The 1,141,645-nt window shown below is 47.2% G+C and overlaps 15 protein-coding genes and 3 pseudogenes across 86 annotated transcripts; 8 read left to right on the top strand and 10 right to left on the bottom strand.

Moving 5' to 3' along the window:
- Nucleotides 1-26,444: 26,444 nt before the first annotated feature.
- On the top strand, nt 26,445-29,048 carry FAM43B (family with sequence similarity 43 member B). The gene has a single exon (XM_045782550.2). It carries the CDS (start codon nt 27,006-27,008, stop codon nt 27,978-27,980), a length of 975 nt encoding a protein of 324 aa, XP_045638506.1. The 5' UTR covers nt 26,445-27,005; the 3' UTR covers nt 27,981-29,048.
- A 37,867-nt stretch (nt 29,049-66,915) lies between these two features.
- Nucleotides 66,916-87,591, top strand: CDA (cytidine deaminase). 4 transcript variants are annotated; one of them, XM_045782289.2, is made up of 5 exons: nt 66,916-67,163; nt 78,878-78,989; nt 84,271-84,328; nt 84,902-85,059; nt 87,085-87,591. In XM_045782289.2, exons 1-4 carry the CDS (start codon nt 67,010-67,012, stop codon nt 85,043-85,045), a joined length of 468 nt encoding a protein of 155 aa, XP_045638245.1. In that variant the 5' UTR covers nt 66,916-67,009; the 3' UTR covers nt 85,046-85,059; nt 87,085-87,591. The 4 variants fall into 4 exon arrangements, with proteins under 4 accessions (XP_045638245.1, XP_045638244.1, XP_045638247.1 ...); XM_045782288.2 differs by lacking the exon at nt 87,085-87,591 and adding an exon at nt 86,037-87,078; XM_045782291.2 differs by lacking the exons at nt 84,902-85,059; nt 87,085-87,591 and adding an exon at nt 86,037-87,078 and having other exon boundaries at nt 66,917-67,163.
- Nucleotides 87,592-100,765: 13,174 nt separating this feature from the next.
- Nucleotides 100,766-120,576, top strand: PINK1 (PTEN induced kinase 1). The gene is made up of 8 exons (XM_045782054.2): nt 100,766-101,232; nt 111,136-111,417; nt 113,326-113,426; nt 116,604-116,786; nt 117,219-117,382; nt 118,330-118,457; nt 118,820-119,056; nt 119,888-120,576. The coding sequence occupies exons 1-8, from the start codon at nt 100,837-100,839 to the stop codon at nt 120,143-120,145; spliced, it is 1,749 nt and encodes a 582-aa protein (XP_045638010.1). The 5' UTR covers nt 100,766-100,836; the 3' UTR covers nt 120,146-120,576.
- Nucleotides 101,243-108,061, top strand: LOC148107228 (distal membrane-arm assembly complex protein 2 pseudogene; annotated as a pseudogene).
- A 532-nt stretch (nt 120,577-121,108) lies between the features above and the next one.
- Nucleotides 121,109-129,911, bottom strand: DDOST (dolichyl-diphosphooligosaccharide--protein glycosyltransferase non-catalytic subunit). The gene is made up of 11 exons (XM_045782055.2): nt 129,709-129,911; nt 129,387-129,497; nt 125,719-125,805; nt 124,642-124,745; nt 124,412-124,506; nt 124,005-124,098; nt 123,421-123,569; nt 122,903-123,050; nt 122,263-122,383; nt 122,051-122,157; nt 121,109-121,960 (listed from the first exon to the last, which is right to left on the bottom strand). The coding sequence occupies exons 1-11, from the start codon at nt 129,857-129,859 to the stop codon at nt 121,811-121,813; spliced, it is 1,317 nt and encodes a 438-aa protein (XP_045638011.1). The 5' UTR covers nt 129,860-129,911; the 3' UTR covers nt 121,109-121,810.
- A 2,055-nt stretch (nt 129,912-131,966) lies between these two features.
- On the bottom strand, nt 131,967-174,139 carry KIF17 (kinesin family member 17). Of its 8 annotated transcripts, XM_087858466.1 has the most exons (16): nt 173,852-174,139; nt 168,006-168,152; nt 166,867-166,968; nt 162,286-162,475; nt 158,978-159,430; nt 156,287-156,396; nt 152,205-152,352; nt 150,206-150,759; nt 149,246-149,326; nt 148,761-148,859; nt 147,938-148,143; nt 146,225-146,456; nt 136,263-136,521; nt 135,202-135,272; nt 133,910-134,027; nt 131,967-132,801 (listed from the first exon to the last, which is right to left on the bottom strand). In XM_087858466.1, the coding sequence occupies exons 1-16, from the start codon at nt 174,080-174,082 to the stop codon at nt 132,623-132,625; spliced, it is 3,180 nt and encodes a 1,059-aa protein (XP_087714592.1). In that variant the 5' UTR covers nt 174,083-174,139; the 3' UTR covers nt 131,967-132,622. The 8 variants fall into 8 exon arrangements, with proteins under 8 accessions (XP_087714592.1, XP_087714593.1, XP_087714589.1 ...); XM_087858467.1 differs by lacking the exon at nt 148,761-148,859 and having other exon boundaries at nt 135,202-135,269; XM_087858463.1 differs by lacking the exon at nt 149,246-149,326 and having other exon boundaries at nt 133,910-134,030.
- A 1,088-nt stretch (nt 174,140-175,227) lies between these two features.
- SH2D5 (SH2 domain containing 5) lies at nt 175,228-183,672 on the bottom strand. Its single transcript, XM_087858462.1, has 9 exons — nt 183,553-183,672; nt 183,129-183,212; nt 182,562-182,636; nt 181,347-181,493; nt 179,863-180,111; nt 179,509-179,701; nt 179,145-179,268; nt 178,508-178,667; nt 175,228-177,678 (listed from the first exon to the last, which is right to left on the bottom strand). Exons 1-9 carry the CDS (start codon nt 183,637-183,639, stop codon nt 177,475-177,477), a joined length of 1,323 nt encoding a protein of 440 aa, XP_087714588.1. The 5' UTR covers nt 183,640-183,672; the 3' UTR covers nt 175,228-177,474.
- A 12,441-nt stretch (nt 183,673-196,113) lies between these two features.
- HP1BP3 (heterochromatin protein 1 binding protein 3) lies at nt 196,114-230,590 on the bottom strand. Of its 6 annotated transcripts, none has more exons than XM_045782216.2 (13): nt 230,439-230,585; nt 224,927-225,122; nt 224,383-224,482; nt 221,630-221,783; nt 219,667-219,826; nt 217,205-217,348; nt 215,214-215,294; nt 213,996-214,150; nt 206,798-206,888; nt 201,836-201,995; nt 200,330-200,441; nt 198,393-198,506; nt 196,114-197,940 (listed from the first exon to the last, which is right to left on the bottom strand). In XM_045782216.2, exons 2-13 carry the CDS (start codon nt 225,020-225,022, stop codon nt 197,646-197,648), a joined length of 1,662 nt encoding a protein of 553 aa, XP_045638172.1. In that variant the 5' UTR covers nt 225,023-225,122; nt 230,439-230,585; the 3' UTR covers nt 196,114-197,645. The 6 variants fall into 6 exon arrangements, with proteins under 6 accessions (XP_045638172.1, XP_045638175.1, XP_045638173.1 ...); XM_045782219.2 differs by lacking the exon at nt 230,439-230,585 and adding an exon at nt 229,866-230,000; XM_045782217.2 differs by lacking the exon at nt 230,439-230,585 and adding an exon at nt 228,288-229,241.
- A 13,411-nt stretch (nt 230,591-244,001) lies between these two features.
- EIF4G3 (eukaryotic translation initiation factor 4 gamma 3) lies at nt 244,002-576,372 on the bottom strand. Of its 22 annotated transcripts, none has more exons than XM_045782022.2 (36): nt 576,065-576,372; nt 487,980-488,055; nt 457,375-457,503; nt 410,487-410,582; nt 408,972-409,085; nt 405,496-405,528; nt 394,537-394,716; nt 393,841-393,955; nt 385,565-385,662; nt 383,258-383,380; nt 367,071-367,179; nt 360,522-361,361; nt 334,901-335,001; nt 330,239-330,485; nt 320,156-320,289; nt 318,469-318,588; nt 317,974-318,084; nt 312,327-312,497; nt 305,472-305,669; nt 293,669-293,815; nt 292,992-293,228; nt 291,652-291,756; nt 289,741-289,873; nt 286,808-286,902; nt 284,475-284,568; nt 282,881-282,941; nt 280,571-280,791; nt 278,752-278,870; nt 273,630-273,802; nt 267,573-267,698; nt 265,959-266,040; nt 264,004-264,102; nt 253,798-253,944; nt 248,544-248,625; nt 246,893-247,039; nt 244,002-244,955 (listed from the first exon to the last, which is right to left on the bottom strand). In XM_045782022.2, the coding sequence occupies exons 1-36, from the start codon at nt 576,271-576,273 to the stop codon at nt 244,774-244,776; spliced, it is 5,454 nt and encodes a 1,817-aa protein (XP_045637978.2). In that variant the 5' UTR covers nt 576,274-576,372; the 3' UTR covers nt 244,002-244,773. The 22 variants fall into 22 exon arrangements, with proteins under 22 accessions (XP_045637978.2, XP_045637973.2, XP_045637975.2 ...); XM_045782017.2 differs by having other exon boundaries at nt 282,881-282,998; nt 576,065-576,371; XM_045782019.2 differs by having other exon boundaries at nt 282,881-282,998; nt 334,913-335,001; nt 576,065-576,371.
- Nucleotides 576,101-579,665, bottom strand: LOC123782130 (uncharacterized). Its single transcript, XM_045782047.2, has 2 exons — nt 576,582-579,665; nt 576,101-576,239 (listed from the first exon to the last, which is right to left on the bottom strand). Exon 1 carries the CDS (start codon nt 577,175-577,177, stop codon nt 576,692-576,694), a length of 486 nt encoding a protein of 161 aa, XP_045638003.1. The 5' UTR covers nt 577,178-579,665; the 3' UTR covers nt 576,101-576,239; nt 576,582-576,691.
- A 20,321-nt stretch (nt 579,666-599,986) lies between these two features.
- On the bottom strand, nt 599,987-713,721 carry ECE1 (endothelin converting enzyme 1). Of its 5 annotated transcripts, none has more exons than XM_045782599.2 (19): nt 713,443-713,721; nt 660,480-660,566; nt 651,730-651,871; nt 646,698-646,910; nt 632,078-632,199; nt 630,223-630,369; nt 629,045-629,110; nt 627,782-627,973; nt 621,868-622,010; nt 620,527-620,641; nt 615,796-615,906; nt 614,136-614,234; nt 613,575-613,652; nt 611,967-612,070; nt 607,355-607,465; nt 606,611-606,678; nt 605,624-605,814; nt 603,209-603,304; nt 599,987-602,525 (listed from the first exon to the last, which is right to left on the bottom strand). In XM_045782599.2, exons 1-19 carry the CDS (start codon nt 713,443-713,445, stop codon nt 602,349-602,351), a joined length of 2,265 nt encoding a protein of 754 aa, XP_045638555.2. In that variant the 5' UTR covers nt 713,446-713,721; the 3' UTR covers nt 599,987-602,348. The 5 variants fall into 5 exon arrangements, with proteins under 5 accessions (XP_045638555.2, XP_045638552.2, XP_045638556.2 ...); XM_045782596.2 differs by lacking the exon at nt 713,443-713,721 and adding an exon at nt 706,712-706,811; XM_045782600.2 differs by lacking the exon at nt 713,443-713,721 and adding an exon at nt 660,791-660,852.
- Nucleotides 713,722-781,962: 68,241 nt separating this feature from the next.
- On the top strand, nt 781,963-833,217 carry ALPL (alkaline phosphatase, biomineralization associated). Its single transcript, XM_045782066.2, has 12 exons — nt 781,963-782,119; nt 815,989-816,155; nt 818,606-818,725; nt 819,089-819,204; nt 820,350-820,524; nt 821,307-821,482; nt 824,541-824,684; nt 826,584-826,653; nt 828,710-828,844; nt 830,693-830,884; nt 831,400-831,519; nt 832,223-833,217. The coding sequence occupies exons 2-12, from the start codon at nt 816,095-816,097 to the stop codon at nt 832,486-832,488; spliced, it is 1,575 nt and encodes a 524-aa protein (XP_045638022.1). The 5' UTR covers nt 781,963-782,119; nt 815,989-816,094; the 3' UTR covers nt 832,489-833,217.
- Nucleotides 833,218-845,817: 12,600 nt separating this feature from the next.
- On the bottom strand, nt 845,818-894,893 carry RAP1GAP (RAP1 GTPase activating protein). Of its 14 annotated transcripts, none has more exons than XR_015722805.1 (26): nt 894,849-894,883; nt 892,817-892,852; nt 873,904-873,997; nt 867,691-867,726; nt 866,637-866,684; nt 865,648-865,686; nt 864,978-865,163; nt 862,557-862,660; nt 862,198-862,276; nt 861,791-861,844; nt 860,636-860,719; nt 860,305-860,405; nt 860,043-860,172; nt 858,829-858,984; nt 858,300-858,371; nt 857,556-857,642; nt 856,979-857,116; nt 854,747-854,878; nt 852,827-852,904; nt 851,745-851,854; nt 850,657-850,770; nt 849,126-849,249; nt 848,038-848,140; nt 847,586-847,720; nt 847,274-847,315; nt 845,818-846,848 (listed from the first exon to the last, which is right to left on the bottom strand). XR_015722805.1 is itself a non-coding variant. In XM_045782184.2 (26 exons), the coding sequence occupies exons 4-25, from the start codon at nt 867,706-867,708 to the stop codon at nt 847,307-847,309; spliced, it is 2,070 nt and encodes a 689-aa protein (XP_045638140.2). In that variant the 5' UTR covers nt 867,709-867,726; nt 873,904-873,997; nt 892,817-892,852; nt 894,849-894,881; the 3' UTR covers nt 845,818-846,848; nt 847,274-847,306. The 14 variants fall into 14 exon arrangements, 7 of the variants coding, with proteins under 7 accessions (XP_045638140.2, XP_087714727.1, XP_087714726.1 ...); XM_045782184.2 differs by having other exon boundaries at nt 847,586-847,689; nt 894,849-894,881; XR_015722809.1 differs by lacking the exon at nt 850,657-850,770 and having other exon boundaries at nt 894,849-894,887.
- Nucleotides 894,894-919,415: 24,522 nt separating this feature from the next.
- USP48 (ubiquitin specific peptidase 48) lies at nt 919,416-1,009,514 on the bottom strand. 6 transcript variants are annotated; one of them, XM_087858458.1, is made up of 27 exons: nt 1,009,171-1,009,514; nt 981,508-981,628; nt 980,399-980,555; nt 975,876-976,003; nt 975,167-975,291; nt 974,557-974,665; nt 972,356-972,489; nt 971,587-971,669; nt 966,324-966,503; nt 962,480-962,608; nt 961,121-961,270; nt 956,725-956,922; nt 955,462-955,576; nt 954,458-954,585; nt 951,563-951,634; nt 945,089-945,213; nt 944,808-944,930; nt 944,452-944,513; nt 944,105-944,215; nt 942,656-942,786; nt 942,197-942,303; nt 934,119-934,223; nt 929,859-930,014; nt 925,203-925,328; nt 923,701-923,749; nt 921,042-921,068; nt 919,416-919,962 (listed from the first exon to the last, which is right to left on the bottom strand). In XM_087858458.1, the coding sequence occupies exons 1-27, from the start codon at nt 1,009,302-1,009,304 to the stop codon at nt 919,940-919,942; spliced, it is 3,108 nt and encodes a 1,035-aa protein (XP_087714584.1). In that variant the 5' UTR covers nt 1,009,305-1,009,514; the 3' UTR covers nt 919,416-919,939. The 6 variants fall into 6 exon arrangements, with proteins under 6 accessions (XP_087714584.1, XP_087714583.1, XP_087714585.1 ...); XM_087858457.1 differs by having other exon boundaries at nt 954,458-954,588; nt 962,480-962,605; XM_087858459.1 differs by having other exon boundaries at nt 962,480-962,605.
- On the top strand, nt 977,609-978,096 carry LOC123782476 (large ribosomal subunit protein uL23 pseudogene; annotated as a pseudogene).
- On the top strand, nt 992,917-995,500 carry LOC123782259 (guanine nucleotide-binding protein G(I)/G(S)/G(O) subunit gamma-5 pseudogene; annotated as a pseudogene).
- Nucleotides 1,009,515-1,030,249: 20,735 nt separating the features above from the next.
- Nucleotides 1,030,250-1,038,094, top strand: LDLRAD2 (low density lipoprotein receptor class A domain containing 2). The gene is made up of 5 exons (XM_087858445.1): nt 1,030,250-1,030,331; nt 1,032,074-1,032,517; nt 1,036,434-1,036,565; nt 1,037,567-1,037,734; nt 1,037,865-1,038,094. Exons 1-5 carry the CDS (start codon nt 1,030,250-1,030,252, stop codon nt 1,038,092-1,038,094), a joined length of 1,056 nt encoding a protein of 351 aa, XP_087714571.1.
- Nucleotides 1,038,095-1,038,424: 330 nt separating this feature from the next.
- HSPG2 (heparan sulfate proteoglycan 2) lies at nt 1,038,425-1,135,400 on the bottom strand. Of its 14 annotated transcripts, none has more exons than XM_087858432.1 (103): nt 1,135,246-1,135,399; nt 1,102,606-1,102,741; nt 1,101,997-1,102,041; nt 1,096,066-1,096,175; nt 1,095,902-1,095,960; nt 1,095,463-1,095,623; nt 1,094,352-1,094,402; nt 1,093,794-1,093,922; nt 1,093,285-1,093,536; nt 1,093,080-1,093,199; nt 1,091,145-1,091,276; nt 1,090,859-1,091,003; nt 1,090,615-1,090,766; nt 1,090,376-1,090,522; nt 1,087,779-1,087,942; nt 1,087,114-1,087,293; nt 1,086,821-1,087,017; nt 1,086,565-1,086,712; nt 1,085,725-1,085,852; nt 1,085,160-1,085,246; nt 1,085,011-1,085,069; nt 1,084,765-1,084,832; nt 1,083,753-1,083,914; nt 1,083,449-1,083,625; nt 1,083,092-1,083,271; nt 1,082,852-1,082,970; nt 1,082,087-1,082,198; nt 1,081,795-1,081,908; nt 1,081,584-1,081,711; nt 1,081,165-1,081,251; nt 1,080,648-1,080,697; nt 1,080,228-1,080,322; nt 1,079,775-1,079,915; nt 1,079,207-1,079,398; nt 1,078,175-1,078,213; nt 1,077,521-1,077,622; nt 1,076,768-1,076,962; nt 1,075,999-1,076,082; nt 1,074,024-1,074,116; nt 1,073,667-1,073,747; nt 1,073,216-1,073,446; nt 1,071,447-1,071,560; nt 1,069,655-1,069,782; nt 1,069,461-1,069,547; nt 1,068,426-1,068,484; nt 1,068,071-1,068,238; nt 1,067,809-1,067,919; nt 1,066,108-1,066,208; nt 1,065,824-1,066,004; nt 1,064,559-1,064,684; nt 1,064,257-1,064,409; nt 1,064,034-1,064,176; nt 1,063,549-1,063,684; nt 1,063,312-1,063,466; nt 1,062,928-1,063,078; nt 1,062,075-1,062,244; nt 1,061,843-1,061,990; nt 1,061,296-1,061,447; nt 1,060,981-1,061,116; nt 1,060,733-1,060,884; nt 1,059,875-1,060,010; nt 1,059,582-1,059,733; nt 1,059,012-1,059,150; nt 1,058,770-1,058,921; nt 1,058,017-1,058,152; nt 1,057,747-1,057,898; nt 1,057,353-1,057,491; nt 1,056,631-1,056,782; nt 1,056,267-1,056,414; nt 1,055,065-1,055,216; nt 1,054,484-1,054,625; nt 1,054,073-1,054,224; nt 1,053,571-1,053,712; nt 1,053,314-1,053,454; nt 1,052,833-1,052,967; nt 1,052,408-1,052,589; nt 1,051,667-1,051,862; nt 1,051,230-1,051,409; nt 1,050,658-1,050,918; nt 1,050,269-1,050,473; nt 1,049,626-1,049,723; nt 1,048,959-1,049,225; nt 1,048,343-1,048,452; nt 1,047,994-1,048,141; nt 1,047,788-1,047,904; nt 1,047,423-1,047,440; nt 1,047,048-1,047,159; nt 1,046,224-1,046,368; nt 1,046,032-1,046,131; nt 1,045,759-1,045,868; nt 1,045,547-1,045,655; nt 1,044,889-1,044,987; nt 1,044,337-1,044,558; nt 1,043,617-1,043,861; nt 1,043,110-1,043,281; nt 1,042,885-1,043,007; nt 1,042,724-1,042,780; nt 1,040,899-1,040,974; nt 1,040,743-1,040,821; nt 1,040,528-1,040,598; nt 1,040,269-1,040,352; nt 1,039,784-1,039,887; nt 1,038,425-1,039,652 (listed from the first exon to the last, which is right to left on the bottom strand). In XM_087858432.1, the coding sequence occupies exons 1-103, from the start codon at nt 1,135,306-1,135,308 to the stop codon at nt 1,039,480-1,039,482; spliced, it is 13,719 nt and encodes a 4,572-aa protein (XP_087714558.1). In that variant the 5' UTR covers nt 1,135,309-1,135,399; the 3' UTR covers nt 1,038,425-1,039,479. The 14 variants fall into 14 exon arrangements, with proteins under 14 accessions (XP_087714558.1, XP_087714559.1, XP_087714561.1 ...); XM_087858433.1 differs by having other exon boundaries at nt 1,068,071-1,068,235; XM_087858435.1 differs by having other exon boundaries at nt 1,083,753-1,083,893.
- Nucleotides 1,135,401-1,141,645: the final 6,245 nt, after the last annotated feature.

The raw sequence follows: 1,141,645 nt of genomic DNA, 5'->3' as shown, positions 1-1,141,645 counted from the left end.
ATGTGGCCCTTGTTAGGAACGATGAGAGACAGGCAGCTTTGGCTGCAGCCATATGTCCCCAGGGAGCCATTCCCAGCTGCGAATGGCTGTCCTCACTGAGCTACAAGGTAAAGATGAGCCTCTGATTTCAAGAAAGTGAGGTAAGTTCCTAAGGCACCAGGCAGAGACTTGAGGGGTGCCACACCTGGGAGAGATGGGCTACCAAGGACAATGCCACCACTGGAAACACAGAGTAGCAGACTTATGCCATTAATTTCCTCTCAGAGGAAAACGGGTAAATGCCCTCTTCGGCTGTCCATCCAGGGAGACACTTAGCAGGGTCAGCCACCAAATCAATGCGAAAGCAGGCACCTTAGCACCTGCACTGACGTTAGCGGACAGGTGCCACAGGAGACAGAAAAGATCCACATCCGGTTGTCACTTAGTGTCCCTACAGAACTTTCCCTTGGGAGAGCCTCTAACATAATAAGTATTAGGAATTATATAATGTAGTCAACATATTTTTAATGAGCATTTCCCCCATGCAAGGTACTCTCCCACATAGGATAGGACACAAGGATAATGTACAGGACATCCCCCCCACCCCCGTCCTCTCACAGGGTACAAGTGAGACTTTTTTTTCTTTTTAGAACAGTTGACACCCCATCGATTTGTGAAAAGAACCTGAGATGGAACATACCATAAAACAGATATATTAAAAATAAATATAGAAATCACTCAATAACAAAAACCAGCGGAAAGGAGCAAGAAATTACCTGGTACTAGGCACCTAGAATGAGTTAACCATTACAGATGGACACCATCCTTGACTGTGAGCTTCCCAACAGCCATGGCAAAAAGGAAATGTGTTGGGGTACGATCTCATAGAATAGACGGGGCAAGCATCTTAAAAGATCAATTCAAGGCAGTTGGTGAAAAGTCTGATGAAGAGGGAGGGACCAAGTTGTCTAGAGGTCAGTGAGTTGATCCACAGCCCATCCCTGAGGATGCTGCTGTCAGTAGCTCGTGGAAGGATGTAGGCTTTGAGGATTTCCCGAAAGAGGGTGCACCGAGGGTGGGGGTGGAGGGGGGAATCTATGTCCAGTGGGTTCACTGTCTCTCTCAGTCTTCTTTGGGCCCATGGCACCTACCTACCATTGACTGACCAAAGGTTCCAGCGCACAGATGGGAAGTCTTGTGGAAGGCAAAACGGCCTGTGAGGATGGAGTGATGGGCCTTGACCTCACCAGCACTGCAAACCGTGGGAGAACTACCAGCCTCTAGATGGGGACAGACCAGTCACTACTTCGCTTTGAAACTCCACAACACAGGATGTTATCAACCAAACACTATAATTTTCCTTTTTTTTAAACGGCTTTATTGACATACAATAAACTGCACATATTTAAAGTGTACGATTTGATAAATTTTGGCATCTGTATAGATCCATGAAACCATTAGCACAATTAAGATCATGAACATACCCATCAAGCCAAAAAGTTTCCCAGTATCCCTTGGTGATCCCTCTCTTCTGCCCCCACCACCCTTCATCCCCAGGAAACCTCTGATCTGCTTTCTGTCACTCTAAATTAGTTTGCATTTTCTGAAATCTTCTATAAATAGAATCACACAGCTTGTACTCTCCCTTCTCTGGCTTCCTATGCTCAGAATCCGCATTTTCAGATTCACCCACCTCGTTGCGTGTATCAATGATAGTTTGTCCCTTCCTTATTGCCGAATTGTATCCCATCGTATAAATACACCACAATTTGTTTACCCATTGACCTGTTGATGGACAGTTGGGCTGTTTCTAGTTTCCAACTACTACAAATAAACCTGCTTCGAACATTCACGTTCAAGTGTTTTTATGGACATAAGCTTTCATTGATCTGGGGTAAATTCCAGCCCTGGAATGCTGGGTCATAGGGTAGATGCACATTCAACTTTTTAAGAAACTTCTAAACAGTTCCCAAAAATGGTTGTTCCATTTTACATTCCCACCAGCAGTGTATGCGAGTGCCAGATCTTCCTCACCAACATTCCTCACAACATTTGATTTTAAACATTCAAATAGATGCACAGTGGCGTTTCATCATGGTTAAAATTTGCATTTCTCTAATGACTAATGATGCTGAAGATTTTTATGTGCTTATTTGCCATCATCTACATTCATGGGCGAAGTGTCTGCTCAAATCTTTCTCCCATTTTTTTTTTGGTTGGGATTATATTGTTGTCTAATTATTGAGAGTCCTTTATATATTTTGGATACAAGTCCTTTATCAAATATGTGATTTGTAAATGTTTTCATCAGTATCGTGTCTTAACTTCTTCTCTTAAATTGTCTTTGGAGAGCAGAAGTAGTTGATTTTTATGAAGTCCAACTTATCCATTTTTTTCTTCTCTGGACCATGCTTTCCGGGTTGCATCTAAGAAATCTATAGCTAGCCTAATTTCACAAAGATTTTCTCCTGTTTTCTCCCCCCAGAGTTTTATAGTTTCGGGTTTTACATTTAGGTCTACAATCTGTTCTGCATACGTGTTGTGCCAGGCACTGGGATTTCTGTACACCATCTCATGCTATCCTCACATTTCCCTACAAAGCGGTTAGGGACTATTTTCCTCCCCATTTTCAGATGCGGGAACCGAGGCTCCGTGAGGTAAAGTTGTAGGGCTTACCCAACTTCATCTTCCTCCAGATCCATATGCCTCAGCACTAAACTATACCGACTTTTATTTCATTGATGTTGTTGGCCCTAAAAACAACTCCGTGATTGATTGGTCATTTCCTACCCTGAACCCCACAAGTTATTCCTGTTCAAAGATTGAGTCAGTGACAGCCCATTTGGGGAAATGGTCTAGAAATCAGGACTCCTAAGTTCTAATCCTGACTCAGGTTGGTTTCACCACTGTGGGGGGAAAAAATGGAAATTATTTGTAAAACGATCTCCAAAAGTCCTTCAATTTCCACATGCCATGATTTCGGGGATTTTCCCCCGAACAGGTGCAGTGGATACTTTTAGCCACAAGGAGGCGCAAGGCGCACAGGAAGCAGTGGGCGAAAAGCAGGAGGATAAAAGGGACTGGCCTAAGGAGGGGAGACGAAGGAAACGGGAGGGAGGGCTCAAGCTAACTGTGGCCCCAGCTGTATCTAGGGGCCCCACTGTGCCTCAGTCTCCTATTTGCCGGCAGGTACTGTGACCCTCACCTGTTGCTACTTATACCACCAGCTTCACCTGGAAAATACAGGAGCCCCCCTAGTTATGAACAGCCCTCCTTGGCCAGTTGGAAGGACCAGCACCATGGGTATTGGGAAAGGAGGAATTAGGCAAACCTGGGATGCAAACATCACGAGTCCTAGGCTCTGCCATTTACTAGCAATGTGGTCTTCGGCAAGTCCTGGATGTTTCTCATCTGTAAAATGGGCAAATAGAAGTAGATGATCCCCAGGTTATCCTCCAGTTGGGATTCTGCTACTTAAATTCAAGCTACTTAAAAATTGGAGAAAGATGGGACACGTGGGTGGCTCAGTTGGTTAAGCGTCAGTCTTCTGCTCAGGTCATGACCCCAGGGTCCTGGGATCAAGTCCTGCATTGGGCTCCTTGACTCGGCAGGGAGCTTGCTTCTCCCTCTGCCTGCCTCAATCTCTCTCTCATTTTTTCTGACAAATAAATAAAATCTTTTTTTAAAAGTTGGAGAAAGAAGTCTTCTCCTCCCCAGGTACTGAACAAACCATTTCCCCATTCTGAGCCTTTGTTTTCTTAGCTGGAAAGGCGGGTGATGTTCCCTGTCTTCCACACAGGACTTCTCTCAGCCCACAAAAGCTGATGTGTGGGAAACTGCTATGGACATGTTAGGAATGGTTCTCCTTTTAATTATCGTTTATGTTCTTGGCTTGCAAAACATAGGCAAGGAGGTTGATAAATTTGAACAATTCTAGTTTTTTAACTAGTTGAATCTCTTCGGCATCATTTGGCAGGTTAATATTGTAATTTCTGGGGGGGAAATGTACTGTAGTCACAAGATAAATTAAAAGTTTAATAATAAAATGAAAGTGTGGCCGAATGGCGAGTGAGTAACACAGAGACACAGATGACACAGAGGTTCGGAGGAGGAAAACATTGCCAGGGGCTTCCATGGTTGGTGATAACAATAGCAGTGACATTTACTGAACACCTACTATGTGCCAGGTGCTCAGCTAAGCAGAGTACAGAATCATCAATCTTGCATTCAAAAGGGACGCTGGAGCTCACCTATCATACCCACAATTGTATATTTACGTGTATAATGATTCATTTACGGTCCATCTCTCCTGCTAAATTCTGAGCTGAATGAGCTCGCAAGCTCGTATACAGTAGGTGCTCAATAAATACTTGCTGAAAAAATAAATGAATAAGCAAACCCAGTCCAAATTCACTCCCAGTAGGAGAAGCCCTTCTATGCTCAGAGTCATCCAGCCATTACCTGAATAATTTCCTTGGTGGGGAACTCACTACCTCACAGGACTCTATTGGCAGCCATCTGTATCTCAGCACGTCACCGTCTTGGCCCTGGTCTGCCATCCCGAGGCTTTGACCATCCTGAAGAAGAGGCTGAATATTGAGCCCCTGTGCACACCTCAGAAACTTCCTTTGAGTTCTGCCAACCCTGAGCCCACCTAAACTTTAATGGCAGGAAGTAGAGAAACATGATGGTGGCAAGAAAGAGTACAAGATGGTGGGGCGCCTGGGTGGCTCAGTCAGTTAAGCTACTGCCTTCAACTCAGGTCATGATCCCAGGGTTCTCCGATTTGAGCCCCAAGTCAGGCTCCCTACTCAGAGGGGAGTCGGCTTCTCTCTCTGCCCCTCTCTTCGCTTGTGCTCTCTCTCCCTCTCTCTCTCCCTCTCCCTCAGATAAATAAATAAATAAATAAATAAATAAATAAATAAATAAATAAAATAATCTTTACAGAAGAAAGAAGGAAAGAGTACAAGAGGGGAGGAGGTTGTGCGTGAAGCAGACGCGATGGACCCTGAAAAGGAAACAGACTGCAAACACTTGAAAGGAAGGGAGAGAAGCAGGATCCTCTGTGGGACCACGTGTTGCAGGAGGCGGACCTTGGCCTTGCCTCAGCCAATCATGGCGGCCCTGGTCCCCTGCCATGGATTGGCTTAGGAATGAGCACATGACCCAGTTCTAGCCAATAAGCTGGAGGGAAGGTCTGCTTAGGGGCTTCAGGAAAGCCTTCTCTTAAGAAGCACAGACTGAAAGAGATGTCCGTTTTCTGCCTCTGACCAACGGATCCGGTTGTGATGCAACGGTTGAAGCCCTCTTGCTGCCACCAAGACCAATACATGGAGAAGGGAAAATCCAAGAGGATCACAGAGAAGTGGAGTCGGAACTTTGATCAAACTGTGCCTGAAGGAGCTCCATCCCTGAACTTCTTGTCAATGGAATAATAAACCCTTTGGTATAATCCCAGTGATTTGACCGTTGGTAAGTACTACCACCAAAAGCATCCTAACAGATACACGATAAAAAGATAGCTGCATCAATGAGGGTTCCTGCAGGGACAAGTGTAGAAGTTCGACTTTCACATGCTTATGCAGAAAATTAAATGCCTTGGTTCAGAAACTGAAACATTCAGGGTTGGTTGGATCCAGGACTCAAGTCATGTTATCAGGACTCATTTTCTCTATCTCCTCAGTTCCATTCTTCGGCAGTCAGTCCACACAAGTCATAAAATGGCCACTGGGACCCATATCCTCGTACCTTTGCAGCCCCAGTGGAAGAGGACTTCTCTTTCTCAATAGTTTCAACAAAGTTCCTGGGATTGGAGTCCCATGGACTGACCTATCCATCCCTGAGCTAATCCCTGAGGTCAGGGAAGGAAAACAGTGCATAGCCAAGAAGGAATGGCATAGCCACTATCAGATGCATTATGGCATAAGGATTGGCCAGAGATCGGAGTGCTGTTCAGTCCAATCCCACAAATATGTATTGAGGGCCTTCTATGCAACAAACACTGTTCTAGGCACCATAACCCGAAAAAGGGGAGATGCGTCAGTGTCCACTCCACCAGCCACAAGACAAGCCAGAGCAATTAGAACTCAGAAATGTACAATGACAACTGACCACGTCATAGCCAACACAACTATGTCCTTGATGTAAGAGCTTGTGTTATAGCTCAGCCAGTCGTTGGAAGTTGTGAAATGGGCCACAGTTTATTTTCTTAGCCTAGATCCCCACTGGCTTTGATCCAGTTGTCTATGTTCCACAGGATGCACTCTTTAATATTTAGATGTATTTGGCCAATATGATCGACTAATACATTTTTAACTTGCAATTACAAAATCCAAATAGAATTTTTATTGACCAAAAATTCATTCAGTTACAAGTCGGTGAAACTCGATGGAGGGCCAAGACAAAGGTGAGCCAGTGAGCACTCCAGGGTGCAAATTTAAGGAGGCACTCGTTCTCAGGTTCGTACAAACAGGCTTGCCTTGCTCCTGTCCCACCCCTGGCCCAATTCAAGCTAGCTGAAGCCAAAAAGGAAAAATTATTTACAAAACAATATTCTAACTAGGAAAGGTACAGTGGTGAAGCCAGCCTATAGGGCACATGGATCCAGGACTCAAAGACACCCATAATTATTCATTCTCATCTCTTCCCCCGTTCCTTTCTACCTCCTGCTTTTCTCCTCTGCGTTTTTGCTTCCATCTCTCCTACCTCCATTCATCCTTCTCCTTATAATTGCATCATCATTGCAAGCACCACCAGGTTAAGCTCTTTGTCTTCCAAGCAAAATGAGAGGGGGGACTGGGAGAGTGTCCCAATAGTTGCCAGCAAAAGTCTCAGGGAAGACCTCACATTGGTTATCTTGGGTCACATGTCCATACCTGGACCAATCACTGTGACCAAGGGTGGGATAATATGGTTGTGTCATCTGGGACATGTATTTGTTCCTGTAGTCCAGGGGCTGCAGGTTGAGACCAGGAAAGGGTCTGATGAGCAAAGACAACCCTTTGTATTGTAGGTCTGAAATAGTCTAGCCCTTGTTTGTTTGTTTTTTCCATTGAAACAATTACTCTTAACTAACAGTTTAATAACTGACGTTCCTAAAAAATGCAACAATTGAGTTACAGAAGAAGAGATTCCACTCCGGCAGGGACGAGGTTGTAGGGAAAGAGGCTGAAAAACATAAATTAGAGCCAGATCAATGAGGTCCTTTAGCTGATTACTTTAATAAGCTTGTATCAAAGCCTACTGAATGGTGAAGTCCACACTCTACTCAGGAAGCAGCAAGAGTTTTTGAGCAGAGCAAAGGCATGTCAGAGTGAGAGCAACTGCTCTGAAAAGCCACCAAACTGTGTGGCCAACACCTCTCAGGCTGGGAGGAGAGGTAGCATGGCCCACGTGCTGGAGAGGACTGCAGTCTGCCCCAAGCCGGTGGCCCGCACATACTGAGCACATTCTCGGGGCCCCACCTACTACCGCATGTGTGGGGTGTGGTCCCCTCGAACTCAGAGGACTACTGCAGAGTCATCCCTGACACACCCTCACCCCCATATGACTCCCTGCTCTTTCCCAGGCAGACCCACTCAGTGCCCACCAGACAGGATCTGCCACCTTTCAGTTCTGCGGCCATGGGGCGGTCACTTAAGACTCTTGAGCCCCCATCTACTCGATGTTTACCATGCACAGATAGCTCCCAAGCACACATACATTGAGAAAACTGTGCATTGAAATATAGCTAATATTTACCGAGTGCTTATTCTATGCCAAATCCTTTGTACGCATTATCTAATCAAATCTGTGTGACAATGTATGGCAGAGACAGCTAATTGCATCCCAATATTTGTCTCACCCATTTTGCCTTGTCATATAAGCTCTCGGTTTCAGCTGGGCACATAAAAACCGCATTTCCCAGCCCTCCTTACAACAGTATAACCATCTAAGCAACGATATTCTGGACAAAGGAGAGGAAAGGGAAGTGTCACATTCTAGGGAATGTTCTTAACAACACATCAATTAAGAGTAGGGAAAGAAACACTTCAATAAATATATACATTGATCATAAGACACACCCTGATTTTATAAAGAGGCACATCCTCCTGCACTCCCTCCTTTCCTCCTGCTGGCTGGAATATAGTCAAGATAGCTGGAGCTCCAGCAGCCATACTGGATCATGAGGGAGAAGCCAGGTGTTGAGGATGGCAGAGCAATAAGATAAATAGGTCCTGGATCCCTAGTGGCTATAAGGTCACCCTGGACTTCCTATGTGCATCATAGAGAAGTGAACTTTTGTCTTTTTTTAAGCCACCATTGTTTTGGCTTTTTTGCTACTCCCAATTGAACCTAATCACAACTGCTAGCCCTAACTGCCCTGCACTAGGTGTCCCCCCCAATTCCCTGCTTCATTTTTCTCCAGAGCACTTACTACCATCTAATGTGCTCTATTTTAATAATTTGTGCGTTTATCATTGGTCTGTCCCAACAAATGTAAGCTTCCAAACGCGGAGCTTTTATGTTTTGTGCACGTCTGCATTCCTAGTTCTTCAGCAGTGCCTGACACATAGTAGACGCTCAATCAAAATTTGCTGAACGGACAAATGGAAGGATAAAGTTACCTAATATAATGATCTTACAGACGAGGGTCTGAGAGGGTCTCACAGCTAGGAGTCTGGACATGAAACAAACCCAGACCGTCTGGCTCTTAAACACTAAGTAAGCTGCCACCCGATGCAGGGAAGCTCCTCGAAATGCTTCTAACAGGAACCGTATCTTGTTTCTTTTCTTTTCTCTAACATTTTATTTACTTATTTACTTATTTATTTATTTGAGAGAGAGCGTGCACACAAGCTGGGGGAGAGCCAGAGGGAGAGGGAGAAACAGACTTCCCACTGAGCATGGAGCCCCAACTCAGGGATTGATTTAGGACTCAATCCCAGGACCCTGAGATCATGACCTGAGCTGAAGGGAGACACTTAACCAACTGAGCCACCCAGGCGCCCCTCATACCTTATTTCAAATGGAAAAAGGCTACACTTCTTCAGGGAGAAAATATGAGCAAGAGTCCGAGGCCGAGAAGATTCTCTGAGGTCTCAGGCTTAGTTACTAATGAATATTGGGAACAATGTTTTCTTGATTCTAAAACGCCACTGATTGTAAGACACACTCTCAATTTATTGGGAGTAGGGAAAGAAACGCTTCATTAAATAGCTACATTGATCATAAGATATTTTGATTTCAGGAACATTATAATGGGGAAAATGTGCATTTTCACTTGAGGCAGTGAGTGGAGAGGCCAAAAGGCCTTTGAGAAAGCTGTTAGAGGTATTTCTTAAGTCTTCCTCGAACGAATAGAGTCTGGCCGATTTTTTCCAGACAAGAAGCTAAAACAAGGCTGGGTTCTTTGATTTCCACCCCCCACCTACATCTGCGCCAGAGTTAAGCACCCCTTTGCTCCCCGTGCCTTATGCATGTCTCTTTCTTTCAAGCCACTAATTTGTGTGTTTACGTATCTCCTCTGTTAGATTCTGGGCTGGAGAATAAGGATCACGGAATCGTGTCCTACTCGCCCCTGCAGCCCTAGCACAGGGTCTGGCTTGTAGTAGGGTCTTGGTGAGTGTTTACTGAAGAAATGCATGGATAAATCCATGAGCAAATAAACAGAACAATGGGTGAAGGGTTACGCCTCCACCGGTCAGATCCTCAGCCCAGGGGGGGTGGGGGGCGGGGGTTCCCATATATGTGCCCAGTAGAAGCCAAGCAAGGCTCCGGGGGATTTGAACAGCATCAAAGAAGGGAGGGGCAGGAGCCAGATCGCCTTCCAAGGGCGGGGAGGGGGGGGGCACTGTTATGTGACCTTGTGGAAAAGAGCTGCTTTTACACTGGGGGAGGGGTCGGGCCTCTAACCCCAAACCCTCAGTGTCTCACCAATTCTGGAAGGAAACCTGGTGCTGCTAAGCTCACCTTCCCCCTCCTCAATTCACAGGCAGGAAGAAGGCAAGACACATTTTCTCCCCAAAATATGCAGAATGGTGGTTGCCATGAGCACTGGGATCCGCATGTTGCTTGACATCCGTTTTTTTAGAAGTTCGGTTGCCATGGTAACAAAATACCATTTGCGAGACTGAAGATGAATCTCTGGCTTGAAGCTGAGGGAGACGGAGGCTCTTTCTAGACATCTCCTGGTGTGGCGGGGCGGGACCGAGCCTTCCACCTCGCCACTCAGAAAACATCAAAGAATGAAATCGAATTGCACTGAAGCAGCCTAGGAAAAAATGGAAGCGGAGTGCGGCTCCCATCAGCCCAGCTGGGTTGGTGGGCTGTCCAGTCCCCTCCTCGATACCACCCTAGGCACATTGTGGCAGGTGCTTCCAAACAGCTGCTGGTGGCACATACCCCAGGAACAGGCAAACACAGCCACAGCCCAAACAACAGGTGTTTATGCCACAGAAGTATTTATTGAGCATCTAATATTAACCATGGATATTCCTAGGCATTGGGGATACAGACAAAAACCCTCCTCAAAGGGTCTAAATCCTGCCCTCAAGAAGACAGGTGATAAATAAATACAGAAGGAAAATGTGGTTTTTCAGAAGGTGGGGTAGGTTGACTCATGACCCCCTCCCAAAGATGTCCTAATCCCTGTGAATCTGTGAATATTTCACCCTCAGTGGCAAAAGCGATTTTGCAGCTGTGATTAAGTTAGGGATCTTGAGATGAGAGTATTATCCTGCATTACCCAGGTGAGCCCAAGATAAACAAGATGCTATGCTACTGGCTTTGAAGATGGAGGAAGGGGCCACAAGCCTAGGAGTTTTGGCAGCTTCTAGAAGGTTGAAAAGGGAAGGAAACAGATCGTCCCCCAAGCCTCCAAAAGGAATATAGCCCTAAGGAGTTCTGATCTCCAGAATTATAAGATAATAAATTTGTGTTGTTTTAGCCACAGTTAGTAGTCATTTGTCACAGGGACAATAGGAAACTGAGACAGACGGAAACACGTGTCAAGGGAGAAAAATACAACAGAGAACGAGGGCAGAGAGTAGGAGCAGCGGGCGTGCTGGGAAGAGGTCAGACCCCAGATGTTCTTGTAGGAAGAGCCAAGGTGAAGGGGAAGGACTGGGTGAGGGGGTGAAGGAAAGAGAGGAGTGGAGATTGATGTTAAATTCTTGCCTGAGTAACTGGCAGGCTGGTCCTCACTGTCTGGGTCATTTTCATTTTGAGAAGTATATTTGACCTGCAAGTCTAGGATAGGAAAGCATTCGGAGTTCAGAGGAGAGGTCCAGACTACAGATAGAATTTGGAGGTCGTTGGCTTACAAAATGGTATTTCGGGCTCAAAGCCCAGGTGAGATCACCGAGGGAGCGTGGGCACGCCAGCACCTGGAGGTCAAGGAGATGAGGACAGCTGGGCAGAGGAGCTCGAGAGAGTGGCCTGGAAGAGACAAGAGGACACCACGGAGGATGTAAAGACATGGGTTCCGGAGGAAGGGGGGCCAGATGTATCGAATGCTGCCGAGAGCTCAGTAAGGTGAGCACTGAAAATCCACACTGATTTAGCTGCTTGGCAGTTGGCGGTGACCTTGAGAAGCACAGTGGAAGCCAAGGCCGGATACGAACGGATCCAAGAGAGTGGGAGGCAAGGAACTGGACCCAAGAAGCGGAGAGCACTTTTTCAAGTTTCGCTGCAAAGAACAGTGGGGAAGTAGACACTGGCTGGAGACAGGATGTCAGATCAAGAGAGGGTTTTCTTTCAGTTTTGTTTTGTATGAGATGAAAGATGATAGCATGTTTGTGTGCTGATGGCAAAATTATCCAAAAGAGAGGAGGCGGGGGTTGGCATTGAGAACACAGAAGAAAGCACAGGGGCTCTCCGGAGTGAAGACCCTGAGGAAGTGAGGGGGGTGGGCTGGGGGCTCACTCCCCGGCTCTAGGCAGCTCTTTGACAGCAGCGAGAAGGAAGCAGCGTGTGAGCACAGATGCAGGTGGGCGGTGGATGAGCTGCGAGTCTGAGGAAGTTCTCTTCCTATTGCCCCAATTTTCTTTGTGAAGTAGGAAGCAAGAGCCGCAGCTGAGAGTGAGGACAAGGAAGGAGGCGTGGGGGTCTGCAGTGAGAGGAGGTGTGAAGTCATCATGGAGAGGGGGAGAGTGAATGGACTAGGGACATAGAGTAGAACTGGCTGGCTGGCTGAAATCGACTTGAGATGAGCAGTCATGAATGAGACCGAGCTGCAGTTTCTGTCTTGGTCCAGCCAGGCCGAGCCGCACGGGTGCAGACACGGAGTACGTGGACAGTTGGATGAAGCGAGATTTGGCATTCTGCTCGGGTTAGTAACATAACCTGGGGGAAGAGCGAAGCACTCGAGGGTCTTGTGGGAGGCAGAATAATGCCCCCCCCAAAGACAGCCACATCCTCATCCCTGAAATCTCTGCATATCTTAGATTACATGGCAAAAAGGAATCCGAATTAAAGTTGCAGATAGAATTAAGCCTGGCAATCAGTTGACCATGAAATGGAGAGATTATCCTACATTGTTCAGACAGGCCAAATGTGATCCCAAGGGGTCTTTGTAAGCGGAAAAGGAAGACAGAAAAGAGACAACCAGAAAAATGGTCGGATGAGACTCAGCCCAACGTGGCTGACTTGAAGATGGTGGAAGGGGCAATGAACCCAAGAATGTGGGTGGCCCCTAGCAGCTAGAAAAGGCAGGGACACAGAGTCCTCCCTAGAGTGTGCCCACCGGCTTGGTGTTAGCCCAGTGAGACCCATTTCAGATTTTTCAGCCATCAAGTCTGTATAATTTGTAAGAGCAGCAGTGGGAAACGAATACAGGGGTATGCCAGGAAGTCACGGCATCTCAGATGAGTGAGGAGCGAAATGAGCTATGAGCAGGGCAAAAAGGTAGTGAGATCAATGAATGAGAGGACCAGGGCGGGAGGGGGGGGTCCAAGAATTGCTGGAGATGACGCACTAGAAGTAAGGTCTTGCACTATGGGATGCTTTGAATCGACATTAGGATGCGATTGCAGCTTTTGATAATGGCAAGGTCAAGGGTATGATAATGGGAATGAGTGCTAAGATGGGGCAGGAGACAGGATCCTCAGAGGAGGAAGTGAGGGCTGGAATGGTGAGGGATCATGTCTGTGGATACAGCAGAGAACAGTGAGCCAGGACGTAACATCTTTAGGGAAGAAGGCCCCTGGGGCTGGTAAATGACCACAGCATGTGGGTGGCATGGTCCAGTGACATGGGAGATTTTTTGGGGGGGAAGGGATTTTGATTTGTGACCAGCAATGGGAAGCAGCAAGGACATGTACCCCACTGCAGGTCCAGGGGTTTGAGTGGTGTGGGGCAGGACCCACCCATCCACTGCAAGGATCCAGGAAAACATTGTGTGGGAGTGCCATTTTAACCCCTATTGACCTATCACTTGTAACTAGCCTCTAAAATGCTTCCCAAGGGTCCAGTCTCCCAGCACACATAACCTGACGTAGTCCCTCCCAGCCTGGAGCAGCACTGGTCCTGTGTGACCAATAGAATATGGCAGAGAAACACTCTGTGACTTTGGAGACTCATCATAAAGGGGGATGTTGGCCTCTTGGCTCATTGTCTCTGGGGAAAAATCAGCCACCATGCCATGAAAACCGTCAAGTAGTCCCATGAAGAGAAACGATCTCAGCCAACAGCAATGCCATCTTGCCAGGTACAAGGGTGAGCCATGTTAGAGCAGACCCTCCAGCCCCAGTTGACTCTTCAGATGATGGCAGTCCCAGCCAGCGTCGGACTGAGATATCAAGAGAGACCTTGAGAACTGGCCACTGGAGCTGGTCCCGAATTCCTGACCCACAGAAACCCTGAAGGGTAATCAAATTATTGTTGTAAGCCACTGAGTTTTGGGGTGATTCATTACATAGATAACTAATAAACCTGTGCTTTTCTAAAAAAATATTTAATTATTTGAGAGAGAGAAAAAGATAGAGTGAGTGGGGGGTGGGGGTGGAGGGAGAGGCAGAAGCAGACTTCCTGCTGAGCAGGGAGCCCAATGCGGGGCTCGATCCCAGGACCCTGGGATCATGACCTGAGCCAGAGGCAGACACTTAACTGACTGAGCCACCCAGGTGCCCCGAACCTGTGCTTTTTTAATAGTCTCTACCTGGCAACACCTCTAAGTTTCAAATGAAACGACTACCTCAGGCAGCTTGCCTCTGACCCCCTTTCAGAGCACTCCGTTCTTCTCACCACGTAATTAATGATTTGTGTAACAGTTCATCTAATGTACATTCCTATGACGTAGATCCCTCTCCCAAACAAGACCATAAGCTCCAGAGACAGACCACGCGTGCCTTGCGGGCCTCTGTACCCAGAGCCTGCCACATAACAAGTGTTCAGAAATCATTTGTTGAATGGCTGGTAGAGTGAATGAAGACTGGCCATATTTGATTAGGTTAAGGGGTCCATTGGAGGGAGTCCCGCTGGGATCAGTTTCGGGACAAAACGGAGCCACATCCCCTCCTCTGGCCTTGTCTTTGATGCCACCTGCTCTGGCTCAGGGCCTGGTGGGCCGCAGGTGTCTCTTCCTGTCTGCATTCCTGAGATCCAGCTGTGTCCAAATACTGGTCTTTGTTTAGACTCCTCTGCTTGTGATGCAAACATGATTTTGCTCTGAACTGGACTGTAATTTGCTGGATGCACCAGGAGCTTATCTCATGAACACAGGTGCACTGAAAATAACATTTCATCCATCACCCTTGTTCATCTCCTACACTCACACCGCCCAGTACTCGGGCATCTGACTGTAGACCGACGCTATTCCGAAGGCTGCTTGACATTTAAAATCCTCCGGAATGAATAGGAATTTTTATCACATTCCTCTTTTTCTTTGTTTCTTTTTTTAAATAAATAAATCTATTTATTTATTTATTTATTTATTTATTTATTTATTTATTTATAGCACAAACTGGGAGGAGGGAAGAGGGAGAGAGAGAATCTCCAGCAGACTCTACACTGAGCTCAGAGCCTGATTCAGGGCTCAATCTCTTGACCCTGAGATCATGACCTGAGACAAAACCAAGAGTCAGAGGCCTAACCGACTGAGCCATCCAGGTGCCTCTTTTTTTTTTTTTCCTTTATTTCTGAATCACAAATCCACATGTGCACTTTTCCAAAGGTTAAGAGCATGCCAAACAGATGTTGGTTATGGCTCTGCCAGCTCCATGGCCCAAGGGAAGTTCTCTGTCCTCTCCGAGCCTCAGTCCCCTCATCTGTAAAATGGGGATTACAACAGTTCCTGCCTTACAAACGTGATTGTGAGGATCGGGGTGGTGAAAGAAAAGGTTTTGCATAGTTAGCTTTCAGTAAATATGGGTTTATTATTATTATTACAAAAGAATAAAGCCAAATGACTTAGAAGTGAATAGAGCTTCAAACAGGGGCGCCTGGGTGGCACAGTCAGTTAAGCATCTGACTCTTGGTTTCAGCTCAGGTCTTGATCTCAGGGTTGTGAGATCAAGCCCTGCATCAGGCTCCGCACTCATTGTGGAGCCTGCTCGAGATTCTCTCTCTTCCCCCTGCCCCTCCCACTTGTGCTTGTTTGCTCTCTCAAATAAATCCTGTTTAAAAATACAGCTTCAGGGCGCCTGGGTAGCGCAGTCGTTAAGTGTCTGCCTTCGGCTCAGGGCGTGATCCCGGTGTCCCGGGATCGAGTCCCACATCGGGTTCCTCCCCTCCGCTGTGAGCCTGCTTCTTCCTCTCCCACACCCCTGTTGTGTTCCCTCTCTCGCTGGCTGTCTCTCTGTCACATAAATAAATAAAATCTTTAAAAAAAAAATACAGCTTCAAACACATCCTTAGAATTTTGGATGGTCATGAGCATTCTAGAACAGACAGAGACTCTTCTTTAAAACAAATGCACACACAAAGATGTACCAGTTTAGCACCAAAAGACCTAGACACACACACACACACACACACACACACACACACACACACACACACCTAGAACTGAGATTCCCTCCACAGAGTAGAGCATAGCTCATTTCTATTCACCATTTACGTAATCACTTACAACCACCTGGATATTAAGAAAACTGTACTTTAAGAGCTTTGAAAACCTGGGGCGCCTGGGTGGCACAGCGGTTAAGCGTCTGCCTTCGGCTCAGGGCGTGATCCCAGCATTATGGGATCGAGCCCCACATCAGGCTCCTCTGCTATGAGCCTGCCTCTTCTCTCCCACTCTCCCTGCTTGTGTTCCCTCTCTCGCTGGCTGTCTCTATCTCTGTCAAATAGATAAATAAAATCTTTTTTAAAAAAAAAAAAAGAGCTTTGAAAACCTTGCCAAAATCTCTCTAGACAAAATGGTTCCCAGCCTTCAAGAGAAACATTGCACCAATTACTAGTTACCTTTTTCAGAGAGGGAAGGCAAGCCACCCAAGGTCACAAAATGAGTCATTGTTGGAAGTGAGTTACGTTTTGTTTTGTTTCTTTTAAATCGAAGTGTATGTGCAGTCCTTTAAGAATAATGTCCCGACCTGCCGTCAGTTAGGGATTTGCTGTAAGCTGCTTCTCTCGCAGTGGAGAGGACCACCACGAGTCAGCTGGCACGAGCCCGTCTCATTCTCATCTCATGTCCAACAAATGTCTTTTCAGAACCTACTAGGTCCCAGATGCTGTCGGGGGCATTGTGGAGTTCAGCAGCATAAAAGATGAAAGTATTCCCTGCTCTCGGAGCGCTCAGAGTCTTAGGGGTAGAGGGAGCCAGGCATTATATCAATGATTACACAAACAATGACACGATGACAATTCTGATGAATGCTTTAAGGGGAGCTGCGAGGAGCAGAGCTGAGGGAAGGCAGGAGAGCTTAGAGGACTGTTTCCCTGGGAGCGGTGACACTTAAGCATTGGCTTGAAAGATGAATAGGCTAGAAGAGGACGAGATGAAGAGGAAGGATGGGGGTGAGCAGGGACAACCTGTAGAGAGGACATGACAGTGCTGGGGAGTTAGAGGGACTGGAAGCCTCGCACAGCATGGCTGAGGCCAAGAGAGGGCCTCCCAGGGAAGCTGGGGGTGGGGGTGGAGTGCAATCACACAGAGCTTTGGGCGGGCCCGTTGACAGATTACGCATTGTCCTAGTTACCTTCTGCTAAAAACAAATCTTCCCAAAGCTTAGCAACTTAAGACCGCAGTAAGCATTTATTAGGTCCCAGTTTGTGTGGGTTGGGAATTTGGGAGCGGACGAGCCGCGTGGTCTGGTGCACGGCCTCTCACGAGGTTGCAGTCCAGATGTAAGCTGGGGCCAGAGTCATCTGAAGGTCTGACTGGGGTGGCAGGGTCACTTCCAAAGTGGCTCCCTCACATGCATGGTGAATTGATGCCACCTATTGGCCCGAGGCCTCAGTTTCTCCCCATGTGGACTTCTCCAGAGGGCTGCTGGAGTGTCCTCGTGACCCAGCAGCTGTTTTCCACCAGAGATGGTGACCCACAATGTCCTTCATGTCCTTGCCTCAGAAACCACACCATGGGGCACCTGGGTGGCTCAGTCGGTTAAGCAGCTGCCTTCGGCTTGGGTCATGATTCCAGGGTCCTGGGATCAAGTCCCACATTGGCCTCCTTGCTCTGTGGCAAGTCTGCTTCTCCCTCTGCCTGCTGCTCCCCCTGCTTGTGCTCCCTCTCATTCTCTGACAAATAAATAAAAGCTTAAAAAAAAAAAAAGAAAAAGAAAAACCACACCATGACCTTTCTGCAATGACTGATCCATGACCTCAGTCAGCCCTCCTCAGTGTGGGAGGGGACTAGGCACAGGCTTGAATACCAGGAGGTAGGGATCAGCGGGAGCCTCTCAGGGGCTGGGGACAACGGGAACATCTCATGTATTTCTTCAGTGTACCCTGCAGTGCCTGGTTTTGAACTCAGCACCCACTCAATAAAACGATTCCTATGATGGTAGAATGTCCAAAGCAGAAGGGACTATGGCAATGAGTCCAACTTCCTCATTTGGCAGAAAAACATTGCTGAATGAACATATAAATAAATATGGATTAATGAATCGATTGATATACTTTGAGGTAGTTTTCTGACCCCAAGAACAAATGATCATGAGGATATGACATGTGACTCTTAAGCACAGTAGTGGTCCATCTATGGGGCGCCTGGGTGGCTCAAAGCATCTGACTCTCAGTTTCAGCCAGTGTCATGATCTCAGGGTAGTGAAGGTGAGCCCCGGGTCCAGCTGGCACTCAGCACAGAGTTACTTGAGATTCTCTCTCTCCCTCTCCTTCTGCCCCTCCCTGCCTTGCTGTCTCTCTAAAATAAATAAAGAAATCTTTAAAAAAAGGAAGGAAAGGAAAGGAAAGGAAAGGAAAGGAAAGGAAAGGAAAGGAAAGGAAAGGAAAGGAAAGGAAAGGAGAAAAGAAAAGAATGGTCCATCTGAAACTACTGAGGAGAGACTTCTGGTAGACATGGAAAATTGAGGTCAACTCCCCATCCCTTCCGCAAGCCTCACCAACATGACAATAAAAGAACAAAAGTGGCATCAACTGACAAGGAAAAAAGAGAGAAGCGGTGACAGCAACAGAGAGGTGTTAACAACATTCTGGAAGATGGACGGCAAACGGGCAAGGGGTAGCAAGCTCCGTAGGGTGGGAAAAACAGAAACCTCACAAGAGACATGCTGGGGAGCCTGGAACCGGGGTATTCCAGCGCCAGATATCGCTGGTGATGAGGGTGCCGGTGGTAAGTAAAAACCAAGGACTGAGTGCAAGTCTGCAGTGAGCGCCCCAGACACCACCCCCTTTCCTGAGAAGCGCACACACTCCCACCCCAAGCCCTTGGCAGGAGGGCGACTGGGGAGCTTTCTGGTGGGATGGCCCCCAGGGCCTCTGGACTGAGGACCCCGGAGGCACAGCCAGGGTGAGGGAGGCACCGCGCTGAACAGGGATTCAGTGGCAGCCTGCATGCTGATCGGGAGGCAGGAGGCAGGAGGCCCTGTCCCCACCCCTCCCCCAGAACACTGCCAGCCAGGTTTATACGGCCCCCTCCCCCATGTGCAGGCGCCTCTAGGAGTTCTCTCTGGGGCCAGCCGCCAGCCCAAAAGAAAAGACCTACAGACCTCATATTGTGAGGGTTGTTCAAGAAAAACCAGAGCTGGACTGTTAAAGTGGTAAAAACAGATTTTATTCAGAAATGATTGCAATAGGGGAAAAGAGACCTCAGTACAGAACTGGGCTCCGTTCCCAATACAGCAAGAACAAGTGGGGGTTTAGAGCCAAGGAGGAGGGTGGAATCAGCGGGTGGAAATTTATTAAAAGGATACATTGAGGGTGAGGGTTATTCTCAATAAACCGACTCCATAGGATTCTTGCTGAAGGTGATCAGATCTCACCTGGAGGGGCGCCTGGGTGGCACAGTGGTTAAGCGTCTGCCTTCGGCTCGGGGCGTGGTCCCGGCGTTATGGGATCGAGCCCCACATCAGGTTCTTCCACTATGAGCCTGCTTCTTCCTCTCCCACACCCCCTGCCTGTGTTCCCTCTCTCGCTGGCTGTCTCTATCTCTGTCGAGTAAATAAATAAAATCTTTAAAAAAAAAAAAAAAAAGATCTCACCTGGAGGATGGGGGGGGGAGTTGGATCAGATATTGAAGGGGACCAGATACAGAGGGCAGGGCCCCACTTTATCAGTGCACTGACTTGCCAAGATTCTTGCTAAAACCAAGCGATGCAGGACTGGGGCCATAGCGAAAAGGGTGCAGAAGAGTCTGACTCGAGTTCTGTCGAGGAGAGCCTTTGTCGGGCTAGCCTTATAAGATAGATGACTGAGCTTGTCATCAGACACTGAGGCCCATGCAAGACAAGTCCTGTTCATTCACCTCCACTCCCCAGACCTAAACAGTTTCCAATCTGCGCTTCGGCCTCTCAGACACAAGAAACAAGGTTTCCCAGACATTAGAGGAAAGCTGTCCACGTGAGAGTCAGAGATTAATATTTCTAAAAATTAATGATAAAAAAATGAAAAACAGTTAAAAAGAACCCAGGGAGCAGAGCAATGCCTGAAATTGAAGAAGGCTTTTTAAAACAACTATAACTAAAAATTCAAGGTTATTTTTTTCTCTATATACAATCAATGTAAAGCCATATCACAATGATGTGGTAATAATGCAATGTTTGTAAAACATAATTCTTATTGCTCTTATTTTAATCAGGATACCAAATCGAATAAAAATCACAACAGTCTCCAGAAATAATAATAACAATAATAATAATAGTAAGTAAAATTTTAAAATAAAAACTGGGGCGCCTGGGTGGCTCAGTCAGTTAAGCGTCTGCCTTTGGCTCAGGTCATGATCCTGGGGTCCTGGGATCGAGCCCCACATTGGGCTCCTTGCTCAGTGGGGAGCCTACTTCTCCCTCTGCCTGCCACTCCCCCTGCTTGAGCTCTCTCTCTCTCTCTTTCTGACAAATAAAGTCTTTTTAAAAATAAATAAAAATAAAAATAAAAACAACTATAATTAGAAAACCCTGAAGATTCCACAAAAAACTTTGAGAACAAGTTCAGCAACGTTACAAGATACAAAATCAACACACAAAAATCTGTTGCATTTCTACACACTAACAATGAATGATCTGAAAAGGAAATTAAGAAAACAATTTTATTTACAATAGCATCAAAAAGAATAAAATACTTAGTAATACACTTCACCAAGAAGGGGAAAGATATGTACACTAAAACCTATAAAATGTTGCTGAAAGAAATTAAAGAAGACACAAATAAATGGTAACGTTCAAGGACTGGAAGACTTCATACTGTTACAATGTGTCCATCCTACCCAAAGAAATTTACAGATTCAATGCAATCCCTATCAAAATCCCAATGGCACTTTCTGCAGAAATAAAAATATCTATCCTGAAATTTACATGGGATCTCAAGGGATCCTAGATAACTACAACCATCCTGAAAAAGAAGAACAGAGTTGGAGGTCTCACACTTTCTGTTTTCAAAACTCATCACAAAACTATAGTAATCAAAACAGTGCAGTACTAACACAAATACTGACATAAACCAATGGAATAGACTGGAAAGCCCAGAAGTAAATGCTTGCACATACGGTCAAATGATTTTTGACAAGGGTGCCAAGATCACTCACTGAGGAAAGGACAGTCTTTTCAACAAATGGTGCTGGAAAAACTGGATATCCATATACAAAAAAATTATATTGGATCTTTACCTCACACCATATGCCAAAATTAACTCAAAATGGATCAAAGACCTAAAACTAAGGCTAAAACTATAAAACTCTTAGAAGAAAACATAGGGAGAAAACTTCATGACACTGAATTTGGCAATGAGTTCTTGGATAGGACACCAAAATCACAGGCAACAAGGGTAAAAATAGATAAAATGAACCACAGCAAAATTTAAAACTTCTTTGCATTAAAGGACACAATCAACAGAATAAAAAGGCAACCTAAGAAACAGCCAACATATTTGCAAGTCATAAGGGGTTGATATCCAGAATATATAAAGAGCTCCTACAATTAAACAAGTTAAAAATGCGCAAAGTACTTGAATAGGTATTTCCCCAAAGAAGATACACAAATAGCCAACAAGCATATGAAAAAATATGCTCAACATCACTAATTAGGGAAATGCAAATCAAAACAACAATGTGATACCACCTCACAGTCATCAGGATGGTTACGATATATTTTTAAAGTAATAACAATAACAGAAAATAGCAAGTGGTGAGACAATGAAGAAACTGAAACCCTTGTGTGGTGTAAAATGGTGCAGCAGCTATGGAAGACAGTATGGTGGTTCTTCCAAGTATTAAAAAATAGAATTACCATATGATCTAGCAATTCCACTTCTGGTTATAGATCCAAATAAATTGAAAACAGGGCCTTGAAGAGATATCTGTATACCCATGTTCATAGCAGCATTATTCACAATAACCAAAAGGTGAAAGCAACCCAAATGCCCATTAACAGCTGAGCAGGTAAACAGAATGTGGTATATCCATACAATGGAATATTATTCAGCCTTTAAAAGGAAGGGAATTCTAGCACCTGCTACAAATGAACCTTGAGGACATTGTGCAAAGTAAATAAGCCAGTCACAAAAAGACAAATACTGCATGATTCGCTTATATGGAATCATAGAGACAGAAAGCACAAGGGTGGCTGCCAGGGGCTAGGACAGGGAGGAATGGGGAGTTGTTGTTTAATGGGTATAGCATTTCGGTTTGACAAGATGAAAAAGTCCTGGAGGTTGATTGCACAACAACGGGAATATGCTTCATTATGCTGAACTTACACTTCAGAATGGTTAAGATGGGGGGGGGTCTGGGTGGCTTAGTAAAGTGCTGGACTCTTGATTTCAGCTCAGGTCATGATCTCAGGGTCATGAAATCGAGCCCCACGTCTGGCTTCAGGCTCAGCAGGGAGTCTGCTTGGAGATTCTCTCCCTCTGCCCCTCCCCCACACTCTCTCTCAAATAGACAAAAATCTTAAAAAAAAAAAAAAAAGAATGGTTAAGATGGTACATTTTATGTTATGTGTATTTTACCACAATTCAAAATAAAAAAATTTTAAAGCAACTATAATTATCATTCTTGGAGACACGAAGAAGAATGGGATGCCCTAAAAAATTGCTCTTCTAGAAGTGAAAAGTTATGAGAAGAGATATGGAAAAAAAAAAAAAAAAAAGGAAAGGAAAGGTTGGAAGATAAAGTTGAGGTAATGTCCCAGAAAACAGAACAAACATTTTTAAAAATGGAAAATTTGAAAGAATATTTTGAGAAATGAGAAGACCAGCCCAAGAGGTCCAACATTCGACTAAAATAGGTCCGCAAAGACAAAACAAAACAGAAAACAGAATGGAGGGTATTAAGACAAAGACATGTCCCTCAAATTGATTTCCAGATTAAAAGAGATTGATTTCCAGACTGAAAGACCCACCAAGTGCCCAGAGTCAATGCACATCACTGTGAAACTTTAGACCTCTGGAAGATCCTTAAAACTCTCTGAGAGAAAAATCAGGTCACGTGCACAGGATCAGGGATCAAAATGTCATTTGACATTTCAATAGCAACAGTGGACCGTGTCCTCAAAATTCCTATTTATTTCCAATCTAAAATTCTATACCCAGCCAAACTATCGATCAAAGCCACTGGAAAAGAGTTATGCCAAAAAGGAAAGAGACCAAGGTGGGGGGAGAGGGGAAGCAAGGGATCCACTAAACAGAATCCAACCCAGGAAACAGGCAAAAGAAATTCCCCAGGATGGTAGTAGGGCTAAGTCCCAGGACAAGAGCTCCACGGGTCTACAGAGTCACCAGAACAGATTGGAGACCCCAGAGAGGATGCCTCCAGGAGGGGTGTCTCTGAGAAACACCTAGAACTGAAAGACCACCTGGTGTGTTCAACCAGGTTGGACAGTGGGGGGCTGAATTGCTAATAGGTACGGTACAGAAGGAAGTCTTTTTTTTTTTTAATAATGCAATTACCTATTTCCGGAAAAGTGAAACAGTTGTCCAATAAGGTAAATGGAATCACAACACACTTCAAGGCTCAGTTTTGAATGTTTGCAAGATCGTAATCATCAAGCACTGAACACCGAACAATGATAACAAAATATTTGGACTAGTACTGGGAGGAAGGGGGAGGACAAATGTGTGTGATGGGGTAAATCAAAAGGCATCAAATCTTCATCTCCCGCAGCAGCTGGGCAACAGATAGAGCTTTAAAAACTAGAAAGTGAATTAGATGTGTTATTTAAAAACATGGAGGCAGATGACAATAGTGCCAAATCAAATGTGTAAAAGTGATTGTGTTTAGAAGTAAGAATTGAGACTGGGGAAGGGTAAAGCAGGAGACTGATCTCTTTTTACCTATAAGCATACTATAAGGCAGGTATTGGACTTTTAAAAATAATACAAGTATCAAAAAAATTAAAATAAAAACAATACAACTATCAATATGATAGAAATAAAAATGATTGGAAAAAGGACAAAGAAAAAAAATCCAACTGCACACCAGTCCATAAAGCAATGATGGCTGATGCGAAGTTGGGAGCTCTTACCAAGGACCAGAGTGAGGAGAACTGGAATAGAAAGGACAGTGGGGCTCTGAGTGCAACTGAGCTCCCTAAAGGACTAAACTCGGAAGTGCAGAAGGTCTGAGACCACACCTGGGGGTGTAAGGAGGAGCCCGGGAAGGGAGGGGTGGTCCCAGGGGGGTTGTGGGGTGGGAATCCCTGCCAAGGAGGCTAAGTGAGTTGTGAACAAGGTAACAAAAGGGCTCACGATGTCAAATGCTGCTTTGAGGTCCAGGGGACTTAATATAAAAGCTGACTATTGCGCACTGTGAGCTCACACAGCCCCGGGTGATCCTCCGGAGAGGATTTCCCAAAGGCAGTGGGAACAGAAGCCACGCCAGCAGGACAGGTGAGCAAGCTTACGGAGGCCGTGGAGGCTCTTGCGTGCAGCCCACACCTACCTGCGGCTCCTTTGTCTCTTGTTCTCTGGGAGGCAGAAGCTTCAGTGACCAGATAGAAGGCATGCAATCCTGGGGACCTACTTCTACTAAAGAAATGGTTGTTTATCTGAAATTCACATTTAACTCTGTGAGTCCTGCATCCTTGAATGTGGACCCAGCAACCTCAAGAGGCTTGGAGGTATCTCAGTTTTGTGCATTGATACGTTGCCGCTGGCCACTCCCATCACCACCCTACCAACCAAGGCGGGACACAAGGCACCGTCACCCAAAGTGGTGAGGTCCAGGGGGCGGACGCAGGAGACCCCAACGCAGGAAACAGCAGGATTTCTCGATGAGGTAACTTCCAGTCAAAACCACCTCAAGTCTTTTCTATAAACGGGGTTGGTTGAGTTAATGTCTCCATTAGCCCAAGAGGCAAATCTAGCCCCACAAAAAGCACTCAAATGAAGCACTCACGGCGCTTCTCGGAGCCTGTTCTCTTGCAGGGAAACTGAGGCCGCACCTACAGGGCGGGAACAGTGCGAGTTTCCATGTCCTTCTTGGGTGATTGTTGATCACAAGCACGTATTACTTTTATAATCACTAAACAGCAACAGACATTTCCATATTGAAAATAAAATGAGGCCACAGTAGAGCAGATCATCGGTGAGGCCCCCTCCAAAGCTAAGACTGCAATTCTAAGTAATTGCGTGTTCTTTATTTGCATGTCATTTTAGGAGCGTTCAGTGATACTGCCTAGTCGTGGTGGGGGGGTTTTTGTTTTTTAGAGGGGGTGGTGTTTGGGAGATTTTTTATTTTATTTTATTTTTTATTTTTGCCTTTTCTTCCCCCAAGGACTCTGAACCCAGCCACTCACTACTGGTGCCTCCTGGCCCTGACTGTTGAACACACAATCTTCCCACTGCCCCCACTCCCAGAGGTCACTTGGCTTGCCTGGCTGGGCCCAAGCCTCTGAGCTCATTCCTGACCGGGAAGACTCCCCAGATGACCTGTACTGAAGCCAAGGAAAAAGCCTGGATGTTGGCTTGGTGAAAGCCCAAGGACGTAAGACTCCTGGGCCCCATCGGAGCAGACCTGGGATGCTACAAACCCCGTGGCTTCACAAATCCTGAAAGGGGGAGCAGCGTCCCCACACCCAGGGACAACTGCCAGAGACAACTGTCTCTTTCCTAGTACTCCAGTCTCCCTCCCCAGTTAGAGCGCCCCACTGATGGGTCGCAGGGGAGGATGGAAAGTGCCCACCTATATGCAGCATTCGTGGACTCCTAGAAGGGTGAGGGCCTGCTTCTGGGTCACCCAAACCGGAGCAGAGCACTAGTCCCACCTCCTACTAGCCCTTTGACCTTGGGCAAGTCACTTAACTGAGCCTGGGCTGTTCTGAGGATTAAATGAGATAATGAATGCAAAACCCCAGGGCTTTTGGGAGCAAGACTGGAGTTCACAAACAGGAGTTTTATCTATTTAATCCTCAGTGGGCCCAGAGGCAGCCCTTTGCCCAGCTGCAATTCCCACAGACCCAGGACTGCACCGATCGTTCCCCCCACCCTCAAAAAGTACCCTCCGTGCTTCGGGCCAGGCGAGGGGCTCTACCAGGCGCAGGAGCAGTCTCCCAGCTCAGGAGCAGCGGCCTGGCCCATGACCTTGGAAGAACCGAGGAGAAAGCTTCACCAAGCGACAGTACTTTTCCACTGCACGGCTCGGCCACCTCAGCTGGCTTTCTGCTGTGCAGACAGGAGGCAAAGTGCGCCAGGCCAGCCCCATCAGGAACCCACCCAAAAGCACTCTCAGAGATGGGGGTAGGGACACGCAGTGACTGACGGGCAGCAGGAAACCTGGAGAGAGGAGGGGGATCCCGAATGCGCCAAGGGGAACGTGGAGACCACCAGGGAGGTCAGAAGAATGCTCATTTAGCAAAGCCCTCCGGTACATTCCAAAAGATTCCTACTCCTTAACTGCCCCTCCAGCCCCACCCCTCCAATAAGAATGATTAAACCCGTTCCACCGCGCCTGTGCCGGGTCCCGGGCGAAGAGCAGCGCGAGCCGGCGCGGGGGAGGAGAGATAGGAGGGCGAGGGGAGGGGACAAGAGAGCTAGCGGTCCCGCCCGGTGATGTAGGCAGCCCGGGGAGGTGGAGCCGCGACGCCTGAAGGAGTCCCCACCGCAATCGCGCTCTCGGTCTACCCCTCCGAGCGGCCAGCCGCCAGCCCCAGCTCCGGCGACCTCCCTGCCGCCGCAATTTGGGCGGCGGGGACTGCGGGATCTCCCCTGTTCGGGCCTGGGGGGGCCTCCACCACGCGCAGCCCCCTCCCCTCCTCGCTTCCCGGACGGCGGGAACTACTCCCAGGGGAAGCTGTTCCCGGACGCTCGGCCGCCGCCCGGGCATCTCGGCTGCCAGCCCGGCCGGGCACCGGGCATCTCCGGGCACCGACTGGCTCCGGCGCCTCCCAGCTGCTCGCGACCCCGGGGCCGCGGGCTTCTGCTCGCCCTCCCCTCCCCCGGCCGCCGGGCAGGACGCCCGTGAGCTCCCGGTGCCCCCAGCCCCTTTAGCCGCCGCCGCGATGCTGCCCTGGAGACGCAACAAATTCGTGCTGGTGGAGGACGAGGCCAAGTGCAAGGCGAAGAGCCTGAGTCCGGGACTCGCCTACACGTCGCTACTCTCCAGCTTCCTGCGCTCCTGCCCGGACCTGCTGCCCGACTGGCCGCTGGAGCGCCTGGGCCGCGTGTTCCGCAGCCGGCGCCAGAAAGTGGAGCTCAACAAGGAGGACCCTACTTACACCGTGTGGTACCTGGGCAACGCCGTCACCCTGCACGCCAAGGGCGACGGCTGCACCGACGACGCCGTGGGCAAGATCTGGGCGCGCTGCGGGCCGGGCGGGGGCACCAAGATGAAGCTGACGCTGGGGCCGCACGGCATCCGCATGCAGCCGTGCGAGCGCGGCACCTCGGGGGGTTCGGGGGGCTCGGGGGGACGCCGGCCGGCGCACGCCTACCTACTGCCGCGCATCACCTACTGCACCGCGGACGGGCGCCACCCGCGCGTCTTCGCCTGGGTCTACCGCCACCAGGCGCGCCACAAGGCCGTGGTGCTGCGCTGCCACGCCGTGCTGCTGGCGCGGGCGCACAAGGCGCGCGCCCTGGCCCGCCTGCTCCGCCAGACCGCGCTGGCGGCCTTCAGCGACTTCAAGCGCCTGCAGCGCCAGAGCGACGCGCGCCACGTGCGCCAGCAGCACCTCCGCGCCGGGGGCGCCGCCGCCTCGGTGCCCCGCGCCCCGCTGCGCCGGCTGCTCAACGCCAAGTGCGCCTACCGGCCGCCGCCCGCCGAGCGCGGCCGCGGGGCGCCGCGCCTCAGCAGCATCCAGGAGGAGGACGAGGAGGAGGACGCAGACGCGGAGGAGCGCGAGCGGCCCGAGGTGCTCAGCCTGGCCCGGGAGCTGAGGACGTGCAGCCTGCGGGGCGCCCCGGCGCAGCCGCCTCCCCCGCAGCCCCGCCGCTGGAAGGCCGGCCCCAGGGAGCGGGCGGGCCAGGCGCGCTGAGAGCGCGCGGGGGGTGGGGCGGGGGGGGCAGGACTTGCGGCCCCAGCCCCGACCGGCCTGACTTCCAGCCTCCGACCCTGGCCCTGCCCGCTTCGGTTCCCCTCTGGTCCCCCGGCCCTTGCCTCCCTGTGGTCTCTGTTGTTGTCTGCCCCGTGTCTCATCCCGGCTCAGGTTGACGCCCGATATGCCCTTGATTAGTGGAGGACAAAGGGGAGGAGAGCAGCAGAAGTTTTCAAGGTTCACCTCTCCCCCTCATCCGGAGTTTCTGAGCGCCCTCCATCGTGGAATTGCCCGTAAGCTTTACAACAGGTCTTCGCCCATAGACCACCCTCTCCCTCCCAAAACAACCTCTCCAAAGAAGGGGGAAGAAGTTTCCAGAAATCCAGGAGGGTGGCCTTGGACCGTGGCCGGGTGGAAGCTGTGGTCCTGCCCTTAGCCAGTCCAGCCTTCCTCCCTGGGTTGGGACCAGTTCTGGGCAGGCATTCTTGTAGAGGAAGAACAGCGGCCCCGGAGACCTGAGGCCAGGTCCAACGTGGGAAGTGAGTCCACTGCCATACACACGAGGAAGAATTCCCAGGCCCTATGCCTGGCCTCTCCACCCCTTGGAGGATTTCTGGACTTCACTGCTCTGCCTCTGAAGAAGACTGGGCTGGTCCTACCAACCCAAACGACAGGTTAGACCAGGTAGCAGCCCTTTGCACCAGGCAGCTGCCCAAGACTGTGCCCTGACACCTGGCACCCCCACAAGACTCCACCCACCCCACATCTCTGCAGACAGTTGTGTGGGCTTCCCCACTAGGTGCCTCCAACTAGGACCAAGATGGGGTCTCCAGAGGAGGTAAGGAGAACCTTTGGCAGGTGCTTGGGGACACTGACTACCCAGAAAGCCCCCTGAGTCGAGGCTTGTCAGAGCAGTTGGGTTCTCATAGCCGGCTGAGGAAGGGGAGTGTGTTCACCCAGCAGAAGGAGTGGCCCCCTACCCAGGTGTGTCTCAGCAAGGCCACAAAAAGCCCAAAGATCTTTGTGTCACCAACTGATCGTTGTAAATAAAGTGGATGTGCTTTTTCATCCCTGTCTCCACTCCTGTGTTTTGTTTGATGCCAGGCCTGCTGGGGACAAAAACACCATCAGAACTGTAAGGGACAGGAGAAGACCCTAGGAAAGGGCCCCCTTTAGCAGCTATAGCCAACCAGCTGGATTGGCGGGGAGGGGCTGTGGCCAGGAAGCTCTTCCCTTAATGTCAGGGAAGGAGACAGTAGCAGGTGTGACATCACATGTGCCAAGCCTTGGAGGAGTGTCAGCTGTCTGTCTCGGCCTCCCAGAATGTCTGTCTGCCTGGGCACTTAGAGGCAAGTGTCTCTGGGGCATTTGGCAGGGAGGGGGCATGGGGCTGGGGACTGCCCATCAGCCTCACCTCTTTGAGAAGTCCCCTGTGTATGTCAAAGCCTGTGGTATGTATACGGTGGCTCCCCAGGGATGAGGAAGGAGGCAGGTTGTAAAGGAGATGGGGTGGGCAACCCATTTCTCTTTCAGAGGAGCTACAGAAATCTGCCCAGACCTTTGTGACAGGGTGAGTCTTCCGCTTGGATATCTTCTTTATTCCTGTGCTGAGCTGGGCACTGATCCCAGACTTCTCCGGAGCCCAGACGAGTGGCCTCTGCAGTGGCCGGCAGTCAGGACTGTTCTGGTTCCTGGAGCTGCTGGAACAGAGGGTACTGCTGCCACTTCACCTGGCAGAGCCCAGGCAGGTCAGGGAGCTTCGAAGCGGGAGGCTGGAGGTGACTCCACTTGTGGGAAGAGGGACGACAAGGACCCACCAGCCAGGACGCCCTGCACATTCATGGCTCCCCTCTGACGCATTGCCAGTGGTTTTGTTGGCGTTTCTCCTCCTTTACAAAAGGAGAAGAGGACGCGGGAAGACGTCAAACCTGGGAGACCACGATGCGCTGCGGGCGAGGCAGCCGCTGGTGTTTGAGGCAACCTCACCCAGAAGCAAGGTTGCAAGCGCACCGTCTGTAATCAGACTCATGGCGCAGATGCTTACCTGGCTGGCGCCTGTCTTGGAACAGGCACTGAGCTAGACACTGGAGGTCCGGGGGTCCCTCCCTTGTGGCTCTTACAGTCTTAGGTGAGATGCACTTGATTAAAGGAGCAGTTGCTGCATAATAATTCACTGGCACGTTCCCAGCCTCAGCTCCTACTCCACTTGTTTCTGGCAACCTCCCAAAACAGACACACACAGACACACAGCCACCTCCTCCTTCCTTCCCTCCTTCACACACTACTCTCTATACCTGGGGTTAGAAGACCGAGAATGAGGGGACTCTGCCTCCTAACCAGCTGTGTGACATTGGGCAACTCACTCAGCCTCTCTGAGCCTTACCTTTACTATATTGACCTCATAGGCTAATTGTAAGAATGAAATAGAATCCTACCCCAAAACGCTTTGGTAAATAATAAAACACCCAGCACATATGCAGAATGTTTACCCACAGGGCCCTTCTCTTTAGATTAGGACTTCAGAGAGCTTCATCACCACCCAACGCCGCCCCCCCCCCCCCACCCCGCAGCAGTGGTTACAAGTTGTCTTCCTGGCCCTACCTTCAATGTGTAGGGTGGAAGAAGGACCCAGGGCAACTTCCGTCCGTCAGTAGGTTGAGGATGACATAAGCCACAGCATAGCACCAACTGCCAGCAGGCTACAGAAGGGAATCGCTGGGGCTGCTCAGCCACAGGCCGCAGGCATCACTGCCACCAAGCGAGGAGGACCACTCCCACTTTCATCTCTGCACTGACCTTGGCTTTCTCCCTGATCTTAGGCACGAGATGGAGACAAGCCCTGAGCCATTGGTCACGCTGTCTGGTGCCCCTGTATTCTCTCTCCTGCCCGCTACAGGTTCCTCACCTGTAAAATGAAAATTGGGTGGGTTGGACCAGTGGTTTCCAAATTGCATTCCTCTGACTCCCCGGTGGTCCCATGATGCTGCTGTGGGAAGTGATAGAGATGGGATGGGAAGGCCCCCCCAACCTGCTTTAACTGAAGCAGCTTATCTGTTTTCTCTTTGGGGTTTCTGTGATTCCCTTTGAATAAGGGGATCCTCCCGATTTTCCTTTTTTTCAGTTGAAATCACTGGAGCTCCCCTTCCAGTCCCGATGCTGCATGCATCCAAGGTCCGTTGGGCTGACGAGGCCTGAGAAGTAACGCTGGACGGTGTGTCTTCCGGGGACCTCTTGGGACTTATTTCCCACTCTCCTGATGCCCCTCCACAGCGGCTAGGCTGTGACAAACGTGGTTTGTGCCACAGTCCACAACTCCCAGGGTCAGGTCGCTGGCCTGCCCATTAATACAATCCTGACTCCCACTGCTCCTCTTCCGTACGGAGTCCTGTTCCCAGTTCCCCAGACATGGCCATGTGCTCCCACCTCCAGGCTGGTGCCTGTTCTCACTACAGGGAATGTCCTTTTTTGGCTACACATTTTTAAATCCTACCCTCTCTTCGAGGCCCAGCTCAAATCCCACCTCCTCCAAGCTTTCCCTAATGCATACCCCTCCTCCACTCCCGCCAGATCTGGGGGTGATCTCTACTTTCAAGCTGGCGCAGGACATGGTCCTCGTCACATTACCCCTGGGATTGCTCTTTTTATGTGTGTCTCTCATAGAGATCCCTTTACTTCCCCGCCCCCTTCGGTACCTTGACCATGGCAAGGCAAGAGTCAGTGCTCAATACTGATTTGTTGAATGAGTGCATGAATGAGCCAGATGGAAGAGCCATCACGGTATAGGAAACCAAGTGGGTGGAGAAGCGTTCCTCCTGCCAAGCTTCTGCCTGGAGATGCTGAAGGAGAACTATATCCTCAGACGCCCCATTCAGATGGATGGCTATTCTTGGGGAGAAAATCAGCAGCCTGACATGAGGCCACGGGGGGAAACCAAAGCCACCGTTCCCAGGGTCTGCTCCACGCTCCAGAGCCTCAGGACTGCACCTTCTCGCTCTGTGGACTAGATTAGTGCCCAGCACAGGGCTGACATGCACAGTACAGGGCAGTTCCTCATGGTGACCAGCCACCCTCCAGGCATGCTGGCTGGCCAGCAGGGGGACCATACAGACAGCTGCAGTCTCTAATTTAACACACAAGCGGTCGAACCCGGGTTTGGGCATCAGACACACATGAACGCCCGCCCCAGAGCTGCTGTATAACTTTGGGCAGGTTTCCGAAGGTTTCCAAGGCCTTGGTTTTCCATCTGTAGAAACAGCAGTAGATGAGTCTAGGTCTTATATGGTTGTTAGGAGGAGGAGAGAAGGTGCTGCCTTTGGGTAATTTATTTATCATAGTGCCCAATGAACTCAGTAAGCAGTAGCTGCTGCTTTGTTTATTATTACCATTCTGGCTGACACTGCTAACTGACAGTGCTGCGATGAGATCAGGTGTCTGGTCTCTGAGACACTAAACATGTCACTTGCTCACACCCCAGGGTGGCTCTCCGCCTAAAGTCCCATCATGTCTAAATCATGGAAGGAGATTTAACTACAGCTAGTCTCATTTCTGTCTCATTTCTGTCTCTCGTTGTGCAACCAACATAAGCCTGATCACCTTCACTCCAGATTAGACCTAATATCTTCTGCTTTTTTTGAATATCCTTTTCTTTTTTGCCTTAGCACCCGGCACAATGGCAGGGACACAGCAAAGCATGCTGAGGTGAATGAATGAATGAATGAATGAATGAATGAATGGGTGGATAAGTGAATGATTAGCTGCTGCAGGCAGTGGTGCAGACTCGTAGCCTTTCCAGCCAAGGTCTTCGGAAAGCTGGGAGGTCATTCCTTTGTGAGTGCTGGCTCAGCTTACCCTCCCCCCATCCCTGTTTGTCCTTGGCCAAAAGCTACAAAGATGGAGATGAGGAGGATGCTGCTGACTTCAGGACCAGGCGGTCCCCAGGAGAACACAGCTGGAAAGGATGAGGGGACTGACATGCCGATGTCGTGAATCTCTGAGCCAGAACGGTCCTCTGTCTCCCTCCGCTCCACTGCCTGCCAGCCTGTCCAGGGGCACATATGGGTTTGTTGACTGACCCAGAATAACTGAGTTTCATCATCCTCGACTTAGCAGTGGACAGAAAGCTGGGCAGGCAAGAGATTGAAGGGGAAGCTGGCAGTCCAAGCACCATAAGGGAGACCTCAGCTGGGAAGGGCGGGCTAGTAAGTACTGCTGTGTCCTGGGACACCTTGGCAAAGGGTCAAAGGAGCTGGGTGGGACTGGAAAACAGGCAGATCTTGGTTTGGCCTGCCCAGCATTCTCCCTTTACGGTGGAGTAGGCTTACCTCATCTTCCTGGGAACACAACTGAACTCCCATTCTCCTTCTGCTCTGGGGTGTGGTCATGTGACTGAGTTCTAGCCCATACAATTCACGAATGTCACCTGGGGGGGGGGGACCACAAAACATAACCTTTGCTTTCTTCTGCCTGCCTGCTGGTTGTCATCACCCAGCATGTCCCTAGAAGCCCAGTGTTGAAGATGACAGACGCTCCACCAGCCTGGTTCCCTGAATGATCACGTGAAGTGGAGCTCCACCCCTACCACCAATGGGAGCAAAAAATAAAATTTTCTTATTAGCCACAAACATGTCAGGGCTGCTGCGGCATATAGCTGACCTTGACTAACACTCTCTTCTTGGGACCCACTGCCCTGGTGCTCCTGGTGAAACCACCATCCCCCACTCTCAGTGCCTGGCGCTCTTTCTAGCGGAGGGGACTTCACACATGGGGGGAGGGGCGCTCCAGGGGAGGACATGTGATCCGGGCCTGACCAATCAGAATAGCCTATCTCCTCAGCTCCAGAGACTGCTTTTGGGATGGTCCTTAGCAATCAGAGTCAGTGGAACTTAGTTCTGGGGCTATTGTGAAACTTGGGGAAAGAGAGACTCTCTTTCTGCCAGAGTTGCTGAGAGGTGGGGGGTATATCTGCGTTGCCGGCAGCCATCTTGACGCCATGAGGAAAGACAGCCGGAGAGCCCAGCGCCATGAAAAGCAGAGGGGACACAGAGAGAGCAAGACCAAGTCCCATGACATTGTGTGAGACCCTGGATCCCGCCAGACCTGCCCAGTTCTGCTTTTCGTGTTTTCAGTTACTCGAGCCAATAAGTTGTACTTTTTACTTAGGCCAGTGTGAGTTGGGCTCTGTGTCGCTTGAATCTGAGAGCACCCTGGCCCTGCCATCACTGTTCTCATCGGGTCCCCCACTCTGGAAAAGGGGTTCCTTGAAAGGCTTCAGGGTCTGTCACAGGTCAGGTCTGATTATGGGACATCCAGCTGGCTCAAAAGTCCCCAGGACCTTTTACTCTCTGGGGGCCACCCGGACGTCCATCATGGCTGCCCCTCACACATCTTCCCAGTCTCCTCTCTGTGGCACAGCTTCCTTCCCTGTTCATGGCACCCGTGCCTCCATGCCTTTGACTGGGACATGGCTCTGACCCCAACTGTGCACGTCTCTGCGGTATAACCAAAGTCTCCGGCCTCATTCAAGTGCTAGAGCATGAGGCAGATGGGAGCAGCTCAGCCTCCGGACGGTCCCCCCGGATCACAAATCCACCCTCGTCCACTCAACTGCAATTGGGGAGTGGGCACATCAGATGTGAATATGGCCTATTAAGCCAATCTCTTCGGGGACCTTTCATGGGGAGGTTCACCTCTGACAGTGGAGCCGAGGCCGAGCAGGCTGATCCGGAAGGTGGAAGCCTGGAGCTGCCTTTTATTCATTCTGGGATGTGGGCAAGTCACTTCACTGCTCCGGATGTCCATTTTCTCTGTCATATGGAGGTGATACTCCCAGCCGCTCCCGCCTCAGGGGGCTATTCTAAGGGGCCATCCAAATAGGATGGAAGGCCAGAGAGCTGTGAAAAGCATCAGGTTCTATAAAAGAGCCTGGCGCAGGGTGCTTCCTTATTGGCTCCAAGCCAAGAAAGCTGGAGCGAGGCAGCTCCATTAACACCCAGGCTGAAGAGCTCCCATTTGGAGGAAGGAGCAAAGGAAATGAGCACAGAGCACAGGGAGGGAGGTTTAAAATAGACATCTGCAGGGATTTCCTGAAGGGGAGAGCCACATGGCCAGGAAACAGCTTGTGGAGCTCCAAAGATAAGCTCTCTACCTCCGCGTGTGCACACACACCACTCCCCAGGGTGGACTTGGGGGCTGGGGGGTGCGCCCCTGTCTGCAGTCAGAGGGGACCCCCGAAGACCCTTGCAGCCGGAGCTACCTCTGAAGCTTCAAAGCAGGAATGGGGAGGAGTGTGACTCTATCTGTGATCTCCTACCCACAGGCCCCGGACAGCTCCAGTGCAACTCCGGCCACCAAAGCCAGCCTCAGATCTGATCCATTGGGGCGTGGATGCAGGCAGGGGAGAGGGACATTCCAATAAGATCAAAGTGGACACTTCCTGCTCACTCAGTCTCCAAGGGACAGGAGACTTGCATCATATCAACCCTTCTGCCAAATTCCACTGATACACAGGTGCAGATGGCAGGATGGGCTCCAGGAAGTCTCCCGCTATCCTTAGGGGAAGCGCACAGGGGATGACTTCCGAGGGCAAACATTGCCCATGGAGCAGCGCATGTCGTCAGTGGCAGTGGCAGTAGGCGTCTGCAAGGATGTGTCCCCTAGTGGTCTGACTCCTTAGAGATGAATTATTTTTCTAAGATTACAAAAGTACCACGTTTTTATTTGAAGCTAGTAAAATGACAAAGATGTAAGAAAAAATTAATACTCTCCCCCCAACCCCTTCCTAGTCCTTGATCCCCATGCCCTCAGCATACACACCCTGCTAGGTAACTAATGGTCCAGACCAGGGGTTCCTCTCTCCCACTGTTTTCCTTACTTGTGAACATAAATAAACCCATATACACACATATAGAGATTTTGCCATTTGGTTGCACAAAAATGGAGCCATTCTCAAACACATTCTGCAACGAGCTTTATTCTCACTGACATCATGCGCTCCCCTCCAGTTCCCTGGACCTGAGTCTAACTCCTCTTTCAATAGCAACATAGCGTAATCCACCATCTTCTGTTAATGTGTGTTCAGGTCGGCTCGTGTTTTTATTTTATTTTTTATTTTTTTATTTTTTATTATTATTTTTTAAAGATTTTATTTATTCGACAGAGATAGAGACAGCCAGCGAGAGAGGGAACACAGGCAGGGGAAGTGGGAGAGGAAGAAGCAGGCTCATAGCGGAGGAGCCTGATGTGGGGCTCGATCCCACAACACCGGGATCACACCCTGAGCCAAAGGCAGATGCTTAACCACTGTGCCACCCAGGTGCCCCGGCTCGTGTTTTTAAAAGCACCTAATAAAAGCCTGCTGTATGCAGATCTCCAGACCACACCTCCAGGAACTGGACCACAAGTTCTAAGAGCCCTTTCAGCTGAGACATCCCAGCACCACGGAGCTGGAGGAGCCCCTTCCCGGGGGTGAGGTCTAGGAAGAAGGAGCAGAGGTATGCTGAGCATATCCACATGTGGGCTGAAAATAAATAGGATCAAGAAGAGTTGACAAGATTTGCTGGTGCTAGGATATCTCAGCTGGAAGGGCCCCTAGAACTTGCAGTCCAATCCCCTGATTTACGGAGGAGAAGGGGCATTTGTCCAAGGTCACTACCTGACCCCCATTTGGAATCCTGACCTCCCTGTGGGTTTCCCAGCAGATAGAGGAGATACTGACCACCTATCTAGGGCTTCCTACACTCCAAGGACTGGGCTGCAGACCAGGGATCCATACCCTGCATCCATTCAACTTTTGATAAATGCAGAGTGCCTACTGCATGCCAGGCACTGTCCTAGGTGCTGAGGAGACAGCGAACAAAACATACAAAGATCTTCGTGCCCACATCCTAGTGAGGAGAGGCCAACAATCAACAAGAATAATAATAAATGAATAAGTTCTGTTAAAAGGTAATGCACATATGGGGGGAAGTAGAGTGGCTTAAGGAAAGTGGGTACCTCCTCCCTCCCCTGATGCCTTGGGACGGAAGATTCCAAGGTTATCAAATTTCTGGGCTAGCAACAGCCATGGTGGCAGAGACTGGTTAGGCGGTACCAAACCCACCACCTCTTGTTCCAGAACCATAGCTACACATTTCCCAGCCTGGCATGCTGCCAGGTGTGGCCATGTGACTGAGTTCTAGCCAATAGCTTGTGATCTCTTTCAGGCCCCTCCCACAAAAACCTACCCTGAACACAGCCTTGTTTTTCCTCTCCACATCTGCCAGCTGTGTGGAGAGGGCACGGTGGGGGGAGGGGGGCTAACAGGCAGCACAGCCCCAGGTGGAAGGGGTCAGACTCCCTGAAAACGGGGGGGGGGGAAGGGAGGGCAGAGTCCCTGAAGAGACTCAACACCCCCCGCCCCCGCCCCATCAGACTTCGCATGAGGGATAAGGAGGTTCACCACGGGGTCTGAAGACCAGGGAGGGGTTTTGCAAACCATTTGAGGCAGAGAAGAGAAGCCAGGGGCTTTTAGATCTTTTTGAAAGACTTCTCAAAGCCACAGCTCTCTTCCTTTACTGTCTCTTCCCCGTCCTACTCCACATCCTCCATTCATCCATCCATTTGCTTATTCATTCATCTAATATTTATTGAGAACCTACTTTATTCCAGGCACTGTTTAAGGCACTGGGAATGCAGCAGAGAACAAAGCAGATGAAAATACCAGGCCCCAAGGGGTTTCCATTCTCTCCAATCTACTAGTCATCAAATGATAAACCAAATAATAAAAAAAAGAGAACACTGTTACTAGACCCATTTTACAGACAGGCAGGCTGAGGAGCAGAGGTTAAGTGACTTAAGCGGCTATAATTTTGGCTGACTGTAATAAAAGGGCAACTGGGAGCCTGGAAAAGACAACCCTGCCATCTTGTCGTTTCACAAGGTGGGGACTTAGTTGCTTACAAGGCAGTGGGGCTCCTGAGGCTTCTGAGCCAAGAGCTTAGTTTCACTCTGCCCTCAGCAGCCGAGTGGCCCAGAGCGTGTTTCTTACCCTTTCTGATCCTCAGTTTCCCCACCTGTAAAGCACGGGTAATAACATACTAGCCTCTGTGGCAGATTGCTCCATAACAACCTCTCCAGAATTCCCTCTCCCCATACCCACTCCCTCATGTGGCCCCCTCTCACGTTCACTCTGAGCTTGGCCACGTGACTTCCTTTGGTAATGGGACTTAGCAGACGTGACTCAAGCAAAGGCGTGAAAACTGCACGATGGGGCTTTGCTGTCTTGGAACTCTGCCATCCTGTGGAAGAATCCAGGGCTGACCTGCGGGGGCGGGGCGGGGGGGCCGCACGTGGCCCCGTCCACAGTCGGTGCCCACCCCCAGACATGCGAGTAAGCCCATCTTCAGCCATTTAGCCCCAGGTGTGCCTCGACGTGATTGCACACAAGTGACCCCAGGCAAGACCATCCAAAGACCTGCCAGCTGAGACCAGTCCGCATTGGCTGGTCTACAGAACGGTGAGCAAATAAAATGGTTATTCTTCTAAACCGGTGAGGGTTGAGGGGGATTGTTTTGCAGATACAACAACCTCAAGGCGGGTTTCTGAGGAATCAAGGAGAAAATGCACAGGAAGCATTTAAAATCTTGTTTGGCACAAAATAATCACTCAATAGGATGTAATTATTATTAATACCATGTCATTTGGAGCCAAGTTTCTTAGTTTCAGGAACCCTCCATGTTGGCCTCTTTAGTTACCCAAGTGTAGAGCAAACTAATTCTGGAGAATTCTGTGAGATCACTCAAATCCGCCTGCGGTGGCCACAGACTGGAAGGTTAAGGGCTACTTGGGCGGACTTTAGCCTGACGACTCTTTTTTTTTTTTTTAAAGATTTTATTTATTTATTTGACAGAGATAGAGACAGCCAGCGAAAGAGGGAACACAAGCAGGGGGAGTGGGAGAGGAAGAAGCAGGCTCATAGCACAGGAGCCTGATGTGGGGCTCGATCCCAGAATGCCAGGATCACGCCCTGAGCCGAAGGCAGGCGCTTAACCGCTGTGCCACCCAGGCGCCCCTAGCCTGACGACTCTTGAACAAGGAAAGAAAAAGAAATTTCAGGCGAGACTGGGTGGCCCCAACAGAGAGTTATTTCAGGTTAAGTAACCAAGATTGGCAACTCTGTCATGGACTCTTGAGTGTTTTCTGGGGCCTCAGAGTTTGCCCTGAACTGTACTTTGGGGGATTTTTCCCTGCCTTCCATGTCTGTGTTTTGAACTTGCACTGTGTGCCAGACACTGGTCTAGGTGCCCAGGACACAGCCGGGACCAAGACAGACAACCCTCTGTCTATAGGCAGGCCAGCACACCCATAACCAATGCTGTCAGACAGCAGTCAGAGTCTGAAGGAACATGGGTGGGGTAACAGTAGAGAGTGATGGGGAAATGTGGTCGGGAAAAGGCTCGTGGAGCGGGGGCCATGTGAGGACCCCAGGGAAGGGACGTCCAGGAAGAGAGAAGAGCCCGTGCCAAGATCTTATGATGAGAACTTTGGTGTGCTCGATGAGGCTGGCAGCTGATGGAAGACTGGCGGGGCCTGAGACCAGAGGGATGGGCAGAGCCACATAGGCCATGATGAAGACTCTGGGTTCTCTTCTGAGCAGTGGAAGCTTCTGGAAGGCTTGCATCTTTGAAAGCTCACTCAGGCCACTTTTTATGGGATGGAATTGGGAGAGGGAGACACAGAAGATGCAGGAGAACCAGTTAGAGATGCAAGTGGGGACCAGTGGTACCTTGGACGAAGACTGGAGCAGTGAAGATGAGGAGAAGCAGCTGGACTCAAACCTAGTTTAAAGGAAGAGTCTGGGCGTGGTGCTGGAGTGAGTGTGGGGATGAGAGGGAGAGAGGCATCGGGAATCACTGCCAGGTTCATGGCTGGAGGAATTGGGTGGCCGGCCACGCCTTTAATGGAGGCACAGATGGGGCGGGAGTGGGCAAGTCAGAGGCTGGGAGAGGGGAGAAGCAGTTATGGTTCAGACCACCTTGGATTCAGATGCTAACAGACATCTCAGTCAAGAAGCTAAGAGGCCGAGGAGACAACTGGGTAGGCAAGACTGCCTCCAGGATGGAGGTCTGTGAAGTCTGGGGGCCATGATTCTAAATGACATTCCAAGCCATACTTCTGGATGGAGTCCCCCAGGAGAGGAGAGGAGTGGCCGTAGACAGAGGCAAAGAGGCACCCCCGACCCCCACCCTGTGCTTGGCAGCTGAGCAGAGAAGGAAGGACCCCAGGCTGCAGGCACAGAAGGGCAGGAGGAAACTGGGAGCAGGGCGTCCTGGAAGCCAAGTAAAGAAAGTGAACAAGAAAGAGGGTGTCAACGCATCGAACAACACTGGAAGGTCAAGGACGATGACCTCAGCAAACTGACTAATGGATTTGGCAAGATGGAGGTCGCTGGTGATCTCAGCCAGGGTGACTCCAGCATTAAAGAGAGAAGTGAGAAACAGATTGGGAGAGAGTTTTGTTGAGAGCACTAAACCTGGGGATGTCTGGCAGGGAGGGAGGTGGCAGAGCCTTCTGTCAGCCTCTCACTCCCCCAGCACAGGGCTTATGAAGCACCAGAAAGGGCAGGCACTGAGCCCTGGGGAATAGTGGGGAACAGGACAGTCCCTTCCTTCTGCCTCAGCTTACAAGCCACCTCGTGAGAGGTCTTCTCAATCCCTCTACCCAAAGTGGGGCCCCTGGGCTAATCTCTGTGGCAGACCCAGCTCATATTTACAAAATTCGAGGTGCCTCTGAGGAGACTAACCCTGATGCCTTGTTACCCCCCTCCTATTTAACTAGAGTAGTGATTTGGCCTTAACGGAGAAATACTCAGGTGCTTGGAGAAGCAGCTCACGAGGGGCCCTGACCTGGCCTCAGTGGTCAGAGGCCTCCTGAGGAGCTGACATTTGAGTCAAGCCCCAAAGGACAGTGCATCTCAGGGAGGAGCAGCTCAGCCTCCAGGAACAGCAGGTGCAAAGGCCCTGAGGCAGCAAGGAGTTTGGCACCTGAAATAGATAGAGAGTGGGTTCTGGAGAAGGATGACCAGGACGGTAATGGTTTGGGAGCAACAGCCTATGAGGGACATTAAAGAAGCTGGACATGGAGCCAGGAGGGAAGAAGACTGGAAGGGGGACAGGGATCAGGGGGTAGGATCCCTGTCCCTGCCGGTCTGCCCAACCCTCAAAGCTAACACCTGGGAAAAGGAGCAGCTCACTGCCTCCCTCCCTGCACAGTTCCAGGTCCAGGGGCAGCACACCCACTCTCTATAGATGGAATGTGTTTTAAAAAGACCAATAAGGAGAGAAGTGACAAGGGACAGCTGAGGTGGGTGGGAGTGGGTAGGAGAAAAGGGAAGAGGCCTTTCACTTTAAATGAGGTCAGGAGGGGGCAGGGCAGGCCCTACTGTGTATGGGTCTCGGTCCTTTAATTAGCAGTCACCAAACCCCCTTCTTCTCCCTCTTCAAACCCCACTCCAAGGGAGATTTTTATCTGTGGATGGGCCTCACTGTAGGTGAAACTTGGACCATATTAAACTCCCCCATTTGAATCTTCGCTGGCAGGATGGGACCATCCCAGCGCCCCATTCCTGTTCCACTATGGGCTCCCACTCAGGGATTCTCTCATCACCCCTCTCCCATTTACTGGCTTCCCCTGGGGTCCCCCTCAGCGTTGAGGCTGGAGGGAGGTGGGCACAAGGTGTCCTGAGCCCTGCAAAGGCCTGGCCCGCACGCCTGACCCCAGAGCTGGCTACTGAAAGGGTCTTCCTCTGCCCCCAACCCGCCCACCAGAGCCCCACCCCAGGGAAAGCAGGAGGCTCCTCTCTTTAAAGAACCAGAGCTTGCCACCGGAGTGGTAGAGCCGCAACTGAGCTGCTCACACGCGGGAGGAAAAGACAGCTGCCTTTTAGTTGTTGTTGTTGTTACGTGTTCTCCTCCTCAGTGGCATCTAGGGTCATAAAGATCATGGGTCCCTCTCTCGCTTGCTGAGGGATCCTGTGCAAGGGATTTCACCTCTCAGAGCCTCGATCTCCTTCGCTATGCAATGGGCAGCACATCTCCCTTGCAGGGTGGCTGTGAGAATGGCGGGTGTGTCACAGCACCCTGCTTAGGCATGTGGCGGCCCTCCTTCCACAGCTGCCCCATCCAGTCCGTCATTTGGCCTCTCTTTTCCCTGGGACTAGCCATGGCCTAGAATGCTCTCCCCAGCATCCTCCTTTGTGGGCTCCAGGACAAACCCACATACCCTTGGCACTTTGAAGATTTTACCATTAATCTCTATAGGGAAACGGAAGTAACAGAACAGTGGACAGCACCTCTGAGCCACTGTGCAAGCTGTTCCCTCTTCTTGGAATCCCCTTCCCTGCTTAACTTACTGGTGAGCATCTCATCCTTCAAGATCCAGCTGTAATATCATTTCCTCTGGTGGGGGAGTTTCTTGCTGCCCCCTTCCCAGACAGAGAGAATCCTCCTACCCCTCCTTGCAGCCCGGACCCATGAGAGGAGGGAGCACTGCCGAGACACATCCCAGCTCACCTTGGTCAGAGGTACATGGAGGGTAAGCACAGAGGGAGCGTCTTCACAAGTTCCCCTGCTGCCTCCCCCCAGGCCAGCCTCTACCCTACCCAGGGATCCCTGGAACCCTGGAAAGGGATTCATGGCCTCAGAGGTGGGAACTCAGGCCTTTGGACCCTGGGCCATGTCAAAAATTAATCTACCAGCACTTCATGCTACCCTGAGTAGGTCACTCTGCAGAGAGTTCCAGAAGTTGTCCCTCCCCCTACTCTGTCCCTGAGGCTCGGAGAAGGGAAAGAACTGGCCTGGGAGCTTCCCTGGGATGTTTGGAGCATGGGGGCTATTGTGCATGGGCCCTGGGCTAGGAAGGATAGTTACTCAGGGAAACAGTGGCCCAGCCAGTGAGTTAAGCAGGGAAGGCCATTCCAGGAAGAGGGAAAAGCTTGCTCAAGGGCTCTGAGGGGCTGTCCGCTGTCCTGCTAGACTTCCGTTTCCCTTCTCTAGGCTCAGCTGAGAAGGTCCCCAAAGTCCCAATGTTTATAATAACGATAGCATTAGCATCAATAACAACAATAGCTTCAGGTAGTGAACGCTCACTATGTGTCAGGCCTCATGCTAGGGGCCCCGCCTGCATTCTCTCATGTGATCCTCAGAACAAACCCGCCAGAGGTGCCATTGTTACCCCCACTTTAGAGATAAGGGAAATGAGGCTCAGAGAGACGCTAAGTCACGATCAAGTTCATACAGCCGGTCCACTGGTCTAGCAGTGGCCCCTTTTTTCAAATAAACTCGTAAGTTTATTTGAACAGAAAAGATCGGTACTTTATTAATTAGTGCGTGTGTCTTTTTTGGTTCAGACGTATACATTTACCTAATCTTAAGTCAATCACTGAGACCCAGGAGCCCTTGTAATATTTTTAAATTCTTGACTTGGAGGTCTTGGCTGATCTTTCAGTCTTACAGCAGCTTTAGTATTCATTAGACTCTGATGTTTCGTGTGAATGGGCAGTATCTAGGAAATCCTTACTCTCACAGGTAAGTAGGTACGAAGGTAACCATTTGTGAACAGTTTACCTGCAGTATCTGAAAATGCTCTACCTGTTCTGATTCCGAAATTTAAAAGAGGTATGTATGATAAGCACATTTTGTTTTGAAAACAAGTTCATTATCTAAAAGGTACTCACACTCCTAGAGAAGAGGGTCAGGAGTGTTCAAGATGTACCACGAGTCGCAAAATGCACAGCAGACAGAAGGTCACCAGCTGTTGTAAAACCGCCTCACTCGGGGGTTAGGGAATGGAAATCTATCTAGGAACTTCAAGCAGAAAGGAATTTAATACAGAGAACCGACGCTTACAATTTGTAATCACTGGGGGGCGGGGCGGAGTAGTGGGAGTCAGGGGGTCAAGGTCATACTACAATAGCTGCCAAGGTCACTGCTACCCTCCAGGCGGCTGCTGCTGCCCAGCTGTCCCACACCTGGGATGCTGGCCACTAGACTCTGGAATGTAGAGTCTGGTCAAAACTGGCCCACCAGCTGCTGGCATCTCAGGGAGAGCGCTCAGTTCCACGTGGGGCTTCCCTATCACAGGTGAGCAAGGCTCATTGGCAGAAACTACATCGCATCCAGACCCTGGCTGTAAGGGGGTCCTGAGAAAGTCCCCTAGAATAGAAGGCAGACCAGAAGAGGAGTCAGAATGGATATCAAGTGCTCATGGACGATATCCAGCCCACTGCGGTGCTGCGGACACGCTTTAACATGTAATAATGGCCAAGACTTGCCTGGTGTTTAATCGGGCACGGTGAGCAGGGGTGCTCTACTATACGATAGAATGGGGAGTGGTGGTATATAGTATCATTACACATAGGCAGAAATTTGAGAAATTCAAGGGGAAAAAAGGGTGCTTACCAATGACATATTTAAAAGCAGTGAAAATGCAGCAGACTCGCTCCAGGCTCTAGGGCCCCTGCAGCAGCTGTTCCCTCTGCTGGGGACTCCCTTCCCAGAAAATATCTGTGAGGTATGTGTTCACTCCTTCACCTGTTGCAAGCCTTTGCTTCTCCGTGAGGCCGACCGTAACCACCAGATGCCATGCCGCGACCTGCTTCTCCCTCCTCCTCCCCCTGACCCTGTTCTACATGTTCTTTTTTCCCATAAGACTTACTGCCTTCTCCCATACTTACAATATACACATTTATTATGCTCATTTTTATTACCTTCCTCCCCAGTTAGAAAGTACACTCCGGGGGCGCCTGGGTGGCACAGCAGTTAAGCGCCTGCCTTTGGCTCAGGGCGTGATCCTGGCGTTACGGGATCGAGCCCCACATCAGGCTCCTCCACTATGAGCCTGCTTCTTCCTCTCCCGCTCCCCCTGCTTGTGTTCCCTCTCTCGCTGGCTGTCTCTATCTCTGTCAAATAAATAAATAAAATCTTAAAAAAAAAAAAAAGTACACTCCGCAAGAGCAAGGGTCTTTGCTTTGTTCACTGATGCGTCCCAAGAACATGGGACAGTGCTTGGCACATAGTATTTACTCAATAAATATGTGTTGAATTATCGAATGTATACACAGAGAAGGCAGTAGAAATTTGATTCCTGGGTCTACAGAAAAACAAGTTAACTCTGTCATTAAAAAATCACTGGGATTGGGACACCTGGGTGGCTCAGTCGGTTAGTGTCTTCCTTCGGCTCAGGTCATGATCCCAGGGTCCTGGAGATCCGCATCTGGCTCTCTGCTCAGCGGAGAGTCTGCTTCTCCCTCTGCCTGCTTCTCCCTCTGCTTGTGCTTGCCCACTCTCTCTCTCTAGACAAATAAATAAATAAAATCATAAAAAAAAAATCACTGGGGCACCTGGGTGGCTCAGTCGGTTGAGCATCCAACTCTTGATTTCTGCTCAGGTCACGATCTCAGGGTCGTGAGATCGAGCCCCACGTCGGGCTCTGCGCTGGGCATGGAACCTGCTTCAGATTCTTTCTCTCTCTCTCTCTCTGCCCTTCCCCACCCCCCTGCCTGCATGCTCTCTCTCCGAAAAAAAAATATCATTGGCACTCTCCTATGTATTAACATTCTTATATGAAAATTTGGGGAATGTATTGTTCTTCAGTACAATTTTCTTAAAAAGTTAAAAACCCATGTTAGGAATGATAGACTTCTAGTTCCTGAGGCTTATCACAAACTAACAAAGTCCACTGTCTCCCTCCCTCAAACCCTGCCCTGGGAGTGCCCTAGAAAACCAACTTGGCCGTGGATTGGTGATGGACAGAAGGAAGTGAGAACGTGCTAAGGTGTTGTCTTGTTCAGACGGAAAATACAGGGGCGCCTGGGTGGCACAGCGGTTAAGCGTCTGGCTTCGGCTCAGGGCGTGATCCCGGCATTATGGGATCGAGCCCCACATCAGGCTCTTCTGCTATGAGCCTGCTTCTTCCTCTCCCACTCCCCCTGCTTGTGTTCCCTCTCTCGCTGGCTGTCTCTGTCTCTGTCAAATAAATAAATAAAAATCTTAAAAAAAAAAAAAAAGGAAAATACAAATACTGATAAGCCTTAGAAATTGACAGGGGAAATTAGCATAAGTATGCGTCATACTAATTATGGATAACCACTAAAAAGAAAAAGAAAATGAATAATCTTCAAACTGATAGAAAAAAAATATGGATTTAGTAAAAGTCAGAAAAGGTGGGGAGGGGAGAAAACAAAAACACAAAATCAAAAAGATATCCGCACCCCATGTTCACTGCAGCATTATTTATAGCAGTCAAATATGGAGCAAACTAAGTGTCCATCGATGGACGAAGGGATAAAGAAAATGAGATATGAACATGCCATAAAAAAGAAGACTCTTGCCATCTGTAACAGTGTAGAGGTATCTTGAGGGCATTATGCTAAGTGAAGTAAGTCAGACAAAGAAAAACAATACTGTGTGATCTCATTTATATGTGAAATCTAAAAATAAGGGGGGGAAATGAGCTCATAGATGGAGAACAGATTGGTGGTTGCTAGAGGCGAGGGCTGGGGGTGGGTAAAATGGGTGAGGGGGATCAAAGGCACAAACTTCCAGTTACAAAATAAATAAGTCCCGGGGGTGTAATATACAGCATGGTGACTATCGTTAATACTGTATTGCGTATTTGAAAGTTGCTAAGACAGTAGATTTAAAAGTTCTCACAAGAAAAAAAAAGTGTGTCACTATGAATGGTGATGGATGTTAAGATTTGCGATGATCGTTTCACAATATATACAAATGTCAAGTCGTTACGCTGTGCACCTGAAACTAGATCGGTGGTATGTCAATTCCATCTCAATTAAAAGAAAGAGGGGATGGACTAAGGGGATTAGGTTGGCTTCAGACTCGTTTGAAGGACTGAGAAACAGACTCTATTTCAGGAATAATCCCCCGCATCTCACTGCAAAACTAGAACCTCGTGGCCGGTTACGGTCAGGAAAACCTCTGCGCAGGAAGCGGCTGACACTCTCGCTCTGCACTGGGGAGGTAAGGACCATCCTGGCATAAGGCTTCCACCACAGCTGCCGCAAAGGAACCAAAACACCTCCAACAGTCCATCCAGAAAAGCCCTGTGGCCACCTCCTCCCAGGGCTCTACTTTCCATTTCTGGAGGGTGGGCGTCTCCCTGGCAGAAGCCAAGCCATCTATGGAAATCCTAGCTGCAAGAGAGCCTGGAAATGTCCTCGCTAGCATTCCAGGCTCCTAGCAGAAGCCGCGATGGAAGGAGCTTTGGAGGGATGCTGAGTAGGGTTGGCCACGGTGCACTCCTTAGTTCCTCAACATCCACATCCACCCTACCTTCCACTCTTAATCTTCCACAAAACAGCCACAACAGGTCGCCAGCCAACCTAATGCGAATGTGTCTCAATCAAATGAGAACATCTTTATTCTTTCCTCAGAAAAACAAATTGTAAGGCCAGCGGTAACCACATCCAGCTCCCACCCCAGGGAGCCTGGGTAAGGTTCTCCTCTTCTCTAGCCACGATCCCATCTTGATATCCTGTAATCTATGACTTCACGGTAAAGTTTACCACCAACAAACCACGCTATCCAAAATGGCAGAGGAAGGAGGGACAATTGGCACCATCAGTACATGTGTACATGACTTAGTAAGGAAAGAGCACAGAAGTGCTATAATTCCCGTTTCTGTCACAAGCCGTGAGGCATTTATAACTTCCTTCCTCTGCTGTCTGTCCCGTGTTCTCTCTGCCTTCAGCAAGTCCCTCATGTGGTCAGAGGTTTTGACCTGGTGGGATGATCCGAGCTTCATTCAGAAGGAAGCTAGGCCTACAGTTGCCCTGCTCGTTCTGGGTCGCTGTCCTCTTCCATGAACTTTTACCACCAACCATGGAATTAGAAAGCACCCCAGAGGATTTCATGGGATCCAGAGACGCACGTCTCCCTGTTCCCATTGTGCAGCAGCGATGGTATTTCCCCCTTAACAACCAGAATCAATCAGCCCAGCCAACACAGAACCATTCTCCACCCCAAACCTGCTTTTCCCCCCTGTTCAGCCAGGGTATGTGGACTCTGAAATGGCCAGATGTTCGTCTCAGTTTCCAAATAAGCGGGACCTCTGTGGTTTGCCCTGGTGGAACCATTCTTCCTAGCATACTAAGACCTCTAAACTAGCAGAGTCCAAGGTCTTGGGGAGCAAAAATTTTAGAAGTTATCCGAGCCAAGATTCCCTAATCCATGAATTCTGGATGAGAGAGAAACATCATCCGGCACTGGTTGTCCAGTCGGAACATATGCCAACTTTAGGCGAGCACTTCAGAGTGATACGAGGTTGTCTTGCTGGCTAATACTAATCAAGTCACCAACCCATAAGGCAAAATGATTCTGGTGATAAGAGCACGTGGCAAGACCAGTGAATCTCATGCTTACCTACCAAGTTCTTTACTGCTTTTGCTGAAAAATGAGGTCTCTGGTCAGAAGCAATGCTATTTGGACAAGACATTCAGTAAATCCACTGATGATGTTGCTGGTGGAAGGATGGCAGGCAGAGCCTGCAAACCCGTAGCCAGAATGAATAAATGCTGATTCCAGGGAGGGCTGATCAATCCAACCTCCATAATGAAAGGAATCGATGTGAACAACCTTCCACCAGATGGCAGACTGGTCCTCTCCAGATCAGGTACCATATTGAAGGCGCAGAGCCACAGCGGACCGTTGGCTCTCAGCTGTGGCGAAGAGACTTAGGCAGAGACCACTAACAGTCACCCAGTATCCACTGTCCTCTTCCTCCTTAGTAAAATAACCCTGATTTTGTTCAGGTTATCCACATACCCATTCCAAAACAAAGCATTTCCTGGTTTCCCTTGCTACCAGGTGAGACCATATAACTAAGCTCTGGCTAAAGAAATGGAAGTAGAGGCCTACCCTTATTACTCTTCTACCACTCTTCCCACGGCTCGGAACCAGTTTGTGAAGGCTGAACCTCCAGTAGCCATCTTGGGCCATAAGAGGAACTTGAAAATGGAAACTACAAGCGAAGCAGGTGGAAGCTGGGTCCCTGATGGCTGTGGGATCCTAGACTAAAAGAGAGATAAAATTGTATGTTATTTAAACCACTATTATTCGGTGTTTTCTCTAATATAAGTCAAACCTAATTCTAACTGATATATATAATGAATGAGATGCCAGAGGAAAATCTAAAACGTAGCAATAATTACAATAAGTGTAAATGTACTGAAGTATCTGATCAAAAGACAGAGACTTTCAGAAGATTTTTAAAAATACCAGTCATATTGATTCACTTACAACAAAGGACCGAAAGATTAAGAATAAGGCAGGGGATGGGGCAACTGGGTGTCTCAGTCGGTTGGGCATCTGACTCAATTTCAGCTCAGGTCATTCAGCTCAGGTTGTGAGATCTAGCCCAGCACTGGGCTCTGCACTGGGTGTCTAGCCTGTTTAAGATTCTCTCTCCCTCTCCCCGTACTCTCGAAAGAAAGAAGGAAGGAAAGAAAGAAAGAAAGAAAGAAAGAAAGAAAGAAAGAAAGAAAGAAAAAAAGAAAGAAAGAGAAAGAAAGAAAGAAAGAAAGAAAGAAAGAAAGAAAGAAAGAAAGAAAGAAAGAAAGAAAACAAACAGGGGTTCTTGTCTTAGGGCCTACGGACTCCCAGTGAGTCACTGGATAAAATTCAAGGAGTCTATAAACTTGGAAGGAAAAAATATGCCTTGATTTTCACTAACCTCTAACTAAAACTTGTCATTCCTGTTATTTATAAATGTAGACAACAAATCACAGAAATATTAACACATCTGTGACTTTGTCACCAATTAAATCATAAATATTTTCATATCAATTTATTGCAGTATCCTAAAATATCTTTTACTCCTCCTATCACTACTTCAAAATCACAGTAGTTGGGCCTACTGTTCGATCTTATTATTTGATACATCAGTAAAAAACTACATATAATATCACAAATATTTTGACTCTTCTGATAACTGTTTCAATATGATTGATTTGCTTTCTAATTGCAAGCATTTATTATTTTTTTAAAGATTCATTTATTTATTAAAGAGAGAGTGTGAGCAGAGAGAAGGGCAGAGGGAGAGGGAGACAAGCAGCCTCCCCACCGAGCAGGGAACCCCACGAGGGGCTCAATCCCAGGATCATGACTTGAGTCAAAATCAAGAGTTGGGTGCTCGGGGGCGTCTGGGTGGCTCAGTCGTTGGGCGTCTGCCTTCGGCTCAGGGCGTGATCCTGGCATTCTGGGATTGAGCCCCGCATCGGGCTCCTCTGCTGGGAACCTGCTTCTCCCTCTCCCACTCCCCCTGCTTGTGCTCCCTCTCTTGCCGGCTGTCTCTCTCTCTGTCAAATAAATAAATAAAATCTTTAAAAAAAAAAAAAATAAAATAAAATCTAAAAAAAAAAAAAAATGCATCAAAGACCTAAATGTGAGACCTGAAAACATAAAAATCCTAGAAGAGAGTGCAGGCAGTAATTTCTTTGACATCAGCCATAACAACATTTTTCCAGATATGTCTCCTGGGGCAAGAGAAACAAGAGCAAAAATAAACTATGGGGACTAGATCAACATAAAAAGCTTCTGCCCAGCAAAAGAAACAATCAACCAAACTAAAAGGCAACCTCCTGAATGGGAGAGGATATTTGCAAATGACATATCTGATAAAGGGTTATTATCCAAAATATATAACAAACGGATACAACTCAACACCAAAAAAACAAGTAACCCAAGTAAAAACCGGGCAGAAGACGCAAACAATGTTTTCCAAAAAAGACATCCAGATGGCCAACAGACACATGAAAAGATGCCCAACATCACTCATCATTAGGGAAACGCACATCAAAACTGCAATGAGACATCCCCTGCCCCCTATCAGAATGGTTAAATCAGAAACACAAGAAACAATAAGTGTTGGCGAAAATGTGGAGAAAAAGGAATTCTTGTGCACTGTTGCTGGAAATGCCAACGGGTGCAGCCGTTGTGATGTGACAGTATTCCGGTTCCTCAGAAAGTTAAAAATAGAACTACTTGGGGCACCTGATGGCTCGGGTGGTTAAGCGTCTGCCTTCAGCTAAGGTCATGATCTCAGGGTCTTGGGATCGAGCCCTGCTCAGCAGGGAGTCTGCTTCTCCCTCTCCCTCTGCCCCTCTCCGCTCAGGCTCGCATGCTCGCTCTCTCTCACTCTCTCCTTCAACTAAAAAAATAATTTTAAGAAAATCCTTTTATGGACCCATGTGAGAGTATCTCTGCTTACCTAGAGCTGGAAGGACTGCATCTCAAGGTAAACACATATCTGGTTTCACGAAGTCCTGCTACATTACACCCTGGAAGGCTGTTTGCAACCCCAGCAGCCTCACAGAAGGGTTCCAGTCTCCCCTCATCTTTACTAACGCTTACCACCATCCTGGTTTTTTTTTTTCCTTTTTGCCATTCTAATGGACGTAAAGTGATATCTCCTTGTCTTACTTTCATTTCTGTGACTATAAAGAGGTCAAGCAAATACTTCCTTGACCATTTGCGTTTCCCCTTCTGTAAATTGCCTATTCATATCCTTTGTCCAGCTCGCTATAGAGCCTCCGGGTTTTTTCTTGTTCATTTGCCAGCTCCCTACATCGTCACTATACTATTTGTTTGCAATTGTTCTAGCCTTTGAAAAGACTTTTCCCCCCAATTTTTCAACTTTCTGCCAGCTTTGTCTATCTAGTCTTTAACTGAACAAAACTTTTTAATTTGTATGTGGCTAACTTGGACGACTTGAACACTTGTACGGAAGTTCTTTCCATCCCCATTTCTTATGCAAAATACCTGTTCAAGTCTTTTGCCTGCTATCCCGTTGGGATATACATGGGTGTGTGAACCCAACTCCAGAACTGGGGATGGGCTGTTCCCCGTACATCCAACAACAAGCAATTCTCGAACTCCAGTTGGGCGCCCTACAATTCAGCTCAATTCTGGCGCTATCCACCTGGAGATAGCATCAGATTCCATGGGTTAAGGGTTCAGTCCTACAAGAGGGGACCCCCCCACCCCCCTCAAGTTCTGGTGCCAGTCACCAGCCCAGATTGTCACCTGGGCTTCTGAGTGACCAGCTACAGACTGAAGGTTCCAACAATCCCTCTTTATGTTCAGTTAATTGCTAGAGCAGCTCACAGAACTCAGAGAAACATCTGATTCGCTAGATCACCAGTTTGTTACAAAAGGCTGTAACTCGGGAATAACCAGATGGAACAGAAGAGACGCACGGGGCAAGGTGCAAGGAGAGAGATGCAGAGCTTCTATGCCCCTTCCAGGTGAGTCACTCTCCCTGCACCTCCGTGTGTCCACCCCCTCAGAAGCTCTCCAAAATTCTTCCTTTTGGGTGTTTATGGACAATTCATTATAGAGATGGATTAAATAATTGGACATTAGTGACTGACTCAGCCTCTAGCGTCTCCTCACCTCCATGGAAGTCAGGGGGTAGGACTGAAAGTTCCAATCCTCTTATCATGAGGTGGGTCCCCTGGCAAGCAGCCCTCCTCTTTAAGTAGGGTCCAAAAGTCACCTTATTAACATAACCTCATTAACATAACCAGACACCTCTCATCACTTAGAAAATTCCAAAGGGTTTTCAGAGCTCTGTGCCGAGAACAGAGTCAAAGACCAAGTACATATTTCTTATTATAAATGAAAATATTACAGGATACCTGCCATTTTCACACTGATTTTAGGAATTCCTGATGTATTCTGGATGCTAATCCCTCTAGGAGGTGTTAGCTCCCCGACATTTCTGGCCTACCCTAAGCACTCCTGTGCCCAGGGTATGCTTAAGGTAGGAAGCCATCAGTATGTCCAGGAACGGCCCACTAAAGCTGGAGGAGACACCTGAAGGGGCAAAGGGGGTGTAGGTGAGACACTGACGGCTCTCACTGTGCTCACTGGAGTCGTTTCCTAGGGCCGCCATAACGGAGTATCACAAACCGGGCTGCTTGAACAACAGAAATGTATTCTTTCACAGTTCTAGAGGCCAAGACTACCAAATCAAGGGGTCAGCAGGTTGGGTTCCTTTGCAGGGCTGGGAGGGAGAGTCTGTGCCACGCCCCTCCCCTGCCTCCTGGTGATGGTCAGCAGTCCTTGGCAGTCCTTGGGCACCATCAACCTCTGCCTCCATCTATACACGGTATTCACCCATGTCTCTGTGTCTTCTTAGAAGGAGGCCAGTCAAATCAGATTAGGGGCCCACCCTACCCCACTATGACCTTATCTTAACTAACTGCATCTCCAGTGACTCTATTTCCAAGTACAGTCCCATTCTGAGGCACTGGAAATTAGGACTTCAATGTATTCATGGGGGGCAGGTGAGGGGGGACACAATTCAACCCATCACACCTGCTTTGTCCACTGTGGACATCCACCCATCATTGAATACTCCTGTCATTTGGGAAGCTTTCTCCAACCCACCTACCCACCACTCCCTCCAGACAATTAGTCAGTATTGCCACGGGCCCCATGGGTTAGGGTGTTTGACACCATCGACTGGCATGTCTGTCTCCTTCACTAGAGTGTGAGGTCCTCTAGGGCAGTGTCCAGGTCCCATTCACCTCTGATTCCCTGGCGCCGCGCACAGAGTCTGGCACACGGTACTCCTTATAATAGGAATGAACACTAGCTGAGCGCTTACCCTGTGCCAGTCCCTGCAAAGAGCTTTATATATATTACCTTGCTTGATTTTTCACAACAATCCTAGGAAGTAGTATGTTAGTCTAGATGCCATGGGGTTGCCAGAAACAAAACTCAAACAAGTTCAAGCAAGAAGTGAGGATGCCTGGGTGGCTCAGTTGGTTAAGCGTCTGCAGCTCAGGTCATGATCCCAGGGTCCTAGGGTCAAGCCCTACATCAGGCTCCTTGCTCGGCGGGGAGCCTATATCTCCCTCTGCCTGCCACTCCCCCTGCTTGTGCTATCTCTCTCTCTCTCTGACAAATAAATAAGACCTTAAAAAATAAATAAAACTTTTTAAAAAGGTGAATTTATTAGCTCGTTTGAAAGAAAGTCTAGAAGTGTGTCTTCATGGCCGAACCTAGATGCTCAGAGAAAAATCAGGGGTTCCCCCCCCCCATTTCTCAGCTCTGCTTTTTCCACCTGGCTTCACTTTACAAGTAGGCTTTCTCTACCCAGAGGGCAAAGCTAGCTGTCAACAATCATCAGATCCTCCTAGCTTAGCAATCACGGCAGGAGAAACCCATGTTCCCACTGACTCAGCTGGAAAGTGAGGTCTCTGGCTGGCCATCCTGGGTCAACTGCCTCTACCTACCAGGGAGCGGAAGCACCGTGACTGGCAGCCCACCAGGAGGTCTCCCCAAAGGAACCACGATGAAAGAAATGGGGAATCTTCCCGTGCAGAATATGACTCAGCTCGCCGTGACCCATCACAGTGGGTACTAGGGCTGCCCCTTGAATAAATGAGGGAAGAGGGACACCAAGTGATGAGCTAAGCTTCCAACTGCCTGGCTGGTAATAAGAGGCAGAAGGAGGATTCAAACTGGTCTGATGCCAAGGCCTGCACCCCTAGTTGGTCCTTGATGCCATCTCTCCGCGAGTTCTGGGACAGACCATAGCCCATGATTCATTTAGATGGAGGCAGAAGAGTCGGGTTTGAGGTCCCCTTCTGATCTCCATGAGCTCAAGTGTCCTTGAAGCTGGAGAGCAAGGTTCTTGTCTCACGGAGTCAAAGAATGAATCTCAAGGACAAAGGAGAGTGAGCAAAGCCATAGAATTCTATGAAGCAAGGGTACAGAGAAAGCTCTCAGGAGTGAGAGGGGGTCCCAACTGGGTTGCCAGTCTGGGCCTCCATCAACAGTCTTTTATTTAGAACTGACCAGGGAGCTTGTGGCCTTAACAGTCCTGTGACATCTTGGTTTGAGTAAGGACTGGTGATAACATCTTTAATGGCTTACTTCTTCTTTGGGGTCTGGCCATTCTTTGTGGTCATGGTGTGACTGCCATAAAAAGACCCCACCTCTAATGCCCAGGGCAGGGTGGTCTGGTTTGTTTCCTTATCTCTGGTTTCTTTGGTCTCAGCATTTCTGGGGTTTTTGGTTCTTGTAGCCCCTTACCTATCCCTCCCTGCCTAACCCTGTCTGTCCCTTTCTCATTCCTCCCCCTGGAATAGTAACCCTAACTGCCATCAGGGAATGGGATGAAGACCGCCCTGGCTGCTTCCTGATGAAACAGGGTGGCGGGTTGTGTGGCAGTTAGAATTTATCCAGGGGTCAGTCGAGGAGCCCGCGGTATGGCTCCAGGGGGGTCATGATGGACAGCAAATGGTACACGCATCATGATAAAGGAGAAACATAAAACAAGTATTAGGCCCAAAATTCTGATCACATCCCTTAGATAAGATCCCCAATTACCAATTCCATCAAATAGACCAGTGGATACCTTGATCTTATTTAATTGATCATGAATGTCCCCTATTGATTGGGACACCGTGCGGGAGTTATCGGTGATGTTAAAACAACACAGGTGAGGAAACTCCTCACACCCCAAATGGCGTAGCAATAGCAGATAGTCAACAGTGGCCCAGTTTTCAACTCTGTGACTTCACTTAATTCTTGGTTGAGTGCACCTCATGCCTGTGACGTGCCCTTTAGAGTCCAGCTGAGCAAGCAGACTGTTCTGCTTATCTCATGTCGCAATCCTCGTGTAAGTCCCGGGAGTCCCAGAGTGAGCTTTGAGGCTCCCTTTACCAGGAGGACTGTTGTATGTTTGGTTAAGGCCTTTGTTTACAATTGTACATCAATGGAGGTGACGTCTAGGGTAAATATGACTGTGAGGGATGAAACCATCGAGAAGCCCTTTTTTTGTTTGAGGTCCAGCCTTCACAGTATCCTAATTACAAGGAATCATTGGCAAGCGGGAGGAGACTTGTCTCAAGGGATAAGGGCATCCCCACGTGCATCCTCCAATCCGATCATAAAGAAAGTGAAGTCATCCATTATCTCTGTAAGCTCATAGTTAGCCCTACAGAGTGGGGAACGCTCCGGCTGTTCAGGAGCCATTTTGTCATCCCAGCCACACGGAATCAGCCAAGGTGCTAGTTGAGTTATGCAATTGTTGGGGAATCAATCCCATGTTTCAGCTGTTCAAATAATCATATGCCCATGGGGTCCTGTTATTATCCTCACAGAATAACAAGCAAGAAGATTGTCTATACACGAGCTCTTGTGGCAATTTCTCTGATGTTTAGCTTACTTCAAGTTTACTTCAGGTTGTCTAGCTTAGGCAAACAAGAAACATTTAAAGACAACCTTAACTAGGATTTAACATCCGTGAAAACGTGTTACTGAAACATAGTATTTCTCTCTAAAATCACCCTTATTTCCAGAGATGGCCAAATCAAGACTAATTTGTTTGCGAATCAAGTCCAATTTTAACAAACTTGGCCTAATTATTTACATAAGCTCAGCAAGAATAGTGAGTGATCACACAGATCTTTCAGAATCTGATTTGCTGGAACTTTTATAAGGAATCTCTAGGTTGAACTCTTAGTCGCCTCTCCAGGCCAGAAGCCAAGCCAAGTACATGCCTGCAATACCTGTAGATTTGGGCAGATTCCTCTCCACGAGGTCCCCAAAGTATCCTGAGGTTCCTGCACCTGCCAGGAAGTGACATTCTCTACTCACCTGGCAAGGCTGCTGGGAGCTCTGAAGCAAGGTCTCAGGCCAACATTTCCAAGGGGCGTTATGGCTCCAGGTTTCATAAAGTCAACCTTAGTTCCTTAAAGCCGTTTGGTCATATCTGAGTCTACATGTCTCTCTCACATATGGCATTCCAGTCAAAGCCTTGGTAAAATGACCAGTGTTTCCAACGGTGTCCTGTTACAAGGAGAACAGATTCTTATTGAACTTATGCAAATGACTATGGTTGCCATGGGAGAAAGAATATTTACTGAGACCTTTCGAATTTTAGAGGGTTCAAGTAGAGAGAAAAGTTAAATGCTTCAATTTGTTTACAAATGAATACTTCATCACGTTTCCGTAAGTCACAGATATCTTAAGAGAAAGTTTCCTTGATCTGGAAGAGTAAACATTAGAGAACCAGCAATGTTTCAAACATAGATCATAAAACTGTCCTCATCTTTTTAGTTCATTTAGTCCCACGTTACTAATTCTTGTTCAGTCTGAATGCAGCTTTTTAGTTAGTTCTGGAAATTCTTACCCATTTCAGTTTCATGATCTTAAGATACTGAATACCTGTATTTGTCCTAAAAGTCCTCTTTTGAATCTCCTTGAAAATGAAACTCATTTCACAAGAGAATAAGAACTATTATAAGTGACAAAAACTCAGAAATGGACCTTGTTAATGACCTGAGAGTTCATTATGATGCAATTGACAAGGAAACTCAGTTATCTCTGTGACATGTAACACTTCAATAATCAGAATATCGAGTGATGATGACCTTATACCAGAAGGTAACGTACCAAATAAACAAGCCTAATTAGTCAACAAGACTTCGAGACTTCATTTACGATTCAAATCTTGGGGAAGTTTATTTGTTTTTAAGATTTTATTTATTTGAGGGACACCTGGGTGGCTCAGTCGGTCTGCCTTGGGCTCAGGTCATGATCCCAGGGCCCTAGGATTGAGTCCTGCAACAGGCTCCTTGCTCAGCGGGGAGCCTGCTTCTCCCTCTGCCTGACACTCTCCCTGCTTGTGCGCTCTCTCTCTCTCTTTCTCTTTCTCTGACAAATAAATAAATAAAATCTAAAAAAAAAAAAGATTTTATTTATCCGAGAGGGGGGGGGGGAGAGCACGAATGGGGGGAAGGGCAGAGGGAGAGGGAGATGCAGACTCCCCACTAAGCAGGGAGCCTGATGCAGGACTCTTGGGATCACTACCTGAGCCGAAGGCAGATACTTAACCACTGAGCCACCCAAGTGCGGTGGGGGATGTGGGGGTGTGTGTTAAACCATTAGAAAGTTCTAAAGCACATGCCTAAGTGAGATTAGGGATCATTAAAGACCTGATAAAGGCAAAACATAGAAACCGGTTTTTATGGGCAAAGAAAAGAAAAAATGACTTTGCTTGCATTTTCCATCAAGAGCAGACCAACAATTCAACTTTGTCTTTTTAACTGAGAGAAAGCAGACTGTCAATCTTACACCAATGTGCCTTAAAATCCATTTACTTCAATCTTAGTCCGTCCTGACACCTAAAATTCCTTTCCAGAGATTTCCCTTCACAAACTTTCTACAGCTTTCCTTTGCATTCAGATTTTGTCCCAAGCCATTTCTTTCCAAACAACCAGTCTTATTTAGGACAAAATTACCTTAATTTACCTTCAACAAAAATGTGTTTCCATTCCTTATGCCTTTCGTATGCGTACAGAGTTGCTTCCCTTAGTTCCATCAACCTTAATTCCATTTAGCAGAATTTTAACTCTTAGAAACCTTAGTCGAACTACTTAGTGAAGATAAGTAGTAACCAGTCGCGGACTGCCACACCAGAAGTCTTTGGATGGCAAACCTACAGATCTCTTAAGCTCAAAGCATGGCTTTTTCTAAGGACTTCAGTATCCTTAGTTTCTTTGCAATAAGAAGTCAAAAGCGCAAACCTACATTCGGCAATCGAGCGCTAAACTCCCTTCTATTTGGAAAAGACCTAGATGTCCAATGAATTCAATCCCACTTATCATCCGAGCACAACTTCAACGTTTCAGGTTACCAAAGATTTTGAAAGCTGTCTTGATAATTACCCACGAAAGCTTTGAGACGGGCAGGATTAACCATCACTTTAAGTCATCATTTTAAAGCATCGTATTGCAACAGAGATAATAACAGAAGCTTAGTTGACCTTCAGTAGATCTTGGTAGAATAAAATTTTCAATTGGTTTAAACGCTGAATTATGTTCCACCTGGGTCCACTTAAAAGTCATTCAATTTGTTCCCCATTGTAAATTTTTACCTGGGGCCCCGGTGGGGAAATCCGAAGGGGGTGGTGTATGAGGCGGCACCCAAGGTGGTGCAGAAACAGGACAAGCGGGTGGGGGAGGGGGAGACAGAAGAGGCGAAGTGCAACCAGAAGGCAGAGGGAAAGGGTTCCTGATTCTAAGGCTTAGCCACTTGGACAGAGGAGCAGACGCCATGTTTTTTTCTACCAACTGATGGAATTAGGCAGTCCCTGTCAGGCTGGAGAAGACGGGGAATTTCCCCGAAACAAAGGGAGTTTCGGCAGCTGCTTGGGACTATTCCTTAAAGTCCCCGTCCCGAGGTAGACTAACTAGAGTTGGCTCCAATTATAGCCATTAACCAGGGCAATGAATGAGGGAGAAGCCCCCACATCTATTAGGAGGATCAGAGAGAGAGAGACAGAGTCAGCATCCCCTTGTCTGGGATGGCCTGTTTCTTCTAGCAACATGGGTTCTACTGGGAGGAGGCCTATTTAGATAATTATCATCCAATAGATCAGGAGGGACCCTTTAAGCCAATGACAACAGGGGAGGTGGTCTTAGCATGTCCTCTTTTTCCTCCAGAGGCCCATACCTGGGGGTCAACTTCAACCTCTGTTAGAGGGAGACATAAAAACTCTCCCGGGGCCACCCTATACAGTAGTCGTCATCTGAGCCAAGATACCTCTTCCCAACGAGGGTGTCGGGCTTTCAGGCATGATTAGAAATGAAAGAGTGAATATTATCTCTTCCCAGACACAGCAGAGGGCCTCCAAAAGTCAAGACTTCTCCCAAGACACCCCTCGCTATAACCTTATGAGCAGCGAGGCCACCGGGTTTGGAAAGGAGGGCAGAATTAGGTGGCCCCTGTATCCAGAAGGAAACTGATTTTGCTTCTTTCCATCTCCAGTGGGACCCGAGGCTCCTATGTGGTGATAATCTTCTGTGCGACAGGGGCAGAGAGTTGGAGCCCCGAGCCCCCATCAATCTTGTTGGATCCCTTTGAGAAGGGGACAGGATCCCAGATATTTGTTCATGAGGACAGTCACTTCCAGTGGTCTCCTTTGCATGTAGGACAGGGCTGTGGCGGCTTTGGGGGGCATTCTCGTTTGAAGTGCCCGATTTGCCCGCATTTATAACAGGCACCTGGCGTTCCTCAGGTGGACTACAGGTCTCGTCCTTTAGGGCCGCCACTAGAAAAATGGTTTTCTTTTGGTCTCTCCTTTCCCTCTCCCAGGCCCCCTGTGGATCTCTATTAAAGGAAGATGGAATCAGCTATCTTCAGGAGGGTATCTGGGGAGTTGTCTGGACCTATGGCCATCTTTTGCAATTTTCTTTGAGTATCAGGAGTCGATTGAGTTACAAACTTATCCTTTAATATTATTTCTCCCCCTGGAGTACCTGGGACTAGAGGGGTATATCATATTAAAGCCTCTCTCAGTCTCTCTAAGGTAGAAGGGGTCTCCAGGGACCCCTGAGCTACATGGGCCAGCTTGGAATAGTTTTAAGATTTAGCCCCAGTTCTCTCTAATCCTTCTAAAACCCATGCCTGAAAGTGTTTTTGACTTCAGATTATCACAACTATCATAGTCCCAACTGGTGTCTTCTAGACAAATCTGTTTACCAGTTGGGCAAGTCTCTTCACCTACTTGTGTTACAGGGTTTTTTCCTCTGTCGGTGCCCCAGGGTTCTTGGTCACCCCACTTCGAAGAATGAAGAGGTAGACCAGACAAGAGTGGTGGGCAGCAAAGCAAGGTTTATCGAGCAAGAGCAAAGGGGTCGTACAAAGCTCCAGAGGAGGGAGGGGGCCTGAGAGGGCCGCCACCAGAATTTCTAAGTCTGGGGGTTTTATGGGCTTGTTGGCAGGCTGTTTTCATCTGATTAACCTTCCCTGCACCTGTCATCCAATCAGGTTTTTGTCACATGGGAAAGGGTGGAGGGCTCCTTCCAGGGTGGTGTAAAATCCTTTGAAGGGTGGTTTCCTCTTAGGGTGGGGACCCTTGTCCCTGCCTGCCTGCCTTCAGCTCCCCTTCGTCACTCCTATTCCCTCCCCATAGGCCATCGTGTGTTCATCCCCAAAGGTTCCAGCAGCCCATGGGACAGCTTGCTTTTCTGTAAGACTCTACATTACATTTTCCCAATGTAATTCAAACATTTGAGTTACATTCTGAAAGACTTCGATATATGGGTCAGGGTTATTGGCGAATTTGCCCAAATCCCTTTTAATCTGTTCAGAATCTTGGAAAGGGGGATGCCTAGGTGGCTCAGTTGGTTTAAGCATCTGCCTTTGGTTCCCAGGGTCCTGAGCTCCTTGCTCAGTGGGGAGTCTGCTTCTCCCTCTACCTGCCAGTCCCCCTGCTTGTGTGCTCTCTCTCTCTGTCTCTGACGAATAAATAAAATCTTTAAAAAATAAAAATCTTGGAGAAAGAATGGTATGAGTACCTTAACTGGGCCAAATTCGCTAGGCATCTCAGTTCATGGACATAACCAGCACACTGTTTTGTCATTGGGAAGACTTTTGGTCTCAGACATCCCCAGATAAGGATGACAAGAAGGCTTGGAGGGTGGTACCACCCGGAAAGGAACCTCAGGGAATGAGTTAGTAGGTATTTGCTTCTCTTAATCATTTATGGAGGCCAGGAGAGTGGGGCCCAATTTATAGGTCTTGCATAAATCTGCCTGCTTTCACAGAACAACAACAACAACAACAAATCCTGCACAGAAGGAACTTCCTCCCATTTACCCTCTCTTCTACAATATAGATCTAATTGTGAGATAGTATTATATTTAATACTTTCCCCTCTGGGGGAAACTTCGCCATCCTCCAGGCAACATTGAGGCCAGGCCTGAGAACAGAAAAACTTCGTACATTTCCTTTTAAGCATCTGTGGATCAAACTTTGCCCACTTTTTCAGGATGTATTCCAAAGGAGTCCCCGCGGAGGATGGTGGGCTTCCCATCTCGAGATCCCGGTAGGAGTCCGTTGCCCCGGTACCTGTTACAGAGAGCGACTATGAAGGCCTCCCTACATATCGGCTCTCTCTCATAAGCCCAGGCGTGCCTTAGCTTGCATACCCGATGTGAGAGGAGTGGCGTAATATCTTGGGTTGAGGAAGGACCAGGCTGGCAGGAGTACCTCTGGTCACCCGATCCCCCTGGTTTCCTCTGGATTTCTCGGAAAGTCTGGCCTAATCATGAGGGGCTCAACGAGGTCAACAGTTTAAACTTTGATATTCTTTTAGAAGGCTAAGAACGCAAGCGGAACAGTTAGGGTCTCTCAATGAGAGGCGTGTGCTGCTTACGGATGAGGCCTCCCCAGGGTGTGACCCCCCCTCCCAGGGCCGTCTGCATCCTTTTATATGTCTTGGAGACCCCAACGTCACCAATGGTGACCAAAGGGCAGGTTCAGAGCACTGGATTGCCAATCCTTATGTGTGTCCCCCCCCAGATGAACCTTGGACAGAGTAGGGGAAATGCTTTTTAATGACCTCATTCTTCAGAGCTTCCTTGATTGAACTCTCATTGTTTGGTCATATAAATTTGCTTACAGCCCTAACCCCATGGTGTCTAGTCCATCAGGCTAATTATGAGCCAATTTCAATTACATTTCCTCCACTTACTCCTTGGGTGCTTTTTCCGTCCATATATCTGATGTACCATTTGCAAGTATGGCCCTGTTGAGGGGCCCTGAGATTTAGCATCATTATAATTCCATATTCTTGTTGTTGGAACAAGAAAGTCTCAACTATATGACCCCTTAAAGCCCCAGCCACTAACGCAACCAATCGAGGAATTGGCGGGGGGGTTTGCAATTCCCTCCTTAATGCCCAAAGTATTCCAAGGGGAGTAAATGTCCAGGAAACATGGGGCTGCCTCCAGTTTGTCATGCAAGGAGTTAGCTCTAATCCTGCTTGCCAATAATTCGGGTTTTAATTCCTGACTGTGGTTAAACCTAAATTGTACCTAACAGAAAAATCTATGTCTTACCAGGCAGGAAAAGGTGAGGAAAAGGTTGTTCCTCCTAAACTAAGTTCTCATGAAAGACACTTTTATTTTTTTTAAGATTTTATTTATTTATTTGACAGAGAGAGAGAACACAAGCAGGCGGAGTGGGAGAGGGAGAAGCAGGCTTCCCGTAGAGCAGGGAGCCCGATGCGGGGCTCGATCCCAGGACCGTGGGATCAGGACCGAACCAAAGGCAGACACTTAATGACTGAGACACCCAGGTGCCCCATGAAACACACTTTTAAATGAAAAAGTCTTATATCTACATAGGCAATACCCTTCGCTCAGGTGACAAAGTCGGCGGGACCACTTTCAGAACCGTTGAACCCATGAAATTCCTAGGTGCTTAGAGAAGGAACTGCAGAGGATAAAAAGCGATTCTAAATCCTGAAATGAATCTCTAATTGGGAGGGTGTACTGAGTATCGGGCGTTGGAAGGGCCCTACTATGAGCAAAGTCCCTGAGGTGGGAGAAAGCCATTTAAGAAAAAGTCAATGAACAGAAAGCAGCACTGGGTAGGGTTAGGCCAACATTCCCTTCTTTTAAGGAGGGGGGATTGACCAAACCTTTGTCCAGAAGCCTGTCACCTGAGACTTAAGACCAAAGGCTACACTATTCACTTTTAACTGGCCGACAGGTGCCTGATTTTGTTGTTTATTAAAAGAAGAGGTTATCCAAGGGAAAGACGTCTCCCAGGAAAGGAAAGAGTCTGCTTTTATTCACCCTTCTGGTGGGAGTGTTCCCAGGTTTTGGCACCAAAATGAAGCAGGAAAGCGAGTTTCTAATACCATGGAGTCAAAGAATGAATCTTGTGGATGAAGGAGCGTGAGCAGAGCTGTTGAATTTTATTTTATTATTATTTTTAAAGATTTTATTTATTTATTTGACAGAGAGAGAGAGCCAGAGAGCACAAGCAGGGGGAATGGCAGAGGGAGAGGGAGAAGCAGGCTCCCCACTGAGCAGGGAGCCCAATGCAGGACTCGATCCCAGGACCCTGGGATCATGACCTGAGCTGAAGGCAGATGCTTAACCAACTGAGGCACCCAGGTGCCCGCCATAGAATTTTATGAAGCAAGGGTACAGAAAAAGCTCTCAGAAGTGAGAGGGGTCCCAACTGGGTCGCCAACCTGGGCCTCCACCAACAGTCTTTTATTTAGAACTGACCAGGGAGCCTGTGGCCTTAACAGTCCTGTGACATCTTGGTTTGAGTAAGGACTGGTGATAACGTCTTTAATGGCTTACTTCTTCTTTGGGGTCTGGTCATTCTTTGTGGTCACAGTGTGACTGCCATAAAAAGACCCCACCTCTAATGCCCAGGGCAGGGTGATCTGGTTTGTTCCCCTTATCTCTGGTTTCTTTGGCCTTAGCATTTCCGGGATTTTTGGTGAGCCTGGTCTTGTAGCCCCCTACCTACCCTTCCCTGCCTCACCCCGCCTGTCCCTACTCATCCGTAAAACATGGGCAGTAATCTCGGCTGCATCTACTTCATGGTAAGGATAACATGAACTCATTCAAATCATGTGTGTAGCACAGGGCCGGGCGCATGGAAAGAGCTTAATAGGAGCTAGCTGTGATTGATTATGAGTAATCGTTTATTGAATGAAGACGTGAGTTAATGTTATCTGAGCTCTAACACGGAGACTCTGGGTGGTCCTCCTCACAGAGGAAAGGCCTGGGGGTGGGGGGGAAGGGCTTTGCGCTCTGACAATCTCCATGCAACTCGAAATGCCTTTCTTAGATATTCCTTAGGTAGTCCTATTCTTTGAGCTGGGCAATTGACTTTTCTTAATTTTATGTAGAGTGGAGACTAAAGCATTTTAGAAAATGTTAATATTATTGTTCTAAAAGTTAGCTCTGTACATGTTTCCAGGACCACTCTCTCCTTCCAGATGGCCACTCCAAGCCCCCCCCTTTTTTTAAATTTTATTGTATTTATTTGGCAGAGAGAGAGACAGCCAGTGAGAGAGGGAACACAAGCAGGGGGAGTGGGAGAGGAAGAAGCAGGCTCCCAGCAGAGCAGGGAGCCCGATGCAGGGCTGGATCCCAGGACCCCGGGACCATGACCCAAGCCGAAGGCCGACACTTAACAACTGAGCCACCCAGGCGCCCTCCAAGCCCCTTCTGTCAGGACTTTTAGAACTACTGCTGGTCCCATGCCCCGTTCAGCTGTCCCCATTTGTGACCAAGGGCAGGCAAAGAGCTTTGAAGGGGCCAAGGCCATAATTTGCCCGGAGGTCATTGAAGTGCTCAGGAGTCCAGCCCAGTCCCAGGTAGGGCTGGGCTTAGCTAATGTGAGTCAAGACAGGGCAGGGGACAGAAACAGCACTGCCTGGGGAGGTCTCTGACAGGCCTGATAGGCCAGCAGGGCCTATATCACTTTTCCCTTTGCAATTATACTTGGCTCCCAAAAGCTTTAGAATTATTTCCGTGTGGAGTGGGTACACATGGTCCCCAGACATCCTTTGTTTTCTTTCCTGGAACCTTAGGAGAGGGGCCCTTCGGAGTAGCTGGGTAGGGCAGAGATCAAGGAGCTGGGGGAACATTAGGGCTGGTGTCTCTGCCAGTCCTGCTGCAGATCCAGGAAACTGCTCTCCATGCCAAGGGTGCAGAACCAGAAGAAAATGGCACCAGCAGGCAGGAAAGAGTCAGCTGCGTCTCTGAGGGCTGGATGTGTATAGAAAGGGAGTGGGGGGAACGTGTGAGGGGAGGAGTGGAGGGGAGGGGAGAGGAAAATGAGGCAGACTTTGCCCAGCTGGGCGTTTGCCTGTATCTCTACGTGGTGAGAACTCTAGGCTAAAGGACGCAAAGATGCTGGGCTGCATCTGTTTTGCCGGAGATGTCAGCACGCAGGATATGGACATGCTGCCTCATTTCCCCCCCCTTCTTCCACCTTCCCCCCCTTCCCTGCCCCACCCTCCATCCAAGCCCTCAGAGAAGCTGCTGATGCACTCCCACTTGCTGGGGGTCTGAGGACGTTTGGACGCCTCTGGACACTATCCGGTGTTCTGCCTTTCCTATGTGATCTTGGCCAAGTCACTCACAGACAGTGCTCCTGTCGTGATGTCACAGGATCATCTAACCATGCTCAGTGTACACACATGATCTCATCTGATCCTCCTGACAACTCTGCAAGATACTGTTAGTGCACCCAGTTTACAGATGAGAACGGAGGCTGCAGAGACAGGTGGTTATTAATTTCCTAAGGTCACACGGCTAATAAATGGAAGAACTGGGTCTCCTAAACTCCTAATTTCAAGTTCTTCTATAATCCAAGGAGGGGGAACAGAGATGATCACTATCTTCACCACAGCGAGGAGGAAACTGGCTCAGAGAGGTCAAAGAACCGACCAGTGCGTGTACATGTGGAAAGTGGTGGTGCCAGTATGCAAACCCATTTCTTTGGCTACCAACCCACTGTTTATTTTTCCAACAACAACAACAAAAAAATTTAGGAAGCCTGAGTAGACCACCTCAGAGGTTCCCTCCAGCTGAGATACATTTAAATTTTGGGTTAAGGCAGGAGTCTGAAGGAGAATGAGTGAAAATAAAGAAGCAACTTGGTCTTACTACTTTGTCTCACACTCCCTGCCTCAGGAAGCCAGAGTGGCTGCCCCAGCTCTGCTCTTTCAGCCTCATCACATCCCCCAGTGAAGGAGAGAGAGCCATTCAACAAACTGAGGGGCATTTCAGCCCTTGGAGCTTGGACGCCCCAGAGCTCACACTGGCCTCCGCCCCCAGCAGCCTCTTCCCAGGAGCCGGTGTCCACAGTCGCCCCTTACACAGGCGCATCCACGCCCTGACCACTCGCCCCTCTGTGTATCAGCAGCGAGAGTGGTCCCCAGGGGGGAGGGTGAGCGCAGGTGGGCACAGTCGCATCCTTCCACACTTGCCCCACAGCGCACCCTCCGACCCCAGCCTGGGGGGAGGGGCGGGGGACGGGGGTGGGGGCGGGAAGCCCGGCTCCCGGCCCCGCCCAGCGTCCCTCCCCCCACCCCTCAGGGACACGCCCCGGGGGAGGAGCGAACGTGGCGCGGGCCCAGCTGGGGTCGGGACCAGCGGCGAGCTGGCTTCTGCGCCTCCGCCGTCCCGGGGGACCGACATGGCCCACGAGCGTCCCGCCAGCGCCCTGGAGCCCGAGCTCGTCCAGCGGCTGCTGCTCTCCTGTCGGGAGGCCAAGAAGTCCGCCTACTGCCCCTACAGTCACTTCCCCGTGGGGGCCGCGATCCTCACTCGGGACGGGAGGATCTTCTCCGGTAAGGGCGCCCCGGTCCCCTCGGCCGCAGCCCCGGCGGGAGGCGACAGAGCGGAGGGCGGCTCTGGCCGCTCACGGTGGGCCACCCCTGTAACGCTGGCACCCCTCTCCCCTGCCCTGCCTGCTGTTCCGGACCGTGGGGATGCGGGTGCTGCCCGGATGCGGCGACTTTTCCAGTTCTTATAGGACCGGGAAGCCAGGGGTGGGACGGGGAGGGACGTTGGAAGGGGAGGCCATAACTCAAAGCTGGGAGGGACACGGTTGGTACTTTTCTGAGCCCCCTCCGCGTGGCCCCCGAAGAAGGCTTCCACTTTCGTTAGCAAGCCCTCACCTCTCACCCACTCACCTCCGTGTCAGGCCCGGTTTTCAATAAAGAAACTGAGGCCCAGAGAGGTGACAAGGCTCACTCAAGGTCACACGGGGCGCTGTCGGTGGAACCCAGGGCTAGGCTCCCCCAAACCCTGCTTTCTTCCCATCACCTACTGGGCAAGGAAAGAAATTGAGGAACCCACGGCCAACGGCCGGTGACTTGTTAGTGGAGTTCCGTCCTTGCAGAGGATCGTGGAGGAAGGAAGCCTGGAGAAGTTTGGGTGACCAGCAGTGAGTGCTGGCCTGGGGCGGGTGGGAAGAGGACGGTGGGAACTGGAGTCAGCACTAATCTCTTCCTAAGCTCCTTTTCTTTGGTTTGTTGGTTTTCTAGAAAAGCTCCCTTGAACAAAAGTTCAGACTTGTTTTTGCTCAGCTAAGAGGCATTCTCATTCAAAACAGCCGAGAACTTGGTGAGGAAGTGGCTGGGAAGCCATGCCCCTCCCCACCACTCAGAGGGCAGATGAGAATTGGCACGGGGGGACAGATGGGGACACCCAGCCCTGCCACCCAGAATCCACCTCTACTTGGCAATGGCAGCTATTTAAAGGGACAGAGGTTCACATGTGGACATCTAATCCATGACCTCCAATAGCCTGAGGCCAGTTGTGAGCCGCTCGCCCCCTCTGTGCTCAGCTGTGAGTCTGGCTGGGGGCCCCCACCTCCCCTTGTAAGGTGCCCCTCCTGAGTTCTCCTTGCTGTTCATGTTACCTCTTGTCTTGGAGGTTCTGTCCCATTTCATGAGTCACCTGGGTCTTAAACCTCTTTGAGCGGGAGAAGTAACCTTGAGTGAGTGCTAGGGTGTGAAAGGATAGTGAAGAATGTTATCCATTAAACCTTATAACCCCTCAAGGCAGTTTTATATCACAGGGAAGGAAACAGGCTCACAGCTAAATGCCCAAAATCCAGAGCTGGGATTCGAACCCAGATTTCCCCTGACTCAAGTTGTCTACTCTGTGGGGAATCAAGACTCTGTGTGTCTTGTGGGAATTCAGGCCTGGCCTGGTGGTTCAGATGACTATTAAACATTAACCACCACCACAAACAACGCCCCGGCTCCTGAGGCTTGAACGTTGAATCAGCCATTGGCTTTTTCCAACGCCTCCTTGCCTGAATTCATTCATTCAACAAATATTTGCTGAGCACCATGACATCCTAGGTAAAGTGCCAAGTACCAGGGATATCGCAATGAGCACAAATGACATAGTCTCTGCCCTCCATGGAGGTCCCTCCTCTTACACAGGTCATGGTTCGAAAGGGAAGCCTCAACCAATGACCGTAGGAGTGAATAAATGAGGTGAGCAGGAGTGTGGCCTATCTAAATTGCAGGGAAGAACCTGGTTGTGCAGTGGGGATTTAGGGAGGCCCTCTGGGATGGGGTGAAGGCTCTGAACTTAGAGGCTCCTGGGTGTGAATCGTGGTGTTGCTGTTTTATCAGCTGTGTGATCCTGGGCATTACACTTCACCCTGATATGTCTTATGCATTTGTAAACTGAGGATCCTGCACCCACCTTCCCGGATGGCCGTGGACAGAGCTAGTTTGCCTAGCCTGACATGGCACCAGGGTCCTCCCGGATGGTTGGTGCCTGTGCTGATCAGCTGTGGAATCCTCAGGTCGAGAGCTCATGCCTATAAAGTGATTAGCACAGTTTCTGCCCACAGGAAGGATGCCACAAATGGTGGCAGCTTCTTCTACTACTAATGGTATTTTTATATTATTACTATTTGGAGGCAGATTGTGGAGGACTTGTGAAGGCCAAGCATTGACGGAGATTTGATGAGTTGGGAAGATAGGGAACCAGGAACGTTATTAAGAAGAAGAGTAACAGGGGCGCCTGGGTAGCGCAGCGGTTAAGCGTCTGCCTTCGGCTCAGGGCGTGATCCCAGCGTTCTGGGTTCGAGCCCCACATCAGGCTCCTCCACTGGGAGCCTGCTTCTTCCTCTCCCACTCCCCCTGCTTGTGTTCCCTCTCGCGCTGGCTGTCTCTCTCTGTCAAAATAAATAAATAAAATCTTAAAAAAAAAAAAAAAAGAAGAAGAAGAGTAACATGGGGGTGCCTGGCTGGCTCAGTCAGTTAAGCGTCTGCCTTCAGCTCAGATCATGACCCCAGGGTCCTGCCCCAAGCCCTGCATGCCCCAAGCCCCGCATTGGGCATCAGGCTCCCTGCTCAGCGGGGACCCTGCTTCTCCCTCTTCTCCCCACTTGTGCTCTCTCTTGCTATCTCTGTCTCCCTCTCTGTCTCTTTCTCTCTCAAATAAATAAATAAAATCTTTAAAAAAAAAAAAAAGAAGAAAAAGAGTAACATGAAAATCGAATTCAAGGGCAATTGGTCTGACAGGTACTCAGGGAGAGCCAAGACAGAGGAAAGAGTGTTAGGGGGGTGATGTCTGTCTTGTTTGCTGACCTGCCCACAAGGCCAGCACATTGCCCAGCCTGGAATATGTCCTCAGTTAAAGTTTGTTGAATGCATGAATGAGTGACCCGGACTAGGACAGTGGCAGGTGGGACAAAGAGGAAGGAAAGGCATGAGAGAAACTGTATGGGACGAGTAGACCGGGCTTGGGGTGAGCAGTACTGGAATGAAGGAAAGGAATATGGTTCTAGATCTTCAGCCAGGTAGACCAGGGGAATGATGAGGTGCTGGCCAAGGTGGGGAGCTGAAGGTGGAGCTGGGTGGTGCTGAGGACATGGTGGGCAGGGACCAACAAACAGCTACAGGGGATTGACCATCTGCTTAGTGATTGATCATTTGCTAAGCACTTGATATAGAAGATCTCTTGTAAGCACATGGCCCCCACGTGTCACATGCAGTAGTCAGAGCACTTCAGTTGTAAATGACAGAAACCAATCAGACCCACAATGGGCAAGGATAGATCTTAACTCAGGGACAGTTGGATCCAGGAACTCAGATGTCACGATGCCCTTCTTCGTCCTTCTGTGTGCTTGTTTTCTTTCTCTTACCCTGTAGGTGGGCTTTCTCCAGGCATCAGGGAACATGAGTGCAGGCAGCCTCTGGTTCACATTCTTACAGCCTCAAAAGCAGAGAGGCAAGAACTCTTCTCCACTAGCTAAAGATGGAAAAATTCCAGGGAAGGGCTCTGATTGGTCCATCTCCAATCACATGCACATCCGTGAGCCAATCACTGTTGTCATGATAGAGTAGTGTGATTGGTCCAGCTGACTCACACATACATTGTTCCCAGGGTGGGGTGGGGGGTGGGGGTCTGCTAAGAAGGAGTATGGAGGTGCCAAAGCAAAAGCCAAACACACACTCTACAAATGAGGTAACTGAGGCCATCCTCCTGCTGCTGCCCCTTGCCGCAGGGTGCACGTGCCGAAGGGGGCAGAGAGAGTGCTGGGAGAGAGGGACGAAGGGAGGGCATTTCCCAGAACCCCTGGATCTCCTGCAGATGGGAAGGGAGGGCAGAGCGTAGTAAGGCAGGGCTTGGAGAGGAGGGGACCTAGAACAGTCAGTGCGAACCTGACAGGGCATCATGGGGTGAATTTGAGATGATGAGGAGGCACAGAAGGCACAGCTGAATTGAGACACTGCGAGTTTATAGTTTCATATGAGACAGGTCTGCCCTGTTCTGTGACTTTCTCCAGCTGCACCAAAGACCAGCCTCTGTGGAGTTCCCCTCCTCCGGGGCAGCTGGTGCCCCATTCAGTTCCAAAGCAAGTCTGACAGGCTTGTGGTCACGGACTTGTAATAATGATCACTTCCCCTTGACCCTGGCCAGGGTCCTGTGCCCCTCGAGGACGGGCCGCCAGGATGGTGACTCATCACCACAATTATCTTCTGTGATTGCTGCTGGAGAGCATGGGCAGAGGAGGGGCCCACCAGGGAAGGCAGAGCTACAGGTGGGGAGGGAGGTGGGGACTCAGAAGAGATGGGGCAGCAGGGGGGGTTGGCAGGGGCAGTGGGGTGGCCCAGGGCAGCCAGTGTTTGTGCAATGCCAGGTCGGAGGTGGTGGGGGAGAGTCATGGAGACCACTCTTCACTGGCAAGGGATGGGCAAGTTTGTCCTCGGGACGGTGGCCTGTCTCCCTCACCCCCTCTCCCTAGAGGGACTTCAGCACTCTCTATGCTCCTTCGCCATTTAGGGGGAAAGCCACTTTACTGGATCAGCTCTGATGAATTCTGGGAGGAACAAACCACATTTCTAAAAAGACTTAAAAGGCGGCCTGGTTAATTGCTGAATCCCACTTGCTTGGCTTTAACCTTGAAATCTGATCCTTCATCGTCTTCCCTCAGACCAGCCCCTGGCCTCCTGATTCCTTCCCGATTCCTTCCCAGGGCCTCCCTTCTCCTCCAGGACGGCTCTCCAACCCACACCCCCCCCTCCCCAGAGCACCTCCAGGTGAGTCAAAGCAGGCATCTCTAGCTGGCTTCCTGTCCTTACAGCCTTCCTTACACCCACCACACCCTGTCCTCCCACCCCAGGCTCATCCGCTGGTCCTCTCCACTGTCACTCAGAAGCAGCTCCTTACAAAGATGAGCTTCACTAACGCCCCTGGACTCTGTAGTAGAGTTAGAATATAATTCCTGCGTGTCACGGTGTGTTGTGTGGGCAGTGGGGGGGGGGACGGAAGAACGTGGAAAGAGCGTGGTATTTCTTCAAGCACATGCCCATGACATTTCTTTGGTTCAGTGATTCTCAAATATGGTCCCAGACCTGTGGCCTTGGCACCTCCTGGGAACTTGCAAGAAATGCGAGTTCTTGGGGTCTGACCCAGGCCTACGGAGGTAGAAACTCGAGGAGTAGGGCTCAGAAATCCCTTCTAAGAAGCTGTCCAGGAGATGTTGATGCCCAGGGGTGAGTGTGAGAAGGGCCACTCTAACTACTGAGATCCCTCGGGACAGAGTAGGCACGGTGCTTTCCAGCATCGCTCTTTTCTCTGGGCGGCAAGGCCCACATCACCTCCCTGTAAACTTCCTTCCTTGCCGATGGCTTGGTAACCTCCAGTGCTCGCCCTGCCCTATGCACCAACCCCCCTCTAAAACATGTGCTCATTGAAATGCCATAGAGAAAAAGGACAGTCCTTTGTACCTGACAGGTCAGGATGTGTATCCAGGCTCCCTGCCAGCAGCCTCAGCTGTTACCTTCTCAGAAATGGGGTCATGATAGGCTCTGCCTTACAGAGTTGTTAAAAGGGTCAATGACATAATACAAATGAAGTAGCAGGCAGATAAAAGAAAAACAATGAAAAACAAGAATAAAAGAAAGCTGTTAGTAATATCCTGCAATTCCGGATCCCTAACTTGGCACCATGCCAGCGTGTGTGTGTGTGTGTGTGTGTGTGTGTGTGTGTGCGCGCTTGTGTTTCAGAGCAAGCAAAGGCAACACGGGGAACAGCATTGGTTTGCCTGGATGGATGACGGCCTTGTTTTCTGAGCTGAGGGAAGCAAAACAAAATTGGCCTTTCAGGATCACAGTACATGGCTTAGGGCTCTCTTCTTCTTCTTTTTTCCCCCTCTTTTTAATAAGACTAGGAAATTCCACTTGAACTTGCTAGAGGCCCTCAACGAAGTTATTCCTTTGTATCTCAGAGATCTAGCACCAAAGCGGGAAATTCCACTCATTGGATAAAAAGTAACTGAGAGCCTGGCTGGCCTCAGTGTCCCGGCCCCGGGCATCCTGCAGCACCGAGGCTCTGTCCTCAGGAAGTTACCCTGTGATGGGGGAATGAGACAATAAAGACATATCTTCGGGAAAGTGTGAAGCAAGGTGATGTGAATCGAAGCAGGATAAATGGATTGAGAGGATTGGAGGCTGCGGGCATGGGCGGAGGCAACAATTTGAGCGAGGGTGACTGTGGCAGGCTTCTCTGAGGAGGGAACATCTGAGCGGAGGCAGGAGTAGGGTGAACCCTATGCACACGGGGGAAGAGAGCTGCAGGCAGTGGGAACAGCCAGTGCAAAGGGCATATGGCAGGAGAGTGCTTGGCGTCCTTGGAGGGCACTGGGAAGGCCAGTGGGTCTGAAGAGCCAAAGGAGATGGAGTCCAAAAGGTAGGCAGGTGGGGACCAGATTAGGTGAGGCCTTGTAGTCCTGGAAAGGATTTCAGAGTGTCTGAAGGGCAGAGTCAGAACCACTGTCATACCTTGTGTGGAAGGAGCAGGTGCTCGGGCACACAGGCCTGGCACCACCCAAACCTTGCTTTTATTATTTTTTTATTTTATTTAAATTTAATTAACATAGAGTGTATTATTAGGTTCAGAGGTAGAGTGTAGCGATTCATCAGTTCCGTAGAACACCCAGTGCTCATTCCATCAGGTGCCCTCCTTCATGCCCATCCCCCACTTACCCCCACCCCTCCAGCCACCCTCCGTTGGTTCCCTAGAGTTAAGAGTCTCTCTCTCTGATTTTGTTTTATTTTACTTCCACCACCCAAACCTTGACTTTCATGCAATTGGTAACAGCAGCTGGTCACTGCTGGGCCCTAGCTCTGTGCTGGGCTGTGTGCTCATTGCTCTACCTGCGTGATCTCGACTCATTCTCACCAGAGTCCTCTGAGAGAGGCGCTATGGCTTTCACTTTTAAATGACAAGACTGAGCCTCAGGGAGGTTTTAGTCTCTTTCCCAAATTCTCACAGCCTGTAGAGGAAAGGGTCCCCGGGCAGAACGGAACCTCGGGGCTCTTTTTGCAAAGCCCCGTTTGAGCAGTGGGCTGTCTTCTAAAACAGTCTCTCTCCCTTAACTGGCCCTTTGAAATTTTTAGACACAGTTAAGGAAGATTTCTGTCTATGAGGGCATTCCGAACTTCAAATGCAGATACAGGCAATCGTCCTGAGGGAGGAGCCTTCTGCAAAACCCAAGATTTATGTGACTCACGTTTAACAGGGGGAGTGCCCCTGAGTCAGGGATGAGGCAGGGCTGGGGTGGTTGCCAGACCAGGATCGAAGTGGGGGAATAAGGCGAGCAAGGATTTTACTTTGGGAGAGGCAGAAGTCAAATGCAGCCAGGCCAAAGTCAGCAAAGGTGGGCAGGGCAGGCAAGGACATGTTTAGAGGAAGTCATTTCAGGCGGGCACCAGGAACTTGGCTGGGGAGACTAGGTGGGGAGCAAGAGAACCGTATTCATTCATTCATTCATTCATTCATTCATTCATTCATTCATTTCACTTCCGTTGACCTCGGGAGAGGGTCAGTTATCCGGCTTTAGTGACTCACATGTGAATGCGAACAAACGCTTGGCCAAAGTCAAAAACATTTGGCGTTCAGGGGCGCCTGGGTGGCGCAGTCGTTAAGCGTCTGGCTTCGGCTCAGGACGTGATCCTGGTGTTCTGGGATCGAGCCCCACCTCAGGCTCCTCTGCTAGGAGCCTGCTTCTTCCTCTCCCACTCCCCCTGCTTGTGTTCCCTCTCTCCTGGCTGTCTCTCTCTGTCAAATAAATAAATAAAATCTTAAAAAAAAAACCAAAAAACATTTGGCATTCAGTAAATGTCAACCATTACTTTCAGGGCTGCAACTCCTTGGTCACTCCTTGTGCCATATCCCAACCGTACTAACTGACTTCTGTGTGGTCGTAGAGGGTGGATATGCATGCAAACTATTTTAGACAAAAGGAGGGTGTATTGGCTCCTAAAACTGTGGGAAGAGACGGCGTGTAGCTGGGCCTCAGGGGCAACTGCACCAGGGCCAACTCTTTTCTGGCCTTCTCCCATCTCATCTCCCATCCGTTCTTGGGAGTGTCCATTTCCCCTAACGGTCTCCTCCATAATGAGTGGAAACCCGGCCAGCAGTGGGAGCCAAGCCCACACTCTCAGTCTCCTAGAGGAGCTGAAGTTCCTGCATAGAGAACTCTGACTGGCTCACTGTGGGTAAGATGCCTGGCTCTGATTGGCCCAGGGGGTTAGGTGCTCAACTCTGATTGGCCCAGTGTGGGTTAGGCACTCATCCTTAGACCAGTAAAAAGGTCATGTGAGACAAGATGGCAGCTCCCATTTGAACTACGTTGGCGGGGGGGATTCCTCTCCATCTGCTGAACATGAATGCTTGTGATTTTGAGAACCATGATGATGATTAACGGATCAAATGATTAACCGAACCCCTCCTAATACGTCCATGTAAATAATGCAGTGACAGAAAATTCTATGGGGAAAATATATGAGGAAATAATGACCAATTTCCAAATTTGACTGCAGGAAGAACCAAATCCTGCATAATCACGTAGAAAAAGAGAGTGCCATAGGTAAGAAACAGTCTCAGGTGATGAGACAAATAGAAACATAGTGACTTGAACAAGATGGCTGCTTGCTTCTCTCATCTAACAGACCAGGGGTGGGGTGGACTTCTGGGCATATGAACTGTTGTGCGCTGCTGTGTTCCACAAAGCTGTTCAGGAGATCAGATTCCTTCCTTCTTGATGTCCTGCCGTCCCTAGAGTGGTGTCCACATCCACGTGTTCAAAACTGGCACGCGTCATCACATCCATGTTCCACCCCTGGGAAAGGGAAAGATGAAGTCAGGAGCAAGCAATGGCCCTGTAAAAATGTCATCTGGAAGTTGCACCCATCATTTCCGCTCGTATCTTACTGGTTAAAACTGCAAGCCTACAGGAAGCTTCCAGGGAGGTTGGGAAATGTGCTCTCTTGCCTGGGTAGTCATGTGCCCTGCTCAACTCCAGTGGCTTCGGTTGGGACAGTGAACCCTGGGAACAGTTAGTCTTTGCCACAGGACCACCTGTGGTCTTTAAATATCTGCGTACCTCCTTTCCACACGTAGGACCCACTTACCACCCTCCCAAGGGAGGCAACCCAAAGTCCCACCCAGTCACTGCATCCAGCTCTGGGAGTGGGATCTTGGGGCTGTTCCATCCCCTTCCTGAGGTGCAGATGTGGTCCTGCTGTTCTAGTGGCCCAGAATCTGAAAAGTAATCACCCACACCCCAGTTTCCACTCACTCCCACAATATTCAGTGTGGAGTAGGAGCAGGAAAGAGTAGGAAAGAATAACCACCATCAAATCTTCTGACAGGAAAAGGGAAGAACAGGGAACACACAGTAGCCACTAGTCCGTGCAGTTATCAATGCTGCTGGGCAAGAAGTGTGAAGACTCCCTGCCCTAATACACACTCAGTCTTCCCTTTCTCCTCTGGGGGTCACCGCCTGTCCACTCTCCATGGGGGCCCCAGGCTTTGTCCTCTGGAAGCTTCCTCCTTGACTATCCTAACCTCAGCCATACATCTGAAGTGGATTTTGGGGAGAATCCCCTTCCTTGGGGGCACACAGCTCTCTCAGCTCAGTCCTCATGGTGGGGTTTTGGGGACCCAGGGGTTTCTTTTGGGATTAAATGATCATAGGATTTTACAGACCAGATTTTTGGCTTTTCTGGCTAGCCAATTCTGTGAAAAACTTGGAAACCTTCTGGTGTATTTGCTTCCAGTCACTTCCATACAGGAGTAACCATACTCAAAGATCCTTTCTGGGCATAGTTCCTAAGCCTGCCAACTCCCCTTTTTTAGTAGCTGGCTTCCCTGCCTGGCCCATCCCTGCTGCATCATTTCGAGGCCCCCACACAATAGACTGAGTGAGAAGATGTCACCCTTCATCAGATCTTTGCCTCGAGGCTGATTCCCATTGCCAGGTAGAGAATCCTAATGGTAGGTAGCACCGTCTGCTTCCCAGGTTAAAGGATGGGCCTTTACCAAATCATCTGCCACAAAGTAACAAGGGCCATCAGCTTTCCACGGGGCCATGTCTGTATTTTCCCATTCACGTTGCCTAACTGTTAAGCCAAGGCTGTGTATTTTAGATGTTTTTTTTTTTTGTCAAAGCTGCATTTCACTCTCAGTACCAATTTCTCTATTCATTAGGTCTAGGTTAAGCTGCTATAACAAAAATCCCAAAAGACAGTGACTCCAATGTGACAGAATTCTCTTTTATTCTCACATAACAATTCAGAGGAGGGAGTTATGCCAGGGCAAATAGGTGACTTGACTCTGATGCATGAGTTGAACCAGGGTCCCAAGTGCCTTCTCTCTTGTTGCTTCTCCATCCCTATGACCATAAACGACATGGCCAGAGCTGTCCCACCTCAAACCAGCTTGTAGAGCATAAAAAAAAGGGAGCAAAGGGCAATTCATCTCTACCAAAATTGTGACCCAGAAGTTTCCCACCTCACTTTGAGCCACATCCCGCTGACCAAAACTTAGTCACATGGCTGTCCTATGCTGCAGGGCAATCTAGGAAATATGGTCTCTAGCCCAGCGGCCATGTGAGCAGCCATATTGGAATAGGGCTCACTTGTAGTACTTAAAGCAATAAGGAGGGGGTGCCTGGGTGCCTCAGTTGGTTAAGGGTCATGCCTTCGGGTCATGATCTCGGGGTCCTGCCATGCTCAGGTCATAATCTCGGGGTCCTGAGATCGAGCCCCACATCAGGGCCCCCTGCTCATCGGGGAGTCTGCTTCTCCTTCTGCCTCTGCCCCTCCCTCCACTTGTTCGTCCATGTGCGCACTCGCTCTCTCTCTATAAATAAAATCCTTTTTTAAAAAAAGAAGGAGAAAAGAAATCCTCAGGAACAATTGATATCTCTGCCTCACAGAGAAAGAAAGGCAAGCTACGAAGAGTGACGCAGACCACAGCCTGGCAGTCAGGGGGAAGCCCACCTTCTGGGACGATTACTTCCCTGAAAATGAGGAGTTTGTTAGTCAGCCAATCTGGCTATGCCAGTGTTTTGTGTCCTGGGAACAGGCTTTAGCACCCATTGTCCCCCAGGGACATGCTCCTGAGAGGGACACTGGGGAGGACTCCCTGGCTGTGGGCTGTGCCACCAGAGCAGCCTGCCTCCCAGGGGAGGGCTGCGGTTGCCTGAAAGCTTGCGCAATCACAGACACCTTTTGCAAAGCTTGGGAGTTACTTGTTCGTGCGTTTGTTGGTTTTGACAGTTTGTTTTGCAACACGACTCACATAGAGTTCGGTTGAACTCTGATAGCTGGTAAACACCACCAAAAATTTTGCCCAGGCCCAATCGTTGAGCCTTCTGTCTCTTAGATCCAGGGCTGGGGCGGGGCAGAGGGGGGAGGCTCTACTCATCCTCTTAAGCCTCAGCATGTCCCTCGGCCTTGACCTTTGCGGAGGAGATGGGCTGGGTCCAGCTGTTCTGCTCTGCTGCCCCTGCTCCCACTGTGCTTCAGGATGGAGGCATTGGGTGAACGATGAGGGTGGGGGAGTTCTGGGAAGGGGCGTGGCAGCAGGGGGTCACGGAGTCTCCCACTGCTTCTTATCAGATTGCCCTCTCTGAGTAACAGGGTCCTCCCTGCGCTGGAATGGGGCAAGCCTCTTCCTCAACACCTGCCACGGGAAGTGGTTCTGCTGGAAATGCCACTGGGTTCTCCTCTCTTCTCAGGGTGCAACATAGAAAACATCTGCTACCCACTGGGCGTCTGTGCGGAGCGGACGGCAATCCAGAAGGCCATCTCAGAAGGACACCGAGAGTTCAGGGCAATTGCCATCTCCAGGTGAGGGGTGGGAAAGGGAGGCCGCGGTTGTGTTCGTCCACCTGTTCAGCCAACACTCACCACGTGCGTCATCATCCGTCTGTTCATCTAACACATTTATTCTGTACTTCCTATGTGCCGGGCACTGGCGGGCTTGGCTGAGTGCTGAGGATAAAGAGACAAATCAGAAATGGACTCTGCCCTCCCTGAGCCCACAGAGCAGGTAAACAACCAAGGCACCTCTAACTCAAGGGCAGGTGTGGTTTTCGTTCTAATAGCACAAACTACAACAGGATGCCTACAAGACACAACAGAAAGGAGGTGTAGAAACCTAAAGCCGGGGGGACCTAAAAATCACCTGGTATAGACCCCCGGCCACTACCCCATTTTACAGATGAGGAAACTGAGGCCCAGAGAGGTTGAGCAACTTTCCTGGGAATTCGTGGCAAAGCTGGAACCAACCCAGATCTCTGGAGTCTCACTCTGGGCTTCTTCCATGACACCGTGCTGTGCCAGGAAATCAAACACCCTTCCCCACCCTTGTTGAGCTGCCTCTGGGATCCCTCACTGTGAGAGGTGACTACTACACTTGGCATCGCCCACCTCTGAGTGCCAAGAAGCAGGCTATAAAGACAAGCTGGTGGGGCGACAGCCAGGTAAACCCGGGTTACAGTTCACACTAATCAGGTTCCAGCCCGGGTCCTGGCTGAACAAAAGCATTCATCAACTCTCTCCCCACACCCCAACATAAATATCCAAGTTCCCACATGTGGACCCTCGCAGGACGCTCACTGAGTTCTTGTTGGCCCTGGACCCAAGCTCCGCGGCATCAGGATTTGAGCACGTGAGTGGGCTCTTTTACTAACTTGGACCCTGTTACGCTTCTGATTTGATGGTGAATTGCTCTTGTGTGTACCTTTGCATTGTCTGAGAGAGAGTTCTCTTTTGTTTTTTTTTCTTTGAAGATTTTATTTACTTATTTATATGAGACAGAGAGAGAGAGTGCAAGTTGGGGGAGGGACAGAAGAAGAGGGAGAGAGAGAATCTCAAGCAGACTTCCTGCTGAGTGTGAAGCCCCATGCAGGGCTTGATCTCACCACCCTGAGATCATGACTGAGCCGAAATCAAGAGTCCAGGATGCTTAACCAATGCAGACACCCAGGCGCCCCTGAGAGAGAGTTTTCTTAGCAGATTAATGGTGTGGGGAAAATGCCGCCGGAAATGTTTAATCTGCGCAGCGTGCGACTGCACGGTTGACCAAGCATTGCTCTTTCAGGACCTCCAGGTGCCCGGGTTACGGATGAGGAGCGCGCTCCCTCTCCCTGGGGGTGGTGCTGCAGGACCTTGCGGGCAGAAATGCAAGCAGCAGAAATGCAGGGACCTAGCACAAGGCCCTGCAGGGACTGGGTAACAGCAACAAATCCCCATTTCTTTATAAGATCCGAAACTGTGCTCAGTCTGGCCCCGAGGTGGACCAGGTTACTGAAGGCTATTTTCCTGAGCAACTGGAGCCAAGGGACACTGACAGCTTCCAGAGCCCTCCCTGTCACCAAGGTCTGTCCTGGCTCCCCTTCGGCTTCGGGAGGAATAAATGAGGCCAAGCTGGGAACATTTTGTGCGGAGGAGCAGAGCTCAGGATGTGGATTACACTTTATTTAAAAGCGGGGAGGGGGGAAATAACTCAAATACAAAGCGGATCCAAGAAAATAATGATATTCTGAGTGAAAAAGAGGCCAAAGTCAACAAAAGGATAATGGCACGGTACCTTTGCTCTGTTTACAATGTTCTAAATGAAGGTTTTTTTCTTCTGGTCATTATCTACTTTTAAAAAGGACTGGGTATTGCTAGCGATGATTAGCAAATGTCCTTATTTACATAAAACCTGCATTTTTCTAGCACCCAGCTGCTCTGCTCCAGGGATCCAGCCTGCACTCGTGTCCCTGAGCGAGCACTGCAGCCATTGTTGCAATAATGACTTGTTAAATTGGGAGCGTGGGTTTACAGGACTAGTGGAAAGTGCCAGCTCCCTTGTTAACACTGATGGGTGTGAACAGTCTCAGAGGGCCCCTTTGAGATCTCCAGGATGCAGAGTGTGGAGCCCAGGATGGGGTTGTGCTAACGGGGAGCTAAGCTTGTCCCAGGGGGGCCCCAGTGTAGGCATCAAAGGCGATCGGTTTCCAGCCTGTCGCGTCTGATGATGACGGTCCCCGCGTTGTGAGCAGAATCAGCACAAAGCACAGAAACTGTCGATCCCAGCACAAGGCGGGAGAGGTCCGTGTCCCGCGGCACCCAGCACGTTCTGGGAAGCATCTTCTCCCAAGCTGTTGATTCTTACTCTTGGCGGCAATGTTGGGTAATGGTTAAAAACCCTGGCTCCTGGGTTCATGAGACCTGGTTTTGAATCCGAGGATCTGAGCTTGGCTTTTTATCTGCAGCACGGGTAAGAGTAACACCTACCCCCTGGGCTGTTGTCAGGGTGCAGGAAGTGATTTCTGTACACGTCCTGGCATGGAGTATGCAACAAATTCAAACTATTGTTTGAACCTTATCCTTGTGACTTATGCAAGCTACCAAAGGCAGAGTCCACAGATCCTGGGTTCAGATCCTTGTCCTGCCACTTACTAGCTCTGTGACCTTGGGCAGGTCATGTCATCTTTCACAACCTATCATGTGAGATGATAAGAGTACCTGCATAGCCCCTACCTTATGGGGTTGTTGGGGGATTAAATGAGTTCATGCCCTGAGGTCCTCACCACGGTGCCCGGCACAGAGAAGTGCCATGTAAGGGTAAGCCAGTACTGTTATCAGGCTGTCTCTCAAACTAAGAGCTATGCTGCCTGGAAACGATTTCTTGGGACTTTTGAAGCCTAAGCCAAATCAACTTCCCCAGTAGAATGTATGTTCCCCCGATGTCTTTGAAGAACCTAATGCGGGTCACCTGGTCCAGGGAACTGTCCTTTGGACAGTTGGCCATGCGTATCACAAGATTGAGAAAGGAAGTGGTGAGCTTGGCTTGGGTCAGATTAGTACAGGGCCTTACAGGTCCTGGAAGGGAGGTTGAATTTCACTCAGAGCACCTCTACCATGGTCTTTTTTTGGGGGGTGGGGTAACAGCTTATTTATTTATTTGGGGGGGCTGTGAGGCAGGGGGAGAGGGAGAGGGAGAGAATCTGAAGCAGACTACCCACTGAGCGTCGAACGCAGTCCCACGACTCCAAGATCGTGACCTGAGCTGAAATCAAGAGTCAGACACTTAACCGACTGAGCCATCCAGGTGCCCCCATCCTCTCCCAGGTCTTAACCACAGCCTGCCTGTGTTGGAGTATTAACATGCAGACTTTATCTCCCCTTCCAAACAGTAAGATCCCTGAAGCCAGAGATTCTCTGATTGGTCTTTGTTGCTCCTTTCCCGTGCCTGCCTGGCATGGTCAACATGCGTGGAGAAAAGTAAAAAATAACACAGAATCCAGCCTCCAAAGAGCTTATGGAAGGCTCTGGCTGCAACACCTGTCACCTGGTAATCATAAGGGTTAATGTGGCTCAGTGCATCCTGGGGCACAGGTCCCCACCCTCTCATGTCCCCGTGGGCTTTTGTTCTAAGCTGGGAGCATGCTCAGAAAGGACCCATACTTCCGTGGAGCAGAACGCTTCTTTGGAACCACACATATAAAAGGAAATTATGAAGATTCAATAAAATAACACACCATCACTCTCTCTCGCCTCAGCTGTTTTACCCAATTCATACCATCTGTGTCTATCTCTACTTGACGCATCGTTGGTTGGTTCGTTCGTTGATTATCTGGCTCCTCTCACTAGGCAAAAATTCCTGAGTGCAATGAGTTTTGTCTGTTTTGCTCATTGCTATATCCCCAGCACCACCAGTGCCTGGCATGATGCGCCAATAAATATTTGTAAATGAGATAATGCATTTAAGTGCTTTGCAGAATGTGTGGAACCTTCCAGGCACATATTAATAATATAATCATTGTCAACATATATATGATAAGTTAATTTTCAGTTATTATATGTAAGTTATATATAATCTGTATATGAAGAGGTACTAAAATTAAAACAGAGCTGATATGTACAAAGGAATAAGTAAGTACTCAGTAGTATAGGCAATAGTGATACGTGTGTAGCACTCTAAAGTGTACAGAGCCCTTTGCACACTTTATCTCATTTTGTCTTCTAGCATTCCTGCAAAGTAGGTGACGTGATTCCCTACATTTTACAGGTAAAGAAATGTACATTGGATGGGTTCAAATGACTTGGTGAGAGTCACACATGGTTACCAAAAGGAGGAGCTGACCAAAAACCAAAGTTGAAGTCCCGTGTTCTTGCAGAGATCTCACAGAGCTATGGGTCTAGAAGAGCAAGGACGATGGTGGTAGTGGACGTAACTGCTGGTGCTCCCGCAGGCTTGGCGGTTCCTACTGTTAAATTCACCTTCTTCAAGCACCACCCCTCATCCTGCTCGAAGCTAGAGGATGGCCTGCTCCATTCTGTGAGAGGCAAACCCTTGGTTCTAAGCATCTCTTCTCTAGACTTCTCAGATGCAGATTTTTCTCTTTGACTCACATGTCTTATTTTTTCATGCCACAGGACCTTTGCACATACTATTTCCTTTGCCTGCGGCACAGAAAAACACAGGACTTCAGGCTAGCACCTCTGTTAGTTACTTCATTTCGCTGAACCTGTTTTCTTGTAGATAAAATGGTCATTCTGACACTCAGGTTGCCCTGAGAATTCAAAGAAATAATGGATATCAAGTGCCTGGTGCAGATCTTGGCACACAGTAGCTGCTCACTAATGGTGACTTAGGAACTCTACGTGTCCTCCAAGGACAGGACCAAATGCCACCTCCTCCACAAAATATTCTCTTTTGTTCCTCAGTGAGGGACTATCTCCTCTTACCTTATGTTCTAAGCGTATTTTGTTTAAAATGATAACTCATCTAGTTGTCTGCTTGGCCACTGGGTTGAGCAAACCGCCTGAAGGCCAGAGACATAGTCCTCTTAACCTTTGTGTCCCTGGAGTGTGGGTGGCAGTGAGTGCTGACTAAACATTTCCCGAACGCGCTGATGAAAACAACATGCCTGCCCGTGACTTGCCCCTTGGAAGTGTGGAAAGCCACCTTGTAGTTCTTCTGAGCGTCTCTGACACCATGTGCCTGTGAATTGGAAGCTGCCTGGTGGGGGTTTGACTTCCTCTGGAGCTGGGCAGGGACTCGGGCCCTGAATCTCAGCAGTTGTCCTCATGCCTCAGGAGAGACTGATCCACGTTCGGTTCTCTGTCTCCACAGTGACCTGCAGGATGACTTTATCTCACCCTGCGGAGCCTGCAGGCAAGTCATGAGAGAGGTAAGCACCTTGCCTTCTGGAAAAGGTAAACTAGGTGCATCCCTGCCTTCCCAGGCCGTGGGAGCAAAGCCAGGCTGCCAGCCAGGACACATAGCTACTGTCCTGTGTGCCCTGTTGGCTGACAGCTACGCCTGCCCAAATTTGCACGAATCACTGGAAATTATTCTTTCATACAACAGCTGCTGGAGTGAGTGTCTACTGTGTGCTGAGCCCTGAGCTACGCTGGGGCGACTGCAGTGAAAAGACAAGCCAGGCCTTGTCCTCATAGTTCACAGTCTAGTACAAGAGGCAGGCAACAAACAAGGGGCAAAATAAACAGGGTTTCTGGGAGTGATGAGGGCTATGGAGAAAAGAGTACAGAAAAAGGAGTCAGAGGTCAACAAACATTGGTCCAGGGCAAATGCAGCCCTGCCCCCGTACTTTTGTAAATAAAGTTTGATGGGCACACAGCCACACCTGTTCCTTCACATTTTGTCTATAGCCGCTTTGGCCTCCCGACAGCAGAGCTGAACAGTTACAGCAAAGCCCTGTGGATTTTAGAGCCTAAGATATTTCCTGTCTGGCCCTTTACAGAAAAATAGTTTGCCAGCCGCTGCTTTAGATGGCCAGGAGGGGCCTGTCTTCGAGGATGACATTGCAGCAGAGATAAAAATAATAAAAAACGAGGCCGACAAAGGTCTAGAGGAGACTTCTAGGCAAAGGAACCAGCATGTTTAATCCCCATACACTTGGTGAGTTTGATTAAGTCATAAGAGGGCCAAAGAGCCTAGAACACAGTGAGTAAGGGGGAGAAATGACAGGACAGGGCCTCATAGGCCATGGTACAGAGGGTACATGTATTCCAAGAAGAAAGGGAGCTGAATTGTACCCTTAAAATGGTTAAAAGAGGATTCGATGAGTTCTTAATCTGGACTCCGTGGAAGGTTTTTGTGCATCTGTCCATTTCAGGGAGGGGCGTGTCAGTAGCTTTCACAGACTCTCAAAGAGGTCTGTGTCCTCCAGAGTCCCCCAAAGGTTAAAGCCACCAGCCTGGAGAATCCCACAGGCCCTTGAACTTCCATGTGACATCATCAGCCCTCGTAAATACAGCGTCTCATTTCATCTCCACCCCAGCCTACCGGGGAGGTGGGGGGTCATTACCCCCACTTCCCAGAGAAGTACAATGAATTGCCGAAGGACATGCAGCCAGATGGTGGCGAGCTGGCATTCGTGGTCAGTTCAGGCTGGCTGCTCCTCACGTCCCCTCCCTGCCTTGATGGGTCTTTAAGCGAGACAGATTCTCTCCGGCCATAGAGGAGATATAATGGTGTTTTGCAGACTTGGAGCGGCTGGTTCCCTGGAGGCTTCTGCTTTTGGAGTTGTTTACACCCAGGGGGAGAAGGGGTCATTTCCTTTTCGTTTGCTTTTGTGCCCTGGGGTTTCAAAGCATCTGCCTACCATGCAGGCAGCTCTGTTGTTTTTCTGCTTCCTGCCAGGCCTGCAAACCAGAAACAGTTAGCAGATCGCTGGTCCCCAATTCAGATGCAAATGCCGCCATAAAGGCATTGAATTCGCACTATGGACTCATCTCACGTTAGAGGGGCAGAAATGGCTGTCTAGCACCTTGTCACGTCCAAGGCCATGTGAGGAAACCACATCAGGGTGCCAACTCCCTGGCTCCCGAGGCCCTGGCTCGGGCCAATTGCTCTTTGCTGTTTTCCCCAAACAGATTAGATGTTGGCAAACGAGAGAAGGTGAATGAAAAAGCTGAAGAAGGGAGAGGCAAAACTGAAACCGAAACACAAAGAACAAGAGATGAAGCGTGGGGGCCGGGGACCTGGCGCTCAGACTCACCACCACTCAGATTTCATCCATACCCTCAAGCAGAGCCTGCCAAGCAGAAAAATCTCCTTCCTTAAAGCATTAATTTAAAAAAAAAAAAAATCCAGAGACTGATCGTGCCTGGTAATAATGTAGTGATTCCGACAGAAGCCGGGAAGGCCGGCAGGCTGCAGACCTGAGCGGTCGCTAAGCACCAGAGTCAGTAAGAACGGCTTCCATTCACTGAGCACCTGCTATGGGCCAGGCTCCGTGTACAGGTGCCTGCCCTCCGTCCATCCTAATTGTCATAACACACGGCCGGGCAGAGCCCCAGTTTGCTGACTCCAGCTCTGGGCTCTGCCTCAATCACAGCTGTCTTCCTGCCTGGTACATTCTTCTGTTGAGTCATTTGCCCAAGATGAAACAGCAGGCACGTTTTAGCTCCTGAGAGTAGAAGAGAAAAATGAGAAGACAGATCTGGGCTAAAATTTCTTCTTTGCTGGCTTTGTCCTCTTAAACCTAAAATGGGGGTAATGATAGCACGTACCTCAAAGGGCAGAGAGTGAAATCATGAGTGGGCAATATCTGGTGTGCGGTGAGGCGGGCATGCACCTGCTTATTCTTGGGAGGAGCGGAGGAAGTGCTGGAAGGAAGCAGGGTTTTAGTTGTTTGTCCCAGCAGGAGGAGGTCAGGCCCTGGGGGTGAGGCTTATCACAGACCGTTAACAAAGTCCTGAGCACGGTGCTGATTGCTCGAAGGGCATGCTTGGCATGCTTGTATTGGCTCTGTCCTCAGACTCGCTGGCCCAGGTGTGATTATTGTCCTCCCCACTTTACAGATGAGAAAACTGAGGCACAGGAAGGACCGTTAGACAGCTAGAGCCAGACTCAAATCCAGGTCAGTCCCGACCCCTCCGTCACGCTGCCTCCCTCATGCTGGCTTTGCTTCTTTTCCAGTTTGGCACCAACTGGGCTGTCTACATGACCAAGCCGGATGGCACCTATGTTGTCAGGACAGTCCTGGAGCTGCTACCTGCCCCCTTCGGGTCCATAGGCTGGCGTAAGATCCAATGAAGGTCGGAAAATGCCCACTGCCTGGAAGAGCCTGGGTTTCCACACATGCTTAAGGGGACAGCTGCCTGGAGAACTTCTCGAAGATGTTCTCACAGACCTGAGAACATCTGGCAAATGGGCAGGGCTGGGCAGAGATGGCTTTTCCAAATTACACTCGAGCATGGCAATCTTCACTGAAGCGATAAAGGGTTTCATTCCATCCTGGGCCAGCATCCCTCCTGGCAGCTCACTTTGTCCTTCTCGGGACGGGAGCACCCATCCCTTCCTTTCTTTCCTGCAGGCCCTCTTTAAAATTCCAGCGAAGTCTGGACTGCTTTCCCATCAGCCTTCCCAAGGTTCTGTCCTGTTCTGAGCAATTTTTCTAATTATAGACATCACAGAACATCCTGATTTGGGAGTGTGAATTTTCCTCTGTCTCTATCATTGTTCACAACTCTAAGGACGACAGGGTGATTTGTCTTTATAGAAAGACCTGGATACTTTCTGCTAGGAGAAAGTGGAACCACGTACCCTTTGGTGTGAAGAGCTGAGTTTTTAGGTGTCTTGCTCCTCTGGATTGGAGGCCCCGCTGGGCTGGGCCGAACTGCCAATGGCCGTTTCTAGAATTTGTTTCGGGCTCAGGGTAGTAGACCTGAACACCGGATGCTGTCCACCTCTGCACAGTTGTATCTGAGAGATTGCAAAGTATAAAGGGAAAGGCAGCAGGTTGTCTAGACACGGTAACAGTGGACCTCTGAAAACCACTGTGTGCCCAGTTCTTTAGCGTGGATTCTTTTTATTTTAAGAGCTCAGCAACTCAGTGAAGTGGGTGTCTCCCCCTTCTGACAGAGGAGGGCACTGGACTTCAGAGAGGTCGAGTGACTTCCTCTAGGACTGTCGCAAAGCTCAGACCCAAACCCAGGTCTCAGAACTCCCACCGTGGTCTAGAAACAGTGCCTGATCTTTGCCATGAGCTGTGCTAAGCTGTGTAACACATATGAAGCCTTATGTGCATCCTCACTCATCAGGCTCACTGTACATTGTCCTCATTTTACCAGTGAGCAAATTGAAGCTCAGAGAGGTAGAGTCACTTGCCCAAAGTCACACAGCTGAGATGCAGCAGAGCTAGAATTAGAATCGGGTCAGTCTGATTCCAAGTGTTTTTTGTTTTTTTCCCCCCATTCTCCTACAGCCGGTGTTTGGCTGCCTTTATATCTTTCACGTGGCGAATACTACAGAGTGAAAGATGTATAAGAAATAGTCTCTGCCCTTGAGGAACTAACAGTCTGGCAGGAAGAGACGTGTAAGCAGGTCAAATGCACAGAAATATACACTGTGATCCAGGCGAGTACCAAGTGCGAGGTGGGCACAGTGGAGGTGCCATGCTGCCTTCTAGGGTGTGAGGAGGGTCAGGGAGGGGACTGTTTCATTGATGCATTGGTTATCACTGTCCATCTGTCTGTCTGCCTGCCTCTCTGTCTCTCATGCGCACACACAATTAGGAAGGTGAGGACTGAGTAAGGGAAGGAGCCAGGCTGGCCCTCTAAAGGGGGCTGGTGGCTCTGGGTGTCCTCCCTGGAAGTTGGCCTTGGGACCAACCTCTCTGGCTGGGTTAAGAAGAGAGCATAGATTTCTGCTTTCCTAGGCAGCCAAGTTGCTGGGGGCACAGGAAGTGGACAGGTAAGTCACCCCTTCCCTGTGAGTCCTTTCCACTCAGATCCGGGGCACGTGCCGCTGTTGCTGTCTGGCTTTTCCACAACACCCATAACACACCCAGACCTACCTGCCGCCATCTTGGGAGGCAGGAAGGTGGTCCCAGCGTTGCTGCATGGCACAAAAGTCGACTCGGCCTGTCTTTAGAAATGGTCGATAGGGTCTTCGGCACACTCTGGCAAATGTTCTCAACAAAGCGGGTTGGAGAAAGAAAGGAAAGTTGAAAGAAAATATACCAAGGTGTTAACATCTATTAAAATTCTGGTCAATGGGAATCTCCATTCGTGATTTGTTTTCTTTGTACATATCTGAATTTTTTAAATTTCCAAATGTTTTTTAAAACTTAAGAAAAAGAAAGCACAATGGGTTTCAACATTGGAGTCGGACAGCCTCCAAACTGTGTGGCTTTGGGCAAGTTGTTTCATGACTCAGACTCGATTTCCTCATCTATAAGACAAGGATGATAGTGTCCACCCCGTAGAATTGTTGTGCGGATTGAACGAAATCATGAGCCCAGTGGTGGACCCGCAGTAAGCTCTTTTGATAAAATCAGCCGTTACTCTTATTAAGGGTGACAAATGTTGGTCTTTTGAGGATGGATTTGATTTTTACTAACAAGCCCGGCTATCCATTCCTTTTTTTTTTTCCTTTTTTTTTTTTTTTTTTTTTTTTGACAGAGACAGCCAGCGAGAGAGGGAACACAAGCAGGGGGAGTGGGAGAGGAAGAAACAGGCTCCCAGTGGAGGAGCCTGATGCGGGGCTCGATGCCAGAACGCCAGGATCACGTCCTGAGCCGAAGGCAGACGCTTAACAACTGAGCCACCCAGGCGCCTCCCCCCACCCCGCCCCCGGGCTATCCATTCCTTTAACAATTATTGATCTGATGCCTACTTGGCTCTAGGGCTGGGGCCATACCCTGGGGACGCAGCAGGGAATAAGACAGACAAAATTCCTGCCCACATGGAGCTCTCAGTCTCCCCGTGAGATCTAAAGATTAGAGTACTTCATGACAAGTGTCACCAAGGGGAAGACAGCACTCGAGGAGGAAAGCAGCAGGAGTGAAGCTTGCCTGAGAATGGGAAGGCCACACGGAGAAGGGTCCCCATTAGGGAACAGAGCTTGGGGACAGGCAAAGAATGGGGACTGCCTGAGGCACTAAGTCCATGTCCTTATACTTAGTGGAAAAAGACTGGGGAAGGCAATCCTCAAAGATCCCAGAATTATTTGAACAATGTCTGCTTGGAAGAATAGTACTTATTTGGCTAGAGAGAGGATGGGGTGTTTGTTTAAAATAAAAGGACTTTAATTTTGTGTCCCCTGTTCTGAGGGCCTATAATTTCAGAGCACCACATGCTCTGTTACTCAGAGCTATCTGTGTTTTTTAGGACTCTAAAGCAGAGTCCCAGATTCCCATGGAAAAAAATAGAAGCATGTATATTTCTGCTGCTCTTGCCAGCTGCTGCTAATTGCTTATGTAAAATAGAAGATTCTTTAGGATTTCCTTTTAGCAGGGAGGAAAGCACAACTATAATTGACGGGTGCTAGGGGCACTCTGGGTGCCTATGTTAGAAATGAGGCTAGAAAGTGCTAGTCACAAATAGATAATGGAATGGCCTAGTCTCTCGCACGCACTTTGTATTTTGTGTATGAGTATGGGCACAGAAACAGGCATGGAAGGAACATCCAATCTGTTAACGTTGCTTTTGAGGGGGTAGGGTAAGGGAAAATTAAGGAGAGGAGGATTAAAACCTCAATGACTGAGCAGGAAAAATTAGGGCATAATGATTGCATTACCTACGTATTGCCGTGTAACAAATTATGCCAAAATTTTGCAGTGTAGGACAATAAAAATTTATTATTTCACAGTTTCTGTAGGTTAGGACTCTGAGTAGACCTGGGTCACCTGGCTCAAGGTCTCGTCCAAGGCTGCGATTAAGATGTCAGCTGGTGTGGTGATCTCACTTGTTGGGCTTGACTGGAAATGGTCCACTTCAAAGCACACTCACGTGGTGTTAGCAGGATCTGGTTCCTGGGGACCGTTGCTCTTACTACTCCTTGCTACATGGGCCTCTCTGCAGGACAGCTTACAACAACACATGAGCTGCCTTCCCACAGAAAAAATGAGCGAGACATCAGGAGAGAGTGAGCGAGACTGTTTTTGTAACCCAACCCCAAAGGCGACATCCCAGCACTTTTGCCAAATTCTATTCCTTAGGAGGAAGCCACTAAGGTCTGGCCCACAGTCAAGGGGAGGGGGCTGCACAGAGGCATGGGCACGCCAAAGATGTAAAAGTAGAAGAGGCACGAGGAGAAGGAAAAGAAAAGAAAAAAACAGAAGCAAGAATGGCGGGAGGGTCAGAGGCAGCAGGCCTGGCCCTGGTTAGGGGTTGACCTTATTGCGAAGGGTAGCTACCAGTTTTGGGCAGGGGGTGTGACATGGTCAGCTTTGTGCTTTAAATAGCTCAGCCTTCAAATCAGGGGAAACGAGAGAGCTCAAGAAAACTGGAGGAGAAATACTAAAAGAGTGAAGTATCATTGCCTCTGGGCTTACATGGAGTTGGAACAGAAGGCGGTGGTTTTTCATGATGAGCCTGCCTATCCTTACACCATTAGTGTTTTCCACACCAGATATTCATATTACTTAAAATAATTTTAATTTAAAAAAAAAGGAAAGAATATAAACAAAGAAGCTATAGAAAAAATCAGTTAGCAATCCTGTAGGGTAAATGCTATAGGGCAAATGCCGTAGTTCGTTGGGGGTGGGGGCAGGGGGCAGTTTGACTTTCTGAACTGCTTTCTTCTGGCTCCTCTCTACCCCCTCCCTCCTTCCCAGGAAGAGTGAGTCCTGCTATTGGGAATTTTTTTTTTTTTAAGATTTTATTTATTTATTCGACAGAGATAGACAGCCAGCGAGAGAGGGAACACAAGCAGGGGGAGTGGGAGAGGAAGAAGCAGGCTCATAGCGGAGGAGCCTGATGTGGGGCTCGATCCCAGAACGCCCTGAGCCGAAGGCAGACGCTTAACCGCTGTGCCACCCAGGCGCCCCCGCTATTGGGAATTTGAAAGGATAGCTCCCTTCCCCTCTCCTCCCCCTTGGGAGCGAGGCTGCCCACAGAGGGCTTGTGTTCCCAGGGGGCTCTCAGGCAAGGGCTAGAGATCCAGCAGGCCTCATGCGGGTTGCTGGGGACCTAAGGTTTCAAAATCACAATCCCTGTCCTAACAGAACTAACAGTTCAGAGGAGGAGACAGAGGGGAAGCATCCAGCCCAGTCCAGGAAACATCAAGGAAGTCTTCCTGGACTAGGTGATCTTACGTATGAATGGGGATTCTTTCAAAGAGGCGAATCAAGACAGAGGCACCAGCGTGATGCTTGGGACGCCTGCAAGTAACTCAGTATTGCTGGAGCCTAAAGGGCAGGGAAGGGAGGCAGCAAGAAAGATGCCAGGGCCCAACAGTGAAGGACTTGCTGTGCCAGGCTAAGGAGGTTGGGCTTTGGGGGGCAAAGGGCAAGGGCAAAGAGCCTGCAAAGGACTGTAGCAGCCGGTGACATGGCCATGTTTCTACTCTGAGTAATCACTGCAGGGCAGCGAATTTATGGGACGGCTTGAGCCACAGGTTGTCTGAACTTCTCAGCAACACAGCGTCTCCCTAATCCACCACCACCATGTTTTCCGCCATCTTGGCCGGGCAAAACAGACACCCTTGCTCCCAGTGAAATCTCTCTCTGCCCGCCACTGCCTAGCTCTAACCTCCAAAAACCGCAGCCCAGGAATTTCAAGTAGCCGGATTTTGATCTCGTAGCAGCTTTGCTCTGTCAACAGTTTTAGCAAAAATCCCTCCACCTCTGCTGGCAATTTAGAGAGAGGACTTCTGAAATGGTCTGTGGATAAAGGATGTTGCTGCTCTGGGAAAATTTGTCTCCTGCCAGGAGGAGACAAAGAGCATGAAATGCTGCCAAAGGACGCTGTCCACAAGGGAAGGTCAAACATCCCTCAACAGTTCTTTTTTTTTTTTTTTTTTTTGAGTCTTGTCTTTTTCCATTTTTACACCAGCATCAGCTTTTCTCGCCCGTGTCCTTTGGGGGAAGGTTAAATGATGCTTCTTAGGAATACTACCAAAACTACACAGTCTTGTCGCTTGGAGGGAGAAGGGTACGAGGAAGACGGAGGGATGCCCAGAGAGCACTATGTGCCGGAGAAGAGACCTGGGGCCTCTCCAAGGACTCCCTCTGTTCTCCTCGATTCCCGTGGCTGAGCATAGCAAAACCCACCTGGTACATAGCTGATACGTAATCCATGTTCTAGGGAGGAATGAGACTGTCTGCAGTATATAGACAGACATCTCGGCAGAAAACCACGGACTGTGCCCCCAGCTTCACCTTCTTGGGATCGCACTAAAGAGACAGAAGATGTTTCAGGAGGATGCCCTGAGACCTGAGACTTGGGGCCACTCTAGGAAGCCTTTTCCTTCTCAGGAGGACGGACAGGGACGAGGGGAATCAGGGCCATGATCCCAAAGAAAGGCAGGGGCTGTGCCTCACCACATGAGGCTATATCTCCATCCTGAGATCGGAGAACATGGAACCCCTGCGATTTCTGCTAGAAGCCTCTTGTTTGGAAGTCCACTCGCTTGCCCTTTCCATACAGAGGTCTGCTGAAGAATCGAGCTTTGTACTGTGCTGGATTCAGACCTGTCAGAAGAAACATTGATTTTTTTTTTTAAACAGGAGAGCTCTTTGTTGAACAAGAAACTGCCACAGCCTCCTTTGGAGGGCTAATTAACATCACTCTGGAGAGTTCGTTTCTGCAGGTCGGTGGGTTAAGCATCAAGGGTTGGCGAGGTTATTTGCAGCTTAGGGGAACAAAACCAAACGCTGATAACAGATGCCCTCTTTACTCAAAAACACCCCTACAACATCCCTTTAGTGAATACCTCTTACGAGCTGTGTAAATCATCACAAGCCTTATGGTAAAATGTTCCATTCCTAGGAGAGTAAAGAAAAGCCTTGTAGTTAAAACACTAAATCTCTCCGAGAACCTCTTGTTCCTTCTCAGTAAACACTAAAGAGAAACACTGTTAGGACAATGACAGATGAACAGATTTAAACTTTAAATGAGACCTTTGCCCCGACTAGGTTTTCATGCAGGAACCTGAGATTACAGCAGTGGGAAGTGTCTCCAACCTTCTCTTCCTTAGCGTTTTCCAAAGGACAATTTCAATGGAACATTTAAAATTGTAATTTAAAATTCTCTGAGGTCCGTTGAAAAAAAGACAATACCTGATTTCTACGTGCCCCTAGAAGTGGGAAAGAAACTCATCTATTTATCTATGTATGTCTCTCCTAAAATAACATGGTGGGGTGTCACCAGGGCCCTGCAGTTTCTCCTGATAAAAGAGATCAGAACACACACACACAATACAGCATCCTTTCCTGATTAAAACCCTTCAGAGTGTAGGAATAGAAGGTACATTTCTCAATCTCATAAAAGCCATCTATGAAAAGCCTACTGCAAATATTATTCTCAATGGGGAAAAGCTGGAAGCCTTTCCCTTAAGATCAGGAACACGACAAGGATGCCCACTCTCGCCACTATTATTCAACATAGTACTAGAAGTCCTTGCAACAGCAATCAGACAACAAAAAGGGATCAAAGGTATTCAAATCGGCAAAGAAGAAGTCAAAATGTCTCTCTTCGCAGACGACATGATACTCTATATGGAAAACCCAAAAGAAGCCACTCCCAAACTATTAGAAGTTATAGAGCAATTCAGTAACGTGGCAGGATACAAAATCAATGCTCAGAAATCAGTTGCATTTCTGTACACGAATAACGAGAACGAAGAAAGAGAAATCAGGGAATCCATCCCATTTACAATAGCACCAAAAACCATACGTTACCTTGGAATTAACTTAACCAGAGACGTAAAGGACCTTTATTCTAGAAACTATAAATCACTCTTAAAAGACATTGAGGAAGACATAAAAAGATGGAAAGATATTCCATGCTCATGGATCGGAAGAATTAACATAGTTAAAATGTCCATGCTACCCAGAGCAATCTACACTTTCAATGCTATCCCGATCAAAATACCGAGAACGTTTTTCAAAGAACTGGAACAAATAGTCCTTAAATTTGTATGGAACCAGAAAAGACCCCGAATCTCCAAGGAACTGTTGAAAAGGAAAAACAAAGCTGGGGGCATCACAATGCCGGATTTCGAGCTGTACTACAAAGCTGTGATCACAAAGACAGCATGGTACTGGCACAAAAACAGACACATAGACCAATGGAACAGAATAGAGAGCCCAGAAATGGACCCTCGGCTCTTTGGGCAACTAATATTTGATAAAGCAGGAAAAAACATCCGGTGGGAAAAAGACAGTCTCTTCAATAAATGGTGCTGGGAAAATTGGACAGCTACATGCAAAAGAATGAAACTTGACCACTATCTCACACCATACACAAAAATAAACTCCAAATGGATGAAAGACCTCGATGTGAGACAGGAATCCATCAAAATTCTAGAGGAGAATATAGGCAGCAACCTCTACGACATCGGCCAAAGCAAACTTTTTCATGACACATCCCCAAAGGCAAGAGAAACAAAAGATAAAATGAATTTATGGGACTTCATCAAGATTAAAAGTTTCTGCACATCCAAGGAAACAGTCAGAAAAACTAAGAGGCAGCCCACGGAATGGGAGAATATATTTGCAAATGACACTACAGATAAAGGACTGGTATCCAAGATCTACAAAGAACTTCTCAAACTCAATACACGAGAAACAAATAAATCAAAAAATGGGCAGAAGATATGAACAGACACTTTTCCAATGAAGACATACAAATGGCTAACAGACACATGAAAAAATGTTCAAAATCATTAGCCATCAAGGAAATTCAAATCAAAACCACACTGAGATACCACCTTACGCCAGTTAGAATGGCAAAAATAGACAAGGCAAGAAACAACAATTGTTGGAGAGGATGTGGAGAAAGGGGATCCCTCCTACATTGTTGGTGGGAATGCAAGTTGGTACAGCCACTCTGGAAAACCGTGTGGAGGTCCCTTACAAAGTTAAAAATTGAGCTACCCTATGATCCAGCCATTGCACTACTGGGTGTTTACCCCAAAGATACAGACGTAGTGAAGAGAAGGGCCATATGCACCCCAATGTTCATAGCAGCAATGTCCACAATAGCTAAATCATGGAAGGAGCCGAGATGCCCTGCAACAGATGACTGGATTAAGAAGTTGTGGTCCATATATACAATGGAATATTACTCAGCAATCAGAAAGAATGAGTTCTCAACATTTGCTACAACATGGACGGCACTGGAGGAGATAATGCTTAGTGAAATAAGTCAAGCAGAGAAAGACAACTATCATATGATTTCTCTCATCTATGGAACATAAGAACTAGAATGATCAGTAGGGGAAGAAAGGGATAAAGAAAGGGGGGGTAATCAGAAGGGGGAATGAAACATGAGAGACTATGGACTATGAGAAACAAACTGAGGGCAACAGAGGGGAGGGGGGTGGGGGAATGGGATAGACCGGTGATGGGTAGTAAGGAGGGCACATATTGCATGGTGCACTGGGTGTTATACACAACTAATGAATCATCGAGCCTTACATCGAAAACCGGGGATGTACTGTATGGTGACTAACATAATATAATAAAAAATCATTATAATAAAAACACACACACACACACACACGCACACGCACACACACGCACACAGCCGAAACAGTTGACTACTTGTGCCTAGCCAGGAGCCCACCCCATGGCCAAGCAAGCCTCGGGCCCAGAACTCTTTGAATGATTGACTCCCTGCAGTATTTTTTTAAAAGATTTTATTTATTTATTCGAGAGAGATAGAGACAGCCAGTGAGAGAGGGAACACAAGCAGGGGGAGTGGGAGAGGAAGAAGCAGGCTCATAGCAGAAGAGCCTGATGTGGGGCTCGATCCCATAACGCCGGGATCACACCCTGAGCCAGGCAGATGCTTAACTGCTGTGCCACCCAGGCGCCCCTCCCTGCAGTATTTACACGTCCCTTGACTTCATATTTAAGGTGGAAGAAAGGGATTGAAACCTTTTGCTCTCTCTTGGGGTCCTGCTTCTCCCTCCACACCATCATCAGGAGAATTGAAGTGAAGATGCTCCCTAATCCCTAAACAATGGTAAGTCCCATCCTCTGTTTCAGAAATAGGCCGACTCAGATGTGCGCTGCTGCAGAGAAGAGTTCAACTCCAAGTTTACGATAACAGCAAAGCTCATTATTAACACGTGTTTGTTGTCGGAAACCACTAAGTTCAAAGACAGTGGAGTAGACTTTGTGAACTTTCACACCTATTCAAACTAAAAGTTCATTTTTTAAAAAACTTGAGACCATGAATGAGTTAGACCAAATTTTTCAAAGAAGTGCTCATAATGTTAAAAAGGTGTTGATGGAAAATGTCTATTGAGATATTACACACAGAAACTTGCACAAGCCAGAGTATACATCTAGATGCATTTTCGTCAAATGGACATACCCCGATCAAGAAAGAGAATGTCACCAGCCCCTAAATGCCTCCTTGAGTCCGCTTCTAGTAACTACGTCCCAAGAGCAACTACTCTCCTGACCTCTAACACTGGAGATAGGTTTCACCTGCCTTTGAACTTTATGCAGGTGGAATCGTATTAATCGTTCTTTTTTATGTTTGCCTTCCCTACTGATCAGTATATTTGTAAAATATATCCATGCCGTTGCACGTAGCTGTAGGTACTTTTATGGCTGTTTAGTAGTCCGTTGGGTGAACATAAAATTTATCCAGTCTACTGTAGGTGGCCATTTGAGTTGTTTCCAGTTTTACACTATGTGAAATAGTGCTGCTACAAACATTCTTGGGGAAATATGTATGCATTCCTGTGGGTCTATACCTAGGAGTGAAAATACCAGGTGCCCATTTGATGTATAAGTTTCAACGTGTTTAAATTCACCAGTTCAGGGGCGCCTGGGTAGCTCAGTCGGTTAAGCCTCTGCCTTCAGCTCAGATTATGATCCTGGGTCCTGGGATGGAGCCCCGAGTTGGGCTCCCTGCTCAGCGGAGAGCCTGTTTCTCCCTCTCCCCCTGCCCCTCACCCCCACTCGTGTGTGTGTGTGTGTGTGTGTGTGCGCGCGCGCGCGCATGTGCTCTCTCTCTCAAAAAATCTTGAAAAAAAATAAATTCACCAATTCAAAGATGAAGCATTTTGGGGCGCCTGGGTGGCACAGCGGTTAAGCGTCTGCCTTCGGCTCAGGGCGTGATCCTGGCGATCCGGGATCGAGCCCCACATCAGGCTCCTCCGCTATGAGCCTGCTTCTTCCTCTCCCACTTCCCCTGCTTGTGTTCCCTCTCTCGCTGGCTGTCTCTCTCTCTGTCGAATAAATAAATAAAATCTTAAAAAAAAAAAAAAAAAAAAAGAGCCTGGTTTAAAAAAAAAAAAAAAAAACAAAGATGAAGCATTTTGCAGTTGCCTTACTTTTACAGGCTAGCCTGCTATCCCTGCTTACTGCACAGCGTGGAACCACGGCTGTCCTGAGGGACCAAGTGAGCTCTGAAATAAATGGGTTAGGCTGTGCTTATTTACTCAAGCAATGCCAAGGTGGGTCTCAGGCTAGACAAATGTCTCCTTGCCTTGGAGGCTCACTCCCACACACACACAGAGAGATCTGGCCATGCCTACCCAACCATTTCATACACCTTCCAGGGTCTCTTACTCACACCGAGCCTTGGCGGTAAGGAATAGAGCTACCCATGATTACAGGCACATTTAAAACCTGGCAACACCACAAAATTCACGTCCTGAAGGATAGCTTCGTTTCTTGTTAAAGAATAACTCACTGACCCAAATAAATTATGTAGACCTTGTTTGGATCCCAATCTGAATAACTGTAAAACAAAATAAAACGATGGGGAAATCTGAATATCAACTGCAGAGTAAGTGTTATTATGGAGTTCATGTTAATTTTTTTAAAGATGATAATAGTATGGTTAATGGTGTTTTTGTGTTTGTTTTTTTTTTTAAGAATTCTTCTCTCTTAAAGATAGATACTGAAGTATTTGTAAATGAAATGTAATGTCTGGGATTTGCTTTAGAGTAATGGGGGGAGGGTTAGGAAGGTATAAATGAATAAAATAATGGCTGTTTGTGGGTAATTGTTGATGCTGGATAACAGGTATATGGGTTTCACTAAATTCTATTTTTTGCGTATGTTTGAAGTTTCCCATTAAAAACGAAGTCAAGAAAAGGAAAGAAAAAAGAAGTCACTCAGTACAAATCCCTTTATCAGCCATTCCTAACAGTGCCTTTGGGTACCAGGGCACTGCTATTAACAGGCAGTTGATTTTGGGCAAGTTGCTCCATGTCTTGGGGCCTTAGCTTATTCATCGGAAAAATGTGGACTTCGGGTGAGATTTCTCTTTGAGGGTCCTAAGAAGGGAAAAGGACTATGGGCTTGTAGAGAGAGGCGCCCTAATGGCATGAGGGGTGGGGGTGGGTGTTTTGGAAAAGAATTCACAATAGCTGTATTTGCAGTCTTGAGAAAGGAAAACTTTATTAGTATTATAAAAACCGAGTAGAAACAGAAGTGGAAAGGGAAAAACAAAGGAATCCACACACAGACAAGGGTAGTAGTAAGTAGTAGAGGAGAATAAGGCAAAGTTACATCAGCTCGGGTACGTACAACACGCAACCTCATCAGCTGGGGAAGCCCCGTGGAGACAGCCAGGCTGGAGTCCCCATTGAGAGGCCTGGGCAGGAGCGTCCTCCCCTCAAGTGAGACTTCCAACTGACCCTCCCCATAAGGGCCATATTTATAGGGCAAATAATGGAGTCTGAAGTTAAGCGTTTGTTCTCCTGCATGCGGTTTGGAGCAAGCTGCATTCCTCTGTTACCATGTCTTTACGTCTTCCAGGAGCCTGAGGTGGATGTGTTTGCCTCCCCTCCGGATTCCACTCTGGGGGGCCAGCCCAGCCTGGAGCCGAAGGGGATATAAGGCAAGATTTATAGCTCTTTGGTGTCCAGACCAGAAGGGCTAGTTCTTTTAAGATTTTATTTATTTATTTATTTATTTATTTATTTATTTATTTATTTGAGAGAGAGAGGGAGCACAAGTGGAGGGGGGAGGAACAAGGGGCAGAGGGAGAAGGAGAAGCAGACTCTCCACTGAGCAGGGAGCCCAAGTTGGAACTTGATCCCAGGACCCTGAGAGTATGACCTGAGCAGAAGGCTGAGACACTCAACCGAGTGAGCCACCCAGTCACCCCCAGAAGGGCCAGTTCTGACCTGGAGGCCAGCTAATGTCAACTAACCAGGCTCCCAAGGTCACTCATGCAGGACAAGTCTCACAAACGACATTCTTTAGCCTGCCTGTGTGGGTGCAGATCTGGGTGGTCGGTTAGGCAGGACAAATCACAGAAACCCTCATCCATATAGTACAGTGGGCAAGGACTTAACAATCAGGGCCACGTGAACTTTAATCTCAGCTCTGACACCGCATGTGACCACAGATTGTCACCACCCTTTCCATGCCTCAGTTTCCTTATCTATAAAAATGACGTTCATGGGCGAAAATGAAATTAACAGATGTAAAGACTCTGGCGCGGGGGGTGATTGTCAATACATATGAGTTTCCTTTCTCAGTTTCTCGATTTTGCCCAGGACCAGCGCTGTTCACACTCATAACACTTAATCCCTCCACGCCGGGTTCAAAGTGCACACGGCCGGCCGAGAAGCTACCCGCCGCGCAGGTGCGCGCACGGCGCCCCCTCGCGCCCAACCCGGGAACCGCCGGAGCGGCGGCCCCGCCCCCGGCGCCCGCGCCTGCGCAGAGGCACCGCCCCGAAGTTTGTTGTGGTGCGGAGCGTCCCGGACGCCTGAGGCGGCTGGGAACCCGGTCGCGGTGCCGCCATGGCGGTGCGACAGGCGCTGGGCCGGGGCCTGCAGCTGGGCCGAGCGCTGCTACTGCGCTTCACTGCCAAGCCTAGCCCGGCCTACGGCTGGGGGCGGCCCGAGCGGCCGGGCCCCGCGGCGGGCTGGGGCCGCGGAGAACGCCCCGGCCAGGCCGCGGGACCCGGCGCGGAGCCGCGCAGACTCGGGCTCGGGCTCCCCGACCGCTACCGCTTTTTCCGCCAGTCGGTGGCCGGGCTGGCGGCGAGGCTCCAGCGGCAGTTTGCGGTGCGGGCCCGGGGCGGCGCGGGCCCTTGCGGCCGGGCCGTCTTTCTGGCCTTCGGGCTGGGCCTGGGGCTCATCGAGGAGAAGCAAGCGGAGGGCCGGCGGGCGGTGTCGGCCTGTCAGGAGATCCAGGTGAGCGCCGGCCCGGGGCGGGGCGGGGCTAGTGTGGGGGCGGGGCGGGGGCGGGGCTGGGAGTCACCTGCCTGGGGCCGTGGGGTCTAGCTCTACATCTGTCCCAACTGGAAATGCGTGGGACATCACCAGTTGAGGTTCATTTGCAGTGATACTGGTCTCCTGATTTGGGGCCAGCACCTCACATGTTCTCTTCCTCAAACGGCGTGTTCTGGGAGACATCTGCTAATTTTAGTGCCCGCTGTACCATGGCCGATGGCTTCGTGTAAATTTCCTAAAATGTAATGACAATTAAATCATAACACTTCTTTTCCTGAAGGTAGTTGTCATCCCCAGGTTGTGGACGAGGAGAAGTACTCAAAGAGGTGAAGTAATTTGCTGAAAGTCACACAGCTGTTAGCGGGCAGTGCTCATAGCCTGACTCTCCAAAGCCTGTGCCTTTAACCTAAGCCTCCGCGGTTTAGCCAGTTAGTGACATAGCTGAAGCCAAAGTAAAAACTATGAACAGCAGTAGAAAACATAAGACCTAACCGTTTTTAATTAACCTGTGTAAAGTTATCAGGAGTCACTGGATATGGGGGAGGGGAGGCTTTGTAAATGCTTAAAACAGCTCAGAGACTTGTGTTTCTACTCAACCAAGATCTGTATTAGGCTTGTTCAGACAAACAGAACCAATAGCATATGTTTATTTTAAAAGAGAGAGATTTATTTTAAGGAATTGGCTCTGCAGTTGTGGAGGCTGGCAGATCCAAAATCTGCAGGGTAGTCAGGCAGGCTGGAGACCCAGGAAGAGCCATTGTTGTGGTTCAGGTCTGAAGGTCATCTGCTGGCCCAATTCCCATTTCTTCCAGGGAGGTCAGTCTTCTGGAAGTTAGCACAGCGCCTGCGTTGTACAGGCTAGGGCTGAGGTCGGAGTGACTTGCCCAAGGACACAGCTGATTAAGGACTGGGCAGTGTCTCCCGTGTTTCCTGGTTTCCAGCCCTTGTTCCAGTTCTTCTTACTCATCACCAGAGTGTCTCATGTTTGAGCTCTGGCCAGTTTGGGTGACAGGTGACATCTGGTCTAGTCCCCAGCTGCTGTCCTTGTCAGCAGTAGATGTAGATGTGGGATACATGATGGCAGTTCCCCCAAAATTAAAAATAGAATTATCATTTGACCCAGGAGTTCCATTTCTGGGTATATGCCCCAAAGAACTGAAAGCAGGGACTTGAGCAGATGTTCGTACACCCATGTTCATAGCAGCAGCTTTCACAATAGCCAGAAGCAACCCAGATGTCCATGGATGGATGAATGGGTAAACAAAGTGTGGTGTCTATATACAATGGAGTATTATTGGACCTTGAAAAGAAGTTCTGACACCTGCTACAACATGGATGAAATTTGAAGACATCATGCTAAATGAAATAAGCCAGTCACAAGAGGAGAGATATTGTATGATTCCACTTAATGAGGTACTTAGAGTAGTCAGATTCACAGAACAGAATGTGGAATGGTGGCTACCAGGCACTGGAGGGAGGAGGGAGTGGGCAGTTAGTGTTTAATGTGTATGGAGTTTCAGTTTTGCCAGATGGAGAGAGTTCTGGAGGTGGATGGTGGCGATGGTTGCACAACAGTGTGAACGTGCTTAGTGCCATTGAACTATACATTTAAAAATGATTTAAGTAGTCCATTTTATGTTATGTATATATATATATATATTTTAAAGATTTTATTTATTTATTCGACAGAGATAGAGACAGCCAGTGAGAGAGGGAACACAAGCAGGGGGAGTGGGAGAGGAAAAAGCAGGCTCATAGCGGAGGAGCCTGATGTGGGGCTCGAACCCAGAACGCCGGGATCACGCCCTGAGCTGAAGGCAGACGCTTAACCGCTGTGCCACCCAGGTGCCCCTATGTTATGTATATTTTAACACAGTTTGTAAAAATAATTTTAAACCCTGTACATGAATGTTCATAGCATTATTCATAATAGCAAAATATTAAAAACAACCCTAACATCCTTCAGCAGATGAATTGTTAAACTCTGGTACATCTGTACATAAATATTGAGCAATAACCAGGAATCAACTACTGATACAGATAACAACCTAAATAAACCTCAGGGGTACTACACCTAGTGAAAAAAGTCAATCCCCAAAGGGTACATACTGTGTGATTCCATTTCTATAATATTCTTAAAATGATGAAACTGTAGAGACAGGGAACAGATAAGTGGTTGCCAGAGGACAGGGGCGGGGTGGGGTTAGTGCAGATACAGAGGTAGCGTGAAGGAGTTCTGCAGTGATGGCACAGTTCTGAATATTGGTTGTGGTGGTGATGACACCAATCTGTACGTGGGATCAATGTGGATAGAGCTGGCACCCCTAGCAAGATGGCGGCACCCAGGGCAGGATTGCAGCAGGCTAAGAGAAGACTGGAGGGAGGTTGAAGGAAGAATTTAGGGGCTTTAAGAGTCCCTGCCCCTGGGGGCTCTGGTCTGGAAGGGAGTACCGGTGGCATCCATGGCCTGGGCAGCGCGATGGCCCCAGAGGGCAATCAGAAGAAGGGGAGGTTGCTGCTCCAGTTCTTGGCTGACCGCTTCTATGACGTGGAGGTTCTGAGAGACCACCTGCTCTGAAAGCAGGTATTGACGGTGCACCAGAAAAATCGACCTTCCACCTACATCAAGGGGCGATATGGCCCATACTTCGGGGGTGCCTATAACGTCCTGCAGCAGGGAGGCACAGTCAAGTTTCAGGACAAGGAGTGGATATGGTCAAATGAGCATGGCCACTTCTCTCTTAAGTTCTTGAAGTTCCAGGCAGTGCTTCTAGAGGCCGTCAATGTCAGCAGCTGTGCTGCCAACTACCGAGGCCTGGACAGCTTCTGAACCTCCGCAGACTGGATGTCTCAGACCTCCCTGCCGTGTCCAACCTGGCCCTCACTCAGATCTTGTTGGAGGAGATGCTGTCCAACTGCGAGGTTGTGGGGGCTGACTGGGCTCAGGGCCTCAAGGTGGGGCCAGAAGAGCAGTCTAGGGACACAGCCAGCCCCACCCATCCCTGCCTAGCCCTCGGCCCCCTCCCCATCAAGCTGGATCTCAGCCAGGCTCTGTGGAGCATCCCACAGTTCTCCATACTTCTGGCTTCCATCTGGGTTCACTCAGCGTGGGGGTTGGTGTGGGATGAGGGGTGTGGCATGGCAGGTCAGAGGGGAGGGCATAAGGTTGGGGTATTTATTCCCCACCTCAGGGGCTGTGGCTGGCTGCACCCTGTGCTGAAAGGTCACAGCTCCTATCATCCTTTCGGGCAGCTCTTCCCACATGCTTTGCTTCTCTCCTGGGTTCCAGCAGCCTGTTTCTTGTACCTCTTCAGGCCCGGGGGACGTAAGCAGCCCCAGGGAGCTGCACTTCCCCTGTGGTTTCCCAACCCTGCCCACTACCATGTCCAGAAACTCTGCTCTTTGTCCAGAGACTCTTCTCAAAGTATCCGTACTTGAGTGTGCTGCTGTTTCCTGCTGGGACCCTGACTGGTACACAGGTGCTCCTGGCGTATTTCAGGGCTGCTTCTTCCCTGTGAGGCTGCTCAGCTCACCACACGCTACAGCATCCCCGGCCTACATTCACTAAATGCCCTACACTCACTAGTGCCCTAAGTCCCGCGGTGTTCCCACTTACCAGTTTATTGACCCAGCTCCAAATTCCGCTTTCTTGTTTGCTCTATGAAAATTGACCTGGGCCTTTGAAATAGTTTTCCTTTGCTAAGTGACAAGGTTTGTCAGCAGAGGGCTCAGGAGAGATTACAGGAGGAAAGGCTTTTGCTTCCTGATTCCCCGCCCATGTGCTTGCTCTGTGGGCTCTTGGGCACCTGCATTACATGTGGCCTCCCCAGCACATGGCTCCTGAAGTGCCAGGTGGTCAGCAGCTTCCCCTGGCACTCCTCCCCCCCTTGCCAACAGTTCCAGAGAGCGATGCCTCCTGTGAATGACTCTCCACCCACCCTAGAAGAAGGATTTCCAGTAGATGCCGAGGCACCTTACCAGTGACTCTCTTGTTATTCCAATTTGCTGTTAAAGTCAGTTCTTTGTTTTTAAAAAATATTTTATTTATTTGTGAGAGAGAGAGTGTGAGCACACAAGCAGGGGGAGCAGCAGGCAGAGGGAGAAGCAGGCTCCCCGCTGAGCAAGGAGCCCGATGCAAGACTCGATCCCGGGACCCTGGGATCATGACCGGAGCCGAAGGCAGATGCTTAGCCAACTGAGCCACTCAGGCATCCTTCAATTAATTCTTTATATTAAACTTCACCTATTAAAAAAAAATTGCATAGAGCTGCACACATACACGAATGAATGCAGGTTTAAAAAGATGTAAAAACTGAGTAAGGTGTGTAGTCTAGTTGACAGCAGTGTACCAATTCACTGTCCTGGTTTTGATACTGAATTGCTGCTTTATAAGATGTCACCGTGGGAGGAAACTGGGTAAAGGAACACAGGATACTTTGTACTTTTTTTTTTTTTTTTTTGCATCTTCCTGTGAGCCTAAATTATTTCAAAATTAAAACTTAAAAAAGTATGTCTCATTCTCAAAGCCATGGTTGATAAAGGATTACTCTACAGAACATTGCTTCTGCTGCATGGTGTTTAGAAACTAATTGGCAAGGCAAGATAGACTTTTTTTTTTTTGTTAAAAGTTCTCATACAAGGTGTATTAGCTTATAGATACCCAGTGCTGTAGGAATGCTTCAGAAGGACAGGTTGCTGTGGACTGGGTTGTCCAGTCTGGTTCTAGAGGAGGGAGGAGCTTCAGCTGGGACTTGATGGATGAGTAGGGATGAGCCTGGCAGAGTGACTCCACAGAAACAAGCACAGAGAGGGGCGTGTGAAAGATGAGTGTGGGAGTGCAGAGTAGAGCCCAGTGAAAGCTTTCACAAATAGGAAGCACCAGACCAAGGTGCTTGAGTTAGGTGTTTGAGCAGAAGAGTGACGTGTGAACGCGAAACTGGTAACCAAGGGGTTAATGGGACTAATAAGCAGCAGCTGCAGCTTTTTACCCAGACTTTCTCCACTTGCTTTGAAATATCCCTGACTCTTCTCCCCGGGGGAGGCAGATTTGAAGCTTCTTCCCCCATCTTCTTATTTGGTGGTCTCTCAAAAAACAAAACAAAACAAAACAAAACAAAAACAAAAAACCCTTACCTTGCTGCACTCACTGTCTCAGTGATTTTGCTGAGAGGGAGCTCTTGGCAAGTGGTTGGTCAGACCCCCAGCCAGTACGGGGGAATGCGGTGACTGGTCCAAGCGACTGCCTAGGCTTTTGTCCTAGGGACTGTCCCCAGACTCCCGCCCCCACTGGGCACTGCCAACTTTGGGCATCTAATTTAACTCTTGCAGCAAGGAAGCAGTTTTTGGCTTCGGTTTGGACACGTGTCTCTTGGTGAGTATTTCGTGTGCAAGGCCATGTGAGCTTATTTCCTCTTCCTGGTGGGTTGCCTCCGAATAGGGGGATCCGTGTGGCTCTCTGAGCCGTGGCCTCCTCATCTGAGAGTTCGCTAGGAAGCTGCTCCGTTCAGTGGGTGAAGCCCTGGCTTTGGGGGAGGAACCCGTGCTCACAGAGGTACTCAGGGCCCCATTTGGTTTGTCTGTTGCTGCAGCTTTTGGTATCTTTGGACAAAACCAGCCATGTTCTAATTGGAAAATAGAAAGTGAATTTGATTTCCCAATGCAGCCCATACTTGGGCAGTCTTTGTTTTGCTGCACTGCTTAATCATAATATTCATTAGACTGGAGAAAAATGCCCAATTAATAGAGCCGTACATTAGGATATATTTGGAAATTGGGCCTTTAAGATTTTGTTTGCCTCTCATTTGTATATTTGTGTGTCTGTGTATGTATTTTGTAAATGTGAGATTTTTTTTTTTCTCTACCTCTGGATGGTGTTGCTAATAGTAATTTGTAGAAGAGCTCAATTTAGTTGGTGTAAAGGCAAATGGTTGTAAGAGTTGGGCCTTCTAGGGGCCTCTGGATGGCTCAGTTGGTTAAGCATCTGCCTTCGGCTCAGGTCGTGATCTCGGGGTCCTGGATCAGGCCCCACAGGGAGTCTCCTTCTCCCTCTCCCTCTGTGCTCAATCTCCCTCTCAAATAAATAAATAAAATCTTAAAAAAAAAAAAAGAATTGGGCATTCCAATACCAAGAAAAATACTTTGAAGTTCATGTGATCTGTGAGAACATTCAATATTAAAGCTAATTTAAAGTTGTTGGTTTAATCACAATGGACATGTTTTTAAAGTTGCCAGTAGTAGAGTTAGAACTTTTGTTCTGCCTGTATTTACTGAAAGTCGGATAGGTTCATGTTATAAAGTATTATGGATAATCTAGACATAATTGTTGAGAACAAACATTTGCTTTTGGCTTCTATTAAGGGTAACAATTCTGTATGCAAGGAAATTGTGGCTGATTATTTAAGAAGGAAAACTTAGGACAAAACCTGAATATAAGAAGAAAAGTTGTAGAAGGTCTGTGAGAAAGGAATCTTTGGAAAGGAACTTTGTTCATGGTCAGGACCAAGATTTTGGAGATTAGTAAAGAAGTTTATTAGGGAGTGATCAACAGGTGGGGAACAGACAGGTGGTTAGAACAGGATCAGGGGGGCGCCTGGGTGGCACAGCAGTTAAGCGTCTGCCTTCGGCTCAGGGCGTGATCCTGGCGTTATGGGATCGAGCCCCACATCAGGCTCCTCCGCTGGGAGCCTGCTTCTTCCTCTCCCACTCCCCCTGCTTGTGGTCCCTCTCTCGCTGGCTGTCTCTATCTCTGTCAAATAAATAAAATCTTAAACCTTTAAAAAAAAAAAAAGAACAGGATCAGGCAGAGGTCAAACAGTGATACAACATTAACAGAAGCCTCAGCCCATTCTCCGAGGAGTTCCAAAAGCTGATGACCCTTCAGAACCATCCGAAATTGGGGCAAAGCACTGGATTTTATGTGCTCCTATTGAACAGTCACTGGATGGGACCACCTGGGAAGAGGGCATGACCTCAGCAAGGCCGCTGTCTTCAGTCAGGGCCCTCCCTGATGACCACTGAGAGCTGAGGACTGTTGGCAACATTCCCACAGCTGAAGGTCCTTCATTCCTGATGGAGTTTCTGGCCAGCACGTCCCAGCACCCGCCACAAAGGCTCAGATCCATGCAGCACCCCGGTTGGCCCTGTCTCAGTGAGCGTACGTCAGCATGGGCCATGACAGGGAGGGACAACAGAGGGACTGCATACATTTTTTAAAAATTTCATCTTGTTGGAATGAATGAGTTTTACTCTCAGAAGTACATCAGTACAATTGAAATATGTTTTTCCTATTAAAATGTCCATTTTCTTAGTTATTGGTCTACTCTTAAGAAATTATAAACAAAGACCTTTTTTTTTTTTTAAGATTTTATTTATTTATTTGACACAGTGAGAGACTGCCAGTGAGAGAGGGAACACAAGAAGGGAACACAAGCAGGGGGAGGAGAGGAAGAAGCGGGCTCCAAGCAGAGCAGGGAGCCGGACGTGGGGCTTGATCCCAGGACTGTGGGATCAAGCCCTGAGCCGAAGGCCGAGGCTTAACGACTGAGCCACCCAGGCGCCCCAACAAAGGCTTTTTTTTTAATCTTCCTAGAAGAAAAGTTTCCGTGTTTTGTCTTTATTAGGTCTTTACTTCAGACAGTTGAATCTTAATATTAAAAGAGCTAAGTTTTGCCCTTTAGAGAGCTCTGTTTGCCTTTAGAATCTTACTGCCACCTTGGTTAAATAGATAATTAAGTATAAGTTTTGTAATGATCTGTAATCCTATTTAGGCATGTGCTTTAAAACCTTATATTTTTGACCCAATTCCCAAGATCTAACTTCTAACTGAATTTTTTTTTATTAAATGAGGCTTGTTCATTTGGTATGTCATATTACATGGGAAGCATTGTCAAATAAGGGTGATAAACCTTAGATTATTGTTATATGGATGAATGCGATAACTGTTCCAGAAATATAAAATTCCTAAGGTTTTGATATGTCCTGGTATAATGTCATCACTTGTTCTAATTATTGAAATGTGTGTCACAGAAAAACTGGCCATTTTTGAGTCTTTTGTCATTTATAGTCATTGTTTTACTCTGATGCTATTACAGATACGTTTCAGCTTCAAGGAGATTCATGGAAAGGACTTTTGATAAGTACAGGTCTCTGATACCTTAAGATCGTAAAACCAAGCAGAACAAGAATTAGTAACATGGGACTGAATGAATTGAGGAAGATGATTACTCTTATTTGAAATGTTGCTGGTTCTCTAATGTTTGCTTTTCCAGATTTAAGGAAACTGTTTTTCTCTTAAGTTGTTATGACTTGCAGAAATTTGGTAAAATATACCTTTGTAAACAAATATGAAATATTTATCTTTTTCTCCCCACCTGATCCCTCCAGATTCAGAAACTCTCAGTGAGTATTCTCTATTTTCATGGCAGTATATTTATTTGCATAAGTTCAGTTAAGAATCTGTTCTTATGATAACACACAATTGGAAACATTAGTTGTATTATCAAGGCTTTGCCTGGAATATCCTCTTTGAAGGTGACATGTATAGGCTCAGATATGACCAGACAGCTTTAAGGAACTAAGGTTGACTTTATGCAGCCAATGAAGCCCCTTGGAAGAATCAGCCTAATACCTTGCTTATAGGGTTCCCAGCAGCCTTACCAGGTGAACAAAGAAGGTCATGTCCTGGCAGGTGCAGGAACCTCAGGTTATTTTGGGGACCTCAAGAAGAGAGGAATTTACCCGAATCTATAGGTATTGCTGGCAAAGTCTGATGGCAGGTATTTGGCTTGGTTTCTTAGCCTTGAGAGACTATTAAAAGTTTGGTCTGAAATTCCTTATGAGAAGTTCCAGCAAAGCAGATTTTCTGTTTAAAAATAAAGCAAACCCTATATGGCCAATCACTATTTATTCTTGCAGCACTTATGTAAATAAATAGGCCAAGATTGTTAAAACTGGAGTCTTAATTTGGCTATCTTTGGTGGAAATGAGGGTGATTTTAGAAAGAGAAATCACACATTTGGGGAAGTTAGAGTAACTGTCTTTGGGTGTTTGTTGTTTCCCTCTAAAATTGGGCTGGATCCTGAATTCTGGTTTCCTCCAGTATCTGGTTATGATTCTCCAAACTAAGGTTTCCAATTTTCTCTCATTCCCTGTAGCTTTCTCCTGAAGCCCTGCAAACTGAAGCTAGACAACTTGGGGTAGACTTTAGATATTTTAGAATTATTAGAGCTGTTTTGGAGCCCAAGAGGCAGCTGTTGTTGGCTGCCAAGGACACCAAAAATGGAACTGCTTGATTGCCCAAGGGAACGATCGGACAGATCAAGGTGCCAGGCTGGCAGCCCACACAAAAACTCCAAAACCCTTTATAGTAGACACTAAAAAGTAGATACCAAAGCCCCTTTAGTAGCAGACGTAGACTTAATCAAACATCAACCCTAGTATTCCTCTGAAGATATAAGGAGAGCTGCCCATCCACAGCTCCTGAGAACCATCCAGTAGCTTCCTGCCACGGCCCTTGCACAGAGAGCTGTCTCTGTAATCCAGAGCCTCCAAGGTTGTGCTGGGAGCTTGACTAGCAAGGTGTGCCAGCTGCAGAAGTTAGAAGTTTTGACCTCTTAACTAACGCAGTGCTCTGATTGCAGTGAAGGTACAGAGTTTGAGAAAAAATTATTCTGAACAATGGGAGAGAAAGGTAGCTTGGCCTAACCCCAGGATGAGCAGTAAAACCCAATTTGATTGTGTTTTTATTAGCTCTTCATCTTGTCAGTGGGGAGGCCTTGCCTGGCTCTACTTCCCTCCTCCCCCCCCACCCTTTACTTGAGTCTTACTAGGCATCCTGACTCATTGTGCATGTTTTGTTCCTCACAGGCAATTTTTACCCAGAAAAACAAGCTGCTGCCTGGCCCTTTGGACACCAGACGCTGGCAGGGCTTCCGGCTGGAGGAGTATCTGATAGGGCAATCCATTGGCAAGGGTTGCAGTGCTGCTGTGTATGAAGCCACCATGCCTGTGTTGCCCCAGAACCTGGAGGTGGTGAAGAGCATCAGGCCTCTTCCAGGCGGAGGCCCAGATGTCATTCCACGAGAAGAGGAGCCAGCTTCACAGGCCCCTGCCTTTCCCTTAGCCATCAAGATGATGTGGAATATCTCGGTGAGGAGGGGGCATTTCATCTTTGAATTGGGCATTTCTCAAAACACCAGGCACCTGGGTGGCTCAATCGGTTAAGCGTCTGCCTTCTGCTCAGGTTGTGATCTCAGGGTCCTGGGATCAAGCCCCACGTGGACTCCATGCTCCTCGGGGGAGTCTGCTTCTCCCTCTGCTCCTCCCCCTGCTTGTGATCTCTCTCTCTCAAATAATAAATAAAAAAACACACACACACAAGCGAGGCCCAATCTTGGTGGACGTGCTAGTGCTTTCTCCCAGGAGGCAGACAGGCGGGCTCTCCGCAGCATGGGCGCCCGTATTGCTAGGCTTCCTCGCCCTCTCATGCAAGAGTCTGAAGCAGTTTCGGATTGTAATGTCTGCCAATCACCTGAGGATCCGGTTAAAAGGCAGATTCTGGTCAGCTGGCCTGGGGTTGGGGCTGGGATTCTGCCTTTCTAACCACTCCCAGGCGATGCCCATGCTTGTGGTCTGGGCCACACACAGCAGTAGGTGCCTAAGCCCCTGGTGCCTCCTGATCCAGTTAGCTGATCCAGTTAGCTGAATTCAGGTCTGCCGTTCCCACCACCCTCCCTCTTTCCCTCCCCTGACCTGCCTCACTAGAGAGGAGAGGCCACACTCCTGTCCTCCAGACTCCCCCTTCAACTCCTCCTCCAGATCAGAGGCTTGCTAGTCACCTCCCTGCTCTCAACTCTGGGAGGACTCAAGGCTTAGAGAAATTGAGTGTTTTCCCTCCACAAAAACAAAGATTTCGTCTAGAGCAATTTCTTTCTCTTCTCGCTGTGGGTTTAGAAAATTAAGACCCGATGTTCCTTCTGCCCAGAGCATCCGCCCAAACCTAAGATGGGACACAGTCATGGCAGCTTGTGCTGGACACTGAAGAATGCAGTTTCTGGTTTTGATCTGGAGGATGAAGGTTATGCCTTTCCAAGCTAGGTGACTAGCTAACAAGCAGCCAAGGCCTTTGCCTGTGAAACAGCCAGGGTTAGCATCAGAACTTCCAGATGGGCATGCCACGTACTGCACTCACAAAAGCTAAATGACTTGACTCCGTCTCCTAGGGCGTTCCTAACGGGTTCCACAGGATCGGAAAGCACTTTGGAATGAAACAAGGAAAATGGGTGCTTTTGCCTGTCTTTGGTTCTTGCTATTGTTCCTTTTTACTGAGGGGCTGGGGAAGGCCGTCCTGTGATTCAGCACAGCCTTCCCCGGGGTGGGTTTGTCTGGCTCTGCCTGTCCGCTGAAGGCAGCCTGCAAGGGGGAGTCTTAGTGACCCAGTGGCCAGTTTGAGCCTGGTGGTGACTGGAGGCATTGATGGCGGGAAGAATAGTCCCTCACCCTATCTTGCCATCTCTTCCTGCCCTGGGCACCTGAGCTGCCAGGAGTTTGAGGTGTGGTGTTGAAGCCCCCTGGGAGTTGGCACAGGTGGCATCTCCACCCTCTCTCCCAGGAGAGACTAGGTTGGCTTGCTATTTCAGAGTTTATCTTTTTTTTTTTAAGATATTTATTTGAGAGAGAGCAGGAACAGGGGAAGGGGCAGAGGGAGAGGGACAAACAGACTCCCCGCTGAGCAGGGCCACCCCCCCCATGGGGCTCAATCCCAGGACCCTGAGAGCATGACCTGAGCCACCCAGGCACCCCCAGAGAGTTTATCTTATCTTGAACGTCAAAACCAATTCTAGGAGCACCTGGCTAGTTCAGTCAGTGGAGCACACAACTCTTGATCTTGGGGTTGTGAGTTTAAGCCCCACATTGGGTGTAGAGATGACTTAAAAATAAAATCTTAAAAAAAAACAAACCCCAAACAGTTCTAGCCAGTAGCTGTTTGGTCCAGATTACAAGAAGGCCTTGGACATGCTCAGGTCTGTGTAACCCTGAACTCGGATTGTGTTCCAGGCGGGCTCCTCCAGTGAAGCCATCTTCAGCACAATGAGCCAGGAGCTAGTCCCAGCTAGTCGAGCGGCCTTGGCTGGGGAGTACGGAGCGGTCACTTACAGGTAAGCACGCATCTGCCTGCTAGACTGGCTGGGAGTTCTTTGAGAACAAAATCCTCCCCTGTGTCCTCAGAGCGGTGTCGGACAGACGTGTCATAGTGAATGCTCACGAGTGATGTAGTTAATGGTGGCTGTGTCGTTGGAGAATTCAGCTTGGGGGAGATTGCAGATCATCTGACTCCAACTGAAGATGCAGGTGGCTGGAGCAGAGAGAGAAGCCCATCCCAAAATGCCCCAAAATTGATCTGACTTCTGATTCTTAAGTCATGTCCAGGTGGAACGCCACCCATTCATACAAACTGAACTCTGTTCCCAATGCAGGTAACATTCATTCCAGTCTTGGCAGTGCAAAGAGCTTAAAAAAAATGTGTCCTGTTCCCCAAGAGTTGTGTGTGTGGCAGAGGAACCAGACAAGTTGGGAGCAGAGGTCAGGGTGGTAAGTGCTAGAATCATGGATGCTCAGGGGCTGAGGGGAGCCCATTCGGAAAGGCCTCGGAAAGGGACCATCAGCACAGCCTTTTGAAGATGAATAGGCACCACTTGGGCAGAGAAGTAGGCAAAGAGGCCTTCTCCACAGAGGGACGAGGGGGTGGATGGCCACCCACACTCCTAGCTCTTTGTAGGCGCTGGCGTGTGGCGGTGAGATGAGTGCTGAGCAGTGACAGGTGTGCTCACTTTCGTGTTTGCAGACCACCGGGAAGAGCTGCATCTGGCAGCTTACTAGCGGAGTGGTGTATAGCCCTCGTGCTGTCAGAAGCGGGAGGGAGGCACGGGGCCTGGAGAGAGCACATGAAAAGCCCCTTCCATGGTTGGAAGGCCCTCGTGTGACTGAGGGGCCGCGCAGGCCAACAGAAGCAGCTGCTTGGTGGGTTTGGTGTCCACCTCTTAGTCCTTTGTGGGGAAAAGAAAGTCCGCTTTGTAGGGAATGGCTGCTGCTTTTGGGGGCGACTGTTACGTCAGGCGTCTGTGTTCAAGACTTGGGCCTGCTGCCGTGCCGGCGCGTGGGCGTGAGCGCTGCCGTCTCCGCTGCAGAGGCTGCGCAGACCTCCCGTCTGAAGTGCTCCCTGTCAGCCTCCAGCCCCTTACCCGGCTTTCCGTTTTTCACAGCATTTATCACCACCTGCCCTTAAATCAGAGATGTCTTTGTTTATTCTGTCTCTCCCGTTGTACGACGCGCACTCTGAGGGCAGGGCTTTTCGGTTTTGTTTTCTGCGTAGCCCTGCAGCTCAGTGTCCATCGAATGGCTCCATGAATGTGACAGAGGGTCTGTTACCTAAAGTACTGACGACACCAGCGACTCAGTCCCTGAGAGTGCTCTGGGCTTTTTTCTTTTCTTTTCTCTCTCTCTTTTTTTTTAAGATTTTATTTGACAGAGAGCCAGCCAACGAGAGAGGGAACACAAGCAGGGGAGTGGGAGAGGAAGAAGCAGGCTTCCAGCGGGGCAGGGAGCCTGATGAGGCCTCAATCCCAGGATTCTGGGATCACGCCTTGAGCATAACGAATGAGCCACCCAGGCACCCCCTCTGGGCTTACTTCTGTCTAAGCCTCTGCTCCTCTAGGGACCTCAGGCTCAGCCCTTGTGATCTGCTCCTACGTCTCCCGCCTGATCTCTGATCTCGTCCCATTTACACCCCGTGCTCCATACTGAATTCATACTGTCCCTAAATGCACCATGCTCCTCTGTGCCTGTCTTCTGTACACGCAGTTAGCTCTCTTTGGGCTGCCCTCCTCACAGCCTCCTGTCCCACTCCACATCTCAGTTCAGACACCCCCCCCCACACACACACCTTGCACAGCCACACTTCCCCTAGGCTCCTACAACCACCGGGCAGAGCTTTCCTGCTGTGATCCTGATTCTCCCACTAGCCCCAGTGGCCCAAGGCTAGGAACAAGTCTTAAATCCCTTGACTGCTTATGGGGTGCACTCAGGTGGACTCGAGAAAGAGCAGTAGGCCACACAGAGACTGGCTCCACAGAGCTCGGGAACTGAGGCCCGTCTTAAGACAGGGGTGGGCATCTTGCTCCCTCAGTATTGTCTTCATGTCTCTGGGCTTCTCCTTTCTCTGCTCTCTGCCATCACCTCCCCCCACCCCCACCCCGTGTCCTCAGTTCTTACCCCACAGCTCTTCCGTGTTTGTGTGCCTTTGGTTTCAACATCTCTTTGGCTTCCCATGGCCCCAAGCAAGTCTTATAGCACCCTTCACCTTCAGCTCCATTCCTGACTGCTAGGTTACTACCATGTCTTTTCACTAGTGCTCCTCAAAAAGATAATTTAACTGGCCCCCATCCCTTTTCCCACCAACCATTTGTATCTCAGATATGACTGCAGGCTTCTTGCCCTGAGGCCAGGTGCCCACCTAGTGCGTACTGGCTGAGAGGTGGGGCAAAGCAGGCTGACTCACCCACCCAGAACACAGCCACTGTACCTCAGCAGGGCTGTGGGTGTGGGGCTCCCCGAGGGGGAGGATGGCTTCTGTACCACAAACTGCATCTGTGTCCGTTCATTCTTTCAGCAAAGGTTTTGTCGGTTGTTTTTTTTTTAAAGATTTTATTTATTTGAGAGAGTGCACAAGCAGGGGGAGGGGCAGAGGGAGAGGGACAGGCAGACACCCCACTGAGCAGGGAGGCCGATGCAGGGATGTGGGGCTTGATCCTCGGACCATGACCTGAGCCAAAGGCAGATGCTTAACTGACTGAGCCACCCAGGCGCCCCTCAACAAAGGTTTGAGCTCATACTACATGTTAAGGGTTATGTTAGAACTTGCCATCAGATTCTAGGTCCTTTATATAAGTATTAACCTTATAACTTATGTTACTACCTTATTCCCTTTGGCAACTGAGACTGAGACCAGAGAAGTAACCTGGCCAAGGGCTTACCCTAGCAGACCTGGAATTCAAACCATATAGTCTGATTCCAGAGTCTCACCACTGTATTCTGCTGCATGGGATCAATGGATGGACAGACAGATGGACCAGCGGAGTCATTAAATATGACAAGTCATTCCGAAGGGGTTTGTTTTTTCACTCCAACACCAGGTTCTGCACCTGATATATAGCAGATCTATAGTACACATTTGATAAATTAAAAAATGGGTGAATGTATTTATCATGGCATAATTATCTTTCCAACTGTTGTATCTGATACTGGACTCCTACGTTTGTCCCATTTGGCTGAAACAGAAGATTCAAGGGAGGTCCCAAGCAACTGGCCCCTCATCCCAACATCATCCGGGTCTTCCGTGCCTTCACCTCCTCAGTACCACTGCTGCCAGGGGCCCTGGTCGACTACCCTGACGTGCTGCCCCCACGTCTTCACCCCGAAGGCCTGGGCCACGGGCGGACGCTCTTCCTTGTTATGAAGAAGTAAGTAGGAGTTGGTCGTGCCTCTGTGTACCTGGAGCCACAGGGTGGCAGGGAGGAGGACCCTCACCTGTGCCGAGGGCATACTGTCCCAGAAAGCGGGGTGTCTCTGGGGTGACTTTTCATGAAAACAGAATCTCCTCTTCATTCAGAACCTAGTTCTCACTAGTGATTTTAGTCCATTTGACTCTTGTCCCCTCTCTATGGTTTGCCTTACCAGTTGTGTAAAAACAGTTCTCCTCCCTAATCCTCTGTACCTCCTGGCATTGCGGTCACTGGCGGGAGGAAGGAGTATCTGTACCATTACTTCCATCATGTGGGGCCCCAGCTCTCCCTTCCTAACTTCAGGATAATGGGTGGTAACAAAGAATATTGGGCCCGGGCGGGGGGGATAAAAAAAACTCCATCAAGAGGCCCTGTCACCCTCTCCACCAGCTACCCCTATACGCTGCGCCAGTACCTTTGTGAGAACACCCCGAGCCCCCGCCTCGCCACGGTGATGGTCTTGCAGCTGCTGGAGGCGGTGGATCATCTGGTTCAACAGGGCGTCGCACACAGAGACTTAAAATCTGACAATATTCTCGTGGAGTTGGATGCAGGTGGGTCCCGGCTGCACCCTCCCAGCTCTCCAGGGGCACCAGACTTCAGGTCTGCAGACACTTAGGACTCTTCCTGTTCTTTGGATTTTATTTTCTATTAGAAGTTGTGTCTTAATTTAGCTCTGTACCCAAGAGATGAGCAATCCCTCCTTCAAAATGGAGGCTTTCGTTCTTTGTGGGGCTTGCGGAGTGATGGTTAATAGTCCCCGAGTTCCCGTTTGTTGCCCACTTACAGAAAAACCTCAGTGGTGGAAGTTTTCTCAAAGAAGAGAGAGACTTAGCTCAGTAGGAAAAAGAATTTTCAAAGAGTTGTCCACATGTAAGCCCAGCTGCCCCTGGAAATAATGAGTTCCCCAGGTCCCCACACAGGAAGCACTGACGTGAGGCTGGATGGCCACTTAACCTGCGATATTGTAAAGGGGAGTCGTAGATCCGGTAAATTTTGGGCTAGAAGATTTAAAGTCACGTGCTATTAAATTGCTAGAGGAACTAGCTCTTTAAAGGAAGTCTGTGTTAATCCTTTCACAGATAACTAAATCCTGACATACCTGTTTCTTAGGTTTGGATTTGGGGTTTCAAGTTCAGATCAAAGATCCTTGGGGCATAAGAGCTCTTAGAGCCAAATGCCATCTGCTGAGTAAACCAGGAGCAGCTCCTTCAGTCTTGGGATAGCTCTGATTACTTGATCTGTTACATTGAGCCAAACTTCTATCCAGTTCTTTGCTTGAGGGGTTTAGTTTCCCTGGAGGCACACTCGCGCTCCTGTTGAGTGCTCTGTTAAGGGCTCTGGTGAGTGGCCACCCACCCAGCCTTGGATGACTGCACTGCATTCCCGGGCCGATACTGTGTCCCTGTTAGCCCCTCACCTACGCCTTGATGTCTGTAGCAGCTCCTAGGAAGGACTCTCGGAGAAGATTAGTCCCTCACCTCTGCCTGTCCCTTCCCAGATGGCTGCCCCTGGCTGGTGATCACTGACTTCGGCTGCTGCCTGGCTGACGAGCGCACCGGCCTGCAGCTGCCTTTTACCAGCTGGTACGTGGATCGGGGCGGAAACGGCTGCCTGATGGCCCCAGAGGTGAGTCCCATGGGGCATGTCCCATGCCGTCAGCGGACTTCTCATCATGTTTCCACTGACGGAGAGGACGAGACTCGCTGCCTCGTTACCCACGCAGCACCTTGTTTTTTCTGACCCTTAATTTGGCACAAGTCCCTTGCCCCGTGTGTTAATTTGGCCCTCCCTGATGTTCACAGGAGATGCCTGTTTTGGCGGCACAAAGACAGCCTAAACAGATTCTTCTGGGGCTGAGCCACAACTCACTCAAATTCCAGGTTCCTTGGGACAGAGTTCAGATTAGCCCACGAGTCAGGTGCTGTGTAGGTACAGGAATGCGTTCAGTATGCCAGCAGCCTGAAGCTCACCTGTGCCTTTCCAAACAGGTGTCCACCGCCTGCCCTGGCCCCAAAGCGGTGATTGACTACAGCAAGGCGGATGCCTGGGCCGTGGGTACACTCGCCTATGAAATCTTTGGGCTCTCCAATCCCTTTTATGGCCAGGGCAGGGCCCACCTTGAAAGCCGCAGTTATCAGGAGGCTCAGCTGCCCGCACTGCCTGAGTCGGTGCCTCTGGAGGCAAGACAGCTGGTGAGGTCACTGCTCCAGCGAGAGGCCAGCAAGGTGAGGTCATCCCCAGGTTTTGCAGGGATTGTGGAGGTTTATGTTCCAGAGTAAAGATAGGTTTGGGCAAGACTAGAGTGACAGCTCCTCTTAGAAAGATAAAGGTGAAGTACAGAAGAACAAACTAGTATAAACACGAGTAGGGGAGCTAGCCACCAAATCAGAATTCCAGCAATGCAACTCTTCCTGGCTTTAGTTACTTAGAAGAGGATCTATTTTTAAGAAATGTTTAATGGAGTTGTAGCTTATAGGAACAGGTGACACCTAATGAGACATGTAAAGACCTCTTCCAAGAGCAGATCTGGACATTTCAAAACTAATAAGGGAAAATAAAGGCTAGCATATATGAAGCCGTGATTGGCCGTGGCAGGCCCACTTCATCTGGCATGCCTCGTGGAAGGGCACAAAGGCAGATAGATAGGGTTCAAACTGTTCTGCCACTTCCTCCTACTGGGCGGCATGCTGTCAGGGCCACAGCCCGTGCTCACTGCTACCAGTTACTGAATGATGAGAGGACCCCTCGCACCAGAACGTGCTAGGACCCAGGCGGTTTGTGGGCCTTTCTTGAGGGGGAGGTTGTTTCAACAATGCAGACTACCAGGGGCATATGTGTGTACCTGGAAAAGCCTGGAACAGCGGGTAGAGAGCAGCCAGAAGGTGTCAAATGAGTGAATAGTATTATAGGAGGGAGAGATGATAAAGGGGTGGACAAGAATTTGGTTGGGGCCAGAGAAGGGAAGACCCTAAAATGAGAATTCATTAACAAATCGGGTTGTGGGTCGAATGCTTTGTCAGTGATGTTCTAAACTTCCGCTTCCCTGCCTGTTGCAGAGACCATCTGCCCGAGTAGCTGCTAACGTACTTCATTTAAGCCTCTGGGGTGAACATACTCTAGCCCTGAAGAACCTAAAACTAGACAAAATGATCAGCTGGCTCCTCCAGCAGTCAGCTGCCACTCTGTTGGCTGACAGGCTCACAGAAAAGAGCTGCGTGGAAACCAAGATGAAGATGTTATTTCTAGCCAACCTGGAGTATGAAGCGCTGTGCCAGGCAGCCCTGCTCCTCTACTCCTGGAGAGCAGCCCCGTGAGGGCTCCGCTGTAGCTGGTGTCTCACTAAAAGAGCTTAGCAACGTCTGTGTGGTGCTGGTCTGTGAGTGCTGCGGGCGGGGTCCCAGGCGCGAGGGCGGGCGGCGCGAGGAGGAGGGCGCGGAGAGGCTGGTCAGCGCTAGAGAAGGCCTCTGGTTTGGCAAACGGAAGGAACCCCTGGTGGCAAAGTTCATGGTCTGTAGCTACTAACTAACTAACTCACCCTAGCTGTGCGATTTTAGGTGCATCGTGTAACCTGTGTGAGGTTCTCTCACCTGTGCTGTGGGAACCTGGACTAGAGCGGAGCTAGAGGAGCTGGCAGACTTTCTGCGGAGGGTCCGATGGTAAATACTCCAACTGTCGTGGCTACGCCACTGTTGTTACAGCACAAAAGCAGTCTGAAATATGTAAATATACTGAAATTTGAATTTCATGTGTCACTAAGTTTTTTTTCAACTATTTAGAAATGTGAAAACCACTTTTGGCTTGCAGGCCAGACTGGCCCACAGGCCATAGTTTGCCAACCCCTGGTCTAGGGCCTAACTCTAGAAAGAATCACTAGGCCCCCTGTAAGTGCTAACAACATGGTAAGATCGGAGTACAAATCTGCAGCTGAGAAGAGGGTCTGGGTGTTAACTGTGGGCCAAAAAGCCCTACCTTCCTCACAGACCTCTGCGAAGTCCAGGGCCGCGTGGATCTGTTCGAAGAGGGTCCAGGCAAGGCAGGGGCTATTAGGGCAGCACGAGACCCCAGGAATGGACTCTGGCTCATTTGAAAGTGGCAGCCAGGACCTCGGTGTGCATGTTTCCTGAGCTAAGGCAGACATTTGCCCAGGTCAGTATATTCAGGTATCAGAATAAAAAGACAGCCAGCAAGGCCTGGAAAGCTCGGCGGTGTCTCTGAGGAAGTACTTCACGGAGCTCCTCCAGCTACTGAATCAAGTCTAACAGAGCTAGAAGCAGTGATGAAATGGAAATTAACTGTGGTGGTTTACTTGCTGATTCGTCTTTTGACTAGCATTTCTTACAGGAATTATGAAGGATTAAATGCACATTTACACCCGAAGAACACCTACTTGCTCTGAACTGCAGATGTGGCTTTAAGCGTGATTCTTACACCTTAATAAAGACAAAATTCTGTGAGTAGAGATCAACAATGGGGACGGGATTTCACATAGAATTTTACACATGCTTTTTAGAAATCAACTACTGCCTAAAGCAAGGTACACATACATGTCAACTCTATAATCCTATTAGAAAGTCAAACACCTCGTGTATTATTAACCATGTCCTCTCCCCCAAAGTTCTAGGATTTCACACTTAGGGAAATGCAGGCCACGGCAGCAACGCTTTTGTGTCTCACCATTGCTCAACAGCATTCCCACCACAGCAAGGCACACGGGGCCAGACGACGTTGGAGGGCAATGTTTATCATAGAAATGAGAGTGACCACATATGAAAAATACCACTTAGCGTTAGGTGGAAAAACTCCATTAAAAATCAGTCTCTAACCCCCACCCCCTGGTACTCAATGCTGCATCTCCCCCTGAGGTAAGGCTGTGCCACTGTCACACAGCTTAACACACACACAGATCCCACCATAAAGGAAGCCCCAATCCTACATAAGCCCCATCTGCGTGTTTTAAGGAGTTCCAGGGCTCTGCCCCCTCAGTCAGACTTCTCCTTCTCCTTCATGTGTAAGAAGACCGTGCTGAAGATGAAGAGCCCCAGCATCATGGAGAAGGCGCTGGCGTAGTAGGGATAGGCCGAGGGGATGAAGCGCTCGTACTGCGTGTGCTGGAGTGGCCTCACGGACACCTACGACAGGACCAAGGTGACAGGCCCTGGCCACCCAGCAGCCCAGACGGGGCCACTCTGGCCAAAAAGGGGACTGTGACGTACGCTCACCTGAGTGGAAGAGTGTAAATGCGTGTAGCCTAGCCGGTTGTAATCCACTTTCAACTGGAACACTCCATACACATCAGGCAACTTGAACCGGACGCTGTATTTGCCACCTGGGGAAGATCCGAGACCGTAAGCAGGAGGGGTTTCTTGCCGCACAAGAGCAAGCCCCAGGGGACTGTCGTCCTGCAGCATTCCTGTGCACCACGACTACTTGCCTTTCTTCTTCAAGAACGTCCTCACAAAAGGATCGATGCGGACGAACTCCAGCTGAATGTCATCACCGTCAAAGGGGACCCATCTGCCATTCGAGAGCTGCTCGATCACAATGCTATATTCCTGAGACAAGAGGCTGGTCAGCCGGGCTGCCACCACCCTCAGAGCTGCCCCGAACCACTCGTGAGCCTGGCAGGAACTCCCAGCCACAGCTCGGCATGGGGCCATCCAAGTCTGCACCCAGACCACTCCACTCGCAAGTGGGCCAGGTGCGCTCGGGCCTCCCTGCTGCCACCTTCCCTGCTGTCTTGCCCCCCCGCCCCCACTTCTCTTGCCTACCCCTTTTCATCCTCTAGACCCGACTCCAACGTTTCTCTAGTGAATCCGGCTCCCAGCAGCGTGCACTGGCAAAGCCCTCCCACTCCTGCACTTCCTCGGCAAACCCACACCCCTTCAAAGGTCTCTTTAGACAGTGGCTTGTGTGCCAGGCACTCTGCACCTCCACTGACACTCTTAGGGGTAGAGATGAATTTCTTCTTCCTTAGGCCACTAAGCCCATCACAGAAATGTGCAAAAAAGGCTTTCAAGCTGAAGCAACTTGGCCAAAACCCCAGGGGCCCTTCTGCTCCAAGACCCTCTTACCACCAGGTCAGTGACAGTATAGGCGTTGGGTGGGGCCGTCTCACCCACCCGATGGTGGGACACAGGCCCCACACGGAGGACCCCTTCCTCCTTGAACACCCAGCGGGAAAGGGCCACAGCAAGCTCGTAGTTGCCTGTCTGGGAATACCTGCAGAAGGGGAAAACGAGAGGCCAGAGCACTAGAACCAACTTCTTCACGACAAGTCCCTATTCATCAAGATAAACTGCACAAAACTAGCTTCTGCCTGGGGCCATACATATCTAGGTATCCTGCTTAAAGGGAACACGGAAAAGCTGTCAGATGGTATTGCTTTGGAAGTCACCTGTGCAATAAATACACGTCGGAACATCTCCAGAGAAGCCATTACTACCGTGAAGTTTGGAGTGCCAACACCAGTAACACAGCAACAAAGTCAAGTCTTCAAATAATTTTCAAGTATCTGAAGATAGCTAGCCTCTGACCCTTCCAGCTAAAAGTCTCCTTCTTCCCAGGCCCCCCAGAGCCTTCCAGCACCCACCTCTGGGAGCCAGGCGCGGCCTTCTGCACTGCAGAGTTGAAGAAGGCATCACTGAAGAAGTCCAGGGAGCCACTGAAGATGACCCGGGCATTGTTCCTGGCCTGGAGCCCCGCAATGAGCAGGGTGTTCTTCCCCACTGCGTGGGGGTACTGGGAACGACAGGGGGCCGTCATCCAGGAGAGCCCAGGCAAAGGACAGGCAGCTGGGCCACAACCACCCAGGTTCTACCTGAGGGCGGCACCTAAGGCCCCACTGCCTCGGCCCCTTCCTGCCTCCACCAAGCTCTCATTCCCAGCCCCCGCAGAGTGGGCTGTCCTACGTGCTTTTTTTCCCCTTCTTTCTTTCTTTTATTCTTGAGAAAGAAAGGGACACAGGGAAAGGGAGAGAGAATCTCAAGCAAGCTTCACATGCAGCATGGAGCCCAACAAAGGGCTCGATCTCACGACCCTGGGATCATGACCTGAGCTGAAATTAAGAGTCAGACACTTAACCATCTGAGCCACCCAGGGGCCCCATTTCTCATTTTCAAATAAAGTGCTCTACCACCAGGCCCAGGACCTACAGGCCTCAAGGCTGCACCTCACCTGGGTGATAGGTTTATCCGGGAAGAAGGAGTATGAGGTGGAAGAGCCCGTCAGGATGTCCAATACCAAAGGATTGTCAGGATCAGCCACCATCCTGTGGAAGGAAAAGAGGACACCAAACACCAACTCTGAGAACTGAGCCCAAAGACCTGGGGTCCCTAAAGGCCATTTCTTCACAGAGATGAGCTCTGTGTTCTCAACAGCTGAGCCCCTGCTACAACAGCAGCCCTCCTCTCACCGCAATAATGAAGTCTGGCTCTGAGTGTCCTAAATTAATTTCACCCACATGCTCCAGGGATTCCCCTCCAGGGAATGCCCCCAAATCATCAAGTTTGGGTTCGTTTCCTCACAAAAGAAAGTGATCCCGTCCTTCCCAGGCTTCTAGCGCCCTGCGCCTGCTCGCTCACCCGACACCTCGAAAGAGAACAGGGTTCAGAGATGATCTCCCGACAATGGTTGGGGCCTTCAGCAGGTTCTCGGGGTCAGCCACAATGAGTGTATGCTGCAGCAGCAGAGGGAATGATGGGGGTCAGGAAAGGTGCCCCCACGCCAAGGACTCCCTCCCAACCTCCTCTCGGTTTCCAGGCTGAGCTCTGCTTTAAGGGCCTGAAACCTGGAAGGTAACAGGCCTGATTACCTGGCCAAGGTCTGAGATGTCATAGTTGTGATGGTCAATAACAGCCGTTTTCTCCTCATCGAACTCAATCCCACACTCACTGCCCAGCTCTCGAAGAGGGTCACCTGCACAGACCCAAGAAACGCCTGGCTCAGCCCTTACGGTGCACCCTGGGCCAAGCAGTGTCACTTGCCCTGGCATCCTGGTGACTCACTCTCTCCCAGTCACCCCAGAGCCCTGCAGTTTCACCCGGCTGAGGTATTCTGACTGCAGGGTCAGAACCTGAACGGGTACCACACACAACCACCAGGCCGCCTCCACCCACAATACGCAAAAGCCCACGTTGGGCAAATTACCCCAGACAGACCTGATCTGAATGAGCCTGGCTCACAGGACTTCTCTCCTCTCTCTCCTCCTCGTCACCCCCAAAAAGAAGCCCACCCAGGATGGTCTTAAACATCTGGCAATGCTGGGGTGCCTGCGTGGCTCAGTCAGTTAAGCATCTGTCTCTGGCTCAGGTCATGGTCTCAAGCCCCATGTCGGGCTCCCTGCTCAGCGGGGAGTCTGCTTCTCCCTCCCCCTCCCCCTACTCTCATGCCGTCTCTCTTAAATAAATAAAATCTTTAAAAAAAAATAAACAAAAACAAACATGTCAATGCTGAGAAAATGAAACAAGACGGGCCAGGTGTCGATGCCTGCTGAAGCCGGGTGATACGCGTGCAGGCTTCAGGATACTGCTCTCTCCCTACTTCCAGGCATCTTTGAGAATTTCCAAAATAGGAAACAAAAAAATAATCTATCAAAATGCTCTGGGGCCTGCCCAAGTAGCCCCTACCTGTCATCTTTTTATAAGGGACGCTCCACCAACATGAACAAAAACAAAAGGGAAAAAACCGGGAAACAACAGGGTCCCCAGCCCCAACAGGCCCCACATCTCCCTGGTTCTGGTCACAGGAAAGCACGGGAGGGACTGAACGGCTCTGCAGTTCCCGCACTCACTGTCCAGTGAGCACCAATCTAGCAGCTTCCATTTGTAGAACTCGCCAAGCTTCCCGGAGAAATGATGGAAAGCATTAGACCTTCCCAAGTCAGACTTACCAATGTCTGAGCTGGCAGCCACCAGGACACTGCCTCCACCGTCAATAAAGGTACTGATGGTCTCCACGTTGATGTTGCCTCCAAAATCTGAAAGAAGTGTCAGATCAGTAAGCCAGACTGCTCCTCTGACGTGGCTGCGGAGCGGGGACTGCAGACCAGCCACAACCCATCCCAGAAGAGCCCTCTGCAGCCCAAAAGGAGATGGTCGTTGGCCATATATGCCCATTTTCCCAAACTGAAGATCCTTAAGACTTGAATTCATAAACTTTTAACTTTCAGAAGTATAAATGACATAGTCAAACACGAATTATAGTTGTCAAGCTAGTTATACACATCTCAAGTCACACATAAAATACACGTTCAGAAATGCTGCATTTTCCCACTCAAGTTTCACGACACAACTTCACTCAAACTCACCACCTGTGCCTTTCCCATCAGTAGCTCTGTCATCACTGGAGCTACTTGGGGCTGGCAGTTTGCCAGAGCCCATCAATTTCACTTCCATCTAAATTGTCTGAGAACGAGCCCTTCTGAATCTAGGATGATGCGGTCACTTGACACTAGTACTCTTTTGCCAACATGTGTAATTTCTTTCCTTATTAATCCTATGATTTAGATCCACGAGAGCCATAACAGAGAGTCTACCACTTTGTAGACTGCTTTTATTAAAGTGATCCCCAAAAAGGCTCATTAACTTCCAACCTCTGTACTTATGAGATGGTATCTTTCTTTGGTCAGTCAATCCAGGCAGAGGACTGCCATGAGCACCCAGAACCAGATCAAGAGTCTTCCCCAAAGCGCATCCTGATGTTCAACAAAGTAATGGAGGGAGTGCTCAGGAATTCACTTAGGCATTACGTGAACATTGTTTCTTGTGTGCAGAAAAAAAAAGGGACAGTAGGAGGGAGGGGGAGCTTCCGGTCAGGGAAGACCCGGGGCAAGTAGCATCTGAGGTGTGAGAGTGGCCCAGGCAGCACAGGGGGCATCAAGAACGACGGGGGCGAGGTCCTCGAGGCAGGTGAGCCTGTCCCAGCAAGGAGCCCAGTGTGGCTCGGCTGGTGTACGAAGGGGAGAGCAAAAGCAAATGAGGCCGGCCGAAATGGGGAGGGCAGCTCACGAGGCTGTACAGACCCCCGTGAGGTTGGCCATAAGGAGCCACTGGAGGCTTCTGAACAGGACAACAACCCGACCTGCTTTATATTTTTAATGGACGATTCTGGCAGCTGGGTGGAAAATCGGGTACGGGGACTGGAGTGGGAGCAGAGCAGTGGGTTAGGAGGCCACTGTGATAACCCAGGCAGTGAAGAGTGGAGAGAAGGGGAGGGAGGGAAGAGAGAAGCAGGGAGACAGGAGGTGGGCCTGCACACCTACCCTGAAGATAAAATCAGCAGGGCCTGTGATAGACTGGATACGGGCTGTGAGAGAGAGAGAGAGGCGCAAAGGACAACCCCAAGACTTCCGGCCCAAGCAACATGAAGGGTGGGAGTACCGTGTACTGACACCGGATAGAGAAGTCTGTCCATTACGCATCCATAACATGACTACGTAAAGATTCGACTATGAGAACGGCCCTCTTTTCTGAGGGGTAATTTTCAGGAAAAAACAAAAAGCAGCTTACCTTACTTTCAGGCACAGACAGAACATCTTGTACCTGGGGACGTTATACCTCTTCTACTACATTCAGAAAGCCATCTATCCACCCTCCTACAGACAGGCCAGGCAGAGTCAGACAACTGAGCAGCAGCTCCTGGTACACTACGGTGGACAGTGGTTCCCAGCCAGGAGGAATTTTGCCCTAAGACCAATGTCTGGAGGTGAGTACTGCCATCTAGTGCACAGAGGCCCAGAATGCTGCTAAACATCTTAGAGGGCACAAGACCGCCGCCCCCAATGAAGAATTATCCAGTCTGAAATGTCCAGAAGCGCCACTGTTGAGAAATCCTTGTGCAGTAGCGAGAACCCAGGCTGTGAGACGGAGCTACCTGGGCTTGAATCCAGGAAACCCCTCCACCTTTCTGAGCCCATGTGCCCATCTATAAGAGAGGACCTAGTTTTTTCTGGGTACAAAGGATGTGCTAAGGATCATTCTTCTATGGCCATCACTGCATGGGACTTGGGAGCTTCCTAATCAGTGACGAAGCCACCGATGCATGGAGAAGGAAGCCAGGCCAGGGTTCTCAGGCCTGAGAGGGCTAACAGCAGTCACAGTGCCACGGAAGGGCCCTCGGAGCCAGGGCCAAACTCTTACCCTGAATCCCGCCACCCCCCCCCCCCCCGCCACAAGCCTTCTTCCCAGGAGCGCCCGAAGCTTTCCTGCAGCATGTGGGACTTACTGTGCGAGGCGCAGAAAAGGTCCAACAGTGACGTAGGGCAGAGCTTTAAACAACGCTGAATCTCAGAGAGACTTCTTCCCTTTCCAATTATTTTTCAAGCTTGCTCCACCAAAGAGAATGTCTTAGTTTGATACTAATCTTAACAACTTCTCTAACGTTTGCTAGTCTCCTTTAAGTGGAAGCCCCGGGGGCGCCTGGGTGGCACAGAGGTTGAGCGTCTGCCTTCAGCTCAGGGTGTGATCCCGGCGTTATGGGATCGAGCCCCACATCAGGCTCCTCCACTATGAGCCTGCTTCTTCCTCTCCCACTCCCCCTGCTTGTGTTCCCTCTCTCGCTGGCTGTCTCTCTGTCAAATAGATAAATAAAATCTTAAAAAAAAAAAGTGGAAGCCCCGGACTCAGTGCCTTCAGCAGGCAACAGAAGCTAGCTAGAACTTACAGCGTTTACAGTTACCTTCTACTGAAAGGAAGTGATGATACTGGCTTTCCATTTTTAGTGTTGATACTGGGTTCTTTACTGGTTTCCTTTAAAATGTTGTTATAGTTTTTTTTTTTTTTTTAAGGGGTCAATTTAAAGAGAACGTTAAGCAATTACTAACAGGTGATATGGGATACATTAAAAATAGGAAGGAGGTACGGAAATGACGACACTGTTTAGGTTCTCTGACATTCCCAAAGCAAGAGCCTAGCTCGGCCTTCCCCCAACCCTTCTCACCCACAGCTCGCTTCCTTCTCGGTGACACTCCCATCTGCCTGAGCACAACTTGTAAGCTCTCTGTCACAGGAATACTGAAGTATCAACTGGATAAGCCAGTGAAGACATTCATTCTGTTCAACAACCAGCTCTCTACTAAGGCCCTGGACACACCCGTCCAGTCTCCAACAGGGGCTGGGCTAGATTATGGCTAATGTTCTAGCCATTAGAAACTGTGACTCCATCTCAGTTCTTACCATCAACTATCACAATGCCTCTGCAGGCAAACTATTTAATAGCATGCCATTTTCTCTACCCACACAGGCCAACCCAAGCAGCGGCACTCTCCATCTTTCCTATCAGGCCCTTTATAGAGAAAATCCCCTTCTCAGGAGTAGCAGGACCTGCGCTTCCATGGTCTGTGCAACACTTGACCCCACAACCCTCAGCTGTGCCTTTTAGAAAGGAGACATTCCCTCCTGGGCCCAGGTTAGAAGTGAACATTTCCCTCTTCCCTGGCCGCAGCAGAGCCCAGGGCTGGTGACCCATGCCATGGCCAAAAAATGAACAAGATCCAGATGAAAGCGATCAATCAATCGTGGGCCCTGAATCCCAGTTCTGGGAGCGACGTGCAGCCCTTACCTTCTACCGAGGGGGAGAAAATGATAAGATTGTCGTAGAGGAACTCCCCGTACTTAATGAGGGACAGGCTGGGGTCATCTGCGGTCTTGAATGTGAGTTCAAAGGCCCTGTCTGGACGAGAAGAACAGGGAGCTGAGGCAGACTGGACGCCAAGGGAAAGCACCGCTGCAGAGACCACGACCGCCCCCCACCCGAGCGAGAAGCCTGAGCGGGCAGCCCCTTCGTGCAAAACCAGTGGGAAGGAGGAAGGGAGGTCGCTGCCCTCGGGCTCGGGGGCCTTTCCAACCCGACTTTCCCCCGCCGCCTCGGGCCCGGCTCTCACCCTTCAGGCTTCGGAAGAAAAGCGAGTGAGTCTCCCGCACGTTGAGGTTGTCCAGCAGCACTAAGGTGCGAGGACCGCTAGCGCAGACCGGGCAAAGCAAGGGCAGCAGCCACAGGAGAGACCAAGCGCGGGCCGCGGCGCCGGGCTCCATCTTCCTCCTCCAGCCAAAACCCGAGCACCTGGGCACCGGAAGTGCCCCGTCTAGGCCGCCCAATCGCAGCTCGTGGTCTTGGAGTAACACCCGGAAGCGATCCTGGTACGTCGCGGCCGGGCGGGCCTAAGCCGCCGCTGAGACGGAGAAGAGCCGGAGCACCACCGGAAATGCCCCGTTGGAGGCGGAGTCCCTGAACCCTATTGGCGGAAGGCCGAGAGATTCCGCCTCCTCAAAGGAAAAGGCTCAATCCTAGAAAGACAGCTCCGCAGCCGCAGCCAATCAACAAGGCCAAGCGCCCATAGGCTCCGCCCAGTCCGGTCTCCAGCCCGGAGCCCCGGTCCCGCCTCTTCATCGACCAGCAAGTCCCTCACGGGACCTGCGGTGGTGGTGGCCACCACAAACCACCTCCCCGGTGGTCCTCACAGGACCAGGATCGACTCGGGACGAGGAACCAGGCCCCACCTCCGCCATCTCCAGGGAGGAAGGGTTGGAAAATTAAGATGAGGGACAGGAGCCCTTTGAATCTCCTGCCGCTCACGGACCCAGGGGCCTTGGGACGGGCCTGTCCTGCCCGGCCTGGTGGCCCACGTTGGAGCCGGCGTGGATGGGCGGCGAACCGGCCTACCGACTGAAACTCTCAAGCTGGGTTCATTTCCCAGCACCGCCCCCCACCCCCCGCACTGACCTTGCTGCTGGGGCTTTTCACTTCTCTCCGGGCCTCTCTCCTAGGCTGCAAATAGAAATGATAGCGAGGCCCAGCTCTCCCGCTTACCTGCGTGCCTTTGCAAAAGCCTGGGCTGGCGGGAGCTCTCGGGCAGCTTCTGAAGCACTTGGTGCAGACAGTAGTGCTGCCTCCCACCCCTTCTAAATTGGCGGGGCTCTTCCCAGCCCCACCATGGGTCTGAGTGAACGCTACCACAAGCAGCGCCAAGATTTCAGCTGCTTTCTGGGTCCCAACCACTATTCTGCAGCAAATGGTGAAGGTAGTTGTGGAGAGAGAAGGTAGCTAATCTTTTTTGACCTTTCACACTTGTCCACGAAGCCAAGAATGTGGGGGCAAAAGTCAAAATCTCCCTCCATCCATCTCCTTAACTGATTCTACCTCCTCTCCATCTCCACTGGCTCCACTGCGAGTTCAGCCTCACCCCTACCTCAGGCGCCCCAGTTCAGCGCGCCTGCCCTTCTGCATATGATCCTACATCAGTCCACCCCAAACTCAGACCCAGTGGTGCCATTTGGTAGCTTAGGAGTCTGCCACAGCTCGGGGACACCCAAGACTCCTTACTCAGGTCTCCACCAAAACTGATCTCGGCAGCCACATCCTCCTCTCAACACTGCTCAGGGCTTCCCTGTGGCAAGTCTCCAACCTTTAACAAACTCCCCACCTCCTGCCTTTGCTCACGCCCCCCGCCATTCCCCTCTTAGCCTCCCAGGATCGTCTCCATCCTTTATGTCTGCGCCACCCTTCACAAGGGCACTCTGTTTCCCCATAAAGACCTGATCTTCCTTCCTCAACGTGGGTACTGCAACCGGCCTGCAGTTAGACTGGTCTCCGCAGTTGCCCGAGCACCTTCCACCCCAGCTGCTCCAGGGCGTGAGTTTGGCCCTGGCAAGTGGCTTGTGGATCCGCCACAGTCATTATTGCAAAATACGGAGGAGAACGAACAAGGGGGACTAAGGCAAGGCACCTGCTATGTGCCCGGAACATCACCGACTATCTCACTGAACCTTCACAATGCCCCTAGGAGGCAGCTGTTCCCCTTTCACAGATGGGGCCCGGAGTGAAATGAGTCTCCTCTTCAACCAAAGGCCAAGACTCTTCCCTCGATGGTTGGGCCCTCCTGCAGGCCAGGCCTGGGATACGAAGGCCAAGGGGAGGAGTGTGTCCTCAGTAGCCCCGACGGCCTGGGTTCTGGCCACATCAGGGCATCCAGTTCCAGCACAGCCCCTGAGGACTGTCAAAACCTGGCCTTTTTCTGGGTTTCAGCAAGACACAATCCCTACTTTCCAAAACGAGGACTCTGCTTTCCTGACTCACAAATCTTTTGAGAATCTAATGACAGTTCAGGTGCTCTCCTCAGAAAAATGCACTAGTACTCACAAGTGTGGGCAGTGGCAGAAAGCCTGTGGCCTGTTTTAAAGGCATTGGGTAGTTAAGAAACTGCTCCAAAAAGGGCTTCCCCGTGAAGGCCAGGCAGCAGTGGCAGGAGGGGCCCCTGTGACACCGTCAGAGGACTGGGGAAGGAGCTTATCGGTAAGAGGCAGTTTATTGGGGCAGCTTCATGCGAAGCCTCCTCTAGGCCACGACAGCTGGGCGTGTGCAGTGGAGCAGCTGCTCCAGGACTCCCGCGCCCACGCCATCCAGCTTCCCCCAGGAAGGGGAGCTGGTGGACCGAGGCACGATCGTCCATCCCCAAGATGCTGTCCTTGATTCACACGGAAGTTGCTGCCCACTCCGTCGGGGCTGCTGGTGAACGCCTTGAGGTTTCTGAGCCCATCGAGGCACGGAATAACACGGGTGGGCAGGAACAGCGAGCTGTGGCAGGTGAGCAGCTGGAACACTGGCGCGGCATGGGGAGTCGGAGCGCACCTCTGCGAGGACGGGTGACAGAGAAGGGAAAGCCTCTTCCCAGGGCAAGGACCCCCTCGGGCGTCTGCACACCCTGGGGGCAGGGGGGAGGAGGCCTGGCTGGGGCTGCCCTGGGGGGCCTGGCAGTCTCACAGAAGCCCCCAAGGCAGGGCAGCAGCAGGAGGCCCTGTTCACAGAGGCTCACTGGCAAAGCTGCTTTTGCTTTTCTTACGCCTGGCTTTGGTGAAGGGGATGTCAAGGGACTCGAGGCGGAAGGGCCGGGGCTGGGGCATTTCGGGGGCCTGGGTAGGCGAGACGGCAGCGGTGTTGCTGAGTGGGGAGCTGAGGCCGGGGGGCGAGCTGTGATGCGCTGTGGAGAAGGGGGCAGAGCAGCCAGTGAGCCAGGGGGACACGGGGATGGGGAGCCCGCCCCACCCCACCCAGCCGGAGGTCTGGTCCCACAGCTGGGCCCCCAGACGGTCTGGGCCCGGAGCTCGGAGTTCTGGAGACTCAGACTCCGGCAGCCCCGGATCTTGAGCCGGACAGGCCTGCACTCGGGGCCCAGCTGCGTGCAAGTGTGACGTCGGGGGGCCTCAGTTTCCTCATCGGCAGCATGGGCGCAGTGCCAGGTCCTCAACTGACGTTCATTTGTTTCCGGTGCTATTTTTCCCTCCTGGTCCTCAACTCTACTGAATTCCGCCTCCTCAACAGTCTCAACGTAGAACTGAGATTTGCTTTTCGTGGCTATTTTATTAAAAGCTCCGTGGCCTTTGATTTTGCTTTTAGAAATGGAAGAACGAGGGGCACCGGGGCGGCTCAGTCAGTTAAGCGTCCCACTCTTGGTTTAGGGCTCAGGCTCCGTGCTCAGTGGGGAGTCTGCCTAAGCCTCTCCCTCCCTCTGCCCCTCCCCCTGTGCTCTCAGGCTCTCGCTCAAAGACAGAAAATCTTAACAAAAAATGGAAGAACAAAGTGATTGTCACTCTTGCTTTTAAAAGTGTTCTGCTTCTGTGGCCCTGTGTGCCCCTTCTGTGGCCCTGTGTGCCCCTTCTGTGGCCCTGTCAGCCACCCTACTGGCATCTGCGGAAGCTGGTGAGCCCCCGAGCCAGACCCGGGCAGCCCATGCCAGGACACCCAGCTGTGTGCCGCAGGCCTGCCGTGCTCGGGGGAGGCAGAGGAACCGAACACGGCGGCTCTGCGCCAGGAGACGAAGGGGGACAGGAAGAGGGAGTCTGGGCACGGAGCACATGCCATGTGCCAGGCGCTGGACTGGGCCGCTCCCCCCCTCACCTCCCCCAACCCTGGGAGGTAGGCATATCTCAGCGGACGGCCGAGGGAACTGAGGCTCAGGGGTGGGAAGGGGTTCTCAACCCGGGCCTGACTCCAGTCCACCCATCATCATGCCTCTCCCGCTCGGCAGAGGGCCGGGAAGGACTCTCCCCGGGAGGGGCCGGAGGGCAGGAGGCGGGCAGGGCACTCACGGAGGCTCTTCTTGGGGTCCATGCTGAGGATCTGGCTGGCTCGCCTGGACCGGAAGTAGTTACTGGCAATGTTTTCACTGTCGCTGCGGCTGAGCAGCAGCTTGTAGCGGTCTTCTTCCTGCTGAGAGGCCGGATCCTCGGTGGGTCAAGACCCCTTGTTTGTACAGTTCTCACCTCTGCAAGCCTGGTGGGGTGGGGGCCGCCCTGAGCCTCCCGGCCCCTGCTGTGGACCCTACTCCTGGGGTGGGATCCAGGCAGCTCAGGGCCGGAGAGTCACAGCTCCGGCCAAGCCTATGCCCCCCCCTTTCCTTGGGATGGGAAGTGCCTTGCTCTCCGGTACCACATAGCCCAAACCCATCACGACATATTCATAGAATATGAATACAGGACTCAGCCCACGGGCACAATCAGAGTCATCAGAACTGGAATCCCCAACTCTCCTCACCAAAGACTGATTTTTCACCACTGTAATGGCCTTGTTTGCTTCAGCCTGAGTCTGCCTTCAGGGACCACCCTTCTCCCCCTCGACGTGGTCCTGGCGAGGCCATCGTTCACAGTGCCCTAACACCACCTCTCCTTCTCGCCCACCTGTGACCCAGACTGAACCAGCCACAGAAACAGATCTTCCGGACAGAGTCCCTGGTCCAATGGCAGCCCCTGACCCAGGCAGAGCTCATCAGAATCTCTCCACAAGTGTTGGTTTAGGGTGTGGTAAGAGACTGGGTCTCCTCCTCTGGGATCACCAGCGGCCGGCAGCCACCCTCCCTGCCGCGTAGAGAGCACCTGCCTGAGTCCGGAGCTAGCCTTGCAGGGGAAGCCTAACGGACAAGTAAAGCAGCACACAGAACGGTGTGCTTACAGGAAGTTTCCTGACCTCCGCCTGCGGGAGGTATATCTCTGTTGTCATAGAAACAACAGAGGTAGGAGAGCAAAGGAACTTCAGAAGCCCTATTACTGTTTCGTGGATCCTCGAGGGCCCTTTGGTCCGAGGATACCAGCAAGGGCGCAGGGAACCAGAATGTACGGGCCCGGCGCCTGGGCTTGAAGACCACCTCCTGTCCTTCGCCAGCAAGAAGGGCTACCTTGCACCACCTACTTGCCCTCTGGTCTCTAGGACCCTAAGTGCCTTGGCGTGAGGGCCAGAGCCGGGGGAGGGGCCGACAGAGTGACACCGGAAAGATCCAGGCTCAGCCTCCTGCTTTGATCCTCAGGTGGGGTGAAAGTATGATGCTGACCCGCAAGCCCTCCCCTGCCCCAGCTCCCCTCACCTCACCCCCTCCCAGAGGCCTTACCGTGCCTGGTTCCCCGTTGTCTGCTGCAGAGCTTTTGCGGACTGCCTTGTTCTGTGGCCCTGTTGGAACTGCTATGAGAAACACAAGCTGAAGTCACTGCTGCCTGGTCCCTCGTCTGTGGGCCAGAGGGCCAGGGCAGGCAGCAGCACTCTCCGGAGCCGAGGCCAAGGGACGACTTTGGGACACAGACAATAGGAGGGCTCCGATGCCAAAGCAGCCATTCCCCTGCTTCCTGCAGCACAGCCCGCCTGTGGGGGCAGGGGAACCCCTGCCGACCCCTGCATTTGGGAAATGGAGCTGGCTGGGCTCCCCGCCTTCCCGCAGGGGGACTGTCCATCCCTAAACTCAGAGAAGCAGGACCGGAAGGAACATTCTCTGACCAGGGGTGCTCCCAACTGTGAGGCCGGAGACCGTGGGACCTGAGACTCAGCGGGGGTGGAAGGGCCTTCAAGACCACCTCACCCAACCCCTTCTTTGTGAAGATCTGGGACCAAGGCCCAGAGAGAAACAGTGACCTTCATAAGGTCACACAGAAATCAGTGGCGAAAGCAGGTGAACCCGTTTCTATCCCTGGTCCTACGACTCACTGCTCTGACTGGCCTCTGCTTCAGTCACTTATTCCGAGGTTCCATCTTCTCGGATGTAAAAGGTGTGATCATGTTTGCCTGCCCCAAGGCTGTTGGGGGAGGTAATGAACGATGACCGTGACAGTGATCAGACGGAGCATGTGCCGGGCATGGCGCGAGGGGTTCACACGCAGGAACACGCTAAGCCACCCAGCGATCTTTACGGAAGGTGCAGTTACTAATCCCCATTTCACAGATGAGGACACTGAGGCCCAAAGAGGCCACACAGGGAGCGGTGGAGCCAGAATTCCAACCCACATCTGTCTGACTCCAGAACACCCTACTTCTGTTTCAGGCCCCCGCCATCTTGGAGCCCCAGGCCCTCCCCCCAGCTGCTGCACCCACAGCCAGCAAGGCCGGGGCCCCGGCTCCAGGTCACCGTGCAGGAGGGCAAGCTGCGTGGAGGAGGCCCGAGGGGACAGCCGAGCGCCTGACCTACTGGGAGGCTGGTTTTCAGGATGATGGGCTCGGGGATCTTCCAGAAGCCACTATCCTCGTCCCAGCAGGACTCGCGCCGTATCTTCTCCAGGTTGCTGTAGTTGCAGTCCCGCCGGATGAGGGGCTGCACCTGCTCCAGCAGCTGCTGGAAGAGCATGGAGTCCCGCTCCTGCCGGCGGATGGTGGCCAAGTAATCGATCTTCTCCAGCTGGAACTCTGACTGCAGGTCTTTGATCTCCACCTCTGCCGCCCGGAGCTGGAAGCAAGGGGTCACGAGCTGAGTCGCCGTCCGGCCGCCCTCCGCACCCACTGCCTGCGCCTCACCCGCCCGTCTACCCGCGCCGGCCTCCCACCTGCCCACCCCCCTCCCCGGCACTAAATGAGCACTGACTGTGTCCACAGCCCTGCAGAAAACAGGAAAAGAACCCGCTCATCAGCCCCCCACCTCCCACCATGCCGACCCCCGGGGACAATCCCCCCCCCCCCACATTTTATCCAGGAGCCCCTGGGAAGGCTCCACACATAACACTGGGGTCACCACGTCCTAAACGGTGTCAGAAAATTGTATAAATCCTTTTCCTGAGAGGAGCGGAGGCATTAACTCTCAGGCTCTGCAGCGCTCGCTCTCCCGTGGCCACGGTCAAGTTACCATGTGACAGACATCGGACTGAAGGGCAGAGCCAGCCTGATTTGACCGTGGACTCCGCGCTTTTGCGATCTCCTACCTGGGTCTGCAGGGTGACTCCCAGCTGCAGCGGTAAAGCGTGCTCTCCCCCAGCCCCAAGACCCCTGGGTGCACAGTCTGTTTCCTCAAAGGGCAGTTTGATGAGTAAAGAAGGATGTTTTAGGTTCATGGGAATGGTCATCACCTGTAACCAGGTGAGAACAGAGGCTACCTGGTAGGACACACGTGGGCAGTTAATGGATGGTAGACACGTGGTGTTAATGGCAAGAAGATTTGTCTATTTTCATACATCTGGAACCCTTCATGGTGACTTTTGTAGCAGATTCACTGAGCTCTAATTCCCACGTCATACAATTCACCCATTTAACAGGTACAATTCAGTGGTTTTTAGTACATTCCGAGTAGTGCGGCTATCAGCTCTGTCAGTTTGTAAACATCTCATGATCCAAAAATAAACCCCACCCCCACAGGTACTCATCCTCCACTTCTCCCCAACCCCCAGCGCCAAGCGACCGCCGATCCACTTTCTGTCTCTCCAGATTCGCTTATGCCGGAGATTCCATGTCACGATATAGAATCTTGTGTGTGGCTTCTTGCACTTAACACAGTGTTTTCAGGGTCCATCCATGCTGGAGCATGTGTCAGGACTTCCTTTTCTTTTTTCTAAAGATTTATTTATTTATTCAAGAGAGACAGAGGGGAGGGGCAGAGGGAGAGGGAGAGAATCTCAAGCAGACTCCAGGCTGAGCACAGAGCCTGACACGGGGCTCGATCTCGTGACCCTGAGATCACGACCTGAGCCGAAACCAAGACTCGGATGCTTAAATGACGTAGCCTGTGCCACCCAGGCGCCCCTCTAAATGGTAGTTCTGCATTGCACATCTGCATTTCCCTGGTGGCCAGTGTTGTTGGTCACTGTTTCTTGCACTTATTGGCCATCTGTTTATCTTCTTTGGAGAACTGTCTGTTCAGATCCTTTGCCCATTTTTAAATTGGATTAATTTGTCTTTTTATTCTTAAGTTGTAAGCGTTGTTTACATATTCTGGATATAAGCACTTCATTGTGATATGTGATCTGCAAATATTTTCTCTCATTCTATGGGCTGTATTCTCTCATTCCTGATCCTTTGCAGCATAAAAGTCTCCATTTTGATTAAGTCCAAGGTATCTATTTTTTTCCTTTGTTGTTTGTGCTTTTGGTATCATACCTAAGAAAGCAATGTCTAATTTATCTTTTTAAAGATTTTATTTATTTACTTGAGAAAAAGTGAGGGAGAAAGAGTGAGAGTGAGAGAGCACAGAGAAAGAGGGAGAGGCAGGCTCCCCGCTGAGCAGGGAGTCCGACCTGGGGCTCGATCCAGGGCCCTGGGATCATGACCTGAGCCAAAGGGAGCTGCTTAACTGACTGAGCCACCCAGGCGTCCCAGCAATGTCCAATTTAAGGTAACAAAGATTTACACCTTTGAGTTTTATAGTTTTAGCTCTTACATTTAGTGTTTTGGATCCATTTTGAATTAATCTGTGTATATGGTGTAAGGTTGGGGTTCAACATCATTCTTTGCCATACGGACATCTAGTTGTCCCAACACCATTTATTGAAGACAGTCCTTTCTCCACTGAATAACCTTGGCTCCCTTGTTGAAAATCAACTGACTATAAGCATGAAGGTTATTTATGGGCTCTCAATTCCATGCCATTGATCTCTATGACTGTCTTTATACCAGTACCACGCAGTCTGGATTACTGTAACTTTGTAGTAAGTTTTGCAATCAGGAAGTGTGGGGCGCCTGGGTAACGCATTTGTTAAGCGTCTGCCTTCGGCTCAGGGCGTGATCCCGGCGTTCCGGGATCGAGCCCCACATCGGGCTCCTCCGCTATGAGCCTGCTTCTTCCTCTCCCACTCCCCCTGCTTGTGTTCCCTCTCTCGCTGGCTGTCTCTCTGTCACATAAATAAATAAAATCTTTTAAAAAAAATTTCGAAATCAGGAAGTGTGAATCCTCCAACTTCGTTCTTTTCAAAGTTGTTTTGGCTCTTCTGTCCCTTCAATTTCCGTAGGAACTTTAGGGTCAGCTTGTCCGTTGCTGCAAAGAAGCCAGCTGGGACTTCGATAGTGATCGCCTTGGATCTGTAGATCAGTTCGGGAAGTATCGCCGCCTTATCAATACTAAGTCTTCCAATCCATGAACATGGGTGTGTTTCCATTTATTTAGGTGTTCTTAATCTCTTTCAACAACGTTTTATAGTTTTTGGAATATCAACCTTACACTTCCTTTGTTATTCCTAAGTATTTTATTCTTTTTTGATGTATTGCAAATAGAATTGTGTTTTTTTAGATGTTTATGGATATTATCCATTTTTATTTAAGTAGCGTCCATACTCAATGTAGAGCTTGAACTCATGACCCTGAGATCGAGTCACATGCTCTATGGACTGAGCCAGCCAGGTGCCCCACGCAATTGTTTTCTTAATTTTATTTGTGGGTTGTTCATTGTAAGTACGTAGAAATACAATTGCTTTTTGCTTATTGATCTTGAATCCTGCAACCTTGCTGAAGTTGTTAATTGATTTTAGCAGTTAGGGCTTTTTTTTTTTTTTAGTGGGTTCCTTAGGTTTTTCTACCCAAAAGATCATGTCATCTGTAAATAGAAATGGTTTTATCTATTCCTTTCCAATCTCAGTGGCCTTTATTTCACTTTCTTGCCTAACTGCCCTAGCTAGAACCTCCAGCCCAACATTGACTAGACGTGGTGAGAGCAGACATCCTTGTCTTGCTCCTAATCTTAGGGGGAAAGCGTTCAATCTTTCACCATTAAGTATGATATTATCTGTAGACATTTCATAGATGCCTTTTATCAGAATGAAGAGGCTCCCTTCTATTCCTAGTTTCCTGAGTGTTTTTATCATAACGGGTGTTAAATTTTTTCAAATATTTTTTTCTGCATCACTAAGATGATTATGTGGGTTTTGTCCTTTATTCTACTGATATGGTATACTGCATTAATTGATTTTGGGATACTAAACCAACCTTGCACTCCTAGGATAAATCCCACTTTGGCATGATGTATAATTTGGTTTCCTAGTATTTTGTGGAGCATTTTGTGTTTATATTCATAAGAAATATTAGTCTATAGGGCACCTGGGTGGCTCAGTCGGTTAAGCATCTGCCTTCGGCTCAGGTTATGATCCCAGGGTCCTGGGGTCGAGTCCCAGATCAGGCTCCCCACTCTGCCAGGAACCTGTTTCTCCCTCTCCCTCTGCCTGCTGCTCCCCCTGCTTGTGGTCTCTCTCACTTTCTTTCTCTCTCAAATAAATAAATAAAATCTTAAGATAAAAGAAATACTGGTTTATAGTTTTCCTGTTATGTCATTGTATGGTTTTGTTATCAGGTGATATGGGCCCCATAGAATAAGTTAAGAAGTGTTCCCTTTTACTTCACAATTATTTTTTAAAAATATTTTTTAAAGCCAATAGGCTTCATTTTACAAATAAAATCCAGTGAGAAGACATAATGGAACAGGATACCTCGCAGAGGAAAGCAAATATCATAAAATATCTCGGTGTGAAATTAACAAGATATGTTCAAAACCTATGAGAGGAAATTTATAAAATACTCTTGAGTGACACAAAAATTGGTCTTAATTAACAGAAGACATACCATGTTTGTGGACAGAAAAATCCAACCTCATGAGGGTATCATCAAGCTAATGTATAGATATAATGTGATTCCCCAAAAAATTCCACCAACTTTTTTTCTTTACTTCTCTCCCTTTTTTACTTTTGCACTAGCCCTGTTGTTTCTATAGTTCATTTTGTAAAAAGCAAACAAACAAGAAAGAATATCCAGGAAAAACCTGGAATAGAAAATCATTGACAGAGGGCACCTGGGTGGCTCAGTCGTTAAGCGTCTGCCTTCGGCTCAGGTCATGATCCCAGGGTCCTGGGATGGAGCCCCGCATCGGGGTCCCTGCTCGGCGGGAAGCCTGCTTCTCCCTCTCACACTCCCCCTGCTGGTGTTCCCTCTCTCACTGTCTCTCTGTCCAAAAAATAAATAAAATCTTAAAAAAAAAAAAAAAAGAAAAAAAGAAAAGAAAGAAAGAAAATCACTGATAGAGAATTAGCCCTATAAAATTATAAAACTTATTAAAAAGCCCCTAAATTTCAAATAAAATGGTTGGCACTGGTACATGAATAGACAGAGCAAGAGAAATGAATAGAAAAATCAGAACTACATCTCAGAGGTTACAGAACTTTAGCATACGATCAAGGCAGCAGCTGACGTTCGTGGAGAATAAATGGGCTTTCCGAGAACCGGTGCTAGGAAACAAGGAGAGCCGTGTGGAACGGATAGAATGGAATGAGCGCCTCACCCAGGCACCAGGATAAAAATCAAGTTAATCAGATTTAAATGCAAAAAAGAAAGAAAGATGGGGCGCCTGGGTGGCTCAGTCAGTTAAGCGTCAACTCTCGATTTCAGTCCAGGTCACGATCCCACAGTCATGAGACTGAGTCCCGCATCGGGCTCCTCGCTCAGCGGGGAGTTGGCTTGAGATTCTCTCTCTCCCTCTCCTCCCCCCAACTCACTCTCTCTCTATCTGCCTAAAAAAAAATTACAATAAATAATAAAAATAAAAGCAAGCAAGAAGCTATATGAGTTCTAGAAGGAGGCATAAACTCAGAATCTCCACGCAATAATAAAAAGTTGATCACTGGACAAAAAACTTCAAAAAATTCTTTTGTATGGCAAAGATACCATAAAGTGTGTAAAAAGACAAATGAAACGGGAACAAAAACATTTCCAACTTACTTCACAGATGAAGAAACTGGCCACAGACCAAGGAATATTAATATTCCTGATGTAAATTACAATACTTCTGCTCTAAAAAGCTTCTACGAGTGGAGAGGGGAAAGGAAGCAGCAGCCTACCAGAAAAATGGGCAAAAGATATGAACCCAGTTCAGAGGGAAAGAACTGCCATCATCCCTAAAACACATGAAAAGAAATCTCAGCCTTGCTCAATAGTAAGAAAGACGCAAACCGGCGAGGCTACCCGAAAGCACGCTCGCACGTGCTAGTGGAAAGGCAAAAGGATTCTCCCCGCGGAGCAGAAATTGGCAACAGCCCAAATCACACATGCGTTTCCTCTGTCCCAGCTGGAGGAATCAATTCCAAAGAAACCGACCCCAAATCCGAAAGTAGTGTGTGTACAGACTACTCACTACAGAGCTCTTTGTCACAGCAAAAGACTAGGGACAACCCAAATGTCCATCAAGAGAGAGCTGCCGGGATGGCCCCCCGGGTGGCCCAGTTGGTTAAGTGTCTGACTCTTGATCTCAGCTCAGGTCTTGATCTCAGGGCGGTGAGTCCAAGCCCCAATGTGGGCTTGGGAAAAGAAAAAAAGAGAGCGAGCGAGCTGCTGTTGGAATAAACAATGCACACCCGTGTGATGGAGTGCCGCGAGGAATGAGGAATATTTCTCGAGACTGTTACCGAGCGACCTCCAGGATGTATCGTTGGGTGAAAAAAGTCTAGGTGGAGGAAAGTGTGTTTGTAGCTACTTTGACCTAAGAAGGGAGACTATGTAGGTGTGTGGGTAGCAGATTTGTACACACACATATGTTTGCTTCTATTAAAACAAGAAAGTTGGGGCGCCTGGTGGCTCAGTCGGTTAAGCATGTGCCTTTGGCTCAGGTCATGATCCCAGGGTCCTGGGGTCGAGCACCACGTCAGGCTCCCTGCTCAGCGGGGGCCTGCTTCTCCCTCTGCCTGCTGCTCCTCCTCCCTGCTCGTGCTCTCTCCCAAACAAACAAAAGTTCTAGATACCTGGGGATAACGGCAGCTACCCAAATCTGAATCATTCCAGGGAGACCCTCTGAAACAGCACACAGAACCAGGAGAGAAAATGAAACCAGCCTCCGCCCAGCCTACACCAGCGGGTCTGCAATACCAGAAGCCCAGCAGCCAGCTGGTGGGCCGCCCCACGGCGGGGATGAGTGGAAAGCACCCAGCAAAGTGTGGAAGGGCCTCCGGAGGGGAAGGTGCTGGAAGGCAGATAACATCTCTCCCCAAAAGAGAAAGCCCCACTCTGAGTAGGAAAATACTGACGATAGATCGGATACTTAGAAATCAATGGAAGAGACTGGAATGTGGGTTGGTCTCTGCAAGACAGAGTCTCTGCAAGTCTCTGGAGAGACCGAGGGGTTAGTCTCTGCAAGGCATTGCTTCTGGAGGGTGTTTATCAGTGGGAGACCCCTTGAGGTGCAAATAAAAGGCCTGCAGAAACAAGAGAAAATCAAGAAAGACACACTGACCCCTCCCACCGAGAGAGAGAGAGAGAGAGAGAGAGAGAGAGAGAGAGGGAGGGAACCCAAAAGTGAGAGCAAAATCTGGAAGGCAAGGTCTCAACCCCTATGATTCCCACCCCTTGGTACGTGCCCATGACTATGTTCTCTTACAGCAAAAAGCACTTTGCAAATGGAATTAAGGTTATTAAACCGTTGACTTTAAAACAGGGGATTATCCTGGATCATCTGGTAAACCCAGTATAACCACACGGGGCCTTACGGGAGGGGCGCAGAGACCCCGGCAGAGGACAGGGGTTAAAAGAGATGCTTCAGGGGCGCCTGGGTGGCTCGGTCATTAAGCGTCTGCCTTCGGCTCAGGGCGTGATCCCGGCGTTATGGGATCGAGCCCCACATCAGGCTCCTCCGCTGGGAGCCTGCTTCTTCCTCTCCCACTCCCCCTGCTTGTGTTCCCTCTCTCGCTGGCTGTCTCTCTTTCTGTCAAATAAATAAATTCTTAAAAAAAAAAAAAAAAGAAGAAGAAGAGATGCTTCAGACGAAGGAGACAGGAGCAGAGTCAGAGAGCTGAAGCCTAGGAGGGGCTGGCCCTGGGCGTCTCTAAGGGGGGCCAGGAGGTAGGAAAGGCAGGCAGTCTCTAGAAACAGAATGACCCCCAGCGGACAGCCAGCAAGGCCATGCAAACCTCAGTCCTACAACCACATAGGACTAAATCCTGTCAACAACCTGAATGACCCTGGAAGAAATGGATTCTTCCCTAGAATCTCTGAAGGAAATGCAGCCCTGCCAACACCTTGGTCTCAGCCGTATGGAATTCTAAGCAGAGGAACCAGTCATGCTGGAGCTGGACCCTGACCCACAGAACTGTGAGATAATAAATTTGTGTTATTTTAGGCAACTCTATTTGCGGTGAGAGGCTAACTACCACAGCAGTAGGGGGCAATCTGTTTAACACTGCACTTCACTATAGGAACAGAAGAGCGTGCTGTTGACTGAGCAAAACCGGCCAGCCGCCCGAACCCTCACCTCTGCTTTCAGCTGGTCCCGAAAGTGTAGAAAAACCAGACACTGCAAACTACACAGACAAGAGCAGAAGTAGCTAGTCAAAGCTGCTCTAGAAGCAGAAAATGAAAATCAAAGCATTTCAGCGGAAGAAAAACCCCCCAAAGTACGAGCACACAGAACCAAAACGTAGCCCAACATCCTGATGTGAATAAAATTTCCACCAATTCACACGTATGAACATTTCAAATCAGCAGTCCAAAATCCTTAGAGTGCAACTGGACCGAAATGAAGAAAGTGTAAAATGGGACATTAACTGAACTCCAGAAAGAATTTTTCAAAACTTAGGTGCATAGACCAAATTATGAGATATCCCAGGAAGAACAAATTTAGCTGAAAACAAAAAGGGTATTAAGAACAAGCATGAAAATAGCCAAACACTACAGTGTTCGGAGTAGGAAAAGCATCAGCTTCTGCTCTGGCAAGATCCTTGCGTTGGCAGCGTCGGATGGGGACGAGGGGTGCCCTGCGGCCGGCCAAGGGGGATGTGTCAGGGCCCAGAGCCCCGAGCCCCCGAGGGTGCGCCGAGGGAAGCAGATGGCCGCTCCTCCTCTGTCTTGTCCTCCCTCCCTGCCCTCGGTCATATTCGCCTCCCTTCTGCTCCTGGAGCCGCTAACCTCATACATGGCACCGGCCCCTCCCTTGGCCTGGAAGACTCTTCGTTCGGTCACGACCTGGCCCTGCATTTCCTAAGGTTCAGGTCCCACCTCAGAAGTCACTGCCTCCAGAAAAACTTCTCTGCCCCCCACCCAAGGTGGCCCTGGGAACTTAGGGTTCCGCTAATATTCAGTCCCCCGACGTGGGTGCTGGTTTCACGGGTGCGTTCACTTCGTGGCAATGAGTGAAGCTGCACACTTGTGATTTGCACGTGTGTACTTCAATCCAAGAAAAAATAAAAAATAAAGCCACCTGACTTGCAAAACAAAGGCAGAAGAAAAATTATTAAATTTCCTTACTGCCTACAGCCCATTGACAAGTTTTTGAAACAGGCAGAGGGACATTCCTGTAGGATTTCAGCTGCCTGGATGTAGGACTCTGCTGAGGGCAAGAGGCAAGCTTAGCCTGACCACTCCCCCCGCAGGATCCTGTAAGTCTACTTTATTTTCAAGATTTTATTTATTTATGTGTCAGAGAGAGAGAAAGGGACAGAGAGAGAGAGAGAGCATAAGCAGGGCGAGCAGCAGGCAGAGGGCGAAGCAAGGTCCCTGCTAAGCAAAGAGCCGGATGTGGGACTCGATTTGAGGACCCTGGGATCATGACCTGAGCCGAAGGCAGATGCTTAACCGACTGAGCCACCCAGGCGTTCCCCTGTAAGTCTAACATTAAAATTCCTTTGGAAACTTCCTTTATTTCTAAACCCCCCGAGATACGTGTTGGCAGTCACACCCCAAGATATGACCCACCCATATCCATCTGAAGGGTCTCATGACTCAGGTTTTCTTAGATGGTAATAAATGACCTTTTCCCAACAATAGTTACCCCCTTAAGGTCCTGGAAACCTTGCTTCCAAAATTCCTCGGAGGCTTGCCCTATCCCTAACCCCCTCCCAACTTGATAATACATAACGGGCCACTCCTCATGACCCGGGTGCTGCTCCTTCTGCCCAGGGGTCCTGTCCCCCTGCTTTGATAAACTCACCTTTTGCACCGAAGACATCTCAGCCTTCCTGGCCGTGGGCTTCGAAGCCGGACGTCTGTCCTACCTCACCACCCTCCCCTAGAACTCCCTCACTATCGCTGTCTGGCGCTGTCCCCCTTGTTTCTCTGTTGTCCCATGGGTCACACACACTCTCCCAGCACAGCAGACGCGTCCGTCCGTCACCGGGGCTGCCTCCAGGGCGGCCGAGGCACACAGCAGGCGCTGGATAGATACCAGGGGCGGAGTCAGGGCCACCTGGGCGTGGGGGGGGCCTCACCTTCCTCTGCATCTTCTCCAGCAGCTTGCTCTTGGCCCGCACCTCCTCCTGGATGGAGTCATAGACGCGGAGCAGCACCCAGTCACCGCCGTCCTCGTCCGAGGTCTGCAGGGCCGCCACCAGCTGCTTCTTGCGCTCGTCCGCGTACCGTTTCCGCCGCTTGTGCTTCTCCTTCAGGTCCTTGTTCTTGGCCTGCTCGCCCCCCACCACCTGCTGCTCCAACAGCTGCAGACTGCCGGCGGGGAGAAGGAGGCGCGCGTGACGGTACCTAGCCATCAGCACGTGTGCTGTCCAGCCGGACGTCGTGGGGGCCTCGCAACAACCCCTCCCAGACGCGGGCACGGGGTCCAACCTGGGTTCCCGGCAGATCCACCCAGGCCTGTGCGCACAACAGGATGGGCGAGCACCTCGCCATGGACCAGAGCCAACTACCTACCACCCGCTGCAGGCCTCCCCGAGCCCATGGTCCCCACAGCGCAGCAGGCTGGTGGCCGTGCTCCCCAGCACCCTGTGAGAGCAGAGCAGCCCTGGTGCCTGGTGCTTCCTCATCTCTCCCTGCAGCCCCCCACCCAGTTCGCTCTAGCTTTCCTCGCTGCGCGCTCTCCCAATAGCCAGGCTGTTCCCCCACGCTGCACTTTTGTGCCACTGGGCTGTGCCCTGTATCTCGATGCCACCCTGAGGCATCTGTCCTGCAAACCTCATTCAGGTGGAGCTAAGCAAAGCTACTCTAAGAAACAGAAAATGACGGCTTCCCTGATCGAACTCCAGACCACACCCTGAACACCGCCACATGTGCTGAGAGTTTTCTTGGGGCCTGATGCTCAGCAGGCGTGGTCTCATTTGACCCTCAGCTTCTCAGGCTGGAGCTCTTATTATCACCCATTTTTGTAGATAAGAAGCTAAGGCACAGGGAGGTTTCAAGTTGGCTTGGGTGGTAGAGGTAGATAGTGATGGAGGCGGACGGGAGCCCAGGCAGTCGACTGCACAACACACTTGCTTCTCGCGCTACATAAGCTGCCCTCCCTGGGCCTGGGTAGCTGCCTCCCCCTGGACCGTGGGGTCCTTGAAGACAAGGTGACAGCTCATTCATCCTTGCGTCCTGGTTCCCAGCACGCAGCCCCTGCTCAGTTCATGTTTGAACTGTGGACTGTGGGACTGAGATTGCCACTGCTGGGAGGAGGCTGACCCGCTGGCCATGGGGCTGTCATGGAGGTGAGCCTGACACTAGTCTCATTTACAGAAGTGAGAACCAAGGCTCAGAAATGTTAAGTGGCACAGAGAGAAGAACGCCCAGCTCCCAGGGCAGGCAGCCTCTGAGGGTGATCGGGTGGCTTGTCACTTGGGTGAGCAGGTCTCTCATCAGGAGGGCACTGGAGGCTCACTGGGAGCCGAGGAAAGCCTGCATTGCCCCACCCTGGGATTCCTGTGAATGCCAGGCAGGCTACAGTCCCTTCCCTCTCTCCTAGAGCAGCTGTTCCCCAGCAGGTGCCTGAGGGAGTCTGGTGGCACCTGTACAGTTCCCCGAGCCGAGCACTGCCCCGCCCCGCTAACTAGTACCATCCCCAGAGCTCAGGGCCTCTTCGCCCTCGCCAGGAGGAGGAGCAGAGAGGAGGCTCAGTGAAGACTCTATGGGCACTCCCATCCCCATGCCCGGGGCATAGCCCCTTCCTGCCCTGCCACGGGGTCCCACCAGCCCCGAGCACCAGCACTTACCGGGCAAGCACCTGCTGCTGGTCCACGACAGGCGGCAGGTCGGCAGTCAGCACCGCCACCTCCACGCCCACACTGTCCCTTCTCACACTGGTCATGGCCAGCAAGGGCTGGGGCTGAGCCTCCAAGGCCACCTGGGCCTCAGCCCTTATGCCAGGCTCTGCTGTCAACACCGTCTCCTCGGCCACTTCTGGGCCCTGGTCAACCTCCTGAGCACAAAGAGAAACCAAGATGGAGGCAGAGAGGCCGGTCCCTGGACACAAACTCCCAGTGGCCTCAATCCCAGATGGCAGAGGCTGGGTCCCTCACGGCCCAGGGCGATCACTTCTGGCTCGGAGGCACCCAGTTATACAAACATGCACCCGACCAGGTTCCTACTTCCACCATTTCCTCCAACACCCCAGAACAGTTTCCGTCCTGCTCTCCTGCCCCTCAGGACCCAGGCTCCCCATGGCAGCTAGCACAATTTTCTCCAAATACAAATCCATCACAGCCCTTTCCCGATGAGAACCCTACACAGTTTCCCAGTACGTTTGCAGGAAAATCCAGCTTCTTCCATGGCCTTCGGGCCCTCCATGCCCCTCCTTGCCTCCCCCAACCCCCTGCTCTATCCACCCTGCTGCTTCTCTAGTCTTATTTTTCCATTGCTGAGAAAGCCAAGATCTTCCCAGCCACGGAACTTTGGCACATGCCATCCCCCGGCCTGATGCTCTGCCCTGGCCCCTTCTTCCTGCTTGGGTCCCATCTCAATGTCACCTTACAGCCAGGGCGCCCCTGGCCACCCCATCTCCCATCTACTGAGAACCTCAAGTGCGTCAGCCCCTACCCAGCAATCCAGTCCAGAGGGTGGCAGATAGTTTTCTCTCTCCACACATGTGGGTCGATTTAAAGCCTTCCTCTCGTTCCCCATGGCCTCTTGTGCTTTCTTAAGCAGAAGAGAAAAGGGAGGGGTCTGAGAGCAGCAGTGTTCAACATGGGACCCAGGTGTTTCCCGGCCAGCGCCTCAGGGACCCCGGCCCCCACCCTGCAGCCCTCGCCCTCAGCACACACCGGGCCTCCTTGCTTTAGACAGGCTCCCAAGGCCAAGCAAAGTTGGAAAATCACTGAGCAGTGGCCTCTTAATCCATCAATAATAAGAGGTAGGACTGATCTGCGACGGGCCAGCTCCCATAAGCTGGGGGAGGGCTGGGGTCATAGTCCCTGTCTCAGGGATGAGGACACTGAGGCCCAGAATGTCACAGGAAGACCCAGGCATCTGGGACTCCTCCCTCGACCTGAGGGCCTGGCCCAGGGTGTGGGGCGGGGACTCACAGGCCTGGGCAGGAGGCAGTCAGCTGACTCAGCTTCAGACCTAAGGACACTAGGCCCCAGCAGATCCGTCAGGGAGGGGTGCTTGTAGGAGGACGGGGTGGGGGAAGGAGAGGGACAGTGGGCCGGAATCATCCTCCACTCCCTGACCTCCCCTTCAGCCCCGCACGCCCCAGCCCAGTGCCTCACCAAGCCACCACCTCCTCCTGCCTGTCCCCACTGAGGGGAGCAGGAGCGAGGAGAGGAGGGAGCAGGGAAGAGAGAACCAGGGAGGGAGCCCGCTCCAGGAGCATCACCTGCATTGCCTCAGGTGAAGCACGTGTCGGCACCCCCATTTTAGAGGAGAGGAAACTGAGGCCCAGAAAGGTGACCGTCTGAGGTCACACAACTATGTGAGTGGTCGAGCTGGGATTTAACCCGGGTCTGTCCGACTCAAAGGCCTATGCTCTTTGTTACACACACAGGAAAGGAAAGGAAAGAAGGCAAAGGACGAAGAACAGAAGGGAGAGAAGGGAAAGAGAATTTAAACCATGAAAGAGAGTGGAAAGGGGAGAAGGCATCCAGCAAAGCGACAGGAGGGCAGAGCAGCCCCCGCCAGATGGGGGGGTCCCTGAAAGGTAGCAGCCTTCCCGCAGCCCCCAGCCTCCCCCGGCTCCCTCCTTCAGGCCTGGAAGCGCAGTGTAACCATGGCAACTCGGCTAACCCCTCAGGTGGGTGTCCCTCCACTAGCAGACCGGGTGCCCACCTGGCAAAGCCCCCTATCTCCATCCCCCCTTCCCTACCGCTGTCCGCAAGACAGGGCTTCTGGTTCCCGGACCCCCGAAGACCAGCGCCCGTGGGCCGGCCACCAAGCGGGAGCCCCCCGCACGGACATCGGTGCGCGCCCGGTGACACGTGTGCCCCCCCCACCCCCGCCGAGCTCTGCCTGACTTTCCACGTGGCGTCCCGTGTGACATCGGCTACCTGTGCGGGGGGCCTGGCTGTGTCTGCCTGGGGCACCTCGGGCGCGGCCACCGTGGAGGAGAGCCTGGCCAGCTTGGCTTCCACCTCGGCAAACGGGTCGTGCAGGCGGGGTAACAGCCCCAGCGCCGTGAGCGAGGGCTGCTCCTCCTCGGGGACCGGCCCCGCCTGCAGCGCGGGGTCCACGGCCTTCCCGCTGACCGACTGCTCTGGAAGGTGTCTGCTCTCGGCCTCCACCTCGGGCACGGAGAACCCCACGCGGGAAGGCTCCTGAGGCCCAGGGCAGGCCTCGGACACAGAGGTCTCCTCGAGCGTGGAAGACTCCTCAGACCCCAGAGACACGTCAGACTTGGAGGTCTCCGCCGTGCGCAGCTCCTCGAACCCGCGAGAAACCTGAGGCCTGGAGATGTCCTCGTTGGGCAGAGGGCACGGCATGGAGTAGACCTCGGGTTTCACGGCCATCTCGTAGTGGAACGCGGGGAAGGACTCAGACCTGTTGGCAAACTCGGCCCTGGCCGTGCCCTGCGCCTTGAGGACCTCCGCCTTGAGGACAGCCTCTGCAAACGGAGACTCCCTTTAGCTCCTCACGGAGGAGGGCCAGCGACCCCTTGGCGGCCGGCCCCAAGCACACCGTCTCTAAGGGACAGGCTTAAGAGCCAGAGCCTCCCAGGCCCCCAAATACTGGCCTCCCATCTCTGCCCTCTCCTCTGTCAGAACTCAGACCCCATCTCCTTCCTCCTCTTCTGGGAAGTCTTCCCTGACTGGCACCAGGAGCTCTCCATTCTCTGACCTCCCCAGCCATTCGTGGCCTTGGGGCTGCTCTTCACACAGAAGGTGACTGCCCTGTGGGTCTTATGGCCTCCAAGGCCGAGAGCTCCTGATCAGCAAGCAGATTTCACACCCGAGACCCTGAGAGGCCCCCATAGGGCATCCCGCTCAGGGCTCTCGTCCACAGGAAATGCTAGATCTGTAGGAGTTAAATGGACACTGCGGATGATTGTTAGACCAAATAAAACCACTTGGAGGCCTAATATTCAAACTGGACGGGAGGAACACTGTGAAGGACAGAATATGCTAGAACCTGCCCTTCCCTCTCCTCTGTGTCTGCCAGAGTGGACGAGCCTGCAATCCCACAGGCCTTCTCAGGGCTCCCAGCTCATGGGCATTACATCCACCCACTGCTTTGTCACTGTGTCCTGGGCTCCCCTGAGAGAGTCCGGACGTTCCCTTTGCTGAAAGAGGACATCCTCTCCCTAGCTCAGCGGCCGGAAGCTCTCCAAGCCTCAGTTTGCACACTGGCAATGTGAGGCTTCAGTGCCCCCTCACTCATTTAGGGAGAATCCGGCACCCAGCCCCTGCCACAGAGCAAAGCCCAATAAATGGCACCCACCAATATCGTTGTCATTACAAGGTGGATTTTATAGTATTTGGGTGAGTATTAGGAAGACTGAGCAGCCTGGCAGCACAGGTGTTTGGATGATAGTGGTAGGGTGGAATGTTCTAGAATGTCAAAAAGACAAGGAAAATCTTCAGCAAGGTGAAAGTTCTTGCTAATAATTGAATCCTTATTTTGGGGATGTGGTTGCTTTGGTAACAGAGGGGCTCAAAAATGAGAGAAGACTAGAAGATGCAGAAACGGGGGGAAGGAACTTACCCATGAAATATGGGTGATATGCTGTAATGCTAAATCAGCCTTGGGCCAGAGCCCAGCCTGGTGCTAAGGCTTCCCAGATACAAGGCTGGGTGGGTAAGAACACTGCCCGGGTTCCAATCCTGACCCCACTTCACCAGCTGTGTGACTGTGGACAAATTACTCATCCTCTCTGTGCTCAGTTTCCTTACCTATAAAATGAGGCTCATGGTGGTACCTACCTGCTGGGCTGTCCTGAGGAGTACCTAGAACTGAGCCTGGAGTGTAGGAAGTGCTCGATAAAGGTCAGTTAGCAAAATGGGGAGGGGAACCAGCTGGCCACCCTCCCGATGGGCCGGGCCGGGCGCGCACCTGTCTCCTTTCGCAGGTTCTCCTCCAGCGTGGACAGCTTCACATCGTAGGAGTTGCGCATGGCAGTGATGTCCTCCTCCAGCCGGGCCCGGGACTCCTGCTCCGCCTCGTAGTCGGCCCTCAGCCGGGCCAGGCGCTCCTCGTACTCCTGGGAGTCGGGGGGACCCGAGGAGGGGCAGCGTCAGGTCACCACTCCACGAGGCGGCTTTCAGTTTGCCTTCTTCATTCAAACAACCCAGGAAATACCAATAAGCCCAAAGAACAAAGTTAAGATTACCTATACAACACAGGGGCGACATGGGCTGGTGAAGGCCCTTCTGAACTTTATCTACATTTTTGTAAAGATTTTATTCATTCATTTTAGAGAGAGAGAGAGGAGGAGGAGAAGAGGGCAGAGGGAGAGAATCTCCAGCAGACCCCCCGCTGAGCGCAGAGCCCAGATGCGAGGCTCGATCCCACGACCCTGAGATCATGACCTGAGCTGAAATCAGGAGTTGGACGCCCAACCCAATGAGCCACCCAGGGGCCCCTAGACCGTGTGTCAATGGCTTCCTATGTTACAGGACAGATCTAAGCCTCTCGACTTGACCAAGTCCCCAGAGATCTGGATGGCCCACCCTGCGGTGATTGTTATCTCGTTCTTGCCACATTGGGCACAGAGGCCACTTTCCACTCCTTGACTGGCCCACGTCCCCCTGCCTCGGGGTCTTTGCCCTCGCCCCCCAGCAAGCTCTTCCTTCCGGCCTCAGCTCAGTAACACCCCCTCCGAGAAGCCCTCCCTGACCACTCTCTCAGACAGCACCATCCCCTCCTGCAGCCTTGTTGCCTAGCACAGAGGGGCTCAGGGAAGCAGACTGCTGGCGGGAAGGATAACCGGAGTGCTCAGGCTTCTGATGCACTTCTCCCACGGGCGCGGCCGGGGGTGCAAGCTGATGACAGTACGTGACCTTCTGTGTCGTGGAGCCGCCCCTGAGAGAGCCAGAGGGACGGGACAGGGGGAGGGGACGGAGAGCCCCCTTGCACACGCCCAATTCCTCAGGACCTTCCAGAAGCACAGAACAAGCCCAGAGTTCTACAGCGGCACAGACACTATGACCTGGGCTCTCGAGGAGGGACAGAAGGGGACAGAGGATCATTAATATGGGACTACGCATTCTGTGGCCCATTTGAGATGCATTTGAGCCTCAGCGCAATACGCGGGGTTACTGGGGCCCAGGGAGGTGACTTTGTCAGAACCATGCAGCTCTCCGGTGGCCAGAGGAGACCTCCTACACCCCATCTGCTTTCTCACTGCCCCCCACCCCCCTGCCCTGGCTTCCTCACTTCCCCAGAGGGGCTCGGTCCCTACCCCACACTCCTCCTTCAGCCAGCACCACTGACTCCCACAGAGCCCCCTCCACACTTCCCTCCCAGTGCGGCCCTGGCCCCAGTGACACCCAGGCCTCAGCCTCGTCACACCTGCACAGCGGCGAGACCTGGCTGGAGACGCAGGTGCACGCGTGCACACACACATGCATACGCACACACATGCACACGTGCACACATACGGCAGTACCAACTTCCAGTCCCAGCTGCACATGTGTGACCCCGAACCACAGTGGGCCTCTTCAGCGGCCCAGCGCCCTCCTGGGTCCTCCTGCTCTCCCTCCCTCTGCAACCCCCCACCTCTCCCTTCTCAGAGAACACTATCCCAGCACACACCTTCCCGTCCACCTGCAGGTCTGCCTGAAAGCTCCCCGTCCTCCTGCGACAGCGGACAAACCGTGGGGCCAACCCACCCGCTCACTGACTTTGCTCCCCATCCCCGTCTCCCTCCCGTAGCGCGGACTCTCTCCCGGCACTAGATCACCCCCGCAGTTCCAGAATGTGCTCCAACACTCGCAACAGAACGACTGTCCCACGGCCCCCTGCGCACCCCCAGCTACAGGGCCCAGCGCCAGCAGGGGCTCAGGAAACGCTTGCAAACCCAGCCCCGCCCTGTCCTGCTTGGTGCCAGGGCCGCAGCCCAGTGGTGAGAAGACACCCGCAGCTCCCACTCCCACGGCCGCAGGAAAGCCTCCTGGAGATGAGCAAATAGGATCCGAGAGCTTAAACAGCCTGCCCCAGGGCACGGAGCCCACCAAGAACTGGACTTGCAGAACGGAAAAGCGGGATAGACCCTAGGAATCTTCTGGTCCAAATCCGCTCCCCGCCTTGTCTGGTGCAGCCGGGAGACTGAAGCCCACAGAGTCACATTTCCCGCTTGTGGTGGAGCCCATCCCTGGCCTGGTGCCCTGGTCGCCCCACACAGAGGCCCCCGCCCCCCATCCCGAGTGTCCTGACTGGTTCTGGATGGGAAAGGAAAGCACAGCTCCAGGCACATAGTAGGTGCTCAATAAACATGAGTCAGTCATAAGTGAGATGCGAAGGAATGCGAGAGGGAAGACAGGCACCTTCGACTCTTCTGCCGAGTGTGGCTCACAGAAGAAACAGCTGAGAGGACGCTCGGTGGCCACAGGTGGTGGCGCTTGGAGGCAGCGGCCACGGGGCTCTCCCGTGAAGATGAGGCCAGCAACCGCCATCCCTGGGGCAGAAGGGCCTGCCAATCACTGGCTCCTTGGAGCCGCCAGCCTGGAGCAGAGTCTCTTCTCTGGGGACCCGGAGGGGATGGTGGCACCCTGTCCCTCGGCCAGGGTGCCTGCCCCACCCAACCAGGCTTCCTGGTGGGGGGAGGGGGGATGCGGGGAAGCTTCCATCCCAGCCCCTGGCCAACACTCCCAGCCCTACTGTGTTGTGACTGATGTCACCTGTTGCTACATGATTCCAAAACCCACTCAGAACCCCCAAAACGTGACTCCTCTCTTTCTGCGGGCTTGGGCTCAGCCATCCCCAACAGACGCCCCTCCCCATGCCTCCCCAGGAGCCGGGTCCAGGGCTCCAGAGAGGAACCTGACATTGGCCCCGCCCCAGGAGCCTCCAGGCCAGCAGAGGAATGGCAAGGAGCAGCTGAGCTCCCAGAACCTTCGTGGGGCCAGGACAAAGTCCATCCGGGGGCCACCGTGAGAGCCTCTGCCTATCATGGGCAGCCTTTGGGGACTCTGGCCGATTTCTCCCAGCCATCCAGCCCGCAGGACTCAGACTCCCAGGCCTTACCCAGTCTGCCCCCCAGAGGCTGGGCCCCAGGCCCCCACAGCCTCTCCAGGGCTCCCAGGGGCCCCAGGGCTTATAATGGAGTTTACAGTTGAGGGGCAGAGGCCCAGCTGCCGACACATCCATGCCCTAGTACCTGCAGAGCTGTCCCTGCCTGGCATTCCTTCTCCGGAAAAAGCCAGTGTCCCACCCCATGCTCAGGTGTCTGACTGGGGCCCTCAAATAGCAGAAATCTCCGGAAACCAGCAGGGCCTGGAGTTGGGACGGAGTCTAAGCCGGGAGTCAGGGGCTTGCTGAGTCTGGCTGCATAAGCCCCCACTAGGGATCAGCTCGGTGTCTGTAATCAGGGTATTATTAGCTGCCCTGCTGGTTCCCAGAGACACTGGAAGGCGTACCTGGGGGAGGAAGAGGTGCCCCCACATGACAGCTCTTCCTGGGAAGCCAACACCCCACTTATCCACAGGTCAAATGGGTGCCTGGGGGCTCCCCACTGCCCACCCAGGCCTCCTGGCTCTCAGCCTCTGGCCTGTTGGCACCTGCATTGGGAGCCAACTCCTTCGGCTCTGCCCCCCTGCTCAGCACAGGCCATTCCCACCACCAGGAAGGCCTCCATTTCCATCAAACCACAGCCACCCCCTCCTAGAGTACGGAAGAGAGACGGCACCCCTGCAGATGCCCCACCCCCCTCCCTGTGCTCCCCATGCAGGCCCTGACAGGAGATGGGCTGCATTCTGGAGTCAGGACCTGAGTTCAAATCCCAGCTCAGACGCTCCTTAGCTGCGTGACCTTGGGCAAGTCACAGCCCCTCCCTGAGCCTAGGCTCTCTGAGCTCCAAAGAGGAGACTGTGGTACCAACCCCACGGTGATGGTGGGGGTAAAATGATATCATTCAGCAGATTCTCTCCTGTGGGGCCCCACCTGCCTGCCTTTCTCCCACCTCCCCAGGGTCTTACCTCCCGGATCAGCTGCTTCTCGGCCTCTGTGTCAGACTGGATCACAGGTGGGGGCATCAGCTTCTCCTCAGTCTGGACTGGGTTTTGGGGGACCTGACTGGACAGCAGGGCTGGGGGAAAGACAGAAGGAGGGCCATGACCAAGGTGCACGGAGTTTGCAGGAACCAAGCAGAAATCGTAAAGAGAGAACCACGTGCTTAGGCAAAACACACTTCACAGTGTTGGATTTATTTCAAGCACGTCTCAACGTAAAATACACAGTCATTCAACAAATATTTCTTGAGCACCTGCACGTTCTAGGCACCGGGGAACCAGCACTGAACAAAACAGACAAAACTCCACACCCACGTTGAGTTTTCAATCAGAGGAAGAAGGAACACACAACAAATAAGCAAAATGCTAACATGTTACAAGCAGACATGTTCTAGCAAGAGAAAGAAAGCAGGAAAGGTGCTCAGGATAAGAACCAAGGGATGGGGGTACAATTTAAACAGTGTGTTCAGGGAGGACCTCTTAGGTAAGGTAAGGCAAAGGCAACAACCTGAAGGAAGTGGGAGAAACAGGCAGAGATCTTGGGGAAGACCTTTATAGACAGAAGAGAGCAGTGAGTGCAAAGGTCCCGTGGCAGGCGTGGGACCAGACTGTTCCAGGAATAGCCAGGAAGCCAATGTGGCTGGAGCAGAATGAGGGAGGGAGAGAATGGGTGAAGAGGAGCTCAGAGAGGGAGTGGGGTGGTGGTTAAGGGGATGCTGGAAGCCATGCTGACCACTTTGGCTTTGACTCAGTTAAAGAGGCTGTGGAGGGTGTGTGCAGGGCAGTAAAAGGACTTGAATTTGAACAGGACCTCCGTGGCTGCTGTGTGGAGAATGTACTGAGGGGGATAAGGGCAGACACCTGGATACCTGTTGGAGGGTGGGGGTGCTCTGCTACTGTAGGACATGCTAGTGACTTAGGACAGCAGAGGACAGATTCTGGAAAAGTCTTAAAGGCAGAGACAAGATCTACTGCTGGATTGGATATGGGTTTGAGCAAAAACAAGAAACCAAGGGCCACCCCAGGGTTTCGGGCTTGAACACTGGGAAGGAAAGGGTTGCCATCACCTGCCTGGGGACCAGCAGGCTGGGGGAGATCAAGAGCTTAGGGTCAGACATGCTAAGTTCGAAGGGATCACTGAACTGGATATTCAAGTCTGGAATTCAGAGGACACTGTGTAACAATCGTTTTTAAAACTGTCTATTATTTTGTGATGTTTGGTATCATGGGGGACTTGCTGGCCAGGAGGAGATAGCCCCCGGCAGGGCCAGCTAATTCCTAGAGAAAGTGGACAAGCTATTGGCCCACCTTTCGCCTACCAACCAATCAACGCCGAGTCCACGCCCCTCCCACCCGTCTGTCTAACTCACGCTCCCAGCCGGGATCTCCCCTGCCCTAAACCCCCGGGGGCCAGGACCCGACAAGCAGGGACTGCCCTGTGCCCCCACCCACAGGAACCCTTCAGACCAGCCAGTCCTAGGCTGTTGCTCCTGCCCGCACTTTCCCATAGAAACCCCAGTAATGGCTCCAAATCCGGCTCCGGCTCCCCGTCGCTCCTCCCTGCCTCCTGACCAACACTGGTGCTTCCCCCCGTGGCCCCGTGAGGTGTGCCATCCTCTTGTTTCTAGTGTGACACGGACCTCTCAGAGGGCCCACTCAGTCCCCTTTATGAATTAAGATCTGGACACAAATCACACGGCCAGGTTGGGGCCACATGGGAGCCAGGAACACAGAAACGGTGTTTAAAGCCACGAGGTGATGCCACCCCTGGAGTGGGTGAGGAGAGAGGAGAGGTCCCGGTGGGGAGTAGGGGCAGAGGTGGGGAAGTGGGGTGAGTGGATGGCTGGCTGGCTGGGCGGATGGTGCGTGGATGGGTGGATGGATCGGTAGACGGGTGGGGGGATGAGTGGATGGAGAAATGGGCAGATGAGTGGATGGGTGGGTGGGTGAGTGGATGGGTGGATAAATGGGTGGGTAGGTGGGTGGGTCGGTAGGTGGGTGGCTGGATGGGTGAGTGGATGCGTGGGTGGATGGGTGGTTGGGCAGGCAGGTAGATGGATAGATGTGTGGGTGGATGGATGGGTGGGTAGATGAATGGGTCTGTAAAATAGATAGAAAGGAAGGTGGGTAGGGAGGTGGATGAGTGAATAGACAGACTCAGGCTCTTTTGTGCTCCCTTCCGCAAGGGATTCTCAGGTAAAGAAAGCCTTGGAGTTTGCAAGGACCCCGCGAAGCCTGTAGATTTCTACATGCCAGATGACAGCCGAACACCCAGGTGTGAGAGCTGCGATCACAAGGTGCCTGAGTGGGGGTGGGACGCGGGGGAGTGAGTCACCTCGGCGCTCGCACAGCATCACGATGTGGCACAGAGACAGCAGGCAGCCGGGGGGTGGGGGGTGGAGTCGAGAGCCGGCCACAGCGCCGTGTCTGAGGAACAGCCCAAACAGCCCTCTTCCTGAGTCCACCGGGAGCGGTTACCATCTGGCCATCACCAAGCGGGCTCCCTCTGGCTGTTCAAAAGCCATGCTCACAGGAAGCGGTGAGGAGATGGGGCTGCTTCTGCATCTCTCGGACGGGCAGCCGGAGGCAGAAAACAAGGGAGGAGGCTTTGTCCCCAGTGCCCGGCCCTTCCTGCCACCTCCTCCCCCTGGGACCCACCTGAAAGGTTGCCGGGGCCCATCTGCTGGGCCAGGATGGCCTTCAACTTCTTGATCTCCTCCTGGTACTCGCGCAGGAGGGCATCCTTGGGGTCCTCGTTGATGTGCGGCTTGTTCTTGATGTTCTTGGCCCGGTTGGCATAGCGCAGTGTGCTGAGCGTCTCATCGTAGTTGTTGTCTGCAGGTGACAGGCAGGCCACCATCAGCGTCTTCGTGTTGCCACCCAGAGAGTCCTGCAGCAGCCGCGTCAGCTTCGAGTCCCGGTAGGGGATGTGTTTACAGCGCCCATCCACCAGGGCCGAGATGACGTTGCCCAGGGCCGACAGTGACAGGTTGATCTTGGTGGCCTCCTTGAGCCGCTCCCCTGTGGCACCCGTCTTGGACTGCCGCTCGCTGCCCGCCAGGTCCACCAGGTTCAGCTTGCCGGCCCGGAGGTGGTCCTTGCCCCACTCGTCTGCGGATGGACCGGGTGGAGGGTGAGGGGCTTTCGGTGAGCCCCGCGTGGGGCACTTATCCACCAGGCACCGAGCGCTCCCATCCACCGGGGGTCTCACATTAGCCACCAGAGCCCCTGAGAGAGGCGCTATCACTGAACCCATCTTACAGAAGAGGAGACCAAGGCTCAGAAAGGCATCTAACTGGCCCAAGGTCACACCGCTGCTAAGTGTGGACCCAAGGTCAGAACACAGGGCTGCTTGATTCGGGGAGCAGGGGCTGGAAGGTCCAGACTATTCTCTGAGCGCAATGGGATTTCTTTCAGTGATCACAATAGCTCCCCCAGAGTTCCTGTGAGGCCAAGGGTGGGGGTGTGTGACTAGGTCACCCAGGGCCTTGTATCCTTCCCTGCAAAAGACATTGGCTTTGGAGGCTCTTGGATCTGGTTCCCTGCCCAGCGCTGCCTCCTCCTTGCTGTGTGACCTTAGCAGAGCCATGCACCTCTCTGGTCCTCAATTCTCACAGCCACAAAATGAGACTAACAGCAGCTCTCCACTCAGGCTGGTTGTTGGGAGGAGTAAAGTAAACCGAGAGCACATTTTTACAGAGTTGACCCAGGGCCCAGCACACAGCAGGGGTCCATCCCCCTTGAGAGCAAGCCCAGTTCTGTGGTGACCAAGGCTGTGCGGACAAGGCAGACCCCAGCGTTGAGGGTGACAAGAGTCGGGCACTGGCTGGTAAGAGGGGCTCAGGTCTGGAAGACACCGAACTTGGGGGTCCAGTCTTGATTCTGTGTCTTAGTAGCTATGAAACTTGGGAAAAACCGATTGACTCCGTTCCCAATGAGATGGGGGTAGGGAGGCAGGCGGAGGGGCAGGGGGCTTCATCCTGGTCTCCTGCTGGTTGAAACCACGCACAGCAGCCTGGAGTAAGGAAACAGCAAGTCCGGCTGGCACCCAGGAGAGGCTTGGACACGTGAGGGGCTCGAGGTTTGAGGTGTTTTGTTTTGTTAAGCGGCAGAAGGACAGAGGGATGGAAACTGCGCTCTCGGCAGAATGTACCAGGAGCCTTTAACAGGTTTGTACCCTTCGCTCCAGGAGGTCCACTCCTGGAAATGGCATCCAAGGAAATGACTCTAAAAGCAGAAAAGGGCTGATGCACCAAGATGTCCATCCTGGCGTTATTTGCAACAGGCCAAAACAGGAGACAACCTCACGGCCCCCTAAGGATTGGTTAGAAAAGCGCGTTAGAGATGCGCCGTCCTCCGGCTGGCACCCATGGTCACAAAGACAGGGCCGGAGAGATGCTCAGGGGTGGCGTGGGGAATGGAGCGCAGGGGAGAAACTTAATACAATGTAGAGTTCGATTGTGCTTATAAACTTCGTAGGATAAAAAGGACCCAAAAAACCCAATACACTCAAATGCTACTAGTTGTGTTTAGGGGTAATTTTACCTACCTTTCTCTAATTCCTAAATAGCTTTACTGAACTTATCTTATAAGGAAAATGATAAACACCTTTCAAATTTGCTTATAGGGCACCTGGGTGGCTCAGGTGGTTAAGTGTCCGACTCCTGATTTTGGCTCAGGTCATGATCTTGGGGTCATGAGATGGAGCCCTCCGTCAGGTTCCAGGCCTAGTGTGGAGTCTGCTTGAGAGTCTCCCTCTCCCTCTGCCCCTCCCCCTACTCACGCACTCGCTCTCTAAAAAAAAAGGAAAATAAAAAAATAAGTCTGTTTAAAAGCCTGCTTCCAGGCAGCCTGCCCCATCCTTCACACCCTTCTGCAAAGACCAAGAGGCACCCCCAAAGGCACTCTGTCTTCCTCCATCCAGATCTGTCCTCCCCTGTCCTATCCCTGCCCCCCACCCGCAGCCTCACGGCACGATGCTGTGGCCTCACTGACCCTGCCCAACCCGTGTCAGCACTGTGGGGAGACTCAGACCCAGCAAGCCCCAGACGGTTGGCCTGGGGCCGGGTTACCACACATGCCGGGCAATGTCATAGGAGGTACCCCGCCACTGACCTTGGGTCGGGGATCTCTCCAGAGTTATGTTTCTGATTGGGCCGAGGCTGCTTCCTACTACAGTGCTCTCGAGAGTTCTATTCATGATGGACTTGGAGGTAGCTGCCATGTTACTGGGAAAAGCCCAGATATCAGAGAGACGGGGGTTCAAATCCCAGCTCCCCTGCTTATCAGTGAGACCCTGCACAAGCAAGCCACTGTACCTCTCAGAGCCTCAGTTTTCCCATCTGAAAAATGGCAATTAGAACGCCTGCCTCTAGGACTTCCGTGGGCCAAAGAGAAGGAAGCAACGGAAGAAGGAAGGAACACTGTGAAGTGCTTAGCACAGCGCTACTGGCGGCCAGAAATAAGTATGAGTTTCTTCCCTTCCTCAGGGACTCTTCCAGAAAGGGGGAAGCGGGAGGTGACTGAAGGGTGGGGAGCACTGCAGAGAAAGAGAAGACTCCCAACGGTGCAGGCGGTACACCCTGGGGACACAGCCCTGCGATCGAGGGCCAGCTCTGACGCTTTCTAGTTGCGGGACCTCGGTTTCCTCATCTGTAAAATGGGGATGACGCTGATAGCCACCTCCTGGGGCTGTGGTAAGGAGAGTGGGCTCTCGCACAGAAGCCGCGTGGCGCGTACTCGGTGCTCGGGATGAGCCGCTAGCGGTGGTGTTGTTGATGATGCCGCTTATCCTGGAAACACGGGCCCTAGCACAGGAGGGCCCTCACGGGTGTCCCCCAGGCAGTTCGAGCAGCTTCTCCCCCTTTCTGATGGGGCCCCCGAGGCCCCAGGAGGTGAAGAGTCTCGGCTGCCAGGAGTGGGAGCCCGGCTCTGGCTACCCCGCCCCCTCCCCAAGCTGCACGTACCCACGGCATAGATCTCGATGCTGACGGTGAAGATGGAGTGGGAGCGCGAGGAGTCCTTGTTCATCAGCGTGTAGCCCACTGAGCGGTTCTTCCAGCCCGTCTCCATGACACGCTCACACTGGGCTACGCTGTGCACCGTGTGCATGGAGAGCCCCTTCACGTACACCCCCTTCTCCGGGTGCTCCTTCAGCTGTGGGCAGGAGGGACAGGTCAGAGCCGGGTGGGACCAGGGATCCCCAAGGAACCGGGGGAAGGGCCCAATTCAGGCCACCTCCGTCCTCCTGCAGTGCGGGCTGACACCTCAAGGTCCCTGCAACAGGCAGGGGCTTTGTTCCAGGCGGAACCAGCCTCAAACCCACCCCACCTCTTCCTTGTTGTGGGACCTTGAGCCAATAACTCAGCCTCTCCGGGCCTCAGTTTCCACATCTGTAAAATGGGTATGAGATACCCGTCTCTTAGGGATGTGGTGGGGAGTCAGTCAAATAAGGCCCGTCCAAGGCTTGGCACAGGGCCTGGCACATGGCCAGTGCTCCGGACGTGGCAGCCACTGTCTGCACTGTTGGCGGTGCTATTATTATGAAGGTGCTTTCTAGACTGGGACCTTCAGCTTCCAGGGGCTGACCCCATAGTTACCCGAGGGCTCGGAAAGCTGCTCTTTTGCCCTGTCGACACGGCTCCTGATCCCCTCTCTGCTGTGGGTCCAGGGAAACAGGGACGTTCCCAGGCCCTTGGATCACGGCCGGCAAAGGGCCATTTGCTGCCCAGAACTCCCACTGGCCCGCAGCTCAAACAGGCCTCCAGTCCTCAGCATGACGGCTGTGAGTAATTAATTTATCTGACTGCTCCCCGCTTCCTCTCCAGGCAGCCAAGTTGTTTTGTGGCTGACACAGAGCTGTGAAGCACAGTATTTTTCGAGTGTGAGGAAATACAAGCACTCTGGCAAGAGCAGAACCAGGACAAGTCATGTCCCTGCTGGTCTGAGCCACAGAAGGCTCAGTGCTTTGCTCCAGGGGGCTTCGGGGTGCCAGGTGGGTCCAGGCCTCTGCTGCATCGAGGCGGGGGGAGGGGGGCACACAGGCTCGCCCTATCTGCTCAAGTGTGGAGAAACACCCAGATCCAGACGTTCTGGGCTTCCCAGAACGGAAAAGCAACTGAGGCACAGACTGCGAAGGGATTTGCTCAAGGTCACAGAGCTATTAGTACCAGGGCAGCAACGGGGTCCCAGGAGATAGAAGACTTCAGAGGTGGAGTATGGAGAGAGGCAGTGACCGAGGTTGGAAATGACAAAGGGCTGACCTTGACCTAGGACGTGGGGGTAGGGATAGAGCACCAAGGACAGAAGCAGGAGACCCTGCAAACAGAGGGTGGTTGAAGCGGCCTGAAATGCTCCGGCAGGGCAGCGCCTGGCTCCCAGCACCTGGGCCCCGGCCTGGGCTGCCGCCCACTTTCACCTCCGCAGCACTCCCAGGACCTGGAAGCCACCAGCACACGGTGGGCCCTGCGCCCTGGGGAGTGAGCCGGTGCTCCCGCCTCGGCCTCGGGAGCCGCAGGTCCCTAGTCGGGCAGCCCCAGGTTAGAGGCCTGGCTCTGCCACTTGCTGGTTGGAGAAGTCACTTTGCCTTTCTCGGCCCGGTTCCCTCTTCGGTCAGATGAATCCTATTTCTGCAAGCCCGTGACGAGGATGGAGAAGAGGATGGAGCTAAAAGCCAGTCTGGCGGGTACGCGGAGGGGCGCCACCGGCACAGGGCATCAGGGGCGCGGCTCAGCCCAGGAGCAGGGAATGGGAGCGGGGAGGCAAGCCCTTGCGTAGGGATGCCACTGCCCTATTTTTAGGCTCTGGAAGGCTTGCTCCCCAACCTCTGGATCCCCCCCCAATCCCGGCCCCCCTCGGTCTCAGCCCTGCTCTCCCAGGGAGGCTCTGAGTGCCCAACCAACTACTCCCTGCGACCCGGCTCAGAGCCCAGGCACCAGGGCAACGGCTGGGATGTGGCCAGCAAGGGGCAGGCAACCCTGGGGAGGAGGGACTCCTGACACTTCCCCCCAATACACTGAGAGGCCCCGAGGGTCTCACCTCCATCACCCAGTGTGGGCTGCTTCCCTCAGGGTGGTGGGTGGTGGAGGTTGGGGGAGGGAGGGAAACTCCACCTCTCCAAATGCCTCCCTCCAGCTGATCTACACACCTCTAATTACTGAAAGCACCAAGCCCTGTGTTAAGCACGGATTCAGAGCCCAAGCTGTGGGGCCCCGGCCACCTGGATTCAAATCCAGCCTCCCCCTTTCCTGACCGTGTGCCCGGCGGCTTGTCTTACCCAGGAGCCTGGAGCCTCAGTTTCCTCCTGAGGCTGCACCCTTCTGTACCTTCCTAGGACACAGCGGCTCACACCCCCCAGGGCACAGGCAGGGAGTGTCCCGGAGCGCATCTGTCCCTGGCAGCCCCAGCCCCCGGCCCCCGGGCAGCCTGACTCACCAAGCCTGAGGCCTCGGGCCCAGATGGGGCAGGGGCCCAGTGGCCAGCCCTCACGGCCTGGGTCCTCCATGCCATACTCGGGTCTGGGTGCAGACCTGTGCAGGCTGGCAGGGGGCCCAGATCCCCCAGGCTGGCCTTTCGGGACTGACACGTGGGAGCAATGTCCTTTGCCTTCCTCTTCCCCACCCCCCCATTTTCCTGTCTGGAGGCTGAGCTATGACTCAGCAGCTCCAGCTCCAGGATGGAGAAGACAGTAGAAAGACTCCAGGTGGGCGGCTGGAGGTTCCTGCACAGAAAGGGCAAAGCGCTGCTGTGTTTGTCAAGAGCTGAGGAGGAGGGGCCGGGCCCTTCAGGATGGGGCCTGGAAGGAAGAGAGGTCACACCTGTGTGGACCCGCTGTGGCACGTGGCCTGGCACCCGGCACCCGGAGGTCTTCCCGGTCTTTGCTGCATGAATGAATCAACTGATGGATGTGCCTCCCTTGGCCGGAAACCACTACTGGCCTCTTAGTGCCCTGGGGGTTCCCTATATTGCTGATCCCCAAGAATTCTGGCAGGAAAGCACCTGACCACTCAGATCCCGCAAGTTCTGGTACAAACACCGCTCCTAGTAATCAGCTGTGTGGCCTTGGCCCCATCCCTTCCCCTCCCTGGGACTCAAGTTTCCTCATCTGTACTAGGAAAGGGCAGACAAGCAGCTCTTTAAGGGTCTTTGCAGCCCAAATTCTTAGGGATTTTTCCCCAGTATGGCCAGAACACACACATTTTTCAAGACAGCTGCTGCCCGGTGTCTGATTTGTTCACTCGGATCGCAGAGCGGTCGTACGTCAGAGAGGAACTCACAGACTCCCCCCACCCCAGCGAACCCAGGGCCAGTGGGGGGCGGTCAGGGGACAAGTTGGAGGCTCAAGCTGAGTAGGGAAATAGCCCTGCCCCCTCCACATGGTAGGGAGTGGGGGGGACCAGGGGATTCAGACATTCTGTCCAATCTAGAAGTACCCGGGGGTCAGGAGGACCGGGAGGCATCGGCAGCAGCCCCTTCACCTGGTTCTGCCCCCCCTTCCTGTGGCTGTCAAGGCATGTGCCCTGGGGAGCATGGGAGTCAGGGGCAGCCACCCTCATTCTGGCCACAGGACTAGCTCAGCCTCCCCCCCACACACACACACCCCCGCTGGCCTCCCACCTCTTGGACTTGACCCTGCCCACCCAGCATTTAAAGAGTCCCAGAGAGGACACATAATCCAGGCTTCACACTCAGGCCCAGACCTGGGTCCAGCCTTGCCACCAACTGCCTGTCTGGTCCTGGCAGGTCACTTGACCTCACTGGGCTCCCCAAAGGGTCAGCCAAGTTCTGCCTGCCCTGTGGGACCCCTCACAGCAGCTAATGCCACTGCACTTGAACGCCTTCTGTGCGCCGGGCTCTGTGAGCAGCTCGTCCTCACTGCCCTCTTCAGTCCTCACTTTATAAGGGTCACGTCACCGGTCCTTGGGTGCCCCCACCCCAGACCGCTTGCAAAGGGAAACAAAGTCCGGGAATCTGAAGCCACGAACAGGTGTGAAATGGGATGTTTGAGATTCAGGCCCTTGAAGTCAGACAGACCTGGGTTCAAGCCCAGTTTTGGCCACACATCTAGACAAGTGAATTAACCCGTCTGAGCGTCCCATCCCACACTGGGGCACTGGGGATGGCAGGATCCCAACAGGATCACTGTGACTCATAATAAGGCGATATGTCTCAAGCGGTCCGCAAACAGTGTTCAATAACTGATAATCATTACCTTCTTTCTAGCTTTTGCGGCCCTTAGAGATTTTCAAAGTAATTTTTTTTAGAAGTAGAACCCATTTTTCAAATGAAATCTATCACAAAACTCCATCTCCTTCACCAGCTATGGTGGCATGACCCCAGGTAAGGTCCAGCCCCCCACTGTGTGGTTGGGGGTAAGCCTGTGAGCCCCTCTCCTGCAGCAGGGACTCTGAGAATGCTCCAGAATTCAAGTTCAGAAGTCCCCACTTTCATCTGAACAGGGGCCTGGGCCCCCAGGATATCTTCCCTGTGCTTCTGAGGAAGCCCCCCCTCCACCTGCCCGTCCCTGTCCAGGCCACGTCCGCACCCACCTCCAGCTTCTGCTTGGTGTCAGCCCCCAGCAGGTCACGGATGTCTTCATTGTAGATCTCCAGGTAGGAGGCCCGGACCAGGAACTTGGTGTTCTCTGCACACTGCAGGGTGTGGACAGGGACAGCAAAGACCCCTGAGCGCCTGCTGCCAGCACTGACCCTGCCACCTACGCCCTCCTCAACTAGGACATCACGAAAGGACATCGCAACAGGAGAGGCAACCACGTCATGAGGAGGGGAGTCCCCAACCCCTCCCGGCCCTGCCTGCCTGCCTAGCTGCCCGCCCCTCCTCTCCAGCTCGTGGGCCCCCGGGCTTCTCTGACTTACACAATTCTCATAGTGCTACTGTCTCATGCTCTCTCCACAGCTTCATGGGAAAGGAAAGGGGAGAGGCCTCCCCATTATCCAGGTAGAGTAACTGAGGCCACAGGTAAGGACCAAGTACTGGCTATGGTCTGATCTCTCCTTGTCGCGAATGTTCCTCAGCGGAGGTGGGGCCCCAAAATGAGTCCTGGGAGCAGGTACAGCCGGCTCTGCGCTGACCGGGGTCACAGTTCCCTCCCTGCCATTTCCTCGAGGCAAGAATCTCTGCTCATGGCCAGGAGTGACCACCAGAGCAATTCGCACCTGCAGCCTGGACACTGGGATAACTGATCTTGCCCAGCCAGAAGGGCGATAAGTCTGGGCTTCCCTGTCTCAAAAAGGGGGACAATGGTGACCTCCTGGGCCAGGTTGGGGGTTCGGTGAGATACTGATGCAAAGGGCTCTGCACCTGGCTTGGTCTGTAGCAACCGCTTAACAAAAAAGGGACGCTCTGACTGGCACAGCCCCTTCTCGGGCTGGTGTTCGGGATCATCGCGTCCGCGTGGGACAGCAAGTGAAATGTTAAAATCCAAAAACGGCAGGAGAAAAACATGGAACTGGGAGGCAGAATTTTCTCAGAGTGAAGTTCTTCTCCCCTCCCCTTTCCAGAAATCGGAGCCTGCCTCTGCTCGGCCGGGTCTGGGTCACGGCAGGCTCCGATGCGCTTACGGTCCATGCGGTGGGGCACCCGTGCTCCAGGACCAGTCCCCAGAACGTCTGGGGAGCCCCCAGGCCCTGAGTGCCAGCCCTGCCCCTTCCCACCGCGAGGCCCCTACCTGGACACTCTCGAACACGTGCTCAAAGGCCCTGGGGATGATGCCTCTCTGGGAAGGTGGGTCCGGCAGGCCTTGCATGGTGAAGGACTTCCCGCTGCCCGTCTGGCCGTAGGCGAAGATGGTGCCGTTGTAGCCCTCGGTGACACCCTGCACGGGAGGACCACGGCCGCGCCGCTCAGCTGGCCGGGCCCAGCGGGACTCGGGCCCCTCCCCGGGGCTCCGGCTGTGATGGCACCCGGCCGGCAGGCAGCGCGGAGATGAGTAAGTCCCAGCTCTGTCCCAAGGAGCTCACCTCCTGCTGGGGAGACTGACACACACAATGATCCTCACAGGAGGCAAGCGAGGCAAGCGGAGGTGTACGTGCAGGAGTCCGGGGAGCGGGGCAAGGAGAGGGAGCGCGAGGGGGGATCACAGAGCCTCCTGGGTGGGGTGGACGGGGGGAGGGTAGCTAAAAGGTGGCTTGGGGCTCTGGCAGGTGTCAGGAAGAGGAAGGCCTTCCAAGCTGACGGAGTGCAGAGCGGTCAGAGGCTGAGGGCAGGTGGAGAGGGACGAGGGGTGGGATGGAAGGAAGGAAACCGGGAGCAACCCTGAAGTCGGTCTTCATTCACAGACACATTTATTCATTCCACAGGCGCGGGCACCATGCTTGGCTGGGGACACAGCAATGAACAAGGCGCCACCCCTGTCCCTGCCCTCGCAGAGCTCATGAGCTCATTGATTCCAGAACTCAGCATGGGGGAGGGGGAAGACTGTGTCGGCACAGGAGAGCTGCTCCCAGGCCCCAGGGGCCCACCTGGCATCTGTGCCCAGTGACCCTGCAAAGACCCATCTTGCGGACCGCCGTGGGGTTTGGGATCCCCAGGGACCACTCCTGAAGGAGACCGGAAGTCTCGATTCACAGCTTCTCTGAGGACTAGGCCTCATTTTTACGGGCAGAACTGGACGAGCACCTCTCCTTTGTCCAAGGAAGCCCTGGCCACTGTGTGGGTCCTGCACCTCATCAGAGGGTGGGGGGCTGCACACAGAGACAGCCCCCTGCAGGGCAGGGGCAGAGGCAAAGGCAAACCAATCACCTGGCCCGGAGCCCCTGCCGGGCTCCTCGGAGCAGGGGACACCTGCAGCCCGGGGATCAACACGGTGCAGGGCCCAGAGCATCAATGTCACCCAAACCCGGAGAAGGTACTCGTAACAAAAATACAGACCGCCTCACTGGCGGGTAGGGTAGCCACCAGCCACGCTAGAAATGGGCCCAGCGAGACTGAGAACCTGAATTGATTTGATTTGATTTTAGTTCACTTACGTTTCAGTATAAAATATTTTTCATTAAACTTCACTATTTTTTGTTTCATTTCATTTTAACTGTTGACACTCTGGCATGGAGACATGCCACAGTGTAAGCACACAGCTGATTTCAAAGACTGTGCGTGAGGAATGGAAAATATCTGTTACGATATAATGACAACGTTTATTAGTATGTTTTCCTGAAATAATATTTTGGATATAGTGGGTTAAATAGACTCTATTATTAAAGCTAATTTTCTGGGCACCTGGGTGGCTCAGTTGATTGAGCGACTGCCCTCGGCTCAGGTCATGATCCTGGGGTCCTGGGATCGAGTCCCTCATCGGGCTCCTTGCTCAGCGGGGAGTCTGCTTCTCCCTCTGACCCGTCCCCTCTTGTGCTGGCTCTCTCTCCCAAAGAAAGAAAATCTTTAAAACAAATAAATAAAGCTAATTTCACTTTGTTTCCTTTCCCTTTTTAAAATGCGGCTACTAGAGGGGCGCCTGGGGGGTTCAGTCGGTTGAGCGTCCGACTCTGGGTTTCAGATCAGCTAATGATCTCAGAGTCGTGAGACTGGGCTCCGTGCTGGGCATGGAGCCTGCTTAAGGTTTTCTCTCTCCAGCTCCCATGGCCCTTCACCCCTGCTCACGCTTTCTCTAAAAAATAAAAATTTAAAAAAAATTAAATTAAAAATTTTATTTTATTTAAGATTTTGTTTGTTTGACAGAGAGAGAGAGAGAGACAGCCAGCGAGAGAGGGAACACAAGCAGGGAGAGTGGGAGAGGAAGAAGCAGTCTCCCAGGAAAGGAGCCCGATGTGGGGCTCGATCCCAGAACACCGGGATCACGCCCTGAGCCAAAGGTAGACGCTTAACGACTGAACCACCCAGGCGCACCTAAATTAAAAATTTAAAAAATTACACCTATCACAAATCAGATATATAAAACAAGTATCTTATTAAAATAAAAACTAAACTGTGGTTACTAGGACATTTAAGTATGTGCTCACGTTACTGGAAATCGTCGCTCTGCAGCTGTGCTGTTCAGTGTGGCGGCCACCAGCCACATGTAGTTACTCAGATTTAACTCGACTTTAAACAAAATCAAAATTCAGTCTTCAGTAGCGCTAGCCTCAGTTCCAGGGCTCACCTGCCACGTATGGCCAGGGGCAGCCCAGATACGGAACACTTCCTTCACTGCAGAAAGTTCTACAGAGAGCATTGTTCTGGAGCGAAGTAGAAAACAATTTTACATGCCTTTCTGAGGCAAAACATAAGATTTCAAAAAGGTTTCACCCATTAAGTGATCCCTCCAGACCCGCAAGGGACGAGCTGGCCCGTGGAATAGGTCCGAAATGTGGGCCCCTCCGCGCCCCCACGTCCGGGTCTGCACGTCTCCCTGCTCTACCACTGGCCAGCGGACTTTCAGGAAATCACGGCCAACTGACTCTCTTTTTAACTTGCTGTCATCCTCAGCAGTAATTGCCATGAAATGGCATTACAGGTTGGATGTGCGAAATATTTTTCCTACTTTACATTAAACACATAACTACTGCAACTGAATAAAAAGCATCGGTCCTGGGGCGCCTGGGTGGCACCGTCCGTCAAGTGTCCGACTCCTGATTTCAGCTCAGGTCCTGATCTCAGGGTCTTGGGATGGAGCCCCATATCGGGGCTCTGTGCTCGGTGGTGAGTCTGCTTCTCTCCCTCGCCTCCGTCCTCTCCCCCCACTCGTGCTTTCTCTCTCTCTGAAATAAATAAATACACTTAAAAAAATTTTTAAGAGTATCTGCCCTAAATTGCCTCATGTCCCCCTTCTACTCCTTCCCAAGCGAACCGCTGAATGGCCCATCCAGGGACCAAATCCCATGGCCTCTACGGCATCGATGTCTGGGCATGGTAGAAGCCGCGGTACCTGGCTGGGGGTGGGCTGGGGGCGGCTCATCAGGGGCAACTCGAAGGCCAACGGTGTGAAGCTGGGAGAAGGGGCCGATGGCAAAGTCACCGGCTGGGAAAGACTGCAGGGACCAGGCGGAGGGCCAGGTGCAGAGGTGAGGGGTTCTGGCGAGAATATACTGAGTGGGCAGCACCCAGGAAAGCCAAAGAGATCACCCAGGGACAGAGAAGATCAGGAATAGGGACTGGATTTGAGGGCTGGAGAGGCAGGAAAGAAAAGAGCAGGAAGGGATGGTCAGAAGTGCTGGGGGCTTTGTGCAATAGGGACCCAAAGGCAAGGGCCTGGATGGGAGGCCCCGTGGAAGTGGCAGAAGCCCTGGGAGAGGCTGGAAGTGGGCTGAGAGCCTCGCAGGGCAGACACATGGCCCCCTGGCCCTAACTGCTCCCAGCTCAGAGCCACCTGAGCCGTGCTTTGCGTGCTGCTCATTTAATGGGAGGAAGCAAGATGGAGCACAGGACCATGCACTGTGCTGGGTAGCAAAACCGCCCCTAACTCTCTGTGATACTCCTGGCCTCAGTTTCCCCAGCAGGGGTGAGGACTCCAGCTCCATACATGTCCACAGAGTCAAATGCAAGGCTCCACCTGGAAGGCCCTTTCCTCCACCTTCTTACCTGGCCTACTCCTCTCATTCTTCAGGTCTCAACTTAAACCTCACCACTTTCAGGAAGCCCTCCCAGCCTACCGCTCCCTTCCCACGCCCTCCAAGCCCAGGTTCTCTAGCCGCCAATGTGCCCTAGGCTTCTCCTCCCCTACATCACCTTGGATGATAGCTATTAGCTTAGCTGCTCCTCCCCCTGACCATGAGCTCCGGAGGGCAGAGTCCACGCCTCCTTCAGGGCTGTGCTCCCCAAGCCAAGGACGGGTCTGGCGTGGAGCTGCTACTTGCTAGCTGAATGGATGAATGAATGAAAATGAACTGTTGTGTGGAGTTCAAGGCTCTAGGGGATGTCCAGAAGCAGGTGTCTGGCAGAGAATCCCAAGTAGTGGTGGAACTCAGAACAGGAGGAAGGGCCAGAGGGGAGATGTGATAGGGCCACTGTGTCCTTAGTGTTTCCCACCCTGGGCTGGGGTTTCCTGAGGACCCTGATGAGGGAAGCGTGCTCAGGGGATAACTTCCAGGATGAGGCAGAGACCCATGACAAGACCAATGAGGACCCAATCTTGAAATCTTGGAATCTCTAAGGGGCCAATCCTGGACAAAGGAGCAGAGGAGGTCTGTAGGGCCTCAGGGACAGAGTCAGGGCAGGTGGCTGAAAGCTTCAGGGACAGACTCTGACTCACCATGCAGAATGGTCTTCTAGAAGCCAAGAAGCAAAGGGGAAAGGGGCTGTTTTGGGAAGAGTGAAGTCCTGACACTGGGGGGACATTCAAGAACCCAATGGGGAGGGGGAGGGGGACCAGACACAGCCCCTCAGGTCCCCTCCAGCCTGGGAGTGCCGGACAGCAGAGGGACAGCCTGGCCATCCCCAGCGTCTGGGACCACAACCTAGGGAGGGCTGCCCTCGTCCCCCAGGCATCATTTCCATTGGGTCCTGACCACTGGGGCATTCTGGGCTTCAGAACACTTCAGCAGTCTCAAGGGCTTTGACTGAGCCTTGCTAGAAGACCAGGCAGCCGAAGGCGGTGCTCTGAAGGATGTTAATTGGCCTGCAAGTGACAACAACAAAGGTTCTAAAGTGCATTTTCAAACACCGAGTTCAGGAAGCCAAATCAGTTTCTTCACCGCAGGGCTCCCCAGAGCCTCGGGTATCTTAATGTGCCTCGTGAAGCTTCAAGCGAGGGAGGGTGTACGCAGCATTTCCCAACCTTTTCCTTTTTTCCTGGGACAACCTGTGACATCTCACTTAACTAGTGACTCGCTGAACAGCTGGGGAGATGCTGGTACAAAGGAAGAGCCCTTGGCCAGAGGACATGAGGCGTAGTTGCAGCCACTCCTCTGCTAGAAACCTACCAGGGAGCTTGGGCAGGTTTCCCTCTTCTGGGCCTCAGTCTCCCCATCCGTGCCGTGTACAAGCAACCTAGTGTGAGTGCTCTGGAAAGCAAAAGCCGTATAAAGGGTGACGAAGTGGTGTTGCCTTTGTTCCTCGACCGCTGAGCGGAAGATGAAGATGGGTTAGACCAAAGGTAAAAGGTTTCCATTCCTCCCAGACAAAGGCAGAAGGAGGGAAGCAGAGATCTCTGTATGAGGGAGGACGAGAGAGGATCTGAATGCGAGGGGAGAAAGCAGAGGCCACGGGCTGGGAAGACAGGAGGAGGAGGAGGCTGGGGGAGGTGGCTAAAGCGTTTAGAGAAGTCCTCGAGTTCTCAGATGCTGGTGGAGGGCAAGTAGTTTGGAGGCTGGAGTTCTTGTGGGCAGGGAGCTGGGGGGGGGGGGGACGAGGGCCAGCTTTGGCCTTGCGGACCGTGTATACCCGGATGTGGACGTTGTAGGTGGGTTCCAGCTGTCTCCTGCCTAGACAAAGACTTCAGCCCAACCTGTGGGTGTCCACCTACTGCCTCCAGAAGGGCATTCCCGCCCAGTTCGGGGGTCAGTGCCATCCCTTCAGGCCCCCTGAGGTGGCCCCAAGCTCTGCCTGCCCAGTCCCGGGCGGCGGCCCCCCGGGCGCCCTCACCTCCACCAGCGGGTAGGCGATCTCGTTGTAGATCTGCTCAGTGAAGTGGTCCACGTAGTAGGCGCCGTCGAAGGTGAACTGCTTGGGCGGCTCGTCGGCGGCGCCCGGGTTCTGGATGAAGCACTGGCCGCGCGCCGAGTCCACCGTCACCACGGGCTGGCAGTTCAGCTCTCGCTCCCGCTGGTTCATGGGGCGGCAGCGCACCACCACCTTCACCGACTCCGAGGCCATGGCGCCGCGGCGGAGGTCCCCGGGTCGCGGCCCGACGTGGGCGGCGCGGCCGAGACTCGCGACCGCCGGGGCCGGGGGGCGGGGCCAGCGCCGGGGAGTGGGGCCTCGCGTCGGGGGCGGGGCCGCGGCCGCGGCCGGGGGCCGGGACTCCTCGGGGGGGCGTCCCGAGAGGAGGAGGGGCGCGGCGAGGGGGTCGCAGGACCGGAGCCGGGGCCGCCGCCTCCTCCCGCGCCCGGGCTCGCCCGTCCCTGAGGCCCGGCCCGGGGAGAAGGCAGTGGGGGATCCGCGCTGCAGGCGCCGCCGCAGGACCCGGGCCCCGGAGCCTCCCCAGCCGCCCGCGGGCACGCGCGCCGCCGCGGCGTTCGCGGTTGCCGGGCAACGCCCGTGGCGTCACAGCCGGCGGCTCCTGGGGGTTCGGCGCGTTCTCGGCACCCAGCCGCTGAGAGAGTCGCACAGGAGCGTCCCCTACCTGTTGGTGGGCCGGGGCGGCCCGTTTTGCGGGAGCGTCAACTCTCTCCTCTAATCCCCACTGCCCAGTTCAGAGAGGTTAAGCAATTTGCCCGAGGTTGCCCAGCTAGGCCGGGGAGAGATACAGGAGGCGGGGCCTCACGCTGTAGTTAGAGAGCTACTGAGAAAGGCGACAGGTACCGTGCTGCCTTTTATCCACATCCCTCTACTGACTCAGGGGAGGGCTGCCTCCGACAGAGCAAAGCTTCCTTCTAATGCCGACTGCATTTTTTCTAAGACGCAGGTTAAAAAACAACAACAACAACAACAACACAAACTGCTTGTGAGAGCCGAAGTCTTTTGGCTGGAGAGGTTGCCAGGCTGATATCCCCAGCTCAGCCCAAGTCCCTCCAGCCAGAATAGCGTCTGTCATTTTCCTGCAAGAAATACCCACTGAAGGTTTTAACAGGAGAGACATCATTTGAATAAATCTGCCTGCCCTATTCCTTCACGACATCCCGAGCTTCTGAGGACAGGATCCCTCTGGTTCACCATTTAGCACCGGCTGAAGGTATGGCTGGCAAACCCAGATGGGCTAACTGGACAAAGGCCGTGCCTTTCAAAGGAAAAGTCTGTACTAGACAATCTGAAGAGATGCATTTTATTTGTTTCAAGTCCACACAGTAAGGAGAGCTGGTAACTCAGGTGGTGCTGGTTAGAACAAAAAGAAAACTGATCTATGATTAAGACATTGAAGCGGGACACCTGGGTGGCTCAGTCGGTTAAGCGTCTGCCTTCGGCTCAGGTCATGATCCCAGGGTCCTGGGACTGAGTCCCGCATCAGGCTCCTTGCTCAGCGGGGAGCCTGCCTCTCCCTCTGTCTGCCGCTCCCCCTGCTTGTGCTCCCCCTCTTTCTGACAAATAAATAAAATCTTAAAAAAAAAAAAAGACATTGAAGCATCTGCACACGTGGGTCAGAAACCTTACCCTATGCATACCACGTGATGAATACTGCGTGAAGGAATGTTAAAGTGCTTTGAGAACATTCCTGAAACCTTGTCTGCATGGAGGAGGTGCTCAACACAACCCATCTCACAGAGGCAGGCTTTGGCCTCAGCCTGGGCCAGTCACCAGGTCCTAAGCGCATGTCTCGGTGCCGTAATTCTGGACACTGTATCGGCAAACCCCTCTCCTTGCCAGGGAAATGCGAGACCAGGCCTCCCATGAGAGACCAGGGACCATGGGTTCTGGTGGAAATGGTTGTAAACTGAGTCCCAGTTCCCACTCCCATTCAGTGTAAACTCAGTGCTGTAGTTCCAGTGAGAAGAAATCCCAAAAGACGACTGATTCCTGCCCCTGCTATCCCCTGTGAGGAGAGTGACATGGTCCCCAGCCCAGACCATCTCCTGGGCAGGAGGCTCTAAGGCCTGGAAGCCCAGGCCTGACCTCCTGCGGAGCCTCCCTTCTTTCTCTTCCATTAGGGCTCCCCTCTCCCTCCCAGGAGTCAGAAATCCGTCATTTTCAAGGCACAGAACAGTCGCACCCCACTCCCAGATGTGAGAGAGGGCAGCCCCCAGATTTGTAACTCGGCCTCTGCCTCGGGAATAGAAGTTCCTCCAAAGTGAACTTGCTCCCTAAATAATTCGGTATTCGTGTCCGTCTTTCGAGCTTACTTATTATGAAGGGGCAGTGTACCTGGATCTGTCAGTCACTGCAGGGCCACTGCCTTAGGCCAGAGTCATTTCCCTGTACCCCCACTGCCCGCTGAGGCCAAGGCCCCTCTGGCAGGGCCCCCTCACATCAGTTCCACCTTTGGATGGTTCTGCTCTGACCCTATCCCCAGTGGGGCAGGCCTGGTGAGGTGGCCCCTGACAACCATGGCCAGTGTCGCGTTATGGGAAGTGGGACAGAATCAGGTGGCTTCCCAGGGAGCCCCGAAACCCAGACTGGCCTGCAGGGTGAGTTGAATAAGACCCTGGTCACCCCGTACGCCTGTGGCTCATCACCGGCCCCTCCCAGTCAAATGGACAAAGGAAATGAGCCTGCGTGCGTGCGTGTGTGTGTGTGTGTGTGTGTGTGTGTAGGGTGTGTGTGTCTTGGTGGTCCTCGGGGGTGTGGGGGCAGGAATCACAACCCTGTGGATTTGACTGGAGACAAACCAGCCTTTCTAAGAAGCACAGAGATTCTTTGCCTTGTCGGCTCACGTCCTTTCTACACACAGGTATCCACCTGTGTGCGGGCTTGTGGGGGGGCACGGTTCTTTGTTCATCCTGCCCAACTCTGCCCCCCTAAGCCTCATTCCTATGAATGGAACTCATAGAATTGAATGCAAGACTCCCTTAACATCAGATGCTGTGAGACATAGGCTGTGCTCTGTTGGCCTGGGTGCAGCTTGGCCCAGCCACCATGCCTGTCAGCTCCTCCAAGTTCTCTTTGTTTCTCTCTTAGACAGGGTGGGTCGCCCCCAAGTCTTTGCCCACGGTGAGGACTCACTCCTGCCTCCCCAGACAACTCTCCCTCCTGTGCCTGGCTACCTCAGTCAGGTACTCTCAGGAGACTCCCGGTCAGGGCCCCAAGGCCTGGCCTCCTTAGGAGAGGGCCACATCCCTCATGAACAAACCTTCCTGCTCCCCTCAGAAAGCTTCCCTCCTAGGAGTGAAGTGAAGCCCAGAGACAAGGATCCAAAGTCACCCAGCAAGTGAATGGAACCCTGGAGCTCCGCCTGCCCCTCCTACAATCTTGGCAGGCCACATATCTCACGAGACGCCACCCACCGGTGATCCCCAATGTCAGGGCTCCCCCTACCACAGGCAGTGAAGTGATGGAAGACTGGTCCAAGGGGCAGAGTGACTGGATGGAACTGGTGACCAGCAGGGTGGCAGAAGGGCAGGGCAGCCTGTTGAGACCCAGGAGCCAGAGTGAGGTAGGGCCAGGGGGCGAGCCTCCTAGCCCAGGCCCTGCAGCTCGGCCTCGGACTTGGCATGGCCAAGGGGCCGCAGTGTCCAGGGGGGTCTGCCCTCGGGCCCGCAGTCCTGCTCTTCATAGCTGGGGTTCAGACGGCCCATGTCGAGGGAGCAGAAGAGGCTGCGCTCAGTCCCAGCGTGGTGCTCCACCAGGGCCTCCAGGCTGGCAAACTCGGCAGGCAGGTGCTAGGGCGGAAAGGGCTGAAGCTCCAGCTTCCTCTCCCCCATGGCTCCGCTCTGCGCTCCCACCACCCCCTCACAAGGGATCCTGCCCCACTTCAGAAGGGAGGAAATTTGAGCTCAGAGAGGTCACTGTCCTGCTCACGCATAGCCAGACACTGTCTCCTCTCTCTCTCTCTTGCCAGCCTGGACAGGACTGAGCCATTCAGCCTGTAGAAGGGCACACATCTAGTGCCTGGAAACGTATGGTCGGGCCAAGACTCCAGACCTGGAAGCCCGGAGGCTGGGTGAACTTAGGCCAGCGCCTGCCCCCTCTGAGTCAGTTTCCAGCTTGGCTAAAAGATGGGCTAGGGTGTGGGAAAACCACTTTTCAAAGCTGGGATTCCTGGGCCCAAGACTACTGGAGGTTCCCTCCAAAAGCCCGTCTGGGGGCACCTGGGTAGCTCCAACCATTAAACTCCTGTCTTAGGCTCAGGTCATGATCTCAGGGTCCTGGGATCAAGCCCAGCGCCCGGCTCCCTGCTTAGTGGGGGGGGTCTGTTTCTCCGTCTCCCTCTGCTGCTCCCCCGACTTGTGCTCACGCGCTATCAAATAATTAAATAAAACCTTAAAAAAAAAAAAAAAGCCCCCTCTACAGGCTCGAAGGCGGGACCAGCAGGCCCAACGACAAACTAGATGCAGGGTTAGTTAAATAAGGAGTGTGGCCAGAGAGAGCCAATGGGGTACCGTGATGAGGCCAGTCGGCTCCGGACCTCGGGCTAGAAAGGGCGGGGCTTGCGGGCCCGGGGCGGGGCTGGGGCGGGGCCCGGGCGGAGCAGGCTGCCGGCGCGCTCACCTCCACGCAGTAGCGGCCCAGGTGGTTCCGGAAGACCTGGTGGGGCACCACGCCGCACTGCGTCCGCACCGACAGGCACCACTGGCCGCTGGCGCCGGGCTCGGGCCACAGCAGGAAGGCCCCAAGCACGTCTCTCCGCAGCAGGGCGAGGGCGCTGGGCCTGGGGGGGCCGCGGGGAGAGGCTGAGGGCGGGACGCCGGCCTCACGTCGCTCCCCCGGGCGAGGGCAGAACCGGAAACGGGGCCTGACCCAGAGTAGGCCCTCCGCGAAGGGAAGGTTTTAGACTTCCTTCCTGAGGGGCGTCTCAGGGGTCCTTGACTGCTGACCGCTTCGAGACGCAGCCCGGGCGGTTTTGAAGAGCTGGCGGTTAGGAAGCCGCTGCCCTGTGACAGGCGAGGTGCTGCCAGCTCTCCCTGAATGACCCCATTTGATCCTCTCCACAGACCTGTGATCATCCCCATTTCACATTTGAGAAAACAGGCCCAGTGGGGGAAGCCCTTGGCCCGGGGCCACCAAGGTCAGGATGGCGCTGCCCTCGTCCAGGACGGTGCCCACGTCAGGGCCCTGGGGGAGCCCACAGTCCATTCCTCGGCCCACCCCGAGGGGCCGCACACCAGCCAGGCCAGGCCCCTCCTACCTGGAGATGCCAGCAAAGGCCCAGATGTTCTCCGTCAGGCTGCCCTCGCTCTCCACCAGGCACGAGGGGCCACTAGGCCCCCGGGACCACGCCTCCCACGCGGCAGGAACTGTGGAGACCAGGCAGGGGTCAGAGCGAGAGAGGCCGTGGCACCGCTCTCCGGACCCCACCCCCGCCCTGCGCGTCTCCTCACCAGGGCCCCCAGCCGAGATACATCCCCGCGCAGCCCCCGCACCGCCACGGGCCGGCTGGAGCACATCCGCGGCTGTACAGCCACCCCGGCCACCCCGGCGGGCAGAGCCGGAGGCCCACTCACGTGGACACGCAGGCCCAGCCCGCTGACCCACACGGGTGCACCCAGGCCTGCGCCCCTGCAACTCACAGGCCTCCCGAGCCGACAGCTGCAGCTGAGTCTCGTAGGTGCAGCCTCGGTAGGCCCCAGAGCGGATCACCTTGCTGCGGATGGCCTTCTTGCGCACCAGCGTGGGCGAGCAGTACGGATTCCCCAGGCGGGCATGGCGGGGGCCCCCACGGCCTTCTGACTCTGGCAGCTCCTTCTAAGGCACCAAGAGGGGCCCACAGGGGCAGGCGGACTCAGGCCCATGTCGGGTCCGGCAAAGCCCCTCCCACGAATGTGCCGTGTTCCCCTCCCATGACCCCCAAACCCTCACCCAGTTCCCTTCTCCACGGCCCATTCCCTGGCTGGGGTGCTGCGTACCCCACTGACCGCAGGCCCCTCTGCCGGCAGCCGCCGGAAGGAGACCAGGGCGTGCACATTCTGGGAGAGCTGATCACGGCCGAAGGGTTCCCGTATTAGGCCAGGGGGGCCCCCAGGGCTGGACAGTGGCTTCAGGGGCATGTCCCCTGCAGACCCCGGGCAGGGCTCGGGCTGTGCCCGCTGTTCTGGGTGCTGCAAGAGGTAAGCGAGCTGGAAGGAACGGCAGAGCAGCAGGTGCAGGATCTGGACCTAGGAAGGAGGACGGGGCTGGCTCAGGTGGGACAGGCTTCCTGGGGAACTCCTTAGACATCAACCCACTCCCCGTTAGTGCATGTAGCCCCTTGGCTGGGGATCCTCTTCCCCATTCTTCCTGGGAAAACTCCCACTCATCCCTCAAAACTTCACCACCACGCAGTCCCCCCACCAGCTTCCTTTGTTCATTTAACAAATCCCGAGCATCTGCTTTGTTACAGACATCATGCTTGGAGCTGGGTTGACTACCCCACCCTATGTCAGTACCCTTTTAGAGCACTGGCTACGAGCCCGGGCCCTCCAGTCCCGCAACCTGGGATCCAGTCCCAGCTCTGTTACTAAGTGACTCTGGGCAGAGCATGGCACCTCTATGCCTCAGTTTCCCCATCCCCACTTCCCTGTGCTCCTCTACTGGAGCACAGAGAGCTCCCGGCATAAACCCATCACTCTGGGCCAGTACATTCTACCCCCCCCACACACACACATTATCCAGCTCCAACATGTTGGAACCGTGAGCTCCGGAAGATCAAGGGCAGTGTCTCAGCCACCTGTCCTTCCAGTGGCCCACAGAGAGCTTGAGATACAGGGGTGACGGCAAATGTTGCTAGACGGCACCAAGCCCAGCCTCTGCCGGCCACACAGCTGGCTGCCGAGGCTCTGCTGTTCATGGTGGTCGTACTAGCTTTGACTTCTGGGATCTACCCACTCACTCACTGGCCCCACGGGGGGCCGTTCAAGACCTGGACCCCGTTTCTGCTCCCAAAGAAATCCACTGTCTGTAGTTAGGGACAGACCGATCATAGAGTGTGGTTCATGTCCCGGGACCTCAGAAGGAAGAGTGGTTCAGAGGACTCAAGGTAGGCTTCACAGACACATGCTCTGGCCCTGAAGGGCAAGCTGGAACTTGCCAGAAGAGGAAGGGAATTCCAGGCCGAGAGATAGCAGGAGCAAAGGCCTGGCAGTGTGACCACCCAATTTCTAAGCACGTGGCCTGATCCCCACTTCCAGACCCCGGGGAATGCCTAGGTCACTAACTTGCATTTGTGGAGTCCTCAGTGGGCAGGGCTACAGAAGGAGCTGGTGTGGCAAGAGTGCCCGCCTGGAGGGGACTCCGGCCAGCTTAGCGGAGCCCTCCAGGGCCTCGGTCCCTGAAGCCCACGCCGACGCACGTTCCCCCCCGCCCCGGCTCTCCCGGCCTTGGTGGAGGTTCCCGTGCCCTGGGCCCCAAGTACCTCTCCAGGCTGGCTGCCCACAAAGAGGTGGCAGAAGAGCTTGCTGGCCGGGCTCTGGGGGTTTCGGGCCATGAAGGCAAATTGGCAGTGGGCGGGGCACCAGGTAGAGTAGAGGATGCGCCTCAGAGCGTGAGCCATGAGCAGCACCTGGGGAGCAGCGGGCGGGACGGCCTCCATCAGACCCGCCGCGGGGCCTGCAGCTGCCGGCCGGGGGAGCCAGCCCTGTGGGCCACACACACCTGCTGGCAGGCCTCCAGGGCCTGGTCTCCAGCCTGGGTGCCCAGCTTAGGGCACCCCCACCCCCTGGCTCCTGGGGGAAGAACTCTTCCCTCCTTCCAGGCCTGCCCAAACCCTGCTTCACATGGGAACCCTCGTCCTTCCCATGGCCTCCCAGCTCAGTCCCTTACTCCCCACTGCCAGCCTGCTGGCTGGGTCGTCCCCCACCCCATGCCATAGAACTGAGTGGCAAAGTGCTCACAGCCTGCAGGGCCACGGAGAAAGGCAGTTGGCAGTGGGCCCTGGGGTGCGGGCCTGGTCTCCGGAGTCAGATGACCAGGGTTTGAATCCTGGCTCTGCCACACACACTGGGTGACTTGGGCAGGTAAGCACAGCCCTCTGAGCCCTTGTGACACTTATTAAGTGGGGACGGTGCCCCCTCTGATGGGGTTGTGGGTGGAAGGTCAGTGAGATCTCATGCCAGTGCCCAGGACCTGACCCCGAGGCCCCCGCGAATTACACTTCTGGGGCATGAGTCACACCAGTCTGAGGAGGCTGGCCCCGGGGCTGTGGGGCCCACAGCCTGGCACAGGTTAGGGTTCAACACACCCTGGCTGGCCCCACGACAAGAAGGACCAGCAATCAGGCAGGCGCTCCCGACTGGCCTCCGGCCTCAGTTTGCCCACAGCCCCCCGGCCAACCTGGGCAGGCCTACCCAGAGCCCAGGGGTCTGCAGAAACCCGGGGCTGATGACCCTGACTCTCAGGCCAGGAGGAAGTGCCCGGAGATTTTGGAGGGCCGGGGCTGGGGCTGAGATGGAGGAGAAACCATGGCTAGTCCTTGCTTTGAGGGCTGGGCCCTTGGAGAGAGGACGTCCGAAGGCCCAGAGCAGGCTGGGGAGGCAGGGACGTGCGAGGGCTGGCGCAGGGCTGGGTGTATTCTGAGGGAGAAGGACACTGGTCCCGTCCAGTCCTCACCTGCACCCACACAGGCTCCTACCTCGCCCTCCCCGCTGTAGATCTTGAGGCCCTGAAGGCTGAATTTCAGGATGACAGCCCGGCGTCGGGGACAATCCTAGGAGGGAGAGAGTTGGTCGGGGGCAGGCATTACCTTCCCGGCATGCCTTGCCCTGCCCTGCCTCAGGGCCGGTCACCACAGGCTGGCCAGCCAGCTCCACCCCGGCTGCCAAGGGACTGGGCCCTGGAAAGTGGACTCTCCACGAGCTGGGGAGGTGTGGAGGGGCCTGGCAGACCACCCCGCAGCCAGGGCCATAGCTGGCCCTGTTATGACCATCCCCCACATCTCCCATCTGTGGCTTCCACTGGGTCGCAGGTCATGACTGCCCAAGGGAAGGGGTCCCGGGGCATAAGGGACACGGCTCCAGGAGCCTGGGTGTGGCCCTCACTGGCCCACTTCTCGGAATGGCTTTGGTCCCATCCCTCCTTGGGCCTCACCTGCTCCATCTCTATGATTGGGGCGTTGGGTCAGATGGCCCCTGTGGCCATCTGACCTTCCCAGGCTGTGATCCCTGCCAGGGACAGGGACGTGCCCACCCCAGCTCCCTACCTTCAGTGCCCATAGCTGTTGTTGCACGAGCCACACGCTCTCCTGGGTGTCCAGGTCTTCCACGGGGAAGGAGCCCACGTACTGCTTGGGGGTGCGGTGAAAGTGGGACGGAGGCAGGGCAGTCAGGACCATGGTCCTGATCCCATCCTCCAGATTCCCCCCAGACACACTCCGCTCTGTCGGGTAAGCTGTGGACAGTGACAGTGCACTGGGCTCGGGGTCTAGTAGGCTCTGCTGCGTTCCCAGCAGGTGGCCTTGGTCAAGCCTCTTTGCCCCTCTGAGGCCCCGTCTTCTCATCTGTGCACACACACACATTCTAGAGTCTGGGGCTGGGAGGGAAGACAGGAATAGCTCCTCCCCACCCCCCAGGACCTGCACTCAGTCCCGGCCCACGAGCACACCCCATGAGGGCGGCCCCACCCACCTGGGCGAACTTGCTGATGCACCGGGGCCGGTGAGGGGCAGGGCCGCAGTCAGAGGCCCTCCGGCCCCCTGCCCCAGCCCTCTGCATGGCCCCCAGGGTGCCCAGCTTCAAGCTCCGCGGGAGAGGAGGCTGCAAAGGGCAGGGGGAGAAAGGATGGCTCCCGGGTACTCGAGCCACACTGTTCTCCCTCAGAGGCCAGTGAGCTCCTTCATCCTGCAAATCCTTCCTGAGCCCTTGCTATGTGCCAGGCAATGTCCAGGGCATGCGGACATAGGGGAAAAACACAGCCCAGAACAAAACGACAGACTTCCTCCTGCCCTCAGGGAGCCAACATGCTTGTGTGGAAGAAAGACACTGAATGAATCAATCAGTAAGATATGGAATATGCTAGATGGTGATACAGGAGAGAGGAGGCAGGGAAATGCAGGCTGGGGGTTGCTGCAGGGAGGAAGGCCTCACTGAGGAGCGTGCTTTGGGGAAAGAGCTGAAGGTAGGGGTGTGGCAGGCCACCTCTGTGTTCTGGCCTGGGCCTGCCCCGGGGTGGAAGTAGGAGCAAGGGACATGTAACCAGCTGTCCCAGGGGAAGGAGGGCAACCTGGGAAGGCACCACCTGAGAGGAGGGGTATGACAGCTGCCAGAACAATCCGCAGAGGCACACGGAGGAAAGCAGCCGAGCCCCTGGGCAGACCTTACCAGAAGAGTGGACCAGAGCCAGGGTGGGATCAGCCTTCAGTGTCACACCAAGAGGATTTAGGCTGGGCCCTGTGGGCAGTGGGGAGCCATAGCAGGTTCTAGGGCAGGAGCTCCGTGACCTATGGGAGCGGCCCATCAGCTGGATGGTCTGAGCTGCTGAGGCTAGGGACATGCTTCACAGGCCCTGGCTCATTCAGCCAGCCTAACTGAAGCCCCCAGGGGGCTGAGGAGCCCTGCCCCCCAACCCGGCCCAGGTTTTGGTCTTTCGTGGGGCCCCCTTCCCAGATCCACTAGTGGAAGAGAGGAGGAAACCTCCCTTACTAGACTGTCCTCAAGGACAGGGATAGTGCTCATTCCCCATCAGAGCGCATGACCACAGCTGGTGCACAGTGAACTCAGAATCAAGGCATCTTGAGAAAGAATGGCTGATTGCCTCTGCCTGGGTCCCCCATGACTCAGCAACCTCAGTCTTTCCTGGGGCCAATTTAGACCCCACCTCTCCATCCCCCATCCTGCCTGGCTACTCACCAGACTATTTACAATCACGGCACTTAGGATCAGAGAAATCTGGGTCCAAATGCTGTGTGACTTTGGGCAAATAGCCCCACCTCTCTGAGCCTCCATGTCCTCAACCCCAAGCCTGGGATCATGTGAGGCGTCCAGAACTGAATGGAGGAGGAGGCACCCAACATGATGCCAGCTGGGCTTGGAGGGACGCTTAACAGGTACACAGAGGATGGGGAGACCCCAAAGCCTGCTGTTCAGGAGGGAGCTTGGGTGGACAGCGAGATCTGACCACTTGCAGGGCCCTCCTTACACTGAAAGACAGGAAGACCTCCCGGTGGAGGAGAGCGAGGCAGAAGGAGAGGCCTGCCTGGGAGCCAGGATTCTTCCACAAGAAAGCAGGTATCAGGGCGCTGGGCAGGAAATGGGTGTGTCCTGGGTGTGCTTGACCCCACCTTCCTGCAGGTGCTCAGGAACTGACACTCCCAGCCCCAAGAGCCCAGGAATGGCCCCTACCTCTGCCCGCCCAGACCTTCCCCCCAGGCTCAGCCAGGGTGGGCAGCAGCAGCCACGCACTACCTTCTGGGAGCAACCCCCTACTTCACTTTCAGTGAGCGGCCAGCGCCAGAAGAGCCAGAGATAAAGGCTGCATGGTCCCCGGATGCCCTCCTGGCTCCTCCCTCCTGTACCCTCTCCCCTCCTGCTTTTCTGGCCTCACAGCCTCCACTTTTTGATCCTGATCATTTGTCACATCGTGTCCATTACCTATTGTCCATTTTATGGTTTTTTATTTACTTTTAGTTTCTTTTCAGTTTCCTTTTTATGTTTAAATCCAACAAAGTTAGATGTGGAACTGGCCCCAAAGCTATGTGGCCGCTGTTCCAGGCATGGAGATGGGGCTTCCCATGAACTCACCTTTTGACTTCATTTTCACATTATGGGCTGGGATACCCTGGCCGCACAGGCGGAGGCAAAGACCAAAACACAAATGGGGCAAAAGGGAGAGAGGGAAAGAGCAGAGGATGAAAGGCAGTCAGCGGATGTGGGAACAGAGAAGCCAAGACAAAATAATAGATAAAGGAGGGATGGGAGGAGGGAGCGATGAGGAGCACATTTCCCATCCTGCCTGTGCTAACACAGCCCCTCAGACACTAAGGGTGTAAGACGGCAAAGAGCCACACGAGTTCTCAGGCACACTCACATTCCCTCTCACACATGCTGAGACAGCTGTGTCTAGGGCTGCGAAGGCCTCCTCCCTCCAGATCCAAAGCGGCAGCTTTCTTGGGGACACTCCACTGTCCAGACAGTGGGGGGGAGCACCCCCCACCATCACCTGATCCTTACCCATCCCCCAGGAAACTGGAAGTTTCTCTCTTCCTCTCCCTCCCTTCTAGTGCATTTCAGCCCCAGGCCTGGATTTGAGGTGCCCAAGGGACAAGTGAGGGTACCAGAACCCCAGAAACAGACCTGCTTACTCATTCTGGGCACAAACACCCACTTATCTCTTTGGAGCACACTTGATTTTCCACGGTTTTACACAGGAACCTGGCTGGGGGACACCTTTGGAATAAGGCTGGGACTCTTCTTTTGCTCCTCTGAGAATTTCCAGGTGGTCCTGCTTAGAGACAGGGTACTGGGTGTGTTGACTTGCCTCGAGGGTCAAGGACAGAAGCCCTCTACTGCACCGCACCATAGCTGAGTTGAGTCTTGGGCGGGGGGGCACCTTTATAGCATCCTGGGAGACCACTAGGCCTGGACTCTGGGCTTAGCAAAGGGTAGCTAAGAGGAGTGAAGCCACTTGCCCAAGGTCACACAGCATAAGGGAGAGTAGGGAAGCAAACCTGGGTTTCTGGGGGCTCTATCCCCTAGGCCACGGCAGTGTCCTTCTGCTCTCCCAAGTAACAGGGTGTCCACCATGGGAGTCTGGTGAGTCCTACTCTACCCAGCTGCCCGGAACACCTCGGGTGCTGGGGACTGATCTTATCAGCACAACAGCTGCTTTTGCAGTCTGCCTCCCTGCCCAGATGGTCTGGGGCCGCCAGAGCCACTCTGGTCACCTGTCCCATCTCCACTACCTTTGGTTCAGCCACATAAAAGAGCCTCCCCCTGCTGTCCCAACACACTCCTGCTGCCACCCGCACCTGCCCTAGGCCACCAGGTGGGAAGGGACTGGACCAAGCTGCAAGAGGTCAAGATCAACATCATGGATTGTGAGGTCCACAAGACCTCTCAAGCCTCCATTTCCTCACCTGTAAAGTGGGGATGGTAGTAGCAGCTGCCTCCTGGGGTTGTTCATTTATCGGCTCCTTCTGAAAATATTCCAAGTGTCAACAATGTGTCAGGCGAACAAAACAAAGTCCCAGCCCTTGGGGACCGCCCAAGCAGGGCTGGGGGGACAGTACTGGAAATCAACATTTCAGGGGGTCTTAAGTGATTTGGAGAAAAATATAGTAGGGAGAGGAGGATATGTGATGTGTGTGTGTGTGGGGGGGTGCTATTTAATACAGGGTGGTCGAGGATGGCCTCTCCGAACAGACGACATGGAGCGGAAAGTGCTGTTTCCAGGATTAAGCGGGGCCGAAGGCTCCCCGTGTGGGTCATTAGTCCTGCGATTATTGTCACTCCTGCGGAGTGCGGCCAGGGCTTTGGGCTGACAGTCCCCGGACCGGGTCAGAGAAACTCCCTGGACAGACCAAGGGGCAGGGGCGAGCGAGGCAGGACGCTGGCGGACGGACGGAGGTGACGGCGGAGGTGATGGATAGTGGCGGTGGCGGTGATGGAAGGAAGAGGCCGAAATGCTCCTCCCCATCCCAGACCGCCTCCCACCTCTGCGCCCGGGGACCGAGCTCCGCTCCCGGCGGCTATCCGCCAGCCCCGGCCCCTGCCCGGCGCCCCCGCGCTCACTCACCGCGGCCGCCGCGTCTCCAGTCCCGTCGCCGCAGCTCGGCGCTGCACCCCCGGCGCGCCCTGCGCGTCTCCGCCGCCCGCCCCCCGGCGCCCCCCGCCCGCGCGCCCCCCACGTGGCCGCGGGAAGCAGCACCCTGTATCACCTGGCGGCGGCGCCCGGCCCTTGCCCACCAATCGGCGCCCGCGGAGCGGCTCCGATTAGACGCGCCGCCCAATCAGCGGCCGCGAGGGGCCCTGGCGCCGCCCCCGCCTGCTCGCGCCTCGGCGCTCCGCCTTAAAGGGCCTGAGGGGCAGTTCCTGCCCACCGCGGGCCTCTCTTCTCCCGCTGATGAACCTGAGTGCACAGGACCTCGCTGACGGTTCCCTCTTTGAGGAGACCTTCCTCGCCTGCCCCCTGGCTAGCTCCTCCTCCTCCAAGCCGCGGCTCCAGCAGCTCCTCCTCCCGGAAGCCTTCCCAGACCACCAGTGACTCCTCCACCCCCTGCAGAGCCCTCGCGACTCTCGCTGGTCACCCCACTCCTCTTACTAGAGTGCCAGCGGCACTGATCAGGAGGGTCCTCCATCCCCAGTGCGCAGGACCGAGCTTGGTTCGTTCAGTGATTGTCGTCTCGACGACTGAGTGAATGCACTCAGGACCAGGCCTCCGGGGCAGGGGCACCCGGACCTTTCCTTCCAGTCCCACCTTTCCTTCCCTCGGCGTCGGAGGGGAGTGGGTATCGCGCATCCTCTCCCTCATCCTCTTCCCGCCGGGCCGGTTTCCTATGAGGATCCGAGTCTGCCCAGCTCAGCGTGAATGTTGGTCCCTGCACAGGGGACATGACCCTATCCTTTGGGCGGCGCGGAAATCCACTTAGATGGGGGCAAACCGGTGTTCAGGTTCGCTACAGCTTTGACCTGGAAAGCACTTCGGTTCCCCTCAGGCCACCACCTTGTAGGTACCAAAATATACATACGAAACCCGATTCAGCCCCGCCTTTGGTGTATGGGAATCGTGAGTTCCGCAGAGAGAAAACACCTGAAATTGTGCGCGCCACTCCTCAGAAAGACAGGTGGGCTCAGGGCCAGTGGCGAACACCCTGACAGAGGTGGGCGAGGCAGAGAAACAAGGTCTGGGGCTCAGGGCCTCAGGTGACTTCCGGGAGGAGGCTGGTTTGAGCCACTGGGCATGCGCATTGTCTCCCAGAACATCTGCAGGCCATTCCAGAGGCGGCATTGGGGTGTAATGACGAGAGGCTTGGTCCCAAATTTGGGCACGTTGTCTTACTAGATGTGGGACCTTGGGCAAGCACCTTAATCACTTTAATCCTGAGCGCCTCGTCTGTAAATGTTACCAACACCTGACTCACAGCCACGTCAGGATTCCAGTGAATTGTGTGCGCAAAGTGCTGGGCACAGTACCTGACCCACAGTAAGTGAGACACTCCATGATTAATACTAGCTGGTGTTAGACTTCACTTTCATCCTTGAGTTTCCGGCAGGTGTTTAATGGAACACGTATCAAGTGCTCTAGGAAACCCTTCGCTGAAGCCATGCGATGGCTTTGAATCCAGTGATGAGAAAGATCTAGATGTTTTACAAGCTGCTCCTGCTTTTTGAAAATCCCAATTTATGAAACTCTGGGTACACAAAAGACAAAGGTTAATTCTTACTAGCTTTCTTTTTTTAAAAAAAGCATGTGAAGTTTTTTTTAAAGATTATTTATTTGAGGGGTACCTGGGTGGCTCAGAGGGTTAAATGTCTGCCTTTGGCTCAGGTCATGATCCCAGGGTCCTGGGATGGAGACCCGCATCGCACCGGGTTCCTTGCTCAGCGGGGAGTCTGCTTCTCCCTCTGCCTGCCGCTCCCCCTGCCTGCCGCTCCCCCTGCTTGTGTTCTCTCTGTCTCTCTGACAAATACATTTTAAAAATCTTTAAAAAAATAAAATAAAATAGGGACAGGAATTCGTTTCAGGTCAAAATGAACAAAGACCAAGGAATTAGAATCAGATGATGAAATAGGCAAATCAGAAAGAGAATTGTGCTTTCTAAACCTTTCTCAGGATAAGGGGACAGGTCAAGGTCTCAGTAGCAGGCACTGGGCTAGGTCCCAGAGATACTGAGATTTACAACAAAACACCACAGATCTGGAAAGATAATGTGCAAAATATATGTTACATTGGCTTCTGACCACTGAGGGTCCCCTTTGTATTGGTCTTCATCCTTACCCAGGGATAGAGCATTTCAAAACCAAATGCGTTTATACATCTGAAGTTCATTCCTTCATTTTTATTTATGGACCAAAGTGATGTAACTTCATCTGAGCAATCCCCCAGGTTACCAAATCAGTTCATCTAATTCCACTAAAAGCACAGAAACTCCAAGCTTCTACTGTGCATGCAGCCTTACTCAAGGTACGTGAGATGTAAAAGGAAACAGACATTGGCGGGTGTCAGCCATCCCCGGGGCAAGCCAGCCTAGATCCACGCAGGACAGCAGCATAAGCCGGTCACTGCTGCATCCTTATCCGCCCCATGTCTCTAATCCTGCCTTCATGACAACACAGCTCCTGGAGCCATCAGGGTGGAACTTCAACCATTGGATTCATGACTCACTTTTGCAGGAAGCCCAAAGGAATGATCTATATTCAGCACAGGAAGAAATGACAAAAAAGGCAAGCCAGAGCGCTTGGGTTCATGAGCCCTGAACACGTTGGGGCGCATGGCCGGGTCTTGGTTATTTCCTGATGAGTCAATGACGTTGACTGAACTACAGGTGTGAGCTTGCTCTCACAATCTCCCCCTTTTCTCTAAAATCCCAGAATCTTGTACTGGAGTCGCCAGCTGACGAATGTGAGTGGGAAGAAACATCACCTCATTTCAAATCTGATCACTGAGGTGGTGAGCCTGCAACAGGCCTGCGCCCAGCAGCTTCTCCACATTTGGTTTTCACAGCACAAGCTCCCATCCGTTTGCTCGGTCACACCACCTCACGTTGATAGTTACTTCCAACCTCCAGCACCATTAATTCCGTTCTCTAAGGTGGGTCCTAATGGCTGTCCCTGCAACTTACCCCCAATATTGCACCCTCCCAAAGTGACCGAGAACAAAGATTAAACAACGGAAAAAACAAACCAAAAACAAAAAAACAAACAAAAAAACCCACCCCCAAACCCAGAGATGTGTTATGGGTTGTATCCCCTCCCTTAACCCCCCATCATTCAAGTCCTAACCCTGAGTGCCTCAGAATGGGACTGGGACTCAAAGAAAGGGTCTATAAAGAGGTAAATTAAAATGGGGTCATTAGGGTGGGCACCCACCCAGTATCACGGGGGCGGGTCCCTATGAGAAGAGGACACAGACACATAAGAGAGGGAAGACGAGGTGAGGACACAGGGAAGACAGCCATCCATAAGCCGAGGAGAGGCGACTGGAACAGATCTTCCTTGGGTCTCAGAAAGAATTAGCGCTGTTGCCACCTTCATCCTGGACTTCCAGAGGACAAAACTGTGAGACAAGCTGCTGGGTCTGTGCTACTTTCTCACAGCAGCCTGAGCCTCCTTAATACTGTGATTAAAATAAGATTCCTTTTCACCCATTCAAAAAGTGGGGGACCACAACACTATGTGGCCAGATTCCTCTTGCCATGTATTCTGGTTTGGCAAAGTGTGGAACTTACGGGACCAGAGAAATGGGATCACTTTTCCAGTTGGGAACCAGGCGGTTAAGTGCCTTGCCTGAGGTTGCACTGTTAGTTCCAAATGGGACACAGACTGTAGGCACCTGTCAGGGGGTCACAGTTTGTGCGTTTCTGCTTCTGGAGGAGAGGGAACGGGCACTCCCCCTGAGGACCACCTGTGAAAGCCCAAAGTGCTGCTGCTGCATTATTTCTAGGAATCTTGTTTTATCTTATGAACTATTGTGGATTTTGCACTTTCTTCTCTGTTTCAATATTACCATTAATACAATGGCATCCCTCCCAATACTGTGGAATAAAACAGGTGCCCTAGAAATAGGCACTTTATCTTGCCACCTGTACCCTATTTGAGCAGGGGAACAAGGAATGGTTCCTAGTACTTTCCCAACTGAAAACTATAGGTCTGAAAAGGACCTTTCTCCAGAAACACTTGTTAGAGACTGTTGCCAAAGAGATAAAATAGAGGAGTCCAGGATACACTTTGGAAAGTAAAGAAAGGCAGGTAATACCAAATACTACCTAAAGTAATGACTATGTTGAAAAACACCAGCTGGTAATAGTATTCAATGGAGCTTAAAAAAATTGGGGTCCCCGGAAGGCTCAGATGGAAGGAGCATGTGACTTTAACTTCCGGTTGTGAGTTTGAGCCCCATGATGGGTGTATAGATTATGTAAATAAAACTTAAAAAAAAAAATTGCACATGGAGCAGGCACAGTTTTCTTTGAGCCTCTCTTCACCCACAGCCAGCTAAGGCCCTAGATTTGACCCAGATGACAGCTAATGGCTACCTAGGCCTCTGGTGACCCCAGCTTAGAGGGCACTCCTAGCTCTCGATCACCTGGCTGCTCTTTTCTCCTGCTCCCTGGCATTTGAAACTCAAAGTTATGACTGATTCCTCTTTTTTTACTCATCTTTTAACACGCTCCTAGCAGTTTAAAAACCTAATTTCAAAATCTGCTAAGCACTTCCCATTAATCTTATGGCATGATCCTGTTGTAACTTATGGCCGGAGGTTTTGCTCCCTGAACTATCAAGGGTCTAAAACCACAAAGGACGGTGGGGAGGAGAGCTAATTGGGCGTCAGGTCTACCGAGCCTGGGTTCATGTCTAACTCCATCACTTACTACACATTTAATCTGGGGAAAATTAGCTAAACTTATTTGCTTCTGCAAATTGGGGTTTCATATTACACATCTTTGAGAATTTATTTGTGAGGACTTGAGATAGTGTGCAGTGCCTAGCAATAGGAAACTACAGTGAATAGTAATTTAAACAAGACCCAACTCGTGAAATAAGATATTCTAGCTCATTTATTTAAAAAAAATGTCTTGCCTAAAATTCTAAAATGCCTTAGTAACCTTAGGGTAGTGAACATGGTTCAGTTCTTTGACACTTGATTATCTCACACTACCTTCAGGTGGTTATTCTAAACAACTGTGGATTCGAACACCTTTCTTTAGATTTTTTTTTTTTTTTAAGATTTATTTATTTGAGAGAGAGAGAGAGAGCACGTGCACAGAGGGAGAGTGATAGGGAGAAGCAGACTCCCCACTGAGCAGTCTGATACGGGTCTTGATCCCGGGACCCTGAGATCACGACCCGAGCTGAAGGCAGATGCTTCAACGACTGAGCCACCCAGGCGCCCCGAACACCTTTCTTTTACGCACAAGGAAATGAAAGCTCAGGGAGATGAGGCTTCTTGGCCAAGGCCCCACAGCTGGTAAGTGACACAGCCTCCAAGGGCCACAGCTACGGATGCTAGGATGGTGGCCTGAGCAATGCACTCTAGTCAGGAGTCTATTTCAGTGTGGAAATGACAAAAACCTCTTCTTTTATACACTGCACCAGCAAAGCTCAGTTACACAAACAAGCAGTGTAAGGGATTTAGGTCTGATGTGAGAAGAATGTCATCAGAGCAAAAGTTTTTTTTTTTTTTTTAAGATTTTATTTATTTGACAGAGAGAGACAGCCAGCGAGAGAGGGAACATAAGCAGGGGGAATGGGAGAGGAAGAAGCAGGCTCCCAGTGCAGGAGCCTGATGCGGGGCTCGATCCCATAATGCCAGGATCACGCCCTGAGCCGAAGGCAGACGCTTAATGACTGAGCCACCCAGACGCCCCCAGAGCAAAAGTTCTTAAACAGTAAAATGGATGAGCAAGGATGCTGTGTAACTTTCTGGGGTTTAGGGAAGAGATTTGTGGGTACTGGGGGCAAACAACGATAGCAGGGGAGACCAGGTGACTAATGTTTCTATCAGAATCATGAGTATTAAAAGCAAGGATTACTAATATGCCAGCTCATGATTACTAAGCAGATATCCTGTCCGCGAGATTCAGTTGTCAGACAATCCCCCTTCTGGCACTGCTCTTGGTAGGCCCTCCTGAAGTATAAATTTACGGTTCTTAAAGAGGGGGAAAGCAGCTTACTTGGCAATGTCAAACTTCTGAAAGAAGCTGTGGCTCCTAGAGAAAGAGCTTTCACAAGTGTCAGTGTCCTTTGAACTGCAAGAACTTGCCTGTAGCAAGTCAACTGTGAGGAAACCAGAATGTGTCCCAAAGCTAGGATTTGAGAATGACCAAGTACTTGTACAGTGTCCAAAATACAACTTAGGGGAGGCATAGACAACATTTCCCAGGAATCTGAGATCTAATTCTAATAGTTCTTATCAAACTTAAGCAAATTCTAGAAGCAAACTTAATACATTTCATTGCATTTCTAAATCCTCTCTACTCTTAGGTCCTTTGTTTGCCATGAACAGAGCACAGGGTCCACTGGGCTGCAGGTTAAGAGGAGAATTCAGAAGCCTGAAGAACTGCCGACGGGAGACAACAGAGCAGAGCAGCTAGAGATGGCTCTGCATTCAGGGAGCCTAGCTTTAATTCTGGCTTTGCCATTTACTATGACCTGGGGCAAGTTTCTGAACCACATTCTGTGCCTTAATTTTCCCTTCTGTAAAGTGGGGATAATACATAATTACCATCTCATAGGGTTGCCAGGATTAAATGAACAGTTCTGGTCCTTTGGCTTCAGCTCTGCAGAACTGAGTGGCCATCTGTTCTACCATGAAAATGCAAAACAAACTGCACACTGGGAAGTCCCATCCACCAGAGCCTCTGAGGGAACGGCTTAACAATGATCTTTTTTTCCAATTAAGAACAGAATTTCTTGCCATGGACAAAATTAGAATTTTTGCTTAACCCAAAGAGAAATAAATTAATATGATTTTGCAGGTTTCAAAGATGAGAAATCTCAACAATCCTAAATTTTTCAAGTTTTTCTTAGTTGGCTAAATACAGCAGTTCATGCATATGGCTGGCTTCACCTCTTTCTCCTGAGCCCTCGGGATGGCAAGAGTTATGACAGTCTGAGCAAGAAGAATTTCATACAAAAATCGGTTAGCAAACCTAGACTAGGGCTGACAAACTTTTGTAACGCAGGAATGATGGAAAAAATGTTTAAGGTATTGGCATATTACCTAGCTCTTGTTTTCATGTAATTTTCTGGTTAATCATACCCCATAGATGTGATTAAAACATACATCTGTTTTCTAAGATTTATATTGGACCAGGCTTCCTTTAATTAAGTCCGTGGGGATGGTTAGAATCTGTATTGAATGCTTTTATTTTACTAAGAAAAGGTCTCCACTTTTTTTTTGCAATGGTAGCTCTTCTTTCTCATTTTGTAGGTTAAGAAGCTGACAATCTCTCTCCCAGTACTTTCTGAGATTCATTTACCAAAGCTAGTTTGTAGGTGGTTTACGGATACATGAAACACTGTAACTGAGCTCAGTAAGTCACTAACAGAGAAAACGGAAGCCACTGATCCATGCCGGAAATTGCTGGGATTACCTTTTGAGTTTGCTGTCTTCCTTTCTGTAACTTGGAAGTAAAATTTATGTGTTCTGCTCCTTTAGGATGCTTGGAAGGAAGAAAAACCCAAACATTCCTTTATCTCAGCATAAGTAAGGTGCATGTCTTTGATGATGGGGATTTTCACTAAAGAGTGCAGTGACCCTCTGTCCTAACCTAAACTTCGTGAAGTTAACACAATGTCAGAGTTGGAAAGGATCTCGGATGATCTAGTCTAAACGTCTTACCCGATGCTGGAGCACCTGATGTACAACAGTCACCAGGTGATTCAGGGTATCTTTTTAAAAGCGGTACCGTAACACAAAGAAACCAACCAAAATCCTCCAACTTTTGACCCCGGTAGAGAATTCCTAGCAGAGGTACCCAACGCCCATACTAAGAAATTATTATCAGCCAAAAATCGTAACAGAAAACAGAATTAGGTCTGTAGGGTTTACCAGTCCTTCAGCAGTGCTGTATTTTTTTTCTAACTCAAGAATATATGTGAACATTAAACACAGAAAACTGGAATCTACGATCTTGAAGAATCTTAGTAAAACGCAAAATGATTTTTTTTAAACCCCTTACTCATTAAATAAGCAGGTTCAATATATCTAGAAACATCATTTACCATCCATATAAAGAATTCAAAGCAAATAAACTGGTGCTTGTATTTAGAAAGGAAGATGGGGGCATGCTGCTAGCTCAGTCAGCAGAGCAGGCGACTCGATCTCAGGGTTTGAGTTCAAGCCCCACACTGGGTATAGAGATTACTCAAAAATAAAATCTTTAAAAAAATTTTTTTAAGCTAAAAAAAATAAAATAAATAAAAAGAGGAAAATGGATGGCAGCTATTCCAAGGAGTAGAAAAGACTCAAGCGAATGCAACTTAGCTACTTCTAAGGATATACTAGAAATTTTAAAATATAAGCTACAGTTCAGCAGCTTTAAAATTTCATGTTTATTCATATTTTTCAAAATATATGTACATAAAAAAAGGAAGATTTACAACAGGAAAGATTGCCTTACATGCAACACAAATTCCAATGAGCTCATGATGGGATCACACATGATTATGCATCTACTTCAAGCCAATTTTCTCCAGTCCATTTCCCAGCCACACGCTAGGCTGCAGATGAGATCCCAGGAGACAATGCAAGTGGAATGAATGAAATAAGTATCTTGTGCCTCTGGCAGCACTCAAAGGGGCCAGAAGGTGTACACCAAAAAGTTTAAGACAATTAAAATGTCAAGTGCCACAGGGAGGGTAAATGATAACCGGAAATCAGTATTTCCCAAGTAGAAAGCTAAGTACTATTGAACACAACTGCACGATACTAAAACAAATACAAATGATGAAGGGTTAGGTAGTCGGGCTTCATTTGTTATTTTTTTCTTTTCTTTTTTTTTAATATCTCAAAAAGGAAGCTACTTGCTTGATATCAAAAGTGCTGTGGAAAGAAAGGAGGGGAAAAAAACCCACAGATGAATCTGGAATTTAGTTTATTTTAGCAAATTGTATGGTTTTCCACTTAACATTTCTACATTAGCAATGATGTAACTCTCCAACATTTCCTTATAAAAAAGGCAAACTGGAAATGACAACTCATGCTCCAAATATTAAAAAATATATTTAAACATTTGATCAAGAAGATTTTATATGTTTTGGTTTTTGGTAACACAGGTGACACCAGAAATCACAAATTCAATATATTCCTGTATTTCCCCTTCAGTCAAGAATCAAGTGGTGGAGGGAATTTGTGCTTGCGGTTGAGGGAATGCAATGCCCTGGGCCGGTGAAAAATACCTGTGAATTTACCAATGTGAAAGTGGCCCAAAGGAGTCACAGGTCTTCAGAACCTAATGAAATCATAATGATTTTTGGCTTATTCCCAAAGCTAAGATGTCTCTGTATTTATATAATTGGAGAGAGAGGGTTAGTGGAGTGGTTTTATAAATACGATTAATTATTACAGCTATAACTGGAGTCTCCAGGCAGAAGGCTTTACAATTTAGTCAGTGCTATATACTGCCTCTTTCTTACTTCCAGCACCCGACCAGCATCCTATTCTTGATGCTTTCTACAAATATAAAAATCTTTGCAACTGTTTAGATAAAGCTGGAAGGAGGAAAAAAAAAAAAAAAAAAAAAAAAGCCAAAGCTGACCATAAAAAAAGAAAGAGGGTTGGGTGGAGGGAGAAAAAAATGACAAGTGTAGATTATACAGTTCAGGAAAATCCAGAGTTATCGCAGAAATTAAAATGACTGAGGGAAGGGGCAGGCACCAAGAACAGCACCTAAAGCTAACAAATGCCTAAACTGGTTTATTTATATTCCCTCCCCACAATGTTCATAGGGGAGGAAAAAAAATGTAATTTTAAAAGCATCAAAACTAAAACAAACGCACACTGACCTTAGAAAATAAGATTCTGAATTTTATCATGATACCCTTTTTTTTCCCTATAAAATTTACTTTTTTGCTTTGAAAGATTTCTTCATGTTGGATTTGCCCTTGCTGGGCAATTTCACTTCCTTTCTCACACTGGCTGCAGGCTTCTTTGAAGAGCCACCACTAGGTTTCTTGATGACTGAGGATGAGGGTCTGGCTTTCTTGGCAGGAGTTTTGGCCTTGGGAGGGGCTTTCTTGGGTAGGGGCCTAGCTTTCCCCCGCTGGGCAGCTGGGACTTTAGGTGCAGGCTTGGATCCTCTCTGCTTCACGGATGCAGCCTTCACGGATGACTTCGCTGGGGTTTTCTTCTGCAACCTGTGAGAACCAAAGAGCAAAGGCCGACACTTAGTACTTGAGAGATTCACTTTGCCGGGGTGAGCAGCTACTGTGCCACAAAAGACAGAGCAAAGATAAAAGTCATCTATGTAAAGGATAGGAATGGGATTATTTTTAAACTACAGCCTTTACTAAAATTGTATAAAATTCAACCAATTCATGGAAGTCTATACATAATTCATGATGCTTTTACTAAGAAAATAGGGGTTTATTTTTCTTTGAATAACCAACACTATGGATATACATATTTGACCAAACGGTAAATTACATATTCACGGGGCTTCCTAAGTTCAAAGCCCCTGAATTTTTAAGAAGATAAGTTCAAATGTTACACAAAGAACTTTCTGAGAGGGCTCCTGCGTTGTGAAGTTGCTGTGACTATTCCTGCCATTCTTCGCGCTTAGGCAGAAGGGCCTCGCCCAAGTCCACACCTCCTCTTAGGTGGAGGCTCTTCATCGTCAGAGTCTTCTTCTGAGGAGTCATCCTCCTCTTCATCCTCATCTCTTGAATCATCAAGCTCTTTCTTTGGAAACAGAACTCCTGGGCTATGAAAAGAGAAAAGGAAAGAAAAATTAGGTAAAATCAGGTCAAAGAGAAGTCCTACACAAGACAAGGGAGAAATGTGAACCTAGGTGTTCTTTCCCGGACATTCCACTTCTTCCTGCCCTTCCAAATGCCATGTTACAAGTATCACTTACAGTTTAACCTATTCTGAACACACAAAGTTAAAACAAATCTGTAGAAGTCCCAGACCATACCTCATTCCCTTCCTCCTGCCATTTAATAAAACTGATTCTTAATCATTGACTTAGCAAACAATTATTTAAGCTCCTGACGTGTGTCCAGCACTACTGTATTAGCCACTGAATATACAGCAGTGAATTGTCCATAAGGCAGCAAACAGTTTGCACAGCAGTATACATTTTTGCCCTCAAGATAATATAAGACCTCAAAAACAAAGACCTCAAAATAATATAAAGGCTGAATCTTTTCAAAGTTTTGGAGAAATTCAGCAAGGATTTTCTAATTTTCTTTGCTCTTACTGATAGAAATATTGATCCCATTGATTAATTCCTTAAATTATAGATTTTATGTGCTCGACTTTAAGAATTAAATTTAATGTTTGAAAAATTCAAATAATATCCAACCAACCAAGTAACACCTACCTAGGCTTGTGAACAAGGTACAATATAAGGAACTACACTATATTCTTGCTAAAATAGGGTTTTAGTAGTACATGTCATGGCACTTTACTAGAAATGAAAGTATAAGAAGGCCATTGCATGGGTGCACAGGACAATGCTTGGCCCAAAGGAGGTGCTCAATATATTTTTTAGTGCAGTAATAAATATAGATAAAAGAGATTTTCAAGGAAATGGCCCTGTCTCTGTAGTATGGAGAAGGCAAATTAGGATTCTTGGAAGCAGCCAATGCTCTCCCTCCTTGAATGATGGACAATTTTTTAAAAGATTATTTATTTATTTGAGAGAGAGAAAGAGAGAGTGAGAGTAAGAGAAGGCATGAGCAGGGGGAGAGGCAGATAGAGAGGGAGAAACAGACTCTGCTGAGCGGGGAGCCAGAGGTGGGGCAGATCCCAGGACCCTGAGATCATGACCTGAGTGGAAGGCAGACGCTCAACGGACTGAGCCACCAGGTGCCCCAAATGATGGACAATTAAAACATTCTTAATCCTCTAATAATCTTGTCATTATCATTTACTTAATAAAAAACAAATGAGCATAAAAATGGCCAAGGACCTCAAAGAAACAATAGCTCTGGCAGGATACCAACATCCTGCCATTCTTACGTGAAAAGCTTTTACTCTAAAGATTTTATTTATTTATTCGACAGAGATAGAGACAGCCAGCGAGAGAGGGAACACAAGCAGGGGGAGTGGGAGAGGAAGAAGCAGGCTCATAGCAGAAGAGCCTGATGTGGGGCTCGATCCCAGATCGCCGGGATCACGCCCTGAGCCGAAGGCAGACGCTTAACCGCTGTGCCACCCAGGCGCCCCAAAGCTTTTACTCTAAAACAATACTGCCTTAGGTAGGGGCACCTGGGGTGGCTCAGTCAGTTAAGCATCCAACACTTGGCTCTGGCTCAGGTCATGATCTCAGGGATCATGAGATTGAGCCCTGAGTCGGGCTCCATGCTCAGTCTGGGGGTCTGCTTGAGATTCTCTCTCCCTCTCCCCCTCCTGCTCATGCTCCAAAATAAATAAATAAATAAACCTTAACACCCCCCCCCCAAATCAATATTGCCTTAAGTAGTCTTTATTTTCAAGTAGAACAGTAGTAAGTTAATAAATTAAGACCAAGCCTGTAACCTAGAATAAGATTTTACTTCACATTATGGGCTAGCTACTTACCTGGGATAATAGGGAAAACAGAGCTGGAAGGTGCCACTGAATCCTTTACCAGAGATCTGTTCCATCCACCCATTCTTTTCACATTTCTGCAGAGTTTTCTTCAGCAAATGCACTGAATAAAAAATTTAGAAATGAAGAAAGTTTATTCAATTTGATTAATTCCCTCAACTACAATCAGTTATACATCAATCTACTGTCACAGATATGTTGACATGTGCTAAGGGAATTCTTTGTGGTCAAAGGGTTTAATAATTCACTTAACAATTAATTAAGTGCCCATAAAGTTGAAAAGGTTAAATTGTCACAGCAAGAGACTTTAGAGACCTTAAGTCAAGTTCCTCATTTCAAAGGAAGGAGAACAGGAACCCAGAGTAGTGACATGCCCTACAGTGGCACAAAAATGATTAACAGCCAACTTAAAACTAAACCTCTCATCTCCATTCAAACATCCACTGAATACCGTTTATACTAGGAAAACCACCTAGGAGAACAGCGATACAGATCAACAAACAACAGAACAATACCATGGCTTCTAAAGGCCTTACCAATTCTCATCTTTCATACAAAGACCCATCAAAACTACATTTTACAGTGATTCAGTGTCCAAAAAATAGCTGCAATATCAGTGAAACAGAAATGGTTAAATAACCAACTTCATCTTCTCTTCTAATACTTGACCAAAAGGGAAAATCATGAAATGGTCTGTAAGGGTCAGTATACACAGTAAACACAGTACACATCTTAAGGAAGGAAGGAAAGATAAAAAAAAAAAAAAAAGTCACACAGCAGTTCTCAAAGGAATGTATGAAAAAAAATGACCAGAAAGCATTCTTCTATAACATTAAAAAATTCATACTGCATATATGCTAAAAGTCTATTAAGACTTCAAAATTACTTTTAATTAAAATAATAGTCTAGTTTGCATTTTGTTACTTATTTTCTACTTTCCTTACCCTATACCACTATGTCTATTCTAGTAGCTCACTGAAAAAATACCCAGACTCACTAATCTGTATGTGATAGTACTGCTAGGGTAAGGCTTTTAATCTCCAATCTCCACCTTACAGGGTAAATACACTTTACTGAAAAAAAGTATTTTCTGTTTTAGGGCCTAAGGCAATGAGAAGTAACATAAGCCATATTTTAAAACACTGGCTTGGTTTCAAGGTGAAATTAGATGTTTTAGTAAAACATTCAGAAAGGCAAAAAAGATACTATACTTGAGGGGTGTTCTGAACCAAGGATTTATCTAAATTACGATAAAAACAAATATGGGATTTTACAGCAAACTAAAATCAAATCCTAATCTTCAATTGACATCGTAAATTAAGGATAAGCCTTGATCATTTGCTTTTCTTTTTGTAAACAATAAATTTGTAAAGCTGTTGTTCCCTCTTGGTTTTCACAATCGGTACTTAATGTTTTGTCATTAACAGCACAAGCTGTAAAACTTTTAACAAGATAATTCCCCTGATCCCAGTAGATGCACACAACTCCTCATCTTACTTTGATAGTTAGAATTGGTCCCTGGGTGGTTCTCCAGGACATACTTCTTCAGAGCAGTGGTGGAGCAGGTCTTCGGCTCATTCATGGCAGCAATGGCAGACAAGATTGCATATTCCATCAGGCTTCCACCAAGCAGGGGTTTCTCCCCTGATTTCTTCAGCTGTTTTCCAAGGAGGAAGAGAAAAGCATCAAGACAACACTCTCCCAAAGCAGGTCAAGACAAGACTCCTCTGCACCAGGTGGGTCGGAGTTCCTGCATTAGCACAGATATGTTTTACAATAAATTGTCAGGTTAGGGACTTTCTCTTCCCACTCATCAGGTATTCAATCTAACTGAGGAGTCCCAACCCTCCTATGGATATTCCCTCTTTCCATTTACCCCTCCATCCAATCTAAAACAGCGACAGCTACCCTAACTCAAACAGAGTAACAGCTCTACCACAATAAGCAAGTTAACTTGTCATGCCCCAATAAATAAGATACTTTTGAGAATACGTCCTTTGTCTCAATCTGAAAAATGCAGTAGTTATAAAAATAATAACCTTTTTAATCCTGTAAGGAAAATAGCAAAGGAAAAGCTTAATAAATATTTAGGGTATCAAACAACAGAAAATTCCATAGCATATTCCAAGGACAAAAGGATGGGGAACAAAGATCAGCACCATTAAGCAAAAAGGGTAAAAGGACAAACTCAGGTTATGGTCTACAACAGAGATTCTCAAAGAGTGGTCTACAAACCCTCTGGGGTTCCTGAGACTCTTTCAGAGGATCTGCAAGTTCAAAGCTATTTTCATAGTAATACTAAGATGTGATGTGCCTTCATCACTGTGGTGACATTTGCACTGATGGTAGAAAAACAATGGTGGGTTAAACTGTTGCCACCCTACAGTAAATCAAGGAGGAGACAAAAAAATGTACCAACAGTAACTGTATTCTTTATTGCTATGCACTTGTGGGTAAAAAAAAAAAGTCAATTTTACTTAGGAATGACCTTGATGAAGTAGCAAAAATTATTTTATTAAATCTCAACCCAAGTGCATGTCTTGTTGATACTTTATGGGATGCGATGGGAAGAACACACAGAGCATATCAGCTGCATATGGAGGTATGATGGTGGTCTCAAGGAAAAGCACCCCCAGTGATTGAGTTCTGAGCTGAACTAACTGCATTATTCATGGAACATCCTTTTTTACTTGACAAAACAACTAATAGCTAAACTATAGTTATTTAGGATTTGGGCATCTGGTAGACATTCTCTTGAAAATGTATTAAATAAACCTCTCCCTTGATAACAGTATTTGTTATCAGGCATAAAAAGCAATTTTTAAAGAAAAAATTAAAATCACGGAACACTTGTATTTACACCATGGTGAGCCTGGTAATTTCCTAGTCCTTAAGTATTGTTCTGATGAGGCCAGCGGGTGATATAACGTTACTTTTGTTATTGTTTGATGAAATGTAACAATATTTTAATAACCTGCAAAATTCAGTGAACCACTGTTTTTCAAATGACCATGTTATAAAATTACACATGGTTAGAAGATCCACTCAAAAGTTCAAGATGAAAAGATTTTAAGGCAAGAATACAAAAAGGTCACTGATGTGGTCTCAGGTTCTACATGGCAAGTAACCTTTAAGGAATTACTACAAAATCAGTTACTGTAATACAAGACATTAACAAAATAAAGGACAAAAACCACACGATCATCTCAAGAGACACAGAAAAATCATCTGACAAACCCAACAGCTGGTTCATAATAAAAACTCCCAACAAACAATAGAGGAAAATATTTTCTTAACCTGATTAAGAAGCATCTATGAAAAACCTACAGCTAACTTAACGGTGGAAGACTTGATGTCTTCCTTTTAAGATGGGGAACAAGATGAGGATGTCTGCTCTCATCACTGTACTGGAGGTTCTAAACAGTGCAAATAGGCAAGAAAAAGGCAAAACAAAACATCTAGACTCGAAAGGTAGAAGTAAAATGGTCTTTATCTGCAAACGATATGACTCTATGTAAAAAATCCTAGGGAAGCCACAAAAAATCCTAAGGACCCTACAAAAAAGACTACTAGAACTAGTTCAGCAAAGTTGAATCAATATAAAATCAACAGACAAATCTATTGTATTTCTATAGGCTAGCAACATCTAAAAATGAAAATATGTCCATTCACAATAACATAGAAAAAGAATAAAATACTTAGGAATAAACTTAATGAAAGAAATGTTAAGACTAACTTTATACTGAAAACTACAAAATGCTGCTGAGAAAAGTTAAAGATCTTAATAAAAAGACAGTGTTCATGAACTGGAAAAGTCAACATTATAAAGATAATGATTCTTCCCAAACTGATATATAGGTTCAATGCAATCTCTACCAAAATCCTAGCTGGCTTTTCTGACAAATGGATTCTAAAATTCATATGGAAATGCACAAGAGCCAGAATAATCAAAACATTTTTTTTTAACCTACATTTTAACATTTCCCAGTTTCAAAACTTACTGCAAAGTTTTCAAAGCTACAGTCATCAAGACAGTGTGATCCTGGCATAAGAATTCACATACAGGGATGCCTGGGTGGCTCAGCCGGTTAAACGACTGCCTTCAGCTCAGGTCATGAGTCCCACATCGAGCTCCCCGCAGAGCAGGGGAATCCGGTTCTCCCCCTCCCCCTGCTCATGCTCTCTCTCTTGCTCACTCTCTCTCTTTCAAATAAATAAATAAAATCTTAAAAAAAAAAAGAATTCGCATATAGATCAATGGAACAAAATTCAGAGTCCGGAAATAAACCCTTAACATTTATAGTCAATTGTTTTTTTATAAAGATGCCAAGGCAATTCAGTGGGCAAAGGACAGTCTTTTCAATAAATAGCATTAGGACAATTGGATATCCACATGCAAGAACATAAATATTTATATCCTTACCTCATACTACAAACAAAACTCAAAATGGATAGACCTAAATGTAAGAGCTAAAACTATTAAAAAAACTCTTAAAAAAACCCCATAGAAGTCAATCTGGTGATAAGTTAGGTGATGATTTGTTAGCTACACCACCAACAGCAGAAGCAATTTTAAAAAATGATAAACTGGCTTTCATCAAAATTAAATACTTTTGCATTTCGAAAGATACCATTAAGCAAGCGAAAGCACTGACCACAGATTAAGAGAAAATATTTACAAATCATGTATCTAGCGAGGAACTTGTATCTAGTTGCATAACTTTTTTTTTTTTTAAAGATTTTATTCATTTATTCGACAGAGATAGAGACAGCCAGCGAGAGAGGGAACACAAGCAGGGGGAGTGGGAGAGGAAGAAGCAGGCTCACAGCGGAGGAGCCTGACGTGGGGCTCGATCCCATAACGCCGGGATCACGCCCTGAGCCGAAGGCAGACGCTTAACTACTGTGCCACCCAGGCGCCCCTAGTTGCATAACTTTTATATCTCAATAAGACACATAACCCAACTTTAAAAACAGAAAAAGGAATTAAATAGACATTTTACCAGAAAAGATAAACAAATGTCCATTAAGCACATGAAAAGATGGTCAACATCAGCAATCATTAGGGAAATGCCAACCCAAACCACAATGAAACAGCACTATATATCCACCAGTATGGCTAGAATTTTAAAAAGACAGTAACATGAGTTTGCAAAGATACGGAGAAACTAGAACCCTTACACTTTGCTGGTGAGAATGTAAAATGATGCAGTCACTCTGGTAGTTTCTCACAACATAAATTTACCATATAGTCCAGCAAGTCCACACTCCTAGTTATGTATGTGAAATAAAAACATGTCTGCACCAAGATTTGAATGTAAATGTTCATAGGCAAAGTTATTCAGAAGAGTAAAAAAAGTGGAAATAACCTCAATTTTTATCAACTTGTGAATAAACAGAAAGTGTTAGATTCACATAATGCGATACCATGTGGCAATACAAAGGAATGAAAGCACTGATTCACGTCGCAACATGGACAAGGCTCAAACAGCAGTGTGCTAAGTGAAAGAAGCCAGACACAAAAGACCACATACTATATGACTCTATCTCTACGGAAAGTGTAGAAAAGGGAAATCTATATAAAGAGAAAATCAGCTAGTAGGTTGGCTGAGGATGAGACTGGGGAGAGACTACGAATAGGCACAAGAGAACTTTTTGGGTGATGAAATGTTCTAAAACTGGACTGTGGTGATGGCTGTACAACTCTGCAAATTTACTAAAAATCATAGAATTATAAATGGTAACTTAAAATGAATGTATTTTATGATATATAAACCATACTTCAATAAAGCTATTTAAAACATTATCATTTGTTCTGACTCTTGGTTTCGGCTCAGGTCATGATCTCAGGGTGGTGAGACTGAGCCCTGGGTCGGGCTCCACACTCAGTGCGGGGTCTGCTTGTCCCTCTCTCCCCCTCTGTCCCTCCCACCCCCGACATGCTCAACAGCTCTCTCTAATAAGTGAATAAAATATTTTTTTCTAAAAAAAATTATCACCAGTTGCGTTTTGGTAGAGTATCATAGTATCCACAACTATTGGAAAATTATCTTAAACTACTCCACGCTTTTCTAACTGTATTTCTATGTGTGGTGAATTTTCTTCATGGATATAATCCAAAATGTGTTGAACAGATACCAGCTGTCTTCTCTTAAGCAAGATTTTAAAGACTTTTGCAAGTTTTTAATAAACAGTACCCCCTTCTTCTCAATTTTTTTGTTTTGGCAAATATAGTTATTTTTCACAAAAAAAATGTATTACGCATGCTAATGTGAAAAATTTTTTTAAATTAATATTTGAAATTCCCTCAGTTTTAATTTCTAATACAGTAAATACTGATAGGTATAACCCACATAAAAAAAACCTCTTGGGGTCCTCAAAAAATTTTTAGAGTATAAGGAGGTCCTGAAACCAAAACTTTTGAGAACCACTTCTCTATAATCCTTTTCGGCCTCTAACCTGGAATGTCCCAGAAGCACCTTTGCCAGTTATTTGTTCTAACTGGCCTCTCTCTACTGCCCTCTGCAGAGCATTCTTCAACAGCTGAGGTCTGCAGAGAAAACAAAAGAATAACGATCAATAGATCAATGAAGGAGAGATTTGGAGAAACAAATCCAGGGTTATTCCCTGAACTATGTTCTGATTCTTATTACATGTGGTACTTTGTTAAAATGGACAATAAAATAAAGTACTGACACCCTTAACAAAAGTGGCATTCTTTTTTTTCAAGCAAAGAAGTCAAGTCATTACCCAGATACACAGAACCATGTACCACACACAACCAATTTCCGAACTTCAGGGCACTCCAAACACCCTCCATTTATTTCCATCAACCACAATGGCAACCAAACTATGTAATCAAGCAAAGCATGTGTATGCTTAAAGTCCCACTCAACTCTGAAATTCTCTGAGGCAAAATTCCTAGATTTTTTAAAAAGTACGTAACACACTAACAAAAACAATGGAGTCATTTTTTATAAACCAGTATCTGAGGTTAGCCTAATAAAATATAATTCCCTGGGAAAGAAAATTGGTTGTTCTTAACAGTGTCTCTGTCTTAAGAGGGTTATAGTTTAAAATACACAAACACCACTAGGTCATCAAAACCAAATGGCAGGAAAGAAGAAACTGAGTATCATTAAAAACATAAAAGGGGCACTTAGCTGGCTCAGTCCAAAGAGCATGAAACTCTTAATCTTGGGGTTGTGAGTCCGAGCCCCAAGTTGAGTGGAGATTACTTAAAAAATAAAATCTTTCAAACAAACAAACAAACGAACAAGTACAGGACAGTCCTGTCAAGGAGCAGCAGTCTGAGAGACGGGTGGGGAATCTTAGGTGCAGGGACAAACCGATCAAGCGGACGTAGGGCTTAAAGGGGACTATGTGCACGTGTTCTCTCTCCCCTGCCCCCAACAAATAAATAAAATCTTAAAAAAAAATTTCTACATTTTTCTAGGCCTAATCAAGCCCCATCTCTTTAACTTACTGCCAATTTCCAGGCACAGATCTGTTTTGAAAAATTCTATAGTCTGCATCACACCATTCTGCACTTACTAAGGTGCCAAGTGCTGTTTGAAATGCTTTATATGCGTGGAATAAACCAGAAAATACAACAAATCCAAGAAATAGGTACTATTATTGCCCATACTTTACTGATGGGGAAAAGCTGAGTGACACAGAAAAGTCAAGTCTCCAAGGTCACACAGCTAGGCAGTGGAAGAACCAGTTACAAACTTAGGCAGGCTGATTCCAGATTCTACGTTCTTACTCACTGTGCTATGCTTGCACTTTCCAATATAAGATACCCAGAACAGTGGAAAAGGTAAGAAGTGTGAAATTGAAAAATAAAATAAAGTTCTGGCTTTCCCAGAGAACAGTCAGGTAACCCTGGATAAGCAAAACTGAGGTAGGAATATATATTTTTAAGTCTATTTTAAGAATTATGGAAAACAGTGTAAACAAAAGTGTTTTATAAAGCCCTATGCAAATTCAAGGGACTTTTATTATAACAAAGTTTGTTTCTAATTAGATAATTACACCAGTTTAATTAGAAGCAGGGAATAATGGGTGATTGCTGATTGCCATGTTTTTCAACCGTGGAGAAAATCAGTCTGCACTGAGAGATATTAAAATGAAAGCCATCCACAGAGAGAATCAAAGGTAAGGGATGGAAAACAAAAATGCAGCTGATAGTAGCAAGGATTCTGAGTTGCAAGCATCTAAATAAGAAAGTTACATCAGTCCGTTAGAAATGCATTAATGGGGCACCTGGTGGCTCAGTCCGTTAAGTGTCTTCCTTCGGCTTGGGTCATGATCCCAGGGTCCTGGGATCAAGTCCTACGTCGGATCCCTGCTCAGCGGGGAGCCTGCTTCTCCCTTTCCCTTTGCCCTTCCTCCCTGCTTGTGCTTGCTCTCTCTTGTGCTGTCTCTAATAAATAAAATCTTTAAAAAAAAGAAATGCATAAATGGAATTAAGAAGATCAAAAGACTCTTGATATTACTTAGTGTTGAAAGTGTTATAAGGGTCACCAAAGAGATTAAAAAGTTTAGAGAAATAGTAGAGGGCATACAGCCGAATCTTGGGCTATGTTCTTATTTTGGTGGAGGCAAAGAGAAAATCGAAAAGAGACTATGATGAAGTTATACCAGACACAATGATTCCTAATGCCATGTCAACAGAAAAACTTGAAAGTTTCTTTCTTTCTTTTTTTTAATCTTATTTGACAGAGAAGAGAGAGAGCGCGCACGTGCACAGACACAAGCAGGGGGAGCAGCAGAGGGAGAAGCAGTCTTTCTCTCTCTGCTGAGCAGGGAACCTGTTGTGGGGCTTGATCCCAGGACCCCGGGATCATGACCTGAGCTGAAGGGACCATAACGCTTAACCAACTGAGCCACCCAGGCGCCCCTACCCTTTAGAAAGTTTCTAAAGGTACCTTCTTAGAATGAACCCAAAGTGTCTATGTAAACCCAACATGCCCAGTTTTTAATTTAGGGTTGCAAAAAATCACTGTTACCAAATTAAGGAGGTGACTTGCATATTATATAAAAAAACACTGTCTTCTTAAAATTTAACTTTTTTGGGGGGGGGATAGAGGAGGCAAAGATAGGGAGAGAGAGAGAATCTTAAGCAGGTTTTATACCCAGCACGGAACCCCACATGGGGTTTGATCTCACAACCCTGAGATCATGACCTGAACCGAAATTAAGAGTGGGACTCTTAACTGACTGAGCCACCCAGGTGCCCCTAAAAAATACTCTTGAAACATTAGAATCATATTTAGCACAGTGTAATGTTCATACCATGAAAACGATGTTGCAACTGAGACATAATATTAACATGAGTTGAACACTTAGCTATGTGCCAGGCACTGTTCTAAGTGCTTAACATGTACTAAGAGATTTGAGCCTCCTAATAACCTTATTGATACACTGTTATCAATGAGGAAACTGAGACACGGAGGGATAATTTATTTAGTGATACAAAGCTAGAAAATGACAGAATCAGGATTTAAACTTAAGGGGTCTGGTTCCAAAGTCTGTGCTCTTAACCACAATGCTCTACAGCCTCTAGTATATGGGAAGCAGAAATTCGTGTCTCATTTCACATGCTCCGGGATATATACTCTTTGTGGAATGGCCAGGTGAAATGCCCATATTCATTCGTTCACTTATTCAACTAATATTTATTGAGCATCTACCATGTGTTAGGCTTGGAGGAAGTAGAAATGAACAATATAAATAAAAATCCTGGCCTTCAAGATCCTGACATTTTAATGGGGTAGACAGGTAACTTTAAAAAGACCAGGCAGATGTAGTATATATTAGAATGTGATGAGTGGTATGGAGAAAAATAAGGCAGAGAAGCAGCATTCTGAATGCTGGGAGAGGAGGGAAAGGTTGCAGATGTATTTTGGGTGGTTCCATCAATCAAAGGCAGTGTATGGGCCATGTCTGGACACTGACTGGAACAAACCAACTATAAAACGTCATTTTGAGGGGTGCCTGGGTGGCTCCGTTAAGCATATGCCTTCAGCTCAGGTCGTGATCCCACGGTCCTGGGATCGAGCCCCGCATCGGGCTCCCTGCTCTGCTGGGAGCCTGCTTCTCCCTCTCACACTCCCCTTGCTTGTGTTCCCTCTCTGTCTCTGTCAAATAAATAAATAAAAACTTAAAAAAAAAAAAAAAAAAAAAGGTCTGTTTAGGGGCACCTGGGTGGCTCAATCGGTTAAGCATCTGCCTTTGGCTCAGGTCATGATCCTGGAGTCCTGGGATCAAGCCCCGCATTGGGCTCCTTGCTCAACAGGGAGTCTGCTTCTCCCTCTGCCCTTCACCCTGCTTGTGCGCTCTAATAAATAAATAAAATCCTAAAAAAAAAAAAAAAAAAAAAGAAGAGGTCTGTTTATCATAGTATCTTAACACCAAAGCCAAAGTAAATGCTTACAGATTAGATGGAGGTGTGGGAGAGAACAGCACAAAACCAATATTTTTGGCTTCAGCAACTAGAAAGATGATGTCGCCATTAACCAAGGTGGATAAGATATGGAAGACACAAAGCTTTTGGGGGAAGGGGGTCAAGAGTTCAGTTTTGAATATGTCAAGGCAGAAACACAAGAAGTGACAGCAAATAAACATCTGTCTAAGTGAATGTACAGCCAGGAGGGAGGTATGGGCTAGATTTATATATCTGTAAATTACTAGTATCTTTTTTTTTTTTTAAGTATTTTATTTATTTATTTGAGACAGAGAGAGAGAGAGCAAGAGCGCACACGCACAAGCAGAGGGAACGGCAGGCAGAGGGAGAAGCAGACTCCCCGCTGAGCAGCCAGCCTGATGTGGGGCTCAATCCCAGGACCCTGGGATCATGATCTGAGCTGAAGGCAGATGCTTAACTGACTGAGCCACCCAGGCGCCCCAGCAGTGTATAGCTTTGACAATGAAAAGAATTACCAAGTGAATGTGGATAGAAAAGACAAGAAGGGAGCCTGGCTAGGTCAGTCAGAAGAGCATGAGACTCTTGATCTCAGCATCATGAGTTTGAGCTCCACACTGGGTGTAGGGATTACAAAAAAAAACAGAACAAAACAAAAACCAAAACAACTAAAAAAAAAAAAAAAAAGACAAGAGGCCTAAAGTCTAATCCTTAGGAGACTGAGAAAAAATGGGTAGTGAAGTTGGAAGAAAATCAGGAAGATGGGCTGTCCTACAAGGCAACTAAAGAAAGCGAAGAAAGGAAGTAGGAGTCCTTGACTGTGTCAAACGCCAGTGAAGACCGGTAAGTAAGTTAAGGACTATGAACAGACTACTAAACTTTACAACATGGAGGTCATCAGTGACACTGACAGGAAAAAGTAATTCAGGTAAGGTGGCTGAGGGTGAAGTATGACAAAAGTGGGTTTAAAAAAGTAGGAGGGGAGAGGAGTGCCCGGCAGGCTTAGTCAGTAGAGCATACAACTCTCAGGGGCATGATCTTAGGGTTGTTAGTTCAAGTCCCACACTAGGTGTAGAGCTTATTTAAGAAGAATAAAAAATAAGTAAAAAAAGGGGGGGGGCAGGCGGGGGAAGATTTTAGACAGCAAGTACAAATAACTCATACTTTAAAACTGGATTTTTCTTGTTCTTTTGTTTCACCAGTTTAAGTACGACTGAATTATCTGTATGTATGACAAGACTCCACTACAGTCAGAGGTAAAGAAAATCATTATGGTTTCACAGAAGTAAAAGGAAAAAGGGTTTCAAAAGAAAAAGTTACCAATAATAAAGTCATAGGAAAAGGTCTTCAGGTTTGTTACCATTTATGGGTTGGTAACCCATCTATTATCAAATTTTGTTTCAACATAAGATGAGGACAGGAAATGTTCCTACAGATTAGACATGGAGCAAAGTTACGCTGCTAGCAACAACCAGTCTGCTGTGAGTAGAGCAGTATGGTAAGAAAGAAAAAAGCTGGGAGAAGATAAGGTCTCCAGTCACCAGAGAGTAAAGAGTGATAAATATGAAATGTTTCCATCTTTAAATGCATCATACATGCATTTCTAGCTCACAGCTCTATCTGTGGGTCATACTCAGGGCAGAAAAAATATGAAAAAATCAGAATATTAATTTCAAACTTTGTGCTTCTATGATTCCCTTTTCTTTTGTACCACTTCATTGACTCTTTATTTTTTTTTTTAAAGATTTTTATTTATTTATTTGACAGAGATAGAGACAGCCAGCGAGAGAGGGAACACAAGCAGGGGGAGTGGGAGAGGAAGAAGCAGGCTCCCAGCAGAGGAGCCTGATGTGGGGCTCGATCCCATAACGCCGGGATCACACCCTGAGCCGAAGGCAGACGCTTAACCGCTGTGCCACCCAGGCGCCCCTCATTGACTCTTTAATTGGGCACTCTGAAGATCACTAAGTGCTTTTCTGAAAATATGGTGTCTGGGCTGAAATTTCAGCAACTCTAATTGCATGCCTCAGTAATGCAAGTAAATACTGGTACGAAACAATATCAGGACAATGTGTATGCAATGTAAAAATCATGGAAATGACTCTGGATTGAAGACAGTTCTCCAAAAGTCATCACAACAAAGATCTCACATAAACACACTCAAAACAAACTCTGTGAACTACAAATTTAAACAAATTAATATATCTCCATAAATCCACAAATTAGCACGTGACAGTCTAAATGATCAATCTAGGTATTTGTAAGTGGCAACGTTTTTAGAAATGAATTACTACCAAAATTCTCCCAGAATTTTACCTTAAATGTTTAAATGAAAATATTATACTATGTCTCTGTAGAGGTTTATAGAAACCTGAATTCTCTTATGTTTCAAACTAAAAATAATGCACACTAATCACCTCATACCAACTGAGAATAACTAATATCAAAAAAATCAGAAAAACAGGGGTTGGCAAGGATATGGAAAAACTAGAACCCCTGTGCACTGTTGGCTGGAATGTAAAATGATACAGCCGCTGTGGAAAACAGTATTGTAGTTCCTCAAAAAAATAAAAACTAGAATTTTCATATCATCTAGCAGTTCCACTTCTGGGTATATACCCCAAAGAACTGAAAGCAGGGTTTTAAAGAGACATGAGTACATCATTGTTCATAGCAGCATTATTCACAATAGCCAAAACGTGAAAGTCAACCCAAGTGTTCTTTTTTTTTTTTTTTTAAAGATTTTATTTATTTATTTGACAGAGAGAGACAGCCAGTGAGAGAGGGAACACAAGCAGGGGGAGTGGGAGAGGAAGAAGCAGGCTCCTAGCGGAGGAGCCTGATGTGGGGCTCGATCCCAGAACGCCGGGATCCCGCTCTGAGCCGAAGGCAGACGCCCAACAACTGCACCACCCAGGCGCCCCCAAGTGTTCATTTTTTTTAAAAAAAGATTTATTTATCACAGAGAGAGAAAGTGCACGTGCAGGGGGAAAGGCAGGCAGAGGGAGAGGCAGACTCCCTGCCAAGCAAGGAGCCTGACGTGGGGCTGAATCCCAGGACCCTGAGACCATGACCTGAGTTGAAGGCAGATGCTTAACTGACTGAGCCACCTAGGTGCCCCTAAATGTTCTCCTTCTTGAATATTTACTCTTTCTCCTTTCTCATGAGAAAAGGGCTAAGGGAATAACACAGACATCTGTACTTAAAGTCTAGGCCAACGGCTCATACCTGATATCCACTCTAAGTTTAGGATAATACTGGGACACGTATTTCCTGATGAGACTGTAGGAAGCTTCTTTAGGTTCACAAAGGCGAGTGAAGGCCAATGGGAGGATATCTTCCAACTTTACTTGTGGTTCTGGATCCACTGCAGAGCTTCTGTTCTGAAATATCAAAAATTATCATCATTACAGAATACAGAGTTCTCTGTTCAAATGCTTCTCAAGGGCTTTCCTAAATTGACTGCCAAATCAACTAACTTGTAGAAAACTTTTTTCCACATTCAAATAAATATACCACAGGGGTATAATAGCACTTGTGTGGCAACTTATTTGAGATAAGAACTTCAAATTGAGAGTTAAAGTATGTATAAAAATTGAAAAGAGGGGCACCTGGGTGCCTCAATTGGTTAAGCATCCAACTCCTGATTTTGGCTCAGGTCATGATCTCAGGGTTGTGAGATCAAGCCCCAGATCGGGCTCTGTACTGGGTGGGGAGCTTGCTTAAGATTGTCTCTCTCCCTCCCTCTCCCTGGGCCTCTGCCCCTCCCTCTCCTAAAAAAAAAAAAAGAAAAGAAAAAGAAATGGTAGATTTCAGTTAAAGGTCCTAGTTTACTCTTAGCCTTCAAATAACAAAGAACAAGAAGGATCATGCGGCACCAAAAAGCACTGTAAAAAAGTTCATTTCATTCAAAGTTTTAGGAAAAAAGTACAAAAATCTTTGGAGTTGCAAAAACATAGATGTAGAGGAATAGTCATGATTTCAGTTACGGACATAGAGGAAATACTACATATTTCACTTTATTATTGTACAAATACTTTCCATAAATTATGTATCTCAAGGAGGAGAAATGTTAGTATGTACAAAAAAGAAAAGAAAAAGGCTCTGGGTATAGTTTTGAGGTCTAATATTGGGTAAAGACGTACTCATATGCCCCTTTTAGTTTAACAGATATTTCATTAAAAGTGGTATAATTCATACAGTTGCCTATAATTGAACATATGGCAGTTAAGTGCATGGGCTCTGGGGTTGGAGTGCTTGGATTTACACACTGCCTATTTTCTACTCATTAGCTGGCTGACAGCAAATCACTTACGACCTCTCTAGGCCTTAGCAGAAAAGGCTGCACTCTGCACAGTGCCTGGCACACAGTGAACACTCCGTCAATGCTGCTATTTTTAGTAGAAGAAATAGTTTTACAGTGCTCAAACTGTGGTATAGACTTACCTTTCTGTTTCTGGATTTCTGAGGTGTTTTTCTTGATTTCTGGACCACAATAAAACTCCCAGAAGCACCTTTTCCTTTTACCTAAGGTAAATTAATTTTAGTTGGAATAATCAATATTTTTAAATTATTCTGGTATTAATATTTATACCTTTATACTAGTCCAAGAAAAGTACAGGGCATGGTGATACAAGAACTAATGTAAAGTCCTGTTCAACCCTTCAGAGAAAAAAGAACAATGGATAGACTGAAAGACTTGGGATTGAATCCTATTTATGGTAACCATCTAGCCATTCAATACTGGACAACCCCATAAAGCCTCTGAGGTTGTTTCCTCATCTACGAAATTTAGAAGAATGCTTTTGTGATACCAGGTTAGTCTACAAGCTTTCCACCCCCTAAAAAAGTACCATGAAAAAGGGACAACCTCTTGGGGAAAATGAGAAAACCTCTACCTTGAAAGGAAGATCATTCCTTGGCAAAAGTTTATAGATTTATAGCTCAAACTATAGCACTTCCCGGATCGCCCATTAGTGATTATTACTGTACGTGGGAAGAGTTATCTAATTAATTCTTAGCCACCCCATATGGTATGTCTAAGTCTTACCACATTTCCACAGTTTACAAAGCACTTTCATAGAACTTTAAAGCTGACTGGCACTAACCTGAGTCCTCCACACCTTAGCTTTATTTGTGCTACTATGAATGCAGCAATCGAGCTGAAATGCTTTCAGCCTATAAACTGTTGTTTAAGCATCAAACTGAGGTCAGCCTATGAGGCAAGAATAGGTCATAAACTATATTTCATCAAAAACAAAAACAAAAAAAGCCCCCACGAAGCCAGCTCATAAACTGTGCTGACATACACTATGATAGAGGACAAGTCTTTGGTTCTATTTACATTGGTTAGATAATACCTTTTAATCAGGGACTGTTTTAAAGGCCATACAAATATCAGTTATACAACATTTTGAGAAAGCTGTTAACAGGTTAACTTCACAGCAGGAATCTGCTTTACTCACTGATGGGTCCCCAAGCACCTGGCACACAGGAACAATATGTATTTGTAGAATGAAGTACTTGTTGAAAGTTCCTAATCAGAATTTAAATGCCTGAGTGGCACAGAATTCTGTATTAATCAAATAGTGCAGAAAGGTATGAAAGAAAGGCAACAGGACTCTTGGAATGCAGTTAAATAGGTCCTTTGAACCATTTTTGCCACTACCATGGGATCGTGGTAATTTTTATGAATCTAAGCAATATTTTTATGTACTAAGCAAAATAACATGGACTTATGCCTGAAATCAATATTGGTTTTAGTACTAGTCTCAATTTACTCAGGCTTCTCTGATGCTCCTAACAAGCTTTAACACTGTTAAGTTAAAGTGAACTTATTTACAAATACATAACAGTAGTAAGTCTAGTCACATAACTTAGGCTTTAAAACAAACACAAGACAAGAAAAATTTTTTGCTGCTGCAATAAAATGATTCCTTAACCCCACCTCTCATCTTCAGTACTACATGATCTCAAGCATTAAGTGGCCCCCAAAGAAAATCCAATGATGGGGTACCTGGGTGGCTCAGCTGATTAAGCATCTGACTCTTGATTTCAGCTCAGGTCATGATCTCAAGCCTTGTGTAGGTCTCTGCACTCAGCCTGGAGTCTGCTTAAGATTTTCTCCCTCTCTCTCTTTGCCCATCCTTCCCCCCACCCCCAGCTCATGCATCTGTGCGTGCATAAAATTTATAAAAGTACAAGGAACACTAGAAACAAATTACACTATCATAATGCTTCTGCTCTCCAGAAGAATTAGCTTATCAAAGATAACTGGCACCCGGATTCTGAAACCTAGTCTCAAATAATAAAACTAGGTTAAGCTTAAGCATTTTATCATCAATTTACACAAGATGACACAAAAAGCCTGAATGTTATTGTGGACTTACAGTTAATACATGTTGAAATGATCTTATCCCCCAATAATTGTTTAATACCTGTTTGATGACACCTCTATTTAATTCTCTTTTCAGTGCTTGTTTAAGGAGGTAGCCCCTTCTCTCCAGCTCCAGAGAAGGGTACTTATGGATAATGTATTTTCGAATAGCAACCACTGATGCACCACTCTTCTGGAAACATGCCTAGAAAACAGATTTACCAAACCATACACATTACTTTATACTAGCTGCTTTTCATTAGACAGAGAATCTGACACATGTTTCAAAATAAATTATTTTGGAGGTGAACTTGACAAAGGATGATAAAAATGGCAGGGAAGAATGAATAGCATTTCAGGTAACTTCAGCTCATCATGGCTGTTGAGAAATACAGAAATACAGTATTTTCACAACAATAATTTTAATTTAGCTCAAGACAGGCAAAAAGTAGATACAACATGGGAACAACATTCTGTGTGTCAAGGAAGAACCTTTTTCCATTTTAATTCTATTCTGTATTTAAAAGACAGTTCTCTAGCACTAAAATGAAGAAAACAGAACGTTTTATTAGTTGTAGGACTACAGCTCTGGTTCGTTTTATGGAATGAGCTTTAAGCACACCAGGACCAATGTTTCTCTGTAGGCTTTCTGTGAATGTCACCAGAGAACATAAGCAAAGACAATCTGAATAAATGGCATAAAACTGGTTTACGGATGACAAAATCGTAGGCAGGGTTTTGGGTAACAATCAGGGCATTCGATTGTGACTTAAAATGCCCTCTTCCGTTTCCATCCAATTTATCTATATTCCATTTGATTAATGCCCATGGAAGACTTAAGTAGGTAATTAAGTCATGAAGGTGGCAAATTTTTTTCAAATGCTTTCATTTTGAAGCACATGTAAGGAGCATCTGTTATCTACCTAATGGGTTAGTCCACCAATTTTTTGTTGCCAATGTCTATAAACTGAACGTGGCACTTATTCATTCTCACTGGATAAACACTTGGTTGAATGCTATTTTATATACTTTGACAATAAACAAAAATTGTACCACATACAACAAAGGTGTGTTAATATGGTTCACCTACTTCAAGCAAGTATCTCTGATCTATTACAACCTATTAAAGTTTACTCCTGATCTTTTAAGAAAATACAAAGAACACTGAGCAGAAAAGAACTCTCTAATGCTAAAACAATTCCATGCTCCACCATACTGACATTGAGATGGAAGTAGACGTCAGGACTCCTGTTTATTCACGAGATGGAATCAATGGTCTGAAATCATGATTTGTTACATTGCATGGAACACACACACACACATGCACTCATTTGTACAAATATGCACAATCAGAATTAAACTATTCTTTACGCTTAATTGTACTGTTTTAATTTTTTGTTTCACTATTTTAAAATTTTAGTCCTTCTCCAACCTCACTGTAACCCTATTCCTCAAAATATAGGCTGAGAGGTCATGAAGTGAAATCCTGGAAGAAAGGCTATACGAAGAAAAGAGATCTCACTACAGTCAAGCTATCTAGACCAAGAAAGTTTTAAGGACTTGGAAACACTCTTGAAAAAGTGCAGGGAGAGGTCTGAAGGCAAAATCTTTTCCAGTTTATGTGTCATTCTCGAATGACCACTAGGCTGCTCTTTTCTCTGTACACCACCCTTGATTACATTGGTCTTTATCCCTCTTTCCCCAATTCTGACTGAGGTCCCAGCAACAAGGTCCCTAAAATGAGGGTGTCTTGTTAATTTGCATGATGAGATGATAAGAAGAGCTGGTGAGATTATCATCTTATCATGCAAATAGCAAGGTAAAAGTAACCAGAAAAACTTAAACAAAAAAGGGAAGGTCAGATTAGAAGATAACCTTTTAAGAAAGCTACGTGAGGACCCATAAGCTAATGGGAGTCAGTGGATTACAGCAAAGTCATACAGCTGTGCAAGGAAAATTTCTGATGATGAAGAGGGTTTCTTAGAACTCAGGTGAGAAAGCTAGCTATTACCAGTATTAGACACTCAGCTTTGAAAATGGACCTAAAGATAATGTATCTTTTTAAAATAAAAATCCTCTATGCTATTCAGTTACTCTCAGTCACAATCAGACTTCATAAGGACAAAGATGACCCTGTTCCTTTCATTCTCTGCTATATCCTTAGCAGGGTTACAGATACAGAGAAATTAGTCCTTAAATGTTTGTTGAATGAATTAACAGGTTCATCGTTCAAATAAATACTATACTTAACCAATAAACTTAGCAAAAAAAACAAAATCTAAAGTTAAAAATACTTGCTATGATAAATTTGAATTAAAAAATTAACAGTGCTCACCATGTGATTTTCTTAAAAAAAACAAAAACAAAAACAAAACATGAACTTCACAATGGCTTTCTTCTATTTAAGTATCTTTTAGGAAGCAGAACAAGATTTCTTATGTCTGGACAGGAATATGCCATTTTCAAATAACCCAAAAATGAACAGAATAAATCTAAGATGAACTGCTTGTAATAAAAACTTGCCTTAATGGCCTCAGTTAGGATTGCATCCATCTTGGGACGTGGGGAGGAAGCCATCGGTGTTTGTTTCTGGGCCCTGGCTAGCTGGCTGGCAGAAAGGGTAGCCCAGGAAGGTATTGTTTTTTTCACCTTCTTCTCCTTTTCTTTAGACTGATCTTTCTCACTTTAAAACAAAGAACTGTTATTATGCAAAGTAAACTCTGCAGAAAGAGATATAAAGTCAGAAAGAAGAATAGACAAGGGAAGGATAAAAATTAATGTTTTATTTCCACACTAAAGTGATACAAGGAAATGAGCAAATTTTCACAAAATAAAATCTTTTTAAAAAATTGGATACTATAAATGAACCAAAAAGGTGTTTTCTCTTAGGTGTAGGAGAGAGGAGTCAGATAAATTAGCACTGGTACGAAGGGCCGGCACACTAAAGAAATGAGAATTTTAAAACATATTCTAACAACTACAACAGCTGTCATCTAGCACAGCTCAGAACTCGAGCTGTGACGTTGGAAGACCTGGGTTTGGGTTTTTGCTCTCACATTTACTAGCTATATGACCTTGGCAGGTGACCTGAGTCTCAGCCTCCTCAGCTGTAAAACAGTAATATAAGGCCAAATATTTTACAAGTTTATTGCAAGAATTATGAGATTATGTTTGTAAAAACAATTTTGTGAGCCATAAAGCATTACACAAATTGTATTCTAAACAATAACAACTCTATGCACCTAAAATACAGGGTAGCTGCTAAAAAGTCCAGAGAACTGGGGCGCCTGGGTGGCACAGCGGTTAAGCGTCTACCTTCTGCTCAGGGCGTGATCCTGGCGTTATGGGATCGAGCCCCGCATCAGGCTCCTCCGCTATGAGCCTGCTTCTTCCTCTCCCACTCCCCCTGCTTGTGTTCCCTCTCTCGCTGGCTGTCTCTATCTCTGTCGAATAAATAAATAAAATCTTAAAAATAAATAAATAAATAAATAAATAATAATGCTAAACTGTTAACAGGATTTCTTTTCCTTCCAAAAAAAAAAAAAGTCCAGAGAACTTAAACCTATAAAGGATCCCTGAGGACTACACCCAGAAAGTATTGTTATTACTAAGTTATTCTTTTATTTAAAAAGTAATTCCTAACAATTCTGACCAACTATGAAAAGAACAGAACGCGACCAGTTGTCCTGAAAACAAAAAAAACAAAACCAAAAACTTTAAATTAAAAAAGAATTGCTGGGGTGCCTGGGTGGCTCAGTTGGTAAGCATAGGCCTTCGGCTCAGGTCATGATCCCAGGGTCCTGGGATGGAGTCCCACACAGGGCTCCCTGCTCAGCGGGGAGCCTGCTTGTTCCTCTCCCTCTGCCCCTCCCCCTCGTGCGCGCGCGCTCTCTCTCAAATAATAAAATCTTCGAAAAATAAAAAATAAATAAAAAAGAATTGCCACCACATTGTACAGATGACCAGTAGCAAATTTCACTTTCAGATTCTCAAAGTCACCCTCCAACTGATGAATACGTCATCAAACATACACAGAGTTTTAGGTGACTTTGGCAATAGCTGTTACAGATTAATGTTTTCTAACAAAGCATATAAAAACAACTCACAGAGGCAGAGGCAGGAATAAAATGGTGAAGCGTTTCCCAGGTCAGATTTTTAGAGTCATGTTTCATTTCTTATTGAAATTATGTCAATGATTAAAATATCAGACACTCCCACAATGAATTCTAAGCACAAAAAAAAAATTCCAAAGGCAAGAGCAATGAATTTTGAGTTATTCAAACCACTATTATGATAACTACTACAAACTCTAATAGGCCATATAACTACATAACAAACCTATTTCAAACAATAATTCTAAAACGTAAATCCAAGTACACAGCAAATATCTAGCATAAACCAATGTTATAAAGCCTTAAAACAATCTGGTCTACAGTCTATTTACATAGTCTTCAATTATAAATAGCAAGAAGGCATAACTCCTTACTCCTTTTTGGTTTCCTCTGAAGACTTGTTCTCTTCCTTCTCTTCATTCTCAGGCTCTCCCTTTGGCTGCTCTGTCTCACTAGATGTAGCAGGTGGAGTTTCATTCTCTTGTTCTTCTACAGTAGAGACAGATTCCTCTGAACTTATGTCTGGTTCTAAAAAATCAGGTGAGCAGATTTGCACCAAGTAGATATATTAGAGCCCAAATCAATAAAAGGGTAAAAGTCTAATTTATTAAACAGAAAAGCCAAATGTTCCAATTGACAGATGTATTTTAAAACGAACAAATGACGATCAGTTGCAGTTTTCTTTCCCTCTTTAGGTCACTCAAATTGCCAATTCAGTGGGTTGTTTATCCAGACCATTATGTGAGAAAAGGAGATGGGCCAGGCAATTATACAGAAAGAGAAACTCATTTTACCTCAAATCAAATCTCTTGTCCACTCTCTGCAATATTAATGATGAGATTCATAATTAAGAAATCAGCTATTTCATAATTTAACAGACAAATCTTAGGTAGGGAATGAGTAACAGGAAATTAACACCTATTTTCCACGTTAAAGGACTGGGGCAAGTGCAGAAATCCAAGAGGGGGAACAGTGAGGTCTGCAGTTGCTAATCTGTTTTTTTCTCAGCATGTCTCTTTAAGCAGTTACTACAAAACACAGTACCCCAAATATGGTTAAGTAGGGACTTCAAAGAAAAGGACTCTCCAGCAGCAAAACTTAGGCAAAAAAATAAAAGTATAGGCTTGAAGAGTTTGGTCATTTAAATTATGTGAACAAATTACTATCACGATGAAAACTTCTAAGAGAAAAAACGCCACTTCCTTCTTATATCCAAAACACATATATATAGTTCTAAAGGAATTTCTAATTTTCAACAAATTAAAATTCTAAACTATGAATTTCAGGACAGTCAACTATCATTTGTTGATTTCATCCTAGATTATGCTCTTCAACCAGAGTTGCATGTAAGTTGAAAATCCTCCCATATAGGTTTAGCCAAAATTGAGGTTTTAGAGTAAGACACACCTGGATTCAAGTTCAGTCCTTGTAACTTTCTAGGCTGCTATCTTAGGGCAAGTTCTTTGATATTTCCAAGTTTTAGTAATCTTACCTCACAGATTTATCGTGGGTATTGTATAAAATGCTTTATACGTGCACTTGCACTATGAGCATGATTCCCATCCTCCTTTGGCCTCTCCTGCTGCTTCTAGAAGTATTTCGCAAAGTATCAAAGCTAGCACATCATTTTAACAATGGTATCTGGTGATTCAGATAACTGTAAGATGTATTTTTTTAATCACGTATGTATCTTTTACTGCCCCTCGCCCCATTGATTTAACTCCTGCGTGCGTAAGAACTTACTAGTAGTTAGTCATTATGTTTACTTATATACCGCCTTATTCTAAAAAGGATGAAAAAAACCGTTTACTGGGTTTTACTCTAACAGAGCTATAAATTCAATTTCATATTTTCTTCTCAAGAATAACTGAATAGTTGATGGATTAATAAGGGTGCAGTAACTCAAAAGACACTGAGTATGCAGTATGTATAAGACACTATTTCCAATTCATTAAACTATTGTGTCTGTCTCTGTGAAATGCAGGATTTATAAAATTTAAAGTATGAGTGAAGTCCAATATTTTTATATACAAAATGCTATAATGGGAGACTACACACAGAACTTGTGAAGTGACTTCTGACCCTTTCTAAATTCCTGGTTGACTTTTCCAATACTCGAACTCTCAGCATGTATTCTGAAAACTGGTATGAGTGATTTAGTGGCTTTAGCTGACTGTTAAGCAAATGTGGCTTAAGATGGGCCATCAAGTGGCTTATCTCCGTGCTGGACAAAATAACCAATTTCACCTCACCAACACCTCTCCTTTTTTCATATGCTGATTTCCTGTCTTCCAAGTGCCTTAGGCCCGTGTACCCAAGTTGGCTGTGCTATTCACCTGAGTATTTTGAAACAAAACCCAGGTTCAGCTGGAAAAAGAGTATATTCCTGCACGGAGGGATAAAGGTAACAGGGTGCACATATTTTTTATTCCTAATCTATGCTGGTCAGCAAATATTTAGTTCTAATAGCCACAACAGGGACGGCACTATGTGCTCATCCCTGGCAAACCAAAGATGAAACGCAAGGGAGAAAGGGGAAAAGGATAAGGAAAGAAAGAAAAAAGTCACAAGAAGAAAAACAAGAAAAGAAGAAGGGGTGATTAGAGATGCCATAGGGAGCACTATTACCCAGGCTGATGGTTCTGCGTTTCTGTTGATTCGTTATGTTCCCAACTCTGTCTGGACAATCTTTTCTCCACCAACACCGAACACAAACCAATACTCTGATCGCCCATTTGCTACCTTACAGCCTCATGATGACTTCTGGGTGACCCCGCACTGTCCATCCTGAAGGCTCAAGTTCCCCATTCTTCCACAGCCTTCATCCCCACGACAGTATGCCCAAAAGCTACTCTTTGACAGTTTCTGTTCTCGCCAACTATTTTCTTTTTTAATTCCAAGAACATGAGATTTTTGCCTTCTAAAACTCTTTAGAGACAAGATGCAATTCTTACTTTGCTCACTTTGGTCTGGAAGTGACATATACATAAGTACCACTTCTCTCTTTCAATGTCCCCCCCAAAATAGCCATTGAAAAAAGAACCATTAAGTTCAAAGGAATTTATGGGATACTCCAAACCGGAGTAAAAACTTTTGCCATTTTAAGTTGTCTACTGCTTTACTTTACCTGGCTTTTCTTCCTCCCCTTCAGCAAGCTTGCTTTTGGGAGGAGTTTCCCGCGTAGAATTCACAGTTCGACGAATCGGCATGGTGCTATCTTCTACCTTCTAAGAAAAGAGACAGCCATAATCACACATGCATACGGAAAATTCTCTTTTCTCTTTCTCAAGGGGCCTAACTGGGTGTCAGAAGATGTAGGAGAATTCTTCAAGTCGACTCCAGGATCTGATGCAAATTACTTTCAACAAGTTTTTTTGAAGTAATAAATAGAATTTTTAAGAAGTACTTCTCAAAATATTTTATTTTATCTAGAATTTCAAATGGAAACAGGTAATTATACTTGATTCGGAATAAACTTAGAAGGTTGGAGGTTTTCTCAGGAATTTGAGGGGAAAGGGAAGATGAAAAGAATTTTGTATGTTTGATTTTTTTAGATTCACAACCCAGAACTCCCTAAAGTAAGGAAAGGAACATGTACCAAGAAGGACCCAGCAGGGCCTGAAGTCAGGGACTGATCCAAGAGTGAGCTTCAAGAATGTGTCAGCCCCTACCTCACCTAACTTGTCCGCGTGGATCAGCTGAGCTCCTACTATAAGTGGGAGTGCCTTAGGATGGACGAGTTCACCTTGAGACGTATCAGTCGCCATTTAAAATAATTTCTAGGCCCGAGTACAGGTTACACTCTGAAGCCTCTGCTGTTAACCACAAGGATTTTTCCTAATGGTTTCAGTGTGGTGAAGAGTCAACCTAAAGCACAGAAAAGACCTGGTGTGAAGATTAACAGAAACAAAACTAAACTAAATGTCTAAATTTAATACACATCCAAAGGGGGAAAAATTAACTATAAAACTTATAGTTAAGTGACAGATGACTTGATCAGTTATCATTCAGAAAGATAAAATCAACCATCAAAATATAGACCACGTAAAGCAGCCACTAAGACAAACGCACGCACAAGCCACAGCAGCTGTTGCACCTTCCACATGAACAAAGGCAACGAGGACAAGATAGCTCCTAAGGAACCTAACCCCATTCCCCTCTGGCTACCATCAGGAATTTAGAAAGGACAGAATACGCAGACTGAGGAACAATTTAGTCAAATGTTTACTCAATTACTGAAGAGAGAAGGCTTTTGTTGTTAACTGTTCTCAAACGGATCAGGAAAATTATCTGCAACCTTGACTTCATCTCCATTAGATAAGAAATCCAAGGGCAAAAATCCTGCTGAAGAATGTGATACTCTAAGAGCCTCCAGACCTAGAGAAGCAAATTTAGACCGTCACCTAGGAGAACAGAAGTATGCTTCCAAGACCTTATTTGTTATTTTTAAAGTAGGAAAAACTAGCACAGAAGAAAGAACACAATTAAACATTCAAAGATAAAACCAACGTAGTCACTCAAATTTACCTGATCATTAATACTCTCTGCCCTCAAAAAACAAAAAAACAAAAACCCTCAAAAAACAAAAAAACAAAAACAACAACAACAACAACAACAAAAACCCTCTTCTGGGACTCAATGACATTTTATAATAAAAATCTCTCCAAAATATAAGAAAATGATCATTTGTTTAGACCTTTGTGCTAATGAACATTAACAAAGAGCTGGAGAACAGCAGACTAGTCATTCAACCTCTACTTTAAGCTCTGACCCTGCTTAGGAATTCAAGAACTTTCAATTTGTCAGGTAATAGACCCAAGCTACAACAACTAGGATAAATCCAAAAAACCCACAGAGAATGCTTTCACATTTACAGGGAAAATCTTTTTTTTTTTTTTTAAAGATTTTATTTATTTATTTGACAGACAGACAGCCAGCGAGAGAGGGAACACAAGTAGGGGGAGTGGGAGAAGAAGAAGCAGGCTCCCAGCGGAGGAGCCTGATGTGGGACTCGATCCCGGAACGCCGGGATCACGCCCTGAGCCGAAGGCAGACGCTTAACTGCTGTGCCACCCAGGCGCCCCTACAGGGAAAATCTTTTTATGGGAACCCCAAGAGCAATGCCAGACTTGGGAACTGTCAATCAGCTGCAAGCAAAGGCAACTGAAAGAATTCATGATGCTCTAAAACTTATCAAGAGAAATTAGTAATATTCATGAATATTTTTAAAATTATCAACTGTTATAAAAACTAGAGTGTTCATATAGCAATTCACTTCAAAGAATTATAAAATACAGAAATAAAAATAATTGTTTTTGATCTGTGAAAAGAGGGCCACATTGGGCTTAAGAACACTATTTAGGCCTCTGAAACCTACAAGTCTATCTTGGAATAATCTGAATACAAAAACCTTCTCATTAATGCAACTAGCACTTACACAGGAATATATTTTCTTGAACAATTAAAAAAAAACACTAAGCAAATCTGCTGTTTTCACATGTGAACCCTATAGAGAAGTACACCACCACGATCAGGTTATTCTTGGTAAAGTGATATGGCTAATGATTCATCTTTCTTAACCCATGATAACACTAGCTACGTTGAAAATGCTACTGTGAAGTCAACAAAACCTTCAGGAGTCTTTGTTCATAGGATATCTTGAAAAAAACATTTTCCCTGTAAACACAATACTGAAAAAAGTATCAAAACCTTTCCAGTCTAATATATTCACTAATTACTCAAAACTAAAACGAGTTAAAAGGGGAGGGGGCACACAAAGGAAGCTACTATTCACACCAATGTGATGAAACTAAAGTCAGGCCAATAAGGACATGGTCCATAAAGACAATAGACATCATTAACTCAAGGACAAGAATGACAGTTTAAATTAGGCCAGATAAGAAGTAGGCCCAGGATAGAATTAAAAAAAAAAAAAAAGTTGGTTGGCCAATCTTCCTGGCTGCATCCACCAAAAATACCAATCCTGACACTCTCCTGCTTAAAACCTCCCAATTACCATTCCCCTATTTTACTAATCTCCCCTCCTACTACTCTACCCATCAGTCAGTCTACTCTCTTGACTCCACACACAAAGACCTTCTTTTGGCGCTGGCACTGTGCTCTGCTCATCCCTGACCCAGGGTGTTTGCACTTGCTGTTCTCTTAAACTAGAACACTCTTTTCCTAGACACTTCCATCAGGTTTCTGCTCAATGTCACACCCCTCAGAAAGGCCTCCCATCCTTCTCATTCTTTGGGTTTCCTTAGCATTTAATACCAACTGAAACTCAAAATATGTGTTTATTATGTATCTCTCTCAAATGCACTATAAGCACTACAAGGGCTAGGACCTTTAATTCACCCTGTATCTGCATCACCTATAACCGTGTCCAACACATAATGTGTTGGACAAATCTGGGGGATTAAAGTTAAATGAACAATGCCATCTAATTAAGTACTTATTACTATATTTAGTGTATGTGAAGAACACTTAAAAAATGAAACTCAAAGTTATTTGGGATAAATATTAAGAAATGTTTGCCTCAGAGGCACCAGACTGGTTCAGCCCGTAGAGAGTGCAACTCTTGATCTCAGGGTCGTGGGCTCCCACCCCACATTGGGCATAGGGTTTACTTTAAAATAAAAATGTTTGCCTCAGCTCTGAATTTCCTTGGTAAGGGTCATGGAACTTAAAAGCTTCAGTCTGTAATACTTTCTTTTTAATAGGTTGGCTAATGAGTTAATTAATATGCTTGTCACAGAGCTAACAAACCTATATGGATGGTTAGCACACTGTCTTATCATCAACATGTACCTATTAATTTAACTTTTTGCTGCTGCACTTTTGAATCACACTTTTAGGCTACCATGCTTATTCCCCAGCAGAGCTCTTATCTAGCTGGTTCACTGATGCATACTTGGTGCCTAAGAACACACAAGGCATAGAATAGGTGCTCAACAAATATTTGTTAAATGAAAGGATGATGAACAGATGAAAAAGTTAGGTTCTTGGCCAAGACCAATCTGAGTTTACCTGTGGTTTACGTGGTCTTCCTGTGGTCTACGTGGTCTTCCTGTGGTCTCCAATCTGTTTTTTTTTTTAAATGTTAGATTAACTATAAAAAGAGTTGGCTTTGTAAAAGGAAATTCTAAATTGTTTTTAATTTAATGCAAGCAATAAAAAAAGTGATAAAGTCTAGAATTTCAGAGTTTTTATTTTTCTCTACATTATGAGAAAGCAAAAATCAGTAGGAGCTCGAAGATATGCATTTTAGGGAACGTAATATTATTTCATATTTTACCATAAAATGTGTGCAATAGGTTATAAATTACAAAATCATTAGCTATATGCACAGAATATATCAAACTGTTTGCAACCTCAAGTCTTCCACTGTATACAGACTTAATACTAATGTCACAAAAAGCATGCCAGTAATTTGCTGGCAACTTCCCCTCCCACTTTTACACTTGAACAAATCAGTATGTACCTAATTTAGAGTCTACCTTGGGCACAGATGGTATGTATGGACACTACATGGCCCCCCTTGAAAGACAATGACAACCTAACTGCCTAAACAGTCACGATTTTCATCTATCTATGAACAGTTCAGGATACTTGCTCCAACTTTTCGCTCCAAATCGTCCAAGTCAGTTTAAAAACTCAGCTAAACCAAACACAAAACAAAAAACAAAACAACAAAAAAACCCTTTAAAATGTTACTTCTACTTTGAAACATATTAAACTGACCTTTTCAGAAGAGCAATAAAAACTTTAAAAGAGCTCGGAGAAGTTTTATGCCCATGCCAGATAAAACAAAATCAAAGTATCTTAGAAATAAAACCAGTCACGTCTAATTTCACTCTAAGACACGAGAGCTGCCCATCAAGTCCCAGGCGAATTCCTAGACGTATCTCTAACTGGATTCTCACTTTTCAGTGTAAGGAAAAGTCAGGAAGCATAATAAACAACAAAGAGAATTTAGAATTTGTACACTGAAGGGGCAATCAAGTTCACCTTGTCCAGTCCTCCGTGCAGGAGAGAATACTCCCCCCAAAACGTTAAGTGACCCGTTCTCGGTCACAGACAGTGGCCAATTCGGTATCAAATCTCAGATCTGAGGCTCTCACTTCAGCACTCCTGCCTCCACCTCTTGACAAACGCTCATATTCACGAGTTCGACTTTTTAAATTAAAACCACACCTTCTCAGGTGCGGTGAGTAACAAGCTCTGGGCCTGCCAGACGGGAAAACGAAAGCTCAAGCCCGCATCGCAGGAGCAGCAGCAGCAGCTCGGACACGCCAGCCCAGACCGCTGAGAGACAGGGGGAACATAGCAGCCGAGACAAAGAGGCAGGGAGCGGTCGGTGCGGGGCGCGAGCAGAGGCGGGGGAGCGCGGGGCCAAGAGGAAGACAGCGCGGCAGATGACGAGAGGGCTCAGCGGCGGCGGACACCGAGGAGCTGCGGCGCGGGCTCCGCGCGGCCGGCGGCTCGGGGCGCGGGTCTCGCGTTCGGGGATGCACGAGGCCGAGGCCGACGCCACGACCCCGGCAGCGGTCGCCCGCGCGACACAAGAAGCGGCGGATCGCGAGCACTAGCGCTCCCCGCACTCACCACTGGGAGCTCCGTAATGGCGGCGGCGGGGGCGGAGAAGCCGGGGGGCGGGCCCGCCGCAGCCAGTCACCGCCGCCGGCATCTTTCGAACCCGCTCCGAAAACCTCTGAGGGAGTGGGGCGGAGGGGGAGGGGAAGGTGGAGGGGGAGGGGAGGGCGGGGGCGGCGGCGGGGTCCGCCGCAACCTCGGGAGCATGCGCAAGACCTCAGCCAATCGGAGCGCAGCGGGAGGACGCTGGAGCAGGCGCGCTGAGACGCAGGGCCCTGGACCAGGGAAAGGCCACCCCCACCTCCCCCAAAGTCCAAACAAAACAAGGGCGGGAGCGCGCGCGCCAGAGGGCCCCGGAGGAGGCGTCAACGAGAGGGGCAGGGGGCTAGGTCGCAGGGGAGAGGGGAGGGAGGGCGGAGCGGCAGGGAGAGGAAGACAAAAGGCACCACCTCCGGGGACCCAAGCGCCCCGCCCCCTCCACTCTGGGAGCGGCGTCGGCGCCCCGGGCCAGCGGCCTCGGCCACTGGCCTTCGGGGTCCAGCGAGCCCGCGCCCACTCCCCGCCCGCCTGTTCGTCCTGCGTTACCTCTGCGCTCCCCCCTTCCTGGCGCCCGCGTTCTGTACGGCCTCTCGGCGCCGCTCCCGCTGCCGCTTGTCGTCTCCGCCGCCGCTGTCCTCCAGGCCCAGCCGCCGAGCTCTGCCGCCCCGCCCCCCTGCCCGCGGCCCCGCGCGCGCGCGCGCGCGCGCACCCGCACTCCCGCACCGGCCCCGCCCCCGCGCGCGCCCGCGCCCCCAGCCCGCGGGAGCCGAGGGAACGCGCGCGACTTGCCTCCCCGGCCGGGTGTGCGAGGACGCGAGAGGGCGCTCCGGGACGGGAGGACGTCCGGGAGGGGGCCCTGCATCCGCCCACGCTTCCCCTGGGCACTGCCAGGTGATGCCCGTTAGCTTGGGTGCAGTTTCGTTTTCCTCGGAGGAGCGCTCGTTTCACTCCCTTCCCTTTCGCTACCCTCTAGTTCGGTCCCTGGTCTTAACCGGGTCTCTGCTTTGGAGAACCGTCTGCCTTTAGAGGGGCTGGCATCTCCTGCTTCTCAATTTAGCCACAGCACAAGAACAAACTGCCTTTCTTTGATGACCGTGGAAGAATTGAACAACCAGATAGCGGTAAATTCGGTACTTCACATTCGTTCCTAAGTATCCGACAGTACAGAGCAGAGAAGTGACTCAGGAAAAGAACCGGAAAAGTTGCTTTTCTAATCTATGAAAGGATCTTCTTCTTTGGCCTCCTAATCTGCATACGCAAGAAGGGTTCTCAAAAAGTAAACCCTGGCACCAGGAAAGAGGGAATTACTTTTGAATTGTCATATTACTTTGGTATCAGCGGACTTAGGCAATGTACATACTGTTGAAAAATATAACTTTTCAAAGCCAAGGTTTAGTAGGTGTTTCATGGTGGGATAGGTAGTGCCAGTAATGAATATAGGGAAATGATAAACACTAGAATTACCCCGAGGCTCGCAGCAATGTGGCCAATACTCAAATGCATGTGCTAATCATTCTAAAGATTTATTATGAAACCATTTAAGTACTTGCTAGCCCAGTCCTTAGGCTGTATAATTAGCATTTTAACTATCTCACCAGCTTTCCCAGTCATAACCATCCACTCACTCCATCAGTTGCAAAATGAGCTGTATAAAATTTAACAACCACCACCCAAAACTACTCACTGATGGCATTACCAATGCTCTGGCACTCTGTCGTCATATTCAACCTGTTCATAAGGGGTTTCAGTCATTTTGTGCCATTTCTTTGTCCTGCTCAATTCCTTTGTTCTTTATCAACCTTTCTGTCCTTTGTAACCCTGTTTACGGACTCTATTTCATTTTTATGTATTCATATACTTAAAACATCTTACCTTTGTTCATCTAAAATGTCTTTAGCCCCATCTTATGCAAGAAGCTGACCTAGTTAAGAGCAAACTAGATTTCTCCTCCACAGACTTTTGCTTAACACACACACACACACACACCCCTTTATTCTATTGTTTACAACATGTATACCCAAGAAGGGAAAACCTTTAAATTCTTCCTCAAGGGTGCACACGCAAACCATGCACTAAGGCTACACTTGCTGAAGTCCAAAGTTTTAAGTTTTCTACTTACAAAGGGATTTTAAATTTTTTACTGTACATATATATTGGTTGAGGCATTTTACGCCTGCTAAATGTAACCTCCTGGCTGGTTTTGATTTTTACACTTAGCTCCATCTGAGTTAAGACTCCATGGGGGTATGGTCTTATAGCTTATCTCACTTGGCTTTCTTTGAGCTATACTGTAAAAATATTATTCAGTTGTATTTGTCAAAGAGTTACACGATGAATTTTGTACTAATTAGTTAAGCTTTTACGGCTGTTTGGTTTGAGCTGGAAGGAGCACACACCTTGGCAAGTTTAGGAGCAGGTGAGCTCTTACGGAGTGTAGGGAGATTACCGTCAGAGCCTTGGAAGACCCCTGTGCTCACAGAGCTCTCTTAAACTGGTATTAGAGCACTTGAAGTTCCCACATTCAGAAATTCATTACTTTGGTTTAAGCTTCACTCTCTTCTATAGCACTTTTAAAGTGCTAATGCCAAGGAGAGCTAACATACAAGTCTCGCAGATCATTGAGAATTCATTGTTTTTCCACCTCTAAACTTGATACTCTAAAGCCTTCTCTTTCACAGTCAGGGATCAGAAGAGTAAGAATTCTGGGTGTCTGATTAGAAGAGGAACTTCTAGCAGACAGAAGTAGTAAACATGCTGTTGTCTGTGATGACTTAATTCTGCCCAGGAACACCTGGGATACAGGAATGACTTGAAATCCCAGAAACACGAGGAAATGTAGGGTATTGTGAACTAGAAAAGCAAGTGTTAAGAATTCCCCACAATGCAACTGCATCATCTCTAGTTTTCAACAAACACCCACTTTTTCAGAAGCCAATTCCCTGTTGAAACTTTTAGCATACAGCAAGACTTGCAGATGGCCTGTTGTCAGTGCAATAATAGTTTTTCACTGTCCCCCAAATTTAAAGCTAAGGGATACTTAAGTCTGTTAGGCTAAAACGTCTTCTTTTGCATAGAAAAGCAAAACATGTGGCTTTAGAGATTTGGGCATAAGGACAGGGGAAGTTGAAACAATTGCAGATTCCAGAAGTGTTCCAGAGCAGAGCTATGTATTGCAGTCATGGGGCTGAACATTGAGTTTCGTCTACCTATTTTACACATATTCCACCTCATGTTAATAAGGAGAGACTTGAGGAATAATTCTTTATTGCCTGGTGGCGAGAGGTTTCTGTTCCTAGCAAGGCTGATCTTTATTATCCCCACAAATCAAGGCTGAGGGACTCCAATTTCATGCAGAAGTAACCAACAGCTAGGACAAGGCTTGGATCCCTTAAGAATGTATGGTCCTGGCAGGGTTGGGAGTCACTTGACATTTCTGGCTTCCAGCCAGAAAGACTGGCAGTGACTCTCAATTTGGTTGCAGCTTGGAAAGAGATGGCAAGAGAATTAACGATTTGCACTATTGGGCAAAAAAAAAGGAGATGAAAAGACATCATTCCTCCAATTCCCCCGCCATGGTTTTCTTATTGTTTCTGGTTACCTGAGGCCACTACCCTGGTTTAGAGACAAACAATTACCCTGGGTCCTTCTCTACCAATGTTGCACTTTCCCCTACTTACTGGTGGCAATAATTTTATTCAGCCCAGCAGTCATCGAACTATGAAACTTTTTTCTAAACTATAAACTATTTTCTAAACTATAAACTATTTCTAAACTATTCTGGATCTGAAAGATATCTGGTCCCAATAGTTTTGGATAAAAGATCACGAACCAGTTATACAAAAACCAAATAGGTTTACAAAATAACACCCTCACATGTTCTATTCTAGCTATTTTTTTTTTTAACGCTGGTTGCCAATGATTAATTTAGTCATTCAGTTTGACAACCTCCGCCCTGTATGTCATTTGCCCTTTGGAGTCAACATTTCTAGGTACTTGAGGGGGTCTGAAGAATGTTAGTGTCAAGAGTTTACCATTATTTTGAGGATAAGGGTTTTAAATAACAGTTGTCCTTTAGTTTGAAGTATCTGACATATTGGATGGAGTTACAGTTCAGTCCTCAAGGCAACAAAAACATTTGGGTATGTTATTACAGGTATCCTTCAGTGGGGAATAGAATCTAGAACCAGGGTAAGTAAGGTACTTAGTCCTACCATCTCTAAGGAAAACAGGATTTACTTTCAAGCTTGTTTTCATGTCAGGTTGCGGAAACCGTATGTGTTGAACTGTCTTTTCCCCTTTCCAACACCAGAGGCAAGACAACTGCACTTGAACAGACTAAAGACTCTATTTGCCAGATTTACTAAAAAGCAAAACATACCCAGTTTTGTTTTGACTGTATAATCTGAAGACAACCATACTACTCTTCTCCCTCCACTCCTACTTTGTTGCTTTAACTTATTTGGAGTAAGAGGACTGCAAGGCAACCAGACCTGTGGTAGTGGCCAGAGATTGCTATGGGTCAGATCAGTGACACCCAGGGTAACCAACTATTCTGGTTCACCTAATAGGGGGAGGTTGACCGTTAGTGGGAGGCAGGACTTTGTTTTTAAACCAGAGAAGTCACAGCAAAATGGACTGTTATCGTAAGACATCCCTCCTTTGTGGTTATGAGGTAGTTTGAGAAACTTTCTTTAGATGGGAAGATTTTTTATTCAGTAAAAGCCAGGAATTTATGTTTTCTAAGATTTATTTTTTGGGGGGAGGGGCAGAGAAGAAAGAAACCCAAGCAGACTGTGCACTGAGTGTGAATCCAACACAAATTTTGATCTCACGACCCTGAGATCAAGACCTAAGCTGAAACCAAGATTCAGACACCCAACCGACTGCGCCACCCAGGCGCCCCTGAAACCCAGTAATTTAAAGGAAAACGTGAGTCAAAACAGTATTTTAAAAGCTTCAGAATTATGAAATTGGGTCCATTTGTTTAAAAAAAAGTTCTGAAAAGATGGTGATGGAAAGGATCCTTTCCTTTTATAAAAAAAGTGAAACTGCATGGTGATAAGGGAATGGAATCTTTTCAAAAAGGGAAAACCAGAGAATACTGGCTTTGAGTATTATTTATTTTTTAAGGATTTTATTTATTTGAGAGAGAGAGACAGAGAAAGGCAGAGGGGGAGAGAGACAAGCAGAGTCCATGCTGGGCATGGAGCCTGAAACGGGGCTTGATCCCACGACCCTAAGACCATGACCTGAGCCAAAACGAAGAGTCAGACACTTAACCGACTGAGGCACCCAGGCACCCCTGGCTTTGAGTATTCTTAAAACACTTGCAGCAGGGCTGTAGAAGTTTCAACCCAAAGTTCAGACAGAGTGGCATAATCTTGAGAACCATACATATCAAGACTCAAGATTATTAGTTCAAGTTTTAAAACTGATTTATCAGTAATGCCCCTGTCTCTTTCCAACAGATAATACATTTTGACCAAAAAGACCCTATATGATGATGTTTAAATTTAACATAACTTTTGTGGTTCTGCTTTATATTCTTAGTTGGGTCTATGATACTTAAACAAAAAACCTAGAATACATGTCTAATCAACTGGCAAACTTATTTGGTATAGTTGTCTCTGTATCCGAAGTAGACAGCATCTCCGACAGCAGGAACAAGGCCAGAGTGGGATGTTGCAAGATAAGCATTTTTAAGAGTTTATTGTGGTTTTGTAGCAAAAACTAGTCAAATTTTTCTTTCATTCTAGGTAGGGCAATGTGTAACTTGTAGAGGCCACTAACCATTAGTCCTTGTTGCAATGACTTATGAAATCCTAGGAAAGGAGGAAGCTAAAAACTTCTACCCCTCGGGTTTGTTAGCAAAGGATAAGCCTGAGACTTCATAGCATATGCTAAGGAAAACAAGACAATGAAAAAATCTGAGCTGTACGGGGAGTATTAAAGAAATGTGGATAGGCAAACCATGATCTCCTATGGTTCTGAACATAGTATAGTTTAATTGTATGTGACTGAATACAACGGAGGTTGTAGAATGTGGTAGAAAAGTAACACTGGACACAGGTAGGGTGTGCCCTAGGTATTCCACGCAGAATGCTGAGTGCCTGATCTGATCTCTTTTTGTTAATATACTCAACAACCCTATGAGGTAGATGGAGTTATCCTTATTTTACAGATGAATAAACCGAGGTTTAAACAACTCAAGCAAAGTTATAGTAAAGCCCCTGTTCTTCCAATTCCAATTCTTCAAAGTATATCCACACTTTTTCCCCAGTGTGGATTAAGACTTCTGGTGGAGAGCAAGCATATTTTTGGAAATAAGTGCCTCCTAGAAAACCAAGTGCAAATCTCAACTCTGACACTTGCCAGGTACCTGACTTCTGTGACACTTAGTTTCCTACCTATGGAAAAGCAGCAGTACCACCTCATAGAGGTCATAGGGCTGGTGAGATAGAGGAAACCCTGGAATGCATAACAAGCCACAGCTCACCAAGTGTTTTGACATATATTGGCTCATTGATACTGTGATGTAAGAAGGGCTTATTGTTTTTGTGTTCTGGATGAGCAAACAAAAGCCTGAATGAGTGCTTGTTTTTAGTTAGCTTTTGGTGAAGAGCTTTATAAACCGTGGCAGGGATGTGCAGTACTTCAAGGCTGTGGTTCTCAAACTTCAGGGTTCCTAAGAATCAGCTGCAGAGTTTAAGTTTCTTGGGCTCCTTCCACTCATTCAGTTTTGGTTTAGTAGGGTGGGATCCATGAATCTGCATTTCTTTTTTTATTTAAGCAATCTCAACACCCAATGTAGAGCTTTAACTCATAACCCTGAGATCAAGAATCACATGCTCCTCTGACTGAGCCAGCCAAGTGCCCCTAAATCTGCATTTCTAATGAGCTCACAAGTGATACTGATGCTGCTGGTCTATGGCCCACACTTTGCATGACTCTCATCTTAGATACAAAGGTAACTGCTCACTCCAAAGAGCCTTAAGTTATTCCAGTCCACTGTGTGGCTCAATTTGGGGACTGGAAAGTACTGCCATTCCTTTTGCTGAGAACTTATTAAAAAAAAAAAAAAAAAGCAAAAACGACCAAGGTTGGTCTCTATTGAATTCTACTAAATTAAGAGTGTAAGGCAAGTTTCAGAAAGTTCTTTTCACCCATTTGTCCAGAAGGGATTTGTCTGGATTAATTCGTGATGTGCATGTTTTAAATTCCATTTTTGCATCTGAAAGTGAACTCTCACCATACTGTGCCACTCTTTCTTCATTTCTCAAATATCCCATGCATCCCCCTACTACAGAGCCTTTGCACTCATGATCCCTTCTACTTGACCACCCCTTTAACTATTTTTCTGTTTAAAATTCTCTTCTTGCAGGAAGCATTTCTGAATCCTTGTTTACAGCGGGTACTCATTATATGCACTCTTAGCACTGTTTTCAAAATGTGCCATTTATATTTGTGTGTCCTAACACCCTGCAGTTAAAAATATCTTTAAAATATTTGAAAATATATATTGTCTAAGCTGCTAGGCAAACCAGGTAAACCATTCCGCAGTGGTCTCAATCCTGCCTCATATTAGGATCACCTAGGGAACTTAAAAAATGATGCCCAGGTCTTATCATTAGAGATTCTGAAATAACTGGTGTGGGGTGGTGTCCCAGGATTCGTATTTTTAAAAACTTAAAAAAAAAGATTTTATTTAAGAGAGAGAGAGCGCATGCACACACATGCAAGTGAGAGGAGAGGGAGAAGCAGGCTCCCCGAGAGCAGGGAGCCCAGTGCAGGGCTCAGTCCCAGGACCCTGGGATCATGACCTGAGTGAGCTGAAGGCAGATGCTTAATGGACTGAGCCACCCAGGTGCCCCTGTATTTTTAAAAACTTTTCAAGTGAATCTAACATGCAGCAATGATGAGCACCATTATTCTATGTTCTAGGAAGCAGTTAAGGCAGGACAGCTATTTGAGCTTGGGCAAAGATCGTTTCCTAGGACCTCAGGCCAGAAGATTATATTTATCAAGTCAGAAGAGTCAGAAAGGAAATCAGTGGTAGTACAATTCACCTGCTAGATGGTGATTTGTTTAGAGAACCTTGATATTCTTAACTTCTTTGAAAAGTTTAATATCCTGTTATCATCAAGACTTTGTTAAGCTTGGTCAGCAGTTATTTTGGATGTGCTCATACGATTGGTGTGAGTGAACCCGTTCTAGGGAGGACAGGGAAGCCCATGAGTGAATGGTGAAGTGACCAGGAAAGAGCATCAGCATTAGACCACAGATCTCCCAACCCCAGTCAGGATCTCTTTGCCACTACAGCATACTTCTTCCTGTAGAAACTCCTGATATCCACCTGGTAACATTTCTTTTCCCCAGGTGGTTCTTCTGATGGCCCAATTTAACACTTTTATGTCTCCTAATAAATGCATTTAAGATTTACACTTACTTCAAAATCCTATTTTAGGGGTGTCTGGGTCAATCAAGCATCCGACTCTTAATTTCGGCTCAGGTCAAGATCTCAGGGTCCTGAGATCCAGCTCCCCGCTGAGTGTGGAGTCTGCTTGAGATTCTCATTCTCCCCCCCCCCAACTCCACCCATGGTCTCTCTCTAATAAAATATTTTTTAGGGCTTTATTTTTTTAAGATTTTATTTATTTGAGAGAGAGAATAAGAGAGGGAGAGAGCATGTGAGGGTCAGAGGGAGAAGCAGAGCTTCTCCCTGCTGAGCAGGGAGCCAGATGAGGGACTCGATCCTGGGACTCCAGGATCATGACCTGAGCCGAAGGCAGTCACCTTACTAACTGAACCACCCAGGCGCCCCTCAAATAAATTCTTAAAACAACAACAACAACAAAAACCCCCACCAAGCTATTTTAGCTGCGGCATCATACAAGTTTTGATATGCAGTAGTTAAATTGTCAGTTAACTTCTGGTTATCTAACAATTTCCATTATTATTTAACTAGTCACCCAGGTGACATTTTAATACTGCATTGTTATGGTCCCTTGGTAAACTGAATATTGCTAGGTAGCTAATTGGGAAAGAAAATAAAGGGATAATTCCAATCTTTTTTCTTGTTACATAGAATGAGGAAAAGAATGATTGGAATATCTACACAGTTGAGTCTTTTGGAAACCAGAGTTATATAAAAAATTAAGCAATATTTTCTAAAAGTCATAGTGTTACTGTGAAAGTGGCTTACTCACCTGGCAAGATCTTATCTTCAGTAAAAAATGGAATTTAAAATGCTGGCAGACCTAGATGCAGACACACCCCAGTAGTAATGAGCTCACCCAGTGGCCAGATCTTGGTGTCTAAATAATATTTTTCTAAAGGAAAGCAAGGCTCCTTGAAGAAATGGCTGATCCTAAGGTTAGGGCAAGGAAAATACAAGATATGCCTGTAGTATCTTATAATGTCACAAGTGCTCTAAAATCAGAAGTCTGAGGGAATGTAAAAGGGATACGTGAACTAACTTGAAAGAGCTCCCAAGGCCAAAGCTGGTAATCTGGGCAACGAAATCATGTTCTATTGGGTTACAACGCAAAGTATAAAATAAACATACATGATCTGTAGTGATTTATTTATTTACACACACACACAACCGAATAAAGAAATGATAGAGGAGACAAATCTTCCTTGCATGAGGATTCCAAATAATTTGATACTCCTCACTCAAGGAAAGAAGTGGAGCTTAATTCTCTCCTCCCTCCTCCCATGTGGGTTGGACTCAGTGACTATCTTCCAAATAGACTAGAATAAGAAAGGGAAATAAGGAAAGTAACTTTACAGTGGAGACCCTAACCACCACCTCAACCATGCAGTCAAAGTTAGACATCACCAATGATATCATGGGTATTATGTACCCCCTGATATGGTAAGGGCACTTCACTTATATGGTATTTTGACCCCAAGCCCGTAACTCCAGTTTAGTCATGAGAAAAAACACTAGACAAAACCAAATTGAAGGACATTCTATAAAATACTTCACTAGTACTTCTCAAGAACTGTTAAGGTCATGACAAAAAAGCAGATTAAAAAACTGTCAAAGGCCAGAAGACACGAAGGGTACATGATGACTAAATGCAATGTGGTATCCTGAACTGCACCATGGACTAGGAAAAGGACATTAGGAAAACTCTAAGACTGGAGTTTGGGACACCTGGCTGGCTCAGTTGGTAGAACATGTGACTCTTGATCTCAGGGTCATGAATTCAAGCCCCATGTTGGGCATAAAGCTGACTTAAAAAAAAAAGTCTGGTGTTTAGTTAATAGCAATGTACGCATGCTGGTTTCTTAGTTTTGACAAATCTTGTAAGGTAATGATAATAATAGTGGTAACTGAATGAGGGGTATATGGAACTCTGTATACATTTGAAACTTTTCTGTGTCTAAAATTATTTCAAAATATTTCTTTAAAAAATTTGGCATATGATTCTCTGTAGCTTATTTCTTTGATATGTAAATCATTTTGTGATTTGTTAATATAAAACCATGTCTTTCTTCTTCTTTTTTTTGTAGTCCCAACACTAACAGGTTATCATTTTTTCCCCTCCTAGGAATACATTTCATATTTGAAGCTGGTGAGCACATGGTGTCTCTCTCTTTAAACTACTGGACGCTATGGAGACCTATAGCTCAAGCTTACAGTTGACTGAAGGCGATCTTCTGTTAAGACTAATGAACTGGGATAAACTAGTGGTAAAGGTTTTGTCTCAAGGCATTTTTATTCCTTACTGAGCAATTTTACTCTCATGACAAGCAGCTTTAAGCTGTTCGATAAAAAGTCACACAGTATTTGAGGCAAATGTGCCTAAATGAAGAGGACACATAAAACCTCAGACTCCAAGTGAAGCTACATCTTAACTTTTATAGAGTACACTGTAGTAGGCTTTAATTCACATAGGAATTTCAATCCTAAGGAAAACTACTCAAGTAGCAATAAATGAGAAGTTAAAAAGACCAGACCCCAGTTGCCAGTGCTAGGATGTCAGCCATCTGAGGTCATATACATCAAGTCCACAGGATGACAAAAGGAAAGTCTCAGGAATTTACTCAGAATTAGCTGATGGTTGTAAATATACTGCCAATTATATGAAAATAAGTGACAGAGAACAAAAAGAGGCAGGGAAAAATCTGGGTCTAACCCCTGCAGTCAGGTCCTTGACATTGCCAACACCTGTGAGGTTTGAACATTTGCTAAATGTTGGATTATAAGTCCAAACACAAAGCAATGGAATGCAGGATTTCAGTTACATGGAATGTCCAGAATAAGCAAATCCATCGAAACAAAAAGTAGATTAAGTGGTTCCCCGAGGCTGAGGAGAGTAGAGAATGAGGACAGACTGCTGAAGGGCATGGGGTTTTCTTTCTAGCAGGATGATAATGTTCTGAAATTAGACAGCGGTGATGGTTGCACAACTGTGAATATACTAAATCCACTGAACTGTACACTCTAAGAGGGTGAACTTTATAGTACATGAATTGTCTCAAGAAAAAGCAACACAAACAAGGAAGAAAGCAATACAAAGTGTTCCTCTCCACAAAATGGGCAACATAGGAGTTCATAAGTGCTAATGGCATGGTCAAAATGGAACATCTGAATCCCTACACATTTTTTTTGTAAAGAACAAAACTTGAGTAATGAAAACACAGAATTAGATCCGTTAGCCTAAGACTATTTTTTCTACCTTAGAATCCATTTGACTTGAATGGAGCCATTTGAAACAAAAATACGTCGACCCCCCCGAACCGTAACTTGTTTGGAGAGTGGTTCTACAACACAGAAAATGGTCTTCGGATATAATTCTTGTAACTCATCTAGAATGCATTTTGAAATATGAAAATAAGACAAAAACCAACCAAAGATCTGTCACGGTAATGAGGGGCAGACATTTCTTAGTGGGATAGGATGTTGATGAAGCATGTGTAAACCTCTAGCTTTTTTTTTTTCTTTTCATGAAGAATATGAGCTCCATGAGAGCAGAGACTATTTGTTATTCAGAGTTATATTCCCTGCACATAGTACACAGTAGATGCTCAGTAAATATTTGTTGAATGAATCAAGTTTATGATGCAGCTGTGAACTGGCTTGTTCATCTGTGCAAGAATCTAAAATGAGTTTATTTTGAAAACTGGCATCATGTTCTTTTGCTAGAAGAAGAAAAATTCTCATTTAACTTACCGAAGAGCTATGTTAACTCGTTTGAATACAGCCATGAAACACCTGAATTAATGAACTAAACTTAAATTAATGAACCTGTTACCAAAGTGAAAACCGGTGAAAGAGCTTTTGTGAAAGCCTGAAGGAGTAGGGGGCATGTCATTGCTGGCCATGTCACCTATTACTCTAAACCAAATTCCACCAAACCCTGCTTTCCAGTAAGAACACTGTAAAGAGGGTCAGAAGCATGATGGTGCTTTGCAGTACAGTTGATATTAGCAGGGATCAATTATCCCACTTTGCTCATATTTTGCCATTAGCTAACAACACTTCTCCCCATAAGTAAAATTCCTTGTGTAAAGCAGTAAAATACCCAAATATTAGTCTGTAGTCTCTTCAGTCTTCATCACACTTCATGTTTTAGGTGAGATTTCAAACATTAGTTGTTACTGTACAGAAGCATTTTCAACTCTTGAATTTTTTTTCAAAAATCATATTCTCTTTCCTCCATTTTTGACTGACACCTGTCCACGTCGAAAATACTGATGAACAGGCCCTCACTACTACCGGAAGGCCAGAGCCCTGCAAACAGTAGCCACTGACTTCCAAGAGGCAGCCACCACCCTGCTTTCCCCAAACTACCCCCTACACCCGGTGAGTGCCGCCAACACCTAAAAACCTCCATCACTCAGGAGATTCCTGGATCAGAATTCTCTTAGCTTCTGGCAGCTATTAAAACTCAGTGTATCATAGAATCATGTTACTTCTTCCAACTGAGAGATTCCAGGCACAGCCCACAGCCAGACTCCAAAACAGCTTTTCAGGCCCCATTTTTTATGACAGATGCTGTCACATGTCTGTCACAAGACTTCCAGGACTTGGTTCTTCGAGAACAGCTTTCCACCACTGTGGAATGGGCTCTGTGGGCTCACGTAACAGGATCCTATTTAGTGTTCAACTACACTCTGAAGAAAAACGTTTTATTGCTATGGAAAATTTTGTTCTTTGCTTCACAAGTCTTGCCAAGTCTCTTAATGTGGATATTTCTTCAGAGATGGAAGCCAGAAGAACTCTTTGGTTATCCAGATACAAAATACAAAGACTGTTTATTTGGGAGCAGCCCTGGCTTTCTTCATAAATACATTTTGTAGGGGGATGCCCTACGAACAACTGAAATGGAAAACCATCTGTAGAGACTGCAACCTCATAAAAGAAGAAAAAACAAAAAAAGCACAGTGTTCCAGTATCTGTAGGAGAAACAGGCTTAAAACACAGTTGGTTGTATACTCACCAGACTGGCTTGAGTGAAGTTGAAGCTGGGAACAATGTGATTTTCACACATGGTATCGGTTTGGTTTTAAATCCCATACCCACTTTTAAAAAGCAAAACTTAGCTTTGGTTTCTTTCATTCTTTAGAAGACATCTTTGGGTTTCTTAAGCATCAGAGGTAATTGATGATTTAAAATTAGTGGTAGTTTCAAAGTGAATGAGTTTCCCTAGTCCTACTACACACAGTGGAACACTAAGTTATTTAAAAACTTGCCCTTAGGTTTGCTCCCATCCTGAATGCATTTCTAGCTGAAGTTGGAAAGAAGCTTCCTCTGGACTTCCCGAGAGGCTCTCCCACCCAAATACAAGTTCCCTCCTTACCCACAAAGTAGCTTGCCTTTTCCGACTGTAAACACACACACACATGCACGTGCACACACACGCGCGCACACACACACACACACACACACACACCCTCAGGAGTGATTTGGATTAGACAACGAATAGCCAGACAGCACCTCCCAGAGATGGGCGCACATGCAGCAGCTGTCAAAAGGAGAAGTCATTTTACTTTTCTTTTAAACTTGCAATGTTTGTCTTTATTTTGTTCTTTATATTTTGAAAGTGAAAAGAAATAGTATTGAGTCAATTTCTTTTTGTTTTTTTTTTTTAAATATTTGTTCTATGTATTTACAAGCCTTAAAGTTGCTCTAAAGATTTCAAAAGTATTAAGAGTACTTTTCGCAGGGTAGCACTTTTTTTTTTTTTTAATTTTTTAAACAATTCTTGGAGTTCTCTGGTCCACAGCATTTCCTTCTGTTCCAAGGTTATGTATGTTTTGATTACTATTGTGATTTTTTTTTTTTAATTTTCTGAAGCAAGCTGAGAGGCAGGCAGAAAGATTTGATGCCAAAAAAAAAAAAAAAATCTTTCTTACCTTGTTCACCCCAAACCTTCTTAAATCTGGACTAACTACTATGCTTTAAAACAAACGTGAGGTGCATCTGAAGGGGAGGGAAATTTATTTCTCTGCTTTTCTATTATACAAGTTGTTTACAGAAACTGCAAATTAAAAAATTACACTGGCATTTGCAGTCCTTAAAATAAATTAAAAGTTCTCAACTTTTTTTTTTTTTTTTTTGCTAAACAGATGTGTTTTTTTAAAGTATGAGTCCTTGTTTAAAAAGAAAAGATTAAAACAGAAAATATTTTCTATAAATAATACATGTATTTTGGTTTTAGTGCTCCCGCCCTCAGGTTTGAAGTTTACTTTTTTCCAGTACCTTTTTCCTCCATGATCACCTTTTTTCTCTTTCCCCTCTCCCACTCGTGCACACGTGGGGATTTCTGCGAGAATTGGCCTTGCTGCACTGTGATTGGCGAAGACGTGAAACTTTTTAAAAAAATACTTAAATTGTTTCTTTTGTTTCGTTTGTGTATTTGAAGCTTTAGTTATCCTCAGACTCCTCTTCCGCTTCCCGCAGCCACGTGAAGAACGCCGTGACAGATTTCAGAGCCACACCCTTCCCATTCTGCTCTGCAGGGTCCTTGCTGCTTTCCCATTTGTAGAAGGCATCCTCAGAGATCACCTCCTCATCGTATAGGCAATCAAAAAACATCCGTAGCAAATCTGCAAGGAAGTAAAAATATACCATCAGTTCTGGAGGTGTTGTAGTTGTGACAGAGAGACTGTATCTCTAAGGAATGACTGAGTGAATGCACATGAATTCCCCTAGAGGAGAACATCCATAACAATTCATCATATTCCCTCTTTATAGTATAATAGCAAAACGACTTGTCTAAAGGACAGGAAAAAGATTTAAGCAATCTAAATTATTTTTATTGCTATTATTTTGTTCAATTTGAACTCTTTTCTGATAGTGCTGAGATGTTTGATATTATGTAGTTCTCAAACTACACACTATAAAAATTAAATACAAGAATAACTTTTTCACTTTCTTCTATATACATTCTCCATTGTTTGAAGTTTTACAATAAAAATATACAATTTTTACAAATTTTGGAAGAAAATGGCAAAAGGTACTTTCCCCCCTTCTAATGTTGCTTTCAAACTGGAAAGAGTAATACTTTATTTGGAAAATATGGATAAAAACTATCTCATCTGGATTTTATCCAGAGAAATAATAGACTGTTCTTTTCAATGCCCAGATGATCTGGGCAAATTCAATTTTCTGTTTTGCTCCCACAGTGGAAACTTGACTTATATTACTGTTCAAAAAAGAGAAAAAGTTGGTAAAGTTATATATTCTTTATTTTTAATCCCTTCATTATGGGCTCCTAAGTTCATTTAAAGTCAGCCTCCATTCATATGAATGGAGGGAGGAATAGAATAAACAAAAATTGATAATAAATATTAGGCTTAGAATGAGTCATATTAAAATTTTTCTTTGGGTTTATCTTTGTAATTTTATTAGTTAAGCTAATATTGAAATCACTTTTCATTCTCTAAACGTTGGTTGGTCTACAGGGATATGGAAACAAGTGGCCAAGATTCTACTGATGGTAAATCTAGAATTAAACATCTCTCCAGGGATTATTAAAGCTGATAATTATGGGAGATACTTTAATTTGACTGGCTGAGCATATAGCGTCAATTTCATCTCTTAAAAAGTGAATGAGTCCTTATCCTATAAGAACAGAAAAAGGAAGTCATAATGTTAAATGACCTTCCAAAGGTCCTGAGAAAGAGAAATCAAAGTCAGTTAATTCTCTGATTCAGACTTTGAGTCTCCTCAGTTACAGCCTGAGGATTATTTGTTTCGATCTTTTCCTTTATCCCCAGAGGGATTCATCAGCACTAGCAAAGGAAAGCCCAGCAACAGATACAACCTAAGCAAGTACCAAAGAGCTACTTCAATGTCATCTCTGAAATTGCCCTGTACAACTATCCACTTTCACAAGTTTCAACTGAATTTTCAAGATTTAATTCAGTTAATTTACCAGTATCACTAAGACTTGGGTGGTCCAGGTTACCTTATTCATCTCGTTAGCAAAGAATTAATCATAACCCTGAAGTGAAAATTAGTCTAAAACACCTTAATGTCTTTGTTGGGTGTCTGAGGATTCTGAAGAGTATCATCCTCTTTCATTACTAAGACCTGTGTCAAAGAAGGGGAAAGACTGTAATGCATGTATGCTATCACCAAGATGCTCTGGAGTATCTAAAAGGGTAGCCACTAACCACATGGGGCTATTTACATTTAAATTAAATAAAATTTAAAATTAAGCTCCTGAATCACAATAACCACATTCACAAGAGCTCAAGTGAATATATTGTACCATATTGCATGGTACAGATACATTTCCAACACTTAGGAAGACCTGCCCTACAGTGAGGATTAAATCTCTAATATAAACCAGTTTTATTACCACTTTCTCACAAAAGTACATAAAAAATTCAGGTTTATTAAAATTATTGGTTATTTGAGCTTTTGTTAGTAGTGATTTTTCTATTATGCACTGTTCAAAACCCATCAAAGCATCTCTGAAGTCCTGACTTGGATAAATCTCACCCACTGGTTGCATTAATTGTAAGAGGTAACTTACTGGCAGGTTGATCAAGTTTTACTATTGACGCTTGTAGTGCATAAAGTGCTTGCAGTTCCTTCTCTGTATCTGAGTCTAGGTACTTGAGTAAGATCGGCACCCTCTGCTTGATAACAGCAGTGTCCACTCGGAAGGTAGAACAGTCGGCTACAGGTGATACAAGAACTAAGCGTTACATTTAAGGAGTTAACACACAGTCTTTTTTAATTTTCTGAGTTGGTAAGATGTGACTACAAAGAAAGTGGAAGCAAGGGGGTCCAAGGAAAAGATTTTGAAATCTAAGATATTCTGAAATTATTAATGGGATATTCTTCCTGAAATAATAGAAATACATGGAGAGGGGATGTATTTTGAGTGCTGGGTTCCCTCAAAACCCCATTCTTTATCTTTAATCATAATGAAACAAGGACAGTGATTTTGTGACATTCCAAACTACAAAAGAAACATTAAAAAGGAAATTAAAGTGATAGTTCATGCTAATCTTTTCAGAAGGGTAAAACAGAACCATTTTATTATTACTAGGAGGGCGAGGACTAACTCTAACAGTGGCAAACAACACATACAATCTAGGCCTTTTGGGGTAAAGGCACAATAAAAAGAGGCTGAGCAAATCATCCTCAGTGCCAAGAAGCATGAAGTTTTATTTCCTCTGTAAGTTAGCATTGGAACACAATCTTGTTTTTTAAAGCAGCTTTTATACTTCCCAACTCTGATTTTATTTTTAAAAATATTTACTTTGAGAGAGAGAGCACGTGTGCGAGCACGGGGTGGGGGGGAGGGGCACAGGGAGAGGGACAGACAGAATCTCAGGCAGACTCCCTGCTGAGCGAGGAGCCCAACAAGGGGCTCAATCTCACAACCCTGAGATCATGACCTGAACTGAAATCAAGAGTCCAACACTAACTGACTGAGCCACCCCTACAATTGTGATTAAACACTTAGGGTTTCTACCAACCCTAATCCTATCCACCTATGTGATTAACATTCAGTGACATTGTCTTATCATCTAAGGTCAACATAAAGCAAAAGAAACAACTGGTGTTTTCTTTCCTCATATATATATATTTTAAAGATTTTATTTATTTATTTGACAGAGACAGCCAGCGAGAGAGGGAACACAAGCAGGGGGGAGTGGGAGAGGAAGAAGCAGGCTCCTAGCAGAGGAGCCTGATGTGGGGCTCGATCCCAGAACGCTGGGATCACGCCCTGAGCTGAAGGCAGACGCTTAACGACTGTGCCACCCAGGCACCCCTCCTCATATATGTTTTTATATAAAATGGCGTTTCTGCTGAGACGATGAGTCCTTCATTGATACTAGGTTAAGAGTATTCAACCCATTCATTATAAATCTTGAATGGTAGAGGGAGGATACTGGAGGTGAAAGGTAAAGGTGAAACCACATCCAACAGAGTAGGAAACCCCCGGAGGCATGCAGTAGCTGCTCAGATCTGGGCTTTCTATAGGCCAGGCAGCTGTTCATCCCCCTGCTTGAGATGGCCAGGCACTGCAGACAGAAATGGCACCCATTTGCACAGAAAATGAGTTTCACAGGGCAAATTTTGAAGACAATATAAACTCAGACCCATATCATCAGCAGTTAACATAACGGGGATTTCAGATGTTAAGAGCTGCCTTCAGAAATGTTACTTACCTATAATAGCTGCTTTACAAACGGCTGTCATTAAAGCTCTAAGGAATGTAGGTGAACTCATCTGGCTTTCATCTAGATTAGCCTGAAATAAAAAGTAAATGGAACAGTTAAAAGTATCCTTGGACATCAGAGAAATTATTTCAAAGCAGGCCTCATCTGGCACTAGGGACAGATGGGGTGACATTCTTGTAAACATTAATCTTGAGATTCACTGGAAAATACTTGGGCTACCACCAGTTCTGTCTGAAAATATTCTAAGTAGCAGCATTTAGTTTTCAGTTTGCTGCCTATATTTTGCTCAATTATACAGTGCTGTGCACTATGTGCATATGGAAGTACAATCATCTAAAAACATTTTTCTTCTTCAATAAATAACTCATATTAAGATGATCTCAAACAGTGTTTCAGAGACTACTTTTCTTTTTTTCTTTCTTTTTTTTCTTAAAGATTTTATTTATTTATTTGACAGAGACAGCCAGCGAGAGAGGGAACACAAGCAGGGGGAGTGGGAGAGGAAGAAGCAGGCTCCCAGCAGAGGAGCCCGATGTGGGGCTCGATCCCACAATGCCAGGATCACGCCCTGAACCGAAGGCAGACGCCCAACGACTGCGCCACCCAGGCGCCCCCAGTGACTACTTTTCTGAGTGGTGTGCAACCAACCATTTTTAGATGTGCTAACATTGCTTTTTTATCTTAATTTTAATGTGAACTAGAGATTAAACTCAAGCATTGTCTCAAATGTTTCAGATGGTGGTGAGAAAAATGTTACTCTTTTCTAAGGATAGCGGAAAGAATGTATTTAGAGATATGTTAAGTAGAGAAAATGGGCCTCAAATTTGTTTCTTAGTTTCTCTTAAGATCTTATCTCCTTAAAAAAGACAGATCTTGCTATAAAATGCTGCCAGATGAAAAGCAGAAGGAAAACACAAACAAAAGGACACATTTTGAAGGCAGGTATTTCAAACACTTTTCAAAGTTTATGTTCCTTATGCCTGTGAACAGAATTAATGCTTGTCTCGGCTTCTTTTAATAGCACAGCATAGTATTTTCCACTGGGTCAGCCTTAAAATGATTGGCCAGGAAAAAAACTTAGGATGTCATTGTAAACCTCTGTGTCAGAAAGCTTAGAATTTCAAAGATATTTGGAGATGAGTTAAATGCTTATGACTTTTAAAACTGACACAGATTAACTAGCAGCTCTCTGTTGAATACCTAACCTCAAACATCACTTGGGGAGAGCAGAGTTAAGAGGGGTTAACAAATCAGATGGCCAGCTCTGTAGGATACCAGCAGCACTGTACACAGAGGGCTGTGTTATACAGTAAGAGGTTTCATTACCAATCTTTTCCAAAAGAACAGAAACATGTGGTGCCACTGCTAACAGCTGAGGATGGGGATAGGATGGGGCAAGCGCCACATATAAAAGATCTGATGATTTATGTGTTATAGCCAGTTGCTGGTTTACACCTTGTAAAAAACAAAACTGTATTTAGACTGAAGCCAGGCTGGTCTAGGTCCAGAAATTACTTTCGCAAAGTCCGAACAATTATTTTTGAAGAATAAATGAGAGAATAAAAACACACTATTACTTTCTGGTTCAACGATACTTTAAAAATAGGTTGATAGAACTATTTCAATTACTGAATATCATTTGAAATTCCCAAATACTTCTGAAAAAAAAAAAAAAGAACAGATTAGCTAAAAAGAATTAGCTAATAAATACCACTTCCAAACCATTTGACTGTTTCTTAAAAAGATAAAAACTGCATTGCTTCTCCTAAATAAAGCTAAATATTGCAATTCTAGTATTTAAGAATACAACAGACCTGAAGAATAGTGTCGAAAACATTATAGATTAAGCGAAGATTTTTTTTTTAAAAGATTTTATTTATTTATTTGACAGAGAGAGAGATAGCCAGCGAGAGAGGGAACACAAGCAGGAGGAGTGGGAGAGGAAGAAGCAGGCTCCCAGCGGAGGAGCCTGATGTGGGGCTCGATCCCAGAACGCCGGGATCACACCCTGAGCCGAAGGCAGACGCTTAATGACTGAGCCACCCAGGCACCCCAAAGATTTTTTTTTTTAAAGATTTTATTTATTTATTTGACAGAGAGAGAGCAGAAGCAGGGGGAGCAGCAGAGGGAGAGGGAGAAGCAGGCTCTCCGGTGAGCAGGGAGCCTCATGCAGGGCTTGATCCCTGGACCCTAGGATCATGACCTGAGCTGAAGGCAGACGCTTAACCGAGCCACCCAGGCACCCCAGATTAAGCAAATATCTTAACAAAAATGGGCAAGAACAAGAAGGCAGATGGGTCTGCTAACTGGAAAAGCAAACTCAGATTTACATAATTCTGGTACCAGACACAGAGCAATAAATGTCTTCATATACTATGAACCAGCTACTATTACATTTTTTGTTTTTTCTTTTTTTAGAAATCATCTTTATTAGTATAATCTACATTCAGTGAAATTTACCCTTTGTCTTCTCTGTAAGGAGAATAATTATTGGTCCAGAATAGGCAGAATAAATAGTGATATAAAAAAGTGAAGCCCAACATCGATGAAGAGGTGAAAATAGCATCATTTTGCAATACATGAGAACATAAAAGACCAAATCGGTGAAATGATGGTGATCTATGAAAAATCACGACAAAAGAGAATAATGTTAAATATGTAAACATTGACTGGATTTCTATTTTTTTTTAAAGATTTTATTTATTTATTTGAGAGACAGTATGAGAGAGATAGCTAGCAGGGAGGAAGGGTGAGGGGAGAGGGAGAAGCAGGCCCCCCCACTAGCAGGGAGCCTGAAGTGGGGCTTGATCCCATTATCCTGGGATTATGACCTGAGCCATAGGCAGATATGTAACCGACTGAGCCACCCAGGTGCCCCGACTGGATTTTTAAAACAGAAAATAAGGCATGTCAATAATATACCAGAAAGGCTGATGCTGATTCCATGCTAAATCCTACAACAAACTACCATGTAAATGGCTTAAAAGTCTTAGAGAAGGAAAGATATGGTTATGCCAAGAGGTATAAGTAAGTACATGAAAAACAAGTGATACTAAACTAACCTCCTTTCCTTTTCTGATTTGATTAGTATACAGTAGCTCAGATGGATATAGGTATATATTCCCTGGACTTCAGTAAGGCTTCTAACAAATTATATAATGGCAGCTGTATCCTTGTGGGCATGATGGACAGTAAAATAATGTGAAATAATAAACAGGTTAACGGCTGGAAGTGTCCATGGGGGTGGGGATGGGATCTTGTCCCTGAAAGGAAGCTACTTTGCCCCATTCACACATTTTACCCATAACGTGGATAAGGATAAAGTTGACATATTAATGAAATGGAAGGAGGATATAAAGTGAAAGAGATGGCAAGAAAATTTTATGACCAAAGTCAGAATCTAAAATGTCCTGATAGACAAAAACTTGTATCTAATTTAAGAAGATGAACATAAGCAGAAATAATTTTTAAAAGTCCCATTCTGGTTCCAAAACCAAATGCACTGAAGTTCCAGATGGGAGAGATGACTAAACTGTAGAACATGAAAGAATGGGTGCTATATGACTGAAAGAGCAATTTGAGTTCAGTGTGGTGAGCCTGCCAGAAGCACAGAGTCCAAAACAAAAAGTGGAACAGCAGAGTCTAACTGCACACTGCTGCATCACATCTGGCGATCATGCTCAAACTGCACTTGTGAGAGGGATACTGAAAACCCAGGCTATGTCTGGGTAAGAGTAACCAGACAAGTGTCTGGATTTCAAGAAAGGAACGAGAGAACCTAGAGAGGGAGACAGGGATACAATGGTAAACTATTACAATTAATTAAAAGAATCACAACTAAGTGACAGGATAGACTTACTGTCCTGAATAGACATGAAGGAAAACAGATTTAAAAAAACCCCAAATTATCAGAAGTTTCATTATTTCTCAGTGCCTACGAGTAAATAAAGAATTAACAACCCATTTCAAGGACTACAAAAAAGGATTTATCCAAGAGGGAGAGGACCAGATTAGCCCTCCATGACTTTCTTTCAACTTGATTATATGATCCCATGGACAATGTGTACAAATAAAACATACTTACATAAACAAGAATCACTAAAGGAAAACAGTAGCAGATTAAAAAGAGACATGATCAATACATTCCACAAGAAAAATAAAGTTCAAAATTTTCAGAAGGGAGAATTACTATGAAGATGAAAGCCAACACAATTCATAATAATTACATATTATTTACTAATTTCATCCAGAATAGTATTTAAAATGCAGGAACATTTAGAAAAAATATGTATTTTTTTAAATTAAAGATTTTTATTTATTTGAGAGAGAGAGAGAAGGAGAACAGAGAGAGAGGGTAAGAGGGAGAAGCAGACTTTCCGCTGAGCAGAAAGCCTGATGTGGGACTCGACCCTAGGACCCTGGAATCATGACCCGAGCTGAAGGCAGATGCTTAATTAACTGAGCCACCCAGGCACCCAAAATAAGTTTTTTTTTTGAATAGTAAAATAAAGGGTATATCCTAAACTAATAAGAGACCCAGAAAAATGGCTTCAGTTTTAAATAGTTTTACTTGACTTTATAAAAGACTATAAATCTTTTAAAAATAAAAAACAGCCTTATAGCTTCAAATACACATACAGGAAAAAATAAAAACTAACTTCATCAAGGTTAAATACTCCTATGAAATAAAAGGGAAGATACAGGCAAACCTTGTTTTATTGTGCTTCGCTTTATCATACTTCAGTGATACTGTGGTTTTTTTTTTTTTTTTTTTTTACAAATTAAAGGTTTATAGCAACCCTGCATCAAGCAATTCTATCAGGACCATTTGTCCAACAGTATTTGCTCACTTCTGTGTGTCACATCTGGGTAATTCTCACAGTATTTTAAACCTTTTTATTATTATTGTATTTATTATAATGATCTGTGATCAGTGATTATGACTCACTGAAAATGATGGTTAGCATTTTTTAGCAATAAGTATTTTTCAAGATATTATGTACATTTTTAAAGATATAATGTTATTACAGACATAACAGACTACAGTATTGTGTGAACATAACTTTTATATGTACTGAGAAAACAAAAAATTAATTTGACTTGCTTTATTGCAGTATTCGCTTTATTGTGGTCTGGAACCAAGCCCGCACTATCTGAGGTGTGCCTGTATGTGAATGAAAGCGATCCCACAAGAATCATTCTTGTAGAGATATCAGGGAAGGTGACATTATAATCTCTATACCTCTACCCAGTCAAAGATCTGTTCATCATTCGCTTTGTCTTCAATAATGAGTTTCTCGAGTCGCTTATACAGCTCTTCAGCAGAGAGTTCTTTTTTTGAAAGTGCTTCAGAGGAACAGGAACTGTCAGACTCTATAAAGTCCAACTTCTGAAACATAAAATGTTGTATGTATTAATGTAAGTCAATATTAGTAACACCCTGAGAGGAAAACAAAGTCATGGGCTATATGTTCTATTTTATACAGAGTCCAAATGATCAGCTGAAGCTATTTTTTATTTATAGCTCTGTAAGAGTCTCACTCTACTACTTTTCTGAATATTTCTCCAACTTTTTATATTGTCTATCTCTGATTATCCTTAAGAACAAAAAACCAGCAAGACCCCTAAAATTATCTCTGTGGCTATGCTCCCTCCAAATCATTCCACTGTGCTCCTAGCAGTCACACAGCTCTATGGCAGGGCAGGAACACTGACGGTACAATTTAACTCCTTCTGTAGCCTTTGGTTTAATATCAGTACTGCACTGCCACAGAACAGCTGTCAAAATTCTAAATTTGGTGAGGTCCTTCAAACACTTCCTGACCATTCTGAATCCAAGGCAGAGAAATGATGCCATTTTATAAAATTCCTGAACAACCAGTGTGTTGTAGGGAGGACAACAAAAACAAAGGGTTTTATCAGTATTGCACAAAAGATCTTTTTCCCCACAAAAATCGTTCAGTTCCAAAGGACTGAATATTCTGATACGGAGGAAGACTGTAAATATGTAGTCACTGCAATGAACCACATCATCATGGCCTGTGTGGGTCCAACCCAATGCAGAAATGCCTTTGCGTCAGCCTTCAGAGCACCATCCACACACACTGTTCACGGCATGTGGTGGGCATACAGGGCCCCTGGGAAGCTCCCTGAACACACGTAAAGAGCTCTGCAGCCCTGTTAGGAGCACTGGTTTCGCCTCTCCTGTTCTGAGATGCTGGTAGTCCAAGGCTACTCTCACTTTGTCTTAAATACTTGACAAGAGTTATTTGACTGTTGTCTCACATCTATGACAATGACTCTGGAAAGCATAAAAACAGTGTACACACTTTCAAATTCTCCCAGAACACTGGCTCGCTCTACCACATACTTAAGTCCTAAGGCCCCACAAGGGGCAGCCTGATGGAGCACAGATACATGGACTCTAGAGTCAGAGATAGGGGTGCGGGTGGGGATTGGGAGTTCAGTTCTGACTCAGCTACTTCTTCTACTGGGAGGCCTTATTCTAAGACGGGAAGACCATCACCAACCTCAGCCAGTTCCAAGGGCTCAGAGCACCAAGAATGTGCACTGCGCTGGGCACCAAAAGGACTCTAGGAGCATACACCTGGTAGAGTCCACCCACTAACCTGGAAGGGAAATGCCCTAAATCAGCAGGACCACGCACTGTTTCCACTGCCTAACAGTGTGCTGCTCACACACTAATCTGAGCTTCTCTTATGATCCTGATACCAGTGATACAAAGTATAAGCATCACAGTTGCTCTCACAGTACTTACATGTGGGCAAAAAAAATTCACAGATTTGACATACCCTATTTTCCAGGAGGTAATTTAATCCTGAATCAAATACCATCTAACCACAGGGCACATCTAAAGATGGACAACCCAAAGGGTATTGGGAAGAGCTATCTCTTCATTTAGAAGAATTAAAAAAAATATCTGGAAAAAAAAAAGAATTAAAAAATCTCCAATTATGTAACTACTATTAAAAAAAAAAAACCAAACTTCTGATGACTAAAAACAAAACGCCAGGGCCTGATGGATTTCCCGGGGAATTCTACCAAACATTCAAAGAAGAAATAATACCTATTCTCCTAAAGCTATTTCAAAAAACAGAAACAGAAGGAAAGCTACCAAACTCATTCTATGAGGCCAATATTACCTTGATCCCCAAACCAGGCAAAGACCCCATCAAAAAGGAGAATTACAGACCGATTTCCCTAATGAATATGGATGCCAAAATTCTCAACAAGATCCTTGCTAATAGAATCCAACAGTACATTAAAAGGATTAATCATCATGACCAAGTGGGATTCATCCCTGGGATGCAAGGGTGGTTCAACATTTGCAAATCTATCAGTGTGACAGATTATATCAGCAAGAAAAAAGCCAAAAATCATATGATCCTCTCAACAGATGCAGAAAAAGCATTTGACAAAATACAGCATCCTTTCCTGATTAAAACCCTTCAGAGTGTAGGGATAGAGGGTACATTCCTCAATCTCATAGAAACCATCTATGAAAAGCCTACAGCAAATATCATTCTCAATGGGGAAAAGCTGGAAGCCTTTCCCTTAAGATCAGGATCTCGCCATTATTATTCAACATAGTACTAGAAGTCCCTGCAACAGCAATCAGACAACAAAAAGGGATAAAAGGTATCCAAATCGGCAAAGAAGAAGTCAAAATGTCTCTCTTCGCAGATGACATGATACTCTATATGGAAAACCCAAAAGAATCCACTCCCAAACTACTAGAAATTATACAGCAATTCAGTAATGTGGCGGGATACAAAATCAATGCTCAGAAATCAGTTGCATTTCTATACACGAACAATGAGACTGAAGAAAGAGAAATTAGGGAATCCATCCCATTTACAATAGCACCAAAAATCATACATTATCTTGGAATTAACTTAACCAGAGACATAAAGGATCTATATTCTAGAAACTACAAATCACTCTTGAAAGACATTGAAGAAGACACAAAAAGATGGAAAAATATTCCATGCTCATGGATCGGAAGAATTAACATAGTTAAAATGTCCATGCTACCCAGAGCAATCTACACTAATCTAAATTTTTAACAATTCTTTTGCAATAAGAATATTTTAGGTGGTGGTTGCACAACATTGTGAATATACTAAAAGCCACTGAACTGTACACTTTAAAATGGTTAACTGGATGTTATGTAAATTTCCCCATAACTGTTAAATAATACTTGAAAAAATTTGATGATTTTTATGCCTTCTGACACATGTACATAAAGTTATGATTATACACATACACTAAATATAAAAAAAGGAAGTCTGCCATAATTGTTCAATTCTTGGAGGTGTAGTTAAAAATAATCAAAATCAAAATCATTGGTAATTTTCAAGGGTATAAGGCAATGTGATATAGAAGTATGCTTTACTCAATGAAGTTTCACTATGCAAAGCCAATAGATTAAAATATTAAAGATTATTAGCACCAGCTTTTCTCTAATACCTTTGGAGACTTTGATATATTCCTATACCCACGCCCCCCCCCAAGATCCACAAAGGAAAAGCTACCTTAAATTCTGTGGGGGAAAAAAAATTCATCCTACTGTTTAAACTGGGTGTTATACGCAACTAATGAATCATCGAACTTTACATCAGAAACCAGGGATGTACTGTATGGTGACTAACATAATATAATAAAAAAAATTTTTTTAAATTGTCTTTACCATTTATGTAGCAATTTAAAGTAATACTTTCCTACGAAGTTTTAGAAACATGCTTCAATAATTGCAAGTTCTCTGATTTGATGTTGATAAATTAAATACCCTACTCCCACAATTCAATATACACACAAAAACAAAAGATGATGGCCATAAGTTCTTCTAAGAATAGGAAATCAATTTTTCAAAATCCTGAAACATTTTCCATATTTATTCTTAGGTTAGAGCAACTATATAGAATACCAGCTTAACCGACTCCAAACCTACAAAAATAACTGAAAATCTGAGAGCAATTAACAACAATAAAAATCAAACACGAGGTACCTTAATTGCTCATTAATAAAATATGACATAAAAATTTGAAGATGAAAGCCTTTACCACTGCCAAAGGGAGTTGGTGGTAAGCTGTAAAATTTGTAATCATCCCTGTAAAGTTTGCATCTCAGAACCCCTGTGTTTCTGCATAAGTTATCTCATCTTTCTGGAGCCTAGAAGGCTGGGCTTCAAATTTATGGATCAGTTCATCGCTACCTCTTGCAGAATGTACTAGGGTCCCCAGAAAAAAAGGCACTGAACCAAGTATTTTAGAAAAAAGCCAAAAGTCAGGATATCGGGAAGACCAGTTCTAAAACTTAATTTTTCTAATTGCCCTTTAAACATTTTTATTAGTAACAATATTCATAATTGATTACTTCTCTGTGCTCAGTGCTTCTTAAACATTATCTTATTTAATCCCCATAAAGATTCTACAAGGTAGGTACCATTAACATATCCTAGGTGACGAGTCTGAGGCTTAGAAAAATCAGGTAATTTGTTCAGAGTCACATGAAGTGGTGTAAGACTGGAACCTGAATCCAGGTTTATTTGAAACCTGAGTGTCATATGCTTTCCTATTTCTGGATATATACCTAGAAGTGGAATTGCTGGGTCATATGGCAATGCTGTGAGAAACCATCTTTATGTTACTTTTATATATTATAACTTTATACACTGTGTGCTTGTTCATACATATTTATAATTATTATTTTATGGATTTGCCTTTTAAAACATATAGGAAACAAAAAAGAGAAGCCACAAACCAAAACACAGTAATACCTCCTTTTATATTTACCTATGTAGCTACCTTTACCAGTAGTGAACTTTATTTCTTCATATTACTTGGGGTTTCTATCTAGTGTTCTCTTGTTCCAGCCTCAAAAACTCACTTTAGCATTTCCTGTAGGACAGGCCTATTGGTGACAAATGCACTTAGCTTTTAAATCTGGAAATGCTTTACTTCCTCTTCATTTTTAAAGGAATTTTGCCATTTGTAAAATTCTTTGTTTAAAGTTATTATAAATCGTTATTTATCCATTTGAGAGAGAGAGAGAGAGAGAAAGCACACACAGGGGGAGGGGCAGGAGAGGGAGAAGGAGGTCCAGACTTCCTGCTGAGCATGGAGCCCAACTGGGGGCTCGATCCCAGGACCCTGGAATCATGACCCGAGCTGCAGTCAGACACTTAACAGACTAAGCCATTCAGGTGTCCTGAAAATTATTAAATTTCTTGACTAGATCATCCCAGTATCTTTTGACTTTCATGGTTTCAGATGAAAAATTGGCTGTTGATCTTATTGAGGATTCTTCATACAAGACAATTCACTTCTTTTTAGTTGCTTTCAAGATTTTTATCTTTGTCACTCAAAAGTTTCAATGTAATATATCTCAGGGTAAATATCATTGAGTTTATCTTGCTTGGAGTTCACTGAAATTCCTAGATACGTAGATTCCTATCTTTATTTATTTATTAAAAAGATTTTATTTATGTGACAGAGAGACAGCCAGCGAAAGAGGGAACACAGTAGGGGAGTGGGAGAGGAAGAAGCGGGCTCCCAGCGGAGGAGCCCGATGTGGGACTTGATCCCAGAACGCTGGGATCACGCCCTGAGCTGAAGGCAGAAGCTTTACGACTGCGCTACCCAGGCGCCCCAGATTCCTATCTTTAATCAAGTCTGGGAACTTTTTGGCTATTTTGTCTTCATATATTTTTTCTGCCCTGTCCCCTCTCTCTCTCTTCTCCCTTCTGGGACTCTCTAAGGCCCATGATGGTATGCTTGATAGTGTCCTATAGGTCCCCAGGTGCTATTCATTTTTCTTTCTACTCCTCAAACTGAGCAATTCTTTTAAATGCTCCTTTATATGTTTAATGAATTAATTTTCCAATATGTATTACCATAAAGTTTACTTAAAAAAAAACAAAACTATGGGGATTTTTTTTATTTAAAAAATTCAGTGATACTCATAGTTTCATATAACGCCAGAAATTTCATTTCAAAAATTAAAGATGGATTTTTATGACAGCAAATTAGTGCCAAATCAGTGACCCTCTGACTGATAGAGCAATTTCAACTACTTTATATTCAAGTTTGTGGATTCTTTCTTCTGTCTGATCAAATCTGTTGTTGGACCCCTCTACTTAATTTTTCATTTTAGCTATTACAACTTTCAGTTCCAGAATTTCTATTTGGCTTTTAGAATTTCTACCTCTTTATTGATATTACCAGTTTGATCATACATCATTCTTCTGATTTCCTTTGGTTCTTTGTCCATGATTCCTTCAGCAATTTGAGCATATCTAAGGCAGTTAATTTAAATTTCTTGTCTGTTATGTCCAACATTTGGGCTTCCTCAGGGATGCTTTCTATCAATTTCTTTTTTCTTGTGAATGAGCCATATTTTCCTGTTTCTTTATATGCTTTGTAATTTTTTGTTGGCAACTAGGTATTCTGAATTTTGTAATGTGTAACTCTGGATATCAGACTGTTGTAGTCATCTGTTTACTGACCTTTATACAAAGACTACATTCCTTCCTCTGTGTGTGGTCATTACAGTCTCTGACCCATTATCTCCCTATACAGCCAATGACCTTGCAGAGATTTCACTGAAAGCATGGATCCAATGAGAAAAGGGTGGAGTGGGGTGGGGGGGGGGGGTAGGACCACAGACAAATGCATCTATTTTTTTAAATTCTTTGACAGACACCATTCAGGATACCACTTTGGCCTAAGCAGTTAAAACAATGGCTGGGCCCTACACCAGACCCTCAGTAAATTGCCAGGAAGATTAAAAGGCATAGTACCAATCTTTAGAGGACAAGGTCTTCATTTCTCAACCTGGCAAAAGAAAGCTGCACCACCATCTCCCCAACTGTCTACCACAGGGCCAGGGGTTAATAGCTTCTATGCAAAATGCCAAGATTATTGAAATTTACCAGATTCTTTTTTTATCAAGCTTTCCCCTGGTGTTGGTAGCACACATGTCTGACTAGACTCCACAATTCCAAAATAGCTCCTTCTAACACATCTTGCTAGTTCAATAGTTGTTTCAGTTGAAGGAGTAATTCTGGAGCTGCTTACTCCCTCATCTTCCATACATCCACACATTGATTTCTGAATGTTTTATAACATATGTTATCATAATATTCCCCCATAATAAATGCTACTTGGCTGTGATGTATTAATCTTTTAATATAATGTTGGACTTTGACCTGTGAAAATTTTCTTGAGAAATTGTCTCTGCATTTATTAAGAATATTGAAGTTTTTTTTTTTTTTAAGATTTTATTCATTTGACAGAGAGAGAGAGCACAAGCAGGGGGAGTGGGAGAAGCAGGGAGCCTGATGTGGGACTGGATCCCAGGACTCTGGGATCATGACCTGAGCTGAAGGCAGATGCTTAACCGTCTGAGCCACCCGGGCACTCCTAAAGTTTTTTTTCTTTAACTGTATTTGTCTGGTTTTATTACCAGAGTAAGCTAGTCTTATAGAATGAGCTGGCAAGTAATCTCTCCAATTTTCTGGAAGAATTGGTACAGAATTCTTTGCAGAACTGGCAATATTTCTTCTTTAGATGTTTGATAGAATTCAACAGTGAAAATACTAGGGCCTAGACTTTTCTTTGTGGGGATGTTTTTAACTACTTCAGTGTAATAGATGCTCAGGTTACCAATTCTTGAGTTAGCTCTAGTGGTTTGTACCTTTCAAGAAATTTGTTCACTTCAACTAAATTGATGTACTTACTGGCATAAAAATTATTCATAAATTTCTCTGATCCATTATTACATGTAGACACTGTATAACCTCATCTCTTTCATTCTTTCTATTGGTAATTTGTACCTTCTTTTCCAATTTTGTTTTCTCTGATTAGCCTGGCTGGAGATTTAACAATTTTCTCAGAGAATCAGCTTTTGACTTCACTGACTTCTACTATTGTTTTCACTGATTTCCACTTTGATCTCTATTATTTCCTTTGAACTTCATTTGCTCTTCTTTTTTCTAATTTCATAGGTTGAAAATGAGGTCACTGACCCGTGACCTCACTTCTATTCTAAATACAGGTGCTAACAGTTTCACTCTAAGTACTGCTTGAGTTGCATCCTACAAATCTTGAAATGTTGTATTTTTTCATTTTCAATCAAATATTTACTATCTTTTATGATTTCTTCTTCAAGTCATGGGTTATTTAGAAGTGTGTTGTTAAGTCTCTAAATATGTGTTACCACCACATTCTGAAAGGTTAGTTTAGTTGGAGAGACAATTCTAACTGATACTCTCTCAGCACTTTGAGATTATTCCACCATCTTCTGGTTTTCACTGTTGCTACTGTAAATTCTGTTTCTTTGTAGGTACCATACTTCTCTCTAGCTGCTTTAAAAATCTTTTCTTTGTCTTTGGTATTATGCAGTTTCACTGAAATGTAATTATCCCCTGTAGTATACATGTGCTTTCTATAGAGATTCTTGTTTTATCAGTTCAGGAAAAGTCTCAGTCACAGTCTCTTCAAATATTGCCTCTTTTCCATTCACTCTGTTTTTCCTCCTGGGACTCCAATTAGTCATATGTTAGACTTTCTCATTCTACCCTCTAAATCTCATAGCATCTCTTACAAATCTACCATAGTTTCTTCGGTTTTTTCAAATCTTCTCAGTCATTTTCACTAGTTTCTTCTTGTTTGCTCATTTTTGTGAATTCCTCTTTTGCATACAGCGTTATGTCATATTCTGAGTGAGAATTCCATTATTTCAAGTCTTTGGGGTCTAAATCTACCATTTATTATCTGTTTACTCTCACTCATTGCTACCTGTTTCATTACAGGTTAAATGGGCTCTAAGTATTAATCCATGTATTTAGGTTTTGTTAATTTGTAGAAAATAATCAAGAGACCCAAGTTGAGAATGTTTCTTCCAAAAAGAATTTTGGTTTGCTTCTTCTGGGGGACAGGGTAATACTGAATTAGGGCCACTTCAACCTCTTCCAAGATTTTTGGTAGCACTTATAATGGCATTGAGCAACATGCCCTTCACTTGTGCTTATTGCTAAAAGTTCGGGTTTCATCTCTGGCTTTTTCCCTCACTTATTAGGTTTGTTCCTTACAAATTACCTTCACTTTCTACGAACCCAGCAATGTAAGATAAATTATGCTTTATCTAGACTCTTATCTTTTGGCAGGAGGGCTCTCCAGAGTATCCAGGAAGTTAATGTCCACAGCAACCTAACGCAGTGTCTTTATCCAGCACAATATACTTACTTTAAAATAATTTTCAGATTGCTTTATTTTCATTTTTACCTAAGAGTGATTTTTTTTTCCTCCTTATTCATAATTTTGTTGGCTGTCTTAGCTTCAATTTTTCTATATTTTAGGACTTGATTTGCAGGATCTTTTTTTTTTTTTTAAAGATTTTATTTATTTATTTGTCAGAGAGAGAGAGAGAGCACAAGCAGGGGAAGTGGCAGAAGAGAGGGAAAAGCAGGCTCTCTGCTAAGCAAGAAGCCCAATGAGGAATTCAATCCCAGGACCCTGGGGATCATGACCGGAGCCGAAGGCAGACACTTGACTAAGCCACCCAGGCGTCCCTTGCAGGATCATTTTGAGAGGGAGTTGTTTCCTTTCTCTGTCACTCTTCCTCACCTAATATTTTTATGGTTGCCTCTATCTGATCCTCCACAATTCCTTATTGAGAACCAGATTATACTGACCGTGAAGTCGTCTGCCTTGTTGTGGATTTCTGGATCCAGTTACCAAGCGGACAGCCTTGCTAAGGTTTTGGCTCTACGACTGTGTCTATTTCCTTGCATTTATCTTTCTATGGAGTTCCTACATGGTTTCATGGATAAAGCCTATCCTCTAATTTTCTGCCCTGTAAGAGGCATACTAGTCTCCATTACCTCACAGAAATAATTTCTGCCTGTCTCTACTAGCTTTTAGACCTAGAGCTCAGAAGATTTATAGCTTTAGCCCTATTACCCCTGCTTTATTTATCAACTTCCTTTCTGGTTCATGGAGATATGTAGCTTGTTTTCTGTGTGTGGCTAAATCCTTTAAATTTTATTTTTTATCTATCATCTAATGAGTGAACAGCTGGAGTGGCCCTAAAGCATGGACGTAAAATGACATCTTTTTTTTTTTTTAAAGATTTTATTTATTTATTTGACAGAGAGAGAGACAGCCAGCGAGAGAGGGAACACAAGCAGGGGGAGTGGGAGAGGAAGAAGCAGGCTCCCAGCAGAGGATCCTGGGATCACGCCCTGAGCCGAAGGCAGACGCTTAACGACCGCGCAACCCAGGTGCCCCTAAAATGACATCTTGACCATGATTTTTATTTTGGTCTAATTTTAATGACTGAACTACTAATGCAATCACCTTCATTTATTCTATGAAACAAACCAGCTACTATTAAACAGGAATGCAGAAGCCTTGTTCTTACTTACCTGCTCCAAGAGAAAATTATGTACATCTTCCCCTTCTGGTAAAAAGTCCTTCCAGGTGAGGTCAGCCTCCCTCCATAAGGCTCCCACTTTCTTATGGCTCTAAAACAGAGATAAGTCCAATCCATTTACTTTTACTTTGTGATAGAAGGAGGAGGAGGAAGAGGGGGGATGTGGAGGAGGAGGAGAGGAGAAGGCTTGCTTGAAGTCAAGAGTATGGAATTGTAAAGACTGAAAACTCAAAACTTTCCCTAGTTAATATGCAGTTATTTTCTCAGGACTCCTGGCTTTCACACCAAGATGTCTGAATGTATGCAAATGTAACGGTGAATGGCTGCACTACAGCTGTTTAAGGTTCAATAACTTATTTTATCAGATGACTAATCTGGGGAACTGTAAACTCACGTTTGGGATTTATGAATATAAGCACCTAAAAAAAGTCCAATTTTCAGAGTTCATAAAGTCGTCAGTGTCTCTTTTCCTAGATAGTGTTATGTACATTTGCTATTAAAGACAATCATAAAGCCTCAATGTAATCCCTCCCTTTCATAGGAGATCACAATTATGCTAACATGAGAATGACTAAGAAGGTTGCTGCTCCTGAACCAGGAATGAGAAGTATTTCAAGGGCAAGAGGAACAAGGTTGAGCCCAAGAAACAACAGAGAAGAGCTGTTGTCAGTTGGAAACTGATGAGAAGGTACAAGTTCACTGCCTGAATGAAGTCACAGTGATAAAGGGAAATGTTAGCCTTTGAGCCTCGGCTACCGGCTATGAAACCTGTATTGATTATTTCATAGAATAACTTGCCCAAGGCATAACTGATAACTTACCAGAGTCAGGATTTAAACTCAGGCTGACTCCAGAATTTATGCTCTATGAGAACTTGGTTAGGAGAAATGAGAATTTGCTTTCTGTTTCTCCATATAAAAGTTAGAAAGAATTTGAGTTTTTAGTAAGGACTAAAGTGAAGTAGGTTAGGAAAGGAGGAAGGAATTCTGGACCTACCAATTAGGGTTTGATAAAAACTCTAGTGCCATCGAGCAAACAGTATTAACAACGAATAATCAACTACAACTAGTTGTAGTAGACCAGGCTATTTAGTGCACCCATCCATGAATAACTGGTACAGAGATGTAATACAAAGGGACTTCTGTACATTCGGAGGGAGAAACGAAACAAAACAGTGTTACTGATGCCTATAAAACAATAAAATCTATCATCCCAATACCTTTGGCTCTGGTTTGAAAGTCAGAAATCACTACAGAATTTTCACGTATGAGTTTTGTTTTGATATTTCTCACTCCAGGTGTTAACACCACTTTCCCAACCTCTTAGACCTCTAATAGAGCACTGGTACAATCTTTTGAAAGTCTTGGTTTAGACTTGGCTGTCTCCCTTTCTAGTTTATGAATTCTTTGAAGGCTTAGTTATCTTTGTAAACTGGGATCCTGGAATAGACCTTTGCAGAGAAATGTGCGGTATTTATTAAACTAAATTAAACTTTAAGACAGCAATTCACAATCCTGTAGAATCATTTTTAACTCCTATTACTAATCAGATTACCTAGCCTGATATCCAAAATTAATAAAATTAATCATTTTAGGCATCTTACCTTTCTCTGAAAGCAAGGAATTTTCACTGCAATCTATTAAAAAGCATAAATAATGTAGCCATTTTGTTTCAAGAAGATAAAATTACCAGCCACAAATACAACATTATTTTGAGATTCTTTTGACTTATACCAAATCCAGTTGAAATAATTCTTTCCAACAGAAGGAGAAATACACCTCTGTAAGAAACTAGGTTGAAACAGAGATCTCACTCTTCTTTTCAAAAAATAAAAGGCTATAGAAATACTTGCACAGTGATACTTAAGCTATTCACAGATAACTCAAGATCAAAAATCACTGCCCTTCCTAATACGCTGTTGAGTCTGACACTCGGTTTAACACTCACCATTTGTTTGCATAGAAGGTGCAATATTTCAGAAAGCAAGACCCCAGCTCTTCCAACAGGAAGTAAAGGTTTGCTAAATTCTCTGTAAAAGACAGGAGTAATGATTAAGTTCCTCTGAACAAATTCCCTATTCTAGAACAGTAGGCAAACAATGTGTGCCAAAAGAACAGATACTACGCAACCTAAATAATAATGGGCAAGAGAAAGCCCCAGGACATGCTCTAAGTAATGATCAGCAGAAGTAATTCAGACTTCAAGTGCACTTTATGCTTCATGGAGAAGCTGGAAAGGGACCTTAGAATTCCTGGGTTTTACCTTTTTCTTTAATTGCCCCAGTGATAGAAGCAATGCAATGATCAGTCTCACTTAATCATCTATTTACATAAATACCACTTCAAGCCTAAAGGAAAGAAGAACCTTAGGTAAAAAGGAGTTGCAAAGCTTAGTTATAAAGTATTTTTAAGAAAGGAAGCTGTTCTTTAGACTATGGATGAAACAGAAAGGGACCATTTTTTTTCATAGTCTAAATCAGTATTTCCCACACTGTGTTCCATAGGATATGAATAATTATTCCCCAAGAAAAGGATTCTACAATTAAGTGAGGCAATGCTAAATTAAACAAAGCTAATTTTTTTTTTAATTTATATTTTATTTTTCTAAGTAAGCTCTATGCCCAATGTGGGGCCTGAACTCATGACCATGAGATGAAGAGTCACATAAGCTACCGACTGAGCCAGCTAGGCGCCCAAATTTAAATAGTGTTTGTTGTTTTTACTACAGAATCCTCATATTCTTTAATGTGCTGTGAGTCTCAAACAAAAGGGACACATATTATGTGGAGTTTCACTGTATGAGCAGTTTTTGGGGAAATACTAATGTTGTAAAGAAGAGTTTAGCAAAAATTAGTCTATACAATGTAGCAACAATTTCCAACTCCTGTCCGAAATCTAGGAATGCCTAAGATGCAGTTCCATTTATTATAAGCAGAGCATGTACTATGCAGGTGTTAGTCTGACAAGCTGTTACGTAGAAATAACTTCTCATAGCATTTGAACAATGACAGACATAAAAGTCAGATTAACATTAAGTTTCTCGGAGCAATGACTTTCCTGTTAAGGGATTCTGGAGCCCTATCTACAAACACTGCTAACCTCAGTGGACCACAGGGTTATCATATCCCCATGATTTCTCCACTGTACTATGGTGTAATGTAACATTTTTATACTGAAATGTCTTTTTTTTTAATTGAAGTATAGTTGTATTAGTTTTAAGTGTACAACACAGTGATTTGACAATTATATATAATACAATGCCCACCATGACAAGTGTAGTTACCATCTGTCACCATACAAAGTTATTATAATATTATTGGCTATATTCCCTACGCTGTATTTTTCATCCCCATGACTTATCTACTTTGTAGCTGACAGTTTGTACTTCTTAATCCCCTGAAATGAGAAGTCGTAAAGAATCACAGGCTGCATCCAAGAGTCTCCAAAGGGACCAAGGGAACAGCGTCACGCTAGAGTTAGCTGTTAAGTTTGGCATCAGTTTAGCTTGCTATACACACATACACACAAAGAAAAACAAAAACAAAAAGCAAATACAACTTACATGATAAGTTCTCTCATGGAGATTCCTCCTTCTTTTAACATGGGGGTCACCAGCTCAGCAAGGTACAACCAAATATGGGGAATATCAATAGCCATGTCATCTGCCAACTCCAATGTTTCTGAAAAACTGAAAAAGAACAGAGAAAAATTCACAGAAATATAATTCAAAAGTTAAGATTAAATAAAGAGACCAAAAATCAGTCAGTCAACAAATACCTATTAAAACACCTACTATGTTAGATACTATGCTAGGCACAAAGTAATTGGTAAACAAATAAATTACTGTTTTCAAGAGCTTATATTAGTGGAGGAGAAAAAACAGCACAAACAAAAGCATGCTTGCAGAAAGGGCTAATAACTGAAGAATATGAATTATGGTACCAGAATGTCCCAATCTAGAGGGGGTCAGAGGGTAACTCCGTATGAAGGTGACACTTGGAAGATTTCAGGATGAAAACAAGGCAGCCATGTTAAGTTCTGGGGCAAGAGATATTCAATCTAATCCTGCACTATCTAATGAGTTCACTACAGTTGAGTATCATATTCCCTGGGTCAGTCAGATGCACTGACTGAAAATTTTGGTGTAATGCAGACTAGACCCAAAGAGAAGAAAGGACAAAAATCCTTGTCCTTGAGAAGCATACAATGCGGAAACAAACTGGTTGGATATAAAACAGTCTGCTAACATTACTAATAATATTATCATTATGACATATTAAAAACTGTTGTACCTTTAAATAAAAGCTAATGGTTTCAGGCTTTCATGCTATGAAAATTTTTTCAGTGTGAAATAAAATAAATGGTATTTAAATATAAAACTTGGGGAAGTCAAATACAAAATATAAGTACAGTTTTATTTAGTGTGAAAAATCACAGCTATTCATTTAGAAATATAAAAACATAATGCAAGACTTTGTTAATTAGTCCCATATACAGCATATTAAAAAGGACAACAACAAAAGTAAATTTAAGTAAAGGACATACATGTAATTGTAAGGAAAGGGATGAGGAAGTGTTGGGGCACGGGCAGGTGTATTTGCCTTCACAGCCTTCCGGATCTCTGCATACGGAAAATGAGTGCTTTTTCACTGTAGTTCAGTTTATAGCTAGAGTACGCCACTCTGTGTACCGACCATAGAGGTCTACACATCATTAAAAATTCTCACTTAAAAAGAGATATGAGTACCAGGCAGGGTTACCTTTCTGAAGGTGCCATTTCAAAACAGTTTGTAGCTCTGCGACATTACTTAACACTGGACCTCATGAATCCTTAATGCCAACTTTCTGGCCTCACAGCTCATAATGATTTGACATCTACTTGCTGTACAACAGATAACTTGACTATTCTCTCATTATGTGCACCCTTTAAGCTCAGTTAATGTGTCACTGATGGAACATAATCTGGCTGGACTCCACGATTTCTGGGCTAATCATCCTATAATGTCAATTCACGTTCTATGGCTTAGTGGCATAGATTAAGCTATTTAATGAGCTCATGAGACATCTGTAGCTGTCTGGGTCTCTCAGCAGTAGACCTGTGATTTTCATCTCATATCACAACTAGACAATACCCATATTCTTGCCTTCGTTTTCTATTTCTTGATTAATCAGTTCATCATGACACAGTCTGTAGAACATAATCATTGGTCAAATCCATACTGCTGATAAAAAACATATTTGGCTGAACATAGGGCTTCTGTAGAACAAGCTTGTAAGAGACTTATTTCTCTTCAGACCTACAGTTCCTAAATCTTTTTGTACACTGTTTTAAAGAAAAACACATGGTGTACAAAAGCTCCTAGGTAATTATCTTTATGTCTTTTGCATTATTACATAGCCTATAACAATGCCTTGTATAATACACATTTTCTGCTGGCTGAATGAAACAGAGCTACACCATACCCTTGCTTCTTGGTATACAGTGACCGTTACACCCGATGGACTAAACTTTGGTGAAGTCCACAGGTGGGACTTTAGGCATCCCTCCCTCCATCTCAACTACAGAGGCTCTACTTTTATTTACTTTATATACTGAGTTCCTATCTAAAATTTAATTAAGGGATACACAGTTGAAAGTAAAAAAATATTTTTTTTTTAGTTCACTGAAGTTCTGTTCAGAAATCTGCTGAAAAGGCAAAGCAATCTTTCATAATTGGAAATTGTATTATCAGCAGCATCTCCCACAATTTCCATTGTGAAAATTAAAAACTATATCTTGATATAGATAAGAGAAAGAGAGTGAGGACATCTAAAAATCAGACAGTTCAAGTGTTATTATGACCGGTCATAAGAAAATCTAATTACAGGTAAAAGGAAGAAATAAATGAAGACGAAAGCTTTTTACACTTTTGCATCGTATTTAAAGGCTCACAACAAAGAAGAGTTTTTAAGCTAGCCCTTATCTGTGTAAGCAACTGTGGTCTCCACTGTCAACCAGCCCCTCTACAATTTTTTTTTAAATTTGCACCTCAGCAATTTTTCATCTGAAACTTAGTCTGCATTGTGTAAGCTCTGAATAGCAGGGTAGAATTGCCGTAAGTGGCAGGAAAAGTTCCCCAAAGTAGCTGAGGAGGAGATAAGAATTTTCTCTCCAAAAATTGTCTCCCAAAGTGAAACACTAATATATCAAACTTCCTCCTGAAGGTACATACTGTGTGTCTATTGACAACTCCAATTTTTAGCATGCTGGTTTTCATTTATTTACTACACTTCCAAAGAGATTCCAATTCCATGGCTAATAGTGAACTGCACACAACTGTTTTTACTAGATAGTTTTAAGAAAGACGTTTTCCAAAGTCATGTTATAGAATGAATATATCAACACTGTTTGAAACATATCTGCCTATACAATATCTGCCGACCAACCTATCTAATTTGCATCATAAAGTATTTAGGTTTAAGTCCTGAAAATTTCGAGATGGCTTGATGTTGCCTTTGTGGGAATATGTTTTGTTTTTAAATATTTTATTTATTTATTTGACAGAGAGAGAGCACAGCAGGGGGAGCAGCAGGCAGAGGAAGAGGGAGAAGCAGGCCTTCTGCCAAGCAGGGAGCCGATGTGGGGCTTGATCCCAAGACCCTGGGATCATGACCTGAGCTGAAGGCAGGCCTTTAACTGACTGAGCCACCCAGGTGCCCCTATGTTTTTGTTTTTGTTTTGTTGTAAGATTTATTTATTTATTTGAGAGAGAGAGAGCGAGCACTTGCCCAAGCGAGCTAGAGCATGATCAGGGGAAGGGGCAGAGAGAGAGGGGGAGAGAAAGAATCTCAAGCAGACTCCACACTGAGCGTGGAGCCCGACGCAGGGCTCAATCCCATGACCCTGAGATCATGACCTGAGCGGAACCAAGAGCCAGATGCTTAACTGACTGAGCCACTCAAGTGCCCTTTGGGGATTATATTTTATACCTAAGTGGCAACAATTATGCTTGGAGTTGATAAACTATCTAGTAAACAATGTGACACAGAGAACCTATTTTGAAACTTCTGTCTAGTATTAGAATTTAGTAGTAGTGCATGCTTTGAAGGGTTCTGTAGAAGAAATGGCAGATTAATAGTTGGCTGATCAGGGCCCAGTAAACAGGGAGGCCTTCTACCTTCCGTCATCTGTGGCTTGGGGAGCTGGGCAGAAACAGCTTTAATAACTGCTCAGAAGGGGCGCCTGGGTGGCTCAGTCAGTTAAGTGTCTGCCTTCAGCTCAGGTCGTGATCCGTTTCGGGCTCCCTGCTCAGTGGAGAGTCTGCTTCTCCTTCTCTGTCTGCCCCTCACCCTGCTCGAGTCTGCTTCTTCCTCTGCTCTTACCCGCTTGTGCTCTCTCTCTAATAAATAAAGAAAATCTTAAAAAAAAAAAAAACTGCTTAGAAATTGGCATGTAAGGGATAGCAGCATCCTAGGAAGCTGACCTTAGATGTCTGCCCCCAATGCTACGTAAAGACAGAGGTCTTCGGATATTGGGACTAAAGAAACAGAAGACTCAGGGTATCTCTGTGGCTCAAATGAAATGGCCTCTCTGGACAGTATGAACTATTCATAACCTGGGCTTTAGAAGTAAATGAGAAACTCTGATCTATTCGCAAGAAAGCTCTTGGTGAATAATGGCAAGTGGCTATCCCTTTGTGCCCATCTTTGAAAAAACTGCTGGGCCTCTCCATTTAGGAAGGAACAGGGGTCTTCATAGAGGTCTTGGCCTAAGGATGGCATGGTTAGGTCTAACAAAGTATCAAAAGCGAGGTCTGGAGTCACTGCATTATCTCTAGCTGCAGAAGGAAGTAGGGATAGAGGAAGATGAAGTAGCTACTGAGACACAGAAGTGTTAATCTCATTTTCAGTATAAATAAAAGGTGGTGGTTGTATTGCCAGCAGCAGCAACAGCACCACCACCAATGAAAGTGTAGACATGATGTCTGACTATGACACTTTTTCTTCAAGGAATCCCCCAAAGGGAAATACCAATATCTGAGATAGCCTAGAAATCAAGCTAGTACCTCACAAGTTCAATGAAGCAATGAAGCTAGACCCCACTTCCTGAGGTCTTTCCAGATACAAATAAACTTAAGAGTATAATTTGAAGAAAGAGGGAAAGGGTAAATAGTAACCCCAGCATTCTCATTTACAAAATTATCTGGTGAATATATCATAATAGAAGAGAAAGAAGCAAATAATTATAAATTAACATAATCATGACCTAAGCTGTAGTTTGCAGGGCTTGAAACTATAATTTAGAGTTGGCTAGGCACAGAACTCAATTTATTTGTGAGGGTTCAGATACCCTCATTTGCTCTATTTACAATTGGAGTGAAATGATTTCTCTTTTTGAAATGGGGAAACCATCTAGGTCATAAAGGCCAGCAATCACAGCAACTTCAGCCATAGTTTCTCACTAAGGTAACTACTTACTAAGGTTGATGTTCATCGCAAACTACCTTATTGCTGAAAGATAGCTTATTAATCACCCTACGGGCAAATATATATTTTTTAGGACCTTGAAGACATTGTCATCGTTCCTCACAAAACCAAATGAGCAATTATTCCTAAATACATTCAACTTTGGCATTTAATGATTACCTTATTTTAAGGGGTTGACCATATCTGAAAGACATACAGTGGCATTTCATCACATGAGCATTTAATTTACAAGAATGTACTATGAATTTGGCCAAAATGATTTACAAAGAGAAAAATAAATAGTGCAGAATTCTTACTGCCATTCTACCCAATGAACATAAATGTTGAGGATGAAATGTGATATGCGAATCTGATGTTCAGCCTTCAGGTCTTAGTTCCTGATTGATTAGAAAGTGGGCACCTGGCAGTGTTGGCTGTGTTTTTATGTTTACAGTTGCACAACATGGCTCCTAAAACAAAATTTTTTACCATATGCAATTTTTGCCTTGAACATTGATTTCAGAACCTAAGCCTGGGTAAGATTCTGGGCTATACCAGGAAGAAACCAATCCATTCACATGTGATGATCACAAACATATTAGAACCTGATCTGATGCATATACAACACTAGTGACAGCCAGACTTCATCAAAGCAGCCATCAACAAGAATCATAATGAAACCAATCTGGAACAGACTAAATCATTAACAATTTGGAGTTAACTTCCTTCTATGGGGCTAGAGTACACAGAGAAGCATTCATTGGCCAAATAACCATGGTTTATTGAAAGGATAAGGCTTTTGGGTTTCAATTTTCCAGAATTTTCCTCACGCAAAAAAAGCTTTTTCCTCAAAGAACATGCAGGGTTTCCATGTAAATGGCCTGGTGAGGGCCTGAGTTTCCCCAAGGTTAAGTGGTCTCTGCTACTTTACTTATACTGTAACACAGGTCTAACAATAAAATTTAGGAAACCAGGAGAAAAACTTTATGCCCAGTACAATCTACCAAATGCCATCATCTCCACCAACATACTATCAACATATTATACATCAACACATTATAGTGGACATAATTTTAGTCTATGAAAATAAATACTTAAAAATATACGTACTTTTAAAATTAACCACTACTCAAGAGCCTAGAAACTCAATACCACTCTTGAAGAGGATACTGACCCTTTGAAAACGTCCTGTTTGCTGAGTTTTTCCGACTGCACCAGCTGATAGAGTAATTGGCCCATATGATCCCTGGTGATCTGGCTCCTTTCCAGGGTGGACTCCACTCCCATTCTCACAAACACATGTAGCAGGCCCTGGGCATTCAGTTCTTCCACACACTGCATGGCTTCCTGTTCAAACAGCAAATAAAAGCTTACTCTAAAACCTGGATCCCATTACTAGAGTGTTAGAATAACTTTAAAATCTTATACTTATGACAAAGTCAGTAGAAAGCTCCACAAACAAGATAGTCTTCAAATATTTTCTTAAACATTAATATAGCTTGGTAAATTGCAGGCTGATATGGGCAAAATTAGTCATATATAAAAACAAAAGAATAGAGGATCTTTATAAGGGTAATGTATTTAGGTTAACAATTTTACTAAAGATCAAAGAACCAGAGTCAAAAATGTATTTTTCTACAAAACATTTACCTGTGTTATGATCACTTAAAAATCTGAAAATGGCATATTATGAAACACATTCAATATCATGAGTCAAAGGACTCAATGTGGCAACTGAGATAATATCTGTTTGGGTTATGTTAATATCTGCAAAGTCTTCAGGGAAGGTCTTCCTTCATAGGAAAGTTAATATGGTTAGCATAAGTACTAAAACCTTTTAGGAAGTTCTTGGCGTCTGGGGCTTGTGAAATGGTCCTTACCACAGGGTGATCTGTAGGTCTGTATGTCTGAAGCCTGGCAGCCAGGGTTGCTGAATCACCAATACAACAGTATGCCTCCCTACCCTCAGCTACTCAACTTTGTCTGAATCCCAAATCCTTTGTTTGAACCTCTGAAGAGAGTGGCTCTTCTGAGGGGGAAGATGCATGTAAGAAGGGCAGCCTCCTGACTGAGGAAGGGAGGAAGGCACATCTAGGTTTCTCACCGCTGCTTATTCTCCCTCTGCTATTTTATTTCATACCTCCCTCACAACCACTCTTGATCTAAAAAACTTTCAGACTACAGAGAAATTGAATAGTACAATGTACACATATATAGCTTCACTTCAACTGAGATTCATCATTAGTTCTCTTTACATATATGTAAGAATTTTAATATCCATATAATGTCAATAAAACTACTATCTGATAGGGGGCCTGGGTGGCTCAGTCAGTTAAGTGTCTGAGTTGTGATTTCACCTCAGGTCAGGATCTTATTGGTCATGAGATGGAGCCCTGCATTTGGCTCCACGCTCAGCAGGGAGCCCGTTTGAGATTTTTCTCCCTCTGCCCCTCCCCCCCACTTAGGCTTGCTTGCTCTAAAATAAATAAATAAATCTTTAAAAAAATGCTATCTGATATATAGCATATATTCAGAATTTCCACAACTGTCCCCAAATGTCCAATATAGCCTTTTGTTGTTCTAGGATGCAACTGAAAACCCGACATCACGTGTCAGGATGCATGAAGTCTCTTTAGACTCCTTTAATCTAGATTCAGTCCTTTCTTTCCTTTTTATCTTTTTATGACATTGGCATTTTTGGAAACATTTGGCCCAGGCATCACGTAAAAATGTCTTATATCCACTTTAAACCAATCAATCCTTCTTTTTTCAGCCCCATCTGCACCTTACGCACATTCATAGCCTATTGAATAAAGGACCACCCATCCTTCTAATTTCTAACTTCCAGAATGTTGCTGCTGTCTATTCCCTGTGTTCTCTACCCTTGTGAGTTCCTCATTTCAAAGTCCATCATCATTATAACGCTTTTTTCAGGAGAGCATGGAAATGAATGCACGTATCTTTAGTATTTAACCTGAATTGATTAAATGTCTTCATTTTTTTTTTTTAAAGATTTCATTTTTAAGTAATCTCTACAGCCAACATGGGGCTCAAACTCACGGCCCGAGATCAAGAGTCTCATGCTCTTCTGACTGAGCCAGCCAGCTGCTCCATGAAGTGATTAAGTGTCTTCCAGTGGGAATTTATTCACTGAATCTGCATACAGGGTCAACTAAATGTATCATTGTACTTTTTAAAAAAAGATTTTATTTTTAAGTCATCTCTACACCCAACGTGGGGCTCAAACTTACAAACCCGAGATCAACGGTCACAGGCTCTACTGACTGAGCCAGCTAGGCGCCCCTGTATCATGGTACTTTTAAATGTCTCAGCAATTCGTAATCTTGCCCTTTCCCTGATTTTCTCATGGTTTGATTCTTATTTCCTTCAGTACTTAGATGAATTGACACCTCCTATGGTCTCTGTGACTGCCCAATCACTAGCTATCATATCACCTAGTTTTAAATTCTTTGCACTGAAACATTCTTTTTCTTTTTTTGTATTTGTCGTTTATTTGTTAGCTATGTGACTGCCCAATCACTGGCTATCATATCACCTAGTTTTAAATTCTTTGCACTGAAACGTTCTTTTTCTTTTTCTGTATTTGTCGTTCATTTGTTAGCTATGTGACTGCCCAATCACTGGCTATCATATCACCTAGTTTTACTTCTCTGCATTGAAACATTATTTTTCTTTTTTCTTTTGTATTTGTTGTTTATTTATTAGCTATCTCCCATAAGATGGTAAGCTCCACAAATGACCCACGGAAGTAGACTATGTTGTTCACTATATACACTACAGAATATCCAGGCAGTCTTCTCCAAAATGTGGCTGGCACATTTTAGGTACTCAATAACTATATATCACAGAAGCCTAAAACACAGGGTGTAGAGCCAGACAAATGTAGGTTTGAATCCTGGCTCTGCTGCTTACTACTCTGTGAGTTTAGGAGTGCAAAAATCTTTTAGTCTTAACTTCTTGTCATAGAGTTACTGTGAGGAATGCACATAAGATAAGGACTAGGCATACTGCGAAGGACAAAATACAAACAATAAATATTAAACTTGTATTATTTTTTAAAAATATTTATTTATTTATTTGAAAGACAGAAAACGAGCTGGGGGAGGGGCAGAGGGAAAGGGAGAGAGAATCCTCAAGCAGACTCCCCGCTGAGTTGGAATCCTGATTCAGGGATCAATCTCAGGACTCTGAGATCTGAGCCAAAATCAAGAGTTGGATGCTTAACCAAATGAGCCATCCAGGCACCCCAACTTTTTAATAATAATAACACCTACTAAGATGCTAGAAAAACCTTTCTTAGGATGTGCTCTGTAAGCCTCTAGCACAACATACTAATACGCTAAAGGTAATAAGATATAGTCTATGCTCTGAAACTAGAAGCCTAAATTTTATTATTTTTTATAAATATTTTATTTTTAAGTAATCTTTACACCCAACATGGGCCTCAAACCTGTAACGCTGAGATCAAGAGTTGCATGCTCTCCCGACTGAGCCAGTCGGGTGCCCCATTTTTACTTTTTTAAGTAATCTCTATTCCCAATGTGGGGCTTGGACTCATGACCCTGAGACCCTGAGTCACAAGCTCTACTGAATGAGCCAGCCAGGAGCCCTTAGAAAACTAATTTTATATCCTGAGTTGGCCACTTAGCAGCAGCATGACCCAGAGCGAGTTATTTTACATCTTTGCCTCTCAGTTTCCATACCTATAAAAATGGGCTATTATAATAATATTAACATCAGAAGGGTGATCCTCCTGAGGATTAAATGAACTAAGACATATAAAATATGTAGAACAGCACACCTAGCACATAGTAAGTCCTTACTACATCTGACAATATTACCTGGTTCTTATCATCACTGCACAGCAGAGCTGCCTTGTACATTGTACAGTGAAATTCCTGAGTCCTCGGGCACCTGGGTGGCTCAGCTGGTTAAGCCTTCGGCTTGGGTCATGATCCCAGGGTCCTGGGATTAAACCCCACATCAGGCTCTCTGCTCAGGGGGAAGCCTGTTTCTCCCTCTCCCTCTGCTTGTCGCTCCCCCTGCTTGTGCTCTTTTTCTCTCCCTCCCTGTGTCAAATAAATAAATAAAATCTGAAAGAAAGAAAGAAAGAAAGAAAGAAAGAAAGAAAGAAAGAAAGAAAAGAAATTCCTGAGTCCTAATTGAATCTGTTTCTTCCATTCTGCAGGCGTGGCCTAGGGCTAATGATTTTTCAGAGAGCCCTCCTGTTGCACATAGGTGTTACTAAGGTCTTTTTTCCCCGTGTCTCCAGTTCATCATAGCGTCATACTTTTCTCCTTTTAGAGTATTTGTTGCTCACTGACGGGGTATATCCTCTCCAATTACCTGGCTCATCATCAAAATTTCTTAGTACTTCTTCTCAATTTTGGACAATTTCAGAGGCTTGAGGGTTTTAGAAAACTGGGCTATAGTTAACCAAGGTGACTGTTAAGTAGAGAAAGCAGATAATGACTACACTGTCAAGAGAACAAGTAAGCTTTGAAAGAAATTTTAATATAATGCCAAAGCAATAGTAGTTAATATATCTGACAAATAATTTAACAGATAAGCCTTTGCTGACTCCACATCCTATTATATGATCTTTCTAAGACCCATAGGTCTACTGGCATTTATCATAACTACAATTTAAATACTTATTTGTGGAGTTAAGTCTTTATGATCTGTCTCTGCTACGAGACTATAGGGCTCATGAAGTCAGGTATTATGTCTGTCTTATTCACTATCTTAAAATGAAGATCAAAGAGAAGGCTAAAGCTGAAGAATGGCAGATTCAAAGCTGGGTCTTGAATGTTTCACTTAGGCTGTCTCACCCTGACACAGTGCTTACTCCTTGGTGCCTCAGTTTTCTACTTAAGAAATACATAAAAAGTAACATCAGCCATACTTCAAAGCAAGAATGATGATAAAGTGACTGTAAAGATCATGAGAGGCAATATATAGGGAGACAGGAATTCCTAATAACGGTAATGCGTTGTTTTCTGTTCATGAGTATCAAAGTCAATGCGGTTATCCCGCCATGGGGATGGACTGGTGGCCATTCTCCCTTCCTGCCATGTGATCCTGGGAACTCCGTTATCAATTTAAAAGAGAATAGTTCGCAAGAGTGCATCAGAGTTGTGCAAACTGAACTCTGTGGGACTTGGATTACTCACTTTAAGTCTTAGTGACAAGTGACTTAGACCAGAGCCAAGTTACTGTATCTGTTATGGGGATTTCTGTGTTGCTTTTTTTTTTTTTTTTTAAATTTCATTTACCTTAAAATCATTAATATGTAGAAATTCATCAATGATAGATTTGGATTTCTTCTCCATCTCCAATTCTGACAATGCAGGCTTGTCAGGAGCTGATGTTGCTGGAATTTCTGGTTTCACTACTAGTGAGGTTAAAAAAAGTGAAAGTAAAAATGACAAATATTATCATTAAAATGGTGGGATTATGGTTGAAAATATTTATGTGTTGTTACATTGATTTTTCCATAAAAGCATTAAAAGATACAAATTTGACAAGGCAAGACATCTAAAAGCAGAAAAGAGAAATGTTTATTGTAGCACAGATACACACTAAGTAACTTCATATTCTACAATTAAAAGAATATAGGGATATGGTAAACTTATAATTAAAGACTTTTTGTTCCTTTCTGCATTTTGGTTCTTCTCCACTGCTTCAATGGTGAAGAGCACATGAAGCTTGCACAATCACGCACGAAGCTCTAACCACATTGGCCTTTGGCAGTTGCTTGAACATGCCATGGTTCCACGTACTTACTACTACTTTGCTCATGATGCTCCTCCTGGATAGAATGCTCTTTCTCTCTGCTCCATACCCATCCCTCCCTATAAACCTATTTTAACTCCTAGTGGTCCATCAGACCTGAGGGAAGCCTTCTCTGACGTCCCTCTGTGTCAATTCTAGATAGTTCCTTTGTTAAGTACTCTCTTAGAACTCTGCTCCTCTCTTCCATAGCATTTTTCTCAGTTTGTACATGTATACGACTGAACGCTGAGAGTGGAGATCCAGTGCCCACAATTCACTAGGTGGTCAGTGTGCACGCAGTGAATAAATGAATGATCCAGACAATAAACATGCAGAGGACAGCTGTGCTATATTATTTACTACACAGAAGATATTTTCATGCCCTATCTTGTTATGTTCCCCAAATACCTACCATAGATAAGAAAGCTACATGTCCCTAAAGCTAAAAGATCTGGAGTTTAGAGTTGGGAGAAGACATTTCAATTTGTCTTTGAATCCATTTAGAGACTATAGTTAGGAAACATAGTTTAAATACTGAAACAAATTTGAAAGCTATAAAAATGTTATAAACAACCAGTATTACTTCAGAATTAAGATTTTAAGAGTGCTGAAAATTACCTTAAACTATTTTTCATTCTTGCTGTCATCATCATCATGATACCTAGTACCTTCTGAAAAATCTTTTTATCAGATAATGTTCTAAGTATTTACCTGTAATAACTTCTCATTTAATCTTCACCATAATTCTATAGGGGAGGTACATTTACTATCCCCATATAACAGATGAGGAAACAGAAACACAGGTTACATTCATGATAGTAATTTTTAAAGCATTATTGGAGCTGGTCCTCTAATCATACACATGCAAAACATGTACAAAAACCACAGAAATTACCAAGATTAAGGTAACAAAAGACGATCTGATATTTCCTCTTAGATTTGCCTTGCAGTGGCTCAATAATGTGAGAATTTTCATACATTTGAGGGCTCTACAAAGCACATGCACTCTAATGCACAGTGAGTTGTTATTTCGAGAACTTGTAAGAAATTCAGATTGCTTAAAATACAGCAAGCTGCCCTCATTACCATCACACTTACTAGAGAAAGAGGAAAATTTACAAACTGTTGAAGAAAGGGATAACCTGGGAAATGAGAACGATGTTACAAAACTATGAAGATGCCCTTTAACCTCTGAAGACACCAGAGTGTGTTATTATCACACATTGATTCTGAAATCTACACAGGCACAAGGTCTCCTCTGCATTTTTCATTCCACATTTAAAGCCCAAATCTCCTATCTACATGCATCAAGTCTCTCACCTGACTCCCGGGCCTTGTTTCGGTCAGCCTCAGCACTGTTCCTTTCCACGTCCATGCCTCCTGTAAGTTGTTTCACGGTCTCCAGCATCTCTCTGCGCTGCTCTTCTTGAGACTGATTGTCCAACAGGTCTTTGCTGCTGCTGCCCCTCATGAATGTATTGGGACGAGCTGCTGCAGATGGAAGGGGCTTGTCATTCTTCTCTCTGCCCATGCTTCCACGACTTAAAAGACAAAATACACTTTTCAGAAGAAAGAACACCCTTTCCCCTACATATTCAAATTATAAAATAACACTTAGACTTTCTAGAAGTATGCAGAGTAATTTTTCACACATAACTTCAAAGGTGTGTGGCACCAATTATACTTTAAACTGTATTTATATAAACAAATAAAATCAATGCTTTCAAGAGAATGATAAACATGCTTTTAATTTTTTCACAAATGTTAAAAGGGATACTACTTAAAATTTTAAAATGCTAATGGCAACTCTTTTAGTTTTTAAAATTTTTTAAGAATAAAGACCGTGATGAATGTATGAGCTTAAAAAAGTGAGAGAATTACCAAACATGGTATCGTTATCTTACAAATTTACAGAATTTATTCAGAAACTTCAAATATAAGCAAAATATTTTGAGAAACCAGCAGAAGTAGTTTTTTTAAAAAAGATTTATTTATTTTAGAGAGAGAGAGAGACCACGCATGTGAGACTGAGACTGCAGGAGGGAGGGGCAGAAGAAGAGGGAGAGAGTCCCAAGCTGACTCTGTGCTGAGCCTAATGTGGGGCTTAATCCCATGACCCTGATCACGACCTGAGCCGAAACCAAGAGCTGGACGCTTAACTGACTGCACCACCCAGGCGCCCCGGAAGTAGTTTTTGAATGGCCAAAGTCACACATTTTATTTAAGAGAGAATCTTCCTATCTCCCTATTTACTCCCTATACAGACAATTCTAATCAGCTGGGCAAATAGTTCCTTGGCCCATGGCAGATCAGGAGCAGCAAATTAAAAGGGAAAGAAGAGAAATGACTAGAGGCACAACAATGATCTAACCTCTGAAAGAACATACACAAGTACTCAAAACGCAGAGCCATCAGGGGCAATTTACGGCAGGGCGAAGAGTCACAAATACACAATTTGAGTCACTCAATAGCACAAATGATGCTTAATGGCAATCTGAGCCATCATTAAAAATTTAATTATGCTAAGTATATTTTGTTGCAGAAGACAAGGGAACAGTAACATAGTTTAGAAAGTCTACCTGGTCAAACTGATTACGATAATAAAAAGAAAGCTTAAGCGCTTAAAGCAACTTCAGCGCTAAAAGCACTTACATCAAAAATTTTGAGGGGTGGGGCACTTGGGGGGCTCAGTCGTTAAGCGTCTGCCTTTGGCTCAGGTCATAATCCCAGAGTCCTGGGATTGAGCCCCGCATCAGGCTCCCTGCTCAGCGGGAAGCCTGCTTCTCCCTCTCCCACTTCCCCTGCTTGTGTTCCCTCTCTGTCAAATAAATAAATAAAATCTTAAAAAAAAAAAAAAAAGAAATTAAAAAAAAAATTTTTTTTGGAGGGGTGCCTAGCTGGTTCAGCTGATAGACTGTGTGACTCTTGATCTTGGGGTCATGAGTTCGAGCCCCATGTTGGATGTAGAGATTACCTAAATAAAATTTTAAAAATTTAAAATCTTAAAAAATAAAAAATGTTGTTTTCTGTCATTATTCTATAGGTCTTTATTCATTCTCTGTAAACCAACAGAACACTTTCCTGTATCAATCGTACAAAAATGAAAGTAGAAAAAACAGTACAACACAGAGAAAAAAAAAAGAGAGCCTCAAATATAACTAGAAGAACAGCATGACAGAAAAACATACGGATAGGGTATCATGCCCTTAAATTCACGTGCTTCGGAGTGTTAGGTTAATCTAGAGAATACTGAGGCATTAGTTCAGCAAGCCCTCCACCAGCGTCCAGGGCTATTTGGGTGGGTCTGGTTTCTTAAGAAACAAACTATCAGAAACTTGCCAGGTACCCTGCTCCTCCTTTCCACCCCATCCCAAATCTACCACTCAATTATGTTCTTATCTTGGAAATTACAAAATGTGAAGATCAAAGAAGGAAAAGAGAAAGAAAATCAACCTTAGGGATAAAAGGTATCCATGCCATAAAGATGATTATCACGGTCTGTGTGGGCATTCGTGTGTGTGTGTGTGTGTGTGTGTGTGTGTGTGTGTAAACAGAGAGACAGAATGATACCAAGGGAACAGATAATGACAAGTAGGTCAGTCCTGAGTTAACACGGAGTGGGCTTCTTACCTGGTTAAGGTGCGTCGGGACTCGAACTCTAGAGGTGTAGATGCTGTGGAGCCTGAAGGCGCTGCAGGTTGCAAAGCAGAGAATCTGTTTAAACTGGAAGCACTTGACCGTAAGGCATCTATAGGTGTTGAGGATTGAGGGGAAAAAAAAATACAAATCACATGACTAAAATGCAGCTTCTTTTTTAAAAAAAAGATTTTATTTATTTATTTGAGAGACAGCATGAGCGGTGGGAAGGAGCAGAGAGGGAAAGGGAGTAGCAGACTCCCTGCTGAGCAGGATGCCGGGATCATGACCTGAGCCAAAGGCAGACGCTTAACCGACTGAGCCACCCAGGCGCCCCTCAAATGTAGCTTCTAATTCATCTGTCTCCCTTGGGAGGAAAGTGGATTGCTGGAGGTTAGGTATTTCTAACAAGCCTAACAAGGTGATGTCAATCTCCTGGTCCATAGACGATACTTAGAAGCATAATGTTAGAAGGAATTTGTCTGTCTGAGGGATGGGGTAATTGGGTGATGGGCATTAAGGAGGGCACTTGATGTAATGAGCACTGGGTAGTATATGCAACTGATGAGTCACTAAACTTTGCCTTTGAAACTAATAATACACTACATGTTAATTAAATAATAAAAAAGAAGGAATTTGTCTGTAAAAAAACGCCAAAACTTAGAAATTTTTGTTCATTACAACCATTTGCTGCTTAAAAAACATCAATTATAGGGTGGGAGTGGTAGACAGGGAAGGAGGGAGGCAAGCAAAAACAAAATATTGCCCTTACAAAAGCTAATATACATCCTATGTATTTATATTATGTGAAATTTGCATGTGGGCTTAAGTATTGAATAACACAATTTTTTTTTAAAGATTTTTTTTTTTTTTTAATTTATTTGTCAGATAGAAAGAGAGAGCACAAGCAGGGGGAGCAGCAGGCAGAGGGAGAAGCAGGCTCCGGGAGCCTGATGTGGAACTCTATCCAAGGACTCTGGGATCATGACCTGAGATGAAGGCAGATGCTTAACTGACAGCCACACAGGCATCCCAGTAACACAATCTTTTAAAATTTAAAGAATCAAAGGTCAAAATTACTTAATAAAAGGAAAAAATGGAAAGGAGGTTAACACTGAAGTTTTTTACTTTCCATTGGACCTCCTTAGCTTTAAAAAGATGTGCTTGTGATGATCTAAACATTTGAGTCGTAAGGTCAAATATCTCAAAATCTGACTTTTGATAAAAATTTTGAAAAATATTTCACTCTAATTCTTTTACAACTCCCTCTTATAATTCTTTTTCTTAGCAAAATGAATTTTCTTTTTCATTTGGGTTACTAGTAATTTCTCTAATTATGAATTTGTGAACATTCACTTTAACAAAGGAACCTAAGAGATTAAAGTCTTAAATAGCCTAACTGAACTAAAAAAATTGTAAATATTTAAAACACCTAAGGATCCATAGTGAGAGGGATACCAGTAAATTTGGGCACACTTTGTCTATAGATCTTTTCCTAAAACCATTATAAATGATTGTGGGAATGCGCTATAAGGAGAATATTGACAGACCACATCCGGGTTCCCGAGAAGGGACACTGCATACTTACCAGTCTCACTTGCCTTTGCTCCACCACTGCTGCCCTTTCCCCAACTGCCCAGCTGAGCTTTAGGTACCAGCTGAATTTTCTCATCAATCGTGGGCTGTAACGTAAGTGACCACAAACCAATTACAGGCAACATTCTAGAATGGTTTGTCCTCTTTTACCATAAAGATTTATTTATATTTTAGAGACGGCAGTGAGCATGCATGGGAGTGGTAGGGAGGGGCAGAGGGAGAGGGAAAAAGAGAATCTCAAGCAGACTCCCCGCTGAGCACAGAGCCCAGTGAGGGGCTCGATCTCATCGACCTGAGATCATGACCTGAGTCGAATTCAAGAGTCAGCTGCTCAACTGACTGAGCCACCCAAGTGCCCCTAGAATGGTTTATCTTCTTTTTCCCTTCAGTGCAGTGAAAACCAACTCCAGCAACAACAACAACAAAAAAGTAGTCCTTGGAATGCCAACTTAAGAAATACAAACTGGAGCTGTTCACATTCACGTGGGAATCTGGTGGACCCTAAACTACTTTCTTGGACTCTAGCTTCCAAAAAACAGTTTGGAATCACTAGTCTGGAGAATGCATTCAGGTCCTCTAAGATGGTACACCATTTGACTAAATGTAAGCCATGTTTAGTAATTCGTCCTGTCTAGTAATGCCCAGTGAATATATAAATTTTGTATATTGCAAAATTAACTCATTAATCGCTTCACACTACTGTCAGAAAATAGGTCAGATGGCACAAAGATTTCATATTTCAGCAAAGCCTAATAGGTGGGGGCTAAGGATGGAGAAGTGGAATGGCAGTAATCAATAAAAGGGAATAAGAAAAAAGTGAATATAGGATATTAGACAGGAAGTTAAGATGCCTCTCTAAGGTTTAATCCCCCAAACACAACTTTAGCACAGGTCAATAGAATTAAAATGTAATACTATTAGAAAACACATACCACAGTAAGCTGCAATGTAGCTCTTTGTAATAAAAGTGTTCATAAATTCTAATAGTGGGGCCTTGCTCTACCACATGGTTTCACACAAATCTCTCCCAGTTAACAATGCATTTGTTTAATGGTTTTGAACTTTCTCTAGGGTATTTAAGTAGAGTACCTATACTGTAACTATCTGAATATACACAAAATTTGTTAAAAAAAGAATTTACAAACTTGCAAAATATTAATAATGTTATAGTTTTAATACCAACACTATTCTTTTTTATAGCATCAAACAAGTATTATTATTAAGAACTGATATAATTTTCAAAGATGTTGGGGTTGATGTTGGGAGGGATTCTCTTAATGTAAAATTTTGGTTAAAATAGTCTCTTGCTAGAAACAGAAGTGGATGGGAATCAAAGCTGTATTCAGCAATGGAATCCCTGCACTGAGACATAAATAACTAGAAGAATGTACCAGAATCTTAGAGAACAGGATCCTTGTTAATTAAAATCAAGAGCGACCTAGAGACGGAATGTTCTATCCTGAAGCAATACTTTGACAGGAAGATGAAAATGACATAGCCCATCTTCTTCCAATTTTCTCAAAGTCTTTTTCTTTGTCAGTTCTCTTCTTTCATTTGATGTTTCCACATTAGCTTTAGATTGCTGTTAGTATCCTACTGGTAGGCTGCCAATTTTCAGAACTATGGAAAGTGTTATTACACAGGAAGGATCAAACTAGACTTGCAAATGATTTGTAAAACTCACTGGGCTGTAGAAGCTTCCACTTTAGCAAAAGATAATGCTGCTTTCTCTATGTTCTCCACGGTTTTCACCTGACTTACAGTGATCAACTTCTGCTGAAAACATCTGCTAAGAGAAACCTCTTTCCTCTTACTGCCCAAGGATTCTCAAGAGAGAGGAAGGTAGAATATAGTAAATCTTCATCACAGAATGATTTCTAGTAGTGGGTCTTCTGGGCTTTCTAATTTCAGGTCTTGGATATGGCAAACCATTAATTACTTTCAAGTTAGGCTTAAACAGGCAGTTGCTTCTTCCCCAGAGCTAAGGATACATTGTATAAAGCTTATAATTTATAGCTACTAAAGTATCTTTATGATCATCTCTCTTACAGTAAGCATCTCTTAACTTTAAGAATTAAAAACTCGTCACTTCCCCCTTAGTAAACCCTCCAAGAAATGAGAACTTACACTAGGACAAGTAGTAAGAATACATGGATCAATACTGACTTGTGGAAAAGCAAAGCATTAAAAAAAAAAAAAAACAAAAAAACAAAAAAAACACTCCCCTATAAAATCTGCAAAATGGCTATTTTATATGAGCAAGAAATAATTTTGAGAGTCATGTTCTCGGGCTGTTATAAGTTGTGTTTTAAATGTCATACTCACCTTAGTGATTTTAAGGAATTTTGAAGGGTCTAGTACTCGACTATTCTTGGCCCCTTGTACAGTGTTCCATCCACCTTCATCCACTCTCTGCACACCTGCAGGGAGAACAGAGTGAACCAGTCTCTCATCTGAATAATTACAATTATTCAGTTTGACAGTGAAGAGTGAGCAGTATTTTCAACTCAGCAGTTCTGATGAAAGTCAAGGAAAAGGACAAAAGAGATTGTTAAAGCACTGCTGACAGTCTAACATGCAGGACAACATGAAAATATCAGGTAGAAATACCATTGAGAGCTGACCTAGGAGGAACTAACTGATATAAGAGATTCAGTGCTAGGCACAGAAGGGCCAAATCTAGTGCTTATGGTGCATGATTAGAACACTTCAGGAGAAATCAGATGGAAATTATTTATTACAAAGTTTATTTCACTTAACAGTGTCAAATGACACAGTACACTTGGATTGTTTCCCCAAAACCTGCTTCTCCAATCCATCAGCTGCTCAGGCAGAAACCTTGATTCTTATTTCTCTCAGACCTGGCAGCAAATCTTGTCAGTTCAACCTTTACAATATATTTAGCGTCTAACTCCTTCTTATTACTACCAACACTACCATTTTGGTTTTCATCAGCAACGTTTGGTCGATTAGTATAAAAACATCTTCACTAGCTCCACTGTTTCCAACCTCAACTGCCTGTATCATGGTGGCCAGCATAACCCTAATTAAATGTAAGTCAAGTCCTGTCACTTCTCTACTCAAAACACTCCATCTCACTCAGACAAAAAAACCCGAATTACTTCTAAATGGCCTACAAGCTCTGAGTAATCCAGCTTCCTGCCTCTCAAACCCCATCTTCCACTATCCTCACTCCCTAGGCTCTTTGCTTCAGCCAAATTGGCCTCCTTGCTGTTCCCTGAAAATGCTACTTCAGGTGCTTTTACTTACTATTCCTTTTGCCTAAAAACTTTCCCCCAGATACCCACATGGCTTAATTCCCTCATACTTGCTTCAGGTCTTCACTCAAATTTCAACTTAACAGGCACCCCAACTACCCTATTTAAAATTGCACCTTTACCCACCAAGCCTGGCACCACCCACACTTCCTCCCTCCCTCTCTGCTTTATCTTCTTCTCTAGAATAAAGTGATCTGACAAAATTACATATTTTATTTGAGCATTTATTGTCTGTCTCCCTGGTACGGTGTAAGCTGCATGAAGGAAGGGGTTTTGTCTTTCCTGTTAAGTGATGGGCACTTAATATTTGTTGAATGTAAGACTACCAAACTGTCTATCCAAAAGCTTTTCTGATCCTCAAATACGTGATTTTCTTTGTGCTATCTGATATTACTGATCATGAACAAACTTGTTTCTAGTTTGTTTCTTATATCCTAGCATTCCTTCCTCTCCAGTTGTTCTTTATTTGTCACTTTTCCAAGAGTTCTTTTCTTCCTTTAGTCATCTGTGGACATCTTTCCATGGACTGGGCTTTCAATCTAGTTCAATAATAAATAAAAGTCATTACATGAAAGGCACTGTACTAGGTTGTAGGGTGAGGAAGGTGAGGAAGTGTGGTGTCCCATGAAACTTAAAAGTACCCTTTCTTCCATGGAGGATTCATCTCTTGTAACTTCACTATGAGCTCTACTGTCTGTGATAAATAACAGTTAATGGCTGTTGAGTATTTACTATGTGCCAGTTGCTATGCTGAACACTTTACATATTATGCCTCACTTCATCTCACACAAATCCTAGGAACCATTACCTATTTTACAGATTAAGTGACTTGTTGCAAGGTCATACAGCTAGGATGTAGGAGAGCCGAAATTGAAACCCAGACAGTTTGGCTCCAGAGTCTATGGTCTCAACCTTTACACTTACATGACCCAGTAACTACCGTGCTCATGCAACAGCACAGTGGACAAACGAGCATTCCTATTTGGATGACCTTCTGCCTTCTCAAACTAAACAGGCTTATGAGAAGAACGATCATTTTCCTTCTAAAAAAGGTTTCTTCTTCCAATGTTCTTAAACTTAGTCAATGAACTTTCTATTTTCTCTGGTGTAAAATGCCTCCTATTTCACCTTTCACATTTCCCCCATTTCTTCTTTTTATAATTATTGTTACCAGGATTTCAGCAATGCCACATTTCTGAATTCAGTGTACCCCTCCTTTGATTCATCGTGTGAAAAGCAACAGACTTGTTTTATTTACATACCACTAGCATGACATTATCCCTTTGTCTAAAAATTTACGATGGCTCCTTAATGTCTACCGTGTACAAAGTCATAAGTTCTTAATCTGGTTCCATTCCTCCAGACAAACATTTTCTCATTGATTCTGAACGCTTAAAATCTTGCTCCAATCAGGGCTGCCTATGCCTCTTTACAATATACGTTTATTTTAATTTCATGACAAATTATTCCTTTCCTTCCAAATATTTAGCATCCACCAGGACCCAGTTCAAGGGTGCCTTCCTCAAATAAAGATCTCTTCTAGTTTTCTATCTTTCTTCTTCTTCTCTGAGTTTTAACAATCTTAATTGAGAATACATTTCATAATTGGTATTATCTTCTACTTGACAAATGTTCCCTTTATTAGTTTTGCCTTCCCAGATAAACTGTAAGATTTCAGAGAAAAGAAACTAACTTACACTTCTTTTTATATCCCTCACCAATATTGACTATACAGAAGATGCTCAGTAAAGTCTTGTTGATTACTGACTTTAAAGTAGCTAAAGAAACCATGCTGAGTCTTGCATTCTTGGTTTTTACTCAAAACCCAGTCTCTAGGTGAAACTGCTTCACTTACCAATTACCACTCAATTCTTTGGTTTATTCTTTCTGATGTCATTTCACATCTAAATACAGAATTCTTAAATATCTGTCCTTCATCTCCCTAGTTTTCCTAACACCCCAGTGGACTCCACTCCTCACCTGTTCTTCTCTTCTCTTTGGTCATGAGCTGCTGGACCTTCCTTTGTTCTTCTTGTTCTTCTATTTTAGCCTCTTTGTGAATCTGTTCAATAGTTTTAGGCCCTTGATCTGCTCTTCGAGATACCCAATTGCACTATAAAAGGAGAAAACAACATTATCAGCTAGAAAATAAAAAATGAACATAACAAAATTCTGAAAATCTATTTTATACTTCTCACTGCTGGGAAAGTGTAAAAATATATTTAAAATCTGTACTACAGTACTTTTTTCATCTGCCTTACAGATGGCACCATGTGCAGGTTGAGATTAGAGACAAAGAATTAGTCTTGGGGTGCCTGGTGGCTCAGTCGGTTAAGCATCAGACTCTTGATTTTGGCTCAGGTCATGATCTCAGATTTGTAAGATCAAGCCCCACATCAGTCTCTGTGCTCAGCGGGAAGCCCGCTTGAGATTCTCTTTCCCTCTCCCTCTGCCCCTTATTCCCGCATACTCTATCTCAAATAAATAAATCTTTAAAACAAAATTAAATTTGTGTCTATCAACTCTAACTACTGTATACTGAATATTCCAATCGCCAATGAATAAAAAGACAGTGTGAAAGACTGATTCAAATGTATTTTTTTAAAGATTTATTTTTGTCAGAGAGAGAGAGCACAAGCGGGGGGGGGGGGTTCAGGCAGAAGGAGAAGCAGGCTCCCTGCCAAGCAAGGAGCCTGATGCGGGACGTGATCCCAGGATCTGGGATCATGACCTGAGCTGAAAGCAGATGCCTAACCGACTGAGCCACCCAGGCAGCCCTCAAATGTATTTTTTTAAAAACTGTCTTGTATATTTGTGAGGAGGAGCCAGAAAAGGAATCAAGAAAGCTCAGGATTCTTTGGCCTTGTCTTAATCTGGGTTATTGGTACCTAACTCATATCACATTCCATGGGGGCTCTAAATCAAGAATGACTAGCATTTTTCTTCCTCCCAAATCCTGGTTCTGATATCGTGCACAAAGTGCCACCTCTCTGCCCTTTGGTTATCCTATTAAGGACAAGACAAGTTGTCTCATTACAATTATTCTTCTCCCTTTCCTTCCCAGCCATAATCCCAACATCTGATAGAAGTACAAGTAATTGAGGGCCCAGGTGAAGAAGTTTTTTTACATTTATTTATGTTTGCTAGAGGCAATGATGACAAATAGGTTCAAATCAGCACACAAATTCTGATCACCTGGTAGTGGCTCGCGTAATAAGAAGAATCGTGAGGTCACATTTAACCATTAACAAGATAAAGAACCATCACCAGTGCTATGTGGTCTGGGTATAGGGCAGGGAAGAGCTAGGACCTGCATTCTCTTTCTCTAGGGGCAGCTGCAGTCAATAAGAAGAGAGAAAAGAGGTAGGAGTGGTAAACACTGCACCTATTATGAGAAATTGAGAAGCAGCTGCAGCAGAACAGGAGGATACACAGGAAAAACAACAGAGAAGAAACACCAACATCTCTTATGAGCTGGGCACTTCACAAAATCACCTCACTGAAGATTTATTACACATGTGCAAGGTAGGCAACATCCCCATTTTAGATAATAAATATGTAAGGCTCAGGGAAGTTAAATATAATCATTTTAAAGACGAGGACTCCTGACTATTTAGCACCCGAAAACTAAATTTAATTGACCACAGTTTGAATTCAGAATGACTAATTTAAAAAATGCAATGTGGCTAAATTAGTGTAGAGAGAAGAAATGTAAGAGGCACATATATATGCTTTGTATCCTTTCACACAACTCTGTCATGGAAGCGTGTCAATTCAGTTCTGGAAGTCCTTCCTGCAGCATTGTTTTTACACATGTACATACTAGGACATCCTCCCCAGTCCAATGCCTTAAAAAAGACTGGAGTAGTTGCCTTACATTTTTCTACTTACCAGCCTTAGGTCTATCACATCCTGAAGCATGAATCGAATCCTAGATGAGGTTTTTCTTTCTTTCACAATTTTCTCCATCTGATTAAAATACTGGTCCATTCGTGGCTGCAAGGGACAAAATCATTCAGTATACCTGGCTGAGGAATTCAAGTGTAATTTTACCATACAACATTTTTAAATGGCCTAGGAATACAACTTATAGCCAAAAGACAATGAGGTAGAATTTTTAATTGAGCAATATGATGCCCAAAATAAAGGTCATGTATTCCAAGGGCTGTAGTCATGTGACAGGCAAAGAGAATACAAATGGAAGTGTCATGCTGCAGCCCCTGGAACCTTCCTTAAGAGAGAGGTGGCCGTGTCCTTTGCCCCTTTCCAACCTTCTCTGCTGAGACTGTAAGGACAAGGGCTATACCTTGGGGATGACAGAATGTTAAGCTGGAGGAACTGGACTGTTTATCACCTCTGAGCCAGCAGACCAGCCTCAGACTTCTCACCTCTGAACTTTATTTACATGAGTGAGAAATAAACCTCAATCTTGCATAAACCACTGATATTTGGGATTTTTTGTCACAAACATAATCTCAGCTGATTCAGATGTTATGGAACATTTCCAATATTATTTCTTCAAAGCATTTCTAATTTTCCTACCCCTTATTTGAAGAGCACCATGTTATGTTTGAGTCACAATATTGTTAATGATTTCTTTTTTTTTTTTTAAAGATTTTATTTATTTATTTGACACAGATACAGACAGCCAGCGAGAGAGGGAACACAAGCAGGGGGAGTGGGAGAGGAAGAAGCAGGCTCATAGCGGAGGAGCCTGATGTGGGGCTTGATCCCATAACGCCGGGATCATGCCCTGAGCCAAAGGCAGACGCTTAACCGCTGTGCCACCCAGGCGTCCCTGTTAATGATTTCTTATATTATGGTTAGATAGCCCTGTGGTTAATTCGAGCATAAACTTAAGAAAACTATGAGGTCTTCACTTCCATAACACCCTCAGTCCTGAACCACAGTAGCTATTGTCCTCTTATTTCTGCTAACAATTTGCTATACATAAAAATGATCTGTGAAATGGTCATACAGAAAAAGGAAAAGGGACAAATAATCTGAACAATTCACAAGTTGGCCTTTATATAATTTGGGTTCACTTCACTTCTTACCATGATGGAAAGGTAGTAAGGAGCTCATTGGCCAAATATGGACAATGAGAAGGGCAAAAGAAGACAAAGCAGCAGCCTAGATTGCCGGGGTGAGATGGAACACTCCTGTTGATGGTTCTAGCTCTGGCGACTGACAGAGGCCACACTGGGTGCTTCTGAGACTAGGGTGCTCACCTTTGCCTTCTCGAAGTCCAGGTCTCTGCCGATGGTGGTGAGCAGACGGCACAGGCATTCCAGGGACTCCTCATCATGGTTCTTCAGCAGCTTCACCACACAGTCGTGCATGATGGCTTCCGTCAGCATCTTGAGTTTGAAGAGTTCCCCAATAAACTTGATGTTACCAATGGATCTCCGCCGGGCTTTGTCCTTAGCTTCTTCTAGTTCATCATGAAGCCTTGTCCTCTCCTCTGGCTGTTGTATAAGGAAGAGTAACAGGAGCTTGATGAAGACAACCGTACTGCACACAAGATGCTAAGACATATGCTCTGACTCATGGTCTTATCCCTTGTGGGAGTCAGGGACACTCTGAGAATCTGACAACAACTACAGACCTACTCTTCAGAAAACTGAACTACACCCAAAACTCTGCATCCATTTCAGGAGATTTCTGGAATACAGTGACCTCTCTGAAATCTGGGTTCTGAATTCCTGTCTTAGAAGGTTGAGTTGCTCTAACAGGTGGCACTAAAAGGAATAAAGCAGTCCTCTAAACTTCAACATAATGTCTCCGCACGAAAAAAGGGCCACAGTCATCTACTGAAGTAGCAGGGAGATGTAACCAGCTTCATGAAAATTCTATTCGGTAACACTCAGAGAGCACGAGCACACTGCCTTTCTGTGCAAATACTCACAGCACTGGCAGCCTCGAGTTCTTTCTGCTTCTTCTCAAAGACATCATCATCTGCTTTATCTTTTTCAAACTCCTTCTGGCAGCGGTTCAGTAGCAGCTTCCGGAAATTCACTGTGTTACCAGGTTTGTCTGCCATGGGCACTTTCAGCTGCATCCATACAGGAAAATGCAAAAGCATCAAGATTACTTACAACATTCATGATTCTCTCAAAATACTTATTTTCTTTACTGAACTGCAGGTAATGATGAATGAACTACAGGTAAGCTTCTACAAGAGGTACACAATTTAGCTTTTAGGCAGTTCATGTTTTAGTGTTAAGAGGTCTGCAATTTTATACAGAAAAGATATACATTCCTCTCATATAAATGTACTCTATCCTTATGGTTGGTTGTGCCTCTAGCTGACTTTGAAATCCATGTCTTATTAAATAACAACTACAACTCTGCCCTTATCTAGACCTTTGTAACTCTACAGGGTTTTACCTTTGTTTTTCTTACTACCATTGTAGGTACTTTGGTTTAAAGGAACAGATAGAAATGACCTAAAGCATGACCATAGGAAAACTGTTGTGGGTGGGATCCTTATTTTAGAAAAAAGCAAAAGGTGGGGAGGACAAATTTGAGGATTTTTGAGGTATCTTGTCTGCAGGGGAATGTCATTAACACTGTGATGCTGGTACTAACCTTGACTATCAATGCACTATGTTTACTAATTATTTCTTATGTGCCCAAAGAAAATACTAGTTTTCCAAAAGTTCACTCTAAAAAATGGCCACCTTAGAAACATTCTTTTAAAACACAGGAAGACCCAGACTGGAGGGGATAGACCATGTGGAGACAAGATGCTTACAAGGTTTCCGTTCGAGTCTCAGAACTGCTTTCTAATAACAGCAATAGCTCCTATCTTCAAGGTTATGGGTAACCAAACACAGAGATGTTCTTGTAAGAAAGTGGACTGGTGCACTGATTGACTAAAATTCACCATTTTACAGATGCAATCCCCCTAAGCACCATTTTGAACAGTTACTGAGTAACACAGCAGAATTGATTTTCTGGAATCACAAAGTGGCTCCCAAAGTTCTGAAATGCATGGTCTTTGCCCTAAGTTTAATGGCAGAACTTGGTAAAAAACCAGAATGCATTGTATTTACACTCACAAAAGAGTTAATGTTATCAACCAGAATGAACTTGGACAGCTGCTGATTAAGATTGAATGGCTAGAGAAACTTGTTGAGAACTGAGGACTATGACGCTATACTGGATTTGTGCTAGGACTGATGGACACACTCTCCAACAGATGGCCTACGATACATGAAAGACCATTTAACAGTCCAGGATTTTTTTTTTAAGATTTTATTTTTAGGTAATTTTACATCCAACATGGGGCTCAAACTCACAACCCTGAGACCAAGAGTTGTTCACTCCAGCGACTGAGCCAGCCAAGTGCCCCAACAAGTCCAGTTCTAATCAATCAAGAGAGCAAATGTTTCATTACATGTTGTTTTCAGCTGGAAATATTAACTCAGGAAGAGGGTAACATCATCAAATATTTTTTCAACAAGCATAAAAAAGCTAACATGTCCTTATCTCCAAATTCAAGCCAAACAAATTCAAGTGACTATAGATAATTTCATAGTCAGACCTACTCCACGATTGCACAGGAAGGCAGGCATTTAATCAGCCTTCAAGAAAAGAAATGCTACATGAAAGCAAAGGCTTTCCAAAAGAAAAGCCAAAAATGGACTCTATTTAGGACCCAGAACATACAACAACATACTACAAAAGAAAACCAGAAAGCATATCCATGAGCAAGGTGGTATATAACAGACCAACAACATGATATTAGGTTCCAGAACAAACTAAAACTTTTAAAAATCAGCAGGAAAAAACCCCCAGCAGTTGATTCCAATTTGCTGCTTTATAGAAACACAGTAAACCAGCCAAAAAGTTCTATCCAGCTTCTTGGCATATTTACCAGCATCATCTACATTAATACTATGGACATAACTGGTAAGACAAAAATTGGCTGCACCACAATCTATCAGCCCTAAAGAGATGTTTCTTGTATTACGGATTGTAATGTGCAGAAAATGGACAGAATGTGGACAACAGTATGAAAATCCACGCCATGCTCTCATGGTGAGAGGGACCAGAATAAAGATTAATCAAAAAGATTAAATAAATACAACTTACGACAGTTTGCTTTACAGGAAACAAGTAGAAACGACACAAGGCAAGGGAGAGCTTTTCCTACACAAAGGATGTAAAAAGCTATGCCTTTTAGACCTTTTATGTAGGGAAGGCTGTGTTCAAAGTGTTGGGTTAAGGAATGGAAGATAAGCTTACTTACTTTTAAACAAAGGCAATTCTTTCAACCCAAGTTTCAGTTTCATCCTCCAAAACAAGGGAGACACAATACCCAAGTCTAACCTAGAGTACAGCTTTGAGCATCCAATGAAATAGGGTTAGTGGAAGCACTTTGTAAGTCACAAAGGAGGACGGGATATTTGAAACACTGAACACTGAGCTTCAGTCCCTTCATCTGCAAAAGGAGACATTCCAATGACTGTAGACTGAGGGACATTATAAAACGGTTGTTGAAACATGAACTCCCTGCTCTGCCACCAAACCTCTATTTCTTTCTAAAAATGGGGATGATAACATCTATCTTTTAGGACTGTTGGAAGGATTATATGAGATTAGTTTAAGTAATGCAAATGATAGTGGCTAGCACATCAACAAGAGTCTAATAAACTAATATAGCTATATTTATATACTTAGAGCTGCATTTGACATGTTTATGATTAAAAATTAAGAGTAATCTAAATTGTAATAACATGGGTGTCAAAATCAGCTCACCAAGCAATTAGCACAAATGGCAAGAAATATGAGTATTTGCTATCCCAAAATGATGATCATAGGAGATTTCACATGTACAAGTCATAAAAAACATGATTGTAGAGAGGCTTTTTAGATATAATCAAATGGAAATATTAAAACTAAATAATCAGCCGAATGGCCGCAGATCTGCAAGTACATATATCTTCAAATGAATGAAAGCCTAGCTACACAACCTCTTAAGGACTTCTTTTGGAACATGGTTTTCATGTCCTCAGGGATGATTAACAGGGTGGTGGAAATATGGAAATAGGCCAGTGAGAACATATTCTCTGAGAATGGTGTTGCATGGTAACTTTTTTGTTCTTGAGATGATAAATTCAACACAGTTATGACATCATTAAGTCAGCCTGTGTTGTCTGCTGGACACTGACTAGTCAGGAGACCCAACTAAATTGTTTATAGTTAGAACAGATATGATGAGTGGATGTCTTGGTCTGCTAGGGCTGCTATAATAACTACCATAGAATGGTGGCTTAAACAACAGACATTTATTTCTCACAGTCTCTCAGTCCAAGACTAAGGTGTCAGCAGATTCAGTTCTTGGTGGGCACCCTTTTCCTGATTTATGGCTTTCTGCTGTATCCTCAAGTGGACAGAGGAAGCTCTACTGTCTCTTCCTCTTCTTATAAAGGCACTAATCTTACCATGGAGGCTCTACCCTTATGACCTCATCTAAACCTAATTACCTTCCAAAGGCCCCACTTACAGATACTGGCAGACTGAGGGTTAGGGCTTCAACATATGAACTGGGGCTGGGGGACACAAACATATAGTCTGTAACAATGAAAAGGTAGATGTTTGCAAGTGTGATCATGGATAATAGCAAAAAAAAAAAAAAAAAAAAAAGATGTGCAACAGTGAGAACTGTAATTTTCATTAAGCAGTAGTCCACAATCAAAACTAAGACATGTGTTTTAAATGGGTTGTCTGAGATGGTTTCTCAGGGTGTAAGGGAGTCAGGGGGACTATATCAGAAAGGCTGTTCAGTAAGTTAGATACACTGGAGAGAACCTGGCTTTTCATTTTTACACAGCTATAAACTAACAGTATAACATATCACACCGTAAACTAATGGTTCATCATCTCATATTGGGATGGGACCTGTCCACATACCAGTCACCCAGCAATCTTAGATATGAATGTTTGTCAGCATCAGGTGGTCATTTTCTTTAAGCAACGGGGCCCGTACTGCTGGTGTATTTGCTAGTGTTGAAGGTAAATCCTTCTTATCCCTAAAAGGACCAAACTCACAGAGAATCAGCAAGGGCTGCCAGCTGTGTGTTAATTATGGTAGTCAAGTAAGAGACTAGAATATAAAAGGACCAGCCCTGGCCTTGCTTAGTGTGCTCCAGATTTTCAAAGCTCTCAGAACATAAACAATGTTAGTGGGAACCCATGGCCCATGAGCCATTTTGCTCCTGAAGCATGTTCCAGTACGAGGTAAAATATTTGGAATAACTAGTGTAATGTAGTGGCACCTTCATGCTAACTCTAACATGTGAAGTGAACAGTAATAAATCAATTGTCCAACTGTCACTCACGAGTCCCTGGTGACATGCTATCTTCCAACAGTAGTTATGTCCTGACCTTAGCGAAATCACCTGTTAAAGCTGAACAAACATACTCTGAATGTACTACGAACACATCTATTAAACTGTATCTGTGGTTCAATACATCTGAAGGGGTATGTAGTTCTGAGAGATGCCCACAAGATTCAAAAGAGAGTTATGAAAGGGTAAGTCATTTCTCCTCAACGTTTCTTCAAAGTACTTTTCATTTTTCATCAGGTGAGTTGAACATCCCTCCTCCTCCAGTTGACTCCAGCCACTTGCTGTTGCCCAAAGCTGACTTTCCTGGTCTGTACTTCTGGGCTTTATTTCTGATAAGATGTAAGTGTGTCTCCTTCATTCTCTTAGTGTCTCTTCCTATACTCAATCCTCCCATTCTTTGCATGGTTTGTATTTAAAGCACTTGAAGAGTGCCAACACTGAAACTTCTGAAAATGGTATAACAGGACACAGAATGCTCAAAAATCTGCCTTTAGTGCCTACCTTTATAGATGAGGCATGCATGCCTACCACAGCGGAGATAAAAAATAAAAACAAAGCTTCCCTTTATGAACTGCAAAACATTTAACTAGAATTCAGTACTTCTCTTAGGAGAAGGACAACTGAATTGAATGGCTAATAGAGAAGAGTGGACAAGAGGGAATGTTGTCCTCTAAATCTGTAGCTAAATAAAATTTTTAGTTGGATCGTTGGTACTTTTAGATTGCTGTGCTTTTGTTTAATAATAACTCAAATCAAAATCCACATCTCAAGAACGCCATAAGCATGTAAACTCCTAAGGGCAGGTACTTTTTGTTTTTTTGTTTTTGATTTTTCACTGCTAAATTCCCAGTGCCTAGAATGGTTCCTGGCACATCACAGACTCTCAGACATATGTTTTAAGTGGATAAATGCATGAAAAGAAGAATAACAATTTGAATTTATTTTATGCCCAAAGTCTGTTATGGGGGGTTGGTTTTGTTTTTTACAATATTTTTATTTATTCATCTGTTATAAAAAATGTTACTAACATTTTTGCATACGTTGCCTAGTATATAAGAAATGTAGGTTTATCAGTTGGATACATACTTAAGAATGGAAATGAATGCCTGTTAGAGCAGAAAAATAATTTCAGCATTTTTTTTTTTTTTTTAAGTAGGCTCCATGCCCAGTGTGGAGCCCAGTGCAGGGCCCAAACTCATGACCCTAAGATGGAGACCTCAGCTGAGATCAAGACTCAGATGCTTATCTGACTGAGCCACCCAGGCACCCCCAACTTCAGCTTTTACAGCTGAGCTTGTGTCCAAAGTGGCCGTCACCACTTTATATTCCCATTAGCAGTGCTTGAGTTCTTGCTTCACGTATTTGCCAAACCCTGGTAAGTTTAGCAATCTGGAGTTAATGTGTAGTTTTATATCTAGTTGGTTAATTTCATCATGTTTGTTGGTCATTTGGGTGACCTTTTAGGTGAACTGTAAGGTGTAAGTTTATTGTCTATTTATTTGTTTATTTTATTTTATTTTTTTTAAATATTTTTTTTAATTTTTTTTTTTAATTTATTTATTCGACAGAGATAGAGACAGCCAGCGAGAGAGGGAACACAAGCAGGGGGAGTGGGAGAGGAAGAGGCAGGCTTCCAGCGGAGGAGCCCGATGTGGGGCTCGATCCCATAATGCCGGGATCACGCCCTGAGCCGAAGGCAGACGCCTAACCGCTGCGCCACCCAGGCGCCCCTGTTTATTTTATTTTTAAAAAAGATTTTATTTATTCATTTAACAGAGAGACAGAGACAGCCAGCGAGAGAGGGAACACAAGCAGGGGGAGTGGGAGAGGAATAAGCAGGCTCCCTGCGGAGCAGGGAGCCCAATGCGGGGATCGATCCCAGGACCCTGGGATCACGCCCTGAGCCGAAGGCAGATGCTTAACGAATGAGCCACCCAGGTGCCCCGTATTGTCTATTTAGAACACTGAGTTATTCTCATCGATTTCTTTTAGCTTAACAAAAAAATCTGATATAGACCCTTCACAGGATTTTTGTGTTGCAATTATCTTTTCCTACCTAATATATGTTCTGCATTTTTACTCCCTTAATGGCATCTTTTGAGGAAAAACATGCTAATTTTAATGTAGTCCAATTTACCAATCTTTTCTTTTGTACACAGTGACATTTGTGTCCTAAGAAAACTACCAACAAATTATTGTTCTTTTTAATATCTCCTCCCCACCCTGGTTACTTTCTATATTTTACTGTAAGTTGCTTTACTATCATCAGTCTAAACATTTTCCTTCATTTTCACTTTTTTTTAAAAAAAATTCATTTTGGGATTATAGGAAATCGTTTCAATCTGTGGCTTTAACATCTCGGTACTTACGAAAAATTTCTCAGCCACTCTCTTCAAGTATTGCTTTCTTCCCACTTTCTCCTCTCTCCTCTTGGGACTCCAATTAATGCAAAGTTGGATCTTATGGAATCTTCCTCATCATTTACCCTCCCTTTCGTATTTTTCATTTTTTGGTCTCTCTGTGCTTCATTATAGATTCTACACACCCATCTTCTACATCACAATTCTTTATTTCAGCTGTATCTAATCGCCTATTAAACCAATCCATTAAGTTCTAAATTTTATTATATATTCACAGTTCTGGGATTTCTATTTAGTTCTTTTGATACTTTCTGTGTTAAAAATTTCAACCTATCATTATTACCTTGGACATAATATAGTTATTTGATTTTGTGCCTGATAAAAGCCAATATCTGGAGTCCCTGTGGGGAATTTGTTTATTGCTGGTTCTCATTCATGGTGATCTTTTTCCCTTGTGTGACTTATTATTTCTAACTATGTGCTGGACATTTTATTTGAAAAATTGTTTTTATTTATGTATTTGACAGACAGAGAGACAGCCAGTGAGAGAGGGAACACAAGCAGGGGGAGTGGGAGAGGAAGAAACAGGCTCATAGCGGAGGAGCCTGATGTGGGGCTCGATCCCGTAACGCCAGGATCACGCCCTGAGCCGAAGGCAGACGCTTAACCACTGTGCCACCCAGGCGCCCCTATTTGAAAAACTGTTGACAGAATTAATTTGAAGACTAATATGACAGTTTTCATTTTTTTTAAACGATAGTTTTAAAAATGAATTTGTGCTTGCTTCTTCCAGGTACTTAGCAGGCACTAACACACTCAGAAATCACTACCATCCAAATTCAAGGATTGAGATTATTTGATGCTGAGCTATACACAGTCCCTGTGAGTGCAGGTCAATTTCTGATTCACCCCTGTTTCAAACATGCAGTCCTTTGGGATCCCAACCTAAAATATAGGATTCACTAGTATATATATTACTATTCAAATTCACTGGCCAAATTAATTGTGGTATACTTATTGTGTGGTTTAGGCTTCTTTCATTTGTTTCCTATTACGCACTATTAAAACCAATACAAAAAATAAACATTCTTAAAAACGATTCCTTATGTACATATGGTAACTTCTGTGGGGTATATGCCAAGAAGTAAAATTCCTGAGGAATAGTATACAAACATCTTCAACATTATTGTCTAATTACTCGCCAAAGTGACTGTATTCATCTGTGAACACTTTAAAATTAATGATTTCATTTTTTTTCTACTCTAACAAGTGTGACTTCTACAGAATTGTGGTTTATTTGTTATTTCCCTAGTCATGAATAACACTGAATATCTTTTGTTAAATTCATCAGCTAATGGATTTTCATTCTATAAATTGCCCATTTAATTGGGCTATTTTATTTCTCATTGATTTGATTTTTTCTCCTTAATTCTGCATTTTAATATTTTATCAATTATTATGTATTCCAAATAGATTCTGCCACACTGTGGCTTTATCTTTTTATTTTATTTATGGCATCATTTGCTGCACATCAAGGATTGCAAATTTTCATAGTTAAATCTGATATTATTTTTGTTACTCATTTTCAATCTTAATCTTGCTAAAGGAAATTTCCACCAAAGTTCATGAAGATAGTCTCCTCGACTTTCTCCTAAAAGATTAGCTTTTCTTATTTAGATTTTCATTATTCCCATTACTGTTTGATTTTCATATTGGTTTACTCCTACACAGTAGGAACCAATGATGACTCTATTCCCATTGCCTCCTTTCATTTCAGGCCTTCGGTACCTCAAAAGTATTAGAAGTCATGACAGTGGTTACCTTTAAGGAACAGGGAACGGTACAGTTCTATTTAATGACCAGGGTGGTAGGTATGCTCACTTCACTGATACACACTGAGCTGTACACTAATGATGTGTTCTATATGCATGTTGTAATGGTGTGCTACAGCTAGCTCATTCTGGTTCATGGGAGCCAACTGTTCAGTCAAAATTTTGTGAATTAACTGTCAAACTGTCACTGGCTTAAAATCAGCCATGAAGAAACTGTATCATTAAATCTGATAAAAGCAACAAATGAGGAATTTTTCTTTTCCCAAATAGCATGTATGTCTGTTATTTCAATAAAAAAAAGTTCAAAAACTTGTATCATTTGGTATATAACTCTGGGAGAATTTATACTAAAAAAGTAAGAGCTTAAACATGTAAGCGTAAATATACATTGATGTTTATTGGAGTGCTGCTTGTGGTTGCAAGAAAACCCCCCAAAACCAAAAAACTAGAAACAACATGGAAGAAAAAGAGGGAGAGAGAGAGAGAAAAGGCTGGGGAAATTATGGTATATATATGTATGTGTGTGTGTGTGTGTGTGTGTGTGTGTGTGTGTGTGTGTATAATGTTCAGATATTATGCAACTACTAAAAAAGTAGGAGTAAAATCTATCTGTAGTGATATAGGAGTATGCCCAAAACATATTAAATGAAAACAAAGTAAATAGCAAAAAAATACATATATGATATAATGTAACTTCTACAAAACCAAAAGTATTCTCTTTATATATATGTATATGTTTTTATATGATTTTATGAATATAATAAAATTGTGGAAATACACATACAGACCATTCACAAAGGCAAGTTTAACTGGATGCGGCTGTACGAACATTCTCTATGAATACCCCTATACTGCTGGACTCATTCCAAAAGGTTATTCTGGGAGTTAAAATAATCCAGTAAAGTTTAATCAATCTTATTTAAAAAGGGGTGAATCATAACAAAATTCACATAAGTGGTTGGTTTATCTATAATTTCTTTCTATTTTAATCTAACTTCTATTATTGCCAGGCCTTCCCAAAGGCCATTTTCATCAAGAATATACTTCTATTAAAAAACATTAACAGGGGCGCCTGCATGGTTCAGTCAATTAAGCGTTCAACTCCTGATTTTGGCTCAGGTTGTTTTCTCGGGGTTGTGGGATGGAGCCCCACATGTGGCTCCCCTCTTGGTGGGGAGTCTGCTTGAAATTCTCTCTCTCTCTCTCTCCCCCTCTGCCCCTCCCCCTACTCTCTCAAATAAACAAAATCTTTAAGAAAAAAAAAATAACAATCCTTCACTGCCTATAGGATTAAATCTAAAATTAGTAAAGAGCACTAAAGTATAAGCCAGGAGATCTGGGATCTAGTCCTAGTACTAATGAGTGACTACAAGATGTCATGGCTGCCACAAGGAAAATGAGAGGCATGAGATGGAGAATTAGTTTGCCTTCAGATACCTATGGTATGGTACGTTAGAAGACAATATGGCAAATGACTGAATAATCCTAGACTTGGATTCTAGCACTGCCACTTACTAGTTACGTGGCCTTAAGCAAGTTACTTATCCCTTTTTAAGCCTCAGTTTCTTGTTCAGTAAAGTGGGGCTAATAATATTGACCTTCGAGGGTTATAATAGCTATTAACAATAATATATGTAAAGCATCTAGCCAAAATGCAACCCAGTAGGTGCTAAATAGTTTTTGTTATTACAAACATCCTCATTCAGCCAGCATTTCAAGACCTTTGCAATCTTTTCCACCACCAATATAATTTTGAATTACTTAGGAATTATACAGGTCAAATACCGAGCTAGGAACTTTACATGCACACTCTCCCTAAATTATTTTATTGTTAAGTTCATGTTATTGTAATGGCCTCAAATTGTGTGACTTAATCTTATTTTATGGATTAAAAAATGAGGTTAAACAGGTAATGTAATTTTATAAAGTTATAAAGTTTATAACAGTTAATTACAGTTTATTATAAAGCTTATTATTTTAAGTCAGCAGCTTGCAGAGTAGGAACTTCAATTTAAATTTAAAGTTAAAATTTAAAGCCAGAACTGTTAGACACCAAGCCCGTGTCTGTGACTATTGTGCTGCATGCGCTACCTCAGACAAGAGCTCTTCCTGCTCTATACTTGTTCCCCCCACCCCGATCCTCTCAGGCCCAACCTGAACTCCACCTGCTTCACAGAAGCAGTTTGTCACTCTACCAATAACACAGACATTCCTTTTTTGTTCTACTTGGTTTTTATGTCTAGAACATACATTCTAGCATCAACATATTGCAATGTCACAGAATATGCTCTAAGCGATTATTTTCTTGTTAAATGCTAGTTGTTTTTTTTTTTCCAATATGAATTTTAAATTCCTTAAAGACAGAAGAAGTAACTTTTCCAGGTCACAACAGACTTACCTATCAGGAACTCAAAAATATTGGGAGAATGGCAGAATTCTGCATTTTCATAACAAGGCAAATGACAATGAATTGTGATAATTAAGAAAAAACCCAAATGTTAAAGGACACATGTTTCTGACACAAGTACCTGGGTAACAGTAACAGGCAGAGAAAACACAGATGGTACATGGTAGTATTCTGAGTGCAGAATAGAGGACAATGAACACTAACCAGAAGTTCTTTGGTCTCCCATTCTGTCTTGCCCTAGATTTGACAGGCTGTAGAGATTAAATGGCTGTGGACAATGTAAAGAGAAAGAAATCTAATAGTTTCTAAAAGATGAAATGATTACTTTTGAACTTTTTATGACCATAACTATCCTATCATTTTCACTGAGGCTCAAATTAGAACCAATATGTTTTCAGTTTTGAATTAAATGTGAATGTAAGCATTCACTTTATTTCCATAAGAGGAACAACAGGAGAGGTAGGTTGCTCATGCCAATAATTTCACATTACTAATTTAAAACTTATTCAGTATTGCTCACAATGGGTAGGACCGTATCAGGCCTATTTCAGTCTATTTCCATGTCCTCTCCAGAGGTGAGGATACATTTTAATAAAGCAAGATTCTTTTATACATTGAGAGCCTTATATTAAAAAGTGCTAAAAATATATTCTCCCCTTTATGTTGCCCCAATAACACTTCTGGGAAGAATGTGTAGTGAGGGGAGAATATACCTCTTGGAGATTTCTGGTTTTACTCCTTCCTCTCTTCTTACCGTTACTAGACATCGACACATGTTTGCATAAGCCACAGAGAAACTGGGCTCATCGATAGCCTTCTCAAAGACCAGGTCAATGACTCCCTTCAGCCGCTCCTCTGTGTCAACAGTAAGTCCTGATACTTGCTTCATCAGTTGGTTGAACATCTGTGGTGTCAGTTTATTTAAGATACTTCGAACTTTTCTAAAAAGTTCCTAGAAGGGCCACAAAAAAGAGTGTTATAGTAACTGTGACAGGATGATTCTTTCTGTAAGGATTAATATTTTGTTTATAATTTATAAGTTCAACTTACCAAATTAACAAGGACTGTAAACTCATCACGGAAATAATTAAATCCATCTATTTTAACAAACATCAAACAATTATACCACTTCTTTTCCATAAGTGATGAGAATTCTAGGAATTAGGTATATTTACTGGTAGGAGTATCATCTGATACATTTCTCAGGGCAATTTGGCAATGTGTATTAAAAGCTTTAAAACTATGATATATATTCTGAAACAACTATTATACTTTTAGACTTTATTCATATTTAAGGATAGGTACAAAAGAGTTCAGCCACAATGACTTTCATCAGTACCCCTTTATAGCAAATAACTTAAATGTCCTAAAATAGAAAATCTGTCTAAATTATAATACAATATAAATTATGGTACAGAATACTAGGCAGGAGTCTTTTAAACTCTCATCAAATTAAAAATAGAAGAGAACTTCCTCTACTAGAAAAAAAAGCATCTATAACTCTACTTATTGGTAAAAGAATGACTCCTTTCCCTCTAAGAATAGGAATAAGGCAAGAATGCCTATTCTCACCATCCTATTCAAAGTGATACTGGAGGTCCTAGTCAGTGCAAAAAAGCAAAGAAAAAGGACTATAACCTGTACAGATTGTAAAGGAAAAAATAAAACCTTCTATTCATAAATGATATGATTATGTAGAAAATTATAAGGAATCTACAAAAAGAGATACTAGAACTAATAAATGAGTCTAGCAACATTGCAGAATGTAAGTCAACATACAAATAGCAATTTTATTTCCATAAGTTAGCAACAAACAACTAGAAATTATATATTTTAAAAGTACTGTTTACAGTAGCACCAAGACCATGAAATACTTAGTTAAGAATCTAACAAAATATCCATAGGAGCTATATGATAAAAACCATAAATCACTGATGAAAGAAATCAAGGAGGACCTAAAAAAAGAGATCTAGGTCACGTCCATGTATTAGAAGATTCATTATTGTTGTCAATTTTCTCTAAACTGATCTGTAGATTTAAAATAATCATAATAAAAATCCTAGTAGGGTTTTGGAGTTTTTGATAGCAATCAAGAAGCTGATTTAACAATTTATGTGAAAAGACAAGGGGAAAAAAAGCCAGAATAGCCTAAATAATTTTGAAAAATAACAAAGTTGGAGGACTCATACAACCTGATTTCAATATTTAATATACAAAGACAGTGTGGTATTGGCCAGGGGACTGACACATAAATCAGACAGAATGTAAGTCTAGAACTAGATTCACACATATATGATGAACTAATTTTCAACAAAGGTGCAAAGAAAACTGAATGGAAAAAGGAAAATCTTTTTTTTTAAGATTTTATTTATTTGAGAGAGAGAACAGAGCGAAAAAGAGAGAGTACGAGCTGGAGGGAGGGGAGAGAGGGAGAAGCAGGGAGTCTGATGCAGGGCTCCATCCTAGGACCCTGAGATCATGACCTGAGCCGAAGGCAGATGCTTAACTGACTGAGCCACCCAGGCACTGAGAGAAAGGATAATCCTTCCAACAAATGGTGCTGGAACAACTGGATATACATAAGGAAAAGAAAAAAAAAAAAAAGTCTTGATCCATACCTTGCATGAAATACAAAAATTAATTAAAACTGGACCACAGACAGGTATGTAAAACCTAAAACTATAAACTTCTAAAAGATAAAAATTTTGTATTCTTGGGTTATGCAAAGATTTTTTAGATATGACAGCAGAAGTACAACCTATAAATGCAAGTGTTGATAAATTCAACATGATCAAAGTTAAAAACTTCATTTCTGCAAAAGACACTATTAAGAGAATGAAAAGACAAACCACAGACTAGAAGAAAATTTTTGCGAAACACACATTTGATGAAAGATTTGTATCCAGAATATACACAGAACTCTCAAAAATCAACAATAAGAAAACCACCAGCCAATGAAACAGGGCAAAAGAAGAGAAATGTTATCAAAGAAGATACAAGAATGGCAAATAAAAGAACAAGAAAAGATGTGTTTATTCAATATATTATTTCATTTGGAAACACAAATTAAAACAACGCGATGCTACCACACATCCATTAGAATGGTTCAAATTTATAAAGCAGAAAATAACAAGTGCGAGTGAAGAAGCAGAATAATCGGGAGTCTTGCGCCTTCCTTGCCAGTGGAAATGCAAAATGGTCCAATAACAACCTTTGAAAACAGTTTGGCATTTTCTGATAAAGCCAAACCTACGTTTACCAGACAATTCATGGATGTCATAGCTACAATTTTACCCAAAAGAGACAAAAGCTTATGTTCACACAAACCCTACACATAAATGATTGTGCCACTTCTATTTATAATGGCCAAAACCTGAAAATTGTTTCCCCTGTGAAGGGATAAACAATCTGTGGTATATCTATAACAATGGAATACTAATAGGTAATAAAAAAATAATCGTACATGTAATGACTACAGATGCATCTCATATGTAATATGCTAAGTGAAAGAAGCTATATTCAAAATGATTCCATTTATTTGATATTTTGGAAAAAGCAGTGCTATTGGGACAGATTAGTGACTGCTAGAGGTGGGCATGCAGGGAAAAGATGGGTATAAAGTAGCACAAGGAAATTTCTGGGGTCTGATAAAAACATATCGTATCTTGATTGCGGTGGTAGTTACATGACTGTGTGTGTTCATCAGTTGTAGAATTATACACCAAAAAGTAAAGCTTACTAAATGTAAATTATGCCTCAGTAAAATATGAAGTTGCAAAAATCCATGAAACCATGATTTAGCTGAAAAGGCCTATAAAATGTTATATTTTATATTTTTTTATTTATAAAAACTGATATCTGAATATAAGGATTTTTAAGATACGTGTCCTCTACGAAGGAGACAGTAAATAAATCTATTTAAATCTTTAAAAATTATATAGTTAGGTTTTTCAGCAATGAGTCAGCACTGCTTTTATAAAAAAAATTAAATTTCTTAGGGGTGGGAAAGTCACCAAACTTCTCTCAATTGCCTCTATCAACTGAGAATACTGGTGAGGTCTAAGACAACCTGTGCTTTAAGAAAAAACAAAAACAAAAACAACCTTGGGGCACCTCAGTCAATAACCGGCCAGCTCTTGGTTTTGGCTCAGGTCATGATCTCAGGGTCCTGGGATGGGGCTCCATGTTGGGCTGTACACTCAGCAGGGAGTCTGCTTGTTTCTCTCTCTCTCTCTCTCCATCCCTGACCTGCACATGTGCCTGTGCTCTCTTTCTCTAGGGTAAATAAATCTAAGAGAGAAAGAGAGAAAGACTTTTACTAAAGGCAAAGGGAGGGAGGGAGGGAGGGAAGGAGAGAGGAGGGAAGGGAAGGGAAAGGAAGGGCAGGGAAAGGATAGAAAGAAAAAGGGAGGGAGGGAGAAAAAAACCCACAACTTGCAAATATCTCAAATATTTCAGATGATAATCTAAGCTTAAAAACTAGGATAAAAAAAGTAATTTATTAAAGTAGTGAACAGCAAAGTGACTACAGTTAATACTGTATTGCATATTTGAAAGTTGGTAAGAAAGTAGCTCTTAAAACTTTTCATTACAAGAAAAAAGAATTTGTAACTATGCATGATGACAGATGTTAACTGGATTAATAGTGGTGGTCATTTTGTAATATACACAAATGTTAAATCATTACAGTGTATTAACTGAAAGTAACATATACCGCAATGAAAAAAGAAATCGGCCATCAAACAACAACTTTATTAAAAATCATTAATTCACGGTAACTGATATCTACTTGGGGCCCAACAAATTCTGTTAGGTACAAATAAAGCATCGGGCACAGTTACTGTGTTCCAGACCACTGAACTTCAGCTGCAGAGACAAGATAATTTTAAGTGAGGTAATGAGCAAACACCAGATGGATTAGGAGCCACAGAAGGGAGCAGTTTATGTACAAGAGAGGTCAGAGGCAATGCATTAGTCAGCAAATGAGAACTGGGTCAGGTTATGAAGGATAAAAAGAGCTGGCTAAGTGACCGTGTTAACTATACTCAAATAAAAACTAAAACTAAACAAACAACTAGGGGTGCCTGGGTGGCTCAGTCGGTTAAATGTCTGACTTAAGTGTCCAGGTCATGATGTCAGGGTCCTGGGATCGAGCCCTGCATGGGGGTTCTCCGCTCAGTGGGGAGTCTGCTTGTCCCTCTCCCTCCTCCTCCACTACCGCCCCCCCACATTCATGCTCTCTCTCTCAAACAAATAAGCAAAATCTTTAAAAACCACAAACAACAAAGAAAACAACTAGCGAAGTAAAAAGAAAGGGAAGAAGACATTTTAGAAACGGAAAACATTTTAGGAAGGAGTTATTAGTGAGGGTTTTCTATTTTGGGAATAGAGAACAAGGAAAGATCAGAGGACTAGTGTGTGAGTTGTGAGAGAAAATGAGGTATTTATTTTTTTATTTGAAAATGAGGTCATTAAAGACAGGTTAAAAGCTAGGGTAGAGATATAAAAATCAGTCCTTCAGGTAGAAGAGTCAGGCAGAAGCAGTAGGAATTGTTGCAGCAAGAGAAGAGAAGAGAGACATAAGCAGGGGACCTCAGCAGTGGAACCACCACAGTAATATATGCAGTTGAAGTCTAGACAAATCATAAGGCAATGATTTCCTAGAACTGCCTCAAGGAGAAGATGAAACCTTACGATACAGGAAAAACAAGATCATCGGTATTAGTCATAGTGTTGTTAAAATACAGTGGTAAGAATGAAGTTAGAGTGAAAGAGTTTTTTGGAAGTGGAGGCAACAATAAAACTACTCATTTGACAAAAAAGTAAACAAACAGGATTAGCAGGAGCACCAGGTCAACGTGATGTATACAAAAAAGAGAAGGAATGGAGAAAAGATCCACCATACTTGGAAGAAAAAGTATCAATAACAACACGATTGTATTCACCCTGAAAAAGAAGCCTATTAATTCTCCACTGGATTTGCTTTATCTTTTTACTAAAGAAAACTTATGCAATTAATGAATGATACCTCAACACAGTAAAATTATGTTTCTGAAATAAAACTTAACCAATAATAGGGAGAACTTTGTTACCAAGTAAACAGAGGCAGATTACAAGTTGCAACAAATAGATTATTCCACAACACCTGGGGTAACTTAATTTCTCGAAGCTTCAGTTTTCTCATATGTAAAAGAAGGAAAATATCTATTCCCACTTTCATAGCTACTGCAAGAATCTAATGAAACGAGGCACTAATATAAGTGCCTTAACTACTAAAACAAGACCTCTTCATCTTCATGATAAAGATGCAGCAGGAATTTTACCTATCTTTGCAAGCCATTTAGGCCCCTTATCAATCAGCACTTCTCAGAGGGACTGGAGGGAGAGATCCAGATGGTATTTCTAAAACGAGGTTGAGATACATTGAGAAGAAATTCGGGAAAGATTAGGTACTTGATTTCAGTGAATCCGGAGAAGGATGTTCTTAGGGACAAATATCTGGGGAAATCACTAAAAAGATGAACAAAGACAAGCAGCCAATTAAAGGTTGACAGCATGGCTTTGTGATGAATAAGTTCATCTTGGTCTTGATTTGTATCAACAACTTCTTTGGTTAGTTTATTTGTTTATCAAGTATACTGAGTATCTACTATGTTTGTGGTTCTGTGCTGGGGGCTCCAGGAACCATGCCAACTGCTTTACATTACTTAATTCAATCTTCACAGTAGCCCTATGAGGTAGATAATATTAGTATCTTCATTTTACAGACGAAATTAAGAACTTGCCTAAAAGAACCTGCCTGTCTCCAGAGCTGAAGCTTTTGGCTGCTGTATTAAACTATTCACAATGAGAGGAAAGATATTTAAGGAACGAGACACTGACAAGTCAGCATATGATCTGTAGTGCCTAACTCTGGTACAGGTGCAAAAATCAAGAAGAGACTCTAGTCTTGGTGCCTAGAAACAAAAAATCCAAAAAAGGTAGTAGAGGTAATCCAAGTATAGGAAATGGCATTGTGTGTACAGCAAATGATGAATGAAGACTTAATTTCACACAAAAAAATAATTGTTCGGATTAAAGGAATTCATTCAATTTACCCTACGAGTTCTGCAGGCAGGTATGCATAGAAAGATGCAAAGAATTCAATTTCATTCCAAAGACTCCAAAACAAGCTTGGTTTCTAAATTCTAACTTATTAGAAATGAAGGCCTGACAAGGAGACATAAAGCAGCATGCTAACTACACTAGCACAGGGTACTGATTGAGAATCTAAAACCACATTTTTAAGAAAAGCAAGCATTGATCTAAGCCTAAATGATCAAAGACTATGACACAGAAACCCCCTAGATATAGTATTTATTTTGAAAACCAAACAAGAAAAAAGTATGTTGTCTGGCACATTATGCTAAAGATTTTAGAATAACGCTTTTAAAAGCAAAAACAAAACAAAACAAAACAAAACAAAACAAAACAAAACAAAACAAAACACCAAAAATCTTGAACTAAAATCTCTAGGTATACTAATAGGACAAAATAACATAAGTTAAAGCAAATCAAAACAACAGCATTATATTTCCAAAACAATGTTAGAATGTGCTTCTCTTCCCACCTGAGTTTTAATGTTTTCAGGATCCTCAGCTTGGCTGTCTCGTTTTTGGCTGGGCTTCCAGGCATTCTCTGCCTTTTTCAGGTGCACATCTTCTTTCACAGAGACTGTGATGATCTTCCTGGGCTCTCTTCTCTGGCCAGGTTGAGATCTTCGTGGTCCAACGTTCAACAACTAGGACAAGAATATTCTTTATTATATCTACAGAGTGTACTTAAAATTTACTGCCTCTGCTGTGCTGCTCAAGTCAAACCTGATGATCACACTAAACACTTCTTAGATGCAATTTAGATGTGATCTTTTTGGGGGGAGAAGGTAAGAGGACAACCTTAGAATACCATCTATGTAATGTTCTCCACTACTCCAGTTTTTAATCCTGAAGTCCTAATTTAGACAAAGTGATGGAAAATTTTGTTTGATACTGCTATTGTTCCTAACAAAAAAGAGTACCCCCAAACTGAAGCTTTATTTTTTACTAGTTGTGTGACTTTGGACTGCTCACTTGAATAATTATACAAATTCACAGGCAGTAATCATCACAGTTACAAAACTGCTTCAAAAACTAGGTTTCTATACTGCCAATGTGAAATGCAAATATAATTTTATCACAAAAATTCTTTATAGCGTAGATATCCAGCCTTACTACAGATTTGAATGGATCCTTCTAAATTTCCTGGGCCAGAAATACTAAAATAAGTCTTTCTTAAATCATTAAATGAGATTTAACTAAATTGTATCCTGAAAAAAATGTCTTCTTCTCTTTGTCCGTTCTTAGTTCCTGCTAGAGTCCCACTATACTCACTCTGTTAAAAACACTTGCTGGCATGTCATAATGGCCATCCAATTAAGAACAATTACTGCAAGAGATAATGAAGTAAAAGTTGCACTCTGTGTATTAAAATGTCCCTAACAGTTGCTACCTTAGATGCCAGGAAATAGCTTGTCAAAATTAAACATTTGGTTTGACAGTAAGTTCTGTTCCTTCCAGATCTGTTGCATATTGACAGCCTTTCCGTTTTGTGATATGCCATTTTCTTTCTTTCTTCCTTTTTTAAAATAGGCTCCACACCATGGAGCCTAAGCGGGGCTTGAACTCATTACCCTCAGATCAAGACCTGAGCTGAGATCAAGAGTCAGACGCTTAACTGACCAAGCCACCCAGGAGCCCTGATATACCATTTTCTATACCATTTTCTAAATGCTGAGTAAATATTGTAATTAAACTTCAAGAGGGAAGGAAAAAAACTTCACACAAGACATATATATCAGAATCATATCTCACTTAGTGCCCCAATACTACCCTTTTGAATTTATATGAAACTTCAGAGAAGGAAGTAGAAACTTAAATTTCATGCTTTATATAAAAAAACAGGTTCTGAGGCCGAAACTGGTAAGATTGAAAGCCTTTAAATAACACTCATTCTCAGAATTATACTTCGCCATCTGCCCTAATCAGATACAGCAGTATCAAGCATGTATCAGGATCAAAAGATAGAACTCCTGGGCAATACACAACAATCTTGTCAAATATACCCAGCTAAGTACTCAGCATAAATGATACAATCTCAGAGTATTTGGTACACATTAAAAAACCGGAGGTACCACACACAGTTTAACTAAAAAAGAACTGAAGAGGATCACACTGGAAAACTACCAACAGGAAGCAGTTGCTAAACTGGACAGTACTACTATAAAAACACTTATTTATAACTGAAACTTTGATATAGTAGCCCACACAAAACAATTCTGATAAGAGAATGCAGTACACCAAATATTATCTGATTTTTGTAATTCAGGTTATATTCTAGTGTAAACTAGAATGGACAACTAGTGTGGGTTAAAATCTTTTTCAGTGCTTGGATAGGTTCAAATAAACAATTATATCACAGGATGATTTAAATTAATCCATGAATTTGCACATAAAAATTTGTCAAGAACAAAGATTAGTTGGTGTAATGCAAGGTAATTACGTCAAAATCAGATAAGAGCCATAGTAATCATAATTTGGGGATATAATTTTAATCATGTTTGAATGAAGTATGAAATTTCCATTTCCAAAAAGTATTTACTAGAAACATCAATGAATATGCAGTGAGATGTGAATCTAGAAAGTAAATAGGACTTATGCCAAATCTCTTTACCCACTCCATGACAAATATGTATGGATTTCAAGTGAACTGCATAGTGATGTGAGAAATATTACTAAACAGGTAACGATGTTTCAAAGGAAAGTGAGTTTTGAAAAGATAACATAAGCTGTTAGTCCCAGATAAAAAGTTGGTATTATAACCTATGTGCAAGTTTCCAAGACAACCTTGAAAATTATTTAGTTCACTAGATATAACTAAGAAAGATACTGTTCACAAATATGTAACCAAGAATATTGAGTCTTCAACAGAACTGTTATACTTAAAAATGCTTAACACACTTAATAAACGAATCTCTAATGTACTCATGCTTATACTCTGAAAATGAAATCACTGTGTGGAACATCAATGCTTGGAAGGACTATGGTACAGCGGAAAAAAGAGGCAGATTACAAGATTAAAGGACTGTGGACTTTGAGTTCAATTCTGCTACTTATGAGCAAAGTTACTGTGAGCAAGTCTCTGAACTTTGTTGAACTTAGGCTTTCTCGTACATTAAATGCCTCAAAGTTATTATGAGGATCAGGGATATAAGGCATATAAAAGGACCTTAAAAACTAGTAAGTTACCATCAATATCAAAGAAGAAAAAGAACTTTTTAAAAAGTGTTTTCTATATAGATAGAATTAACCTTAAACATTTCATGTCCTTTATGTGTGCATGCGCGTGTGGAAAATTTAATACAAATTGTCAAATTTATAGCATCCTTCAAAAGATGCATCATATATAATGAATGATTTATTTACTAAACACACATAAAATTAAAGAGTTATGGAGTGTGTGTGTGTATAAATGAGCCTAGTCTCCTTGCTTAAAGGACAGACAATCCAGATTGGAAAGGGAACTTCCTGGCTGGCAGAGGAATTTTAAGGTATAATGTGCTCAGGGTCCAAAAATGTGACAACTCAAATGAAACATCAAAATTTGGCACTGACTGGGGTGCCTGGGTGGCTCAGATGGTAAAGCATCTGCCTTTGGCTCAGGCCATGATCCCAGTCCTGGGATCAAGCCCTGCATCAGGCTCCCAGCTCAGCGGGGAGCCTGCTTCTCCCTTTCCCTCTACTGTTCCCTCTGCTTGTGCTCCCTTGCTCTGTCAAATGAATAAAATCTCAAAAAAAAAAAATAATAATCTGGCATTAACTAGTGAGCTGCATGTTTTTTCCCCAGGTGAATTGAGTTTTACTTTTTTTTACCCACTCTCATGTATTTTTCTTAAATGTATTAAATAAAAAATCATACCCATCTCTGTTTTAGAATTCAGTATACATTGCTCTTATCTCATTCATACACTATAACCTTAAATTCCTCTGCTTACCTGAATAACCAAAGAAAACAGGACCAATATTCATCCTACCAAGTTTTAAAGAGAAATAGCCAAGTGTTCCTTTAAGGAGAAAGGGAAGGATGATATAAGCTCAGGAAACCTCTTTGTCCTTAGAATTTTTGTAATAGCTCAGCTAACCTAAAAGCTAACTGAAATAAATATGAATGGTAAATTACTAGCCTAGGGCCACTGTCTCTTCCTCAATACATGTCTTTTGGGGTACTTTTTGTGATATCTGCCCAGATTACTATTAAAATTAACATCACACCTGCTGAGTAATTTGACTTTTTAAAAAAGTAGAGAGAGCATACTGCCTGAGTGCTTCCAACAGCTTTATATGTTACTAATCCATCAAAAGACCTTTATGTTTGAAAACGTTGTGTAACTGCATATGACATGTTAAAACAACTGCTACCCATTCAAGTCTTTTGCAGAGAAGTTTATAGTAGGAGTCATAGTTACTTAAGTCACACCATGAAGCGTACGTCTAGTAGATCTTAATATTTTTGGATGGTAATCATTTATAAGCCAATTGGGAGGCTGGGAAAAATGATTAGAGGTATAGAACCAAAAACGATGAAGAGCAGGACTGCTGCTTTTTTTCCCAAACAGCATTATTAACTGTTCCTTTATATGTTACATAGCTATATCCTACGAAATTCCCATCTGAATCCACAACAATATGCCAAGGTAAGCCGGACAAATTAAGTGAGGCATATTTGTTAGCTACGGGAGATGCTGGAAGAATAATTACTTGCATTAGGCTTAACATATCAGTATACTCTGACGGATCACAATTTTACTTAAAAATTAGTTTGTGGCACATGACAGAGCTATTTAAAGAAAGTGAAGTAACTAAAGCTGACCTTTTTCAAGACATTACAAATTCCTGATAATGGCTCATTTCCAATCACATTACTTTGTACCAAACACCTCATTTACATATGTAAGCAGACAGATTAGTGGGCAAACATACATTGTGGTAATTTTAAAATTAATTTTCTAATTTCAATATTTTGAAAGACACATAGCTTATTCTCAATCCACAGCACTTCCTTTTTGTTATATCTAATTATTAAACAATAGCAAGCTGGTGATGAAAAGTGGCAGTATACGCTGGAGGAGGAGACGTGGCAAATCATACCTCCTGTGAGTGACGTATGAACAAAACAAGAGCAATATGATAATGACAGATGCTGTTAACCAGAGACTATCAAAATGGCATCAACATTATTTCCAATGTTTGGCAAAACAAAGATATAAATCAAAATCAAAACAAAAACAAAAATCAACACTAACAGAAATACAACTTTACATCACCAAAAAGGGAAATAATGCTGAAAAATAAGGTATCAAATGGTTTCTAGAAAGCTGCTTTCTAAGACTTTCGGCTGAGGTAATTAAAACCTGAGAAAATTTTTAATTTAGTATTTACAGAAAATAAAGATTAAATTTCCAACCTGTGTGAGAACAGAGTATCACACAAAGAGATACTGTTAAGATGGTAATGCTCAATAAATAACATGCTTCAAATTAAGGAGATTTTCTATAGGTTTTACAAAGCTTTCAACATATTGTAGGCACTGAAATATTTTTAATCACTGGCTGCAGGCAAACAACAAATAATTCAAATATCTACAAAGTGACATTTGTTTCCTGATGGTACAGTCTTATTTCAAAGCAGGTTTCAAAAGTTGCCATTCCAGAAATAAAAAGGTGATGGGAAAATAAAAAGTGTCACCTTAAATAAAAATATTTTTACAATAAAACAGTCTTAAAAGGGTGATCTGCAAATGTATGTCAAACTCCAAGCTCCTCCAGAAGTTTAAATTAAGTGCTCTCTATACCATTCCAATTTGGGAAAAACAGGTAGTCACATAACTGGCAACTTTCCCCCACGCTTTCTGCAAGTCTACAAAGCATGGAGTAGGCACAGCCTGCCACATCTTGCACAGTGCAGTGCCCCAGCATAACTCCACTGGTGATGTCACTTCTACCGCTGAAGAGCCTGCCACTGGGGGTGTAAAGGCAACCTGCAGTTTACCAATACTGCACTCTTTTATACATGTCATTTGTTCATATATTGACTTCACAACCTATAGTAAGTGGGAAAAACAAAACAGAAAATATCATAACACCAGAGACTATTGTTAAAAAAAAAAAAAAGGATTCAGCGCACCCCTAGAGGCAGGCTCTTCAGGGGTGGGTGCGACATCGCCAGTGGAGTGCAAGCTGGGGCTTTGCTCTGTTCCAGAATTGGCAATCCATGCCTGCTCTGCACTTTGCAAATCTGTAGAAACAAAGACAAAGAGATGACCATTAGCTGAATATCATCAGAGATCTCAACTATATCAGGACACCTCAAAATAAAACAGGAATCCTATTTAAGGTTGGCTCTATTTTTAACCCATCTGCAGTTCATTTCAATTGAAAAAATATGAAAAAAAAATCAAGACCAAATTAATGCAGACCAGCTTCTCTCAAGTAAAAATGACTCAAGTGTATTCTTTATTTGCTTTAATATTAGTATGGAAAAAAAGACAGTCTTCACCTCTTCTACTTCTTCTTGGTTAGAGGAATCAACGAAAAAAAGCCGCTTTCTTGCCGTTAGACAAGATGTCATGAAGTCTACGACAGTTTCTAACTAATTGGGTTGTAGGGAACTTGCACTTACAGGTACACCTCTTCCACCAGGGGTTTGCCTTCCAAAATCTGCAAAGGCTGGAGTAAAGTCTGGTCCTCGAGGCAAAATCCGAGGATCCAGAGTTCGCATTGGCAATTTGGGTTGGTTGATCTGCATGAAGAAGCAAAGGAAAGCTTAACACAGGTTTCAAAATATTCAGTGCAAAAAAAGTAAAAACTCAGACTGAAAAGTTATGTCAGCTAAAATGATGAGGACTGGCTTTCTGAGGCAGCGAAGTCCAATCTGAACCATGGCAGCTTCTCTGGACTTAGGCCAGCAATTGTTTTCTGGTGCCCTGGGACTGATCAGGCCTAAAATTTCTGAGGAGAGGCTAGACACAATCAGTATATTGGCTCAATAGACACTCAAGGACCAGCAGAACGGCACAAGAAAAGCTATGAGATCCTATGAACTAGGGACAAATTTGGGGATTTTTTCCAAGATATTCACCAGGACATCAGAGGACTTGCTTTGAAATCCTGCTATCACATATGTCAATTTTGTTGCTGTCGTTTTATGGTTAGCAAAGCAAATATTCTGAGTGAAGAGTAAGTCTCTAAAGGAGGTATTTTTCATGTGTGATCACTCGATTAAAATCTCACTCAATCTGCCTTGTTAGTTGGAAGTATATGGCTTCGTATAGGCATGTATTGTGACTGTAGACGAAACAATGCTCAGGGAGAAATCAACTAATAATTGGGTGAAGTTAGAAACCAATGAGGTAGGCAGACAAGAAAGAATATTTTCTAGAGGATAATCTAATTTAGTGTATGTAAAACCTACCCTCTAAAGTAGTCTCAAAATAGCACTGTCACATAAGTACCTAAGAGAGAAGACTTATATACCAAGAGAAATACGAAAACCTGTTGCTGTAAAAGAGGAAAATAATACATATAAGGTCTTGGTAAGCAGCTGCTGGAAATCTCAAAAAGAGGTGGATCTCATTCTGATAGATAGTTACCCTCTACACTTCAATAAGGATTAATATTTTCTTTTCAAAACAAAAATATTTTAAGCTTGGTCATCATTATTGGTTCATCACTGATACACATAAAATTACTTGGGCAGATACACATCTGACTCTACTCTTTTTTAATTTAATAAAGACAAAATAAACACTGTACTAATTTCCTGTATACACCATTAAGATCAGATGTAAAGAAAAAAGGTACCTATTTATTTACCCAAACTGAAAAGTAATCACTATAAGTATGTATTAGGGAAATTTTGAGATATAACATTATTTGAATTATGTTGATTACCACTTAAGTTTGATTTGCCAAATACACTCAGGCATCTGACCTGTCCTCAATGCCATTCTAATTCCATACTGAAATTTTAGAACAGTGAAGAAACAGCTCCACATCACTTTAGCCATATTAACCCAGCAGACACACATTTTTCACATCACTAGGCAATAGCAATAATAAGCAGGCAATTAATGAATTTTAAAACGTTACCACTCAAATATGGGCCAAACCCCAAGTTTACAGTACTCTACAATAAACCCCAAATCCAACGATATGTAGGAAAACTCTAATACTTAAACATTATATATTTTAATTCAAACACATTTAGTCTAACAAGTCCTAAAAAACTGCTCGTACTTCACACAGCTGTACTGATAACTGAAACCAGTTCCCTACAGAAAGGCAGAACTTTCTCTGATACAGCTTACTTTGTCAAGAACCACATCACTGATGGGAGGTAGGCCCTCTGGTTTCTGTATACAGGCTGGCATGAACTGGAAGTCCAGCAAAAACTCCCTGTCATACTGCTTCTTGCCTTCAGTATCAGCAGGCTTCCAGGAATCTAGAAAAAGGGACATAGACGAGTCTCTGTAAGATCATTATATGGATAACCAGTAAGAGTACAAACTAGATTCCGATATTTACTTTACCCTGTCATAGACTAAAACACAAAGCAAACACTGAGCTACTGTCAGAAAATGTCATGTGAACATTTTAAACTGTCTTATGTTCCTTTATCCCTTCTGAATACCTTTGGATAGTCTGAAACTGCTATAGAAACCACTTAATATACACATTAAGCAGACTTTGGCCAGAAACATGTAATAAAACTCATTAAACAAACTACCAAGCCTTTAAATACCTCAGAAATAAGGAATCTATGATACTTTTTGGTTTCATGTAAAAGAAGGATACTTTGGTTGTTCACTTGGAAATGTTACTTTGGAGGGGAGAAAAGGCAAAAGGACACAAAACAAATACAAATAACTTCTGTGAGATTCTGAAAAGGCTAAAAGTAGCTACAAACAATTTTTCCCCCTAACTATGGTTTATTTTATGTTTGAAGTACAGTTGACTCAAAATATTGTATTAGCTTCAGGTATACAAGACAGTGACTTGACAATTACATACATTATGATAGGCTCACTCACTATGGAAAGTGTAGTTAACCATCTGTCACCATATAAAGTTATTACATTATTGACTGTATTCCCTATGCTGTACTTTTCATCCCTATAACTTTTTTGTAACTGGAAGTCTGACCCTCTTAATTGGTTTACCTTTTTTGCCCACCCCTCATCTACCTATCCTCTGGCAATCACAGGTTGTTCTCTGTATTTATATTTCTGTTTTTCTATTTGTTTGTTTTTTAGGTTCCACATATCAGTGAAATCATATGGCATGTCTTTTTCTGTCTGACTTATTTCACTAAGCATAATATCCTCTAGATCCATCCACACTGTTGCTAATGGCCAGCTTTCATTCTTTTTTTACGGTTGACTAATAATCCACTGTGTGTGTGTACACCACGCATGCATATACACGTATATATACACATGTCTTCATTATCCTTTCATCTATCAGCGCACACTTAGGTTACTTACATGTCTTGGCTACTGTAAACAATGCTGCAATAAACATAGGGGTGCATATATCTTTTCGAATTTCTGTTTTTATTTTTGTTGGGTAAACACGCAAAAGTAGAATTACTGGGTCATAAGTCTATCTATTTTTAATTGTTCGAGGAACTCCCATACTGTTTTCTATAGTAGTGGCACTATTTTTATTCCCACCAATATTTTTAATATTAATTTTAAATTAGTTTTTCGACATAGCACTCACTTTGCTCCTATGGCTATTGTTACTGCTATCATTTCTGACAATCCTAATCTCCTTATATAAAGTTGGAGAACTTCCTGAAATTTTTGTTGGATAAGAAAAGCATGTCACAGTATTTTTCTTTTATTTTTTTTTTTTTATTTTTTATTTTTTCCAGAAGTTGCTGCTTTTATTTTTATTTTTTTTTCTTTTCTTTTCTTTTTTTTTTTTTTAGTATTTTGGAATTTTTATTTTATTTATTTATTTTTATAATGATTTTTTATTATATTATGTTAGTCACCATACAGTACATCCCCGGTTTCCGATGTAAGGCTCGATGATTCATTAGTTGTGTATAACACCCAGTGCACCATGTAATACGTGCCCTCCTTACTACCCATCACCGGTCTATCCCATTCCCCCACCCCCCTCCCCTCTGAAGTCCTCAGTTTGTTTCTCATAGTCCATAGTCTCTCATGTTTCATTCCCCCTTCTGATTACCCCCCCCTTTCTTTATCCCTTTCTTCCCCTACTGATCATCCTAGTTCTTATGTTCCATAGATGAGAGAAATCATATGATAGTTGTCTTTCTCTGCTTGACTTATTTCACTTAGCATTATCTCCTCCAGTGCTGTCCATGTTGTAGCAAATGTTGAGAACTCGTTCTTTCTGATAGCTGAGTAATATTCCATTGTATATATGGACCACAACTTCTTAATCCAGTCATCTGTTGAAGGGCATCTCGGCTCCTTCCATGATTTAGCTATTGTGGACATTGCTGCTATGAACATTGGGGTGCATATGGCCCTTCTCTTCACTACGTCTGTATCTTTGGGGTAAATACCCAGTAGTGCAATGGATGGATCATAGGGTAGCTCAATTTTTAACTTTTTAAGGGACCTCCACACTGTTTTCCAGAGTGGCTGTACCAACTTGCATTCCCACCAACAATGTAGGAGGGATCCCCTTTCTCCACATCCTCTCCAACAATTGTTGTTTCTTGCCTTGTCTATTTTTGCCATTCTAACTGGCGTAAGGTGGTATCTCAGTGTGGTTTTGATTTGAATTTCCTTGATGGCTAATGATTTTGAACATTTTTTCATGTGTCTGTTAGCCATTTGTATGTCTTCATTGGAAAAGTGTCTGTTCATTTCTTCTGCCCATTTTTTGATTTGTTTATTTGTTTCTCGTGTATTGAGTTTGAGAAGTTCTTTGTAGATCTTGGATTCCAGTCCTTTATCTGTAGTGTCATTTGCAAATATATTCTCCCATTCCGTGGGCTGCCTCTTAGTTTTTCTGACTGTTTCCTTGGCTGTGCAGAAACTTTTAATCTTGATGAAGTCCCATAAATTCATTTTATCTTTTGTTTCTCTTGCCTTTGGGGATGTGTCATGAAAAAGGTTGCTTTGGCCGATGCCGTAGAGGTTGTTGCCTATGTTCTCCTCTAGAATTTTGATAGATTCCTGTCTCACATTGAGGTCTTTCATCCATTTGGAGTTTATTTTTGTGTATGGTGTGAGATAGTGGTCAAGTTTCATTCTTTTGCATGTAGCTGTCCAATTTTCCCAGCACCGTTTATTGAAGAGACTGTCTTTTTCCCACCGGATGTTTTTTCCTGCTTTATCAAATATTAGTTGCCCAAAGAGCCGAGGGTCCATTTCTGGGCTCTCTATTCTGTTCCATTGGTCTATGTGTCTGTTTTTGTGCCAGTACCATGCTGTCTTTGTGATCACAGCTTTGTAGTACAGCTCGAAATCCGGCATTGTGATGCCCCCAGCTTTGTTTTTCCTTTTCAACAGTTCCTTGGAGATTCGGGGCCTTTTCTGTTTCCATACAAATTTAAGGACTGTTTGTTCCAGTTCTTTGAAAAATGTCCTTGGTATTTTGATCGGGATAGCATTGAAAGTGTAGATTGCTCTGGGTAGCATGGACATTTTAACTATGTTAATTCTTCCGATCCATGAGCATGGAATATCTTTCCATCTTTTTATGTCTTCCTCAATGTCTTTCAAGAGTTATTTATAGTTTCTAGAATATAGGTCCTTTACGTCTCTGGTTAAGTTAATTCCAAGGTAACGTATGGTTTTTGGTGCTATTGTAAATGGGATGGATTCCCTAATTTCTCTTTCTTTGGTCTCGTTATTCGTGTATAGAAATGCAACTGATTTCTGAGCATTTATTTTGTATCCTGCCACGTTACTGAATTGCTCTATAACTTCTAATAATTTGGGAGTGGCTTCTTTTGGGTTTTCCATATAGAGTATCATGTCATCTGCAAAGAGAGACATTTTGACTTCTTCTTTGCCAATTTGAATACCTTTGATCCCTTTTTGTCGTCTGATTGCTGTTGCAAGGACTTCTAGTACTATGTTGAATAATAGTGGCGAGAGTGGGCATCCTTGTCGAGTTCCTGATCTTAAGGGAAAGGCTTCCAGCTTTTCTCCATTGAGAATAATATTTGCAGTAGGCTTTTCATAGATGGCTTTTATGAGATTGAGAAATGTACCTTCTATTCCTACACTCTGAAGGGTTTTAATCAGGAAAGGATGCTGTATTTTGTCAAATGCTTTTTCGGCATCGATTGAGAGGATCATATGGTTCCTGAGTCTTTTCTTGTTGATATGATGTATCACGCTGATTGATTTGCGAATATTGAACCACGCTTGCATCCCAGGTATGAATCCCACTTGATCGTGATGGATAATCCTTTTAATGTACTGTTGGATTCTATTAGCAAGTATCTTGTTGAGGATTTTGGCGTCCATATTCATTAGGGAAATCGGTCTGTAATTCTCCTTTTTGAGGGGGTCTTTGCCTGGTTTGGGGATCAAGGTAATATTGGCCTCATAGAATGAGTTTGGTAGCTTTCCTTCTGTTTCTATTTTTTGAAATAGCTTTAGAAGAATAGGTATTATTTCTTCTTTGAATGTTTGGTAGAATTCCCCAGGAAAACCGTCCGGGCCTGGAGTTTTGTTATTTGGAAGGTTGTTTATCACTGACTCAATTTCTTCATAATTAATTGGCCTGTTTAAGGAATCAATTTCTTCCGGTTTCAATCTTGGTAGTTTATAGGTTTCCAGGAAGGATTCCATCTCTTCCAGATTGCTTAGTTTATTGGCATATAGCTGTTGATAAAAATTTCTAATAATCCTTCCAATTTCAATGGTGCTCGTCGTGACCTCTCCTTTTTCATTCATAATTTTAATAATCTGGGTCCTTTCTCTTTTCTTTTGGATAAGTCTTGCCAGTGGTCTGTCAATTTTATTGATTCTCTCAAAGAACCAGCTTCTAGTCCTGTTGATCTGCTCTACTGTACTTCTGGTTTCTGCTTGATTGATTTCAGCTCTAATTTTGGTCAACTGCTTCCTCGTGCGTGGATTAGGCCTGTCCCTCTGTTGCTGTTCCAGCTTCTTGAGGTGAGAATATAAAAACTGCATTTTAGATTTTTCTATTCTTTTGAGTGAGGCTTGGATGGCTATGTATTTCCCCCTTAGGACTGCCTTTGCAGTATCCCATAGGTTTTGGACTGTTGTATTTTCATTCTCATTGGTCTCCATAAATTGTTTAATTTGATTTTTGATTTCCTGGTTTATCAAGTCATTCCTGAGCAGGATGGTTCTTAGTCTCCAAGTGTTTGAGTTTCTTCCAAATTTTTCCTTGTGGTTGAGTTCCAATTTCAGAGCGTTGTGGTCTGAGAATATGCAGGGGATAATTTCAATCTTTTGGTATCGGTTGAGACCTGTTTTGTGTCCCAGAACATGGTCTATTCTTGAGAATGTTCCATGGGCATTAGAATAGAATGAGTATTCTTTGGTTCTGGGGTGTAGTGTTCTATATATATCTATGAGGCCCAACTCGTCGAGTATGGCATTCAAAGCCTTTGATTCTTTGCTTAGTTTTTGCCAGGGTGTTCTGTCTATTTCTGATAGTGGAGTGTTGAGGTCCCTACTATTAATGTATTTTCATTTATATGTCTCTTTATTCTGGATAAGAGTTGGCTTGTGTATCTTGCTGCTCCCCTGTTGGGGGCATATATATTTATAATTGTCATATCCACTTGTTGAATACTTCCCTTAAGAATAATATAGTGCCCTTCTGCGTCTCTAACTATAGTCTGTAGTTTAAAATCCAATTTATCTGAAATGAGAATTGCTACCCCAGCTTTCTTTTGAGGACCATTTGCGTGAAAGATGGTACTCCATCCCCTTACTCTCAGTCTGGATGCATCTTTGGGTTTGAAATGAGTCTCTTGTAGACAGCAAATGGATGGGTCATTTCTTTTTATCCAATCTGCAACCCTGTGGCGTTTATGGGATGGTTCAAACCATTTACATTAAGACTGATTACTGATAGATATGATTTTAATGTTGCCATGTTGCCAGTAAAGTCTTTTTTGTATTGGCTGTGACTTTCTGTTCTGTATCACTCTTGGGGCCTTTTTACTTTTATAGAACCCCCCGTAATATCTCCTGTAGGGCTGGTTTCGTAGTTACAAAATTGGTTAGTGACTGGCGATTCTGAAATGTCTTTATTTCTCCATCAATTCTGAATGACAGCCTTGCTGGATAAAGGATCCTTGGCTGCATGTTTTTCTCTGAAAGAGCTTTAAATATGCTCCCCCAACCCTTTCTCTCATTCCAGGTCTGTGCAGACAGGTCTGACGTAATTCTGATGCTTTTGCCTTGGTACGTGAGAAATTTCTTTGCCCTGGCCGCTTTCAATACTGTATCCTTGCATCTAATATTTGCGAAATGCACTATGACGTGACGTGGCGTAGGTTTGTCGTGGTTGAGCTTGGGAGGGGTCCTCTCTGCCTCTTGGACACGAATGTTTGTTTCCCTTGCTAGATTAGGGAAGTTTTCAGCTATAATTTGTTCAAATATCTCTTCTAGACCTCTGTTTTTCTCCACCCCCTCGGGGATGCCGATGATTCTAATATTGGATCGTTTCATTGAGTCAGTAATCTCCCGTAACCTACATTCGTGGGCGTGGATTTTTTTAAGACCATCTTCTATTTTCATTTTTTCCTCTATTAACCCATCCTCCAATTCACTAACCCTTTCCTCTGCTTCTGCGACCCTGGCTGTCAAGAGCCTCTAGTTTTGCCTGCATTTGGCTCATAGAATTTTTAATTTCTGTCAGATTCGCTCTCATTTCTGTCCTTAGGGATTCTATATTCTCAGTAACCTTTTCGTTTATACTTTTTTCAATTCTACTCATCATTTTGACCATCGTTACTCTGAATTCCATTTCTGATAATTTGGTTACATCCATATCCATTATTTCTGTGGCAGAGGCCACAGTCTCACTGTCTTTTCTTTGCTGGGGGGGGGGGGCTTCTCCTTCTTGTCATTCTGATGAAGAGAGGTTGCGGGGTTTCCAGAGCCCAAATTATTGACTGGGTCCCAGGCCGTGCCCCTTGTTTTATAGGGATCTTAGGGATGTGGGCTTCTTCTTTAAAGATTTTATTTATTTATTTATGTGGCAGCCAACCAGCGAGAGAGGGAACAGAAGCAGGGGAGTGGGAGAGGAAGAAGCAGGCTCCCAGCGGAGGAGCCCGATGAGGGACTCCTTTCCGGAACGCCGGGATCACGCCCTAAGCCGAAGACAGGCGCTCAATGACTGCGCCACCCCGGCACCTCGGGTTGTGGGCTTCTTGATTTTTCAGCCTGCCTTCTGGGGGAGGGGCCTGCCGCGCCGATACTCAGGCAACCCTGTTTGGTTAGAGTCTCCATGTCCCCTGCGAGGGCGGATGGGGATGGGCACTCCTTGAGCCGGTATTTCCAGGCTTTTGTTCTCTGGCGGCTTTCCCTGGCGGTTTGCTGTGCCTCTTCTGAGAGTCAGAGCAGCAGCGGCCGAATTTCAGCCTCTGTCACGGAAGAGAAGGATTGCGGCCCGTTCTCTACTAATGTTCTGGCCACTTTAACTCTGTTTCTGTTGGTGCTGCTCAACCCTCACTTCCAGGGCCGGCGCGTCTCTGTCCTTTGTGTTCCTAATGCCGCCAGCTGCCAGCCGCCCCGCGCGCGCTCCCGGATCTCCCGGTCTCAGTCTAGATCCAGTGAGCGCACCGGGATTCCGGGGTTCCGCGAGATGCCTGGTGGCGCGCGCACCCGGCTCACGGTCTCAGTCTGCTGTTTTGCGGGTGCCGACCGCGAGCCCCGCCCGCTCTCCCGTGCAAGTGGCTGCCGCTTCCCGGCGCCCGAACACGGCGGCTCCCTCCCCTTCCGTTTATCTTCCGATATCTGTGCACAGTTTCATGGCTCCCCGCTTCGTACCTCAATACTCAGCGCTGGAGATGGTCATTTGTAGAGATCCAGATGCATCTTCCTGCGTCTCAGGCTGGTTCCGTGGTTGTTTAGGCTGGTCTGGTACCTATCCAGCTCGACTCGGGGGACCGGCTGAAAAAGGTGTCTCCTACTCCTCCGCCATCTTAACTCCTCCCCAGTATTTTTCTTTTAATTAACAAAACTCTTATCGAAATCACGCCCCAGATCACTTCATGATAGTACTCTGGGTCCTTTTTTATATTAGTGATTCTTATTATGTAGGTGATAGACTCATGATGGTTTGTGAGAACACCACAGATATTTTCAACCAAATCCTTAATATGTTATTATATTCATTAAAAGGCAGGCAGTTTATTGGGATCTAAATTTTAAATTGCTGGGGCACCTGGGTGGCTCAGTCGGTTAAGCGTCTGCCTTTGGCTCAGGTCATGATCCCACGGTCCTGGGATTGAGCCCCACATTGGGCTCCCCGTTTGGAGGAAAGCCTGCTTCTCTCTCTCCCTCTGCCACTCCCCCTGCTTGTGCTCTCTGTCAAATAAATAAATAAAATCTTAAAAAAAAATTTTTAAATTGCCTTTTTTCCAATTACTGTGAGGGTATATTACAGTTTAGTTATTCAAAATAGTTGGAGCCTATAGTTGGGTACTTTTTCCTTGCCAAACTGAAGGATAAAAATATAACTGATAGGGGTGCCTGGCTGGCTCAGTCAGTAGAGCACTGGGACTCAGAGTCATGTGTTTGACCCTCATGTTGGGCAAAAAGCTTACTCAAAAAACAAACAAAACACACACACACACACACACACACACACACACACACACACACACTCTGACACAGTTCTATAAATGACAATATAGTGTCTCGATCTCCTAAAGGACTGGTGGTAGCCACAAGTGCTTTGTGATCTGACACAAGCCTAGATCTTTAGAAGTAATTTTAGTATACTGAGTCCTAAAGTTAAATTTTTTTTTTTTTTACTATAGGGGGCGCCTGGGTGGCGCAGTCGTTAAGCGTCTGCCTTCGGCTCAGGGCGTGATCCCAGGGTCCTGGGATCGAGCCCCACATCAGGCTCCTCTGCTGGGAGCCTGCTTCTTCCTCTCCCACTCCCCCTGCTTGTGTTCCCTCTCTCGCTGGCTGTCTCTCTCTCTGTCAAATAAATAAATAAAATCTTTGAAAAAAATTTTTTTTTACTATAGCATAGCCCTACAATTTCATAAAGCCCATTGGCAGCAGTTTACAGGTAGTGAAAAGATCAGTATATTAAGGTGGTATCAATCAGTGACTTTCAAACATTTCTTACTACAACTCACAATAAGAAATATAATGACTCTATGACTCAGAACAAATTACAAATTTAAATAAAAGAAATAAATATTTCTTAAAACAATATTACCCTTGCTCCTGTAATGCAATGGCAATTTTTTATTCTCCATTTTCAAAAATGTTGGTTGTACGTCACTAATTTCTGTCTAAGATTAATTTGATGTCTTGTAGTTTACATTCAAACCCAATCTCACACAGAAGTCATTCAGATTTGTCAGACTAAGAAAAACGTTGCACCTATCCCAAACCTTCTATCAAATGAACCATCTTTCCCCACATGTCCATGCCAAATCACTCCGAAAATCTCAAAGTCAACCACAGTTTCCATAGGATTGGGAGAGACTTTAATGGACTATATGGTGCCTAAAGATGAAAGAGCCTCTGGGGCTTATCATGTATTTCACAGGGCACGTCTCATACTGCATGTGCTTAATAAGCTAGTCTCACACTGCTTCTAATGATTACAGTTCAGCTCTACAGAGTGATTTCTGTCAACACATTTCCATTTTGAAATTAGTGAGTCACAACCAACATTTTTAAATTCTTTTTTTTTCTTTTCTTCCCTTTAGGTAGGCTCCACGCCCAACGTGGGGCTTGTACTCATGACCCTGAGATCAAGAGTCCCGTGCCCTACTGACTGAGCCAGCCAGGCACCCCATACCCAACATTTTAAAAAGAAGAGACTAGAGTAGAAAATGTCAGTGTATTACATGTAGTAAGTGATTAAGGCTTGTGAAATGATGAGCACAAAAGAGAACTGAAACAGTCCTTTCAATTAACCTAAATAAAACTAAATTCCTCTTGTCGAATTCCACCAGCCTAACACTGATATCCTTTGCCAGCTGCTCTTCCAACGCCAGTAAAAGCAGAATACTGGCATCAGATATCACTTCCGCCAACAGAGAACTCCCAGGATTTGCTAGTCACTAACTTATGCCTGCTAATCTATTCTGTAAATATTACACTATGATGAGCCTCTTATCTTCCATCCAATACTTCTCTACAAGAAGCCAACACTGCTGTAGGTTATAACAGTGAAGGTGAGAAGGAAAGACATGCACAGGAGGGCAGGGATTCACTTACCTGGTTTGAATGGGAATGTCACCCCTTCACCAGAACTATCAGTGGAGCCTGAATTAGCATCGATTCCTTCACCCTCAGAAATACTCTCAGCACCATTACGTACAGGCTCAGCTTCTTCTCCATTTTCTTCCACAGTTTTTACTTTTTTTAGGTCAGAGGGGTCTCTTCCAGGATGAAACCCTTGGCTCATTTTATCCTGCTCAGATTCAAGTACTCTGTCACCTGAAAGCTCCTCTTCAGCTTTAGGCTAAAGCATAAATGAACACAGAGGTTACATGATTTTTACCATGTAAATATGCATGAAAATCTACACCTATCCCCTCAAAAGACACAAGAAAACATGTCACTACAAAAAAGGATGTCTGTGCTCAGCAAATGGTACTAGAATGCTAAGTTTATTTAAAACACTTTTCTCATTTCATCTCTTGGCATAGAGAAGACAAGTCACATGGCTACTGAAATGCTTTAACATGACTAATGAAATCTAAATGTACCAAAGGTTAGAATGGAAAGAACTGTTAATCCTTGCACTTGTTGGATATGAAAGAGTCCTAGTCAGAAATCTAAATCAAGCACTCCTACTCTTGCCACTAAGGCTCAGCAAATATAAAAAGAAACATTAGAAGGTATTTTTTGTGTTCCTGTTGCTGCTAAATGGAGAGTCTGATGAATAAAGTATCACGGTCCTACAAAGCTGATCATCTCTCGTTTTACAAGGAGGTCACTTGTTAGTTAAAATCTACTTTGTTTTATCAGTTCTTAGAATTCTCTGTGGTTGTACCCTTATTCAAATTACATATGGAAAAGTGCTTGGCATATATTCCTCTACAGAGGGAGAAACCTGGGTTCTGGTGCGTCCTATTTTTATTTTTTAAAGATTTATTTTTATTTCTTTTTGAGAGAGAGAGAGCACACAGGTGGCAGGGGCAGAGGTAGAAAATCTCAAGAAGACTCCATGCTGAACACGAAGCCCGATGTGGGGCTGGATCTTAAGACCCTAAGATCACAACTTGAGCCAAAACCAAGAGTGGGACGCTTAACCTCTGTGTCACCCACGTGCCACGGGTGCATCCTACTTTTATAAAAAGCAAAATAGAATTGAAGTTATTCACCAGATGATTTTTGACCACCAGTTTCAGATATTAAACAAAAATTAATTTCTTGGGGCACCTGGGTGGCTCAGTTGGTTGTGGGATGGAACCCCATGACAGGCTTCTTGGCCAGCGTGGAGTCGGCTTGGGATTCTCTTCTCTCTCTCCCTCTGCCCCTCTCCCTGCATGCACTCTCTCTCTCTAAAAATTAAAAAATTAAATAAATAAAATCTTAAAAAAAAAATTTCTTGAGGGCCATGTATGAACCATCAAATTTCCTTGATGCAAAGTTGTCCATGAACTTTATGTCTTTCTTTATCATGAAGGGTAAGCGCTCTAAAAAACAAGCCTTTGGAAGAAGCACTCAGAGGAAACAGACATTCTAACTGATAAATTCATGCTAGGAAAGCAAAAAATAGAGGCTCTGTTGAATTCATTCAACAGAGGATTTTATAAAAGAACGTCATATACACAAGCAAGTGGTTACCCCAATTGATTCATAAAATTATGTTTTTTTAAAAAAAATTAAAGAGTTACAAATCCTACTTTCTTACATAAGTGAAATATTATAACAGGTATACTACTAGTCAATTTTCTTCTAACATACAAACACAAATTCGCAAACACACACACACACACACACACACACACACACACACCCCGTATGTGCACGTGTGCTTTCTTTACTCCCGCAACAGGAAAACACAACATGGAAACCATCAAAAGACAGACACACATAAAAATTTCAAGAAAATAAAGGTTGAAATTATTTCTTTTTAAAACATGGCGCAGAGTGAGCATCTTTTAAAGTTTGAGAAAAAAACAGATCTCCCAAGTTTGAATCACAAATCAACAACCTTACTCTTTCTTATTCTACGCTCTATTGTAGTCTAACTTATAATGACCTTGCAATGTCACCTTCTAATTAAGTATAGATCATCAAGAAGATCTTTAATAATTTGGCATCAGAGTCTATCAATGGTACTTAAACTTATTAAAGAGCAGTATAACTACATTATACAATTATATGGAGTTTTTTTTTCAGAGCTTATAAAATGAGGAAAAATGTTAGAGAAAAAATATATAATGTCCTCTTCTCTGTACCTAAAATCAGGAAAAGAAAGTCTATTGGATGTAAGTAGAGAATGTATTACTTGGAAAGCTGATTTCTAACTGGAAGAAGAGGTGTAGAGAAACTTGGTTCCATGAATGACAAAGCATAATTCAGAGAACACAAAATCACTGAGGTGTCTGAGGAACACTGTTAGAAGGATATTTTTCAAGGGAATCACAAAATTAGCTGCATTAAATATTTATGATGATTATTTTTCTTTTAGCTGGATGAAGCTCTCTTAAATTTGTTTGTAACTATCTAACAGTTCCTAAAATGTTTACTAACAAAACCAGATTGAAGAAAGGAAACACCTTATTGGCTGGACTGTTAAAGGTTAAACTTTTATAGGGAGTTGTTAAAAGAAGACGTTAGTTGATAAAACTTCCTATTGAACTCATGAGTATTTAAAGTGCCAGAAAGACCAGACAACTATATATGTAATAATTGATGAAATATCTTAATATTTTAAAACAAACTTTAAGATACCTTGACCAGCAATTTTAAGATGAAGCACCCTTCACGTTACCCTTCTAGGGTATAATTTATAGAATTTGATAAAATATTCGCAATGATTTAACAGCCCAATATATAACCTAAAATACGCTAATATCTGAAACACATTCTTTTAAAGGCTGAGAAAAATTTATTAAGAAAAGGAGAGCTTGAGGATCAGTGAAAATAAAGATAATGACAGTATGCACTAAACTACTCTAATAAATGCTCAACTATAGGAAAGACAAGGAATTGGATTTCTGGGGGGGGGAAAAAAGGTCTGTGTGCAAATAATCAAACTCTTTTTTATTATACTTTTAAACTATCAGGTTAAGAAAAAGGTGATTAATTCAGAATGAGTCAAAACTGTTCTCATGTATGAAGAATAACAACCTGAAGCAGGTTTTAGCCAACTATGGTTCATGGGCCAAATCTGGCTCATCCTGTTTCTGTACAGTGTGCAAGGTAAGGATGGTTTCTGCATTTGTGGTCACTGAAAACATTCTAAAGAAGAATATTTTATGACACATGAATATTATTTGAAATTCAAATTTCAATTTCTGTCAATGAAGTTTTGCTGGAATATAGTCACATTCATTCATTTACACATTGTTTATGGCTGTGTTTGGGCTACAGTAACAGAGCTGAGAAATTGTGACAAGGATCATATAGTCTACAAAGTCTAAACTATTTACTATCTGGACCATTACAGGAAATGTTGGCCAAACCCTGACCTAAAGAAGAGGATGAGTATTTGCAATAGTGCTGGCCTACCTGTTTAATATTAAAAAATGCTTAGAAATCTAGCAAAGGAATATGAAGTATAACAGAAGAAACTGAATAAAAAACAGCGGAATCTAAAGAGAAACCAGTTTATGAAGCTCTTACAGCCATACCAGGAATGTATGAGATTCCCCTGCCTCTGGAAGGTATTTTATTCGCTGTAGGAGCAACATTTTCTTGGTCAGCTGCAAGACAAGTGCAGCAACTATTTGCACCTCTACAACTTCCTGCCAATTCTTAGCCCCTGATAACCACACTGAAATCACTTCTATGAAACATTTTAGTGGTTGCTATGGAACTAACTGTGACATCAGTAGAGCATCATGTAAGAGCAGTAACAGGACAGGAGGAAGTAACAAAGGGGTACTGTGAACTGCTTGGAAAGGGTAAGAATTATAACTAGATAGAAAAGCCTTTTGAAATAAATGCATTTAAAGTCACTTTAAAATAATCTGTATATTCTAATGCAATCACCTTATGCATTTAATAAAAATTATTTTAATAGAGTAGATGTTAAGAGTTCATAAAGAAAAAAGCAACATACAGATTTTTTAGATTACTCTTCATTTATAGGCTTCAGTACATAGCACTAAGGATACTGAGATTATAGGCTATGAAACTGATAGGACACTCCTTAGGACTAATTCTACCCTTGTTTCTTCCTTACATGGTCTCTTGTCATGCTGTAACCTACAGCAAAATCTGGTATGGGTTAGTTCAAACAGACAAGTCATATGTGAAAAGTTGTTACTGGGATGCAGTTAAAAGATGACAGATCCAAAATGAATTTCCCGAAAATGTACTTGATGATTTCTACCACCACTGCTGCTGAGTATTTGGGGAAAAAAAAAAGTTTCCATTTTTCTTTATCAGAGTAGCCTTTCCATCTAGCTAACAGAAGGAAAAATTCAATTGAGGGGGTTGGGGATTAATAAAAAATTAAGCAGTAACTTAGTTTTGCCATTTTAGAAGAGCCATTTTGAAAGAGAGACAAGAATGAGATGAAACTGAACATGGTATCAAAAATCGTTTTTTAAAATTCTGTAGGTGGACCAAAACCAATCAGACTCAGCTCGATATATCACGTTTTGTTTGAAAAGCAGTATCTCAAAAAATAGATATAAACTATACTTGTCTTAGGAATTGGCACCACTACTCTGAAGATAAGCTAAAGAGACTTACTTTGCCCCTTACCTCCACTTCTGCCTCTAACACCTCTTCAGTGGTTCGGGTCCGATCTTTTGGTTTCTTCCACATCTTTGGTGCAGTTATAGCTGTCTGAGCTGAAATACAAGATCAGGGCCATTACTTCCCACTGCAAAGTGATGTTTGGAAATACCGAGTCTAAAATGATACCTGTATTCAAATTTAGCAGAACACAAGAGGGCTTCACCCATGTGGAAGAAACAGCTGAATGATCAAGTGAACAACTGTGTGGCTGTGGCCCAGAGATCGCACCGGCACATTTCTTAGGCACAAACCGTTCACATCAGTACGTACAGCCTTCCAAACAGTGTCCTAGGTTCCTCCTATTTCATGGTTAGGACACATAATTCAGTATGTGGTATCTATACAAGAAATTGGCCCACCAGCCAATTCTAGACTTGGGTCTGCTTCTATTATTAATTAACTATGTGATCTAAAGCAAGTCACACTTCTCAGGTACCTGCATATTTAACTATAAAGAGGGGAGTGAGATTAGATGGTATCTAAGGTTCCTTTAAACTACAAAAAATATCAAATTCCAGCTTCTGTTTTTTAAAGCTTTCTAGACAACAAAAGAACACTAAGATCTCATTAGCTAGGCGCACTTCTACAGCACTCAGGTCTCACTTCAGATCAATACTGTCAGTCTAGTTGTTCATACTGCTGGGGAGAAAATCAAGAAAGATAACCTAATTTTTACTGATTATATTGTATCAGAAGTTCTAGATGGAAAATTAAGTCTACAAAGGATTTTTAAATATTCATTTGGCTTGCAAATTCCACAAAATCATTCAGCATTTGGATGTACAATTTAAAGACTAAACATCAGATAGCAAATAGAATATATTAAAAGGATCCTACAGAAGTCAACACATGAGTCAACAGACAGAAGTGAGGTATGACAGGTAGATGGGTAGGGAGAAGAGTCAAAGAAAGGCCACTTAACAAATAATTACCAAAAGTGAATAAACACAAAGCTGAAAGGTACCCTGTACTGTTGTTTGCCTACAGAAATATAAGATCACTCATCAAGCAAAACCAACCAATCTCTCTGGACAGCCTACTCTTTTTCAGAAGAACAGCAGAATATGAACACTTAACACTGTTCTGGGGAACAAGGCAAAGGAAACATTTATCATTCTTCTCAAAATTATTGCACCATCATAAAAAATACTCTTGTAAATCTCCTTTGTTACACACACCTCAATTTTTTTTTTTTTTAATACTTCCCCTCATGGACCGTAATGGACAAGAAAACATTAGATGACTGTTATTTTTCTCGGTGACCTACTCAAAGAAAACTATTTTCCCAAAGTATGGAATTAAGATTATGGTAACCATGCATGGGTTTAAATTTCCTACTGCCTCACAGTCTTATATTGTATATGCATATTCATGTATGTATGTATGTATATAGTGGTTCCTTTTCATTTTTTATGGATTTTCTGATTTTATATAACCAGTCTGTTTTATGTGCATCTCTTCAAAATGTGAATAATTCTGCTTCCACAGCAGAATCCTTTTTAAGAGTTAAAGTTTAGGCAACACGTACATTTTATTTTAAATTTTATTTCATATGTGCATAAATTTGGCTCTAAATTCCATTCAGAGAAAAGGGGAAGACCATTTTCTGGAGGATTCTTTGGTATCAAATATACACTCAGGAGTGGTTTCCTCCAAACAACAAAAACCAAAGACATAGACAGACTTTATTTTTTAAGAATATATCAACCGTACCCACAACCGAAAACCATCAAAAACAAAACAAAACAAAACAAAACAAAAAAAACAACCCCAAAATACCCATTTCTTTCAGGGACAACATAACATTTAACATGCTTTTTAAAAAAGAGCTACTTATGCAGCAGAAATTGTCACTCTGTTTAAGGGGCTATTTAAAGTTCTGATTTAAAGTAGTAATTCACGAAAAGAAGTGAGAGAAAACACACACTTCTTTAGGAGCTATGCAGTCTTTTGAAAACCTCAACACAGATACACACATACCCAGTGTCTGGAGAGATTATGATATACATCCCCTCTCCTACCATTACTGATGGAGAGGTGTGCTAAACTTTGGGTGTGCTGTAGTGTGGAGGAGAGAAGAGTGGGGAGGAAGACAGAGACATCAACTCTGATTTACCGGACAATTAATCTTGAATTAGCTAAAATAAGAGAATTACATTTAAGACATTGTCTCAGATTTGTTCTGTCCTATCTAGTCCATTCCCAATGACTACGCCTTAGATTAGGCCCATATTATTGCAGTGGTGTTACTATAAGATGGTCTCGTAACTGTCTCTGATTCTTACTTTAAGACATCATATACAATACTGATGGATGGCCTTTATAAATAATTGATCTGACTGGGTTATTCTTTTATTGAAAGTATTCTTTAAGGCATCACGCACCATGCCAAGCAGAGTTCCTTACACAGAGTGGGCACTTAAATTTGTTGACTAAAGAAATAGCAGCTCTATGTAAAAGACGTAATACTGACATTCCCAAGACAAAGACATGGATTCTTTCCTCCTTGTCTTGAATGAAAGCACCATAGGACAAGTGATAACCTCTGTATGAGATTCATAATGATCATAATTTAGAGATACCTAGAGCAGCTTCCCCTACCCCTCATAACAACCCAACTCTTAAAGGCACATTTAATTTCCACTACTTTAAAATACAAAATAAGGAAACGTAAACAAAAAAGCAATACTATGATTTCAAGACTTTTGCCAATTTTTACATTATTGGCAGAAAAATGATGTTTTCCTTGAGTACTCTTGTTAGGAAATGACTAATAGAGAAATTCAGAAAAATACTGGGGACACAGACAAGTTTAATGATTGGGTTTTAGAAAGCTTTTTTGTCTTTTCTCTTACAGAGGTTTTAGAATTTATGCCAAGACTGCATCAAGTTAGAAATGTTCCCATTTTCCACTCTCACCCCTGGAATGGAATACAGACTCCAGAAAGTTGTGTTATCAAAACTATTATAACTGGTAATGACTCCATTTTAAAAAAGAAAGCATAATGCAATACATTTTAATGACATCTGGTAAAGGCCTGACAAGTCATTCCTGTAAGTAGAAGAGTCCCTTGTTTTTCATTTACTTTTTATATGGCCTCTATTGGAGTCAAGGTGCTAATCTTGCAAATTAAAAGCTAACAGCTCTCCCTCTGAAACTCAGGAGGTAAGTGCTGGGCTTGGAGAAAGGGGGCTAACAGAGAAGATTCATAAATTGACTGAGTTTTATTAAACCCATGTAATTTTTTTTTAAAGATTTTATTTATTTATTTGACAGAGATAGAGACAGCCAGCGAGAGAGGGAACACAAGCAGGGGGAGTGGGAGAGGAAGAAGCAGGCTCATAGCGGAGGAGCCTGATGTGGGGCTCGATCCCAGAACGCCGGGATCACGCCCTGAGCCGAAGGCAGACGCTTAACCGCTGTGCCACCCAGGCGCCCCTAAACCCATGTAATTTTGCAGTCTTCCCTGAAGCCTGACATAATTAGAATACTGAGAAAAACTATTATGTAAAATGGTAGATCACATAAGAATAATCAATAGATCACAATCAATAATCAATAGTTAAGAGACAGAGACAGAATGCATCCTGAAGAGCTATGGTGTGTGTGTAAAACATGATCGAGAACATACACTGTCTCTTTGCAGGAGTATGGGTGCTAAAGAAAGTCCTGGTTACTAGTCTGAACTCCTGACTCTAAGAGATGTCAGCAATGGTGTGTAGTAAGTACAAGGATGACACACATGCCTCCTATCACTAGCATAATGCTATTTCTGTATCTAGACTATTCTTTCTTCTCTTAGTCCTGCCAGTCACGATTCCTACATATACACAGACTGTCACTCACCTTAAGACTTAGAAAAATTCCCCAAAATTGGGAGGAGGAGCTTGGAGGGTAGAAATTTAGTAAAAAAGGATGGAAATAGTCAGCTTCCTTACATATTTTCCAACATGCAGGGTTTTATAAAAAAATATTTATAATCTTTCTCCTTCTTAATTTTTAAGTAGGCTCCACACCCAATGTTGGGCTTGAACTCATGACCCAGAGATGAAGAGTCGTACATTCTACTAACGGAGCCAGCCAGGTGCCCCACATGTATTTTCTTCTAATCATAAAAGAAAGATAAATCCACTGAGGAACACTTATAAATATATTTAGACAGATAAAAAATTGGAAAAAAATATCTTTATTTCTGAGATATTGTGAAAATTTTGGCCGAATTTCTTGCCAGCATTTAAAAGACATAAGTATATGTACACTACGTAGTGTGTATAATCTTATAATCTTTGTTTTTTTAAAACGAACTGCAAACAAGAATGTAAACCTCTATAGTTTCAATCTTTCAGTAGGAACTGTCATAACAAATTAACTTAGTCAAAATTCTTGTATGTTCCATCTACTACATTTTTATTAAGGGAGTAAAAGAAAAGTTCACAGGTTGGTATTTGAAAGCAAGTAAATCATGAAAGATAAAATAATAGGCAATAAAGAACTATAAAAGGCCTAGACGTACGTGACTTTTATTAAGTCACTTTAGTCAAGAGTAAGTAGGAAGAAAGAAAAACTTCCTGACTAGTGTCTAGGAAGTGCACCTTAAGATAGAATTACACTGCTGAAGTGTCAACCAACTGACCAGGACCAACTCACAGCAAAGATTTTTATGAGCTGCTTCTAATAGCAAAGATTTGGCTTTGGGCTAGTTAGATTAGGCTAACGGCTTAAAAACAGATTAAGTTAAAAAAGATAAATGGCAAAATAAAAAATTATATCCATATTACATTTATTACCATGTAAAATACTTACGTAAAGTCTGGAAGGAAATGAGGAAGTTTAATGTTAAGACTCAGACTACGATATTTGAACAATGGGGGCCTTCCTCTGTTCTTCAATATTTGTAACAATAATTTAAAGTTTGAAGAAACCAAAGAGTGTGAAGATTTTTACTCATTGTTTCAATCTTGTTTTATCTTACATGACTGAAGTGGAAGTATTTTGTTCTCGATTTTAGGGCTGTTCTCTATAAAAATACTACTGAAATAAATTTTAAGAACTGTTGATCTTCTCCTTCCAGGATGCCTGGGTTGCTCAGTCAGCTGTGTCTGCCTTTGGCTCAGGTCATGATCCCAGGTTCCAGGGATCCAGCCCTGCACTGGGCTCCTTGCTCAGCAGGGAGTCTGCTTGTCCCTCTGCCTGCTGCTCCCTCTCTGATAAATAAATAAATAAATAAAATCTTTAAAAAATAAACCTGTTAATCTTACCAAAGATGTTAGAATTTTACATTTGTTTTTTGATCTACAGTGGACTTGGAGAACTCATGGAGCTCTTTGACAGCATTTGTTTTATACCAAAAAGTGGAAGCATCATCATTCCACAGAGATTAAAAGAATGCGAAAGGGGTGACCACACAGGAGAGGTAAACTTTTAGTCGCAAGTATTCCACTAGCTATGCATTATAAATCTGAAAACAACTTTTACTGACGATACCATGTTGGTAATGTACATGTACATGGTAGATGTATATGAACTTGCTTCTTTACTAGACCACTTCTTATTACTTATTTCTTCAGTAGTTAAGTAAGTGCCCAGTAAACTGTTAAGGGTTAATAAAATTTCAATTTTTTTCTGGTGCCAAAAAGGGAAAAGACCTTTTCTACTTTCCCTTTTCTCAGATCTTTGCCTAAAGAAAGCTTGTAATTGTAAATCCTTCCTCTATCCGTCTGATATATACATATATCTTTTTAAATGCTCCTTTTAAAAAATATCCTTTTAAAAGACTCCTGGCGGACTCAGGAATGTTTTTCTTAAGAGTCTGGTAGCCATCTCTCTCCCTGTAATCATGGGAGTTTCTTCTAGGCAACTACCTGCTTATCATAAACATATGCAGAGTTTAATTTCTCCTCTGGTTAAAGGCAAATGACTAACACAGATGGACATCCCAACTACAAAGAGAATTTCCGATGAACTAGATACAACAGAAATGGTGCTGGTACAGTCTTGCTACATGAGGACAAATTATCATTATCTTGAGAACAGGTATGTGATGAATTTCATTTGCCTGGCTTCAGGAAAGGGTGAGATTTCATTCTTCTGTAATCTCATTAGTGGGTTGCATGTGATGCTCACTTAATGCTTATTCAAAAATAAAACTATTTTCTTTTCTACATTTGTGAAGAGCATTTTCTGGTTTGGGAGGTTTTAATTTTTTTCCCCCATGATCCAGTAATAAGAATGAGATGGTCTAGGAGTGCCTAAAGGGCACAAATCAGCTAAAGATCTTGTAGCCACATAACATCCAGATAAGAGACCCTGAATTATAAAAAGTCTCTTTTCTAGCTCTTTATGCTTTTGGAATATAACATGAACTCCTTAGCTCTAAGATTTAAGATGAGTGTGTCCAGAGTCTGAGTCTCTGGACTGAAGAAACACAACACTATGAAGACTTATTAAGAATAGATACTTCACTACTGAAGGGCCTCCTACATTGTCACAGGGTTGTATATAAAGAGTAGAATGTTCCAATAATGAAACTTCCAATCAGAGTTCCCACACTTAACACCCAGTTCTAATCTCTTCTCTTTCCTATCATTTTTTCACATGTTATTTCCCTTTTTTTTAGATCCTGGTTTTTAATTCCTAGAAGTTGGCATTAAATCATTCTGATTATAATATATTCAAGAATTTTATCTAAAGTTTCTTGAGGCTGGGGATCCTAATGTGTCTTTTTATTCTTTCACAGATCCTTATGAAAACCTAGGAAAATTCGATCATTTTTCTAAGAAACTGGGGCAGAGCAAAGAAGAACCCAGTTGAGAGAAGGGTAAGTTTTTACAATAGAGATGTACTGAACTAGAAAACCTAATAATGGTGATAAAATACATAAGAATGATGGGTCACTGAGAGATGTTAACCAAAAAAAAACCACTACGGAATAAGTCTGTCATTGTTTTTCAGCATCTTCTCAGGGGTGACTATTTGAAATGTATGGATGGCGTGGTGATCGTGCTTCCTGTCATATGTTAAAATGCTCTATGAGTTCTTCACTAAGTTTAAATAGTACAAACTAGTCTGTCCAGGGTCTAGTGCTGGAACCAAAAAAGAAAACAAAGGGAGGATTCTAGACAGAATTCCACCAAAAACATACATCCATAACACAATTAAAAATTTTTTACTTCCATGTTGAATCACTACGTTGTACATCTGAAACTAATATATAACACTGTATGTTAACTGGAATTAAAATAAAAATGTAAAAATTAAAAACAAATTTTTTTACTTCCAGCTTTAACATTACACGTTGTCAAGGTAAGAGTCAAACTGTAGGTTTGTTCATTTTTTTATTTTGGTTTAATATTTTTAATGTTCTCACTTGATCTTAGCCAAAAGGCCGAGAAGCGATAATAATATTTTTAATGTTCTCAATAATTACTTTTTTCATTGTATTGGTCTTTTTTCCTAACTGTTTTGTTTTCTATTTTTTAAATTTCCCCTATTATCTTTATTATTTCAGTTGGATTTAATTTTTCTTTTTTAAAAAAAGCTCCGCTTTGTTGAGGTATAACTGATATATAAACTATTAAGACATTCAGAGTGTACACTGTGGTGATCTGACATATGCACACACTGTGGAAAGATTCCCTCCATTTAGTTCATTAACACATCTATCACGCCACATATCTATTTAGGGAGGGAGTGGTAAGAACATCCAAGTTCTTTTCTCTTTGCAAATATCCGTTACGTAACACGGTGCTAGCAACTATAGTCACCGTGTTTTACATTAGATCTCAGACCTTATTCATCTTACAGTATTTATTATTTGAATAGTTTCTTCACATGGAGCCTGAGGTCATTCATTTGAAGCCGTTTTTCTCTCCTAATATGTGCATTTAGTGGTTAAACTGCCACCTAAATACTACATGAGCAGTGTGGTAGGCAGAACAATGTACTGCCAAGGATGTCCATGTCCCAATCACTGCACCCTATGAATAGGTTACTTACATGACAAAAGTGACTTTGCAGATGTGATTAACTTAAGGGATCTCAAGATGGGGAGACTCCTAGTATCCTTAATTAACCTAGTACACCCAATGTGATCAAAAGGGTCCATACAACTGCGATGGAAGCAACAGAATCAGACACATTTGAAAGATGTTATGGTGCCGGCTTTGCACATGGAGAAAAGGCCACAGCCAAGGGGAATGTAGGTAGCCTCTAAAAGATGGAAAAAGCAAGGGAACAGATTCTCTCCCAGAGTCTCCAGAAAAAAATACATTTTTTGTTGCTATCTCAAGTTTAGTCCAATAAAACTAATTTTGGACTTCTGACCCTCCCACACTGTGACATAATAAATTTGTGTTGTTTTCAGTCACCAGGCTTGTGGTGATTTGTTACAGCAACAGGAAATGTATACAAGCACAAATTTTGATTTGGGTTTTATTTCCATGCAGTTGAAAATACTTTATAATTTCCCTTTGATTTCCTCTTTTACCCTTGGATTATGCACAAGTGTGTAATTTAATTTCTGAATATTTGGGGGATTTTCCAGGGATGTTTTTCTTACTGATTTCCAATTTAATTGCATTTAGTCAGAAAACATACCTGCTTTGACGTGAATCCTCTGAAATTAAAAGTTGTTTTTAAGTCATAATATGGTCAATCTTGGTAGCCATTTGCACTCATGTATCTGTTGTTTCAGTGTTTTGTGTCAATTAGGTCAAGTTGGTTGATTGTGCTACTGAAGTCTTCTAGAGCCTTCCTAATTTCTGTCTACTGCTTCTATCAATTATGTTTCTCTAAATATGCCATGGATGTCACTACTTTTTGACATGTGAAATGCAGTTATAATAACTGTACTTAATAACTACTTTGCTAATTCTAACAGCTATATCAGTTACAAATCAGTTTTGATTGACTCATTTTCTCCTCATTATGGGACCTATTTTTCCCATGGCTTCATCAGTCAACTCTACTAATCATTTGAGGAAGAAATAATATCTATTCTATATAAACTTTTCTAGAATACTGAAGAGGAGGGATTACTTACCAACTCATCCTACGAGGTCAACATTACCCAGAGACCCAAATATGAAAATTATCAGAAAACCACAGGCCAATATCCCTCATGAACTTAAGATGCCAAAAAACCTAAATAAAATTATAGCAAACCAAATTCAACAATACAAAAACAAACCAACCAACCAACCCTACGTCAGAGACAAATTTTATTTCAGGTAAGCAAAGTTGGTCTATTATTTAAATATCAAGTAATATAAACCAAATAGTTAACAAAAGAAACCATGACCATCTTAACATGTACAAGAAAAACATTCAATAAAATCCAATTTCTATCCCTGACTGAAATAATGAATCTCTCAGAAAATTAGGAATAAAAAAGAATTTCCTCGACCAGACAATTCAAAAACCTACAGCTAACATCATACTTAATGGTGAAAGATTAAATGCTTTCTTTCTGAGATTGGGACCAAGATAAGAATGTTTACTTTCACCACTTCTAGCTAGAGCAGTAAGTCAAGAAAAAGAAGTAAAAGGTGCCTCCGGTTAGAAATGAACTTTGTTCAGGAATGACAAAAGTACTTACATAGAATATCCAAAGAAATCTCTACAAAAAAATGCTAATAAAACTAGTAAATGAATTTTAGCAAGATTGCAATATGAGACTGAAAAAAAACCCCAACTCTATTGTATTTCCAAATACTATTAATGAAAAATTAAAAATTGAAACAAAAAATACCATTTATTACAGGATCTAAAGATATAATATATTTGACAAAATTACAAAAGACTTGTACATTAAAACCTTCAAAACATTGCTGAGAGAATTAAAGAAGACAAATTGTGAAAATATGCCATGTTCATGGATCAGAAGATTCAATATTGTAAGATATCAATTCTATCTATAGTATTCAACACAAACCCAATCAAATTCCCATAGGCTTTTTTTTTTTTTTTTTTTTTTTTAATGTACGCTGTATGCCTAACATGGGACTTGAGTGAGATCAAGAGTCGCATGCTCTACTGACTGAGTTAATCAGGCGCCCCAGCCAACAGGCTTTTTTGTAGAAAATATTTGTAGAGAAACTGATTCTAAAACTAATGTAGTTAACTGTGCTGAAATTAAGATAAAAAACTTAATAAAAAATGCGAAAATTTAAATTACCATAAAAAAGCAAAAGACCTAGAATGGCCAAAACAATTTTGAAAAAGAATAAAGCTGGAGGACTCAATACTATCTCATTACAAGAATTATTACAAGCCTCAGAAATCATGACAGTGTGGCACTAGCATCAAGAAAGAAAACTACATCAATTGAAAACCAGAAAATCCAAAAAGACTCACATATAATATACATAACATATTTGGGGAAAAGGTTTTAAGAAAATTCACCAGAGAAAGGAGAGCCTGAAATTCTCATACACTGCTGGTGGGGATGTAAAATGGCACAAATATCTGGAAAATGGTCTGCAGTTTCTTAAAAGGTTAAAACATACATTTACATGGAACCAAGCCATTTCACTCTTACGTATTTACTCAAGAGAAATGACAAAATATATCCATAAAAAGACTTTTACACAGATGTTCACAGAACTCTGCCCTAATAGCTCCATATTGGAAACAACTCAAATGTCCACCAATAGGTGAACAAATTATGGTACTCCATAGTATATTAATTTTTAAAAAATGAGCTATTAACATATGCAACAATATGGATATATCTATTGAGTGAAAAAGATCAAAGTTTCTGCTTTCTGATTTCATTTATATGACATTCTAATAAATATAAACTAATCTACAGAGACAGAAAGCATATCAGTGCTTCCCTTTGGAATGGAGTGAGCATAGTGCAGCTCAGAGGGATTTATAAGGAGGTATAAGGAAATTTTGGGGGGTGATAATTATGTTTATTACTTTGATGGCAGTAATAATTTCATGAGCATATATACATATGTCAAAACTAATACAATACTTTAAATATATACATGTTAACTTTATGAGAATTACACCTCAATAAAGATGTTAAAATGGCTCGGGTGGTCTCTAAAAAAAATTAAAACGTAAGCATATCCATGTATCTATTATAAACCTGCTAAAAAATGATAGTGTTTTTTAAAGATTTTGAAATAGCTTGTATAGTATTCTTCCATTTATGAAAAGAAATATATATCTGTACATCCGAGTAATGGGACTCCAAGGGCTTTTTTTCCTTCCTAGCTGTTGTTGCTTTTTATCTATTAATTTTCTTTTTTTAAATGACAAAAGTAACAATTGAAACAAATATAAAGGTAATACCTCCTTTCCCAACTAACTCTAGTGGCATGAGGTAAACATTAACCCTCTTTGGTATACAATTGGCCACACCTTAATGACTCATACGAATAATCATAATCAAATATATACGTTTATTTTAAATAGAAAAATGGAGTCATATAAAAGTTATTTTGCAAAATGCTTTATTTTCCCTTAATTTATTATGAAAGTCTCTCCAGGTTATCACACAGTTCTATTTCATTCATATATTAGCTGCACAATATTCCAGAGCAGATACGTACAATTCCTCTTAAAAGATATTTTGCTATTTTCTTGCCAGATTTAGCTCCAGAAAGGTAAAAGTAACTCTTACACAAATACATGAGTTGTATTTCCTCCCTTCTCACAGGTATTGATATTATAGCTAAAACATGGTATTTCCCATTCTGTAATCGATAGGCATCTTTTCTTCTCTTTCTTTTTTATGGGGGGGCTATTCTTTTTTTTCTATAAATTTTTATTTTTATTATTTACTCAATCTTCTATTAGCTTATTGGTTTTTTTCCTCTTTTTTTTTTTTTTTTAACTCACAGGTACTCTGCAGACAGGTTAACCTTTTATATACCCATTGTCCTGTTTCTTTTTGCCAAGACAAAATTCAAAATTTTATAATGAATTTTCTCTAACGGATATGTGTTGTTTTTAGAAACAACACCAACACAAAAACCATGAAAGAAAGCACGCATTTTAATTATTCTGAAATTAAGGCAAGGAAAAGTCTTCTTTTTTGATAATGACTCAAAAACTTAAGAATGTGGAACTTTAAGATCCAAAGATTTTTAAATGGATTCACTCGGGGGAGCCTGGCTGGCTTGGTCAAAAGAGTATGCAACTCTAGATCTAGGGGTTGTGAGTTTGAGCCCCATGCTGGGTGTAGAGATTACTTAAATAAATAAAACTTAAAAAAATAAAATAAAGTGGATTCACTTGGATGAGAATAAATCCACCACGAGCAATCACTTACTTCACAGTCTTTAAGACCACATGTTTCTCTAGTTTCTGAAGCATATCAAAGCTAGGAATTTACCTCCTACTCTGCGGGACCATTTCCTGCCCCACCAGCACTAAAAATTTTACCACCAACACACTTAATGTGTCTTTGCTATTCTACACAAAGACAGGAACACAAGTTAAGAATTCAATATTATAGGGGCGCCTGGGTGGCACAGCAGTTAAGCGTCTGCCTTCGGCTCAGGGCGTGATCCCGGCGTTCTGGGATCGGGCCCCACATCAGGCTCCTCCCCTGGGAGCCTGCTTCTTCCTCTCCCACTCCCCCTGCTTGTGTTCCCTCTCTCGCTGGCTGTCTCTATCTCTGTCGAATAAATAAATAAAATCTTAAAATAAAAAAAAGAATTCAATATTATAGTGTGAGCCCTTTGAAGATAAGGACTGCATCTTACTGGTCTCCTGTTAATGAATAAATGCCCTTCAAGCAAAATCCAATCCAAAGTTAATGTCTCTCTACAACAATAAACACTGGTTCAGTCTCCTTCTCTGCAATACAAAGTATATTATTTCCATTTCGGAGATGAGGAAACTGAAATACAGACAGGTTAACTCAATTGCCCCAACCCCAGGAACAGTAGAGAGGTTGGAGCTAGAATTAAAACACAGATGTAACTGAAAAGCCCTTCCCAACACAACACCCTGACTCTTAACTCTGGCTTGTTCCTGTACCTTCTCATCTGAATTCCAGCTTCATTTAAATTTTGGTTAAGAAGTCTTTTGTTTTGTAGCAGGAGAGGATGTGGAGTTAAACAAGGGAGGGCAGTGTGAAGAACAGTTTCTCTGTCACCACTAGGGCATAGTACGTCAAGTCATGAGGAAAATAAAATGGCAAAGTGACTTAAAGGAAAAGATCTGTTCCCAAAAGGCAGAGAACAGTGCATATGCAATTCTGTCAGCAGTAAGAGGAAAGATGACTCCAGTGAGACCATCAGCATATTTTCTAAGTGTCTGTATTGTATTTAACTGCTCTTTCTGCATTAATCTAGGCATTTCTGCATTTTAACAAATGCTTTTGTACCACTGCTACCATAATCAAAATAGACTGCAACTGAAGGTAAGTCCAGCAGATGAAGAAATGTCAATCACTACAGCACAGATAATTAGACAATAGACTACAACACAAGTACCTATCTTTCTGTTTACTCAATGCTTTTCACCTCTAATTCAACACTAAGGCTCATTGCCTTGAATATGCAAGAAAATGGGTGAAAAAAACACCTTCCCATTTGACCATCCCTGAGACCACATTGCCAGTGCTCTGCAAAGTGCCCAAGACTACTGAAACCTTAATCTGGGGGAGCCACTATGAGTAATAAAACACACCCTAACAGATGTACTTCCTCATTTCTTCACCTTACCCATCCTAGATTTACACATCTGTCTCTCTGTAAGATCACGGAGTTCCCAAATATTGTGAACTGATAGAATTATATTTAGGCGTTAGGAGTCGAGGAATTACAGAATGGAAAATTTTGTGGAGACAACCATACTGAAAAAATTGTCAACAGGTTCTTTAGCATGCTGTAGGCTGAGAAGAGAGCATCAAGGCAACAACGTGGGACTTCGCAACTATTAAACAGGCGTGAAGGACTGGTCAAAACAAAGTAAAATAGGGAGAGATGAGGATTAACACAGGGCCTTAGCTGAAGGCTAACCCGAGAGTCCTGATCTTAGACCTTTGAAATAACAACTGTCTATACAACTCTTGGATAAATACATAGAGAAACTATTTTCTCTGGAAGACTTTACTGGAGAGTTTCCAGGAGAAATCTCAAAGCAGAAAGAGCTGTGATAGCTGGGGTAATAATCTGCTAGTCTATGAAAAGGACTAGAAAGGCAGGGGATTGAACAGTTGGGTGGATAAATGGATGGGATGGACAGCTGGAAGGACAAGAAAGGTCAAGTTGTAGGATTTATCCAGAGTGGCTCAAGTGAAGCAAAAATATACAAGAACTAAGCTAACTAAGCACTAAGGAAATGCAGAATCATTACTTCTAAAACACAGATCCCCTATGTGTTTCATCCATAAATACCGACATTGCTCTCACAGCTCAGTCAGGTGTTCCATATTTGTGACATCAAACAATGAATGCCCCCAGAATAGCTACTACAGTGGTGCATTTACTACCTAGCTGAGAACACCCTCTCAAACTCAGGTAAGATGTAGCTACTAGTAAAACAATAAGAAAGAGTAAAAATAATACACAGTTCAGACATAAAATACATCAAAAAACAATGTGGTTTTTGGTTGTACCCCAACATTCCTCCATGTCTGGTACTGTTGATTATGATGATTTTGTTGAAATCTATTTCCTAAATTTCTAACCCGTAACTTCCCTAACTGGATTCATTTCTAGCTTCAGGGTTTTTAGCATTAAATTCTAAGGCTGATGTCTCTGACAGATCCTTATATATGCTGGTGACACAACCACTCGAAGTCCTACTCATTTTTCTAAAATAATAGCTTTATTGAGAAATAGTTAATGTACTACAAAGTTCACCTTTTTAAAGCATACAATTCAGTTGTTCATAGCTGTAATGGAAAAACTCCAGTCTTTCCACTTCCCTTTGTAGGGAAAAACTCAGTTATTTCCTATCGTGTGTTTCCTTTACTACTTGGAACACTTTGCGTCATCAATATATGGGGTTTTCCCCTCCAGAACAAGCAATTCTCCATGACACCAACTCGGTGTTCCACAACTTAACCCAATTCAAACACTATCAACCCGAGGATGTCAGATCCCACAGGTTAGGGCTCAGTTTCACAAGACTGTTCTCCTCACTCCTATTTTAGATGCCAGTCGAAAGCCCAGGTGGCCGAGTATAGATCACAAGTTCCAATGACTACCCTCTCCTCAGGTTCGATAAATTTCCTAGAGCAGCTCACAGAACTCAGGGAAACATGTACTTGCATTTACCAGTTTATTAAAAGATACAAATGATCAGATGAACAGTCAGATGAAGAGATATCAATAGATAGGGCGAGGTCTGGGAGGGTCTCAAGTACAGAAGTTTCCATCCCTGGAGTTGTTGTACATTACTCATTACTGGTGTGGACATGGTTGCCAGCCTGGAAGCTCTGTGAACCCCCTACCCCTGAGATTCTATGGAGGCTCCCTCACATAGGTATGATCAAATACTAATTCCATATGCAGTCCCTTTCTTCTCTCAGGAGGATGGGGGATGGGGTTGAAAATTCCAAACTTCCAATGACTTGGTCTTTCTGGTTACCAGCCCCCACCCAGGAGCCATCCAGCACTCCACCTAGAGTCCCCTCAGTAGAACAAGACGATCTTAGTGCTACCACTTAGAAATTTACAAGGCTTTTAGGAGCCCTGTGTCATTGATGGAGATAAAAGACCAAAATTAGAACAAGAGGATGTTCCTAGTGTTCTTATCACTTAGTAAATTACACGGGTTTTAGGAGCTCTGTGCCTGTAATGGGTGACAGAGAGCAATATATATTTTCTATTGGAGCACCTGGGTGGCTCCGTCAGTTAAACGTCTGCCTTCAGCTCAGGTCATGATCGGAGAGTCCTGGGATTGAGCTCCACATCAGGCTCCCTGCTCAGCAGGGGAGTCTGTTTCTCCCTCTCCCTGTGCCCCTGCTCCTGTGCACTCTCTTGCTCACTCTCTCTCTCAAATAAATAAATCAAATCCTTAATATATATATTTTTTCTGTTATCTCACAATAGCATAGTCACAGAGTTGTGCGACCATCACCACTATCTAACTTCAGACATTTTCATCATCCCCAAAAGAAAGCCTATAGCCATTAGTACTCCCTCCTCATCTCCTCAACCTCTGACAACTACAATTCTATTTTGTGTCTCAAAGAATTTGCCCATTCTGGACATGTCACATAAACAGAATCATACGATATGTGGTCTTCTGTGACTTTTTCACTTAGCATGATGTTTTCAAGGTCTATACATGTTTCAGCATGTATCCGTACATCATGCCTTTTCGTGGCAGAATAATAGTCTGTATTATATATGCACACACCCTCCAATTTGTTTATCCATTTGTCAGCTGATGGACTTTTAGGTTGTTTTCACTTGGGGGCTATTCATTTTTTTCCCATTCCTTTTTCTCTCTCTGCTTTTTTTCCTAATTTTCTATTCCTGACCTAAACATGAAGTTAATGTTATTAGTATCCTCTCCTTAAACGCATGTCTAAAGCTTTTCAGTGGCATAGATTTTCCTGGTAAAATTCACTGTTCTAAGCATACCTCCTCCCTTCCAAATGACAGCAGAGGTCACCATCAGAGGTGTCTGGCCATTGTGAAGGTTAAATGATACAATGGGCACAAAAGACTCTATAATCAAATTTATACACACATAAGGGACTATTGTGAAGGACTTTCTACCATTTCATGCTCAGGATTTAATTAAGAACTCTTGAGGTGGTATCATCTTGTTGAGCTTCTCTTCTTTGGAACATAAATTCCTAAGGACAGTGATAACGACACCCATTTATTCTGTGTAATATTAGTACAGTTCAAAGGGAACATTTGGTCCCTTAATACTAGCTGAAAATAGAAGTATTAATATTTAACATTTACAGAGTGCTTATCATGTGTTAGACACTGTGCTAAGTGCTTTACATATATCACATTTTATGTTTACTAGAACTTTATGAAGTAAATACAATTGTCATCTTCAAACTCTGGACGAGAAAACAAATTCAGAGGTTAAGAAACTGGCCCACGGTCACAGAGACAGACAGGGGGAAGGCTAAGGTGCAGGCATGTCTGACTGTTGTCTTGATCTTGACCGCTACACTTTATTGATAGTGTTGAGATTAATCAAATACACAAAAAGTAACATACAGATCCCATGCATATATATTCAGAAGATTATTACTATAACTAAATATAACAAGAAGATCTTTTAGTAAAAAGCAGAAGGGTAGAGTTTGTTTTGAAGGTGAATGCCCCCCAATGCCACCCAACATCCTAAAGGGTTTAAGCAGAAATATGAAAAAGGCGTGGTAAAATCAGATCTACATTTTAAAGAGACGACTGCCTGGTGGAGAATGAACCTGAAGGGGGGCAAAACTGGACATGCCAGGGGCATGAAAGGTCCTAAGGCAGTGAGAGCAGGAAACGGAGAGGAGAGGACAAATTCAACAACCGTATCAGGCAATAATCAGAGAACCCTATTAATGATTATACACGAAAGATGAGTAACTCAAGCAATAAGTCCATCAACAGCGGCTTCAGGATTTTAGCTTATGTAAAGCCAGTGCCATTAACTGAGATGAAGGAACAGGTTTAGGGAACTAGGTGATTAGTTCAACAGTAGACACGTTAAATCCATGATAGCTCTGGGATTCCCAAACAGAGATATTTGGCGGGCAACAGGAAACAGAAGACAGAAACTCAGAAGAGAAGTTGAGTATGGAGATAAAAATTTGGAAGTCATCTGCATATACCACTGGGAGCCATCTACCATCAGAGTAGATGAAACCAAACCTAAGAACGTGTTGAATGATAACAGAATTAGAACATGACCCAAATATAAGGGAATTCTCTTCGGTGAGCGAACTGTTCTTTATTTTGACTGTGGCAGTGATTACACGACTTTATGTGTCTGTCAAAATTCACAGAAATGAATGCTAAAGGGAGTGAACTTAACTGCAAAGAAATTATATGCAATAAATCTTACTAAAGAAAAAAAGGAGAGAGCAACAAGTAGTGTTACATTTTGTGAAAAAACCATAAGACAGCATGCTGGGGGCAGAAAGCAGATGATGTTAGTTAAGAGTGAACAGAGAAGTAGCAAAATTATAGACTATTCTTGGGAAACCTGGATGAGACAAGAACAGCGAGTTTCAGTGGCAGCTAAATGGATGTGTAGGATTGAGGGTGTGTGTTCAGCAGATTTACAAGGACAAAGAAGTTTAAGGCAGTGAATATATAGGAGACTGCAAGGGACAACTAAGAAACTCCGATGAGAGTTTGGATGGAGTCACGTTAGTAGCTCCAGCAGAAGGTTAAAAAAGGCATACTTAATGTATTCAGTATTCTAAACAAAGATACAAGGTCATCTGCTGAGGGTGAGGAGGGTTGGGCCGAGTGTAGGATTTTATAAAAGGCAAGTCATATAGGAATGGCTGGGCAGAGAGCATGAATTGGTAGATATATCTACATTCACAGTGGCAGGTATTGTCCAGTAGTACTCTGCCTACTGGAATTTAAGAATAGAGAAGATGGGGTATAGCTAACCAACATTTCTCAAAGGAAAAAGCTGCAGGAAAACCACAGATTTTCACAAGAGAATAGCTCAGATAATCATTCTCCTCCATCTCTACTTAAATCTCATACTCCTTGAAGACTACAACTATGATCATGTTATTTAAACATTAAAACCTGCTGCCTCTCCAACATTCCTTTCCCTGCTTGATTATTTTTATATCACTTAAAACAGTCTAACATACGGGGCACCAGGCCAGCTCAGTCACTGTAGCATGTGACTCTTGATCTCCGGATTGTGGGTTCTGGCCCCATGGTGGGTGTAGAATTACTTAAAAATAAAATCTTAAAAAACAAAATAAAACAAACTTTCTAACATACTATGAAGGCAGAGATCTTTTGGATTCTTCAATTCTTAGAAACCACAAATGCCCAGAATAACAACTGACTCATAGTAGGCCCTCATTAACTATCTGTATAGTTGAAACAGGTGGGCTTCCACATCTCCCTCTGAATGTGGGTCACAAGCCCCTAAATCCCAAAAATATTCAAAGAACTTTATAGTAATATGGAAAGCATGTTAGAAAAAATAACAGAAATGTGAGGTAAAGGAAGGCTTGAGTTATAATTCTTCCTATGACTCTGAGAAACCTAACTTACCACTGCATGGGTTATTTTTTATATCAGCAAAATAGGAACAACTCCATCCCAGGAGTAACTGCTTAAATCATAAGATTAATGCCTGACAAAAGACTCTGTAAAAATTAAAAAAGTAACACGACTTTATTATGATTCCAACAAAATTAGCAAGTACTACTAATACAGCAATAGCAAATAGAGAAAAGACATACATTGAAGAAAATGTATTTTGGATCCTCTTTTGCACTAGTAGGGCAAATTTTCTTGTCAAAAGTATTAGAAACAAGACTCAAGACTACTGTGTGCAAGCTGGAGATAAGCACTGGAAGAAGAAAAAACTTTTAGCAAGACTAAGTTTTCCTGGAGAGAGCTCTCTTTTGCCCAACAGAGACTAGCATTCCCCAAGCTGTCTGGATCACTCCGTCTGGAAGCAGGTAAGCACAATGGTTTCTTTTGGAAGTAAATTACTAAGTCTGGGGAAAAGTGGGCTGAATTCTGAACAAAGAATCCATGTCTATGCATGGAGATGTATGATTAAGTTTATTAATATCCAATGAATGAAACTTTTGAGACTCATGCTGCAAAGAAATCAACTACTATAAATAGTAGCAAAGTGTCTATCATATGAAGATGAAAGATTGTACAAGGGGCCTGCCAGAAGGCTTGGCACTTGAGTCTGTTAGTACGTTCCACCATTAGGTGTCTGGGCTCATTCTCCAGCATATAAAAGAACTTGAGGGACACCTGGGTGGCTCAGTCAGTTAAATGTCTGCCTTTAGCTCAGGTCATGATCCCGGAGTCCCAGGATGGAGCCCTGCGTTGGGAACTGGGCAGTCCGCTTCTCCCTCTGACACCTGCCCGCCCCCCCCAAATGCTCTCGCTTGCTCTGTCTCTCAAATACATACATACATACATACATACATACATAAAGAACTTGACCCAACCCCAGTATTTTCCAGATAATGCTTTAAGATTTCACTGTGAAGAGCAACAAGAAAGTAGAAATCACATGGCAGAAATGTACTTTTCAGGCAGCTTTGTTTCAAGTATTTTTATAAATAAGCTGAGGAAAGTCAATCATTTTAATTTATTTATCCCTAAGGATCACTCAAACTCAAGCCTCTGAAAAAGGGAGGCAAAAGCCCTTGTTTTAGACTGCTCTCCTGATTTTGATAGATAACATGGAACCAGGAACATGTAAGAAGTCCTGCCCATAAGGCTTCAGAACGTATTTCCTCTAGAGGAGTATGAGAAATCAAATTATAAGGATGTAGATTAGGGAGGGATTAGGCTTGTGGCACATCAAATCACAGGTGATCTGCTTTTAGCCGCAGGAACTAAATATTCCAGGATGTTTAAAATATTTCTTAGAAGGTGTATGTTGAGCAAAGGCAAAAATAAATTTCAGATTCTTAATTCCTGTTGCTGACCTTCAGATCATCGTTTTACACATGAGACTCAGGTTAGTCTACCCAAACTGAAAGGCTTTTATTTCTCTGCTTTTATGCTTACTTATGTTTTATTTCTTTTAAGGTACTGTGAATATTCTCACAGGTGAAAATGAATCAAGGATTATTATTAAAACATATCTTCCTGAGTTAAACTATGCTCATTTTATACTGAAGTGAATCAAAACCAAGAGAGAACAGCAATGTCACTGGCTGTATGGATCAGTATTTTATTAACACGCACCAAAACATACAAACGTACCTCCATTTGAGAAATAAATCTCTCATCTTGCAACCTACAGACTCTGGAAACCACCCCTCAACCTTAGTTGAGCTTCCAAGAATATAAGGGAAACTCCTGGAAGCCACATAAACAAGGTGAGTTGTTGCTACTACTATAGTCACTACACTACCAGGGATGTGGGATGCTATGCCAGACTTTAAAAGCAAGGAGTTTACATTTTAACATCAATGTGGGAGAGAAAAGATCTTGGATCCCAGAGAAGTGAGGATTGGAATTGAGGTTCTCACAAAAACCCCTGAGACTCCTAATAGAGTGACAGCTTCATTGAAAAGGTAGCTAAAACAATAAAAGAGAACAAAATAAAACAGTGAATCAATACAGAGTAAAGACAAAGAAGGATGCTTGGTTTCACCTAACTGGAAAGGGACTGTTGTCATCCTGAAAAATTGTATCCACAAGGAATGCCTTCACACGTTGTTTGGAATATGAAAGAAGATTTAGGGCATTAAACTCAGATTAAGGTCTAGCTAACGCTTTCTTCAAGACATGCGGTAAATAAAGCAAACACAAACCTGCTTTGGGATGACCTGCCCACAATATACATCCAGGAAAGTTTTGCTGAAGAAGAATTCATAAAACAAGTTTATAACATATATGAAGAAACAATGCACTATGAGCAAGAGCCAGAAGACACTATAAAAGATTAGAAACATCCCTCTGCCAAAGGAATTTCAAATAATATTTTTATATCAAATAGAGATAATAAAAAAACTAAACTCATTATTATTTTCAAAAGTGAAAAGTTCATATCACACGGTATGCACGTTACATAGTACACCCTCCAGGAAATTATATAACAATGAATTGCTGGATGATGAGTGGGGAATGTTTTTCCACAAGTTCTGAAACTCTCTTTTATTACCCAACAAGTACACAAAACCATAATAAAAACCCTAACACTTCAAGAAATATCCAATTAATACGGATTTTAATTACTGAAGTGATCGTATGAACTAAATAATCAAAAGTCTGGCCAATCTCTGATGCTTTTCAAAGTACACTGAACAGAAACACAATTCTCATTTCACAGGGCTTGCTCTTCAACACCTAAGCATCCAGAATTGCTGTAGTTTGTTCCAGTCAGAAATATGATCTAGAATAGTTGCAAGAAAATGTTTTCCAGCAGAAGAAAAGGTATTATATGACTAATGTCTGACAGTACAGCTTTAAACAAGTATCTCTATACCAACTACTAAGTATTTTTATGCATCACATCTGTCAAAAGCAAATGTGTTCTGAAGCAAGATTTAAAGTGCTTTATCCTCAGGCAGATGCAGTGAGACCTACTCTCAAAAGTCAACAACCGGGGTTTATGGATGGCTCGGTCTAGTTCAGTGTTGGACTCTTGGTTTTGGCTAGGATCATGGTCTTGGGGTCCTGATGGAGCCCGATGGGCCTCTGCATGCAGTGCAAAGTCCGCTTGTCCCTCTCTCTCCCTCTCTGCTCTTCTCCCTGCTCGTGCTTGCTCTTTCTCAAGTTAATAATTTTTTTAAAAAGTCAACAACAAAAGACTGATATCCAAACCAAATTGTTATGATTTAATAATCTCTCAAAGTTAACAAGGTGCTAAATGAGTAAGTGGAAATAAGATCGTAGTCACCGAGAACAGGACAACTTCAAATGGATATATCTACAAGAGTGATGATAATTTAAGTTTTTAATGTTAACTTTTGTGGCATCAACATTAAAAAATTTGTACAGAAATAAGAGGGCCAGGAATGTTTTGGCAGCTTTATAATTTAAAAAGTGCTATTTACATGGGTTCTTCAGATTCATTTACTTTGAATTCTGAAGAGTATAAGAAATCAAGGGATATCACACAACTTCTAGTTCTTTTATTATATATAATACATTTATAGGTTAAAAAAATCATAAAGCTAGGGGCGCCTGGGTGGCACAGTGGTTAAGCGGTTAAGCGTCTGCCTTCGGCTCAGGGCGTGATCCCGGCATTATGGGATCGAGCCCCACATCAGGCTCCTCCACTAGGAGCCTGCTTCTTCCTCTCCCACTCCCCCTGCTTGTGTTCCCTCTTTCGCTGGCTGTCTCTATCTCTGTCGAATAAATAAAAATAAAATATTAAAAAAAAAAATCATAAAGCTAGAGAAGTGCCCGAACACTTTACTTCCTGACATCACCAAACTCTACCCTCACCCCTAAATCATGCAAAAGACAGTTTGTTCTTTTCTAGCTATCCTCTGGTTACTGCTGAAGTATCTACATACTTTCACTAAGCTGCTAGTGACTTATATTACTAATTCCCAGAGTATTGGCATTTCAAAAAAAAAGGAACCATGGTATGAAAATTACTTGCCCTAAAATCTGTTTGTCTGTCCATCTATCCCCTGGGCACTGTCTTGCAAATATCAGGCCACCTAACTGACATACTGCTAAGAAACCAAACATTGTCAGGAATGAGTAGAAGTATGAGTTTGGTGTGGGCTCTTTCTTTACTTATTTCAGGACTCCGGTATGGTTTGTATCTCTGACTTGTATTCCCTATGATTATTTTATCTTTCTGTCCTTTGTTTTCTTTGTTTTTTTAAACACTTGTCTTCAATAGCTCCTCCTAATTTTGTAACTACCACATTACTAGCTGCTGGATGACAACTCACAGGTGGGTATGTGAAAGGAGACAATGAAGGGTCAAACAAACTATTGTTCTCCAACAAAGGAGTGTTCCTTGGGGGCATTCACTGGGGCCGTCCAAACTGTTTTTTCATAAAGCCTCAGGTCATCACCCGACCAAGAAAGAAGGTTCCTAAAATAGTGATGACACTTGGAATTCTGATGTGATGGAGGCCAGTCTCTTCAGGAAACAGGTGATTCACAAACTTTATGATAAATTACTCTCTGCCCTCACCACTTGCACTGCTGCACTATGTTGAAATAGATGTTCTACTGTTCCAAGGAACCAGACAACCCCCCCTAAGAAATTCAGGAGGAAACTGCCTCAAGAACTGAGCTGTGTGGGAAAGCTGTATCTTAAAACTAGGGATCAGGTTTTTGATTTGTTGAGTTTCCCTATCAATTAGATAGCTCAAAAAAAAAAAAAAAAAAAAAAACCAATAAACACGAAGGATATTGATGACTGAAACCTCCCCACCCAGTGCATCTCTAGATCAACTGCTAGGGGAGCACGCAATTTTCTAATTGTATAATTTAACCTAAGAGGTATACAGAGAGCAAAATATACTGTGAGGGGCACTACCCACCAGATGGGCTATGCTGACTTGTTCAAAGCCATATTCTTATGGGCTAATGACTCTACTTGGTAAGCCTCAGATAATTTTTTTTAAAAGATTTTATTTATTTATTTGACAGAGACAGCCAGCGAAAGAGGGAACACAAGCAGGGGGAGTGGGAGAGGAAGAAGCAGGCTCCTAGCAGAGGAGCCTGATGTGGGGGCTCGATCCCAGAATGCTGGGATCACGCCCTGAGCCGAAGGCAGATGCTTAACAACTGCGCCACCCAGGCACCCCAGCCTCAGATAATTTTTTATTAAAATCATAAAAATTCAGGGGCACCTGGGTGGCTCTGTCGGTTAAGCATCCGACTCTTGATTTCTGCTCAGGTCATGATCTCTGGGTCGGGAGATCAAGTCCCTGAGTCAGGCTCTGTGCTGGGCGTGGAGGCTGCTAAAATTCTCTACCTCTCCCTCCGTCCCTCCCCACACACCCCCAGCTCACTCGCACTCCCTCTCCCCCTCTCCCCACCTCTCTTTCCCTCTCTAAAAAAAAAAAGGGACAGCACCTGGGTGGCTCAGTTGGTTAAGTGTATGCTTAGGCTCAGGTCATGATCTCAGGGTCCTGGGACAGCCCCATGTTGGGCTCCGTGCTCAGTGGGGAGTCGCTTCTCCCTCTCCCTCTGCCCCTCCCCCCAGCTCATGCACACTCTCTCTCTTGCACACTCTCTCTCAAATAAATAAAATCTTTTAAAAAAATTATAAAAATCCAATATTCCTAAGTTCCTAAGATCCTAGGTGATGCTACATTAAATAACTAAATGATTCTGAACTGGGAAGAATATAATATTCTGACAATATTAATGATAATAATGATAAAATTAGTATTACAGGAAAAAAATGAAACCTCTAAAGGAAAATATGAAGAGCATTAAATTTCTCTGTGAGTTAATCACAGAGGGCACTTTCATTTTTCAGAACTAGTTATAAACTTTGACGTTGTGATGCCTATTTTTCTAAATCCCAGATTAAAGAAAAGATGAATTCCTTTACATTTAGGATTGACTGGGTTCTAAAATTTTGAGAAGATAGGTTAAGGACTATACAGTATGCTTGTTTTAATTGGTTTCCAGCCCCAAAGCTACTAAATTAACCACTGAAGAACTGATTCATATGAACGAGGCAAAAAAAAAAAAAGAAAGAAAAGAAAAACAAAAAACACATGTACAGTGACATATACCTTGGAGGCATTTTGTATATTTGAAATTTCATTTGCATTTTTAGACAATGGAGTAACTCTTTTGCAGGCTGCACTAAAACATAAACACACCATTGAAGAAATCAGACTACGAATGTCAGCATTCATTTGATGTTTCTGGAAGTCAAGGAAAGTAGCCAATTAAAAAATAACTCAAACACTGCTTCTTTTTCATGTTCAGCAAGCATAAAATAATTACTGGCACAAGAGCTTACCTGGGCCGGGGCTCTTTCTTGAATTTAGGTTCTGAGCATCCACATTCTCTTCTGTTTGCCCGTCTGCTTCTACCTCTATTTTGTTCTGAGTAGCTTTTGCATCTTCACTAAGGCAAGTTCTTATGCTCTCGTCCTCTTCTAAGACCCTCTGGACTGCGGTGGGAACACCAGCAGTACTAACATTAGTGGCAGCAGCAGGAACAATGGCTGGTGTGGGAGGAGGAGGAGCTGGAGGAGTTGGAGGAGCTGGAGAAAAGGAAGGAACTGTGGAAGGGGTAATGGGGGCTGGAACACACTCCACTTTCATTTCTTCTGGGGCACTTTCCAGAATCTCCAATTCAAGAGTCAATGGCAACACCTCCTGTTTTACTATTTCCACAATGCTCTCCGTGGCTGGTAATGTTTCACTAACTCCATTCATTTCATTAATTAGATTAGTACTAGAAATCAGTGGAATATCATTAGGTGCTACACTGCAAGATTTCTTGCATATATCATCATCAATTACATCTGTTGGCGATGGATCTGATGTCTCTGTGCAAGATACAGGGCTGGGTACAGGAATTGTGTCTTCTTTTGAGGAAGAGAGCTCACACCGGTCATCTACAGCAGTGGCAAATATTGGCTGGCTGCCAAGACCAGCAGAGGTGGGGGAAGCAATTGTACTTCGAGCAAGTGGAGAAACAGTGGTAGGTGATGGAGGCAGAGGAAGCTCTGGCATGGATTCTACTGCAGTTGTCTCCGATGTCTGGCCTGCTTGTTCTTTCTTCTCTCCACTAAAGACTAGCCTAAGGACTGGGGAAGGAGACTTTAACACTGGATCGGGTTTTGGCTTCTCTTCTGGGGAAGAAAAAACAAAAGAGTTTAAGAATAATTCTTCGATCAGAGATTATACTGTTTTATTTTGGGCCAGTTCTTTTAATCTCTTACCTGAAATCATAGGCAACAGAAGACAGACCAAATTATTAGACTTACTCTGCCACTCCATATTTTCTAGTTATACCTGGTGTTACTTGATCATCAGCAAATATAAAGTTTATTTTGGAGTAAAAGGAGGAATCAACAATTAACCAAATAATTATATCAAGAATACAATGAAAAAGTTAATCAAAACTGAAGCTAAGGGGGCGCCTGGGTGGCGCAGTCGTTAAGCGTCTGCCTTCGGCTCAGGGCGTGATCCCGGCGTTCTGGGATCGAGCCCCACATCAGGCTTCTCCACTAGGAGCCTGCTTCTTCCTCTCCCACTCCCCCTGCTTGTGTTCCCTCTCTCGCTGGCTGTCTCTATCTCTGTCAAATAAATAAATAAAATCTTAAAAAAAAAAAAAAAAAAACTGAAGCTAAGCCATCCGGAAATGGGAATAGGGTTTTGTTTTTTTTTTTTTTAAAGTAAAGACCTTCATTTCTATGTATCTTGCTCCCTATAGAAGACTTTTCTATCAAGGATACACTATAGTGGCAGATCAGCTGAAGAACAACTAAGTACAGATTAAATTATTATAGATTGGTATTTTTATTTTACATATGACTGCATTTAGGAGAATTTTTGTAAAGAATGTGTATTACTTGTATAAAAAAACCTATATTTTAAGAGAAGCTATCATGGTGTGATTTATTATCAGTGCAATTTATTATCTGTGAAATCAAGTCCCTGAATATAAAAATTCATTTGCAAATTAACTTTCATTTTTCAAAAGAGGCAGCATGTATGTAACCAGAAAAAATATGAAAATATAAAAATGAAAATTTATCTTGTAAAAAAATTCTTCAAGGAGAAACCAAAGTTAATATTCAGATAATCAAGTCCAATTAAAAAAAACATGATATATACATCTGAAATACTTGAGACTATATAAGTGCATATCTGTGTATAGATGAAAAAGAATGAGAGCAAGAAACTGATGATCACAATAAAGGTATACTAGAAACATGTAAGAAACTGTAATTCATGAAAATTTCCATATTCTAAAATTCTAGGTAAACTGATATGTGATTCATTCCAGAGTGGATGAAGCCAAAGGAGATTGAGACTGGTTTCCAGCCTGATGCTTCTGCAGCATGATAAACAGGCTCCACTGGAAAAACGGATACTCATGAGTATGTTCATCAAACAACAAAAATTTTAAGCACTACTAAAAGACAGTTTAAACTGAAAGGGACTTCACTTTCTCTGCCAAAAATCTTTATGCATCAGTGAAAATGAGTCTTTACAATAAATTATTGTACTTAAGTTTGTCATAGAAAATATGCTCTGTTAATCAGAGAAGAAGATGGTAAATACTACCATTTAGGTATTAAAAGGATAATTCATCCTTTAAATATCATTTATCGTTCATCGTTCATTAACTACTTTTGCTGGCCTTAAAATTCATTTTAATTTATGGGTGTAGAGACCAGCGCTTCTTAAATTGAACCCCACCTATTTGATGTACAGGAGAAACAGGATCATTAGGCTCTCACTGCCAAATCCCTCAGACTATGTTATCAGGGCAAAAGACAAAAATATTTTAAAGAAATCTGTCTATTACATATATATATGAGAAATATATAATAAATACACATTTATTAAAATATCGCTTACAAAAATAATTTCCAACTCACTGGGGTAACGCTACAAGGGCTACATGAAAGCACTGTGAAAGCACATTAAATACACCCTTTATAAACACTGAAACCTGGAAGCAGTAAATAGTAAAAAGTAATTCTCACATTAATAATCTAGTAAGTATGTCAATTCTATTATTAATTTTGAAAAGTAAAATATCTGATACCAAAAACAAACAAAAGCAGACATAGGACTGAAATTTCTATATACACTTGAGAAAAATCTAACTTGAAGAAAATTAGAAACAAAAAAAACCCTTATTTTGAGAGGTCCTCATTCTGAAATAAGCCTCTTTTAATTCATTCAAGTTTTAATACCAAAAGCTGAAAAGTATACTACAGTTAATCTAAATAAAGAACAGTGATTTTATCTAAGAACTTTTACTATTAAGAGTATGCTTTGCAAAGCCATGATAGTCTGAAATCTAATATACTGCATTACAAATATCTCTACCATTTGGCCATCTTTAGGAAATTGTGGGAATTCCATCTTTAATAATTTTTTAAAGAAATAATCATGCAAGAGGGAGCAAAGATAGAGATCTGGAAGATTTAAGGCTATTTATATTAACACTGTATAATAGCAACAAAATAAGAGAGAGAAATAGACTAAATGTCTAACATGAAGGATTTATTAAAGAAATAACAGTGTGGGCCATATAATGGTATAGTATGCAATCATTTAAAATAGGCTTTTAAAAGAGTATTGATATGGAAAGTTGTTTATAATAAAAGATACGTTTTTTAAAAAGCAGGGCACAAAGCTGTATGTAGAACATAAACTTAATCTGGTAACTTAAAAAAATATATGCGACTAACATATGCATATTGGGAAGTTTGGAAATAAGCTTACTAACAATGGCTCTAGATAATGAGACGAGAGATATTTTCTCTTTCTACTTATCCATAGTTTATACAATGAATGCCATATTTATAAGGAACAAACTGCTCCCTTTATTCTCAGATGGCAGTGGAACCAACTGCCCAGATGGGTACCTTTTGGTTGCCAGGAATCTCATGTAACTGAGAAGGTCTACCATGCAGACCAGGAACAGTAAGCATCATGCAACTTGAGGGACAGTCTCACTTGACAGAGAATAGTCCTGTCCTAAATTCCAGGGGAGCCCCAACTGAACAACATTGCTATAAATCGTTGAATTACAACAGAATAATCATTCACTGAATATCTCCTCTGTACTGAGTGATTTCAGAAGGCACTAAGGCTAAAACTAAGGAACAAATAACTTTTATTTGTATTTCACTGTCCATACCATATTCTCCACACACTGGGCTGATGTACCTACTCAAACAATGGCAAACAACAATCAAGCTGTGTCTAGGCATCATCAACGCCAATTGATGATTTTAATTCAATGGCTTTCTCTCTACAAACCAAGCTGAAGTTCTTCCCTGTGTCTTTGTATCTTTATAAAGTACCAAGCAATTGGAAATGTCATATTTGTCTGGCAATTTGCTGTTCATGCAACCATTTCAGCTGTTCATATCACAGACTCTGAGAAAACCGTAAGTTTAATAATGGTAGCTCACATTTATTAAGCACTTCTTATGTGGTAGGAACTGGGTCAAACACATACATACACAGTGTCCTTTAACTCTTACAACCACTGCTAGGGTAGAAACTATTATGTTCCTGTTTTGCAGATGGGGAAACTGAGTGTTTTATAGATTAAGTCATAGGTCCAGGGTCATATAACTGGTCAGTGTTGGGACTTGAAAATGATTCCAAATCCTACATTTTTCCAGTTCAGGGGAAAAAAACAAAGGTATATGGAAAAAGAAGTATTTGGGTGAAGCAAGCTGGTAGGAGACTTTGGGGCTAACATGTGATTCTGTTACCCAATGCAAACCCACAGTAATGACATTTCCATTGAGAGAAAAACCAATCTGACTGCAGAATGCAGAGTCTATTCTTTCTGAAGGTAATCTAGCAATCTTTGAAAACAGTACATTTTCATATCTTTAACTTCAAAAGGAATCTAGAGTTAAGAAAATTTTTAAATTTCTTAACTGTAAAAAATTTTTTCTGAAAATTGCTAAGCCCTTTCTAATGTTACTCGAATTACATATGTTTGGTTTAAAAATCACTCTGAAAACTATTCTATGTGTTGGCAAACTATGGTACAATTAGAAACAGAATTAACTGAGTTTTCTGGAAAACAACTGGTCCTAAGAAGGAAACGGCAGTAGTCCCCCAGAGTTCTTTATAAGCACTACAAAATATGCTTATTGCTTCAAATTCAGGTTTTTCTTTTCATCAAGGTTACCTAAGACATTTTCAATGCACCCATATCTATATTGAACATCAATCTGGAATGTTTATTATTTAAATTTCCACTAAGCTTAAAAAAACCGAGAAGAAACCTAGAGTTCTGCATTCTTCCTTATGGAAATCAAGGCCTAAATGTGACAAAATGAAGGTGTTTCATAATCTAAAAATTGTAGCAGGGCGGAGCTATCATCATTAAGACATCTTATGAATTCTTTATATCGTGGCCCAGCTGAAGTTTGCATAGAGGATAGATAAACTGTGAGGCCTCTTTGGATGCTAAGTATTCAATGTCCTCAGCATAGTTCTAACTAGCAAAAAGATTACAACTGTGCAAACTAAATAATGAAGTTTTTAAGAGAATACCCTGAAAATTCTTCTTTACTCTGAAAACATTCTGATTTTTGACTCAAAAATGCTCTCATTGGAGACAGAAAGTGTCTTCTACAATACCTACCAAGTGCACTCCCTCCTGCAAGGTGAATGGCTTTCATATTAAAAAACTTGACTCCACACTGCTGAAAGAAGTATCTGACAGAGCAGCTTTTAGAAGCATGCCAAGTTAGGGTTTGTTACCTATTTTTTGGTTTGGAACAATCTTATAAAACAATGTAAAGGATATATCTCTGTTCAAGTTTACTAGGTTCCTCAATACTAAAGGGGAAAAACATCCTATTATCTTTGTATGCTCTAGAAAACACTGAAATCAAACGTAAGTTTCTAAGTGCGAAAACTTATTAAAAAACCAGTAATATTAAATAACGTTGCTTAGGTTATGTGCCAATTCCCAAGTACTTTTTTAGGAGTAATTTTTAGAAAATACATTTACTAACATCCACCTGTGAAGGGTGTTAGAGGAATGATAAATCACAAAATTAGAAATCACATATGTTGTCAATTCATTCTTACAATGAAGTCAGAAACGTTATAGAAGCATGCTCTAAGTCACATGTTTTCCCCTGTGTTTTTCCAATTTTCCCCAATTTTGGTTAAGGTCAACCTACATCCAACTACATAAGAAAAGAAAGACTGTGATATCCCATTTTCTGACATGAGCTTTCCCTTAGAGTTTTCTATGATAATCCAAAAAGGCAATGTGTGTACTTATTTCAACAAACATTTTACACTTCATGTTCAAGGTAAACAGGAGTAGAGACCTCAGTATGATTAAGATACACAGTATAATGACTCATCAAGACTAAATACTAGTGCATGATGTAGCCAGAATAAACTCAGTACTACAGAACTGAGGCCACAGAAGCCACATTTGTAAGAAGAAATATTTCATGTTTTTAAAAACAGCAAGATACACAGATATATTATAAATATATAAATAAAACGATGTTATTATTGTAAAGCAATATATACTTTATTTCCCCAACCTTGTTCCCCTTCCCCACCAAAAAACAAAAACACAACCAGTTTCAGACAACTAAGTTTTTACTTATAAATATATATCAGCAGTGAGGCATTAATAAAAAATTTTACTCATCAACCCTATTTTACTTTCCGAGAGGTAGAACGCTTTGATTTTCCATTTCAAAGCTTTGTTTACAAGTGGGTATCTAAATAACCCTCCGCTGTTCCACTCTTGCTCTTAAATGCTGAGGACAATATAATTAATTATTTAAAAAAAGGGGGGGAAACAATTATACACAAACCTTGCTTCTGGTCGCTAGCTGCAGTGACAGGGGTGCTGGCAGCAAGATGAGCGCTCTCCACAGTCCCATAAACCACAGGGCTGTGCTCAGGGACCTGGCTGGACAGCTGCTGGGATTTGAAGTACAAAAAAGGGTGATAATGAGCGTGCGAACATAAAAACTAGCAATATGGAACCCAAGCAAGTGGGGAACACAGAGTGGGGCAGGAGATCACAAAATTAAAAAAAAAGAAAAGAAAAGAAAAGAAAGAAACGAAAAGAAAAGAAAAAGGAAAGCGAGAAAAAATATATAGGCCAATTTAATAATTCAAAAAGTACGGAAGACAGCAAGAAAAGGAAAGAGGCAGCAGAAAAGGGGAAGGAAAAGAGATGATTACTATTAACCACGGCAAGAGAAGACAACATAAAAAATCATTAGTATAAATGCATTCTCCAGGATTCCTTCTAAGGACAAACAGACTTTCCACCTAATGGCAGACATCACATCTGACAGGGAATTTAACCTCCTCCAAGTCAAAGACCAAAGGGATGTGGTCAACTTCACTTATAAACTACCTAGCAAAGCTAGAAAAACAAAACATGATGGGTTTTAAAACCAGTCACTGATTCAAGAAAACAATATTGAAGGGTGATCCTCGTCATTTGTCCATATAATCACACAGGTAAAATGCAACTTGTAAAGTATCTAAAGGCATTTTCCCCTTAAAATGTCTTTAGATTCCGGGACAAGGATGGTATCTTCTCAGAGTCAGAAATCTTAGTAAAGTATCTGTTTTTCAGAGCTAAGAGGAAACTCTTCATTTTCACTCAGTCACTTTATTGGAATCAAAAATAGCCCTGAAATCCTAGCGGAGTAGGTTGAAAAAATTGTAGTCGTTGTTCAACTTGGGAGGGAACAGGAAATACACAAGAAAGGACAAGAACACTTGTTCTACATCACTTTCCATGCAGATATTTGTTCTGGATTTGAGGGTTACACAAAAGCCGAAATACAAAGCTATGTCTCTCCTCAGAGATGTAAGGTCATTTTTTCGTTAGCCATAATCTCCTACATTGAATTCTATCAGTGCTATCAGAGCAGAGTCCCTGCACAATTCTGATTTTCTGTGTGTGTGTGTGTGTGTGTGTGTGTGTTGTGTGTGTGTGTGTGTGTGTGTGTGTTTTAGACATGAAGGGGAATTAAGGTGTGAATGAATTTGGGGTGAGTAGGGCCACTTGAAAAAGTGTTAATAAAAAATATTTCCAAATCAATAAGTCTCATTGAGAATAGGAATAGAAAATAAAATAAATCAGTTCGGATGCATACCATTTATTATATGTTATTTAAGTAACTACTTTTCAGAATGTACAACATGCAATTTACATTTGATCATATCTGGATTGTATAGAATAACAGGAATAGGGAAAATTCACCTATTCATTAGATGGTGAGAGTGCTCATATTCCAAATTACTTCTAAATAAAGACTACTAAAATTATATTTCTATATATAAAAAATGAAAAGTTACTGTTTTCACTCTGAATCGTAGCCAAATAAATGAATAGTACTGCCATGATGGTTCTGAATCCTTATTTCCAGTGGGAAAAAGTTGTGTTACTAAAATTCAAAAATTAGGACCTCTTCATAGCTATAAATGAAAATATGGACTCCGTTCAGTTCTAAGGCTGGAAATAGCTCTAGAACAAAGGAAAGGTCCTAAGTTACTTAGCATTTATTAAACAGGAAATAAAGACCTGTAAATTGTATTATTTACCTAAAAGGAAGAAAATATTAACTACTCCAGTTGCCTGGGAAATTAATAGCCCAAAAAATGGGTAACTGCTCAAACCAGGTCACCAAAATGACAGCTATACATAAGGTGAGATGTTTTAGACAGTAAAAGGCTACTGATACTTATACATTTGTGTTGATCAGAGAGTTTTTTGAGGTCAGATTAAAATATCTGCAATCATATTCAAGAGATAACTGCATAGACATTTTTAAATTAACAAAGTCCTAGGAAGATTTTGCATATAACATTTATAAGAAAGGACTGAGATAACATGCTGTTTAAATCCCAGTTCCAAACCCAAGCATCCAGAACATAGTCACACAACCACAACCTGCTAGGAAAGGACCTCTCAGTTTCCTCAGCTGTAAAATGAAAAGGACTAAATAAAGATCTTCCTAAAGATCCTGAAGTCCCATTTAGGTTTAACATTCTCTAAGCCTCTGAAAGCATTCAGAAAATGAAAACATAATATTCACATCAATATAATTCAATACTCTCACCTTGTTTTTGATTAATTTTAATGTAGGATAATCTCGAATTTTAGCTTAACCTCTAATTTCATCTCTTTTCACCTAATGAAATAACCACAAACAGCCTGTAACAAAGAGTTCCTTATCGTTCCACAGTACAATTAATCATGGATTATTTTAGCTAATTGATAAATCAGAAAAATCAGGAAACAAACTTGGAATATTGTGACTGAAGACATCATATTCAATGCTGTACGCATTTGAATCCATATACGGAAACGAAGTTTTGGGTAGCTGGAGAACTTAGGTAGTACCCTGCTCAGAATATATTTAAGGAATTGCAAAATCACTCCACTTTATTCACATTTGCTACTGGTGAAAATTTATTATAAAAATCATTCTGGAAGAGCAATTAGTATAAAAATATCAAATAATTCAATGAAGATGCTCAGAAAGTCAGAGTTAAAAGGTTAGGGTTCATGTGACAAGTACATACTGTTACAATTCATAATTTAGGTCAGTGCTAAATTCAATTACTCCCACATGTTTCAAAATTAAGGCTCCAATTGGCAGAAGAAAAAACCTCTCTCATTTTTCAACTACACTTACAAGGAAACTTACAATATGGCAAGATAGTAACAAAGAAATTAATTTCCATTAAAAATTATTTTTAAAACCTACTCTGTTGAAAAAAAAATAAAATTTACTCTGTTTAAGATTTTAATATTAAATCTGAAGTACTGGCCTCAAGAGATAATGGTACATTAGGGCACAAATACTGGAAAATTAAATAGTGTTTATCAGTAGGTAAAACAGGCAACAAAATGTGGAATTGTCCTTAAATAATTCTTTGTACAATTAAGAATTCCCATCTCTTTATATGGCCCACACTACTTCTATCCAGAAAGGGGCCATCTCCCTTTACTACCTATTTTAATCTTGTATATGACAGGATGATTAAGCACAGAGGTAGTTATAGACAGAGTATCTGCAAACTATGGCCCAGGGACCACGTATCTGTTTTTGTATCACCCATAAGATGTTTTTTACATTTTAAATAGTTGCGAAAAAAAAATCAAAAGAATAAAAGTTCTTGACACTTAAAAATTATATGTAACTTAAATTTAAGTATCCACAAATGAAGTTTTATTGGAACAGCCATGGCCATTCATTTACGTATTTTTTAAAGCCACATCCATTCTGCAATGGCAGAGGTGAGTGTTGGTGAAACAGACTATGTCTGAAAAGTCGAAAATATTTACTATCTGCCCTTCTATAGAAAATATTTGCTGACCCCTATTATATTTCACCAAGAGAAACTAGGGACTCTAAGTAGTAATGCAAATATAACAGGATGCTGATATAATTCACTGTTATTACAAGAGACTGTATTTGAACTTCTCGTATCCCATGATTTAAAAATAATTGTGCTAATACCTCATGTTTTTGAACATCTATAAATCCTGGGAATAAACAAGTATAGCCCTCCTCCACCCTGCCCTGAGAAATATTATGAAGATTAAGAAGTAAAATAATAATAAATGGTGCCAGAAAAGAGGTCCAAAACCTGCTTCTTTCATAAGTGGGAGGGAAGTCTTCTGTGTGTGTTTCCTTCTGGTGTCTACCAGAAGGAACATTAAACATTAAAAACCCACTGCTGATTAAAATAGACAAAAATCTTTGCATCAAAGCACTTTTATCAACAGAAACATATAAAAGAATAAAGCATATACACACACAATTACGGAATATTCACCTATAGAAAAGAATGAAATCTTACCATTTGTGATAACATGGATGGACTAGAGGGTGTTATGCTAAGTGAAATAAATCAGACACAGAAAGATAAATACCATATGATCTCACTTATGTGTGGAATCTAAAACAAAACAAAACCAAGCTCACATAAACAGAGAATAGACTGGTGGTTGCCAGAGGCGGGGGGGGGGGGGGGTGAGTGGTAGACAAAATGGGCAGAGAATCAAAAAGTCCAAACTTCCAGTTAACGAAATAAATAAGTTATGCAGATGTAATGTACAGCATAGTGACTAGTTAATAATACTGAATTGCATATGTGAAAGTTGATAAGAGTAAATCCTAAAGGGTCTCATCACAAGAAAAACAATTCTGTAACTACATATGGTGACAGATGTTAAGCAGACTTACTGCAATGATCATTTTGCAATATATACAAGGGCTGAATATCATTATGTTTTACACCTGAGACTAGTGTAATATGCTACATCAATTATACCTCCATAAAAAATTATTTTTGCATCAAATTAAAAAAATAAACCACAAAATTAATCATTTAATTACCAAGGCCATAATGCTACACTAGAGTAGTTAAGGGTACAGAGATAACATACTCTGAGGTCCTGAATTTGTATGTGTGTGAGGATCTTTTGAGGAAGCAAAATTTAGGCTGAATTTCAAAGAATCAATGTGAACGCAGGCATGTGGGAGGTATATGGGAGGAAGTAGGAGGAAGCAGGTCAGGCAGAAGGAACAGCACATATGAAGGCTCAGAAGGGAGGTGTATTAAATAATCAACCCGCTTTTAGGAGAGCAGGGGAGGAACACAGGAAGAGCTGGGGAACTTGGTGTGAGAAGTACAGGCCACACCAAGCATCTTGGTCCTTAACCCCTCAACAATGCTCCAGGAGTAGATTTTAAGCTGAAATGTGATATAGTAAGACTTAAGTTTTTAAAAGATCCTTCTGACTGCTGCATGGAGAATGAACTGGAGGGAAAGAAGAATGTTATAAGGATATAACATATAAGTTTACTGCAGTAGTCCAAGAGAAATAATTATGATGCAAATAAAGGGTGTGTGTGAATAAATTTACTTAAATACAGGACTTAAATTGACAAGATTTGGTAACTGATTAGTTATGGTAGGTATAATCACTAAGGAGAGGAGGGATAAAAATAAATACATTAGATTGCTGGTTTATGACATGTGTGCCAGTCACTGAGATAGGGAACACTGGAAGAGACATCAGGTTTTGGCAGTCAAGAAGCAGGGGAGAGGAAGACCACGAACTCAAGTTTTGAGTATAACATGCTTGTGAGATACCTGACCATAGAGTTCAAGCAGAAAGTTGGGTATGTAGCCTGAAGATCAAAAGAGTACTCATTATGTAAGCAATCTGTAGAGTGACATAATGAATACCTATTTCAATACAAGGACAATAATGCACAATAAATAATGATCGTAGCAATAATGTAACAGTAACAATAATGCACTGAATTCTAATGCTAGAATCTAATAGGTCACAAGATATACGAATCAGAAAAGGCATCAACCACATGATCAATTCTTTCATTCTTTCTACACTTTTCCCAAGAAACTACCAATTCTATTCAAAACATTTTAAGTAACATGAAATTACTGTTTTTTTTTTAAAGATTTTATTTATTTATGTGACAGAGAGACAGCCAGCGAGAGAGGGAACACAAGCAGGGGGAGTGGGAGAGGAAGAAGCAGGCTCCCAGCAGAGGAGCCCAATGTGGGACTCGATCCTGAAACGCCGGGATCACGCCCTGAGCCGAAGGCAGACGCCTAACGACTGCGCTACCCAGGCGCCCCTGAAATTACTATTTAAATGGTGGAACCCATCTCAGGATTGATTGGACAAGTGTTTTCACCCCATTATCCTATGTTCCTGGCAGCTCTGAAACAAGAATTTTCTCTCTTCTATGGAAAAGAGCTTCACACAATTCAACTATCTTATCAAGGATTATGCATTAAATTAGGTGCTGGGAGTATAGAGCTCAATAAGACATGGTGCTCCTTATGTTTCGTGAGCTAACATTCCGGTGGTAGAGACAAACGATAAGCCAGAAAATAAGCATAAAGTATGTCAGACAAAACTTATTGCTATGAATGAAATTAAAGAAAAGTAAAGACCAGAGAGTGAAAGGGGTGTGAAGGTACTACTTTAAAGTGATCGAGAATGGTTTTCCTGAAGACATGATATTAGAAGAGACACCTGAAAGGGAGACAAGGACATACTTGGGATGTAGAAGACCATTTCAAATAAAAGGAATAGCAAGAACAAAAGTGGAAATGTAGAACGAAGCTTGTGGACCAAGGGCAGGAAAGCCAGTAGCAATACACTGTCATGAAGGAGGAAGAGAAGGATAGGAAAGGGGATTAGAGAAGCAGCCAAAAGCCAGATAATGTATGACCTCATAAAGACCTCTAAAATTCTAGAAGTATGGACTTTTATTATATAGTTTAGTCACCAGCAGAGAGACATTGGCTAGTTTTTAGTAGGGAAGGGATGTGATCAGATTTATGTTTTATAACAACTCACTATGGCTGTTGTATAAAGAATAGACACAGAATATGTCAAAAACTCATAAAATTCAATGGCCAAAAAACAATCCAATTTTAAAAATGGGTAGAAGATCTGAACATTTTCCAAAGAGGACATACAGATAGCCAACAGGTACAAGAAAAGGTGTTCAGGGGCGCCTGGGTGGTGCAGTCGTTAAGCGTCTGCCTTCGGCTCAGGGCGTGATCCCAGCGTTATGGGATCGAGCCTCTCATCAGGCTCCTCTACTGGGAGCCTGCTTCTTCCTCTCACCCCCCCTGCTTGTGTTCCCTCTCTCGCTGGCTGTCTCTGTCAAATAAATAAAATCTTAAAAAAAAAAAAAAAAAAAAGGTGTTCAACATAACTAATCATCAGAGGAATGCAAATCAAAACCACAAAGAGATATCTCACATATGTCAGAATGGCTATTATCGAAAAGACAAGAAATAACTAACAAGTGTTGGTAAGGATGTACAGAAAAGGGAACCTTTGTGCATTGTTGGGGGAAATGTAAATAGTATGGGCACCATGGGAAAGTTTGAGGATTCCTAAAAAAAAAAAAAAAAATTAAAAATAGAACTACCATATGATTCAGCAATTCCACTTTTGGGTATTTAGCTAAAGAAAACAGAAACACAAAATCAAAAAGATATATGCAGCCCACTAAGCATTACTTAAAATAGCCAAGATATGGAAACAACCTAAGTGTCCATCAATAAAATAGCCAAGATATGGAAACAACCTAAGTGTCCATCAGTAAGTGTCCATCAATATTTATTGATGGTATACACACACACACACACACACACACTAGAATGTTATTCAGCCATAGAAAATAATGAAATGTTGCCATTTACAACAACATGGATGGACTTTAAGGACTTCACGCTAAGCAAAATTAAGTCAGAGAAGACAAATACTGTATGATCTTACTTCTATGTGGAATTAAAGCAGCAGCAGCAGCAGCCCATAGATACAGAGAACAGACTGGTGATGCCACAGGGTTGACTGGGGTGGGAGCAGATGAAATAGGTCACAAGGTACAAATGTCCAATTAAAAGTAAGTCATATACTTAATAATAAGTAACTAGGGAGTTCTGGCTAGCTCAGTCAGTACAGCATGTGACTCTTGATCTCAGGGTTGTGAGTTCAAGTTCCACATTGGGTGCAGAGACTACTTAAAAATAAAATCTTTAAAAAAAAATAAGGAACTAAGTAACTATAGTTAATAATACTACAATGCAGATTTGAAAGTTGCTGCGAGTAGATCTTAAAAGTTCTCATCATAGGGGTGCCTGGGTGCATAGTCAGTTAAGCATCTGACTCTTCGTTTTGGCTCAAGTCATGATCTCAGGGTCGTGAGATCGAGCCCCGCCATCAGGCTCCACACTCAGCACAGAGTTTGCCTAAGACTCTCTCTCACTATCCCTCTGCCCCTCCTCCCTGTGCTCGCTCTCTCTCAAATAAATCTTTTTTAAAAAGTTCTCATCATAAGAAAAAAAAGTTTTTCTGAAACTATGTATTGTGACAGATGCTAACTAGACTTCTTGTGGTGATCATTTTGCAATATATACAAATATCAAATTATTATGATCTACATCTGAAACTCATGTAATGTTACATGTCAATTGTACCTCAACAAAAATTAAAAGAATAAACAGAAAAGAGGCAAGACAGAAGCAAGGAGAAGAGTAGGGAAGTGACCACTAGCTAGGGGAGAGGTCAAAGTGGCTTAGAATCCAGCAGTGGCAGTGCAAGTGGTGAGAATGACCCACACAGGACTTGCTGATATAATGGTTGTGGAATGGGAGATAAAGATGATCTAAAGAAGACTTCTAGGTTTATCATCTCAGCAACTGGGGTAGACTGCGGGATAATTTACTGAAAAAAAGAAAATACAGGCATATACCAAACACCTGAAGAAACAGTAACACAGGGTTCAGAAACTCCAATGTCTTTATAAAACCAAGAGGTGACCTAAATGCGTGATGCACAAGGGTGCAAAATAGTAACAGAATAATCTATGCTAAGGCTAAAGGCATTCTGATTGATGAAAACACTAATCTGATAAAACAATTTATATCTGCCATAGAGAGAATCTCTCCCTTGAAGGCAAGGAATGGTTGCTAAGGTGTCAGGAACAATGAAGGAAACCCGACACTCAAGATAAAAACTGTCAGGCTAATCTGTAAGACTTAAATGATTTTACAGTTCCAATGGGGAAGGAGGGATAAAATAAGTAAACGTCTAAAAAACTAGAAAAATATGGATGGAATTCTCTCTAAAATATTAAAATGTCTTATAAACTATAGTATTTAAGACAGCAGTATAATGGTATTAGAACAGATCACTGGAGGGACACCTGGGTGGCTCAGTCAGTTAAGCATCTGACTCTTGATTCTGGCTCAGGTCATGATCTCAGGCTCGTGAGATCAAGCCATGTGGCTCCACACTCAATACACAGAGTCTGCTTGAGATTCTTTCCCCTCCCTCACCCTCTCCCACTGCTCCTCCTCCAGCTCATGTGTGCTCGCTCTCTCTCTCTCTCAAACAAATAAATAAAATCTTAAAAAAGAAAAACAGAATCAGTGGAATATAGAATTCCAGAAACAAACTCAGGTATATATGATAATTCAATAAATAATTAAAACAATATCTCAAAACAAGGAGGCAATGATGAACTACTCAATAATTAATACTGAAAGAAGAGACACATTTGGTTAAAAAAAAAAAGGTTGAAACACTAGGAAAAAAATATTACATAAGTCAAAGGGAATTCTAATGAATGCTTACAAATCAGAGAAAAATCATCACCCCCAAAAAACGTGTACAAAAGACATGATATTTCATATACACACAAACAACCAGCAAACGTCAAAAATCTTAGCTCCACAAATCGATAAATAAAAATTAAATGGGATTTTTTTAAAAAAATATATCAAATAAGGAAAAGGGCTCTTTCTTAAACTGCTGGTCAGGGATTAATTGGTATATTTCTGGAGGGCAGATAACATCATAACCCAAAAATAAGTTCACAAAGTTGTTCATCACAGTATTGTTAGTATTAGTGACAAACAGGAAAAGAATAAAAATACCCATTAATTAAATAAACAAGGGTATATTCAATGAAATACCATGTAACCAATAAAAATTATAGTAATACCTGTAGTCAAACATGAATATTTCTGCATGATCACTGAAAAAATGGTATTTATAAAATGGCATGAATGAACCCAAATATATTAAATTATAGATATTGATATGCATATATGCACTATAAGATGTCTGAAAGGATAGTCACCAAAAAGATAACAGCAGCTAACTCTCAGTAGTAAGATTTAAGGCTACAATTTCTTCCTTTACTATTCTTTTCCAATGAAGATTTTACACATACAAAACTGAAGTCCTTTTAATTTTGAAAATACATTTCAATAACAGATAAAAGATGAAACCTGAAGGTTTCTTGTGATCTCTTATAACACTTCCTGTGACCCCTAGATCTATAGACATCATAGTTACTGGAAGATTGCAAGCTACACCACTGTTCAATGTCTGAGTGGGAGTAGGTGGCAAGGGACAGGAACAGTGCTACACGTGTAAACACTGAAGTTACACTTTCTTTATAATTGGGATTCAGATTTAGAGTATCTAAGGTAAAATCACACCACTATAACATAAGCAAAAACTTTCACGGAATTTGAAGAACTATGAAAAAACATCGTTCAAGTAAGAATGAAGAATCATTGAACATAAAATTTAACATTAATGTGTCTCATAAATGGATCTTTATGGATGCCAAACAATTTAAAACGCATTTACTCCACCAGCTTCCAAAAAGATAAGGTACCTCAAAAATGGCCTTATGTCAAATTTCGTTTTCTGGCTTTAGGAAATTCCCAGAGGAATTGAAGCTAGAGAATTTCGGTTTTATTAAAAATTCAGGACATTTTTACAAAACCCTGTTGGAGACAGACCTGATGAAATCAACGACCCTGCTTTATGACTCAAGTAGGACTTTGATTGTCCACATACAAATTCATTTTCAACAACAGAACAGCTTAACCCTAACCACTAAGGGTCTTTGTTATTGTGACATCTCATTTAAAACTTTTATGAGAATTGACCCCCCACCTAGATATCTGATTAAAGTTTACAATGCTTTCCATACTATTGAAAAGTATTGTTTTTTCTTTTTCTTTCTTTCTTTCTTTCTTTCTTTCTTTCTTTCTTTCTTTCTTTCTTTCTTTCTTTCTTTATCTCTACACGCAATGTGCGGCTCAAACTTACAAACCCCAAGATCACATGCCCTATAGACTGAGCCAGCCAGGCACCCCAAAAAGCATAATTTTTAAGTCAAAAGAGATTACTAATGAGAAATTATTTTATTAAAGATGAAAAATGATGTGATTTAATTCAATGGACACTACCATTACTGGAGACAACATTAAGACAAAAGCATACCTATATGCTTCAAGATAGACAAGGATATTAACTCATTAGTGCTATGACTGAGTCGACAGGCGACATTTTAAAAGCTAAGACTGAGGGTGCCTGGGTGGCTCAGTTGGTTAAGCATCTCTTGATTTCGGCTCAGGTCATGGTCTTAGGGTCCTGAGATGGAGCTCAGCGTGGGGTTTGCTTGGGATTCTCCTTCCCTCTACCCTCTCTTGTGCATGCAAGTGCTCTCGCTCAAGCTCTCTCTCATATAAATCAATCAATCAATCAATCAATCAATCTTTAAAAACAAAAAATAAAAATAAAACATGAAAGTTAAAACTGGGTTTGTTTATATTACGTAGGTATCTCCTTCAAATTCTTCATGTAGGAACTTAGCTACTTACTTTACAATTACTTGTATCATTGTCTAAGCTTCAGAACCTAACTTAACTATTACTGCTAAAACCATAAAACTAATGAACAAATGGTCAGAATTTAAGGTTTCCAGTTATCAAGTCAATAAGAAGCTCTTCAAAAGACTGAATGACTTGCTGATTTTGGCAATTTTCCCAAATGACAGGGGAGGCTATACCCTTCCTAAGATATGCCAGCAAGCCATAGTTTCCAACCTTTTCTCTGCTCCTACACCCTGTGGCATAGGACTGAGTACTTCATTGTAAGAGTGATTTTTTTTAAAGAGTAATTTTTAAAACAGAAAAGATAACAAAGGTAGTAGGGAGAGGAAGGAAGATATATAAAGTAGTTCATTTAAAAAATTGAGTGATTTGGATTCACGGCCCCAGCCTTTGAAAGTAAACAATTCTGGAAGCCAATACATGATAAATACAGCATCATGTATTTATTTATTTTTGTTTTTTAAAGATTTTATTTATTTATTGGACAGAGAGAGACACAGCAAGAGAGGGAACACCAGGAGGGGGAGTGGGAGAGGGAGAGGCAGGCTTCCTGCCAATCAGGGAGCCCCATGTGGGGCTCAATCCCAGAATCCTGGGATCACGCCCTGAGCCAAAGGCAGATGCCTTAACAACTGAGCCACCCAAGCGCCCCTGTATTTATTTTTATCCAGGGGTCCATAAAAACTTTCAGGCATCTAGCACATTTCTTAATACAGAAATGTTCCTCTTGCCTTATTGCTATCAACAACAGAGACATAGCTGAGATCGTGATGCTGAGGGAAAGTAACAAAAACATCCCCCTTCTTTCCCACTTTAACATTTAAAAGCTTGAAAGGGAACTTGTAGATTACTTACTATAATCCCTCATCTTACTGATGAAAAAGTAGGGGTTAAAAGGACTTAACATTCTGACCTAAGGTCATAAATCTAAGTGACAGAGTGAAGACCAGCAGCAAGTGTTCTAGTATTTGATGAGGTCTACACATGCACCTCTCTCAGTGCACTGTGGTCACCTGAATGGGCACATGTATACACGTGTGTATTTTTTATATATTTGAGACATAAAATCCTCAGGTGTTATTCCATAGATCACTTTAAAACTTAGGAAGCAGAACAATTTCAAATTCAATCTACTCTTTAGGGCAAAAACAGTAGCAGCAAAGCCTGTTTCTCCTCTCCCTTCTCCTCACGTACAGGTACTACAGTTTCCCTAAATTAACTCTTTCTTATCCTGAATGCTTGTCAAAATGAAAATCATTATCTCCCTCTTCAAACATCCCCATGTATACTCCATTTTATATTTTACTATAAATCCAGGCATTTAAGCGGGAAGAGTCAACCTCTTATTGTTCTCTCTTTTACTTAGGGGAACCATGCATCCTGTTTGCCTGGACAATACTGGTTTATGCCTGTTGCTCCAGCAAAATGACTCACAGCATCCCCATGCATTTTAAAACTGCCCCAATTCAGATGATAAATTACAAGGTCACTGTATAATCCTTACTTAGTAACCAATTGCTATATATTCTTCTAACTAGTTTCCTCTCCTTTCAGCTAACTCCCTAATCTATCACATGAAATGACAATCATCTCCCTTCATCCCATTTTCCACCTCCACATGCCACTTTCTTGCACATGCTGCCCCTCTGCCTGGAATATCCTTCTCTCTCTTTTCATTGTGCGAATAACAATCTGGGAACTCAGACCAAATGTCGTCTCTGCTGTGAAGCCTTTCCAGAATCTTCCAGTCATGTTCTGGGCCTCCTGCACTAACAACGACTGCAATATTAGTAACGGGAAGTGTGTACCGAATGCTCACTGTGCCCTGAGCTCAATCAATTTTAGGTATTTACTCTCATTTAATTGTATAGTAACTCTATATGATAGGTTTTGTTTTCCTCATTTTTTTTTTTAAATGTAGAAATTAAGGCTCGGGAAAATTCAGAAATTTGGCTAAAGTTACAAAATTAAGTGGTGGAACTAGGACTTGAAGCTAAGTATGTTTGGTTCTGAGGCAAAGCTTTTAAATCCCTCCCCTATACTATGACACCAGTACCACCATTAACAGGTTCCTGTGATCTAACAAATTTGAGCCTGTGCTGCAATTCTGTCCCACTTGATCACTTCTGTGCATTCATAATTCTTTGTATACACTCCACAGGCGGTCCAGTCATATATTAATAAGTGTCTTTTGCCTCACTTAACGAGACTGGGATGACCTCAATGATAGGGAAAGGCTTTGCTACTCATGGCACCTGCAATTGTGGCTTAATGCAGATATATGAAAGGCCAAAAGCAACAGAGTACTTACTATTCAGTCATAAATTCTAATGCAGAGGGTCGTCTCATCTGCAGTCTTAATAACTAGAATGTGGTACAGGATCTATCTAGAATTAGACCACAGATGTAAACTAGCAATCTTTAGGATAAACCTAATAGATTTTCTTCGGCTGGTATAGGTGCTATTTGTTAGTAGAATTAGCTGTCAACATTTAAAATGTGCAGGTTTTTTTTTTTTTACATAAATAAAGATTTCTAGCTTCTTTTGAAACACTGGGTCAACATTTTTACATAACATAACAGTCAGGAAGTAATAACTGCCTACTTGACCCAGGGATGTCCTCCCCCACTCGATGTACACCACTCTATATATTTCCAAAACTGAAGACAAGTTGCCATTGTCATGCTTATGCAGTTGTTGTTGTTGTTGTTTTTAAGATTTTATTTATTTGACAGAGAGAGAGCACAAGTAGGCAGAGCAACAGGCAGAGGGACCTGAGATCATGACCTGAGCCGAAGGCAGCCACTTAACTGACTGAGCCACCCAGGCACCCCAACATGTGGTTGTTTTTAAAAGGAAAATGAAATGTTTTTAGTACGTATGTCTCCATTAAAAAGCTATGTGTGCACTTCATGAATTTCATGCATCTGGAAAGGCTACACATTAATAAATGTGGTTTTAAGTGCAAATAACTAATAAAATAAACTGAGGCTTCATGACAATACTACACATCAAGAAGTATTACCAGCATTGTGATTATTGACTGATGGCCTTTATCAATTAAAAGCATACATTTAATGTGCTTTATGTTTACACAAACACATACACTTGTATTCATTCAGGCGGGTGGTCCCTGGTGAAAAATAGAGAGCAAAAGGATTTCTGTAGCTAAGGGTAACCAAAAGAGGGTAGGATATCAAGCTTGGTAATATTAAAGAAAAACAAACCAGAGGGAATTAAAATGCAAAAAGATATACTAAGACATATTCGAGTTGAGAATTTGAAAACAAATCAACAAAAGTTTGTCAAGTATATAGCTTGAAAGTAACGATATTTTAATTAATGGGGGAAAACAGAGATCAAAATTTAACTGCCGTAATCAACCAATTCCAGGTTTTTCTGTAGTATGCCCTTACCTAACTGTGCACGTAAGTAGAAAGCTTCCATGTGTAAATGCTACCCGTCCCATGTTCACTTCCAGGGAGGAAATTAAATAAATTCACACCTTTTCAAGGGGCTCTAAACTCAGCCATGTATTTGTGATCTCCATTTTTAAGAAAAATTTTAACAACTTTTTTTAACCTATGCTACTTAAAATCAAGTCAACAGTCCATCATTCTAAAATGATATTAAATAATCCCTATTGGGGCACCTGGGTAGCGCAGTCGTTAGGCGTCTGCCTTCGGCTCAGGGCGTGATCCCGGCGTTCCGGGATCGAGTCCCACATCGGGCACCTCCTCTGGGAGCCTGCTTCTTCCTCTCCCACTCCCCTGCTTGTGTTCCCTCTCTCGCTGGCTGTCTATCTCTGTCAAATAAATAAATCTTAAAAAAAAAAAAAAAAAAATCATCCCTATTACTTGTTCATAAACTGGGCCCTGAGGAATACCTCACCATCAAGCCACAAAGGGGGAAGCAAGCAGCCCCCTACTCCTTACTACCTTTCATTTTATCTGTCTTATACACTGAGCTCTCAGTTTAGGTATTTTAAAGTTTTGAAAACCACTCATTTCTTCTGAATGGTTTATCAAAATTTAAAGTGACCAAGCGATGAAATCAAAATCCTGGCAAATTTGGTGACTTCCAACCTCTACTGCAGTTTTCTAAATTCCAGTTCTTCTTGGAATGTTTTGATTTCTAAAAGCAAGAAAATGAACTTATAGAAGACCATGATAACCACATTCTGCAAAAGGAATGAAAAGATGCTTAGCTGACAGAATTTCCTAATAGCCCATGTAAAGAATTAAAGAAGACACCCTCCAATCAAAAAGCTCCTTTATGTAGGCCTAAAGGGTTAAGAGGTATACCTAAAATACATCTAACTGTGCTCTGAATTACACAGGCACTAGTCCCAAACAATACTGTTAAGTAACAATGTTTAAATTTTCAACCTTAAAGTTTTCATGAACACAACATGCAGCATTTAATTCCTACTGCTCCATACCGAAACATGAAATACTCAATTATTGATGAGGTTTCCATAGGAACTGCAGCTCCTTTTGGTATCATGCAATAATTCATTAGGAAGAGTGGCAGCAGCTATGCTCTGAATGTAGAGACATTACATAGAAATATTACCAATAAAAATCTGGAAGTTATAACAACTTGTAAAGAAAAAGAACACGTCTGCTTAAATATCATTTAGATGTTCGAGGCTATGAGACAACTGATGGACATGAGAAGTACAGAGAGTGCCTACAGAAAAAAGAAGAGACCAGCAGAGGTTAGTGAACAAATACACAGCGTCATCCCTCACGGCTCACTTTGTCTTACCTGAGGAGGAGTAGGTGTGGAAGTAGGTCTCCCTATGGGAGGAGTAGGATTTCTGCTGCCACCTCCAGACATAATCTCTTCTGTTATGTCTTTCCCTCCCTGGTTTGGGTCCCGAATTCTTATCTATAAGGTCAGAATAAGATGGCACATTGAGAGATGGGTAACTATGTCGTACATTTATAGGCATATGATATGTTAAAGGTATAAACTGGGAATTCTATCAAATATCAAAGTTCATAATCACCACATTTGACTTTATTTCAATCACAGAACCATATGGGGGTCATTCAAAGAAATTTAGGACATTAGTTCTGACTTGAACTAATCAGAATAACAAGCTAAAATGAGAACCAGTTGGCTGAATTTCTAGGTCAAAATGGCAAACAAAGTATTAACGCTTGTCTTGTAAGCACTGCCAAATTAACTGATTTAATTTACAATGCTTAACATAAGATTCATAAATAAAATCATTTTAAAATATACGTTACTCAGTAGAATAAAGTTTTAGGGGTCGTAAATGGGTCTCTAACAAAATGAAAAATGCACATATCCTAGTAATTAGGAATAATTTATGTTGCAGACACCTTATATATGTATATAAGAATGTTCACTGCAATAGTGGCTTTTCGAGCAAAGGCACAGAAACAAGCTCAAGGCTGATCAAGAACATAGTAATTAAAAAATTATGCTACATCCTTAAAATTAAAAACCAATAGAAAGCAAACAGAAAGAATGAAATAGATCTACGTGTACTGATATGGAATGATCATCCAAACATATTAGTAAGTAAAAAGCTACAAGATACAGAACAATGTGTATGGTGTTCTTTCAATTTTTAAAAGGCTAACTATGCTTACAGATGTCAGTGGAAATGGTGTTGCAAAGGAGATGGAGCACCTGGGTCTAGGCCTTCCATCCTCTGACAGTGCTGAGACCTAAAGACCCCTTCTGCTATCATGACCTCCAGAGTGACACCAAGGTAACCCTGGCTTCCTGGAAATGTCAAACCATTCATTAATAAAACCACCTAGATCTGGAAGCTGTTTGGGGAATTCTTCAGTAAGATTTCTAATATCAGCTATTTTTTCAGATACAGAAACTTGTCTCTACTACAGTTTTAAATATTGCTTCTCTTTCATTTGTTCTACTTTCTTGTTCAGTAATATCTATTATGTCTTCCATTTACATCGTCTTCTTCATTAATGTTTCTGCATCCTGGGTGTTCTTCACATCCAACATCTGTTTCAACATTTCTAAAGCATACTTTCTCACCTTCAGTGTCCTGATACATGGGCATGTCCTGCTTATTATGATGTCTGCACAAGAAATTTGTTTCTGATAATAAAAGAGCCAAAGTTTGGAACCTTATTAATTTTTATTAAATGACAGCACTTTCAAGAGTACTGATTGCTATGATATCTCTTCCACATATCTCACCCTTGTGAATCCCATTTTGTGTGTCCTAATGGGTAAGAGATTACAAGCCACTCTTCTCCAGGATGTCCTGCAATGTGAATTTCATATTACTACACTCTAATTTTCTTGGGCCTGCCTTACTAGACAGAGGCAAAGCCCCTGTAACTTCCTAAAAACAGTTAGGATACATTTTCTAAATTCTGCTATTTCTAAAAATAAATCTATTCCACAGGAAGGATTTTTCTTTTTCTTTTTTTTTTTAAAGATTTTATTTATTTATGTGACAGAGAGACAGCCAGCGAGAGAGGGAACACAGCAGGCGAGTGAGAGAGGAAGAAGCAGGCTCCCAGCGGAGGAGCCCGATGTGGGACTCGATCCCGGAACGCCGGGATCACGCCCTGAGCCGAAGGCAGACGCTTTAACGACTGCGCTACCCAGGCGCCCAGGAAGGATTTTTCTTATTGTCCTTAACATCTCGCTCATTTTCGCTTGTGGTGTTTTCTCCCCCGTAAGTTCATATTTGCATGTAGAGCTGATTAGGACTGAAGTTAGAGGGCAATAATCAGTACGTGAAAACAGAGCTCAAATTTCTCCCACTTAGTAAGATCTTACCAGACTAAACCCTCCCAGTTCTAAAGAAGGCATGTTGCCATCTAGCATAACTAGCTCAGTGCATGTTGAAAAATGATATTAAGCAAATGGTTCTTGTAACTTCTACTTATATGTCCATATAAATTGTCTAGGTCTAGCGGTAAGCATATAAGCAAAAAACAAAAAATGGCAGTCATTCATGAACTCAGATGAATAATGATTACAGCTGTGGGTAAACTTATTTGACACAGGAGTGGATATTCGATTTTAAAATAAGAAAACTTAATAAATATCTCTTACTGTTTTTTTCTCTCTCTTGGCTGGAGGGGGTTGCTGCTGCGTAGGCACTATGATTGGTGCTGACTGATACACTGGCTGACTTGGGTAAAAAGGCGTTCCTAAAGAATTAGGAAAAAAATGAAGCATTCAGTTATTTTGTCAACCACTATAAGACTACTAATGGCACTGTGTCTCCGGACAATCAGTTAAAATAATAAGTAACAAAAACATTCCTCTTAATCATCTCTATCCACTGGCTCCCCTCTATTTACGGAAGTGCTCAAGGAATGATTCCCCAAAACTCAGAAACACCTATCTTTTTGTCAGCATCCGATATGAAAACGACTAAATAACCAACTCTTGCAGATTGCCATCAGAGTCACCTTTCAAAAAAACTGATCATACTATAGCACTGCTTTTAAAAAATCTGTTCCGGGGGACTGCCCATTCCCTGTGATGTGAATATGTTTTGTGTGGGGGTTTGGTCAGAGTCAGGAGAATATGTATGATCATCTTGTAGAGTGGGAGTGGTCTGATTATTCTCCCTACTTACAGAGAACCACTGTCATAGGGAACCACCCTTAAGGCTTAGCAAATATCATACTATCAAGCAGAAAAAAGGCTGAGAACAAGCAGCTGGAAAATAAAGTCTGATACTGAGTCCAGATTCCAGGGTTTTAACTATCTTATGTACCATTCTCTAGCACTATAACTTTGCTCTAGCAACAACTTATACCTACTACTATCCCTTGAGTACATTAATCTCTTTGACGTTGTTCAAACCTTTGACTATGTTGTCCTTCTACCTGAAATTACCTTCTTCCATCCACCCCTTGTATTCTTAATGAATACTTTCTTAACTTTAGAAACTTTGACTATTATTATAATTACTATTAAGCCAGAGTACTAAGAGAAGAGGTGATCAGGAAGGGTCAGATACTAGATACATTAAGTAGAACCTACAGATTTGCTGACAGAGTGGATGTGACTATGAGAGAAAGGAGTATCCAGGAAAACTCTTAAGGTTTTTTGTTGCAGCAAGTGGAAGAATGAAAATGCTATTTACTGTGCTATTTATTTACTGAGATGAGGAAAACTAGAGGAAGAGTAAGAGTTTAGGGCCTAAAAATCAAGAATTCAATTTTGGACATGTAAAGTTTGAGATTCTTACTAGACAGATAGCAGCAAGCAGGCAGGAAGAGACACAAGTCTGGAGTCAGAGAATAGGTATCCATTTTGGAATTAGTAGAGTATGGACAACACTTAAACCATGAGACTTGGGTAACTGAGGAAATTAGTACAAATAGAGAATGAACCCAAGGACGAAATTTTGGGGCACTCTATGTTGTTCAGAAATTACAGGTATGAAGAAAACCTAGCAAAGGAGATGAAAAAGAAAATCAAAGCTGTGGTTGAAGTAAAGTAGAATGCATAGATGCCCCTGACAAAAGTTATACTGGGGGGCGTGGCGGGAAAGGGTATCCTGGGCTCAACAGTGAATGAGATGGAAATGAAGACAGCTGAGCATAGATAACTCCTTTTCTTAAAATTCTGCTATAAAGAGAAGCAGAAAAGTGGCTGGGGTTTTTGTTTGTCTTAAGATGGGAATGAAACAGTATATACCTGTATGCCGAAGGGACTAATTCAGCAGAGAGAGAGAGAAAATGATAATGCCAGAAAGAGAGAATAGAACAACTGGAGTAATAGCCTTAAATGTGTACATGACGGGATCCCGTGCACAAGTAGAAGTCTGGCCTTTGATAGAAGCAGTGATGGTTGAGTCAAAGATAACAAGAAGGAAAAACATGAAGGTATAGATAGTTAATACAGGTAAAATCCTTGATATTTTAGTAAACAGTCAAATAATGTTGGTTCTATTATCACTGTCATCGTCAGCTTCAAACCATTCCCACCGTCATAACAGTCTTTAAGCGGTAATTTCTTGGAAGCAGTACCACATTTGCAGGTACCAGAATTCTGCAGGTCTTAGCCAAATTTGGAGAAGATCTAAACAGGGGGCATGGCTAGGATTTCAATGATTTCAATGTAAAAAGAGAAAACACCTTATTAGCCGTGCCTCTGGTAGTGCATACACTATTGTCAAAGTCAAGCTTAAATAAGCGATTCTATGCTACCCTATAAGGTCACTAGCTCTAAAACTCAGAAAACAATCTCCTAAAATTGGTTTCAAATGCTGCTAGACAGGCAATACAGTCTGCTCACCTTGCTGTATTTTTTAAACTAAGTGACATAAGACCCAAAAGGTGAATCATCCCTTTAAGAAAAAAATTAGATTGTTCTAATAAAACATTTTTTGAGTCAACATGACTGGGGTAGAAACTGGCATATAATACACATGCTATAAATACCAGCTGAATAAAACTGGCCACATAGGGTATCTTGATAATGGGGTTAAACACAATTAGTAAAATATCAAGTCAACTGAGGACCCCAGCAGAGTGGGCCCTCCACCCTATCAAATAATGGTTATCTTTTATAAAATACTAATTCAACTTCTTATATAGTCAGAGACATTTAAAAACACTTATTTTATTCTATTAAAAATGTGAATAACTTTCACATACCATTTACTAATTAGGTATGTTACTTAATGTCCCCGACCTCTTATGCATGGAATGTAGCAGGTTTATCTAGATTAGGGGTATGTCAACTAAAGACAATAGGCTAAAATTCAGTACAATTTTATAAATAAAGTTTTATTGAAATACACCTATATACAGTATATTATCTGTTACCTATGGCTGCTTTTTCACTAAAATGGCAGAGGTGAATAGTTGCAACAGAGACCATATGGTCTGCAAAACCTAGAAAAAGGGCTCACCCTTTTCTTCCCCTGATCCCTGTTCTCAATCAGTGGTTCTCCAATCCCCAGTTTACACAAAATGTGTCAATGATATATGGCAAAATTTATACAATAATAACCACATTACTATACTAACACATACAGAGCCACAACTATAGGCTTGCTAATTTGACATTTTGGAAAGGACTGTTACTGTTTTGAAATTATTTCAGTCTTGTTCCTTTGTGGTTCAAACAGCCTTCCTATATGAAATGCTACTGACATTAAATAACAGTTTTCTTTGAATGCCTTTGTGGCAAAATTAAAAAGGTAGTAGTTCTGTATATTTCTTCCTTTATTTTACTTTACTTTTTAAAAAATTTATTTGACCAGGATATTGAAAAATCTGGGAACCAGTGGTCTAGTCAACATTTAGATTTGTTCTCAATCATAAAACCCCAAACACAAATATCTAACAAATGCACTGTAAGATCCTGAAAGGCAAGGAAAATATCTCAACACCTACATCCTACAAAATACCTAACACACCGTCTTATACATTGCAGGTCTGCCAAAAACCTATCAAAACTGAATTTTCCCATAGAAACAAATATAAAGATAGTGATTAAGTATGCAGGTCAGCACATAAAAATCAGTTTATCCCATAATATCCCATAATAATAACGTCAGTATACAACCACATCCATCAACACAGTACTTTTTTTTTTTTTTAAGATTTATTTATTTATTTTAGAGAGAGAGACAGAGCACGAGCAGGAGGGGCAGAGGGTTAGGGAGAGAGAATCTCAAGCAGACTCTAAGCTAAGCACAGAGCCCAACGCAGGGCTTGATCCTAGGACCCCAAGATCATCATTTGAGCCGAAACAAAGAGTTGGTTGCTTAACCAACTGTGCCCCAACAATCACAGTATTAACACTCCATGAAAACACCACCAAATTCAACTTCAGATGTCAGAAAGTTTCCCATTTCCACACAACATGGGAAACAATGAATGGATCCCTCAGCTCTTAGGAGCTGAATAAGGTGCCCAAGTCCCACAGAGCTCAGGAAAAGAATGGAAAAGAAAATGAAAGGGGGAGGAAGAAATCACATGGTAGAGTGAGATAAAGGGAGAGTATACTGGTTTGAAGCAAAGAAGAATGGGACCTTTTATTTTTATTTTAAAAAATATTTTATTTATTTCTCAGAGAGAGAGAGAAAGAGAGAGAGGGAGAGCACAAGCAGGGGGGTGGCAGGCAGAGGGAGAAGCAGGCTCCCCACTGAGCAAGGAGCCCGATCAGGGACCCAATCCCAGGACCCTGGGATCATGACCTGAGCCAAAGGCAGATGCTTAACTGACTGAGCCATTCAGGCATCCCAGAATGGGACCTTTTTTTTTTTTTTAAGATTTTATTTATTTATTTGACAGAGATAGAGACAGCCAGCGAGAGAGGGAACACAAGCAGGGGGAGTGGGAGAGGAAGAAGCAGGCTCCCAGCAGAGGAGCCTGATGTGGGGCTCGATCCTGTAACGCCAGGATCACGCCCTGAGCCGGAGGCAGACGCTTAACCGCTGTGCCACCCAGGTGCCCCAGAATGGGACCTTTTAACAATGTAAATTCTCAATGTTTTCTTTTTCTTTCTCAGTATTGCTATCACTGCTAACCACACCTCTTTGCTCCCAAACCCAAATTTTTACACCTTGGGCCATCACCCCTAGCGTTTGCCTGGAAATAATTTCAGTCTTCATGAGGTATTTTTCTGATATAACAGGCATCAAAATATTTAAGAAACACTAATGAGAGAAAAGCTGAAAAGTGACATTGATAAAAGACTACTCATTAGTTATTTTTCTTCAACACTTAGAAACACTCCAAGAATTATACTCTATAAATAGAGTTTTATGATCTTTGTTATTGAACTTCAGTAGGGAAAAAATATTCTTTGAGAATCACTGTTCAAGATTTAAACTGAAAAGAGGAGTAAAATATTAGTATCCTAGAGTGAATTGTAAGCTAAGGACAAAGAACTAAGACTTCACCAAACAGACTGTCCAACTCACCAACTCCACCAGTAGGGCAGGAAGGAACAAGACTAGGATTCGTTCCCTACCAGTTCATGGAGAGGAAGGCCCTCTGCCCTAGAAGACAGGACTGCTGTGCTTCAGAACAGAGAACTAGGATTCCACTCCTTATACTTGCTTTTAACCCGAACCCAAGATTAGGAAGAAGAAGAGGGAGAGTAAGGGGTGACATGAGGATTAGAGGGAAATGAAGAATTGGGAGTGGAAGGGTAAGAGAAGAGGAGATTCCAAAAAGAGAAAATAGTAACAGGGATGTTTATGGTCTTCTAGACCATAAAGCCAGAAAGCTGCCCCAAGGTGGTACACCTGAAGGACCTATAATTTGTGGGAACTATTGGATCAGAACTTTAAAGTCTGATAAAAGCATATTAACCAGTGATAAGCCTTAAAACTAAAATATCTGCCCAAATAATGAAAATAACCTAAGCCTATTAGTAGAGGACTGGATTATACATTGTGATTCATCCCTAAAATGGAAGAGCTTGAAATTCTATAGGTAATGAAATGGAAAGATATCCATGAATATATTGTGGGATGGGGGAAAAAATAACAAAGTTTTAGAACATTATAAATAGTATGTGGCCATTTGTATTAAAAATTATTTAAATATAAAAGAGAAAGTATGAATTAATCTGTTAAATCATTTCTTTAGGGAGTAGAGAAAGGGGAAAAAACTGGCTACTTCAAATTTATACATTCTATATTATTTGTATTTTTCTCACTAACTTGATTACTTTCATAAGGAGAAATTATTTTAAGATTGTTTTACTCATCTTAATGAAACTAGGTAAACTGTTTTAATCTAGATGACAAACTGCTTACTTGATGGATTTTGGATTTGCGTAAGAATTTCCTGGGGGAGAAAGAATATCTAACAAAGGGAACAGACATCAACAATATCTGAGATACAATGGCCCCTCAAAATCCTGCTTTTTGTGAAAATAAACAAATACAGTTTGTATGTAATAGAAATAAATAAAGCCAAATATGTTATAATACTGTGTATACAAATCAGCAAAATATTTCCCTACCAGTAAACTCATCTATATTGTTTCTATATATACTGCAGTAGTATTAAGAGCAATAAAGAGGACTGGCACAGATTTATAATAGAATTTTAATGACAACATTTTGCATCAAAAAGTCATTTATACAATGCATAAATAAACAGACTAGAATTCAGTGAGACACGTTTCAAAATTATTTTGTGAATTAGAAGATACAATTGCATTCCCATTACAACATGGAATTGAAAGAGAAAATTCTGTGGATTTTAGCATGTTTATTACTCTGACAGCCAGTCTCACCGTACAGTTTTTCTATTCAATAAATTTTTGATAATATCAACCACCAGTTTTACACTTCAAAATAATTTTAATTGGGGGCTCCTGGGTGGCTCAGTCAGTTAAACGTCTGACTTTTTTTTTTTTTTTAAAGATTTTATTTATTTATTTGACAGAGATAGAGACAGGCATCGAGAGAGGGAACACAAGCAGGGGGAGTGGGAGAGGAAGAAGCAGGCTCATAGCAGAAGAGCCTGATGTGGGGCTCGATCCCAGATCGCCGGGATCACGCCCTGAGCCGAAGGCAGACGCTTAACCGCTGTGCCACCCAGGCGCCCCTAAACGTCTGACTCTTGATTTTGGCTCAGGTCATGATCTCAGTGTCCTGGGATCTAGCCCCATGCTGGGCTCTGCCGTCAGCGGGGAATCTGCTTGTCCCTCTCCCTTGGCTCCTCCCCCTGCACACTCTCTCTCTCAAATAAAATGAATAAACAAATAAATAAAATCTTTTTTAAAATGGAAAAAGAATTTTAATTGTATTTAAATTTATAGAATAAGTACAAAGACACTAAGGTGGTATGAAAACCCCAAGTTCAAAATAAGTTCAAGGGGCACACAAGGGACACTTCAACACTACTGGTAACATTCTATGTCAAAGCTGGGTGATGCACATGTATTATTTAACTTTAAAACATATATATGTAAAATGTGTTGCTTTGAAAATATTAAATATTTCCTAGTAAAAATACTTCAGTAAAGCCATGTTTCACATATACATACTTGCAATATTTAATGACATTATGAAGTGTATCATTTTGTACTGGAAGTTTCACAAGCAATAGTAACCAAGGTAAGAGAAAGGTTTTCCCTTCTCTAGAAGTAGTAAAACCAGGTAATACTTGGTTCCTTGGCCTATTTCACCTCAAAACCTAAGGGAAATGTTCTTGGGCTGTCTAATACCAATTAATTCTGATGTAAAGGTTTTTAATTGAGACACTAAATCCCAATGTTAGGGAATTGGTTAGTGGACCTGTTTATCTATAATAGATTACTATATCTTAAAAGAACAAGTTAAATTTTTAATATGCCCTTACTGGTAACAGAAAAGATCAAGCTTACTGAATCCTAAAGCTTAATTTTTCTAGTATTTGCTGATTTTATCCCTTAGAATTCACTTTCTATGTTAGTACTGGTTCACAAACAAAGTACAAACATGGCACTTATTTCTCTACATTAAAAATATTTGTGATTTTTCAAGGCACTTTCATTTCACTAATCCTTATAACCTCCCTATGACACAGATCTTACCACAATTTTGCAGAAAAGGAATCAGTCATCCCACTCCAATACCTACACAAAACAATAAAATTCTTTGCCTTTGTGGACAGTACATTCTAGCAGGAAAATGTTAACAAACATTTTGGTAAATGGTGATAAATGCTTGGGAGAAAAAGAAATCATGGAAGGGAGATAACTGACCCTTGAACAACACACAGGTTAGGAGTACCCTCTGCTTACCTGCATGCAGTCCAAAATCCATGTATAAGTTTTGAAGCCCCAAAACCTTATCTAATAGCCTACCGCTGACTGGAAGCCTTACCAATAAAGTAAACAGCTGATTAACAGATATTTTGTATGTTACATGTACTACATATATATATTCTTACAAAAGATAAGCTAGAGAAAAGAAAACGTTATTAAGGAAATCATAAGAGAAAATACATTTACAGTACCATCTGTATTTATTGAAAAAAAAATCAGTGTATAAGTGGACCCAAACAGTTCAAACCTGTGATGTTTAACAGTCAACTGTATATTTATTCCATCAGCAAAAATCCAATAAAAATCCAGGTAATGATGAGTTAGTTGGCTGCAGATTCAGAACCTTGAGACACGGGTTCTTTGCAACAGAATTACCGGCTCTTTCAGAAAGTGTCGTTAACTAAATATACTTCTGTAATACTCTTTCCTTGTAAACCACTCTCTAAAAAGCTTTAGATTCAGAACTGTTTGCAACATTTTATTTAAAAATTCTTTATACCATTATACCTCACTACCTAAACTGATCAGCAGAATGAAAAAACAAAATAAACATAACTAGCAAAAACTGCTCAATACTTCATACTTACCGTAAGCATTGGGGAAGTCCCCGGGTCCTGGTCCAGGATAAAAAGGCCCTGGCCCTGGTGGCTGAACTGGATACTGTTGTGGCGGCCCAACATAAGGAGGGCCACTATGACGGTACTAGAAAAGAGAAATTAAAGATATTTATACATAATATGAAGATGGCTTAGTATTAAAAAAAATAAAGGTGTGTGTGTGCGTGTGTGTAAGAGAATTACTGAAATAAGGTGAAAACTCCTGGTTAATAAATACTTTCAAAAATGCTTGCTTGCCATCAAGATGCAATGAGAATGAAGAGAAAGATGTGCATTAGGTAAAAACCATACAGTAAATCAGTGCACAGACAGACATCAGCTCACTGTAAAATTATTTCAGGATGGTAGCTTTCAATGAAATTGAATGTTATCGCGGAACAGCTTAATTACTGAGTCTGTTTTAGAGCAGATGGATATGGGAAAGGGATGGGGCAAAAGCTAGAAAATAAAAATAATTTCTCTAACATCTTAGAAAAACTTAAGAGATACAGAAATATCTCCTTACAATATTATGGAAAATGACAAAATGGCCAGACATAGCTTACAGAAAAGTTCACCTATCACTAAAAACCGATGCCATCACCCACCCTCCCTGCTTCCTCTGATGAGAATTTGGGTTAACTCTCACTCTATTGCTGGACCACACAGACCTGAGAGATACTTTACCTGTGGGATACAGTACTGAGGACCCTGGGGCACTGGGTACGGCATGGGCAGATGGTTAACCATCATGATGTGCTGATTGGCCTGATACACTGCAGTGGGTGTCTGTGCACCAGGACGAATGGAAGGACTGCTGTTCGGGATGGTAGCTCTAGGAGGCTGTATCTGAGGCCTCTGAAAAAACTGAGGAGGGGAGAAAAAATATTTATTTTTTTACAAAAGGGAATATGTAAATTTTACTATCTTGAGCTTTCTCCTTTTTCCCACTAATAAAAATGTTACCAGCTGAATTGGAAATACAATATACATGAAAAGAGGCTAAAATGCATGTGGCTGGGATCACTAAAAATATTCTACACTAGGCACGTTAAGTCAAGTTTTGATCACTGCTGTCACACATATGAAAACAGTAGGGCAGTCTCACTTTTAAAATGAAGCCTCAGCTATTTTAAATGAAAATTTATATACCATAATTATTAATTTTTAGATGTGTGATAAAATGTAACAAAAGGCTCTCTATAAGTTGTTCTACTGTATAAAAGTACTTATTCTTTCATTTTAGAGTAGGTGGCTTATAATCAACTTATTAAAAATTAAAAGCAGTCCCCTAAAAAACCACCATTCAAGTAATTTATAAAATATTTCTAGACATAAAGATTTTCATCTCAGTCTATCAGAGTCAAGTTAAATCAAAACTACCAGTAGAGTTGTCACATGCTGCTTGTCACATGATGGGAATGGCCTTTCTTTTCTAAAAAGTGGCAACACCATATTAAAAACTGAACCCAATTTTGCTTTCTTGAATAGTCTGCAGTAAAAGTGGAAAATCTAGACAGGCTTAAGAATGGTCTAGAAGGAGCAGAACATAAATTTATCAAATGGCAGCCAGTACCTGTAGTTATTTATGGCTCTCAACTGCAGGCTTAAAAGCCTTGAAACAATATACCAATAGTAAATTCCCACCGTGAATGCATGTATATTCATCAGCAAACAATCAATCTCATTGTAATAATAATAAGGGAACAGAGTAGTAAAGAGGCCATGCAGAACCAGTAATTGTTACCTGGATGGGTCTGAATCCTCCCTTCAATTATGAAGCAAGAAAGCAGCAGGAAACAGAAAGAAAGCCAATGGAAAAGCTTATAGATCAGTAGGAAGGGGTAGGACATAGCATGCAGCTCAACAAAAATATCTTTCTATTTAGTAACAATAGGAGAAGAAGGAAGATTAGAAAATCAGAATGACAATTCTCCACTGAGAATTCAAGGACACGTGGAACTGAAGAACTGAATCACACTTAATTGAATATAAATAAATCTGGGGCAAAAATATTCTAATAGTAGCCACAAGTTATAATAGCTTGAAAGAAAATGTCTTCTTGCAAGTACAGATGGGACTGATTCCTGTTCTTGGCTCTACAGACACCCATTATGTGACTTGGCATTAGTTATTTAGCTTCTCTATGACCCACTTTCCATCTTTAATGGAGAAAAGAGTTAATAATAAAAGTGCCATTCATTAAAGTTTGCAAACATCCTAAGAAATAAACTTTTCAAAATATATCAGACCCTTCAGGACAGAAACCTACTCTTCTCAACTAACACGGCATATAAGAAGACACTTAAAGCTTTAAACTGGGGAAACATAAAACTAGTCTTAAAATGTGGTCTAGCTCCAAAATCTCTTGAGTTGTCTCACAATTCCAGACATGAATATTGATTGCGATTGGTCCAAATAAAGCAAGGATGAGCTTTGACCTTTGGGCCCACTCAGGTCTTACCCGGTCTTACTCTTAATCATCAAGTTACCCACACACAGTAGAAGAAATAACTTTTTATCTTGTGCTGAATTGGAAGAATTAGGATACAGTGTCCAAGGCTCATCCCCTTCATAACCCAGGACAAAGAAAGCCCTAAATAGATTAAGTCACAGAAAAGCAAGAGACAATACAGCAGAGAATGGAGTGGTAGAGTGGATGGGAGAACCAGATGGGGAAGGCCACAGAGAGGAGTTGATGGAGATGAAAAGAAAGTACAAGAAGCAAAGTTGATAACAGGAACCTGGGCTGGGCCACACCAACACAATAGTCTTGTGGTTATCTCCACTGACACAATTTTGGTGACAGATGCAAGAATTCTGTTTGCTGCAACCAAGAACACTGAACTAGTAAACTTTCCATCCTACATGTCACTTCTCTTAATTACACAGCAGGCAGAATCTATTATTTATCAACGTATGTGAGCTGTAAACACACTTCACGAAAAATCATAAACATTTTTATAACTTGGTTAATATGTCAGAAGCCACAAAACTGTACAGGCCTTAAAGAGAGGATAGCCATTCATCTGCTCAACTTAGTAAGCATTTCTCCATGTTAGATGCAGTGGATAGAAATCTTACTCCTGTAAGAAAGATCCTTTTCCACCAACTCTAGAGGGCAGCGAAGACAAGGAGAGTATCAAACACAACAGGTGATGATCCACTATGGTTATATTATAATCAAATTTTGTAAGCATATTTACTCCCTGAAGAGACATGGTGCTATTAACTTGTGCAGAGCAAGAAAAGCAGATATGGGCACAGTTTACTGTATGTGATTCTTTCTCTTGGCACCAGTTTCCAACTTCTCTGCTGGGGTTTTTAACCCCGTTTACAATAGCTGAGAATACAGCTTATTCAAGGAGGATTCAGAAGCCTGTTTTCTTCAGTGGTTTTAAAAGAGAAACAAGTGTTTCTGATGATACTGCTAATATTAACATACAGCTGAACCCAGGAAAACACAATTTATGGTTATGTGGACATGTAATATTTTTTATAAACTAAGACTTTGGCTTTGAAGCAATGCAGAAAAGTGTATTCAATTATGCACATTAAATAACACTGAAGATTTATATAGCACTTACTAGCTACCAGGTACTACTCTAATTATTTTACATATATATTAAATTATTCTTACAACAAACCTCTAAGGCAGGTAATATTATTAACACCCCCATTAGATATATGGGGAAACTGAGGGACAGGGAGATTAACGTCCTAAAGGTCTCCCACCTGTAATTGAAACACAGTCGGGTTTAGGTGCATAACTCTAACACACTCTACTTCTCATGAAATGGAACACCCCTCGTATTTTCAAACAATTGTTGACAGTCAAAAGAAATTTTTTCTAAGGCTGAAGGGATGTGGTGAGACCTTTATCCAACTACATTAATGGGCGGCATATCCCTCAATCGTAACATTCCTGATAAGAAAAATGTTCCATCAATTACTTCACAAAATTCATGGTTATTATTCAGGAAAATAAGTTTCTTCTACCTACAAGACTCTAATTCTCTATCTCCCTTATAGTAACAGACACCTATTCATATGCTTTTACATCCTTGGTCCAACATTTAACAGACCTTTTACTCAAACTCACTGCACTAAGATTTTTATAAGGACAGGCTATCTGGAGCTTATTTTCCCCCCTTAAGAAGTTCCTTCCCTTCTTCATTCTTCTCCCTCCTCCCTCCACAGAGGAGATTCTACTATCTATAGGACTAGAAAAGGTGTAATGGCTGGAAAGAGGTGGATTCTCTTTTTTGTACTCTCTCCTACCATTCAATTGTAAATTTAGAGTTAGATTTAATAGTGGTGCAGGAAGTTAAAAATCTGTGGGTGGGCATGGCAGCAAACCACAGGTTATTAAAAAGAACCTGTGAATGTGAATGGGCCTTCCCAAACTGCTTGCAATGCTTCTGAATCCCTTTTCCTCTCCACTGATCAAACTCTCCTGAATGCTGGATGGAAAGACAGTAGTACAAGCCATTTAGTCTAACCATATACCTAAAGTTTAAATCTCTTATTTGACATGCCCTTCAAGTTACAACACTTGAGTAACTGAAGACATAGTTCCATTTCATTATTAAATGGAGTTCTGACTTTCCTTCTACTGGCTCCAAATTTTTCTCTCTGTATCATCTTCCCTCTGGTCCAATAAATATTCCTAAAATCACACCAAAGACAAATCCTTCTTCCAAAGAAGTGACAAATCTCTAAGTTATGTGAAGACAGCCATCACTGCCAACTTTCACACCAATGTCTACTTTTTGTTCAAAGTCAATTACTACCCTCCATGTCCTGTCCCTCCAACCAAGATACTGAATTCCCTCTTCAGCTTTCTCTCAATATGGTCCCACAGTTCAAAGCCTCACTAATAGAGAACCAAACACAAATATCCAGGTGGTGTCTGCCCAGAATGTACCTGGCCTCACTCGATAAATTTATCTGTTGCTAAATGAAAGAGCAACATCTCTCTCTTATTCTGGCTGACTATATTTCCATTAATATAATGAAGAATAACAGGAGCTCTTCTGTCAACCACATTTTACGACTGATTGGTACTGAGTTACAATCCTGTAAAACCCTTAAGTCTTCTTTATATATAACTTGGCAACAAGTCATGCTCTTCACTTTTGCATGTACTCTTAGAGTTGTGTAATGAAGTTCAGATAGGGAATCATGTACGTTGTTCCTTTGAAAATATATCTGGCTAATTTCAACCCATCATTTCAGACTGTACAGATATTTCTGGATTCCAAATGTGTAATACAATGTCAAAACCACATAACCATTAGCAAATTTGACAGGCATGTCATTAATCCAAGTCACTGATGAAAATGCTGTAAAAGGCTAGGCAGAGAAGGGAGGAATTGTGTACAACGTAAGTATCATCTCCAAACCTGATTTCAATCTGTTTTAAGTCTTTTATCTTTCAGTGGTCCACTAGTATGCCAGGAGAATGGCAGGGAAAGAATCAGCCCTCACCTGAGGTGGTAATTTGCGCACCTTTTCCAAAGGGCTAGGTAACATTTAAAACAGAGGCTGAATTTGGAGTATTCATGATAGATGACTTTCATTGTAACATTCTAGAAGCCAGAAGGAAAACGCTACCTCTTGGAAAATCCTTCTAAAGATGTGATAATTATACCATTACCTAAAATTTCCTGGCCAATAACATTAGTAATAAATGCTTTCTGAATATGCTGGTAATTCTATCACTTCTCATGACTTCACTCTTCCTAAAATCAGCAAAAGACAAGTATATCTCTAAAAAAAAGTACATAATAATTCGACATTCTTTGAAAACTACCTATTCATTTTTAGCAACTAGAAAAAATCATATTCAATCACATTAGTTCTTCCTATGTGGGAAAAAAAACCACTACGGAATACTTAATTTGCAAAGCAATAAAAACTATATCAAAAATATGTTTCTGAAATCCCTAGCTTTCTGCAATATATAGATCAGTCTACCAGAGGAATAGTAAGATTTGCAATTGCGAATTTTTTAGGTTAATGTCTTCAAAAATTCTAAAGCACTCGTGAGAAAAATAACAGTGCTATAATTTTCTCACAAGTTATAAAGGAACAAGCAGTGAAGAGTCCCCATAATGGGATATCATTCAAGTATCAACCAGATATTCTGCTGACTTATACCACTTTATAATGAAGGCTATTACATTCTAAATTCTTTCTATACTTTCCCTGCACGTGGCCATTATCACATAATTTATGTTTCATTAAGAATTAGAAGATGTAAGCCCCAGAGCTGAGTTGTCCAATACAAGAGCCACTTGCCATATTTGATTACTTAAATTAAAATAAAAAATTCAGTTCTTCAGTTGCATTGCAACTTTCAAGTGCTCAATAGCCACATGTGGCTAGTAGCTACTATAGTGAACAGCGCAGACACAGAACATTTTCATCACCATCACAGAAAGTTCTACTAGACAGTAGTGCCATGGAGGATTATGTCAGATGGAAGAAAAAACCCTAGGATTCTGTTCAGGGTCAGAAGGTGTTCTGTCTGACCATGATGCAGACTCTGAGAAATGAGCATCCTTGTAGAGTACTTCGCTCATAGGTATAGGTTGAGAAAGGGGGGAAAGATAGGCAGGCTGTGTCACTGTTAAAGGAAATTGACATTTACCAAGAATCTATTATGTGCCAGGGACTGTGACAGGCAGGTACTCTGATCCTTACAACACCCTTAGGAAACAGGTGCTGTTGTTCTAACACTTCAATATTTTTTCATTTATGAGCATATTTTATGCATTTCTCAGAAAAGAAATCTGAGGCCCAAAGTTAGTTTGTAGTAAAGCTAAGATTCCTAGTTATGCCAACTCCCAACCTGTATTTTCTTTACTATCTCTGCCATAACCCTACAACTCTTTGAATAGAGCACTAGATAAAACTGCCTATGCCTGACTTACATTAAGCTCTGAAAAATCTAAGAGGACTGGTCATAAGACTGCATAAATGCTTGATCTTATTTCCAAGTAATATCCATTAAACTGATATGCCAGTCTGGCCCCAGAGGCAAGCCCTAAGCCTTCATCTATTTTACTCTCCAAATCTAAGAAATTGCCTAGAGCAATACAAATATTTCTCTACCAGAAACTAAGACTTCAAACATAACAACACACTTTGAGTACAAAAACCTTTAAGGGTAATGATGGAAAAAAAAAAAAATCAACATAAGCCAGCTGTTTTTTCTTTTAATCTTTTAGCAAAAAGAACAAAACTACAACAGGAAAACATGCACAGTTTTAATGCTGCTTACCACTAGGTAACATACTTCCTTGATGCAAAATACTCTTAAGCTTTATCAAGCTTTTATTCGTTTACACTAAATTCAATTGCTTTGAATATGGCATACTAGTCAACATTTGTGAATATTATGGGAACTAAAATCACATATCAACACACTGCAAAATGTTTTTGTTCTATGAACACTTTTAAATACCAATTCCCTGGTCTTTCTCAAAATGCAAAGATTACTCAGCCATAGTATTTAACCAACACTTGATCTCTGTTGTGAAACCCAAAAGTAAAATAAGGACAGGAACACAAGTAACTTTAAACCACAACTACACAAATTTCAACTACTAAACATGAAATCAATAACAAGCCAGAATCTACATTATACCAAGTGACTTGCTTTACTTATGAGTGTACGTTCTGTTCTTTCAGTTTCTAATTACCTTGGGATTTTCAAACATCAGACTAAAAATAGTTGACATATTTCTAAAGCCACGGGTGTTTGCATATAAAATTACTTAGTACTTCTTTTACCTTTGAAGAAAACTGTTAGTCTAATCTAAAGCTCTCTTCAGGTTAGAAAATGCAAAAAGAATAGAACATCCTAATTAATCTGAAGAAGCCCTGTAAAAGCCAAAAACTAATGGTGCTGGAAGAAGACATTGTTGACATAATTTTAACTGGAGCATGGTATCCCTGACTTGAGGGACTCAGTAAGAGCTCTGGCTGGACACACATAAAGATACTCTAAATAAAAGTAGTTCCAAGAAATACATTCTATAACAGTTTTTTGGTCCTATTAAACTAAAAATATTACTATCCAGAATCTTATTTGTTTCATTTCAATTCAGTTAACTTCATTTTACGAAGAAGAAAAAATACATATATAGGTTCTAGATTACTGAACTGGACAATCGTGGTTTCATTTCACAAGCAATTACCTCCAATTAGCTTACCTAAATAACAATATTTTTTTTCTTCATAATATTTATAGAACCAATTGTTACTAAGCATTCACAAAAACTTACGTATTTACTGTTGGACTTTAGAAACAACAATCATAGGAAACATCATTCAGCATCAAATTATTGTATAAAAAAAATAAGATCATAGTGTGAAAGGATATGTGATCAGAAAGGTAGCCACTAATGAACAATTCAATAAAGGAGAAATGAGAAATCTGTTCACCAAGTCTAACTATTCAAAGCTAATTCTAACCCTTGATTTAATTTTTTCTGGCCAAAGAAAACAACTATAGATGAAAAAACCACTTGTGCCTTCAATTCACAACAAACCAAAAATAACCTAGGACATAGATGTTTTTCCCCTTTAAAAAATGTATTCTCTATATACCACTCAAAGTTTTTTTTATTGTTTGCTCTCATTATGTAAATCTCTATGTACTGTTTTGTCTTATAAGCACCTCCTTCTGTATGAACCTCTACCTGACGTACGTTCGTTTGCTCGTTCTTTCTTTCTTTCTTTCTTTCTTTCTTTCTTTCTTTCTTTCTTTCTTTCTTTCTTTCTCTCTCTCTCTCTCTCTCTCTCTCTCTCTCTCTCTCTCTCTCTCTCCCTTCCTTCCTTCCTTCCTTTATGAAGGGGGGAGAGGAGAGCACAGGGAGAGGGGGAGAATCTTAAGCAGGCTCCATGCCCATCACCGAGCCCAATATGGGGCTCTGTCTTGTGATCCTGAGATCACGATCTGAGCCAAAACCAAGAGTCAGACGCTTAACCAACTGAGCCACACAAGGAGCCCCTCTACTTGACTTTAGATTTGAGGCAAAGATCGCTTTAAATAGAGACTTCAACCAGTAATTCTCAAATGGGAAATAGTATCACCACCATGGGGGTTATCTGGAAATACATGAAGGTGTTTTTTGTTTTGTTTTTTAATTGTCACTGGGGGAATTCTACTGGCATTTAGAGTCTTAAGGCTGCTAAATGAACTGCAACTTACAGGAAAGCTTTTCATAACTGGTTATCCCACCCAAAATGCCAATATCTATTCCATAAGTGAAACAAACCAAACTGGCCTGTACATCCATGGATATAGTAGAGCAAACTCTTCCTAACAATTTGCTATAGGCCACACCACTGCTTCAGCCAGCTCCTGCCCTGCGGTGCCGCCTCAACCCCATAGCCTTCCCTCTTCTAGTTCTCCACAGGAACTAATTCCTGCTGCTGCCTCAACCAAAGTTGTATGTTTCCTTACTCATTTAATTATCTCTGGTGTAATGAAAAAATTTTAACTGCTATTTAGAAAGGAGGAATGCCAGAGTAAAAAGCAGCCAGCCACCCGAAGTTTTTGTATCCAAAAGTAATAATGCTCTGGATTTATGATGCACCTCAAGAATCTATCTTCAAGAACTAGTATCAAAAAGTAATTATTTTCCTTGCTAATGAATAAATAGTAAGTATATACACATATGGAGTTCTATTCTTTTAATGGTTGAAACATGCCATAATTTCACAAGCATCATCCTATAGCTAAATAAAGGACCAATCTGCCAATGCTTTCTTAAATCATTACACATGAAAATGATTTCAGAAATGAAATCAACCTTTTCTCACAAAGACTCCTTTAAGTTTTCCTTGGATTTTGGAACTAAAGAAAGACAAAGAGTATCACAAGCCTTTAAGCTCAGAAGAAAGTTCAGAAAACAAATTTTCCCAAAGAAGACTATTTATAAAGGCTTAAATACAACATCACTATTTGAGGACCATTGTGATGGAAGAGAAATTATAGAAACACTTAGCCTTATATGAGGAGCTCAGAAATCGTTTTTCTTAATCAATAGTTTCTCTCTACTCTACTTCTGGAGCAGAGATCTCTCAGGTTTCTCTGTTAGGAGTATCTCTCTGGCTCGATCGCTGACTAAAATTTAAGCCTTGCCTCTGTAACACTTGACTAAATATTTTATAAAATTTATAATCAATCTTTTTACTTAAGGACTTATCTTCTTTTTAACTATTAGTAATCTTGCCCCATAGATCTGTAGTATATGCCAAACACTGCTTATCATTTTCCTTCCATTATCTCATTTACTCTTCATAATCAGTCCTAAAATGGGTACTAATACTGTCCCCACTTTACAGATGAGAAAACTGAGGCTGAGACCAGTGAGTAACTTGCCCAAAACCACCCAGTTAATAAGAGTTAAACCTAGGTCTAGTTGACACCAAACGGCAAGCTCTCAAAGTACTTTAACAACACTATCTTTTGATACTAAAAAATACCCGAATTTTATTTCTTCATCTAATCCAAAGAATTGCCATCCACTTCATACAAGCACATCTGAGTTCTCCTGCAAAGTGTCTTTAGCACCTCAGAATTTGCTTGGTTTTCACGTTATCTAAATTGAAAAGACTTTATTTTGAGAAATAGAGCCTTATACTAAATCACTGGTAGACAACAAAATCCTGCAATTATACCATGTCCATTTACTCAGTAATAAGAATTCTAACTATGATAAACACAGGTAAGCAATGGGTAAATTTCTCTCATTTTATCAAACCATACTAGATTGCATAATAATATCAAAAACAGCTACCACTTATTGTTGTTTACTTTGTGTCAGATACCTAAAGAATCTTATCTCTAATACAGAGGGTATTTAGCCCCATTTTACATATGAGGGAACAGTAGCCGGAGAAAATGTTTCAAGACACTATTCTATAAGAAGCTATTTGGAAGGAAAAACCCTGCAAGGCTTTTTTCCCCCCAAACCACCTCCTCTAGTATATTCCTGCTAAATAAATAAGTGGCAGCATATACATTTTTCAGTTTTAATTTATACAATCACTTCATTTAAAAAGAACCAACAGGCTATAAATATTAAAATTAAATAAGATATTTATTTTCTATGTATCCTGAGAATAATTCTATGCAGCAAGTGAATATGTATTACCATTAATTTGATATTAGATCTAAGTTAGTAACTGAGATTAAGTGATTTTAGAAATACTAATGCTATTTTATACACATCAATACAAGTTACATCAGAATGTTAACAGAAAACCCTTAGAATGTTGCCTGTTCCAGTCAAATTTAAACAACACGTATATCCACAAAATCTGTGAGGGCTTACTATATCTAAAATTTTTCAGGGTTCCCTAAATTCAGAGCAATTATTTTTTGGGGAAAAAAGATACTCTATTATTTTTAAATTATGCCATCAACAGAAGGGAATGGGTTTGTTAATAACAAAATGCTGTGAAATTTAGTGAAGGACAAAAAGAACAGAATCACAGGAGATGCAGCTACTCTTGAAGAGTACAGGCTGGGTGGTTCCCTGGAATGGCAGCATTCTAAGGGTCAGCAGCTACTAAAGCCCCCACCTATTAGTTAAGGGTGATAGTGAAGGGGCAAGGGTACAGTACCTGGTGATGGGCAGGTCGAGGCCCCGCTGCAAACTGAGAAAAGGAGGGAAAACAAACACAAAAGGAAAGGCACAAAGAGTCAGAAACACCACAACAAAAACCAAAATGTCACACAATATGCCAAAAGAAAAAAACCCACAAGAAAAAAAACACAAACAGTCAAAGCTTTGCTGCAGGACAGTGACAGACAGGTACTAAGATTCAACAGGTTAACACCACTACCAGCTATAGTTTGCCATTTATCAGCTGGGAGAGAAACAGCTAAGCTGTTAGGCACGTAAGGGTACCTCTGTGATAGGAGTATTTAAAAAAAAAAAAAAAACCACCCTAAAATAAAGCAAAAGAAGGTCTGAAATACTAAGTGATTATATTAAGACAAACATGAAAAAGTCAAGGGTGCTTATGCAATTGATATAGCTGGAGGAAATGAGAAAAGCTTTTATAAAAGAAATAGCCAGGAGGTAATTAAAATGTCCAACGGGAAATAATGTTAACAGAACTGATTTAAAATTTACTTAAGTTTAATGGGGTATCTTACACATGAAATGGAAATTTCAGTATCTTCCTTTATTTCTTAAAGAATAAAAGTTCATTTATATATCTATAAATATACAAGCATATTTATAATATATAAATATATATTTAAATATATAAATAACTATATATATATTTAAATATAATTAACTAGTAAAGTTTAATATCAGGCATACCAAAGCAAATAGCTGGTAAAGAACATCACTCTCTTAACATGATTAATCAAAGTGGTACTATTATAAGCTCAAGAAGAAAAAAGAGCAAAAGAAATCAAATCTTTCAATTTTTATACACAACAGCACAACACTGTCCATATGTACCTACTGCTATCTGATATTGAGAATGAAAACAAAAGAAAATATAACTCCTTAGCCCAAAAGAGTGCTTGACAGCAGATAATACACACTCCAACTTTCCCTAACGTACAATGAAAGAAAAAGCTTTTCCACCGACAAAATTTTAAAACCTAAACCTCTAAGATCAACTAATTCTTCACCAGAGCATTAACTGGACCTCCAATGTGATTTCACTAAAAAGGACAAAGAAAACTATTCAGGACAAAGTGTCATGTACTGGCTACTAATACATTAACTATTGAAATGTTAACCACCCTCTTTAATAGTAAAAAGAAAATATTTACAAAGAGGTTTTGAACACAAACCACACAGGGCTTTAATGTAATACATTTAAGAAACTAAAATACGTCTTCAGTTATTTCCTAGAGAGCTTTCCTTCCATCAACTCATCACTGCAGGTGAATCGGACTGAAGATTAACCATGAAACAATCCCTCATACTCAGAATTTAAGTTTCGTGGAAGAGATGTGGAATTATTTCCCCAAATGCCATTATTTCATATAAAAATTTTCAAAAATATTGCAGTGGAGCACATGCCACAACGTAGCAGTTGGCTGAAGACCACTTCATTAAGAATTCACCTTAGAAGCTAAAACATCACCTATTTTTCAAGTAATGAAATGTGTCTTAATCACAATTCGAAGTTATTCAGCATAAATTAATGAGCTCTTGATGACCTGTGATTAGAGTATGTTTAGGCTAACTACTGTAAAAGAGTTTTCAGAAATGATGATAAGGGCAGCTTTACTTCTTGTAGAACTTTTTCTCTTCACAGAAACTGAGGTCTTATATTTTCAGTTTTCCAATTACGAAAAGAACAGACCATACTTCTACTATGGACATCAAGTCTCAAGAATAGGCAATACCACCCATGTGGTATGAAAGTAGGGGATAGAAGTGAGATGTTTCTTCATGACACTTTTGAAGAAAATGGGAGAGAAGGGCCACGTTAAAAAAGTAACCTGAGTACAGCAGTACCTGTCTTATCACTGTTCCACAGAAAGGTCCCATTTCTAAGGCTCTAAAATAAGTTGCAACTTCATGTATTTGGAAGGTTCCAGTCAAAAGAGAACTTTCTATGAGCAAGAGGAGTACCTTATGAAATTACACATATATTTTTTAAAAACAAAACAAAACAAAACACAAGTTAGTGGGAAAGTACCCTAGTCTATTTTGCACTAGTCACCATTGGCTATTGAGCTTTCCACTTGGAATGACAATAGTCTTAATCCTACGGGTAACTGTAAGCAACAGAACAAACTGTAGTCGCTGCTGGCTCATATTAAAAATAGAAACTTTAATTTCTTTCTTTTTTTTTTTAAGGGGTCTTTAAGATGGTGAGGACTGTAGATATTAAGGAAAGCAGCCTTCTGTGAACTTGGATCCAATGTTAATCCCACCCACCCACCCACTCACTCTTCTGTGCACAGTTGGCAACAGGGCATGGCCAACATAACACTGATATATCTTTGGCACTTAGCACCACAAAATATAACCAGTGGATACAGGTTACTGCAAAAGCCAAACTGTTCCCCCTCTTCCAATCAGGCATTTAATAGAGATTTTGGAGGCTATTTAAAGAGTTCCAGTATAACCAGAAAATGGAACAGATAGGTAGCTAATCAGTACCTTTTTGCTTTTAAACAAGATTTTCAATGATATGAATTTAACTAAGATACTATACATCAAATAGAAATATGGACACAAAGATAACCTGAAAGAGGGAGGGCGGGCCACTTGAAGCCACTTGGATTGCAAAGGCAGCTGTCCAGGGAAGAACAGAATAGCCTAAACTGTGCAATTGCCAATGGCCCATTAATGCAGAAATAGAATGGAGTAAGCTTTAGCTGCTCTACAAAGCCATGGGAAGGGTCCCTTCCTTAGTGCAACAGCTTACCTCTCCTCACCAGTTGGGATAGCTGTGGGATGGATGAGACTAGACTATGGCAACTTGGGATGTAGAAAGAAAATGCAATCCTGTCAAATTTCATATCCCAACTTCACCCTCCCAGCCCCAACACAAATGAAATAAAGAAAACTGGACCCAAAACAATAAGCAAGAGTAGTCTAGTGTTTGCTAGTCTTGCACTTGTTTTGGGATATGTAATGGAATGTTATGTGTGTGGTTTTTAGTAATGGGGGTGGTAATGGTCACTAGCAGAGCAGATGGCAAAAATTGCATAGAGGATAGTATCTGAAGAGTTTATGACCACAGAAAAATGGCTGACAACTACAGACAATTTCCTCTTTGATATTCAATTATAAAATGGAAAGAGGGAAAAAGAAGCCTTGAAATTTATCTTTTAAAATCAAATTTATCTGAAAGGGATATCCCTCTTCGAGTTTAAAATAAAGAAAAATCTAAACCCCAAATTACTCCTGTCTAATTCGCAATCAAGACAACCCACCCAATTTGTTATTATTTTCCCCACTACGCCTGGCAGAAACTGCCATGCTAGGTTAGACTTTCAGAGAAGAAGCAATCAAAGCATTTCTGTTCATCAGCCAATAAATGGATGTGGTCAAAAATAATGAGTGCCAGAGGCACCACTGCCTGCAAGAAGTACAGTTTGTTATATTGCTTACAATGCAGTATTTTATCCAGCCTCTTCCAGCCAAGGACCTGTAAACGGGAGTCTGTTCCAAAACCTTCCTCCTCTTCCAGTTGTCTGTGCAATGTATTGGCACTGTTCTGCTGGGCTGTCAAAAAAACTGGTTTAGAGATGCAGCTCTTCAGTCAGGTTTTGCGCCAGTTCTAACCATGTAAATTTCTTTTCTTTCAATAATTATAAAAGGGGGATGGGGGTGAAGAGGGCCATAGAATTCTCTGCAATAAGAGCTTACCATAATGTCCCATGTTTAATGACTAGAAGCAGGGCCTATCTAAATTAATCTGCTGAGATCTCAGGCCCACACCAAGTAGTCAAGTATCCACATCCCCAAACCACTCTCAGAACACAACTTGCATCAGACATCTTGTTGATCATTTCAGCAAAAAAAAAAAAAAAAAAAAGACAAGCAAATAGGCAACTAGGACCAAAGTCCCACCTCTTTAGAAAGGTTCTTCCACCCCCTGGGGAGAACCAGGATCTAAGAACAGGTATTGGAAAAGAGGGCAATTGGGAAAAGGAAGACAGGAAGAGGGTAAGAAAGAGATTACATTTTGGTGCAGTCTATGATCTCTAGTTCTTTGAGCAATCTTTCATACATTTCAACATTTCTCAGTTCATGCATAAAACCAAATGAATAGGAGCTAATGCAATGAAATACCCCTATACTACAGGCAAAAAAGCATGGGTGGGGAACCAAAAGAAGATACCTGTATTCTGAGGAAAACACAGAGCTGAGATACAAGTAGGGATGTGAGATACAATGTGAGATGTTACAGAAGCACCGTCTGGCAAAAACTAGTCATGCAGGGCAGGAAACGACGTTCTAAGGAATGGATAGCTGAAGCCACTATATACTTTTGTGAAACAGAAGGATGAACCTTGAGTAAATTCTCAGTCTTTGCAATATTTATTGCAATCCATGTAAAGGATGAGCAAAGAGAATGATAGCACTTGAATTTGTATGACAATTTATTTACCATCTGAAAAAATGAATACACCATTGGTGTACGTCATGCAGTGATCAAACTGTCAAATGGCAAGGACTGATCTAGTGACACTAATTCGGAAATCTTACTTCCCAAACCACTGAAATTTGAGAGTCTAATTAATGAAATTTGATTTACTTTTAAAATCACTGTGCTTTACTCTCCTCCTGAATTGTGAACAGTACAACAAATTAAGAACTGAAATGAACTTGAATGCAACCAGATTTAAAAAAAAAATCATGCCACAGGAAAGTAAAAGAAGATAAAAAGCTCCATTTCTTCTTCCTCTCAATAAATTTAAATTATTCCTATATTAGAAGTCTGAAAATGTAGTGCTAACCAGTAATAATAATAATGATGATGATGATGATGATAATAATAATAAATTGTCCTTGGAACAAGTTTCCAAAAACAAGTAAAAATTTTAGCCAAAGGAACCCAAGCTACTAAAAACACAAACTTAAATGGAGAACATTATCTAGAACAAGCTTCTGTGTACTTACCGGAGAACGGGTTTGAGGTTGTGAATTCATTGTCTGAGGGGCTTGAGGGTATACCAACGTGGTTGGACCTGCATTCTGTCCAGAGGGATATGGGGTCTGTCAAAAAATGACAAGAACGATATCATATTTTGACTATATATATGGCAAATCCTAACAACTCAAAGTATTAAAAAGAAATTTATAGATGTATTTACTAGTATGCTTTACAGCTCTACTTTTAAAAACTTATCTTTACCACAATATGAAGCAATTCAGAATCAGAGCAACATTTTTTAGAGATTACCTTAAACCTCCTGATAAGGAGACATCTGCAACCCAATGACTAGGTACAATGATTTTGATAACTGAAGTACAAAGAGCACTCACTGTCAATTTATCTATTTCTGAAACGGACAGACCATGCCACAAACAAAATCAAACATGGCTGAGAGAACTTGTTACTGCTGTGGTGAGCTTTCCAAAGTATCTATGAGCAAAGAAAACCATTGAGGAAGACATCCCAGAGCAAACTGAGCAGTTCACTAGGTTAACTGCTATATTATTGCTGTTCTCTTCCACTGCTTACACTTTAATCCTTTTACATGACCCTTTTTTTTTTTTTTTTACATAAAAATCTACAGTCAATAAGAACTTTAGATAAAAGCACGGGATAAGCGGCATTATGAACTAATTTACCATAGGTTTTCTGAAAATAAGAGTATAAGCTTTTCATTATGAACCCATGTTAAATACTACAAACTAATATTCTATGTGCTACTGAAGCCAGAACAAAACCAAAAAGCAAAAAACTTGTAACATGTTTAAACTGAAATACTGGCAATAGCAATAGACATGGAATCACAGAACTTGGCTTCAAATCCTAACAACTGCCACTTACTTGGGTAAGTAATTCATCTTTCCCATGAATGTAAAAAATAATAATTAATCTACTTCACAAGGAAGCTAAGATTAAATAAGGAAAAATCAATTACTATACAATCACCTTTTATTACCATGGTGCCAATTTTACAAATGAGGAAATCAAAGGTCAGAAAATTCAGGTGTTGGGGCACCTGGGTGGCTCAGTTAGTTGACTGTATGACTCTTGGTTTTGGCTCAGATCATGATTTTATGGGTCAAGAGACTGAGCCCCATGTCAGGCTCCACATTCAGTGGAGAGTATGCTTGAGATTCTCTCCCTCTGACCCCTCCTCCACTGGTGAGTTCACTCTCTTTCTTCCTCTCTCTCTCAAATAAAAAAATAAATCTTAAAAAAAAAAATACAAGTGTCTTATCCAAGGTAACTAGGTAAATGGTATCTCTAGAAAGTATTCTAATTGCTTTAAAAGAAAATTCTACAATTTTTAGCATCTGTTGACCATTTGGTGGCAGTTCAGCTGGGATTAACACTTTAACACAATGTTTGAGGGATGCCTGGCTGGCTCAGTGTAGCATGCAACTCTTGATATTGGAGTCATGAGTTTAAGCCCCAAATTGGGGGTAGAGATTACATCAAAAAATAAAAAATAAAATCTTCAAAGCTAATGTTTGAAAAGTTTATCATAACTTTTAAATAATGAAAATAAAACAATTAATGAAACTGACATTAAGGTTCCGCATCAGGTTAATTTCCCTTTTCACTATAGGTGTACTAAATCTGACCACAAATTGAAAATTATGACACCAAGTATCTCACCTCTACCAAATAGGTGATAATTGTATCAAATATGACCCAAAAGTTAGCCACAGATTTCTCATCAAAGATCATTTTTAGGACTGTTTGAAAAATCAAGTTTATGTGTATGTATCACATTTAAACTCTAGAAGGCTAGAGGCTATTTCATAGGGTTCTTGTCTTTTCTTTTATTAATGTGCTCTATCATGTTGATTGATTTCTGAAAGTTGAACCACCCCTGCATCCCAGGAATAAATCCCACCTGGTTGGGGTGAATAATCCTTTTAATGTACTATTGGATCCTATTGGCTAGGAATATTTTGGCATCCGTGTTCATCAGGGATACTGGTCGGTAATTCTCCTTTTTGATGGGGTCTTTGTCTGATTTTGGGATGAGGATAATGCTGGCCTCATAGAACAAGTTTGGAAGTTTTCCTACTATTTCGGTTTTTTAAAACAGCTTCAGTAGAATAGGTATAATTTCTTCTTTAAATGTTTGGTAGAATTCCCCTGGGAAGCCATCTGGCCCTGGACTCTTGTTTTTTGGGAGGTTTTTGACTACTGCTTCAATTTCCTTGCTGGTTATTGGTCTGTTCAGATTGTCTATTTCTTCCTGTTTCAGTCTTAGTAGTTTATAAATTTCCAGGAATGCATCCATTTCTTCTAGATTGCTTAATTTGTTGGTATATAATTGCTGGTAATAATTTCTAGTAATTGCTTCTGTTTCCTTGGTGTAAGTCAAGATCTCTCCCCTTTCATTCATTATTTTATTAATTTGGATCCTTTCTCTTTTCTTTTGGATAAGTCTGGCTAGAGGTTTATCTATCTTATTAATTCTTTCAAAGAACCAGCTTCTAGTTTGGTTGATCAGTTCTACTGTTTTTTCTAGTTTCTACCTCATTGATTTCTGCTCTAATCTTTATTATTTCTCTTCTCCTGCTTGGGTTAGGCCTTATTTCCTGTCCTTTCTCCAGGTCCTTTAGGTCTAAGGTTAGCTTGTGCATTTGGGATTTTTCTAATTTTCTGAGAGAGGCTTGGATGGCTATGTACTTCCCTCTTAAGACTGCCTTTGCAGTATCCCAAAGATTTTGGACCAATGTGTTTTAACTCTCATTAGTTTCAATGAATTGTTTAAGTTCTTCTTTAATTTCCTGGATGACCCAATCATTCTTTAGCAGGATGCTCTTTAACTTCTAAGTGTTTGAGTTCCTTCCAAATTTCTTCTTGTGGTTGAGCTCCAGTTTCACAGCATTGTGGTCTGAAAATATGCAGGGGATAATCTCAATCTTTTGGTATCGGTTGAGACCTGATTTGTGACCCAGTATGTGGTCTATTCTGGAGAAAATTCCATGTGCACTCGAGAAGAATGAGTATTCTGTTGTTTTGGGACGGTATGTTCTGTATATACCTACAAAGTCCATCTGGTCCAATGTGTCATTCAAAGCTCTTGTTTCTTTGTTGATTTTCTGCTTAGATGATCTGTCCATTGCTGTGAGTGGAGTGTTGAGGTCTCCTAATATTCATGTATAATTATCAATATGTTTCTTTATTTGGTTATTAATTGGTTTATATAATTGGCTGCTCCCATGTTGAAGGCATAGATATTTACAACTGTTAGATCGTCTTGTTGGACAGACCCATTAGATATGATATAGTATCCCTCTACATCTCTTACTATGGTCTTTGGAGTAAAATCTAATTTGCCTGATAAGAGAATTGCTACCCCAGATTTCTTTAGAGGTCCATTAGTGTGGTAAATTGTTCTCCATCCCATCACTTTCAATCTGGAGGTGTCTTTAGGTTCAAAATGAGTCTCTCATAGACAGCATATTGGATGGGTCCTGCTTTTTTATCCAATCTGAAACCTTGTGTCTTTTCAGGGAAGCATTCAGCCGATTTACATTCAGTGTCACTACTGAAAGATATGAATTTAATGCCATTATATTGCCTGTAAAGTCCGTTTCTGCAGATTTTCTGTTTCTTTCTGGTCTATGTGACTCATGGGTTTCTCTTCACTTACAGAATCCCCCTTAATTTTTCTTGCAGGGCTGGCTTGGTGGTCATCTATTCTTTCAATTTCTGCCTGTCCTGAAAGCTTTTATCTCTCCATCCGTTCTGAATGACAGCCTTGCTGGGTAAAGTATTCTTGGCAGCATGTTTTCATTTACTACCCTGCATATGTCTTGCCAGCCCTTTCTGGCTTGGCAGGTTTCTGTGGACAGGTCTGATGTTATTCTAATGTTCCTCCCTCCATATGTAAGAAATCTCTTCCCTGTAGCTGTGCTCAGGATAGCTTCCTTGGCTCTAAGATTTGCAAGCTTCACTATTATATGTTGGGGTGTTGATCTATTTTTATTGATTTTGGGAGGGCTCCTCTCTATCTCTTGGACAAAAATGCTTCTTTCCCCAGATTAGGGAAGTTCTCAGCTATGATTTGCTCAACATATACCTTCTAGTCTTTTCTCTCTCTCCACCCCCTTGGAGACCCCAATAATTCTGACAGTGGAACGTTCCATGGCATCATTTCGTTGATCTATTTTCATGGGCTACTAGCTGCCTTTCCCTATTTTCCTCAGCTCCCTTCCTTCCTATCAGTTTTTTCTAGATCACTGATTTGCTCTTCTGCCTCATTTACCCTGGCTCTTAGAGTATCCAGTTTAGACTGCATCTCATTCATAGCATTTTTTTTTTTAAGATTTTATTCATTTATTTGACAGAGATAGAGACAGCCAGCGAGAGAGGGAACACAAGCAGGGGGAGTGGGAGAGGAAGAAGTAGGCTCCCGGCGGAGGAGCCTGATGTGGGGCTCGATCCCAGAACTCCGGGATCACGCCCTGAGCCGAAGGCAGACGCTTAACCGCTGTGCCACCCAGGCGCCCCCATTCATAGCATTTTTAAGTTCGGCCTGATTCTATCTCATTTCTGCCCTTAGAGATTCTATATTGTCATTAATGCTTTTTTTCAAGTCTAGTTATTGACTTCATGATTGCTATCCTGAATTCTATCTCTGACATCTGGCTTATATCCATATCCCTTAGTTCTGTGTTGGAGGACACTGTCTCTGGTTCTTTTCTTTGTTCAGAGTTCCTCCTCCTCATCATTCTGTCGAGGGATGGCTGAAAGAATGAACAGAGTCCAAAATATCAATCACGACCCAAGCTAGATGCACCCTAGCAAAATCCAGAGTGGTCACACGCCACCACCGAAAAAGCCAAAATGGAACACAAGAATAAAATTTAAAAATTTAAAGAGGGGGAGGGGAGCTATAATCTCTCAGTGTGGACAAAGCAGGGTGTTTCCGTTATTCCTGGGTGTATTTTGGTCTGTGTGTTAGAGGACACTACATCCCAAAATTACATGGAAAGTAAAACTTGTATATATAAAAAGGTAAAACTGAGTGAAAAAAGTCTAAAGTAAAGCATGTATCTATAAAGAATACAGATGTGTAAAAATACAAGTTAAAAAGCAACTATGAAAAATAAATTGATATAATAGACATCTAGTTGAAATGAAAAGGGAAAAAGAAAAATACAACAGAGAAAAAGCATGAGAAGTGGGGGGGAAGAAAAGGAGAATTATATCTGAAAAATAAACAAGTCGTGAGGCCACACCTGGAGCTCAATATACAATTTTCCCCTGGTGTTGGGATTTTACAGTCTTTTAGGATCCATAGGATTGTCATCTACCTGTTCTTCCAGCCTGTCTTCTGGCAGAGGGGCCTGCCACACTGTTTCTTGGGTAACCCTGCCTGTGCAGAGATGCCCCGTCAAGAGGACGGGCTCAGTGGAAACCATCTTCTGTGTGGCTTTTGTTCCCTGGGTGCTTTCTCCGTCTCTTCAGAGGATCAGAGCAAAAATGGCCACAGCCAAACTTCTGGCCCAGAGCAGAAAAATCTGTCTGCTCTCTTTAATAGACCTGCCAGGACAAACAGTCTCCACATCTGCATGAAATGCTGAAAACTGCAGCCTTCCTCGATGCGCACCCACAGCAACTCTCTCAGAGGTAGTCTCAGGGGCCCAGGAGTGCCACTGCTTTGTGATTCTAAAACCCTGAGCAGCTTTACGTGCGCCTGAAAGTCCGGAATCAGGTCTGGGTTCTGCTCTAAAGCCTTTTCCCGGCCACTACCATTCTGTAAGTTTTTGCCTGGTCCCGGGAGCGGATTCCAGATTTTTTCAGGCTGTTCAAGGAATGAGCGGTTATCAACCGCCTGGGCTCTGAACCTACAGTCCCTTCCTGGGCTCGCTGATCATAACCTGCTTCCTGGCTCCAATGCTTGGGCACCCTACTGTTTCAGGAATCCCCTTTTGCTATGTGGTCCCTTGTAACCTGAGACCACAATGCTATACCTAGAATTCTGCCTTTTCATTTCCAGAGCCCCCTTCAGAGAGGGATGTCTCTCACTAGAGCAAATTTCTAAGGGTTCTGATTTTGCACTCCAGTGTTATACCACTTTCCAAGAGCCAGCTCTTGGAGGCTTCCTCCCCTTTCTGTTTATCTTCTGGTATCTCTCCACCGATTCACAACTCTGCTCGTCCTACCTTGCAAAAAGCAGTCACTTTTCTGCTTGTAGAGATTCAGATACATATTCATATATCTCTGACTGATTTCGTGGGTGTTCAAAATGGTTTGATAGATATCCAGCTAAATTTGGGGGGACCAGCTGAAATGGGGTCCCCTACCTCTCTGCCATCTTGCCTCCTCTCCAAGAGAGGTAAGTGGATTTCTTATCAACTCTATCTGCACTCTAAGTTGATTATTTCATCACGTTTGATGACAACATTTGGGTATAGTTGTAAAATACAGCACCAATTTCATTCTTTATAAAATTAAAGTGATCAAATGTTAAGAAAGCCATATTCTCAGCAGTAAGGCTCACTGGTTTTAGGAAATCTTGACACTTCATTCTCAACATTTAGTTGATGTTGGTTGAAGCAAAAGCTTGACTGTAAAGATACTAAATACAATATTAAGATGTACAACTTATTAAAAAAAACATACAGAAATGTTCTTTCTATCCTTCAAGAAGTTATGTGAGAATTTTGCCCTCTTACAGCTAGAATACTACAGAAAGGAAGAGCAGCCTAATTTGTTTCCAGAGAAGATGCTGAAAATATGCATAATGGCCATATTTGAACTTCTTCAAAACTTTTACTAATATCTTCAACACACCCACAGTTAACTGAAAAAGTGGCATGTGAATTACCATCCAGGCACAAGTTCCTGCGTTAGGTAATAGCACCATTCCTGCCAACACATATAGCTGGTTCTCTGTCAATACTGGCACTATATCACTGGTATTAAAATGAATACTAATAGAAGAATTTATTTTCCTTTAGCTTAGAATTACTACTTTAAACAGACAAAAAATAATCAAGTCCTACTTTTACTCAAATTATATGTATGCCAGGAGCAGATTCATATTCTACAGTTTCATCTAAACACAAAGGACAGTATTTGATGTCAGCCACACAAAGAAGTGATTCCACTTTCACAATGTATGCCATTGTGCCATTATGGGATTTTAATAGAAGCACAGATAAAGGAATTTTGCCAATGGCTCACTTAGCTTTCTCTCAAAGGATTATTCAACTCTTTGCGGCTGGTTTTAGAAATTTCGTAGGAATGATATAACTTGTACCTGTTGATACTACAAAGAGTGCAACTATGAAAGATGCATCTAGGTATTTTTCTCTCTTCTCTGCATGTAATGACATGATTCACCAAGTTTATTAAGTCATTCTGGAATAACTTACTTAATATACCACTATACTTTGTTGGAAAATATTGCAAATATTTAAATAGGAACATTGTATAAACATGTTTCATAATATCAAATGGGGCAGATCAACAGAGTATCATTTCAACAGTCATCACAGGTTTTGTTTGTACTTTGTCTTTCTGCACCCTCACAGATATTACAGAGACTTACTTCTCCAAGTACATATACATGAATTATTTATATTTAAATTGCCAATCACTTCACTGTCCAAGTTTACATGAGTTACAGACTTGCATTCTCATTTTCATCATTACTTTTATGCTTCAATAAACCTTCCTAAGTCACTAATACTTTTTTATCAACTTGGGGAATAAGAACACAACAGTAACAACAAAAACTAGCAAATAGTGTTAACTGACAAACTGCTAACAGAATGTCAGTAAAAAAAGCCAACCAAAACAGTTTCTGTGCGGCAGACATAACCTTTAAGTCCATAATAACTATTTAAGAAACAGTGATTTGGATATTTAAAGATAAAAATCTGAGGGTAAATTCCATTATAAGACAGAACACCATAACATAGCATCTTAGGTCCAGATGTGATGGTTTTTAAAATACAAATATATGAAAAAAAATCAAGAAGGATTTTCAACTTTTACAATATAATACAATGGACTTAAGCCAACAAAAATAATTATGACAGGGGTCACCTGACTGGCTCAGTCGGTTAAGTGTCTCACTCTTGATTTTAGCTCAGGTCATGATCTCAGGGTCTTGGGATCAAGACCTGTGATGGGCTCTGTGATCAGCAGGAGTCTGCTGGAGATTCTCCCTCTCCCTCTGCCCCTTCCCCTGCTTGCTCTTTCTCTCTAAAACAAATAAATAAATTTTAAAAAAATTATAGGGGCACCTGAGTGGCTCAGTCCATTAAGCATCTGCCTTTGGCTCAGGTCATGATTCCAAGGGTCCTGGATTTGAGCCCCATGTCAGGATCCCTGCTCAGCGGAGAGCCTGCTTCTCCCTCTCCCACTCCCCCTGCTTGTGCTCTCTCTCTCATATAAATAAATAAAATCTTTAATAATATAATAATAGTAAAATAAACATTTTTTTAAATTCTAACAGAAAACATTTATATCTCTATGTTTTAGACACTATTCTAAGCACTTCACATTTAACTCAGAGATGAAAGATTATTTCTCTTAAGACTCTTCCTTCACCTGCAACAAATACTACCATAATGACTAAATTCAATATTGTGAATGTGTGTGCATGAACATCCAAATCTGACTGAAAAATGAAGTTGCAGGGCACCTGGGTGGTGCCATTGTTTGGGAGACCAAGTCTTGGATTTGGCCCAAGTCGTGATCTCAGGACTTGATCAAAGTCACAGGTCACAGGATCAAGCCCCATGTGGGGCTCCATGCTCAGCGCGGAGTCTGCTTCAGACTTTCTCTCCCTCTCCCTTTGCCCCTCCCCCACATACTCTCTCTCTCAAATAAATCTTAAAAAAAAAAAAGAACAATTAAGTTGCCACAACTTTCCGAAGAACTATTAGATAATGCCTACCAAATTTCATTTAAAAAAATTTTTACTCCAGTAAAGTTAACAACAGTATTACATTACTTCAATGTACAATATAGTGATTCAACAATTCACACCACCTCTTCATTATCCATTCATTTATCAATGGACACTTGGACTGCTTCCATAATTTGGCTATTGTAAATAATGCTGCATATATCCTTTTGAATTAGTGTTTTCATATTCTGACATTTCAAATAAGCTTATCTGTTTGACACACAAATCTATTTCAAGGAACAGATATATTCATACGGCCAAATAAAGGGGAGACATGCTAAATTTCCATGTTTTTCTAGGGAAGAGGTGAAAATATATACCACAGTCAATCAGAGAATATAAATGCACCTTACTTGTGTAGATTTGTTGATACATAAAATATATTCATAAATGCATAACTTTAGATAAGATGACTTCCTGAGCAAACTTAGTTTACTAAGCAAACAGCATCAGCTGCTTCACAGTAATGGGAATTGGAAAAAAGTACAGGATACAACTTATGGGTTCTATTTTATACAATTCTGTATTACATGTTTTTCCTTATCCAAGGATCAAAAGAATTGATTACTTTAATAATAAAGACATGAAAATAACCTCTATCCTTCAGCTTCCTCTTCACATGATAGAAAAAACAAGGTCAGCCAGAAAATACAGTAGGAATTCTATATTTTGTAAAGTTCTAAATATTCTTGGAACATAAATGTCATTTCACAAATTATAATTAAAATTAAATCAAGTATTTACTGAAATCTAACACAAAGAAGACACTATATATAACTGTGGGCTATGTACATAAATGAGGCTGAAGATTTATGGTTGCAGGTTTTTTAACCTTCAAGAACTTCACAATTTAACCAATAAAAGACAGATATAGATGTAAAAATGATTTACTCAGCCACAGAGTATAATCTTTTACAGTCATTAAAAAAGATACAGAAGAACATGTAATGATATGGAATGAATGGTATCGAGAATGTTGAAATAAGCACAAATACATACATAAGGCACTAATAGCATTTCGAGTCAGTAGAAATACTGAAAAATACACAGAATTACTTAATAAAATGTGCTGGGATAACTGGATAATAATTTCAGGTGAAAGGTTAACACATACCCTCAACTCATGGTACCAAAAAATTCTATTATTAATTTAAAATGTTGGAATGTAAAATATAAAAATGTAAAGGTGCTAGAGGCAAATCTTTTTCTATCATTCAGAGCCGGGAATACCTTTTAAAATCATAAAAAAAGACTACTACACCAATAAATTTTTAAAACAATTGATTATTAATTTATAAAAGGTCTGAACTCCTCTAATTTTTCTTTATAAGTGTGTACATATACATGTGTTCCTTCCTGCTTGTTACTAGCAACTATAGAATATAAATAGTGAGAAACTCTTCCACCACACAAATAAATATTTGACATTTAAATCTAGCCAGAAAAGCAAAGATAATACCTTAAGATAAAGTCTAGACCAACACTCCAACCATGCTGGCATCCACAATGCTTCCAAGCACCTAAAACTCTTGAGAGCTATCTTCTTGAGTGCTATACAACCAATGTAAATAGAAATTTCTGCAACAATTGTAAATGTTCTCCATCTAAACTGTTCAATAAGGCAGACATTAGCCACATTAAACTACTGAATAGTTGAAATCTAACTAATGCAACTGAAAACACAAATTTTTCATTTCATTTAAATGAATTTATTAAATTAAAATATATCAGGGGTGCCTGGGTGGTACAGTCAGTTAAACATCTGACTCTTGTTTTCGGCTCAGGTTGTGAGATTGATCCCCACTTCAGGCTCCACAGCGTACACCCTGCTTAAGATTCTCTCTCCCTCTGCCCCTCCCATTTGTGCTCACACACTCGCGCATGCGCTCTCTCTCTCTCTCATGAATAAATCTTTTTAAAAAATTAAAATATTTTATTGTGGTAGAAAACACATAATACAATTTACAGCTCAACCATTTTTAATTGGACAGTAGTGTTAACTATATGCACATTGTGCAAAAGACCCATAGGATATTTTTCATCATGCAAAACTAGAACTCCATAACTACTTATTCCACTTAAATTTTATTTATACACATTTATCTCTTAGATTTTAAACTTAAATAGCCAGATAGGACTAGTTGCTACCATACTGTACAGCCTAGATATAGAAAGCTGTTAATTCTAAAGTTTTACTCTTCTCAGGTCTGCCATTTATATCATTACAAACATCCATTTCTGTGTTTTCACAGAAGTACAGTAATATCCAACAAACAGTACAATATAAAACACTGGAGAGAGACACAGAGACCCATACACAGTCTTAAGTAAACTGCTTGTTTTCCTCAGCTAAATGAAGGCTGAAGCTTTATGCCACTGATTCTCAAAGTGTGGACTGCAGATGTCTGGGCATCCCTGAGACCTCAATTACAGAGTCTGCCAGGTAAAAAGTTTTCATAATATTAATGCTAAGCTACTATTAGCCTGTGCTGACACTTGCACTAATGACAGAAAGGCAAGGTGGGTAAGACTACTTATATTCTTTACTTCCACACTCTATGTACTCAAAAAAAATAAAACAAAACAAAACAAAAAAAAACACAAAAACTTAATGTCATTTATGTGAAAGTAAAAGTTATTACTTTTTATTTTGAGTAATTATAAATTCACATGGAGTTTGAAATATAATACAAAGAGTTTCCATACAGATGCTCTTAATCTAGTTTTCCCTAATGGTAACATATAACTACAGTACAACAAACCTAGAAAAATGATACTGATTCAACGCATCAGTCTTATTCATAATTCACCAGCTTTATGGACATACACATTTCTGTATTTAGTTATAGGCAATTTTATCACATGTATAGATTTGTGTCACCACTACTACAGACAGAATACAGAACAGGTTCTTCATAAGGATCCCTCAGACCACCCTATCATAGCCACAGCCACCTTCTTTTCTTTTTCCTTTCTCTTTTCTCCTTCCTTCCTCCACCTCACATGCACCTAATCCATGGCAACCACAAGTCTATTCTCATCTCTGTGATTTGGTCATAAATAAAATGTTACGAAACTGGAACCATGTAGTAAGGAAGCTTTAGCACATGTCTTTTTTAATACTTGGTGTGACCAAATAGATAAATAGAACACTTCCGAAGTATACTGGAGTAAGATGTCTGTACTGAGAAATAGCATTTATGTTACTTCTTAAGTTACAAGCTGAACTACATGCTCTTTTCATGCGACACCATTTTATTTGAAAGAATAAATGACAAACTATGCTTATGAAGATTTTTGGTACGTGGCAGACATTTTAGTTAAAAATGAGGAAAACGGGCCTGTCACGTCAAGGAAAATGAAAAGTATTTGTTACCAATAATAAAATTAAAGCTTTCAAATAAAAATTAGACTGCTGAAAATACGTATCTGTCACTATTAGCTTGGCACCTCCCCAATATTTAGGTGAGAATGTGATTTTTTTTATACTGTCTAACAGGAAGTTTTGTGTATAGGGTGCCTCAGTGGCTCAGTCAGTTAAGCATCTGACTTTGTCTCAGGTCATGATCTTGGGATCTTGGGGTCCTGGGTTTGAGCCCCACAGGCTCCCTGCTCAGCGGGGAGTCTGTCACTCTCCCTTGGCCCCTCCCCCTACTTGTACTCGCTCTATCTCTCAAATAAATACATAAAAATAAAAAATCTTTTAAAAAAAGTTTTGTGTATAAGTCAGTGAAGCAGTATTTTTTGAATGACGAATGTGCGATGTAACAAAATCATACAATAGTAAATAATTAATTCAAGTGCAAGACACACCAGAAGATTTTAACATACCAAAGTACCAATGGTTCACTAATATGAATTACAATGGAAATAATGTTTAAGAAATTACGACTTATTGAATGTGACATAGTTTCAAAGAGTTACAAGTTTCTGAAAAGGATTGTATAAAATTTCTCCCTTTCCAAACTACACACCTGTGTAAGACTGTATTTTCTTCATATACTTCAGCGGAAATAATATATTGCAACAATTAGAATGAAGAAAGAGATAATGAGATTCTACCTAACTTCTATTATTGCAAAACTGTAAACAATACAACTCTTCTCATCAATATTTTTGTTTTGGAAAATATTTTTTGCATAAAAATATATTATTGATGTGTACAAAAATATGAACTTTATTTTTACTTTAAAAATAAATATTTTTAAATTCCTCAGTTTTAACTCCTTATACAGTAAATACTAATAGATATAAAATGAAAAAAATACTAAGAACCCCAGAGTTATTTAAGAGTATAAAGAGGTCCTCAATCAAAACATTTCAAAACACTGACCTAGATTAACTAAAGTTAAAAGTGACCCTCCTCTTGCTCTGAAAATATTAAAGACTTACTTTACTTCTCTATCCTTAAGTCATCCTAAAAAAAAACCCAAAAACACACCTGCCGTTCCTGATGGCTGTGGAACAGTTGCTTTCACTCTCCCATACTTCCACAGGTCCTGTGCTTTACTGCGAACCTAAAATAATTTTCCATCCACTCTGTTTCCAGGCACCTTCAATCTTGTGGAAACTGTCTTCCTGAGCTCGACACAACCATATTCAAAAGAATAGGAAACGTAGTGGCGTTTTTGCCTGCCCCTGCCCAAACACCTCCCAGGCATAGCATAGTCGGAGGAAGCCACCTAATTCCCAGTTTCTCCCTTGGGACAGAAGAGAAAGACTGGAACTTGTTTGCAACATTCTGACTTGGCTTACCTAGGGGCTGCCTAAGAGACTTGCTTCTATTTGACCATAGTCAGAGCACTGATGCAAACAGTGGCATAGTTTGTATATCCACTCGGAGTCCCACAGAAAGCACTGGCACCTGCTGAGCTACATGAGAACTGCAGGGAGACTTCAGAGCTGCAGGCATCTGGTGTAAGAGATTACAGGAAGGGGAATACAACAGAACATTTAAGGCCTTCAGAAGGAGCAGGCGTAAGACTCTTTGGGAAACTGAGACATTTAAAAGTAGCCAGGATATAGTGGAATTGGAGGGAAACCACACACACAGGCACCGGGAAGATATATGAACAGAAAATGCCTGAGAAGACCTTTATGCCTTCACACTGGACTGATGAGTGATGGCCTTTCCCTGCAAGGAGCCAGGCCCAAAATACTAGGAGGTGTAGTTGTTTTTCAAATGCTCAATTACAAGGCATACAAATAAACAGCGAAATATTCCCCAGTCAAAGCAACAAAATAAATCTCTAGAAACCAACCTTAAAGAAACACAGACTTCGGAGTTACTTGACGAAGACTTCAAGAATAGGCTCAATAAAAATAAAGGAAAACAGAGAGACCTAAGAAAACCAGAAAAACAATACATGAACAAAATCAGAGTATCAAAAAAGAATATTAAAAAAAGAGAAAAAATAAAAATAAAAAAAAATAAATAAATAAAATTTAAAAAGAGCCCAAATCAGAGTATTAAAAAAAAAAAAAAAAGCAAGAAAGAAACAGAAATTCTGGAGTAGAAAACCTCAGTAACTCAATTTTAAAAATTCACTAGAGGGGTTCAACAGCACACTTAAATAGACAGAAGAAAGAATCAGTGACCTTGAGCGGAGGACCACTGACACTACCACGTGTGAGAAGTGGGGAGAAAGAGGAGGAGGAAGAGTAGGAGGCGAAAAGTGAACAGAGCCTAAGGAATATAAGGGACCTCATTGAAAAAAAAAATCAATATATGCATTATGGGAGAAAAGAGAAAAGAAAGGGGAAGAGACCTAATTTGAAAAAATAATGGCTAAAAATACCCTAAATTCAAAGAAAGACAAGGACACCCACATACAGGAAGCTCAATAAACTCCAAGTGAGGCACATTATAATCAAACAATTGAAAGAAAGAAACCTGTCAAATGAGAACTACGCTCCTAAAAAATGTCCTTCAAAATTAAGGGAGAAAATTCCAGATAAACAAAAGGTAAGAGAGTTCATTACCACAAGACTTGTCCTATAAGAAATGTTAAAGGGACTCCTGAAAGTGGAAACAAAAATACTAGTCAGTAACTGGAAACCACAGAAAAATATATGGTTCTCCAGTAAAGTTAAATTCATGGGCAAATATAAAAACCTGTATTATTGTACTTCTGGCTCATAACTCTTTTTATTATTTTATAGGATTTAAAAAACAAAAGCATAAAATAATATAAATCTATGTTAGTGTATATACAATACAGAAAGATATAATCCGTGACACCAGTAATATAAAAGAAGGAAGCGGCAGAGGTGAAAAGAAGTAGAGTATTTATAAGCTACTTGTAAGTTAAATTGTTACCAGTTTTAAAGAGATGGCTGTAACCTTAAGATGTTACATGTGATCCCCATGATAATCAGAAAGAAAACAGCTACGGAATATACACTAGAAGGAAATGAGAAGTGATTCAAAACATGCTACTACATAAACTCAACTAAGTACAAAGGAAGACAGTAAGTGGGAAAATGATTTTTAAAAAAGAGAGAGTTTTAATTCATAAAGTAAATAACAAAATGGGGTGCCTGGTTGGCTCAGTCAGTGCAGCATGCAACTCTTGATCTCAGGGTTTGACTCCCATTTGGGTGTAGAGATTACTTAAAAATAAAAACAAAAGAAAATAACAAAATGGCAACAGCGAATCCTTTCCTGCCAATAATTACTTTAAATATAAACAGATTTAATTCTTCACTCAAAAGATCGGTTTGCGAGTTGCCTAGGTGGCTCAGTCAGCTGGGCGTGGAGCCTAATTAAAAACAGATAACTAAAAAATAAAAAGGACAGACCAATATCCCCGATGAATACTGATGCAAAAATCTTCAACAGAATATTAGCAAACAGAATTCAACAGCACATGAAATCAGGAAGTATACACCATGACCAACTGGGATTTATTCCTGGACTGCATGGATGGTTCAACATACAAAAAGCAATCAATATAATGCACCACACTAACAGAAAGAAGAAAAGGGTTTGGAAAAAGTACATGATCGTTTCAATAGATGCAGGCAAAGCACTTGACAAACATCAACACACTTTCGTGGTAAAAACACTCAACAAACAAGAAATAGAAGGCAACTACCTCAATATAATAAAGACCACACATGAAAAGCCCACATCTGGTATCATACTCAATGGTGAAAGACCGAAAACTTTTCCTCTAAGATCAAGAATAAGACAAAGAAAGAAAAAAGAATAAGACAAAGATGCCTACTTTCAACACAAATATTCAACATAGTACTGGATATTCTAGCCAGAGCAACCAGACAAGAAAAAGAAATATAAGGCATCCAAATTTCTAGAAAAGAATAAGCAAAATTATCTCTGTTCACAGACAACATGATCTGGAAAACCCTGAAGATTCCACAAAACACTGTTAGAACTACTAAGCGAATTGATCAAAGTTGCAGCATAATGAACACACTAAAATCAGTTGTGTTTCTACACTTTAACAATAAACAATCTGAAGAGGAAGTTAAGGAAACAAGTTCATTCACAATAGTACCAAAAAGAACAAAATACATAGAATTAAACTTAGTCAAGGATGTTAAAGACTTGTAAACTGAAAACTACAAAACACTAATGAATGAAATGAAAGAAAACACAAACAGAAAGAGATTCCATGTTCATGGACTGGAAGACTTCATAGTGTAAAGAATTATCTAAAGAATTTTACTGATTTAACGTGATCCCTATCAAAATCCCAATGACACGTTTTGTAGTTATAGAAAAACCCATCCTAAAATTCATAAGGAATTTCAAGGGACCCTAAATAGCTAAAACAATCTTGGAAAAGAGAACAAAGTTGGAAGTCTCATACTTCCTGATTTCAAACTTATTACAAGTCTATAGAAATCAAAACAATATGGTACCGGCATAAAGACAGACATACAGACCAAATGGATGAGAACAGATAGTCCAGAAATAAACCCTCATATGTACTGTCAAATGATTTTTAAAAGGGTGCCAAGACTATTCAATGGGGAAGGAAAACGACAGTCTTTCAACAAATTATGCTTAAAAAAAAAAACAAAACCAACTGGATAAACACATGCAAAAGAATGAAGCTGGACCCTTATCTTACACTATATATAAAAATGAACTGGAAATGAATCAAAGACCAAAACCAAAGAGCTAAAAATATAAAAATCTTATAAGGAAATATATGGGGGGGGGGTGCCTGGGTGGCTCAATCGTTTAATCATCTGCTTTTGGCACAAGTCGTGATCACAGCATCCTGGGATTGAGTCCCACGTTGGACTCCCTTTGTATGTGACAGATGGTAGTGAGCACTGCATTATGTATAGAATCATCAAATCACGATGTTATACACCTGAAAGTAATATAACACTGCATGTCAACTATACTTCAATTTAACAAAAACAAACACCAAAACTTCTGGGAATCAAAGGACACAATCAACAGAGTGAAAAAGAAACACAAAATTGGGGAAATTATTTGTAAACCATGTATCTAATAAGGGGTTAAGACACAGAATATATAGGGGCGCCTGGGTGGCACAGCAGTTAAGCGTCTGCCTTCGGCTCAGGGCGTGATCCTGGCGATCCGGGATCGAGCCCCACATCAGGCTCTTCCGCTATGAGCCTGCTTCTTCCTCTCCCACTCCCCCTGCTTGTGTTCCCTCTCTCGCTGGCTGTCTCTATCTCTGTCGAATAAATAAATAAAATCTTTAAAAAAAAAAAAAAGACACAGAATATATAAAGAAATCCTACAATTCAACAACAAAAAACTCCCAAACAATCATATTGAGAAATAGGAACATCTGAATAGACATTTCTCTAAAGAAGGTACACAAATAGCCAATAACCATGTGAAAAAATGTTCAACATCACTAACCACTGGGGAAATGCAAATCAAAACTATGATGATATAACAAATTAAACACATTAGGATAACTACTGAAAAAAAAAAGAAAGAAAACAGAAAATAGCACCTGTTGGTGAGGATGTACACAACACTGGAGCCCTTGTGCACTTTGGGTGGTATTGTAAAATTGTGTAGCCACTATGAAAAGCAGTATGACAGTTCCTCAAAAAATGAAAAACAGAATTACTGTGTAGTCCTAGAACTCTACTTTTCTGGGTATATACTCATGAGACTAGAAAGCAAGGTCCTCAAAGGAATATTTTTATACTTAAGTTCACAGTAGCATTATTCACAATAGCCAAAAGGTGGAAGTGAATGACGTGTCCACCAACAGGTGAATGGATAAACAAAATGTGGTATATATATACAAAGGAATAACATTCAGTCACAAAAGGTAAGGAAATTCTGACACTTGCAACATCAATGAAGCTTAAGGACATTCATTATGCTAAGTGAAACAAGCCAGTCACAAAAAGACAAAGCTCTGTATCCACTTAGGAAATATCTAAACTAGTCAAAACTAGAGACAGAAAATGGAATAACTGTTGCCAGATGCAGCTGGGAAGCAGCAAATGGGGAGTTATTTAATGGCTACAAAATTTCAGTTTTACAAGATAAAAAGGGTTCTGGAGAGAGATGGCAGAAAACATCACTGTACTTACTTAATATCATTGAACTGTACATTTAAAAATAGTTAAGACTGTCAATTTTATGTTTATCTCACAATTTAAAAAATTTTAAGTATCATGGTATTTTTAAGTATCAACCTTTGTTAAAGTATCGGCATTACTCTAGCTCAAAGTCTGATCACAAAGAACATCGTTTCAACAAAATTTATTCAACTTCATCAATAAGTTGTCAGAATCATACATATTTGTACATATATACTTACGTATACTTGCCTATAACTTCTTGCATTTTCAACAGTACTTGGTAAAGCAGACCTGCCTAAACTACTGACAACTTGATACAGCACTGTAATCAACTTGAAATTCATCAATGATTACTAGCTATACAACACTATATAACAGATCTGAAAATCATTTAGTAGTCTGCACAAAACACAATGCCCTTCCCTCTATTTCAGTGAAGGGAAAAACCATGTTCTTATCTTTTATTTCCAAAAAAGGAGAGTAACAAGGAGAAACTAACCCAACCAAAATATGTATTTTCCTATCTCACAAAGTGTGAGGTGTTATTAGAAAACAAAAACAGGGGGCGCCTGGGTAGCGCAGTCGTTAAAAGCGTCTGCCTTCGGCTCAGGGCGTGATCCTGGCGTACCGGGATCGAGTCCCACATCGGGCTCCTCCGCTGTGACCCTGTTTCTTCCTCTCCCACTCCCCCTGCTGTGTTCCCTCTCTCGCTGGCTGTCTCTCTGTCACATAAATAAAATAAAAAAATCTTAAAAAAAAAAAAAAAAAAAAAAAAACAGACCCCCTTCCCTGGACATCAAGAAACACTACAAGTGACTAGAGGAAACAAATAATCCTCCACTGCAGAGGAAAACACTATGTCTGCGTGTCAATCAGAATTCAGTGGAATATCTGTTGCAACTTCCAATATGACAGGAACTGGAGAACTACTTTCTCTTTCACTAAATCTGAATTTATTTCCTGTGGAACAGCTGAGTCCACTTGAAATCATTTTCTTATTTGTTCTTGGCAACATGCCCAAACATCATGGCTGGTCCTTAGGTTTCAAGCCCAGATAATTTTAACACTCAGAAATGACAAACTTGTTATTTATCTATGGGGATGAGGGCAGGTATGGGATCACACACATACAGCCAGTGAAACTGTTAGAATTATCTTCAAATGGTGTTCAAGTCACGCTCCACTTACACGCAGTAAATTAGAAGGTCCGTATTCTTTTTTTTTTTTTACGACTTTATTTCTTTATTTGAGATAGAGAGAAGAGAGGAGAGAGTGCAGGTGCTCATGAGTGAGGGGCAGAGGGAGAGGGAGAAGCAGGCTCCCCCCTGAGCAAGGAGCCCGATGCGGGGCTCGATCACAGGACCCTGGGATCATGACCTGAGCCAAACGCAGACGCATAACTGGCTGAGCCACCCATTCACCCCTAGAAGTTCCATAATTCTAACATACCATTCCAGGTATATTAATTTCCTAGTGACAGCACCATGTAAAAAGATGCCAAAATAGAAATCCCAGTAAATATTCTAACGGTGTGATATTGAAAATAAAAACTTAAATCCTCCCATGTTTGCTTAATATTTTTTGAAACACAGAATGAAGCAAATACAGCACAATAATTGTTTAATGCACAAGTCATTTTTTCATCAACCATGAAAATGTATTTCCCACTTTATATAGAGCATCAATCATCATAAGTAATGTAATTTTACAGGCTAATAAACTTATCAAATATTCCCACTCAGTTAAACAGTATTGTAAATAGAATACTGGCATTTATTTCTTCTTAATGAATCCAGTTTCCCTTTCCCTTTGGAAATAATCTCAGAGACACAAGTTCATATGCTGCATAAGCTGCACCTCAAAGAGCAAGAACACTCATATGTCAAAAAGAATAAATTACAGGGACTCACTGCTTCCCAAACAAATGAACAGATTATGATTATTAGATACACTGAGACTTCCAAGTGCTTTCTCTTTCAGAGCCAAGCATATAAATAGGTACACAGGGTAATAACAACAACATTTTGACACACTGAAAGACCCAATTACCGTACATGATAGCACGAATCTTGAGTACAGGGTAAGTAAAACAAGAAAATCAAGGTAAAAATATTACTATCATAATTTAATATTAGCATACAATCCAGCAAATATATATACCACATCAACATTTCCATTTCAAAAAGACATATGCTATAACCTCACAAAAAGGAAACAAAGTTCCTATATAAAACTTTAGCACATAAATACCTGAAGCACCCAAAATGTCTATCTGTCCAGAATACAAGCTAAATTGTAATTGTACAGAATTATTTTCTGGAAAATTAGAAGACTTTATTTTCCTAACCTTTTATGTGTCCTTTATACCAAGGCATTCATCTTTACCTTCACAGAATTGAAACAGTATTGGCCAACTATTTATTCAAAGCTATCTATAAGGAAAAGCCCTCACCAATGAGTCTCCATTATGATTTTTCTATCTTATGATGCTAAATGCAATGAGAAAACAAAAATCCCCTACAAGCTATTTTTAGATCATCACAGAGCTGGTTAAATAAACATTATGCTTGCTGTGTAATGTGACTCCCCTAGTACTTACTCTGCCGAGAATAAACAGACATCATGCACACTCAATCACATGAGACAGGTTTAGAAAACAGCTGAGTCACCCACCAATAGCCTTCCTGCTCCCAGTAACTCAGTGGAAATTTCTGTCTTACCACAACACTTGGCGTCTTCTCCCATTCCCACTAATAAGTTACAGTTCCCTGAAAGCTTTCCCAACCAGCTTATGATAAAGCTCATTTTAGGAATCACATGGTTCTACCTCCACCCCAACCAATATGCCAAGTGCTCCTGACAATACAAAACAAAGACAAGCAAAAACAGGAGGCTAATTAGGCTAGCAAGCTTCAACTCAATTAGGTCAGGTCTATTTTGGAGCAAAACACGTCTTTCCAGTAGACCTGGAGGTGAAAGTAGTTATCACTGCACTGTCCAAACAGCTTATGCTTATTTTGGACTTGCCAATACATACCCTAGGTTCTCTTTTGGAAGCATCCTTGAATGAAGTGGTCTATCTTCTTGTCTCCTACTAAAAATAACAAGGCCACAAAGCAAAACTGCTTAGATTTCCTCTCCTCTGAGGATCCTAATTAGTAGTATCATCAATGGAAAACATTGAACACAAAAAAGCTTTTCACTCAAATTGGAATGAAATAAACCCTCAAAACATACATTACTTAAAATGTAGCGATTCATCAACTTTTTTATTCAACATCAACTAGAATCCTAGAAATAAAGTTGAAAAAGACATGGTTCCTATATTCAAGGGATTTACGATTTACCTAACTCAACTGTAAGAGAAGATAGAAAATGTTATAAGGAGTGTGAAAACCACATCAAGAAGCAAAGCAGGAATGGATTAATTCTTCCTCAGAGAAGACTTCCAGAGAACCTCCACAGGGAACAGTTCGACCATGGATGGATGGGTGAGGGGAGTCAGCCACATAAAGAGAGGGGCACCATATGTAGGCACAACAACAAGTGTTAACAGCAGCATGAAGACTTGGAAAAGCAGGGCTTATCTGCAGAGCCCTGAAACTGGTCAGTAATGGCAGAGCAGAGTGGCAAGTGAGGAGTGAGGCCACAGAATTAGACTGGGCCAGACTAAAAAGATGTGTAAAAATAAGTAAGGATTTTACCTTGAAAGGAACCCCAGGAGATGTGAAACAAGGCAGTAATATCACTGAATTTGTTAAATAAAAAGAACTATTACAACAGTAACTAGTCCTGGAAAAGAGATCTGCATCACAGATACGAGTCAGGGAGCTACTGCAATAGTCATAGTCTGTGTACATGATGATTAAGAATCTGGTCTACCACAGAATACCTGGGTGGCTCAGTTAAGTGTCTGCCTTCAGGTCAGGTCATGATCCCAGGGTCCTGGGATTGAGCCCTGTGTGGGGCTCCCTGCTCAGCAGATAGTCACCTGCTCCCTCTCCCTCTGCCCCCCCCCCATGCTCTCTCTAGTTCTCTCTCTCTCAAATAAATAAATAAAAGCTTAGAAAAAAAAGAATCTAGCCTACCACAATGAATCTAGACAAAGGAGGCAGATTTGAGAGATAATTAGCATACTGAAATGGCAGGACTTTCTTCACAACTATATAAGAGGTAAGGAAACAGACACTCCAAGGTTTGAGGATGGGTAGATAAGGATACTTATAAAACTGAAAATGGGGGCGCCTGGGTGGCATAGCGGTTAAGCGTCTGCCTTCGGCTCAGGGCGTGATCCCGGCGATCTGGGATCGAGCCCCACATCAGGCTCTTCTGCTATGAGCCTGCTTCTTCGTCTCCCATTCCCCCTGCTTGTGTTCCCTCTCTCTCTGGCTGTCTCTCTCTCCGTCGAATAAATAAATAAAATCTTAAAAAAAAAAAAAAAAAATTGAAAATGGTTGGGCCCCAGGCTACTTCTTGGACCTCACCTCATATCCCATTACGTTTCAGCCACATTGTCTGTATTTATTTCCCTGAAACATATCAAGGTTATTTTCATTTAATGTCTTTCTTTTCATTAGCTGTTTTCTCTGCTTTGGATGAAACAGTGATAAATTAAATTGTATTATGTTGAGTTTTAACTGTTGAAGAAACCCTCAGGTACAAATGCATCAGAGAGCAATTACACATGCAGAGCACAGTCATCTACAGAGAGTGATCTAGAAATCAGCAGCATCAAACCAACAAACAGTCCTTGCAGCAAGAGCGGATGAGATCACCCAGGGTATAAGACCAAATAACAGAAAACAATTTGAAACAAGCATACTTGAAATAGGAAATGAATCTTTAAAATACAAAAATGGAGCTTCTGAAAGGTGGGACCTAAACTCCCTTTATTGAGAGTCTGTTTACTACCAGTCACATATCTACTTTAATTATACACAACCTCTATGAAGTAAATCATTTTTTTATTTGATTTTTTTTAAGGTAGGCTCCACGCCCAACATGGGGCTTAAATTCACAACCCTGAGAACAAGAGTCACATGCTCAAAAAAACAAAACAAAACAAAACAAAAAACAAAAAAAAAAGGGCACCTGGGTGGCTCAGCCATTAAGCGTCTGCCTTTGGCTCAGGTCATGATCCCAGGGTCCTGGGATCAAGCCCCGCATCGCGCTCCCTACTCTGCAGGAACCCTGCTTCTCCCTCACACGCTCCCCTTGCTTGTGTTCCCTCTCTCACTGTCTCTCTCTGTCAAATAAATAAATAAAATATTTTTAAAATAAATAAAAATAAAAAATAAAAAATAAATAAAGAGCCAGATGCTTCACCAACTGAGACAGTAAATCATTTTAAAAATGAGAAAACAGAGGCACCTGGCTGGCTCAGTAGGTAGAACACGCAACTCTATAATAGGGTCCTGAGTTCCAGCCCCACATTGGGGGGGTAGAGTTTACTTTAAAAAAAAAATAAGAAGAAAACAGGTTCACAGGACATAAAGTAACTTTCCCAAGGTCACATATATAATGGCTAATTCAGAATGTGAACTTCAATCTGCTGACATCAACAGAAGTATAAGGAAACCAACAAAAGTGGTGAAACAAAGTATGGATTAACATAAACTTGGAGATAATGGTTCCTTGTAGGGAGAAAGGAGGGGGCTGAGATAAAGGAGAAGCACAAGAGGGCTTCAAAGATTTGGTAATTATTTTCTTATGGTGAGTGGTGGTCAGTTATTTTATTATTATACTTTTAAATGGAACATGTTACAATAACTCTCTTGTAAGATTATGTATTTCACAGTAATTTTTAAAACAGTAGGAGCTCCCAACCAAAGCTCGCAGAAGGACTGGAAATGGTGAAGCTGGGCTACCAAATGCAGGACTTCAGGAGCTATACAGTGTACAGCCTGTCAAGCTGTTGGTGACCACACTGGTGCGGATGAAAGCACAGTGCAGGATATAACTGGAAATCAGTTAGTGATGATTAAAGGCTTACCAAAGGGCTAAATTACAGCTTAGTCTATCTTAGGCTAGCTATACTAAGAAATAGACATTTTTTTTTACAAAGTCCATCAACACAGTTATTTGAATTTCTACAGCATCTTGGGAGCCAGAATAGAAGAAAATACCTGCTAGGTTAGATTGATTCAGGGATGGGGACTGCCAAAATAAAGAAACTGAGGAAAGAAAGGGACCTGGGCGATAATAATGATTAATGATAGGATCAAGACTAAACAAGAGGAATGTGAAGCTGGGAAGGAGCTTGTCATATTGAGACTAGGAAAGGATTACAGACTTAAAGGGTTGTAGGCCGCAAAATAGGAATAATAGGACTGAACATGGGAAAGGCTGTGCTCAGATAATTTTTAGACTTTCCAAAACTCAAAAGTAGAATAGTTCTATGTAGAGAGCAGACTGAGACCAGCACTCTTCAACAGAAATACAAGCCAATTAAGTAGTTCAAAAATTTCTGGAAGCCACATTAGAAAAAGTAAAAATAAATAGGCAAAATTAATTCTAGTAATATATGTTATTTAATCCAATATACCCACAATTTCAACCTGTATGCATTATAAGGACTGAGACACTTGGTGTATTTTACACTTTCTAGCACACCTCAATTTGCACCAGCTGTTTCACGTGCTCAAAAGCCACAGGTGGCTCTAGTAGCTATTGTACTGGACAATGCAGGTATAGACCATGTCCATATGGGTTGCTCTCTATGTATCCACATATGTTTGCTCTGGGGAAGTGAGAGAAAGGAGGCTGAATCTAAGAGTCCACAGCAATGGTTGGATGGGGCAAAAATGAATTCCAGAAGTCCTCATGGTAGATGGCAGAAAGCAAAGTGGAGAAGTAAATTGTGAGCCAAATGCTAAAATCCTCAAAGAATGGGGAAATCTGCCCAGCAAAATTAGGGATGATAGCGACAAGAGGGCAGTATATGCATGATGTATGCATGACATATACTGCCCTCTTGTCGCTATCATCCCTAATTGCACATGGGTCCAGGGAAAGGACCTAGAGAGTAGTGAAGGGCAGAACAATGCCTGCCTCCTAAGATATAAAGAATGTAAGAAAACTAATAAGATCAACCTGAAAAGATTTCTAGGAAAGTAAGTTACCTAAATTTCCAGAGAGTAAGGAGACAGTGGGAGGGTGAGAGAGTTGGAGGAATGGGTGCTAAGTCAGAAACCTGATAACTGGACCTTTACAGGAGGTCCAGCAGCAGAGATTCTGTAAACACTCTAAAGGCTATGGAATAAAAGTATAAGCAGATAAGCAAATAAATAGCAGAAGGCAAGTTTTCTGATTCTAGAAGTATTCTGGCATTTAGAGAATCGTCACAAAAACTTTGAAATATTAAATCTTCTCAGAAGTAAGTGACTTAAATACACAGTTGGAAGTTTATAAGGAAAATAACTATCTTGTTTTAACTTTGTGAGATGGCCTTTTCCAAAAACAGCCATTTGTGCTTAGCACACAGTATGTACTATACAAACACCAGGCATCCAAATTATTTGTGGGAAGAATGGCTTTCTACGAAAATTTGGCTATTTTTTCAATCATATCATCTTAATAATAAATTCTGGTAAGTAGGAAGGACATATAGTCAATAAAAGAGCTTTAAAAAAGGTTTAAAGAAAAATTAAACCACATAAATCCTATTTACTGGGATAAATCTATATGGATTCCTATATCTTACTTAGGTCCCTTCTAACACTATCTTATAGCCCTAACACTAGGAATACAGCATAGGAATTTTCCTCCAAACATTTAATTTCTTATAATTTTTAATTCTCAAAAAAATCCAGTAAAATCTCTCCAGACAGATTTTCATAACATTTGTCTTATTACCAGTTCATCTTCTACAGAACTGTTCATTCCCAATGACATGGCTCATCTAATAAATAAAAATATGTGTATTATAAATCAAAGTTATCTAATCCAAAGCATGGTTCTAATAGATGACTTGAGATAAATCTGAATGAAAGTTCAGGTAAAACAAAATACAATTAATCTACCCAAATACTAACAGATAGTGTATCATCTCTCCTCCACCCCACTTCTCCCATTACGGTCGTAAAGCAGAACAATTCTTGCTTTGCTTTTGATTTATTTAGGAAAAAATATTTCAGCTGTTGAAATAAATGTTTTATGATACGGATTTACAACAGGGGTGAAAACAAACTTTATAGAAATGTCACGTTATCATTTCAGGTATGATTTTCAAATTTTTTCATCCTGAATTCTATTAAGAGTTAACTCTATTCAAAGACTTAATAGCAATGGATCAGATGTCACCTTTAATTTCTTTTGCCCAGGATTCTACAGAGAGCTGAACAAATGGCAAAAAGAGGAGAAAACGGTAAAGAACCACCAATGAGAGGCCATAACACACGTCACAAAACAAAACGGGGCATGCATAAACCAGAAACTGAGCACTTGGAATTTTTTCCAAATACATCATAATGCAATGAGGACTACTTCTCAAAGCAAATAATAGATGTGCCTACTAGATAGAATTTTTCCTTTTCGTGTACTATAATGTTTGCCTGACACTTAACAATGCTGAATGATTTCTGGAAAAGTTCACAGATGAACCTCATAATGTTTCTGGGTAACATCTGGGTCATTACCATGGCTTACTGAGTGGTTACACTGTGGGATTTCTAAACCACTCTAAATACCAGCTTTGCCTGAGATGTAAGTCACCATGTCTTTTGTTTTTTTTTTTTTAACAATTCTGCAGGAGAAATATATCAGGCATAATAAATACAGTGATAGTCAAACTAATAATTAAACAATATCTAATGATATAAGTGCCTATGTAGCAAGGTCTGGTTTTCAGCACTAATGAACAGTTATAAGATGATTTTAAAGTGCTTAGAGAAAGTTCCATAAACATGACATTAAAATGTCATGCCAGAGAAGACAACTAATTCATTTCCTTTTTTTTTTTTTTTTAAGATTTTATTTTATTTATTTGACAGAGAGAGAGACAGCCAGCGAGAGAGGGAACACAAGCAGGGGGAGTGGGAGAGGAAGAAGTAGGCTCCCAGCGGAAGAGCCTGATGCGGGGCTCAATCCCAGAACGCCAGGATTACGCCCTGAGCCAAAGGCAGACGCTTAACGACTGAGCCACCCAGGCGCCCCAACATGTAATTCATTTCCTAAATCAATTCCAACTCTAGAGAACAAACTGATGGTTACCAGAGGTGGGGGGATGGGTAAAACAGGTGATGGGGATGAAGGAGTACACTTGTTGTGATGAGCATGGTGGTGTATGGAAGTGTTGCATCACTATATTGTACACCTAAACTAATATTACACTGTGTGTTAAGTAATTGGAATTTTAAAAAAATTTTTAAAAAACCACAACAGTGGGAAAATAAAAACAAACAAACTTAAAAAAACAATGTTAAATACTCCAAAACTATTTTAGCACAAGAGATGCAACGAATATTTACTGGGCTTTCAGGACCTTTGCATTCGTTATTTAATTCTCCACACCAGCCTGTGATGTAGGTACAGGCATTTCATTTATTGTGTTTCACTTTATTGCACATTGCAGATACTGCTTTTATTGTAAATTGAAGGTTTGTGACAATGCTACGTTACGCAAGTGTATTAGTGCCATGTTTCCAACAGCTCATGTCTCTGTGTCACTTACTTCATATCTCTGTGTCACTTTTTGATATTACAATTATTTCAAACATTTTCATTACTATATTTGTTATAGTGATCTGTGATGAGTGATTATACTCACTAAAAGCTTAGCATGGTTAACAATTATTTGTAGCAATAAAGTTTTTTTAAATTAAGGTTACATATATTGTTTGTTTTAGAGATAATGCTATGGCACACTTAGCAGACTACAATATAGTATAAACATAACTTGTATAGGCACGGGAAAACCAAAAAATTCCATTTGGAGGGAGGTTTAACTTACCCAAGTTCTCATAATTAATAAGAGGTAGAACTGGGATTCATACCCTGGTCTGTATATTTTGTTAAGGATTTGTTTCTTTTAGAGAGAGTGAGTGAGGCGGGGGGGGGGTAGATGTATGACACAGGGGTAGAGGAGAGAGAGAATCCCAAGCAGACTCCCCATTGAACGTGGAGTCTGAGGCGGGGCTTGATCCCATGACCCTGAGATCATGACCTGAAAGCCAAAATCAAGAGTCAGAGGCTCAATTGACTGAGCCACCCAGGTGACCCTGTATTTTTTAAAAAGAAACTTCACTTCCTGTAATGCAGCCTTCATACTGTAGCAAACTGAGAATTCTTTCCTGTGGTTTGTACTTTGGATGTGGGGGTGGAGCTCTCTGCCATGGAAAAAATGGAAAGATTAGAGGATCAATCTCTCGTTGAAGTTATATCAATAGAGAAAATCTTGCTGGGACTCTATCACTGTTCAACTGCTGGGCTGTACTCGAAGTCTCTTCAAAAGTACTCCAGCAGAGAGTATTCATTTCTGAATGGAATCTCTTTTCAACACCAGAGACATGATTGTTAGAAAATTAAAAGGGCTATATTTTAAATGTTATCTAACACAAACACTGCTCTTACTTAATTGTGGCTTTTGGACATTTTTAAATGAATGTTTTAGGCAATTCAAGTATTCATTAAGTCATAATATGTGTTTCATTCTGCATTTGGACCATCCAATTACTCTTACTCTTTCTTACCTCACAAAGAGATATTTAATGAGCATTATCCTCACAAACTGAAGTGTACTTTACCATCATCCATCACCCATCTCAACAGCTGTACCTGTTACGCCAGTCTTCTGATCAACCCAATACTAGAAATAATTACAATAAACAGAACTCTAGAATGAGACAATTTTGACAAATAAACTGATTTCACAACATATTCTGTAAACTGAAATAATTAGCACAAAAAATGATGAACCTTAATCTCTCATATTACATTTCTTTAAATACCTTACCATATAAAATCAATTACTCAGAGTCTTTTTTTGTACCTAACCACCACAACTCTATATAAATCTTATTTGTGATTCCACAAATTCAGAGAATATTCAGACCAGAAAATGAAATCATTTGCTAAGAAAAGGCAAAAAATTCTATATTCAATATAGTACTGAACTAATTTTTAAAAACCCAAATTCCTGTCATGGTATTCTGACCAAGGACTTTTACAGCTTAGGAATCCAATCTTAAATATTAAATTCATGGGGCATCTGACCAGCACTATGGTCATGATCTCTGAGTCCTGGGATGAAATCTGGCCTCCAGTTCCTCAATAAATGCTCAGCAGGGAGTCAGCTTGTCCCTTCCACTCTCCCTATGTCCCTCCCCCTGTTCATGGGCAGGCCCTCTCTCACTGTCTCTAAAATAAATAAATACAATCTTTAAAAAAGATTTAATTCATGATAAAGGGCAGCTGGAATACTGAGAAAAGATTCCCACACACTTCCTCAAAATAAATCTCCTCAGAGCCAGCACTCTGGGGATGCAACAGAAGAGTATTTGGCTCTTTTTTAGTTAAGTTTGTACCTGTAAAATAAAGTTTTGTTGAACTGTACAAAAAAGTTAAAGGTGCCAGTCAGAACAAAACTTGTCTGTTTAGCCAACTGAAGTGCCATGCAAACAGCCACAAAGTGACACTTTTGGAAAATTTCACTTAGGGCTATTTTCATCCATCAAAGACTTAAGGACTTACTTATGGTTCAGACACTGTACTAGTTATATGGAAGAATGAAAATCTTGCCATTTAAAATTTGAAAACAACGTACTGCAGCTGTAAATCCAGGAAGAGTTGATTGTACTGACACCAAAAGCACCTGGAACCAATAAGCTCTTACTCTGCTTGTATTAGGAGGCCCAATTATACAACACCTGTCAGGACAGAATTTGGTTCTATCATCAAAATAAATCAGTATACATTAGCAATACTGTAAAAAGCATTTGAATACAGACTGTGATACAAAGTATATCACCAGTAAGACGTTATTAACAGTTTCCTGTAGACACTAGATAGAAGAGATTTTTCAAAGCCACCTTCCCTAAATTAATGGCCCAATTCATTAAATTTGTATGTCATCTAAAAGTACTCCTTTCACTGAAAGCTACATACAGCAAAGAACACCTAACAAGTGTCATTTAGGGAGTACTTCCTGCTCCACAGCTTTCATTCTCAACACTAAGCAATTAAATGCAAATCTCTGAAGAATGGGACCCAGGCAACGGAAGGTTCTAATGGCAACCAGGATGAGAACCACTGATACTTTTCTCATTTCTGAGCAGTGATATTATATGGAACAGGAAAACATTGCCTAATTTACAACTATTTCTGTATTCTTTATATTAGTTCAACATTTAAATGCTATGGTTTTCGCCTTTCAACTAGACAATGATGGACTCATGATAGAATGGCTTTCACAATATACCTAGATCTGACAGGCTACTTGCTTTCCCACAATATTAACTATATACTCTTCCTTTTTTAGCTTTTCCCTCCATAGCTTAACTACCAGTACCAGCTCCCCCAGGGTACTGGACTAAAAGCACTGGTCTGACTGTAAAGGAGAATTCAGTGCCTGGTTCACTGAATTCCCAGGTAACAAAAGTATTCTATAATCTGTGCACTCCTGGCTCTGTGCTTCCAATGTCCATATCCGCTATTTATCACACCTCCTATACTTTCTACATCTCTACTACTTCTCTCCCTCCATCACTCCCACCTTTATTTAGTTTCTGATTTCTTCTCCTACTTTTCATCTAAAACATTCCTAGCCAGACTCCCCATTCCATTCGTCACACTGGATAGAATCTTCACTATAGCTCCTGCTGAATATCTGTTAAGACTACCTCCTTCTCCAATAATTTCTTGAATTCCAGATTTAGATATGTGGCTCTACATTTAAGAACCAGAAGCCTAAATATTGTGTGGCTGAATTTTTATAAAGCCCCAAGTTTGCAAATTTAAGTTGCTTCGGGTAACTGTTTTTACTATTTCATAAAAATAATGTTGTTAAGTGGTGGTTGTATTCCTAAAAGTATTTATGAAAGCAGAGTTTGTTTAAACTAAACCTGAAATAAAGTACTATGGTGAATTATGAGAAAGCAAGGAAGAATGCCAAGAGTTAGGATCTAGGGATATGGACTTGATCCCTTACCAACGATACATAAGGTCCTGAAGCAAATCATTTCATATTTCCCACTCAACCTTCCCAATATATAAAATGGGAATGATCATATCTATTTTATAGTGTTTTTATAATAATAAAATAAATACAGCAAACTGAGAAATGCTCTGAAAACTCTAAACTCTAAACTATCACACCAAGTTATTATCCTCAAATACTGTAATCTGATGAGCACACAATAAACACTAGTGCACACTGTTATAATTCAAGTTATATTAGGAAAGACAGATTTTAGTTAAAATTACTTCTCCACAGTCAGGTCTTCCTACCACTGTCCTTATTTGTTCAAAAGTTCAAATTTTTGAGAATTTGTTATTCAGATTCTTAGATCTACTTATAGAGTCTGTTATAGCAATGGCTTCTCATGTAAGATAATCTTTTCAAAGACCCTCTAAGGATAGCCATTCTTCAAGAAATCTGTATTTCCTTTTTTTTTTCTTTAAGATCTTATTTATTTATTAGAGTGAGAGAGAGAGAGAGTGCACAAGCTGGGGGGAGGGGCAAAGAGAGGGCAAAGAAGACTCCCCTCTGAGCAGGGAGTCTGAGCAGGACTTGATCCCAGGATCCTGGGATCATGACCTGAGCTGAAGGCAGTCACTAAACTGACTGAGCCACCCAGGCGCCCCAAGAAAACGGTATTTCTTAGGGCTTCTGGAGAAGTCAAACTAAGAACACAAAGATTCAGTGTAGGGTGCCTTCTGTATGCAACCAGCTTTTAATAGCTTTAATCTTTTCTATAAATTGTACAAAGTTCTATAATCTCATTTTCTAGTATACATTTCAACAGTGGTTTTTTTGTTTTCCTCTTTTGGTTTTATATCTTCCTAAAACTTCACTGTTATCCAAGCTAAAAAATAATCACTCTCAAAACCAAAGAGATAGTGGAACAATGCCTTCTAGGTCTTTGATACTTATTCTCTTTGCCTGTTGGCCAGCCTCCAGTTTTTCTGCTCCTTCCCTTCCTTCTTAAAAGTTGCCAAATGGTTATGTAAATAAGCCAGCTGGCTTCTGAGTCATCACTTCCGTATCCAACTTCTCTAACTCTCAATGTGAACCTTAATATGCTCTATGAACCCTTAACACTTAGCAGCCCTTGAAATTTTTCACTCTTTCTGAGCATAGCAGCTGGACTTACAGGGATTTTTCTCACCCCGATAGTATTATTACTGACACCTGTTGCTCACATTCTAGTAGTATATCTATCATCCCTTCTAAACATGCCTTTCCTCTTGGTAACCCAAGACATTTTTCTCTAAACCTGCTACTGCTTTCCAAAAGGACAAAATCTCTACATATGTAAAATTTAAAAGTTAATAAGAAATGCAATAGTCCATACTACAGTTAGTTTAATGAAATGGTTTGCCAATGGCTTCTTGGTTATGATACCAAAGGCACAGGCAACAGGAGAAAAAACAGACAAATTAGACTTAATGAAAATTTAAAATTTTTTGTGTAAAGGCAACTGATGAGATCATATATCTGGTAAGGAATTGAGATCTAAATATAAAGAACTCCTACAACTCAACAACAACAAACCTAATTAACAAATGGGCAAAGGACTTGAACAGACATTTCTCCAAAAAATATACACAAATGGCCAAAAAGCACATGAAAAGATGTTCAACATCACTAATCATTAGTGACATGAAAATATAACCCCTCCTCACCCACACAAATTTTCTGACCATCATTAAGTTTGCTATTATCAAAAGGAGCATATTCTGAATGACAGTAAACGTAAGTTGGCCAACTAAAGCTAGAAATATTAAAAGGAAAATTAGTTACTACACAAAAGTTCTTGATTCTTGGTATTAAAACAGATAAAGCACTGTGGCAATTTACAGCTGTGTTTAGAATCAACACCATCATAACAAGCACACCAAGCACAGGTATGAATTAAAGAAAACCTACAATCCCAGTACAACATAACAATTTTCCATTCAGATCACCTGTTCATTTATTTTCAGTGTTTTTCATCTTCTACTATATGCCTTTAAGACTAAACATTTTCCTCTGAATACCACTTTATTCACATGAATAGGATTCACAAAATTCTTATATGACGTAATATCTCTCATTCATTTCCAAAGATAACATTCACTGTTTTGGTTTTGTATTTAATTCAAGAGATTTATAAACTTCCAAAAAATAGATTTTGTTATTCACTCCTATATATTATGTTTAAGATTATGAAAACATAAAATTATGTTCAACTAAAATAAATCATTATTCTAATAAGCTTTTTAAAAAATATTATGTTCTGTATAGTTTTAGCTTAAACATAATTTAGATTTTGTTATTCTTTGGTTGTTAAGCTCTAATTCTGTTGTATATTCAAAAAAGGATGTAAAAAAATAAAAAATAAGGGGAAAAAAGGATGTAAATATGATTGGAATTTAGCATTTTTCTCTCAGCCTAACATGATCAAATTTTTTAAATGCCCTTTGAGTATTTGAAAAAATAAAAAGCATCATCTTAGTTAACAAGAAGAAAGATATTTAAACAAATTTAATAATTATTATTTCAATGAAATTATCAGTAGCTTTTTAAATCTTTTACCTTAGTTGAAACAGTAAAAAGTTATCTACATATTGTTAGTTTGATACTTCCGACGTTCAAATCACGGATATCCTCAATCATTTTTATCATTTTATATTTTTATGACTAAATATATACAAAATTTCTCATACATATTATTCCTGTGCTGGTATATATGTACTATTTATGTATTTATATCTCTATCTATTTAAAAACCAGTTCAACTATTTGTATCATTTACCTAGATCAGAAGCTGACAAACTATGGCCCTTGGCATGTGTTTTTCTAGGGCAAGCTGAACAAAATTTTTACATATTTAAAGGAAGAGAAGAAGGGAGGAGAGAGGTAGGGAAGGGGGTGTTGAGGGGATTGAGGGAGGAGAAGGGGGAGAGAGAGAAAAGAATGTGAGGAGGGGAATGAGGGAGAAGTAGGAGGAGAATAATATGCAAAAGACTATGTGGCCACAAAACCCAAATTTTTACCAGCTGGCCTTAACAGCTTAAGTGTGCTGATCTTTGTGAGGGGTTGGCAATTTTTTTTCCACGAACGTTCAGATAGCAAATATTTTAGGCTTTACAGACCATACAATCTCTAGCAACTTTTCAACTCTGCAGTTGTAGCACAAAAACAAAATCCATAAATTAGTACGGCCGTGTTCCGGAAAAAAAAATTAATATTTTATTTATTTATTTGACAGAGAGAGGGAGAGAGCACAAACAGGGGGAGCAGCAGAGGGAGAGGGAGAAGCAGGCTCTCCTGCTGAGCAGGGAGCCTGATGCAGGGCTTGATCCCAGTACCCTGGGATCATGACCTGAGCCAAAGACATACCCTTAATTGACTGAGCCACCCAGGCGCCCCCCCAGTAAAATTTCATGTACCAAAAACAGGAGAGGGGGATTGGCTGGGTGGCTCAGTTGGTTAAGCATCATCTGCCTTCTGGCTCAGGTCAAGATTCCAGGGTCCAGGGATTAAGTCCCACACAGGGATGGGCTCCTTGCTTAGCGGGGAGCCTGCTTCTCCCTCTGCCTGCCACTCCCCCTGTTTGTGCTCTCTCTTCTAAAAATAAATAAATAAAATTAAAGAAAAAGAGAGAGAGAGAGAAGGGCCAACACCTGATCTACATGATTATACTTACTGATCTGTCCACTTCTCTAAGATGTCATTTTCCCACACTAATTATGGATTTGACAATTTCAATTTATTTTACATTTGCTTTATACATATTCTAAACAAATTAAGAAAATAAGAGTTTATGATGTACATCTTCTAGGAATTAAATCTTTCATTATAGGAATTCTCTCTCTCCTATAGGTTTTTTTGTCTTGAATTCTATGTTAACTTGTAAAGGCTGCTTAAGCCTGCTTTCTTTTCATTAGCATTTTCCCAGTAATGGTTCCATACTTTTGTTTTCAATCTTCCTGTATCATGTTTAAATGCATATTCCTAAATTTTAGGTTTTGACCAATTTGAGTCACTATTTAATAGAGGAATTTAACTTCATTATTATTATAGTGACTAACATGTTTAATAGTCCTATTTTATCACATTTACTTTGTATTATCTTCTTTCCTGTCTTCTGTTAAATTCATTGGGGTCCATTGGTTCCACCTTATTCTTTACTAGTAAGGAAATTACATATCCTTCTACCACTGTATGTGCCAAGTTACTTACCTATTACTTTTTAGCTCTAACCTCCTTATAAGTAGGAGGGTGTTTTCACCCCCTGTCAGCATGGCTCCTGACACCAGCTCCATTCAGATCCCAGCCTCTCAAAGCCACTAGAGATGACAACAAACAGACAGGCATGCACAAAGTACCAGCCTCACCTAATTCTCTCACCTACAGACTTTCTGTTGTCTAAGGACCAACCTGTATTAACTCCCTTCTCAGAAGTGTCAGTAACAGTCCCCAAGGACCCTTCCTCCAAGCTCCTAGGTCTGGCAACACCACCACTTCTTTCATTCCTCCAGCATTAGGCATGTTAGCTGCTTCCTGTGGTTATTAATCTCTGGATTACCTCAGCACCTCCTTGATAATCAATCAGCTGGTATAAAAAATTTATGTATTAAATCCCCTCTATTTGAGGGGCGCCTGAGTGGCTCAGTCATCGAGCATCTGCCTTTGGCTCAGGGCGTGATCCCGGGGTCCTGGGATCGAGCCCCACATTGGGCTCCTCCGCTGGGAGCCTGCTTCTTCCTCTCCCACTCCCCCTGCTTGTGTTTCCTCTCTCGCTGGCTGTCTCTCTCTGTCAAATAAATAAATAAAATCTTCAAAAAAAAAAAAATCCCCTCTATTTGAAATACTTAGTACAGCTGTTTTCTTTCCCCTGACAAAATATTAAGCTGCACTGCTAAACTACTTAGGTTATCATGTTGTCAACTATACTCAATGGGTAGACTTAAATTTTGGAAATGAACTGTAAAAGAAGATGTGCAATTTTAATGGTGCTCAAGAATAAGAATTGAAATAACAAACAGAGTCTTTAATAATATAGTGCAGTATGTGAAAATGGAGCATCACTGAAAGGGAACTGAAGAGGAGATTTATTTTGCCTGTGAAGTATAACAAAAAACTGGCGACATAATTTTTCTTCTACATATCACCTAGTTAAGGTACCTATGTACCAAAATACTGGGCAGACAGAAACACATAATATAAGAAGGGGAAAACTGAGATAGCGTAAGAGTTTACGATTCTTCACTGAGAAAAAAATAAGGGTTCATCAATTAATAAAAAGTTTAAAATCAAGGACGCCTGGCTGGCTCAGTTGGAAGAGTATGTGACTCTTAACCTCAGGTTCATGAGTTTGAGCCCCATGTTGGGTGTAAGAAATTACTTAAATAAATAAACAAGCTTTAAAGGTCACCTAAAAATGTTTTTTAAAAAAGTTTAAAATCTGAAACTAATGATGTGTTTTATTTATCTAACGATGAATATGTTGACTAAGTGAATTTAATTTAAAAAAGTAAAAATAAAAAGTTTAAAATCAGATTTAGCTCTTTCTCACATCTATCAGTGTAAATGAACATGTGAGAAAAAGGAATAGTAAAGAAATTTATGCATTGAGAAAAAAATCTGGTAAGTGAATTATAACATTTTATTTTCATAAGAGTCATTTTATATATCGATGTATAATATTCATTGTTGATATTACTTGATTCTACTTGCTTTATTTTTAAAAAATATTTAGTAATCTCTACACCCAACGTGGGGCTCAAACTCACAACCCCGAGATCAAGAGCCGCATGGTGCTCTGACTGAGCCAGCCAGGCACCCTGATTCTACTTCCTTTAAATATAACTTAACTTCTCCTTTAGTATTCATTGACAGAATTTAAAATTACTGCAAAGTTACATAATGTGTGTTGTCTGCTTTTCGTTGACTATTGAGTCACTGAAATTCACAATTCTTAGTTCTATAAAGATGCTAGCTTTTTTTTTAAGATGCGAACCACGAGAGACTATGGACTTTGGGAAACAAACTGAGGGTTTTAAAGGGGAGGAGGGGGGGAATGGGTTAGCCCGGTGATTGGGTATTAAGGAGGGCACATATTACATGGAACACTGGGTGTTATATGCAAACAATGAATCATGGAACACTACATCAAAAACAAATGATATACTGTATGGTGACTAACATAACATAATAAAAAAAAATAAAAATTAAAAAAAGATGCTAGCTTTTAAACACCATACCTTGTAGTTAGCAAAACACTTCAAATAATCATCTGATCCGTAATAAAACAAATACAGTTGACCCGTGCACAACACAAGAATTAGAGGCAATGACCGTCCCTCACAGTTGAAAACCCACATATAACTTCTGACTCCCTGAAAACATAACTAAAAGCCTACTGTTTACCAGAAGACTCACCAATGACATAAACAGTGGATTAACATGTACTTTGTATATGTATTATAAACTATTCTTATAATAAAGCTAGATAAAGTATTAAGAAAATCATAAGGAAAACACATTTACAGTACTGCACTGCATTTATAAAAAAAAAATCTGCATATAAGTAGACCCACACAGTTCAAACCTGTGTCATTCAAGGGTCAAATGTACTCCCATAATAAGCTTTCCTCTCCCTTCTTTCATTCCTTGCAAATTGATTCCCCTCCCCACTCCATTAATCTGGGGTATAAACACATATACCCATCTGTACAATTAAATGCAGGTCAATATTCTACCTATCTCTGGTACTTACCCCATATGCAGACCTTTCTCCCATAGTCTTATCAGCCCACTTCCCCCACAGCTCTCTGAATCACATAAATGGTATCACGGATGGAATCATGTGTCTCCCTCACCCACCCCTAAAACTCATATATTGAAGCCTTATCCCCAGTGTGATGACATTTGGAGAGACAATTAGGTTTAGATGAGGTCATGGGGATGGGGCCCTCATGGTGGGAGTAGTGCTTTTACAAGTGACCCCAGAGAGCTTGCATGTCTCTCTCTCTCTGCCATGTGAAAACATAACAAGAAGGTGGCCTTCTGCAACCCAAAAAGGACCTCACAAGGAACCAATGCAGCCAGTACCTCGATCTTGGACTTCCCAGCATCCAGATATATGAGAAATGAATGTCCTTTGTTTAAGCCACCCAGTCTATGGTATTTGGTTATAGCAGCTCAGGCAGACCAAGACAAATGGAATATGAATTTCTGTGGGAAATATTACAAGCAATTTGAATTGTCAGTCTGCTCCATCTCCTGATTCTCTTTAAAATTCACCTGTTCAATCTCCCATCACAAAATTTACTGGCACATGCTAATTTCTGTAGCTGAACTGAAGTTGCAATTTTCAGAACCATAAAATCTAAAAAATCTGAATGTCACAGCCAGTGAAAAATAGATTGATGGCACTCAAGTGAATTTCTCTTCTTAAACTAAGGGAAATAAGTGAAATGTGAAATTCCAAAGTGGTAAACTTACAAGGAAAACGCTGAGAGAATGCACTACCTATTAAAACAGATGAGTGGTAGCCACAGAAATGCAGAATCAGACTTATAATTACAAAGAACAAACTGATGGTTGCCAAAGGGAAAGGGACTGGAGGAATGGGCAAATGGAGTGAAGAGGAGTACGAGATATAGGCTTCCAGTTAAGCAATGAATAAGTCACAGGAATAAAATTTACACCATAGAGAATACAGTAAGAGGTTTAGAATAGCACTGTATGGTGACAGATGGTAACTACACTTGTGGTTAGCACAGTGTAAGGTATAGAGTTGCTGAATCACTATGCAGTACATCTGAAACTAATGTAACATTGTGTGTGGACTATCCTCAGATAAGAGAAAGGGGAGAAGGAGGAAGCAGCGCTCCCCTCAGGATGTGTCCAGAGGAAGCAACTCCAAAGATGTGAAAGATAGAATTCTAAAACCTTTTTCTCCCTCAAAGAGCTTGGATAAAAACGAACATCATCAACAAAACCTGAGCCTGTATCAAAGACAACAGAAGAAATGTTTATGAAATCACATTCTTTACAGATTGATTCTTACAAAATTCCTTGGCCCTCTAAAACAAGGTTGTATTAATGTAGGATATTAAAACTTTCACTCTTTATACTTTATATTTCAAAATATAAGTTCTCGTATTATAAATTTGCCAAACAGAATCTAGAACTTGGAGTTTAGGGTGACAAAAATCTGAATAATAATTACAACTTAACTATCATCCTTGCAGCAAGAGTTAAAACTAACTAAGGAAATTTTTAATGAAAATCACTGGGATTCTTTTTCTCGATACATGCAATGAAAAGGATGATCAAGCATATAAAAATTACTTTAGGCATGTTTCATGGTAAGTTATAAAACCATAAAAAATGAAATTCACCTGACAGAAAAACATTTGGAAGTCCTACTTTATAAATATGGTTACAACTGTTTTAATAATAAAAACAAAAAAAAAGACAGGTGAAATTCTCCAATCAAATATTACAACATTAAAACAGTCTCAACAATTAGAGGAAAAAGCTTATCATAATTATCTAGCATATACCAGATGAAACCACAGACATAAATGATCTGGATATTTTATAGCTCCTTGTAACTTCTATACTAATGACACTTGTAAAGGTTTGTTAATTGGTAAAGAGTTTAAGGACAATATGTGTTGAGTAAGTTTTCAACAAGGTATACATTTTTAAGTACACATATTACCAATTAGGGGAAAAAAAAGAAACAGATGATTTGGCACCATGAGGACCAGTTCAATACAGTCAGAACTGCAGGTTTCTGAACCCACGTCAAATCCCTATGTGGTGGAAATGCAGCTTCCAAGCACCACACATCTCAAAAAAAAAGACTGCTCTAGATAGCCACGGTGCGTTCCATAGGGGAAAGGGGAGTAAAACACAATAAATTTTGCTTTGCTTTGCTTTTTTTATAGAAATTCAATACTTATCTATTTCAATAATGAAATATGAAAAAAGTTTCAAAGCTTCCTCTATTTTATTCTGATTATAAGCAAGACTATCAGAGTTGCCAAATCAGAATTTATTTTCTTCATGAAAGAAAAAAAAACACAAAAAAGTATAAAAGCTTGCATGCAGTTAAATAAAATCACTATCTTAATCGTAAAGAAAAAGCAATTTGCAAAGCCTAAAATAATCGGTCAATCAAGAACTGCAAAGAAACATGAGAATTTTTCTGTAATAAAATAAGACTTCTGAAAGGAAATTAAAGTCTGAAAGTTGGATAAAATGAAGACACTGTAGGGACCATGAGTCATCTGAAATGTACTAATAATGAAAATTATAGTGTTTAAAAAAAATATCATGGTACACTTATCATGATGAGCACTGAGCAATGTATACAACTGTTGAATCACTGTATTGTACACCTGAAACTAATAAAACACTGTATTAATTATACTGGAATTAAAAAGCTTAATAAAATTTAAAAAAAAGAAGAAGAAATCTCATGACCAAGAATTATTCCCTGATGAAGAAGTCCTTTGCTCAGTATTTCCAGAAACAGTGAAGAATTAAACCAGGGGATCATATACCATCACCATTCTCAGTCCACTATAAAACATGACTGAGTTGATCTCTCAGAAGAAAGGAAAACCAAAAGAAATTTCCAGAAAATATAGAAATTTCCAGAAGCATACAGAAAACATCCTATCGCTCCACTTCTTTGGCAATGTTCTGACCATACTTTCTCACTAGCTACTGTGAACATAGCTTAGGAGTCACACACACAGTGACATTAAGAGAAAAAAAAAAAGGCCTCGATGTTGAACCTGGTAATCAGTGCCAGTCTGATCTCCTTGTTTGGTAATTTAGCTCAATTCTGTGAAAATTAACTGAGTTAAAGCAAATGTGTAACTACAATTAAGCAATAAGTAGGAAAAAAATCTGTTTTGCTTAAGTAATTTAAGATAATCCAAATAAACTTCTATTTTTTAAAAAGATAAAAAATAACACAATGTAAAAGTTTGCCTAATATTAAATTAAAAACACAGCATTCAAAAGATTGTCATAATAAGAACAGCCTATTCTGAAAGAGTTTCTAAAACCCACGAAGAGGGGCACCTGGGTGGCTCAGTTGGTTAAGCATCTACCTTCAGTTCAGATCATGAAAGAGCCCAGCATCGGACTACATGCTCAGCGGGGAGCCTGCTTCTCCCTCTCCCTCTGCTGCTCCCCCTGCTTGTGCTCCGTCAAATAAATAAACAAAACCTTAAAAAAAGTAAAAATAAAACCCACGAAGACCTTAAAGAAATTCCAATCTCATTTAACACAAGCTATTTGTTTACAAAGAGAAAAACCGCGCATTAATAAGAACTTCCACTGGGTCAAAATTTGAAATAATACTGGCAGGGCTAAGACTCTTAACTCAGGTCTCCTGGAGATTGCATTTTTCTACATTTTTCTACTTACTTTGAAATCTGCCCCAAAAGACACTTTTAAATTCCAAATTCTTCACCATTTCCAAAGTAAGGGCATTTTGGGTTTAGAGACTGTTAAAGTGCTGCCATTCCACGGTAAGTGAAAAGAATCCACACCTAAAAAGACTGTCTCTCAAACTTACTGTAGTTTGAAAATATCCTTTTAACTATCAATCTCTTATAGACTAATAGTCCAATGTTTTTCACTTTAATTAAACAAAAGCACCAGAGGGGGCCCCTGGGTGGCTCAGTTGGTTAAGCCTCTGACTCTTGATTTCAGCTCAGGTCATGATCTCAGAGTCATGAGACAGAGGGAGAGGAGCCTGCTTAAGATTCTCTCTCCCTCTCCCTGTCCTCCCCTCCCCCACTCTAAAACAAAAACAAAAACAAAAACAAAACAAAACAAAAAAAACCCCAAAAACCTCCAGGGGGGAGAGGACTGGAAAGATTTAGAAGTCATTTAACAATGAAAATGCAAATAAAGCCTTAAAATATGGCATGTGCCAATTTATATACATATGTAAAATCCTATCTGGAAGGGAAAGAAGCAGATGAAGAGGCTGCCACTGATGATTTAAGAAATAGACAGGGGGCGGGGGGAGGGGGGATCCTGGTTGGCTCAGATGGCTGAGGTCATGATCTCTGGATCCTGGGATGGAACCCTGAATCAGGCTCGCTGTTCAACAGGGAGTTTGCTCTTCCCTCTCACTCTGACTCTGCCTCTCCCCTCATGCATGCTTGCTTGCTCTCTCTCAAGCAAATAAATAAAATCTTAAGAAAAAAATATAGACCGGGGAGCAATTTTCTATATTTTCCTTCTTTTATGTTTCAAAGCTATGAAATTCACTTTTCTTCAACTTAGGTGCTTTCACTTAAATCCTAATAGATGTATTTAGTGTCAAACATTAAGTCACAAAGACAGGTAGATTCACAGAAGCGGGTGAGACTCATCAAAAAGGGCATGTGGCTTAAAGGAGTATCTTTATTCTTACCTTCAGCTGATTTGTGCATAATAATAAACCACACTAACTGCTAAAAGAAAATGACCAAGGTTGGCCTCTTCTTTTATCCTGTGAAGGATAAAGCAAAGACTTGGAAGAGATCTCAAACTCTTGGGGAGAGCTGAATTTCACAATAATACCAGTCATGTAGCTAAATTAGATGAGTGAGACACACATACACACACATGCACACATACACGCACACACAAATGAATCCTGAGGAGAACCAAGTCTGACAGGCATGAAAATAGTAAATGCCACTTACTGAGTATTTAGCATATCCTATTCTAAGGCAGGATTTTATATAATCTTCATAATAACCTTATTGAACGGTGGTCAAATTCTAATTCTCACCTATATAGCGGATGATGAAACCACCTTCTAGAAATACTAAATAATTTACACAATATCATGTAACCAGAAAGTGAAAGACAGCCCCACAAGCTAGGCCTATTTCAGGCCAAGCCTGTAATCCTTTTTCCTCTATTTGAAGGCTCTGCTTTCCATTATGATCCATGAGTATGTCAACTGTTAAACCTAAGGAGACTTAGTTTCCCACAAAACTCCTCAATTTTCCAAGCATGCCACTCAGAAAAAATTCCTCACTCTATCAACAGAGGTTAAGACATTGTTAGGAAACAAATGAATCCCTGTAAGTCAGCCTCTGTTTGAAAGGGAAGAGAAAAGAAAGGGGATTGTGACCAGGTGTGATTTACTGGGTTCCTTCATCAAATAGGCAATATGGTAGCAAAAGAGACCACAAACTCAAAAGTAAGATAGATAATACCTGATGAACCTTCTTCTAGGATTCATGTACTCTTGACTTCTAAAGGCAACTAATAAAATTGCATACATAAAGGCATTTGTGGGCTCAACAACTGAGACCACAGGGAGATCTTTCTTTTTTAAATGCAAACTATGCATTTTTAAAGGAGCAAGGTCTTTCAGAAAACTTAAGTGTTTTGAGCCAACTGCCTAGGCCAAATCACAACTTGAAACAATAATTTGAAACTGAAAATTAAGTTATTCCCCTTATGTGCCACTGATCAGTTGCTAGCCTTTTAAGCTCAAAATTTATCTTGTTTGTCTGTACAGTCAAAATGGATCTGGTCTCCTTAATATTTAAATATTTTTAAGTATTTTAAATATTCTTCCATTTCAGCTGACACAATGTTAAGCTCTGTCAATAGAGGGCCCTACAGAAATAGTGCAGGAGGAAGGGGTTTTGATTCCTGGTTCCTATTTGGATTGCACATCAAGCTCCTGCACCACGCGTGGCTCTTCCAGAATCTGGCTTCTCCAGTGCTCAGCTGCCCTAGAGGGCACATCTTCAGTGCCAGGCTGCTACAGAAATGCGCAGCAGACAGCAGGGCCCAATGGTTAACAACGACCCCTGGTATCTTCTTAGGCAGCAAAATACCTCCTCTAAGAAACCTACCTGTGAAGAGCTTTCCCTCACCACCCCAGAGGGCAAAATTCTGGCAAGTTGCAGAGGGTGGGTTTCTAGTAAGTTCCACTGCCATTTCACCACAACAACTTCTCTACCACTCGGTGAGCCACATCATGCCCTATTCAACAAGGTCTGGATTTCAGCCCAAGATGGGGGAGAAGTCTCTTACCTAACACTAACTACCATGAAAAAAAAAAAGGGAGAGACACAAGGTTTGGTAGGCTTTTTATGAATTTTAAAAACAACATACACTACACATTCGAGTGTGCTTCACTTTGACCTATCTACAAAGTCACCTGTAGGGTTTCCAATTTTGAGTGAAGAACAGAACAAAAGACCCTGCAGCAAGTTTTAAGTTGTGATGCAAGCTGCTCTACCACGTGGGACCTATAATCCGGCATATTCAAGGTTATCTAAAGTATCTCTGGTAAACAGAGATGCTATATAAGGAGCCTCTAGCCACTGCACACTGCAGCAGCTCTTTGCTAAAGGAGACTGGCACTAGAGGATCCAGCTTTCCCCAACTCTCAACAGAGTACATTTCCATCAAGTTCCAGAAGGATTTCTATGAAATTCCACTGATATAATACTACACTGACTTCTATACCATGAGGTGAGCCACAGCCATGCACTCTCCAATATCAGCCCTAAAGAAGAAGGCTCTTTCATATCTATTCTGTCTCAGTCCCAGGATAAGCATCTGCTCCTTATATTTGCCATTTGTATATTCTTTAGAGTTCTTTCTTTAATAAGCCAATCCCTCATTACTCCAATCCTCAGTTATACTGAATAATCTCTTTTTTAAAATAATTTAGGGGCGCCTGGGTGGCGCAGTCGTTGGGCGTCTGCCTTCGGCTCAGGGCGTGATCCCGGCGTTATGGGATCGAGCCCCACATCAGGCTCCTCTGCTGTGAGCCTGCTTCTTCCTCTCCCACTCCCCCTGCTTGTGTTCCCTCTCTCATTGGCTGTCTCTATCTCTGTCAAATAAATAAATTAAAAATAAAATAAAATAAAATAATCTATATGCTCAACATGGGGCTCAAACCCACAACCCCCAAGAGTCACATGCTCTACCTACTGAGCCAGACGGTGCCCCCTGAATAATCTTTTATATTAAATCTTCCCTACTCACATTACTAGTTTTTCCCTCATGATTAGAATTGGACTAATACACAAATATTAATAGCTTGGGTGGTTCTGCTCAGTGCCATGAAAACGAACACAAGAACCTCCTTTTAAACAATTTAGAGTTCATTTTGACATTTTAGTTTTAAAACTCAAAATTAAACAGGAATGATTTAAACCAAGTTTAAGCATAAAACTAAGTGCAAATTAATTTATGTATTTCTTAAAATATCAATCATGGCTTGGCAAGTTGTACATTCCTTCTCCAAATGTTCTACAGTCTTTAAACGAACATTAATCAGCCCTGTAACTTACAATCACCAGCTTTTAGCATTACTTTGAATAGTAATACTTTCTCTCTTATTATGTAAGTTCTAAAAGGCCTAAAATATGGAAGCAACAACTGAAAAGTTTTCATTATTAAAAGGAGCAGTTGTTATGTATAAACACTGATAGTCTCAAACAGAATGGGTCAAATAGCTTGTCTCTCTCCACATTCCTAAAAGAGACTTCATAATTCTAGCTCTTAACCACAACAAAGACCAAACGAGCATGTAACGGTGGAATGGTACAAGCTAATCAGTATCTTGGGAAATGGCTTAAAATGAAGGGGACCCAGAGTGACTTCTTACAACAGTGTTTCAAGTCCCCTGCACCTGTTACTTGGAAATACACTATGAAGTTCACATTCTTTAGCAATCCAACATAATGTTAAGTCTAAGAAAGTCCAATACCTATTTATGAAATAAAAAATCAAATCAACCAACAAAGAAGCCCACCACAATTGCTCTAAGAGGTAAAAACACCCATTTCTTTTTAAGTAGAAAATCACCACCACCACTCCACCAAAAAGAGAGAAGAAGGAAGACTAGCAGATTACACACTAGAAAGCAAAAACGTGATTTGTGGGGTTTTAAATGGACTTTACAACCATACTCTAATTTCTTAAACAACAAAAAAGAAAATTAAATATCACTATATCACTGACAGTTCATTTTGAATGACTCCATAAATATAATTGTATAAAACTGTCAGCAGCCACATTAGAGCGGTGTGTCTAAAAAAATACTAAATAAATAAATTAAATAAAAACATTCTTCAAGTAATGTTGTATGTTACTGCTCAGAAGTTTGCTTTAGAAAACCAGAAAAACTGCTTTTATATGGAAATTTCTTTAAATATAAATTTTATCTTACTTGAGAGAGTCCAGGGGACGATGCATGTCCCGGGGGCGTTGCCGCAAGATTTGGATGCCCCTTATTTATTTCATGTGCTGAATAAGGGGAAGGGGTCGGGGGTCCCGGCTGTCTTGCTACTTGTGTTACCTGTGAGGAAATCAATATTTAGTAAGAGTTTTATACTAGTAACCCAATCTTAATAAATATTGCTGAACTAGTTAATTTTTAAAATTAAATTCTCTACCTCACAATTTATTTATACTAAAGTAAGTGCCAGATGGACTAAAGACTTAAAATTTCAAAATGCAGCAATAGAATGATGAGAAAAAAAAAAAAATGTAACTATTATCATCAGTTTGATAAAAGATTCTTGAAGCATAATCTAAAACCAAAAACATTAGGGGTGCCTGGGTGACTCAGTCAGTTAAGCATCTGACTTCGGCTCAGGTCATGATCTCAGGGTCCTGGGCTTAAGCTGTGCATCAGACTCCACGCTCAGCTTGGAGTCTGCTTGTCCCTCTACCTCTCCCCCTGTTCATACTCTTACTCTCTCTCAAATACATAAATAAAATCTTCACACAAAAATAAAATAAAACCAAAAATCTTAAAGGAAAATTATGCTAAATGCATGAAGGTAAACATAAAACTACATGTTGTACAATGCCACTTATGTGACATTTTGTAAAAGAAACAAAAAAGAAATAAATGATTGCAAGGGAAAGAAGATGACTACAGAAGGGGCACGAGGTTGTTTTCAGAGTGAAGTAACTGTTCTGTACCTTGACTGTAGTGGGGACTACATGTCTCTAGGTGTCAAAGAACTCACACTAAAAAGGTGAATTTTACATTATGTAAATTATACCTCAATAAACCTGAAGAAAATGGGGCAACTTATGGAGTATAATCTCATTTTTTAAAGCAGTACACCTAAATATACATGTACAGTCACATGTGTGTATTTTTCTATACATATATCTTTGCCTCCATTCTATGTCTACATATATGTGTATATATAAAATGCACACACATATACATATACTCACAGGTGTATGTGTCATTAAAAAGATTGTAAGGAGATACAAAAAGATCTTAACAGAAAGCATTACATGTATTTTTTTCCTCATTTTTATTTTCTAATATAGTTCAATAGTCATGAACTTGTATAGAAAAATAATTAGCATGTGTTTTTAAGTAAACAAAAATTACATTTCCCCACTTATCGTTGGCAATAAACTGCCCATCAGCCTATGATGGAAATGAAAACAATTTACCCAAGCCCCTTCCTAAAGCCTAGCAATCAATCCTAGCCAGCTCATCTCTACCACAATCTAACCTAGACTAGCATGACAGTTTGGCAAACGCCCATGAATGGGGGGCAATTCTGTAGTCATTAAATGTGAAAGAATCTATTCTCCTTAAGGTGAGGTTCTCAGATTTTGGGGGCAGGGGTCATGAAACCTTTTACAGTCTAGTAGAAGAAACTACAGACCTCTCCTAGGATATTTTTAAATGTATAAAATACATAGGACAATGACAAAACTAATTATATTGAAATACAGATATTAAAATACTAAGATAAATTTGTGATACAGTAACATATGTTCTTTACTAATGTATTAAAAAAATAAGCACTAGTGACAGTTGTTGCCCACATTCATAATTCAAAGAAATGATAACATTCAATTAGATATTTTCTCTATCTAAGTTCTCAGATCCCCTGATTTCTCTCACAGTTGAAAACTCTCCCCGGGTAGAAAGGAAAGTGGTTTCCAAATGATATTAGCTTTTCCTGGAATTCACTCAGTCAGAAGCTCTAAAGAAAGTCTACTCCCCATTAACCTAACTTTAGAATCCCTTATGTCTACCTAAAACAGTTTAAATACCTACAGGCTCAGCTACCTGAACCCACTGCCGAATTAAATGGATTCACAGAGAACTAACTAGAGGCAAAAAGCTTACAGGCTAGAAGAGATATGAATGATGCTAACAAAAGTTTAAGACTTAAAGTAATTGTATTTAATTTTTCTTGTTTTTTAAATAGTTCTATGATTTTCTTGAAAAACTTTTCTTCTAATTTTGAGTGAAAATTGTATTTATATGGACACAAGGTTTACTGTGAAGTGCTATAGCATTTATAAATCTCAGGAAAATTTTTCAAAGGATAAAAATTGAATTACCAATTAAACAATTACTCTAGAAAACCAATAACTAGAAATGCGTTCTTGTAAGCCAATTTCTCCTTGATGAGGTTTTATAAATGCATCTTATTTCACGTTTTAGAATAAACTATTTTAATATATGGCTAAAGTAAAACATCAAAATGGATGTATATTTTAACATTAAAAAAAAGAAATTCACATAATGAAATAAAGTGAGAGCAAAGAAGTTAGCTATATAAAATCCATGTTAGATCAAATCTCCAATTCATCCTGATAAAACAAACAAAGATTAAGTTTACTGAGGATAATAAATCATTAATAATATGGGAAAACATAAAAAATAAACTGCTACTAAGAATAAATATTGGGACGCCTGGGTGGCTCAGTTGGCTGAACATCGGCCTTCAGCTTGGGTCATGGTCCCAGGGTCCTGGGATCGAGTCCCACATCGGGCTCCTTGTGAGTCCCGCTTCAGGCTCCTTGCTCAGCAGGGAGCCTGCTTCTCCCTCTGCCTTTGCCCTTCCCTCTGCTTGTGCTCTAACAAATAAATAAATAATATCCTTTAAAAAAAGAATATTAAAACATATTACTTCATGCATGTCATTAATAACAAAAGTAAAATTTACAAAAACAAACAAAAACACAAAAAACAAAAAAACTTGACCCTACTGGCAGGTATCTAAGGAAACAGGATATAGGTAGGTACTGTGAATGAGTTTGCCTTGTCTCCAAAACTATAAAGCAGTGTGTCACAACTGCATTAAAATAATACCCAAAAAATGATTCCAGTTTGGGGTACATATCCTAATGAAATAATCTCACTTAAAAAATTAGGAACTTCAAAGATCTATCCAGCAGCACTATACATGATAGTAAAAAGGTAGGAATAGCAAATAATGGGAAAATAAAGTAACAAGTGGACTAAAGACATAAAATATACATAGATGTGGACTGTTACCAATAGAAATGAATACGTAAAATAATCAGAATAAAAAAATACACTTTAGAACTATAAAGAGATTCTTCTATATACTGACAAAGATGGAAAAAACCCCACATGAATGATTTCAGACAAAGGTTAGTGTTCATCTGGTTCATTTTTCCCTGAAAACTGCTTGAGTGTACTTTTTAAGAGTATTGCATCAGCCAATAAAATACAAATGTTTGAGAGAAAGGATATGGTATTTTGCCAAAGCCAAAAGTGTTGTGCTGTTACTACATTAAAAGTGTCCTTAAAGCAAGCACTAATGAAAAACAACCTGCACAGGCAAATATCCCTGAGGTGTGCAACCTCTGCCATTCCCAAATGGCTATGCCAAACTGCAGAAATCCTTCGGTACTGTATATGCTAGTAGGGCACTCTCTCCCCAAATTGGGGGTTTCTACTAATAAAAACAAGCCAAAGAAAATAAATCTGTATCAAACAATAGGAGAGGGGTAGCAGCTGGCATGGAGGGCTAGCATCTCTCTGCCAGGGATGGGAGCTGAGGTCCCTGCGGAGGAGGACGGAAAGAGCAGGGCCAGGTGACCAGGGAGCCCATGTGGCCAGAGAACACAGGAACTATCTCAGGCCACAGCCTGAAACCCTCCAGGGCCCATGGCCTGCCAAAGGGCCCCTTCTGAGGATCATCTGAAGGAAATAAAAATGTTCACATAGGCAGGCATTATCTACAAACAAGGAAGTAAAAAGGACATGTGACTGAATTTTGGAAGATGACAAATCACACCCACTCCCCACCAGAAAAAAAAAATGAAACCAACGCTGTTTCCTTCAATGATTTGCTTCTGCGAGAAACCTTCAAAAAAAAAAAAAAAGTAATAGAAGAACCACAAAAATCATATCATTCTAAATTTTTCCTAGGGGCACCTGGGTGGCTCAGTCAGTTAAGCATCTGCCTTCAGCTCAGGTCATGATCCCAGGGTCCTGGGATCGAGCCCTGCATCAGGCTCCCTGCTCCTGCTTCTCCCTGCCGCTCCCTGTTTGTGTACGCTCTCTCTCACACTGTCAAATAAATAAAAATCTTTAATAGAAATTTTTTCCCCTAGAAACAAACTGCTTACATGCAACAAATCTCTAAGCTACAATTGTGCTCTATTTAATGCAAAAAGACCCCCATTACAGATGTCACAGTGCATAACACCCTACATGTTTGCTGTTAGTGTATTATAGAGCTTAATATCGTCACTAGCTTCAATTAGAAATTATACAAAATGTAAGTTGTTAACACAAGCCTAACCCAAGGAAATGGCAAAGGACTAATGAAGTTGTTGGGGACAAAAATCAAAGTTACACAAAACCTGGAATACTTCTTTCAAAATATTCCTAAATAAATGATTACTGAAACTTTAAATCTCTGACTAGAGTTTCTTCTCTCTGGCTAAATTATTTCATTTCAGATCATAACTGTTAAAATCCATATACTTCGAAGGTAGAGGCAAGAAGTTTTCATATAAAGCAAAAAACATGTTTCCCCATTATTTCAAACATATTACTACCATCTCAATTACAGAGGCAGGGAAGAGAGGTATAAAATAGCTGATTATGACAACTACTTAACCAATTCCAAAGCTAAAAAGATTATTGTCTTTTTTTTTTTTTCAGATTTTATTTATTTATTTGACAGAGAGAGAGAGACAGCCAGTGAGAGAAGAAACACAAGCAGGGGGAGTGGGAAAGGAAGAAGCAGGCTCCCAGCGGAGGAGCTTAATGTGGGGCTCGATCCCAGGACTCTGGGATCACGCCCTGAGCCCTAGGCAGACGCTTAACGACTGAGCCACCAGGCGCCCCTATTGTCTTTCACATAATATTAATCCAAAGCAAAATTAACAATTTCTTGAAGTACACTGGTGTACTGTATTTAAGCTTAGAAGATAATATGCCCAATAAACTTTTTTTTTTTTAAGATTTTATTTATTTATTTGACAGAGATAGAGACAGCCAGCGAGAGAGGGAACACAAGCAGGGGGAGTGGGAGAGGAAGAAGCAGGCTCATAGCGGAGGAGCCTGATGTGGGGCTCGATCCCATAACGCCGGGATCACGCCCTGAGCCAAAGGCAGACGCTTAACCGCTGTGCCACCCAGGTACCCCCCCAATAAACTTTTTTATTTTTTAAAGATAGTATATTTTTGCCTTGGCAATAATGCGCAGCTTCTAGAATTCTTACTCATTTGCTGATGGGAGTGTAAATTTGTACAACCACTTTGGGAAAGAATGTGGTATTAACTACTAACCATGAAAATAGGCATACCCTATGACCCAGCTCCTCCATTCCTAGCTATACATCTGTAAGAAACAGGAAAATGTGCACCAAGATACATGTACAAAAATGTTCATAGTTGTATTGGTCTTACTAAGCAAAACTAGAAATAATACACCTATTATTTAACAGGAGGATGGACCAATAATGCAGTATTTTCCTATGCAGAAATTCAACGAAAAATTAGAGCAACACACAACCTGAAGGACTCTCATAAACCATAAAGAATATATACAGTATGATTCCCAAAGAGTTCCAAAGAAGAAAATTAGTTTAGAAATACATACATGGATGGCAAAACTGTCCATAAAAGCAGGGGATTTTTTTTTTTTTTAAGGCAGATACATTACTTTGAGAAGAGAGGGAGTTGTGCACAGGCAAGACCACACACTATTTTATTTTTTCTACCTGGGAGGTGATACACGATTTCTGCCTTAAAATGACTTGTTAAAGTCTTTTAGTTTCCTGCACTTTTACGCATGTACATTTTAATCCCTTCTACTCCCTAAAAAAGATTAAAGACAAAAACAAGCAAACTACCCAATAGCTGGAGTAAAATATTAGTCACATTAGCATAAGTTATAATGTCATTACAGAGTAGAAAGTATATGAAAAAAATAAATATTGGCACAAGAGAGGGAACCTCTAAAACTGTGACTTAGTGAAAACTTCAGCTCACTAGTGAATTTTCATTCAAGATTTCTACCTTAAAACAATTTCCTATAGGGGCGCCTGGGTGGCTCAGTCGTTAAGCGTCTGCCTTCGGCTCAGGGCATGATCCCAGGATCCTGGGATTGAGCCCCACATCAGGCTCCCTGCTCCACTGGGAAGCCTGCTTCTTCCTTTCCCACTCCCCCTGCTTGTGCTCCCTCTCTCGCTGGCTGTCTCTCTCTCTGTCAAATAAATAAATAAAATCTTTAAAAAAAAATTTCCTATAAAAAATCGGTATTTGGTGATTGCTGAGCAATATAAATTAAAGGATCTTTTGAAAATATAAAGGTAAACCATAAAGATAATGCAAACTAACATTAGTCAAGTTTATAAACTTTATTTAGCACCAAATCACCTGATTTGATAAAATATTCTGGCCAATTAAGAGTTATCAAACATATGGGGTGCCTGAGTGGCACAGCGGTTGGGCGTCTGCCTTCGGCTCAGGGCGTGATCCTGGTGTTATGGGATCGAGCCCCACATCAGGCTCCTCCGCTAGGAGCCTGCTTCTTCCTCTCCCACTCCCCCTGCTTGTGTTCCCTCTCTCGCTGGCTGTCTCTCTCTCTGTCAAATAAATAAATACAATCTTTAAAAAAAAAAAAAAGTTATCAAACATAAACTACAATTTTCAAAGAATAATTAAAATATAGAAAACATTAATATTTCCTGAACGTGATCATTCTTTCATAAACTCCAGATCCATGAAATACCATGAAGGAAACATATGGGGAGGAAAAACGGCCAGGTATAAGCAATAGGGAGCGGAGACTATGGAGAACTGGGGAGAAAGGCCAACACTTCAAAGGACAATAAATACTCAGACACTCAGCTGTAGCCAAAGTGCTGCCATTCAGAAATTCCAGATAAGTAATGTTATATCTTCCAAGTTTTCAAGAGAAACCCAAAATAAGGATTTTTACATGAAATTTCCCTAACTTCCAAAACACTATACAAGCCAAATAGAGATTAAGTACCCAGGCAGCCAGTGTATGAATCTGGCTCTAGGGGTACCCTCATGATTATCATGAAATATAAACCTTCTATTTTAAAGAAGCACTCCCATACAGACTTGTGACTGGATTCTAGATAGGCACTGACTGAATACAGATATATTCTTAAATGTTCTACACCCATATATAAAGCATTATGCTTTTACTTACTGCACATATATGCCTAATATATAATATATGCAATAAAACACAGTGCTTAAAAATACATAGTAATTAAATCTTTACTAAAAGGATTACAAAAGAAAACTACAGAATTCCTATCAAGTAATATTAATGTTTTCAACAACAAACGATACATATAAAGGTAAAAAGAGCATATGCTTTATATCTGAGAAGCCATCATTGATTTTTTTTAAATACTCTGATAAAGTTTATTTAGTGAGGTAATCTAAAACATTCCAAGAGCTTCAGCTCCCACATGGAAATGACCAGGTTCAATCTGGGGTAGACCGGAAAGATTCCAAAGCTTTCCTTACTTGGTTATTTTCAATACTATGATCCTCTAGCATCTGGATGGGTAAGTAGTTTTCCCTATTAGTTTTTCATATCATACTAGTGTTTCCTTCAGACCATTTGTTTCCCACTCTTTACAGTTATTTATTTATTACAGATATTGGGAAATACATAAAAGCTGGCCTACTCAACTAAAAAGGAGCACCATACTAGATACCAGAAAACTTTCCTTAATATCATGACATTTTTCACATTCTCTCTGACATTACCACTACCAATGCCCACCTACCAACAAGAAAGAAGAGAGGGGAGCCTGGGTGGCTCAGTCAGTAAAGCACCCAACTCTTGATCTCAGCTCAGGTCATGATCTCAGGGTGGTGAGATTGAGCCCCCTGTCGGGCTCTGTGCTGGGCATGGAGCTTGCGTAAGATTCTCTCTCTCCCTCCCCCGTCTGCCCCTCCCCACATCTCTCTCTCCCTCTCTAGAAAAAAAAAAAAAAGAAAGAGAGTAAATGACTTTCCTCTTTGCTCTATTCTTAGCTACACTTAATCAGGTTGAACCATATAAGATTCCAGGAATTCAAGTGTTTCTGATATTTTAAAAGAAGGCAATTTTATATAATTCAAGTAATATTTAAACACTCAAGCCAACAGATCCTATCACCAGCAGTTCTACCACAGACTTAAAACAGTAGGTGGTAGGAGGTATTACTGTGGAATAGAAAGGATTAGAGGGAGAACAGTAAAGAAAAAAAAAAGGTTCAGATGCCTATTAGATATGCCATTGTAAGTGATACGTAGTCAGTGGAATATACGACTCTAATCTCTAGAGAAGAGTCAGGGTGAAGGAGGATAAATATAGGGGTAGGTTCATTATCAAAGTTCCAGATAGTCTCTAAGCTAAGTATGAAAACTGGCAAATGAAAAGATGAAAAGTTTTGAAATTTATAAACCAGGAAGGCAAAAACCAAAGCAAAAAGTTATTTTTGGACCAGTTTGGTCAGTATTAATCAGTACATACTCAAGAAGCAGTCACTCTCTCTATGGAATCAATATGGTTTCTTTTTTCTGTTTACAATTTTAAAAGGAAAAAAAAAACCCCAAGATTATCATTGAGTAAATCGGTAATGCCCTAAACTAAAATTTTTTAAAAATTCATTCTTGGTGTGCCTGAGTGGCTCAGTTGGTTAAGCATCTGCCTTCGGCTCAGGTCATGATCAGGGGGTCCTGGGATCAAGCCCTGAGTCCGGCTCCCGACTCAGCAGGGAGTCTGCTTCTTCCTCTCCCGCTGCCCCTTCCTCTGCTCATATTCTTTCTCACTCTCTTCCTCTCAAAATAAATAAATAAAATCTTAAAAAAAAAGTTTAGAATCTCAGAATTTCAAAGGTGATTAAGCCAATTTCAGCAGTCCTAGGATCAATAAGGACAAGGACTTAGGACCACAGGGAAAGAGAAGACACAACAATAGATTTTTTTTTAGGTTGGTTCAGTATTGTTTGTAATTGAGGTATAATAGACAGAAAACAATTTTTTAAAAAATATTGGGTCTGCTGATATTAAGACAGATTATAAAGGACAGAAGACATACCATGCAGAGATCATAATACAAACCAATTCGATACGATCCCTTCTTTTACCTCCTCTGTCTTACAGTCAACTGTAAGCTTCAATGCTCTGTCAGGCACTGTAGTAAGCTAGACAGAGAAAACAGTCTTTGAAAGGAGCTCCAATAGAAAGGAAGTCACAGGTAAATAAAGAAACAAATCATGTGATAATTACTATTTGATGTACATTTAAAGTATTGCTGAAAACCAGAAGTAACCAGGTCTGAAACTTTGGAAAGGTTTGGTGACATCTGACTTGCAACTTGAGAAGTGAAAAGCTTCAGTTCAGAACAAGATTTAGAGACAGGATATCAAAAAGAAAGTTAATGGGTACAGGGGTAAGAAGGCAAAACATGTTCTGCAAACAGAAAAAGGGTTCTCTTTGGAAAGGGTCTGCAGAGGAAGAGAGAATGAATTAAATAGAGAGAAATGGGACTGGTACAACTGCAGCCTGATTTTATAGCCAAGTTGTGAAAAATTACATAATCCTCACTAAGATATTTTAATTTCTTGCTTTCTGCAAAGAGGAGTCACTGAAATGTTAAAATCTCACCTCTTTTCTATTTTATGTTGAGAAGAGAGAAGCTAAAATGTTGACACAAAAAGTGTACTAAATGTTCATAGCAGCATTATCCATAGTATCTGAAAAGTGGAAATAACTCAAATATCAACCATCTGGAGTTACCTACCAACAGACTAAATAAATATGGTATATCCATACAACAGATACTATTCAGCGATAAAAGCATTATGCTAAGAGACGTAAGTCATTACAAAGGACCAGATACTATATGATTCCACTTATATGAAATGTCCAGAAGAGGCAAATCTGTAAGAGACAGAAAGTAGATTAGGGGCTGCCTAGGGCTGGGGGTGATGGGCTAATAAGGACACAGGATTTCTTTTTGGGGTAATGAAAATGTCCCAATACTGACTGTGTTTATGGCTGTAAAACCCTCAACATGATAAAATCCAATGAACTGCAGATTTTGAATGGGTGAATTATATGGTATTTGAATTTTATCTCAATAAAGTTGAGAGAAAGAGACAGAAGCTAGAGCTGAGGAAATAAGCTAGGTAGTGGGAAAGGAGATGATTTTCACATGGGATTCAATTAAAAAAAAGACTTTGAGAAATAACAATAACTTTAATCAAGAGCTTCAGAGATGACTTACAGTTTCTACCTGCAATACATCACAGGAACTGAAGGCATCAACAAGAAAACTATGAAGAAACATGTCTGGCTGCAGGAAAAGACATGGCCAAATCTGAAGTACTTTCTCCTACTCACCTAATCTGAACTTCAGATCATGGGTTTCACTGACACAAAACAAACTTAGCAATGTCTCTTAGCTACTACTATTATGTTGTTTTTTCTATTCTTCTTTCATATGTTAAAAGCTAAGGCACCAAAAATACCAGTGGAGAAAATATAACCATACCTAATTTCAGCTCTATCATTTAGCAGGTATATTACTATGGGCAAATAACTTGAAGTTTCACTTTCCCACCATATAAAATGAGGAAATCTTAGAGGGATGTACTGAAAATAAGAGATAAATTTTGAAGAGTATCTAATATAATGCCTAATACAGAAAAATTGGAACCTACTAATATTTCTGCCCACAAATTAAACATTAGGTTCATAAAAATCTTTATAAGAAGATACAAATTATTTATTTGTTTGTTTATTTTTGAGAGAGAGAGAGAGAGAGAGAGAGAGAGAGAGAGAGAAAGCGAGCCCCTGCACATAGGGAAGACAGAATCCTTATTTATTTATTTATTTATTTATTTATTTATTTATTTTTGAGAGAGAGAGAGAGAGAGAGAGAGAGTGTGTGTGTGTGTGTGTGTGTGTGTGTGTGTGAAAGCGAGCCCCTGCACATAGGGAAGACAGAATCCTCAAGCAGACTCCACACTGAACGCAGAGCCAGATCGATGCAAGGCTCAATCCCAGGACCCTGAGATCATGACTTGAACTGAAACCAAGAGTCAGAGCCACCCAGGCACCCACAAGTTATTTTTTAAATACACAATTTAACCTGGTATATAGTGCATCTGTAAGCATGAAGTACATGAATTTGTATTACATATGTGCACAATGACTATTTTTAGAACATAAAAATATTCAATTAAGAAGAAATAAATGAGTTTTAGATCAGTTTCTCTTAGCTATGTTAGCATACGAAGGAATTGTAAAAGTTAGAGGGATAGCATGAGGTAACAAAGCTCTTTAACTCACTATATCTTCTTCATTGATATGGTCACAGAAACAAATCAGCAAAAAGTGCAGCAGAACTAAGAGCAAATCATGAAATCCTTGTCAAAAACAAATAAAATGGAAATTAACACTGAATCACTGGTTAGTGGAAAATGGAGTAATTCACTGATTGTATAATGAAATAAATTCCTATATCCTCTGATGAAGATTCTCTAAGGAAATGATCTTCGGTTCCGAAAGGAGCACCCACATACATTTTAGAACCAGATTTTCAGTACTCTTAACATAATTCAGGTTCAAACAGTACAAAGGAGAAAATCCCAAGGGAACAGACTGACACCATACCTAAAACTACATTTGGATTAGAAACAGAGATGGTTTCCCTACAGTTTAGTCTACTTTATTCAGAGGCCATATGAGAGCTCCTGCAAATCTCACAGGAAAGATACCATGGAGATTATCATTCTACCTTAATACAGGAGTTAACGACAGAAATTCTACTAAAGGTGAAACCAGAAAAAAAATCAGACAAAAAGAGTAAGAGTTCAAAAAGCAACAGATAAGAAGGAAATAGGAGTTAGAAACAAAATAACACTGTTCTGTTTCATTTTAGGGTGCCTGGGTGGCTTAGGCAGTGAAGTATTTGACTTTGGCTCAGGTCATGATCTCAGGGTCATGAGGTTGGGCTCCACGCTCTCCTTCTCCCTCTACCCCTTCTTGCCCCTCCTCCCCCTACTCTCACTTTCTCTCCAAATAAATAGAATAGACTAGAATATGATTTCTATCAAGAGTCCAAACTGTATGTTCTAAAAGTCTGCTTAGTTGTTAGGGGACCAAAACAGTGACCTAACTATATTGAGAGTAAACAGAGGAAAGAGGAGAGGAGTGTAAAATAACTGAAACACCAGTCATCAAAGCAAAGAGTTAATGGGTAATGACAAACACTAGTAGAAAACTGTTTTATTTAGAGATACAGAGGTAATGCCAGAGAAACTAAAAGCAAAACTAGCTAAAAGCAGGACTGCCACTGTAGGGCACGACTGGAGAGTGAAGAGTAAGCAGGGGAATGTTTCTTTGCATTATAAACCCTTCTATATTATTTGCATTTTTTATTTTTTTAAAAGATTTTCTTTTTAAGTAATCTCTGCACTCGATGTGGGGCTTGAACTCACAACCCCAAGATTAAGAGTTGCATGCTCTGCCAGCCATGTACCCCTATTATTTGCTTTTTAAAAACCACATGCATTCTCTGTTTTCATTAAATAGATGGATAAGTGTTAAGCAGCTGTTAAGAATTATCATAAAGGGGTGCCTAGGTGGCTCAGTCGGTTAAGCATTTGCCTTCACCATCAAGCTCCCTGCTGCAGGGAGTCTGCTTTTCCCTCTCCCTCTGCCACTCCCCCTGCATGTGCTCTCATGCTCTGTCAAATAAATAAAATCTTTAAAAAAAAAAAAGGAATTATCATAAAGAAATCACCAAGGTAATAAAGATCAATAGGCAAGGATAAGGATGTTCATCACAGTATTATTTATAAAAAAAAACCATAAAAATCACCAAAGTGCCCATCAACAGATTAGTTGTATAAATGAAAGTATAAAAGGAACACTGTTATTTATTTATAAACATCTTCACCCCTAAAACTGCTTTCTTCTCAATACAACCAAAATTCTCATGATATAGTTTTTTATTTAATGATGCAAGCCATTAAGAAGCTAAGGTACTAAAAATATCATAGGAGTTAAGACGTATAATTCTATGATGTCATGATAAGATAAGCACGATATACTAAGATAAAAAATGTAATTTACAAGCAATACATATTAAGTACAAACAAAAGGTTTTTAAAGTTATATCTGTATTTTAAATTTTTCTGTGTCTATTTTATATATGTGTATAAAAATACAAAACATCTAGAAAAATCTCACTCTATATAGGTATTTCTCTGGGAAATAAGATAATGGTGGACTTCCATTGTCTTCACACTTTCATCTTCTGTTTTTTTCTAAATTGGCATTATTTGGTCAGAAGAAAATTAAAGCTAGGAGTCAGCTGTTTAAATATTATTTAAACACGATATTTATAACAGTAAAAAATATATTATCCCTTGGGGAATGGGTAATTACATCCTTAAAATATATATTTGGAAAGACTTTTTTTTTTTTTTTAACAAGAAGTTGCTTATAATTTTAGGGCAAGAAAGAGGAATATGAAATTATGGTACACTAATTTCAAAAGTATTTTTTTTTAAGTGTACCACAAAACAACTACAAAAAACATGTGAAAATGAGTGGCATGACCCTTTTTGTGGGTCTTTTTCTTTTCCCCTCTTATACTTTTCTGAGTTTCACTTTTTTCAAGCAGGAACACATCAATTTTATAGTGAACAAAATCTGGTATTCGGAACTTGGTTGGTTGATAAGGTTTCCACATTGAACTATGGAATCCTACTTAAGCCAATGATGTATGTACCCGAGGAAAACAAGGTTCAGTTATCCTCTGCCCATGTCACCACTCAGCAATCAATCATCACTGTGATTCTCATTATCTGTTTGCCTCCTTGTAGTACTTATGGAAAGGGACTGGATGTAACAAGCACTTATGACAGTGCCTGAAGACAAGTGGCCACTCAGATGATTAAGTATAAATAATGTATTATTAATTCCACCAAATCTCATTATTTATACTTTGGCTCTTTTGACAGTAAAACTGATTTAGAATATCAACTCATAAATACCAGGAACAACTCATGTGGCCAGAGCTGCCTTAAAATACATAAAGGGAGTAAGCTAAGATAGCAAATGGACTTTTTATTTCTTTCATTGCTAACAGTAGCCTGGAGGACTGTTTTAAGATTCCAAGGTCCTGCTTTTGGGAGGGAAGATGGAGGCAGAGTAGGGAATTTCAACGTTGAGTCACTATACTGTACAACTGAAGCTAATATACAACACTGTATCTTAACTATACTGGAATTAAAAGGAAAAAAAATTCCAAGGTCTTTTCCTAAGTCAATAGTAAAACCTTAATCAAATTTAGGGATTGCTGTCTTAGGAAAAAATTACAGAGAATGGTAAGGAGTATCTATTCTACAAATAGATAATCCAACCATTTAGTAAAACTACCTTCACACATAAAAACTAGTAACTCTTAGCTTTCCACTCTGGACAAGGTTGTATATCAGTTGGGAGGTTACTGTATGGATTTAACAACTGCAATAGTACTAGTCATTTTTCATTTTACAACTTAACTTCTTTTAAATTCTGGTTTGCTTTCTTTTTGCTGACCTTTCTGTGGCTAATGAACCATTTATATAACTAATCAAGGTAAGTAAATTTGTTTTTAATTCCAAGGTATTAGAACTTAAAACTTGGTATTCAACTATATACAAGCATAAATTCAATTACATTATCAAAATCAATTTAAGTTGCTCTGGAACAGGCCTAAGGCATGTGAGACATTTGATACATGACCCCATAGAGAAGAGGAGTCAAAGATCATCACAGTACACAAAATAAGTGAACCTTCTCTCTTATTACTTGTTCTCCCCCCGAACCTAACATAAAACATAAGCATGAAGAAAATCAGCTGCCCCCCAAACTCTTTTTCTGTGATGTAATTTATTATCTTCTTCTGGAGAATACTTAGCATTTGTGATAAAATGTTTGGCCAATATTCAGAAAGACTTGGCATCAAGACCTCTTCCGGAAAGCTTCCTAGCCAACCCAGTTGACTATCAATCAGTCTAATAATCTTTTAGTCATACATTTCACTGTTATACCTCTTTTCTTTTCTTTTCTTTTCTTTTCTTTTCCTTTCTTTTCTTTTCCTTTTCCTTTCTTTTCTTTTCGATAAATGTCTTCATCAAGAGAAAACTCTGAATTGGCCTTTAAAAGTTTGAAATAAAGGGATGCCTGGGTGGCTCAGCTGATTGAGCATCCCACTCTTGGTTTCAGCTCAGGTCACGATCTCATGGGTTTTGGGATCTAGCCCCACGTCAGGCTCTGCCCTTGGTGGGAAGTCTGCTTGAGATGCTCTCCCTCTGCCCTTCCCCCAACACATGTGCACATGCCCACGTGCACTCTCTCACTCTCAAGTAAATAAATCTTTAAAAAGATCTGAGGGGCGCCTGGGTGGCTCAGTCGTTAGGCGTCTGCCTTCGGCTCAAGTCATAATCCCAGGGTCCTGGGATGGAGCCCTGTGTGGGGCTCCCTGCTCTGCAAAGAGCCTGCTTCTCCCTCTCCCACTCCTCCTGCTTGTGTTCCCTCTCTCACTGTCTCTCTCTGTCAAATAAATAAATGGATTCCTAAAAAAAAAAAAAAAGATCTGAAATAAATATTTCACACATGCTAATTTTTCTGAATTTTCTGAAAAGTTACTAAACAAATGCTTATTGAACAAATAAAGACTCAAAATATATTGCTGATTTTACAAATCTTAAAATTCCCAACAGTCAAAGGTTCTTTGGGATGTATAACAGTTAAAGAAATTAAACACGCATCTGTTGAATACTCTGCATGCTATATGGCAATTAAACAAACACAGAACGACACAATGGACAAAGATGCTAATCCTTCACAACCTCTTGCCTACAGGATTCCTGATAGCCAGAATGTGCTTTTAAAAGATAAAAAGGGAACTGTATGAGGTTGTAGTTAAACATTTCATGTCTATCAAAGCTTGCAGTAAAAAATGACCTCGCTATTCATGCCACCAACTTCACAGCAATAATAAATACATGGTTTTTTTTTTTTCGTTTTCTTTTTCCTTGAAATAATTACAACTCCATTTACCACACAATTACTTATGACAGTCCAAATCCCTAGGACTCATTTTATTTTAAATTGGTCTCTATCAGTTGTTTTGTTTTTAACAATGGTACATATAACACTTTATAAATGGACCTGAAGGGAATATCCGAGAGTTTAATGAAACATTTTCAAAGTTCTTTGACCTTAAAGGTCTTGGGTATTGTTCCTATGATTTTTTTATCTGAGAAATTCAAAAGCAATTTATAACTGACATTTAACAACAGAACAACTTTTAGATCTTTAAGGTTAATCCTTCTTTTGAAGGAGAAAAATAAGGTAAACACATATTAAATAATATTTTAATTAGGCATGTGATTTAACATTTAATGAGCAAATCCACATTAAATATTAAAAAGAAATCCTAATTTTCATAAATGTCATTACTCAGCAGATACCAAGACAGGCAGAAAAGCAGAGCCAGAATTTTAAAAAACCAGGATATAAATAAGCTCCACATAAATAAAAGCTAAAAAAGGTACTTCAAGATGGAGGAGGGTAGATAAATCTTAATAAAGCAGGTCCATTTAACATACAACGTACAAAGTAACAACAGGGCTACTTCCCTATGCTGAGAATCAGGACCACAGTGCAACAGAGCACCCTTGCAAAGGAAACGTAATCTAGACTAGAGCAAGGAATCTTGTGAGGGTTCTTTCACTATATTCAAAGGATCCTTGGACTCTCTTAAAACTGCAATAAAAATATGTATGTTTATACGTTCACTGTTCTGCAAAGTAGATCCATAGCTTTCATCAAATGATCGAGAGTCCTGATCCTAAAAATGTTGAGTTTTGTAGTGTTTTTTATCTTACCTGTGAGAGCTGAACAAAGAGAAGGCAGTTTCCCACACAGTAAAATGTAGTACGTCACATGAGCTGTGAAGATAGACAGACCTGTACTCAAATTATCCAACTTCTTCGAGCCCATTTCCTTAATTGTAAACGAAGGCTATCCTAAGGATTAAACAGTGCAATGCACGTACAGCACCTAGGACGGTGCCTAGGACACAAGTATCACTCAATAAATGTTAAACATCCCCCTGAGTTCAAACCCAGCCCTTACACTTACTGGCTAGATGAAGCTGGGCAAGATTTTTCATCTCTGCATCTGTTTCCCCAACTAATACAGGGGGTATAATTATACTTACCCTCATACCTTTGCTATAAGGATTAAATAAGTTAATGCAAGTGCTTAGAATAATGTCTGGTGCATAGTAAGTGCTCATTAAGTGTTACATCATCAGTAACTGATAATGATAAAGAAAATGTTCTATAAACTATTCCACCAGTTTCCCCATAGTCCACTCCTCTGATCACGTGTGGTCAATCTTATATACATTTCATGCCTTACTACACTGTGGAGCAGTACTCTCATCATCCAGTTTAAAGGACTTAACTAGAATATGTTCTCCTTACCCTACTTCCACTAAGATAAAGTCCAAACCTTCTGCCCAACTGCATTTGATGGCTGAAAATTCATCTAGTCCTCTTCTTTCTCTGATGAACAGCTATATGCTCCACTACTCCAAGTACTTCTGCCTAATGAGAACCCATGATAACTCTTACCAATAAATATTACTTATTATTTAATTACATACACTTGTCTAATTTATATAGTCATTAATGTGTCCTCCTCATTTTCCAATATGTACTTAAAACAATGTATTACCATCTGGCCTGGTAAAGTAAGAACTCTTTACGATAAGAATCACAGTATTCACCATCATTTTCCCATATTATCTGACACAAAACCTTGAACACAGTTATCACTCAATAAACATTTACTAAGTTTATCTCAATTATTCTTTATCACTGCCACATTTTCAATATTTAAGCTATGATAGCAAGCTCCAAGAGGCCAGTTTTTCAGTTGTATTTATAATGCCACAGAAAAGTAAACTTCAAACACGTTTTAAATTTTACAAGAGATATGGGGCGCCTGGGTGGCACAGCAGTTAAGCGTCTGCCTTCAGCTCAGGGCGTGATCCCGGCGTTATGGGGTCGAGCCCCACATCGGGCTCCTCCGCTATGAGCCTGCTTCTTCCTCTCCCACTCCCCCTGCTTGTGTTCCCTCTCTCACTGGCTGTCTCTATCTCTGTCGAATAAATAAAATCTTTAAAAAAATAAAAATAAATAATAAATTTTACAAGAGATAAATAAACTTATTCCATGTTTAGAAAGAAAGTCAAATATAGAAAAAAGACTGGACCTAATTAGCTGGCATATTTTTAACAACAAAATACAGCAGCAGCAGCAGCAGCAGCATTTCATAAGTATTTGATGAAACTGACTGTGAGATCTGTCTAAAGGAGACTGATGTTATTAGTGACTGTTAAGAATGAGCTTTTTGGGGGGCGCCTGGGTGGCTCAGTTGTTAAGCGTCTGCCTTCGGCTCAGGTCATGATCCTAGGGACCTGGGATCAAGCCCCACATTGGGCTCCCTGCTCAGCGGGAAGCCTGCTTCTCCCTCTCCCACTCCCGCTGCTTGTGTTCCCTCTCTTGCTGTGTCTCTCTGTCAAATTTAAAAATAAATAAATAAATTTTAAAAAATGAGCTTTTTTATTATTTGAGAAAAAGAGAAAAGCGAGCACGAGTATGAGAGGAGCAGAGGAAGAGGGACAAACTCCCTGCTGAGCACAGAGCTCAAAGAAAGCCTGGATCCCAGGACCCCAAGATCATGACCTGAGCTGAAGTTAGACCAACTGAGGCCCCCAGGGGCCCCCAGAATGAGCTTTCTTATAAAACATTCTGAAGATGTTAGTAAAAGGGGAGCCCAGGAAGAACTAAGGAAATGATGAAATATACTCAATCCCAGGTATCTTACAAATTTTTGTAAAATTAAATCCAAGGTGATCTCTCAAAATAATACAAAGCTTGGACTGCCTAGCTGGCTCAGTCAGTGGAACATTTGATTCCTGATTGTGAGTTTGAGCCCCATGTTGCATGGAAACATTATTTTTTAAAAAATAATACAAGGCTTACAATCAGCTGGACTCTATGACTCAGCTATCCCACATATGGGTATGTATCCAAAGGAAATGAAAACAAGATATCAAAAAGATAAGTGTACTCTGGGGCGCCTGGTGGCTCAGTCAAACATCCAACTCTGGATTACAGCTCAGGTCATGATCCTGGGTTGGTGAGATCAGCCCCTAATGAGCTCTGCTCTGGGTGTGGAACCTGCTTAAGCCTCTCCTCTTTCCTGTGCCCCTTCCCCTCCCTCCCTCTCTTAAAATAAATAAATAAATAAATAAATAAATAAATGCACTCCATGTTTATTCCAACACTATTCACAACAGGCAAGATATGGAAACAACTTCAACATCAGATGAATGGATAAAGATGTGGTGTATGTACACACTCACTTATTATTCAGCCATAAAAAAAGAAGGAAATCCGCCACTTGAAACAACGTGGATAGATCTTGAGGGCATTATACTAAGCGAGATAAGTCAGACAGACAAAGACCAATACTTTATGATAGTACTTCTATGTGGAATATAAAACAAACTCATAGACACAAAGAGTAAAATGGTGATTATCAGGGGCTGAAAGATGAGGAATTGGGGAAATGCCGAACAAAGATTCCAGGATCTAATGCACAGCATGGTGATTATAGTAAAAAATACTGTATTACATACTTGAAAGTTGTAAAAGACTAGACCTTAAATGTTCTCACCATAAAAAAGAATAATTATGTGACATGATGGAGGTGTTAGCTAAGGTAATGGTGATAATCATATTGCAATATACAATATATCAAATCAACAGGTTGTATGCCTTAAATTTACAATGTTATATGTCAATTACATTTCAATAAAAAAATAAACTACATGGAAATAAAAGAAATACACGCCTTAGCTCAACTGACTACCTTTCTATAGTACTAATTTTTGTTAGCTTTTTTACAACTAATTTATAAAAATAAGGTGACAATAACCTAGAATTACAATAATTCCTGGCAACATTGTTAAAATTAGATTAGTTTAGCCCAAAAAAATTTGTATGAAATTATTAAAAATAAAGCAATGTATCTAACAGTATAGCAGTTACTGAAAAAAAGGAGGAAATATAAAAAGAGTGAACAGTATTTAACACATGGGTAATAACATTACAAGATTTTTATCTCCTAATTTTTTTAGTTTTCTAAAATGTACATTAGTTTATTAAAGGAAAGAGCTTACTTTCCTATTTTAATAAATTTAGACATTCCAAAGATTATCTTGTGTGATACTAAAGTGTTAAAAGCCACATTAAAATGGAACACATAAGCATTTTATCTAACACTACATTAAGCTTGTTCAGATGTCATTTCAAAGGGATGATAAGAGCAGTGAGTAGTTCCCTGGTTCTTGTTGTAATAGTGGTAAAACTAGAGTGGTGACAGTGGCAGCAGTTGCTGAATACCTGAATGATGTTTACGTATCAGGCTTTATCAGTTTTAAATGGATTTGTCTCATTTGACTTTCATAATGACCTTCTGAGATGAAAATAATAACTATCTCCATTTCATTAATGAGGAAGGAAAGTGAGGTACAAACGAGTTAAGAAACTTGCTCAATGACACACACAACAGCTATGTGAAAGCACCAGGATCTGAATATAACTGGTAGGATTCTGGAGCCAGTTAGCCTCGTTTCACCACTATCCATTCTGCTCCCCATGTAAATTGTAAATTCCAATTCATCCACTAATACCATAAATATCAAAGTATTTTTATAATTTAAATCTTAATCACATTATATCCATACCTGAAATCCTTCAATGGCTCCTACATGCCGAATAAAATCCAAATCTTTCAGGAACCTTTCAAAATTAGCATGATCTAGACTTTGTCACTCTCTAGAGCTGCAGTTTCCAATATGATTACCACGACCAGCTATTTAAATTTCAGTGAACGAAAATTAAATTGAAAATTCAGTTCCTCGGTCACATTAGCCACATTTCAAGTTCTAAGCAGGCATGCTTTTAATGGACAGCACCAGTTCCCAGCATCCCATCTTGTGCTATCTCCAGAGCACTGAGCTTCCCACAAACAGCAGAGCTCTACTCATCTGAATGCCTTAGAGCATCTGAAAATCTATCTGGAAGGTTCACACATTTCCTCCCTATCCATGAAGAGCTGAATTCTCCTCATGATTCAGATATCCTAAAATGCCACCTTCTCAAGCTTCCCACTCATACCTAATTAAGAATTACTCTGTTATTGGGGCATCTAGATAGCTCAGTCGGTTAAATGTCTGCCTTCAGCTCAGGTCATGATCCCAGGGTCCTGGGATTGAGCCCCATGTCAGGCTCCCTGCTCCCTCTGGAGTCTGCTTGTCCCTCTCCCTCCGCCCTGCTCGTGCTTTCTCTCTCTCTCTCTCAAATAAATAAAATCTTTTAAAAAAAATTACTCTTATCAATTTTATACCCTGCGTATCTCCTTCAAAGCACTTACTACAATTCTCATTAGTTTTCACTTTCATATCAATGTTTTTCTCCCAGTAGTTATATAGTACATAGTGGCTATTCAACAAATACTAGCTGGATTGAGCATTAACAATTTTAAGTAATCTTGATAATGTTACTAACATTTACGTAAAATAGAAATCAGGGTTACTCAGCCATGGCATTACTGACATTTTGGGTTGGATAATTTTTGTTGTGAGGCTATCCTGTGCACTTTGGGATGTTTAACTGCATCCTTGGTCTCCAGCCTTCAAGTGCCATAAGCATTCCTTCCCCACTCCCGCACCAAACTGTGACAATGAAAAATGTCTCCAAACATTGCCAAATGTCCCCTGGAGGGCAAAAGCATCTCTAGCTGAGAACCACTGACCTAGATTTTTTCAAGTGATTAGAGAATTCTGAATTGAACATTAAATCAACAGCCAATATTAAGAATATAATAAACACCAACAAATTGGTTAACCTAGGTGAAATAGACAAATTCCTAGAAACACAAAATCTATGAAGACTAAATCACAAAGAAACAGAAAATCTGAATTGACAGGTAACTAGTAAGGAAAATGAATCAGTACTCAAAAAACTTCCAAAAAATTAGAAAAGCCCTTGACCTGATGGCTTCATGAAATCCTACCAAACATGTAAAGAAGAAGTAATACCAATTCTTCTCAAATTTTTCCAGAAAACTGAAGAGAAGGAAATACTTCCTAACTCATTCTATGAAGCCAGCATGATCCTGATATCAAAGCCAGATGAAGACACTACAAGAAAACAACAGACCAATAACAATGCAAAAATCCTCAAAAAAAAAACAACAAAAGACACACAACACTAGCAAACAGAATCCAATAGCATATTAGAAGGATTATATATCATGACCAAGTTTTATTCCTTATATGCAAGGGCAGTTCAATATATAAAAATCAATCCGTATAATACACCACAACACCAACAACATGAAGGAGAAAACCCACCTGATCAGAAAAAACTTCACCACCTTTTCATGATAAAAAAGACTGAACAAACTAAAAATAGAAGGAAACTACCTCAACATAATAAAAGCTATATATGAAAAACCCACAGCAAACTTTGTACTCAGTGGCAAAAGACTAAGGCTTCTCCTCTAAAACCAAGAACAAAGCAAAGATGCCTGCTTTCACCACTTCTTTTCAACATAGTATTGGAAACCCTAGCCAGAGCAATTAGGCAAGAATAAGAAACAAAAGACATCTGAACTGAAAAAGAAGTAAAATTATTTGTTTGAGATGATATGATCATCTACGTAGAAAACCCTAGAGATTCCCCAAGAAAACGGTCAGAATAACAAATGAATCAGGAAAGCAGAAAGATACTATGCCAACATACAAAAATCAGTTGAATTTCTATACATGAGCAATGAACAATCTGAAAAGAAAATGAGGAAAACAATTCCATTTACAACAGCCTTAGAAAGAATAAAATACTGAGAAATTAACAAAAAAGGTGAAAGAATTCTACAATGAAAAATATAAAATGCCACTGAAAGAAATTAAAGACATAAATGAATGAAAACACATCTCATGTTCACAGATTGAAAGAGTTAATATTGTTAAGATGTCAATACTGCTGAAAGTGATCTATAGACCTAATGCAACCCCTACCAAAATCCCAATGATGGTTTTCACGGAAATAAAAAAATCCATCCAAAAATTTACATGGAATTTCAAGAAAGCTCAAATAAACAAAACAATCTTGAAAAGAATAAGACTGAAGGACTCACACTTCCTGATTTCAAAACTTACTACAAAGCTATAGTAATAAAAGCAGGGTGGTTTTGGCATAAACACAGACATATAGACCAACAGAAGACAATACAGGCACCAAAAATAAATACTCGCATGGATGCTCACATGATGTTCAACAAGGATGCCAGGACCATTCAATGGGAAAGAGTCTTGTCAACAAAGGGTACTGGGAAAATTGGATAACCACACGACTCAAAAAGGAAGGACATTCTGACATGTGCTACAACATGGATGAACACTGAGGACATTATGCTAAGTGAAATAAAGAAGTCACAAAAAGACAAATACTGTATAATTCCACTTACACAAGGTACTTATACTAGTCAAAATCATAGACAAAAGAAAGTAGAATGGTGGCTTCCAGAGACTCGGGGGAGGGGAAATGAGTTGTTATAGAGTAGTTGTTGTTGTTGTAATAGGCAGAGTTTCAGTTTTTAAAATGAAGACTTTTAGGGATGGATGGTGATGGGGCTCCACAAAAATGTGAATGTATTAGTACAACTTTAAAATGATTAAGATGGGGGATGCCTAGCTGGCTCAGTCAGAAAAGCATGTGGCTCTTGATCTTGGGATTGCGAGTTCGCGCCCCACGGTGGGTGTACAGATTAAACAAATAAACAAACTTAAAAAAAAATAATTTTAAAACAAAATGATTAAGATGGTAAATTTTATATTAAGCATATTTTACCACAATTGTATTAAAAAAAGGAAATATCGGAATGTGATTTTCATCTTTTATTTAAATTTCAAACACAAAAGTCTGGATTTCTAGCTATGGTCACATATCAGCCATGCTACTGGACAACAACAATAACTGTAAAACTACAATCTTCTTAGAACAAAATCCTTTTGTCACAACAGGAAAATTTCATTCCTTTTCTATACTCCATAATGTAAAAATATTGAACAGGAAAAAAACATTAAAAGGCTTTTAAAAAGTCCCAAAACATTCCTAATTATTACATTTCTACAACTGAGAAATGGGTAATAATTAAACCTTTGGTAATTTTATAGACAAAATATGACATCGTTTTACCAATGTTAAACATTCTTCCACAGCCACTTAAAACCTGCTAGTTTTCTCCTTTGTGAACTGTGAAATAGCACTTTTGACCAATTAAGTTAGCAAACACATTTGAAAATGGGAACACCTGGGGACACCTGGGTGGCTCAGTAGGTTAGGCAACAGACTTGATTTCGGCTCAGGTCAGGACCTCAGTGTTGTGAGATCGAGCCCCACAATGGGTCCATGCTCAGCACAGAATCTGCTTGAGATTCTTTCTCCCTCTTCCTCTCCCCCTACTCATGAAAGAAAGAAAAGAGAAAAGAAAAGAGAAAAGAAAAGAAAATATGTTTTTAATGGGAACACCTGAAACTCAAGATAAAATGAAATGGATACACTCCCATACTGTTTGCAGCAACATAACCTGCCATAACTGGGTAATACATCAAAAATATTAAGTATCTTTAAAGTGTGTGTTATTTTAACATACTAAGGCTACTTTTGAGAATCTTAGCCTAGAGAAATAATCCTATTTAAACAAAAATATGCACACATATATGTATGTATTTTATTTATGCATATGTACATATCACAAAATTTTTATAACAGAAAATAAAGGGAATCTTTAAACCAAACAGTTTTTAAATTTACTCATTATGTTAATTACTGTTTACCTCATTGACATGATACTGAAACTTATGTTTGTTCTTATAATGTTTACAAGTGTTACGCAATAACGTGGGAAATTAATTACAATACAATGTTGTATTAAAAAAGAAAACAACCAAACTGTATAATCACATGATTTTCAATATGTTTAATGAAAACGAAACTCTATCCTTTGGGGGGAAAAGAACATACAGAATATGTGATTATGTCAGCCATAAATTTTAAGCCTAAAGTTTACTTTTTCTAAAGATAATAATAATAAAAATAAAAATAATAATAATAATGTTTACTTTTTCTCCCAGGAAGAAGCTACTAATTAACACAACATGGAAATACCTCAAAATAATTAACCTAACAAAAGAAAAATCAAAGAACAACCAGCACCTATTGCATTATTCCTTTTCCTATTACAGTTTTTAATAAAGGTCTAGAAAATGAATCCACAATAACAGAAAGCTGACCAATGGTGGGGGAAGGTGGAAAGGTAAGATTACAAAGAGGAAGGAAGAAACTTTTAAGAATGATACATGGTAATTTTGATTGTGGCAAAGGTTTTCATGGGTATTTACGTGTTAAAACTTACCAAATTATACACTTCAAATATATTTAAATCATTGGCACTATATATACTGTATGTCAAATATACTCCAATAAAGCTGTTTATAAAAATAAAGTCTACATAAACAAATCATCACTTAAACTGGCATATTAACCACTGGGGAAAAAAATGGATTGTCATTCAGGGCTGGATTATAGGACAATTAAGTGGATTTATATCTTGCTGGATACAATTGTCTAAGGAGTATTGATCGGTCCATGCTAAATTTTGTCCCTGTACAGGGATTTCCACTGACATGTTGGCCTACTCAGTATTTATCAGAGACTGGGGAAAAAAACATAAAAGCATCTACAGTATGACAGAATCAAAACTTCAAAAGTATAAGCTGGCGGGGCACCTGGGTAGCTCAGTCATTAAGAGCCTGCCTTCAGCTCAGGTCATGATCCCAGGGTCCCGGAATCTAGCCCTGCATCAGGCTCCCTGCTCAGCGGGGAGCCTGCTTCTCCCTCTGCCCTTCCCCCCCGCTTGTGTTCCCTCTCTATGTCTCTCTCTGTCAAATAAATAAAATCTTAAAAAAAAATAAAAGTAGAAGCTGGCTAAAAGGATCATGAAATGTTACAGCATTAAGGATTAATTTATTCGGATTGAATTATCTATAGGATTTTTACAGAAACAGTTAATAACACAACTCTTCCAATCCACCAGAATATGTATGATTACTGCTTATTGTATTGAAGTCATTATTCCACAAAATTTTGTATTAAGTTTATTTCTGCAATTATATTAAGAATACGGGCTTAGGGGCACCTGGGTAGCTCAGTCGGTTAAGTGACCAACTCTTGATCTCAGCTCAGGTCTTGATCTCAGGGTGGTGAGTTCAAGCCCCATGTTGGGATCCATGCTGGCATGGAGCCTACTTAAAAATTTCATAGTTTGTTTTCCAGAAACATGCCAATTAAGAGAGTTATTAATATACTTCAAATTAATTCACTCCTCTTCAGTTTCGCCATTTCCTCTCTACCATATAACATATATTTCTCTTACTAGAGCTTAAAAACTACTGGCTTTATTTTTTTTCATATAATGAATCACTCTTATGTAATTATGGCTAATAAGGAATAATGACAAAAGTATCTCTCCCATCCCTGATAAATGTTCCAAAGAGAAACTTCTATAAATCAGGCTAAAATAAATAAATAAATGATAATCAGCCTAAAACATGTAACATGACAGCTTTATAAAAATTGAGTCCTGAAGTGCCTGGGTGACACAGTTAATTAAGCATCAAACTCTTGGTTTTGGCTCAGTTCATGATCTCAGGGTCCTGGGACTGAGCCCCATGTCAGGCTCCAAGCTCAGTGCAGAGACTGCTAGGATTCTCTCTCCCTCTCCCACTCCACCCACCCACCTCTCTCTCTAAGATAAATAAAACATTTTTTTTAAAAAAGCAGAAAATCTATCTAAAATGCTGACATAAGGGCATAAAGCCCGTATAACAGACATAAAAAAGTAAAATCTTTGATTGTATAATTTTTTAAGACTGGCCAAGATTCATTTTTGCCTTTCAAGGAATTCAACCAACTCAATTAAAGTGACATATGGGCACCATACAGTGAGGCAGGAGGAGGTGAACTGAGGGTTAGCCTTTATTTTATGACACAGGAATGATGCTAATGGACCTAGACACTAGAGAAATAGTGACCAATACATAATCTTGGGGCTGAGAAGGGGAATTAAAAATGTCCAAGCACCTGGTCACTACTCTCCTACTCATTCAGTTAATGTGCACAACACTGTAAAAGTGAGGCAAAGACTTAAATTGCTAAGAATGGAAACAACTGATCAAAAAAGTGAAGACTGCCATATTTTAAGGTAACTTTATATTGCCTAAAATAAAATCTCTTTTCATTCCAGAATAGGCACTATATATAATTGGTGCACCCACTTTTTTCATTGACTAAAGGACTATATATATGGCACTGGCTTCAAACAATAAAAGTCAAATTTGATCTAACTCAAAAATAAATTCAAAACTTTTGTTTCAAAACATGACATGTAAACTCTGTAGCACGCGCTGTGCTATCGTTCACAGGATTTGGATAACCTCCTCTGCAAAGTACTAAGTTAACAAAGTCACATGTCTTCATTTATGAGGAATTTCAAAAACATGTCTACACTTTAACTCAGTAATTTCATTTCTAGGAAGTTATTCTACAAAAATAATCTAAAATTCAGAAAAGGCTTTAAATTCAAGTAAGTTATTTCTAACGGAAATATTAGAAGCAACCTAATGTTTAACTTCTCACCTACATAATGTTTACATCTATTGATTTTTCTCAACAAAAACCCTGGTCCTCATCCAGTGTTCATCTGCATGAAAAGTAGCACATTCATTCAGTTACTCAGGCCAAATCCCTAACAAAACCCTTTACTCTTCTTCCACATCTCACATCCAAGCTATCATGATATCCTACTGAGTCTACTTTTAAAATACATACCAAATTCCACTACTCGTCTCTTTTTCTGTACCACCTTAGAGGAAGCCACCATCATCTTCTGCCTGTTTTACTATAATAACCTCTTAATTCATCTTCTTGCTTCCATTTCACCACCAGCCACCTGCCCTCATCAGTCTACTCTCTAAGGAATAGCTACAGTGGCCTTTAAACAGAAATTCAGACCTACTGCTTTTAAGTTTCTAAAGGCTTTTTTCCATCACATTTAGATTAAAATCCAAATAATTACCATGGTAAATAATGCCCCATATGTTCCAGATAGTTTGAATTCTATCCCCACCCTGTCTCACTCCAACCACACTAGTTTCCTTGCAGTTCTAAGATGACATTAAGCACATTGCTATCCCTAGGCCTTTGCACTACTGTTCTTTCTACTGGAAATATGTTTTTCCGAGAAATCTGCAAGGCTCACTCCCTCACTTCTTAGCTTTCTACTTAAATGCCTTTAGACAGAATGTCCAGGATTATCCAGTCATTCTCCATCCCTTTAATACTACTTATTTTCATCAAGACACTTATTCCTACCCACTACTATAATGCACATATATTTGTTTACTTTCCTTCTATCCCACAGAACAGTATAAACTCTATGAGTACAATGGGTTTGGTTTGCTCACTACTACATCCATAACACCAAACAGTGCCTGACACACATTAAAAGCTCAAGAAATATTTGTCAAATGTTCAGTGAATATTAAATTCTTATGACAAAATAAACAGCCATTTATTACTTATAACTATATGTTTCAACTAGCATTGGAAAAGCTAACATTATAATATAAGCTGACAGAATATCTTATACAGAGCCTACCACACAGAAAAAAAAAGACACAGGAAACTAAACCAAAAAAAAAAAAAAAATGGTTATAGTAGTTGCTTCTAAAAATCACTCAAGATTACTAAAAATTTTCATTTTCCTCTTTTACTTAATCTTGAAAATAGTAATTGAATAGCAAAGAGTACTTTTATAATTAGAAAAAGATATATATTTTAAGAGTTATGCCGACAAAAATTAAGGTGCCCTTAAGGTCAGTACTAACGAAACAAAACTAAACAAAACAAAATAAAACAAAACAAAACCCTTTGGCCTACAGACAGTTTATGCCAGAAAAAAATTAAAGGTTGTTTTTCCATGTAAATTAAAGGTTCTCAGTCACTAGGATGATCAAGCAATTTGTCATCCAAATGGAATCAATTTTAAGAGTCAAGGGGTTCAAATAATTTACAAGTGTTAATTGATCTATAACAGGCGTAAACTGAGACTTGTTTCAGGGAAACCATCCTACCCATTTCTGCACAATAAAGTTCTAATTCTTCATAACAATCCTAAAACCTCCAAAACCCATCTACCATCTTATCTCTACTTCTGCTACAAAACTTAACACACATGCCACACTAAGCTGACTACTGGCCATTCCATTAAGTGCCTCCGTATCGGCCTAGAGAAGTTCTATACCTTCCAGCTTAGTGCCACTTCCTCAATGAAGTGCTCTCTTCCTTTCCCATATATAACACGTTTGCATCTCTAATTAAAAGTTTTTAACCTTGGACTGATGAATGGCCTATGAATATTTGTGAAATTCTGAAATTACACATAAACACTGGGTATATGTTCTTTTTTGAGAAGAAAGCATTGTGGCTACGTTCAGATTCTAAAAGTAATTCATAACCCAAAAGGATAAGAATCATTGCTTTATCATACCACTTTAGATTACAATGACTTATTTATTAATCTTTCTCACCACTCTGAGTTTCTTTAAAGCACTCAATCTGGAGTATGAGGAATTATTGGTATGATGAACTGAAATAATAAAAAGATATCTGACTCATCCATTCTCCCTAAATTCCCTTAGGCTCACTGTGAAACACCTGAAATCTGCTTTTAATTTTATGACCTTCATCCTCTACCTTTTAAGTTTCCCTTCATTTATGAATTTGAATTAATCATTTAACATAAAAAAATAAACTTCCCAGATTAAAATCACTGTTCTCATTTCCAAACTTTTTTTGCAATTTTTTTTTGTAATCAGAGAAGGGGAAAAAAATTAAAAACATTTAAATACTAAAATTTTTTAAAAAAATGTTTAATATCAAAAAAGAAAATTAAAACTCGATGTCCTAAAAAGTCACAAGACAAGGCCAGAAGTGGATTTAGAGAAAGATGAAAAACAGGAAAAAGACGGCAGGTGTATGAGCCAATGTTATCTTAAGACAATGTTTGTTTCACACTTACCTATTAAGTTAAGATGATGGGGAAAAAGGCCTATTCACTCTTCTTATATTAAAAAAACCTAATTCAATTTGGGATTCTAATGAACCTTTTGCCAAAAACCTTTTACGTGCCAATCAAACAAACATTGCTGTGATATCAAAGACTCATGTGCAAGAAGTTAGGCACTGCAACAGCAGACCTCAGGTACTCACCGTGCTGTACACCGCTGAGACAGCAGGAGTGAAGATTCGGTCCTCGAGGGGCTGTTGCACAGGTCCTCTAGGGATTCTAGAAGAGCGAGTTAAGGATAAGAGAACTCGAAAATGTCTTGCTTTAGCATTAACAGAAAATTACCATCACAAGGTTCTGTCAATGACCCAACTTTCGTCACCCAATTAGTAAGGTTACTCATACTTCTCCACAAAACTGGAAAACAAATATTTCAAATTTCTTAATGTAATCAATCTCTCCAAAAGCGATTCCCGTGATAAACATTCCATGGCAACTCAAAACAAATAAAATTACACAAGCCTACACACTTTAGGTCCAGGATGAGAATCCACCACCTTTACTTTCTAGAGAAAAAGACTGAAGAAGTATAAGCAGGATATTCAGGAAGATACATGGAAATTACTGACAAAGACACAGTCTGTTCTGCTAACTACACAGAAATGGCGAATATAATTGTTTCCTTGTTTTTCTATTTTAGCTGCAACTTTCCCCATCTACCCACCAACTCCCCATTAAAAAAAAAAAAATCTCCAGCATAATATTTAAAATATTTCAGCATGTTGCCAGGATATTCTCTTAAAAGACAAAAGACGATCATTTTACTCAGCTTCAAAACCAAATGATATGAGCTCCATCTACCTGGTAAAGTGATATTTTACTTCTTTAAGAATGATAACCAAAAAAAAAAAAAAAAACAACCAAAAAAACCAGACAATCGAAAGATTAATAGCAATTCTCTCCAGACAGTAGGATTACGTAACTGTATTGTGTGTTTCCATAATAATTCAAATATATTTTTTAAAATGACTATAAATATAATAAACCCAAAATGAAACAGAATGCTTCCTTAAACCTAACAAATAACTTCATACTTCTCCAGTCCTAATTCTAATTCAATGAAACATTTTGAAAAACAAAATGACAGCTGCAAATAATAATTTTATATAAATGACCACAAACTGGAGAAATCTCAATCATTAGAAGATAAATTCTTTATATGTAAGTAGCAACCGTTTACTGAGGTGGGAGAGGGAAAATAAAGCAAAAACCCTCAAAGCTTTAGTCATTCAAAATTAGTAACACGATGTACCAGTCTCTAGACAATTCTTAAAACCAGCAACCTCAGACCACAGTTCAAGTTGTCATAAATGCCTAGACACAAAGAACTGATTTAAAATGCTGGAAGAGGGGCGCCTGGGTGGCACAGCGGTTAAGCGTCTGCCTTCGGCTCAGGGCGTGATCCTGGCGTTATGGGATCAAGACCCACATCAGGCTCTTCCGCTATGAGCCTGCTTCTTCCTCTCCCACTCCCCATGCTTGTGTTCCCTCTCTCGCTGGCTGTCTCTATTTCTGTCGAATAAATAAATAAAATCTTAAAAAAAAAATGCTGGAAGATTTCAGTGAAGTAAACAGTAGTTGGAAAGTTTAAAAAAAGAAAAGAAAATGCTGCAAGAAACAACAAAGCCAAAGCATTTCATAAAGGAACTACTTCATCCAAACTATATACGTGTTTGCAATGTAGAAAACATAAGCCTAACAAGTTTCAGGACAAAAGTCCTTCATTATGAGCTTGTCAATTCTCTCAAAATGAAGATTACCTTTGGCTAAAATAAAACTTTCTTTGAATTACAGTTCTGCATTGTGGTTACATGAATGGTGGAAAATATAAGACCATTTTTTTCTTCTGCAAAGCCAACGGCTATTGCTTTTTCTAGCTAAGGTTAATTCTCACACTATGAGAATAAGTTGTCAAATGAGAGTTCTCAGTACTACACCCCAAAAGCTGAGCCACACCATTTAATCTTCCAAAGGAAGGTTAAGTTTCCTGATTTCTATTAGTTATTTTATTGGCTAAAATATAATTACAAGATTTGTAAAGAGGCAATCATATATATGGTCAATAGTCCCAGTAACAAACATTCTTTCTCCTGGGCCACAAATACAGAATCTTAATTTTGTTTATTTTATTCTCTGTAAACCACTAACAGAATACTGTGGATTAATAAGTTGTTTCTTAAAAAGAAGTTCTGAGTAAAAATCACTTATTTTAAAACAAAAACATAGTTCTGTAAAAAAGAAAACTGAAAATAGAAGTCAGGAGATCTGAATCTAAAGTAGCCTGCAAGCCTAACCAACTATGTTGTCTTCACTGAACCATTTTACAATATCTCCTGTAAACTGAGGCTCAGCAAGAAGTAACTTACCCAAGTTAATGAGACTAAGTAGTCAGGCCATGTCTTCCTGAATTCTAAAGATCATACTCTTCTTTAATTAATTTAATTCATTTAATTAATAAAATAGAGACCACACCCTTCCTATTATATCAATGTGTCCACAGACAGAATACTTTACACCATAGTAAAAACCAGTATCACAACCTAGTCAAAATATGGTTGCCCCATCCACATGACAGAACTAAATGAGCAGTTCATCTCACAGAAGATTCAATGAAATATCACCCCAACACTTCTAGAAAGTTCCAAATTCTTCGCCCAAACTGAATCATCTGCCAAACGGCAAATGAATACTTAGTACTACAGACTGGGCAGGTAATGTATCAAACCAAGTGAGCTTATTTTACAAAGCAATTTTCTCCTTTAATTCTTAGAGGTGATGATTGCCTATCTTCATAAATATGCTAAAAATCACTGAACTGTACACTTGAAAAGTGTGAATGTTAGGGTATGTGAATAGTACCTCAATAAAAAAATTAACTTTAGTAATTTGCAAGTAAGTTGTTTAGCCCCATTTCCACTAAAAACAGCCTCTATAAATTTGTAAGAAATAGGCACTTCTAGGCATTTTCTCCATAAATAAGTGAATTCAAAGAAATGACAGCCATATAAAGCTCTTTCACTACAACATATCTCCTCCTAATTCTGCATGACATTAAGCTTCTTACCAGCTTTTACCAACCTCTGTATCTCCAGCATAAATCACTAGTATTTATTTATTTACCCCTGAGCTCAAGGTAGCAAGCAAACGGCTTCTCACAGTACCACTTAAAATTCTAATTCAATCAATGAGCAGTGTAATGTGCATGTGCAGTGCTCTAGAGCATATTGTTTTTATTTTTTAAATCTCATAACTGAAATACAGTAAGCATACCCACTTGCCACTTCTGTGGTTCAAACTGCTGTGAGTTATATCATTAGGAAATATAAGCAAAATCATTAGCAAAACTAGATAGATGGTATGTAATAACTGAATTTAAGACTCTAAGTAGAAATACAAATGCAAAATATTTTTAATTCCCCATTTTTTAATAAAAAATTAACAAATTTCAGAAATAAATAAAATTTGAAGATTAAAGAGTATTACAACACAATAGACTCTAAATTGATTATTATAGTACTTATTACATATTCTCCACATTAAATGTCAATTAGGCAGATAAAATATTTTCAAAGACCAAATTTCATCAAAGAAATTCAAAGATCTATTAGATTACATAATGATCTGAATGTTTCCTACTTATATCAGGAAAAAAAGAAGGGACCAATAATTTTTTAAGCATACATGTGTACTGAAATTTCATGAATGATAAACTCTCATTAGGATGAAGCTTCTTGATCATATCTGACCCTGAGTCGGACCTGTAATCAGGATCTCTTCAAAAGGTAGATTTTGAGAAATTAGAAAACAAGTAATGAAAGTCAACAGAAATCTTCCACCAGTATGCTAAAACACTAATGTTCCATTTACAACTCCCAGCTGAAAGTTCCTAAACTTTGCCCAGTCCACTGTAAGAAAAGCTACTATCCTGGATCAATGCTCAGCATAAGCAATATTGGCCAATGCTCAGCATAAGTAATATTCTTGAAGTGACAGCCTCAAGTTATTATTGCCTCATCGAAAAGGAAAGCAAGAGTACAAATCCCATTGCACAAATTACTTTAGAGAAGACATGGGCAACTGATTTCAGGAGATGAAAACAAATAAATGGTAAATATCTTTTTCTGCATTATTTCTTATTAAAGCCTTATGGCAATATGGTAATGCTAGTCAATTAACACCTTCTCTCTCTTTTTTTGGATTTTACTTTTAAATAATTTCTACGCCCAACGTGGAGCTCAAACCTACAACCCCAAGATCAAGAGCTGCATGTTCTACCTACTGCGTCAGCCAGGAGCACCTCTCCTTCTTTCTATATATGAAATCAAAAAAGGTATGATAGGGGCGCCTGGGTGGCACAGCGGTTAAGCGTCTGCCTTCGGCTTAGGGCGTGATCCCGGCGTTATGGGATCGAGCCCCACATCAGGCTCCTCCGCTATGAGCCTGCTTCTTCCTCTCCCACTCCCCCTGCTTGTGTTCCCTCTCTCGCTGGCTGTCTCTATCTCTGTCGAATAAATAAATAAAATCTTAAAAAAAAAAAAGTATGATAATGAAAAAGGAAAAGAACTTGTATAAGATAGAAGGATAAGGGCAGAATTTCTACATTACACCCTGTTTCACAAAGATATATATGACTTCTCCAAAAGGAACACTGTTTCAAATACAGTTGCTTTGGAAATAGCTATATCCCCATTAATATTAGTTCTGACTCATTAAGGGATACGCACCTTAAAAATTAAAGAAATCCAATTTAAATAAGCTAGCATATTTTGAAAATTACCCCTACAAAACAAAATTTAACTTAGCATTATAAAGGAAATGAACTAGTCAAAACTGAATAAATAGGGAAGTCTGCGTGGCTCAGTCGGTTGAGCGACGGACTCTTGATCTCAGTTCCTATCATGATCTCAGGGTTGTGAGATCGAACCCCACATCAGGCTCTGCACTGGGAATGGAGCCTCCTTAAGATTCTCTCTCTCCATCTCCCTGAGCCCCTCCCCCATTCCCTCTCTCTCTTAAAAAAAAAAACCTGAATAAACACAGTCTGTATAAATTTAATTCTAAAAAAAAAAATCTTGTGTCACAGTTTATGATATAGAAAATTATCTAGATTAATTCAGAATGTTTCAAAAAATACTGAGTCCAGGGGCGCCTGGGTGGCACAGCGGTTAAGCGTCTGCCTTTGGCTCAGGGCGTGATCCCAGCGTTATGGGATCGAGCCCCACGTCAGGCTCCTCCGCTATGAGCCTGCTCCTTCCTCTCCCACTCCCCCTGCTTGTGTTCCCTCTCTCGCTGGCTGTCTCTATCTCTGTCAAATAAATAAATAAACAAATCTTTAAAAAAAAAAAAAATACTGAGTCCAAAATTATATTCTTTGAAATGTTTGAGATCTGCTGCACATAGAAACTGATTAACTGATTAGTTATAGAAAGTCAATCTAAAAATTAGGCGCCTAGATGAAATGAAGTACTAATACATACCACAACATGGATGAATCTTGAAAACATGCTAAATGAAAGAAGTCAGTTACGAAAGACCACATATTATATGATTCGATTTTTATGAAATGTTAAGAATAGGTTAGTTACAAAGACAGAAAAGCTAGTAGTTGCTTACGACTAGGGACAATGAAGAGAGAGAGCGGATAGCTAAGAGGAATGGGGTTTCTTTCTGAGATGATGAAAATGTTCTAAAATTGACTGTGGTAATGGCTGCACATATCCATAAATGCACTAAAAACATTGTATACATGGCCAAGTTTAGGATATGTATGTTTTATCACAATAATGTTTTATTTCAAATTAACCCTTTCCTACACTGGGAAAAGCTTCATAAAAGATAAGGGCTAGAGATATACTACTCTAGAAACTGTAGAGCAGTAAGAGAAGCAAATTCCAGAATGGAACCTTCAGAAGGAACAGTAAAGTACCCTAAGCTAATTACTACTTACCTAGGTGGTACCAAAGAGAGAGCTCATCTTAAACCCTAGCACAAAACTATGCTGATAAGATTAATGCATGTTATAACGCAGGGCTGAATTAATTTGAAGTTGTCAAGCATAGACATCAAGCATGTAAAATGTCCCACAAAGTACAACATCCTCAATGACCCTACCCAGCAACTATAAAAATCTCAGGGGTCACAACGTTAGTAACTCTGAATGGACAAAAGCAAAACAAAAACTGCATTCTCAAACCTAAACACTACTCCTGCTTTAACTCTGGAGTCTATAAGAAAATGTGTTTTTTAAAAAAGATACCAATGTTCTAAGAAAACCAAAATTTTCTTCATTGTTCTGTATCTTTTACCCCTGAAACTGCAGGGAAATAAAACTAGCCAATTTTATTCTTTATTTCAACTCAATTCAATGTTGGGCTGTTAATTTAAGTCCAAAATCCCTTATTCAAATTCAGATTTTTTCCCACTGGTAGAAAGCTAACACAGTTGTTACATCATATAACACCTCTAGTAGGATCTATGGCAGCACCCCTTAACACATTAATATCTCTACTGCAAAATATATAAATATTCAAACTTCTGGCTTTCTTTCCAGAGTTTTTGCTAATTTACCAGAAAGAGTTTTCTGAACCCTTTTTTATTCTGGAATTGGAAACTTCAAAAAGCCTATATACCTTCTTTCCCATCCTGTTTTTGCTCTAAAAGTCTCTAGAAATCACCATATGAATGTTAACAACTAAGAACCATTATACTGCGTTTTTTAACAAATTTGGAAACGTTGGTTTCAAAGTGCTTGGTGAGAAAAGCCCTTGCTTTGGCTCTGGTTTTCTACTAACTCAGAACTCTGGATTTCTACTAACTCAGAAACTGATTTCCTGGCAGTCACTTTAACATACGCTTAAATGGGTTAAAAAAACAAAAACAAAAACAAAAATAAAAACAAAAAACAATGTTGCCAAGAAAATGGCTGCTGACCATGCTGTTAATACTTCTACTCAAGACAAAAATATAAACTTTCTATGAGACAAAGTGATATACACATGAAAAAAGAACAATATACTCACAAATTTCAAACCTAGCTTTTAGTTCTCAAACTTTTAATTCTAAGACAAATATTTAAATGTTATACTAACACTCAATTTAAAACATAATCAATCCATGTGACAAAGCAAAAGCAGAACACAACAAAGTACCCCCCTCCCTTCAAAAATGCCCATATCTAAGAAATTTCATTAAGAAGGATGAAGTGCAACTAGCAATTCCATTTGTATCCTATATCTGAATCACTCAAATAGCCTTAGATAATAACCAAAGAAAATATGCTGGTATGCCATATTTCTCTGGATATGGATCCAGATAATAACAAGTAGGGAACATACATTTGACAGATTTTAAAAGCTATCCTCCAAAAAAAGAACTGAATGAGCTAGCCATTCACATATGACAAAAGTCAACCTTCACTGGACATTCTACTGCTGGCTACAAGTTTTTAATAGGTAGAACTCTAAGCTTTGGACATTTTCCAAGGACTTGACATTTACCTGCACTGGTAGACCATTTTTTAAATGTAATATGAAGATGAGATCATAATTGCAATGTTCTGAAATTCCAGTAGTAGAACTTGGGTTTTAAAAAGAACAATGACAAGTTAGGAAAGATGAAAAAGTCCTGGAGATGGATGGTGGTTATGGCTGCATAGCAACATAAATGTACTTAATGTCACACTACTCTACATTTTAAAAAGGTTAAAATGGGGGGGGGTGCCTGGTTGTTGGTAGACTCTTGGTCTCGAGGTCAAGAGTTTGAGCCCCATGTTGGGCGTACAGATTACTAAAAATAAACTTAAAAATTAAAAAATAAAAAGGTCAAAATGGTATATTTTAGGTTATGTATGTTACCAAAATTTTTTAAATAAATTTTTAAAATAAGTAAATTAAAAAACCACTGACTATGGAAGCGCTAAAGGAGATTTTCTTGATTCCTTAAGATTTGACATTACTACTCTGTACAAAATGTATGGGGATTCTATCAATGATTCTACCTCTTTCTGATTTTCTACCTTCTTTCTGGGGTCGAAGGAATAAGAATCTTTCTTTTCATAGGCATGGTGCAGTACACTAGGATGATGCAGACAATGGTGATCGTGTAGACCTGTATGCAATGCAATCATTTTCAGTCTATATTCCTAGGAAAGAATGTACACAATCTCCCACATTATCCCCGCATGGTAAATCCTCTCTCTCTGTGGGTCAAACTGTGGCTCACAAATCCAGATAGGAAGAAAGAAATGACTCATGAATTTGGGATACTGCTCTATGTTGTTCCTACATAAAAGAAAATTACAGATTTGTTTTTAATGATAGGAAAAATGACATTTCTGGCTTTGAATAAACAAAATGAAGGGAGCATAGAAGAAACATCCAAATCTTAAAACCCATGAACCTCAAGTCAGTGTGGTGTCAGCAAAAGGATAGACAGATCAATGAATAGACTAGAAAATTCAGAAACAGAGCCACAAAAACCTAGTGAGTTTATTTTTTACAAAGGTACAAAGGCAAATAAATGAAGAAAATAACATAGTTTTCAACAAATGCCGCTGGAACAATTAAAAAACCATATGCAAAATAATGAATCTCTTTGTCATATACCTCATCTCTTAAACAATCAAAATGTACTACAGACATAGTGCAAAATTTTAAATACTAAAACTTTCTGAAAAAACTATAGGAAGAAATATTTGTGACTGTGGATTAACCCCAGAGTTCTTAGATGTGATATTAAAAGCATGCTCTTTAAAAGAAGAAAAAAATTGATGAACTGGATATCTCAAAATTAAAAACTTCTGCTCTACAAAAGATACTGTTATGAGAAGATACAGAACGGAGAAAATACCTGCAAAGTCTCATAGTTGATAAAGGACTTGTATTTAGAATATATAAAGAACTCTCAAAACTCAACAGAAAGACTACCTTTTTTTAAATGGGCAAAAGTTTTGAACAAATGCCACTTTACCAAAATAGATATGCAAATGACAGACACATGAAAAGATGCTGAGCATCATTAGTCATTAGGGAGTGTAAATTAAAACAACAGTGAGCTATCACTTACACCTATTAGCTTAGGTCTACAAAATGACAACACCAAGTGCTGAGGATGAGGAACAACTGGAAATCTCACACTTCGTTGTTGGCACAGCACAAAATGGTACAGCCACTTGGGAAAACAGTTTGGCAGTTCTTACACAGTTAAACATAAATTTATATATATAACCCACCAATCCCACTTGTACATACTTATCCAAGAGAAACGAAAATTTATACTCACCCAAATGCCTAAACACAAAGGTTTATAGCATCTTAATTCACAATGGCCAAAAAGGGCAAATAGCCCAATTATCTTCAACTGGAAAATAGATAAAATATGGTACCCCCATATAATGGAATACCACCAGCCACTGAAAAGGAATGAATTACTGACAGAACAACATGAATGATTATCAATTGCTAATTAGGTGAAAGAAACTAGACTCAAAAAAGACTTTGAGTCCATTTATACAACATTCTGGGAAAGGCAAAACTACAAGGATTGCCAGGAGCTAGGGCATGGGGAAAGGTTATCTGCAAAGACAGAGCACCAAAGGACTACAACTGGGTGATGAAACTTCTCTGTATCTTCACTGCCGTGGGGCTACAAAACTCCACATTTGTCAGAATTCATTGAACTATATACCTACAAAAAATGAAAACGGAGTTTCCCCAAAGGTTAAGCAATAGAGTCACCACATGACTCAGCAATTTCACTCCTGGTTATATATCCAAAAGAAATAAAAACAATTATCCACGCAAAACTTGTTATGAATGTTCCTATCAGCATTATTCGCGATAGCCAAAAAGTAGAAACAACCTAAATGTCCATCAACTGAAGAACGGATAAACCAAATGAGGTATACCTATACAATGGGATTTTACCTGGCAAAAAAAGGAAACAGAAGACCTGACACATGCTACATCATGGACGAACCTTGAAAACATACAGTTAAGTGAAAGAAGCCAGTCACAAAAGACTACATACAGTACAATTCCTCTTAAATGAACTACCCAAATTAGACAAATCTACAGACAAAAAGTACAAACAGAACAATCAGTGGTTGCTTAGGGCTGGGGGGACTGATGAAAATGGGGAAGGGGGAATGACGGCTACAGGATATGTGTTTCTTTCTGAGGTAATCTGAAAGTTCTAAAACTGTGGTGATGGTTGCACAAGTCTGTAAATATACTAAAAACCACTGAATTGTACATTTTATTGTTTTTGTTTTTGTTTTTTTAGTGTCTATATAGTTTTATTAATGTCTTCTCTCTCTGTTCCTCTTTCATAATGGTAGAAAAAGCAAATCGCTTCACAGCAAAATGTAACTGCACGGAATTCAGAAATGGACACGGAAGCTCCTGCTTGTGCCCGGCATCCTCCTCATAAATCGTACATTTTAAACGAACAAAATTTGTGGTATGTAAATTATATCTCAATAAAGCTGTTACCTAAAAAGTGGGTATCATTGTATGTAATTTTAAGATAAAATTTTTAAGGGGTGCCTGGGTAGCTCAGTCGGTTGAGCATCTGCCTCGGGTCATGGTCTCAGGATCCTGGAACTGAGCCCCACATCGGGCTCCCTGCAGAGAGCCCTCTTCCTGCCACTCCCCCTGCTTGTACATACTCTCTCTCTCTCTGTCAAATAAATAAAATCTTTGAAAAAACAAAAATAAAAATAAAATAAAAATAAATACAATTTTTAAATAATGTAAGAACTCCACACTGGGGCAAGCACCTTATCTGTTTTGTCTACCACTCTATCTCCAGAACCCAGAATATTGCAGAAAGGAGTCATATACTCAAAATGTTTCATCAATGTGATCTAGTCCAATGAAGTTAAAAGTAAGTCTCATCCTAAGAATTCACAGAGCAAAAAAGGAAAAGTATTATTCAACATAATAATGAATCAGGTACCCAACAAGAAAATGGGTAGCTGGATTTCTCAGCAAACTGCATTTCTTTCACTGCCAGAAAGCAATATAGGATCTTATTAGTATAAGAATCTCCCGAAACCCTGCCTAATGATCTAGCAATATGGAAACTTGTCCAGCCAGCTTTTTTAAGATGACTCCTAACAAACTTCTAAAAGATCCATTTCTATCCATATGCCACAAACCCAAGCCAAAGCACACTTACACTAAACCTGTGGGTCAATACTGCTTGTTGATGTACCAAAGGGGAAATTTAATTACAGTACTTAGAAATGAGTCAAAGTATTTATGGACACTAGAAAAATGGTAACACAGATTAAAGTTGACCACTAGAAATAACTTCACATGGTAAAGAATCACGGTGAATTCATCAACAGTAAAAGCTGTACCACATTACAGTTTTAAGTGTCTCACCACTCTATTCAACCTAACATCAAATGCAGGGATTCCACGTACACAGTTGTACCCTACTCCACAGGAAAACACTTGAAATATCTGAGAACTGTTAATAAATCTCCTTTCACTCTTTTCCAAGTGAAATACACTCACATCCTTTGACCACTCACCAAGAGGCAGATGTAGCATAATCCTGTAAGAGTAAAGTGGACTGGAGACACTTTGCTATTATCAATGACCCACAGTTTACGTAAGCTTTCTTTACTTCATAACTGCTTTCTACTTCACATTGCCTATGATAAACAATTTTCCATGTGTTTTCTTTCCACATAAAGTTGCCACAAAGTCATGTCTGAGGCATTCTGTGCATAATAACCAACCACTTCAATGTACACAGAACACTTTACATATGCACCTGTTTCATTTTATCATGCAGATTTGGATTCATTTTGTTTTGACATCTGATCCTACACTTGATTTTTGCATCTAAGTTACTCAGTGGTATTAATGTACTATAACAACAGACTAGAAGATAGCAGTCCAGTAGCCCAGTCCATACGGCCCCCTGAACTGCCTTCTATTCTCACTCCCTATCTCCTTCCATACTCCAAATACTGCCAACTACCCCATCCCATACATCTAATGTTCACTATTTAAACAGCAAAGAGGCAACCAAAAAGGAATGTTAAATCCTCCGTGTTCCCTAACTATTGCTCAACTTTTTAAAATTGTTTTAAGACGACTGTGGAAAAGTTATAAAGAATCCCCAAGAGAATAGTGAATATGATTCATTTCATCTAGAGAAGGATGAGTGAATAGTGACTGCAAGGATACACTTACAGTAATAAAAGGGTAAAGAAGAGGAAATAAGATCCATTAATTGGAGGACAGTAAGAAAGGAAATAAGACTAGTTAGGAGACTATACCAATTGTCTAGGTAAGAGTTGATGATGGCTTGGAAGACTGTAGTGGAAATAAACAGAAAAAGCCAAGCTTAAATAGTAAAATCAACAGGATTTCCTACTGCATTAAGAAGGAAAGGAGGGGCTCAGTTGGTTAAGCATCTGACTTCACCTTAGTTCACGATCACAGGGTCCTGGGATCCAGCCCCACTAGTGTCATTAGCTCAATTAATCCACCCAACTATCACGTGCAGAAGTCAGATTACTGGGGCGCCTGGGTGGCACAGTGGTTAGGTGTCTGCCTTCGGCTCAGGGCGTGGTCCCGGTGTTGTGGGATCGAGCCCCACATCAGGCTCCTCCGCTATGAGCCTGCTTCTTCCTCTCCCACTCCCCCTGCTTGTGTTCCCTCTCTCGCTGGCTGTCTCTATCTCTGTTGAATAAATAAATAAAATCTTAAAAAAAAAAAAAAAAAAAGAAGAAGAAGTCAGATTACTGAAAATACTTGTTCCCACCAGGCCAGCTACCAAGGAGACTTATACAGAAAATCAATACCCTTTTAGGAACAAAATGTATCTCCAAAGCACCCCACCACTTAAAATTTGAGTCAATCTAATTTTTCTCCCAAAAAAAAAAGATCTGATAAAGATCAAAGGCAGGACCACCTGGGTCGCTCAGTAGGTTGAGCATCAGACTCTTGGTTTTGGCTCAGATCATGACCTCGGGATCATGAGCTCTTGCACCATATGCGGCTCCACACTCAGCGGGGAGTCTGCCTGAGATTCTCTCTCTCCCCCTCTCCCTTTGTCCCTCACCCTACTCTCATCCTTTCTATCTTTCTCTAAAATAAATAAATCCCTTTAAAAAATTCTGAAAGTGAAGCACATTACAATAAAAATTATCAAAGAGAGGGGCGCCTCACTGGCTCAGCTGGTAGAGTGTGCAACTCTTGATCTCAGGGTAGTAAGTTCGAGCCCCATATTGGGTGTAGAGATTACAAAAAAAAAAACCTTAAAAAATAATAAAAATAAGGGCGCCTGGGTGGCTCAGTTGGTTAAGCCTATGACTCTTGATCTTGGCCCAGCTTGTGATCTCAGGGTTGTGAGTTCAACCCTCACATTGAGCTCCATACTAGGCATTAAGCCTATTTTAAAAAGTTTAAACATTGATAATAATAATAATTAAAAATTATCAAACAGAATGTTTTCCAACAGATTTTATGTTCTTATGTAGAATGGGATAGGTAGGATGATTTTCTTCCATAAATTCCAGGCTGATATAATCACTATGTATTAAGTGTCACAGGTATAAATTTAAGAGTCCTCCCAAAAAATTTTTTAAAACAATCAAATGCCATTCTTCAAAGATGGCAGTCTTGTAAAGTGATTTTAAAATAAATCTGAACAGTAAGATCAGAAAGGTAACAAATATTTGGGAAACAGAAGACACCAAGAAAGAGAATGATTTGCAATGCAAGAAAAAACTTATCAGTAACCTACTCTTATCTAATGATGATGTTCCCAAATCAAAGGAGCTTGAGCTCCTTTCTTATCTGAAATGCATGCAATAATTAGTATTAACACAAATCCAAGAAAAATATCCAAACACTGACTCCTGGACTTTAACAGATAAACTTTTCTTTATCCACAAATAGCCTGCCTTAGCATAAAGATCAAATAATATTTTAATAAAGAGTAACCTCTAGGTGGTTCTGGTATATTTTGGTACCTAACATTCAAGTATAGGTAGGTATATAGAACTTCTAAACTCGCATAATGCTTCAAACCAAACAATGCTAACACATTATGAATATTTAATTCATGAAAGCTGCTCCCATTCTGCTCACTGCTCCCTATCTCAGTATACCCTTCTCTTTACATCAAGGTTCCAGACCAACACAATCCCAAATCAGGCTAAAGTAGAGCTGGTCTCCCTCTAAACTTGGTGATTATGTAGATTAAGGACCTTGGATACTTTCTAGGTCTGCCAATTTTTTTTAAGATTTATTTATTTTAGGGGTGCCTGAGCAGCTCAGTTAAGCAACTACCTTCAGCTCAGGTCATGATCCCAGAGTCCTGGGATCAAGCCCCACGTCGGGCTCCCTGCTCAGCAGGGGAGTCTGCTTCTCCCTCTCCCCTGCTTCTCCCTCTCCCCCGCTCATGCTCTCTCTCACTCACTCTCTTTCAAATAAATAAAATCTTTAAAATTTAAAAAAAAAAATTTATTTGAGAGACAGAGTTGGGGAGGGGGGAAGAACAGGCAGAGAGGGAGAGAGAAAATCTCAAGCAGACTCCCCACTGAGCATGGAGACTAACTCAGGGCTTGACACAGTGCTCAATCTCACAACCCTGAGATCATGACATGAGCTGAAACCAAGAGTCGGATGCTTAACAGGCTGCAACACCCAGGTGCTCCTAGGTCTAATTTAATATAAACAAAAATCTTAAGAAAACAGCAATCCAGATACTCAAGATTTACTCCCTGTAACTATTTAACTAATAATACTATAAATGGTTTCTTTAGCTATTAAAAAAAGTAAAGTTGCATACAATTGTAAATACTTATTAAGCCTCAAAAAGTATTTATACAAAGATTGATTAGCTTGTCATAGGTTACATGGCTTGGAAACCATAAAACCAGAATTAAAAATCTATAACCCAAGGGCGCCCGGGTGGTTCAGATAGTTAGGCATCTACCTTTGGATCAGGTCATGATTTCCAGGTCCTGGAATCGAGTCCCGTGCCAAGCCCCATGCCGAGTCCTGTGCCAGGCTCCTGGCTCAGTGGGGAGTATGCTTCTCCCTCTCCCTCTGCCTCTCCCCCTGCTCATGCTCTCTCTGTGTATCACTCTGTCTCAAATGAATAAATAAAATCTTTAAAAACAAAATCTATAACCTGGTTCTCCATTAACATTTATTCCTAGGGATACCTGGGTGGCTCATTCAGTTAAGCATCAGACTCTTAATCTCAGCTCAGGTCTTGATCTCAGCGTCATGAATTCAAGCCCCATGCTGAAGTGCATGCTGTGCATGGAGCCTAATTAAAAAATTAAAAATAAAAAAAAAAGTATTCCTGTTATATTTTTTAAGGACTGGGAACAACTTCTATCACTTGGTACCTAGAAATATTTAATAAATTTGAAGGTTTGAGAAATTTAAATGTTTGTGAAGCTGCATATGTACAGAACATCTCTGAAAGAACACATAAGACACTGTTAACAGTAGTTGCTTCTGAGAAACACAACTAGGGACTAAGGGTGAAAAGATTTAATTTTTGCTATACACAGACTTTTGTCCTATTGAATTTTTTTTATCATCTGTAAACACTATTTTATAAACATACGATTTTTTTTTTTAAAGATTTTATTTATTTATTTGACAGAGATAGAGACAGCCAGCGAGAGAGGGAACACAAGCAGGGGGAGTGGGAGAGGAAGAAGCAGGCTCATATCAGGAGCCTGATGTGGGGCTTGATCCCATAACGCCAGGATCACGCCCTGAGCCGAAGGCAGACGCTTAACCGCTGTGCCACCCAGGCGCCCCTATAAACATACGATTTTAAAAGCACTAACTTAAAAGATGCTTATCACAGGCTTGGTGAACATAAAACTAACAAACATTAAACTCATCACTTGTATAAATATGTACAAGGTGTCTATACTGATATCTGGAATATGCTTTGCCCCAAATACATCGTTTCATCATAACAGTTACTGCTCAACTTAACTGGAAGGAGGAAAAAGTGGGCTCAAGATAGTAAGAATATGCAGGATGGAGTCAAGACGGTGGCAGCGAAGGAGACCTTAATTTTGTCTGATCCCAGGAATTCAGCTAGATAGCTATCAAATCATTCGAACACCCGCAAAGAACTCAACCGGAGATCTAAGGAAAGAATAGCTCCAACTCTTCAAATAGAAAAGTGACCACTTTCTACAAGAATGACAAGACGGAAAAACTCACCTAAAAAAAAGAGAACAAGAGGCCGTACTGACTGCCATGGACCTAATTAGTATGGACATAAATTAAGATGTTGGAACTAGAGTTCAGAATACGATTATAAAGATACTAGCTGGGCTTTAAAAAGCCATAGAAGACACTAGAGAATCCCTTTCTGGAGAAATAAAAGAACTAAAATCTAACCAAGTCGAAATCAAAAAGGTTATTAATGAGATGCAATAACAAAAATGGAGGCTCTAACTGCAAGGATAAATGAGGCAGAAGAGAGAATTAGAGACACAGAAGACAAAATGATGGAGAATAAAGAAGCTGAGAAAAAGAGAGATGAACAACTACTGGCTGGGGTGCCTGGGTGACTCAGCCGTCTCCCTTCGGCTCAGGTCCTGATCCGGGATCGAGCCCCATGTCGGGCTCCCTGCTCGGCAGGAAGCCTGCTTCTCCCTCTCACACTCCCCTTGCTTGTGTTCCCTCTCTCGCTGTCTCTCTGTGTCAAATAAATAAATAAATAAATAAATCTTTAAAAAAAAAAAAACAACTACTGGATGACAAGGGGAGAAGCACAACCACGAAGAAAAAGTGACTGTGCTGGACTTACTGAGACACAGTACAGTGGTATCTGATATGGCTCTTTTAAGAGTGACTTTTGTCAGTAATTCTGACAATGCAGCTTCAGAATTAACCATCCCACCACTACCAGTATACTTCTGTGCACAAAACAACCCAACCACTCTTTTCTATTACTTAATTTCCAAATGTTACAGTACCACACTAGTTATAGTCTCCTCTGCCAAGATGCATACAATTATTCTACCCAAAAGCCAGTTTGTTATATATCAAACTCTACTGCATTAAACATTTTTGTGTTTAAAAAAATCCTACTGGCTAAAATGGATCAATCTATACTACCTTTACTTCAACACAGCAACAGTCCAATTATTAACTAATGTGTAAGCCAATTGCCAGTATACAATTCCAGCCTGTAAATTCATTCAATTTCCTCTCTATACAATTTTTGTAATTTTTCTAGAACCTATCTTCACCTTCCCTTGCCCAAGGCCATGGTCACCACTTCAATTCAGATCTTCGTTCTCTACTTGCAGCAGCTGCCTACATTTTCCTAACTAGAGTCTCTTTTCTTCAATTCATAAAAGTTACCATCAGCTCAATCTTCCTGAACAACACTGGTTATCAATGAACAATAAACGACTCTCCGTCTGTTTTTCACTTCCAAATGCAAATCCTGTGATTTGATTACCTGGGAAGCTTTCCTACTTAATTTTTATTTTCTACTCCCCAAATTGAAACCTCTCCTAAATAACAGCCAGGTTCTTTCCTGACTGATCTTACAACTCCCAATGCCTGGAAAGCCATCCCGCTTCCCTCCACTAATCTGAATCTTTTCAACTCCCAGCTACTACCTGGACTAAATTCCTGGTTTCCCTACCTTGCTGTAAGAAATCACATGTTTCTTTCATTTAGCTTCTGTTATCCTATTATTTAGGAAAGGAGACAGGAAATACCTCAAAGAACTATTGTAAGGATTAACTACAATATATAATCTTTATAAACAACTTAGTACATACTAGGTGTTCAATAAATGGTATCCTATATAAGAGAAGAATAATCAGACATTTTCTCATTTTCCTTATGTTAATGTCCTTTCTCCAACTAGACAAAAAACTTGTTTATAAAATCCCTGGCTGAAGAATTCACCAAGCAAATTCATTCCAAAGTTATTAGAATCCAAAGCTGTTTGATTCTGTCTTGAAAAAGGCTTTTAGAGTAGGGATTATTTTCGAAAAGAAGTCTTGGTCTGAATGACCAAAAGGATCACATCCTCGGGTGAAGACATAGCACTCCAGCCAGCCAAGCATCTCCCAAGAGTACAGATACTGCTTCAAAGATCAAATCGAAGTACCTAAATCCTAGATACCCTGTGTCTCTTCCAGCCAACCTACCCAGCTGCAGGCAGCACAGAACACAGTCTGTGAAGAGAGGCCACCAACAATCCAGATGACCCATGTTTAGAAGACTCTAGTAGGTATACAGAGAAAAGGAAATAGGAAAAGAAAAAGAAAAAAATGGGCAGAAAATAAGAGCTGAATGCCCCCATTTACCCCTACCCACTCATGTTGCATGGGAGGGAGCAGACAGAATGCAAAGTAAGTAATCACTTTTAGGAAGAGTAAGACCTGACTTTGAATCTCCATCCCCCTATTTCCTCATAAATAGTAACAGCTATCTTACAAAATTGTTATGAAGATTAAGCTAGATGTACACTTCCTAGAATATGGCAGACACTCAACTGATACTGTTTCTATCCCTATGTCTTTGACTTCCATGCTATACTTTAAAAAGTACAGATGAAAAACTTTATGAAAAAGAGGAAAGACATAAAACAATATGAGGATATTATATAAGTAAATATCATCTTAGATATAACTTAATATTAACTGAAATTAAATCTAAGACAAAAGCAGGCAATAAAGACAAACGTTTTATGTGATTAATAATCTGAACTCTGGGGGGGGCACCTGGGTGGCTCAGTTGGTTAAGGGTCTGACTCTTGATTTCAGCTCAGGTCATGATCTCAGGGTCCTGAGATCAAGCCCCACCTCAGGGCTCCACACTCAGCAGGGAGTCTGCTTCTCTCCTTCTCCCTTTTATCCCTTCCCACACAGGCACTCTCTCTCTCTTAAAAAATAAGTGAATCTTTAAAAACAAAAAATAGGAACTCTGGTGGGGCGCCTGGCTGGCTCACTCATCATGATCTCAGGATCCAGAGATTAAGACCTGACTCAGGCTCCAAAATGGGCACAGAGCCTGCTTAAGATTCTCTCTTTCCTTTTCCCTCTGCCCCCTTTTCCCACCTCGCCGTGAGTGCGTACTCTCGCTCAGGAAAAAAAAAAAAAGAATATAAACTCTGATATTAAGATACTGAGATTCAAATCCTGACTAGCTGTATGATTCTGGCAAGTTACTTAAATTTTATTATCTATAAATGGGAATAATAATAGTACTTATACTTCATAGGGTACCAATGAAAATTAAATAATACATGAGGTGTTGGATATAATCCTTAACACAGAATTTAACCATAACATCTAAATTGATTACAGTAGGAAAAGTTTTTTTCTCCAGTAAAAGAGTAACTTCATTAAAATAACAAGGACTAAGAAATGACAGCTCTAATTTTTAAAATTTTTTTTTAGATTTGTTTATTTGACAGAGACAGCCAGCGAGAGAGGGAATACAAGCAGGGGGAGTGGGAGAGGAAGAAGCAGGCTCCCAGTGGAAGAGCCTGATGTGGGGCTCGATCCCAGAATGCCGGGATCACGCCCTGAGCCAAAGGCAGACGCTTAACAGTCGACTGCGCCACCCAGGCGCCCCGACAGCTTTAATTGTTAAGATGATCTACTTCAGTGTTTCTAAACTTTATGGTGTCGCCACCTTTACACTTGAAAATTATTACGGAACCTAAAGAGCTTTGGCTTAAATGGGTTACATCCGTGTACATTTACCACAATAGAAATTAAATCTAAGGGGGCGCCTGGGTGGCTCAGTTGGTTAAGCGTCTGCCTTCAGCTCAGGTCATGATCTCAGGGTCCTGGGATCGAGCCCCGTGTCGGACTCCCTGCTCAGCAGAGAGCCTACTTCTCCCTCTCCCTTTGCCTGCTGCTCCCCCTGCTTATTCTCTCTCTCTCTCTGTGTCAAATAAATAAATAGAATCTTTAAAAAAAAAAAAAAAGAAATTAAAACTAAGAAAAATTTTGAATATTAAGTTATTTTGAGGTACCAATAATAAAACAATTACATGTTACTATAAATAACATTTTTTATTTTAATTTAGGGGAAACAGTGGCATTGTTTTAAATTTCTGCAAATCTCTTTAATGTCTTTAATATCTAGTTTACTAGAAGACCAGCTGAATCTTAACATATGCTTCTGCATTCAATCTGTTGCAACATGTTATTCTGAAGCCTATGAATAAAATCTAATCTCACACAAATGCGTGGTTTAGAAAAGGGAGTAGTATATTAATAGCCTTTCCTGATAACTGTGCATATTCTTTTTTGCTATTACACCCAAACTTGACAAGTGGTAGTTCTTTTTAGAGACAATATGGAATCTGAAACCATACTAACATTTCATACACAGTTACATTAAAATTAATTGTTCTACACTGCATTTTAAATGGATCTTTCACCTATGCATAATTTTGGAACATCTGCATTGATCATCTAGGAAATATTGGTACATTAAGTTATGCAGATTTTCCAAATGTTGACACATTTCATTGTATAGTATTAAAAATAAAATCTGTTAAAATCACCACTGATTTCCTCAGAAAAGTATTAAGTATTGGGAAGCTGTGAAACTTGGTGGCAGACACAAGTTTCCAATATTCTAATTTTCACTTGAAACCTATAATTTTATTATTGGCAACAGTTTTCCTTGAAGTGACAGGCACACTCATTTATTTCTGAAAATATGTCTGCTAAATATCCAAGTCTAAATATAGTTTATCATTCTTTCAAGTTAAAATGTGTTACATAAAAAAGCAGTTAGTGAAATATAATACTGTATGTTTACTATACTGGAATTGAAATAAAAAACTAAAAAAAAAAAAAGTGGCTAGGGGTGCCCGGGTGGCTCAGTCAGTTAAGCATCTGACTCTTGAAATCAGCTCAGGTCACAATCTCACAGGCTCTTGAGATGGAACCCAGCATCGGACACCACACTGGGTGTGGAACCTGCTTAAGATTCTCTCTATCCCTCTCCCTTTGCTCCTTCCCCATTCACGCTCCCTCTAAAAAATAAATTTAGATTTTTAAAAAAGTAGTTAGTTCTGCCTACAACTCACTCACACAAGTGGTTTAAACCACTACTGAAGGGATGCCTGAGTGGTGCAGTCAGTTGGGCGTTCAACTCTTTGTTTTAGCTCAGGTTGTGATCTCAGGGTCGAGAGATCAAGCCCCATGTCAGACTCCATGCTCAGTGTGGAGTCGGCTTCAGATTTTCTCTCCCTCTCCTTCTCCCTCTGCCCCTCCTGCTCGTGCGTTCGCTTGCCTCTCTCTCTCTAAAATAAATAAATAAATCTTAAAGAAAAAGCCACTATTAGACAACTATGTAACGGAAGTGCTTTATGCATGCCTCCCATTCCATCACACAGAACATTAAAAAGATGTCTACTGAAGGGTCAAGATTTAATAAAATAAGTTTTACTGTTTAATGAAAGATATTAAGACAAACAAAAAAATATATTAAGTGAAACTGGTACCTTTGCTTTCTGTTGAGAATGCATGTTGGTGAAGAACACAATAATTACAAGTACAGTTTGGTACCACTATCTTGATTCATGCTAAGGCTCCAGCAATGTGACCCACCCATGATTCTGCACCATCAGTGAAAATGTCAATAAAGTGAAAAAGGAAAAAATATCTCAGAAAAATTACTAAAATAGTTCCGACCTCACCTCTGCCTCTAAATAGCATGCTATCCTATGAAAACCGTATTCTTTCACAAAAAAGGCCCCCTGATGCCAGGAGAATTTCAATACTACTAATATCCAGAATAAAAATCCTAGAGCATTGTAAATCTAGGTAAGCAGGCCAGAAGCACACTGCTCCTAAGTAAGGGCACCAGAGAACCCCATAAATGTAGTTATGCTAAATTCATGCAAAAATGGTCGTCAAATGAGGTCATGAAAAAATCCAAAGGGCTTTTCATTCACACTGACAGAGAACTACTGTGCATTTGAGAAGCAAAGATGATTACTCATTAAAGTTCATTCTGAAAAAAAAGAACAAATTGGTAATTTATGCTGCAATGCATTCTGTTAGTCCAAGTTTAGTATAAAATGCTAAAATAAATGTAGCAATGGCAGCCTTTACTACTGTTTCCCCAGTGTAGCCGTTCCATCTAGGCCTCAGCCCAGGGTCACGTAGCTCTCCATCTTCACCTCATCCTTTGGATCTTACACTCCATGCCCTTCCAACACGGCATCACTCATCAGTATAGTTCAAACCACTAGAAAAACAAAGACTCTTTGTTCTTCACTTCTCCTAAACCTCTTTTCCTTTTCTCTAGCTTCACGTTAAGTAGCTGAACACCCACACCTCGTGAGATGTCTGTCTGGAATGGGTACAACAACTGAGACAGACCAAGCCGGTGGCTCCAATCCAGTCCAAGAACTCTGAGTTCAATCACATACATCCCACACAAAGCCCTTTAATCTATAAACTAGAACCAATAATTTCAGCCAAGATCTAGGTTTCAAAGAACTTGAACATACTTCAAATAGAAGTCCAGAATTTAACTGAAATACATCAATTCAGAATGTCTCAAAGAGGTTTATTACAACAGTTCTAAAAACACTGAACTCACGAGGCAGTTTACTCACATCAGTCTAGAGCACAAATGTGATTTTAGCATTCCAGTTCTTTTACTTACCAGCTGTGTGACTTCTGGGGAAGTTACATTTAACATCTTTAATATGTGTCTTCACCTGGAAAATGAGGACAATAATAGTTCCTACACTTCATAGGGTCAAGAAACATGTTAGAGGATTTACGGAAGGCATTTAACCCAGTACCTGGTATATGCTGGGCATATAATAAACCACTGCTAATACTGACCTCCAAGAGCAATTCCTCTTTCTACTATAAAAAGCATAATAGCACTGGTGTCTGAGTGATTCCAGGCCCAGCAAAGGGACCAGATTTCCAGAGCCCTGAAGATGAAGGGTAACACCCCAAAACATGGACTCATTTTCCACTCCACCTTCATTAGCCTAAGCAGCTGCCAAGAACAAAGGCCGCATCTCCCGATACCTGGCAAACAAATGCAGTATTGCCTCGCGAAGTGCTTGCTTCTCTGAGGTGCCCACAAGTGTATTTGGGGAGAAGCTTCGAGAGCAAATTGAGGAGCATCTGTCCTTCTATGAGACAGGAGACTCCACAAAAGAATCTGGATGTCACGAAGGAAGCAATGGTTCAGGCAGAGGAAATGGCTGCTGAGATGGCTAGGAAGCTAGAGAAGCAAGAGAAGAAATGCTTGAAGAAGGAGAAGAAACGGCTGGCTGCCCTCACCCTTGTGTCTCCAGAAAACAGCAATAGTACCCTGGAGGAGTGTGAGGAGACAAGCGAAAGACCCAAAAAGAAGAAAAAGCAAAAGGCCCAGGAGACTCCACAAGAGAATGGAATGGAAGACCCATCTGTCTCTGCCTCCAAACCCAAGAAAAAGAAATCTCTTTCCAAGGAGGAGCTGGTTAGTACCGATCTTGAAGAGACAGCTGGCAGTGTAAATCTTCCCAAGAGGAAGAAATCCTTCCCCAAAGAACCACCAGTTAGTGACGCTGAAAAGGCTGGTAATAGGAGCATCCACAACAAGAAGAGGAAATTCTTTTCCTAGGAGGAGCCACTCAGCAGTGGACCTGAAGAGGCTGCTGGCAGCAAGAGCAGCAGCTCTAAGAAAAAGAGAATGCTCCCGAAGCTATCCCAGGAAGATTAGAATGGACATTTACCTGGTGGGCATAACCCACATGACATTTCCCAACCCATCCCTTATATCCCAAAAAAAAACAAATTCACAAGGAAAAAATAAAATCAGAATAGCAGCAGAACCAATGACAAAACAATAGAGAATTTCCCTCAAAGTTCAACTACCTATTTATGTAACAGCTTAAGTAACACTGTGAATAAATTTTCACCATGTTGTATATTATATTCCCTTCACAGGATATGTACTACCAAGCCTTAGCATCTAAACATTTAGTACATATATTTAACCCTGAGGTTATTAAACAGAACTTAAAATGTTCACAAATACTTTCCAGCAGACACTGTGTAGTGGCAAGGTTAACAGACTGTCACTCACTAAGTTTACCTTAACAAATGACTTAAGAGGAAAATCAGTGACAGATAAGGAAATAAAAAAATCATAAACTTTCATAGGACACCGATTTTAAAAGACATTTAGGGTTCAATAAAACCCTCCAAAATCTCTCAAGAATACGAATACAACCAAGCTGGGTGGTATGTGCACTACTGTTTATTACGTTATTCTGTAACTTTCTATATTCATAAAATATCTCATTAAAAGATGAAACATCTGTGTAGAACAAAAATGACAACAGAGATAATTTGAGTAAATTAAAAATAAAATTGGATTAAAAATAAAATTTCAGGGGTGCCATGGTAGTTGGTTAAGTATCTGACTTCTGATCTGGCTCAGGTCTTGATCTCACAGTTATGAGTTTGAGCCCAATGTGGAGCCTACTTTTAAAAAAATTGTAAACTATAGCCCAGCTCTATCTGATAAAGTTTCCATATCCAAATGTGCTGTTTTAAAAATAACTTTTGGGGGCACATGGGCGGCTCAGTCAGTTAAGGATCCAACTCTGGATTTGGGCTCAAGTCGTGATCAAGCCCCGCATCAGGCTCTGCGTTCAACGGGGAGTCTGCTTGAGATTCTCTCTCTCCCTCTCCCTCACCCCCCCCACACTTGTGCTTGCTCCCATATGCACTGTCTCTCTCCCAAATAAATAAATAAATCTTAAATAACTTTTGCTTAGGGGTGCCTAGCTGGCTCAGTTGGGAGAGCATGCAACTCTTGATCTTGTGTGATCAAGCCCCTACACTGGGTGTAGAGATTACTTAAAAAATAAAACATTTTTTAAAATGGGGGGTGGACACCTGGGTGGCCCAGTCGGTTAAGCATCCAACTCTTGGTTTCAGCTCAGGTTGTGATCTCAGGGTTGTCAGATGGAGCCCCGAGTTGCTCAGCGAGAGTCTCCTTAAGTTTCTCTCTTCCTCTCCCTCTGCCCCTCCCCCATGGTCTAGCTCTCTCAAATAAATAAATAAATCCTTTTTTTTTTTTTTTTTTAAGGGAGGGGTGCACCCGGGTGGCTCATTCAGTTACGCATTCAACCCTTGATCTCAGCTCAGGTCTTGATCTCAGGGTTGTGAGTTCAAACCCCACCTCAAGCTCCATGCTGGGTGTGAAGCCTACTTAATAAATAAATAAATAAATAAATAAATAAATAAATAAATAAATAAATAAATATTTTAAGAAATAACTTTTCCTTATTTCATATTGATGGTTTATTTCTATATAATCAAAATGTAGGACAAAGGCAACACTATTACCCTCTTCCTGTCAACTGGGACAAGAGGCACTCCATTTAACTGTTCATATTATCTTAAAAAAAAGTCCATATTATCTAATAAAATATAAAACACTGAGTAATTTAAAAATCATAAGACATTGGTAAAAAAAGATTTTTTTTTTAAGATTTTATTTATTTGACAGACAGCAGGAGAGCACAGGCAGGAGGAGCGGCAGAGGGAGAGGGAAAAGCAGACACCCACCCCACCCCAGAGCAGGGAGCCCGATATGGGTGGGGCTTGATCCCAGGACCCCGGGATCATGACCTGAGCCAAAGACAGTCACTTAACCGACTGAGCCACTCAGGAGGTGAAAAAGATTCTTGTTTTTATTTCATGAATGAATATCAAGCATCAACAATGACTTAGATGGTGCTGGAGGGGAGGGGAGTGGGGGGATGGGGTAACTGAGTGATAGGCATTAAGGAGGGCACGTGATGTGATGGGCACTGAGTGTTACACACAACTGATGAATTACTGAACTCTACATCTGAAACTAATGATGTACTATATGTTGGCTAATTGAATTTAAATAAAATCAATGAGTTAGATGAGACACAGCCATACAAAAATGAAAGTTTATTTTGACTTTTTAAATGACAAAGAATAACGTCAACAAGATCAAGTCTTGCACGGTGGCACGTAAGCAGTAATGGCATATTCTTTACCAAAAAACCACCAGAGGAAATGAAACTTTACTTTTCTTTACATTTTTCATTACAAGATACTGGATTTTGCTTTTGCAACTGTTTATTTTTAAGTAAGGAGGTAAAATTCTAAAATTGATCCTGTTGCTGCTGCAAAGTATGAACAATGAGACTGGGGGGTGGGGGTGGTGAAAGAGAAAGGCCTAGTGCAAGCCCTAACAAAGGCCCAGCACACCGGCTAGGGCTAAACTCCCCAGAGTATGAAAGCACTCTTTGTCTTTCTGGTCAATGTAAGACCATTGAATGTCCCAGTATATAGTTTAAAAAAAAAAAAAGGCAAAAGAGGGAGGATGGGAGTTCTGCCTCTTTAGGGGATGTCTCCTCAGCTGCCTGGCTACAATAAGGATGAAGACTGTAAAAGCACAGAAAAGCTCCCAAGCATGCAGCTACCCAGTCTTTGTCTATTAATACACACCAGCAAAAAAGCACTCATGTGCCCTGATTATACTACATCTTACTTCACTACCGAACAAAATTCTAGGACCTGGATTTCTATTTCACACTGACAATTTCAATCTAGTTCATTCAGAAAACCACAGAGGAAATAAAGTATTTTGGCTTCCAATTTGGAATCCAGCAATAATAATCTCCTCCCCTTTAGCGTGAAGAGTATTCAGAAAAGTTTAAATTAAGAAAGACATTTCATTTTTTCGCTCAAATGTTTTTCGAAAAACCAAATAACCAGCAGAGGTTCTCTAACAAAGACAACAGTTCAAGGTTCACAACAGGTACCTCACAAGTCAGTTTCAGTGTACTCTGCTTACTCTACTTACTATGAAAACAGTAAACCCTCAAGGTGTGGACCATAAGCATTTTCTTCACTGCTATACCTTAAAGAACAAAAGGCAAGTTAGTGAAAGAAGCTGTCATAGTCTAATTAAATTTTACTGATAACCCATTGTATAATTTCTATGAAGCTACAATTGGCATAAGACACCACTTCTTTTGAGGTTCTGAACAAAGAAAAGGCTCATTTTCCAGTATTAAGATTAAAAATGAAAATGTTGATTTGCTTAAAATACACACAAAGTTAGTATGTCTTCAGTGCTGGAAATTCTCATTTCAAAATCCCCCTCCATGACTCAAGGTTTGATATATGCATATGGATGACTTTCAGCAGCTCTAGTTTAGCATTCCAATGAGACAAATCAGATTGCAAATGTATTTTAATAATTAACATTTATTCTGAAAGTTATGCAGATTTTTGTTAAATAGAAATTTTGCTTGTAACACTACTTTAAGAATCATTGAATTCTGTCTTTTGAGTTGAAATGAGTAGCAAACTGTAGAATCAGAGATTTGGAGAAGTCCTGGGAGATAATCTTACAAAAATAAATGTCTAATAACGAAGGGGGGAGGGAGATAGCCTCAGAAGTTAAGTAACATGCTGAAGGTCACACAGCTAAATGTCCTTTACACAGACAGTGGAGAATAAAAAAGGCAAATTCATATATAGTCTGCAACCTCATTTTTACTGGGTCATAATTTCCAAATGAATAAATCTTCTACTGGTTCCAAAAGGCCTCTAAACAATTTTCTGGAAACCATACTGACTTCTGAAATGAAATGGTATTCAGCAAGAATTAAAAATGTATTTTAAAAACAAAGAACACCAGCTAAATTTATTTGGTAAATAAAAGGAAGGAGTAAACATTATTTATTTTGAAAATAAGACAGAACTACAGATATAACCATAGTCTGTAAGTCTACAGATCTCTTGAGCTATTAACTAGTTTTTATAAGAGCACTTGATCATCCTTAAAAAAAACAGACTGCAAATAGTGCAGAGGATATAACGTAGAAAGTACCAGAACAGATGGATCTAAGGTAAAAAGTACCTTCCAACACCTAGTCTTTTTCTCCTACAGGTAACCACAGTCAAGTTTCTAATGCATCTTTCCACAAATTTTCTACACACAAACATATACTATCATTTTTAACAATTCTTAAAAACTGCTTCTAAATTAATCTAAAATGTCCAATCACCATAGGTTTAAGAAAGGAGAATGAAATTCCTAAACATGGGTCATTCACAATAATGAAAACGTAATAACTATTACATGAGAGAAAAGTTATAAAATAGAGAAAATAAATGTACCAAGTGTTAACTAACAGCACCATGTGGTCTAATTTTCCATGTGAAGACCATTTTTAACATATAATTTCACACAATGGAGCCAATTAAAATATATGCACTAGGGGCACATGGGTGGCTCAGTGGTTAAGTGTCTGATTTGGCTCAGGTCATGATCTCGGGGTCCTGGAATTGAGCCTCGCATCATGCTCCCTGCTCAGCAAGAAGTCTGCTTCTCCCTCTACCCGACTCACCCCTACTCATGCTCTGTCTCTCTCATATAAATAAAATCTATAAAAAAAAAGTTACCCAAGAAAAATAAGCGGCCACTGATTCTTTTATGATTTTCAGATTATAAGCATATTACCAAAACTTTGTAAAATAGAAAAATTTAAAACTACCCACAAATCTGGGGTGCCTGGGTGCCTCAATTGGTTGGGGGGAGTGCCCAGCTCTTGATTTCAACTCCATCTATGATCTCAGGGTCCTAAAATCAATACATGTATCAGGCTCCACACTCAGCAGGGAATCTCCTTGAGGATTTCTCTCCCTCTCCCTCTGCCCCTCCCCTGGCTCATGCATGTGCACTCACACTCTCCATCTCTAAAATACTTTTTAAAAAAAATACATATAAGGGCGCCTGAGTGGCTCAGTTGGTTAAGCATCTGCCTTCATCTCAGGTCATGATCCCAGTGTCCTGGGATAGAGTCCCGCATCAGGCTCCCTGCTCAGTGCTCTCTCTCACTGTATCTCTCTCAAATAAATAAAATCTTTAAAATAATAAAAATTTAAAATAAAAAATACACATATGTATTACATACACACACACACACACACACACATACACACACACACACAGAGGCAGAAAAACCATACAAAATTATTTTGTTCCTTAGGAGTGTATATATAGCTAGAAGATAAAAGTAAAATCTTCAAGTTTGAAACACTTAGGGTCAAACAGCAGGAGACATATTCCTTTTTATTAGTATTTCCTTCTTGTTGGTGTATACTCTAACTGTGTCTCTAATATTTTTAAAAAGAAAAATGTTACTCCTTTGACAGATCCTGACCTGAACATTCAAGTCTGTTATGGAGCCCAGGAAAAGAATCACTGCAGGTTATCCACACCTCATCTCCAAAGCTCCTCCAGACCACCTACCATCTGTCCACCCCACTGTATGTTCTCAGCATTCCTAATTTCTAGGACACTCCTCCCACTATTTTGGCCTTATACCATTGATCCTACTTTTTGCCAAACCCTTTAACTGACAACCTCACTGGGATCACCATCCCAGCCTATCCTATCTGACCTTCAATCTTATACACCACACCATCTGAAAAAGAGACACAAGCCAAATTTTGAGTGTGGTTTGAAACCCACTGCTCATCTGGTCTTCCCACACAAAAGAAACAGATACAATAAAACGTTACATTCTTCAGCTCAAATGCAATGCAGGGCTACAGAGAATATAAATACTTTCAGTTAAGATTTAGTCACATTCATTCACTCGCTCGTTCATTCAACAAATATTTACTTCATGCCAGACATTTTTAGGAATAGAGTGATTAACAACAAAGGATAGAGTGGTTAACAACAAAGTCCCCACCCTCTTGGAGTTTATATAAAACCAGTTAAAATCCTGGTAATAACATTTTCATCCTAAGGCTTTAATAACTTCATATACTCAAAAACAAAACAAATTAAAAACTGTAAAGCAAAAGTTTTGAAAGAAAGAGGGGAGTGGATGGTTTCGTTAAATGTTATGAACAAATTCACAATGTAATCTGCACTAATATTCACACTAAATACACTTTGAAAAAAAACAGGCTTTTCCCTTTATAGGCTATCAAATCTCAATCTCATATTGAAATGTGATAGATATCCATTCTAACTGTTAGGAAGGGTGACTACAAACCAATCTGTAAAGCCGTAATAGTGAATGGCTATTATGGACAAAGCATATACTAGGCAACTAGAATATAAAAGGGTAAAGGGGAATTAATAAATGTACATTAATAAATGTACATAATGCAGCACATTATACTACAAAACACAGTCTCATCCTCAAACAGCTTATGATTTGGTTAAATTATGTATGTGTATAACAACCATTCAAGATGTTTTCTGAGGAATGCCAATCAGTAATGTCAGTGACTGTATAGGACTTCAGAAAACAAAGAAATATTTGTGCCCTACAATGATCAGGAACCATCCACAAGGAAGAAAAGACTGAAATGGATTGTACAGGAAGGTTAAGACTAAGAAGTAAAAGACCAAGAGGCTTTCTTTTTTTTTTTTTTTTTTAAGATTTTATTTTATTTATTCGACAGAGATAGAGACAGCCAGCGAGAGAGGGAACACAAGCAGGGGGAGTGGGAGAGGAAGAAGCAGGCTCCCAGTGGAGGAGCCTGATGTGGGGCTCGATCCCATAACGCCGGGATCACGCCCTGAGCCGAAGGCAGACGCTTAACCGCTGTGCCACCCAGGCGCCCCAAGAGGCTTTCTAAGTAAAGAAAACACAAACACAGAGACAAGAATGTACCTGGTATATTCTAAGATGATTTATTCTGACTGGCATGGGTAGTGCAAATAAACACAAGGTCCACAAAAGATCAGAAAGTCATAGGATGGCGAAGCTAGAAAAGACTCCCAATTCTACCCACATTCTTCCACAGATGAAAAAAGTGAAGCTCGGGAAAGTCACCAAACAAGGCCACAAAGTAAGTCGATGGCAAAGTTAAGATTATAATCTAGGTTTGCTGATGTTTATGACCGAACACTATCTCCCTACCGAGCATGAACTAATTACAGAATGATCTAAGAGAAAACATGCAGCAGGTATTCAGGCAAAGGTCCAGGTGAAGAAACAGTATGGATTTTTATCATCTTAAAGATAAGGTTTAAAGTTATAGGAGCAGATAAACCTTGGAGAATTATATGGAACAAAACAAGAGCCAAAGACCAAATCTGAAAAACTGGACAAGGGATCATGCTCTCTTCCTCCCACATACCTGTCTTAGCCCACAGAATGGACACTACTGCCATTTTTTCACATTAGTGGATAAGACATGGTGTCCCTATGCATGTGGCAGGCCATTTTTGTTCCCTCTCCTCTAAACAATAAGCCCTGCAAGACAAATCCTGACCTAGACTCCAAAGGTCCCAAGTTCTGCTGGTGACTACGTTAAACCCAAAGAAGTTAGAAGGGATGACAAAGCAGCATGTTTTGAGATGAGGGAACCAATGTGATCATCTTTCTACCCCTTGAAAGAGAAAAAGAACTGTCAGAGAGAAATAAAAATGTCAGCTTTACTACTAATAAAAGCTAGACTACAGAATTCAGCTTTTGCCCAAGAATAAAATGGGCTTCCTACTCCCACTGGCCCAAGACCTTGGGACTTGCCCCTAGGACAGCTGGGTTGGAAGAACAGACAATCACCTAACCAGCTATCTTGTGGAATACAGAGAATATAAGAAAAGAGCCACTGGTGTGAAAAGACCTTCAAATCATTAACTCTTTTCTCACCTGAGGCTGAAGAGAAGCACAGAACGCTTCTTCCCAGTAGAGGAAGTCCCAAGAATACACTCATTCAGGCTCTAAGAATTAACTTGTTAAGGGAATCAATTTGATGTCCTGTGATCTGAATCAAGGTACTGGTTCTCAACCTTGGCTACGCATTAGAATCATCAGTACAGCTTCTAAAAATCCCAATATGGTGGGACGCCTGGGTAGCTCAGTCGGTTAGGTGTCTGCCTTCGGCTCAGGTCATGATCCCAGGGTCCTGGGATCCAGTCCTGCATTGGACTCCTTGCTCGGCAGGGAGCCTGCTTCTTCCTCTGCCTGCTTTGGCTGCCACTCCCCCTGCTTGTACTATCTCTCTGACAAATAAATAAATGAAATCTTTAATTAAAAAAAATCCCAATACTGGCTGCCTGGGTGGCTCAGATGGTTAAGCATCTGCCTTTGGCTCGGGTCATGATCTCCAGGTCCTGGGATCAAGCCCTGTGTCGGGCTCCCAGCTCAGTGGGGCATCTGCTTCTCCCTCTGCCTTTCCCCCTGCTTGTGCTCTGTCTCTCTCTCAAATGAATAAATAAAATCTTTAAAAATAAATAAATAAATAAAATGAAAATCCTAATGCTCAGGCCATACTCTAGAACAAAATCAGAACTAAATCTTGAAGTGATATTCAGGTTTTTAACTCTTTCTAACTAATTCCAATGTGCAGGTGAGGTTACGAACAACTGACATAAAACAAGAGCAGAAGCCAAATAGTACACAGTTAATGTTTTTGAATGAGTGATGAAGAACACGGAAACAGCAAGTAAAGAACAATCTTTCAGCAATTTTGTACTTAAAAACAAAACAAAACAGAACAAACACTGAAGTATTCAAAGAAACTAAGCCAAAACACTTTTCAACTAGCAGCAGCTCAAAAAAGTACAGTTGATAAAGAAAAGTTCTGAACAAGTTATGGGCACAAGGGAAGGATTCAGCAACAAAGTCAAGAACACACGTGAAGGGCACCTGGTTGGCTCAGTCAGTTAAGCATCTGACTTCAGCTCTGGTCATGATCTCGGGGTCCTGGGTTGGAGCCCCATGTCAGGCTCCATGCTCCAAGCAGGGAGTCTGCTCGCCCTCTCTCTCGCTCAAATAAATAAATACTATCTTAAAAAAAAAAAGTATGTGCACTTGACAGAGAATGCGGCCAGGGTAAGTAATGGAGTAGGAACCTTGAGAGATGCGAGAGGGAATGGAAATAGGACCAAAAAGAAAATGACAGGGATATCTGTAAAAGAAAAGACAACTTCCAAATGAAGTTGAGTGAAGACACAAACGTAGAAATAGTTTCATGAAGAACAGGAAGAATGAAGAACAAGGTAGAATTTTACATCCTTATATCTTACATCTTACATTTCCACTGCTTTGCTCTTCTTAGCTAAGACAGTGAAATAATCTGTACTGATGAGAAACACAGGAAGAACTACCCACATGAAACTAAAAGGCTTTACATATATGGAAAATGTCCTAACATAGAAAACAGGAGGAGGAGATACTGCGAAGTTTCCTTTGCTGTGCTCTCTTATCATTGATTTCCCAGTCACACGCATTTTCAAACTCATAATAATTAATAATAAGGGTGTGTGTGCCTCCATCTGTGGTTACTCTCATTTCTCATTTTTTTAGCAAAGATCAAAAAAGGCATCAACTCCATTAATCTTGACACCACCCACAAACATCTGCAGTGGAAAAAAAAATACACTTTTTAAATATGTGATTCTGTGGAACCTAAACCAGGCTAATTAAGAATCATTCGTTCATGGGGCACCTGGATGGCTCAGTAGGTTAAGCAACTAACTCTTAGTTTCAGCTCTCCTCGTGATCTCAGGATCTTGGGATCGAGCCCACATATGGCTCCGAGCACAGCACAGAGTATGCTTGGGATTCTCTCCCTCTCTCTCTGCCCCTCCCCCCACCCTACGCTCACTCTTTAAGTAAATAAATAAATCTTTAAAAAAAACAATCATTCATTCATAACATACAAAAAATGAACATTTTGGTATTCTTTGTCTGGCTTAGGATGAAGTTAATTTCAATCTCACTCCAAGATTTTCCACCTCAGCTCAGATCATCACTGAACCTACTTATTCTCCTGTACTCCTCCAAAAAGTTCTCCATCTTCCACCTTCAAAAAATTCATTTTTTAACTTACGGTATAATTGACATACAACATTATAATAGCTTCACATGTAAAACACAATGATTTGGACATTTGTGTATACTGCAAAATGATCACCATGGTTAAGTCTAATTCATATCCATCACAATAGTTTTTTTTCTTATGATGAGAACTTTTAAGATCTACTCTCTTAGTAACTTTCAAATATGCAATACAGTATTAGTAACTATAGTTGCCATGGTATACAGTACATCTGCACAACTTATTTATTTTATAACTGTAAATCTATGCCTTCTGACTCCCTTCATGCATTCTGCCCACCCCCCACCCCTGACAACCACCAATCTCTTCTCTTTATGAGTTTTGTTTTGGGGTTTTGTTTTTGTTTTAGATTCCACATGTAAGTGCAAACATACAGTATTTTTCTTCATAAAATTCTTTAATGCTGTTTTTTCCAAGGAAAAATGAGAAAGAAAACCTACGTGTGGATACTGACCACAAATACATGACTGGAATTTTTTTTTTTTTTTAATATTTTATTTGAGAAAGAGAGACGGCATGCATGAGCGGGAGGGAGGGGCAGAGGGAGACAGACAAGCAGACTCCCTGCTGGGTGGGGAGCCTGAATCACGGATCCCAGGACCCTGAGATTATGACCTGAGCCTGTGTCAGATGCTTAACTGATCGAGCCACCCAGGCACCCCACCTGGAGTATTTTAAAGGTTGATATTTCCGGGAAACTGGGTGGCTCAGTCAGTTAAAGCCTCAGACTCTTGATTTCGGCTGGGCTTGTGATCACAGGGTTGTGGGATACAGCCCCAAGTGGAGCTCTGAGCTCAGCACGGAATCTGCTTATCCTTCTCCCTCTGCTCCTCCCCCTGCTCACATTTGCACATGCTCTCTCTCTCAAATAAATAAAATCTTTTAAAAAATTTTTTCAGAAGATTGATATTTCAGATGTCAACTTGCCCTTTAAAACAGTATATTCTTTAGTAGCCATGAATCATTTTTGTTATTAAGCTTAGAACCTTATACATACTTTCAATGCTTCTTTAAAAGTCTGCTTCTCTCTCTCCCTCTGCCCCTCTCCCCACTCATGCACATTCTCATATAATAAATCTTTAAAAAAATTTTAAGTTTAATTCCATTTGTATTCTATTGTGCTAAAAAAAAAATCTTTCAACTTTGCTTTTAGAGTTCAATTAAATAATCTTTAAAAAAAAAAAATCACAGCAATGAGAATGACTGAACTACAATGATATACAACTGGTATGAATCTCACAAACAATGCTGAGTAAAAGAAACCAGACACAAAAAAGAAAACTGTGTGTGATTAGATTCACACAAATTTCAAAAACTAACAAAAAATAAGCTATGCTATTAGAAGTAGGTCAGTGGGAGCAGATACCAACTGGAAAGAAATATGGGGGTCTTCTGTGGTTCTGTTTATATACATTTCTTGCTTTTCTACACCGTTGTTTTCAGTATGTGAAAATTATGATGATGTTCACTAACAATCGTTTTGGAATGGTTTGTTACACAGCAACAAATAAACTTCATCTATGCACAAACACAATTCTTCCATTATAACAAACTTAGGAGGCAGCATTATGGCCAAGTATGGCCACGTTTCTAAACCCCATATGTAAAATGGAGTTGCTGTTAAGATTAAATGAGTCAATCCCTTACACAGTAGCTGGCATAGACTCAGTGCTCAATAAATGTTAGCTTTGGGGGTTTTATTATTCCTTCAAAGCTCTCTAAATATGCCGTATTCATTTCCCCTCCTACACCTTCGCCTCACTTTCATCACCTAGCTCCTCCACAAGTCCTAAGTAGTCCTCAGGACCAAATGTAAATCCTTTCTCTCCAACAAAGTATTTTATGACTACTCTTACCTTCAAGTTTCCCTTTTCTAAGGTCAACTGTATTTACTGACTAAATGCACAAAACACCTAAATAACATAATTTGTTATTAATGTATATATTTAAGTTTGTTTACCTTAAAAGAATCCTATTTCACTTCCCTCACATGTTTCCCAGTACGTAAGAGAGAAGACACAATAAGCTAAGTAGAATTTACAAACTATTAGGTCCATCCATTAACTTGTCACACAGATGAGTAATGACAGGAGTGTTCTAGTTGGATACCCCCAAAGGATCTCCTAGATATCCTAAATACTCAGGTGACCACTGAAAACTATTCTACAACTTCAAAGTCCTACTTCAACGCCCCACTGAGGAGTCAGGTGAGAAGCATAAAAAGGGGGGTGGGGATAAAGTTTCACATTCAAAAATTTGAAGCTCAGTAAGAACATGTACCTATGCTATAAAACCAAAGGCTAATTCCTCCACTTCAATCTGCTCCTGGGATGAAGGGGGATGCTGAAGGTAAGGAGAAAGTTGCCACTTTGGAGAAAAGAGGCTCTCAGCAATGGCAGAGCATTGGAGGAAGAATGAGAAAATTAAACACAACAACAACAGAAAGACACTACTAAGCACTCCCTCCAAGTTGGGCTCCATGCTAAGCATGTACATGCTACTTGTCATTTAAGGCTCAAAACAACTTGTGAAGTAATTGCTATTAAGCTCATTTTAAAGATTAGGACGCTGAGCAACACAGACATTTGGTGTCTTTCCCACAGTCACACAGCTAGTAAGAGTCAGGGCAGAGATTCAACCCAGGTCACCTGAGCTCCAATTCCAAAGAAGCCATGTGGCCACCCCCCTGTTTCCCCCTGTAATGAATTCATGTATTTATAAATAATGGACTTAAGGACCGGAGAGAAGCTTAAACAAAGCTATATTTCAATTCGAAAAGATAAAGGAGTTTAGGTAAGCTCTGAGTAACGCATTTCTTCCACTATACTATACGAAAACTGCTTTATGCCAAACAATAAATTTTATTTGCCAGATGAAAACAAAATCATGAGAACATTTTTAAGACATCAAATAATTTCTATTTCCCTATATATTGGAAGACCAAAATCTAAGTGACTAATTCAAACCATGTAACTTCTTTTTCTGTTGATTCATTACCAGTACTGAAGAATAGGGTGAGAGAAGGAGGACTTTTTTTTTGTGAATGTCAGAAGTTAGTTGGAATTTAGTCACAAATGTAAACTTGATGCTTTTCAAATAAACATCTCATTATTTAATATGCTTTCACATACATAATGTTTTAATACTTAAGGCAGTTAGCATACAGATACAGGACAAATTTCCTGCCAGGTCAAACAAAAGATTTTTTTTTTTTTTAGTATGGACTAACTCAAGTTCAACTGTGATCCAATTACTACAGTCCAGGCCAATGCTACTGAACGCTTTCATGTAAGAAAATAACACGAATTAAATGTGTGAAAAACTTCTTTCCAGTGCATTTAACACATCAGCTGGGGGTTTAGTCTGCCAGTTTGCATTACACATGTGAATAATGTGTAATTGCACTTATACCAGTAGCAATGCTGAGTTTCAGACTCAGGCAAGACTTAAATCATGATGAATTTGTAGGCTAGAAATTTACAAGCCAAAACCACGTGTGAAGGCAAAACTGTAGAGTTGGAAATAGAATTTAAGAGTCATATAATCTAATCCCAATTAAAAATAAAACCCTCTAGAAACTGCTGTTTCATTTGATACCAGGCTTTTTCTGAGATGTCTTCGTGACCCTCCTCATTCTCTCTTAACAGTGAATTATCAAAATATTTGAAGATTGTAAAACATCTATTGAGTCTCAAAAGATTTGCAAACTTTTTATCTGCCCTAGTCTACAATGATTCTGAGCCAGTGGTTAAATAAATAATAATGATAAATAATGTAAGACAAGACACTTGGGGGGAAAAAAAAAGGAATCAATCAAAAAAGAAAAACTTGATGCCTTTAGCACCTAAATTGAAATAGATCAGAGCATTTAGGCCAAAAATTGGCTTAAAACTTACTGGCACCAAAGATTTTTAAAAAAAAAAAAAAAAAAAAAGTGGTGGAAACAAAATGCTCTGGACAATTTTTTTTTTTTTAACTTAAATTTTAGGTGGGGGGCGCCTGGGTGGCACAGCGGTTAAGCGTCTGCCTTTGGCTCAGGGCATGATCCCGGCGTTATGGGATCGAGCCCCACATCAGGCTCTTCTGCTAGGAGCCTGCTTCTTCCTCTCCCACTCCCCCTGCTTGTGTTTCCTCTCTCGCTGGCTGTCTCTATCTCTGTCAAGTAAATAAATAAAATCTTAAAAAAAAAAAAAAAAATTTAGGTGGGGGCCCCTGGGTGTCTCAGTCAGTTAAGCCTTGGACTCTTGATCTCAGCTCAAGTCTTGATCTCAGGGTCATGAGTTCAAGCCCCTTGTTCAGCTCCACACTGGGTGTGGAGCCTACTTAAAAAAAAAAAAAAATCCATATATGCCATTTCCCATCAAAACAGAAGCTCCATAAATTTTAGGTAGCCAATATACAGTGCAACAGTAGTTTCTGGATAGAATTCAGTAATTTATCACTTACATACAACACTGCACTAGACAATTTTTTATTTATTTATTTATTTTTTAAGATTTTATTTATTTATTTGACAGAGATAGAGACAGCCAGCGAGAGAGGGAACACAAGCAGGGGGAGTGGGAGAGGAAGAAGCAGGCTCCCAGTGGAGGAGCCTGATGTGGGGCTTGATCCCATAACGCTGGGACCACGCCCTGAGCCGAAGGCAGATGCTTAACCGCTGTGCCACCCAGGCGCCCCGACAATTTTTTATTTTGAACAGAAAAAAAAAAACTTCTCTGAAAAAAAATTTATTTCCTAGATTATAATTAAGTAAAATTCTGCCACAGTTTCCATGAAAAACAGGAATACCACTCAGTGGTATAATCCCAGTGATGACAAAGTGCATACAGTGAAGGCAATTACTGGAAGACTGAAATGCTCTGGTACATAAAGTTTCTGATGGTCTAGGGATCAATTAAGACACTGGAAAAACATCATATTCTCTTTCTCAAATATCTCAAAATATTATATATCTCTTCCTCAAATTCAAGTGGCATTCATTTTGGCCAGCCAACAAACTATTTTCCTCAATACTTAAATAGTATAATTCTTTGAATTCTCTGGATAAGATTAATACCAACCATTTAAAATTGGTCAGGGGCACCTGCGTGGCTCAATTTAACATCCAACTGTTAATTTTGGCTTGGGTCATGATCTTGGGGTTGTGGGATCAAGCCCCCCCACGGTCTCTGCCTCAGCGTGGAGTCTGCATGTCCCTTTCCCTCTGCTTCTCCCCCACCCCTCTCTGTTCCTCCACCTGGACGTGCACACGTATGTGCTTTCTCTATTTCTAAAATAAACAAATAAAAACCTTTAATATAATGAATTAATTAATAATAGGTTGAACTAAAGACCTTCATTTTTGTGAAAATACATGCTAAGGTGTACCTTTTCTCAACTGCTAACCAAAAAAGGAGAGGGGGGAACCTGGCTGGCTCACTCAAAAGAGCATATGACTCTTGATTTCACAATCATGAGTTCAGGCTCCCCATTGGCTGTAGAGATGACTTAAATAAACAAACAAACAAAAAAGGGAGGAGACGTTAATATTTCAGTTATGATTTTTTTGTCACTACAGTATTTTCTGGTTTTGTCCTTCTTTAATACCAATTAGATCTAAAATTACCTCCATATCAATTAACTGTTTCAACTCCTCCAGGTGAAAAAAACAAGTCTACATCCAAAGTAAAAGACATTACCAAAAAAGCAACATCACTACTATAAATATGAACAAGAGGCAAATTTAATTATATATCCACTTAAAGCCACTGATTTTTCAATAACTGTGTACCCATTAAAATGCTAATATATAAAAGATCAAATCTGACTTATGCATATGGAGCTTATGAGATATAAAGAACAGCTTTTTAAAAGAGGTGATACAATAAAAAGAGCAAGAGGGGGGCAAACCAAGAAACGGACTCAACTACAGAGAACAAACTAAAGGTTACAAGAATGGAGGTGGGTGGGGGAATGGGTTAAATAGGTGATGGGGATTAAGAGGTGCTCTTGTGATGGACACTGGGTGTTGTATGCAAGTGCTGAATCACTATATTGTATATCTGGAACTTATATAACACTGTATGTTAACTAACTGGAATTTAAATAAAAACTAAGCAAATCTACATTACACTACAATAAAGTAAATTAAAAGAGAAGACACAATTAGAAGTATAATACTGTGGTCACCTTAACAAACAAGACAGCATGACAGTTCTTCATGCTTAAAGAACTAAGCTCTTGGAATGTAAAAACTTCTGATAATTACAGATCTAACTAACAAAGTTTTTAAGATTTCATTTATTTATTGGAGAGAGAGAGAGAAAGTAGGAGCAGGGGGGAACGGCAGAGGGAGAGGGAGAAGCAGACTCCCCACGGGGCAGGGAGCCCAGTGCAGTACTCAATCCCAGGACCCTGGGATCATGACCTGAGCTGATGGCAGACGCTTCACCAACTGAGCCACCCAGGCGTCCCCTAAAGCGGGAGTTTTAATCAAGATGCTCCATTAGCCTACAAATATGACCGGCTTAATTATTCAAACACAAGTTATTTATGTATACCCAGTATCGGACCAATTTCAGGGACATATTAACACTTAAAATTTTAATGGTCACTAGTTTATTTCAAAATAGAAAACTGAACCAGGCATATCTTGATGATCTAGGAGACAGCACATTCCATCAGAATCATTCAACTGCTGACAAAATTACTGTGAAACAAAAACAAACATGAAATCCTAGAAATAGTATTTAAACACGTTGAAACACCTCACTTCGTTAATGACAAAGGGCCCTTAAAACAAAGGCTTATGGTTACATATTCCATATAATACAAATAGCTTACATTATTAGCCACTTACTATGCCCGCCTTTGTTCTATGCACATTAATTCATTTACAACAAACCCAGAAGGAAAGTTCCATTATTTTGTCCCATTTCAGGGAGGACAACTGAGGCACAGAAAAGCAAAAACAAAACTACACAAAAAACTTCTAGGCTGGAATTCAAACCTAAATATTCTGACTCTAGAGTCCATACTCTTAGCCACAATACCCTGCTATGTTTGTATAAAGTATTAATTCTGAAGCCGAAGAGACTTAAGCAAACATTACATCAACATAAGGGAAACAAAGACATCAAGTATCACAGTTAATACATGAACAGAGATGACTCTAGGTCAACCGATGAAGTAGTTGAGCTTGCCCTTACAACTGTCACTTCTGTACCCTCCCCTATTTTGTCTCCCTTTGTGGCATTCCCCCTCCTTCCCTCAGAGGCATCAAGCATCTTTAGCATCACTGAAAACAGTAAAAGACTGAATCTCAATCACAATATACCTTAATAAATAAGTGGCCAAATATAGTTTAGACTTCTGGAATTATCACTATTTTATCACAACAATAAATTACTTAAGATAAAAAAAATGTTCTAAAAGTAAATTTTAAGATACTCTCTAGGATATAGAACAAGTATTTTGGAAGAAACCAGGGTCTTCCTGGTAGCTATACACAAATGGAATGATTCGGTAAAGCACTATAAGATATTAACTACAGAATCTAGGGAGGTAACTATATGTAAAATCAGACTAATTCTTACAAAAGTCATATAAATATCATTTCTCTGCTCTAAACCCTCCAATGGTTTCTCGTCTCAGAATAAAATCCAAAATCCTTACCATTTTCTATGAGGGCCTACATGAACTGGCCCCTGACTTTCTCATCTCAAATTATATTTGCCTCCTTTAGCTGCCTCAAATGTGTGTAGAAGGTATATACTTCAGAAATTTTGCACCTACTGTTCCCTCTATCTGACACACTCCACCCACAGATATGCTAACATCCCCATAGCTTAAAGCTCCACTTCCTTCATATCTCTCTTCAATTTTCCCTTAAAAGAGACTTCCTTGATCACCCTAAGCAAAGTAACAAACCCTCCAATGTCTTCGTACCCTGCGTTATTTTTCCACATAGCACTTATTACCACAGGACTTGACATACTTAGTACTATTTTTCTACCCCTGCTATAACACAGGTTTAGTTAGAAAAGGGCTTGTTTTTATTCACTGTTTTATCCTAGGCTCTTAATATAATGCCTGACACATAGCTGGTATGCAATAAACATATCTTGAATATATGAACAAACGAGCAAATTCCTTAACCCCACCTACGCATAAGGCCACCCTGACTTCCTAGCAATAATAGGTTAATGGCTTGTTTTGAGGACTCTTGAAATTCTAACAGCAACTATCTCATAAACCGTTTGCCATATAACTAACATCTTACATCGTCGTATCAAGCACTAATTGATGAAATTACCCAGCTCCTCCAGCAGGGAATGTGAGAAAATTACATACAATATACTTAAAAAGAAATAAGTACAGGTTAAGAAGACAAGTATCTATATTAAAAACAGATGTCTTACATATTACATAGTTCATTCTACTAGATATGCCAATAAAAGTAAAAACTACTTCTTCCTACATTTAATAGGCACCCATGAAAATAAATTTATACTAGAAGTTTGAACACTGTCAATCTTATAACTTTGCTTTCATCACGATGAAGCTCAGATCCAAATCTGCAACCCACATCCAACAACCATCCAGAGCCTCTGGCATTCATTTCAGTAAAATACTCGAGCTCTACCCGTCCGTCTGCCTGTCTGTTTATCCCCATCCTGTTTTCCCTTTGCTTTGATTTCCTTACCTAGTTTTTTCACCTAGTGTTATCTCAAGTATTTTTGTAAACCACACTGAATCCTTCTAGGAATAAAGTTTAGCATAGATTGATAAACTCTAAAGATTATCATTAGATTTCCGTTTCTGCTTAAGATACAGAACACTGCAAAGAATACGACACCCACTCTAAAAGAAGACGACATATAATCGAAAATACCACAACTTTACTTGAGCCCATCAGAGACTGCTAATGTTGGCGAGGCAACCAAATTCCAAAGACAGACAAGGCCCTCCAATGAAGGACAGAACACACATGGCCGACTACAAGAAAAAAAAGGAAATGATAATACCTAAAATAAGGTCCTAAAAGCTAAGTGTAGACTAGCCTAACACTTTCGCTACTGGGTGCCCTAGATTAAATGGAAGTCTACACTCACTTGCAAGCTCTTTTCTAAAGGCCTCCACTAGGTGCTCATGAGAAAGACTAGATTCATGGCAAAAAACCAGAGAGAGTCCCACTCAATATCACAGGAGTGCAGGAGGTGATCAGCCATCACTGAGAATAGGCACGAAGACCCACCGGCTTCCCCAGATCCTTTTCTCCTACGAACCAAAAATCTTAGGCCACTGGAAACAAACATTCACACTACCAGGACACTGGCAAACATCTACTGTTGCCAGAATAAGAAGATAAGCAAATTCCTCTACCTCTCTGGGGAAGGGTAAGAAATCATTTTGGGCCTAGGATCCAACACTGGTACACCAAGCAGAAGTATCCTAAAGCTGGGTGAGGGGCAGGAAACCCCATCCAAGAACAACCACAAATACAAGGCAAATACTGACTGTCAAAGGAAGGAGGAAAGGGAACAATGATAAAGCCCCATCTCTGGAGCCAAGGGGGACACTGAAGCCTAACACTGAGGCTAAACCAGAATAACTACATCCACAATTCTAAAAACAAGTAGCAAGCAACAGCATTCTACCACTGGGCTAACATTAGCCACCACTATAAGACTTTGAAGCCTGTGGTACACTGAAGATAATGAGAACAACAATAAACCCACAGACTGCTCAACTCATGATGAATTTGACTCAACACCCCACCACAATGGCCCAATAGAAGAGGTATACCCATTTTCAAGAAGAAATACTATTTCCCTCAGTCTTTACTATACTACACACAATACCCAACACTTAAATAAAAATTATGAGACATACACACCTCAAAAACCACCAATACTGAAGAGAAAAAGCAATCAATACAAGTTGAACTCAGGGATCACTCAGATACTGGAACTATCAGATAGGATTCTTTCTTAATTATGATGATTAGTATGTTACAGGACTTAGTGAAAAAGGTGGACAACATACATGAACAGAGAAATAATTTCAGAAAAGAGATGGGAGGCTAAAAGTCAAATGGAAATGCCAGAAATAAAAAATACAGTGTCAGAAATAAAGAATTCTTTCAACAAACTCAATAGTAGAATAGATTCAGCTAATGAAAACAATCAATGAACTTGAAGACACATGAAGACACATGAATAAAAATTACCCAAACTGAAACAGAGAGAAAGCAAAAAAGCATCCAATGTTGAGGGACACTATCAAATGGTTTAACCTACATACAAAATGAAGTCTCAGAAGGAGAAAGGAGAGAGATTAGGGCAGAAGAAATACTTGGAGATAATGGTCAAGAACTTTCCAGAAATAGGGGCGCCTGGGTAGCTCAGTAAGTTAAGTGTCTGCCTTTGGCTCAGGTCATGATCCCAAGGTCCTGGGATCGAGCCTCACATCAGGCTTCCTACTCAGCAGGGAGACTGCTTTCCTTCTCTCTTTGCCCTCCCCCTTCCCGCTTAAGCTCTCTCTCTGAAATAAAATCTTTAAAAAAAAAAAAAAAAAGAATTTTCCAGAAGTAAAGGATGATATCAAACTACAGATTCAAGACGCTTAGAGAAATCCCAGACAGTATAAATATAAAACCAATCAACAAACACAGATGCCTAGCCACATCAAAGTCAAACAGCTTGAAGGCCGCTAAAGGGTTGGGGGCAGGGTGAGGGGGTGGATATTACAAATATACTCAAGAACAAAGATAAAAATTTCATCAGATTTTGTCAGAAATTATGCAAGCCAGAAGACAAGGACTTTTTTTTTCTTTACTACTTCAAAGTAGTAGAAGAAAAAAACTGTCAACCCAGAATTCTACACGCAGGAAAAGTATTTTTCATAATGAAGGCAACATTAAGATCACTACCAATAAAAATAGTGTTCTCCATGCCAAACTGAAGATAAACAATGCTAGATATTTTTCATTTGAAATGCCATAAACATGGTAAAAAGTGTCTCTGACACCAAAATAAGGTTGAAAAACAGAGGTTATTTTCCATAACATTGAAACATTTCCCTCACTTTTCAAATGAAAGTTTATCGTCTCCTTCATATCCTACTAAAAACCCTTACCTGTTAACACTGATACTTCTCATCCAATCTATGGCTTAGACTACTATGGAGGAACTGAAGCAATTAAAAGAGAATGAAATAAACCTTGGGAAATATGCTAAATCCAAAAAACTGTTCTTTCTGAATAACAGAATTATGGTTGATTTTTCTTCACAACTTTTAAAGCTTCCAAATTTTCCATTATGAACCATTTATTTTGTTTCAGATGGAAAAAATCCTATTAAAAATAACAATGTACCACAGTTAAATAATATTGAACTTTACAGATAGGGCTGAGTTCAGGCACAAACCCTTCTTTCTTCATGGTTGATATCTGCACCACTCCAGTTTGGAATATCACCACTACTTACAGAAAAGTGAATGCAGACCAATCAAGAAATAAAATAGTTCTACCTTCTACCATAGCATTACCTTTAAGAGTATGAAAAAACAAAAAGCAGGGGCACCTGGCTGGCCTACTTGGTAGTGCACGTGACTCTTGATCTTGGGGTCATGAGTTTGAACCACACATTGGGCGTAGAGTTTACTTAAAAAAAAATCAAAATGGAACATCTTCTAGCTTACATATTCCATTCATAACCATCTTCTCCAACAATTAAAAAAAAGGCTAAGAACAGACTGAGACTTCAGACAGCTTTTTAAAACTAAAGACCAGGGGCGCCTGGGTGGCTCAGTCATTAAGCGTCTGCCTTCGGCTCAGGGCTTGATCCTGCGTTCTGGGACTGAGCCCCACATCGGGCTCTTCCACTGGGAGCCTGCTTCTTTTTCTCCCACTCCCCCTGCCTGTGTTCCCTCTCTCGCTGGCTGTCTCTATCTCTGTCAAATAAATAAATAAAATCTTAAAAAAATAAAACTAAAGACCACAAATGCTAAGTTTTGAAAAATATCTGATATCCTAATAATAAAGCACTCACGGTGGTTCAAGGTATATTAAATACTCTAGTCCTCTCCATTATCATAACACAAGCACCACTATTCCCATTATGGATAAGGAAGTAGAAATATCAGAATTTAGATCCTTAAAGGTCACTATCATCATATAGCATTATCCCTAGTCTTTGAACTAAATTTTCACTGTGTATTCCAATGTCATTTGCTTCTTCTTTGCTTATGCTTATCAACAGTGAAGAGACCGTATTTAATAAAACCTCACGTATGAATTTTACTTCACTGAGCAAAATAATTTAAAATGGTCTTGTCCTTAGCCTTTAGGAGATAAAAATCTTAAGAGTTCAAAATATCGGCCAGTAATACTGAGGAATGCTCTCTGAAATGAAATGTTCCTATTTCTCAAAATGAAACTTAATAATTCTATCCAAAAAATAAAATTTAGAAGTTCAGAAAATACTTCACAGGCTTAAAAAGTATACACACAGCAACTGTGACTTAAGAATTCTGATTTCTTCTGCAGTATAAGTAAAACTAAAGAGATTTGGAAAATTGTTACACAAATATATAGTAAGTATATAAAGAAGTACATTGGACTAATAAATCCCAAATTCAGGAAAGCAATTACCTCCAACGAAAGAGAGGACCAAGGTGGGTACACGCTAAGTGATCAAGGAGGGTACATGCTAAGGGCTTTAATTATACTGATAACATTTTGTTTGTAGCTGGCTAATGGATACATGGATTTGCTGTATTTTCGTTTGTTTTTTTTTTTTAATACCTGCAGTATTTCAAAGTAGCTTCTTTTAAAGTTTTCAAACCAGATGTACTCCTCTGCATCTCCCTAGACAAAAATGTATATTTTATGTAAAATATAATCATCAGTCACACTATTACTATGGATTCTAGAAGGAAAAATATATCCCACCATACACATTAAACTTATGCACTAATTCCATTCATGACCAGTAAGTGCATTTTGTAACAGAAAACAGTATAACCCATTTTCATCATCTATACAATGAGGTCAATACCACCTACCTATCCACAGCAGTATTACAAAAACTAAATGGAACAAAAAAAGTGTATAGTCCATGGGAGCCTGGGTAGCTCAGTTGGTTAAGTGACCGCCTTCAGCCGAGGTCATGATCCTGGACTCCCAGGATCAAGTCCCGCATCTGGCTCCCTGCTTAGAGGGGAGTCTGCTTCTCCCTCTGACCCTCCCCCCTCTCCTGCTCTCTCTCTCTCTCTCTCATTCTCTCTCTCTGATAAATAAAATCTTTTTTTTTTTAAGATTTAATTTATTTATTTGACAGAGAGACAGGTAGCGAGAGAGGGAACACAACCAGGGGGAGTGGGAGAGGGAGAAGCAGGCTTCCGGCTGAGCAGGGAGCCCGATGCGGGGCTCAATCCCAGAACACTGGGATCACGACCTAAGCCGAACGCAGACACCCAATGACTGAGCCACTCGGGTGCCCCTAAATAAAATCTTTAAAAACAAACGTATAGGCCACATAGAATATGTTCATTGAATGTCAGTTATTATTAATGGCAAAAAAAAAAAAGTAAAATACAAAAAATATGACACTGTGTATCAGTATTTACCAACTGTAGAATCTTTGCATGTAGACTTATTCCTTATGGTGTATACATTTTTTAACCCAATTTGTGGAATAACCTTGAGAATGGATACATGTATAACTAGTACGAGTGACACAACACTCATCAATCCAACTTCTAGAAATGCAATAAACCATGCTACAAATCTTCACAGGCAGGGTTTAAAGCTCCCTGTTCTCAGTATAGACTTCTAGTAAGCATTTGTTTATTACTGACAAGTAATAAACTTTGTGCCAAGCACTGATAAACCCTAGGGAAATAGAAACAAAAAAACATAATTCCTGCCTTAAGGAACTGGTTTAGTGGAGAAATAACAAATCTATCCATAGCTGTTTGTAGAGCAACTAACCCAGATGGGAAGAGGTGTGAAGCATCATCCTACTGATTGGTACTCCCTGCCACATAGGTCCTCTTCTTCATCCTTTCCCTTGCCCTCAGCCCCGCTAGTCTCGGTCCTCTCTGAAAGCAGACAGTAAAGCAGTATTTATCCTACAGATACACTACAGAACTGCATGGTTCTCTAGGTAGCCGCTAAGTCACATGGAGCTACTGAGAATTTAAAATATGGCTACTGCAAGATAAGATGCGCTGTAAGTGTAAAACACACACTGGAGTGGAAAAACTTTGTACAAAGAATGTAAAATACAGTATGTCACTAATAATTTTTATAATGAGCACAATTTAAAATGATAATATTTTGGGGGCACCTGGGTGGCTCAGTAAGTTAAATGTCCAACTCTGACTTCAGCTCAGGTCATGATCCCAGAGTCCTGGGATCAAATCCCACATTTGGGATTGATTGGGCTCCTTGCTCAGTGGGGAGCCTGCTTCTCCCTCTGCCTGCTGCTCCCCCTGCTTGCACGCTCTCTCACTCTGACAAATAAATAAAATCTTAAAAAAAAGCAAGTGTATACATGTGAAAAATCATAAAGTACACTTAAGATTACTGTATTTAAAAAAACAAAGACAATATATTGTATATACTGGGTTAAATATGTTATTAAAATTGATTTTGGGGAGACTGGCTGGCTCAGTTGGAGGAGAGTACCACTCTTGATCTTGGGGTCATGAGTTCAAGTCCCACACGGGGGGCAGATATTACTTAAATAAATAAAAAACTTTAATAAAATGAAAAGATTTGATTTCACCTATTTCTTTTTACTTTTTAATATGGCTACTAGTAAACCTAAAACAACATAGGTGGCTCACGCATTTCTACCGAACAAATAATTTATAAAAAAATCAAAGTAATAATGCACTTCAAAAGTATTGATTAGTTGAATCTGAATCTAAAGAAAAGATCTATGCTGTCAGAATTCTAATTACCTGAAGTATGTGTTTACAAGTTTGACAAAAAAATTCATTAGCCCAACAAATCAAAATCACAAACTCCACTCTTCTAGACTGATAAGACAGTAAAATTGTTCCTCCTCCTATTACAATGAATTACACTAGAAAGAGCCTAGTGGGGGCGCCTGGCTGGCTCAGCCACTTGAGCGTCTGGTCGTGGTTTCAGCTCAGGTCATGATCTCAGGGTCCTGAGATTGAGCCACACTGTTTGGGATTCTCACTCTCCATCTCTGCCCCTCCGCCCATTTGCTCACTCTCCCTCTAAACATATAAATCAATCTTGAAAAAAAGAAGAGCTCAGTGTACCACAGTTCATCAAAACCATACCACATCATCAAAATCCAAGTTCTTTTTAGAAGAATGACAGACATAAACTTTAAAACATCCGAGAAACAATATAGTTACTGATGAATGCAACGCATTCATTTTTATTTTTATTTTTTTAAGTAACTCTACCCACAATGTGGGGCTCAAACTCATGGTCCCAGGATCAAGAACTGCATGTTCTACTGACTGAGCCAGCCAGGGCCCCATGAATGCAACCCATTTAAATTACCTGTAAGTGCGTTGTTCTAGACTCTGTCCCCTGGGGCTAAAAACCAAAGCTCTTACTCTTCAATGTCTAGAGAAAAGGCATGACAATTAATTCATTAGGTACATAACTTATACTGACCTGAGTTCCTCCAGAATGAGCTGAAGAAAAATGAGGACCAGAGTAAGAGCAAAAAGAGAGAATCCTTAATACCCTCCTCACCCAAGCCAAGGAGATTTACATGGCTCTGAGATGGCTCTGAAGAGATCAAACCAAAAGGACTAAAAATGAATCTTGACATCCAGGGGCCTGGGCCCTAAGGAGTGACTGGGTATTCCCCCAACTCTGTAAGAACTCAGATAATCATCAGTCCTAAAGAATCTGTAAAAACTGTTAACTCTTCTCCTCAGTACCCATATTCTTACATAAAACTAAAGCCCTAGAAATTTGACCTCAAGGACCTATGCAATATATATGGCCAAGAATCACAGACCAAAGGCAATCAGTCTTGTTGCCAGTACTTCATAACACAAACAAAATGTTATCTGAGGGCAAGGCATGGCCTCAGAAACTGCCCCGAACTGCACACACTTAAAAGTAACCACTTTAGGGGTGCCTAGTGGCTCAGTCGGTTAAGCATCTGATTCTTTTTTTTTTTTTTTAAGATTTTATTTATTTGACAGAGAGAGAGACAGCCAGTGAGAGGGAATACAAGCAGGGGGAGTGGGAGAGGAAGGAGCAGGCTCCCAGCAGAGGAGCCTGACGTGGGGCTCGATCCCAGAACGCTGGGATCATGCCCTAAGTCGAAGGCAGACGCTTAACGACTGTGCCACCCAGGCGCCCCAAGCATCTGATTCTTGATTTCAGCTCAGGTCATGATTTCTCTGCAGCCTTAATGATTTACAACTCTGTTGTACAGATTTTCACAAGAGAAATAAAGTTAATCTCATCACAAACAAATGAAGACCTATTAATTCTATACAAGGCCCAGGGTTAAAGCACAAAAATACCAGCGCTGACACAAAACACTTAATAAAGGCAGGGGCGCCTGGCTCCTTCCTCTCCCACTCCCCCTGCTTGTGTTCCCTCTCTCGCTGGCTGTCTCTGTCAAATAAATAAATAAAATATTTAAAATAATAATAATAATAAAGGCCAAGTGGTTCCATAGCCCTTAGTGATACTGTAACACAACAAGGATTGACTTGAGTTCAGTACCCAAGCAGAATACAAACAGATGTTCGACACAAAATTCTTCTGGCATAAGAACACCCCCAATGTGATCCACCCTTAGCCTGGGTTATGTAAAAATTGGTATCTATGCTCCTTTATAACCTTGTGCTTTTCTTTAATGCACCAACTATTACACTTCATTACATTCACCACTTCAGTTGTCTGTCTCCCTCACCATACTGCCAGATCATAGTACCTCTGGCACTGAACATAATGCTGGGCATTATCACTGACAGCTCATAAAAATGTCTGCTGGTTGAATGGATAATCTGAAGCTATACTGTCCAAGAGGGCAGTACCCAGTTACATGTAGCTATTTAAACAAATTTTTTTTTAACTTTTTATTTGAGAGAGAAAGTGAGTGAGAGAGAGAGCACAAGTGGGGAGCGGGCAAAGCAGAGGGAGAAGCAGACTCCCCGCTGAGCAGGGAGCCTGGCACAGGGCTTGATCTCACTGAGCTGAAGGCATGCTTAACCAACTGTGACACCCAGGTGCCCCACTAATAGGACTATTATTCTGAGGGAGAAAAGGTAGGAAGAAAAATGTTTAATTGTGCACCAATCCAATAAGCAGGCAATGAAAGGAAAGGAGTTCCTATAAGACTGTTTCTAATACCAATTATATTTCAGACTCCTCTGGTAATTCTTTATTGCTAAAGTTTATTTGGTTATCAACACCCTTTCCCCACATATTTCTCTGTACTGCCTCAAAGAAAGCCCTTAGTAACAAAAAGGGCTGCTGCCTATTTCTAGGGAAGAGGAAAGAAAGGATATGGGACAATTTCTGCCCTAAACATAGGCTAATAAAATAAACAGGTCAAAAAAGAGTTAACTCAGTCTAGTTAATCAAATTTTTTTTTAAATTTTATTTATTTATTTAACACAGACAGAGACAGCCAGTGAGAGAGGGAACACAAGCAGGGGGAGTGGGAGAGGAAGAAGCAGGCTCATAGCGGAGGAGCCTGATGCGGGGCTCGATCCCATAACGCCGGGATCACGCCCTGAGCCGAAGGCAGACGCTTAACCGCTGTGCCACCCAGGCGCCCCTAGTTAATCAATTTTACAGAAGAAGAGACTGAGCACAGAGAGTTAAAATAACCCCAAAGAGAAGAACAGACGCTAGAAGCAGATCAAGCAGGTAAGAGTAAGAAAAGGCTGGGTGCACAGAAAACCAGGAGAGTTTTCTGTTTTTCACAGAATTAAAGCATATTATTCAAAACATGAAGAGTCTACATTTAAAAGGGAATGATAAGCACCAGTAAAAGGTCAAGTAACTCTCCAAAGTTAGACATCAAAGTTTTGTCTACATTATGTAAGACTCTAAGTTTATCCTTACAAACTCTAACACATTACTTAAATGCTTCACTGGCAGTTTACATATCTTTCTGTAAGATAATCGCATAAGTCACATAAGTCTCTATAAGATAATCACATAGAATCAATTTATTCCTACTAGTCAGAATAGATTTCAATGAAGCCACAAATACAAGAAACTAAAACTGAAAGCAGAAGTATTTAGCAATTATTTTCAATGGAAATATAATTCAAGTAACAAGGTTAGAACATAAATACTGAAAGTGAAACTAAGATAATTTGCTTCTCTAATAAAAATGAAATCACTTCTATCATCTTGAAAATGGTACTTAAATAAAAACTAAAGTAGGAGTGTTTGTACTTAAGAGATTTTCATTATCACGAATCATAAATGAAAAGGATAACTCTTAAGTTCTTATTATCACTTCACCTTGAGTAAAAGCAAATTCAGTGTAATAAATCCTAAAGTGTTATTAGAACAAAGACTGACAAATATATTGGTTTTAAGATTTATTATTTGAGAGAGAGAAAGTGGGGTGGGAGGGACAGAGGGAGAGAGAAGCACTCCCCACTGACCATGCAGCCCAAAGCCGGGCTCAATCTCACCACTCTGAGATCATGACCTGAGCCAAAATCAAGAGTCGGACACAACCAAGTGAGCCACCCACAAGCCCCTATATTGTTTTGACATTAACTTATGTAGCTTGCTGTGTGTCCCCAGCCTCAAATTCTTAGGTAAATATCGAATTTTGTTTTTCAAAGGGCACAAATCCCTCCTTTGTAGGGATTTCATATATCTAATTTCTTATATCTAGAGAGACAAGAAAGCTTTTAAATGTTCCACTGTGAAAACAGAAAATATCAAATCTAGAGCTGAATTTTGTCTTAATAGAATATGTCAAATGATATGAGAACTTTATAATAATACAAAAAGGGAAAGGAAACGAATGTTCAGCAACATAATTCTTTTTTCCTGTATATATTTTCATCCTCCATGTTTATTTCTATAGCTTGTTAAAATATTCATATCTACTCAGACATGTTAAATAATGGAAAACTGTATTTCAAAAATATTAACTTTATAAAAATGCAGAGTAAAACAGTAATTTTACAGTAATGAACTTGGAGGTGGGGAGAGCAAGTAGCTGAAAATCGCCTGTGAAGATTCATTCTACCTTCATTGCCACTATTTAAGTTCATAACTTGGAATTTCACCCTTCTTTGACATAGCTAACAAAGATTTTACTGGTAATTACTGAATACCTTAAATGAATATATTATTACAAAATAATTCTGTTACTTGGGTTATGACTCAACCATACTGTTTAAAAATCTTTTATAGGTGGCTGGGTAGGCTGGTATAAGAACCATTTGGCCCTTGGGGCGCCTGGGTAGCGCAGTCGTTAAGCGTCTGCCTTCGGCTCAGGGCGTGATCCTGGCGTTGCGGGATCGAGTCCCACATCGGGCTCCTCGGCTGGGAGCCTGCTTCTTCCTCTCCCGCTCCCCTGCTGTGTTCCCTCTCTCGCTGGCTGTCTCTCTCTCACATAAATAAATAAAATCTTTAAAAAAAAAAAAAAAGAACCATTTGGCCCAAACTACCTCTTAAGACAGCTACTTCATTCACTATCTTTCTTTTCAACCACTAGCAAATGTGTGACAGACTTGTTTACAGTTTTAATGAACTCCTGTTCAACTGTCTCATTTGAGTAGCTGTGTGCTCAAAAAAATTAAAGCTAATTTAGAAAGATGCTGTTTGTCTTAAGAGGTGTAGCTGTCACCCTCTCTTCCATAAATCTCCAAGGTGTACATAGTGGAGCAAAGAACTAGACAAGTGAAGTACTGAAAGAACTAAATTTTAAAACATCATAAACTACCATTGACTAAGCACCCATTATGAGCCCATCATTCACTGGACATATCTTCATAAAAACTACACGTGCTAGGGCGTGCCTGACTGGCTCAAGTGGGTGGAACAAGCAACTCTTGGTCTCAGGGCTGTGGGTTCGAGCCCCATGTTGGGTGTAGAGATTACCTGAAAATAAAAAATCTTTAAAAACAAACAAAAAAACCACATATGCTAGAAGCTGCTAGCTGACCCCCAATTTTTGTTTTCCTCTCTTTCCTCAACAAAAAAAGTGATGTATGAATCTTCTGGCAAATTCCCTTTTAGAGAAGAAGCATCCCTTTGTCCTCTCCCTTCTCCTTCCTGCTAAGTGGCATGCAAACTTACAGACTAGAGCTGGCACAGTCCTCCTGAACCACAAGGTTCACTTGATCAACACAGGACATGCTCAAAAGACAGAGATTAGATCCCTGACACCTCAGAGTGCCACAATGGCTCAGGACCTGGCAATATGCTAGTTAGTGGAAGAATTCAGATTAAAATCAAGGAGTCTCTCCATTACACACTGAAAGACACGTTAACACATTCACTTCTACAGCACACATTTTTTTTTAAATATTAGGCAGGCTTATGGTAATTCTAATAATCCTCAGTAATAGCAACAAGGGCAGGACTACGCCTTACTCATTTGTACAGGGCTAGCACAAAGCCCTGCACACAATAAACTTTGCTGAATTAAGAAAGTTCCCTTCACAGCAGGGAAGAAAACAGATAACGGCTGTCAGTGCCCATTAGTTTGTCAATTTGTCTAATTAGATACTGGTAATAAACTATTTCAGGTTCTAAGAGGATGTCAGGTGCAAAATGCCTGGTTTGCACTTTCACTTTACCATGTCCCAGAACTAAGCTATTTCAAAATGAAAAAAAAAAAAAAAAAAGAATCCTCCTCTAGTCATTTGCCAAACTCTATTTCAGTATTACTCTAGAAAAGAAACTTAAAAGGACATGTCCACTGAGAAGTGAGCATTCATTACCTGATCATTATAAATCAAGAATCTTAATAAGCAAGAGACACCAAATCCAACAGCAAGCATCATGCCAGTAGCACTCAAAGCTCTCAAAAAAGGCACTGTCCAAAAATAATTAAGAAAATACTAACTTAACATCCCTTAAATATTATGCAAGACCTAATTAACTCACAATAGATCATTCCAATTTTCTAGACCAGGAGTCCCTAACTTTAGTTGCATATCTAAAACCCCAACTCCAAAATCTGATTCAGAAAATGTCTATATATATATATATATTTTTTTTTTTTTTTAAGATTTTATTTATTTGACAGAGTTAGAGACAGCCAGCGAGAGAGGGAACACAAGCAGGGGGAGTGGGAGAGGAAAAAGCAGGCTCATAGCGGAGGAGGCTGATGTGGGGCTCGATCCCAGAACGCCGGGATCACGCCCTGAGCCAAAGGCAGACGCTTAACCGCTGTGCCACCCAGGCGCCCCGAAAATGTCTATATATTTTTTAATTGCAAAATTGATTCCAACAAGCAACCAAGATTCAGTATTACTATTCTATCCTTACCATGTGCTTAAAATTATGCTAATTAAGGTGGCATTTTCCTAAATTAAAAAAAAAAAAAAGATTCCTTACTTGGATCACTCAAGTCTAATGAAAATGCTAATTTGGTTCAATGATTTAAAAAATTAGTATTTCTTACATTCTTTTTTTTATGATTTATTTATTTTAGAGAGAGAAAGCACGTGCATGTATGCGAGTTGGGGGGGCAGAAGGAGGAGAGAATCTCGAGCAAACTCTCCACTGAGGATGAAGCCCAACGTGGGGCTCGATCCCACAACCCATGAGATCATGACCTGAGCCGAAATCAGGAGTCAGACACTTAAATGACTGAGTCACCCAGGTACCCCAGTATTTCTTACATTCTTTTTTTTATTATTAAAAGATTTTATTTATTTGAGAGAGAGACAGAGATAGCAAGAGAGTATGAGTGGGGAGGAGAGGGAGAAGCCGACTCCCCACTGAGCAAGAAGCCTGATTAGGGGGCTCGATCCCAGGACCCTGGGATCATGACCTGAGCCAAAGGTAGACACTTAACCAACTGAGCCACCCAGGTGCCCCTAGTTCTTAAATTCTTTTTTTTTTTTTTTTTAAAGATTTTATTTATTCATTCAACAGAGATAGAGACAGCCAGCGAGAGAGGGAACACAAGCAGGGGGAGTGGGAGAGGAAGAAGCAGGCTCATAGCGGAGGAGCCTGATGCGGGGCTTGATCCCATAACACCGGGATCACGCCCTGAGCTGAAGGCAGACGCTTAACCGCTGTGCCACCCAGGCGCCCCGTAGTTCTTAAATTCTTAAACACACTCTCCCAATTTATTTTACACTGGCTTCTCTCATCAAGAGGGCATCACAAAGTGTCTTTGTCAGGAAAATACAATGTTCTCTAGACATCTGAATCAAATTGATTTTCCAATCACAAAGAGGGTAATAAACTAAAATAACAGCACAGCAGGAAAAATGAAATGTTTTCCTTTCACTAAAATTCAAGTTCCCAATAGCTTGGGCAGGAGAAATATTTATGCAGTAGATTATAAAAAGATAAAAATAAGAAAGCAGTTTTTAGCAATGGATGACATGAATACTACCATTTGAAAATGAAACTAATCTACAAACTGCACAAAATGGGATCTGAGGAAAGCAGACATACTCAGGGTTAGGACTGAAAGATGGTTAATTACTTCCTTGTTTAATGAAAGCTTTGAAGTTTCAATTAAGCACTTGAGCTAAGGAACCAAGAGCAAAAAAGTGTTGTTGCATTACTAAAATAAAAACCAAACAACACTTTAAAATCATCAAGGGGAGGGGACCTGAGTGGCTCAGTCAGTTAAGCATCTGACTCTTGATTTCGGCTCAGCTCATAATCCACCCTGGGCATGGAGCCTGCTTAAGATTCTCTTTCTCCCACCCCCTCTGCTCCTCCCTCCCATTCATCCACACGCATTCTCTCTCTTAAAAAAATAAAGATTAAAAAATTTAGGGGCGCCTGGGTGGCACAGCGGTTAAGCGTTTGCCTTCGGCTCAGGGCGTGATCCCGGCGTTATGGGATCGAGCGCCACATCAGGCTCTTCCGCTATGAGCCTGCTTCTTCCTCTCCCACTCCCCCTGCTTGTGTTCCCTCTCTCGCTGGCTGTCTCTATCTCTGTCGAATAAATAAATAAAATCTTAAAAAAAAAAAAAAAAATTTAAAAATCACCCAGGAAAAATAAGGTCCTTTAAAATACAGTTAGTTACCTGCTCATCAATTTGAGAATGGTTTAATGAATGTCTTAAATCCATATTATAGAATGTATGTTTAAAATGAGGAAAAGCTGAATTATAATCATTACAGCTTACATTTATTAAGCTAAATATCATATGCCAAACATTATAAGCACCTTACATTTTAATGCTGACTCAGTCTTAGTAACAATTATCATTCCCATTTTTCAAAATAGAAAACTAATGTACACAGCAAAAAAACTCTGTCCAACACTGCACTACGTAAGTGGGATTTATCACCAACAGTCCAGCTCCAGACACCAAGGCTCTTAACTTCTCACCAAACTGATTCTCTTTCTGTGTAATGTTATAGGATATCTATGAGACACTAAATGCAAATGGCAAGCTACAGAATAGTGTTTGTGTGTTTGAATAATTCAATCCTATTTTGAGTTAAGAAATAAAATTCCCTTCTGTATGTACAGATTTTTTTCCCCCTACCAGAAGCAAAAAAAGGGGGGGCAACTGGCTGACTCACTCAGTAGAGTATGCAACTCTTAATCCAGGGGTTGTGAGTTCAAGCCCCATGTTGGGCACGGAACCTACTTAAAAAAAAAAAAAAAAGATTAAGATTATGCCTACCTAAGATGCTACATTTTCTACTTTATACATTTCTGTGTTGTCTAAATATCTCATAATAAGTATGAGGTTTCAAAAATATATATTTTTTAAAACTGTCACTTAATGACAAACTTTAAGTAAAGACAGTGCAATCTGCAGACTCATAGATTACTTTCTTATGAATATTTACAATATTTACTATCAGTCTACAACAATGTCAGGAATAAAGAAAACACACTGTCAGGAATAAAGAAAACACACTGTCAAGAAAATTACCATTTTGTAAAATCCATCAGTGATTTCTTAATTGTCATCTCAGATAAAGAAGATAGTTTTTGCCTTCAAAGTGCTTACAGTCATTAATATAAGATTAAGGAGATGCAGGACTCAAGGCAAGCAGTCTGCCCTAATAATTCCAAGATCTTTTAATTCCACCTGTATTTGTTACAGACATATATGAGAAACTAAGATAATCAATACAGATGAGGCACAAAATCAGTCATCTAGATTCTTTCGAATAAGCTCACACTTAAACAAGTATGAATTCTACTTATCTAAATCTGCATACTCTGTTCCAACGGACCAAATTCTATTCAATTTAGGCACAAATTCAGGAATTCTTTAGCTACCAACTAAAATTTACTCAAGCTTTTCTTATCAGTAGCTGCTGCTATATTATTTTTTAAAGGTTACATTTTTTTGGAATAAAATTTAAATTGGTAAGTTTGCTAAAAATAGAAAACTTGAAAAAAGTATTTGGCTAACAAGAAAAAAAAAGTTACTATATAATTCAGGATTTTAGATATATTATTTCCTTGGCCAAATAGGAAAATTACAGTTTTTTTAAAAGTCCTGGTTCCTTTTTTTTCTGGTTCCCTTTTATAACGAATATCATTCTATTTTCCCATCTTGTTATAATAAAGCAAAACAATACAAATAAAAGATAAAAAAGAAGAAAAACAATAAACATCTAAATAAAACCAGGAACCAAACCATTAAAACTCACAATAGCTAGTATTTAATGTTCATAACGTTTGGTCTATATCATCCTTTGACATAGTTCTCTTCATGCCTTTTCATCTACTTCTATAATTTTTTCCCAGAAATACCTATTGAAGTACAAAACGTATTCGTATAAGAATGTTTAGTGGAGCATGGTTCACAATAGAAGAAAATGGAAATAACCCAAATTAGAGGGAATTGACTAAAAGTAAGTTAAGTAACATCCATAATACCAAAGAATTCTAATCACTTCAAAAAATTACAACAGATATGTCTTACTGACATAGAGAATTGTTCTGGTATATTAAGAAAACTTAATTAAGGAAACTATATGTACTAAGCATTACTACACTTAAATATATATAAACATGTATTACATATATAAACTATATATTAAGGAAACTATAAAACAACATATACAATGCGATCCAATTTTAGTTTAAAAAATGTGAAAATAAGCATACAACATAATCTGCAGAGAAAGATATCATTCACTAAACAGGAGGATGAAACCACAATTTTACTTACCAATGTATTTGCATAACATACAAGATACATCTATTGCTTTTTTAGTACAAAGTAAGTAAAACTCATTATACCCAACATTTATTAAACATACAAAACTGGGGCGCCTTCAGCTGGCATCATGATCTCAGGGCCCTGGGATCTGGCCCCAAGTTGTGCCCCACATCACACTGGGCTCCCTGCTTAGTGGGGAGTCTGCTTCTCCTCCCTCTGCCCCTACCCCCAACGTGTGCACTCTCCCTTTTTTTCTTTTTAAAGATTTTATTTATCTGTCAGAGAGAGAGAGAGAGCACAAGCAGGGGGAGCAGCAGGCAGAGGGAGAGCACAAGCAGGGGGAGCAGCAGGCAGAGGGAAGAGCAAGCTCCCCACTGAGCAGGGAGCCAGAGGCGGGACTCGATCCCAGGATTCTGGCATCACGACCCAAGCGGAAGGCAGGCACTGAACCAACTGAGCCACATAGGCATCCCTCTCTCTCTCTCAAATAAATACATACAATCTTAAAAAAACAAAAACAAAATAAACATACAAAATATTTTTAAGATAGCAAATAAACCACGAAATGAAACAATTTCTTGTTCTGAGGTATGATTCTGATATTCCAAATAGAGACTGAAAGATCTATGAGCTATCTTTTAGAGATAACATCCCTTCCCTCAACAATCACGGTATCTGCTTCAATCATTTTTTTTTTAGATTTTATTTATTTATTTGTCAGAGAGAGAGAGAGAGAGAGAGAATGAGCGGGGAGGAGGGGCAGACCCTGCTGAGCAGGGAGCCTGATGCAAGACTCAATCCCAGTACCCTGGGATCATGACCTGAGCTGAAGGTAGTCGTTTAACCAACTGAGCCACTCAGGCATCCCTGCTTCAATCATTTTTAAGATGAAACAGAACAGGACACTCCAGGAATAAAAGCACCTTGGTATATTGGGGTAGTTGACAAGTTTAAAAACAAAAATTAGACTCATTTGTGCCTAATTAGTATAAAACAAAATCTCTTTATCTCAGGCTATAAATTTTGATGAAATAAAATAGGTTATAATAAACAAGCCATTTTAGAAGACAAAGAATGGGTCCTAGCTTTACAAAAAGTCCACCAAGAGGTACCTGTATCAGGCCAGACTTATTTCTCACCAGCATTTTATATCCTGAGCCTTGAAATACAGGGTTCTCAAACTACAAATCCTGGATACAGCTATCAAAATAAGAGGAGCTTAACAAGTATTGATAAACATTGTAACCTGTGTTTAGTTTAAGTCTTTAGAAAATGTTTGTTTTCTACTGGCTAGACCAACTATGTGCCAGACAGTACACTTAGTATTTTGTAGAGAGGATTTCATTTAATCCACAGTCAACTTGAGAGGTATCATTACCCCCTCTTACAGAGAAGGAAACTAAAATTCAAAATTCAAAAACATTAAGAGAGGGGCGCCTGTGTGGCACAGTTAAGTGTCTGACACTTGATTTCGACTGAGGTCATGCTCTCAGGGTCATGGGATTGAGCCCCACATCGGGCTCTGCACTCAGCGAGGAGTCTACTTGAGATTCTCTCCCCCTCTCTCTCTGCCCCCCCTCCTGCTTGTGCTCACATTCTAATAAATCTTAAAAAAATAAAAAATAAAAAACAAAATAAAAAATAAAAACATCAAGAGAACTGCCAAAAACCACATGATTATAAATGACAGAACCAGAACCTAGGTATGTTCAACTCTACAGTTTTGCTCTTTTTTCTAAGTGTTCCTGACCAACATCTCTTAAAGTATCAAGTGTACTTCATACCTCATATTTTATCAAATTAATGCATCTGAAGCAAAATTATAATATACATTGAGATGTCACTTGAGGAAAACATATTCAAGTCTGAATGGTAAGATCACACTAAAACTATTCAATTACCTAGTATTCAATACTATAGCTAAAATTTGGCTACAAAACAGGTTTCCATACCAAAACCTAGGCAATTTCACGAATTCTGAAAGATTAAAAATTACAAAACATAAAAGGCAAACATAAGGTTTTAACAGTTAGGCATACAAATCAGAAAGGTGATATTATTTTTAAATAACAGGTGAAAATGATCTAAGAGATGAGGACAATAGCTATCATCCAATGATGTGACCATGAGAAAAATTAAAAGTCTCCAGGAGTTTTTTATTTCAACTAGAAAGCCTAGAAGTACAATGCAATACCGGTAAGGCAAAATAAGCTTCAGTTCTTCAAAAGCTAACAAATTCCCCAGAGAGATGTCATTTTACAAATTTTAAGATTTCTACTTCACAATCTATGTGTGAGAAGAAGATATGGGTCCAAAATCATAACTGAAATATATCTGGAAAACACTGTGCATGAGAAATTCCACAAAACATACATAGTATACAAATACATAAAAAGCGGACTATATTGCAAACTTGCTAACATGAATTATCCTAAGAAGAGCGCCTGGGTGGCTCAGTCGGTTAAGCATCTGCCTTAGCCTCAGGTCATGATCTCATGATCCCAGGGTCCTGGGATGGAGCCCCATATCAGGCTCCCTGCTGAGCCGGGAGCCTGCTTTTCCCTCTGCCTCTGCCACTTCCCCTCCTAGTGATCTCTCTCTCTCTCACTCTGTGTCAAATAAATAAATAAAATCTTTAAAAAAATTATTTTTAATGAATTCTTGAGAGAAATGATTTCTACTTTCATTAGCAATACTTTCCTTTTAAAAATTATTCCAAGAGGGGCACCTGGGGGGCTCAGTCAGTCAAGCAATTAACTCTTGATTTTGGCTGAGGTCATGATCTCAGGGTTGGGAGACTAAACCCCACGTCCAGCTCCACGCTCAGCACAGTATGCTTAAGATTCTCTCTCTCCCTCTCCCTCTGCCTCCCCCGCCCCCCACTCTTGCATGCTCTCTTTCTCTCAAATAAATTTTTTTTTTAATTATTCCAAGAGAAAACAAAAGCACAAATACAGTAAACTGTCCCTGGTGTCAGGCACCACCCACAAAACTTGAAGACAACATTCAATTATGGAGAGACCCAGCTGCAAGAAATCCATCTACCCAACTAACTAGTGATCCACCTCATCACTCATAAATATGAATGGAAACTACCAATCACCAGACATTAAGAAAATAAAGAACCAAGGCGCCTGGTTAGCTTAGTCAGTAGTGTGTGTGACTCTTGATCTCAGGGTCGTGAGTTTGAGCCCCACACTCAAATATATAGAAAGCTGACTATATTGCAAACTTGTTAACATGAATTATCTTATGAGAAATGATTTCCACTTTCATTTCCACTGGGGGTTGAGATTACTTAAAAATAAATAAATAAATAAACTTTAAAAAAGGAAGTGAAGAACCAAGAAGAAAAAGCAAAACCCTGTAGTGAAATGGCACAGGACTCAGAAGATTCTTTAAATTTCTAACTAGTGGGGTGCCTCGGTGGCTCAGTCAGTTAAACCTCTGCCTTTGGCTCAGGTCATGATCCCAGGGTCCTGGAATCGAGCCCTGCTTTGGACTCCCTGCTCAGTGGGGAGTCTGCTTCTCCCTCTCTCTCTGACCCCCCACTTCCCACCCCACATCCCCTGCTGCTTGTGTACTCTCTCTCAATCTTGCTCATCACTCTCTATCTCAAATAAACAAAATCTTAAAAATAAATAAGTTTCTAAATAGTACCTAGGGAAGTAGTCAAGATAATATTTTAATCATAAAATATGATATCACTGCTACTGATAACGGGGGAAGGAGGAGAAAGCAAAAGCTCTTAGATATGAAAAACAATTGCCAAATTTTTGTTTTTTATTTATTTTAATTTCTGTTATTTTTTATTTACATACCCTTCAAATCAGCAGTTCTAATTACAGGACTCCATCCCACTAAAATACACATATGTTCAAGGAAAGGTACTACAAAGTTTAATACAAAAAAAAGAAAAAAAAACCTAAAAACTAAACTAATACTCATCATTGGGGCGCCTGGGTAGCGCAGTTGTTAAGCGTCTGCCTTCGGCTCAGGGCATGATCTCGGCGTTCTGGGATCGAGCCCCACATCAGGCTCCTCCGCTGGGAGCCTGTTTCTTCCTCTCCCACTCCCCCTGCTTGTGTTCCCTCTCTCTCTGGCTGTCTCTCTGTCAAATAAATAAATAAATCTTTAAAAAAAAAAAAACACCTAATATTCATCATCAATAGCAAAGACTTAAATAAATGATGGTACAACTACAGAATAATCAGTATGTAGCAATATGGCAAAGATTTATAAGATACATGAAAAAGCAGTCACTAGCCTGTGCAGTATAATCCCACCTTATGTTTTTAAACAAAACATATCATATAATAACAGTAATAGCCATTACATTACTCTATTATATAAAGTGCCAGGTACAATTTTAAGCACTTTATATGCATGAACTCATTTAATCCTCACAACCACCTGAGGCACTAGAGTCTATAATTACCCCTTTCTACACATGAGGATATTGAGCCACAAAAGAGGTGAAGTCACTTTCCCAAGGTACACTGCCACTAAACCATGGGAGCTGAGACTATGATCTGCGGCACTCTAAATACCCCAAGATCACTCTTCACATTTCCAGCAGTTAGGATACAAACCACGAAGTCCACCTCCAGAGCCCATCCTCTAAAAACCTCCACCTCTCTCCTTCTCCTCCACCCTCTTCCCCCGTTCTCCTCTATTCCCCTATTCCTCTCTATTTATAAATGCATACAAAAAGATCTGTAAGAACAGACACACCAAACCGTCAACTGTGACAGCTTATAATAATGAGAGTGGAAATGGAGAGTTTTTCATGTTTTTAAATATGCAACGTAGATACATAAATTGATATGATTTGTATTCTTTATAATACACATGCACTATTTTACTAAGTTTTCAACCCCACCTAAGATTTCAATAAATACATGAGCCTAGGATATGAGCAGATAATTTTCAAATCAGGAAATAAAAGTTAACGTGGGAGAAAAAAACTAAATCGTTTTTTTAAACATTTTATTTATTTATTTGAGAGAGCACAAGCAAGGGGAGCAGCAGAGGGAGAAGCGGGCTCCCTGCTTAGCAGGGAGCCTGATGCATGCTCAGATCAACCCTGGGATCATGACCTGAGACGAAGGCAGCCGCTTAACCGGCTGAGCCACCCAGGAGCCCTGAAAAAACTAAATCTTGTAAGTAATAAAAGAAATGCAAATTAAAATTGTATATCATCTCAACTATCAAATTCACAAAAATTGAAAAACTAGAATATTTAATGCTGGCAAAAATACAGCAATATACATCAATTACCCTAATGTTCACACCTGCTAACCCAGTAATTTTTACTTCATTAAGAAAATATCTGATATACTGAAAAATGTTATACACAAAGATGTTAGTCTCAGCACTTCTTTTAGTAGCAAAATTGGTAACTTAATAATCCAGTGATACGGGTTGTGTCTTTAGTATAGCACAGTCATATACAGAAATATTATAAAGCTATTAAAGCACTCAAAATGTTTATTGAAATGGGAATAGATCAATGCTAAAATACAAAAAATAGGGGCGCCTGGGTGGCTCAGTTGGTTAAGCATCTGCCTTTGGCTCAGGTCATTATCCTGGGGTCCTGGGACCGAGCCCCACAATGAGCTCCCTGGTTGGCTGGCAGCCTGCTTCTCCCTCTCCCTCTGCCTGCAGCTCCCCCTGTTTGTGCTCTCTCCCTCTCTCTGTCAAATAAATAAATTAAAAAAAATAAATAAATAAAGTGATTTACAGAATGATTTACAGCTATGCAAATAAATATATGTACATAAATACATATATGACAACACATGCATACATAAATACGTACATATACACGCAAAAATTCCTTCAAGGAAATATATCAAGATATTAACAATAGTTATCAAGAAGTAATGGAGTTATGGGGCGCCTGGGTGGCACAGCGGTTAAGCGTCTGCCTTCGGCTCAGGGCGTGATCCCGGCGTTGTGGGATCGAGCCCCACATCAGGCTCCTCTGCTATGAGCCTGCTTCTTCCTCTCCCACTCCCCCTGCTTGAGTTCCCTCTCTTGCTGGCTGTCTCTATCTCTGTTAAATAAATAAAAAAAATCTTTAAAAAAAAAAAAAAAAAGAAGTAATGGAGTTATGATTTTTTTTCCTGTGTGTTATTACAATGATCACATGGCTGTTCTGCAGAAAGGAGCTTCTTTTTTTTTTTCCTAAAGCAGAAAAGCCTTTTCTCTTCGTCATATTAAGAGAGCAATGAATGAATTACTGTGTCACTGTCTATCCAGATATACCACATCTCACTGGTTGCTAGGCAGCATATCCCAGTGGTCCTACATCATATCCATCTCTAGTCACAAGCAGGAAGGACAGAAACTCAAGCACAAACAGACGGCAGTGCATTCACTCTAGGGAGCGGCTTAAGCAGCACATGCAGCAACTTCATTTCTCTATTCAAATCACTCCCCATTTCTCACCTTAACCTTCTAGGTTGACTTTGGATGTGGCACAGTACTCCCCATAGGAGCTGTGCACAGGGACAGATCTTTTTAATCCTCTACTATACGCCATCCACTTTGTGCCTGAGGGAAATGGTGTCCACTCAGTAAATTCACCCAAGTCAGAAAGCACTGTCATGCTGGACACTTCTCTGTCATCAACTGATACAGACAGATTAGCCTTACTACTTTCTGAAACAGCCAATCTTGCTCAGCAAATGACAGCATATGCTAAGATTTCTTACTCCTCTAGAGAATGGGTGGTGCCCCTGCTAAAGCTATAAATTATAAATCCCTCCCAACAACAGAATCTGCAATATAGTAACTCTTCCACAAGAAAAGCGCAATTCTCAGCAACAACCTTTAAAAGAATCCTGACCCAGATCCCATTCCCCAGGCTGCTCCTCCTGCATCGTGGGAGGAACCACAGCACTTAGTCCTGTACGATGCCTGCCCCTGCGGCAGCAGCAGCCATTTTTGGCTCACCCCTGCTGCAGCCCCAGATGAAAGCCAGGACACCAAGAACAAGATGGCAAAGGACTTTAAAAAGCAAACTCTGTAACAAAATAACAGGCATCACGAGAAAATGTTGCACAAATCTGTCACATTGTTAAAAGGCTTTTTTTTTTTAATGGTAACTCTTAGTTTAATCCATGTCTCTTGGTTTTAATTTAATCAGAATACCTGAAGCACACAATTCATAATTCCTTTTTACTTGTTAACCAAAAACATGCCCTCTCTCTCCCTTGATTCCCTGTTGAAAATTTAAAAATGTATTTTAGGGGTGCCTGGGTGGCTCAGTCATTAAGCATCTACCTCCGGCTCAGGTCATGATTCCAGGGTCATGGGATCGAACCCCGCATCAGGCTCCCTGCTCAGAGGGAAGCCTGCTTCTCCCTCTCCCACTCCCCCTGCTTGTGTTCCCTCTCTCGCTGTCTCTCTCTGTCAAATAAATAAATAAAATCTTTAAAAATGTATTTTAAATCCTCTTTACTCTCCTAAAATAATGAATATAACGTCTTTGATGAATGAAGAACTTACAAGGAGTCACATTTTAGCTTAGTTTCATTTCTGAAAATAGAAATAGCTTTATTTTTCTGATTATAAAAATGATACCTGGAGGGTTTTTTAATGTTTTTTTTTCTTTTTTTAAGTAGGCTCCATACCCAATGTGGGGCTTGAACACATGACCCTGAGGTTAATGGTTAAATAAAAATCACCAAATCTCACCAGCAAATAGAGATAACCCTATGAACACTGTTGTTTAACCAAGGACTTTTAAAATAGTTTTAAGATAAAGTCTGATCAGACATGCTATTTTTAACTGGCTTCCACAAAATAAATGCAGACTTTCTTAATTTTAATTTTTTTTTATGTAGGTTCCACTCCCAACATGGGTCTAGAACTTAAGACCCTGAGATCAAGAGTTACATGTTCTACCAACTGAACTAGTCAAGTGCCCCTGGATTTTTTTAATGTCAATAAACGTTCTGCAATATTTTTAAGGGTTATATCATACTTCAATGCATATACAGCCCACAATTTCCCCCAAAATCCCATTACTAGGCCTTTAGCATGTTTCAAAAGGTCCACTATTATAAATGATGGTGTGACGACAATCAGAATTTTATTTGAACACCAACTTTAAAAGTACAAGTCTATAAAAACAGAAGGTATTTTTTTTTAAAAAAAAAAGGCTAATTTCAAAGTAATCCTTGGATATATGCTGAAGTAATCCCTTTAGGACATTAACAAAATTTTATATGGGGTGCCTGGGTGGCTTAGTTGGTTAAGTGTCCAATTCCTGATTTCGGCTCAGGTCATGTTTTCAGGGTTGTGGAATCAAGCACCACCTCAAGTTCCACACTCAGCATGAGTCGGCTTGCCCCTCTCCAACTGCTCCTCCTCCCACTCGAGTGCTCACGTGTGCATGCTCTCTCTCAAATATAAAATCTTTTTTTAAAAAAATTAACATAACAGTAGCCAGTTTCTGTTACATAAGTCTAGGGAGACATGAAACAAAATCCTCTGTCAAACTGTCTCATCCACTCCACTTGGGAAAAGAGATTCATTTTATTCTCTGTCTCACCCCAGATACTGGTTTAGTAAAACAGACTAAGTTCAAACAAGACAATAGCAGAGCCTGGGAAAGCACTGAAAGCAATTCCATGATGTAAAACTGATCTAGGACTCTAATAGGACATTGCAGAGGTCCATCTTCAAATTGGAGGATGGGGAGATTAAAGGCTCAGAAAAGGTTCTAAAGACACCCAGATCTGTAAGTGACAGAGAACCAAGCGCTTAGTAAGAGCAGCCATGCTTAAAAGTATACCTACATATTCTGTCACAGAAATTCCTTTGGGTTAACAAATTTATTTGAAAAGGCCAACTATTTCTGGTTTTGTGTCCCTTAGATGAATTAGCCAAACCTTTTAACACTAAGTAACGAGGACAGTAAAACTCCCTCTCTTCACGGCGTTCAACATGGAGCTTTTTTTTTTTTTAAGATTTTATTTATTTATTTGAGAGAGAAAAAGAGTGAGAGAGAAAGAGAGAGAGAGATCACAAACAGGGGGGAAGGGGAGAGGGAGAAGCAGACTCCCTGCTGAGCAGGGAGCCCGATACGGGACTCAATCCCAGGACCCTGAGATCATGTCCTCAGCTGAAGGCAGACACTTAACTGACTGAGCCACCCAGGCACCCAAGGGAGCTTCTTCTTCTTCTTCTTCTTCTTCTTCTTCTTCTTCTTCTTTTTTAAGATTTTATTTATTTGTTTAACAGAGACAGCCAGTGAGAGAGGGAACACAAGCAGGGGGAGTGGGAGAGGAAGAAGCAGGCTCCCAGCGGAGGAGCCTGATGTGGGGCTCGATCCCAGAATGCTGGGATCACGCCCTGAGCCGAAGGCAGATGCTTAACGACTGTGCCACCCAGGCGCCGCGCCCAAGGACGCTTCTTTGTGAAAATGAAGTTTATTTCCTTTCAACCCAAAGACTGGTTCAACTTCAATCACCTTTCCACCCTTCATTAGTGGTGACAGTATCTACCACCATGAGTTCAAGAACTTCTCCAAAGCCTTTCTTATGAGATCAATAGTGATATTAACCGATATGACTTTATATTGTATAATGAAATAAATCAACATTTGAAAAATCTACATAACCCAATGAACCAATATTTTCCAAATGACCAACACATGGTGTTATAAAAATCACACATGGTGAAAAGATCTATTCAAAGTGCAATCAGACCAATAGATTTAACTGCATGAAGTTCAAGGACATGGTTTCAGGTTCCAAATTGAAACTAACCTTTAAGAAACTATACACTAGTTTGGGTGTAGTAATAAAGAAAATCCACAATTATCTGAGAATAACATTAAAACACTCCTCTCCTTCCCAACTACGTATCTGAGTTAGACAAGATTTCCTTCAAACGAAACATACGGCAGAATGCAGAAGTAGATGTAAGAATCCAGTTTTCTTCCACTAAGCTAGACATTAAAGAGATCTGCAGAAATAATGCTACTATTCTAATTGTTTTGAAAAATTTATTTTTCATTTGTCACACTTTATGCTAATATAATGGATTTGTTATTGTTATTTAACTGAGTGAATATTTTTAAATTTTGTTTTAACATCTAATATTGTAAAGATCAACAAATATAGCCCACATAACAAAAGCTCTCTAAGATCCTCAATAATTTTTAATAGCGTAAAAGAGTCTTGAGATAAAAAAATCTGAGAATGCTGTTTTAAGTCAATGGTTTTCATTGTGCTGTCTGTAGAAAATCTGCCATCAAGTTTCCTGGAGTATGGTTTCCAATTTACAGAAATAAAATCTATGGCGGGGAGCATGCCTGGGTGGCTCAGTTTGTTAAGCTTCCGACTCTTGGTTTCAGCTTAGGTCATGAACTCGTGGTTGCGGGATGGAGCCCTGTCATCAGGCTCTGCACTCAGCACTGTGAGTGTCTACTTGAGATTCTCTCTCCTTCTCTCTTCCCCTGCCCACACACACATACACACACACTCTCTCTCTAATAAATAAAATCTTTAAAAATAAAATAAAATCTATTAGAAGTTTTCACTTCTGAAAGTGATTTTTTTGCATCAAAAATCTAAATCAGTGAGGCACCTGGCTGGCTCAGTCAGTGAAGCATGCGACTCTTGATCTGAGTTTTGAGTTCAAGCCCCATGTTGGATGTAAGATTACTTAAAAATAAAACCTTAAAAAAAAAATCTAAATCACTGCTGTAAGAGCTCACATAAATTTATATAAGCCTCCTTCACAATGTCAGTATCAGCTGAATCAGCTTACACACTTGTTAATAAACTGGCTCCAAAATTTCTCCACTTCTCTCTCATAACTATTTTCTAACTAGACAAGAAAATTATCAGGGGCAGTGCCACTATCTTTTTCTTCACACAAGTCCTCCTATAGTCTATAGTAGGCATTAAGTGCATGCCGCCCCTATAACGGTCACTTACAGCCACTTTCAGAATAATGTGTTATATTTGAAGGAAAGCTAAAAACCACATCTCAAGGATTTCCAGACAGAAGGGAAAAGTCCTTGATCATTCGGAAGACAGTAATGGCACTCTGAATAGCAGTATCACTAATTCTTACAGCTGTCAACTATGGCACCTACCATAGTGACATTTTTGTGTGTGTGTGTGTGTGTGACATTTCTTTTTGATAGTTGAGGCCAACTGAGAAGAGGCTGAGTTAAAGGATTTCCATGATCCATTCCAACACTCATATTCTAAGACTCTGATTCCTTTTATTCTCAATCCCAGCATTAAATAATGCTGGACACTATGGTTGTTTAGGGGCTGAATGATGAGTCAGCAGGTGAAGCCATTTGTGAGAAGCAGTTTCATTACACTTCCAACAACAGAGAAGCCAGCAAAAGACAGCTGCCATTGTTTACATTGCTGAACATGCTGTCGGTTTCACAGGCCTGTAAAACCACCTATTGTCAGCAAGCCCCATTTTTTAGTTAAGGGTTAAGAAGCACCAGACTTAGCTACCAGCTCCTAAAGCACAGTGAACAATCTCTTTTCTCAAAGCACAACTACTGTAAGTGCCTAAAAGAACATTCAAAAACCATTCCTGCAACTAGGAATGTGCTTCCTTTTACAATAATCAGGTCCCTTCAAAGACTACTAATGTTATACATGCTCAGACACAGAAAAAGTGCTTCCAATACGAAAAAAAAAAAGGCATTTAAAACACACACACACACACACACACACACACACACACACAATGCTTTTAACTATTTAAAGCACAGTTCAGAGCTTCTTCAACAGAACTGAAAATAGCAGGCAAAACATGAATTGCTAATCTTTTCTGAGAGAGCAGGGGAGGCAACCAACCTGAAACTCAATGGAATTGCCTTCTCTTGTTGCAGTTTTGAGTATTTTCAACCCAGTTTCACTTCTCAGAACCAAAACGATTTGATCTTTAAGAATCCTTTAGTCCTAAGAAGGACCCCTTCCAAATATATTTTTCAGAGTTGTAATTTCCAATGAAGGACTGAACTGAAAAACACCTCCCAATTGCTTTCTGGTTTCGTATGCAACACCTCATCTAGACATTACACCTAAATTAATTTCCCTTTTCATTTTGAAAGCAGTCAAATTAACCTAGTATTTCAAATTCCTAGCTGAACTGATAAGGAGATATAAATATATCTACCTACAGAGGTGTCTAGCTACTTATATATATATACATCTATGTATATATCACTAGTGTCATAAGGCACTCTGACAAAAGGTGCCCTAACTTATACTGAGCAGGTACTATTCACCATTATTTGAGTATCAAGACCATATGCCTTATAAACTATAAACATATAAATTTACAAGCTATCGACTATGAATCTGCTACTAACCATACACTAACTTAAATCAGAACCATATCTACTTTTTAAGATATACAGAAGTTCAAGTGATCTTTGATGCAGTTGGGTAACGACCATGGAAATTTATATTTCTCCAAGTTTTCCTTTTTTATAAAAATCTTTAAGATTTTATTTATTTGAGAGCAAGAGAGAGAGAAAGAACACGAGTGGGGTGAATGGCAGGGGGAGAAGCAGACTCCCCACTAAGCAGGGAGCCGGATATGTGGCTCGATCCCCAGACTCCAGGATCATGACCTGAGCCTAAGGCAGATGCTTAACCATATGAGCCACCGAGGCGCCCCAAGTTTTCTTTTTTTTTTTTTTTAAGATTTTATTTATTTGTCAGAGACAGAGAGAGTGCACAAGCAGGGGGAGCAGCAGGCAGAGAGAGAAGCAGGCTCCCCGTTGAGCAAGGAGCCCGATATGGGACTTGATTCCAGGACCCTGGGATCATGACCTGAGACGAAGGCAGACGCTCAACCAACTGAGCCACCCAGGCATCCCAGCTACAAGTTTTCTTGAACAAAAATATCTAAGCATGTTTCATAAACCTGGAAAATTGCAGATAAAAAAGTAAACAAACTCAAAGTCATCCTTAGGAAAAGTATATACAACCTACTTTCAAAAGTTCTAAGTAAAAATTATAACTCACACATCAATCTTGAATTTGAATTATTTACTACAAATACCTAACTCAATCCTGCCTCCTAATAACTTACCAGATTGGTCCTTCTAAAACTCAAAATGACCATATCATCCCCCTAGTCTACAGCTGATGGCTCCCCGCTGTCATCTGAGGGACAAGCTCCTTAGCCTGGCTTATAATGCCCCTTCTACGGCCTCTACCTGTCCACTACTCCCCTCCAAACTGTTAGCCTACCAATGATGAACAAGTCATTTTTCACTGAGTCTCTGTATGTGCTAATTCCTGGCTGGAATACCCTTTTTCCTACGACTCTTTCATATGGCTCATTCATACTTCCAGATGCAGCTTAGAGGTATCCCCTTCTCCAGGAAGCCTCTCCCTTCATTCTTCCTAATCCTCTTCCAGCCCCACCCCCAAGATAAACGACCTTCAGAGCTCCCACAGGCCCTGTGCTTATTGATTCCTGTTTACTTACCTTCTTAAATATCTGTCTCCTGCGCTAGTAAGCTTCTCGAGGGCAAAAACTATTATTTCTAACTCCTCAATGCTCAACAAACATCTATTGAATGATTAAGCCAGAATACATAAACAAGAAAACAAGTTTTTCTTTAAAAGCTATGGAGAGGGATGGCTGGGTGGCTCAGTTGGTTAAGTGTCTGCCTTTGGCTCGGGTCATGATCCCGGGGTGCTGGGACAGAGTCCCACATTGGGCTCCCTGCTCAGTGGAGAGCCTGTTTCTCTCTCTCCCTCTGCTGCTCCCCCTGCTTGCGCTCGCTATCTCTGTCAAACAAATAAAATCTTAAAAACAAAAAACAAAAAAAACCCACCAACTATGGAGAATGTATCCCAACTCTGCTTTGTTTTATAGTCCATGTGAAACAGCTTGCCAAATCATCAGTCCCCATTTGGTACAAATATTGGACTAACTAAGCAGTTCCCAATTTCTAAGCCAGTCTCCTTAGGTCCACAAATTCATCATCCACAAGCTATTTTCACTATATCAAAAAGCCTAAGAAATTATAAGTCAATCCACAATAATGAGAAAAAGACTCACTAACCAAAACATCAGTTCCTTTTCTTCTGCTTAAAATTTATCAATCAAGAGTGGTAACAATGAGTTTATCATGCTGTGCTGAATTCCTGATCAGTATATAAAGATCTTTCATTAAAAATGTGAATTTAGGGGACACCTGGGTGGCTCAGTTGGTTAAGCAGCGGCCTTCTGCCTGGGATCGAGTCTTGCATTGGGCTCCTTGCTCAGCAGGAAGCCCACTTCTCCCTCTGCCTGCTCTGCCTGCCACTCTCCCTGCTTGTGCTCTCTATCTCTGACAAATAAAATCTTAAAAAAAAAAAAAAAAAAGTGAATTTAGGGGTGCCTGGATGGCTCAGTTGGATGAGCATCTGGCTCTTGATTTTGGCTCAGGTCATCTCAGGGTCCTGAGCTCGAGCCCTGCATCAGGCTCCACCCTAGGTGTGGAGCCTGCTTAAGACTCTCTCTCCTCCCTCTGCCTCTCCCACTTCCCCACCCCCCCACTCAAGTTCTCAAGCACTCTCAAAAAAAAAAAAAAAAGGCGGATTTAGGGGCGTCTGGCTGGCTCAGTCAATACAGCATACAACTCTTGACCTTCGGGTCGTGAGTTCAAGTGCCACACTGGACCTAGAGTTAACTTTAAAAAAAAAAAGTGGATATAAAGTAATGATTTCATTGGGGCGCCTGGGTGGCACAGCGGTTAAGCGTCTGCCTTCAGCTCAGGGCGTGATCCCAGCGTTCTGGGATCGAGCCCCCCATCAGGCTCCTCTGCTATGAGCCTGCTTCTTCCTCTCCCACTCCCCCTGCTTGTGTTCCCTCTCTGGCTGGCTGTCTCTATCTCTGTCGAATAAATAAATAAAATCTTTAAAAAAAAAAAAAAAGTAATGATTTTGTAACTGCTGCCCAGAATCCCAATAGCAGCCTCTGAGTAGCCAAGGTAGGTAGTGATTTAAATGCATTTAAAGTTTTTTTTATAATACATGTGAATATTATAGAAGCAAATTAAGCTTCTTTAAATTAAGCAAAATAAGCAAAGTATAGACTTAAATATAGAAGCAAATTAAACGTCTTTAAATTAAGCAAAATAAGCAAAGTATAGACTTAAATATAAATACCCAAACCAATGCCCGTCAAGGACTAATTTTAGGCTTGCAAAGAAACGCTGGAAAGAATTTCTGTTCAGTCTCTAACCTTCCTTAAATGTAGAAACAATTACACAGGCAAAGTTCAGAGTTTAAATCAAAAATCTACCTGTCACTTATTCAATGTCACTTTCCCCATCTACATAAAGCTAACCTGGAAAGCTGTAAAAGACTACACTTTCAGGGTTCTCTTTCCTCTTGGCAGCCGCTGCTTCCTCTTTTCTGTCATTTCATCATCCTCGTCACATCGGTGGGTGCTGCATGGAACCCTAAGAACCTTTGCTTTCCTCTTCACTCTGTTATGCTTGTATTTCCACAAATTTGTTTTTCCAGCCCTTTCTGCTCACCTGACTTCCATCTCCTTATTTCTAAACATGTCCAGTTCACCTCCAACTCTTAACCAAGTAAGATGTTCCATTCATGTCAAATCCAACATGACCTCAACTGAATTTATCTGCTCACTACCTCAAAACATGATATAAAATCAAATCCTACATCTTCTTTACTCCATCACCAACAGTATCATTTTCCAGTCTCAAAGCCTCAGAGTCAGTTTTAGCTCTTTTCATTCACCAAGGATATTCAAATCTCTAGCTTTCTTCCTTTGAGAGCTTCCATGATATAATCACCCTTTCCTTTTCATCTCCCTCTAGACTAGACGTGCATCACTAAAATCCTGGAAAACCTTCAGTGGGCCTAGCATATTAGTCTTCATGCTTCCTATTGATCTCAATTCACCCAGCACCAACTTCATCTTCCTCTAACTACCAAACGTGTTAGTAGGTATCAGGCTTTCAAAAACTTCTGCTTGCTACAAGATAAAAAAACAGGTATCAAAAAATTTCCACAACTGTCACATGCATTACACATTAGGTTTTCAGTCAAGTGCATCTTCTGACTACCCTAAACACACCACCTAGCCCTATTTCCTAGCTGCTATAAAAGCATTTTTCCCTCAACCATAAATGTCCTTCCTCTTTCAATCTACCCAAATCCTACTTCCTAACTCCTCCAGTCCTCACTGATCTCTCAGGCCTTTGACCTCCTACCTCTATTTAGGGAGCACCTTAAATTCTTTAACTATTTGACTGGAGAACCTAAGAGGCAGAGGCCCCACACTTCAGGATTCTTTTGTATCTCCATCAACAGCTAGTGCATGCAGTTATTTAATAAACACTTGGCTCCTTTAGCCATTTAATAAATCATTGTGTGTCTACTAAGCATCAGGCATTATTAACCTAATCTGTGGAATCAAAACAATGACCAAAATTTTCCTTCCCTTTTCTACTTCTCTCTTGTCTCAAGATTCCATTATTTTTTTCCTTCTCCTTTGAGCATCCTAACCTTGCCATTTCTAGTCACCCTGTTCCCTTCAGATGAGACTTCAACTGAATAGTAACTAAGCCATTTTCATAAAAATGATTCTGGAATACAAAAAAAACCTACTCTTCTCTCCAAATATTCAGAAAAATTAGGAAGGGTGACCAGCTATGTTTCTGAAGGCTATGTTGCCAGTTGGAGGGCTCTCACAATTGTCCTTATCATTGACACTAATTTTCACACACAATATCCTCATGATAGGCAGACCAAAGTCTTCAATTTCACAAAAACACGGGCAGACTTACTTTCTGTACTTAGACTCTGTGTTTGATAAATATAGGATTAAAAAGAGAATTACAGTCTAGAGGAGACTAAGGAGAAGTAATAACCAAATGCAATGTGGGATCCTGAAACAGAAAAAGAATAATGGAAAAACTGGTAAAAATTATAATAAGGTCTGCACTTTAGTTGATAATATTGTATCAATGTTAATTTCCTGTGCTTGATAATTGTACAATGATAACGCAAGATCTTTACATTAGGGGAAGGAGACAAGGGACAGGAAAGAACTCTTACTATTTTGGCAAGTATTCTGTAGGTCTAAAATCAGTTTATAAGTTTCTTTTTTAAAAGAGACTGACAATACTTTGCTCCTATTTAGTTTACATGCTAATGTCAAAGACTTTATAACTACAAGATCAAATACAAATTGTTAGACCAAGGGATATAAAATGTCTTGCTGCTTCCCAAAGTATTTTAGTAACATATATAGAAGTAGCATAAAGACTCCTAATTTTCTAAACTATATATAATGGTTACTAGATAGGATGACTGTTTAATTTACCATCCAAACCAGGGCCATTACAGGAGAAAGGAGATCTTTGGTCACCCTACTGGTAAGTCAAAGTGATCACTGTTGTTAAACACCTCAAATCAGTTTGAGTTTGTACAAACCTGATGCTTTGGCAATCTCCCTCAACCTCAGGAACAAACACCCTGGGGGAGGAAACAAAGATAGACCAGGGATCCCCAAAGAAGATTACGTAAAGGGAAAATGAGTCAATACATACTAATATCCTTGTATCTTTTAATTATGATTTTCAGGGGCACCTGGGTGGCTCAGTCGGGTAAGTGTCTGCCTTCAGCTCAAGTCATGATCCCAGGGTCCTGGAATCAAGCCCGCATCAGGTTCCTTGCTCAGCGGGGAGCCTGCTTCTCCCTTTCCCACTGTCCCTCTCCCCACTTGTTCTCTAAAATAAATAAAACCTTTAAAAAAAGTAATTATGATTTTCAAAAGAAAGTCAAGAATAAAAACACTGACTTTCCAGAGCAGGATTCAGCTTTCATTGCCTTGCCTAAAATGTACCACATTAGAGTACACTCGCCCAGTCACAACACAAAATGTAATAAGCTAAGGTCAAGTACTCTGTTGTCTACTTTTGAAACAGCAGTTACCTCAGGAATTTGGACTGGTTCCAAATTCTAATATTTCTTAAAAAGATCAACAATATAATATTGAAATTATCAGATGAATATGATATATTAGCCTCAAAGTCTCAACAATATTAACCAGGGACTTGAGGTCATTAAAATTTTACATAGGTTAAGACCTACTTCCTTCATATATTTAATGAGCTAAGCTAAAAACATGCATACTAATTTATAAAACTTAAAAAGTAGATATATTCTTAAAAAATCAGCAACTCCGTTCTCATATATTTCAAGTCACTGAAGAGACTATGTGTGTGTGTAAAAAATTTTCATCCAAAGCCCTGTTTTTATTAGACTTGAAAGGTTATAAAAAGCCTCTTCATTAACGTAGTCTTTTCCTGAATAGCAGAAAGAATTCCGTTAGAGGTGAGCAGTATTTCCCAATTTTATTTCTTTATAAAAATATACACATTAGAAGAGCCTGAGGGTATAACCAAATAAATAAAAAAATCAAATTTAACTTGAAAATTATATAATTGCTCTAGGCAAAACTAATACTCTATATGAAATACAATAACCCAAGAATTTGTAACTTACAATTTCAATTCTTCACAGCACAGCAAAATAGTCAAATGCCTTCATGTTATTCTTCACAAAGCTATCACTGCTTAATAGGAATTTATCTTAATACAGATAGGCAAAATCTCTCTTGAGTAGCTCTCCTATTTTTTTAGGCATTATACAAAAGGTGAAAATGATCAAAGTTCATTTACTCAATAGGTCATATTTTATAAATAGCACACCTCATGAAATTTCAAACACTTAATGGATAATAAAACCTCAAATGTAGTTCTGTGGTATCATTCCTAGTCTCTTAATCTTTCCTGTTCCTTATTTCAACCTGCACACCTCAACAAATCTTCAAAAAGTTTTCATCATGTCAGTCTCCCAATAAATAAAAAATGAAAACAAAAGAAATACAACTGATTTTTTACAAAGTGCTCAGACAATTCAAAGAATATTCTTTTCAACAAACAGTGCTGAGACAACTGGATAGTCCCATGCAGAAGAATAACCTTGGACTCCTACTTCACAGCATACATAAAAATTAACTCAAAATGGATCAAAGGCCTAAATTTAAGAGGTAAAATTATGAAAGAAGAAAAGAAAGGAGTAAATTCCCATGTCTCTGGGTTAAGGAAAGCCTTCTTAAACACACTAAGGAAGCACAAGTGACAAAAGTAAAACAGATAAATTTGACTTCTTCAAAATTAAACATTTTTATGCTTCAAAGGACAATATCAAGAAAGTGAGGGGAGCCTGGCTGGCTTAGTCAGTACAACATGCAACTCTTGGTCTTGGGGTTGTGAGTTCAAGCCCCAAGTTGGGTACAGAGATTCCTTAAAAATAAAATCTTCAAAAAGAAAGAGAGGGGGAGAGAGCGAGAGAAGACAACCTACCGAATGGGAGAAAACATCTGTAGAGGCAACTGGGTGGCTCAGTCGGTTAAGCTTCCTACTCTTGATTTGGGCTTGGGTCATGCTCAGGGTCATGAGGTTGAGCCCCTGTAGAGCATGGCTCCGTGCTTCAAGGGGAGTCTGCGTGAGTTTCTCTCTTTCCCTCTCCCTCTGCCCCTCCCAGCACCTTGTGCACACGCAGGCACATGCGTTCTCTCTCTCTCTCAAATAAATATTTTTTTTAAGATTTTTTAAATTTATTTGAGAGAGCACAAGTGAGAGAACACAAGCAGGAGGAGCAGCAGAGGGAGAGGGAGAAGCAGACTCCCACTGAGCAGGGAGCCAGATGTGGGGCTTGATCTCAGGACCCTGAGATCATGACCTAACCCAAAGGCAGATGCTTAACCGACTGAGCCACCCAGGTGCCTCTAAATAAATAAATCTTTAAAAAATTGTGCACACACACACATATATACACATATAAATTTGTAAATGTATCTGATAAGGGATTTGGATCCAGAATAAAGAACTTACAATAACTTAAGAACTTAATAATTAAAAGACCACCTCAGTAAAAACTGGGCAGAGGTAAAAAGAAAAAACTGGGTAAAGGATTTGAACAGACATTTCTCCAAAGACAAATGGCAAATAAACACACAAAAATATGCTCAATCAGCCACCAAGGAAAAGCAAATCAAAACCATAATGAGATACCACTTCACACTCACTAGGATGTCCTATGAAAAAAAGACAGATAATGACAAGTGCTGGAAAATGGTGCAGTCATTTTGGAGAAAGTCTGACAATTTCTCAAAATGTTAAACTTGGAGTTAACCTTGGGGCACCTGAGTGGCTTGATTTTGGCTCTGGTCATGATCTTGGGGTAGGTCATGATTTCAGGGTCATGAGATCTCCCCGAGAAAGATTCTCTCTCTCCCTCCCTCTGCCCCTCCCCCTGATCTCATGTGTGCGGGCTCTCTAATAAATAAATGTTAAAAACAAAACAAACATGGAGTTACCTTATAAAACCCAGCAGCTGCACTCCAAGGTATATACCCAAGAGAAATGAAAACCTGCATCTGCACAAAGACTTTCACAGCATAATTATTCGTAATACTCAAAAAGTTGATGAGGCACCTGGGTGGCTTGGTCAGTTAAGCATCTGCATTCCACTGAGGTCATGATCCCAGGGCCCTGGGATCAAACCCCTGTTGGGCTCCCTGCTCAGCGGGAAGTCTCCTTCTCCCTCTTCCCTGCCCCCTGCTTGTGATCTCTCTCTCTCAAAAATAAATAAATAAAATCTTTCAAAAAAATAGTTGAAACAACCCAAATATCCATCAAATGATGAATAAATGAAGGAAATGTGGTATCTGGAACATTATTCAGCAGTTTTTAAAAAAGTACTGAAACATACTACATCACAGATGACCCTTAAAAACATTAGGCAAAGTAAGAGAAACCAGTCACAAAAGACTATCTACTGTATTGTATCATTTATATGAAATGTCCAGAATAGGCAAATCTACAGAGGCAGAAAGCAGATTAGTACTTGCCTTTGGCAGAAAGAACTGGGGGGAAATAGGGAGTCTAATGGGTTTCTTTTGTGAGTGATAAAAATGTTCTAAAACTGGGGCACCTGAGTGGCTCAGTCGGTTAAGCATCTGCCTTCGGCTCAGGTCTGCCTTCGGCTCAGGTCATGACCCTGATGAGCCCCTGCTCAGCAGGGATCTGCTTTTCCCTATCCCTCTGCCCCTCCCCCTGTTCCTTCTCTCAGATAATAAAATCTTTTTTTAAAAAGTTCTAAAACTGATTTTGGTGATGGCTGCACAACTGTGAATATACTCAAAACCACTGAATGGTACACTCTAAATGGGTGGCTTGTGCGGTATCCAAACTATAGCTCAATAAAGCCATTAAAAAAAATAAAATAATAGTTTCACACAAATGAAGTCTAACCTTCTCCTAAACTGATTCAAAGCCCTCTACAATCTAAACCCATTATTTCAAATATTCTACCACAATAATCTTCCACTCCAAGCACACTGATGAGGATCCTCACAACCCAGCATACAGCATGCTTATTTCATGCCCAAACTTTTGTTCATGTTAATTACTCACTCACCACAATCCATTCCTCTCTGCCCATCTAAGCCCTGACTGTAGTCTTAAGCTCTTGTTTAATGTTTTTTAAAATCATCTTTCAGTTCAAATTCTGTTTCTTATATGCTATTTTCTAGGGCCTACTTTCTGCTGGCAGATAGTTAAGTAACAGGCACCTGGGTGGCTCAGTCGTTAAGCGTCTGCCTTCAGCTTGGGTCATGATCCCAGCGTCCTGGGATTGCACCCCTGCTTGTGTTCCCTCTCTTGCTGTCTCTCTGTCAAATTAATAAATAAAATGTTTAAAAAAAAAAAAGATAGTTAAGTAACAAAGGAAGCAAGACACAATTGTATATGTAGTCCCACCCTGGCCCCGGTCCCTGTTCCCTCTACAGTAACAGAAACACTCCTGGGGACCCTGCCAGGATGAGAGAGACTGAGACAAATACTGCTGTCCCTCCAAAGGACATTTTTTAGCAATAAAATTGTCAAGTATTAAAAAAGAAAGAAAGAAAGAAAGAAAGAAAGAAAGAAAGAAAGAAAGAAAGAAAGAAAGAGAAAAAAATCCCTTTTATGTAATTTGACCTTAAGTTACGTTACAACAAAAGAGCAGAATTTAAGCCCATTAAATAAAGCCCATAGAAAAAAGTGCGAGAAATATATCAAAATGTTAACAGTAGTTATCTCCACATACTAAGATTATGACTTTTTACTTTTCCGTATTTTTTTAATTTCCTGATTCAACTACATTAGTTCTTATAATCACAAAACAAAATTTTTCATAGTAACATTTGACTATACAAGTTTTTCCACTTTGGCCTTATACCAACCCTCATCATCAGTATCCATACTTCAAAGGCAACTCAGCCACATTAGATGACTTTGTAAACTGGGTCATCTCAAACAAAATTATGAAACTACTATCAATTCAATTACACAACAGCCCAAAGCAATTTTAGGGCAGCCTTGAATGCTAAATGTGAGTTGTGATGCCATCTATACTAGCCCTAAAACTTATCTTAAAACTGATTCCCAGACTCTAACTTAATCAACATTTCAACAAATATTTACAGACTTCCTATCTGCCAAGTACTGCTCTAGAGGTTGCCAATTCAACAGCAAACAAAACTGACAAAATTCTCTGCCTTTACGGACCTCACATTCTATTGATAGAATTTAGTATCTCATAAGAGGGAACACACACAGGCTTGAAAAAGTACAAAACTACTACTAGTTAATAAAGGTCATAAAAACTGACAAATTTCAAACGTACTTAAAATAGTTAAAACGGTCTCAAATTTCAGCTGAGGCTACAAGAGAGTGAAAAACTCCTTCTGGATGGCAGCAAGCCAAAGAACTAGGAGCCATTTGAGAATTCAGAAGTAGCCTGGGATCTTGCAATATTTCATCGATGTAAATCTCAGCTGCAGTTTATACTCTGCTTGAAGTCAGGCACCTAGCTAAGAATCGGGAAACAGTTTCGTATTATATTAGCTCAAATTATTATTCCTAAAGTAAAAATAGATTGTATCTCATCACAAGAGTTTATTCCAGAACTTACCTTCCCTCATACTTGATAATGAACTAACTTTATCAACCAGAGCAACCAGCATCTGGCTGGCCATGGCAACCTTATTTTATGGTCCCAAGCCATCCCACGATCTTCACTACCTAAGTCAGAGAGGCATTTCAGTCTGTTTGACTACACTTGATCTTAACCAAAAGGCCAAGAAGCGATTGGTCTGTTTAACGAAATCTAACATTAATAAGCCAAAAACCAGAGGCTTCTTATGCAATCAAGTTGCCTTTCCTGTGATCCATGTTAGCATACTTCTAATATCAATGTCTGACCATCAGACAAAGAATCCATTAATTGGTCTCTACAAATCCTTCCCGCCTACTTGAAAGAACAAAACAAACCTCACACCATAATCTTCAGAAATCATAAGCCATTGTAATTCAAGAGAGTCACTTAATAAACTAGTCTAACTCCTTCATTTTAGAGAAAGGGAAACTGACGCCCAGAGCATTTATGTGATTAGTCCAAGATAACACCTCTGAAAAACGGAAAAGCCAAACTCAAATCCAGATTTTTTTTTTTTTTTACTACAAATCAGGTACACTTCTCGATACATAAAGCTAAATTTACCTATATTTCAAGGCTAGTTTTCAAGCCAAAAATCTAGTTATCAGAAGAGCAGGAAGGTATTATAAGATGAGTGGAAAGGAGACCAAGAGACCAGATCTGAAATTATCTTCTCATACTCTAATTCCTGGTATTATGGTACAGATGATACTTTGAATCTATGGCAATTGTGTTTTGATTGCCATGTTGTAGGCTACCTCCCCTAGCTTCTCTGCTCCTGCTAAAAACCTGAAACATGACAGAAATCCATTTACTCAAGTTCTATGCAGCAGCAACAGCAAAAGAACTGGTAAGTCAGCTGGCAGAAGAAAGCTCTGTAAACCTCGGGTAATTCTTACTCATCCTTCTAATGTAGTTCAGATGTCAATTTTTTCTAGGAAGCCCTAATTCCTCCTTCCTCCAGGCTAAGCTCTTACAGCAGAATTATCATCACACTTACTTCATGGTATTGTCACTTACCTGTTGGGACCAAGTTTTTTGAAGGTAAAAGCTTTTCTTTTTTTTTTCTTTTTTTTTTTTTTTAAAGATTTTATTTGACAGAGAGAAAGAGCACAAGTAAGGGGAACAGCAGGCAGAGGAAGAGGGAGAGGCAGGCTCCAAGCTGAGCAGAGAGCCCAATGTCGGGCTCGATCCCAGGACCCTAGGATTATGACTGACCCAAAGGCAGGCGCTTAGCCAACTGAGCCACTCGGGCACCCGGAAGGCAAAAAGCTTTTCAACCCTACACCTAGCACTGAGTTTGGCATACAGTACAGGCTCAATAAATGAACAAATCAATTTTAAAACTTGCCACTTACGCTGAAGCTCCAATATAAATGGCTAAAACATGGCAATCTTGTAATGATTTAAAACACGGTTTTCAGGGGTGCCTGGGTGGCTCAGTCAGTTAAGCATCTGCCTTCATCAGCTCAGGTCATGCTCCCAGGGTCCTCCCTCTCCCTCTGCCCCTCCCTCAATTCTGCTCATGTTTGCGTGCCCGCGCACACGCATGCTCTCTCTCAAATAAATCAATCTTAAAAAAAAAAAAAAAAACCCGCGGTTTTCAAATATTTTTTAATAGCAGACCTTTCTGTAAAAATCTTATCAGAAACCCCAATGTGGAAAAGTAACATATCAGTCCTTCAATGGTTTAATCTCACAGTTTGACAAAAAAATACCCCACTTTAAGACCTGTAAGCCTAGGACAGGGAGTAGAAGCAGCAGAGGCAAGAGCCAATGTGACTCAGGCATCTAAGTAACATTCTTCCTTCCGCATCTTCATCTTGCCCTGAAGAGCACACATCCATCTCTGTTGATGGTAGGGCTTAAGAGTAGAGAGACTGCTGACTGCTTCATGAGCTATATAGAGTTCTAGTTGCTAGTTAACAACAGTATTTTGCTGGAGGCCTTGCTAACTTCTGAACAAGCAGAAACATGCACTGAATCAAATGTGCAGGCCTATTACGCTTTAAGGCTCAATGAGGTAAAGATAACCTACATGTCTTACAGTCTGTGGCTATGAACTAATTAAAACAAGATACAGTATCATGGCATTTTAGATGACTCCACAGAGCCTCTTTACTGCATAGAGACCTTCCCCTAGCTACCTCCCACTCTCATATGCAGACTTTATAAGAAGCAACGACGCATAGTAAAAAGGACATTCATGAGCTTTGGAGCCAGTCATACCACGGTCTGAACTGCGGACCACCACTTACTAGATGGACAACCTTGGGAACATTACTTAACTTCTCTGCTCTTCAGTTTCCTCATCTGTAAAATAGAGACAGTACCTACCTCATTAGGATTATGAGAATTAAGTAAAATCATGCATGTATAGTACCCAGAATAGAAGGCACTCAATAAATGAATACTATTGTTAATATTATGCAGATTTAGCTTTGGTCAAGAGACAAAAAAGAGGAAAAAAATGCTTTTGGCTTCAATCTATAAAACTGAAAATCAACAGAGAAAACAACAAAAAAAAAAAAAAGAAAGAAAGAAAATTAAATACAAAAAATACCCTCAATGGGCATATTGTTTTTAACATATGTTATACCCAAGACAAAATAGCTGAGGACAGAGGTCATTTTCTGGTTGCCACAGGCCTTTACCAAATTTAGTTCCTTCAAAGAACCCACTGCCCTGATTTTCTTAACCAAACTGGCTGCCCCAAAACAGTAACTAGACTCCCCAGAAGTGTCAGCAGCTCTGAGAGAAATTACACCCTGAAGTCTTTCCATATAAATAGAACACTGTGTATTCATAACAGACTGCAAAATTGTTCTAAGTCAGAACTATTTTGAACAAATTCAGACTCATTTATCTTTAATTATCTGAAAGGTAAGCAATTTCCATCCAAAGGGCTAGGCTTTTAATGGAAGCCTAAGAACTCCCTGAAAATGTAAGCAACAGTTTTCTGTGGAGAGGGTCTATAAGCTTTCATCAAAATGTCAAAGTTGTTTGTTACCCAGAAAAGGTTAAGAATCACTTTTAAGATGCTCAACAGAGCTTCTGAGAAGTTCACACTGGGAAGCTGGGGAGAGCATATCTCAAGGCAAGTACCTTGAAGTGCCAATTTCATAAACTATTCATATTGGATTATGTTATAAAAATTCTAAGCATATTCCTCCCTCACCAGTAGCACTTTTCACAGCAGAGTTTATCCTCTTTCATCCCTCACCATCCCTGCCACCCTCCATCATGTCCCATTCCTTGCCAGGCCTCATTCCCTGCCTCTTTGCAGTCAAAGGCTTCTGCCTAAAATGGCTTTATGGGCCTGCCATGCAATAATGATGCCTAGAGGCAGGTTCTAGTTTATATTTCAATTCATTACTGCCAACATTCCCCTTCATTTCTGATTTGTCACTTGAACACTAAGTACAAATGAAGGACATGGTCAGGTGAATCTCCTTTCAGTATTTTTATAAATTTAAAATACTATATGAATTTATTAATTCAAACACAACTGTACCAATATATTTTGAAAAACTGGAGATTTAACCAAGCCATAGAAAAAGCAACTCCAGCTTTGCACTCCAGTCTCAAAGCTTCGTGTGTATCAACTTACCACATGATGACCACTTTCATCAAACAAATGCAAATTCCCACACCTCCTCAGAATAGAAAAGCAGAATTGCTCTGTTTCAATCCATTTTAACCAATTCCCCATTACCACCGATAATGCTTCATCATCGGTATGTTCTAATGATCCTATACCTCATTTACTATACAAACTTTTAGATTTTACTAGTTGAAACCTTTCAGTGAGTAAAGCAGTAAGATAATAGAATTGTGAAATACATCAAGAATTTTAATTTCTTCTATAACATGAGACAAAGTAAAAACTTAAAGCCATATAAAAACCAACTACCCATATTATTACAAATAAGTGTAAGAATCTTCTCCAATGGAAATTACACAATAAATTTATGCCCTTTAACAACTGTTGCAGTACTAGTAACTACTTCTGTGTTGCAACCAACTCAGAGCTTTTATAAGTCCTTCCTTTGTGAAATGCATTGAGAAAAAGCACACTTGAAACACTTAAGTCACAGCTCTTTATGTCCAAATAAAGCCAACAAATTCACCAAAGCACTGGTCCTCACTTATCACCTTGTACATCAAGAACACACACTATGGGCTTCCTTTCAATGCTTACTTGCCAAAATAGCTCCAAAATACAGGTAATGAAGAATTTACTTCGTGACACAGTACATAAACTTATAGCCCTAACCAAGTATGGGCAATCAAAACCAAAAAAAAAAAAAAAAAAGACTGAAATTAGAAAGGAATTCAAACTCACAAAGCATTAAGTGAAGATATGTTTAAGAGATCCAGCAATGAACTCCGAGACCTTGAAGTAGGCAAATCAGCCAACCCTTTTTCCCCCAAAGTAAAGCGACTAGGGATACTTCTCAAAACGAACCAGATTTTCCATGAGCAACACTAAGGTATCACTAGCATTCTCATCCGTGAAAAATTCTTAATTGAACAGAATCATGCAGGATAAAAACATTATGAAATCAGTACACACATCACACTGGAATGGAATTTATCTTTACTCTGCGCCACACCGCCTGGATTGAATAACAGTATTTAAAGAACAGAGAAAATGACACTTGACAGAAACCGAAAGGATGACCTGAAATGACTCTAGAAGGGAGATACCTTTCCCTTCTCAAAGTAATCGATACAGACAAGAATCAAACTACAGACTGTGAAATCATCCGTGGACTTCATGGTAGTTAACTGCTCAAACACCCTACTCTGTCTGGAAGTCAAACACAAAATGACACAAATACAAAAACACAACACATCTAACATCCAATGGTTATTTATTGATTTACACAAATACAACAGCGGGGGGAAGGGAAAGGTGCATGATGAAATGTTATTCTCAGGTAGGTAATACCTTTCTAAATCTCCGTGGAATTCATGAACTCAACGTTTTACCTTCACCGGCTAGTTCCTGACTAAAATACCTGGTCATCAAGTCTTTTCAATCAAAGCTGTCCAAAAATTCTACAATCGAGCAAATAACATGAAATTAGATTCATTCAATACTAGAACTCTCCTCCAGAAGCCCTGATCCCCTCTAGACATCAGGCCTAAGAAGAGGAAATTAAAGCCTTTAAAAATATCCATCATAACACAAGCCTTCCAAGAAGTGAGACTTTTGGGGGTGATGGGTAATGTCAGTTAACTTCCTCTTCCTTTAAAAAGGTCAAAGACAGGGAAGCGTCCGGTGTAACATTTCCTCCTCAGATCGCGTTCCACCACAAACCACATCACAACTCCCCCCATCGCTAAACATTAGCCAGAGGGGGTGCTTTCTGTACATTTTCACCGTAGGTTTAAAATCCGACTTACCTCAGAAACGAACTGAGCTTAGTTTGAAACAGGAAATTTACCAATAAAGTTTATTATGTACTGATAATAACAATTAGGGAAGCCCACCAGGCCCCGCTGCAGGGGGAGAAGGGAGAGGAGGAGGAGGAGGAGGGTGTAGTCCTCACAACAATCAAGAGAAAAGCCTTCCCTGCAGGGCTGGTCCCAGGCACCAGCAAATTCGGCCTAATAAAGGGGGGCGGGGGGAGGCGGGGGGGGGGAAGCGAGAAGGGGGGAAGGGTCCCCCAGCTCTAAAAGGGAAGGGTTGCAGAGGCCAGGCCGAGCGGAGCTAGTTTTCACAGTACTGCAGAGGGTCCCAGGGTTCCCCGCAGGCCTGGTGCCGCCGGAGCACCCCGAAAGCCCCGGCCGAGCCGGCCGCGGGGGCTCGAGCAGCAGCCCCTTCCCCGGCTGGGCTGCGGTGGCCGGCAGGAGGGTCCCCGGGGAGCCACGGCCCCCCGGGTTGCGGCGAGGTGCCGAAGGGCCGGCAGGAAGGTGAAAAGGATACTGTTGGGGCGCCTGGGTCTGGAGGGCCCTGATGTTCGGGTGAGGAGGGGCCGCTGCCGCCGCCGCCGCCGCCGCCGCCGCCGCTGCTGCTGCCGCCGGGTGAGGAGGCGGTACCGCTGCTGCCGCCGCCGCCGCCGCTCCGGTGCCGGGTCCGGTTCCTGCTGCAGCCGCTGAGCCTGATTTCAGAGCCGGTTTCTGCGGTAAACTCATGGCAAAGCGAAGCCACCAACCCCCCCAGAGCGGGACCGGGCGCGCCGGGGTGCAGGGGCCGGGGGCAGCGGGGGGGCGGGATGGGGGCAGACCCAGGGAGGCGGCGGGAGCGGGGGGCTGGGGGGAGGCTGGGAGGAGGAGGAGGAGGGGGCCGGGGCCGGTCACACACGCCCGCCGCCGCCGCCGCCGCCGCCGCCGGCAGCAGCAGCCGCCCCGCGGGCCAGCACCACCGGCTGCCGGTCTCCGTGACAACGCGACCCCAGGGGGGGGGCCGGACCCGGCGGGGGCAGGAGGCGGAGAGACCGGACCTTTCACGGCAATATCCTCATGGGCCGGCGGCGGGGGTCTTTATCCCCCTCCCCGGGGGAAGCGGCGCCCTTCTCGGTAGCGGGGCTCAGGCGATGCCGGCGGATTTTCTTCACTCAACGAGCAGAGCATCCAACATGGCGCTGCGGCCGCCTCCAGCAGTCCGGCCGGACGGCCGCTCGGAAAACTTCGGGCCTTTTCGGAGCGGCTCGGGAGAACGAGAGTGGGAAGCGCCTTCGGCTCTTTCCGGAGACTGCGAGCGGTCGGGATTCTTCGGAGACGCTCGGGGGCGTCTTCGGCCGCCGTTCGGGCGATCTCTGGGGCTGACTCGCCTCCTCGGGAATGATCGGCGAGGGGGGCTTTCCAGGCTCGCTGCCGCGGTGGTGTGGGGTGGAGGCAGAGACCAAAGGCGAGGTCTGGTCCGCCAGAGCCCTCCCCTGCCGCCCAGCCTGCAAGAACAATGGCAACGGCCCTGGAGCCTGCGGTCCGCAGAGCCCTGCCCGCAGGGCGGGAGGCGGTGAGGCGAGAAACCTCGGTTACAGTGGAAGGAACCGCTTAACCAGAGTGAAACCGCTGGAAAGGAGCCCGCTGCGTGCATTTATTAGCATAATAAATAGCACTCGCCGGCCCCTAAGGCAGTTCTCGTCCGTTGTGTCGACACTTCACCCTCCTACACTCCGAGAGGTGACTAGAACGAGGAGCCTCACTTCCAGAGCACCCTGAAGCCCGGAGAGGAAAAGTGACTGGCCCAAGGTCACCCGGCCGGGAAGGGGCAGAGCCAAGCCTGGAGCCGAATTCCACCTTCCTCTGGAGGAACCTGGCCGATTTTCCAAGTTGCCTTGGGACCTGATGCGACCCTCATCTAATTAGCAGCCTAGACTGAGGGTTCTGTGGACGGATTTGTCCAAGGCCTGCCCCGTGACCGGAGCGCCCCTTGACCAGCAGCTCCCCAGTGTCCTATGCCGGGGTAACATTTGTCCTTTGCTCCCCACTGGGCTGACTGAGACCACCCAGCCCTTCCCCGCACACCCTACCCCGAGCAGGGGCCTTGCGCTTGGCACAGGTGATTGAGTGGAAAGGAATCGCAGGGATCTACGGAGCGATCCCAGTAAGACTGGTTACCAGGCACAGAGCACTTAATACGCATGATCTCATACAGTCCTGTGAAAGATGTAGTACCCATTTTACAAATGAAGAAACTGAGGCTCGGGAAGGTGCAATACCATCACACAACGGAAGCGCTGAGAAAATTGAGGCTCAAAGCAGGCAAGAGACTTTCCCCAAGTCACATAGAGAGTATAGTTGACAGAGTCAAAACTTGAATTTGGTTAGGACTCCTGCTATACTGCTTCATATCGCTTTTTTTTTTTTAATTCACATAAAGCTCTACATATAGTGGGTGTTTAATTCTTGACAGTCCCTGAGAGCTCCATATGCCTCATCCCCCATCTCCAGACTAGAAGACAGGAGTTACTTCATACTCTTTGGAGTCCCAAACCATTTGGGTTTTATTATACCTGATGATTTAGGATTGGATCTTCTGCTCTTCTCGGGCATGACTGGCTCCAGGAAAAATTCCCAAGGGGTTCAGTTCCCCCAGATTCTCATTCCTGGTGTTCTGAGATCTCAGACTTCCTTATCCCAGTCAAAACCTGTTCCCAGGAAAGAATCTGGCTTCTCATTTACACTAGAGTGATAACAGACTGATAATTGCTTAATTGCTATTCTTTTCTAAGCCAGTTTCATTTTCTAACTTAATAATAGCTACAAGCATCAGGTGATTACTGTGGGCCTGATCTTTGCTAAGCACTTTGTGAGTATTATCTCTCTTAAAACGGAAAGACCTTGGGCAAAATAATGTAAAAGTCCCTGATAAGATTCTGCCTCCAGGCAATCAATGAGGGGAGGCTTACTGAGAGCAGTCAAAAGGGTAGACTGTTCTTTCATCCAAAAGCATGGCCCTGCTCAACACCCCTCTCACAGAGCAGCTAGCATTTATTAAACATGTATAATGTGCCAGGATACAACTCTGCTAAACATTTTGCTTAGATTAACTCTTACTCCCTCAACAACTATACAAGGTGTTATTTTATCCTGTTGACAAATGAAGAAACTGAGGCTCAAAGATGTAAGGAAGCAATCCATATAAAAAGATTTTTAGTGAGCTCCGTGCCCTAACACAGGACTTGAACTCATGACCCTGAGATCAAGACCTGAGCTGAGATGTAGAGTCAGACGCTTAACCGACTGAGCCACCCACCTGCCCCTCAACCTGTGTAACTCTTAAGTGGAAAGGCTGGTGTACAACCCAAGGCATCTGACTCGAGTCTGATATGCCGCATTTCCCTCAACATAGCAACCTCCCCAGGTGTGGCCAGAGGCACCTTCAAAAAGCAAAGCTGGTTCTGTGAACTTATCTGCTGAGAGCCCTCCAAGGTTCCCGCACTGTCTTCAGGACCCAGTCCAAGCTGAAGGTCCCTCCGGACCTGGGCTCTGCTTCCAGACCGCCACTCACGGGTAGAGCAGCAGCCAGCTTAGTCTGCCACAAACAAAGCCATTTTCCTTCTCCCCCAGGGGCTCGTCCACAGACTGCTCCTATGACCAGTAACTCCAAACCATCCTCGCCCGCCTGCAGTCCATGGGCTCATTCCTGCTCCTACTTCAAGAGTTAGCTCAGGCCTCACCTCTTCCAGGCATCTTTTTCTCACTGCCCAGGCTGTGTGAGGCACCCTGCGTCCAGGCTCCCAAGGGAGCGGATGCTTAGCTCTCAGGACACTTCTTGAGCAACTAAGTACAGCCATTGGAATCACATTACCTGAGTCTGATTCTCAGCCCTGCCTTTTATTAGCTAGATGACCTTGAAGACATCACTTAACCTCTCTGAGCCTCAGTTTTCTCATCTGTAAAATAGATTCTACCTCCTATCATGAGAATAAGACAACAAATACAAGGGCGCCTAGGTGGCTCAGTTGGTTAAGTGTCTGACTCTTGATTTCAGCTCAGGTCATGATCTCAGGGTCCTGGGATGGAATCCTTCCTCAAGACCCACATCAGCTCCACGCTCAGCAGGAAGTCTGCTTGTCCCTCTCCTTCTGCCCAGCCACCCCCCCCCCACTGGAGCACGCGTGCGCTTTCACAAATAAATAAATAAAATCCTTTAAAAATTTTTTAAATAATAAATAATTTTAGAAAGAAAACAAGGGAAGCCTGGGTGGTTCAGTCAGTTAAGTGTCTCCCTTCGGCTCAGATCATGATCCCAGGGTCCTGAGATTGAGTCCCGCACTGGGCTCCTTGCTCAGCTGGGAGCCTGCTTCTCCTTCTGCCTGCCTCTCCCTCTGCTTGTACACTCTCTCTCTAAGGGGGAAAAAGTTAGAAAAAAAAAAAAAAAAGACAGCGAATGCAAAGCACTTAGCGCAGTCCCTGGCTCATAATAGTTGTCGTGTATATTACTTAGGCATTTAAAATATCCCTAATTTCTAGCACTCAATAAATAGGACGTAAAACTTGCTGAAGGGCAGGATAGTTGTGAATTGTCAGAGGATTTCATGTTACCCTATAGTCCTGGGTACCCCAGAGCCCAGGCTGGGCCTCACTGTACAGAGAAAGGGAAGGACCAGACTATCCCAGGGCAGGCACCAATAGCTCACAAGGGGAGTGTTGTGCCTTTGACCTCTGCTATTCCCAGAGCCCACCACGCTGCCTCCAACACAGACCTACACCCCCCTCCCCAGAATGAATATATCTCTCCATCTCGTCCAAAGAGCCAGCAGACAACTAAGACTTGGTTTATCCATCTCATGGCTGGGTGATAGAGTTTTGCTTATTTGTTATCATATGGAGTCAGTGCTCTGTTTCTCTGAGTGAACTGGAGATTGGGCTCGGGAGGATCCCTTCATTTCTTATTTGACAACTTGAAAATGTTGTTGCAAGCTGGAGTTCTGTCTCCCCTTCATTTTTCCTCCTGGAGGGGACTGGCCTTTTAGCATAAAGACAAGCCATGATATGCCAACAGAAGTCATCTTCAGTAGACACAGAGGGGTTTGTATATTATTTGCTGTTCCACTCAGCGTCATGCGAATATCCACCAAGGGTAGAGCTGGGCATGAACCTTTGTGACCCGAGACCTAGACCCTCATCAGTTAAGACCTAGCGATGGTAGGTCAAGAAGGTTTAAAAACATGAAAAAAGAGGATTGAACACTGAGGAAGGAGACACTTCAGGGCATCCATCTAAAGCGGACAGGGGTGGAAGGAGAGAAGCCCCAGTGGGCAAAGTAAAGAAATTGTTTGCCCACAGTAAGCATGTTCGTAATCAGCCATGAAGGCTCTTCAGTGAAGAGCTGTGCCAAGCTGGCCTTTCCAGACATCACAGGGCCCAGGGGTAGGGTGCCACGTGAGAGTGGTGATTCCTTGCAAAGGTTTTAAACTTCAACCCAGATCTGGATTCTAACCTTACAGACCATCTGTACTACCTTAAGCAAGTTTTCTAACTTCTCTGGGCCATTTGCAAAATGACCCAGGAGGTCTGCCTCTCACGGATTAAAGCAAGACTTAAAGCCCAGCCATAGAACATCACCAGGGCCTGGGGCCTAAGAAGCACCTTGACAAAGTTTAATTCCCGTCCGTTTCCCTCCAGGGCAGGAAGGGGGCAGCTTCTCTACTTTGCTGCGGTTCTCACTGGTCCTGGAACCAAGTTGTCCTGCCCCTTTGCCCGCGGTGTGGGGGATGGCTCTCCATCACTCAGCCACTCCTCTTGGAAGCGATCACAGCTCGCACCAGCCACTTGCGGCCGCAGATAGGGCAGCTTCACCAGGATACAAGAAGGGGCAAAAACTGTTCTCACAGAATGGTTCATTAAGATGGTAAGCTTTAGGGGCGCCTGGGTGGCACAGCGGTTAAGCGTCTGCCTTCGGCTCAGGGCGTGATCCCGGTGTTATGGGATCGAGCCCCACATCAGGCTCCTCCGCTATGAGCCTGCTTCTTCCTCTCCCACTCCCCCTGCTTGTGTTCCCTCTCTCGCTGGCTGTCTCTGTCTCTGTCGAATAAATAAATAAAATCTTTAAAAAAAAATGGTAAGCTTTATGTTATTTGTACTTTACCACGATTATTTTTTTTTTTAAGTATTATCATAGAGTCTCGTCAGGACTGAAAATACCTTAAAGATAATATTACCCAGTGTTCTGGTTTTAGGAATAGAGCCCAGAGAGAGGAAGGATTTTTTTCAAGGTCACACAGCAAAGGAGCAGCAGAGCAGAGAACTGAAACTCCAGCCTCTCTTCACTGCTAGACCAAGGCCTTTGCCACGGATACCATCCTCCCATTAAGAAGTCTGCTGCAGCCCCCTGGCCTTTTCCTACTTCCAGCATTGGCCAGTCTTGGCCTTGCATACCTCTGGAGCAAGGGATCTTCAGGATTCATGTAACTGGCATTTACTGAGTGACCACTACGTGCCAGGCCCCATGCTGGGCCCCTAAGAGGAATAGGAGGCCAGAGCTAATGGGGAGGAGAGAGGGCTAACTGGACCTACAATTTAAGTAATCCCCATAATTTTTTTACATTAAAAAGTGAAGATCATGTCAGCTCTCTGCTCAGAGCCCTTTACTGTCTTCTCTTCTTATCTGGAGTAAAAGCAAAAATCTATTCAATGGCCTACAATGCCCTACAGGAGTTCTGCCTCCCATCCTCACCTTGACCTCTTTGAGCTTCTATCCTACTCTTCCTCCTGTTTCGTGCACGGGCCTTCGTGATGTTCCTTTATCCGGAGCGCACTCCCACTTCGGGGCCTCTGCATTTCCTGTTGCCTGTCCTTGGGATCGCTGCCCTGCACATTCCCTCACTTCCTTAATGTTTCTGCTCAAATGCCACCTTATCAGAGAAGGCTTCCCAGGCATCCCATATAAATTAGCAACCCACCCCCATCCCCAGCACACCCTGGCCTGCTTGAATTTCCTTCGTGACACCTGTCACCATCTGACATGCGACATTTCCATATTGATGAGTTCAGGGTCTACCTCTCCCCTCCCCCCAGAATGTTAGCCCTAGAAGAGGAGGGACTTTGTTTTGCTCACTGGTGTATCTCTAGGTTATAGAATAGAGCCTGACACGTATTCTGCGCTCGTGATATTGTGATTTGTAATAAGAAATTTATATTTGGCCTTCTGTTCCTGGCAGAGAGCTCTAAAACTCTTGGAATTTCCTAAGCGATTAGAATGATAAAGGTGTCTTTTGTTATGTTAACGATGTGACTTCTGGAAAGCCCCTAGGTCACCTAAGGATGGGGGGTGGGGGCTGGTTGTCAGGGGAACCAACCCTGCGATTAGAGAGTTGGAACTTTCAGCCCCACCCCAGGACCTCTGAGAAGGGGAGGAGAGCTGGAGATAGAGTTCCAATGATTTATTTAGTCCTGCCTGGGTAATGAAGCCTCTGTTAAGAACGCCAAAGGATGGGGTCCACAGAGCTTCTGGACTGGTGAGCATGCGGAGAGTCAGGGAGAGTGGCGCCCCTGGAGAGGGATGGCTGATCAGACCCTGCCCCACACCTCACCCTGTGCTTCTCTTCCAGCTGGCTGTTCCCAAGTTACATCCTTTCATAATAAACTGGTCGTCTAGTGAGTAAGACGTTTCTCTGAATTCTGTAAGCCGCTCCAGCAAATTAATCAAACCCAAGGAAGGGATCATGGGAACCTCTGATCTCTAGCGGGTAGGTCAGAAGCACGGGGGATAAGCTGGCCTTGCAGCCAGTCTTTGAGATGAGGGGGGTGGGCGGTCCCATAGGACCGAGCCCTCAACCTGTGGGATCTGATGCCATCTCCAGGTAGATGGTATCAAAACTGAGTTAAGTTGGAGGACCCCGAGCGGGTGTCTGAGCACTGGTGTTGAGAAAACACAAATCGGAGTATCCCATAAATGTTTGTCGCCTGGACACAAAATGACAAATGCTGTGGGAATACAGGTTGTGGGACCAGGTGCGGAGTGGAGAGGACAGAGCGCAGTTACCCCGTTCTGACTCCTCCGCACTTCCATCCTCCGACCTAACTTGAGCAAAATTAGGCCTGTCCTTCAAGCTGGACGCCACTGGCAAATGCTTTGAATTAAAAAGAATTTGTTACATCTGAGTGTGTCCGTCATCACCAAGATACCTCTTTTCGCTTTGCTGGTCACCTGTTGTTGTTTTTTATGACTTTTTTAGAGATTTTATTTATTTTTTTATTTGAGAAAGAGAGACAGCATGTGCGCTCATGGGGGGAGGGGTTGGGTGCGCAGAGGGACAAGCAGACATTTCCTCTGAGGGTAGAGCCCAAAGCAGGCCTCGACCCCAAGACCCTAAGATCATGACCTGTGCCAAAGTCAGACGCTTGACCAACTGAGCCACCCAGGTGGCCCTCAGATTTTTTTTAAGTAATCTTTACACCCAACATGGGGCTGAGATCAATCTCTATACCCACAAGCCTGAGCTCAAAGGTCCCATGCTCCACCAACCGAGTCAGCCAGGCGTCCCTTTGCTGGTAAGTTTTGAAAAAAAAAAAATTGGGAGCATTTTCCTAGAAAGGGGAAAGCAAATCCAGGGAACCATCCCAGGGGTCCCTGGAGACAGATAGAGCCCGGTCCTAATTACAACTCTGCTACTTTTTCTTTCCTCCTCCTTCTTGCAACTTTTTAAAACTTTGGTTAGATATACACAACATAACATTCATCACTTTAACCATTTTTTTAAAGATTGATTTTAGAGAGAGCATGAGCACGGCAGGGAGGGGCAGAGGGAGAGAGAAACTCAAGCAGACTTTGCACTCAGTGGGAGCCCAATGCAGGGCTCAATCCCACAACCCTGAGATCACAACCTGAGCTGAAACCCAGAGTCAGGTGCTTAACCAACTGAGCCCCCTAGGTGCCCCCGCTTTAACCATTTTTAAGTGTACAATGAAGTGGCCTTAAAGTGGTATTCACACTGTTGTACAATCACCACCACTGCCCATCTCCACTGTTCATCTTCAGAACTTCTGCCACATCCCAAACCAAAACTCCTGTACTCGTTAAACAGTAACTCCCTGTTCTCTTCCTCCCTGGCAACCACATCCTACTTCCTGTCTCTATGAATCTGACTACTCTAGGTACCTTGCGTAAGTGGAATCACACAATACTTGTCCTTTTGTATCTGGCACATTTCACTTAGTATGTTTCTAAGGTTCATCCATACTGCAGCATGTATCAGCACATAATTCCTCCTTAAGGCCGAATAATATCCCATTACATAGATATACCACATTTTGTTCGTCCGTACAGAGATCAATGGACCTTTCAGAATGGGTATGCAAGTACCCATTCCAGTTACTGCTTTCCATTCTTTGGGGTATAAACCCGGAAGTGGAATTGCTGGATTATATGGTAATTCTGTTTAATTTTTAAAGATTTTATTTATCTTTTGAGAGAGAGACAGAGAGAGCATGAGTGGGGGGGGAGAAGCAGACTCCCCACTGAGCAGGGAGCCCAGCGTGGGGCTCGATCCCAGGCCCCTGAGATCATGACCTGCGCTGAAGGCAGACACTTAACCAACAGAGCCACCCAGGTGGGCTTCTTTATAGAAATGTCTATTCAAGTGCTTTGCCCATTTTTGAATTTTTAAAAAATTTTATTTGAGTTTTTTTTCAAGTGGGTTCGACACCTAATGTGGGACGTGAACTCACAACCCTAAGATCAAGGGTCTGGCACTCCACCTGCTGAGCCAGCCAGGCGTTTCCCTGTTTGTGCTTTTTGTTTTTAAGTAGGTCCACACCCACTGTGGAGCCCAATGCAGGGGTTGAAATCATGACCCTGAGATCAAGAGTCAGATGCTTAACGGACTGAGCCGCCCAGGCGCCCCTCCCTGTTTGTCTTTTTATTGGTGTTGAGGCATACGAGTTCTTTCCTCTCTTCCATTTTTAACTCTGCGTGTTTGAGCAAGTTCCAGAAACCCACGATGCCACAGTTTCCCCAACTATAACAATAATTTTTTTCACCTATTAATTCCTACTTCCGAGAGCTGTCATGAGTATTAAGTAAGCTAGCAAGCAGAAACCAACCATCAGCCTGGCTGGCTGATAGAAACAACTGCTAACTGTCACTGAGCATTCACTATGAGCCAGGCATTGAGCAAAACTCTTTATATGTATCAACTCATTTAATCCCCATAACACTCTGATAGAGTTCTGAGTACTAATACTGCCCGCACCTGGGACCTGAACCATAACAGGGGTTGCTTCCTCCCTTGTCTGGCTAACCACCCAGCATGTTCAGGAGGCAGCTGCTGGGTCTGGGGGCAAGGCAGCCTTTCACCTTGCTGATGCCAGGCCTTACCAGAACCCCCTACACCAAATCTACTGAGATCAACCTGCACCGCCACTGGGCCTGGCCCCCTGAGAGGTCTTTAATACCCGCCTCACAGTATTCCAACCCTCTCTAAAGCAAGGGACTTCACACAATCACCCACATATCCCATCTTGAGTCTGGAAACCATATCCCCTACCCTGGGTGGCCCAGCCTTCCCCTGGCTCTTGTCAAGCCGGATGCTATTTAATCATCCTGCCAAGTTTGCTGCCTTGGGAAAATCCTGGACTCTCTTTTCCCCCTATCCAATGACTGGAAGAGGAAGCTGGATTTCCAGATGCCCACAGCTGGCACCAAGCTCCGAACTGGCTCTGATGATCTCCACGGGAGCCAGCCTGCTAGCCTGGCCTGGCCTGCTGGCACTCCAGACACCTGGAAAGTGGCTGGGGCGCGTTGCTAGGCTCTGCCTTTCCCGCTGGCGTGAGAATGAAAATAGCAGCGATTTAGAATTAATTCTGCAGATGGACATTTTTCAGTTTCCCAAATTTGGCAATCATGCTTTTTTCCCCTACCCTCATTACATGCCTTTTCTTCCACTGTAGTGGCGAAGTTGAAAAAGATGCATGGTTCTCCCCCTTATGCAGGCTAAGCGAGGACTGGATAGAGCCCAGGTTCCTGACCAGGGTACGTGCCTGACTACATCTGGCTCCTACCAATCTCTGCGCCCTCAGTTCCTGCCCCTCCCCCACGGACATGTACCCCGAACAGCCATGCACTTTCCTGTTGCCAAGTCTTTCCATACATCATTCCCACCACTTGGACTGTCTCCGGCTCCTGGACTGCCTAGCACGCTCCTATTCATCCTTCAAAACCCAGCTCGAGCATCATCTATGGGACAAACTTTCCTCCATTCTCTTCCTGCTCCCCCAGACAGATTTAATTGCTCCTACCTCCTGCTACTGTTTTTTAAAAAGATGTTATTTATTTATTTACTTAGCAAGCATGGGGAGGGGCAGAGAGAGAGGGAGAGAGAGAATCTCCAGCAGACTCTGCACTGAGCATGGAGCCTGAAATGGGGTTGGATCCCACAACCCTGAGAGCACGACCTGAGCCGAAATCAAGAGTCAGACTCTCAACTGCCTGAGCCACCCAGATGCTCCTGTCTTCTGTTACTTTTGTGTTGGGGCATTATTTTCCTATGCTTCCATCACACTGTCTTCAGAGGGGGCTTCTGTAGCCTCGTACCTGGCCGTAGTAAGTAGTCAATAACCCTTAACCTCTTTATCTTGTCAATGAAGCTGTAAATGGCTTGTATCACATCTGAACATCAGGAAAATAGAAACTGCTTTCATTCCATGCCATAGCATGGCCGACTTTCAGCTCTTGGTTATATTCTCAGTCTTCTTGAGCCAAGGTGTCAGGAAGGTTCCTGTAAGTAAATGCAAACACCCCCCTCCACCCAGGCCAACAGTCCCTGCTATTCGCACCTGTAGTGTCATTGACCTTCTTACGCTTAAACTTACTTGTCTCGTGGCGGTCCCTGTGCTAGAGAGTAAGCTCCCAATAGCAGTGACTGTGACTTTCACATTCATTGCTGGGTGCCCCGTACCCAGACTGAGCCTGGCACGGACGAGGCGCTCCATAAATGGAGGGATGGGTGTTGACTGAGTTCCTGAGTGTCACCCTACTCTGGTAGATTTGGGGGAGCACTATCTGGGCAGGTTAGAGTCCTCCACCATATCAGGTTTTCTGGAGTGGCCTTCCCTGCTCTTAGAACACGTAACCCCCTCTCTTTAGCACTGTAGCTGAGAAATGCGGGAGAAGAAGGCCCAGGGCAGTACTATAGGGCTTTCATTTGGGAAAACAATTGCCTTGGCTCAAAACCCAGTTCTGAGCCTGAGTTAAGTCACTTCACCCCTCTGGGCCTCGATTTCTCTCATCAGCACAGGGATTAGAGGAGTTTCAATGTTCCAGCTGAGCAGTGAGGTGGAAAGACCGAGCCCAGTACTGAACACAGGTCATCAGTAAATGGGGTCCTCTTCCCTTCAGCTCTTCCTCATACCTGGGGTTTGCGAGGACTCCGTTCTCTGGACTGCCATTCCCCGCCCAGATTCGAGGAGAACCTGGCGGTGGAAGGTCATCCAGTGGCACAATGGAGTGGGTAAAGCCCAGCTGTGGGGTCAGGCCCAATCTGAGTTTGAATCTCAGCTTTGCCACTCCCTAGCCAGGCCACTTTTCCTCTGCCTCCCATGCCAGTCTCCTGCTAGGAAGCACGATGTCTATCCTACAGGGTGGATCCCAGGATCCCAGGACGTAACATCCGCAAAGCACCCAGGATGGGGCCAGACCCGAGAAGCTGCTGGCGAATGGTGAGTCCCTTCCCTCCCTCCAGCTGGCACTTGGCCCCTCCCCACTCTGGCACCGCCTGCCAAGTCCCAAAGTGGCTGCTGCAGCTGTCGTCCTGAAAACACATTCCCTGCCTGCTTTTGTCTTCTCATCCAAGTCTTCCCCAAAGCCTTAAACATTCCCACATCAAGGGTCGAAGAAGACAAAAAAGCCCGAGCTGACCTATCCACGCTGCTAGTTGGCAAATGTCCCAGAGGATCTTGCCCTGCCAATCACCGAGCTTGACATTCAGTTCCCTCAGTCCAATTCGCTCACATCCGACAAGATCAATGAGAAAAATAGGCAGCGATGATCAAAAGGGCCGACAAAGGCTCTTGGGGCAACTCTCCCAGCAGGATCGAGCGTCACACAAAAGTGCATGCAGGGGGTGTTCCATAAAAGCTCCTCCACGCACAGGCATCCCTCAGGCCCGGAGACCAAAACCCGGTTCCCATGACAACGCTGCAGCAAACGTTATATATAAATGTGTGTGTGTATACAGCCACACGGAAATGCACAGAAATAAACTCTTGGCACAATTCTTTCCTGTTCCAAACATGAAATAACCTGCAACGGTTGATTGCTGGAAGAGAAAGCAAAGAGGCTTTTCGAACAAACATGCTTCCCACGGGCTGGCTCTCCGTGGATGACACCTGTTTTGATGTGGGTCTGTTTTATGTCCTGCACCTGGAATATAGTAGTTACCCAATAAATATGTAATTGCTGAGTGAATGAATACGTGATGGTTAAATGGAAGAAAGACAGGAAGGGAGGGGAGGTAGGAGGGAGGGAGGGAGATCGAAGCAGCCTGGAATGTCAGGGCTAAAAGGGTTTCTGCTGAGTATTCGTTCGAATCCCACCTCCCTTTTTTTTTTCTGTTGGACAAACTGAGGCTCAGAAAAGGGAAGGAATCTTGCTGAAAGCCACTAAAGGAATTACCAGCAGAGTCCCAGTCCTTGGAGACTCAAGTAAGCCCTGAAATGAATGAGTCCAGTTTCTAGCGGGATAATGAACATACTTGGAACAATTATTACGAGCCAGCAACTCTGCTAAGTACTTAGGGAAATTATCTCACAGTTTGCAACTGTGCAAGGGATGTGTTAGGGTTCCCTCTTAACAAAGCCGGAAACTGGGGCTCTCAGGAGGTAAAGTCACTTGACCAAGGTAGTTTGGCTAGTTTGTTGTTGGAATGGGAAATAATCCCAGGAGCCTCAGACACCACGTTCTGAGTCCCTACATTACACAGCCTCTCTCTGATGAGAGCCTGGGCCAGACTGGGAAGTAAAAGGGGAAATAGTGGCAAAAATTATCTCCATTTTTGCAGATACGGGGCTCGGGGAGGTGATGTAACTTGCCTAAGTCAGGGAGCTGTGGGGAAGGGGCTAGAACTCATGTTGAGGCTCCCACTCCAGGATTCCTTCAGTTTACTCACTGCTTTTTCACAAAACACCCTTGGGACTGAAGACTGGTTCCTGTCAGCCCTAGAATCAGCCATCTGACTGGACAAGGAGAGGGGTCCACGACTGGCTGCCCAAGTCCCAGGATGCAGGGCGGGGCGGGGGGGGCGGGGGGGATGGACCCAGGTCCGAGTTCAAGCGTCTCTTTAGGATTTTGCGCCCTCTGGTGGTCATATTTTAAAACTAGCAAGAAACCTCGAACTCCCTTTCAAACTTCCTCTCTAGAACCAGTTTTTTTCCTTCCTGGTGCTGGAAGGACATGGAAATGGTACACAGGGTCCAGGTACAGGCTCTCTGCTGCCCTGGATGTGCCATACTCCCCTTTTTTCCTCTGCTTCCTGATCGGTCTCCCTGCTTCTGCTCTGGCCCTCAAACATTCCATTCTCTGTATACCACAAGAAGACATTTTAAAAACCCAAAATTGATCATATGACTCCCCTGCTTATACTCTCCAATAGTTCCCATTGCTCTTAGAATAAAGCCCAATACCCATAATGGCTGGAAGGACACTGCCCCATGGCCACTGTCTCTCTCTCTCTGCAGTTTTTCTTTCCCTGATCTCCAGCCTCACTGGCCTTCTTACACTTGCTTATGTTCAAAGGAATCAAACAAGCCAGACTCAGAAATCATTCAGTTGTTGAAATGATTAGACAAGGGCTTAAAAATAAAAACAACAGCTTTTTTTTTAAAAGTAAACTCTACACCCAACATGGGGCTCAGACTCATGACCCAGAGATCAAGAGTTGCATGCTTGACTGACTAAGCCAGCCAGGCGCCCCTAGACAAGGGCTTTTATTTATTTTTTATTTATTTTTTTAAGTAGGCGCCATGCTTAGTGTGGAGCCCAGCATAGGGCTTCAACTCACAGCCCTGAGATCAAGACCTGAGCTGAGATCAAGAGTCGGACACCTAACCAACTGAGCCGCCCAGGCGCTCCGATAAGGGTTTTTATTTTTTTTATTTTTATTTTTTTAAAAGATTTTATTTATTTATTCGACAGAGATAGAGACAGCCAGCGAGAGAGGGAACACAAGCAGGGGGCGTGGGAGAGGAAGAAGCAGGCTCATAGCAGAGGAGCCTGATGTGGGGCTCGATCCCATAACGCTGGGATCACGCCCTGAGCCGAAGGCAGACGCTTAACCGCTGTGCCACCCTGGCGCCCCCCGATAAGGGTTTTTAAATATAATCATGATTTATATGTTAAAAGTGCTAGTAGGAAAGGTGGATCACGTGCATAAACAGATAGGGAACTTCAGCAGAGATGGGAGGTGTAAGAGTCAAATGGAAATTCTAGAAATTAAAAAAGAAAAAAAATCCTAGTAGCCAAGATGAAGGATGCCTCTATGGGCTCCTCAGTAGGCTCAACAAAACTAAGGAAAGAGTCAGTAAACTTGAAGATGGGTCAACAGAAATTATCTAAACTGAAACACAGAGAAAAAGAAGTGTAAAACCAAAAAACAGAACAGAGCATCCAAGAGCCACAATTTGGCAATATCAAATGATCTAATACACACGTAATTGAAATCCCAGAAGGAAAAGAGAGAGAGAGCATGAGTGGGAAGAAATATGTGAAGAGATAATGGCTGAGAATTTTCCAAAAATGGTGGAAGACATCGACTGTAGGTCTTTAAGAATCAGAGAACACCCAAGTAGGACAAATTACCCTCCAGCAACAAAAAAGCAAAAATAAGACCACCTAATACATCATAGTCAAACTACCGAAAACTACAGGGAAAATCCTGAAGGAGCCAGAGGGGGGAAAAAAGACATTGCTACTTACAGAAGCACAAAGGTAAGAATGACAGCAGACCTCGTATCAGAAACTATGTAAGCAGAAGGCAATGAACCAGCTTGTTTGTTTGTTTGTTTGTTTACAGTTTCTTTCAGTAAGCTCTAGGCCCAACATGGTGCTTGAACTCATGACCCCAAGATCAAGAGTCACATGCTCTACTGACCGAGCCAGGCAGTCACTCTGTGAATTGACATCTGAAAGTGCTGAAGAAACTGTCAACCCAGAATTTTGTATGCAATAAAAATATCTTTAAAAAATGAAGGTGCCAGGGGTGCTTGGCTGGCTTAGTCAGCAGAATGTGCAGCTCCTGATATCAGGGTCAGGAGTTTGAGCCCCACATTGGGCGTAGAGTTTACTGTAGAAAAACGAAGGTGCTGGTACCATGGATCCATACATGGAATAAAACTGCATACAATTACACACACACGCGAGTGCATGTAAAAACTGGTGAAATCTAAATAAGATCTGACTAAGTCTGCTTAATAATATTGCCCTAATGTTGCTGGATTGAGAATAATAGGCTTTGATTTTGTACAATAGTTATGTAAGATGCAACCATTGGGCAAATCTAGGTGAAAAGTAAACAGAACTCTATGCTATTTTTTGCAACTTCATATGAGTCTATAATTCTCTCAAAATAAAAGCTTTTTTTTCTTTTTAAATGAAAGCACAACTGTTCTGTATCCTGACTCTGGTGATTATATGATTCTATCCAGGTCTCAAAACTCAGAATTATATACAAATAAACTCAATTTTACTGCATATAAATTTTTTTAAAAAATGAAAGACTTTTTCAAATCAACAAAAGCTGAAAATTCATTGCCAGCTGAGCTGTACCACCAGATCTGAAAGGAAGTTTTTCAAGTGGAAGGACATGATACCAGACAGGTTCTTGGCGCTATGCAAGGGAATATTGATTTTCAGAAATGGTTAAAATGAAAGGAAATATAAAAGACATGTTTAAATTATTTTTAGTCACCCTAACAGGGAATTAACTATCTAAAACAAAAATAATAACAGTGCAGTGGAGATTTATAGTGTATGGAAAAACAGAGGTGCTTGGCTGGCTCAGTCAGAAGAGCACGCAACCCTTGGTCTCGGGGTTGCAAGTTCGAGCCCCACATTGGGTGTAGAGATTACTTAAATAAAAGAAACTTTTTTGGTGGTGGGGGGGAGGGACCAAGGGATGGAGGGAGAGGGAGAGAGAGAATCTTAAGCAGGCCCCATGCCCAGCGCAGAGCCCGACAACCCTAAGATCATGACCTGAGCAGAAATCAAGAGTTGGAAGCTTAACCAACTGAGCCACCCAGGTGCCGCTAAATAAATAAAACTTTTTAAAAAGTTTATATAGTGTATAGAAAAATAAAATGTGTGACAATAATACATAAAAGGGTGGGGGGGAAGAATTGTGAGTATACTGTTGTAAGGTTTCTTTCACTATATATGAAGTAGTGTGATATTATTTGAAATCAGGTTGAGAGTAATGAAGATACGATTGTAAACCCTAAGGCAAGGATTGGTAAACTATGCCTATGGACCAAATCTGCCCCATTGCTGTTTTTGTACAACTGGTAAACTAGAATGTGTCTACATTTTTTACATGGCTGAGAAAAATCAAAAGAAGAGTTATATTTCATGATACATGAAAATATATGAAATTCAAATTACAGTGTCCATAAAGAAAATGTTATTGGGATATACTCCCATTTACAGATTGTCTATGGCTGCTTTTGTGCTCCAGTAAGAGAATCGACTAGTACTGGCAGAGACAGATTGGTCTGCAAAGCCGGAAGTATTTACTATCTGGCTATCTCTGCTGTATGAATCCATGAAACGCATATTCCGGATTTAGTGTTTTAGCACAAGGACTTAATAGGACTCTAACAGTTTGGTTGGTTGAGTGAAACAGACCCAAAGTGGTCACAGATTAAATGAAGTTCAAATGCCAGACCTGTCTTCATACGCTGCAGAACAAAATATCCGAGGCTTAGGGAGATTGGACCATCGGGGTGGATTTGTCAAGGAAGGCCTACTCACCCACCATGGGAGGGTCCAGAGGACCTCCCCTTCACCATTGTGGCAAACACATTTGTGAGAGGAACTCCAGCAGCTGTGGTGTCTTTTCTCTTTGGGTCAGAAATTGCAGTGGGAATTTCTGCTACTGAACTTGGATCTCTAAATACATGGGGATAAGGAGATGCTGGAGTGGCAGGCATCAAGGCTTGGTATTTACTTACCAAACACAAGGTGCGCCATGGTTACTGGGATGGACAGCAATGCCAGAGAAGCAATCCGAATAGTCTAGTTTACAGAGACATCTGCGTTGGCTAGCTGATTGCAGGGTCCCTAGAGGAGAAGAAGATAGGCCATCTACTAAATCCTTCCTTGATCTGTACAAGCAGATTTCCAGCTTGAATAAACAGAAATCGACTTGAATCACCAAAACAGAGAGTCAGGGCCTCTCGATCAATTCACAGTCTTGAACCAGTTCACAGACCCAGAACCCCTTGAATAAAGGGGGGGATGGTGTCCCTTGAAGGAGGATCTGCTAGATTGCCAAAAATTTATACTGGTGATCTTTCTCCCACCCTTCCCCCAAGGGACCTAGGCATGTTTGCCAGAGTGACTGTGTACTCGGGGAAAGGAAATAATCAGTCTTTCCAGAGATTTCCAGACACTGGCTCTGAACTGATCCAAAATGTCACTAGGGTTCATGAGTCAGGCTAGGGACCACGGAGGTCAGGTGATCAGTGGATTGTTAGCTCAGGTCTGACTGGGATCCATCCTGGGGCTATTTTCCCCATTCTGGAATGCATAACTGGAATAGATATACTCAGCAGCAGGCAGAATCCCCACCTCCTAATTCCATCATGGTGGGGCTTAGGATGGCAACCTGTGAATTTGGGGGGGGGGATTTAGACATTCAGTCCATAGCTTCCTGGAATCTGGTATGCAGCTATTGGCCTGGCAAATGCTTTTTTCTCAACACATGATAGTAAAGAGCACAGGAAGCAGTTTTGTTCCAGTTGTCAAGGCCAGCAATATACCTCCAACGTCCCTCTTCAGGTGCCTCGCAACTCTCCAGGCCTAGGTCATGATTTCGTCCCCAGGGGTCTTGATTGCCTTTTATTCCCTCAAGACATCACGCTGGTCCATGATCGATACTAGGCTGATTGGCCCAGTGAAGAGGACATCACAGCGACTCTAGACATTGGTTAAGACACCTGTGATTTGTGCATCAGGGACACGTGGCCGGCTCAGTCGGTAGAGCAGGCAACTGTTGATCTCGAGGTTATGAGTTCAAGCCCCACGTTGCGTGTAGAGATAAGTTAAAAATAAAATCTTGAAAAAAGAAGATATTTGTGCATCAGAGGGTGGGAGATAAATCCCACAGAAAGCAGTCTTTCGCTTCAGTGAAATTCCCAGGGGTCCAGTAGTGTGGACTTGTCAAGATAAACCTTCTAAAGTAAAAGACAAATTATTGCATCTGGCCCATCCTATAACCCCCAAAAAAGGCATAAGACCTAGCAGGTCTTTTCTGGATTTTGGAAGCAATATAACCCTCATTGAGGTATGCTACTCAGGGCCATTTACCACGGGACCTGATCAACTGTTAGTCTTGAGTGGGGCCCAGAACAAGAGAAGGCTCTACGACAGGTCTAGGCTGCCCAGCACACTGCTCTGCTGTATGGATCAGGTGGTCCAGTGGATCCCATGGTTCCTCGAGTGTCACTGGCAGAGAAAGATGGAGCCTTTGTCAGACCCTTCCACCCTCGGTGGGTAGCTACTCCTTTTTTGAGAGACAACTCTTGGCTTGCTATTGGGCATGTCACCATGGGCCCCCAAGTCACCAGGCGATCTGAGCTGCCCGTCACGGATAGGGTGTTGTCTGAGCCACAAAGCCACAAGAGTGGGCAGTACACTCATTATCAAATGGGACTGGTAGCGGCGCGCCTGGGCGGCTTAGTTGGTTGGGCATCCGACTCTTGATTTCAGCTCGGGTCATGATCTCAGGGTCATGGGATTGGGCCTCTCATTGGGCTCTGCACTCAGCACAGAGTCTGCTTGTCCCTCTCCCTCTGCTCCTCCCCTGACCCCCACTTTATCCCTCTCTCTTTCTCAAATAAATAAATAAAATCTTTTTTTAAAAATGGGACTGGTGTATTTGAGATTGGGCTTAAGGAAGCCCTGAAGACGCAAGTAATTGCATGAGGAAGTGGCCCAAGTGTACATGACTCCTCCTTCACTGCATTCCCTCCTCTCTCCAAGCCCACGCTCGTGGCCTTCTGGAGTAATCTCTGCACCACGCTGACAGAGGAAGAGAAAACCTAGGCCTGATTTACAGATGGTTCTGCACTAAGTGGTCACGTACAGCACAATAGCCCCTTTCTGGGACATCCCCGAAGAGCAGAGGTGAAGGGAGATCCTTCCACGGGGCAGAACGTCAAGCGAAGGGGTGACCTGATTGTTCGTTTTGCCTGGAAGATAAACTGTACAGAAGCCTGATCTGTACTGATTCATAGGCTCTGCCCGACAGTTACCTGGATGGGAAAGGAGAAGACCCTGATTGGAAATTGGTGACAAGGAGGTCTAGGGAAGGAGCATATGGATAGACTTCCTCGAACGGGCAAAGAATACGAAGCTATTTGTGTCCATGTGAACGCTCACCATTGTGTGTTTCAGGGAGGGGACTGATGTGTCGTTTGGTGTGTGGACCTTCCTAGCTATTACATCTGCATTGCGAAATGTGGCATTAGCATTCTAACAAGTCTTTCTCTCATTAAATGTTTTGTTTTGCTTGAATTCTGGTATCAGGGCTGCAGACCCTGCCTTTTCGTTTCCAGGTGCCTCATAAATCCGTGTCCATCCCTTCATTCTTCACCTTTTTGAATCACTGTGTTTTGGTAGCGTCTCTGGTATACACCCTAGAACTGTGTTTTGCTTTATGAGTCAATTTTTTTTTTAAGTAGGCTCTACGCCAACATGGGGTTTGAACTCAGGACCCCGCGATGAAGAGTCGCATGACCGACTGAGTCAGCCAGGCGTCCCTATTGTGCTTTTGAAAGATGGCTGTGCTTACTCAAAGTTATAAACACATTGTTAAATTTTATCTAATACTTCGATCATTTTTATATGCTTAGTTCTCTAGTATCTGTAGAAATTATTGCTGTGACCGTGTGTGAGAATTGCGTGAGGGAGGGGAGGTCTAGATTCATTTTTTCCCCAAGTATATATCCTAACACCATTTGTTACATGGCTCATCGTTCCTCAGCTGATTTAAAGGGTTTCCTTTATCCTACGCTAATCCCCACATAGCCACAGAATTGTTTCTGGCTCTCTAAAAAATGCCAGTTGTCCAATTCCTCTCTCTCGACACCAACCCACACTCTATTATTTCCTAGAGCTTTGTAGCAGATCCTGATGGGGCCGGCTCCCTCATTGTTCTTTCTCCAAATTGTCTTGGCCATGGCGTGTTTCCTCTTCCATGTGAATCGGCTTACCAGGGTCCACGAAAAATTGTCTTGGAATTTTGGTTGAGAGAACACGGACATTATAGATTAACTTGGGGAAAATCAACACTGTGGATCACAGTGAACCTTTCCACTCATGACCAGGGTGTTCCTGTGCGTTTAGTCAGGTCTTCTTGTATGTTCTTCAGTGAAGTGTTACAGTTCTTTCTGTAAAGGTCTTGTCCATTTCAAATTGGGTTTATTATTGTTCTAGATTCTTTAAAGTTTAGTATCTTCTCCAGTGCCTCCCTTTCGCAGTTCCCCAACCCTTCCAGGGAGCCCCTGCTGAGCCCCTTTGCTGACACGGTGACTTTTTGCTCCAAGTCCAGAATAGCATCTGCTTGAGCTCTAGAGGCTCCTGGCAAGTATTTGCTCATCTCCTCAGCTGTAGGGTAAACCCCCAAAGGGTCAGGCTGGGGTTTTAATTCCTGCTTGGGGCCCCAGGGCTCAGAGCAGGGGGGCGGGAGGGGCTTGTTCACTTGGTCATTGAGAAAAGGGGACAGCCCTCTGCAGGGAAAAATGGCGTCTCTCTCTTAGGTACCTCGGCGTGCGTGCATGAGTGTATGTGTGTGTGTGGTCCCCGGGCCATCACTGTTCTGTAGAAGCCTCTCATCCAGCCAGCCAGCCACTCTGCCATCCACCTATGCTTTCCCAAGCAGCTCCTTTCTAGCAGCCTGGGTTCCGAACTCAGCTCTGCCACGGCTCCCCTCTGATCTGGGTGACACCGTAGCCGTCTTCGAAATCTGCCGTAAGCGTTCAGGGAGGGGATGTGTGAGCACGCAGCACACAGCCTGATTCGCAGCAGGCACACAACGTGTGGAAGCTTTAAGGAAAAAATCCATGTATTCATTCATTCATCCCTTGGCAAGGGTGTGTGGAGGACATTGCATTCTGAAGGCAGGGAAGGACACGGGCTGTGTAAGGTGCAAAAAGAAGGCTCAAGGTGGCAAGGGGGGCCTCCAGTGGGGGCAGTTTGGGCAGAGTTCAGGTCCTAGGGCAGGTAAGTGCAGGGGGGAGCTGGTGAAGGGGAGTGATGTGATCTTTATAAAGGCTGCTTTCCCAGGGCAGCTGGTTGGAGGGGATGCGGTTGAGCCATCCGGGTGAGAAATGCGGGGCTATGGGCTCAGACACACACCTAGTGTGAATGTTCTGAGCAGTTCAGAGTGCATCACTGTCTCAAGCAGCCTCATATCTCCCCAGTATTTGTGGGTCACAGCGAAGAGAAGACAGATAAATGTCCATTTTACAGCTGAAGAAACTGAGAAATGACTTACTCCTTTTAAAGCAAGGCAGGGCGAGGAGTTTTGCCCCTTGAATAGGTGCTTGCTCACGTCATCACTCTATCCAGCTCAGACTATGACCCCAATTCTCCCCCTTCAGTCAAGGCTCAACTGAAATTTCTGCCCTCCAGTTAGTTTTTCCTGCTTACCCCAGCCCACTGGACTCATTCTCTCTGGCACTGGTGTGTTTTGGGATGGCTCCCTTGATGATACATTACTTATGGCTACCTGTCCATTCAGCCGTCTTTCCATTCATCCACTTATCCACCCATTCGCCCACGCATCCATCTACCCATCCATCCATCATCATCATCATCCGTCCATTTGCCCAATCATCCATCCATCCACCCCTTCCCCTACCCATCCATCCATCCATCCATCCATCCATCCATCCATCCATCCATCCCTATCCATCCATCCATCCATCCATCCATCCATCCCTTCCCCTATCCATCCATCCATCCATCCATCCATCCATCCATCCATCCATTCACCCATCCACCTATGCACCCATCCGCCCATCCACCCAGTTGTCCACCCACCTACTTAACCAACAGTCACTGAGCCCTACTCTGTGGCTGGTCCGTGCCAGGCACTGGCTTGCTAGAGATGGCACAGGCACTTTCATAGCCCAGAGAATTGGAACCTCTGTGTCACAGGTTGAATTGTGTCCCCTCAAATTCATATGTTGAAGTTGTAACACCCAGTACCTCAGAATATGACCTTATAGGATCGCTGCAGATGTCATTAGTTAAAATAAGGTCATCAGGGTGGGCCCTGATCCAATACGACTGGTGTCATTATAAAAAGGAGGGGAAAATTCGGACACATACCAGATGCGTACACAGGAAGAACACCATGTGAAGAAGGCGGCAGAGATCGGTGATGCTTCTACAGGCCAAGGAACGCCAAAGATGGCCAGCAAACCGCCAGAAGCTAGGCAAGATGCCTGGAATAGATTCTTCCTCACATCCCTCAGAAGGAATCAACTTTGTCGACACCTTCACCTTGGACTCTAGCCTCCAGAACTGTGGGACAATAAATTTCGGTTGTGTAAGCCACCAAGTTTGTGGTTCTTCATACGGTAGCCCTGGCACGAATACACTCTGGTAGGAGAGGGAAGCCTGTGTGATCGCACCTGATCTGGGGTGAGGAAGGGCTTCCTAGAAGAGGCGATGCTATGCTGGGCATTGAAGGACGGGCAGGAGTTTAGCAGGCAGAGAAGTCAGAGAAGAGCATTCTAGGCAGAGGGAAGAATATATACAAAGCCCAGGGGGAGGCACGAGTGTATGTCAGACACTTTTCCTTGAACTTCTTTGAATTGACCTACTCCTTTTGCCCTGCCAAGCATCCGAGGCCTGGAAACCCACTGCTGACACCCTCTGCTCCAAGATCATGGAAAAATTACTTTTACCAGGATGCCCCCTGGCCACAGCTGGCATGCATCATTCTCCCCAGCAGGGAGTGCTCACAGGATCGTACTGACGAAGGAAGAATGGCCAGCCGGGCACAGGCTCTGAGTCACCTTCCGCCATTGGTCAGGGTCCAAGGCCTCTGCGCTGGGGAGGAGGCACAGTTAGCCCCACTGCATGCGCGAGGACGGGGGGAGCTGTGTTGGCCAGGGGCACCCCCGGAGCCGCACAGGACGCACACCGCCCCGGGAGGACACACGCAGTCACGCGGCGCTCGGTACAAGTACTTTATTTGAGTTACAAGAGTGCCACACGCAAACTACAGTAGCACAGAACATAATACAAAACATAGATTCCCAGCCCCAAACCCCACGTCCATGCGCCCGGGCCTGAGGTGGGGTGTCTCTCAGAGCGCAGCCGCCCATCTCTTCAGGCTTCGTTAAGCTCTGGAGGGGTAGGGACCGTGGGGGCTGCTCCCTTTGCTTCCATCCCTGTTGGGCCGCAGCCGTCCTCTCCCCTGGCCCCCCTGCGGTTCCTCGGACACCCCGAAGAAGTGAATGCAGTCTACGCCCCTCCGGCTGAACCCTCAGCCCCGGGACACTTGCTTCTGGAGGGGACGTTCCAGGCCGTGGTGGCGCGCGACGCTCTTGAGGCCTGTGAGCTTCCATGGGGAAGGCGGGCCGGAGGGAGGGTGGCGGCGGAGGGGCAGCCGGAGGGCGCCGGGGCTGGGGAGGCCCGCCTCTGCGTGGCGGGGTGCGTGGGCAGCCCGACTCCCCGTCTTCTCTGGCGCCTGTCCTACCTCTGCTCCGAAGCGCTACCAGGCCTGAGCTTGTGGGGACCTGGGGCCTCACCCGGAGCCCGCCCCGCCGCGGTTCTGCCGGGAGCTGGCTCGTCCTCTTGCGCGGGGGATCCCGGCTGCCGGGGCGCGGCCAGTGCTCCGAGGGAGCACGGCCAGGCCACGGGTGCCGAGGCGGCAGAGCCCAGACGGGCACTGGCCGCTCTGGCTTCAGCCACCGGGGCCTGCTTCCCCCAGACGGAGCTGCTGAACCGGGGCCTCAGAGGGGGGTGCCATTCCTGGTTCCCTGACACCACAGGCTAGACTGGCCGTGTTGGGGGAGCCTTTCCCTCACCGTCCTCCTTGGCTGAGGACACCTCCAAGTGAGGAGTGCATCCAGCTACAAGTACTGTCTTGATTCAGCCCCAGGGGCTGAGGGGGATGGGGCTCCGGGCAAGCCCGGGTCCGTCAGATTCCTGACCTTGGTGCCACTGCCCCGCAGGCTAGAGCTCCCGGGCTGCCGTGAGGGGCAGCTCTGTGGACACTGGGGGGGGTATGGCCTTGCATTACAGTCAGGACACTTGAAGGCTTCACTGAGGAGGCAAACGGGCAGCTGGCAGAGGGCTGTCTCCTTGGGTGGAGCTTGGGCTGCGGCCTCGGCTAAGGCACTAAAGATGGAGGGCGGGCAGGCGGGGCTGGCGGTGGTCCTGGGAGCCAAGCCCAGGCCAGCGGTGCAGGACGGAGCCCAGAGGGAGGATCCGGGCTCTGTAGGACGGGAGAGTGGACTTCCCTTTTCTCCTTCCCGTGGGGAAGAGGGTCAGGAGGCAGACCTCGAAGTCGTTGGGATGGGAGGGCTGCTGCAAGGGCAACTGGACCCTGGGCCACACATGGAGCAGCCAGGAGAGGGTCAGAAAGATGCTACCTATCTGATGGAGGGCTGGGTCTCGCAGGGCTCCTGACATCCAGGTCCAGGGTGCTCGGGTGCCCCGGGGCTGGGTGTGAAGGCCATGAGCTGGCCTCATCCTGCCACAGCCATCAATTTCCTGCTGCGACTTTGGGGATCAGATTGTCCTCGTTGGGGTTCCCACTGTTGGACTCTGGGGACAGAGGCAGGCAAGCTGTGAGGGGCAGTGTCTGTGAGCTGGCCTCTGCCCCTTCCTGGCCTCCACACCTCTTCTCTTCACACCCTGTGACCGCAAAACCAGGTGACAGAGGCTGAAATTGCAAACACCAAGGGCTGGGGCAGCTCTCTACTTGGGGACATGCTCAGTGGCGGGGGATTGGCTGCCTCAGCCGACCTCACAGCGAGTGAGGAAAGGAGGGGTAAATCAGTGGGGCTTCCCTTATCCACAGGTTATTTAGAAAAACAGAATATAATAAATATACCAATCCTCTCCTAAAAAAAAAAAAAAAGTGTTTTAAATGCGTTATTTCCCTGAAGATTTCCAGTGTATTCCACAATGTTTAAAAAATAGTTTCCCCAAAAATATATCTTTAAAGCATTTGACACAGTGGTATTTGTGGCGTTTCTGGCGCTGGATGTGGGCAGGGGGGCCATGTCCCACTGCCCTTGTCAGTATGGGGCCCAGGCCTGGTAAGCAGCCATCCTGACACCCAAATGCCCGTGAGAGTTGACGCACGTGTGCCTGGGACAACAGGGTCTTCACAGGGGATCAAATCTCGGATTGTGTTGAGAACCCACATCAGAGGCTCAGCTCCAGCTGGAAACCCTCCAGTGCGGGGTAGGGGGGCCCTGGGTGGCCAGGGGGTAGGGCGACACCTCGGACGCTGGATGGAAAGGCGGCCTCGTGGGCCCCCCCGGGGGCTCATCCTCTGTCTTGGCTCGAGGTGTTTCCACCCTCACCAGACCTCACACTTTTGATGAGGGTTCATGGGGGAGCCAGGCGGGCAGTGGAAGTGTTCTGAGAATTCCCTGGAGTTAGAGACGGAGCCAATGACCCGGAAGCGGGAGGGGCTGTGAGGATCGGTGATGAGGCCTTCGTGGGAGCTCTCGGGCGTGCGGACAGAGCACCAGACCTTTGTGAGGCGACAAGGGAGAAGCTGGGTCACTGTGGCGCCCAGAGACCACCAGACTGCCCCCAACCACGACAGCAGGGGAATGAGCCCCTACCTGGTTCTGAGACCCTTGGGAGTCCGGAGGGGTGACCAGGTGGGTAGGGAAGAGACCGTGGGCTGGTATGTCCCCCATCCCAGCATCCTCTACTGCGGTCACCTCTGTCGGTCCTGGGCCTCTGCATTAGATTTCCTCTGAACAAAGGATTCTGCCCTGAACTGAGTCTGAAAACCCTGAACTGAGTCCAGGTCACTCACTTCCTGCACAGAGCAAAAACTGTCTAATGGCCTGGTGGCTCTGGGCACTAACAGAAGACTATACATTAATGCCAATTCAAGGGACATCCTAGGGCATCTTGAGTTTAGGAAATTTCTAGAACCCCTGAACCAGAGGGCCCTTAGCACTCACTTATCCACGCATCTACCAGATACAGGAAACCTTTCCATGGCATTCATGGCCCTTCATCAGATTTCTCTACTGGCAGGGAGCTTGTCTTCTTACTGAGTATCACATGTACTATGGACAGTCCAATGAGCTAGAAGGTTCTCAAATGAGGGGAATTTGCCTTTTGGCTCTCAGAGCTCCTGGATTATCAAGATGGCAGAAATGTGCCTGAGTTTGGCATATTCTCCTACAATGAACTCACCTGTGCAAAGCCCAGGAAGAAGAGCTGGTTATTGGTGAGGCCCAGGGTGGGCAACGTCTGCTCGGCCCCGTTCTTCTTCACCCAGTTCTGGTAGGCCTGAGAGCAGAGAAAACAAAGCTCAGGGGCTCCCACGACACAGGAGCAAACAGGGCCACAATGGGGAGCCGTTGCAGGACGTCTCAGGAAGCTCTACCCTGCTGGGGCAGGGACGCGTTTGGGGGCGTCTGGGCCCCGGCTCAGCCTGGAGAAGCAATCTTCTTCACGCTGTAAATACCATCTGCATGGCCACGGCTCTCAGGTGCACACTTCCAGCCCCAGCCTCTTCCCTGATTTGTGTATTCGTGGCTTCAGCTGGCTTTCCAAGACGTTCCAAGTTTCCAGACTTAACATGGCACAGACAGAACGAGGGGTTACACACACATGCTCGGGCCTCAACCCCAGAGTTCTTCTTTGAGCTTCTTTTTCTTTCTTATTTTTTTTAAGATTTTATTTTTAAGTAATCTCTACACTCAACGTGGGGCTCGAACTCACGACCCAGAAATCAAGAGTCGTACGATCTTCCGACTGAGCCAGCCGGGAGCCCTGAGCTGCTTGTTCAGTTATCCAAACCAACTAAATCTGGCCACTTCTCACCCCTGCCATAGCTTCATCCCTTCTCTTGCCTGGACAATCTCACAACACCTTGCTAACTAGACTCCTTGACTCAAGCTGGTCCAATTCCAACCCCCTCCCGACACAACATCTTAAGTCATCCTTGTAAAGCCGGGGTTGGCTGACTTTCCTGCCAAGGGCCAGAGAGTAAATATTTTCAGCTTTGGAGTCCAAACGGTCTCGGTGCAACTACTCCATTCTGGCGTCGTGGTGTGAAAACAGCCGCGGACAGCATGGAGGCCAACGGGCCTGGCGGGGTCCCCCTACATTTTTATTTACAAAAACAGGCTGAGGGCTGGATTTGGCCCACAGGGTGTAGGTTTGCTGACCCTTGGGTTTTTTGTTTTTTGTTTTTGAAGTTTTACTTATTTAAGAATCTCTACCCCCCATGTGGGGCTCGAACTCACGACCCTGAGATCAAGAGTCGCATGTTCTTCCCACTGAGCCCCCTGCTAACCCTGATTTTAAAGGATAAATTAGATCATGTCATTCTTCTACTGAAAAATTCTGTGGCAGCTCCCATTGTACAGAACAAAACCCAAGCTCCTTGATCTGCCGACGCAGGCCCGGTGAGCTCTGGCCGCAGCCCCTCCTCTGACCTCCCCTCCTTGCACTTCACCCCTGCCCAAGAACAGGAAGTGGAGATGGACATAGTCTGGTAAGGTCAAGACAGGAAGACCAGCTTCCCTGCCTCCCCTTCCTCATCCTTTAGGTCTCCATTCAAATGTCATCCCCTCCAGAAGGCCTACCCTAGCCCCCCTGCCCCCTAATTCTTATTACTTTGCCCTATTTTATATTCTTCATCTTGTCAGTACCCGAAATGATCTTCCTTATTTGTTAGGTGTGTGCTGGCTTTCCTCCCCTCTCCCCAGCCCCACGCAAACTGTGAGCTGTGGGAGAGCAGGACCCCTGTCTGTTTTGGCGCAAAATCTCCAGTGCCTGACAGTCCGTAGTGGGTAGAAGGTTCACAGTACATTTTCACTGACTCATGGGCTTCAGGCAGGTTACCTGGTGTTTCTGGCCTCAGTTTCCTCACCTGCCAAATGGGGGTTGTAGCAGCTAATGGTAAAGTTGTGGGGTACTGAGCAGAGCCTGGCACATAATAAGGCCTCAATAAATGGCTCCTCATGGTACTTCTGCTCTGACTGTCACGGTCAGGAGGCAGCTCTGTCTTGCTCTGATAGGCACCTCATTCTCCTCTCGTGGCCTGCATTCTCTCTCCCTTCCAACTCAGCTAACCTTTCTGAGTGTCACCCTGGACCAGGCCGTGCGCCCAAGTTGTCTGTCATCCTTCCGACAGCCCAGTGATGCCGGGCGTGGGTGTTCACAGCCAAGCACACTGCGGCTCAAGGGGGCTAAGTGACTTTCCCCAGAACGAGGGCTGGAACTCGGAACTGGCTCCATGACCAGTGTCCCTCCCCTCCCCTCCCCTCCCGGGCCCACGGCTGCCTGAATCAGTGATGCCTATCCCTGCCAAGGTAGGAACCAGCAGGTCGTCAGATGGCTCCAGCCTAAGCCCTTGCCTGGATCTGTCAGTCGGGCCGGACTCAAGTCTGGAAGGCCGTCTGTGCACCAGGCCCTGGGCGGGGGACTGCCACAGACCTCTCAGTCGGCCCCACTACCCCCCGTTTCACAGAGGAGCAAACAGAAGGTCATGCGGCGGCTGCAGCTGGCTCCCGCTTGCCTGTAGAGACCCTTTCCTGAGGAGACCCCGGCACAGGCCCAGAGCCGGGGCCAGGGTGTGTGTGGGCAGTGAGCTCTTACCCGATAGGCCGCCTTGAGCCCCCCGTTGTCGGCGATGTTCTCCCCCAGCGTGTGCCGGCCGTTCACGGGCTCCCCGTTCACGCTGTAGTTGCCGTACTGCCCCACCATGCACTCCGTCTGCTGCTTGAAGGCCTCCACGGACGAGTTCTTCCACCAGGGCCGAAGGTTCCCGTCCTTGTCATACTCTCGGCCTGTAGGTTCCGAGGGAAGCATCAGGTCAAGGGGGAGAGGGGGAGGAGGAGGCAGAGCTCACTGCGCCTATCTGCCTGGGGAGAAGTGGGTCCACCCGCCCATCCCCCCGGGGATCCCTCGCCCCCCACCCAGCAGCACCTGGGAGATGATAGCAGCCCGGGTGCCTGAGGAGCTGGGACAGTGAGCTGGGCAGCTGGGTGGGGGTGGGGGAGAGAGGATGGAGGAACATGATGCGGGCAAAGGGTCAGCATGTTTGCAGTGACAGTGGAGCTGGATTCATTGTCAAGGCTGGCTGAGGGCCTCGGACGCTGAGCCCCAGAAGGGGGAAATGGAGTCAGCAGCACTGGGATCACAGGACAGGCCCCGACCTCTAAGGTCCCCAAGGCAGGAGTGAATGAGGATTCTGGTTGTTCTGGTGAGGAGGCAAATGACCTCAACTCCTCTGATGGCAGTGGGCCCAGAGAAGTCTCTGGAGTGCTGGAGAAATGTGAGCTCCCTGGTGACTACTAACATCCCCTCCTGAGGACGGGACACCTTCCAGGAGCCCCCCGTGTCTGACACGGTCCCTGCAATCCCCACACCAGGCTGCAGTCATCATGCCCATTTTACAGACAAGGATGAGGAGGCCTGGAGAAAGGACAGGACTTGTTTAAGCCCTTTAACGGGCAGGGGCACGGCCAGGATTGAAGCCAGACCCCTCTGTCTCCAGGCCTTTGGAGGTGATGAGAGCAAAGCAGAAGCAGTGCAGCCAGGAGCCGATGTGGCCCGTCTGAAGGGGACCCCAGGAAGCCGTACCTTGATCATCAAAAGCATGAGTCAGCTCGTGGCCCACGACAACACCAATGCCACCAAAGTTTAAGGCCCTGGGGGGGAGGGAGGACACAAAGGTGAGGGTGACGCCATAAGGGGACATCGCTTCCTGGGTCTGGAGGCACAGCAGGGTCCCGTGGGCTCTCTGGGGGTGTGGCCACAACCTGAGCCTCCAGCCAAACCTCTGAGGCTAGTCAGAGGCTGGGCAAGTGGCCTGTGGTCGGCCTGTACCCCCTGGATGCCAAGCACTGTGCTAATGCCCCACCGAACTGCACTGGCCTCTTTGGCATTAGTGCCCGACTGTTTGGATAAGCAAACCGAGACTGGGAACGAATGGTTCAATCACTTTGCCCAAGGGCCACGCAGTCAGCAAAGAGCAGACCTGGGATTCAAACCCAGGGCCTTTCTGAGACCCTGCTCTCACACTTTCCACTCGCCCCCCGCTGTGACTGCTCTGCAACACAGCTAGAGGGGCGTTCCCCTAGATAGGGCACCCGACTTCACCACATGCCCCCAAGCTCCCCCTTCTGGACCCCCGGAGGGAAGCGCAGGGAGTGAGGACGTTGTTCCCTCTGCAACGTTTCTGACAGTCCCGAGCTCCCTGGGCCAGTGGGACAAAAAGCCCTCGGGCAGACCGGCGGCTTGTGCGGTCGGCTGTGGGCCCCAGGGCCGGGCTGGGTGTCCACGGAGGGGCGGGGGTTTGGGGTGTCAGCAGCACAAGCATCATACTTGGGCGAGGAGCGGGTGTAGAACGGCGCCTGCAGGATCCCGGCGGGAAACACGATCTCGTTCTTGGTGGGCGAGTAGTAGGCGTTCACCATGGGTGGGGTCATGCTCCACCTGCACGTAAACACACGTGGAAGCGCAGCCGGCTGCGGGGAGGCCCGTGCGGCGGCCCGCCTGGCCGTGTCGAGGGCCTGAACCCCAGCCCCAAGGGCACACAAGGACAAGGACAGCTTTAGCAGCACAGTTTTTGAGGGGAAAACCAGAAAACACCCACGGGTCTGCAAAGAAAGGGACCAGTTAAAGCCCATGTCGCACCACACAGCGGTACAGCGAGCTCTTAGGAAGAGCCAGACAGACCGCTACGTAATGCGAGGCCACTGCCGCCGAGCAGTTCTCAAAGCGTGGTCTGTGGACACCAGGAGGGTCCTCAAGCCCCTTTCAGGGGGTCTTCGAGGCCAAAACTATCTTCCGTAATAATACTGAGACGTGATTTGTCTTTTCCGCCGTGGTGACGTCTGCCCTGATGGTAGAAAAGCCATGGTGGTGGAGTTGCCGGAGCCCTCGTGTGAGTCCAGCTGGCGGCCCCCGTTGTTCCCGGGCTCCCCGCCTTCCTCACCAGGACAAACGAACCCATCTCACTGAGGAACCCCGCTGATGAAGCAGCACAAGTACTTCATGTTTTTTAAAGTTTTATTTATTTAAGTAATCTCCACACCCAATGTGGGGCTCGAACTCACGACCCCGAGATCAAGAGTCTCGCGTGCTCTACTGACTGAGCCAGCCAGGCGCCCCACGCTTACTTAATTTCATTAAATCTAGACCCTTGAGTAGAAGTGTCTTGATATGCAGTGTGGACGGATGGGAAGTCCACATAAGCACCTGAGCTTTTCTCATGGGAGCCCGTTTGCACTTGTGAGGATGACGGGCAAACTGGCATTTCAGACTTGGGTATCCCGCAGACATCTTCTTGAAAATGAAGTGAGCTTATCACCTCGAGGGAAACAACTGACATCATTTGTTGCCAGTGATAAAAATTCAAGGTTAAAAACCACCTGGCTGGTTCGATTGGTAGAGCATGGGAGTCTTGACCTTGGGGTTGTGAGTTTAAGCCCCACACTGGGCGTAGACCTTACTTAAAAAAATAAGAATAAATAATTTTTTAAAGGAATTAAAACATTAGGGGTGCCTGGGTGACTCAGTCAGTTAAGTGTCTGACTTTGGCTCAGGTCATGATCTCAGGGTCCTGAGATCAAGTCTCCACTTTGGGCTCCCTGCTCGGCGGGGAGTCTGCTTCTCCCTTTCCCTCTGCCCTTCCCCCTGCTTGTGCCCTCTCTGTCTCTCTCAAATATATAAATAACATTTTTAAAAAATTCAAAAAAACTTTGAAGTTTCAAGGAAAAATTAATTAATTAGTAAAATTAATTATAAGAACTTGTATCAGTTACCATAAACTTGACAGCTTTCCGACACTGAAAGTTTTTTTTTTAATTTAAATTCAATTAGCCAACATAGTACATCATTTGTTTCAAATGTAGAGTTCGATAATTCATCAGTTGCTAAAAACTTCTCTCTTGGGTGGGGGAATGGGATAGAGGGTGGGGGAATGGGATAGATTGGTGATGGGTAGTAAGGAGGGCACGTATTGCATGGTGCACTGGGTGTTATACGCAACTAATGAATCATCGAACTTTACATCAGAAACCGGGGATGTACTGTATGGTGACTAACATAATATAATAAAAAAACATAAAAAAAAAAACTTCTCTCAGGAGGTCAACAGTGATATGAACAAAGGTGGACTTTTTCGGATAAGGTATAAGGAAAATGTCACTATTTAGAAGTATATAAAAGTCAGCAAGCCTTGGCCCAAATGACCCATGCGTGACGTTACAAATCATGGCTGAGTAAAATATCCATTCAAAGTACAAGACAGACTGACAGACTTTAGTGGAACAGAGTGTGAAAGGTTCATGATTTGGGCTCAGGTTCCACAGTACAACTAACCTTTAAGAAATGATTACTTGCTGAGTTTTGGTGTAATCGATGAAGAATGTGCATAAGTAACAGAAAAGTCTACTAAAGCATCCCTCCCTTTCCCAACTTCGTATCTGCATGAGACTAGATTTTCTTTGGGGGGGGGCAGGGCAGAGGGAAAGGGAGAAAATCTTTTTTTTTAAAGATTTATTATTTGAGAGAGAGCTCGAGTACACATGCATGGGGGAGGGGCAGAGAGAGAATCTCAAGCTGACTCCTCGATGAGGAAGGTGCCCAACAGGGGGCTCAATCCCTCCACCCTGAGATCACGACCTGAACCAAAATCAAGAGTTGGACGCTTAACCAATTGAGCCACCCAGGCGCCCCCTGAGAGAGAATCTTAAGCAGGTTCCACACCTAGTGTGGAGGCTGATAAAGGGCTCGATCTCATAACCCTGAGATCATGACCTGAACCGAAATCAAAAGTCAGATGCTTAACTGACTGAGCCACCCAGGAGCCCCTAGACTTTCTTTATACATTTCATAACAATATATTGCAATAGATTGAACACAGAAGCAGATATGAGAATCCGGCCGTCTTCTATCAAGCCAGATATTAAAGAAATAGGCAGAAAGTAAAGTAATAATTTTTTTTCTCACTAAACTTTTTTTAAAAATAGTTATTTTTCATAAAATTTACATTAAATTGATATAATCTCCATACACAAAGAGACTCTTTGGGATCCAATAATTTTTCAAGAGTGTAGAAGGGGGTGCCTGGCTGGTCATTGGAAGAGCAGGAGACTCACGGGGTTGTGAGTTCAAGCCCCATGTTAGATGCAGAGATTACTTAAATAAAAGTTAAAAAAAAAAAAGGAGAGAGAGTATAGAAGGGACCCTGGTGGTAGAAACATTTGCCCACTCGATAATTTTTCTGGTGTGCAGGGGAAGGCCAGTGATGAGTGGAGTGAGACAGAAAGGACTTTTTCTCCAAGAGGTTAGACAGTCACTCTGTCTCCTCCAGCTGACCCTGAAGAGGTGTTGAGGGGTACCTGAAGCCATGGAAAGATAGAAATTGAAAACATCATATTTATATTCAAATAATCATGGCTACGTTAACGGGCAGGAGGCAGAATTTATTTTTTTAAAAGATTTGTATCTATTTATTTGAGAGAGAGAGAACATGAGCAGGGGGAGGGGCAGAGGGTGAGAGAGCAGCAGACTCCCCGCTGAGCAGGGAGGCTGCTGTGGCCCTCTATCCCAGGACCCTGAGATGACCTGGGGCTCAATCCCAGGATCCCAAGATCATGACCTGAACCAAAGGCAGACACCCTAACAGACTGAGCCACATGGGCACCCTCAGGAGGCAGAATTTAAATGAAAAAAAAAATTTTTTTTTTGAAGATTTTATTTATTTACTTGAAAGTGATAGCGAGAGAGAGCACGAGTGGGGGCGGGCTCCCCACTGAGCAGGGAGCCCGATGCAGGGCTTGATCCCAGGACCCTGGGATCATGACCCGAGCCAAAGGTAGAGGCTCAACAGACTGAGCCACCCAGGCGCCCCTAAATGAAAAATTTTAAGCTAAATCAAAAGACTTCAGATAAATTCATAACCTTGTGGCAGTACCTGTGCCATATTCTGGAAATAAAAAACCGCCTTCCGGCACATTTAGGGGAGGGGGTTCCTCTGTAGGAGATAGAAATCTTAAGAGGAAACAGAGATGTTCAAACTCTCATTGGCCACGAGGGGGCGCCAGAAGCAAAGAGAATTCTTGCTTCCACCTTTGGTAAGATTTATTCTGCAAAATGTTTTAGCAGCGGAAAGAGCTTATTTTGAGAGCTAGAGCTGGGACGACAACATATGAGTTTTCCGAGGAGACTGCTCAAAAAAGGACAGAAACCAGGGCTCACTCCAAATTATTTTAAGAAGGTTTGAGGTCCAGGAAGAAGCTGTATTTTAAAAAACTTCCCCCAGGGGGGCACCTGGGTGATCTAATGGGTTGAGCCTCCAAGTTTTGGTTTTGGCTTGGGTCATGATCTCAGGGTGGTGCGATCCAGTCCCATCTCGGGCTCCATGCTCAGCGCAGATCCGCTTGAGATTCTCTTCCTCTCCGTCTGCCCCTCCCGCTCATTCTCTCTCTCAAATAAATAAATAAATCTTAACAACAACAACAACAACAACAACAAACCCTCCCCAGAGGGTCCTGCTGTGCAGTAAGGTTTGGGAACCACAACTGTTGGGGGCCCATTCGGAATCTTCGCTAGCTGAGCCTCCCCTGTGCCAGACGCTCCTGGTCACACGTGACCGTCACATGGCTCCTCCCGTCTTATTTGCAGATAAGGAGGCCGAGGCTCCCAATGCTGGAGCTGCGGAGCCGGGGCCGTGAGGCCAGGCTACTCTGCCAGCTGGCTGGGTGCCGGGGCACAGAGACCCGGGCCAGTCCCAGCTCCTGGCTGGGCACACTTCCTCGGTCCTCAGTTTCTACCTCTGAAGAGTGGGAAAACAACGGTCCCCACTCCTCAGACGGTGCTTGTGACAGCTACGTCTGGCATCAGTGCGTGTGTGACAAAGGCATGCTCAGCCCAGGGCACCCCTGTGTTCGGGAAGCCAGCACCCTCCCAGCAAGGCCCCGGGACTCACTGGTCTCTGTTGGGAGCTTTCCTGAGCTGGTCAGCAGTGACCCTCCAGGAGAAGTTGAAAAACCGCATGGCATTCTCGAAGTAGAGGTCCGGGACTGCAGTATACTGGACGAGAGGAAGCAGGGTGAGGAGATGGAACCCGCCCGGGCTGGGAGGCCCCTCGCCTCCTCAAATGCAGACTCCTTCTTCTAAAACTGAGGAAGCTCAGACCCCACGAGGTCATGGGGCTGGTCCACAGGAATGGAAGGCTCGGGACTGCAGGCTTGGGTTCTTGCTTTGGCCCTGACCTTGCTGGGGCCTGGCACCCTCTCCCGTTCGAGGACACACTGAGAGCTTCACTGGAAATCAGCCAATCTCTCCAGCGCTGTCCAACAGAACTTTCTGCGATGATGGACGTGAGCTAGGCCTGCGTTATCCAGTACGGTAGACGCCAGCCGCGTGTGGCTACTGAGCATTTCAAATGTGGCTAGTGTGACTTGTACATTTAATTACATTTTAATTAATTTAGATGTTAATTAATTAAATAGTAGTGGCTAGTAGCTACCACACAGGAGAGCACACAAATCAAGCTGGGGTCTATCTCTGAAATGTCAGGGGACAGGCATCACTGCACGCTTTCCTCAGCACACTGCCCAGCCTTTCGGCTCTTTTCAGGGGCAAGGTTCTCCTGCAGATCTGCTCCAGAGCTTTCTGGCTTCTCGTCAGGGCTCTGATAAAACGCTGGGCCCTTGGGGACAGGACTCTGATCCTGTGGGCTGTGCCTGGGCTATCCCCAGGAGTCTCCCCAGGTCTTGTGTCGTGACACCCCGGAGCATCTTAAATTATTCTCAAGGAGAAAGGCGGCGGGATGAGTCAGTCCCATATTCTCGGAAGTAATTTTAATATTCTTAGGTTTTAAATAGAACCATGAGGAGAGCTTATTATAATTGCAAAAATGCCTGAATTTCACAAATTCCAATCACAAGAAGATATAAAACCATCTTTCAGGACAGAAGCACAATCCATTTACGGGGATGACCTGCCAAAGTTCTAAGACCAGGAATATATCAAGTACCCTTGTTGCCTCAATTAAGCTTAAAGGTGCATTTGGGATTCACGCTTCCTTTTTCCCATCAGCATTTGGAGGTCCAAATGAGGTCCAAGTTTCTCTGGGAAGGTGGGGGAAGACCCTGGGGAGAGGAGGCAATCTGGGGGGCCGGGAAGGAAGAGGTGGTATGAAGGGCTCCACTTCTCCACCTCCTCCTGTTTTAGGGGCCTCAATTCTGTCTGTCCCTCCTAGGGTCTGCTCACCTCCATGATTCCCCCACCCCAATCACATGGAGCGTCCGGCAGGGCACATGGCATCGTTTGGTCCTAACTGCTGGGTGCTGACAGTGGCTGCAGGGAGGCAGGGGCCTCCAGCGGGCCCAGGAGAGAAGGGGCACAGAACAGCTCCCTCGTGCCCGATCCACCCCCACACCCTACACCCCACACCGCCGCATCTTGAGATGCCTTGACAGACAAGGTACCTCTCGCATACCACGTGGACCCAGCCTGCCTCTGCTCTTCCCCACGCGGGGACCTCCAGGGACAATCGGGAATGCAAGGGGGCAGGGTGGGAGCCACTCACGTCATTGAACACTTTGTCGAGCTCCTTGGGGTCCATGATAAAGTTGGGGTAGCCTATCATGTTGTAGATCGCGTCTGCCTGGATGGGAGAGATACGGAGGACACTGAGCGCTCCACAGGCCTGGCTGCACTCCGGCTCTGGGCCAAAGGAAAGGGGCAGGTCCTTCCCCTCAGGGCTGCCGCATCACTTTCTGGAAAGATCCCTCTCTTGCCTGACTTCTACTCACCCTTTGGGTCTCTGCTTCCCCTGACGGAAGCCTTTACTGGCCGCCACCCTCTGGACTATACCAAACCCTTCTTTCTCTGTTAGACATGTCACACTTCCCTGCATTTTCCCCTCACACGCTCAACACCATTTATTTTCATATAGTCATTAATGTAATCGTGTGTTCAAGGCTGTCCCTCCATCCTGCTGGAATTTTCACCCCCAAAGGCAGGACAGCATTCCTGCTGTGCTCACCAGATGGGACTGGTCTCCCTTCGTGCACCCCCCTCCATCTGTGGCTGCTGCCCTCTGTGCGGGAAGCCTCGGCCACCACTTCTGGCACTGGGCCAACCTCACCTTTTCCTTGGCTGATCTCCGAGTGTCTTCATCCATCCACTTCAGGGTGCTCAGGCTTTCCTCAAACGCCTTCTTGATCTCCAGGATTATCTCACTGGCCTGAGGAGACAGAAGCTGACCAGTGAGGTCTGGGCACTGGGTGCGCACCCCATGCAGAAGGAGGCCAGAGTTTAAACTCAGGAATCAGCTCAAAGCCTCAGGCTCCTCAGTGCCCAGAATGCTTAAGTCCTGCAAGACAAGACTGGACTTCCATAAACAGAGCATCAACACCACAGACACTCAGGACAAGCTTTGGGAAAGTTGGAAAAGTCTCTCTTCTGCAGGACTTTTCAGAGCCTTTAGTGTGTAACATGAACTTCGATTCTTTCGGAGAGTGTAAAATTCATAGCCTTTCTCAGACTTACTGGACCACAGGATCCCTTTTTGATGGAATGGGTTTTAAAATCTAGAGAACCCAAGTTCTTTTTTTTTTTTTTTAAGATTTTATTTATTTATTTGACAGATAGAGACAGCCAGTGAGAGAGGGAACACAAGCAGGGGGAGTGGGAAAGGAAGAAGCAGGCTCCCAGTGGAGGAGCCTGACTCAGGGCTTGATCCCAAAGCGCTGGGATCAGGCCCTGAGCCAAAGGCAGATGCTTAACGACTGCGCCACCCAGGCGCCCCATAGAGAACCCAAGTTCTGACAAGCAGTTTCAGGCTGGAGATGAACAGCTGTTGTCGAGGGCAATAACGTCAGAGGCAGACTCAGAGCCCAAAGAATCTAGAGCAGAAGAAGGAAGTCGCACAGCAGAAAGAGTAGAGGGGATAACGGCTGACAGAACTAGACAAAGATTCTGTACCAGCCACTCACAGGAGAGTCGCGTAAGGAAAGCAAGTCTCTGCTAACGTTTGAGTGCAGATAATATCTATGTAATTAAAATTAGTAATAAAAACTGTAGCAAAAATATAACAGCTACTATTTACCTAGCCCTTGTTTTCTGCCAGGCATTCTCTGTGTGTAGCATTTCTTTCTTTCTTTAAGATTTTATTTATTTGACAGAGAGAGAGAAAGACAGCACAAGCAGGGGGAGTGGCAGAGGGAGAGGGAGAAGCAGGCTTTCCGCCGAGCAGGGAGCCCGATGTGGGGCTCAATCCCAGGACCCTGGGATCATGACCTGAGCTGAAGGCGAATGCTTAACCAGCTGAGCCACCCAGGCGCCCCTGTGTGTAGCATTTCACTTCCTGTCTTGCTACGATGGACAGCCCCGCTTCCAAGTCACCAGTGAAGGGAGAATACTGTCCCAAATCACCGAACCAGGAGCTGATGGACCCAGGATCTGAACTGGGGCCCGGCTGTCTTCATGCACCTCTCCAAGATGTTCCTCTGCCCATCCAGAACATGGGGTTACCCCATGGGGTAAGAAAGATGTCACCCGTTAGGCCAGAGCTGCTCTGCCAAAAGATGTCACCGGGCCCTTCGTTCCCCCTGGGGGTGGGGGTGGAGATGGCTGGAATGGCCTCACAGCATTCAGGGCTTTAGAAAGCAGGACCTTTGAGTGCAGGCTGGAGCCGGGGCCTGGAGTAGGAAAGGTCAAGAGCAGACCGGAGCGTAGGCGGCCAAGTTCACGAGGGGCTAGTGCAGGTGCGCCGTCACGGCCCGTGTGCAGGGGGAGGTACTCACTATGCTCTTGCTGTCCTCGGCAAAGGTCGCTTTGACAAACATGGGGCCCAGGGCGAAGCCCAAGTTGTTTTCTGTGTCGCTCACGCAGAACTTCCATCGAGGAAGACAGGTCTGGAAACACAAGGGAGAGGGGCTACTGGGCTCCATCCTTCTTCTTCCCAACCCCTGTCAGTCTGGGAGGAAGCAGCAACAGCTGGGGCCTGTGCTTCCTTCCAGAACCTCAGGGAGACTTTTCTGACGCAGTGGAAGTTATTTTAGGCACTGGCCCAGGAGGCCACGGAATATCGCTCATCGCCACCATCTACTATTTCCTGAACGCCAGGCTCTCAGCTGCACGTCACGGATGGTATCTCCCCGAGCCATCGAAGTGAACCTGGAAGGCGGGGCTGTGGGCCTTGCCAGACGAGGACAGAGACAGACTGAACAAGGGGAAGTCACTGGTCCAGGCTCTCCTGGCGAGCGGGGTGTGTGACAGCGACGTGGCTCTGCCATACCTGACCGCACACCCCACGCCCCCACCCCTACCTTGCCCTGCCCCCTGGGGGAGGCAGAGAATCTTGGCGGCAAAGACTTGAGAGTTACCTTGTGTACCCTCGTGCAACAGGAAAACCTTCCAGAAGGCCAGGACCTGACCCCATGGAAAGCCTCCTAGAGGAAGGGCTGGCACGGCTACGCGGCAGGGCGTGGATGGCGCGGTCTTGCCCACAAGCCCGCCGGACACCTCTGCGGACTGGAAGCGGGTGCCCCGCGGGCTGCAGCCTCATGGAGCTGGGCTCCGGGAAGCGCACCCACGCGGGTTCTGGCCCCACTGGCCCCCCTGCCCTGGCAGCCCTCCGTGACCACCAGGGCTGGCCCTGCTCCCGGAAATCCCTAAATCCCTCGTGGGGCCTCCTGACCCTGAAGAACAGGTGGTAAAAACCACGAGGCTCAGGGCGGCCTCTTCCCAACAGTTTTCCAACTGAAAACAACCAAATGCCCACCAACAGGCGGCTGGATAAACAAAATGTGGTATTTTTACACAACAGCACGTTACCTGGCAACGAGAAGGCGTGAACTACTGATAGACACAACATGGTTGAATTTCACAGCCATTAGCTGAGAAGCCAGAGGCACAAGTGCGGGTGATGTGCGACCCGCCCACGCCCTGCCACACCCACCCTGGGGGCCGTCGGGAAAGGGGCTTCAGGGAACCTGCGGCTGCTGGGACGCTGGATGAACGGGCGACAGGGGTGTCTCTATCCTGAGTGGGGCTCTGGTTCTGTGGACGACTTCCTTTGTCCACTGAACCGTGTACTTAGCGTACACTGCCCGTTTTACGGCATGTAAATTACACCTTAGCTGAAGAAATTTCTTCCATGAAAGAAGAAGGGAAGGAAGTAAGGGGCATCTCAGCCTTCCCCGAGTTTAGTGGCCCAAGTTCTTTTAAGCTTTCCCACCCAGGTATCCATTTAGACACCCTCCCCTCCCCACAACCCGCCCGTATCTGGCTGAGGCTGCCCATGAAGGAGGTCAGGACCGGGTGACCTCCAACGCACAGGCTCCTTGGAGGCCCCAGGCCCTGATGGCTGAGTCAGGAACTGAGTCTTACTGACATCTCAGGAGAGCTTTTGCATAAGCCCACTCGTTCATTCGTTTGTTCGTTCATTCATTCATTCATTCATATGCCCAGCGCCTTCTGGAGAGTTCCTCTGTACCCGGGCTATGCTAGGTGCTTTGAACCTTGAGACAAATTGGCCCTGGGCCTCGCCCTCGAGGGGCTCAATCGAAACACCCAGGAGCACCTGGTGCATAATAATGGCAATGGTGGCAGCAACAGTAGTTCATGCTTGCTGGGTGTTCACTGGATGCGGGACCTAACCCATCTAATCTTCATAATAACCCCATGAAGCAGGTATCCCCTGTGCTCCTGTCTGCAGGTAAAGAACGTGGCATGGAGGGCGTTAGCCTTTGGGACAGACTTTCGGGGATCCCTTTGTGTAATCCCAGACAAACCCTGGGCAGCAGGCCAGGGATTAGTTACACCTTTTCACATTTGGGAAGACAGAGCCCTCTGCTCCAATGAAGTGATTTGCCCAAGGCTGTGTGGTTAGAAGAAGCATTGCAAACACAGATCTTCTGACCCAAAGTTCCGTGCTGTTTCCTTATACCACGCACGGGGCACACAGGGACCCTGGCCCATAGCCTCCCACCTCTAGGGCCTCCCAATTGCCCTTGCTTCTGCCAAGGCCTCCCTGCCAGCTCTTAGCCTCCCACTGGTTAGAGCAGCACCCCGCCCTCTGAGCCTGCCCCAGAGAAGCTCACTCTATCTATCTATCTATCTATCTATCTATCTATCTATCTATCTATCATAGGAATCTATCTATCATAGGAATCCATCTACCATAGGAATCTATCTATCTATCTATCATAAGAATCTATGATAGGAATCTATCTACCATAGGAATCTATCTATCTATCTATCATAAGAATCTATCATAGGAATCTATCTATCATAAGAATCTATCATAGGACTCTATCTACCATAGGAATCCATCTATCCATGTACCATAGGAAAATACGCAGCAGGTTACCATTCTAACTGTTTGAAGTGTATGGGTCAGTGGTGTTAGGCATGTTCACGCTGCAGTGCAACCAATCTCCAGAACCTTTCATCTTACAAATGTGAACTTTCATACCCATTAAACAGCTCCCCATGCCCCCTCCCTGCCCCTGGCCCCCCTGCAACCACCAGGAAGCTCAATTTTAACTTCTGGCTCCTGCAGAGCAGAGGCTGAGTGGGGGTAGGGCTCATGTGTGCGCTGTGGACTCACATGTGCTGGGATTGAGAACACACTCCCCACTTACGAGCTGTGTGACTTTGAACAAGTCCCTTAACTTCACAGAGCCTCAGTTTCTTCATCTATAAAATGGGATGATGATAATAGCTCCTAACACAGAGCTGTTATAGGAACTTGGTGACATACTGCCTATAAAAGGCAAACATCTAATAATAATATCTTTTATCACCGTCGTCATCATCACCATCATCATCATTAGTGAGTGGCTGAAAGTGTCAAAAAGCCACGGTCAGCCAGAGCTGGGTTTGAATTTGAGCTTGGCTGCCTCCCTGCTGGGTGACCTGGGCAGCCCTCACTGCCAGCAGCTTGTTTGCTGCTCTGCACCCTGGCAGGAAAACAGTGACGCAGGTGCACGCTCCACACACAGGTGTCTCTGTAACTATCATCCTGGGTCCTGGTCAGACGCCTCCTATATAAAGTCCCCTTGGGAGGCCACATGCTCCAGGGGACAGAGTCCGTGCCTTGTCACATCTGTAACCCAGGGCTCACCCAGGTCGGCCCAAGGCAGGTGCAGGTGGAGCAGGAAAGCTGGTCTTCCCCTGGTCCTTCTCCACAGGGCCAGGCGGCTGTCGTGGCTGAGGCCCCGTGGTGCCCTCAGAAGCCTCTCTTATTCCCAGCCACCCTCTCCCTCAGTCCCCTTCCTGCCACAGGTGGGTGTACATGGGGATGGGACAGAAAAGGAGAACTCTTCCCAGGATGAGCTCTGGGACTGGAGGCAGGAACCCACATCCTGTCATTCTCTGCCAGCCCTTACCTGGCTCTGACCACTCCACTAGACTCTGCGAAGGGCCACGGGGGCAGGGTCAAGCTAAAGCCAGCTCTGCCTGTCCCCCGGGGTCTGGCTAGCTGCCATCCTGGGTGAGGTAGGGTGTGCTGGGTGGGCTTGGCTCCCCAGCCCCTACTGCTCTGTAGCTGGGGCACCTCCCTGGGGCCCTGACTTGGTGTGTCCCATCAGCACATATGCGGACCTCTTGCAGTGGACGTGGGCCCTTGGGGCACAGACCCCCCTCTCTTGTCTCCATGTTCACACACAGGACCCCTGTCCTGTTTGTTGGCTGCAGGAATGAGAGGGGGACAGCCATCTCCTTGGACAAAGAGTGGAAGTGGCCAGGGAGTTTCCGATATGGGGGGGGGGGTCCTGAGGGAGGGAGGGAGGGTCCTGGAGCCCTGGGACCTCTGAAAGAACGGACTGCCAGGGTCATCATGGGGGCATCTGAAGGAGGGTGCAGACCACCTGGTCTGGGGCCTAGGAGGGTAACAGCAGTGAACACTTGTACCATCTTACCATCGACCAGGGGCCACACCAAGTGTTCTGTGTTTATGGGGAAGGGGCAGTATTACTGGGGGTCCCCTGTATAAAATAGGGATGATGATCACAGCCACCACACGGGGATATGAAGACCACATGAGTTACAGGAAGGTGTTCGTTATCAACATCATTGAGAAGGGGTTGGAACAGAGAGAACAGAAGCCACTTTTTGCTGTAAAGAAGCTAAATCTCTAAGATTCCTCTTTTTTTTTTTTTTTTTTTTTTAATTTAAGTAATCTCTACACCCAACTTGGGGCTCAAACTCATGACCTTGAGATCGCATGCTCTTCCGACTGAGCCAGCCAGGTGCCCCTCTAAGACTCCTCTTTATCCATGAAGACCCAGTGTAATCATCTCCTTCTGGAAGCTTCTGTCCACCCCCAAGTAGCTTAGATCCAGTCCTGTGTGCTCAGGGACATCCGAGTAGATCCCTTCAGAGGCCTTCTCCATTCTCTGCCTACCCTCTACCTCCCTCACAAGTTCCACGGCTCTGGGGGACATGGAGGTTGCAAGAGCCTCCAACCCAGGGCCTGGCACACGGTAGGCGCTCAGCAGGTGAATGAGAACACACAGTAACAGGCTCACCTTCTTGGTCCCGTACATGACTTCCATGAACTTCTCGTCGGCATCCTGAAAGCGCTGATCAAGGAAGGAGCTTGTCTTCCGCACCAGGTTCCAGATCATGTAGTTGTTTAGCAGGCTGGGGCGAGAGATCAGACCGCTCAGAAGGGCCCAGAGCTGGGAGCATCACAGCACTTCCCCCCACTGACCTTTAGGGGGCGCTAGAACCTGGCCTTTGAATGGCAGGCTCTTTCCCTCCATCACCTACCCCAGTTTGGCGGGTTACTGCTTACTAAGCACACGGAATGTCAGCTCTTCAAGGCAGAGCCTGGGTCCTCTTCGAACACCCCTTGATGTCTAGTGCAGTGACTTGTGTTTGTCACATAGCTGCCTTTTGTCTGGGAGCTGTGGAGCAGCAGCATGGAGACTCCCCCTAGATGGTGCGTGCTACTGGGCTGGAGCAGGGAGATGTCCCAGCCAAAAGGCCAGAGATGGGAGAGGGGGCCTCAGAATAGGAGGGGCAGGAAAGGGAGCTCTGGCCACCCCGCCAAGGTCTCCATGAAAGAGAGTTCACTGCCCCTTCCCTCAGGGCACAGAGAATCATCTGTGGCTATTGTCACCTTTGCAAAGAAGTCACCCTACAGTGAACACCTAGCCTCGAACTGGAACCAACCTAAATGTGTGGCAGTAGGGGAAGGAGCGAGTCAGTAATCATACTTAATACTTGATGGAAGGGTGCACAGCCACGCAGAAGGAGGTCCACAGGGAATGCGGGACAACATGGGGGAAATGGTTTTGATGAAGGTCAGGGAAAAGCAGATTACCCATGTGGTCACAAGGATGGGGAAAAAAGGGACCACGTATTAGAAAATTCATCTCCCTGCCTCCCCCCCCCACTTTCTCTTCTTTACAAACACACACATACACACCCCACAGAATCAACAGTAGTGTCTGGGAAATACTAATTTTTTTTCTATTTTTTCTGTACTTTTCGAAAACCCCCACAACAAATATTTAAAATTATTTTAAAAATCTTAAATACTACCTACAAATATCAGCGAACATGGAGCCCCATTCCATGTCATTCCCTTACTCGGTTCTCACATCTGCACAGGATAGGCGCTATTTCCATTCCCCGTTTATGACGGGAGCCCAAACCCAAGAAAGGGCGAGACTTGACCAAGGCTACAGAGCTGGTGGGTGGAAGGGCTGGGATCTGAACCGGCTGCCTCTCCCCAGGGCCCACTCTCCTGAGTCAGTCTGTCCCTCCTGCCCCCGCCCGTCTGGCCTGAGAAGAGCAGGGCAGTGTGGGACCCCACGGGCTGGCTGCGAGGGGCGGGTGCCAGGCCACTGGCCGTCCCTTACCACTTGTCCGTGTTGTTGATGAGGGTGGAGACATGCCCCAGGTATTCCTTGTCGTAGACCACAATGGGCTCGGACTCGTTGATCTCCACGGGGTAGAAGATGGTATTGAGAAAGGGCAGCCAGTTGATGGCGGGTGCCAAGGCCTGGAAGGGAAGAGACAGGGTCACTCCAGCTGGGCTGCTGCTCCTCTGTGCCCAGGGTTCCGGGTGCTCTTCTCATCGTGCCTCCGAAGAGCTGGGCGCCGACGGAGCCCTGGGCAGAGACCACACTGAGGACTGAGGCTCCTGGCTTCCGTCAGGGATGCTGCAGACAGAACCTAAGGAGCCAAACACCAACTTCACCTTGAAACGGAGCTGGGCTGGGACACAGGGGACACGGGGACAGCAGCAGCAGCAGCTGCCGTTCGTCACCCCTCCCGCGCCAGGCGCCACTGCAAACAACTCCCACGTCTTCTCTCAGTTGGACCTCAGGACAGGCCTGTGTGGTCGGTACCATTGTTCCCACTTTATGGATGAAGAGACTGAGTCCAGACAGGCCTATATTGGAAAACCGCGGAGCATCGGAGCCAAACTGCCTGGGTTCATATTCCAGCGCTCTTACTTACTAGCTGTGTAACCTTGAGTAAGTGGATGAACCTCTCTGTGCCTCAGGGTCTCATCTGAAAAGTGGTCTCCTCATCGTAATAGAACTCGCCTCGTAGGCTTGGCATAAGGATTAAAAGGGTTAATGCTGTCTGTTCTACTCAGCATGTGCTTCTGTAATACCAATTCGCTTCTATGTGATTTGGTCTACAAGACTGGTAAATTCCAGACTGACAGCCGTGTAAGGTGTCAATGCTTTGGTCTCCAGGTGATTTTTCTCAGGCGCAGGATCTGAACAAGCAAGCTCAGAAGGACAACCCTCAGCAAGAAAGGAAAAGCCTTGGGACGCCTGGGTGGCTCAGTCGTTAAGTGTCTGCCTTCAGCTCAGGGCATGATCCTGGAGTCCTGGGATTGAGCCCCACATCAGGCTCCTCTGCTGGGAGTCTGCTTCTTCCACTCCCACTCCCCCTGCTTGTGTTCTCTTTCTCGCTGGCTGTCTCTCTCTCTGTCAAATAAATAAATAAAAATCTTTAAAAAAAAGAAAAGAAAAAGAAAGGAAAAGCTTTTCCTGGTCAGCTCCATTTTAAAAAATAAGATTTCATTTATTTATTTATTGGGGGGGAGGGGGAGAGAGAGATTGGCAGAGAGAGAATCCTAAGCAGACCCAGCACTGAGTGTGAAGCCCGATGTGGGGCTCGATCTCACGACTCTGAGATCCTGACCTGAGCTGAAATCGAAAGTTGGATGTTTAACTGACTGAGCTACCCAGACGCCCCTAGTCAGCTCTACTTTAAGATAATTTAAAACGAGTGCCTGCCACGGAGCTCGCCCCCCAAAGAGGCACTGGCCGGCTTGGAGTAACTCGCAGCTTCGAACAGCTTAGCTTGCTCTCGGCCCAGCTGATGGCGGCCCCACTGCCCAGGGCTCATCATCTGCAGAGTCTCCGTGTCCACAGCCAGCCTTTCCACTTCCCACCGGGCAGCCTCCACTCGCACTGAGCTCTCTCCAGGTTCCATTATTGCTCTGATTACAAACTTGCACAACTTTTGGGTTTAATTGTGGCGAGGCACACACACAGACAATGTGCCCTCTTAACCATTTTTAAGTGCCCAGTCCAGTGGCCTCAAGTACGTTTACGCTCTTGTGCAACCATCACCACCATCCGTCTCCAGATTCCATCTTGCAAAACGGAAACTTACACCTGTTAAACAATCATCCCTCCAGCTCCGTCCCCTGAGCCCCCAGGAGCATTATTCTCCTTTGTCTCTGTGAATCTGACTGCTCTAGCTACTTCATGTAAATGGAACCATACAGCGTTTGTCTTTTTGTGAATGGCTTATTTCGCTGAGCGTCATGTCCTTAAAGTTGCCCAACTTTTGAATCTAACTGTAATCGTTTATACAAGTAACGAGAGCTTCATAAACTGCAGGCAACTGGAACGCTCTAAGTCCTGCTTTTCCCATATGTCTTGTTATTTTTAGTTAATTTTTCGTCCTGTGGTTCTCTAGAATGCAGTGTTCCCAGGACTACACAGACTGTGTGATACAGCAAAGGTGCTTCTACGTGCCAGTCCCTTGGAATGGTATCTGGTACGCAACAACCACTCCTCAATCGGTATTAGCTACTGTCCTCATTCTCAAGGCCTCCCAAGACTGGGTCTGGGCTTGAATGATTTCGAAGTCTGTTCTCTGTTCCCTTGAAAAAGGGCAAAACGAAAGACAAAGAAAGTGAGAGACGTGTTACACATGGCCTTTGGATGGTAAGATCAATCAATAATATGAAATCAAACCATAACATCAGGTGACTCTATAACCTGCTGGTCAATCCCTACGACGCCTTCAGTGAGAGAGCAGTCATAAAACCCTCCACCTAACAGACGTGGACTCTGCGGATGAGCTAAGGCAATCTTCCTGGGGTCCCATAGCTAACCGGTGACTGTGCGTGTCTAATATCCGAGCTCACTCGTCTCTCCGGTTTCAAAGGGCAGCTCAGCTGCGGGGGAGCAAGGACCTCAGAGGACAGAGGAGGGCAGCTCCCACTTTATGGATGGCAAAGGGGGGGTTCATATTCGCACCACGACCCACTGCAAACTACCCATGAGGTTGGGCAGAGCTGAGCCCAGTGGGCTCCGGCACATCCGGGCCAGCCCGACAGCAAGATGACCCGAGCGAGACTCGGAGCGAGAAGACGTGGCTCAGAGTCCGCACCGTGAACCAGTTCTGGGAACTCGAGTCATTCTGGAGCCTTTCTCTAAAACGGAGACAATAATTCTCCAGCCCCCACCCCCCATGGTCAGCTGCTCTGGACCTCGTGGGGATGGTCTGCTCATCAAACCCGAGTGGCCTCTCTCCCTCGCCTGTCCATTTGCTCTCTCTTCCTGGCAGGAGCCCCCCAGGCAGATCAACCTCTGGGGCTTCTCCATAACATTTCTGTGGCTGCGAACCTGGGAGTGTCCAGATGAGATGGTCAAATAGGGCTCGGCCCTGAGAGACACGCGCCTCTATGACCTGCTGGCAAAGACGCCTGGGAAATTCACCAAGTTTACAAAATGTCACTGTTTATACAATTAACGAGAGCTTCACAAACTGTAGGCGACTGGAACACTCTAATCAGGGCACAGCCATCAGGTGGAGATAAATCCCTGTGTATTTAACATAAGCCTGTTTCTTTAGGGATAGCAGGTGTTCTGTGCAGGTAAATTCCCACAACCCCAGATAAGGTGCATGTTGAATAATAAAATTTTCACATTTTCGATCTTGCTTTAGTGAATGCCTAACTTAGACATGTATGCCTCGATCTGTCTCCATGGAGACGGCTGTTTTAACGGACCAGGACATTCCACTTCTGACTCAAATCCTTCGGGGCACACTAGTCAGCTCTATTTTCCAGACCTGCAGCCAAAGGGTCCTGCTGGTCACCAACCAACCAGCTCAAGTAGGCTTGCAAATAAGAGAAAAGAAAGATGCTATCAGACTTTATCTCAGCTGGAGAATTTAGAGCAGAGAATAGGGCTCATTCCCAAACAACTTTTGGTGTGGAAGGTCCTAGAGAGGAATGAGAAGGACCTCAGGCCCCCCAGAGAAGCAGCAGAAGGATGTTTGATTCATGGCTCTGAATTCAGACTCTGCTGGAGGCCAGCCTCGAACCACTCTGTATTCTGGTGGGGCTAGCCTAGAGCCATACTGTGAAGGCTGGGCCACCTTTCCCAGAGTTGCCTGGGGTATAGGAAGAGAACCAAATTTCCAGAGACCAGGGAACAGCAGGATAGTCTCTGTCTAAGGCTGGAAGGAATCAAATAGGTTGAGTGCTGGAGACATGGGCTGGCATCACCAACAACAAAGGAATCATACTAACAGTGATTCCTATAATACATTTGAATTGTGCGTGTCCGTTTACAAAATGAAATCCCAGGTAAAGATACTTTTTGAGGATACTAGGCTTCAGGGATCCAGGACTTAATCTTGAAATGTTAGATATTTTTTTTATATCTACATATGCCCAGTTCCTCTGGGAGACACTCCACAGTTTTCAACTTGTTCTCAAAGAACTCTGCGGCCAGAGTAAAGAGCCACTGCCCTTATGGGGACAGGGGCTGCCCATTTGTCTCTGCATTCTGGAACACAGCAGGTGCGAAGGAGCCAGCAAAGCCCCATTTTACAAGGAAGGAAATCGAGGTGTGAAGAGGGGGGTTGTGTGACTTGCCCAGGGTCACCCGGCACATCGTGGGCTGGGCCAGAGCAGTCTTCTGACCCCAAGCCCAGGGCTCGTCCCTCTGCTAACGTCCTCCCCACCCTGGCCGCTCTGCAGCAGGGAGGGAGGAGGAAAGAGAAAAGCAATCTGACAGGGTGCCCAGGGGTAGAAGCTAGAAGCCAGGCTGGGCGGATGTGCTCAGGGCTGCCGTGTCTTCTCTGCCACGCTCGGGGTAGTCAGCCGGCATCACGGCCGCTGTGAGGGCTGGGAGGCTGCTGGGGCCCTCTGTAGGTTGAGAAGCCGGCAGCTGGAGCAAACCAAACTGCATTGCACAAACAGCATCTCCTCCGACCTCTGGGCCTCAGAGCGGAAAAACAGGGCCAGATGGTAGCCAACAGTCTGCTGATCTCCGTAACAACCACACAGCCCCGCTCACCCCAATGCCAACTTCTCTGGGGACCTAACGGGCAGCTGGCACCCAGGAGCGGCCCTCTTATCCTCAGCCCTGGCTTTGCCTGGGCTGCAGCTCTACCTGGGACAGCCGGCCAGCCTGGAGACCGTTCACCCACTCCTCAGAGCCCCGTTCCCTGACTTCGCCCTCTCCCTGTCCTAGGGCCCTCCTCCTTTTCCCAAAGCACTCAGCAATGGGTCTGGGATTGTCTCCTCATTGGTGTGCCTCCCTAGCCTGGAAATACCTCCAGAGAGAGGCCCCAAGGATGGCCCCATATATACCTGTCAGAGGGAGGGACCTAGGTGTTCTTCCTGAAAGGAGAGGAAATGAGCCAACTCATATGGATGGGCAGGACCTGGCTAGTCAAGGTAGAGCAGGAGGGAGGAGACGCGTTGGTGGAACCCCAGCACGAGTGGGACACAAGTGGCCTAGCCATCTTCCTCAGTGGGGAAGCAGGCCTCCCCAAGCATTCCTAGGCAATGGCAGGAAACAGGAAGACTGGCCAAGGCCACTCTGCTGATTCCTCTGTGACGCTGGGGACCTGGATAAGACCAGACACCAACACACCATGAACTGGAAAGATGGAGCCGGCAGGCAATCACCTCAACTCACCACCTGCAAGTCACAAGGAGCCACCAGGGGGCAGCCTTTGTCAGAGGGGCCACGGGCTTCGCAGTTGGGTTACACTCAGTGACAGGGAGGAAGTAACCCCATTACACCTCTAGGAGGTTGCCAGGGGTCATGGTCAAGAGCAGAGATCCCATGAGCCAGGTCTGAGCCCAACGTCCAGCTCCCCTGATACTCTGGGGGCCTCAGGGCCTTCAACATGTCACTCAACCTCCTGGCTTGGAAAAGGGAGAGGCGACCACAGAACCCACCACCCCTCACGTCTATCGTTTGCTGTACACCAGATTCGATGTGACTGGGGCTCGAGACCGGAAATGCCCAATCAGTGTGAGCAATTATCATCATGACCCTAGAGCCTCCCCAGGTAAATGCTGTTACAGAAAAGCTGTGTGACCTCCAGCAGGTAACTGAATCTCTCTGAGCCTCAGTTTTCCCATCTGCGAACTGGGGTAACAACCATCCCTGCTTCACGGGGTTGTTCTGAGGATCTGATGAAGTGGATACAAAAACTCCTGCCCAGCACCCTAAGTTCTGAAGCCCTGGGCCTGGCCCCGGCTCCCGTTACCTGCAGTTCGGCAGCGGTCACTTTGTGGTAGATGAGCTCCTCGTCCCGGCGCTTCTCCTGGGGGATGGTGATGTTGGCCAGCGCCGTCTCGAAGTCCAGGATCTGCTGCATCTGGGGCCGGATGGCGTCCTCGTCCCCTCCACCCAGCAGCTTGCCCAGCTGGACCATGTAGTTCAGGTATCCCATCAGCACCTGTGGGCCCGGCACCCGCGTTATGTCACTGCTGCCAACCACGGCCCAGGGGACAAGGCTGGCGGGCGGGGCGGGGCCAGCCCAGCGAGGGAAACCACTGCCCACCCGCTGTAGAGATGGTTCTGGCTCTGAACCGCTTCGCTGGCTGCTCACGGCACTCAGGACAAAGCCCACAGGTCCCCGGGCCATGGGTCCCTGCAGTGCCGGCCCACACCCCCTCTCGGACGCTCGGCACGTGAAAGTTACCAACAGACCATCCTTCAGTTCTTACAACACATTTTTTCTGAGCTGCACTTCTCTCCTGTGTCCTCAGGTCTAAATCAGGTTCCCGTGTCCAACTTTCTCAGCTCACCCTCGAGCTATCACAATTTGTCACTATGCCTCTAACTGGGTGGCTGATCAATGTCCGCCTCCCCTGCTAGACTCCAAGCCCCGTGGGGCGGGGACCGTGCCCCTCTTAGGCATCACTAGCCCCCCAGCATCGGGCACTCAGCAGGTGCCTGCTCAGTACGAGGGGGAGGATAATGCGGGGAGAGATGATGAATCTCAGGCGAGGTTTCCCCAGGACGTCACGAGAGGCATGGGTTTCGGGGTTAGCGGGTCTGAATGTGACTCTCAGCCTCACCACTGTGGGACCTTGAGTGGGTCACTTAGCATCTCTGAGCCTTGCTCTCTCCTCTGTAAAAGGCAAGGTAAAAATAATACCCACATGGCCAACGCGGTGAAGGAAGTTCAGAGATGTTCTGTACCTGAAGGGTTACTGGGAGGGCCAGAGGGGAGTATACAAGAGGCCTAGCACCCATAAATGACAGCGGCCATTACTGCTGTCTTGCTCCACAGTGGGGACGAAGGACACCTGTCCCCTGCCTCTTGTGCCCAGGAATGTAAAACAGCCAGCCTGAGGAGGGGGAGTCCCTCCCCTGCCAGGGACTGCCAGCACCCATCAGGAAGTGACCCCTCTGTGCAACCCCAGCTTCAAAGACCCACACAGGTGTGGACCCCGAGGGGACACCAAGGGGGTAAAACGCTGTGGGGCGTGGCTGGGAGCCACTCCCTCGGAAGCACACTTACCTTCTCATTTTCAGTTTTGTTCAGGTAATAGTCCCTTGAGGGTAAGCCCAGGCCGGACTGGTCCACCTGGAGAGGGAGGCAGGAGTGAGAGGGGAGCTCCTGCCACTGGTGTCCACTGTCCACCGTGGGGAAGCTGGCACATGGCAACCCAGGACCAGCCCGGGCCCCAGCAGGAGCAGGAGCTGGTAGCGGAGGCCACCTCTGGGGTGCGTCCACCCAGGGAGGGGATGTCTGGCTGCATACCTGCCCAAACACAGGGATTCTGGGCCCTTCTGAAAGGCCAGAGCCTCCCTCTTCTCTAAGCCCCTCCTAGGCTTGGCACAGTGCTTCTACCTCATGAAGTACTTCCCAAGATGGCACAGTGGTTAAGAGCCACTCCCACCCTGCATAGCCTTCGTCAAGTTACTGAACCTTTCCAATCCTCCAATTCTTCCTCTGGAAAATAGGGGAGACAGAATCTCACTCTCAGAGCTGGAATGAGGATTCAAGGAGAGATTGCCAGGAGAGGATGTGCTGAGGGTCTGGCAGGTAGGGGAGGGTCAATCCCTGATTAGCAGAGCCTTGTGGCCACACCTGGACGTACCTAGAGCAGGTGTTACTACAGTTTGTTTGATCGATAAGGAAATTGCAGCTCAGACAGGTTGAGGCACTTGCCCGAAGTCACACGATGAGGGAGAGACAGAGCTGGGTGGGAACCTCAGCCCAGCCTGGGCTCCTTGCTTCTGCGTCTGAGGGTAGGCAGTCAGGGCCTTCCCTGGGTGTGCCGACACAAAGTCTAGGGCAGGCTCTGGCAGGAAGAGATGGACTCAAGAGCCATTTCAAGCAGGGCCACAAAGGCTGGGGGCTGAGGATGGGGGACCAGAAGGTGGCTTTAGCTGTCTCCAGGAGTTGACATCACTCTTGGGGCCCACAGTGACCAATCAGAATCTCAGAGATTCATCTGTGCCACGGTGACCCCCCCGTCCCCCACCCGAAAATGGCAGCCTGCTCTTTCGTGACTTCTCGCCTATAAAAATCTCACGGTTCAGAGCCTCCAGAAATAACCCAGGTTCAGAAACCAGGAGCCTGTCGCCCAGGGCAAGTCTACCCCTATTCTGGCACCTGCAAAACTCGAAACAGGTTATGAGGTGAAACTCAAAACATGCACATTCCTCTTCCTGGGTTCCAGGCCGGCTCACCTGGATCACGTTGCTGTTGGAATTCTTGGAGTCAGCACTGACGTAGACGGAGAAGAAGGGGGAGGTGCGGTAGTGAGCAGTGACCACCTGCAGAGTTTCCTGGAAGTTCTCTTTGTCCCAGGGACCTGTGATGTTCCAGCCCCCTAGCTGTGGGGAGGGAGAGGGAACCAGGAGGTGATGAGGTGGCAGGGAGACCCGTGCGTGAATTCTGCTCCCGCCACCGACCGGCTCTGTGGCCCTGGAGCGGTCATCTGACCTCCCAAGAGCAAATGAAAGGGATGGTCTTCATCAGGGTTTCTGGCCAGCACACAGGAGACGCCACCTGGAGCAAACCCGTCCTGAACAAGTAAGCCACGAATCCACGCGGCAGCTGCGCTTGGGGACGGGGATGGGAGGGAGCCTTCCCCGTGCCCCGGTCACTTTTCCAATTCCGAATCACGTGATTCTGATTCTATTAAAGCATAAACTCCATTGTGCTTATGGGAGAAAAAGGCTCCGTATTTTTTTCAAAAGGTTGATAAAAAGGTGCCTGGGTGGCTCAGTCGGTGAAGCTCAGTCTGCCTTCAGCTCAGGTCATGATCTCGGGGTCCTGGCATCGAGTACCACATCGGGCTCCCTGCTCAGTGGGGAGTCTGCGTCTCCCTTTCCCTCTGCTCCTCCCCCCTCTTGTGCTCTCTGTCAAGTAAATAAACAAAATATTTTTAAAAATTAAAAAAAAATAAAAGGTTGACAAAGCAGTGGTCTCTAGTTTCTCTCAGAGCTGGGAATTTTTTTTTTTTCAAGTAGGCCCACGCCCAACATGGGGCTCAAACTCATGACCCCAAGATCAAGAATCGCATGGTCTGGGGCGCCTGGGTGGTTCAGTCGTTAAGCGTCTGCCTTCGGCTCAGGGCGTGATCCCAGCATTCTGGGATCGAGCCCCATGTCGGGCTCCTCCGCTGGGAGCCTGCTTCTTCCTCTCCCACTCCCCCTGCCTGTGTTCCCTCTCTCGCTAGCTGTCTCTCTCTCTCTGTCAAATAAATAAATAAAATCTTAAAAAAAAAAAAAAAAAAGAATCGCATGCTCTACCAACTGAGCCAGCCAGGCGTCCCAGAGCTGGGATTTCTGTCATCTCTTCAGTCTCCCTGGCTTGGCACACACTGGCAGGTGGGGCTTGTGCCAGAGGGGAGGGCTGTCCAGTCCCTGGTGCCCACAGCTCCCGACCCTGCTGCGATGCCTTCCCGGAACCAAGCTACGAGGCGGGGCATTGAGGGAGCATGGGACAGCCAGAAAACACCCATGGCCACCCTCTGTGGATGCCCGGCAGCCTGACTAGCCATGGGCAGCCCCCAAGGGTCCATCCAAGGCTGACTGGGAGACGCTGGGCAAGAACGACTCCTCCCCTGCGGGAGGATGGGGAGGCCTGGGGTAAATGGGGCCCTTCTCACAGGGGGAGGTTCTGCTTCTGATCCAAGACTCTCTGTTGGTCCTTCTGGAACATACCCCTCCTCACGCACAGACACACCCTCAGAGGAAAAGGAAGCAGCAAGATGGAGAAAGATTTTCTCTGGGAATATGGCCTCCATCCCACACACAGATGCACAGACACACACACGTGACAGACATCCACAACGATGCTGACACATACGCCCTCCACAAGGACAGAGATTCCCACCTGCAGACGTGTGTGTGCAATGAGCACACGTATGTGCGTGCACACACACACTCAGACACACTCAGCCTCGACAGGTTTTACGGTCCAGCTGGGTGAGGAGGCTGCAGGTGTGAGGTAGCCGGGCCCCAGTGGTTCCTGAGAGGGGGCAGGCAGGTGGCTCAGGCCAGAGGAGAGCCAGGAAGGCCGGCTCCAGGAACCCACCTTCTCAATCAGCTCCATCAGGGGCTTGGCCTTGAGCTCCTCGATCCTGGTTTCGTTCATACACGCACGGTAGTATACTTGGGCCTTCCTTTCTGCCTCACTCACACTGGCCGTGGAGTTTTCTGGAACGACAAGAGATAGCAGTTTGCAACCTGCCCCTATTTGCTCCGTGGGTGGCCCCGGGGGAGTCCTTCTGGGAGCCTCAGTGTGCTCAGCTGTAAAAAGACCTAGGACTTCTGCCTGTCAGGACAGCCGCAAGGCCTCAGCCACAGCGGGTTCATGACGGTCCCTGGGCAAAGCCTGGCAAACTGAGGTGCTTCCTAATTTTTGCAGAGTGCCAATTGGAAGAGCATACCATGTTTTTCTGTCCCTGCCAGTCAGGTTCGCAGACATGTCCTTTGGTTGGCAGCTCGGGCCACCCAACAGGACAGCCTGCTTGCCCTGCTGGCCAGTGCGTGGCCCAAACGCCCCCGGCTGGTGTGTGGGACAGAGGCCTGTCTTGGTTCTCAGATCCCAGATGACCTCTCTTGTGACAGACCGGAGCTGAATGGAAGCTTCCAAGGCCTCAGGCACTAGTTTACTTCGCCCTTCCTCCTCTGAGGCGCTAGCCTTGTTCATCAGACTTACAGTGGATTCAGAGTGCTGTTGCCATTTCTCTTCCTAACTCAGCAGCCAGCATTTCCAGCCTTCCACCAGGACACCTGGGAGACTTTGGTCATCCCCTTCTCCCTGTCCTTGGTGTCCTGGCCCAGGTGCCACCCTCTGAGAGCCACACCCCTGTACGTGCACCAGCGCAGGGCAGGGTCCTGCTTGCGCCCAGCGAAGGCGACCCCTTCCTGCTGTTCAGGTCATGAAGGACCTACTATGTGCCTGTTCAGGTCACGAAGGACCTACTCTGTGCTGGGGCTCCTATGCCTAAGCCTTCGTCTCAGAGCCCTGCTCCAGATCACACCAAGGTCCCTGACCCCTTCAATTCCGTCCACCTTGCTCCCTCCCTGGGGACCTCCTCCCTCCCTGCTCCAGCCACGTTTCCTCATTTCAAATTCACTTCTCCTGGACCCAGAAACTCCTTCCTTTGCTTCCTTCAAAGACCACCCCCCTCCCCAAACCCCACCTCCTCCATGAAGACTTCTGGCAGAACCTTAGCCATTCATCCACTAAATAGACATCAGGTGCTTACTCTGTGCTAGGTATTATGCAAACTTCGGGGACGCAAAAGACAATGTCCCTGTCCCCATGGAGCTTCCTTTCTAGTGTGAGGACACAGACACCAAACAAGCAGACATAAAGGAAAAGCTCCCCCTGGCCCTTCCTGTCTGGAGCGCTGTCGAAACCCTACAACCTTCAAGGCCTTTCCCAGGGGCCATCTTTTCCACGGAGCCTCTCCTGAGATGCTCTTTCGAGAAGGCCCCAGCATGGAGCGCCGACCAAGTGCCAGGCACTGGGCTGGGCTAGGAGTTTTACAGACGTGAAAAAGACCCGCTCGCTCTCTGCCTCCTGGGAGCTCATAGTCTGATGGCAAACACAGTCAAGCAAAGAAATGACCCGGAGACACGAAAGTGCTTTGGTTAATGCAAATGGCTGTGGAACCCAGAGAAAAGTCACACCCTTGGTGGCACAGTGTGGGGCCAGGGGGGCTCTAGCTCTGAGCCGGTTCTTTCATTTATTTTTTAATTAAAAAAATTTTTTTTTAGTAGGCTCTATGTCCAATGTGGGGCTCAAACTCACAACACGGAGAGCAGGTGTCGCTCCACAGACTGAGGCAGCCGGGCACCCCAAGCTGCTTGTTTTAAAGGTAAAAAGTTATTCACCAGGTAGACATGTGGGGAAAGGGCCCTGGGTTTGGAGAGAGTTGGGGAATTTGAGGAAACAAGAGAAGCATAGAAGGGCATGATGTCTGGAGAAAACACATCTGTTCAGTGTGGCCCATGGTGCAAAGGGCATGAGGTCACTTCAGCTTTCCAGCCCTTGTCCCAAGAGCCCACCTGCCCTCCCCTCAATTCTTTTTTTTTTTTTTTAAAGATTTTATTTATTTATTTGACACAGATAGAGACAACCAGCGAGAGAGGGAACACAAGCAGGGGGAGCGGGAGAGGAAGAAGCAGGCTCATAGCGGAGGAGCCTGATGTGGGGCTCGAACCCAGAACGCTGGGATCACGCCCTGAGCCGAAGGCAGACGCTTAACCGCTGTGCCACTCAGGTGCCCCCCCTCAATTCTTACCATAACCAGCATCATGGTTTTCTCTGGGCAGAGAGTATCCACCCCTATCTTGCTGAAGTCAGGGTGACAGTCCTAAAGGCCTGGACCAGTCTGAAGAGAGATGTAGAGACAGAGGAACCCCGAGAGAGACAGAGGTCCAGGGGCCTGAGTGACGAGGGGCTATGGAGGGCACACACAGCCCTGGGGACCACAGGCTGCCATACTGCTGAGGCCTGGAAACACCTGTGTGCCCCCCATGCCCCTCCAGAGCACAAGAGGAGGGTTCCCAGAGAGGAGGGCAAAAATGGGGAGAGCTGGACTTCTCCCTGCTTCTCAGATTCAGAAAGCAGAACTGCAGGGAAAGCAAAGGGGGAGTTTCCACCCCACCCCACCCCCGCCCAGGAGCCTGGTTTCTCTGACAGTGGCTCCCAGCAGCTAGGCTCTCAGAAGGGAAAGCTTGGCTCAGCCTGGAAGCAGCATCTCAGCATCCACATGCAGCTCTGGCCATGACCCTGAGATGCCAGGGGCGGGGGAGTGTGCTGTGTGTGCTCTGGCATCTCCCTCCCCCCCCCCCCCCCCCCCCCCCGCCCAAGGCCACTGAGATAAGAGGCCCAAAGAAAGGCTCGGGAGGAGGAGCGGCCTGGCTGTGCTCATTAGAGGGAGTCCCAGGCATCCATCTTGCCCCAAGAAACCCGGGCATTATCACTTGAATGCCTCCTTCAAGCACACACCCCCTCTCTCCTTGCTGAGAGGCCGCTCCTGATGAGTTCAAACTTCCTTCCTCTCAGCTGCACACCCTGGACCTCACATCTACTTGTTTTCCCACAAAGGTTTATTGAGTTCCTGTGGTTCAGTGGCTGCTGGGCTGGGGGGAGAATGCAGCCACCACATGGATTCAGGGCTGTCCACGTGAGGCCTGTAGCCTGGTGGGCGAGACAGACAGCAGTGAGACGATCACAAAGCATCTGGGGCGAGAGCTCTGAGGACAAAGTCCGGAGGGCCTGAGAAAGGATGGCAGGGGGAGGCCCAGGGAGCCCTTGCCTGAACTCTGGGCTGAAAGCTGAGCTCCATGTGGCATGGACGTGGGGGCTGTGCTTGGACCACTTCACCCACTAGTTTGTGTCCCAGTCATCCCTGTTTCTTCGCCTGTACCTGGAGGGCACATGGCAGCCCTTGGCAGTGTTTGCTGGAAGAACAGAGCCCAGTATTGGCCTCTGATGAGGAGGGAGGCCATTTCTGGGCATCGAGAGGGTGACGAGGTCAGTGCCTGACAGAGACTGGCACGGGCAGGAGATGAGGCAGGTGGGGCAGGAAGGGACAGGAGCGTCGGCCTCAGCAGGAACTGGTGTTCACACCCCCTGTATTCCCACACGGACACTGGCTGGGGCAGGAGCTTTGGGAGGTCAAGCTCCTCCATGGCTCCCCCTGCCTCTCTCTGGTTCATGGAGCCCACTGGGACAACCCCCCGCACATCCTCCCACCTCCTCTCCTTCGTCTTCTCCCATAGGGCACCTGTGACTGGCAGGCACTGGGGGTACAAGGGCTGAAGCAAGATGGCCAGGTGGGAGGCCACTGCGCCAGACAAGGTGAGCGATGATGTGGGCTGGGGCTGGGGTGACGGCAGAGAGGGAGGGAGAAGCAGCTGGAGTGTGAGAGAAAGAGGAGTCACAGATGCCGCTGAGTTTCCTGGACTGGAGCAAGGGGTCGCTGCTAACTGAGACATGGAAGACGAGGGACGGGGAGAGGGATAAGCACTTCAGTTTTTGACATTTTTAGCTGAAGAGTCTATTGGACACCGAAGCGGAGCCCTGGGTGTGGGGTTTACAGAGCTAGTGTCTTAAACTACTTTGAGTTCAGATGTGCTCTGGAGGGACCCCTGGGTGGCGCAGTTGGTTGGGCGTCTGACTCTTGGTTTCCGCTCAGGTCATGTTCTCAGTGTTGTGGGATCAAGCCCCACATGAGGCTCCACGCTCAGCACAGAGTCTGCTTGGGACTCCCTCTCCCTCTGCCGTTCCCCGGCCAAAATAAATAAATAAATCTTTAAAAAAAAGAAACAAATATGCTCTGGAATATACGAATTCCTTAAATTATCTATAAGGCCCTATATCATGCATTCTCAACAGGGACAATATTGCCCCCAAAGGGGGAGACAATTAGCTCTTAGGGAGCAGAAACATCTTACCTTTTCATGTGTACATACAGTACATAAACAGGTATATAGCATTATCTTTTGTATTCTTTTTTTTTTTTTTAAGATTTTATTTATTTATTCGACAGAGATAGAGACAGCCAGCGAGAGAGGGAACACAAACAGGGGGAGTGGGAGAGGAAGAAGCAGGCTCATAGTGGAGGAGCCTGATGTGGGGCTCGATCCCATAACGCCGGGATCACGCCCTGAGCCGAAGGCAGACGCTTAACCACTGTGCCATCCAGGCGCCCCTATCTTTTGTATTCTTATATTCTTCTTGGACAACATAGAAGAAATGGATAAATTCCCAGAAATATACCACCTACCAAGACTAAATCATGATGAAATAGAAAATCTGAACAGACTAGTAAAGGAGACTGAATCAGTCATCAAAAACCTCTTGAGAAATAAAAGTCTAGGACCAGACAGTTTCACTGGTGAGTTCTACCAAACATTCAACAAAGAATTAATAAAAATCTTTCTCACTCTTCCAAAAGACAGAAGAGGAGGGAATTCTTCCAAACTCCTTTTATAAGGCCAGCATTACCCTGATACCGAAACCAAAGACACCACAAGAAAAGAAAATTATAGGCCAATGTCCCTGATGAACATAGATGCAAAAATCCTCAAGAAAATATTAGCACACAGAATTCAATAAACCATTAAAAGGATCATACACTATGATCAGGTGGGATTTACTCCAGGGATGCAAGGATGGTTCAATGTTCACAAGTCCGTCAATGTAATGTACCACATTAACAATGAAGACTAAAAATCATATGATCATCTCAATAGATGCAGAAAAAGCATCTGACAAAATTCAACATCCATTCATGATAAAAACTCTCAATGAAGTGGGTATAGAGGGAATGTATCTCAACACAGCAAAGGCCATATATGACAAGCCCACAGCTAACATCATACTCAATGGTGAAAGTTTTTCCTCTAAGATCAGGAAAAGACTAGGATGCCCAGTATTACTCAACAAAGCACCAAGAGTCGTAGTCAGAGCACTTAGTTAAGAAAAAGAAATAAAAGACATCCGGATTGGAAAGGAAGAAGTAAAACTGTCACTATTTGCAGAGAACCTGATGGTATATACAGAAAAACTCTAAAGACTCCAACGAAAACCTGTCAGAACTATATAACAAATCCAGTAAAGTTGCAAGATATAAAGTCAATACACAAAAATCTGTTGTATTTCTATACACAAATAACGAACTATCAAAACGAGAAATGAAGAAAACAATCCCATTTATAATTACATCAGAAAGAATAAAATACCTAGGAATAAATTTAACCAAGGAGGTGAAAGACCTGTATATTGAAAACTACAAGATATTAGTGAAAGAAACTGGAGAAGACACATAAATGGAAAGATAGTCTGTGCTCTTGGATTGGAAGATGTAATACTGTTAAAATGTCTATACTACCCGAAACAATGTACAAATTCACTGCAATACTTATCAAAATTCCAATGGCATTTTTTATAGAAATAAACAGGGGCACCTGGGTGGCTCAGTTGGTTAAGCATCTGCCTTCGGCTTAGGTCATGATCTCAGGGTCCTGGAATTGAGCCCCACATCGTTGTCGGCTCCCTGCTCAGTGGGGAGTCTGCTTCTCCCTCTGCCTCTGCCCCTCCCCCTGCTCTCACTCTCAAATAAATAAAATCTTAAAAAAAAAAGAAATAGGACAAAAAATACTAAAATTTGTGTGGAACCATAGAAGACCCTGATAACCATGGCAATCTTTTTTTTTTTTTTTAAGATTTTACTTATTTATTTGAGAGACAGAGCATGAGCTGAGGGAGGGGCAGAAGGACAAGCAGACTCTCCGCTGAACATGGAGCCCGATGCAGGGCTCGACATGGGGGGCAGGGTGTCGATCCCAGGACCCTGAGATCACCACCTGAGCAGAAGTCAGGCACTTAACCAACTGAGCCACCCAGGCACCCCTAGGCATAGCGATCTTAAGAAAGAAGAACAAAGCTGGAGGCATCACACTCCCTGACTTCAAGCTATATTACAAAGCTATAGGAATTTTTTAAAAAGATTTTATTTATTTGAGAGAGAGAGCATGAGCAGGGGGAGAGGGAGAAGCAGAGTCCCCACGGAGCAGGAAGCCCAATGTGGGGCTCAATCCCAGGACCCTGGGATCATGACCTGAGCCGAAGGCAGCCGCTTAACTGACTGAGCCACCCAGGCGCCCCACAAAGCTACAGTAATTAAGACATTATGGCATTGGCATAAAAACAGACACAGAGATCAATGGAATAGGACAGAAAGAAAGAAACTCATGCATACATTGCAAATTAATTTATGACACAGGAGCCAAGAATCTATGCCAGAGAAGGCACAGTCTCTTCAGTAAGCCTTTGAGAAAACTGGACAGCCTCACGAAAAAGAATGAAACTGGACCACTATCTCATGCCGTACACAAAAATGAACTCAAACTGGGTTAAAGACTGGAACATCAGACCTCAAACCATAAAACTCCTAGAAGACATAGGTGGTGAGCTCCTTGACATCGCTCTTGCTGATGACTTTTTGAACCTGACACCAAAATCAAAAGCAACGGAAGCAAAAATAAAAAAGAGGGACTACATCAAACTAAAAAGCATCTGCACAACAAAGGAAACCATCAACAAAATGAAAAGACAACCTACTGAGTGGGAGAAAATATTTACAAATCATACGTTTGATAAGGGGCTAGTATCCACAATACATAAGGAACTCCTACAACTCAACAGCAAAGAAAAAAAAATCTAATTAAAAGATGGGCAGACGATCTGAACAGCCATTTTTCCAAAGAAGACAGACGGCCAACAGGTACATGAAAAGATGCTCTGTTATCATTAGTCATCAGGAAATGTAAACCAAAACCACAGTGAGATATCACCCCACACCTGTTAGAATGGCTCGTATCAAAAAGACAAGGAACAGATGTTGGCGAGGCTGGAGAGAAAAAGAAATCCTTGTGCAGTGTTGGCGGAAATGTAAATTGCACAGCCACTATGGAAAGCAGTATGGAGGCACTTCAACAAATTAAAACTAGAACTACCCTATGATCCTGTAATTCCACCCCTGGGTATTTACCCAAAGAAAACAAAAACACAAACTCGAAAACTTATCTGGACCCCCACATTCACTGCAGCAGTATTTATAACAGCCAAGATATTGAACCAACCTAAGTACCCATTGATGGATGAATGGATAAAGAAAATGTGACGTAGAGACATACACACACACACACAGACACACAGACACACACACAGAAGAATATTATTCGTCCATTAAAAAAAAGAAATCTTGCCATTTGTGACAACATGGATAAACTGCGAAGATATGGTGCTAAGTGAAGGAAGTTAGACAGAGAAAGACAAATACTGTATAATCTCTCTTATATGTGTAATTTATACATACATACATACATACATACATATATATATATATATATAAAACAAAAACCAACTCATAGATATGGAGAACAGATGAGTGGTTGCCAGAGTTGGTGGGTGGGGGGTGAGAGAAATGGGTGAACTGTTTTTATTTCTTTAAATAAATCGAATTAAAAAAAATAAAGTAAAACAGAAAAGAATTTCAGGGAGGGGGCAATAATGAAAAAAGGCTGAGCAACACTGCCCTCGATCTGGGCCTCCAGCTCCCGTCTGCATCCTGCCCCTCTCCCCCGTGCTCCCGCACTCCTGCCACTGTGTTCGCCGTCCTCCTGCTGGGCGTCAACTTCCCCCCACATCCATGAGGTCTATTCTCTCACAACTAACTCGAGTTTCTGCTCCTGTGTTCCTGCTCTGAAAGCCCATCCCTCCCAGACCGCTGTGGCTGCGGTGGCCTCTTCTCTTCCCGGCCCTGCATCCTACTCAACTTGTTTCAAAGCCCTAACTCTTCGCAACCGTCTTACTTATTTACTCATTTATTTGTTTACTGTCCCCCCGGCTGGAATGTAAGGAAAGGCTGCCTTATTCCTCACGCCAACCCAGCACCTAGTGATGTCTGGCATATAGCCAGCATATAATACATAATTCTGGAACGAAGGAATGAATGATGGAATGTTCTGGAAGCTCCACAGGGAACGATACCAATCACATCAGTTTGAGGAGGAGGCTTTGATTCAAAGTGAAATCAGCCACATACAGTTTTCTCGTGAGGAAAACCTTGGTCTCCTTGGAGACTTCCCCGCTTGTGTTTACTTCCCAGGAGAGGGTTCCATGGAAGCAGGCTAGGCGCCATCAACAGTGCAGCTCCCAGGACTGAGCCAGGGGCCACATTTTGAATATGGTGGCACTTCCAGGGGCCCCAGGGTATGAATGTAATTTGGCAGCGCAGAGCCAGACAACAGGGCTCCCAATTGCCTGGGTTACTTCCTTCCAGGGCCCCTGAGTTCCAGAAACTTCCTCAGTCACTTCCCCAAAGTCCCAAAGAGGAAAGACAGCATACCATCTAATCGGCCCACTTCTTCCTCTGGGAGTTTTCATTGGAACACCCTCTTCCACACCACTCCCTGGGAGGAAATGAAATCCCCAGCAGCTGGGTGGACTGTGGGGACGGGGCCCCCTGGGATCCTGCAGTCCCCGTGCTGCAGCAGCACCATCTGGCCGGGAGCATGTGGGACTCCACATCAGGGCAAGACCAGCCCTTGTCTCAGATAAAACCACAGACTCAGTTCAAGCAGTTACAGGCCTCAGGAGCCCCATCCTGTGAGGGGAAGAGGGGGAGCTGATAAACGAGGCACCTTCTTCTGCAGAGGAATGAAAATAACGATAAGACCATTACTATTACTGGTAACGCAGGCCCAGCCCTGGCTGAGCTCTTCTCAGCGTCCCACCGGCACCCTGAGGTCACACTATCACCCCATTTCACAGGGAAGGAAAACGAGGTCCAGGGAGAGGAAGGAACTTGCCTAGGGAGGCAAAGCTAACACTCCACATGCTGGAATTTGAACCCAAGCATTCTCAGGCTTCCCTGAGAGAAGGAACTGCTTTCTCTGTGTGTGGGTGTAGCTGCGTGTGGGCATCTTGTCCTAACAGTTTCCACCAGCGAGTGCTAGTAATACCATGCCCAATTTATAGGCAAAAGGTTGAGTAACGTGTCCAAGGTCACACATGTGAGTGGCTGAGGCTAGGACAGGGGCCTGAGCGCTCTCTGTGCTCCTTTCCTTTCCTGCAGGCTGGCTCGGAAAACCAGAGGTAGCGCTGAAGCAGTCCAGCCACCCCGGAGAAGCCCTGGACACCCCCTGCCTTTCCCGAAACAGGTAAGATGGGCACGCTGCTGCAGACACAGTACCGAAGAGAAAGCACAGTGGACACAGATCTTGTCCAGAGGGTTTCCAGTGTGCAGGGGGAGAAGAAACGAAGTTAGACAGCAACTGCTAGGAAAACAAATCAGAAGAAGTACAAGCGATGGCACAGGGCGACGTGATTAATCGCCAAGTCACAGACATGGACAAATTTAATGCTGATGGAATGATTCTGTCTCCATTTCTCCGGCAGACTGGCGCTGGGGTACAAGGAAGGGAGACCACGAATTCCTTGTGGAATCCATGATGCTCAAATTATTATACAAACCAGGCATTAATTTTGCATGCATTAATATTGTAATAGAAAACATAGCACAGGGGCGCCTGGGTGGCTCAGTCAGTTAAACGGCTGACTTCGGCTCGGGTCATGATCCCAGGGTCCTGGGATCAAGTCCTGCATCAGGCTCCTTGCTCAGCAGGGAGCCTGCTTCTCCCTCTCCCTGCTGCTCCCACTGCTTGTGCTCTCTCTCTCTTTCAAATAAGTAAATAAATCTTAAAAAAAAAAAAAAGGAAAGAAAAGAAAAGAAAACATAGTACATAGGACGGGCACATAAAATGCAACTGTAGCTCGAGCTTAGAGAAGCCCTTTGGTAGCCCCAGAGTGCATCACGGAGGAAGCAGGTTTGAGAAAAGTCCTGCAGGATCGGAAGGGGTGAGGCAGGTAGTCTAGACGGCAGGTTAGTCTGGGGTCAGAGCACGAGCTGGAAAGCCTGAGGGAAGGCCCAGCCTAGGGGTGAGAGGTCCAGCTGCATCCTTGCCCTGATGAAGTGACTCTACGCTCTTGCCTCCCCCAGGCCCATGAGGACAGCCTAAGCCGGCAACCTGGGTGGGAGGCAGAGTGTCTCTTGGGTGAGGCATCTCTGTCTCGTGCAGCCGAGGTCGCGCCTCCCAGCCAATGGGCTGCAAGTAGGTGTCACGGTGGGACTTGGCAAAGTTCAATGCGCCAGTGACAGATCCACCCGGATTTCCTCTGTGGGAGCCCCTGTGAATTCACTGTTCAGAGAAAGGAGTGGCTCGTCCAAGGTCCCACAGCCAGCTGGTGGTAATAGCTGTTCTGCCTGGCCAGGTGATGCCGGCACTCTGAGCATTCCTTCTCCTGCCAGAGAAGCCCACCCAGGCCAGCTTGGACAGCCTGGGTACCCTCCTGCACACTACACACCAGCTCCAGGCCCCCTCCCCCACGAGGCCTGCTGGCTGACTCCTATGTCTTGGGGAAGCTGAAACCAGCCTGGCCTTGAGCCCAGGAATGCACTGGCCCATGTTCCTGCATTTTTTGTCACCCACTCACCTGCCTCCTGCCCCTTCAGGGGTTTCCAGGTGCCAAAGTGCCAAGTATCAAGGCCCACAGGTGAGGGGCCATTTCTAGACTAGTTCCCAGGAGTGAGGCTGGTGGGGAGGGGACTCCAGGATATGCCTTCTGCGGAAGCTCCTGGTCAGTATGACCTGGGGCTGACCTCACCTACTATGCCCATCAGGCCCCGGCCAGATCCCACTAGACTGGAGAGCTTAATCAAGCAGCTCCTGGGGAAAGGAGGTTGGCAAATTGTGGCTCTGGGCCACTCTGTGGCCTCCGCATGGTGAATCTGACTCAGGGGAGTTGACAGAAAAAGACTGTAAATTTGAGGTCCCACAGCTCTGGGGCTAAATCTCAGCTAAGTCTCATCACTTCGTGAGTATTTGTGAATCTCATCTGTACCGTGGGGACATACATCCATGGCTTTGATAAAATAATACAAGTGAACAGCCTAGCATGGTCATGGATATGCCCTGATAACTCGGTCCACAGCAGTACCTCTGTGAGAAATAAAATAAGCAATAATTAGGCTTTCTTGGACCACTTCACTAATCCTTAGAATGTCCCCCTCAATGCTCTGAGCTAGTTCCCACCTTAGTGACGAAGAGCTGAGGAGCCTGGGTCGTCTGTCTGCGGTCACACAGCTCGTCAGGGAGAGGGCAGGGCTGGAGCTCACTCAGGACACCGGGCAGGGTGGCTCTGCTTTGCTGAGCCCTTCCTGGGTGCCAGGCTCTGTGCTAAGCACGCTGACCTAGCACATACAAGCCAGTACTCACGGCAACCTTGCGTTTGATGGCACCATTATCCCCATTTTATAGGTAATGAAAGTAAGCTGGAGAGGAGCCAGGTCACTTGGCTAAGGCTACACGAGTGATAAGCTGGCGCGCCAGGGCGGCCTTACTTCAAAACCCTGCAGCCCGGCCTCCCGATCCCCGCAGACCCTGGTCCCAGGGGCAGGGGCTCGAACGCATGGTTCTGGCTGTTCTGTGCGCAGCTCAGCGCAGCTCCCCACCTACACCCTGACTCTCGAGGACGGGACAGAGGTAAGGCCAGAGCCCAGGACTGGAGCCCGCTCCTCCTAGGCCCTGCCAGCTGGGGGGCGGGTCAGGGGGATGGACTCAGTCCTGGCAAAGACCCAAGGTCCTCCTTGGAGCAGGATCCGCAGGCACCACACACAAGGGCCAGTCCTGGGCCTGACTGGGAAGTCAGAGGGCCCGTCTGCCCTTCTTCTCCACCCCCTCTCGATGCTAATTGCTCCCCAGCCCTGGGGCCCCTCTCCATTCAGGACTGGTAGTGTCCCCTCAGCAGCGTCACCTACTTCTCCTATAACATGGGAACAACAGTTCCGAAGTCCCGGGGAGGTTGTGAGGATGAAGGAGGCAGTGGACAGAAAGACCCTGGTACAGAGCATGGCAAGAAGCAGCCACTCAACAAACACCAGTTTCTTTCCCTCTTGCCCTCAGATCCCCAGGCTGCACGCTGCCAGCAGGACAGGAGGGGAGCCGTACGTGTCCACCTGTCTGAAGGAGGTGGAGTGAGATGGGGAAAGGACACACGGCCGGGACAGAGTCAGACAAGTCCCAGCTGTGCCACCTGCTAGCGTGTGTTGAGGACCGCTCTGGACCTCAGTGTCCTCATCTCTCAAATGGGAGGAACGACACCTTCCTCGCTCTTGCCCTACAGGATCAAACAGGAGGACATCTACAAAAAGCTCGGTAAACTGTCAAGTGCTGCACAAAGGTCAAAGGTGAATAATGGCCATACAATAGCTATAACATCACAGACACAGCAGCCGGCACGATATGTCAGGCCTAAGCAACGCACCTGAAATACATTTTTCCCATTTTATTTTCATAACCTGGAGGAGGCCCGGTACCCACTCTACTGATGAGAGAAGAAGTCCTGAGGGGTCACGTCACTGACTCAAGATCACACAGTAAGTCGCGGAGGCAGGGTTTGAACCCAGGTCCTGGTGATCGAAGGAGAGGCTCTGGCCCATCTTGTCATCCTACTTGAACTGTCCTCCCTCTTTGGTTGTTGGTCCCTGCCAAGTCCTCGGCTGTCTTCAGGTGCTGGAGAAGGGACATCCCCAGGTTCTAGTCTGGCAGCCCCAGACATATTTGCCTGTTAAGCTTCTAGTTCTGAAATGAAAGGCTGTGCCCCCTTTCAAAGGCACCTAGACAGCATAAAGCAGGCAGGGGCTTTGCTGTTCTGGACACACATGGTTCTTTTGGGTCCCCCTGGTCTCCACGTACCACCGAGCTATGATTCAGGGAGACAAGCCCGAGGCTGGGCTGCAGAGAATAGAGAGAATGGTGGGCGGGTCTCACCCAGCAGCCACATCCCTCCCCGTCCCCGGGCTGGGGCTGGAAAGAAAGGAAGGTCTCCTAAACCGGTTTGCCCATTTCCACAGTCCTCTGAAAGACACAGCTGCCTGAAATTCACGATTGTCAGGTTGAAATCTCTTCCTGTCTTGTAGGAAGGCTTCTTGTCCCTTTGAGAAGATCTGTCCCCTTTGGGGTATCTTCATATATTTTACGTACTTTTGAGTATCTTGCAGGGTTTTTACAAACTTAGGATCTGTTGAATCTAAGTTCTGTCATTGATGGCTTTTCATGATCTAGCCTCTCCCAGCATTTAGGGTCCCAGGATGGGGCCGGGGCAGCAGGAGAGGGATGGAGAAGGTCTTGGCTGCCAAGAGGCTCGAGTTGGGACCTCTACATGTGGTGGTGGGTGCTGTGAATTCACGCAGCTGACACCCCAATGGGCAGGCGTTAATTCAACAAACAGTAACTGGGGATAACCCTGCAAGCAAGACAGACACGGGGCTCTAATCTAAGGACAAAACCACCAACACCAAGGTCAACTAGAGGTGCCCAAGGCCTAACAAGGTGCAAAGAGAAGAACTTTAGATGGTTTATCGCGCAAGACCAATCACCTCGAGCCCAAGGGGTGTTCCTGCCTGCAACGGACAACCCTCCGATAAACTGTTATTATCACTTTCATCCGCTCACAACCCCAAAATCTGATCAGGTGTGCTCAGCCTTGATTCCCTTGGCTCACAACTCTCAGAGCTCACCGTCCATGCCGGGCAAACCGAGCCGCAGCTTGCAGCTTACGTGCCTCCTCGTGCCGCACACACCGTGAGAACCCTTTACATGAGGCCTCCACCGTCTCAAAACTTTCAAGTTTGGGCAGTAGTAGTCCCATTAAATAAAATTTTTTTTTTAATTGACATCTAGTTGACACACCATGTTATACCAGCTTCAGGGGTACCACACAGTGATTGCACAAGTCTGGACGCTGTGCCGTGCTTGCCACAAGTGTGGCTAGCGTCTGTCACCACACAACACAATTACAACACCGCTGACCATACTCCCTATGCTGTGCCTTGCACCCCCGTGTATTAGTCCCATTTTTATAGAGACTGAGGCCCAGAGACAAGTAACTTAGTCAGGGCCACACAATGACTGACAGGGCAGACATGCTAACCTGGGTTCACCCACTCCAAAGCCCCTGTTTTCCCATTCTGTCAAGCTCTTCCTTTCACCAGGCCTGGCCGGGCGGGTCCGGCTGACCGCTCTCCTCTGCGGCCCCTTCACGGGTCTCCCTGCGGGGTGCTTACCGAGGAGGTGCTTGATGATGGCTTGGTTGTGCTCCCAGAGGTTGCTGAAGGTCCCCCAGCGTGAGTGGCCATCAGGCACGGGGTTGGCTTTGATCCAGCCACCACAGGCATAGGTGAAGAAGTCCTGGCAGGGGTCCACCGTGGGGTCCATGGAACTCAGGATGGAGCTGGTCACTGAGACGCAGGCCTCGCTGAGGCACACTGCAGGGGTTCCTGGCAGGGGTCAAGGACAAGAGGCCAAGTTAAGGGCAGGGAGAAGGCTGTACAGGTGGCTTGGGGTGCCCCACCCTGCCCCAGCCCTGACCAAACAGACTTGGAGCTGGATGGTCATAGACTTCTACAGAGAATTGACTTCAATAGATTTAGTTTCCTGGCTTGTAAAACAAGACTTCTGTTTAGCTGCCTGAAATGCTTTCTGTGGCTTGAAAAGGACCCAGAACCAAGGTGTTTCTCTTAATCAGTCCTTCCTTCCACAAATATTCATTAATTTTTAAAAATTATTCCCTGATGCTCAACAAATTCATTCACTTGTTCATGCATTCATTCATTCAACAAAATAATAACTGAGTATCTTCCAGGTTCTTCACTGAGTGGTGACTGTGTGTGGGTTGGGGGGGGGGGTGAGGGATATAAAAGGCATAGTCCTTTTCCTTCGAGGGCTAATAATTTAGCTGGAGATACAGACATTTTAGAAGAAACATTAAATAACCGGAGGAGAAATGCCTGTCATTCTGCAAACATAAACTGACTGTATTTAGTCCACGACAATTGGGTGCTACAGAGAATTTGGTGCCAGGACGTAGGGCGAAGGACAGCCTATAAGGAACAGAAGAAACTGAAAAATCATTCCGACTGAGTACAAGGCAGGAGAGTTATCTCACTGCCTCTCAAATAAAAATGAAACAAACTGAACGGACCATTTTGCTTAAGGCCATTTTTATATATGAGGAAACTGAGGCACAGAGAAGCTAAGTAGCTTGTTCAATGGCCAATGGGGTAGAAGCCCCATCCTCTCTCTGCTCTGTCTCCTATGGGCCTGAAGGGGGGCTATCCCAGCAATAACAGGTGGGCCCCGGGCGGCCCCATCCATCAGGTGCCTCCCTGGGGAGGGATGGTAGTCGGTGCAGGTGGGCAGTGGGGAGGGCTGCCAAATACTACAAGTGCCCCCCATGAATCCACTTCCTCTGAGCCAGTTCTCATAGGACATGGGCAGAGGCAGTGAGAGCTCTTGGAAGGCCAGAAGCAAGAAGAGGCGCTGGATCCCTGCCTCAAGGTTGGTCAGGGGGCTCCAGCAAAGGAACCAAACTGGGTAGCCTTGACTGTGGTCCAGCCCAAGGTGGCGGGAGATGCAGCCTCGTGACTAGGAATGCAGGCCCAGTGGGCTCTCGGCTGACAGAGACTACACTGGCAACAAGAGGGACTTGACTCACGTTCATTATCTCACTCGGGCTTCACTGCAGACATCACGTGTGATGCCCCGGCTAAAGAGGGGGAGACCAAGGCTCTGTGTGCATGAACGGAGCACGGCCACACGGCCGAGTGGGAGAGCTGAGGCTGAAGCAGCTCTGACCCGCTGCAGCAACTCCAAGGCCAGGTTCCCTCTGTTTTCCCTCACCGCCTCTTTGCCGGTCCCATCGGGGGCTGGTGTGGTCCTTCTGGCAAGTTCAGCGTTCCTACTGCACAGGGGGGAGTATGGCAGGGCAGGGGCTGGAGGCTCTTAGACCTGGGTTCAGATCCCAGCTTTCTGATTCTGGCTGTGGGCCTTGAGCAGGGGACCTCATCTCCCCGAGCCTCAGTTTCCCCATCTAGAAGTGAGGAAGCACAGCAGTCCTGATGTCACAGTGATGGTGGACGCCTTCGTGGCCGGGCCCGACGTCCCCAGGCCAACCTTCAGAAGGAGGAAAGGATGATGGTTCTGGCAGGGGAGCACAGCATCAGCCCGGGCTGGGGTGGCCTGGGGGTTTTTTACCATCGGATGACGGGCACATCTGGCAGGCTGACGAAGGGCTCAGAGGAGCCACCCAGCAGCACAGAAATCAAGGTCCCCTCATTCTGAGGGGATTACTAGTTTGCAGCAGACTGTACAACAATTACAGATGACTGAGCTCTGAGCTGGCAGGCATGAAAACAGAAAGGAACTGGCAGGGGTATGGTGCCATTTAAAAGCATCTCTAGAGGAGGCCATCTCCAGCCGGGCTGCACGGCCCACTCCCCAACTGGGGAAATGTACCAGAATCTTGGGGGTGGGGGTGGGGGTGGGGGAAGAGAATTTCTGTGTAGTTTAAAAAGCCTATTCACTATTATGACAGAACTTCACATTCGGGAAGGGAAAAGAATACCTATTGTTTTTACACAACGAACTGCAGGAAGTTGGGCTTGACCAAACCTTGGTTGCAGGGAATGCCCCGGAGACAGACTGCAGGAGGGTGATCCTCAGGGAACAAGGCCTGTCAGAAATGGTGTGCCAGCGTGAGTGTGCGTGTGCGTGTGCAGGAGACAGGGCCACAGGGAGGGATTTGGGTTGAGTGATTTTTGAGGTTATCATCAGGGGACTTGGGTTTAAGAACAAAACAAGAAACCAGTCTCCTGAGAGGCCTGATGGGTCGCTGAGCCCCCACTTTGCTAGGTACAGGGCAAGGTACCGAGGTGGTGCTTCAGCAATACTTAGTGGTTTAACTGCTTAGCGATTTATAAATCCTTTACCAGCTATTCCTGACCCAGGAGGGACTTAACACATATTTGATCAATTACTTGTTTCCAGGCCCCTCTCCTCAACATCAAGGTCAACACCTTCAAAATTCGGCCCAGGCTCCAACTCTTCAGGGAAACTTCCCCAGACCCTCGTGCCTCACTGGGCCCCTCGGTCGGCTGCCTGGATGTGGGCTGAGGGCAGACTATGCTGTGTCATGGCTGTCTCCCTGTCTCCCTCCCCGACCGGAGCGTGAGTTTGAGGGCAGGGCCAGCACCTTACTCGCATTCCTGTTTCCTCTGCCCAGCACTGTACTTGGCACCCAGTAGCGGTCCCGTATGTGTGAGCTGAATGAATGAATGAATGAGTGAATGAAATGAGCTTTGTCCAGCACTTGGTCACCACTTGCGGACGCAGAAAATATTTCTTCCTCTGAGGATGTGCATGACCAGTCAAGAAGCAGGAACCGCCCCAGATTTAGTTCACAGGTACTCGTCTGGACGGTGCTGGGCCCCAACACTGAGTAAGACACTTAAGAATATTTTCTGGGAGAATCTGTGTGTTTTACTGCGGCTGTTTGTAAAGCACCTGCAAGTTTCTGGAAACGGGGGGTGCAGCAGGAAAGTAGGTAAATATGGATGAGGGGCCCAGACATGACTTTGAGATCGGTCTCACAGAATCATCGGAGAATGAACTTTTAACTAGCCTGATGTTTGCTCAGGTGTGGCCCATGCCAGCACCTGCTGACAGTCATGAGGCTACTGTCAATTTCTGGGGTGGCCACTGCTGTCCCAGGCCAAGGCAGCCAATGAAGACACATGGGTTGGCTCAGGGCTCGTGAGATCACTGGCCAAGACTCACCCGGGGTAGGGGGGAGTTCCTTTCAACCTGGTCCAGGCTGGGGAAACTTCTCCTGCAGCCCAGAAGGGGCCGGGATAGAGGCTCAAGCAAGGCTGGTCCCCGTGGACCCCACCCGTGGGCCTGAGCACTAGGATCTAGCCCTTGGGGGCTCCCTTCTCGTTTCCGGGAACTCCTGGGGAAGTCTCAGGGCAACACTGGCTGCTGGAGTGCCTGACACAGGCGGATGTAAGGATGACCGAGGTGAGGTCCTGCCCTCTCTCCAGGCCCTCAAACTCCTTCCCCCTCCCAGTCTAGCACGGTCACCCAAGTAGGCCAGCAACTCTCCAGTGGGGAAGGCTCAGTGAAGCCTGGGGTGAATGGTCCCAGGTCCTGGGAAGGGTCATAATCTCTCTGATGGGATGAGTGACCAGGTGACCAGTTGGTGGGGTTGGACCCTGAGCGAAGGCCCCAGAGGCTGCTCCACCAGCCACCTGCTATCAGAAAGTTAGATATTGGGGCACAGCGTGTGAGAAATCCTGGAATTGGCTGGACCCCCCATCCTTGTTGTTTAACTTGGCTCTGCCCTTTCCAGTTCCACAAGTGCTTACTGAACATCAACTCTACACGAGGTACTCGGCTGGATACTCTCAGCCAGACACAGAGAGCCAGCCCCAGACTCCGGACAGTATGATCAGCCGGTCCCTATCACACTGCTAAACAAGGCCAGACCCAGAGATGTGATTACAGCGTGTACAGATGAGGCCGGCTGGGCCGTGGCAGGACCGCTCTTCTGGGGGTTCTAACACACACTGGGGTGCACCACGATGACAAAGGCAGGTGGGGCCTGCCAGCCTGCATTGAAATCCAGCTGCCCCCTCCCTTGTGCACCAGCCACGTAACCTCGAGCAAGTCACCTAGTCTCAGGGCCTCAGCTTCCTCAGATGTAAAATGGGGCCCAAAGTAACCCCACCTCATAGGGTTGCTGTGAGGAGGAAAAGAGATTATGCTTGTAAAGAAGAGGTGTGGTATTTGGTCCATGGAAAGTATTAAGTAAACGGAAGCTATCATTGCTATTTTGTTGGAACTAAGGATGGCGGACAGTGTCAGACTGTGAGTCTCATCAGCTCACGTCCTAACAAAGATAGCACCCACAGCTAGGATTAAAGAAGTCCTAGTAGGCACCGGGTATGTGATAGACATTATCTCTAACCCTCAGGGCCAGCCCCAAATTGGGCACCATTTTCCCCATTCACAGGAGATAAGACACAAGGCTCTGGGAGATGAAGTGACTTGTCCAAGGTCACAAAGACAATCAATTTCTGGGCCAGTGTTTGTTTGGACTCATGTCCAAAACCTCTACACCACCCACGCTATCCAGCTCCCATGTCTCAGACCATCTCAGCACCGAGCCGGCCGGACCTCGCTCTCTCCTTGTCGCTTAAGCATGGAAGCCCTCTGGCCCAGGGGTAAGTCAAGCCCACGACAAAACACAGAGGCACCTACTTGTCTGGTACTGAACGCCCAGCGCTGCCAAGCAGGCCACCAGTCCTGCCGCCAGAAGCGCCACCAGCACCACCAGCCGCTTCTCCACCTGGGTCCGCGCAGCCCAGCACCTCTGGCCACTCCGGGGACTGCGGAAGTTCACCTGCAGGGAAGGGGGCAGGAGCGGTGGGGAGGACGTGAGCCCTGGGCCCCCCTTCCCCAGGAGCAAGGGGCTCCGTGGCAGGCCCAGGCCCCGGGGAGCCATCAGGGCCACCCTCCTGCCTCAGGGGTGGTCCGGTTCCCACAGAATTGGTCCTAATCCAGGAAAGGAACCGCCACCCTGCTCAGCAGCTCGGATTAGCTCCTAAACAACAGACTCAAGCAGCTCAACCCAGCCGGACTTATGTGTTTTGTGTTACCCGATATGGGTGGAAGGAAAAAAAATAACAGCTTTTCCCTGTTTCTCCAGTAATGAGTTCAAAAAAGAACAGGATGTTTGGACTTGCAGGCATCCAGTGAGCGTCCAGCTGGGCTCTTCTCAGAGCCCCCACACCAGCAGGCCAGGATGACACGCCACAGCTCACACTTCCCAGGAGTGCGGACATCCTTTGCTCATTACACCCTTACGGTCCTGTGAGGGTTGTGTTACTGGTTCTCTTTTATAGATGAGGAAAAATGTTCACAGAGGTGAGGCCCCTGCCTCTCGTCACACAGCTAAATGGGGAGAGCTGGCATTTGAACCCAAGTCTGTTGATTCTGGAGCCCACCAGGGGATCAGAGACGTATGTCTGGGAGATGTCAGGGGAGAGGCAATGGAGAGAGAGCTCCGTTCAGGCAGGTCGTCAAAGGGAGGAAAAATGTCCCCAGCCTAACAGTCTAGCTAAACAGGAAGGGAGGCACAATGAGAGGAAGTGGAGGGCGTGGCGGGGCACTCCTGGCTGAGGAGGGACACACTGGCCAACGGCACTCAGAGCCCTCAGCCCAGGCCTTCACACCAGAGGCCAGCCCTGGGCTCCCCTCCACTGTGAGAGGTGCTTCCGGCAAAAGCCAGGGCCACAGGACAGGAGGGGGCTGAAGGTGGGGCTCGGCTCAGTGACACCGAGGTCATGTGCCAAGAGCTGAGCACCGGCTCAGGGCCATGTTGGAAATACTGAGAGGAAGACAGACTCCCTTGCTCTCAGCTGCTCACAGTCCAGCAGGAAGGCAGATAAAGAACAGACTGGGGTGGAGGGTGGGGTGGGGTCCAGTCAGGAAAGTTTTCCTGGAGATGGCGATGCCTGGGCTGGGTCTTCAGGAATAAGTAGGAGCTGGCCAGGTGAATGGGGAAGGAAAGGGGAGAGGAGGTAAGGCCTAGATCCTAAGGGGCCCTGTAAGCCCCTTTAAAGAACATGGACTCATTCTGGAGGGCTGGAAGGACATAGATTGGATTTGCCCCTTTGGAAAGTCCAAGGTGGAGGGAGTAAGGCTTGATGGGGTGTGAGCATGCAGGGGGTGACCCAAGCTGCCAGAGGGCGGGGAGTGGGGAGCTGCCAGGGGAGATGAGGAAACTCAGACTCTGACTGCAAGTGCCCCCCTCAAAAGCTGAGGGGGTGCCTGTCTCCGGGAGCCAGGTCCCAGCCTTCAGGGAGCCTCACGCTGGCACGTGGGGATCTGAGGTCAGTCACCTTAGGGAAGGGCGCCGCGCAGCCTCACGGTCATCACCGCGTAATTTCTGGGCAGGAAATGACTGGGAATTGCCGCACCAGAGAAAGGGGAACATGAGAACTTCTTATGGAAAAAAAATATTGCGTTCTAAAACCAACAAAAGGAACTTGGGGCCTAGTTGTATTTCCGAGGACAGCCAGGCAGCTCCAGGACCCAGACAGCTGTGTCAGGTAGAAGGAAGGCTACCACTGCCCAAAACCCCTTTCTGAAGAACGGATCTGAAAATGTGAGAAACGGGGAAAAAGAAAAAAAAATGTGAGCCACGCAGCTTCTGAGCATGCCAGTGCCGTGAAGTTAAAACTCTGGGCCAGGAGGGCCCGGTGCAGAGTCAGCCTGGGGCAGCGCTAACACGTCCCCAGCACTGGCAGGTTTATGAAGTGCTTTTTCCTCGGCATCCATATTCTCACACAGCTCCCCTTGGGAACTGCTATTCAGAGAAGTCCCAGAGGATGTGAAGCAAGCACCGACATTTCTCTCTTCCTGCCACCCTGTCCCTGGCCTGCCTCACTGGCTGCCTGCTCCTGAGAGCCCTCATGCCCGCGTATCATGGCCCGGCACCAGGGGAGAGGGGGTGACAGGCAAAGAGGCAGGGGGGCCTTGGTTTACAGGCGCCCCTCCGCCTGGTGCTGGCTCTTGGAAGCTAGGGAGCACAGCCGTCAGGCCAGGGGAAGCAGACACACCTCACCATCCGCATCTGCGTCTGGGGGGGGCGGAGCACCACCCAGTGCGGGGAGTCAGGTGAAAGGGAGGGAAAGAGGAAGGGAAGGGAGAAGATGAGAGGAACAGAGGGCAGGAAAAAGGAGTAATAGAGGCAGCTAACACCTGAGTGCTTTCTATGTGCCTGGGGTCGTGCTAATTCCATTTTGTTGCTGGGTGCCGCTATACCATCTTCACGACGTCCCGAAGAGTAGGCACCCGTATCAGCTCCAGAAGAAACACAGGAAGTGGGGGAGGAGGGTGAAGAGTGAGAAAACCCATCTCTCTCCAGAACCCTCAGCCTTAGCCCAGTGGCCAGGCTGCCCCCAAGGAGCAGAAAATCGAGCTGAGCCTCATTGTTTAGTGTCAAGCAAACAGATGGGGTTCACTGCAAAAGTGAATCAGAATTAAGTCCAAATTAAATTAGAAATTCAGTTCCAGGAAGAAATGGCAAACAGAATTGGAAAATAGGGTTTTTAACCTTCGTAATGTTCTTCGCTCAACTCGTGCTGACTGGCTGGGGGCCTGCTGCTTTCTTGACAAGCCTCCTCTTCGGAGGGCAGAAGGAATCTAGAGGCATCCCCCTGGGGCAGAAGGCCCCCAGAGGCCTCTCTGGGAGAAGGCATCCAATTCCTGGTGCAGTGGACGGGGCCAGCCTGCGAGGCCCTTCTCTCTGAGCCTGCGGTCCCTGCCCTGCCTCCATCAGAGCATCCAGCGAGATGAGGTCACAGCGAGGGGAGGACACGAGTGCTTTCTCACTTTCCTTTTGGAAACGAGAGCATGTTGCTCACCAGAGACTGGTCTGCAGTGGCTCGGAGGGTGAGAGGATTAGTGGCAGGGAGCCCACTCTTTCTCGGGAGAGGTAACCGGGAGTGGCGACCAGCCAAGGAGCAGAACTGATGCTTGGGAGATGGAGCTGAGAATTACTGTAAACGCTCAGCTCACGGGTGGGCTTAACATCCTATTTATTGTCACATGAGGCAGACAGAGAATGACACTGAAGGAAAAGGATGCCCTCAAAAGAGAGAGGTAGAGGGGGAGACAGAGGAGGAAAGACATAGACAAAGCGAAAGAAGCAGAGAGAGAGAGAGAAACAGTTGAGCTGTCCAACCCAGGGGTTCCCAGAGCTTCCACAGCCAAGGGAACAAAGCCCTAATGAGGGATAAATATTCGGTTACAGAAGTGAGTGCTTGGCTCACCTAGGCTTACAGCAAGAACGAGTTCTGCAGGCAAGGACGGGACATGGGACACCGCTGCCTAGGGCCCAGGAGACAAGCCAGCAGGAGAAGGGGTGGGGAGTGGGGCAGAGCCTGCTGTCCAGAGGAAGCAGGGGGGTGGGAAGGGAGGCAGAGGTCCTTGCTTAGCCACGGCCAGGGCCCCCAGCGACCTGGGCTGCATAGAGAGGCAAACAGGAGTCAGTCTGGCCAAGGGCTTGGCAGGGAGCCCATCCCCTGCAGCCCAAGAGCCTGGCCACCCCACGAGGGCTGGCAGGGTGACCAGGCTGCCGGCTTCAAGTCAGCCTCTCAGAGCAGACAGACCATGACAGCTCAGCCTAGTGCGGCACCCGCTACCACAAAGGGGTTAGGCTGGGGGAGTTTCTTCCAGCCAAGCTTTTATACAGTGGACTTCCAGCTGAGGTCACTGGGGCCAGCCCGGAGCAGAGCTATAATGTTGTCTTGTCCTCCCTGCTTCTTCCCTGAGCCCTACCTGGCCGCCGGCCCCCCATGCCTGACTCTTCCAGTGACCTGTAACAGGGTACACGAGTGCCTGCTGTGGGGGAGGGGACTCCTGCCAGGACACAGGAACGAAAGTCTAGTATCTAGAAGAGGCACTTTTCAGGTCTCTTTGCTTCCCAGAAAGAACACCCAGCTGCCCATGGCATGAGAAAAGGGAGGTTAAAGGTCAGCCTTGACTTTATCAAGACCCTGTGTGTGGGGGAGGGCACCTCTGGGCCTCAACCTCCCATCTTTAAAATGTGGAAGCTAGATGAGGTCTGACCATCCCAGGTCTGACCATCTCAGATTCTAGAAGAACTCGAAAGCCAGGAGTATAAGGCTCAAACAGGTGGACTCCTGGAGGGCACAGAGGTCTTTTTAAAGTACTAAGTGGGCTTGTCCCTGAAATCACCCTCGAAGGACAGCCCTGTGTGAGGCACGGCGGGGTGGGGGGGGGAGGGATGAGAAAAATCACCACTAAGAATGAAATATCTCAGCTTTCCCTCCTTTTGAAGAAACTGATTTTTACAAGCAGCAGCATGAATTTCAAAGGCTTTGGTAGCAGTCATGGCCGCCCGCGCCCCAGCGAGGCTGCGGGTATCACTTAGCTGATCCCCTCGGAGCCACCAAAATGGTGTGTGCTGGGGTGTGGAGTAGGGGGCAGGCAGCGGGTCTGAGCAGAGCAGGGGCTACCGAGAGCGTAATGGTTATATTTAGGGCATCCTGAGATCTCTGGCCTGGTGAGTCACGGTAACAATCCCAATAGCAACCAAATCCATTTTCTGTGCATTACGCACAAGGCTTCACTTCCACGGCCTCATTCAATCTTTGCAACAACTGTTGATTAATAATATTAATCCCAAGACGCCTGGGTGGCTCAGTCGGTTGAGAGTCTGCCTTTGGCTCAGGTCATGATCTCCAGGTCCTGGGATCAAGTCCCACATCGGGCTCCCTGATCAGTGAGGAGTCTGCTTCTCCCTCTGCCTGCTGCTCCCCCTGCTTGTGCTCTCGCTCTCCCTCTCTCCATCTCACAAATAAATAAATAAAATCTTGAAAAAATATATTTAAAAAATTAAAAAATAATATTAACCCCATTTGATGAAAAAAGCTGTTTACATGAGCTGCTTTCAGGTCTCACAGCCCATCAGAGGCCAAGCTGAGGCCTTGGGGCTACCTGGCTTTAAATTCGGCCCTTGGTCTGCAGTGACTGATTTTAGTGGATCACAATTAACGTGGGCCTAAATATGAGATAAAGGAAAAGAAAAAGCTTTTTAGGTGCAGGACGCGTAGAACGTGGCTCCAGCTACATTCAGTACTGGGCCAGCATATTCAGCAACAAAGCTGTCAAGTTTGGTGGAGAGACGGACGTTTTCATTTACTGGTATTGGTATGGGTAACTTTGGAGTTCCAGAACCAAAGGGCTTCAAAATCGGAAAAAATCAAGTAGCTTATTTCTATAGTAGCCCGTCAAAGAGAGAGATTTGGGAGGGGGGGATGGGGGCCATTTTAAAGATCTTTTTTTTTTTTTAAACGATTTTATTTTATTTATTTGACAGAGAGAGACAGCCAGCGAGAGAGGGAACACAAGCAGGGGGCGTGTGAGAGGAAGAAGCAGGCTCCCAGCGGAGGAGCCTGATGCGGGGCTCGATCCCAGAACGCCGAGATCACGCCCTGAGCCGAAGGCAGATGCTTAACCGCTGTGCCACCCAGGCGCCCCCATTTTAAAGATCTTAATTCGAAGAAGCAGTTGTGTTTTAGCATCGGCTCATAGGAAATTACCCGAAGGGCTAAGGGATGGTCACCTACGATGTTAGTTACTGGGCCTATCGTCCAACCTTAGCAGATTGAGTACATATATTTTTATAAACTGGTACTGTAAGGCACTATATTTTTTTTACGTCTATCTATCTATCTATCTATCTATCTATCTATCTATCTATCTATCTATCATCTATCTATGTAACTTCTGCGCCCAACATGGGGCTCAAACTCACGACTCCAAGATCAGGAGTCACATGCCCTACCGACTGAGCCAGCCAGGCGCCCCACGGCATTATAATTTTTAATGACAGCATGTTTGGGGAGTTTTTAAACAACAGGAAAAATGCTCATGAAGGGGCATTAAATGAAACAAGCACAGCACAACATCATGTACTTAGAGTGAGCTCAATTAGGTTTAAAAATATACGTGTGCAAGTGTGGAAAACCAGAAGGGGCTATTTTCAAGTGCTGGGATTACTAGTTCTTTTTAAATCTTTTTCTGTATACTCGACTATCTTTTTTTTCACAAATAAGCACGTAAAGTCTTTATATTGGGAGGAATATAACTCCAATGATTAAAAACAAAATGGGGGCACCTGGGTGGCTCAGTCGTTAAGCATCTGCCTTTGGCTCAGGGAGTGATCCCAGGGTCCTGGAATCGAGCCCCGAGTCAGGCTCCTCCGCTGGGAGCCTGCTTCTTCCTCTCCCACTCCCCCTGCTTGTGTTCCCCCTCTCGCTGGCTGTCTCTTTCTCTGTCAAATAAATAAAATCTTTTAAAAATTAAAAAAAAATAAATGAATAGAAAACTTCGCTTCATAAATTGAGGTGACCAAGTTCTTGACTCAAGCACTGGCTAGTTCACACTTGCTTTGGGGAAGTCGTGGAAGCTCAAGGGAAGCCGGATTGGGTACCCCACAGAAAGGCCCAAAGTCCTTGGGGCAACCTTTTTGGCTTTGCCTGTATAAAAAGCAGACAATGTACCCAGTTTGGCAGATTGGTGTAGGGACAGCAACACTGCACTCCAAACACATGATAGCTCTGTGACCACAGGAATGTCCCCAACCTCTCTGAGCCTCAGCTTCATCATCTGTAACATAGCCATGGGGCCCTGACGTCATAGGTCATAAAAGCAACAATAACCCTAGCAGGCCCCATAAGAGGCATTACATTTACTTTCTTTTACTCTCATGCTACAGATGAGGGAATTGTGTTTTCAGTGGTTAAACAGCTCACCCAAGACCATGAGCGGCGTCAGAATTCACACCGGGGACCCCAGCTTCGGAGACTGGGCTGTTTCCACTCGGCCAGGCAGCCCCGGAGCAGATGAACACACTTTGTGACCTGAAAAAGGCCACCCCCATGTGGGCTACTGTTATGTTATGGTGATGACAACATGGCCTATTATTTTGTTGTGAATTCTGAAGTGCTTTTGTGCTGATATATTTAGAACCTTCTGGGCAAGATAACACTGAAAAGATTGCTGATTAGATTCTGTTTTGATTTGTAAAGGGAAAAGTGCCTGCCACAGAAATCTAATTTCCTGCTGGATTTAGCCTCTCAAGAAGGGTCCCAGGGAAGAGGTCTAGACAGATTGTGTGGATCTCTCACTCCCAGACTTCTTGCTCTGTGACCTAAGGCGAGTTGTATCCCCATTCAGGCCCTTGATTTCCTCCTCTGTAAGTGGGAACAGTAATCCCTACAGCTCATAGGGGTGGTCCTGAAAGTTAAGTGGGATGATGTGGGATTATATAGGTAAGGGTGCCATATCCCAGTGTGCAGACCACTTGCAGTCATGAGTTCGGATCTCCCTGGGCCTACTTACCCAGGCTGGAGGAAGGACTCCATCAGTGCTGTTTTCCTTTATTGGCATTATTATTCCAGCTTCTAAGAGGTGTGCCTGAGTATGGTTGGGCCTGACAGCCTGCATTTCCACGCACCCTAAGCTTGCCCTCTGGATGAGTTGTGATTTGGTGTCAGCTCACTGGGTAGCCCCAACACATTCCCCAAAGCTCCCTTGGTCAACCTGGCAGTTCTCCTGGACTGAGATGCCCTGCTCCTCTCTCTGGGCTGCTTTCTCGGGAGCCAGATCAAGGGCCCCCTAAGTTTTCCTGCTACTTCCAACTCGCTCCCGCCCACCTGCCTGGGTCCAAACTCCACCAGGGCTGAGGTCCTGTTCAACACTGTCCCAGTTCGGCCCTGCAGGGAGAGGAGAGCAGGAAGCAGCCATGCTCACTGCTCTGCCACAAGGTAGGGAGGTGGTGGGCACGTTTGAGTCCCACAGGGACAGACCCTGGGGAGGGGGGGAATTGGGTTTCGTGAGTAGGCTGCAAAGAGGCAAGGAAAGAGGGGGCAGAAGATGCCTTCCTCCCTGTAGGAAATTCAGGTACTGGGGAAAAGGGGAAGAATTGGGCCATGCCTACCAGATAGGGTGACCAACCATCCTGGTTTGCCCAGGACTGAGAGGTTTCCAGGGACACAGAGCTTTCCATGCTAAAACTGGGACAGTTTTAAACTCTGCCATTATTAGACTGTGTGTCCCTGGGCAAGTCCCTCAGCACGCAGGGACTGCCTTTCCTGTGAAAGGTAACTGGTCCAGTTCAGTTCTATAGGGTGCTTCAACTCTGCCAAGGGGCTGTAGTCCCATTGGCAGGTGGCAGGAGGATTGGGGGACAGCCAGAGCTGGGGAGGAGACCCGGGTGGAGGAAGCCCAGTGCCTTGGAGGCACTTCTGCCCCGGAAAGGCATCCTTCCCCCCACGGAGCCCAGAGCTGCCCAGAGCTGCCCTGAGCCGCCAGGCTGGCACAGCCCCCTCTCGGGCTGGCAGGGTAGGGGGCGGGGGAGGCAGCAGCGCGCATGCCCGGCTGCCTGGGGGCTCGCAGCGGGCCAGGGCTCCTACCTGCAGGCCGTTTGGGTACACTTCACCCTCGGACAGCGAGTCCACCAGGTCCTCCTCGTCCAGCGTGGCCCGCTTGTAGGTCGACATCTGCAAAGCCAAGTGGAGCACAGACTCCCTCAGCGCCTCCATGGCTCTCGGGCGAATGGGGAGAATGGGGAAGCGGCCCCGGCGCCGCCGCGTGCCCCGCCCCGCCCGGGACACCGAGACCGGCCCACGGACCGGCCCGCGGCGGGGGAGGGGGGTCCCGCCTCCCTCCGCTCCTCCCCGCCTCCCCTTCCCCGCCATCCCGCTTGTGCAACGCGACGCCTCACCCCCAGCGCCCACAGCGCGGCGGCCACCCGCTCCGCATGCTGCGCCCCCCGACGCCGGGTCCCCAGCGCCACCACGGCCGCCGCTGCGCGACAGGCTGGCCGGGGCGGGCCAGGCGGACAACGCGCCACCTTCGCGGGCGGGGCCTGACCGGCGCGCGGTTGCCGGTTCCCTCCATGGCCCCACGGGGAGACCCGGGGCAGGGGGAGGCCCCCCACGGCCAGCCCCTAGCCGGCGGGAAGGGGCCTCGCAGCAGCCCCTCCTCCTGGGAAGCCCCAAGTCTCCCTTTGGTAAGGGGGTTGGCACACAGCAGCAGTCGCGGGTTAGAAAGATGCCTCTAATTTGGACCACAGCTGTCAGCAGAGAGGTTCTACCCCCCAGTGGCCCTTAGGTGCCTCAAGTTAAGTCTCCCCATCAGAGCTAGAAAGACTGGGGCGGAGGGAGGTGGAATAAAAAAGGCAGGTGTCTCCCCTCTCATTTCCCTCTTCCTCTAGCTCAGGGATTTTAAGCCAGAGAATTTCAGAAAATTCCAGAGGCTTAGGGCTAGTCAAAAACCAGAAAGGTGACCCATCCCTCCACCTCAGTCTCAGGAGGCAAGAATCTCTAGCAGGTGCTCCCTCCCCAGCCGTTGTGACCTGGGCTGGAAAAGCAGGCTCTCTCAGATGTGGGGTGCTCAGATAGGGACTCTAGGTACCCAGCACTCCGCTTCCCACCTCAGAGAAGTCTAACCCAGAAGTTTCCCGAAGGACCCTCCGCTTCCAGTGTGACCTGGAATCCCCTGCATTTATACATTTTTCAGCTTCCCTCCGTACACATCTGTTCATTCCCATATATGGTTCCCAAGCCACACACGTGTGCAGGAACTGGCTCAGAGGGGTGGAGTGACTGCTCGGGGGTCACAGCGACAGCTCCCGGCGGTCTCCTGCTTCTACTTTGGCCCTCTCAGCACCCAGAGTGAACCTTTAAAAGGAAATTCTAATCTTGCTATTCCCTTGCTTAAAACTCTGCAAGGACAGTCCCTTTACCAGTCTGCCCACAGCCCCTGGCCACCCCTGACCCTCATCTCGTGCTGCTCCCCAGCTCACTCACTCAGGCCCCAACTTCTTCGGCCTTCACTCAGTTCCTCAGATTCTCAAGTTTCTCCTCTCCCTCAAGATCTTTACAGCCGCTATCCCCTCTATCTGGAACATTCTTTCCTCATCTCTACTCCTCCCATGGCCAGTTCCGGCTTCAGACCTCAGCTTAAATCACCACCTCCTCCAGTGTCCTGACCACTCTAAGCAGCCCCTCCAATACTGTTACATCCCATTTCCCCCCGTTACGGTATTTACTGTAGTCTTTTGTTATTATTTTATTTTACGTTGATCCATCCCCTCCCAACTCTGCAAGCATTATGAGCTTTATCAGGGTTGGGACCTTGTTTGGCACAGAGAATCCCCATCACCTCACGTACCGTAGGTACTCACCAGACGTTCAAATCAATGGTGGCACAAGAGGAGGGGAAGTGAAAATTACTCTGGGGCAGTGCCCTTAAGTCCTTGACAATCCAACTTTGCAATGTCCAAGGACAAAGGAAACTACTGAACAGGCATAGGCCTGGGGGAGGTGGGGTACATGGGAAGATTTTTAATTCTGGAGTCTTCTGCCCCACTCCCAGTGGGTGGGGGACTTCCCATTAGCCACTGGAGACAGAGGGAAAGGACTCCAATGCTTCTTCACCTCCTCCTGGCTTACAGCTGGACTTTTACTGAAACCAGGACACTTGCTTACACTAAGTAACAGGTGTCACCCACCCGAGGAAAAGACCCTTGAAAAAGAAGTTCAATTCACCACACAGCTTCCCAGCCTGGCACAGCAGCTACTGTTTCAGAGACACCTAGGGGCATGTGGCATTTGTCAGTTCTTTCACATCCATCTTCCCATTTAAACCTCTAGCCCTTCCCTCTGAGTATTATTGGCTCCTTTTACAGAGCCTGAAACTGAGGCCCAGGCAAGTAACTTGCCCGGGGACAGAAGCAGTGGCTCCTCCTCCTTCTATCTCATTTCAGAGACCACCCCTTCTAGGAAGCTCTCCTCACCACCCTCCAGACAAGGTGGCTTCTGGTCCCCTGCTCAGTGTCCCCCCACACCCAGGCCCCCACCTCATGCTTCCCTCTGTTGAAGCACACAGCACTCTACGTGGGGGGACCCCGAAGGCAGGGGCCAGGGCTCCTCAGGCCCTGTCTCCCCCAGGGCCAAATCTGCAGCTAGAGTCTCCACGGGAGTTCGAGGGAAGGCAGGAGGCCAGGGAGGGAGGCTGGAAGCCCATCCCGGGCGCCAAGGCCAGGCCACCGGCGCCGTCCGTCCCACTGCAGCCTGTTTGCGGATGGATGGTGAAGAAGCTCACATGCCTCCCAAGTAGAAATCCGCTCTGATGAAGAGCTGTTTATTTTTCAGGGCACAAAAGACGAGGTGCCCCTCCTACGACGCCTGCCTCGGGCTCTGCAGTGAACTGAACCCACCCGAGACGTGGATGCAGCCTGGCCGGCTCGGCGAGGAGCACGGAGGCCCAGCCTGTGAGCGACTGCCACTCCACCAACAATGGCGGCCTCTATCCACACCCCGCCAGAGCCGGAAGGGGCCTCCCATTCCCTGTCCTGTTGGGTCCCCACAGCCACCTGGGGCCTCAGCAGGGTATCACTTCCATGTTACAGGAGAAGTGGGAGGGAGGTGCTGGACAGGCAAGAAACCTGCTCTGTGCTGCCTGACAAAATGTAGCTCCTGACCCCAGAACGTTCTGCCAGGCTCCCAAAGAGAAGACCGAGGATGCGGGAGGAGGCAGGACTCAACAACCCCTCCCTCACCGCCCAGGTCACCTGGCTGGAGAGCGAGAGGCCCAGGATGAGAATGCTTGCCTGCCTGACCTCGTGCTGCTGCCTCCAAGGACCCCAGCCACACGGCTAGGACGTGGCCGAGCTGGACCTCGAACCTGGGTCCTGCTCTCTTAGTCCTGTGCTCTTTGTGGAAGGGGGAGCTGCTTCTTCAGGCGGGGCCCTCACGGAGTCCAGGCACCGAGCTGGCTAATCGCCTTGTTTGCAGTGCGGGGAGCACGCCCGACCCTGCGGCTCCAGGGAAAGGAGAACACAGCTGCTCTGTGGGGAGTCTGCCCTGATCTGCTCGTTCCTGCCCCGGCCCCCCGGAGCCTGATGCTCACGAGAAGGTGGAGACTGGGCTGGGAGGAGTGGGAACCACAGCTCGTTCCCCGGCCCCAGGCCTCCAGCCTCACAGAGAAGGTAGTGAAAGCCAGACAGGGGTGTGACGGTGCCCTGGAAACCCCACCCTGTGGCAATCAAAGGCCTGGGGTGACCAGAAATGAGAAATAGTAGAAATGCTCCCATGGTTCTGACAACAAAGTCCTCTAGCCCAGTGACACCTGGGCGTGATCCTATTTGCTGCCACGGCGTGAGTCATTCTGATGGTTCTTGCCATTGGTTTGCCCAAGGCGGGGGATCTTCAAGGAATCTTGGAGCGTGTCGGAGGCAGGAAAAGCAGTCCCCAGTGAAATTCGCAGGCCTGCGACTCCTTGGCCACACCCTCTGAGCTGTTTTCACGTCTTTCTAAGCCTCTGCTCCCGCAGTTCCTGCCTTAGGAGCTCGTGATTGGCTGGGATCCGTGAGGTCCCCATAGGTCATCTCACATGCACTCACATTATGTGTTAGTCCAGTATTATTAGTCAAGAGGCACAACAACAGCGTGGGTAGAAGTTCTAGAGCCGAACCTCAGTTCAGTTGCCCCCGGGGCCACTTCCCAGCTGTGTGACCTTGCGCAAGTGACAGCCTCTCTGTGCCTCAGCTGTCTCATCTGGAAAATGGGGATGACAATCACTGTAGCTCTCTTGCAGGACTGTTGCCATCCTTGAGGAACTTAAAACAGACGAAGTGCTTAGAGCAGTGCTGGGCACACAGCATGTGCTTGCTGTTAGTTCTGCTTCTTCATTCCGTCATCACTTACACAACCGCAAGGCTCAAAAACCTTCCATCGGTCCTCACCACCAAAAGAACTCCGAACTCCTCCCTCTCCAGGTCCATCCTCCATATGCCCCTCAGGTGTGTGGTCGCCACCCTGACCCTGACCCTGACCCAGCCCCACAGGAGTCAACCACTCAATGGGAGTCCATGGAGTTCTTGATGCATGTCAGGCCTGGGCTGCAAGCTGAGGGGCAGCTCCAAGTAGGACTTGGTCTTCACCCCCAAGGGAACAACGGCTGATACCCCCTCTCCCAAGTCTGGGCCCCCTCCCCACCACTGTTCTCCATCTCTGGCCTGTCTCCTCCTCCAGGAAGCCCTCCCCACTTCCTTCCCCATGGTGTGCCCCCCCGAGTGGCACCTGTATTATGTGCAGGCGTTGTCTGGGCATCTCCATGCCTGGGATGGAGAGGACCTGGGGGGTGGGCAACAATCCTCTTACTACTTTCCAGCCCTGGCACCCAGCACACAACCTGGTATACAGATAACTAGATAACTTGTATCTCGGGTTTTCATGAGGATATAAGCATCAGTGACTTCAACAAAGAAGAAACAGTAGAGTTTAGTTGCTTGATGACAATCATGTAAAATCAAACAGAACAATATCAGGCAAGGGACAAGACAGTAAAAATACGGCTGTCACTCCTGAAGATGATACCATGTGATGCTTATTATCACTATTATGTCACCTATTACACTGCTCAGTCTTTTAGAGGAGAAATTTCCATTTGATTAATTTCTTTTTAAATTTACCACAACATTCCTATTTTGATACTAGGAATCCTAGGAATTGGCTCAGATCCCTTTTTTTCTTGGCTGCCAGGAAACTGGCAGCCAAATCAGAAACTCATTTATGGGCACTTTCCTGGTCTTTATGTTCAGCCTTTTCCTTGTCCACATTTTTCAGTCTGTTTTCTCTGATCCTGATTTTCCATTTTGATTGCATATTATCTTATTGAATGAGTTTTGGTCATAACCCATCATGAATCCTTCGCAGAATAAAGTAAACTATAAGCAACCTCTAGCAGGAATGCCCCTTCCCTAATCCACTCTCCAGGTAATGCAGTGTCAAGGTACTTATTCAGCAGTGTGGGTGAGGCAGTCAAGACAGACCCGAGCCCAACCCCAGGATCCTGGGCCCACGTCGTTTCCCCTCTGGGACCTCATTTTCCATATCTGGAGAAAGGGTTGTTGTGGACAGCCTGGTATACAGACAGCACTGTATCCCAGCCCCAAGTGAACCCACTTCACACTTGCTTCTCTTTAGTTTCCTCTCTCACCTTTCCCATTTACTTCTGCCCTCATCCATATATTTTTTTAAATTTTTTTATTTAAGTATGCTCCACGCCCAGGATGGAGCCCAACGTGGGGGCTTCAACTCATGACCCTGAGATCAAGACCTGAGCTGAGATCAAGAGTCAGACGCCTAACTGACTGACCCATCCAGGCGCCCCTACCCTCGCCCACATATCTGATCTTGGCCTTCATTCAGCCAACACTGGCCTGACTCTAGCCATGCCGTTGTGCTCAGGACAAAAATAACAGACTCCCTGCTGACCAAGGTCAACATCAACAGTGATAAGCCCAGTGAGAGTAGGTACTCTTGATATGTGACAAAAGTGGTAGTTTACCTCTGTGGCCTTCCTCCCCGACACACCTTCTCCCACTCTAATAAGGAGGAAAATAGCAGACAAATCCCGATGAAGAAGCATTCTACAAAATACCCAACAGTACTCTCAAAGCTGTCAAGGTCATCAGACAAGGCAAGTCTAAGAAACTGTCACAGCCAAGAGGAGTTAAGGAGACAGGACTCTAAATGTAATGGGGTGTCCTAGGTGGGATCCCAGAACAGAAAAGGGACATTAGGTAAAAGTGAAAGAAATCTGAATAAAGTATAGAATATACTGAATAAAGTATATTCAGTTAGTAATAATGTGTCAATTGTGACAAATGTCCTATATAAGATGTTAAAAACAGCGGAAGCTGGGCGTGCGGTGTAAGGGAACTCTCGGAACCACCTTCTCAATAATGCTATAAATCTGAACTCTTCTACAATAAAATGTTTGTTTTTTTAAATGCCACAACTGCTGCCCCCAAAACATAAAAGTGTCATCGACATGGACGCAAGCCCAGCACTGCCCAGTTCTCAAGGCTCTATTATACCCTGATCTTTTTTTTTTTATGAATTCATTTATTTATTTATTTGAGAGAGAGAGAGCACGAGCGGGGAAAGGGGCAGAGGGAGAAGCAGACTCCCCACTGAGCAGGGAGCCCGATTCAGGACTCAATCTCAGGACTTCGGGATCATGACCTGAGCCGGGCAGACGCTTAACCGACTGAGCCACCCGGGTGCTCCTATCTGATCTTACTTGTGTCTCATGAGCACCCTGTGGAATAAGCCCTGGGACCCCCATTTTATAGATGTAGAGACCGAGGCTGGAGAAAGGAAGCAGCTTGCCCGTTGGTGGCAGAACTGGGGCTCGACTCATACCTTCCTGACCCTCTCAGGGCCTCTTCCTCTTTTCTTGGGCCACCTCCCTGAGGCCTGGCTCCCTAGGCCGACCTCTGTGGAGACTACAGGCTGCCCTGCGTTGTATTGTGTGGACAGAACACAGAAGAGGAGGTGGGGGATGGGGAGGGAAACTCCACTTGGTACTACCAAGGGGGTCAGATGGAGCTGGAGGCCAGACAGGGAAAGGGGGGAGGTAGACAGGAGTTGGGGGCAGGGGACGCCTAAAGGTGAGACTCAGAGACAGACAGAAGGCCAAGGGCACACAGCGTCCATGGGAGACCAAGGCTGCTCACGGCCTCCTCAGAGTAATTGGCGGCCCTGCCAGCCCATGAGTCAATCACCCTGGTCTGGACCAGAGAGTCCCAGGCGGAGCTCCCCCAGCACACTGGCAGAGGAGACATGCCCACACATGCAGGGAGCTGGAAAACACTCCCCTACTTGGCCCGATGTTGACTCACCTGCCTGGGGGCCCTGGGAGGCATTGAGAGCCTTACCCTGTGCTGCCAACCAACCACCTCAGTGCTGCTGGGGAGGCTAGTGATGCCCAAGCCCCAACCCTGGCCAGCAACCTCCTCCCTACTCCCTGATACGGGCCACACATTACACCGCTGACCATGCCTCTCCCCACGTCCCCCCATGTGACAGCCTCCGTCTGTCACCTCTGCCCCTCCGGGGGGGGGGGCGGGGGGAATCCTAGGCTCTGCCCCTCCTCCCCCTGGAAGCCTTCCAGGTTGGCCCCCTGACCCGCTTGATCTCTGATTATCACCCCCCCACCCCCACCCCAGTCCCTCATCTCACAGCTGGCTCCAAGCAGAACTTTCTAAACTAACTGATAGGGTCCAGTCACTCTCCTCCTTCACACGCCAGCTCCCTGGAACTGGCAGAAAAAAAGCAGGGGCCTAGGCCTGGCTTCCAACCTCCCCTCCCTCCCCTCCCTTCCTTTTGAGCTTCTCACTCACCAGTCCTCCCTCACATGCTTGAAGCTCAGTCGAATATGTACAGTTAGTCCCCTAGCCACACCGTGCTTCCTGCTGCCGGGCCTCTGCATATCCACTGCTCTCTGCCCATGAGGCCTCTCCTCACCTCTTTCCCCTGGCTAACTCTTCAGCTCAGATGAACCTTACTCCAGGCAGCCTTCTCGGACTTCACTGTGACCTTCCTCCCCAGCAGCACCCTGCATGACCTTCTAGCATCTCATCCCAACACGGTGACCGACAGCCAAGCGCAGCCGTGTGACCCTGACAAAGTCATCCCACTTCCTGTCTGGGCTTTGGTTTTCTTGTCTATCAAGTGGAGATGATAATGGTACCTACTCCATAGGGTCTTTATACAAGCAAATAAAATAAGACACATAAAGTCCTCAGTCCAGTGCTTTAAGAGAAGCGGCACCCAGGAAACGTTAGCATGGGTAGCGGTAGGTTCAGGAAACACGAATCCCATCCTGCTGGGAATGACAGAAGATGGGAAGGGAAGGAACAATTAGGAGGACCTAGAACATGCTAGGTGCTGGGCCTGGCACTTGTTGGCACAAAGTATCTCCTTGCCTCTTCCCCGCTGCATAGTACAAAACAACTGTAACACAGGGAGCATTAGTAACATGCCCAGAGTCATACACCTGGTAAATAACAAAGCCCAGATGGCAGCCCAGGTGCACCAATGCCCAAAGCTTGTGGTTTTGCCATGACAACAAATAAGATGGCAGCCCCAACCTGGTCCATCCTTCCCACTTGAGGCATCACCTCCTGGCTGGGTTAAAGGGCCAACTTGCTCTGGTCTTCTCTAAGCACTAAGTTCAAAACAGACCTGAAACCTGCAGGAGGCCCTATGCTGTGCAGGATGACCAGTCTGTGTAAGTCCCAAGCTGAGGACACCACGTGTCCCTGAACAATTTGCTGATCTAATCACATAAAACTTAGGACAAAGTTAATCTGCCTCACTTGATATTTATCATGGTCATGCCTGAACTACCCCATAATTAGGCTCAGCCAGGAAGCAGCTCAAGGAAATGGTTATAATTAGTATTTGTGTTATGTGGGTGGTTAGTGAGGGCCTGGAAGAGGGAGGAGGAAGCAGGTAAGGCAGGAAGCTTTGGGGATTCCTTGGGTCCATGAATGGAGGGTGGCTGGGGCCCTCCCGGTTTGTGCCAGACCCCACGCCAACCAACTCACGTGGATGATCCTGTTTAACTTTCATGATGACTCTGTGACATGGGCCCTATTCTCCCTTTTCTAAAGTGAGGAAACAGATTCAGAGAGGTCATTCACTTACCCAAGGTCACACAGCCAGTGACCAACAGAGCCAGGGTTCACACAGGGCTGCTCGTCTCCCCATCTGGCCCCAGTGATGTCGTGGACAGCAGGCCTGGGCTTGGGCTGGGAGGCAGGAGATCTACATTTTGGCCTTAGGTCTCATGCTGCCTTAATGCTGGGCCTCAGCAAGCGACTTCCCCTCTCCAGAACACAGACAGAAGGTGTTCCCGTCAGGCTGGGAGTGGCTGAAAGTGTGGATTTGGGAGTGGGGCTCCCTGGATTCTAATCTTGGGGCAAACCACTCCACCTGAGCCTCAGCATCCTCGTCTGTACAAGGGAGACAATGGTGTTGCCCTCACAGGGGTGGGAGGGTTAAACAAGCTGAAAAACAGAACACTGCCTGAATGTTATCATCCTTTATGGGGAAAGCATGGGCTTTGAAGTCAGTTTTTCCATCTGTAAAATGGGGAGGTAGTTGCTGGAGTCGAACGGTGGTTCACAAGCACATACATTTTTAATCATATATTTATATTACAAAGTTAACATGGCAACCCAAAATGCAAAAGAGATGTACGCGGAGCTGCCACTTAGGCATTCGATGACCCCATAACCTGACCCCAAACTGGCTTCCTCAAGGGTTCCAGGAATGGAGTTTGAAAATCACTCCTTTACATTGCTTCTTCAAAACTGATGGCTCTAAAGTGAGGTGGATACTGGGAGTGGTGGCCTGGGGCCACGATGGTGCTTGCCCCAGAGGGTGGGCCCGGGGGTGGGCACTGGGTGGGCACGAGGGGGGGCAGCTGGGCCACGCCCATAGTGCCATTCACTGGGGCCTGCTGGCCGCCGCCATTCAAGCTGGACAATGGCCTCCCAAGAGCTGGCTGAGGAGCCAGGGCAAGAGCATGGGACCCACAGTCCAGCCTAGCCACGTGGCCCCGAGCAGGTCACAGCACCCGGCTGCCTCACAGTAAGACCCCGAATGATAAGACCATTCTCATCTGGTGACATCAGGACAACACTGACTCAAGGCCTACAAAGCCTTTGCGACTGTGAAAGCCTGCCCCAAATTAATGTTCTTAGCTTACTTCTAGTAGGTTATTTTCTCTCCCTAAGAGCACCGTCTGGAGCCAGACTACATGGGTTCAAGTCCCAAGTCCACCGTGAACTGGCCGAGTCCCCGGCGTTCCGTCACGGAGCCTGCGGCCTCCCACGTAAGATGACAACACGCAGGGCCCGGGTGGCGCCTGACACACAGCAGGCACTCAGTAAGTGCTGGCTGCTCTGGGGTTGGGGCAACAAGAACTAAAGGCAAACCTGCCCCTAGTGCCCTCATCCGTGGAGACACAGCTCCAGCGGGGTGAGGGGCTCCCGATCCTCTAAAGCACGTGCCTTCAGAGGCCGTGGTTCTCAGGGAGTTTTCGGTTCTGCGCTCAAGTACGGATCCAGCTAGATGGGGATCTGTCTGTCCTTTGACGTTAAAAGTCCAATTCAATTCAATTCAATAGCGGTTTCCTGGAGGTTCTGTGGTGCCTGTTTGCCGAGCACCCATCTCGTGCCAGGCCCTCACCACAACCCTGCATGGGAAGCAGCACTGTCCCTGTTTGAAAGATGAGCAAACTGGGGCTCAGAGGGGTGCCGTGACCACCCCAAGGCCGGGCTGCCCCTTCACAATGCACAGGATATACAGCCAGGCCCAGAGGGCTCCCTGGTGGGGAGAGCCTAGGGTACCAGCCCACGTCACTTGGGTCTTCTGGTGGGAGGCGGCATCCTCAGTGAGGAGACCCAACTAGCATCATGGCTTACTCAGGAAACAACCTTAACCCTAGGGGAACCAGCCGCCTGAAAGGCGGGGCTCCCCACAGCCCAGCTCCATGTCACCTCCTCCAAGAGGTCCTCCTTAACCGGTCCCACCACCACATCCCTCCTCTGGCCAATGGCCCACCGTCCTTCACCGTGCACCAGAACGGCACGAAGCACTCTACAGACATCACTCATTTGCTCCTGACAATGACTTTCGGCGATGATCTCTACCTCTCTGAGCCTGGCTTCCTCACTGGTAAGATGAGGGATATATGATAACAACACATATTGCAAAGGTGGGTAGGACGATCCAACTGGAAAAAAACAAACACACTGGCAAATGCTCTCTTAGCACTCACTTCCTGCCAGCCTGGCTCAGTAACACAGCAGAGCCAGAGGGGAGGGTCTGGCCTGTCCCCACCACTCCCCTCAGGCTGCTGGGACACTCCCCGGCCAGGGACCACAGACCCTCTTTTCCCACAACGCCTGGTCCTGAGGGACATGGCCAAATGGAGCAAAAGGAGCACTGGAGTGGAAGCCAGGAGTCCAGGTTCGGGTTCTGGCTGTACCCTCGCTGGGGCTGTTTCCTCCTGGGCCCCCTCCCCAAGGCGAGAGGGGGTGATAGAAATGCAGCATTGTTTTGCCTGATGATTCTTATCTTCCTCTGCCCAAACTTCCCTCATAGGCTTGTCTGGATGAAGTGCAGAAAGGGGCTAGGGCTGGGGCTGGGGCTGGGGGCATGAGCACACCAGCCGGGATGCTCCAGCCCCCAGCTCCCCCAGCAGCAGCACCCTGGCCTGGCCCTGGGCCCCTCTGGCTGATCCTTCCCTTCTCCCCTGCCTCCCTCCCCGGCCTGGGCTCTCCCCCTGCCATGTTTCTGCTCCTTCTGCCCCCGCTTGCCCAGTGATCCCCGAGAGCCTCATCAGGCATCAGCCAGGCTCTGATCCTCCCAACCCCACCCCTGGCTGCTTTCCCAGCACTTTCTACAATCAGGACTCCACCAACTGACAGCTGAGGTGTCTGAACTTGCACACTGCCCGTGCCAGGGCAGTGCCAGCGGGCGGGGCTGAGGCATGCTCTCATTGCCTGTTCAGGGTGGTGGCGCCCCGGGGAGCTGGCGAAGCTGCACCCCAAGTGGCGTGATCGACCCCGCAGCCTCTCCCGCCACTCTCACTCCCAAGGGGAGTTATGAGCGTGGCCTCAGGAATCAGTCAGGGTTCAAATCCCAGCCAAGTCCTCGCTTTATAACCTTGGGCAAGTCCCCTAATCCCTCTCTCTGGTGTAGCTTACTCATCTGTAAAATGGATTTATTAATAAGTTGTTAGGAGGATTAGATGACTTAATAACATCAAACACTTAGAAGAGGACCTCTAACAAAGGAATCACTTAACAAAGATCACTATTATTATTGCTAACAGTCTGATTAGCCCAAGGCAGAACTCGCCAACTGGCAGCCCACAGGTCAAGTCTGGCCCACAGATGTGCATTATTTGGCCTGCAGTGACGTACAAGGGTCTGAATTCCCCTATTTAGGAGAGTCTACACGAAAATCAGTATTTTCAGCTTTCCTCTGGAGCCGAGGAGACAGGCCACAAGTCCCCAGGGCCCCACAGCCCTCCCACCCCACCCCACTCCTCCTTGGCTCCTCCTCCTTGCTGCAACCCAGGGTCAGCTGTCACTTGTCATCATGCAGTGCTCTGGTTTTTATAACAAAGAGAAAAGAGAAGTATTTCTTGTCCCCTTGTCTTAGAGTGGGAAAATGATTTATGTGAGGCTGAAACAGGGCAAAATGAATCTATGGTGACAGAAATCACAATAGCAGTTGCCTCTGAGGATAGGACTTCCTGGAAAGAGGCAGGAGAGAACCTTTTGGGGGAATGGAAATGTTCTAGAAATGTCCCGTATCTTGATTCCACTGTGTTTTCACGCGTGTCTCTGTTTGTCAAAACTCATCAAACTGTTTGCTTCCGGCCTGTGCATTTCACTGGACGTAACTTACACCTTGATAAGAAAAGAAGAAGCTGAAACTGAAAGATGGGTCAGGAGGGTCTCACGTTTCAAAGAAAACGGTGACTAACTCCTTCGCGGTGTGAAGAGAACGCCATGAGTTTAATACACCGACAAAGAAGAAGCCTGAGGTGCCCCTAGGAAATCAACCTGGTCCCCCTACTCACATGTGAGTTGGAGACCTACAGTCTGAGGCCATGACTGATCTTCGAAGAACTGCACAGACCCATGATGTCCAGCACAGTGGCCATTAGCCGCATGTGGCTACTGAAATTAAAATTAAAATTAAAAATTCAATTCCTGGGGGCATTTGAGTGACTCAGTCGGTTAAGTCCTGGGATCGAGCCCCACATTGCCTGGGGCTCCCTGTTCAGTGTGGAGTCTGCTTCTCCCTCTCCCTCTGCCTGCTGCTCCCCCTGCTTGTGCTCTCTCTGTCAAATAAATAAATAAAATCTTTAAAAGAAAATTAAATTCAAAAAAGAAAAAGAAAAAAAATTAAATTCCTCATTTGCACTAGCCACATTTCAAGTGCTCGACAGCCACACATGGTTCATGGACAGCACAGATACAGTACGTCTGCATAGCCCAGCAAGTTCTATCGAGGGCACTGGTGTTTGCACTAGCTACAAAGCCCAGGCTCCCTTCTGGATCACCCGCTGGGGCAGGTACCTCGATCACGGCAGTGCCCCGACACAGAGGAGGTGCTCAGTAAACAGCTGAATGAATGAATGAATGAATGAATGAATGAATGAATGAATGAGGAAGCACACAGTGAGGCCTGGGTTTGAAACCCAGCTCTGGTCCTTGCCAGCTGTGGGGCCTCCAGCGAATCTCCCCTCGGAGGCTTGGTGTTGTCAGTAGAGATGACCGCACAGCCCTCTCTCCCTCCCTCTCAGGCCTGGGCACCTACGGCACTGTCCTCACGGGAGCTCAGAGTCCCAGTGGCCAAGAAAAGGCCTGCAGGAGAACGGATGTAGAACAGGTAGGAGGCATGGGAGGGGCCGCTGGGGGCGGTTCTGTTTGTGAGAGTAGCTTCTGAAACTGGGGGAGGGGGTGGCAGTGCTGGGCCCAACTCTGCGGGTTCACGAGGGAGGGCTGCTGAGCACAGGGAAATATCTACGTTGGCCCCCATGCCTGGCCACCAGAATTTGAGCTGAGAAACAGCATCAGACACACGCAAACGCTGCTGTGGTCATGGTGGCTGGGACAGGGAGTCACCTCAATCCCCAGAGAGACCCCTCTGTCCTGCAGGGTGTGGACCCCCATCGGGACAGGCCAAGATGGGGCCCACCATAGGGGCTGCTGGGAGCGGAGAGGGCACCTGGCTCAGGGCCCTGCCCCGTCTTCCCAGCACCCACCTTTCTCCATCCTCAACCACATGGGGTGTCTTAGAAGAGGGGGTGTCAGGGCTCATCGATCTGTTTGTTCACTCATTCAACAAATATTTATTCAGCACCTATTGTGTGCCAGGAAATGAGCTCCATGCTTAACACACATCATTGAACAAGACAAAGTCCTTGTCTTAGGAGCTTGAATTTTAATCGGTAAGACCAACAATAAACAATGTTGCTAAGAGTTATCATAATAACAACATCTGGGTACCTGGGTGGCTCTGTCAGTTAAGCATCTGCCTTTGGCTCAGGTCATGATCCCAGGGTCCTGAGATCGAGTCCCATATTGGGCTCCCTGCTCAGTGGGGAATCTGCTTCTCCATCTCCCTCTGCCCCTCCTCCCCACTTGTGCTTTCTCTCTCTCTCTCAAATAAATAAATAAATAGAATCTTAAAAAAAAAATAATAACAGCATCTAACATTTATTGAGTGCTTATTGTGTATGCCAAGCACAGGCGCTTTTTAATGCATTTCTTATTTAATCCTTACAAAAATAATGTGTTATTATTGACCCCATTTTATAGGTGAAGAAACTGAGGCACAGAGAGCTTAAGGCCAAGATCATGCAACTCTAAGTGCTGGCGTTTGGGACTGGAACGCAGGGAATTTGACTCTAGTCTCTAACCCTACCCAGTACCCTGTAGGCTCATTGCAGAGACTGCCTCATTGTGTCATAAAGAAAGTACAGCAGGATGGCGGCATGGTAGTGAGCTCCTAGGGAGGAGTGGAGGAAGACCTCTGTGAGCAGGTGACATGTATACTGAAACCAGAATGACAGGTGTCAGCTGTCAGGTCACTTCAGGCAGAGGGAACAGCAAGAACAAGTCCCAGAGGCAGCACCAAGCATAGCGTGCAAGGAGCAGGAAGAAGGGCAGTGTGGTTGGAGGGGAGTGAGCCTTGTCTGAACCCCACCCCATCCCATTCTACAGATGAATTAACTGAGGCCCCAAGAGGAAGCCCCCTGAGTAAGCTGAATCAGGGGCAGAGCCAGAACCAAAAGCCAGGCCTCTGGACTCTCAGTTCAGTGCTCCTTCCAAAGTCCCACATGCCTTTGCCATGACTGCTGAGGGCTGGGTAGTGAGGACAGAGCCAGCTTGGGCCTAGGATGACCACAGGCAGCTGATGGCCCATCGTCTCCCTGTACCCAGAGCCTCCCCTTCCTTCTAGGTCCAGTGTATCAGCTCCTGGACCACTTGCTGCTCAGGACTGCTGTCCACATGTCTGCAGCCAGGGCCAGGCAACACTGGCTGCCGCACTTTCTCTCTCCCGGTGGGGGCTCGCTCCCCTTAATTCACTTTTCTCTCTTCATAGCAACTCTGAGGGGTCGGAGTCAGGGTCTCCATGTCACGGGTGGGAGTGCAGATTTTGAAGTCGGACACATTCAGCTCAGCTGTTTGGGAACTGTGACATTGAGCGAGTCATGCCACGTCTCAGAGCCTAGTGGCTTCCTTGCTGGGTTGTTAGCAGTGGCCAGTGAGATGCTGTGGGAAGTGCCACACGCAGTGGATGCCGCAGAGTAAGCGCGTCAGAGAAGGCAGCCTTCAAACATCATCACTACGCCTGTGGACGTGAGGATGCTGGGAGCACGGGGGCACCAGGAGTCCTTTCCTTGCACCCCGGGAGCCATTCTGGTCACCACCCCTGCTAGCTCTGGGGCTCCAGTTCTAGAGCATTCTTTGACTCCCTGAGGAAAACAACTGAGGGAGTGGGAGCTCTGCCTCACCAGCCCAGCCCAGACCTGCTCCGATGATGGTGCCCCCTTGGGGGCTGCTGCTCCAGACAGGAAACGGGAAGGGACAGATTAGCCTTTGTGGAAGGCTAGAAAGCCCCCCGCACCGCCCACCCCCCCCCCCCGCCACCAGCCTAAGCCTGACTTGAGCACCCGCATGGGACAGAAATCTGGGAGGATGATCTTGGCTCAGAAGAGAGGAAGAGCCTGGCTCCCTGTTTTCCTAATATCCCAATGGGTCATGTCCCTTCTGGTTTCCCCCAGAAGGTCGAGAACGGGTCACCTCTAGAAACCTGCCTGCCCCACTCATGCATGGAACCATAACCCAGCTCCAGCCGCTCACATGGGAACTGCTGCCCTTCCCCTAGAACACCGCTTCTACTTCTCTACCTCTGGACCTTTGCTTATGCTGTCTCCTCTACCTGGAGAACCTTGCTCCCTGCTCCACTCGCAGAGGCCTAACCTTTTTCTTTTGAGGCTAAACAGTGTTTCCCGTGCCCCCAGCTGACGTGGCTCCTTCCTCAGCACTTTCCTTTTACAAGCATTTCTGGAGGCTCTCAGGACTGGCTGGCCTCCTTTCTCACGTATCCTGCCAGGGCCTGACTGGAGCACAGTGAGAAGCCTTAATCCCCTATTCCCCTCCCCCAGAGACCACTTGTGTAGGATTCCCAGGGGCTGCTGGGCTCCTCCCTTGGAGGAATGGAAAAGTACTCTCATTGGGGAAAAGTTCCTTCTGTGAACTGGAGATAAGATGAGGAAAGGTGTCCTGTGGAAAGGGCTGGGAGACCTGAGCTCTGGTATGTGTTCCAGAATCCTGAGGTCAGGCATGAGACTGAAGAGGCAGGAGTGAGGCTGTCCAGAGCCTGTCAAGGACCTAGGAAATGTGGCTGTGAGACCTTGGGCAAGTCACTTAGCCCCAACCTCCTCATTTGACAATGGGGCTGACACTCCCTACCTCTGTTAAATTGAAGGGAAAAGCCCTTGGCACGTGAGAGGTGCTGGAGCCTGAGGCAAGCTGGAGCCATGGACTGAAGCTGACAATCCCCAGGGCTCCCCAGGGCTCTGCCGCCACTCCCCTTCCTGCCACCCAGGGCCTCCCCTGTCAGGAGTGGCTTTAAAACTCTCCAGTACTTGGGCTGGAAGCCAGAGCTTCTTCACGTTACTGACCTCCTGCCGAGGGCTTAGCCAGACCCAGCTGGAGCCCGTCATTCACTGTTTCTGGAGGTTATCATCGCTGGAGAAAGTGTAGGACAGTGGGGTGCCTGACAGGAGCCTGGCCCTAGCTCCTGGCTAGCTGGGACTGGAACTGGGCCAGGGGGGCACCCCATTGCCTCTGAGAGAATCCAGGGGACCCTCACACCGTCCTTTGTCCATCTCCCAAGCCCCACTGGGGCTCTGAGGTTCTGGGGCCACATCTCGGGCATGGGCCTGTCTCGTCCCCACTGGGGCACAAGGCACAGAGTTCCACAGAAAGAACTCTGGGCTGGAGTTGGGGTCGGCCGGGGGGCGGGGGGGGGGTCACTCCTACTCTGTGGTTAAGAAAATAAACTCTAGAGCCAAGCTGCTTGGGTTCAAATTCGGATTTACCAGCTATGTGACCTTGAGCAATTCACTCCACCTCCCCGTGCCTCCCTTTTCGCACCTGTGAAGTGGAGAAATAACCGTACCTACTTCACTGGGTGGTTAGGAGGGTACAAGTTGTTCTTCGTGGAGTGTTCACGATAGCGCCTGGCACCCAGTTAGCACTGGATTGCTTAGCTGAGCGGATGGGCAGATGGATGGATGAGCCGATGTGTCCACGCTCTGCGCCGTGGCTCACGAGGCTTTAATATCTGTGCAGACGTCATCATCGGCCACCCCCCAGCCAGGTCATGATCACGTCTCTCCCACCGGCCCCCTTTGCCTGGCAAAACCTTGCCACTGCTCTTTGTCCCCCAAACTCCTTCAACTCCTTCAAATGCCACCTCCTCTCTGTGCCCTGCTTGGTCAAGCCCCTCAGGGTTGTAAGTGCCAGAAACCCAGCTCTAGCTTGGGTTTGTAACAAAGCCAATGCCCTGACCTGCGCTTCATGAAGGGGAGGGAGGGGCCAGGCCTGGGACAGGAAGAGATCCAGGAGCTCAGAGAAGGCTACTGGGTTCTCCCCCCTCCCTCTCCTTCCCTTTGTGTCACCCTCGTTCTCACCTCCTGAGTTTAGACTGGGCCAGGCTTACCTCCTGGCAGCTGATAGCCCTAGAGAAGAGAACCCTTCTTTCTCCCTGTCTTGAAGCAGAGTCCTAGGGGGGCACCTGGCTGGCTCAGTAGGTTAAGCGTTTGCCTTCGGTTCAGATCATGATCCCGGGGGTCCTGGGATCGAGTCCTCCCCTCCTCCCCACCCCAGGGTCCAGCTCCCTGCTCAGCAGGGAGCCTGCTTCACCCTCTCCCGACCCCTCCCCCTGCTCATGCTCTCTCTCTCTTGCACATTCTCTCTCTCTCAAATAAATAAATAAAATCTTGAAAGAAAAATATATATATAGTCCTAGGGAACAACTCTGATGGGCCTGGCCTGGCTCATGCGTCCTCCCTGTGAAGAGGCAGAGGCAAGGCCCTGGGATGTGCACCCAGCTACTCCCAAAGGGAAGGGCTGCCGTCAGCAGGAGGAGAGGGAGAGCAGCTGGACAGACACAATGTGTGCCCATGCCATCGCCCTGACACCCTGGCTCTGTGAGCTTTCCTTCCCCTATGCTCCCAGGCACCCTGCACACCCCCCCACCAATCCCACCATGCTGCCAGGTGACTTGGCACTGGGTACCTGGCTGTCCCACCCACTGGACCAGGCAGTCTTAAAGGGCTAGGGCTCCCGTCATCTTGGCCTCCCAGCACTCAGCTCTGGTCCCTGGAGATCAACCCCTCTCAACAAATGAGGAAAACAAGACAAGAAGTAGAGGCAGAGGGCGCCTGGGTAGTGCAGTTGGTTGAGCGTCTGACTCTTGGTTTCTGTTCAGGTCATGATCTCAGGGTCCAAGGATCGAGCCCCGAGCTGGGCCTCGTGCTCGGTAGAGAGTCTGCTTCTGCTTGAGATTCTCTCTCCCTCTCCCTCTACCACTCCTACATGTGCTGTCTCTGTCTCTCTCTCAAATAAATAAATCTTAAAAAAAAAATCACTTTCCAAAAAAAAAAAAAAAAAAAAAGAAGTAGAGGCAGTTACCAGGGATGTACTGTATGGTGACTAACATAATGTAATAAAAAAAAATAAAAAAAAAAAGAAGTAGAGGCAGTTGCCCAAGGGGCCAACCAGGAACCAGGATAAGAATCTTAGTCTGGGGGCGCCTGGGTGGCTCAGTGGGGCGCCTGGGTGGCTCAGTCGTTAAACATCTGCCTTCGGCTCAGGGCGTGATCCCAGGGTCCTGGGATCAAGCCCCACATTGGGCTTCTCTGCTGGGAGCCTGCTTCTTCCTCTCCCACTCCCCCTGCTTGTGTTCCCTCTCTCGCTGGCTGTCTCTCTCTCTGTCAAATAAATAAATAAAATCTTAAAAAAAAAAAAAAAGAATCTTAGTCTGGGCTTTTTTGATCCCACCCTGAGCCCACCCAAAACCCGCTGCCTACAATCGTCAAAATCATCTTTTAAAAAAACCTCCTCAAAATTTTACTCAAGCTTTTCAAGTGAAAAAAAGGTAATAGATTATTCTCCCCCTCTTTGGAACCGCCTTTTCGGGGAAATGGATGGTAGGGACATTTGAGCTGAGTTCACTAACCTACTGTTCAGAGTTGCGAACATCTGTACGTTTGGAAAAGAAAGCTCATCGTAGGCTTGTGTGTTGGTAAAGGGATGTAGTTTTAGTTCTCACTGTGTTACAAAAGGATCTATCCCCAGGAGTTCTAGGAAAGCTTTGACAATCCCCAAGGGGCAATTAGGTTACTTTTTCACTGCTTCTCGGAAGGAAGAATTAAGTTTTTCTCCTATTGCTCCTATATGTATTTCCTTACCAACATTCAGGATTGGGAATTTTATCTTGTAACTATCCCAGTAAGTAATTCCATGAAGCTAATGACTTGGATGATAAAACAAATATGTTTGCAATTTTGTGTTTATTTTTATGTAAATATTTAGTATGTGAATTACACAATTCTAATAAAACCTCATACTTTTTCATTACAAAAAACAAAACAACACAAAACAAAACACGCCCTGAGAAGGAGAGTGGAATCCATCCCGCAGGAAGCAGGAGACGGGCCCCCAGACTGCTGCGCCCGTGGGAAAGGGCTCCAGTTTTGCCGTCAGTAGGACCGATGGTCCAACCAGCTTCCAAAGATATGTGTTATGATCTAGGGCAACCTGGGTGGTTGTGAGGATTGAACGAGAGAATATGGACAAAGCGTGCAGCGTGCAGTAGGGACCGGGGGAATGGGGACTACTGCTTTCAGAGTTGGGCTCCCTGGCCCCCTCAGGGCCACGGCAGGTCTGGCTAGCTGCCCAGAAGGCAGGGCCCACAGGGTCACAACCCCAGTACCTCCCCTCACCCCATGTGCAGGAATGTTCCCAAAGTCTGTCCACTCCTCCGTTCACCCATCGATAAGCCCAGGAGGCCCATCCCACATGCCACCAACAGCACAGGCTTCGGGGGCAAGCCAGCATATGGCCAGCTGACACAGCCGTTGGCCCACACGTCGTCACCCGTGACACTGAGACTCAGGATAACGTAGCAACAGGAGCGTGGTGGACCCAGGACCCAGGACCCAGGACCCAATCCCAGCTGTGCCTCCTACTACCTGTCTGACTTGGGCAGGTGGCATGGCCATTCTGCGCCTGTTTACCAGTAAAACAGAGAGGTTTAGAGCACCGCCCTCCCAGGTGGCACGAGAATGAGCAAAAGCACGTGAAGCATTGTGAACATCATGCTGCTGTTCACTCGGTTCTGTTGTGCGTCTGTGGAAAGTACCAGCACTGGCTCCCATTTCGCAAATGAGAAAACTGCCCACTGCCAGGACCCGACACCAAGTCTGTCTGACTCTGAACTCCCTGTTGTCTTCCCTCCATCCCTCTGCCCCCATATTCCCTCCTGGACTCTGAAATCCTGTCTCAGTATGAAGGGCTGGTCCCCACCTGCCACGCTGCCCAGGCCGCGTGGGAGGACACCTCCCCACATCCAGCCCCAGCCAATCAGGGTGGACTCTCGCCAAACCAGATGCTACCGAGCTGGCGTTGCCTCAGTGACCAGGAATGTCCGCCTAACAAAGCCCACCCCAGGCTCAGCTTCGCATCTGGTCCACATTACCCCCCTCACCACACATGTGTCATGCTTGCCAGGAGGCTGGGGGGAGCCTGGGAGGAAATGCCTAGCAGTAGAGGAGGCCCGAATCCTGCCGACAGTGGGGAGCAGTGGCTGTATTGGACACACGTTGCCCCATCTGCAGTCTTGGCTCAGAGTGGTCCCCAGGCTCAGAGCAGAGCTGAGGAGGGGGTGGAGAACCAGGGACAGGGGATGTGACAGGAAAAGGAGTGGAGGGGTGATGAAGGGAGGGAAGGTGCTAGGCCGTGATTCCATGAGACGGGCTCTCCCCCCACCCCTTCCGCAGTGGGAAGAGCAAAGGTTGTGGAGTAGAGAGACCTGGGCATGAATCCCTATAATTTACTGCTGTGTGACCCTGGGCAAGTGGCCTCCCCTCTCTGAGCACATTTCCTCATACATATCACAGGGACGTGCAAACCTACATCATGGGCTCGTGGTGAGATTTAGGGAGATACCCCATGATAAGACAAAGGCACAGGAATTCAAGTTTCTCTGCCTCCTAACGGCATGGGCTGCGAAGCCGCCACAAATGTGACAGCCCAGCAACATCCTGGCTCCTGGAGAGGCGGTGTGGGCGCTGTGGCTGCTAACATGTAACAGCAGCCACGGCAGCAGCCACGGCGGCAGCCACGAACACCATCTCCTGAGCAAGGACTTCATTCTAGGCCCAGTGCTGAGTGCAACCTTGTGTGAGCGGCGAGCAGTGGAGACACAGAGAGGTTAAGTAACCAGTCCAAGGCCACACAGCTGGTGAGAGGCCGTGGTTCAAACCCAGCTCTACCCAAGCTCTTAAGTACCACAGAATCCTGCAGTACAGAGTGGGAATTCTGGGCCAGGAGGTATCCCTGCCTGGGACAGGCACACAGCACCCAGCGGCATTCCCAAACCCCCTCCTGGGCCCCCAAAGTCCTGGCTCTATAGCCATCCAGCCCAGCTCCCTCCTCCCCACGCTGAGGCTTGGCTCCTGCTCAGCCAGCCCAGGAACCAATTTGCAATTGCACAATTAACAATTGAGAACAACTTTTCTTCTCTTCCAAGGGAGAGAATAGCACAAGCCTTGGTGACAAGGACACAGCCGGGCTGCTGCCAGAACCCTTGAGGTCTGTCCTCAGTCCCTGCCAGGCTGCGGGCACCCCTTTTCTGACCCAGTCCAGCCAGGAAATCAAGTGTCAGGCAGCCCCTCTCTATCTTGTCTTCCTTTCTCATCTAAGTCCTACCCCCCACCCCCACCAGGAAGACTTCCTGAATGCCCCAGCCCAGAGTGTTTACACGTCCCTCTACCCCTGGGCACCAATGTTTTTCGATTAGTCTATTTACCGCCCCTGGGCACCACTGATTTCTCTATTCACTCAGTACCCAGCCTGCACCTCCTTCACACGATCATGTTTCTCTATCAAGTTGTAAGTAACGTTCGTGTGTTTTTGTAAGCAACGGGTAGGACATCCCTCTCAACAGTCTCTCAGTCTGTCCAATACAGAACACATAGAGGCTGCTTGACCCATAACCTATTTCTTAGCTTAGAGAACTCTTACTCACCCTTCAGAACCCAGAGCAGATGTCATCTCCTCCATGAAGTCCTCCTCTGTGTCCTAGGCTGCCCCAACTGTGTGCACGTGTAGTGATCTGTACGTATCTCTAGTTAGAACATCCTTCCCCCCATACCGTAATTAATAACTACCTTCAGGGGCGCCTGGGTGGCTCAGTCGGCTGGGAGTCCTACTGTTTGGTTTCAGCTCAGGTCATGATCTCAGGGTCCTGGGATGGAGCCCTGTGTCAGGCTCTGCACTCAGCGGGGAACCTGCTTGAAGATTCTCTCTGTCCCTCTCCCTCTGCCTCCCCCAACTCATGTGCACGGGGGGGACACATATGCTCTCTCCCCCCCCTCAAATAAATGAGTAAATCTTAAAAAAAAAAAAAACTACCTTCTGGGCACTGTCCTAAGGTTGTTTCACTCAATTCTAAAACTATTGATAACTCTGCAAGAGACAGGTGATAAAACTCAGAGAGCTCGACAGACTAACCTAATATCACACAGTAAATAAGCGGCAGGCCAGGGATTTGAAGACAGTTCTACTCCTGCTCCGAGCAGATGACTGATTCTTCAGTTGGGCCTCCTGCGGGATGGGTCCCTCCTACCAAGTGCATCTGGATCCTGAGGCTAGCATGGTCCCAACCTTTGCAGTCCCCCACAGATCAGCCCCAGAGGTGAGATGCCACTTAGCCCCAACCCCCGGGCCAAAGGTGACAACCAGCTGGTCCCGCCTCACTCCACCAGCCTCCGGGATGACTCTGAAAGCCCTAAGCACTTGTATCCAGGCAACGAGGCATTACAAGCAGCTCCTGCTTGCCCCGTCTTCCCTGCCTACACAGGCGACCTCAGGGGATACCTAGGCTGGGGAAGAGTGCAGGCTCTGGAGTCAGTCAGCCTGGGTACGGGCTGTGGGACTTTGGGAATGCCACCTCTCCAGAGCCTTAATTGGCTCAGCTGCAAAATGGGAAGAACCCCCACCCCCGCCCCGTCCTCCTCCTCACATCCCCCCAGCAGATGGTTAAGACCATGAATGTTAAGCGTCTTACACTGTGCTGGGCACGCAGCCACTCGTTCAGTCGACAGATATTCACCGCACACCTACTATGGGCCAGACACTGTCCTCAGCGCTGCTCATAGCAGCAAACAAAACAGAGCAATATTTCCGATCCTAGGAGGGCTTTCACTCTCAGAGCAGAGGTCCCCTCGGATGGTTGGTCAATTCTCTCAGCAAAGAGTCTTAGGTAGGGTGGGCTTATCTGATCCCAGGCCTTAACACAGATAATATATACATACACCTTGGAAACTCTCCCATGTCCACCAAGAGACATGGACAAGGAAGTCCCCCCCCCCCAGCAACATCTAAACAGTTAATGAGAAACACCTAAATGACTGTCTACAGCAGCCCGGATGGATCCCGGCAGGTCCATGTCACGGAATACTACACAGCCCCGAAAATAAACTGCATACAGCTCCAACACAGCCCGGAGGGAGAAGACCAGGCTGCAGAAGGAAACACACGGCCTCCTGCCACTGGTTTCTAGTTTTCAAGGGAGCAATACTATGTGTCACCTGGGGAGGAAGAAACATCCAGACAAAGTAGCAAGGCAGTCATTCAAGAAAGTAGTTGCTTCTGGAAGAGGGGGTGGTAGGGAATGGGAGCAGGTAGGAACATGTCGGGGGATTAGGCTGCATTTGGAATGTTTTAGTCCTTAAACTGGATGGTTGGTTCACCAATGTTTGTTTTTCCTGAACTCTGTGCTTTTTATATATCTGAAATACTGTGTCATACGCCAAAAAAAGCCATGAGCTGTGGAGGCGGACAGACTGGGATTTAAAGCCAGCCCAGCACTTTGCTGTTGGATGAGCTCAGTTTTCTCCTCTGCGAAGTGGGGATGGACCGCAACAGCCCCAGGACTCTTCTGAGAATCCCACGAGACTGTGCTGGTCAGGCCCGTGTACAGTCGCGTGGCCTGGCCACACAGAGGCTGCTATTGCTCTTGCTGTGGGGACAGTCTCCTAAAATGAACGGGCGGAGGAGAAGCAGCGGTCCACAGGCCTCAGATTAAGGGAGGGGAGGGTTTACTTGTCCCAAGCCCGGAGCGGCCTTCAGTGATTCTTAACTGGTGACGCATCAGGGGCTCTGGGCATTGGCCAGTCTTGGTCCCTTGACCAGGATACATAAAGTCACAGGCCTGGGCTGCACTCCCTTCTCAGACTCTGTTCCTGGGCTTGTGGGGACCCCTCCCTGTTGCGAGCTGGACGGGACAGCTGGGCTCCCTCTCCGCCCTGTTCGCCCCGGCCTCTCCTGAGACCCTGCTCTTCATTCTCAAGGGGGAGGCTCAGCCACCTTATACCCAAAGCAACCCTCTGAAGTAACTTCCACAGGTCCCAGGCTTCAGCGGGTGTGGCCCAGAGCATGGAGCCCAGGCGTCCACCTCCTTGTTCAAATCCAGGCTTGGGGTGTGACTTCAGGGCTCTCAACCCTAAACCGGGCCGCCATGGCCTCTTTCTCCAGGCGGTGATGGAGAATACTGGCAGCAGGGCAGGCTCGGCCCACGGAGATGCATCTCAAAGGCATCAGGGGCACACCCCAGGGGTCAGTCATATGTATATTTAACGAGTTATGGGACTCCTCCCAGCTTTGGCACAATCTAAGTGGCTGCCTGTTGGACTCAAACATGAACCAGGGTGAGGGGACATGTGTAGGGGAGGGCAGGGTAGCACCTAGGCAGAAAAGCGGCCAGAAGAGGGGAGCAGGGAGCCCCCACACGGGGTCTCAGCCACTGGAGCCCAGGGAGACTACCCTCCCTGGCACAAGCCCACGAGGTTACCGGAGTTCCTGAGAGCCCAAGGGCATTTCTGGGGCACAGCTCCAAGAGGGCGGCCAAAGGGAGTGGGGGTGGCTGTGAAATTTGATTTCAGATTGTAACGCATCTGGGGAACATTCTGACTTCATCTCGGCCCTGGCCTAACCCGGTCCCACCCCCTATTCATAAAGAGCAGCCCGGACTGGGGGCATCCTTCCTGCAGACTTAGGCCTCATTCTGCCTCAGCCCCTCACTGTGAATCCCGGGGGCCGACAGCTCCCTTTCCCGGGCTTCCATTCCTCCATCTGAACATGGATGGGAGGACAGCTAAGGTCTAATCAATCTAGCAGACCCTCTCCACGTGCTTGCATAACTGGAGCCCGCCAGATCCCTTGCCCTGGTCACGTGGCCCTCCTCGGCCCGGCCAGTCCCGCACACAGTGAAAATAACACAACAGACCGGACAAGGCTGCTGTAAAGCCATCACGAGAGGTGTGTGTCAGCGAGCCGGCATATACGAGGTGCCCAATAAATGCTGCCTACGTGCTGCCTCCCTGGCTGTCTACCTCGGCTGCCCTGGCACCAAGCTGGCACCCGGAGGCCCTGCTTCTGGTTCCGCAGCTTCCTCAGCCCCCCATCAGGCCGACAAGCAGTCCGGATGTTTACACTGGCCAGCTAGGGCCCCGTGCCTGCGGGGGACAGGCTGGATAAACACACACGGTCACACAGCTCCTGCCTCCAGCTTTCCGCAGACCACCTGCCTCAAGGCTGGGCTGCACTCCTCCGGCCTCCGCCCCCCTCCAGATCCGCTGTTTACAGATCCTCCCCACGATCTGTGTTGGGGACTGGCGGCGTCCAGCTGCCACCTGGCAAGATACCCTAGGGCAGTCTACCACTATCTCCGCAGCAGGGGCAAAGGCAGAAGGGGCCAGCTCTGGTAGCTGTGTTGGCTTGGACAGGTCACCCCGCTTCTCAGCGACTTGGTTTCCTCATCTACAAAACGGGGACAACAGGGACAGTGAAGAACAACGGGGTAGGGTGAGGAAGGCGCTGAGCACAGTGCCCGGCTCATGGAAGGTGCTGAAAAAATCAGCTCTTAAATTATTACTCTTTGATGGCTACTTGAGGAATCTGGCCAAAAAGCCAGTGGGCCCTGAGAGCCCATCTTAAAAATAAGTAACAGGAGGGCTCCTGGGTAGCTCAGTCAGTTAAGCATCTGACTCTTGGTTTCGGCTCAGATCAGGATCTCAGGGTCCTGAGATTGAGCCCCGCCTCGGGCTCTGTCTGCTTGAGATTCTGTCCCCCTTCATCTCCCTCCCCCTCTGCTCCACCCCCTGCTCACACTTTCTCTCTCTAAAATAAATAAATAAATCCTAAAAAAAAAAAAAGTAATAGGAAATTCTTGGCCAGACTGTGCCAAGCACTTCCCATGCATCATGTCATCATGTCACACACCGACCCTGGGGGATAGGGTGCATTATTATCCCCGTTTCTCAGGTGGAGAACTGAGGCTCAGAGAGGTTGAGTCACTTACACGGGGGTCACACAGCCCTAGTAGGTGAGGAAGTGTGTGCCTGATCCACGGCCTGTGCACTTGACCTCCATACTCGCCCATGTCCCTACGGGAGCCTCAGTGGTGTCTTCCCTCCGCCCTTCCTCCATTCGGAGGATGCCTCTTCCTCAAGTCCCAGCCTCTTCCAGGCCACGGGAGTACTAGGAGCTGCCAGCAGCCTGGCGCTCAGCAGTGTGGTCACCACTGTCCCAAAGTCTAGGACAGATCGGATGCGATGTTCTTCTTTGCCCTGGGTCAGAGTCCGTACGGTCCCGTGGCTTCTGGGCCTCCTGGTTTGGAGAAGGGGGGGAGCCACTGTTGACATATCACCTACCCCGTGCCAGGTTCTGTCAGGCATTTTCATGACCATCCTGTGCCGGAAGTATTATCCTCGTTTTATAGAGCAGACCAAGGCTCTGCGAGCTGACGTCACAGCCCATCAGTGGCAGGCCTGGGGACCCAGGCCGCTCTGACTCACCAGGCTGCCCCTGTCTCCCGAGGGAGATAAGACATGACACAAACAACCTAACACAAACCAGAAATCGATAACGGCCTTCAGCGAAGGCCAGATAACAGGCTGGGACATTTACAGAGAAGGGCTCGGCCTTCCTGGGGAAGTCTCTGTGTGAATAACACGAGAGGAATTCCTCACAGCAGACGCATGTCCTGGGGGCGACCAGCAGCCATGCCCACTAGGGGGTCTGTTAGGAACCTAAGCCTGGGCAGGCAGGGCTGACCACAAGAAATACACCTCCCTGCGCAGCCGTGGCTGGTCAGTGCCTTCCCTGGTAATCAACACTTAATGAGCACCTGCTGTACACTGGACCAGGCACCGGGCTTGCACACTACTGTATCTTATTCTATTTTCCTAGCAATCCTGTCACACAGGAAGAATTATTTTCATTTTAGAGAAAAAGACACTGAGGCTTAGAGAGGGGAGGGCGCTTCCTCAAGACCATTCTGCTTAGGAGGGGTGGGTCTGCCTGATTCCCAAGTCCAAATGGAACAGAGTGGAGTCCTTGGCTACCCCTCGTTGGTCTGGACACACCCCCCTCCTCCTCCCCAAGGCTCCCAGGGCAGCTTCCCCAGGCTCCCTGACAACTACCTCCACATGGCTCACAGGGACAGCTGGACAACTTCTGAGGTCAGCAATGTAGCTCCACTTACAGATGAGGAAACTGAGGCTCAGAGCTTAGTCACAGGGCAGCGTCGAGCGAGATGTGCTGGGGGCAGGCGTGTGTGTGGGTGAAACCAGGAGACCCAGTACTCTAGCTGAGCTGAGAGCTGCTCCCCTCTCTAAGGGTTGGGGACGGGCCAGTGCTGCCCACCTCTGGCCTCCTGAGAGATGCTTCCTTGCCACAACTATGGGCACCCTGTGGGGAATTTGGTGGCCCTTCACCCAGCAGAAGCCAAGAGATCCAACACAGAGGATGCTCTGAGGGCAGGAGACCAGCCGGCCTTGTTCACAGCCCAGTGCAAAGGGCAGGCCGAGGGCATAAGCTGGGGCTCCTCCCGTGTGCCCCATCCCAAGGCCCCAGGCCTGGTGATGAAAATGGCGGTGCCCACTATTGGCATAGGAGCCCGGGAGGTGCTGCCGTTTGGCCCTGGGAGTTGGAAGTTGGCCTTAATGGCTAGGCGGGCCAGGACAGAAATACCCAGAGCTGGTGAGGAGAATCCGAGAAGGGGGACAGACAGCGGGACAGTCAGAGAACAGAGTCGGGAAGGACAAGGGGGCTCAGAGTCAGGGAACATTTCCCGAGCCTGCAGGACATGGCTGGCTTCAAGCTGGCAGCTTCGTCACACTAGTTTTGTCACCAGAGTCTCTACACCGTCCCATGCACAAAAGAAAAGGATAATTCCCAAGACTGCAGAGAAAAACTGAGGTCAGGGTTGGGGAGGGGGGTGATGAGCCCAGCCCAGGGCATGAGTTCAGTGGTGACAGAGGGACAGAAAGGAATGATGGAAAGGGGACACAAGCAAACACAACAAAGCTGTCTAGGTGGAGGGGACAGTGGTGGACCCAAGGCTGCAAGGCTCCCAGGGCCCAGGCCCGGGGCTAGCGTGGCAGATGTCCTCCCCCAACCACAGGCCAGCGCTCCTCTCCGTCCTTCTAAGCACCACGTGGAATGAAAAGAGTACTGCTCGACAGGCCCTGGGTTCAAATCTCATCCCTGATGCTAACTGGCTATGTGACCTTAAGCAGATCATCTGCCTTCTCTGGGCCTTCTCTGTAAGACAGAAGCACAAGTTCAGGGGCGCCTGGGTGGCTCAGTCGGTTAAGCATCTGACTCCGGTTTTGGCTCAGGTTTCAGCTCAGGTCACGATCTCAGGGTCCTGGGATCAAGCCCCATGTCTTTGGGCTCCACATTCAGCATAGGATCTGCTGGAGATTCTGTCTCTCTCTCTCGCTCTCTCTGCCCCTCTCCCACTCATGCGTGCTCTCTCATGCTCTCTCTCAAACAAATAAATCGATCTTTAAAAAAAGAAAGACAGAAGCACAAGCTGAAATGCCCCTTCTAGCTAGATGTGCAATCTTGGGCAAATCACTTAACCTCTCTGACCCTCAGTTTCCTCATCTGTAAAACGGCCCTATTAACGGTACCTGTATCTGATTAAATTAAATGAAAATATGTAGGTGAAGCACTTAGCCCACACGAGGCCCTCAATATTAGCTGGGATTAACATTACCATACGTTTAATTGGATTAACAGTTGTTAAATTCCCACAGCGTGTACAACAGTGCTGCAAAGTACCACAAATCGTCTCTCTCAAAATGCCAACAGCACCTGCATTAAGAAACACAGGCTGGGGCGCCTGGCTCAGTCGGTGAAGCGTCTGCCTTCGGCTCAGATCATGATCTCAGGGTCCTGGAATCGAGTCCCCCATCGGGCTCCTTGCTCAGCGGGGAGTCTGTTTCTCCCCCTCCCACTGCCCCTCCCTTCTGTTTGTGCTCTCTCTGTCTCAAATAAATTAATAAAATCTTTAAAACAAACAAACAAACACACAGACTGCTAATCTCAAAAGACCGTCCCAGTGTCCTCGATGTCCAAGTCCAACAGGAGGCAGTGCAGGGTGGCAGGTCTCTGGTTACACAGACCTGCTTTCAGTCCGTCTCTGCCACCAACAAGCCATGAGAACCTGAACCTGGAGATACTATGTCACCTCTTTGGGCCTCAGTATCCTCATCTGTGAAAAGCGGATGCTGACTGAGCCACGCCTTGTACGACTGCCTGTGGCTTGAACAGGGTGATGACTACAGAGCATCTACACCAGGGTACTTGGGAGATGGTGGCGACTGCCAGCGCAGAGCAAGTGAACAGGTGGATGGGGCGGGGTAGGTCCGCAAATTACCAGAACAACCCTTCCTCCCCGGCTTCGGGCAGCTCAAGGGGCCCTGCAGGACTCAGGGAGAAACAGGCCGTGGGGACCCCAGCGTCTTGCTGGTGAGAGCGCTGGTCTGGTTTGGGAGGGAGAACAGGGCACCACCCTCTTTCCAGGGCAGAGGCCAGTGGGGGCCAGCAGGAATAGCCCTGGGCTGCTGAGACGAGAGGGAAGACGGGCAGCACCGGGAAGGACCCTGAGCCAAGGGGACAGCTGAGCTGTGAACCAGGGCCTGTCGATGCTCTCGCGGCTTGCGTGCAAGGGCTGGAAATCTGATATTCATCAGGCGGCCAACTATGCACCGTAATGGGGTAAAGGACTTTGTGTGTACCACACTTCATCCACCCGACAACCCTGTCAAGTAGGAGATTCTGTCCCCACTTGCACAGGCAGGAGACGAGCTCAGATGGGCTACACGACTTGTACTGTTGCACAGTGTGGACACAAGGACACAATCACCATTCCTCCTCTCTCCCTGTCTTCTCCCTCCACCTCCCACTGTTCCTCTCTCTCTCTCTCTCTCCCTCTCTCTACTGTCACTCTGACTCCATCCAATGGTCCCCTCCTGCTCCAAAAATAATGATGAACTACAAGCACCTCAGGCTCTGGCCCTCCCATCCTGTTGAGCCTTATTTCAAAAGTCTGCACCCTCCCTACCCTAGCCCCCCCGGCCACTCTGCTTTTCCTTTAGTCCTTCCTATTCCCTTACACCCCAGGGCTGTTGCACACACTGTTCCCTGTGCCTGGAATGCTCTTCCCCTCCCAGCCAGTGAACACCTCTCCTCCAGATCACAGTGAGTGATCTAAGGCCCTCTCTGACCTTTACTAGGTCAAATCCTCCCCCTGACCTTTACAAGGTCAAATCCTCCCATCACAAGCATGCGTAGCACCAGGACTTCCCGGCATTAGTCACCACGGCAATCTCACACTTGTCTGAGGTTATCTGATGAAGAGCACCTTGCCCCCGTGGCTCCCCTCACATTAATTCACAGGTATCTGTCAAATACCTTCTATGTGCCAGTGCCCATGGTACTGTGGGGACAGTGAGAACAAGCCAGATAAGGTCTCTGCACTCGTGGAACTCACATTCTGATGGCAGGAAACGGCCGGCCGAGGGCACCACACATGCAAAAGGGTAGAGGTGGGGGAGCTGTAGTCTGTTCAGCTGAAGCAGGGAGGACAGGCCGGGGACAGCCAGAAAGGAGGCTGGAGAAATACGCAAGGACCAGGCAAAGAAATAGGCCCAGAACACCCTAGAGTTCCTATGAAGGAGTGTGACTTGCTCCCAGGGTAATGGGGAGCAATGGAAGGGTTTGAAACAGGACAGTGACGGGGCTCGCCATGTGTTTCAGAGAGCTAGCTGAGGCTGCAGTGGGGAGGAAAGGATGGAGGGCAAGGCTGGAGGCAGGGAGGCCACAAAGGAGGCTTGGCCTTAATCCAGGCAAAGGTGGCCGACAGAGGCCAGCAAGGACAAGGAGTGGGAGGAAGGGGAAGGGAGGCAGAATATTGATAGAATTTGGTCAAGGTCGCATCTGGGCGCCACCTCGAATTCCACTCAGGCCACTGTGCACAGCGGTGCCACTGACGAGGTCAGCAGGGCAGGCAGAGCACAGGTTTGGGAAGTAGGACGGTCAGTGCAGAGGTGGCCTCCACTACGGAAGGAGGCCGGCAGGGTCCAGGGCAGAGGAAGAGGCAATGGCCTTGGGGACCATTCCAACGTGTAGTGGACAGAGAGTAAGGCATCTGAGACAGGCCGTGGCAGAAACCCTACAGAACACCCGCTCAGTACTCCTCAAAACGGCCGAGGCTGTAAGAAACAAGGAGAGTCTGGGAAACTGTCACGGACCAGAGGGAGCTAAGGCGACATGAGGACAAAATGTGACGTGGTGCTCTGGGTGTGCACCTTGCCACAAGAACTGCTGAAATCCAAGCAGAGCTCGGGGTTTCACTAACGGTAATGCAGCAATGCGGGCCGCTGAAGGCTGACGGGGGCACCATGGTCCGTACATGCTACCATCAGGGGAAACCAGGTGAAGGCGGATGCCAGAATTCTCATCATCTTGGCAACTTGTCTGCTCATCAAAAATTACTCCAAAAGAAGATGCTTATTAAAAAAAAAAAAAAGTTGCAGGATTCCTGGTCCCATGGATTGACTCTCCCAAGAAAAAGAAACCGGGTAGCCTGTGGTGGGCGTCAAGAAGGGGAGTCGGCCCCCGGTGGGATGATGTTGGATCTGCACCCTGGTGGAAATCGTGTGTGTTTGCTGAAATCTCTGATGGGGACTCTGAGGCTGGAGTCATTTCAAAACCCAAGGCCCCTCACATTCTCCCAAAGGCTCCCAGAGAGCCTTTCATCTGTGCCCAGGGAGGTCTGAGGACACAGATAAAAGCCCTCATCGAAGCCTCATGTTTTTTAATCTTAAAAATTCATGACAAAAAAACCCCCCAAAAACTCATGCCAGGGACCCACAGTCTGAGTGGTTCAGTCAGTTAAGCATCTGACCAGCTCAGGTCTTGACCTCAGGGTCCTGAGTTCAGGCCTCACATTGGGCTCCACATTGGGCATGGAGCCTACTTAAAAAATAAAATAAAATCAGGGCACCTGGCTGGCTCAGTCGGTTAAGCGTTTGCCTTCGGCGCAGGTCATGATCCCAGGGTCCGGGGATAGAGTCCCAAATCGGGCTCCCTGCTCAGTGGGGAGCCAGCTTCTCCCTCTGCCTGCTGCTCCCCCGGACTGTGCCCTCTCCCTCTCTGTAAAATAAATAAATAAAATCTTAAAAATAAAAATTCATGCCCATTCTATATTCTATTCCAAAATAGTACCTTTTGATTTTGCTACAGAAGTAGCCCATTATATTCCCCAGGGCAGTTTCGTGTAGTGGTATGAAACGCCTAAATATGGAACTTAAGCATGGCGGCTCCTGGGTGCCTCAGTCAGAAGAGCATGTAACTTCTGATCGCAGGGTCATGACTTTAAGCCCCATATGGACCAGAGAGGTTACTTTAAAAAAAAATAATAATAAAATAAATTAAAATGAAGCCCGAAGCCTTAAGAGTGGATAAGCTAACTTGGAGAGGAGGCGGAGGCAAGGGGGACCAAAAACTCTGTGGCCCTACAACCAGGTAGACACTGGGCCAGGGACTCACAGTCATTCATTCTTTCGACAAATATTTATGTGTCTACACGTGCCAGCGCTGTTCTAGGTGGACCCAGCAGGGAACGAGACAGACCCAAATCCTTCTATGTCAGTGGGAAGGGACAGAGGAAGTAAAATCAATAAGTGAAACAGGGAGTATGCCAGATTGTGGTGAGACAGAAAAATCAAGTGGCGGGGGGACGGAAGTGGACGGAAAATGGGAAGGGCGGGCATTTGTCACCAGGGTGGCCAGGAAGGTGATATCTAAGCAAGGACTCCAAGGAAATAAGGTAGCTTTCCAGATGGCTTCTCATTTATTTTTCACAACTGTGGGTGGTATTTATTTGCCCTGTTTTATAGATGAGAAAGCGAGCCTCAAAGAGGTAAAACAATTGACTCAAGGTCGCCCAGAAACGGATGGGGGCCCTGGGGGGAGGGTCTCGGACCAGACGCAGGCCCCTCATTCCTCTTGAGGAAGGCGGTTAGGAGCACCGTGCCGCCCCTGCCTGGGCTCCGGCAGACATCACTGCCCGATCAAGCCCACCCTGCTCGCGCCCTTGCCAAAGCCGGATTTCCAAACCCCTCCAACTCATCAGTACGGAGTTGCTGTACCTCCCCTCCGTGCATCTTCTCAACTTGATCAGGTTCAAGAGGTTCAGGGGTAGAATGGGCCAGCATGTGCCCCCTGAGGGTGCTGGGTGGGCAGAGGAAGGGGGAGGGGGACCAGCATTGGTCAAGGGGAGGGAGCCTCCACCGGCTCAGCCCAGCACGGTTCTGTCTGGGGTGACCTCGATGGCTATCAGGGATGTGGTTTACTGACTTAACAGCGTCTGGCGGCCCCCACCAACATCGCCCTGGGACCCCTCCATCCACGGCTAGAGCACTCTTCATAGCTGACAAACAAGGTTGGAGGAGACTGAGACGGGGGTCTCCCCACCCCTGACCCTTTCCCCCTTCTTCCCGCATACAGAGAAACATTTCAGGGTTGAAGAAATGACTCATATTTCCCCCAGAGAGGGCCAGGGCTGGGCTGAGTCGGGCTGGGGGAGCCCGAGGGTCACTAACCTGCCTGCCGGCTCTAGCTGAGGTGGCTCTGGGCCCCAGCAAGGCAGGGGACAAATGGAGAGAGACGGCAGGGAAAAATGGCCAGTGGATCTCCCAACCCACCCTTGAGCGTGTCACTGGGTGTCACCCAGCATTGCTCAAATGGAACTTGATGGAGAAGAAAATTCCTCTGGACTTTCCTGGACGAGCTTTATGGCTGACTCACCGCCACCTGGGGACAGCAAGCGAATTCACAAATCACCAAAGAAGGAAAAAACGGTTCCTATTAAGCAATCTCTTCAATGGATGGATCAGAGATCACCAGCATAAATGCTCACCGACTTTTGTTCAGGGTTTGTTCTGTAAAGAAGCACATCCTATAATAGCTGGGGTCGGATGATCGCAAAGTGTAATTTTATATATTCAATTCTACTTCTCCGTTAGCTGGCATTAAGCACTTAGAAATGCGTCCCCAGTGACAATATGAACAATCACTGGCCGCAGGATGGCTTGTCCCCCATCCTGAGCCCCTCCTTATCTCTGCCCTGTGAGGTGACGCCCTCCTCCGCTCATCCTTCACTGGGCATCTGCTGACGGCAAGTGCGCTGAGACAGCCAGGGTCTCTGCCCCCCACGACCTCCCCTCCAGGAGACAGAAGTAACAGTCGGAATGAAAGTAACACCGTGAGTGCCCTGAGGACACAACAGTGCCCACTCTTCACCCAGTTCCAAACAAGCTTCCAGCTGCCTGCCCTCCCCAGAGGGTACCAGCTGCCCCCCTCTAGGAAGACTCCTGGACGGGGCTTCAGAGCAACCTTCTGCTCACCCGCCTTTGGGGGCCTTCTCTAGTCCCTGCCGATGGCCCTTCTGAGCCAGAAGCACACCCAGCCTCCGCCCTGATATGGGACTCTTCCTAGGAGCCTACAAGAAACTCTGGCCCTGGAGCCAGCCAGAATACTGGCTCTGCTGCTTCTAAGCAGTGTGGCCTTGGTGGAGTCACCCTGCCTCACCAAGCCTCAGCTTCCTCGTCTGTTAAATGGGGACACAGTAAGACCCATCCCTTGAGAGTCGATTCTAAGGAAATGAGTCAACACACAGGCTGCTCACCCCAGGGCCTGGTTCAACGTGAAAGCTCACTAAACTGTGGTTCCTTGGTCCCGCTCCATGGAGCAGACAGGTCAGGGAACCCTGAGAACAGGTGTTAGAAAGAGTTATAAAGGGGTCTGGGTATTGGCCTCCCGATGTCGGCCACAGCCTCAAGGAGCTCCTGGCTTCTCCGTGAGGCCGCTAGTGGCTTGTACACCAACCTACCTCATTTTCAAACCTGTTGCCCGTTTCACACCAGTGCCATGATTTCCAGAACTGAGCTCCCTACTGTGGGAAGGGAACTTTCTTAGGCTTGTCCTAAACTTGCCTCGCCCTGACCCAACAGGACCAGGGGGCTGAGCCAGTAGCACTGAATGTTTTTCCTGCCCCTTCTCAGCCCTCATCTTTCTTCCATCTGATGTTCTGAGCCAACAATAGCTGCTTTCCAGGCTCGGTTGCCACACAGCACACTACTCCCTGAGCAAAAATACCCATGCGGGGGAGGGTGGGGAAGCTAGGGGGGGGGGCACAAAGCAGGGGGCCTGGGCCAGGGAGGTGGTGGCAGGAGGAGGAGAGCACATCTCTTGAGTGCCTACTGTGTATCAGGGTGATAAGGGCCCGGTCGCTGGGGGAGATACAGAACCCCGGGACACCGTGGGAGTGGAGGGAGGGGTGGTCTCCAGGAGAGCAAGGGAGCCAGTCCCCAGAGAGGGATCAGGCCCGGGTCCAAGGTCCAGGGCAATGCCCAGGGAGAAGGGTGAGTTGAGTAGGCTCTAGAACCTTAGAAAAAAGGAGCCTGAACCCCAAAGAGATTCCAAATCCTAAGAAAAATGAGGGTTCAGATACAGAGGGGCTGATTTTCATGAGAGCGGAGTTAGAGCTCTCTTGGATCCCAGAAGGGGCAAGGTTTAGACAAGGGTGGGAGGTGGGGAGACGCCTGCAGACCTAGAAGTTCACTTAATTGAACATCTCCGTGGTCTTATTTGCCAGACAAGGTTAACTGCGGAAAGAAAACAAATCTTAAAATGGTAGCCGGCAGTTTCCACTTCAAGAGGTTCGGAGGAAAGGGTATCTCCTTGCTCCTGGGGAGACCCCACTGGGCAGCGAGGTAGGCCCAGGCTTTCTTGTGGCTCCTTTCTCTCCAACGCAGGGCATCTCCTCAGAGCCTCGGAACAACCCCCCCTCCCCCGGCCCAGTGAGGGGCTGTTTGTGTGCCGTGTTTCCAGCCCCCACCCAGCCCCACTTCTGTGGACTTCTTCAAAGCCTGGGGAGGGCTTCAGTGCAGAGGTCACAGAGAAAGAATCTGGAGGTCAGAGCACTGCCCCTCCCCCCCATGTTTCAAAGACCAAATCTGTGCACATAAAGCATCCCCCTCCCTAGAAGCCACCAGTCTTTGGGGGAGGGGGAGACAGGGAGGGGGTCCAGACACCAGGCCCGGAGGAACTCTGCAGGCGTGGCTGCCAGGCATCTGGGCCGGAGTCAGTCTTGTGGGAGGCCCTGGGATGTGAGTTTCGATGCTGAGCTACGTGACCCCGACCCAGAGCAGCTCACACGCCTTCGTAGGCTCTGTTCTCACCCGTCAAAGCACTGGCCGGATCCCCTGCCCCACCCCAATTGATCACCGTCAACTGGACCCCTCAGTGTCTCTGCCTCTCCCTTGCCACTACCACGGGCCTGGGCTGAACCACCCCTCCCACCCGCATTCTTGCCCCCTCCCCCAAGGCCCCCTCCAGTCAGCAGCCAGAGTGAGTTTAATAAAAGGCAAATCAGATCCTGTCACCTCCCTGCTGGCACCCCTCCACCCTGCTGGTTGTAAATTTTTGCCTTTTCTTCTTTTGCCAGCTTAAATGGGGTCTTTCGGTATAAAAGAAAATAAAGCCTAAAATTTATTGATTTGAACACACACACACACACACACACACACACAGAGCTTTCCACTGCTCTTGGGATGAGGTCCAGATCTCTCACCCGGTTTACACAGCCTGGGGGGCCCACCCCTGACTCCCCCTCAGCCTCAACTTGGGTCACTCTGCCTTTGCTTTCTACTCCAGCTACACTGAGCATGCTCTAGGTCACCCACCTCAGGGCCTTTGCACATCTCATTCCCTCGGCTAGAATCTTCCTTTCCACCTTTTTAGCTGGATAACACTTAACCCATCCTTCAGATCTCCTCTCAAATGTTTCTTCCTCACAGCTGTCTTCCCTCCCCCTGGTCTCCCCTGAGCCTCTGCCTGCTACGGGCTTCCTGACAGAAGCTCACAGGGCATCCCGCTCATGGTTAGAGATCCGTGCGATTACCTAAGACCATGTCTGTGTGCTCACCACCTCCACCCTGTGTCTGCACACAGTGGGTGCTCAGTAAATGGTAGCTACTGTCACCATTGATCTTCCCATATTTACCTTTCCATATTCACCTGGTTAGTGGAGCTGGATTCTGTGCCTCTAAGAATCTGTGTGCGAGAGCATACAAAAGAGGCAGTGTGGGGTACTGGAAGAATACCAGCCTTGGCAGCTGACGGATCTGGGTTATAATCCCAGCTCTGCTGCTACAAGCTGTTTGGCTTTGGGCAAGTCACCTGACTTCTCTGAGGCTCAGTTTCCAGATCTTTTTTTTTTTTTTTAGATTTTTAAGACTTTATTTTTAGGGGCACCCGGGTGGCTCAATCAATTAAATGTCTGGCTTTTGATTTTGGCTCAGGTCATGATCTCAGGTGGTGAGATGGAGCCCCACATCGGGAGTCTACTTCTCTCCCTCTTCCTCTCCCTCTGTCCCTTCCCACTCCCCCCACTCGCGCTCTCCCCTCTCTCTCTCTCAAAATACAAATAAAATCTTTTTTAAAAAAGATTTTCTTTTTAAATAATCTCTCCACTGAGCGTGGGGCTCAAACTCACAACCCCGAGATCGAGAGTCGCGTGTTCTACTGACTGAGCCAGGCAGGTGCTCCTCTGATCCTGTTAACCTGAAGATTAAATTAATACTTTAGACAGATTGGTTACAAATGTCTTCACCATGACTGATAGAAATGTCTTTCAGGCTCCTGCCTTCTTTTGCCTCCATTTGTGCTACCAAGCAATGTTCTGATGGTTGAAATGACAAAATGCCCAGGACAATGCTGAGCCCAGAGCAGACATGCAATAAATCAGGATTTCCAAAGTGTGATCTGTGGCCCACCAGCATCAGAATCAGGGAGTTTGTCAGAGATGTAGGTTCCTATATTCCCTCCAAACTTACTGAATCAGAGTCTGGGGCAAGGGCAATGAAATTTCCATTTGTAACCAGGATTTCTGATGATTTTTTTTTAAGATTTTATTTATTTATTTGACAGAGAGACAGCCAGCGAGAGAGGAAACACAAGCAGGGGGAGTGGGAGAGGAAGAAGCAGGGGGAGTGGGAGAGGAAGAAGCAGGCTCACAGCAGAGGAGCCTGATGTGGGGCTCGATCCCAGGACCTGGGATCACACCCTGAGCCGAAGGCAGACGCTTAACAACTGAGCCACCCAGGTGCCCCCGGGATCTCTGATGATTTTCATGCACATTCAAGTTTGAGAAGCATGGCAACCAATGCAATCTTATTGCTGTTACCACTAACGTGTAACTCCTGGGGGCCCTGATGCTAAGCCCAGAGGTTATCAGGAATGGGGTTAGAGCATCTGTCACCAGAAAGGCACATGGTCCATCATAAACTGATATGCTTCCTAATGGCTTAAAAACAAGCACGGGTCAGAGAAAGATAAATACCCTATGATTTCACTCATATGTGGAATTTAAGAAACAAAACAGATAAGCATAGGGAAAGGGAAGGAAAAATAAAATAAGATAAAGACAGAGAGGGAGACAAACCATAAGAGACTCTGAACTCTAGGGAACAAACTGAGGGTGGCTGGAGGGGAGGCGTGGGGGGGATGGGGTAAGTGGGGGATGGGCACGAAGGAGGGCACATGATGGAATGAGCCCTGGGTGTTCTATGCAACTCATGAATCACTCAATTCTACCCCTGATACCATACTACATGTGAACTAATTTCAATTTAGATAAAATCTTGAAGAAAAACAAAACAAAACAAAAACCATGAGCATAGGCCTTGGGATTAGACAAATCAAAGCATAAATTCTGGTCTGTCTACGCATTTGCTTAGCCGCATTTGCTTAGCTGTTGGATAAGCGGCCTGACCTCTCTGAGTTGCCTTCCTCAATTTTGAAATAGTGATAAACAACCTCACCTGCCAGGCTTGCTGACATAATCTGAGGAAGTGCCTTATGCAAAGTACACTTCAGGTGCTAGGTGGGACGAAGGGGGAGGGGGAAAACCTAAGAGGAAGTGCTTTACCAGCTCCCCGGCTCCCCGTGCCTTCTCTGCCGCCACAAGTGCTCTGGGGGTGGACTGTGTGTGTCCTCACACACCACAATTCCTGGCCATCCCGGGAAGGCGGAGAGACCCTCCCCGAGAGGCTGGTCAAGCGGCCGGTGCCCTTGCAGAAGGGGCAGTCAGCCAGGTTTGTGAGGAGCAGAAGCAGGGGTTCTATGGGGAACGACTGGCTAGGTGTCCAGGGCCCGGGAGACCTGGGACCAGAAGAGTCATGTCTCCCAAGGTCAGGCCTTGCAGGGCAGTGGGCCCAAGCATGCCTTGCTGGGTGAGAACACAGACTCTGAAGACAGACTCTTCGGGTTTAAATTCTGGCTCGGCCACTACTAGCTCCAGCTGGCCGGCAAACTCCCTACTCATTCTTCAAGACCCAACCAAATGAGGCGCCTGGGTGGTGCAATCGGTGGAGCGACCGACTCTTGATTTTGGCTCAGGTCGTGATCTCGGAGTCATGAGATCGAGCCCCATGCCGGGCTCCGCACTCAGTTCAGAGTCTGCTTAAGATTCTCTCTCTCTCTCCCTCTCCCTCTCTCGCTCATGCTCTCTCTCAAATAAAGAAAGAAAGAAATCTTAAAAAAAAAAAAAAAAAAAGACCCAACTCAAGTATCATCTCCCTGGGCCAAGTTAGTCATCCATTTCTCCGGGCCCTCAAAGGCTCCTGCCCACACACTCAAATACTATTCAGGAATTTACCTGTTGGCTTGTCTATCTTTCCCACAGGCCTGGGAGTTCCTGGAGGGCACCCTCATATCTGGTACAGAGGACGCACTCAGCTAAATGTTGATTCGGTTTGAATTCCAACTCTCTCAGCTTCTTAGTTCCCTTCCCTTCCCCCACTAAATGCCTCCCACCCTACTCCCTATTCCTCTCCCGGAAACAGACCCTTTATTCTCTAAGATTTTAACTTCCAGATCCTTCTCCTGAAGGTCTGAATCTGCTCATCCCAGAGCCGATGCGTAAGGAAGGCTGCACAGAAAGACCTAATGTTCATTTCTCCGCCTGTGCCGACTGCAAAGGGCTCCCACGGAAGGTGAAGTGCTGAGGCCACGAGGCTGCCTGGTCCTAAGGACTGTGGGGAAACCATGAAGCAATGCCAGCGTAGTGGTTCAGAACCTGGGCTCTGTGACCAAACTGGGGTTCGACTCTTCCTCTACCGCTTACTGACGGAGACAGATACAGTGCCTCTCTGTGCCTCAGTTTCCCCCTATAAAATAGGGATAATAATAAATACCTCATGGGGTTGATGTGAGGACTAAGTGAATTTATCACATAAAACATTTAGCACTATGCCTCACACAGCAAATAACGCCATGAGCACCGTTATCATCACCTAATAGCGAAGCCTGAGAACAAAGAGAGGATTGAAGAAAACCCTAATGTGGGCAGAAGTTAAGACATCATTTCCCCCCAAGGGATCATCAGGTGTCGGCGGCCCCAGAAAGCGTCCTCTGAAGCAGCGTGCCCAGCCCTGTGCTGGTCGTGTTCTAACCGCAGCACAGCCGCGTTTCCCGGGCTCACCCCGGGACCGTGGGCTCGCTCGGAACAGCTCTGTCTGCACCTTCTCCCAGCACAGGCTGACACAGAGCAGAGTCGCGGGGAATGTCTGCCAAATAAACAAGCTCGCAATGTAACCTGAGTCCTTGACCGAGGCTCCAAGCGCGGTCCTCCCGGGGAGGCCCCTTTCATTGGTAAGACAACTCCCCGGTGCCCATAGCACATTTGCCTAGAGACCCCCCCAAATCCCTCCTGAGCCCACCAGAGGCTGGGAATACAGAGAGGAGAAGGTAGGGGCTCTGCTAGAACTCCATCTAGAAAGAAAACCAGCTCACAGAGACGAGGCACTTCCCGTATGGTAGGCATGGATCCCACACTTTACAAGAATTATGTTGCTTGTTTAAACAACTCTATGAAGTTTGGTACTATTATTATGCCCTTTTTCCTTAGGCAGAGGCCAAGGCGAAGAATGAAGGACTCTGCTTGAGGCTGCCTGGGTAAATGGCAGAGCTGGGAGTCAAACCTACGCAGGCTGGTCCCAGAGCTCCAGCTCCTGATCTGTGTTCCTGCAGGGAGACGTGACAGGGTGGGAAGTCTCACCCAAAGTGACTTGTGCCCTGACGGAAGGCAGTCCAGGGTGGGAAGTGAAGGCGGCTGTGGCAATCCATGACAGATGGGCGGGAGCTGGTCAAGAAAATTTCTAAGAACAGCTGTGGAAAGAGGAGTAGGCCTGATGTTGTTATCATGACGCGCACCTCTCTGAGTCGAGCACTGAACACGCACCCCACGTGCTCCGATCACATCAGCTTCATTTCATTTTAGTGATCACCCAGGGAGGTGGTTGTTACCCTCACTTCACAGATAGGAAGCCCAAGGCTCAGACTAGAAAACTTCCCTGCTAAAAGGTCCTTTATGACACCTAGGTGGTGGATCCTGGGTTCAAGTTCAAGTCAATCCCACAGGCCCCGCTCTTAAGCCTCAGGCCACATTGTACAAACAGGAATCAGTGAGTGCAGGGACCTGACGCCGAAGATGGGGAGCCATGCAGCGTTCCATCCTAGGCCTGTATTTGCTGACTGTCTGTCCCTTACTCAGGCTGGAGACAGACCCAACAGCTCCAGCCCACCTGAGTTGTGTGTGTGCGTGTGTGTGTGTGTTGGGGTGGTGGTGCTGGTAATTAAGGAACTTGTTAAAGGTCTCCCAACTATATGGGGAAGTAAAATAAGCAAGCAGCCGTGGGGTGGGCTGACGAAAGCAATTTCCTCACCCCCCTGCTTCATGAAGTGCATTCACCAGAACTAGAAATCAGCACAAGTGAAGGCTAGCCCCCAGACATTCTTTCCAGCATGTCACAAGGCTTAGAATGACAGAACCACAGCAGTAATCGTGTTGATAATGGCGTCCATTACCGAGGACCTACTATGTGCACCACCCCACGAGCTTTACTGCTTTACGTGAATCATCTCAACCATTCTTCATAACACCACCGTGAGAAAGATGTTACTATTACCCCATTCCACAGGGGGTAAAACTGAGGCTCAGAGAGAGTCACTGGCCCAAGGTCACCTAGCTGGGATAAGAACCCAGGTCTGTCCGGCTCTGAAACCCACATCTTAACCAGAAAGAGCACTAGATTAGGGGTCCAGGAGACCAGGGTCTAAGTCCTGCTTCTAACTCCCTGTCCTCAGGCAAATCTCTGTCCCCTTCTGAGCCTGTGTCGTCCCCCAAGAGGTTGGTCTAGATGATGTCTAAGTCGCACTTCCACTTCAACCTTCTGTGACTCTGAGAACCGCCATGCCCTCTTGCCCTCTCCCCGCCCACCACTCCAGGAAGCCCAGCAGGATGCCAGAGAGCCACCCACTCCACACCCGCAGAAAAACACGAAGTATTGCCTTCTTCTGGCTGCCTCGTGCTCCAAACCAGCAGGACACCCAGAACCACAAAGCCACAAGATTCCCTCGAGCCGGGCCGTGGGAGCAGGAGCCCCGAGGGCAGAGGGGCCGGGCAACCCCTCGCAGCCACCACTTCCTCTGCCCTCACTTCTCGGCAGGGTGTGCGGAAGTGGGGGAGGCAGGCTTTGGCTCCGTGCCCTTCTGGACCGTTTCTCTGGGTCCTCATGGCCTGGGGTGGTGGGAATGTGGTCACTTTGGGGGAATCCCGAGTTCACTCTGGAAGGTCAAGTTCAAGTGGAGGTTTTAGGACAAAAACCTTTGCTGGTTTTTCGCCAAAGGCAATTTTCGCCCACCATGCTCTGTGGCCGGAACGCCTTGTGGCATCTCGGATGCCCCGTCTCCCTCTCTCCTATCCTCTGAAAGAGCTGCTAAAATCCCAGATTCTGGAGTGAGAAAAGCCTCCCCCTCAGGACAGGTGAAAAGCACCAAGATTCCGCTCCCCTTTTACCTGATGCCAGCCTCCCTGCCTCACTCCTGCCCCCTGCAGTTCATCCTCCACACAGCAGCCAGAGCCTTAGCAAAACCTAAACCAGTCACCCCCTTGCTTGGAGCCCTTCAATGGTTTTCCATTACTCTCAGAACAAAACGCCAACTCCCCCAGCCTCTGTCCCCATGCCTGACAAGGTCCTGCATGACCTGGCCCCTCCATGTCCACCTTTTCCTACCCCTTTGGCCCTTGCTCCCTCCGCCCAGCCACATCAGCCTTCTTGCTGCCCAAAACGTGCCAAACCCCGCATCCCTGTCTCAGGCCCTTTGCACATGTTGTTCCTCTGCTCAGAACTCTCCTTTCCCACGTCTTTGCCCAGCTGCCCTCTCCTCATCCTTTGGGACTCGGCATGATGTCGCCTCCTTCCTTGCCCACCCATTTGACTAGCTTCCTCCCCACCTCTCAGCTAACTCTCCACTATATCACTCTGTTTTCTTTCCTTTCTCTGAAGTGATCTTTCTGGTTGGTTGCTTTGCCTGTGTGGTCTCTGGATCCCTCCCCTACGATACACTTCCTCAAGGGCAGGATTTCGCTGCCCCATCCACTTTGGTCCCTACAATGAGGTGGGATCTCATTTTGTCCTTACAACTCTGCAGATGAGGATGCTGGAGTTCAGAGAGGTAGACTGACTTGCCCAAGGTCACACAGCCAGGAAGTGGCAGGACTGTGACCTGGGTCTACCTGAGACCCAGGCCATTTCTGCAAGGCCTCCATGGAGAGACTCCCATGGCCAGGGACCCACCTGGAGGGCTCTCACCCAGAGAGGACGGATTTACTGAGGTTCTTAGTAAGGATACCAAGAATGAAGGGCCTGTCCACTTCCTCAGTGGTCTTTCCACAGAGATACAGGGCAGCGGGGGCTCATCCGTGGAGCAGGTACAACCCTGGAGGTGAAAAAGCATGAGCGAATGCCTCCCAAATGAGGGGAGCCCACCAGAAACCGGGGAGCTGGGGAAACCTTCAATCCACCCAATGTTGTGCAGGAGGGGAAGCTGAGGACCAGAGCAAGGAAGGGGTTTACCTAAGGTCACACAGACTGGTAAAGCCTCACGGCATAAGGTCTCCAGATCCAGGAACTCCTCCTTGCCCTGAGAAATGACAAGTGAGACTCAAAGCCCAGGTTCTAGGAAGAGTGCCTGCCCAGAGCTGCCAGGCCCCGAGGGCAGGCGCAGGGCCAGCAGAGGGGATCTGAAGCATTAAGACAAAGAAAGGTCTCAAATTCCTTTCTTCTTTCAGAAAACATGCATCAAGAGTCTACTCCAGGCTAGACGCTGGGCCTGTCGGTAGAGGTGAACAATACACTCAGAAAATAGACTCCTCTCTGGAGAACCGCCTGGTAGTTTCTCCGAGAGTGAAAGACACACAGACCCAGCGGGCCCCCTCCCAATACCCATCCCCGAGAAATGAGTGCGTAGGTCCACTGAGAGACACACGGGAATGTCACGGCTGCCCAGACAGGAACATCGTCCATGGACACACGTGTACATCTGCTCAGTGGGACGCCAGGCAGCCTGCAAAGAGCACATTCTGGCACATGCCACGACATGGGCAGACAGAAAACCGTTCGCTGTGGACGGAAGCTGAAGGAAACCAGACCCGAGAGTATATATTATGAATTCATGCAGATAAAGTTCAAAACCAGGCGAAACTGGGGTGACAGAAAGCAGATCAGCAGCCACCTGTCGCAGACAGTGATGGTTAAGGCGGCACCTGGCAACTTTCTGGGGAGGTGGAAATGTTCTCTGTTTTGCTCTAGGTGGCGGTTACGCAGGTGTATACATTTGTAAAAACAGCTGCACAAGACGTGTGCATCTTACTTAAGGAAATTATACCCTAACTTAAAAAATGCCCAGTCTTGCCCTTAGGAAGCGCACAGCCCCACAGAACAGGACAGGCAGATGGTTCTCGCGACCACGATCCTAAGAGAAGCTGGCACCATGGAGGCCCGCTGTGTGTCGGGATTGAGCCGGCTTCCTCGGGAACAGCATCTGATGAACACCTCCAACCACTGTACGGAGGAGGCCCCGATATCTCCACGTCAGAGGAGGAAAACGAAGCTCAGAGAGGTGACACGGTGTCCAAAGGGACACAGCAAAAAGTCCAGTCCCCACCTCCCTGCCCTCCCCACCCCATACCTCGAGGTCACTGGTCCCCGCGCAGCCGCCTCCTCTCCAGGGCTGAAGGGGACAGCAAGTGTGGACTGGACTTCTGTGAAAGGGCTGCTTAGGAAACGCGTTCTTCCTCCGCCTTCCACCCCCTCCACCCTCCCTCACCCCCTCACTGCCACAGATCTCTGAGGTCATTGCAGCCCTGGCCTTCCGCCCGATGAGAAGGAGCCCCAGTGGCCGGGCAGCTGTGTGCTGGGGGTGAGGGGCGAGGAGTGGTGTTGACCAAGGGGCCTTCTCCACACCCGAGCTCCCCTGACCCAGCCCGTGGCCCCAGAGGGCCAGGAGGGCTTGAGGTTAGAGACCCCACCCTTGGCTCCAGCTCACAGGTGACGTAATCCTGTGTCTGGACTCAGAGAATCATAAAATGTTTATTCGGAATAACAACCACCACCACCATCACCACTGCGTACTCAGTTCTTATCCTGTGCCAAGAGCTAGGGCCTGTTTCGTGGGTCCTCACCAATGTCCCTCCAAAATAGGGACATCGCGTTTTACACAGGAAGAAACAGAAGCTCAGAGGGGTTATGTGACTTCCCACGGCCTCACAGTGAGGAAGTGGGGGCACAGGGATTCAAACCCAGGTCCGCCCCGCTTCGGGCCCGGGCCCTGAACCACAGCATCACGCTTGTGATCCCGCGCGTTAGTGCGGCAAGCGCCCCCGGAGTAGGTCCGCTCCAGCCACGTGGCGCTACAGACAGGAGAACTAAGGCCCAGGAAGAGTGTCTTGCTCAGAGCCACACTAAGAGTTCGTGGCAGGGCTTGGCCTGGAAGCTACATTTCTACCCTTGGCCTGGCTTTCAGCAACCGGAGCCTCGGAGCGGGCCACGTGCACCTGGATGGGCAGCGTGTGGGAGGCAGGGAGGCCTGGTTCCAGGCAGAGGTAAATATTGACATGATGGTGTTTACACTGTAACCCTACTCCTCCGGGCTGCAGCCTCACACCCGTCCTGTCCTGACCAAGGAGGAAAAGGAGATTGTGGGGAGGAGAATGGGGGGAGGAGGCTTATGGGCCAGGGGTTGCCTCTTGTGCTCCCCGGGGGCCCGTGGGCAGGAAGCCTGGGACATCTTAGGGGGCTGCTGCGGGCCTGGGCTGCGGCCCACAGGGCAAGGCCAGGAGCCAGGGAGATGGCGTGGGAACTGGGAGTCACAGGCCTGGATTTCAGTCCTAGCTCTGCCACGGATTGGCAGTGGGACCCAAGAACAGTCGGTGAATGGGGAGGAAAGGGCTTGGGTAACCGTCAAGGGCTGTGCAAAGGTGAAAGATAAATAACAACATTTCAGCCTGGTCAACGTCCGGCCCCAGTCAGCTCCTAATGCCTCTGGCCGCTGCCGGGCAGTCCCATCCCTGTCCCCAGGGGGCTTTCCTGGGAAGGCAGAGTTTCTGCTGAAGTGGGTGGCAGCTTAGGACTGAAGCCAGAATCTTGAGGAATCAGGAGGCCGCGGCCTGGTTCCGGTCCCTAATTCCCTAAGTGATCTCTGAGTGTCAGCTTCCACGGCTCTGTGCCGGGGATAAACCTACTTCCTGGGGTTCCCGTGAAGGTCAGAGAGGTTTACATTTAAGTGCCAGGCACATGGTAGGTCCTCATGTTGCCCCTCAGTCTTCCCACCTATGAAATGGGGAAGTTGAACTCGATGGTTAGAACACAAGCACTCTATGGTTGTAAGACCTAGCAGCCAGGGCCTCCTCTCTGTCTCTGAGCCCTGAAGTTAGATCCTCCCTCAGCTAATTTCCTGAATGTACTCCAGGAACTTGTTCCTCTGTTTACATCTCCCCCAAGGAAGCCCCCAAGGGCTCTGTGGGGAGGAGGGAGCTGTTCCAAGGCTTGTCAGTGAGCCAAGACAGGCCTGTGGATCTTTCTGCCACCTAAGCCCTTGGGGACCCCTGGGGAAAGGGCAGAATTCTGAGGTCCTAGACCCCCAATGCCACTCACTGATTGTGGGGTTCAATCAGCATTGGTTGTTCATTAAACTTCACCCCCACCCCCAGATTATAACTCCTTAAGGGCAGGAGAGTATTTCCTTATTTTCATTTGTCTAAAACGTGCCTCCTAGGAAGCATCCCATTCCATGAACTGTTGCCATAGGAAGCACAAATGCCACCTCTTCTGGGAAGCCCTCCCTGATACATACTCCTGGCCAGGGTGACTCTGGAGCTGTATCCCCAGATTGGCACTATCATATTTCACCTGGTTTTAGAGCCATTTGGAATTTCGTCCTTCTCATTAGATCAAAGTTCCATGAGGACAGGAGCCCCACTGGTTGTTTGTAGGAAAGGATGTCGGGAGGACGGTCAATCAACGTCCACAGGGAAAGGGGCTTTGTGAGACCTCTGGGGCCACAGCCTCCCCTCTCTTCACTGCACATTCTGGGCAGCATGATGGGGTGTGGGGTCGGGTAGAGGAGGCAGTAACTAGTATCTAGACCACCACTGTCTCTCCTAGGACCATTCCGCCTGCTTCCTAACTGGTTTTCCAGCTCCTGGCCTCACCCCTCCTACTCCGAAGCAGCCTGTTGCCTGTCTCAAAACACAACTCTGACCACATCACTCCCCATACTCTGAATTCCAGAGTGGCTCCCCACTGTCCTTAGGATCAAGGCCCCGAATCTTTAACAAGCCCCTCCCTGCATGCACCTGCCCGGGCTACCTTCCACGTATCATGGGCCACCTTCCACGCATCATCTTCTCAGCCTCCAGACTCAGCAATTCCTGAAGGCACCATGTTTGGTCCCATCTCACACCTACTGCTCCCCCCACCTGGAACCCATGCATCCTTTAGACCATGCATTCTTGAGACCACGGCTTTAATGCCATGTCCTCAGGGAGCCTTGTCTGATCCCCAGGTGAGGTTCCCCTATCTGCTCTCCAGCACCCCGCACGTCTCCTTGGCAACCGCAGTTCCACTTCTAATTTCCTGCTCCTTATCTGCCTGTCTGCCAGACTGTGGAAGAGAGCTCTATCGCTCTCCTTCATGCTGATGGCAGCCCCGACGCCTGGTACCGTGCCAGGCAGGTTTGTTTGCTGAATGAATGAATGAACACAGCATTTTGACCGTGGCCGGGGTGCTTACCTAGTCCACGAAAAAGAAAAAAATGGAGTGGAAACACAAAAAGTCGTAAACCTTTGCTGATGGCTCCTCCCTCACAGTAGACATCAAAGTATGGACTTTAGCCAAGCGGGTTATGTCATGGCCAATGCCTGAAACTTTCTGCTGAACCCACCCTGTAGGCAGCCCTCTGGCTACTCAAATCTTGTTGCTCCCCACAGGGCCTGGTCTCTCCAATTCTGCCTAGGAAACAATCTACTTTGTCATTAACAAAAATTAATGACACGCCTGTTTACCAAAACTCTTAGCAATGTCAGGAAAGCTGAGTGACCTGGGTACCAGCATAGACACTGACCCGCAGAGGGAAGGGTACTGCCAGGCTCTGGGAAGCCGGAGTGAGCCCGAGCGGACACGTGCAGGGGGCGTGTGGCTGGCCTCCCATCTTCAAAGAGTAACACCTTCCCTCAAGTTCTTAAACATTTCTACACTGTATCCCAGGTTGTATCCTCATGCTATCCTATGAAGGAAACAAATCTGCCCCACTTGGTAGGAAAGGAGGTGCGGAGAGGAGGGAAGCGTTGACCTAAGGTCACACAGCAAGCCAGTGGTATGTCCGGTGTTCAAACCTAGGTGTGGGCCCTGTCCTCAACCCAGCCACTACAGTAAAGATGATTCCCAACCCTCGGCTGTGGCTTTAAGCTCAGCCCCTAGGTTGGAATGTGGAGGAACATTCTCAAGGCGCCACAACAGCAGACAGGGAACATTGGGTTGGGCCTCCTTTCTCCCAACCTGTCTGCCTGGTAACCCTCTAATCACACAGGAGGCTTGTGCCTGGTCTGACCCTATCTTGCTGTGTGACCCTGGGCAAGCTCCTTCACCTCTCTGCCTGTTGCTGGGTGGTATGAGGACAACCGAAGACAGGAGATAGAAGAAGCCTTTTCATCCCAAGCCTCCACTGGGGGGGGGGGGTTGTCCACTTGAGGCCTTTAAAAACTGCACTGACTGCCCACCAAGGGGTTAGAGCCCTGGGTGGGGAGCTGGGGACCACTGGGGACACTCAGCCAGGACAAGAGGAAAGAGCCCACCCACTCTTCAAAGGAGTCCTGTTAGGAACCTGGGGGCTAGGGGAAACTTGGCCACGCTGGAGGGGAGGGAACGCAGGATTTGTTTAAAACCCATGAAGCAGGAGATCCAAGGAATAAACTCTTTAGCAGCCCTGAATCACCCCCACCTCAGGAATGAGCACAGGGACTCGTGTTTAGGGGAAACCAAAATGACAGGGGCCAAGGAGGCCTGACGTCGGCCTCCACCCCACCCACCCACCCCCACACTCGGTGGGTCGACAATCCCCAGTAGAGCTCCAACTCCTCAGCCTAAGCGTTTCGCCGTCTGGCCCCAGCCATGTCCATTGCCCAATTTCTCTCCTCTTTTCTGGCTCTCAGGTCCAGATGCCAGGCAAGCCCCATTCTGGCCTTTCCAAGAGGATTCCTCGTTGCTCTCACGCCCCTGGTCCTCAGTTCACAGAGGTTCCCCTACCTGCAAGTTCTTTCCAATTCAGATGCTACCTGCTCAGTGAAGCTTTCTCTCATCTCTCCAGCCAGGAGGAAGTCCTCGCCCGGCATCATACTCCTCTCCCAAAGATATGCCATCTGGCCTGAGGATCCTCACAGACATTTATGGACTCGCAGAAGCTCCCCTAACACCGTGTTGATAACAGTTTTTCCTCCTTAGCATAGGGAATATAGTAAGTGTTCAATAAATCTTCGCTGAATGATGAAGAAAGGACTGATTCTCTAAGTATCACTGTCCCCTTCTTCTCCCCTCATGATAACCTGTAATCCTTCTTCCCAACTAGCAAATAGGTTAGATGTCACACAGAACTTCCCAATTTGAGCTCAAGGTTGTACAAGAACGGAAATAAAACTATTTGAGCAAGCACTCTCCCTGGGTTATCTCACCAAATCCCCACACCACCCCTGCAAGCAAGACCTTTCATCTCTTCTCACAGATGAGGAAACTAATGGTCAGAGGTGAGAGTTCGACTTGATCCAAGTCCCTGCAGGGAAGTGGGGGAGCCAGGTTTCGAACCTGGATCTGTTTGATGCTAAAGCCTGGAAGGTTTCCCAGGTTGTAAGGCTCTGAAAAGTATCTCCAAGGCAAGACACCCTCCCTTTCTTTGGTGGTTTCTAAGGAGGAAAAAGCTCTTTCTGAGTAACTTAGGTCAGGGTGGGTTTGAAGACAGAGTGAATGATATGACCTCAATGCCTCACCCCCTTTTAGTGCTCATATGCTGAGACCTTAAATCAAGGGCCAGGCCACAGCATGTGAGTTCCCTGCCACTGGAACTGTCCAAGTAGAGCATTACAGGGGAGAGATTCCTGACCAAGGAGGTAGGTTGGGTCCAAGAAGGTCTCTAAGAAACAATTTCATTATTACTGACTCTGGACAGGCAAAGGGCAGAGGGGGAGGCAGATATAGGTGGGGAGAGGAGAGAGGAGGGAAAAGCGATGTTGGAAGGAGACGCCAGCTTTGGGCAGAGCAGAGGTTGGTCCTGGGGCATCATTGGGGGACTCTTCATGCCTACAGGGGTCCCATCTTGGCCCCACATGGACCCCTTCAGGCTTGACAGCATCATCACAGAGAAATGGAGGTGGCTGTATCCCTGGGACTGGCAGCCATCATCACTGGCACACGCCCTCCTCAGACCCCACCTGGTGACTTGTACTCACTTGACAGGGCACAGAACAGGACTAGGAGAGAAAATCAGAAGGGCCCATCCAGGGGAAAGAAAGCAAAGAGAAGTAGGTGGCTTCTACCCCCATGATGCAGAAGTGATCATCAGGCCCAAGAGAGATTATTGAAAGGTCCAAGCTTTCCTTCCAGAGACAACACCCCACCCTAAAACACACCAGCTTCGACCAAATGGGTTTCTTTCCTGGGGCTCCAGAAACCCCCATGAAATCCCCCTGCCAAGTCCCTTCTCCCTGGTGTCGCTGACCAACGCCCTCAGCAATCCCCTCCTCTGAGGACCCATTACTGGGAGATGCTGGGGAGAGCCGGTCACTGAAAGCAGGGTCCTCAAGTGTTCCCTGGTCTCTGACAGCCGCCAGCCTAGCTGCCTCCAATCTCCACTGCCTTAGGCCATAGTGGGATAAGCTGTCCCCGAGTACTTCGACCTCTACGGAGCCCTCCGAAATGCGCTAGGTTCGGCCACCCACGATGCCCCAAGCCCAGCCTCAGCCCCAGACCGACCTCGGCGTCCCGGGACATTCAGGTCCAACTGGATCCGGCCGCTCCGCAATTGCCCCCGACCCCTGTATCGGACCCAGCTCGGATGCCCGGGGTCTCCACTCCCCGCTAGGACTTCCGGACGCCCCAGACTAGAGCTGCCCCAGCTGTCCCCGAACCGAATGGGCCACCCCGAGCCCTACAAACCCGGCCGGGGCCAGCTGCCCAGATCCAAGCTCGGCGCGGCCGCCCCCGACGGAACCGAGGCGGCGCCGCCCGGCCAGCCAAGCCCGGCCCGCGCGCCCCCCGACTCCACGCCTTCCGAGCGAGAGCCTCAGCCCGCGCCCAGCCCCCCGCGAGCCCGGCCGAGTCCCACCGCGGCGCGGCCGCCAGGGCCGTCGAGGCGGGGCAGGGCGCTGCACTCACCATAGCTCGCGCGCTCCGCTCCCGCACCTCGCCGCTCCCCCGGCCGGATCTCGGCTCTCAGCTCTCGGCTCCCGGCCGCGATCCTCGGACGGCGCGGCTGCTAGCCCCGGCCGCGCGCTCGGCTCCCCGCGGGCGAGCGCGGCTCCGGCGCCTAGTCCCGGGGAGGTGGGCCCGCAGAGGGGCCAATGGCGGGGCGCGGGGGCCGGGCCGCGCAGCCAATCACGCCCCGAGTCCGGCATAGGCCCCGCCCCCTCGCCTCCTTAACCCCCCGTGCGCCGGGCTGGGAGCGCGACTGCGTGCGGACCCAGCGGCTGGCTCAGGCGGGGCCTCGGGCTGCGGGGTGCGGGGTCGGGACCTCGCCGAACCCGGCTTCGGGGGCAGGCGGAGCCGGGGGAGCGGCTCAGCTGCGTCTGGTGCGCGGCGCCGGGAGCCTCGGCGACCTTTGTCTCCTGCCTGGCGCCTGCTCGGCAGTGTGACCCAGGGCGCTGCAGCTGCGCGTGTGTTTATGTGGGGTGTGTGTGTGTGTGTGTGCGCGCGCGGGAGGGGAGGAGGGTGGGGAGAAGTACAGAAAAAAGCGGGGGAGGGATGGATCCCGCGTGCCTGTGTGTTTATTTGTGACGGAAAAGCAGAGACTGACTATATTTGGGGTTTGTTACTTGGAGCTTCCGTGTGTGTGTGTGTGTGTGTGTGTGTGTGTGTGTGTGTGTGTGTGTGTGTAAGAGAGAGGGGCAAGAGAAGGCGGTGGGAGGGAAGCAGAGAGAAGGACTGATGGCTCTCCGTGCCTATGCGTTTTGTGTGTCCGGGGTAAAAACTGTCTCTACTGAGTGTAGTGTAAGAGAGTGAAGGACAAAGAGGGCAGGGTGCAAGGGTGTGGGTCTGTGTATTTGTATGATGTGTGACCTGTGCCTTATGGGGCCTGTCGCACTGCATTGCCGTGTGGTATAAGCAGTCTTTGTGTCCCTGTTACAAACAGACCAAATCCCTGTGGTGTTGTGGGTGCATGTGTGCATGTGCACACACAAGGGGGACATGGCTGTGATTTGGTACACTGTGGATAGAGCCTAGTTTGTGAGAAAGAGAGATGAAAATCTGTGTGGTGAAAGTGTGTTATTTGTATGACTTTGTGATAACTTATATTTGTGTTGTGTCCAGAGAGAGAAACCAATGTGTTAAGAGGCATAATGAGTGTATGTTCAGCAGAGAAAAAGCCCTCTGGGATGAGATGGGGTTTGGGCTTTGAAGGAAGTATAAGGCTCCTAAGGCAAGAGGGAATGATGTGGGGAATCTTGCCTCCCAGCCATGGTTATGGGGCAAGGGAGTTGAATGGCAGGAGACAGGTGGATTCTGGGAGAGAGGGCACCGACTGCCAGGAGAGGGTGTAGGAACCACTGACAGCAACCCTGCTCAGGAGCTGGCTCAGATGACTCCGGGCGTGCAGGAGAGAGGTCTAGGCACACAGTGCCAGGTTCCAAAGGGGACCATCTGTTCCTGGGCAGTGTGTGTGGCAACCTAGAAGCGACCGGGGACTCTGTAGAAATAAATCTCTCCCCTTCCATTCAACAGCACTATGAGTTCCTTAATGTGGAAAGAAGGACATAGGGAGGAGGGTCACTTGTCAAAATTCACAAAGTGCATTGAGTGCAGCAGACAGAAAGCAAGGTAGAGAGGGGAGGGCTGGGTCTTGCCCTAAAGGTGACCAGACCTTCTCTGTCCCAGACACTCTCTCCATCCTGGAGGTTGGATAACATACCATCAGCTGTCCAGGACTGGGCTAGTTTCAGATTCCTGGCCAAGCATCTTCCTGGGAATTGTAGCTTGATGCCTGGAAAGACATTCTGAGATCCAGGGAGACGCAAAAATGGAACCCACTTGTCCTGGCTCCACTTGCCAGCAGTGTGATTGTGGCGGATTCCCTTCTCTTCTCTGAGCCTCAGTTTTCTTCTCTGTAAAATGGACTTCAGAATTCCTGACCCCCCTCCCTGTACTGATGTGAACATTTAACAAGTTAATGTACACGCGGGTTCCTTGTGAGCTACAAACCACTGGACAATATTAAGGATTGTTCCATTTATATAAAGTTCAGCAATAAGCAAAATGAATCTATGCTGTTGGGAGGTCAGGCTACTATTATCTTTGGGGAGGAAATAACTGGCAAGGGGGTTACCTTCTGGGTGCTGGAAAGTACAGAGGGGCTGAGTACAGGGATGTGCTCAGTTTGTGAAGCTTCCTGAGGGTCTGTGTATTTTTCTTCATACAGGCATACCTTGGAGTCATTGCAGGTTTGGCTCCAAACCACCGCAATGAAACAAATACCACAATAAAACGAGTCAGATGAATTTGTTGATTTCCTTGTACATATAAAAGTTATGTTTACACTATACTGTAGTCTATTAAGTGTGCAATAGCATTATATTAAAAAACCCCAATGTATATACTTTAATTAGCAGATACTTTTGGGGTGGGCTCCTGGGTGGTTTACTTGGTTAAGCCATCAACTCTTGATTTCGGGTCAGGTAATGACCTAAGGTCATGAGATTGAACCCCATGTTGAGCCCACATTGGGCTCCACGCTCAGCGCAGAGTCTGCTTGTCCCTCTCCCTCTGCTCCTCCCCCAGCTTGCACACTCACGCCCTCTCTCTCTTTCGCAAATAAATAAATCAAATCTTTTTTTAAAAAAGTTAATTTAAAAAAAGATACTTTGGGGGTGTCTGGGTGGCTCAGTTGGTTAAACATTTGACTCTTAATCTGAGCTCAGATGTTGATCCCAGGGTCTTAAGTTCAAGCCCTGAGCTGGGCTCCACGCTGGGCATGGAGCCAACTTAAAAAAAAAAGATACTTTATTACTTTATTGCTGGAAAACGCTTACCATTACCTGAGCTTTCAGCAAGTCATAATCTTTTGCTGGTGAATGGTCTTGCCTCGATGTTGATAACTGCCAACTGATCAGGGTGGTGGGTGCTGAAGCCTGGGGTGGCTGGGGTGATTTCTTAAAATAAGACAATGGTAAAGTTTGCCGCATTGATTGGCTCTTCCTTTCGTGAACGATTTCTCTGTAGCACACGATGCTGTTTGATACCATGTTACCCACAGTAGAATTCTTCCAAAATTAGAGTAATTCCTCTCAAACTTGCCACTGCTTTATCAACCACATAATATTTCTGTGTACTCTTCTAAATCCATTGTTGTCCTTTCAACAATCTTCCCATGCCTTCTCCAGGAATAGATTCCGTCTCAAGAAACCACTTTCTTGGGGCGCCTGGTGGCTCAGCCGTTAAGCGTCTACCTTCGGTTCAGGGCGTGATCCCGGAGTCCTGGGATTGAGCCCCACATCGGGCTCCCTGCTCTGCTGGGAGCCTGCTTCTTCCTCTCCCACTCCCCCTGCTTGTGTTCCCTCTCTTGCTGGCTCTCTCTCTCTGTCAAATAAATAAATAAAATCTTTTTTAAAAAATAAAGCATAAAAAAAAGAAACCACTTTTTTTCCTTCTCCATAAAAAGCAATGTCTTGTCTGTTGAAGTTTTATCATGAGATCGCAGCCATTCAGTCCCATTTTCGGGCTCCACTTCTCGTTCTAGCTCTCTTGCTCTTCACACCACATCTGCAGCTATGTGCTCCAATGAGGTCTTGAACCCCTCACAATCATCCACGAGGGTGGGACTCAGCTTCTTCCAAACTCCTGTGAATGTTGCTATTTTGACCTCTTCCCATGAATCATGAGTGTTCTTAATCGCATCTGGAGGGGCGCCTGGGTGGCTCAGACATTAAGCGTCCGCCTTCGGCTCAGGTCATGATCCCAGGGTCCTGGGATCGAGCCCCACATTGGGCTCCCTGCTCGGCTGGGAGCCTGCTTCTCCCTCTCACACTCCCCTTGCTTGTGTTCCCTCTCTCGCTGTCTCTCCTGTCAAATAAATAAAATCTTTAAAAAAGAATTTTTTTAAATGGCATCTGGAATAGCAAATCTTTTCCAGACAGTTTTCAATTTACTTTGCCCAGCTCCAAATAATTTGGATATTATTCAAGAATCATAAATATTAAATAAGCATATTAAATAGCATTGAATAATCTTAATAAGACCTGAAAGTCAAAATTACTCCTTGATCCACGGGCTGCAGAAGGGGTGTTAGCAGGCATGAAAACGACATTCATCTTGTGACATATCTCCGTCAGAGCTCCTGGGTGACCAGGTGCACTGTCCATGAGCAGTCATATCTTGAAAATAATCTTTTTTTCTTGAGCAATAGGACTCAACAGTGGGCTTAACATATTCAGCAAACCATGTTGTAAACGGGTGTGCTGTCATCCAGGCTTTGTTGTGCCCTGTGTAGAGTGCAGGTGGAGTAGATTTAACATAATTCTTGAGGGACCTAGGATTTTCAAAATGGTAAATGAGCATCGGCTTCGACTTCAAGTCACCAGCTGCGTTAGCCCCTAACAAGAGAGTCCGCCCATCCTTTGAAGCTTCTAAACCAGGCATTGACCTCTCCTCTCCAGCTATGGAAGTCCTACATGGCATCTTCTTCCAACAGAAGGCGGTTTCATCCACACCGAAATCTGTTGCTGTGGGTTAGCCACCTTCCTCAATATCTGAGCTCGATCTTCTAGAAAGCTTGCTGTGGCTTCTACCTCAGATCTTGCTGCCGCCACTTGCACTTTTAGGCTACGGAGACGGCTTCTTTCCTTAAATCTCATTAAACCCCTGCTAGCTCCAGACTTTTCTTCCGCAGCTTCCTCCCCTCCCTCCCCTTTCCCAGAATCGAAGAGAGTTGGGGCCTTGCTCTGGACGAGGCTTTGGCTTAAGGGCATCTTGTTGATCTTCTGTCCAGGTCACTCACCCTTTCTCCTTATCAGCAATAAGGCTGTTTCACTTTCTCATCATTCATGTGTTCACGGGAGTAGCACTTTGAATTTCCTTCAAGAATTTTTCCTTTGGGGGCACCTGGGTGGCTCAGTCGTTAAGCATCTGCCTTCGGCTCAAGTCATGATCCCTGAGTCCTGGAATGGAGCCCTGCATCTCTGGCTCTCTGTTCAGTGAAAGCCTACTTCTCCCTCTCCCTCTGTTGCCCCCTGCTTATGTTTCCTATCTGTGTCTTTCTCTGTCAGATTAATACATAAACTCTTTTTTTTTTTAAGATTTTTTATTTATTTATTTGACAGAGAGAGAGACAGCCAGCGCGAGAGGGAACACAAGCAGGGGAAGTGGGAGAGGAAGAAGCAGGTTCATAGTGGAGGAGCCTGATGTGGGACTCGATCCGGAGGAGCCTGATGTGGGACTCGATCCCAGAACGCTGGGATCACGCCCTGAGCTGAAGGCAGACGCTTAACTGCTGTGCCACCCAGGCGCCCAGATTAATACATAAACTCTTAAAAAAAAAAAAAGAATTTTTCCTTTGCACTTGCAACTTGGCCACTTGGTGCAGGAAGCCTGAGCTTTCAGCCTCTTTCAGCCTTCAACATGCCCTCCTCACTGAACCTAATCATTTCTAGCTTTTTACTTAAAGTAAGAGACACGCGACGCTTCCTTTCACTGAAACACCTGAAAGCCATTGTAGGCTTGTTAATTGGCCTAATTTCAATATTGTTGTGTCTTAGGGAATAGGGAAGCCCAAGGAGAGGGAGAGGGACCAGAGACTGGCTGGTCAGTGGAGCAGCCAGAACACACATACTGTTTATCGATAAATGTTGCTGCCTTATAAAGTTTGCTCTCTTATATGGGCACGGTTCACAGTGACCCAAAACAATTACAATAAACATCAAAGAGTGTTGATCACAATTCACTATGATAGATATAATAATGAAAAAGTTTGGGGCACATGGCTGGCTCAGAAGAGCATGCAACTCTTGATCTTGGGGTCGTGAGTTCGAGTCCCACATGGGGTGTAGAGATTACTTAAATAAATAAAACTTTTTTAGAAATATAGGGGATGGAGCGCCTGGGTGGCTCAGTTGGTTAAGTGTCTGCCTTTGGCTCAGGTCATGATCCCGGGGTTCCAGGATCGAGCCATCAGTGCTGGGCGCCCCGCTCATTGGGGAGCCTGCTTCTCCCTCTCCCTCTGCCCCTCCCCCTGGCTTGTGCTCTCTTATGTTCTCTCTCTCTCTCTCAAATGAATAAATAAAATCTTTTAAAAACATAAAATAAGGGGAGCCTGGGTGGTTAAGTCATTAAGCGTCTGCCTTCTGCCCAGGGCGCGGTGTCAGGGTCCTGGGATCGAGCTCCACATCGGGCTCCCTGCTCCCCTGGGAACCTGCTTCTTCCTCTCCCACTTCCCCTGCTTGTGTTCCCTCTCTCGCTGACTGTCTCTCTCTCTCTGTCAAATAAATAAATAAAAAATCTAAAAAAACCCCCATAAAATAAAAAATAAAAAAATATAGGGCACCTGGGTGGTTCAGTCAGTTGAACGTCTGACTTGATGTCGGCTCAGGTCTTGATCTCAGGGTCATGAGATTGGGCCCTGAGTTAAAAATTAATTAGTTAGTTAATTCATTAATGAGAAAGTCTGAAATATTGCAAGAATGACCAAAATGGAACTCAGAGGCACAAAGCGAACAAATACCATTGGAAAAATGGCACCCACAGACTTGCTGGACACAGGATTGCCACAAACCTTCAATCTGTGAAAAACACCGTATCTTCAAAGGACAAGAAAATGAGGTATGCCCGTATATGATATTGTGACATGTTCCGAAAACAAAAAAGAAATGTCACGTCTCCTGACCACATTTTCTTCGGTCACGCAATGGGCATTCTGAAACGCTCTGTCAGCGAGTCAGGAACTGGGCTAAGTTAGCTGTAGGGAGACAGCAGTGAGCAAGATGGGATCCTGGCAAATTCACTCCCCAGGCCGGCAGCAGCAGAACCGGGAACAGAAACCAAGCCTCCGATGTTGTGGCCAAGTCCTTTCCATTCCGCCAGGAGAGACAATCCCTGGTCTGAGGCTGCCCAGGGGAGAACAAGGGAAAAGGTTTGTTGTGAACGCTGACCCTAACCCCCAACTCCTTAGGGATCCCCACAGCTCGCCTCCTCTTAACAGCCTTCTTGGAACAATCCTATGCAGTAGATGCTGATTCCCACCCCACCCCACACTGCAAGTGAGGAAAATGAATGTTCAGAGAGGGAAGTGACTTCCCCAAAGAGGCACAGCTAGTCTGAGAGGATTTGCCCCTTTGCTGACATTGTGCTGCTTTTTCGGCATTTGCGGGCTCACTGCGCCCTCTGACAGAGATGCGGGCGGCTATATGGCAGGAGAACATGTTTCCCTTGTCAGATTCCTATACATTCAGTGGTGAGGGGTGTTTCCTCTAGATATTCCGGTCCCTGGGCACTGTGATGGCTCAGTCAGAGCCTCAGGGCTCAAAACCCTGGCAGAAAACCCAACTTAAACTGGAATAGAGAGGTAGAGCTAGCTTTAGGCATGGTTGCACTGAGGAACTCAGATGAGATGGTCAGGATTCAATGTCACTACCCATCTCTCAAGACGTTTTGTTTTCCTCTCTGCCGGCCTCATTCTCTTTCCTCATGACCACAAGATGGCTGCCAGCAGCTCCTGGCATGCATCCTAGTCTCTCAGCAGAAATAAGCACTTTCTTTTCCCAACAGAACCAACAAAATTCCCCAAAACTGAGTCTCATTAGCTCTTATTGAGACATGTGTCCACTCCTCTGCAAATCACTGTGGCTAACAGTTCTGATTGGCCAGGCCACAGATAGTGAGGGCCTCAGAGGTACCTAGCATTTGAGTCTGGCTGTGGTTTCTCAGCTTCAGGATTCACCAGAGTCCAAGAAGAATGTGCCAGAACTTGTGGAGAGGCTTACATTGCACAGTCCTTCAATAAATGGTAATGATTGCTTTTGGCATTATTCTTCTTTGCTTTGTCTGTGTCGTCATCTTGTACAGAACGGTGTTCAGTAATGTCTAGTATACAGTTGGTGCCCAAAGATTCCTTAGCGGTTGACTGATTTCATGTGTGTGTGTGTGTGTGTGTGTGTGTGTGTGTGTGTGTGTGTGTGTGTGTTTTCACTGATACCATGGACCAAGTCAAAAAGAGTCTGGACAAACTCAACAGCCCACGGGCATGCACACAGAATGAGACTCGTTATAAGGGCTTTTAAATTTTTATTTTGTTTCTTCCTCCATAACTGAACAGCTCCTAGAGTCTAGAGCTGCCAGAGAACACCAAACCCTCCGAGAACAGACTCTCCTGAAGCACACGCGCCAGCCTGTCAGAGAGGATGGAGTCAGGAACGCGTTGCAAGGAGCCCATTAGGATGCTGGCCGGGGAGGGGTCAGGTCGAGCTTGTCAGATCCAATTAAGCTATTTTTTGACTCATCTAACCCTGCAGAGAGGTCGCCTGGGGACAAGGATGTCCCAGCCTGACCCCTTCCCCTTGGGCCACCAGCTACTCTAATTCAGCTGGGCAGTTTGAGTTTCTGGGAGGAACTGGAGGTCTATTAAGACCTGAGCAACAATAGGTGCTATTTATTAAGGGCCGCTGGGCCCCCTACTGGGTACTTTACACGATTTAAATACAGGACCCATAGAATATCTTTTGAACACTCACATTAACCCTGCGTTTGCTTTACTCTTTCTATTCTTTTCTCCCTTTGCCCTGATTTCCTTAATTTCAAAAATAAAATAAATCTGTGTTTTTTCCTGATTTCAAATCGAATTAATACATGCTCATTTTTAAATAATGCAGAAATGAGGGGCACCTGGGTGGCACAGAGGTTAAGCATCTGCCTTCGGCTCAGGGCGTGATCCCGGCGTTATGGGATCGAGCCCCACATCGGGCTCCTCCGCTATGAGCCTGCTTCTTCCTCTCCCACTCCCCCTGCTTGTGTTCCCTCTCTCGCTGGCTGTCTCTATCTCTGTCAAATAAATAAATAAAATCTTTTTTAAAAAAATAATGCAGAAATGAATACAATAGGGAAAAAGTCGCCCATTTCCCACCCCTCTCATATTAACCACGGCTAACTCCTTGTGATTCTGTCTTGAGCTGTACTAACCGATGTGTGTCCATTCTGTGAAAGGAAAAACGTTACCCACCTGTTCGTAGCCTCCCCTCCTCCCCTGCTTTGAGGAAGGAAACTGTAGGTCAGGCAGCCACAGCCTGGCTTTATCCTGCGGATCTGGGGAACAGGTGGAGGGAGGGGAAAAGAAACAAGCTAGGAGAGCAAGGGCGGAAGTTGCTGGGTTGGAAAAAGTTGGGGAGAGGCTGGGGCTGGGGGCCAGCGAGGCAAGAACCAGCACAGCCTGGGCTTCGAGGGAGCATTTGAGGGAATCAGAACACAGATGTGGGGGCCCCTGTGCTGTACAGAGGGAAAGAGGGAAGGCCAGAAAAAGAGAAAGGGAGAGGAAAGCGAATTTAAGCAAGCTTTATTAAGATTATAAATGAGATCTCCTTTAACATTTTCAAATGAATTGAATACATATTTAAATTGATTTTCAAAAAAATTTCGTTTTCAATGTTTTTTTGGGAGGGTACCCGGCATTTCTAATTCAAAGGAGGCTGAGACGAGACTTAAGGTGGTCCAGCTTCCCCCCAGATTACTTTTTTAGAAGCAAATAGTGAGATTATGTAATAATAATACCTGCTAAAGTGTATTGCCTACTTACTATAAGCCAGGAACTGCGCTAAGGACTCTTCCATATTAATGTATTGCATTCTACCATAACTAATGAGGGTAGGTACTACTAGTATCCCATTCTACAAATGAGGCAGCTGAGGCTCAGAGTGGCGAAGCAAGTTGCCTGAGGTCACACAGCCAGCAAGTGGGGATGCTGAGATGAGATACTTGGCAATTATTTTCATCTTCTGATAAATGTAATTGTTTTATTTGGGGTTTGGGGGGTGTTTGATTTGGTTTTGTGTTTTTTTTTAAGATTTAATTTTTAAGTAATCTCTATACCTAATGTGGGTCTCAAACCCACAACCCCGAGATCGAGAGTCTCATGCTCTACCAACCGAGCCAGCCGGGTGCCCCCGTTTTGTGTCCCCCCCCCCGCCCCCAAGCAGCTTCAAACCCCTTTCTGCTTGTGCTCAGGTAGGGATATACAGAAACAAAGGCAGGCACACGCTGCCACTGAACCCGCCCCCAATTCCTTGCAGTGCGGTCGTGGGGTTTGAACTGTGTGGGAGTCTCAGTTCCCCGGGCGCAAAGTCACAGATCCTGAAGGCTGGACCTGAACAAGATGTGAAAAGTCATCTATTCCAGTCCCTTTTGCAGTTTATGAATCTCCTTGGCAGTTCCCCCCACCCCCCGCCACCCCCTACCCAGGTCACCTGGCCAAAGTCTGAACACCTCTGCTGATAGGAGACCCTCTATTTTTGCAGAGACCAGAGGGATACGGCTGAGAAAGTAGGCCAGGCTGGAGCAGCGAAGCAGAAGAAATGCCTGAGAATCAGCTGAGAAGAACACAGGGAGACTGCCAGAGGGGACAGGAGTGCAGAGAAAACCATGTCCTCAAAGGCCTTCCCTGCCACTAGCAGCACTCTGATATACAGCCCCTCTCATTTAAGGAAGTAAGAATGTGGGTTTTTATAAAGAACCAAATCACCCCAGAACCAGACTACTACAACCTCATAGATTTTCGTTTTTGCCCTGGCTGCCAGGAAGCTCTTAGATAAGTTATATAGTCATCTCATTAACTAACTCAGTCCAGGCACCTGGTCGATTTCTCCTTATCTCTTTCTAATGGCTTTCAATCTCTCTTTTTATTTTTTATTTTTTATTTTTAAAGAGAGGGAAGGGGCAGCGGGAGAGGGAGAGGAAGAGAGAGAATCCTAAGCAGACTCTACACCCAGTGTGGAACCCCACTCGGGGGTTGAGCTCACAACCCTGAGATCATGACTTGAGCTGAAATCAAGAGTTGGACACTTAACTGACTGAGCCACCCAGGTGCCCCTCAATCTCTCTTTTTAAATTGAGTTTTTAATAATGTTTGTTTTAACACTGAGCAGCTACCTCATTGTATGTTTGCAAATGGAAGAGATGTTGGTTATAAACAAAAACGTGTCCTAATGTGAATTTGATGGTTGACAGCTAAAGAGAGAGAGACGGAGGAATGGGGTAGGACATATGAGTGGGCCAAGGTGGCGGAAGGTTAATCAGGTAGGAGGCAGAGGATGGCAGGACCAACTTAGCAACGGTGATTGGTTACATAAAGAAGTTCTTGGCGCTAAGATATTTGACAAGGTGGGAGGTCAGGGATGCTAAAGAGGGAGGAGCTGAGTGTGAAGGAAGGAGCACGCAGGTCAGCAAGGAAGGAAAGAGCGCTCCAGCAGTGGGAAGGGCCTGTGCAAAGATCCAGACATGGGAAGGGAGCAGGAGCACAGGAAGAAATTTCCATGGCTGGAGCCCCTAGGGCAGTGAGGACGAGTGGGTGAGCTGGGGCTGGGACTGGGGAGAGCTGGGCCAGGCCTTGCCACTCAGTGAAATGGCTTTCAACCGGAAGCCTGAATTCTCCCATTCTCAGGAGCTTTCCTGGGGAGCTAGCCTCAGAGGCAAGGCACGGCCTGCCAGTCCCAGGCCAGGAGCTGTATCCCACCCCTGGGTGTCTTTATCCAATGTAGCTACAACCTTTGGGCCAGCGGGGCAGGTGAGGGCAGGAGACAGGCATTGATCCAGGGGCCCCTGAAGCAGAACCAGCCTGCTCAGCTCTACCAAGTTACATGGGAACTCACCAGGGGCTGCCCAGCCAGTCAGAGCCGTGGATGAAAACTTGGGGTCTAACTTGGGGTCTAAGCCAGGACCCATAAAAAGACCATCCAACGAGGGCTGGGGATCGTGGGATGAACTTCCATTCCGGAGTCAAACTCTCTGAATGGATTCTGGCCTCATGTGAATGAGCCTGGACCAGGCTCTTTCCTCGTCTGAACTTCATCTCTAAAATGGGAGGGATAGGGGCGCCGGGGTGGCTCAGTCGTTAAGCGTCTGCCTTCGGCTCAGAGCCCCACATCGGGCTCCCTGCTCTGCTGGGAGTCTGCTTCTTCCTCTCCCACTCCCCCTGCCTGTGTTCCCTCTCTCGCTGGCGTCTCTCTCTGTCAAATAAATAAATAAAACCTTAAAAAAATTTTAAAAAATAAAATAAAAACGGGAGGGATATTACCTGCCCTGAAGGTGTGTTTTGAAGTTTAGGTGAGTCAACAAAAGCAAAAGATTTAGCATAAAGTAGTTAGTAAATAAATGCTCCTTCCCCAAATCTGGGGGCGAGGGGGGAGGCCCTTGATGCCATCACCCCTGGGCTGCACACCCGCTTCCGAGCCTCAAGTCCGATCGGGCTGCGGCATCTGTGCTCCCACACCACGTCACTGCTGAGACAGCACCTCCAGGCTGTTCGCTCTGTGGACTCTGTCGGTCTCCCCTGTCTGACCCCAGCTCTGCAGCGCCAGAAACAGGAACCAGGCTGGGGCTGGTGCTCAATAAATGTCTATCAAACCGTATTGAAGGTCTCTGCTGGGGAAAGCAACCTGTTTAACAAGCACCCCTGCCCCCCGCCACCTACCCCATCTTGTTCAGCCTTCACATAACCCCGGTTTTCATAGATGAAGATCCCGAGGGTCAGAGAGGTGAAGTGACTTGCCGCACGTCACACAGCCTGTAAGTGACAACCCAGGATGGAACCCACCTCTCTCTGATTTCAAAGATCCTGCTCTTCCCTGTGGCTCCAAGCATGCTCGCTGCAGGTCTTCCGTGTGGAGGGCAGAGTTCGGAGGCTTCTAGCTGCCCCTGCAAAGAGCCGGAGGACCTTGGGGATGGGGACAGTCACTCGGAATCTCTGGGCATCAGTCTCCTCATCTATGAAATGAAGGGGCTGGATCAGTGATTCTCAACCTTGGCAGCCCATTCCAATGGTCTGAGGAGCTCTTGAAATGTACCGTAGCCTGGGCCTCACAGGTCAGTCAGGGCTGGACCCCTGAGAGCGGGTCCCAAAGCTTAGAGAACTCCCACATGACTCGATGGCACGGTCAGGGCTGAGAACAGTGAACCAGCCTCTCCCTGAGGCCTACCGCAAGAAGCCACGCCGTCCGGCAGGGCTTTGGAACCAAGCAGGTGCGGGTTCTGATCCCAGATCCGCCCTTTCCCATACACTGACACCTTATCCAGGAAACGAGGACAGCAAGGCTCCGTGAAGTCCAAAGTCATGCAGCCAGGAAGTGGACTGTGGGGGTTTGAATCCACGTCTTCCCTCGGGAACATTAGGCTCTGGACAGGCACAGGGGGTGTGGGTGGGTCCACTTAGAGCCTGTGGCTCCCCTGGTATCCCAGGCTGCCTGTGCCCAGGCAGGGCCCCTCAGTTGGTGGGGGGGGGGGAGTCCTACAGCCATGCCTGCTCCGTGACTCACGGCTCGGGGCAGCATGAAGTCACCCATACCTCAGCCATCTCCTTGCCTAGCACATGCCCAGGCACCTCCGCTAGCCGCCATGCCCCACACCTGGGGCAGCGACGGGCCAGTGTGGACAGACCGGGCAGCTCGTGTGTGGCCGGGGGTGTTGGCACTGCCTGCGAGAACACGCTGACTTAAGGCACAAGCAGAGCTTGTTTTAAACCCCCACCCCGGGGCGCCTGGGGGGCTCAGTCGGTTGAGCGTCCAACTGTTGGTTTCGGCTCAGGTCGTGATCTCAGGGTCCTGGGATGGAACCCCGTGTTGGGCTCTGCACTCAGTGGGGAGTCTGCTTGTCCCTCTCCCTCTGCTCCTCCCCCTACTCTCTCTCTCTCTGATAAAACAGTCTTTAAGCACCCACCCCAACACTCATGTGCCACGTGGTCTTGACAGGTCAGGGCACCCTTGTAAAACTCTACAAATGGGAGTCAAAGCACGGCTCTCAGGCTCCCCGCCAGGCCCCGGACCACACTGGGCCCTCGCCCGAGCACCTTCCCTATCTCTCTTCCTTGCAGGCCTGAGTCCCACCATTGTCCTTCAGAGAAGCCTTCTCTGGCCACCCTCTCTGCGGAGCTTCCCCCCCTTTCTTCTCCATCGCCGTAAACCCTGTCCTTCCTGCATTCTGTTTGTCAGAACTCACCACTCCGGGCTTAGCTGTCCATGACTTACCTATTGTCTCTCTCCAGTTCGACTACAAAGCCTCCAGATGTGGGGACCGCTGCGTCTTTTGTGTTTCGTCCCGTCTCTTCACGAGGTCAAACTTACATGCCACAAAATGCACCCATTTTAAGTGGATAATTCAGTGATTTTTAGTAAATCGATGGAGCTGTGTGAGCACCACCGCCGGCCAGTTTTCGAATTTCCGTCACCCCGAGAAGTTCCCTCGGTGTCCCTGCTTCCCCACCCCCCCACATCCCCAGGCAGTCACTGCTGGGCTTTCTGTCTCCCTGGTTTCGCCTTTTCTGGAAACGGCACACACACGGACTCACATGCTACGGGAGCCGGGTCTGGCTTCTTCCCACGAAGTCTTTGAGCTTCGACCTGTCGTCGCGTGGCGGTGGTTGGCTCCTTTCTCTGGCTGGGGAGTGTTCCTGGCGTGGATGTGGTTTCGTCTATCCATTCGTTCACCTCTTTGATTTTCGGATTGCTTCCAGTTTTTGCCTGTAGCATCTGTCGCTATGAACGTTAGCCTGCGAGTCTCTGTGTGGACAGACATTGCATCTCACTCGGGTACATATCTTGAGACCTGTGAGTGGAAATGCTGGGTTATATGCTAAGCTTTTGTTCAACTTCTTCAGAGACTACCAGCTGTTTTCCCCAATGGCCGTACCATTTGACATTCCCACCCACAATGTATGAAGTATCACCATGTCTTTTTTTTTTTTTTTTTACCAAACTCTCCCCAGGATGTAGCCTGAATAGCTGGCATATAGTAAGTACTCAATAAAATGAATGAATAAAATAAATGCTGGCTGAATCAGCATGTGGTCAGGTCCCTACTAGGAGACTAGCACTGTCCAAATCACAGTGCTTGGGAGGCGGTGGGAGGCTCTCAGTGGCTGTCCTCCTCTGGCGTTGACATTAAACTGGCAGAACTCTCTACCACAGCTACACGGGTGGAACCCCCATCCTCACCCCCAAGAAGGACCCTTGCAGAACGATGTCTTAATACAATGCCCTGGGCTGTCTGGAAGATGATAGAGGAATTACCTCCACCCAGAACGGAGCATCACCACCCTGTCAGTAAAAGCCTGCTAAAGAAATCACCCCAAACACAGGTCCACATAGCAGCACCTATCTGACACATCGTTCTTGTACCGTAACACCAGGGTAAAGCATCTTTCCCAGCTGCAATGGCCTTCATTCTTCAATCAGGAATCAGAGACTATACATTATGTTTCCTTTTTTGCCTTGGCTGAGAGGATGCTCAGAGCCGCATTCGGTTAACTGTGAGCTCCTGGGGGCAGGGACTGGGGCTGCTTGCCTCGGGTCGCCTGGAGCCCAGGGCAGCCCTGTCCCAGGGAACCTTCTCAGCAAACATTCGCTGGGTAGAATGAAATGGAAATGCAGTAACTTCATTGACTTAGAATATTTTTATCAAATATATCCAGCGGTCCATGTATTTTTTTTTTAACGGTCTGTATGTGTAGTTTCCTGTAGAGGCTGTAAATGTTACTTAGTGGCATATAAATTATGAAAGAATAACAATGAAGAAAACAGAGTTCCTGGTATTAAAATGTTTATATCTGCAGGGAAAGATAAAACATACCCCAGTGACTGCAGAGGAAATGGGGACGTGATGGATGCCATACAGGAGTCATTAAGGGCTGAGGAGTCCACAGGTGAGAGTTTGGCTCGGGGACCAGGAGAAGGGCCAGGAGAGGTGAGGGTGTAAGGACAGGTAAGATTTCCAGAGGCCAATGCTTGTAAGGAGCTAAGCAGGCTAGATTTGTAGGAAACAGGCCCTCTTAGCCTCGTAGGAGGTGGAAGCTGGTGGAAGGAACATCTGGTTCAAGAATTCTCAAAGAGAAAAAAAAAAGGAAAAAGAAAAAAAGAATTCTCGGGAAGCCCGGGTGGCTCAGTGGGTTAAGCGTCTGCCTTTGGCTCGGGTCATGATCTCAGGGTCCTGGGATCGAGTCCTATGTCGGGCTCCCTGCTCAGTGGGGAGTCTGCTTCTCCCTCTGTCTGCCGTTGTCACTGCTTGTGCTCTCTCTCTGATAAATAAATAAATAAATAAAATCTTTAAACAAATCTGTTTTTTTAAAAAAAAATTCTCAGAGAAGTCGGTCTTGAAAACTCATATCCCTTTTGATCCAGAAATTCCTCCTTTAGGAATTTCTCCTGCAGAAATAATTAGAGATATGCACAAAACCGCAGCTGTAAAGACAGTCCCTTGCAGAGATTTTATTGGAACTAATTATACCTATCATAATTATGTTGAGAAATTTTTGGCAGAATCTCTATAGCCATTAAAAATATATTGATGTGGGCGCCCGGGTGGCTCAGTCAGTCGTGATCCCAGGGTCCCGGATCAAGTTCCAGGTCATCAGGCTCCTTGCTCAGCGGGGAGTCGGCTTCTCCCTTGCCCCTCCCCCCTTCTAGTGCGTGTGCAGGCGGGTACGTGTTAGCGCTTTCTTGCTCTCTCTCATGCTCTCTCCCTTTAAATAAATAAATAAAACCTTAAAAAATATAATGACGTAGGATACTTACTGAAATGGAAAAGAGTTTATGATTTGTGGTTGAATTAAGCAAAAGGAAGGTTGATACTCCACGTGCCCTTATGCAATGCTTTCATAGGTGTTTATCTCAGAGAGATTTATGTTCCTATACACAAGAAGACTTGTGCCAGAATGTTCTGTAGCATGATTTGCAAAAGCAATCATCAGTGGAGGTAGTAAAGAAACTGGTCTCTTCATTCCCCAGAATCAGGAATGGCAATACGAACGGACAAACGAGAGTGACGGATCAACACGAACACAGCTCTACAATGTGACAAACCCAGAAGCCAGTCGCAGAAGGGTGTAGGCAGAACTCTGCTATTCATCTGAAGTTTAACAATATCCAAAGCAGGGGCGCCTGGGTGGCTCGGTCGTTAAGCGTCTGCCTTCGGCTCAGGGCGTGGTCCCGGTGTCCTGGGATCAAGCCCCACATCAGGCTCCTCTGCTGGGTGCCTGCTTCTTCCTCTCCCACTCCCCCTGCTTGTGTTCCCTCTCTCACTGGCTGTCTCTCTCTCTGTCAAATAAATAAATAAATAAAATCTTTAAAAAAAAAACAATATCCAAAACATGCACGGGAATGAGAAGCCCCAAACTTGTGAGAGAGACTGACTTGGGGTGGAAGGGGTGCCTGGGGGCGGAGGACTGCAAAGGAGCACCCAGGGGGCTTCAACCATAACTATTAGGTGTTATTTTTTGAAAGGGGGGAGGCTGAAGCAAACAGGCTAAAAACATGAAGATTTGTCAAAACCAGTTGTGAGTATAGGTGTATGTTACGGTATTCTCCATATTTTTGTTTGCTTGCCATACTTCATTTAAAAACCAACATTCAGGGGGCGCCTGGGTGGCACAGCGGTTAAGCGTCTGCCTTCGGCTCAGGGCGTGATCCCGGCGTTATGGGATCGAGCCCCACATCAGGCTCCTCTGCTATGAGCCTGCTTCTTCCTCTCCCACTCCCCCTGCCGTGTTCCCTCTCTCGCTGGCTGTCTCTATCTCTGTTAAATAAATAAATAAAATCTTTAAAAAAATAAAAAATAAAAAATAAAAAAATAAAAACCAACATTCAGGGGTGCCTGGGTGGTTTGGTAGGTTAAGCGTCTGCCTTCAGCTCGGGTCATGATCTCAGGATCCTGGAATCGAGTCCGGCATCAGGCTCCCTGCTCAGCAGGGACACTACTTCTCCCTCTCCCTCTGCCCCTCCCCCTGCTCGTGCTCTCTCTCTCTCAAATAAATAAATAAATACACTTTTTAAAAAAAAAAACCATTCATTAAGTTTTGTTAATATAAATAGGTAACGTGGAGTTGGGGTGTCTGGCGGGCTCAGTCGGTAGAGCATGTGACTCTCGATCTCGGGGTTGTAAGTTCGAGCCCCACATTAGGTGTAGAGATTACTTAAAAATAAAATCTTAAATATGGGGAAAACTAAAATTTAAAGAGTACTGTGTGTACATATATATATATATATATATATATAGCAAATAATCAGTTAATCATGATTATTTCTATTGGCGAGATCACTATTTTTATTTTCCTATATCCTCTAGATATTCCTATAGTGAGCATGTATTATCTGTGCAATGTTGGGTTTTTTTTTTTTTTTCAGATTTTATTTATTTGAGAAAGAGAGCACAAGCGGGGGGAGGAGCGGAGGGAGAAGAGTAAGCAGACTCCCCACCGAGCAGGGAACCAGGCTGTGGGGCTCGATCCCAGGACCCGAGATCGTGACCTGAGCCGAAGGCAGACGTTTAACCGACCGAGCCACCCAGGCGCCCCTACCTGTGCAATGTTTTAAAACCTTAAAGAAAATAAGAGTCTACAAACCTGCAGGGAGGGCGCTCTGGGCAGAGACAACAGTAGGGTCAAAGGATGGCTGTGGAGAAGCTCCTAGCACATTTGGGCACCAGATAGGGGAGGGGAACGAAGAAAAACCTCTGGAAAGGGGCACTACCCATACAACACGCAGGACTTGGGAGCCTCAGGACACTCAGGACTCATGCAGGACGTGGGGCCTCAGACTGGGCTCTCTGGCCACTGGGAGCGTCAGGAGCAATCCCAGGAACCTGGCTCCACTAGGATTTTAATAATTTCATTTTAGTGATAATGTAAAAACAAGTATAATCATATTCTGACTTCTCCAAATGACCCAGGCCTCATAACCCAGAGCCGCCAACCCTATTTCAGTGCCCACGTTGGTCTGTGCTCAGGGTCTGGTGAGTGCCAACAACCCCACTTTAATTGTTTTAGGCGGGTGAGGAGAGAAGGAAGCAGGCCTCAGCCTGCTAATTTTCCAGCCACGAGCCAGTTAATTTTCCAGGGCCATGAGCTCAGCCCTCGGGCCTGGTAGAATTCCAAAGGCCTAGGAGATTTTCAGACCTGAAAAATAAACTTTATTGACTCTGAAACAACCACCGCCAAAATAACACACACGCACACAAACACACACACCCTGTTAACTGAAATAATTTCAACTGTAGGATTATAAAAATAAATTCCTGCAGTGTCTGGGTGGTTCAGTCAGTTGACCGTCTGCCTTCGGCTCAGGTCATGATCCCAGGGTCCTGAGATCCAGCCCCGTGTGGGGCTCCCAGCTCAGTGGGGAGTCTGCTGCTCCCTCTGCCTCTATCCACCTTCTGCTCGTGCTCTCTTTCGTTATCTCTCTCTCAAATAAATAAATACGATCTTGAAAAAAAATACATAAAAATTTAAAAATAAAAAAATAAAAATAAATTCCTTTTTAAAGCAAAAAAAAAAATTATATTTAGGGTGCCTGGGTGGTCCAGTCAGTTAAGTGTTGGACACTTGATCTCAGCTCAGGTCTTGACCTCACAGTCGTGGTTTCAAGCCCGGTGTTGGGCTCTGCACTCAGCAGGGAGTCTGCTTGTCCCTCTGCCTCTCCCCCAGATTAAGCTTTCTCTCTCTCTCAAATAAATAGGTAAAATCTTAAAAAAAACAAAACCCAGAAAAGTCCTGGTTAAATCTTAAAATATAGAAAGATGACACGCCCACAGCAAGGGAGACCAAATGATGAGCCCAGGGGCTCACCCGATGAGCGGGTTCCCCTTGCCCAAATGGGAAAGACCCAAAGGAGTCAGCCCGCACAGCTTTGTAGAACTCCAGAGTAAAAACAAAAGCCAGCAGAAAACACAATGCCCTGGCAGAGCCAGCAAAAGCCTCGTAATTCCAAGGCATGATTTTGATTCCACAAACATCATCACCCAGCACACGAAATGAATGGCGCTCATCTGAATGTTACCGGGTTTGCAGCTGTGTTCGTGATTCATTTGCAACTTGGTTTGATGGTTGTACGGAAGCCCGAGGAGTTTGTGCCTCGCTGTCTGTTGTCAGGAACCGCGTAATAAAAACAATCCCACTCCACACCGTCCGGGTGGGGAGGATCTCCTTCCTTCGTCGGAGAGGGAGAGCCTGTTTATCTTCGGCTCAGGTTTGGAAACCCGGGGAGGGGCACCAGGACGGAATGAAGGCTGGGAGGGCAGGGCGAGCCGGCCGGGGCATGGCTTCGGGCAATGAATGGCTGACGGCAGACAAGTATCTGTCGTGGTCCGGGTGGGTCTGCGGAGTCCATCAGCACGTGGAGGCCTCACTGCGTGTGTGCCGAACTGAGCGGGGCGGCCGCAAGAAGCCGTTTCTCCGGTCTTCAGACCTCGCATCCAATCCAGCTGTCAATCATTTTGCTCTACCTCCAAAGCAGATCCAGCCCCAGCCCCTCCTCCAAGCCTCCACCACCCCTCCCCGGGCTGCCTCCGTGGGCTCCCCACCCTCTCCCCCCCGGTCTGCCCTCCTCTCCCGAGAGCCTCTTCTCTATGCACAGGAAGAGGGAGATTTTTAGAACCTGAACACTTCTCACCAAGTTCAGAGTCAAATTCCAACTCTTCACAGCAGCCTCCAAAGGCCTGCGTGACCTCTGCCACCCATTCTCCTCCCCACTCCCCTCTGCTCACTCGGCTCCAGCCATGGTGCTCTCGATGTTCCCAGAAAATGCCAAACTCATCGGGTTCCAGGGTGCTGGCCCCGTACTTGGGATGGTCATCCTCAGGGCTCAGTGGGGTGGCTCCTTCTTACCACCACCACTTGGAGAGGCCCTTGCCTTGGTCCCCTGGAAGATGTAGCTCTGCCCCCCCCATCCGTGAGTCTGTTTCAGGGTTCGTAGCACTTGGTGCTGCCTGGACTTCTCCGGTCGATGTACGCACGATTCTTTCATAGCCCAATCCCCAGGAGATCTGGAGCCCCCAGGAGGGCAGGCCCATCTCTGTCCTGTCCACCCGGAGGAGGGCCTGGCCCACCGTAGGTGCTCAGTGAAAAGTTTACCAAGTGAACAGTGAGATCACGTTTCATCCTGCTATGATGGCTACCGTAAAACACCAACAACGACAACAACAAACAGTGAGGATGTGGGGAATTGAGAGCTTTGATACCTTGCTGGTGGGAATGCAAAATAGTGCAGTTTGAGTTTGTCAGCTCCTCAGAAAGATTTCACATAAAGTTACCATATGATCGGGCAATTCCCCTCCTAGGTACAGACGCGAGAGGGATGAAAGCATATGCCCACATAAAAACTTGTTCACCAATGCTCACAGCAGCGCTGTTCATAATTGCCAAGAAGGGAAAAAGCCCAAATGTCTGCCAGCTGACAAATACGTAAATAAAATGTGGTATGTCATTACAACACAAGATTATTTAGCAACAGAAAGAAATGAAGTAATGATACAAGCTATGACATGGGCAAACCTCAAAAGTACATAGTACTAAGTAAAAGGAACCAGACAGAAAAGGCCACATATTATGTGATGTCATTATATGAAATGTCTAGAACAGGCAAGTACATAGAGACAGACAGAAAGTAGATTAGTGGTTTCCAGGGCGTGGGTGTGGGGGCCCGAGGGGAGGGAGGGGGAGTGACCGCTAATGAGTATGGGGTCCTTTTTTGGGGGTGATGAAGCGTTCTGGTATTAGAGAGAGGTGATGGTTGCACAACCTTGTAAATACACTAAGAACCACCTAACTGCATTCTTTAGAAAGGTGAACTGTGGGGCGCCTGGGTGGCTCAGTCGGTTAAGCGTCTGCCTTCAGCTCAGGTCATGACCCCAGGGGCCTGGGATCAAGCCCCAAGGTGGGCTCCTTGCTCAGTACGGAGCCTGCTTCTCCCTCTGCCTGCTGCTTCCCCTGCTTGTGCGCGCTCTCTGACAAATAAATAAATAAATAAAATCTTTTAAAAAAGAGAAGAAATGTTATTCAGCAGTAAAAGGAAGTGAGTACTGACACATACGACAGCCTGGGTGAATCTTGAAAACTTGATATTAAGTGAAAGAGGCCAGTCCCAGAAGACCACAGATTCTGTGATTCCACTTGTGGCAAATGCCCAGAACAGGTAAATCTATAGAGCCAGAAAGTGGATTGGTGGTTGCCTGGGGCTGGGGAGGGAGAGGAGTAGGGGGTGGAGGGCTGGAGAGCGATTGCGTGGGTACCAGGCTTCTTCAGGGATGAAAATGTTCCACTATAGGTTGATGGCACCGCAAGTGCACTAGACATCGTATTGTCCACTTTCAGTAAGGGTGGCTTCATGGCATATACATTCTACCACCATCAACCTGTTTTAAAGCTTACTGAATGAATGAATGAATGAATGAATGAATGAATGAATGAATGAATGAATGAATGATGGCGCAGGACGAGGGTAAGGGAGGGAAAACAACTGAGAAACTCTTCCCCGGGTCTGGACACAGCTCATTCCCTAAGACTCCCCGGCTGTGGACCCCAGGGCACCTTTTAGCCCCGTCTCTCCCCTCTTCCTGCTTCTTTCCGGAAGCCCCGAACCGCCAACCCCAAGTCTGAGATTCTGGTTGGCACGAGCCACCCCCACCCCCCAAGCTGGGCTGGCAAGGGAACCGCTGGAGATGGAGCACAGCTGCCCCCTGGTGGTGAGCTGAAGTGAGCACTTGGGAATGCGGTCAAAAGGTCAGCCTTGAGAAAGGGGCCGGCATTAGCCAGCTAGGGAGGCCTCGGGGACAGGCTGGGGACAGAATAAACTTCCAAATGCTTGGAGGCAGGGAATACCATGGATGACACCTAGGACACTTTGCTAAGTTCCTGAGGCTGATATCAGGATTCATAATTATTACCGGACTTCTCTGTTTCCTCCTCCTCCCACCGGGATGTGGGCACGAGGAGTGCAGCAACGTGTCTGCTGGTTCTTTCTGCCCCCCCAGCTTCCAGCATGGTGCCTGGCTCTTAGTAGGTACTCCACAAAAATGTGTGTGCTGTGGTGTGTTGTAGTAGAAAGAACAGACGGAGAGGCCAGGGTGTGAATCCAGGGTCCCCCTTGTGACCCCAGTGACTTTGGGTAAGAACGCGGGACCTCAGGGGGGATGGTGGGGGAGCACTGTATCCGGGGGGGGGGTCTCCAGACCTGGGGTGAGATCCCAGAGCTCCACTGACTTGCTGGGGGACATCGGGGAAGTCCCTTTGCATTTCAGGCCTCTGTTGTACCCTCTTTAAAAATTGGGAGAGTAATACCTTTACCTCGGCTCCTTGGATTCCCCCCCCCCCCGCTTTTTAAAAAGATTTATTTATTTGACAGAGAGAGAGAGGGAGCACAAACAGGGGAAGTGGGAGAGAGAGAAGCAGGCTCCCCGCTGAGCAGGGAGCCCGACACGGGGCTTGATTCCAGGACCCTGAGATCATGACCTGAGCTGAGGGCATATGCTTAACCGACTAAGCCACCCAGGCCCCCCATCTTTGGATCCCTTTAACGAATATGTACTAAGAACCTACCATGTCAGGCGTTATCCTAGTACTGGGTTCACAGCGAACAAAGAGCCACGTCTGCCTCTGCTCCCAGGGAGCTTATATTCCAGCGAATGAAGCCAACAACAGCCAATGGTCACACACCTAAACATATTATAAATGGAGCCAGAAGGTTAGAAAGCACAGGTGGCTGTGGGAGAGGACAGAGGGAGGCTGTACCCTAGATTAGGCCAAAGAAACCCCCTCTGGAGAGGGGCATTCAAAGTGAATGTCACACCTCACAAGGAAGGTGAGGCTTGGTGAAAGAATGTTCCAGAGATGTTCCCTCCCATTCAGGAGGGAAGCAACTCCAGCACCTGTCACTGGGAGTCACATGGAAGCCAGAGCCGTCATCGCCCAGAGAGAGGTAAGCCAGGAGAGGCAGGCAGGAGGCCAGATCATGGGGGAGCCTAGTGGGCCAACTTCAAGATTTGGATTTCATCCTAAGTAAGACAAAAGGGTACAAAGTAAAGAAATGAAAATCCTGCTTCCCCTACCCACTGCCTCACCCCTCCGGATCCAGTCCACATGGACTCAACTATGGAGAAGAGACCTAGTTGAATGAAAACTCCAAGCAGTTTGGCAGTATGGCTCCATCGACCTTATCAGTGGCCACCTCGGGAATCAGCTTTCCCAAATAATCTAGAATGTTTGCTAGGGCCGGCGTAAGGTTCTAATCGTTGTATAAGAAATAACAAAATTTTGGATTCTCCCTTTGTGGCAAAAAATGGAGGATTTGATTCAGTCCATGGGGTCTAACCCTGGTGTGTGTGTCAGAATCTCCAGGGGAAATGTAAAAAGTAGCAACACCTGGGAGCCAAGTCAGAGTCTCCTGGGCGTGGAGTTTGAAGGCTGTATTTTAACATGCTTCCCAGCTGTTCTAATGCAGCAGGCCCGTTGAGAGAGAGTGGGATGCTTTGCATACAGTGGGATGCTTTGCAAGAAAAACAATATTACAGAAATATAGCTCCTGAAGCCCACCTATGCCTATTGGTCGTGTTCTATTGCTTAGGGATTGAAAGCAGTCTGCAAAATCGTATAGGAGTCGATCTTCCTCCTGTTTGTGTTCTCTGGTTTTCCACAAGCATGGATTGCTTTAGTAACAAGCAATTGAACGTGAGAAGGAATGGCAGCAAAGCCCTTCGGGGGGGAGGGATATGATGACTCAGATACTTCTTGGTGTGGTCATTATGTGGCCAGGTGGAAAGATCGGATTTCACTCACTCTATCCTTCAAAGATCGTATTGACCCCTCTCCATGTGACCGGCCTGCCCTAGGGGCTGGTGAGCAGGCACAGATGTGGTCTCATCCTGGTGGGCACAGAGTCAAGTCGGAAGACAGACATTAATCAAGTTGTTGCATGAATGAGTCGAATTACAAGCTGAACTAAGTTGCTGGCAGGAAAGAAATGTGGCTTTTTTTTTTTTTTTTTTTTTGCTAGGCATGGAGCCAGTATGGGGCTTGAACTCACAACCCCAAGATCAAGACCTGAGCTGAGATCAAGAGTCAGACGCTTAACCTACTGAGCCACAGGTGCCCTGAGACCTGGCTTTTTGAGAGAGTTTATCATAGAACTTGACCTGGACTCCAGAGTCATGTAGGGTCTCGCTCAGGAGGTGACCTCTGAGGTGAGATCTAACGGGTGAATATATTGTAGCTAACTGGGTGAAGGAGTGCTGGTGGGAGGGAGCAGTCCAGACAGAGCAGGAACAGCATATGCAAAGGCCCAGGAGTGGAAGGGAGTCCAAAGAGGGGTGTGTGAGGGGCTCTAAGAGACACTGGGGGATTAGCAGGGGCCAGAACATGTGGCCTTGCAGGCTGTGTTAAGGTTTGGTCCAAAAAGCAATGGGAAGCCATCAGTGCTTCAAACTCAGAGGTGTCATAATCAGACTGGCACTGTGACACAGACCACTCTGACTGCTGTGGGCTGAAAAGTCTGGAGGGGGCCCCTGAGGCAACTTTGGGAGACCAGACAGGATGTTTTCTCTTAAAAGCCTAGGCCAGAGATGATGGTACCTGGAATAGTGTTGGAGATGCTGATGGAACGGACAGTACCTGGTGATGGACTGCATAGTGGGGTGAGGGAGAGGGAGCTTTCCAGGATGGCTCCCAGGTTTTCGGTGGGGAGGACCACTAAGAGAATCAGGTCACCGGGGGAGAGAATGAGTTCGATCAGATAGGTTGGACTTGAGGTACATTTGAGACACGCAAATGGAGATATGGTACAAGTGGCTGGATGTTCCGACCTGGGGTTCAGAGCAGGGGCTAGGCTAGAATGGGGTCCTCAGTCTTGGCGGTAATTCCTCGTCGCGGCGCCCGTCCTGTGCACTGTGGGTCTAGCCACTAGATGGCAGTAGCACCCTCCCTCGCGGTGGCCATCACACATGTCAACGCCAAGCAGTTGAGACACACTGGGCTAGACGAGTCCATTTGGGAGTCATCGGCCTCTCCGTGGGTGTGACAGCCCAGGCAGAGAGAATGGGACAGAAGAAGAGGGTCCAGGACCCAGCTCGGAGGAGCACCGGCAGTTCACTCCAGGTCCAGTACTGCAGGCTGTCAGGAGGCCAGGAACAGAGGGTCAAGGGGTGGGAGGAGGGTCAGAAGCCAAAACCTCAAGGGAGGGCGTGTTTCCAGAAGGAGCGTGTAGCCAACAGTGCCAAGTGCTGCTGAAAGACCTGGAGTGGCCTGAACCTGAGCAATGTCCACCGCGTTTGGTGACTTGGACTGTGTGGAGACCTCAGGGTGCTTCGGTGAAGCTGGGGGAGGGGGAGCAAAGACCCCAGGGGGCCAGGCTGTACAAGCACGAGGAGGAAGCAGGGAGGTGAGCACAGTGAGCGCAGACAGCTCTTCCTGAACCTCTGCTGGGAGGAGAAACAGGAGGGTAACTTGAGTCCAGGGGTGGGGGTGGGGAGCGAGGTTGTGTGCCTGTGCTTTTAAAATGAGAAAGACTTAAGCATGTGAAACATCTGGGGGCAGTCTGGCTTAGAGGGTGGAATGCGCTGTAGAGAGGGGATAATTAGGTGAAGACAGGCAGGAATGGGACCAGGGGGCTGGGACCCACAGGCCAGGGGTGGGTGGTGGGAGGGGGGTTGGGGAAGGTGGCAGGTGTGGGGGGTTTTGCCCATTTTGTGGGCGTTTGAGGATCCCCAGCTGAGGGGGGAGGCCTGCAGGCTGTGTCTGTGGAAGGAGAGTTGAAGGCGTGGGGCAAATGGAGAACCTTGATGGCTTTGATACCAGGTTGTGGAGAGTGGGAGACAGGGTTAAGGAGATGTATTTAAAGAGCCCAGTGCAGTTCTGGATCCTAAGGAAGAGCCAGGTTATGAGCTGCTGTCCTCGTTATTCCTTGCAGGGGGTTCAAAACTGGCTCTACCCCTAGTTAAGGGGCTTGCCGTCTCTGTCTTAGTTTCCAGCATGTAAAATGGGGATAATAACAGAACCTTCCTCATGAATTTGCTGTGAAGATTCAATTAGATAAAGTGTGTTAAGTGTTTACAACTTGTAAGAGCGCAACCTAGAAAACCTGTCCGGTTTTATAACAGACTGACCAGCAGGGGGCAGCATGACCACGCAGGGAAGGACTTGGTACAAGACTCAGGTTCTAGGCACTTAAGCCCGCAATGATGCAGGCTCCAGGGGGAGCCCAGGCCAGCGTGGAACCCCATTTGGGTGGGGTCCAGGGTTAGGAGTGGGGGGGGGGCAGTTCAGGTGGGATGGGGAGCAAGGAGTGTGAGGGCTCATGGCACGTCTTGGGCAACAGTAAGGGCTGCTTTGTGAGCAGAAGGGAGCAACAGCCTTGATGAGCCAAAAGGAAAATAGACAAACTACTAGCTATTTCCTTGCCCCCAAAGCCAGGCCATGCTGGGTGAGCAGGGGTGTTCTGGGAAGAACGGGATGAACCCAGTCCGGCTTAAGAAGGAGACTTGCTGGGGTGCCTGGCTGGCACTTGACTCTTGGTCAGTGAGTTTGTGAGGGTTGAGCCCCACATTGGCTGTAGAGATCACTTAAAATCTTAAAAAAAAAAGAGAAAAGGAACTCGGTTGAGCTTAGGGGAAAGGAAGAGAGCTGTGCTGGCTTGAAGAGGGCAGAGTTCAGGCTGCGGTTTGGGCTGGGAGATGGGAAGTGAAATGGGCGTGAGGGCTTTGCAGGATGGGAGTTGGAAAGCAGAGCGGGGATCTGGGGCAGAGAAGTCCCATGGGGGTGGAAGGGCTGAGGGAGGAAGGATGGGGAGAACCAGTCAGACTCCAGGAGAGCCAGGGCCAAGGACACAACCTAATGTCAGAGTCTCCAACCCAGCAGCCGGGTGCAGGCTGAGCTGCCTGCAGCAGGCCTCAAGCCCTCTTCTCCATAGATGGAGCCTCTGGAGACCCAGGGAAGTCTTGGGATGGGGCTGCAGCCCCCCAGGCTTGAGTCCCCTGCCAGTAGGTGGTAAGGCAGCCTCTTGTTTTTTTCTCTTCTTTCTCCCAGGTCCCTATGCTCCCCTGCCTGTTGTCTCAGTGGACATTTCACCCGGAGCCTCTTCTCTCGGACAGGGGGGATCCATACCAGGCTGCAAATTCAGCCAAGTCAGGACAGAGCAGTCCTCAGAGCTGCCTGACCCTATGCCCTCATTTTAAAGAGGAGCAAAGTCCTGTGGCAAAGCAAAGACCCAAACTCAAGATCCTAGGGTTCTTTTCCCCGACTGGCGGAGCTGAGAACAGATAACCATGTAGCGTCTGGAGCATTCTTGCCTGACAAAGGAGGCCGGGCCGAGTGTCATCTCCAAGAGGGATCCTTTTCAGGACAGAAAATATCCCTCACCCCCTCCTTGTGTCATCTTTGTCAAATCGTCCCTTCCTCTGGGTATCAGAGTCTCAACTCTAAAGTTAGAGAATCAAGGGAGGTGGGGGAGGGGGCTGTTTGACAGGTTCTATTAGGTGGTATAATCTTACTTTCAAAATTGGAAAAATAAACAAGACAAGAAAAGAAAATTACAGGTTCATTTGGCCTACGAACATAAAGATGAAAGATGAAAATCCTAAAAAGGATACTGGCTGACTGAATCCTGTGTTTTTTGTTTTTTAAATTATGGCCAGGGGAGCCTGGGTAGCTTAGGAGGTTGAATGTCCAACTTGTGATTTTGGCTCAGGTCATGATCTCAGGGGCCTGGGATCGCCCCACGTCAGGGTCCGCACACAGTGGGGAGTCCGCTTGGGATTCTCTCTCCCTCTCCCTCTGCCCTCCCTCTGCTTGTGCTCTAGCTATCTCTCTCTCTCTCTCAAATAAATATTTAAAAAGATTTATTTATTTATTAGAGAGAGAGAGTGCATGTGCGTACACAAGTGGGGGGAGGGGCAGAGGGGAAGCTGACTCCCTGCTGAACGGGACCCTGGGATCATGACCTGGCTGAAGGCAGATGCTTAACCAACTGAGCCACCCAGGTGCCCTTTAAAAATATATATTAAAATTTTTTTAAAAATAAATTATGGCCAAACAGGGTTTATTAGAGACAAGAAAGGAGAATTAATAATCAGAAAGTTCATCGTTAAATTTTCCGTTAATTAATATACTGAAGGAGAAAAATCACTACAGGTGATTCATTATAGGTACACATACCCACAAAGGGCTTTTAATAAATTCAATAATAATTTATGGTTTTTAAATATTCTTAAACTAGGAATAGAAAAGAACCCATAACGTTTGATAAAAATTATACACCAAACTTTTAGAGAAAATATGTTTGTCTTAATGGACAAATGTTAGGTGCCTCTAGGACCAGAGACAACTCAAAGATGCTTGATACCACAGCTACTGTTTAATTTAGCCCTGGGGTTGTAGCTGACATTACAAAGAAAAGGAGAAGAAGTGTAAGGAATACAAGATAAAAGCTAAAACTGTCATTATCCACAGACTACGTAGTCACTGACAGAAGAAAAAATAATACAATAATAACCCAATAAAAGGCCTACCTATAATTTTTAAAATTTCTTATTAATTAATTAATTATTCTATTCTTTAGAGAGAGAGAGAGTGCAAGCTGGGGGGGGGGCAGAGAGACAATCTTAAACAGACTCAGCACTGAGCACAGGGCCTGATGTGGGGCTTGATCTCACAACCCTGAGATTAGGACCCGAGCTGAAATCAAGAGATGGACACTTAACCGACTGAGCCACCCAGGCGCCCTAACTTACTTATACAAATTAATAGCATTTTTCCATATCAGCAATAACCAACTGGAAAATATAAAGGAAAATAAAATACTGAAGTATTTAGGGTATTTGTTTTTTCTTCCTTTTTCTTCTTTTCCCTTCCCTTCCCAAAAAATTCAGTCCTAAAGCCATTGGATGGGGCACAAGGTGACATCTGTGCAGACGGGGTGGCCTCTTGGGGTGTTGGGGCCCAAGTGGGGCGAGGAGGGCATCCAGCATGGGGGATGCCTGGCATGAGACGTTGGAGCCCAAGCGGAGTGAAGAGAGTGACCTATATTCTCTTGCTCTGTCCACTGAGGGCTTGGGGGCAGTGACACTCCAACAGCAATGAGCACTCCTGGTACTCAGATCTTGGCTTCTAACTATCATTCTCCAGCGAAAGGAACCAGGTCTCCTTGGATGCATGACCGATTCCAGGATTGGGGCAGAGAAAGTAGAAAACAAGCATAGATCATATTGTTATAAGAGAAGCGAGGAAGTGCTCAACGAATGATGGGAACACGTCAAATGGACATGTCCAACTTGTAAGGGCTCCCACTACACAAAAATGAGACAATTTGAAAGCAAAATAAATATTAGTAACAGATTGAGTAAAATAGAAAACCATGACTCCATATTGCTATAAATAAATTCATGTATAAACTGAAAGTTTGATGAAAATAGAATATTTATATACTTTTAAAGACCACTCCAGGGGCACCTGGGTGACTCAGTCGGTTAAGTGTCTGACTTCAGCTCAGGTCATGAACCCAGGGTCCTGGGATCGAGCCCTGCATCAGGCTCCCTGCTCAGCGGGGAGTCTGCTTCTCCCTCTCCCTCTCCCTCTGTCCCTCCCCCCATTTGTGCTCTCTCTCTCACCAGATCTCTCTCAAATAAATACATAAAATCTTTAAAAAAAACACCACTCCATAAAATACGTTTAATTAAAAAGGGGAAAAGAGTAACTTTGACAATGGCAAAACCTAGCAGATACCACCTGAATCAGGTGATCAAAGTAAACACCATTCGCAACGGGACAAGTTGAAATTATGTGCCGTCTGATAGAGGACGCCATGGAAAGGATACAGCATCACTTCCGTGACGTTCCTGCCAAAGATGCACAACCGAATCCAATCGTGAGGAAATATCGGACAAACCTAAACTGAGGGACATTCTGTAAGATAACCTGCCTGTGATCTTCAAAAGTATCAGGGTCATGTAAGTCAAAGAAAGACTGAAGGATTGTTCCAAACTGAAGGAGATTAAAGAGACATAAAAACCAAATGCAAGGTGTGGTCTTGAACACATGATTCCTTTTGCCATAAAGAATGTTACTGAGACAATTATTGAATCTTGAATGAGGTCTGAGGATAAGATGGTACTAACGTATCAATGTCAATTTCCCAACTTTGATAATTACATTGTGGCTACATATGAGACTGTCCTTGTTTATAAATACTCAGTAAAGTATGTGGGAATAATGGGCATCAGATGGCAACCTCAAATGGTTTAAGAAGAAAACCTCTTTGTATTGTTCTTGCAACTTTCCTGTATGTTTGAAATTATTTCAAAAATTTTAAAAACCTAAAAAAAAATTTTAAAGACATAAACTTTACATTAAAGTATCTAAAAATTAATTTAAGGAATGGAGAAGATCCCTAAGGTGAAATTTTAAAAATTCTATTAAAGAGGTATGCCTGGTTGTTTCAGTCAAAAGAATGTGCAACTCTTGATCTTGGGGTTGTAAGTTTGAGTCCCATATTGGGTGTAGAGGTTACTTAAAAATAAAATCTTTGGGACACCTGGGTGGCTCAGTCGGTTAAGTGTTTGTCTTTGGCTCAGGTCATGATCCCGAGGTCCTGGGATCGAGTCCCGCATCGGGCTCCCTGCTCGGTGGGGAGTCTGCTTCTTCTCCTTCTCCAGAAGTCCTCTCCTTCTGCCTGCCACTCCCCCAGCTTGTCCTCTCTCTCTCTCTCTCTCTGTCAAGTAAATAAATAAAATCTTTAAAAAAAAAAGGCAGGTAGGTAGGAAGACAAATCTGATATATAACAAGGGTGGCACCATAATTCAAAAAAGGAGCACACTTTTTAGTAGATGGTATTGGGAAAACTGGCTCGCTATATGGGAAACAACAAAAGAAAACTCGCTTCATACCCTTACCCACCACAAAGGTAGATTCCATATGTATGAAAGACCTAAATGTGAATGATAAAAACGTAGAATATCTTTGTGATCTAGACATAGGGGAAAGTACCTCTTAAATTAGACCCAAAGCATAGGTCATAAGACAAGAAATGCTGGATTTGATTATATCAAAGGTTTTTGTTGAGTGGAGGACCCTAAAAACAAAATTAACAGATGGAAAACATGTAAGAGATGTTGCCATGTCTAAAGCCAAAAAGGGATTAATACCTAGACTGTACACGGAACTCCTGCAAATCAGCAAGAAAAGGAAGCAAAACATGAGAGAAAATGAGCAAAGGATATGAACAGGCAACTCACAGAAGGGAAATCCAAATGACTAACAAGATGTGAGGGTTGCTTAGAGGCATACGTAATCAGAACCACACAAAGTAAAGCATTTCACGTCCATCAGGCTGGCAAAAACAAGAGAGCTGGACAATGCTGAGCTTTGGTGAAGACTTAGGGAAACACCCACCCTTGTGAATTGCGGGAGGGAATGGAGAGCAACCAGGTAGTATGGAAGTGAAATTAAGCATGCATGTACCCTATGACCCAGAAAGCCCAATACTGAGTTGGTATCTGTGTGGATTGAATAATGGTTCCAATTTTTCACTCTCTATCCTTGCCATATCCTCTAGATGGGCAGAGAGAATGTCTCCAGCCCTAGATGTTAGGCTTGGCCATGAGAATTACTTTGACCAATAGTGTTAGCAAGACACATGTGGATGCATGAAAAAGGCTTGTGCAGCTGAGCTTGTCCTCTTGCCCTTCTGCCATCACCATGGGAACACTGGAGTAGCCTCCTGCCCTTGCAGCCTAGGCCGGAGAGCCTGCCTGAGAATGCGATGAGTGCAGAAAGAACAGAAAACACATCAAGAGCCATCGCTGCAACCCCATTTGAACACGTATAGTCAACTGTGCCTGAAGCCAGAATCCCCCCTGGGATTTTCAGCTTTGCAAACAAATGAAGTCTCTGGGTAAGACAATTTCATCTGGGCTCTTCTGTCACTTACAACAGAGTCCAGACTAGTTCATCTGCCTTTATAGTATTTTAACTCCAACCAAACTGACTTACCCATCATCCCTTAAACATTCGGTGTCTCTTTGACCTTGCTCAAATTCCATGTAACTAATACTTTTTTTTTTAAGATTTTATTTATTTATTTATTTATTTATTTATTTATTTATTTATTTATTTATTTATTTAGAGAATGAATGGGGGGAGAGCTGTGGGGAGGGCCAGAGGAAGAGAGAGAGAGAGAGAGAATCTTAAGCAGACTGTATTGAGCATGGAGCCTGACACGGGGCTCAATCTCACCACCCTGAGATCATGACCTAAGCTGAAATCGAGTCAGATGTTCAACCGACTGAGCCACCCAGGTGCCCCAATGTAACTAATACTTTATTATTTTTATATCATATTAAAGATAGAAGTTTCTAGAAATGATACTACTTGGAGACCTGGTTGGTTCAGTCAGTGGAGCATGCGACTCTTGATCTTGGGGTTGTGGGTTCAAGCCCCATGTTGGGTATAGAGATTACTTTAAAAAATAATAATAAATAAAACTAAAACTTAAAAAAAAGAAATAGATACTAGCTGGCACATGTTCTGTTATGATCTGGCCTATGGTACTATGACTTACTCAATTTTATTAATTCTTTCAAAGAACCGACTTTCAGCATTGTTGATTTGTATTCTACTCTTTTCTATTATTATTTCCCTCCCCCACAGATTTGATTTGCTGTTCTTTTTCAGGCTTTTGATATGGATGCTTTAATCATTAATTTTCAAGCCTTTCTCCTTTTCTAATATATACATTATTTAAAGAAGATTTATTTATTTATTTTAGAGAGAGAGAGCACACAAGAAGGGGGAGGGGCGGAAGGAGAGGGAGAGAATCTCAAGCAGCCTCTGACTCCCCACTGAGTGCAGAGCCCCAATCTTATTACCCTGAGATCATGACCCAAGCGGAAATCAAGTTGATACTTAACTGACAGAGCCACCCAGGCACCCCACTAATATATATATATATATATATATATATATATATATATATATATATATATACACACACACACATATACATTTTAAGGCTATGATTTTTCCTCCAAGAGTTGTATTGGCTGCACCCCACAATTTCAGTATGTCATACCTACATTATTCAGTTCAAATGTTTTTAGATTTCCATTTTGATTTCTTCTTTGACCAGTGTAATGTTTAATTTCCAGGCAGTTGGGGATTTTCTACTTTTCTTTAGTAATTCATGTATAATTTTGCTCCTTTCATGGATGGAGAATATAGTCTGAATAATTCCCATCTTTCGAAAAGTGTTGTCTTTTTTTTTTATAGCCCAGTTTATGGTCAGTTGGGATAAATGTTGCATGTCCACTTGAAAACATGTGAATTTTGAGTTCTCGGGTCAAATTTGTTTAAAAGAAAGCACTAATTGATCATAGTCCTTCTTACATTATATCTCAGAGACAACCTCAGAATCCTTCCCGATGCCAGGCTCCAAGTAGCCACTACCAATTGATAGGAATAGGCACCCCGTATGGAACCTACTTCCTTCCTGTACAGTGTAGGTGTGAGGGGCGAGGTTTCCATGTTTGCATTCAAATCCCAGCTCTGCCACCTTCTAGCTGCATGATCTTGGGCAAGTTGACCTAACCTCTTTGATTCTCAGAGTCTGGTCTGCAAAATGCTAATATAATAGCTTCTCTGTCACTTGCAGTTATGAAATTAAATAAGAACGAAGTGTTTAGCTCAGTGATTGTCATCTAGTAAACACCGTCTAGCCAGGCCTACAGGCCCCTGTCCAGATTCTGAACTCCTTCACACTTCCAGCTGTCTGCTCACCCTTCACGGCCCTAGGAGAACCCACCCCTCCTCTGGGAAGCTGTTGCTACTGAGCCTTTACCCGTTCTTGTTTGTTTTGACTGGCAGCTGAATTCTGGTTCCTATTCTAGAGGAATCTCTTCCTTTGGAGTCATAGCAGGAGGCAGTAATGCCTCCCATTTTATTTTATTATTATTATTATTTTAAGTAGTCTTCAGCTTGGTGCTTGAACTTACAACCCTGAAATCAAGATCTGAGCTGAGGGAGACAAACTACAAGAGACTCTTAGTCTTAGGAAACAGCCTGAAGGTTGCCGGAGGGGGTGGGGGTGGAGTAATGGACATTGGGAAGGGTTTGTGTTGTAATGAGCACCAGGTATTATATAAGACTGATGAATCACAGACTTGTACCCCTGAAACAAATAATACGTTATATGTTAATTAATTGAATTTAAATTAAAAAAAAAAAAAAGATCTGGGGCGCCTGGGTGGCTCAGTCGTTAAGCGTCTGCCTTCAGCTCAGGGTGTGATCCCGGCGTTCTGGGATCGAGCCCCGCATCAGGCTCCTCCTCTGGGAGCCTGCTTCTTCCTCTCCCACTCCCCCTGCTTGTGTTCCCTCTCTCGCTGGCTGTCTCTATCTCTGTCAAATAAATAAATAAAATCTTAAAAAAAAAAAACAACGATCCGAGCTGAGATCAAGAGTCGGTTGCTTAACCGACTGAGCCACTCGGGCACTCCCCATTTTATTTCTTATTTAAATTTTTTTTAAAAGATTTTATTTTTAAGTAATCTCTACACCTAACATGGGGTTTGAACTCACAACCCTGAGATCAAGAGTCACATGCTCTTCCGACCGAACCAGCCAAGCACCCCAATGCCTCTGTTTTCGCAGCTTCCTTGCAGATTGGGCAGCCAGCAGCTAGGCCCTGGAACGTGGTCTCTGCCAACTGGTGTCAGTTGTGGATCAGCTGGCATTGTAGCCCATGGCCTTGTGGCTGGGCGGTTACTCACCTGACCAGTTCCGTGGGTGATTTGGGTGGTGAAGGGGTTCAAGACAGCCCTCCCCCACTCCTGAATGTGCCACTGTGGCCGTGGATTACTTAGAGCTGAAGGCACTTGAGACCCTGCAGGCTCAAAAAAAACTTTGTCCTGGGGCGCCTGGGTGGCTCAGTCGGTTAAGCGTCTGCCTCTGGCTGGGGGCCTGATCCCCGGGTCCTGGGATGGAGCCCGGCACCAGGCTCCCTGCTCAATGGGAAGACTGCTTCTCCCTCTGCCACTCCCCCTGCCTTCACGCATACTCTCTCTCTCTCAAATAAAGTCTTGAAAAAACAAACAAACTTTGTTCCTCCCATAACCATAATTTAGAATCCAAATTGGGGGTCTTTCCTAGAATAAGGATTGTTAACGAAGATAAACTTTATCTCAGTGACCCATCTGTATGGCAGGACAGACATCTACCTTCCAAACACCCGCTCTTCTTGTGCTGCGAAGTGCATTCCTTTCCTCTGAAACCCCAGACCCCTACTCCCTTCCTAGTTCAGAATGACATGGATACCTCATTTTGCTTGACTGTTTTTGGAATTTCCATGTCCGTGTGGATTCCCTGTACATGCGCTATTAAATTTGATGTTCTGGTAATCTGTCTCATGTCAATTCGACTCTTAGTCTAGCTAGGAGGATCTTTGAGGGCACAAGAATTCTTGCTCCCCGACAGTGGCTTCTTGGCCCTGAGGCCTGTGAGCCTGGTTCTCCCACATATCAATACCCTGGAACAAACCAGTACCCTTCCAACAAGTTCCCTTGCTGCTTAAATCAGCCAGTGTCAGTTTCTGTTATAACCAAGATGACCTCTGATAGGTCTCCCTTCCTCCTCCTCATCTCTCCCGTCTAAGGCTCCTGCAGCACCAAGGGTCTCCCCACCCCTGCAGTCAGGTAACCCTGGCTTTGACCACAGCCATGTCATTTTATGCCCCTACAACAAGCTCGAAGTCCTCTATCCAAAACTCTGTGGGCCAGAGGTGACTCAGAATTCAAAAATTTTCCGATTTTAGAAAGGTGATTGGGTGCATATTCTGTGGCTTTATCCAGTAATTCAGTACATTAGTATGTTCATAATAAATGGAGGCACCTGGGTGGCTCAGTCGGTTAAGTATTTAACTCTTGGTTTCAACTCAGGTCATGATCTCAGAGCCCGGCATCACGCTCCCCTCTCAGCACGGAGTCTGCTTGTCCCTCTTCCTCTGCTCCTTCCCTTGCTCTCACTCTCTCTCTCTACAATAATTAATCAATCAATTAATCAATTAATTAAAAAATATGTTCATAATAAATGTATTAACCCATCAAGACTTGGCATCAGTTTAGATTAGGTTTTGTTATCACATGTGTTTTGATGGCAAACTTATAAAACACTTGAATTTTCAGAGCTTTATAAACTTCATACAGCAGATGACAGATTATAGATCCGTAGAAAAAACTGTTAAAAAATAAAACTCTACCAAGTAAGCTTGAAGGTCTAATTGGCTTTAGTAAATGATTCATGAGTCAGGCAGCATCCCAGCTAGCAAGCAGAGGGGTGATCCAAGGAGTTTTACAAAATGCAAAGTTTTTATAGGAAGCAAAGGGGCAAGGAAGTTGTAAGCAAAAGAAAAGAAAGGTTGGTTCCAGCAAAATCACCTTCCCTAAGGAACTGGGGCAGGGGGTCTTATCATGCAGATTACCTCTTCTTCCTTGTGGGGAGGGGGATGGAGAGGACCCATGTGACAGGTTACTTCACTGGTGCATATCAGAAAATTCCTGGGTGCTTGGGTGGCTCAGTCAGTTAAGCGTCTGCCTTCAGCTCAGGTCATGATCCCACGGTCCTGGGATCGAGTCCTGGTCTCCCCTCAGCCAGGAATCTGCTTCTCCCTCTACCCCCCCCCCCCCACTCTCATGATCTCCTTCTCCCTCAAATAAACAAATAAAATCTTTAAAAAAAAAAAGGAAATTCCTGATTGATGGGTTAAGATTTACATTTCTGGGGGAGGTTGAAACTGCAATTAGGTGAAGTGCTAAGCTCTGATTTGGTGATTGGGCCTGGCCCAAGGAATACCATTTTGGGTCTATGGTTTTCTTTCTTTCTTTCTTTCTTTCTTTCTTTCTTTCTTTCTTTCTTTCTTTCTTTCTTTCTTTCTTTTTTTTCTTTTCTTTAAGATTACATTTATTTATTTGTCAGAGATAGAGAGAGAGCACAAGCAGGGGGAGCAGCAGAGAGAGAGGGAGAAGCAGGCTCCCCACTGAGCAAGGAGCCCAATACGGGACTCGATCCAGGATCCTGGGATCATGACCTGAGCCGAAGGCAGACACTTCACCGACTGAGCCACCCAGGCTCCCTTATGTCCATTTACAGCTGAAGTAACCAAGCCTTCAACTTGAGCATAAAAACAGAAACTCTCTGACATTGGGAAGAGATGTTATTTTAATGGATGAGAAAATGGAGCCTCGGAGAGGTTGAACTGATTTGCCCGGGGTCACAAAGCAAGGAAGTCACTGGACAGGATCCAGACCCATTGGAAAGAGAGCACTCCAGCACCCCTAGGGGTCCAGCCCAGCCCATGTTCCCCCTACCTTGCCTCTCTCCTGCTTCCTAGAGCCTCACCTCACCCTTGCCCTTCTCCATCCCAAATCTGGTAACACGGAGCTGGAGGTGCAGGAAGGAAATGCCAGCTCCTGGCCACCCCAGGCGATCGTTCAAACAAAATACAATGCAAATATGTTCTCGGACTCTGGAAGTCAAATGTCCACTGCTTCCCTGACTCCTTATGAAAATGCAAATGTCCGGGTCAATTCAATTTATTGACTCCTGGGCTGGGCTCTCTCTGGCCACTCCCCACCCCTCAGCTTCAAGTGTATCTTGAATGAGTGTTTCCCAGACTTGGGGTTTCACAAACCTGCATGCCATCAAAAGACAAAACACAGGGATGGATATAGAATTACCACTAAAGGCGTTAAGAATCACAATTCCTGGCAACTTAGCTCTATCATCTAGAAACTAAGGACATTTAACACCAGAAGAGGGGCACACTTAACTTCACTGACTAGCCACAGGACTTGTTCTTTGTTCTTTTGTTGTTGTTGCTAACACAACGGGAGCCACAGTAGTCAGAATGGCTCCCCCAGCAGGTGGCTGACCATTTTATACTGGAAACTCCTCGAAGTAAGAAGCTAGGCTGGTTCACCTGCAGTCTTAGCCAGCCCAACTTTTCCTCACTCTAGAACGATCTTAGCTGCCCGTAATTAGTGCTTGTTTTGTGCTCGGACCCATAAAAGCCTGCTATAACAGGAGAGGCAATCGCTAGTCTCAGCCTCATTTTACAAGCGATGGCTAATTAGTGACAGCAGGGAATTAAATGTGAGTCTCTCTGGTTCTAAAACTACTACCCTGTCATACCTCTCCAAGAAATGAGGATGAACAGGGGTACAAAGAGCATCACACACTAAATTTTAGGGAGAGGATCCTAGGAACAAAGTGTTGAACAAACAGAACAGACTGCGGGGACAAAGATCTAGAAGTTTCCAAAGAACTTGGATTCACATGGTGGGTAGGCCCGTGGAATGCATATTGGGAATTCTTTGCCACGTTATTACCATCCCTCTGTTGAAAAAGTAATACAAGAAACTATCGAGGTCGCTTTTAGGCAACAGGCTTGAGCAACGGAAGCCTGAGTAAGGTACAAGGGTCCACAGTGACCACCCGGCTGAATGCAAACAGGCTCATTGGCTGACCCACCTCAAAAGAGCCGTAGGCCCTCGCTGACCAATGTGCTACTTACAACCAGGCACAGGTATCAAAAAAATTAAATTCCACACGTTCCCATACTTCCTCGCTCCCCCTCTTAGAGGGGGGCAGCCCCCCACCACTGCCTCCCAGCAGAGAGTCTCCTTTGCTGTCCCGCCTGCTGCTCCCTTGCCGCGTGTTCCATAAACTTCTATGTCCTTTGTTCTGCCTTGGCTGAATTCTTTCATCACCCACGCTACTGGCCTCCACCCCATCCAGTTGTCCCGCAGAAACCCCTATACGTCTTTTACCAAGATTTACCATTTGCTAACATTTTACCACATTTGCTTTCTCTCTCTATATGTCATCCCTGGCTGATAGGAATTTTCCATGGAGATGGAAATGTTTTATACCTGCACGGTCCGATACTGTAGCCACTAGTAACAGGTGGTTACTGAGCACTTAACATATGGTTAGTGTAACTGAGAAACTGAGTTATTTATTTTTAACTGATTTAAATTTAAGCATAAAGAGTCACACGTAGCTAGCCGTTACTGCTTTGGATCGCACAGCTTTATGCGATGTAGGAAAAATGTTAGGGTTCAGAGCCCATGGCCAAGAAAGAATTCTTGAGACGTCTTTAGTGCAAAAAGGTGGTTTTATAAAAGCATGGGGACAGGACCCGTGGGCAGAAAGAGCCGCACTGAAGTTGCAAGGAGTGACTGATTATATAGTTTCAAGTTGGGAGGGGGTTAGGGATAGCATAACCCAGGTACTTTGGAAACAAGGTTTCCAGGATCTTGAGGGGGCTAGCTATTGTTAGGAAAGGTCATTTACTATTGTTTAGTGATGTGGGAACAGAGGCAGAAAAGAAATTATTACATTTCCTTACCACCTACAGCCCATTGACAGGTCCTTGAAACAGGCAGAGTGACATTCCTCTAGGGACGCAACTGCCTTGATGTTGACACTTCGCTAAGTGCAAAAGGCAGTCCTAGCCCGGACACCCCCCTCCCCAATCCTGTAAGTCTACTTTAACATATAAAAATTGTTTGGGGGGCGCCTGGGTGGCACAGCAGTTAAGCGTCTGCCTTCGGCTCAGGGCGTGATCCCGGCGTTCTGGGATCGAGCCCCACGTCAGGCTCCTCCACTATGAGCCTGCTTCTTCCTCTCCCACTCCCCCTGCTTGTGTTCCCTCTCTCACTGGCTGTCTCTCTGTCAAATAAATAAATAAAATCTTTTTAAAAAAATTGTTTGGGAAACTTCCTTTATCTCTACCCCCCCCCCCCCCAAGATACGTGTTGGCAATCATCCCCAAGCATATGGCCCGCCAATAGTCATCTGAAGGGTCTCATGACTCAGGTTTTCTTAGATGGTAATAAATGACCTTTTCCCCACAATAGCTAGCCCCCTCAAGGTCCTGGAAACCTTGCTTCCAAAATGCCTTAGAGACTTACGCTATTCTTAACCCCCTCCCAACTTGAAAGTATATAATGGGTCACTCTTGATGACCCTGGTGCAGCTCTTTCTGCCCCTGGGTCTTGTCCCCGTGCTTTAATAAAACCACCTTTTTGCATCAAAGACATCTCAAGAATTCTTTCTTGGCCGTCAGATTTGAATCCTATTGTCTTTACTACCTCATTTAGTAAACCCTAATTCATGAGACCCTTCAGATATATATCAGTGAGCCAAATGCTTGGAAGATGATTCCTAACATGTATCTGGAGGGGTGGGGTAGAGATAAAGGGAGCTTCCAAAGGAGTTTGTATATGTTTAAAGTAGATACACAGGGTTGGGCTAAGATTGCCTTTTGCCCTAAGCAAAGGGTCAACATCAAGGCAGTTGAGTTCCCTAGAGGAATATCACTCTGCTTGTTTCAAGGACTAGTCGATGGGCTGTAGGTGGTAAGGAAATTCAATAATTTTTCTTCTGCCTTTGTTTCCCACATCGTATGTAAACACATTCTTTTATTTTGCTGAACCACTTGAAAATAAGTTGCAAATCACTATATTGTACACCTGAAACTAATATTAACACTGTATGCTAATTATACTGGAATTAAAAATTAAAGCTTAATTTTAAAAAAGAAAGAAAGAAAATACGTTGCAAACATCATGACACTCCACCCCTAAATACTTCAATTTATAGTCCTTCAGAACAAGGACATTTTCCTGTATAATTAGGGTACCAATATCACAACTGAGAATTTTTTTAAAGCAAAGTTATTGAGATATAATTCACATACATACAATTCACCCACTTCAAGTACACAATTCAGTGGGTTTTTTTGCTGTATTCACAGAGCTGTGAAACTGTAGAGGCCCAGGGCAGGCTGCCCCAAGATGAGCCACTTTGGCATAAAGATTATTTTGAGTTAAAAGTAATCAAAACCCAACGGATGCCAAAAAAGCTCTCTGCCTCCCCCTCAGCTGCCTAAATTTACATTGGGAAGGAGAGCCTGCACTGGGAAAAGAGCTGTTAACAGAGGCTCCCCTTTACCCGAGACACTTAACAGCAACCCTTGCTTTTCCAAACATCTGTCTTCACCTTCTTGCTAATGGTCTTCCTCCCCTTTTGTATCCACAGGCCCCTACCCCTCTCCTAGGCTCATACAAGCTTCAGGTTGCCAGTCTTTGGAATTTCCATGTCTGTGTGCATTCCCCCTTACATATACCTGTTAAATTTGACTTTCTCTTATGAGTCCATCTCATGGCATTTGATTCTCGGTCTAGCTAGAAGAACTATAGGGCAGAAGGAGGTCTTCTCTGACGAAACTATCACCACAGTTAACTTTAGAACATTTTTGTCCCCCTAAAAAGAAGCCCGTACTCATTAGCACTGACTCCCTCTCTGATTCCCAATCATCCCCCTCCGTCAACCTAGCCCTGGGCAACTACCAGTCTACTTCCCGGCTTTATGGATTTGCCTGTTTTGGACATCCATGAACGGAATTATACAGCACGTGGCCCTTTGTGACTGGATTCTTTCACTTTGCATAACGTTCTTAAGGTCTACCCATGTAGCAAGCATCAGACTTTCATTCCTTTTTTTTTTTGAATCATTAGTGATATAAAATTCACATAACATAAAATTCACCACTTTAAACTGACTCTGGGTAAATTCACAATGCTGGGCAACCAGAACCACTCTCTAGTTCCAAAACATTTTCATCACCTCCACAAGAATCCATATACCCATTAGGCAGTCACTCCCCGTTCCCCTCTGCACCCGGAATGTATACACAGCATTCTGTTTTTATGATGGTGCAAGTTCCACCACGGGCAACAGTTAAAACATCTAATGCCAATCTATTTTGTAAAGCTGCTTTACACATTTGTATTACTTTCGTATTCAATAGAGAAATGTCGAGTACCATTTAGGGCTTTGACCATGTGCTTATGTGCCAAACAGCACCCTCCAGTCTTAAAGAGGAAACAAAGATGGATGCTAGGTGACCATATCAATGAGATGGAGAACATGTCCGTCATCATTTTAAATTTGGAAGGTTGGCTGGGTTGGTGATGGTTTGACAATGCATCCCTGCATCCAGCCAAAACCCAGCATACAGCAGCCTATCCAGCCTGGGGGAAGCCAGGGACGCAAGTTAGAGTCACATAGCCATCAGGTCCTAGCCAGGAGCCAGTCATATAATGGACTGCCATGTCACGCTTAAAGGTGATCACTGTATGCTTGGCTAAAGTCTCTACTTGTAATTTTACATTAATAGAAGTAGTTCCTGGGACAAATAGGACTGAGGAATAAAACCATCAGGAAGTCCTCTTTGTTTGAGGTCCAGTCTTAACAATATCCTAATTATAAGGAATCACTGGCAAGTGGGAGAAAACTTGTCAAGAGATAAGGGCATCCCCAAGTGCATTATCCAATCCAATCTTAAAGAAAGTGGGGCCATCCATTATCTCCATAAGTCCGGTGAACCCCATGGAGTGGGGTATGCTCTGGCTTTTAAGGAAAAATGTCATCATCCCAGCTACATGGAACTGGTCAAGGTGATAGTTGAGTTATTCAGTTGTTGGGGGATTAGTCCCATTTTTCAGCTGTTCAAATAATCATAGGCCCATGGGGTCCTGTTATTATCCCCACAGAATAACAAGCAAGAAAACTGTCCATACATGAGCTCTTGTGGCAACTTCTCTGAAGTTTACTCAAGTAGTCTGGCTTAAGCAAACATTTAAGGACAATCAAAACTAGGATTTAACATCCACAAAAGTGGGTTATTAAAACATTATTTTTTCTCTAAAATGACCTTCATTTCCAGAGATAGCCAAACCAAGACTAATTTGCTTACGAAACTAGTCCAGTTTTAACAAACTTGGCCTAATTATTTATATAAGCTCAGCAAGAATAGTGAGCGATCACACAGATCTTTCAGAATCTGCTTTGCTAGAACTTTCTAAGGAATCTTTAGGTTGAACTCTTGGTTGCCTCTCCAGGCCAGAAGCCAAGCCAAATACTGCCATCAGACGTGCCTGTGATACCTGTAGATTTGGGTGGATTCCTCTCCACGAGGTCCCCAAAGTACCCTGAGCTTCCTGCACCTGCCAGGAAGCGACATGCTCTACTCACCTGGTGCGGCTGCTGGGAGCTCTGAAGCAAGGTCTCAGGCCAACATTTCCAAGGGGCTTTATGGCTCCAGGTTTCATAAAGTCAACCTTCCTGAAAGCTGTTTGGTCATATCTGAGGCTATGCATGTCTCTCTCAAATATGACATTCCAGTCAAAGCCTCGGTAAAATGACCAATGTTTCCAAAGGTGTTCTGTTACAAGAACAGATTCGTATTGAACTTAGGCAAATGACTATGGTTGCCGTGGTAGAAATAATATTTACTGAGACCTTTTGAATTTCAGAGAATTCAGGTAGAGAGAAAAGTTAAATGCTTTAATTTGTTTTATTATTTCTGCATGTCACTGATGTCTTAAGAGAAAGTTTCCTTAGCCTGGAAGAGCAAATATTAGAGAACCAGCAATGTTTCAACCAAAAGATACAAAAAACTATAATCTTTTTTTCCTCAATTCACTTAGTCCCATGTTAGTACTTCTTGTTTAGTTTGAATGAAGCCTTAGTTAGTTCTGGAAATTCTTACGCATTTCAGTTTTAGAATTTTAAAGATACTAAAAACCTGTATTTGTCCTAAATCCTTTATAGGAATCTCTTTGAAGATGAACCATTTTACAAGAGAATAAAAACAATAACTATCAATGACAAAAGACTCAAAAAATGGGCGTGGTTAGAGATCTGATGAGAGGTTACGATATAGCTGGAAGGACATCCGGTTATGTCGGTGACACACACACTTCAACAATCAAAATATCAAGTAATGACCTTATATTAAAGCATTAAAACGTTAGGAGTTGCATATAACTTGTAGAATGGTTATAGCATTTACCCAAATATAACGTAAGGCTGTCATTTGTTTAACAGTACTTCCGGAGTGACTTAACAGACCAAAATAAAAAGGCCTGATGGGTTAAAGAGACTTTATTTACAATTTAAACCTTGGGAGTTTGTTAAAACCTTAAGAAGTTTTAGGGCACATGCCTGAATAGGATTAGGGATGTTCCAAGCACGACAAAGGCAAAACATAGAAACTGGTTTTTCTGGGCAGGCAGAGAGAAAACAACTGTTTACATTTTCTTATCAAGAACAGACCAACGGGATTCCTGCGTGGCTCAGGTGGTTAAGACTCTGCCTTCGGCTCAGATCATGATCTCAGAGTCCTGCATCCGGCTCCTTGCTCAGTAGGGAGCCTGCTTCTCGCTCCGCCTGCCGCCCCTCCCCTGCTTGTGCTCTCTCATGCTCTCTGATAGATGAATAAATCTTAAAAAAAAAAAAAAAAAAGCAGACCAACAATTCAAAAAAACTTTGTCCTTTTAACAGAGAGAAAGTAGACTTTCAATCTTACACCAATGTACTTTTAAAGTCCATTCATTTCTTTTTTTTTTTTTTAAGATTTTATTTATTTATTCGACAGAGATAGAGACAGCCAGCGAGAGAGGGAACACAGGCAGGGGGAGTGGGAGAGGAAGAAGCAGGCTCATAGCGGAAGAGCCTGATGTGGGGCTCGATCCCGTAACGCCGGGATCACGCCCTGAGCCGAAGGCAGACGCTTAACCGCTGTGCCACCCAGGTGCCCCAAAGTCCATTCATTTCTTTCTTTTTTTTTTTTTTTAAGATTTTATTTATTTATTTGACAGAGACAGAGACAGCCAGCGAGAGAGGGAACACAAGCAGGGGGAGTGGGAGAGGAAGAAGCAGGCTCATAGCGGAGGAGCCTGATGTGGGGCTCAATCCCACAACGCCGGGAACACGCCCTGAGCCGAAGGCAGACGCTTAACCGCTGTGCCACCCAGGCGCCCCCCATTCATTTCTTGATGCCTGAGTAGCTCAGTCAGTTAAGCGTCTGCCTTCGGCTCAGGTCATGATCCCAGGCTCCTGGGATCGAGCCCCACATCGGGCTCCCTGATCAGTGGGGAGCCTGCTTCTCCCTCTCCCTCTGCCTGCCGCTCCCTGACTTGTGCTTTCGCTCTCTGACAAATAAATAAAATATTGAAAAAAAAAATCCATTCATTTCAATCTTAGTCTGTCCTGACCACGCCTAAAATTCCTTTCCAAAGATTTCCCTTCACAAACCTTCTACAGCTTTCTTCTGCATTCAGATTTTGTCCAAGCCATTTCTCTCCAAACAACCATCTTATTTAGGACAAAATTACCTTCTTTTACCTAAATTGCATTCCCATTCCTTATAACTTTCTTACATATCTCCTACTTTCCTACATAGAGAGTTGCTTCCCTTATTTCCATCAGTCTTCATTACGTTTAGTAGAATTTTGCATTTTCTTAGAAACCTTAGTCTCCAGTGAAGACTAAGTAGTAACCGGTTGTGAACTGTGACACAAAAATTCTTCAGACGGCAAATCTGTGACTCAGTTAAGCACAAAGCACGCTGATCGACAGAAAAATAGCCTTCGTTTTTTGCAATAAGTAGTCAAAGGCACAAACCTATGTCCAGTACTCAAGGCTTTAGCATTGTATCCTATTTGGAAAAGACCTAGACGTCCAATGAATTTAATCCCACGTATCATCCAAGCAAAACTTTAAAGTTTCAGGTTACCAAAGACTTTGAAAGCTGTCTTAACCATTACCCATGAAAACTAGAGACAGACAAGCCTAACCATCATTTTAGATCATCTTTTTGCTAACAAATTGCAACAAAGATAACACGAGCTTATTTGACCTTCAGTAAATCTTGATAGAATCAAAGTTTCACATTTAGTGCTGACACCCTTAAAGACATGTCTGTCTTAAACCAATAAACTTACATCAGTTTAAATACTGACATGCTCCACCTGGATCCTCTCCAAGGTCTATTTTTACCTGAGACACTGGTGGGGAAATCTGGAGTGGGCGGTGTGGGGTCCATGGGGTGCTCTTCTTTGCTCCCTGACAGCGAGGGGAGAAGGAACCATGGTGCCTGAGGCACCGAGGATGGTCTAGAAGCCAGTTCTGCAGGCCGCACCCAAGGTGGTGCAGAAACGGGACGGGGGAGCAGAGGAGGCAGAAGAGGTGAAGTGCGGCCGGAAGGCCGAGGTTCCTGGTTCTAGAGCTCATGAGCTTCAACAGAGGAGCGGACGCCATGTTTCCCTGCCAACAAGTGGAATTAGGCAGGCCATGTCAGGCTGGAGAAGACGGAATTTCCCCAAAACAAAGGGAGTTTTGGCAGCTGCTTGGGAATATTCCTTAAAGTGCCCATCTTGAGGGAGACTAACCACAGATGGCTCCAGTTATAGCCATTAACCCGGGAAATGAGTGAGGGAAAAGCCCCCACATCTATTTAGGAAGAGCAGTGAGAGAGAGAGAGTCCAGAGTCCCCTTCCTCTGGGATGGCCTGTGTTTCCTGCAGCAACCTGGGTTTACTCAGAGGAGGCCTGTTCAGATAATTATCATCCAATATGTCAGGAGGGCGTTTTACTAGCCAAACACGCTGTGCAAGAGGCCCTTAGGTCTGGGTCCTGAGTTAGAGCCCTGAAAGCCTGGATGGACCTAGGGCACTTCTATTTGCCCTCTTCCCTGCAGAAGAGATCTAATTGATAGATCCCACTGAGGCCATACGGTGTTACAGGAGACCAGTCCTTTCCTAAATTTTGCAGTCCGAATTGTATCCAGTGGGTTAAAAAGCATTCCATGGAAGAGTCCTTGGGAACAGAAGAAGAAGCCTACTGAGGCCATGTGCCCAGAAGAGTAAAGAAGGTGCATTACCAAATCCCCCCCAACTGCCGGGTGGCGTCCCACACAGCCTATGGCAGAGGGTCCGTGTGTCAAAGGCGACCAGAGGCATCCCTCAAACAAAAATCACTATTGATCACCATTCTCCCTCACCAAGAAGGCATTCCTGCTGTAAAAGGCCCCAGAGGGATGCCAGCGTCCCTCCCCTACCCCATTGCATCCTAGGCTACGGATGGGTGCCTGGTGAATGGACTGTGATACCGTGCCATGCCGTCTTATGCCCTGAAACCATGTTATCGCCCTGCCATTTTTAACCCATGGAGAACACTAGAAAAGTTTTATAAGGGGAAACTATGCACTTTTGTAATTTTAGTGGTTAATAGAGGACATTGATGGAAAACACCGAAGACAGAAATCCATCATGGTTCTAAGTGACATTCCAACACAGGTAGTCTTTACAGCCAGCTTCCCTAGGAAACAGTCCCCAGTTGGGCTTTAGTTCAGTCGGGCACTGGTTTCGGCTGCTCCTAGCAGAGGTCCTGCGGCCACAAGTGGCTAGAGCAGGGATGCGAAGAGGATCACATTAGTTCAATCAGGAGGAAACCTCACATGGGAGTCTTAAGATTGGCAGCCATCCTGCTGACTTAGGTGGCTGTCCCCTGCCCAAGACAGACGACTTTGTAGAAGGACAGGAGTGAAGAGAGGGCATCAAGTTTCTGGGTCTTATTACCATCCCGGCCAGGGTACTAACTTCCAGCCCAAAGGCAGGCCTTCTCCTCCCCATAGAGTAGCCACGGGCTAGAGGACTGTGGCCTGAGCAGTCGGCAGGAAAGTGTTCCAATAAGACCGGACTCCTTGAAGAGCCCCTAAAATGAGAATAAAGGAAGAGAAGAGAAAGTAATCACCAAGTTTGCACTGAAGCTGAGTCCAGATGAAAAGACCCAGAAGCCCCACGTTGGGGGCCATATGATGTGGTTTCGGAACATAGGTGAGGCTTGGTGGGGTGAGGGTTGGAGCTGAAGACCAAGAAAGAATTCTTAAGACGTCTTTGGTGCAAAATGGTGGTTTTATTAAAGCACGGGGACAGCACAGAAAGAGCTGCTGCCCTGGGTTGTGGGGGGTGGCTGATTATACACTATGGGGTTGGGGGCGGTAAGGGAAAGGGAGGTTTCAAAACGATTTTCATATGTTAAAGAAGACTCACAGGACACCCTAGGCCTTGCCATTGTCAAGTTCAGGTTGTTTTTCCCTCTAGCAAGGCATTAACATTAAGATAGTTGGGAGCTTCCTGGAGGAATGTCTCACATATCCCACCCGGGGGGCGGGGTGCAAGGTGTCAGCTTGTGCTTTGTCCTCAGCTAGCCTTCTGCTCCCTCATCACATTCATGACCTGATGGACATTTGGATTGTTTCTACTTTTTGGCTACTGTGAAAATGGTGCTGTGGACATTGGTGTGTCCATTTTTGTTTGAACACTTGTTTTCAATTCTCGTGAATCAGTGGTCACATCACAATTCTATGCTTAACATTTTTTTGAAAGAGAGAAAGAGCATGTGAGTGGTGGGGACAGAGAGAGGGAGAGAGAAAGAATCCCAAGCAGACTCCACTCTGAGCACAGGGCCCTACACGGGACTCAATCTCACAACCCAGAGATCATGACCTGAATGGAAACAGAGTCAGACGATTAATTGACAGAGCCACCCAGGTGCCCCTCAATGCTTAACATTTTGATTAACTGCCAAACTCTTTTCCACAACAGCTGCACCATTTTACATGTCCTACGGCAATGTGTGAGAGTTCCGGTTTCTCTACATCCTCACACTTGGTATTTTCTTTTTCATGTTAGTCATCCTAATGGGTGTGAAGTGGTATCTCATTGTGGGTTTGAGCTGCATTTCCCTAATGACTAATGACAGAGCATCATTTCATGTGCTTATTGGCCATTTGTATATTTTCTTTGGAGAAATGTCTATTTAAGTCCTTTGCCCATTTTTAAAATTGGGTTGGTTTTCTTTTTGTTGTTGCATTGTAAGGACTCTTTTTTTTTTTTTTAAGTAGGCTCCACACCCAGTGTCGGGCTCAAACTCAGGACCTGAGATCAAGACCTAAGCTGAGATCAAAAGTCTGATGCTTAACCGACTGAGCCACCTGGGTGCTCCTGTAAGCATTCTTATATATTCTGGATACTAGACCTCTCTCAGATATATGACTTGCAAATATTTTCTCCCATTCTGTGGGTTGTCTTTTCACTTTCTTCATGGTGTCCTTTGATGCACAAAAGTTTTTCATGCTGTTGAGGTCCAGCTTATCTACTTTTGTTTTTGTTGCTTATGCTTTTGGTATCGTGCCTAAGAATCTACTACCAAATCCAAGGTCATGAAGATTTACCCTTATGTTTTCTTCTAGGAATCTTACAGCTTTAGCTCTTGCATTTAGGTCTTTGATCCATTTTCAGTTAATTTTGTAAAAAGATGATTTATTTATTTATTTGACAGAGACAGCCAGCGAGAGAGGGAACACAAGCAGGGGGAGTGGGAGAGGAAGAAGCAGGCTTCCAGCGGAGGAGCCTGATGTGGGACTTGATCCTGGAACGCCGGGATCACACCCTGAGCTGAAGGCAGATGCCTAACGACTGTGCTACCCAGGCACCCCCATTTTCAGTTAATTTTTTGTATACGGTGTAAGGAAAGGATTCAACTTCATTCTTTTGCATGTGGCTATCCAGTTTTCCCAGCACCATTTTTTGAAAAATCTATTCTTTCCCCATTGAATGGTCCTGATACTCTCGGAAAAAAATCAATTGACCATAAATGTATAGGTTTATTTCTGTACTCTCAATTCTATTCCACTGACCTCTGTCTATCCTTATGCCAATACCACACTATCTTGAACACTGTAATTATATAGTAAGTTGGGGTTTGTTTTGTTTTGTTTTTTTAAGTAGACTCAATGCACGGTGTGGAGCCCAATGCGGGGCTTGAACTCATGACTCTGAGATTAAGACCTGAGCTGAAATCAAGAGTTGGACACTGACTGAGCCACCCAAGTGCCCCTGTAATAAGTTTTGAAATCAGGATTTGAGTCCTCCAACTTTGGTCTTTTTCAAGATTATTTTGGCTATTCTGGGTCCCTCGAGTTTCCATATACATTTTAGGATCAGCTTGTCCATTTCTGCAAAAATGCTAGCTGGAATTTTGATAGGGAATGCACTGAATCTTTACACCAATCTGGGGAGTATTGCCATCTTATAAATATTAAGTCTTCCAAACTATGAACATGGGATATTTTTCTATTTATTTATTTAATTCCTTTCAACAATGTTTTGTAGTATGTATGTATGTTATTTTTCTGACTTAAGTAAGCTCTATGCCCCACATGAGGCTTGAACCCACAACCCTGAGATCAAGAGTCACATGCTCCACCCACTGAACCAGTCGGGTGCCCCGTTTTGTAGTTTTTAGTGTACCAGTCTTCCATGTCCTTGGTTAAATTTATTCCTAAGTATTTTAATCTTTTTGATGATAATATAAATGGGATTATTTATTAACTTCACTTTTGGGAGTATTTATTGCTTAGTGCTTAGAAATACTATTCATGTTTGTTGGGACACCTGGGTGGCTCAGTTGGTTAAACGTCTGCGTTCGGCTCACGTTGTGATCCCAGGGTCCTGGGATTGAACCCCACATCGGGCTCCTTGCTCAACGGGGAGCCTGCTTCTCCCTCTGACTGCTGCTCCCCCTGCTTGTGTTCTCTCTCTCTTTGACAAATAAATATAATCTTTTAAAAAAATATTATTTATGTTTGTATATTGGTATTTTGTATTGTATTGCATTTTGTATCCTGCAAAACTATGTCTTGCTAAACTTGTTTATTAGTTCTAAGTAGATTCCTTAAGATTTTCTATATACAAGATCATGATATTTGAGAATAGAGATGGTTTTTTCTTCCTTTCCAATCTAGATGCCTTTTATTTCTTTTTCTTGCCTAATTGCTCTGTCTAGAACCCCCAGTATAATGTTGAATAGACGTGGTGAGAACAGACATCCTTGTCTTATTCCTAATCTTAGGGGGAAAGCATCACCAATATGATATTAGCTGAGCGTTTTTTGTAGATGCCCTTTGTCAGGTTGAGAAAAATTCTCTTCTTTTACTAGTTTGTTGAGTGTTTTTATCATGAAATGATGTTGGATCTTTTAGAATGCTTTTTTTTTTTTTTTTGCATCAATTGAGATGATCCTGTAGTTTTAGTCCTTCATTGTAATAATATGGTAAATTGCATTGATTGATTTTTGTATGTTAAATCAGTCTTGAATTCCTGGGATAAGTCCCACTTGCTTATAATATATATTGTTTTTATTTGGCTTGCTACTTTTTAAAAAAATATTTTATTTATTTATTTGAGAGAGAGAACATATGAGCAGGGGGAAGAGCAGAGGGAGAGGCAGAAGCAGACTCCCGCTGAGCAAGGAGCTGGACATGGGGCTTGAGATCCCAGGACCCTGAGATCATGACCTGAGCTAAAGGCAGACACCTAACTGACCGAGCCACCCAGGCACCCCTAGTTTGCTATTTTTATTTTTATTATTATTTTTTTTGTTTGCTAATTTTTTAAAGATTTATTTATTTATTTATTCGAGAGAGAGAGACAGAAAGTAGGGGCAGAGGGAGAGGGAGAGAGAGCGAATCCCAAGCAGACTGCCCGCTGAGTGCAGAGCCCAATGTGAGGCTCGATCTCATGACTCTGAGATCATGACTCGAGCTGAAATCACCAGTGAGACGCCCAACTAGCCGATCCATCCAGGCACCCCTGGTTTCCTACTATTTTGTTGAGGATTTTTGCATGTATATTCACAAGGGATATTGGCTCTGTTGTTTTCTCCTAATGTCTTCATCTGGCTTTGGTATCATGGTTATACTGGTCTCATAGAATGCGTTGAGAAGCGCTCCCTCCTCTACTTTTTGGAAGTGTTTTGTAAAGACTGCTGTTAATTCTTCCTTAAGCAGTTGATATAATTCACCAGTAAACCATCTACGCCTGGGCTTTTCTTTGTTGGAACTTTTTGACTACTTTACTTGTTATATGTCTATTCAGATTTTCTTTTTTTTTTTTTTAATTCCGTTTTGGCAGTTTGAGTCTTTTTCTTTTTAAGATTTATTTATTTATTTGAGAGAGAGAGAGAGAGAGAGAGACCATAGTGAGGAGGGGCAGAAGGAGAGGGAAATTCAAGCAGACTCCATGCTGAGCGCGGAGCCTGACGCGGAACTCCATCTCAGAACCTTGAGATCATGACCTGAGCCAAAATCAAGAGCCAGCCACAGCTGCTCAACCAACTGAGACACCCAGCTGCCCCTCCCTTCACTTCTTTAACTTGGAGGCAGACTGAGGAAAGGGTGAGATCATGAGCACTGGTGGTAAATAGACCCTGTTCTTATCTAAGTCTACCATTTATTAGCTGTGTACTATGGGCTGGTTACCGAATCTCTCTGCATCTGTTTTCTCAAATGTAAAGTGTATCATTAGTGAAAATTAGAATAACTATCTAAGGCACCTGGTGCCACGTGGCCGCCTACCAAATATTAACTCCCTCTTCACCTTCTTTCATCCTTAATTCTCGAAACAACCTTTGTTCAATCATGTAGTCACTCAACGAACACTTGCTGAGTGTCAACTGTGTGTCAGGTGCTAAGCTCTGGGAAAACAATGTGAATTAAAACAGCCACTGTCCCTGCCTGCCTGAAGGTTACAGCCAAGAGGGGAAGAGGGAAGATGAATGGTAATCAATAACCATACTGGGGCACCTGGGTGGCTCAGTCAATTAGGTAAGTATCTGCCTTCAGGTCAGGTCATGATCTCAGGGTCCTGGGATCGAGCCCTGCATCAGGGTCCCCACTCAGCGAGGAGTCTGCTTCTCTCTCTGCCTCTCCCTACACCCCCCCACCTGCTTGTGGTTGCTCTCTCTCTCAAGTAAATAGATAAAATCTTTAAAAAAAAAAAACCCAAAAACAAATAACCACATTAAAGTTAGGATGATGAACCCAGTTCAATAACAGGGTAGAATGGGAACCTGAACTCTCTCATGGCTGCTAATCAGAGAGGGCATCTGGGAGGAGATGATCCTTTCACTGAAAACGAGTAAATAGGAGAGAATGAGGAAAGGCTTTTAGGGAGTAAAGACGGCTTTCCAGGGGCGCCTGGGTGGCACAGCGGTTAAGCGTCTGCCTTCGGCTCAGGGCGTGATCCCGGAGTTCTGGGATCGAGCCCCACGTCAGGCTCCTCCGCCATGGGCCTGCTTCTTCTTCTCCCACTCCCCCTGCTTGTGCTCCCTCTCTCGCTGGCTGTCTCTATCTCTGTCAAATAAATAAATAAAAAATCTTTAAAAAAAAAAAAAGACAGCTTTCCAGGCAGAAAAGACAGGATGTGCAAATGCCCTGTTTCAGGAAAAGAGCATGATGCATTCACGGAACGAAAGGAAGGCTCGGGTAGGAGCCAAGTGTATCTATGGCAGTGAGGGCCTGACTTTGATAGGCCCAATCAGCTGAAGGAAGACATCAGGTCTTTAGCGTGAGAGCAAGGAGGAGCCATGGATGGCTTTTTGGCAGGGATGGAGGTAGGAGCATGAGGTGATCAGGTCTGCCCTTAGAAGAGAGAGCGGTGTTCTATCCTGAGCCCCTGGGGAGGCCTTGCAGCCATCCTGATGAGGAACTGGTTGCCCTGAGTAGGATGGTGGGTGGGGAGGTGGAGGGGAGTGGTCAGAATTTAGACATACTTAGGGATTTATCATGTGAAACAAACAGGAGCTGGAGATGGTCTGGACATAGGGAGGGAGGGACAAGGAGGACAGTCAGGTTTCTGGTGTGACCATGGCTGAAAGGCAGTGCCAGGGAGACAGGAACGCAGGAGACCAGGACTGAGGTGTCAGGGAGAAGCTGGGTCCTGTTACCTCCCCTGAAGTTCTAGGTAGAGAGACCGCCTATGGCCAGACAGCTGGATGGGGTGGGAAGGGGTAGTGATGCTGCTCTGAGCACCTGCTGATCTGGTGGAAAATTCCAGCGTGTGTGTGTGTGACAGCGAGCGGAGGTGGTGGTTAGAAATACTCCACGGCTGAGGATCTGGGAACATCCATGTCTGGGCATTCTGGAAAGGATTTCATACCTCATACGGAAGACGGAGCCAGCAAGAATGAAGCCAAGAAACTGTTTCCTGAAAGCACAAAAATATCCGAGGCAGCAGCCGCCCTGCTGACCGTGTGTGGTGCCTGGCATACAGTAGGTGCTCAGTAACCAGCGACTGCTGAGGCCGGCCGAGCACCTGAATGGGGGGTGGGGGGCATGGAGGGGATGCTTTACCCACTCGCTGTTTCCCTCAGCTTCAGGGATCAAACTGGGAATAGTGGTCCCTTTCTCAACTGGGAAAGCCTAGGTGTCAGGACTAAAACGGAAAGGAAAAGTGAACTTTTCTGAATGCCTACTATGTGCCTGGGATACCTTTACAGCTATTGTGAGGATTTACTTATTAGATTGACTTGAAGAGTAAATGAATTCCCATTAGAAGTTCAGAGAGGGGGGCGCCTGGGTGGCGCAGCAGTTAAGCGTCTGCCTTCGGCTCAGGGCGTGATCCCGGCGTTATGGGATCGAGCCCCACATCAGGCTCCTCCGCTATGAGCCTGCTTCTTCCTCTCCCACTCCCCCTGCTTGTGTTCCCTCTCTCGCTGGCTGTTTCCATCTCTGTCAAATAAATACATAAAATCTTAAAAAAAAAAAAAAAAAGAAGTTCAGAGAGGGCAGTACTTTTGCTCAAGGGCAAAGGTGTGGTTCCAATGTGGCTGTCTGACCCCTCAGGCAAGACAGAAACTAGGTATCAGAACAGAGAGATCCAGGTTGGTTCTAAAACCCCTCAGGCTTCGGGGATTTGGAAAAAAGGGAAACTGATGCTGATGTAATTGGCAAAGTTGAATTTCAAAGCACCCTTCCACCCTCCACCCAAGGATGGGGAGGGGATAAAATTCCTAAACTGGGAAAATAATTACATCCCATTCAAACCCTTGGCAATTTGCCCCCAAAGGTAATTAGCACTGAATGCTGGAAACAGGGAGAAAGCACACACTGGCCAGGGCCCGTGGGAGAAGTAGCAACAAATTATTGTTCTTTAAGAATGACAAATATCAACAGGCCAATTCAGGGATTGTGTTGGGGACTTGTGCTCCCAGAGAAGAGCTCTGCCTTACCCTGCCCTCTGGTTCAGACCAAGGCGACAAAAGTCCCTGGTCCCACCCTGCTTGTATGAGCCCAGGACCCAGAAGCAGTTCAAGACAGTGAAACTCTGCTCCCACTCTTCTGCACAGCCTCCCCCCGCCTCCCCCGCCCCGCCTCCCCCAGCAGACTAGACTTCCAAGGGAAGAGCTGGCCAGGGGCTGCCATGGTAACAAAGGACACCCACCTATCACACTCTCCCTCAGGGAGCTCACAGCCTCATAGAACCCAGAGTAGGAAACTATTTGGGGTGATACCCAGACTGTGGTCTTTTTTTTTTTTTTTAAGATTTTATTTTTATTTATTTGACAGAGAGAGACATAGCCAGTGAGAGAGGGAACACAAGCAGGGGGAGTGGGAGAGGAAGAAGCAGGCTCCCAGTGTAGGAGCCTGATGTGGGGCTCGATTCTAGGACTCTGGGATCACGCCCTGGGCCGAAGGCAGACACTTAACGACTGAGCCACCCAGGCGCCCCCAGACTGTTGTCTTAAGTAACCTCGAATCACATATCGAGGAGGCTTTCCTTTTTCAGTTTCATTTCAGTCTATCAATCTATGAGATATCTCTAACACCTCCCTACCACTGGCTCAAAGTCTGGCAGGCAACAGATTCAAGCTAGAATTCACTCAATCTATGGTCACGGTTACCTTCTATTTAGGGCAAATGAGATTGGCTTTCCATCTACCACAGAGATTTAATTCTAAAATAAATCGATGGGAGTTAAAAAAAAAAAAAAAAGGAAAAGTGCATCTCCTTGAAGAAGTATATCAGCCAGTAGGAGTGCGGGTGCTGACACACGGCGTGCCAACAGCTCTCTAGAGGTCAGCAAGAGGAAACACACTGTCCCCAGCCAGTGCCACAGACTCAAAACTATCCTGTGGAATCCATGTCCCACCTATTTCCAAAATACCCTAGAGATTTTTTTTTTTTTTTTCTGGTCCAGGATCAAGTGGCAAAGGACCAGCTTAGGATAAAAAAAATAATTAACAACTTTGTTATTGTTTTTTGGGGGGACTGTTTTCCTCCCTCCCACCCCTCCCCCTGGGAAAACAATAATAGAAACAAAACTATTTGGACTCAGTTGATACTGTGTTGTTTTGCAACTAAGGTCTTAAGATATTTTAAGAGACAGTGATAAGAGAACAGTCAAGTCCTTCCACTCAGAGAAAGATGATGACTTGGGGCCACCAGTCCCAAGGTTAGGGACCTGACTCCCAGCATCAGGACCCATTTTAGACCTTCAGATGCCTGAGCACTGTGGTGTCCCTTTCCAACCTCTTCTCATGAGATTAGAAGCATAAATAACATTAAACCACAAACATATACCTAACAGGTATACCAAAATTAAAACTAGTTTATACTTCTGTATTTTATTTTTGAAAGATTTTATTTATTTATTTGACAGAGAGTGAGAGAGAGAGAGCATGAGCAGGGAGAGAGAGAGGGGGAGAAGCAGACTCCCCTGCTGAGCAGGGAGCCTGATGCAAGGTCAATCCCAGGACCCCGGAATCATGACCTGAGCTGAAGGCAGATGCTTAACTGACTGAACCACCCAGGCGCCCCATGTTCTTGAGTTTTGTTTGGATTTGGGGAGATTCTTTTACTTTCCTGGTGTCCTGGGCACATTAGCCTAAACGCTGCTTGCTAAGGGAGGGTGGGGCAGGGTGGAAGTATGACCTAGCCCTGCCGGGGACTGCTGCTGCACCCAGGATCAGAATGTTGGTGTGTCACCTGTCAGGGTCACTCTGTGCTGGTAGTCTGACATCAGCCTTTTAGGCAGCGAGTCAGGACTTTGCCTTTTGTCCCGGGATTAGCTGGATTTTCAGCAAACAATCCCAGTTTACTCCACGCGCACGCTCTGTGTTGGGGACAAGGAGAGATCAGGAAACACAGGTGCAGAAGAAGAAAATAGTCTACCAGTCATTATCATAATGCAGAGTTGTGACGAGACACCTCACAGTGTATCAGAGCAGGGCAGGGCCCTAGACCATGCCTTGTCCAACCTTGTCATTTCATAAATAAGATTTCAGTGTTACCACCGGTTCCTGAAAAGGAGGGACTCAGGGCATCTGGCTGGCTCCGCATTAGAGCATGTGACTTTTGATCTCGGGGTCATGAGTTCAAGCCCCATGTTGCCCGTGGAGCCTACTTTATTTTTTAAAAATGTTTTTAAAGATTTCATTTGTTGACTTCAGAGAGATGTAGAGAGAGAGTGTAAGCAGGGGGAGGGGTTGAGGGAGAGGGAGAGAGAGAATCTCAGGCAGACTCCTGCGAAGCCCAGAGCCTGACATGGGGCTCAATCCCACAACCCTGAGACCATGACCTGAGCCAAAATCAAGAGTCGGATACCCAACCGGCTGAGCCACCCAGATGCCCCTTGTGGAGCAACTTGAAAAAAAAAAAAAGGGGGGGAGACTAAGTGCATGTATAATTTAATTATAGACAGGTCCTAGCACACCGTAGGTGCTAAAAAAATCTTCATTGAATCTGAATAGCTCTTCATTGAAGACCTGTTGGAGGAGAGAAGAGGGCGGCACCCGGTCTACGTTGAGCTTCTTAGGCATGGTGGGGAGATTGTAGGGGAGGAAGAGAGCGAGGTAGAGCCACTCCCAGGCAGGTGGAATGTTTGCAGGTGAATGGTTGTCTGGTATACACTCGCTTCTGTATCAGCTCCTTTATCTAAGTGCAGAAGCACCAAGACTGGTGCTTGGAGGAAATGATTTCCTGAAAGTCCTACTCTGGCCCTGCTTTGACATGTCATGACCAGCCCAACTCTGAGGCCAGGAGAAGGTCCCCCATTCTAAAGACCCTCCCGTGCTGCCCTCAGGAATGCAGTGCCCACGCTCCGGGGTGGGAGACCATAATGTTCTTTTCTAGAGGCCATTTTGGGCAAGTTGCTTTCTATGTCCTCCCTCCTGGGAAGATCAGGTGATACCGAGACAAGAAGAGTATTGTGGTGCGAACCAGCATTTGGAGTGTCCTTAAATGGATGGGATTCTGGTGCACGCTCTAGGCACATGCATGAGCACAGGCCTGCACATCCCCCAGTGGCTTTAAGCTGGAGAAATAAGGGGGTGGGTGCTTCTCTTCGCTCCCTGAAGAAATAAGGAAGTTGGATGATTTGTGGCTCCTCTTAGGGAGAAATGAGGAAGTGAATTTTCCCGGGTAGGGCATTTTTGGTAACACAAAACAAAAATTGGGGTAAGAGGGAATTGTGAGGCTGTAACTGGAAATTCCAGGGATCTCCAAGAGCCCAGGAAATTAAACTCTGCCAGGCCTCTTGTGCTGGAGGCAGAGACGGGAGAGGCGGAGACTGGAGCTACTCGCTCAGTGTCTCAGGCAGCAGGTCACTCTTACCTCAGTTTCTCTCTGAGTGACTGCGCCCTTCTCCTCCCTCCATGGTCATGCTCCACGTCCTCAGGTTCCGCCCGGCTCCACATGCCCCCCCCCCCGGCCCCACAAAGGGGAACCTGACCTTCCCTCTCCCTTGATCTACGACTGCCCTCCCCTTGCAGTTTCTTAGTTCAGATGGAGTTAGAAGACAAGTCCAAGTTCTGGCTGAACTTGATGCAGTCAGCTGTGTCCAGGGGTTGCGCGTGCGCGTGCAGGGTGTCCTGGGCCGGCTACTTAGAGCAATGGGTACCGCAGTCAGGCTTCCCCCGGGACGAAGGAAACGGCAAGCAGGCCCTCTACGTAAGTGTGGAGTGAGGACAAGAGTATGGTTTCTCACTTTGAGAATCAAGGAGTAAAAGTGGTTTGCAAGGAACAAAGTGGGATGAGGGAATCCCATCACTTGGGTGTCTAGCCCCACTCCCAAGCCCACCACTCCTTTGCCAAGATCTGCCATGTCGGCACGGCGTGGCCCCGCCCCGTCCAGAGTTGATTGGCCCAGGATTGGCCATGTGACCTAGCTGGGCCAATCCGATTCTCTCTCCTGGGCACCCGCACTGCAACGCCTTCTGCACGTTGGTAGGCAGCCCTTGGGAAGGCGAGGTCCGGCTGCAAAAACTGGGAAGCAGGGAAGCGGGGAAGCGGGTCCTCAGGGAGAGGAGCGTGAAGCAGGTGCAGAGAAACTCAGAGAAGGGAAGTGGTTTGGGCTGGTGGTGACTTATCAAATCCCTGCCTCCAGTTTCTTCTGGAGGCCTGGCAGCCTCCCTGCCCTTGGCTGTCATGGACAAAGCTTTTAGTAAATTCCTCGTTTCTGTTAGTCCAGCGGGAGTGGTTTTCTGTTACCTGCAACTAGAATCCTCATTACAGATAGCTAATAAAATGATAATGGTAGTAGCTGATATTTACTGAATGCTTATTATGTACGATACACCCTTCCAAAGGGGTTTATATAGATTGTCTTAAACTTCTCAACAATTCGATGTGGTATGTACTATGCCCATTTCACAGCAGAAGGAACTCAGGTCACACCGCTCACGTGCTCAAGGTCACATACTTGAAGCCACATTTGAACCCATGCAGTCTGATTCAGAGTCTGGGTCACTATCTATCACTACAGCCTTTTCAGTAGAAGGTGCTGGGAGGTAGGGGCTCAGGCCTTCTGATACCAACTATCACATGCTTACTCCAGTTCTACACATACACAGAACAAGGCAAGCTGGAGGAGCTGGCAGCTGAGGTGAAGTGTTTGCCCTCTGCCCTCCCCTCAATACCACCCCCACCCTTAGAGATAGAGGAAGAGTCTGGAGTCCCTGGGTTTCCATGACACTGCACTTTGGGGTGGTAAAGATTAAACCACTGGCTTTCCTTCCTCTCAATATTTGGAGCCCTCAGGAACCACCAAGGAGGAGGCTGGAAAGGAGACTGAACTGTCCTGAAAGTGTGGCACATGGTCACTCTCACCTTCCAGGAGCACTTGCTGGGCACTTCGTGAATGAGCAGTAGTGCATCCTTCCTCTCCTACTCGGAGGCCATGAGGTGCCACGGTCAGGGGCTCGGAATTGCGTCCGACTGCCTGCTCTTGACTTGTTCTTCAAGCCTCTGTTTCATTATCTGTAGAAGGGGATCATTCATAATAATTCCTATCCAGAGGAAAAAATGAGATAATGCATCCAGAGGGTTTAAAATCCTGGTAGGGATTGGGAAAACGTTTACATGATTACATGAGAATAGCAGGGACCCTCAGTGTGTATCCTATGATCCCATTCTTTTTTTTTTTTTTAAGATTTTTTAAAATTCATTTGAGAGAGAGAGAGAGCACAAGCAAAGGAAGAAGCGAAGGGAGAGGGAGAAGCAGACTCCCTGTTGAGCTGGGAGCCCGACGCGGGGCTCAATCCCAGGACCTGGAGATCATGACCTGAGCCGAAGGCAGACGCTTAACTGAATGAGCCACCCAGGTGCCCCCTATGATCCCATTCTTTAGAGTTTTTGTATTGTTTTGTTTTTAAATCTGGAAAGATAAATACCAAGGTGTTAAATGGGATATTTCTGTGTGACAAGATTACAGGGTGTTTTGATTTACTTTTTCCTTTTGCATTTAAACTTTCTAGCATAGGGGCACCTGGGTGGCTCAGTTGGTTCGGTATCTGCCTTTGGCTCTAGTCATGGTCCCAGGGTCCTGGGATCAGCCCCGGCCTTGGGCTCCTTGCTCAGCTGGGAGCCTGCTTCTCCCTCTCCCCCTGCCTGCCATTCCTCCTGCTTGTGCTCGTGATCTTTCGCTCTCTCTGTCAAATGAATAAATAAAATCTTAAAATAAAATAAAATAAACTTTCTAGCATGAACGTAATGATTTATATATTTTAAAACAGATTGTACTTCACACATATAAAATACGTTTATTATTGTTTACTTCTAAGTGCTTTGGCAAGTATAAAGTCCTCCATAAATGCAAGCGAGTGAGTACTTGCCTAAGTCCTAAAGCCATTGCGTGGGGGGTATTTGTGAGTTGTCTCCCCAGCACTCACTCCCCTCTTCTTTCAGAGCAGACTGGGTGAACTGAATCCCATCCCATCTCCACCGGTGGGCCTGGATCGGCTTGGATCAGACATTGTGGTGACTGTGTTAGGGAGTCCACGACGGAGGGCGGGTCAATCCTAAGACTTGTGTCTGTTTGGGGAAATAGATTTCTGCTCTTTTGGATATACTAAAGGTGATTTCTGTAAGCTGGCAACATTGGCCTGGGTGAGAATGAGACCAGGACGAGAAGGAGGAAGAGGAGCTGAGAAATGGAAAAAGAAAACCAGGTCCCGATTACATCACTGGGCCACTGAGAAACGCCTCTCTCCTGAACATAGACTTTTTCATTCCGTGTGCCAGTGAATTCCGTTTTCAGGACCAGTGTGAGAAGTGGATTTTCTGTCAGTTACAACTTCCTAGCCGATAAAGAAACTGGGGCCAGAGATGGGACATTGTGAGTCGTAGACCCCAGAGTTTGTGGGGCTGAGGAGGTAGCGAGAGCATCGGGGGCCCCCAGGCTCTTGGCTGAGAAGCTGACATTTCTCAAATAGCTGGTGGTGACAGAGTCCTTTGAATCTTAGAATTCAAGCCAGGTGCCTATAAGGCTGCTCTGTAAGGAGACTTGCGGGAAAATTTCCAGATTTTGGAATGGTTGTTCCTTTCTTGTAGTCATTAGTAAATTCCTGCAAGAGAGACAGGATTCCTTGGAAATAGGCCTGTTTGAAAGGAAGGAAGGAAGTGTGAGAGCTTTGCCAAGAGAAGCCCTTTCTACCTACAATCCAAGTTGATGGTGGGTCCAGAATTCCTGTTGAAAAGGGGAACTTTCTACGTCAAATTGTATTTAGTATAAGCGCATGCCAGGAAGTGCGAGCCTTGGCAGGAGATAAAACTGAACCCCCCCAGGTCCCTCGCAAGCATATCCTGTCAGGCATTCTTTGTCTGATAAACACGCCCAATCCTACTCTTTTGCTTCTGCCGGGATGTAGCCTCGGGACAAGAGGCCGATCAGTGGTACCTCTCCACCCTTGCCATGGCTCTAAGATATCACGGTGAAGGCCATCCGTGAAACCAAGGGCAGGGGGATGCACTGAGCCCAAGGCCAGTTGTCAGGAGATAGGCCATGTTCTGGATGCAAAGATGTGGCAGTCTCTGGCTTGGGTGACTAACCCATGTATTTGACTAAAAGCAAATAGATTAGACACTTACTAAGCCTTTAAATGTAGAATTTAAGGTTGCTTATTCATAAAGCTCAATCTACCAATGTCGGCCTGCTATTGTCCACGCCCTAAAGTATCCTCAGGTTCCTGACTGCATCTAACAGGAAGTGAGAGGCGAAAGTGGTGCAGCCTCCAGCGGGAACATCTCCAAGTCCCATCTCAGATGTGTCCAGGGAAGACAGGGAGGTGGGTAGATAGGCCGGGGCACAGGCAGGAGGACAGACAAATCTTCAGGGAAGATTTGATGAGAGATGATGAGAACCCTGTGTGTTGGGGCGGTGTGGAGAATGCGCTTTCCCTTGCTATCCTGGGGATAGCCAGCTTTTCTACTACTTATTAGAGATGGCTTTTCTCTTGCCTCCATTCTGGTAGTGCCACGGGACTGCGAAGGCCGGGCCTGCCTGAATCTACTCTGGCCTCTGGAATCCAGCCTCCAGAAGATGCCCTTGACCCTTCCTTTTGGCGTGCAGACTTCTCCAGGGCTGAGAATAGGAAGCAACACGCTCCCTTTCAGAGCTGGGAGCTCGGAGCTCAGAGCCTGCTCACAAGTCCTTTTAGAAATAAAGGACAAAATAGGGACATTGTTCCCTGGACAATGGGGTTTCTCAAAAGCGGGCTTCCCCTTTTGTGTGGAGAGCTCCCTTTAAGAGCAGCTGGGACTGGCCTGTTCTTAGGGTACTGAGCTGCACGCTGCCAGCTAGGAGGGACCTGGAACTGGTGATGGAGCTGTGCTGTGAAAGGACACCTTGGGTTAGTACTGCCTGAAAGATTGGACTAAGAGAAGATGGGGGCTGGAGCAAGGACTAGGCTTCAGATGGGATTAAGGCAGGGGCTGGGGCGGGATTAGGGAGTAAACCTAGCACTGGGGTGGAAGCCAGGGCGGGGACGAGGCTTGGAGGGGAGAATGGGTCCTGGGAGGGCATGTCACAGACAGCTCAAAAGCCCGGGCATCACACATAGGCAGCTCAGGTTCTCTGACTGTCTGGGGGGCCTCCAGCTGGCTCTCTCCTGCCTTTCATCTTTGCTGCGGTGTCGTCTTCTGGCCCTTGAACACCTTATTTACTGGCACAGTCTGCCCCCACTTGGCACTCTTGTTCCTCCTTGTAGCTTTTTACCCACTCCCTTAACATCTAATGCACTTGATAATACACGTATCTATAACGCTTATTGTTTATTATGTCTTCCCTAAGCAGAATGTCAGCTCCATGAGGACAGAAATCTTTTATTCACTTGTGTCCCCAGTTCCTAGAACAGTGCCTGGTTGAATGAACCCAGTTGTTAAGCTTCTCTGATCCGAGAGCTCCTGCCTTTGAGAAGCGAGGAGGGACATTCACCATGCAGCCTCGATGCTGCGGAGAGGAACAAGAGAGATCGAGTTTCCCACCAGGCTGGCGGGCACGTCCGCCAATGACAGCATGTATATGCCTCCGTCTCCTCACCTGTAACGTGGGAAGGAAGTCCAGAGCACTCAATAGGGTTGTTGTGAGGAGTAAGAATAGATGGGTTAATAGGGACAAAGGACAGACCAGGACCTGTCACAAAGTCAGTTTTCAGTAGTGCTGGGCATCCTGTTTGTTTAATGAAAGTGCCTTGTCCTCAGTCTTCTCAGTTCATTATTCTAGAGTCGAAGGTGGGGCTGGAGGGGGCGCTGGGAGGCAACTGGCTGAAACTTCGGTCATGCCTGGGCTTGAGATAAAACGATCCTTCGAATACAAGGGTCAAAATAGGCAAAGTGTTTCCCACTCCCATCCCCTTTAAATATCCTCCTAGAGTTTGGGGAGTGTTTCCCCAGCCCCGTGTCAGAGCTGACTCCTCACTCCCCCCCCCCCCCCCGCAAGAAATAGACCTCGGAGTTGGCGTCTCTTCTTTCTCTGTTCTTTCTTCTTCCTCCCTCTCCACCCAGGGCTTGACCCACATGTGCCCCCCATCAGAGCATTTCCCACTGCAGGAGGCCCCCCAAGGGGCAGTGGAATTGAGAATTAAAACTCTGGGCCTCCTTGCCTTCTCACCTCCAATTTGGCGTTTTTTGTTTTTTAAGATTTTATTTATTTGACAGAGAGAGATTGAGAGTACAAGCAGGGGGAGCAGCAGAGGGAGAGGGAGATGCAGGCTCTCCGCTGAGCAGGGAGCCTGACACGGGGCTCAATCCCAGGACCCCGGGAGCGTGACCTGAGCTGAAGGCAGATGCTTAACCGACTGACTGAGCCACCCAGGTGCCCCTGAAACTTGGCTTCTGATGCCTGGTAAACTTCAGGCCTTGCCAAAAGCAGGGAGCTCAAAGCATGCTCTTAATAAATATGGAAAAAATGAATGAGTAGAAAAAAATAGAAAAAGCCCCAGCTTTGATCCTGACCTTCAGGTAAATAACATCTTTGGCCTTCAGTTTCCTCATCTGTGGGGATTATCAATACCTGCCTTGTCCACCGCACAAAACTCGTCGGGGGCGCCTGGATGGCTCACTTGGTTGAGGGTCCGACATTTGTTTTCGGCTCAGATCATGATCTCAGGGTCCTGAGATCCAGCCCCACATCAGGCGTGATGGGCTCAGCGTGGGCTCAGGCGGGGAGTCTGCTTGAGATTCTCTCCCTCTCCCTCTGCCCCTCTCCTTGCCCGTGCTCTGTCTCTCTCTTTCATTCTCTCTCGTTCTAAAATAAATAAATCTTAAAAAATAAAAACTGTTGTGAGGATCATTTGATCATTAGTTCTTAGAGCAAAGAGAGCTTGGAGGTCAAACAGTCCAATTTGCTTATTTTTCCGACAAGGAGACAGAGCCCCCAAGACAAGGTATGTATAGATTTGGAGAAACCTAATGTAATGAATTGCTTACAACCAGCCAAGGGTCCTGGAATCCTGGAATCTCAGCTGGACTTAGAGATTGTCAGTCCAACCAGCCAGAGGGCATCTGAACTGAGGCAGGAAGAGTGACCTTCTCAGCCCCCCCGGAAAGCTAGGGCAGAGTTGGAGGGTGGGGTTCCTGATTTCCCACCCAAGCCTCCTGGCTGCTACGCTGACAGCCCCAGGAGGGGAGGTACCCAGGGAGCAGGGGCAACGATGGCTGCTGGGTGTCCCCTGCCCCCACCTAAGTTGAATTTTCCTTGCGGGACAAAGCCCAGGAGCAGGATAGGAGAGGTAAGGGAGGAAGGTGGCAGGGCTGCCCAGGCAGCGGTTCCTCTTGTTGATAACCCATCAGTGGACTCCCAAGCTGGGGTGGTACCTTGGGGAAAATCACCCAGACACAGAGGGCCCAAAGCTGGCCATGTGGTGCAACTAGAAGAGCTGTTGCCTTGGCTTTGGGGAGATCAGAAGTCAGGGGCAGGTGCTGGGGACTCATGATAGGTGGGAAGGGCTTCCCCCAATTTCCTGCTGGCTCAGCCTCCCAGCCTCTGTCCAGGCTGCGACAGGCAGACTTTCCATGCCTGTGGGTTTGCCCCCGGCTCACTGATGATGACACCATCTCAAGCTTCCTGGTATCACTAAACCCTTCCTTGGCGTTTGTAAGCAACGACAGAGCCCCTCCCGGATTCTGGGCTCAGTTCTGGATGTTTTTCACCCACAGCGTCTTATGCAAAAGTGTTGTATTTCTTATACCTCACCCATTTGCCATCTCCATGATTGTCACCATAATAACCTGACCCATGAAATACATAAATAAACAATATTTACTCAATGTTTTGATCAACTTTTTAAAAAACTTATGTCAAAAAGGAAACTTTGGGGGCGCTTGGGTGGGTCAGTTGTTAAGCGTCTGCCTTTGGCTCAGTGCGTGATCCTCGTGTCCTGGGATCCAGCCCCCGCATCAGGCTCCCTGATGGGAGCCTGCTTCCTCCTCTCCCACTCCCCCTACTGTCGCTGGCTATCTCTCTCTGGCTGTCTCTCTCTGTCAGATAAATAAATAAAATCTTAAAAAAAAAAGGAAGAAAGTTTGTATCATTCCTATAAATAAAGAAACATTATCAATCGCTAAAACTACAGGAAGAAAAACAAATAGAGACATTCCTGGTTTCTGGTGCCAGGCCCCAGTTCTGGCTCCAATCTTACTGATAAAGCATCTGCTCTTTCTGGGCCTCTGTTTTCTCTTCTGTAAAATGGGATTGTTGGGAGATACTATATGCAGGATGCCTGGCCCTGAGCTGCCATGGAGCAAATAACGGGGTTCTGGGCTGGTATTGGTTCTGCTGGTGCTGACAAGGTCTCCCCTTGGCTCTGGACTTGATCCCCTTCTCACCTTCAGGAAAAGGTGGCTGCGGGAAAATTGGGGCTTAGATACTGAGGATGGCAGGGATCTGGGGGACCCAAGATGACTGCCTTCAAATCTCTGCCTGTTGTGGGTTAGAGGCACAAATTGCTCCAGGCAGCCCTAAGGGCCACTAAGAATACCCTTTTCTTGGGAGGCTGTGAGTTCTTTGTCACTGGAATCATTCAAACCGAGCTTAGGGGTTTGGCGGAAGATTATCAGAATTCTAATTCAGTCTGCTTCTCAGGGAAAGGGTGCAAATCCTCCCCACACCTGCGCGTGGGGGGGCTGGTCCCTAGGGAGCAGGGATGGGGCCTATAGCACTCAGCATCTGCTGCTGTCCACCCCCCTCACATTTATCTAGAATTTTAGAGTTTCCTGTGTACTTTTCAACCACTGTCTCATATGACTCTCCCAGCACGTGGTGCGGGAAGCCAGGGGGGACAGTGTCTGCCGGCTGAGCAGCAGGGATCCACAGGGGCCGAGTGACTTGTCCAAGGTCACCAGGGTGGAGTGTTGAACCCCGGCTGTCTGACTCCATTGCCTGGAAAGTGTGGCTTCCTCCTCTGTCACCCAGGAGGCTTGTGCCTCGGACTCTGGCTGGGACAAGTCAGCATGAACCCTGGCTGGCCCCTTCCCTCTCAGGAGAGAAGAGGTAACAGCCCCTGTCCAGCGGAGGCTCCCCTCCGGAAGCCACCCCTCCTAGGTCATCCTCCGCTTCCTTTGGCCCTAGCCAAGGAGACAGTCCGAGAGCAGGGAAGAGAACCAGCAGGGAAGAGGGCTAGCGGTCTGGGCTGAAGTGCGAGGAGAGAGAGGGCAGGGAGAGTCAGACACACAGGTGAACAGTGACAGAGGACACGTGGATAAAGATGGATAGAAATATGGAGAGACCCGAAGAAAGCCAGGTAGACAGACACAGACAGACACACAGAGAGGGGCAGACAAGACCGAGGGCAGGAGGAAGACCACAGAGACAGAGAACGAAGTTGGAGCCAAAGATAAAGAAGACTGGGATACGCGCGCAGAGGCGGGAATCCGCCCGACCTCGCAGAGCGGGAGGGGCAGAGGCCCCGCGGGAAGCCTGGAGGTGGAGAGGGCCCGGGAGCGCGTGGGACTGGGAAGGAGCAGGCAGCTGCCGCACCCCTCCATCCCTCCCGGAGCAGCCGGGCGTGGGGGGCGGGGAGGGGGGGGGCGGCCCGCTTCCCGGCAGGGGGCGCCCTGGCCGCGTGGCCCGGTTGGCCGGCCGAACGCCGGCGGGGGCGGGGCGGGGGCGGGGAGGGCCGCGGCCCGGGCTGGGGCCGGCGGCGGCGGCGGGGGCGGGGGCGGGGGCGGGGGCGGGCTGCCCCGGCTGCTCTCCGGGCCCCTCGGCCGCCTTTATAAGCCCGCGGGGGAGGTGGCCCCGGCAGCGTTGCGCTCCCGCCACTCCGCGCCGTCGGTCCCAGTGCACCGACCCCACGTCGCTTGTCCCAGGACAGCTCCTCGCCCACGAGCTCTGCTCAGGTAAGGACTCGGTGCCGTCCCCCGGCTCTCCGGGACCCCTGGGGACGTGGTCGATCCCGGCCCCTCCTACATCCTCTGCTCGTCGGGGTTGGCGGCGAGGATGGATATAAATGTCAGGGCGCGGACCTCCGCGCCTCCACACCACCCAGGGCAGCTCATTCGGGACCCTCAGGCACCTGTCCCGTTACCGTCTCGCGCGCATCCGGGGCTCCCGGCAGCGCGCCGAGCCGGGCTGGAGGTTGGACGTGGCGCCCGCGGGGACCACGAGCTAAGGGGGACCGTGTTCGGGGCTGCGGCTGTAGCCCTGGGGTCTCCTGCCTCCCGGGTCTCTGCCCGGGACTTACACCTTGCATCTACGCGCCTCTCCCGGGTGTCCCGTGACTGAGCAGCCCCGATGATACCCCCTTGGTGGGAGATCAAGAGACTCAGGCTGCCAATCCCAGCAACCAACCTGGTGCCCTGCCAATGCCTCCCACCGGGGAACCTCTGATCACGCCACTGCCGCCTGGGGAGGAGGCTGGTGTGTCCCTGTGGGGTCCAAAGTAGTTTGGGCCAGAACCCGGATGAGTAGAGGGAGGGAGGCGCTGGGCGTCCGGGAGCCGCATGATGGGGGTGGTGTGGGGAGAGGGGACATCTCGCTAGTGGGTGTTTGGGAGTTGGGGTGGACACAGCAGCCGTGAGGGCAAAACTCTGGAGCCGTCGAAGGCGAGGGAGCCTACGACTCCCCTCTGGCTCTGCCATCACCTCTGGCAGTGCTCAGGTGAGTGGGTCGCCCAGAGTTGGTTCCCATGCCCAGTTTAACTAAAAAACAGTTCAGTGCCTGGTCACAATGATGGGAGTGGAAGCTGAGAAAAGCCCTGTCATTGTCCCTTCTGACCCTTTCCCAACACATAATGGGGAGGGGGCCTTTACAAAGGCCTCTGGCTGGAGGAGGAAAACGCTAGAGATCAAAAGAGGGGGCCATTCTCAGGCCAGAAAGGGCTTTGGGGGGAGGGAAGCCGCAGGTGGGCAGGCTTCCCAGGGAGTCAAGGGTTGGTTCCCACACTAGCCAGGATGACAGCTGTTCATTGAGTTCCTGCTGTGTGCCAGGCCTGCTCCAACAGTTCGCATGCATCATCTGTTTTACAGAGGGGGAAACTGAGGCTTACAGACATTAAGCAACTGATGAGATTAGGATTCGAACCCAGACTCTAACCCACCCAACCTTAGCTTCCTGATTCCACCCTACCCCTCAAGAGACAAAGGAGCAGAGCCTCAGGTCCGACTCTCTTCCTACCCACCCTCCAAACCTGCTTTCTCCAAATGTTCAGTCCTCCCCACCTGTGTTGTCCCCACGCCACCTACTCTGCTCCCTGCCCATCTTGGCCCTCTGTCCCTTTTTTTCTTCCTGAACTTCATGCCCCTGAATTCACTAAGCAGAAGAGGTCCCTGAATACAGCTCCCCAACTTCCCTGCCCATGGAGTGAGACAGGTGTGAGTGTCCAGTATGCCTCGTGTGTAAGACTCCTGGGAGGAATAAAACTGAACTGAGGCCAGAAACAAAATACTTTTTTCCAGCAAATATGAAGCTTTGCGCCAAGCCCTGTTCTAGGTGCTGGCCAAAGAGCAATGAAGAGAACGGAGCGATATTTGGACATTCACATAGAATTGGAATCAAGGAATTCACAAAGGAGGAGATTAAAATGCAATAACACATGTAAGATTGGTTGGCCAGTGTTTTGTTCTCACTAATAGAACAGGCAACCTAGCTGTGTGACCTGAGACGAGTTCTGTCCCCTGTTGTGCTTCAGTATCTTTCTTTAAGCTGAGGACATCAATAAACTACCTACCGGTGGTCAGTTCTGGGTACGACTAATGCATGCAAGGTGTTTAGCTGGTGTCCGTGCTTCAGAAAATGTTGGCTACGGTCAGCTGTAATCTCAGCAAAAAAAAAAATGCAACCCTAACCCTGGGTGTACGGTTATGTCACTCACTGCCCCTGATCCCTGGTCACCCACCTTCACCCAGGCTCTGCCAAGTCTCTGATGGGCTGCCCTGGAGGATGGCACGGTGCCTTTGCCCGTACTCAGAAGCCACCTCCTGTCATCCTAGACACGGCCTTGGTCAGGAGCCTGGAGCTCTGTGCTGGGCACAGGTTTGGGGCTGTTCTCTCTGCAGGGCCTCCCACCCTCTGCCTGTTCTTCTGCCTCACTGGGTCCTAGCTTGGAAATGGAGTGAAACAGAACTCAAGCCCTGCCCGTCCAGCGGCTAACATATCCGACATTCCCTGGAAGCTAGATGCTGGCCTCGCCTTATGTTTCCTATGAGGAAACTGGTCTTAGGAGAAGGGATTTGCCCGAGGACACACAGATGCTACCGGCGGAGCTGGGGTGAGGGACCAGGTAGCGAGAATTCCAAGTCCAATGATCTCTGTGTTCTACCCATCTCTGGGGATAAGGTCCTCTTAATCTAGGAGTAGAATCCAGTAGCACAGCCCAGAGTTTGCCTGGAAACAGGCCCAACTGAAGTTATCGATACAAACCCCAGAGCTCGAAGAGAGCATTTCGGGGAGAGTGAGCAAGCTGGGCTAAGAACCAGCACTCAGAAATCTGCGCGTGGCCTGGCCGCAGGAATGCTGACTCAGCTTTCCCAGGGCAATGTAGTCACAGGCAGGCTGGAGCTGGGCTGGGCCGTATGGCTTCATTTTTTTTTTTTTTCCTTCTAGAGGTATCCTGACTTTTAGAGGACTGGGGGCAGTAGCTTGCTGGGGGCAGTAGATTGGAGGTTCATTCCCAGCTTTCCTGTGTGACCCTGAACGAGTCACTTTCCCTCTCTGAGCCACAGAGAGGAAATCATCTGTAATGTGGGTTAATAATGTGTACTTTGCAGCTGCTTTGAGGCGCCAGCAAGATCGTAAATGGTTTTCCAGCACTGGGATGAACCAGAGTTGGTGGCTGAGAAGTTCTGTGTTCCCGGGTATTTTCCTGCACCACTAGCAGGGGATCCATAGGGCCTGAGAGAGGCTCTGTTTAGGTAAAAAGGCCCGGACAGCCAGGGAGATCCTGGCTTTGGGGTCAGCATCTTGGGTTCCAGTCCTCGCTGTGCGACCTGAGGCAAATCACTTGGTCTCTCTGAGTGTTGGGTTCACAGTAGGCCCTTAGTAACTTTGATAGAATGAATGTTCAGTGTCCAAAGAATATTCAAGAACAGCCTCTGTATTTTCCACCTTCCCATACCACCCCCCAACATTTCATGATTGCTCCCAGAAAAAGTTCATGCTTAAAGTTTTCCATGCTGAAATTCTCAACCTCACTGTGGCATGAAATCAATTGTTTGCATTTAATTTGACTTCTCAAATTAAGGGGTAAAATTTGAGATGAGGGTAGGGGGTTGGGGAGGAGATGAGGAAAATGAAGTTAAACCAGATGTGTTTTTGTTTAACTGTTGGATGGTGGTTAAACTGCCTGAGTCTTACCATGGTTCTTTCTGGATTCCAGTAACCAGGAGTCAGGTTTCACTAAAAATTGTAGTGTTCCTTCCCAGCGAATGTGGGCTTGCCCTCCCCATTATTATTATTATTATTATTATTCTTTTATATTCGTCTGCGACCACGAAGTACGGAGCAGTGAGAATACCTCATAGATGCCTGGGATTTCAGAGCTGGAAGGTGTTTAGAAGCTGGCTTGGTCAACTGGCTGCTTGCAGACCAGGGGGACTGAGGTTCAGAGAGGGGAAGGAGCTCAGCCAGGGTCACCCAGCTGCTTAGGGCAGAGCTGGACTGGGAATTCAGTCTCTCTGCTCTGAGGTCCAGGACTTTGCCAAAAGGAACCACTGTCTTGAATTTGGGGTGTCTCATGTCCATAGTACATCTGTAGTGTATCTATTTTTTGAAAAGAAAGAATTATTCAGGGAGGATGCAGACAGCGTGGATTGGTAGGAAAAAGATCTTCAATGCAGGAGAGCAGGGTTTTAGTCCTGAGCTGTTGGTAACACTGCTGGTATGACCTTGGGCAAGTCACTTCTCCTCTCTGAGCCTCGCGTCCTTGTCGGTAAGCCCAAATGCCTGACATCTGCAAGGCTAGGAATGGGTCTCATTTGTCACTTGGCTTTCCCATATTTATGGCCTAGGTTCTTGCAGGTCCGTCACAGACTGCCCTCCAAATGGGGCAGGGGACAGCTGTGGTGGATTGTTGACTTCGGCACTGATTTGAACCCATTGATTTAGTTGTTGCTGTTACTCAGCCCGGTGATTTCATTTTACTTCTCTTGAAAGATCAGAAGATGTGGCCACACTGGGCCGCATCCCAGCCTGGCCACCGTGGCTGGAGCTGATTAGCTGCTGCTGGGTCCACTTGACCGAAGTCCGCATGGCTCCCTTCGCCCTCAGGCCCACTTATCTCATGGACAGGACCTGCCTCCCTTCTGAGTTTGCAGTTTCTGGGCGAGGTGCTGTGAGGCCTTGGAAGAAGGGCTCAGATCTCATCTGAACGACTGCATGAGGCTTGGGGCAGCCCTCAGGGGGCGCACAGTAGGAATGTGGGACACGTAGACATCAGTCCCTCTTCTGTGGCTACATGGAGGGAGCTTTCCTCCTGCTCTGATGGTCCCCGGGAAGAACCTAAGGGCTCTAGAGGTCGAGGGGTGATGGCAGCAGCCTGTCAGGACCCAGGTCGCTGGGCCCGGGGCCTACCCACTTGGGGACAGGCAGCTGTGGGTGCTTCTTGGTGCAGACTATGCAGCTCCCTCAGGGAAGGGACTCCTGGACTAGTACCAGCTCGTCTAAATGCTCCCAACAGCCCTGCATGCTGGTGTCACTCACTTTCCGAGACAGGGAACACCACCTTGCACTCCGAACCCAGGGCTCTGTTGGGCCGCCTTTGCTGAGTGCCAAGGCCTAGCCATGACAGGCCGGGGTTGTGGTGGCAGCACGGACCTCCAAGTCACTGTGACTGAGCTCGAGGGCAGTGTGGGAGGCCATGAAGCCCATGGTTAAATATGGGGGGGGGGGGGTCTGGAAGCTGCTGCCTGGACGCGAGATGCTAGAAGGTCTCCACAACTGTTCCGGGGGTACAAGATGAACAAGGAGGTCAGTGACCCCACCTGACAACCTGATAGTAACCGCCGGCCCCCGGGTCCTTGTGCTTGTGGAGGAGCTCAGAAATGTGCCCCGTGTGGGTTTGCATTTTGTTAAGTACCTGCCAGGTACCAGGTACCTTCAGCATTATCTCTGATCCCTTGCCTCCTCCCCACCTCCTGCGCTTTTGCACTTGAGACAGGTTCAGAGGGTAGGCATGATGGGTTCAAAGCCTTCCCCAGTACTTCTGACCCAGGGAAGAGAGGGGAGGGGAGGCTGGGAGGCTATTTCTGGGAATAAGACCTCCTTGACCCTGTAGCGATGCCCTGCCCCCACCCCAGGGGGTGGGTGGGTGGAGTTCCACAGAAGTAACTTCATCCTCCTAGGTCTCAGTTTGTGGTCCAGGTCAGGTGTGCAGGCTGCGGGGCAAAGCTCAGCAAACATTTTGTGTTCTTTAAAAAAGTGTTTAGGTGGCTTTTATTTGAAAAGCCATAAATCCAGCCTTTAAAAGGATCTGTCTCCCATGTGACTTTGTTAAGTCAGTCTCTTGCCTTCTTTGATCCATCTTTTCGCTTTGTCTAGGAAACAACAGGGTGGCTGCCCCCTCAGATCTCAGGCTGAGGCTCCGGGACTCTGTCCTGCAATCCCCCAGGCCTCTTGTTGGCTGTCACTGAACTGTCCGGCTTGGCCGTTCTGAGTATCATTTACCATTTCTCCTTCCACCCCTCCCCTCGTTGACTTACCACCGGCTTCTTACATGCGGGAGTTACTAACTTACCCACCTGCCGCCGTTCTGGGCAGAAAGTGTCTCGGCGGATTCTGAGTCTTCCTCGCCTCCCTCCGTCCTACTTAGCACTGCTGTAGCTGTTTTCTCTACCTCCTTAAGTGAGTGCCCCCCGCCCCGCCACGTGTACCAATGCGAACTAATACCTGCTAACATTGCCAGGCCAGGGGTGGCCCAGTGCCTCACCTGGAATTGCTCATCTGGTCTTAACAGCAGGCCTGTGTGGCCAGAGCTGTTATCCTCACATTACAGAGGAGGGAAACTGAGGCACGAAGTTATCCGGCTGGGAAGTGGGAAGCGGACATGTTTGTCCCCTACCATTGCCAATCCACCCACTCAGGGCGGCTTCCTTCTCTGTGATGTAAATGACACAATCCATTTTCCTAGAAGAATCTGGTTCCTTACTTGTTTTGAAATCCTCAAACTTGGTAATATTTCAGTTCAGTTAGCCAGCTATCAAAGATGAACAGGGCTCCTCTCAACAGCCCGTCCAAACCCTTGCCTGGATCCTGAATAATTTTTTTGTGTGAAAATGATGTTTTTTTCTTTTTTTCCCCCCTTTAACCAGTCCTGAAAATGAACGTCTACGGGCTTACTCTGAGTCAGGAACACTGAGCTAATCACTTTGAATGACCGTGTTGTATTTTTGTCCGCTTTTCCATTTTACAGAGGGGCAAACTGAAGCTCAGAGAAGTTCTGTAACTTTTTGCACGACACACAGCTGGAAAGGGGAAAGATAACCAAATCCAGGTCTCATGCTGTCTTGCTTAATCAGATTAGCATCTGAATTCAAATCTTTGGATACAAGCCCTCAGGGGACAGGGACGGTGCCGTCTACCTTTGTTTTCACTGGAACCATCTGCCTCTGGGGTTTGCAAAGTGTGGTCGGAGGCCTGAGGGGTGGGAGGAGGGGACCCAAGTAGGCAGTTCTGTTTGGGTGGCAGCTTCTGTTCCTCAGACCGTGGGTCTCCATGGGCCTGGACACCCCCTCTTCTAGTCCAGAGGAAGGGACAGTCCTGGCCGGAAGCATCCTCAGAAAGCCAGGGGAGCCCGAGTTTGAATCCCAGCCCTGCCCCTTTTCCTGCTGTGTGACCTTGGGCAAGTCCCTTTCCTTCTTGGCTTTCAGTTCCCCCACCTGACAACCGGGGCCGGTATTGAGGCAAGGCCTTCGGGCTTTTCTCGTTCATGTATGGCAAGTAGTTACACCCAAGTCAGATGTCACTAACCAACCACTGTTACTTTTCCTTCTGAACTTTGGGCTCCTTCTAAATGTAGTCTCCAGGCAGCCCTTATCAACAAATCAGAGTTGGCACACAAGACCGAAGGATATCCCAGAACCAAGTTAGATCTTGTTGGATCTTGTCATTGTGTGGAGGGTGGAGAAGGGACAGGCCCAGGGTGGCTCCCAGGTCAGTGTCCCCCTGCTCCTCTGTCTCCTTTTCCTTGTATAGGAAAGCAGGAGGCGCTCAGAGCTGGACTGGGCCAGAACTCCCCTCGGGTGCCGGGTGGGGACCTTTCCTGGGGCACACAGTGGTGCCCATGTTTAGTCCTGGAGGGGGCGGTGCTGGCTTCTAGGGCTGGTGACAATGCAGTGACAGTGCGAGTGGAAAGAAAGAGGCTAGTTGCTGATAGTCTTGAAGAGTTAGGCTCACCCTCCCTCACCCTCTATAATAGTACTAATAGTAGTAATAATGGTAGATTAATAATAGAGTTATTAACGTTTGGGGCACCTGGGTGGCTCAGTCGGTTAAGCGTCTGTCTGCCTTCAGCTCGGGTCATGATCCCGGGGTCCTGGGATCGAGCTGGCATCGGGCTCCCTGCTCAGCAGGAGCCTGCTTCTCCCTCTCCCTCTGCCGCTCCCCCTGCTTGTGTTGTCTCTCAAATAAAAAAACAAAAAAATAATTTAAAAAGAATTAATGACTTTTTAAATATATTTTGAATATGTTATGAATATTTATTATGCCCGAGCCATTCTGCTAAGTGCCATATATATATATATATATATATACACACACACTTTTAATCCTTCTAGCAACCCATTCTTCAAGTGAAGGAAGTGACTCAGAAGTGAAGCGATTTGCCTGATTTGCCTGGGCTGGTGAGCTCAGTGGGGCGGCCCAGATTTTAATTCACGTTTGTGCAGCCCTGCCGCTGGCTCCCTCCCCGCTCCGTGCTCTTTCGCAGCTCACCATCCTTCCTTTTCCTTTGTGAGCGTGCCAGGCCTTTACCTGTGGAGAGCGCTCTTCCCCGTGTGTGCGTGTGTGCGACGCCTCCCACATACCGATGGGGACAGCCCAGCAAATGGCATCTCCGCTTTGGCAGGGTAGAAAATCGGGCCTGAGGTCCCAAGGGAAGAAATGGTAATCCCTGCACCGGGGGATTTACTGTTCTACCTGTCCTGGGCTTTGCTGGATGGCTGGCCCCAGGGGACAAGGGCGAGAGGCAGGATCCCGGGAACTCAGGAGCGGTGCCTACGGAGGTGGGGTGGGGCTTGGCCTACCTAGCTCCTGTTCTAATCAGCCACGTGACCCTGGGTGAGTCACTATGATACTCCCAACCTCAGTGCCCAGGTTCCTATCATACTTTTCCTTTTTTTTTTTAAGATTTTATTTATTTATTTGACAGAGAGAGAGAGCCAGCGAGAGAGGGAACACAAGCAGGGGGAGTGGGAGAGGAAGAAGCAGGCTCATAGCAGAGGAGCCTGATGTGGGGCTCGATCCCACAACGCCGGGATCACGCCCTGAGCCAAAGGCAGACGCTTAACCGCTGTGCCACCCAGGCGCCCCCATACTTTTCCATTTTTAAAGCCCATTTATTTGTTTGAAATCTCTACACCCAACATGGGGCTCAAACTCAAGACCCTGAGATCAAGAGTGGCATGCTCCCCGGCACCCGATTGGCTCGGTGGAGCGTGCGACCCTTCATCTTCAGGTCGTGAGTTTGAGCCCCACATTGGGTATAGAGATGACTTAAAAAAAAAAAAAAAAAAAAAAAAAAGTTGTATGCTCCTCCAACCGAGCAAGCCAGGCATCCCTTTAAAGCCCTTTATTAATTCATGACCTCACTGAATCCTTAAAACACCCCAGAAAAAAATACTGTCTTCATTTTGCAAAAGGGGAAACTGAGGCTCAGGTCAAACCAATGGCAAAAATCAGCGCTCAGATTCCGATCAGGATCCCAGGCTAATGTCTTTCCCCAGATGGGTTCCCCAGACTCCAGCAATCTGATCATCTAGGCAGTGTCTGCCTCGCAGTGTGAGTTCCCGGAGGGAGGAGCCCCATCTGAATCCTTGGTGAGTTCCCGTGTCTCGCGAGGTGCTTGCCTTCAGCAAGTGCTTGTTACTTGGGTTAACGGAAGACTGCCGCATCTGGCGAGGCTTTCCCCAGCCCAGCTGGACTCGGTTACCATGGGAAACCTGTGGAGGCTGTCCTGCTGGGCTTGACACCTGAGCCACCCCAGGATGAGCCCGTCTGCCCTTCCTACATCACCACTGGTGTCTTCGAATCTCCACTGATGACACCAACTCATAAATAGTCTGGTAGCGATTGGCAGCAGGACAAGCCAGTTTCCCTACTGGGGGCTCAGGCCCTGAGTCAGGTGTGGGTTCTCCCAACGATTACCTCTGACTGGTCTTTTCATCTGTTTTGTTCACAGATGTACCCTCAGTGCCAAACAATCTTCATTTATTTAATAATAATAGTAACGGCCGTCATCTGCTACATCGATGTGTACCATGCTTTTTGGCCCATAGTGCACACTTAATACATAATTGGTGAATGAAGGAATACTCGCACATCACATCCTGAGGCAGGGCCTACACAGAGGTTTCCAGGAAGGGAAACCAACCAGTCACCTCACCCCTGCCTGGGATAGCCCCAGTGTGTGTCAGCTCCCTGACTGCCCGGCGCTCCCCACAGCCAGCAGCAATGGGGACTAGCACCTCCCCAGGTGGGGAAGGACCGTGACCACTCGGAGGGAGGTACTGCTGGGCTCTCGAATGCACAGAGGCAGAAACGAGGCTCAGTGCAGTTAACTAACCTGCCCAGGGTCACAGAGCCGGTAGGTGGTAGAGCTGGGATTTGGACCCAGAGCCTGGAGTCTTTCCCCTTTCCCTCCCAGTCGGCTGAGCAGGTTGGTTTTGGCTCTGGGGTGTCTGTCTGGAGATGTCTGGTCCAGAGTGTTCCAGGCCTGGCTGCAAACAACCTCAGTGTATTTAATAATGATAGTGAGAGTGGCCTTTCACCGAAGCCCTATGTGTGGCGTGCCCTGCGAAGTAAGTGTTCAACACGCCCGTGTCTGTCTGGGCGTCTTCGCATCCCCACAGAGTAGGTACTCGGATCCCTTGTTTTAAAGGGAAAGAATGGAAGCACAGAAGGGGACTCAAGGTCAAGCAGCTCATTAAGTGTTTAAGCCAGAAGTTGAACCTGGGCCGCCCGGCTCCAGAGTATGGGCCCGTAACCATTTAATACTAGATAAATCTCTGCAGGCCAGATGTGTAAACTCCTGAACCTCCTGGTTCTTCCGGAGCCAGACTTGGGGAGGAGGCGCAGGGCAGGCACAGACTGCATGGCGTTTCCCGGCCCCCTGAGCTGAGGAGTGCAAAGTTTATCTATCCCCTGTGCGATTCCTGGGGGCAGGGGGAGATGCGGGTAGGAGGCACAGCGGGGCAGTCCCGGAGTCTCTGGGAACCAGGGTCAGGGGGAGTCCAGGGCGATTAGCCTGGCTGAAGCCGCTGCTAACTCAGAAACCTCAGTGGGAGATTGGCCCCAGCCTCGGTCCGGGGAGCTGGCCTCCGGCCTGACCCTCCTGGGTTTCTATTCCCAGCCTTCCAAGGTCTTCCTGGGTTGGGAAATGTCAGAGCACTGGCTTACGTGAGAACTTTGCACTGAAATTTCCTCCTCCAACACCGAATCCCTGGGCTGGCCAGCCTGTCCCACTTCTCCCTTTTGGAGGAAGTGGATCCTTTCCTCTAGGGTAGCTACCGTGGTTTGAATAATTGAGTGTTTCCCAGCTGGCACCTGGCCGCGGAGAGCTCAGCTGTGCCAGGCCTCTAGCTGGGGCTCTGAGGCAGGCCCGCCAACCTCCTCAGCCCGTCATGGAGGGTGAAATATGGGGAGAACGCCTGCCTTGTTGGTTTGGCCAGGGCAGGCCCCAGAGGATTCCTATAAGATGCAGTGCTGGCCTTCTGCTTTGTCCCCTCCCGGCCTCAAGTGGTTCCTGGCGGGGAAGGGGGGGAGAAAGGGGCTTCCCCTGGTTCAGGATATTCCTGCTGGAGTGGCCTTGCTCATCAGCTCACCTGGGTGTTGACTTGCTAGCACCTGTCAGGGTGGAGAAAGGAGGAAGCAGAGTCAGGAAGGGGGAAAAGTTGAACGTGGAGGACATTGATTCATTCATTCCACAAATATTTTCTTAGCCCAACTGCCTGCTGGGCCCAAGGGCTAGGTGCTGGAATTCATGGATGACTCTGGCCTAGTTTTTGCCTTCAGAGAACATCCTGTGTTTGGGGAGATGCTCATGTGAACAGACCCCTACAGAGATCCAGGTGGTGTAGGATGAAGGAAGTACAAGAGCCATGGGACCAGAGGAGGCCTCCTCACTAAGCCTTGGGCAGAATGACCACAAGGGATTTCTGGAGGAGGTGGCCTTAGGTTGGGGGCCTCTCCACCTGGTGGGGCAGGGAAGGAATAGATGCCAAGATGTGGCCTTGGACCTGAAGAAGGAGGAGTGAGCCCAGCATACTCCTGGGGGAAGAGCCTTCCAGGCAGAGGACTGGGCCGGTGCAAAAGCCCCGAGGGGGGAAAGCAGGGCAGAGAAGGTGTGAGTGGTGAGTGGTGCGGGGTTGGGACCAGGAGGTGATGTCAGAGAAGTGGGCAGGACCCAGAGCTTGTAGACCTCCCACCAGCTGTGGAAGAACGAGCGGGGCCGGCCAGGACAAATAAGGGGTTGGGTGACCTCGCATTTGCTGGATGGCCCCTGAGAAAGCTTGAGTCGGAGCGGCCTTTGGGACTTGCCATTGCAGCCCTCTCCAAGCACAGACGGGGCAGCTGAGGCCCGGAGAGGGAAAGTGAACCTCCCCAGGTCATAAAGGGAGGTGGTGGGACTAGATGTAGGTCCCATAGCCATCAACCAGTTTTTCGCCAGTATGCCCGCACAAGCCCCTCTGAATTCAGGCGGACATTTATTAAGCACCTAGTGTTTGCCAAGAAAGTTAACATATGTTGCCTAGTCTGACAGGAGGAAGGTGAGGCTCAGTGGTACAGGGACCTGGTGAAGGGTCATGCAGACTGGGTTCCATATAATTGGCCCTGGCCAAGTGACTGAACGTCAGTTGACTCATAAAGGGGGGACAGTAATGGTTTCTAGCTCATAGACTGTTGAGGATGCCATGAGAGAGTGTATGTCCAGCACTGAGCATTTTTGTTTTCATTTGAGTGATTGTATGGACCCTGGGATCTTTCAATGGATGAAACATGATCCTTGTATCAAGCACTCTCAGCACTCACTGGTCCACAATGGTGGCTGTTTGTCTATTTTATTGTTAAAAATAAATTTAAGCCTGGGTGGCTCAGTCAGTTAAGCATTCGACTCTTGATTTCAGCTCAGCTCATGATCTCAGGGTCCTGGGATCAAGCCCCATGCACTCAGCAGGGAGGCTGCTTCAGATTCTTTCCCTCTGCCCCTTCCCCGCCAGCAATCTTCAAAATAAACAAGTAAATCAGTTTAAAGCCCCGAGGAACCATCATCCACTACCAGGAGTAGGATATTGACGTAATATACAGCTTTCTCTGAGCTCCTCCAACCTCCTCCCACTATCTTTCTTCATGTGGGGTAATCACTCCTGAATCTAGGGTTTCTCATTCCCAGTTTTATTTATTTATTTATTTATTTATTTATTTATTTATTTATTTATTTATTTATTTATGAAGGTGTTATTTATTTATTTGAGAGAGAGAGGACGAGTGGGGCGGGGGGCGCGGCTGAGGGAGAGGGAGAAGCAGACTCCCCGCTACTCCCCGCTGAGCACAGAGCCTGCCACCCATTCCAGGACCCTGAGATCATGACCTGACCCCAAGTCAGACGCTTAACTGACTGAGCCACCCAGGCGCCCCTATATGTACTTAACAGAGGTACACCATACTTCATATAAATAATCTCCTTGGACCTGGTTTTCTCCTGGAATTGATCCAATTGTCGCTGTAATTCTTTTGTTGTTGTTGTTGAAGTAGGCCCCACGCCCCGCATGGAGCCAGACGCAGGGCCTGAACTCACAATCCTGAGATCAAGACCTGAGCTGAGATCAAGAGTTGGCCACTTAACCGACTGAGCCACCCAGGCACTGTAGTAGTTTTTTGGTGTGTGTGTGTGTGTGTGTGTGTGTGTGTGTGTGTGTGTGTGTGTGTGTTTTAACTGCTTGCTGTGTATGTGATAAATACACCAGGTAGTTATTTCACAATTTTATTTAATGTCTTGTGGATGGCATTGGGGTTGCTTTCAGGTTTTTGCTAGCGTAGAAAACGTACCTACGAATATTCGTGTACCTGTTCTCTAATGCATGCAGGTCGGATGTGTACCTAGCCACGGATTGCTGGGTCATAGAGTACATGAAAATTTGTTCAGCATTACAAGATAAGAGCAAAATGGTTGGATCTCTTTGCGTTCCCGCCAGTAACGTGTAAGAAGTCCTGCTGTTTGCGTCTTCTATAACTCATGGTGTTGTCAGACTTCATTATTCCCAATCCAGTAAGTGTAACAACTTCTTGCTGTAGACTTGATTGGCAATTCCCGGATTGCCAGTAAGGTTGAGTAAGTATGGGTGAGTATGGGTGAGTCCTCTTCTGGTAACGTCTTTTGCCCATTTTTCTATTTGTCTTTTTTTTTTTTTTTTTTTGGCATTTTCTTAGGGGCTTGCCGTAGTTCTTTATATTCCTGAGTCTAATCATATTCTGGAAACTGACATTCTAAAATTGAATATAGGTCAATTTAGCTGTCTGTCTTTGTATTTATTTTTATTTTTTTATTTTTTAAAGATTTATTTGTGTGAGAGAGAGCACAAGCAGTGGGAGCGGCAGGCAGAGGGAGAAGCAGGCTCCCTGCTGAGCACGGAGCCTGATGTGGGACTTGATCCCAGGACCCTGGGATCACGACCTGAACCGAAGGCAGACACTTAACGGCTGAGCCACCCAGATGCCCCCAATATTTTTTTTTACAGCCATTTATTTATTTGAGAGAGGAGCGAGGTGGGCATAGAGGGAGAGTATCTTCAAGCAGACTCCCTGTTGGGTGGAGCCCCATGAGGAGCTCAGCCCCACCACCCATGAGATAGGACCTGAGCCCCAACCAAGAGTTGGATGCTTAACCCACTCAGGCTCGCAGGCCAGGCGCCCCTTAACTCATTAATTTTTACCCTTTCTTTGCTGTGTTCTGTAAGTTCTGATATATAAACATTTTTGTTATCGCTCAGTTCTGAGTCATTCCAAATTTCTACTAGGACTTTTCTTTGATGCGTGAGTTATTTTAATCTCTGAGTGTATAGGGAATTGTTTGTCCTTTTAAAAACATGACTTCTAAAGAACATAAAACAAAAGAACATGGCTTCTAACTTAATTGTACCATTGTCAGAGAATGTGGGCTGTGTGGAAACCGGTCATTTAAAATGAGAGACTTGGAGAGGCGCCGGGGTGGCTCAGTCGGTTAAGTGTGACTCTTGATTTCCGGCTCAGGTCATGATCTCAGGGCTGTGAGACTGAGCCTTGAGTGGGGCTCTGCACTTAGAGCAGAGTCTGCTTCTGTCCCTCTGCTCCTCCCCACGTGCTGTCTGTTTCTCTCTTTCAAATAAATAAATAAATAAATACATCTTTAAAAAATAATAAAGCATCCTTTAAAATCCTTTATTCCTTTAAAATAAAATGAGAGACCTGGGGCACATGGCTGGCTCAGTTGTAGAGCATGTGACTCGATCTTGTATTTGTGAGTTTGAGCCCCATGTTGGGTGTAGAGAGTACTTAAAAAAAAAAATCTTAAAAATAAAAATAGAAAAGAGACTTGCTTTATGGCCTGGTATGTGATCAATTTTTAAAATGTTTTGAGTGTTCCTGAAAAGAATATGTCTGGGTACTTTTGTTTCTGCCTTCCTACATTTTTATTTCAATTTGTCTTGCTTTTTCTTTCATTTTAATGTTTTATTACTTAAAAAAGATTGTCGGCTATAGTTTTTCCACACAAAGACCAGATGAACACTTGCTTATATTCCTCAGTCTCTCTCTTAAGCCCTCATATTCACTGACTTGTCCTTCAGCCCCTGTGACAGCACATTAAAATTTTCCAGATTTTATTTTTTAGAAGAACCTCCAACTTTTTTTTAAAAGATTTTATTTATTTGACAGAGAGAGACAGCCAGCGAGAGAGGGAACACAAGCAGGGGGAGTGGGAAAGGAAGAAGCAGGCTTCCCAGCGGAGTAGGGAAGCCCGATGTGGGGCTCAATCCCAGGACCCTGGGATCATGCCCTGAGCCGAAGGCAGATGCTTAACAACCGAGCCACCCGGGTGCCCCAATTTTCCAGATTTTTTAGTGCTGAGTTATTCTTAGTTATATGTTCTTGTTCTTTTCTTTGATCTGGGAATTTTTTAAAACACTAGATTTTAGGGGCTCCTGGGTGGCACAGCGGTTGAGCGTCTGCCTTCAGCTCAGGGCGTGATCCCGGTGTTGTGGGATCGAGCCCCACATCAGGCTCCTCTGCTATGAGCCTGCTTCTTCCTCTCCCACTCCCCTTGCTTGTGTTCCCTCTCTCGCTGGCTGTCTCTCTCTCTCTGTCGAATAAATAAATAAAATCTTTAAAAAAAAAACACTAAATTTTATTCATTATAAAATTTGCTCTGCCTTCACATATCTTTAGTATCACCTGTGGACTTTGTTTCTATTACTTAAATAGCTACTAAAAAGGTTTTTAGGGGTGCCTGGGTGGCTCAGTCGTTAAGAGTCTGCCTTCTGCTCAGGTCATGATCCAGGGTCGGGATCGAGTTCCACGTTGGGCTCCCTTGTTCAGCGGCGAACCTGCTTCTCCCTCTCCCACTCCTCTGCTTGTGCGTGCTCTCTCTCTCTCTGTCAAAATCTTTAAAAAAATTTTTAAAAAGATGTCTTTTTGGACCAACATGAGCCTTTCAATGTAATCTTTAGCATCTGAATGACAGTTTAGCTGGATATAAAATTCTTGGTTCAAATTCTTTTCCTTTGGTCCTTTGGTCAATTCAATTTGACACACATTCCTTTGTAAGTGACCTGTTTTTCCGTAGACTTTAGAATGTTTTGTTGTCTTTTTGATACTATAATATTTCTAAGTGTGCATTTTTCCTTCTCTGTCCTGTTTGGTATATCTGGGGCCCTTTGAAGGGGAGATCTTTCATAGTTCTAAGGTTATTTTCATTATTTCTTGAAATATCTAGTTGGCACTTACCCTCCTCTCTCTTTGTGTTGATGTATAATTCCATGCAATAAAATGTGCAGATGTTCCGTGCGCAATTCCGTGTGTTTTGACAAGTATACACACCTCGTAACCGTGATCCCAAACCAAGATGTAAAAAAACATTTCTATCTCTCTGGCAGTTTCCCTCATGCCCCTTTCCAGTCCATTTTGCCTCCCAAGTGCAATCTTTATTCTGATTTCTTTCCCCCTAGATTAGATTGGTCTTTTCTGGAGTCTCATATGGATGGATTGCACAGCATATACTCTTCTGTGTTCAACTTCTTTCACGTAGCATCATGGTTTTGAAATACATCTGTTTGTGGCAGTGTTTGTTCACAGTCTTTGGCTGAGCAGTTTTCCCCGTGTGTGTGTTGGGGGGTTAATCATTTGATTTTAACTTTAGTAGTTCTTTATTTACTAGGTACAGTTCTTTGTCAGTTATACGTACTAGGCATGTTTTTTTGCATTATGTGTCTTGTCTACTTATTTTTTTTAAAGATTTTATTTATGTGTGAGTGGGGGAGGGGGAGAGAGAGGGGAGGGAGGGAAGCTTGGGTTCAGGGAGAAGCAGATTCCCCACTGAGCAGGGAGCCTGATGCAGGGCTGGATCTCATGACCCTGAGAAATCCTCCTATGTTTTCTTTTAGAAACTCTGTGGTTCTGGCTTTTATAACTAGGTTTATGATCCATTTCAAATTAATGGAGTAGGGCTGGGGTTGATGTTTTAACTTTAACTGATGTTTTACCCTCTCTTTAATCTTTTCTGTTTCTTAATCCTTCCTGGCTTCCTGGAAGTGTTCCCCGCCTGGTATCTGTTCCCTGTTTCCACTCTGCCTTTATTATTTCAACTGGTTTTTCATACAGAATATTCCTGCTTTGGTCCTCGAACACTTGATCTGCTGCTTATTGCTAATATCTTTCCTTCTTTTTGTGTGCTTCTAATGCTTATATGAAATTCTTAGTCCATCTGTGGAATACAGCTGATGGCAGTGCTATCTCATCAGTTTGTTTAGAAGCCATTGTGTTCCTTGGATTCCCTGTTCTTTAACCCGTGATCTCATTTCTCAGGGGTCGGGTGTGTGTGCGTGGGGGTTAGGTTCAGCTATTCTGTCTGGTGCTGTGTACTGGGCTTGGAATCTAAGCCTGACCCTAGTTGCTGACCAGTGAGCCCAAGGAGATGACAGTCCTGGAATGAAGACCCTCAATTTGGCATTGCCACACCCCTCCCCAGGTAACCCAGTGCCCCGGGACTGGGCCTCACTTCCAGCACCCCAGGAAGCAGCGGGCAGGGAAGGGGGCTATCTGGTTAGGTCAGAATCCACCAGCCCAGAGGTCTGGAAGGGAAGGGGGTGGTGGAGAGACTGGAGGCCTGTCCGTTTCCTCTTGATTCCCGCAGTCCCACGTTGCCTGCTGTGCTGCCCTGATTTCACTCCAAGGATGTTGGGTGTGGTTTTCTTTTTTTTAATAGATTTCACTTTTGGGACTCCTGGGTGGCTCAGTCGGTTAGGCATCTGCCTTCGGCTCAGGTCATGATCCGAGTCCTGGGATCAAGGCCCACGTCGGGCTTCTTGCTCGGCAAAGAGCCTGCTTCTCCCTCTGCCTGCTGCTCCCCCTGCTTGTGCGTGCATGCGCTCTCTCTGTGTCTGGCAAATAAATAGAATCTTAAAAAAAAAAAGATTTTACTTTTAAGTAATCTCTGAACCCAACTTGGAGCTTGAATTCACAACCCTGAGATCAAGAGTCCAGTGCTCTACTGACTGAGCCAGCCAGGCGCCCCTTCCCCTGCTTTCACTCCAGCAGACACTCAGGCCATCTGCCTGAGCAGACGCTCATGTCCGAGCGAGAGTGCTGGCTTTGGTCGTTCCAGGGCAGTGGGCGTGCTGGGGAAGGCTTGATGCAAACAGGTAAGAGCAGAGGTCAAAACCAATTCTCTTTTATATTGTAATATTTTCCACCACCCTGAAGACTATCTCCCACTCCTTCCCTGGCTGCAGCACCAACCCCCTGCATCCACCAGTTTAAAACCGCCTTCCATCTCCCCAGGAGATTCCGTTTTCTTCATAATTTCCTAGGCTTAGTGACGTTTTGGTGTTTTGCTGTTTTGTGACTTGGGTGTTAATTTGAGGAAGAGGGTCCAGGAGCCAGATGTGTTCTCTTCTGCTAGTTTTAAGAGTGTGTGTCATGCCCGCTCCCGCTGCACGGCCAGCCACTGCGCCCCCAGCTGCAGCACAGGGGCTGCGGCAGAAACAACGCAGTGATGAGGGCTACCGCTGAGTCCGCGATATTAGAGTAGATGGACCAAGAATTTTATTTGTATTTTGTAAGATTGTATTTATTTATTTGAGAGATAGCAAGCATGCGCTTTGAGCAGGAGACGGGGAGGGTCAGAGGGATTTGCTGAGCACAGAGAGGGCGGGGATGCGGGACTCCATCCCTGAGATCATGACCTGAGCTCATGAACCTGAGCTGAAGTCAGAGGCTTAACCTACTGAGCCACCCAGGCAACCCCGGACTAAGAATTTTAAATAAGCATTAGAAGCATGAAAAAGAAAAAGATGTTGGCAGCATAGAACAGAATAAGAAAGTATTAAAAACAAAAATAACACGGGACCCCTGGGTGGTTCAGTCAGTTAAGCGTCTGCCTTCAGCTTAGGTCATGATCCTGGCGTCCTGGGATCGAGTCCTGCATCGGGCTCCCTGCTTGGAGGGGAGCCTGCTGCTCCCCTGCTTGTGCACTCTCTCTGACAAATAAATAAGATCTTTTAAAATAATAAGAGAACAAAGTGGAAATATTTAATAATATTTAATATGAAAAACCAACCCCATCAAACCAACCCCATCATCTGCCCCTGCCCCGACCTTTGCATGCACCTCATAGCTCACTGTTCTCCAACCAAAAGCCTTTCACGGCCCCCAGAACTTTGCATGGGCTGTTTCCTCTGCGGACACTGCCTTCCTTCCGCTTCTGCTGGAAAAATTCTTGTGCATTCTTGAGACCCCTTCCCTGATGGCCCCTCGTGGTCAGTGTGATGTTCAGTGACAGTGACGGCACGGGGTTCTGGAGTCAGGAAACCTGCCTGCGTGTCCTGATTCTTAAGCGCACGGGCTGGCTGACCTCGGGATGGTCACACTACCTCTCTGGACTTTGGAACGTGCTGGGGAAAAAGTATGAGAGTGTCAGGGTAGATTATTCCTGGAGTCCCTTTCGGCTCTGACAGGCTCATGGGGTTGTTAAGAGCGAAGGTTCTGAAGTGGGGCTGCCCATGATCCCTTCCTGGGTCAGCCCTGAATCACTGTATTTCAGTGTCTCAGCTTACTAACCTGGCATAATGGTTGAAAGTTTGTAATTTGCACGTACAAACTTTCACGGTCAGGTGGACATTTCCAGGTTCCTAGTCCCAGCCCTACCACTGCGTGCTGTGTGATTGTAGCAAGTTACTTAACCTCTCTGTGCTTTTTTTTCCCCCTGGGGATGCCTACCTCAGAGGGTAGGAGCATAATAAATCTGGTGGTGGTTCACCGTTATGCAACCTTCTCTATTCAGTTCAACAAATTCTTGCTGTTTGTCTGCCAGGCGCTGCTAAATGTCTAAATACACTTTCTATTGAGTTTTATCTCTTCACAGATACTCCTTGGCATCTTATCTTTACAACAACCTTGCAAGACGGGGTTGACTAACCTTGTTTGACAGATAAGGAACCTGCAGCCCCAGACACAGAGTCACTTTCAGAGTTGCACAGGCTAACCCATGTCGGCCTCCTCCATGGCCAAGGTCTTTCCGCTATGCTCCAGTGGTGAGGAAGAGTACGCGGTGGGTTTGGGGATTCCCAGACAGATCCAGATGGGAACGCTCAGTGAGAAGCTCCCACCCCCTTACACGTGTCTTCCAGCTCTCTGCCCGTCCTTGGCTGTGCGCAGATGTCTTCAGGAGGTTTCACACAAATGTGGGTTTAGTGATGGGCCAGAAGTTAATCAGGGGCTCATATGACCTGGGATAGAGAGCCAAAGGGGCTCTGGGAAAGGGAGGGGGACTCTTGGAGGACAGGGAATCAGCAAAGAGGAGGCTTGAGTTTCAACAAGCCCAGAGCTGAAGATGGAAGGCGAGGCCTGCGGACGTGGAAGAGGCAGCCGCAGAGGGTGGCCCCGGGGCTGCACCCCGGCCTCTCCGTGCTCCTGCGGGTCTGGGCTTGTGGCTTTGCCTCTCGGAGCCTTGCTCACAGCATCTGCATTTGGTAGAGTTAGGGGAGAGGGCATGGGGAGCCCAGCAGCTCCCAGTTAGATTAGCATATGTAGGCGGACACCAGATTTAATCCTGAAGCTTCCGGAAGTTTCCTTATCTGCAGTTTGGGAATCACATGTTCAGCTGCGAGGGATTACTGCAAGGCCCCACAGCGAGATGATTTCTGCGTGAGCCTTTCTCTGACCTCTCTATTTAAAACTGCTACCACCCTCTCTATTTAAAACTGCTACCACCATCCCTTCGTCCTCCCTGCCTCCTTTTTCTCCGTCAGGCTTAGCACGACCTGGCATCCTGCCGACTTTGTTCCTTCTTTGTTGTCTGCTTACCCCAGCAGGGATTTGGGCGGTTCTGTTCAGCACCTAGAATATCCTCCGGCCATAGTAGGTGCTCAGTAAACAGCAGTTCCCCGAATATTGGTTGAATAACAAGTAGGGAAGGCCCTAGCGTGTAGGCTGTGCTTGGTCAGTATCAGCTGGATCTTAGAGATGTGGGGTAGAGGCTGGGACAGCTCATTTGGGGTGCCTGGGGCTGCCTGTGAAAGCATTTGGAGTCTAGATTTCTGGGGGGTGCCTGGTCCCTCTCTGGCCACAGCCTGCAGGAGCAGAGTCCCATAGGATAGTCAGTCTGGACGGGTCGAGCGCTGGGCTTCTCACGGAGCCAAGAGCCTCAGGCAAACAGGAAGCCCATGATAACTTGGCTTTCTTCTTTAGATTTTTTAAATTGCATTTATTTTATTATTATTTTTTAAGTACTCTCTACATCCAATGTGGGGCTCAAACTCATGACCCTGAGATCAAGAGTCACACTCTCTACTGATTGAGCCAGCCCAGCGCCCCCTTCTTCTTCAGCTCTTTAAACCACTCTGACTTCTCCTGAGCAGCACAAGCTGACAGCCCCAGTGCCAACTCTGCACCCCAACGGCTGGGAGAAAAAGCGCTGGGTCTGGAGTCGGGCAGATCCCAGAGCATGGCCTGGCCTTGCCCCTCTTCAGCAGAAGGATCTTGGGCTTTTGTATAAAACCCAGTAAAAATGTGTTCACTAGACTGAAGGGCCCCCAAGGCACAGTTTGCACCTGCAGCCCCGAGCATAGGGCCAGGCACATGGTAGACACTTGGAACGTGTCAAAGAGTTAAACTCCACTAACAACAGCTGTTGGAAGGGGAGGGTCTCAGTCCTGCCTATGGTAGGGTTGTTAGACAGGTCTTGTCCAAGAGTTTACAGGTTCCAAAAAGAAACCCTAACTTGTATTCGGTTGGACTCTTATTTAACCATGCACTTGAAATTGATTGACCCATCTTTAACTTGTTTGCAAGCTTTTTCCTTTGGTCGGAACAGCTGGCTGAGTATGACACGATGTGGTTGCTTACATTATAAGGGCCTCAGAAGACCTCACTGAACTAGAGTTCTAAGGTCAGACTGTGTTCCAAGAAACAGGAAATCCAAAGTAAACAATAAGCGGAATTAATTGGCTCATGTAACCTGGATGTTCAGAGGCGAGCTTCAGGCATGGCTGTATCCAGGGACTCAAGCAGTGTTACCCAAGACTCCAGATTCTAAGGAGTTGGTCCATTTGTAGGCTCCATGCCGTGCTCCTCCCCACTGCCTCACCCTTACAACACACCCTCCAGGTGGAGAGCGTCTTCTAGTTTAAGCCAATCAGGACCCACCTGGAGCTGCTGGGGGTGGGGATCAATCCCATTCAGACCACAGGGCTGAAAGGGGGAGGGTTGCTGTCCAAGGAAACGACGGTATTGTCGGGAAGGGGAAATGAATCCCGGGTGGCCAGAGATTACAGCAGATATCCACTATGGTCATCAGAGGAAAGCTGTCTGCACAGCACTTCACAGTTCGCAAAGTCCCTTTCCTCCCAAGAAGCTGATATTGGAGGCAGAGTGGCACTTATTCTCCCTGCTTCACAGGTGAAGAAACAGCTCTTGAATATTTGGCCGGGACCCTGACTTGTACCCCTGGGCTGCCCCTGCCCATCTCAGCCTCTCCGAGGAGTTACAAACCTGGAAAGGCTGACCTGGGAGGGAGGGAGCTAATGTGACCAAGGGAAGCCCCTCCCCTTATGGAGGCAGCCCAAGGGGAGTTGGTCACGGGGCGGAGGGAGCAGCCTGACTTAGGGTGGTGGTTGGGATGGTGGGGCAGGGGCTGGGCACACACACAATGCATGTCCCGCAGCACTCACTGCCGGGACTCCACAGTGTGCACACACGTGCAAAGGCAGAATGGGCCCATCTGGCACACTGACACGGGGCTCCCTGTACCTGGGGTGGCCAAGGCCTCGGCTCTTGCCCCCCGTGATGGAAGCTGTCCTGGCAGATGGCTGGAATGGGGGTAGTAGCAAGAACACTGGCTGTGGAGCCAGCCAGGCCTGGCCCAGATCCCAGCTCTCCCACGCGATGGCTGTGTGACCCTGCTCCTCCCTCCTACTTCCTGAGTCTCAGTGTTGTCTCCTGACCTGGAGCTGGTAATTCCCACCTCACAGGATCCTTGGAAGGCGGGACCAAAAGCTCCAGCACATAGTAGGTGCTCCATTAAGAGTTTCTCCCTGTCCATCTCCAATGTGTCCTGTTTGTAGCTGTGTGACCTTGGCCCAGTTGCTGAACTTCTCTGGACCGTGGGAGCAATGACGGCACATACGCGAGGGTTGCTGTGCGGGTTAGGCGAGTCAGTGCATGTGAAGCATTTCGAACGGGGCCTGGCATGCTCGTTCTGCCCACTGCTACCAGCTAACGCTGAGTGTTTTAATGTGCCAAGCCCTGGGCCTTTCTCTTCCGGTTTATTGCATTCTCAGGCTTACAATTGTACAGTGACATAGGCACACGCGGCGATGGTCTGCCTGGGACAAGGGAGGATACCGAGGCCCAGAAAGATGAAGTGACGTGCCCCCGGTCGCCAAACCCGTATGCCATGGGGACCCTGCTGAGCTGTGCACCCTTCGGGTGGGACCCTGGCTTCCATGGGCTCGGGTTTCCTGCAGGGCCAGGCGGTCTCCCTGCCCTGCCACTCCTGGGGTCACGGGCAAATGCACCAGGGGCAGGAGTCTCCTCCTCCTGCTGGAAGGTTCTCTGGGAATGTGAGGAACGCACTTACCCAGGGCCAGCTGCAGCGCGCTATCTCTGGGAACATGCGTGTACTCCGGGCTCTGACGCCAGCACGCCGTTCGCAAGCCCCCTGCACATGCCACCCAGGGATGCTGCTTGTGTTGGCCGCTCCCCAGCGGGTTACAAGTTCATTGCCTGTTGCCCCGTCCCGAGCTGTCGCGGCCCCTCTCAGGGCCCACGTGGGGGCTGTGGATTGGCGGCTTCCTCTCCCAGGGGCAGGCGGCCAGGGTGCGTGGGCCTCGGGGGTGGGGAGTGGGGAGAGCCGGGGAGGACCCCCTGGAGTAGGGGTGCGGTGGGGTGGGGAGGAGGCGTTTGTCTAGGCTCACTCACGCCACGTGACCTCTTGTAACTCACCTCCCCTTCCCTCCCCTCTCTTCTGTGAAGTGGGGCTAAGGGGAAGCCCGCCCTCAGGGGACTGGGGTGACAGGGGATGAGTGTGCAGGGAGCCTGAGCCGGGTAGTAGCTGCACATGGTCCATTCATCCACAGACGCGTCATACCCACGCCGCAGCTGGAGCAAGCCTGGTTCCTTCCCAGGCTGGCCGGCTGCGCGACGCTTGGCCCTGGGAGACAGAAACATCCGCAAGGCGTGTTGAAATCTGGCTCGGCCCCTTCCCGGCTCTGCGACCTTGGGCAAGGGACCTTAACCTGTCTGTGCTTCTGCTCTGTCACCTGTAAAATGGGGGTAGTCACAGTGCCTGCGTGGCAGGGGGTGGTAGGGATTAAACGAGTGGATGGAGGTAACGTGTGGCGAACAATGGTTGGCCCCCGGTGAGGGCCGTGAATAGGCTTGCCGTTATTCGGAACACAATGACAGAGTGTGACAGAGGGCTTTTTAGAATGGGCGCAGTTGGAATGGTTCTCTTCAGGTGACACAATTCATTAACGTCTGGAATTCCAAGTAGTCATTGTCCCCACTTCGTAGCTGGTTCCTGTGGAGACCTGTCCCTGCTGTTGATGGGCTGTGTGACCCTAGGGAGGTGTGTACCCTCCCTGTGCCTGCCTTTTCATCTTGTCAATTGTGAGAGCGAGGATGGGACAGTCCAGTGTCCTGGTAGCAGAGGGGCTCCTGCCACAGGAGTGCTTGAGTGCACCCCAAGTACGGGGAGGTGGCAAACAGCTCAGAGACACAGCACGTGCCCCCGCGCTTCCATGTCCTCTCTGTGGGATGGTGGAAGCCTGTGTGCCCATAGAGCAACCATCCCTGACCTCCTCCGCCCAGGCTCTCAGCCACCCCTCAGGCCCCAGGCATGGGTTTCTGGGCCCTGCCATCCCCCCGCCCCCATGCCCTGTCTGCTCTCCTCCCACCAGCTGGACCTTGACTGGCTTCAGTCCTCTGCCCACAGAGCCAGTTTGTGGCATCCAGACCATCCAGATGCCCCCGGGAGCCCCAGAAAAGCTTTGGCTCTGGAACCCAGGCCTGTGGGACCTCTGATTCCAGCTTGCTGTGTGGCCTCGGGCAAGTGGCGGATGCCACTGAGCTTCCACATCTGCACCTGGAAGATGGGCTAGCATGTCTGTGTGCAGCAACTCGCAGGACGCGCTCTCGACCGGGCCGGGCTCCTCGAGCAGAGCCCTTTGTGGCTGGTCTGGGCCACCCCCTCTGTTCTCCTGTCGGGGGCACCCTCTGTCTCTGTTCATCTCAACCCCCTCATCCTTCCAGCCTGGCCTTCCTCCCACTCCATCCATGGAACCTTCCTGGCCATTCCTGAATGTTCTGTCTTTCCCCTTCAAGAGGAAAAGAACACGTCAGGCTTCATGGTGGGTGGTTTCCTCGACTTGAAGAACTGGAACCTCGCCCCCTTCCCCTTCACTAAATACTCCCCTCCTCCTGCCACTCAGAGCTGTGCAGTGGGTCTCTGGTGGGGCTTTCCAGACAAGTGGGTCTTGGGAAAGCCCTGGGAGAACTAGCTGCCTGGCCGAGTGCTCAGAGAACGGTCATTCCATTTTCTGCTCCAGACCCTCACGCGCCCCTCTTCTTGCCCGTCCTTTGCATATCCGTCCATCCTCCCCCACTCCTAATGCCAGCTGCTGGCCAACAGTCACCCAACACTTACCATGCCCTGTGGTCTGTTTAAACCCGTCCGTCTATTAACTCCTGCAATCCTTACAACAACCCCGTGGTTCCTGTTAGTCTCCCACTTTGCAGATGAGAAGCCCAAGACACACAGGAGTGGGGCCAGTGGCCCTTGGCTACCTAGCTTGGCGGGGGCAGAGGCAGGGTCTGAGCCCGATGGCCTGGCTCCAGGACTCGCTCTTCCTGCTGCTGGGCTGCATCTTCAGCCACTCACCCTGTGACCCCACCACCCTCACCCCCACCTGCCGACATTCTCTGGCCGCCCGGCTGTGTGCCCGGCTCTGCCGGCATGGGGCTGCCACCATCAGCAAAACCATGGTAAGGGGGTGACAACCAGTGGCTCCCTAAGGCACTGATGGTGTGACCAAGGTCTTGAGTGCCCCAGGTTCTGGGAGCTTGGGAAGGAGCCAGAACTGCTGTATGGGCTGAGGTGGGGTGCAGGGCAGCTCTGAAGAGCTATCAAGGTGGACGGATGATGGGAAGATTTCATGGAGTGGAGAGCAGGGAACATTCTAGACCAGGGAACACTGTGTACAGAGATGTTGAGATTGGAATTGCTCAGGGGACAGCTGGTGTCTCAGCTGAGCCTTAAAGACGCAATGGCTTGGCAGCCAGTGGGGCTGACACTGTGCCTCCCCGGGCACGCGCGTATCTGTTTTCTGTCCAGATGGAGTGTTTCAGCAGCTGTAGGGCTGAGCTTTGCCCTGTCCCCAGCATCTGGCCCACTGCCCTCTGGGGAAGTCCCTCCTTGGGTCTGACCTGCAGCCCACTTTGACCACCACACATTCTTTCCTGAGCCCTACACCCAGAGGCTGTTTCATGGAAGCCATAAATAACTTCACATCAGTGAATGAATAAAGTCCTGGCCAGCAAGGCTTGCCAGAGACGCTGGGCTTGGCTGAGAGAGGGATTCCATGTCCCCTTTCTCTGACCCTGCAGCTGAGATGTTCCTCCCCAGGCAGCTGCTACAGCCCAGTTCGGTGCTGTAGTGGGCCGCCAACCCCCACCCCAGTCCCCAGCCTGCCGGCAGCTCAGGGAACACTCAGCACTTCCTGTGGCCACAGCTCCTTCAAAGAGCCAGGAAGGCCCAGCTTGACGCCCAGAGGGCGCTGGCTTCTGCCTGTTCTGGTTCTGATTGTTCCCTGTGTGTGTCCGTGGGAAGGAGCTGGGCAACCAGGGTAAGTCTTTTCTCTTTAGGCCTCAGTCTTCCCATCTGGGCAATGGGACAGTCTGCAAAGCAGCGTTTCCTAAACTCGTCTGCTCACGGAATGATTCGGTAGGTCCTGTGGGGAGAATGGGAATTTGGGGGTTGGTGTGTCTCTTTATTCTCCTTTTATATTTGAATCAGCCACACCCTTTTCTTTCTCTATGCTCCCTTCACGCAAAGCTTCTCTGGTCCTCAGCACCTAGCAATACAGGCAGGGTGGGGGCTCGTAGCCCCTGGCTGGAGTTGTACAGATACAAACACGCACTTCTAGCTACCTCGCGATCACTGTGAAGAACGCCTCCATCACCCTCATACTTTTCCCAGACTGACCCCCTCCCCAGGAAACCACTTGGGAATAGGACTCCCCCCCTGCCCCAGCCCCCAGCTGCATTCGCCCCCACATGATTCTTATGGCCCGGTTTGGGGAAATCTGCTTTTTTAAGCAGACTTTCCAGGGCTGTGACTTCTAGCCTGGAGGCTCCCTAAGGACAGGAACTGCCCTCTGGCCCAGCGGGGTAAGGCTGGGTAGCACAAGTGACACTCTTTGGGTCTCCTATTGATTTGGGAGGCTGGAGGATGGAGGAGTCTTAGAGCTGTCCCAGGCCCTGGGGAGCTGGGTGGGGCAGGGAGGGTCTCTGGGTGAGCAGTGATGGAGAGAGCCTGGAGTAGGGGTGACCCCCAGGTAGGTTCCTTGAGGGGTTCTATGCAGGGTGTGGTCATCTTCCTTCTTGCACATCTTCCATCTGTGTAAGCCTGGATCATCTCCACCACTGTGTCTGCCCTGCCCCCCACTACTGCCCAGGCCTCCCTTCTCTCCCCTGGGAAGGGAGACAAATGATCTCGCTCTCAGGGTTGATAACAGGGGCTAAACTGAGGTCAAGGTATGTCCCACTCAGTGTCTGGAGCACGTGGACGATGGGTGTAAGCTCAGAGGTACGGGGACTGACCGGGCGTCACACAGCTGGGGGTGGGGTGGGGTGGGGCTGGGGCCTGGCCCAAACGTGCTGGCCTTGTGATAGCTGGGCCAAATGACCTTACTCATGAGCCTCAGTTTCCCTATCTGTCAATGGAGCCAATAAGCCAACCCTGCCTGGATCACTGGCATGCTGTGAGGGTCTGACGCAATCTGAGTTAAGGGCCTGTTGAGAAAGCAAAGGCTTTTGTGGAGTCATACCACTGGATTTCCTATTTCCATGGTGAGCTTAATGGCCCTTCTGGGAACAGAAGGAGGGGACCTCTTGGCATGAAAGGGTAAAAGCCTCTTCCCCTGTCCTTGGGTGCTTTGTACCATGTGGTCTGAGGTGTCCCAGGTGGCAGGAGGCATAGTTAGAAAAGGCCTGGTCTCGTAGGCACACAGCTTGTGTTGTGTCCAGGCTCTGGCTATGTCTAGTGGTTTCACTTCTCTGAGCCTCAGTTTCTCAGTCTATAAAATGGGAACTGTAACCCCATCCCGGCTTGATGAGATGTTGTTGGGACCCAAGAGAGATGGAGATGGGGAGGGAGAATTCGGAAGCCGTAAGGGACCTTCAGGCAGGCACTATCTTCAGCTACCTGCAGCCTGTGTTTGCCGACTCTCCGGGGATAGCTGGGGATTTTACTGAAGGCTGCTGTCCTGCAGGGCTGATGTTATCCCAGTTCAGAGGAAGTGCAGGGGTTGGGGTGACAGGCTGTGGAGGCTGGCAGATCTGGGTTCAAAGCCCAGCTCTAACGTTGCCCCTCTGAGCTTCTGTTTCCTTCGTCCTGAAACGGGGATGCTGATGCCTGTCTTACGGGGCCAAGCACACAGTGGGTGCTCAATAAGGGTAGTCCCTCTTACTCTGGACATCACTTCCCCCCTCTGGCTGATTCAGGGCAGTCTCATTCCTGGGCTTGTAAATGGGATGGAACGGCCACTGTCCCTGCTTTAGAGGAGTCACCGATCATGGCCTTGGCCAGCCGGGGATCCGCTGCCGTCTGTGCTGTTATCCCACAGGGTGACCAGCACAATGGCCACTGCATAGTAGCTGCTTTTTTTACCCTGGCCGGTCAGGAATCTCCAGGACAGTCAGAGACTGTGTCTACCCTGTTCCCCCAATGAGTCCTTAGTACCTAGACCAGAGCCAGGTACACAGCTGGTGCTCACTAAATGTTTGGGAATGAAGAATGAATGAACAAAGTTGAACAAGCAAGCATGGGGTGAGGGAGGCCGGGCTTGGGGGGAGGGGAGCTTCATGGGCTGTTCCCCACCCCCCACCCCCACCCCTCCCGTTTCATCCCTCCCAGGCTAATCCCCAAAAGATTACCCACAAGGAACAAAGCCAGGTCACAGCCACTGACCCAGGGCTTTGGAGTGAGTGCCCAAGTCTAGTGTGCCTGGGTGCGTACAGGGTGCTCCGTGGGGCCCTCTTTGCCCCAGCATGGCTCTTCCGTCCCCCACCCTGGACGTGGTCCTCACAGCGGTCCTCAGCCTCATCTTCCTGATGTTGGCCTTGAGCCTGCTCTGCTTTTTCACCTGCCGCCTGGCCAGGCCACTCAGGTAGGAGAGCTCGCGGGGCCTGACTCCCTCCCGCCTGGACCTCCTGCGAAACTCATGTGGCTACAGTTTGCTCTTGTGGGACAGAGAAAGAGTGGGCACTGGTCTCTCTCCCTACCCCTGGTGGGGAAGCCAAGGCCCAGAGAGGTTGAGTCAGCCGGGGACTGAATTGCACTTGGCCACGGGCTAGCCGAGATCCTTTGCTCAGTTTCCTACATTGTAAAACAGGCTAATGACACCGGCTGTGAGGATTAAGACAGACCCAGATGGATTGTTAGCACGGTGTTCAGTGTTCGGTAGCATGTGAGTGCCCAAGGAATGGTAGTGAATTGTCTCAGCCAATTGCCCTGGACCTTTTGGGACCCAGCCACCCAGGACTGGCTTTTTGCCTGACTCCAAGGGGCTCCCATGCCCTCTGCCCCCGGTATGCTGAGTCAGTCCTCAGGGCCAAGGCTCAGCCCCTCTGCTCCCTCCCCTGACTTGCCAAGTAGCTGCTCTTTCTCCAGGGGCCAGAGCCCAGTTAGGGCTTCTGCGTCGGTGTCATGAGTAATCAGAGCACGTAGCTGGGAGCCTGGCAGAGACGGTCCAGCTGGGAGGTGGGGGGCGGTGGGGCTGGCACACACTCGGAGGCTCCGTTCTGAGCTAGTAGAGTATTGGCAGAGGGTGGTGGGCTGCCGGGGCCCCTGCAGCCCCAGACTGGGCCCCACCGTGCCCATCACCAGGGCTGCCAGAGAGCAGGCTTGGAGCTTCTGGGTGGGGGTGGGGGCCAAGAGAGGGAGCCAGCAGAGCAGACTCTGGCTTCTGAAGGGTTTCCTAGATTCCAGCCCCTTCTCCTTTTCAAGCAGAGGCAGTGGGAGAAAGCGTGAGGAGGCACCTGTCTGTCTTTAGGACAGGGGGTCTCAAGGCCACATCCCTGGGGCCAAAATTCAGAGCATTCCAGCCTGAATCTTGAGGCTTTTCATGAAGTTAGTGTTGACAGAGCTGCGTCTGTGTGCACAGGGCTGGGGACTCAACGATGGGGAAAATGGTGTTTACTCTCCCGAGCATCAGGCCGATGGAGAAGAGAGACATAAGAATAATCCTGCAGGCGGAATGAGCCCTTTAGATCTCCCGGGGCTACCCTTGACTTTTATTTTTCCTCATTTCCCTGTTTGTATTGGGCCCAAGGGGCAGAGAGGCTTAAGTCCTATTTCTCAGTGCGTCGTAAACCATCACGAGTCTTGGTTTTCTCACCTGCGAAGGAGAGCACAGCCCCCCTCTGTCCGCTGTAGGGGTTACTAGTGAGAAATCATGGTGGAAGTCTTCATAAACAGTGACGTGCAGTCATTTGCATTTGTCTGTGTTTACAGATTGTTTGCCTAAGCTCTTAGTGGTGTTTTTATCTTCTTGAAGTAGAATATACACACTTTTCATGCAGAAAAGTGTCTATTATACATGGACAGATTGTTGGATTTTCAGACGGAATCCACCCACATAGCCAGCCCGCAGATCAGTCACAAGTCCCCTGTGCCCCCTTCAGTCTCCACGCCCCCAAGTGTAACCTTTATCTTATCTTCTAACACCTGGCTTTGTCCTTATACTTTGTATCTTGGGAATTACTTTCTGTGCTCTTTGACTGACTTCCTCCAATCGACTTCCCTTGGCAAGATTCATCCACGTCGTTGCGTGGAGTTAATCGATCATCCATCCTCGCTGGTGCGTAGATTTCCATTCTGTGAACTCACACAACGTATTTCTCCATCCTTCTGAAGGTGGAGCAGTTCTGAGGTCGTTACAAACAGGGCTGATGCGAATGTTCTTGGACTCGTCTTCTGTTGAACTCATGTGTGCATTTCTGTTGGAGATGGATGGGTCAGAGGGCATATGTACGTTTCAGCTTTGGTAGATGCCTCCCGTTTTCCGGAGGAGTTGTACTAGTCTACACCCCCTGGCAGTGAACAGATGTCCTAGTTATACCCCATGCACCTGCCAACAGGTGCACTTCTCTGCACACACAAAGGAAGGATTTGGAGGTGATACTTCCCTTCCCCCTGCCTCCCTCCTTAGAGTATTGGCTTTCAACTGATGTCAATATTTACCAATATTGCCAAGCACTGAAGTATGGACAAACAAGGCAAAGTCCCTGCTCTTAGAAACTCCCAGTGTGGTGGGGGAAATGGACCAGAAAAGGATTACTTTTAAAACAGGGACGTACACACAGTGATGGAGGTGGTATGAAGTTCAGATACCTGGAATGAGTGGCCGTCCGGGAGGCTTCCTGAAAGAGGTGACTCGGTTTTTAAGCTATTTGGAATAATACTGTAATGTATTGATATCGTTTATCAGTTTAATAGCATTCTCTTTGATGTTAGGGTTTACTCTAGAAACATTCGAAAAAGGGGTGCCTGGGGGGCTCAGTCGGTTAAGCGTCTGCCTCCGGCTCAGGTCATGATCCCAGGGTCCTGGGATCGAGCCCCACATCGGGCCCGTTGCTCCCTCTACCCCTTCCCCACCGCTCCTGTTCTCTCTCTCTCTTTCTCAGTCTCTCTCTCAAATAAATAAAATATTAAACAAAAAACATTTGAAAATGGTAGAGTACAAAGAAATCAGAAATCATACCTGTCAGAGTAAAGTGCTGGTAGATGTCAGAGGTAGTGTTTCCCTTCAGTTCCTGCCTGCCCCGTTGACCCCCATCAAGGAGCCAGGTGGATGCGGAAGGGGGCGGGGAAGCATAAGGGTGCAGTTGGATGGCGATTTTGGTGAATGCCCGGTGTTTTGTGGGTAGGGTGCCAGTGAGCCTTCACCTGGGCACTGAAATGCAGTGTGTACTTTTTTTCCCTCAGATTTATGTATTTGAGAGAGAGAGAGAGAGAGAGAGAGCGCGAGCGCGCAAGCAGGGGGAGGGGTGGAGGGAGAGGGAGCGAGAGGATCTTAAACAGATGCTCCGCTGAGCACGGGAGCCTGACGCGGGGCTCGATCTCATGACCCTGAGATCCTGACCTAAGAGAAACCAAGAGTCGGGCTCTTAACCAGCTGAGCCACCCCAGTGTCCCCAGCACGCACATTTTTAAGGTTGAATTGAGATCCTCTTTGCTAGTGGCCGAGTGGTTTCTTATCTGCGGCGACACTCAACAGCAGAGATACACATCACCGCTGTTTCCCGCAGCAAATGGAATAATCGTTTGTATCTCGGGTTTTGGTGGAAACATTTTACTGTGAAACGCTTGCCATTTGAAGTCTCTCCTCTTCCGCATTTATACACAGTGGGGTTGGTCCATTTCTCAGCTGCAGTTGGGGTTACCCCTTGTGATCCAGACACGATGACCACAATTTAAACTTTCCTATGCTATCGAATACATGCTCATTTTAGGCAATTTGGAAAATTAAAAATAATAATAATAAAAAGAAGAGGAAATCATCATTCATAGTCTTACTGCCCAGAGAAAACCACAGTTAATGTTTTGGTGTATTTCCTTCCCGTGTGTGTGTGTGTGTGTGTGTGTGTGTGTGTTTAACAGCTTTTTAAAATTTTAAAGGTAACATCTCAACACAGAAGAAAATTTGGGAAATGTAGAAAAGACAGTGAAAAAGCAATCGAGCCCTCTGAAATGTCACCACCCAGAAATGGGCAGCCTCAGCAGGCAGTCTTCCTGTGTGTCGTTCCCTATAGTTGCTGCTGCTACTGCTTCTTCTTTTTTTTTTTAATTTACTTGACAGAGAGAGACAGGGAGAGAGGGAACACAAGCAAGGGGAGTGTGAGAGGGAGAAGCAGGCTTCCCACCAAGCAGGGAGCCCGATGTGGGGCTTGATCCCAGGACCCTGGGATCATGACCTGAGCCGAAGGCAGATGCTTAACGGCTGAGCCACCCAGTGCTCCTCCCTATAGCTTCTATATCTCACCACAAATGCCAAGTTCTAGAAGAGAATGTGGCAAATGTGGTTGTCCCTATAAGAAAGGGTAGATTCTGTTCTGTCTCTGAGGTGCTTGGGACACGGGCCATTAAAGGCTGTAGCTGAGTCAGAATCAGGACCAGGAGCAGCCTCAGCTGGGAGCTTGGTAGAAATGCACTCAAGAGTCTGGGCAAGGGCAGGGGGACCCTGGGCCTGTTTCCTTCTAAGAGATTCTGGTGCATGCTGCAGTTTAGGAAGCATTACACAGGGAGACCAAACTCTGGGTTCCAGGCTCAGATGGACCGGAAGCAGGAGTTCATCTGGGAAATGGGGAAGGAACCACTTTTTGGCATGGAACTTACTATGCTTACACGACGGTTTGTGTGATTGAGCTTCCTGAGGCAGGGGCTGCCTGGGTTTGCGTCCCAGTGCCCAGCCCCATGCCGGGCCGGTGATCCATGCTCAACAAATAATGAATGGATTAGTGAATGTGTAAGTGAATAGAGGAATGAATTCTGGAGCTGTGGCCCACATTTTTTTTTCCCTTTAATTTCTAGGATCGGAACATCAATTAACATCTGACCACTGCCAACCCATCCCCTCCCACCCACGTTGATCATACCTCTGGGCCGGAGAGAGAACACAGGTCTTGGAGAGGGCGCCATGATTTCTCTCTTCTTAGTGCTGGCTGTTGGCACCTGTCTTACCAACTCCTTCGTTCCTGGTAGGCTGGAGGACCCAGGCGGGCGGGTGGGGAAACCTGGTGCCGGTGGGATAGGAGGAGGGCAATGTCTGTTCAGGGTATAGAACTATCCAAAGGATTTTATACTCAAAGCCCACCTGAGCGGAAGGTAAGTGGATGAAAAGTGAAAAGATGAACAAGCAACAACGTGAAACGTCTTCAGATATTCAGTGATTCGATCGTTTGTATTTGTCCCATTTTAGCCATGCTGATGGGTGTGTAGTGGTGTTAACGTTGTCTCCTCTTTTTTTTTTTTTTAAAGATTTTATTTATTTATTCGACAGAGATAGAGACAGCCAGCGAGAGAGGGAACACAAGCAGGGGGAGTGGGAGAGGAAGAAACAGGCTCATAGAGGAGGAGCCTGATGTGGGGCTCGATCCCATAACGCCGGGATCACGCCCTGAGCCGAAGGCAGACGCTTAACTGCTGTGCCACCCAGGCGCCCCTCCTCTTTTTTTTTTTTTTTTTAATTAGGTATAACTTATAGGAAAGTGCACCAATTCAAAATGCAGAGCTTCATGAGTTCTTACCTATTTTATCCCCATGCAAGCACCATCCAGATTAAGAGAGAACATTTCCAATTATGGGACACTAAGGGCTTTCGTATGCACTCCCCAACCAAGCCCGCCCCCCTAGCCGAGGGAAGTGATCAGGTTACTCCTGCCACCATACATGAATTGAGCCTGTTTGGAACTTCTGGTACATGGAATTACATTGTACATACTGCCGAGTACTCTTCACGTAGCATTATATTCTGAGCACTTGTGCGTGTCATGTAATGTTCTCTAAAAACAATGGCCCCCTGCTACTCAGGTGTCTAAAGCCATGATTGCTTAAGCCAGTCCTCCGACAATGAAGTCAGTTTCACACCCACTAAACCCTTCTCAGTGTCAGGCCCGGGGGGTGGTGCTGGTGGAAAAGACAAGGGCTCTCACCGGTCTTTTCCAGTCTCACAGGGAGCATCCAGAGCAGGGAGCCTGGCAGACTGGGATCAGAGCTGGAATCAAGAAGGAATGGGTGCAGGGCAGGCTGATGTCAGCCCAGCCGCTGGCTGGGTGCTGGGCGGGGGTGTCTGCCCGAACGTTGGGAGAAGGGGAGGGAGGGACTGGTTGTCGGTGAATCAAGACGGGAAGATGTGCATCACCAGCCAGATAGCACTCAAATGGCCGGAGAAGCTCCTTGAGCGACGGACACCTTGCCCCTGTGGCAGGTGTGGAGGAAGGCAGAAGGAGATGGGAGCCAGCCCTGATCAAAACCACCAGCCGACGTTTCTTGAGATTTGATCTCAACCCTAAGACTGCCCCTAGGAAGCTACGGACTTCCATTTCCCTGGGGGCAGAAACTCAGTTGGTGGGAATTTGCCTGAAGGTGCACAGCTGGATGGGAGGGCCAAGGCTCCCCAGACTCCAGCAGGGGGCTCTGCCTGTGACATCTGAAATGGCTGAAGTCAGCAGAGCCCTTCCGAAGAGCGGTGGCCCTGGAGGCTGCCAGCGGGGAGGTGCGGACAAGTCCGCGGGACCTCTGCTTGGAGGAACAAGGGATTCCAGGTCTGGTGTGGAATTATTCTGGGGGTGGGGGACAGTGATCTCCTGGGGGCCAAGTGTGTCATTTATTGAACCTTGCCCCGCACAGTAACCCTGAATCTACAAACAACCACATTTGACAGGGAAGGAAGTAGAGGTTCGGGGAGGTGTGACCTGCCCCCATGGGTGTCCTTGGCACAGCTGTGGTTGTCATTGAGGTCTGTCAGCAGACAGCGGTGTTCTTTCCATTGGGGGACTGACTGCTGGACGCACGGGGATGGGGGTGGGGGTTGGGGGGGGGGAGAAGAGCGGTTCTGGTTCCCGGTTTTTCTCAAGATTAGGGACACAGAACACCCCCCTCTTTGCTAATTCGTCCTAACAGGGGTGAGATTGTGCGTGGTTCCTTTAAATCGGATTCGTTAAACAAAAGGCAATCTTGCTTTCCAGTATTGCTATCAACACTGTTGCTAACTCAGGTTTCTGCTGGCTTTAATGAGTAAGCCAGGCAGAGTTTATAATTGATGGCTGGAAACCTCTGGGGACTCCTTCAGGTGAAAGTAGTTTGTTCTCTTGAACAGATTAAACATTACCCTCCTCATTGTGCTTGCACAATTCATTTGCTGCCTGAGCAGAATGTCTCTCTACTGGGTGGAAAGAAACAGCGTGGGTTCTGGACAGTGCAGCCCGAGCTGCGTGGTCCTGGGCATGCTGGTTGGTGTCTCTGAGCCTTGGACTGGCCTCGGTCTACAGACCACACGTTGGCTGGCAGAGACAGACACCCCCGGCTCCCTCCCCCAAGTCCAGGCAGCCCAGCCCTCAGGCACGAGAAGTTGGGGTATCCGAAATGTCTGGGGACAGGAAGCTGCCCCCCACCCCTGCCAGATAACTCTGCCTCTCTGTCTCTGCAGAGAAAGAGAAAGACCCCAAGTATTGGAGAGACCAAGCTCAGCAGACCCTGAAATACGCCCTCAGACTTCAGAAGCTCAACACCAACGTGGCTAAGAATGTCATCATGTTTCTGGGAGATGGTGAGGTCTGGGGGCCCCCGAGGACACGGCTGGGTGGGGGCACTGGGTAAGAGCCCAGGGAGCCAGGCTGCGGTAGAGGGGGCTGTGTTGAAGAGGCTGGGACCCCGGCGGAGGGGAGCATGTTTAAGGGGATGGGGGGCCAGGCTGTGGACCCAAGAGGTCTGTCTGCTCTCTGCCAGGCAGTCCCTGAGGGTCTGGGGCGGGGAGGGGGAAAGGGGCCATGGCATCACCTTTACAGAGCCCCGTGCCCTGGGGCCCACTCCCCAGCCAGCCTTGGCCCTAAACCAGAGAATCGTAGGTGCCCGAGATGGAGAGGCACAGAGCCTGAGAGACCGAGCAACCCCCCCCTTTCCCCTGCTGCAGGGATGGGTGTCTCCACGGTGACAGCCACCCGAATCCTCAAGGGTCAGCTCCACCACAACCCTGGGGAGGAGACCAGGCTGGAGATGGACAAGTTCCCTTACGTGGCCCTGTCCAAGGTGAGCTCCGGCCGCACGGGCCCAGGCTGCCCACCTCTCAGCTTGGCCGCACCAAGGAAGGGCCGGGGAATCAGGCCCGCGGGCGAGGCGGTCTGCCCTCCTGGGGTCTCTGTGGCCCCACCGTGAAATGAGAGCAACAGCTGCTTGCCAAGACTTTATCTGGACGGTCTTAGTCGTCGATTTAAAAATCGATCGAAGTATAACCCTCGCAGAGGAAAGTGCACGTGCCCCAGCCGGGTTTTCACCAGCTGCACCGGGCTGTGTGGCCAGCTTCCAGGCTAAGAAGCCGAACGGGACAGCAGCCAGAAGGCTCTGTCCTTGTCCTCCTGCTCTCCTCCAGTCCCTGGTCCCCCCCGGCCCCCACCGACTTCGAGCACCACAGAGGAGCTGTTCCGCTCTTGTCCTTGCTGTGCACGGATTCCTGTGGCGTAGATGCTTCTGAGCTGGTCCTGTTGCGTTCCTTCCCTCCTCAGGCGCCTGCGGGAGCTCTCCTTGCTGGGGTCTCTGGTGGTGGGGACGGTGGGGGCGGCAGTGGGGGCGTTATGTAATGAAGATCCTCTGGACACTCTGGGTCAGGCTCAAGGCTCACTTCTGGGGGGATGGCGGGGGCTGGGATTTTTTTCTGTGGCTCTCAGGCTGGTGGGGAAGGAAGGCAGGCAAATAGTTTCGGGGTCTCAAGTAAAGGTCTGAATGGGGGAGGGGAGGCCTCTTCCCCTTTTCCCCCATTCTAGATCCTGCTCCCCCCTCCCTTTTTCTCCTTTTTCCCCAGCTTCCCCCATGTCACATTTTTAAGAACCCCCCCTTCGCCTGGACTCCCTGCCTCCCCCGCCCCCTGGCTGGCTCCTACAGCCCCAGACCCAGAGAGAGGCCTGAGTGACCCGGCCCCCACTGGTCTGCACGTTGGAGGGCTGCATTTGCCCCTTCCTGCTGCGCTGGCTGCAGGGCACAGGGCGTGGGGGCAGGAAGCAAGCAGCTAGGTGATACTGTGGCTCTGGGGGGACCTCGGTAGGAAGCGGGGCTTGGCCAAGGCCACAGGAGGCCTCTCTTGTCTCCATCATGCCCCAGTCCTTGGGGTGTGAGTGGGGGTGAGGTGAAGGCTGCCTGCAAGGCCCAGCTGATTCCTGAGGCTCCTTTCCCACCTGCAGACGTACAACACCAACGCTCAGGTCCCTGACAGCGCTGGCACGGCCACTGCGTACTTGTGCGGGGTGAAGGCCAATGAGGGCACCGTGGGGGTGAGCGCAGCAACCCAGCGCAGCCAGTGCAACACGACTCAGGGGAACGAGGTCACCTCCATCCTGCACTGGGCCAAGGACGCCGGTGAGTGGGGGTAGTGGCGGGAGTGGGGTCCGGCTCTATGACCTGTCTATCCCACTGGATAATGGGGAGAGGGCAGAGAAAGATGCTGTCCAGGGCTCTTGAAGCTCTGGTGGCTGAGAGCCTGGGAGATACTCATGGAATCCCTTCCATGACCGGGAAGGCTAGTGGCTTAGGGGTTACTCAGATGTGGGTTCCGATCCTGGCTCCTTTCCCTGAGCTATTTATTTGACAGTAAAATGGGTGTGAACATAGCCCCCTCATCGGTATGGTATGAGGAAGGTAAAGAACGTCACCTGGTGCTGGTCCTGTGGGAGATCAGTGTCTGCTTTTCCCTTCATCGCTGGAAGTGGGAGGCCCTGGCCTGTGTCCCGGGAACTCTGGGGTCAGGGTATGAGATTGACTGACAAGGTGACAGAGCCACACCACCTGAGAGCCCTTAGAAGGCCCCTGTGTTCTTGTAGGGCACCCAGGGGGCTTCCTGTAGGAGGGGGTTCTGTTCTGCAGGGTGCATGAAGGAGGGGAGGACCCCGGCCCAGGTGCTCACAGCTCAAGGACCATCAGGAAGGGGAGGCTACAGAGGCAAAGTGTCTGAGCTGTGCTGCCAGGATTTTCAGAAGCCACCGTCCTCCCCCCCAACCCCCGCAGGACTGGTGGCGAAACTGAGGCCCAGACAGTCAGTGGAACGGGTGGGGGGGCCAGTCTTTAGTCAGGAGAGGGAAGAAGAAGACTGCTTAGACAGCCCCATCCCCAGACGACACCAACCGTCCTATCCCACACCCCAGGGAAATCTGTGGGCATTGTGACCACCACGAGAGTAAACCACGCCACCCCCAGTGCCGCCTACGCCCACTCTGCTGACCGGGACTGGTACTCAGACAACGAGATGCCCCCGGAGGCCCTGCGCCAGGGCTGCAAGGACATTGCCTACCAGCTCATGCACAACGTCAAGGACATCGAGGCGAGTGTGGGGGTGCAGGCGGGCTTGCGAGGCGGGGCCTCTGCTGGCTCAGGAGAAGCGGCCGGCCTGGCTCCCCACACACCTGGGAGGCTCCCAGCCCATTAGGGGATTTGCGGTTGGGGCAGGGAAGCTTCGGAGGCTTTCTCCACGGTGGGGCTGAGGGAAAAGCCCTGATGTGGCTGCCACCACACCCCAAGAATCAGGCGCCCAGGGATTATTCTGTGAGTTGGGATCTGGAGCTGCACCACCAGCCCCCCCACCCCCGCCCGCCCGCATGGGAGGTAGGGGTGACACAGTGGCCATCTGAGGGGAGCTCCTGCCCTGCACATGCCCACAGGCACAGAAAGGCACACGTCCCGTACGCCCAACCAGGAAGCCCGGAGAAGAGGTGGTGTGGGCAGTGGTTAGCACAAACGCTAGTGTTTAAACTTCTGGGCCTCCAATCCTTGCCCTGCTGCTTGCTAGCTGCGTGACCTTGGGTCAGCCTCTGACGGCCCGTGTGGGACATGTGCCTCCCTCATCGGCCCATTGCAAGATCCAAATGAAATAAGCCCTGAAGAGTTTAGTCAGGCCTGATGCCTGGTGGGTTCTCAGAAGGTGGTGGCATTATGTACAAGCCACATAGACCTGCCCCGAATCCTAGCCCCGGCCCCCCAGGCTGGCTTGTGCGTACCCACAGCCCAGATGCTGTTCCCTTGGTGCTCAGAGGGGTCCCTACTCTGTTCTTAACTGAGGACCTCCGGCTTATTCCTTTTTTAGGCTCTGTTACCCACTCCTGGGGTCTGGCGAGGGGACTTCAGCTCCCTGAAACTAAAATGGGGGTCCAGTGAGGCTCAGAGAAAGCCCCCATGTCCCACCTCCCCCTCACCCGTTTCTACCACCACCAGACAAATGCACTGGCTCCCAGACCCACCCTGTGTCCCCCATGTGCCACCCCAATTTCCAAGGCCCCTCTATTCACCCATGATTTCCCTTTTCCAAGCAGTGGATGGAGCACCCCCTTTCGGGACAAACAGTCCCGGCAACCCCTCCTAGTGAGCACGTATCTGAGGCCAAGCCTCTGTCCTGACTTTGCCTCCACCTGACGCACATCCTGGGGCAAATTGCTTCCCCTTCCTGAGCCTCAGTTTCCCCACCTGTGCAGCAAGGATAGCGAGCCCCACCTGCCCCTTCCCTGGGCCGCTGGAGGCCGAGATGAGGTCATGGATGTGAGAACATTTGTTGTACAAGTGCGGGGTGTAATTACGGGGCTGCTTCTCGGGGACGTGTGCCAGGAGCAGCCTCAGAGGGGGACGGGAGCTTAGGGAAGACTTCTCTGTGGGACGAGGGTGGACGGGGGTCGTCGGGTCACTGGGGCACGAGCGGGGGCATGAGGGGGGGGATGGGGCCAGGGTTAAGACTGCCCCCGTTCCTGTCTCCTCCTCTCCCGTTTCTCCTTCCCGTCCACTCCTGCCTCTCCACCACCCCGAAGCCCCCCGGCCCCCAGGCTGCACATGAAACACAACTCCTGGTGTCCGCCCTGAAAATAAATATCTTTTGCTAAAAAAAAAAAAGGGAAGAAAGAAAGAAAGACACAAACCCAAACCCCAAAGCCAACAGCAAGTCTGTTATTTGGGAGTTTAATGAGCGTGTGAAGTCCCTGCTGGGGCTGGAAATGAGGCTCCAGGCAAGAAGATTGGGGGCTTCATTTTCCACTCTGAAAATGCCAAGGGGTCAGGTTCTGTGGGAACGGGGGGTGGGGAGCTTGGGGCCGGTGACCCGGGGTCCCCTCTCCTTCCCTGCACAGCCTGCCCTGCCCCCAGAGCTTCTGGCTGGGGCCGGCAGTGAGGAGCTCGCCTCTTTGGAAATGCTCTGATGTCCGCTGCTTCTACCAGCGGGAACACCTTCCGCCGGGGCCGCCCCGGGGGCTGGGAGTACGTGCTAGTAACTGTATTACTGCGATTCCTTCTGCGGCCGTCCTGCGGCTGGGTGTCGCTTCCATTTTACAGATAAGGAAACTGAGGCTCAGAGAGGTGAAGTGACAGGCCCTCGGTCCGTAAGTGACAGAGTCGGAGTCAAACCCAAGTCTGACTTCCAAGCCTGTGCCCTTTCCAGTTCCCTGTGACCCAGGCAGGCCCCGGGCGCCTTCCCCACCCCTACCATCCGCCTGGACTCCTGGGTTCTCAGGAGGGAGTGAAGCGGAAGACAGAGCAGGGGAACCTAGGAAATGCCAGGCCTGGGGCGGTGGGTCTGAGGCCAGCCACAGCTGGGCTCCGCTCTCCCAAGGTGTCCAGGGGCGGCGGCCTGGCCCGGCGCCCGCGGTGACAAGAGGACACCGGTGTGGCGGTCACCACAGGCGGCGGGCTGTTATGCTCTTGGCCCCATTTTAAAAATAGTCAGGACTTCAAACATGGACTCCCAAGGAAAACAAACAGTCCCGCGTCCGTCCGCCCGCGCACACCAGCCATGGTGAGTAAAATTAGCCTGGCGGGGACTACACAGACGTGAGCGCTGGCCGCCGTTTGCCCAAGCTCCTGGCCGGGCTGCCCCGAGACCTCCCTGGCAGAGGCCTCTCGCCTGCGGCGTGCTGCTTCCCACCGGAGAGAGGAGGCTCTTGGCGTCCCCGTCCTCAGCTCTGCAGATGTGCCAGGGCCCCCGTGCTGGGCTCAGGGAAGCCCCGGGTTCGAATCCTGCCTAAGGCCGTGCGGGTCCCTTGCAGCTTTGGTAATGAAGTTGATGAAGATAATGTATCTGAAGTGTTTAGAGCCTGACACGCCGTGAGCGCTCCATAGACGGTGTCATTCTTAGACGAGTGGGAGCAGAGTCAGGCTTCTGGAAAGCCAGGTGGGAGAAGTTACCAGTACCTCCAGTATTTCACCTGGGAGCCCCAAATCGTGGTCCTGATATAGTCATGATTTCATCTCCCCAAGTGGAAAAGCAGAAGCTCAGGGTGGGCAGTGTGGATCGAACCAAGACTCTCCGAGCTGGAAAAGCATGCGCGCACGATCGCCAGCTCCTCCAGGAGCCCAGCTCTTGAGGCTTGGAACCCTGGGGTACTGATGGCTCCTGTCCCCTGTAGGTGATCATGGGGGGCGGCCGGAAGTACATGTTCCCCAAGAATAGAACCGATGTGGAGTATGAGATGGATGAGAAGTCCCGGGGCACGAGGCTGGACGGCCTGAACCTCATCGATACTTGGAAGAGCTTCAAACCGAGACACAAGGTGACCCATTCACGGGCCAGGTGGCTGCGGGGCTGGCTTGTGGTGGGAGGGGCCTGGCGACCCCTCTCTGAATCCCAGTTTGTTTTCCTCCTCTGTGGGGAGGGGGGTCGTAATTCTTACCTTGATGGGCCCAAATGGTCTAACAGATACATGAGTGGCACATAGTAGGTGATCAATCAATTCCTCCCTTCAGGGGAGGGCACCCCGGAGAGCTAGGCAGTGAGGAGGGTGGGCCACGGAATCACCTGCATGGACATTCAGAGCACTTGAGTCCCTACTGTGTGCAGGGCCCCTCGCCGGGCATGAATTCCAGAGGATGAATCAGATGGTCAAGGGACTGTGGTCACTGTGGGTCACTGTGCTTGGATGGCGAGAAGCCCAGGCCCTACGGGAACCCAGAGGGGACAGCCCACAAGGGAGGGGCTGACAAGCCCTGAGGAGGAGGAGGAGGGGTGGAGGTGGCAGGGAGGGGAGTGTGCCAGCCGTGGTGGGAGGTGGAAGCCCTCCATCGTGACTTGGCTTTGGCCCCGCCAAGGGCACGTGCTGGGGAAGGAAGCCTAGAGCACTGGAAGGGCCTGAGCGCTGGCTCCTTGGAATGGCTCTGGCAGCCGCTGGGCCTGGGGCAGATGGGGTCTGGAAATGACTGTGGTCAGGACTGAAGACGGTGGGGAGCGGCCTGGGAGCCACTTTGATGTAACTCTGGGGTTGGGTTTCTGAGGGTTCCAGGACGGGCCCCCCGGGGGGGCCTTGTGGGATGGGGCTGGGCCAAAGGCAAGGTGGGGGCAGGGGCCTGAGGATGGCCCCCACACGGTGCATGAGGGTGGGACTGAGCCGCTTTGAACCCTTTCCGTTCATCTGAGTCAGCGCCGGCCTGGCCTGAGCCCCTTCCTGGCCCAAGGCAGAGAGACTGCTCCTCCCGGCCTCGGTGTCTCTACGTGGAACAGGGGGCCAGGGTTGAACCCTTCTAGCTTGGGCAGGTGCTTAACCCCGGAGCTCAGTGTAGACTCCAAGAGGGAGAGATTGGACCCTTATAGAGCCAGACTCCCCTTCACTGTTGAGTGGCTCTGTCCTCTGGTCTCGGTATCCTTGTCTGCAAAATGGGAATAACAGTACCTCCCTCGTAGGGCTGATGTGAGACCCGAATGAGGCGACACAAGAGAACCAGCTCAGCAAAGCAGAGCAGGGCAGGGGAGCCCCCACTTCCTCAGCCTTCCCCCCTCCTTCCCATAACAGCCCCTGAGGCTCCAGAACCACAGATCCCATTGTCATTGCCCAGAGAAGGCAAGGGGCTGTCCAGGGGATGCACAGCTCATTCCCAGCCGTCCCATGGTCCCGGGCCCAGGTGCTGAGTGGTGCCATGTCCACATAAGTCTGCCAGCTTCTTCTGTGGCCTCTGTCTGGGGGCAGCCACACTTCCTTCATCACCCTCTCCAGTGGGGTCACTGGGGCAGACGCTAGGGCTTCACTTCCTCCCTGGCTTGCCACAGCTTCCGTAACCCACCCAGCCCTTACCTCCTGATGGGCACTGCAGGCCCCTGGTGACGTGTATCTTCCTCTTGTTGGCTCCATGATCCCTCCCTGCTGTTTGAAATCTCTACCCTGACCCCAGGCTGATCACTGGCTTCTTGTCCTCCAGGGCCCCATGAGGACATCACCTCCGCTAGGAGGCCCTCCCTGATGCTGCCTCTGGGCTCACAGCACCCCCCCATCTCTCCATTCTCATTCCCCCGCATTAGAATTGCCTATTTGTCATTTCTTGAAGGCAGATGGTAGATCCGCAGGGAGGGATTAGTAAATGGCTGAAGGAAACAAATACATTCCCTAGACCCTGAGACCAGCTGGGGTCAGTCCTCCCAAGCCCCCAGCCCCCACGTGGCTGACACAGGCCCTTCCTTCTAGCACTCTCACTACGTCTGGAACCGCACCGAACTCCTGACCCTCGACCCCCACACTGTGGACTACCTCTTGGGTAAGTGGAGTGGGTGGAGTGGAGGACACCCAGCTCGGTGCCCTGGGGCTGGGGCTGTGAGTCGATCACCTGGGGGCCCAAGGCCCTGGCCTTCTCCCTACTTAGGGACCTTTGCTCTCAGGCTCTAGGACCTGGGAGAGGTGAGGAAGGGGTTCTGGTTCACAGAATTGGGCCTGAAATCTGCTGCCTGTGAAGAGTGTATGGTTCCATTGAGCACAAAGGGAAACAGAAGCTCGGGCTGGGAAGAGACTGCAGTGTGCCACTCGGCCCATTAGCATCACGGCCCAGGTAAATCTGACCCCTGGCTGGGGCAGGAGGCCTGGAGCCAGCCCTGCTGTGTGGCCCGGGCAGAAGCCCGCCAGATTGTCTCTGCTGGTCTTGACTGGGGGTCATCCCCCAAGAAGTGGGAAGCAAGGAGGGGCCCTGGCTTGGTGGAGTGAGGCCCTGAGCCCCACCATGCCAACACCTGGGTCCCCTGTCCCACCTGGCTCTTGGGCCCAGCAAGTGGTGGCAAAGTCCCCTGCAAACCTTCCCCAAGGGGCACAGTCACTAGGTCCTGGGTGTGTCATTGGAGGTTATGGGCTCAAAGCTGGGCACCTTGGAGGATCCCCCCCCCCACACACACACACTGCTTGCCTGGGTCACACAGCAGACACCCCATGCCACACACAGGCTGTGGAGAACTGTGCAAGTTCCCACGCTCATGGATCTCAGAGCTGAGTGCTGGGTTCAGATCCCACTCTACTATCCATAAGCTGCGCAACGTTGGGCAAGTGATTTCTCCTCTCTGTGCTTCAGTTTTCTCTTCTGTAAAGTGAGAATAGTGACCGTTCTGTAAGATGGGGCCAATGACCTCAGGATTGTCCTGAGTACACAGGAGCCAATGCATTGTATAAGTTACTTGTTATCTCAAAACAAATTCTCTCCAAACTTAACAGTTTAAAAGAAGAGTAAACCAAAAGACTAAAATAAGTAAAAATAAAACAAGAGTAAACATTTATTACTTCAGTTTCTTGGGGTCGGGAATATTGAGCCACTTAGCTGGGTCTCCCATGAGGCTGCAGTCATCCGAAGGCTCGACTGGGGCCGGGGATTCCAAAGTGTCTTGCTCCCATGGCTAGCAAGCTGTGCGGGCTGTTGTCAGGAGGCCTCAGGTCCTTGCATATGGAGCTCTCCATAGGGCTGGTGGGCTGTCCTTACAGCGGGGCGGCTGGCTTCCTCCAGAAGAATACGCAAGGCCGAAGCCATTTCTGCAGTATTCTGTGGGATATGCGGGGTAGGCTTAGCCTAGGAGGGGACACACAAGGGCGTAAATTCTAGGAGGCAGGGATTATTGGGTGCCATCTTGGAGGCTGGTGCCTATGTGCTTCCGAAGCCCTTAGGAGGGCATGTGGCACACAGTGAGCCTTCTATCATTGGCGCTCTCGTCTGGCTGCACACATGGTCCCGGAAGGGGCAAGGTGTTCTGGAAGAACATCTAGGGCAGGAAGCACCAACCCGGTACATGTGGAATCTTACGACTTGGGCAAGGAATGGATCAGTCATTTCATAAGTGAGAAAATCAAGCTCAGGGAACAGAAGGGACAGTGAGCCAAACCTTCTGCTACTTCCCTGCACAGGGGATTATGCCTTTCAAGCCTGACGTGTACATGACGTGTAAGTACACACCCAGGCTGCCCTGTTGAGTCCATGGTCCTCTGCCTGGGGGTTGTGGTGCTGCGTCCGGAGCCCTTCAGAGTTGGGACTGCACTGGTGGATTTAAATCTCAGATCGCCCACTTTGCAGCTGAAAATACCAAGCTACTGAGCACCCGGGCCTCAGGCTCCTGTAGAATGGACGTGGTGATCCCCTTGCCATAGTGTGGCTGTGGAGGGGAAAGGAGGCAGTGCTCCCTAAGTGCTGGGCAGTTTGGACCCCCCTGTGGGCAAGCTTCCTCCCTGCTTGCTCTAACCCCAAGTTGTGTGTGGGGAGCTGTGTTCCCTGAGACAGCCAGGCTCCTTGCGGGGGGTCCCCCTGGCAGGGTCACGGGAAAACTCACCGTCCACTTCCTCCTCAGGTCTCTTTGAGCCGGGGGACTTGCAGTATGAGCTAAACAGGAACAACACGACGGACCCGTCACTCTCCGAGATGGTGGAGGTAGCCGTCAAGATTCTGAGCAAGAACCCCAAAGGCTTCTTCTTGCTGGTGGAAGGTAGGGCCCCTGGCTGTGGGGCCACTTCCCTGGGAGCTTTTGGGTCTGGGGATGGGGTGTTCCAACTCTCACAGACAACCGCCCACTTCTGGGGAGAAGGGGAGATTCCTTTTGGGGAAGATGGGTTGTGCGTGGTGTTGAAGCTCCCAGCCCAGCAAGCTGTGCTCCTTTGGGCACGAGGATAACCTGTTAGGCCGAGGAGTCTGGGAAGGCTTCCCAGAAGAGGAGGTGGAAGGCTTCCTTTTGGGGGTCCCTCCCTGAGACCCCTCAGCTTCACTCCTCCCAAAAGACAGGTCCAGGGTCCTCCCCAGCAGATGCTGATCAATCTGCAGGAGCTCTCAGCTGGATGGTAGGCGTCTGCTCTTACCAGGCCCTTGTGGGGTCAAGGTCAGATTCATGACCCTGAGATATCCCAGGCCCCCCAGACTGGGAGAGCCGGTCCCTTCAGTAGTTGGCAGTGCTGTATGGCAACGTTCACGGGGTTTCCCAGAGCTGTTGGGAGGCCCTGGAGTCAGGCTTGGGTTCTTTGCTGGTACTGTGTGACCTCTGTCTGTACGTTTCTATAAAATGAGGCCAAAAATGGTCTTAGAAGGGTTATTAACATCCATTGCGTTCAGAGACATAAAGTACTTGGAACAGGGCCCAGCAGAAAATAAATCTTCCGTGTTTCTATTATTACCATTATTATGATTACACAATAGCTAAGTCAATAACAATAGGAAGTGTGAGGAAGTGATAAAGTTTCCGGAATCTTCCAAAGTTCTAACAGCCATTGTCTCCCATGGATCCAGATGTTGCCTCACTGAACTCTCCCTGTATACACACACACACACACACACACACACACACACACACACACACATATTTGCACATACACTCTCACCACACATATATACACACTTGGGCCCCTCTGCCTTCCAGAGGCCAGTGGCCGCCCGCCCGGCTTGGTGGCTCTCTTGCCAAACCCCGGGGTTCCCACTCAAGCATGGCAGTCTCAGCCTGGCCCGAACGGGCCTGTGCCGCCAAGGAGCCAGCCAGGAACCAGTGGTGGTGAGCCCGGGCTCCCCTGGGAGCGGTGCTCTTTGTGACTGCTCCCAGAACCGCAACAAAGGAAGGACGCACCCTGCCAGGCCGCCAGGCCAGCGTGGTGAGGCTCAGGCCCAGGACCCTCAGAATTGGGAGTGTCCGCTTGGGCAGCCTCCTCCTGTTGGAGTCAAGGAGGGGTCGCCTTAGGTCATGCAGGCCTTAGTGCAAAGCTAGGCCTCCTGCACCCACCTCGGAGAGGTGGCACGGGCTTCAGAGGCCTTTACGAAGGCCTGTCATGTGCACGGCCCAGGCACGGAGAATGAGTTACACCCGAGTTCAAATCCCAGTCATCCCATGTTGGGCATGTCACTTCCGCACCCAAGGCCTCAGTTGGCTCCATCTATAAATGGGGCTGATTGTGCCCATCTCTGCCCAGGACTGTTGTGAAGGGGAAACGAGACACCAGCTTGTTAGGCCTGGCCCCCAGTAGGCACTGAGGCACGCTGGTTCTGTTTCCACCCGTCGGAGGTCTCAGACTCATTCGAGCAGCTGAAGAAGCCGAGTGGTGGACAGAACACCAGCTTTTCAGTCAGGAGGATCTGTTTTAAAATCCTGACTTTGTTCTCCGCGCATGGGCCCTTGGTCCACAGCCTGTCCTCTCGGAGCCGCTGTAGAGGTCAGCTGGCGGCATGATGTGCCTGGAGCGGTACTTGGCATGTGGCCCCCATCAAAGAGTGGTTCCTCCAGACACAGTGTGGCAGGACCTGGGGGTGCAGCTCTTCCCCTCCCCCTCACCCAAGGCCTTTGCCTTGGTGTCTCAAGGAGGCAGGATTGACCACGGGCATCACGAGGGCAAGGCCAAGCTGGCGCTGCATGAGGCGGTGGAGATGGACCGGGCGATTGGGAAGGCAGGCACCATGACCTCCCTGGAAGACACGCTGACCATCGTCACTGCGGACCACTCTCACGTCTTCACCTTTGGCGGGTACACCCCCCGTGGCAACTCTATCTTTGGTAGGTGGACCTCGGTTGGGCTGGGCACGGGGCACTCCCAGGGCCTGGCCATCGGGGAGCAGGAGTAGGGTTGGGAGACCCAGCAAGCTCAGGGCCTGGCATGTGTGGGACTCTGAGAATCGGGTAAGAAAGAGAAGGTACTGTTGTGGGGGGGGCAGGGGGCAGTTACAAGATGAGGGGACAGAGTAAAGTGAGTGCTCTGGTGGGTGGGTGGCTGGCTACCTGGATGATAGGTGGATAGAAGAACGAGAGAGGATAGACGCATAGCGTGGGGAGGAGATGGATGGGTGGATGGATGGATGGACAGGTGGACCAGCAGCAGGGAGGGATGTGGGCACAGTGAAAACAGCGGGGGAGTTGATGGGAAATCAATCCGGTTTGGAAAGTGGCTTCATGGAGTGTTTCAGGGTTCTTCAAAGGGGATCTAGGGATTGCCAAGCTAGGGCCTGGGGTGGGGGGCAGACTATAGTTTTGGTGCTCCAAGATGACTCCTGGGCCGATGCCTTCCTGTGCAGGTCTGGCCCCCATGGTGAGCGACACAGACAATAAGCCCTTCACTGCCATCCTGTACGGCAATGGGCCTGGCTACAAGGTGGTAGGCGGTGAGCGAGAGAACATCTACACAGTGGACTACGGTGAGATTGCCTGAATCCGAGGCAGGAAGGGGGCAGGGCACCCCGTGGGGATGGGCCTGGGAACACTGTAGGCTCATGGCCAAGGCTGGGGTGGGGGGCTCCAAATAGCCAGGACTTGAGTCAGAACAATCTCAAGTCAAATCCCCTCTACCGTGGAGCAGCTCTGTGACCTTGGGCATGCAGTTTTGCCTTTCCCTGCTTCCCTTTCTGCCATAAAAGAGTTTTACCTCCCAAGGTTGCTGAAGGACTAAGTGGGTCTGAAGAGCTTAACGTGGTACCCGGCACCTGTCGCTGTTACGCTGGCATTCTTACTGGCTGTGTAATTCCCCAAATCTGAGCCTTCTCCGCGTTCTCATCTAGTCCCATGCTGTTGAATGTTCATTTACTCACAATGGCCCCAGTAGTCCTTGGGGGTCTAGCTATGCCACCAACGGTGAGAGGCTCTCCTGGGTTGACTCTTCCCTTCTCATCTAAACAGCCCGGATAAGGTGGATTTTTCTCTTCTGGGGGTCGAGAGGGTAGGCTTCTGCGTCAGAACAGACTTGGCCCGGCCCTTGTACAAAGTGACGTCCCTGCACTGAGCCCCCGTGTCCTCCTCTATAAAGGGAGAGCATTGGAGCGAGCTTGGAAGGGTGGGGAGGAGCCGCTGCAGCGTGCCCAGCCCCCAGGCAGGCTCTCAGCCCGTGTTTCCTCTGGCCCACAGCTCACAGCAACTACCAGGCGCAGTCCGCCGTGCCCCTGCGCTATGAGACCCACGGTGGGGAGGACGTGGCGGTCTTCGCCAAGGGTCCCATGGCGCACCTGCTGCATGGCGTCCACGAACAGAACTACATTGCCCACGTGATGGCTTACGCGGCCTGCGTCGGTGCCAACCAGGACCACTGTGCCTCGGCCAGCTCGGCAGGTGGCCCTTCTCCAGGCCCCCTGCTCCTCCTGCTGACCCTGCTTCCCTTGGGCACCCTATTCTGAGGGCCCAGGGCCCAGGCACCCACCAGCCTATGACAGATAGCCATCCTCCCTCTCTCAGCGCGGCCCACTGCCTGGGAGCCCGCACCTCAAGGGCCAGGTAGGCGGGGGCCTTCATAGCCTCTACAGCTGCCAGAAAGAGGACCCAGGAAACCAAAGTCTGCTGCCCACCTCGCTCCCCTCTGGAAATCCTCCACTGGGGCCAGACCAGTTCCTGCCTCCGGCCTCTGCTCCCTCCCTGCTGCCCCTTTGGCCAACAGAGTAGGTTTCTCTCGGGCAGGCAGAGAACACAGACTGCAGAATTCTCAAAGCTCTTATTTTTCTAGCAAACACACTTCTCTAGAGCTGGAGGCCTGGAGCTTCCATGGAACATTCCGGATCTGACCTTCCCACTCCCCTCCCCTCTTGGAACCACCAGGCCCCATCGTGCTCACTTCCCTACCTGCCGGGGAGACCCTGTTCGTCTCCGCAGGATGGGGGTTTGCTCACGCGTGCCAGGGCCACTGGGGGCTCCCAGGAAGTGAACTGGGACTGGCCATCCGACCCCAGGGCTTCCTGGGCTGGGAAGAACAGCCTGGACAGGCAGACATTTCTCAGCTCTTAACACGCATGCCCACTCCTCTCTGAAGGGACACTCCTGTTTGGAACTGCAATTTTTTTTTCTCTTTTTGGTGTTGGTTAAAAGGGAACACAAAACATTTAAATAAAACTTTCCAAATATTTCTGAGGACAGAGCTGAGTCTTTGTGGTCAGTGAGGATGAGAAAGAAACAAGCTTGTTTCTCTGGGAGAGAACTGGATTCCGGGCTCAGGAGTGTGGGTGGCGTTGGGCCGGGAGGAAGGGGCTGCCTGCTGACCTGGGGGCTTATCCACTCAGTACCTGTGTGACTTTGGACAAATTGCTTTGTATCTCTGTGTCCCCATTTTCTTAATGATAAAATGGGGCACAGCCCAGTCCTGGGTTGCTGTGAGAATCCGAGAAGAATGCCCTGAAACGCATAGCAAGAAGGGCTCCAAGGGCCCCATGACACCCTTGCCCCACAGCGCCTACAGACGGAGCCACATGCCTTGGCCCAGTGGAGCTGTTCGTACATTTGTTCATTCATTCATTCATTCATTCATTCATTCATTCATTCATTCAACAAATCCAGTTGACCCTTGAATGACACAGGTTTGAATTGCATGGGTCCACTTGCAGATTTTTTTGGATAAGTAAAGTTCTGTAACGGTATTTTCCTTATGATTTCTAATAACATATTCATTCCTCTAGCTGACTTTATTGCAAGAATACAGTCTGTACTACGTATAATATACAAAATATCAGTTAATCGACTGTTTATATTACCAGTAAGGCTTCTATTCAGTACGAGGCTGTTCATAGTTCAATTTGGGGGGAGTTAGAAATTCTACACAGATTTCTGACTGCGCACGAAGTTGGCACCCCTCACCCCCGTGTTCAAGGGTCAACTGCGTTGGGCAGGTGCTAGGCACTGTAGCCGGTCTTAAGAATTTTATGGCGAACACACAGACTACCCCTTACCTTCACAGAGCTTCAGCCTGGCTTGGTGACTGTGATCTCTTTTCCATTCCTGATGATCAGGCCTGGGGTCCCAGACTCAGGATTGCACCTGATGTTGGGGTATGCAGGGTCCCATGTTTGCTCCTTGCCTTACTGGATGACAGTCCTTATAATGGTAATCATCTTAACCGTTGACGTTGATCACTTATCTGCCAAGCTCTGTGTTTGATGCTTTATTGGACCCCCCCACTAGGAAGTAGGCCCCCGTCATCCACATTTGTAGATGAGGAGACCGAGGGTCCAAGAGGTGGTGTGATCGCTCAAGGTCCCCCAAGTTGTGGAGCTACATTCCATTTCAAAGCTCCTATACTTAGTGACATCCTTCATCTGTTTGTAATACAGTTCCGACCTCCTGCCAACAAGGTTGTGACGCAGCCAGTGCTGGTGACTCACACAGGTCAAGTGTGAGCTCGGAAAGCTGACAGACCATGTCTGAAGGGGGCCCTCCTTCGGGGAGAAAATGCAATCGAGCAGGTTTCTCTCTCAACTTCCGGCAGTCCTGGCAAAAAGGGAGGCACAGCCACGCCGATGGCGGGTTAGAAAATTAAAACTACACGCTCACATTCCCTCCAGGGCAAAGAGACCCCTCATACCACCTTGCCGATTTTTGTCCTATCTCTATTTTTTCCTAAACACTTGTTTAAATGTGCAGGTGAGCCGTCAAGTCTCAACAGTTCACCAGCACCACCTGAAATCAACTTACGTGTCTCAGGGTGCAAACCGTACTTCGTGTCTTAGGTTGGGTTTCCCAAAGGCAGACCCTGAGAGGTGCCTGCTGGTGGTTTGTAAAAGGAGCCCAGAAGACCCCAGGCGGAGAGTGGGGAAGTGGGACAGGGAAGGGAAGGAAGCTGATCAAAGGTAACTTATGAAGCAGATGGCCATCAGGGCAACTGGGGCTCAAGCCCACTGGGGACCACAGGGAGACCCCCCTAGAGGATACACCTCAGTCTTCCCACCGCTGAGTGAGGGAGCTGGGGCATTTATTCCCCAACTCCATCATTAGCTAAGGGCTGCTTCCTGGAAAGAACACCCTGGCACTTCCAACCTGCCCTTGAAGGGCTGAGAGAGCACCTCCCCCCGACGCCCCTGCATGTGCTGGAACATTAAATGCTCAGAGGATACGAACAAGGCACCAACAGCATCTGTTAAACTTGGGATACACGGAGGGGGTTGGAAAGCAGGGACTGGGAGTCTGAGAGATGGGGCAGCACGTCTCTATGAACTAGGGCAAGTTCTTTAGCTTTCCTATTTCTGAACGGAGAGTGCCCCGTGCAGTCTTGAGCGTATAATGAGCATTGGCTCCCACGAGGAGCAGGGAGCTCTTCCCACCCTGAGTCTGCACAGTGGGCTTCAAGATGAATCCGTGGTGCTCGGGCACCCATGCTCCCCTCACCCAAGCTGATGACTCTCCGGTTACTTGTCACCTTTATTGTAACGAATCCATGCGGGGGCGGGGATGGTGGTAGGCAGAGGTCCCAGCTCCACCCACCAGCACCCATTAGAAGCTAAGGGTGACCGTCTGCCTCCAGCACGGGTTTCCATGCCCTCAGATGCTTTCTCATGGGAGGAAGAACAAAGAGGAGCTGACAAATCCACCTCTATGCATCCACATAACCCTGTCTTCTGTTAACGATAAATCCAGAACGTAACACAATGAAGAGTTTATTTCTATCTCAAACATCTGGTGGTGCCTCCCGTCAGGTGACAGGGACCCAGGCTCTTTCCACCTTGTGGCTCTGCCCTCGTCCAAGGGCTGGATACTCTCTCACCAGAGCACGTCGATGAGCGGGTTGGGGGGAAGGGATGCTTTTTAACCACTTCTTCCTAGAAGTGACACATCACTTCCCCTCATGATCCATTGGTGAGAACTGGTCGCATGACCCCATCTAGATGCCCAAGAGGCTGGGAAATGAAGTCTCTGGCTTTTTTGAAAAAACTGGAAGATCTGGCTTTACTGCCCCACATTTCTGCAAGGTAATGGCTGATCAGAGCCAAGAGGGGGTTGCCCATCCAAGGGTATGGCTCTCCCGTTTGCCACAGTCCCCAGCGCTCTTGGTACTCTTATGCTAAGCACCTTAGGACAGATGCTACCCCTCTGGTCCCGGTGGAGACTGAGCTCACGGCCCCTGCTTTCCTCTGGGAACGGGCAAGACTCTGTCCTCGGAAAGCTCCTGTTCACGACACAGATCACCAGAAGCCATCCCAGTGCAGCAGGGAAGCTAGAAGCTGTGGGGGCAGGGAGGGGGCACCTAACCGGCGGGGAGCACAGCGGGGCAGGCACAGAGACAGGAAAGGCAACAGGCGAGCTGGGGCTTGACAGGCCAAGGAGCACTGAGGCAGGACGTGAGGGTACAGAGGAGACTTCAGAGGACATCATGGGGACAGATGGGCAGGAAGTCTCAGATGCCATTCCAAGAAGCTGCAGGTGGACCATGAACACCTGGAGAGCTGGGGGGAGAGCATCATTGTTGGAAGATTGTCTTGGCTGCCCAAGGAAACCGCTAGAGTAGACCAGGCAGAAGAAACCGGGGCCCTGGAGACGGGGAGGGGAAACAAACCCCAAATAGGGGCCTGAGAGTGCCATTCCTGTTTGTCAAGGAGGAAGCCAGACCAGCACACGAATGAATAGGTCATCAGCAAATTGTCCACTCTGAGACGGAGGGAAGGAGGGCCCAACATGCCTACTATGCACCACACACCCATCTAAGCCCCCAAGACGTGGCAGTGAAGTTGCCACCTTGAGGGTACATTTGCCACATATGCTCCCCCCATCACCCTGTGAGGTAGGTGACGTCATCCCCATTTTGCAGAGAAAGGAGAGGCTTGGCAGAGCACGGTGAGCTGCTCAGGGCCCGCGGCTTGAAAGTGACAGCTACAGGTTGCACCTAGGTCCCCCTGACTCCCAGCCCATGTCCCCTCCCTGGCCTCTGGGTGCTAATCTCTCCAAGGAAAACAACCCAGGCCCCATCAGCCACAGAAGCCCTTCGATGGGGTAGTAAGAGCCCCAAGCCACCGGAGTTTATAATTAACCCTGGTGGCTAACCCGAGACCTCCCAGCAAGATCTAGCACCGGCTGATCTGGGGGTGGGGGTGGGGGGGCTGGAGGGATTAAGTTCTCAGAAGGGGATTTGGGCTCCCGAGTTTCTGGAGTTTCTGGGTGGCTTCCTGGGGCCTCCTTGTGCTGCTGCCCTGAGCGAGACTCCAGGCGCTTTTCTGGCTCCTCGGCCCTCTGTGCCAGCCTTGAGATGGAGTGGACATGGGCCGCACCAGCCAAGCGGGGGGCAAGCCAGGTTGGGGTCCACCACCAGCCAGGGCCACCTGTCCCTCCTACCCATTGGAATAGAGGCCAAGGATCATTGGAAGCCGAGCTGCGGGCACACTCGCCAACATTTCTATGGTGTCCCCAGAGAGCCAGGCACTGTTCCTAGTGCCTCACAGCACACCGAACCCATTTATCTCCCCCCCCACCTCCCAGAGGGCGGGACTGTGTCTGTCCCCAGTTCAGATGAAGAAACAGAAGCAGAGAGAAATTGGTGACTTATGCAAAGCCACACCACTAACAGGGGATGATGGAGGGCGTGAGGCCCAGCACTGTGGCCCCGGGGTGGGGGATTTGATCATCCCCATCGCTCCTTTTGGCAGGGTACGGAGCGGCAAGGAGGGGTCAGGAATGTAACTGCAAAGGTGGCAGGGGTGGGACATCATTGGCGGAGATCCTCTCCTGTGGGGCCGGTGTCCTCACCCTGGTAAGGAATGCCCGGAGGCCTCCAGCAGAGCCCCTGCCTCCACCTGCCCAGGCCACAGTGGCTGGCTCCAGGGTCTCCGGGGTCAGCCCAGGCTTGCACACTTTGGCTGAGGGCCCTAGAATTAGCCTCCTGCCCACTCAGGTCACCTGGTTGGGAAACAATGGCAGCGGAGAGGCTGCGCCCTGAGGACGGTTGGCCAGGATGGCGGGGGCGGGGGGGTGGGGAGGGGTCCAGAGGCAGGATCTGGAGGAGTGTGAGATGTGACCGTTCACCACTTTGCCTCCAGAGCCCTGGGCCAAGGCCTGAGCAGCTCGCAAGGCTGCCTGCTCCCCGGGCATGAGCACGTTACTGTCCTGACATCTACTCTCATGGCAAGTCTTGGCGCTTCGTGGGCCCTTTGTCTGCTCTCCACTCCTGAGGGATCTCCTGGGGCACAGGCCTCTTGCCACTGTCCCCCAGACAAAGCTCAGGGCTGGAGGCCGGGGAGGAAGACAGCCCAGAGAGGGTGAAACGCCAGTGTGAAGTCACACAGTAAATTGGGTTAGACACAGAGGGAGATGTGGTTCGGCTTATGCTATGGAAAGATCGCTCTGGCTGCTGTGCAGAGGAGAGACCGGGGATGCCAGGAGTAGAAGCTAGAGGGCAGGCTGGAGGACTTTCTGTCGTTGGGGGTGGAGGTGGTGGTGGCTTGGACCAGCTAAGTGTGGTGGTGGCGGGAAGCAGCTGGATCCCAGACATGTTTGGGAGTTAAAGCCAGCGGGGCTTGCTGATGGGCTCACTGTGGGGAGCAGAGGAAATAGCGGAACCAGGGATGCCCCCTGAATTTTTGGCCTGAGCACCTGGGTGGAGTGCCATTTATGGATATAGGGGAACAGATTTGGAGAGAAAATACAGATGTGGTTTGGATCACGTTAGCTTAGAGATGCCCATTGGACTTGGGGGCGGACATGCCCATAGGTAGTTGGGAAGGAAGAGTCTGGAGTTCAGTGGAGAAGTTCAGTTGGAGACAGAAGGAGGGTCATGATGGCATTTAAAGTTGTAGGGCACAGACAGAATTTGATGTGCCCAAGATGACAGGCAGCCAGTGGCCGGGATTTGAACTGGGGTCTGTCAGACTCCAAAATCCACAGGAGCTCTTTCCACTCTGGCAGGTGCTCACCTCTGGGTTTCGTCCAAGGTGTGTGTTGGGCGGGGAGGAGGTGATGCCAGAAGCTTCTGGAAATGAATCTGGGAACAACTGAAATCCTCCCGGCCTGCACTACCCACCCCTCAACTACTACCTACCCAGGCAGAGGAGCTCTTGTCAAGCATGGATTCCTGTCCCCTTTCCATTGTACAGATGGAGACACTGAGGTCCAGAGGAGGGCAGAGCTGGGATCTAGGTCTTCTGCCTCCCACCCGGGCTTCTCCACTGGGCTCTAAGGTAGGCTCCTGTCTCAACCAGTTCTGTGGTTGAGTTGAAACCATCCAACAGAGATAATCCTGGAGGGGGTGAATGTGTTTCTCTTGAGGGCCTCAGATGGAACTGGGCTTCCCTTCTGGGCTCCCCACAAGGCAACGTTTGCCCCACGCCTGTCTCTACCCCTTGCCCAGCCATCCCCAGCCTTCGGGACCCCTCCAAGTCCCTGGCAGAGCAGCTTTGAGCCTGGCCCCAGTCCCGGCTCCTGTCCTGCAGCCTGGATCGAGCCCCCACTGGCCCCTGCCCAGACCACCCAGCGCCAGGGCCTGGCAGAGCCCAGTGGGGCTGGCGGGCAGTGCTCCTGGGCTGGCCAGCCGCGGTCTGGCTCCACCCGAGGGGCTGTGGCCTGGGAACCGCTAGCTGTCTCCTTAGGGAAGCGGCTGGGATCTCCAGAACAAACAGGGAAACCACAGGCCCCTGCCCCACCCGAGGAGAGGGGAGCTGCCTCTGGCCACGTCCACCAACACCCTGTTCTCCAGGCGCAACCAGTGGGGAAGGAGCAGAGTGGCTGTGGTCACATGTGGACAGAAAAAGCTGCGACCGGGTGAGGGGAGGAGCTCAGGCGACTCTTGCTGCCCCCGCAGAGCCCCCCAGGAGTGAGGTTTGACTGAGCTGGGGGTGGGGTGTGGCTCCTCAGCTTCAGGCTGAGAACAACGCCCTGGAATCCAACAGATCTGGGTTCAAATCCGAACCCTGCCACATCCTAGCTGAGCAGCCTTGGGTAAGTGACTACACTTCTCCGTGCCTCAGTTTCCTCTCTGAAAAGTGGTTTCAGGGGCCCCTGCCTCCCACAGACGTAGAGACGTGACCCAGAGTCCTCTGGATGGAAAGTGCCCAGCTCAGGGCCTGACACACAGTGGGTTCTTGGGAGACATCAGTCCCTGACCCGTCACAGGCTCCATGACAGCTAGAACAATCCCAGGGGACTCCTGGGCCTGGCAGGGCAGGTCGGGACAACCTCCCTGATTCAGACCAGCTGGGGGATGGGGAGCATCTCACTTCACTAAAAGCCGCAATTAGAGCCCAATTTAAAGAAACGCTGTGTTAGTTCTTCCCAGGGCAGATGTGATTATAGGCTCGGAGCTAAACCATTACTAACAGGATGACACACAGAAAGGCCCCTTCCAGGGCATGGAGGGTGTCCAGCCCTACCCCCCCCCCCGCTGTACAACTGGGGAAACTGAGACCCAGGGCGGGAAGAGACAAGCTGCAGCTCACACTGCAGGTTAGAGGGGGCCAGGCCCAAGCCCTGTCTTCCGATGGCCAATCCAAGCTCCGTCCCCACCTCTGGTTTTCCCCCCCGAAAGATTCATGGTTGCATCTGGAGGCCAGAGGTACCTTGAAAGAGATGACATTCCCTGAGAAGGAGGGATGGAGGCTGAGATGATGAAACCTCGGCATGACACTGGCCGTGAAGCCAGGGCCTCGGGGCCAGTGGCAGCTCCCTGCCCGGCACACAGGGACCTCCCGAGGAGGACACTGATAATAACACCGATCAGGATGAGCCCCCCCCACCTTGCACCTGCTGTGGGCAGGCACCATCTTCTGTCTTCAGCTACCCCAGCGGGGAGCTGGGGGCCTCATCCCCACTGCAGGGATGGCAAAGCCCAGGTCCTCAGTCTCTTGCCCAGGATTGCACAGGGAGCCAGAGGCAGTGCGGGCATTGGAACAGGTGTGCTTCTGCTGAGCCCAGACAAGTTGCTAAGGTCCTTTTAGCACAAGATCCCAAGCGGGGTCATCGCAGCAAGCGGTGATGGTGGGTGAGTTAGAGAATGAATGAATGAATGAATGAGTGAATGAATGAATGAATGAATGAATCAGGGAATGAAAAGGCTATTTAAGGGACTCTGTTCTTGGGGAGGTGTGGGAGAGCATAGTCAATCCCTCCAGGGAGTCCCCTGAGATTAATAGCCCACCGGAAAAGGCCAATTTCAGCTCTCCAGAAACAAGGGTCCCCAAATACCCAGGTCCCAGGAATCCCGCCGGCTGTCCGAGTGCCCGCACTAAGGAGCCCTGAGAACACCTCTGTGGCCTGCCCCTCCTTAGTCCCAAGCAACCCCCATGCCAGAAGCCAGAGGTCACCCTGCCCTAGTCCCCACCCCCCAACACACTCTTGCCCAGGCTGAACTCCGAGTTGAGAGTGGAGTCTGGGGCCCGGATGCCATAGGGAAACACCAGCCTCCTCTCTCTAGCCCCTCTGCCCTTCACTCCCTTTCTGCAGCTCACTTTGGGGACCCCCCAGGATGGGGGCCCTGCACACACCAGTTAGCTCCTAGGAGCTTGCAAGGTAGGCTGCTGGAGCCCCCTGCTGGCCAAGCATCCCCATTCCCGTGGGGATGGGGTGAGTGGATTCTTCATTCATTCAGCAAATATTTATGAAGCCCCTACTATGTGTCAGCCCCGCGTTAGGCCCTGCGGCTCAGCAGGGAACATACACAGACCCTGCCTTCTGATGCCTGCGGTTCCATATGTGGTGCCTGGTGTCAGGGTCATGGTCCCCTCCTGCCCCCGATCTTCCAAGGATGGTCCCCACCCCCAGAAAATTAAAATCTCCCTGTGGGCAGAAGGGGTGCCCCCACCATGAGACCAGGCATGGTTGTGCTCTCCCCACCAGGCTGGGGCTCCCATGGGCTCTAAAACCTGCCATTCCTGAGAAACCTCTCGGCTCACTCCTGGAGCCTCCCAGGCTAGGGTTGCCAGATAAAATATAGGATGCCCAGTTAAGCTTGAACTTCAAATAAACAAGGAATGATTTTTTAGTATAAGTATGTCCCAAATATTGCATGAGGTATACTGAAACTAAAAATTATTTCTTGTTTATCTGAAATTCAAGTTTAACTGGGCTCTGTGTTTCTACTTGCTAAATCTGGCAACCCTACCCCTGGGGCTCATTCCTTCTGCGGGCACCTGGCCTGTCCAGATGGCCCACGTCGTGCCTGGACATGGCCCCTGCCTGCCCCATTACAGCTCCTGTCCGCCTCCAGGACTGCTGTCCTCCCCACCAGGCCCCTAGTTCCCAGGTGGACACCCACTTCCCCCTGGTATGCACACTCCAGCCTATGGCCTGTCAGGAATGCTGTCTGGCCTCCTTCCTGATGGGCCCAGAGAGAGGGGGACAGAGCCGCCCCCGCAAAGAGGGACCTCGAGTGTCAGAGACAGAGGCAGAGATCCAGAGAGAAAGGGACATGGAGCGTGAACAATGGAGACAGTGGGAGAGAGCTGAGACAGAGCCAGAGAGCCTAAGGCCCCCTGCCCAGCACTGCTTCATGGAAACCAGCTCAGGGGCTGGAGGGTCCTGAGAGCCCACCAGGGTTTTTCCTGAGTGGATCGGGGTAGAGGCTGGGGCCCCTGAACCCCAACATTGGACTTGGGACTCTGGGTCCTGGATAGGCAGGCAGTGAGAGGCAGCTCGGGGTCTCCCGCCCTAACAGTCAGGGGTGGGAGGCCATCCCCAGCCCCTGCTGCTCTCCCCTCACCCTGCTTCCCAGGGGCAACACAGGGACATTCATGGCTTCCCAGAAGGGCCTATGGGGCAGCCAGAGTGGCTTTTAAAATTAGCCTCACTAACCAGATCTGGTTATTTCAGGAGGCTCCGTCCCTGGCTGTCCCCTTGGCAGGGCGGGTACAGGGAGTGAGGGAGGGACCTCTACATTCCAGGGTCCCTGGCTAAGTACCCCCTGTGGCCTAAGCAGTAGAGAACGTCCAGGTCCCAGTCCCCTGGCACTGGGCAGGCCTGGTCCTGTGGCCGTCTCTTTGGCAAAGTCACCTCGGGGTTAGCCATGGATGGCCATGGGCACCCCAGCTGCTACGGGACAGGGGAGGACCCCTCCTTGTGGGCACGGGTCTTATGCCAGGCACCTTAGAAGCCATGACAGCCTCTTCACAGCAATAGGTGAGGCTTTGTCCTCCTTTGATAGGCAATGAAGCTGAGCCCTGGAGAGACAGATAACAGCTCGGATGCAGGGGAGACGGGTGTCAGCTCCGTCAGGAGCCCAAGTCCGTCCACAGGAGACCTCTTGCCTCCTGCGTCTGGAGGAACCTCTGGCTGCCATTTCCACACCAGAGTTATTTCTAAGTAGAGTCCACGGCTTCCCGGAGCCCGGTGCCCCCCACCCAAGCCCTAATTCCAGCCTCGGGTCAGTGTCCTGGCCCGCCCTCCCCACCTCAGAACCCAGAGTGAGCACGGAGCTGGCGCGGGCACAAGAGAAACAGCGTTGGACACTTTGATCCCGGAGGCTGGATTCATCCTCAGCCTCCCCCGGCCCCACCTTGGGGATGGGTGGGGCCCCGCCTGACACTCAGCCCAGAGGCCTGCCCTGGCCACAGAGGGGGTCTGGCACGGACCATGCAGGCCGAGAGGCAAGGGAAGGTTGCGTGTCTGCGACCCCAGCGCTCCAGCTCAGCTGCGGAGCTCATGGGGAAGCGCACAGGTGCATTGCTCAATCCCGTGCAGTCCCAGCAAAGCCGGGGAGCTGAGGCTCAAGGGAGCCACTGGCAATCACACTCTCCCCAGGTCTGGACAGCAGCGTCAGGCTGGCCCCAGCTACTCTATCTTCCGCACAGAGAGCCGACCCCATGTCCTCTGAGGCGGCTTAAGGCTATGGTCCCTGTTTCATCATTGCCTCTGCCCCCCAAAAGGCACACTGTTTTTAGGGCACACCACGTGCTGGGGCTGCACCCCTGAATCCTCATGTCAAGGGACCCAAGTCAGAACTATTAGCACTCCCACTGTGCAGATGAGGAAACTGAGGCCCAGAGAGCCAAAATCACGTGCCTCAAGTCACAGAGAGAGGAGGTAAAGGCACTCAGCTAAGCTCTTGACCTTGGTGCTGAACTGTGGCTGCCGGCCCTTCGGCCCTTCGCTGGTGGGATGGGAGGAGACAGGGCAAGAGACTGAGAAGAAGATGGGAGGGGGAGTTTGGGCTAGACGACTGGGGTGAGGCTGTGCAGGGGAGGGGGTGCGGTTGGTAGGGGACCCACGGAGACTGGAGCCAAACCGGGTGGGTGTGGTTAGGGATTGAGTGTGAGTCACAGCCCCTGGGTGGCCCCAGACATCCTAGCGCCACTGTCAGGAAAAGCATGGCAGCCCCTGGGGGGTGCGCTCACCACTGTCCTGGGGAGGGTGTGGGGGTTGTGGTAGGTAGTGGGGACGCCGCAAAGCTGTCGGGAAGGCCAAGGCATGTGCCCACCCCAAGTTACTCTTCGTCCTGCACTCCTACCTCAGAGGGGACCCCCTCACCCAGTACCCAGGCTGGATGCCCCCCTCCCGCAGCCCCACATCCCATCAGGCCCTTCACCCAGACGCTTATGCCCCCTAGTCCTTCCAGGCCTGCCCACTGTCCTCCTGCCCTCTGTCTCCAAAGACTGTCTCCTTGACCCTCCCTTACCTGCCTGGCACTGCCCAGCTGGTCTCCACCAGCAACCCAGCTTCTGTCTATAGCAATCCGGGTTTCAAATCCTCCATGGCTCCCTGCTGCCCTGAGCACAGACCCCTGGCCCCTTGGTCTGGCATTCAAGGCCACATGGCCCTGGCCTCATCTCTACCCTGTCACCTTCCCATCACTCAGAACTGTTTGCGGGGCCCCTGGGTGGCTCAGTCAGTTGAATGCCTGCCTCTTGATTTAGGCTCAGGTCATGATCTCAGGATTGTGAGATGGAGCCCCATGTCCGGCTTTGTGCTCAGCACAGAGTCTCCTTGGGATTCCCTCTCTCCTCGCCCTCTGCCCCCCCCACCCCTGCTCGTGTGCACTAAATAAATAAATACAATCTTGAAAAAAACAAAACAAAAAACAAAAACAAATCCTGTTTGCTATCTTCCCAATTCCAGACACTCTCCTCCACACACTTGTACCTGCCGCTCCCTGCCCCAGGGAATTTCCTCGGCCTTTCCAGGATGCTTGGGCACCCCTGCTGCGGAGTCTTCTCCATGACTCTCTCACGCAGGCTGGGCCCCCCGGTCTGTGCACACCCCCGTCACTCAGTATCTTTAATTGTAACTGTCCAGCACCGTGAGCCCCTTTCCTGGTCCGGTCAGTCCTGGTAAGCTATCCCTTGGCGCCCCCTGGTGGCCATATTAAGAAAATTATTGGGCTTCATTGAGCAACAGAAAGGAGGGCGGGAAGGCAATCACAGAGCTCCCACTGTGTGCCAGACCATGGGCCAGGTGTTTGATATACACCAGCTCGAGGAACTCCCATCACAAGCCTTTGGGAGAGATACTACTGCTCCCATTTCACAAAAGTGGAAATCATGGCTCAAGTTTCTCAAGGCCGCTCAGCTAGTACGAGATGGCACCAGGACACGCCCCCCCCCCCAGACTCCCCCCCCCTTGCAGACGGGGAACAGGGTGGGGGGCAGGGCAGCACGATGGGAAGGAAGCACCCTGGTGGTCACAGAACCTGTGGTTTGGCCGTGGAGGTACCCCTGGAGCCTAACAGCAGCTCTGAAGGGTGGGGTGAGGGGGACAGACAGGCTGGTACCTCGGTATCATTGAGGTCTGTCTGGAGTCGGTCCAGGCAGGGTTCACACCAAGCCAGGCCCAACCCGGGGTACAATAGCGATAAATAGAATTTATTTTGTACAACTGTTACTGACATACACACAGCCACAGGGGCTTCAAAAATGGGTGTTGGGGCCGGAAGGCTGGCCTTTGGCGTGGTGCCTAAAAAGTGTGGACAGACACACACAAGGATGTGGGCTCACAGCAGCTGTGCCTGGCTGCCCCCTCCGTGGGAGCTGGGCGGGGGGCGCAAAGGCGAAGCCCACAACTTTAGGCCAGCTGAGACCCCTCGACCTAGAGTGCCCAGAGCATGGGATGGCAGGGGTTAAGCTGGGTGCTGGCTGAGAAGCCAGGGAGGTCCCCCTTCCCCTAAGGGGGGTCACTTGTCTGTCAGGTGGAGGCAGTGGACAGGGCATCGGCAGATCTGTGGTAGAGCTTGAGGGTCCAGGAGGGGCAACGGGCATAGCCAGCTCCCAGCCCCTCAGCCCACCTGGGGTCCCAGGGAACCCAAGAAGCAAGGTAGGGCGATGGGGGGGGCCCTAGGAGGATAACCCCCCATTCTGGGGCAGGTGCATGGAATCACAGTCTTCAATGACCTCTGAAATAATCTTGTCCATTTGCAGCAGAGGTGCCCAGAGAGGGACAGCAACTTGCCCAAAGTCACACAGCAGAACCCAAATTGGAAGCCAGGACTCAGGACTCCCAGCCCAGTGCTCTTCTCACATCCCACTGCCTCCACGGTCGGCTCTGTGCGCACTGAGATATCTCGATCCTCCCCTCCCATCTTGCTCCCCATGAGTCCAGAGGGGCACCCCGGTGTGATGAAGGGCCCGGAGTGGGGGCAAGCCAGGCCTGGTGTTCTGCTTCAACTGACCATGGCCTGCCCCAGCCTCGGAAGTGGGGATGATGCCAGCAGCTTCCCCCTCCCAGGTCTGGATGGCTCCGCCCCGCAGAGACAGCCCAGCCGGGTGGCCAAGGTGGGGGCGGGGGCAGCCCACAGGCTGGTGCTGGCCTTGGGGGCAGAGGTCCTATCCACCTGGACTTGCGATAGCATCTTCACCTTGTGCTTCTGCGGCCTTGTCTGCAGGGGAGAGGGAGATGAACACACCACGAAGCAGGGAGACGGAAGTGGGAGGGGGAGGGGCCGCCCCTGCAGTCCCGGGCTCTCTCTGGGTCTTTTGGTCCCACTGGGAATCTTCTCCCAGCAGGCCCCTCCCTCCCCGCAATTCCCAAGCGCCTTGCAGGCTCCCAACAACTCCTGCCCGCAGTTCGTGGGCCAAGGCAGCGTGGATTGGCCCCGCTGCACAGAGAAGGAAACGGAGTCTCAGAGAGGAGCCAGCGCCCTCCCCGAGTCCTACCCAGCATCCGAGTGGCAGAGGTTTGAATCCAGGTACACATCGCTCTCAGCCCCGGGGAGACTGGCAGAGGGACAGGGAGGAGCCACCCCCCCTTCCTGCCCACTCCTGCCCTCTCCCCACCAAACAAGAGCCGGGGACTGGGTCTGACCTGCTCAGTTTCACCTTCAGAGCGGGAGCCTGGCTAACAGCCCTGCACAGAGTGCCGGCGACGCAGGTGAGAGGACAGATGAAGACACAGGGCAGGAGACACAGACAAGCAGAAGACACGGGTTGTGCCCAGGCCAGATGAACCCAGCCCCTCCTGGCTCGGGGGACCTCTTGGTCCCGGCGCCCACCCCCGGTCCCCTTGGACACCTGTCCCCTTTCCCCCAGGGCCGACTGCCTCGTGGGGGAGCGTTCCCACAGGGCAGCTTCTAGGCTGGCCGCAGGGGCCCAGCCAGCCCCCTGTGGCGGCACGTACCAGCTGCGGGCTGTGCTGCTCAGACGCTTCCAGCTGGATCTTGATCTCGGGACACGCAGGGTCCCCCGGCTTGCCGGCATCGGGATGGGGTGACCGTGAGGGGCCTGGGGAGGGGGGCAGGAGGGAGCCACCTCACTGGCCGCGGGGAGGCACCAGGGAGATGGACGCATGGATGGCCGGTGGGCACCAGGGCTGCGCGCCCGTGCCAAGTCCCTCCCTTGGGGAACCCCTCCCTTACCTCCCTTCTTTACCCCTCCTCCATCATCCACCAAGACCATTCCAGAAGCCATCAGCCCGCAACCATCCCACCCACTGTCTCCTCTGTTAGGGGCAGGCCCATCACACACCCACCACCTGGGGCATGAGAAGTAGTCTCCGCCCTCTGTGCCCATCCCTGTCCCCCTCCTGCTGCAAAAGGGGCTTGGAAGGGGAAGCTGCCTGTGGCCTGGTACCTGGGGAGCTGCCCCCACTCGTGGTGCTGACACTATCCTCCAGCCACGTGCTGTAGATGAAGGAGTCCCGTTTGTGGGGTGTCCCTGAGGATGAGACGCTCTCCTGGGGATGGGGGAAGAGAGAAAGAGGGAGGTTAGCCCTCATCCACGCACTGGCTGGGCTCCCCTCCCGTCTCCCAGCCTCCTCTGCTTGTTGCAACCCACAACCCCTCACCCTCGCGCCCCTGTGAAGAGGAAGGGGGCCCAGCAATGTCTACCCCAGGGAGACCACAGGAGGACAGAGTGGGAGGCAAACACCACACACTCCCATTCATTCCTTCAGCCAACATTCACTGGTGTTATCCTGGGCCAAGCCAGTGCGAGAAAGCAGGCGGGATCCCTGCCCTCAGACAGTGAGGTCTAGGAGGCAAAACAGCCTGTGAAGAGACTCTTAAAATCCTAGACTCTGAGCCCCATTGGGCAGGGCCTTGGTCCACACGGTTCCCTGCTGCAACTGTAGCACCTGGGACTGGGCCTGGCAAGGAAGAGGGGGCCGCTAAAGCTTTGTTGAATGCAGAATGACATAAGGGTGCTAAGGGCAAAGCCCCAGGGGTCTGTGAGAGCGTGAAGAGGGGGGCTCCCAACCTACCCTAGGACTAGAAAATCAGGGAAGGCTTTTAGGAGGAGGTGATGTGAGGCTGAGTCGAGAAGAATAAGTAGGAGTCAGTCAGACAAAGCGGGAAAGAGGAGGCAGGGAGAGTGTTCCAGACTGAGGAGATGGCAAATGCAAGGCCCAGAGGTGGGGTAAGCCTGGTATGCTGGGGGGGACTGCAAAAGAGCACAGAATGGCTAAGGTGGTAAGAGATGAAGCTGGGGAGGGACTGGATCTTCAATGGAGCCCTCAGAGATGGGGCTCTCTGGGGACGACACTGGGGAGCCATGGAAGTCTTCAGAGTAAGGGGGGGTTAGTCTGCATGACTCTTTGGGCTGGGTCCCCTGATCTCATCTCAGCCACATCCAGGCTCCTGCTTCTGCCCGGAGTATCTACAGGCACCAAAGAGCCGCCCTGCAGGCCGCTGGAGAGCAGCACAGCTCCCTGGGCCTCTCACCAGGCCTGTGTCATCCGCGTCCACACCCTCGGTCTCCTCCACCACGCTGGCGAAGCTGCTGGCACTGGACGAGGAGCGGGAGAAGTCCTTCAGCACTTCTGCTCTCTGGGTCGCCGTCTCCGCTCTGCCACAGACAGCACCCTGTCAGCCTGCGTCTGCTCTGGGCACCTCCTGGGCCACACCCCGCTTCCTTGCCCTGGGAGGCCCAGCCTGCAGCCACCCAGGCACCTCTGTGGCCCCCATGACAGCTGCCCAGGCCTCGAGCCTCCCCCCACCACTGTCCTTCCGAATTCACGGATCTGAGCACACCCCTCCCCTGAGTAAAACCACCTGGTGGTTCCCCATCACCCCAGTAAAATCTAATTCCCTTGGCGAGGTATTCAGTAATAACAGTAACTATTAACAGAAAAACTAGGGTCCAGTGTGTTTGCTCTGTGCCAGGCACTGTTTCAAGTGCTTTTAGCAGAGTTACCTCATTGTTATCATTCATAGACCCATCTTACAGATGAGGAAACACCGAGGCTCAGAGAGAGTGGGCGCATAGCCCAAGGTCACCCAGCCAAAGGTGGGAGAACAGGGGTTTGGACCCAGGCCTTCCAACTCCAGTCTACTCTCGACCCTCTCAGTTTTGTTCCAAGCTCGGGACTTTGTGTCTCCTGGAGTCTCACCCCTTCCCTCAAATCCCAAAAAGCAAATTCATCTTTCAAAACTCAGCCAAGGGTCTCCTCCTCAATTCCTCCTCTCAGGGTGGGAATGGATCTCCCCACTCTGGGTCTGCGAGCCCTGTCTCTCCCTGTCCCTGTCGTCCGTGTCTTCTTCTCTGTTCACCTGCCTGACTCTTCAGGAGAGCACAGCCTGGGAGTCTAGACACTCCCAGAGCCAGCCCGGAGGGGGCTGAGCCCCAGCACTGGAGGGCCTCCCCCTACTTCCATTCTTCCCCAGCCCACCTCTTCATGTGGCAACCACAGTCAGGTTTGAAACATCACTCCTCTTAACTAAAATCCCAAAGGCTCCTCCCTGGCCCCACTGAGGGTAAAATGTGAAGTTCTCATAGGGCTTCCGGAGCCGGGATCTAACCCCCGCGTGCCTCCCTGACCTCATTCCCGGCAACACCCAGCACAACTGTCTGCCTGGGCCCAGCCCCTCACTCAGCTCCAACTGCGCCACTCTTCTTTCTGTCTTTCAGGCATGCCTCAGGGCCTTTGCACTTGCTGTTTTTCGCCTAGAGCCCTCTTCCCTCTGCCCTGCCAGTCTTGGCAGGGCTGGTTCCTCACTCAGCTCTCAGCTTAAGCTTCCCCCGTTTCTAGATGTCTTTCCAGAGCACCAACTATCCCCCCCCCCCCAGTAAGTCCCCATTCCATCCCCTGCTTCATTGTTCTCTTGTGTCACCATCTAGAAACAGCTCATCAGGTCACGCTCCTCTGGACTGCCAGCGTTGGCCCTGCCAACGCTCCCGGGCAGCCCCAGGCCAACGCAGGGACTGGAAAGGGTGAGTCCAAGCCCCCTGGCTCGGCGTGCCCCGAACCCCAACCTGTTCTTGGTCGTGGGCATCTCTGGGGAGCTCTGAGTGGATGAGTTCTCCGACTTGGGCTCCTGTGAGGCGTGCCCGCTGTCTGGGGTCTTCTGGCCGGCGGGGGGACTCTCCCTGCGGGGCACACGGGGGCAGCGGGGGGATTCAGCACTGGGCCTGGCATCGAGGGTAGAACGAGGCCCAGGTGGTGAGGTCCCGGGTGCCTCCTGCCTCGTCCCCATACCCTCTATCCTCAGGGGCCAACCCCAGAGCTGTCCCTGCAGCAACCTGGCTGGCCTGGCCAAGGAAAGAAGCAGGCCGTGCTGGAGCGCCTACAGAAGACGGGACACTCCTCAAGTCCTCCCCTCCTGATGCTTGTCATGGGTAAGGAAACTGGGGTCCAGAATGGGAAGGAATCTGCCCAGGGGTGCACAGCTATGTCCATGGCAAAGCCAAGCTCTGAAGCCAGGCTTCATAGGATTACGGGCTCTCGTGGCCATGAAGATGGTACCGCCTCCACTCCCAAGGACTCAGTGCGCCTGCCCTGCATCACGCGCCCCGCCCCGCACCTCTACAGCAGCCCGTGTTGTTGGCTGTGTTCTTAGCCTCATTTTCCAGATTGGGATGGTGGAGCTCAGAGAGGTATCGTGACTCTTCCAGGGTCACACAGCCCCAGTGTGGCAGAGACAGGATTCACATTTAGAAACTATGCCCTGTTTCCCAGGGGCTGTCCTGCAGCTACTGTGGCATGCTGCCTGCGCCCTGCCCACACAGATGCACCCCTGCAGACCCCGCAGACCAGGCCGTCCATCCCAGCTCTGCCTCACTGGCTGCGTGACCTGGGCAGGCCCCTGCGCTCTCTCACCTACTGCATCTTGACATGGAAGGTGTGACCCCCTGCGTAGCCAGCAGAACCGCTGACATGAACGCCCCTCACGGTAGGTGACAAGTTGGCCCTGGTGCCTGGCACGCAGCAGGCGCCTGACTGTACAGCTGCCCCGAGAGGGACAGGAAGCAGAAGAGCGGACACTCCCTCCTGCCTGCTTCACTCTGCCCCTGCACGGGGGCCAGGAAAGGGGCTGGAGGAGACAGGGGACCTGCCCACCCACCTTTTCTCTTGCACCTCCTGGATATTCTCAATACCGATGGCACTGCTACGGCGTGAGCCAAATGGGCCCGACTTCTTCCTCGTGGGGCTCTTTCCAGGGACGATCAGTGACTGCAGGGAAAGGCCCCAACTCAGTGCCCACCTGCCCTGAGAGAGCCACTGTCCCCCACATGCCACCTGGGGCCCTGCTGCCCCAGGCCCTGAAGCAGAGACAATGGAACAAGAAAGGAGGAGAGAAATGTCCATCTCCAGGGACAGCCCTCCAAGTTCACAGATAGGGAAACAGGCCTGGGGAGGGCAAGGGCCCCCAAAATCACACAGCAGCATGGGGCCTGGAATCTTAGTCCAGGGGAAGGGCAGGAACCCGAGGGGGCTGGGCAGCCACTCTGGGCAGGGATGGGAAGAGGCCGAGACCTCAGAATGGCTCCCAGCTCTCTGCCCCCATGTTGTCATGGGACCTGGAGGCTCAGGGTCATGGGGAAAGAGTGGAGATTGCAATGCAAGCCCCCGCCCCACCTTGGAACCTCCAAACTAGCTGGGGGAGATTCTGGCCCAGCATTGAAAGATACCCTCCCTCCCCTGGTTTATTAAACACAGTAGGATGGGAGGCCCCAGGCCCCAGAAGCAGGCCCCAGCTTCTCTGGGGAGGCAGGAAGGTGGGCCCCAGGGAGGCATGGAGAGGCAGGAACCCCCAGGCCGGTTCATGGTGCGGGGCGGGGGGGGGGGGTCGGGAATCAGGAGAGGGATGGCGTTCCATGCAGAACTAGCGATATTGGGGGACGTGCAGCTGGGCATAGGGTCTTTGGGTACCAGATCCTGGCAGGGACTCGCCCAGGGTCCCAAGGGCCAGGGCAGGGCCAGAAGCCCCTGGCGGCGGGGGGCACCAGCTCTGGCGCAGGTACCAGGCCCCAAAGCAGGTGCCGAGTGCCATCCGAGCTGCTGGCACTCCACCCTGCACAGCCCCGGGCCGGGCCCAGGGGGAAGGGGGGGGGCAACGTCCCCAATATGGCCTCCGTCCTGAGAGCGAGCAGAGAACAGCACGTGCAGGCAGCCTCCAGAGCCGGCGGCCCCGTGGACGACAACCTCTTCCACCGTTCCTATGCCTATGGCACTGCCCCGGCGTCCGAATCTACTCGCGCTTTTCCCAGGAATAAGCAATGACTGGCAAGCAGCAGAGGGCAAGGGCAGAGAGAGACAGACACAGAGAGAGACAGAGAGAGATGGAGGCAGTGGGAGGGGTAAGACAGGGAAAGGGGGGAAGGACAGACGGACAAAGAGAAACCAAGCCAACAGTGAGTCAAGGGGTTGACAGACACAGCCAGGAAGGGGCGGCACAGCGGACGGAGGAGACAGTGACACGGACAGACACAGATGGGGGAACACACACGAGATCACGGAGAGAAACACAGACAGACAGAGCCAGAAGAACAGGGAGGTCGGGAGGAGAGAGCAGGGAGAGAACAGTGCAGGCGGGGGCGGGAGGAGGGAAGAGACAGGTGTCGGTGGGGGTGGGGCAGCGGGGAGAGAAAGGGAAGGTAGATCAGGGAAAATGCAGACGCAGAAGGAAAAGGAGTCACAGCGGAAGAGAGAGATGTACAAAAACAAAAACAGAAATGGGTCTGGTTACTGCCATGGTGGGTGCTGCTGGCCTGGCCCGGCCCCGGGGCCCCTCGACAGCACCCACAGGAGGCTGAGCCACTCAGCGGGAAGGGAGGGGGTGGGCCTGCTTCTCCAGTGACAGTGGGCTTGGTGACTGCAGGCCAGCAGAGGCCCCGGCTTGTTCCCCGGGCCAGGCCAGACCACGGGGCAGGGGTGGCTGGGGGGCCGGGGGACCTCCTGCCATGTGACACAGCCTCACAGCACTGAGCACAGGGCTTGGCATGCAGCATACAGTCAATAAAGGACAGAAGGACGGCGGACAGATGGATGGAAGAAAGACGGCGGATGGGGAGGAGAGATGGCGGGTGCCGTGTCAGGGGTGGTCACTGGGCGGTGGAAAGCAGATGGGCCCACAGCTGAAGGCCTCATCCACCCTGTGTGCCCAGCACCCCACCCCCCATCTTAGCAGCAGAATCCCACAGAGGCTGGCAGACAGGAAGTAGTCACACAGTAGGTGCTCACACAGAAGCCCAGTTCCTAACACACAACAGGCAGCCATAACCACAGAGGCCCCGACACACAGTGGGTGCTTACACAGCAGCTGGGGCCAGGCACACAGAAGAAGGGGCTCACAGAGAACACGCTCCCACCACAGCTCGCTTCCTGACACGCAGCAAAGATCCCCCGGTCTCCAGGGCTTAGCACATACCCTGTGCTCAGAAGTCCATCTCCTGACACGTGGTAGGTCCTCACACAAGAGCCCAGGGCTGGGCATACAGTGGATACTTACAGAGCTGATGCCCACACGGCAGCCCAGGACCTGACACACAGCAGGTGCTCACAGAAACTCAGGGTCAGGCCCACAGCAGATGCGCACACAGTACACGTCCACACAGCAACCGGGTCCTGACACAGCAGGTGCTCAAATAGCAGCCCGAGTCCTGACACACAGTAGGTACCCACCAGCATCTCAGGGCCAGGCACACAGCAGGCGCTCACACAGAAATCCACGTCCTGACACACAGTGCGTGCCCACAGCCTGACACACAGTAGGTGCTCCCAGCAGCTCAAGGCTTGACAGTAGGTGCCCGCAAAGCAGCCCAATTCCCAACATGTGATAGACAGCAGGTGCTCAGTAAGGAATGTCATATAGAGGGAGCCCCAGAGCTGACCCGCAGAAAGTCACCTGAATAAGGGACCAGGAGGAAGGAAGGGCTGAGGAGCTGGAAGGGGGCTGCAGGCTCTCAGCACCCCACTGTCGTGGCCTGGACATTGGGCCCCCATGGAGAGCCATGGCTAGACTGAGTCTAGAACCCAGGATGGGCACTCAGACAGCAGGGTAATGGAGGGGGGCAGGCCTCGGAGGTGGGGGAGAGCTGAGGCCTGTTGGGGGAGGGCACTCACTATTCCAGCTGCCTTGGCCAGGTCGGGGTTGTTGGGGGCGAAGCTCCCGCTGTGGCTGGTGGACACGGTGTTGGGCTTCTTGTTGCTTAGTCCCATGGCGTCCATGGACTGGCTGCGGCTCCGGATGACCCGCTGTGAAGGTGGGGTGGGAGTGGAGGAGGCACAGACTTTAGGAGGCCCCCTTCCCCTGGGAAACCCAGGAGCCCGGACATCTGGTCCCTCCCCACCAATACCACTCTGGGTAACCCCAGGAAGTCCCTATCTGTGAGGCCACAGGAGGGGCAAGTCCATATGGTGCCTAAGGGTAGTTTGGGCCTTGGCTCCGCCACCAACTTGCTGGGTGACATTGGACAAGCCACTGCACCTCTCTGAGCCTCCTATGACTCTCATGTGGCTGTTGCAAGGATTGTAGGAGATGCTGGGGCATGACCCTGAGCGTGCACAGAGAGCCGTCCAGAAACCTCAATTTCTTGCTCTTAGGGTCCCGTAAGGCTTTCTTTACTACTTTCTTTTTTTTCCTCCCTCTCGCTTTTCCTTGCTTTTCTTGGCCAGTCTGTACTGAATGTTTCCTATGGGGCCAGGTACTTTACGTTCACTCATTCAATCCACCCTACGAGGTAGGCACTATTATCATGCCCATTTTACATATATGAGACAAGCCTGGAACCAGTATGTCAAATCATGTGCCCTTAACTGTGGGCTCTGCTGCCTCCGACTTAATCCAGGTCCACTGTCCAGCACCTATGAGAGATGTGGGACCACTGGAGCCCCACCTCCCCCAAGGCACCCCAGACCCACGTTCACTCCACCCCATTCCCTGTCTCCAGTGGACAGAGGCAGGGCTCTCCTCAAGCCCCTGTCTCAAGATTTTATTTATTTATTTATTTATTTATTTATTTATTTATTTATTTATTTGACAGAGATAGAGACAGCCAGCGAAAGAGGGAACACAAGCAGGGGGAGTGGGAGAGGAAGAAGCAGGCTCATAGCGGAGGAGCCTGATGTGGGGCTCGATCCCATAACGCCGGGATCACGCCCTGAGCCGAAGGCAGACGCTTAACTGCTGTGCCACCCAGGCACCCCCAGTTCCAGGGCAGGCCTGGACAGCTGGGCCAATCCCCTTATGCAAACCCACTCCAAACCCACATCTCCAGCTTTGCTGCCTGCCCTAAGGGTGAGGTCCAACAGGCCCAGCGGGGCACCTGGAGGATGGGCCGGTCCCCTCCTGTGGGTGGAGGAGAACATGGCAAGGAAGCCACGGCCTGGGGACCTGCAGCCTGGGGGAGTCTAGGACCTGTGGGTCGAGGAGGAACTCCCCCTCCTCTGCCTCTTACTTTGGACAGCAACCGCTGAGGTAGATAGACAGGGTTTTGCATTTTGCTTTGAATTTATATCGCACTAATCTAACTCATTCACAAATAATTCTCCACAGCGTATGCGGTAAACTGCCATTGCCCTACCCTGTAGGCAAAGAAACCGAGGCTCAGGGGTGCCTGGCTGGCTCAGCAGGAAGAGCCTGGGACTTTTGATCACCGGGCCTTGAGGCTGAGCCCATGTTGAGTGCACGGATTATTTAAATAAATAAAACTTAAAAAAAAAGAAAGAAACTGAGGCTCAGAGGACGCTCAAGCTGGTAAGTGGCAGAACTGGGCATCAGTGCTCTTAACCGTAAGCTAAACCAGAGACAGCCAGGTCACAGGGTCACACAGGCCAGGTCCCTCTCCTATGGCCACTCGGTTCCCATGCCGCACCTCAGACTTCTGTTTCTTTCCCTCTGAGAACACCTCCTCCTCTCTTCTCTGCCTGCTGACCTGGTAACCACCACCAGAGGCACCCGGTTGCCACCCAGAAGGCTCCAAACCTTCGCAGAACTCCCAAGTAGACTCCACCCCCAAGCCTAGGCACCCCCCCCCAACCATTAACTCCTCCCAAGTCAGCGCGCCACCCTAAAGTCTAGGTCCTCCCTGAGGCTCGCCACCACCCAGACTCTACCCAGGTACTTGCCACCTAAGCTCCTAGCTCGGCTCCCTGCTCCCCGACTCCACCCCTAGCTCCGCCCTCTACTTGACCCCACCCCCCATGCGAGCCCGCCTCCGGCCACACCCCCACACCTTGCCCATAACCCCGCCCCGACCCCACCCCCAGTACGAGCCCGCCTCCGGCCACACCCCCACGACTCCACCCCAGACGGGGCCCCGGCCCCTCTGCCCCAGGTAGACCCTAGCCCCTCACCTTGAAAGACTCGAAGAAACCGCCGCCACCGCCGCCGTTCTCCATCTTGTCCTCGTCGCCGCCCAGGCCCATCATGGACTGGCTGTGGATGTGCAGCTCCTCATAGAGCGTCTCCAGGAGGGCGGCCCGTGTCCGCTCCTGTGGGCCAGGTGGAGGCCATCACGGGAGAGCCCAGTGATCGGACCCTCGTTCCACAATTAGAATCCTGGCCACCTTCTCTGAGTGAGTGGGGAGTGGGCCTGGGCCCCCGGAGCCTACGCTGGCTCCCCCTGGGCCCCTCCGCAGCTCCAGCAGGCCCCAAGGCTCCTCCTGTCCTGATCCCGTTTTCCCCCTCCCCCACGGTGCCCTCTGTGCCAGCCTGCCCACCTGCGGGTGCCTCCTGGGACATTCCTCACATATTCCTAGAAGTGCCCCACTTCCTCTCCCCTGACCCTAGCCCTGCTCACGTGTTAATCCGCCCCCACCCCAGACAGCTCTCCCTCAGGCCAAAGTCTGAATACGGCATTTCCCTCCCCAGGCGCGCAGGGCTGAAATCCTAGATTGGGGGAAGGGGTTCAGCCCAACAGCCCATCCTCACCTCCAGTTTGGCAAACTTCTCTGCCTTGTAGCAGGCATATTCAGCATTGATCAGCTTTGTCAGCAAAAATTCCTGGAACTCAGGCCCCTGGGAGCCCCCAGTGTGGAGAGGAGAAAGGGGCTCAGATGAACACAGAGGCAAGGGGCTGAGCCCCAGTGACTCAGAGGCTGGAGTCCCTGAGCTGTGCCCTGCTGGGGCCCTGGGGTCGTTCTCTTCACTCCCAGAAGGACGCCTCCTTGGCCTCAGCTCTCCAGCATAGGTACCTGTGAGGGCCCCCTGTGCCCTTCATGCTTGCCCACCCCTCGGGAGAGCAAACCTCACAGATGTACGGGGCTGGCTGGGGTCTCCTACTGCCTCAGTCTGGGGGAGAAGAGAGGGGTCTGGAGCCAAGGCTTGGAAGTGTGGCTTCTGACAGGTGAGAGAAACGTGTGCCCCCTTCCCAAACATTTTAGAAGAAAGAAGACTGTGATTGTCAAGAAGATAATAGCAGTTGGGAAAGGCCACAGAGTCTGCTATGAGAAATCTAGAACAATGGTGCAGTTTGTTCCGTGACTTTGTAAGTAAAGATCACAGTTTTTATCAGTTTGAAGGAAAAACCAGGCCCCAACTACGTGGTTAGGGGAGCCCAGCGGCCCTGGCACACAGTGGGGCTTCAGGACTCTTACAGCAGAATGTGTGCCCCCCTCAGCCCCCACCCATTTCATCTTGCTCTGTCCATGACGGTGGCTGGGGACTGCCCCTCACCTTCCTGAACACAGCGGGGTCCGGGAGGGGGGGCCCAAAGAAGGGCACGTCGTCTCTAGCAGTGACAGAGACCTGGAAGGGAGAGTAGCAGTTCCTGTGGAGCCCCCACCCCAGCCAGAGACCCCTAATTCATCCCTGTCCTGCCCCCTCCTGGGTGCCAGGCCTGCCCCTTGCTGGGGAAGTTTCCGTAACTGCTGATCGGGTGAGTGAACCCCAGGATTTCAGCCCCTCCATCCTTGGTCCTGAATTTGAGTGGTGAGAAGTGGTGGAGATCTCAGGGGTCATGAAGGATAGTGAAGGCCAAGGAGGCCAAAGGGTGGAGGAGAGTAGGGACAGTCTGGGGAGGGGGCAGAGAGGGCAGGATGGGAATCCTCTATCCACAGAGCAAGAGTGGGGCTCAGAGCCCTCTGGACAGTCCCCTTATCTACAGGTGGGAAAACTGAGGCTCAGGGAGGTCTCACAGTGACTCAGGGTGGTGCTGGGGCTGGGGTTGCGGCTGATACCCGTGGGAGGCTCCGTGATCACCCACCTTGTAGAGCGGGCCGTCAGGCCCCCCGCCCTCGGCCTGTACCACCACATAGGCATGCAGGAAGTTGGATGCAATCATGTCAGGCACAAAGGGTGTGTTCTCGTCCTGGAAGACTACAGCGACAATGTCGTTCCCGATGTGCCGCTTCCGCTGCAACTGAGCACAGGGCCACAGGCCTTCACCACCTGGCTAGAGAGGGGCTCACCGGGCGCAGGCAAGGAAAGGTGCCCGCAGGACGGTGGGAGGGTCTGGGGTACGCAGAGGGCACGTCTGAGGATTCGCTTCCACCCCCAAAAAATATCAGGAGAAACTTGTCTTAAAATTATTTTAGTTTTTTCGGAATCCTGTGACAGATGAGGAAACGGAGGCCAAGAGAGAAGGGACTTGTAAGGCCCTGCTGTGAGTTAGAGGACTCGAACCCTGGGCTCCTGGGCTCCAGGCTCTACCTGTCAGCCCTCCTTCTGTCTCAATACCCCAAACATGCCCCCGCCCCCGGAACAAAGAGTTTCCACTCAGCATATACATTCATGTTGCTGAGATGAACACAGGATTCTCTTAGAAGACACTTAAAAGACACTAAAACACAATATTCCATTTTTCTCACACTACCCTTTTATCTATCCCCCTGGGGTGGGGGCATGGGGTCCGGTGGACAGCCCTGCAGGAAGCTTAGGACAGGTCGACAAATTTCGGTGTTCACCTCCCAGAATATGCCCTGCACTTCCTCGCCTCCAGCCCTGTGCAGAAGGTGGAAGCCATTTTCTCTGGAACATTCCCCCACCTTCTCCCAGCTCCTCTGCAGCCTAGAAATCACTTTATCTTAAAAGCTTTTCTTGACTCCTATCTCTGCCAAGTTTACGTGCCCCGTGTGACCCCACAGTGCCCCTCCCTCCCTGTAAAAACGCTAACTCCCATTTGTTGAGCCCTTGTTATGTACCAGATCCTGTTGTAGCCGCTCTGTGGGCATTCGCTCATGTACGCTCACCCACGAGGTCGGTGCCAGTGTCATCCCTGTTGCATGGATGTGGAAACAGGCTTTCCCTACCGCCGCAGCACGTCACCCTGCCCCCACTAGAGCCCACGAGTGGGGGAATGGATCGTTTCCATGTCTGTATCCCAGGGCCCCCTGAACCTGGTGTGGTGAACACTGAATGGACAGATAAGTGGGGGGACAGAAGGACGGGGGGAAGCAGGTGGGTGGGTGCCCAGGCTACCTGCTGGGCGTCCCCTTCTGTGTAGGGCAGCTTGGTGGACACGTGAAACATGATCTCCTTGTTGCGGAAGTTGCAGTACACAGACTCGGTCCCCGTCTGCCCGTGGGTCACGTCCAGGCCTCCTCGGAACCTGCCCCAGGCCCCCCAGGCCACGGCTCAGTCTCCAGCCCCAGCCAGGCCTCCACAGGGCCTGGACAGGGGCTCCCTCCCTGCCCGAGGGCATGGGTCCAATTAAGCGATGCTCTTCCCACCTAATGCTCACCCTTTAAAGTCCTGCAGTTTGACCTTCTGACCCAGAAATTCGAGAAACTCCACGAAGGCGGGGCTTTCCTCATTGGTGCTGAAGAGCTCTTCCTCGGAGGTCTGGGGACACAGGGAGCGCAGAGGTCACGGAGCTGGCGCTCCTGAGTAGCCGCCGCCCCCCAGCCCCCACTCGCACCCAGAGCAGGCCAGGACGAGGACCTCTGGGCTCCCCCCAACCCTGAGCTCCTGGGAAGCACAGTCCCTGGGCAGGAGCCCTCGCCCGGCAAAGGTCTGAGGCCCCAGATCCTGGGCCAGGCGGTGGGGGAGCCGGGAGGAGGAAGTGAGCGCACCTGCCCAAGCTTCTGATAAATGACTCCGAACTTGAAGTTATTGCTGATAACGTGCTCGTCAAAGGTGACGATGAGGCGGGAAGCCTGGGGGCAGAGGACCAGGGGTGAGATGGCCGCTTTGACAGGCCACCATTTATTGCTCTAACTCCGTGCTAAGCGCCGTGTGGGGTCTACTTATGTCACCTCGTTTAATCTTCACAGGCCCGTGAGGGAGACACTGCTGCTGTCCCCATTTTACAAATGAAGAAACCAAGGTTCAGAGAGCTTAAGGAACTTGTGACCTGCCTAAGATCAACTGCTCGCGAGTGGTGGAGCGGGGACTTGAACTCACAACCAAAGCTTAAGCTCCCTGTTCTTGAGTCTTGCCCACAGGTCCCCCCTCGAGTCCATTCTGTAAGACCCAACTTGTTCCCTGGCTCCTCTGGAAACCCACAGCATCGTTCTAGAATGAGTCAAGTCCCACCAGCTTGCTGTGGAACCTTGAGGCGTTCCCCTTACCTTGGGCCTCAGTTGCCCCTTTTGTACCTGAAAGGTAACATCTGATTTGTGAGGCCCCTTCCTGGACCACACCACCCCTCGGGGACCTACCGCGCCTTGTCAGAATGCAGTCAGAGCCACAAGGGCTGACATGTCTTTCAGGGCCACCTCTTCCAGGAAGCACCCCGACTCACTAAGGTCAAGCCCCCATCCTTTCGCCACGTGGCCACAGTGCCTCAAAGCCAGCGCTGGAGCTGGGAGCACAGCTGGTGTCTGTGGGGCAGCATTTGTGCAGGCACCTGTGTTATTCCCTCTCCCCGAATCCCCTCAGGTCCGAAGGCAAGGCCAAGTGGAGTCCCCTGGCTCAGGAGCCCCGACTGCCCTTGGGAGGGTCCCCAAATGGCACTGAGAGTTCCTGGAAGTAAGGCCTGCCTCCAGGGCGGACGGCACTAAGGTTACAGGCAGGCCTCCTGCGTCTGCAGCGCATCGCCGGAGAAGGCACAGGGCCATTCTGGGCCTCTGCTTCCTCTTCTGCCAACCGTAGACTTTGCACAGTTGTTATGTGGAATGAGTGAGAGAACTTGGGGGGAATACCCTGCACACAACAGGTGCCGCATAAATGCTCAGTTCCCTAGTTAGCCACCCGGCCCAGGGCGCGGGGCCCAGATGCAGCTGTACCTTGGGGTAGAGCACAGGGTAAAATCGATCCACGTTCACATCTTCGCACACCAGCTGCAGGGAGAAGGGAGGGGCTGAAGGGAGGGCCCCCTGGCCACCGTCTGGGGAGGACAGCAGCGGGAAGGAGAGGGAGTAGCTGAGTCTGCAGCAGGACTGGGGGCTCATTGCTGCTCAGGATGGGGTGAAGAGAACTGGGGTCCCCTTATCCAAAGGTGCTCTCAAGTGATCGAAAAGCACACGGGCCAGGAACAGGAGCCCAGAACACACAGCTGTGTGGCAGCGTCATGGGACACAGGGGAGGTGGGACCTCGGAGGCAGGGCTAGGACCTGGGGCTCAAGAGGACCATGTGCACAGGCAAAGCTGCACCCAGCTCTGTGCCCAGCTGGGGTGCCCAAACAGGCCTCACCTTTGCCATCTGGACCACATTGGGGAACTCAGTGAGGCAGGAGATGGGGATGACATCATGGTGTGTCCGGCACTTGGTCCTGGGAGGAGAGAGCCCACGCTGAGGGGCTAGGCAGCGGGAGAGGGAGGGAAGCCCCTCCGGACAAAGTAAGCCCCGAAGGGACACATCCCAGGGGGAGGGAGGACCAGAGGTGATGATGGGGCCTGGCCTGGCTGGGGGGCAAACTCGCTGAGCAACCTCAGGCAAATCCCTGCCCTCGTTGGGCCTTGATTAGAAGAGCGGGTACAAGGAGATGGGCTTTTAGACTGTAAGAACTCAGCCCTCCCTGCTGCCCCAGGGTCCCCCCAGCGCACCCTCACCTGAGCAGCAGCCGTAGGTGCTCCTGGTCCCCGATGACATCATACTTGAGTGAGAAGACAAGGTGGCCCAGGGCAGTGTCCAGTGAGTAGTAATTGAAATGCTCCTGTGGTGGGAGGTGGGGGCCGGGAGAGAGAGCTGAGCTTGGGGCTTCCAGAAACCAGACCAGAAAGCCAACTCACTCCCAGAGGGGGACCTTCACCAAGCAGCCGGTGTCATCGCTAATGGCAGACTCTACATCAGATAGACCTGCATTCAAATCCCCGCTCCGCCGGGCGCCAGGGTGGCTCAGTTGGTCAAGCGTCTGCCTTTGGCTCGGGCCATGATCCCGGGGTCCTGGGATTGAATCCCCCGTTGGGGTCCTCGCTCAGCCGAGAGTCTGCTTCTCCCTCTCCCTTTGCCCCTCCCCCCGCCCCGTGCTCACTTGCGCACACGCTCTCTCTCAAATAAATAAAATCTTTAAAACAAATCCCCACTCTGCCACTTGCCAGGTGGGTAGCCTAAGAAGGTCCCCTCACCTCTCTGTGCCTCAGTTTCCCACTCTGCAAAATGGGAGGCCAACCACCTTGTGGGATGGTGGCAGGGACTGAAAGAGCTAAACAGCCTAGCAGAGAGTAGGTGTTCAATGAATGTTTGCAGTTCCTTGGGCCGTCTGGGTCCTCATCAAAGTCAGGACCACATTTGTACCTGCGTACCTATCTCCCAGCCCCTGCCCTTCTCAGGGCTGGGCACACAGTAGGTGCTCAATAAAAATCTTCTGACTGATTGCTCAGCTTGTGGCTCTGTGGCCCCTGGAGCCAGGGCCCGTGAGAAACAGGAAGTGAAACATCTCATGAACACACTGGGCGGCTCACGGGGCAGGTTCCCACCCTCCTTCCTCACCTGGACGAGCCACAGGGCTAGGAAGAAAACCTGCAGAGGGCCTAAGGGGGGGCTGCGGCAGGAATGGTTCCCCCCGGAGAGGAGCCCAGGGCGGGCACCTCTGGATGGGGAAGTCCTGAGTGCCAAGATACGCCAGCCCAGCCTGGCCCTGGCTCCCCCTGCTGGCCCTGGCCCTGGCCCTGGGAGTGGGGCTGGCTCCCGGCCACACCCGCCCCAGGAGTCATCCTGGAAGTTAAGTCCTGTTGAAACGGGAACACCTGCGCTCAGAGGGCAGGTGGAGAAAGGGGCAGGGGCAGGAGATGTGCCCCACAAATCCACAGCTCGAGGACAGTCTGAGTCAACCTGGAGCCAAGAGTCCCCCTGAGCCCAGCCTGGGCACAGAGCGATGGAAACCCCCCAAATGCTTGGTGCCAAGTGCAGACAGGGAGTGGCAGGCACTTGGCAAGGAGGGCTGCACTGAGGTCCTCAAGTCCCTTGAGCTCGGAGCATGAGCCCTCCTGGCATGTCTTCATGGAACGTCAGCCGGAGCTAGGTCCAATTCCTAGCTCGGTAATTGTGTGACCTTGACCAAGACACTTGACCTCTAGGAGCCTCAGTTTCCTCTTCTGTAAAAACTAGGACGACCCTGATCTCACAGAGTAATTATGAAGATTATCAGTAATTATCAGCTAACACTGATGAAGTGTTCCCTCTGTGCCTAGCGTCGTTCTCTATACTTTATACGTGCGTTTCTGATCCACGTTTTTACAGATGAGGAAACAGGCTCAGGAAGGTCACACCATCAAAAATGGTCACACCATCAGAAAATGGAAGAGTCCAGATGCACACCCAGGCCCTGAGACTCCAGAGCCCACACCCCTCTCCCCACCTGGGCTGTAAACTGGTATAGATTGAGCACCTGGCATGGGACCTGACACACTCGATCCCAGCATGTGACCTCCCCTCCGGCTCCCACGGTCTCACCCGCTGACTCTGACAGGTTGTCACCAGGCAGGAGCCCTGCGCTGGGGCTGTAGATGGGGCAGGGGCTTGCATCCGTCCACCGCACTGTTCTCCCAGCCCTCACCTGACGGCACGGCCTGGGTCTGTTCTGTTTGGGCCGCATACCTGGCACCTAGAACAGGGCTGGGCACGCAGCTGGTTCACTATTTGCCAACCTCGACCGAGCACTCACTTAATGCCAGACACCATTCTAAACACCTTACAAGCATTGTTCTCGTTAAAGCTTTGCAGTAACCCCACGAGGTGGGTGTCCTCACCATCTCGGTTTTTATGGATGAAGAAGCAGAGGCACAGGGAGGGTAAGTGACTTGCCCAGCGTCTCATGTAGCCAGTGAGAGAGCCAGGGTGACGCCGTGGAGGAGCCTCTGCTGTGAACCGCTACGGCATAATACTGCCTTTTGCAATAAATGTTTGTTGAATGAATGCATGAATCCACCACAAATGTTTTGAGACCCGGGACTCGGGGACTATCACCCAGCCCTAGCCCACGGATTTGGCTGCCTCCCAGGCCCGGCCCCCATCACCGGTGGGCCACCCACCTTGCCAAGAAAGTGCTTCCGGTAGATGCGGGCTGTGGGGTTACACTCGAGCTTCACCTTGGCCGTGGGTGATTGCAGCGGCTCTGTCTCCGGGATGCTGGTGATTTCGTGGTTGGTGCCCTCGATCCAGTAGCCCCCGAACTGGGGCAGCAGGATGAGGGGGAAAGGTCCTTCTCGCCCTAGGACCTGAAAGAGGACTCAGCTGAAAGCCACCGCGCTGCACCCTACCAGGGCCCCAGGACAACCCCCCAACTCAGAGTGGGCCACTTCTGCCATGGCTCAGGAGTGCCAGGGAACGAACCAGAGCCTACGTGGGCCCCAGGGCTTGCATCCACCCCCTCCAGCAGACTTGCTCCAGCCCCTCTCTTCCTACTGCAGGCACAGACCCAGGCTACATGGAACCCCACGTTCCAGTCTCCAAGGATAAGGACTTGGGGGAAGGTCGAGTTGGGAGCATGACCTTGGCCAAGAGGCTGAAAGGTTTGGATTAGAAGCCTAAGGGTTCACAGGGGCTCTGAAGACTTGGGCCTGGAAGCTGAGGCTCTAGTGCCCACAGCAAGGCCTTTGATCAGGCTCCTTGGCAGGGAGGAGGACCTGAGAATCCAGACTCCCTCTGTGGGCGCCTCTGGGGCTCAGGGCGGGGATGGGCCCAGGGGGACCAGCCAGTTACCTCGTGGACGCTTGGGTAGGGAATGTAGTCCTCCTCCGTCTACAAAACACAAACACGGCAGAGACCCAGTTGGGGTGGGGTCTTCACCCTTTACTTACTTCCAGCCTCCCCAGAATGCTCCATCGCTCAGCCAGCCACCCGGGCTGGGAGTGGGGGTGGGGCTGTGTCATCTCCCCAGGGCTTGTCTGGGGGTGACCCCTTGAGGCAGAGTCTGAGGTAAACTTAGCTCACTGAGTGCTGGCAGCCTCCTCTGGGCCTGTTTCTGCCTTGGGAAAAAGGTTCACTGCCTCCCCAGAAGAAACCTCAGGACCAGCGGTTCTCAGCGCAACAGAATGGCCTCAAGGTCTCCTTAAACACACTGCTGTGCCCCACCCCCAGTTTCCCAGGGTCTGGGTGGGGCCAAAAAATTTACATTCTTTTTTTTTTTTCCTAAGAATTTACATTTTAACAAGCTCCCAGGTAATGCTGATGCTCCTGGTCTGAGGACCACACTTTGAGAACCCCTGCTCTGGACAAAGTAGCAGGCATATGCCCATGAACTCCCCCTTCAACCCTCACCTTGAAGCCCTGGGCCCACCTCGCCCCGCCTCCCAGGCCCAGCCACCAGTCTTGGATTGTCGAGGTCCCAAATCAACCACAGAAACATATGCCTACCTGGAGGGGAGATGCGACTCCCACCCCAAGAAAATTCTGAGTCTAAACAGGAGCCTTCTCCCATCTCCTTCCACCCCCTCCTTCCTGTCTGCCGGGGGGGGGGGGGGTGGATAACCAGGCCACCCCTCCCTTCTCCTCCTCTCCTCCCCTCCCCATCAGCCTTCCCAGGCAGAAGCCTCCTGGGTCCTGGGTTTGAGTTTTCCTGCAACGGCTGATCGCACCTGGGGAGGGAGTCTCCCCATCCCTTCCAGATCCCAAGCCCTTGGGAAAGGCTGCTTGGGAAGCAGACAGCACGGGCAGACAGCCACAGGAAGGTGGGGGGGGGCATGACCTACTTTGAGGGGTGGTGGGAAGGAGCATCGTTGTTCATCCATCCTGCTTCCCTGCAGAGAGAAGGTAACACATCCCGTTATACCCCTCCCACACCTGCTACCGGCGCTGCTCCCCACCAGAGGCTCACACCCCTGTGGAGGGGAAAGCCCGGCTATGTGGGAGTACTCCCGGGGCAGGGTGCCGGCTGGCTTGGTTACCCAGGACTCTGCAGGGAGGGCTGGGGGCTATGTGCGGGAAATGTGTGCCCCTGGGACTGGGGGCAGGGGTGGCCTGCACGCGCGAGTGTGTGAGTGGGGGGTGGAGGCCACTGCATCTACAAAGATGTGTTTTGAGAGAGAGAGGAGAGGGACAGAGCGAGAGAGGAGGAGGAGGAGGAGGGGAGAGGTAGAGACAGAAAAAGTGAGAGAGGCAGAGAAACAGGAAGGGGCAGAAGAAAGGGTTTGGAGGGTGAACTGACATGGGAAGGAAAGCTCCTGAGGTTTGTTCAAGTTGCCCCACCCCTCTGCCCACCTCCCAACACACAGCCATGCACCAGACAGAGGCCTGGAAGACTAGGGCTGGGAGTGGAAGGTGGCCAGGAGTCAGGCAGAGGGGGTGGGGCACATCCCCCTGCCCCTGGCACAGCCTTGGGTTGCCCTGCGCCCTGGCATCTGTCCCTCCTCCCATTCTAGATTGGGGTCCTGTGGAGTCTGGGATGCCTCTTGGGGGATGGGAAATGTGTGTGAATGCATGGGGGTGGGAGTGTGTGTGTATGTATGTGGGGGGGGGGTAGGATGAGGCACCGATCCCAGTCCTGCTGGGGACCTACACAGGGATGGGAGCAGGGGGACACAAGTGGGTCTGGGCCCATGGGTCAGACTCCCAGTCCCCATCCTCTACTTGGACCCCCAGACTGAGGGCTCAGGACAATGCACCGCCACCACCTCCTCCCAGAACAGTCTGCTGAGGGCTCCTGGCCCATCATCAGAGAGGTGTAGAGCTGGAGACATAAAGGGCCCCCACCCCCACCCAGTCCCCTCTACGGCCCCTCAAAAAGGGCAACAGAGCCAGCCTCACCTGCATCTTCTCAATCATCTCAAACAGATCTGTGTTCTGCAACAGAGATGGAGGAGGGCAGGTCAGTCCTCAGGGTTGGCCCAGCTGACCCTGCTAAGCCCCTGAGGAGTCTCTACTCACCCCTGCCCTCCTGGTCCTTCCAACTCTAACCAACCACCATGGGCCTGTCTGAGCAGCAAGAGGGAGTGGAGAGGGCATTGTAGAAGGGAGCTCCGGGCGGATGACCCGCAGGGCTTGACCAACTGCTCAGTGAAGTCAGCCCAGAGCCCTCCCCAGGCAGCCCACCCCACTCAGTCCCCTTCCCAGAGTAAGGAGGCTGCTGTCTCAGACACGGACGGTTGTGACCCTAGGGGAGAGACACATGTCCCCCATGTCACTGCAAGTTTGGCAGTGCCAGGATCGGCCAAGTATCCCAGGTCCCAGCCCCAGAGAGGAGACAGCTGGGATCCAGGAGGGTCTGTGTTTCCACCCACCTCTCCTGGAAGAGGGCCCCACCCCCAGCCCCTGCAAGCAGTATGGGCGGGGGGCTGTTGGGGAGACAGCCCTGGGATGTCCCATTGGCTCAACAGCTGTGTGTGAGTCCACACGCATCCCCTTACCCTTACCCCTCCCCCTACAGCCAGCCTCTCCCAAGGCCAGCCAGGGCACACGCAGGGTTAATTGGGGCATCTGCCAGCTGTGCTTGGCAGCTCAGGCCTCTCCAGCGCCAACTCCCTACGAGCCTTCCTGGAAGGCGGCATCCTTGCCGGTTGGCGGGGCTGGGGGCTGGGCCTGGGAAGCCCCTAAGGTCTCCACGATAGTGTCCCTCCCCTAGCACTTCCAAGGCCTCGACTCATTTGGCTCCTGCCACCCAGTGGGGCACCGCCTGAGCTCACACACATGTGCTATGGGGTTGTGCACCAGAAAACACGTACTGCCTCTCTCTCTCTTGCTTGAACACCCACAGCCTTGTACACCAATATTTAAACACACTCTCACTGTACCAAAGAAAGCAAACACACATAAACCGCCCCCCTCCAAACCCAGGGGGTCTGACACACCAATTCTGAGCCTCAGAGCCGTATGCTAACACACGAATACACATGTCAGCGTCCTAAATCACACAACAGCACACCCACTCACACACACACAGGTCCATGTCCCACAAAGCCAAACACGCAGATGCCAACCCACCCCTGTGCAGATGTGCACGTCAGTAATTAAACACAAAGCTACACAAACCACAAAAGCACTCTCACGTCTGTGCGCCGGGACACACCATTACATGCCCTCGCAGATGTGGGCAGCTGTGTTCACAGAAACTGAGCCGCAGAGCCCCACTCCCACGTACAAGCTCACCTTTCCCTAACAGAGCCGTGCACCCCGGTAACAGACATGACGGACTTGACCCCACAACACTGAGTGAGTTTTGAGGGTGAAAAAAAGCACACAGCTACTGTGGAAGTGGTTCATCAGCAAGGGTGTGGGGCACAGGTCTGACCCTCACACACACCCCCTCACGCCCACTGGAGTGCACACTACCCATCACACGCACGCACACAGCGTGAGGATCACGAGTCACAAACACCCCGTGTGCACACTTGGAGGCCTGCCCCCAGAGGTAAAACCCACCCTGTAAATGCACTACAAGAGTCCACGGGAGACACTGACCCACGGTCACCTACGGCCACACCCAGCACTCTGAGCGTGGAAGAGACAATTCCCCAGGAGCCACAGCAGAAACCACTGACACACCTGCAGGTAGACAAACACACCTGTTAACTCAACATCCTGTACAACCGCAGCATGGGCATCTGAGCCTGGGTCCCACCGCCTCGGCCCAGCACAGTCCCAGCAGTGATGTGGGCTCACTGCTGGCCCCCAGAGCACCCCACCTGGGGAGACCTGAGGGAACAATGGCCAGGAACAATGCACGGGGAGTCACGGCCACATAAACACTGACACATGGTACTGTCACGCAGAGAGCACACACAGCAACAAGTGACACCCGCAGTTACAGCCTCACAGACGCAGCAGACGCCCCGACACATGGCAGGCTGCAAGCAAAGTGGCCCGGAGCACCACGCAAAGTTACACTGTGACATTCAGACCCCTCCTAAAAGGGGCAGGGGACGGTGAAGTAGTCCCGAGGCTAACAGACACACGGACTCACGCACGCACAGTGCCACGGTAGCCCAGAGCCACGGTGCCACCACGGGCACTCCGATCCGGGGGCGGCTCGAGAAAGAGCCCAAGGCCCAGGACCCCAGGGCAGGGCTGCGCTCTGTGGCCGCCGTGCCCGGGTATCAGCCCAGAAGCTCACACACCCTCCATGACGGAGCCTCGCACACCACCCCGGCTGGGGCAGAGCCTGCCCGGCTTCGAGGAAGTCGGCCTGAGCTGGCTCCCGCGGACCTCCTCGGCCAGGCCGCCCTCGCCCTCGTCCTCACCTGCCAACCGGCCCCAGCGGGCAGCGAGCCCCTCCGCGGACGGCCGGGGGGCGCCAGGGGCCGCGGCTGCGCCATGCCGAGCCTGGCCCGGCCGGGCCCCCGCCCCGGCGGCGCTTCAGCTGGCCCGGCCGGCTCCCGCCCGCGCGCGCCCCGGCCCGGGCCCCGCAGCGCCGAGCTCCGTGCTCTGGGCTCCGGGCTCCCGGCGGCACACTGCCCGAGCTGGGCTCGCCCGGAGGCCGGGCCCGGAGGGGGCGGGGCGCCAGGTACGGGCGGCGCGGGGGCGGGGACACAGTATTCCGGGGCGGGGACACCTGAGGCCCCGCCCCCGCGCGGCCCGGCCCGCCGTCCCCGGACACTGCGCCTGCGCGCTCTCGCCCGCGCGCTGTACGCTTAGAGCCCCCTGGAGCCCCCAGGCTATACTCAGCGCGCCCCTACCCCGCCTTCTCTATCTTCCCAGACTCTGGCTACCCCGCCTCAGGGCCTCAAGGACGGGGTTCTTGGGACAGGCTGTGAAGCTAGGCAGGAAGAGGAGAGGGTTACCTCGTAGACAGAGGGCTCTCCTTGAGCCTCTACTAATCTTGCACTCTTAGCAAGGGTGACCTCGCCCCACAGTCCAGGAGGTACGGGTGTTATCGCCGTTTTACGGAACAGAAAACTGATTCGAGAGATGAAATATCATGCTCAGGTTCACATAGCAAGGAAAAGGCAGAAACTGGGAATCCAGGGAAAGGCCTGGTGCTGCTCTCCCCTCCCTCCTCATCTCCCCCCACCCCTTAACGCCTGCCAGTGGCTGGCCTGTTCCCTCCCTTCCCCAGGTCCTGTGCCCACACGGGACCCTAACTGCCCTGATCCTGGGGGAGGGAGGGAACAGGGACTGCCCAGGACTTCAGGACATGAAGGTTCTAGCACTGCCCTTAGTACAACTTGCTGAGCGGACTTGAGTGAGTCCCTGCCACCTCAGTGGGTTTCAGTCTCCCCATCTGTAAAATATAAAGCCCTCAGTTTTCCTACCTCTGCAGGCCCTTCCAGCTGACCCTGCATTGTGTCTGCCACTGTACAGTAGAAGCAGGGCCCTGCCCTCAGCACCCCTTCCTCAAAGCAGCAATTGCTTCCTGAGCTGTGGCCAAGTCAACACCAGCTGCTTTGGACCCTGCAGGAGCAGGGCTGCCCACCAGCTCAGTGCACAACCTCTCTTCAGCTTCCCGCAGGAGCTGCCAGCTGCTGCCCACCGCCCTCCGTCTCCAGGGCTAAGGTCTCCTGGAAGGAAGGCACTGGACCTTCCTTTCCTCCAGACCTGGCCCTGGGTCAGGTTGGAGCCTGGGGAGCCAGTGGGAACTCTGGAGATGTGTGTTCCAGACACGGTGTAGCTTTGTTTTTAATAATTAACAGCAGCAAATATTGATTTATGCAGGCACTTCCAGGCCTGAGCGCTTCCGGGCACCCATCGAAATGCAGCCAGAGAAAACATCCATTCCCACACTGGGAGGAGGTAAGACCTGCTCGCATCACTGGAGACATCTGTGTGACAGGCAGAGTGGTGGGTGTATTCACATGTGCATGCAGCTGTATGTGGGTGACTCTGGGGCCCACTGTGGCTGTGTGTGCATGGACATCCCGGGTATCTGTATTCGCATTTGTACATGTGTGTCTGTATAGATATGCTTGTGTATGTGTGCGAGTCTCTGTAAACATCTGCAGATGTGTGAACATGTCCATGGACAGGTGTGGGTAGACTGTGATATACACGTGTGTAGATTTCTGAATTCCTGAGTGGAGAAATCCCTAAGTGGGGGGCAGGGTGAGAGAGCCCTGAAGAGCTCAGTGTCTGTACAAATGTGGTTTTCCAATGAGAGGGGACTGTCCCTTCTGGGAGTTCCATCCTGCCCTGGGAACGTAACGTTGCTGATACAGTTCAGCTTCCTGATTTCTGCTTCCCAAAGTCAGTTTCATAGTCATCACCCAGCTGAAAGCTGACAAGGTGGTTAGGAAGGAACTGTCACCTCTGTTTTACCCACAAGGAAACTGAGATCCAGAGAGGAGCAGGGACTTGCCCACTGGCACAGGGGGTTGACTTGCCCCTCAGATTGGCTGCACCTACGTGATAAATGTGCACAGACTTAGGGGTGCTGGAGGAGGGGCGTGGAGAATGTGTCATAGGCCTGGGTCCCCTTGGCCCCACCACAGGCTTGCTGGGCATCCAGGGGGATCACTCAATGTCTCTGTACTCTGGTTTCCCTCTGTGTCAAAGGAGGATATCCACAGACTGGATCTTGCTTCTGGGGGAGGGGGGCTGTCCGGACGGATCGGTTTGGAGCCTGCTGTCTGAGCTGTGTCGGCACAAATGGAGACTTCTGTCTGACTGGGTGGAGGCCAGAAAGCCTGAGGGGAGGTGGCTCGGAGCTAATCCATGAAAGGCAGCCACAGGCTGTCTGAGCAGGCAGGACTCAGGGTGATAGGTTGTTCCTACCCTCATTTTCCTGATAGGAAGACTGAGGCCGGGGGCGGGGGGGAGCTATGGTTCAAGGGCACACAGCGCTTGGTGAGAACCAAGACCTCCTCCTCTATGCGTAGGGGGAGAGGGACTGGGGGCCTCATGAACCCAGGTGCCCTCGAGTTGCTCCTTTCCTGCCAAGCCCCAGGATCCACATGGGCCTCTCATGGGCTCTTGCCCAGACACAGGGAGCAGGCAAGGGTCTCAGGAACCCCCTGATGTTGCCCTACGACACCCACTTGGGACTCCCTTGGAGTTGGTGGTCCCCCACAAGGATTAAGGTCCCTGGCCGTCTGCCTTCCTGGCTGAGGAGAGGTACGTGGCCCTTGGCCAGCCCTGCGTTGGCTATTTCCTGGCTGTGTGACCTTGGGAAAACCTCTCTGAGCATCTGGTTTCTCATCTGGAGATTGTCTACCCAAGGTCTGATGAAATGACCAAGAGGCGTGATGTCTGAGGACATGCTTTAGAAGCTGAAAAGTGTACTGCAGAGATGAAGGCTTATGACCTTCTGTATCAGGGAGGCCACAAGGCCAGGCACTCCAGTCACACGGCCTGAGTTCCGGTCCCGGCCCCATCGTATCCTAACCTGTGTGTTTAAGCAAGGAACTTAAACTTCTCTGAGCCTTGATTTTCTCATCTGCAAAATGGGACTAATAGCAGTAGCTATCACGTAGTACCTGTAGTTTGAGGATGGAATGAAATGGTGCCTGTAAAGCATTAAGTACCCACCTGGCACACAGTCTATCTCAGTAAATGCTAGTGGTTGCTACTGGTATTCTGCTAAGCTGTTCAGTTACTCGTCTCTCCCCTGGACTCTGGCTCCTTGAGGGCAGTGTCTGTGTCAGATGGATTTCTGGCCCAGCAGCGCCCAGCACAAAATCTGACCCAGATCAAGGGCCGTGCAAACGTTTGATTCTGACGATCTCATTTATAGAGCTCTTACCCTGTGCCGGATATTGCGCACGGAACGTGTTATTGGGACTTTTTCATTTAATCCTCACGATCGCTCTGTGCGGGGCACTATCATTATACCCGGGCTACAGATGGGGAGGCTGGTGGTGATGTTGATAATGAAGATGGCTGGCTGGTTTATTCCCAGCCGTTCGGCCCCCTCCCCAGCAATGTCACAGACCCAGGTCCAACCCACCCAGGGATGAGGAGTGGTGTCCCTTTGGGGAGCTAAACCCTAAGCAGCATCTGCTGGAACATTTTAACCCTGTCCAGTGGCCCTTTTTAATGACCCCTCGGCCCCAGGGGTCTCCAGAGCAGAGGCAGTGGAGAGGGGGCACTTACCTTGGGGTAGAGTGAAGCAGGATGGGGGGGAACCAAGTCCGCGCGTGGCAGGTCTAATGCCTGAGGGAAGCGCTGGTTCTGCCCATCACTCCTCCTGGAAGACAGAAAGGGTCTGTGGTCAGGGAGAGCCCCAAGCTGGGAGATGGGTGAACTTTGGGAGGAAGAGTTGCTCTCTGAGTTGGGGGACAGATTTCACGGGTGGGGGGGGGCGGGTCCTGGGTTCCCCAGGAGGAGGGAGAGGAGAAGTTTCTGGAACAGGGTGGCCAAACAGGCTCTCCTTTCCCAGAGATCAGAAATGTGGACAGGGTCTCTCCCCAAGTTCTATGTTAGCTCCCTTCCCAACACATACTCCAGCCGAGAGGATGTCCACAGCCCATTTTGAAGATGGGTAGACTGGGGCAGGGGACAGTGAGGGTTGCTATAGAGGGCTGAGTCCTCTGACCTCTGTACTAAGCAACCCCTATAGACCCCTCCCTGAGCCTTCAGGGAGACGCAGCCTTAGGACTGAGAGAATACTTGGGCTATTACTGTTCTCAATGACAATAACAATAGCAGACACCCACCGGGCCTACTGTGTGTCGGGCCCTGTCCCAAGCCCCTCTTTCCAGGCCTGAGGGCAGACTCCTCACCACACTGGTATTCTCACTTAACAGATGAGGACCCAGAGGCATGCAGAGGTCACACAGCTGGTCAGGGGCAGAGCCAGCATCTGCGTGAGGCCTGCCTCCAAGTTCAGCCTCTTTGCCCACACCCATTCCCCTCCCTGAGGAAAGGAAGCAGGTCTGGTGAGGGTGAAGTCAGCTCCCGTCACCCTAGAAAGCCTGCTGGGGAGGCTACCTCCGGGGTCAGGGAGAGGAAGTGCCCAGTGGCTCCGGAGACCTGGGAGCCCAGGGCTGGGCGAGCAGGCCTGGCTTCTCCCTGCTGCCTAGGGCCACCCTGACGTGGCTGCACCCCCGCCCGGGTCCCATCCACTGAGGCTGGTCCTGAGAGGGTGAGTCATTCAGGCCGCCAAACAATCCTCAGCAGCTCACAGCAGCGGACTTGAGTCAGGTGGAGCTGGGACTGCCACACCCTAAAAGGGGAAGGGCCTGCAGGAACCTGGCCTAGGAAGGAGACCCCGAGGACCCTCCGAGCCCCCCCTGCTGACTCCCCTCAGCCCAGCCTCTCTGGTAGGAGAACCGGCCCAGAGGAGCCATCCACAGCCCCGCCGCACACAGCAGATGCCTCTCCCCCTCTCAGGGCTGCGGGCATCTTTAAAGTGGGGCCTACACGAAGCAGTGCTTGACCCAGAAACACAGAGATGGTGGTAGTGGCATTTCAAGCCGTGGCATCAGTGTGAGGAAGATATTCCCAGGCACTTACCTATTGTGTGACCTTGGGTCAGTGACACACCCTCCAGCCTCTGCTTCCAAAACATTTTCATAGAGCCGGGGCAGCTAGTAGGTCTTTACTCAATGAATTCTTTGGTATTCATTCATTCATGGTAAATTCTGGGTCCCCGAGTTAGGGTCTTGTTCAGTATTTGTTGAACGGATAAATAAAGAAAGAAGCAATGAATGGATGGAGTTTGGGAGCAGGGAGGCACTGGAGGTGTGTGAGCAAGGAAATACCTGAACTTAGGTCCCTGCAGGTTGCAAAGGGTGCTGACCTGAGAAGAGACTGGAGCCAGGGGAGTAGAGAGAGGCCCACAGAAATGGTCCAGGCCAATTCCACTGAGGTTGCCCTGAGGAGTCTTCGTTGAGTCCTGGGTCATGTGCCTGGAACTGTGTCAAGCATTTTTACACCCTCGCTACAGTGCTGGGAGATTGGCGGTATTTATCCCTGTTTTTATAGAGGGAGACACTGAAGCTCGGAGAGGTGAAGCCGCTTCCCCTAGCAGGTGGGTGACAGAGCCGCCTGTAAAGCCTACGCCCTTGACTGAGCAAGGCCAGTGCCAGTAGGATGGAGACCAGAGGCTGCCCAGGGGCCAGGAAGTGCTGGGGTTGCTGGGTCCCCTTAGTGGCAGGGACATGGGGACAGTGGTGTGGCCCCCATGGGTGGTGCCCCGTGGAGGTTGTTATCCATGATCGAGCTATTGGGGTGGTGTCCTTCTGTCTGCCCCTCTCAGGCCCCTAGGCTCAGACAGTGGCTGCTGCGGGTCGGCCTGGCAATAGCTCCCTACCACACTCCCCTTCCAGAACCCTCTCAGTCTGAGCTTCCCCATGTCCAAGTGCCCATCCCACACAGGACTGCTCATGCTGGCACAGGACTAGGGAGGTCTCTCGAGACAAGGGGTGGGGTCTGACTTCTGACCCTACGCCAAGGCCCTCAACTCTCGAGTTCCTGACTGGCCAGGCCGTACCCAGCCCCCTCCCCCCGCCAGCCAACTCCTCCACCTACAAGGTCATTGGGGGGCCCTCAAGGGCAGGAGGGGCTCCACAATGGGGACAGAGCAGGAATTGGAGGCTCTGGGCCCTGCCTGCCCCCATCCATCCCAGCCCTGAGGGAACAGAAGGACAGTAATCACAAAAGCCACAGCCCACCTGTGCCTTATATGATTTCACTCAATCATCCCCGAAACCCAGTGAGGCAGGTGCTCAAAAACTGCCGGCTTTACACATGGGCACACAGAAGCTCAGCGAGGTATGTTTACTTGCCCAAGGTCACACAGTGAAGGAGGCAGAGCAGGCACTGGAACCCAGGTTTGTCCCTCCAGAGCCCAAGGTCTGAACTTCATAGCACGGGCGGCCCCCGCAGGTCGCATCAAAGAGGTCATGATAGCGGTAATAGCAAGGACAGCTAACGCTGATACTGGACGGAGGTGCCCTGGGCAGGCTCTGCTCTAACTGCTTTGCTTGGCGTCAGTCTTTCAGAGGAGGGCACTAAGAGACAGACAGCTTAAGCAACTTGTCCAAGGTCACGCTGACAGTAAGGGAAACACGGATGATCTGACCCCTCCACCATCTGGGTCTAGGTACCCTAATGCCACACTCTGCTGACCCTGAGTAGATACGAGTTGCTCAATCAATAATTTGGCAGGGATGAATAAACTCAGCCTGTCTCTTCCCCACCCATACCCTGCCGTGTCCCCTTGCCTCCCCTCCCCCTGTCAGCCTCCTTCACCTCGTACCCATCTCATCCCCATCTTTCTAGCCCCCTCCATTCCCCTTCTGCCTCTGGCCTCTGCAGACCTCCCCCAGCTTGGCCATTTCCATCCCTCTCGTCCCTCTTGGGAACTTGAACCTCCCCCCAGTCCCCCTCCCCCCAGCCCTGTCTCTATCCCACCCTCGTCTCCTCCTGGTCTTCACCATTCCGTTCACGTGGGGTCTGCCCCTCCCCCCTTCTCTGCAAACTTTCCTGACCCTATGGCCTGGCTCAGCTTAAAATGCTTTGCATTCTCCCCCGCACCTGCAGCGTGCTGGGAAGTGGGGAGCTCGCCCCTCTTTTCCCCTCCCCCTGCCATGACCAAAGTCGTATCTGCATAGCACTGTACCATCTATCATCTCATCCGAGCACCATGGGAACTTTGTGAAGTTGGGTATTATCCACTTTTGCTCTAGATAAGAAAACTGAGGCTCAGAGAGGTTAAGCGACAAGTCCATGGTCACACGAGGGAAAGGGTAGAACAGAGGTTTTACTCCAGCCCAAGGTTCTTCCACTACACATTACAGCTGCTCTCAACCCAGGACCTCAGTCCAGTCACCTAGCCTTGGCTCCCAGGGGCTTCTCCGTGGCAGCCCTCCCGGCTCCGGCAGCCACCACCAAGCATCTTCCCTAGGTCCAGATCCAGTCGTGCCCTGTCTGGCCTGAACACCTGCCTCCAGGTACAGGACACCTGGGCACAGGAAAAGGTGGCAGCCAGAGAGGAGGTGACTTGCCCAAGGTCACACAGAAAGCCTGAGCCAAGCTGGCATCTGGGCCAGGCACATTCCAGGGTCACCTTCAGGCCCTGGAGGTGCCTGGCCTCCAGCCAGCTGGCCCCAGCTCCCTACCCCGCCGAAGCACCCATCTCTCCCAGGGAAAGGGTGCAGCAGGAGGTTGGGGAGGGGCCCAGTGGCCCAGCTCCTGAGTGGGATGGGCCAGGCCGGAAGCCACTGCTGACAGCTCCCGGGTTTCTTGGCAACTGTCACTGCACCTCCTCCCATCCCTTATCTCCACATCGAGGTAACAATAATAATCTCACTGTCGTGAGTACAGCTCTTTGTACTTTTCAAAAGTGCTCTTTATCTGCTCACTCCTGGGAGTCTCACCGGAACTGGAGCGGGAGATAAGGCAGTCGCTAGGATCCCCAATCCCCAGAAGGATAAACCGAGGCTCAGAGAGGTTAAACCACCACCTCAAGGTCACCCAGCAAGGCAGAAGCAGATTGGGGACCAGAACCCAGGCCTTCCATCAGGGCTCCAGATGCCGCACTGGGGTCGGAGGGCATCGCCACGTGGTTCTGCCCACTGCCAAACTGCAGGTCAGATCCAGGCACGGTGGAAGGAGCTAGGTAAGGCTGAGGAAAGCTGGCCAGATGCCTTCCTGAGTTGCTTCCCCCCTGTTAATCAGCTGGAGAGTTGGTGGGAGGGTTCTGTCTTTTCCCCCTCTGCAAAATGAGTAATAATATACCCCCTTATAAGGCTGCTGTGAGCCACAGAGTAGAGTAAGCACTAGAGAAGCTTTTGCTATTATTATTATTATTATCATTATTATTATTATCATCATCATCATCAGCCACTCTCCTGGAGAATTCCACCCTTTCAAGGCACTAGAGCACTGGCTGGGCTGTCCTGTGGGCATGACTTGGCCTTGTGGCCCCCAAAGCTAGTTGCTGGATGGAGGACCCTGGGGGGGGGTGCGGTCCCTGCTGACTGTCCTAGCCTCATGGCCACACACACACCCTTCCTGTCCTGCCCCAGTGGCCTTGTCCTAGCCTGGCTGGGCGGCAAGCAGTTTTCCAAATAAGACACACTGTTTCACTGCTGAGCCTCTGGACAGCCTGTTCCCTCTGCTGGGGGCCCCCTTCTTCTTCTTTGGGGCCTGGTGAACTATTCGTGCTTTAAAGTTCATTGTAAATGGGTCAAACTGGTGGCCAGAGCAGGTGACATATGGCCATCAAGGCAGGAAGCCTGTGACAGGGAGCACGGGAGCCGGACAGGGGCCGGACAGCACACACACACACGTTGGGAAACCAGAGGGAAGAGCGAGTGCTGAGCTAGCCAGAGAACAGAGGGCCGGGAAGGACCTGGGGGGACTGGAAGGACGGGGCCTGAGGGGTCCAGCCCAGCCCAGCCCAGCGCTGGGCACAGAAGCCAGGGTCCCTTGAGTTTCCCTGGTCTCCTTGAAACTAACCGGTTCTACCACGCTGATAATTCACGTGGGGGACAGCAGAGGGCACAGACCTCAAGGGGAAAAGCAGGTATAGAGGGCTACTCCTGTGAACCCTCACCCCCCTGAGAGAGGTCCTCGGGGTGTGTGGGCTGCCTGTGTCTCCCAGCCGTGGTATCAGGTCTGAGGGGACTCTAATCTCCCGGACACCGGAGACTAGAGACTCCCTGGAACTGCCCCCTCCCCTGTGGGCCACAGAGGCCCATTGTCTCCAGTGCTCAACCATCCGGCACTGCCCCCCCCCTCCGCGTGCCCCTGGCCTTGCCAAGGTGCCAGGGAAGGTGGCCAGGGACAGCCCGGTGAGCAAGTTTCTGAAGCCAGGCCCAGGGAGCCTGACCCCCTTCCCCCAAGGCCCACAGGGAGGGGAGGAACACAGACATGGCCACTCCAGGCTCTCCTTACCCCAGGCACCTTTGACCTCTACCAGGACTCAAGAGGGAGCATGGGGGTGGGGGAACCAAGCGCTGTGATGTCATGTAGTCCTTACAACAGCAACTCTGATGGAGGGCTGCTGTTACCATCACAGACTTTCAGAAATAAGGAAGCAGAGGGTCAGTGAGTTTGCAAGATGGGCCAGGGGTCCCACAACCACCAAACGGTAGCATTGGCGGGGCCCCCCGGGAGTGAGAGAAGCAGGCCTCAGTCTCCAGGCTGGGCAGAGGGGGTGAGCCGGAGGGCAAAACTTGGGGCCCCCACCCTCACTCCGTGCTGGCTGAGCGCCAAGACACCCGGATGCCGGAGCCGGGCCAGGAGGTGGCCTCCTGAGCAAATAGCAGGTTGGCAGCCCCAAGATTAGGTCATGGGACCGGCCCCCACCCTGGGGGCACAGCACCTTGGGCCTGGGCCTCCCATCCACCGGCCACACGCCAGCGCCTCCCCTGCCCAACTGGCAGGAGCTCTGCTGTGGCCTAGGCGTGACCTCCCGCACCTCCCTGGGACGGACTCCTCCCTGCACTCAGGGCACGGGGGAGGAGTGACGCCGAGATGACCCAGCCACGGGGCCTCTTCCTGCCGGGGTAAGGACAACAGCTGCTGACCCAGCCTGGTACTTTACAGTTTACAGACTGCCTCCTTCACGCTAGACCTTGCCAACAGCCTCCCGAGGCCCCTAAGGCAGATAACGTTATCTCCTCCGTCCCGCATGGGAGAACCCTGAAGCCAGCATGGCGGTGGTGGCTTGCCCTAGCTACCGCCCCTGAAGCTCCGACCCGCTGCTCCACAACTTGGCCCGTGGGCGCAGGATGGGCCCCACTGACCAGCCTGCCACAGGCTGCCACCCTCAGCGCCCAGCGAGCCTGTGAGCTGGGCCGTTCCCGCCCCACGGACTGGGGACCAGTGCCACCTACACCCCCCTCCCTCATTAACCTCATCATCCTTCCCTGCCTCTGCAGCCCAGGGGGTCGGGCTCCCTTTTCTGCACGCCACGCATTCCCTCACTCACACGCTCCATCATCCACCCACCCCCCACTTGCCCTTCACTCCTACGCTCAGTCACTCATGCAGGCTTCACGTCCTGCCCCCCTGTTCTGGGCCACACGGCGGTCGGGGTGCTGGCGTCTGAACAGGGTGAGCCAGACCTCCCCCACCTCCAAGCAAAGCCCCAGGGACACCCGCCCCACTGTTCTCTAGCTGTTTTCAGCATTCCTTGGGCCCCAACACCCGGACCCTGAGCCTTCCCATGCTGCGGCCTTGTTTAATCCGTCCCTAGCTGGTGGGCTCGCCTCCTCGGGGGCCCCAGGCCCAGCTGGTGAGCAGAAGTCCCTGCCAGGCCAAGGTGAAACCCCCTCAGAGAGGGACAGGGTCACCATCTCCTAACAACAGGTGACAAGGAGGAGCCCTGGCTCTGCCCCTAATCACCGTGTGGACAGGATTAAGTCACCACGACCTCTCCAGTCCACGGAGAACAACTGGGACTCCGATTAGACAGTGCTATGGCCCAGCTCTGATATCCTCCAGGGGGATGAATGGGAGAATGAGACCCTGTGAGCTGAGTCTGCTGGAAACTGGGTACACCAGAACCCTGGCGGCCTTACTCTGCCCGGCGGGGGCTGCGGAGGGGGCCGACTCCTCCAAGCTGCTTCTCTTCTCTGGGCCTGCTTCCTCATCTGCAACATGGAATAGGAAGACCTACCTTGCCAGGTGGTTGTGTAGAAGTTCGAGGTACATGTACCGTCTGACTAGCCTAGAGCCGAGTATACAGTAGTGCTCAATAATCACAGGCTCCTGCCTGGAGAGGCAGTGTAGCCTCACAGGTGTGGGCTCTGGAGCCCGACTGCCTGAGTTTGTATCCTAGCTCTGCCACTTAATGGCTGTGTGACCTTGGGCTAGTGACTTAACGTCTCTGAGCCTCAATTTTCTTATCTATACAATGGGGATAACAACAGTGCCTGCCTCCAAAGGGTTGTCATGAGGATTGCATAAGTTCATCCGTGCAAAGATTATCAGCATTAACCATGAACCCTTCCGGGGCTCTCTCCTCTCCTCCTTTCTTCCTTCTTCCCCTCCTCTGTGGGCTGCTGAGGACTGAGGCAGGATTCCTGGGTGGAAGTTGGGAGAAGGCAGACTGGAGCTGCCCAAAAGTAAAACATCCAGCGTGTAAGGCACTGAGCAAAGGCAGGCACAGCCGCGCAGGGATGTAGTGGGGAGAGTTCTAAGGTGTGGGGACGGGAGGAGTAAGGGGAGCATGCAGCTGGGTATTCCCGGACCTTCCAGGGGCCTCCCACTTTTGGAATCTATGCCTCTTGATGGCTCTAGGATGTCCGTGGTGGGTGTCAGAGGCAGTGGGTAAATTCGCATGATTTTGAGCAAGTGGGCTTTTCCAAGTCTGTGGGGGCCCATCGGTTGCTACCACTTCTCTGCACGGTTTTGGCCGCTCCTGTTCCAGACGAAAATGTGCGTACTCTTTGGCCCAGCCACTCCATTTCTAGATATTTATACACACGTGCACAAAAATATATGAACAAAGGACATTCACCGCCGCAGCGTGTGCAGTGGCCAGCATCTGGAAACCACCCCAACGTCCATTCAAAGGAAGCTGGATAAATGCGTCAAGGCCCACGCAAAGCATGGACTGCCACGCAGCGATCACAAAGGAGGCCTCTTGTCCAGATGGGAAAAGGGGTTTGAGGCGAATTGTTAAGTTAGAAAAAAGCAAGTTGCCCAACAAAAACCTCACTTGTAAAAATTTAAAATGAAATGTAAAAGTTCTCATGGGTTATCTCTGAGAAGCAGGGCCACTAGGCACTCTGGCCTTCTAAGGATATATTTTTCTGCATTGTTCTGGTTTTTACAATGAACACTTAACTATTTTTGTAATCGGGGTGGCGGGGAGATTTCTTTAAGAAAACCTGAGCACTGGGCGCCTGGGTGGTTCAGTTGGTCAAGCATCTGCCTTTGGCTCAGGTCATGGTCCCAGGGTCCTGGGATTGAGTCCTGCTCAATCCCTGCTCAGCAGGGAGCTTGCTTCTCCCTGTCCCTCTGCCTACTTGTGCGTGCTCCCTCTCTCGCGCTCTCTCTCTCTGTCAAATAAATAAGATCTTAAAAAAACAAAAAAAGAAAAGAAATCTGAGCACTTACTACTAGTCGGCTCTCTGAGTAGCTGACTCTTACCTTCTCAGTCACCTTGAGAAGGAGATACTCTTCACTCCTTATTCCAAGGAGGAGAAGCTGACATGGCGGAAGGTTAAGGACTATGGCCGAAGTCCCCTAGCCAGGAGTGACAGAGCTGGGCTGTATCCCCAGTTTTGGCTGACTCTGAAGCCCACACTGTTTCCCCTACATTAAGCATTAGGCAAGCTTCTCTGTGGGTCAGGGAAGGGAGAAGGCAGGAGAAAAGCAGCCCAGGCAGCTGGGCACAGGGCTGTGCCCCGAGACCTCAGCTGTCATGTCCTGGGAGCTAGGCCAGCTGGGGTTAGCCTGTCGGGGGGACAGGGCTGTCTGCCTCATTTGCAAATGCAAATGTAGACTCCGCTCAGGGCTTCAGCTCTCTGCCCCGGGCTGCCCCTGGCTGGCAGGCTAACAGGTGTTCAGCCCCACCACTGACCTTACCCCCACCCCCCGGAGGGTCACTGGGGGGGGTACACACAGGGTCCCGAAATAACTTTCCATGTTCATCAACCTGTTTCTGGAAGAATCTGTCACTGAAGATTGCCTGCCACATTCTCCAAGAGAGCCTGGAAAGCTGATACGCACACCCACAGTTTGGATGGGCCATTGAACACATCTAGAAGTTAGATGGACCTGCGTTCAAATTCCGACAATGTCAAGCTCTAGCTGTGTGGCCTGGGGCCAGTCACTTGACCTCTCTGGAGCCTGTTTCCCTGGCTGTAAAATGGTGTCGATGATTCTTTCCTGCAGGGTTGCTGGGAGAATTCGATGAGAGGATGCATGGAGAAGTACTCCCTGAGCTAGAAGCCCCCTTCCACGTGCAGGGGAGGGTGACGCTCGTGCCTGTGCATGCAGGGGGCAGGCGCAGGGCCGTGCAGATGTGGACTGGACGGAGGTCGATCCCGCTGGGTCAGAGGGCCCTGCCACACACACTCAGCAAGCCGGTGGGGCAAACGTCTGACACTTTTGCCAGAAGCCAGCTCAGGGTTTTTCTGCAGCTCTGCCTGGTGGTGCGAAAGGGTGTGTGTCTCCGTGGGCGAGGATGTCGACGGAGGCCTGGCAGGAACGTGAAGTGTGGGTGGGAGAGAAAGTGTTCGTGTCTGGGCCGTGTGGGGGTTCGCATCCGAGCGCGTTTGTATCTGTCGCGTCACCCGCCTGCCTAAAAGCCCTCCATGGCTTTTCCCCGCCTGCAGGCCTCATGCGGCCCACGAGGCCTCTGCGTGTCTGGCCCACCTCCAGGCCTCTGCACACACCACACCCTCTACCTGTTACCCGCTCCCCGCGCTCCCCCATCTCAGTGCATGTGCTAGCTACCCTCTTCTCCAGGCTTTCTGGAACCCCCGCCTCACACTGGGCCAGACCGCCCCTCCCCTGACTGGCTTCCCCAGAAGCCTGTCCTGGGCCCTCAGGGATGGACCAGTTTGCTTTGCACATGTCCCGCCGTGACCCAGATCACTGCCGATCTCTCCTTCTAGAAATGGAGCTTCTTCAGGTGAAGACGGGATCTGTTTGGGGGCCTAGCACACAGTCGATGTTCAGTAATGCTCTGCACCAGGAGTGACTGGGTATAACTCTATGTTCATGATGAAGCTGTGTGGACAAGAGTCAAGTCCATGAGCGTAAGTATGGAAACCGTGTGTGTGTGTGTGTGTGTGTGTGTGTGTGTGTGTGCGTGCGTGTGCATATGAGGGGGTCCTCTCCAAGAACCTCTGGCCCACTGTGGCCAGTGCCCAGACCCAGGCTGGCTGGGGTGAGAGAGAAAGTAAGCGTAAGTTCCCTTGCCCTCTGTCCCAAACCCCTCCCCAAATAGGCAGGCCCAGGGTGTCTGTGCCAGACCCCACAATACTTCAGGGCAGGAGGGCAGCCAGGTGGGCCCGGGCTCCACCCCTGCCAGCTCAGAGGACGTTCTGCTCACTCGGAGCCCAACCCAAGCCTGTCTTGCATGCCTGCCCACAGTGCCCACCCCTCCCCCAGCCCTGCCTCGTGAGCAACAGTTCTTGATCTGAGAGAAGGTAGGCCTCCAACGCCCCTGGCTGCTCAGCTGCCTTCCAGCCGCTGCCAGGAGAGTATCTGGAATGTTCCAGATTTGGGGTGGGGCAAGGAATCTTGCTCCTGCCTCAAAGCCTTTACACGCACTCACTCTGCCGTCTTTCCGGACTACCCCTCCCATGGCCAGCTCCTTCCCACTCAGGCCTCAAGAGGCCCTCCCTCATACTCTCAGCCGAGGGGGTCCCCTTCCCACCCACCCATCACTCATTACCCATTACCCATCTGAAATTACCTAATTTGTCTGTTAGCTCATTTTGCACCTGTCTTCTGCCCTGGAAGGTAACCTGCACAAGGCTGGACATCATGTCCGTCAGACTTGCTGCTGTATGCCCAGTTCCTAGACACTACCTGGCACATGGTAGGGACTCAGTAAGTAGTTGTCGAATGAACAAATGGCTAATGGAAGCCATGAAAGAACCCTGTGAGGTGAAGATTGTCCCTATTTATAGGTGTGGGAACTGAGGTTCAGAGAGGTTAAGTCTCTGGCCCAAGATCACACAGCAAAACAGTCAGACCCAGTCAAGATTAGGACTATCTGACTCTGCTAGAAACCCAGCACATCAGAGTGTTTTGTATCTAATCTTCCCATTTTATGGGCAGGAAAACAAGCCTCAGAGAGTGAGGGTTATGTTTCTCCAGGTCACCTGGGCCCAGAACATTTCATCCCTCCTGAAGCATGCGGCTTGAAGCAGATGCACCGGCTAGCCCTTCCAAAGTACCTTGTGATTGCTCTCACTGTCACTGAGGTGGGGACCATGAACACCCCCACTGAGCAAAGGAAGAAACCACAGATCAGCGAGGGCAAGCACTGCGCAAGGTCACCCAGCCGGGACTCAGTGCAGGCCTGTCCGGCTGCATCAGCCAGTTCTTAGGGCCAGTTCAGGTTGGTGCCCGTGGCCGGAGAGCATGCTCGTTCATATGCACATGGCTCTCCCCTCCTGGCAGCTAGTGAGCTTCCAGAGGGCAGAGTTCACACAATTTGCCCCCTCTGCAGGGCCCAGCACATAAGAACGACATGGCAATAACCACGATCGCTGACATCCCCCCAGGCCAGCAGAGGCTTTCCACCTTGGCACACACAATCTCGTTTCATCCCCACGATAATCTTCGAAGGAGGTACTTTTGTTTTCTTCATTTTACAGGTGAAAAAAATGAGCCCCAGAGAAGCAAACCTACACCGTGTGCAGCACAGTGTAGAGCAGTTCCAGGAGCAGAAAGGAAAGCGGGTGAGGGGGGCCCTGGCAGGCCTCTACCCAGTGGTGGCTTGGGGGTTCAGACCCTCTGGAGCACCCACAGGAAGTCCCAGTGGGGCTTTGCGGGGACATGACCTGATGGCTACCTCTCCCACCTTCAGCTGCCAGGTCCAGCTCTGTCCTGTGTCCAGCACATGCTATCACATGCTTTTCTCCCTCCACAGTGCTGCTGGGCTGCTTCCTCCAGGAAGCCCCCCAGCCCCGATTCCTTGATGTGGGGAAGAAGTCCTTCTCAGAACTCCCCACATCTTCCCAATGGACGCTTATCACCGCTGTTTGAACCAACTCTTTCCTCATTTCCTGCTCCGGACCGGGAACTATATAAGGGGAGTGGCCTTGTCTGTCATCTCCAATGCCACGTCCCCAGTGTCTGGTTGGCCCTCAGAGGGAATCCCCACACTAAATATTTGTTGAATTAATTTGCTGAATGAATGAATGACTGCCTTGAGGGAGACCCTGAACTGAGGAAAGCCTTTAGGGGATTTGGGAATATTAGAAAAGTCCCCACTGCTTCTCAACCAAACCACCTCAATAGTGCCTCAAATTCCAGTACTAGAATCTTAATGAGTCTCTCTTTGGTGTAATGAGGCTTTTCTCTCAAAATGCAAATGCTCGGCGAGAGGGAAAACATCCACTGAGTATACACACTGGACTTATTTCATTCTAAGACTCCCGTGGGGTAAGCAATACAGTTCTCATTGTTATGGCCAATCTGAGATTCAGAGAGTCGGACTGGCGTCTGCAAGGCCACACAGCAAGTAAGAAAAACGGAAGTCGGAATCTGAACTCAGGGCTGCCTCAAAACAGAACCCACACCTTCCCGTGCACCACCTAGGCGGGGACCTGAGTCTGAGCATTGCTGGGATGGTGAGGCAAGCAGGGCCCACCAGACTGAGAACCTTAGAGCTTACGGACCTCCTCTGTTGCTTCACTGTGCCCAAGGGGAGGCATGGGGAAACTTGCCAGAAATGGGGACTCACCGCCCAAGATCACACAGGAAAACAGCAGCAGTCCCTGGACCAAAACCCATCTGGAGGGGATCTTCTCTTGTCTCCTAAGCTAGCAGGGCTCTTTCTTGGAAGAGGGGGTCTCTCTGGTCTGGGCTCACTCCCAGGAGTTTCCCCCTCCCCAGAAGGAAATGAATGGCCTTCCTTAGAAGGGGGCATTGCCTGGCCCCAGAGGAAGATAAAGGGCTTCAAGGCCTGCAAGAGCTGAGATGAACAGAGGATGAAAATGAGAAAGGGCTGGGACAAGTAGCTGTTGAGTCTAGAAACAACAGACTTGGGGAGACATAATCCCCATCCTTATCTCATTAAAGGGCCACTGTGGGCGATCGGAGGCCCCAGAGGCTACATCTAGGCTCAGGCAACTGGTAGTAAGTGTGGAAGAATTTTTGATATCCAGCAATGGAATGGGCTGCTTCGAGGGTAATGAACCTCCTGTCAGTAGGAGTGAGCAAGGAAGGACTAGTCAAGGAGCTGCTCGGAGATCATGATGGTCTCAATGAGGGATGGAGGGATCCGGGAAGTCTTGAAATAAAAGTGCATTTTTCTCAGGGGACCCCCAAAACCTCATCCCAATACTCAAAGGGGTCATGAACCAAAGCAAAGTCTCCTTGCTAAGTGGGAGGTCATAGGAGGGTATCTCAAAGGTCTCTTCCACCTCCAAAGATTCCAGAAGGCCCAAATTCTCTGATTCTAAGATTTCACAAAGCCAGGATCTGAGACTCCATCGTTCTGCATGTCAGTCACTGACATTATATCCGAACCCCTGGCAGGCCCTGCTCGATCTACCTCCTCCTCTCTCTCCAAAACCACCCCGACCTCATTTTCCTTCATCCCTCCAGCCATACTGGCTTCCTCCCTGTTTCCAAGACACCCTAAGCTTCCTGCCTCAGGGCCTTTGCGCCTGCTGTTCCCTCTGTCAAGAATGCCTCCTTCCCCTGGCTAACTCTTCCCACATCCAGCTCCTCTTATTCTTCAGGTTTTGGTTCAAATGCTACCCCCTCAGGAAGGCCTTCCACGACTCCCTGGATCATCCTTCAGCCTCACAGCACAAGGTGCTATGCAGACTGGAGCCCGGCTGCTTAGGTTCAAATCTCAGTCTTGCCAAGAGACCTTGAACACGCTACTCAACCCTCTACTGCTTCAGTTTCCTCTGCCCTAAACCGGGGGTAATAACAGTAGTTCCCTCATGGGGCAGTTGTGAGGATTAAATCCATCAATCCACGGAAAGTGTTTTGGAACACAGCCCCTCATTAAGATCTAGGTAAGGATCAGCTCTTGGTAGCATGAACCCTTGCTTTAAAATTCAGCACAGCCGGGGGCGCCTGGAGGGCTCAGTCAGTGGGTGTGGGAATCCTGATCTCAGGGTTGTGGGTTCGAGCCCCACGGGGTGTAGAGATTGCTTAAATTTAAAATTCAGCACAAGCATCACGGTTTGTTTCTTGTCTATTTATAGCCTGTCTCCTCTGGTCCCCGTTTTATAGACGAGGAAATTGAGGCTCCAAGAGGGGAAGTTCTGGCTGAACCAAGCTCTCCGAAGACCGGCCCTGGGCCTGTCTCATTTCCTGTTGAATCCGCAGTCCCTAGAAATGGGCCTGGCCTACGGCAGCTGCTCTCCAGTTACCTGTGGCTGAGTGAATAAGTGACGGCAACTTTATCGCTCTGAGGTTCTGGGCCGCCAGGAGCCTGTGCACCTAAGATTCTGTTTCAGCCTGTCTCTGCCCACCCTAGCTCCCAAGTGACCCCCAGTGCAGTCAAGGTCACAGCCTCTCTCAGAAGTGGCTGCTGGGATGGGCAGGCCAATGCACGGGCAATCGGCACAGTAGGTCTCCGTTACCAAGCTGGGCCAGGGAGGGTAAGGCAGGAGCTGCCTTGGCATGCCTTGGGGGAATCCCTGCCCAGAGGTATGGTGGCAGGTGTGGACTCAGGAAGCAGCTGCTGGCTCCCCCATCCTGTGCTCTGCCAGCTGCCCGCCGGGGGCCTGCCCACCACATGCATAATAGATGAGGAGGCCCAGCGGGCTGTGCCTGCCTGGCATTTCAGAGCCACTAATGAGGCCAGCCTCATGCTTCCTGCAGCAGCACACAGGCCCCCGGGGCTTCCAGCTCAGTGATTACAGAGCAGAGCCACCTGAGGACAGGGGCCACCCACCCCAGCCCCACACTCAGCACACGCAGCATCCGAGAGAGCAAGGGCTAAGCGATGGGCCCAGGCTGACCACGCTGCTAGTCTTGGTTTGTCACTCACTGTGTGCCCCGGGGCCAGCCCCGTGCCCTCCCTGAGCCTCAGGTTCCTCATCTGTAAAATGGGGAACAGATGGTAATAGTCTCCAATCGTCTCTACTGCATAAAGCTAGTATAAGGATGGAATGAAATAATTCAGCTGAAGTGCTTGGCCCAGGGTCTGAGACCCAGGAAAAGCTTCATATATGGGAGCAGCTGGTACCATTACTGTCAATGGGAGATATCTGGGCAACCAGAAGGGCTTTCCTGGTGGGACACGTGGGACTGGGCAGTGACCCCTGTTTTGAGGGTGCTGAGGGTCATCTCATTCTCCTCTACTTCCTCACCCTGTAATTAGAACTTCCCTCATTCCTGTGACTTCTTCATGTGGCCAAGGCCCCTTCCTTGGCAGGAAAAAAAGGCTGGATTCAAACCCAGCCCTCACCAGTTCTTAGTCTTGGTTTTGGCCTCCAAAATGGGGACACTAAGGCCAACCTGCAAGACTGTCATCACAACCGAGACCACCTGAGAAAGTGCCTGACATGCTGCTGGCACTTAATCCTTGCTGGGTCCTGCTTCCCCCCCTCGGGCTCCCAGCTTTAAGGTCCTCTTCCAGAACCGCCGCCCTGCACAACTCTACCTAGCCATTCCCCCACCCTGACACTGCTCCAGCTCCTTCCTCGCCCCACCATCTGAATCCACCTTAAATATCCAAACCCCGTTAGGCCTGCAGAACCCGGGTCACCACCTGTCCCACCAGCTCGTAATCCTGCCACTGGGCCTCATCCTTTTTTCACACTTGTTCTGAGCTTCTCCACAGCAGGTAACCTGCTGCTGAGGGGCAAGGGGTAGGGAAGTCCAGCCATGATCACATCTGTCCTCGCTGCTCCCCAGTCTAAGCCCCAACTTCTTCATCCGTTTTTTAAAGAGGGTGGAGGAAACCGCATCTCCTCCAGGAAGCCCTCCCGGCCTTTTCAAGTGTTTTCAGTTTCAACTGTTCCACTCTCTGGACACAATTAATTCAACTCCACAGACACTTGTTAAGCATTTCCTGGGTTTGGGGAGCTGTGTAGAGGACAGCGAGATGAGAAGAAGAGAGCCCACCTTTTTGGTGACTCGTGCTAGAAGATGGGCCTACGTCAAAAGTAACTCAAGGAACCCCTGCTTTCAAGGTCCTCAGAGCCTGCCTTGTACCACAGCGTTATATGGACACATTCAGCTCACCGAGAGATCCAGTTCCACACTTACTGAACAGCCAGTGGGGCTCAGAGAGGGGACGTGACCTGCCCGAAGTCACACCACTGACATGTGAGGCAGATGCAAGTCCACATCTGTCAGACTCGAGGCCATGCTCTTTCCACTACCCCAGGATGAGCACTAATGTGTTCTCTACACATTACGCAGGGGCAGCTATTCTAAGGAGAGAAAGACAGAGCGTGGGGATCAGGAAAGAAAACACTCAATGCACAGTGATAAAGGTAGGCTGGAGGCGTGGTGAGGGCTTGTGGAAATGGGAGGGGAGGACATGCCAAGGGGATGGGAAAACGAGCAAAGGTACGGAGGTGGGGCTCTCAGAGGCCGTGTTCCCACGGATCAGAAATGCAGGTCACAAGAGAAGTGAGTCCCAGACTGGAAGGGGGAGGTGGATCTAGGCCTTGAATCACAGGCCAGGAAGTCATAATTCACCATCAAAATGACCCCCATTTACAGAGCAGTAACTACATGCCCGGCATGGGCTGGGAGCTCATCAATCGGCTTAGAAGGGAGGGCCTTAGGGGTTAGCACCTTGGACAGCATCTCCAGGGAGGAGGGTGTGGGGCGGGGCACTGCCGGCAATGACCAAATCCTGGTGATTCCAAAATCCTACTCCAGAAGTTTGTCACCAGTGGCCCAGAGAGGGGAAGGGATTCGCCCAAAGTCACAGAGATGGTCCGTTACCATCGGTCCCGGGCCCTCATCTCTGACGCTTCATTCAGGGCTCCCTAGAGCAGGTGTTCTGGGTTACCTCTCCATCTTCAAGTCCCCCCTCAAGTGCTCAGACCCACCCGGTGGTGTTGAGGCCCTGGGACAGAGTGCATGAGACTCGAGGCTCTGCAGTATCTGAAAGATTAAGATTCAGATCCCAGCCCTGCCCCTGAATAGCTGTGTGACCTTGGGCAAGTCGCTTCCCTGCTCTGTGCATCACTGTTCTTATCTGTAATTAGAGGTAACAGTCCCTAACTCAGGGATGGGGTAGAGATTATGTGAGAGGATACTAATGGCACCTGGTACACACAGCAGGTGCTTGACAAGCACCAGCTGCTAGGACATTCTTAATGAAGCCCTTGAAGAAAGGGATGGCATCTTCCTCACTTTATCTGTATCTCCCCTCACCCCGTCCCTGCTCTGGGCTTAGCATGTGGTCTCGCACTACTGGAGGCTCAAATTGATCGGGCACAGCAGCAGGAGATAAAGCCCAGAGTGGGGGAGTGACTGGCCCTCGGTTCCACAGAAAGCCTCAAAGGAAGATAAAAGGGCAGGCCCTGGAGCTCAGCCTGGGCAGCTGTGTGCCTCCCACCCCAGGTGTGGCTTCCTGGGAAGGGCGGGGGGGGGGGCTCTGCAGCAGGTGGGGCAATGGTGCTAGACAGGAGTTGTCTAGTAGCTGCAGGGCCTGGGGACCCCGGGAAGCCCCCAGCAGGGGCAGGAAGTGGGAGCTCTCCCGTTGGAGTTGAAGGGGCAGCCGGAGCAACCAGCTGGGCCCGTGTGCCGCTGGCACCAGGGCAGCTGGGAGGACCCCCCCCCCCCCCGCTGGGCATCGGGGGCGCTGTGAATCCCGAGGTGAGGCTGCATCTACACCCACTGCTCTCACTGTTGGGGAAGCTGCAGACACAGCGGCCCCTCTTCCTCCAAAGGGAGGGCAGCCTTGGGCTTGGGCAATGCGCTGCAGGGTGGGGGGGCTGAAGGGCTGGAACTAGAGGATTTGGGGCTAAGGGCACCCGCAACCCCCCAGGAGCCATGAGGTGGGAAGGAAGAGAGAAGAGAAGGAAGAAAGCACTTTCAGTGGGGGCCTAACGTATGTCAGGCCCTAGTTTTGTTTTTTAGGTGTTTGTTTGTTTTTTACAATTTTACACTCTGTTAAGTGGTCATTTTAACCCCCATTTCACGGATGAGAACACTCAGGGTCAGAGAGGTTAGTGAATCACTAAGGTCACACGGGTACTGGACAGAGCTAAGATTTAACCTGATTTGCCTGCCTCCAAGTTGGAGCTCTAGAAAAATTGTAGGGAAAACAGGCGGAGGAAGAACTAACCGGTAAGAGGGTCTGCCCTCTCCATCACCTGGAGAGGGTGGCTGGGGTCTGGTCTGTCATTATAGGGAGTGGTAATGTTTTGGGAATGTCCCCAAGGTTCAGCCAAGCACCCAGCCCCTCCCGAGAGCTCCCAGTACTCACCACACACTCCGGCGAGGGGTGAAGGACTTGTCCACTCTGAAACACAGCAAGAGGGGCAGCCAATGAGGGGGAAGCCCTTTCCCAGCCTTACCTAGCACACCAGGCCAATCCCAACTCGCCCACCACCCTGCCTGCGGGGCCTGGAGGAGGTAGAGTTTCTTGGGTGCCTGATGCACTGTCGCCATCCCCCATAGGCTGCAGGGGCCCCAGTGTCAGGTTAGGGACACGGGAAGGTGTGGGGTGAAAGAGTAAGGGGAAAAGGCAGGATTGGGGGCACAGGGGTAGGGGAGCAGGGGCCCAGGACCAGACTGGTGGCAGAGGTGGGGGTCAATGTGGGAGGTTTTGGAACAGATGGAGTGGGACAGTGACTACAGCAGTTTGGGGTCAGAGCAGGGATGTAGGGGTGCAGCAGAGGACAGCTAGAGTGTTTCCAGACAGGACCGAAGGATGTGGGTATATATGGTTTATGGGGGCAGGAAGAACTGCCCCCCCTTTCCTGGCGGCCTGCCTCCCTCCCAGAGCTGGAGCTCACTCGTTTTCACCCAGGGGACACATGACTGGAGATCTGGGAGCAGGAGATCATAAGGGGCTTCCTCTCCCACCTCTACCCCCAAAACACACACACCCTGCCCCTCAAAGCAGAGCCAGAGGAGGAACATAAGCCCCGGCATTCAGGGGCTACCCCCAGGCTTTGTTTTCCCCAAATCCCTCCAAGTTCAGCGTCAGAGGGAGGGTGTAGACATTGCCTTCTGAGGGCACCTTGAGGTTGGGGAGGGCTGGAGAGAGCTCCACCCTCCTGCCCAGCTGGGGGCCAAGAGGTTGGGCAGCTGTTGGGACAACAAACAACTCTTGCCTCCTGCCCAGGGGCCAGAGGAGAATGGGGGAGGGGTCCCAAACCAGACTCTGCCAGCAGGGGAGGCAGGGCTGGGGTCTCCTAGGGATCAGCTCATGTGGACCCTGCAGACAAGGCAAGGGAGGCCCGAGAGGCCAGGGCTTGCCCGAGCTCCCACAACAGAACCTGGCCCCACTCCCTGGCCTGCCCCATCCATGTCAGTGACAAGGGACTTCCCCAGCCTCCTCTCATCACCTGGCGGCTAGCAGGGCCCCAGACTGGGAGGGAAGCCTGTCTCCCACCCCACGCAGCCCCTCTGCCAGGGTCCCTTGGGAGGGTGGGCATTCAGCAAGGAGTGGCCCTAAGGACACAATCCCACAGCTCAAAGAGCACCTGCTCTGTGCCAGCAGCATTACGTGTGTGAGCGCGAATCACTCTGCACCCCAAAGGCTGGTCCTGTGTGTTTCCCTGACCACAAGGAGGCAGAGCCACGTGGAAGGTCATCGGACTTGGCTGGCCAGGGAAGGGGTTCCAGCCCGTCTCTCTCCCCAGTCTTCCTTCCAATTCACCAGATCTCTGCCTAAGGCAAGAATCCCCCCAGCCCTCCTCTGCACTTGTCTTAGCTGGACACTTGGGGTGAGGAGGGACAGTGACCCTAAGATGGACCAGCCACCACTCCGCCTCCCGGGCCCTAGGTCTCCAAGCCCAGACAGCCAGTAGCCCCGGGAGGAGAGGTTTCTGAGAGCCAGGTGGCAGGAGACAGGGGCAGCTCGGCTGCCCCGGAGTTCGGGGCGGGGGGCGGGGGACAAGGGGAGGTGGGCATGGGCCTGCTGATGGCTTCTAGGTTCTCTTCTTCCAAAGCCTCACTGAAGGGGCCCCGCAACTTCAGAGGCCAAGGAGAGGTTCCCGCAGGGCCTCCCGCTGACTCGGGAGCGCGCACACACACCGGGTCCGCACCCCAGTCACGTGCAGACGCGCGCTCACGCACGCAGCGGCCCACCGTGCACTCGCGCCCACGGGTGTCCGCGGACAGCCGGCCGGCACCCACAGGCGCGCACGCAGACACGCGGATTCACCGCCAACGCGCCGCCCTCACACGCAGACCCCAGCCCGCGAGGACGGAGCCCCCCCCGCCGCCCCCCGGCGGCCGCCGGCCGGCCCCTCCGCGCGCACACGGGCGCCCCCGCCCGGCGCACCTACCCGCCGTAGGCCCCGAAGGTGAAGCTGCGCTTCCGGCCGCTCATGGTGCCGCCGCCGCCGCCCGCCCGCCCGCGCCGCGCCGGGGCCGCCTTCCCCGCGCCCGGGTCACCTTGGCAACTCGGGCCGCCCCGCCCCGGCCACAAGCCCCGGGATTGTCCGCGCCCCCGCGGGCCGCGGGCCAGCTGCCGGGGGCCGCCGCGCGCAGAAAGGGCCGCTTGTTCGCGCAGCCCGCGGGCCGGGGGCGGGGGCTTCGCGGGACTTTCCGAGTGGGGACCTCGGAGGGGGGCATGGGGGATGCGGGGCGACCGGCCCTGGTTGGCCTAGAGCGATCCTCCACCCCCAGACCCGGGCGCACGGAGCTACAGACCCGCTTCTGCGGGCGACACCCCGTTCCAGCGCCTCCGGAGCCGTTAGGCGGTGGCGGTGGGTCTGTTTGGCCATCGCCAGGGGGAAGCTCGCAGCGGGCCGGGTCAAGAACTTGGAATCCAGGGTCTAAATGGTCTGCGCCCTGTGGGCAAGTCCTTGCCCTTCCTGAACCTCAACATTCTCATCTGTAAGATGGAGCTATCCCCCCCCCCCACACACACACCCGTGTGGTGGTGGAGGGAGTTAATTCCTGCAGAGTGCTCAGCCCGGGCCTGGCACACAGTAAGTGCTCAGTAAAAGGCTGCTACATGAGTCTCGCGCTGTAAGTCAAAAGCTCTGCTTTTCCGGGAAATGGATGAGTGAAGGAAGGAACAGTCTCCAGAATGCCCTTCTATTGCCCACTCTCATCCCGCTCTCCTAGGTGCCCCCCACTGCCCGGTGAGGCGGAGGAGCAAAGGGGCAGGAATGGAGATGCCCCACTAGGTTCCCTCCCTCACTCAGAAAGCTTCTGAGGAGGAACTGGGCTCTGAATCCTAGAGCAGGTCACTCACTCACTCAACAAACACTGTGAACACCCCCCACCCCGCATGCTGCTCACCCAGAGCATCCTGTCCAGTGATCCACCCTACAGCAAGCTGTCTCCCGCCCCCAGCTAAAGATGTGTCAGGACACATGGGATACTGGTCATGCCCCCCGGGACTCATCCACACCTTCCAGAATGCCCAGTCTGGCCCCCACAGAGGAAGGGATTACCCCAGGGCAGCCCTCAGAGGCTTGAGGTATTCTGTGGGGTTTTCTGACTAAGGGAATGCACGGAGAACAGAAGTGGGGGGAGGAGGCAGGGGGAGGAAGGACGACCAAGGGTACAACAATAGGGCAGGTCGATAGGGTGGCAGGGATTCTTCAGAATCCTTTCAGGAATTATTTCACCTGGGCCCCGGGCCAGGGCTGGTAGCCCCAGCTTCCCCTGGGAAACGACTGGTCTGCGAACCGACCTTCACAGTTGGCCTCTCGCGGGCAGAGAAACGCTGGTCTTCCCATTTCAGACATGAAGAAACCGAGACCTTGGTTCACAGCAATTACTTCTCTCTTGGGGTCGGCCCCCAGCTTCCCTCCCTGCCCCCACCTTGGACCCCTTCTCTCCACACACTCTGATGGGCAAAGGAGCCTTCAAGAGCCCCTTGTTCAAAGGCCAGGCAGGGCAAGAGAGATTTCCTCGGGCCTAGAACTATCTCCTCGGTTTGGTGTTTAGAAGAGCATCTGGCTCCCTCTTGGCAGGGGGCTCCGGAGCCAAGGCTGGGCCCCTTCTGCTCTGGGCAGGGCCTCAGGTTCCTGGGTGGAGGGACCAGCCAGGCCAGTGTAGGTAAGCCCACTCCTCACAGGGCAATCCAGGAGGCCCCCCGGGAGGCAAGCCCTAGGAGCATGCAAGCTGAGGAGGGGGAAGTCTTCCCTTCCTAAGTGATAGCAGCACATGGGTGCCCAGAGAGCTGGGGGAGATGCGGGACCAGGAGCTGGGCCTGGGCCATGGTGGGGTAGACACAGTGCTAGGACTGGGACCCAAGACCCCAGCCCTATCCAGGCTGCTGCACCCCCTTGGACACGGCCCTCAGCCTTGTCAGTCTGTCACTTCAGTGGGAATAATTCCTGAGTGGACTCCGCATGTCCACTTGGCAGGGTGGCCAAGGAGTCTCCAATGTGCCAAGTTTCCCAGCCGGGCCTGGCCTCTGGGAGGCCCTGCCGGTGCTGGGACAGTGGGCCCTTGAGAGGGGCTGTGGGGGCTGCAGGATTCCCACCGAAGACAAAGGGCCCAGTGTGGGCTCCGGGCTCTTGGGTTCTGACCAGCTGCAGCTGGCTCACTGGCAAGAGCTGGGGGTGGGGTGGGGGTGGGGGTCACGTGCGCTCAGCCAGGGATGCACAGGACACTCCCTGGCCGGCTTCTGGTCCCTCAAGCAACAGCAGAATTTAAATGCGCTTTCTTAACCTGCAAGACCACTGCCGAGAATGTACCCTCTGCCACATCACAGCATGTAAGCCTGAAGATAGATGGCCGAGGACAAAGGGACAGGGAGACAGGTGCTTAGATCTTCATCCTTCACCCCTCCCAGGGTTCAAATCCCAGCTCGCCCACTTGTCAGCTGCGTGACCTTGGGCAAGTCACTTAATCCTTCCGTGCCCCCATTTCTTCACCTGCAAAATGGGGTTGATGACAAAAATAACAGTACCCGCCTCAGAGGGTTTTGCCAAGGCTTAACTAAGTTAATAGTTACAAAGCACTGAGAATAGTCTTTGAAGAGCTCGTGTCTGTTAAGTATAACACTTGCAGCGTATCATTTTTGTCATTGGTCTGAAGGACATGAAGTCACCGATTTTGTAGAGGTAGTGAAGATTTCTCAGTAGGAGTTCCAAAACTAACGGCCATCCAGAGGGAACCGGATAAGTAAATTAAGGTCCATTTATACCATGCAGTGTCATGCAGCTGCCGGAAAGAATGAGGCAGATCTCTGTGTGGGCAAGTGGCACAACCTCCAAGACAGACAGACAGATAGACACACAGATGCAGTGCAGTAAGGGTGTCGGTGCTGGACCAGGCTCTGACGCTTCCTAGCTGCATAACCTCAAACACATCATTAAAGCCCCCCAAACGTCCAGCCTCCACTGGGAACGCAATAGTCTCAGGTGAGCACAGAGCTAGGGCTCCCTAACTCGCACCGGGAAGTCCTTGCCACCCCTGGGGTGGGACAGAGCTCCCTTCCTCCTTCCCCTCCAGCCTCTAACCTAGAGACCAGAGCCAGGCTTCCTCCCTCCACAGTTCAGTTCAGATTTGTACCCAAGTTGTTCCAACAGGTGCCAGACTGTGCGAAGGAGGAGGGAAGGGTGCAGGGGTGGAGGGTTGCAGTGCTCCTTTTCCAAGTTCACCCTGGGTTGAACTCTGGGAGTTCCACCCACCTGCCTCCAACCCCCCCTTCTCAACCCTCAGCAGGGACATGTTAGAGAACAGGGAGGGGCAGACTCCTGGGAGGATCTCTAGCCCAGGCTCCAGATGGAGCTGGTGGGTCAATTCTTGTTCCCCATTCAGGATATCTGCCTGGAACCTCCTGGGCGTCCTGCCCAGCCAGGCCGCCTCCTGTGTGGCTCTGCATTAATCAGTTTCCCTCTGAGCCTCAGTTTGCTCATCTGTTAAAACACCCACTCTCACTTTGATGGGTTAAAGACATAATAATGGAAAAATGCATTTGTCTTGAGAGAATTCCATGGACTCTAGGCATCATTATTCTAGCCAAGCCACATGCACCCAATCCCAAGATGCTATAAACCCTGAACTCCCAGAGGAGTCTCCTGGGGGGTCCCCACCATTGAGGATGTGTCTCTGTTCACCCTATGGACCATGGGCCTCGAGGGGCCTTGAGAACAAAGCCTTCTGGAAAAAACAGACACACATGAAGGTGCTCCTTCCTTCCTTCCTTCCTCCCTCCCTCCCTCCCTCCCTCCCTCCCTTCCTTCCTTCCTTACTTCCTTCCAACACGCAGCAAGTGCATATTGAGTACCTAGTGTGACTGACGCTGTTGGGGCACCAGTGATAGAGGATGAACAAGACAGATAAGGTCTGGGGTAGACCTGCAGGCACACCTGCGCAGAACCTTCACCAGGTCATGTGTGCACTTGCCCTTGTACTGTGCACAGAGATGTCTGGCTCGCACCTAGAGAGATCATATCAAGATCACATGCGTGTAGATGTGCTTACGTAAATATCAAGCTCTACATTGCAAAGCCCCCCCATACACGCACACACACACAAAGGTCAAATCACACTCACGCACAGGCCCCAAATCAGTGTGCACTCACCTACTGACTGTGGGTGCGTTTGCATACACATGCGTGTGTTTGTGAACACACACCGAGGACAACATGTCATGCACAGACATCACAGGCCCACACACCCTTAGATCACATTATGCTCCCACAATATACACATACAGACAGACATGCACACACACACATCTCACACACACACACACACACTCACACACACAGCGTGCCCAGCTAACTATTGGGAAAAAACAGAGGTTGGAGAGAGGATGGTTTTTTGGGGGGGCGGGGGGTCCAGAGGTGTGCAATTCCTGCATCCCCAAGGAGAGGGGAGGCCAAGGACCGTCTCATACATTACAGGCTGGAATCCAGCCAGCCTCCCTCTCCCACCCCCCTGCTAAGGGCATTTTCAGGGGCAGGGAGGCAGAAGTGGAAGGGAGACTGCTTGATGCCCAGAGCTCCACCCAGGGCAGCTGGGCTGACCGAACCCTGTACCAGGAGGAGACTTGGGTTGTGGCCCTCAGCTCTGCCTAGCACTTGGGTTGTGGCCCTCAGCTCTGCCCTTCCCAATTGGGACCTACACCGGTTCATCTTTAAGACGGGGGTTAGGTGTGCCCGGGTGGCTCAGTTGTTAAGCGTCTGCCTTCGGCTCAGGTCATGGTCCTAGTGTTCTAGGATCGAGCCCTGCATCAGACTCCCTGGTCAGCAGAAAGCCTGCTTCCCCCTCTCCCACTCCCCCTGCTTGTGTTCCCTCTCTTGCTGTCTCTCTCTGTCAAATAAATAAATACAATCTTTGAAAAAAGAAGAAGAAGAAGAAGAAGACGACGACGACGACAGGAGATAGGATACCCTGACAATCCCCTAAAGTGCCAGCCCTTCCCACCCAGCCAGTCTGGGATTCTGAGAACCCCTCTTCACCTGGCTAAGGTCCCCACCACAACGGTGGTTTCAATGCGGGTGGCTCTGCCCCCTAAAGGGCATTAGAGAGATACAAGAGGGTGGTTTTGGTCTTTAGCAATTACTAGGGATCACGACTGTCATTCAGTGGGTGGGTGCCACGACACCTTTGTCAGGACAGTCCCACCTAAGAAAGACCTGTCGTGCATTGAATATCCTTTGAAAAGCCTGTTTATCCCATCCTTTACATACGAGGTGTTTTTGTTTTGTTTTTAAGTAGCCTCCATGCTCAGCGTGGAGCCCAATGCAGGGCTTGAACTCATGACCCTGATATCAAGACCTTAGCCAAGATCAAGAGTCGGGCTAACCAACTGAACCACCCAGGGGCCTCTACATTCGAATATTTTTTAGTGTGGGTTTAATACATACTGAATCTTCCAAAGATGCAACTACTGAAGCCATTCTGAACTAGCAATCAGGTATAGCAATAATATTTTCTGCCCTTAAATGTAAAGGAGATATATATATGGGTGCAAGCATTTGGTTACTTAATTGATTCCTGTGGTGTGATCATGCCACAGTATTTATCTATGGAAGCAGAGGGCCTTTACCTCTCTTAGGGCAGTATATAGTTTGGCTTTTGAAATTAGGTGTGTAGCTAGGCTTATTATCTAGGAATACCATCGCAGGAAAATAACGCGTTTTAAAATCGTGTTCTCAACTGGGCCTGAGGAGTCCGCCGCGGTCCCGGGCGCCCTCAGCTGGCTATCTTGGGAACTGCAGAGCGAGGGCTACGCGGGCTCCAGCACCAGGGACAGCGCCCCGGGACAGCGCCCCGGGCGTCTCTCCTGGGGCGAGCGAGGGCCCCGAGGGCGCCGGAAGGAAGCGTCTTGTGCTCTCGGCTGCGCATTCGCCACCCCCCGCACTCCTCACTCCTCCCCTCGTGCGGAGGTGGCCCCCAGAGACTGCCCTCTCCCTTCTCCCGAGCGCGAACTGCCGCGCCTCTCCCGGCCCACAATGGCACACCTGCGCGCCACAATGGCGGCACCTGTGCCGCCGCCCACCGTGTTCCCGCCGCCCCCTCTCCCCCGGGACCCGTTTCCTCTTCGTGTGCAGATCATAGGGCCGCACCTACGCGCCCTGGATCCTCTATGATCCCCACAAAAGCCCCAGATGATGCAAGAGTTCTATGTCAGCGGTGACTGATGGGGAAACTGAGGCTTGTAAACAGAGCAGAGCCAGCTTCTGACGCCCCCATCACATATGCAGGCACCCCAGCTCAGTAAGAGCAGCGATAGTTCCCGAGGCCCTGTACCAAGCATTCTTGTTGATTCAGTCGTCCTGACCACCCTGTAAACTAGGTGCAATTATCACCCCCTGTTCACAGACCAGGAAACTGAGGCCCTGAGGGGCTTGCCCCAGGGTTAGTAGAAGTAGAAGTGACTATAAGACCCTCTGAGGTCTTAACTCTACTCTGAGTCCTTCTCAGGGACTCCTGCCAAGAAGAAAGCCTTTCGAACAGCACTTGCAGCTCTGCCGTGACACCCTTGGAGGCCTGAAAGCCTCCTGTAGTCAGGGGTTGGATGGGGTGGTTGCACAGGAACCCCCCCCCTCACAGGGGAACTCCTATCTCCCCATCCCCGCAGAATTAGCCTCACAAAGTACTTCCCCAAGGCACAAAAGTAGGTGCTTCATAAATACTTGTTGTTTGGCTGAAGCCCTGCCTTCCAGGAACCTGGTTTCTAAATGCAAAGCCACACAGCCTGGGCACAGAGCCTGGACACGGAGCAGGGCAGCGTGAGCCATCGGGTAAGGGCACAGACATGAGAGCCAGAGAGTGGGGCTCCAGCCCACTCCTGAGCTGTGCGACCCTAAGCCTCAGTTCCGCCTCCAGAGAGCGGAGATACACTAGCTGGAAGCTCACAGAGCGATGACGCTTGGTAGAAGAGGTGGTGCACAGAGTGGACTTAGCCCAGTGCCTTGTGCCCCCGGAGGGCATGCACGGTGGTGGCTGCTGATGCCATTGTCAGCGGGGTCTTCCTGGGGATGGACAAAATCCAGAGGCCCCTGCTGAGTCATGCCCCCATTTCCACAGGGTAAATCAGGCTGCAGCGTGCTCCACAGGTGAGTTGGAGAGCAAAGAAAGAGGTGGAAAAATGCACAGTCTGTGGCGGGGTCGGGGGCAGGAGGAGGGGGAGAGGCAGCCATCATGCGTGGAGGCTGGGAGTTTAGGAAAATCTGGAGACCCACAGCCTCCCTGCCTCATCTCTGAGCCTCGGCTCCCTGCCGCGGACTCCGGATCAGCTCCCTGGTCTCCTCAGCACAGTAGGCACTCCATAAATGTTCAGTGAATGAATGAATGATGTCTTAGGTTGGCTATCGAACAAAAAGAAAGATGAAAGCAATTTTATTCCTATCGTATTACATTGGGGGTTGATATAGGCATGGGTTGGAGTCAGATGGACCTGTGTTTGAACTCTCGCCTCTGTCACCTTCTGGGCCATTTTCATAACCTCTTGAAACTTCAGTTTCTTCATCTGTAAAAGGGATGGTAATGATAATAAAAGCACTTACCTCACAGGGTTGTTTTTGGGATTCAATGTAAAGTGCTCAGCCCTGGCATACAATAGGCATGCAATAAGTAGAGGTTATCTTTGGTACTGTTACTGGATATGTGCTGGCATAGCCATGCGCTGAGTCATGAGACCCGGGTCCCAGGCCCAGCTCTGCCACTGGCTCAGTGTGACTGTGGGCAGGCCCCTACCCTTCTGGGCCCAGTTTCCTTCTCTGTATAATGAGGGCTCTCCAAGGCACATTCTCAGTCTGGTTTTCTGGGGCAGCCAGACACATCGGGCAGGAGGCCTCCAGGGAACAGCTCTGCCCCTCAGCTCAGAGAAGGAAAGTGTGTTCCCATGACAGGGAGGAAGGCGGGCATCACTGATACCCGCCCTGTTCCCGCTTCCACACATCTCAGAACAGAACCAGCCCCCCAAGACACTGCCCCCTGGCCTGCCCCTAATGCAGAGATAGTCCTGGAGCCACATCACATGAGCTCTGAGCCTCGGCGGTCCCAGGATGGTGCAATGGGCCCAGGGGGAGGAGAGATCTGGGTTTGGAGCCCAGGACCAAAGCTAGCTGTGTGCTCTGAGGCCCATCTCTTGGCCTCCCTAAGCCTCAGTTTTTCTCTGCTGCCAAGTGGGGAGGTGACTAACAACCACCCCCCGAGTTCTGCCAGCCCCAAGGGCTCTGGCGTGCATAAGAGGCACCCCAGATGTGAAAGCCCTTTGTGAATTGCTACCATCGGGTGTAATCATAATAATTATTATCTGTAAAACAAGGGGGTTGGACCAGCTGATCCCATGGGCTCCTCTCCAGCTCTGATGCTGAGGATTTCTCGGTTTCTAAGCTGGGAATTTATGCAGACACAGGCCAGGAGATGCCAGGGTCTGTGGGATTGTACATCCCCGGGAACCTCTGCAAAAAAATCTCCCCATTCATCTTCTTCTCCCAACCCAGCCTGGGCGCTGAGCCCCAGGGACAGGCCACAGCGAAGGGGAAAAGGAGGAAGGAGGACCTGGGAGGTTCAGGGCTGTGTCTTCAAGGTGTGGGGACAGCCCCAGAGTGTGAACACCCTTCCCCACCCCTGCCCAGAACTGCCACCATTCCCTAAGGGCTCGGCCTGTTCCTCTCTACTGCACCCTTCCCCTAGCCCCATCTAATTCTGCATGCAGTAGGCCAAAGCAGTTAAAAGTGGAGTCAGACAGCCCATAATTCAAATCTCAGCTCCAGCCACACACCAACTGGATGACCTTGGGCAGGCCATTTAACCTCTCTGAGTCTCAGTGGGTCTAGTAACGGTTGCTCTGAGGATTAAATGAGATCCATGCAATGAGTTCCTTAGCATAGAGGCCCACATACTGAAAGGACTCAATTCATGCCCCCCACCTGTGTTCTATCACTCAGCCTCTATTCTGCTTCTCCCTTGCTAGAACCTTCCTGGTGGTTGTTATGTTATCTCTGAGCTGGCTAACTAGTCCCCACCCTGGCTGACCTAGGGTAGGCTCCAACAATGTGGCACGGGGGCAGGGGCAGGGGCCAGGTCCCAGGTTTCTCCTGCCCATCAGGGGACGGCAGCAGGCCATACCTCCCCAGCCAGGGAAGTGCGGGGGCCTGCCTGGTGACTGGGACAAGTGAAGGCTCTGCCCCAAGGGCTCTGTCCTGTCCTGTGGCTAGGGGCATGAGGTCCTAGAGGAGAGACTGCAAGGACACCTGTATGCACCTGGAAGAGCTCCAATATCTCAGGTAGAAGCAGGTGGTGAATGGGACAAGGCTGGAGCCACACACGCAGAGCTTTCAGCCCGTGGTATCCACAGCCTGCTGCCGGGGCTGACGTGAGCAGTCTGCCAGGGCTGGATGGCCTCTCTTTGGACCTCCGAGATCAGGAAAAGGCAGGAGGGTGGAGGTTTGCCCACCACCAGGGGGCCTCGTCAGGGCAGTCCCTTGCAGGTAGATGGCACAGCCTACTCTTGAGAATGAGGGAATCCAGGCTGCCCCAGCAGTTCCAGCACCAAGCATGCAAGAGAAAAGTTCTCGAGGTCACCTTCCATCGGCCGCCTCCACCCCACCCCGAAAGCCCTCACTTAGAGGAGTGGGACCTTGGAGAAGGCTGTCTTCCGAGCTGGGGGTCAGGGTAGCTTTCCCTCACAGACTTGAGGCCAAGAACTCAGGAGCAGAGCAGAGGGCTGGACCCACATGGCTGCCCCTTCCACCTCCCACAACGGCCGGGCTGCGGCAGGCGTGTGGCTCCTGTGGCCTTGAGCAGGTCACGGTCTCTCTGGCGGCTCAAGAGTCTGTCCCTGCCCACTGTCCACCCCAAATCTCAGCAGCCCCAAATTCTCAGGGGAGCCTGGGGAACAGGTAGTTACAAGAAACAGCACGATTCCCCCAGAGACACAACACAGCTGAGCCACAGATTTATCGCATCGTCTTACCAGCTAAGTCTCATCAGAGCCGCGCTACAAAGGCAGAAACCGCAGCCGCCCATTCCACAGATGGAAAGGGGGGCTCAACTTGCTTGAGATCACCCAAATAGTGGGGTGGGGTGAGCAGGGGAACATGGGTCTCCTGGTTTCTAGCAGAGATGGCAGTCCCCTAGTTCCCTGAGCATTTGGTGCCTCGGTCCTCTCGCCTGTCTCAGACATGGAAAGATGCTCTTTGCACACACGAGGAAAACTAGACTCAGGGCAACAGCCAATGGAGCCATTCTTACACAGCGGGGCAGGGCAGAGAACTGTGCCAGGCCAGCCCCTCCCTCTGGACTGGTGAGAAAGTACCCAAGGCCTGCCCATGGAAGGTTCAGCCGGTCCCTCTGCGGGTCTCCCCACTGGCTTTCAGGGAAACGCAAACTCCTCCGCCCGGCATTCAAGGCCTTCCATGCGCTGACTCCAGCTCATCCCTACACGCCCCTTCCACGGGAGCCAAGCTGGTGTCCCGATACCCACCTCTCATGCTGTAGCCAGTCACGCCACCAGAAGCACCATCACTCCCCTGTCCCTATGCAGCTCATAATTCCACGAAGAGCCCCCGTTACCACTTACGACTGCCCACCGTGTGTCAGGCACTGACCCCTCCTGGGGGAGCCAGCCACCTCCTGGGATCGCAATGCCAACTGCCTTGGAAATGTGGAGTCACGGGAAAAAAATCCCCACTACCCCAAAACCTTGAAGAAAAGCCTTATATTTTTCTCGATGTAATAAAATATTTGAAGTTTTTAAAATAGATTGTTCTTCATGTTTTCCTGGTGTTTGGTTTTCCTTCCGTGCATTTCTATCTCTGCGCTCAGCTCTGTGCTTTTCAAAGCGGCTCCCAGCCGTCATGTGTGATCTGCACAAACAACACTCCCAGGTAGGCAGGCGAACAAGGGCTCAGCGTCCCTGGTCTATGGAGAAGGAAGGAGGCACACGGAGCCTAAGTGGCTGGTCCAAAGTCACACAGCAGAGACTGGACTTGGATCCCTGATGACTCCCAGCCCACCTCCTTTTAGTTCTCAACAAATCCCCGCCATGAGCAGCTGGGCACTGCCTTGAGTACTGGCCTCCATCAGGCTCTTTTAACCTTTGAAACAGCCCCATCCGTGAATAAAGTGGGTGATCGCACTTTATAGATAAAGAAACGGAGCCTTGGGGGCGCCTGGGTGGCTCAGTCCATTAAGCGTCTACCTTCCGCTCAGGTCATGATCTCAGGGTCCTGGGAAAGAGTCTCACGTCTGGCTCCCTGCTCAGTATGGGAGTCTGCTTCTCCCTCTCCCTCTGCCCCTCCCCTGCTCGTGCTCCCTCTCTGCCACTCTCTCTCTCAAATAAATAAATAAATAAAGTCTTTAAAAAAAAAAGGAAAAAGAGGCTCGGGGAGATGAATTAACTTGCCTTAAGTCAGGTGGTCTGCTTCCAGAAGGCTGCGCAGGGGCGGGGGGCTCCTATTGGCAAGGTATTTACTAGTAGGGTGGGCACAGCTCTCCACCTCGTTGAGCCTTACTTCCTCCTCTGAGATGTGGTCACAGTAACATCACACTGGGCTGTGGAAGGGGGCAAATGATGCCACACTCAGCTCATCTCTGGTGGCCCTGGTGCCTGTCACAGTCCCTAGGACACACTACAGGCTCAGGGAATGCTTACCAAGTGCGCCAATGAGATCCCTGCCATTGTGCCAGCTCACGGCACGAGGATCCTAGGTTTGGCTCCTTTCTTCCAGTGGGACTCCCCTGTTTTGGGGTGTCTCTCCACTAGCACCCCTCTGCCTCTTCTCCCTTCCTCCTCTGAGTCACTGCCTGTAAGTGCTAGTCTTAGCCCTAAAAATAGAGCACGTTTGGGGGCATACAAATCCCTCCAGATGTTAAACTACCATGGCAGCCCCTTGCCTGCGCGCAAGTGCCCCTCTGTTGGCCCTGGCGTGGCCATCCCAGGAAGTCCCAGGGCTGACAGCCCCTGCTGCACCTAGTGTGGACCTAGAGTTCTCAATCTGCTAGAAGTCCTTAGCCAGGGGCCCCCATCTCGCCCCAAGATGTCCAGCAGAGCCAAACTTCCTTTCCTCATTGGCAGAAGGGCCGCCACCTCACACCTCACCCTCGCTGGCCAGGCTGAGCTGCGTGCCAGAGCTGGAGCTGGGCCCAGAGAAGGGAGCTGATTTGCCCGGACTCCCAGCCAGCAAGAGGCAGGGCCAGGCCTGGCCTCAGAACCAGCACTCTGGCAAGCCGAGGTTGAGTGCCCGAATGAGAATGGCAAAGCCCAGAGCCCCTTACCGCCCCCACGCAGCCTCTGTCCGCCCTGGAGACCTTATCAGAGCCCACACACGCATTTCTCAGAAGCTGCTCCCCAGCGATCCTCGCCCCTCCGGGGGGACAGCCAGGGTGCCGGGGCGCGGCCTGGCGGAGGATCTCGGAGGATTCCCTTCCCTTCGCACCAGCTGGCCCCCAGCCTTGCTGGGAGGGCAAAGCAGAAGCCAGCACTTGGCGAGGCCTCCTGGCAAAGTGGCAAAGGAAAGGGAACTCCAGGGCCTCTTGCGCTGCGGGGTGTCCTGTCCTGGGAGGGGCCTGTGCAGCAGCACTTTCAGGGACAGCCGAAGGGCAGCAGGGTGGAGAGGCTCCTGTGGCAACCTGGCAGGTGGGGGGGGCAGGAGAGGAGGGTACATAGAGGGGGAAACACCAGGCACCCTCCCAGCATTCTTAGGGTCAGCCAAGCGGGGTTCACGTGAAGCAGAAAAGAAGGAAGAGGAGGCTTTGCTGGGGCGGGGGGGGGCGGTCAGAGGGCCCTCTGCCACCCCCTCCCAGGGTGATGAGGAGTTCACGTCCCACACGTAGGAAACTGATGTAATGCACACGTGTGTGCACCCGTGGTGGCCCGGGTGTGGGTGGGTGCATATCTGCCGGGTTCGTTTTTAAGGGCGTGAGGCTTTCTTGTGCTCTTTCCCGTGTGCGTGTAGGGCTCACGCGTGTGCCCGGGAGGGGTTCACAGAAGCAGCTGTCAGTCCGACGAGGGCTTCTAAGGAGGCTCTCCTTGCCACAACCACCTCCATCTCTGTGTGTCTGCGTGCTGGGCAGGGTGTCTCTTGGGGTCTGCAGCGTCCGCCAGTGCGGGAGGCAGGGGTCTCGGCCTGTGCGTGCATGTGCCTGGGTCTGGGTCTCGGGGTCTGTGTGAGTTGCGCCGTGTTTTCGTTGGTGTCTGGCTGCTTCCGCAGCCTGTGTGGCTGCCGGACAAAGGCTTCCACAGACAGACAGGTGGTGTGGAAGACAGACCTGCCCCAGGAGTCCTCTCAGCTCTGGAACGTGGCAGCCGGGCAGGGGGTGGGGTGGGCTGAGAGGGAGCTAACGCAGGGGCTCAGGGCTCCCTTACTCCAGGCCAGCACAGACGCCGCGGGGTCCTGAGGCCTGAGCGGTAGAGACCCCCCGGGGGGCCACGCAAACCCTCTGCATTTCGAGAGGCCAAAGGAAGAATCCTCCTTGTCTCATAGGGGATGGAAGGTGCATAGTGCCAGGAGAGGGGTCTCCTGAGACCCCTGCCAGTAGGCATCACAGAGAAGGGGAGCAGGCTTTACCCAAGGAAAGCTGTGAGTCCCAGGCTGGGAACGACCATCTGGCTGTGGGAAGGGGCAGCCAAGCAAGCGCCGGGTCTGGGAGAAGAGGAAGGTCTGAGTTCTGGCCCCTGAAGAAAGGTGGAGGGGTTCTCCTTAACCTGAGCCAGCCTCCCCACCTCCCTCCAGATGCACCCTCACCGCCCCAAGCAGCACAGGGCACCAGCGGACCACTCCACTCGGCACAGACCCCACCCCCTCACCCCCAAAGATCCACCTCGATCAGGAGTCAGATGACTGATGCTAACCACAGCAGAGGCGACTGCGTGACCTTGGGCAGTTTATTTAGCCTCTCGAAGCCTCAGTTTCCTCATCTGCGCAATGGAGACCTCAGTGTGCATGCACGCGCGCACACGCCCCACCGGACACTGCTGTGCATGGGAAAGGTGCTCGTGCCCCCTGGGGACTAATCCTTACCTAGAATCCTTTCTGAGGCCATTAAGGCACCCCTCCACTTCCCCAGACCCTCCAACTGCAAGAGGGGAGCTCAGGGGGTGGCTGAGGCCTGGATGAAGAAATAGGGGGATTTCTGGGGCCAGCTGGGCAAGACCACCCCCCACCCCCACTCAGTGGCTGCCCTCTTCCCATTCAGGATCAACTTAGCTGATGTTCTCCCGTTACCAGAAAACAGACCCTTCTCCCCCACCCCCACCCCCCAGCTTCTTCTTCCAGACATGGTCAGGAAGGAGGGACCACTGCCAGCCTGGTAGGGTGAGCGAAGAGCCTGGGACCCAGCTCCCTTTTGGAAGGAAATGACGCCTCCTACTTCATTTCCCCTCTGCCTTCTCTCTGTCCTGACCCAGCTTCTCTCAGTGGCCCTTCCTGCTGGCCTCTGACTACGCCAGGGACGGAGTGAAGCACGGGGACAGATGCCAATGTGCCATGTGTGAGGGGTGGGGTGTCCTTCTTGATTCCACCCCCAGGCCTGTGCTATGGCCCCAGCGAGGACTTGGGGGTCACGCACAGGTTGGGGTCTAACCGCCACGAAGAGAGGGCTCTCGCCTCCTGAGCTGGGGTGTGTGTGTGTGTCTGTATGTGTGTGCGCGTGTGCGCGCGCTGGCGCGCTGGCGCGCGCGCCCAAGCCCAGGCACCCCAAGGCTGGCACCAAAGCGTCTGCGGGGCGCAGGGACCGCCCTGTGGATTCCCACCGAGTCCTCAGATCCTGCGGAGCCAGGGGAGGGAGGCGGCGAGGGGGCGCCCGACTGCGTGACGCGGGTGCCCTGCTCCGCGGCGGGTCAGAGACAGGGGCGGGGGGAGTGCGCCCTGTCCCCGGGGAAGCAAGGACATCACCGCCCTCTCAGCTCAGGGTCGTGGCCCTGAGGACCCCCACTTCCGTCCTCTGAGGACCGGAGCGCCTCCTGCGGGGCGTTAAGGCCCGGGCCCCTGCGTCCAGTTCTCCCTCCTGCACCCACGGCGCCCCCTCCCCAGGCCGAGGGCAAGCGGGACTCCCACCCAAGCAGGGGGTGGGACCCGCGCCCCCTCAGCGGCCTCCTGGACCAAGTCCCGCAGGCGGTGGGGGCGCTCAGCCGGCTCAGCCCAGGCCTGGCCCCCCACGCCCGCCTCCGGCCGTGGCCAACCCGGCCCGCGCCCCCTCCCGCCGACCCTCGGGCCCCGGGTCCCCGCCTGCGCGGGGTCCTGGCGGCCGGCCGAGGGGAGCCCGCGGTACTGCCGTCCCTTCCCCGTCCCCGGGCCGCACCCGGGCGGGGCGGACTCACCCGCGGGCCTGGGCCGGGCGTCCTGGGCTCGGCACTCCGGTGCCCGCGGCGGCCGCTGCAGCTCTGCTCGGACGCGGCTTCGCGTTCGCCGCCGCCGCCGCCGCCGCCGCCGCAGTTCGGGGAGGGGGGGCGTCACGTGACCGCGGAGCGCTGCTTCCCCGGCGCAGCTCCCCCCGTCACTGCGGAGCCCGAGCCGCGGGCGAGGGAGCGGGAGCGGCGGAGGCCCCCGCCCTGCCGGCCCCCGCGCGCCCGGCGCCCCTCACAGCGGTCCCGGCGGCGGGCGCTCTGTGCCCCCATTTCACAGGTGGGGAAACTGAGGACCAGAGAGCGCAAAGACTGGCTCAAGGTTACGTGGCTAGACTGTGGCAGGGCCCGGGCGAGGACCCAGCGATCCGGCCAATAGCTGGTGCTCAAAGGGGAGGGGGACAGCTTCTGGGGTCAGTGGGGGTGACGGGAAAGGTGGGGGACACGCCCTAGGCCCCCATGTGCTCCGCGTGTCTGCAGGGGCAGGGAGGAAGGAAGAAGCGCTGGGTTAGGTGGGCCAGGAGCCTGTGCCCCAACATCGCGTCCTCCGCACAGGGAAGCTTAGTGTGAGTCCTCCAACAGCCAGCCGCGTCGTGACCACTCCACCCCCAGCCGGTTAGCGGCTCTTAGACATCCTCCCTGGACTGGGCAGCTCGCTCCCCACTCCCAGCCTAAGCCGGAAAGGGGGAGGCGAGCCTCGGCCTCTAAAGAAGAAGTGGGGGGACCAGCGGCAGGGGGCAGGTGGGGTCAGGATGAGAGTTGAAAGCTCAGGCAGATAGGGGCTACAGGCATCACTTTAGTTCACCTGCTGAGACCCAGAGAAGGGAAGAGATTTGCCCAAGGTCACATGCAAGTCAGCAGCAGCAGCTCCCTGGCCTCGCTGGGGGAACTCCACTTGTGTCACACATCTCCCTTTTCTTCTCCCCTGGGCTCCTCTTTGAAGAGCAACCCTGGATGAATGGAGGGAATGGGCCGTGTGTCTTCAGGGCCAGAGCTCTGGGGGGCAATGGGAGAGGGTATGCTTGGTGACCCCACGATCATGCCCCGAGTCACATATAACACTGATGTTAGAGGGGACATTTGAGACCTCTGGATCTCACTCCCTTGCTCTAATAACTGGGGAAACGGAGTCTGCAAAAGGTGGAGACAAACCTCCATCTCAGCAACCATTTAGAATTAGTGGACCAAGCCAATGGGACCCTCTGAGGTCAGAGGCCAGGAGGCCCACTTCACAGACAAGTGAGGGAGGACTCAAGCCTTGTCTTCACTTATTCAACCTCTGTATTGAGCACCTGCTGTGTTTAACAGAGGATTGTCAGTTCCACCTCCCACCCACCCTCCATCCTTCCAGCCACAAGGACTGCATTTCATTAAGGAGAAGATCTGGGACCACAGCAACCCTTACGCTAGCCTCTGCACCAGGACACACAGGCCCCTGAGCTTTCAGTCCCATGGGTGCTGGGACCAGGGCCATGTTTCTCCACCAAGACTCTCACCCAACCAAGAAGAGATTGTAATTAATAATGAGGACATGGCTCATGCTCATGCCACCTCCAACGCCACCTGCAAATGCAAACAGGCAGAGGGGAAGTGTGATCAGTCCTTGCGTCCAGTTCTCCCTCCTGCAAGCTCTCGCCAGCCATGCTGGGAAAGAGGCCCCAGCCCAGGGCTTCTCAGACTTCGAACAGCATGGGCGTGGCCTGAGCCTGGTGCAGAGGGTCTGGAGCTCAGGCTCCTTCTAATGAAGCCAAGCAGTGTGGCTGGTGCTGCTGGGCCACAGGCAAGCCTTCTAGCAGCGCTGGTAGGACGAGATTGTCAGGGCAAGAGGAAGACAACTGCTGGGACTGAGGCCAGAGGCCAGAGGCTTGGAACATCACCTGCTGACTCTGAGCCCCCCACCCCCACCCCAGGGGGCCCTTGATTTCCTGCCCAGCACTGCACCTGGATCCCCCCCAGGATCCATGACCGCTGTATAGTGGGTTCAAAGCTGTAACGAACCAGCAGTGAAATGAGGTTGGTCAAGGCACTGCTGGGGATGGCGGTGCAGAAGGGACTTGTGGCTTACCGACTGCCCCAGACAGGTGTGTTCGTTAGGGCACAGGTAGCGGCAGATGATTGGTGGAATAAAATCCCATTTGAGACAGGCTGGCTGAACGCCTAATGGCCTTCCAGGACTGGAAGCCTGGCTGGCCTACAGTACGGCTGGGCTCACACACCTCAGGAAGGACACAGAGATTCCAGAGTTCTCAGAAGCACCACATCGCCTCCCATCCTCCGGCTTTTTTGTACCCCGGGCCAGATGGATCCTTGAATTCAATTCGGATCACAGTCCCTGTGTCTTTTTCCTGCTTCGACTACTCCCCCTCCATGTTGTGAAACAGTGAGGCCATGGGCTCCCAACTCTGGCTAATGGTAATTAGCTCATGGCTAATGGTACGACTCCAGACTGTGAGTGGAGGCCGAGGCAGAGTGGAGACCTGAGACAGCACAAGGGGGGCAGACAGAGGCAGCAGTGGTGCGAAAACACACTAAGCGAGCAGTTGCAGCTGTGACCTTTCATGGTCTGGACTGGCAGACTCCAAGGTCCCCAAGGGCCTAAGAAGGTCCTACTGGCACAGGGGGACGGCCTATACCCGACCCTGGCTGAGTAGGCCACGGAACGAAGGCTCTGCTGTGCCAAGCCTCTCTATTCCTTCTTTATAATCAAGGAGCTTTCGATTACAGCGTTTTTCTTTACAGAAAACCTCAGTGCGAGAGGCTTATAATCTCCACTGTGTTCTGGGGGGTACCATTCTGAGACTGTCAGGGCCCCTGGGGTGAAGGCAACACGTGCCATAGGGGGCTGGGCACGCAGCCTGGCATGGAGCCGGGGGACTGAAGGGAAGATTGGACAAAGGCCCCAGAGCTTTCCTTTCCCTGGCCTATTTCAATCCAAACCACTCAGGACTGACCGCTCACGCATGGCTGCCTCTGGGCACAAGCCTTTTCTTTTTCAAACACTTAATACACTGCAACCTAGCCACCACCCCTGCCCTCCCGACTGCTGAAAAATGAAAGCTGGCTTCAAAAAATCTGACATCTAAGAAGGCTGGAGAATGAAAACGTGGGTGGCACAACAGTAAACTCAGAATAATGCACGAGGGAGTCCTAAAAGGGGCAGCTGCCTCCTGGAAAGAACCCCGCTCTCCGTCCCCCTCCCCTGCACCAGATCAAAGGGGAGAAAAGTGGGGATAGGGGCTGCCCAGCAGGAAAAGCAGGGGAAGAAACCTCAAAAGCGGTGGGTCCCTAAGGTGTGCTATGCATGGAGCAGGAGTAAAGTCTAGGAGGGGCTGGGAAACAAGAGCTGCAGGGGTGGCTGGGAGCACAGTTCCACCCCACTGAGAACAAGACAGGATGGGTGGGGGGGGCTGCCATGCTGATGCTGGCTACCCCGGGGGCCCCACTGTGGGGTTACAGAAGTCTTTGGCTCATGAATGTGAACATAGCCAGGGAGTCCTTATTTTGAGGACAAAAGAGACAAGCCCAAAGGTGGGGGCAGCCCTGGTCACACCAAGGCAATAGAAAGCTCTCTCTAGGGGTCTTACCGGCACAGAGCAGATCTTGGTGTTCATTCATTTTTCCTTGCTGAGAACATATCATGTGGCTACCGTGGCGACAGTGAGAACGAAGATGGCCCGAGCTCCCACACTCAGGGACAACAGTCAGGCACTAAATAGGTTGATTCCTTTTCTGCGCCCGGAGTAGTTTTTGGTGCAGACCTAAGAAAGATCCAGCCCAGCCCTACCTCTGGCTCCCAGTAAGACAAAAATAAACATTTCCCTCTAGCTCCAGAAGTCTAGATAGTCTAGCACTGCTTGGGTCCTCGTTCAGCCGGAGAAGCAGCACATGCTGCAGACGGGAGAAGACGCCGCGAAAACAGGGGTATAAACCAGCCAAAGAGGCAGCTTGCAGACTGGTAAGAGGAGGGAAGTCCTTAGAGGGGGTCTAGCCGGGTGCTTTTCCAAATGCACTCCCTAGTGCGTCCTCAAGGGGGTAGGTGGGTGTGGGAGTGGAGCCGCAGAGAGCGGGCCCGGCGTCTCCCCCCAGCTAGGTCATGTTTGACAACTTAGACACATCCAACTTCCTTTCAGGGAGAACACTTGCGCCCCAAGGGGAACACATTTGTCCAGGAACATAGAAAGAGCTAGTAGCACTTGAGTGTTCCCTTGGTTCTATATACAAATAAACCGGAAGAATAACGGAAGGGAGGAGGGGGACCAAGATACGAGTGTGCAGAAGTCAGTGTGCCAACGAGCAATGATTTAACCCAGGCAGTGGCCGCCTAGGCCTGCCAGTTTCCCTGGGGTGTGTCCCCCACTTCCTGCGGCCCAGGGCCTGCCTCCCCTGGCAAGGAAGAACACAGATCTGGAACTCAAGCTGCCATTCCAGCTGCTGTTAGAAGCCTGGCTCCTGCTCTGGTTGAGACGGTTTCACTCCACAGGCCCGGGCCTAGGCAGTCTTAGCCAAGTTCTTGAAAGCAGGGATTTCTGGTTTGTTTTTTTTTTTTTTCCTTCAGCGTGTTGTGGGGAGGGGTGGGGACAGACGATGCCCTCTATTTGAGATCAATACAGTAATTACGTCGGACAAGCTCTTAGGACTAACTTCAGGGAAAATTCAGACAGCTTCATGAATGAGAAAGTGTGAAAACACAGTATGGGAAGAGCCAACATGTCACTTATGCTTGTGAGATGGCATTTGGCAACAGGAGCTGCTGCTTCGGGGATCGTGCTCTGGCCTCTCCTGGGTGGGATACAGCAAAGGCTCGGGCAGTAACAGGAGGTCCCAGTATGGAAGGCAGACCAGTGTCACCTACAAGAGGTCATACCGCTCCTAGCAAGTCACTCTGAGATGAAATCTGCAACCCCCTTCTTCCCAAAATCTCATGAAGCTCCGAAAAGATACTTAAATCTTACCATATGAAGAAATGTCACCAATTCGCCTGAAACGTATGCGTTTTTAAAACTGATGTGCTTTGGTGAGCCGTATGCTGTACACGTTTGGTAAAACCGGTCTGTGGCGTATTTGTTGGGGAAGGGGAAGCACAGAAATGCCTTCTCCACGTACTCCACTCGTGAATAATATTTTTCGCTCAAGTCTCAAGAGGTATATAAAAAATGAAAAGCACGTGATTCCTCCGCATTGCACCGCGCTCCCCGGTGCCCCCACAGCCCTGCCTCTGCAGCTCACGGCACCTGTTCCCCACGATCTTGGCAATGACAATCAAAACATCGGAAGCTCCCCTCTAGGGCAGGACCTGACCATCACAAAGACATAAATCTTCAACACACATTCTAAACGTGTTTCAAATACCTTTCAACATGACCCTGTAAACAGAATCAAGGCAGCTTACGGTCTGGCCATTAGCTTCATTTTCCTTACCGGCCAAGAGGAAAGATTTATGTAACAGGATGATTGAACACCTGTCCAGTCACGATTTCAGCTCTAAGGGCTTCCAGCATAAGGTGCACGCTGAAGTTCTGAGAGAAGGGGTGCGGGGAGGCTTAGCAATGTGGCTCCATGACTCCTTCTAGAAGACTTGTGGGAAGATTCCATGGCGTTCCCTCACAAGGACTAGAGTTATTCTAATTACAAAGAATAATACACAGCACTCTACCCCAACGACATTTACTACAGCTTGATCTTCAGTGTGGGAGGGTAAACAAGGCAGCAAATATGGCCTCCTTCTAAGAAACAAGGAAACTAAGACAAAGCAAAGCAACTTTGCTTAGTTACACGGTAAATGGTAGAATTATCTGGAAACAGGTGACACGACTTCTCAGACTTGCCATTTCAACACCCACCTACACATGGATGTGCCGTACCGACCAGCTGGCAGACTCCTTGGCCCAACAGCCAGCCTTAAAGACCAAAGGTCTGAGGGTGTAGGAGACGGAGAGGTGGTTTTGTGGCCCTACTAGACTCTTGCCCTGGCATGGACTCAGGGAAATAGCTAAGTGGTACCATGTACGAATGTTTACAGTTTGCATTTTCATGAACAACGCATCCCAAGAATGTTGATCAAATCCCCAGCAATACCCGTGTGCACACGATGTCTGGGGCTTGGGGGCGGTGAACTGTTAGCCTTTAGAATCAGAGATGTAGCTGGTGACAAAACCGTGTGCCTTGGAGGTGGGTGTGGGACACAGGGTGTTGACAAATGGGTGATAATCTCCTTAAAATGAAAATGCTGGCTTTTCATCGGACTGAACTCTGTTCACAGTCCCCTGCAACACTGAGCAAACAGAACGTTACGAGGCCAGAGAGAAAGGATGTGATACTCCTCCATGATTCAGTAACAGGAAGGACAGGCTTTAAAGCTCATGCTCATTTCACTTCAGTAGCTTGTTTGGACAGAGATCAATCATCCCCCGGGCATCTGAAACAGGTTCTTCAGAACCAGAATCAGCTTCAAATATTAACCAGGGTCTGATCAACAAGTCCGTGACTGCACAGACCACTCACTGGAGACTGAAAGTCAAACAAATTCACTCTGGATTAGGATTTCATGGAAATAAAGGGACACTCATTTCTTTTTAATTTTGCAGAAAGGTAAGAGTAATTCTCAACAACCAGGTTCATTAATACACAGGAAGATTTCCCCAGGGACTGAAGATATCCAAATGGCAACCCGTATTTCAGGTAATGTCAACAAGCTGTCCCAGCATGGCCTGCAGTACACAGTGGTTTGGTCTTAAGGAGTGGTCAGAAACGTTAAGGGGGAAAATCTCAGAGTTCCTAACACCTTCTACCAAGAACTGCTCTGGTGCATGGCGTAAAAACCTCACGGAGGGACGCCGGGGTGCCTCAGGCGCTTGGGCGACTGCCTTCGGCCCAGGTAATGATCCCACGGTCCTGGGATCGAGTCCCCCACCGGGCCCCTTGCTCAGTGAGGAGTCTGCTTCTCCCTCTGCCTGCTGCTCCCACTGCTTGTGCTGTCAAATAAATGGGTAAAATCTTAAAAAACAAAAAACAAAACCTGATAGTCTCTGCACTTCAATGTGGTCAAAGCCCGCAAGACAATTGGTCTCCACCTATTTATAAATGTGAAGCAAGAACTGGGTTTTGGGTTATACCTTGTACCTGTTTTCCCGGTGCAAAGGGGCGAGGGTGGCAGTGCAAGGACACTGAATACACGCATACAGCTCTTTGTAACTGCTCACCCTGGCTGGGAGCCCTAGGCCCCAGGCTGAGTCTTCTAAACCTCCAGGAGAATAGGTGCGGCCTGTGGATGCCGTCTCGTTGTCTGGGGCCTGCGCTCCTGCATTTCTTTCAGGTCATCTCTACACCCTACATGGGCCACGGCATCACCACCGTGAGGTCGAGTCACACACTCTTCCAGCTGAGCCAGCCAGGGTATCCTCCGCTCCCCCCGCCCCCGCCAAGATTTTATTTGAGTGAGTGAGCGTGTGAGAGCATGAGCCCAGGGAGTAGAAGAGGGATAAGCAGACTCCCCACTGAGCAGGGAGCCCAACGTGGGGCTCAGATACCAGGACTCCAGAATCCTGACCCGAGCTGCAGGCAGACGCGTAACCGAGCCACCCAGGCGCCCCTCCTGCATTTCCCATAAAGCTCCACGGCACCGCGATGAGTAGCGCTGGCCGGACGAGGTGAGCTGTGCGGGGCAGAGGAAGACTGCCTGCAGCTTCGCCATTTCCTGCGGACCCAGCGCCGCCCCACCCCCCGCAGGTTAATACAGGAGCCACTGCAGAGACTGGGTGGTCATATTAAAAGACTTCCAGAGGCTGTTATTTTGTATCATTGCATAAGGGGAAAAGACTCAAGTAATACATGTTAAAACTGTTAAAAACAGCAAATTGGAAAAAAGGAATCAGATTTCTGGGGGTAACATGACATGCTTGTGTCAGTCCCCAGAAAGAACTTTCGGCCGAACAGCTTCTTTGCAGGGAAAGGGAAGCAGCTCCGTTGAGCACTAAGTGAACTTGCTCACAAGTCTTGACCTTGGGAAAGAATAAGTTGCTTGGTGTGTTAATACTTTTACGTTCCAGCTTCATTTCTTTGGAATGAAATAAAAGACTGGGACCTAAAACTCAGCATTAGCTATCGGCAATCTCAACTCCCAAGTCTACTCCCTATGCTGACCGAACACAGGAACAGCTGGTTCCTAGGACGGCTTTCAAGGGTCCTGTGTGCAGCTCTCACTCGCCCACACAGGCTCATTAGATGCCCCCCCCCACCTCGTAAGGGGGGCATAGACTGGAGACATTGCAAACGCAGAGGGGAAACACAAGCATTAAGTTGTAATTTTACCAAACAGCCATAATTATTCGGAGCTATTCAAAAGGGATCTGCCGAGGTTACCAGTCCTCAAATTGAAACCTGCCTCCCCCATCCATTATTTGAATTTAAATCTTCAGGCGAGTAAATGGGGGGAGGGTGGAGCCTAGCACAACCCCAAGGCTTAAAAAAAGTGTTTGCCAGAGAGACGCCTGAGTCAGCATCACTGCCCCAAACATGAACATACACTCAACAGAAAACAGTGAAACCCACTCATCTTAAGTCCCATTTAACCCCCCCCCCCCGCAATATTCTTAAGTATGTTGCTTTGGTTATGTGCTGTTAATAATCCTGAGTTGGATAAAACAACACACCCCATCCATCCACTTTTTTCCCCTTGTTTAAACGAAGTGATCTGAAAGCTCCTTTCTGGGCATTTCAGAGGAAGGCTTTCAAAGAGAGAAGCGAGATCCAAGAAACGGTAGACTTGGGAGAATGGGCAGAATACGTTTTTTAAAACCTTGTATTATCCAAACGTACTTCAGTCCACTATACTCTTCTGATAAGGTAGTCAGGTTTTTCGAAAGTGCAAGGTATACTTGATTTCCCAATTCTGAACCAAGAGCGGAACTGGAGGAAGGTGCTATCACACGTATACAGTTTGGCATCTTTTTTGAATGCAGGAAAGCCAAGGCCCTGAAGCCCAAACTAAGACACCAACCCTTGCTCCCTGCAGGAGACATGCAGGTGCCCCCTCCTTGACCCAACACTAAGACAGAGACCACTGGGCCGTGCATAGGGCGGGTGCGCTGGAGCCGACGCGGGGAGGGGGCTAATCTGAAGACACTTCTCCACGATTACAGCAAGTTCTTCACTTTCATGCTTTATTGAAAGTAAAATATGAATCAAAGACAGGTATTGGTAAGCAGGTTATGTCTCTAAAGAATTACTTTTTAGTTCAGAGCAGAATGTTGTCCCATCTACTGTGATACAAATCCTTTATGGACCAATGCATCTGGTATGAAACTCGAGCAAGGAAATAGAACAGAACTTTATTCCCTCCCGTGACTATAAATCTCGTATGTAAACATGATTTACTGTCACTGCTACTAAGCTGCTTCGATCTGTACTTGCCCCCGCCCGCCCACCACCCTCCCTTCAATATAAAATTTGAAACATTTCCTTCAAGTCTGATGTCCTTCAGTGCAATCTGCTTTATTTGACATAAGGCATTTGGGACAGTCGCTTCGGAATAGTTCTCTGCCTTTTGGAAGAGTCACAGAATGGTTTAATTCTTAAATCCACGTTTTCGGTAATGCCCTAACATGCCAAACTCCTCTCTTCCCTTCTGGTCATTTCGTTAGCAGTCAGCAAGTGTTCAAAAGATTAATGTCCAAGTAGACCAGTACCTGGGAAAAGAAACACACGTGGAGGTACAGTTGTGAACCGAAAGGTAAGACTTCATGTATTCCACTTGCCAAGAACGCATCATCAACAGGGAATATCCAAATTTAACAAACGAGCGCAGCAGCCCCTTGACGTTGAAGGGTAGGAAAAAATATCAGCAGACTCCAGGCTTTCAGCTAAATCACATTTCTGCTGAAAGCCACGTGTTTCCTACGCGGTTATCTTCACACACGTTAATCAGATTTTATTGACGCTTTCATTTGATGGCCATTTGTCATAAAGAATTTGTTTTGTTTTGTTTTGACCACATCAGGAGTTTCTTTGGAGTGGAAACGTGCAGACAACAAAGCTGCACTGAGACGAAGGCTTTATTTAGGCCAGTAGCTTTGCTCACTCATTTGCTTTAGCAAAGAACCCCCGGTATCTGATTCAGACTCACTCCTTGGCAAAACCACAAGCTGCCACGGACCTCTGGAGTAGGCCAAAAAGATTCATGATGGCAACGGTTAAATCTGTAAATATCAAAGGTCTGTATTTGACAAATTAATCCATGTCATTGGCGTACCTAACTATAGCGGCCGTGAGGTGACTACACACCACCGCGCCTCCGTCCAGAATAATAATCCAAGAAATGCTTAAATCCTCAACAGATAGAGGAAACCTTTTCACTGAACCGGCTATAATTCAGCAAATTCCTTTCCTCGAATTCTTACCAGTGATACACACACTGTTTTCCTCTAAGATGAGACTGACAGAAGGAACTGGGAACAGGTCAATATAAAGGTCGAAATGCCGCTAGCTAATCCCCCAACCTCCCCATCCGCCCTGCCCCTCAAACGAGAAAGGGAAAGCAAATGGGCATCTGGCAGCTGTATTTCGCACACACAGGCCCTCTCTGAGGCCTGAGTGCTGAAAAAGATAATGAAGAAGCTTGAATAAAAAATGCATTTAACGAAAATTAATTTCAGTCATGAGGCTCAGATTGAATTAAATTTTAAAATCAAATTATAGCCTTCGCTTTAAGAGAAAATTACAGTAGGACTCTGGCATTCATGAACAAAACATGACAAATGTAACTTACCTTTAAACCCTTCTTCCGGCATACATACTAGAAAAAAAGAAAGAGAAAAAAAAAAATCCAAAATGAAAAGACTGCTGGGACAGACAACGGTAATATCACTTCGATGCCTAAAGACAATAAGTCTAAAATAACTTCTAAGTACCTTACTCACCCATGATTACCTTTGAAGGTTTGGGTGAGAATAAACAGATGATGATCTTTGTTTTTATTTTCCCCAAAGCAACACACGTGCATCGTTTGAAAAGTCCAACACAGTACAAGAATGGTTGTAACTGGAGAGACAGGACACCGGGGGAGGCAGGCCTGGAGAAAGCCATGTGACCCATGCCCCCTGGAGCCGTGTCTCCCCCGCTTCCCCCCATTCCCACACTCCAGAACGAACCACTTGAACTCGGGTAGCCCTTTCTTCTGGACTTTATTTCCAGATAATGTGCTTATTCAGCTGACCCTTGAACACCTCGGGGTTGGAGGCACTTGACTCACTGCATGGTCAAAAATCTACATATAGCTTTGGACTCCCCCAAAAGTTGACTGGAAGCTTTACCCACCAACAGTCATTCAACACATACTTTGTATGTTGTTTGTATTACAGACCGTATCCTTACAATCCAGTAAGCTAAAGAAAAAAAAGTTATTTTTCTTTTTTTAAGAGAGCAAGTGGGGGAGGGACAGAGGGAGAGAGAGAATCCTGAAGCAGACACCCGCTGAGCAGGGAGCCCGACATGGGGCTGGATCCCAGGACCTTGAGATCGTGACCTGAGCTGAAATCAAGAGACGCTTAACTGACTGAGCTATCAAGAAGCCCTGAGAAAAATAAGAAAATTTTAAGAGAAAATACATTCACGGTGCTGTACATACACTTATTGAAAAAAACCAGAACCCATGTATGAGTGGACCTGCACAGTTCAAAGCCATGTTGCTCAAGGGTCAACTGTATTGTTACTTCCTAACTTTAGATGATCTCTACCAACTTCCTCAACAAAAGATAAACACTTAGTTCTACCAGCTCTTACGCGCCACCTGCCCCCTAACCCATCTATCCTCCTGACAGAGATCATTTCTAAGCGTGGGTCTCCGGTATTCACATTATTTCTACTCCATGTACAGCACTCACAGCCGAACCCCGTTGCGTACTTGGTTGTATTTCCTGTTCTGTAGGACTTTTTGTTGGTCTTGGTACCTGCTGTGTTATTTATGACTTCCACTTTCTCTGTACCATCTCCGCTTCAAGCAGAAGCTCTTTTGAAGACGTGCAGACGTCCAGGCAGGCAGCCGTCATTTCCATGCTGCCCTGTGGACATCCTCCGCCACCGCCTGCGCCCCCGGCTGCGACCTGGACTGGGGTGCTCACCCCTCCCGCCACAGAGCTCCTCTCCCGGGATTTGCCTTCACCATCGTCTAGGGCATTTTTCCTATGTTGGACCCCTACTTTTTGGTTCCACCATTAAAATCCTCCTTGGCTTACACTGTTGTTTAAGAGGAGTGCACCCTCCCGCAGTACCTGGGAACGGTGCGCTGGAGGGAAGTGTTTTGAGGCCTCCCGCGTGTTCACAAAGAGCCATCTCACGTGAGGCTAGAATAACGTGTCTCGTTGTAGAATTCTGACTGGAATTCAATTTTCCTCAGGATCCTTTGGGCACAGCTCTATGCACCTGCCTTTCTGACTCTTCATCCTAGGAACGGGACTCATTTTCCTTCGCATCTCTGGATGCTTTTAGGGTCCTCCCATCCCTAGATTTTCACTTACGGTATCGGGCCCTTGGTGAAATCATTTTTTAATTTCGTAAATCCCTTTCTGTTCTCTGAATGTTCCTTCTATCTAGTCCCCTCGCTGTGTGGTCTCTCTGTATTATGCGTAGATAATTTTTAAGCTTTCTTACGTGTCCTGCATCAACTGCTTCTATGGTTCCTTTTTTTTTTTAGTCTGCTGACAGACACCTTTCAGTTCCATGCTCTCATTCCTCCACTGCCCGGTGGCCTGGAGCTGCCCCTTCTGCCTACTGAAGCGTGAGGACTCTGTTCAGGGGGCGCTGGGGGGGGGGGGGCTTCCCTGAAGGGCACGAAGATGAACCACTTAAGAAAAATAGATTTCTGCAGGTGACATTCTTGAATTGGCCACTATCCCCCAAGTGGGATCTCCTCCCTCCTGTGTGGGAGGGAGAGGTGGCTGCCATCATCCGAACAAAAAGCCAGGGCTGCCCTTCCTATGTGCTACTCACAGCTTCGCTCTCGCCTTTGTGGTTTAAGTTGCTCGAAGCGCTGAGACACACACCCCTGGTGGCCACATGAGGCGCAGGTGGGGAAAGGAGCAGTGATGGGCTGTCACGGGAGGGGCTGTGAGCGGTCTCCCTGCTTCTGGTCTCAGGCTCTGCGATCTGAGTTAACTGCTTCTTGCAGACCTCTTCCATCTGCAGACCTCCCCTGTATGCCGGTTTCCTCAGGTCAGCTAAATAATTACTACTCTTTTCTTGGCTTTCCATTTCCCCAATTTTTGTACGCTCCTTTCTCTTTCTCTGAGCTTCTAAGACACATGCTGTAAGATCCCGCCCTATCAACACTTAGAACCTTTTCAAAGTTAAAAGTAAAAGCTTCACTAGGTGTAACTGCCCCTCATTCTAACGAGTTAAGCAACAAATTCCTCAAATAAGTTTGTCTTTACCTTGCATGACGTCATCCATTGCGGCATAATCCGCAATTGGCTCATCAGCCTAGAAAGACAAAGGAAGACAATTCAAAACCTCAGGGAGCGGGAGCCTGGAGCAGGAGCAGGCCAGACCCTCCTCACCCGCGTCGGGCCCAGATGCAGCACTGTGTAGCAGAGAACAGGCTTCGAGCACAGCCAGCGATGTCCAGGACTCACAGGGGATGCCCCGGCCAACAACGACGTAGGTCTAGACCCGTCACCTCCGAAACCGTCCATTATGTGCGGCACTCTTTTCCTGCTCCTCAAAACACTTCTCGACGTGGACATGTTTAGATCCCCAGATTACTAAATGCAGATGAATTATATGAGCTAGGAAGCCAGCGGTGACGGTGACAGAGTGAGTTGAAACCAAGTCAGACTGGTCCCCTAAAAATAGGTTAGCTTTAAAAGACATCTGTGTCCCTTCTCGCCACTAGGAACAAAACACCCATTGCCTTCTCAGGACGGAAGCCAGCACGGAGTGCGAGCTGGTGGCGGGGTGAGCTGCGCGGGCCTCTTTGCCCCATGACCAGCGTGGACTCTAGCTGCCCGTCTTAAGTGCAAGCCCTTTGATTAACATGGGCCGTTCTGAGAATTTTGGACGTAGAGTCCCTAAGGACTTGGCAACCTTAGGTTTTCAAAGTAATTCCCCAAAACCTACAGTTGGGTGAAAAGTGAACAGAGGGAGGGGGCGGGTGGTAGGAGGAGGCTGCGCGGACGTGTGGAGGAGCGGGAATGGATGTGCTTCTCGTTTCCAGGGCCCAACTGGATCTCCCCAGAACCGAGGCTCCAGGGTATGAAACGCATATATTTCACAGTTCAAAACCCTAACAAATCTTCTACCGCGTGACGTAGTGGTGTTTGGCATAGTGGGGATACCTCTAGCCGAGAAACCAAAGAGGCAAAGGGAAGCGATGAAACCCAGCCCTTAGGGAGAGGAAAAGGGGAGCACTGGGCTGATGAGGCTGGCTCAGATACCCCTCCTTCCTGAAACACTTTCTACCTCTCCTGAATCTACTCTATCCGAAGTCAATCTCCATGGCCTGCACAAGAATCCCATTAAGACAACCAAAAGTATTCTGACTGTCGTGGCCAAACCTCGTGTCTTATATTCGCTTCCCAGCTTGACTGGCTGGTACTTCTAAGACGAAGGAAAAGAGACGATGCTTTAACAGAAGTATGGTTAAGTAATTCTGCTGATCCAGAAGTTTGGGCAGAGGCTAAATCTATATCTATTATTTTTAACAACAATTATGAAAACCCCACAAGAACTAACGACGTCTGGACCTCCTCTCAGTCTCTTGTGGCTCAGCCAGCGCCGCGCGATCCAGAGGCCAGCAAGAACTCACCACGGTTGCTTATCACCACACCCTGCCGAGGAACACAGGCAATCTTAACCATCGCTGCCAGTGGTTTGCACATAGGTGCCGGACATCAAAACTTTCTAGAATTTCCTCAGGTAAGGAGCCGTTACCTACCTTTAACAAAATGACAGATTCGGGAATGACGCCAAGGGTGCCGAGGGTGGCACAGTCGTCACTTAAAATCTTTCCATCGATTGACAGATTCTGGTCAAAAGGAGCAACTGAAAATGCATGCATGATCTGTGCCAATAAAAAAAAAAAATAGCTTGTATAAGGCAAAATACTGAGACTTACACCCTATTTGAATAAATGAACACATGGATTCTTTAAAAAAAAACACAAACAAGTCTTCAGACTACAAAAGATACTACTCTTTACAATCAGCCCACTGGCTACACTCCCACTGAGACTAAAATCCCAGCCTATCTGGGAACATCCTTGGGAGGTCTGGTAGAGAACAATTAGATCCACAGAGCCTTTTGTTCGGCACCTCGCCACCTCCCCCAGAGTGGGGTGTGGGGAAATCGGAGAAGGTGGACCATGCCGACAGCTCCTCTGGTTTTAAGGCCCGGGCAAGGAAATCACAGTCACCCTCATCATGTCCGGGCCCCACGTTCTTTTGTCAAGTCCAGATTCTTTCATAAGACCATCTGTAAATTAGCCAGCAGGCTATTTGGATTTTCTTTCGATTCTGATTCCATTAGCAAGCCTAGACTGTATAATTCAGCTCTTGAGACTGCTGTATATTCTTAGACAGTCTTGTCTCCAGGAATCAAACTATGAATTTCTTAGGGAAAGGACCATGTATACCCCATCCTAATTCAAGACAATTGTTAAAAATTAAATACATTCAGAAAAAAAAAATTAAATACATTCAGAAACACCGTTATGCATAATAAACATTTTGTCAACATCACAAAAATGTCTTATTTTTATCATTTCTAGATAGTAATTACCAGTGGGCAGGCAAGGAGGAGTTGGCCTTGGACGGGAGCACACAGGCACCTTCAATGGTAAGTTCTAATTCGTAACTTGGAGGGTGAGTTCAAGAATATTCATTTTAGGGGCACCTGGGTGGCATAGTCAGTTGAGTGACTCATGGTTTTGGCACACACTGAGATCTCAGGGTCGTGAGATCGCGCACTGTATTGGGCTCTGTGCTACGAGTCTGCTTAAAATTCTCTCCCTCTCCCTCTGCCCCTCCCCCTTCTCTAAAATAAATCTTTAAAAACAGTATTCATTTTATAATGCTTCATAACTTATTCAATGCTTCGTGTATTTTAGGACATGTATGTTTTATTACACCAATATCCATGATGTTGTGGGAACACTATTCTACCTTTATACGCACTCTACCCCTCTACTCTGAATCTGGAAAGACAGAGCAGTCCTGAGCCGACTGTGCGTATCACAGGGCCCAAGAGCTTTCCAAGCTGAGAAGATCATGACCAGAAATGTGATTTTAATAATGGCACACAGAAAAAGAAGAACCAGGATAACAACACTGGCCCTCTCCCTATTAGGCCAGAATCTTAACTGGCCTTCGCAAAAGGACATCAGCTCCCGAGAAACAAGCAGAGATGGATCGGGGCGCCTGGGGGGCTCAGTTTGTTAAGCATCCGCCTTCAGCTCAGGTCATGATCCCAGGGTCCTAGGATCGGTCCTACATCGGGCTCCATGCTCAGCGGGAAGCCTGCTTCTCCCCTGCCGGCCGCTCCCCCTGCTTGTGTGTGCTCTCGTGCTGTGTCAAGTAAATAATCTTAAACAAAACAAAACAGAGCTGGATCTGTGGCTAACGGGCACTGATACCGTCACTGATCTGTCTGGGCATCCACGGATGTATTTCTGGTGGGTAAGAAGCACACCAGGACACGTCTACCCAAGCCACCCAGGCACAGTCATCAGGTGGAAGTAACCAGCCCCAGGGTATCAAAGGGGACCCGGGAGGAAGACAGAGTTCCAGTGGAGGTGTCCAGGGCCAGTTTAATGAGGGCAACGACACAGCTTCAGGACTGTAGGAACGCGTGCTCACATCCCCAAAGCCATGAGGTTGGACAAAGCAAACACCTCCAGCCACGAGCACCCTTCACTGACGGGCTGATGCTTAGTACTTTAGGTTTTGAGGACACAGACAAGGACATTTAGTTAACTTCATTCAACAACTAATGAAGCTTTTATCACGAAGCCACCAAGAGTCGGATGCTTTGCTCCGTGCTGGAAATATAAAAGCCGGTGAGTAATCCCACCCTGGAGGGGTTCAGAGAGCGAGGACAAAACAGTGTGGCCTAGATGGTGGCAGAAGGTACACGTCAGATCTGGGGAGGACAGAGGAAAGGGTTCGACAGCTGGAGGCATAGACAGGTCTGTGGGGGGGGGGTGCTATGGAAGATAAACAAGTACTCACTAGTGAGGAGAAAACGCTCTTTCAGAACGAGGCAACGGGGCAATCAAAGGCACGGAGGCCTCTGGTATAGTAATTCATAAACCATAAAGACGCCTGAGTATAATTACTCTTGTATGGGCCTGTTTCATCAAGCAGGTGCAGCGCCCCTGACCTACGGAGCACACAAGGAACAACGAGAGCCTGTTCCCTAACGGGGAGCGGCTCTGGACTGCCTGCTACAGTGTCGGGTGGGGGTGGCTAAAATAAGGGAACCCAGGGGCAGTGACTTTAGCTGCCAGCCATTTAACCTCTGCGAAAACGTTTCCTCCTCTCTAAGGCAGGTAACATCGCCCGCTCAAAGCCTATCTTTGGGAAAATGAAATAATAACAATTAAACATCGAATATCTTCTGCAAAAGGAAATGAATCAATTGTACTTCCATTTACTTTACGGTATCAGAGGTGGATGAATTAATAATCAGGCAAAGCAAGCTACTTAAGGTTTTAAGCAACTGTAAATGGGCTTGTCCAGAATAAAACATTCACAATTTTACAAAGACTGTCCTCCTATTAACTTGGAAATATAATATTCCTTAGAGGAAAGGCTCCGTCACACATAAAAAAAGACATTAATACTTTAAAAAAAAAAGCCTCACCCACCACCACTAACTGAGGGTCACACGCATGCCCACTACAAACCCCAATGCTGGCCAGGCTGCCAGGCAAAAGGTCACGTCTAGCGGAAGCATTCAAAGCCACCACCACTGAGCAGCGAGGGAAAATTACATCTCACTGCCCTTTGGTTTGACTCTGGATCACAGTGGCCTCAAAGCCCGGGTGGGGGGCGGAGGAAGGGCACTGCAAAGGACCCATCCAGGAAGAGCACATCGGGGGCTTCATTTGAACTGTGGCTCGCTTCAAACAGCAGCTCGGGGCAGGTAACGCGCTCCTACACAGAGGATATTTCTGCTGACTTTTGATTTGTTCTTCAAAAATCGTAGTCCATAATAAAAGCAGAAAGCAGCATAGGCCTTTTGAATGTCTTTATCCACAGGGGCTCTTTTTGTTAATTTAAAGGTTTTGAATGTTCGAGGTTTACCACTGACAGGCAAAAAGCCGGTGACAGAAACAAGCTTTCTCAGATGTAAAAGGTACAATAACAGAGTAAAGATATTATGCCAACACGTTTATTTTCAGAGCCACGGGTTCAACCAAGGGAAATACTGTTCCCAGGACAATCTGGAACATATAACACCCTCAAAGGAAGCCTGTACTTTTGCCTCAATTACAATGATAAATATCAGCAGCAAGAAAAAAATGCATAACCAGTAAACTACGCCACATGAAAGCGGCAAAGAGGGAAATCTGGTCAACTTTTTGGATATGTATCAGTGCCTGAAACAGATGAGGGGCCAGACTTTCTTCATGGACATCTTGAACTTATCAGCCCCTCTTGCCTAGGTTTGGGACACACCACTGCCATGCTCACTTATACCACGTTTGTACTGATACCAAGAAATAACAAAATCACGAGGCATTTTCATAACGCCTACTTTGCATTCACTGAACTGACGTGCAAACCAATGCTTGTTTGGAGGGAGCGGGGGGGAGGCATGGGGAAGAAAATGATCTAAAACGAATCTTCAAAAACCAGTTTGGAAAACACCGCTCCATAAAGAGAGGTGGTAAAAGATAACTTTAAAATTCTAGCAAGGAGACTTATCTGACACCAAAAATATTGTGCCAGAATCCTGACTCATCGGAGTGAATCAACAACGAAGCAGCTGCCTTTTAATTCCCCTCCCGTTTCACAGCACATCTTGGTAATCGGCGCGAATACCTATCAAGTGGTCAAAGGAAAACACAGGGCACGATAAAGCGAGGGAACGATGATTCTGGAACAACCTCGGTGCGCAGCAAGTGAGATGGCTTTCACTGCTTCTCATCACTGGAAAGCTACTCAAAACCTGCTCACGTTTTCACGATCCAAACCACCTTCACCTTCACAGAAAGATTCTTGGTTATTTTGTCTGGTTTAAAAAACTTTTTATTTTTCAATTACATGGTCTCTATGCTCAGCAAAGGGCTTGAACTCATGACCCTGAGACCAGGAGTCGCATGCTCTACCAACGGAGCCAGCCAGGCGCCCCTGATTCTCGGCTATTTTAAAAACTTTAAGTCTTTCCAAAAAAGAGTTATTTCCATTTAGGCATTATTGTGAAATCAAAAGAATCCCCTCTCAATGGATTAATACTATGAGCAGATAAGAGGTTAAAATGGCCGGCGATGAAAGAAAACAGAGAGACGCAGATGGACAGGGGGAAGCAGGAACTCGTGAAGGTCCTTGAGGTCCAGAGCACACTTAAATGAAAGTTGTGTTTTCCTCACCTGAATTTTCAATTCTTTTAATGTTTGATTAGCAGAAACAAGAAGTGCTTTCTCACCACGAACTTTTCTATGTCGCATACTGCGCCGAATGACTTGCTTTTGATAGGCTATATAATTTTGATGGGTTATCTTTTGCCGCTTTGTTCCTCCATTGCTCTATAATAAAGATCCAAAACAAACAAGGCACCGAAATTATCCACTCTGTGACTCATGCACTTACATTCATCAAGGAGGCAAAACCGGTTTACTTATTGGTCCCTTGACCATTTGAAGTTCAGTGTCAACAGTCAGTAGAAACTCGCCGGAGATTCGTTCTTAGCAGGTCCACAGAAAACGGGGCGGGGGGGGGGGGGGGTGGGGAGGAAATAAGGGAGATCTACCTCTCACTGCATGTAAGCTCCAGGATTTAAAAAAAAAATTGTTATTAAAAGGACATTTAAAAGCAAAGTGGTATGTCTGACCTTAAATCAGAAAAACACATGTGATAAACTAAAGAACTTTAAGATTGCTACATTTAATCCATAAACAACCTGAATCCTAACGTCTGTATTACACATTTTCTTCCTTTGAGAACTGCATGGAAGCTAAGTGGAAACAGCTGAGAAGTTTAAAACAAAAGACAGTATTAATAAAGACATCAAACTTGGTTTAACTAAAAACAGGATGACACACTGTGCCTCTTGACAGGATCATGAAATCACTTCAACTGTGAAATATTCTTGCAAAAATGTTAAACCGGAATCTCAAGCATTTAGACCCAATTTCCAAAGGACAGAAATATAGAGAACAGAGAAACAAAGGAACATCAACAATATAAGGAGGCAATCGGCTGAATCGAGGATGTGGGACAATCTATAAGAAATCAAACTGGTGTCTAGTCAATATCAAAGGCAAAAAGAAAAGGGGTGAGGAGGTGGGACCAATGTTCTAGATACGATAAATGCATACCTTGACGGCATGCTAGTTTGAGGGGAAAATATTATTTTAGACGTATTTGGGATACCTGGAAAAATTTGAGTCCAGGTAATTAGACACTGTCTTAATTATTTGATGGTTTAAGTATTTAGAGGTAGAAAGTCATGACGGACAGCATCTAGCTAAAGATAGTTTGGCAAAATGTACAGGAATATAGACGGGTACAGAATTCAATTATGCAGCAGTCTTCAGAAAAAAATTATAGATAAGGACCAAATGCCTTTCTATGACACTCCCATAAAAGCCTCATAAGAAGGTTAACAGTCAAGAGTCTTCTGTTAACCAGGCCAAGGAGTGAGAGAAACAAGATTCCTTAAAACAATTTTTCCCTGCGTTAATTACATCTGGATGAGGTAACCCCCAGGCCCCGGCTCTGGTTTCTGCAGCTGCCACTGAGCGTTCGCGGGGCATGAGCAGAGCGGTTTAGGGGTCATTATGGACACAGATGCCGCATACTCATTACGAACAGAGCTCCAGAGGTTTACAAAGCAGAGGATTAGGATGCAAGCACAGAAGAGCTCTGGCTCAGGGTGACACCCGCTGGCTAGGCACCACACAAAGCAAGGTTCAGCTCTAGCCCTGAGTCTACGGAGACACACAGGTGGTTCTAACCGTCGTTAAGAAAAAGTTACATGGAAAGGGGAGTTAAAAATAAATAAAGTGAATCGTTTTCCTCAATCTCCACTGTTTGAAAGGAAAGGTCAAGCTGCACCGAAGTCCCACAATTAGGAAGAATAAAAATATCTACGATGAAATAAAATTTTACTATAGACATACAAAACACAACCAAATAATAAATCCCTAGACACTGAACAAGCTATTATATATTTTTTTAATGGCTCTGATTTTAAATAGGTCTAAAAGCTTTTCCCAGATTTTAAAAAAACCCAAAAAACAAAAAACAGAATTTAAATCCAACTTATCTGACAAAAAACAGCCCACTGGTTTTAGACGGCTTTCAGTGACCTAAGTGACATCCAACACTGGGTGCATCATTAACCTGAACTGTAGAGAAGGTCAAAGTCAAAGGGACCGGGTTGATCTAGCTTAGAGGAAAAAAGGGGATTTGTTCCTCCCCATTAAGGACAAGCGCAGATGCATCATTTCCTGTTACAGGGATTTAAGCAGCAATTGCAGATGCTCTCCATCTACTGAGATACCAAAACACGTTACAAAGAAAATGTCAGCATGCTGAAGTTCTGAAAGGCATGACATTCTTCTGGGACCATCTCCTCTTCTAAAGGAAGGTCACACTTGAGATTTTTTTGAGGGAGAAAATATTTAAAACATTCTAGAGTATTACAATATCCAAACAAGGAGAGGGAAGACAGGAGAAAATTATAATGTATAGATAAAAGAAATTACAGCATAAAAGGCAATGTTTCCCATCATTCTCTATCATATTTGTAAATATGGAATCTGTTGTCATCCACAACTGAGAAGAGTAATTCCACATCCACTCTTTAAAAATTGCTGTGGTTATAACCACAATGAACAAAACCAGACATTCAAAAAAACCGGCTTCCCAAAAATCTAAATCACTTGAAAATATAAAGAGTTTTCTAAATAACTCAGGCTGAAAAGCAAAGCTTGAAATAACAGAAGCTAAGGACAGTATGAAGATACATATCAAGCTTCACAAAGTAATTTTACAAAGTTTACCAGAAGAACAAAAAATGAGTCAGTGACAACGGACTTGGAAAAAAGAGATTTCCAACTGATCAGTAAACCATACTTCCAAGACCTAATCACTGAAACGATATCGTACTGCCAGCCGAGCGCTGCAAGAGAACAGTGCCCTAAGTCTGGTGGGTATGTCCACGGCCCAGTACCCACTGAGTTGAATGTAGCAACTCGAATGAGCACATAAACTAGTCTGTGCATCTCTGCCTTGCAAGATGGATGGTCGGAGGCGATGGGGCCACGACAAACACGGTTAGAAGTTGCCCACAAAGATATGTTCGCCAGCTCCAAACAAGAGATCATCTCAAAAACCATCCCAAGAAACACTAGGCCTACGTCTACAAAGGTCTGAGTAAGCACAGGATTTACAATGTCCCGTCAAAGTTCAGTCTGCATTCCTGTAACACGTACAGGTTTGGCTATTTCTGAAGCCAAGGGGCCCTCCGGGGCTGGCCGACTACAGCGCACATTTGACTGAGTGGCGAATCATGGTCAGCAGGGTGGTGCACAAAGGGCCCGATTCTGTCCTTTTCCACAGGTATGCGTAGCGAGCATGTGAGGGGCTCCAACAGGCCATGGGAAACAAATGGAGTATCTCTCTGTACCAGCTGGAAATCGACAAGTAACGTTTGCCTCAGGGAGACCAAGACTCAAGTCAAGGGGGCTTTTCAGATGCTGAAAATGAAGTAACAGTATCAGTGTATAGAGACAGCCCAACAAGCCCAGACAGCTCCGCTCTGTAAGACACAGATAGGGCAGACGGCCACGATAACACTTTCAGTCCTTCAGGGAGAAGGTGAACCATAATTTGACTACTGTATTTTAGCAGTGAAGAAAGAAAATGCATGTCTCATCTGTTAAAACTAAACTCTAATTAAAGTACAAATTCCATGAATTTAAGGTATCCACAGAATACCCTGGAACACAGTGGTCTGACTTTTTGAGAAGCTGAAACTTACCCACACCATATATCAACCATATTCCCAACTTATTTCCTGTTCTTAAGTTACTTTTCTCCAATAACACTATGAATATGCAGAATATATTCAAGTAACTAAATAAGTGGGATAGAAAATCATAACAAAATACACAGAAAACAGACAATTTAAGAAGAAAAAAATTAAATGTATCATAATGAAATATGAAAGATGAATGCTGACCTGGTCATTTGATTAACACTTTAAGAGACACAGAAATCTCTTCTATAAACTCCATTGGTAAGACCATAGCATATTTTGTTTGTAATGATGGAAACTGAGTTAATTTTTTCATACTTAATCCAAGATTAAACAACAAACCAAGATATGGATCTCATTTTAGTCTTCTTTTCAGGCAAGAGATTTAAAAAATTGTATTGTATTTTAACCTTTCTTACTCAGTAGCAACAAATGTATTATTAATTCTGGAATAATGCAGTTCGCGGCTTCTTGAGAGAAATCAGGGTTGCAACTGCGTGCTACGAAAATGAAGCAAAGAGGGCAAACAAAGAAGGGAGCTGAGAACCAATGTCCCATGGAAGGGACGGGAAATGTCTGCGGACGTGGACTGGCTGCTTTCAGAACGGCAGAAGGTAGGACAATAAAAAGCAGCTTCGACACATACTTGATTAAAATCTGGATCTTTTTCTCCATCTGGTTTAGCTTCTTCCTTATCCTCCTCCGTTTCGGAACTACTCACATTCAGCTCTGGAGCTGAATCCTTCATCACCTGAATGCAAACAAAGAGACAAGATGGTCAGACCCTTGCAGGGCAGGCTATGGCTGGTGCTGTGGCTTTATCAACGGTGGGATAATAGACCTGGCAGAGGATGGAGACTCAAGGGCTGTTTCCTGTGCTCTTTTAACATGTTAGCTTTTATCCTAGGATTTACTCGTGTGTAATGTGGTCACCATAAACGTAATCAGTATCTGCAGAACGAGTTATTATCATTGGGCTTTTACAATGATGTTATTTTGCGGAAGTTCAAAGATGCTCTAAATTTTCCCTAGCACGAGGACTGTCAAACCATTCAGACAGCGGGAGCCACAATACCGCCTTAAGAAAAGGAAGGATGGAGGAAATGCTCTTTTACATTATGAAATACCGTTAAAAACTCAAAATAAATACTGAAACTTTAGATAAGTTGGATACTATTTTAGATACCAGTGTATACATGGACGAATAGGCACAAAGACTTAAAACTTGAGGAGGAAACACAGAATTGATACTGTTTAACTGCACTTTCTCAGCAAATGAGGAAATAAAGGCCTTAGTTCAACCTGTGAAGCCCAAGACCTTAAGAGCAAAATCTGTAAATTATCCTCCTAAAACAATGTGTTTGGTAACAAGCGTCAAATAAAATGTAGTTTATTCTCTAATTCCCAAAATCCTGGAATCAAATTAATGACATGCCCAGAGATCTAGGTCAGGATCCACCTAAGGGCCATCCATTCCTAACAGAAATACTGCCAATCCAATCCACAGCAAGTGTTAACACCCCTGCTCCCAAAACACAACCAACTCTCCTTCATCTGCTCTTAGCGATCAGGGCAAGAGGCTCTGAACTGGCCTCCAGACACAACGGCCAGGGTCACGTCTTTAAAGCATGAATCTATTCACACCATGATCTTGCCTGCATCTCTCCAGTGGCTTACATCTATACACGGAATAAAAGCCCAAATCCTTGGTATGACATATAAAACATGACAGGACTTGTCCCTTGCTCCGTATCACTACCCTTTGTTGGAAGACACCTCACTTTGGGCTAGCGCTGTGGTAGCCAGTGGGTACATGTGGCTGTTTAAAATGAAATGAATTAAAAATTCACTTCCTTAGTCACCATAGCCAGTCACATGCGGCTAATGGCTACCACAGCAAACAGTGGAAACACAGAACATTTCTATCGCTACAGAAAGCTCTACTGGACAGGACTGCTCTACACATGATTGACTCTACCGCTTAAGCCCACAAGGCTCATCCCTCTGCCTGAAGTACCTTTCACAGGCTGGACGTCTGCAGTGGACACTCAGGTGAACAACTCCTCCAAGACCCGTTTCTTGTCCAATTCCCATCTAACACTGCCACCCTACCTCTACCGGTCTCCCACGTTACCCTGCTAGGCTTCCTTCAAAAACACTCATTCCTGTGTCATCATCTTATGAATTCATGGGTTTTTTTCCTGTTTTTTTTTTTTTTTTTGATTGGATGTTCTAGATCTTTCTTTAAATAGAAATGTAATTAGTACACAACACTGCATCAGTTTCAGGTGTACAATGATTTGACATTTGTACACATTGTGAAATGATCACCAAAATAATGCTAATTACCCTTTGCCACCCTATAAAGTTGCAAACTTATTGATAACTTTTTTTTTTAAAGATTTTATTTATTTATTTGACAGAGATGGAGACAGCCAGCGAGAGAGGGGACACAAGCAGGGGGAGTGGGAGAGGAAGAAGCAGGCTCATAGCAGAGGAGCCTGATGTGGGGCTCGATCCCATAACGCCGGGATCACGCCCTGAGCCGAAGGCAGACGCTTAACCGCTGTGCCACCCAGGCGCCCCTTTTTGATGAGAACTTCTAAGCAACTTTCAAATTTGCAATAATATTATTGACCAGAGCCACCATTATACACATACATTACATACTCTATACACCCACAATTTATTTTATAACTGGCAGTCTGTATCTCTTGATCCCTTTCACCCATTTCACTCATCCTCCCACACCAACCCTGGCAACCACAAATCTATTCTCTGTATCGATGAGTTTTATTTGTTTTTTTAGATTCTATCTACAGGTGAAATCATACGGTATTTACTTTCTCTGACTTATTTAATGGGCACATTACCCTCAAGGTCCATCCATGTGGTCCCAAAAGCAAGATTTCATTATTTTTTACGGCTGAATAGTATTCCATTGGGCACACAAGTAGAACTTCATTTTCCCTTCATCTATCAACGAACACTTAGGTTATTTCCATCCTGGCTATTGCAAATAATGGTGCACTGAGCACAGGGGCGCATATATCTTTTAGATTTAACATTTTTGTTTTCTTTGGATAAATACCCAGAAGCAGAATTGCTGGATCATATAGTAATTCAAGGAAGCTCCATCCTGTTTGCATAGTGGCTGCACCATTTTCCATTCCCACCGAAAGTGCACAAAGTTCCCTTTATCTCCACAGGCTCACAAATGCTTCTCTCTTACCCCTTTCACAGCCATTCTGACTGATGTGAGGTGACTGTTCATTGTGGTTTAGATTTGCATTTCCCTGTTGATTAGTGATGCTGAGCTTCTTTTCACGAGGATGCTGGCCATCTGTATTTCTTCTTTGGAAAAATGTCTATTCAGACTCTGCCAATTTTGTATCCAATTTTGTGCTGTATGAGTTCTTTATGTATTTTGGATTATGACCCTTTATGGTATATACGATTTGCAAATATCTTCTCCCATGTAGGCTGTTCATGGTTTCCTCTACTGTGCAGAAGATTTCAGACTGATGTAGTCCCATTTACTGATTTTTGCTTTTGTTGCCTTTGGAATCAATCGAAAAAATTACTACGAGGGACATCAAGGAGCTTGTTGCCCATTTTCTTTTAGAAGTTTTATGGTTTCTGTTCTTACATTCAAGTCTTTAATCCATTTTGAGTTGATTTTTATATGAGATGTGAGACAGTGGTCCAGTTTCGTACTTTTGCGTATGGTTGTCCACTTTTCCCAGCACCATTTGCTGGAGAGACTATTCCTTCCCCAGTGTATATTCTAGCCTCCTTTGTGGCAAAATACCTGACCCTATATGCTTGGGTTTATTCCACTAATTAACATGTCTGATTTTATGCCCATACCATACTGTTTTGGTTAGTGTAGCTTTGTAATAGAGTTTGAAATCACCAAGAGTGCTGCCTCTAGCTTTTTTCTTCTTTCTCAAGACTACTCTGGCTATTAAAGATCTGTTTTGTTTCCATACAAAAATTAGAGTTGTTTGTTTTTATTCTATTTCTGTTTTAAAAAATGCCATTGTGATTCTGATAGGGACTGCACTGATTCTGTAGATTGCTTTAGGTAATATCAACATTTTTACAGTATTAATTCTTCCAATTCATTAGCAAGGAATATCTTTCCATTTGTATCTTCTTCAATTTTATTAGTCCCGTAGTTTTCAACGTTTAGATCTTTTACCACCTTGGTTAAATTCATTCCTGAGTTGTTTTTTTTTTTTAAGATTTTACTTATGAGAGCTAGCGAATGACCAGGGGAGGCGCAGAGGGAGAAGCAGCTGGAAGCATGGCTCTATCCCCAAATCCCAAGATCCTGACCTGAGCTAAAGAGAGACACTCAACGTCCCAGGCACCCCGTATTTTATTCTTTTTGATGGAATTCTAAAGGAGATTATTTCCTTAGTTTCTCTGATAGGTCGTTGCTAGATGTATAAAAATGGAACTAATTTTTTTTTAAAGTAAGCAATATGCCCAAAGTTGGGTTTGAACTCACAACTCTGAGATCTAGAGTCACATGCTCTAGGACTGAGCTAGGCAGGCGCTCTGCAAATTTTTTATGTATTATTTTGTGCCCTCCAACTTCACTAAGTAAGTAAATGGATATTGAATTTTGTTAAATCCTTTTCTGCCTCTATGAAGAGGATCACGATTTTATCCGCTTTATTAACGTGTGTCAAGCTGATTTGCAGATCCGCCATCCTTGCATCCCTGGAATAATTCCCACTTGATCACAGTGTATGCTTCCTCCTCCCTTTTTAAGATTTTATTTACTTGACAGAGAGAGAGAGCGCGCACACACAAGCAGGTGAAGCAGCAGCCACAGGGAGAGGGAGAATCAGGCTCCCATTGAGCAGGGAGCCCGATGTGGAACTCAATCCCAGGACCCTGGGGTCATGACCTGTACTGAAGGCAGACACTTAACTGACTGAGCCACCCAGCCGCCCCGTATGTTCCTTTTAATGTACTGTTAAATTCGGTTTGCTAATATTTTGTTGAGAATTTCTGCATCTGTGTTCAAAGGGGTACTTGCCTGTGATTTGTTTTTTTATGCAGTATCCTTGTTGGCCCTGTAAAATAAGTTTGGGAGCATCCCTTCATCCTCAATTTTTTGGAAGAGTTTGAGAAGGACTGGTATTAAATCTTCATCAAATGTTTGGTAGAGTTCACCAGTAAAGCTATTTGGTCCTGGATTTTTGTTGGGCGTGTTTTGATTAATGACTAATCTCCTTACGAGTAATCGGTCCATTCAGTTTTTCTGTTTCTTCACGATTCAGTCTTAGAAAATTGTGTATTTCCAAAAATACAACCATTTCGTCTAGGTTTTTACCCAGTTTTCTTCTTGTAATTGATTTCCAGATTCATACCAATGTGGCTGGAAAAGATGCTTGATATGATTTCAATCTTCTTCAATTTACTGAGACCTGTGGTCCAGTGTATGACTTACCCTGGAGAATGGCCCACGTCCATTTGAGAATGGGTACTCTCCTGTTTTCAGATGGAATGTTCTGTATGTATCTATCATTAAGTTCGGGGTCCAATGTGTCATTTAAGACTTTCTTTACTGATCAGTTTCTTTACTGATTTTTTTGTCTGGATGATCTATTCATTGATGAAAGTGGGGTACGAAAGGCCCCCAGCAGCACTGCACTGCTGTCAACTTCTCCCTTTGACTCTGTTCACATCTGCTTTAAATATTTAGGTACTCCTTATGTTGGGTGCATATTTACAAATGCTCCTTGTCTTTTATTACAGTCTTTGTTTCAAAATCTCTTTTCTCTGATATACATAGCTTTCTATTGGTTTCCATTTGCATGTTAACAGCTTTTTCCATCCCTTTACTTTCAGTCTGTGTGTGTCCTTATATCTGACATAAGTCTCTTATAGGTTACATATAGATGGGAAGATGGATCTTGTGTTTTTTTTTTTTTTAATCCAGTGAGCTACTCTGTCTGCTGATTGGAGAATTTATTCCATTTACATTTAAAGTAATTATTAATAGGTATATACTTATTGCCAATTTGACTGTTTTCTAGTTCCTTTCTGTTCCTTCTCTTGCTTTCCTCCCTTGTGGTTTGATGACTTTTTTTAGATCTTTCTCATTATTTTTTGTGTATATATGATACATTTTTGCTTTTGGTTAACGTTAAGACTCACATTAACAACTTACATATAATACCAGTGTATTTTAAATTGATAGCAAGTTAAACTTCATCACATAATTGTCTTTTTAATCCTCCAATGTTTTGTTTTTAACGTCATTTTCTGTATCTTTTTATTTTTTTATCCCTTAACTAATTATTGCAGTTATACTCATTACTACGCCTTTTAACCTTCAGACTAGCCTTATAAGTGATTAATCCACTTTACTACATATTTATGTTTACCAGTGAGATTTTTACTGTCGCATGTTTTCTTATTACTAACTGGTACCCTTTTTGTTCACTGGAGGGTTGGTTTAGTGGTGATGAACTCCTTCAGCTTCTGCTTGTCAGGAAAACTGTTCATCGCTCCTTTAATTCTGAATGATATCCTTGCCAGGTAGACTGTTCTTGCTTAGAAGTATTTTTCTTTCAGTTCTCCAGATAAGTCATTATCAATCCCTTCTGACATGAGAAGTTTTTGTTGGAAGTCTTACAGAGGTTCCCCTTGTATGAAAAAGTTGTTTTTCCCTTGCTACATTTAAGATTCTCTACTTTTCACATTTTAGTTATAATGTGTCATGGTGTGGGACGTTTTGGGTTCATTTTGTTTGGAACTCTCTAGGCTTCCTAGATCCAGGTGTCCATTTTCTTCCCCAAATTAGGGAAATTTGCAGCCATTACTTCTTCAAAGAAGTTTTCTGCCCATCCCTCCCTTCCCCACTCCGGGACCTCTGTGAGATGAATGTTGTTGGATGCTGTGGCACAGGTCCCTTAAGCTAGCTTCATTTCTTACAATTCTTTTTCCCTTGGGTGCCTGGGTAGGGTAGGTCCATAGGTTAAACATCCGACTCTAAATCTCAGCTCACGTCTTGATCTCAGGGTCGTGAGTTCAAGTCCCACGTTGGGCTCCACGCTGGGCATGCAGCCTACTTTAAAAAAAAAAAAATTCTTTTTTTCTTTTTACTGCTCTGGCTGAGTTCTCCCGCTGTCTTCCAGATCACTTACCTTCCTTCTGCTCGATCTGGTCTCCTGTTGAAACCCTGTACTGTATTTTTCAGACCAGTTCTTGCATTCTTTAGCTCTGTGACTTCTGTTTGGTCCTTTTTATATTTTCTATCTCTTCGCTGAATGGGATTTTCTCTGTGTTCATCCATATTCTCCCAAATTCCGTGAGCATTTCTATGACCAATACTTTGAACACTTTATTAGGTAAATTACTTATAGTCTGTTTTGTTAAGGTTTTGATTGGGGGTTTTATCTTTTTTCTTTCATTTGGAACATATTCCTGTGTTTCCTCTTTTTGCTTGACCATTTGTTCTTATGTGTTAGGTGAAACTCTCGCTCCCAGTCTCAAGAATGGGTGGCCCTGTATAAGCACTGAACCTTACCGTTTAACTCTCGACTTCTAAGTTGTCTGTGAAACGGTCTGACTGTTGGGCGTGTTGGGCCAGAAATGCAAATCCCTTCTGGCCACAAGAATCCAGTGCCCAGTGGGCATCCCACTGACAAACTGGATGCTTGCTGGCTTTGGGGTACCCCAGGGAGGTGGGGCTGTGGCAGTCTGCAGCAAGTGCATAGCGCACTAGCAGGTAAGAGAGTACAAAACTGGTACCCACCACTGTGGGCACTAGCAAGGTGGAGAATTTAAAAATGGTGCCCCACAGTGGCTCCAGCCCCTGAAGAGAGTCCCAACAAGCTTTAACTCCTCTGGCAGATGCTTTAAGATTAGCAAATGAATTTCCTTCACATATAATTTAGGCCTTTGGCAAACTGCAGCTTTTGCATGGGGTGCCAGACTAAGTCATCCTGCACACGAGATCTTTAAAGAGCATAATCTCCATTCTCTACAGCTGCATGGTTCTCCTGGATGGAAGCTCCCTTCGTTTCAAAGGCATTTGGGGCCTTCGATCTGGTGTAGGTCCCAGGGTTGGGTGGCCTGATGTGGGGCACAAACTGTTCTCTCCTCAGGAAGCAGTTCCGTATTTGTGAGACCCCTCCCCATGGTGGGCTGCTGTGTTGGGGGGTGGTGTTTTTGGTGAGATCGTATCTCTGCTTCTCCTACCCATCTTGATGAGACCCTTTTATCCTTTGCAGAGCAGCTGTTTAGCTAGTTCTCAAGTTCTTTTCAGAGGTAATTATTCCGTATATGCTGCAGATTTGCTGGATCCTGGGAGGAGGAGATGTTCACAACCTTCCTACGCTGGCACACTGAACCATCTCCCTTTCTGGGTTTGTTCTTCATCTTCCTCACTAGGTACAAATATTCTTGAGGGCAGATACCTGGTCTGTTTTCTTTACCACTGTATTCCCTCTACACCAAGACCATTCCTGGCACATAGCTGACGTTCAATAATTACTTCCGTATCAAATTAATAACTGACTAAATCCACGTATAATCACACAAGTATTCACTCTGAATTCTCATCCAACTTGAATTCTTACGCCAAGTAGCTCCAAGGAAATAAAAATGTGATCTAAGGCAGGCATCCGTGAAAATCCATCAGTGAGTCAAAAAGCAAAACTGATCATTACTAGTCATGGCCACGAGAGGGACTGGTACCTTTTTGTTATCCACAACTTTATGGACATAGATGGTGGCTTGAGTGTATTCACGTAGGTCCCTCTGCTGCTGACACAATAAGCCCTCTCTGCATTCTGGACAGAGTTCTGAAAAACAAAGTAAAACAGAAGTGGCGGGGGAATTAATGTAAAAGAACCAAAAACCTATAAACACACAGCAAAGTTACCAGTGAGTACTCATTAAGTAACTATTGCTCTTATTTTCTATTAATTGTTATATTCTGTTGTATAATAATAATGCCAGCGAGGAAATTCATTTACTATCAACTAGTAAACATACAAATAATGAGAGGGGTATAGAGTAATTCCCACCTGGTGTGTACCAGTTAGGACCTGAACACATATTCGTTAATTTTAAATAGGGAATACAACAGTAACACATTCTCCTTCTCTCTTAAGATGTCAAGTCTTAACTATATGAACAAACATGACAACTTACTTGGTTCAGAAATATACTGTGTTTCTGAAGGGTCTCCATCTCCCACCTCACTTCTCGTGATTTTAATGACATGATCCACGACAAAGAGCTTTTGTATCATTTGCCACTCACTGGGCCATATGAGAGCTATACTGTGCAAAAAAACACAACATGCCTTAAGACACATGGAAATTAACAGAACTAACAGAATCCATTGGTCTCCTAAACCCAAATCACCAAATCACGAAGACCAATATTCAAGAAGGTAAAGATACATCATCGTCAACCACGAACAGTTTTCTTCATACAAAAGGAGGGTGGTTAGGGCAGTGAAACGTCAAGACTCACGTTACACGAATCAACATGTCTAAATCTCACAGACTAAAATTGAATGAAGTTAGTTGCAGAAGGATAAATATCGTATGATGTCCATTTGTAAAAAAAAAAAAAATTTTTTTTTTAATATGCAAAGTATTACTTTGTAAGTAGTACTTTTTGAGCATGGTAACCCTCAACTTCCGGCCTGTGCTTATTGTGAGTGAACAAAGGCACAGAGAAGAGGAAGAAGAGAAGAGAGGTTAACACTGAGGGGCCTTAGGTTTTATTTGAATTGTTTAACTTTAAAGCTGCCCCGTACACACATTTGTATTATCACAGATACTCTCCTGACGTCTAACATTTACAACACTCCCCCACCCCCACAAAGAGGAAGGAAGGAAAAAAAGAGCTAGGGGAGAACCTAGAAGGAAAAATATATTAACTGTAAGCTTCCCTAAATGATGTGAAAGTGTTAACATGAATAGTAAACTCCCTACCTCTACGCTTAGTCACAAAGGAACTGTTATTTATGAGTTCCAATGTTCACGGTTTATAAGCAACGTCAGAGACATTCTATGTTCTCTTACATAGTTATCAATTCTTTGAAAAGATAAAATGGCAACATCACAGGTGCATTTCAGACATGAGCCCTTTTAGAAGCACTTAAGATTGAGTGGGACAAAAATTTTGACTTTAAGACCCGAGACCTGCAGATGACCAGCTCAGTGGCTCTGCTCTGGTGCAGAGTGCCTTCCTCCTCCTCATCTGTTTGCTGAAGCCTGCCTGGTGGCTGCAGGAAAAACAAGGAAGGAGAGCCCCTGGGATTATGGGATGCTGGAAGAGGTCCGCTAGAGAGGCGGTACCGGAACCGGCAGCTTGGAAGAAGAGCAGGGCTCTGGGAAGGACAAGGTAGAGACAAAGAGCGAGGCAACCTCGGGCAGCTTCTCCCCTTCTATAGACAAACAGTCTTGCCTTTTTTTTTTTTTTTTTTTTTTTAAGGGAAGTGCTCTCTCTAGTAGAGCTTATGAAAGGACAAAACCCACAATTCAGAAAAGGCCTAGAACCTTCAAATACACTGTTTGTGTCAGATAAAAACTACCTAAACATTCATTATTAATCACTAGAAAAATCACATGAAGAGAAGAAACTCACAGTTTAGAATCTTCTTTGGTCATGGAAGCAAATGTAAACATGAGTCCCCCATGGGGGCACAGAAGAGCACTGTTTCCAACCGACGACACGGGACTACATCTTGTAGGTTTTCTACTCAAGTGAGACAAGGAGGACCAATATATTTCACTAAGGCAATCACTTAAGATGTTTCAGATAATTATTTTTACATTTGAAATATATTTAATCCATTTAATGTAAACAAAAGAAAATTTAAGTACATGCTAAAAAAGTAACCATCAAAGGTACTGTGATCAGAATCTATTAATTCTTAAAAATACTAGAATCAACAACAAGAGAAAAAGGAAATAGAAAATTTAGGGCTCTACCTAACAAATTTCCGCCATTCTTCTACGAAGAACTGTGACACGATGTATAGGACATCCGTTTCCTAGAACAGAGAATAACATGCAAATGCCCATTAACTCACTGTACCCATAACATAAATATTTTAGGGAAAATGTTTTCCCATATACTGTCACTCTCCTTTTTCAAGTTTTGTAAATATAATGCAAATATAGCCCTCTGCCAAGAAACCGTAAGCTAGAGTAAATCCTCCAATTAGACAACTAAACCACGAAAATCAGAGACACTCTGGGCTGGTCTGAAACAGTTCACTGGGATTTTGGCAAGAGCCCTAAAAAGGTAAGATGAAGTCTATCCTCCTGTGTGGGGATCACTATACCTCTGGCCAGTTACTGAGACATGGTCTGTTCTTGTCCTGGAACAAATTTGGAAGAGAAGTCTTTTGCTCATTTGCAATCATCTTATGTAAGGCTTCATTTTCTTCCCCTTCTCTTTCTAAAATCTGTAAGAGAATGAAGCAAGAAGCAATCAACCACCCCCCGCTGACAGCACCACTTGCCTCCTCCCTACTCCCCCCACGGAAGTACAATGTCAATTCTCCAGAGCAGGCAATCCAGGGAGGCGGCATGACTTCCCCAGATGGCAGCACAGCCTCAGTACCTTGCACTGGGAACAGCATTCTCTGTAACTTGGAAACTCAGGAGCCTTTGGAAAGTACTGCTGCAGTTTGCTCCAAGCCTCTTTAGAAACAAGTCGTCTTTCATTTTCAGATATGCATAACTCCCCTGAGTTAAAAAAAAAAAAAAATTATATTTGGGGGATTAAAAAAAGCTAAAAGGTCAGCAGAGAGCCTCTAAAATTCTATTTCATATTCCTTCGACCTAAGAAATATCTGTAGATATTCTTCCGACTTTCCTGCAATTCCCTCTTTCCTTAGTTTCAAAGCTCTTAAATATCATCTTTAAGGTTATTTCATTCTAAAGGAACTAGCCGTTCCTGCACGTCCTTATTCGAGGTCTGTGGTTGAAAAACTAGACAATAAAAAAAACAACTGTATGAGACTAGAGCCGGGCACTTCCCATCTTTCTTCCTGCCAGTGAAGGAAGCAATGAAAAGGGCTTCTGGGGATCGTGGTACCCTCCACCCGGAGAGGCTGTTCAACAGCAATGCACCCCCACTCACACTCAAATGCCACACTTGCCTAGAGGTTTCTCCCCCCCCCACCCAAATAATATTTTTAAGGCTGGGTCCAATCTTACCAGAACCATTCTCTTACGTTATCAATTCAAAGTTTAATAAAGGAAGCTCTGTTCAATCACAAAACCATCTCCTGTCAAAATCCAATTGGCTTGCTTACTATTGCTGTCACCCCAATCCCCAGGGATCTCTGAAAATTGCAGAGGACCAGGCGCCCAGGTGGCTCCATCAATTAAGCCCTCAACTTTTGGTTTTGGACTGGGTCATCATCTCATGGGTCGTGGGATCGAGTCTTGCGTCAGGCTCCTCGTTCAGCGGGGAGTCTGCGGGAGAGTCTCTCTTCCTCCGCTCACACTGCCCACCCCCACACACTTGCTTTTTGTGAAATAAATCAATTTTAAAGAAAAAAAACATCTCAGAGGAGAATACTAGTCAGCACCACCCCCCTTCCTCTTCTCTGATCCCAGGAATGCCCAGGCGGCAGCAGCTCCCCATCTCAGGCGCCCCACATCAGTTTACTGCTTGCTTGCCCAAATCCAGCTTTCAGGGGGCCTGTCTGCCCTTCTCTACCCCTCGCTCCCTTTCTGTTTCTACTTCCGTGTTGTTTCGGCTGCCCCCGGTCGATAAATTAGTGACCTGCACTTCCGTTATTAGGTGCAGTCATTACCCAAAAAACCATCGTTAAGTTTTCAAAGCCATACATTTGTTTCTACCCCTGCGACTAAGAAAAATAAAGCCAGTGACTTTTAAAGCACCGTATCATCATTTCTGCTTTACGGGTTCTACAAAATAAACTGAGCATCGGTGACCCTGACATACACAGTCACCACCACAGGCTGTTTGTAAGGAAGCTGGGATATGACCTCCGGTCTGTCTCATCCAAACCCCAAAATGTCTCACACCTCAAAATGCATCATCTTACGTTCCACCTCTTATTTAATAGCTTTGAACGCTCCAAGAAAAGGTTGCTTTAGAAAACTTATTATCAGAGAAAATAGGTCCCACTGTAAAAATTAACTTTCTTTCTGAGTAGACTGTTGACTTAAATTTCCTCGGGTCATGAAGACCTAACTCCCATACGTCTGTCCTCTGACAACCGGGGAAATTTTTTTTAAGGTTAATTGGATTATCAGATTCTAATTTAGTGTATCCTTATTGTGAAATATAATGCAGCCACAAAAAAGATGACAGGAGATTTCCACAATCTGATTTTAAAGAACTCTAAGGCAATTATGATTTTAAAGTGGTTTCTTTCTTCCCCCTGCCAAGGACTGAGACTACGCACCTGCTGTCTCCATGTGCATGTGGTTCAGAAAAGGTAGGTGAACAAAGGAACAGTAACACAGACACACGCTTGAATGGGACTTCCTGTCACTGGGGACGTGCTGCCCTTGTTCTGATGGGATGGAAGGGCATTTCTACTTAATGACCTATAATGCTGGATGTGTATAAAGAACCACCTAGATTTATTTCTGAAGTCAGAAGAGTATTTCAATAAATCATTTTATTGCAGTTTCGTTGAATAAACAAAGTCCTCCCCTGTACTTATCAGGTCTCTAAATTTAGTGTCCTAATAACCGCCATGACGACGCATCTAAATCTTGTTTATGACCTCACAACCACTAACTTTTACCTGTGGTATATGAATTTTTAGACTTGTATCCTGTAATAAGTATCACCTTCCTAAATTTGAAAAGAAAAGACCAACCAATGAAATTCATCCTGGGATAAAATCTCCCAACACAAGATCAAATCAGTCATGAGAGATCAAATTCAGCAAACACACTAGATAACCTAAGCCCAGAGGATTCTTCCTGTCAACACAGAATCTAGTAAACAATGAATTTAGATTGTGCATAAATACCCTCACCCACAAAGTCTAGTTCAAACTATAGTAACTTGGGGTACAGAGCATCTGAAGAACTTATAAAAACAAAACAAAAAAACTGCCCAATTGCCAAGCAAATTGTGTAGTAACAAAGGTTTAGGGGCTCCTGGGTGGCTCAGCTGGTTAAGTGTCCATCTCTTGATTTTGGCTCATCATAATTTCAGGGTCCTGGGATCCAGCCCAATGTTGGGGGCAGGGGGATGGTTCCCAGCTCACGGGGGGGAGGGGAGGTGTCTGCTTCTCCCTGCCCCTTCCCCAGCTCATTAGCATGCAGGCACTGTCTCTCTCAAATAAATAAATTTTATTTTTAAAAAAGGGTTATAGAAGGGGCGCCTGGGTGGCTCAGTCATTAAGCGTCTGCTTTCAGCTCAGGTCATGATCCCAGGGTCCTGGGATCGAGCCCCACATCGGGCTCCCTGTTCAGTGGAAAGCCTGCTTCTCCCTCTCCCACTCCTCCTGCTTGTGTTCCCTCTCTCACTGTGTCTCTGTCAAACAAATAAAATCTTAAAAAAAAAGGTTATAGGAAGGTTATCCACTTAAATGAATACAAAATGAACTGAGTAAGAGAGCCTGATGCATAAACAGTATCCGCAGTAAATACTGAACCCTACAGCTTCAGTAAATCTCCTAATGGAATGTAATCCAGTGATTAACTCACATAAATCTCTGATGTATTAAATATACGCAGGGCTTTATAGATATATGGGGGACTTAAAAAACCTGCAAATTCAAAATAAGGACATCCTGATAAAAATGAAATTTTCAAACTGGACTTTCAGTGCCTCCTAAATAACATTAACCCAGAGTAAAGGGATTTAATTAAAAAAAAAAAAAAAGGATCTGAGAGAGAGAGAATGTGTGTGCATGCAGCAGGGGAGGGGCAGAGTGAGCTCTCTCTCTGGGGAGAATCCCAAGGAGAATCCCCACTGTGTGTGGAGCCCAACACGGGGCTCGATCTCACAACCCTGAGATCATGACCTGAGCCAAAATCAAGAGTTGGATACTTGCTGAACTGACTGAGCCACCAAGGCGCCCCCAGAGTAAAGGGATTTTTTAAAAAATTTATAAAATCATAATGATGGATAAAGAGAACACAGAGGGAGCAATGCCAACAAAAATTTTTGAAGCTTAAAAGGAAATGGATGAGACACAAGAAAAATGAATTTTAAATTGGCAAAATTCAGGAAGTAAGCAGATTTACTACATTGCACAACTGCCCCCCAGTGACCCAGGAATTGGGAGCACACAGAAGTACAGATGGCATTAAAAAATGGGAGAACAGACCAAAAGCCTGTACTTAGGAGACAGTGAAATTCTCAGTTCATGCCTCTATGCCCTATAGATAACAGCCACTCTATCCACAGAACAGCCCAGGCTTCTCTGACAACATGCAGCCCCTGGCCTATGCACGAGGGAACAAAGTGCACGGATGAATGTGGTCATGAGCCGAGACGGAGTTAAGTAAAGGTTTCCACACAGAAGGCAGAGACTCCCAAACCCTCTGGTCTCTCATGACCCCAGAGCACTGACAGCCCAGTCTGCACTTTCCAAGCAGGGAACTGGAAGATGAAGAGCAACCCCCCAGAACAACAGCCCAGCCAGGGCCCAACAGCAAAGCTCGCTGGCACCAGCCGCAGCCACACGCACGGCATCCAGAGAGCATCTCACACGACCGATGAGGGAGGGCCCCCGCGCCAAGGCAGGTTGAGGTGAGATGTCACAATGCTGGAGACAAAAATCTTAGGAGCTGCCAGAAATGGAAGACAAAATGTAACCTACAAAAGAATGGCTTTGGACAATCGTTACGCTAAAAAAGCAATTCCTTCCTGTTTTTGACGAAAAATAATTTCCAACAGACACTTATATACCTAGGCTTTGCAAAACTACCCAACAAGTGTGGTGACTTTGAGTAGATAATTCTCACCTCCTTGAGCCTCAATGTACTCACTCATCAGTACGGTGGACTGACAGTAATACAACTCAGGGCTGTTGTAGAGATTAAACGAGTTAATATCTATACACATACAGAACTACTGGATACAAGGTAAACATTCAGTTCATGTCCACTACCCTCTTACTACGATTAGTGCTATTACCACCACCACCACCACAGTTCGAGAGTGAGTTTTATTTTATTTATTTTATTTTTTTAAAGATTTTATTTATTTATTTGACAGAGAGAGACAGCCAGCAAGAGAGGGAACACGGGCGGGGGGGAGGTGGTGGGAGAGGAAGAAGCAGGCTCCCAGCGGAGAAGCCTGATGTGGGGCTCGATCCCAGGACTCTGGGATCACGCCCTGAGCCGAAGGCAGACGCTTAACGACTGAGCCACCCAGGCGCCCCAAGAGTGAGTTTTAAGATAAACCTAATGAGTGAAGTGGGTTTCTAAGTAAGATCCAATATCCTGCACCTGAAAACCCAGGTCCCATGTGCGTAGTACACTGAAAAGTGAGGTCCACAAAAACAATCATGAGAACCACCCTTTTAAACCACTAGATAAAGTAGGGGCGCCTGGCTGGCCCAGTGGGTAGAGCGTGCAACTCCTGATCACACAGTCGTGGGTTCAAGCCCCTTGCTGAGGGTACAACTTCCATAAAGAAATAATAAAATAAAATACGAGATAAAGTATAGCCACTGAGTTGAGATCAAGCTAAAGACCTAAAAACCAGCTCTCGTGAGCAAATTTTCTGCTGAGGAGTGCAGCACAAGTCCTGAAACCACATTCAGCTGTGCCATGCTTTTTGTCACAACTGTAATCCTGAAACGACAAGATGAGACAAGAGGTGGGAAGACAGAGCAAAGGTCAGTGAGTTAAGGAGTAAGATGACGGTCCGAGTTCTGACGCTGTTTCCAGCAGCTGGGAGGCGCTGAGCAGGAAAGTCAGCATTGTGCCACAGACTCCCCTATTCTCAAAAGGGAGAAACGTACCCCACTGTCTATATCCATACTGTGATGGTTAAAGGAAAAAGAAGAGCTGGTATGAAAGCATCAGGAGGAAAAACTGATCTACTCTTGGCTACTCACTTCACCTTCTTCTACCTACTCAGTCCGTCGACCACGCATGAGGTCGTACCTTCTCCGCATTTGTGTTCCTCCTGTGCGCTACGGTGCAAGCGGGGCCGACCGGGAGGCAGGCTGATGGGACAGGAAGGACAGATGGGCCTGGGACCTACAGATCCCCCCTCCTAGATGGCCAGTAAACAAGCAAGCGCGGTCCCTCAACTAGTCAGCTAAAGCAGTGCTACGATGTCCAAGAGACAGCATACAAGTGCCACTCCAGTGACGACTACTATCACTAGCATCCTCAGGGACTCCTGATATAAAAGGATTTTAGTGTGCTGGAGGGTAGGTGTTCAGATACCATGCACTGGTTCATAATGAACTAATGAAACAAGAACTGGACACATTTGGGGGCAGGGGCTGGGGGGACACTTACGTAGTAAGTGGCTTTGAAAAGCAGATGCCTGTTTGACTTTCAGAGCGTTAACAGAATGGAAAACCACATCTCATATACAATGAGTCCCTTGCAAAAAGTAACTCGTTAGAAGTGAGCACTCCCTACGACAAGAAATATGTAACCAGATACATAAGATTAATGAAAACCCGGAAAGTATTATTTAGAGTACACAGCACACAGCAGCTGGTCAATGAACGAATAAGAACTGAAACCAGAAATAGCTCCAATAATATTAAAAAATGTATAAACACTGTTCTGAAAATGTACTAGAACAAAGACTCACAGTCATGGGATGTAACTGAAATTTTTAAAACTCATTTAGTCCTTGCAAGTGACAAAAAAGTTTCTGCTCTTAAATATGGGAAAATCCTATTTTTTAAAAAAATTTTTTGCAAGGAAAGAACAAAGATATAAGAGGCACTGCCACTAAAAAGGGTAAAAGAAAGGAAACATTAACATTCAAGCACAGGTTAGAAAGCCAGTTACTCAACGTCAGGGCCTAATCCCTAAGAAACGTGGCAAAAAACTGAACAACACATTTATGATACGCTGACGTCAGACTAGCAACGGAAGAGGTACGCTTCTAGCTTACCATGTGGACAAAGAATGTCTTCATTAAAATTTAATTCCTCCTCCTCTTCTTTTCTTTCTTCTTTTGATTCATCTAATCAAAAGAAATACAGATAATAACCACTCTAGCTGTTACATTTGAAGTTCAAAGTAGCAGAGATACGACTGTGCGCAATTTTGAACAAAGAAAACTTAAAACATTCTAAAAATTAGACCCAAGCGATTCCTACATGCTCCTGCTAGGAAGTGTTATATTTCTTTCCCTTAAAAGGAAAGAAAAAAATCCCTGAATGGCAGTTTTACTTCTTCAAGATTTAGATTATGCAAGAACATGTTCCTTTTTTCAAACTGAAAAATACATATCCTTCCATTAGTTCTAGTCAAGCTATTCAGAATACGGGATCATAAACCAAGTTAATCATCTACATGTCATGTCATTTTCACCCACCTATTCTTTTCGGGGTTGAACAGAATGCTTCAGAGAAGACTAATGAGAAATAAGGACTTAACCTTTAACATCAAAAATATATATTAAGAACTGAGCTTTTCCCGTTAACATTTCTCTTCCAATATCCACTTTTCCTATCTGTCCACACTGTATCACCATGAATTCGTGGTTGTGTATACCAGGCAGACAGTCAAATAGAAAGTCTTAAGTCTAAGGAGATTAGAATAGTTACCCATGGGTTTTAATTTAAGTACATAAGACACTTAAAGAATATTTACTAATCATTAAAAAGCTCAGTAGAAAACTGGGCATAGAAAGGACACTCTCGGTCACACACACAAATACAACTAACTTCTCAAATAAAGGACCGTGGTTGATCTCGATGGTAATTTTGAAAGGCAAAGCCCTGACACTGCTAAGTCACTTTTCATATATCAGACTAGTAAAAGCTGATGTGAAAGGTATACTCTTTATGTTGACAAAAGCATGGAAAAACAAGCCCCCGTGTACTTTCTGGAGAAAATTTACCAAGATGTATCAGTACATGGCCATTATAAATGGGTGTAATCCTCTGATCCAACAATTTCTGGGAATTTATGCAAAGAGGTACGTACGACCGTACATAAGGACGCTCACTTTACCTGTTCGTACACGTTAACTGTACAAAACTAAAAAAGAACCAGTTAAATAAAAAGAATACGTCCACACAATGAAATACAGCCACTAAATAAAAAGAACCATATACTTTAACAGAGAAAGATGTACAACCGCATCTACAGGAATGCCAATATTAAACAAACCAACCCTATTTAGAATGATTGTATCTGGAGGAAAGGCTTGCAGAGATTTTACTTTGTTCCTTCTGTACTGCTTTAAGCTCTTAAAATCTCTGAATGGAGGAAGGGGGAGAAGAGAAGCATTTTACTCTCAAACCAACATGAAAACGATTTTCAAGCTAGGCCAGCATCAAGATACTTTCAATTACGGCATCTGACTTTACGTAAAATGAAGCATCACTGGGGTGCCAGGCTGGCTCAGTTGGTGGAGTGTGCGACTCAGATCTCGGGGTTTTGATTTGGAGCCCTATGTTGGGTGTTGAGATTACTTAAAAGCTTAAAAAAAGAAAAGAAAAGAAAAGAAAAAGGACCACTAGCACATCAAGAAGCTTAAAAGAGCACCAAGTTAATATTTAACACACTGGGTCACACGATGCTACTAAAAATACGGTTTTTAAATGACAGGACAATAACACTGAAACTAAAGTTAAGTTCATGAATTGTATAGCAGAGCAAGATTTTTTTTAACCAGGGGCAGCTGGGTGGCTCAGTGGTTAAGCGTCTGCCTTCGGCTCAGGGCGTGATCCCAGGGTCCTGGGATTGAGCCCCACATCAGGCTCCTCTGCTTCTTCCTCTCCCACTCCCCCTGCCTGTGTTCCCTCTCTCGCTGGCTGTCTTTCTCTCCATCAAATAAATAAATAAAATCTTAAAAAAGATTTTTTTAACCAAAAGAAAAAAAAAAAACTCTTAAATTTGAAAACGTTAAAAAGCCACAAATAGTGGCTTTGGGGTTTTTATTTTCTTAAAAAGTTAAGACTTGTTGAATTACTGTGTGGTATACCTGATAGTAATACAATGCTGTGTTAACTACCCTTCAAAAAAAAAAATCATAGTACATTTATTAAAATAAAAAAATATACAAAAAATTAAAAGGTAGTTTTATCGGAAGACCCCACCAAGAAAATTCAGAGTACTTCAGTAAGAATGTTAACGTTATTCAAAGGATAATTTTTAAAAACCTATGTACGTAGATCCTGATATTTGGATAAGAACACTAGGTGAGACAATCGCTTCAGGGTCACTAATTGTACTTGAATAGACTGATCAAACCACCAGCTTCCATTTTAAACCTACGAATAATTTTAGAGCCTTAATTCCCCTTGTATCTTATGAAACACTGATTATAAAATTCAATTTAGTCGCTGACCTATATTAACATAATTTCCTACTTGGAAGCATAGCTTCAGAAAACTGAGAAGAATTTATAAGCAAAACGCTATTCAGAAGCTGCCTTCCCTCCTGGATGAAAACCACAGAAGCACAGGCTCATTTTATTTGCCAAAGGCAGCCTGTAAATGTGGCAGATAGTCTATAACCAAACATACTGAGCTGACGATATACTATGTGACTGGTGGCAGACTCACCTTTCTTAAGAATTTTAGCCCGGAGCAGAATTAAAAAGAGTTCTGCACGTGATTAACTAGAGAGACCGGGGGCAAAAAGGACGCCTGGGTGCCCGGAGTTCCTCGTGTGAGCTGCCGAGCCCGCGCTCAATTTCAGTAACTTAACAATCTTTTATTTGTTCCGAGACACCGGAGAGCTTCGGGTTTAATAAAACTGGCCCCTAAAATTGCACGGGTGGGAATTCTGCGCTGCCGTCCACGAGCACGCACACACAGACTTTTCGCACTACCTTTGTTCAAGGTGTTGCCGTTCATCTTCCCGTTGCTTTGGTCTACGTCGCCATCTTGCTCATCTAGCTGTTCCAGAGCGAGCTGGCGCCAACTGCGCAGGGAGGATTTCCCCACCCAAAATCCATCACTGCTGCGGAACAGAGACCACGTGAAATCACGCAAGGCACATTTCCTAACGGCCCTTCTTTACGTGTGAGGGTCATGAACTAAAATGAACTACAAACATTCCAAATCTGCTACGGTCCACACGATTTTTTAACCCACTCCCACGTTTTGGCCATTTTCACTCTTCGCTACTGAAATGCGGGTATCTCAGATGCTGCTTTTATCCCAAATCTTATCCTGCTTCCTCAATTATGTTCAGGCCGAACACAAGTCAACGGGCTACTTTCCTTCCCTTGACGTCCACTCCCAAAGACGTACAGGTCCTCACGTATATACATCCACGTCCACGTACAAACACACATTTAAAGGGTCATGAGGCTGTTTGCAGAATGACCAAAAACAGTGAGCTAGGTTAATCTTTATTTGGAAAATATATAACGGAAGTTAAACCCAGATGTAACAAGTGCCGTAACAGATGCCATCCGAGCTTACTGGTTCCTGGGTCCAGAGGCCCGCTAGGGAGCGGCACTCGACAGACTCCAGGTCTGCTGGGTATTTCTGCCAAGGATGCTCCCCTGGGTACCCTGCGTTAATACACTCCGGCCTCTCTAGAGGGACACCCCACGTATGAACACACACTAACACGCTGCCTTGGTCTGGTCAGACCTCAGCTCCGCACCTCTGCTTCTACTTTTCTAACGGATGGAATGCAGTCCCAAAGGCTGGGTGACTCGGCTTTGGGCATCTTTGAAAACATCCAACCTCCCTGTCATCCACATCATTACTCTTCTTTCTTCGAAAACCCTAACTCCTACTGTCTATAAATTACGAGCCATTCGGTTATTACCTCTTCCAACTAGTTCGGTTTATCATCAACAGTAAACACTGTGTAACATACCCCTTCACCGTCGCCTTTAGCAGATTATTAACAGTTTTATAATCTTCATTTAGTTGGCTCTTCAGACGCAACACGCGGCAGCGTTCTACCACACACTCCTTACACAGGGCTTTCACTAGAGGCGAGAGAGAGGGAGAGCAAACGGGAGTTCGTTCACACGCAGATTACCTGTGAGCAAAGTGTCAGGACTTCACAGAACACAGTTCTAAAGCAAAGTCACGATTTTGACAACAGAGAAAACTGGTACATATCCTAAATTATTTAGGTGATACAGATTTCAAGACAGCAAATTTTTATCTGCATAAAGAAAGAACAATGAGAGATGAAATGTCTAAATACCCTAAAACAGGCCATGCCATGAAGTACAGTATTCTCCAAGGTTTAGATGCATGTTTTACAAGAGTTAAATAACTGAGGCTCTAAGGTTGGGGGAGACAACATTACCTGACAAGTACAAATGTAATGTTAATTGAAAGCTTCATGCGAGTATGAAATATTGGAACACTTCAAAACACGGAACACTAAAGAGGGAAAAAACCCACCAAGGGCCGATTTAAAACTCACAGTTGTAGGAATCCTATGAAATGTGATTCTATAAAAGATCTTATCACAGCTTAGTTCATTGATCATGAATCAAAAACAAACTTAGAAAGCAAAACTCCAGGTGTGTACAAGAGAAGGCCTGGATCATGCAGTTAAAATGCCAGTTGTTATGCTCTAAGTTGTACACATTCAGAAAACGGCATTTAATTTGGGAAAGGAGGGAGGGTGATCACACAATTTTGTTTTATTAGACTCACCTATGGATACGAGGTGGGGCCTATGTTGCTCATTAAAAAGAAAAATGTTTTGAGGCGAGACAACCAGAACCAAAGACACTATGGATACTATGTCATTATCTAAAGGTCTAAATTCAAAGCAGAATCAGGCAGCTTCCATTCATAAGCTAAGTAACAATCTACAGAAGACGTGCCATCAACCAGACCAAGGTTCAAGTACTCTGAAGAGTATACTGAACAAAGTAACAAATTACTACCAGATGGTTTTCTCAAAAGAAGAAAATTCTGTCTCCTTTGGGAGGAAAACATGGAAACTCAATGAAAAGCGATGTATAGTGTTACGTAACTTCTTTAGTTAGCAAATCCTGTCTGCCAAGCATACAGAACATTTGGACCGGCTGGCACAGTCTGGGTCAGATGATCAGAGACCACAGGGTGAGGCTTCATGAATTACTTCATACGCAGAGAAGACACCCCGAATTACCAGTTAGTCTTGGTCCTCCCCCGTATCGACTATAGAAAATGTCAGCCGCATATTCAGATATTCTCTTCATAATTGAGATCTTGTCAGGATGGAGCTTGTCATGGGAACACAGGCAAGCGTGATTATCGATAGGCTTGGTGGGTGTCGATTCATCCAACCACTTCTGCAGCCACTCGAGAGAGACAAACTCATAGGGTTCTGAGAAGATAGGAAAGGAAAGAGTCTATGTATTTTTACAGCTTTTTGACTAAGTGATACATTCATTTTCCTCAAAAGACAATGCAAACTCTGTCCAAAGTTAGCAGAATCAGAAGCATCACTGTTCAGGGAAAATGTCTGAGGACTGTGACACAAAGCTCCATTTAACTACCCCTCTTCTAGTTCAAGGAGCTGTGTACGATAGGGACGAATCGGCACAGTGCCCTATGAGATCGGCTGGTATTATTAACCACATTCTACAAAAGAGGCATCCACAGAGAGAAGTGTCTTGCTTGACAGCACAGAAGAGCTCTGATCAGGACACCCACGACTGTTAACTATAAAGCCATGCTCCACGCCAGCTCGCAAATCACATAACCTCATTCCCTATTATGTTTATTTCATAAATGATTTTCATAAACACTTTTCACCAATATGTGATATACACATGGAATTGAAAATGAAACGTCTGAGTTCTAAGTTAGAATAACCTCATCAGCTATAACCACACTTTCATAAGCCAGTTTCAACCACTGAACTTTTCTCCATCCAAGAGGATACTGATGTCAATTAAAACGTATTTGATTTCCCCTCCCCAATCTGTATCATGAGCTATTCATGACATTATTGTGTATTTCAAGAAAGTAAGCTATTTTAAACAAGTTTCAGGATGAAGTACACTAGAATTCAATTGTTACTGATTTTGAAGTTGCAAAAATTAAGACAAAACCAAACCACCTCAAACTGAGTTTTCATTTGGGAAAACAGAGTCCATGAGTTCCCTAAAAGTCAAAATTAAAGACAAAGGGCCAGCTTTGATTACTTACAAAGATCTCCAGTGAGTCCCAGCATAAAACATAGAAGAAAACATACAGAAATTGAATTTACGTATTTGTATTATGTACTACTGCTGATGAGATCTGAGGGATAGACAATTCAACTCAAAGCCCATTTTGACCACTTTTATACTACAAGTCTAGAAAACTAATTTCCATTTCAAGTTTAGTTTGAGACATTTCAATTTTTACAAAACCAAGTTTCGGCATCGTCACATCCCTTATTTGTGCTAAGACTGTACGTTGCCAACTGAGAGCCTTCCGAGCAGTCAGCCCCAATGCAGCCGCAGAGAAAGAGCTCATGACTGCAAGCTGAGACCAACGTCTAATCCAAGTTCTGCCACCAAGAAACTGAACTTGAGCAAGTCACTTAAACTCTCTATGCTTCAGGTCTTTTATTTGTAAAATGAAGGTAATAATACCTGCCTTCTACCTACCTCACGGGGATGTTGTTGAATGTAAAAGATAAGATAAGTGAAGCATTTTGAGCTTTTTGGAAGAAAAGAGATATAGAAAAGTTAATCATACATTCACACAATATATAAAGAGGAGACCTTAACATTCAGTATAGATTACCATGGTCGTGGCACTTTATAATATATAATGGCGTGGTTCGTTAAATTCAAAATACTTCCCAATTTTATTTGCCAATTATCACGTTTAATCTGCCAGGGACAGAGTACACTGGGTATCTTAAGAATGCAAAGACAAATGACCTCTACCCAAGAAAGGGAAATCAAAGTTTGAGCGTATCTCATCTTTTCCCAAATACAGTCACGTAGATTAAAATCTTCATTAATCTAAAGGCCATCAAAGGAGGGGAAACAGAACTGTGACACAGAGCCACATTCGAGAATAATTCGGCAGGTGTTCTCATTTCCCCAGGAGCTGGGGAGGGGAGCAGAGCAGAGCAGACAACACCTGCTATGGCTAACTGGAAGAATACACGTAAGGACCCAGACCCTCACAAGGAAAGGAATCTAGGAAAACTGCATGTGCACAAAGCACAGCTGGCCAAGGGCTGTCTGCTGGGATTCGATGCCCAGGGCGGCCATGCCCGGGACCGCTATGACAACAACGTGGTTCAAAGGCAGTCTGTTCAAGACGACATGCTCCGATCCCCTACTAGAGTCATACAGAAAACTTCCAAGTGAAGCGTATTCTGGTTTGGGGCAGTTTCACATGAATTAAATGTAAGATATGAAAATTAGAAAAATGCCTGATTTTATGGTAAGAGGAGGAGGAGAGCAGAGAGTGGGCCTGGGATTCTGATGTAATACCGTTATTATTCATTCTGCCCATTTTCTAGATTTAGTATGCTGGAGGACCTCTCGGAGGAAGAGTGACTGTGGTCACATAGGTCTCTCTTTCTTTCATTTTCAATTTCCATTACTAAAAAGAGTTTGGTATCAATCTCTGCCAAGAGTATCCCTGAGGACCTGGGTCTAGCACAAGTCTCAACGGTTAAGGCAGATTTGCTTCTGGGATATCTTTATACTGCAGATGCTTCTGTTCTAGACAAAGACTCATGGCAGGTTCTCTATGAACTGTGATCCAAAAACCATCTGAGCACCGCCTTCCAAAGGCATGGTAATCAACCACCAAAAAGGAATGAGAACTCTATTTGCCAAGTTGGAGATACCGAAGTGTTTAAAATCTCGGCATTTGGCAAAACAGGAAAGCACTTGTTAAAATATTTAGTGAAGGAAATGTACATTTTGGTGAAAGTTACTCGTAAATTTATTTTTATTTTTATTTTTTTTAATGCCTGGATTGAACATAGGAATTTTCTTTGGGGGGAGTTATAAAAGTCCAGGAAAGACTGTGGCATCAAAAATATTTGTAACACTCCACCTAGAGATAAAATTTAAGATTATTTAGAGAGCATTTATTTTAATAAAAAGGACCAAAAGGGTCTGTGTTCCCAATGAGGCTTATTACTTCAGGTAAAGTGACTCTTCTTTAAATATATTCACAAACACACAGAGGATTTAGAAAATGTATAACAAAGACTTGCATTGGCAGCACAAAACCACAATCATCTGCTTTGGGATTTTTCAACGTTTTAGCACAACATAGATTTTCTACTCTGTAAGTTTACTGCAAATGGGAAAAGAAAATTATGAAGTTCATAACTGGTGAAAGTACTGATACAGAGACATGTTCTAAGAACATAAGCACAGGTTCTGTGGGAAACAGCCAAGAGAAGTGCAAGTATGTGTTAGTTAACCTGACACGTCACACCTCTGGGCCACGCAGTAGTTTTAAAGAGTGGTTCAAAAACAGCATTTTACTTTAGATTCAGGAAGTCCCCTTCTCTCGTCTAATGAATGCAGGAAACTGGGAATACAGTTCAAAAAATAGATTTCTAGGTCTCAACTCCTTTGAATAAATTTAGAGATTTGAATCATATTCATTTCCAAATCATTTCCAGTAAAATTAAGGTCAGTCTAACTCTTCAGAATAATCCCAACCCTTAGGACAGAGTGAGAGGAACAGGTTACAAAGAAAGGTCAGAATCAAAGATGTAGCTCAGAAAGAACTTTTAAGAGCTTTTCTTACAGATTTAGCAATTTATATTCATCTTTTGTTTAAAGTTACACCAGTAATACAAAATTAAGATATGAAAAAGACAAGCCACAAGTACAATTATGCTTGAGTATTTATTTTCTAAAATTAGGATTAAATTGCCTCTTCTTTATGCAGGAATTGGGCCTGGGGAATTCTGTCTATGAAACGACAAAGACAGTGTATCATTACTAATGGCATAGCAGCCTGGAAAAGTTGGGGTTTTCTTTCTGAGGCACTAGGTAAACTTGCATTAAACATACACAGTAAAGGGATGGGCTGGCTCACGTGGGATAATTCTTAAGAAATTAGGGGTCAGCAGAAAGCTCTCCTATTCTTAGAATATTGATATTAAATTTCAAATTAGTCTAATAGTATCGTAAAAAATAGCACTCAGAAAAGAATGCCAGTTAATACGGCCAGAGCACAAACTGTGCAAGGAAACAACATAGTGAGATGCTTCCATAGTAACCCAATCAGATCTTTTGTTAAGAACAAATTAGTATCTCACAGAACAGAAACATCTGTAAGACTCACATATATATATATATGCAGAGCGCTGACCTAAACCTTGTAATTTATTAAGAGCTTCCCGTTCTTAAAAGTACATGATAATGAAGATTCTATGGAATGCTACACATCAGATTATTGCTGGTTTACACAGTTTGTAGTCATTAAGCTGGCATGAGTGGTTATAGGAAAGGGGAGGGGCAAGTCTGTTCATACACATCTGTGAACATGAAAGAAACAAGGCACATCATGGCAACAGTGCTGTCCCAGAATATCTTACAGACCAGCTCCAGCAGGTAACCTTTGGTACAGCTCCTTAACCTCTTCATGTTTAGCTTTTCCTTTGTCCACACTCTGCTTGCGCATCTCGGCCATTTCGATACACCACTCCTCAAACTTGCAATTATCTCGGTCTACCAGCTCTTGAAGAAAGGCTATTCAAAACAGAAAAGACAAAAAAATAACGCTTGCCTGTTTTCAAACACACAGAACCATGCCAACGTCTGAATTATACCAAATACTGGCTAGGATTCTGGTGGCAACTTCCTCCTGATGGCAAAGTAAAACTGGTAACAGCCATTAGAATAATGCTGGGTGACGCCCGACCTGGTCTCCATGATGTCACCAGCCAACTGGGGCCATCAAATGGCTCAGAAATACTACTCAAAATTGAGGATGCCACAGAGCACAGACAGTATTAGGTAAAATGACAACTGAAGACTGCCTTCAGGCCAGGAGCAACTCTTCTTCTTCTAAATTAAGTACGCTCTACGCCCATTGTGGGGCTCAAAATCACGACCCTGAGATCAAGAGTCCCATGCCCTACCAACTGAGCCAGCCAGGCAGCCTACAACTGTTCTTTTTAAAAAGATGATCTATAAAATTAATTAAAATGGCTAAAACACATTTGTATGCTTTACAAATTAAACCAAATAAAACCAAATGGCTCTTTAAATACATGTTTTGCTTACCTATAGAATTTAAACTGTTTTTGCTTGTCTTTGGGAGGGGAGGGGTCAGTGGAATAGTTCCGTTAAAGGCTCCTTTAGCTTGAAAACTCACCACTTTTTTTTTTTTTTTTTTAAAGAATTCATTTTTGGCGCACCTAGGTGGCATAGCTGGTTACGTGTGCGACTCCTGGTTTCAGCTCAGGTCATCATCTCATGGGTTATGATACTGAGCTCCTTGCTCAGCCGGGAGTCTGCTCAAAGATTCTCTCCCTCTCGTCCCTGCTTCCTCTCAGGAGGAGACCCCCCCCCAACAACTCTCTCTCAAATAAATAAATAAATACTGAAGTAATCTACACCCAACATGGGGCTCAAACCCACAACACAGCCAGCCAGGTGCCCCCAAAACTCACTACTTTATTAAGTAGGTTCCATGCCCAATGTGGAGCCCAACACGGGGCTCGAACTCATGACCCTGAGATCAAGACCTGAGCTGAAATCGAGTCAGATGCTAAACCAACTGAGCCACCCAGATGCCCTAAAACTCACTACTTTAAAGCAAATTTGTGATTATATCTACTTTCATCAACATCTACCATATGCAATGAACCTATCTTGACAAATTAAAGCAGTGAATCCCTGTGAGCGCCGGTATGCTACAGTACTTGCCTTCTATCATCTTGGGAAATTGCTCACCTGGTACCTGAACAGTTGTGGTGGTTTTTTCTTGAGTTTGTAGTCTATACACCAACATATACGCATTTCGAGAGCAGTGCGTTCCTTTCCCACACTTGGGTTTACGCGTCTGGGACTTAGAAGGTTCTGCTGAGGTGGAGGAATAAAAGGTAACTAAATTAGAATGTCTATGGTCAGTTGATGCTTTTGCAGGGGAGGGGCAGGAGAAGGGCCACGGGACACAATTCTTACAAATACACATTCAAGATACTTATTTATTATTTTTTAAGTAGGTCAACATCCAGTGTGGAGCCCAACAGAGGGCTTCAACTGATGACTCTGAGATCAAACCCTGAGTCGAGACCACAAGCCAGATGCCCTAGCAACTGGCTAGGCGCCCTCACATTTAAGATACTTTAACAGGGATCTAGAACACTAAACGGCAATACAAATTCAGGATGCTTGTTGGATGTCTGAATATTTAAACAGGTTTATGCCCTACCCCCTTGTGTACCATATTCCATTTTTAAAAGATGGTTAAGTACTATTTTTCATGAAGACAAAGCTAGAAGCAGAAAAAAGGTACTACTGCAACGAGTTTATTTTAATGTTGGTCTTGGATTATAAAAATAAATCCAGATTATTTTAGCAAACAGACGGTTCCCAGAGAGGAGAGGGTAGGCCGATCAGTTAAATGGGTGGTGGGGATTAAGGAGTGCACTGGTGTGGTGGGCACCGGGTGTCGGATGCAAATGTTGAATGATGCAAATGTTGAATCACTATACTGTGCACCTGAAACTAAGGTAACACTGTAGGTTAACTGGAATTAAAATAAAAACTTAACAAAATGGCATGTTCGTTAAAATGAAATGCTATTGTAATGAGCATAAAGATTAGCCACTAGTATCTGTGAATTCAGTAGCAAGTAGAAACATTAAGTGTTCTGAATGTCAAGTCTATCACATGAACATGATCTTCAAAATGGTGCTGAGGATGCCAGGGTAACCTTCTGGGGGAGGGGGGTGAGATCCTGCTTAGTTCTGGGGAAATCAATGACCAGATCTTCAATTCACTATGTTCTTTTCTAAAATCAACCCACCTCCACACTGTGGTTCCACTCATGGTTTCTGCCTCTCCTCTCTCAGTTATCCTCCCACTTTAACGAAAGAAAGACATAACCTCTCACCCAGAGATTAAAAGTTTTAGCCATGTCATTAGAAGAAATGTTTACAATAAAATTTTGCTTTGTGTTTAATTCAAAAGTTTATTAATATACTTATATTGATCGAGTATGAGGTGATATTTATAATTTTAAAAAGCTCAATCCAAAAGAACTTTCGAACTATTTAGAGACTTATGGTTACAGAAATCTTAAGTATATTCCATTAGGAAAAAATCCCATATGGTCAGCTATAATGTAAATACTACCAGGAGAAAGGGTAAGGGTTAAAAAATGTCTTCCTCTAAAGAAAGATCCATCCATACATTTGTCTCTGAAAAGTTGGTACTATGTTACTAATTACATTTGGACTCTCTTAAAAGAGTGATGTTGCAGTTTCACTATTTGTCAGAAATCACATCATCTGTAGCTACTTAAAATTATGATAAAAAATATCAGATTTTAAAATGTTCAGGGAGGGGCACTTGGGTGGCTCAGTCAGGTAAGCACTTCACTCTTGGTTTCAGCTCAGGTTATGGTCTCAGGGGGTTGAGATTGAGCCCTGTGTTGGGCTGCATGCAGAGCCTGCTTGGAATTCTCTCCCTCCCCCTCTGCACCTCTCTCCACAGGCACTCTCTCTCAGATAAATAAAATCTTCAAAAAAATAAAACGTTCAGGAACACAACTTTGTTCAATATTCTTGTAGGGAACACAGGACAAAAAGTTTGAAGACTACCACTACAGGGAATTAACAATGTCAGGAGCGTGTATAGTAAAGAGGAGGTCGGGCATTTCTAACTAAAACGTATTAAGATTTAACATGTTTGTTATTTTTTTTTTTTTTAAAGATTTAGTGCAAGGGGCGCCTGGGTGGCGCAGTCGTTAAGCATCTGCCTTCGGCTCAGGGCGTGATCCCGGCGTTCTGGGATCGAGCCCCACATCAGGCTCCTCCGCTGGGAGCCTGCTTCTTCCTCTCCCACTCCCCCTGCTTGTGTTCCCTCTCTCGCTGGCTGTCTCTTTCTCTCAAATAAATAAATAAAATCTTAAAAACATAAAAAATAAAAATAAATTTAAAAAAATAAAAAAGATTTTATTTATGGGAGAGAGAGAACACCCATGAGGGAACAGGGGGAGGAACAGGGGGAGGAACACAGGGAGGAAGAGGGATTAGCAGAATCCACGCTGACCGCTGAGCCTAATGCGGAGCTTGATCCTAAACCCTGAGATCATGACCTGAGCCAAAATCAGGAGCTGTACCCTCAACTGAATGAGTCACCCATGCGCCCCAACATGCTCGACATTTTGTGTGAGATGGAATATAAACCAATTCAAAGAAGTTCATGATAGAATACAAGAATAAGTGACTCATGGAATTTCTATTTTTGATCAAACAGATGAAATTTGCCATGTACATTGCATACAGCAGTGAGAGGTATTAAAACATTGGGATGGGATCCTGATAGGGTGGAGTCTCTTTCTCTTGAACTGTTTTAAAATTTAGGACTGTCTATATGTAGAAGATAAACAAAACAGCCTTAGCAATGCTTTTAATCCTACAATACTCTGACTAAAATTAAGACAAATCAAATAAACCTCAGTAAAGAACAGTTAAAGCCACATTCTCAGTTTTGTACCCAGAGTCTAATAAAAAAAAAATATATATATATATATATATATATATATATATATATATATATATAGGCAAATGTTAAGAACCGCAGTATTAAAAGTGGGAGTAACATAGTTGAATACCTATCTATAAACACCTAAATGTGATTTAAAAATAGAAACTCTCTCTCTAAATTACAAAAACCTGGTCCCATTTAACCACCCACGGAAAGATTCCCCATATGCTTCACAAGCCAACTCCAGTGGCCATTCTCCTGACACCTTGGGAAAGTGGCTCTGATTCATTAAGAAAGAACAATGGCAGGAGACACACATCTATTCCCAATCTTTTCTCTTATTTAGACCCCACAGTCCAAACCTCACCCCAAAATGACACACACGGTAATAAAGTGATGAGAAGCTCAGCCGCGATGCCTCCTACTGGAAGAACCATTCACTTCTGTAGGGAATAAGGGGGCACTCCGGCCCAAGAACATGGACGTGATAACAGCTATTCACCAAGTACTCTCAATGGCAGAACTCATCACTACAAAACAGCAAGCAGCTTACCCCCCCCCCCCCCAGGCCCTGCTCACATTCCAGGGAAGGGAAAAGATACTTCACAGGAAGGCGTAGGCACTGTTCTCACAGCAATGGTCCCCTGCTAGAGTTATTTCCCTAACATAAATCTCCTAACACAAAGAAAAGGACTACAAATCCTACTACTTTAACTCTACTATTCATCGTTTTAAGCTTAATACCTGCTACCCTCTCCCCTTTCCATCCCCTCTTACCCAAAATTAAACTGGTTATTGAATATTTGCCTTCAAACTGCACTGAAAACATTACTGAAACCATCTCCGGGGGAAAAAAACTTTTTTTTAAAATTCAGGCATTGCTAACAAAAGATGTTCAGAGATTTTATGTGTGTTTAAGAAATGCAAATATCCTTGCTAACCCAGAACCCAATCTTGGACCATAAGAATTTATCACAAAGATCTCCAGTTTCAGAAAAAAGAAAAGAAAAAAAAAAAAGAAGAAAAGAAAAAAAAGAAAAATTTATATTTTAAAAGGGCACTCACAACTTAAAGGTTTTACCTAGATCTTCCTCAATCCCTAGTTGTAATTTCTTCCCCTCCATCTTTTCTATATCTTCGTCATTAAATTTATACCATTCACCGGACTGTGGATCTTTCACATGGGCAATGTAGTGGCCAGAGTAAGCACTCACTCCTCTGTGTATAAGGACCGCACTGAGTTCATACACATAGGACCCACCTGGAAAAAGAGAAGGGAGAAAGTGAAAGTTTGCAGAACAGTATTTCTTCTTATATCCTGAGTCTGAACTGTAATGATTAAAACGGTTTTCAGAGAATTCAAAACATGTCCCCTAAAACAAAACAACACAATAAAATACACGTCACCTAAGATTTTTTAATTTAGTTTTATGAAGTAATGTAGTAAACACGTCTTAAGCTGCTCACTGCATTAGTTTTCCATTTTCTCTGCAAAATATACAGATGGAAAGAAAGCTCTGGCACTCTGGGCACCCAGGTCAGGATTACAAAGCTATTCTGCTGCAGGCTTTGCCCCTCTGCAAACTGGCTGAGCTATACGCCTTCCAAGAATCAACTGTTTGTATTCTTGTTATAAAATTACTTACACAAACTAACCAGATAGGAGTGTGAAACTAAAAAGCTATTGTTTCTAGGAAAAAAAGAAGAAAAATGTTTTAGGAACAACTGGAGGTAAGTCATTAAAAAAAATGGCTACCAAAATAAGCCAAGATACCTGGAAACAACCAGGAGAGAAAACATTAAAAATCTAGAATGATTCTGCACTGAGATTTCTTCGTATTTTAAAATTCCTATTTATTTCACTTTAAATAACCAAAGACAAGTCAGAGTCTATATATTATGCACATGATTTATGCAAGAGAAGACTTTACCCATACATTAAATGAATGAATGAATATTGACATTTCCAGATATAATTTGAAAAAAATCTTCTAAACAAATTATGGGGGAAATTATTTATGTACTGGGAAACATCACTTCTACACATTATTAAAAATGAGAAAGCATGTAATTCATTAGCAACCCCACAATACAAACATAACCACTATTAAAAATGAAACCTGCAGGTTTTTCTAACAAATCATTCACATCTTTCTCACATCATTAAACACTGTTCTGAAATTTATCGTAATGTACCACAATGTATTGAACCACTCCCATACCGATGGACATTTAAACCGGAAGCATTTTATTAACGTTAAACAATAATTACTACCTTTGTGGCAAAAAATCTGTGCACATATCCTTGACGATTTCATCATCGTAACTTCCTTCAAACGTCAAGAGGTGAGTCACAAGGCAGAGCCAATCACTCATTCAACAAACATGCCGCACACTTGTAGGAACACAGGGTACGGCAGCTGAGTAGAAGGACAAAGCCGCTGCATTCTTGAAGCTCAGTGGGGGATTCAGTGATACAGATCAACACCCACCTAAACCACCCAAGCTGAAAATAATTTAAAACACTAGGATATGGGCGCCTCGGTGGTTCAGTCCATTAAGTGTCTGCCTTCAGCTCAGGTACTGGGATGGAGCCCCGCAGAGGGTCTCCTGCTCAGCAGGGAGTCTGCTTCTCTCTCTCTCCCTTTGCCCCTCCCGACTGTTCATTCTCTCTCTCCCCCTCTCCCCCAAATAAAATCTTAAAAAAAAAAAAAATTCCATATGCAATAACCAACATGCAATCAAAGATAACCAAGTACAGAAGAAACACAGCAACATTAAAAGAACCCACCCAGAGAGCAAAAATCAGCCCGCATAATCTTCCAACATCAGTCATGGATTACAAAACCAGGCTTTCTATGTTTCAAGAAATGAGAAGCTTGAAAATCTATCTATTCAGGGGCGCCTGGGTGGCTCAGACGGTTAAGCATCTGCCTTCGGCTCAGGTCATGATCCCAAGGGGCCTAGGATCGAGTCCCACATCAGGCTCACTTCTCAGCAGGCAGCCTGCTTCTCCTTCTCCCTCTGCTGCTCCCCCTGCTTGTGCTCTCTCTCAAATAAAATCTAAAAAAAAAAAAAAAAAAAAAAAAAAAAAAAAGGAAGGAAGGGAAGGAAAGGAAGGAAGGGAAGGAAGGAAAGAAGATCTATCGGGTCAAGTAACAGAGAACCATAAAAAGTGATGCAATTTTGAATCCGAGGAAGTACCGGCATTTACGTTAAGGGTAACTGTACTAACTGATCCAGTTTAAAGATCTAGGCTGGGATTCAGTGTTTTGGTATAAATCTGAAATTCCTCAAAATGAAAAGCTAGAGAGGCAGACAGACACACACGTATGACGGGGCCTTCTCCGCCTAGCTCCAGCAAGAACCCGGATGAGGGCGCAGCGGAAGCAGACGGTGCAAGACTTCGTCATGGGTTAGGTTTCACCCCGCACTGTCCCAGGAGAAAACAGGGAAACTCAACTGTAAGGTTTAGGAATGCAAGCTTACATTGTGAAACACTAAAGCAAAAAATAATTGATTAAAAAATAAAAATTAATAAAAATAAAGGACCTGACTGCCATAAAACCCAGATTAATGTCTATGATTTGGGGGGGCGGAGAAGGGTTGTTAGTGGGAGGGGCACAAAAGACTCTGGAGTCGTGGGAAAGTTTTGTTTCTGGAGCTGGATGTTGCCCACGCAGACGGCCACTTTGTGAGAATTCTGCAACTCACACACGTTTGTATTCTGGGCTCTTATGATGAATGCATTATATTTTATTATAAAAAGGTATAAGTGGATAGAGCAACACGTATGGTGCAGACAACGGCAGGACGAGTGAGGGTGTGCCCGCCGTCGGGTGTCTGCGAGAGGGTGAAGACAAGACCACAGAAGTATTCCCTAAATTAAATCGTCACGACAAACCACACAATTCGTAGAAGCAGTAACCGTGACGGAATTACCAAGAGACAACACAAAAATTTTCATGTCACAACACCACTGTTCACCTGAATTTACACGCATCCATTCATTATACTAACAACTTCAGAATTCTGGTAGTTTAAAACAGCCAGCGGGACCTGTTCTTTAATGCGCACCTATGTTATTGGATCATAAGGTTGTCTTAGTGTTTTGCTAACTGTATTTAAATATAATTGGTTTCTTTGGAAATTCCGTGAATTTCAGTCAGTTCCCAAATTTCAACGTGACCTACAAGACTATTAAAATCCCCCCCAAAATATGGCCGTTCAGTCAGTCAGGTGCTAAAGGTTCAAAGAACAGGAACCCCTTGGTTTACAGATCCATGCAGATCTGCAGGTGCACGATTTAAAGAAACAAGTGAATTCTCCTTTTTAAAAAAAGAGCATCTTGGGGCGCCTGGGTGGCACAGCGGTTAAGCGTCTGCCTTCGGCTCAGGGCGTGATCCCAGCATTCCGGGATCAAGCCCCACATCAGGCTCCTCCGCTATGAGCCTGCTTCTTCCTCTCCCACTCCCCCTGCTTGTGTTCCCTCTCTCGCTGGCTGTCTCTATCTCTGTCGAATAAATAAATAAAATCTTTAAAAAAATAAAAAAATAAAAATAAAAAAAATAAAAAAAAGAGCATCTTTTAGATCTATCTTCTCGGCTTTATGTGGATATGTGTGTACAGACATGTATCAATTAGAATATAGGAAAATATATATACTGGCGGTCTGGGCAATAGAATTACAGGTTTTTTTTGTTTGTTTCTGTTTTTTATTTTTTTAATTATTTTTTGTGGTATCATTTATTTATCTGAGAGACAGAGAGAGAGAAGGAGCCAAGGGGAGGGGCAGAGGGAGAGGCAGCAGCAGACTCCTCTATCTCTGGACCCTGGGATCACGACCTGAGCTGAAGGCAGACGCTCAACCAACTGAGCCACCCAGGTGCCCCTTCTCTGTCTTTTCAATTAAGTAGGCTCCACACCCAATGTGGGGCTCAAACTTATGACCCTGAGATCAAGAGCTGCACACTCTGCCCTATGTTCGGTGTAGAGACTACTTAAAATCTTAGAGGCGCCTGGGTGGCTCAGTTGAGCGTCCATCTGACTCTTGATTTTGGCTCAGGTCATGATCTCAGGGTCTTGGGAATGAACCCCGTGTCTCTACCTCTCCCACCCACTGCAAGCTCTATCTAAAAATAAAATCTTTTAAAAAATTATTTAAAAATAAAAAAAATAAAAGTTTATTACATTTAGTCAACAAAGACACTAAATTTAAACATTTCTACAGGTTTTTTGACCTACCATGTCTACTTCCTAATCATCTTATTTTCCTTACAGTACAAATTGGACAAATACATAATAAGCTTAGTAACAATAATAAGAACTATTTGAAATCATGCAGTGGAGTTAAGGAAAGTGCTAATTTTACATCTAAGTTTCTGGCCCCTGAGACACCACTAAGCTAGCAGACATCTCTAATTTCAAACAACTACCTGAACAAAGCAGGCAGGAAGCAAATCACTACAGAAAGTGAACTACAGCTAAGTTTATTATTCAATCAGATATAATAATAACCAAGCCCAGGGGCCAAGTCTCCAGCCGTTTGCCTCCTCCACCGAGTGCAAATTTCAAACCACAGCATTGAGAACATCACACATTTTAAAGCCGAAATACTTAACATCATTCCCCAACCTCCCCAAGTGTTTCTTTCAAAGGTTTTTAGGGCTTGTTGCTACTGTAAGTTGCCTCCAGAAGCTTTTTATGGAAAGAGACAAAAATGATGATATAATTTCTATATTAAAAATTTAACAAATAGTAAGATCAAGCTGGGAAAGGAAGGGAAACAGTCCTTCCAGTCAGGGCAAGAGACACGAAAGGGCCACATTTTTTTTCTCTATCAAGCACCGCCCTGTATGGTAAGGTGATGACAACCAAAAGGAACAGGTATTGTAAATTACTTCTTCTTGATACTATGTCACAGCATCCTGGAACTCCTCAGTCATCACAGACAGGGAGAATTACAGCATAAATATTGGGATTATGCCACCCAGAGTTTTTGATAAAGTTAAAAAAAAAACACGAATGGAGGCAACTCAGAGAGACTTCATTTTATGAGGAACTACAGACATGGTATTGACACGAAGGGACCACGCGTGGGTTCAGACAGTAAAATACCTTCTCCCCCTTTTATTCTTTTGTAGGTATTGATGAACCATCTAATCTCTGCAGTGTACTTACTCATGGAAAATGAAAGTAACATCTCGGCTCGCCTAAAAAGCCTTTGTTCCCAGACAAGAGTTAGCAGCGAATAGTTATCAAATGCTATTCTGTATTCAACACAAGCTGATCACAAGTTACAGTCTCTGAGCATTACAATGATCACTGCTCGGTAAAAATATTACCTTTATGTTCCACATAAGGCTCCATATCCAAAATTTCTGAGAAGCCAATGTAGGTATTCAGCTTTTTCTTATGTCCAGTTTGCCTAACCAAGAGGAAAGCTAATTATACTTATATGTAAAACAATCATAAAACAATGTATAAGCTCTACCAGCTATTTTAATAAACTCAATGGTACCTAGGTAGGTTTCACTCAGCAATCTTGCTCAAAAATTTGTACGATTATCAACATAATGCTGTCTTACAATTGGCGGAAAAGAAGTTAGAGAAGTATGAATTTAAAGTATTGATTCCGAACTTATGTTCAGAAGTTTTAATATAATCACGAGAGAACCACAGACGCTCCTGCTTCATAGAAGTAACGCGCATGTGCAAACATTGCCTTTATTTTAATTATAAAATCAAAGATATATTCCCATGGGGGTCGGGTGGGGTAGAAGATTGTAATAAGTAGAAATTTACTCTAGTTCTTATTCAAAAATACAGAACATCAAGATAATTCAGTTCTTACCCATGTTTGTTTTCCTTTGCAGTGTTTAATAATTAATAGGATAAAGCTAAGGATTCCCTACTTTTCTAGTCCTCGCTCAGATATGGCTGGCTTCCTTAAGAACTGTGATAAAACCAAAACGGTAGGTCCCACCTACAACTCTCATTCCCAAAGCCAGAGTTTCCAACTGTAAAGGCATTCTAGGACTTCACCTGTCTATGGCAGAACCTGCACACACGAGTCCCCAACGAGCAACAGACAGGGCTGCTCCTAGAACCTACCTGTCAAAGACAAACCGCATCAGCTGTAAGTTCAGGGTGCAGGGAAGGCTCAGCAGTCTGATCTTCCTTGTGGCATTCTGTTTACTTTGACAGTTTTCACAGAAGTATCGATTGTCTCCTTCTAATTTTTCTTCCTGATCAGAAACAAGACATTACTTAAAAAAAAATTAGAAGATGGAAAGATTTTTAAAAAGTGATCAAATCTCTGACGTATATAGCATAATTTCAAGTAACAGCCCCCCCACCTGTTGACGATCAAGCCACTCCAAGTAATGAAGGACACAGAAAAGGCATGACTTAGCAGTGATATTAATTTGCATACGGTGATTTAAAATTGTGCCTCTTTCCAAAATGTATGATTTTTAAAAATAATCCTCAAAGACACTTTGTCCTGATAATCCCACTTCTGGGAAATCTAAGGAAGTAGATTCTCTACGGGAAAAAAATTGTATGTACTTTGATGCAACAAAATTAATTTAAGATTACATATGGGCACGAGAACACAAAACTACATATATACAAAATCATACACAGACACACACATACATAGTCACACACACAGTTAAAACTGCTGAATCATGCGGACGAGATAAAGCTAAAAGATCTTGGGAAATTCAGTGGTATAGCTTAGTGGTTTCTTTTTAAATTTTTCCTGTTACGTCCTCTTAGCTCACTGGCCAGTCCTCCCACTCAGCATCCTTTGCCAGCTCCTCCTATCTCCCTGATTCCCTGTGTCTGAAATGGCTGAAGGCTCAGTCCTCGGTCCTCATCTCTCTCAATCCTGATTTTATCCAGCCCTAAAACCCCTGAACCACATGTCTCAAATCTAACACACCCCAAAGCAAACTCCCAATCTCTCTCCCAAGCCTATTCCTCCCACAGTCCTTCCCAGAGCAATTTTGGAAACTCCATCCTACCTGGCGCTCAGGTCAAAATTTAGTAATCCTTGACTCCTCCCCTTCTCTCCATGTCCAGTCAGCAAAGGGTATCAGCCCTCCTTTGAGAATACATCGAAAATCCAAACAACACTACTATCACCTCTTCAGATGATCCTTGGTCGAAGCCAGCATCAATCCTTTGCCTGCCCCTGCCCCACCTTCAGGCAATTCTCAAGACAGCACCCGGAACTATCCTGTTCAAACAGATGTAGTTCTATGCTTACCATCCCCCGATGGCATCTCACTGTACTCAAAGTCAAGGCCAAGGCCCACCAGGGTCCATTGGGTATGATCCTTAGTTACCTCTACATATCTTTCTCCCCTTGCTTATTCACTTCAACTACACTGACCTCGCTGTTCCACAAGCCACCAGGCACATTCTTGTCTCAAGCCCTGTACTTCCTCCCATTTCCTCCATGGCTCACTCTTTCACCTTCCATCATTTTATTTCTAACTGCAACCAACCCTACTCTCATCCCTACCACATTCTCCATCCCCTTTCCCAGATTTATTTTTCTCTCTAGTACTTATTCTAGGTGACACACTGCATATTTTACTGTCGTCCCCAGTCCCCACACCACTACATTACAAGGCAAAAGTTTTCGGTTTCGCCCGCCAGGGTTATCACCAACCACTGAATCAGTGTGTAAACACAGTAAAGCACTCCAGCAGTATCTAGCTGAATGAATTCAGTAAATGAGTATTTGAAGCAGGCTAAGAAAGGAAAAAGGTACAAAAATATTTTAAGCTATAGGATGAACTCGTCTATTATGCCATGTGCTTGTTCCCACTTGGTACAAAGGTTTCCCCGAGCAGCCTTCCCAACTCAGAATGAAAGGGAGCCACTCCCCTCCCTCCACATGCATACACATACACAGCAAGAAGAGATACGGAGCAGAGGGGCTGAAGAATGATCATAGTGATGTGCGTTCCACACCTTGTAGTTCTCCTTAAATGAAATTAACCAGATGGTAGTAGAGTTTAGATTTCCTTAAACACTCTACCACCCCTAATCATCCAAGGTTTAACACGTAACTTTACATGTAAAATAACGGAAAGAGCCCCAATTATTTTATTTTAACACATTATTTGCAGAGCCTGCTTCAGCACTTTAAAATTTACAAAGATTCTCCCAGATCGTTACAGAAACAGACACTTCATATGTGGAAAAGGCTAATAATGAATTTAGCCATTAAATCAAAAACATTCAGAGTAGTATTTAACGGTTAATGAGCAGAAACATATACGCCAAAATTCGAATACCTTCAAAAATTCTGAGATGCAATCTGTTAATTGCTTGTGGCCTTGGATATTTAACTCCAGTTCATAAAACTTTGATAAAAGCTTAGACTCTCTGCCACACTGATTGCAACTATAACAAAACAGAGCGATAAAATTAAGATCAGAGTGGGAAAACAATCCAGTTCCATTGTATTACACTCTAGAACTATGAAAAGAAGCATCTATTACCTTGTTTTTCTTTCATAGAAATTATTTACACTATATCTTAAAAATAAAAAACAGGAAGTGATTGGTGAGCCATGTAGTTTATGATTAGGAAAAATTTCAAGAGGCATTTTTACATTCACTTTCAGTATTCTACTGGCTCCAATCTCCCTCTCTGAGCTCACACCACAGCCATAAAGTGCACGGTGAGAGCTCAACCACACACAGCTCTCAATATCTCAATGGGTTCAACTGCATCTACCACGTCAGCTGTTTACATGTTCCCATGGAAAGGAATTACTATAAATATTACTGGCCCCATCATGGCCCATGAAAGCTGTAACTTGGAACTGAACTGAAAATCAGATAACGTGTGAGTACCAGTCTTAGAAGACAATGCATGGTGGGAAAGCTGAAACACACTTACACGGTTACATAAGCATATTCTCCACAGAACTGCTGTTGGACGATGTTCCGCACATCTGGATTCTTTTGCTTAGACAAAGTGTCTTCCAAAAGGGACATAAAAAGCTTTGAAAATTCTTGGGCATCCTACAATGCAAGTTTGGATTAATAAAAAGAAAAACCACACCTTGCTTTTCAACTTCTGATACAAACAGCAATAAGTGACATGTTCCAGAAACTAGCTCTATTTTGAACTTAGCATTTTCAAATAAGGACTAGAGCTATGTTGAATCAGTTTGTACTCACATGTGAGTTTTCAGAAATGGAATCAAGGAAAATGTGTAATATGCTGGACAGTTAAATAAATGCTCTAATTCAACATAGAAAAAAGTTCATTTTTAAAAAAGCCTTTCATTTCACTTCCTCCTACAAACATTCTAAGGAACGCCTGGGTACCTTTTCATATTTAAAAAACAAAAACAAAGGTTCTGGGGCACCTGGACAGCTCAGTAGGTTAAACGTCTGGCTCTTAATTTCGGCTCAGGTCACGATCTCAGAGCCCTGGAACTGGGCCCCAAATCGGGCTCCGCTCTCAGTGGGCAGTCTGTTTGAGGATTCTCTCTCTCTCTCCTTTTCCCTCTGCCTCTCACCCCCAACTGTGCTGCCTCTCCCTCTCTCAAATAAATAAATAAATTTAAAAAAAAAGATCAATAGAATTTAAGGATTCTTACCTGCTGTTGCCCTGTGTCCAAGCCCAAGGCTTTAACAAATCCCGATGGGTCAATGTATCGCCTATTACTGTTTTGTAACAAGGCAAACAAGTACTGAAGATGCTCACAAATTGTTTGAGGCTCATAATCTGTTAAAAAACATGTTGTTTTTAGAAAACTGCTACTTTTCTTTAAAATATGTACTTCTTTACATGAGATCATAATTAAGCACCCTTACATTTACAGCATATTAGTGTTTTATTATAGTTCTAAAGCTTTAATAGAAACGAATTAGTAATCACATTTGTTTTGGAAGTAATGAGGCAGCCGTGGCTCATGGCAAGAGTCATACATGCATTACGGGGCGCCTGGGTGGCTCAGGTGGTTATGCCTCTGCCTTCGGCTCAGGTCATGATCCCAGGGTCCTGGGACTGAGTCCCGCATCAGGCTCCCTGCTCAGCAGGGAGTCTGCTTCTCCCTCTGCCTTTCCCCTGGCTTGTGCTCTCTCTGGCTACTCTCTCTTTCCCTCAAATAAACAAATAAAATCTTAAAAAAAAAAAGAAAGAAAAAAAAAGAGTTACACCGTGCATTACCGTGACTATAGTTTTCTAGTGTCAAATCACACTGAAATGTTCAGTCCAATATAAAAACCACAGACTGTATTTACCATTCATGTAAGATGGCAAAATATTTTAATATAATCTCATTAATGTAAACTTATCATAAGTTAAGCAAGTGACAGAATTCAAACTTGAATGAATATAATGATGTATTTTAAAATCCTACAATTTTAGAGCGGCAAGTCTTAGTGTGTCGGGAAGGTATTTTAAATAGGAAACGTGGATCTCAAGAGCCCCAAAAGACTCGAGCATTATCTTCTGTGCTTCACTAGCCTGCTTTACTCACTGTGATAACACGGATCAGCTAGGCCAACACCTCTCCTTTACCAGCCTGCGCAAGGCTACGTCTTGCCAGCAGAGGGCACTGGAGGGTTCAGCTGTGCCGGCCCCACCAGGCTCCTGCAGCCAACAGCATCCAGCAGTTTCCTGCAGCGCCACCTCTGGCAGTGGCCAAAGCAGGCTGCCTCTGGTGAGGCACTTCCTCTGGAATGACCACCTCACAAATGACCTCTTCAGCACCCTCGCAGGTGACTTACTATGAGACCCAGGATCTCCCTGTAGACAGTCTCAAGTAGGGGTCCCTATGGAGGAAGCATCTCAGCACCTTCTCAGCCGTCTAGTGAGCCTGCACAGGGCATTCTCCAGAGGTCCAGATTTCAGGCCTGAGCAAAGGTTAGGAAGAGACCCCTGGGGTGTTCTTTTTTTGCCCTGGGGGTAGTGGCTGCTCCCTACATCTGCTAGTCCTATATTTTTTCAAGTCCTCTTTAATTCTTACCACTAACCCCATTACTCTAATTTCCTGTTAATAATTCCCTATTCTTGGGGAGCATTTTGTAACATATGTCATTGTCAAATCACTATGCTGTACACCTGAAGCTAATATATTGTCAACTATAATTCAATTTTAAAAAAATCCCTTCAAAAAAACCTTCCAGTAATATATGTATGTTTTCAAAATTAAAAATACAGTCTATCTTGTAGGATATAAAAACAATCCAGGGCCCCTGGCTGGCTCAGTTGGTAGAGCATGTGACTCCATCTCGGGGTTCAAGCCCCACAGTGGGTGCAGAGACTACTTAACAAAAAAGAAACACCTTAATATCCAAAAAAACTTAATATACCCCTTTCACAAAGATGGCACCAAATGCTAAGAAGGAGGCCCTTGCTCTTCCCAAAACTGAAGTCAAAGTAAAGGCTTTGAAGGTCAAAAAACGGTGCTGAAAGGCGTCCACAGTCACACACACACAAAAAAAGCAGAAGAAAGGTCCGCATGTCACTACATTCCAGCGACCCAAGACTATGACTCTCCAAAGGCAGCCCAAATATCCTCAGAAGAACACCCCCAGGAGAAACAAGCCTGACCACTATGCCATCATCAACTTCCTCGTGACTACTAAGTCAGCCATGAAGAAAATAGAAGACAACAACACACTTGTGTTCACTGTGGATGTCAAGGCCAACAAGTACCAGATCAAACAGGCTGTGAAGAAGCTCTAGGACACCGACATGGCCAAGGTCAACACCTTGATCGGGCCTGATGGAGGAAAGGCAGCATATGTTCGACTGGTTCCTGACTATGATGCTTTGGATGTTGCCAACAAAATCGGGATCATCTAAACTGAGTCCAGCTGGCTAAGTCCAAATATAAATTCACCATTAAAAAAAACACCTTAATGTGTGTGTGTGTGTGTGTGTGTGTGTGTGTGTGTGTGTATAAAATAATAATTCCCTATTCTTTCTGTTCAATTTACTGTGTCGTTTCTGTCTCTTATTTGGACTCCGAATGGTTTATCTCTTTACTACCAACTGTGAATTTCCGTAGGTCAACATTTCGTTTATAAAATAAATGTAAAAATCTTACTTCCTGGGGTGCAAAGGCTTTGAGGGCCATTAAAAGCTAAATTTATGTCTACTCCAACGCTCCTATCTTACAGGTTAGATACTTCATACTTTTAACTCCAAAATAACTCCTCCTCTGGGACACCTGAGTGGTTCAGTCCGTTGAGGTTGCAACTATTGATTTTGGCTGTTAGGGTCATAAGATCGAGCCCCACAACCAGCTCTGCACTTGGCATGCAATCCGCCTGAGTCTCTCTCTCTCTCTCTCTCTCTCTCTGCTCCCATCCCTGTTCCCACATGCTCTCTCTCTTAAAATTAAAAAATAGTAATAAAATAACCTCTCCTCTGCTGGCTTTCCTTTAAAAAAAATTTTAAAAATATTTATTTTAGAGAAAGTGAGAGACGGAGCAAGAGGGACAGGGGGATGGGGGAGAGGATCTCAGGCAGACTTCACACAAAGTACGGAACCTCTCGTGGGGCTCGATCCTAGATGAGCCTGAGATCACAACCAGAGCCAAACCCAAGATTCGGAAGCTTAACCAACTGTACTACCCAGGGGCCCGTGGCTTTCCTATCTGTAAAATAAGGGAGTGACTGAACTGGAAGCAGAACTCAGATCCCATCAAATCCAACACAAAGCCTTTCCACCCCACTTTCACTGTACCTATTAAAATAGGAGCAGAAAATACACACTCTTATCAGAGAACAAGGTGAGGAACACCTTTGGTAAAATATAAAAATTCATGTGTTTGGAAATTTTTAAAAATATGTATTTTTTTGAAGATCACGTTACACTTACAATACCCAAAAGAGGCCATGATACATCATTTTATAAAACAGAAATTTAGTTTTCACTTGTTATGAAACTGTCATCTCACTAGGAAATATATACTTCAGCAAAATAACTAAAAATCAAAAAGGATCCATTTTACATTAGTCATCCTTTACATACGTACTACTTTAAACACTTAATATATTATTAATCTAGATTTAAATATTCAGAACTATAAAAGTAAAGTTTTGGGGAAATAATCTTATGAATTTGTAAGGGGGAGGTGGGGAAAATTTTTTTTAAGCCCTGTGTTGTTTTTTAAGTAGGCTCCACGCCCAACGTGGGGCTCTAACTCATGACCTCAAGATCGAGAATCACATGCGCTACCAACTGAGCCAGCCAAGTGCCCCGTAAGCACTGTGTTCTGAAGCAGACCACTATTAACAGGGACCAAGACTCTAAAGCATTACCCATTGTCTACAGGGCTCTACCTATTCCCTCTCAGAGTCAAAGACACGAGCATGTGCCCAAACCCGATCATATAAGACACAGCACAGGATTTACAGATGGAAGCAAGAGCCAAAGTCCCCAACTTGGAGCTCTCAGACCTATGTAACCTCAGACATTCACTGCCCTCCATCCCCCAGCTTTGAGAAAGAGAAAAATCTGGTTTATTCCATGAAAGTTCCATCTTAAAGAGAATAATCTCTAAATAGAAAGTATCAATCAGGAATAATAATCCACATACTGTTCATGAAATAAACTAAGTAACTGCAATGGAAATAGTTTGACACTGATTCAGTCTAAAAACACTCTAAACGAGTGTAGCTGTTATTGGTGATTGATTTTGCCAAGGTTAGTGGGAATTTAACCTCAATTTTAGAGGGTATCAATGAAGTCGGCGTATTTGGGAATCAGGACAAAAGACTACCTGTGGTCACAATGAAGTATTAACTCTCTCAAACCAGGGAGAAAAGAGTATCCTTGTCTGCTTTATTAACTGATTCTTACCAATCACTACAAATTAATGGACTACAATCACGGCGTATTACTTAGAGAAACTGTAGCTGTAAGCTATATAAGAATCATCAAATGGATTTCCTTCACTTGAATATGAGCCATTTCGGTACATAAATAATAAATTTACAGAAAAAAAGGAAACCGATCTTGAATCCTGACAATATTTACAAAGGACCTCCTCCCGCCAGGCCCAGCACATAACGAGCACTCAGAAGTTAGTTTCCTGCATCTGCAAAGTGTTCTAGCTGGCAAAACGCTGTGAAGGGAGCCGGCCCCACCCCCACCCCACTAACCTTTCTCTTCTTGGATACCATCTCCCATCATATAGTCACTACAGGTACTTGGACACAAATACAGTGCCTGCCGCAGCTCCAAGTTGAGAAACCACACTTGAAGAAATGTGTTGACATAACACGTAGCGCCAAGGTTAGTGAGGCCCACAAATGAGTTCTATAAAAATACAAAATTTACAATTACAAACCAACTTCCCTTTACACAAAAAAATTATAAGAGGAATTATTTTTTAAATTTCAGATTAAAAAATGTGTTAACAGCACCCCAACCAACGTGGCATAACCACATAAGGCTCTCCTGGCCATGGGTAGGACATAATTTCATGAAAGCCCCATCTGGGTTGGCATCCCCAGTCTTCTAGTCTTCTCTGGCCACTTAACATCTAAAATTAAAACAGCAGGCTCCAGGCCAGATCTGTTCTAAACCTGTGTACAGAGGGTTTTCATTTGCTCTAGTCCTAAACTGTCAACATTGAGGAGAATGATAAAGTAAAACTTCCACGAAAGCTCCTTTCTATCCTATACATCAGAGAGAAACGGAGCAGGGGGAATTGGCTGCAACTTTTTCCAAAGACTGAGGATTCCTGAACTTACAAAGAATCATTCTTTTTAATATACAAAATATCTATATAGCTGACTATTTTGTGAACACCACGCTTTTTGGTTAGAAAATCTTAATGTGGATTCTAAAAAAAGTAAAACTATCAGTTATATGTATAATACGTAAAAATACAAGCCCAAGAAAGTGTGGTAATAGCACTAATGGGAGCTTGTTTCCTTGACTTACCACTTCCTTTAAAGAGACGTTTAGAAACGAGTTCAAAATAAAATGAACAATATGAAAGCCAACACAGAATCAGCATTTAAACTACAATTATCACCTATAGGCTTGCTGGGATACATGGCCACCTGATTTAAAGCATTACCATTAAGAACCGTTCCAATTCAAGCAGTTTAAGTTCCACTGCTTATCTGCAAGCTGCATGGGTTCCCCCAAGTCAGTAATAGTTCCTGATCACAGATGCAAAACAAAACAAAAAAAACAAAACAAATAAACAAAAAACCCAGAGGAATACCCCATAGTGATCACTTAAAAAAGGACGACTTACCTTTTTTCTCCTCTCACAGTTGGGATCATCAATGTTATGGAAACTATTTTCATCTATTTCTCCTAACCAAATATGCTCACCAATCCCAACCAAGCAATTCGGATTTCCTTTGCAGTTTCTTCTACAAAAAAAAAAAAAAAAAAAAGTTATTGTCTGATTAAGAAATGCCATAGTTCCGTAAGAAACATGCAGATTAGAACTGTAATGACATACCATATTTCATCTATTTCTCATCTATAAAATGAGGAGAACTGAGAAGATATAACACCCCGCTCAATTGTAAGGCTGTGGGGAAACAGAACTCATTTACCGCTGCGAGAATCCAAAGTGGTACAGCACTTCCAGGGAGAGGACTTCTGCACTCTCTAACAAAACAACACAGCTTCCTTTTCACACGCCAATTCATTTCTAAGGATTCACCCTGAAGACACACCTCTAGCCGTGCCGATGTATCTGCGCAAATAGCCCCCCAGTTAGTCATCGCAGCACTGTTTGTAACTGTGAGACACTGGGAAGCCAGATGACCCAACAGCGGACACGGTACCTGGGCACAACAGAGTACCACGCAACTGTAACAGGAGAATCACAGGACAAACCTCTACGGATGGATGTATCGGTAAGAAAGCAACATGCAGAACAGTATGTATAGTACGCTATTTCCTGCGTAAGAAAGATGGGGGCATAAGAAAATATACATGTGTCTGCTCATTTGAACAAAAAGAAACCAAAAGGTTAAGCCAGAGACCAGTAAAAGTGGTCACCTTCAGAACCTTCAGAACACGAGTGGGTTCAAGGTAAAAACTGGAGGGGTGTGTGACACTTTTCTGAATATACATACGCTGCGGAAACGGGGGGCCTCTGGGAATGTGACACGCATGCGCACACACACAAGTAAGGATGGGGGGACCCTAAATCCAACACAAACAAACACATTTCAGTTACATAACATCTCCACAATGAAGGCAAGGGGGGTGAGGAAGAACCCAAGTACACTGCACGCAGTCATCAGCAAGCTCCTTTAGCAGTGTCCTCAGGGTAAAGATGAAAGGTTCAAACACCAAATCAAGCAATCACCATGGATGGATGCTAGTACAGGTGAGTGTGCGGAGTCGAGTATAGGGAGTAATGAAATACCTACACAGTCTCGAAGTATCTTAGCCCCGGGTGTTTATTAATCCCTGAAGGAAAAACAGAACGCTTCAGTGGAGAAAGCTGGCCGACACCACTTCACCAATAGATCAAGTTTCAGTGGTGGGTCCCTGCGGGTACGACCCACTGAGCACGGCTTTACTTCTGGGACACTCCTGCCAACATCAACAGCCTCAATCTAACCATGAGGCAGCATCACACAAAAACACCTTGATGAGCTTTCTACATGTCAAAATGTCAATGTCATGAAATGAACAAAGACTGAGTGATCCTTTCAGATTAAAAAGGACTAAAGGGACAAATGGCTGCAGCACACGAGCTTGGATTTTTGCTACAAAGGAAATTATTAGATCTTTATGTTCCAAAAGTTTCAGAAGCTTAGCCACTAAAGCTTTACAGACAGCAGTGAAAGACTGGAAACATCACCAATACCAAACAATGGAAACCACTCTGTAGTCAAGGGAGAAGATGGAGGAAACTTTTTATGTTATGATACGCAACGTCATTAGTTGAAAAGACAAGGTACAAAAACAATGTTTAAAAATGGGTGTGGTACACATGTTTATTTAGACAGGAGGATATACTATAAAATGGAAACCACCCTATCTCTAAGGAGGTTAATTCTGTACTTGCTAGCTGCCGTTAAATTACCTGGCCAGCAGTTAATTTCAGAGACCAGGTACAAACAAACACAATGCTAGCATTCTAGGGCCCAATAATTTCCATTATTTCTTTATTCCCCCATCATCACCTTTTGTACTTTTAATATTTTGAGCTATGGAATGTACTACATATTCCAAAGTAAGGAATTTTCTTAAGTGTTCTGCTTAAACATCCTGTCTTCCTGGTCTTAAAAAATAAATTTAAAAAAAATCATTCTTCCTGTAGACAAAAATTAATTTTTCTCTTCTAGCAAGAGACACGAAGAAACAAGCAAAACAAAACAAAACAAAAAAAACTGGAAAGTAACCTAGAATCTTTTCCTTGAAGCAGGGCAAGGATTTAACAAGAAAATAACTGCTACAGGGGCGCCTGGGTGGCACAGCGGTTAAGCGTCTGCCTTCGGCTCCGGGCATGATCCTGGCGTTATGGGATCGAGCCCCACATCAGGCTCTTCTGCTATGAGCCTGCTTCTTCCTCTCCCACTCCCCCTGCTTGTGTTCCCTTTCTCGCTGGCTGTCTCTATCTCTATCGAATAAATAAATAAAATCTTTAAAAAAAAAAAAAAGAAAAGAAAAGAACTGCTAGGGACAGCCTGGGTGGTGTGGTCAGTTAAGCATTTGCCTTTAACTCGGGTCATGATCTTGGGGCACTGGGATTGAGTCCTGGGTCGGGCTCCTTGCTCAGCGGGGAGCTCGCTTCTCCCTCTGCCTTCCCCCACCTCCGCTTGTGCTGACAGATAAATAAAAATGAAAGAAAGAAAGAAAGAAAGAAAGAAAGAAAGAAAGAAAGAAAGAAAGAGAGAAAGAGAGAAAGAAAGAAAGAAAGAAGGTAAGGAAAGAAGGAAGGAAGAAAGAAAATGACAGCTAAGCAGCCCTGGACTCACGTTCCTTAGGACAGAAAAGACAGTACTGCCAACTAGAGTAAAAACACACCTCTCAAAATCAGTAGGTACTTATTCTTTTAAATCTGCTTTTCAAAAGTATGATGTCAAATCTCCTTTGTTCCTTCTGCTCTTGAACAAGAATGTGCTAAGACTTTTCACAGGATTTGGCTGTGGGGACAAGCACTCTCCTATGGCTTCCACCCACACCTCATTCTCAGAAGACTGTTCTCATGGAACCATTTGGGTTTTACTTTCCTGTTCCCAACAGCAAGAGAGAAACATGAAAGTAGGCTGTCCTGGGGTGCCTGGCGGGCTCAGTCAGAGGAGTGCGTGACTCCTGATCTTGGGGGTCGTGAGTTTGAGGCCCATGCTGAGCACGGAGTTTACTGAAAGTACGTAATTTTTAAAAACACCTTAATTTGCCTCCAGAATCAGCGACATCTTCTACCTACCTCTCCAAGCTAAAAACCCTTTCATTCTCTCTCCCAATCTCTCTCTCTCTCTCTCTCTCTCTGGTGATTCTGAACTTTAAAAAAAAGTACTCTCTCCTTGTCCCCGTTGCCCCCCTCCCCGCCCCAAAATCTTGTACACTCAACTTGGTCCAAAGTTGGCTCCAGACATGACCTAAAAATTCCACAACAGGGTTTCTTTAACTCTGAGAAGACTTTGGAAACAGATGTGAGAAGTTGAAAGCAATTTGCATTATTTTCCTCTCGAACGCTGGCACTGTTTTTTGTTTGTACACATCTTCTTACGTTAATTGCTGGCTAGGTATTAGTGAATTAAGTGTTCAATCGGCTAGAACACCATCACTGTGTAGACGAGATGAAGCAGTGACAACGCACCAGCCCCAGGAAGAGCCCATGTACTATATGGGTCTCTAGGGCCACACTTTCAGGTAAGAACTCAAAAAGCCAATGGCAGTGCTTTGCAATGAAAGCAGTTAAGCTAATGGATTCAAGCTTTCCAAATATCAGCTAAGCCTTCTGTACGTGAGCCCAGTATTTTGTTTGTTGTCTTGTTTGGAGAAGTACAGAATCTACTTAAGAGGCGTAAGTCGTAAAAACGTTTCTAATTACAAGCTATTACTCCCAAGCCAACTTAAGCAGCAAAGGAGAATACCAATACAGAAGGCTAGCATCCCCCTACAGAAGAACACCTCTCCCATTCATCAGTCTCCAATGCCCTGAACTTCATTTTATCCACGGGAGGAGTAGGCCACGCTGTCAAGTATCATTTCTCATCATGTTTGTACCAATTTTCTTACAGTAGAAAAATATTTCTGCGTACTTATTTCTATCAAAGGGTAAAAAGAAATCAAGAAGGCTGAGTGTTCTAAGATAAAAGACAGGCACACATGTTTGCATGTAAAGACCTAACCTGTTTACTGTGTAAATATCCCGGCCAACTTGACCCACTTATATTACCTACCTGACCCAAGAAACCACTGCTTAGAAACCAAATAACTCTTTTCCACATCACAAGTGTCCCTGATTTAATCTAGAGTGATGCCACTCACTTTCTCTGAAATAGAAACTTCTACAACCTTATAACAACTGTATCCTCTACCCACTCCCCACAGGTCTTCTTCCCAGAAATCCTTCCTTCTGCCTACAGGGGTATCAGAGAACCAAATCACAAAAACCAAGCCTGAAGATCAGTCAACCTGGTTCTTCCTCTGGCTCTCTCCCCCTCTCCCATCTCATTTACACTTCTACATTTGTTGGCTTAAGAAGAAGGGGCTCCTGGCCAGCTCATTCGGTAGAGTATGCAACTTGATCTCAGGTTGTGAGTTCAAGCCCCACACTGGGTCTAGAGATTAAAATAATAATAAGTTTTTGTTTTATGTGGCAGATGCCTACTACTGTGTTACTGTATGCGCTAAGTTTCTTCACTCATCTACCCCTGCCCTATAGGCCCTTTTTTCTGAGAACAAACTTACTCAGGTCCTATAGTTCCAGCAAAAGGATTTCAACTACTTCCATTTTGACCTTGAACTTTCTAATTGATAAAATCCTTCTTTCCATCTTGTCTATCTCAGGCAAAAGACTCCGTGGGCAAAGCATCCCCTGATGGGAACCAGTCCCCAACCCAAGCAATAAAAACTGCCCAAGGCCAGCAAAACACCACCCATGACAGCGGACTTGACCTTCACTGCCCACCTGCACCTACCCATCAATCTTTGCCTCACGTTTTCCTTATATAAATCTGGAAGTATTTATGGTACGTAGTAGACAGTCTTTGAGACACTAGTCCCCTGTCTTTCCGGTGTTGGCCTCACTGAAATAAATTCCTTTCCCGTTTCACCACCACTTGGGTCTCTCCCTTTGGATTTTGTCAGTGGCAAGTGGCCAAACCTGGTCTGTCTGGGACCCCTGGAGCCAGGCACTCTTGCGCCCCTGCACCCTGGCTACACTAGCAAGAGCTGGTAAGATGCGGCCCCAATCTGTCACTGAAACACAAAAATCTCTCAAGATATTTCAAATGGGAAGTGAGGGATGGGGGGGGGGGCGTTGGTTAGTGGGACTTGGGAAGCTTGGCTGTCTAGGAAGGAATCAACACGCTAAATCAACATGCTTTGTAGAAGCAGCAGAAACAGAAGGAGTTTCCAGAAACACTCCCTGGCCCAACTATATCCCTGCCTTACCCATGACTTATTTGTCTAAGCTTCCCTGAATTAAAAAAAAAAAAAAACAGAAAACAAAAACCCTGACATTTCTTAACTGAGCCATTTTCCTGATGCCTATGCTAGTTTCAAGTTTCTATCACTTGTGTCGAGGAGTAACAAATACTAACTAAAGCTCTTCCTGTTACCAACACTCCAAAAGCCACTTCAGTCTCTGTCAGACCTAATTCTTAAAAGTGACTGTCTCTCTTCCTCTAAACTTTCTATAAGACTAGCTAACAAACACAGGGGAAAACACTCAAATCCAGAGAAAAGCAAACTTAAAACAGTCATGAAAGATGTCTTCTCTTACCCAATCAGCAAAACCTTTCCAAGGATGAACTAAGGTAAAGTGAGAGCCGTTGTGCACTCATTGGCCGCAAGAGGAATAACTAAACACACCCTTTTGGGAAAATGTGGAAAATGTCTCGAAATATTAAATGACACCAATATTTTGTTTCAATGATTCTACTCCTGGGCATATATCCACAGAATACACAACACTGTGGCAATGAAACAATGATGAATCCCAATGGGTACTTCTTCCAGAACCGTGTGATAGAAGAACACCAAGTGGCTGAACTGGTTGACAACGGACAGGTTCCCAAATGTTTGGTCTGACATGCTAAGCAGCTGTGACATGACTTGCTGTGATTTTAGGCCAGCAAAACACCTTGCCAGCAATCCTAGTGGAGGATGCCATCCTAAACCGGTTTAGTGGCAATGAGAATGCAGGAAAGCTGAATTCAAGTTTATCAATGAGAGGAAATCAACAAGACGTGGGGACCCTTTAGATGGTGGGCGAAAGAAGGGAAAGAGGGGGCGCCTGGGTGGCTCAGTCGGTTAAGCGTCTGCCTTCGGTTCAGGTCATGATCCCAGCACCTGGGATCCAGCTCTGCATTGGGCTCCCTGCTCCGTGGGGAGTCTGCTTCTTCCTCTCCCTCTGCCCTTCCCTCTGCTCGTGCACTCTCTCGAGCTCAAAAAAATAAATGAATAAATTAACAAAATCTTTTTTTTAAGGGGGAGGGGAGGAAAGGTCTGCAGTGATGGCCCAAACTGTAAAGAATGAAAACAATTCTCCACGAATCAAACACTGTTTGGCTGGGGACTGGAAAACCACCGGTGAGGCATCTAGGGTACAAACCACTACGTTCCTCTGGTACTAACCACAGCCAAGAGACGAAGTTTGAGCCATTTTGAGATCTCCAAGGAACTGTCGTTTAAGAGTATCTTCCAACACAATGGACAAAAATTCATGGCCAGTGATTTCACAGTTGCTATACAGTTGGGAAAAAATCATTATTTGAATGGGAGAGGGGGTGGGAGAGTCCCACCCCCTCAGTGGTCATTTAAAGAGCTATTCCTTTGCTTTTCCTCATCACCTTTCACTTTCTTAGCTCTTAGGAACATCACTTCACACACAGCCCAGGCATGCTAACTTTCCTGCATCAAGTGAAGATCTGACTATACCGAAGCTTTGCCTAATGCATCACAAACTTTCTGAAAAACAATCCGAATACATATATAATAAAGACTTACTGGTCTTCGCATCCTTTGACCCAGAACCACCATTTTAAAGAATGTATCCTAAGCAAACATAGATGTCAACAAATACTTTCAAAGACAATCATCACTATTTAGAAACAAGCCACATGCCCGACCACAGGAAAATTGTCAGTGTTGTTTGTAACAGAGAACTGTTTAGAAACAAGCTACCTGCCCAACCACAGTGACAATGTTAAAGTGTGGTACAGTGATATGATGGAATACTATGCAGCCATTAAAACTCTTTTCAAGCGATACTTTCAGACATGTGACCCCGCTCAAGACAGAATTCTAAATAAACAGGATACAAAGTTACCCATTATGAGTTTAATTTTTCTAAGGGTGGGGAGTGATGTGTTTTTTTTTTTTTAAAGATTTTATTTATTTATTTGACAGAGATAGAGACAGCCAGCGAGAGAGGGAACACAAGCAGGGGGAGTGGGAGAGGAAGAAGCAGGCTCATAGCAGAAGAGCCTGATGTGGGGCTCGATCCCATAACGCCGGGATCACGCCCTGAGCCGAAGGCAGACGCTCAACCGCTGTGCCACCCAGGCGCCCCTAGGGAGTGATGTTTTTACATTTTTTTCAATGAAAAAAGAAACCACAAGGGAAATTACAAAACACTCTGAAATGAATAAAACATACCAAAGTTGTGAGATGCAGCTAAATTAGTGGATAGAGGGGAATTTATAGCATTAAATGTTTAGATCGATCAATTGATCGATTGAAATGTTAAGAAACCAGCCTCTGGCGTCCTCAGCTAGCTCAGACGGTAGTACAAGACTCTTGATCGCGGGCTGGTAGTTTGAGACCCATGTGTGGGGTACAGTTTACTTAAAATCAAAAAACAGAAACAAACAAAAACCAGCTTCAAACCATATTTACCCTAATTTGTAGTTATCACAAATTCCAGGAACACCAAACCAGCAAATTTTGGCACATACTTTATATTTTGGTAATTCATGGTTAATCTGAATCCCCTCAGAACATCTGAGTAACACGTGTGGCAGTAAGACCATTCTGATTCTCTAACCTCTGGTGAGAGCAGAAGTCAATGCAAACAAGGTGGAAGGGACAGTGACTGGTACCAGTCTGGATGGCAGAGAGCTGCTGCATGGAGCTTTCAAGTCACCAACAATAAATGTCCACGAGATAGGTCACAACACACAGGAGTTAAGAGTAAACACTATCATTTTATATAACCCAAACCTACCATCTCATAAAAGCAACCAGACTTCACAGGGTGACACATTCTGTCACATGGAGATGCCCAGATAATTAAAGGGCCTGAGAATACTGAAATGAAAGACCAAGTCCTAGGCATCAAACAAGGGCTCGCAGCCCAGGAGGTGACAGGTAAAAGGAGAGCTTCAGAGACATAAATGCAGTGGTGGCATCAAGCACGGGACTCCGCAGCAGAGATCCCACAGCAAGGGAGGCAGTGCTGTGAAGGTGAAAGTCTCCAAGGGCGCTCAGGAACTCAGCCCACGTGGGAGGCGAACTAAAGAGCATTCGGGGCAGAGTGCTCATGGACACAGAAGGCTGGAGGAGCAAGCAAGGGGAAATCAATGCAGGCTCCCCTGCCACCTCCAAGGGGGAAGGAAGCCTTCCCGCAGCTGGCGGCGCAGCATAGCTGGCGGCTTTGCCGAGAGGAAGGCGGGAAGGCCAAGGAAGCTGCAGCAGTCAGGGGCTAGGTCAGCTCACAGGAGACCGCAAATACCGTGAGAAGAGCTTGGACTTCGTCCAGGAAGAACAAGGAGCCAGTAAAAGGTTTTTAGAAGAAAAATAATTGCGGGGCGCCTGGGTGGCTCAGTTGGTGAAGCGTCTGCCTTGGGCTTGGGTCATGATCCCAGGGTTCTGGGATGGAGGCCCACATCGGTCTCCCTGTCACAGGGAGCCTGCTTCTCCCTCTCCACCCCGCTCACGCTCTCTCTTGCTCTCAAATAAATAAAATCTTAAGGAAAAAAAAAGAAAAGAAATAGGATTTCCACTTTAGAAAGATCCTCTAATTATGCTTCTAAGAATCACCTGAAAATTCTACAAGTTTTGCTTTGTCAATAAACATGATTCTTATAAGGCTCCTCCTGTTTCTTAATAAGGCAAGTTTTAAGCCCCTAAGGTATTTTTTCAGTGTTAAGTCCTGACTCTTCGTGTGTGTGTGTGTGTGTGTGTGTGTGTGAGAGAGAGAGAGAGAGAGAGAGAGAGAGAGAGAGAGTGTGCACGCAAGAGAGAGACACCAGTGAGGGAAATTTAAAGGGAATGCTGTTAGAAAGATAAGAAATGAGGAACGGAAATATAAGATGCTAATTCTGGTAAGAGGTCAAATCAACAGCACTTGTCACTGATCATTTCTGGTGTGGTGAGGGGAAAAAGAAACCAGGTTTTTATGAATGCAGTTGCATTTAAAATCTTTTGCTTTTAAAGGAAAAATGGAAATCACAAATAAATGCTTTGAGAATACTCACATCTAGAATTTCATAAAATGGTCATTCATCTAACAACCTCATTTCATGTGAAATCCTGAATTCTGACCGAAAGGAGCCAAGAGAAAATAAGCAGGCGGCAGACAGGACAGACAAGGTATCCGGATCCTGCCTGGCTCGCCGCGTTTCCTGAAGTGCAGTTACCACCCTGAGGAGGAGTGACTGGCTCTCTAGCAGCTTTTTGCTTTGAGAGGGTCTGAAGGTTAGATCTTTCACCAAAGTTTCTCTCTTTCATCCTTCTAAGATGTAAGCTTGCTCTGAAACATTTGGCAGTATTAAAATGAGCACTTTCGGGGCGCCTGGGGGGCTCAGTCGTTAGGCGTCCGCCTTCGGGTCAGGTCATGACCCCAGGGTCCTGGGATGAAGTTCTGCATCGGCCTCCTCCTCCCTCTGCCTGCTGCTCCCCACCCCCCGCTTGTGTTCTCTCTCTGACAAATATATAAAACCTTTTAAAATAAATAAATAAATAAAATAATAAAACTTTCACCCAAAGTTTTCAATTTCTTAAAGTAGGTTACAAGGGCGCCTGGGTGGCTCAGTCGTTAAGTGTCTGCCTTCAGCTCAGGTCATGATCCCAGCGTTCTGGGATCAAGCCCTCCATCAGGCTCCCTGCTCAGCGGGAAGCCTGCTTCTTCCTCTCCCACTCCCCCTGCTTGTGTTCCCTCCCTCGCTGCCTGTCAAATAAATAAATAAAATCTTTAAAAAATTAAAATTAAAAAAAAGTAGATTACAAAAAAAATCCACAAAGCAAATTAACTGTTACAACAATGTCAATAAATCTTCTTTTACAAGGTACAGCTCAGTGTCCAAGCACAGTTCCAAAGGTCACCAAAGGCAGCCTACCAGACCCCTAAAGAGAGCCCCTCTTTCTTCCATCATCATGATTTCAAATTGAGAAGGGAGTCAGGGAGAACCTCAAGGTACTAGCTCCTGCTGGACAAAAAAACCCAAACAGAACATACAAAACAAAACCACCAACACTTCATGACACACTTCTCAAACTCCCATCATCCTCGGCCATGAGATACACACGGTGCACCTTCACGGACTGTAAGTTTTATACGATGATTAGAAGAATTTTATTAAATCAAGCAGAGTACAGAATAGAGCAAAAATACAGAAATGAAACTCCTAAAAAGATAATCAGGAGGGAAATTAAGCCCTACTAGATACTGAATCATAAGATGACGTCCCCCAAATCAAAGCCGCATAATAGAGGGCACCTCGCTGGCTCAGCAGGTACAGCACCCACTCTTGATCCCAGGGTCAGGAGTTCCAGCCCCACCCTGGGCGTGGAGCCTACTTATAAAATATTTTTTGAAAACCCAAAACAGCATAATAGAATAAAAAGCTCAGAAACAGGGGCGCCTGGGTGGCGCAGTTGTTAAGCGTCTGCCTTTGGCTCAGGGCGTGATCCCAGCGTTCTGGGATCGAGCCCCACATCAGGCTCCTACACTAGGAGACTGCTTCTTCCTCTCCCACTCCCCCTGCTTGTGTTCCCTCTCTTGCTGGCTGTCTCTCTGTCACATAAATAAATAAAATCTTAAAAAAAAAAAAAAAGCTCAGAAACAGACCCAAATACATACGGTAATTTAGTATTCAATAAAGGCGTTCACATCAGTGGAAATAAAGATAGGACCTCTAACAAATGGTGGTTAGGACAACCAGGTAGCTTCTGCAGAAGACCAAGTTAGACTCACACTTCACAGTACACTTCAGTACAAATTCCAAATGAATCAAAGATGCAAATGTTTATTGAAATCATAACAACACAGAAAACATCAACAAATCTCTTTATAATCTTGGAATAAGAAAGACCTTACTAGGATTCAAAATTCAGAAGCCATAAAAGAAAAGTTACCTTAATCCAATCTCATAAAAACATTCTGCATAGCAAATACATAAGCAAAGCCAAAAAATAACTGAAAAAAGGTTTATGCAACTCTTGTCAAGAACACACAAAAATCTCAAGGAATTCCTGCAAACTGATTAACAAAAACTAAAAATATAAAAACGGAGAAATGACATACCAGGAAGTTCAAGAAGATACAAACGGCCCTAAAGCTCCATCTCTGCTGTCAGAGGAACACAAGATGAAAGGGGACGGAAACACCTTGTATGGTAACCACCCGGGCAGTTCACCCACTATTCCTTTCTCCCTCTAGATACTGTCTGGATCTTTGGTGGGACTGAGAAACAAGCTCCAGGCAATGACTTGTGAGCAGAAAATGAGGCACGTGTTTAACTGCTGGCACTGAAACCATCCAGAGGAACTGACAGTGTTTCAAACGGTGGCTACAACCAAGTAGCAGATATCCAAGCGACTAGGAGGAGCCACCTCCCCTCCACTCAACCTGCCCCCAGTTTGTAATCCACACATAGCCTGGGCCAGATAGAAGCGTGTGTCGTCTTAAATCACTGAGATCGGGCAGTTATTTATTCCCACGGCATAACCTAGCTCATCCCAGATGCATCTTGCCTCGCCTATCAGTCTGGCAAAGTCTGACAAGGCCATGGGGAAACAGGCAGCTTCTCATACACTGCTACGGAGGCTAAAAAATGGGATGATCTCTACGGAGAACAATTTCCAGCATCTACTGAAATGACTAATGCATTTACCCTTGACATCCTGTAATCCCACATGGATATTTAATCTACAGATTACCGCACACACGCAAAAACAATTTAAAATCAAAGGTATATATCGAAACATTGTTATTAACAGCAAAAGACTGAAGACAAGCCCACTGTCTATTCATAGGGGACTGGTTGAATAAGCTATGGAAAATCCAAAGAGTGGTATACGATGTGACTATTTGTAAGAATGAGGACCCAAAAGAAATGGATGCAAATATCCAAAGAACTGTACATGAAAGTTTATATGCAATTTTTAAACAGTTAAAAGCTGTAAATGAGCCAAATGTCCATCAATAAAATAAACAAATTAGGATGAATTTGTATCATAGAATACTAGTCAGCCCCTCTCCCTCAAAAAAACTACTGATACACGCAACGTGGGTGGTTCTCAAAAACATGATACTGAGCAAAAGAATCCAGACACAAAAAAGTAATGGAGCCGTGAAGAGTCCATTAATACAAAGTTCAAGAACAGACACAACGAATCTATGTAGAAAGAAATCAGACTAGTGATTACCAAAGGGGGACGGAAACGAGGTGGAAGACAGTAAGAAAGAACTTTCTGGGGTGATGGAAATGTTCTACTTATTAGGATGGTGATTACGTATCAAAACTTCACGAACTCCCTTCACAAAAGTGAACTCAAAATGGATCACAGACCTAAATACAGAACACCACAAAACAATACAACTCCCCAAAGATAACTCAGGAGAAAAATCGAGATGACCTTGGGTTTGGTGATGACTTTCTAGATACAGCACCACTACAAGATCCCCGAAAATAAGAACTGATAAGCTGGACTTCATTAAAATTAAAATTTCTATGAAAGACACTGTCAAGAGAATAAAGACAAGCCTCAGACTGGGAGAAAAACGTGCGGAAGACATCTGATAAAGGACTGTTACTCAAAATATACAAAGAGGGGCGCCTGGGTGGCACAGCGGTTAAGCGTCTGCCTTCGGCTCAGGGCGTGATCCCGGCGTTACAGGATCGAGCCCCACATCAGGCTCCTCCGCTATGAGCCTGCTTCTTCCTCTCCCACTCCCCCTGCTTGTGTTCCCTCTCTCGCTGGCTGTCTCTATCTCTGTCAAATAAATAAATAAAATCTTTAAAAAAAAAATACAAAGAACTCTTCAAACCTCAAAAATAAAGAAAAACAACCTGATTTCAAAAAATGAGCCAAAGACCTTAACAGACACAGCACCAAAGACATAAGCATATGAAAAGATGCCCCCTGTCATATGTCAGCAGGGAAATGCACGTTAAAACAACCATGAGGGGCGCCTGGGTGGCACAGCGGTTGGGCGTCTGCCTTCGGCTCAGGGCATGATCCCGGCGTTATGAGATCGAGCCCCACATCAGGCTCTTCTGCTATGAGCCTGCTTCTTCCTCTCCCACTCCCCCTGCTTGTGTTCCCTCTCTCACTGGCTGTCTCTATCTCTGTCAAGTAAATAAATAAAATCTTTAAAAAAATAAAATAAAATAAAATAAAACACCCATGAAATACCACCACACACTCATTACAACGGCCAAAATCCCCACACTGGTAATACCGAATGGGGGTGACGATGTGGATCCAGAGGCGCTCTCGTCGCCGGCAGGAATGCAAACCGATACAGCCACTTCAGAAGACTGTCTGGTGTTCTGTTCAGTTGTACAAAATTAAACATACTCCTGGCTGCCCCACCATCTGGCCCCGCAGACCCACGACCCTACCCATCCACACGCGGACGAACCTGCCGCACTGCTGGGGGCACCACATCCGGTTCCTGCAGCGCCGCCACTATGAAGACAGCGGTTCAGAAGCTCTGGCTGGAAGCCTTCCACCTGGGCTGAACCACAGGAAGGCTTCCCAGCCAGCTGCAGACTTGGAACAGCTCTGTCTGCAGAACGCCCGACACCCTGCTAACTGGTGTATCTTCAAGTATGAATCCCTTGAGACCCCAGAAAGCCTGTTGCTTTTTGTAGTAAAATGAATCTTTGGATAGTTTTCTAAACCACTGTTCATGAACCAGTGAATATTCAAAGGAGAACTAAATTTGAAGCCTGTACAAAAGCTTATCCCTAGGGGCGCCTGGGTAGCTCAGTCAGTTAGTGTCTGCCTTCCGCTCAGGTCAGGATCCCAGGGTCCTGGGAGGCTCCCTGTGCACCAGGAAACCTGCTTCTGCTTCTCCCTCTCTCTCTGCCTCTCCCCCTGCTTGTGCTCTCATTCTCGCTCTCTCAAATAACAAAAAAAAAAATCTTTTTAAAAACTTCTAAAACACGCTAATCCTTATAACACTTGCTATATATATATATACAACTTCTACTTTTGTCAGTCCTTAACCTCTACCTCTCAGAGTTTCCATAAATTTCTACTTCCCAAAGGTAATTATTTTACATACACAGGCAGCAGCATACAATAAAACTTAGTGTTTTTTAAAAAAATAAACGTACTCTTATACCATACAACACAACAATCATATTCATTGTGCTCCTAGGTATGTATCCAAAGGGGTGGAAAACATGTCCACACAAAAGCCTGCACACGAATATTTACAAAGCAGTTCTGCACTGAATTGCCAAACTCTGAAGTACCTAAGAAATCCTTAAGTAGGTGATAAATAGGTGATAAAGGATAAGTAGGTGATAAAGAACAAATAAACCATAGTACAGCCAATGAAATATTATACGGCACTAAAAAGAAACGAGCTACCGAGCCACGAAAAAAAGCTTAACTGCATACTACTATTTCAAAGAAGCCAGTATGAAATGGCACGTACTGACTATATTACATTTTGGGAAGAGCAAAACTATGGAGAGAGTTAAAAAGTATAGCTGGGGGATGTCAGGAAGGAGGGAAGGATGAATAGGGAGGGCAGAGTACTTTTAACCAGTGAAATTACTCTCTATGAACCTGTAATAGTGGATGTTATGTCATCATCCATTTGTCCAAACTCAGAGCATGTACACACCACCCAGAAGAGCAAACCCTAATGTAAACTACAGACATCGTGAAGGTTACCAGAAACGGGGGGGGGGGGTGGCAGTTTAACTAGGTGTTGGGGATTAAGGACTGCATTTATTTCTCTATATTGTACACCTGAAACTAGTATACACTGTATGTTAACCAACTGGAATTTATTTATTTATTTATTTATTTATTTATTTATTTATTTATTTTTAAAGATTTTATTTATTTATTCAACAGAGATAGAGACAGCCAGCGAGAGAGGGAACACAAGCAGGGGGAGTGGGAGAGGAAGAAGCAGGCTCATAGCAGAGGAGCCTGATGTGGGGCTCGATCCCATAACGCCGGGATCACTCCCTGAGCCGAAGGCAGACGCTTAACCGCTGTGCCACCCAGGCGCCCCTAACCAACTGGAATTTAAATAAAAACCAAAAAAAAAAAAAAATCCAGCAGGGGAAAAATTGGAATAGTACCAAATGCCACTTATTTTTTTCCAGTATTAAGAAACAAAACAAAACTGGAGTGCCTGCTGGTGAGTATACCATGCAACTCTTGATCCTGGGGTTATGAGTTTGAGCCCCACACTGGGGGGAGAGAGAAGAAAAAAAAAAATTAAGTAAGTAAGTAAGTGTCAGGAAGAAAAAACCACCAACCTAAAATTAAAAACCAAAACCATACACATTCGGTGATAATGAGGTGTGAACGGAGTTTCATCGACTTAACAAATGTAACCCTCTGGGGGTGTCTGGGTGGGCTGAGTGTCCAACTCTTCATTTCAGCTGAGTGTCCAATCTCAGTGGGGCGTCTGCTTGAGACTCTCCCTCTCCTCTGCCGCTCCCCCCAGATCCCTCCAACCCTGCTTGGGTGGGCTCTCTCTAAAATAAATAAATAAATCTTAAAACACAAGAACAAAAACAAATGTAACCCTCTGGTGGGGAACACTGATAGTGGGAGAGCCCAGGCATGTGTGGGGGCAGGAGGTACTGGGAAATCTCTATACTTCTACTCCATTTTGCTGTGACCCTAAAACGTTTAAGAAATAAAGTCTAGGGGGCACCTGGCTGGCTCAGTCGGTAGAGCATGTGACTCTCAATGTTGGGGTCGGGAGTTCAAGCCCCACACTGGGCATGGAGCATACTTAAAACAAAACAAAACAAAAAAACCAGATGACCCTAAATACAAAATACAAAAATAGAGTCTACTGTAAAAATCTGAATGAATAGGAACATTTCAGTGTATATACTTTTACCTCAATTGTTTAAACCTTTTGACTTAAGGAAAAAAACCTAGAAAGCTTTAGGGGCGCCTGGGTGGCACAGCGGTTAAACGTCTGCCTTCGGCTCAGGGCGTGATCCCGGCGTTCTGGGATCGAGCCCCACATCAGGCTCCTCCGCTAGGAGCCTGCTTCTTCCTCTCCCACTCCCCCTGCTTGTGTTCCCTCTCTCGCTGGCTGTCACTCTATCAAATAAATAAATAAAATCTTTAAGAAAAAAAACACAAAAAACTAGAAAGCTTTTAATTACTAATACAGAAATGTCTACAGGTATAGAACAGCGTATGCAGTATGCTACATTGTGTAGGAAAGGGGAAGAGTAAGAAAATATCTGTTTGCTTTTACGTACACAAAGAGACACTGAAAGAATAATCGGAAAGTAATAAAGGTTGTTCCTTAAAGAGGATGTGAATGAATGGGCTGATGGGGGCAGCCATGGGAATGCACATTCTCAATGTATACTTTTTAAAAATCATTTTCCTATTTAAACTCTATGACTATCAACTATTCACATAAAATTATTCTACTTTAAATTTTTATTGAAGAGGAAACTTGTTTACTTAAGTTACTAAAGCACCTATTTTCCTGACGCAGTGAAAATAAAGGAGAAACAAGATAACCTGAACTCTAGGTTCTAATGACTGAAAATTTTAGTGTTTTTCTTCAGGCATTATTGTATCCAAGTCTCAGGTATTAGACATGCAAGATTTAAGCAAAAATAAAAACAGAACAGCCCAAAACAGGTCCTTTGGCACGTATGTCCCTCTTCTAGGAGTTCTCTGACATACATATACAAGTCTTGGACAAAAAAAGTTTGAGCAGCTACTGACAAAGTCAATAAAATTCAACACCAACCTTATGTTCAATATCATGGACGGGAGTGCTGACAGTCCTTTAAATAGTTTATTGGATATAAAAAAAAAAAAAAATTAAATACGGGGCGCCTGGGTGGCGCAGTCGTTAAAGCGTCTGCCTTCGGCTCAGGGCGTGATCCTGGTGATCCGGGATCGAGTCCCACATCAGGCTCTTCCGCTATGAGCCTGCTTCTTCCTCTCCCACTCCCCCTGCTGTGTTCCCTCTCTCGCTGGCTGTCTCTCTGTCACATAAATAAATAAAATCTTAAAAAAAAAAAAAATTAAATACATATTTTTTAAGTTTCAGAATCCAATCAACCTTTGAGGCTCTGCGACCTAGCAAAAGTGAAGTATCTTCCTTTTCCCAAACCTCAAAAGTTATACCCCACTAAACTGGGATTCAAAAACTGCAACCTATAAAAATGATCAATATACCAAATACTCTTGTAATTAGCATATTAAGTCAGTTGCCCTAAAATTCAAATTTCTATTGGAGAAAGGTAATTAGCCACGCAAAAGGGATTTAAAAAGTGAGCCAACTCAGAAATTATGAATCTACTTTCTAATAGGATATCCCCCAAATTGGTATTAAAGGAAAAATGCCGGGAGGTAGGACAGAGGTGCTAACTGGCAAGTCAAAAGTTTTCCAACTATGTGGATAGGCTTATTTAACCATTAAAACTTGGAAAAAAATTTCCCCTCCTACAGTGGGACTTAGTTTCTCAGGCTTTATACAATTTGGGAAATAAGGCTTCACGTCTGAAAAAAACCGTATCTTCAAATGTCACTGATAATCAAAAGATATCATTTTGATATCAAAAGATATCATTTATAAACTCACAAAATTTTTTTTTTGTCTTTAAGATTTTATTTATTTGAGAGAGCCGAGCGAGAGAACACAAGCAGGGGAATGGCAGAGGGAGAAGCAGGCTCCCTGATGAGCAGGGAGCCCAGTGCAGGGCTCGATCCCAGGACCCTGGGATCATGACCCAAGCCCAAGGCAGATGCTTAACCGACTGAGCCACCCAGGTGCCCCAAAACTCACAAAGTTTTTAAAATTTCATACTCAATGGCAAGGACACAGAGGGACGGGGATGTTCAGGTACTGTACACAGATGGTGGGAGCAAATACCAAAAACCTTAAGAATGTTCATCTAACTTCTGGGGAGCCTGGGTAGCTCAGTCAGCTACCTGTCCAACTCTTGCTTTCAGCTCAGGTCCTGGTATCTCAGTCGTGGGATCAAGCGCTCAGAGCTCAGCGCGGAGTCTGCTTCAGATTCTCTCTCCCTCCCACTCGTGAGTGCTATCAAATAAATAAATAAAATCTTAAAAAAAAAAAAGAAAAGGGATGTTCATGTAACTTTTACAATCTTTATTCTAAGAAAGTAAACAAAGTAGACACTTTAGTTATAAGGGTGCTCGGAAAGAGCTTAACAAAAAAGAGCTTAACAAAAGAAGGGGGGAGGAAAAGGGAGGCGGGCAAATAAAGGCCCAAAAGGAAAAATTAAATTTCGGGGCATGTAAAATGAAATATATGCAATGATTAGAAATTAGTTCTTTTATAAACTCTGTAACGCCCTGGGGACACATTCTTAGTATTAAGTTAAAAAGTACCTTTCCAAAGGCGTGTAACAACATGATGGCATTGTTTTTACGTATCTGCAGAAAAATTAAAAGGAATTATATTAAAATATTTCAATCTTGGGGCGCCTGGGTGGCTCAGTCGTTAAGCATCTGCCTTTGGCTCAGGGCGTGATCCCGGTGTTCTGGGATCGAGCCCCACATCAGGCTCCTCCGCTGGGAGCCTGCTTCTTCCTCTCCCACTCCCCCTGCTTGTGTTCCCTCTCTCGCTGGCTGTCTCTCTGTGTGTCAAATAAATAAATAAAATCTTTAAAAAATAAAAATAAAAAAATAAAAATAAAAAATAAAATATTTCAATCTTGTTCTCTGGGTGGTGACTTTTATTTGAGATGAGTTCAAGTCAGCAGGGAGCTCAGGCTCCGTAGAAGCTCAATGGAACTGCATTTCGTTTTAGCGTATCCATACCTCTCACACTGGAGTGCACATCAGTGATGTGTAATAAACAAAGCCACAGGAAAAGCACCCTGTGCCGTCCTGGACTCTAAATCTCAATTACTTTTACCAAAAAAAGTTAAAGGAATTTTTTTTAATATTACAGAGAAAACAAGAATTTTAGATGAAATGGGTTTTTTCTTCTATTTCTTTGTAAGACCATCCCAAAGAGAAGAATAACTTTTTCTTAATAATTAGAGAATTACCTTGGAAGCCAAGAGAAAATATATGAGGTACAGAGGATTCTCAAAAGAAAAGTCTCATTTGGTTAATTTTTATTTTTCCCTAGGTATGTCCTCCCTTTCCCTTGGAATCGCTACTTTTTCTATCATCAAAGATCTTTACCACTAGCAGTCATTCAACACTCTTCTACATTGCTAAGGTCACAGAGAACAGGAAACCCTTAAATTCTCCCAGGCCCTCACTTCCCAAATGACAAGAATAAAGTAAGTAATCAATTCCAGGTGGACTGCAGATTTCATTCTGAAAGACAATACAATACAGCTTCGTAGAGGATAACAGAGGATGGTATCTTTAGGACCTGGAGAAAGGTGAAGATTTCTTAAACAGAACACATGCAAAAAGCAACAACTATAATATAGGAAAATATTGATAAATTGGACTATAATGAAATTAGTACTTCTGTTCATCAAAAGATGCTATTAAGAGAATAAGGTGGGTCACCTGGTTGGCTCAGCTGGTAGACCACGACTTTTGATCGGGGTTTTAAGTTGAGCCCCCCGTTGGGTGTACAGATGACTTAAAAATAAAATCCTTAAAAAATAAATTAAAAAAAATTTCAATGAGGCTTAAAAAATTGAACTTAAACAAGCACCCCACTGGAGGATGTGTAAATAGTTGAATATGAAAAGGTCAATTTCACTGGTCATTTGAGAAATGCAAATTAAAACCACAATGAGATACCACGACACATCCATCATAATGGCTAAAATCAAACCAATTATGGTGAGGATCTGTAGAAAATGAACTCTCTCACACAGTACTCAGGAGAGTGGAATGTGATATAATCATTTTGGAAAACAGTCCAGCATTATCTAATAAGCTAAATAAACATTTATGACCCAGGAAGTCCTCTTTTAACAAAAATGTATATGGAAAAAAATGTATATATATATGGTACCAAAAGACACCAAAAGATGCATCTTTATTCATAACAACCAAATACTGGAAAAATTCCAAATGAACATTCCAACAGAAAGGATCAAGTATACTGTAACACAATGAAATACTGCACAGTGTTAAAAATGAACACACTACTGCTACCCACACATGGACAAATCACACAATGCTGAGCAGAAGCAGCCAGACACAGAATGAACTACAATGTATAATTAATTGTATACAAAGTTCAAAATAGGTAGAATAATCTGTGGTGTACAAAGTAAGGGTAGTGGTTACTTTTGAGGAAGACCAGTAAGAGGCCGTAAATGAAAGATGGGTGTGTTCTGGAAAGCTAGCAACATTTTAATCTTGGTGTTACACAGATGCGTTCCCTTGTGATAATTTACCCCGGTGTAATGTTTATGATTTGTGTACTTTTCTGTATGTAAAAACATAAATTTTAATTAAATAAGAACACTAGAAAAATTCTAAGAGGAATTAAGAAGGGTCTTACCTTATCAGATATTTTTAAAATATTAAGTAATTGGAACTGTGGTTATAATACAGAGATAATGAGTCAAATTAATAAGATAAATTAAAAAATAAAAATAAATGAAAGAGAAACCCAAGTAAATGTAATAATTTGTCATATAATAAAGATGGCCTTTTTAACTAGTGAGGGAAGACTAGTTTATTCAATAAATGGTTTAAAAAAATTGAGTAGGGGGGCGCCTGGGGGGCGCAGTCGTTAAGCGTCTGCCTTCGGCTCAGGGCGTGATCCTAGCGTTCTGGGATCGAGCCCCACATCAGGCTTCTCCACTGGGGGCCTGCTTCTTCCTCTCCCACTCCCCCTGCTTGTGTTCCCTCTCTCGCTGGCTGTCTCCCTCTGTCAAATAAATAAATAAAATCTTTTAAAAAAAAAATTGAGTAGCCATTTGGCTAAAAAATAAAATAAAGCTGGATCCCAATCTCACTCCCTAAATCAAATTAAACTGTAAAGGACAAAGACTGAATACATAAAATGAAACCATCAATACTAAAACAAAATATGAGTGAATATTTCTATAATCCTGGAATCGGGAAATTCAAAAACCATAAAGAAAAACATTGATTAATTTGACCACATAAAAATGAGTTTTAATGTATGAAAAGGAAAAAAACAAAAACACAGAAGTCAAAAAAAAAGTGAGGAAAAAGGATCTTCAGTAGAAATATTCAATAAGCTCTTGAAAATCAGTAAGAAAATGACCAACAATCCAGGACACACAATTCACAGGAGTAATACAAATGGCCAACATATAAAAAAGATGCTCAATGCCAGGGGGGAAAAAAGGCATAGGAAAAGAACATGCTTTCACTATTAAAGTTGGTGTTTGAAATAAGAATGCCTGGGGTGGGAAACAGGGTGACACAGAATTCAGTATTAGGGGCGCCTGGGTGGCACAGCGGTTAAGCGTCTGCCTTCGGCTCAGGGTGTGATCCCGGCGTTATGGGATCGAGCCCCACATCAGGCTCCTCCACTATGAGCCTGCTTCTTCCTCTCCCACTCCCCCTGCTTGTGTTCCCTCTCTCGCTGGCTGTCTCTATCTCTGTCGAATAAATAAATAAAATCTTGAAAAAAAAAAAGAATTCAGTATTAAATACTATGACCTTTACCACCTATCAAAATTTAAATGATCATCATGCCCTTTTTCTCTTTCTCATCTTGCAACCTAAGTGAAAACATTCACTCAGGGGCGCCTGGGTGGCACAGCGGTTGAGCGTCTGCCTTCAGCTCAGGGCGTGATCCCGGCGTTCTGGGATCGAGCCCCACATTAGGCTCCTCCACTATGAGCCTGCTTCTTCCTCTCCCACTCCCCCTGCTTGTGTTCCCTCTCTCGCTGGCTGTCTCTATCTCTGTCAAATAAATAAATAAAATCTTAAAAAAAAAAAAAAAAGAAAAGAAAACATTCACTCAACCAAGCTACATACAGAGGGATGTTCACAGAAGCACTATCTGTATAATATCAAAAACTGAGAATCTGAAGGTCCAACAGGGAACTGGCTGAACCGCAATACATCAAGCTCTACACAATGAAACATTACATACCTATTAAAATGAATAAGGTAAATTTTCCAGATGCACTAATATGGAAAAAAGGTATACTAGCAAATAAAAACAAATGGCAGAAAGTATGCAGTGTGACATTTTCCCTTTTTCTAAAATAACAATTACATTGATTATATTCCGCCTTATCTGTAAAATATGAGACATGAAGGAAGGAACTTCATCTTCTGAGGCTTTATCCCAGAGCCACTCCAGAATGCTAACCAAACCCATAGTAGGTGCCAAAATTATCTGTTGAATAAAAGAATGAATATTTACTCCAGTAAGATATACAACAGATACTCAAATATTTTAATTTAAAAGACATACAGAAAGAAGAAGAAAAAAAAAACAGTATTCATACTGTTTTAACAATGGTTAGTCAGCCTGAGATTAAGGAGGGCTTTGACTTTGCACAAACATTAAGGATTCAGTATTCTCTAAGTGCTAAAATGCCAGACAGCAGAAAAATACATAACCATGAACAAGAATAGATAAGGACCCAAGTTTCATGAACACAAAACACCTATTTAAACCAATAAGATGCATAAAAACGGCAATTTTTAGATTAAAGTTGTGTTAAGTAATAAAAAAACATGCAATGAGAATAAAACAAGTGATCGATCATCAGTCAACAACCGTTGAAGCTGGATAAGGGGGAGGGATTTATGGTACCACCCTCTCTGCTTACCATGCTGGGTGGCGAAATCAGTTGAGCTAAAGACTCTTGGTTTCAGCTCAGCTTGTGATCTCGGGGTTGTGGGATGGAGACACCCCCCCCCCCAAGGCTGGTGGTGTTGGGTTCTGCTCAGGGGGGAGTCCACTGGACGTTCTCTTCCTCTGCCCCTCCCCCTGCGAGCAGGCACACTCTCTCCCAAATAAATCTTTGAAAAATTTTATAAAATTTGCATTAAGGTTGTTTTGTTTTGTTTTGTTTTAATTAAAAAGCGGTCCCCTAACTTGCCCTGAGGGTCAGGGAAAGTTAGCAAGGCACAGGGGGCCAATACCACTAAAGTGAGGAAACGGGAGCCAACTGAGAAAGGAGTTGCCGCTGAACAACATCAATGAAGAACAGCTGGACGAAGGAAGCTTCGGAGCGAGGCCTCGCAGCCCTCCCAAGGGTTTTGGACTAGAGCTGAGAAGTCAACTGGCATGATACTGACTTTCTAGAATGTGTTACATTTCTTTATGCTTTAATTTTATAAGTCATCGGTACTGTTTCTCTAATGAGAGCTAAATAGACATTATACTCCTATATACACTGGTACAAGTTAGTCCAGACTGAAACTTTTGTATCAAAATTCTAACTTTCACAAAAAGAAACAAATTAACAGAGGACACCTATCAGATCAAAAAGTGTGATTAAGGGGCACCTGGCTGGGTCAGTCAGTTAATATTCTGATTCAATTTCAGCTCAGGTCAGGATCCCTGCTCAGTGGGGAGCTTGCTTCTCCCTCTGCCTGCCGCTCCCCCTGCTTGTGCGCTCTCTCTCTCTCTCTCTCTCTCTGATAAACAAATAAACAAATAAATAAAATCTTAAAAAAAGTAAGATACATAATATTTGCAGAACTCTGTAGGTATAAGATTTAGTACAGATTCCTTTCATCATGATTTTACTAAGCAGTTTCAGAAATGTAAATAGTCTTAATTCATTTACTCTTTGAGAAGAACTAAACACCTCTTCAGCTCTGGAATCTCCTAGCAATTGTGTATGTAAAGCATAAAAAAGTATATTGATAAAAATTGTTTGGACCTCAGATTATGCACGGTCTCAAAAGCACAACCAAAAAAAAAAAAAAAAAGAAAGGAAAGTTTGGACTACATCAAAATTAAAAGCTTTTCTACTACAAACAGTACCATCAAAAATATGAAAACACAACCCATAGAAATGGGAGTATTTACAAATATAAGGAATTTGTATACAATATAAAGAACTCTTACAACTCAATAACACAAAAACAACCCTATTTTAAAACGGGCCAAGGACTTTAACAGACATTTCTCCAAATACACACGAAAAGGCCAAGAAGCACATGAAAGATGCTGAACTTTAGTCAGCAGGGAAATGCAAATCAAAACCACAATGAGATACCACTTACACCCACTAGCATGGGTGTAAGAGAAAAGAAACAAGAGCAAGGATGGGCAGAAATTGGAATCCCTATACACTGTATGTAAAGTAGCACAGCAACTTTGGAAAATAATTTGTCAGTTCCTCAAAATGTTAAACATAGTTTTATGACCCAGCAATTCCACTCCTACAGATATACCCAAGATAAATGAATACATCCACACAAAAACCCCTACACAAATATTCTTGGCTACACTATTCATAGTAGCCAAAAAGTGGAAACAACCCAAATGTCCATCAACTGATGAATGGATATATAAATGTGGAAAGTACATACATAAAATGGAATATTATCTGGAAATTAAAAAATGAGACGTGGCCAACAGACACATGAAAAGCTGTTCAATTCCTTAGTCATTAGGAAAATGCAAACCAAAAACACAATGAGATGCCACTTCAAATTCACTAGGATGGCAAACAACAGAAAGTAGCATGTGCCGGCAAGGATGGAGAGAAACTGAAACCCCCATGTGTTCCTGGTGGGAATGTAAAATGAACGGCACAGCAGCTGTAGGAAGCAGTGTGGCAGTTGCCCAGGTAAACATAATTACCATGACCCAGCAATTTTACTCCTAGGTAGACACCCGAAAGAACTGAAAACACGTGTTCTAACGAACTTGTAGCCAAATGTTCATAGCAGCACAGTAGCCAGGAAGTAGATATAACAAAAACGCTCATCAAGTTAACTATGTGAAGTGACAGATGTGTTTAACTGCCTTGATCTTAGGGGTGCCTGGGTGCTTCAGTCGGTTAAGCGTCTGCATTTGGTTCAGGTCATGATCCCAGGGTTCTGGGATGGAGCCCTGCATTGGGCTCCCTTCTCATCCCTCTCTCATCTCTGCCTGCCACTCCCCACTGCTTGTGCTTTCTCCCTCTCTCGTCAAACAAACAAAATCTTAAAACACACACACACACAAAACAACAACAACAACAAAAAAAAAACCACCCTACCTTGATCTTAGCACTCATTCCACCACGTGTATGTATATCAAATCATCACGTTGTACACTTTAAATACAGGCAAATCTATTCATCAAGTATTCCTCAGTAAAGTTGGGGGGGAGGAATTTTTTAAGTCCAGCAACTGATGAATAGATAAAATATGGTATATATCCAAACAATGGACTATTATTCAGCCACAAAAAGGAATAAAGTACTGATCAATGCTACAACATGGAAGACACTGGAAAACATGTTACGTGAAAGCCAGACAAAAAAGGCTACATACTGTAGAATTCCAGTCATATGAAATATTAAGAGTAGAGAAACCCAGAGACAGAAAGATCAGTGGTTGCTGGGGGTGACAGGAGGGGAAAATGGGAAGTGACTGTTTAATGGATATGGAGTCTCTTTTAAAGTGACAGAAAAGCACTAGCGGGGGGGCTTGGGTGGCTCAGTCAGTTAAGCATCTACCTTCAGCTCGGGTCAGGATCCCAGGGTCAAAAAAAAAAAAAAAAAAAAGCCCTAGAACTAGACAATGGTGACAGGTGTACCACTTATAAGGTATTTAATGGCACTTAACTGTATATTTTAAAATATTACATTTTGTTGCATATTTTACATTTTTAAAAATGAAATTAAATATCAACACGTGCTACAACGCGCACCATCCTTGAAAACATTAAATGAAAAAAGTCAGTCACAAAAGTCCACCTGCTTTATGATTCTATTTACATGAAATGTCCAAGATAGGCAAATTAGGAGGTAGAAAGCTGATGATAGGTGGTTGTTTGGAGCTTGGGGTGGTGGTGTACAGGGGAGGACCTAGTGCCAATCTAATGGCTAAAGAGCATGGGGGTGGGAAGGGGCAAAAATGTTCTAAAATCAGATTGTGGTGATAGCTGAACAATCCTGTGAAGACACAAATAAACACTGGGCAGTACATTTTAAATGGGTGAATCATACAATATGTGCCTTATATCTCAATGCCAAAAAAAAAAACCCAAAAGACAAAAACCCTGCTTGGATACAAACCTTGCAACTGTAACTTAAAACTCTATGACATTACCCTTACAGCGATCTCAGCCAATTTCTACTCCTTTACTTGTGTTAAAATCAGAATTATAACAGTGAAAGTATTTTTTTGGTTACTCTGGAATCTACTTATGTTGAGAAACTAACTGACGCTTAATAAATTCTATTATACACAGACTCTGTCATTCCAGTACTTACTGTTGGAGTCAGATGTGCCCTCCTTGTGCGCCAGACACCCAAGAGCTTGGAATTATTCGTCTGCTTTATGGAAGCTCCCTAACTGCAATCACTTCTGAAACTCGACTTTAATTCCAAAGCTGAGACCTTGACTTCCATTCCTCCTGGATCCCGCCGCCGAGTATAAAAACTCCAGAAAGCCTTTACTAAATGCCTGCTGAAGTATGGTTACTGAGCATGCCCGGCTTGGCCAAGTCAATTCAACAACATTCCAGAACAAAAACTATAGTTCCCGCGTTAAAAGGTGGAAAAACAGAAGAGACAGGAACAATGCCTAAGAATTCGAACTAAAAGGAAAGGCAAGGTTCAAGGGCTAAGCAGAAGTGAAGGACAGAACTTACACAGCTCAAACTTCGTACCTGGTAAAGTGGTGCAGTCTAAACGACCCCCCCCCCCAAAAAAAGGCTAAAACAGATTAACAAGAGACGGGAGGTCAACTGGGGGTGAAGGATACCGATGACGTAGGCTAACCATACGTTCTTCTAAATCTGCCCTATCCAAAACTAATATTAAGATGACCAAGCCTTCACCGTCAACAGTAATAAAACATACACTGTGATGAAACTCACTTCGACGAAGTTCCCTTTCTACAATGGAAAAAGCCGAGCCGTGGCCAAAATACAACAATCAACAACGTTTGCTAAGCTCTCAGCTCCTGCCTTCAACCATTTCCACCGCCATCTTCTAGATAAGAACCCAGAACCTTTTCTGAAGGGCTTTCAGCAGCATCACCTCCGTGCAGCGAGCCCGGGATGGCTGCGTTGCTCAGGTCGCCCAGACGCGTTAAGGAGGAAGCCTCCACCTTGCTCCTCTCCGCGCCTGCTAGATGCACACAGCTGGCCGCCGTCCTCTTTCCCCCAACATGACCCCCGGCCCCCGGTCCGGTTTTCCAAGGTCCGAAGCGAGAGGGGGCGCAAGGCCCGGTGCGCGGGCCTCACCTGCACACACCGCGGATGCAGGGCTCCAGCCAGATGCGGTAGGCGGTCTCGATGTGCTCCTGCGACACCTCCTCGGGCCGCACCGTCTCCGCCCAGCGCCAGGCCGCCTTCTCCAGCTGCAGGCGCGGGGCCATGGCCTTGGCCCGAGAAGCGCCTCCCGAGCCGGGCCGTCGCTGCTGCCGCTGCTGCTGCTGCCGCCGCCCAAATGGGCTCCGCCACCTGCCAGCAATGGGGACCAGGCGATTCCTCAGCCAGCTGGCCAGTCAATCACCTGTGCGCGCCACTGCCGCCGCGCCCGCCCGCGCCCGACCCGCACGACCGGCCGCAAAGCGCCGCCGCCGACACCCGACACTCCCCGCGCCCGCAGACGTTGGAGATGTATTTTCCCCGTCGCTGTGGGCGCATGCGCGTTCCCAGCAGCCTTTGCGCCTCCCCGCGCCTCCAGCCCGCCGGGAGGAGGAAAGGGAAGCGGCTGTTCGGGATGATGTTGCCACGTCCTCACCGGCGGCGCTGCTGGGGAAGGAGCGTCTCAGCTCCTGGCTAGGCTAGCGTCCTGCGTACCACTACCCTAACAAACCGGCGGCTCGAGGGCAGAAGGCTGCCTATTCTTGCTCTTTGGTACTTCCCCTTTAACCTTGAAGGAGTCACGCGAGAAGCTACCCAACGCACACCATAGGGCCGCTGGACTGCGGGGTAGGACCTGAAATCGGGTCACCAAAACAACCACGGTCGGCTCTCGAGGGTGATTAAACTTGAGCCTGGACCGGTTCCGACTCCTTTCCCGAGCCCTCCTGACGTCACGGGACGTTCTGGGCTTTTCCTGAACTAGAACTGGACTACGTGTCCCGGCGTGCGTTCCGTGCTGTCACTCACTGGATGCTAAGCATGCTGGGATTTGTAGTCCTCGAAGTGGAGTGGGGCGTTGGGGGGTCCTGGATGGGGTTTCTCGGGCTGGGAGGGTCTTCATTGCAGCTGGCTGATCCTCCTCATTGCTGTTAATCTTTTGATGACTTCTTAGTCTTTTCCTGAAGCTCCTCTCTAGCTCCCGGGTTGAGAAACATTACCTTTTTACAAGTCCCGCCCCAGGATACAAAGACTAGCCTTAACGAAATGTTTTGCAAACTGTTAAGGGCACTGCTAGAGGGAAGATTTTTGAGAACTTTACATTTGAATGTGAGCCCTCCAGGGGTCTAAGCACTAACTTCTGACACAGCAGTTTACCAGCTGGGTAACCTTGGACTTGATGCTTAAAGTGTGCTAGTCATTAGACAAATATTTGCTGAAAGCATGACGAAGATAAGACGTGGTCCCCGCCATTGGAGGTGGGTGAGGGGAGACCAGTAGAAACAGAGATACCCTTCCCAGCCTTGGAAGGTTTGCAGTACTTGGGAAAAGGCTTACCAGAAGAGGTTATTTCCACATCTTTAAAAGATGAGAACTTAGCCAGGAGAGAAAAAAGGCACCATTACAAAGGGAATCCCAAGGAGCAAAGGCACATTACAAACTTCTTGGTGGGAGAAAACAAATTCTGAGACAGGGAGAGGTGAGAGGTAAGCCATGGGGAGCAGGCTTGCCTTTTCTGAGAGATGCCTTGAAAGGTTTAAAGCTGGTAAGAGAGACAGTGGAGATTTGCATTTTATATGACTTCCTCAGTCTGGGTCAAGGTCAAAGGCCCAGAAACCTCTTACAAGACTATTGAAGTAACACAGGCCAGAGATAATGAAGACTTCAACTGGGGTAATGTACTTGTAACCTGGCTGGGGTGTCAAAGCACCTGGCTCTGGAGGTCCCGAACAGACCAGGTGCAGCCACACACCACTGATAAATCCAAAGGCAGAGACATGAACGGTAGTGAAATAAGAAAGGAATTTATCTCAGTGAGGCCAATACCGGAAACATCATGGACCAGTGTCTCAAAGACTGTCTCCTAAGTGCTGAAAATACATCTAGGTTTATATAAAGAAAATGTGGGACAAATGTCGGGTACATCTGGGTGGGCAATGAAGATGAATCTTCCGGTCAATCACTCTGGGTCTTGCTGTCTCAGAGCAGTCCTTGTTGCTTGGGGGGGTAGTTTTGGGTCACATCAAGGGATGCTTTGCCTGCAGGGTCTTTTCCCTGTGTTAGTAAGCTGGAAAAGAACTTAAAGTACAGACTGAGGTCAAAATGGGGGTAGTCCTATTTCTTAATAGATATGGCATGAGAAGACAAATTTGAGAGATATTTAGGACGTGGAATTGCTACAACTTGATGTTGGTCTAATCAGTGTCTACTCACCTTTGTGTTACTTGACCTTCAAGTATGGGTCATAGCCCTTTCCTTGGTGCTTGTAACTGCCTGTGACATTCATTGTTTCACTTGGCACACAATGAAATTTTGTCGTATTATTCACCATGCAGTCACTGCTATGTGCAGTTTTCTAACTTGGGTAATTAAGAGTTTCTACCTACTGAGATAGAACTAAAGCAGCAGCAGCAGCAGCAGCAGCAGCAGCAGCAGCAGCAGAGAAATGGGATGGTAGCTTGAGGGGGATGTGGGAGTCAAGAGAGTGTGAAACTGGGGAGAAATCACAGCATATTTGAATGCTGACGAGAATCATCCAGCAGAGACTGAAAAATTCATAGCGCAGGACAGGGAGGGAGATGATGATTTCAATTTTTAATATACAGTAGACCCTTGAACCGGGTGCTGTACCTTGACCTCCGGTGATGTGGAAATTCTGGGTGTAACTTTTGACTCCCCAAAAACGTAACTACTCATAGCCTGCCGTTGACCAGAAGCCTCATCGATAACAATAACACATTTTGTATGTTCTATGTATTATAGACTGTATTTTTTTTATCGTATTCTTAAACTAGAGAAAAAATGTTACTAAGACAATCATAAGGAAGAGAAAAATACATTTACAGTACTGTACTGTATTTATCGAAAAAAGTAAAGTGGACCCACACAGTTCAAGGCTCAGCTGTATTGCATTTTAGGTGTGTTGTCAAAAAACGATCTCCAGGATTCAGAGCCCAAATAGAACAGGAAGACAGAGTTGGGGATAAAGAGGAACAATAGCTTTATTGCTTTGCCAGGCAAAGGAGGCCCCACAGCAGGCTATGGCCTTCAAAAACTGCAAGCCCTCGAGGCGCCTGCATGGCTCTGTAGGTTGAGTTCAACGTCAGGGTGCCAGGATCCTGGGATCAAGCCTCTTGCAGATCCCCATGGCAAGCTCTGCGCTCTGCAGGGAGTCTGCTTGCCCTTCTACCTCCGCACCTCTCCCTGCTCATTTTCTCTCTCTCAAATAAATTTAAAAATCTTTTAAAAAATTCAAGCCCCCCACCCCTGGAGGAAGGGGCTGGGAGAGTTTACAGGGAAATACAGGATCTAGCTGGGTGTGACAGGAATTGTGTTGTGCTGCCAGCCTCCTTCATCCTGTCTTCAGGATGGTAAGGGAGGAGGGGAAGTTTGCGGAAGAGGGGAAAAAGGTTACTTTAAAATTGAGCTTTGCTGAAGCATTAGTACAGCCATTTAGACTTTTATTCAACTTTATGCTTTCAAGCAGTTTCAGACCCATCAGGGACATACAGGCCAGGACAGCAGACATGACTCCGAGTCTTGCAGGATATACTGTCCTGCGCTATGAATTTTTCAGTCTCTGCTGGATGATTCTCGTCAGCATTCAAATATGCTGTGATTTCTCCCCAGTTTCACTCTCTTGACTCCCACATCCCCCTCAAGCTACCGTCCCATTTCTCTGCTCCCTTTATAGCAGAACTGGAAAGAGTTGTCTTTACTTTTCTCCAGTTCCCCTCTTCCTATCCCTGTTAAACCCATTCCAAATCGGGCTGTTGCCTCTATCACCCCCAAAACCACTCATATGAAGGTCACACTGTGAAATCCAGTGGTAAGCTCACACTCGATTTTGCTTGATCTGTCCAAAGCGTTTGACCCATTTTTCACGCTCTCCCCTGCAACCTGTCCTTAAGTTGCAAGACCTCATGCTTTCCCCATGGTTCACTGGTCATTCTTTTTTAGTGTCCTTTGCTGGTTCGTTCTCTCTAACCTGTAAACTTGAGTGGCATAGGGTTGTCCATGGACCTCTCCTCTAATACATTTACTCCCTGGATGATCTGATCTCCTATGGCTTTAAATACCAGCTGTGGCTTGATGACTACCAAATTTGTATCTCCAGACTTGACCTTACTCCTCTAATGCCAAATGTGTACATCCCCTACTACTTCCTTGACATCTCTAATATGCAATAGTCTTCTGCACTTCACAGGTCCAAAACCTATCCTTATTCTACTAACAGTTGCCCCCAAATATCCTTCAAAAACTTTACTATCTCAGCAGATGGCAACTCTTATCTTGCCAGAAACTTTAGAGACAGGTTTAACCTATCTTTCTCTTACATCCCCACCCAGTCCTTTCACAAATCCTGCCATTGTGCCTTCAAAATCTATACAGAATACAACCACTATTGCAAAAGCTTCCTAACTCGTCTCCAAGTTTCACCCTTGCCTCTTTGTAGTCTGCATGTAAACCAAATGGCCATTCTTTGGCTTAAAAAACCTCCTAAACTTCCTGTCTCCCTCAGAATAAATGACAAAGGCCATCTCCTCCACACCTTACTGCCCAGACCTCATTTCCCACTACTCTCCCTTTCCCCAAATTTGCTCCAACACCACTGCCTTCTCCTTTGCATTGGCTGCTTCCTTTGCCTGCAACTCTCTTCTGCACAGCCACATGGCCTGCTCCTTCACCTAATAAGTTTTGGGAACAGGAGGAGGACCCTAGAAAGAAGGTCAGAAGGAACAACTGTTAGATATAAGGAGAATCTGGGGCACCTGGGTGGCTCAGTCACTCAAGCGTCTGACTGTTAATTCTGGCTCAGGTCATGCTTTGAGGGTCTTGAGGTTGAGCCCCGCATTGGGCTCAGAGCTCAGCACGGTCTGCTTGGGATCCTCTCCCTCTGCCCCTCCCTGCATGCTTGCTCTCACATGAGTCCTCTCTCTCTCTCTCTCTCTCTCTCTCTCTCGATAAATCTTTTAAAAGAAAGTAAAAAGAGGTGAAGTTAATTTTAACAATGTATTTAACCCAATATATCCAAAATGTGTACATTTCCACACGAAATCAGTATTGAAAATATTGATGAACTACTCCCCTTTTTTCACACTGTATTTAGAAATCTGGTGTGCATTTTGCAGTTACAGCTCACGTTAGTTTAAGCTTGCCTCATTCAGGGGCTCATTAGCCACGTGTGGGCGTGGCTACTGTGGTGGACAGCCCAGGACTCTTGACTTAAATCATCTTTTTTTTTTTTTTTTAAGTATTTTAGAGAAAGCACGCATGGCGGGAGGAGGGGTAGAGGGAGAGAGAGAATCTCAAGCAGACTCCCTGCTCAACGGGGAGCCCAGCCTGGGCGTGAGCCCACAGCCCATGAGATCATGGCCGGAGCTGAAATCGCGAGCTGATCGCATAACCGACTGAGCCACCCAGGCGCCCCGATTTAACTCATCTATTCACTCGTCAACCGACTCCAATCTGGCTTATGACCTTATCACTCCTCTACCGCTGCCTTCATCAAGGTTGGCGTGGCTTCCATGTTACCTACTCCAGGAGTCTTCTCTCAGTCCTCAGACTTGAAATGTCCTTCTCTTGGTTTCTAGGCAGTATCCTCTCCTGGTTTTCCACTTCCCTCAGTCGCGGCTCCTTCTTGGTCTTCTTTGCTGCTGCCTCCTCCTCTATTGGTTTTCGAAAAGCCATGTAAGGTAAACACTCATTCCCATGTGTGCCCCCTACATGCCACTCCCACTTCACTTCTCACACGGAGGTATGGGTTTTCCACACATCCAGCAATTCTGTGACACGAGCAGGATGTCCTACAAGTTTAACCCAATTCTGTCACTATTTACCTGGATAGCACCAGATCACACAGGCTGAGGGTTCCGTCCTTCAAGCCTGTATACACACATACACAGACACACACACACACACATCCCTCCCAACTGCAAGTCCAGGTTCTCACCTGTGTCTCTGACCAACTGGCTAAGTCTGAGGTGCCCATCTCCCCCTCATCAGGTTTGACTGATCTGCTTAGAGCAGCTCGTAGAATTCAGGAAAACATTCTACCTACTAATTACCAGTTTATTAGAAAAGGATGTAACTTAGGAACAGCCAGAGAGAAGAGGGGCATAGGGACAGGGATGTTAAGAAGGGGCACAGAGCTTCCATACCCTCTCTGGACACATGAAGCTCCCAGCAACTCCACTGTTCACCAGCCCAGAAGTCCTCTGGACCCTACCCTTTTAGGTTTTTATAGAGTTTTCATTACACAACCAGGGTTATTAAATCATTGGCCATTGATGATTGATCTCTATCTCCACTCCCCAGGCTGGGGGGGGGGGTAGGAAATGGGAGTGTGGATGGTAATTCCAGCCGTCTCATCATGATTGGTTTTCCTGGCAACCAGGCCGGGTTCTTACCTGACCCAGGGGCTTTCCAAAAGCCACCTCATTAACATAAAGTTAGGTGTGGTCGGAAGGCACTTGTTACAAATAACAAAAGACAACTTTATCACTCTAACTACTTAGGAAATTCCAAGGGTTTAGGAACCCTGGGAGGCATGGAGGGACACCAGCATTATTTCTTAAAAATCACAGCATCACAGCTGGAATTTTGCCAGCCTTTGTCCTGAGCCCACTTCTCTATCAGTCAATAAAAAAAATATAAACATAAATTGATTATGTTACTCCATTTTGTCATCTTTCACACTTTATATATTTTTTAAAGATTTTATTTATTTGAGAGAGAGTGCGCACACAACTGGGGGGAGGGGCAGAGGAAGAGGGAGAAGCAGACTCCCCACCGAGGAGGGAGCCCGATGTAGGGTTCGATCCCAGGACCCGAGGCTCACGACCTGAGCCAAAGGCAGATGCCTAACCGACTGAGCCATCCAGGCGCTCCCTTTCACACTTTAAATAAAATCTAACCCCCTTTTCATGACCTATAGGGCTATATAGTAGGCAAAATAATGCCCTCTCCCAAAGCTCTTGCCGTATACTGAATGTTTTCATTTCCCAAAAATTCACATGTTAAATCCTAATGCCCAGTGTCATGGTATTTGGAGGTGGGGCCTTTGGGGGTCTTAGATGATGAGAGAGGAGCCCTTATGAGTGGGATTAGCACTCTCGTAAGAGACCCCAGAGAGGGCACCTGGGTAGTTCAGTCAGTTAAATGTCTGCCTTCAGCTCAGGTCATGATCCCAGAGTCGTGGGATCGAATCCCGCATCAGGCTCCCTGCTCCACGGGGAGCCTGTTTCTCCCTCTGCTCTCTCTCTGTCTCTCATGAATAAATACATAACATCTTTTTAAAAAAAAGAAAAGAAAAAGAGAAAAAGACCGCGGAGAGCTCCCTTGCCCCTTCCCCCAATGTGAGGACACTGAGAAGACAACTATCTATGAACCAGGAATGAGTTCTCACCAGACCAAACCTGTGAGCACTTTGAACTTGAACTTCTCAGCTTATACAACGGTAAGGAATACATTTCTGTTGTTGGTAAACCCACACAGTCTAAGGGATTTTATTTTTTTCTATTTTGGTATGGTATTTTTGTTACAGAAGCCCAAAGAGAGGAAGACAAATGCCCACGTCCTATTCCACAAATTTGTGAATATGTTACCTTATGTGGCAAAAAGGACTTTGCAGATGAGATTTAGTTAAACATCTTAAAATGGGGAGATTATTCTGGATTACCTGAATAGGCCCGATGTAACCACAAAGGTCTTTGTAAGAGGAAGGCAGAATGGTCCGAGCCCGAGAAGATGTTACCCAGCTGACTTTGAAGGTGGAAGAAGAAGTCACAAGCCAAGGAATGCAGGCACCTTTAGAAGCTGGGAAAGGCACTGGTGGAGTGCCCACAAGGAATGCAGTCCTGCCAACACCTTGATTTTTAGTTCGAAGAAACCCTCTTCAGACATCTGACCTCCAGAATTGTAAACTGTTCAAAGTTGCTAAGTGTGGTAATTACAGTAGTAATGAAAGAGAACTACCTCCATTCTGACCTCAGTCTGTACTTTTTAATTGATTAAGTTCTTTCCAGCTTATCTCTTAACTCAGACAAAAGACCACGCAGGCAAAGCATCCCCAGATGTGAGCCACAATTACCCCCTCAAGCAACGAGGACTGCCCCGAGCCAGCAAGACCGGGGTGACTGACCCCAAGACTACGACTGATCTGACCTTCACTGCCCACCCACATGTACCCACCTGACCTTTGTCCCACATTTTCTTTCTATAAACCTAGAAGTAGTTTCAGCACCTTGGAGACAGTCTTTGAGACACCAGTCTGTGGTCTTCCCAGTGTGGGCCTCACGGAAATCCTTTCTCGTTTCACCACCGCTTGTGTCTCTCTGCCTTTAGATTTTGTCAGTGGTGAGTGGCTGAACTTGATCTGTCTGGGACCCTGGAACCAGGTGCTCTTGCACTCCTGTGCCCTGGTTAGAATAAAAGTAAAACTAAGGGCACTCCATGATCTGGCCACTCATCACTTCAACCTTATAGTACTGTTTGTTCCCTCATTCACTGTGAGTTAGCCCAGTATCCAAGTACTTTCCTGCCTCAGGGCCTTTGCACTGTTCCCTTCGAATGTTACCTTTACAGAGAAGACGTCCTGGCCCAGCGTGTCAAGAGTAGACCTCCCTTTTGCACCCTCACTGTCACATCCTTGTTTATTTCTCTCCTAATACTTACCACAATATCTAAAGTGATTGTTTTGAGAAGGTGGTGGGGGGTGCCTGGATGGCTCAGTCTGTTAAACGTCAGACTCTTGGTTTTGGCTCGTGAGATCGAGCCCCATGTCAGGCTTTGCACTCTATGGGGAGTCTGCTTGGGATTCTCTCCCTCTCCTCCCCCACTCAGCTCGTGTGCTTCCTCTCTCTAAATAAAGTGATTGTGTTTCAGGCACCTGGCTGGCTCAGTCAGAAGAGCGCGCATCTCTTGATCTCGGAGCCATGAGCTGGAGTCCCACGTTGGGTATAGAGATTACTCAAAAAAAAAAAAAAAGTGATTGTGTTTATTTTGATCTTGTTTACTTGCTCATTGAGGTCTTCCCGCATTGTCAGCTCTCAAGAGTAGGAACCATATCGCCTCGTTCATTGCTATGTTCCTGGCACCCAGAACAGTGCCCAGCCCATAGTAGACAAGGCTTAAGAAATACTTGCTAAATAATGAATGTGTATCAGATTGAATAAGGATTACTGGAGTTTTTTTTTAATTTATTTATTTGAGAGAGAGAGAGAGAGAGCTAGAGAGAGCATGATGGTGGGGAGGGGCAGAGGGAAAGGGAGAAGCAGACTCCCCGCTGAGCAGGGAGCCCAACGTGGGGCTCAATCTGAGGATCCCGGGATTCTGGCATCACAACCCAAGCCAAAGGCAGACGCCCACCTGACTGAGCCACCCAGGCGCCCGAAGGATTACTGTTTTAGTTCCAGCGCTGTGGTTAAAAGTAAATTCTTTTTCTGAGAAGAGAGAGGCTTGAAATCTAGGCAGACTCACAACGTAGGTATAAAGCACAAGCAGATTTTTAATGTCATCATTTTCCAATACTGGGAAGAGAGGGGAAAACACCAAGCCAAAAAGGGAAGTGAAGGGTTGGAATGTCTCACCACCAGAGGAAGAGGAGGACGGGTGGAGTGAGGGCTGCCTCATCCATGAAGTACCATTCCTGTGGGCCCTGAAGACGCTATATTGACACTTTTCCTTGTCACCACTGTGGATCAGCATGGGTATGACCACATCCTAGAGCTGGGTCTCCCTTCGACATCTGCAGTGCAAACTGGTATACCCAGAGGTTATTCACTGACAACTATTGTGGGGGGAGGAGCCAAGACCTTCCGTGAACCATGTTCTTTGAACTCCACTGGCTTTAATGTAGTAATGTGGGAGCTGACCAGAGGCAGCCTTTTTTTTTTTTTTAAAGGAATGTAATTTTTTTTTAAAGATACATTTGAGACAGAGAGAGCGCACACGTGTATGCACGAGCACGTGCACGAGGCGGGAGGGACAGAGAATCTCAAGCAGACTCCCCACTGAGCGTGGAGCCCCGCACGGGACTCCTCACGAGACTGAGATCGTGACCCGAGCCGAAACCAAGAGTCAGTCACTTCACTGACTGGGCCCTCCAGGCACCTCTGGAGGCAGCCTTTTGAAAAGTATATTTACTACAGAATTATTCAATATAATAAAGGGTTGCCTAATATAATAGTATCTTCTCCACTTAGAATAAACCTCCCTGTTAATACACCAGCCCCCAGCCACACATATTCTTCTGGGTATAGAAGCTGCTTTGAGTCAACAGGCTTGAGCAATGGAATGTAGGGGGGGGCGCAGTGACCCCCCTGCCTGAATACAGAAAGGCCCATCAGAGGACTCACGTCAAAACATCCATGGGCCCTAACTGACCAATGGGCTACTTAAACCAGGCACAGTCACCAATAAGGGAAAAGGCCTTACCTCTTCACCTTTCCTCTTTAAAAACAGCCCCCAGCCGCTGCCTCAGTTGCACAGTCTCTCCTTTGCTCCCTTGTGGTGCATTTAATAAACTTCCGGCTCGTCTGTTCTGCCTCCAGCGAATTCTTTCACCTCCCTTGAATTCTTCAGCCGCCAGCGCGACCGGCTTCCACCTGATCAAGTCGCCGCACATTCAGGGTCCCCCATCCACTCGGGAGAAACACCACACTGGGTAGGGTAAAAGGCCACAGTGTCTTAACCCCTCGGCGGTGAGTGTGGCGGTTGCCTTCTCAGTATGAATGTTCCGTGTTCCTTCTCTTCCTCCTCAGCCACTACCTAGACCACTGCTGTGGACTGGATCTGGCATGATCCATTGACGAGAGTCGGACCCTCAAGTATCTGGAGAGTGAAGGACAGTGTGGGCTCTCTCTCTTTTTTTCTAAAGATTTATTTATTTGAGGCAAGCACAAGAGTGGGGCGGGGGCAGAGGGAGAGAGAGAATCTCAAGCAGACTCTGTGCTGAGCGTGGAGCCCAACATGGGGCTCGATCCCATGACCCTGAGAACATGACCTGAGCCCAAACCAAGAGTCAGATGCGTAGCCCAGGCGCCCCCAGTGTGCCCTCTGCTGTGGGTGGGAGCAAGGGGCATCAGGGTCAGGAAGCTCATAAGGGAGACCTCCCTTTCTGTGCAGACTCGTCCCCGAGGGTTGCTATATAATAAATGACTAAAGCTGGGCGTCTTCAAACGAGAAACTCACGCACCATTCTGGAGTCTGAAAGTCCAAAATCAAGCTACCTGCACAGCCATGCACCCCCCGCAGGCTCTGAGGAAGGCTTCCACCTGGCCTTTTCCATCTTCCGGCGGCTCCTGATGTTCCTTGGCTCTGCCTCCATCTTTCCTCTGTGTATGTCGCCGTGTGGCTTCTCCTCTTACAAGGACACTGGTCACTGAGGTTAGGGCTCACCCTAATCCAGTATCTCATCTAAAGTCCTGACATCTGGAAAACATCTTTTATCTAAATAGTCACATTCTGAGATTGGGGTGGGAGGGGCATGGAGTTTGCGTGGACACCACCCAACCCATTAGACTGTTTATAATCGTGCTCTCTGTGCTGTTCACACTCTTGCTCTGATTGGTTATGGGCAATTTAGCAAGCCCTAATATGTCGATCCTTACTACGATTACCTTACATGCTGGCTCTTGTCACCTCGCCACCGGACTGTAGGTTTTACGGAACTACATGAATATTTTGACACTGTTAGAGGTGTGAGCTGGCCCTCAGTGGGATGCAGGCAGCCTTTCACAGCTGGAATCCATTAGAAGCTGTGGCATGGGTGCCTGCCCGGCTCAGCTGCTGGAGCACGTGACTCCTGGTCTTGAGGTGCTGAGTTCAAGCCCCACGTTGAGGGTAGACTTTACTCAAAAAGATAAGAAGCTGCGTCCAGGACTGAGACATAATTTACAAACACATCTGCTCTAGAGTTCACACCCTGACTGTTAGTTACACTTATGCTTTACAACAGACCTGAATCAGTATCAGAATCATAGCAAACAAGCATATTCTTTAAGTATTTGATAGCATTGCAATGTATCCAATCCCCGCGGTTATATCAAGAGTCCCATAAAGTGGGGCGCCTGGGTGGCGCAGTCATTAAGCATCTGCCTTCGGCTCAGGGCGTGATCCCAGCATTCTGGGATCGAGCCCCGCATCAGGCTCCTTTGCTGGTAGCCTGCTTCTTCCTCTCCCGCTCCCCCTGCTTGTGTTCCCTCTCTCACTGGCTGTCTCTCTCTGTGTCAAATAAATAAATAAAATCTTAAAAAAAAAAAGAGTCCCATAAAGTGTCCATGGCACAGAGTTTTGCCAAGCAGGAAGACAGAGACATAGCTCCATTCATTGCCTCTTTATTTTTTTTTAAGATTAAAAAAATTTTGGGGGGGTGGGGGTATACCTGAGTGGCTCAGTTAAGTGTCTGATTTCAGCTCGGGTCATGATCTCAGGATCCTGGGATCAAGCCCCACATCGGGCTCCCTGCTCAGCGGGGAGCCTGCTTCTCCCTCTCCCTCTGCCCCCCCCCTTGGGTAGTCTCTCTCTCTCTCAAATAAATAAATAAAATCTTAAAAAAAATTTTTTTTTATAAGTAGGCTCCATGCCTAGTGCAGAGCCCAAAACGGGACTTGAACTCACAACCCTGAGATCAAGACCTGAGCTCAGATCAAGGGTCAGATGCTTAACCAACTGAGCCACACAGGCACCTCCTTTTTTTTTTTTAAGTGGTCTCTACACCCAGCATGGGCCTCAGACTCACAACCCTGAGATCCCAGAGCCACATGCTCTACTGACTGTACCAGCCCGGTGCCCCTAGAGGTCTGTATTTTGGCTGTTTGCATAGCTCGAGGGTGTCAGGATAGTTGGTTGTTATGTAATTTAGACAATTTATTCTGCCAGAACACTGTTCTGTTTTCTATTTATTTCACCCTAGGCTGGATTTAGGTGTTTCCTTAGTAACCCCGTTAAACTTTCTACCATTCCTGCTGCTGTAGGATTATGAGGCATCAGATTTTCTTCTTACTGGCCTAGACCCGTGGCCTTACTGTAAAGTTAGTTTCCTGGTTTGATTCTGTGGCCCCGGGGCGCGGTGGGGGGATTCCATCGATACTAGTAAGTGTCTGTATGTCTGGCACTGTGCCATTAGCATCTATGTAAACCCCAGTCCTGAGAAGTATCCGCCACAGCCATTTCTGGTCTCCTGGTGACCCAGTCATGGCTTCGGCATACTCTGTCCACCAGATTTTTCTTCTGCTAGCTCTTCAAATTGTGTGCCCTTCTTTTCTGTTGTCAACTGACCTAGAAAAGGCTGGCAGATTTGACAATGTTTTAGTATGTGCTGTTTCAGGACCACCTTTCTCCCTTCATCATTTCATTGATGGGTTTGTGCCCAACTGTCCATTTGTTTGGGGGCCCCATCTAGCTAGAATTCTGTCAATTAACCATTTTCGATGTTATATTCCCAGTTAATTTCTCTACTTTCTCATTGTATGTCGCTTCTTGAGTTTTACATTTCTAGGTGCTAAGACAGGATCCCTTGTTATTTATGACTGTCAGACCTGGTGTATATTGGTTTTCTCCACACTGATTGTCTGTTTATTAGACATTTATCTATTTTTCCATTTGGGGCACCGAATTATTAGGCCATTGGCTACTGCCCGTGGATCATATTTCGAGATAACTTCAGGATGTCCTTTGCGTAAGTTCTGACTTATTGGCCACTGTACTGACTTTGATTCATCATACTGAGCTGCCTTGTCCATCCCTCTGCCTGCCAGGGTTCCTCCTGTGGTTGCATTTAGGGCTGCTGCTTTCCACGGGATATCTTGCGGTATGAGCGGGGCACTCCCATTCTTGGGCCATCACATCACCCATGCCCTGGTGTCAGCTCAGACCAGAAGAGTGGCGGTCCAGGTCTTCCCCACCCCCTCTGCTCATGGGGCAAGTCTAGTAAAGGCTGAGACACTGCCTTCTCCATGGAGGACCCTGCTTTGCCCTTTCCCTTAGGTATCATTTCCATTGAGGTGAATAAGACCTCGTGTGACCCGCTTTGTTTGGTCAGCACTGAATCGAGCTCATACCAAGATGAGTTACTTGGTTCTTATTTTGGGGCTACCATTGGTCCCACCGTATCCTGTAATGCAAGGGTGGACTGCTGCCCCTTTCTTCTTTTTTTTTAATATTTTATTTTTAAGTAACCTTTACCCCCAATGTGGGGCTTGAACTCACAACCCTGAGACCAAGAGTCACATGTTCCCTGATGGAGACAGCCAGGCGCCCCACCCCCTTTTCTCTATTGGGCTAGTTTTCTGTATCAGAAAATGTCTTTGCCCAGTCGGCAGAAAGAGTGCTATGCCTGATTCTCAGAATCTAACCCAGAGTGACCCGTCAGCAAGACCATGAGTCATGGAAATCTCTTGTTTTCTTTGGTGGTACAGGTGCTCAGGATAATGATGCCACGTGGCCCTCTCTAGTTCATCTAAGGACGTGTGTTGTTTGAGCCTTGTGGAAAGTCTTAGGCTTTTCCCCCTAGTGATCTGATATATTGTAAAAGATTATTTAACATGGAGTCTGTTTTCCCCAATAGCCAAATGATCCTATCAATTTTAGGGTCTCTCTTTTTTTTTAATCCTAGGCTATGTCCTTTATGTATTCATTAATTGACTCTGGTGCGGTGCTCCCTCTAATGACTAGAATTCACCTACAATGTGAACTAAGATACTCTTTTTTTTTTTTTATTATTCATTTGAGAGACAGAGAGAGCGCAAGAGCAAGAGTAGGGGGAGGGGCAGAGGGAGAGGGAGACTCAGACTCCCTGCGGAGCAGGGTGAATAACACGAGGGGCTCAATCCCAGGACCCGGGGACCACGACCCAAGCTAAAGGCAGACGCTTAACCGACTGACCACCCAGGCGCCCCTAAGATACTCTTTTTTACAATTTTATGGTGGGCAACTGTCCATTCTTTTATTTCTAAGTATCTTATGATTTTATCCGTTCAACTTATTGTATGTTTTCTATCTGTCCCTCTAATTATAATATCATGTTTGTAGTAATGTATAAGGGAGTTAAACACTCTCAAATCCCTGCAAGTACAAGGCTATTTATATGTCTCTGGACTCGCTTCTGAAACGTCTATCATTTTCTTTGCCAAGTGATCTGGTGATCTGGACGTATTGGTATTGCAAAAAAACATGTCACTAGAACCTGTGGAAGACATGTGTTTTCTTGGATATGCAGAGCTCTTTCCTGGGACTTCTAATGTGTTAGATGAGGGCTCGCCATACATTTTATTTTGTAATCTTGTACATTTTAATTTTGCACATTATATTTCATTTTTATTTCTGTTTCAGCTGTCAGTATGCATCTTCCCTCTGGCCACACTGATGACTTACAGGGGTTCAAGTCCACCTATTTATGCCTTCTTTTCGAATCCTGTAACAATGATTGTGACCTCACTGCTTCATCCTTGAGTTCTGTATTGCAGAGTATGAATAATATATGGGGGTATAATATGGGTAACCAAAAGAGAAGAACTACCTCTTTGCATGACTCGATATTGAGGAAGGTTGCTTGACACTGTAGTCATGGAATGAACACGGATTTGGATGTCAGAAAGACCCTGAGTTCTGTCTCTTGGCTGGGTATTGAACCTGAACACCAGGTTGGCTTGAGGAGACTTGCACCTGCTGTGACCAGAAGGGGGCACTGTCCCAGGTTGCCTGGTAAAAGGTACAAGGGTGGGCTCTCCCAAGCCTTCTTGACTCTTCTGCTGAGAACACTGTTGACCCTCTCTCCACCTGCTTAGGTCCCATTCAGACTTCAGATTTCAGCTCAGACAATTCCTCCTCTGGGATGCCAGGCTGCTTCTTTCTTTCTTCCTTTCTTTTTCTTTCTTTCTTTCTTTCTTTCTTTCTTTCTTTCTTTCTTTCTTTCTTCTTTCTTTTTTAAAAAGATTTTATGTATTTATTTGTCAGAGAGAGAGAGCACAAGCAGGGGGAGCGGCAGGCGGAGAGAGAAGCAGGCTCCCCGCTGAGCAGGGAGCCTGATGCGGGATTCAATCCCAGGACCCTGGGATCATGACCTAAGCCCAAGGCAGGCGCTTGACCAACAGAGCCACCCAGGTGTCCGTAAAATGAGGACGACCCTAATACCCACTTCGTGGCACTACTGTGAAGAATGAATGAATGGATACATGAAAACAATCCCTGGCAAATAGAAAGCATTGATAAATTATTATTAATACTAATTTTTGTTAGTAATAATGATCATTTATTCATTTTATTAATCCTTGCTAATTTTATTGTTCTCTGGCTTCTCTGCTCCGGCTGAGGCTGGCTTCGCCCTCTCTGTTCCCATAGCCCTGGCTCTCATGATGCTGAATTGTACTTCGCTTTGCTTGCCTGCTGCGCTCTGAGCTGCCTAGAGGCAGAAGTGTGTCCTTTACCGCTCTACACCGGCATCTAGTAGGACTCAAGGTCCTTGCCAGGAATCAAATTATGACTCAAGGGATGACGTAATAAGAAGAAAATTGGGGTCTGGAGCGCCAAGGGAACGGGCAGTCCTAGATCTACCTCCTGCTTCCTGGGCTGCTCTGAACAAGTCCCTTCATCTCTCTGGATTTGGGCTTCTCGTCTATAAAAGGAGATGGTTATAAATGCCTCCGGGCTTTTCTGGAGTGAAGGTGTTCAAGGCCCCAGGCTTGGAATTGGCATCAATGAACAGTTATTTGCTAGTAGCTTATCAGACTGTCAGTTGCAGGAAAGAATGACAGAGAAGATGTGACATCCTCCGTGCAGAAGCAATCAGCCTATATTCCAGACTCAGAGCGGGTCTGGGGGAAAGAGCCCTTAGAGATGATCCAGGCTTGCTGACCCACTGGACAGAAAAAGTAGGACACAGCAATTGGGCAGGAAAACTGTCCTTTTCTATAGTTCCCTGGACGTGTAGGGAAGACATCTAGGACTCAGACCTGAAATGCCCAGCCCCTGGCTTCCGGATGGAGGTGCCACCATAGCTGGCCTCTAAGCTGAGGGGCATCCCACTGCCACCCAGCGGCTGTTTCTAGGATGCACAGCGCCGTTCCTCATCCTCGTATTGGCTTTGACTGCCCCCTAGGGGCCGTTTTCTCCAGACCCATGCTGCCAGCTGCATTCCTCCAGGAAAAGGATTGGGGCCACCATGTGGCTTTACATACCATCCACATGCCAACTGCTCCCCAAATTATATCCCCAGCCCACACTTCCCCCCCGAACTCCAGACTTGGAGATCCAACTGCCACTTGTCATCTCCCCTGGGAAGTCTAACGCTCATCTCCATCAGAATGTGTCCAAAGCTGAGATCCTCACCCACCCCCATCCCAGTTATGGCAACGCCATCCTTCCAGATGCCAGGCTGAAACCCAGGGTGCCATCCTTGACTCCTCTTTCCTTCACACCAAGTCCAACCTGTCAGCAAATCCTACTGGCTGCACCCTCAAAATATGTCCAGAATCTGACCACCTCTTGCCATCCTAGTCCAGGCTACCATCATTTCTAGAATTATTAAAATAGTTTCCTCTCTGGTTCATTTGGCCCTGCCCAGTGGCTCTTGTCTCAGCTGGAGAAAAAGCCGAAGTCCTTACAAGGACCACTAAGGGCCTTACTGAGCTAACTCATCTCCTATCATTCTCCCTGTCACTGCGTTCCCTCCCTGCCGTTGTCGCTAGTGCCAGGCATGCTCCTGCCTCAGGGCCTTTACACTTGCTCTTCCCCCTTCTTTCAAATAACTACATGGCTGGCTCCCTCATTTCCTTCAGACCTTCACTCAAAAGATGCTTCTCCATGAGACCTTCCCAGAATATCTTATCAAAATTTCAGCAGCTCTCTGACATTTCACGTCTCCCCACCTTGCTTTATGTTTTTTCTTCTTAATATTTATCACTATTCAGGGATGGGGAACTGCGTGATAGACATTAAGGAGGGCACGTGATGTAATGAGCACTGGGTGTTATATAAGACTGATGACTCACTGACCTCTACCTCTGAAAACAATAATACATTATATGTTAATTGAATTTAAATAAAAATAAATAAATTTTAAAAATTAATAAAATCAGGAACAACACAGGCTAAAAAAATATTTATCACTATTCAATACACTACACATTTTGCTCATTTATTCTCTGTTGGAATGTAAGTTCCATACGAGTAGTGCTGTTCATTTTGTTCCCTGAAATATCTCCAATGCCTATAACAGAGGTTAGTGATATTTGAAAAAGGAAATGATATCCTTCTTTTATTTAAAAAAATTTTTAAAAGCTTTCTTATAAAATAATTACTTATTTATTTAAAATTTTTAAAAAAAATATTTGAGAGAGTGTGTAGAGGGAAAGGGAGAAGCAGGCTCCCCACTGAGCGGAGAGCCTGATGTGGGACTCGAGCCCAGGACCCTGAGAGCATGACCTGAGCCGAAGGCAGATGCTTAACTGACTGAGCCACCCAGGCGCCCCTAAAAATAAAATCTTAAAAAAAAAAAGGATTGTTGTCAAACTTGGGATAACCTCTATCAAGCGTCTTACATAGGTGAGCTATGAGGTTCGGAAGGATTTTCCAGAGTAGCTTCCGGCTTCGTACATTGCAAACCTTATTTCTCCTCCAACATGCTCCCAGCAGGCGGGCCAGGGGTGACAAGGGTCTCTGCTTCTGCACCTTCACGGCACAAGAGCAGGGACGACAGCACAACGGGCTTGAGGAATATTCCCGGAAGCCGTCTTGGAGCATCCAGAAATAGTAAAACCAGACCCGAAACAGCCAGAACCCCATTCACATATCCTCCCAAACCCAAACCAACCCTCCTTTAGCGAGCAAGATTGCAAACACGCCCGTGGCACTGAAGCGAGGTGTGACGGAGCAGACGGGGTGGAAAGAGACAGTGGTCTGACCGTGGTTAGAAAGTCTCACTTTTGCAAATTTTATAAAGACATATAACGCCATGCAAGTACTGTGTCCTAAAGCTTAATCTTCACAGGCTTCATGGTAAATCTGCTCCCGCGGAAGCCCACTCGGGTCCTCTTGAGCCCCCAGGCCTAGCCTCGGGCGGCATACAGAGCAGCTCGAATGTCGGCTCTGGCAGGGACAGCCGTTAGGCAGCTTTGGGCCTGGTGGCTGTTTCTTTGCTTTTGTTTCATAGAGAGGAAGAGAGAGAGACAGAGAGCCCGAGCCCACAAGTGGGGGGAGGGGCAGAGGGAGAGGGTCAAGCAGACCCCGTGCTGAGAGTGGAGCCCGACACGGGACTCGATCTCATGACCCTGAGATCATGACCTGAGCCAAAACCAAGAGGGAGACGCTTAACCAAATGAGTCACCCAGGTGCCCCAGGGCCACTGGTTTCAACCTTCCCATAGAGTCTTGGGACTCTGAGGTGGTGTCTCAAAGGCTACAAGTGGGGACTTCTTGAAACAGGGTGCACTTCTGTTTAAATAATAATGACGTTAGGCGCCATCATCCAGTCTAGCACGCACTTGGCCCTTTACTACGTGACAGACACTATTCTAAGTATACCACTCGTATCAAGCGACTCAATCCTTACAACGAACCTATGAAGTGGGAACTATCATTTATATATTAAAGGTTCCATGTAGAGGCACCTGGGTGACTCAGTCGATTAAGGGTCTGCCTTTGGCTCAGGTCATGATCTCAGGGTCCTGGGATCAAACCCCACGTCAGGCTCAGTCATGATCTCGGGGTCCTGAGATGGAGCCCCACTTTGGGCTCCCTGCTCAACAGGGCTCTCCCTCTGCCCCTCTCCCCTGCTCAGACACGTGCTTGCTCTCAAATAAATAAATAAAATCTTTTTAACAAGGTTCCATGTAGGGGCGCCTGGGTAGCACAGTCGTTAAGCGTTTGCCTTCGGCTCAGGGCGTGATCCCGGCGTTCTGGGATCGAGCCCCACATCAGGCTCTTTCGCTATGAGCCTGCTTCTTCCTCTCCCACTCCCCCTGCTTGTGTTCCCTCTTTCGCTGGCTGTCTCTTTGTCAAATAAATAAATAAATCTTTAAAAAAAAATGTTCCATGTAAGAAAACTTTAGAAAAAAATTTTCTTTTAAAAAAAATATTTAATTTTAAGTAATCCCTATACCCAATGTGGGGTTCAAACCCACGATCCCGAGATCAAGAGTCACATGCTCCACTGACTGAGCCAGCCCTGTGCCCCATGAAAAACATTGGTCTAATAACAAGGTTTGGAAAAGCCTAAAACGGTCCAAGCCCTTTCTTTTATACATGGGGAAGTTGAACCCAGCAAAAGAGAGGTCATGTGCTCAATACTACACATTTATTCTTATTTTCTGGATGCCTGCCCTGTGCCATTTAGTGGGGCCAATAGATAATACACACAAGACATCAGTTAGCCAAGTAATTTGAGTGAGTGCTGAGATAATAAATTCGGGGAGATGTGACTGAGTGACAAGGAGGGAGAGCGCCATTGCAGACTGAGAGGTGGTCTGGGAAGTGTGGTCTGAGGAGGTGACATGTGAGCCAAAACCTGAGTGACCTGAAAAAGCCAGCCACAGAATGACATGGGAGAAGAGCATTCCAAGTGGAGGGAACTGTGAGTGCAAAGGCCCTGGGGTAGGAACTCCTGGTCCAGTGCTTCTTCGCCACTTGCTGCCTCTTTAGGGCCCTCAGAGTTCCCTTTGATGTCCTGGGCCTCCGAGAGCTGCTGCTCCCTGGATAAGTTGACACCTTAGAGCTGAGCTGGAGGTGAACCGGATCTGAGTTTCCTGGTTCCTGTCTGGCAGGGGCTGAGCGGACATCTTCCCCGCCTTCTTTCCCCAGGCTCCAGCCTCAGCCCCAAATCTCCATGGCAACCCTAGACACAATCCTGATCGAAGAAGGATCTGGAGCACAAAGATCACTATAAAGAGACCAGAGGGCTGGTGGGCTTGCTCTTTGTGTCCTGCCAGCCTGTCTGCCAGCCCCCACACCCTAGTCTCCCCAAGGACCCCAAACTGAGGATTCTGCACGTCTGCCCCATTGCCGGGCCCAGCAGGGCCTGGATGGAGGCCCATCTTGCGCAGCTGCCCCAAACGCTGCTTCTGCTGGGGGCGGCTGCCCTGGCGGCGTCTGCTCTGGAGACAGGTGAGCACGAGGGGGCTTGGCAGGGGTGCGCAGGAGAGGCGGGTCCTACCACCCTTTGAGACGGTTTCCCCATGATGGGCTGGGACCCCTTGACTTGGAGGAGGCTGGGAAGCCTTGTGCCTGGTCTTGTTTGGTACCCCAAAACCCCCTGGGAGGCTGGAGCTCCAAGTCACCCAGAAACAGGGGTCTGGCGTGTGCATGTCGGGGGGGGGGGCAGTGGACATAACCGTGGGCTTTGGGGTCAGACAGTCTGTGTCCACACTCTCAGCTATATCACTGCTTCACGTCTCAGGGTCTGTTTCTTCAGCAGCAAAGTGGGAATAAGGGCCCTTGCTCCTTAAGGGACTATTATTACTGTGCATGTAAGATGAGATACATGTGTAAGATATTTAGCGCCTGGCACATAGAAGGTGCTCAATTCATTCACTCTCCAAACCTCCCTCCTCCCCCGTGGGCCTCCAGGGCAGGTTCTGGCTTTACTAGGTCTATGCAGATTTGAGAAAATGCTCCCACATCCCAAGCCCTGATGGTGAATTTCTTCCCCAAAGACCCACATTCTGGCTGGTCCCTTAGACCCACAGGTGCCCCCACCATGCACCAGAAAAGCCAAATCCTCTTCTCCATCCTTACAAAAATCAGAGCTAGTTTATTTACACATTATCTCATTCAATCCTCACAACAACTCTGTAGCAGTGAGGATATTTCAGAATGTAAGTAACAGATACCAAACTAACAGAGCTTAACCCATAAGGACATTTGTTATTTCACTTAAGAAGAGTGGCCATAGATGATTCCAAAAATGGTTAATTTAGCAGCTCAACCATGTCAATGGTTTCCATGATGCTCATGACCTCATCCTTGCAAAATGGCTGCTATGGTGCCGGCCATTACATCCTCAATCAACCACTTTCAAAAGCAGGAAGAAAGAAGCTCCTCATCACACCGCTCTCCCTTTTCTTTTTTTTTCTCTTTAATCAGAGAGGAAAACCTTTCCCAGGAGCCCTCAGCAAACCTCTTCAATCTCATTGGCCAGAATCAGGTCGCATGCCAATCCCTAAATCCCACAAATAGAATTAGAATTACAAAGCTTGGTTGAGGCCAATGACCAGAGGGCTGGTAGGGGCTCCCCCGCAGCTGAGAGATATAAGGGTTCTTTAGCAAGGAGCAACAGGGAAAGGCTGTGGGGTGGGCAGGTGCCTGGTTGAGTCTTACCATCCTCAGAGAAGACACTAAAAATAGCTAACGCTTCTGTGACAGTCATTAAATGCACAGCACTGTCCTAAGCACTGAGCCTTACCTGCCCACAATCCTTGAGTTTCAATTCCAAAATGTGAAAAGCTCTGAAAACCAAAATTCCTTAACTAATTTACTGGCAACACCTGACTTGAACTGAAAGGAGGCCGTTTCTTGTCTTTATTTGTCCTGCTTAGGGTTATGTCTGTAGACTTGCTCTAGAAAGTGTGTGTGATCACGGAGGACTGCAACATAATCTCCTATATTAGCCACGGTATTTTCTAAAATCTGGAAAATTCTGAAACACATCCTAGAGTTTTTGAGTAAGAGATTGAGGCCCTGAATTAAATTATTCAACCCTCACAAAAATTCTGAGATTGGGCAATCCTTCCATTTTACCCAGGAGGCACCCGAGGCTCAGAGAGGGTGAGCGACTTACCTGGGGTCACACAGCGGGCAGGGCTCGGAACCGGGCCGCGCGGTTCCAGGGTCCGTGCTTTTCCCTGCAGCCGACCTGGTGGACCTCTGCGGGCAGACGTGGCAGGGGGCCGGGCTGCTGCTGCGCTCGCACGCCGCCTCGCGCAAGTTCTATTTCGCGACCCCGGACACCGACTGCGGGCTCTGGATGCGGGCGGCGGCCGCCGGCGACAGGATCCGCTTCCAGTTCCGCTTCTTCCTGGTCTACAGTCTGGCCTTGGCGGCCCGGGCGCCCCAAGGGTCCCCAGCGCCCAACGCCTCCTCCCCGGAGCCCGCCGACCCGTGCGCCCCCGGGTCCTACCTGCAGTTCTACGAGGGCCCGCCGGGGGCGCCGCGGCCCCTGGGGGCCCCTCTCTGCGGCCTCACCATCCCCGCCCCGGTGGCGTCCTCCGGGCCCTTCCTGGGCCTCCGCCTGCTCACGAGAGGCCGGCAGCCCCGCGTGGACTTCGTGGGCGAGGCCACCTCTTTCCGGCTGGGTGGGTGGGGGCTGTTGGCCGGGACCGGGGGCCCCCAAGCCGGGGGCAGCTGCGGGCCTGGGGTCACTGGTGTGGCACCTGCAGCGCGAGAGGATGGAGGGGCTGGGGCCTGGGCGCGGGGGGCGGGGGGACGGGACTGGCTCCGGGCTGAGCTCGGTCCCAGGGGGGCCATTCGGGACCCCAGAGCCAACCTCATAAATCTGACTCCCAGGGCCGCGTGTGGCAGCCCCCCTACCAGTGCCTGATGCACGCCCGCACACACTCACCCGTTCCCAACTCCCACTCCCACACACTGCCACACCTGACACCCGACAGCACACTCACCCTGCACCCTCATTCTCGGGACCCCAACACTCCCACACCTCACGTCTCAACACCCACGCCCACTACGCATACCGCACACACCCTGCACACTCATTCACACCACCCCACACTCCCACACTCACACCCAGCGGCCCCAACATCCTGCACATTAACTCACGCGACCCCCCCCACTCACACACCTCACACCCAACACCCGCGCTCACACACTGTGCACACTCTTTCACATGACCCCACACTCACACACGTCGTACCCCAACACCCACACTCACACCCTGCACACATTCACACAACCCCACACTCACACACACTGTATGTGCCTACAACCCACAACTTCGTGTTCACTTACACACCTCACACACCCACGCCCCTCACACACTGCACACGCACGCACGGTCCACATCACACACCTCGTCCACAGGCAGTACCGCTTTGCACACTGAGATACAATGCACGCACTCTCAAGTTCACACGCGGCTCTTCCGTCCCGGCCCAGCCTCTGATCGCAGAGGGGCCCAGCGAGGACTCTTGGGGAAGGGCCAGCCAGGGAAGGGAACTGATCGTAGTAATTCGGGAGCGTTTCTTAAGCTTCGCCTTCGCGCTCCGCATGCCAGATCTGTCTGCTCCTCGCAGGCGCACCGCTCGGGTCTTCTCGCCCTCGGATTGCTGGATGGGAAATGGCTCGGGGAGGGTAGGTAAGGCTCCCAGGCCTCCCTGCTTACAAGTGGAGCAGCGGGATTTTAGCGGCTCTTGTTCCAATTGAGTTCCAGGCTTTAGCCCCCGCAGGCGCCCCCAGGCTTGGAGACACTCCCCTGTGTCGCAGTGGAGGCTGTGTCCGGTGATGGAGAGCAGGCGAGCTGCCAAAACCCAGAAGACTCCAGAAGCACAGAGAAGCTTTATTGCCAACGCTGGCAAGCTATCCAGGCTGGGGACTTAAACGTGGGATTGCGAGCACTTGGAGACTAGAGCGCGGGGCTGTCTGCAGGCCGGCGCAGGCTCACCAGGAGCTAGACTTCAACGTGCCAGGCCCTGGACAGCCCTTGAACACTGAGCTGGGTTGGCAGAGCTCCTGGGCCGCTTCATGGTCTCTTTAGACAAGGCCCACCTTCTTCTCTCCTGGCCTGGTGCCTCGTCTGAATTTTGGATTTTATTTTTTTAATTAAAAGAATTTATTTTTACTTATTTTGGGGGGAGAGAGGGAGAGCGTGTGTGCATGAGCAAGAGCAGGGGTGGGAGGGAGGGGCAGGGAGAAAATCTTAAGCAGGCTCCAGGCCCAGCTCAGAGCCCGTTGTGGGGCTCGATCTCACGACCCTGAGATCATGACCTGAGCCAAAATCAACAGTTCGATGCTTAACCGACTGAGCCACCCACGTGCCCCTGAATTTTGGATTTTAGATTCTTTCTCTCTTCCCCTTTAGTCTGTGGCTCTGGGAGGAACTGTATGAAATTTGGACACTAAATCCTTAGGGCCAAGACTGGTGGTGCCTGGGGTCTCCTTTCTGGTTCCTGTAGGCTGTAGCCAGCCAGGGGCCCATGACGTTTTGCAAACAGCTCTCCCTGGCTGATGAATTAACCCCTCTCTCCCTGTCTTTCTTTCTTCCTCCCTCCCTTTCTCCCTGTGGCCTTGCCTGCTTGCAAGGTGCAGCTGTCAGCCAGGGAGCTGGGGATGTTGCCGCTGCTCTGTGTTAGCAGGACTGGACTCCCGACAGAAGGAGGCAGTGGCGAAGCCCTATCGCAGCTCTGGCTTCTTTAGATCAGTTTTGTCATTTGAGTGAAGAAAGGTTCATCCTCAGGCCACACGCAGTCCCCATCACTCACACCAGCAGGCACAGCCTGCCTGGTTCATGCACACCTACCTTGACACCCGCATACGACTGCCCATGCACAACCCTACTACTGGTCGTGTTTCCTCTCACATTCACTCTTACACCTACATACCTCTACATACTCTTCATTTTCATTTGTAGACAAAAGAAACCCAACTCAAGTTGGTTTAGCCAAAGGAGAATGGGGAGGGACTACTATAACTGGGATTTTAAGGTGTGGGTTCAGGTATAGCTGGATCCAGCAGTTCAAGTAGTGACACCTGGGCTCTGTCTCCTTGTTCTCTGTCTTCGCATTATGGGCGTATGTTTGGCCTCCATCTCAGACCACTTCCCTCCCTCCCTCCCTCCCTCCCTCCTTTCCTTCCTTCTTTCGTTCTTTCCATCCTTCCTTTTTTCTTTCTTTCTGATTTTATTTATTTGAGAGAGAGAGAGAGAGAGAGAGAACACAAGCAGGTGGAGAGGGAGAAGCAGACTCCCCACTGAGCAGGGAGCCCAATGCAGGGCTCAATCCCAGGACCCTGGGATCATAACCTGAGCCGGAGGTAGATGCTTAACGGACTGAGCCCCTCAGGCGCCCCCCCAGGCAGCTTCTCTTTCTACCCGGCAGCAAGATGACCCTGCAGCTCCAAGTCCATGGTCACCATCATAGCTCTAACCTCAACAAAATAGAGAGCGAGCAACTTTTCTTATGGTCCTAGCAAAAGTCCCAGGGCCAAATCTGATTAGTCATGTGGGTCATGTGTCCATTTCTGTGGCCAGGAAATGGAATGCTTTGATTCCCACGCCCACCCCTGAATCAGGGTGTTGGGCAACCCCACCTGCACCAGCTTTTCTCCACAGAATGGGATCCTGGGTAAGTCAACCTCTCTGCACACCCTGCGCATCAAGTCATACAATTCGTTCACCTGCGTGCGTATTCATTCATTTAACGAATGTTTCGGGAGCACCCGCAGTGTGCCAGGGGCTGTTCTAGGCTCCAGGGAGACAGCCATGGACAGAGGAAAAGCCCCCGCCCTCTCTGAGCTGACATTACGATGGGAGAGACAGACCATAAACAAATCATCAAGTGAATCCATGTTCTGCCAGGGTGAGGAGTGCTGCAGAGGGATGGAAATCAGGACAAGGAGGACCAGAACGCTGGTGGGGGGGTGGCGTGCCGTTCGCACGTGGAGCTCAGGGGCCCCCCGTCAGGTAACATTTGGGTGTGGACCTGAAGGGAGTGAGCCATGTAGTTACTTTGAGGACAGAAGGCCAGGCAGGGCCGACGGCAGTGGCACGCCACGAGCGAGGATTTGCTGGGAGTGGGCGGGTTCGCTGGGACACTGGAGATACACGCTCACCCCCGCTGTCTGCCAGTGTTTATGAGCGCGGGACTGGATTCCTCCTCTGCTCCTTTGATGCAAGCTGTGTAGCCTTGGCCAAGGGACCTAAGCTCTCTGTGCCTGTCTTCTGATCTCTGAAATGGGGGTAGTAACCGTGTGTATCGCATAGGGTTATCGTGAGAACTTCAGGAGCTGGGGTATGAGTGGAGTGCTTAGAGCCATTGCCCAGCGCAGGATAGGGACTCAATAAATGTCAGCCGTCAGCGTCAGCCTGATGACCATACACCTGTCCCCCATGAAACACCACGCGTGCTTTCATCTGCACGCACATGGAAGCAGCACTCTGCGGCTCGCGGCTCCCACGTTCCCTCACGATAGGGCTATGCATCCCTGTGTGTCACGGGCTGGCTCAGGGTCCTCATCTCATGCCTCCCTTCCCGGCCCCAGGAGCCTGTGGTGCCTACTTCCGCTGTCAGAATGGCAGGTGCATTCCCCCGAGCCTGGTGTGCGATCGCTGGGGTGTGGACAACTGCGGTGACGGTAGTGACCTGGCTTCCTGGCCACCAGCAGACTGCAGAGGTCAGTGATGGGTGAGGCCCGGCCGTGCTGAGCAGCTAGGAGGGAAACTGGGGCTAACTCCCAAGGCAGGACCTCCGGGAGGGGGCGGGGGGTGCGGAGGCAGGGGCATGGCGGGAGAGAATAAGGTGAAACAAAGGGGACTCTGTGTAGGCCGGACTATTCAAGGGTCAGAGCAAGTTAGAGCCCGAATGATGCTGGAGATGATCTAATCCAGCTGCTTCCAAATGATACTTCAGGGGTAGAAGTTTTCCTAAGTGGAACTTCACAGAGGACCAAGACATCAAAAGGAGAAATGCTCTATTTAAGTGGACCCTGAGGCCCAGGCCCTGGCTGATGGATGTCCTACCAAGGGACCTGAGTTGAACCTTCAAGACTTACTTTGGAAACCATTGTCCAGTCTGACTCCTACATTTTATGTATGGGGGAAACTGAGGCCTAGGGGAGGAGAAATGTTTTGCCCAAGGTCATAGAGTCAGGGAGTAGCATAACCAGAAATGACCTCTGTGGACAGGGGGGACCAAAATAGGCCACCCAGGAAGCTCCTTCCTGGGAATCTAAGATGCCACATCCTGCAAGCAGGGCTGCCATGTACTGTTGAACAGGTTGTTTACTGCAAAAAAACACCTGGCTGAAGGGGCTGATAAACCGAACTTTTTGGAGTTGTCTTAAACTAAGTGAAATACCACAGGTAAAGGGCCCAGCATCCAGCACGGTGCTTGGTGCCCAGAGAATGCTCAGTACAGACACATTCTCCTTCTTGAGAAGTAGCAATATCAGTAAACCTCGGGCGCTGGAGCTGGACTGCATGAACTCAAGTCCTCCCCTTGCACTTCCTGTTCTGTGACCTGGGCAAGCGACTTCACCTCTCTGTGCCTCACTTCCCTTATGTGCGAAATGGAAATACTAATAGTAACAAACTCAGACAGGTTTGGGGAGGCTTCAATGAGCCCAAGTCAAGCCCTGGAAAGTTCTGTGTGTTCCTCTATTATTTCCCGCTGCAGGTCCCTCTCTGGTGCCCAGCCAGGCAGGGAGTACAGATGGCCCTGCGTCCAAGCCCCTGACGCTCTCCCCGGCTCTCAGGTCTGCAGAAACCCTCCAGATGGCTGCCCAGAGGACCCTCCTCGCAGGCCGGGCCCCTGAACAGCAGGATGCAGCAGCTCCTCCGGGAGGTAGATGGCTCTTGGTTCCCACCTGCTCCCACTCCTCCCACCAAGGTCATACGTGTCCCCCCCCACGTGACAGGGACAGGGCAGCAGGCCCAGGCTGGGGCCTGAGTGGGCTTTCCCTTTCTTTCTGCAGGTCCCCGATTCCGAGGCGTGGCGCTGGTCTCCTCGCTGGTCCTAGCCTCTGCTGGCCTCCTCGTGGGCCTCGTCTGGTGCTGCTGCTCGTCCCACTGGCTGGCCTGGCAGGCTGGTGCCCGCGGCCTCTGCCCCAGCTGCACCACCTGTTACGCGTGTCCTGGCCGGGTGGCTCCTGGGGGGCTGCAGCCCAGTGGGCCGGCCTTCCAGGGTCAGGGGGGACATCCCTAGAGGCTGCGGTTTCAGACACAGGAGGGCGGGCTCTGGGGTCAGACGGACTTAGGGTTCTCTACCCCATCCCCAGGAGGCCCACCTGACCTTGGACACGTCACCAAACCCTCAGACTCAGTCTGCTCCTCTCCTGCCTCATGGTCATCGTGAGGTACACGGGAGCTAAGCGGCCCCGCAGCTCGGGAGGCCGCTGGCACTCTGCTGGAACTGGGAGGGGCGGGAGGCAGGGGCTTTGCTCCACTCCCAGAACTCACCTGCCCGGCTTTGCCCCCCTCGGCCCCCTCAGGTGCCACCGAGTCCAGCCCCAGTCAGAGGCCTGGGAAACCACTCTGGCGGGGATAGCACCGTTTATTAAGAAAGATCAAGACAAAGACCACAGGAGGGTCCCTTCTAGGACACAGGGGCCAGGCGTCCTGACCCCACATCTGCGGGCTGCTGGTGGGGTGGGCACGTGCTCCCAGTTGGGCCCTCGGGCTCCCACAGATGGGGCAGGGCTGTCATGTCCCCTTCCTGTCCCTCCCAGTCATGAGTCCTGGCATCCCCCACCCAAGGCACTAACTCTCTTCAACCACCAGTGCCCTCCTCCCTCCATGTCCCCTGGGCCTTCACTTCCAGATCAGTGGAGGGATAGGGGCTGGTGTGGGCGGGGAGACCCTCTCAGTGCTGGGCTCTGCCTGTAGCAGCTCCTGGGAAGGGTTGGGGGAGAGTTTCCCTTGCCGCCCCGGAGGGCAGGGGCCCTGGGCGAGGTGTTGGGGGAGGGCGGGGATGGGGGGATGCAGGCCAGGAGGGCTTGGTGGGGGGGGGGGCTGCCAGGGGCAGGTGGCCCGGCTGGCTAGGCAGAGGTGAAAGAGGCAGGGACGTGGGCTGGCGGGGCGGGGTGGCCTGCCCAGGGGTGAGCTGCCTTTTGTTCCACAGTCGGACTAAAGGGCTTTCCCCACCCGGAGGAGGGTGGCAAAGGCAATTGCGACGCCCCCTGCTCCAGGGAGCTGGTGAGGCACCAGGCTGGGGGCTGCGGTTGGCTCTTGTAGGACTGAGGGCTGCCCGAGGGCTGCCGGACTGGACAGCCCAGCTCTGCGGGGCGAGGGGCTATCGGTGGTGACAGTTCTGAGCCCCCTCGGCCACCATGTCTGACCCCGAGTCCTGGTGGCCCTCTGAGGCACCGGCTCTCATCCCACCTGCCCCACCTACCACCCTGCGGCTTTGCCCGGGGGCGTTCGTTTGTGGGGGGTGGCGTGCCCACCCTCCAGTCCAGCCCAGGGCAGCAGCAGCAAAGCGTGGCATTGCCTCAGTTTCTTACAAAATATTCATCATAATAATATTAATAATATACTCGACATTGTGGGGCCGGGCTGCTGCCCGGGAGTCCGTCTGGGGCGGGCGGCTGCCTACGACGGGCAGGGGCGGGTGTTGGCTCCGGCCTGGGCGCGGTGCTGCAGGTCCAGCGGCTGCGGGGGCGGGGCGCCGGGCCGGGCCGAGTGCAGCACCAGGTTCTTGATACAGCCCGTGATGCCCGAGGAGAACCGGCCCCCGGTCAGCGCGGTCACGTCGGGAGCTCCGCCTGCGGGGACGGGGGAGGACGGGGCCTGTCAGCTCCCGGAGCCCAGGGGCTGAGGAAGGCTGCATGCCCTAGCTCTGCAGGGGCCCCAGTCCCGCCCTTGCCCCGCACCGAGGCCCGAGCCCGGGACTTACCGAGGTAGACGCTGCCTTTGGTGTTGACGGCCACGTTAGGGCCTGGCGACTGGCCGCTGACCAGCTCCTCGCCGTCCACCTGGATGGAGCCTCTCCGGCCCTCTCTGTTGGTGGAATGGGGGCGGGGCCCTCCCCATCAGTTCCAAGAGTCCCTTTCCTTTGCCGCAGAGATGCCAGACAGGAAAGCCTGCCCCTGCTCGCAGCTCTTTCCTTTCCCCACTGGATGAGATCTGGCCCCACAAACACGGCTTCCTAGCACCTCCCCCAGCTGTCACCCGTCCCCTTGGGTGCTTATCCCCCCGCCCCCCACAGTGTTCAGTCCCTCCCTGAAGTCTGTGTTCGGGCTGGTGGGCTCTCTGCCCACCCTGGCTTCCAGTTCTGTCTCCCAGAGCTCGGAGCCTGCCTCCCTGCACACGGGGGGCCGCGTCCCGTCCCACCTCAGAACTCTGCACCCCTCGCCCCAGGGCCCAGGCGGGCTCTCTTACCGCAGTGCGGTCACCCGATGCCACTCGCCATCGTCAATGGGGTCCTCAGAGACAAGGCGGGCCTCCCCGCTGCCCAGCTGGTAGCTGCAGTCACAGGCCCAGGACAGCGTGAGCGGGGCAGACGGTGCTGGTGTGTGGGGCTGGGGTGCCGGGGGCTGCAGCTTCTCATGGGAGGAGCCGTGGCACTGAGCAGAGGGGAAGCTCTGGAGGGGTGTGGGGGGCCAGGGATGGGGAGGAAGGGCCAGGTGCCCGGACCCACCTGAAGACAAGGTGCCCGTCCTGAAGCCCGAGACTGATGAAGTCCTTGCCACGGCCAGCCTCTCCCACGTCCTGCCAGGGAAGCACAGGGTCGCTGGGGTTCCCGGTCTGGACAGCTGAGGCCCCTCCCGCTGTGGCCTCCGCCCTCCTCGCTCTCACGGCCCTGGCCACCAGGAGGCTGGGGACCCTAAGGCCGGGCCGGACACCCGCACTCACCACGCCCTGCCAGAGCAAGAGGCCGTTGGCCGTGCTGGTCCGAACCTCCAGCTCGATGGTCTCCGGCACCTCGGGCAGGCTGTGCGCGAGGAGTTAGAAGTTGCAGATTCCTGGTCCCCTCCCTGGACCCACCGGCTCCCCCACCACCCGTCTCACCTCCTGGAGAAGATGCGGCCAGGGAGGGCTAGGAAGCCGTCATCGTGGAAATAGGCTCCGTACTGTCCAGGGGCATCTGTGGGACGACGTGGGGGATGGTGAGGCCCCTGCCCGCCTGCACGGAGCGGCCACCGTACGGGCTCCAGGACCCCCACCTGCACCCCAACGTGTGCGCCTAGGGGGGCCCTGAGCCTGCAGTCTCCAGAGACCCCAGGGGGCTATGGACATAAGTCAGGGGCCTGTGAACTTGGACGGGGAGACACTGTCGCTCGACCTTCACTCACTTCTCACTGAAACGTAGCAGCTGCTTCCACTCTGCGTGGGGGCCGCACACCCGAGGAGCCGAAGTGGGACCTGCACTTGTCACTAACACTTTTCCTTATCACGTGACATTGGTTACAGATGCTTCAGAGCTTCCCGAAATTGTGGGAGCCGTTAGGGCCACCACTCGATCTCGTTACGTACTGTGTTCATACAAGCAGCTCGTATGTTACAAATCAGAACATTTTAAATATTTTGAGAACCTTATTTCAGCACAATTGGTTCCCTTTGAAATCCTATGTATCTTATTTTATGTAGTCAGTGGGTCTAGATAGGGTGACCAACCGTCCCTATCGGCTGAGTCCTGTCCTGTTTTTAGCTCCTAAAGTTCACATCCCGAGAAACCCTTCAGTCCTGAGCAATCCGGGAGAGCTGGTCACCTACGTCCGTGGCACATAAAATGTTCAGAGCCTTTGTGTTCCTGCTCTCCTACAGAGGTGAAGATAGGCTGGGGGGGGGGGGTCTGTGAGTGACCTGCCCAGAAAGTGGGAAGCCAGCAATGGCAACCCAGACCTTTAGGCCCCAACGTCCACACTGTGTGTGGTTCCAGCATTGCTAGCCCTACCTGCTCAGACCCGTCCCACAGGCCAGTGCTGGTCCCTGCGGGCCTACAAGGTTAGGGGACACTTTGCCACCCTCCGCCCAGTGATGCGAACAGTGAACATTTCCCAAGCACCTACTACGTGCCAATCGACGTGCGGGGAGTGTCACAGCCAGCTGCAAGCATCCTTTCATTTAACTGGATCCTTACAATAATCCTATAGCTTAGGTATAACGTTAACAAAGGCTAACATTCTGTACCCACTGCAGACCAGATGTTGTTCTAAGCATTTTGAGTACGTTAATAATTGTATCCCGATGCAAACCTTTATCTAACCCGCGTGGAAGAATGTTACGTCTCTTTATTTCACACGTAAGGAACCTGAGGCCCAGAAGGGTAAGGGACTCACCCAAGGTTACACAGCTAATAGGTGGCAGGGCTAGGATTTGAATCCAGAGCCCATGCTCTTAGCCCCTCTACCACTAACTCTCCTGTCACATTAATGAGAAATGAGAAGATGGGTATCCATAAGCAGTTAGCCCAGCGTCTGCAAATGTTCAGTAAACACTGATTTTTTAAAAACGATCATTGCTTTTAAATAGACTGTGGAACCCCTGAGAAGGAAGGTCTTGCCTTGTTCATCACCTACTTCCTGCTTCCAGGCCGAGGACGGGCACCCAAGAGTTTGTTGACAGGATGTGTGAATATAGAGGAGGAAACTGAGGTCAGGGCGGCTCAAGGACTCACCCCGGGGCCACCTAGCCAGCTCAGGCAGCCCGTAAGTACAGGGCAGGACCCAGCTGTGTTGCTGGGCTCCTTCACTCTGCTCCTCCAAGCCCGGTGAGCCTCTCACGTGGCCTTGTCTTGCTCACAGGCCAGAACTAAGAGTGTGGGCTCCCTGGGAGAGGGGCTGAGATGGGAAACCAGGGAGGAGACAGGCCTCTCGCCACAGCAAGTACGTACCGTTGCCCCCGCTGCCTTCCGGATGCCAGTCAGACTCGGCTGTGCCCTGTCCAGAGCCTAGGAGGAAAGGCAGGTGCAGTCGGTGGGCACAGACATTGTGGGTTCCGTGTGCCCCCTCCCAGGGCCCCGAGAGGGAGGTGGGGAGAAGCCAGGACAATTACCTTGTTGGCACCGGGGGCCAGAGAAGCCGGGGGGACAGAGGCAGCGGGTGCCCTGGCAGGTGCCCCCGTGCAGACAGGGCTCACGGAGCTGGCAGGGGTTCTCCTCGTGCTCACAGAGGTCTCCTGTGGGCCAGGGCGCAGTGAGCGGGTGTGGGCCAGAGCGGCTCGCTGACCACCCCACGCCCCCCCTCTCCGCCCCCGCTGGGGCCAGGCAGGCCCGCACACCTTTGAAGCCATCCGCACACAGGCACTGGAACTCGTACTCGCCGGCCGGCATGCACGTGGCGCCGTTCCGGCAAGGCTGGCGCTCACACGGGGAGCTGGTATAGCATTGCCCGACGCCCCGGCTGCCCAGGAAGCTGTAGGTGAGGTCCAGCCGCTTCCCGTTCACTGACACCTGTGGGCACAGGGACGCTGAGGGGCTCCGGGCATGCTGGGGGCAGAGGCCAAGGGGCCCAGCGCAGGGCAGGAGGCCGTGGAGGGTAGCTGGGAGCCTAGGCGGGAACATGAGTGGTGACGTGGGATTCCAGCACAGGCGAGGGAGGAACCTGCATGCCAGGGACGTCCAGCAGTGCGGTCACTCCTCGAAGGAGGTGTAATTCTCTCCGTTTCGCAGAGGAGGGAACCGGGCTCGACGGGAAGCTTTGGGCTCACCGCGGGGGTGTGGGGGGGTAGGGTCAGCTTGTCCTCTCCCCTCCCCTCCCCTGTTGGCCTCCGGAGCCTGCTCCTCACCTCGCCCACGCAGCCACGGAAGTGAGCGCTAACGTTGGTGGCGGGCGGCAGCCGCACGGAGGGCTCCACGCCCCCGAGGTAGAGGAGGGTGTGCAGGTTGAGGCCCTGGCTCTTGCCCGGCGAGGAGCGCAGCACGGGGGGTCTGCTGTTCACGCGCAAACTGCCGTCCTTGTTCAGACGCTCGGCAGACACTCGGTGCCAGTGGCCCAGGGCCAGCGGCTCGGGGCTCCGCAGCACAGCCAGCCCTGGGGAGGAGGCCAGACGGGGATGGCGCGTGCGGAGGCCCCCCCCCGCCCAGGGACTTGAGCCAGTAGGGTATTCCGGGAGGAGCCTGACAGAGGCCTAGGGGACTTGCCTAGAGTCACACGTGCAGAGACGGAACGTGAACGAACAGAGGACTTTGGTCTGTCTGACTTCTTTTTTTTTTTTAAAGATTTTATTTATTTATTTGACAGAGAGACAGCCAGCGAGAGAGGGAACACAAGCAGGGGGAGTGGGAGAGGAAGAAGTAGGCCCCCAGCGGGGGAGCCTGATGTGGGGCTCGATCCCAGAACGCCGGGATCACGCCCTGAGCCGAAGGCAGACCTTTAACGACTGCGCCACCCAGGCGCCCCGGTCTGTCTGACTTCTGAAGTTATTCCTCCAACCCTCCTCAGGGAGCCCAGGGGGGCGCAGAGCTTGGCACCTGGAGCCCATCTGCCTTTGGCGTCCCGTGCTCACCTGACCCTAACTCGTAGCGGAACTCCAGGTGGCCGCTGGCCATCGCCAGGGACACGAAGTCTTCCACAGGCCCGCTCTTGCCCCCGCTGAACACCAGGATGCCGTCGGGCGCCAGCGGCTTGAACTCAACGTCCAGGCGCAGCTCGTGGTGTGTGTTGGTGAGGGCGGGCAGTGCCAGGTAGGAGCCGGTGCCCGACATGGAGGGGGTGGTCACCGTCACACCTGCGGCAGCCACAGCTCAGCCAGGGGCAGTGGGGGTACCGGCGTCCCTGCCCGGCTCGCTGCAGACCCCCGGGCTCAGCAGCAGCTGATTCGTAGCTGCAGCCGCACAGGAGGCCCTGCCCTCGGGCACCACAGACCATGCTGGAAGGGTCTCCAGGAAGGGGGGGGTGCCCTTCACGGACCGTCATGGGAGAGATTCAGACCGGGGAGAGGCTTAGCCAGGTGACTTTGAGGCCCTCTGGCTCTGGACTCATGTAAGCATCCACAGGGCCCTTTGTGGTCTCAGAGTGTCACCGCCCAGCTTTCCCCGTCCCTCCCGGCCCCACTCACCTTCCTCACACCTCACCCCTGAGCGGCCCAGGTGGCAGCGGCAGGTGTAGCCTCGGCCATCAGGCCGGTTCACACAGGTGGCATCCGGCCCACAGGCCTCTGGGGGACACAAGGGCCAGAGAGAAGGACATTGAAGTGGCCTGGGAGAGGGTGGGGTCCTGATGTTTCAGCCCTACCTACTGCCACCTGAGGGCCTCGGCCAGCCTGGAAGGATTGCATCAGGGGACTGGGCAGGAGGAATGGATGACAGCAGGGTAGGGGGGCACCAAGGAGGCTGGGCGGGGGACAGCATGGGAGGGAAGTGCAAGAGTGATGGGGGAACAGTGTGGGGTGCTGGGTACCCGGGAGGCAGGTCACCGTTTGAGTGCCTTGGTGAGAGATGGGAAGGTGGTAGGTACTTGGGGTGTTGGGGGGGGTGGGTTGCCTGGCTGCAGTGACGGGGGTAGGATGAGTAGCTGGGCACCAGGGACGGGGTGAGAACTTGGGGAGCAGAGTGGGTGTTAGGGTGGCAGGGACGGAAGTCAGTATCTGGGAGGAGGGGCGAGTACTTACAGTGTGGTGAGTACGGTCAGCAGTGGGGTGGGTGGGTATGGAGGGGAGGCTACGGGCAGAGGCAAGCGCCCGGGGGTGGCGGCGATCGGAAGGGGGGGTCACACACCTGGGTGGCAGTGCAGGGCCTGGGAGTGCTCGCAGCGGCTCCCGGTGAAGCCGGCCGGGCAGACACACACATAACTGCTGCTCTCCGAATCCTGACACTGGCCCCCGTTCTGTGAAGCCGCCCCCGGAAGTCAGGCAGAGAACCCCCCGGCTCTCCCCTACTTCCCACGGGGCGGCCCCTGCAGTGAGGCGGCGCGTGCGGTGTGGGGTTACCTGGCACGGCCGGTCCCGGCAGGTGGGGCAGTGGGAGATGCCATGCGCAGTAAGGTTGAGGTCGTGGAAGACAATTTCCTCGCCCTGGATACGCAGCTCCCGGACACAGCCTGGGGCGGGGGGGCGGGAGCAGCCTCGATGGGGGGGGAGGGTGCCAGGAGGCCTGCCCAGCCCCATCCCGCACCCCGCAGCGCTCGCCCAGGCTCCCAGGGGCTCTGCCAGCCAGCCAGCCAGCCAAGGCTTGGAGGGGCATGGGGGCCGGGGGGGGCTCACCTACGAAGCCGCTGCTCAGCCCTGCCTTGGGGATGGCGCCGTAGTCAGGGTAGCCACCCAGGTAGAGCTCCTCGTTGAGGTCCAGGCCCTGGAACTTGCCCTGGGGAGTGGAGAAGCGGGGGGTGGCGGGCAGGGGCTGGGCAGAGGTGGGAAGGGGGCTGGAAACGGGGTGGGGGACTGGTGGGGCCTCACCTGAGAGGTCCCGTTGACTGGGGCCAGGCTGCCCACGATCAGGGAGCCCTGGGTAAGGCTGCGCAGCAGGGTCACGGTGTGGAACTGGCCCAGTGCCAGCGGGGTGGGGTGGCGGATGGTGGCCATGCCCGAGCCTGCGTCAAACCTGCTCCCCGGGGTGGGGCCAGGGCGGGAGAGAGCATAACGGGCTGGTCAGAAGGGCCGGGCAGGAGGCCCAGCCTGGGGAGAGGTAATGACACCGTTTCCTGCAGATCTGATCTAGTTCCTGTCCCTGTCTTGTCCTCCCACCCTATCACCCACGCCCAGCTCGCCCCATCCCTGCCCCTTCCCCAGATCCCCCCTTCGCCCCCCTCATCCCCAGAGCTTATCCAGAGCAGCCCCAGGGCGCTAACCGCCCTTGGCTCCATGGCCCTGGAGATCACCTTGCTGCTTTCTTCCTTTATGGCTGCTCTCCCCCAACCGCAGTATCTACCCCCCAAGGCCGGAACGTGATCTATCAGTGCCCGGCACAGAGTAGGTGTCCAGCAAATAGTTTTTGAGCCAGTGAATGAACGAGTCTGGTCCGCAGGAGCCCCACCCGGGAAAGAGGCCCCGGCATCACTGCGCATCTCGGCTGCCGGTCTGTGCAAGTCTGCGCGGCGGCCTCCTGCGCCTGGTCGACACACTGTGCCCGCTCCGGCAGATCAGGCGGTCACCGAGGGTCACCGCCGTGTCGGCCTCCTTCCTCCTCCAACTCGGTCCGGGGTGGCGTGTGCCTGACCAAAGCCCCGCAGTCCGGTCCCCCAGCCCCCTTCCCTTGTAAATGGGGAGGGCGAGGGTCTCACCGGAACTCGGGCCTTCCCCCCACGAGGCCGAAGGAGATGAAGTCGGGCTGCCTATTGGCCAGGTTGGTGGGGCTCCCCGGGATCCGTTTCTGGCCGTTGTACAGCAGCATCCCTGGAGAGGGGCACAGCCGTGTCAGAGCCTCCCGCCAGCCACGGGCTCCCTGTCCGCCCAGCCCCGGGAGTGAGTGACCACAGCCAGGGAGCCTTCACTCCCCGGCTCCCGTCCTTCCCTCCGCACGCCCCGCACAGCCAGGGCCTTCTCACTGTCTCCGGATGTCCCTACACAGGACTGGCTCAGAGCCCCTAAAGATACGGCATTTGCTTTACTCACACTGGGGGGCCCACCTGAAGGAGGACAGGGAGGCAGAGACTCACCGGAGTAGAGAAGGAGGCCTGGATAGTGAAAGTCAGAGAGCCGTAGGAGATGGAGGGGAGAGAGAGAGAGAAAATAAGAGAGAGAGAGAGAGGAGGGAAGGCTGAGAGACGGAGACAAAAGAGGGAAGGAGGAGGACAGAATGAACCGGAAGCCGGGACAGGAGGCTGGGTGTGGGTCCGCCCGTCAGTGGTGGGAGTACTGCAGAGTGGGGCATAGAGACAGGAGGAGGCACGAGACAGGGCCCAGATGGCAGGCCTGGGGGTCCCAGGACAGGGAGCTGAGGACCGGGGGCCACCATATCTCAGACAGTGGCGGCGGTTACTCCGGGAGATCCCCACCCCATGGCAGCCCCTCTCCCGCTCACCATCGGCGGAGTCGGGCCGGAAGGTGATCTTGATCTCAAACTTCCTGTAGGCGTCTTTGATGGTGGGCAGCGGCAGGAAGGAGTGGGGGGTCTGCGTGAAGTAGGGCACCACTCGCTCTGCGGGCAGAGAACGCGGCTAGAAATCATGCCCCCCAGGCAGCGGGCAGCGCACTGCCGAGGCGGGAGTCTGGAAGGTGTCCTCTTACCCGGCACCTGCAGATGGGCAAAGGCTTTGACCTTGCCCTGCCGGTTAGCGGCCGTGCAGACGTAGGTGCCTGCGTCCTGGGGTCGGACGGAAGGCAGCAGCAGCATGTTGTTTTCCCGGCGGCTGTCGGGTGGCAGGTCACCATCCAGCTGCAAACACGCGCGCGCTCTGGAGCCTGGCCTTGGCCCGCACCTCCGCAGGGCCTGCCTCCCGTCTCGCCTCAGGCCCTCCCTTGAACACCGAGCACGGACTCTGTGCCAAGCCCGGTCCAGGTCCCGGGGGCACCGAGACCGTGAAGGCCTGGTCCCTGCCCCTCAGGCATGCCTGCTGCACCCCTACCCAGCACCTACCTTGCTCCAGGTGATGTCAGGAGTGGGGTAGCCAGAGGCCATGCAAGGGAAGGCGGCTGCAGAACCAGCAGGTACACGGACCTCTGGGGGTGTTGAGATCTGGGGCAAGGCTAGGAGTAGGGAAGGAGACAACGGCCACCATTTGAGAGCCCAGCCTGTGTCCTGACTCGTTCCATCCTCACACTAGCCCCCAAAGGGAGGTGCTGCGTCCCCATGTCCCAGACGAGGTTGCACACATGGAACTGGGCAGTCAGGGCTCAGCGATGGGTCCGTTGGACTCCGCAGCCCGGGACTCTTCAACACACCCCGGCAGAAAGTTGTGCCACCCCCTGGGGACCCGAGGAGGGGGCACCAGGACAGTATGCAGCGGGAAGTCTGGGGGCAGGTCATGGAGGCTGGGGTGAAAAGGAGCTGCCTTTGAAGACAGCGCAGATGCGTGCTGGCCCTGCGTCCCCGGCTCCTTCTCACTCTCCTATGTCTGTTTTGTGTTCATGTCGCCTCTGCCATCAGACTGGGCGGTGGGGCTCCGTCATCAGAGCAGGTGCTCTGGCGGGCGAGGACTACACATCTGCTTGCCGATGCCCCTGCCCCCGTGGAGGTCCCTGCCGGCCTTCACCTTGCACAAGCAGCAGCACGTGGGACTGGGTGGTGCCGGCGGCGTTGGTGGCAGTGCAGCGATACTGTCCCGCGTCCGCCAGCTCCACGTGGGCGATCCTGACGATGCCGCCGCTCTGCACAATGCCGGGCCGCAGGTGCCCCCCGACCTTGCTCCATGTCACCTGAGGCTTGGGGTCGCCCAGGGCCAGGCACTCGAACTCCACGGCGTGGCCAACCACCACGGTTTGCACGGACGTGCGGATGTTGATGAGCACAGAGGGCAGGGCTGGGGAGGAGGGGAGCAGAGGCAGAGTGAGGCCAGCCTGCCGCGGGCCAGCCCAAGGACGTGAGCCCCGGGGCGCCTGGCCCCCCCATGTGCTTTCTCACGCATTCGCTCAGGAACACACGCGCTCGTCTGCTCCTGCTCGTAGGTTCACTCACTTGGGGGTCTGCTGTCCTGCTTCCTTGGTGGGTCTGAGCACCCACTCGCTCCACCCATCTCCCTTCTTCCTCCCTCCCTTGCAGTATTTGTCAAGCCCCCTCGTGCTATGCTGGACACAAGCAAGTTACAATCAAGTAATTCTTTTTATTCATAGACATTTAAGGGGCTTTCCGGGGAACACAGCCCCTGTGTCCCGTCATCTCTGTCTCCCGCTCTTAGAAGAGGCCTGAAGCCGCCATCCTACCTTGGACAACCAGCTGGGCACTGGCCTGGGCCTGTCCCCACGGTCCATGGGCCTGGCAAATATATGTCCCTTGGCAGCTCTGGTCCAAGTTCTGGATCCTGTAAAGAAAAAATAGTAAGACATCAGTGAATAAAAACAACTGACAAGAATGCTTTGCGATGGCGGGGAAGTTCAAAGCCATCAGAGATTAGCACATGATGGAAGCTTCTGGTCTCCCACTAACCGCATGAGGTAGGTAGGCGGTGAGATAGGGCAGGCAGGCAGACCAATGTCACCACACCCATTTTAGGTCAAGACCTTATGGTCAGATCTCAAGATCACACAGTTACCGAGCAGCAGAGCTGAGATCTGGGTCATGTGCATATACCCGGCCTCGGAGCCTATTCCCGCCCCCCTGTACTGCTGATAAGGATACAAATATGAGCCACTGTTTAGTGAAGGCCTTTCGAGTGCTTTGGATAATCTCATGTAGTCTCATATAACCCATTGTACAGCTGAGAACACTCAGGATCAGAGAATGGAAGTGACTTGCCCAAGGACACGGTTTCATGCTGAGCCCCCCAAAACAGGTATCCTAACCGCCCCTCTTCTGCCCCTTGGGCTGGGGTGCTCAAGTTCCGTCTGGCCTGTCCCCCTGACTCACCGGAGCACCCCATCCTGCACACTGTGGCCAGGAGGCAGCTGCCCCCCTTCCTTGATCCAACGGAGCTGAGTGCCCCGGTCAGGGGGTACCGCACAGTGGAACTCGACGCTGGCCCCTATGCTCTTGGTCTCCAGCTGAGGTGTGACCTGAACGGTGGGCGTGGATCCTGCTGGGATGGCAGTGGCCGAGACCGAGCCAGAGGGGCCTGCGGGGACATGTATGAGGTTCTGTGCGTGTGTGTGTGTGTGTGTGTGTGTGAGAGAGAGAGAAAGAGAGAGAGAGAGATCCCTGATACCTCCCCCTCCCAGGACCCAGAAAACACCCTCCTGATGTGTAAGGGACCCTTTTCCTAGGAGCCTCTTCCGCCCTGCCTGAGCCGGGCTGCTCACCTTGCACGAGCACCTGGGCGAAGGCCTCTGCCGAGCCCACCTTGTTGGTGACCCGGCAACGGTAGCGGCCCGAGTCCTCGGGGGCCGCAGGCTCAAAGCGCAGCATCTCGTTCCTGGCAGTCACCCTCCCGGGGAGGCTGCCACCCACTCGGCTCCACTGGAAGGTGAGCGGGGGTGTCCCGTGAGCCAGGCACTGGAGCTGCACTGTCTCCCCTGCCCGCACCGAGGCGTGCTCCGGGACTGTGGTGGCGTACGGTGGGCCTGGGATGGGGGCGGACACAGAGGTCAGGGCAGGGCAGGGCAGGGTGGGGCAGAGCAGGGCGGGAGCAGGTGTTGGATGCAGGCGACTTGCCGAAGGACCGGGGAAGCTGAATGGTGAAGCAGAGGACTGGGGATGAGGGAAGCAAGGGGCCCAGGAGGGGAGGTGGGTCTCAGACTAGGGCAGGATCTAGGGGGCTGAGGGGCACGGGGCCCTTTGCACGGTACTCCCGGGGTTCTGTCCAGGGTGTAGCCCGACTGGGGGCTCAGACCTCCATGCAGGGCAGAGAGGATAGCCCAAGGAGGGGCCTTACTCTCTACGTGCAGGGCGATGGTGGCCTCGGCGTGGCCGGCGGGACTGGTGGCATTGCAGATGTACTGGCCTGAGTCCTGCTGGGCTACGCGGGGGATGATGAGTGTGTCACCTTCCAGCCGGTGCTGCCAGGGCAGCGGGGAGCGCAGCTTGGACCAGTGGATAGTGGGTGCGGGGCTGCCTGCGGAGTGGAGTGAAAGACCACAGAGGTCACTGGGCCGCCGTAGGAACGAGCTGGGCATGAGGCTGGTGAGGCAGCGACTGGGGGATCTCAGCCCTTCATGGGGGTCCCTGCGTGGGCACCTCAGCCATCACTGGGTGGTGCCAGCAACAAAGTCCCCTCCCTGGGTACGATACCATCTTCAGATCTCGCGTCTACCGTTCAGGCCCCAGGGCGGCACCGCTCTGCCTGCCCTGCGTGCCAGCCCCCGTCCACACCTGTGGCCGAGCAGCGCAGGGTGGCCGTGTGTCCAGCCTCTATGGTCAGCTCGGCTTCTTCGACTTGGACCTGGGGGGCCCCTGGGGCCACAGCGCCTGTGTCCACAATCACCTCCACGCGCTTCTGTGCTGTGCCCAGTGCGTTCTGAGCCAGGCACACGTAGATGCCCGCATCTGATGGTTTTGCTGATGAGATCTGGAAGAAAGCAAGGATGCTGGGTAGGTGGGCACGGATGGGCACCTGGGCATCAGCCCCCAGGTCTGGCTTGCTTTCACCTCTTCTGTCCACCCTTCCCTTTGCATTCAGGTCTCCTGTTTGACTGGCTGCTTGAGAACTCACACTCAAGGCACCCAGCCCACTAGTCTGTCCATCCACTTGTCCATCAACGCACCTACCCAGCCCCCATCTACCCACCCATCCACTTACCACACATCCATCCATCCAACTGTCTACCCACCCACCCACATACCCTTCCACCCACCCACCCATCTACTCACCTATCCATCCACCCATCCATCCATCCTTCCAGCCATTCTTCCTTCCTTCCTTTCACCTTTTTTCTTCCTGCCCATCTTCCAATCTACCCACCAACCACTTATGCCACGCCTCTCTTTCTCTCTCCATCCGTTCATCACCCACCTGCCCAACCATGACCCTTTCCTCCAAGCATCTGCTCAAGGATGAGCCCTGACTGGGCCTCAGACCCAGAGATGAAATGGCCCCAGCCTCTGGGGCCTCACCTGCAACACCGTGTGGCTGTCCACGACCCCATACATCCGCTGTTCCACGTTGGTGGGAGCGCCAATCCGGGTCCAGCGAGCCGAAGAGCGGGGCTCCCCAGCACTGACGCACTCCAGGGTGACGGACTTGCCCACTTTCACCCGCACGGGGCCCTCGGGGAGCACAGACACAGTAGGGGGCCCTGCCCAGAGGAATGGCATCACTGATGCGCGTGCAGGGCTCCGCCTGTCACGTGCACCGTCACGGTCCCTGTCTCAGTGACCGCCTGGTGGGCACTGTGCTGCACCAATGTGGAAACTGAGGCCGAGAGGGAGAATGCCCAAGGGGGAGGCATCGGCAGAGGCAGGGTTTAAACTTGGAGGCTGCGTGCTCAGAATCAGTGCTAGAAACAGGGAGGCAGAGCCCGCGGGCCGACGCTGCTCACCGTGCACACTGAGGTTCACGACACTCTGGGCCACGCCGTAGGCGTTGGAGGCCACGCAGCGGTAAGCACCCTGGTTGCTGGGCCGGGTGCCCACGATGGTGATGATGGAGCCGTTGGGGCTGATGTGGACGTTGTCTGCGGAGTTGGCATTGGGCAGGGTAGGGTCAGTGAGGTTCTCCTCATGCTTCTGTGCTGCCAGTAGGCATAGCTTGGCCCTGTGTCCCCAACCCCTCCAGCCTGGGTGTGTCTAGCTCACGGGGTCTCAGATGGCAGATGGAAGAGTCCTTGGAGACTCTGGCGTTCAGCCCCCTCACCATCCAGATGGGGACAGTGAGGCCCCAGAGGGGAGGGGCCTCAGCCAGACTCACATGCTGAGTTTGGTGCCACGCTCAGCCTTTGCCCCACCCACAGCGGGGATGACACCTTCACACCTGCCTCCAGAATCCTCCCCGCCTCCCCCCACCCCCCGCCCCCGGCTCACCCTCCAGTTCTTGGTTCCGAGTTCTCCACTCGAGGCTGATGGGTGCTGCCCCCTCGTGGATGAGGCACTTGAAGCTGGCGTCCTGGCCCTGCTGCACGGTGCTGCTGGGCGGGTCGATGGAAATGACGGGGCTCCTGAGGCCTGCGGGACGAGGCAGGCAGGGGGCTGGGCTCGGGAGGGCCGGCTTGGCATGACCCCCCTGCCTCAGCTCCGTGGTCTCCCCTCCACCCCCCGCCCGTGGCGTCTGCCACACTCACGGTAGGAGGACCCCGCGCTGGGTGGGACGGTGACTGTGAAGGAAGCCTCCTGTTCAGGGCCCGAGCCGCCGGCCACACGGCACACATACTCGCCCGAGTCGGCAGGGGAGACGTGGGGGAGCCGCAGCCGGGAGCCGTGGGTCTGCGGTAGTGAGGAGGGGACAGCCATCACGCCAAAGCCCTGGGGTCCGGGCGAGTCCCCAAGCCCGTGGGGCCAGTGGCCCAGTCCTCCCTTGCGTCCCAGGAGCTCAGGGCTCCAGCTGGGAGTGACGAGGGAGCTTCATCTCCCGGATCCTCCATGTCCCACCGGACTGCTTTATGGAGGAGGAAGCTGCCTCGGGGACAACTCAGCAGCGGGGCCAGAGCACTCAGGTCCCTCCTCCGCCAAGCAGCTCTGCTCCCAAAGCATGCCATCCCCTGGGCTGCGCATGTTTGCCGTGCAGAAAGCAAATGCAGGTCGAACCCTGCCTGCCCTGGAACGCTCCCCATCAGGCCCCTGTACCTGGTGCCGGGCAGGGAGGCTGCCCCCACGCTTGTACCATGTGACCTGGGCATGGGCCTGCCCGGGCACCACACAGTTCAAGTCCAGGGTCTGTCCTTCGGCCACATGGGAGGAGGAGGCCTCGATGTAGATGGGCTGGGCCAGTCCCGGGGCTGGGGGCACAGGGAGTGGGTGAGAAGGGCAAGGCTCCCAGGGAGGAAGGCGGGGACTGAAGGTGGTGGCAGTGACAAGATGCCATGGGCTCATGCCACCCAGACCCAGGGCTGGTCCCCCGTGGTTGGGGAGAGGGGCTGGAGAACCTTCGTGGAGCAGAGAGCCAGAGCCCTGCTGGAAACGCAGGGAAGAGAGCAAGACCAGGAAGGGATTCCCCGAGCCTGTGTCCCAGCATCACCCCCTGCTCCTGTCACTCACCAGGAATGGGGCCTGGGCTGGAGGCCTCAATTGTGACGAGGACAGAAGCCTCCAGGGTGCCTGAGCCGCTGGTCACTCGGCACAAGTACTCTCCAGAGTCAGCTGGGGACACCTGATTCAGCCTCAGCAGGGGTCCGTGGACCTGGCCAGCATCAGGGCAAGGGCGGGGACAGTGAGCTAGAGGGCTGGCAGCCACGGCCTTCAGATGCCCGAGCCCTCTGGTACATACACCCAGGACTGTCACGTATAGTTGTGAAGCCTTCATCCCGTGCAGGGCGACCCCCTGAGACCTTAGACACTGCCGAGCACGTTTATGACTTTTCTGTGGTAGGACAAAGTCTAACATCCTGAGTAACAGGTGCCTTTTTTTAATTGCACCCAGGTGCTGGGAGGCCGGGGGTGGCTCTGCTGTGCCCAGCTTGTTCTTGACCTCCTGACTCCCAGTGATCTCCTGCTGCAATTTTCCCGAAGCCCTGGATGTTGGAGCCACCTTCCCTCCTGACTAGAATGAGATAGGACTATTGGGCAGGGGTGGGGTGGGGTGGGGAGTGCCCACATCCTGCTTTCTCCAGACCCCGTACCTGGTGCCGGGCAGGAAGGCTGCCCCCGCGCCTGTGCCACGTGACCTGGGCGTAGGGCTGTCCAGGGACCACGCAGTTCAGATCCAGGGTCTGCCCTTCGGCCACGTGGGAAGAGGAGGTCTCAATGCGGATGGACGGGGTTCCGCCTGGGGCTGCGGGCACAGGAGGAGGTCAGTAAGCTGGAACTCCCATCCCTCTGCCCTCAGTCCCGATTCCTGGGTGCCCAGATGTTCAGACCAGGGGCCAGACCCCATACGGAGAGATGGCCTTGATCCCACCCCCCCACTGCCCATTCCTCTGAAGCCTGGGGCAGCTGGGCTGGCCTGGGGGAAATGGCACGCCCCAGACCATTGCCCCACTATCTCCTCTTGTGCTCCCAGCACCACCGGTGGCCAGGGCCCAGGGCCAGGCGCCTCCAAACAGGTCACTTGTTTTTCTCAAACTTGAGCAATGCGTGCCTAAGAACCCAGACTCTGGGGCCAGACTACCTGGGTTCAAAACCCAGGTCTGCCATGTATTAGCTGTAGGAACCTCGAAGAGCGACTTCACCTCTCCGTGTTTCAGTTTCCCATCCGTAAAATGGGGAGAACAGTCACACCAACCTCGAACAGTTATCGTGCGGATGAAATGGGTTAAACACGTAAACAGAACAGGGCCCAGCATCTCGTAAATGCTAGACCATGTTTATCAGTTAATGCTTCCCACACTATGATTGCATCTGCTACAGCCACGTAGTAATTACTCACGTTTTCCTGTCGATTGATTCACTTAACAGACCTGTAAATACTTAGCCCCATCACAGGCAATGATTAACCTGAAATCATAGCAGGTTTTGTATATGGCTATTTTTCTCTAATATACCCCCGCTAATGCGGAAGATTTTCATCAGGGCCCCCCCTCCAGATCACCCTTGTGTACCCGCAGAGGTGCAATTCCAGCCTTTAGGGAACACCCCTATTGTTGCGAGAGTTCTGCTCTCCCCACTTCACAGAGGAGGAAGGTGAGGCACGGAGTCCCTTGTGCAACATCTCAGAGTGTGGACAGAGGAGCTGGGCCTCCAGCCCACATAAGCCAGGCTCCCTCCCAAATCTGGTTCTCAGGCCCTAGACATCCCACCTGACCTGGCTCCCGACCTCTGCCTGCTGGTTCTCCCCGGCTGCCTCCCTTCTCCAGCCTCCTAGCCCCAACACAGGAATCCTCACCAGGGACAGGAACAGCGCTGGAGCCAGAGGCCTCGATGTTGATCAGGACTGAGGCCTCCAGGGGGCCTGAGCCGCTCACCACTTGGCACACATACTCGCCCGAGTCCTCAGGGGACACCTGGTACAGCCGCAGCCGGGAGCCGTGGGTCTAAGCCGGGGCAGGCCAGGGAAACAGGAGTAGAGTGAAAGAGCAGCCAGGATCCTGGAAGGCTGGGGTCAAGATCTAACCTCTGACCTGGGCAGGCCCTGTGCCCCCAGGGGCTCCCACGCTTTCTTCCTGAGTAGATCTTGGGGGAAGGGCCACCAGCTAGGGCCCCCACATTCAGCAGCCCTCCCACCACGTCCAGCCCCCCAACTCCCATACCTGGTGGTGAGTGGGGAGGCTGCCCCCACGCTTGTGCCATGTGACTTGGGTGTGGGCCTGTCCAGGGACCACGCAATTCAGGTCCACGGTCTGCCCTTCGGCCACGTGGGAGGAGGAGGACTCGATTCTGATGGGCACAGCACCGCCAGGGACTGCGGGCACAGAAGCGATTTGGGAACGACTGGCTGGGGTGGTAGGAGTCTCAGCCATAGAAACCCCTGTCGCCCAAGGTAGTAACGACAGTTAACGCCTACTAAGCGCTCACAGCGTGCCAGGCGCCCTTGGAAGCACTCTGTGTGTGTGAACTCATTTATTCCTCACAGAATTCATGAACTGCCTTTGACCATGGACACACTCTCTCCTCTGCACCGCCCACTACGGCGGCTGCTAGCTGCATGTGGCTTGGAGCTCTCGAAACGTGATGACGTGAATGTTAAACTTCAACTGTCATTGCCACGTGTGGCCAGTGGTCACCATAGTGACAGCAATGTGGGGCTGGAATGACCAGCATCCCCACGCTGCTGACGAGAAAACGAAGCCGAGGGAGGAGAGGAAGTCCCTCAAGTCTCTTAGTGGCACAGGCAGGATTCGAACCCAAGCACCTTGCTGCAGAGCCCTTGCCCCGGACTGCCACCCTCACGTGACAGCTCTGACTACCCACTCCCCAGGGAGCACCATTTCCTGCGTCTCCTGGTCCCTTCCTGGGCCTTTGTCAGACTCACCGGAGGGGCTGCCGGCGCTGGGGGAGACTGAGACCACGATGGAGGCCTCCTGGGCATCGATGTTGTTGTTGGCCCGGCACACGTACTCGCCCGAGTCAGCTACAGACATGCGGTTCAGCCGCAGGCGGGAGCCGTGGGCCTGGGGGCAGATGGGGAAGGAGCGGGAGAGGGGTCCAAGGGCCAAGAAGTCACCAGCTGGTTCAGGCCTCCTCCCTGGCCTCCCTCATCAGACCTGCTGAGGCCACCCTCTGTCTACCCAGGGCAGGAAGGAGGATTGCCCTGAGACTGCCACTGAGGGCTTCACTTCCAGTTCTTTGCCTGTGGGGTCTGTCCCCACAATGCCTGCCCCGGCGGGCAGGGGTTCTGCCCTCGTGGTCCCGGCTCCACTCTGTACCTGGTGTTGGGCAGGAAGGCTGCCCCCACGCTTGTACCACGTGATGGTGGCCTGGGGCTGCCCGGTGACCACACAGTTCAGATCCAAGGTCTGCCCTTCAACCACTGTGGGGGATGAGGACTCGATCCTGATTGGTGGGGAGACGCTGGGCACTGGAGACAGAGATGGACGGGCCACACAGCCAGAGTCAGGCAACAGTGACGGCGCTAGGGCCCTGTCTGCCTCCCCCTGCACTCACTTGCCTGGACCTCCTGCCCTGTGCCCTCTCACCGTGGGAGGAGCCGCTGCCCTCGATGGTAACAATGAGTGAGGTCTCCTGGGAGCCGCCACCATTACTGACGTGACACACATATTCGCCCGAGTCGGCAGGTGTCACCTGGGGGATCCGGAGTCGGGAGCCCACAATCTGAGGGGGAGCACGTGTCAGTCAGTGGGTGGGGGCAATGCCTCCGCATTGTGGGTGCTGCTGCCCTGGACCCCAGGAGCCTCGTGGCCTTGCCTGGGCTGGCCGCCACCTGGGCGTCCTTCAGCACTCCCTCAGCAGCCTTCCCAAGGCTCCGGGCTGGGGTGGACAGTGCCTCTAGCCTTTGTACTGTTCTCACCGGTCACCTGGGCCACAAGCCTGCTGAGGCCATCCCTGGTGCCTCCGCAGTGCCCTGCTGTGGTTTCTATTACGCTGCCGCCACACGGCGTGTCGGCCTCGTCCACTAGTCTATGAGCTCCTGAGGCTAGGCACCGCCTCGTTCCACTTGGAATCCTTAGTGAGTGCCAGGCCCAGACCTGGCCTGGAGCAGAGTCTCAGGGACATTCAGTGAGTGAGTAAATCCTAGAATGTTCTGTTAAAAGATGGGATCCAACGGGGGCAGATCTACGTATCCTCAGCATTGGTCCAGAGCCCATCGAGTAAGAATGCTCGATGTTTGCTGAATGACTAAATGAGCACTGAAAAGACGTTGACAGCCCTCCTGAATCCGGTCAGGGCCAGTGTACCCAGTTTTAGCGCCCCCACCCAATGCCTCATACCTGGTGCCGGCTGGGTAGGCTGCCTCCACGCTTATACCAGGTGATGGTGTGGGGGGCTTGGCTGGCCACCAGGCAGTTGAGGTCCAGGACGTGTCCATTGGCCAGGGAGGCCGAGGACGACTCAATGCGGACGGGGTACACCACACCCTGGGCTGGGAGGGTGAGACAGGAGGCAGGGTGTGGGAGCTGCTGAGTGGCCCTAGTGGCCCCCCACTGTTTGTTATGACCCCTGAGATACTCACGGTGGGAGGGGCCATGGCGCTGCTGGATGGTGACGAGGACCGAGGCTTCTTGGGTGCCCGAGTTGCTCACCACACGGCACACGTACTCCCCAGAGTCAGCTGGGGTCACCTGGGGCAGGCGCAGCCTTGAGCCATGCACCTGGGCAGGGCAGGAGGAAGTCAGGCTCAGAGTCAGGCCCTGGGGCTCCCAGCCAGGCTCCTGCTCCCTTCCCTGGCCCTGCTCCCAGCCCGGTCTGGTCAACTGGACTAGAGAGGAGTTCTTCCTGGAAAGACCACCATTCATGACCAGTTGATTCCCCTGCCCCCATGTCGGGACTGGGTCCAATGAAAAGAAGTGGGTGACCAACAGTCACTGACGTGCAATGGGGCTGGGGAGGTAGGCAGTGTGAGCCCATTTGCCGGAGGAGGACACTGAGGATCGGGGAGATGAAATGAGTGGCCTAAAGTTACACAGCAGGCAAAGTGGCAGTACAGTGTCTGAACTCAGATATGCCTGAATTCAAAGCCTGGGTGCTTCCCTCTGTAGTCACCAGGGTCCTTCAGGCTCCCCCTTAGCTCCATGCCTCCTACCTGGTGCTGAGCAGGGAGGCTGCCCCCGCGTTTGTGCCACGTGACCTGGGCATGGGCCTGCCCGGCAACGAGGCAGTTCAGGTCCAGGGTCTGCCCTTCAGCCACGTGGGAGGAGGACGACTCGATCCGGACAGGAGGGATGACCCCCAGCGCTGGGGACAGAGGGCAGAAGGTCAATCCCTGGCTAGGAGGGGGGCTGTGAGTGAAGGTAAGGGCTATTGGTCTCGTGGGATCCTGCCAGTATCTCCCACGGCTGGGCCCCTAGCCCTGCCCTACCCCCCCGGACTGCTTACCAGGTACAGAGCCTGCAGGCTCAATGGTCACCAGGACAGAGGCCTCCAGGGGCACCGAGCCACCCACCACGCGGCACACATACTCGCCCGAGTCAACTGGGGACACCTGGTGTAGTCTCAGCAGTGAGCCGTGGGTCTGGCCGGAATGGAGGTGAGCTCAGAGGGGGCCCTCATGGGACCCCTGCACCCGTAACCTGCATGTCTGCCTCGCCCTCTGACCCCTGGGGCCTGACCATCAGCTCCGTCCTGCTTAGGCAGAGACTCGTCCCAAGAGTACTAGGTGGCCAGGAGGAGCCATGGTGAACTGGGCTAATACCACCTTCCATCGATTCTAAGACACACTTTTTAATGCCTCTGAAATCAAGACGTGTCTTACAGTGAAGAGTTTTACAATCGCAAGTGGCAGCTTTGATTCCTTAGCGGTATAAAAACTACCAGTGCATCTTGCAGTTGATAGCACCTGAACTCCATAACACACAGTACGACTAACCACGGTATCAGGGGAACAAGAGCTCAGCGATTTCTGCCTGCCAGAGCTCGGAGCACTCTGCACATATGTGAAGTGCCTTCACCCTGAAGACAATTCTGTAAGACAGATGGCATTTTACAGACGCTGAAGCTATGGCACAGAGAAGTTAAGAAACCCGCTCAAGGGCACAAGCTGGTAAGCGGTGGGGGCAGCATTCATGCCCAGGCCGGCCAGTCCTAGAGTCTGGGTTCTAACCATTGTACTAGACACCTGTGCGATGGGCTCCAAGGCTTTCCCTGACTCCGAAGAGCCAGCCTCTATCCTTGACCTCCAGCACCCAGGGCCTCCCTCCCGTCCCCTTCTTGGTCTGCCCATCTTCAGGCCTGTACCTGGTGTCGGGCGGGGAGGCTGCCCCCACGCTTATGCCACGTGACCTGGGCGTGCGCCTGCCCGGACACCACGCAGTTCAGGTCCAGGGTCTGCCCTTCAGCCACATGGGAGGAGGAGGACTCGATGCGGATGGGCTGGGAGCTGCCCGGAGCTGGAGGAGAAGATGGTCACCGGTCACTCCAGTTCTCTACAGCTGCCCCCGCCTACCCCTGTCTTTGTCCCAGCCCAGCCTGGCGGTGCCACTCACGGTAGGCGAAGTTGGCCCCCTGCGTCCTGGTTACTGTGACTGTGATGGAGGCCTCCATCCCACTGCTGGCCCGGCAAACGTACTCGCCTGCGTCAGCTGGCGAGGCCTGGAAGATGTACAGGCGGGAGCCGCGGACCTGGGCAGCCAGGGGCAGGGGTGTGAGAGCGGGGCTTCCCACAGCCTAGCAGGTGCCCCTCTGCGCTGCTCCTCTGAGCTGGGAACGGCCAGCCGCTCAGCTCAGGGGCCAGGACCCCCTCAACTCACTACCCAGAGCTCAGCCAGGCCAGCCCCTCCCACCTTTCTGCCATGGCGCACCTGGTGTCGGGCGGGGAGGCTGCCCCCTCGCTTGTACCACGTGACCTGGGCATGGGCCTGCCCTGCCACCACACAGCTCAGATCCAGGGTCTGCCCCTCGGCCACTGTGGGGGATGTGGACTCGATCCTGACAGGAGGGACAGGTCCTGGGGCTGTGGGGAAAGAAGCAAAGGTAGCACGTGCCCCCAGGAGAGAGGGCTAGGGGGTCCACCTCAGAGTCCGGCCAAGCTCTCATGTGTTTGGGGGTTTGGTGGCCTGGGCTTGATGTCCTCAGCTGAGCTGCCCTGAGCAGAGGGCCAGGGCAGGGGTCAAGCCTTGCAGAAGGGAGCAAGGAAGTGGGGGAGAAGAGGGTGGTTGAGGCTGGGGGAGAGAAAGAGGAGGCAGTTGTGTGGCCAGAGCAAAGTGACCGGAAGACAGTGTGTCACTCAGAGAAGCGCAGTCGCCAGCTCCTGCTCCCACCCTCCCAATGGCAGGCAGTCGCTAGGACCTCAGCACCTTGGAAGGCCCTCAGCCCCTCCTGCATGCCCTGTCCTTGGCAGTTACTCACCAGGGATGGAGCCCGCAGGCGAAACAGAGGCCTTGATGTCGACCAGGACAGAGGTCTCCAGGGGCCCGGAGCCAAGCACCACGCGGCACACATACTCGCCTGAGTCGGCTGGGGACACCTGGTGCAGCCGCAGCAGCGAGCCATGGGTCTGAGTGCAAACAAGGAGGGTTGGAAGGGGGCCGGAGGGGCCCTCTCCACCCCTCCAGCAGGCTGGTCCTGGGGGTTGCTGTACCTGGTGCCGGGCGGGGAGGCTGCCCCCGCGCCTGTGCCATGTGACCTGGGCGTGGGCCTGCCCGGGCACCACGCAGTTCAGGTCCAGGGTCTGCCCTTCAGCCACGTGGGAGGAGGAGGACTCGATGCGGATGGGCTGGGCGCCGCCCGGAGCTGGGGCTCCTCCAGGAGCTGACACAGAGGAACCAGTAAGGGGCCTGGGCTCCCAAGCCCCGGTCCCACAGCCCTGGGGCAGAGCGCCCTGGGACAGGACCAGGCCCTAGCTTGGGAGGGCAGATGGGAAGCCTTTCTAAGGCTAGGACCAGGCTTTTCTACCTCAGCACGGTCAGTCAGGCCCCTCCATCCCTCACCCACCTCCAAATTCGAATTTGAGGCCCATTTGTCCACCTATGACTTCCTGATCTGTGATGAGCTGCTTTGGCCGGCGGGCAACCAAAGCCCTTCAGTGCCCAGGCCGGGTCAACAGATGCAGACAGTTACGTCATAACTCTCTTCTAGACAGTGTTTGTCATCTGCTCACACCACATGGCAGTGCTATTGTCCCCATTTCACAGATGACGGAACTGAACCCTAAAATGTGACATAACTTAGTTCAAGGCTGATAAAGGGTAGAGGGAGGATTTAAATCCAGGTCGGCCTGACTCCCAGCTCAGCTTAATCCTGACTCTGCCACTTCCTGGCAAAACCTGAAACAGTATCCTCACCGTGAGGCCCCAGGTAAGCCAGGTCAACCTTATCCTCACTGTCAGTCCCCTCACATCCCCAGAGCCTGCCTAGAGCGCCCCCTCTTGTCCTGAGGTTACCGAGGAGACCACAGGCACCTTCCCTGGGAACAGTGGGGAGACCCTCCTCACCTGGGGTGTAGCTCGGACCTGAATGGGTGCTGTGGAAGACAGAGACGATGATAGAGGCCTCCTTGGGGCCTGACTCATTCTCCACTCGGCATACGTATTCTCCAGAATCAGCTGGTGAAACCCGGGAAAGCCGTAACCGGGAGCCATGCACCTGGGACAGGGTAGGACAGAGGGATGTGACGACCGGGGGTGGGCTGTAGTCACCATTCCCTCTGAGCCTTGGTGAGTCATTCATCAAGCTCTCCCTGGCTCGGCCCTGAGCTGCCCCATGACAGAAGCTGGAGAAGGAGGGAAATCAGGGATGGCTGTTGCCTGTGGAGAGCATCCGGGCTGTGTGAAGGACCACCCCCAGATGCCCTGCCACAGGCTCAGGGACCCCCATACCTGGCTGTGGGGAGGCAGGCTGCCTCCTCGCTTGTACCACGTGATGGAGGTGTGGGCTAGCCCTGCCACCACACAGTTGAGGTCCAGCGTCTGGCCTTCAGTCACAGACGGTGATGAGGACTCAATTCTGACTGGTGGGGAGCTGGCACCTGAGGCTGGGGCCAGAGGGGGATTGAGTCAGCCTTGGGGAGCCCTGCTTTGCCCTCCCCACTCCTTTAGTCCCCAGAGGCCCCGCACCTGGAAGGACAACCACTTGGATCCTGGCCTGTGCAGTGCCCGCGGGGCTGGTGGCCACGCAGAGGTAGAAGCCGGCGTCGGCAGCCGTGATGGCTGGGATGAGCAGCGTGGCGATGTCTGTGCGCTCGGACCGGGCCTGCCGCACAGTAAGAAGGGTCAGCTGCCCGAGGGGGCGAGGCGGCCTGGTGAGGGCTAGCCAGTGAGGCTGGGTAGGGGGGCATGAAAGGTAGAGGCAAGCACAGAGCCAATACTAGGGCCCAACTGGACACAGAGGGCACAGCCAGGTTGCAAAGCAAGAGGCCGACAGCTGCTAGCTGCCAGGGTACGCCCGACAGCAGGTCTGAGCAGGCTGTCTTTCTGGAAGTGAGGAAAACCAGGAGGAGAGGAAACAGGGAAAGAAGTGGAGGTGGGAAGGTGGGAAGAGAAGGTGGCAGGTGCTGGGACTCTGCTGAGACCGCGAGCCTGGCCCAGACGGATCTCCTCACCTGTGGGGGGAGGCTGCCCCCTTCCTTCCTCCAGGTGATGGTGGCGCTGGGCACCCCCGCGGCCCTGCAGTACAGCCTGACGGTGCGGCCTTCGTGTACTTGAGTCCTCTCTGGACTCACCTGGACCCTGGGCCCACTGCCTCCTATACACAGAACCCTGTGAGAACATCCCTCTGGACCGCCCAGGTGCTCCCAAGCTCCGCCCTCAGCCCTGTCCCCTCACCGTGCACGTGGAGCACAGCCCTGGCCACGTGCTGCCCGGCGCTATTATGGGCACGACATAGGTACTGGGCTTGATCCGAGGGCTCGACGGCTGGCAGGCGCAGGATGCCACCGTGGATCTGTGCCTTCTGAGGGAGCTGGCCCCCAGGGCCCCCTGACGGAGAGAGGTGGGGTCAGCACCCACTGGGACCGGCACTGCCGGACCCCCTGGCTTGCAGACCCCACAGCCTCGAGTCCGGCCCCTGACCACCCCCCCACCTCCAGGAGCGGCGGGCCCTGGGGGCTGTCCTGCCATGGCTTCACCTGTCCATTCGAGCGTGGGCGCGGGGTTCCCTGTGGCGCTGCAGCGGAACTCGGCCAGCTGCCCGGGCTGCACGGTGAGCTGCGGCGGGTGGATGGAGACCACGGGAGCGGACGAGGTGCCCGAGGCTGACGGGGGAGGAGAGGGAGTATGCGGTCAGGGTGGGGAGCATCCCCCTTGCTGCTCTCTCTGCCTCTACTCAAGCCCCTTGTGGCTGTTCACGGAGTGGCCACAGGGAGCTTTGAAAGCATCCATGGGATCTTCATGCCTCCCCACTTCAGGCCCGTCCGTGGCTCCCTAGAGCTTTTGGGGTAAATTCCGAACTCCTGCTGTGATCCACCTTGGCTCACATCTTCAAGTTCCTCATTTACCACCCCCACTTTTTAAAAAAAAAATTATTTATTTGAGAGAGAGAGAGAGCGCACACAAGCAGGGGGAGGAGCGAGGGAGAGGGAGAAGCAGGCTCCTCTGCGGAGCAGGGAGCCCGACTTGGGGCTTGATCCTGGGACTCCGGGATCCTGACCTGAGCCAAAGACAGATGCTTCACCGACTGAGCCACCCCAGCGCCCCTCACCTGCCCCCTCTTCCATCGCTCCAGCTACGCTGGCCCTGCTGGTGCTCAAACACATCAAAATGTTCCTGCTTCAGGGCCTTTGCACATGCTGCTTCCTCCGCCAAGAACACTCTGCCAGCTCTTCAAGTGGCTGAACACCTTTTCTTCCTTCAGCTCTCGGCCCAGATGTCACCTCCTCAGAGAGGCCCAGCTTGAACACCCCGCGGAGGGAAGCCACCCTTCTCCTGGCTCACTGTCTATTCCTATCCCAGCCCTCGTCACCATGTGGAATTACGCTGCTTGTTCATTTGTTCCCAGGCTTGTTGTATCTCTATCAGAACCCGCGGTGCAGGGCGCCTGGGCGGCTCAGTCAGTTGAGCATCTGCCTTCAGCTCGGGTCATGATCCCAGGGTCAGTCTCCTTGCTCAGCGGGGAGCCTGCTTCTCCCTCTCCCTCTGCCTGCTGCTTCCCCTACTTGTGCGCTCTCTCTCTGTCAAATAAATAAAATCTTTTAAAAAAAAAACCACACAAGAATGTGCAGTGCAGGAGGGTGGAGCTCTTGTTTGTCCCCTCCCCCATTTCTTCAGTCTGGCCAGGACCTAGCACCCCGTGGATGTTGACGAACTGTCAGCTGAACGAAGACATGGTCGCTGGTCCTGGCGGGCACGGGGGAAGGCTGTGGGGGGGGGGGCAGGCATGAAATGCCCCGTGTACCTTGCACATGCAGCGTGGCTGTGCCCTGGTCCATGGCGAACATGTTGGAGCCGGTACACACGTAGGTGCCCGCGTCACTCGGCTGGACGTTGCGAATGGTCAGGATGCCGTTGAAGTCCATGGCCCGGGCCGGCAGCTTCCCGTTGTGCAGGCGGGTCCAAACCAGGGTGTAAGCCGGAGACTGTGGGAGGGGCCGGGGGGATGGACTGGAGGTCAGAGGTGAAGCCGGGAGACACCAGAAGGCGGGGCCTCCCTCCCTGAGGTCCAGGCCCTGCTCTGCCCACCTTGCTCTTGGCCGTGCAGATGAACGTGACGTCGGCTCCAGGGCGCACACTCTGGCTCCGCTGCTCTTCCACCGTCACTGTGATGGGCTTGCTTGGAGCCTCTGCGGGGACAGGAGGACCCCCGTGAGCTGGGTGCTGGCTGGGCCCTTGTCCTGTGGCCACTTTCTCTCTCTCTCCATCCTCCTGTCTGGGAGGTGCTTCCTTCCCAGGCTAGCTTCGATTCCACTGTGTTCCCTGATGCCTCCCTCCCTCAGCCTGGCTCAACCCCAAGGTCCACCTTCTTGCTGCGGGCACTGAGCAGCCACGGGCTGTGATCAGACAGCACCATGCCACGAGTCCACCAGGCTCCACTTCAGGATCACAGACCACAAAACCGCTCTTAACACTTCTTGCTTTGCTCCAGCTGGGCTCCTCTGTCTGGCTGGAGTTCCCATCCTCCCCAAAGATTTCTCACCTCCTGCCAACCTCTCCACCCGCCCTCATCCCCTTCCACTTCCACAGCTAAGGGCTTCAATTCACACTCACTGAGGAAATTGAAACTACTAAGCAGGACTTTGCCCATCTTCCCAAACCTACCCACCTTCACTTCTGCCTGTCCCCGCAGGATGAGATCCTCCCCTCCCATCACCCAGCCCCATCTGTCCTTCCATCCCCTCCCAAGGACTTCCTCCCGGGGCTGTGCTCTCTCTTACTACATCAGTCCCTCCTCTCTCCCCCTCCATGGATCATTCTAGAATTTTCTACCTTCAAAAACACTCCCTTGACCTGATACTCTCCTTAGCTACTGCCCCATTTCTTGGCCTTCCTTCAGAGCCAAGACTCTTGACAACGTTGTCTATACTTGCTTTCAACACCATCTCTATGCCAATAGTTCTCGAATTCATTTCTCTGCTAGGGCCTCTTTCCTGAATATCAGACTCACATTCCCAAATGTCTGCCTGATGTACCTGCTTAGATGTTTTCTCAAATACCTCGAATGTCAACAAGTCCCAGACCAACACTGTGATGCCCTCTGACCTGTCTGTAGCAGGTGCTGCTGGCGCCCTGCCCACGTCCCCTTGCCCTGTCACTTCAGAGCCCGCCTGCCTGACTTCTGCCAGCCGCTGCATTTCTACGCTTGAGGTCTTTCTCAGGCCCCTGGAGACTACTGTGCCCGCCCCTGAGGTGGTGTAGAATGAAGGGGACCTGATGCTCCTAAAAGAGGCCTCAGTCAATCAGCCCTGGGATGGGGTAACTCCAAGGTGCAGAATTTCTTTGGCTGCATTCAACAAGGGCTCCCGGTGGGAATGTGCTTGGTAACGTGCCCTTTATGGGATGCCTTCTCTTTCCTGCCCCACCTCACCTCCCAAATAAACCACTGGCAGGCACATGCTCACCCCAGACTCAGCTTTGGGGGAGCCCCAGCGAAGACACTCTCCCACCAAGCCTATTCATCGCAGTAAATGGCATTTCATTTGCCCACCTGCTGGAGTCCAGACCCCTGGGCATCAGCCTACCCTTTCTTGCTCCCTCATTGACCACAACCAAGTCCTGCCAATCCTGCCCCTAAAACTAGCCTCTACTCCATCATCTCTTTGTGTCCACGGCCAGCACCCCTGTCCAAGCACCACCACCCCCTCCAGCAGAGGAACGTGCCCGCTGCCTGTGTCCACAGTCCAGCTGCGCAAGACAGGCATGGGGGGGCAGGGAACAGGGACTCACCAGTGACCAGCAGCTCTGCCCGGCTGCTGTTGGCGTGATGGAGATTACGACAGGTGCAGATGTAGACACCGGCATCTGAGGGCTGGACGCCGGGGAAGTGGAGCTCAGAGCCTGGTGGGGAGCGGGTGGGAGCTCATCAGGCCAAAGGCACCCCTTCTCCCACCTGGCCCTGGGTGTAAGGACAGGATCCCAGTAAATAGGCCTGTGCCTCCCCTCCCGCTAGGGTGGCTCACAGAGCTGAGGGGCCTGGGGCCCTGGGTACCTTGGTGTCGCTGCTGGCTGCTGCTGGGCATGGGACGCCCATCCTCACGAGACCAGTAGAAGTAGTGGGGTGGGCTCCCGCTGACCTGGCACCGCAGGGAGTGGGAACCACCTTGGGGCACTATGCTCCGAGCCGGATGCACCTGGACCACCAGTGGGGCTGCATCTGCTGGAGGAAGGACAGGAGAGATCGTTCAGAGAGGAGGCTCCCAACAGGCGGCATTGTGTTGAGTCTGTCTCCCCAAAGACTGGCATGCCCACCCTCAGCCCTCTCTCCCCTGGACATAGTAGCTCTCAAACTCCCTAGGCTCACTACCTTGCCCGTCCCCCTCACCCGGGGCCATGACCCCACTTACCTTGTGGCAGGCACCGGCTCCCCCGCACATTGGGGTTACCCACGTAACCCGGAGCACATCTGCAAGGAGAAGCAAAGCCCAGCTCTGTCAGGATCCAGCCCCAGGGGACTCAGTGCCTCATGGTGGACTTGGAGAGCCAGCAGCCCATGGGGGATGGGCCCAGTGTGGGGTGGGGAGGCTCACAACTCTGGAAGGACTTTAGAGACCAAAGAGGCCCCAACACAGGGCCTCACTGAGCTGAGAAAGGGGAGCACAGGGCAACGTCAGCAGGTTGGATAACGGGGTTAACAAGGCCTTTACTCTCCAGGGAAACATTCATTCAACAAACATTTATTAAGCAACTACGATGCTAGGTTACAAAAATACGACCGTGAACATGATGACACTCTTGCTCTTAAAGAACTCAGTCGTGGGGAAACCAATATGGAAACTATGTAAATGAGAGTGAGGGACACAGACAAGGGGCACTGATCCAGCCTGGAGAATCAAGGGGCTCCCCAGAGGTGGCCCTGCTGAGTTGTTACATTCCTTCGGAGCAGGCTGCACTCCCGAGAACCCCCCCACCGCCCGTAATGATGTATTTGTATGATGCTTGCTGCCCGTTTTCCATTACAGCCTGGGACTGAATCTGTTTTGTTCACCACTTTATCTCCAACACCTTGGCACGCTACATGGCATACGGTAGATGTTCAATAAAAACGTGCTCAATGAGTGAATGAAGCTGAGCTTTGAAGGCTAAACAGGAGTTAGCCAGAAAGGGGAGGTTTGACGGTGAAGAATGTTCCGTGTAGAGGGAACAGCACATGGAAAGACCCGAACATCAAGAAGTCAAGAGGTTAAGCCCACCTTGAGTAGGTTTGGGTGTCAAAAGTGGGATGAGCTTGGGCTTGGCCCAAGGATAATGGGGAATCTTGGAAGGGTTTTGGGCAGGGGAGAGATATGATCCCAGCAGGGACCTTTCTGGGCAACACCATCCAGGGCTCTCACCTGTGAGTCTACCATAACCCCCCCCATCCATCCTATTTGCAAACTTACTGCTCACAGTACTGGCCAGTGTAGCCAGGTTCGCAGGCCGTGCAGCGGTACCCACCAGCCCCCAGGCTCTCACAGGTGCGGGAGAACCTGGGATAGGGGAGGCAGAGGTCAGGCCATGGGATGCCCACTCTCCACCCTGCTCTCTCCGCCCCCCAGTGGGAATGCTTCCTTGGGCCTTGAGTGAGGGCACGCACATGTTCTCCGGGTTGGTCAGTGGGCAGGCGCAGGGCTGGCAGTCCTCTGGTGTCCCCGCAGTAGCGTCGCCATAGTAGCCAGGTGCACACAGCTCACAGAACTCCCCGGCGGCGTTGTGCTGGCATTGCTGCAAGGCACGAGAATGTTGGCCACTCGCCATTTGGCAACATTGACAAAAAACTGTACAATTCTGTAATCCCTTGGTCTGGAAATTCCTTGTTTGTGAGCCTATCTTAAAGCAATCATTGTAGAATGGCACAAAGATCTCACTACAGGATGTTCACCTCAGTGGTGTTTATAACAGCAAAATCCTGGAAATAAACAGAACAGGGAACCGCATAAATGAAAACTAACATCTACCTCCATAGCTATCAAAAAGGATGAGGTCGGGGCGCCTGGGTGGCACAGCGGTTAAGCGCCTGCCTTTGGCTCAGGGCGTGATCCCAGCGTTATGGGATCGAGCCCCACATCAGGCTCCTCCGCTATGAGCCTGCTTCTTCCTCTCCCACTCCCCCTGCTTGTGTTCCCTCTCTCGCTGGCTATCTCTGTTAAATAAAGAAATAAAATCTTTAAAAAAAAAAAAGGATGAGGTCAATATATCACTGTATGGTAACCATATTGGAATTAAAAGTTTAATCGAAAAATTTTTTAAAGCTTTATTTATTTGAGAGAAAGAGAGAGCGAGCATAGGTGAGCAGTGAGGGGGCAGTGGGGGAGGGAGACAGAGAGAATCCCAAGCAGACTCCTGTGCTGGGCGCGGAGCCCCATGTGGGGTTCAATCCGGTGACCCCGAGACCACAACCCGAGCTGAGTTGGATGCTCAACCGATGAAGCCACCCAGGTGCCCCAGTAAAAAAAATTTTTTTAAAGGATGATGTTGATTGCACTTTTTAAAAAAGATTTATTTATTTGAGAGAGAGCAAGAGCAAGAGAGAATGAAAACACGAGGGGGGGGGGGAGAGGGAGAAGCAGACTCCCTTGATTGTACTCCTTACATTTTTCTACCCAAAAACCTCTGACATCACAGAAAAGTAAAGGTATACACCTGGGTAGGTGGGGACAGAGCTTTGTAATTCATGCTTCATCATAAAAATATGTGTTGTGTTTTATGTTCTCCTCCAATGAGGTTCATGTTTGTTTTATTAACAGAGCCTGTTCCTTGCTCTGTGTTTAGCTGTGGGTCTGTCAACCACCCAGTCCTTGACCCTGGGGGGCTCTACACACACACACACACACACACACACACACACACACATGCGCGCACGTGCGCACGCGCCACTCTGAAAAATTCCCAGACAAGTGTTTAATGATCTGTAAAGACGTTCATGAACTTGTAAGCAAAAAAGCTGATCATCAAACACAATGATGCTATGTTTATTTGTAAAACAAAAGGCATATTGATATGTGTAAATATTTGCCCAGAAAAAGAACAAAAGAGTCCCACCCCACTAATGCGGACAGTGATTACCTCCAGGTGGTAGGATTATAGGGGATTTTTACTCTCTTTTTGGCTTGTCTCTGTAGCCTGATGCCTCCACAGAGAACAAGTGTCACTCTGGTGATAGAGACAGAGCAGGAACCAAAGTTTTCTTTATAAAGATGTTACTCCCTCGTTCTGCCCCCCCCCCCCAGAACTGCTGGTCCAGGCGCTGTGTCGCACAGGCCATGCTCCACGACCTCGCCCCTGGACCTAGGCCTACTTTACCAAGCCCACCTCTCCCTGCCTCCCAGGCAGCCCCGGTGCCCCACCCAGGCCCGGACAAACCGATCTCTGCCCCGCGTGCGGCTTACCGAGCAGGCCCCAGTCTCTGGGTGGCACAGTTCTGAGTGGCCGTTGCATTCACACAGCTCACAGTGGCCGAGGTAGAGCCCACTGCCCGTGCGCGTGTAGCCCGGGGCGCAGTCCTGGGGAGAGAGGAGGGTTGGTCTCTATCTCCACTGCGGTCCCATCTGGAGCCTACAGACCAGAATCCTCTCCCTCCAGCATCTGTCCAGTCTAGACTCCCATTGGCTCTAGGCTGGGAAAATGCCAGGCCCAGCTCCCCTCCCCGACAGCCTCCTCTCTCCGGAACCTTCCTCCCTGTCCTTGTGTTCACTTTCTCCACACTCCTGAAGCTGGGACCGTGTCTGTCCCCATCCTGCCTGGTACCCCAGGCACTCTGCAGTTACCGAAATCGCAGTTCACCCTTAACAGAGAACCCTTCTCCATTTGCCCTTTTGGTGCCTGAAAATTGTGGCAGGGTCTCTACTGACAAACTTAACTCTGATGAAAACACAAGGTTCAGGAGACCCAGGTTTGGAATAATCCCTTGGAGGTCTTCACCTTCACCTATATACTCAGTAAATAAAGTGAAAGAGGCACATACATACGCTGGAGGAAGTTTTTACACATCCTAAGTGAGTAATCATGGCTTCTGAAGACAAAGAATTTTTATTCACTACTCCTCCTTTGAAACCCTCCAGGCCCTCCCTCCCCAACTATTTCAAAGGGATGTTTAGAAATCTGTGTTGCTTTGCTGCAGAAAATGTGCACACGGGATTATGCTACCCTCCCCAGGGCTTCTTCAAAATGTGTTAAATTTTCTCACTTCAAAGGATGCGAAGTTCATATATTTGGATTTGAAAGTTCTTGTGGCCACAGCAAAGGTGCACAGATGTGAAACGGCGGAGACGTGGACTTTCTACCGGGGAGTTCCTGAGTCCGGGAGCTGGCTGGTCCCCTACTTGACCTTCAGGCCGCCCACCTGGCATTGCAGCTCTGCCCCCTCCCCTCCCTCCATCCCCCTTCCTCAGTTCCAAGCTCACTCATCCAGTGTGGACCGGTCACCTGCTATATGCCTAGAAACTTGGTGGCACGGCCTCCAGCCAAACCCGGAGGATGCCATTGGGTTCTCTGCAACTGACAGCCCTCTGTTCCACCCCCGCTGACTTCCCTTTAAATAGGACTCCCCGTCTCTCCCCCACTGGGGTCATTCACCAGGCCAGAGGAATTTTCCTGAGGCTCAGCACAGATCACAGCACTCCCTTCACAGCTTGGCATTCCCTACTGAACGGAGCCTTGTTCTGAGCCTAAGGAAGTGGACCCTGCCCCCCCAGCTTTCCGGGGGGGGGGGTCCCTTCTGCATCGCAGGCTACTTCCCCATACATTCCTCCTTCTGAGCTTCTGCTAATTCTGCCCTCCCGCCCAGAACCCTACCCTGCTCTACGCTGTTTACCTCCTTGAGGCATGTCTATGCTCTGCTTTGGTCCCGGCTAATTCGTGTCTGGTATTGTCTCCCTGTCTCTGGGGGGCACCCTGGGAGCCAGAGCTGGGTCTTAGCCCTGGTTGAGTGTAGCTGGATGCCCTTGGGTAAGCCACTCACCCTTCAGAACCTCTATTTAAAAAGAATCTGTTCAAAGGGGGTAATTCCACATCCCTCAGGGGTGTCAGGAGGAATAAACAGGACACCACCCAGGACATGACCGTTATGGCAGTTGTCACAGGCCACGGAGACGCCAGTTGGCCAGCTTGCTGACCCAGCTGGACTAAAGCGGAGGCACCTGGGGTTGGCCACACTCACTTGGCAGGATAAACCAACGTAGCCTGGGGGACAACGGCATTCCTCCACCTCCAGGGCCCGGGGTCCCTCGGAGGGCCCGGGCTGGGCCACCTCCAGGCTGACGGAGCTGATGCTGGCTGCCAGTGGCATCGAGGAGAATGTGGCCCGGACCAGGAGCTCATCCAGGTCAGCCAGCGCCATCAGGAGGTGTTCCCGTGTGGCCGGCTGCCCGTCAGGCCGGCGCCAGAATTCCTGGGTGGCGGGGGGGGGGGGGGGGGGGAGGGCGGACAACAACAAGGGCGGGTGAGGGGTGTTGGGCTTCGTGTGCTATTCCCGCAGCACCCCCTACCCTAACCCCTGGCCTCCAGGCACTGGCTGGGGATAGGCAGGGGTAGCTGGCGTCAGAGTCAGGCTCCAAAGTGGGGTGGGCAGTGCGGGAGGGTCAGCCACGGTGGGGTTGGGGGCCCCTCACCTCTCGGAAAGTGATCTCGAAGCTCTTCCTCTCGGAGCCCTGCAACGCCGGCTGGGAGGCCACCAGCATGATGTTGTTGCCCTGGGGAGAGAGCAGTGGGATTGGGAAGGGGAACCAAGGAGCTCTCAGGGACAGGGGAGACCTCCACCAGCCTCCCACGTCTCCGATTTCCCAAGCTCACGTGCCCAAAGGAATCAGGTACGCGCTCACTGCCCCCTTCTAGCAGCTGGGTAGTGTTTAACCGGGCGGTGGGGGTGGAGGGCATGTGCCTCTGCCCCCCAGCTCGTGCCGGGCCAGCAGAGTGCTGGGCTGAAAGGACACCGAGGGTGCCCTCCCGGCCGGCATTCATGTGCTCACCGTGATCTGGACATCGGGGTCGGAGAGTGGGCTGCCCTGCGCCCCTGTCGTGTAGGAGAGGGTATAGCGCAGCTTCCCGCCATATGCCGCCACCTGCAAAGAGGCAAGGCCTGTAGTCACAGCCTGACTCTGCCTTCAGTGACCCTACTGGCCAGTGGGCAGAGCCTCTTAAGGTGGTTTTCACCTGTGCTGTCCCCTCCCTTCAACCAGAGGCCCCTGTGCATGGCCTCTGGTGGCCCAGGAGACAGGACATCCCTCAGTTCCTTCACAGTCTTAGAGCTGCTGGTGGGGACCCTGAGTAGGCTTGATGACTCAGCAAACGAGCTTCAAGCCCCTTTCCATTTGAAGAAACTTCCCACAAAGTAGACAGGGGTACTGAGAGTGACCATCACTGCCAGGCCGCAGAAAGTTCAAAAGTTCCCAGCCATGGGGGTAGGGCAGAGGGTGGGCCTTCAGAGGTCTTGTCTCTCGGGCAGGTGGTTTTAGTCTGCTTGGATTCCATTTCCCCGCTTTCTGCAAACAGTAGCCCTGGTTTCCTTTAAAGGTAACTCTGTCCTACAGAGAAGCCATGTGGTGTGAGGGCAGGCAAGAGCCCAGTCTGGTCAAGGTGCGTCTTCTACCACTCTCCCTTCCACTCCAGGCAGGATGGTCATGAAAACCTGGCACGTCTGCTCTTTCTACTGGAACAGAGACACTCCCTTTACTAGTCAGACTGGAACCCAGTGAATGATGCCAACTGAGGTGAAAGTCCCAAGGAGCCCCCGGACCCAGCCATGCCTGATGCCAGCGTCCTTGGATTCTGTAGTTATGGGAGCCAATAGATTCTCTGTCGCATGCAAGCCATCTGGACTTGGGTTTTCTGTTGTTCGTAACTGGAACAGTCCTTGGGCTTCCTGCTGAGGGCTTTCACGGGGCAGCCAAGGCCCTGGCTCTGCCCCAGGACTTTCTCTCGTCTGCCACCAGGGCAGGTGTTCAGATCAACACCCGTGTGTCGGGCCTGGCCTATGTGTTCATGCAGTTGGTGAGCACTTATTAAATGCCTACTGACTACATGCCAGGCTGGGTATGAGCTACATCGGTCCTGAGCATGTTCTCTACAAGCTCAGAGTGAGGTAAGGAACTCAGAGGTGTAACTGGATAACCACGAAACAACTAGTTTCCTGCTTGCCTGGGACGCTGGCAAGTTCACTGCCACATCCAGGACCAAGCTGCAGGCGTGTGCAGGAGGGTGGCTCAGGGAGCCATCTCTCAAGTTCAAGTCCAGCTGTCCTGGCTGGATAGCCTTGGACAAGTCACTTAACCTCTCTGAGCCCTACTTTCCTCAGATGGAAATGGCAGTAAGAAGTAGCTTGAAGGGTAGCACGGAGACGAAGTAACACAGGCTGTGCACAGCCCTGCCCTGAACAGAGTGCCCGCGAGCACCCGGCCTGCAGGCTTGCCAGCTCATGACTCCCGGCTCGACCCTCGGCCTTCGCCCATCTTTCTTAGTCTCATTCCTCCTGGACGACGTTCTGTCCTGTCTGCTTCTCTGAATATTTTACTGCCTATTATACGTATTCTTCAGATGCACTCTTGTTTTTGGAACAAGACAGAGCTGATGCCAATCCTAACATTAACGCCAAAGGTAATAGCAAGGATATGGATGACGCTGGTGATGACAGGACCGACAACCAGACGAACAGTGCGCTGTGGGAGGCCAGGGTCGTCTTCTGTCCATACGCAGCATAGCGCATGGGAAGGGCTAAATCAATGCCCCCCGAAGGAATGGATGCAGAGCTGAGGGCTAGGTCAGTGATCCGGATACAGGGTAAAGCCTCGTGGGTGAGACTGTCTCAGCCCCACGTGGGACCCCAGGCAAGTCCCTTTCCCTTTCTGGCCTTTGGTTTACCCGTCTGTGTCATAAAAGGCTTTGACAAAGGGCTCTCGACTATTTTGGGATTCGATGATACCCTACTACCCCCCAACTCCTTGTTACCTTGTTCCCCAGGAAGGCTTGGGGCAGCTGCCAATAATAGAGGCTCCCAGGAAGCAGAGAGAAGCCTTCATAGGAGAGAGAGAACTAGGACAGAAGGACAGGTGGTGAGAGCTGCTGGGTGGGTGGGGGGGGAGGAGAAGTGGGGGTGGGGGAACGCGAGAGCACAGCTACAGTCCTGGCAGGGACACATACACACGCATACGCGCACACACAGACCCTCCAGGGAAGCCCAGGGGGGCGGAGGGATAGAAGCCCCCAGCCCAAGGCTCAAGCTCTGGCCCTGCTCTTGGGACAACTTGCTCCCCATCCCTGGACGCAGACACCACCTCCACTGCTCTCACGGAGCGTGGCTGGGCTGCTGTGTCCTCGCGTCTGCTGTGTGCCTCTTGGGCACCCTGCGATGACTTACACGGTACAGCAGAAAACATTTTAAAATGTCGTGGGTATTGTGTATTGGAAAATGTATGACTAGCACAAATGAGTCGGTATGTGATTGATTTAAAGGGAACTTTGAGGGGCCCCTGGCTGGCTCAGTCAGGGGAGCATAAGACTCTTGATCTTGGGGTTGTGGGTTCAGGCCCCGCATGGTGTAGATATTACTTAAAAAAATTAAATCTTAAAAAAATAATAAAATAAAGGGACATTTGAAGTAAATAATAGTTGAGGGAGTGGGCAGAAATGGCAGATTTTGTGAAGTTGGTTCAGAAACAACTGACGTCTAGAAAACACGGTGGGTGGGGGGTCTCTCGGCGGGCACCTTGGCACATACCTGCGAGCCCGCTGAGGAAGGCCCAGAAGCTGAGGAGGGGGAGGAGGAGGAGGAAGAAGAAAGCGGGGCTGCTTGCAGAGCAGCTGCCGGCTGGGGATGGCGCAAGAGCCCCGGGGCGGGAGGGTGCGGGCGGGCAGCAAAGCTGGAAAGGAGCTGCCAGATCTCGGCATCCATCCGCCTCTGGGCCTCATCCACCTGGGGGACCGGGAGAGGGAGGACAGAGGAAAGGAGCAGAGAGGGACAGAGAGGACACCATGACGCTTTGCCTCCCGGCAGGCCGCAGCAGGCCCAGTGGGCCGTCTGCTTCTGTGCTAACTGTTCACGAGGGCCTGGCCTTCTGGCCCTTGTTCCTGATGTCCTCTTGCTCCTCCTGAGCCGGGGGGTCTCCTGGGATGGGCCCAGATGACTGTGGGGAGAAGCCCATACAGAGGATACCCGGCAGCAAGACATAGGCAGACGGCTCTGTCCAGCTCAGGCTAGAGTGGCTAGAGGCGGCCCAAGGGGCCTTTGTGGCTGGGGAGGCCGCTCCTTAGGCCTCACTTGTCATCCATGCCCATGGTGCCAGCCCAAGCCATTCACAGCTCTGGAATGTTTCCCAAGGGCAACACTGGAGTGGACTGGGCATTAGGCTGAGGCCTGGCCTGGGGGCAAATGGCTCAGGAAGGCCAGGGGCTCAGCTCAGGGCTCGTGCTTGAACTATACTCTCTGGTCTGCATGGGGCCCCAGACACAGCCTGTCCCGGCCCTGAGTTACCTGTGATAGCCGCTGGGCCCGGCCCCTGCCCTCTGGGGACCCCATGGTCCTCCCAGCTGTCACGGCTGTCCGCAACTGCTCCTCTGAGAGGGACGTGAGGTTCTGATGGGTGGAGGGCACAAGCCACCTCAGACCTCCCAGGGCCCCAGCGTGGGAGCCCCGGGGAGTGTCCTCTGCCCATGGATACTGTGGCTAGAAAGGCCCACACTGACTGGGGAGGAAGACGCACTCTCCCCCCTCCAGGCTGGCACACAGGGGTTAACTCCAGGCTGCTGAAGGGGCATACGCACACGGAGGGTTAATGGAGCTTGCTGGGGAGGCAGTGCCAGGGTAACCTGATGGGCCAGGTATAGACACGTGGTTCAGCATCAAGTTAGTTTCCCTGCCATCTCGGCCACCACTCTGGCCACCGACAGCCGGCGCCAGGACCCGACCACAGAGCAGATGGGGCACCCACCCTCCTAGCTCGAATTCCTGGCACCGCAGGGCTGTGGCACACTGGTGCCCTGCCTGTGGGGCCATCGGGCACTGCCTGGCTTCATGCAGACCCACACTTCCTTGGGACCTGGCCATCTCTCCATGCGGGACTGACAGCATCCAAGAACACCGCGACCGTGCCACATCCATTTCACGCCACTCAGACCACGGGCCTACCTGGTGAGCCCAGCGCACCCGTGCAAAATACGCCTCCCTCTGTGGGGCACGGGGAAACGCCAAAAGAGGGAGTCAGAGAGAGAGAGAGAGAGAGACATCTGTGACATGCAGGCCAGGGCAGCAGAGAGGAACACGGGGAAGCCAGAAGGGGAGGAGCCAGAGAGGGAGAAAGGACTAGAAGGTCAGCCTTGGGAGGAGGCTGGGATACCTGTCCCAGGAAGAAGGAAGGGCAGCTTGGGAACCACCCCTCCTGTGTCCCTGACCTCCTTGGGATCCCGGGTGAGGGGACACATCTGCTTGAGCACTGACCTCGGCCAGCAGGGGTCTTTCCCTGGGTGCCACTGGGTGGCATGGACCGCTTGAGGAACGCCGCTTGGGCCGGCTGCTCTGGAGTCGGCCCCTCGGATGCTGCCCCCTGCCCCTCCCCATCACCACCAAACCACGGCTCATTTCTGGCCAGTGGAGTATCCGAGAGCAGCCTCTGACCTGGCTCTGAAGGCCAGCACTGCCACCTTCTGGGTGTCCCCTTCGTTTCCTCACAGGGCGGGGGCAGGAGTGGTGACTTACAACACGTACGAGCACTTAGCACAGCGCCCGCACAGTGAGAGCTCAAGAAATACGACCTATCATCAGAGTTAGAATCACGCCCAGGGCCGAGCACAGAGCAGACAGCCTGCATGAGGGAAGGTGGAGGGAGCAAATGGATGAAATTGGATACTGCTGTCTCCTTTGTGTCTGTGTTTCCGGGGCCTCGCCCAGGACCTATCTGTTGCACGAAGGCTAATAATCATTGACAGGAGGGCACGTCTTATGTGCCGGGCGCGATCTCTCATCCTCCAGCCGCCCTGGAGCTGAGGTTTATCAAAAGGCAATTGGCTGGTCAGCAGCACAACTGGGTTTAGACAGAGGCCATACACTGAACCGCAATGTGGCCGATGCCTGCTCTGAGTCCCCCCTGGCCGTGGGGCTCAGCAGGGCCAGCTGGGAACCGGCAGCGGGGGAGGGCCTGCCAGCCCTCACTGCACATCACACCTTGTCTCCCTGGTACGCCTCCGGCAGCTGCCAGTAGAAGGACTCGTGGCCGAGCTGGGCAAAGTTGCCAAAGGAGAGCTGGGCGCCCTCAGGCACAGGTTCCACGGCGAAGCCTCCCGTCAGGCGGCTGTTCCGCTGGGGGTTCACCAGGGCAAAGCCTTGGAAGTCCCCAGGGGCAAAGCGGGTAGAGATCTGGTAGCAGAGAGAGGATGGGGTGTCAGCCTGGGCTCAGGGGTGGGCACCTTGGTGGGGGTAGGGCAGGGGACGGCATCAGGATGGGTCATGGGAGGTTGCTGAGAACAGGGCTAGGACGGAAGTAAGGGGGGAATGGGGAGGCCACCGGGGAGAAGACAGGCGTGCTGGGCTCAGTGCTGACACAAGCGACAATGGGGTCCCAGGGAGGGTGTTAGGGTAGGGGCGAGGGTTGCTGGGATCTGTGCTGACGGGGGCCGTAACGCAGGCATGGGGATGGGTATCCTCATAGGCAGAGGGGACGCCACTGGGCCGGCGCTCTGACGGGCCCCAGGGAGGACGCGGAGAAGAGCGGAGCATGGGCATGCGCACTTACCCGGTGGCGGGAGTGGGAGGAGCTGGTGCACTGCTGGGTGACGCCCATGCAGAAGCAGGGCAGGCAGCCGTCGGGGTTGCTGGCGCTCAGGAAGAAGTGGTGGGGCCGGCAGTGACTGCACGTGAGGCCTTCCACCTGGGCCTAGGAGGATGGATGGAAGGGTGGCTGTGGGAGCTCGAGGGGATCTCTTGCACCTCCAGCAGCCTTTGAGGCCAGCCTCCCAGCCACTTCCAGCAATTCTGGGGAAGCCTCTGCAGCCCCCATGCCTAAGCCCGGCTCCAGTTCGCTGCTGCCTGATTTCCCACGGGGCCCGAGCAGTGGGGCAGCGATGGGGCCTCTGGGGAAGGGTGATGGGGGCTCAGGGGCAGCCCCAAGGGTACAGTGAGAGGGAATGCCAGGGTGACCACCATGGCTGTGGTTCGGGGCCTCCTAGAGAGGGGGGTTTGGACTAACCTTGCAATGGCACTGGCCAGCAGCGTCACACTGGCTGCTGATGCTGCCCTGGGGGTCACAGCCACAGCCGATCGGCTCTGGCAGCTGGCCATCTCCTGAGGTGGAGGGAAGTCACAGCTGGAAGCCCAAACCCGAGTCCAAGCACCCTCACTTCCACCACCCTCTGGGCATTGAACTCACCACCAAGAGAGGGAGTGTTTATTTCTGAACACTTACCCTATGTAGGCATTACACCTATTCATAGCAGCCCTCTGGAGTGGGTGAGGTTTTTACTGTACCCATTTTACAGATAAAGAAGCTGAGGCTCAGAAAGGTAAAGTCACTTGTCGCAGGTTGAAGGAGAACTAAGGTTCTGTCCTAGTTCCACCCCTGGGGGAGACCGGGCAGCCCGACCCCAAAAGCCTCCCCAACCCTACTCACTTCGGCATGGCTGGCCCTGGCTGGGGTTGCCATAGTAACCTGGGGCACACCTAAGGAGAAAGCGTTGGATGAAGGGAGGGCAGAACCACGGAATCCTGGTGAGCCTGCTGTGAGCCCAGGACTGTGCTGGGGGCCGCCTCCCGTATCAGACTCAGACTGGAACCAGGCCTCACAGTGTGGAAAGGAACGAATCAGCCCAACTCACCCATTTTGCAGGTAGGGAGACAGGTGGGAGAAGAGCAGGGACAGGCCTGAGGCCACAGAACCGGTGAATGAGCATGATTGGGCTTTGAACCCAGGACCTTTAGCAAGAATGAGGGTTTTCTGAGAAGTCCCTGCCCTCACTGGGGCACGGGGTGCTGGGGTTGGAAGTGAACTGCAGGCCTGGATCTCTGAGGATTCAGGCTCTCAGGGGAGACAACTGAGTGTCTTCTGGGGACTGGCATAAGGGGAGAGTGGGAGGCTTCTGGGGCAGCCCCTCCTGAGCACTCCCCACCCAGCCCACCACCCGCCTCACCTCTCACAGTGACGCCCGCTGTGGCCTGGGGAGCACGCATCACAGGTGGGGTGGCCGTCGGTGTCCAGAAAGCAAGTATGGGTAGCCCTGACGGTGTGGGGGGCAAATGTCTAGTTAGAAAGTCAGTAGCCCTTCCTTTAGGATCAGGGGAGAAGGGAGAGGAAGCGTGGGCAAGCGAGCTCTGTGCTCAGAGCCCTCATTCAATTCTCACACGAGTGAACAAGGTGGGGTGTCTCTTTATCTCCATTTCACAGATGAGGAGGTGGAGGCCCAGAGAGTGAAGTGTGCCTTATACAAAACGACACAGTGAGGCGGCAGCAAGGCCAGGATTTAACCACTGCCTCTCAAAAGGGCCTGGGAAGAAGGGAGTCTGGAAGGGGGCAGGGGATATTTCGGGAAAGGGCAGGTACAGGACGCACTGGCCACCGGCGGGGGCTCCATAGCACGGGCATGGCTGGCAGTCCTGCGGTGTCCCCCGCTGGGCATCCCCGTAGTATCCGGGCTGGCACTGCTCACACTGAGGGCCCTCCGTGTGGTGCTGGCAGCCCTGGAGGGGGCAGAGCGTAGGTTAAGGCTGGGCCCCTGGACGCCAGCGTTCCCTGGGCAGGAAGGAAGGAGGGCGGGACTCACCTGGCAGGCACCTGTTTCAGGCTCACAGACCTCCGTATGGCCATGGCAGCTGCAACGTTCACAGGTGCCCAGGTAGAGGCCACTGGGCATGCGTGTGTAGCCTGTGTCACAGTCCTACAGGCAAGAAGATTGGGCAGTAGGAGGGCCTTCCTGGGCAGGGCCGGTTCAGGGCCATGCCCACTGGGTGGTGGGGCTGGGGTGGGCCTGGGGAGGATGGGAGAGCTTAAGGGGGAGGAGCCTGGAAGCATCAAGGAGGTTGCTGGAGGACAGGTGGGCGGGGCCCAGGGCTCACCTGGCAGGAGGGGCCACGGTACCCGGCTGGGCAGGTGCACTGTTCCACTTCCAGCGCGGGGTCCTGGCCAGTGTCCTCAGGCACAGCCACATCCATGCTGATACCAGAGACCCTGGGAGTGACAAGACGCACCACGAATGAGCACACATTCCGTGCCAGGCGTCCCTGGAGTTCTGCGTGAGATTACGTCGTTAATTCTCCCAACGGCCCTGCTCTGATGTTTTGGGGCCCCGTCTGGCTCCCCAACTGGGTGTCATCTCCCAGCTGCTGCAAGGGTCGTGGCGAATGGCTTATACCTACAACTCTCTCCAGAGAATGAGCCTTCCTTTGCCGGACAGAGCACACGAGCTTGCTCTCCCGGGGTGACCAATGACAGCCTGACCTAGGGTACAGAAGCCTCTCTGCCTCGAAGCAGAATGACTCTGCAGGGCTCCTTGTGGGGTGAGGCTGAGGCTAATCTGGATCAGAAACCGCTTCCTTGCCTGCCCACTTCCCCTTCCTTTGTTCGTCTGTCCTTCCCTCTCCCTCTCGCCCACGTTCTCACTGAATTGTGTGCTCCCCAGTCCCCATCTCAGGCTTTGCTTCTAGGGCACCCGACCTGAGACCAGCCCCGTGATCTCTATTTTACAGACGGGGAAAATGAGGCACGCAAGGCCCCACAGCCTGTATGTGGGAGAGCTGGCCCTCTGGCCACACTGCATCACGCTGCTGAGACTGGAACCACTGCCCCAGGCCCCTGCGTCCTCCTGCCCTGGCCCCAGACACCTGCTCTCAGCTGGCCGCTGGGTGAAGGACGCCTGGATCAGGAGGGTGTCGATGCCCGCCAGTGCCATCAGCAGGTGCTCCCGTGTGGCCGGCTGCCCATCAGGCCGTTGCCATGCTTGCTGCCAAGGAGAGGACACGTGTGTTGCCAAGCCCTGACCTCCCGGGCTACTGATGCCCCTGAGCGAGAGAAAAGCAGGGGCCCGCCCCTCCCCACGCCAGGCTCCAGGCAGTGCGGCTCACCTCCCGGAAGGGCACCGTGAAGGTGCTGGGCTGCCCGGGGCTGGGCTCCTGGGAAGTATGATGTTCCAAGACAATGCCATTGCCCTGCAGGACAACCAGGGGCTGCCCGCGCAGGGGTGAGGAGCCAGGCTGGGGCCTCTGGGTCACCGTGAAGCGCAGCTCTCCTCCATAGGAGGTCACCTGGGACACAGGGTAGACAGGTGCTCAGCGGAGGCCCCAAGGTCCGGCCCCGCCACCGCTCCGGTCACGCCTTCCCTCTTTTCTCCGAAGGCACCCTGACGCTCTTGTTTCCGAGCCTTTGCCTGTGCTGTCCCTGCTGCCCAGAGTTCCTTTGCTCTTCCCCGCCCCCCTGCCCACCTTGTCCCCGCGAAAGCGTGGGGGGAGGCTCCAGAAGTAGGGTCCGGCCAGGAGGTTGTGGAAGGAGGAGAAGACCAGCTCCCCGGGCGCGGGTGAGGAGACGCCCTCGCTGGTGGTGTGGGTGCCCGCAGCATTGGTCAGGCTGAACTGCCCGGGCTCTTCAGAAGCCCCACGCACCTGGGAGGGGGAGAGGAGGCCGGCATGGGGGCTGGGGGCTGGCCCTGGCGTGTGGCCCACCCTGGGCTCAGGGTTCCCCCCCCCCCCGCCCACTGCCTGCCGTCTCCCCGCCCGCCCACACAGGTACCTGGGCGCGGCTCCAGGACGAGCTGGTGCACTGGCGACTGACCCCCATGCAGAAGCACTTGAGGCAGCCGTCAGGGTTGCGGGCGCTCAGGTGGAAAGAGCCGGCGACACACTCGTTGCACAGACGCCCCACCACGTTGTTCTGCGGGCACAGAGCTGGGAGCTGCAGGACGGCCCACAGGAGGGGCTGCCTGGAGCTTCCGGCTTCATCTGCCCACCTTCTGGATGGGGACCCAAGGCCGGGAAAGCCATGGAAAAAGCACTTATAAGCAGGGCTGCCACCATGTGAACAGTGATTCCCAATTAAGAGGAGCTTAAGCAACGAATCTTTTCCCCCTTTTCACTTGGGCTGATAGGGGGCTCACAAACACACGTAGATTTGAAATAGAGCAACTTGGTTAAAAGTTACTGCTACTCTCTATGGAGTGTTTGATGCGCTGTGCTGGCTTCTGTTCGACCACCAGCTCATTCAGTTCTTCTGAGTACCTTCGGAAGTGAGTGATACCTCCGTGCTTCCCATGAGAAAACGGAGGTTCAGGGATGGGAGGAATGATTTACACCAGGTCCCTTGGCTTGCTCATGCATTCTGGGATTTAAGATCTGGAGTGCTTAACTCCAAAATCTGCCCAGTTCTTTTTTCCACTGACTCTCGATTCTCCCACTCTTACTGCAAATGATGTCCCTCCCCTGAGCCTCCGTTGCTCATCTGTAAACTGGGGACACTAATACCCATATGGTCACGTCAGCGTGAGAACATTAAAGGCGAAGGTACAACACGGAGACAGCAGTCACACAAAGAATGACGGGCAAAGCCCCTGGGAGTTCAGCCCAGGCTACCTGACCCCCCAGTGTAAGCTCCTTCCCGCTGCCAGACCACCTCTCATGAGGGGGAGCCTCTAGCTAAGCTGTCACCCACCAGCCAAGGAGCTAGGGAGAAGGTGGAGCCTCCTTCCTCCCTCTCCCAGCTGTGTCCCGGGAGGCCCCTGGGGTGGGGGAGGGGAGGGCCTGCGTACCTTACAGCGGCAGGCCTCCCCAGAGGTCCCCGTGCTGCCTCGCTCGTCGCAGCGCACAATCTCCTGGTCTGGAAGCACAAAGTGGGTGTCAGCAAGGCAGGGGGGAATGGGATAGACCCAGTCTGGCCAGACAGGTGGCAGAAAGGGATGGCTCCCCAAGGATCATGGGGTTGGGGCCAGGCTCCAGGACTGGGGTCCGGTGGGCAGCCTGGGGAGGTGCCCGGGGATGGCGGCTGTGATACTCACTGGTGGGCCTGCACTTCCCGCCGGGCTGGATGGGGTTGCCCTCATACCCAGGGGCACAGCTGGTGGAGAGAGGGAGGGTCGTCAGCGGCACTTCCGTGTCCCCACCCAGGACAGATCGCTTCCCCCGGTCCCCGCTGGCTCTCCCTCACCTCTCACAGCGGCGGCCTGTGTAGCCTGGGGCACATGCATCACACGTGGCTTGACCATCCGTGTCCAGGAAGCAGGTGTCTGAGAATCTGTGGGTATCAAGTGGCAGGACAGGGGGCAGGGCTGCAGCGATGGGTCAGGCCAGGGCTTACACTCCCACCTTGGGAAATGATTGTTGCCCACATGGCACAGTATGCCATGAGACATGATGCCGTCTTTGCCCACCTATCCTTTTTTTTTTTTTAAGATTTTTTAATTTCTAAGTCATCTCTACACCCAACATGGGGCTCGAACTTACAACCCTGAGATCAAGAGTCGCATGCTTTACTGAGCCCCTGCCCACCTATTCTCCATCTGCAGCCTCATAGTAGCACCAGAAAGACAGATGGGCCCATTATATGGGGAAGGAAGCTGAGGCCCAGAAAGGTCAAGGGGCATGGAACAATTTAGTGACCAGGTTAGGATTTGAACCCGGGTCTCCCACCTCCCTGCCCAGAGTATGCCCCTTGCCTGCTGTACTGCCCACCGCTCCCCAACACACCTCCCCCACCCTGAGCTGGCTCTGACCTGCGGGAGGCGTCAATGTATGGGCAAGGGCAGGGCCGGCAGGCAGTGGCTGTGGCCTTTGTGGCGTCCCCAAAGAAGCCAGGCTTGCATTTATTGCACTGCGGCCCCTCTGTGTTGTGCTGGCAGTTCTGGGAGGAAGGGGAAGGAATGGTTCAGGTCCTACAGAGCAGGCCCTCCGCCCCCAGTGTAGGGCCACACTGGATTCCGAGCGTGGCCACGTGAGGCTGCCCCAGTCCTCCATCATGCTGGAATTACTTCACAGCTCTGCAGCCTGGGGAGAATCCAGCTGCATCCTGATGGGGAATTCGTCACCTCACACGGGCAGTCTGTTCCACAGAAGGTTCTAAATGCCTGCTTTATCCGGACCTAAACCCGCCTCCCTTTTCTAACCTGTATCCACTGGCCATTTCAGGCCTCTGGAATCTGTTTCTTCTTACCCTATGCAGCTCTTGAGGAATTTGAAGATGGTAGCTTTCTCTGCTTGAGCCTTGTCTTCTGTCAGCTCCATAATCCCAGCCCCCTCCACTATTCCTTAGAAATACATATGATTTCCAGGCTTCCTCCCCTTAGGGCTGCCTTGCTAAGGACCATCCTTAACACAGTATTCTCCAGGACTGTTCTGACCAGGGTGGAAGAGAGTAGGACCTTCACCTCCCTTATCTAGACGTTATACCTCTGTTAATGCATCCAGAGGTCATGACAGTTTATCCAGCAGCCATGACAGTCATTCTAGACACTCATGCTAAGCTTGTGGGCACCAAGAGGCTTCACCCTGGGCCCCCCACCCTGTCTGTGCTCCCTGCCCCAGCCAGAGTCTGAATGCCAACTGACACTACTCACCAGGCAGTGGCCATACACGGGGTCACAAGAGCTGGCGTGCCCATTACAGTTGCAGCCAGAGCAGGTGCCCAGGTAGGGCCCGCCAGGCACCCGGGTGAAATGGGCATCACAGCTCTCGCAGGATAAGCCGGAATAGCCAATGGGGCATCTGTGGGGGCAGGACGAAGACAGTGGTTACAGGAACCGTGAGGCCCTGCTGTTTCTCCCCTATCCTTGCTGGGGACTCTGTGGTTTCGAGCCCTGCCAGGTCAGGTACCTGCACTCCTCCACGCTGTGGGCCCGGCCGTGGCTGGTGGCGTGGGTGACGGTGGTGTCCATGGCGACGTCACTCAGGCCCACGCTGGCCATCTTGGCATTGTACACCGTCTGGATGAGCACGGCCTCCAGGCTCTGCAGCACCTGCAGCATCTCAGCCCGCTGCACTGGCCGGCCGGACTCGTGGACCCAGTGCTCCTGGATACGAACAACGGTGTGTGGAGGCGTCACACGTGAGCACCTGCCCGGCCTGTAGCCCCTCCCCCCAGCCCTGAGAGCTCAGGCACCGCCTACCTCGGAGAACTGAACCTGGCGCTGGTTTAGAGTGCCAGGCTGGGTGGGCACGTGCCCTCGGGAGAGAAGGCGATATCCGGCGCCCACGAGGACCACATCCGGCCGCTGCACTGGCTCCAGCATGCCACGGGCCAGCTCATAGCGCACCTTGTAGCTCAGGGAGCCACCGTAGGAGTCCACCTGGTCGGGACAGGGCAGATCAGGGCAGGGAAGCCGGGGGCACGACCTGATGCCTGCTCTGGGCCCAGTTGGCCCTTCCTCCTTCCCTCTGGGTGCCTGGAGCTCACTGTATGTCTGGCACAGAGCTGGCCACGGCGAAGCAGAGATGGGGGGAACTTGGCTCTGCCTTGGGGGTACTCGGTCCGACACGGGGAGTAGACTAAAAGGTGCCCAGGGAGGCCCAAGGAGGAGCACTGATCCCATCCCTGGTGTGGGGGAATGGTCCAGGAGCCCCTTTCTAAAAGCTGACTCGGCATTCCTTCCAACCTGAGCGTGGTGGCCAGACACCCTACTCTGAACGAATAAGCCAGCGCCCCCCTTTTCCCCAGAGTGGAGTCTGTCCTGCTGCCTGCCAGCTTCAGAGGGAGCGGGACCCAGGCGGGTTCTGGGCATGGGAGTGGGGCTTGGCCTTTTTCCCCATCCAGAGCAGCAGTCCCGTCCCTCACCTTATTGCCCAGGAACTGCTCGGGCAGAGTCCAGAAAGAGTCATGCACTAGGAAGCGGCGGGACAGGTCGACCAGCTGGAACTCCTGCAGAGCAGGGTCGATCTGCAGCTGGGTGGAGGAGAGGGGTGGCATGCCGGGCTGCGAGGGCATCGTCACATTCACACCTGAGTGCAGCAAGAGGGAGGGGTGAGGGCCACAGCGCATGTCTGCCCGAGACACCCGCCTTGAAAGGCGGTTATCCAGAAAGATGGGAAAGTTCTGGGAGAAATCTGACTTAAAGAGAACTTCAGTGTCTTTCCCCAAGTCAAAAAAAAAAAAAAGAAGCAGTTTTTTTCTTCTTTGGAGTAGCCTTTCCCAAAGCACGCTGTGGGGAAGTCAATGCTGGAGAATGATGGCTGGGAACCATCTGGGAAACCACAGGGTCAAGAAAAGGTCACGGGGATTCTTTGTAGCAGGACTTCTCAGAGCCTTTTGTTTGAGGACAGCTCCACGGACTGTCAGGGTTGGAACGGCCCTCAGGGGGCAGTAGAGAGCTACCCAGGGCTGAAGAACAGCCGCCAAGTCCTGGTTCCACTGATGTGTGAGTCTGCACAAAGGCCTCAGTTTCCTTATCTATACAGTGGAAGCAATACTGGCTTGTTTCAGAAGGTTATGAGGAAGCTAAAATGAGCAAATAGATAGGAAGTACTTAAAACAGAGTGTGGCACAAAAGCAGCGCTCAAAACCAGCTGTTTATGGTCTGTTGTCATTATGATGGTTGTCTAGCCCGCCAGGCCCCCCCCACAACATACACACGCGCGCATGCACACACACACACACACACACACACACACACACACGGAGGATTTCTCTCTACAGCGTGCTTCCAGATCCCTAGGGCAGCACTAACCATCCAAGAAAATGTTGGTGAGGACAGACGTGTCCTGTGCTTGTACTCTCGAATACAGTAGCCACTAGACATATGTGGCTACTGGGTGCTCAAAATGTGGCTAATGTGGCTGAGAAAGAGATTAATCATGTTTTTTTTAAAGATTTATTAATTTATTTGAGAGAGAGCGAGAAAGCCTGCGTGCACAGTGGGGAAGGGCAGAGGGAGAGAGAGAATCGAAGCAGACTCCCTGCTGGGCACGGGGCCCGACGTGGGGCTCAATCTCACAACCCTGAGATCATGACCTGACCCAAAACCAAGAGTTGGATGCTTCACCGACTGAGCCACCCAGGCGCACCAGCGAGTGGATCAATTTTAATTTAAACAGCCACATGTTGTTAGTGGCTACCGCGCTGAACAGCTCTAAGGGGTGGGGGGCTCGTTGCCTCCCAACCCTGGACAGGTTTGACTCTTAGAAATTCCTTCTTTGTGCTAAGACTACATCTGTGTGAAACCAGCTTCCCCCCTTCCTCTTAAATGTAACCCCTGTAACCATGGAGAAGTCCACATCCACGTCCGCAGAATAACCACGCGGAGCCCCCAAGACCAGGCCACGCTCCCCCAGGCCTGCCTTCCTCCCTCCCTTGCAGGGATGTTTTCGTGTCCCCCGCATCCTAGTCACCATCCAGGCACAGGCCACCTGCTCAGCCTGGAAGCCCCGCCCACCCTGACTGCTCTGACCCCGATCAGACAGGCCCGGGGTCCAGCTCTCAACATCCTCTAAACAGCCGTGTAACCCTAAGGAAGCCACACAGCCTCTCAGAGGACCTCAGGCTCCCCGTCGGAAAAGAGTAAAAACAGCCCTAACCCTGCGAGGACGACCGGCTATCTGATGACTGTGTGTCGGGCCACAGCACCGGCTGAGTGCTTACTATGGAGGCAGCTAAGTCCTCTCCTTGCATTTAATCCTTTGTGATGCAGAAAATGAGATGGGATGCAGCTCCATGCGGGGCAGTAAACAGGGGCTGGGACTTGAACCCAGGTCCGTGTGCTATCTGGGCCCATGCCGTTCTGCCTCTCAGAGCCAGAGAGAGCGGAGTCCAGCTGCCGGCCTTTAGGTTTGGGGACACAGGCCTGAAGAAGCCAAGGGTCCCCCAGACAGGTCAGGCCCAGGCTGAGAAGATGCCGAAGCCGGGCTCTGGGGACACTGGCACCTCTCCGCCTCTGGGGATGGGGTTGCTGCGGATGACGACGAGGACATCAGGGAGTACGTACGGGGCACTTAGCACGGACTGAGCACGATTCTGCATGGCTTATATACATTAGCCTGTTAAGTCCTTCCAGCAAGGTGGGAGGTCGTTCTTCTTTTATCCCCATTTTGTAGAGGAGGAAGTGGAAACACAAGACCGTCCCTTGACCAAGGGCACAGGCAGTCAGGGAGCGTCAGGATTTACACAAGGCATCTGGCACCAGAGCCCGCCCTCTTCATCACCCAAGCAGGCAGACATCAAGGGTGGACTTGGCTTTTCCTAACATGTTTGTTTCCCCGAAGTATTGTTCTCGCAGGGCTCAGCCTTCCTTCGGCAACCCTGTGCCTGTCCTTGAACCTGGCCCCACCCGCCCACCCATGCTGCTCTCCCCTCTCTGCCCTCTCTCTAGGCCTGGTGCCCCCCACCCCCGCCCTCCTGCCCACCGCAGCACCCGCCCACCTGTCCGCCCGCCAACGCACCCTTGAAGTCATCAGGCCGGTCAAAGCGCAGCCGGATCTGGTCCCGGAAGCGGCGGCTGCTCTGGCACACGCTGGTGGCCCCAAAGCAGAAGCAGGGCAGGCAGGAGGCGCTGTGCTCCAGGTAGAAGTGCCCGTCGGGGCAGGGCCCTGCCGGGTGGCACGGGAGCAGGCTGTAGCCGGTCACCAGCACGTGGTAGCTCGACCACCACGACCAGGGCCCATCTGCCCACCGACTGTACCTCGCTTTGGAATGAGCTCCAGGACACCGTCAGGAATGCCGAACACCATGCCCCGGGCGTTCATGGCCTCACAAGTGTAGGCACCCTGGTCTGCCTCCTTCACATCGCGGATGGTCAGCGTGCCACGGCCTCCTTCGCTGGTCACTGTCACCCTGGAGGGCCCCGAGACAGAGGTGGGGTCAGGCCAGGGCCACTGCCCAGTGTCCCCCAGATCCCCAGGCCTTGCCCGGGCTCAGAGCCATACCTGGGATGAGAGGGGATGTGGCCCCAGTTAAGCCTCCAGTTGATGATGGGGGTGGGGACGCCAATGGCCACGCAGGTGAAGGTCACTGTCTGGCCCCGGGAAGCCTGGATGGACTCCTGGGGCGGGGTCACCACCTGGGGGGGCACTGGGGAGACCGGAGACAGGAGTGAGGGGTGTGAAGGGCAAAGGGAGGAGGAGTGGGGGAGGAGAGCAGGGCCATGGGAACCCACCCACCCTGGGGTTCAGGGCCCGTGGCTCGCATCCCCTAACCCCGGCCCCCACTCACTGCAGCCAAATTCATCACTGCGGTCGGGACAGTCGCTCTCCTCGTCACAGTGGAAGCTGGACGGGATGCACGTGTTCGTGGAGACACAGCGGAACTGCGTGGGCCCGCACACATCCTCGGGGCGCTTGGCAGCTAGGGGACAGAGCCAGGCGGTGTGGGCAGCCCGCACTGCCCTCAGGGAGGATCACCCCCACTCCCACCTACACCCAACAGTCAACCCTGCCTACGTTCCCCTGGTGTCCCCAGGGTCACTCTCCTCGCCCGCATGACACACAGCTGTCCTGATGAGACCCACACACTGTTGCCACAACATTGCCAGCTGTCACCAGCCGGCCATCAAATGGCTCATCACATCACCCTGTCCCCACCACTCGCTGCACCTGCATTCCCCCAAACAGAGACACACCTGGCACACTACAGCCACTCAGTTCCTTCCACACTCAGCCGGCCTCAGAAGCACAAGACCTCTGTCAAAGGCACAGGCAAAGTGACTGGCATCCCTAGACACCAGGTAATGCCTGGTGCGGGGCTCTCTAGCAGGAAGGCCTTACAAGCGGCCCGCCACAGCCCGAACCTCGCTGCTCTGTACCCCTCTGACTGGCCCAGGGGGGCCACCTGGCCTGAGGCCGCCCCTGAGGACTGGCCAGAAGCCCGGGGTTGGCCTGGCACCAGGGCTGGGCCCCAGCTGGGCATCTCTAGGAGACAGTGACCGAAATCTTTCCTTGGGGAGACTGACTTTGGGACAGACACACATACAGGGACAGAGAAGGCAGAGTGGTGTAGGAGAGGAGGCCACGGGGAAGGAAGTGAGAGGAGGCCAGGAGGCAGCCATCTACTGACCAGCTTGGGGCTTCTGTCCCAACACTCTAGGACCTCCCAAGGCCACTCAGCTTTCACATTCTCTGTCCCGCGCTCTGCCAACAAGGGCTCGGTCTCCTTTGATTTTCCCCAGCTGAGAAGGGCTTTTCAACTACAGCCCTCAATTACTTCTCTTTCCCAAGGGGCTGTCTCGTCAGGCAAGCTTAGAGCCACAGGAAGGACACCATAAAACTGTCAGTATGCGGCATGCTGCTGCTTTTCTCTGGCACCGATGAGGGGCAGGGAAGGCGGAGGAAGGCAGGGAGGAGCCGGACCCGCGGACAGAAGGAATGTCAGCATGCGCCCAGGCTCGTGACCCGGGATCACAGAGAAGTGATTTGAAGATTATCCTCAATCTCAGACTACCAATGCCCGGGTTTCACCTACAGGGCAGGGCACTCAAGATGCTACCTGATAGGGTGTCTGACTCTCCAGCCTCACCCACTTAACGTCAGAATGTCTTTTACATTGTCTGGAGGGCTGGGTGGATGTCAGTTGAGTGGATGGGCCGGGCTAGGAGAAAGGAAGGATGTTAGGTTGGTGGGTGGAGAGCTGGAGGAAGAGCTGTGTGGACAGACAGCGGACGGACCGAGAGTTGGGTGAATGGGCGCATGGAGAGATGAACAGTGGCCGACGGAATGGGGAGACGATGAAGAGCTGGGCAGATGGGTGCCCAAAAAACTCAGAACTAGCTCTATGTGAAGAAGCCTTACGCCCATCAGGGAAAGGCTGTGACTCCCACATAAGCCAAGAGTCAGATCGTTAGGGGACACCAGGCTATCAAGCCCTCTCAGCCACTTGTCTGAGTTTTACCCAAGTGTAAATAACACAGAGAAGAGCTATTATAACAAGGGACAGAAAAGAAACAAGGAGACATTAGCCACAGGCAGTCTGGCCACACGGATTCCTACAAAGCTCAGCTCAGAGCCAAGAGCCCTCACCGCTGGGGTCCGAGAGAGAGGAACCTTCAAATCTGTCCCCAGGGCCTCTGCGCTCGGCCAGGGAGAGCAGACGGTTGTACACGCAGGGCTGGGGCAGGGGGGCTGGGCCCGGGGGGGGGGCGGGCAGCACACTCACGGCAGTCGGTCTCGTCGGTGCGGTCCTCACAGTCAAAGTCCCCGTCACAGTGCCACAGCTTGAGGGCGCAGTGCCCGTTCCCACAGGGGAACTCATTAGGCTCGCAGGGTGGACTGGGGCCTGGGGGACCGGGCCAGGTTCAACCAGCAGCCCTCCCCCAGCCACTCCCCTGGCCCCCTCCCACCCCCACCCTGCCGGTCCTCACCGCAGTCTAGCTCGTCACTGCCGTCCTTGCAGTCCTCTTGCCCGTCGCAGATGTAGTCTTTGGGGATGCAGTGCCCGCTGTGGCAGGTGGCCTCGTGAGGCCCACAGGGCAAAGGCCTGCCTGGACTGGGGACCAGAAGCTGGGGAGCAGGCATGCCTGGGAGCGGCTGTGGAGTGGTTACCTCCGGCTCGGGCGCTAAGGGTGTCTCCGCCAGGGCAGGGGCTACGGAGCTGAGCTCCGGGACTGGCTCCTCTGTGGACAGAGCCCTCCTGGTGTTGGCACAGGGTGGCGGCACGTGGCTCCTCATCCCTCACCCCCACGCTCTGCTGGCCCTCCCTGTACCTCCCTGCCACATGCATTGCCCCCGTCCTTCCCGTATCCCTGCCCACCTCCCTTAGAGCCCCTGCCTGCACCAGACCCTCTCGGCTCCCGGTAAACTTGGAGGCCCCGGGGTGCCCTGGCCCCGCCTGGTGTCTGCAGGCCACCTGTGGCCCCGGATGGCCCCTCACCACAATTGAGCTCATCAGACATGTCCCTGCAGTCAGGCCTCCGGTCGCAGCGATACTCCAGGGCTATGCACTCGTTGTGGCTGTGGCAGGCAAACTCGGCCTCGGTGCACACTCTCGAGACCTGGGGCACTGCAGAGGTGGGACAGGGTCAGTGGGGCGGGCGGGGATGGGCGGGTCGGAAGGCATGGGCGGCACAGGCACTGCGTGGCTGGGAGCAGGCTTTGGGGCCCTGTGTCTGGCTACTTGGCTTCTGGCAGACTTCCGCGAGGCAGAAGAGCGCACGGTGGACACATCACAGCATACACAGGGCATGGAACGTGCGGCGGTGGCCTCACCCATCCCTTCCAGAAACCCCGCACACAGTTAACAAGCCACACGCATGCGGCCACCACATCACATCACATGCAGGCCGCAAGCTGGCCCAGAGAGGACGGGCGGAAAGGCCGAAGGGGCGGCTGGTGGGCTCTGCCCAGCCATCTGACCCTCCTCCTTCCTTCCCCTCCCTCCAGGAACTCATCCAGGTACCTGACTGGGCCTAGGTCTGGCTTATACTCTCACCCGGTGTCACTGCGGCCGCCACGGCAGCCGGAGGGGGCGGGGGTGTCTGTGCTGGAAAGGAAGGTGTGATCAGCACCAGCCCACCCGGGGCCTGGGACCTAGCCAGGGCGGCTCCCTAAAAAGTGGGGAGAAGAGGGCTGGGCGCCCAGCAATCTTCAGATCTGGAGCTGGGGATGCCAAAAGAGCACACCCGATCTTTCGGCGCATTCATTGGGGTTTTATGTGTGGAATGAGAGAGGTGATGGTTTCACTGTTTTTTCTGGTTGGGCTACGGCATGGTAGGGAAAGAGTGTGTTCAGTTCTGGGTTCCCCCAAGTCAGGGACGGTGACGTGTCGGGGCTTTCCCAGGGGAGAGACAGGGATGGAATCGGGGCTGAGAAGCAGAGCCTGTGGGGGAATGAATGGGGCCTGACTGGTCTGGGAGTCCTAGCAGGAGACAGGGTGCCGTGCAGAGAAACCCGGGTTGACCAACAGCGAAGGCCAGTCCTTGTATCTGATAGCTGTGTGACTGTGGGCTGGTTTCTTGGCCTCTCTGAGCCTCAGTTTCTCACTACCTCTCATCACAGGTTCTGGCAAGACTGGCACAGACATGGGGTTTGGCATCAGTTCTGGCTTTTCCACTACTGCCTATGTGACTGGACAAGCCACTTGTTCTTTCTGGGCCTCAGTCCCCTAATCTCTAAAACAGGAGGAATATCTACTTCACAGGAATGATGAAGGTTGAATGGGAGGCTGGACATAAGGGCCTCACTGAGTGCCTAGTCAGCATTCAATAAACATTTGTTGGTTATTATTAAATGCAGAAGTGTTTGGATCTGAACGTACCGTATGCAGAAGGGAATGATTACCTACTGTCAGCGTATAGAAGTCTAGAGAGAGAGAGGGAGAGCAGAAACTGGGTCTAATTGGACACATGTTCAAGGAAACAGATTACACCCAAACCCAGCCAGGGCTGCAGAGAGACTGATGGAGCAGACTCGTGGGGTAGTGAGCTCCCAGTCCCTAGTGGTGTACTGGTCCCATGCTAGAAGAGCCCATGGGGGAACCCTGGAAGGGGACCCACATGAGTCTGAGAAACGAGGAAGTGCCCCAGGCCCCAGGATGGGCTTACCTGTGCCCAGGCGACGGAACTGGAAGCCCTGGGGGGAGGTGATGTAGGAGGCAATGGAGCCGCTGGAAATGACCGTGTGCAGCACCCCCTGAATCTGAGCCCCGTCCGCGTTCCCTTCTGAGCCCACGTCCAGCTCCACAAACACCCAGCCGTCCAGCTCCCTAGGGATGGGGATGGGGCAGGGGAGCAGGGTGAGGTCGACCCCCGCAGACTCAGCTCCTCCCTCGGCCCCCTGCCTGAAGCCCAGGCCTGCTCTCCTCTTTCCCTATTCCTGCACAGCCTGGACCCAAGTGGGGCAATTTAAGGTTGAAATTGTCTCCCCAAACTCCTAAAATTCCATCAACAGAGATCCACTCCATTTGGCTTCTCTTACTTCCCCTCCTTGTCACCCCCCTCCCACCACCCCGTCCCTCACCGGCCCCCAGGGGACCCTTCTCACTTGATGAACACCACACTGACAACCTGGTCTCCAGGAATCTTCAAGTACTCCGACTCGAGCTGGAGAGTGACACAGCACCGTCAGCCTCCAGATACCTTCACCTCAGGGCAGTCCCGCACCCCCCATACTCGGGGAGCTCCCGAGCCCCTTCCTCTTCCCCTCACCGTGTCTACCACCGCCTCGGACACCTCCCGGAACTCCTCGGAGCCCGCATCCTCCAGCCGAGGGCTGTAGTGGATGGAGCGGGTGAAGTTGACCAGGGCCCGGAAATAAACTGCAGAGAGGAGTGGAGTGTCACCATGAGGGGCCTGGCCTGGTAGGCGGTGGCCTCAGGCAGCTGGGCCAGTGGGAAGAAATTCAGGGATGGTCTCTAGTGGCCTCCGGCCCAGGCTGACACCTGTGTGCCCATAGCCATGCCCAGCACTGCCCGTATGAGCCCTTGTTGCAGTGGCCCTGGCAGGCCTGCCCAGGGTCAAAGCCAAGGCCCCCACCCTCCAGTGAGGGGCTTCAACCATCAGGGAAGTAGCCTGACCCAGAAGGTAAGCGACAGTGCTGAAGAGGCTCCCAGGGGCACAGAGGATGCTGGACAGGAAGGGCTGGCTTCCAGAAGAGGCTGGCCTGGCACAGGGATCTGCCACGAGTGACTGAGACATGCTTCCCCACTCTTCCCTGGCTGGTTCTAGTCATCCCTCAGGGCCCGGCTCAGCCATCACCTCCTCCAAGAAGACCACCTGAACTGCCCTTCTCCCTCAAGCCTGGCTGGGTTAGAGACCCCCTCCTCTGGATCCCCCAGCCCCCGGGCTCCCCCCATCAGAGCACCTTCCTCCCTGCACTGCACAGATCCTTCCCGGTTACACACGAGCTGTAGGATATCATGGTGAAAACCATGGCTTCTGAGGTCAGCCACACCGCAGGCACTGACCTCACCTCTCCGAGCTTCTGTTTCCTCCTCGGTCAAATGAGGATATTAATTACATTGACCACCCTGGGGAGCTGGAGGGAATAAATGGCATCATGCTTGCATGCACCATCTCCCCAAGCACTTAGATGCGGCACCTGGCACAGAGCAAGTGCTAGAGAATCGGGAGCTGGTGCCCCCTTTCTCTCCTGCTGCACCCACTGTGGACCTGATGAGGACAGCCATCCTGGAACTCATTCACCCCTGCATCCCCGGAGCCAGGGGAGTGCTTGGCACGTGGTTGGTGCCTAAGAAGTGATGGCTGAACAAATTCATATCAGATGGGTGTGAGCATACATACACGACTGTTGTCTGACCACCCACTATATACTATGCAAATATATACATATACATATAATATGTATAATGTTTTGTTTTTGTTTTTTAAAGATTTATTTATTTATTTGAGAGAGAGAGAGGGAGAGAGAGAGGAGGGGAGAGAGAGGGAAAGCACACAGGGAGAGGCAAAGGGAGAAGCAAACTCCCCGCTGCGCAAGGACCCCGATGTGGGACTCGATCCCAGGACCCTGGGATCATGACCTGAGCCGAAGGCCGACGCTTCACCGACTGAGCCACCCCGGCGCCCCTGTATAATGTTTCATACACGTTAAATATCACGTTCATGAGTTCACGTAGCAGTTATACATACAAGATGACAGGACTGTGCACGAGTCATATGCATGCACGGGCACGCACAGGTGCACACGCGCGGTGCCTGGAACAGAGCCTGGCACGTGCTAGACGCAGACCAGTCTGTATCATACGCTCACGGTACACACAGACGGGTGTGTGCACACTCACTACATACACAGACTAGCGTGCACACACACACTTTCTTGAACCCCTACTATCTACAAGGTTTTTTCGGCATTAAATCTTATAATGAATCACGAATTTAGGTGTGAATTATAAATGCCAAGTTAATGAGTTACAAATGTTTAAATGCGTACAAGTGCCGAGGACAGACCCTGGGCCATAGGAGGCGCCATATAACGTGAGCTCTTACTACAGGAGAGCCAGCGTAGTGTAAAAAAAAGCTTAGCTGTGGAGTCAAGTTGCCATTCACAGCTCTGTGACCTCGGGCGACGTACTTAACCACCGAGGGTGAGCCTCGGTGTCCTCCTGTGTAAAATGGGGGTAATAGTGGTGCCCGCCCCAGAGGGTTCCTGTAAGGATTAAGTTCAGAAATGTAAAGTACTTATAACAGTGCCGGGGGCATACTAGGGGCTGCCTGGTTGAGCTGTAATTATCGTCTCTGGTCTTTACAACACACCCGAGGGGTGGATTTGGTTTTATTACCTCTCATCTGAGAGAGGCATTTATTCCTTTAACAAATCTATATTGAGGGCCTACTATGTGGTTGGTGGTGTTCTCAGGGCAGAGGGTCTGGCCGTGAACTCCACAAATGACCATTCCTGTCCCCACGGAGATCACTTTCTAGTGGGAAGAGAAAGGGAACCAATGAGCAAGAAATATACGGACTCTGGGGAAAGAACAGGGGCTGGGGAGAGGGCGTGTTGGGGTAGGGGTAGGTTGCTACATTCCCAGGGTGGCCAGGCAAGGACTCGCCTCAAAGGGGATCCTTGAAGGAAGACAGTGAGCCATGGAGAAGAATCTCGAGAAGAGTATTCTGGACAGAGGGTACAGCAGCTTCAAAGTCCCTGAGGCAGAAGTGGGTTCAGAGAGGTGACCAATGACAGGGTGCAGCTGGTAGAGCAGGGAGTGGTACTGGCTGGGCCTGACTTCAAGGCCCGTCCTCTTGCCACTTCACTCGGTCAGGCCCACAGGTGCACAAGCCCCCCTGAGCAAGGACCCTCTTCCTCTGTGGCTTAGGCTAAGCAAGCCCTGGGATGTCCGGATGGGGCAGAAGGGGACTTCTACACTGAGAGAGGGTGCTTGTGATGGCAGGGCTGCCTGCTCAGAGACACAGGGACGGTGCTGGGCTGGGCTCCTGGGTGCCTGGTGGGTGGGGCTCTGTGGCTGGAGCGTGGAGGCCGTGAGCTGGGCCACAGAGGCCCCTTGTGAGCAGGCACAGAGGCCCATTGAGAGTCCCCCACCCCAGCCCCTGGCCTCAGCCCCATGGCCCAGCGCGGGCGAGGAGGCCGGGCCTCTGCCCAGGAATGCGCCCGCTCCCGGGGGAGGGGGCCGGGGCTCCACAAAGCCCTTTTCTCCGAGGCCCTGGGAAGGGCTCGGACCCTCCAGCCTGACCCGACCCCTGCCTCCTCCCAGACCAGGGGTAGGTCAGGGCGAGCACCCTCTCTCTTCCACCCTGAACTGCCTCCCTATGGCCAGTGGCTGAGGGTTGGGGCAGAAGGTAAAGCCCTGTCTGTTCCAGGAACCAGCACCTGGAGCTGAGGGTACTGCTACTGAGTGAAGCTGCCTGGGGTGCGTGTGCTTTCTGGGTGCCTACCCTGGCCAGCCCTCTCCCTCCTGGCCCTCATCTGACCCCATTCAGACAGCTCACTTGGAGCCAGAGGCTGGAGGGGCAGAAGGCCGGGAGCTGCCTGCACCCAGGTGGGGGTGGGGAATACCCACGTGACCACCCCCTGCCCCGAAAGAGACTATCCCACCAACTCCCTGCTCAGCAGAACTCCTCTGCCACACACCCAGGCCCCTGAACCCCAGCCCCGAGGGCCCCTGGGTCCCTTGGGTGGGCCCAGCATCAGCAAGTCCTGAGGTGGGTACAAGATGCCTGCAGCCTCTAGGACCCTTTTCCCCAAGGGGCTGCTGTACTCATCTCTGTCCAAGCAGCGCCTGGGGTCGGGGAAGACCAGGGGCTCCGCCCACTGTGTTTAGAGCCGGATGCCCAGATGGGGCCTGGCTAGGTCCTGGGCAGGGGCCAGCCGGCCCCCCAGACCCAAAAAGAAAGAGCCTCGGAGCCTTGTGTGTGACAAAATAGAGGCTGGAGAGGAAGGGGAAAGGGAGAAAGGACAAGGTAGGGAGAGGGAGGAGAGGGAATGGGGAGGGAGGCAGACGGAGCCCCCCAGGCTGCCTGGCCTCGCTGGCAGGAGACTCCTCACCAGCCACAGGAGAGCGGCCCAGGGCCTGCAGAGTAGAGCCGCAGAGATAACGGCCGGGAGGGACAGCAAGGGAGGTAGAGGGGACCAGGGGGAGAGATGGAGATGTGAAGAGACAGAAACAGACAGACAGACAGGAGGAAATGACAGAGACACAGAGAGAAAGTGGGGAAGAAGGAGAGCAAGGTTCGAGACACAGGAGAAGGGAGAGGGAGAAAGAGACGGAGAAAGACAGAGAAGGAGACAGAAGGATGACGCACAGATGAGACAAAGAGGAGAGAGACAGCCCAAGGCAGGAGACCGAGATGGGTGTCAGAGCAGCCAGACAGGTTAGAGATGGAAAGAAACCAGGTGAGGGGAGGTGGAGGGGGGTCCCAGAGACAGGGAGTCAGAGCCAGGGGCTGTCTGCCAGGTTAGGGTAACGGCACACAAAAGACAAGGGTGGTGGGACAGGGCTGGGGCAGAGGCTGCGGGAGCCACAGCCCTGTCTGAGGGGCAGGTGGCACCATCTCAGGGGCTAGGCTCCAGGGTGTGGGGCTGGGCCAGAGCCCAGGCAAGGGGCATGGCCGGCGTGGCCCCAACTCGGTCAGGATGGGCCTTGCTTCCCAGCACGGGGAGGGCACTGGCCTCGGGCAAGGCTGAAGTGAGCATACGGAGCCCCTGGGAATGAGACACACGCTCGCTGCCTCCAGGCCTCGGACTCAGCCCAGCTGCCTGAACCTGACCCAAGGGCAGCGGGCCGGTGCCAGGTCGGGCCTGGAGGGTCTGAGGCCCTGTGTCTTCCCACGGATAGGCCCCACTCACAAGTACAGGCCTCTGCCTGGCTAGCAGGCCCTGCCCAGCTGCTGCTCCCCATTCCCCACCCCTGCCCCCACCTCTGACCCCTCCTGCCCTCACAGCTGCATCTCACAGGGGAGGTGGGCTGGCAAGGACTCCTCAGAGAGGGCAGAGCTGCCGCGGTGGACAGTCCCAGGGGAGGGGCCGCAGACGTTTCCAAATGGACAGTAGGGACAGGCCCAGGGCCACAGCTGACAGGCCCAGCCTAGCAAGAGGCAGCTCCCAGGCATCCTGCAGCCCCGGAAAGACCTACATGTGGAAAAGCTTCAGGCAGGATCTGAGTCCCAACGGCTGGAAGGTCACAGTCAGGACCAGGACACCTAGGTGCCAACCTTCCTGTCTGCACTTGCCCAGGTAGGACACCACCCTCTGGCATGCGGATGCCCCCAATGCACCAGTCAAAGGGAGGTGACCCCATCCCTGGAGAGGCGCACACCCACCACTGTGGGAGACACTGGAGGCAGTGCGGCTGCCCAGTGGTCCGCCTGAGCCGAGCTCCACCCTTGGCCCTGACCACAGAGTGCTCAGCGCTGGCTTCCAGAGAAAGCAGCAGGAACCATACGAAGCTGCTGGGCTTTGTCACCCGGTAGTTCCTTCTCGGCCCAGAGTCCTGGGGTGAGAAGAAGCAGGGACTCTGAGGCCCAGTGCTGGCCTGGCCCCGGCTCCACCGTGCGCTGAGTGCTGGCAGCGCGAGCAGCTGATGAAGGCCTGATTCTCTTCCCTCCACAAAGCCCAGCCCTCTTTCCCACCCCAGGAACCCTTGGCTTCCCAGCAGGTGACCTGAACTAAAGGCGGGGTCCTTCCCGGGTCCAGGGTGAGGCTATTCCACCCTTTGCCGGCTCAGTTGGCCTGCCCAAATGCCCTATGCCAAACAGCACCTCCACCTGGCCACCCCTGCCCGGGGTCCCCAGCTCTGCACCCCCAAGAAGGGATCTAGGGAAGAACTCCACAGTGGAGCCATCCTGGGAGATGTGAATTTTGCTTTGACTGCTGAGGGTCTGGCTTTCAGTACCTATTATAACTGGGCATTTCCTGCCTGTGGCCCTAAGCCTTGTCCCTGGGGCACAGACAACCACAGAGCCCGGCCAACCCCTACCCCTCAGGGACCTGCCAATCAGGCCACACATCTGTCACTCGGCAAGTATGAAGCCACCCACAAGGCAGGCCCACGGAGCCCTTGAGGCCCTCAGCCCCTGAGATGGGACCTCTGCGGTGGGGAAGACCTGCTCTGGGGCTTCTGCAGGGGGGCAGGAGGGGGGGGGCCTATGCCCTCCGCAACTCACCCATCTGAAAGTCTCCGCTGCCCAGGTCCCCGCTCCCCAGGCCATCTGCAAGCAGGAGAGAGACGTATCAGGACCAGGTATTTGTTGAGTACCTACTGGGTGTCGGGCAAGGTTCGGGGCACCTGGCATGTAGTGGGCCAGGTCATAAAAGCTGAGAACTGTTGTCTCTCTCCATGCCTAGGGAGGCTGGCCGGTAAAAGTCCGCTCAGAAGCCTCCATCAGAGAGGGCACGGACCAAGGCCGCACACTCTGGGGACTTGACTGTCTGCCCATGCTGGTGGGAGGGGCCCGGGCACACTGGTCACCAGGTGAGGCCGGGAAGGGGTGCAGTAAGGGGCGGTGACTGTCCTCTACTGTGCCTTGTCTGCCACCTCCCCGTCGGTCCTCATCATCCCGTGCTGTGGGGTGCAGCCACCATCCCAGGGTCACAGGGTCACACAGGTTGTAAGCGGAGGATCTGGGGGTCACTGGGACCAGGGCTTAGGATGCCCATCCCTTGAGGCGCCCCCTTGGGCCAGCTTCCTGGGTCCTCTTTAAGGACCCGTGGGAAGAACCCTGCCTCCACCCCCTTACCTCTTCCACTCCCCACCACCAGAACCCTCTGCTCACCTCCAGAGGCCTCGTCAGCCAGCAAGTCCTCGTCATCAGAGAGGTCCGAGTACCTCCAGCCAGCCCGGCCCGCCGTGACGGTCTCTGCATCCTCAGGCAGAGACAAGCCATCATACGCCTGCAGCCCGTGGGTCACCTGAGGGAGATCACACAGCCGACGGTCACATTCTTCAGCCCCCGCCAAGCCCAGGACCCCTCCCCTCACTTCAAGGGGGACCCAGAGTCCCACCCCAAAGCTCTGGAGTGGTTAAGTCAGATGTGGTTTGGCTAAGAGAGTCAGGCTGGGGCTGAACCACTACTTTTGACTCCGTTTCCCCAAAGCCCCCTGGAGGCCTCAGAGCACGACCCTGCAAATTCACCGAGTCTGAATGGACCCTCAAACAGACGATACAATTAAAATCACTTTGGTAAGTGATGACAGACTTGTCTTCCTTCGGAGAAGGCAAGGTCATCCAGGACATGAGGTGGTAGACAGGGGGCCACGGGCAGGTAAAGGGGAACCTGGGCCAGCAAAGATGGGGGCCACGGGCAGGAAGGGTGGCCAGGGTCAGGATGGGTCGGGGACAGAGACGGAAATCAGGGCTGAGTCCATGGAAGCTGCTGTCTCTAATGACAGTTTCCCACCAGGCCATCTTGGCGACCTCTTTCAGCCTCAGTCCTTGGCCTCCAAAGCTCCAAGCCACAGGAAACACATTCCAGCCATGTTGGACCGCTCGCTCGTGGCCACACTGACAAGCTCATCTGTGCACCCAGCGGCTGGGGTGGAGCCCAGCAGCTGGGCGGAACAGAGGCAGGACAGGCGTGGTGTCAACTCTGTGTGACCTCAGGCTGATGCTGAGTCCAGCACAAGTTCCACCTCAGGCCCCTGGGCCGCGGTGGGCCTGCCGAGACCCTGCACCCCGCCGGCCAGAGCAAAGGGGCCCCATCGACCATCGTACCTGCCTTTCTCCGCTCAGGGTAGGGGCAGTGCATGCCTCTGGCCCGTCAGACAAGATCAAGATGCTTCCAAAGGAGTTTTATCAGATAACATAGAGGAAAACACCAGCCCGGGGGAGCCCAAGGGAACCCCAGCGCCCCCAAGCACCAGCGTGCACGGATGTGCTGTGGCCCCGTAATGCACGTCCAGCCCCAGATAACCTGGCATGAGTGTCTCAGGCCCTGCCCTGGCCCCGGCCCTCTCTGGGGAGCCCAGCCCAGCCAGAAGGAAATGGTCTCGCTTTTGAAAACCAGACCCAGCCCTCACTGGCTAGACAAGGTGATGGCAGCAGGAAAGAGGCCCAAGGAAGAGAAGAAAAACAATGAGACGGCCAGTCTCTCTCCCTCCCTACACCCCCCGACTTCGCCCAGCCCATGTCCCTGCAGCCTCTGGCCTTTTCTCGCGCTAGTCCCTCCACTGGAATGCCCTTCCTCCCTTTGTTTATCTGGCTGACAAAATTCAGCTAACCTTCACCTCCTCTAACTTCTCGGTAAGAAAAAAGGAATGAATTATTGGTATTCACAGCAACACAGCTGAAGCTCGAGCCTACGTGATGAGTGAAAGACGCCAGACACAGAAGGCGACATACCGTGTGACCCCACTGATAGGCAACTCTAGGGGGAATGGTCTAACCTAGGGTGACAGAGATGTCACTAGTTGCCTGGGACCAGGGGTGGGGCAGGCTGACCGGGCAGGGACACCAGGGAATCTTCTGGAGTGACAGTTCCCTGGCTATACACGTCTCCTGATTGAACCGTACCCTTAAAATGGGTACATTTTATTGTATGTAATTTGCACCTCAAGAAACATGACTAAAAAGAAAAGTCTCAAATAAAATAAAATAAAATGAAATAAAAATAAAAAAAGAACACAGTCTTCTCTGGGAGACTTTGTCCTGACCCTTGGCCTTCACAGTTCCCTCTGTGCCCAGGCTGAGTTCTGGGCACTCCTAGGCTCACACTCTAATCACCTGTATCTCCACCGGAATGGAAGCATCCTGAAGGCAGGGACCCCATGTTTAATAACTACTTGAATGAATGAATGAATGAATGAATGAATGAATGAATGGTCAAAAATGTCATCACTTCTAATTCTAGCTGCTTCCTGAACCTGACTTGCTTTGGTACCACCTGTCCCATGCAGTCTATCTGCAGTCTCCCTTCCTAGGCTGGGAGCAACTTGGGGGCAGGGACTGGGTGCCATTTGGTCACCTTTGTGTCTACAGTGCTACCAAGACTTGTGCAAGGTCTGCATTGCCCACGACTTACTCCCTGCCATGGCCTAAAGCCCCTTCCCCTCCAATCCTGGGGCAAACCCTTCCTCCTGTTCCTTTTCCTTCCCCACCCTCTCTCTGGACCAATGCCCATCCCCCTCCTAGGTGGCTGGTAGACTTCTGGGCCATGTCCACAGGGTTTGTACCCAGGAATCAACTTTAGAACTTCTAGGAGCTGGTGAGAAATAGATTCCTGGGCCCCTTCTCATCCAGGTGGGAGGGATGGAGTGGCATGTCCACAGAGAACTCTGACTCACTGGGTAAGAACCACAAGGTCAATCACTATGAGGGGTTCTCCCTCCTTCCCTGGCTGCGGGTGGAGGGCAATGTTCCCAGTGGGTGGGAGGGGAGTTCAGAGCAGGTCCTGACTGACATAAGGGGAGTTTGAGGCTAAGACTGGCATAGGAGCATAGACACTGGGCAGAAGGGGTTAGAGGGGCAGGCTTGGATCCTTTGCACCTGGGGAGGGCTCTCCCTCTGGGTCATTGCCACACCTTCCCTCTCCCCATGCAAGCCAGGCCGTGGGGGGCTTGCATGAGACACAGAGATTCCCAGCGCCCCCCCAGACACTGCTGTCTGGAAAGGAAAAATCTCTGGTGGTGAGCAAGGTCCAGAGCTTCTCCCAGACCTGGAGTTGGGGGGGGGGGGCGGTGTCAGGACTGGACAGGAAATAGCAAAGTGAGATTCAACTTGGAAAAAATGTCAGGAACACACATCTGCAGTGAGAGGGGTGAGAGAATCCAGAGCATGTCGGGCCCGGACAGAAGACCTCCCACCCCAAGGACTCCAGGGAATGGGCCCTTCCACATGCCAGCCTGCCCTTGCTTGTAGCCCCCTCCCCAGGGCCTGAGGCTCCCGGGTCAGATCAGGGCCCGTAGAGAGGGCCAACCCAGCAAGAGCAGAGACTTCATTTGTGAAAAGCTGAAGATCAAAAGGTTCTAGCAGCTGTATTTCACATCTGGGAGGAGAGAAGGAGCCAGGCCGGAAAGAGGCTCCTGGAAAGAGCCCAAAGGAGCCTGAGACTTGACCATAGAAGGGAACTTGGATTCAGATCTGGAAAGTCTGGGGTCTACTTGGGAATAGAGAGCGCTAACATGCATTGAGCACTTACTATATACTAGGCACGCCTTTAAGGATTTTTATAAATGCTAACCCAGGTTATAGATGTTAACCGGCCCACTACAGGAATGGGGACATGGAGCAGCCAGGTCATCTGCTTGGAGATCTAGCAGGTGGCAGAGCTGGGATTTGACCTCTGGTGGTTTGGTTCCAATGTTTAAGCTTTTGCCACTGAGCCAGAACTGAATGAAGTCACTGAGAGTCACTCCACAAAACCTTTCAACCACAGTGCTGTTTCACAGTCTACAGAGCATTTCCTCAATCTCAGTGTCATTGGACCTTGACAATGACCCCTGAGGTGGCCGAGCAGGTGTGAAAGGTCGCCTTTCACAGAGGAGGGAATAGCACCTTGCTTCCCACATACCTTGCCCAGGTGAGTGGCAAGCAGAGCCAGGACAGACCCAGGACCTCTAGGTTCTGCCTCTGCTGACCAGGAAAGAGGCAGGGCTGACGCTGGGCCTCCAGGCTGGCCTTGAGGCCTAAGCAGGGGGCAGGGCCAGGATGTCCAGGGCTGGCCAGTTCCCATCCCCAACTCAACCGGCTCCCAGGATGGCCCATGGGACACCTGAGCTGCCAGTGGCCTGAGCCCATGCAATGTGTGCCCAAGCTCCCAAGGAGGGCTATGGGTGGCTCCAAGGTCAAAGGCAGAAATAGAACCCAGGTTTCCTGCCCTGCAGCCCATCTCCGGCGATGAGAAAGCCCGGCTTCCTCCCAGAGGAACCCAGTACTCAGGCAGGCGTTGGAGCCGGATGGCGGGGCCTGAGAGGAGAGGGGTCCAGAAAGCAGACCTGGGCCAGAGAGGAAGGAGCCAAGCAGAGAGGGGGATTTTCCAGACCTGGCAGGTTCCTGGTGGGGGAAGTAGAAGCAGCTGACTCATACAAGCCAAGGCCAAAGGACTGTTCTAGTGTGCTGGGAACAATTGCTTGGAGCAGGGGTGTGGGCACAGTGGCCCCCCAGTGGGGGGCGGGGAGCAGGGGGTACCCAGACAGGCGGGATACCAGACAGGCGGGGAACTTCTGGGAGACAGCTCCCTGAGGCTGGGCTGTGTCCAGGCCTTCCTGGTAGGGGTGAGGGTGCACATGAGGCTCTGGGTCCTGCCCTGTGGGAGGGCAGAGGCTGGACCCTCCTCTCCCGGCCTGGGTGAGGATGTGGGCAGATCCAAGGCTAGCCGGGAAGAAGTCAGCACGGAGGTGAAAGGTGGAGCCATTAGAGAGGGCACAGCAGGGAGAGAAGGTCGGGGCTGCAGGGGGAGGTGCCCCCTACGGATATAGGATCCGGGGCCTGGGGTTTTTAAAGATCTTAAGTGAGGATTGCGGGCCTTGCAAAGGACACGTGTGCAGACAAGAGTTCCTGGTGTTGCTAAAATCAAAGCTAGAGGAAGGCAGTGGCTCAGGGAGAAGACGACAGGAGCCGGCCGACTCCATCGAGGGCTCTCTCCGGGCCGGGCCCCCATCCTCAGCACCGCGTGGACCCCCTCCGTGAATCCTCACAACGACCGGGGCGGGGCCAGCTCGGCAGGGCCATCATCCCTCATCCGTAGTCAGGGAAATCCAAAGAGCTCTGAAAACTCCGAGTGTTTTCTTTTTTTTAAATGAGTTTATAACAAGCACATTTGGAGCCAAGTCCTGACCTGAAGGGACAGGAAGCGATTAACATCCTATTTACTCCACTCAGGGGTGAGGAGTTGTAGCGCTTGCGGCCGCAGTGTGACTGTGTTTCATCATGGGGCGCTGCCCCAGACGCCACTGAGTGTTCTCACGTGTTCTGCGTAACCTTTCTCTGGAAGGTTCTGGAAACTTCTGAATTCCAAAGCACCTCCGACTCCCAGGGTTTCAGGTGCAGTATTACTTCCATTTGGGAGAGGAGCACACGGAGGCTCACATGAAAATAATGAAATTAAAGGCGTGCCAGGCGCTCCGCTTGATGCCCTGTATACAGTAAGTGCTCAGTATGTGTTAGAATCAGTACCACGCAGTGGGCACAGAGGAGAGGTGAGAGGTGGGTATGGATAAGAGGTGATGCCCGGTAGTGCGGGGAGTGGGCTCAGGCCCAGGTCAGCCTCCAGGTCTGGGATGAAGGGAAGGGTCTGGCTCTACTGCCTAAGCTCTGGGCCAGCTAGAGGGGTGGCGCCCAGGCAGGGGGGTGACGACACAGCTTGGTGCTGAAGCTCAAGAGATCTTCTGGCTCTGAGGCGGACTCTGGGACAACAGGGGGCTTCGGGCTGCTCCAGAGACATGATTCACATACGACTTGGGCAGCCCACCCATCGCCCCCTCCCCATGGCCCAGGCCTGGGCTGAGCCCACCACGAACCACCCCCCGCCCCCCGCAGCTGGGCAGGAAGGTCTGAGCACCGCAGTCCCCAGGGTGGCTGCAGCTGCCCAGGGCAAGGCTCCAGGCATCTGGGCTGGAGTGAGCTCACCGCATCGAAATCCAGAGACTGTGCGGGGGCGGGGGAGAAGCGAGCCCCTGCCTGCCCACCTGCCTCCTGCCAGCGCAGACTCTGCCTCAGTGTCCCCTCCCCCATCCGTGGCTCCCAGATCTTCAGGGAAGGACACACACCCGGAGAAGTTCCCCCTCCCCCTCTGTTACGATACAGGCTCCCAGGTCACCTCACAACAAGAGCTCCCTGGCTCTGCGACAGCCCGGGCCCCAGATACAGGGTCAAGGTGCCCTGCCCCACCCCCAGACTGCCCAGTGCCCTGTCTATGGGCAGCAGACGGCAAAGTGGAAGGAATCTGACAGGGCAGCACTTTGTTGTGCAAACTGCCAGGGGCGGGTGAGCCCGACACAAAGGCCAAAAGGCCTTTAATCCCCTGGCAGGCTAAGAGGGGCGCCGGGCCGGAAAGGAGGTGGCCACGGCCTCCTCTGGCATGCCTCTCCTGCCCGTGCCACTCGGGAGGCCTGCCAGCTTCCCACACTCAGGCTCCCAAGGTGCAGGACCTTCGCCAGCCGGTTGGCCGGGAAGAACCAGGAGCCCCCGATTAAGAATGGCAGACGCACAGCAAGTGCTCCCAGGACACAGGTGCCGAGATAAGGTTTTCACAAGGCAAACCCACAACCCCGTAAAGCAGATACTGGTTCCTCTCCCCGCCCCCCCCCACCATCCCCAGTTCACAGATAAGAAAAGCAGCTCAGAGAAGTGAAGTCACCTATCCAAGGTCACACAGCTAATCCAGTTTGAAAGCAGGGCCCCCTCTTCTGCACTCTCTAGCTTGGAGGCCCAGCAGCCAGCAAGCCCCTGCTTCCAACTCCGAGGCCCGTGACCTGTAAAGCCTGCATTCCAGCCAGGGCCGTGTAGGGTCCGGTCGGGGCCTTCAACAGAGAAGAAGGGAGGGGGAACGTGGAGCTCTGGGGTCTCTCGTCTCAGCTCTGCCCCAAACTCACCATGTGGCCTTGGACAAGCCCCTCGACACCTTTCCCTTTCAGCGAACTGCAGCGAGCCCACTCTATGCGCTAGGCTTCCACACCAGCCATCTCTGGTGATGTGAACAGACGGGGCAGGAGGGCAGTGACGTTCACCTGTTTCGATCACTGCTGCATCTTCAAGACAGAAGACACACACTAGGTGCTCAGTTAACATCTGCCGACGCCAACAGAATGAACGAATGAACCAGCGAACCTGCCCGACAGCCCTGAGGTGAGAATTAGCCCTCCGACAGAAGAAGAAAGTGAAGTTCCGAAAGAGAAAATAAGGACTTGCTCGGGATCGCACAGCAAGAGCCACGTGCCTCAGTTTCCCATCACTAAAACGGAGGCCCCGACACCCGGTCCCAAGAGAAAAAGGGGCCTGAACTCCACGCTCCCTGAAACGGATAACACTGCCTCCAGGCCTCGGGTTTCTCGGTGGTGAAGCAGGTACAAGAACCCTGCCTGGTTCGCCTCCTGCCCCGGGGCTGCTGGGAGGGGCAGGTGGAATGAGGGGGGAGCTGCTCTGGGGAGCGCAGCCAGAGAACTCTGCCTGGCCCTTTCCCTGGTGGACCTGACACGGTCTCTGCCTTCAAGGTCCCTCTGCACGGAGCTGGGGTTGCACCCGAACGGGGCTGCCACCACTACAGCCCAAGCAGGAGCACGTTATGAGTCTCAGAGATGCGGCCAGAGGGGCAGAGGGCAGACTCTGCCGGACAACCCAGATTCCAGGCCGCCTCGACCACTTCCTAGCTGGACAGCCTCAGCTTCCTCCCTGTAAAAAAAAGGATAATCAATCCATCCTGTCCTATCAGGTTCAATTCAAGTCACTTGGACCTTTATTTCTTGAGCACCTACTATGTGCTGGGTCCTAGGGATAAAACTGGGAAGTAAAGAGACACAGAACTCTGTGTTCCTAAGGGAGAGACATACCGTTAAACCGAGTGATGAGGACACGGTGCAGGGAGAGCTGTACAGAGGAAGGACAGGGGGCTGGGAGGGCCCAGGGGAGGGTCCCCTCACTGACCGAGGCAGGTGGGAGTCTGGGGAAGGTTTCCCAGGGGAAAGGACAATTAGCTGGTTCTGAGATATGGTCTCACCTAAGTAGGGTGGAGAAGGGCAGAGTGCGTACGCCAGGCAGAAGAAAGGGCACATGCCCAGGCCCAGAGGTGGGAGCGTGCAGAGCATGGTCAAGGGACCAGCCCTGAATGGGCTTTTCCACAAACAAGCCCTTTCTTTGTCCCTTGACAAAACTGGTGTTTTGTCCCTTGACTACCTTGGTATCATGGTGCTAGTCACAGAGCCCGAGTCCCTCAGCACCCCCCGAGTCCCTGCACTCTCCTCCTGCCCCACAGACACCCCAAGAATGGGCCTCCCCTGGCGTTGACTGAGCTGCCTGCCAGCCTAGAGGGAAGCAGCAGGAAGTCACCGGCAAATGCCCCCGCCCCACCCGAGCGCCAGGTGCCGCCAAGGCGGTGGGGGGGGCGGGTGGCGAGTGGGAATGGCTTCCGCGCTGGGCCGCCCAGCAAGAAGGTCCCCAGGGCTTGAATATTATCTGCCAAGCACCGTCGGTGCCAACAGCGCCTGCGGTGTTCACGTGCCTGCCTCCTGCCTGCAGCCCGGCGTGGTTCTCAGATTCTCTGGCACCCAGGAGGCCCTGCTGCCAGGGCGCGCTGGAGTGTCTGTGGGCCTTCAAGGCCCCACCAACCTGCCTGGGCCGGCCCCTTCTCTCTGGGGTTGCTACCCATAGATTTTATGAATGAAGCCCCTAGCACAGTGCCAGGCTTACAGGAGGATGGGGGGAATGTTCCACAAAGTTTTGATGAAATGAGACACCAGTTACAACAATGACCACCTCCTGGACCTACTGGGTTAGGCCTTTCCATTACTCTTCGTTCACCGAAGGATGAGAAGAAACACCCTTATTTTGGGTAACCAGGTCCTGTGTGACCTACCTACAGACACACACCCCCTATACACACATCTCCACCCTCATCTCCATCTGTGCTCTCCCCACTCCCTGCCACACTTATCTCAATGGTTCTCAAACACACTCAACTCTCCTACCTCAGGGCCTTTGCACTTGCTGCACCTGGGACACCACCCCCAAGATGTGCCCACTCCTCCTCTTCCTCTTGTCCTTGCTCACATGTCACCTTTACAGAGACCTAGACCACATCCTAGGTCCAGAATCCATTGTCAGCTCTCTGTCACTTCACAGCATCTCACCACCTACATTCTACCCATGTTCACATGTTTATCTGTTTATCGTCTGTCACCCCCACTAACATCAGCTCCACAAAGGCAGTGACTTTGTCCATGTCCCCAGTACCTCCAATTACCTGGCACAGAGTAGCCGCTCAGTAACGCCTTTTAAGTTCATGAATGGATGGAGTTTACAAATGAAGAGACTGAGTCTCAGAAAGATGGCTTGGCCGGAGTCACAGAGCTGGAAGAGCCAAGACTGGGAGCCAGACCCCTCCCTGGTTCCCAACCAGGAACTCTGTACTGCGCGAGCCCTCCTCCTGCCATCTCTGACGGCTCAGGCTTTCCAGCCAGGGGGCCCATTTCTGAAGGGACAAGACACTGCCCCTGGTCACTGAGCAGAGACCTGCTCCCTGCCCAGACCAGCATCCCAGGGATTGGGGGGGAGGTGTCTCAGAGGCAAGCAGGGCGGTGGCTCCAGCTCAAGGGCCTTGCCCCAGGCCGCCGGGCCTCGGGCCTCGGGCCTCGGTGACTCTACTCCTGCCTGCTCCCGTGGGCATCGGCAACAGGAAAAAACAGGCTGGAACGGCTGCTCTTTGCGGCCAAGCAGGCCAGCTCCCTCTGCCCCCCAGGGCTTTTCTCATCTGCTTCCTGGAGGGGGAGGAAGGGGCCCGCAGGGCCAAGCCCATGACTGAAGACAGGCCTGGGCTGGGGGTGGGGGGGTGGGCAACAGAGCTGGAAATAAAAGGAAGGGACCCTTACTTTTGAAGTGCCCCTGTCCCCTTTCCTCATGACTAATGTCCATTCCAAGGCACAGTAACTCTGGACACGGCGGGAGGGTCCTGCAGACAAACGCATCTGGGAAAGGCTGGTTACAGTCCTCAGGGTCCTGAACACCACGACGAGGGAGGGGGCAACTATTTACTGTTTCCCAGACTTGCTTAACTTGGAACCCTTTCTTCATGCTCATGGGACTAGGGTTCCACAGGGCACATATTGGGAGCACCCACACCAAACCTACCCCTTTCCCTTGGTTAGCTGCCAAACAGCTCTCCTTCAGGGAGTGTAAAATACGGTCCACCACCACTGTCACCGCCGCCACCGCCGCCACAGGGGTTTTGAAAAGGGAGCTCTTGAAGACAGAAAGCCCCAAGGCACCATGCAATAAAGGACCGATAGAGGAAAGCCAGGGTAGGCGACAGGAAGGGTATGTTCTCTCCTCGGGGAGAAACACTGTCAGAGTCTGAGAAAAGCCAGACAGAAGCTGCCCCTTTCCTCCCTGGCCACCAGCCTGCCCTCCCAGGAGATGAGTCCTGTCGGAGGGGACACACAGAGGGTGGCCCCGTGCCTGGTCACTCCTGGTCCCCTAGGACCATGCAGAAGCTCAGAGGGTCCCTGTGCCCATGAGAGGCAGGGAGTGGAATGTTCTAAGGGGAAGTTCAGCGGCCGGCACTCTTCCAGGCAGCAGAGTGAGCCAGGAGGGACTGAGAAAGGGCTTCCAGCTCACCCCACTCTCTGGGGCAAGCCCCTTCCCCTCTCCAGGCCTCAGGTTCCCTCTGTCAAATGATGAAGTAGGCCTAGATCACTGCTTTCCAGTCTGGCCTCAGCAGAGAGTGGGTGAGGGGGTCAGGAGGACAGAGAGAACTTGGGCCCCCTCTCCCAAATACTTGCTTCAGTGAAAACAAATCCCCCCTTTTCCATTTTGTATGATGACCTTCTACATAATACATCTGGTGTTGAGCCCCTGGCTAGCTGAGAGCAAGGTCACTTAACCCCTCAGCGCCTCTGTTCCTCATCTGTAAAATGGGCATGATAGTTCATACTAATAGCATCTACCTGATGGGACTGTTGTAAGGATTAGATAAAAAGGTAAAATGCTACAAATAGCACTAGCACATGGTGAGTGTCCCATGTTTGCCGTTATTTATCAAAATACTGCAGGATTTAACCAAAATACTATTATTTCGATTGGCATGAAGGTTTCCCTGCTCAATAATAAGTTTGAAAGCTCTCAACTTGGATGAACCCAAAGCTTCCTTCTGGCTTTGACATTTTAGGACACTGACATCCTGAAACCTTAGGTTTCTAGAATTCTAGGCTATGACTTCCACCAGCAAAGGGGGCGGGGCTCGCAGAGGGGATCACAAAGTGAGAAGCAGCCTGCAGGATCGGGCTGCAGGGGACTGCCCCGCGCAGGGTCACCATCATCACCATCACCATCACCATTATACTTCCCCTGCCACCCTCTTCCAGAAAAACTGAAAGCAGCTTACAAAGATGCACCCAGAACGGCAGGAGAGGATGAACTGAACATACACAGGAGACACAAACGCAGACCGACAGTCTGGAGTGCGGTGAGGAGACAGAAAGTACGTGCCGATTTCTGGAGGTCTGGGAAAGCAACAGTTCATTTGGCTCTGAGCTTTTCAGTGGCCAATGGGAGGAAGGAAACCTGACCAGTCCCTGGACTCCGTGTCCCAATGAGGTCAAAATAAACCGGTTGCTTAGAGGAAGCACAACTATTCTGATATTGAGAGCAGGGAACGTCCCAAGGGCAAGGTTTGTCTGGCTCTCCTCTTTGACCTTGCCAGTGGGGCTGGCATCCCGTAGGGGTCCACTGCCCATGACCCCCTGAGGCTGAAGTCAGGGGCAGAGGCTACAGCCATCAAAGATCCAGGAGGCTGGAATGGCCGTCCAGAGTGTGCCCCCAGCATCCTTGGCCTGGGCAGGATTACCCAGCCCTCCCCAAACCTGAACACAGCCAATGCCCAAAATAGCCGGAGCACCAGAGGGTGCCAGGAGGCCCCGGGCAGGGGACGTGGCTAGGCCTGCCCACCATGGAGGGCCCCGTGGGCCAACGCACACACATCCCTGGCGCACAAAGGAGCACCTTCACTCAGGCACACAGCCCTCCCTGGGAGTCCCCCACCCACGGAGCTCCCCCTGCAGCCAGCACGTTGCTCACGCAGGACCAGGCAGCACTCCGCCCTTCCCACCCTTCCCACGGGCAGGCTTGCTTGCAGGAGCCAAATGGAAAAGTCTTCCCAGAAACACCACCCCTACCATATACGGAAGACCTCCTCTTGCTCCAGGATCAGCCTCCCCTCAGCATCCTCCAGGGTCCCCCAGCTGCAGGCCAAGACAATGGGGGCTATTCTGGGCTGCACAGGGGTATTTAAAGCTCTGGCTGGGCCTCTTCCCTGGGGAACAAGAGGCCTTGACCTAGGCAAGACCTTCCTGAAATTGTTGCTGCCCAGACTGTGGTAGCTGCGTCCCAACCTCTCCTGCCAGGTCTTGAGGCCCTGTGAGTGCCGCCTCCTCCAGAAAGCCCTCAGGGCTACTGCCCAAGACTCTCGGGAGAGCTGGGTCCTGGGCTCTGCTCCCCCACTGATCTCAGCCCATTTTCTCATCTGAAAACGTGGCTAATGTAGCAACGTGTGTACAAGGGCTTGGCGGCTTCTGTGGTTAAGATGAGATGTGTCTCCCCAGCCACCACGTGGGGTAGAATGTAAGCAGGGATGGGAATTTTGTTTATTTTGTCACTGCTCTTTTGCTAGCACCTGGCACACAGTAGGTACCAAACAAATATTTATTGACCGATATAAATATTTGTGGAATGTGTCCATAACCCCCCGAGAGCCAGCCACGTGCTGGGTGCACAGGTGGCTAATACTTCTTGATGACAACATTGCCAGATCTCATTTTGGGTCCTTAGAACACTCCAGGCCTTATGCTAAGTACTTAACATTGATTCTCTCATGTAATTTGCTCAACAAGCCCAAGAGGTAGGTCCTATTCTTATTTCATACGCAAGAAAATGAGCATTCCACTCCAAGTGAGTTTGCCTGGAAGGGCGACTGGCTGGCTCGGTCGTTGGAGTGTGCAACGCGGGATCTCAGGGTTGTGAGTTCGAGCCCCACGCTGGGTGTAGAGATTACTTAAATAAATATGTCTAAAAAAAAAAAAAGGAGGTTGCCTGGGGTCCTAAAACTACTAAGTGGCCAAGGTGACGGGAACCTCAACATCTCTAACATCCTGCACGACACACTTGGAAGAAGGCAGTGGGGTGGACACTGAGCTGGGAGCCAGGAGCCTAGACTGAGCCACTCAGTAGCTGTGTGATTTTGAGCAAGTCACTTGGCCTCTCTGGATCTGTTTTCTCTTCCGTAAAAATGGGGGCATTAATTTCTATCTCTTCATGTTGTTAGTAGGATCAAAGGAACTCAGGGATATGACCACGTCCCCCATATTAGCCCCAACCCCTCCCCAGGGGCAGTGACTGTGAAGGATGGTGGGAAGATGTCCTTCGGGAAGAGGGGGGTGCCCGGTGCTGGCTCTGGAACAAAGTGCAGCAGCTGCTGGCAACAGCTGGTAAGAATTCTGGGCCTGGTCCAAGCAGGGGGAGAAGGGGCGGGCTGAAGAGTCACCTCTGGCCCTCCTCTGTCACCCTTCCCTGCTGACAGCTGCTGGGGCCTCAGGGCCAAGGGCCCCACAGCAGGAGGAGGGTGGGAGCAGCCCAGCTGGGGTCATCTCAGTCCTCATGCTGCCAACTGCTCCAATCCCAGGGTCCCTGGGCCTGCAGGGCCCACTGGCCAGGCCGCAGGCCTCATTCCTGCAGCCCTTTACCCAGTTCCTGAGGAAGTCTGGGGGTAGGGGGAGGGACTGGAGCAAAGGTCTGTGGGCCGAAGATGCCTTGCCTGGAGCCTGGGTGCCTCAGAGACCCTGGCTGGGAGGGGTGGATGGGAAGGGTCGAGTGGGCAGGGGGTCCCGGGAGAGGCCTTGTGGTGTTCCTGGCTAATGGCCGGGGTTGCAGGCCCTTCAGGGAGCCTTCGTGGAGCCTGTGAACCTGGCCTTGCCCAGCTCCACCCCGGGCCCCTCTCAGGCCCACAGCCCTGCTCCCAGCACAGCGCCAACCCTCTCCAGTTCGCTCCAGCCCACGCGGCTCCCGCTCCTCTGAACTCTTGCATCCCTATAATTACGCCTGGCCAGAGTTTCCGAGGCGTATGTGGAGAAACAGTTTAACAAAGGATCCCTGGGCTGCTTCCAGGTGTCAGAGGCAGCCTGGGAGATGTAGTTTGGACGCACAGGTATTTAAAGCCTGGGGCATGTTCACGGTTTTTCTAGAAGACTACTATTTTTATTTTGTTAATAAATCAAAGCCATCCTAGGAAATGTGTGTTGGTCACATGCCACTCCACACCACTTAGAGCTGACTGGACGTCCTAGCCTGGCAACTTCCTAGCTGTGTAGCCCTGGGCAAATCGCTTGACCCCTCTGAGCCTCTGTTTTCCAATCTGTAAAACAGGAATAAAAATGACCACCTTACAAGACTGCTATGAAGATTTAACAGGACAACCTGTCACCTCCTCCCTTTCCTCCCTTCCACCCCCTGCCCTATCCAAGAGCTCACAGGCCCAGAGAGTGAGCTCTCCAGAAACCCCTGCAAAAGAATAATTTCTTCTATGCCCCCCCCCCCCACCGCCGGCAAGGTAAGGCTCAAGTGAAACCTGCCTGGGAAGCCTTCCAACAGATTCCTGGGTCCCGTGCTGCCAGGGCTGGGAGGGATCACCTAGCCCAAAGCCTTTGCTTATCAGAAGGGGAAGCCAAAAAAAGACTCAGAGAGGGGAAGGAAGGACGTCCAAGAAGAGAAATCCTAGCAAGTTGATGGCAGAGGCAGACCCAGGACCCAGGTCTCTGACTCCTTACACAGGGCTCTTCTCCTTCCATCATGTCACCTCCTTCCCCCCTTTCCCTGGATGGGATGTGGGGCTCCACAGAGGAGGACTCCGGGAGGGTGGCATTAGGCTGGGTCTTTGTCAGGGGCTGATCAGGGCCTGAGACCCCCATCTCAACCCCTGGGACTAACAGCTGGTCCCTCCAGCCGGTCCTAAGCCCCAGGCAGACCAAGGCTGAGGAAAGGGCAGGAAGGGCTGGCAAGCCAAGGGTGCATGTCCTTGGCAGGGAGAACTCAATCTCCCAGGGACTCGGGTTACCGGAAATGGTAAATCTCCCACTGGCCTGCCACCTCGGACCAGGAATGTCTGCTGCCTGCAGGAACATCCTGTCCACTTACCCCCAGACGGCCAAGGGACAGCCCAGGACCTGGGCCTACCCTACCCCTGGGGTGTCCAGTTGACCTCTGGGGCTCCCCAGTCAAAGGGTACCTGTCATTCTGGGGCAGTGGGAATGGTTGTAATTGACCACAGGAGAAGAGAGGGCTGGAAGGGGCACCCCAAAAAGATTGAGAACCACCTTTAAATCTGATCCCCTCACTCCTGTCAAGTGCAGATTCTGAACTCCCAATCCAGGTGAAAGTTCCGATCTTGTTAACCCAACCCAGGAAGTGGTGCAGTGGGAGCTCTGGGCAGGACTAACCCGGTTGGAAGCCCGGCTCTGCCTCCTTCCAGCCGGCTAGCTTTGGGCAAGTCCCCGCAGCACTTCCTGCTGCTCATCTCTGACGAGGGACAAAGCTGCGACGGGGACCCTGTGAAATCCTCGGAGCTGAGAGTGAGCTGCCGAGTACAGGGCCTGGCACAGAGCCAGGGCCGGATTAACGGCGGGGATCGGAAGGACCAGGAAGAGAAGGGGAGGGAAGCAGTAACCGTTACGTGCGCAGGTATTAGGCGCCGCGCATGGTTTCTGCCCTCCCAGAGCCGACATTCGATTTGAGAGCCAACAGGACCATAAGCTAATATTTGTCGAATGGCGAGAGAGCTATGAAGAAAAATACGGCAGGGTGAGGGGGACAGGGACTGCGGTGGTGAGGCCTGCTATTTCTCACGGGCTGCTTAGGGAAGGGGATGGCGATGGGACGGAAGCTAGGGCACAGGGAAAGGGCCCTCAGGGGACAGGGAAGAGTGGCTGTACAGGCCCCAAGGCAGGAGTATCCTTAGAATGTCCTGAAAACAGCCAGGAGGCCAGTTACCTAACCCTCACCACTGCCCTGAGAATGAGGTATAATTATTATCCCCATTGCCCGGATGTGGCCCAGGAGGCTCAGAGAGGCTTGCCCAAGGTCACGGAAAAAGTGACAGGGCCAGGATTCCAACCTGCTTTCTCACAAGCTATCCAGGGGCTACTGTCCCCAGAGCTCCCACAGGGAGGGGCAGGATGGGGAAAAGCACCTAAGCTGTCCGAGTCCGAGTTCCGCCTCCTGCAGACGGGCTGTGTGATGGCAGGCGTCATGCCGCCTTGCTGGGCCTCAGTGGCCTCAGCACTCGTGGACCTGAGAGGCCTGTTTGTCCACCTCCCAGCTGATGAGGGAGGGGGCCGACGGGACAGGGAGGACAGAATATTATGCTCAGAGGTGATCCTGAGCTTCTCCGGCATGTCAGACCTAATGCTCCTCCCCAGACGGGTGTGAATGCCGAGCGCTGGAGACCCTACCAACCTGAACCACCCAGGGTGACCTCCTGCCTGGCCCCCAAGAGTGTCCACCCTGCCTATGCCTGCCTGGGCCTTGTCCCCACTCAGCGCCCATGACCCAGCCACTGCTGGGAATCTGTCCTGCGCTCCAGCTCCAGACATGCCCCTCATCCCCAGGACATCTCCTGGTGTCCTGACCAGGCCGAGGCCCACGATCAGCCTTTGTAACCAGGGGTGCCAAATGAGGCCAGTCCTCGAGGGCACTGGGCCAGACCCTGAGGCCCGGCCAAGTGCAAACAACACGCTTGGCGCCCAGATACGAGAGTGTTAGAGCGGGCAGGCTGCCCACTGCCCCCGTCACAACAAACCATCATCTCCGTCCTGCCGAGAGGGGCCCAGGCACCTCCGCTGGGAGCAGGGGACTGCCAGGGGAGGCCTTCCTCCCCACCTCCACGCCCTAGGAATGGGCAGTGGGAGTCTCGGAGGCTGGACATGGAGATTCCAAATGCCAGCAGCTGACCAGGCGGATCTGCGGAGACAGCTGAGGGGAGTGGGTGGGAAATTAAGGGGGAAGGGGGGCCTTTTTAACATGATGGGTGGAGTCACGGGAGGGAGAGGGAGAGCTCCCCAGGGGCTGAGGAGAAAGTAGGGAAGGCACAGAGGGACAATCCTGTCCGCCTCCATCAAGGCTCAGAGGTCTCTCTGGCCTCCACAACCTGGGGGGTTCCAAGCTGGGACAGGGAACCAGCAACCATGACAACAGCCACCCCTTACTGAGCGTGCAAGGCCACCCAATAGAACTTTCTGCAGTGATGGAAATGGTCTGTTTACCCGGTCCAGTAAGGTAGCTACTAGCCACCTGTGGCTACTGAGCACGTGAGATGTGGCTGAGGCAATGGAGAAACTAAATTTTTTATCCAAAACTTTCAATGTTATTTTATTTAATTAAATCTTTAACTTATTAAATAGTCACATGTGTCTAGAGCCATCATGGTGGACAGTGCAGATTATACCATCACCGATCCTTCAAAGCAAGCCTAGAGGTAGAGATGTCTCCACCCTACAAAGAAGGAAACTGAGGCTTGCCCAAGGCCACACAGCTGGTAAGCCACAGAGGGGAAATCAGAACCCAGGCCTGGCCCTTTCACCGTGCTCCCCACCCAGGGTTATTGTCAATGCTGGAAAAGACTCCCGGAAATTGTACATGTGTGGGCAATAAGGCTGCCCAGTTAATCAGGACATCAAGTCTCTTGCTTTTGGCCCGAATTCTGTCAGCTATGCCCGTTATCACACATGGACCAGGAGCTCAGACAGGTCATTTGTAAAAGTCTTTGATTTCTTGACATGAAGAAAAGGCAAAACGATGATGGAAAAATTCCGGCCGGTTGAGGAGCCAGTGTTCGAGAAAACTGGAAATCTTCAATGACAAGAAAGCTGGACTTGGCCTTCCCAGCCTTATCACCACAGACCTCACGCGGCCCCTGGCCCCTGAATGCCACTCCCTCTTACAGGGCACACTTCCTGCCTCCAGGCCTTCATGAAGGTTGTTCCTTCCTTCTAGAATGCTAGTCCTGTGCCTCCCAATCTAATCTACTCATCCGTCCTTCAAGGCCTAGCTAAATGACCACCTCCGCTCTGAAGTCTTCCAGGATCCCCCCCCCCCGCAAAGACATCTTTCTCCCCCACACATCCAGAGAACTTAATTTCTACCTTTTATAGGACTAGAGATTTGGTCTTAATTACAGCCACTTGAGTAAATGTCTCGACTCTCCTGCGGGAACTAAAGCTCCTTGGGGACAAACACCAGGACGGGTTTTCTCACCTTCTGCATATATTTTAACCTTCAGATACACCCCAATGCTGAGCAGCAACTAGCGGCTAATAAATAAACACGTACCAAAGTGAGCTGACTTATAACAGCGGCTTAGGAGTCTGGGGACTCCATTTCTTATGGCTCTGCTCTCATCTCCTGTGATCCCAACAGGTGAGTCCCCTTCTTACTCTGGACCTCAACTGACACATCTGTAAAATGGAAGGCAGTAATCACACCGCTTTGTTGGGAGATTATTTGTACTTATTCTAGGTCTTTCACGCACACTGTGTGCCCGGCACGTGACAGATACTACCTTCATGACAGCCCCATGAGATAGGTATTATTATCACGAGCCCCATTTTATAGAAGAGGAAGAAACAGGCAGTGGCGTTTAATAGATAAGAAAGACAATGCAAGTGTGTGGCGTGTGGTAAGCGGTAAATAAACAGTCGTAACGTTTTTATTTCTGGATAATAAAGAGTCTACAGAATTGGGGGAAATTGAGGATACTTCCCCAGGGCTGGGCCCATAGTACTGAACCTGTAAATATCTGCTGTTAGATGAACTCAGTCTCAAATGAACCCTGGGCGGCCCCTGCTGTGCTCCCCCGAGCTGTCGGACCGCGGCCACTCTCTGTTCTCCAGGGCACACGGCTAGATTGATAGAGAACCCCTTTCCTGCCCCTATCTTTCTACAAGGACGGGAAGTACGGAATGACTTTGGAATGACCTCTGTCTAGCTGTGCTGACCCCAGTGGTGCATGGAGATAAGAGAGTGATTAAATCTCAAATGCAGGAGATACTCTTGACTTTCTCAGTCTAGCCATCCCTCTCCCCAGCCCTAGCCCAGTCCAAAAGAGGGGAGGAAGGGGCAGACTTGGGAAAGAGAACGAACATGGATGGAGCTTCTATGCTGGCCATCTCTCCACGCCTCCGTTTTCACTACAGATGACAGTAATTCCCACATCACAGGGGAGGTTTTCAAGATCAAATGAGACCAGCTTCGCTCTGCACGGGAATCTCCTAGAAGATCTCTTGGGAATCCTGCTAGCACACCCACGCTGACTCAGTGGGTTTGGGTGAGGCCCCAGCGGCTGGTGCATGGACCATCCTTGGAGTCAGAAAACCACCTGGCATAGGTTATAGTAAAAGTTAGCTCTGCTTTTTCTTCTAGAGATTTAATCCTTAAGAAACATCTCCAGGGGCGCCTGGGTGGCTCAGTCGTTAAGCGTCTGCCTTCGGCTCAGGGCGTGATCCCAGCGTTCTGGGATCGAGCCCCACATCAGGCTCCTCTGCTATGAGCCTGCTTCTTCCTCTCCCACTCCCCCTGCTTGTGTTCCCTCTCTCGCTGGCTGTCTCTCTCTCTGTCAAATAAATAAATAAAATCTTAAAAAAAAAAAAAAAAAAAGAAACATCTCCAGGGGGTTGGCACCATTTTCACCACTGATAATACTGAGGTTCATTGAGGTTGAATGACTTGCCCAAGCACAGAAGGCTAGCAGGAGGCAGAAGCAGGATTCGAGGCCAAGTCTGCGGCTCCATCCTCCCCATGCATCACGCCATCCCCAGGCCCCACCCGCCTGGAGCAGCAGCCAGAGGCACAGAGCTGAGGACACAGCCGCCCTGCCCCTCCGCCACATGGCCAGCCCCTGCTGGGCCAGCCAGGCCTCTGGGCAGGGGCCCAGGCTCCCCCAAACGAGGCCCTGGCCCATCACCTCCACTCCCCCAGCGGCCTCCCCCTTCCGTCACCTTATAAAGTGACCCGAGCAGCTCTTCTCCAAGTTGCAGTTAATTTTATATGGAGTGAACCCACTGTCCTCTCTCACTGCGGCCTCGGCCCCACGGCTTCACACATTCCTTCTGGAGCAGCATTACCTAATTTAACCATAGCCCCTGCTCTCCGGAGCTCTCAAAATAGCAGCTGCCAGTGGGGAGAATATGCCCTAATGTTATCAAAATACACAATTCTCCCTCCTCCCCCACTTAGCCTGTACCAACCTCAGGACCCAGCCCCGGGCAGGGGGAAGCTGGGGGGGGGCCACTGAGGGGTTCTGGGGGAGACCCAGAGAGCCTGCCAAAGCCCTGTTCTCTCCAGCCAGCCCGCCAGCCTTCTCATACATGCTCTCTTCAAACATGTTCCTGGGATCTCCCCGTGCCCCGCCTCCTCCCAAATCCCCCAGCCATGGGCCCAACACCCACGGGCCACCGCCGCCCTGGTTTTACCCAAGACTGGGATTCAACTTTCACTTTCTCCTAATAACAAAAGCTCTAACAGTAATAATTTCTTCCATTTCCCGGGTACTCACTATGAGCTACATACTCTCCACACCTCGGCCTGCTGACACCTGCAAAGTAGGGATTAGGATTCTCTTGTTTCGGATGAGGAAATGGGTGCTCAGAGAGGTAAAGTGACTTGCCCAGGGTCACACAGCCTGAAGTGCCAGAGTGGGGGTGAGAAGCCAAGCCCAGCTGCCCCAAAGCCCTAACCTTCACACCCCCTTCCTGCTGGGACTCCCCGGCAGGGTCTGAGCCTGGGTGAGGAGGAGCACAGGGGTTCTTCTGTGCTGGGGGGTAGGGGGCCTTGCTCACCTGGTGTATGTTTGTAGGGTCTGCTCGCATGGCTGGCACCAAACCACAGGGGCCTGTTATGCCTAGCTCACATTTCACCTAGATCCTATGGGCCCTAAGTCTGTCTCCAGGGCCCCAGGGGCACAGGCTGGCCTGTCAATCTATGACTCCAAGACCCTACTCCCTGCTCCCCCCCTCCCTGCCCATGTGCCTCAGAGCTGGGCTGCCACATTAAAGCGGGGAACACCCAAGCCGCTTGCTAACATACCTTGGGTGCAACCAGTGGTTAAGGAGCTGCGAGGGCGGGCCTCCCTGTCCCCTGCTGCTCAGAATAATCATTAACTGTAGCAGGGCCAAGGCAGAGAGCTGAGGCAGGAGCCCTGGCGGCGGCTGGGGTGCTGAGGGGCCTGGTACTCGGGGGGGTGGCTTAGACCACCTGGCTTACTCAGGCTGGCCGGACAGCTTAACCTGGTATTTACCAGGGCAGTTGGCCAGGGCGGTGTCTTGGGGGCATTTACGAGAGCCCAAGGCCCCTCTTCCCTCACAACCTGTCCTGCCGTGCTCCCCTCTCAACACTGCAAAGACCTCTAAGTGACGCGTGCTGGACAGACGGATGGACCCTGGGGCTTGGGACCTTCTCAAAGGGCGGGGAAGGAGGGGACAGAACAAAATGGAGCCTCCAAGTTTACCTAGGACCCAGTACCGGAGGCAATCTTCAAAGGGAGAAAAAGAAATCACAAAATAATCGTTCCTGTTACTTGTCAACTGCCTCTTCTGGTTGTAGGAGAGGTCTATGATCTCTAATCTTCCCCAAAATCCCACCAAGAAAGTGTCGCCATTCCCAGCTGACAGATGAGGTTCAGAGAGGTTAAGCCACTAGCCCAGCATCACAGAGCAGTAAGTGATGGAACTAAGACTAGACTCAGGGCTGTGCCTCCTACCCATGACACTATCCCAAAGTATAACCTGCGGAGTTAAATGGAGCAGAAATAACGGATGGGGGGCTAAGAGGTCACTGAAAGAGCCCCCCGAGTCCTGGCCAGAAACTCCAAGGGTGACAGAGCCGTAGGGGTGGGGATAGTAGAGAGGGCACACCCCCCCCCCCAATCTGGATATACCAAGTAAAGGTGGTCCCTGGGGCTTCCAGCACCTGTCAGGGCAAGAGCTGAGCCTTCTGGAACAAGGGGGGTGGGACTTCTTTTGGAGTGCCCAAGGGAGGAGGGTGGGACCTGCAACCCCCTCCCCCAGGAGTTCTCCATCCTCCTCCTCCACGGAGAGAATTCCCTTCAGTTGCTCAGGTGAAACCAAGGTGAGGCCCGGCAGGCTGAAAGCTTTGATCTTATCACACATTCCTGCCCCAGCCATCCCTTCCCTGCTCCCCACCTCCCCCCACCCAGGAGGTGGAAATCCAGGCTGACTTAACCCTTTCCTCCACTTCCCGAAATCAAATCCAGGCCAGAGCTGGTGTCTGCCTCCCTTCCCCTCCCCCAGAGGATTGGGGAGAGAAGAAGGAGGGTGAAGGTGGAAAACAGGAGCTTCGGGCCCACCCTCAACTCAACGTCACAGAGCCCTACACCCGAACTCCGTGCGCAGCTTCCATTTCTCCTAAATTAAAATAATCAGGCTCAGCATAAATAGCCCCGGTGATTTTCCACACCCATGAGCTCATCTGAGACTCCCAACAAAACCAGCCTGCTCTCTTCTCCAGCCCTGTGGGTCTTCTCTCCTGCCCTAGCCCAGGGGGGCCATGTCCCCAGGTCCCCTCCTCCCACAAGGGGAATAGACTATGAAGTAACTACTAACAAATGGGGCCTTAGACGAAGTCACAAAGACTCCAGATTATCTCCCTGAAAACCTGCTCTTACACACCTGGCCCCCTGCCCCCACACCTTGTATGGACTAGTCTGCTGCCCAGCTGGCCTCCCTATCAGACTGGAAAGCTCCATCCACCCCTGCTGGTTTACACCTACCACAGGGCCTGGCCTAGGGCTGCATCTGGGGGAAATGAAGCTCAGAGAAGTCAGACGACTTGTCCTGGATCACACAGACAGGGCCAGGAGGAGTATTGGAATCTCGTGACCCTAAACACTGACAGCACCCCAGCTGTCAGCTCAACCGCAGGTCCCCGAGGGGCACAGAGGGAGACCCATGTGGGCAGACGGCAGCGGGAGGGCTCCCAGGTGCGCAGGGGAGGAGAGGTTAGGTGTAAGGGAGCAGGCAGCCACGTCGTCCATCTGGGTCCCTCGTTCGGGACCTGGCACCTGGGGGCTGGTAGCATCAGTGAAAGAAGACGTGGGACTGGTCACGTGGTAGGCTCCAAAGAATGGCGTACCACCATTCCCTGAGGGGAACCAGCAGTTTTCTCCAAGAACTCAACCTTCCCGTTCGTCTGGGTTGGCAGGGAGCCAAAGAGAAAGACAGGAGTCCATTTTGTGGGTAGAAAAATCAAGGCCCAGGAAAGAGGGTCAGTCGTTGGCTAGCAACTAAGTGGCAGCCCAGAGCCTTGACCTCCTGCCTCCTGGTCTGGCCAGGTAGAGGGTGGGGGACCGGGATGGATGTCACCTCAGCTATCTTGGTGGCTTCCTCTCATTCTTTTCCTCGTGTTAACGACTCCAGCAGCAGGCCTGGGCCTTCCTGCCCACACACTGGACAACAATGTGAATCTAGGGACAATGGGGACAGATGACTTCTGGCCCCCTGCCCTGGATGCCTTCCTCCTCCACCAGCCAAATCCTCTATGCTCTTTAGGCCCCGCTGCCCCCACAAAGTCTTCCAGGTACCTCGTGCCAGGTCCAGCTTTTCCTTCCCTGACAATCTGCTCCTGTCTGCACTTGGAGGCGTACTGGGTGCTTCTGGTTCATGGGTCCTGCTTCTGCAAGACCCTGAGATCCTGGAGAGGAGGGACCCTGCCTCTCATTTCTCCCCGAGGACCGACAGATGTGGATTCAGCTTCCACCTTCCTCTGCACCTGGCTGTGTGATCTTGGGCAAGTCATGGCTCCCCACTGAGCTGCTTCTCATGGGAAATGGAGGTATGATCCTAACTACGCGGGAGAGGTGACAAAGCAGATAGAACACCTAGTGTGATGTCTAGCACACAGTAGGTCCTCAGGCAATGAATGAATGAATGAATGAATGGGTGGAAAAATTCCTGACTCTCCCACTGCACAGGGATGCTCAAACGACACAATTTGGGACTTATATGTAGATGACGCCTCCCAGCTGGGCCATGTGGTTCTGTGCCTTGTATTTCACCCAGGTTCCCGGGATGGAGGTGGGCATGCAACTGGCTCCAAGCAGGCCCCATTTGGCAAAAATTCACTGACTCCAAATGGCAAAACCCACAGGTCCCACAAGGAGCTTGGGACCTGACTGAGAAGGATCCAGGCTCCCAGGGGTCTCAATCCCAGGGAAAGCCAAATCCATCTCCCGGGGGAATGTTATCACTAAGTTGGGATGGAGGCCAAGGGGCAAAAGGCACCCAAGCCTGCGAAGTAGGAACGAGATAAGCCCACATGGCAGATATGCAGTCTGCTGTACCCCCTGCCAAGGCCAGCCCAGTCCGCCTCCTCCGTGCAGCCTGTCCCGACTATGCCAGCCCTCCCTGACTGCCCTCTCTCTCCACCCAACGGCCTGGACCCCCAGAGGGAGGGATGACAACTTTGGAGGCAGACAACCCAGGCCCCACTCCCACCTGTACCGCATATGTGATGGATGAATTGGGCCAGCCATGCCCCTCCTGTGCCTCAGTTTCCCCCTCTGCAAAATGGAGATAATAATGCCAACCTGGAGATTTCTGGGAGGATTCTATGCAATAGTGCCTGCTGGGAGAGAGCCCCGGGTGGGGCTGGGCGCAAGGTAAGGTGGCGGTTTTTAATTGAGAGAAGATGTGCGTGCTCACTGGGCACTGGCTCGTGATCTAGGTGACTGAGGTCACTGGGGAGGAGACCCCGGAGGTCCCAGGGCAGAGAAGACACTGGTCTGCCATCAGGAAACTCCGAGGTCTCTGTTCTTCTGGACCAAGGGTCACAGGAAGGCAAACAGCAGGAGAAGGGGAAGAGCCTGTGAAGTGACAGAGGCCACTGGGGCCAGGATTTATGAAGCCAGAATTTCAATCCCTCCAGCCCGGCGAGGCATCCAAGAAGAGGCATGATCCCAGTTCCCAACTATTTGAAAACTGGAACCGCCAAACAAGGAGAGGGGATGAGTCAGCTGGTGTGAGGAGGGGAGGCGAGAAGCAGCAGAAGGTGGGGGCCAGAGCTGGCTGCTTGGGGGGTGAGCAGGGGGAGGTGGGGAAGGGAGAGGTGGGGTCAGGGACCCGGAGGTGGGCTGGGAAGGGACCAGAGGCAGCTGGGAATTCCCAGCCCCATGCCAGGAGACCATCTGTGAGGTCACCCAAGGCCACCTCTGAAGCCCTCCCCCTGCCAAGCCCCAGGCTGCCTCCCCCTGCCCACAGACTGGGACTGGGGGAAAGATGGGGAAAGATGCCAGATGCGAAAAAATGAAACACCTGGTCACAACACACCCTTGTGGGGAAGGGGCAGGTCTCTACCTAGCAGCCCACGCCCAAGGCACAGGGTGGAGGGACGGGTCACCACGCACTCCTGTGTCTTTTTCCCTTTGTCCTGCTGCTTCTCTGCGAGCCCACAGGGGTCAGAGTAAGGGCTGTGCAGCCCCGCCAGCCCTGGCAAGTGACCTGCTACAGGCTCCCTCGGGACCTCCCTGGGCAAGGTCTTATCTCCTCCAGTGTGGGCCTGAAGGAGGACGGGCTGGGATGGGGTCCCAGGAAGCCCCCCTCACCATTCCCGTTAAGCTGCACGAACATCCTTTCTGCACCCGTGGGAGTTACTTGGCCACTCCTCGTGTTGCTCCGAGCCCACCGACTGCACACATCTGGGAAGGGGACAATGCGTCCACAGGCTCAAGCCTTTCCCAGGCCACACCCTGGGGTGTGCCCCCCTCCTGCTCCCCCACCAGGAAGGAGCAATCAGGGTAGAAGGGTGGACTCTGTCCTGCAGCTGTGGCCGCAGTGGGGGGAGGGGGGCAGTGACGGATCAGACGCGATTACATCCAGGGCTCTTGGACCACATGAGAAGAGAGAAGCAACGGCCTTCGCCTGCTCGGTCATTCATTCCACATGCCCCGCGCACGGGTCCTGGGTCAGTAGCTGGCAGCAGTTTTGATCAGGAGAGGGTGTGTCGTGCTGGGCCCTCAGAACCCTTAGTCAAATACCACTCTGGCCTTGCCCTCAGGAGGAACGGTTACTCACAGGACAGCCACCATTTGTCAAACACCTATGACACTGCACACACTGAGCAGGGTCTCATGCCAACCCAGCAAGCAGGCTTCACGATCCCTTTTTCTGACTTGAGGCTCAGAGAGACAAAGCAACTTGCCCAAGGTCACATAGCCATTTGGGGCTGAGCTAAGACTTGAAGGCAGGGCCCTTTGAGCTCACACTTTCCCTCGATCACGGTGCCCGGGGAAAGGGGCTCCGAGTCCAGTGAGGAAACAGACAAGGTGAAGACAGCAGTGTGGGTGCCCCAGCTTCTGCCACATTCTCCAGGTCTCTGCAGAGAGCAGTGGCTGGGAAGGACAGCTCCCCTGTGCCCAGGGGCCAAAGCAGCCCCTTCTCAATCCTCAGCAAGGAGCCCGGGCCTTCTAGGCCTGCTGGCTTCTCCCAAGGCCATTAATGGATTCACTCTATAAATGTTCACCTCCTGTTGCCTAGCACCAGGTAAACTGCAATGAACAAATTCTGAGTCTGTGTCCTCATGGAGCTTCCCTGCTAGACTGGGGGGAAGACAGGACCTTCTAAATAAACACAGAAATACCTAAGCGTGAGCTCAGGCTGTGGGCTCCTAAGGGGCCAGTGCCTGTGGTTCCTTAGGTGCACATTTGGCAAGACCCCCCTGCACCCACTCCACAGGCCCGTGTAGAGGCCCCAGCTTGGGCTGAGGGTCAGGGGGTGGGAGGGGGGGTGCTTACTGCCGTAGCTCTGAGTCAGTCCAATGCTGCCCCCATCCCTAGGCCTTCCCCTCCAAGACCTCCTGGAGTTTTCCCATCTTAATCAGTGTCTGCTCCATCCTTCCAGATGCTCATACTGCAGACTGTGGAGCCTTCCCTGATTCCTCTTTCTGTCCCACCCCATGCCCGATCGATCCATCCGCAAGTTCCGTCAGCCATAGCTTCCAAAATATCTTCAGGAATCAACTGCTTCTTCCCACTTCCATCGCCCTGGTATGAGTTCCCCTTGTCTCTGGCCTGGATCACGGCTTGCTTGCTTTTGCCCTTGACCCTCCACGTCCTCTTCTCTGCACAGCACCCAGAGTGACTTCTCTTCTCACTCAGAAGCAAATCCAAAGGTCTTCTCATGGCCAACGCTCAGCACATGGACCAGGTTCCCCCAACGCTCAGCACATGGACCAGGTCCCCCCTCAGCACATGGACCAGGTTCTCACCCTGCTCCAAACACACGGGCCTCCTTGTTTTCCGCAGATATGCTGGACACCCCCGGGCCTTTGCACTAGCTGTGCCCTCTGCCTGGAATGCCCTGTCCCCAGGCATCTGTAGGGCTTGTACTGTCACTTCCTTCAGATGCTTCTGTTCAAGCATCATCTTCTCAGAGGCTTTTCCTGGCCGCCCCGCCCCATCCCACCTCATCACTCTCTCCGCCCTCTTCCCTGCTTTATCTTCCCTTGCGAGCACTTATCGCCATCTGACCTCCCGTCTTCCCGCAGTAGCTACAATGCAAGCAATGTGAGGGGAGGGAATTGGACTTTTTGTTCCCTGCTGTGACCTCAGCACCTAAACAAGGTCAGGCACTTAGAAGATACTCAGTAAATACTTGCTGAATGAATTTTACGCCTAACACGCACCTGTAGGGGACTTTAGTTTGTGGAATATTTGATCACGTCCATCATTGGTCCATTCATTCATTCGCCACACACCGTAGGCCTTTCTGCACCAGGTGCCCCCGCCTAAAATCCAGAGCAACAGAGAAACAGGGTGCCCTCCTCCGTGCCTCAGGGAAAGGGCTCTGGTAGGTAGCTAGAAGCTGTCCTAAGGACATCTCAGGGATGCTCTAACGTCCCTGCGACCCTGGCACAGGCGGGCGTGGGGAAAACAGGGGAGGGTGCGTTCTAAGGGCGGCTGACACTTGAAGGCCCCACATTCCCAGGCCTCAAAGAGCTGCCTTGTTCCCAGGGCTTTCGGGCTTTCGTGATGGTGCCCCTAGCCCAGCCACCCCCGGCAGCCACAAGCCACTCCCCTCTCGAGGCCACTATTGACACGGACCCAGCCCAACGCCAGCAGTGAGGCTGGCGGCTCCCCACGAAGCGAGTTCCACACATTCTTCTAGGCTTCAGTCAGCCAGCTCTGGGCGCTGGGGCGGCCAGCAGGCCCTGGCTGGGCCCTGGGAGCAGGAGGGGGCAGCAGGGCCAAAGAGGCCAACGCCTGGGTTGGGGCAACATTCCAGCAAGGCTGGGATCCTCAGCCCAACCTCCCTCTTCCTGGAAGAAGGGAGAGCGGGGCAAGGCCAGGGTGGGCCCTGGGAGCAGGGGGCACTGTGCTCGCCATATCCTGGGGAAGCTGCTGGGGGATGGAGTCAAGTTCACCCATTCGTTCTCTAGCCTGACCCCTCACAGCTGGGATGGACTGGGCAGGGGGCCCTGAGCCAGAGCTGAGAGCCCTCCCTATAGGTCCCAAGTGGTAGAGGGTCCAGAACCTACATGTCTGGCCTCCAAGTGGCCTCTGAATCACGGCTCTGTATCTCTCCACATCTTGGGCGGCCCCGCCCACTCCCCCTCCTGAGAGTGTCCCCACAAGGCCAAGCAGCCTTGAAGCCTCTGCAGACTCACCCTAAACCTTGAGCCCCCAGGGGACAACCAGGGGAACCCAGTGAGGGCTCCACGCACAGCGGCTAGCCTTTCTTCCCCCTCACTTCCCACACAGGATAGGGCCCGGCCTGGCCCCCTTCGGCCTGAAGGCCCTGGGATTAACTCAGCCATTTATAGGATCTCAGGGAATATTTGATGAGGAAATTAACTAACAAACCTACAAATAAACAAGTGATCCTACAAATGGCCACCCTGGAGTTAGGCCTTTCTAGGCTCCCGCCAGGACAGGCATCCCAGGAGGCCCCATGGACAAGGCACGCCCATCTCGAGTGCCCCGGTCCCCGAAGCCAGACCTAGATACCCCTTGTCTGAGGCAGCCTCTGTACAACCTCAGACCTGAGTTCTTACTTTTATCAACATCACGGACAACAGTTTTATCAACGTCAGCGCCAGCTACAAGCAAGTGGGGCACTAGGCAGAGTGGCGAGGAGAGCTTTGTCTGCCTTCAAAGCCTGGCTCACAGGACCTCCGAGGATGTGTGTATGTGAGCCACTGGGCAAGTTATGAAACCTCTCATGCCTCAGTGTCCTCTGCTTAGAGAATGGGGACCACACCAGGAGCTATGGCTTAATGCATTCAACAGATCTATTGACTACTACCTGCCAGACGTTAAAGAGACAGCAGCAGCGAACACACACACACACACACACACACACACACACACACACACACGGTCCTGCTCTCATGGAGCTTAAATTGGTGGGGGGGAGGCTGCGCGGGAGGAGAAAGATAAATAAGTAAACAAATACCAGATAACAACAAGAAAAAAAAATAAATAAAGCAGTCTAAGGGGACAGAGAATGTTGGACAGAGTAGTCAGGGACATAAAAGAAGGGAGGCAGAGGGTCACGTAGATATTTGAGGGACAAACGTTCTAGGTAGAAGCAACAGCAGATGCAAAGGCCCTGGGGTGGGAGTGTGTTTGGCATAGTCAAGAAACAAAGACCAGTGTAGCTGGAGTGAGTAAGCAAAGGGAAAGTTGGCAAGAGGAGAGATTGGAGAGGGAGCGGGGGAGGCTGGGTCCCAAAGGGCCTTGTGGGCTCTATTAGGTCAGGGGCTTGAGTCGGATTGTGAGCAACAAGGGGAGTGCAGGGAGGAGCTGAGCAGGGGAAATGCCATGTGAGAATTTGTTGAGAAACTCTGTGCCTGGCAAACAGTGGGCACTCAATAAATGTGAACTGTCCATATTATTTTGTCATCATCTGGCCTGACACCCCAAGACCTCCCTTCCTACCACCCCAAGCCCTGAACCCAGGCACCTTCTGCCACCTTCCTTCCACCCCTCTCCCCAACTGTGCCTCAGATCCACAGATCCCAACATGCCTGCGCTCAGCCTAAGAACAGGCCTGGGCCAAGCCAGGTGGGGGCCACTACTCCCCAGACATAGGGAGCTAGGCCTAGTGTATGGGGGGGGTCCATCTCTGCCCCTTCCAGCCTCCACCTCCCTCTATGGCCTGTAGCCCTCCCTCCAAAGTCCCCAAGGCACACACTCACAAGCACACCCCCCCCTCCCCCAAGCAGGTCTAGAGCAAGAGGGGCTGGGGGCTGGGGGGCAGGGGGTGGGTCGGGCAGCCACTTATGTCCAGGGGAGGGCTGAAGTAGCGCTGCCCCTGAGGGAAGGGGAGGCTCCTCCAGCTCCTCCATTTCCCGTCCGTCCACAGCCTCCCTAGTGAGGAAACCCAGGCGAGGCAGGAAACAGGTATCTCAGTGACTTCCCTCCTCAGCCCTGAAAAACACCGTAATCATGGCAGCCCCCTCAAGATTCCTGTCTCCGGGCCCGGCTGGCCCCAAGAAAGGAAGGGCTAAGGCCCCAGCAGGAAGAAAAGGGATCAGCAGGCCAAGGCAGGCACTGAGTCACCCAGTCCTGGCCCCCACCCCCAGCAAGCCTCACCACCTCCTCTGAACTGAAATTACTCCCACACTTAATCACAGACCACTGCTTCCTCTGTCTCCTGCCCCTATTGAGGTCTTGAGCTCCCTAAGGACCACCTTACCTTCCTCTTGTGCCCTCTATGGCTTGAGGATGTGAACCAAAGGGCAGAAAAGATAAAGGGCAGTGGGTGCGGAGGAGCCCAAGGCTTGCTGGAGCACTGGGCTAGGAACCTGACGTCACTGAAAACGTACAATAAACTTCTTACCCCATTTTACAGATGTGGAAACTGAGGCTCAGGAAGAAGAAACAGGCCCAGATCACAGGCTCAGAAAGGACAGAGCTGGGATTCAGACTTCTTGGGTCCAAACTCTTTCCAGCTCTCCATCATCAGCATGGGGTGGGACCGTGAAGACCTCGGTGCGGTTGCTGAGGACACTCTATAATCCCACAGGATTGGAACTGCCTATTTACCCATCTCAGTTCTGGGAAAGCGAAGACAGGGCCTGTTCTTGCTCACCCAGAAACCCCAGCCTCTAGCACAGTGCCAGATGCAGCGTGTACACAGTAGGTGCTTAGCAATATCTGCCAAATGAATGAACCCCTGGACTCCCACTGACTGTCATGGAATGCTGCTCAATGAAGATATGTTGAATGAACAAGCGAGCAAGATGATTGGCTGCAATCTGGAATTTCCGTGGAAATTCCTCCTGCACCCGGCCAATAACTCCACCCTCCTGCACACTCCGGCCAAGGTAGGACCCAGCATCCAGAAGCCCCTCAGCAGAGGGCAGGGCTGGGGGAGTTTCAGAAAAGGAAGACATCCCATGTGCTAGGTTGGTGCCTACTTTTGGAAAAATGTGGGTCAAGTTTGGGTCAAGACTGGGAAGCAACTGGATGGGCCCTGCTGGATGGGCCCTGCTGGACCTGCTGGGGTGAGAGGCTGGAGAGAGGATTAAGGAACCTGTGCAAATGGGGAGTTGGGGCGGAGAGGTTCCAGGTGGGCGGGGCAAGAGAGCTGAGGGGTCAGGTCTGGGCTGGGGGTTAAGGAGTGACTCAAGAGGGCAGAGGTGAGACAGAGCCGGCCAGGCGAGGATAGGGATTCAGTCACTGGGTAAACACTGGCTTAGAGAAAAGTTCCTCTCTTGGCTCTGAGAAGGGGTGGGGGGCGGCGGGCAGGGACAGAGACCGCCTAGGACCACCTCAAAGAGGGTGGGGGCGGCTCTGTGGTTCACCAGGGCAGGACCAGCTCCTCAGATGTGCCCCCACCCACATCTGCCACCAGCTGCCTGCCCACTGACCCTGCCCCACCCTTCTTGAGTTCACTCAGGTCCTCAGAGCCTCTCCTGGTCAAGCATTCTTTTTCTCTGCATGGCCCCATCCAAGCTCAAAGCAGGGAAGTGGGCTGTAGCAGCTGGCTCCCCCTGCACCTGAGGACCCCGGAAGAGGATAGCTAGGAAACAGACCTAGGTCCAGTACCAGGCACTTCCACGCGCCTTCCATGCAGTCCTGCCAACCAGCTTCCAGCTATACACTTTGAGATTCTGCATTTTGAGTTCCCTTTGGGCTTGCCCGAGGTCACATAGCTACTCAGTGAGGAGCAGGGATGGCTTCAAGCTCCGGGCTGTAGGACTCCAGGGCCCGTGGGTGTTCCACACAAACCTCAGTTGTGTCCGGAACGCTTTTTACTTGTGCCTGCCTGGTTACTAGCTCCCCAAAGGGCCGGACGGCCTGGTAAAGTTCCAGCGAGGATTGATAGGCTCCCCATCACCAGTGAGTGCCCCCTTTCCAAGTTGGCACAGAAAGGGGTGCCCTTGCCCGGCCAAGTTCCCGCCCTGCTCGAAGTTTCTCCGCCTGGTCCCCAGGAATGGCAGGCCGGGCCATGCCTAGCGCGACTGGAGACTCAGCAACGTGGCCGGGCGACCCACGGGCTCTCACGCGGGGCGGCCCCGCCCCCGGCCCCACTCAGGGTTCCCTGGGCGCCTCTTGGGACAGCCCCAAGGCGGAGGATGGCGCCGGCCTGTGCCGGCCCAGGGTCCCTGGCGGGCGCCCCCAGTCCCCAGCCAGAGTCCCAGCCAAGTTTGGCTGGCTCAGCGAGCGGGGCCCGGGGCGCCCCCTCCGCGCCCCCTGCCAGCCCCGCACACTCACCGCGAGCAGCCGCCCGTGCAGCAGCAGCACCAGCAGCAGCGCGCCCGCCGCCCGCTGTCCCATGGCCCGGCCGGCTCCGCTCGCTCTCTCGCTCGGCGCCCGCCCGCAGCCGCCCGCTCGCCGGCCTGCGGAGTCCTCGGGACCGCGCGGCCCGCTCCCGCCGCCCCCACCCCTCCCGCCGCCCGCCCCGCCCCGCCCTCGCGGCCGTCCGCCCCGCCCCCGGGCCCCGGGCCCCGCCCCCGGACCGCCCCGCCCCGCGGCGCCAGGCCCCGCCCCCGGACCGCCCCCGGATCGCGGGTGCCGCTTGCCCGAGCCCGAGCCGGCCGCGCAGCCAACTGGGCCTTTGTCTGGGCCCCCCAGCCCCCTCGGCGCGGGCCGCGGCCCAGCCCGGCTCCCCGCCAAACCCGGCCTGGAGTGTGGGATGGGACGGGGCCGGGGCCCTGCGCGCGGGCTCCCGCCGCCCCTCCCCGCGCACGCGACCCCGGCACGGACCCCACTTTCACACCGCGCGCCGTGACTCCTCACTCGGGCCGCGAGAGCTCCCCACGCTCTCTCACACGCAGCCTGTACACGCGCACCTGGGGACGCTCACCCCCACACACACACACGCACGCACGCACGCCACGCTGGCCTCCCCACCACCGTTCACACTTGGCACTCACCTGCAACGGCGCACACCCACAGACTTCACCTACTCGGACTCTATCAATCTTCAAAACTGTCACCCTGCAGGTGACACGGCGGACACGACTTTCACACACTCGGCCGCTCACGTTCCTATTCACGTTTTTACACAGACTCACACGTGTGAATCCCCAGACCCGAAGCGTCAGGACGTGTTTTCACACACAAATTCCGCACAGGCGCTCCCGGTTCACACACAGGCAGACATAATTTGCTCGCGCACATGTTGGCCTGTCTTTTTTACATTTTCTCCGGCACTAACCACAGCGCCTTACAGTGGGCACTAGAGAATGAAAATGGCCCCTCTCGCGCACTACTTTCCCCGTAAACCACTCACAAACCGACTTGGATTGACATGAATCACAGCCCGGGTGCCAGAGACACACGGCTCGCAGGCCCAGACCCTGACCCCGCCAAGGCCCCAGTTACAGATGCTTGGGTGGGAAATCCCAGTCCCTGATGATCCACCTCGGACGTAGACCCATGGACAGCACACTTGGCCGTGCCACTGGGCCTCCCCGCCTGAGCTCAGGTCTCCTTTCTGCCTGAAAATTTCCAGGGCAACCCAGGCTGATGGGTGGAGAGAAAACCGGCGTGTGTGTGTGTGTGTGTGCATGTAGCTTAGAGGAAAACCTTTTGAGTAACGATAGAGGGAGGAGAAAAAAAACCTGAAGTTTCCATTGTTTCCTGTGAGAGTTGCTAGGTTCCAGAGACTCAGGGCTGGGTTTGAGGCCAGGAGTGAGGTGAGCTGTGGACAGAAGGAAATGCCCAGCTCACTGGGCGGCACCAGGCCGGGCTCCGGAAGGCGTGTTCCCTGTGATAGGGGCCTGCAGGCTCCCGGGCACTCTGTGGCCTCCCATCCAGGCACCGGGGGGAGTTGAGAGAATGCTGGCATCCTGACCCCCAGCCCAGAGAGATGCTCCATCCCCCAAAGATTGGGTTCTTTACCCTGTGGGGCGTATTTCTGGGGGACCAGCTCAGTGCTGTAAGGGGCAGAAACTACATCCACAGGGTTTGGCCAACTCCCCGGCCCCAACCCAGATGCCAGGCACAACACTGAGTAAGGGCTATTACTGCTGCAAACAGGGAGATACGGGTAGACAGAAGAGGGACGTCTGATCTTGGCCCTGAGTGAACCCCTAATCTGGTGGAGGCAAGGGGCAGGATATAGTCCCTGTCCTCACGTTGTTCTCAGACTGGTGGAGAATCCTGCCTCTACCTCCTCGCTGTGCAATCTTGAGCAAATCCATTGACGTTTTGATGCCTCGTCTCATCAGCTAGAAAATAGGAAAAGGAGAATAATACTAAGACCTCTCTCACGGTGTTGTTGAGGACTAAAATGAATCATCGTGTTTATTAAAAAAAAGGGGGGCGACTGAGTGGCGCAGTCGTTAAGCGTCTGCCTTCAGCTCAGGGCGTCATCCCGACATTCTGGGATCGAGCCCCACATCAGGCTCCTCTGCTGGAAGCCTGCTTCTTCCTCTCCCACTCCCCCTGCTTGTGTTCCCTCTCTCGCTGTCTGTCTCTATCTCTGTCAAATAAATAAAATAAAATCTTAAAAAAAAAAAAAGAACAGTTTCAGGCACATAGGAAGCACTCAATAGAGGGTACCATTTCTCCTACTGCTGTCCCTGGGTGAGCTCCCAATCTGAAGAGGGGGACACACTTGTGCCCTCGGGGGGCTCTGGTGGGATGGAGGAGCCACTTCTGCACCCAGTGTGCTGCGTCTAATCTGAACGCTACGTGCAGCCTTCACCCCAGGGATCGCCAGTCTGATGCGCGAGCACGGCGCTGGGAAACTCCCTCTCGGGTAAAAAAGGCTACAAAACTCCACTGACTTCAGCGTTGGCGGGTGGCCAGCCTCGGTGGCAGGATTTTTCCAAGGCCTTGCCTGTCCGTGGAGGGTCAGCATCCGTGACAAATCACATTTTGTGAGCTGCCTCAGTGTCTTTTCCCCACCTCGGGCCCTTTAAGTCCCAGAGCTTTGGCTTCTCGGACGATTTGCTCATGAGCAAGGGGAAAAGGGGAACAAGCAGCCCTTTGTAGAGGTCTGGTCAAGACTAGACCCGAGCTATAAGTCTTGCTTACTAAAAGAGGTTGGGGAGAGAGATGGTAAAGCTGACTGGAGACGGGAAGGAGCTGGGCTGACACAGAGGGCAGGAAAATATGGCCCGTCTAGAAAGTCTTCCAAAGTGACCCCACCCACCCGGAGGACTGGTCATCCACCTATTTATTCTGCATCCTTTTCTTCCCACTAAGGGATTTGGCCAGCTCTGTTTTCCTTTGCAGTCCTCGATATCTTTAGTAAATGTTCTCAAGTTGCTTTGTCTAGGGCCTGGCTATCTCCTCATATGGCTTCGAAGAGAAGCAGAGGCAGGGCTTTTGGGCTTTGCTGAGTCTTGGAGGCGCCTGAAATCGCACTGTACGTACTCATAACTCAGGGTGCTCGTCATCCTCTTGGAGAGAAACAATTCAAGTCTTGCACAAGGTGCCTTAGATAAGGAGAGACAACAGGAGTTTGGATAGGTAAGAGCAGCCAAAATCTGGCTTCTACAAGACAGGAGTTGGGTGCCTTCTGGAACCAAGAGCCAGAGTTTGTGGGTCGACTTCAAAATTGACAGGACTCAAATTTTCCTGGCTTCCACTTCCACTCCAAATCTTTTCTCTGCCTCAGAGCCTCTCACTTGTTTCACATTCCTTCCTTCCTTCCTTCCTTCTTTCCTTCCTTCCTTCCTTCCTTCCTTCCTTCCTTCCTTCCTTCCTTCCGAGCTGCAATGAATGGTTGGGTAGGTTGTTCACTGAACAAAGGTATGCAGCCAAGTGGGCCCTGCTTTGGGGCTATATCTGCCCCGACGGGGGACCTTTTGCTCATTTGAGCAAAGGCATCCTTTGGGCTAGCTGTGGACTTGTATTCATTCAATTATGAAATATACACCTATTTCGTACAAAGGTTCCAATGCCTGTGTGGGCAAACAGATGCTGGCAGGGCAAGGATGTGTCCTTGGGTGAGAATGTAGAACTGGAAAATTGGTACCGAAAGGGGGTGGAGATGAGGGAGGGGAAACTTGGAGGTGATGTGAAGAAGAGGAGGACACAGGTCTAAACAGGCAGTAAAAGTTCCTGTGGAGAGGGAGAGGACCCTCCAGGCCTGGCAAGATAGAGTCCTGCCCATTTCTCCAGCTACATCCCTCCCCCAACCTGGTCTCTCTACACCTGCTTCTCCTCCTCGTTGAGGGCACTTCCCACCCAATACCTACCCCTCCCTTCATCCTACTATCTTCCAGCATTTAGCTAGATCAGGCCACCGCAGGAGGCTTCCCTGCCCTCCCAGGCTAGGTGACGTCCCCCGCTGTACTTTCCCACAACCTGCCTTCCCCAAACTTCTCTCTCAACATTTTTACAAATGCAATAATTTGGAAGATCATTTAATATTATGAGGACTACGGGGCACCTGGGTGGCTCAGTCAGTGAAGTGTCTGCCTTCCGCTCAGGTCAGGATCCTGGGATATGACCCGGCATTTTCATCATCATCATCACCCCCATTCATCATCCTTATCATTGGGCTTCCTGCTCAGCGGGGAGCCTGCCTCTCCCTCTCCTTCAGCCCCTCCCCTTGCTCGTGCTCTCTTTCTCTCAAATAAATAAATAAAATCTTTAAAAAACATATTAGGAGGCATAACAAAGGCAGGGAGCATGATGGTCTGGCTTCTTCTGTCTTGCTCCCAGCTACATCCCCTGTGAAGGGCGCGGTGCCTGGCAGGGAGCGGGTGTTTGAATAATTTCACTCGAATGAAAGACCAGGCTGGTTGAATCATGGCGTAAGATGTGAATGTCCCCCTTCTGGTTTGTACTTGGGGCTGATGAGTTACCCTCACTGGTGGAGCAACACCGAATCTCATTTGATGACTATCACAGTTCTGGAAAGTGGGCAAGTGAGAGTATTTTGTTACTGCTCTTTTTAAGACAAGGAAACTGAGGCCCCAGGGCGCGAAGTGGCTTACCTAGATCACACACAGTCAGGAGGACGTAGAGCCAGGATTCATACCCACGTCTGTCTGACTCTAGAACCCACATTCCCAACCACATTCAATTCTGCCTCCCCCTGGGTTCTCAACTCTGCCCAAGCAGACATGTGACTTCTCTGAAAAGAGCCTTGGATTTGGTCCCTCTGCCCCCTCCAGATATCTTCCCACCACCCCTTGTCGTTATCAATCACTTCCTTGCTGAGCTCTCACCCTGGGTCCCAGGCCCGGGGCAGGGTTCCCACCCTGTGCTTCATGGACCACCTGCCCTCTGAGATGCTCCTTCAAAAAGGGGTTCCCTGCTCAAGAAGTTTGGGAACTCTGTGCTCTTTCTTACACGTTGGCCATCTCAAGGGACACCAACACAGGAAAGTTCCTGAACAGGTCTCCAGTAGAGTCGCCTGTCCAACTCTATTAAATCCAGCATTCCTCAAGACACTTGAGAAAGGAGCCCATTTGCTTTTATGAAAAAAATCTTTTAACATCTCACAAGGCTGGTGTTTCTCATAACACGCTTTGCAAATACTGCCTCCGAGCTCACTCCTGAGCTGACCATAAATGGTCTCTATAATTTGAATTTGTCACTCAAGCTCCCCCTCCTCCAGCCAGGCTGGAATTCTTATGGCCTCCATACACCCCCCTCACATTCCTGCCCACGCACTCTTGCTTCAGCTACGGAAAGAAGACTTCTGAGCAGGGACACATTCGTGTTCCATGAATGTTCATTTCCCTTCCTTCGTTACGATACACGGCGTGCTTTTTACCTCATGGGATCCCTGTTATGTGCACCCGTTCATGTCTTGCTTCTCCTGCCTAACATTCTTTCCAGAAACATTGTTCTATGTGTCAGAAAAGACCAGGGCTACTTACAAATGGCTCTGTGGCTCCGTGCCAGTCCCCAAACTGTTTATTAGCAGTCTGAGATGAGATAAGAAACTGGCTTAGGGTGTAAATCAACTGTATGGGCAAGCACTCCGTTTCCCTCAGCTGACAACTTTTTTCTTGCCATACGGGCTCCATATTGGAAGCAGCGCACAGACGTACATACTGGCTACGCGCTCTTGATTGCAGATGGCAACTGTCAGCGATTTGTGGGCCAGCTCCTTTGACTAGCACTCATATTGACTTTGCACATTGTAGTTCTAATAATTATTTGGTATCGTGGCTCCTCGACACACCATGGTTCATCAACCCTATCCTGTTGTTCGATGCTTGGGCTGTTTCCAGGTCGTTGTGACTAATAAGGCATTGCCGCCAACGGATATGTATGCATCCGTGTGCTTTCTTCTGCGGTTCCCTCGGTGTTTAAGGACCACAGATCTGAGGCCAGAAAAGTGGAGGGTCATGAGTGGCACGGAGACAGGCCTCCCACCCTGGCCTCCTGACCTGCGGCCCCTTGTTCCTTCCTCCAGCCCGAAGGGCCCTTCCTACTGGGCAGATTTTCCATCCTTTCATGCTTTTCTTTGCTAGGTTATGAGGTTTCTGCAGTGTTCCCACATGTTGTCTTTGGGAGCTTGAGAGAAATCCTCTTGGAATGTCCTGTGCCTTCTCCCTCCGAGTTCCCGGCTTTGTTCAATTGTTCACGATAAATTCCTGCCCTGTTGGGAGGGGCCCAGGAGGCTGTTAAGTTTGCCAAACATGGTGGTACCAACTCAGGCCCGGCACACGGCTGAGGCTCTTTGCTTCTACTGAGG

The sequence above is a fragment of the Ursus americanus genome, chromosome 33 (assembly GCF_024610735.1).
Source record: "Ursus americanus isolate L20-20 chromosome 33, mUrsAme1.1.p, whole genome shotgun sequence".
NCBI lineage: Eukaryota > Metazoa > Chordata > Mammalia > Carnivora > Ursidae > Ursus > Ursus americanus.
Note: the sequence above shows the minus strand (reverse complement) of the source record. Positions and strands in the feature narration are given on the sequence as shown.

Excerpts from the sequence above, each read along its gene's own strand:
- PINK1 (XM_045782054.2), top strand. The coding sequence starts at position 100,837 with ATGGCGGTGCGACAGGCGCTGGGCCGGGGCCTGCAGCTGGGCCGAGCG. Across the intron at positions 101,233-111,135 it reads CGGCCTGTCAGGAGATCCAG|GCAATTTTTACCCAGAAAAA; the intron begins GTGAGCGCCGGC and ends TGTTCCTCACAG. Across the intron at positions 119,057-119,887 it reads TCCAGCGAGAGGCCAGCAAG|AGACCATCTGCCCGAGTAGC; the intron begins GTGAGGTCATCC and ends TGCCTGTTGCAG.
- CDA (XM_045782289.2), top strand. The coding sequence starts at position 67,010 with ATGGCCCACGAGCGTCCCGCCAGCGCCCTGGAGCCCGAGCTCGTCCAG. Across the intron at positions 78,990-84,270 it reads AGGGCAATTGCCATCTCCAG|TGACCTGCAGGATGACTTTA; the intron begins GTGAGGGGTGGG and ends CTGTCTCCACAG. Across the intron at positions 84,329-84,901 it reads GCAGGCAAGTCATGAGAGAG|AAAAATAGTTTGCCAGCCGC; the intron begins GTAAGCACCTTG and ends GGCCCTTTACAG.
- EIF4G3 (XM_045782017.2), bottom strand. The coding sequence starts at position 576,273 with ATGAGTTTACCGCAGAAACCGGCTCTGAAATCAGGCTCAGCGGCTGCA. Across the intron at positions 320,290-330,238 it reads GACATTCCCATTCAAACCAG|ATTCCTGGAAGCCTGCTGAT; the intron begins GTAAGTGAATCC and ends CCCTTTTTCTAG. Across the intron at positions 247,040-248,543 it reads TTGTAAAGCAGCTATTATAG|CCGACTGTTCTACCTTCCGA; the intron begins GTAAGTAACATT and ends TATCACCTGTAG.
- LOC123782130 (XM_045782047.2), bottom strand. The coding sequence starts at position 577,177 with ATGCACGCAGCGGGCTCCTTTCCAGCGGTTTCACTCTGGTTAAGCGGT.
- ECE1 (XM_087858450.1), bottom strand. The coding sequence starts at position 660,608 with ATGGAGGCGCTGAGGGAGTCTGTGCTCCACTTGGCTTTGCAGATGTCG. Across the intron at positions 613,653-614,135 it reads GGAGATCAGCCAAGGAAAAG|GCAGACGCGATCTACAACAT; the intron begins GTGAGGTTGGCC and ends TCTCCCATCCAG. Across the intron at positions 606,679-607,354 it reads TACACCCGCTCCTCGCCCAA|GGCCTTAAACTTTGGTGGCA; the intron begins GTATGATGCTTG and ends CCTCCCCCCCAG.
- USP48 (XM_045782699.2), bottom strand. The coding sequence starts at position 1,009,304 with ATGGCCCCGCGCCTGCAGCTGGAGAAGGCGGCCTGGCGCTGGGCGGAG. Across the intron at positions 980,556-981,507 it reads ACTGTGAGAGGAGAAAAAAG|AACTCATTTGTGGGCCTCAC; the intron begins GTAAGTCGTCCT and ends GTATTTTTATAG. Across the intron at positions 945,214-951,562 it reads AGACATTCTTTGTCCACATG|GGGAGTTATGCATATCTGAA; the intron begins GTAAGCTAGAAG and ends TTTTTAACTCAG.
- LDLRAD2 (XM_087858445.1), top strand. The coding sequence starts at position 1,030,250 with ATGGAGGCCCATCTTGCGCAGCTGCCCCAAACGCTGCTTCTGCTGGGG. Across the intron at positions 1,030,332-1,032,073 it reads GGCGTCTGCTCTGGAGACAG|CCGACCTGGTGGACCTCTGC; the intron begins GTGAGCACGAGG and ends TTTTCCCTGCAG. Across the intron at positions 1,036,566-1,037,566 it reads GCCACCAGCAGACTGCAGAG|GTCCCTCTCTGGTGCCCAGC; the intron begins GTCAGTGATGGG and ends TTCCCGCTGCAG.
- SH2D5 (XM_087858462.1), bottom strand. The coding sequence starts at position 183,639 with ATGCAGAGGGCTGGGGCAGGGGGCCGGAGGGCCTCTGACTGCGGCCCT. Across the intron at positions 180,112-181,346 it reads TGGGCAGCCAGCCTGGAGAG|GTCCAGATCCTGCACCTGCT; the intron begins GTACTTGGGGCC and ends CCTCCTTCCTAG. Across the intron at positions 179,702-179,862 it reads AGGGGCCTGCGGTCAGTGGG|AAGGAGCTGCCAGAGTCAGA; the intron begins GTACGCAGCACC and ends TTGGTGCCTTAG.
- KIF17 (XM_087858466.1), bottom strand. The coding sequence starts at position 174,082 with ATGGCCTCGGAGTCGGTGAAGGTGGTGGTGCGCTGCCGCCCCATGAAC. Across the intron at positions 166,969-168,005 it reads ACGTGTTCGAGAGTGTCCAG|TGTGCAGAGAACACCAAGTT; the intron begins GTAGGGGCCTCG and ends CACACCCTGCAG. Across the intron at positions 132,802-133,909 it reads GGACCCCAAGAAGAGCCTCC|CGCATCACAGCTCGCCCCCC; the intron begins GTGAGTGCCCTG and ends CCTTCTCCACAG.
- DDOST (XM_045782055.2), bottom strand. The coding sequence starts at position 129,859 with ATGGAGCCCGGCGCCGCGGCCCGCGCTTGGTCTCTCCTGTGGCTGCTG. Across the intron at positions 123,051-123,420 it reads GCCGCGCCTGGCTCCCAGAG|GTATTCCCAGACAGGCAACT; the intron begins GTGGGTGCTGGA and ends CCCCTTCTGCAG. Across the intron at positions 121,961-122,050 it reads ATTTACACTCTTCCACTCAG|GTGTCCGTGAGGCCACTCCA; the intron begins GTGAGCGTACGT and ends GTCCTGTCGTAG.
- RAP1GAP (XM_087858599.1), bottom strand. The coding sequence starts at position 894,892 with ATGAGCGGCCGGAAGCGCAGCTTCACCTTCGGGGCCTACGGCGG. Across the intron at positions 866,685-867,690 it reads AGATGATTGAGAAGATGCAG|GGAAGCAGGATGGATGAACA; the intron begins GTGAGGCTGGCT and ends TTCTCTCTGCAG. Across the intron at positions 860,406-860,635 it reads TTTATCAGAAGCTTGGGCAG|ACCTCCGAGGAAGAGCTCTT; the intron begins GTGCGCTCACTT and ends CTGTGTCCCCAG.
- FAM43B (XM_045782550.2), top strand. The coding sequence starts at position 27,006 with ATGCTGCCCTGGAGACGCAACAAATTCGTGCTGGTGGAGGACGAGGCC.
- HP1BP3 (XM_045782216.2), bottom strand. The coding sequence starts at position 225,022 with ATGGCGACTGATACGTCTCAAGGTGAACTCGTCCATCCTAAGGCACTC. Across the intron at positions 206,889-213,995 it reads AAACTTAGAGTGGATATCAG|ACCTCAGCTGTTGAAGAATG; the intron begins GTATGAGCCGTT and ends TTTTCTCTGCAG. Across the intron at positions 200,442-201,835 it reads GACCAATTCTAACTATCAAA|TGCATTTGCTGAAGAAAACT; the intron begins GTAAGATGAGGA and ends TTTTTTATTCAG.
- HSPG2 (XM_087858432.1), bottom strand. The coding sequence starts at position 1,135,308 with ATGGGACAGCGGGCGGCGGGCGCGCTGCTGCTGGTGCTGCTGCTGCAC. Across the intron at positions 1,093,200-1,093,284 it reads CAGTGACGAGCTAGACTGCG|GCCCCAGTCCACCCTGCGAG; the intron begins GTGAGGACCGGC and ends CCGGTCCCCCAG. Across the intron at positions 1,054,626-1,055,064 it reads GCCTTCCTGCCCGGCACCAG|GTCCACGGACCCCTGCTGAG; the intron begins GTACGGGGTCTG and ends GATGCTGGCCAG.
- ALPL (XM_045782066.2), top strand. The coding sequence starts at position 816,095 with ATGATTTCTCTCTTCTTAGTGCTGGCTGTTGGCACCTGTCTTACCAAC. Across the intron at positions 816,156-818,605 it reads TACCAACTCCTTCGTTCCTG|AGAAAGAGAAAGACCCCAAG; the intron begins GTAGGCTGGAGG and ends CTGTCTCTGCAG. Across the intron at positions 821,483-824,540 it reads ACAACGTCAAGGACATCGAG|GTGATCATGGGGGGCGGCCG; the intron begins GCGAGTGTGGGG and ends TGTCCCCTGTAG.